Consider the following 1,153,433-nt stretch of genomic DNA (forward strand, 5'->3'; position numbering starts at 1 on the left):
ATTATCCATTGCTCCCTTCATTTCAGAGATCACTTCCCTTATCTTATGTGATATTTCATTACTTACAGTTCGCATTTTTTTAAACATTGGTAGACTTCTCACTTGTTGCAGTCAACATTTCATTAAAGTTAATAGACATTTATTTAGTGTTACCAGCTATTTCACTACATTTAGGTGAAAATACATCTTTTGGTTTACTTGATGTCTCAATTGACAAGTTACATGACAACTGATTTTTCATTTTGTTGTGCTGGCAAATTAGTTACAGTGGAAGGCATTTTATTGTGTGTGGTTGAAAATACATTTTATATTTCAATTGAAATTTGATCTGACATCTTTGGTGTCAAGTCGTCTGATATCTCATTATGCTTAGTAGGCATTTGATTTGATATTCCACTGAAATGAGTGGCTATTAGATTTGGTAGTAGTGGTAAATTCCTATGGGACCAAACTGCTGAGGTTATCGGTCTATTAGACTTGACATTTCTAACATTTGATTTTTTGCATCTGACATTTTAGTATTTCTAATGAATATCTCATAATGTATTTCAGATGACATAGCATTTTTCTGTTCTAACACATCATTTTGAGTACACATTTCATTACATGTAGCAGAAATTTTATCTTTAGAAGTGGATATATTAGCAGATATTTCACTACATAATTCAGATGACCATTATTTCAAGATATTCATTAAACTGAAAACTGTGGAGTACTCATATGTAGTACTTGACTGGTGATAGTTATGGGTACAGAATTCATTACAGTATTATATTGTGTTGCGGGATCCATGGAAATTAATTTTCCGATCTTTCCCATGACAATGTGATATGATTGAGATTACATGTTTTTAAGTGTAGCATAATTAAGTGAATTTAGAAAACAAATAATTAGTTCCAGTGAGTGAGAACATTCTTACAATACAAAATGGCTACACTAAAACAGTGAAATATCACCATGCCATTACACACTCCCGCAACATGAATTCCTCCATCTTGTACAATGCATTACATACTTTTGCTAACCACTTGAAAATGAAATTATTTATCTTATGGTCATAAGCAAACATTGGATGAGTACTGATACAACTCTGTACATAAGCTATTGTAATAGACTGTATTGTTCTTACCTGATATAATATAATGAGAGCAGCCAGCTATATTTCTCCTTTTTGGGTTTTAATTGTTATGGTTTGGCTCCAATAAAGATTTGATTTTTCCAGTTCCTTCTTCCCTGTTTACTCTTTTTTTTTCCATTTTGTCACTGTTATCTCACAACAATAGGCATTTATCATTTGTGCGTGAAACAAAAACAGATTACAACAATGCAACATTATGAGACTCACAATATACATAAAATATTTTCCTAATTCATTCATATCCTGACTATGGGAGCCAATTGTAACAGTTTTAACACATACCATAAGTCAGGGTAAATTACAAGTGCTGTGTTGGGAGTGAAAATGACTGGTAAAATTTTTTAAAATGAGATATGCTTCAAACAGGACTCCCTCCATAGCTGATTCTGCACTTATTATTGCAACTACTGCATCTGAAGAATTATATGTAAGAGCAGAGTTCCCTATTAGATAGCAATAAGTTGGGTGATGTGAGACTGTGTAAAATTATAGTGCAATGTTATGAAAAATATCGCAGTGCACAGCACAAAAAATTGGACTTCATTTTAAAACAAATTAAACTGCAGGTTCTAAAATGAGGAAAGTAATGATTCATCTAGTAGTATGTGGAGGGCACGTTGTCATCACATCACTGAATTTATGCTTCACATCAGTTATAAAAAGTTGAAACCTAAAATCCATACATATAAGTAGAGATACAGCAGAGGCATATCTAAATAATATTAACTTGCAATATAAACCAGAAGGTGACTGAAAATCTAGCAAAGATACATAAGTGATTATCTGATAACTGAGTCAATAAAAAATGAACCCTTTACAAGGTTCACCTCCATGACATATTCTTCACAAGAATCAGCTACTCAGCTACCACACCCATGAAAACATGTAATCTATGAATGTACTCATTGGATAGCCACCAAAACTCCCCAACAGGACAGTGTATCCATACGAGTTGTTAATATCAAGGTAAGCAATGTAACTCTCATACTCAGATGCTTTGAACTGTCCACCCATTCAAGAGTTATCCACCTTTGTGTGCCTATGCACACATTGACCAAGCCCCCACAAATCCCACATTAGAAAAATAACAGCATATTGACATCAGTTAATAATTTAATGCCAACATATATCCTTTCCAACAGTGCATCCCAGTAAAGGCCTGACCCTGTATAATAGAAAGCAGAAACTAGAGTGTAAGTAGTATGCATACACTCTGGAATTTCTCAAAAATATCTGCTAGCAGTTGTACGTCTGTGTCCATATATTGCCTCGCCTAGATACCTAAGTCAGAGATGTTGAATTCCTGCCAAACATTCAACAGATGCTCATCCTCTGCATCATTATGGAATTGCTTACAAACGTACTAGTGAATTTGGTTATATTTGGCAATGCAGTTTCATTGAGTCTCTTCATTGAATCCAGGTATTCATAAGGAAAAACGCATTATTTGTCACGCCCTGAAACTTTGTATTATCAGGAAATGCAGCTCTAGTGAGGTGCATTTCCACTTGATACATTGTTTCAGCAAGTTTCTCAAGTGGCACTTTCATAAATAGAAGTGAGTCGAGGAACTGTGAGGTAATGTTCTGTCTCATCTGCTTGTAGAATGAAATGCATCTTCCAACACTCCCATGCAAGGCACTAACTTGATTGCTGCGCAAAACAAAACCATCCAAGGGCTGAATGATCTGCTTAAATTGTGCAATAAGACAGTTATGTGTTGTGGCACATGGTAGTTTCAGTTGCATGCATTGCATAACTTACCCTACCTGTCTAATAGCAGCCCACAACTATGACATTTGATGGCTTTCTTGTATAAAGCATTCTTCCTGTGTGAGTTGGTTGTGGGAATGTTGGTGGCATAAAAGCAGACAACATGCAGCTAAAGTTTTTTGAGCAGCCACCTCACAGGATTATCCCTGAAATACAATATGAAACGGTTTTTACTTGAGCTGTACTAGTGTGTGTGTGTGTGTGTATATATATATATATATATATATATATAACTTGATATGCAGCTGCATATGATACATGCAGCTCTGTGAGAGTTGGATCGTGGGCAGTGGGGTCTCCCTCACATCATGCCACAGGAGCGAGTTGGCTTTCAAAATCAGTGTGTATTATGAAGTGGCAAAGCTCCTGGTGGTGGAAACTCTTAAACTTCAGAAACTTGTCTTCCTCAGTTGGCATTTCCACACATGCTGGCTGGGGCAATCCGTCAGATGTTTCTCTAGACCCTCTCTTGTAGTAAAAGAATTGAGGCATCTAGAGGAAAAATGATGTCTCTGATGGTCCTTATTGATCATTGTGTGAAAAGTAAGCAGTACATATGTCATGCTGTCTGTCACATTTGGAGAGTTTTGGCAAATATGCATGTTTTGCACACTGATTGGCTACTTTGTGAAGGTACAGGAGACCGACAACTTTGTGCTTCACTTCTTTATTTTTATGCACATTTTGCCTTTCTGGCTCACTTTCCACTTTCTTCATGAGTAAGCATGAACTGAATAATGTGAGTTTTGCCTCTCAGATTCAGGTATATTCAAAAGTATCAAAGGGAATGAAATGACATTAAAAGTTGAATAGCCCACAAACATTGTTCATCCTGTATTCTTGTGGATGATGTGGGTTATTAGCATAATTTCTTTCACAAGCCAGTATCGACCACACATAGCAGAATTTTTCTTTAAGATTTTGAGCAATGGTACCTGCTATTTTGTCAGCTATATTCTTTGGAAGTTTGATAGTTATTAGGTCTACAACTTTGCCTCCGCTGTTTTGCAATGGTTGGCAGTAGCAGCAAGGGGGGTTCGGGTGGTTAGTCATAGGTGTAATACAATAAGCTTAGGCATCTGTAAACATAATGCCATAAAAATATTAGTCGATTTGTGATGGCACCATAAGGTTATCCTCGATTATGTACATCAACTTATGTACCCATTTCTCGCCATTTGTGGGAAGTTTTAATTTTCTGCTTTAATATGAAGAAATCTGTGGCTATGGCTCTTAAAATGCTGGGTAAGACCAATGGTGAGGGAACTATTAGTAGAAGAACATGCAGAGAATGTTTTCAACACCTTAAGAATTGTGATTATGATGTCAAAGACTTCTGATCATGTGAACAAGTGCAAAATTGAATTGATTCATGGATCCCCACAAAAGATATCCAGTTCTTCTGCCACAGGATTCGAATGCTATCTGAAAGATGGAAGAATGTTGTGGCCAGTGGGGGGCGATTCTATGAATCATAATTGTTTTGTAAGTTTTTCACAATAAAGCCCTGAACTTCGAGAAAAAACAGAGGAAGCAAAGTTGGAGACCTAGTAGCTCCCTTATTTAATGGGACAAAAGGATGAGTCTGGACATCCAAGTAACAAATGGCTGAGTGCCTTACCAGACCCGGTTTCTTGCATTTTGGAGAGTATGACACTCAATATGAAATCACACAACCATTCAGTGATTGAGTAATCCCACACTATCATGCCAGTTTTCACCAGATACATTAATTCACAGTATAGTGGTGCTCCACATTTAATGGTGGGGTAATCTGCATTATCGTAAGATTTTGGGGAGCCTCCTTTCCAGAATGGGAATGCACTCTTTAAGGAAAAGGTTAGTTCTGTGTACCCTGCAGTAGAACTATCTATGTGGGTGTACAAGATCTGTTCCCTAAAAGTGCCTGCTATCACTGAAGAGGGTAATGCTGGTGTGCAACTGACCTAGCCCAGGAGCTGCTGCTATCTGACTGAAGACTGTAACTAGATGACTCCATAGACTCTTTTGTAGATGGGGACTGCAGCCATGATGCTTGTAGGTAAGGTGATGGCTCTGCATAGAGGGAGTCCACCCATTATAGCCCCACACCATCTGAGCTACCAAAGCACGACTCATGCCCAGTCCTCACAGCTTCACTTCTGCCAGTATCTTGTCTCCTACCTTCCAAACTTTACAGAAGCTTCTGTTAAGTTTGGAAGGTAGGAGACAAGGTACTGGCAGAAGTAAAGCTGTGGGGATGGGGCATGAGTCGTGCTTGGGTACCTCAGTTGGTAGAGCACTTGCCCACGAAAGGCAAAGGTCCCGAGTTTGAGTCTCAGTCGGGCACACAGTTTTAATCTGCCAGGAAGTTTCATATCAGCACACACTCCGCTGCAGAGTGAAAATCTCATTCTGGAAACATCCCCCAGGCTGTGGCTAAGCCATGTCTCCGCAATATCCTTTCTTTCAGGAGTGCTAGTTCTGCAAGGTTTGCAGGAGAGCTTCTGTAAAGTTTGGAAGGTAGGAGACGAGATACTGGCAGAAGTGAAGCTGTGAGGACCGGGCGTGAGTCGTGCTTTGGTAGCTCAGATGGTAGAGCACTTGCCCGCGAAAGGCAAAGGTTCCGAGTTCGAGTCTCGGTCGGGCACACAGTTTTAATCTGCCAGGAAGTTTCATACACTTAAGTTGTCATATTCACGGTCTGTGAACCATCTTGCATCTGTAGACAATTCATGTCAGAAGTAGATGCAGAAATGTATGTTTCAAGGGTTGATGTGAGACACAAATTTTGAGTGTGGTCAATTTTGATGCCATTCAGTTCATATCCTATTTCTTGAAACAGAAAGATGTACATTGTACGCTTGAGTTGCGAAGTTGACATAAGCTCTCCATCCTTCATTAAGTACAACCCTTCTAGAAGAAGAAAACTATTGTTAAGAAATGTCAGTGTATCTGGTGTTGAATCAAAATTTGTGTCTCATTGTTACTATTAAATGTTGTTGAAGCAAATGGTTTGTGAGAAAGATATACCTGCTAGATGATTCAGTCACTGTGCTGAACTCGAGGTCCTATACTGACATCACTGCGGTAGTTTCAAACCATCACTATGAGAAACTTGAAATTCTCCCACCTTATCACACTGTGTTTCCATTATGAAGTGATGTACCAACAACTGTGTGTCAGCTTTATACTTGATGCCCATATTGCTCCAGGTGCAGACCTATAGCTATCTCCTTACCCTAAATACAGCTACATTTCCATCCTGACCTAGAATATTTATCTTGAGATGGTCAGAAGTCTGGACTGTCACTGGAAGATATGCTGGGTTGTGTAGAATTTGTATTATCTTGTATTGTGGGCCTACAATATGGTGGAACCTGTAGGTACTATGTATTAGCCAGTCGTTCAAGTAGGAATTCATAACAATATTACATTCAACATGGATTGTGCTTACCAGTAATATATTCACAAGTTCTGCTGACTTGTAAAATTTATCAGATTTCTTCTCTAAAACTTGACTCCTTGAGAAACCAAACAGTGGTCCTATTGAACCTACCTTATCTGCTCCATTGTTTTTACCTCTGTTTTAAATGTAGAATAGCATTCCAAACATCACCAAGGTGGACAATAAGCTTCATCTAGCAGGTGGGGAAGTTAAAGTGAATGCATCAATTCTGGATATCAGCTGATGTACATGCAGTTTGTTTCTATGCAGTCATCAAGAAAACATTCAGCAGAAATGTCCACAAGAAATGAACTGAAGTCTTGGTAAAGTCAAAAATAGTAGAAAACACGATTTTTGTTAGTAAAGTAATGGCACTATTCTGGCAGATATAAACCACCAAACAGCTCAAAATAGTACACATTATTTCTATTCATCTTAACACACATGAGCAAGTGAGTCCCAGATCCTCCTGCAACATCTAGGTTCACAATGCCACATTCTCTACATTTCCACATCATCTTTGCTTGTGTTTCCCCTATAAGCACTCAATGGAGACTTAGGATGTAGTTTTTGTTTTGATGAATTTAAGTGGATCTTTATTTGTAAGTGGTCTGTCAAGTAATATGGTTATGACCTTTTTTTCTCATGAATAGTCCAAGCCCCTTCCTGTATAGTTTTAAACCTGGAGTGGTCACGTGGATTACATATGTAATCCACCTGTGGAAATTAAAATAAATTTGGAAGTCCAGAAGTGACAATGTTTCTGCTTTAAGATGGATTGTTGGCGGACCTTCTCAGTGTTGTGTGAGTGCCAGTCATGTGTGGTTGCCTAACAGGACCTTGTCAAAGTTGGCGGTCTACCACTGTAGTCCGCACAACTTGTTATGTAAGTATTTTTGAAAAACAGTTTTTTTTCTTAGTCCACTTTTTCCACTTATTTGTTGGAACACATATTACATCTGTTCATTATTGTTTTAAAATGTATAAATATTTGAAATAATAGTAGAATTTCATTGAATTTTAGGTAACTTATGGATCAGAGGCAAAAAGCTCGGATTCTGGCATGGCTGAAGGTGACTGAGGATGAGGAAGATATTCCCAACTCAAGTTCCAATGATGCAGATGACATTCTGGAAGAGCAGGACCATCAGTCTGAATCTGAGCAAGAGGAAGAAGTGCCGCCTGAGGCAACTGAGAACGGTCCTGAATTTTCATGTGATGAACCATCCTGGAGAAGCATACAGGTTGATTTTTATGTTGGTGTAGATGACACAATCTGGACAAAGACTCCTCCTCTCAATATAGGAAGAACTAGAGCTCATAACATTGTATATGTTCCTCCCGGTCCTAAGGGAACTGCATGACAGAAAGCTATTATCAAAGATGGCATGTCCCTTTTTTTTGGACGATAATATAATTTATCTCATAACTAAATACACTAATTTTAAAATAGACCACATCAAGAATATTTTTTCTATAGAGAGATATGTTAAACATACAGATACAACTGAAATAAAGGGACTTATTGGGATTCTGTTGATGAGTGGAGAGCTGAAAGCTGAAAATAAGCCGATTGAGCACAAGCCAAATGTTTGACCACATGAAACATACTGGAATTGTTTGCGATTTGATGATATTAATGATCATGAAGTGCGTCCAAAAACTGACAAACTGGCCCCAGTACATGAAACATTTGATCTGTTCCTTACAAACTTTCAACAGCACTTTGTTCCAAGTGCTGAAATGACTTTGGATGAACAACTTTTGGCATTCAAGGGACACTGTCCATTTAGGCAGTACAGTCCCAGCAAGCCCGCAAAATATGGCGTGAAGGTATTTGTGCTTGTGGATGCTCACTACACTGGCCAGTGTGGCCAAGTGGTTCTAGGCGCGTCAGTCTGGAACCGCGCGACCGCTACGGTCACAGGTTCGAATCCTGCCTCGGGCATGGATGTGTGTGATGTCCTTAGGTTAGTTAGGTTTAAGTAGTTCTAAGTTCTAGGGGACTGATGACCTAAGATGTTAAGTCCCATAGTGCTCAGAACCATTTGAACCATTTTTTGGTGCTCACTACCCCTATACTTTCAACTTGGAAATACGTGCAGGCAAACAACTGGAAGGGCCATATTGCTTGAGTAACAAAAGAAGTGATGTGGTAATAAAAGTTGTACGTCCTGTGTTTGGTAGAAACATCAATATAGCAATGGACAATTGGTTCTCTTCATTCCATGTTGCCAAACAGCTGTGTGAAAATAGAACAACCATGGTTGCCATGGTACAGAAGGACAAAAGAGAAGTGCCCAGGGAATTTCATGTGATGAAAGGAAATTCAATAAATTCATCAAAATTTTGCTTCTCCCCCCCCCCCCCCCCCCTTGCACACTGGTTTCTTACATGCCAAAACCTAACAAAGTAGTGATTTTTATGTCAACAATGCACAATGACACAAAAATTGACACCAATACAGGATCTAAACAGAAACCAGAAATAGTAACACACTACAACCATACAAAGAAGTTGATAACATGTGTATACTTTATGATATATCCAGAAATTCAATAAGATGGCCTCTTACTTAGTGCCCTCAATGCACTTTGCATTTATACAGCAAACCAAAACTACACTGTTATTCGACATCGAGATTTTCTTATTGACGTGTCTTTGTCTTGGATGAACCCTCTGGCTCAGTGGAGATTAGACAAAAAAAATGTTGCCAAGAAGTTTGTCCTTCAAAATAAAAGACATTCTTGGCATTCCTCTCATGGAAAGTCAGCCAGCAACTTCAGGAATGACACAGAGTAGTTCTGTGGGTCGCTGCTATGACTGCGGAAGATCAAGAAGTAGAAGTACAAGAAAAGTGTGTAACACACGTAAAAAATTTACTTGCCCCAGTCATTCCAAGATCATCTGTATTTCTTGTTCAGAAAATCATGATTAGATTCGTTTCTACACAATTATGTGTTTTTGGGAGTAAATCAAAGCCAATAGTTGCTATCTTCCTTAAAATTGTGACTAGCTGCGAAAAGTTTGTTATTTTTTCAAACACGAGGTCATATGTATACTTTTTGTTAATAGTTTTTAATAAACATTACTATCAGCAACACGTAAAACACTCAATAAAAATATCTGAAAATTCAATGGCCTCTTTTTTTAGTTGAGAAAATGGCATATATATGTAATCCGTGTGACCACTTATGTTCCTTTTTAGAGCACGATCACTGCAGGGTTAAATAGAGTCCTTTCTTGAAAGCAGTAGTTTCTACAAGCTGGTTATGTCTTTTTGCTTCCCAAAGTTTCTCTTCTGTGCTCTGTGCATTCTTTACCATCTGCACTATGATTGCAATGCCTCCGATCAAAAAGCCAATGGCCAATAACCCAGCCAAGGCTGGAATTAAAAATTGTATGGTACCACATAATGCTTTTGGTTTTGGAAGAACTCAAGGTGTTTTAACCTGTCTTTTCCTTCTTATTCCTTTTCATTTCAGAGCACTTTTAGCCATTGACAATGATGAGAGAATGCAATTTTATAAACATTTTCTTAACATGTTGACAATTGACATCCATACCCTGTTTGAAATTTATCACAGCACCCAATTCAAGTTTGGTATGCACTACTTTATCAACTGCAAATGCCACAATATGTTGACCTTTGCCTCTACCCCCTCTTCCATGTGTTTGTTTGGTGTTATCAGCTGAATTTTGGTCGGTGACATGACATTCTGCTGAACCTTTCTTTGCAGAATAGGTTAAATCACATTCCTTACAAGTCTTGTCTAGCAATTAATGCCCATATCACTACATGCCACACACTTCTGGAATTTTGCTCGAGGTTTGCTATTATTATACTCCAATATGTGTATTTCACTTGACAGACTATCCAGACTATTACCTAGACCACGCATAATGGGCATCCTATGACACGTGCTACTGTGCTGTATGCTTGGAGGGGTTGCATGCATTATTATATGCCATATCTTTAGCATTCACCGAGCTGTTGTGCTCTGAAGGCAAGCTGATCAATTTCATTAAAGCCCTGTGTCCTCAACATCTTATAACTTGCTGTATGAGAAACACATCAGGTTTAGAGCTTCTCTGTAATTCCTCTGTATAGAAACTAGCAGCTGTTTCTTCACCTTCACCATCCTTTAATATCTAAGTTCTTGGTTTTTTTTTTGTCACATGTTGGAAATTAAATATCTCTGAGGACCAATTCATTTGGTATCATTTCTCAAATGCTGTCATGTATTTAGAAATATACACTGAATCACTTACATTAAATTTCCAGCCTTCGTGGATCTGGCATTTTAATGCAGGTGTATACTCTATTTAGAATCTCATTATCACAGACATCAATAGGTCTCATTTTATGGTATTGTGATGAGAGTTGTTATGCTGTGCAGTTATTTGTGGGAGAATATTGAGCCATTGATACAATCCTCGAACAACCCAAATATGATTTTTTATTGTTCTATTCAAACATTGCAAAATACTCGCATTCATGTGAGTAATTTTCAAGTAGTGGTATGTTTTGTACCGGTCCATTACTACCCTGAAATATCAATTGTAGAATTCACCTTCATGATCAATTTGGAGTTTGTCTGAGCAGCGGTTTGCCCATCTGTAGCAGTTATTCAAAAACATCTGCAACTTCCTTACCGGTCTTCACCTTAACAGGTAGAGGCCAGATGAATTTCAGACATGTATCTATAACTATTAAAATATACTTGAAATCTTTATTTGCCTTATTGCCTTGTATCTATGAAATCTGCCTGCCATAAATCATCCAAACCATTTATAATAACATACCTGTACGTAAAATTTTTTGTGCTCGTTGATGAAGTTGTCAGAAAATTATGTCCATAATCATTCAGTAATATGTCAAAACTCTGAAATGATCAATGTGATTTTGTTCTTGTGCACAACATTCCTCAGAGTGGTCAATGGTGTAAGATGCCATAACATTCGTTAGGATCATCATAGTGCATATACTCCACAGCTCAGTTGTTCATTCTCTTATGCTGTATGTCAAAGCATTTACCTACACCATCTACAGCTTGTAAAGTAGGTCTAATAATGTTCACATATTTCTTGCTGTTTGAGCTTTTTATTCATCCATTTGGGGTGTTATTTAGCCTATTTGTGTTAATCATATGTATATTTTGGTATAATTTCGTATCTCTTTTGGGAAATATGTGTTATAATGCTCAGTTTTTAAGAATATGATATCCACTAAACCAGGTGTTTGTGAAAACTTCGTCTTTCCAGTGTGTATTAAAGCCCTAGTTAAGTGTATAAGGTGCTTTCCCAATGTATATGGTTTATCCCTGGTAACTCCATATGTCCTATCTATTTTGCTAGAACTGATGTTAAGGTAAGAAAGACCTGCCCATATCATCCATGGGAAATTGTATAATTTCTGGTACAGTTCAAAGAAAATCTAATATGGTTAGCTGCTTATAATTTTCAAAGATTATTATTTGTGCCTTAATGAATAATACAAAGAAAGTGAGGAGTGTGTTCGGGTTGGTTGCACCAATAATCACATCCCTTTAACAGTAGTTCATTTATTAACCTTAACACATACAAGGATCACAAAGAACTGACTAGACATGGCGGAACAGCCAAAAATAATGCTTAGCATCCAAAGATGAATGCATATCGATGTTGGTGTCGATTCCATCGGCGCCACATGGCACCCCCCCCCCCCCCCCCAGTATGGAGTACTCTTGAGAGGCCAGGGGGGGGGGTTGACTATGGCGTCGGCAGGGGTGGTCCGCGGGGAGCTGGACCTCAATCAGCTCAACAGTGTTGTCGGGGAGCTGTGTGCGTAGATGCTGTGGAGGAAGGTTTGGCCACCGAACCTGGAAGTCGTTGAAGCGAGCCGGGCATCGTACTGGGTGTGCTGGTCGTGCGGCGACAGGTAGGCCGGTGGTTTGCGGGTGGAACTGAGCGATGACGACGATGTCTCCAGAGGGTGTGGCGAACACACGAAGCATGTCCAGGTCGACGTCGGGCTGGAGGGGAACACATTTCACCAGGTGGCAGGGAATGGCGGAGGTTGTGTCATGAGCACTGGATGAAGAGAAACACACGACAAACAGTGTATAATCGCGCAGTGTTGTTGAGATGTCATGGATTATGTCCGGGGGGACAGGCACAAACACCTCGAGCGAGGGCACGTTCAAGATGGGGGGGGGGGGGGGGGAGGCGTGAGAAGCCTTGACAGGGTGAGGCAGGTGATGGTGGAGAGGTCAAAGGGACCGGCAAAGGAGCCGGCGGCGAATGCATTATCATAGGTAAGCTCGACGTGGGGAGCATGTGGTCACTCGACGGAGTGTGTGAGACCAGAGTAGAGGGCGAAGTCGGAGGAGAGCTCGACAATTGGAGCTGGAAGTTACTTGATCGAGTGTTTAAGTCCGATGTGGAGGGAGTGGTCGGAGTGTCATGAGCCACGATGATGAGTGGCGTGGTCATGGCCTGAAGGGGGGTAGAAGAAGGCTCAACACGAGCAGGCTTAAGTCTGTTGAGAGAGGCTGTAACAGCTGAATATTTCATCTGGATGTCATAGGTGTTGGCTGAGCGCTGGAAAACTCGATACGGGCCAGTATATGGAGGTTGTAGGGGAGCACGGACAGTGTCATCTCGGAGTATGACATATTCGCAATTGTCCAGAGATTTCGAGATGTGAACCTTTGGGCGGGAATGGCTGGCGGGCGGAGGGATATGGAGGTTGATGAAGTGACGTCTGATGCAGTCCATGAAGGAAGGTAAGTCAGACTGAGGGAGAGAAGCGGAAGGGCTCACAAGTTCGCCATGGAGAACAATGTTCTGGCCGTATACGAACTCGGCTATTGTGCCTTTGAGGTCTTTCTTATAGATCGCACAAATGCCGAGTAGCACAAGGGGAAGGGCCTCCGTCCATAGAGAGCCGTGGCATCGAAGAGCTGCCTTGAAAGTGCAGCACTCGACTAGTCAGTTACTTTGCGAGTGATATGCTGTGGTACGGATGCGCTGGATGCCGCAAATGGTACAGATCCCATTGAACAGGGCTGACTAAATTGTCTGCCCTGGTCAGTCATGATGATAGCTGGACATCCGAAACACGATACCCATGACTCAACGAAAGCTTGAGCAACAGTTCTGCCATAATATTGGGGTGGGGGACAGCCTCGACCCAGCGAGTTGTTCGGTCGATAGACGAGAGAACATAACGAAAGCCATTAGAGCGGGAGAGAGGGCAGACAATGTCAATATGAATATGCTGGAAATGCCCAGGAGGGATCGAAAAGGCGCGGAAGGTGGGGTGAAGTGTGCTTGTGTACTTTGCAGCGTTGGCACCCAACGCAGGAGCATGCCCATTGCTGGCAATTCTTGTTGACATTTCTCCACACAAAGCGCTCTGCTATGAGGTGGGCGGATGCACGAACACCGGGGTGGGCTAAATTATGCAATGCGTTGAAGACAGCTCGACGGAGCATGGTTGGAATGAGGGGGCATAACATGCCCGTACTGTCGTCGCACCAGATCTCACCAGAAATGCCAGGGAAGGTTGTGCAGATGAAGTGTAGTGAAGAAGTAGAGTCTGAAATCAGGTTTTGTGTTTCCTTGTCGGCGGGTAGGAGGTTAGGCAGCTCATAGAGGTCTAACAGCGAATGGACGGCGTCGACTCGTGAAAGGAAATCAGCAACTATATTGTCAGCACCCTTTATGTGTCTGACATCGGTGGTGAACTGAGATATGAAGTCCATGTATCTGAAGCAGCGAGGAGGCAGGTCAGCTGGTGGGTTTGTAATGGCCGTAGCCAGAGGTTTGTGGTCTGTTAAAACATAGAAAGGGCGTCCCTCAATGTCAGTCTTAAAATGCTTGATTGCTTCTAGACCGTGAGCAACTCCCTGTCAAACACGAAATATTTCCGTTGTGGATTGGTGAGCTTGCACAAGAAGAACTGCAGAGGCGAAGTTTGGCCGTCGATTGTCTGGCTAAGGACAGCGCCAATAACAGTATCACTCATATCTGTGGTGATGAAAAGGGTGCGCGTTGGGATGAGGATGCGCGATGCTGCATTCCTCGGCAAGAAGATTTTTGAGGGCAGTGAAAGCGTCAGTCATAGCAGGGGTCCATGGAATGGGGCGAGATCCAGAAGTGTTGATGCCTGCCAAGGCATCCGTCAGTGGAGCCTGAATCTCCGCAGCCCGAGGTAGATGTTGGCGATAATAATTAACCGTCCCCAGAAAGTGCCAGAGGTTTTCGAATGACGAAGGTCTGTGTATGTTTAGTATTGTTTGTACTTTCTCAGGGGGCAGTGAAGTGCCATCGGCGGAGACCCGAAAACCAAGAAAAGTGACAGCAGGTTGATGTAGCTGCAATGTGTCCTGATTGGTCTCGATGCCTGCTGCGACGAGAGTGTTCATAACAGTTTGCACATGTCTAATGTTGTCCTCGATGGAGGAGCTGAACACAAGAATGTCATCAAGATATGCAAAGCAGAATTTTAGGTCGAATAGCACTTCGTTGATGAAGCGTTGCCAGGTCTGGGTTGCGTTTTTCAGACCAAAGGGTATGAATCGAAACTGAAATAACCCGATCGGGGTGGTGATCGCTGTCTTCAGGTGTCATGGAGATCTGGTGGTAGGCCCGTTTGCAATCTATGACTGAGAACGTGGTCGCACCTGTGAGGGAACTGGTAAAGTAGGCAATGTTGGGTATGGGGTAGGTGTCCATAATTGTTCTTGCGTTTAGTCGACAGTAGTCTCTGCATATGCACCAGGACCTGTCTTCCTTGGGTGTCATATGTATGGGCATAGACCAGCTACTGGCAGAGGGTTCAATGACGCCGGAGCTTAGTAGTTCACAAATCTGATTTTTAAGGTCGGATAGGTGCTCGAGACAAAGTCGACGTGGTTTGCTGGAGATCAGGGGACCTGGCGTGAGGCTAAGTTTGTGACGACGAAAATGTTGCCGGCGGCATGGGAGGTAGTTTGTTTACAATGTGTGGCGGGCAGGGCAGGCGAGACGTGGTCGTGGTGTTCAGAGCCACTCAGCGGATCCGAAGGGAGCCAGGGCTGTGAAGTGTACCAGGAGTCAATGCGACAAGATGGCCGCGGGCCGAAGCAGAGGCACCCTGGTCGGGTGGGCTCGGTAGAGCTCGTGAGCCGTTAGTGAGTCCATTGTCTGAGGGCGCAGCCTGTGGCAGCACGGAAGCAGGCAAAACGCTTGGCGTGAATGCACTGTCTGTGTTGGCAGTGGCGGTCGCACGGCGGCACGCAGGAGCCGAAGTTGCATAGTTTGAGGTGCTGTCTGCGAGGGGCGGGGTAGGAGCCATCAGTTCGAGAACACTTGACACTCATCGCGCATGCGCACTTGTGTCCGGCTGAGTGTCAAATGCTGCCATGTTAGGATGGTGTGGCCCTGCGGAACTGTCAGTACATGTTATGGCAGTCTTGATAGCACAGTTGCGAGGGGTAGCAGGAGGTACACCCACGGAGGCTCGATTGCTGGGACTGCAAGCAGATTTGGCGCACTTACTGACCTTGCTATAGTGTCTGTAATTGCTTTGCTGCATCGGAGAGCTGGAGCTGTGTTTCATGGAGCCGGAGGAAGAGCTCATGGTATTCCTTGTGTAGGCGAGCAATGTGTTCAAGCTCGACAAGGCACTTGTGCGTGGTTTCTTGTAACATCGTCGACAGAGATGAGCATGTACGGATAAGATGAGCCTGGACCGATGAGTCACAGGGGGGTTTGCTCGATGGAGCACAGGGGAAGTGAGTCTTGGACGGATGATGAAACACAGTGTTTCACACTAGGTCTGATGAAAGTTTGTGGTGTCGCAAGAAGTCAATGCCTAGTATAGGTTCGTCAATTTCGCACACTAAAAAAGTCCACTTGAGTTTGCAGTTTGCGGAGAGTGAGATGACGTGGGAAGTTAAACCTGAGCATTGTAGTTTAGTGGAATTCACAGCTTTTAGTGAAGTATGATGAAGGTGGATGTTCGATGATGCTAAGGACGTAGGCTGCAGCGAAACATCAGCGCCTGTGTCCACTAGGGAAAGGTATCCCAACAAAATGTCTTTAATGTAAAGTATCCCGCAATTATCCAGTCATTCCCAGACAGAATGGAGCACTGGGAGGTGCCTGTCATGTTGTGCGCAGGAGGTGGCACCCTGACCTACCTGCGATTGACGTTTAGGAAGTAGCAGGGTGGTCTGCAGTTCCGTGCCGCCTCACCAAACCGTATGAGGAGGTAATAGTATGCGTAGTGCAGTTGCATTTCCTGTGGAATGTTCGTTTCCAATGGCACTGGCCAAGGTTCAGTGGCCACAGCAGGTTGGGTCGCAGGAGGGGGCGTGACCGTGGTGGAGCCGGTGATGTCCCAGTTGCTTGTTTACTGCTTCCCAGAGCGAGTGGAACGGTTGGCACAGTACGGCCCCAGCCACGTCCGGCCGCAGGACGATGAGCCTGAACCTGAGACTTGTCAGGTAGGAACTGGCTGGCGAAATAGAGCAGTGATGCATCGTGTAGCTTGTCAGCAATTGTCATTCTTTGCTAGATAGGTTTGGGAGACCTTTGAGCCAGAGCAAAGCGGATGTGAGGAGATAGTTTATCTGACCATATGGCGAGGAGAGCTGTGTCAGAGAGTAGATCGGCGAACAATCAGAGCATGTAGCCGTCTCTAGCGCTGGGAGGGTTTTTTGTTGCCTAGTTGCTTGATGTGGAGCACTTGCCGTATTGCTGCCTCAGTTGAGTGAGCATGCAAGCCGACGCAGAACTGTCTTTTTGGCTAGAGTGTACCGGGTAGGTGAGTCCGGGGCATCGACCATGTCAGCAATCAAGTCCTCCTGGTCGTGCAGGTGGGTGATGAGGCACAGAAACCTGGTTGACTCATCGAGTTTATAATGGTTGAACACTTCGTCCACAATTTTGAACCAGATTGTAGCTCTGTCGGGATTAAATGGCGGCAGGGTCAGTAAGCATTGTAGAATGTTCGGAAGAACAGTGTATTGGAAAATAAAAAAAAAAAAGGGAGAGAATGAAAAGCAAATGCAGATCGGACTTTGTATTACGGAAAAGCTATCGGACTTCGTTATTCGGAAAAGCTATTGTTGGGGTGGTCCTTGTGGCGTTTTTGAGCAAAAGTTAAACAAATTTTCACTACAAAAGTTATTGAAAAGAAACAGAGAATAACAGAATGTAACTGACAGGGGGAAGTGGCGTAGACGAGAGATCATCCTTTACCAGATTAACTTATCTTCTTTCGGGCGGCGTCCACGTCTTCAAAAATCTCCTTCATATCAGCGTGAAAAAATCTGCTCCGAAATCTTGTAATAGTCCAGGGATCACTAATTTATACCAATTAAAATCATCTTGATACTGTATGCAATTTAATTCACTTTGCTACTTCCATCCACCGAATTTCTTAATAACTTCCACAATGTCTACACATTACAATCAGATCAAGATTAGCCATTAAGTTTTTACGTCAGCATCCGATCACGCCTGCCTTAAGCTACGGCTATCAAGAGACAATTGAAACGGAAAAAAAAACAAAAAAGTTAACAATTTTAGTAGTTTCTCTGCCGTCGAGCGCTCATACCGCTGCGACGAGACATTTTGTATCTGAGGGAACGAGTGTAGCGCGGCGAAATTCAAAGCCCCGCTACATCGCCCCCTCGACTGTCACGCTAAAACATTTAGCGTGGCAGGCTAGCAAACAATAGGATAGATATACCTAAATGTCTATTATACATATTTTCCCAGGAAACGCCACGTGCATACTTACAGGATTATCTTTGCCAATACTTACTTTCTAAATCTATATACTACATACAATTGTTACAGTTTTGATCCTTTTTACACAATTAATATATTTTACATACAGTTTGTTTGAACAAGCTGTTCGCCAGCGCAGTTAATGTTGTGCGCTTCCAGCATCTCTGGCAGCACGTAGTCTTTGCGCATGCGCAATAGCATCACTGAATTTCGCGTGCGGCAGTTTCAAAATCGCTGTGTTATGACAGTCTTCAACAATATTCACTTTCACATAGTGTTCATTACAAGTTGTTATTCCAGCATAAATGGCGTGTTAAGTCCGGTGACACCATAAGATTGAGCGTGTGCGTGATCTGAAGCAACATCCATGTCTTCTGTTACGACACAACACTCCAGGTCCTTGTGCGTTTTCATGACTATTGTTCCCGGGGCATATATGGTCCATGTAGTTTTTAGCCTCCACATCGCCTACGACAGGTGCTGAGTTTATTGTCTCCAAGCATCTGAAGGCCGGCCAGTAACAACGGCGTCGATGTTCGCAAAGGTAGGTGTTTCACCACATTGTTTACACTTGCCAACAAACGTTCATTTGCAGTGTGAAAATCCTTATTATCGTCGAAGTAAATTGCAGTTTATATCGATTTACAAACAGTTATTTGGTTTATGGACCATAAGTTTCACAAACAACACAAAATTCGTCGTTTATAACGTTCACAGTTTAACACAGTTTGCAATACTTTTTGCCACATTTACATTTTAACAGTTCACTTTGTCCAAGCATGTTTACATCGTTAATTATGAAAGCTTGCATTTCGTGGTTACGTTTCAAAATATGTTGACAATATGCAAAGTTTTAACACATATACAAATACATATAAATTTACAAGAATATACACGTGAAATATTTACGCTAAAAAAAATTATACTAAGTCCCATTGGCTTTCTTTTATTGGGGTTTATGGTCATTTTGATTTTCTTTATTAAGGTTTTGACGTGCCAAGGGATATAAGACTTAATGTTTAAAGCACAGGCTTTCCTTCATTTATTATGTCTCTCTCTCTTTTTTTTTTTTTTTTTTTTTTTTTTTTTTTTTTTTTTTTTTTTTTTTTTTTCTCCATATCTTGGCTAGTGGTTGACCAGGCTTGTAATGCCATCAGTATTCAGTTTTCTTCATGTCTTTTTATTCATACCTGAAAGTTTACTGTCACACAATATATTCTTACATTCCATAAACAAACAATACCCAGCTGCAGGAGGTGGTAGGATAATGGAGAAAGAAAGAAAGATAGAATGGAAGAAACTATTCACTACCTAAAAACTACATAATCCTACAGCTAATACATAAAAAAAAAGAACATAATACATTATAACGTTTGCATCACCTTCAAGGGGTGTGTGAAAGGAGGTGCTTACAGTTTACCAAATCATGGGTAAATGTAAGTGTCCTTACGTCACGTCTGTGTAGTGTAACATCATGACAGATTCTCTGTTTGTGTTCTGACTGTTCATATGACTTAGTGTATTATACCTTAACAAATCCTTGCATGAGTGAATCGCATGTCTGCTCAGTATTTCCTCAATATCTCCACTTCTTGTGGATACCATCTATACAAATGGAAAATGTACCTCAGAGATTGTCTCTCTCATAATGTGTATTATATGATAACATATCAAATTTCCTCTCAAGAGTTCAACCATGAACTTTCTTCTACTTTAATGAAGGTTAAACATTATGTATGTTGTGTGTATATACATCATTTCTATCTATAAATCATAAATAAAGAACATATTATTATAATTGACAGTAAAATGTCTCTTTCTCACTGTCCGTTGCTCGACGTCGGTTGCACGGGTGGTCACTGCTCCTTTGCACTTACCTTGCATAGCCTGAAAAGTCAAATGTCTTCAACGTAGATGTAATTTTGTCATCTGTTCGCTTAAGTGGAGGTGTTGTACGAGTCGCAAAACAGCCTTAATAACTCTCCTATCTTTTGCTTCCTCAGGGTTTTCCATCTTGTGTAAAAAAAATTTTTTTCAATGCAAATGTATTCACATGAGGGCTGTGCGAAAACTATATTTCAACTTAAGTTCCTTAAAATATCATTCTCCTGTCTGAACACGAACTATAAATGTTTTCTTCCACACAATGGCTTAACAACACTTAACGAAAGGTTACTAAGTTACACTTCTGAAATAAATTAAAGCTTATGTGTTTCCAAGTTATATTCTTATTACACTTCTTTCAACAGCTGTAATCACCATTATGTTCACTCTGCTTTTCTTTTCAAGGGCACTGTAAATAGATTCACTTTTAACGTCTTGTACTCACGTGTTCTAACTCATCACAAATGTTTTCTTTCAAACTGAAATTCTTGTATAATCTTAAAGATGTTGACTGTTTACTCACTTCTCTATGTAGCACAATATTACCAAAACATTCTCACTCGTTCCTTACTCACATATTCATCATAATATATATATCCTTATATATTAAACATATTCCTCATCAAACATTAATATATCACATACATGGGGCCATTTGGCACTTCCATTCTCATAAAACTCCAATAATATTTTCCTCAAATAATCTCTTGTCTCCAACTACTTCACAGTAACTTACCTTCTTATATTAACTTAAATATTAACTCATTCATACTGATCATTCATTCTTACATCCTCATTCATTCTGCTACATACCTATGTCATTACTGATGTCAATAGCTATTATTTCCTCTCATTATAGTGCCTTGAAATAACTAACTAGTTGTTGATTCACCTTATAATTTACAATTAACAACCAATGTAACCTGCGTAGACCTCATTCCTATATGAATATCTTTTCTCATTCAGTAAGTGTACTCACCTGGGTTTACCTTCTCTTCATAATAATGTGTGCAAGTGTAACTGGAGTATATAATTTCCATAAATGAATGTTTGTGTTCTTAGGCTGTATAACTTAATGTTCGTGTATTCAATACAAATATTTATGATCTCGTTTTCACAGCAACTTGCTCATGTTCAACTTAGTTATCATTATATTATGTTGTTTTAGTGCACAAAGGGTTTCAAATGTCTGTGGGGATGCAGCCCCCTCGGCTTGTGAGATAACGGGTATTCTAGGGAGTAACAACCTGGGTGAGGTATGCTTGCTGTTCTGAAAGGACCTGAATATAATAAATCCTGCTCAATCTCCTGATAGTCTGAATCTACAAGTGTTAAATTACATACACTAACTATGGTAGGATATACCAATTGAAATTGACTTACTTCGTAATGTTTTTGTCGTGGTTCAATCGTCTTGTTAAGTTCAACATTAATTAGTTGTTCTCCTACGGATAATTGACATATGCCATTACTTAAATCTATGATTGCTTTGTGTTCATTCAAAAAATCCATCCCTAGGATGCAGTGTACGATAAGCTTGTCTACAATCAGAAAATTACACTTGAACTGTGTATTGGAAAATGTGAAGTTAACAAGGGCTTGCATGCGTATGTTCTTAGATTTAGTACCTGTGGCACTAACCACATGACAATTCTGTACAGGTAATGTAGGTATGTTTATAATTTCTTTCAATTCATTATAGAATGCGGTTGACATCACACTTGCAGCAGCACCAGTATCGAATAAAATTTGTACATCATAATCGTTAAACTTAACCCATGCCGTAGCTTGTATGAATTCTTCTACACAACTGCCTGATTTAATGTTTATTTCGTTGGTTAATTCCTGTTCTGCTGTCATTTTGTCATCGTACCTGAGGAAACAAACCGTCTCAGCCGCTGCGCTCTTACACCTCACGACCGAAGCACGAGCGCTTAGCTCGGTCGTCGACTGTTTTCGGTCGTCTGCTGTGTTTGGCCGGGTTCATTGACCAGCTCCACTATGTTTACATTCCGGCCGGTTGGCGCCCACGCGTCAGCTGATGGCGCGCCGCAATTGTTATTGCTACTTTGTGGTGGGGAGTGCATAACTGTATTGGGAAACGGCGGCGGTTTCCGTGGAGGGTTATGATTTGTCATGCGTGAATTTTGTGTGTTCCACATATTCTGTTGGTGATTGTTGGATTGGTATTGTTTTGGTGGTAATTATGTCTGTTATATGTCATGTTCCTGTCAAAGTAGCCCGGGTTGTACCGGTTATTCTCACGTCTCCTATTGCTGTTGTTGTTGTACTGTCTGTGATTTTCATTTTGCATGTAGTTACCATTTTGATATGGGTGATAATTATTGTTGTTATTATTATCCCACGAATTTCTGCGGTTGTTCCTACTGTCCATACACGTTTCCATTTGAGTATGTTTCGCGCGCAGGCATCGTATTGTGTCGCGGCGCGGACGGATGGTTCCACCAACCACCGTCACTACGATTCCTTTGGGGTGGGTACTGATTTTGTTTACTAATATGCGTAAAATTTGAATGGCGTGAATCGCCTCTGTAAACTACGTCCATTTGCTCTAAGAAGTTTAAGAAAGTCTTAACGTCATTCTCCGGTACTCCTATTAATCTGTCTCGGTATGGAAAGGGTAAGTGGCTCTTTAAAGTGTCAATTATCGCTGGCAAGTCGGCTGGTTTGGACCAGTACAGTGTCCTGTCTAGGTACCTCTCAAAGTATTGTCTTAAGGTCTCTTTTTTAGGGTCATAGGTCTCGGGGTTGCACACTTCTCTCCTTAGACTCTGTTGCTCATTCTCGGACCAGAATTCGTCCAAGAAGGGTTGTTCGAACTGTTCAAACGTAAGGCACCGCCGTTTCATAGCGGCACCCCACTTAGCTGCTCGTCCTCTCATGAGATTGGTGACGTATCTGATTTTATCGACTTCTGACCAATTACGTGGAAAAACACCGTCAAATGATCTAATAAACACAATAGGGTGGGCTTTGTGCTTGTCCTCACTGGAAAATGTCTGGAAATACCCATGTCTTACAAACGTGTCATCGGCCATGCCGGTTGGCATAACTGTATTGATGTGATTTAGGTCACTTGCTACTCTAGGTGTGGTAACGTAATATTGTTCGTTCGGTGGAAAAGAAAGCGGCACATTGTAATTTTGATTTGAAATAGGTGATTCCACAATAGGTGGTGTTCTGTCTGTGTCATTAGCCACGGTTTTAGCTGTTTTGTCGTTTCCTGACGATGCGTTTGCACCTATCGCCAAACACGGCACAACATTGTCTCGTAATTTTGTCACTTCGTCTTGTATGTGTTTTGTCTCGTCTTTAACATGTGTCTTTGTTTTTGAAAGTATGTCCTGTGTAATTGTTTCAAGTTTTTTGTCCAGGTAGTCGTCACACAATTTACATTCATGTACAATTCTTTCGGCCATGTTGGTGTCGTTGTTTAGTGACGCGAGGTCCGCTCGATCTTCTAGTTTTTCTATCTTTTCTTTGAGGTGGGTTTGTTCAAGAACTACCATTGTAAGTTGTTGGGTAATATTTCCCACTTCTTCAGTCAGCTTTTCTTGGGTGGAGCTAGCTGAAGTGTGGGCCTGAGCTAACTCTTCCACACGGGTGTTCACTTCCTGCTGCACATTAACTATTTGAGTTAACTGATTCTCACATCGGGTGATATTGTTTTTTGTTTCATGTGTGAATGTAACCAAAGTTTCTTCCTGTTTAGTGACTCGGTTGGACAAAGTTTCAAGTCTCTGGCTGAGCTTTTGAGTGGTGTTATTTAATTCTGTCATCTGTTTTGTCGTTCGTTCAAAATTTTCGGTCATAGTACGGTTTAATACGTCAAATTTTTCGTCGCTTTTATCTAGCCTTTGTTTAAAGTCCTGACCAAGCGCGTCCAGTTTTGCTTCAATTTTCTGACTAACGTCTCGTTTCGTGTCTGCAAATAACTCTAATAGTCGGTCCAGTTTGTCAGTTTCCTGTGTCTGATTTGTGTCACATTGCTGAATTTGTCTCATATTCGGTTCTGACATGGATGTTAACAATGGCGCTGACGGTCTAGTCTCGCGTCCATTCCACATTTCGTCATTTAAAGTCGCCATCTGTGTATTATCACAAATGTTGCAAGTTTGAGGCAAAATCATTGCATTGATCTGTGAACTGGTCCATGGAGGGAAACGCGGACTTTCTTGTTGGTTGAAAGATGAATCTACTTCACTTAAGGGGATACGGAATCACCTATCCCCGCAATGTTAATATATGCCTACTATAGGGAACATTTTCTCACAAACTACTGGAGACAGAGAGGTAAAAATTTTACTGTATGTGCATTCATATGTTACAACAATACTGAAACAACAATTTATTGTCAAAGTATTTTCTTACAGAGATATTGTACATTTATTTTTAAGTAAATTTTTTCCATCGCTTTTTACTAGACTATCACCCCTAAGTCTTTTGTAAATCAAGTAATTAAAAAATCGTTGTTTCAGTATGTAATAGGGACCTATGTCACTATGTCATAAAAATTTCAGACTTCTAGATTGACCAGTACCTGAGATAATGTTCCTATATGAAGTAAAAAGTAAACTTACGGGAAACGGAGAAAGAAGATTAAAACATTCCTGATCCGTAGCTAATACCCCCTTCACAGTCTTCATAATCATCTTCAAGTCTTCTTTTGGCACCCCTCTGCACCTGTCTTGCTTTTTTCACTAATGTCTTGATTATATTATCAGCATGCCTTAGTCTGTGCTGATCTAAAAAGAACATAGCACGTACCGTACGGGAACCAACACACATACCCAACTTTTGAAGGACCTGGCATTTAGTTATATTTCCAAGATTGAAGGTTGCCACAGCATCATACACACCAAAATGTAGTGTATTAATTCCGACAAACACTGTTTTTGGGAGACGATGCCATATCACACTATTCAAGCACTCGTTGGGGTTCTGCGTTTTTCCGTGAAGACATTTCATCAGAAGACTTCTGTCAGCCAGATCTCTGAAAATGGGCTTTATTTCTGCCATGATGGCTGATGGTAGACTGTGGTGGTGAATGTATTTCTCTCCTGTTGTTAGTCCCCTATTGTATTTACACCAGCTGTTTTCACCTTTGGGGCACAAACCATGTTGTGGATGCTCATCTGTGGATGCGGTGTGGAAATATAAAGCCCATATAGCTCTCCTCATTTCTTCAAGATTGCCTGTATTTTGCCTGATTGCAAGGCCATAGCAGTTCTGAATGTGGTCTATTATGGAATCAGTCAATCTTCCTCTGCCATCCAAGGTTTTCCCATCATCTAGTTTTTTCCCTTTCATAACTGATTTTAACCTTCTCAGCCTGGCACCCATTCTCTTCTGCACATGTCCTATACATTCAAGTTTGCTTATATTTACACTGTTCCCATATGGTTTGCTTTCCAAAACTTCTTTGAATGCTTTAGAGTCACCATCTCCCAGATATATGACATAGCGAACATTATACCACTGTGCACCTACAGTATTTAGACATTATTGCAACATCAATAACCTTGCCAGTATCAACACTAGTTGCTGTTACAACACCATTGTTGGAGGTGTGGCCCCTTTTCTGCCACGTGCCATCAAACGCCACTGTGAGGTCACGACTGCCGTCATTTTCTTCCACTGCTTCTTCCACAGCAACCTGCATTGACTTCTGTGCTACATCTTCAACTGCAGATCCTAGTACATAATTGTAAGCTTCAAACTTTGAAGGTGCACTTGGAAGATTTAGAACACCACATAGCATATCACCAGCTGCTTTGCCCTTACCAATTGCTCGCAATCCATAAACTAACCTAATATTTACACTATAAAGTTCAGTTTTCTTGTATCCATTATTTACAGTTACTAAAACCGAACTTGGAAACTTACAGCTGTATTTACAAACACTGCATATTAAATTAAACTGGGCAGCCAGGCCAACATGGGATTCTACTTTCAGAGAAACGTTTCCATGACATTTTTTGCAGCACAAACTGTTTTCAAGAGCTTCACACAATATATTCGTATCAATGAGTTCAAAAACTTTATTCCCTCTATCAAGTAAATTATATTTCTCTTCCAAATCTCTTAGTTTTTTATGAGAAGCACTGTTTTCATTTGGTGTAAGTTCGTTCGGCAAATCAGTAATAAGTGGATTCACATTTTCCAACAGTGATGATGATGAACTGCTTTGCTTTGCTAATGAATCATTATTTCTTTTCTTTTGCCAGTTCACACGCTTTTTAAATACTTTTGCTTTAGCTCTAGACATTTTCACTGCGAAAAATGAAGCACTAAATACGAAATAACTCAACAACAACTACTTTCTTATATCACACTGTTTACAAAACAGTCCCGCCACAAAGTCAAAGAGTAACTTGAGGAAACCAGAGAGAAACATTTTCGGGCAACTAGTGTATAAATAGTCGCTGGAAACTGGGATATTTGAATTCATGTCACTTTAAAGGTACTGCCAAAAAGTTCATGGTCAGCCACGAGAGACGTGTATAACTAAAGCGCAATACCCGATCTCACAAATATATAAAAATAAAATAGTTATAATTGTAGTAGAGCTATGTATGATACGTCATTTTAAAGAGGAAACATGGCAGAATATAATACGCCAATAAAAAAAAATTCAATTTTTTAACCCAAAATCCGATTCCGTATCCCCTTAACTCATCTGCTGAAACTATCTCTACCTTACCGCGTTCCATTGTAATAGAATGTATAATCGTAAGTCAAAAAGGGAATAATATAAGTCTGATTAATAAAAATTTGACTCAAATTTAGGTTGAAATATTTTCTCGTCAATGTAAATGATTGCTCTATTGCAAACAATGATTGAGAAAGCTGCAGCAGGGCGGACAAAATTTTTTCGTAACAAATGACTGTTTGGCTGTCAAATTCACGATCTTCATATGATACAACAATACTATAATTACCACAAACTACAATAGCGATAGATAATTTTAGAAAAATCTAGAAGAAAACTACAGGATGTGTGGAAAGGGAAAAATGGATTCTGCAGTTGGCTATTGAATGCTTGAATGAAACATAATTGTGCGACTCACCATTAAATTTTCTGTCTTGCAGCGGCTGGTCAAACACTTCTGCGTAAATCGTATTCGTCAAAATATGGATTTTCTTAATACATCTCCATCGGATAATCACCAAAAGTCCTCAAAATAACAGTTTTGCATCAACATATGCCATGCAAAGAAAAACAGATTGAATTAGTTACAAAAATTCTTTACAATATTGTTGTATAATCATTTGCTTAGGTACAATAAAGTTGGTGTTTTCGTTACCCTTTAAACTTCAGGATATTTGGTAATTCTCTGTTGGGGAAAAATACAAATTAAAGTTTCAAATTTGCTCAAAAACGACACATCCGAAAATTGCGTCCTGACGCTGAGCCAGTTGTAGTGGTTAATAAAAAAAATGGGAGAAGAGAGACCGTGAAAAATGGAAAGAATGAAAGAAATGCAGATTGGACTTTGTATTACGGAAAAGCTATCGGACTTCGTTATTCGGAAAAGCTATTGTTGGGGTGGTCCTTGTGGCGTTTTTGAGCAAAAGTTAAACAAATTTTCACTACAAAAGTTATTGAAAAGAAACAGAGAATAACAGAATGTAACGGACAGGGGGAAGTGGCGTAGACGAGAGATCATCCTTTACCAGATTAACTTATCTTCTTTCGGGCGGCGTCCACGTCTTCAAAAATCTCCTTCATATCAGCGTGAAAAAATCTGCTCCGAAATCTTGTAATAGTCCAGGGATCACTAATTTATACCAATTAAAATCATCTTGATACTGTATGCAATTTAATTCACTTTGCTACTTCCATCCACCGAATTTCTTAATAACTTCCACAATGTCTACACATTACAATCAGATCAAGATTAGCCATTAAGTTTTTACGTCAGCATCCGATCACGCCTGCCTTAAGCTACGGCTATCAAGAGACAATTGAAACGGAAAAAAAACAAAAAAGTTAACAATTTTAGTAGTTTCTCTGCCGTCGAGCGCTCATACCGCTGCGACGAGACATTTTGTATCTGAGGGAACGAGTGTAGCGCGGTGAAATTCTAAGCCCCGCTACAACAGGTTGAATTGAGTTCGTCGGGGCATTGCCTGAATCGAGCTGTTGTTGCTGTAGTATTCCAGGAGAGTGTGCCTCCAGGGGATGTGGCAACGACGGCTGTTCGGGTGACAGCATGAAGATGACACGTTGTGGTTGAGCGCGATCCGTCATGACGCGGAAGGCCGACGTGGGTGAGACACCGTAATGTGTTGATTGCGGTTGCGGAAGCTCAACACATTGCGGGTGTGTTCAGATTGGCGCATCGCAGATGAGGCGCCAAGATGTGCCGAGAACAGTAGCGGAAGCTTGAAGGGAACCGGTGCGGAGGTGACAGGTGAGAAAGAGTTCAAAGTTTGAGAACGCGTGTTAGTCCGCAGAAAGCTCGATGTATGATCAGAGCTGGGGGCACCTGTGTTGCAGGGAGGCTGTGGAGGTGCAGGCTGTCCAGAAGCACAGTGTGGGAAATGACGTCGAACGTGGAATGGAATGTGTGAATGTTCACTGTTCATAGCCCTCCACTCAAAATGGTGTGCAGATAAGGTAAATGTCGTGGCACAAAACACTGAGGCATAGCAGTGGGAGGTCAGGCACAGATAACAAGTTATTGTTCCTGTTGCAGGCTGTGGTATCGAAGTAGGAAGGCATGTGCTGATGCTGAACCAAAGCAGGCGCGGGCGTAGTCAGATGCTGAGGAGGTTGACCTGTGAACGAAGCAGTTCCGGCCACGTGGCAGGTATCCGCGTGGTACTGCATGGATTTCAGCATGGCAAATTGTTGTCCTGGCAGTAGTAGGTTGTCCGAAGAAGCAGTTGCAGAAATCGGCATTGGTCCCATACTGCACGGAGATCCATAAGAGGTAACTGCACCATCGATGAGGGAGGGCACATGTGGCAGGAACAAAGGCGTTTGATACCCGGAGTCATGTGCACTCCTAACCTCACTTATTGTTGCAGGCTCGAAAACCTCCGGCGAAATCGGCGGAATCATTGAGTGAGACGCATCGTGATGCATTCCTGGTGGGTGTACATCGCCCGTAACACGATGCATGTCGATCACAAAATGCGGAGTTAGGCGCTGGGCCGAAGACATTGTTCGAATGCTGTGTCGATGTAATACACACGAAAATAACGGATGCGGAGGTCGTGGACACAGTAAACCAGCGAAAATGGAAGACGTTACAACTCGGGGTTACCAGTGAGGAGTATGTTCGGGTTGATTGCACCAATAATCACACCCGTTTAGCAGTAGTTCATTTATTAACCTTAACACATACAAGGATCACAAATAACTGACTCAACATGGTGGAACAGCCAAAGATAATGCTTAGAGTCCAAAGATGAATGCATACCAATGTTGGTGTTGATTTCATCGGTGCCACAAAGGATTATTAGCAGAAACCAATTCCTTTACTTGGTGTGTTTTTTTTTTTTTTTTAAAAAGGAGCAAATCTGTACTCTGAAATACATATAAAAATAATTATATTTTCTTTTCAATAGTATTTACAGGTCCCTTCTTATTATAGTTTATTGGGGTTATTTTGGTGTCCAGAAAAAATTCATGTGTCTAGCTTTATTAATTTGCTTATGAAGTGTACCAAAGTGCAAGAAATTATGTAATTGAGAAAAATGACCTTAAAGTTTTTAGAGGAATATCTCACCTCAGTCCACTCCTAGAAAACTGCAGCCCCACGACCTGGATTACTGCTGTCATTTTTGGTGACTTTCAAGTTTCTATGAATTTTTCTTGCCTTTTTAGCCATTTCTTCCATCTCTGTATCTGCTTTCTTCAAATGAGTTTCATCTAACTCTTTCAAAATATTCACAGTGTTGAAGCCTGATTCAATGTTCAATTTTTGTAGCACTTTAGCCCTGCCAACATTTTCATGCAGGCACGTTTTCAGAAGGTCAGGATGCACTAAGTCATCACACACCAGCTTTATAACAGCAGCTACAGTAGGGGGTAATCAGTGGTGTTTATACTTTAGATGTTTCTTATTGTATTTTCACCATGAATCCTCTCCTTTAGGACAAAGTCAATGAACTGGCTCTTCGTTTGTTGAGGTGAGATGAAAGAAAGTAGCTCATACCGCTGCTTTCATTTCTAACAAATCTAATATGCTATTTCTAATGGCTTGGCCATAGTATTTCTGCAAGTGATCAGTCATGCTGTCTGTAAGTTATATGCACCACCAATACCTTCCTCATCAGACATTTTTTTCTCAACATAGTCCTTTTTCAGTGTACAGAGCCTTTCACTCATTTGTTTCTGCACATGCCCAATGCAGTTTTCCAGTAGAACGTTTTCTCCACAAGGCTTAGTCTGTGCCACCTTTGTGAATCCTTTGCTATCTCTGTTCCCCAAGTACTACTTATGTACCACTGCTCTTGTCTCAATGGATCTTTGAAATATTTGCACTGTGCCTCCAGCTTCCATATAGGCCTATCTACTCGGTCCCTCAAAATTTATAGCACAGTTTTCGTGCACCTGTTCACCTTTATTCTTACAAACATAGAAGAATTTAGAAAGCAGTTCTACATGTAGCACCTTTTCACTGTCTGCAGAAGTAGCCACAACAACACCAATAAGGGAAGTATGTCCTTTCTTTTGCCAACTCATATCTGCAGCAGTTGCTATGTTTGTGTCTCCATCAGTACACTGCACCACTTCTTTGCTATCCTGTAACATACCACCTTCTGAAACACTTCTTACACGCCTGATGAAACTTTCACCAGTCTTTTGGAATTTAGCATAGGGCTTAGGAAAGTGCATTACAGCGAACAATGTTTTACCTCCAGTGTTCCCCTTGCCTATACATCTCATTCCATAAACAAACTTTACATTTACATAATACTTGTTATAAGCAGTTTTTGAAACATGAAAGTAATTCTCTTTATGGCAAGAAGAGCAAACAATAATTATTGAAGATGCCAGTCTCCTTTGTTTATCATATTATTCTAAGACTGGTAAAGAAACAACTGTTTTACAACATTTACCACATAAATATTTACCAATGGCTTCTGAAAGAAGTTCAGTGTCCAATGTTATGTTACCTGACTGAATCCTGACAGTTTCTTGCACATTTGAAACCTCATTTTCCCATATGTTCTCAAAGAATGTTTGGAAATTAAATAGTTTCTTCTTTGGGTAATTTGCTGGAGTTTTAGTTGTATTTTCGAGTGATAAACAGGTGGAAATGTTGGGTGCAGCATCGTCTAATGTTGTGGAGTCATTCCTATTGTCATCTAAACTAACCTCATTTAGATGATTCTCACAGTGGTATTTGCATGTATAATGGTTTCCCTTTTATTTTATTTTCCCAAATAATTTCAGTTGACCCACTGCTGATGAGAGAATTCAAAATCACTATCTTACATGCGGCAGTACAATAATTTCAACAACATAAATAAACAAATGTTCCAGAAGTTGTCATTGTTAAAAAATAGAGAATATGCTTTACAGAGTACAGCAGAAGTGAGCTCTGAAGTGTATCTCTGTTAGTTTTGAAATCATACTCATCAATGTAAAGCACACCAAAAGCTGGATGTGGACATGTCATCAACAATCACTACATATTTTAAAGCCCTATAAAATGCTCATTTTTCTTTATTATTACATTTTTCCTGTCGAAACACATCTACACATCTTAAATCTATCATTTTGCTAAAAATAATTTTCAATGTTTTTCAACTATGGTCAGATAATAGTATATCCCTCTTCTACTTCCACCCCTTGTGTGTGAGAGCTGCTGAATACTTTCAGTTACTGGCTTAAATGTCTCTCAGAGATTATTATCTCACTTCAAATGTCCTAAATTTAGCAGTTATAATTTACGGTGAATAGCCTTATATGCCTTGACGACTTTACATTTTCTTGACACACTGCTGCATATTAAACTTACTGTGAGATAGTTTACCACTTACATACATGTTAGGTCACCAGCTTCCACCTTAAGAACAGACTCACAAACAAGGAAATGAAGATACAGATTGAAGGAAAACAGTTGAGCCACAACAAAAGTCTGCATTATGTAGGGGTCACTCTTGACAGGACACTCAACTTTAAAGAACACTTGTTGAAAACTGCCTCCAAGATGAAGTCAAGAAACAACATCCTACAGAAACTTTGTGGCATGACACGAGGATCATCAGCTCCAACACTAAGAACATCTGCTCTTGGACTGGTATACTCTATGGCAGAATATCATGTTGTAGTCTAGATTAACAGCCCATGTACCAGACTCATTGACAGGCAGCTCAACTAGGTTATACGCATCATCACAGGAACAATCAGCAACACTCCAGCTTTCTGGTTGCTTATTCTCAGCCAACTAGCACCCCCATTTATGTGGCGAGGATATGCTCTCATGTAAGAGTTTACAAAAATAGCAGGTGATTCTTACCTCCTTGTATACAAGAACATTTTCTATACTTGATGAAAACAGACTTCGCTCCACTCATCCACCTTTCAATATGAAAGGCATTTGGTGGACAACAAAGACCAATGAACAGAGATATGGCAGAACAGTGATACCCTAGAGCAGCTAAAGATGCCCTGCATCTCAACCTGGACACCAGATTTTTAAGAGCACTGCAGGATCTGGTCTAACTCAACAGAATAAGGACAAATAGTGGAAGATGTGCTGACTCAGTGTACAAATGGGTATTAACAACGTCACCAGTTCTGATTGTAGTGCAGAATGACAAAATGTCAAGCATATTGTACATATGTACCCAAAAAAATCCTTTCCTGTTGGTAATCTAGAGGAATTGAGTACAAAAAATGGAAAAGGATGTAATTCCCAAAAATTAAAAAGATGACTTTTATAGTGAAAAGGGTTGTATAAGCCAAGCATAATGAAACGAGAGAGGTTCCATGTGCCAGAAAAATTCCTACTGGTTTCAAGAGCAGTTCGAAGATAGCAGCACTGTGCAAGCACCAGCGGGGCTGAGATGGGAAGGATGTAAATGTCACCGTCATGATGTATGTGCCTCAGCTACACAGTTGCTAGTGACAGTACGTTGACACGGCAGTGATACAGTTTTTTTATGCAAAAGTGTTAAAACAAGATTTTCCAGACCTAAAATTTAGAGATCTTGCAGTTGATACCTGTAAAAAGTGTGACTTTTTGAAGGCAAAGCTGCAATCTATGGTAAGTGAAAAGGCAAAACAGGAAGTAAAAGCCCAGCTAGAATTCCATCACCAAAAATGGGAAAAGGCTCATAAGTGGATGAAACAAGATATTACATCTTCACAGCTTCCAATGGCTACTTATACAACCTTTCGCATGGGCCTACAACAAGTTATGTTTGTTCCAATGCTTACCCATAGCACTATGTTTTATTGCAGACAGCTGTCTTGCTACAATCTACGAATACATGTTGGAGACAATGGATCTGCATATATGTGTATGTGGCATGAAGGGATTGGAGGCCATGGCGCTAACGAAATAGCTTCTTGTTTGTTCAAAGTTGCTTCTACTGGAGGCCATTTTCCTTGTAAAATGCTTGTGTTATGATGCGATAATCGCAGAGCACAAAACAAAAACCAGATGATGTTAATGTATATTATTTATTTAGTCCACAAAGGAATTTATCATTCAATTGATGTGAAATATCTTGTAAGTGGACACACCTACATGAGCTGTGACCGTGATTCTGGAGTGATTGAGAAAAAACACAAAGCTGTGAAAGCGATAACACCTAAAGATCTTGAAGCACTAGTTGCAGGTGCAAAATTGACAACTCCTTTTACTGTAGTATCTATGAATACTGATGACTTAATAGATTTTGAAGGCCTTGCTAAAGACTACCTAAATACAAAAGATCTGGCTATAAGTAAAATTTCCCACTTCCGCATTTCCCACAAGAATCCTAGCACAGTGAAAGTGGCATCAATTTTGGGTCTTGAAGGTGATGTTATGGCAACCTGGAAAAAAGTTGATGTTTTGAAGAAAGATGCTAATCTTGACAATGTGACGGATATTCATGACTTGGGGATTTCATAGGGATGAACTAACAGGTTACGAAGGTTAGGTGGACGGCGGAAAGACACTCTTGGCGGAGTAACCTGTTAGTTCATCCCTATGAAATCCCCAAACCACCTTCCCTACCCTCTGTCTCCTATCCTTGTAACTGCCCCTGGTGCAAAACCTGTCCCATGCACCCTCCCACCTCCACCTACTCCAGTCCTGTAACCCGGAAGGTGTACACGATCAAAGGCAGAGCCACGTGTGAAAGCACCCACGTGATTTACCAACTGACCTGCCTACACTGTGATGCATTCTATGTGGGAATGACCAGCAACAAACTGTCCATTCGCATGAATGGACACAGGCAGACAGTGTTTGTTGGTAATGAGGATCACCCTGTGGCTAAACATGCCTTGGTGCACAGCCAGCACATCTTGGCACAGTGTTACACCGTCCGGGTTATCTGGATACTTCCCACCAACACCAACCTATCCGAACTCCGGAGATGGGAACTTGCCCTTCAGTATATCCTCTCTTCTCGTCATCCACCAGGCCTCAATCTCCGCTAATTTCAAGTTGCCGCCACTCATACCTCACCTGTCTTTCAACAACTTCTTTGCCTCTACACTTCCGCCTCGACTGACATCTCTGCCCAAACTCTTTGTCTTTAAAGATGTCTGCTTGTGTCTGTATGTGTGGATGGATATGTGGGTGTGTGCGAGTGTACACCTATCCTTTTTTCCCCCTAAGGTAAGTCTTTCCGCTCCCGGGATTGGAATGACTCCTTACCCTGACCCTTAAAACCCACTTCCTTTCGTCTTTCCCTCTCCTTCCCTCTTTCCTGATGAGGCAACAGTTTGTTGCGAAAGCTTGAATTTTGTGTGTATGTTTGTGTTTGTTTGTGTGTCTATCGACCTGCCAGCACTTTCGTTCGGTAAGTCACCTCATCTTTGTTTTTTTTATATATATATATATATATATATATATATATATATATATATGTATGTATATATATATATATATATATATGTGTGTGTGTGTGTGTGTGTGTGTGTGTGTGTGTGTTTTAAAATAAAATTGATTTAGTCAAAAATGATTAACTGTATCAGAATGAATTTTGAAAGTGAATCAAAAGTCAAAATTTTATGTATATAGCTGAGACACCCAAAATAAATTTAGACATCTGATTCAGTTTTTGGTTTTCAGGTGGCTTATACTTACTGATGAAAGAAGAAGCAAAATAAACTGAAGACAAACAACTTTGCTTCAAAAAAAACATCCAAAATTTTATTTTATACCTCTTTTATATTAGCCTAGTAATGAAAGAGTAAAATTATGTATAAAGTTATCAAACGTTCTTAAAACTACAATGGACTTACCTTCTTTTTTTAACATAAACCCTTGACTTACATCCTTTTCACAAACTTAGTAAGGCACTTACAGCGTTTTCCAGAAAATGAAAGGATGGCACTTACTTCTTTTTCCACATAAGTTTTGTGCCCTTTATACATATACAAAAAAAACTGTTTTCATGTTTTGTAGAGGTATTTTGATATACACATATTTTTTTCATCAAATTAATATAATCACCAAATATTTATGACACATTTATCTGAATATTGAAAATTTTAGTTTGTGGCACTTACATCCTATTCCACTTTTCATACACAATTCCTGTTGGCAACAAAATCTTGAATTGTGTATGTTCAGCAGGTGTTTCTTCAATTTAATGAGCCTTTACAGCTAACATTTAGAGGGCATCCCCTCATTGAATGACATGTCAGTTCCTACATGAACTTGGTAAATTTGCTTTAAATTCAGATAGTTCCATTTGAAAGTGATAACGAAGTTTGCATTATGCCAAATTAACTGCTTTGAGATCGTTGAGTGTGTCTGGCTTGAATAGAAGACATTGATTTCCATATGCCAACCACTGCAACATTATCAAACACAAATACCTGTACGGGGTTTGGTTTTACTTTTTATAGTGCAGAACATCACTGCTTTTGCTGAATATCTGGTATTTAACTCAACTGATTTCATATAATATCTCCTACAGTAGCTGATACTTCTGCTGAAAATATATATATACATGCTTGAAGTGGACCCCTTCAGGATGGGTTAGCAGTGATAGATCAAGATTAGTCTTCCCACAGTTAGAAGATCCAATAATTAAAACACATATAATTAAAGCACTTTTCAGCATCAGCATCATTGTGGGACCAGTCAATTACTGTGAAGTCCTTTTGATGTGGATATTTTGCCTTTCCAGCTATGATGATGACTGCAAGTTTACATTAGCATGCAGGGGATTTTATAGAAAAACAAAACATGTTCTCTTATGTTTTTATTCATTTATAAATTCTTACATACACATGGATAGATAGACATGCTTAAGTACAGTGTGTAAACTTTTAGATGGCAGACCTCTCCCTTGTTCTGAATCGGTAGGAGTCGGTAAATGTTGGGAGGTTTCGGTAGGCATGCAGTTTTGACTGCTGCCAACATTACGTAGCTGACTGTGTTGTAGAAGGTAGCCATTGTTGTCTGCTTCTTTATTGTTTTGCGCTGTACTGTTCTGTGTTTTTTTTTATTGTGCAGTTGTGCTAAACATGATCAAAATGAGTGAAGAGGCAGTTGCTGGCCCATCTCGGGAGTCACCAACATCCCCTACTGGTAGGCCTACGGTTAGAAAGAAACCAGTATTATGTAGCGATGCTCGCAAAATTATATTGTGTGTGGTTGAATGCTGCAAAAGGGAAAGGGAGAAGAGCAGAAAAAATTGCTTCACCCCATTTACAAATCTTCAGTGAGAGCTGCTACATCTGGGTATTTTCCCGCAGTGGCATCTCATTGTTTATGACGTCATATCTCCTCAAGAATGTGTCTTATTTCTTTTTTTTTTTCGGCTAGGAACCTTTGTGGGCATACAGAGAACAAATCACCAAAATTTCATCGTAATCGGATGAATGGTTTGGGAATGCACAGAGGGCAGACATACATACATTCATTTTTATATATAGAGATTAACAGTTATGTTATACTATATGATCTGTTTAAGTATATTTAAATTTTATAATTAATAGTTTAACATTGCGGGGAATGAAATAAAATGGAAAAAAAAAAAAAAAAAAAAAAAAAAAAATGCAAGCAGGGGGAATCAAACTCGGGTCTGCTGCATGAAAAACCTTTATCTAATCAATTGTGCTATGCATGCCACAATGACAAACCTGTTGAAACATTGTCCATTACTCTTTTCGGGCGTTCGGAGAACAACTCACCAAAGTTTCATTTCAATCGGACGAATGGTTTGTGAGTGCATAGTAGACAAACATACATACATACATTCATTTTTAAATATATAGATTCTAATGTACATGACGATTTCAGTTTCGTTTATGAACAACATTTAAAGTGAGTTTTACTTCCAAGCCTTTCATCTGCTTTCGTGTAAGCATGATGCGCAACTTGTAGTGCCAGCACTGCAACTGGTAGGCATGCCTTGCCCCCCCCCCCCCCCCCCCCGCCCCCCCTCCCCCAACGGCTCCTCTGCCCTCGCCAGCCAATGCTTGCTTCCTCCTCTCCCCGCACTCCCCTCACAACTCTGCCGTCTTACAGTTAACACACTGTATGCTTGTAGTTCTGTGTCCTCATCATGCACAGTTAGATCAAATATATGCCCAAGTATTGAAACATACCATGCGTCATAGAGATGAGTGATGATTTCTTCAGAGGTATCAGGATATTGACACACTGACGCCATCAAATGGGTCCATCTTTTCTCATAGAATCTTTATTTGTATGGTTGAAAGCTTAGCCACCAGTTTAGATCATCCTGAATGCCATAGGTGACATACATTAAATTTTTAAATGTATGCTCCTGTAGATAAGTGGTGCACTCCTGAAGTTTCACTTAGGTGAATCCACTCTTCAACAGATATTATGACTTTGGCATCACTATATCAAGGATATTTGAAAACCAGCACAGGGTGAAACTTGCAATCTGAGATCACCCCCACACTAACACATTTGCTGTCACTGATATTTAAACTGTAGATGATGTTATATAACATAATTCTAAACTCTGAGGATTTCACCTCACTTCTGAGAAGACAAAGAAATATGTAAGATACATATGTGTATGGTCTCATTCTTGTTTACTAACTCCACCATGACTAATACCTATTTGTCACCTGTATTAAGGAGGTGAGCTGCGATGCGTGATTTGACATCTTCACCCTTCAAGAATTCTTAGTCTATTGATATAGTGCTATTTTGAACTGCTGTTAATATATAGCATTTGCAGCAGTGTATGAAACATTAAAAAATAAAAAACTATATGTATATCTTCTTTTGTTTAAGGTACATTAGAAGAAGCACTCAGAGAGCTCCAAATTTAGTTCATCACATGACACACAATGAATAATGCCAAGATACCAGATGCTAAATGAGATAAGAAGAGAGTAATGGTATTAGTTGTCAATTTGCACACAGGAGACTAGTGTGTACTGTAAGTCCTCAGCACTGCAGCATCTTTCAAAACTTTGCTTTCATCCATTTAAACACTGTTAAAGGAGAATGACGATTACAGGCTAGTGATGTTTCGAGGGAATCTGCTAAGTCCAATCATTCTAAATATTTTGGAACAAGTTATACCAGAATACATAACCATGCTGCTGTCAGAAGACTATGGATTCTATAAGATAGAGAGTGTTGAAGAATATTGTGCATTCAAATGGCTTAAATCTATAAATATGTGTGAGGTGATACTTAAATTTATAAAAACTTATTAACAATCATTGGGAACATGCACACTGGGAAATTTTCTTATGAATTCAAGATTATATTCCACATATGATTCTGTTTTTGCATAGTTCAACACAAGAAACACTCATTGATCCTTCGTCTGTACCATACCGAATGGAAACTCGACAGGAAACTCAAAACAAAACATCCGAAAACTCAGACGCACAGAATAGCAGACAAACACATGATGTTTCTGTCTGAGGACAAGGCCCAGCTACTTACAAGCAGGGAAAGTCCTGGAAGTGGCGCAAGTGCAATAATGACATCTAGCAACAATATTTGAAGCTATTTAACTTGACAAAAAAACTCAAAAGAAAACAACAGTACACTCAGTTGCACAGTGTAGGAAGCGTGCGTAAAGTATTGGTGTCTGAGAACTAAGCATACCATAACTAGTAGACACAGCAGCAACAGCCGGCAAACGTGTCACATGACCTGCAGACCCACATTGGATGTCTTTTGTGAGATACCCCACATTATATAATGCTTGGATAAAATTTGTGTGTGAGTAAGCAAGTGTTATTTAATTAGTGATAGGTAACTTGCGGTTTCACAGCATGTCAGTATGTTCTACACTGAAGAGCCAAAGAAACTGGTATACCTGCTTAATATTGTGTAGGGCTCCCACGAGGATGTAGCAGTGTCACAACGTGACATCGCATGCACTCGACTAACGTCTGAAGTAGTGCTGGAGGGAACTGACACTATGAATCCTGCAGGGCTCTCCATAAATCCGTAAGAGTATGAGTGGGTGGAGATCTCTTCTTAACAGCACAGATACGCTCAATAATGTTCATGTCTGGGGAGTTTGGTGGCCAGCAGAGGTGTTTAAACTCAGAAGAGGGATCCTGTAGCCACTCTATAGCAATTCTGGATGTGTGGGGCGTCGCATTGTCTTGCTGGAATTGCCCAAGTCCATTGGAGTGATCCATCTGCTCGATACAATTTGAAATGAGACTCATCTGACCAGACAACATGCTTCCAGTCATGCTCTGCATTGATGAACCCAGAAAAGGTGTAAAGCTTTGTCTTGTGCAGTCATCGATGGTACATGAGTGGCCCTTCAGTTCCGAATGCCCATATCGATGATGTTTCCTTGGATGGTTTGCACGCTGACATTTGTTGATGGCCCAGCATTGAAACCTGCAGCAATTTCTGGGGAGGGTTGCACTTCTGTAACATGGAACAATTCTCTACAGTTGTTGTTGGTCCTGTTCTTGGAGGATCCTTTTCCGGCTGCAGCGATGTCAAAGATTTGATGTTTTACTGGATTCCTGATATTCATGGAACACTTGTGAAATGGTCATATGGGAAATCCCCACTTCATTGTTACCTTGGAGATACTGTGTACCATAGCTTGTGCGCTGAATTTAATATCATGTTCAAACTCACTTAAATCTTGATAACTTGCCATTGTAGCAGCAGCACTTGATCTAACAACTGTGCCAGACACAATATCTTATATAGCTGTTGCTAACCACAGTGCCATATTCTGTCTGTTTACATATTTCTGTATTTGTATACGCATGCTTATACCAGTTTATTAGGTGCTTCAGTGTAAAAATCGTGAAAATTAATGTAATACTGGCAGTATATTCAGATAATCATATTCTAATACTGGAAACTTCAGTTCTCTATAAACACTTAGCCAACGGTTTTGAGAAAGGAAGTAACATGGTTTTTGATGACATTATTATTTCAGACTTAGTGTAGCTTTTAATAAAGGAAATGAACTATATTAGTGTCTTTTAATGCATTTGCAAGAAACTTAGCTCCAAAATTTGGTATAGAGTAAATTTAATATTTCATTATGTTTAACTGATGTGGTGTGTGAGATGGAAATATTAGATTTTAAATGACTCTTTAGGGCATTGTAAGTAGAAGGCAACAAATCACACAAAAACTTTGAAATTGTAGTTTTGGGGCAGTGATACAGACCTAAGCATTGGAAAGATGTAATTGTCAGAAGTTAAATGTTGAAATGTCACTTCGAGTTTTACTTGACCCAGGACTGCATCTTTAATGTGAGTACAGAAATTTTTAATGGAGCTCAAATCACACCTCTACAAGTATTCGAAATTAACTTCGTTATTCCAAAGTGTTTCATGTATGGGTCTTCTTTTATGAGTGCTATGTCAGTAGGTGGGAAACGCCAGTACCATCCCACTCTGCATTGTTGCCAAGTTTATTCAAGAGGGCTCCAAGATGACAGCCATATGTGTGGAAATGTCGCTGTGACGTCATGGTGGGAAGTTCAGATTTTGGTGGGAAAACAGGTCAATTGAGCTACCTCTACTAAACTAACCTCCCTCCCCTCCACCACCAGGAAATTGGCTGGAAAAGGACTCAATATGTGAAGGGCTGCTGGATAGGATGGACATAAGTCTTTATTTTGTATGCATTGCTCCCCTCCGCTACGCCTTCCCAAAATTGATGGTAAACGGACTCAGGCTGTGCTGGGCTTCGAGACAGTATGGATGTAAGTCTTTATTTTGTCTGCATTATTTATTTAAACAATTTGAGTTGTCATAGACAGTAGCTCCTTACAGTGTGAGTTCTAGAGTCCAAGTGACCTAGTTCACCACACTGCCACCAGAGAACACTGTCAGCCCTTCCCCCTTCCCTCCCATGACATAATACAAGATGGCAGTAGGGGAAAAATGCCTGGAAAAGGACTTAGTCTGTGTCTAGCTGTTGGACTGGGAGGATGGACATAATAGTTTACTGTGTTCAATGGATGACATCTCTGTGGTGGAGAAGTAGGATTTTGACAGCTATATTAGCTGTAATCATGCATCTGAAGACCGTGTTGATAGCAATGATATTTGGTGAAGATGAATATGCTTCGTCAAATAATGAAGATGAAGCAGGATGGGGCTAAGTTACATTTCACAACTTGTGCTGGTATATGCGTGTGCTATAACTGTAGATCATTCAAAAAAGGTCCAATAAGTCTTCCAAAGCACAAGAGGCAAGACATTCATTCCAGTGTGTGTGCTCCTTGCCCCCAGAGACTACATCCCGACTCACAACACAGCCGTGCAGTAGCCGCAGGAGTGGTTGTGTACTTCCTGTGGCGTTGGAAGTATCTGCAACCTTCCTTCTTCCCATCCCCAGTGCATGGATACACTTTTTTGTTGAACACAAACTGTTTTGTGAGTCATTACATCTGGTGTTTAAGCAATGTGCAGAATACTGCCACATATGTAACTTGTAGATGCCACAGGAACTAAATCTACCACTGCGCAAAGTGAGTGAGGGAGCTTGGGTCAACAAGAATATTTAAACAATTTTTGTTGTAATTACACGTTTTATCCCAAGTAATACCACCACCGCACTTGAACAAGGACTCTAAAAAAAGATAGCGGCACACTTTTGAAACCACACCTGAGACACTTTGCACACTTTTGTGGAAAGTACCCTTCTCTTTGAGCACAAGCTGTTTCAGGTGTTACTAAATCCAACTGAATATGTCACTAAATACACTTTCAGTAGTTTACCTCATTTTTGTGGTGTACACTGCCACACTTGAACACAGACTCTAAAAGTATCACTGCACACTCGTGAAACCTTCCTGAGAGACTTCACATGCTTTTGTGAGAAACAGACCCTGAAACCAATATCATCTGCAATATCTGATTTTGCACATCAAAACGATGATATTTGCAAGTCAAAATAAATACCTCTGTAACTCTAAACATGACACTTATCACTTTTTGTGTTTTTTCTGCTTGTGTGAAGGCACTGCCAGAGAGACAGAGAGATAGAAAGAGGGAGAGAGAAATTTCTGAGTCCTACAGTTGCTGAAGTGTATCACGTTTCTGAAACGGAGAGTGGGTTTAGTTTATATTTACAGCTGTTAGAGGGAATTTTTACCTCGCTTCTCTTGCAGCGTGGGGTAGCCCAGCGGTCTGAGATGCCTTGTCACAGTTCGTGCGGCTTCTCTGTTGGAGGTTCGAGTGCTCCCTCAAGCATGGGTGTGTGTTGTCCTTAGTGTAAGCTAAAGTTAGATTAAGTAGTGTGTAGGCCTAGGAACCGACCTCAGCAGTTTGGTCACATAGGAGCTTACCACGAAATTCCCTCACTTCTCGAAGCACACACTGGTGTCTAAGCACAAATGGGAAAATCAGAACAATTACACAAATGGAGTTCGAAGCACTGTCCTACAGACGATCGTCGGCGATTTTTCAGTGTCCTATAGCTGCTGATCTGGAGATACTCTGAAGTTGCAGTGGTGGGAGAAGCACATCATTCTGCCTGCCCAAACCAGAGGAGGAGGGTCTGCTTGGACTTGTCTCTGAACTCTCGATCAAAGAAGACATCACATGACTCTCAGATGTCACAGAACGTCCTAAAAGTAGCTTGCTCCCATCTGGCTTGAATTAATCTGTAGAGGCTCGTTTGCCCTGCACAAAGGATGTCTTGTGACATCTCTGATGTCACGGAACTTCTTGTGAATGGAGCATTCTGATTAGCTCTTAGTGGATTTACCTGCCAAACTGCTGCTGCTGCCGGTGTGGGAGCAATGTCAGCTAAGTTTCTGCAAGCAGACAAATTATGGTACTTTCAGGAGCAAAAATATGTTGTACAGAGTGAAAAAAAAAAGTGTAAAACTGATCTTTAACTGAGCTGTATCACCACATAACATATTGATGTAGTAAACAATTCATATCCTGCACGATACAAAACCGTCACTTCTGCGTCCTGCATGTAGTTATCGACCACCAGACACTGGTCCATGAACCGTGAAGACAGACAGATCCCAAAGAACACAAGCACATGCATCATATATAGTCCTTGCAGCACTAGATATTTCCCACAAAGGGGTTGGTCAGTCATCCACCGCAGCGGTCACAAGTCAACTGCCCACCACATACACTAATCCAATACAGCCATCTCCAGACTCTGGGAATGCAAGAACATATGTACTTTCACATGGTTTGCTGGAATATCATAGCATTTACGCGAGAGTTCTCGATATCAACAACACACCAATATGCAACCGACTACTTGCACAGTATAACTCCAAATATAAAGACTGGAAATTGTATCTCTAGAGACCCAAAACTTTATCAAGGTGGGACATGCTGCAAACTGCCAAGTAATTAGAAACTGATTTCATCTGTGAAGATCTTTACATGAAAACTCGAAAATAGAGGAAACTGATAGTTCCACTCGTATTTTTTTTTAATGAGTACCAATGTCAATGATGTGTCAGATTCCAAATCATCCTGCTTTACCACATCAGCTAAGGTTTTCCTCATGTCTAGAGAATCAGCAAACGTCTCTTCCAGCTGTCCTTCACCATCTAGATGTACGCAACACACATCACAAGCAATGTTCTTTCAACCAAATAAAGATGGCAAATGCGTAGAAGCAGTCAACTGGACAATTTACATGGAAGGCAATAATTGTCCAGGACAGACACACATCCATATTGTATCTTCTCTAATTTCCACGGAATACGGACACCAGTACACATACTTTATAAGTGTGCAGATCACGGCGAATCTGTCACACAACCCCTAATAAGTACAATACTTCGCCAATAACTATATACTGGTGACACCAATCAATACTGAGCAAAAATCTGCGATGGGTGGGCATACCTCATTTGTTTTTCTTGTGAGTGGTACATGTGTGTCTTAGGAAGAGAGATGTAGTCCTCTTATAAGCAACCAGCTATTAAAAAAACATGATAGCAATGACTATGCTACTGTACCCCTGCCTAAAAAGCGGTCTTGGTTCAATTGGCACATACAAGTATCACAAACGATATCCATCTTATAAACTACACAACCTTTAGAAATCGTCGTGTGATATTGTTTCCAAATGAAGTGGTTTTCCACACAAATACCATGAAATTGAATATAGATGGTGATCACTGGGGTGCGTATTAACAGACTGAAAGTGCAGGTACATGTTGCCGGATGAGTAAGCTCGTAATAAAATGAGAGAATTTAGAAAGTGATTAGGCTAAGAAAAGTGGTATGAAGCCAATATTTGCAACTCCCTCATGCCGCCACTAGATATTTCTCCAGAATTGATGCTATGTCAGGTTTCTGTAATATATCCACTGGGTTATAGGTGAAGGAGGATGATGGTTGATTGAGAATGATCACATACAGTAGATAAGGAACTATGTGATGAGTCACTTTAAAAACTGTAATGCTAGACAGAGGTTGTAAGAAATTTATAAAATACGCTGACTTATCAGGTCTATAGCGCTACGCTTTCTGGCAGAAATGCTGTCTGCAGTTTGGAATCAAGTCCTTCGATTCAACCACATAACTGCACTGTATCCTATGCAGATGTCTTTTAATGATTACAGCTACTAGTGAATCATATTCATGGCATTCCGATATCTCAAAACGAGTCACTTTTTTCGAACCTATCTGATACAGTAAAACTCCAATATGGTTTTAGACAGTCCCTATGTAGCTTGTAACTGTTTGTCAGTGTCTGGCACACATGTGATCGATCCCATTTTATGTTGGAACTGAGCAGCAATCAGAGACCACTGTATCTAAGATCTTCTGCAACCTGGGGAGAAATGGAGTGAGCTGAGTTAATATGACAGGACTGTCATTTTTGATCACTCGGTAGAAAATGGGAAGAGGTTGTCATAACTCCACCAACCATGTAAGTGTGTAAGGCCAGTGCCAAATGAAGCTTTCTCCTGCAACTTGAGGCGGTATAAAAGACAGTACATTTAGTTACGTGAACTGGAAGAAGGGCAAGGGTATTGCTACTGTATTGCAGTATGTCTCCGAACTGCATACAGGTATTGCAGTCTGAAGGAGATCTGCATCCCTAAGGGTGCATTCACGTCTGTCACCCAAATGTTCTCTCTATTATTGTTATTTTATACCATCCAACAAAGAAAAAAAAAACTACAAACAATAAAAGCTCCGCTGATGTCATTCAACAGAAAATTCAATAAAAGTTTTACCGTGGCCCTGTCTTCTGGTATATATACTGTCCGTGTGCTGGCATTGAGCATATGTGGCGATCCTATTAAATATACAGGTATTGATCCACACACTGATCGAAGTGCCTGCACAGACCAATGTAAAGTTTTATCACCTGTACTGTAGGAGGACCATAGTCCACAGGCCACCAGTCAGAAGAGAGGGTTCCTGTGTCACTGTGTTGTTGTTTGATGCATTGTTTTTTTTCTGTTGTAACATATCCAAGCAGTGTATGAGTACAGCTTTGTATGCCACCATACTTTTTTTTTCCACAATGACTTCGGGGTCTCTGTCAGGTTCTAAACTGACAACATGTTTCGATCCATTAGACAACTGGACATTCCGAGGTGTAAATCCTGTTGCTGCTGCTCCCACAATTCACCCACTGGATGCCTGAAGTAAATAACAGTCACAGCCTAAGGAAATAGGAAGAGCTTTGAGGCATTCTGGAGCGTTTTCAAACGGGTGTCCGAAAGTGATCGATGGACTCTACATTTAAACTCATCTTTCATAGTGATGGGGTAGCACATGTCTCGGTGTTCACTTTTGACTGATTCCTCATATTGCAGTCATGTACGCGATCACTGTTTCGGTGCTAGCCATCCCTGGAAGGTGTTGCCCCTTCACCAAGACTCTTTCTACACCTCAAAAAAGTGATGTCAGTCAATTATTATGGAATAATTAACAGCATACCAGTGGACAAATGAGGTGTAAAGGACACCACTGATGTACTGTAATAAGCATCACAGTTAATAGTGTGACCAGTTTTAGCAATTTTACCAGTTTTTTGCAATGTCAACCAGTGACGCAGCAGCACGCTTCCCAATTTCCGTATCATCTCTAAAATTGCCCCTCCTCTACTTTCTGAGTACCATGTACTAGTCTGCAAATGTAGATAGATGACTGTGCAGTGCGTCCATTCATTGTTAATTCCCTAACATATGCACCGAAGTATACCAGACGATGATCTACATATTACTAGCACTTCAATCGTAGTGGTTAAATTATGATTACGATTGCCCATCTTTCCATTTGCTGATAGGAGTTACAGAGCATTCTCACATTCTTAGGAAAGACTTAGAGACTGGAATATCTTCTCTACACTTAAACACGCTACAATGTTACAGCGGTACAGTTTCCGACCTATTAGTAGTGCAAAATGCAATACTGTCAATATTGCAGTGTAAGAAATATATTTCCAGTGCAGTGTATACATTCTCCTTTCAAGTCTCTCTGCAACAAGCTATGGTGACAAACTGTAAAATGAAAAAAACTACTACCTTGCATACCAAAGAAAACATTGATTCTTTGTGGTACATGTACAATATAGCTTTCCAGAGATGTATAGTGCCTACTGCTCACATCCAATCCCGGTTCAGATATTATACTATGCTCACATCACTCCTATAAAATAATCATTAGTAATGCAGAATGCCTCTTACAAGGAAAGAGACAAATGCATGGGAGCAGTGTTTGACATGTGAAATTACACGTCATCCTGGCACAAACTCGGCAAACAGGAAATCTGTTGCTAACTCATCATCGCTGTAGTTATGAAACTGAAAACTCGATTTTATGCCCAAGATGTGGCAGGGGAATGGAGTATGTCGCATAAATCTTCGTTCATCTAGAGGAATGTATTGAAACAGGATGGACATGTTTTATCATCATCACACATGAGATGGAAGTTCTCTGATGACTGAGAGGTTTGGTGTTAATGATCATAAGTAGATGGTGCTGCTCCAAGGCACACATAGTACATGCAGTTGTACATGAGTCGAATGTCGGTTATGCCACACAACTGATGCATCCCAACAGAACAACATAAAAAATGTTTAAATGGTCTGCAGCAACATCTACCTCTCTCCCTAGAAGACATCATCAGTCTATCATTAAATCATACCATGTTACATCTCCATCTCAACCAATCACTCCATCCACTTTCTGTAATCCTTTAATGCAGAGGCAAGTCACTTTTGAAGCAGATTATTCTCTTCTTTCCAGGAAAGCATCAAAGACAGCAGTCAACTCGCTTGTATCATTATTACCTAAATAGAAATACAGTATAATGTTGCCATACAGCAACTGTTTCTTAGCTCACCCCTCAAGGTTGTGGAGGGTGGAGAGTACAGAGAACCACATTGTAAATTCTGTTTGTTATGGTTTAAACACCTCACCAGTCCTGCACAGGGTCAAACATGGGATCCATTCTGTAGTTGTAGGGAATATTGCGGACAGAATGTGGAAAGTGAATGTGCAAATAAATTGATTAGGGAAAGTGACAAAGTAAATAGGGTCACACCTTATCAAGTGGAGCAGAGAACACTGGACCCATTTTTGTGGTGCTTGCCACCTGATATGTCTAGAAGGGTGAGAAGAAGTATCCCCAAGGGATTTTATACTCTTCAGTCAGATTAGCCACAGAGTTTGGAAAAAACTGATGCAGTAGCAGGAGTATGGGACAAGAGAGGAGAATTCTCCACTAACATTGGGTATTACAGATGTGGGAGAACGAGACATGTACAGAAGAAATGCCGCCAACCTCAGTGTAATAGGTGTGGGGTGGTTGGACACCACCATCGCAACTGTAGGAATGGTAAAGAGATAAGAAGGTGCCGAACGCAAAAGAGAACCTCAGGCCAAATGCATGGAGTTCCCAATAAATCTCGATGCAACTAATATGAATGTTGAGGTGGCATGTAGCACAGTAGGAGTAGCAGAAGGTAGATAGCACAGGTTTTTATTGGACACAGGAGCACGTCTGTCAGTAAAAAGGAAGGACCTTGTGGGTCAGAGGTGATTAAAATCTCCTGATTATAATTTACATAGGGCTGGAGATAGTGATATGGAATCTTTGGGTTCAGTAATGATAGATTTTCAGGTGGGGGATGCAACATTTTAGTCACTGTGTAGATTTCATCCCCCAAGTAAGTGATGGTTACTGCATGATATTGGAACTGGACTTTTTGAGAACGCAACATACCAAAATTGACCTTAGGTGGCATACAGTTGAACTTAGGTGGGCAATGTTCCAACTAGGGGAGACAGTCACCAGTGTAATACAAATGCAACAATCACCAGTCGTAAGGGGTGAACCACTTAAACTACAGTCAACAGCACTAAGGATTCATTTACATGTTATTGTGCTGTAAGGTACCAGTAGGTTGGTTTCGGTAAATATGGGACCAGAAGTGGTGGCAGAAAGTAATGTATTAGACAAATCACACTGTTTTCTAAGGAGAAGCATAGTATGTATATGGAAAGAATTGGACAGGAAAGTACACTACTGGCCATTAAAATTGCTACACCACGAAGATGAAATGCTACAAACGTAAAATTTGACAGGAAGAAGATGCTGTGATATGCAAATTATTAGCTTTTCAGAGCATTCACACAAGGTTGGTGCTGGTGGCGACACCAACAATGTGCTGACATGAGGAAAGTTTCCAACCGATTTCTCATACACAAACAGCAATTGACCGGCGTTGCCTGGTGAAACGTTGTTGATGTTTGCAAGACAACAACCATCTGCATGAACAGTTCGACAACGTTTGCAGCAGCATGGACTATCAGCTCAGAAACCATAGCTGCGGTTACCCTTGACACTGCATCACAGACAGGAGCACCTGCGATGGTGTACTCAATGACAAACCTGGGTGCACAAATGGCAAAACGTCATTTTTTTGGATGAATCCAGGTTCTGTTTACAGCATCATGATGGTCGCATCCATGTTTGGCGACATCGCGGTGAATGCACATTGGAAGGTGTATTTGTCATCGCCATACTGGCATATCACCCAGCGTGATGGTATGGGGTGCCATTGGTGACACGTCTCTGTCACCTCTTGTTCATATTGACGGCACTTTGAACTGTGGGTGTTACATTTCAGATGTGTTACAACCTGTGGCTCTACCTTTCATTCAATCCCTGCAAAATTTCAGCAGAATAATGCACAACCGCATGTTGCAGGTCCTGTACGGGCCTTTCTGGATACAGAAAATGTTCAACTGCTGCCCTGGCCAGCACATTCTCCAGATCACTCACCAATTGAAAACGTCTGGTCAATGGTGGCTGAGCAACTGGCTCGTCACAATACACCAGTCACTACTCTTGATGAACTGTTGTATCGTGTTAAAGCTGCATGGGCAGCTGTACCTGTACACACCATCCAAGCTCTGTTTGACTCAATGCCTAGGCATATCAAGGCCGTTGTTACGGCCAGAGGTGGTTGTTCTGGGTATTGATTTCTCAGGATCTATGCACCCAAACTGCGTGAAAATGTAATCACATGTCAGTTCTAGTATAATATATTTGTCCAATGAATACCCGTTTATCATCTGCATTTCTTCTTGGTGTAGCAATTTTAATGGTCAGTAGTGTAGTTCTGATGAATTTAAAAAATTTTGGCGCTGATGGAGTAGAGTCCTGGATGATGTGGGTAAAGACTCAGTCAATGAACACCAGGGTAATGTGCAGACTGCTGATAAAAAATCATTGTGTAGAAAGTAAGAGCTTCTTAGACATATGGATGGATTGGAAATGGACAAATTATTGTTTGAATTTGAGGATTTGCTTTTCCTTGAAGACATTTACCTGCAATATCTGTAATGCAACATTGTATCCCAAAAGGAGCAGAGTTGCTGATATATCATTTAGAGCTTATTGTATACTGCACTGTATGCAACCAGTATTATAGAATCCATTGAGCAACTGTTAACAGATGAGGTTATAAAGGAAAGTGCTAGTTCATAGATTGCAGCCATCTTAGTAGATGGGACTAGGAGACGTGGATTCAGCCATGACTATAGACATCTTAACAGCAAAACTACAACCAAAGCATATCAGATCCCAAACATCACTGGAACTATTGATAGTCTGGGGCAAGATCTGAAGAGAGAGAAGTATACCCAGAGGACCATCCAAAAACAGCATTATACGTCCCCTGGAACAATTTTCATTATTGGAGAATGTCATTTGGCTTGAAAAATGCCCCACCAATGTTTCAGGATTTACTGGACGGAATGCTAAATGGACTGAAACCTGGATGACGTGATCATTTTTGCAAAGGATCTGGCAGAGCATACGAAATATTAATGAGAGGTTTTTAAAAGATTACAAGCAGAGAATTTAGCATTAAACATGGAGAAACATCGTTTTTGCATTAGAAGAAATTATGTATTTACGCCATGTTATTAGCAGTGAAGGATTTATGATGGATCGAAGGTTGATACGAGCAGTACAAGAATTTCCAATTCCTAAAATACCATCTGCTTTACAATTTTTTCTGGGAACTGTTATAGAAAATTCGTAAAAGGGCTTCCAAATAGAATAGGACTATTTATGTGACTGTTAAAAAAGGAAGTTTAGTTAGAATGGCTGAAATAATGCCCAGAGGCATTTGAGGAGTCAAAGATAATGTTGACATCTGACCCAGCACTAATTTTTCCAGACTATGACAAAGAGTTTATCTTGGCAACAGATGCTTCTAATCAGGTTATAGAGTGTGACCTCGCTCCAGTAATGTATGGAGAGGAGCATCCCACAGTGTGAGCTTCTAGGCAGTTGAGCAGAGTGGAGAAATGCTGCTCAACAACAGAGAAAGAGATACTTGGTGTGACATACAGAATCACACATTTTAGGTGTTATTTGTATGGAAAAAAGTATAAAGTAGTCACAGCTAATAATTGGTTGCTGGGGCTTAAACACCCTTCTAGTAGGCTAACTGGATAGGCATTGAGGTTAAGTGAATTCGAGTATGAAGTTATGCACAAGCCTGCAATAGTCACACAACTGCAGCTAGCTTAAGCCAGAAAGCAGTGATACAGATATTGGGTCATAACCTTGCACAGTGACAAGCAGCACAATGGGGTGACTTCGAATGTAAACAATATGAGTTGCCGCCACAATTCACTGCGTGAGATGGATTATTGTCTAAGACAATGAGATTGGGGCCACGAGTAGTGGTGCCTGCAAAGCTAAACGAAGAAGTGCTGAAAAAAGTGCATGACCACGTATTGTCGAACACAAGGTTTGTAGAATAATGAATAGGCGAGTAGCAGAGCACTACTGGTGGAAGTCTAGGAAAGAGAATGTGGATCAGCATGTCAGGGGTTGTGTACAGTGCGAGCAGCAGGCAGATATGAACCACAAAATGCGTTTGCAGAGGTTACAAGAAGTAACAGGGCCTTTCAGAATGACTGGATTGGACATTCTTGGGATCTGCAACAAGACTTCAGCTGGAATCATTTTTCTAGATATGTGGAAGTGACTGCGATCACTAACAGGCAGCAATGCTGGCACAAGCTTTGGTGAACAGCTGATTGCTCAAATTTGGGGTGTCAGAAGCTTTGATCACTGATCAATGGTTGAACTTCATGTCAGAGTTGTTAAAGCAGCTGTGTAATTTGCTGAAAGTTAAAAAGTTAAGGATGATCCATTCCACCCACAGGTTAACGGTAGGATGGAGAGTGTTGCACAGTGGAAAAGAAGCTGAGTCACTATGTGGGCATACACTGTAATGACTTGGACATATATTTATCCTTTATTGTGAGTCCTTATAAAACAAAAGTCCAGTGTGTGGAGGAGTTATCACTATACCAGATAGTTTACGCAAGTCGTATTCTGTTGCTATCAGACTAAACAGGGCATATATTTATCCTTTATTGTGAGTGCATATAATTCAAAAGTCCAGTATGTGGTGGAGTTATCACTATACCAATTAGTTTATGCAAGTCACATGCTGTTGCTATTAGACAAAACAGGGCTGAGAAGTGGCACGGACAGAGAGTACATTAAGGATTTTGCTAAAAAGGTGAAGGAAATTTGGAAATGTTTATAGGGAGGTAACACCAGAGCCCTGAAATGCCAAGAGTGGTTTGGGAATCGTGTGGGCAGGTTTCAACAGTAAAAAATCAGTCAGTGGATAATGTTTTCAAAGCTGTACATTGCAAAGAGTAAGACCAAGATGTCTGTAACTCGTTATCAAGGGCTGTATCAGGTAGTTGAAACAACATCGCCAGTAAACACCATGCTTCAACTGCCGACTCATGCATTATTGTTCATGCAGGGCATCTGAAGCCGTTTCAAGTTGCTCCAAGTGCCTTGACACAGGTATCTTCATCCGTTTGGGATCAAAATAAGGGTGCAGCAAGGAGAGGAAGCACGGGAACCTTGCACAACCTATACAGGAGAGTCCAAATGGGTCAATGCTAAGGAAGTAAGAAGGAAAAGCATATGTTTGGATTCCTGTGTACATGTTCCTTAGAAACATAAGTGATTATTATACAAGTAGAAAATGAGAATGGGGTAAGAATGTCTTTTACGTTCATTTGTACGTGGGTTAGAAATTTTACGTTTGAGTTTTCTTTTATATGTCTGTTTACTGGCAGACGTTTTGGTAGTGGAGGAGGAGAGTGATGGGAGTTCCCTGTTCCGAGGTTGCTATGGGCCAAAGTGAAAGATGGGGGGACTGCTTATCTTAGCATTATTGCATTCCTTCATTGGGAGTGGAGTGGTGGTGCTGCAGGAACTACCATTGGAGACTGGAGTACTTTTTACAAGCCAATAGGATGTAGTACTCACAAGCCATCATTGAACATTGAAGCTGACTCTGACCATTTGGGAAAAGCGTAATGAGGTAAGAAGTTTGGAAAATGCGTTGAGGGGGGTGGAAGGCAAAGATGAAGTAAAAGTAATCAGGAGTGAGTATGGTAAGTAGCACCAGTTATATGAACAATTGTGAGGGAAAATGCAGCAGGTAGTGGAGTTAGTGTCACACATGGTATGACATCTTAAGGGGGGGGGGGAGGGTTGTTGAGACCCAGGGGTAAGTTATTAAAAACAGTTTTCGGAACTGCGGATATTGGGGACAGCTGAATTGTACAGTGGAGAGAATGACTGGTGTAGCAAGTTGGCATGAGGCCATTATGGAATGGCACACTACAAAGTTAACCAGTTTGGAACAATATGTGTTGAACAACACACAGATGTTGTGAAGGCTAGCGATGGAGATAATGGATGGCAGTACATATGGTAAACCAGGTCCTGGAAGTTAAAAAGGCTCGGTTGGATACTTTGGATAGAAGAATTGCAATAGCAAGATTGTTGCAATCTTTATCTGATAGCTTGTGGTATGCTTGAAAAGTAGTAGAGGAATTGCAATAGACAGTCCTACATGTGGCATGAGGACATCTAAGTACAGTTTTATTAATGCTGTATCAGTTTTTGGTAGGCTTACAAAAAGTGCTGAAGGAGTTGCTGGCGGAATTAGAAATGTTAGTTAAACCAGACAAGTCAAATCTACCTCTGTATTATCATATGGCAATAGTCACATCAAAACAGATCTAGTGTGAATGTGTGTACTGGCATGGTTTCCAATTAGCAATGGGCGAGCCAGCTTCAAATGTGACACCATACAGGCATACCCACTAAAGTGGGGAACTTTGGAGGAATACGTCCAGGTAAAAACACAGGAGATAAGACTGATTGCAGAAAGTGGTGGCAATCATGTGGTGATGTTGCTAATTGAACTCGAAAATTGTTGGAGGGAGAGGGTTCTGTCTGCCTGACATGGATAGTGCATGCACATGTGAGATACAGTTGTACTGGCTGAAGCAGAAGGTCAGGATTGTCAAAGTGATGTACAGGAGCCACAATCCTATTTCAGCAACCAAATTCACACTGGATGTTTTCTGTAAAAAGTACTGAAGTTGAAGTTGTAGCAGCGAACTCCTATGAACGAGGTAAGCTCGAGAGAGTTGAATGTTTCGATTTGCATGGGAGTGGAATAATTATAAATGGAACGGAATGTGACATAACTGGGCAGACGTTTCACTTTTCAGCTTCTATTACAGGGGAAACCAAGTTGAACACTGTGCAGCCACAGCCACAGTCGCACTTGTGAGAGAAGCCACTGGTGACCCTTCCAGTGACCTACCTGAATTTAATGTGGAATCCTAGCCTAATACTGGCCCTGAACCAACTCATAGACACATAAGAGTGATGTATTTCGGTACAGCAAATACTTTCACATGTTCAATAGTATCAGGAGCAGCAGCAGCATACAGTCAAGACCACATGTCACAACTACAGGCACCATGTTAATGTTGACTCTGTTTTGTGCAACCTTCGTGTACCTTAAGCAGAGGGCCCTGCTTGACAGTGCGATCCTCCAGTACATTGACATCACTGGACTGATTAACTGCTCGTACAGGAGATGGTGCAGTGAGTGCAAAAACTAGATACAGCGATAAGAGAGAATTATTGTTAGGTCTAATTAACTGTGATTCAAGCGACAAGAAGCTTTTGGTAGTGCTGAAACAAGTTTTGTTGCTTGCAATATGAGATGCCACAGGGGTGCAATAAGGGAATATTCATGAAAGTACTTGCTTAATGTTTAAGGGATAACTTGGGTGGGAATGGAGATTTTATACAGTAGCATAATGACGTGTGGAGCCAGTGGGCTGATAATTTTGAGCAAAATGTGCCCCACTTCCAGAGTGTTGTTGTTTGATGTAACAGGACAAACTGTTAATAACATATGGTGTAACTCTGTGATGAAGGCTTCTGTTGCTCTGTGGCTGACAGACATGAAACCACGGTATTCCCCCCAAAAAAGTACCAGAGAAATTCCTGTCAAAAATGTGCTCTTTATCTGTTTCTCATCATGTCCTGCCAAGCCTGCACATGCCATCGGTTGTGGTCAGACCAAACCTCTAACATAACAACATTTACCTGGCAAACTGCTGCTGAATACCAAAGCACATGAGATGCCTTCCTTCCAAGGAAACTTCCTGACTGAGAATGGATTCTGCCACAGGCTTTAAGGTACTGTCTGTGATGGAGAGACAGGATGTCTCGATAAGAAAATCAATTACCTGACAGCAATGCCACCATGTTGAATAATGCTTTTTGTGCAGCCACAGGACGTTGCGTTATGACTCAAACTATGTGCAATAGGCTGCATGATGTGCAACTTCACTCCTGACACCCATGGTGAAGTTCATCTTTACAACCAAAACATCATGCAGTGTGGTATAGATGGGCCCAACAACATGCCAAATCGAACACTCAGGATTTGCATTATGTTTTATGATGAGTGGCACAGATGCCTTCAACCAGACAATCATCGGAGACGTGTTTGGAGGCAACCCGGTCAGGCTGAACACCTTAGACACACTGTCCAACGAGTCCAGGAAGGTGGAGATTCCTTGATGTTTTGGGGTGGCATTATTTGGGGCCGACGTATGCTGCTGGTGGTCATGGAAGGCACTGTAACGGCTGTACGATATGTGACTGCCATCCTCCGACCGATAGTGCAACAATATCGGCAGCATATTGATTAGGCATTCATCTTCATGGACAACAATTTGCACCCCCATCGTGCACATCTTGTGAATGACTTCCTTCAGATAATGACATCACTTGACTAGAGTGACCAGCATGTTCTCCAGACAGGAACCCTATCAAACATGCCTGGGGTGGATCGAAAAGGGCTGTTTATGGACGACGTGACCCTCCAACCGCTCGATCTACACCGAATCATCGTTTAGGAGTGGGACAATCTGGACCAACAGTGCCTTGATGAAATTATGGATAGTATGCCACAATGAATACAGGCATGCTTCAATGCAGGAGGACATGCTACTGATTATTAGAGGTACCAGTGTGTACAACAATCTGGACCATCACCTCTGAAGGTCTCACTGTATTGTGATACAACCTGCAATGTGTGGTTTTCATGAGCAAGAAAAATGGGGAAAATGATGTTTATGTTGGCCTCTCCCTTGACCTCTGCATGTAGATGTTACCACACTATTCATTGGGAAAGAATATCCAGTATCTCTCCTCTCTTGTTATGGCCTTTCTTGACTACCTGCCTGAATTGCTTGTTCATGCATCCACCAAATGTGCCTGCCTGGCTACATCCCTCACAGCTGTTCTCATTGATTTTGTGTCGCAGTGCTACTACATCTCCACTCTTCACTCCAGCAATGACACTCTATGCTGGCAGGTCATCAACAAAACAGATAAATTGCAGCTAGCTTGCAGGGCGATTGGAGAGTTCTCTATTTTGAAGGCACCCTCTATTGAGGATTCTGTGCACTCACCTTTGATGCCTTCAGCACTGCTTTCTCACATTAGTGACTTTAATGGGTCTTGTGTTTCGTGTTCAGACATCTCTCGCAATATTGCCCACTCTTTTGATAGTGACTCTGCACATCAAACTGTCATACATGCCATATGTGCCATGGGTTGCATATCACAAATGCTATGTAATTGAATTTTCTGTACAGGTTCCGGAACTCTTGGAACCCAGGTGATGCAAAACTTTTTTTTGATGTGTGTATGTTGCAAGTTTTGTGTTCGTCACCTGCAGTGTAATTTTCAGGTGCACTTCATCTGCTCATTCTTATGGACATGGAATTGCAGCACCATAATCTCTCTGTGAGCATGCCTCTGAGGTGGGAAGGCCAAGCCACGCTGCCACAATGTGATGCTATGTCAACTGGACGATACAATGCACTAACTTGTCCGTATCCCTATTCTGCACCAGTTAAGCAAGAGGATTCCACAGCTCTGATGGTTGGTTCACAGGATGCTTACTTGTTAACTAGTGCTGGTACTGCTACCACTAGCTTACTTACCATCCTACCTGGTCCTTCTGCAATGCTTTGCTATACGCTGGCCAGAACTGCCATTTCTCCCACACTGGGCTGAATCACAACTTCCTCAGAATCTGTTCCTAGCACTGTGCTGTTCTATGCTTCCATGTCTGCTGCACTGTGCCTTCTGTGCCACCCTCCACTGGCCGCCACCAAGAACTTGGGTGATGTAAAACTTTCCGGGCCAGCGTCTCTTACACCTACATCATTTGATACATTGCCCACATTTCATGTGCATCTTCCAGCTTCTCATCTGCCTACACTTGCCATGTCGGGATTTTTGTGTGCCGTTATTATGGACTCCACGCAGTCCTCGGATTATGGCTTGTCTACCCTGCCTGTCACTACCAACCCTAAGCATGTGTTTTGTCTGCACTTGCACCATGTTGGTTCTTCCATGTGTTTCCTTCTAGGATGGTGTGGAAATCACTGATGACTTTTCACTGAGCCAACAACCTACCTCAGCGTCCAACCAGTCAACACTCAGTGCTCTGGTGGTAACCTCACAGTAAGTTGGCCACTTCCCTTAGTTGCCTCCACTCACCAAGGACAGCTTGAAAACTTGGCTCATGCTAATAGGTAACATCCTCGACATACATGGTGTGCACAGTGATGGTGCACAATTTCTTTGTGTTATCTCACATCTGCATGAACATGCTGGCCTAATCAGTGACCTCATACTCTCCCTACCTTCTTTTACAATGTACAGAAATGCCAAGTCAATTATCATTGAGTGCCTCTCTCACTTTCCTTAAGATGCCTTACATTATGTCATTTATAAGGACGTGTTAAAGAGATAAAACTCCTTTGCAACTTTGGATGCGCCTGCATGCCCTCATCAATTCGGATGTGCTGCCTGATTCTGCCCTGTGGACTTTATGGATGGTCAAAGTTCTACATGACCTTCAGTTGCAAATGTTGTCTCATGTAACTGATCACTTGGATGCTTGCCTTCACTTCATAAATAGGGCATACAACATTATCTGTCAATGGCAGCTCTCAACCTCTATCAAGCTCTCTTCATCTGACATGGGTGGCACACCTGCTTCACCGGCACCACTCATCCTCATGGATGAGACCACCACACACAGCGTGAGGTGACACCACTGTCACCTGTCAGCCAGACTTGAGCCTTGCCAGCTCCCTCTCCCATGGAACCTCTCGCTCCAGTTACCCAGTACAGCAAAACAGATGGTGTGAGCAACTGCTGCCACGTGCCACACCCAGTTTATCCATTGTGTTGGTTCCATGTCACATTTGGTGACACAGCATGGAATAGTACGGGACCCAAACACACCATGTGGTTTGGTTTAGGTGCACCATCCTGCACTGTTTCTCCTCAGCACCTCCTCTCAAATCAGTCACATCTCCACATTATCTGCCTTCCAGCTGTATTTATGTGCTGTATTTCACTACGTGGTCATTCTTTCTGTTTGACAGTGGTGCTGATTCGAGCATAATTCCAAAGTAACTTGCTCCAATGGATCTCCTCCCATCATTGATGTTTATGCACTGTTAATCACACTCCCATTGCTGTCTATGGGGCTGTGATTCCATGACTGCAGTCCTCACCCTACTTTTTTCTCACTTGCACTTTTCAAATGGCTGATGTGGATGTTGCAGTTCTTGCCATAAATTTCTTTCATTGTCACAGCCTCTCCCTTGACCTCTGCATGTAGATGTTACCACACTACTCATTGGGAAAGAATATCCAGTATCTCTCCTCTCTTGTTATGGCCTTTCTTGACTACCTGTCTGAATTGCTTGTTCATGCATCCACCAAATGTGCCTGCCTGGCTGCATCCTTCACAGCTGTTCTCATTGATTTTGTGTCGCATTGCTACTACATCTCCACTCTTCACTCCAGCAATGACACTCTATGCTGACAGGTCATCAACACAACAGATAAATTGCAGCTAGCTTGCAGGTCAATTGGAGAGTTCTCTATTTTGAAGGCACCCTCTATCGAGGATTCTGTGCACTCACCTTTGATGCCTTCAGCACTGCTTCTTTCTCACATTAGTGACTTTGACGGTTCTTGTGTTTCATGTGCCGTGCCTCAGACATCTCTCGCAATATTGCCCACTCTTTTGATAGTGACTCTGCACATCAAATTGTCGTACATGCCATAGGTTGCATATCACAAATAAACCCTCAGTCCACCAAAGACCTCACAGCCTTAGCGCTACCAAGTTACATCATGCTAAGGCTGCAGTACAGGAACTGTTAGATGTGGGTATTGCACTCAAGCAGTCTAAGGCGCTGCAGTCATGGACTGTGTGGCTGACCCCGGCAGAGGTTCGAGTCCTCCCTCGGGCATTGGTGTGTGTGTTTGTCCTTAGGATAATTTAGGTTAAGTAGTGTGTAAGCTTAGGGACTGATGACCTTAGCAGTTAAGTCCCATAAGATTTCACACACATTTGAACATTTTTGGTATTGGACTCCCTTATGATAGCACCTGGTGTTTCCATATTCATCTGGTGCCGATGAAATATGGATTATCCACCTCTGTGGGAACTATCACAAACTGAATGCTCATACATTTTTGGACAGTTACCCTATTCCCCACATTCAGGATTTCCCCCAGCAACTCCTTGATGCGCAAGTTTCCAGCATGATTAACTGCTGCAAAGCCTACCATCAGATTTCAATGTTTGAACATGACATTCCAAGAATGATGATCACTACCCCCTTTGGATTGTTTGAATACTGCTTCATGCCATATGGTCTAAAAAATGCAGCTCAAACTTAGCAGCAATTTATTGACTCTATAGTGTTTTTGCTTCCCTTCTGCTTTGCGTACCTGGATGACATCCTAATTTTTTCTTCTTCTGTTGAAAAACATGAACGTCATCTTTAACAGATCCTACATGTCCTTTCCAACCAAGGTGTGAAAATCAACCACAAAAAATCACAACTCCAATGCTCCCGTGTCCTTTTTCTCAGACATTGTGTCTCACCCAAGGTATCAGTCCAATGTCTGATAGCGTTGATTTCATCAATAACCTCTCGCTCCCTGAGACCTATTGAGAACTGTCAGTTTCTCTGGATGGTGAACTTTTTTTAGCCTCTCTTCTGGCCTCTTTAACTGATGCTTTGGCTGGAAGAAACACTGTTGGGTCTCATAAGGTTCAGTGGTTTGAAGTCATGAAGGGCTCTTTCCATGACCTCACGATGGCCCTTATGAATGGAGTCATACTGGCACATCCTATCGCTGAGGCTCACTCGTCTATCACTAATGAAGTGAGTGAAACCTCCATCAGAGCTGTCTTACAGCAGCATGTTGGTGATCTCACTCAGCCTCTGTGTTTCTTCTCCAAAAAGCTTCCAGCCTCCCATCATAAATGATCTGCCTTCAATACAGAGCACCTGGTTGTTTACAAGGCTATGCATTATTTCCAAGTGGACTTTGAAGGACGAGAGGTCACTGTGTTCACAGACCACTGACCACTGACTGAGGCCCTTTGCAACCCCTTGTTTGGTGTACCCTCTTGCCACTTCCAACATATGGACCTGACATGCCATACATGACTGATATTCATTACATTAAAAGGGCATACAATGTTGTGGCAGACTACATGTCACATGTGTTTGCTATCTCTTTTGTCAATGACCTGAATGAACTCGTGATGTAATAGTCTCTGGATGCAGATGTCCAGGACTTGATCAACATCCCTTCATCATTCTTGATCGTACATCCCATTATCTTCCTGGCTCGACATATCCAATTTTAATGGGTACTCCCAGATCTGTGGTCCCTGCATCTCTTTGCTTCTTTGCTCTGAAGTCTTTTTGGGCTTACATAACCTAGCCCACCCTGGCATTAAGGCTACTACTAGGTTGGTCATGGAATATTTTGCATGTAGGGGGAGGGGGGGGGGGGGGGTTAACAAAGACTGGCACGCTTGGGATGGGGCCTGCCTCCCTTGCCAACGTAGCAAAATTGGTCGGCAGGCCCAACTGCCATTAGGTCAGTTCAGTATCCCTAAGGGCAGATTTTGCCATGTTCATCTTAACCTCATTGGACCCTTATCCCCTTCAGGTGGTTGTCAGTACATACTATCAATTATTGATGACACAACCAGGTGGGCCAAAGTGGTCACTCTACCTGACATTATGGCCAGCTCTGTAGTGTGAGCTTTCATGAGTAAGTGGCTCGCATGCCTTTGCTACCCCTCTTCCATCACAACTGACCAGGAGTGACGATTTGAGTCATTAATTTTCACTAAACTGTGTGATTTGTGTGGCTCTGTCAAATTTTGCACAACTGTATATCATCTTCAGAGTAACATCCTGGTGGAGAGTTGGCACAGGACTCTAAAAACTGCTCTTATATGCCACGACACATCCTGATTGAAGGCCCTGCCGTGGGTCCTCTTAGCGATTTGTACTACTTTCAGAAATGATGTATGCACCTCTTTGGTCAAGATCTGTATGGGGAACCTCTTTTTCTTCGAGCTGAGTTTGTTGAGGATGACACTGCCCCTTTTTTGACCAATCTGTTTACCTTTGTCAAGTGTTTATGCTCACACATGGGCTGCATGCGACCGCCTGCACCTAGTTGTCACTCTATGCCTCGAGTTTTCCTCCACAAAAGTTGCCACATTGTGAGTAAATGATGCTTAGTGGCAATTCTATTCAGCCCACCCTTTGGTCTCCATATTTTGGCCCCTACAAGGTCGTTGTCCATGATGTGAACACTGTCAACATTTGTCTCCAAGGCAAATGCCATACAGTGTCATTCAACCACATGAAACCAGCATGTATCCTGAATGATTCCATTCCCTCCCCTTTGGTTTCTTCTGAGTCTTCATCCAGTATGGACTCCCTATCACATAATACAAACCAACTGACACCATGTGCTCCACCTCTCAGTGAATGTGATGCATGTGCAGTTTTGTGTGCTTCACCCTTCAGTGAGAGTGATGCGGGTGCAGTGGGGGTCACCTATTTTGATGAGGAAACTCACTCGACTGCTACCACCTTGGGTGTTTCTACCAGCATGCCTTAAGTACCATCACCCTCTTCCGCCCACTCAGGCATTGTGAGATTCCTTGTTGATGTCTCACAAATATCCCACTGTAGATCTCTCTCTTCAGCTTTGAGATGGTCTGCTGTTTATCCTCCTCACTCACCTGTACTCTCCAGAGGCTCCTTCCACTGTCCACATAGTGCTGCTTCACACCTTCAACACACTGCCTGATACAGATGAAGACAATAACACTTCATTCATTGACACAGACAGATGCCTTACCATTGTCATACCACTTCTTCAGTGACACACTTAATCATGAACCTGTTCCATGCCCTTTGCTAGAGTGGGTAATCCTGTACATCCTACTCAATGACTGCACAATTTTGAGATGTCCATCATAACGGTTGAGCCTCCACACAACAGGTCCAATGATCCGATGTCACCTTCTCAGCCCCAACAGACTGTCACTTACACCAATGATGACCCAGTCCTTTGCCCTTCCCCCTGCTCTGCATTGCTGGGAGGGGTGGGGTGTGAAAAGGGCAGGGATCAGTGGTGACTATCAATACACATTAGTTGCCTCTTCAGACTGTCAGACTGAACCTCTTTGAAGCCAGTTCTATTGTAATGTTTTGGTTTGTAAACATATGTGTGATCACATTATACTGTGCTTTCCAAGTGCAAAAATAAAGTGTTGTATGATTTCTAAAATCATTGGGGGAAGTGGCAACAAAACGACTATTCACGTTGGTGTGTAGAATATATGAGTCTGGCGATATACCATTTGACTTTCGGAAAAGCATCATCCACACAATTCCGAAGACGGCAAGAGCTGACAAGTGTGAGAGTTATCGCACAATCAGCTTCACAGCTCATGCATCGAAGCTGCTTACAAGAATAATATACAGAAGAATGGAAAAGAAAATTGAGAATGCGCTAGGTGACGATCAGTTTGGCTTTAGGAAAAGTAAAGGGATGAGAGAGGCAATTCTGACGTTACGGCTAATAATGGAAGCAACGCTAAAGAAAAATCAAGACACTTTCATAGGATTTGTCGACCTGGAAAAAGCGTTCGACAATATAAAATGGTGCAAGCTGTTCGAGATTCTGAAAAAAGTAGGGGTAAGCTATAGGGAGAGACGGGTCATATACAATATGTACAACAACCAAGAGGGAATAATAAGAGTGGATGATCAAGAACGAAGTGCTCGTATTAAGAAGGGTGTAAGACAAGGCTGTAGCCTTTCGCCCCTACTCTTCGATCTGTACATCAAGGAAGCAATGATGGAAATAAAAGAAAGGTTCAGGAGTGGAATTAAAATACAAGGTGAAAGGATATCAATGATATGATTCACTGATGACATTGCTATCCTGAGTGAAAGTGAAGAAGAATTAAATGATCTGATGAACGGAATGAACAGTCTAATGAGTACACAGTATGGTTTGAGAGTAAATCGGAGAAAGACGAAGGTAATGAGAAGTAGTAGAAATGAGAACAGCGAGAAACTTAACAAACGTCAGGATTGATGGTCACGAAGTCAATGAAGTTAAGGAATTCTGCTACCTAGGCAGTAAAATAACCAATGACGGACGGAGCAAGAACGACATCAAAAGCAGACTCGCTATGGCAAAAAAGGCATTTCTGGCCAAGAGAAGTCTACTAATATCAAATACCGGCCTTAATTTGGGGAAGAAATTTCTGAGGATGTACGTCTGGAGTACAGCATTGTATGGTAGTGAAACATGGACTGTGAGAGAACCGGAACAGAAGAGAATCGAAGCATTTGAGATGTGGTGCCACAGATGAATGTTGAAAATTAGGTGGACTGATAAGGTAAGGAATGAGGAGGTTCTACACAGAATCGGAGAGGAAAGGAATATGTGGAAAACACTGATAAGGAGACGGGACAGGATGATAGGACATCTGCTAAGACATGAGGGAATGACTTCCATGGTACTAGAGGGAGCGGTAGAGGGTAAAAACTGTAGAGGAAGACAGAGATTGGAATACGTCAAGCAAATAATTGAGGACGTAGGTTGCAAGTGCTACTCTGAGATGAAGAGGTTAGCACAGGAAAGGAATTCGTGGCGGGCCGCATCAAACCAGTCAGTAGACTGATGGGGGGGGGGGGGGGGGGGGGGGGGAAATGATACTACTTGCATAGAGGTTACCATTAAACATTCATATGTTGTTCCATAGAACTGTTGTCCCAAGAAAATGAAAGCACTTATTCAACCCTTCCTACAATGATTCACAGATGGTTATCATCTACTATTCCAACTCAACAACTGACCTAACTTTCATTTGCAAAAATCTAAGTCTCCCTTTACCAAACAGATACAAGGTAGTGGTCTTCTCTTAGATGTAGAAAACTAGAAACTATCAGGAGACTTTTCATGCATCCAAAATATCTCAAGGCACATTGTATGCAGAGAGAGAATTGTCCCTAACTCGATTTTCTACTGTATTCCACAATAATACCTATTTATTTCAGTCAATGAATCCGTTCGTATAGTTCATGCTTTCAACAATATTGCGTTTTACCAGTCATTTTCTTATATTTGATGAGCTTTTGTGTCTTCAAGCTATAACAGCCAAGTTCTCTGCACATCCCAAACATCTACTGCTACATTCAAGTCAGTTGGCCATCAGGCTCTTGACTGCTAGAGTGTTTGCATGTATTGTGTTATGAATACAGTTATGAAAAAGTAACTGGACTATGGTTACAAGTACTGATCACCTGTTCACCCAGATGAGCCCACATCTTGCCATCACCCATCATGGACCAGATTCCTCATACTTTTGTAAAATAGGTGAAATTAAGTGAAATGATATAATTCTCAAAACGAATCTCACTCAATGAAAAATCAGTTAATCAGCACCTTTATTTTAGACCTGGAAAGATATTATCCTTTTGGGTTTTATAAAAACAAGAATTTCATTTTGGAGACTCTAACAGCCATGTTGTCTCAGTTCAATAGACATTATGATAACTAAATAAGTATAATGAAGTTTCACTATTTGTGTCAGCATCAACTAACATAGTAACACGTAATATTTTAAGTAGAAGAACTGAAATGTAATGGGCTGATCCTAAGTTGAGTGTAGAAGTAATTAGTAGTCAATATATATACTAATTTCACTTCCTCATACAAACTGTTGCCTCAGCTCATTGTCCTATAAAATTCCAAGTACGATTCCTTCAGTACCCCTTGTCTTGACATGTTTACAAAAAGAACATTAACCTGCTAACCTTGAATTCAACTTGTATGTAATGAATGACAGTGGTTACAAATGATGACTTTCCAATTAAACATTGTTTTTAAGATTCATTGGTTTTATATCTCCTGCTCCGTCTGATGTAATACAAACATTAACATTCTTGATACAGTCTAATTTTTCCATACATATTTCATAATACAAAACTTCACATTATTTAATCTGGAAGCAAATCACAGACTTAACTTCCAGTGTCTGTCCTCCACCAATCCAACATAGAGACTTCCCAAAAAGTTATAATACTAAAATCAAAGATAGTACACCTCATTGGTCCAAAGAGTTTGTAACATAAGATTACAGCAACTCCAAGTTGGCAATTGTAAGTAAAGTAATAATCAGTATACAAAGTTACTGTGTGGAGAAAAAAACAATTATATATCTCCAAGTATAATTTTGGTAATGAAATTTCCTGATTTGGCTAATTATAAACATTTAATTATCCTCTGGTTACAGATGAAAAAAGAAAATCCAATTTCATAAGATAATTAATATTTTTGTGTGAGAAGAGCACTAATGTGAACTAGAACCACTAGTGAATGGTGTGCAACATGATTATACATTTTTATAGCATAGAGTGAATTCACAGAGCTTCCTCACCATTACAATGTCAAGTGTGCAAGTCTCTGGTTTTCTCTCCTAAAGGTCCTCTCCATGGGATATCACAGAGGTTTTGACCTCCTGAAGCTCTCAATGTGTCCAGAGTCCCTCATGCAAAGCACTGTGTGTTGCTGTAACAGCAAGTGATGGGGGAGATCGCCAGACTAACTGTGCCATAGCTGATGTGCAGTCAAGACATCTTTGGACCATTTCTCACTGAAGTATGTGTTGGATGACTGTCATACAATGATGGTGAGCTTATTTGAGGCCTCTGGTGTATGTATGCATTCATTGTCTGCTGTGGAAGTAAGAGGGGCGTGCTGGTGAATGGCAAATAGGTGATATTGCGCCAGGTGTTGAAGCAGCAGGTATGCAATTTCGAGTTGACATCCAGTGCAGCTTGTAACAAAGCAAGCTGGGACCAATTTTCATGTTGTTTTGTTGTTTGCCTCCTTAAATGATATTTTTGTTTCTTAATTATCATTAGTGTTAGTGAGAGATATGAAGCTGTCATTCTGTAATTCCAAGTATAAGACTAGTCCCAGCTTTGCTACATTACATTAGTTAGAATAATTTCCTATTTAATTTGAAGCATTTCAATTAACTGGTTTTGCTAAAGCTCCTTCAATTAACTAACAGTAATTATTTCCTGTTCTGGTCACATTGTTGATATGTAAACGGATTTACTGATAAAGTTGGGAAAATAACCCACAAAAATCTTAAAGTATTTATGTAGCTATTTTCCTAAAATGATAGGAATATAAGCACTTAATTATTGTCTGGTAATTAACATTTTTATGTGTGGTATTGTTTATTTAGCTATGTCTTAAGTTTTTGTCATCAAGAACATTTTTTTCAGTCGAAACTCTTACTGTAACGTAAAGTTGAGACTAAAACCAATTTTTCTGCACTATTGAGTTAATATGAGATGTAAAGTTCTAATTGTAAATTATCAAAATTATGGATTTAACAATGTGAAACTTTAATAACTATTTTTGCGAAACTATATAAGCACTGGGCCTGACGTCATTTTGGAGGGCAGTCTGTTCCGAGATTTTGAGCATGGAACCTGTGTCAGTCAAAACAGTAATAATGTAATGGTGCAATGATGTGGGGTTATGAATAAGAATGTGGACAGTGAAGTAGGACAATTAACAATGATTGCTTATTAACTTTAGTGTAAAATTGCCACACGTATCATTCATTAGAGTGAGACTGCTGTAAGTTGGTCAAGTTATACTGCACAGTGACTGTTGTCATATAATTAGAAGGTACAGTATGTGTGTACCTGGCAAATGAAACTTAACTGTGTAATTAAGAAATGGAATGGACATAACTACTTCAGTGAGGGGGTCTGACATTTACTGAAGTAAACCTTGAGACCAAATGTGTGCACATTGACCACATTATTGGGTTGATAGTGTTGTACCCACCCACATTTACAGCCAATTGTTTGCCACGACTGCTACCAGGAACTACAACCTGATTTATGACCAGGTATTCACAAGGTGACATAGACTCTAGTTCTGTGATGGCTGAGTAGATGGTGCTAGTACGAAGGGTGAGGTTGTGGGTGTCAGTGCAGCCTGTTTACCTGTGTTGGAATCAGGTGGTTTGATATCTGTGGGGGCCTTAGTGTCATCATCCTGCAGAGCCCACACAGTTTTGAGCCTTGTGAGCAACACTGTTGTTGGTGTACCATGCACTGGTGTGTCAAATGTTTGTTCACCACAAAACAATACTTTGCGAGGCCCTTTGTACGGTGGCTGAAGGGCTGGAAGGATGGTGTTGTCATATATTATTACGAACTCCAGCTGGAGAATGTCTTTATGAATGAGGACATTCGGCTGTGCGGTGGCAGCATGTACATGTTCTGAATATGGGTGAAAACTTGGTCCGCTAATGTCAGCAGGTCCATGTGCACTGTGTTGAGCGTAGACCATGTGAAGTCTGCAGGAAGTTATAGGGTTACACTATATAGTATCTCAGCAAATGACGCTTGGATGCCATCTTTGTATGTGGACTGAATGCCAAGGAGCACCCATGGTAGTGTCTCAGACCAGGACCCATTGTGGCATATCAGAGCCACCTTCACAGTCCTGTGCCACCTTCTCACCAGCCAACGACTTTGGTGGAGATAAGATGTGATGTGTGTGTGTGTGTGTGTGTGTGTGTGTGTGTGTGTGTGTGTGTGTGTGTGTGAGATTGATACCACACAGGTGGCACAGGGCTGTGAAGACGGACACCTCAAACTGCCAGCCACAGTTCATGATGAACTGTTCTGGGATTCAGAAGCTTGCAGTCCACATTTCTGTAAATGTGTGCACCATCATTTCTGCTGTAATATCATGGATGGGTACTGCCTTTACCTATCTTGATGTTGTATCAATAGCCAAAGGCAGGTATCAGAAGCCTTCCAATTAGGAAGAGGACCTACAATGTCCCATGGTCACACAATGCCCACTTGAAGCAGTTCATCAATAGCGTTCTTTATGCTCTGCATATCTGCTGCACAGAGGTGGTGTGTTTTGTGATTGCTGAGTGGACTTTCTCTCATATTGATGTGGTGCATTGTACCTTCTTTAACTTCAAATGTGAGTACTAGGGAGCTGGAGATGGAGTTAGCAGAAACACTATTTGTCAACACAGCACGCTGCCCCGTACTAACATGTGCGTGATTCTTGTCCCATGCCAGAAGTGTTGACGGTGGCTCCTTTGTCATGAATGTAGCTGGCAAGCAGCCTGTCTGATGTAACCAGCTGCTGTGAGGATAAGAACTGCATGTGGTTGCATGCCAATGCGAGTGCTGTAACTGTGGTTGTGATACGGGATGTAAGAAAAGATGTCTTGCATTTTAGTTTTTGTGATTGCAGTTGGCATTCAAAAATTTCTTGATGCATCATAAGCATGTAGTTTATTGTGTGAGTGCAGTTACAGAGGGTCTCTACATAAGCATCTTTAGAGATGTGATATTCTAAAGGGCAGGTCATGTCACACTGGGTCATAGGTGTGGAGGGTGTGATGACAGCATCCACATGATATTTCATCGTATGCTGTGTGAGCGTGACTTGCATTACATCCTCTAAACGTTGATTGCCACATAGTAATTTGATTCCCAGAACCAACTGCATTATATCAATTATGTTGGCATCCCATTGACACATAACATTTGTTGCCAGGTGAACGGTGCTCAACATCATGCTGTATACCTGGATCCCAGAGTCATTAGCTGAGTGGAGGCATAAGGATGATGCTGGCTTGAACATCAGCATGCTACTGACTGTAAGTAAGCTAATGTCTGACCCTGTACCCATTAGAAAGTATATTTGGGTGGTGAGGTCAGGAATGAAGAGACATCCACACGGTGGCATCAATGGAGTGTCCTGTATCTGTGTGATACTGGAGTAGCTTAGGTGAGTTCAGCTATTAATATAGGTCAGACCATCTAATTTGGCCCTTGGTTGGCGTTTGGTAAATATCTGCAGGGAGTGCAGGACTTGCATGTGGCTTGCCTGTATTGGTGATGAAACCAACAGATTGAAGATACTCTCTGACTCTCAATGTGAAGGCATTGGTGATGTAGCAGGGTGTGGCACTGGTGGTGGGTGCCATGTGGTGTTGCCTTCATCAGCTGCCATGGAAGTTCAACATGGTTTGCATGGCACCAAGTGTGCCATCTGCTGGGCATGGGGCATTTGAGCACTGTATGTTAAAGTCATGATGATGACTGATTGCCAAGAACAGATGATCCGCAAGCAGGAGTCATGACTCAAGTGGTTCAGTAGCATATGTTATCATGATGAGCTGCAGGTCTGTTGGAAAGTTGATAGCCAGTCTCCACAGACTCTCTTGGTTAGCATCAACGATCATTCATAGCTGGTGCCAGTGGTGTCAGGTGACAGTGGATGTTCACTTGTTTTGTGCTGTCACTGATAATTATGGTTGACTTGATAATGCTTTCAGCCACAGCAAACAAAAGTGATTGGTGACCTTTGTCAAATAGTAGTTTGGAGTAGTTAATACTCTTCAAAGGTGAGGCCTGTGGGGCTAATGTGTGAAGGTTCAGTATGGGTGACAATGTCACCACTGGCTGTTCATAATGTGCCCCCTGGTGTGACATTATGGTATGCGGGAGTCTCCAAGGCTGTGGCACACAAATGGCATCAGAGGAGGCATTACGCAGAGAGATTTGAGCTTGTGTAGCACTGGTAGTCGAACAACTGACTTGTATGGCCCAGTTAGCATTTGTTATGTGGGATAGTGTTGTTACTGGGCTATATAACTGATGCATAAATGGTTGTAGTGAAGCAGAAATTAGACATTCGTACCCAGAATGTGACTAATAGGCACAAGTGGCACAGAAACTACAGTTGCACTGTGTTGTGGTAGGCGCCCATATGTTAAATTATTTAAGGGGGCATGGCCCAGTTTGATCTGTGGCAGAGATGTTGCACAGTGTAGCCTGGCTGACAGTGGCCCATGATACACAACTGGTTGGGTGATAACAGGAAGTGATGGTTCATAATCCAAGTGCAGCACGGTAGACATGGGTGATAAGACACTGGCACAAGGAATGCGTTGGACAGCATGCAGATTCATTGCTCTATCCAATTGAACATTATCCACAGCACTGTAATAAGCACGCAGCATGTGATAAGATGGCTGCCAATAGTTTGTTCGACCCAACTAGTCAGGTTGGTAAGGAGTGCAAGTGCTTGTATCCAATATGTGACAGACAGGATGCAGAAGATGTGGGATTCACATGTGACGGATGATGTGGATTAAACAGATTTGAAGCACTGTCTTTTGGTGGATTCACCTCGAAGTCTAATAAGAGATCCATTGTTGAGAGAGTCATTATTGGCACTATGCATTGTCCATGTGATCACTATGCAGATGAACAACACACTCAGTTTTCACTATGTGATTGGAACAAAAATGACATTGCTCCTCATGCACGGTATGCACTTTGCTGATGTAATCTGGTATCAGTGTGGTGGTAGCTGTAGAATGTTTCAGCCACATTGTCATGGAGTGATTTGACTGAATATCATTGAATGGCAAAATGTTGTGTATTCAGAGAGAAATACTGACTTACCAGTGTGGGAGTAGGGAACTAAGGCATACTAGAACCATTACTGAATGATGTGTAACACAGCTATACATGAATCATTTTACTGCATGAGTGAATTGCAAATTTACTGAACTTCTGCAGTGCTACAGTTTCAAGAATGCACTGCTAGTCCCTGCTTTTTCTCCCTCGAAGATCCTCTCCTTGGGACGACAGAGACACTTTGATATCTCAGAGCTCTTTATGTTTCACACTTTTAAAAGTAACATGAAAATGAAAGAAACGGACTTCCAAAATAGAACAGAAAAAATATAAAAGAATAAATAATAGTCACCAAATAATATAATGATCCTGAAAACTCCCACATCAAAAATAAGATATTCATTTTTCAAAGAAAAATTGTAAAAATATGATGGTATTATTAAACAGAGAAATAGTGTAAGCAGTTCTTAATCAGGTGACACGATGGAACAGATTCATTTCAGTATACCACCCCCTGCTCCACACACACACACACACACACACACACACACACACACACACACACTCTCAAAAACAACATTATGAGTTTTTGATGTATGGGATTTGTAGCGGATTGCCTACTTTGTTTCTTTGTTGATTGTCCTCAGTGCTGATGTACTGGTTAAAAAAAAAATTACGGGGTGCAAGTGCAACTACTGTCTACTGGAAATGATGTAGCTGACAGATGCACAGTTGCATTTCACAGTCTTTTACTTTCACTTTTCACAACCCCCCAATATTACACTGTTGTTTAACTTTTGATAAGTCTCATTAATAGGTTGCAGGCAAACATCCACATACTACTACAATAGTTACCTGTTGCACATCTACTAGCAGTAAAAACCTAACCACAAAAGTTCACAGTTCTCAAAGAACAAAAAGGTACATATGGAGCAGACACTGTCATTGTCTTAACACACAGCCTAATTGTGTAACACTTATTTCACAGTTAAGCTGAAGCTTGCTGTTGTTCTAACCAACACAGGTTTCTTGTCTGAAACTCGGCCATGGACTGACTCTCAAGGGAACAAAAACTGGGCCCAAATATAACCTCACAATAATAGGTACTGAAACTACACATTGTTCAAAGTTAAATTTACAGAAATTACAGTTAAAGCTAAACTCATTAATTTAACTGAATACATCGAAAAATTTGTTATTTTTAACAGTTTTTTCTACTACAAGGCTTAGGCTGAATTATTTGTTTAAAGGATAAAATTAACATATGATATAGTTACACAAACAATACTTTTGACAAAGCTTTTAACTATCTGTTCCCGAAAGAACAGTTACCGTGGATGACCATGCAGCTTTGCTAGAAATGAAATGATAATTAAATAGACACCCTAGCTGCAAGCAGGCGTTAATACACTTCATTGGGGACATGTTGAAAATGTGTGCCCCGACTGGGACTCGAACCTGGGATCTCCTGCTTACATGGCAGACGCTCTATCCATCTGACCCACCATGGGCACAGAGGATAGCGCGTCTGCAGGGACTTATCCCTTGCGCGCTCCCCGTAAGATCCACAGTCCCGGTCGGGCCACACATTTTCAACATGTCCCCAATGAAGTGTATCAACGTCTGCTTGCAGCTAGGGTGTCTATTTAATTATCATTTCATTTCTACCAAAGCTGCATGGTCATCCACGGTAACTGTTCTTTCGGGAACAGATACTACCGTCATATATAGTTAAAAAATATGGTTTCCCGGCCTTTGACCTTCTTGTGCGAATGCACACGCTATGCCCGAACTCGTACGGGACTTGGTAGATTAATCTGCCACGAGTAATGAGTATGATGGGCAAACATCTACTAGGTGCACTACGAATGTAGTGTTGTGGACATGTTGGGAATGTGGATCTCACGGGGAGCGTGCAAGGGATAAGTCCCTGCAGACGCACTATCCTCTGTGCCCGCGGTGGCTCAGATGGATAGAGCGTCTTCCATGTAAGCAGGAGATCCCGGGTTCGAGTCCCGGTCGGCGCACACATTTTCAACATGTCCCCAATGAAGTGTATCAACGCCTGCTTGCAGCTAGGGTGTCTATTTAATTATCATTTCATACAAAGCTTTTAATTACTTTGAAAGTATTAAGGACTGGCTTTGCTAACATGTTTTGGAACAGAGGCAAATTAATCCTTTAAGAATACAATTAGTTGTTCCTCCAAATGTTTATAATTAGTAGAGAATTTATATTTGTTTACATTCCAACAATAGAATTTAAGTTACTAAACAATTACTGATTTCCCACTATAATAAAAGATACTAACTAGGAATAGTTGAAATGAATCAGAAAATCAATCACATGCATGATCTGCGTCTACGGTAGTTCAGTACAGTAAGAGTGAACATCTTTCTTAGAAAAGTTACATTATCTATAACAAATATTAGTTCACCTCCATTCTTTCTTTAATGTCTACACATAATGTCACCAACAGTATAACTTTGAGGAACAAAATATTCTGCCTGATCTTCTGTCATCCAGTGTTCTGATACACATAAAACACAACATTTTCAACATTACAAAAATGTTCTTATTCGAAAATTTTGTTGATAATGGAGCAATAGTTCATTTACACTACAGTAACAGATTTCAGTTTACTGTTCATTGTCGGTAAACACTCACCCTTTTGAGCATTGTTTCTAGTATCTAGCTCAAGTCCTAGAGTTTTATTGCTTATCAATACGCTGTCTTTTATCCTATAAAAATCCTTTATTTGTTTCTGCCTCCTTTTTCTTTCATATGAAGAGCATTTCTGGGATGAACTACGGAGTTGCTGTCATCATTTGTGGTCACTAAAAATCCTCACTTCTTGATGGTGGCTGTCTTGCTCCAGTAGGTTGTATTCTCATTAGAGATATTTTTACAACTGCATCTGATGATGGAGTTATGTGTGTCAATCTTTGAAGCCCATTGTTCCATCATAAACTTTCTTTAGAAATTAGCTTTGTTCTTCCTTGTCAACAATTAATCTGAATTTAAACCTGATTTCAGCTTTGGTCCATTGAGTAATTGCTTTATGTGGTTAGGACTATTTTTATGCATTTTTGAAGCTTCACTTAAATGTTTCCAATTTTTGAAACCCTCAGTGGCAGTCAAATTAGCAGTTGACTTTAAGTCAAACAGTCAACAACAAAAGCAAAAGACACTGTTGTTCGATACTGAATATCCTAGCCACTATCATCTGATAGTGTCTTCATTTGATAGTTTTCTTGTGTAGTGCAATTAGGAGAAATTACCCACATTTTCATCTTCCAGAAAATTATTCAGATATATTTGTGAGGGTCAGCTTATTGTAATGAGATCTATATCTCTTGCATTAAATACTTTTGGCCTCACATTTACATCATAAACATTGTGTTCCTTTGTTCATGTATGTTGATAGTTTCACTGACCACAGAAGTCATATACTGATTTTGACCTGAAGAAATCTCAGAAGGTTCATGCAAGGATTTACTGGACTGGGTTGTTTGATCACCTCGAATAACTGATTGTGTATTTTTAGTATTCAGAATCTAAAGAAATATTGGCTGACACATGATTAGATTAGATTAGATTAGATTAGATTAGATTAATACTAGTTCCATGGATCATGAATACGATATTTCGTAATGATGTGGAACGAGTCAAATTTTCCAATACATGACATAATTAAGTTAATTTAACAACATACTTAAGTTAATATAATAACTATTTTATTTTTTGTGTTTTTATTTTATTTATTTTTCATTATTTTATTTTTTAAATTTTTTTTGTTTTTTTTCTTTTTTTTTTCTTAATTCATATCTAAAAATTCCTCTATGGAGTAGAAGGAGTTGTCATTCAGAAATTCTTTTAATTTCTTCTTAAATACTTGTTGGCTATCTGTCAGACTTTTGATACTATTTGGTAAGTGACCAAAGACTTTAGTGCCAGTATAATTCACCCCTTTCTGTGCCAAAGTTAGATTTAATCTTGAATAGTGAAGATCATCCTTTCTCCTAGTATTGTAGTTATGCACACTGCTATTACTTTTGAATTGGGTTTGGTTGTTAATAACAAATTTCATAAGAGAGTATATATACTGAGAAGCTACTGTGAATATCCCTAGATCCTTAAATAAATGTCTGCAGGATGATCTTGGGTGGACTCCAGCTATTATTCTGATTACACGCTTTTGTGCAATAAATACTTTATTCCTCAGTGATGAATTATCCCAAAATATGATGCCATATGAAAGCAATGAGTGAAAATAGGTGTAGTAAGCTAATTTATTAAGATGTTTATCACCAAAATTTGCAATGACCCTTATTGCGTAAGTAGCTGAACTCAAACGTTTCAGCAGATCATCAATGTGTTTCTTCCAATTTAATCGCTCATCAATGGACACACCTAAAAATTTGGAATATTCTACCTTAGCTATATGCTTCTGATTAAGGTCTATATTTATTAATGGCGTCATACCATTCACTGTACGGAACTGTATGTACTGTGTCTTATCAAAGTTCAGTGAGAGTCCATTTACAAGGAACCACTTAGTAATTTTCTGAAAGACAGTACTGACAATTTCATCAGTTAATTCTTGTTTGTCAGGTGTGATTACTATACTTGTATCATCAGCAAAGAGAACTAACTTTGCCTCTTCATGAATATAGAATGGCAAGTCATTAATATATATTAAGAACAACAAAGGACCCAAGACTGACCCTTGTGGAACCCCATTCTTGATAGTTCCCCCAGTTTGAGGAATGTGCTGATATTTGCATATTATGAGAACTACTTATTTCAACTTTCTGCACTCTTCCAGTTAGGTACGAATTAAACCATTTGTGCACTGTCCCACTCATGCCACAATACTTGAGCTTGTCTAGCAGAATTTCATGATTTACACAATCAAAAGCCTTTGAGAGATCACAAAAAATCCCAATGGGTGGTGTTCGGTTATTCAGATCATTCAAAATTTGATTGGTGAAAGCATATATGGCATTTTCTGTTGAAAAACCTTTCTGGAAACCAAACTGACATTTTGTTAGTACTTCATTTTTACAGATATGTGAAGCTACTCTTGAATACATTACTTTCTCAAAAATTTTGGATAAAGCTGTTAGAAGGGAGATTGGATGGTAATTGTTGACATCAGATCTATCCCCCTTTTTATGCAAAGGTATAACAATAGCATATTTCAGTCTATCAGAGAAAATGCCCTGTTCCAGAGAGCTATTACACAGGCGGCTGAGAATCTTACTTATCTGTTGAGAACAAGCTTTTAGTATTTTGCTGGAAATGCCATCAATTCCATGTGAGTTTTTGCTTTTAAGCAAGTTTATTATTTTCCTAATTTCAGAGGGAGAAGTGGGTGAGATTTCAATTGTATCAAATTGCATAGGTATGGCCTCTTCCATTAACAGCCTAGCATCTTCTAATGAACACCTGGATCCTACTATATCCAAAACATTTAGAAAATGATTATTAAAAATATTTTCAACTTCTGACTTTTTGTTCGTAAAGTTTTCATTCAATTTGATGGTAATACTTCCTGTGCTCTTGGTTGACCTGTTTCTCTTTTAATAATATTCCAAATTGTTTTAATTTTATTACCAGAGTTGCTGATTTCAGACATGATACACATACTTCTGGATTTTTTAATAACTTTTCTTAATATAACACAGTAGTTTTTATAATGTTTGATAGTTTCTTGGCCACTACTCTTTCTTGCTGTCAGATACATTTCCCTTTTCCAGTTACAAGATATTTTTATACCCCTAGTAAGCCATGGTTTGTTACAAGGTTTCTTACGAGTATATTTAACTATTTTCTTGGGGAAGCAGTTTTCAAATGCATTTACAAAAATGTCATGAAATAAATTATATTTTAAATTGACTTCTGATTCAATATCTTAAGTACTTGCCTCAGCATTTCCTTTAAGGTATTTATGAATGTTCATGTGTTTTTTAGTCTCTTCAAAAACTTTTTCTTCCTCAGCTTTTCTTTTCGGATTTTTATGAATGAGAAAGCTTTTTTAAAAAATTATTTCCCACTCTCCTGGTGTGATTTAATAATCTGGCAAACTACTTCATAGGTACTGCTCTATTTCATGAGCACAATATTACATCTTTAACAAATGAAGAAAATAACCTGTCAGTAGATGTAACTAGAAAAAAATAAACTTAAGGATAAAAATGTTTTTTGGACTTAGCAAAAAATTAAAATATTGTCACAGTCACAACACTCGTTTCAGTCACTATTACTCAGCCATGAAAACATTACCCCTGCCTCCAACACTTACTGACAGTTACTGAGTGTAAATAATAGCACTATCAACAAGTGCAGTCTAACAATGTATGATGCTGTATTATTCCAATACATATTCTATTGTTGTGACTTATGGTAAGTGAATGAACATGAGTGAAATTCTCACAACATCTCAAATACCATGTAGCAAGCCCATGATACACAGTGAAGTGTGAAAAATAATTCTGAATGTGTATGAGCACTACAAAGAAGAAAAATATTAACTAAATTATACTAACCTCTGGAGAAATCTGTGAAGTGACAGCAACATACACAGAATTCAGCAATTTGGCTGAAATAATCCTCGAGAATCCTCCAGTACTCCTGGAAGGAAAAGATAAGCATTTATGCAATATATCCTTTAGATACCCCACTACGACTCATAGTACAAATTACATTTTAAAGTTCAATGTATTGATGGCGGACTAGGCAGGCAGCATGTTATCATAGCTGCATATTTGAATTATTTAACTTAATTCAGACAGTATTGTCAAACTACCATAATGGTAATTATTATTATGAGTAGTATTTGCTGGCTTTTTGAGATTGAGTTGCCAGTATGGACAATAGCCCACCTCCCTGTACCTTTGTACCTACATGGTTGCCCAAGCCCTGGCTTGACTGTTCTTTGTATGCTTTGCGGCAAGTGTTCAGGTTTTCATAGCTGAGTAATACACATTGTCAATGTTTAGAAAGCAATGAAATACCCTATTTAGTTTATCCAAAGGTTTGATTCCTTCACTCATTCGTTAATAACTTCAGAACTACTTCAATTCAAAAAATATTTGTTGAGATTCCTTGAAAATCATTCTGTTGTTAGTGAAGGCTATGTCACACCGTGTAGAGCTATACTTCCAAGGAGTTTCCATGTCCACCATGCTACACTCACACTGCTTCACAGCAAACGGGTAATGATGTGCATTGAATTCTCAGTGTGACCTTACCAGTGACAGCACTGTAATGAAGCCAGGTGATTATTTGCCAAGCAATTCTTCTATGACAATGAATGTGATTCTGGCTGAACAATAGCTTCCTGCCACCCCAATCATCTGTACATATAGTGCTTTGAGCTTCTACACTTAATCCCTGTGGACACTCCTTTAGTGGTAGCAAATCTATGTACATTAACATTCCCAGTCTTTTGCAAAATGGACACCCACCAGAGTGCCACAATAGTTGGTCAACAATGGCCCCCACTAAATGATCTCAAAACATTTATAACTATTTACCACCTGTTGGACAAAATAGTATGGGTTCAAGCAGTCTTCCTGGACATAAAAGTAAACTAGCCAACATGGACTATGTCATCATGTCGCATTCACCTGTGTCATCTGTGTTCTGACCACTGCCATGTCAACTGAGTGATGTCACATCTCTACCGCCCTACACACGTTCACTTGCAGAAGGTACCACTACAAACGATGTGCACACACTGCAACTCCTCCATGCATGGACAACGCTCAGATTCAGCACATTGGCCTTACCAGTTTCATTATCTCATGAACATACTGTGTAGTCACAGCATCTGGCAGCTCCCATGGACCAGTATTACACACCACATACCACCAGTCACACCCACCTTCATGCTCAGCTCACATCTAGTACACCACATGTACCTTTGTCTCATCACAACCTCATGATGATGCCAGCCTCATATAACCACGGCTCTTACCATTCCACATGTCCTTGGCTGAAACTCCCTCCACTGAATGTGGACTCACCTATGCCGTGGTTCGTGCTTAGTGAGTGCATAAAACAGTCTGTGGGGGTGCATAAAGCAGTCTGCAGGAGTCACTGAGTACAATGACACACTTGCTATACTTCTCAAGCACCTCAGTGATAATGCCAATCTCATTAGTGACTTTTTACTTGATGTGCACACACAAACAAACAAGTATGATATTGTCAAGGTCCTTCTGTTTCAACGCCTATCCCACTCACCACAGTAATAACTTCATATAGCACCATTTGTTAATTAATTCTTATTGTGGCCATGCTACAGATGACACCATCCCCATCTACATCAGTGACAACACATGACTCCGGCTGAGCTTGGCCACTGCTCCTCCTGTGTTCCCAGGCACTACTGCTCACCTCCTGCTGTGCAAATGCTGGCCACTCAACATCTACTGGGAATCACTGAACCTTGCCAAGCCAGCACCCACTAGTACTTCGTGCAGTCTCTTGGGTGAAGAACATAAACAAATGCCTGCAGTCCTGTTAACCACCGGTGCATCTCCACTCAGTCACTGACCTGTGCCTGCCTGTCAAAACAATGCAAGTCAGGTGGACATACGCATCACCTCTTCTGGTTCCACATTCATTTTGCCTCTGACTCACTACGTTGCAGACAGCCTTACTCATACCCAGACTGATATCTCAGTGATATCTCAGCCTGATACTAGCCGCACCAAGTAGCTCGATCCCTTCAGGTCACTGAAAAATCACCATTTTCTGATAGCATCGACAGGTCTCATCTACGAGTGGGTGGCTTTCGCCTCTTTGTTTACGATGCGCATCTGAATACTTACCCTGTAGCCAACACTGGCACAACATCAGCATGATTTCACCATCTCTTGCTCCCACTACACTTTCATTTCCACCCATGACTCCATGATACCAATGGTTGGCACTGCCTGCGTCATTCTTGATCTCAGCAACAACGCACCTATGTCCTGGACATTCTTCATGGCTGAAATGGTGGAAACCTTCTTAGGAGCCACCTTCATCAGGCTCTGTTTACTCCCAGATCTGAACCACACTTTTCTCCTGCACCATGATGGCCAATGGCCAATCAGCAGTGAGACCAGCAACTCCCTTCCTGCCAATGACACACCACCATCTCCTAGTCTGCAGTCAGAGACTCCTCTCGATCTTATCCTGAAATGTGAAATGCTTCTGGATGAGCTCCACATGACATCTGCCATACACTGTGAACTCCAGTGTTCCAACTTCCCGAATATGCGGGTAACCAATGACCTTTTCCACTTCCGCATTTCCCAGACATTTAGTAAGCTTCATACAGCTCAACAGCAACACACAGTTCTGCAACGTCTACACCCACAGCACAATGATGAAAACATTACATCAGCCCCGAAACAAGTCAGTCAAGTGCCATTAACTAATTATGCTCATTTGACCACACCAAGTGTTATTGACAGTGCCTCTGTGATGGATTGTCTGTTGATGATGATGCCACAACAACAGTTATTGCTATGCCCTCACTTTCCACTTCAAGCAAGCCCATCCAGCTGCAGACAATTTGTACCATCCATGATGGGACAGGTCATCACATTAACTCCATCCTCAGCGCGCTAGTCTTCCATCAGACCCACCGCCTACCTCCCCACAAACTCAGGTTGGCAAATGCCACAATGGATGACTTCTTGCATGCTAGTATTGTACAGCCGTCTGACTTTTCCTGGGCTTCTCCTACAAGCTCGTCCTCAAAAAGGAATGCTTGTCAACTGTGTGGCGATTGTTGGTATCTCAATGCCTGGACTGTAATAGACAGCCACCCTGTACTAAACTTATTTCATACAAGAACTTTCTGGTACCATTAAGTTTAGCATTGTTGGGTGTGAAAGCAACTATTTATAGATACCTAAGGCTGACGAGGATGTAAAAAAAACTGCAATAATCACACCATTTCGGCTATTAGAGTTTTTATTTATGCCATATGGGTTAAAAAACATGGCCCAGGCCTGGCTGAGGTTTATTGGCAGCCTGCTATTTAACATGTCCTTCTGCCAAGTTTACCTAGATGAAGTGGTAATTTCTTACAGTCTCCTGATGAACATGAGATTCATTTATGTACTGTGTTAGACTACACCAGAAGAAAGGGAACAAATCTGCCTCCTCCTTCACCCCGTCAGATTATCAAGAACTATCATGTTTCCTCAGAGTCAACTGTTTTGACAGACATCATCTCCCTTGCTAGTGAAACACTCTTGCCTCTCACTGAGCCACTGTGCAGCAAGAAGACCACTAGCAAATGACACCTGATGTGGGCACCTGAAATGCAAACAGCCTTTGACAAGATTGAATCTGATCTTGTGCAGGCTGTCACCCTCATCCTTCTGTCACCAGACGCACAGCTCATGATCACTGCAGACACCAGTGAATGCACGATTGGTGCAGTACTGTAAGAGATCATACGCATAACACTGTTGCTGTGTTTCTTCTCTCAAAATCTGACCAATACTCAGAAGAGATACAGAGCTCTTGGCTATCTATGAGATAGTGCCCTGTTTCAAGGATGACATTGAAACCTGCCCTGTAACCATTTAAACTGACCACAAGCCTCTTGCAGACACAATCAAAAACCCTTCTGTTAACATGCCAAGGCACCTCCACCACCTCGACCTGTTCTCGGAAGTTACCACTGACACCAGAGGTGCGTAAAATACAGATGCAGATTACCTGTCTGGCTTGGCAGCCACATCTATTCAGGTGGACTTTGATCTACTCACTGATGCACAGGCCACAGATCTGATCTACAACTACTCACTAGACAAGACACTGGACTACAACTACATCAGCGCACACTGCCAGGAGCCACCAAACCTGTTTTGTAAGTGTGAGAGGATGTCATCAGTTGTCCCACAATCCTACTGCAAAACTGTGTTTGACTTGTTGCCCAGTCGTGCACATCCCGCCATATGTCCCACACTCAAATGAGTCACTGAACACTTCGTCTGGCCCACTGTCAAGCATGATAGTGCTCATAGAACACGGCCTGTGTTCCTCATCAACAGGCAAAGGTAGGACATCATACTCAGCTCCCCTTTGGGAAATTCCCTATCCCAAAGGGGCATTTTCAACACGTTAATATTGATTTAGTTGGACCACTACCCGACTGACAAGGTTCAAAGTACATTTTATCCTTTACTGACTGTTGTGTTGGGGACACCCCATTACTGTAAATTTCATTTCACACAGTTTCCAAGGCCTTTGTTTACAGTTGGACTGTCAGGTTCAGCAATTTGAATGTACCTAGCTCGATGAGCTGTGCCAACTTCACTGGTGCTAATTTCCACATGAGCGCTTACCACTCCCAGCCAAATGGTACAATATGCTCAAGACAGCATTTATCTGCCACTTGCAGTCATGGACTGATGGCCTACCGCTGATGCTCCTTCTAATTAGGCCCTATGATGAGCTGCTCTGTCTCCCTGCAGAATCTGTCATTCACGGTGTAGCTACAGCAGACCATGAACTGCTGGAACTAGTGCAATGAACGCATAAGCATATATACAACATCAACGTGCCAACAGTTACCCATCACACAAAGGCTATGATTTTTGTTCACAAGGACTTAAAAACTTGTTCCCACATTATTGTGCCCACGGATGCCATCAAACCAGCTTTGCACCATGTCTACAGCAGCCCATACCACATAGTCAAGCTGGATACCAACATGTTTGACATTATCATCTCAAGAAAGATCACTAAGGCGTCCTTAAACAGACGGAAGCCCGCATGGACTTTAGCCAACTCCCCGTGGCATGCACTGCATTGGTGCCTCCACAGCCAACACACACTTGATCCAAAGAATAAGTCAACATGAGTGACTTCCTTCTGGAAGATATCGATGTCACCCAATGTGAATCATTGTTAGTCATCTCCAGCAGTTTTGCAAATAGGCAAGTGGGCCCCAGTGTAGTCCCCAGGTCAATTGAACATGCCATGCTCGTGCCCTCCTTTATCAATACTGTGAGTTTAACATCTCGTTTCACAACCTATGGACCCATCATCACCATCACTGGCCCTGTATGTGCCACTCCCACACCCGAAGCCAGGGTTGACACCACCTCTACTGCTACCTTGCCTGCCTCTAATCAGGTACATTGTCTCCACTGCCGATGATGATGTCATACCCTCCACTACCTTGCTGGTTGCAGACCATCATACCATGTATAATGCACTGCCATCCCTTTCTCCTCAGCCTCCAGCAGCTCCTCCCACTTTGCTTTGTCTGTCCACTGCACCCACCAGTACACCTCGCCGATTATGACATTATCGCAATTGATGCATCCAGCATACACTGACATCCCACAAGTGCACACAGCTTTCTCCCACATGCTCTGCACTATTGGGGGGGATCTATGAGACATAGTTCCATGGAATCACACCAAACAATATCACTGCTCTGAGATAGCTTAACTAATCCCTATGGACCTCCAGGTAGTCATTGTGATCAATGTTTGTGAGAACATGCTTTGTACCTTGCAGGACAATAAAATATATTTGTACACAATCGTGCAACCTTTTGGTTGTTATTGTACATAACTACTATCCTGAGTACCATACTTCCTTCAGGTCTGAGGCTGAACAAGTCAGAATCAAGAGTGAATTTTAAAATGGACCCACCTGCAGCAGAGGAAATGGGGGTACAAAAGAATTTTGCAAGAACCATTTGGATAGACTAGTACACTTAGACAGGTCTTTTGATGATATGACATGAATTAATGCACTTAAAGGAGATTACTTGAGAGATTGCACTGGTCTTAGAGAGGGCAACAGACAGACTTTCAGTCACAGATATTATCAGTAGGAGGGATGGAACCAAAACTTCAGTGAGGGGAATCAAGGGAGGAGAGAATATGGATGTTTTAGAAATGATCATCATAATAGAAGGATTAGGAGGGATACAATGGAAACAGTGGGAACAGAAACTGGGGAAGGGATTTTGAGAATATGAACAGGGGATGAAAAGGCCCAAACAGAGTGCAAATGCATGAAATTCCAGGAATCAGGAGAAACTAATCAAGAAATTCAGGATCAATTCAAGGAGGATCTGTAATATTGTGGTGAGGGCATCCAATAAACGTCAGATCAATGAACTTTGCTGAAATATTAAAATGAATTGCTATCAGGTGAGACAAAAACATATTTACCCTGGGTAAATATGTTGGCATTTGGTAGAAAATTCTTGAATATCATAAGAAAAAATGCCTTCTGAGACAACAGTAACAGACAAAAAAATTCTGAAAATTGAGGTATGGGTAATGAGGCAGTGGCAGACTCTTACGGTTGGGCAGAAGGCAACTTGCAAGGTAATGAGAATTGAGGAGATGAGGGAGGGGGGGGGGGGGGGGGGAATGGGGGGTGTTGTCGTCGGATGAGAGTGGTGTGACCCACTGCAAATTATACTGTCATGTATGATACTAATAATCAGATACAAGGAGTGAACAAGCTGAAAATAATGTTATAGAAGTTAGTGAAAATAAGGAAAGTTGCATGGGTAGTTTCATTGAAGATTTGGAGGTTATGAACAAGGTTTGTACTGAAATAAATGAGGAAGAGGTTAAAAACTTAGATGGTATAGATAAAGTTTCATATGAGGATTGGCTTAGCAATGGATTTACATTTGAAAAATGGTTCTTGCCTATTGGCACTAGTAAATCACTGATTGTTAGGGAACCAGAGAAAAAGTAATGATAATTTCAACAGCTGAATTTGTGTCTGTGCATAGAAACGAAGGTAGAAATATTTTTAATAATACTTTAGAATTACTGTGCAAAAAACCATAATTTGAAAAACATTTAAATTCTTGGAAGAATTTGTGAAACTTTTTAGTCTATCTGGTGGAAGAAAATTAAATTTGTTCTGAGGGAAAGGGGTGTAACAACAGAGGAATCTTTTATAACCAATCCATGTCACACAAAAACAAATGTAGTAGAGATCCTGGTGTATCTGTCAGCTTGTTAAAAGCTGAAGGGAAAGTATTAAGGGAGGAAAAAAGAAAGTGGAAATGGATTTTAAAGAAATTAAAAATGATTTACTGTATGAAGATTTGAAGTGTGGTGGATCTGTGTAGGTGTACTCATGACAGAATAACTAAGTCAGCTAGCATAGATATTATGCACTGTATTGCTGGCATCACTATACAGAGAAAAGACAGTACATGCACAACCATTATTCAGAGTGAACTGACTCACCCAAAGATAATCCTGTCACAGGTTTTCTCACTGCTGATGAAAGAGTCTTTGTATCCCTTGTTTCAGTCGCCTTAACATCTGTTGGCATGAATGGGAGAGAATGCTGATCCTGAATAGCTGTGATACTAAGAACTCTGTCAGCTTCTGAATGTGACATGAACATGGGCAGCTCAACATCGTGGTTAGTTTGTAGCAGTGAGTGAATTGTCTGGAGAGGAATCTATTGTTGAACTGTCATTCCCCATACATGTTGTCCTCTGATAATGTTGAACTCGCTGATCAGTTTCACTGTCATGTCTTGAAATTTCTCCACATGTTTCACTACAAAAGTATTGTTTTTCTTTGACATTCAGATACATATAGGTGTTAGCTTCACGTTTATTGCTCTATCGAGGCCTGAAACTGGTGGCTGCAATGCAAGACAGATCATATCATGCTGCGACATGATGTAGTCACAGTCTTTTAGAGGTGGATGTGTGAAAATTCTGGGTCAGCTGTCTACATGCAGAAGTGGTATTTTCTGGGGTGTGCAATGGGCTGCTTGACTTTCCAGATAGAGTAGACAGTTTCTTGCCAGCCGGTGGTTGTGTCAGCAAAACAGAGTCAACCAGTACGATGAATGCATCACCATATAGTACTTCATATTATGTAAACGGAAGGTGAAGGGGGAAGAAAGTGCTGAAGGCGGTGGATTCATGGCTGAGCGAGGTGAATCAGTTATATGAATGCATTGCATCTATTCTTTCACATATGTCCAGAAACCAGACACCACACATTCATGTAACTGATTCGCTTCATGGTCTGTGAATCCATCACCTTCAGCACTGATGCACAATTTTGTTTGACCTCCTGCAGGAATCTCAAAGTAGCGAGCATGAAGGGACTGCAGATAGGTGGTGCTTGGTGGGAGTGTGGGTGAGCCAGAAAGTGTGCCGAGATCATCCATGCAGTTGCGGTAAACACTGTGTACAGATGGTGCAGTGGTTAAGGCAGCTGTCCAGTAAGCAGGAGATAACAAAATCAACACAGATAAAACAAAAATTGCCAACATCCTGAATAATAACTACACAGATGCAATAGAAAAACTAAAGCATGGATATAATAGGCAAGGAACTCACCAAACTATTGTGACAAATAAGCCAAGCCACTCAGTTTTCCTGAAACCAGTGTCTGAGAAGAACCGACAAATGTTATGAAAAAGCTAAAAGCAAAAAAAGTCTGCTGGACATGATGAAGTGTCAAACTACCTAATCAAGCAAGTGGTAGCAGAACTAATTATTGCCAACTGCTCTTTCCAAAAAGGAGTATTTCCAGATAAACTCAAATTAGTTAAAGTAGTATGTGTATACTAAAAGGGAAAGCACAATGACCCTAACAACTACAGGCCAGTATCTTTAGTATCAGGCTTCTCCAAAATATTAGAAATTCTCATGCTAAACAGACTAACTGCTTATTCAGAAACACATAATGTAATAACTCCAACACAGCACAGATATCAGAAAGGGAAATCATCAGAAACAGCAACTGAATTATTAACAGAACCAATCGTACAGGCCTTGGACAACAAGATCGTAGTGTCTGGAGTTTTACTTGATCTGTCTGAGGCGTTTGACACAGTTGATCATACAGTCCTAGTAAAGAAACAGGAGAATACTGGTATTTGTGGACATGCAGCAAACTGGATAACACCATATCTAAGTAACAGGAGGCAGTATGTAGCCACTAATAACTTATACAGATCAGAAGTTAGAAGCATTAAGTATGGTGTACCTCAAGGATCTGTAATGGGACCTGTTCTCTTCAATTTATTTGTGAATAATATACAAACATGTGAAAATGAAAAAAATACTTTATGTAGATGATATGACTGTGCTGAATGTTTCCAAAAATTTGGAGGCACTTGAGCAAAATACATTCGTATCAGTCAGTAGTACAGCACAGTGGCTCTCTGAAAATGAGTTAATTAATAATCTGAAAAAAAAAGTTCATGGTCTTCAAAAAGAAACAAAAAGAAGAACATACTGATGTTTTCTTAGATGAAAACGCACTGGAAGATTTAGCTTCAGTTAAGTTTTTGGGCATTACAATAGACAGCAAGCTAAATTGGAAACAGCAGATAAATATTGAAAGGTCTCTGTTGGATTCCTTTCATGTTAATTTCTTAAATATGTTGTCATTTACGGCATAAATTCCTCTTCTAAATTTACTGTGGTGTTTCTGACTATCTGGGAGGAGACTGAGCAGTGTAACGTGTTACTTTTACACATAAACAAGAACGATCTTTCACACTACTACACTTTAAAACACAGTTTATATGTAATTCATGTCACACAGTCTCATACGGAACCTACATCCGCTTTCTTTTATATACCGTATATGATAAGATACTGTCATCCCCCTTTCCTTCTGTGTGAGAGGATGAATGAGAAAATGTATTTCTAGTTGCATGCTTGATGGTAGCAGACAAGCCTTTCTGCTAGAGAACAGTAGGACCAACGTCGAAACAGGTAGCTACGCTTTCTAAAAGCAAAGAGGTTTCTATTCTTAGTGTGGTCCTGTCCGTCCCTTTGTAACACCTCCGATATTATGTATCCTGCTCGATCGGGATCTGATAGCAGCCCAACAAATATAAATTAATGTGACCGTGTACCTAATGGGGCTGGCAATCGGATTTGACTGCTACGGAGTTGTTACATTCCATTTTGTCCTTCTCAAATGCTGTAATAATGAAATGTCTGGTGACAAGAAGAACGCCAACACAGCTTCATTAATCAATAACCTATATTCGTCTCTAAAACACAAGAAAAAGGAGACAGCCACTGCCTTTGTCATACATATTTAATTACGGCTAATCTCAGCACAGGCTTCTTCGTTACTCATAATCATCACACGCTAAATACAATCACTGCAATCCAACACTGCAATCCAAATGATGCCGGCGCGGTAGACGCGAAACCACAAATATCGGCACAGAAATATTACTGATCACTATCGTAATTATACTTCTTCACTTTCCCGTATTATTCTAACACAAAGGGGTTAAACCGCGGCGATGGCCACTCCCTTTGTTGGTAAGCCTTGTATCACAGCAATAGGCCTCCGCACAGCTCGGCCCGCAACCTGGGAACTGAACTCTACTCTACACTCGCTCCCGCAACCTGACACTATCGATTGTTTGCCCTTTCGACCTGTGCCGAGTGCAAACTTATAGTAAGGGCCTACGGACCCCTTACATCCCCGCCCTCGAAAACTTCTTTGGAGCCACTGGCGCAAAAGAATTGGCAAGGGAATTAGACATTGCTACATCTGAACAAAACACATAGTGTAATTAATTAATGAAATTACAATTCACTAAATAATCCCTCGACTCCGGTAGTGGGCTGCCTCCACCATAATATTCTACAAAAGGTTTTTACATCTCATAAACATGGCATTGTCCAAATTACAATTTTTTTTTATCAAGCAGCAATAATCCTCTATAGTCCATATTGAATGAAACACACAACATACAATCAAAAATTATTATGTGAACACTTGACATATGAATTATTATACTACAAATTAGTTGTTACAGGTTTTATACCCATTCTCAGGTAATCGTCGATATGAAATATGCAGTTCTACTTATAATACATCAGAAAACACAATGTAAATAAACATTTTCCTTTTTCACATGTCCGTTTAACAACTAAATGTCCTAAACATGTCCTACCCAACTACATCAAGGAGCTTGAACACTCTAATTTCAGACATTTGTCCTAAGCGAGTTCCCCTTCCTCATCTGGGTTATCCCTGTTCTCCTGTGAATAGTACCTTTTTATGTTTTCCACATGTTCCTTACCATGCACTCTCTTTGTCCGTGCATATTCCAACTCCACAGTGTTAGGATGACCAATTTTTATAATCCTGTACGGTCCCTTATAAACGTGGTTAAATTTATGTATTTCAGAGTTTATTTTCTTTGATTGTGCATGAACCTTTACTAGTACCAGGTCTCCCACTCGGTAAGTTATCAGTTTCACTAGCTTGTCATGTCTTTCCTGTCTTTTTCTAGCCTTCTCCTTCATACTTAATTCCACTAGCTCCAATTTCCTTTCCCAAGTCAATGAACTTCCTGGCGGGTAGACTAGCAACTCACCAAAAATACTGTCGGGTTCTTGATTGAGCAATACTTCACATGGTGCAAACCCTGTAGAATCATGTGGGAGGTGATTCCTGACCTGCTCAAATTCTTCCAGATATTCTTTCCATGAACCATGCTTCCTATGACAGTATGTTCGGCATAAACGGTTCAATTCCTTGATTGTTCGTTCTGCTGGGTTAGAAGCTGGCCTATACCTAGAAATGGCAATTTCCTCTATTCTGTGCTCATTTAGCATCTCTGTCCACTCCTTTGACCTAAATTGTGACCCATTATCACTCAAAATTCGCTTAGGAATACACACATTTTGAAAATAGTCTTTCTCAAAATGGTTAATGATGGCTCTACTAGTAGCTTTCTTCAACGGGTAAAATTTTATGTACTTGGAAACCAGTTCTTCCACTACTAAGATTTGTGTGTAATTCCCTCGTGAGGCAGGAAGTGGCCCAAAGAGATCCACTGCAACTATGTCCTTAATTGCTGTTGGTACAATTGGATGCATTTATCCTTTGTGCTGTACTGTAGTCGTTTTAGATTTTTGACAGGTGTCACATGTACTCAGTATCTTACGTATACGCCTTCCCATGTTGTTGAATGCACAATCTAACTTCAACTTTTCCAGACACTTTTTTGGTCCATAATGCGCATTACTATAGTGCATATACCAAATTAATTTTTCTACCACATGCTCAGGCACACAGAGTTTCCAGTTCTCCTCACTCTCCTTGTTTCTTTTATAAAGTATCCCATTATGAATATAATAAAATGTGCGAATTCTTTCCTCTCCTGCACACCTGTATTTGTTTTTAATTGTCTTTAATGTCTCGTCCCCGTTCTGTTCCCTGCGCACATTCTTTGGGAACTTCCTTATGAATTCTTCATACTGTACTCCCTTCATCAGGTTAATTCTAACTCCTTCTCCTTCTGGCCTGTCCACCAACATTCCTCTCGAGTCAGCTGGTAATCTTGATAAAGCATCAGGTATTATATGTGTTGCTCCTGGTTCATAAATTATCTCGAAGTTGTAGTCCTGTAATGCCAGGGCCCACCGTGTTAGTCTGCTATGCCTCAACTTGCTTGTGGTCAGAAATGTAAGGGCCTTATGGTCAGTCACTACTTTCACATGTCTTCCGGCCAAATAGTACCGGAAACGCTTAAACCCCCACACAATTGCCAATGCCTCCCTTTCAGTAATCGAATATTTCCTCTCCCAAGCATTTAAACTTCTGCTACCGAACACTATTGTTCTTACACTCTCACCATTTCCGCTCCTCTCCATTTGGTACAAATGTATTCCTAGTCCATAGAGCTGTCTGCTCCTAAATAAAAATCCTTGGAAAAATCCGGGTGGTATAATATGTCTGCACTATATAGTGCTTCCTTGATATTCTCAAACTCGGTTTGGCACTCTGCACTCCAATGCCACGGCATCCTCGCCTTGGTCAATTCTCTCATACTCGGGGCATTAAGTACAGATCCTTTGACAAATTTTCTATAAAACTCACAAACCCCGAAGAATGCTCGCAACTGCTTCTTACTATGGGGGGGTCGGAAAATTTCTAATAGCCTCCATTTTACTAGGATCAGGATAGATACCCTCCTCGGATATTATATGGCCCAGGAATTTTATCTTTGATTTGCCAAATTCCGACTTGTCCAGGTTTACAGTTACCCCTGCGGTTTCAAAAGCTGCCAAGATTGCATCCAATCTATTCAAATGTTCTTCCCATGATTCGCTTGCTATCAAGAGGTCATCCACATAAACGGTGACCTTTTTAAGTGACTCCTCGCCTAGTATCTTATCCATCGCTCTTATGAATTCAGACACTGACACATTAAGCCCAAATGGCAACACTCTAAATTGATAGCACCTTCCTCCATAAGTAAATGCTGTATACTGGCGGGATTCTGCGGCCAATGGTATTTGCCAGTAACCAGCAGTTAAGTCGATACTACTAAGCACCTTTGCTCCTCGGAATTTTTGAATCAGTTCTTCTATAGTCTCAGGTTTGTCTCGCTCCGGCTTGATGATTTTATTCACTGTTCGTGCATCCAAAACTATCCTCACCTTTCCATCCTTCTTATCAACAACAAATAGGGTGTTGTTATATTGACTGTTGGCCCTTTCTATAACACCAAGGTCCATCATCCTCTGTATCTCTTCATCTACTGCTCTTCGTTTCACCTGGGGAATGGAATACTGTTTTACATTGAATGGTTTATGGTTCTTTATCTTTAGCTTACACTCCACCCCTTTCATGATACCTGGCCGTTGAGAAAATACCTTACAATGCCTGTGCTCCCTGCCGCCGTTGGATAAGCAGCTGCAGCAGCAAGTCGTATACTCCTAGCTCACTCATTTGTTACATAGTTTAATTCTTAATTTCTTTGCGTGTTTTTGGTACTTGCATTGTTTAATTCATAAATTTCGGGCGTATTATAGTATTTGAGAGTTGTAGCATCGCGTTTTAGTACCTGAATAGTGTAAATTCGCGTAGTCGTTTGTCTTCTGTTTTTGTTTTGAACGGCCAGCGTCAGTTGGTCACAGTCAGTGTGCTCCCTGCCCCCGTTGGATAAGCATACTTTGGTACAGAGCCGAGTGGAGGGTCTGAATCAGAGGCTGAGACGGTTCTGCGACCATGTGGGCTGCAGATTCCTCAACTTGCGCCATAGGGTGGTGGGGTTTTGGGTTCCGCTGGATAGGTCAGGAGTCCACTACACGCAACAAGCAGCTACACGGGTAGCAGGGGTTGTGTGGCGTGGGCTGGGCGGTTTTTTAGGTTAGATGGCCTTGGGCAAGTACAGAAAGGGCAACAGCCTCAACGGGTGCGGGGCAGAGTCAGGACATGCGGGGACCAAGCAGCAATCGGTATTGTAATTGTCAACTGTCGAAGCTGCGTTGGTAAAGTACCAGAACTTCAAGCGCCGATAGAAAGCACCGAAGCTGAAATCGTTATAGGTACAGAAAGCTGGCTTAAGCCAGAGATAAATTCTGCCGAAATTTTTACAAAGGTACAGACAGTGTTTAGAAAGGATAGATTGCATGCAACCGGTGGTGGAGTGTTCGTCGCTGTTAGTAGTAGTTTATCCTGTAGTGAAGTAGAAGTGGATAGTTCCTGTGAATTATTATGGGTGGAGGTTACACTCAACAACGGAACTAGGTTAATAATTGGCTCCTTTTACCGACCTCCCGACTCAGCAGCATTAGTGGCAGAACAACTGAGAGAAAATTTGGAATACATTTCACATAAATTTTCTCAGCATGTTATAGTCTTAGGTGGAGATTTCAATTTACCAGATATAGACTGGGACACTCAGATGTTTAGGACGGGTGGTAGGGACAGAGCATCGAGTGACATTATACTGAGTGCACTATCCGAAAATTACCTCGAGCAATTAAACAGAGAACCGACTCGTGGAAATAACATCTTGGACCTTCTGATAACAAACAGACCCGAACTTTTCGACTCTGTATGTACAGAACAGGGAATCAGTGATCATAAGGCCGTTGCAGCATCCCTGAATATGGAAGTTAATAGGAATATAAAAAAAGGGAGGAAGGTTTATCTGTTTAGCAAGAGTAATAGAAGGCAGATTTCAGACTACCTAACAGATCAAAACGAAAATTTCTGTTCCGACACTGACAATGTTGAGGGTTTATGGAAAAAGTTCAAGGCAATCGTAAAATGCGTTTCAGACAGGTACGTGCCGAGTAAAACTGTGAGGGACGGGAAAAACCCACCGTGGTACAACAACAAAGTTAGGAAACTACTGCGAAAGCAAAGAGGGCTCCACTCCAAGTTTAAACGCAGCCAAAACCTCTCAGACAAACAGAAGCTAAACGATGTCAAAGTTAGCGTAAGGAGGGCTATGCGTGAAGCATTCAGTGAATTCGAAAGTAAAATTCTGTGTACCGACTTGACAGAAAATCCTAGGAAGTTCTGGTCTTATGTTAAATCAGTAAGTGGCTCGAAACAGCATATCCAGACACTATGGGATGATGATGGCATTGAAACAGAGGATGACACGCGTAAAGCTGAAATACTAAACACCTTTTTCCAAAGCTGTTTCACAGAGGAAGACCGCACTGCATTTCCTTCTCTAAATCCTCGCACAAACGAAAAAATGGTTGACATCGAAATAAGTGTCCAAGGAATAGAAAAGCAACTGGAATCACTCAATAGAGGAAAGTCCACTGGACCTGACGGGATACCAATTCGATTCTACACAGAGTACGCAAAAGAACTTGCCCCCCTTCTAACAGCCGTGTACCGCAAGTCTCTAGAGGAACGGAGGGTTCCAAATGATTGGAAAAGAGCACAGATAGTCCCAGTCTTCAAGAAGGCTCGTCGAGCAGATGCGCAAAACTATAGACCTATATCTCTGACGTCGATCTGTTGTAGAATTTTAGAACATGTTTTTTGCTCGAGTATCATGTCGTTTCTGGAAACCCAGAATCTACTATGTAGGAATCAACATGGATTCCAGAAACAGCAATCGTGTGAGACCCAACTCGCTTTATTTGTTCATGAGACCCAGAAAATATTAGATACAGGCTCCCAGGTAGATGCTATTTTTCTTGACTTCCAGAAGGCGTTCGATACAGTTCCGCACTGTCGCCTGATAAACAAAGTAAGAGCCTACGGAATATCAGACCAGCTGTGTGGCTGGATTGAAGAGTTTTTAGCAAACAGAACACAGCATGTTGTTATCAATGGAGAGACGTCTACAGATGTTAAAGTAACCTCTGGCGTGCCACAGGGGAGTGTTATGGGACCATTGCTTTTCACAATATATATAAATGACCTAGTAGATAGTGTCGGAAGTTCCATGCGGCTTTTCGCGGATGATGCTGTAGTATACAGAGAAGTTGCAGCATTAGAAAATTGTAGCGAAATGCAGGAAGATCTGCAGCGGATAGGCACTTGCTGCAGGGAGTGGCAACTGACCCTTAACATAGACAAATGTAATGTATTGCGAATACATAGAAAGAAGGATCCTTTATTGTATGATTATATGATAGCGGAACAAACACTGGTAGCAGTTACTTCTGTAAAATATCTGGGAGTATGCGTGCGGAACGATTTGAAGTGGAATGATCATATAAAATTAATTGTTGGTAAGGCGGGTACCTGGTTGAGATTCATTGGGAGAGTGCTTACAAAATGTAGTCCATCAACAAAGGAGGTGGCTTACAAAACACTCGTTCGACCTATACTTGAGTATTGCTCATCAGTGTGGGATCCATACCAGATCGGTTTGATGGAGGAGATAGAGAAGATCCAAAGAAGAGCGGCGCGTTTCGTCACAGGGTTATTTGGTAACCGTGATAGCGTTACGGAGATGTTTAATAAACTCAAGTGGCAGACTCTGCAAGAGAGGCGCTCTGCATCGCGGTGTAGCTTGCTCGCCAGGTTTCGAGAGGGTGCGTTTCTGAATGAGGTATCGAATATATTGCTTCCCCCTACTTATACCTCCCGAGGAGATCACGAATGTAAAATTAGAGAGATTAGAGCGCGCACGGAGGCTTTCAGACAGTTGTTCGTCCCGCGAACCATACACGACTGGAACAGGAAAGGGAGGTAATGACAGTGGCACGTAAAGTGCCCTTCGCCACATACCGTTGGGTGGCTTGCGGAGTATAAATTTAGATGTAGATGTAGATGTATAACACTGTGGCTAATTCCCTCTTAGTCCCCTCATCTAGGTGTGTCATCTCCTCCAACTTTTTACTGATCTTATCCTCTTTACGTGTATCCTCTCGTGCTAGTCCCTCAAGGTATATCAACACTTCTTCTTCTAGTTCCTCTTCCCCGTATCCCATGGTGGGTTCCTTATCATGACACAAATTTATTCTTCTGAATTCCTCTTCTTCTTCGATTGCACTCCCATCAGCAAACTTTAAACTCTTCTCTTCTCCCTTTCTTCCTTTTACCTTGATAGTACCTTCATCAAAACTCACTACTGCATCAACTTCATTCAACCAATCTATCCCTAAAATAATTGATGTGTTCAATCCGGCCACCACCAAAAATGTTGCTTCGTATTCTTCTCCCTCTATCTCAAAGGTAATCAACACTTGTTCTTTAATAGGTTTACTCCTCGCACCCAACGCGTTCACAATTCTCACTCCACTCACTGGGAAACTAGGCAAGCTAATATTTGCTTTTAGTATCTGTTCATATAACCTTTTGGATACTGCACATGCTTCACTTCCTGTATCGACTAATGCCTCGATATTCAGTCCACATAGCTTGATCCCTATCATGGGTAGCATGGGTTCTTTGGGAATCCCACTTCTTTCCTCCAGTAGATCTTCTCTCAGATCTCCACCATTGTCGTGTCTTAGTAGGTTTACTCTGGTCCTTGTAACTCTCACTCCTGACCGGACCTCATCTGGAGTGTCATTCAGTTTTCCAGTCTCTCCACCTCTTCTATAAGCACTGTGTCATTCATTCGCCTATCCCATCCTCTCTCATGATCTCTTGGTTCTTCACTCCTTCTCCAATCATTTCTCCATTGCCGTTCACCACCATGGTTCCTGTACCTATGGCCACCACCTCTTCCTCTATAATTAGACGAATTACCAAAATGATTCCTTGGGTCATTACTTCCCCCTCGGTTTTGATCATTAGCTTGATTGTGTTCCTGTGATCGAACAGATTCCAACTGTTCCAGTATTTCCATCAATGACTTTTCTAAGCTTTCTCTAGTTTCTTGTAAACCCTTCTCTAATGATGCGTTAGTTTCTTGTAAACCTTTCTCTAATAATGCGTTAGTTTCTTGCAAACCATTTAGTGATTCTCTTGTTTCTTGTAAACCTTTCTCTACTGATTTGTGGAATTTTTCTTCCCTTTCTCTAGTTTCTTTTAGCAAGGCTGCCAACATCGATCGTATATCTGCATCCTCTGAAACTGGCTTATCTCTCGTCGTTTGTCCTGGTGTCTCGGGATAACTAGTTGAATGTGCTAATGGGCTATCTAATGACAATCCATAATCACTGATTCCTGAATCATCTCTGTCTTCCTGTCCTATCCCTTTCCTTTCAACTACTGCCTCACAAACCTGCTTATCTTTAGTAGACATGTTTGGTTTATTTTTAATGCACAGGCAAGTAATATAAAATAACTTCTAGTAGCCCAAAACACTCCTAATTACCATGAAACTAACCAAATAGTACCTGCAGTATTGTCAGTTAATCCAAAATTGACACAATACGTATGAATACTGAACATAACAACTCTCAAAACCTAATAACTTCAAATATCGATTCTCACATACACAGCTTATGTAAAATGTTCTAAATAAGATAAATCACACCACTCATAAAATCTAGAAATGTAAAATCCCCAAAAACAATGAGCATATCTGTATAATCACCATTTAGACTGCGCAGTATGCATAAATAAGTATGCTATATTTCAGAGTATGTTTCGCAAACTTTTCGGAAATTACTGTATTTGGTCACTTTTCCTAATGTAAACTTCCGTTTACAACTGTTTATTTACTGCGAAGACTGCGCACTACAATTTAATGTTAGGCCAACCAGTCGTCTTCACTCACCAACTGACGTTACCACGAGTCGCGATGTTTTGACGTTTGAAGTGGGCGTGCCGCTGTACTGCTGTCGGGGCCACGTGAAGTCGCGCTGAAGATCTGTGGCGAGTCGTCGTAGTTCTCCGTCAGCCGCTCCGTGGCGCTGCAGGCGGGCGTAGTTGTAGTTTGGCCGCTAGATGCTGGGTCGGCGCTCGGTGTAGTGCGTCTGTGCTTGAACTACTCCTTGCACAGGTAGTTGGGATGACGTGTGAAATCACCTCGCAGATCGAAGCTCTTTGGCGCAACTGCTACACGGGTCTGCGTGACGTCACTCAACAATTGCGTCGCCACACGAATTGTCGTCCACATAACAGTTTATGGGTCCACAAGAAGCTGTCCGATTTTCACTATTCAAAGAGCAATTTCAGTCAAAATATTACCACTAAACACTTCTTTAAAACTTTCGTGACAAATTCTTGGTTCGTTTTGCTATTTTAATGTTCACACGTGTCTTTCTTTAGTGTTCACTTTTCACAGTTTTTCGGGCGGATTTACGCATTTGCACATTACAACACAGTTTATTGACACTATTATTCTTATCTAATATGGCAAGGAAAAAGTTTAGTCACAATTGTAAGATGCTATTACTTTGTATTGTTCAAAATGCACTGTTTCTTGTCGCGATTTCAAAGTTTATGCTCTGTCTCGATCCAAAATTGCAAAAATATTTTCTCGCGTTAAGCAAGGTAAAATTACCTATTGTTCTTTACGATTCGTCCGAAAATTGCACTTGTCCTTTCACGGTAAGCCAAGGGTGTAACAAGTCCGATTTATGTATCCCGCTCGATCGGGATCTGATAGCAGCCCAACAAATATTAATTAATGTGACCGTGTACCTAATGGGGCTGGCAATCGGATTTGACTGCTACGGAGTTGTTACATTCCATTTTGTCCTTCTCAAATGCTGTAATAATGAAATGTATGGTGACAAGAAGAACGCCAACATAGCTTCATTAATCAAGAACCTATATTCGTCTCTAAAACACAAGAAAAACATATTTAATTACGGCTAATCTCAGCACGGGCTTCTTCGTTATTCATAATCGTCACACGCTAAATACAATCACTGCAATCCAACACTGCAATCCAAATGATGCCGGCGCGGTAGACACGAAACCACAAATATCGGCACAGAAACATCACTGATCACTATCGTAATTATACTTCTTCACTTTCCCGTATTATTCTAACACAAAGGGGTTAAACCGCGGCGATGGCCACTCCCTTTGTCGGTAAGCCTTGTATCACAGCAATAGGCCTCCGCACGGCTCGGCCCGCAACCTGGGAACTGAACTCTATTCTACACTCGCTCTCGCAACCTGACACTATCGATTGTTTGCCCTTTCGACCTGTGCCAAGTGCAAACTTATAGTAAGGGCCTACAGACCCCTTACACCTTGTCATGTTGGTATAGGAAGCTGCCTCTCTGGTCACTTCCGTTTGTATCTGTTAAGCACGCTCGGTAGGGGCCCAGAGCAGTCTGTCCGCGGCGAGCATCTAAAGTGGTAAGATCTCCGGCTAAGCGTGTGTCTGCTAAGTCCGTAGGACAATGGATTTCTTAAGTTCAGCCTAACTGAAAATTTAATCACCTTTATTTCAGGTTTAGCTCTAAAATATCTAATGTTATCTTAAATTGCAATGCAGTGTAATTCGAGTGTGAAGTTCAGAATATCTTCCGGTAGTTACTTTGTCACTACTTTGTGAGTAAAGTGGAACCACATGTTGATCAGTAACTCTAAGATCATCAATCTTAAATGCGAATGTGCGTGAGATTATAATGTCTCGTCTTGACAATATTTTTCAATATAGCAACTTTTCTTTATGTTCAACCCACATGGGGTGTACTTTGTGAGACCAGTACCATGTGCTTATACAATTGTTTGACCCATCAGGTTAATAGTAAGACGATAGTAACCAGTTCGAGGTTTTTCTTTTGTAAATTGCATTTCAATGTAATTTATTTTAATTATCAAAATTATTGTGGAGTTACACTCTTTGTATAAACCAAGTTGACCACGTGAAGCATGTGGTGTAAGCATCAAAGTAGCCCTCAGCTGTTCTTTTCGGGAACATTTCACAGAGAGTTAGTATGAATTTAGTATACCAGTGTGTGGTAATTTCATGACAGACAGGATTGCGCTACGAACGTAACTTCTTTGGGTAAAAATTGAATCGGTTGGTTGTGGTTAATTTCCTCTTGAATATGTTCAACGTTCTTCGTGTGTTATTTTATGAATGCAGTGTTGTATGTAGTCTCCAAATCTTGGCTTCCTATTTGATGTGTTCCGTAAGATTACAAACTCACATTTTCACAATCCTAAATAAGGCACCAGTTTAGTTATGAATCAAGTTTGATATGCTGGAATTTTAATGGAACAATGATCAATGTTAAAATAAATGTCCAAATATAAACTGATTTATTTAAATTGTCTTTATATATATTATCACCGGTTATCGTAAGATGAGTACTAAGAGATTATAATTAATGTTAGTCTGGTTGGGAATTCGGTAAGCTAGACTGGATACCTGGTGAAACAGTTGCGCATTAACGCAAGGTTAACTTCCTCGGATAGCTCACAGCTTTTAACCCACTTTTATGGTCTTGAACATCAGCACCGCTTACAGAACAAATGAATGCACCAACATTACAATACCGTCTCCAGTAAGTTAAGCTCAGTGATATTTATAATGAAACAACTGGCTCAGTAAACTCACTGAGACCTCTTGTGCACTGTCTATCATGGACTTGAACAATACATGCGATATGGAGTCACAGCATGGAGGAACTCAACTATCACAGGAATGAAGAGAATATTCACATTACAGAAGGGAGCCATTCGAATTGTATTGAAACAGAAACAAAAATAATAGTGTAAAAGTTGTTTCAAAGAACTAAACATTCAAACGTTTCAATCATTGTATATATTCAAGACCATTGTGAGTGCATTATGTGATCACACAAAACTGGAGACTAATGAGACCGTTCATACACACAACACAAGGAACAGAAAACAACTGTGGTGCATTCCACATAGACTTAAGATTTTTGAAAAAGGACCCAAATATTCTGGCATCAAGTTAATACAAGCAATGCCAAGGGAATCACAAGACCTCAAAACTGAGAAAACGTTCCCCACAACTCTAAAAAAGTTTCTGATACAAGGAGAATTTTATAGTGTAGCTGACTACATTAGCAAATAGTGATCAAAAGTTCATCCTGTGACTGATAAATCTCACACATCATCAAAAGAATTAGCAACAGAAATCAGTGTTAAAGAAATTAACTATAATTAGTAACCACTGGTGTATAATATAAGCTAATTATATCTCACAAAATTATTATTTTTTGTATGTATCATGTATCATAAGTCATTTTCTACCGCATACTATTGTGAATATACTGCATCCTAAGTCATTGTGTACGATGTAATATTATATATATACTGTGAAAGCTCCTATGTATATTTAATGTGTAAGTTATTTGATATACTTTTATAGTTCATATTTTCTAGATTGTAGGCCTAATGACCTGTCCTATGTTACAAGTACATATCTGTACAAAAGGTAATTTGTGGGACCAATAAAAATCACAACACAATCCATGGTTTGAGTCCTGGTCCAGCATACATATTCACTTGTCACCAATGATTCTGCATTAAGTCCTGATGCAGCTGAAATCAGTAGTCCCTTTCCTTTCCTTTCTTCCATTCCTCTGCTGTTACTTCTAAAAATCCTCAATTGTTTATGTGCAATTTTTTGTTACAATATCATTAAGTGCGTACAATGATTTTAAATGGGAAGGAACTTCAAAATAATAACTGTGAACTAAGTGAACTCACCTGGCTCTCATTGATCTTAATTGAAAATATGGATCACTGAAAAATATGGCTCACTGAAAGAATCATTGGCATGTCTAGGAATATGATCAAGCGCTTTTTGAAAATTTGGGCACTTCATGATTAAGTTTCTTCATTATTTCTTTTATTTTCTTTGTTTCATATTTCCACATATTACAAATCAACTTCCTTTCCAATTCACTCCATTCATTTGAATATACAGATACTTAACACCAACACACACTATAGCCCACCAACTTTTAATGCCATAACTAATTAACTACTTGTTACACACAGATCAACAAGAGCAAAGTTACAAGAACTCGGATTTCAGCTATTTTAAATGCATTGCTCTTTCACATCCAAAGAGTTTCCTATAATTAAATTTTTTCAGACGTTTTGAGAATAAATTACACAACAATTTCAGATCAAATTAGAAATAAACCTTGTGTCAATTTTATTTACTATTTCTGTTTATGAAAAAATACCTGTAGTGCATATTGAGGAAAATATTAGTAAATACTGCACTAATAGTTCTATACATAATCATGAAACAATAACCAATTTGGAGTTTCTTATACCCAGGAAAAAAAAAACCTCTGACCAGCATTTTATATCAGGTGATTGTATTATAAACTAGCAAAAGAAGTGAAAAAGATTAACAGAACACACTTTTGTTTAAAGAGGTAACTAAAATTTTCATCACAAGCCATGCATATTGCACAATTAAAAATTACTTGACTGTTCAGAGTAGTGGATAATAGCTAAATGGGGTAGCTACAACATCTTATCATATTTCAAAACATGATTAGGGTTTACTGCATTCAGGAGGAACATGCATCGAGATGTATAATGTGTGATAGTAATGTCCACTGGCTTTGTTTCTCAGGTGGACAGTAGCACACAGTTTAATACGAAGTCCATTATTGAGGCTAAGAGCAAAGCAGCATCTTCTAAGTGCAGGAATCATTGATGGGTGTCTTAATGTGAATGGCAACAAAGAGTGTGGCTACATTTTACATTGCAAGTGACCGGAAACAGTCCAGGAGTCATCAACAGGTGTCCTCAGAGTGTGGCCAGTGAAGAAGGTAACTATATTTGATATGGAAAGTTACCTGGAACAATTTGTGTGTAAATGAAGGAACATTATACAATAGAGAATTACTGGATGAGGCATTAAATCTGATAGTACACTGAGCTCATATTGAGGAGGATGGATCTGTACTGTCCAGACATACTGATTTGAGTTATCCTAAACTGCTAAGGCAAATTCTGGGATGGTTCCTTAATCAATGCCACCATCGACCACCTGTCCAATCCCTGTAGGTTTCCTATTATATCCTCTTAGAGCATGTTATGATTGCTATTTATTATATTTTGACCTACTGATCAGCACTGTAATACCTTGAAAAGTCCTGTATCATTGTGAGATGATTCTTGGATAAATAAATATAAATAAGAATAAATAATGTATTTAGATTTATGATTGTGATTCTATTGGTCTGTGACATGAATTTAATGTGAGTATCACATTCTCTAACACATGTCAAAGATAGGAGCAGTGACCAGTTCCATTACAAGACCCCCCCCCCAGCATTAAAATACGAGCAAAATAATGGAACTGCCCAAAGCTCAAATTTGAAACATATAGATAGGGATAAATTGCTGAATAATGGAATCCATGTAAAATTTGTGTTGTAGTTGCAATAATATATAACTGACATCATGAGCATAAATCTGAACTGATATAACGAATGAAATTTGTTCCTAATAAGTTCATTACAAAAATAACTACTATTCTTGTGTTGACAAAATTTTAAGTTCAATGACAAAGTGATTGCTAGTCGTATACAGGAAGAAAAATTAAGTTTGATTTATCAGAATCATAATATTTACAGAGAAACTTATGCACAAGCATTTCAATTAAATTATGCAGCAGCCAGTCTAAACAAATTCCAGATACATATTACAGTTTTCAAGTATCTTGAAAGTAATGGCATATTATTATTAGCACATCTTATCAGTTAGATCATACAGCATAAATCACACATTTGTGTACAAAAGATATTGCAATGCCTACATCACTACAAAAATGAAGTAAAACTCAGAACAATTATTTGTACATCTTCTCTAGCAGGTAAGTACATAAAAATTAACTTGCTCTAACTATACAGCATATATTTACATTTGGGTATAAGATTTTAGGTATAGTCCCACAGTATAAAAACTGTTTGTAAGGAAAGAAAATATTTTCATAGATCTTTCAATCTTTGTTTAAAATTTAAAAAGTAGTTTTAAACATCTTTTTACAGTTTCAGTTATACCTCACTCTTTTTAAAAAGTAAGACCAATTTAAAACATTCTGGTGTCATAAATCAGTAGTTAGTAACATATCAATACTACACATATTCTCTATGGCTAATTGTACTACTGTCTTCGCTATTTGTATTGTCTCAAGATATATTTTATCTTAGAAGCCCTTAAATTTTCTCTATTTACTTTCCCTTCAGTCTTCAGAACCACAGTAACCACATAATGAACTCTCAACACAAACGTCTACCCTTTGACATACATGAAAATGACACCTCTCTTTATACATTTCTCTAACCATGTCTACCTTCATCTTCTACATCATCAACACCAAAATCATCAACATCAACAGCATCCCCTATACTATCATTAATAGTTTCATCATTAGTATATCTATTCCCCGTTAATATTTACTCAACATCTCTAAAAGATCCTACTTCACTACATAATTCTCAACAGAACACCTTCATATTGAAGAAAATATCTTCACCATAGTGTATCACCATTCAGTCCAAAATCAACTGCAGTAAGTTCCCAATTCCTCAAAATGGTTTTTTTCAAAACTTGGCTTATCCATATGTTCTGAAAAAACAGTTTTCTTTCTTAAATATTATTCATTGCGTAATATCATTGACAGAAGTACTAAAAGGTAGTTAACACGAATGAAATTTCATCTCAAAATATTTGACTCATAATAAGATTTTCAAAAATATTTTACTTCTCCCTTAACAATTCAAGTACTGACCATAACTCTACAGTGTGACAACGGGGACTGGTACATCTGACCTATTTTATGGTAGCCTTTACCAAACACACTCAGGTACCCCAAATACATGAGATTCATATGAAGAGCGTGTTGAAAACATTTGAAAGAAGGACAAACTTGTTTGTTATATTTATGTTAGAATCTCGGTGATTTATTTTCTTTGGTTATCGCAACTTTGTGCTGTGTACATTTTCTTTGCAGTCCACTTATCTGTGTATTGTTATTGCATGTATCCATTCTTCCCAGTATGTTGTGTGTGTAACTGGCATCAAATAAATATTGAAGTTCATCACGTTTGATATATTATTTGTTACCTCAGAAATAAGTAATTCCAACAGGTTATGGGCCCAGCAAGATCTACGAGACAGGTGAAATACCCTCACACTTCAAGAAGAATATAATAATTCCAATCCCAAAAAAAGCAGGTGTTGACAGATGTGAAAATTACCGAACTATCAGTTTAATAAGTCACAGCTGCAAAATACTAACGCAAATTATTTACAGACGAATGGAAAAACTGGTAGAAGCCAACCTCGGGGAAGATCAGTTTGGATTCGGTAGAAATGTTGGAACACGTGAGGCAATACTGACTTTACGACTTATCTTAGAAGGAAGATTAAGGAAAGGCAAACCTACGTTTCTAGCATTTGTAGACTTAGAGAAAGGTTTTGACAATGTTCACTGGAACACTCTCTTTCAAATTCTAAAGGTGGCAGGGGTAAAATACAGGGAGCGAAAGGCTATTTACAATTTGTACAGAAACCAGATGGCAGTTATAAGAGTCGAGGGGCATGAAAGGGAAGCAGTGGTTGGGAAGGGAGTGAGACAGGGTTGTAGCCTTTCCCTGATGTTATTCAATCTGTATATTGAGCAAACAGTAAAGGAAACAAAAGAAAAATTTGGAGTTGGTATTAAAATCCAGGGAGAAGAAATAAAAACTTTGAGGTTAGCCGATGACATTCTAATTCTGTCAGAGACGGCAAAGGACTTGGAAGAGCAGTTGAACGGAATGGACAGTGTCTTGAAAGGAGGATATAAAATGAACGTCAACAAAAGCAAAACGAGGATAATGGAATGTAGTCGAATTAAGTCGGGTGATGCTGAGGGAATTAGATTAGGAAATGAGACACTTAAAGTAGTAAAAGGGTTTTGCTATTTGGGGAACAAAATAACTGATGATGGTCGAAGTAGAGAGGATATAAAATGTAGACTGTCAATGGCAAGGAAAGCGTTTCTGAAGAAGAGAAATTTGTTAACATCGAGTATAGATTTAAGTGTCAGGAAGTCGTTTCTGAAAGTATTTGTATGGGGTGTAGCCATATATGGAAGTGAAACATGGGTGATAAATAGTTTGGACAAGAAGAGAATAGAAGCTTTTGAAATGTGGTGCTAGAGAAGAATGTTGAAGATTAGGTGGGTAGATCACATAACTAATGAGGAGGTATTGAATAGGATTGGGGCGAAGAGAAGTTTGTGGCACAACTTGACTAGAAGAAGGGATTGGTTGGTAGGACATGTCCCGAGGCATCAAGGGATCACAAATTTAGCATTGGAGGGCAGTGTGGATGGTAAAAATCGTAGAGGGAGACCAAGAGATGAATACACTAAGCAGATTCAGAAGGATGTAGGTTGCAGTAGGTACTCGGAGATGAAGGAGCTTGCACAGGATTGATTAGCATGGAGAGCTGCATCAAACCAGTCTCAGGACTGAAGACCACAACAACAACAATGGGCCCAGGAACGCAAGACAGATAATATTTTATAAAAAGTTAGTGTTAGATGCGAAATAATAATTTAAATATGATTGTGCCACGTGAGGTTAGCTTTCTGGCCATGAGCTTAGAGAAAAATAACTTAACCTCAAGATGGAAAGTGAGATCGTCAGCATAAATAAGCTCAGAGGTGTCAAAAATTGGACTGCCTGGAAGTTTCAAGTGTGCAAAGTGTTGAAATCGCACAATGCTTGGACTGTTGTCGATGGTTCATGTAATTTGACTGAAGAAACATCCGATAATGCTGCATACAACAAATTGGCTGCAGTCTGAACGAAATGTGACACAACAGCTCAACGAATTATCGCCATGTCAGTTGAAGAAAAAACAATGCTGCATATTATGAACTGCAACACATCGAAAGAAATGTGGGGCAAGCTAGTGTCTATTTACGAACAAACATCTGGAACCTGTGTGTACATGCTACTGCAACAGTGGTATAGTTTGCAAAAGAAAGCAACAGACGACATAGTGACTCATATTGCTAGAATTGAAGATCTTGCACATCGCTTGCAGATTCTTGGTGAGCAAATACCGGAGCAAATGGTTGTTACAAAAATTTTAATGACTTTACCAGTGGTATACAAATGTTTTGTGAGTGCATGGGAATCTGTGCAGGCAAGCGAACGAACACTTAGTAATCTGATCTCCAGACTTACCACTGAGGAAAATAGAATAAATGTAAGTGATCAAGGTGAAAGCGCAGCATATGCAGCAAACAACAGCTCACAAAAAAGTGGTAAAAACACAACCATTTTGGAAAATCAGGCACCTGTCACTATTGTCATGAGCCAGGATGCTGGATCCATGACTGCAAAAAACTAAAACCCACAATTGCAAACCAGTCTTCATCCAATGGAGAAGCTCTCATTGGAGAAGCAATGATTAGTGCAAGTGATTCAGATACAACTGAAGAAGCATATTATATGGATTCAGGAGCAACTGACCACATGTCCAATCAATGTTCTTTGTTCGCCACCTATGAAGAATTTCCAGAGGCAACACCTGTTCGTATTGGTGATGGAAAATACATTCCTGCACTTGCATCTGGAAACATTAATATTCTGGCCTACACCAGAAAGGAATGGAAGGAGAAGCACATTAGCAAGGTTTTGTATGTTTCAGAGTTGTCCTACAATCTGTTCTCTTTGGGTGCTGCCCTCAATAAAGGTATGACACATCAATCTGACAATAGAATGTGTAAATTTTTAAAGAACGAAATTGTTGTTGCAGTGGGAGAGAGACATGACAAGCTGTTTAAAATGAAATTTAAGGTTGTGACAAATTGTGAGTATTCTGCAAATGTTGCCTTGTGTGAACCTCTTTTTCTGTGGCACAAGAGGATGTCACATCAGAATATCATGCAAGTTAAGCAACTTTTGTCAAGTGCTAACATAAATTTCCAAGATCAGAAGTTTCAGTGTGAAGACTGCATTATTGGTAAAATGTGCAAACCGTCATTTCCATCCAGTGATACAAAATCAAAACAAATAAGTGAGCTAGTACATGCAGATTTGAGTGGTAAGAGGCAAGAAGACTCTCTGGGTGGTGCAAAATATTTCTTGATGTTGAAAGATGACTATGGTCACTGGAGAATGGTGTACTATATCAAGGATAAATGAGGCACAGGTGAATGTTTGGAAAATTTCTTTAAAGTGAGTGAGAAACATTTGTGCAGAGGCATAAAGACATTAAGAACAGATAATGGATTAGGGTTTTGTAATGAAGTGGTTGCCAATTTGATTAACCAGCATGGCAACTTGCATCAGAAAACAGTGCCATACAGTCCACAACAGAATGGAGTCATTGAAAGGGAAAACAGAACGGTTGTCGAGTCAGCCAGGACTTGTATGCATGCAGGTGGACTGCCAACTGAAATGTTGGCAGAAGCTGTGAATTATTCAGTATTCTCATTCAACTGGACTGGAACAAGTAAAGAAAGGGAGTTATGCCGTGTGAGCTGTGGCTAGAGAGGAAACCAAGTTTAAAAATCTTCAGAACTTTTGGTGAAGAAATTTATGCCCATGTTCCTAAAGAGAAGAGGCAAAAATGGGATGCAAAGGCTAAAAATGGGTATTTTGTTGGCTATGACCAAAACACGAAAGTTTGTCATGTGTGGTTTCCAGAACTGCGACAAGTAAAAGTCCACACAGATGTTACTTGTACAGGGAAACTGTTTAAGGACAACTGCAACAAATGTGAAACATCAACACCAAGAGCAGTGAACTTTTTATTACCTGAAAATAGTTTATCATCTGTAGAAATCATCTTCAAACTATTCCTGTGGTGTGGGATTCTACAGAAACATGTGAAGAAAGAGTCAATGATGCACATTCTGATGATATCAGTGAACAGGAAGCAGTAGCTGATGAAGCTGTTCAGTCTGATAGGAAATATTGATTAAGAGATCGCAGATCATTAAGATTGCCAGCAAATTACGAGAATCATGTCTCCGTTTTAGATATTGGTGAACCAGAAACATATGACAAAGCAGTTATGTGTGATGAGGCAGAAAAGTGGAAAGATGCTATGAATGATGAAATTAATTCCTTGGAAGCTAACCAAAACTGAACATTAGTAGATCTAGCTGCACATCACCAAGTCATCAATAACCATTGGGTGTACAAAATCAAGTATTCTAACAGTGATGATGCTCCACATTTAAGGGTTGACTTGTGGCTAAAGGTTTCAAGCAAGTTACAGGTATAGATTATCTGGAAACTTACAGTCCAGTGACTAGATCTGACTCGATTCGTATAGTATTATCCGTTGCAACACCAAGAAACATGTCTTGAACAATTTGACATCTGAACTGCTTTTCTTTATAGAAATTTAGCAGAGAACATTTATAGGAATCAACCGAAAGGTTTCAAAGATGGGACTGACTGTGTGTGTGTAAACTAAATCGAAGTTTGTATGGCCTGAAGCAAGCTTCCAGGTGCTGGAACCAACATTTCACAACAGTTTTATGCAAGTTTGGACTTCAGCCAACAAATGCAGACCCATGTGTATTCACCAATCAGAACACAAATAATCCATTAATCTTGGCAGTACATGTGGATGATGGTCTGATAGCTACTGAAGATCCTTCTACCATTAACCTTTTGTATAGTGAACTACAAAGAGAATTTGACATCACATTCAGAAAATTGGATACATACTTGGGCCTGCAGGTAGAATGATTAGCAGATGGCTCTATTTTTCTGCATCAAGAGTTTTATGCCATAAAGGTTTTATGCCACTTCAGGATGGTGGATGCTAACTCTGTAACAGTACCTGCAGACCACCATCATTAGATGTGCGCTGACCTGCATAAAAGGGGAGAGAAGGACATGCCCAATGTTCCATATAGGCAAGCTGTGGGTAGTCTGATGTAGGAACACGCCCAGACATCACTTTTTCAGTCAACAGTGCCAATCAGCATGTCGAGAAACCAATGAAAATACATTGGAGTGCTGTTAAAAGGATCCTGAAATATGTTAAAGGCACTATGGACTATGGACTTTATTTTCCTTCAAAGTGGGAGAATCACCTTCATGCCTACAGTGATGCAGACTATGCTGGTGATGCAGAAACTAGGAGATCCACAACTGGTAAGTTCTTAAAGCTCTGTGAATCCAATATTACTTGGGCTTCAACATAGCAGAGAGTGGTAGCACTTTCTACAACTGAGGCTGAATACATCACAGCCAGTTACACAATGAGAGAAATTGTTTGGGTGAAATGTTTGCCCAATGACTTGGCTTTGTTCAGCAAAATAAAAACAACTGAACATTGACAATTTAAGTGCAGTGAAACTTATTAAAAATCCAAAGTTTCATCAAGTAAGTAAGCATATTGATGTACGTTTTCACTTTGTGTGCAATAAGTACAAGGAGAATGAGTTTGTACTAGAGCATGTTCCATTCAAGGACCAACAGGCTGACGTACTAACCAAGTCATTACCAAAGGTGACACTTCAGATGCAGATGAAAATGCTGAAGATCCAAAGCATTCAGGATATTCATGAGAAACTTCTAAACACTTAGTAATAAATACGAGTCCTCTTTAAGTGGGAATGTTGAAAATGTGTGGAAGAAGGGCAAATTTATTATGTTAGAATCTCAGTGATTTATTTTCTTTGGTTCTCACAACTTTTTGCTGTGTGCATTTTCTTTGCAGTCCAGTATCTTTGTATTGTTATTGTACATATCTATGCTTCCCGGTATGTTGTGTGTGTAACTGTGCATCAAATAAACATCCAAGATCATCATGTTCGATATATAATTATTTTATCTCAGAAATAAGTAGTTTGAACAGAGTGTTTTTTCAAAACTCCATAAATACAACAGGTACAGTTTTTCATAAAATGAATTATTCTGTTTTTCCCTAGATAGATATGTAGGAGTATTTGAATTTGTGCATGACTCCTAGATCTCACTAACATTAATAGAGCATTGTAATGAAATACACTAAAATTTAATAACAGTATGCTTAGTATTATTGCTGGTACCATCTTTAATTTCATGTATTTTTTCCACAACTACTTTTTTTATACACTGCAGCATTTATTAAATGCCTGCATTGCTGTAAAATGCATACTTTTGGGTGTATTATATAGCATTTTTTTTTAAATGTATGTTTTTGACTTTACTGAGATTACAAACAATAGTAACAGAAATACAGTGTCATAACACAATAACAGCAGTGACAACTATTGGAACATTACTGTGTAGCTTATATGATTATAATCGGTACTACATGAAGTAAGAAATGAACAACTCAAAAAGTAATGCATGTTACAATCATATTGTTGTTGACAAGTTTTCCCTCTTGCATCTATACATTATATGTCTAGGACATCTTTAGGAAACTCCTTCACACCATCTGGAACATTCTTAATGGCTATATTTACTTCCTTATGAACCTTTCCTGTTGTGTCGCCTGATGTATTTAATTATGTTTGGCAGAAAAATCACAGAGCGAAATATGGTATGTTGAAGTAAAAATAACTTATTCCTCCTTTCTTTATTGCAACCAACATTACACTGTAACTGCAACAACAAAAATGAAAAACAAAGATATAATTTTGTAACGTCACAGAACACGGCTGCAAACAGAATTAACATAAATACCTGGTGCACTCAGACCACGAAAACTGAAAATGAAGCCACTAAAGAAAACTCAATAAAAGCTCACTGCTGTCAACATTGCTTCCTCTCCTTTTCTTTGGCAACCTTCTACCTTTATGGAACATGCTTGCTAGGTATGATAAACTACCCTTTGACATGCCAGATAATCCTTGGAAAGCGACAGCACAGAAGTCACTATTTTCTCATTCCTTTTCTAATGGTATAATTCAAGGCCCCTGTTTTCCTCCCTTTTGCTTTCTGGTTGTCCATTAATCTGTGCTGAGGTGAGGAAGTAGTAAAAAATTTTAACAGAAACTTATCTTGATTCATTTTATTTAATGATGTCACATGATGATGAAAGTGGCAAATACCTTCATAGCAGGAATCAGCAACTTTGCATTTTTCAGTCCTTTAGCTTTTGAAGGCAAAACCTTGAGTCCCTGATTGAATTTAATGATACATTCCCATATACGCTTTTTGCTTTGCATTTCAGGTCGGTGTATGCTCTTCTGAATCGTTATTTTCTACCATCAGAACATTATTTGACCTTCAGGCTCACAAGAATCACCATTCATTCTGCTTCCTCTTGCTAAACTTCTTTGTAGGTGTATGTGGCACCATTAAGTGAATATTCATCTTAAAGTAAGCTGCAGGTGCTACAACAACAATCAAGAATCTTTATTCACCATAAATCATTTCACAATGATATGGGTTTCATCAGTTTGATAGAAGATAAAGTATATACAATGCACAGTAGTACAATGTGTAGCATTAAATAATTAGTTCTACAAAGTTTATGCAGTACATAAAATACAATTAAAAGTAACACTTTTTAAAAGTTAATATAATAATCTGGTAAATCAAGGTAGATTAGATTAGATTAGATTAATACTTGATAGATCACGAATACGACACTTCATAATGATGTGGAACGTGTGTTGTTGCTGTTTTCTCTTCTCCTTAATTTATATCTAAAAATTCAGCAAATGAGTAGAAGGAGTTGTCATCTAGAAATTCTTTTAATTTATTTTTAAATGTTAGTTGGCTATCTGTCAGGCTTTTGATGCTGTTTGGTAGGTGACCAAAGACTGTTGTGGCAGCATAATTTACCCCTTTCTGTGCCAAAGTTGGATTTAACCCTGCATAGTGAAGATCATCCTTCTCCTGGTGTTATGGCTATGCACACTGCTATTACTTTTGAACTGGGTTGGATTATTAGCAACAAATTTCATAAGTGAATATATATACTGCGAGGTTACTGCGAGGATCCCTAGATCCTTAAATAGATGTCTGCAGGATGACCGTGGGTGGGCTCCAGAAATTATTCTGATTACACGTTTTTGAGCAATGAATACTTTTCTACTCAATGATGAATTTCCCCAGAATATGATGTCATACAAAAGCAGTGAATGAAAGTAGGCATAGTAAGCTAATTTACTGAGATTCTTATCACCAAAATTTGCAGTAACCCTAATAGCATACGTAGCTGAACTCAGACATTTCAGCAGACCATCAATGTGTTGCTTCCAGTTTAACCTCTCATCAATGGACACACCTAGAAATTTTGAAAATGCTACTTTAGCTACAGACTTCTGTTCAATGTCTATATTTATTGCTGGAGTTGTGCCATTTACTGTACGGAACTGTATATACTGTGTTTTATCAAAATTTAAAGAGAGTCCATTTGCTGAGAACCACTTAATAATTTTGTGAAAAACATCATTTACAATTACATCACTTAGTTCTTGGTTTTTGGATGTTATTACTATACTTGTATCGTCAGCAGAAAGAACTAACTTTGCATCTTCATCAATGTGGAATGGTAAGTCATTAATGTATATCAAGAACAGTAAAGTACCTAAGACTGAACCCTGTGGTACCCCGTACTTGATAGCCCCCCAGTTTGAGGAATCAGCTGTTGTTTTAACATTACATGAACCACTTATTTCAACTTTCTGCATTCTTCCAGTTAAGTATGAATTAAACCATTTGTGCACTGCCCCCCTCAAACCATAATGATTTAGCTTATCTAAAAGAATTCCATGATTTACACAATCAAAGGCCTTTGAGAGATCACAAAAAATACCAATGGGTGATGTCTGGTTATTCAGAGCATTTAATATTTGATCAGTGAAAGTGTATATAGCATTCTCTGTTGAAAAGCCTTTCTGAAAACCAAACTGACATTTTGTTAGTACTTTATTTTTACAAATATGGGAGGCTACTCTTGAATACATTATTTTCTCAAAAATTTTTGATAGAGCTGTCAGAAGAGAGATTGGGTGGTAGTTGTTGACATCCGACGTAGCCCCCTTTTTATGCAAAGGTTTTACAATGGCATATTTCAGTCTATCAGGGAAAACACACTGCTCCAAAGAGCTATTACATACGTGGCTGAGAATCCTACTTATCTGTGGGGAACAAGCTTTAAGTACCTTGCTGGAAATGCCATCAATTCCGTAAGAGCTTTTACTTTTCAGTGAGTTTATTATTTTACTGATTTCAGAGGGAGAGGTTGGTGGAATTACAGTTGTGTCAAACTGCACAGGTATGGCCTCTTCTATTAGTAGCCTTGCCTCTTCTAGTGAAGATCTAGATCCTATTTTCTCCACGACATTTAAAAAATGATTATTGAAAATATTTTCAATTTCTCAATTGTATGTTAGTGCACTTGTCATTCAATTTTATGGCACTAAAGTCTTCTTGTGCTCTTGGTTGCCCTGTTTCCCTTTCAATAATATTCCAAATTGCTTTAATTTTATTATCAAAGTTACTGATCTCAGACATGATACACATGCTTCTGGACTTTTTAATAACTTTTCTTAGTACCGTACAATAGTTTTTATAATATTGAACAATTTCGGGGTCAGTACTCCCTCTTGCTGTTAGATACAGTTCTCTTTTATGGTTGCAAGATATTCTTATTCCTTTAGTTAGCCAAGGTTTTTTATATGTTTTCTTGGAATTATGTTTAACTATTTTCTTGGGAAAACAATTTTCAAATACCCTTAAAAATGTATCATGAAATAAGTTATATTTCAAGTTTGCATCGGGTTCCTTATACACTTCGTCCCAGTCTAGCTGCTGTAAGCTTTCCCTAAAGTTTGCAATATTTATATTGTTAATTGAACGCACTGCTTTGAAAGTCTGATTTGATATACTGCATGGAGCTATGTCATGTACTGTAACTAGCTGTGCACCATGATCTGAAAGACCGTTCTCAGCAGGATAAGCATTTATGTCATTAAACTTATCTTGGTCTATAAAAAAGTTATCTATCAATGTACTGCTGTTCTTTGTTATCCGAGTAGGAAAATCAATGACGGAGCTCAAATTGAAAGAACCATGTAATACTACAAGGTCAATCTTCCTATTACACTCTTTCAGGGAATCAACATTGAAATCCCCACAAATGATAATTTGCTTCCCCCTGTCTGACAGATAGCACAACAAAGCATCCAAGTTTTCTAGAAATAGCTGGAAATTCCCTGAGGGGGACCTATACACTGTTACAATTATGAAAGTGCCATCATTTAGTTTAAGTTCAGTGGCACATGCTTCCATATATTGCTCTACACAAAATTTTTTTTAGTTTCTAAATTTTTTACACTGTGGAAGCTTTTGACATATATGGCAACTCCTCCTCCCATCATATTATCTCTATTTACATGTGCAGCTAATTTGTACCCATTGATGCTAACCTTTTGCATATCAGTGACAATGTGATGCTCAGACAGGCATAGTACATCTATTACATTCTCAGTTTCTATATCTTCTAAACAAAGCAGAAGCTCATCAGTTTTATTCTTCACCCCCAATATTTTGATGAAATACACTAACACTTTTATTCACTTTACTTTTGTAAGTATCTTGAACTTTTTTAACATCTTTAGTACTTGCCTGGCTGAGTTTCCCACTGGACACTGATCTTACACTAAGAAAGAGTTTCCACCATGAGATGTAGTTCCTTCCCCCTTTAAATTTCCTGCTATCAGCCCAGCCAGTTTACCCTTCCCTTTCTTGTTGAGGTGTAGGCCAGGTCTAGTATAGTCCCACTTACAGAGTGAATCAACAGGAACCACACCAATGTGTGACCCTGCACCAGATCCAAGTAGCCATTCCAACTCCAAATTAACTCTCCTGACAGAAGAGCTCAAATGACGTCGGTCGTGGCGCTCCAGAACTGACACAAACCTAACACTGGTATGACTTGATGTTGATGCAATCTTTGCCAGGTCACACTCAATGCTGTACCCCGGATCTCTGTCAATACTGTTGCCCAGCCCACCCACAATAACCACGGTATCTTCCTTAGTAAAGCCTCTACATAATGAACCTAAATCCTCTGTAACCTGCCCCAGTTCAGCACTAGGTTTGAAAGAACTTGTGACCTGGTATTCTGACCCTAATTCATCCTGCAGAAGTTGGCCCACACCCCTAGCATGCGAACTACCTAGCAACAAGACTTTCTTTCTCTTTGCAGACTTCCCTACATTCTTATTCAATTTGCTGCTGAAAGCTTGTTGAGCCCTGTCTACATCTACTTCTGTGAGAGGCTAATCAAATTCTGGTTGAGGCAACAGGTCAAACCTATTTTGTACATTAATAACAAAGCTTCTTTAATATTATGAAAAGGGTGATCTGTTAACCAGTTGTAGCACTTAGGTTTAAAACTAATTATATACATGGTTCAAGAAAAGACTGGTAACTTATTGAAAATTCTGAGTGGGTTTACTTTGAGAGAATTTCCAGTTATTGCTAACCTGTGCCTAGGTATATTTAACTTCGACTTAGCCCTAATATTGTGGTCATGAACTTCCCCCCTGACAACAAGTTCAGTCATATTATTTTTAATGTGAAGTCCTGCAACACACACACACACACACACACACACACACACACATATATATATATATATATATATATATATATATATATATATATACTCCTGGAAATGGAAAAAAGAACACATTGACACCGGTGTGTCAGACCCACCATACTTGCTCCGGACACTGCGAGAGGGCTGTACAAGCAATGATCACACGCACGGCGCAGCGGACACACCAGGAACCGCGGTGTTGGCCGTCGAATGGCGCTAGCTGCGCAGCATTTGTGCACCGCCGCCGTCAGTGTCAGCCAGTTTGCCGTGGCATACGGAGCTCCATCGCAGTCTTTAACACTGGTAGCATGCCGCAACAGCGTGGACGTGAACTGTATGTGCAGTTGACGGACTTTGAGCGAGGGCGTATAGTGGGCATGCGGGAGGCCGGGTGGACGTACCGCCGAATTGCTCAACACGTGGGGCGTGAGGTCTCCACAGTACATCGATGTTGTCGCCAGTGGTCGGCGGAAGGTGCACGTGCCCGTCGACCTGGGACCGGACCACAGCGACGCACGGATGCACGCCAAGACCGTAGGATCCTACGCAGTGCCGTAGGGGACCGCACCGCCACTTCCCAGCAAATTAGGGACACTGTTGCTCCTGGGGTATCGGCGAGGACCATTCGCAACCGTCTCCATGAAGCTGGGCTACGGTCCCGCACACCGTTAGGCCGTCTTCCGCTCACACCCCAACATCGTGCAGCCCGCCTCCAGTGGTGTCGCGACAGGCGTGAATGGAGGGACGAATGGAGATGTGTCGTCTTCAGCGATGAGAGTCGCTTCTGCCTTGGTGCCAATGATGGTCGTATGCGTGTTTGGCGCCGTGCAGGTGAGCGCCACAATCAGGACTGCATACGACCGAGGCACACAGGGCCAACACCCGGCATCATGGTGTGGGGAGCGATCTCCTACACTGGCCGTACACCACTGGTGATCGTCGAGGGGACACTGAATAGTGCACGGTACATCCAAACCGTCATCGAACCCATCGTTCTACCATTCCTAGATCGGCAAGGGAACTTGCTGTTCCAACAGGACAATGCACGTCCGCATGTATCCCGTGCCACCCAACATGCTCTAGAAGGTGTAAGTCAACTACCCTGGCCAGCAAGATCTCCGGATCTGTCCCCCATTGAGCATGTTTGGGACTGGATGAAGCGTCGTCTCACGCAGTCTGCACGTCCAGCACGAACGCTGGTCCAACTGAGGCGCCAGGTGGAAATGGCATGGCAAGCCGTTCCACAGGACTACATCCAGCATCTCTACGATCGTCTCCATGGGAGAATAGCAGCCTGCATTGCTGCGAAAGGTGGATATACACTGTACTAGTGCCGACATTGTGCATGCTCTATTGCCTGTGTCTATGTGCCTGTGGTTCTGTCAGTGTGATCATGTGATGTATCTGACCCCAGGAATGTGTCAATAAAGTTTCCCCTTCCTGGGACAATGAATTCACGGTGTTCTTATTTCAATTTCCAGGAGTGTGTGTGTGTGTGTGTGTGTGTGTGTGTGTGTGTGTGTGTGTGTATATATATATATATATATATATATATATATATATATATATATATATATATAGCGCTGGCACGTTGATAGACACACAAAATTCAAGCTTTCGCAACAAACTGTTGCCTCATCAGGAAAGAGGGAGGAGAGGGAAAAACGAAAGGATGTGGGTTTTAAGGGAGAGGGTAAGGTGTCATTCCAATCCGGGAGCGGAAAGACTTACCTTAGGGGGAACAAAGGACGGGTATACACTCGCACACACACACGTATCCATCTACACATATATAGACACAAGCAGACATATACCTCTGTATACGACTCCTTACCGTCTCCCTTAAAACCCACATCCTTTCATATTTCCCTCTCCTTCCCTCTTTCCTGACGAAGCAACCGTTGGTTGCGAAAGCTTGAATTTTGTGTGTATGTTTGTGTGTCTATCAACCTCATCTTTATATATATATATATATATATAACAGTAAGTATTTTGAGCCTGGTGAAGAGTGGACGACAATGTTCCAAATGGCCTATCTTACAAATCAAACGAAAAACTTCCTTTTGTATTTTTAAAATGTTATCGACATAGGGAGAATGTCCCCATATAATAAGGCCATATGATATATGAGATTGGAGAGGTCCAAAGTATGTCATTCAAAGGTAATCCATGCTTACCATGTCCCTTAGTTTCAAAAAGAGATATGTTACCCAAGATATCTTTTTGCAGACATGATTGATATGTTCTTGCCAATTAAGTTTGGAGTCAATGTGCATACCTAGAAGTTTTACTGATTTACTTTCTACATCCTTTGTCATGCCTAGTATTTGCTATTGTTTTTTATCGGGATTACATAAGAGTTTATTAGCAGTAAACCGGTCCAAAGCTATGTCAAGAAATTCTTTTGTTATGTGACTGAGTACAGAGATATTCTGATGAGAGGTAAACAGTGTAGTATCATCTGTGTAACATATGACAGGATGAGGTATGTTGAAAGGCAGGTCATTGATTGCAACAATGAAAAATAAGGGTCTGAGGATAGATCCTTGGGGAACACCTGTGTCTATCTCAAACAAGGAAGAATGCTTATTTCTGACTGAAACGAACTGTTTCCTGTTGTTCAAGTAAGAAGTGATGATGGCAAAAGTGTCCTCTTGCAACTTATAGTATTCCAATTTCTTTAGTAGGATGTCAACAGGAATGCAATCAAATTCCTTGCTTACGTCACATAATACAAGTGATACTTTGTTTTTGTTTACAATGGCAGATAATGTTCTATCAATGATTTCTAAAACAGCAGCAGTTGTGTTTTTCCCCTTGCAAAATCCAAACTGAAAGTTACAAAGTAAACCATGATCTTGAAAGTAGGTATTTAGCTGGTTGTGCATCAGTGCCTCATATATTTTTGACAATATAGGCACAAATGAAATTGGTCGATATCTTTCAGGCAGTTTTTTATTCCCCTTTTTATAAACTGGGATGACTTCAGATATCTTGAGTGTATTAGTAAAAACTCCAAAGTCTATGCATTTATTGAAAATACTGGCTAATGGCGAGCACATTAAGTGTATTGTTTTTTAATAATGTAATTGGACAACCGGTAGCAATCTATACTTTTTGAATTTGAAAATTTGGCGACAGTTTTTAAAATGTCAGAGGGTGTGACAGGATTCCAGTGAAATAGATGTTGATTGGGCAGAGGGGTAGCCAGCAGGTCCATTGCAGAAGAACTTGTTTCTTTAATACCGTTTGTTACTTCCTTAACTGAATTAATAAAAAGTTAATTAGTATCTCAGGATCCATCAAAAGCATTTGAGTGTGTTTGGGAGTGAGACCTGGATTTATAATTTGCCATAATGGTGGTGGTGGTTAGTGTTTAACGTCCCCTCGACAACGAGGTCATTAGAGATGGAGCGCAAGCTCGGGTTAGGGAAGGATTGGGAAGGAAATCGGCCGTGCCCTTTTAAAGGAACCATCCCGGCATTTGGCTGAAATGATTTAGGGAAATCAAGGAAAACCTAAATCAGGATGGCTGGAGACGGGATTGAACCGTCGTCCTCCCGAATGCGAGTCCAGTGTGCAAACCACTGCGCCACCTCGCACGGTTTTGCCATAATGCCTTGCATTTATTGGAAGCACTTTCTATGCACTTTTCAGATGCTAGATTTTTTTGTGAGGAGGAGCTTAGTTCTGTAGAATTTTTTTAGCTTAGTATATGAGCTATAAATCCTCTCTCTCTCTCTGCTCAGTCCTGTGAATACAGGCATGCTTGTAAAGCCAATGTAATGTGTGCGCGTTTTCCCTAATTTCAGAAAGTTCTCCGGTAAACCAGTTAAGCATTTTATTTTTATGTTTCCTTGTAGTTCTAGCTTTTGTTAATGGAGAATAAGAATACCATAGTTCTATAAATTTCTCAAAAAAGTTATCAAAGGCTATTTCTGTTCCCAGTTTCCCTGGTTGACATTGGGTCTTTCTGAACTTATCAATAAACAGTGTAATGTACTCCTCTTTTTGTCCTCTCACCAGTACAGAGTTAGGTTCGGTAGTTTTACCTCTTATAAAGTCTCAGGAGCAAAGGATCTTGATATGCAAAGTGTCCTCCTCCAAATGTGACTCTCAAATCTTCCTCAATGAAATTAACTGTTATGTTGTCCAAGCATGCATCCATATGGGTAGGAAACTTATTTGTATAGTATAAGTTTAATGATTTTAGTACATTCAAATATGTTTTTGTGACTTGTTTGTCTGTATTAGCCATTTCAATGTTGAAATCTCCACAGATAGCAATTCTTGTCTTAAATTTCCAAATTTTTTAAATTAATAATTCAAATTTCTCAATAAATAGGTTAACATCACCACCTGGGGATCTATATAGGCTAACTACTATTATGCCTTCATCCAGCAGTTTAACACAATTGAACTCTGCATGTAGTTCTGAGCTATAAGTTGTTACATGAATTTTAGAAAATTTCACTCCCTCTCTTACAAAAATACCTGCACCACCATTCTTTCTCTGCTTTCTACACATGATATCAGCCACAGCATACCCCTGAGGGACAAATACATCTACTTACTCAATTGTTAGCCAGTGTTCAGATATACAGATAATGTCCACAAACAAATCATTAAAAAGATGTTCTAGTTCTAAAATCTTATCTCTAATGCAACAGATGTTGATTTGTAAAAAAGTTAATATTTTGTCTTTATCTGTATTTATTTGGAGACTCTTTGTCTTCACACAGTTACTTGGAGTATTAGGTCTGGTCACTTTCTTTAATCCACTGATACTGTCTCCTTTGTTGCTTGTTAACATGTAAGAAGATGATGTAGTTCTTGCTTGAGCATTGATCTTCACTGTCTCTTTTACGTGGTGTTGCAGCAAGTTTGATCTCACCAAAAATCCTGACTTCTCTGCAGTGGCTTCTTTCTGCATGTTGATCTACTTGCACAGCATATTGGAATGTTCATTGCTCGTGCTCGATTCCTATTTATTCTTCTTTCTGACATCTGGATTGACTGCTTGTAGGAAGTCTTCTTTTCATCTATACATACTGCAGGTTTATTTAGTGTCCATATTTATGTTTCCATTTCCAAAAGACTCTTTGGGATATTTTTTTCTTTAGTTGATATCTGGACTGGCTGCTTGTGGGATGTCTTCTTTTCAGCTGCACATGCTGCTGGTTTATCTGTTAAAGCTACAATCATTAGCTCATTATTTGCAGTTTTGTCCTTCCACTTGAGTTCAATCATTGGTTTGTTATCCGTATTCTTCATGTTCACTAACTCTAGAATCCTTTTTGCCATAAGTTCCTTGCCTGTTGCAATGCAGCCCATGTGAGGTATATAGCTCTCTGCTATTAGTTGTATTAATGAATTTTGCATTTTGAGAGTCTAGTATTATTTTTTTTTAATTTTCTATTTGTGCTGTTGATAATTTACACGAGACCAATTAACCAGGTCATGTCTGTGAGGAATTCCCACTACTATCACATTTGTATTTCATAGGTCTGACAGTGCTTTTTGCAGTGAATGAAGTGCCATGTTGGCTTCATTTTTTGCTACATCATTAGCACCAGCCCAGATAACAGCACAGTCTTCTTTATTCAGTTTATATAAGTCACTGCATTTTTTAAGTATCTCACTCATTGGGGCTCCAGGCATTACCTTTCCTTCAATTTCGTAATTATTACTAGCTAGATTTGTTATGTTTTCAGCACATCTTCTGCCATGGCTATCAGAGGCAATGTATATTTTCGGTTTTCGTCTTAGTGACTTTTTTTTCTGCGACTATGTATTGCTTTTCCAAGAAGGCATTTGTAGACTTGCTTTCATTTGTGATTGTGGTTACCAGTATCCGTCTGTCCACCATTATCTACTCTGTGTGGAAGATGGTGTTTTAGTACAGACAGTTCTAGTTTGTTGTTTGTGCTCACTTTTCCCTTTTCTGCACTATTGGAAACATGTTTACTACACGATTCTTGTCTCTGTAAGTCATTAGTTAATGTACAAACCACTGAGTTCACCTTCATAAGTTGCTCTTGTACAGTTTTGAGCACGTTCTTTAATTTTCCGCATTCTCAGTCACAGGTTTTCACAGGGTCCAGATCGTGATATGCATTACGAAAACACTGAATACATTTCCAATTTATCACTCTGTAGTATTAGTACACGAGTAATGGAATTTTCGCTTACACTTTATACAGCTTACGCCTTTTCTTCCAGTAACATAGTTTATTTCATGCTTGTTTGCATACTTCGAGAAAAGTACTCGATTTTTCATTGCTGCAGGTGGCCATTGTGCATGACGAGTTAAGGGGAGCCGGAGGTGCCTATGCTGCCCATGTTAAAATCAATAAGTTTGAGGAACATTTATGAATAAACTACCAAATAGAAAAATTTGAATTTTTTTTTTACATATAGAGTGGTTTAGTATTGCAGTTATGACAGAGGGATGTTGGAGTATCTTTTCTAGTTACCTTCCAATTATTTTTTTTATTAATGACCCAATTTTTTTTACCAATAATTGCTTTATAATTAAACTGAAATGAAACTACTGAACATATTGCCAAATGGCTGTGTTACAATGTAAGTTTGACCACTAGGAGTGCTGTATAAAAATTTCATCTCTCTAGCTTGAGTGGATTTTGAGAAAATGTTCCTTATATTCGAAAAATTATAATTTATGGGAAATGGCTATCAAAGTTTCTGAATACATTCCTGCGCTATAGGATGGATTAACATGGTCTTCTTCTTCATCCTCCAAAAGCTTCCTCTTCTGTCTTCTTTTCTGGCCTGTTGTTCCATCATACTTCATATGCCTTTCTCTTCTTTCTGCTCCTCTTACCCTTTCTCCGTCAATATTTCTTAGTGATCGTACAGTGTTCACCCCGGCTGTAAATCCTAATGCCTTTAGAACTTCACACTGTTCCCTTGGTTGTAGGTTGCTATTGCATCATAAATGCCAAAGTGCAGTGTTTTTATGCTTACAAATACCCTTTTAGGAATCACTTTCCAAATCAAATTGTTTACGCTCTCATTAGGATTCTGCGTCTTTCGGTGTAGACATTTGTGTAACAATTCTGGCTGTGCTAAGTCATGAAAAATTGGTTTTATTGCATTTATCACAGCTGCTGGCCAACCATGTTTGTGATCATAGTCCTTTTTTGCATTATATTTGCACCAGGAATCTTTTGGGCACAGGCTGTGTTGAGCACATTCATTGGAAGAGGCAGTATGAAGGAACAATGCCCACACTGCTTTTCGCATGTCACTAACATTTTGCCTTATAGCATACCCATAGTATCTCTGTAGACGTTCCACCACCTCATCAGTAAACCTGCCTCTCCCTCCTATTGTCTTTCCATCACTGAGCTTACTTGAACCCAAAGTTTGTTTCAGCCTTCGAAGCCATGCACCCATCCGCTTTTGCACATGCCCAATGCATTCCAACTTTTCAACTACAAATTCATTTCCCCAAGGTAGTATTTGTACCTAATGTTGTATCTGGGAACTGAACGTTCAAAAATTTGTTTCACTCCATCAACTTCCATCGCTCCACTTGATCCACAAAAATTTGCCTCACAGGTTCCACTGTGTTCTCCTTTGATTTTATTTTTGCACCTACAATGTTTTGATAATATTGCAACATCTATCACTTCTGCACTATTACCACAAGTAGCAGTTACAGCCCCATTCAGGGATTTATGACCCCTCTTTTGCCAGGAACCATCTAATGCCACTACCAAATCCCTAGAACCACCGTTCATTTCTACAGATTCCTCCACTGCTTCCTTCATGGTTTTCAAAGCCACATCTTCAACAGAGGATCCTACCAGTTCACAGTAGTACCCAAATTTGCTTGGAGGTGATGGCAAGTTCATAATACCACAAAACAGTTTACCAGCAGCAGACCCTTTTCCAATGGATCGAAGACCATACACAAGTCGAACATTCACATCAAACACTCTAGATTGTCCATTTTCTGGGATGTGAATTGTAGAAAGTCACTTGATACTTGCAACATGCACAGATTATGTTCATCTCACAAGCTAAACCAATGTACTTTGTTATCTCTAGTCCCACTCCTACACTTGAATACATTTTGCACAGAACACTTTCTTTCAGCACAGAAGATAATAATCCAATATTCAGTACTTCGTTAATATCATCACTGTCACTAACATATTCACGAAATCTGTCACTTCCACCAGTCAGCTTCTTGCTAGAAGATGTCACAGGGCTATGGCCGGCCATGTGTTGCTTAGCAGAAGAACGCACTGTTTCAGTAATTGTAGTATCGCAACTTGGTATTAGTGTTAATTTTCTTTTCCCTACATTCTTCCTCTTCTTATATACACGGTTACTAAAACGTGGCATCGTAACCAGAACAACGCCTTACACAAGAAGTATAATACTACCAACAACAGGCGCAACACTGAATTAATTCGAAATGGTAAACAGCAAAGAGACGATGTTCCGCGATCTTAGCGCTTCATTTGTCAGAGAAAACAATGTAGCCAACCCTTGCACACTCGCTGTATGCGTAACATTAGGTGCTGTATGCGTAACAGGCCGAGAAAATCCCAAGCAGTTCGCCAGGAAGTCACGAGAGGGTGTTAGATGCATTCAGCGGCCGCCCATTTCCTCTGCAGGCGTGGGGGAAAATGGTAATAACTCCACTTCTAGGGCGAGTAGAACAATAATTCAAAGTTTACATTAAAGAGGAATGTTCCAATTAATTTTCGGTAGAAAAAAAAAAAAAAAAATCGTAATTTTTTGGATCTGACCACCTCCGGTTCCCCTTAATAAAACGATATATTTCCGTGTTCCGATATACTGTTGTGCATCACATTTAGTGTTCACAGTTTAACTTCTGAAACTGTCACATTATCAATATTATCTATACTAACAAATGAATCAAATGTATCTTGAAACTGGTCAGCTTCACTGTCCACAGCCTGTAAATTGGTTACAGTTCACTATGTTGAACTGTTTCTACTTCCTCCTTTCCTCTATTTTTGTGATAATATAGCGCACAATACACTTAGGAGCGCTATAAAAACTATGACCTCTGTATATTACACATATTTTTCACTCTTTATGTTTATATTTGAAGCATTAATACACTTTCGATTTGTAGTGTCCGCCGTCTTGAAAACTCAAGTCTGTTTGCAGCACTGTTCCCACCCTAAATATTGTTACAACATTGAGTAACAACGCTTAAAAAACCAGTATACCCGATTATCGTTAACTGCTTGCTACAGGAAGAGAGTGTAGACACTACAGAGTAATTACATTGTATTTGTCGACTTTTGCTGTAACTGTAAGATTGCATATGTAGTATTGTGCTAAAACATTGTAGTTTGGAGTGTTCATACACACAGCAGTAATCGGCTTTTGCTAAAAGTTGGCTCAGAGTTTGATGTAACAGGCCAGCATTGTGCCCTTGCCATGCCTAGTTCAATTTTGAAATTTTTTGCTTAAATCGAGTTTTGGAAAAATGCTCCTCAATTCCCCTAATATGTAGAGAGTCATGTACAAATATTCCCATTGTACAAGAAAGCTCACAAATTGAAAAGTACTTGAAATAACATCTTTTCTCCAAAATATTTTCAAGATAGTAATTGTATGACAGAAACTTAACTTCAGAGTAGTGTACTTTTCTCAGATAGACCCAGAATTGGTTAATAAAGCATAATAATGTAGCAAATAGCATTAAATTACATCTACACAGATTTCAATCAAATTATACAGGAGATACATAAAGCACCTCTAATACAAAATCTTGAAGCAAAAAACGTTCAAAAATTTGTTTCACTCCATCAACTTCCATAGCTCCACTTGATCCACAAAAATTTGCCTCACAGGTTCCACTGTGTTCTCCTTTGATTTTATTTTTGCACCTACAATGTTTTGATAATATTGCAACATCTATCACTTCTGCACTATTACCACAAGTAGCAGTTACAGCCCCATTCAGGGATTTATGACCCCTCTTTTGCCAGGAACCATCTAATGCCACTACTAAATCCCTAGAACCACCGTTCATTTCTACAGATTCCTCCACTGCTTCCTTCATGGTTTTCAAAGCCACATCTTCAACAGAGGATCCTGCCAGTTCACAGTAGTACCCAAATTTGCTTAGAGGTGATGGCAAGTTCATAATACCACAAAACAGTTTACCAGCAGCAGACCCTTTTCCAATGGATCGAAGACCATACACAAGTCGAACATTCACATCAAACACTCTAGATTGTCCATTTTCTGGGATGTGAATTGTAGAAAGTCACTTGATACTTGCAACATGCACAGATTATGTTCATCTCACAAGCTAAACCAATGTACTTTGTTATCTCTAGTCCCACTCCTACACTAGCAAAAAGAGTAAATTGCATATTACATTCCATAAAAGTAGCGTAACATCTCTCAAACCAACAACTGACCACAAAACTTTCTCAACATATAGACAAAATGGAAATACATAATATACTTACGATTATTACATGCAAAAATACTTTTCATCAAAATCAATAAAATATATGTATTTTTATCCTTTTCAAAAGTGCAATTCATGTTTTGTTTATAAATTATATTTTCCACATCTCAAGTAATAGCGGCTTCTCATTTCTAATATTAACTCAGTGCATATTATAATTAACCTATAAAAGTTAATTTTTATTTTGCTTCACTGTAATTCTTTACTTAGCTAAGTGATAATTATACTATCTACTTACATTCACTTTTTGTGATTAAACTTTTTCGATATATCTCTACACTTTCATATATGCAAATCCAATGAATCTTAAAACTTAGTTTTCCTCTTGTCACCATTACTTCATTACTCATTTTCTGTAATTACAAATAATTTGCCATTACTTTATACCACATAATTTCATGAACATATTTTACTACTATATATGACACTATGCCCATTTGCTTCCTCAGTCAGCATTACCTTTCTCCCTATACACCAACAGAGTCATTATCATTATAAACATCATCATAATATAATAGTAACCCATTTCCATCAATCCTCCCTTCTCATTATACATTTACCTTGCCTCTCAAGTCACTAGAAAACTTCACCTGCATGTTGGCGGCTGAGAGGGTGTTGTGGCGCATTTCTTGTGAGCCTGTCTTTGGCCTCTATCGATCTTCTCGCAACCTCTTTGCCGCCTGGTGTGCTGGCGCCAGCTTATGGCAGCACACGGAAGATAAGTGACTAGGGACAAGATCATCCAAATTTAAAGCCAGAGGTAGGTCCTTGTTGGGCGACTATGCAAGTTTTACTCTGTTATGTGATACAGTTCAATGCTTGCCATTAAGGTAAATGTCCATCATATTTTCTGCACGATGAAATACTCTGTGCAGTCCCAAGCATGTTGGCTGCAAAGCCCCCTAAACTGACTCATCACCGAATATAATAAACCCTTAGGCTTAGAACAAGTGCACGAAAGGGGTGCTTATGTAGACAATGTAAGGATGGACACTCGCGACTAGAGCTGGAAACTCGGACAGAAGGGAGTGCAGAGTCCTCGACGAACTTTATGATGAAGATGGCACAAATGAGAGAAGACAGTCCAGAAAAGGCTGCAAAAGGCATGCCACTTCTCGGTATGTTACATTCATTTACGTTCAGGGTCAACTGCGAGAGCCTGCCAGTATTCATGAACACTCTGTGGGTCATTTTTCAAATCGATATTGTCCTCTGGCGTAGCTGATTTATTTTATAGACAACTGTATCATCTACGAACAGTCTTAAAGAGCTTCTGACGCTTTTTAATAGATCACGTATACAAATGATAAACTGAGGTACTCTGACAATTACCTTCATATCTGTCGATTTTGTTCTATGAAGACTGACGTGTTGAGTACTGTCTGTAAGGAAGTCCTGAAACCAGTCGCAAGTCTGGTCTGATACTCCGCAAGCTAGAATTTTTTTCACTAAACGGCAGAGCTGGGCAGTGCCAATTGTCTTCCTGAAGTCAAGAAACACGGCATCAGACCTGTCTGCCATTGCCAGCTGTGCTATGGATCTAATGGAGAAACAAAACGAGCTGACTTTCACAATATCTCTGTTTGCGGAATCCATCTTGATTTTTATAGAAGAGTTTTTCGTTCTCCAAAAGCGTCATAATTGTTGAACATATAACATGTTGCAATATTCCACAGTAGATGGACGTCAACGATATAGGCCTATAACTATGTGCATCTGTCCTATGGGCTTCTTGGAAACGGGAGTGATCTGCGGATTTTTTCCAGTTGCTAACTACCTGTCGCTGCTCTAGCAATCTCTGATGAACTGCTGCTAGAAGGAGAGCAAGTTTGTTCCATAATCTTTGTAGGATCTTACAGGTGCCTAGTCTAGTCCAATACCTTTCCACTACCAAGCAATTGTAGTTGCTTTTCTTTTCCACGATCGGTTATCTCAATACTTGTCATTTTGACGTACGTACATTGACCGAAAGGAAGGACCATCTTATGAGGTACTACAGTGTTAGAGTTTTGGAAGATCAGATTCAGTATTTCGGCCTTCTCTCTGTTATTTTCAGTTTTGGTGCCAATATGTTGCTGATGTAACTTCGATTCTGGCAGGAAATTCGTCTCTGATCCAAAGGTGGGGTTATCGGTTACACTAGTAACCGCTACCTGCTTGTACTGCATGCCTGACCTTTTAGGGGAGCCCTACAACTCTCTGCCTGATAGTGGAATCGAGAAATTCGCTTTCGATACCGTTGCGGAGTCGTATGAGTCTCTGGTTTAGTCCTTCCACTCTGCTCCAAACCAGAGGACCACAACGGACCCCAGCTATGATGCTACAGATTATCAGCTTAACCTACAGCCCGCATGCGATGCTAGCTGCCTTCACCAAATAAACCATCCGCCGAAAGGAACCGAGGATGGCCTAAGAACCCAGCTGGCAGGTGCCATTAGTGCTGCAATGTGTCACTATTTGCAGCCAATTGCTTCCAGTGCTCTCGATAGTTACTGGCAGAGCCTCCTCCACGTCACAGCACGGACGAGAACCCCCCCCCCCCCCCCCTCTCTAAGGCAAACTTACTGCGTGCACATTGGCATTCTTTCCCTCTGATGATATTTAACACACCGATTTAGGAGATTTACTGCACCGATTGCTACCACAACTCTTACTTCCTTTTGGGCGTGTAATCATGCAAATTCCAATTAACAACATAATTATAATGTAAATCCAGTACCATGTTCACACTAGTAATCCTTACCTTGTGAATGATGTGAAATGAATATGATTTTGAAACAGCAATGTACCAAACCTATAGAACTCGGCTGATGGATAGATATATCTGAAATTATCGTGTTCTGTTCTAATTACTGAAAAATGAAATCATATAATGCAGTGCTACTTAATTTTCGGCTGTTGGTCAAAATATCCGAAATAACACCTGAACTGCTACTGACGTCCGTAAAACAATGACATGAAATAAAAGTTTTTAATTCTCAAAGTTTTGTGAAGTATCATCTTTGTCAATGGATGCAATAGATTTGCTATGAGAAGTATTAAGGTGTACCTCTTTCTTATTTCACATTAGATGCTGACTGAACCTACAATGTGAATACAGTTCTCGATAAGAACTCCAGGACAACGAGCAGATCTTAAGATAAGCACTGTGAGTTACACCAGCCACATACACTGTTTAAATTTCTTCGAGCTTCTGACTGCAATAATTTGACACAGTGTCAGCTGCTGTGAAAGAGCACAAGAGCTTGTGAACATCCTAACTTTTGATACCTTGAGGATTTATTGGTCATTTTTCTTTGAATACTGTTAAGCATAATGCAGATGCAGTAATCTGAAATATACGGCACTAAATCTACCGCACTGTACTACATTGCTCCTCTAGACTCGGTGAAACTTGACATCAGGGTCGCAAGAACACCTTCACTTGCGCACGTTTTCAGGAGCTTCTGTGCATGCGCAACTGAAGTGACGTAATTGCCTTACGGACCAACAACATACGGATCTGATAAACAGTGTGCACGGTTCACTTCGTGCAGTGCTAGCCCTTACCACTCAACTGCAAGTCAGTGCCATCAGGTGCTAGCACACTGCAACAGGCTTTTACCTATGTTCACTTACATAAAACCCACTAGGCAGTAGCATACTCCCCAGGTACTCGAATTCACTCACTACACTATATAGTAAAATTAGATCGGACATCGGTACATGTTGTAGTTTTACTGAGAGAAAAACCTATTTTATGGGTTCTGAGTGAGATATACTACGTTAAGTTTTGGATTTTATCCTAGAGTAATCAATTTCAGGCAGTGAGAATCATAAAGCACATCATAATCGATTGTGAGGTATCTGTTGATCTTATGGTGTGTCGGTTTATCTGTATTGAAGGCCCACATTGTACGTATACTAGGGTGTCCATTTCATTTCCATTGAAAAAGGGGACATTTAAAATAAATTAGAGAAAAACCTGGGACAATGAAGGAAAAAAACGGGACATAAATATTGTATTGACTAAATGTAATACACATACAAGTTTACCTTTACAACGTGCACTCAAATGATCCCAAATCACTTTTTACAATTATTCTGCCACACTATCACCGTACTTTTCACTTTTATGTACTTTATCAAGAAGTGCATTTTCGTTTGAAATTGTATCATAAAAGTCAGTACACGATACACCATGAAAGTGTGTTTTGACAATGAGCAAGGCCCTCACTGTTTCAACTTTCATTCTGTTTTTTTCATCTGACCACAAAGAGTTCACTAACGAAAACACACGTTCCAAAACAGCATTTGACCCAGGAATTGCCAGACAAAACTCCACCAAATGAATTATGTTTTTCATGTTAATGTTTTTACTTTTGAAACAAGTAAATATTTTACACCACTTTGCACTAACACTTTCTTTGTCTCCTTCTTCACTTTTTATGAAGTTCTGTGCACATGAAAATTCATCGAACAGTTCGTCTTCACCAACGGAAAATTTGGTACAATACTTTTAACAAAAACACAACAGTCCTGTATATCCTTCCACTGTAGCTGCTCCTTTTCAGTATTAACCCAGTCAAATGCTTTAAAAGGTTTCAGAAATGGTAAACATCATTCTTTAATATACTCAATGCAAGAGTCATAGAAGATGTCAGAATAATTATGAAATTGTTCTACAGTAATTTCACCCTCTTCTTCCAGCTTTCTTAGAGTCTCATGTACAAAGGATGTGAGAAATCTTTCAGATTTTCTACATTGTAATTTGACCAATAATTTGTTTATTTCTTGATAAACTTCCACTATTGTGAATTCTTGCTTCTCAATACATTTAATTGTTGTGAAGAAAGGTTTTAGCTGGCTAACAAGAAAATGTACAAGAACAACAGACACAGGGTTATCAAAGAATTATTTAAGGATAACAGGACACTTATCAAGGGAAATGAAATATGTTTTCAAAGCAGGAAATATCTCTACAATTCTTTCCAATGCTGGTAGCAGAGACAACCACATTGTCTTGCTGTGCCCCAGTACAGTTTTGTATTCAGTTTCAGTAAGCTTACAGAATGACTTCAGAGAGTCAACCCTTACTGTATATATGTGGAAATGATGGTAGATTTTGTTTACAATTAATTGGCAGTCGATGGGTAGGCAATCTGAGCCAGTTTGTAAGGAACTGTGCACCACATGTGCTGGACAGCCAACACCTACTATATTATTCACTGTGTTCTGTTGTAGTTTATAGAACAAATTGTTTTTTTCCCTTTCCTTTGCTTACCACCAAAATTGGTGTTAGTGTTGTCTGCAGAAACTGCAATCAGCTTTCCCTCAAGACATATTTCTTTAAAACCTCCAGCACATAAATCTGAAGTAAATCTGAAGTTTCTCCAGATAAATTAACCAATTCGAGCACTTTCACCGTGATGCCATTTTCAGGGTTAAAATACCTGATACGGAAAGGAACCAACTTCAAATCCAGATGATTCGATTTATCAATCATTACAGAAATGAATCGAGCACTCTTCAGTTAATTTAAAACCTGCTGAGCTGCATACGGTGCAATAACATTTGAAATTATTCCATTACATTTTGTGTGTCCATATGTGAATTTCGGATTGAGAAGTCTTTTAACAACTGCTGTAGTACAGTCCATTGACTTAAAGCTATGGTTATGCATTGCACTGTGGTATGCAAACGTAGCTTCTTGTGCTGCCAACTGCCTATCTATTTCTGTTACTGATTTTAAGTTTACATAGTAGTCACTCACGCATTTTTTTGCTCTTTTCGTGTGATCACTCATGCGATCTTTCTTCGTCTTAATGTGATTCACAATGTCAGATCTTCCACCATGACCAATAGCAAATTTTGATCTGCACAACTTACATTCTACAGTTTCTCCACTACCAGTGATAAAAGGAAACTCGCTTTTTATATTGCTGTTAAAATTACACTTTCGTTTTGGCAAAATGAAACAGTGATTGCACAGTGCAAAATATTAAGTGTGGTGACGAAAGCCAGAGAGCAAGTATCAGTGGTGTAGAGTATCTCTGGACCGAAAGGACGGATTCAGTGGATCGGTTTGGAGGAGAATAATCTTCGTTGTTGTTCGTAACCTATAGTGCGTTTGAAATTACTTGCGATTTTTGACAGTTCGGTACATGTTGGGGGTATGCTGAAAGTCATCACACGCTTCCTAGCGTAAATAATTGCGCAGTTAATAGCAAGTCAAACAAAAATAGCGTAAAATACTCTAGCCAAGCGGAATCACAAAAAAACGGGACATTTGAGCGTCCCCAAAAAAACTTTCGGGACTGCAGGGCATTTTGGTAAAAAACGGGACTGTCCTGGGAAAAACGGGACGAATGGACACCCTAACGTATACCAGAGCATTTATGAAAAGCTGTCTTGCTGGTTTCTCTGATATTCATTTAAATATGGCGGTGGGGGGGGGGGGGGTCAAAGACGGTGCCCTTTTGGCCCTTATGGCTCCAAGCACCTCATTTGTATTCTACTGAAGTGACCTTGTTGGTAGATAGTACTACTTGAATTTCATCATTTCTCCAGATGGCAGTTGTGTTTGCTGTTAGCTGTCTACTGTGCGAGAATCGACTTTCCTGTAGAGTGTAAACATGAACTCTGTTGAACCTGTATTAAGTGCTAACAGAAAAGATAATAGAAGGAAAAGTTAGCCGCAAAGAAACTAAGGCATTCCAGACCAGATCTGTTGTCTGAGGAAGTGACTAAATCAAATAAGCGTGACTGCAAGCAAATATTTAACAAATAAGTGTATAACAAGCGTAAGCTGTTGTGTGGATTCAACGTAAGAACGCCGATTTTCAGTCCAGAGGTTAATTCGATAACTAAGTCATGAATTAGGGATCTTGTACATTTGTCTGAAAAAATAAAAAAGCACGAAAACACCTACTTACACAAAAATTCGAAATGGAGAGTAGCAAAAGCTTAAACATTATTTCGTTCTTGCCATAAACTGTACTTAATTGTGTTCAAAACAACAACATTCCACAAAAAAATTCTTCCTTTTTCAGACATTATATTATTATTATTATTATTATTATTATTATTATTGACAGTGGCTGAAGTTCTATAAATAAGTTGATAAGCATAACTGCTATACAGCAGATGCTGTTAATTTCTCACTCTCATATTTATCTGAATTTAAAAATTTATGAACACCCATCTTGTACACCTATGAACCACCATTGATTTGATGTAAAATCAGCTGCATTTAAAGAAGAATACATTACATTGCAAAGTGATTGGAATATTTAAATGTCACCCAAAATGAATAGAAATGTAACACCGCCTCATGCTATTTCCCTGATGGGCTCCATTACTCACCTCATGTTGGAGCTCCCAAACGCTAGCACTTCAGCCCTCTACACTTGTCCAGACTGGACAGGAAAATTGGCCACTTGCCTAACAAGAGACACGTCCCACGCTGGTTAATGCATAAGAAGTCATCTGTGTGGCTCATTCCTTCCCTTACCTTCCGCCCAGCAGCACGTGTGAATTGCACTGTCCGCCACTTCAGAAGGCGTAGAGGCAGTTGGGTCATCAAAGGATTCCAACAGCACCAGGGTGTCTCATGCAGGTGGGGGGGGGGGGGGGGGGGACAACAAATTGGGATATCTGCCCCGGGCAGCAGGTACATGGGGCGCCAAATTCATATTCGTGAAGGAAAAAAAAAACCTTGTTTCACAAAGCGACTAGCATCCAGTGCGTGTTGGTCTATCGAGTATTCATATCATTTTGAAACGCATCCCTGGTTTTTGAACATTTTTGAAAACATTCTAAGTTGATTTCTGAACGAATCATAAGTTGATGCTTAAATGTTTGTGTAGTGCACGTGATGTCTCTGTCAGGGGAATCCTTGTCGCATTTAGAAATAAAAAACTTTCTCGCAGGCAAAAGAGGTTGGGGCTATAAGAGCTGAGCCAAATAGATCCGGACGGATGAATGCCAATCGCCATTTGTTTATGTGATTGACTGGGTGTGCAAACGATCAGCATTGTTATAATTTCATTGAGTCAGACTACCAGAGTGGAAATAAATGACTAACAGGAATAATAGGCAAGGAAGATCACATATTAATCTTCTCGGTGTATCCAAGAAAATCAAATTTTGACAAAAAAAGTTTTGGCAGGTCGCTACACTACTAAGGTCCAGTTGTACAGTCCGCTGTTAGCAGCTGCTTAAGTTCTATTCTTGCAACAGCGCGGAAAACGTGTTGTACCAACACATAATAAAGTCTAACTGGACAATAAACGCGGAGTAACTAAAATGGGGATTTTGGCAGAGACACTGGAGGGTATGAAATAAATGTGAAACTATTTCCTAACATGAAACTTTTTTATAAAACTTTGTGCTTGTAGTAGGCTTAGTAGGCATTTGATATTGGTACTTCGTAAATTATATTCTGTAGTGTCATCTATGTAAATGAGGTAGATAAAAATGACCATTTGTGCCAAAACAGTCTCGCTTATAAGGCGTGTGTTGTGCAACTGTTCCAATATTAGAAATGCCTATTTCGTTTTTTCTAATAGACAGTGAAAAATTGACGTAATATAATCGAGAAATCACACCAGTATTGGGTACTGTTAGTATTAACATCTTCTTTATCTTAGAGATAAAAAAATGCTGGGACATGAGGTTTGAAGAAATGTATATGGACTTGCTTGTCCCTGTCTTTACTGCTTTTATGTTTCCTATATCTAATTTTATGTCATACAAAAGAGAAAGTTATTAGCTAATAGGCAATAAAGAGTGCAAATTTTCTGAAGAGTTCTTATCCTCCCAGACACAAATAATTGCACCCATATTTAATTGTGAGGATTTTTTTTAAAGTGGGTTATGGGGTTTAGTATATCAAACAGCCGGCTGGGAGAGGTTCAATGGCTCTGAGCACTATGGGACATTTTGACTTCTCATGTAGCAAAACGATTGATGCACTTTGATGAGGTAGTAGATTCTTTCACAGAGTGAAAAGCACGCCATGTAAAGCTGTAACGAGATTAGAGATAAAAAAATGCTGGGACATGAGGTTTGAAGAAATGTGTACGGACTTGCTTGTCCCTGTCTTTACTGCTTTTATGTTTCCTATATCTAATTTTACGTCATACAAAAGAGAAAGTTATTAGCTAATAGGCAATAAAGAGTGCAAATTTTCTGAAGAGTTCTTATCCTCCCAGTTACAAATAATTGCACCCATATTTAATTGTGAGGATTTTTTTAAAAGTGGGTTATGGGGTTTAGTATATCAAACAGCCGGCTGGGAGAGGTTCAATGGCTCTGAGCACTATGGGACTTAACAGATGAGGTCATCAGTCCCCTAGAACTTAGGACTACTTAAACCTAACTAACCTAAGGACATCACACACAGCCATGCCCGAGGCAGGATTCGAACCTGCGACCATAGCGGTCGCGCAGTTCCAGACTGAAGCGCTTAGAACCGCTCGGCCACTCTGGCTGGCCGCTGGGATAGGGGAGGCACCACAGGACATTTTAATTTCCATTGTTCTGAACATAGGTTTGATGGCTTCCGTTACAAAACAAACACATCTGAATTCCACAGAGCGCAATACGGTGATGAGCGATAGAAGAATGCTGTATGGAGATACTTGCCACTGTGCCTTGGCACACTTCAGACAAGTAACATGTGTTGCATTTCCTTGAACATTAATGGTTTATACAGGGTGGTCCATTGATAGTGACCGAGCCAAATATCTCACGAAATAAGCATATAACGATAAAACTACAAAGAACGGAATTCGTCTAACTTGGAGGGGGAAACCAGATGGCGCTATGGTTGGCCGACTAGATGGCGCTGCCGTAGGTCATTAGGATATCAACTGCGTTTTTTTTTAAATAGGAACCCCCAATTTTTATTACATATTATTGTAGTTCGTAAAGAAATATGAATGTTTTAGTTGGACCACTTCTTTCGCTTTGTGATAGATGGCGCTGTAACAGTCACAAACATATGACTCACAATTTTAGACAAACAGTTGGTAACAGGTAGGTTTTTTAAATTAAAATACGGAACGTAGGTACGTTTGAACTTTTTATTTCGGTTGTTCCAATGTGATACATGTACCTTTGTGAAATTATCATTTCTGAGAACGCATGCTTTTACAGTGCGATTACCTGTAACTACCACATTAATGCAATAAATGCTCAAAATGATGTCCGTCAACCTCAATGCATTTGGCAATACGTGGTCCAACTAAAACATTCATATTTCTTTACGTACTACACGAATATATAATAAAAAATGGGGGTTCCTATTTTAAAAAAACGCTGTTGACATCCGTTTGACCTATGGCAGCGCCATCTAGTGTGCTAACCATAGCGCCATCTGGTTTCCCCCTTCAAGCTAGACAAGTATCGTTTTTTGTAGTTTTTTCGTTTGACGCTTATTTCGTAAGATATTTAGCCCAAACCGATCAATGGAACACCCTGTATATCAAACTCTTCAGAAAGATGTGCGCTACAAAATGAACATATTTTTGAAAAATCAACTTTTTTTTAACACCGGCGGCCTGATTTCGCCACAGCCGGAAGCCTGTCGACCATGGCCAATGCAGCCTCCAGCTGAATGAGATTTTCACTCTGCAGCGGAGTGTGCGCTGTTATGAAATTTCCTGGCGGATTACAACTGTGTACCGGGCCGATTTTGGAAGGTAGGAGACGAGGTACGGGCAGAAGTAAAGCTGTGAGGACGGGGCGTGAGTTGTGCTTGGGTAGCTCAGTTTGTAGAGCACTTGCCCGCGAAAGGCAAAGGTCCCGAGTTCGAGTCTCGGCTCGGCACACAGTTTTAATCTGCCAGGAAGTTTCATAACAGCCCCCAGCTGATTACAGATGATAGCCAACTAGCCTTGTGTCCAAGCTCACATACATACATACATGTAATTAACTTAAATAATCTAAAATGGTATATAGATACATTCAACTTCAGTGTGAGGACGCCAGAGAAAACCGTGCTGTCACGGATTAAAATGAAATGAAATACTAAGTGAGTTACAGAATATAAAAATGCTTATCATAAATTATTCAAGTTGCATCCCAAAAGAGCCTTATAAGAAATGTCTATATAACTGCAAGACGACCGAACTTCTACACATGATCCGACACCTCTTACGCAAAATAAGAGATACAAGGTAGTGTCATTACTGATCACCAAAACTTAGAACAATAGAGAACTGTTTAAAAAAATACTCTGTAGGAAGCTGTTTTAATTACGCTTTGATTGTGTACTAAGTGACGGATGGAATTGTAGAACTGTATCCGCAGGTATCACAATTTCTAATGCAACACATTAAAATATAGGCATATACTCTCATTTATATAATTATATAACATTTTTATTACTCTTTTTATAATTTAATTAAGTTTCTTTATTAGATCCTAATACAACGTGAACATTAATTTCTGTTTCAAATTGTAAAAATGTGCCAAAGAACCTCATGATATGCTGCAATGCTGTATGGCGATAATGCGGTAACGACGAAGCCTGCTTACAAGTGTATGTGCGATTTAAAATCGGAAATGCGTCGGTAGAAGACGAGCGACGCGCGGGACATGCATTAACCTCAAAAAACAGAAGAAAACGTGCAGAAAGTGGCAAAAATTGTTCGTTCTAACAGGCGAATATGTATTGGAGGGCTTACCGAATAATTTATCGCGTACGGGTCCGTGTAAAGCATTGCAAGCGGGACGAGTGGCTGTAAAATTTGTCCCCAGCCTTTTGATTGATGAACAGAAGGATAATCGTGTGTCAGTTGAAGGATCGTCTTCATTCAGATCCGGACTTTATGTTCAAAATTGTACCTGGAGATGAACTTCATGGATATGACTCTGACACGAAAATTTAGAGTTCTCAATGGAAGACTAGTGAATCCCTCGACCTAATATATATATATTGAGGGCATAGTGCGACTTGACTAGAAGAAGGGATCGGTTGGTAGGACATGTTTTGAGGCATCAAGGGATCACAAATTTAGCATTGGAGGGCAGCGTGGAGGGTAAAAATCGTAGAGGGAGACCAAGAGATCAATACACTAAGCAGATTCAGAAGGATGTAGGTTGCAGTAGGTACTGGGAGATGAAGAAGCTTGCACAGGATAGAGTAGCATGGAGAGCTGCATCAAACCAGTCTCAGGACTGAAGACCACAACAACAACAACAGTGCGATCAGAGTTCATTCCAAGGCAAACAACTGTAAACGCCGAGATTTGCAAGGGCGTCCTGCAACGTTTGCGAAACGATGTGCGAAGAAAGAGACCAGAAAAATGGGCTAATGGCTTCCTTCTTCATCATGACAAGGCATCGTGCCACACCTCGCTTTACATTCGTGAGTTTTTGGCCGGAAAACGTGTTCCTGTCCGTCAACATCCGCCCTACTCACCATATTTAGCACCATGCAACTTCTGGCTCATTCCAAAAATTAAAACAGTGCTTAAGGAAAACGTTTTGACAGAGTAGCTGAACGCCCTTCCAAAAAAAGCTTTTCAGAAATGCTTTCCCTCTTGGCTTCAACGTTGGGATTAGTGTATTGCTAGCCAAGGACAGCACTTTCAAGGAGATTAAATCAAATTCCGTGTAAGCTTGTTACTATGTTTCCAATAAAATTATTCAAAAATCTTTTATCACATCTCATACTCTTACTTAGTCTTTTGTATTTTACCCTAAAAACTACACTGGCATGCAGAACTTAAATAACTTCCACATCACACGGCAGAGTCAAGTAACGTAGCTCGATGAAACTTGGACCAGACAGAAGTAACAGTATAGACAACGGAATGTAACTGAAAGAAACACGCAATGAGACGAACAGAAATGACACTTTTATTCAAAGATACACTGAAGTCAAGACTCTCTGGTTATTACAAAAGGTGGCACATGGTTCTTTATAAGGTGTGTGGTTACCATGGATGGCAATGCATACCAGTGCTAAATTTTTAAAATTTTAGGTGCCTCCACAAAACATCCAATGAGTGATAAACTTTTTACAAAATACTCTGCGAGGTTTAATATAAACGAGAAGTGCTACTGTCTGTGTCTGTGGCAGTGTCGGGCCCCTAGCTCTGCTTGATACATATCAGGATGTGTCAGGGATCTCTGAGGTTGCTGGCAGTCATATGCAACGACAGTTGGACGAAGGCTAGCGATATGTATCACAAGTTGGGAATGAAGCTTTACTTTCCTTCGGTATACTTTTTGTGTCACCTACGAAATTGGTTGGTGTCTCCCAGTGTGCTGTGCATTTGTGTTCAGTGAATTAGTGCTTGAGCTTTTTACCTCAGAAGCGCCACAGTAAGGTGATGTCTCTTTTTCGGGGGTCTTTTTATATTTTATCAGTTAGTTGTCACAGATTTTTCATGGTTTTGAGGTTTTATTCAGGGAAGGGTAAACTGGCTGGGATGGTAGAAAAATCTTTAAGGGGGGGGTCACTGAAACTCATGGGAGTATTTATGTAGGCTAAGATCGTACGTTGTCCAATCATCCTACATTGATTGAAATTAAGCTTAATGAGAAGTTCAGACAGGCATGTACTAGAGATGTTAAAATATCACAAGATTCTCCTAACAGTGCAGTGAAAAATAATGTTAGTATGTCATGTGATTCACATAAAAGCACAGTGAAAAATAATGTTAGTATATTGCATGAGAATATAAAAAACAAAATCTATGAGCTTCTTGTTTGTTTAGAAGATTTAGAAACTGAGGGTGGAACAGATGTACTATGCCTGTCTGAACATCATATAGTCACAGGTATTTATATGGTAAATGTAAGTGGATATAAGCTTTCAGCACATCTAAGTAGAGGCGCAATGGAGAGAGGAGGAGTTGCCATATATGATAAAATCTCTCATAGTGTGAAAAATTTGGCAACTAAAAACTTTTCCATAGAGCAACACATAGAAGTATGTGTACGTGAGCTTAAACTAAATACTGGCACTTTTATAATTGTAGCCCTGTATAGGTCCCCATTGATAAATTTTCACCTATTTTTGAAAAACACAGATTCTTTGTTGTGCTACGTGTCAGACAGAGGAAAGCAAATTATTGTTTGTGGCAATTTCAATGTAGATTTTCTGAGAGAGTCCGACAGAAAGCTTGACCTTGATGTATTACTTGGTTCTTTCAATTTGACATCAGTTATTGATTTTCCTACTCGGGTGGTACAGAAAAGCAGCACACTGACAGATAATGTATTCATAGACCAAGAAAAATTTAATCAAATAATAACTTTTCCTTTTAAGAATGGTCTGTCTGATCATGATGCACAGCTAGTTACAGTATATGATACAGCTCCATACAGTAATGCAAAACTGTCCTCCAAAATAATGCGTTCAATTAACGATTTAACAATTCAAAATTTTAGGTAAAGCATGCAACTGTTAGACTGGTAAGAGGTATACAGGGAACATGATTCTAATTTAAAATTTAACCTATTTGATGATACCTTTGTGAGTACATTTGAAAACAGCTACCCTAAGAAAACAGTGAAATGTAATTGTAAGAAACTTTGTGAAAAGCCATGGCTTACTAAAGCAGTAAAAATATCCTGTAAACACAAAAGTAAAATGTATCTTACAGCTATCTTATAACTTATCCTGAAACAGTGAAACATTATAAAAACTGATGCACTGTATTGAGAAAAGTTATTAAAAAGTCCAGAAGTAAGTGCAGTATGTCTGAGAGTAGCACATCTTCTAATAAAATTAAAACAATTTGGAATATGCTAAAAAGGGAAACAGGGTGAGTGAGAGAACAGGAAGTTTGTTAACAAGAAGTCAGAAGTAGAAAATATTTTTAATAATCATTTCTAAGTGTTGTAGAGAAAATAGGACCCAGCTATTCATTAGAAAATCCTAGGCAGTATATGGAAGAGGCACCAGATATGCAATTTGATAAAATTGAAATTTAACCCACCTCTCCTACTGAAATTAGGAAAATAACAAATTCACTCAAAAGTAAAAGCTCACATGGAATTGATGGCATTTCCAACAGAGTACTAAAATCTTGTTCCCAACAGAAAATTAGGATTCTCAGCCACACATGTAGTAAGTCACTGAAAAAGGGCATTTTTTCCAGATAGACTGAAGTATGCTATTGTTAAACCATTGCATAAAAAAGGGGATAGGTCTGATGTTAACAACTATCATCCAATCTCACTTCTGACAGCTTTATCCAAAATTCTTGACAAAGTAATGTATTCAAGAGTAGCATCACATATTTGTAAAACTGAAGTACAAAGAAAATGTCAATTTGGTTTTCAGAAAGGCTTTTCAACAGAAAATGCTATATATGCTTTCACTGATCAAATATTAAATGCACTGAATAATCGAACATCACCCATTGGGATATTTTATCATCTCTCAAAGGCTTTTGATTGTGTAAATCATGAAATTCTTCTAGATAAGCCTAAGTATTGTGGTATGAATGGGACAGTGCACAAATGGTTTAATTCAAAACTGGAAGAATGCAGAAGGTTGAAATTAACAGTTTGCAAAAATCAGCAGAGTCCTCTAACTGGGGAGGTATCAAGAATGGTGTCCCACAGGGTTCAATCTGGGATCCATTATTGTTCTTAACATATATTACCGACTTGCCACTCTGTATTCATGAAGATGCAAAGCTAGTTCTTTTTGCTGATGATGCAAGTATAGTAATCACACCCAAGAAGTAAGAATCAGCTGAAGGAATTGTAAATAATGTCTTTCAGAAAATTGTTAAGTGGTTTTCTGCAAATGGAGTCTCACTAAATTTGGAAAAAACACAGTATACACAATTCTGTACAGTAAATGGTATGACACACCATTGATAAATATAGACTATGAACAGAAGTCTGTTGCTAACGCAGAATACTCAAAATTTTTGGGTGTGTGCATTGATGAGAAATTGAATTGGAAGAAACACATCGATGATCTGCTGAAACAGCTAGGTTCAGCTACTTATGCTATTAGGGTTATTGCAATTTTTTGTAATAAAAATATCAGTAAATTAGCCTACTATGTCTATTTGCATTTACTACTTTCACATGGCATCATATTTTTGGGCAATTCGCCATTAAGAGAGAAAGTATTCATTGCACACAAGCATGTAATCAGAATAATAGCTGGAGCCCACACAAGATCACCTTGCAGATATTTATTTAAGGAACTCAGGATATTCACAGTAGCTTTGCAATAAATACATTCGCTTATGAAATTTCTCATTAATAACCCATCCCAATTCAAAAATAACAGCGAAGTGCATAGCTATAACACTAGAAGAAAGGACGATCTTCACTATTCTAGATTAAATCTCACTTTTTGGACAGAAAGGGATGAATAATGCTGCCACAAAAATCATTTGTCATTTGCCAAATAGTATTAAAAGTCTCACAGATAGCCAACCAACATTTAACAGCAAATTAAATGAACTTCTGAATGAAAAATCCTTCTACTCTACAGATGAATTCTTAGATATGAAGTACTAACTGTAAACTGTACTAACTGTATGTATGTATGTATCTATGTATGCCCCTGCTGGCCACAGTGGCACGAATGGGCAGTGAATGACACTCTGGACAGGTTACACTTGCTTACACCCAATTGTCTATGTGTGCTCTACCATCTGAGCTACCCAAGCACGACTCACGCCCCGTCCTCACAGCTTTACTTCTGCCAGTATCTCGTCTCCTACCTTCCAAACTTTACAGAAGCTCTCCTGTGAACCTTGCTGAACTAGCACTCCTGAAAGTTGTTTCCAGAATGACAATTTCACTCAGATGGTAGAGCACTTGCCCGCAAAAGGCAAAGGTCCCAAGTTCGAGTCTCGGTCCGGCACACAGTTTTAATCTGCCAGGAAGTTTCCTATCAGCGCACACTCCACTGCAGAGTGAAATCTCATTCTGGAAACATCCCCCAGGCTGTGGCTCAGCCATGTCTCCGCAATATCCTTTCTTTCAGAAGTGCTAGTAAAGTTTGGAAGATAGGAGACGAGATACTGGCAGAAGTAAAGCTGTGAGGACGGGGCGTGAGTCGTGCTTGGGTAGCTCAGATGGTAGAGCACTTGCCTGTGAAAAGCAAAGGTGCCGAGTTCGAGTCTTGGTCCGGCACACAGTTTTAATCTGCCAGGAAGTTTCAAGATTTAAGTGAGTTTGAACATGTTGCTACAGTTGGCGTACGACCAATGGAACGTAGCATCTCCGAGGCAGTCTTGAAGTGGGGATTTTCCTGTACAACCGTTTCACGAGTGTACCTTGAATATCAGGAATCCGGTAAAACATCAACTCTCCAACATCGATGCGGCCGGAAAAAGATCCTGCAAGAACAAGACCAACGACGACTGAAGAAAATCGTTCAGCATGACACAAGTGCAACCCTTCAACAAATTGCTGCAGATTTCAGTGATGGGCCATCAAGAAGTGTCAGTGTGCGAAACATTCAACGAAACGTCACCGATATGAGGTTTCAGAGTCGAAAAGCCACTCATGTACCCTTCGGTGACAGCACGACACAAAGCTTTACGCCTCGTCTGGGCCCCTCAACACCAACATTGGACTGTTGATGACTGGAAACATGTTGCTTGTTAGGACGAGTCTCGTTTCAAATTGTATAGAGTGGATGGACGTGTGTGGGTATGGAGACAACCTCATGAATCCTTGGACCCTGCATGTCAACAGGGGACTGTTCAAGCTGGTGGAGGCTCTGTAAAGGAATCGAGCATGTGCAGTTGGAGTGATGTGGGACCCCTGACATGTCTAGATACGATTCTGACATGTGACATGTACGCAGGCATCCTGTCTGATCACCTGCATCCATTCATGTCCATTGCGCATAACGACAGACTTGAGCAATTCCAGCAGGAGAATGCGACACCCCAAGCCTTCTAGAATTGTTACAGAGTGACTCCAGGAACACTCTTCTGAGTTTAAACACTTCTGCTGGCCACCAAAATCTCGAGACATGAACAATATTGAGTATATTTGGGATGCAACGTGCTATTCAGAAGAGATCCCTCGTACTGTTACGGGTTTATGGACAGTCCTGCAGGATTCATGGTGTCCTTTCCCTGCAGCACTAGTCGAGTCCATTCCACGTCGTGTTGCCGAGGCCCTACACGATATTAGGTAGGTGTACCAGTTTCTTTGGCTCTTGAGTGCATAAATTCGAAGACCATTAAATCCATCATACACAAGAGCAAATTGTTTGTCCTACATACAAATGAAAGGATAAGAAATAACTTATATTTGTAAAAGATATAAAAAAATTCTAAGTATTATTAGCCAGTTCAAGTCCATATTTGCTAGTCAGCAATTGTATCACTTTCCATTTTTCTTTGTTATATCGTACAACATGCCAACGTCCGTAGCTTAATTGAGGATTGGCAACCACTGTTTCGCTGTTGTGCTCGGAGAAAAACACTCGCATTCTGTAGCTGTGTGGGCAACTATCGCGGTCTTATGTGATGTGACTCTGCAGACGTAAAGAAAGGGGATAGTTACTGGTCCCTGTTGTCAACCACCATACTTCGATGGCAGGAGATCCACTTTCCTGCAGCAGGGCGATTTAAGCCTCAGTCGCTGAGGTCATCTGTTCTGGGTGCAGCCATCCAAACTGTCTGTTAGTACTCACCACATCCCCCTCGTGGGGCTCCTTGTGGCACCCGCTCTCGGTTGATATTCTTGTCTTTACTCACTCTGCAATGTGCAGACCAGGTCCACGTTGAATTTAATGAGTCTGCACATCTCCTGATTAGCATTTAACTCCAGATAACCCAGCCACTGCGTACTGATGCATATAAAACCGAAAACATGTTTTTCCTTCTCATACTGTTAGCAGGTGCAGATATATAACCTATAATTGGAAAATATTGACAAGTATAATAGTTCAACAAAATGTGCAACTGTGAAAGTTAACATAGAAATTCAACTGTGTTCAAATATGAAATAAAATTTAACCAAAAGAGAAATTATGAAGGCATGAAAACTTATAGTTCCCATGTACAGAAGAATTGCATTAGATTAAAACGAAAATAAGCGCATTGTGTTACAAATACTGAAGCACAGTATTAGAGTCAAAGAAACATAAGACTAAAATTAGTATATGTACTTCTTGAAAACAGTTGTCAGTTTGTACTTCACAGAACTCTTCCACTAAGGGAAAAATAGGAACACGGTACATAACAATATAAATAATATCACAGTATGTTGAAGCATAAGAATCCAATGTGGACCCTCAAGTAAAAGCACAATTTAGTTTACAACTGTCTTTAACTCAACAGAATTGTCATTAGTTATTTATACATTTAAAACACACCAACAATACAAACATATCGTCGAATTTCAGCAACAAAATGCAAATGCCTACAGGCAATATATTTGGCCATATTGCATTAATTTTTTTCAAAACATTTTATCTACATTTTTACAAGATATTAGCATAGATTAGAACTTCTTTCTTTGAGTACAATGATTTTGTAACAGTCACATGTCCTTAATTCATGGTTACTACTTGTTTGCAGGAATGGAAAGATCAGGAATGTCTGATTTCAAATGCACTCCTTTGGACCAATCCTCTGGCCAGCCACCAGGACTGTTTTAGCACTAGAGGATTTATAAGCGTCTACTGTTTCAAACCATAACATAAATCCCCGTTAGTAGCAGCAGAAAACAAGGCAGCTGATCCGTCTGCAGTCTAAGGCCTACCTCTGTGTGGAATGTGTGTGATTAGTCTTCCGCTGTTATTACTAATATCTGAATGACTAGAAGGCATATCATTTGATTTCAGTAATCGCTTATACCCTTTTTTTATTCATAATGTTGACACCTTTGTATATACAATAACCTTGTTCTTCTTGTATGTACAGCTATTTTGTTTCGTAATTTTATTCCTTAATATCAGCTCTGTATCTTACATAGGGTGAGGTCTACTAGGCTACAGCCTCTTAATCAAGTTACTACACGTGTCTAGCCTAAGTCCACTTGTGACCTGATCGTATATTTCCTCAGAGCACCCAATTCAGTCATATGGTTCTCACCTCTAAGTACTGTGAAACATTATAGCATTCATTACAATTCTGAGACCTTTGCTCAATCACATCAGTATACTTATATCTATGACACCAGCAAACCACGCGGGATTAGCCGAGCGGTCTGAGGCGCTGCACTGATGGACTGTGCGGCTGATCTTGGTGTGGATGTGTGTGTTTGTCCTTAGGATAATTTAGGTTAAGTAGTGTGTAAGCTTAGGGATTGATGACCTTAGCAGTTAAGTCCCATAAGATTTCCCACACATTTGAACATTTGACACCAGCATTTAATTACTTTTGAAATGCTATTACTAAAAATCATTTTCAAATTGCATCGTCTCCACTTCATTTCTTAATATCCTCAGCTATTTAAAACTGAATTCCCATAGTATATTAAGTCATGTTTCACACATTCATACTAAAATTTTTCTCAGTATGTATGACTTTACATTGGTGCTTAGCTTTCATGTTACCTGGAAACGTACTCGTCATTTTACCACCTCTCTCCTAAACAGTAATTTTACTACGTTCGTTGCAAATATCCATTTTCGTTGCACATAGCTAGTTTGTATGTGTAGCTTATATTAGTAGTTTTTTCTTTTATATTAATTTTCCTTAGGTTAGTGCGAATGTAATAGCATAGTCTTAGTTTTCTAGTCAGGTTAGTGCCCTGGTGGTGCGTCCTCCTTCACTAACTTGACTCAAAATTCTAAACAAGCGTAGTCTGACTATTTATCAACCCAGAAATCCTAGTTCAAAAGCATACACCAAACACTGGCGTTAAATTGTCGCTTCTCATTCAATCTTCCTCATCTCCCAAAATATTTAACCCCTAACCAGAAAGTACTTTCTCAAATCAACCTGTATCTTTCCACTGTTAGGATAACCGACTAAGTAACATCCCAGACGTGGCATGTCTATAATTACATATAGCCTGTGTACAGTAATTGCCACTTCCTGTTCATTTGTCTTATCTTAGCTACTGTTGGTGGGTTTTTTAAAAGGACCTTCTCCCCTATCGTGTATCAGCAAATTCGACTGAGTTTCTTGTTGAACGATCTCTTCCTCCTTTCAGGATTGTCACTCAACGCAACAACTGCTTTGTGGATTTTTTCATCAAATTTTAAGTCATTGTTAGGCATGCGTGGTAAAGGCTTTAACCATTCATTAGTCTCTTGTTTCCCACACATCTGATCATAGGGAGTGAACACCCTGTGATCGGATGGGGCAAATTTTTTACACTTGTCTCAAAAGCTCTTAAGTACTGTAGCCATTTGGATTGCTTTGTCAATACATATGTTCGTGTAAATCCATTTAGTTCTTTAAACTTCCTCTCTATGGTACTCGATTGGGGATGAAAGAGGGATACTAATCGGTGCTTTGTTCTTTGATCCTTGAGAAGTTTTCCTCATTTTTCTCAGGTGAAATTTGAAACAATTATTGGTCAGTATAATTTCTGGCTTACCCCCACAGGGCATATAATCATTTGCAATTTTCCTAATAAAATGAGCTGCCAAAAAGTATTTCATGACATATAGCTTCAGATGTTTTGTGAATACGTCATAAAACGCAATCATATATTTGAAGCTTCCACTTCTCTGTGGCAACGGTCTGGCAGCATCCACAAAAATTAGCTCTCTTGGAGTGATAGGGGTAATGGGGTGAAGTTCGTTGAGACTAGACTGGTTATTGCATTTTCCTTCTGACACTTTATGCGAGAGTGTAACACTTTTTGTACCCATCTTTGAATGTCAGGAAAATAGCAATACCTCATGGTCTTATCAACGCACTGTGTCACATCCCCGACAGTAAGTGGGATCAAAGCTTAATTCTTTATTTGTTACCCATCTCACCCAAAATATGACAGTTTTTGCAGGGAAAGTTGGTATAGGGTTATCTTTATGTATGTCATTAAAGAGTTCCACAGACATTACATATGTCGTTGCTCCCATATCTAAATATATCAGTGTTGGTAAGTTACTTATTACAGTTTTCAGTAGTGCCTGAACTAGTCCTTGCGGTTCGCATGCTTAAACAGCCTACATCGTCATCCCATGACATGTCTCTCAAACTTTGATCTTTGTCATACCTGATAAATCTGACACTTCGCCCCCGATAGGCTACCCGGCCATGGCTTGGAAGCTCAGTCATACTGAATTGACTTTTCTGACTGAGAGAGAAGACTGGCAGCACTGCTGCCATGACTTCAAGAATGTTTATGGCCTGCCTCATTCCCCATCAGTTAAGACCTCCGCATGGGGTGAGTTCCTGCCGAGCATTGCCTCCCTGCTCGCTTGAGTGTCAGCGCAACATTCCGATATCGAGCGTTGTGTTTTGGATATTCTGCAAGTGATCACCTAGTCCACGTGAACAACCATTGCCTCCTCTACCCCATTCTGACTCTATGTCCTATTTTGATAGCCTTTATTGTACTGTTGTCCCCCGTTTGCTGTAAGCTCATTTCTGTCACCATGGTAATTTTCATTTAGGTTTGATTTACCATTATTTCCGTTATTCTTAGGGGAAAGATATCACCTGTTAAAATTTCAGTTACTATTATGAGCATTATCAGTACCAGTCATTACTTAATTTCCTTGTATGTTTTCATTCTTTCCTGGTATTTTTACCTCCTCATGCATAAGTTCGATTAAATCTTATACGAACAAAAGATACTCCAAGTCTGTTCCTGACACCATCACATGTTTATCTTGTATATTTAGCGGTAATTTACTCATCAGAATCGTAACCACATCTGCATGGGTCATACGTTCATCTCAGTCTTGTTGGTATACTTTTCAAAATACTTCTTCAACCGACCTTGTTTACTTCTATGCAGCTCAGGATTAAATGCTTCTCTTTCTACAGTGTAACGTACCTACAGCAAATGAAATCTATGTTTGTCTTTGAAAATGGACTCAATAAGCAACCTGAGCTATCAGTAATCGGAATCTAACCTGTATAACACTAGGTGCGGGTTTATACAAGTGTCAATTTCACTGTCTTTTAAGACCTCAACAGATCGTTACACAAAAAACTTAAAACTAACATTTGGATAAGCTATCTGACTGCGTATTTGAACAAGAATTTACAAGTGATACAGAATCTGGCTTGTGCTATCATCATTGTGAACATGTACTAAACTCCGCGCGAGCAGTGTCCGTTGTTTATGCTCAGTTATTTTACAGACTACCGAATTCAGTACCCTTTCTATGTGTGCATTAATCTCACACTGATCCACAACATCATTAACACACAACAAATTTTCATTATTATTGCTATTAGCGTCTCTGGCCGTGTATTTTAAATAACTTGTCCCAGTTGCATCTGACACCAAATAAAATATCCACTACTGTTTGTGGATTGCAATAAGATCCAACTACTTTCAACAGTACGCCAAGCACACTACGCAGCACTACTATTGCGCAAATGCAATAAATTTTTAAATTTGTCACAATGGTAGTGGACGGCCAAAGTGAACTGTGCGGTCTTGTCTTACCTTACAGGTCTTTACATCATTCTTCACGTCCCAAAATTATTGGTTCCTATCACAGAAATTATTTCATGCATTCTCTTCTGCTGATATCTCTTTGTTAACCTACGTGACGATACTTACGAAAAGAAAAGGAAAAAAGACGTATATTAGCACAGTTTCCCAACAAAATTACAGATCCACGATGCGCGACAGACGTAGTAAGCACAAAATCACTCTAGCGTGTCTGGACACTAATTGACAAGTCAGAACGTGTTCCAACTTGATGCTGCCTGACTGAACAGATCAGGCTATCGTACTGATTACACTAAATGCTGTTGCGTTATCAGTTGCTACAAAAATATTCATTCATCGTAGTTTTTGATCACGCCTCGTACTTAACTTTAAGAGTTTTCATATAAAATATTCGGAGACATTACTTTTACCACGCCCTCGTATCTTCCATTATATTTAGCGCTTGACGCCATATTGAAACTGAGTAAACGCGAGACAATAGCTGCTTACTACTTAGGCTTGAAATAGACGTTTTTACGAAACGGCGCTAATCTAATCGACTAACTGAACCATTTTACGAAATGAAACGCTAATGTAATTTAAAATATGACCAACCCAAATTAATACACTCTATTTTCCGCTGCAAAGTAGAAGTTTACTCACTAAAATTATCCGGACGACGTAACTAATTTCTTACCAAAGGAATGGAAAACATTCAAACTCTGACGAAGGGCAACTGCGTTTTGTTCTACTCCCCTCCATTTTGCACTCTGATTTTAATCAAATTTTAAAAACAATAATACATGCGAACATACAAACGACGGACTGTTTGCTAATGACATCTACACTGGTGTCCAAAATTAAGGCAACAATTTTCTTTTCCTTTGTCTAATTCACGATATAATCACACAAACTGTCAACCAGATGTCTGGTCAACAGACAACCATGACAACGATGACGTCAGGGCACCTATGAAACGAGGTAGTGTTTGCAGGGTAACTACACATCCAGAGTAGCTGTGTACACAGTAGACTTGGCCACTGTTTCTATGTTTCGATACTGTGTATCGATACGTGGAACTGTTTCAGTGTTTCGGAACGGTTGTGGTTCACTGTTTCGAAACAGTGGTGTTTCACTCCGTCCCTGTCTCGGACCAGATTCGATCTCGAGCCAGACACAGAAACTGTATCGTTGTTTCAAAATAAGGCTGTTTCAGTCCACCTGTGCCTGGAACGGACTAACTGTATCGAAACAGTGATGTTTTCATTCCACTCTGTGTCGGACGAGATTCGGGCTCGGCACATGTACTGAAACACAACATACCACTTCATGAAACTCTTTCAAGAGTGTCGAAATCTTTTTGACAAGCAATAGCATGAAGCTTAAGATATCCGAAAATAAAGCTTCATTTCTAGCTGACTGTCCTGTTTCGAAATGGCGTAACATCTGCTTTATAAACACTAACCAAACAATAAAGCAACGCATACTATTCACATTCAAAACAATAAATATGTGAAAATCATTCAGTTAAATTACACTTTTTTTATAACATACGCTTGCCTGTTCATGTACAGTAATCATATTAAGAAACGCAAGTAAGCCTACAACATTTTGAATAAAAAAGGCGTAGAGTGACAGTTATTAGACATATACATAAATTTGATGTAGGTATAATTGCAAGCAATCTGTTTGACAAATCACTGATAGTGTAATGGTGTACGGGAAGGGCTGGGAAGAATGGTGAATTTATAGTAACGGTTCGAAACACCTTGAAAGACAAAAAATTTTTCTGTTATATTTTGTCATTTATTTGAATCATTTTGCGTTATTTGTGAGTCTATAGTCACTGTGCCTATTATCGACAATGATTCCCTTTGTGTAAATGGAAATTATCAGGATGGGTATGTTACCCATACTAACGGAATTTGGTATTCCCATTAGAATATCCGTTGTTTCTGCAGTTTGCTCCCACCTCCAGTTCCGTTCGTGGTGGTTCTTCTGTCTTCAGCTATGGCTGTCCTCAGCCAATTGAAAAGTATGAAAGTCACGCGACACGAAAGCAGCGCCTTTGCTGCAGGAAATACGAAACTGCCAAGACGCCTAAGTGATAGTTTCATACTTTCTGCAACATGATTAGCGCTCTCGCACCTCATTTGTGTTTATATGGACATACTTATATACAGTAGACATTCAAGATGATAAAATGTGTAGGTTTATTAGATTACAAAACACAAACTGTTTCACTGTTTCGAAACAGCGTATCGGAACATTACATTGTACTGTTTCATTTGTTTCGAAACAGTTAGGTGTTTCAGTTTGCCCATCTCTAGTACACAGTCACAGGCGGTGCAGTATGGCGCAGAGAAGATGCCTACCACACTCTGGTGGTGGGGTCGGCCATAGAAAGAAAGGAAGCAGGAAAGTCGCAGACTGATTTGGCCTTATGGCTCAATGTGAATCGTTCTGTTGTTTCTCGGATGTGACGACAGTTTATAGAGACCGAAACTGTATCCCGAAGACAGGGGCAGGGCCGACCACGTGTGACTTCAGAAGACAAGACCGTTATTTGGCTGCAAGGGCACGGCAGTACCGCCTTAGTAGTGCACGGCAACTGACATGTGAGATCGCAGCGTTCACTGGACATGTTGTATCGAGGCAAATGGTGTGCAGAAGGCTCCCGCGGGTGGTCTTTACTGTCGGAGACCTGCTGAATTTCTACCTCTGAAGCTTCTTCACAGAAGAGAACGTCTAGAGTGAAGTCATCAACTTTCCACTTGTACGGTCGAACAGTGGGTCAATGTTGTTTCCACAAATGAGTCCCGATTTAGCCTGGAGAGTGATTCTCGATGGATTCACATCTGGGGGGAACGTGGAACGCTGTTTTGGGACCCAAAAATTGTGGAAAGAGACCGATATCGAGGAGGATACCTAAAGTGTGAGCAAGGATTATTTGCCATTTGAACCCCTCGTCATGAAATTGTACAAGTGCATCGCCAAGGGTTAACAGCTGTCAGGTATTGTGACGAGACCTTGGGACCTCATTTTCGGTTGTTGCGAGGTGCTGTGGGACCAGACTTCGCATTGATGGATGATAATGCTCGACGTCATAATGCACAGGTAGTTGATGTTTCCTTGGAAACGAAAGACATTGCACGCGTGGCGTGTCCTGCTTGCTCTCCCGATTTGAATCCCATAGAGCATGTCTGGGATGTACTAGGGAGACGGGTTGCTTCACGTTAGCATCCACCAGCCACTCTCCAAGACTGTGAGCAGCTCTGCAGGTAGAATGAACGGTATTGCATCAACAGGTGACTGATGACATCATTCACAGCATGCCACATCATAGTCAGCTCTGTACTGCTGCCAAAAGTCGTCACACCCCATACTGAACACATTAACCATAATTGGAATGTGTGTGAAAATCCATTAAGTTGGAGAAAAACGATGAACCTTTTTGTCTACCGTTATTCTTGTTGCAGTTGTTTTCGTCAGGTATTCTTTACATTGTTTCTAATTTACTATTAGGTATTTATACTGCTTTGTGGCAAAATAAACGCAACCTTGCAAAATTTACGTTTGTTGCTTTAATTTTGGACACCAATGTATAAAAAAAACAATTTATAGTAACATGAAATAATTGTAAAGTAGATAGCAGTAATTAATAAGCAAGTGAATTAACAACTGCTAATTTAAACAAATTCCTAGTAACATCAAATAATAGTAAAATAGATAGCAGTAATTAATAAGCAAGTGAATTAACAGCTGCTAACTTTTATCTAATGCAGGAATAAAAATGCATAAAAAATATGGAATCAGACTGCAAAGTACAGTATGATTACACAGAATTCATTAAGTCTTGCCATACATAAAACAAATAAATAACAGACAAATGAATACCTTAGTGCAATAACATAAAACCACAACATTAAGTTTACAGGTGGAACATGTAAGTAATGTGAAACTCTGTACTGTATCATGTTATTACACCCAGTGCTTCACTTACATTTTCCTTCTGTCTTGCTTTTTAAGTTCCATTCATTGATGTAGCACCTACAATATAGCATATTACATATACATCACAGATGGTCACTTTTATTAATTTGTCATTTTTCCCCTTTTATTTTTCTTTTTCAATTCTCTATTCATGAACTTCAAGAAATAAAAAATCCTCACTCTGACAGAAAGTTTTATTAAATACGTCAGAGGGAAACCCTTGTGTGGGTGGCTGACTTACACATTCTCCATTAAACTAATCAGTTTATTTCCAACATTGTTTGCTTCATTAATCTGTTAATGTTGTCAGTAAAAATGTTCTCTAATTGTTCAGTATAAGTTATAGTGGTTGAACTTGGGCATTTTAGGTTTCCAAAGGTATCCACATTCCTGTTATCGTATGTTTTAAAATCTGAGTACAGGTTGGTGCAGTTGAGATTATTTCCTTCTTCTTATGTGTATGCTAAACATGTGTCACATTCATAAATAGTTAAGCATTTTTAATTAACTGCCCCTAAAATATAGTGGAGTGCATTTGTACCAGATAAAAGTTCCTTGTAATATATACAGTTCACTACAGTACTGTTTTAAACTGAATTCTAAGTCATATATAATTTCAATAAGACACTGTCGTTACCACATTTTGAAAGCAGAGTATCAAAATCTTAAGAGCAGGTTGAACTGATTGCATGCTGAAACTAACTGAGACAAAAAAACTTTTTTATTGCTTTTTGAAATTTTATTGGAATAGGACTGTGTGAGTTGCCTCTTTGTTGGCACACACCACAAAAATATTTTTGAAGGTGGTCCACATTTAATCTTTGCATGAAGACAAAAGAAAATGATTGTGTCTTTAAATAAATCCTTGAATACATTTCAAGCTACTTGTTACATCCTTATTTTCTTTGCTCTTTATGCAGAGAGACCTTACTAAGTGCAAATGAAAAAAATCGTTTAAAAGTTCATGATGCTTTTCAGATCCTATCCAAGCTCTGGCATCAGATTTATCTAAAACCTTAGGAGTTGAATTTAAGAGACCAAAATCATTGTTACATTTTTCCAGAAATTCTTCAGTTTCTATCGCACATGAATCGAGAGCATGACATTAAGTTAGTAATGAACTTGCAACAATATGACTGAACATTTAAGTAGCTAATTTGACCTTCGTTTTCTAGTCCAATCGGGAAAAATGCCAATCAGTCAAATTCTTAGCCTGTCACAGATTTTGCTGTCCTTGTTATAAAATTTGCTAATATGCTGTCAAGAAGCTACCTCATCACGAAACAAAAAATGATATTTTGGCAAGTTATTTATCAAACACTTAAATGACTGTAGTACATCGAACATATTAAATATTCTGCTATCCCCAACCATAAAAGGTGTTTCAGAGATCACTCTTTCAGCATGTGCATGTTGGAGAAAGCTGGACCCCGTATCACTCACAAATAACAAAAATTCTTAAGTTAATACTACATAGTCTTTCAACTATTTCATGGACTATAGTTTTCCCTTCCAGTGTGGAATAACCAGAACTTGTGAAGTAGTAGCTAATTGGTTGATTTCAGTTGCACATATATTTTGTATTATGAAAACTAGCAGGGATGTTGGAACCATAAATTGCACAGTACTTGTATAATGGAGACCTACTATTTCATCCTGTGCATTTGAATAAAAGAGAAATGTTTTCAATGAGATTTTATCTGCATTTAAGATGCAATACTTTTCCATTTCGCTTAAATTAGCTACTTTCAACTTCACACTGGAGAGTATGAACTCATTTGGGCCAGGAGATTACTGCCACTTTCCTGCCATAAGCCTTAAGCGCCTAGTTGTGGACAATTGCAAAATATTTTGGATAAATGTATAAGCAATGGGACTAAAAATATAGCGTAAAAACCATGTTTTTATAAACTTTTAAATTTAGTTCTTTTCACAAGTGCAAGCTGTGAACTGCCACTGTATTCAGCTTCAGAGGGTGATGAAGCTATATTTTTAGTAAATATCTATTTTTTCCTTGCAGACATTTCGTTTTGCTTCTTAATTTTTCTTTTATGGGACTCTGAGCAGATAAATCGACTTCACTTTCAACAGTCACAGCTGATATGGGACATAATGCTGGAGTTTCTGTGTTTGTACCACTGCTAGAATTTTCATTCATGTTTTCAGCCTGAAGGTAACACAGAGGTAGTACTTTAAATGAAGGCAGTAAGCTGCATTAAAATTTAAATTATACAAATGTTTTAATTAGGCTCAGACCTATAAGTTCACTGTAACTTATTATGTAATGTGAATCACACTTGCCTGATGTCAAATTTAGCCTTCTTGCGCTCTTGACTTAAGACTGCCCTTAGTGGATTCGGTAGCCTGAATAATGTTGGAATAACATGAGGTTTTTCAAAATATTAGCAATCATCACATCTTCAAAGTGTACACTACATATCGTGCAGTTCTTGTTTAAGCACTCTGAATCCTTCTTCAGTAAATCTGTTGTCGTAGCGATCAGAGGTCATTTCTTTGCACCAGGAATAAACATAACTTTGAAACATAATTTTGTTACAGTGATTAGCCTTCAGTCTTTCGCCTATCAAATGAGATACGTGGTTAACTGTAATTATTATGCACAAACTGTTCTGATTTGGGCCTGATAACAGTTAACTTCTTATATATAAGTTATAAATACACAACGTTGCCTACTTACCGTTCTTCATATTTCTGGAAGTAAATTTTCACTTTGTTCGTTATAACGTGTATGTGTTATCAACGAAGAAGGCAGTTTGATAAACCAGCGCATTCAATATTTTGCATCCTTACTTCAGCCGAACTGCAAAATGAATTAGGGTCTCCATTGCATATCCAATCACTGGGATTATTATGAGTAATTCGAATCGTTTATTTCTTTATTTCAGTTCTTCCCTAACATTTGAACTCTGCTTCAATTATTTGCTGTCCCTCCTGTATCAACCTGCAGGTAAGAGCAAAGCTTTAGTTAGGTGCCTGCGTTGACTGAAAACTTATTTACACCCAACAGCGAAAGAAGACGGCTGAATGGACTGGCGCACCTATCCATTAACCGACATATGAATGTGACCCCCAACGTTATAACCGACATTTTCGCTCGATCTCCTCGAAGACTTGACTTTACTTTGTAATCTTCTATTAGTTTCTTTGAATTTTTCGAGGTATTTCCTTTTCTACTGCATACTATGAGATGCTGATACTTCCGTAACCCTGCTGTTTATTAAATAAATAACATCTAGTAGTTTTGAGAAAGTCTGAGCTGTTAACATGCGCGTGGCTCATTTAATGTGAATGAAAGTAGCAAATCAATTCTTCTGCGCAGGTATAATCCGTTAAAAGGTTTAATCGAATCTGTATTTATATTGCAGTATACACTGAAGAGTCAAACAAATTGGGACACCTGCCAAAAGTCATGTAGGGCCCCCGCGAACACGCAGGAGTGGCGCGACATGACGTGGCATGTACTCGACTAATGTTTATTTTATCAATGTTCGCTGGTTTTTAATCGCATTTTCACTTAAATAATGCCTCTCGTCTTGCAGTAATGCAGGGGGGCTTGGACCCCATGAATCCTGCAAGGCTGTCCATAAATCCGTAAGAGTACGCGCGGGTGGAGATATATTCTGAACAGTACGTTGCAAGGCATCCCAGACATGCTCAATAATGTTTATGTTTGGAGAGTTTGGTGGGCAGCGGGAGTGTTTAATTACAGAGCCTCCACCAGCTTGAACAGTCCCGTGCTGACATGCACGGTCCATAGATTCATGAGGTTGCCTCCATGCCCGTACATGCCCATCCGCTCGATACAACTTGAAATGAGACTCGTTCGACCAGCCAACGCGTTTCCAGTCATCAACAGTCCAATGTCGTTGTTGACCAAGGCGAGGCGTAAAACCATGTGTCGTACAGTCATCAAGGGTGCACGGGTGGGTCTTCGGCTCCGAAAGCCCATATCGGTGATGTTTCGTTGAATGGCTCGCACGCTGACACTTGATGAAGACCTAGTATTGAAATCTGCAGCATTTTGCGGAAGGGTTGTCCTTCTGTAACGTTGAACGATTTTCTTCAGTCATCGTTGGTCCCGTTCTTACAGGATCTTTTTCCGGCCGCAGCGATGTTGGTGATTTGAGGTTTTACCGGATTCCTGATGTCTACGGTACACTCGTGACATGCTCGTACGGGAAAATCCCCACTTCATCACTACCTCGGAGATGCTGTGTCCCATCGCTGGTGAGCCGACTATAACACAATGTTCAAACTCACTTAATTCTTGATACATCTACATCTACATTTATACTCCGCAAGCCAACCAACGGTGTGTGGCGGAGGGCACTTAATGTGCCACTGTCATTACCTCCCTTTCCTGTTCCAGTCGCGTATGGTTCGCGGGAAGAACGACTGCCGGAAAGCCTCCGTGCGCGATCGAATCTCTCTAATTTTACATTCGTGATCTCCTCGGGAGGTATAAGTAGAGGGAAGCAATATATTCTATACCTCATCCAGAAACGCACCCTTTCGAAACCTGGACAGGAAGCTACAGCGCGATGCAGAGCGCCTCTCTTGCAGAGTCTGCCACTTGAGTTTGCTAACCATCTCCGTAACGCTATCACCCTTACCAAATAACCCTGTGACGAAACGCGCCGCTCTTCTTTGGATCCTCTCTATCTGTTCTGTCAACCCGACCTGGTACGGGTCCCACACTGATGAGCAATACTCGAGTATAGGTCGAACGAGTGTTTTGTAAACCACCTCCTTTGTTGATGGACTACATTTTCTAAGGACTGTTTGAATGAATCTCAACCTGGCACCTGCTTTACCAACAATTTTCATATGATCATTCCACTTCAAATCGTTCCGTACGCATACTCCCAGATATTTTACAGAAGTAACTGCTACCATTGTTTGTTACGCCATCATATAATCATACAATAAAGGATCCTTCTTCTATGTATTCGCAATACATTACATTTGTCTATGTTAAGGGTCAGTCGTCACTCCCTGCAACAGATCTTCCTGCATTTCGCTGCAATTATCTAATGCCGCAACTTATCTGTATACTACAGCTTCATCCGCGAAAAGCCGCATGGAACTTCCGACACTATCTACTAGGTCATTTATATATATTGTGAAAAGCAATGGTCCCATAACACTCCCTTGTGGCACGCCAGAGGTTACTTTAACGTCTGTAGATGTCTCTCCGTTGAGAACACCATGCTGTGTTCTGTTTGCTAAAAACTCTTCAATCCAGCCACACAGCTGGTCTGATATTCCGTAGGCTCTTACTTTGCTTATCAGGCGACAGTGCGGAACTGTATCGAACGCCTTCCGAAAGTCAAGGAAAATGGCATCTACTTGGGAGCCTGTATCTAATAACCTGTCATTGTAGCAGCAGTAACCCATCTAACAACTGCGCCAAACACTTGTTGTCTTATATAGGCGTTGCCGACAGCAGTGTAGTATTATGCCTCGCTACATATCTCTGTATTTGAATACACATCCCTATACCAGTTTCTTTGGCGTTTCAGTGTAAATAGTCACACCAGGTAAAAGTAGCTTTTAGATTTGCCCCACCCCCTCGCCCGCTGAAAAATAATCGTGTCAGCGGAGTGCCCCTTTTTGTATACTGTCTATTCCGTGAGTGAGCTGTCGTGGGAAACGTGAAGGAGCAGTGCGGCTGAGACAAAGGAGTGCGCCAGCTGGCCTTGGCCCATCTACATGGCCACGTGGGGGCTCTCCCAGTCGGCGCGTGTGCAGCGCCGCGACAATGGCCGCTGCACCAGCAGCTGCAGCTGCAGTCTGGTGCAGGCGCGGCCTTGGCGGCTGCATCGTCGCTCCTCTTCCCCTCTTCCGCTGTGTCTCGAGGACGCAGCACGAGCCGCTATTATTGAGAGCGCCTGGCCTTGCTGTGCAACGTCGTCGTCGTTCCTGCTGCCGCGCTTCTTGCACGATGTGCGCGAGAAAAATAAAGAGTGCCTCGGAAATTTACTCTGCATGGAAGAGAAATTTGTTTGCTTGCACTCATTAACCCTTTGACTGCCGTTGGGACGAGTACGTCCCACGATAAGTTTCAGAGAACCAGTGCTGCTTGTTATTGCTATGCACCGTGTGTCAAATTACTTAGTCCAAAATTTTTCACACTGTATCACAAGTAGGACGATCAATGTGACCATCGCATGACCATTGCAATTTGTGTCTAATGATGAAGAAATAAAAACTTTGAGGTTCGCCGATGACATTGTAATTCTGTCAGAGACAGCAAAGGACTTGGAAGAGCAGTTGAACGGAATGGACAGTGTCTTGAATGGAGGATATAACATTAACATCAACAAAATCAAAACGAGGATAATGGAATGTAGTCGAATTACGTCGGGTGATGCTGAGGGAATTAGATTAGGAAATGAGACACTTAAAGTAGTAAAGGAGTTTTGCTGTTTGGGGAGCAAAATAACTGATGATGGTCGAATTAGAGAGAATATAAAACGTAGACTGGCAATGGCAAGGAAAGCGTTTCTGAAGAAGAGGAATTTCTTAACATCGAGTATAGATTTAAGCGTCACGAAGTCATTTCTGAAAGTATTTGTAGGGAGTGTAGCCATGCATGGAAGTGAAACATGGACGATAACCAGTTTGGACAAGAAGAGAATAGAAGCTTTCGAAATGTGGTGCTACAGAAGAATGCTGAAGATTAGATGGGTAGATCGCATAACTAATGAGGAGGTATTGAATAGGATTGGGGAGAAGAGAAGTTTGTGGCACAACTTGACTAGAAGAAGGGATTGGTTGGTAGGACATTTTATGAGGCATCAAGGGATCACAAATTTAGTATTGGAGGGCAGCGTGGAGGGTAAAAATCGTAGAGGGAGACCAAGAGATGAATGCACTAAGCAGATTCAGAAGGATGTAGGTTGCAGCAAGTGCTGGGAGATGAAGAAACTTGCTCAGGATAGAGTAGCATGTAGAGCTGCATCAAACCAGTCTCAGGACTGAAAACCACAGCAACAACAACGAAGCACAACACTACTTTTTGCCCAGTGGTAAAGACAGCACATTAGATTTGGTGAAGAGAGGAACCTTAAAATTCGCTTGTAATTGTGACAATTTCTATATAGGTCAGTCTGACAGGGCGATATGCACTAATATGAAGGAACACCGTAGACGTTGGAAACTTAGGAAAGGACACTACTTTTGTAGACTACCTGTTTAAAAAAGACCATAGTTGCAAGGTACAACAGGAAGTCAGCATCATAGCCAAAAATAGAGGACGATGAGCTATACTGAAATAATGGAAATTAGTAAACATACATCCATTTGCCCACATTAGCGCTGAATCATCAGACAGATCTCCCTTACTCGCCAATTCCAACCGCAGACGTTACTCGTAATCCTAGCTACACCATAATGTAAATAATCCCACATACATTTTTCTTTATTTCAGCTCCTACGGTTCCACTTGCCTCATTAAATATTCTTACTTTGTTTAATCACAGCTACTTCACTTACCTGCTTCATCTCAGTTGTATATCGTACTTATTTCTAATATTAGACCTATTAAAGAACGGATTATTTTGTCCCGCCACTCACTTGGAACATGTCGTCATACTTTATCGTTCAATTTATTTTTGTTCTCAGAACAATTCTTGTAATTTTTTTATACAGTTCATCATGTAATGTGTCACATATTTTATCAATGTTCGTTGGTTTTTAATCGCATTTTCACTGAAATAATTCCTCGCGTCTTAGTCCTAAATCAAACACATGGTGGTGAAAAAAGAGGGAGATGGCACTATAGACTTCCGCTGTAGGTTTTTTTGAAGCCGGAGAGGGTGAGACAGCTGCATTTTAAGTAGCCCAAAATATTAGCAGATTACAATTGTTTCTTGCTCATTATTTCTGTCGTGTGCATGCAACAGCTGTTTTAAATACTAAAAAGTATAGTGCTTGCTTGAATAACACTGTACTATTATGTATTTCTGTTCTTCAATGCGTATTTCCTCTAGTAGTGCGAAACTTTTGGCCTCGTTAATGTACCTTGTTTTTGTTGATGCATTTCAAACAACGAAGAAGGGAAGGATGTGATGTGAAAAGGATGCTTTCGTAATGCATTTTGTTTCACTTTTAATATACATATGTATCGATATCAAATGAAGCTGGAAATCCGAAACTGGTGCTAGTTTCCTTACATGTACTGTTTCTTGTTCGCTACATTTTGAGCTTTCAACTCGTATACTCAACATTTTTGATGTTCACATTTGCAAAAAACTTACGTACGTGTTCTTTGCTAGCCCACAAACGTGTGCAATGAGGAAAGAAGCAAGGAACTGCGTAGAGGTATACCTCCATGCAGAATAGAGTTTTTGTTTTATTAGTTTGCCAGTGCCTTCGTTTCACTGTATTTTACACATCTTCTCACTTTGAGATGATGCGTCGTTCAGTGCGTGGCCAATAATAGCAATTTACAGGGTAAAAAAGACATTTTTAAACGCCTTCCAGCACTGTGTAATGCTATACATATGATTAAGGGAATGGCTTCAATCACTTAGGACCCCATAAAATGGATATTTTAGTTTAAAATGTATGTATGTTATTTTTTCTGTAATGGTTGCCTAGCCTATGTAAGATGTAGGCCTACCTTTCCAACAGTAACCTATTTGCCTTTTTTACCAGAATATTTCTCGCCAGTAACTCTGATAGTTTTTCAGGAATAACCATACGTAGCACAATTGGAGTGTGCATCTACTTTGATCGTCTGCTTGATTTTACTTTTGAATTTCATTTTGAGGTTTCCGAAGTACATAAGCCTATACGATGATTTGTGATATACTAATAGTTAGTTAGTTACTTAGTTTCATGTTCCATGTGTCATTTGCACGATAAATCGTAATGACGTGAAACTAGTCGTTGTATATTGACATCAATTTTTTTTTGTAAATATGACTCCATGCCGATCATTTACTAGTTTTTTCGTTCTCTAGTTAAAGACAGACATGTTAGTCAATAATTTCTACCTGTCACCATTTACACTTTACAGTGATAGATAATCTTCTTTGGAATAGGAGTTGTCAAAGAGAAAAGTTTCCAGTTTAATTTCCAATGTTTCTTTGCTATCTGTCAGGTATTTTATATCAATGGGTAAGTGATCAAAACTTTTGGTTGCAGCATTGTGAGCCACTGTTTGTGCTGAAGACAACCTTCATGTAGCGCAATAAATGTCATTTTTTTCTTCTGATAGTGTAATTATGTACATCATTGTTTCTCTTGAAGTGCAATGGATTATTTACAACAAACTTCATGAGAGAATAACTATACAATGAAACAGATAGATTGCAACTCACACGCCGAGCACAAGGCAGGCACGACGAAAAGAATGTTCACACAGTTTTTCAGCCAAAGCTTTCTTCGGACATGACGCACAGCACACATACACATTCATACAATCATACTCACAAAACTCAGGAACACACAAGCTCTGTCTCCGGCTGTTATAGCCGAAGTCTTTTTTAAAGGGGAGGAAATGCGAACAATGAATAATAATTATTGGCGAGAGGAAATATAGAGCATCAGATGCTGCCCCAACAATCAGCACGGTTACGTTGCTGCGTATGTGCGCGGACGGAACCGTTAATGCAGTGTGGCTCGGATGTTGGAGTGTTTGCGGCTTGGAAGCCAATGAAAAACATAGGAAAGAAGAGAAAGAACGGACAGTAAGTAAAGTAAGGCAAATCTAAAGTCAAATGACAGAAATAAAATCATTACAATGAAAGCAAATATTGCAGCCATAATTCATGCGTACAAAAAAAAAGAAAAAATTGGTCGAACGGCTCAACTTACGAATTAAATGCGATTCCATTGGACTTAAGATTACGGTCGGATCGAGTAGTATACCCGTAAACAACGCAACCAGGCATTTTTGATGAAATCGTCTCCACACAATCGAAGCTCCCAGCATAGTCGAAACTGGGCACGGGATTGACAGAATGACGTTACGGGGAAGTATTACCGCTGTGAACCATGGAGGTATGAATGCGGTGAACCTAATTGTTTTGGGCTAGTTAAGATGGCGAACATCAGGTTCAAGTTTGTGACATAATGACACTTTCCTTCTTTTTTTACCTCCTTGGTAGAGGCACTAGTTTAAAATCTTTGGTACTACAAAAGCGCCACAGCCACACACATTATTTAACTGTGTACCTGATTATAGTAGCCTAACAACTGAAAACCGGTTTGTAGAAGAAAATAATATTGTAGGATATAGGAGCACTGCCGGTGTGTCCGTTCATAATGTAATAATAGTGAGCTTGTCATTTCGAATAATCTTCCGAAATGTCAAATATCGGTAATCACAAATACGATCGAAGAGCTTTTCTGAAAATGTATACCATAAATGAAAATGCAGACTGTAGCGCATAGAACCGCTCGGCCACCCAGGCCGGCGAACTCCTACAGTTTGGAGTCTCATGTGTAATGGTGGTAACTGGTTGAGATATGAGCTCTGTTTCTTCTTGTTGAACAACCAACGATTTCATTCCTACAACAGCCTTATGTAGCATTCCTGAAATATTTTGGCACCTGAAAATCCATGCCTTTGAATCAGGGGTCCAGTAACGTTGCCTGGCTAATCACTTCGTTCCAGGAGGGGGTAACACCAAACCAGTCTGATAACCCTTTAAGCAAATTATCAACAAGTGACTTTGTTTCTTGAGGATATTATATATTTTTGTCTTTAAAAGGTTTTAGGTGCCATTCCATTAATCTTGGCAAGATTTTCATGATTGAAACTGAGACTGTTTTCTGTGAGAGCACCTCTTCAGTTACCCCATCAAAAATTTTCAAAATCTGTAAAGCCTGTTGCATTATATCCCAGTCTGTATCTTTTAAGTTTAAAGTGATCGATTTTCCACCTAAAATAGCGACGTAAGAAGTTATGGGATCTTTATTTAAAGTAAATATTTTCAAGATTTCATAAGTAGTTCCATCTGTTGGGGCATCTTGTTCCAATTTCATATGGTCTTTTTTTTTTAATTTTCTTGCATTTCAGCAAGTTTGCTTAAAGCATAGGATTTCTATTTAAGAAACACGACAACTCATTTGGGCTCATAAACGGTTTTCTGTATGGACTTCTGAACTGCGTGTGCAGTGTGGTTTAAAGAATGTGCAAAGCATGGGATATGTGGACGTTTTAAAAGCATGGCAGTTAATTTCGTATCTGAAGGATTTTCTGTTATTATGGAAGTGTTTTTATAATTGATATTGTATTTTGGATAACAGACTTTACCCAGTTTGAGATGTTTTCCACAATCTTTCTGTCTTCGAATTGTGAACACTCTAAAAGGTATGACTTCAGTTCACTCTTCTCAAACTGTTACTTAGACTTGTCCACGCATCAGACGTACGGCAGACTGCCTTTTAGGTGACCGAGAAATTTTTAATTTTTACTGAAAATCATTTCTAAAAGCTGTACATCTAACGGCATACATTTTTCTTAATGTGAACGGCTTTATAATATTAAAAAAATTACTTATTGGTTGTTGTAAACGAAAAGCAGTTGAGGGTGAGGGCACAACAACTGAGATAAATCAGGACTTGGTCCAGAAGCTGACGGCACTGATGGGCCGGATAGTGCTTCAGACTCAATTTGCCTTTTTGGGAGGAGACCTGTACCCGAAGTGGGAGCAGGCATCGGCGAGGACCGTTCACAAGAAATGATTTCTCGAATTTCTGCATCGACTGATGGCGATCTTGATCGGCTTTCTGACCCACATTGTTGCAGGGATACTGTAGGATGCTTTGATTTTAGTTGTCTCTTCATGTCTGATGATGAGCCAGAAGTAACGACAATTATGTGTTGACAGTAGCGTTATTTTCCATTTTCTTCCATTTTGGTAAAATGGTACCGAACATCGCTCGTAATTCTTCTAGGCGAAGGCGGCAAAAGCTTAAAGTGAGAGCAAATACACATGCAACACATTCTATAATCAGAAATTATATAGTAGGATGCAGGAAGTTGTGGTCTGTGAAACCTAGAGCGACAATCGAGACGTTTGTATCATATAAGAAAGGTCTGAAACAGCCATAGTGATTAAGAAACTCATGAAGACAAGCCTGACAATATTCGAGGATTTCACTGCTGTAAGATAAAAATTTCGAATAATGTGGTATCCGAACTTGGGCTACATAGCGTGTGAACAAGAGATGACAGTGCAGATGAACTCTAAAGTCTGTGCTTTAGGATCTACGAACTTGTCTACTCATGCAGCCACTATTTCTACCCGTGTGTTTGTGTTGTAACTGTAGAACATAGTTGGTCACCACTTTCAACTCATTTCGACAAACTCCGCCATATATCTCAGAATATCAACATCAATGTCTTTCTTCTAACGAACCTGGACACCTGGCTCAAGCCAAACGTGCTCTCAAATTCCCTAAATATAAACTCCACTTCCCCAAGACATAACAGAAGTAACAGATGAGGAGATGGAGTAGTGGCATACAAACACTTTGACTTATCACTGACCGTGCTACTCTTTCCAATACTAATGAAGACAAACAAGACAAATATATGTTCGTAAACATCAAATCCCTTAAAAAAAAAAAAAAAAAAAAAAAAAAAAAAGCCTAATGTGCGTCCTCTACAGACCTCCGAAAATAGGCGGGATGGCCTTTTTCAAAACCGACCTTTCAAAATTCGATTCGACTTAGGATCATACAAATAATGCTAGAAACATAAGTATTCTGCCCCTTCACTGTGAAATTAAGTGTGTAGTTTCTTCCTCAAATGCAACAGTCTTTCAGCTTGCACCTACCCATAACGCAGCCTTTAGTCAGGCCCCGATACATATATTTGCCATTAAGTCCACAAGCAAAGAAATTCGTACCTGGAATATCAGCTCACAACATCATTACCAAATTAACTTCGTTACATAGTAAATATGCTCCCACAAAGACTGGAAACCTGGAGGGAAAACCTGCATCTTGGCTAACGGATGAGCTAAAACAGTCCATGAATGTCGGAGACACTGCACACAGGACTTACAAACGACCTTCTGTCTCTGAAAACAAAATTGATTACATGCAGAAAGGAAACTGAATCAGCCAAACTGACAGAAACGATAACCAAGACATGCCAATACATTAATCTAAAACATAAAGACCAGACGCTCTATGGAAAAGCTTGTGTGACCTAAGGAAGAGTAGGCAAAGTAGAAGCTGCAGCTGATCCCATTGTCCCAACCAAGGAATTAAATCAGTAATTGAATTTAGAGATAACTTTCATTGAACTGCAAACAAAACACAGACTTACTGATTATTTCACAGAGGTTAATGACGGTAGTTGCGAAAAATTCTTTCTTGAGCTGACAACGCTGTCGAAAAATCCTTCAGCTCAGCATTTACTGAACAGGACAGCTTCGCTGTCCAAATATTCAAGCTCATTGACCATCCATTATTGCTCATAATAACAACTGCTCCCTAGACCTTGAAGATCTTTCCTGTACAACACAGTAGGAACACTCGTTCCCATCAGAAACAAGCACACAACCGATTGATAAGAAGAGTAGTTGGATACATTCTGTCTGAGGGAAGAGTGAATGTAGACATCAGAAAAGAACTGAGAGTGAAAAACTTAAATGAGCTTATTAAGGAATACAGAAACAATTGGAAGGATTCTGCCACAAGAGCCGGGCGGGGTGGCCGAGTGGTTCTAGGCGCTACAACCTTGAACCGCGCGACCGCTACGGTCGCAGGTTCGAATCCTGCCTCGGGCATTGGTGTGTGTGATGTCCTTAGGATAGTTAGGTTTAAGTAGTTCTAGGGGACTGATGACCTTAGAAGTTAAGTCCCATAGTGCTCAGAGCCATTTGAACCATTTTTTGCCACAAGAAAAGAAGACAATAGATTACCAAAATTGGTGATAATTATTACCCAGTGGACAAAAGATACGAGGGTTGTCAAGAAAGTAAGTTCCGATCGGTCGCGAAATGGAAACTGCTGGGAAAATCCGGTAAAGCTTTGGACAGATGTGTTGGGCAGTGTCTCTAGTATGCCCGTCGATCGTGTCGCGTCGCTCTTTTCAGCTTTGAGTGAACAGTGAGCATGTAAAGATGCGTAGGGAATAGCGTCTCCCGCCAAGTATGAGGGCCTGGTTAGAGATTTCGCCTGTGCAATGCAGCCCGCATAACACAACTGTCGAGCAGTTCCTCCTTCATGGCAGCTCTCGGCCGCACACTGCAGGAGCAATGAAGACGCTCCTGCAGCGTTTCCGATGAGGAGTGTTTGATCACCCACAGTACAGTCCGTAATTGGCTCTCCCTGAGTCTCATCTCTGCTTACAAGAACCGCTCGCTATGAAGACAAAATTTTTCCACAGATAACGAGCTGCAGACCAGTGCAGATAACTGGCCAAAATCACAGGCGGCTGCTTTCTATGACGAGGATATTGGAAAGTTGATACAACACTACGACAAAACTAGAAGTTGGAGCGGCGACTGTGTAGAGAAGTAGGTGGAAGGTGTACCTAACTGTTGCAAATAGAACGTTTCGCGACCGATCGGAACTTACTTTCTGGACAATCCTCGTATTAAGGAAGCTCGAGGAAAATCAACAGTTTCAGCCAGGAGGGCATAACAGGCAAATGCCAACTAGATGCAGAGATAAGAAGAGCCATCATATTAAAAATGTTATGATTTTTTAAGTAACTGTGATTTTAATAAGTTTTGTAATTACATACAAAAATCTTGTCTGATTTAAGAGAACTCCTCAGGGCATTAATTTGTTAAGGTTAAGTGAATAAATAAAAAATTAAACATATAATCTACTGGTTGTCACAGGGTGATTGATCAATATTCAGGGGATATGACAGGAATGATCATTTGAAGCAAAAAACTTCAGGTGGACATATGCTCTCTTCTGAATGGTTTCCAAGACAGAATATATTTAATGTACATTGTTACCTGTTTTCTTTATTATTCAGTACATTGACATTGTTTACAATGTACCATAGTAGTGTAGACGAATTCGAGCCGAATAATTTAGTAAAGGACACGTGATCTACCAATTCGAGAAACTACCTCAGACTGGCTTACTTGCACATCAATGCACGCGAGTTGCGCAAGAATTTCCATATTCTCTCTTTCTCTTCACGCAACCTGAAAGTTTTTGAGAAAGAATGAATAGGACCCTTTTTAGGGAAATTTAATGTAGTTTAATTTTCTACTGCGATAAGTTTTCGCTAGAGGCCGCCGATTTCGTGTTATTCAAGAAAAACATACAAAAGTAATTTTAAATATGTTTCATCGCAGAAACCATTTGGAGTAGGGAATATGTCCATATTTAGTTTTTTCCTTCAAATGATCGTTCCTGCTATAACTCTGAACATTGATCATTCTTCCTGAGACAAGCTGTATATGTGATCTATGACGTATGTTAAAATAACCCTTACATTTAGTATCCTAGCCATCAAAAGTAATTAAAAGGTGCATAAAGGCTACCGACACATTAACAAAAGCAACTACAAATGCAACAGACATAGAGGAAGACGTAATAGTACACCTAACAAGAACACTCACACAACAAGAAAACAGAAGAGCAACAACACAAGAAGATGACGATTACAACAGATCAGTAAGAATACAAAGAATTAAGAGCCGAACTCGGATGGAGACGTGCTCAGTCATGAAAGCGAGCTGCAAGCTGCTCCACTGTGCCAAGAGTGCAGAGACCGTGTGGTCTGCTCCGTGTGATTTCGTCTGCGAGAGCTAGTTGCCTTGGTGGCTAAAGTGAGCTAGTTTGTAATCCAGTCCTTAAGAATGGTGGGGAATAGTGAGCTATCTTGCAATCTGATCGCTGAGAGTGGTGGGCAGCAGTGAAACAGCCTACTGCCCAATCGGTGAGAGTGGTGGGGAGCGCTGAGCTATTGGGAGGGAGTGATGCCTGGATCGCTTTGCTGTATACTCCTACCACGTGATGACCAAAGACCACAGCTTGTATCATCACTGGCAACACATTATGAGCGCGATGCTAAGTTAAAGGATAAGAAGTAACAACTCGCTCAGAAACATCTAAACTTTTACTGAGCTTCTGAAAGTTGAGATATTCTTTCGATATCAAGTATGGAAACATGCTGGAAGTGTTTCCCACGTTAATAAATCTTTCTGAAACGTGATGTCACCGCCAGACACCACACTTGCTAGGTGGTAGCTTTAAATCGGCCGCGGTCCATTAGTACAAGTCGGACCCGCGTGTCGCCACTGTCAGTGATCGCAGACCGAGCGCCACCACACGGCAGGTCTAGAGAGACGTACTAGCACTCGCCCCGGTTGTACGGACGACGTAGCTAGCGATGCACACTGACGAAGCCTCGCTCGTTTGCAGAGCAGATAGTTAGAATAGCCTAATGGCTACGACCTAGCAAGGCGCCATTAGCAGTATATTGTCTGAAACTATAGTGTCTCACTTGTATCGTCAATAGCGATGTACCAAGGATGGATTAAAGTTAAGTATTTCAGCAGCTACGTACTTTTCTTTATAGCATTCATTACGTATCCTGTTTCAGACCTATCTCTAGCCTGCGTGAGTTAGCGCGTGCCTTTTGGCTACTTCCGAGTGGCGTGGCTCTCTTGTTACGCCACAACATGAAAAACGCTGTTTTTCGTTTGCCTCGGTAGCTGCGTGGTCAGCGCGGTGAATTGCGTAGTAAGAGATCTAGGTTCGATTTCCAGCAAAGCCGATTTTTTTTCCGCTCACAGACTGGGTGTTTTGTTGTGCTTACTTTCCTATCGCCATAATTAGCATTACTATTGAAGTGGCTGATGGATACTGCCCGACGGAGCGTTCTTTATTTTCTGTTTTCATGCATGAGAAAAGCTTCATGTACTAATAAGGTTTGCAGATCCACATGTGCACGTGGTTAGTTTGCAAATACGCATTTGCACGTAGTCTATAACACATTTTTTGTAGCTTGGGAAACGTTTTCTTAAGGATGTGATGTGGGGTGGCATTGCAGCAGCCTAGTGCAGAATTTTCTTCCCGCTCATTAGAGCCACCAGAAACGCATTTTGCAATCAGATGAGTTACGATTTATTTTTTTCCGAATCATTCATTATCCACTCCTTAAAAAGATCTGGCTCTTTGAATCAATTCATGGGCAGAGTGCTCATCTCTAGAAAATATCACTACAATTTTTACCCAATAAAAGACGGGAAATAGAAACTATGTTATTTGGTTTCTTGAAGGATAAAACATTGTCATCAAACGCACCAAAAAAGAATCGAAGTGTAGTGGTGATCCCACCAATGCGCCATGACAATTCCGTCAATGAAAATAGTAGAAAACTTTAGATGACTGGTTTTTACAATAGAACAAAATGTTGTGTCAACACATTAGATAAAAATGCGCCACTTATTCAGTTTCTAGAAGGACTTAACGATGGGCATGCATAATTTTTTCGGCATTATTGGACACCATGAGTATAAATGGATGCGTCTTACGGAAGGCGTCAAATAGTGGAAAATATATGAAGTGTAATCATTACAAAAAAAATTGGACTAAGTTTGATAAGGCTATCACAATAAGAAGATGGGGTCCTCTTCGCTTTCAGTAGGTTTGAGGAGCAGAATAGATAATTTTCTAGGGGCAGCTTTCAACCTACAACAAGAAAATTAATCTTCCACTAGAAGCGAATCACGAAAAAGAGGAAGATGTTATTTATCTGGTCCTAAAACTAACAACAAACCGTCGCCAAAATGAGATAGATCTTTAAATACACCTGTAAACGACATGCGGAAAAAAAGCATTGTGTAGTAAGTGCTATACTTTGTATAGTTACTCATGTTGAGAATGTTTGTACAATTTTATGTTTGGTTGATATTTTTGTTTTCTGATAGATGGAATGAAGAGTCCTTATTTATGTTAACGAAATATTATGAAAAACCCCTTATTGTATGTGAGTTTTCCAATCTAAGGTTTTTTATTATTATATAGCATTCCAGAGCAACGGGCTAAAACATTCCTGTTAAATATGAGACTTAACACTTAAAGTTAAAAACCGAAAGACAATGAACAATTGATGCTTATTAAAAAATGATTTATATTTTAAATAAAACTTGTTTTAATAGACTTCTTACGCATTTACGTATTAATTACACTTTTTTTTCAGAATTATATGACTTTTTTATTCGAGGGTCCGTACGGAGCCGCGATTGCAGTTACGTTGAACAAAATAACAATTCTGGTGAATGCTTAATACTAAGCGGGCGATAACGTCATCTGTCGGGTTGATACAATGTAATCTGTCGCAGCTAATTGGAGAATCATCCGTTTATCGACGTGTCACGTGTCATCGGCAGACCCTCGAACTCTGCGTCGTGCTCGTGTGAGCGCTGCTTTCCCGCCCGGCCGAGTGTCCGATTAGAATGCAGTTGCCCTCGGCTTGTGGTTTCTAGGCCGCAACTGGGCACGTGCTGGCGGTCGTGTTCTAGTCTCGTCTCCCTCACCTTCGTCTTGGGTGTCATCGTGCCGAGAGACGTCACTGCAAACTGATAACTCAGTGTGTTAGGAACGCCTGCCAAAAACCAGAGCACCCACCCTGTCCACTGCACACATCAGCCAAACGAACTGAAAGTGACTAATAGAGGGAGGCCACGACGTTAGAAACCCGATTTACTTCAAACTTTGTACATTTTTAGTAGTCCATTAGGACAACATACCCTGCATGTAGTAAGTCTTAATACACAGGCGATTTCGAGAAAAATCGCAAGAGATGTTTTACATGTCAGTGATGTACCAGTGTGCTGCAACCCGGAGCGTGAGCTGGTGACGGTCTGTAGCTAGTGTTCAAGATCCGTAATCGGTAGATGGCTGGACAGAGTCCCCATATGTTATTTATATATTTTTTTCAACGCTAGTCATGTTTTCCCATACATATCACATTTGTAAGGTAATTTGATGAGGAGACACATGTATTTGCATTAACTGCTATTGAAGTTCCGACATTATTTGGTAGTTTGCTAATTTTAGTATCACAACAAATATTATATTTATAACTATCGACAAGCAAACTGCGAAACGCATTAAATTTTCTTGAAAATATATGCTTGTCGTGATTCCGAAATCCCTTATACCTGCAGGTACCAAGAGCTGCTTTGCACCTGGATGCAGATACAGATTTCAAGGACGAGGGATCAGTGTTGGAAAGGCCAAGTCAAATATCGATAAATAAATGTGTAAAAAACTTTATTCAATAACACAATGAATTACAATATAACAGAACATGAGAGTGATGTACTATTATCCGCCGAAGTGCTTTGGACATCACGAGTTGCAAGATGATATTTTTCATACTGATATGGAAAACATAAGTTAAAACGGCATCTACAACATCAAATGAATGTAATTTTCCCCCACACACAAGGAAAAACATTGCTCTCGTTGACATTCTGAAAAATTTCTCTTTCTTCCGACAATCTGGATGCCGAGCATGCATAACGCAACATTTTCGTAAATATTAGCGCCGAAAAGTGTGCTGCTCGATTGAATGTATTTTAATAGCATTTTCAAGACAAGCAATTCCTCGTTTGTTGTCTATCAAATATGAACAAGTCTGAAGGCTCTTGATGAATTTTTTTAACTTGCGTATAGAAATAAAAGTCGCACAATATTTATTGGATTAATAAAAATTAGCAAACAGCCAAATGATATTGAAAATTTAATAAAAATCATGCTAATACACACGTCTTTACATCATATTACCTTTTAAATGTAATAAGTGCGAAATAATGCGACTCGTATTGATAAAGATTTGTATTAAAAATGAAGAGAGGTTGATCCAGCAATCCACCGATTACGGAGCTTGAACGCTATCCACATGACCACCACCATGACCATGCACTCGGGGTTGCAGTGCACCGATATGCGTGCGTAAAGTTTCACTTGCGATTTTCTCAAAATCGCCTATGTAGTATGCCTTACTACCTGCACATTAAGTTGTGCCAAAAGACTACTAATAAAAGTGTATAAAGTTTGTAGTAAATCCATGATCTGAAAGTCGTGGTCTCTCCTTGTGAGTTAGGTGGTGACTGCTGACTCCTATCAAAAGCCATACAAAGCCTTGCTTTATAGTGTTTCCAACAACTATTGTGTAATTTGAAGCCTTGAATGTGGTCTTCCACCCAAGGAGATAATCGTTAAACAAGTTGATCAATAGCTCCTGCCTCGTGGTTTCCTGTCTTGTGGTTTAACGATTCTAGAAATTCCATCTAAAACATTACCAGACATTAATATTCCGACCAATGCATTATTTCCCTGCATTGGTTGCAGAATATGTGTTCTGCAACGGTTCTCGTTTTACAGTGACAGCCTGTCTCTTGCATGTTTCTAAAAAATAGAATAATTTAAAAAATTATATCAGACTCAATATCGTCAATCCCAAAATATTTCATTTTCAGTTGCTTGGAAAGGTCAGAAATAATTGCAGTTTGCTACACAAATCGTGAAGTGTTCTCAATTTAATACTCTTTTTGTTATTAACCATTTCTACACACAGAAACTACTTCAAGAACAATATACTTAGAGTACACTAATATAAATCTGCAGTGTTCACTTATCTTCAGTACGTACACTTCACACCATGTCTTATGTAGCCAACAGTATACGTTACAGCAGATTCCATTGATACACCAATTACCCAGTTTTCAGAGATGCTGCATCAGATTTTGTAAATCAAATATTTGCAACAACGTTATAACGATAACGCTGACACGAATGAAAGGCTTACAAATTTGAGTTTACCGTTAAATATCTACTACATGATACTGTCATGTGCGACACAAATATTGAAAGATTCCATTCTATCTAAACAAGTCCTCAGGCACCCAAGAAGTTAAATTTTATAATGAACTGCCTTACAAAAAAGTGAAGCTCCCAGAATAAGCGGTCTACATAACTTCATACATGTGCACACCACCTTTCAGTATGTACTTCTGTGTCATCGTGCATCACTGGTCAGATACTAGCAGCAGCCACACTAGGAAAATACCGTGTAATGCACAGAAAGCCTGTGCACCTTTGATAGCAAATTGATATGCAAATTACATAAATTATGACACTGATTGATGTATGACCTTAACCTAACGTTTTGCTAAGTGGTTTTTCATGTACTCCTCCCCCCCCCCCCCCCCACAAAAAACCTGCACTTAAACATTAGTATAAAAGCATCAGTGGACACAGATCAGTGTGCTGTGTTAGAAATTGAAAATGTATCGATAAATGTTAAAGTGTAGGTTATGGAGTTGGAATAGGATGAACTGTATCATGCAGAACCTCTGACTATCTACGTCAACATCTATTTCTATACTCCGCAAGCCACCTGGCGGTGTGTGGCGGAGGGTACCTTGAGTACCTCTATCGGTTCTCCCTTCTATTCCAGTCTCGTATTGTTCGTGGAAAGAACGATTGTCGGTATGCCTCTGTGTGGGCTCTAATCTCTCTGATTTTATCCTCTTGGTCTCTTCGCGAGATATACGTAGGAGGGAGCAATATACTGCTTGACTCCTCGGTGAAGGTATGTTCTCTAAACTTCAACAAAAGCCCGTACCGAGCTACTGAGCGTCTCTCTTGCAGAGTCTTGCACTGGAGTTTATCCATCATCTCCGTAACGCTTTCGCGATTACTAAATGATTCTGTAACGAAGCGCACTGCTCTCCGTTGGATCTTCTCTATCTCTTCTATCAACCCTACCTGGCACGGATCCCACACTGGTGAGCAGTATTCAAGCAGTGGGCGAACAAGTGTACTGTAACCTACTTCCTTTGTTTTCGGACTGCATTTCCTTAAGATTCTTCCAATGAATCTCAGTCTGGCATCTGCTTTACCGACGATTAATTTTATATGGTCATTCCATTTTAAATCACTCCTAATGTGTACTCCCAGATAATTTATGGAATTAACTGCTTCCAGTTGCTGGCCTGCTATATTGTTGCTAAATGATAAAGGATCTTTATTTCTATGTATTCGCAGCACACTGTCTACATCGAAATTCAATTGCCACTTCCTGCACCATGCGTCAATTCGTAGCAGATCCTCCTGCATTTCAGTACAATTTTCCATTGTTACAACCTCTCGATATACTACAGCATCATCCGCAAAAAGCCGCAGTGAACTTCCGATGTTATCCACAAGGACATTTATATATATTGTGAATAGCAACGGTCCTACGACACTCCTCTGCGGCACACCTGAAATCATTCTTACTTTGGAAGACTTCTCTCCATTGAGAATCACATGCTGCGTTCTGTTATCTAGGAACTCTTCAATCCAATTACACACTTGGTCTGATAGTCCATATGCTCTTACTTTGTTCATTAAAATGTGGGGAACTGTGGGGAACTGCATCAAACGCCTTGCGGAAGTCAAGAAACACGGCTTCTACCTGGGAACCCGTGTCTATGGCCCTCTGAGTCTCGTGGACGAATAGCGCGAGCTGGATTTCACACGATCGTCCAAAATTCTACAGCTGATCGACGTTAGAGATATAGGTCTATATTTCTGCACATCTGTTCGGCGTCCCTTCTTGAAAACGGGTATGACCTGAGCCCTTTTCCAATCTTTTGCAACGCTACGCTCTTCTAGAGACCCACGTTACACCTCTGCAAGAAGGGGGGCAAGTTCCTTCGCGTACTCTGTGTAAAATCGAACTGGTATCCCATCAGGGCCAGCGGGCTTTCCTCTTTGGAGCGATTTTAATTGTTTTTGTATCCCTCTGTCATCTATTTCGATATCTACCATTTTGTCACCTGTGCGACAATCTAGAGGAGGAACTACAGTGCAGTCTTCCTCTGTGAAACAGCTTTGGAAAAAAGACATTTAGTATTTCGGCCTTTAGTCTGTCATCCTCTGTTTCAGTACCATTTTGGTCACAGAGTGTCTGGACATTTTGTTTTGATCCACCTACCGCTTTGACATAACAGCAAAATTTCTTAGGATTTTCTGCCAAGTCAGTACATAGAACTTTACAGTAGTATTCGTTGAACGCCTCTCGCATAGCCCACCTCACACAACATTTCGCTTCGTGTAATTTTTGTTTGTCTGCAAGGCTTTGGCTATTTTTATGTTTGCTGTGAAGTTCTCTTTGCTTCCGCAGCAGTTTTCTAACTCGGTTGTTGTGCCACGGTGGCTCTTTTCCATCTCTTATGATCTTGCTTGGCACATACTCATCTAATGCAATTGTACGATGGTTTTGAACTTTGTCCACTGATCCTCAACACTATTTGTACTTGAGATAAAACTTTTTTGTTGAGCCGTCAAGTACTCTGAAATCTGCTTTTTGTCACTTTTGCTAAGCAGAAAAATCTTCCTACCTTTTTTTAATATTTCTATTTACGGCTGAAATCACCGATGCTGTAACCGCTTTATGATCGCTGGTTTCCTGTTCTGCGTTAACAGTTTCAAATAGTTCGGGTCTGTTTGGCACCAGAAGGTCTAACATGTTATCGCCACGAGTCGGTTCTCTGTTTAACTGCTCACGGTAGTTTTCAGATAATGCACTTTAAAAAATTTCACTGGATTCTTTGTCCCTGCCACCCGTTATGAACGTTTGAGTCTCCCAGTGTATATCTGGTAAATTAAAATCTCCACCCAAAACTATAACATGGTCGGGAAATCTACTCGAAATATTTTCCAAATTTTCCTTCAGGTGTTCTGCCACAACAGCTGCTGAGCCAGGGGGCCTATAGAGACATCCAATTACCATGTTTGAGCCTGCTTTAACCGTGACATTCACACAAATTATTTCACATTTCGGATCTCCGTCGATTTCCTTCGATACTATTGCACTTTTTATCGCTATAAACACGCCTCCCCCTTCACTGTCCAGCCTGTCTCTACGGTATACATTCCAATCTGAGTTTAAAATTTCATTACTGTTTACATCTGGTTTCACCAACTTTCCGTCCCTAGTACTGTGTGGGCATTGTGACCGTTTATTAATGAGAGTAGTTCAGGGACCTTTCTATAGACGCTCCTGCAGTTTACTGTTACCACATTAATATTGTCATTCTCTGTTGTGTTTTGCCTACTGCTACCTTGTCGTGTCTCAGAAGGCGTCTTGTCGGGCCTAGGGAGAGAATTCTCTAACCTAAAAAACCCATATGTGCACTCCACACGTAATCCGCTACCCTTGTAGCCGCTTCCTGCGCGTAGTGCACGCCTGACCTATTCAGGGGGACCCTACATTTCTCCACGCGATAGCGGAGGTCGAGAAATTTGCACCCCCGATCTTCGCAGAATCGTCTGAGCCTCTAGTTTAAGCCAGGGTCCAAACCAGAGTACCGCGATCGGTTCTGGAAACGACACTACAAATAGTTAGCTCAGATTCCACCTCGCGAGCGAGGATGACCTCTGAACCCAGACGGCAGGAGTTCAAAAATGGTTCAAATGGCTCTGAGCACTATGGGACTCAACTGCTGAGGTCATTAGTCCCCTAGAACTTAGAACTAGTTAAACCTAACTAACCTAAGGACATCACAAACATCCATGCCCGAGGCAGGGTTCGAACCTGCAACCGTAGCGGTCTTGCGGTTCCAGACTGCAGCGCCTTTAACCGCACGGCCACTTCGGCCGGCACGGCAAGAGGCATTGGTGTCGACATGAGGAACAATTTGCATCCATCTCACCCACCCATGGATACTGTGCTAACATGATGCTGTCTGTAACATCATTGTATGAAATTGCGGGGCTCATGGTGAAATCTTTACGTTGATTCATGTATGTGCAACATTCCACTGTCACAAACTTGTTTAATCTGCAGATGGAGCTATCCCTTGTGTTGGAACGATTGAACTGTGGACTTTCTTATGTTCAGACTGTCCAGAAAGACATCCCCATCCATATGCTGCGCATGCAGATGATTTACAACATAGCATCAGTATGGTGTCAAAAGAAGAAGCTAAAGGTACACCCATCAGTTTGAGAGAATACACACTGAATTCTGCACATGCAAGAAACCTTTCTTTTCAAAATGCTGTGCTGTTGTCAAGACTGAACTAGTGAATTTTTACTGATGTATACCATTGCTGATGTGTAAATAAAAAAAAATACTATCCCAAATCTTTGTTGTTTTTCTTATTTAACTGCCCCATTATTACGTAGGATAAGGAGTAGCCATTGTAGCTAAGTTGGTAAGATGTTTGCGCTGTAGTTTCCACACATATTATTATTGTTATTATTATTATTCTGTAAAATCCCATTGCACACCAAAACCTTACGCAGTCAGGGGTGGGTGAAACATCAGGACTTTGTTGTAAGTGACGTGCCCTGTGACAGGCAGAAGAAGACCATATGAAGAAGACGAATGGGGTATTCCTACCCGATAATATTCTTCTTCTTCTTAATTGTAGCTTGGGCCTTGGAGACCATACACGTTCTCTACATTCCTCTTCCAGTGCGCTCTGTTCCAGGCTTTTGTAGTCCATTTACTCAGGCCCATTGCCACCACATCCTCGTCGATGTCATCCTTCCATCTGGTTTGTGGCCATCCTCGCTTCCTTCTTCCCCCCCCCCCCCCCCCCTATGGATCCAGAGTGTGCTACTTTAGGTAGTTGTTACTCCTCCATCCTAATTAGATGACCGGCCCACATCAGTCTCCTCCTCTTCCTCCTTTGACTAATATCAGCCTGTCGATATAGCTCCTTCAGTTCCTGATTTTTAAGTATTCTCCACTGCTCTGTTTCGGGGTCTCCCTTGGGTCCAAAAATTTTCCGTAATATTTTCCTTTCAAAAACCAATAATTTTTGTTCGTCTGCTTTTCTAAATGTGAAGCTTTCTGACCCGTATAGAGCTACTGGCAGAATTGCACTCTGATATAGCCTAAGTTTGAAGCTTCTGGAAACAGCTCTACTGGATGACACATCTCGTAGGCCAAAATAAGTTTATTCGCTGCTGCTATCCTCGTTTTAATTTCAATTTTCATTTTATTCTGTTCATTGATGATGCTTCCCAAATATTTGGAGATGTCTACTCTTTTAAAATTGAGATCATCAACTGTCAGTGGACTATCATCATTGGGTGCCTTGCTCACGACCATGTACTCTGTTTCCTTCTCATTAATTTCTAATCCTGCTTTCCTTGCAATGTTTCTGTAGGAACTTGTCATGAGTTGTAGTTCTTATTTGTTTCCACTTATTAGGACAATATAATAATATACGAGCGATAATTGTAGATCCATCCAATTGTGGCAAACAAATGTTGCCATGTCTCTGCTAACACACCTGGATGGAGTCCGCTTTGAGCATATATGTGCGTTTTCAAAAACGCTGCTTCAGACAATGTGCCGACTGCTTCAAAAGATACTTCAAAGTGTTGATGATGTAATATACATGACACTCAGTCAATGCAGTCAAATACCTCCGCCAGAAAAAGTAAAGCTAAACACAGTGTTCATATGTGACAATTTTGCAGGATCACATTCAATGATATTTCTGTTTTGATCATATGGGTGTTGACGTATTTTATTTGAGTCAAATATATACCAGAATTCCAAGACACTTGGTGTGGAGTAAAGAAAATAGCTTTCAAATAAGAAAAGCCGAATTTAAAACAGCATCATGTCTTTCAACGATTTTGTAAAGATATGTACAGACTGCTGGACTCACACATTGTATTGTCTTGTCATTGATAAATCAAGAAAGCAGACTGATGGTAGGTATTGACCGATATGGAAAAAAGTGATGAAGATGTTAGTTTACATCACACCTCATACAAGTTTGCACATGTGTGGAGCACTCAGGCTGAGAGGCTAGACCTGCATAGACAGAGAATGTGCCTATATATAGATGGAAAATTTCACTCCCTCGAACGGAAAGGGGAAAGGAGCTAGAGGTATACATCCAGTTCCTTCTGAGATTGACCAACGACTTAGATGTTTCAGTAATCTTCGAGCTTAGAGATAGAGGTGTAATCTAATACAAATGGAGAGAGTGGTTCGAGAACTGCGCAAATCAGTATGCAAAACATTCCCTTGCGTGCATGTTATGATTAAAGGTTTGTGTGATATTTGGCAGGCTGATCTTGTAGATAGATTGCACTATTCACATACGAATAAGTATATATTTTAATGGTTATTGATACATAGTCCAAATTTTCTTGTGCATTATCTGTTAAAACAAAAATGGTGAGAGATGTTGCTGGGTGTTTGTTTGTTGCAGACAGGATGAATCAATTCTGGGACAACCTCCAAACCAATCGTGATGGAGAGTTTTAAAATAAGCATTTCAAGACCGTGATGCAGTGGTATGAACTACATTACTACTCAGCATTCATCCACCTGAAGCCGAATATTGTGAAATGTCTGAACAGAACAATAAAAGGTCAAATGTGGATGCATTTTAATCTTTGTAGTGCATATGAATGGACAGATATCCTCCTGGAAATAATTGCACAGTATAATCGAACCAAACATAGTAAAATCAACATGAGACCAATCGAGTTTCATGATAATGGACCCATGGATATGGTATACTGTCATATTAAATTGGTGGGTCTACGTAAAAAGAAATTTAATGTGGATGATACATATGTATCATATATATGTGGATGTACATATCACATAACAGAAGAAAGTATCCGAGGAGTCATACCTCCCAAACTGGTTATGTGAAGTATTCACAATTTCCAAACGTCAAAGAATAAATCCTAGAACTTACATCTTAAAGGATAGCAGTGGCACTGAAATTTCACGATACTTTTATGCAGAGAAAATGCAGAAGAGCTCTCAACCACATATGTTTCTAATGGAGAGTGTTATGAGATGTCGAGGTAATAGAGCACTAGTTAAATGGTTTGGTTTTCCTGCAACACAAAACAACTGTATTGACGCTGAGATTTGCTGTATAATAGGTGCACAGAACACATCCAGCACAGTAGCATAACGTAAGTGATTGGAGATACGTCATAGGACATGGGGGTATTCTCGAAAAACTTCGAGTCGAATTGCATGTTCCGAGGTATAATTACTGTGGACCTTGTACAGAGCTTCAAAAACGTTTGGCTCGTGGTGATCAAGGCGTTAACCTGCTTGACGAGGCGTGACTTAAACAACGTGACAATGCATGCACAAAACATAAAGATCTCTCAAGAATTCAAGCTGCCGAGGCAATAGGCGCGTGAAAGGATATTGGTATAGGGCAGTACATTACAGCATTTGTAGTTGATAAAACCATAAGTGATAAAATTAAATTGGGCTTGAGTGTTAATTTCAAGCAAGTTATGAATGCCGCACAGTGTACACTTACCATGAAGAAGAAGAAGAAGAAGATGATGATGATGACGATGATGAAGAAAAAGCTAGGACAGGAGTGTTTAAAAAACTGTATCCTAATACCTATGTATGCAGTTAAAAGTGCCCTGAAGCAGAGGATCAATTAAAGTACACAGGGTTCTGCCAATTCCCAAGACATCAGGCGGAATTATCCGCTTCCTCATTCCTGCCCTCAGAGGTCTTCCAGCGATGGATTCACTGGCTGATGATAATGTGGCTATTGCCAGAACAGTGAAAAATGCACAGGACTCTCAGGAACAGCTAAAGGAAGCAAGAAGACATAACTGCATGATGGAAGCAGCAGCCATCAGAAAAGGACTATGCCTGAAACCATATAAGAAAGGACTAGGTCTCTTCATAAATAGAAAAAAAGCCCGTTAGCCATCCTATCAGACAGAAAACTTACAAATACAGATCTGCTCGAGTTTGTTAGGAAAGGATTCAACATTTCAAGACTCTCCAGTGTGTTTGTGCATGATATATTACTGAAGACTATGTGGAAATCCAGAGAACTAGGAGTCGTAGATATAGATGTTTCTGGGGTACCTGGAACCTACACAGTGCTGTATGTTAAGAAAAATGCAAATAACGCCTACTACATCGACTCATTTGGAGATCTGAAACCACCAGAAGAGTTACAACGATATTTCACCAGCAGAAAAGAAGTGTACTATAATTTTCATTGCTACGAAGACCTTAATACTTACTCGGTGTGTATGCACCATGTTCCTCCTAACGTTTACAAAGAACGATATATAAGGAGGTGCATTAAGCATCCACCCATCAGTTGAGGTTCAGATGCTATGTCATATACTCTGACTTTAACAAAAGGGTCATCAGTGTTATGCAAGAATTATTTCCCATTGATTGTTTTAAGCGATGGGGATTGGAGTATTGGGCTGACTGGACTAGAGACACACAACAACATTCCAAATATCACAGAGTCAAACAGTAAACTTCATCTGGATTTTAATGGTGGAAAAGAAATTGTGGAAATAGAACCTTGTGCATACGATACTAACAATTCAAATGACATTTTAAAACGGTTTGGAAAAGGACTTGTGCTGTCAATACACTTAAATCTGAAATAAATATACCGAATGCAACGATTGACTGTAGGTAGAAAGGTTCAATAGGGCAACTACTGGGTTTCACAAAAGGACAGGTTTTGAAGAAGGATCCTAATAAATTTTACAGATCTGATCAGCCTGTGGCTGTATCTCCCACCAGCACATTCAGTATCGAGTGCAACATTATAACAAACTCCTATCTCAACAATAGATCGATTCAAACAATTTATGGATGCTTCCCATCTTACCTCACAGTAAAAGTGCAGACATTCAACTATTTGAAGCTGCATGTTGGGGGCCAGGATAACCAAATCATCAGCTTTTGTGGCAAGGAAATCGTAATATTGCTACAAAGAAGGCGGAACCAGCAGTAACCCCGAACATGCAGAGTCTTCGGAAGTGGCGGCGGCTACCTTTAACTTGCTCGACCGGAAACTGTGGAGGCGAGCTTCAACCAGTTGGGCTCACAGCTGTCACCAGTGTCAAGGAAGACAGGATGGGCATGAAGTATGAAATCAACGAGCACAACGCACCGCATGGCACTTCACAACTGTTCAGTAAGGTGATAACATGTGTGAACTATGGGTTTCTTAAACCAGTGGGTCTGAAACCTTGCAATGATGTCGTTGATATAGCTGTCCCAGTGGAATATGATGAGTGTATTATACACCAGGAATATTTCTAGCATAAACGTTATGGATCGACCACATAATAAGAATGATGAAATTAGGATTTTCATCGAACACCAAAATGCTTTAATTCTCCCATGCAAGAGTTTCATACATCTTGATTGATCATTTACGAAAAGGGATTGCCCTGCTACAGTAGCATCTAACATTACTTGTAATGCTTTAGTGTTCCTGTTTCATGAGACACAATATTAACTTAACAGGATCGAGATTGATCGTACATTCAATGTAAGTGTAGCATCAACTCTTGAAACGTGTCTCTGCTTCTCCCTTGGATTTGAACGATTTAGAAAATCCTGGCTGGTTAATAGATGAGTGACTGGGTAGAAAAAGGGAAGAGTACAAGCCATTTACCGCTCGTATACCTATAAAACTGCTTGCTCTGGAGTCTGTTTAATATTTCGCTGGCAAACCAGGACTGATCATGCGAAACAGGCCTGATCGGTTTATTTTTGACATGCCTTCTTAGGAGCTTCTCAGGAAGCCTGATATAGCTCGATCCGCCATTTGCTGGATAATAGACATGAGTATGGATGTCAAAGTGTAGTATTTGGTTGAGTGCTTTAGCTGACCCTCTAACTTCAATCTCAGAAAACCAGTCCAATATAGCACCCAAGTTGGACTCGCGAAATCACAAGGCGATTAATGTGCTCCTTGATATCACGCCATTTCGCTCCCAAAGAGGGAGAAGGCTGGTCTCTTCAATGTCAGAGGCCTGTTTGGTGGGATGCGACAGTTCAATGCACAGTGCAGCAGTGCATTTAATAGTGGGATACTGAGGATAGTTAACAACTTGAGAAAGTCCGTTTCCAAAACAGGAAGGCATGCTTTCAGAAACCCTACAGGGTCGCAGTACCCACCTACTGGGTTCTAAATGCTAGTGAACGAGATTCAATCCTTAAAGGCATTTGCAAACACGGACTATTTTGACTGCTGTATGGTGCTGCTAATCTAAACTACAGCTAGGCACAGGATTACTACTATTACTATAACCACAACTAGTTGACAATGATGTTGATGCTGAGGGCAATGAGAAACAGGGAGATGCACATACCTCGTGGTTCAGGTGAGAATGTGAAGGAGAAGAAGATGATGCGTTGCCCCAGTATGAGAGCCTGGCTGTGGCTGCAGCTGCAGAGGTGGTTGTTGTCACAATTCTGAGCCAGTTGCTGGAGGGAGAGTGGCCCATGGACGCCAGAGCAGAGATGGTGCGGGGATGATGGTGGGGTCCACTATGGCTGCAGCTGTGGCTGCGGGTGCTGCAGCTTCCTACGCATCGACGAGTGGCACCTTACATGGTGGACTGTGCCACACAGAACTGCGTCTAGGTGACTGTTTCTTCACTGCGCCCTGTACCATGAATGGTGCATTATAGTGAGAAGGTGATGGCTTCCTGGCAAGAATGGTTATTGGTGACGATACCTGGGTTCACTTCCGCCAACCGGAAACGAAGAGAGCGAGCAAGGAATGGCGCCATTCCTCATCACCAAAACCAAAGAAGTTTCGAACAGAACCATCAGCAGGGAAGGTTATGCTGACTCTCTTTTGGGACTCGGTGCATGAGTGGTTGCGCGGACTACCAAAAGAATTTTTTTCTAAAGGAATTATACACTTTGTAAGCGCTGGAGGACTTGCATTGAGCGTTGGGGAGATTATGTTGAAAAGTTATACAGCTTTGTACCACTTTTGCACTATAAATAATATTTAAAAAAATATTTAAGGTTTTCATTTGACTCACCCTCGTAATAAAAAAACATACGCTCAAAAAAACCACGGAGAACAAAAATTTTTTAGAATATACACTTACACGATAGCTTTTACGTCCGTGGTATCACGACTTCCATCCCTCCCTGACCCTGATCCTCGAAATCATCTACAACAACGAAGAATGTGCCTCAGCCATGAAATAACAACATATTATTAATTTGAAATTTTAGAAACCATTTTTAATGTATCTCTGCAATATATTATGTCTATACACAGCAGTACAAAGAAGAAAATATGTACTCACGATGCTGCTGCCGCTGCTGCCACTACTACTTCCTCTTAGCTTCCAGCTGATCGTCTGTTTCATATATATATCTTCTGAAACAATAGGAAGACATGTATTCAAAATTATGAAAAACTTAGTGAAACAATCGTGAGAAAAAAGTTACAGTTATGGATTTGAATGCAGGGTGGAAAGTATTTAAACCGACAAACTCTGTGAGGTTGTAGGGGGCATCAAAACAAATATTTTTCCCTAATATCATTTTTCCCTATGAGGAGTATCTAAACCGGCAGAGGAAGATTTCTTTGGCTGAAAATTAACTAAACCAACAAACACTTTTCCATTTTTTTACGACCAAGAGACACATTAACACAACCCAATTTCAATTATAGTAGATTTTCAAAATTGCCTCCATTGACATGTAAACAAAGGTTACACCGTCGTATCATGTTCTGTCTGACACGGGAAAAAACCCCAGGAGTACCCTGAATTGTTCCTGCTGCTGCTACTATCCAGGCAACCAGATCCTCTTCTCATACAACAGGAGTTGTGTAAACAAGATTGCGCATCTCTCCCCACACAAAAAGTCCAGAGGGGACATGTCTGGGGATCGAACAGGCCATGGTACAGGACCATCCCTGCCAATCCACGTTTCTGGGAACCGTCGGTCCAGGAATCGACGCACACGACGACTGAAATGTGCCGGCGCCCCGTCGTGTTGGAACCACATGCGTTGTCTTGTAGGGAGCGGGACGTCTTCCAGCAATTCTGGCAATGCTCTGGCGAGAAAATTGAAATAGTGCCTGCCATTTAATGGTCTAGATAGCAGATACGGCCCAATTAAACAGTCCCCAACAACACCGACCCGCAAATTAACGAAGAACCGCACTTCATGAGCGCTAGTAACTGCGGCATGTGAGTTATCCTCACTCCAAACATGCGAACTGTGCATGTTGAAGACTCCATCACGCCCGAACGTTGCCCATCGGGAAACAACACAGAGGATAGAAATGTAGGATGCATTTCACACTGTTCCAGGTACCACTGCGAAAACTGTGCTCTGGGTGGATAATCAACTGGTTCCAAGTTGTGGACACGCTGTATGTGAAATGGACGTAACAATTGCTTTCGAAGGACTGTTCTTACATTCGTTTGATTCGTCCCCATATTACGTGCAATTGCACGAGTGCTGATTGAAGGATCCCGCTCCAAATGCTGCAGGATAGCTTCCTCAAATTGCAGCGTCCTTACCGTGCGACGGCGTCCCTGTCCAGGTAATCTGCAAAATGACCCGGTCTCACGCAGACGTTGGTACACAGCAGCAAAGGTCGTATGATGCGGGATACGGCGGTTAGGGTATTGTTGTTGATAAACCCGCTGTGCAGCTCGTCCATTGTGGTGCGCTACGCAGTACGCTCCAACCATATCAGTGTACTCACTCCAAGTGTATCGCTCCATTAGTAAACAGAGACAATGCACTACTACACTGGTGGACAGTAGTTGCGTACAACTGAAGATCGTAATACGGCCTCTAACAACTGAAGAACGTAATACGGCCTCTACCGTTTTAAATAATCCTCATAGGAGAAAATGACATTAGGGAAAATATTTGTTTTGATGTCCCCTACAACCTCCCAGAGTTTGTCGTTTTAAATACTTTTCACCCTGTATGTGCTTACTAGATAATTCTCCTTGCCTAGGGAGTTTGTCACTGGCACTGCAGCTGTTCCTGGCGGAACGTTTCATCTTGTAATATGAATCAGTAGTAAATAAATGTAGACTGGGAAGGCTAATAAGAAGACAAGGAGAGACACAGACAACCTAATTCTGCCGTGAATGATAGCAGATTGAGGAGGAAAGGAGAGGGTGGAGGCTTCATATTCGGTACCAGCCAACAGAAATACAGGAATGGTGATCAACGAGTTGAGACAAATCAGCAGTTGAATGCTGGACCACACACATTGTTGTCATACAGGCAGGACCGTGCCGACGTGAAGGTGTTCCCATCATCCTTGGCAAGCAGAGACATGTCGACTTCTTCTTCTGAGTGATCCAAAAGCCTTTGAGGTAGATGGCTAGCGACATAAATTGGTGTGTTTCAGACAAAACTGCGACTTCTCACAAAGAGGAGGAGAGAAGTGAATATTTTCGCTGGGTGGCTCAGGCTCCCGGCATAGTTCTCCCTAGGATAAGCCTGCAGATGCTACCACCTCTGGAAATGATATATTTTGCTCTGTTTGAAACAAAGTTACTCTCATTGGGGATCAGAGAGCTGCTGCCCACAAAGGAGGTAACTGAATACTTTTCCTGGGTCATTCTTGGATAGAAGTCAGTATCATCTCTGAGAATGAAATACGAGGGTTGGAACTTTAATAGTGGCAACTATTTATTTACAGCTCGTAAGAGTTAGATACGTGTTTCAAAATTTTACTGACCTTCAGCGTAGTCACCAGCATTGTGTATAACCCGTTGCCAGCGATGTGGAAGCCGTAGGATACTCTTAGCAGTGCCAGTTGTGTTAAGAGTTCGAGCGGCGCAATCTGTTGCCCGACGAATTTGTAGCAGTTCTGAAGTGGAAGCCGTGAAGTGTTTCCTTCAGTTTAGAAATCGATTTGAACTTACTAGGGCTTAAGTCAGGGGAGTACAGTATGTGGTATAGCACTTAGCAGCCCCATCAGTCAAACAAATCAGTAACAGCTTGCACTGTACGTGCTTGAGCATTGTCCTGCAAATGATGGTCAGGTGCTGCAGAAAGTGCCATCACTTCTATCTCTATGCTGTTCGTTTTTGGAACACAACCTACGAGCAGCTTAGAGACAGAAGTGATGACGCTTTCTGCAGAACCTGACCATCATTTTGCAGGACAATGCTCAAGCACGTACAGTGCAAGCTGTTACTGATTTGTTTGACTGATGGGGCTGCCAAGTGCTATACTACCTACTGCACTCCCTCGACTTAAGCCCTCCTGAGTTCAACTCGATTTCTAAACTGAAGGAAACACTTCACGGCATTCGCTTTAGAACTGCTACAAATTCGTCGGGCAATAGACTGCGCCGCTCGAACTGTCAACACAACTGGCACTGGTAAGAGAATCCTACGATTTCCACATCGCTGGCAACGGGTTATACACAGTGATGGTGACTACTTTGAAGGTCAGTAAAATCTTGAAACACGTATCTGTTTTGTACGAGCAGTAAATAAAGAGTTACCACTATTAAAGTTCCAACTCTCGTATATTGTTCTGTTTCAGACCGAGCTACAGTTTTTGATGGTATACTCGAAACGTATCTGGGGAAGCAGTGGTCATCTGCAGCAAACACATGCATGGCGCAGGAAACAGTGGCGGCCACGAGCAGGCATCAGGGCGCCACCTGGTCACCTCAGCAGGCAGGTGTGCCGATCTACAAACACGGTCTGCAGGCGCCTCCCCAGACAGTGGGGAGGCAGGCTGTGTGCGACCCTGGTGGCAGCAGCGGGCTCTGAGGCTTTCAACGAAAGTTTCCTCTGCTTTGGGCTCTGAGCCACTCAACAGGCCGCTGACGCCTGTCCGAGTGTTGAGTGCTAATGTCTCAGGTCACTGTGGAAGGCTACAGTCAAACGCCAGTGTTCCAGGAACTACTGCAAGCCGCACATGCGCTGGACATCTGCCCACTGCACTGACTGCGTGGAAACTCCTCTTCTCCCCAGTTCTATTCAATACCTCCTCATTAGTTATGTGATCTACCCATCTAATCTTCAGCATCGTTCTGTAGCACCACATTTCGAAAGCTTCTATTCTCTTCTTGTCTAAACTATCTATCATCCATGTTTCACTTCCACACATGGCTACACTCCATACAAATACTTTCAGAAAGAACTTCCTGACACTTAAATCAATACTCGATGTTAACAAATTTCTCTTCTTCAGAAACGCTTTCCTTGCCATTGCCAGTCTACATTTTATATCCTCTCTACTTCGACCATCATCAGTTATTTTGCTCCCCAAACAGCAAAACTCCTTTACTACTTTAAGTGTCTCATTTCCCAATCTAATTCCCTCAGCATCACCCGATTTAATTCGACTACATTCCATTATCGTCGTTTTGCTTTTGTTGATGTTCATCTTAATACTCCTTTCAAGACACTGTCCATTCCGTTCACCTCCTCTTCCAGGTCCTTTGCTGTCTCTGACAGAATTACAATGTCATCGGCGAACCTCAAAGTTTCTATTTCTTCTCCATGGATTTTATTTCCTACTCCAAATTTTTCTTTTGTTTCCTTTACTGCTTACTCAATATACAGATTCAATAACATCAGGGACAGGCTACAATCCTGTCTCACTCGCTTCCCAACCACTGCTTCCCTTTCTGCCCATCGACTCTTATAACTGCCATGTGGTTTCTGTACAAATTGTAAATAGTCTTTCGCTCCCTGTATTTTACCCCTGCCACCTTCAGAATTTGGAAGAGAGTATTCCAGTCAACATTGTCAAAAGCTTTCTCTAAGTCTACAAATGCTAGAAACGTAGGTTTGCCTTTCCTTAATCTTTCTTCTATGATAAGTCGTAGGGTCAGTATTGCCTCACGTGTTCCAACATTTCTACGGAATCCAAACTGATCTTCCCCGAGGTCAGCTTCTACCAGTTTTTCCATTCGTCTGTAAAGAATTCGCGTTAGTATTTTGCAGCTGTGACTTATTAAACTGATAGTTCGGTAATTTTCACATCTGTCAACACCTGCTTTCTTTGGGATTGGAATTACTATATTCTTCTTGACGTCTGAGGGAATTTCGCCTGTCTCATACATCTTGCTCACCAGATGGTAGAGTTTTGTTAAACCTGGCTCTCCCGAGGCTGTCAGTAGTTCTAATGGAATGTTGTCTACTCCCGGGGCCTTGTTTTGACTTAGGTCTTTCAGTGCTCTGTCAAACTCTTCACGCAGTATCGTATCTCCCATTTCATCTTCATCTACCTCCTTTCCATTTCCATAATACTGTCCTCATGAACATCGCCCTTGTATAGACCCTCTATATACTCCTTCCACCTTTCTGCTTTCCCTTCTTTGCTTAGAACTGGGTTTCCATCTGAGCTCTTGATATTCATGCAAGTGGTTCTCTTTTCTCCAAAAGTCTCTTTAATTTTCCTGTAGGCAGTATCTATCTTACTCCTCATGAGATAAGCCTCTACATCCTTACATTTGTCCTCTAACCATCCCTGCTTAGCCATTTTGCACTTCCTGTCGATCTCATGTTGGAGACGTTTGTATTCCTTTTTGCCAACTTCACTTACTGCATTTTTGTATTTTCTCCTTTCATCAATAAAATGCAATATCTCTTCTGTTACCCAAGGATTTCTACTAGCCCTCGTCTTTTTACCTACTTGATCCTTTGCTGCCTTCACTATTTCATTCCTCAAAGCTACCCATTCTTCTTCTACTGTATTTCTTTCCACCCTTCCTGTCAATTGTTCCCTTATGCTCTTCCTGAAACTCTGTACAACCTCTGGTTCTTTCAGTTTATCCAGGTCCGATCTCCTTAAATTCCCACGTTTTTGCAGTTTCTTCTGTTTTAATCTACAGTTCATAACCAGTAGATTGTGGTCAGAGTCCACATCTGCCCCTGGAAATGTCTTACAATTCAAAATCTGGTTCCTAAATCTGTGTCTTACCAATATATAATCCATCTGAAACCTTTTACTATCTCCAGGGTTCTTCCATGTATATAACCTTCTTTCATGATTCTTGAACCAAGTGTTAGCTATGATTAAGTTATGCTCTGTGCAGACTTCTACCAGGCGGCTTCCTCTTTCATTTCTTAGCCCCAATCCATATTCACCTACTACGTTTCCTTCTCTTTCTTTTCCTACTGTCGAATTCCAGTCACCCATGATTATTAAATTTTCGTCTCCCTTGACTAACTGAATAATTTCTTTTATCTCATCATACATTTCATCAATTTCTTCATCATCTGCAGAGCTAGTTGGCATATAAACTTTTACTACTGTAGTAGGCGTGGGCTTCGTGTCTCTCTTAGCCACAATAATGCGTTCACTATGCTGATTGTAGTAGCTTACCCGCACTCCTATTTTTTTTAAATTCATTATTAAACCTACTCCTCCATTACCCCTACTTGATTTTGTATTTATAACCCCGTATTCACATGACCAAAAGTCTTGTTTTCCCTGCCACCGAACTTCATTAATTCCCACTATATCTAACTTTAACCTATCCATTTCCCTTTTTAATTTTTCCAACCTACCTGCCCGATTAAGGGATCAGACATTCCACGCTCCAATCCGTAGAACGCCAGTTTTCTTTCTCCTGATAACGACGGTCTCTTGAGTAGTCCCCGCCCGGAGATCGGAATGGGGGACTATTTTACCTCCGGAATATTTTACCCAAGAGGACGCCATCATCATTTCATCATACAGTAAAGCTGCATGCCTTCGGGAAAAATTACGGCTGTAGTTTCCCCTTGCTTTCAGTCGTTCGCAGTACCACAACAGCAAGGCCGTTTTGGTTAGTGTTACAGGGCCAGATCATTCAATCATATAGACTGTTGCCACTGCAACTACTGAAAAGGCTGCTGCCCCTTTTCAAGATCCACACGTTTGTCTGGCCTCTCAAACAGATACCCCTCCGTTGTGGTTGCACCTACGGTACGGCTATCTGTATCGTTGAGGCATGCAAGCCTCCCCACCAACGGGAAGGTCCATGGTTCATGGGGGGGGGGGGGGGGGGGGGGGGGGAGGGGAACAAAGAATATGCAAATTAATTTGAACAATATATTATTATGTCAACTGATATTGACGTTTATTTCGTGTTGTGGCATCTTTCCTCTCCAGCAGCATGGATGGATGGGACAATGGTAGGTCAGGAACATCCTGCATCCTCATCCAACAGCACCATGGTGCATCAGTGCATGCATCCAGCCCACAGTGGGTCATACTGGTAAGTGGGCTGGTAATGTAAAGTTCTTTGTAAATTGTACTCGACTTGGTAGTCACTGACATAACATCACATAATGTCTGTTGTGTAATAAGAATTTCCCATCAGATTGCTGAAATCTGAGGTTGAGTCTGGCGGTTTGTAACATTAGAACTGTTAAGGAAAAGTTGTGCTATTAGCACATGAACATCAATACACTTGGTTCCAGTGACTCGAGGAATAGTGGCATGTTTTTGCAGGCGATGGCGCTAGATTTGGAGTTATCTCAAGAGTATGCAGAATGAAGCGTTTTCTTCAGTAAATGGTAAAATGAATGATACTTATCCGTGAATGCATTATGCTATGACCTTCTTAAAGTTGCTTTTTATGGTCACAAGGTTTTAGTTACTAACCCTGCATGCTTTTCAACTGAAACTTCCTAAATAGGCAGTACGTTTAAAGTAGCCCTGCAGTTCTCTTTCTTTTCACACATTTCAAGGCATCTTTATTAATATGATGTGATAGGATTGTAACTTCAGCTAATGGCTATCTCTGTGTGTTTAATGTGCGTTGTCCATAAGTTACTGTAGTCATGTTAGTATCACGAATGCATCATGAACTCATTGCATCATCTTTACTCGTAACGAGAATAAGGTATATTGGCAGCATATGTTCATTCACTTTTTTATGTACCAAATTGCATTGTACTTTTATAACTTTTATGTATGAGTCATCTGCTCACATCCTGAACCGTGAAAGGATTAGTTATGTAAAATATGTTTCATTTTACATCATTCTCCTTGCTTCCACAGACCGTTGGAAATCCAATTCATAGGTCATTCGTCTCTACTATGTCCACTGCAACGCAAGTTCATGCTCAATGCAATGGTCATCAGACGTGAGCAGCAAATTCAGGGTAAACAGAACTTAATACCAGGTCAAATGATGCAGTAGTAGGTTAGTGTGAACAGCATTCATAATTCATCCCACAGCTTTCATCCAGAATCATATGCAGTCAAGTTAATATTAATCCTAGTATCTTGGTAGCCATACAGCATCATATTTGAAATACACGAGAAGAAAACTAAAGAATAGGTATTTCTACACAAGACAGGTATGCTACTAATGTTATAACAGCCGTGCTACAAATGGGCTACCGGAATTTAAAAGAGTAAGACTTTAAGTGATAAACAGTGCCGTTCTTGTAGCATCTCTCAACATTCCTATGACGTTCTTTCCCGGACTAAAGACATCCGTGACGAAACTTACACTTCTTCTTTGATACGTCTCTATCTGACCCTTTTATGCTCCTTGGTAAGGATCTGAGTCCGACGGACAGTACTCAAGACTTGAGTTAATTTTATTCATAGTGGATGTTGTTGAACTATGTGACTGTTTCTTAGTAGTGTTATTATAGCGACTGGTCTGTAGTTCCTTAATGACGTGAATAAAACTGGGGAAATCACTGCCTCCCACAGTTTCCTTATAAAATAGGTAATAACACTCACCTGTTACTCTGCAGCTTCTGAACAATGAAGACTTCTTCACATGGTATGTGTTTCATAACCTATCTGACAGTTTAATTTAAAGCAAGAGGGATAGTAGGGAAGCTAAAGAACAAAGATAGTAAATGCAATTAGATTTGAATGTACATTATAGGAAGGCACACAAATGGGAAGTAGTCTATCACTATGTGTTACAGAAATCGTCCGCAATTCTGGATGACTTGGCGAGATGTCGCCTTACTGTAGAAGGAATGGAATTAAAATAATAAAAAAAAACGAACATAGTGAGATATCTAAATGAGAATGCGTGCAGTCCGTGGAAGGAACGAGGAATGTCTGACTTAAAAGAATCAAGAAAATGAGAGTTGCTAGCCACGAGTTACCTATTACGTGTATAGGGGTAGGGGTTGAACGACAGAGCTTACCACATTGCAATCGGTGGATACGGGACGCCGGATTCTCGCACCGACAAACAGCGTGATTGCAAGAAAGCAACCACTGTAATCGCTGCGCAATTCCTAACGTGAAACATGTTCAACAACTGGATGATCTTAGCACAAGGATGCTCCCAAGGTGGTGGAAGGTAGCGCTTGTGTACTATATTGGAGTAACTGCCACACTCGTACCATCTGCGATGTGTGGTCAAAGGAATCTGCAACCGAATGGTTCGAGAGTGGCTCTCCACGCTATTTTTAAAGCAGAACGGACACCGTACTGTGCATCCGTCGTTAACAGGCGCCAATTTCCTAAACGGAGGAGGTACAGGTATGCTTCCACTGCCACTTAGCTCCAGGTTGAATTCAGATGTAATAGTCAGGTGAAATATCGCATTTTGAGCACTTTCTATGTACTTCACTCCCTCCATTCGATGGTCCTTCACGTAGACCAAGGAAGGTCACGGCCTTCCAAACGTTTGCGAGCCACTCAGGTGGGCTGTGTGCAGTTCCAAGCTCGGCCTGTCTCAGCTTTCGTCTGTACTTCTCAGAAGTACTCGGTACAGCTCAACGTTTCATTTAATATTACGGTGTGGCATTTTTCGGTGAGTACAACTCTCCAGTTCGGCAGAATCGTTGTGTCACCTCCGTTACACCCTCGCCATTTGTTGCTGGCATGAAGGACGTTCACTTGTCCAGCAGTTTGCACAAAAGAGGCTGTAGAGCGATCAATCTCCACAAGCCTTTAAAACTGAATGGAAATGATGAAGAGAAGGATGAGAATTCTCAATACCAATTATGGAGTCGCATAAGCTACAGATAGTGCACATTTGCTGTGAAACGACACTACAATACCATGCACAGTCAATTTAAAGATTTAGTTGACAATGAAAGAACAAAAATTACAACGCTCGACTGACGGGATTCATTTTTCTGTATATCTAGAAGCACTTTTTGCTAAATTTGCAGGCATGGAGTATGTGGAGAAACTGGTGGTACGAATATTAATTTTTCTGATTTAGCTCTGATTTTGCTAATCTCAGTTACAATGGTTTTTGATGGAACTGAACGAAGAATATGGAGACTTTGCATTACTGCAAAGTACGTTGGTTAAGTCAGAGGGGCATGCTTAGAACAATTTTTCGATTTTAAAACCGCTAATTTAAAATTTTTGAAGGAAAAATGAGCGCAGGAACGAAAATTGGAACATAAGGGAAGGAATGAAGACTTAACATTTTAAGTGGTCTCCACTGCGCACTGCCATCGGTAAGACATTGTAAGGTGCACAACCACTTATTTCTAATTTGATGGCGAGACATTTAAAAATAAAACAGCGTTGTAGAAGAGACAAATATCGACAAACACAATCTATTTCTCGAAGCTCACTCGTGTTTAAAAAATGCGAGGTTTGAAGAATTCATTGTGGCTTTTACGGAATTAGAAGGACAGTTTTCTGAATGTTTTGAGAGCACTGCCAATCTTACATCTGTTTTCGAGCTGTTTGCGGGACCGTTTGCCACTTCAGTTGAAAGCGGCCCGGTGCATGTGTAGATGTAGTTGATTGAGTAGATTGATGTGCAGTGTAATCCCTGTATTAAACACAAATCCTTTTACGTTAAAAGTGACAAAGACGTCTACAGTTTTTCTCACGTAGAGTTTCCATATCTACATAATGAAGTTGCAGAAGTACTGCAATATTTCGATCATGTTACGTATGTGAAGTCTTTTTCTCGATTATGAAACTAAGTAAGTCAGGATTATGTGGCAACTTGAGCATGGAAATCTGTGAAATGGTCTGCGTATGTCTGTACTTTGTGCGAGATGAAAACAGCCCTGCACGTAGGTTAATGCTTATTTTCTAGCAAGGATCCCTCTATGGACAGGCTGTCCTTACAAGATTAACAGGAACGATTTACAGTGTATCTGAGGAAAGGGCCTTTAGACAACTGTCACTTCAGATAAATTCGCAATTGCGAATAATGACTACCATCAGCTGTAGAGGCGAATGACAACAATGAACATTTGCGCCGCACCGGGACTCGAAACCGGATTTCCCGCTTATCGCGAGCGGTCGCGTGCAGATCGTAGACGGAGGGTTGACGACATATGGAAGTTTGCGTTTGGCCGTGAGTCGTGCACGGATAGCCAAATGGTAACTCTTCTAAAAACACATTAATTTCCTTACAACTACGTTTCTTTGCGGCCGCCTTTCTTACCACAGTGGCGACGCCTCATTTTGTGAATGCCTAGCAGTTGCGCAGTTCCATAACGACTGATAATTTCATTAATTTTCGCTTAATACAAATGTTCAAATAGCAACTATATACGGGTCCTTTTTCCTTTTTTTCTTTTCCAGCATTCGCTTCACAGTCTGCTCTTAGTATCTCTCTATTTGTATTTTTTTCCGTCTGTAATGTTGGTGCATTCATTTGTTCTGTAAGCGGTGCTGATGTTCAAGACCATAAAAGTGGGTTAAAAGCTGTGAGCTATCCGAGGAAGTTAACCTTGCGTTAATGCGCAACTGTTTCACCAGGTATCCAGTCTAGCTTACCGAATTCCCAACCAGACTAACATTAATTATAATCTCTTAGTACTCATCTTACGATAACCGGTGATAATATATATAAAGACAATTTAAATAAATCAGTTTATATTTGGACATTTATTTTAACATTGATCATTGTTCCGTTAAAATTTCAGCATATCAAACTTGATTCATAACTAAACTGGTGCCTTATTTAGGAATGTGAAAATGTGAGTTTGTAATCTTACAGAACACATCAAATAGGGAGCCAAGATTGGGAGACTACATACAACACAGCATTCATAAAATAACACATGAAGAACGTTGAAACATATTCAAGAGGAAATTAACCACAACCAACCGATTCAATTTTCACCCAAAGAAGTTACGTTCGTAGCGCAATCCTGTCCGTCATGAAATTACCACACACTGGTATACTAAATTCATACTAACTCTCTGTGAAATCTTCCCGAAAAGAATAGCTGAGGGCTACTTTGATGCTTACACCACATGCTTCACATGGTCAACTTGGTTTACACAAAGAGTGTAACTCCACAATAATTTTGATAATTAAAATAAATTACATCGAAACGCAATTTACAAAAGAAAAACCTCGAACTGGTTACTATCATATAAGCACGTGATACTGGTCTCACAAAGTACACCCCACATGGGTTGAACATAAAGAAAAGTTGCTATATTGAAAAATATTGTCAAGACGAGACGTTATAATCTCACGCACATTCGCATTTAAGACTGATGATCTTAGTTAGAGTTACTGATCAACACGTGGTTCCACTTTACTCACAAAGTAGTGACAAAGCAACTACCGGAAGATATTCTGAACTTCACACTCGAATTACACTGCGTTGCAATTGAAGATAACATTAGATATTTTAGAGCTAACCTGAAATAAAGGTGATTAAATTTTCAGTTAGGCTGAACCTAAGAAATCCATTGCTCTACGGACATAGCAGACATGCACTTAGCCGGAGATCTTACCACTTCAGACGCTCGCCACGGACGGACTGACCTGGGCCCCTGCCGAGCGTGCTTAACAGATACAAACGGAAGCGACCAGAGAGGCAGCTCCCTATACCAAAATGACAAGCGACGGACAGGACCATACTAAGAATAGAAACCTCTCTGCTTTTAGAAAGCGTAGCTACCTGTTCCAACGTTGGTCCTACTGTTCTCTAGCAGACAGGCTTGTCTGCTACCATCAAGCATGCAACTAGAAATACATTTTCTCATTCATCCTCTCACACAGAAGGAAAGGGGGATGACAGTATCTTATCATATACAGTATATAAAAGAAAGCGGATGTAGGTTCCGTATGAGACTGTGTGACATGAATTACATATAAACTGTGTTTCAAAGTGTAGTAGTGTGACAGATCGTTCTTATTTATGTGTAAAAGTAACACGTTTCACAGCTCAGTCTCCTCCCAGATAGTCAGAAACACCACAGTAAATTTAGAAGAGGAATTTATGCCGTAAATGACAACATATTTAAGAAATTAATATGAAAGGAATCCAACAGAGACCTTTCATAGCCCCAACGCTCTGGGAAAAGACTGTGCAGGGAATTTTCTGGCCATGCAGGCTTCTCACACCCAACTTAAACCAAAAATGTAAAGAAAAGGCAAAGGGCACCAGCTACTTGCTAAAACACAATAATTTCAATACATCTTTAGAATCTACCAATTTCAAAGAGAAAAAAAACAATCTGTGACACCTATTTAAACGATAGTGTAGACCTAATTCGGTCAGTAAATAAAAACAATGGTTCCTGTGTCATTAATATGAAAAACAATTTCTGGTTGTTACCCTTATGGAGTTCACCAGTATTTGCTCATTGCAAGAGCTAACTGATTGCAGGAAAATTTATGACTGTTTATTAAAAAGTAAAATTTATGAAAATAGCAAAGGTGCCACAGCAATTAAAAAACATGAAAATAACATCAGTATTATAAAGCAGAAAATTAAAATGCACAATCCGCAAAAGCAAAAAAAAGATAAGAGATAAAACATGTTTTACAAAGTGGTTATCGCACAAAAATTCTATATCTTATAAAACTAATAATTTATAGAATTAAAATAACTTTGTGGCACTAATTTAATCACTCTACGGTATTCCAGTTAGTTAGCAAACAATTATCATTGTGTCATTATACTGAAACCACAATTAATTATGTGATTGTTACCCTTAAGGGGTTTCTCACTATAAATATGCCCCATGCAAAGGCTAATCGATCACAGTGCAATGAGAATGAATAGCTATCTGACTGATAAACGAAGCAATGCCACAGGAATGAATTTACGAAACAAAATATCACAAATCTAATACAACACACAAAAACAAACATTGAGAAATAAAACAGCTCTGAAAGTACAGTAGTCAACGTCCAAAAAAAAAAACACCAATAAATAAAACAACTGCAAAATACAAGAGTCAGTCTAATAAAATAACACCAATAAACCGAACCCCTGCAAAATACACGTTCAAAATTTCTCTTAGTAACCAGAAAAAACCGAACCAGGATTTACGGTCACTTGACAATGGACTTCCGCCAAGAAATGTTGATAGTCGTCGTTAACATCTGCAAGTTTCTCTGGACAGTAGCTGCCAAAAGGCTCCACGCCCCTTTATCCCTTGTCTTCTGTCGTTTCACCGCGGCCGTCTTGCCACGGTCGCATGCGTGTGATGCGTTACCAGCAGATGGATTTCCGCGCGGTGGACTGTTTGGCCATTTCAGGTCATCGCCTCCACGAAGGGTCGCACTGGTGCGGTCAGTCATTAGCTCCAGGTGCAAGGGAAAGTGTTTGTCCCATACCCTTCTTTTGTTGTCGACCGCGCTCCCGAAGTGGCCCGGTTGACAGTGTGTCCTGCTGGGAAACCCGCCTGTTTACAACTAGTCCTTCTCCTCGCTGCTCCCGCTGTCTCGTAAGAGTTTAGCCGGTTCACTTTCACGTTCTCAACTGCATTCACAGAAATTGTTCATCATAGTTATGTGATTACAAAATGTCATACATAATACCACTTAGTATTGTCTTTCACAATTCTTAAGAACAAAAGTGAGACTTAATTTATTTTTTTTAAATAAAAAAGTTAGATGAATCGACAATATAAAAATAAAAGTTAAATGACTTGAGAATATAAAAAATAAAAGTGAAATGACTTGACAGTATAAAAATAAAAATTAAATGAGCTGACAATATAATATCTAAATTCACATCACAAATGTGGTTCACTTGCGTTTTAATAAATCAAATGCTACTTATTAATTCACTAAAATGAATAGGATTATGCCTTGTGCAAGTATAGGTCAGGACAGCATAGGGTTCACATGTTATTTACACACACACATGCACACCTGTTGTCTATTCTACAAACTAACTACCCATAAACATGAATTACTCAAAATCCACTACTAGTTAATCCAACAAGCTACTTCAATGCTACTTCAACACAGTGTTTATACCACTACAACATTGTTCTAATTCGTCCTCTTCCTGATGCTCACGGCATATGTCTTGTCACATGATAAATATGGAGAAACTTTCCTTAAACATACACATTAAAAAGAACAATGGTTATTTACACGCCAAAACGTTTATACCAGTTGACAAACCTGATAAGAGACTCACAATCATACATTTATCATACTCATATGTTCATACATAAAACAATAAGACAATTTCATCTAAGATTACGTTATCACAAGAATTAATCACACAGATGCCTCTGAGAAGGGTAAAATATTTTCCTCATACAGGTTATACTATATTTTCTTTCCCATTTTGCTCCATTTTCGTTCCTTCTTTAAGTTACCTTTCGCTTCCAAATCAGTTATTTCGCATGTGATGGTTATTCTTGATTCATTTCTCATGAATGGCAAAATTGTGGTCTCCTCTATTCTGTAAAACAGTTTCATCTTAACATCCTATTGAACTTACAACTGACACAAAAGATCCGAATCATCCTGTAGTTTAAATGACAAATGTTTTGCTTCATCCTTATTGCCTTAAACCAAGCTTTCCTTCGGTCCCATAATCAAAATTATTTAAACTTCCTCTACCTTCAAGAGGGACATTTCTTCAGTTCAACTCATGTAGGCTGCAGTGCATCCCGCACCAGTGAAAACTGTAAGCTGTAATGCTCACAGCATCAGCAAAACACATAAACGTCACTTTTCTTGGACAAGTATTAAAGCAGAATAATTTTTCAGGCTCTGGCTCAACATCAGTCAAGACTACAAAAAGGATCCATATTTCCGTTCCATTCTCCATTTGCTGGAAAACTGCTCGTCATTTGACTGCCATAATACTATTTCAGGGCCACGTAAATTACACAAACCACAACTCTTCTTTCACCTTGAAGGGAATCAATCTACTTACGAAATCCACAGACAGCACTTTACGTACTCAGCTATAAAGAACAAAAAGGATATATCATCAATATTAACATATTAGCGCATATTGGGATGCCATTGGTTAAACAATCGTATTATCGCATCCTATTTTCAAGATTCCAAACTTACTCATTCCTTTCTCAGAGTTCTCCTATCTTAAAATATTCATACAGCACGCGTACTATAGTAAGAGATCCTCATTTATACTGACATATAGAATAGTAATAGATAGATAGTAGCACTGAAAGCAGAAAATCGGAAACAAGGCCACTAACAGCTGGGGACCTGGGTTTGCCAGACCCATAATACCCACAGATCGGATATTCCCCTGAGTTTTGCATTAATTCAACACAGATCTTGCTTCTCTCAGGAGCGACTCTTTTCAATTTACACAAAAAAACCATAAACCGCATTTCACTCGTTCACAAAGAAACCTTTTATCTTCACATTTGAACCAACCTAAATCCTAATTGCACAAGGAAAGAAAAAAAAACTAAAAACATCACTTCAATCAATCACATAGAAACATCTTTATCATTATTTTTACCAACATTTTAATCAAAATGTATTTGTCACAAATGTAAACTGATCAATTGTTTCTCTTCACCGTCCTCTCTACTCCTCACTGTCCTTTCTACTCAATGTATGGTTTTACGTTTGACACATGGTGTAGCCCATTTGATTTCTTCGATCGGAGAGTTTCATCTTCGATGGCGTTTTCATGGGGAATCTTCCTTATCAGATACGGGTCGTTAAAGAGATTAAAAAATTTCTTGCAGACACCTGACCGTCTGTTAGACAGCTTGTGTGATCTGATAAGAACTTTTTGTCCTACATGAAACACTGTTTTTTCACGTTTTTCTTATACGCCTTGACTCTGGCTTCTGCTGCACGCTTGATGTTGCGTAAAGCTAAGTCAACAATTGCGTTCCGGCGTAGTCTCGGCTCTAGTGGCCAAGGCACCACCTCTTTGATTTTGCTCGGGGGCTCCTTGTTTTTTAGCACAGTGATTGGCGGAAGCTTTGTTGACGTATTAGGCAACTCATTAATTATGTTCTGAAATCCTTTTAGGTGCATGTCCCACGATCGGTGATCACGACTGCAGTATAGCCTACATAATTTTCCTAATTCACGCATAATACGCTCACTGGGGTTCGAGCTGGGGTGATATATATATATAGGTTTAATTCTTCTCCTTCGAAGCATCCGCTGCCAGTATTGCGATCTAAATTGTGGTCCATTATCCGAGATAACCATTTTCACACGCCCAACTTCATGCAGAAACTGCTCTGCAAATGCAGTTGCCACTGTGGCTCGCGTCAACGGAGTCAGACACACAAACTTGGAGGTTAGCTCCACCGCTACGAAAACATACGCAAAACCTGCTTTAGATCGTATTAGTGGCCCAAATAGATCCACGGCCGCGAGGTCACAAAGTGTGCTTGGTATTATCGGGTGCAATGATGCAGCATAAGTCACTGTGGCCGCCTTTGCTCGCTGACAAGGTCCGCACACTCTAAGTACACAACGAATACGCCGAAGCATGTTATTAAAATAGCATGTCTCCTTCAGTTTTTCACAACATTTCTGTGCTCCGAAGTGACCATAACTCAAATGTATGTATCATATAATTTTGTTTACGAGTTCATCCGGAATCACCAACACCCATCTGGAGTCGTCCGGGGCTCATTTCTCGAATAGTATTCTATTGCGCACTAAGTAGTACTGGCGTATTCCTACGTTCTCCTTGTCCTCCCACTTCTTCTTTATATCTTTCAATACTGTGTCCTTAGCCTGTTCGTCCGCTATACTCCCTAAAGATGTGGTAACAAAGTTCTCGAACGCTACATTCTGTAAGTATAGGACGCTAAAATTATTTTCACCGAGTTCCCCTTCTTCTGTGTGAACCAAACCTATAGGAATACGCGATAAAGCGTCAGCAATTACATTTTTCTGTCCCGGAATGTATTCTACAGTGAAATTATATTCCTGTAGGTATAGTGCCCAGCGTCCTAGTCTCCCATGCGTGATTTTTGTGTTCATAAGAAATGGGAGTGCACGATGGTCAGTGTACACCCTGGTTGTCCTCCCAAATAAGAAATACCTAAATTTTGAGAATGCCCAAACTATCGTGAGTGCTTCGAGTTCTGTCACGGAATAATTTTTTTCACAACGAGAGAGCACCCTGCTCCCAAACGAGATTGTTTTCCAAGTTGTAATATCATCATTTCCTTCCGTTTGAAACAGTACCGCACCTAATCCTGACAAGGAACTGTCCGTCATTAAACAGAATTCTTGTGTCAGGTCGGGATGCACGAGGATGGGAGCCTCTACCAATGCCTTTTTCAATTTATAAAATTTATCCTGTGCCTCTTGATCCCAGACCCACAAAGCGTTCTTCCCTGTTAGTCCACATAGACGGGGTGTACCAAGTACACAAAAATTTATAAATCGCTTATAAAAATTACACAGACCTAAGAATGCTCGCAACTGTTTTTTATTTGTCGACATTGCACACTCCGCTATCGCCGCAATTTTCTCCGGGTCAGGTTGTATTCCATTTGCTGAGACAATATGGCCTAAGAATTTTATGTTCTCTCGTCCGAACTGTGACTTATCTAAGTTGACTGTTACACCTGCCTTCTCAAAAACATCCAGTAGTCTGTTCAGAACGTCATTATGATCCTCCCACGACTTATCCGCAATTAATATGTCATCCACGTAAATTGTCACTCGCTGTTTCAAATCATCAGGCAAAATGCTATTTAATCCCCTTATAAAAGCAGCTGATGAGACGTTTAGACCGAATGGGAGACGCCGGAATTGGAAACAATTTCCATAACACAGGAACGCTGTATATAATCTGCAAGATGGGTGTAGCACGATTTGCCAAAAACTCGAACGGAGGTCGACCTTTACCCCGTGGAAACGTTGTAAGAGTTCCTCAAGGCTCTCAGGCCTGTCCGTTTCCGACATAATAATTGCGTTTATCTGTCTCGAGTCTAGTACCAAACGGACCGAGTTGTCGCGTTTTGGTACGACAAGCAAGGGTGAGTTGTACGAGCTTACTGCCCGCTCAATTATTCCTTGTTCTAACATCTTGCTTATTTCCTTCTCCACCTGGGCTTTATACGCCACGGGAATAGGGTATGGTCTAACAGAAAACTTCTGATGGTCACGTACTCTGAACTGGTAAGTAAAACCCTTAATCGCCCCCGGAGTCACAGAAAATACCCGTTCATGATTCCTAAGTAGGCAACACAATTTCTCCTTTTCCCTGTCCGTGGTTCTGACACCCGCGATGCTCTTTCTCAGTGCATCAGCAAAAACGACATCTTTCTACATCTACATCTACATTGATACTCCGCAAGCCACCCAACGGTGTGTGGCGGAGGGCACTTTACGTGCCACTGTCATTACCTCCCTTTTCTGTTCCAGTCGCGTATGGTTCGCGGGAAGAACGACTGTCTGAAAGCCTCCGTACGCGCTCTAATCTCTCTAATTTTACATTCGTGATCTCCTCGGGAGGTATAAGTAGGGGGAAGCAATATATTCGATACCTCATCCAGAAACGCACCCTCTCGAAACCTGGCGAGCAAGCTACACCGTGATGCAGAGCGCCTCTCTTGCAGAGTCTGCCACTTGAGTTTATTAAACATCTCCGTAACGCTATCACGGTTACCAAATAACCCTGTGACGAAACGCGCTGCTCTTCTTTGGATCTTCTCTATCTCCTCCGTCAGACCGATCTGGTACGGATCCCACACTGATGAGCAATACTCAAGTATAGGTCGACCGAGTGTTTTGTAAGCCACCTCCTTTGTTGATGGACTACATTTTCTAAGCACTCTCCCAATGAATCTCAACCTGGTACCCGCCTTACCAACAATTAATTTTATATGATCATTCCACTTCAAATCGTTCCGCACGCATACTACCAGATATTTTACAGAAGTAACTGCTACCAGTGTTTGTTCCGCTATCATATAATCATACAGTAAAGGATCCTTCTTTCTATGTATTCGCAATACATTACATTTGTCTATGTTAAGGGACAGTTGCCACTCCGTGCACCAAGTGCCTATCCGCTGCAGATCTTCCTGCATTTCGCTACAATTTTCTAATGCTGCAACTTCTCTGTATACTACAGCATCATCCGCGAAAAGCCGCATGGAACTTCCAACACTATCTACTAGGTCATTTATATATATTGTGAAAAGCAATGGTCCCATAACACTCCCCTGTGGCACACCAGAGGTTACTTTAACGTCTGTAGACGTCTCTCCATTGATAACAACATGCTGTGTTCTGTTTGCTAAAAACTCTTCAATCCAGCCACACAGCTGGTCTGATATTCCGTAGGCTCTTACTTTGTTTATCAGGCGACAGTCCGGAACGGTATCGAACGCCTTCCGGAAGTCAAGAAAAATAGCATCTACCTGGGAGCCTGTATCTAATATTTTCTGGGTCTCATGAACAAATAAAGCGAGTTGGGTCTCACACGATCGCTGTTTCCGGAATCCATGTTGATTCCTACATAGTAGATTCTGGGTTTCCAGAAATGACATGATACTCGAGCAAAAAACATGTTCTAAAATTCTACAAGAGATCGACGTCAGAGATATAGGTCTATAGTTTTGCGCATCTGCTCGACGACCCTTCTTGAAGACTGGGACTATCTGTGCTCTTTTCCAATCATTTGGAACCCTCCGTTCCTCTAGAGACTTGCGGTACACGGCTGTTAGAAGGGGGGCAAGTTCTTTCGAGTACTCTGTGTAGAATCAAATTGGTATCCCGTCAGGTCCAGTGGACTTTCCTCTATTGAGTGATTCCAGTTGCTTTTCTATTCCTTGGACACTTATTTCGATGTCAGCCATTTTTTCGTTTGTGCGAGGATTTAGAGAAGGAACTGCGGTGCGGTCTTCCTCTGTGAAACAGCTTTGGAAAAAGGTGTTTAGTATTTCAGCTTTACGCGTGTCATCCTCTGTTTCACTGCCATCATCATCCCGTAGTGTCTGGATATGCTGTTTCGAGCCACTTACTGATTTAACGTAAGACCAGAACTTCATAGGATTTTCTGTCAAGTCGGTACATAGAATTTTACTTTCGAATTCAATGAACGCTTCACGCATAGCCCTCCTTACGCTAACGTTGACATCGTTTAGCTTCTGTTTGTCTGAGAGGTTTTGGCTGCGTTTAAACTTGGAGTGGAGCTCTCTTTGCTAGTTTCCTAACATTGTTGTTGTACCACGGAGGGTTTTTCCCGTCCCTCACAGTTTTACTCGGCACGTACCTGTCTAAAACGCATTTTACGATTGCCTTGAACTGTTTCCATAAACACTCAACATTGTCAGTGTCGGAACAGAAATTTTCGTTTTGATCTGTTAGGTAGTCTGAAATCTGCCTTCTATTACTCTTGCTAAACAGATAAACCTTCCTCCCTTTTTTTATATTCCTATTAACTTCCATATTCAGGGATGCTGCAACGGCCTTATGATCACTGATTCCCTGTTCTGTACACACAGAGTCGAAAAGTTCGGGTCTGTTTGTTATCAGTAGGTCCAAGATGTTATCTCCACGAGTCGGTTCTCTGTTTAATTGGTCGAGGTAATTTTTGGATAGTGCACTCAGTATAATGTCACTCGATGCTCTATCCCTACCACCCGTCCTAAACATCTGAGTGTCCCAGTCTATATCTGGTAAATTGAAATCTCCACCTAAGACTATAACATGCTGAGAAAATTTATGTGAAATGTATTCCAAATTTTCTCTCAGTTGTTCTGCCACTAATGCTGCTGAGTCAGGAGGTCGGTAAAAGGAGCCAATTATTAACCTAGTTCGGTTGTTTAGTGTAACCTCCACCCATAATAATTCACAGGAACTATCCACTTCTACTTCACTACAGGATAAACTACTACTAACAGCGACGAACACTCCACCACCGGTTGCATGCAATCTATCCTTTCTAAACACCGTCTGTACCTTTGTAAAAATTTCGGCAGAATTTATCTCTGGCGTAAGCCAGCTTTCTGTACCTATAACGATTTCAGCTGCGGTGCTTTCTATCAGCGCTTGAAGTTCCGGTACTTTACCAACGCAGCTTCGACAGTTGACAATTACAATACCGATTGCTGCTTGGTCCCCGCATGTCCTGACTTTGCCCCACACCCGGTGAGGCTGTTGCCCTTTCTGTACTTGCCCAAGGCCATCTAACCTAAAAAACCGCCCAGCCCACGCCACACAACCCCTGCTACCCGTGTAGCCGCTTGTTGCGTGTAGTGGACTCCTGACCTATCCAGCGGAACCCGAAACCCCACCACCCTATGGCGCAAGTCGAGGAATCTGCAGCCCACACGGTCGCAGAACCGTCTCAGCCTCTGATTCAGACCCTCCACTCGGCTCTGTACCAAAGGTCCGCAGTCAGTCCTGTCGACGATGCTGCAGATGGTGAGCTCTGCTTTCATCCCGCTAGCGAGACTGGCAGTCTTCACCAAATCAGATAGCCGCCGGAAGCCAGAGAGGATTTCCTCAGATCCATAGCGACACACATCATTGGTGCCGACATGAGCGACCACCTGCAGATGGGTGCATCCTGTACCCTTCATGGCATTCGGAAGGACCCTTTCCACATCTGGAATGACTCCCCCCAGTATGCACACGGAGTGCACATTGGTTCTCTTCCCCTCTCTTGCTGCCATTTCCCTAAGGGGCCCCATTACGCGCCTGACGTTGGAGCTCCCAACTACCAGTAAGCCCACCCTCTGCAACTGCCCGGATCTTGCAGACTGAGGGGCAACCTCTGGAACAGGACAAGCAGCCATGTCAGGCCGAAGATCAGTATCAGCCTGAGACAGAGCCTGAAACCGGTTCGTCAGACAAACTGGAGAGGCTTTCCGTTCAGCCCTCCGGAATGTCTTTCGCCCCCTGCCACACCTTGAAACGACCTCCCACTCTACCACAGGTGAGGGATCAGCCTCAATGCGGGCAGTATCCCGGGCAACCACAGTCGTAGTCCGATCAGGGGATGCGTGGGACGAGCTGGCCGTCCCCGACAAACCCCCATCCGGACCCCCACAGTGATGCCCATTGACAACAGCCTCAAGCTGTGTGACCGAAGCCAACACTGCCTGAAGCTGGGAGCGAAGGGATGCCAACTCAGCCTGCATCCGAACACAGCAGTTGCAGTCCCTATCCATGCTAAAAACTGTTTTGCAAAGAACGTCTGAACTAATCTACAGAGAGCGCAAACAAATCGACAAAATTTAAACGGTTATTAAAATACAAGATTGCCTAGTAAATGCAGTAATGCTGCTACTTGCGCACTGCTGACACTGCTCGGCGGCGGAAGGAGACTAAGCGAAATTACACTATTCAGGTACTAAAACGCGATGCTACACTCTCAAATACTATAATACGCCCGAAATTTATGAATTAAACAATGCAAGTACCAAAAACACGCAAAGAAATTAAGAATTAAACTATGTAACAAACGAGTGAGCTAGGAGTATACGACTTGCTGCTCAGCTGCTTATCCAATGGCGGCAGGGAGCACACTGACTGTGACCAACCGACACTGGCCGTTCAAAACAAAAACAGTAGACAAACGACTACGCGAATTTACACTATTCAGGTACTAAAACGCGATGCTACAACTCTCAAATACTATAATACGCCCGAAATTTATGAATTAAACAATGCAAGTACCAAAAACACGCAAAGAAATTAAGAATTAAACTATGTAACAAACGAGTGAGCTAGGAGTATACGACTTGCTGCTCAGCTGCTTATCCAACGGCGGCAGGGAGCACACTGACTGTGACCAACCGACACTGGCCGTTCAAAACAAAAACAGTAGACAAACGACTACGCGGATTTACACTATTCAGGTACTATAACGCGATGCTACAACTCTCAAATACTATAATACGCCCGAAATTTATGAATTAAACAATGCAAGTACCAAAAACACGCAAAGAAATTAAGAATTAAACTATGTAACAAATGAGTGAGCTAGGAGTATACGACTTGCTGCTCAGCTGCTTATCCAACGGCGGCAGGGAGCACACTGCTCACGAGACGTAGAGCACGACTCACTTACATAGTTCACGAATAGCTCCAGTCTGGGTTGCGACTCGGTTTGAGCTTGAAATTTTAGGCAACTAATTTCTGACTCGGCACGTAATATGCATTCATCAAATACTACATTAATTGGCTGATCCCCAACTTGAGCTGTCATTACTCCTCCACCCATGTCAATTACTGCATGGTGGGCATTCATGAAGTCATTTCCTAAAATCATTGCCACATTCAGCATTGGGAGCACAAAGAAGTTGTACTCAAACTCTCTTCCCTGGCAGGTAAAATTAAGCCCAGTCTGCCTTCGGATTTCTACGCTCTTACCGTAGATTGCGCCCTTCACCTTTATTACTCGCACTTGAAAAACGGGCCAAGCCCCCAGTCCCTTCGCATTTTTGAAATGCTGGCTCGCTCACTATGGAGAAAGGGCTTCCAGTGTCAATGACACACATAAAACATATTTCGTTTACTGCTACTGTCACGGCTGGATTTATTCCCGAAATTTTAGCACTCGTAGTTTCTTGCAACAAATCCCCTCTAATATCTTCCCTCTCTATATACCGTATGCACTCAATTGCCATGTCGCTCATTTGTTCCGATTGGGCGCCTTCTGTGCTGATCGTTTGTCATCTCCGGTTTTGTTCCTTTCCATGTGCTGGATTATGCCCAGGGTTAGCCGGCCGAATTTCAACATCATGGGGTGCTCCGCCTACAGTCCTACTCCCACAGTGTTCACCATAGTATCGATCCTTGTTGCCGTAACTGTTGCGTTCACGATCCTGTCCACGTCCTCGATCATTTCCGTTGTTCCACCTGTGTTCGCGACTGTTACCCCAGTTTCTATACGGCCGGTCCCGATTATTGTTCCGTTCGCGTCGCGACGACCAGTCACTCCGTTGATTAGTACTACGGCCACGACTGCGATCGCGCTGCTGTGCCCCGTAATAACTTAGTGCCTGATTAGGCGGGCATTCTGCTGTATTATATTCCAACTCTTGGAGAGGTGTCTTAAACGTTTCCACGTCCTCTTTGCATCGTCCCGCAAGAATGACGTGGCGCAAGTGCATCGGCAATTTGGTGATGCATATCCTAATTAGTTCCTTAGTTTATCCCTTTGATTTACACTGTAATCTTTTCTTCTTTTTCATTATCCCTTTTCAGTTGCTGTCTTTTATACTTACGTGTTTATCTTAATCTTGTATTAGCTTTATTCTATAATGAATTTAGTTTTTATTCTCACGGTTAGCATTTGTGTGTGTGTGTGTGTGTGTGTGTGTATGTGTGTGCGTGTGTGTGTGTGTGTGTGTGTGAGAGAGAGAGAGAGAGAGAGAGAGAGAGAAAGAGGGGGTGAGAGATTTGGGGGGGGGGGGGCGGGGGAGGAGCGGCTAAGGGGTCTTAGCAGCCTACTTGTTACAAACCGTCATGCGTTAATGAGAACAGCTCCTATGTTGCCACTCCATGGTGGGACAAGTACCCAATAGCTTCTCCCATATGTGGACTATGCCTCTCCTCATCAGTTTCAGAGGCTATTATTTTGGTGTCTCACTATCTCCTACTCTCGGTTCCCATGTTTGGACGTCCAGTAACTGGACAGTTACAAATCATAACCTGCATCTTAATAAAGGAAACACAATACCTTGGGTGTGCACATACATAAAAAAAAAACCAAATCTCACTCGTATAATTTCCACATCATGAAACTTTAACAGGCTATACAGCTACCAAAAGAAATACACTCTTAAACAACACTTTAGATATTAAATTATTAATCCGAACGAAATAGAGGGCGTAGTTGACGAACAGCCTAATGTTGCTGATTTTCTGGATGGCTGTTTCGGCACTGGCATGCGGTCGACGACGTAAGAATGGTCGACCAGAAACTTTCCCACTCAGCAGGGGCCATTGTATAACAGGTAGGACTTCTCTATTTTCTTTTCGAGTTGGTCAGGCCAGTAATAGTTTATGACAAGGACCAGATCTGCTTTTTTAATCGTTGAGCGTTCGTATGCGATTGTGCGTGCATTTCGTAATGCTTGATACCTTTCGCGTAAATCTTCACAGAGCAGCTCATAATTTTGACTGGAAAACCTCTGCAGGGGGAGGAGGCAATCGCGCATCTGCTTTCACTGGCCTGAGCAGTGAATTCTCTCTACTTTCCCGACTTCTCTAAAACAATTCTCGCTTGGATTTGCCGTGGCATCATGTATATTCATCCTGAGAATAGTTATTCCTGGCTGTCGCATCTCGGTAATCCAAGTGCGGTAGATGAACTGTGGCCATTATTCCCCCCTTGCAGTCCACAGTATGCAGCCAGCTGAAGCCGCTCGCCTGCGTATTGTCAAGTACTCTCATTAGCAGTGACATCCGTTGTCCAGCAGTACACTCGGCGGACAGTACGACTTTTGTATCTTCCTTTGCGTGTTTAAAACTTGCATTGACATCACATCACGTCCATATTGCTTATTCTGTCGGAAACTGTTGCCTGGCCCCGTACATAGTGTCCGTTCATCTTTAGAAACCTGGGAGTACTCGGATTACTATGACTCTCCGACCGCTCATTACTGCGTCTTAATCCCGCATTCTGTGGACAGCGACGGTTTCTCTCCTGGAAGTCGTCTAGGGTGGATAAAATCTCTAGCCACTGCTCTATGCTGACTGCAGGTGTAGTCAACATCGCCTCCTGCCTGATTCACGCATCTGGTAATGAATTAGTGAGATCATCTCTCTGGTGTGTTTAGCTGGTTCCAGGTGTAGCACTGCCGACACAGAAAGGACTACTGAAGACTTCCACCACTCAGGCTACAGGCCTCTCCCTTCATTAGGGAAACGTTTGAACCTGTGTCGACGCTCCCAGCTGAGCAAAGTCTACGCAGTAGCGTCTGCTGGTCTGTCACCACAAACTCGCCTCGGAAACTAAGTGTTACCCGAAGCATTAAACAGCTGCCTGTGATAGATGCTGACTGTGTCGTGCCAGTCTCTGAAGTTCGGTAGAACATCTGCCAGATGGATTCTTCTCTTCATCCCTCTGAACCGCTCCCATTTAGGGAGTGCTGAATGGAACGGTTAGACACCACAGATGAGAATTATTCCTTACTAATGATTTTGACAAGTCTTCCCCAACTGTCTTTTGAAAATCCATCACGAACATTTGTGGCTCTCTGTACCGCAGTGTATGATGTTGCTTGACCTGTTCCATCTACTGTAGTGTGTTAGGTGACACAGATGCTAGTGCAAGCCAGAGTGGGCCTGGTCAAGCGTCGGTGACTGGCAAAGGAATCGTGTATGGAGCCATTTCCTTTGCTGCACAGCCTGTTTCTTTGATGGCGCCAACAGTACTGGTAGCTCAGTAGGTGAAACTGCCTGAGACCCCACCTGCGAACGTTACCATCGCCGGGGTCAGAGAGCTGTCCAGCAGCCGTACGACTGTAAATCTTATCGCTAACATCATTGCTCAACTTTAATTCTAGTACAGCGCACTGTGCCGTAATCTTCTCAATCGCACCTGTCTGAATTACTTCTAGTTTTCCTTATTTGTCTTATGATCAGGCGTCAGTGGCACTAAATAATTCAGTGTCTCCTGAAAGAACCGCATTGGTCCTCCCACTCAATACTTACCAGCTCGAGTTAATCTTTTGTCTGTCCATTAGAGTGGCAATACTAACAAGCTGTTCGTCGATTCCTTTGAATTTTTTGTCCATCGAGCCTTGTTAGATCCAATATTTTCACAGGCCTGCTTGTTCACAGTGAGCACTTGACCCAAAACTTCTCCCTGTCTCTGTAAATGTAGAGCCCGAGAGACGAGGCAATTATCAGATTCGTCGCTCTGCACCTGAAGTTTTGACGTCTCATATCGCTCATACCTGCTGTTCAAGTTGTGCTCTGAACGTAATTTCGAACAACAAGGTGCGATGAAAAAGTAATGGGAATTTTTTAATTTCGCGACTTGATACATCCGATTTTCAAATTTTTTTATCGTCTTGGTAAACGTGTTCCTGACGTACGCTTGCATTCTCAGCTGTTTTGAATTGTTAGTTCATTGTTAACGTTGGAAAGATTGTACGTTTTTTCGGGAGCTCGTCACAATTACTGACGACAATGTGAAAGAAGTACTGAAAATTTTTCTGGAAAATCGCCTATTCGCTTTCAGAGAGGTTGCTCACAATGTCGGCATATCATTAGACTCATACCAAGCAATTTTTTTCGGATGTTTTGGGCATGAAAAGTGTAGCAGCGAAGTTTGTTCTGACACTGTTTTATTTCGACCAAATTCTACATCGCATAGACATCTCTCAGGAATTGCTGAATGAAGTTGACAACGATACAGAACTTCTAAAGAAGGTTATAACGGGTGATGAGAGATGGGTATCCGGCCATGAAGTCGAAACCAAGGCCCAACCGTCCCAAAGATATCTTTCTGAAGACAGAAAGGCTTCGACAAGTTCGATCACATGTGAAGGTTCTTCTCACAGTTACTTTGGTTACAGTGGGAGAGTGCAGTTCGACAATGTTCCGGTTTTATGGTCGTACGATCAATAAGGAATACTACCTTTAAGTTATGCGCCGTTTGAGTGAAGCAATCAGAAGAAAACAACCAGAGTTGGGGCAAAGCCACTTGTAGAAGTTGCATCACGATAATGCCCCCGCTCACATATCAATGCTTGTTCATTGTTGCGTCAGCCACCCGTATTCGCCAGATATGACCCCCTTAGCTTCCTTCTATTTCCGAGGCTGCATAGAACCACGAAAGGACGTCGTTTTACCACAATTGATGACATAAAAACAGAATCACTGAAGGAGCAGAGCATCATACCGAAAAGTGAGTTCCACAAGTGCTTCCAAGATAGGAAAAAGCGCTGGCGCAAATGTGTTATACTAGGGTAATCCCAGAAGTAAGATCTGTTTTTTTTTTTTTTTTTTTTTTTTTTTTTTTGTAAGTACAGAACTCTGTTCGTGTGACAGTTGGTCACACTGTTATAAAGAGTGCTTTGCGCGCTGTGTGTAAACATGCGCACGCCGCTCTCAGGCCCTGTCTTGGCTTGGCAGTCGTTGACAATGGAGCTCCCGTTGGATGTTACCGCCAAGTGCGAATTGCGCACAGTTATTCGGTTTTTGAACGCAAAGGGAACGGCGCCGATTGAAATCCATCGCCAATTGACAAAAGCGTATGGTGAGGCGTGCATGGACGTCAAAAATGTTCGTAAGTGGTGTAGAGAGTTTGCGGCTGGTCGGACTGAAATTCACGACGAACAAAGGAGCGGGAGACCGTCAGTTTCTGAGGAGACAGTGTTGAAGCTCGAGCTAAGCATGCGTGAAGATTGGCGGATCACCCTGGATGATCTCTGCACGCTGGTTCCTGAGGTTTCCCGAAGCACCGCTCACAGAATTTTAACGGAAACATTGAAGTACCGGGAGGTGTGTGCAACATGGGTGCCACGCATGCTGACTGTGGACCACATGCGGCAAGCCTTGCAGCCGAACAGGACAACTTTCTGGACTGGTTAAAAGAACTTTTGGCCGGAAAGCGATTCAGCTCCGATGACGAGGTGAAAGAAGAGGTTCATAACTTTCTGAACAGCATGGTGGCGAGCTGGTATGACATGGGCATACAAAAACTGCCACAGCATCTACAAAAATGCATCGACAGAAATGGTGATTATATCGAAAAATAGCTAAATGTTCATGCTGTAAACTGATGTAAACCATTGTAGAAACAAACAGGTCTATGTGCTTATAAAAAAAATAGGAGACCTTAATTTTGGGATTACCCTCGTACCTGCGAGGGATAACTTTGAAGAGGACAAAGTTGATGTTGATGAATAAATAGAGATCATAAAAAAGAAACATTCCTCTAACTTTTTGGTCATATTTCGTATACTCGTCTCATAATGCTCAAACTCCTCAATTTGAGCTTCTATCTTAGAGCTTTTCTCATCTAATTTCTTATCCAGCTTAGCCTTTCGCTCCTCAAATTTTGCACTCTGTGCCACAATAGCAACCAGCAACTCATCCAACATAGCCCGTGTCGCATTTACAGCAACAGCTGGCTCCTTAGCTATCAGTGGTGTCGAGGGCTGTGCAATGAATCCCTAGTTGTCTGTGTGGTGTCGGCGGCGGTGTCGTTTCGACGGCGACGTCAGAGGCTGCATTGGCGGCAGTGTTGGCGGCCACAGCAGGGGCAGCAGTCTCGTCGCTCGCCTCGTGGTTGGGGATCATATGGGCACGGGCCGGCGCGGTTCCAGGCAGCGCAATGTCGGCCGCCAAGACTTTGTGATGGCTCAGCTGTACCCTCCACTGAGCTCCCACAGTTATCAGTGTCCCCCATGTAAATTTATCCGTAGTGTTGGCGTGTGGATGTCGGGGGATGTATGTGAAGCTGGCAACATGCACGATGAATGTGCGGGTCTTTCCCAGTCGGCACTGATGCAACGACGCGATGTCTTGGCTAGTGGCGTGGTCACGGCCGCCGGCAGTTGGTGGACTGTGCACTCTTCACGATCATGAATGTGTGCGATTGGTAGGAATTTTTCACCAGATACGTTTAGTGGAAACATTGTGGTGTAGTAAGGTGCTTGTTTCGTCAAACGTTGGTGCATACAAGAAGGCCTACGACCTATTTGTGGCGGAAATTTAATAACTTGATTTGCGAAATGTTTTTGTGTGATTTTAAAACGTTGGAAATATGTTTTATAACGCAGGGAAATCATCATAAGACGGTGGTGAGTGTTTTGGCTCTGAGCACTATTGGACTTTACTCCTGAGGTCATCAGTCCCCTAGAACTTAGAACTGCTTAAACCTAACTAACCTAAGGACATCACACACATCCATGCCCCAGGCAGGATTCGAACCTGTGACCGTAGCGATCGCGCGGTTCCAGACTGAAGCGCCTAGAACCGCTCGGCCACCCCGGCCGGTTGGTGAGTGTTTTAAGCGATCTTTTTGACGCCAGCAGGAGCACAATATTCTGAGCAGAGATGAAAACTTACATTTGTATGTTTGGAGATGTTGGTTCACACATCAACAGGAAGTAGCCACTTGAAAAAGCCACAGACAGGAAGCGAATCAAGAATTTTCTGATCAACACAATACCGCCACTTGTTACTTTGTTTTGGACTGTGAGATCAAAGGAGGCCTAACATCCGGTCTGCGGTATTTAGGACTGTGATCTGCAGTTAGGATGCTGCCCGGTTCTTGACTTCCGTGATGGCGCCCAGACGACAGACCCACGCATGGAAGACCTCAAACAGCGCCTACTGTAGCGCACTTCTTTCCATTCCTCGGTGCTTACAGTTATTACATCATGGGATGTGGGGGCTGCGCACATTAGCTCTTCCCGAGTGGGGAGGCCCTGTCTCCCACAAACTGATTAAATAAAGAATGTGCATCAATGTATTATTGTCATTGATTTGAATTTCGTATCATGAAATCTTTCCTCCCCAGCACAGACTAAGTCTTTTTCGCGCCAATCTTTTCTGGGTGGTGTGGGGAGGGAGGGAAAGGGATAGGAGGATGAGACATCCTGTGGTGGTGGCGTTGTGCACTAGCTCAGTCGATCCTGGACATCAAGGTGAGCATACACATTAAAATTTTCTAAAGAGGCAACACCACCAATCTGCAGCAGTGTAATTATGTAATTAGGTCATGTAGTTGCTGGATGTGAGCATTTCCCACCAAATAAAGAGTTCCAACTCCTGAAAAGTGAATTTTATAAACAAACAGTATATCTTCTTCTATGTAAATGACATTGACTTCAATTTCGTATCTTGAGATCCTTCCTCTTCAGCACAGACTGAGTCTTTTTTCTGTCAGTTTCCAGATGGGGAAGTGGAGGGAGAGTGTGAGACAGAAGGAGAAGGCTGAGGGATTTCCCATAGTGGGAGGTGTTAATTAATTTACCCATTTAATTAATTAGTAATTAATTTGATACCAAAAGTGTGCTTGTGTTGGAGAGGGGAAGGGTTGCGGATTTCCCAGAGGGTTTGGGGTGTGGCATGGGATGGGAGGTTTCTCACATTATCCCCAGTGGGTCATAAATCAATTAACATAAAATACATTAAGGGAAGGGGGAGAGGGACAGATGGGGGGTTTCTCAGATAGATGGAATACCCCTAGGGAGTCATAAATCAATTAGCATAATAATAGGTTTAGGGAAAGGGGAGGGGTAGAAGTTGCTTGAAAAACCACTTAGCAAAATAGTATATTAAGTTCGTGAATCAATTACGTTTGCCCATGAAGGTATGCAGCCCAGCCAATGTCCCACCACCCCCTTTGCCCTGCTGCTGACACTGACTCTCCATGCTGTTACTAAAATCAGATGCTGCACCACAGTGTGAATCCTCTGTTAACACACAGTGGAGACTCGATTATCCAGACTACTTACCCAGGTTCTCGATTATAACCACGAGTAAATATCTTTATAGTCCAGTCCGTGCGTGCACGGATACGTTGCATTGACACTACCCCTCCGGGCCCCCGCGCTATCTCTGGCATGCGCGTTTCATTATTGTTTGAGTTAGACAGTTGCCAATCGCTAAGCCGCTGCGCCGTGTCATGGTTGTTGTTAAAAATGTCAATGTGCAAGAGAGTGTTGTTATCGCTTAAAGATAAAACAATCATTATTAATTCACTAAAAGAAGGAGAAACTGGTCTGAAGTTAACCAGTAATTATGATGTAGGTATATCTACGATACGCGAATATTAAGAAGAACAGCTGTTTAAATTTGAATACAACTGCATCCTTGATAGTAAAGATGCAAGTAAACACCGCAAAGTATTGAAACGTTTGGAAGTAGGTTTTTACTGTTGGTTATTACAAAAACGATCACTTGGGTAACCAATATCTTGTCCTTTACTCTTTGAAAAGGCACTACAGTCAAATAAGAATAAAGGTGGCGATGGATCGTTTGTGGCAAGTTGTAAGTAGGCTGTTTAGGTTTTTTATTGGTAACGCCACCTCTGTATGAAAATCACTGGCTGTGCTGTGTGCAGTCTGTGGCTGCTTTGCATTGTTGTAATACTCGCCATTGTAGTGTTAGGCAGCTGGCTGTGAACAGCGCACAGCATTGCGCAGTTGGAGGTGAGCCGCCAGCAGTGGTGGATGTGGGGAGAGAGATGGCGGAGATTTGTAATTTGTCATGAACTGCTATATTTATACATGATGATATCAAGGTAAATACATTGTTTGTTCTCTATTAATATCTTTCATTTGCTAACTATCCCTATCAGTAGTTAGTGCCTTCCGTAGTTTGAATCTTTTATTTAGCTGGCAATAGTGGCGCTCGCTGTGTTGCAGTAGCTTGAGCAGCGAAGATTTTTGTGAGGTAAGTGATTTGTGAAAGGTATAGTTTAATGTTAGTCAGGGCCATTCTTTTGTAGGGAATTTTGAAAGTCAGATTGCGTTGCGCCAAAAATATTGTGTGTCAGTTAAAGCACAGTCGCGTATAATTGTTAAAAGGGGACGTGTCATATGTCGACCCTTAGCCTAGGATACCTCACTGGAATCTTCTGATTTTTTTCTTGTAGTTTGTGTAATTAGTGTAGCTATTGTTTATTGCTAGCGCGTAATTATAGAGAGAATTTCCTTTGTAGTTGTAGTTTTTCATTGTTGTACAGTAAAACAGTTGTGGCATGCATGTAGATTTGCACCAAGTATTTCGCAGCTGCGCAGGCAATTAAGCAGACATTATTTCCATTGCTATGTTATTTTATTTTGCTCTTCAAATTGCGCTTTTCTGTGTTATCGTGTGAAATACTGTGACAATAATGGCGTGTGAAAAACGTAATACTAGGCTCCAAAGTAAACTGAGAAATGACAGTGAAGACGAAAGCAGTGTGTTAGCGCCGCAGAGTAATGAATTAACTAATGTTCAAAGTAGTAATTTGGTAATTGCACATAGGAAAATGGAGCGGGCGGCAAACAATGGTGTAGACAGTGAAACAGGTAGTGAACAGGGAAGCGTTATCGATCGATTGGTCGGCAACAGCTCGCCTCAGGAATCGGGAATGACAGAACACAATATTGCAAATACTGCAGACTCAGGTTTTGGGTTCCCACCGTTTTCTCAAATGAGTCAAGACACATTTTCCACTTGTCAAAATGTGAATGTTGCCGGTGCAACTTCACTGCCGAAAAGCACTGAGGAACATGTTTCAGACACCAGTGCATTGTTATTACAGTTAATGCAACAAATGGGACAAAGGCTACAAAAGTTAGACACAACGCTTGAACAAAATCAGAAACAAATGGAACAAAATCAGAGACAAACACAGCAAAAGCTTCAAAAGTTAGACACAATGGAACAACACCAGAGACAAACACAGCAACAGTTAGACGCAATGGAACAAAATCTTCACACCACGCTTGAACAAACACGTGAAGATTTAACTACTGAGTTACATAACATTGAATCGAAATGTCAAAAAGTCTGTAATGACGTAAAAACACAAATTTGTGAGCATTTTCAACCTATTTTTTCGCGGCATGAAAATGCATTACAGAATCACGAAGCAGCCATAAAAGAACTGCAAGCCATTGTTCACGAAAATCATGAGACCTTGTGGGCTAAAATTGACTCAGTTGCATCTACCGATTCGGTTACGCAACTTGCAAAAACTCAGGAAATCTTAAAGGACACAGTAGATTCGATTTCAACACAAATGGACACTCTGAAACTTGGTTCAGAAAAACACATGGAGGAAATAAGTGCACTATCGGAGAAAGTAGCCGAACTTTCGGATCAGGTCACTAACTTATCTACAAAGGTAGATGATGATCTGAATGACACAAGACCCGTAGCCTTCACTGACACAGAAGAGTATGAACAAATAAGAAAATTCAAACAAAATCAAATCAATACACAGTACAAAAGACAAATCCGGGAAGTACAAGATCAGTTGACGCAGGTGATACAAGAATTACATATTTCAGAGGACACTCGCGCTCCAACATGGGAAGAGGAACTTAGAAATACGGAAAAGCCACAAAATAATAACACAGGGCATTTCGGTAATTACGAAAGGAATTGGCAAGGTGGACCGAATTTTGAGATGGAACCGCCGACACGACGTAACAATGACCGATATGCTACTCGCCGACACGATGATTTTGACTATAAGCTTTTCATTACTACACGTAAATTCAAAACATTTAAGAATTCTGCCAACGACATTCATCCACAAGCGTGGCTCTATCAATTCTCTCATTGTTTTCCTCCCAATTGGTCATTAGAACACAGATTAGAATTTATGTGTGGCTACTTGGAGAATGAACCAGCTGTAAGAATGCGATCGGTCATTCACGATTGCCACAGTGAAGGAGAATTTTACCATGCCTTCCTCCTGCATATTGGTCTCAAGCCACACAAGACCGAGTAAAACATGGTATCATAATGATGAAACATTTCGAACAATCTGAATTCTCCAGTCTTGTGAAATATTTTGAAGACATGTTGCACAAGAATCAGTACCTGTCAAACCCATACAGCCCCTCAGAACTCATCCGCATTTGCTTAATCAAATTACCTGAACATTTACGGCATATTATTTTAGCAGGACGTTGCAAAGACGACATTGAAGCTTCTCAGGGACTGTTACAAGAACTAGAAATTGACACTGATAATCGCGGAACGCGAATACAAGGACACAACAATTACAGGTCACATCCGTCACAATTCCGTGACGACAGAAACAATAACCGGACACGACTGGTCTATTCTTACAACGCAAATCGTGACCAAAATAGACACCACCCGTACGACAACCGTTTGCAGAGTAGTAATAATTACAGGGAAAGATCACCTCTCCGCAGTAATGACTATCACAGAGACAATCAGAGAAACAGACAATGACTCGCACCACAGGCAGCCGCGTGCGCCCGCTGGCTCCGAGAAAAATAACATAAGACGCTAGCCTTGAGAAAAATTTTAGTATTCTTTACCGATGTATACAACATGATAATTGCGTTGAAGTTGAAACTCTGTGCACTAGGAAGAGTAAAGGTTTACACCACATTTCACATGCAAAACCGTTTATTGAAAGATAATCTGCTTTTTAACTTTGTCTTTGCCATAAAACTTTTCACTTCACATTTCTAGTATGCTTTGTTAGACTTAAGAAACTGTTAACATGCAACAATGTTTGAAGTTAAATATCCAGTCTAGAACCTAGGGAACATTTTTAAACAGAAATTACGAATGCATTGTTATAGTGAACAGACGACACAGTGTTGTATTTGTACATTCTTGCTTGTTAGTTGCACGATTACGTAATGACTATCAGGCTTACATACTTAGGACACATACTGGTACTGCTAATGAGATTTTAATGCAACATTTTGGTTTACTTGAAAATGCATTCTGGGTTTAATGTACTTTCTGTGAGATACCAGACGACACAGTGGTTAGTTTAAGTGACAACTACACGGTTTTATCACGACGCTTCTAATGAGTGACAATTTACAATGTTGCTTTTGTAGTGTTTCTGTTTTATTTCTGCACAGTTTTTCTGTTTTATTCTGCAAAGTAAAACGTGTTTTAGTAGTAACTTTTGTGGTATAGCTACAATGAGATTGCCTTTTCCGTAGCACAACAATACGTTACAGCACAGTACTTTCTTCATCATGGCAATAAGCGTAATAACTAAGATATCTATACATAAAGCATTTCACTTTTGTTTATCATGAGGTAAGTACATTGACTTCTGCAGAACTTAGCTTTCGGAGGACGATAAGTACGACACTTCCACAGAATTATCTTACAGCAAGACGCACATTTAGCGCTACAGGACACGCATTTGAGTGATTAATTTTGTACTTAAAACATTTATTTTTAAAGATATTTGAAGTACAATGATACAAAGGTTTTCAGTGATACATTTCATTTCATTGCTGTAATCTGTAACACCTGAGGGTATAATTACATTAATCCTCAGGGGGGTACACGCTTACTTTGTGTACCATGTGTTTGGCAAGCGCAAGGAACCCTAGCTAATATGGTATTTGCTTATACAACTTTACACATCGGTACCATATTTCTCTAAAACATAAATTACACAGCTATCTGATCATTTAACTGAGAGATAAACATGTTTTTTACTACGTCAGTGACACATGTTTACGTTATTACACCGTTGGATAACTTCACACTTACGAAATTGTATTTTGTCTGTACTGTGTGAACTCTTCATATTTTTTCGGAACCATTGTGATACTATGAGAGCTTTGAATGATGTATTTGGTATGAGATCATGATTTTTAAATTACGTTTGAGGCAGATGACACTATTGAAATGAGCAGAGAATATTTTTTATGGTTTGAAATTATTGCAGCAAGCTACGACCTTTTTGAGATTTGACTGAGGTGTTATGATGTTATTATTACGACGACGATGTGTACTATGCTGTTGAGATATGTTTCTGATCAATAAGATGATGCTACCGTATATGAGGAATAAGAAGTATGTTGGAAACCAAGAATCGTACTTTAAGAGTTATGAAATGTGCGTAAATTCGTGACTGTATCACAATGCTGACGAATATCTTATTTGGACACTTATATTTATAGGATTTTCTTTCTACAGATTTGCATCGCTAATTCTTGACCTGTGAAATATTTTTATGTGAGACTGTCACTGTAGCGGAAACTGCTGTCGTAAATATTTCCGTAAGAAAGTTAAGTGACCACCTGCACGTAACGCGTCGCGGGCACCCACCTGGGCGACAGCCGCCCGAAAAAAAAAAAAAAAAGCCATTAGCCTTTCAGAGGCGCAGGTGGAGGAAAAAAAAAGGAGAGACCATTAACCTCGCTATTGACATTCCTTTGTGGAAAGCATCGCAAATAAGACACGCTCATTACTTGGAAACATATGATTATATTGTGGAGCACCTACTTTCTGCTACTTACTGAAATGCTTATAAACTGATGGGAAAGATTCTTACATCTGCAAACCTGATTATGACAAGTGTCTTTCTACGAGAGTTGAGAGCTACTGACTTACGAAATGCCACATGACTATTGAATGATATTTTTATGCTTTGGTTTGCGTAATTGCTTATTTCATTTGACATCTGTTTTCCAGCTGTGTTGCAGCATTGGTTTCATAAAATAAAATTAAATGCATTTGCTAATGTGAACACTTTCTGTCACCAGATCTATTAAATAATAATTTTGTGATCCACATTCTTCAAAAAAGGAGCACTTGGAAAGGACAGAACAATAAGAAGGGACTAGTAACAGTAGCTGCGTACATAATATTCTTTTCAAGTACATGGTAATATTTCTTTTACAATAAGTTGTTGTGGTGCACCACTTTAATTACTTAGACATTAAGATGTGATTATACATTTCCTCTATCTGCATTGTTATCTTTAGTGTACTATTTTTTCTGCTTGAGCTATGTCATGTTTAGATATAAGTTGCTATTTGCCAGGCATAGTGCTACTGAACTTTAATTTGTGTTACTCTGCTAAGCCAGATATATTTTTTGTTTGCTGTGCATTGCCTCATATTAATTGTAATGTTGAATTGCTTGGTAATTTAGATTAACTGTAGCTTGCTTTGCGATTTTCCATTTTTTTTATTGCTGTTTATATTAATTGTTTTATGTGCTGCTGCATTGCCTCGTTCCTTAGTTTAGCATCTGAGCTCAGTAGATTTAAGTTAGCTTAAGAGGAGGTAGATTATATAAGAAACTGACTATGGACAATATGAAAAAGATTTGGGCCAAAATGAGTATTGTACACTGAGAAATAATTATATTGAAAGAAATATGAATAGAATACAGAAAGCAGGTATAGATAGGACTTTTTGGGAATAATGATGAATGAAGGGAGATCTCCAAGAAGTAAAGAAAGTTTTGTTTGCAAAATACTGCAGTACAACAAACCCTGTCCTTTCCTTTTGTGTTATCCCACTATATGTTTGTGTACCCTTGTGTATTTGTTTTCTTCCTGTCTCTGTGTAGTTTCATAGAATTTTTTCTTCTTTTAATATTAAGCTACATTCACTATGATGAGGAATACTGTTATCCTCAAATATAATTTGCATTAATAATATGTTATTTACCTTGTAAATATGCTTAGACATTATTTATTCTGGTTTGTTGCTCACATGTGAAGGTGATGTTTCAAAAGTTCTTGTGATCTTTATGTATTTACTTATGTCATAATTCCTGTAACACTGATGTATATGTTTATTTCTATTCTTTTGTAACGCCTGTTTTACTACAAATGTTATCTGTATTGTTATGTTCTTTAATGATGTATTTTGTACCTTTGTTATTGTATTCTTATGTTATAAAATTGTAATTGACACCAGTTCATGATATTATTAATTTGTTAGTTACATTTCACTGCACACGTTTCTGTTGGTCATAGTATATGGACAATATGTGAGAAGTAGGGACTGATAGTGTTTGCATGTGTGTTACTAATTCAGCAAGGGACTGGATAACAGCATTGCTGGTTCTAAGGACAATTTCAAAAACTTTGTGAGTGCACAAGTGGTGGTTTATGGAGTTGCTATATTGTCCGCAAGACTCTTCGATGGTGATTGTGCACCTGCACAGTCGCAACAGATGGCTGCTGGCCCTCTCTACAAGGACTACAGTGGGTCTACACCTTTGATGATCCACCAATACCATAATCTCTACAAGGACTACAGTGGGTCTACATCTTTGATGATCCATCAATACCATTATTTCTACAAGGACTGCAGTGGGTCTGCACCTCTGGTAGCCCACCAATACCGTAATCTCTACCAGGACTACAGTGGGTCTGCTCTGTGATGACCTACCCACCAATATTCTTCAAAACTTCGACTGACTCCGCTGTGGGTTTGCTTCATTGTGGCCCATTACCTGTCAGCATGTCAAGAGTCAGCACTGTCTTTCCGTTGGAAGGACAACACTACTTCTTCAAGACTGCATGGAAATCCACTACTTCTGTGTGCAATTTCTTTTACTAGTGAGACTTTGTGAAAAAAAAAACCTGTAATTACTATTATGATGAATGATCAGGACTATCTTTATGGACTGTGAGAAAATTTTAGCTTTTGACCAACATTGTATCAATAAGTGTGTGCATTTGATTTCTTTGTTATTGTAATTATCAAAAATTTTTTCAAATCTGTATTGGCCACTGCCCAATCCAATTTGTAAAATTTTTTGTGGGGAGCATGGGGGCTATGTAAGTAGGCTGTTTAGGTTTTTTATTGGTAACGCCACCTCTGTATGAAAATCACTGGCTGTGCTGTGTGCAGTCTGTGGCTGCTTTGCATTGTTGTAATACTCGCCATTGTAGTGTTAGGCAGCTGGCTGTGAACAGCACGCAGCATTGCGCAGTTGGAGGTGAGCCGCCAGCAGTGGTGGATGTGGGGAGAGAGATGGCGGAGATTTGTAATTTGTCATGAACTGCTATATTTATACATGATGATATCAAGGTAAATACATTGTTTGTTCTTTATTAATATCTTTCATTTGCTAACTATCCCTATCAGTAGTTAGTGCCTTCCGTAGTTTGAATCTTTTATTTAGCTGGCAGTAGTGGCGCTCACTGTGTTGCAGTAGCTTGAGCAGCGAAGATTTTTGTGAGGTAAGTGATTTGTGAAAGGTATAGTTTAATGTTAGTCAGGGCCATTCTTTTGTAGGGAATTTTGAAAGTCAGATTGTGTTGCGCTAAAAATATTGTGTGTCAGTTAAAGCACAGTCGCGTATAATTGTTAAAAGGGGACGTTTCAAAGTAACGGGCTGTTTTACAGATTTAAGTCTCGTTTTGGAAATCTGTGAATTGAAAACACAAGGTGAAAAATATCTGCTCATATAGATGCAGCAAATTCCTTTAAAGATGGTTTAAAAAAGAACTGGACGAAAATGACTATGACTTGGGCTTTGTTTATAGCACTGGTGAAACCGAATTATATTGGAAATCATTACCGTCAAAATCTGTAACCTCTCGGCGACAGACTTCAGCTCAATGATATAAAACTAGCAAAGGGCGCGTAACAGTATTAGTTCGTGCAAACGCTACTGGGACCCATAAAACGCCATTGCATCGGAAAATCCAAAAACCCAGACGCTTCAGAAGTATCACAGTTCCTTAATTTATAAAACCAAAAAAGTGCATGGATGAATACCGAAATGTTCATTGACTGGTATGACAGTATGACAACACTATTATCCCTGAAGTAAAAATAAATTCAAAATGAAATTGGAAAACAAGGAAAAATCCTACTTTTACTGGGTAATATGGCAACCCATCCTTCACATGATCTGTTAAAGAAACAACTTGGAATGTTACAATGAAATTTTTCTCTCCTAATGTGACATCCTTTTTACAAACAATGGTTCAAAGTGTGACAGAAATATTAAAACGACTTTATTGGAAAAAAAATATTATGTAGATTATTATCTGTTGAAGAAGATAACATAGAAGTCGTTTTGTCATTTTTCAAGCAAGTGAATTTAAAGGAATGCTGTTATGTGGTTGTGAGATGTGGGATTTGAATAAACAAAGCTTTGGACAGAATACTAAAATGGGGCACAACAATTCAGCAACAGCTATGGAGGAGGCTGTTGTGCAGGATGTAAATGAGCTAATGAGAAACATACAAGTATGCCAGTCATGTGATGCTGATAACATGAAAGAGTGGCTCACTTGTGACAGTAATTATCAACGTTTTCAGGTCATATCGGATGATGAAATTGTTGAAACATATTGCAGGCAAACAACAGCAGGAAATGCAAGAAGATGATGCAGGACCATCTCCTGCAGAAGCATTTCAAGCCCTGGAAACAGTTTTCAAATGCTTCGAAAAATAGAGTTTGATACCGTGAGATTACTATTGTTGAAACGAATTCGTGATGCAGTAGCAACGAAGAGAAAAAAATTGTTTACTTCAAATGATAATTACCAAGTACTTCAACCAAAATTAAATTAAAGTGTCTGTCCTATGTGACATTTGTTGTATATTTCATGATTAAAGGTGCAGTATGTCAGTAATTTTAAGAAAATATGAAGCTTCGTACGAAAATGAGTCTCTAATCTTTTAATAAACATTGATTTTTGTTGATTTTAATAACTTTAATTTGTTTTTATTGTTTGAATAAACGCCTAATATTGTGCATTTACTCTAGAAAGATAACTGTGTCACAGTATACCTGAAAGTCGACATATGGTATCTTTCTATTGTTAAAAAGACAAAAATCGCATTTCTTTGTACACTCAGTTATCCACATTTTCGATTATCCGAATGACTTATGACACCAATTACTTGAGTTAACAGAGTCTCCACTGTACAGGTTCCTGCAGCCAACTTGATACGGGGAGGAAACAAACCACTGGTGCTGCATCACATCTGAGGGCTATTTGGTATCTTTAACGCTAAGGTTGGAACGCCTGTTTGGGCGCTAGTTCCCCAAATCAAAGAGGAACTGGTATGCCTCCACCATTGTGTTGCTTCAACTTAAATTCAGCTGTAAAGGCCAGGAACTGTTGAGGAATTTCATCACCTTAAGGACTTTCTACGTTAAAGGAAAGGACAGTGTGAAAATTACTTCACCCCTCCATCTGATGCTCCTCTGTGCAGGCAGTCCATTGGTAGTATTCATTGGCATAAACTAGTCGATTAAGTTTTAAGACTTTTCAGTTAATGGGCCGTCCTGTCAGGGATTATTATGAATAATCTCGAAATTTTGTAGGTGACCCGAATTATGAAATAAATTTTATTTGATTCTCTTTCTTTTCGATAGGGACTGGTTTGGACAGCCGTTGTGGCAGCGCTATGAGTATTGTATGGTCTCGAAAAGCTTCTGCGTTATATAATGCTGAAGAAAACCCGCTAAATGACACAACTAAAGGCGATTTACTTAAAAAACGATCGGTTTGGCCTTAAGCCCATCTTCATTTGGCTGCATTTAATTTTATCTTTAGACATTCGATGTTGGGAGGCAAACACTGATGGAGCATCCAAAATGTAATTGCATAGTTGATTCCAAAGTGGTCATTTGAAGCATGCTGTTCCTATATTCACACATTAATTCCACTTAAAACGTTATGAACTGGGGACGAAAAGTGAACAGTGTCCACATGTTTACACTTGAGTGTAATGTATGTCCTTTGGTGTGGAATTAGTGTTTGACTATAGGATTCTAATTCTTAAAATCACTAAGTCGGAATCAAATGTGCAGTTTCCATTTAGAAACTGTATCTGCAAAGACCAAAGTGAATGTAAACTCCTGAAGATGTCCATAAGCTTAAAGTCAGTTGTCCTCTAAATCAGCTGCCGTCAGTTGTAACTGATACCAAAGTTTCTTCAGCATTGTGCAACACTTGATTGAATGGGGTCTCCTCTGACATCTGACTAAATTGATCAAAAATCACAAGAGGAGGGGAAATACTTGGGAAAGACCAGAAGCCACAAGTAGGCTCCAGCTGGATTATATCACACTGACATAGAGATTCTAGAATTAGAAATTAGATTTTAAGGCCTACCCATTAGCAGATATAGATTCAGATCATAATTTAGTAATGATCTGAAGTAGGCTGAAAAGAATCGCCCCAGCAAATTTATGCACAAGGAGATGGGATACTGAAGAAATGAGTAATGACAATGATTGTTCTGAGTTTTTGGGGCTGTAGATAATGCAATGCTGAATAGACAGTACGTAGTTCATTTTAGGAGGAAATACATACCTCGAACACGCAAGTATCGACATAAGAAGGGTCACTGCCAAGAAATTGTGGATAACAGAAATATACTTCAAATGATTAGCAAAACAGTAAATGCAAGAATGTTCTAAAAAATACACATCAACCAGCATCATCATCATCAGCTAATCTGATCACTTGGTGACGTGGCCTCTTTGAGTCAGTGTGCAACATAGGATCCCTGCAGGTTTTACCATTTCTGTCGATCTTGAGCTTCCTGTTGTCAGTTCAGTCCAGATGTCTTTTTTAAGTCTCTGTCCCATCTGTCCAGTGGTCTTCCTCTTGGTCTTTTCCGGTAAATTGGTCTCTAGTCTAGTACTTGGTTTGACAACCTGCCATCTTTACTTCGAGCGACATGATCAGCCCACTGCCATTTCAAGGTATTCACTCTTTCCATTATGTCACTGACCTCTGATGTCTGCCTAATGTCCACTGTTTTCTTTTTGTCTTTCTTTGTGTACATTGACACTGGTCTTTCCATTCCTCTTTGGGATATTGTTAATTTTCGGGCAATGGATTCATTTAATGTCCATGTCCCACAGTCATAAGTTATTGGTGGGTTTATACATTGATCAAAAATTGTTTTCTTCAGCCTGACTGACATCTTGGATTACAAAAGTGAGGGGTATCTTCCATAAGCTTGCCAGCCTAATTAAATACGTCGAAATATTTCTGGCTTTAGATCTCCTTTCATATTTACCAGTTGACCCAGTTAGACACAGTCTATGACTGTTTGAAGTCAAGTATTTCCAACAGATATATTTCCTTTCGATGTCCATTCATTCATCATGATCTTGCTTTTATCATAGTTCATCTTTAGGGCAACCTCAGACTGGGACTGACCGAATCGAATGCCTTTTCAAAATCTATGCTGACAAGTCAAAGAGGTAGATGGTAGGTATGACTGGTTGAATCGAATGCCTTTTCAATACCCATGAAGGAAATGCAAAAGGATAGATGGTACTTTGTTGTTCTGCTGATTGTATTACATAGAGTGAGGATATGATTGTACTAAGCCCTTCGCAGAACCCAGCTTGCCAATGAGATGGGCCAGGTCAAATGTAGCGTTGAGTGTGGTAGGAAAAATTCTAGTAAAAAGCTTGTTCAGTATGTACAGGAGGTTGATAGGGTGATAGATTTTTATATATTTAGTACTACCTTTCTTATGTATTAGGATTATTTTGGCTCTATTCTAGTGTCTTCATAATTATCCACTGTGCAAACAATTTGAAAATATTTTAGCTAATTGCTTTATAGATTTGTCATCCATGAGCTCTAAAATATCAACAGAGATATCATCACTTTCCGTCTTGTCTATAGCGCGTTCGACTTCTGAGGGGAGTATTTCTGGGATTTGGAAAACAGAGGCATCCGATTCGTCTAGCATATATATCATATATTCGCGTATTTTCTTCTTATCTGTAATTCGGCCTTGGTCTGTGTCTAGCGCTATTAGCTGATTCTTTCCAGTCATAAGCTTCCGTTTGGCTATCTTTAAACTAGATTTATTTTCAGTGCTGGCTCTTAGCGTATCCTCTTCATACTTCTGGATGCCATCTCTCATGGTCTTTCTCAGAGTCACTTTAAAGCAGTGTTGCACTTCAAAATTATTCTAAGCAAATTTCAGTGGATATTATCATTTGGTCAAGCTCCCTAGAAGAAACCGTATGTAGATATTAATTCTGAGAAACATATGAATGCAAAAACTGATATCGAAAATAATTTCTTCAAACTAATGAATAACAAAGTTTTTCGACAAACTTTGCAGAATAAACGAAAAACGAGTGATGCTAACCTAGTAACACGTTTCGAGGTAGATATAAGGCTGTTGCTCTGGTTGTGAGAACAAACTTAACATTGTTTTTGGCAAAACCATTGCTGTTGAAATGGCTATTTTAGATATTTCTAAGACGCTGTTTGATGATTGTATGCTGAGCAAATCTGAGGCCAAAAATGTTGAAATCTGCTACACAGACACAGATAGCTCAATATATCGTGTAACTACTTCACATATTTATGATATTAAAAATGATGTGCATAGATGGTTTTATACTTTGCCTTACTCTGATAGTAATATTTATAACATCCCATGCATCCATAAAAAAAGTAGGTTTAATAAAAGATGATTTAGCCAGAAGAGGTAATTACAGAATTCATAGGACAGAGAGCGTGAACATGTTCTCGAAACTGGAACACAACATATAATGCATAGAGTGAAAGATTTGAAACGCTCTTCAACTAAGGAACTAAACATCGATGATTACTGAGAATGTTCATTAAGTGATGACGATAAATTGACTGTTCAGTATATAATTCGAACCAAGTTCCGCAGTGCAAATTGACACTAGCGGTAGAAGAGTTAAACGCTTAATTCTCGACGATATGCAACAGGGGGCGATTTAAAAGTGGCTTAGCAGGAACCTACTGTTGTAAATCTAATGAAATGAAATTGTAACCTATGTGTTATAGACATAGTGCTTAAATTGTAGCCTATACGTTGTAAGCTGAAACTGTAGACTATATGCTGTAGATTGATTATGAAACTTAAATTGTAGATCACATTTTGTGTATGTACTGTGAGAACGAGAGTGTAAGCTATATGCTGTAGTTGTACTGTGAAATTAAAATTGTAGCCTACATCTTGTAGACGTATTGTGAAAATGTGACATGTTTGGTGCATGTGTGTTAAGAAAACGTAGCGATACACTACGTTAATATATTATGAGATACTTATCTCTGTCTTTTTGTTGTGATACATACCTATCATGCCTGTCTGAACCTCCGTAACAGACAAAATATTCCGTCTCCTTCATTTATGTACATAGGCTCAGGGCTTATATCACATGATAGCTGTCAGAGAGTACATTTTAAGGACGTGGCTCCATGCGGACAAACAACTTTGGATTGATATAGAAATTTATTGACATAACTTACAGAATCGGTAGATGTGTCATTTTGTCGCAAACAATCTCAAGTTTCATATAAAAGTATCAAGTGCCATTTTCATTCGATGTGACTATCATTTCTGATGCGGCAAACATCCCAGCGGTAATCAATTTTTTCCCACACTCGTTGAAGCAAATCGGGCGTAACTTGTGCAACGGCAACTTATATTCGATTTTTCAGGTCGGCAAAACTGTTTGGCAGTGGTGGAATACACACACGTGACGTACATAGGTGACCCTGCTATTGCCTCTTCACGGCCAGTCCACCGACCTGAGAAGCGATTGTCGAGGAAACCTCGATCTTTCCCTAGGAAATTAGGTACTGATGCACCATTTGATTAAAACTTGAGGTTCTCTGCTACAAAATAGCACATCTGCCGATTCTGTAAGTTATCTCAATAAATGACTGTATCACTCCAAACCCGTAAAGCCCTCTTTTGACTCACTCTATATGTATGGTGCCCTAAAAACGACGAACTTTGGAGGCAGTTTCCGTACACCTAAACAAGTAAAAATGTCTAGTAAATATGGGCTCTGAAGTGCATACCTTAAGAGATATTAGCACTTGTTGAGTAGAAAACATGTGTTTCACTCTAGCGAAGATGAACAAGTGCTATATTTCTTAAAGCAAGCGTTTTAGACCCCGTGTTTTCTTCTTTTGGTCAATGGTGCCTCCTCCCATCCATAATATCGAAAGCAAAGACCTTGCAACAGAAGAGATAAAAGATCTGTTTCAATATTGAAGATGAACAAGTGCTCATACTTGATAAGGGATGTATTTTAGGGCCCATATTAACTATTTATTGAATACTCTCTCTCTCTCTCTCTCTCTCTCTCTCTCTCTCTCTCTCTCTCTCTCTGTGTGTGTGTGTGTGTGTGTGTGTGTGGGCGTGTGTGTCCGCGCTGATGACGCTGTGGAAGCATCCCGCCACCTCTCCAATGTGCTTCATCGCTGCCATCACATCCACATGCCTCAGTCCGAGGTACGGCTGGTGTGCATATTTGGTCCTAAATAGCTGTTGTATACGTATTCAAGATGTTTAAAATATTCACAGAAGTAGTTATTGCTTGTGAGAAAAGGTGGAAAGTATACATAACACGAGGGCGTGCTGAAAAGGAATGTCTCCGATTTCTTTATGCCAAAACTCTCTAAAGCTTTTTAAATGAAATAAACTTTAGTAACATTCTACATCTTTATCCTACATCTACATCTTTATTTCACAATCTAGTCACCCAGGCGATGAATACATTTCTCTCAATGAGAACCGAGTTTGTTGATACCGTCACTGTAGAATATTTGCTTTGTTGACGGAGCCACAACCTCAGCTCTGCTTGCACCACTTCCTCACTTCCGAAGTGAGGTCCTTTAAGGGGCTCTTTAAGATTTGGAAATACACACATCAAAAAAAGTTTTGCATCACCTCGGTTGCGAGAGTTCCGGAACCTGTACAGAAAATTGGTTTACAGATCAACATAAACATCATTTGCGGCCTTTTTACTGCTCATGAAAACCACACATTGCATGTTGTACCACGTTACAGTGAGACCTCCAGATGTGGTGGTCCAGATTGCTGCACACACCGGTACCTCGAATACCCAGTAGCACGTCCTCTTGCATTGCTGCATGCCTGTATTCGTCGTGGCATACTATCCACAAATTCATCAAGGAACTGTTGGTCCAGGTTGTCCCACGCCTCAACGGCGATTCGGCGTAGATACCTCAGAGTGGTTGGTGGGTCATGTCGTCCATAAACAGCCCTTTTTAATCTATCCCAGGCATGTTCGATAAGGTTTATGTCTGGCGAACATGCTGGCCACTCCAGTCGAGCGATGTCGTTATCCTGAAGGGAGTCATTCACAAGATTTGCACGATGGGGGCGCGAATTGTCCTTCATGAAGACGAATGCCTCGGCAATATGCTGCCGATATGGTTGCACTATTGGTCGCAGGATGACATTCACGTCTCGTACAGTCGTTACGGCGTCTTCCATGACCGCTAGCGGCGTACGTCGGCCCCACATAATGCCATCCCTAAACAACAGGGAACCTCCGCCTTGCTGCACTCGCTGAACAGTGCGTGTCTAAGGCGTTCAGCCTGATCGGGTTGCCTCCAAACACGCCTCTGACGATTGTCTGATTGAAGGCATATGCGACACTCATCGGTGAAGAGAACGTGATGCCAATCCTGAGCAGACCATTCGGCATGTGGTTGGGCCCATCTGTACCGCGCTGCATGGTGTCGTGGTTGCAAAGATGGACCTCGTCATGGACGTCGGGAGTGAAGTTACGCATCATGCAGCCTACTGCGCACAGTTTGAGTCGTAACACGGCATGGTGGCGTTGCTGTCAGGGTTCCTCCGAGCCTTAAGCCACAGGTAGCGGTCATCCACTGCAGTAGTAGCGCTTGGGCGGCCTGAGAGAGGCATGTTATCGACAGTTCCTGTCTCTCTGTATCTCCTCCATGTCCGGACAACATCGCTTTGGTTAAGTCCGAGTCGTCTGGACACTTCCCTTGTTGAGAGCCCTTCCTGGCGCAAAGTAACAATGCGGACGCGGTCGAACCGCGGTACTGACCGTCTAGGCATGGTTGAACTACAGACAACGCGAGCCGTGTACCTCCTTCCTGGTGGAATGACTGGAACTGATCGGCTGTCGGACCCCTCCGTCTAATAGGCGTTGCTCATGCATGGTTGTTCTCATCTTTGTGCGGGTTTAGTGACACCTCCGAACAGTCAAAGGGACTGTGTCTGTGATACAACATCCACAGTCAACGTCTATCTTCAGGAGTTCTGGGAACCGAGGTGACGCAAAACTTTTTTTTATGTGTGTAGATGAAATCGGATGGGGCAAGTCGGGACTGCATGGAGAATGATCAATAACAGTGAACCTAAGTGGTCGGTTTAAAATGTATATTGAAGAAGCAATGAAGGAATTAATAGAAAATTTCGCAAATCGCAATAAAACTGAGCGCACAAGAATATCAATGTTTAGTGCAGATTGAGCCCACAGCTCGTAAGAATTTGATGAGCGCCATATTTCAACCGCCAAGAGCTGCCGATAAATGCTTTTTTATTCAAAACTGTTTCAATGTCCAGATCATCATGGTGCTAATGTGAGCTTCAGTCCGAAGACTGGTTTGATGCAGCTCTCCATGCTACTCTATCCTGTGCAAGCCTCCTCATCTCCGAATAACTATTGCAACTTACATTCTTCTGAATCTGTTTACTGTATCCATCTCTTGATCTCCCTCTGCAATTTTTACCCTCCCCCCGCCCCCACACTTCCCTCCAGTAGTAAACTGGTCATCCCTTGATGTCTCGGAAGGTGTCGTATCAATAGATCTATTCTTATATACCGGCTGTGCCGCAAATTTCTTTTCCCCAGTTCTGTACAGTACCTCCTCATTAGTTTCTGATCTACCTGTCTAATCTTCAGCATTCTTACGTAGCACCACATTTCAGATTCCTAATTCCCTCAGCACCATCTGATTTAATTCGACTGCATTCCATTACCCTTGTTTGGCTTTTGTTGATGTTCATTTTATATCCTCCTTTCAAGGTACTGTCCATTCTGTTCAACTGCTCTTCTAAGATCTTTGCTGTCTCTGACAGAAATACAGTGCCACAGGCGAGTCTCGAAGTTTTTGTTTCTTCTCCTTGAACTTTAATTCGTACTCCAAATCCTTATTTCGTGTGTTTTACTAATTGCTCAAAGTACGGACTGAATAACATCGGAGACAGGCTACAACCCTGTCTCACTCCCTTCTCAAATAATGCACCTCGACTCTTATGCTGGAAGTTGTAAACAGCCTTTCGCTCACTGCATTTTACCCCTGCTACCTTCGGAATTTCAAAGAGAGTATTTCACTCAACATTGTCAAAAGATTTCTTCAGTTCTACAAACGCTATAATCATAGCTTTTCTTCCCTTAACCTATCTTCTAAGGTAAGTCGTAAGATCAATAATGCCTGTCATGTACTTACATTTTTCTGGAATCCAAACTGCTCTTCCCCGAGGTCAGCTTCTACCAGTTTCTCCGTTCTTCTGTACAGGATTCGTGTTAGTGTTTAGTTATCTTGAGTTAGTAAACTGATGGTTCGGTAATATTTACACCTGTTAGCTCTTGCTTTCTTTGGAATTGGAATTACTATATTCTGTTTGAAGTCCAAGGGTATTTAGTCTGTCTCATACATCTTGCCCACCAGGTGGGCTCTTCCAAGGTTATCAGAAGATTTGACGGGATGTCATCTACTGCTGGGGCCTTGTTTCGACTTAGGTCTTTGACTGCTCTGCCAAATTTTTCTCGTAGTATCACATCTCTCATCTCGTCTTCGTCTACGTCCTGTTCCATTTCTATAATATTGTCTTCATCTTCCCTGTATAGACTCTCCATATACCCCTTTCAGCTAGACGTTTGTATTCCCTTTCGCCTACTTCATTTGATGCAATGTTTATATTTTTGCCTTTCATGAATTAATTTCAGTATCTCCTATGTTATTCAGGGATTTCTACCAGGCTTTGTCTTTTTACCTATTTAATCCTCTGCTGTCTTCACTATTTCATATCACAAAGCAACCCATTACTATTCTACTGTATTCCTTTACACTGTTTCCTCAATCGTTGCCTAGTGCTCCCTCTGAAACTATCAACAACGTCTGATCCTTTCAACTTTTCCAGGTCCCATCTCCTTAATTTCCTACCTTTTTGTTGTTTCTTCCTTTTGATCTACAGTTAGTGACAAATAAGTTGTGGTCAGGGTGCACATCTGCACCAGGAAATGTCTTACAATTTAAAATCTGTTTCCGAAGTCTCTGTTTTACCATTATACAGCCAATCAGAAAACTTCCGGTATCATCACGTCTCTTCCACTTATTCAACTTTATTTCGTGATTCATAAACCAACTGTTAGCGATGATTAAATTATGTTTTGTCCAAAACTTTCATTCCTTTCCCCTGCCCATATTCAAATACAATTTTTGCTTTTGTTCCTTTCCCCAATATCGAATTCCTGTACCTCATCACATATTTTTGTCTCCCTTAACTATCTGAATGATTTCTTTTACATCATTACACATTTCCTCAGTCTCTTCATCATCTGCGGAGCTCGTTGACATACAAACTAGTGCTGCTGAACTGCTAGTAAAATACATACCCTAGTCAAACACAAAATGAAACAGACAGTGTTCGTCGACATTTTGGAATCGGGTTCCAGTTTTTCGTGTGGAGTCACGCTGCATACTGGCGATTACACAACATCTCCCTGTCTGAGTGCTGCACATGACGGTTACTAGGAATAAACCATTTGATGAATGTGCAAGTGATTACTCTGCTTTCTAACTGACTTTTCATTTGCTAAGGAATATCTTTTGACGAAGCTTATGGGCTAATTACAGCTGTGTATCCAAGCAGAGCGGCGACTCAAATTCAGATGGTGCCTTCCTTAGCAATACTCCACGCCTGAATCACCGTTGTACGCTTCAAGGACCCACAAAAAGACTCTCTCACCGAATGGTTCTGTCCTTTAATTTCCTTTGACGTCATTTACTCAATAATAAGCATATTGACAAAAAGAAAGTTGTATATTTCCGTTGCAAAGCGTAAACTGGTAGACTTTTCTACATATAATATTATCGAACAAAGATAAAGAGCCAGGAAGCTAATGGGAGAAGTGTGGCTGTTTATAAGATAAGAACAGATCTGCATGTGCGTCGTGCCAAGAAAAACTTGACCCACAGTGTCCACGTGTCGGGTAAACACTGCCTCCCACGACCTACTCCTAAGGATTTGTTGGTTTTGGCGATTGCGTAAGCGGCTGTACTATCTGAAACACACTGACACTCTGCGTAGTGCGACGCGTAAGCGACGACGGTCCATCCGCCTCTACGGCAGAGGTCGTTAACTCTCGCCGAGGTTGTAGCAGTTTAGCCGGAGATTGCAGAAAGAACGTTGACAATGGGAGACATGTTCTCCACCAATTTCTGGCTAGCAAGAGGAGCGTAGCTTATAGTGTAACCCCCAAAGGGATGGAGATTTTAATCTAAATTACTATACAAACACAAGTCGTAGTTTAACGTTGTTATCAAAAATTTCAAAAAGTTCTTGACGGGTTTACTTCGGATTTTTGCACGATTCTCTAATAAATGTTTGGGCGGACTAGGCTACACATGGAAGAGGATTTTAGCAGACACCTCTGGAAGTTCTTTATCGATTTACTTCAGATTTTTACACGATACTCTAATACACCTAGGGACAGAAATAGGATACATTTTATTAAAATATAGACGGGGTATAACTACGTATATAAAATCTATGCTTATAAATGAAGGCAAGTTGATGTTTAAGATTGTTATCATAAAACTCAAAAAATTCTAGACCGATATACTTCACATTATTACACTATAATAAACGTGCAGGCAGACACAGGTTACACATTTTAAATGTACACGATATATACGAATATATACTATACAAATGGGAAAGATTCTTTAAAAACCTCGGAAAGTTCTTCACTAATTTATTTAAAATTTTTACCCAGTGCTCTAATAAACTTTCAGACGGACATATGCTACATATCTTTTTAAAATATATATGTATATAATTATATGTATACAGTAGAAAGGGCAACGTTGTTGGCAAAAATCTCGAAAAGATCTTGACCGATATACCTAAAACTGTTACACGATCGCTCTAATGAACAATCAGACAGACGTACATTTTTACTATAAGTAATATATAAATATATATTAATACACAAAGAGGAAAACTTGTTACCAAAAATCTCGAAAAGTTATACTTCAATTTACTTCAAATTTTTATACAATATCCTAATGAACATTCGGATGACCATAGACTATAAAATTTCTTGTCTGATTTACTTCAAATTTTTATACACTATTCTAATGAACATGCCGATGGTCATATGCTAAACATGCTCTTAATATATAAGTCTCCAGGTGGTTATAATTAAACTTTCCCTATTTAACACGTTATTACACTGAAACTAGTTGTCCTACGAGGACGAAACTTGGTACCATTAGTGTCAAACACATGAGAAAGAGAAATAATCCATACTCAATTCAGTCGAAATACTTTTGACTTGCTGCTATAGTACATCATAACATTACATACCGGTGCCAATACTGCTACAAAAGGTGCTCAATATGGCGCCCATAAGTGTCCAGAAGAGTCTGCACGGCAGAACGAAGCATGTCCGTAGGTACGGTGGCTACCTCTCTTGATACGCTACGTTTTAGATCAGCGCATGTGTGAATGTATCCTTGGAAAACCCTGTCCTTCAGGTGACAACCAGAAATCACAGGGAGTGGGATCAGGTGATCGTGGCGACCAAATATTTGGAAACGATCGGCTGATAATTTGATCGTTTCCAAATGTGTTTCGGAGGAGCAGGTGAACTTCACGATCGATGTACGGTGGGGCCCCATTTTGCATGAAAACTGTTGAATTCAATGCGTCTCTCTCCTGTAGGGCGGGTATGACATGCTGGCGAAGCATATCGCAATAACGCTGTCCAGTCACAATGCGCGTTTTTGGTCCTTGAGCGCCAACCTGTTCAAAAAGAATGGGCCCATGATTAACGCAGCCATGAAGCCACACCATATGGTGACATGGTCACCATACAGAGGAACTTCATGCACAGAGACTGGAGGTGAAGATACTCACACTCGACAATTCTGTGTGTTCACCTCACCCGTCAGCGAAAAGTGAGCTTAGTCCATAGGACGATACAGGGTCAGCCCTCGTCAACTCCAGTCTCTGCGAGAAAATGGAGCGCGAAGTTAACGTGTTGTCGTGGGTCCTGTGGTGCAAGCAGCTGTACGATATGTACGGATACCATTTCAGAATGGTTCGAAGCACCTTCCGTGCAATCGACCACGGGATGTTCAACTGTCGTGACAGCACGCGCACTGCCTCAAGATCGGAAACTGCGCCCAGCTTTGACTGCCATAGCAACAGCGATTTCATCAACGACCTGTGGGGCAACCGGTCGTCGACCTCTTCCTGGAGCGACGCCCATTTCTCCAGTTGATTCGAACTTCTTCATCATGCTGCACACAGCAGGCGGAGAAAGAGCAGTCTTCGTAATCCTTTCAGCGGCGGTATTCCCGAAGAACAGCTGCAGCATTACCGTTGTTTTGATAATAGAGATTCACCAATAATGCCCTGCTCCTTTTGTCCAAGCTCATGTTGACACGTGAACAAGTGCACTGCGACCTGTCAGGTGTGTGAGACTATGAATCAAGATCACGGCACTTGGTGGCCATAATTGGAACTGGACGGTGGCGCTGTGACGCATGGAAATCCTGCACTATATATTCTGCACATCAATGCTACCAACTTTGATACTCGTATGGTAGTTAGTTTCCGTGTTATGGCGTGCTTATTAGGGAAAGTTTAATTATAATCACCCAGTATATATGATACATATATGGGAAACCTTGTTACCAAAAATCTTGAAAAGCTCTTGACCAATATACACTATTGGCCATTAAAATTGCTACACCAAGAAGAAATGCAGATGATAAACGGGTATTCACTGGACAAATATATTATACTAGAACTGACATGTGATTACATTTTCACGCAATTTCGGTGCATAGATCCTGAGAAATCAGTACCCAGAACAACCACCTCTCGCCGTAATAACGGCCTTGATACGCCTGGGCATCGAGTCAAACAGAACGTGGATGGCGTGTACAGGTACAGCTGCCCATGCAGCTTCAACACGATACCACAGTTCATCAAGAGTAGTGACTGGCGTATTGTGACGAGCCAGTTGCTCGGCCACCATTGACCAGACGTTTTCAGTTGGTGAGAGATCTGGAGAATGCGCTGGCCAGGGCAGCAGTCGAACATTTTCTGTATCCAGATAGGCCCGTACAGGACCTGCAACATGCAGTCGTGCATTATCCTGCTGAAATGTAGGTTTTCGCAGGGATCGAATGAAGGGTAGAGCCACGGTTCGTAACACATCTGAAATGTAACGTCCACTGTTCAACGTGCCGGCATAGCGAACAAGAGGTGACCGAGACGTGTAACCAACGGCACCCCATACCATCACGCCAGGTGATACGCCAGTATGGCGATGACGAATACACGTTTCCAATGTGCGTTCACCGCGCTGTCGCCAAACACGGATGCGACCATCATGATGCTGTAAACAGAACCTTGATTAATCCGAAAAAATGACGTTTTGCCATTCGTGCACCCAGGTTCGTCGCTGGGTACACCATCTCAAGCGCTCCTCTCTGTGATGCAGAGTCAGGGGTAACCGCAGCCATGGTCTCCGAGCTGATAGTCAATGTCGCTGCAAACGTCGTCGAACTTTTTGTGCAGGTGGTTGTTGTCTTGGAAACGTCCCCATCTGTTGACTCAGGGCAGGCTGGAGTGGCCGTGCGGTTCTAGGCGCTACAGTCTGGAGCCGAGCGACCGCTACGGTCGCAGGTTCGAATCCTGCCTTGGGCATGGATGTGTGTGATGTCGTTAGGTTTAATTAGTTCTAAGTTCTAGGCGACTGATGACCTCAGAAGTTAAGTCGCAAAGTGCTCAGAGCCATTTGAACCATTTTGTTGACTCAGGGATCGAGACGTGGCTGCACGATCCGTTACAGCCATGTGGATAAGATGCCTGTCATCTCCACTACTAGTGATACGAGGCCGTTGGGATCCAGCACGGCGTTCCGTATTACCCTCCTGAACCCACCCATTCCATATTCTGCTAACAGTCATTGGATCTCGATCAACGCGAGCAGCAGTGTCGCGATACGATAAACCGCAATCGCGATAGGCTACAATCCGACCTTTATCAAAGTCGGAAACGTGATGGTACACATTTCACCTCCTTACACGAGGCATCACAACAACGTTTCACCAGGCAACGCCGGTCAACTGCTGTTTGTGTATGAGAAATCGGTTGGAAACTTGCCTCATGTCATCACGTTGTAGGTGTCGCCACCGGCGCCAACCTTGTGTGAATGCTCTGAAAAAGCTAATCATTTGCATATCACAGCATCTTCTTCCTGTCGGTTAAATATCGCGTCTGTAGCACGTCATCTTCGTGGTGTAGCAATTTTAATGGCCAGTAGTGTAATACAGATTCGATTAAATCTTTTAACAGATTATACATGAGGACATGTATTGATTTGCTGCTTTCATTCACATTAGATGTGCCACACATATGTTAACAGCTCAGATTTCCTCAAAACAACTAGATAATTATTTATTTAATAAACAACAATGTTGCTGAAGTATCAGCTTCTCATAGTATGCAGTAGAAAAGGAAATACCTCGAAAAATTCAAAGAAAGTAATAGAAGGTTACAATGTAAAGTCAAGTCTTCGAGCAGATCGAGCGAAAATAGCGGTCATAAAGTTGGGGTTCACATTCATATGTCGGTTAATGGACAGATGTGCCAGTCCATTCAGCCGCTCTTCTTTCATTGTCGGGCGTAAAGAAGTTTTCAGTCAACGCAGCCACCTAACTAAAGCTTTGCTCACACATGCAGGTTGACACAGGAAGGACAGCAAATAACTGAAGCAGTGTTCAAATGCTCGGGAAGAACTTAAATAAAGAAATAAATGATTCGAATTACTCACAATAATCCCAGTGATTGGATATGCAATGGTGACCCTGTTCATTTTACAGTTCGGTTGAAGTAAGGATGCAAAATATTGAATGCGCTGGTTTATCAAACTGCCTTCTTCGTTGATAACACATACGTTATAACGAACAAAGAGAAAATTTACTTCCAGAAATATGAAGAATGGTAAGTGGACAACGTTGTATATTTATAACTTATATATAGGAAGTTAATTGTTATCAGGCCCAAATCAGAACAGTTTGTGCATAATAATTACAGTTAACCTCGTATCTCATTTGATAGGACAAAGACTGAAGGTTAATCACTGTAACATAATTATGTTTCAAAGCTATGTTTATTCCCGCTGCAAAGAAATGACTTCTGAACGCCACGATAACAGATTTACTGAAGAAGGATGCAAAATACTTTAATAAGAATTGCACGATCTGAAGTGTACACTTTGAAGATGTGATGATTGCTAACATTTTGAAAACCCTCGTGTTAGTCCAACATTATTCAGGCCACCGAATCCACTAAGGGCAGTATCACTCGAAAGGAAAGCAGGTCTGAGCCTAATTCAAAACATCTGTATAATTTAAATTCTAATGCAGCTTACTGTCTTCATTTAAAGTACTACCTATGTGTTACCTTCAGACTGAAAACATGAATGAAATTTCTAGCAGTGGCACAAACACAGAAACTCCTACATTATGTCCCATATCAGCTGTGACTGCTGAAAGTGAAGGCGATTTATCTGCTCAAAGTCCCAGAAAAGAAAAATTGAAATGAAAAATGAAATTTCTGCAAGGAAAAAACCGATGTTTACTAAACGAAGTAGCTTCGTCGCCCACTGAAGCTAAAAATAGTGGCGGTTCACAGCTTGCACTTGTGGAAAGTACTAAATTTAAATGCTTATAAAACATGGTTTTTACGCTATATTTTTTTTACTCCCATTGCTTACGTATTTATCTAAAATATTTTACAGCTGTCCACAACTCGTTGCGGCAAGTGATGAGAGGAGGTGCAGGTGGCTGTCCAGTGGGATGCTGAACAGACCCAGTTTGGAATTCCCGTGACGGTCAGATAAATTGTACCCCCACACGCTTGTGAACGCTGAGCAAATGTGCCCATGCCCTAACTGTGCTAAAATTAAAAGCTTCGAATATTCACTAAAAACACGAGAACCACTTCCACACATGCTACAGAAAATCTGATGACAACGTTGGAATCACAGTGAAGAGACGAGTTCAATAAAATTATCATTATTTTTATGAAGCAAATATTAACAAAGATATTAACATTTTTGTGTAAAATGTTTTATGACAACAGGAACAAGAGCTACAAATATGTTACATATGTGTACGACGCATAGTTGGATAGGTCTTGAAGTTAGCTATAAAATGAATATATTTATCTTATTATTGAACAAATATACACTTTCCAGAAATAGATTTTCACTCTGCAGCGGAGTGTGCGCTGATATGAAACTTCCTGTCAGATTAAAACTGTGCCGGACCGAGACTCGAACTCGGGACCTTCGCCTTTCGCGGGCAAAGTTTGGAAGGTAGGAGACGAGGTACTGGCGGAATTATAGCTGTGAATAGGTGTCGTGAGTCGTGCTTGGGGTAGCTCAGTTGGTAGAGCACTTTCCCGCCAAAGGCAAAGGTCCCGAGTTCGAGTTTCGGTCCGGCACAGTTTTAATCTGCCAGGAAGTTTCAAATATACACTTTGTTATAAATAAATTATTCAGCATGGGACCTGAGTTTCTACCGGCGCAATAATGATCACGCAACTTACGGGGAGACAGCCGGGTGACATCATCGACAACCTTCTAATATTTCGGCAGGAGCACATCCTTTCATTTTCAAGCAAAAACCGCGGCAAGTAATAGCTGTGCAAGGGAATGTAAAACTTCAGTTTGAAGAGCACTTACGGAAAGATAAACACCTACACAGATACACACACTGTAGAAACTACCGCCACCGCACACCTAAAATGACCGACATCAGAAGTTACCGTTAGTGAAACTTAATAATCAGTAGCATTAACTCTGTCCGTCTGTTTTTTGATAGGAGAGAGAGTAGGATTCCACACAGAATTTAAACAAAATCCTCCATTTCTGTTTATAAGCTTACCTGCTAATTGAATTTGAGTATCTTTTCGTCAGAATAGCTGTAATGAAAGACAAATCAGTCGTGCATTGCGCTATAGATTAGCCGGGTGAGTAATGATACCTAAGTGGCACCAAAGTCTATGGCCTCTTTCCCTTAAGCAGGAAGCATCTCCAACAGAATTGGTCGTATTTTGCAGAAATATGATGTGAAACGTGCTTTTCGACCAGTATCTGAGATTAAGGTCCTTTTAGGTTCCGTAAAGGATGATACGCACAGGGAGAAAAAATAACTTCTATAAAACATACACTGATATGATATTTATAAGCGCGTTTTTTTTCAGTGTGTGACAATATTTGGTGTATTTTGTTCTCTAAATTGATACTATTTTGGTGGTGCCCTCGATGAGGCTTTCCGGAGCCCCAGGGCTTCATGTAGCACACTTCGAAAATCAGTTTCCTTCACAACAGAGATAATCACCTGCCAGAGGCAGAGTTACAATCTACCACCAAAAGGACATCCCAGCCAAGCCACAACTCTTATACAATAATCACCGTAAACATTTTATCGTCACCCTCTTCTTTAGATTAGATTAGTACTTGTTCCGTAGATCATGAATACGACACTTCGTAATGATGTGGAACGTGTCAGGTTAATAAAAGGTGTCTATACAAGATATTACATTAGACAAAATATTACATGAAACTCAATATTTTTTTTTGTGCAGGTTGGGAAATTACCCACTTACTATATCCAAAAATTCATCTAATGAGTAGAAGGAGTTGCCATTAGGAAATTCTTTTAATTTCCTTTTAAATGCTATATGGCTATCTGTCAGACTTTTGATGCTATTAGGTAAGTGACCAAAGACTTTTGTGGCAGTATAATTTACCCCCTTCTGAGCCAAAGTTAGATTTAACCTTGAGTAGTGAAGATCATCCTTTCTCCTAGTGTTGTAGCCATGTACACTGCTATTACTTTTGAATTCGTTCGGATTGTTAATAACAAATTTCATAAGTGAATATACACTCCTGGAAATTGAAATAAGAACACCGTGAATTCATTGTCCCAGGAAGGGGAAACTTTATTGACACATTCCTGGGGTCAGATACATCACATAATCACACTGACAGAACCACAGGCACATAGACACAGGCAACAGAGCATGCACAATGTCGGCACTAGTACAGTGTATATCCACCTTTCGCAGCAATGCAGGCTGCTATTCTCCCATGGAGACGATCGTAGAGATGCTGGATGTAGTCCTGTGGAACGGCTTGCCATGCCATTTCCACCTGGCGCCTCAGTTGGACCAGCGATCGTGCTGGACGTGCAAACCGCGTGAGACGACGCTTCATCCAGTCCCAAACATGCTCAATGGGGGACAGATCCGGAGATCTTGCTGGCCAGGGTAGTTGACTTACACCTTCTAGAGCACGTTGGGTGGCACGGGATACATGCGGACGTGCATTGTCCTGTTGGAACAGCAAGTTCCCTTGCCGGTCTAGGAATGGTAGAACGATGGGTTCGATGACGGTTTGGATGTACCGTGCACTATTCAGTGTCCCCTCGACGATCACCAGTGGTGTACGGCCAGTGTAGGAGATCGCTCCCCACACCATGATGCCGGATGTTGGCCCTGTGTGCCTCGGTCGTATGCAGTCCTGATTGTGGCGCTCACCTGCACGGCGCCAAACACGCATACGACCATCGTTGGCACCAAGGCAGAAGCGACTCTCATCGCTGAAGACGACACGTCTCCATTCGTCCCTCCATTCACGCCTGTCGCGACACCACTGGAGGCGGGCTGCACGATGTTGGGGCGTGAGCGGAAGACGGCCTAACGGTGTGCGGGACCGTAGCCCAGCTTCATGGAGACGGTTGCGAATGGTCCTCGTCGATACCCCAGGAGCAACAGTGTCCCTAATTTGCTGGGAAGTGGCGGTGCGGTCCCCTACGGCACTGCGTAGGATCCTACGGTCTTGGCGTGCATCCGTGCGTCGCTGCGGTCCGGTCCCAGGTCGACGGGCACGTGCACCTTCCGCCGACCACTGGCGACAACATCGATGTACTGTGGAGACCTCACGCCCCACGTGTTGAGCAATTCGGCGGTACGTCCACCCGGCCTCCCGCATGCCCACTATACGCCCTCGCTCAAAGTCCGTCAACTGCACATACGGTTCACGTCCACGCTGTCGCGGCATGCTACCAGTGTTAAAGACTGCGATGGAGCTCCGTATGCCACGGCAAACTGGCTGACACTGACGGCGGCGGTGCACAAATGCTGCGCAGCTAGCGCCATTCGACGGCCAACACCGCGGTTCCTGGTGTGTCCGCTGTGCCGTGCGTGTGATCATTGCTTGTACAGCCCTCTCGCAGTGTCCGGAGCAAGTATGGTGGGTCTGACACACCGGTGTCAATGTGTTCTTTTTTCCTTTTCCAGGAGTGTATATATTGTGAGGGTACAGTGAAGATTTCTAGCTCCTTAAATAAGTGTCTGCAGGATGATCTTGGATGAGCTGCAGCAATTATTCTGATTACACGCTTTTGTGCAATGAACACTCTTTTACTCAATGATGAGTTACCCCAGAATATGATGCCATACGAAAGCAGAGAATGAAAATAGGCGTGGTAAGCTAATTTACTCAGCTGTATATCGCCAAAATTTGCAATGACCCTAATAGCATAAGTAGCTGAACTCAAACGTTTCAGCAGATCCTCAGTGTGTTTTTTTCCCAGTTCAACCCCCCCCATCAATGCATACACCTAGAAATTTTGAATATTCTACCTTAGCCACCGATTTCTGATCGAAGTCTATATTTATTAATGGGGTCATTCCATTTACTGTGTGGAACTGTATATTCTGTGTTTTGTCAAAGTTTAATGAGAGCCCATTTGCAGAGAACCACTTAATGATTTTCTGAAAAACATCGTTTACAATTTCACCAGTTAATTCTTGTCTGTCGGGTGTGATAGCTATACTTGTATCATCGGCAAAAAGTACCAGCTTTGCATCTTCGTGAATATAGAATGGCAAGTCATTAACATATAGTAAGAACAGCAGAGGACCCAAGACCGAACCTTGTGGCACCCCATTCTTGATTGTTCCCCAGTTTGAGAAATCACCAATTTTTTGCATATTATGTGAACTGCTTATTTCAACTTTCTGCACTCTTCCAGTTAGGTATGATTTAAACCATTTGAGCACTGTCCCATTCAAGACTTCAAGACTAAAACCGTTACCTGTGCCACCCCACACATTCGACTTAACCATACGGTCCCCTATGACTTCGTCACCCACATAGACCAAATCTCTTCCACCTGTATTATTGCCACTGACCTTAACATTCAAAGCAAATCCCTTGCAGAACTCTAGTAGCGGCAACGGTTTATAGAGTCACATTAAATGTATACGCAATTGCGAATATAGACAATCATCAGCTGTAGACCGGAATGACGAGAATGAAAATTTGTACCGAACCGGGCCTCGAACACGGATTCCACGCTTATTGCGAGCGGTCGCCTTACCATTTGGCTGTGCGTGCACGACTCGCTACCAGACCCAAACATCGATATATCGTCACTCCTACGTGTACAACCTATACTCGTACATCCATTACGTATATTGCCGTACAGGTGAGACATTTTACTTGAGAGCCTCCCACCCAGTGTCGGCGGATAAACACGATACTGCAGTGCCTGTGTCATTCTGAATCCCTGAAGTAAACAAAAATTCAAAACGAAATTGGTAAACAAGGAAAAGTCCTACTTTTACAGGATAATGCGTCAACCCACCCTTGGACTGAACTGTGAGAGGAAACGGAACGTTTACAGTAAAATTTTTGTCTCCTGCTGTGACATGCTTGCTACAAGCAATGTGTCAAAGTGTTATTGAAACATTAAAACGACTTTATAGAAAACAACTAGAAAACAACTTTTACGTAGGTTGTTATCTGTTGATGAAGATAACGTAGTAGTAGTTTCGTCATTTTTCAGGCAAGTGAATTTAAAGGACTATTGCAACGTGGTTGTAGATGCGTAGGATTTGATTGCAAGGAAGACTTTGAACAAAGCTTGGAAGAGAATACTAAAATTGCAACAAAAATATTCAATAACCAATACAGGTGATACTGTTATGGAGGTACAAATGAGCTAGTAACACACATACAAAAAAAAAAAAAAAAAAAAAAATGGTTCAAATGGCTCTGAGCACTATGGGACTTAACAGCTATGGTCATCAGTCCCCAAGAACTTAGAACTACTTAAACCTAACTAACCTAAGGACATCACACAACACCCAGTCATCACGAGACAGAGAAAATACCTGACCCCGCCGGGAATCGAACCCGGGAACCCGGGCGTGGGAAGCGAGAACGCCACCGCACGATCACGAGCTGCGGATAACACACATACAGATATGCCAGGAATGTGATGCAAATGATATGAGTGACTCACTTGTGACAGTAATGATCAAGATTTTCTGATCAGTCATATAACGAACTTGTTGAAAACATATTGAGAGGAAACGAACAGCAGGAAATGCAGTAAGATGAAACAGAAGAAAACGTAGATGTAGAAAATGATGCAGGACCATATGGCTTCTTTTTCGCATCCGTTTTTGTCCCCCATGTGAATCCTCTCCCATCTCATCCCCTCCTCACCGGCATCGAAGACTCCACATAACCTACACTATCTGCAAACCCGGTTTTAATAGCTCCATTTTATCTTCATCAATCGTGGTATGCTGCCGCGCCTTTGACACCACACCCCAACGCCACACACAGCTACACACACTCAGTACCCTAAACCAACGCTACTCCCTCTCCTAGACAATGAAAAGCGCCCCAATCTTCATCCATCCTATGAACTACAACTCTTCCCCACCTAGCCCATTTCCACATCAGACATCCTGCTAGTCTTCTCCCCATCTCTCCCCACCCCTCCTTCTCTCTCCCCATTCCTCCTTCTTTTGACGCCACAGCTATGTCCGCCCACTCATTAGACACCTCTTCACATCTGTCCTTCCGCTATCCACAGTTAGTAACCACAGACCCCTATTTTTTTACGCACACCCTTCGACCCTGCAGAACACATTTACTTCTCTCCAAAGCCTTCTGTCCGAGTGCACTTCATTCAGCTTTTTAGTGAAAATGAGATATCCATTCCAACGAATATCGCCGTCTTTCTTAATGTTTTAATATCTATTTTTCTTTTTATCTTAACTCTTATATTTTCGATTTAATTAAAAAAACGGAGAAGAACAACAGTGTAATTTTATGTAAATGCATGAAGCATTCATCTTCTTATAGATTTTAGATTTTTATTTCAATTTGCATTCTTTAATCTTGCTTGTAACGTTCTTACATCGTTCATGTTTCTGGATGGAAGTCAGAATGTTGTGTTGCTGGTAGCCCAGCCTCCATCTATATATGGCGAGGGGGATGAAATAACAATAAAGAAAAGAATCAGCACAATTACGGTGGGTATTCACCAACGACAGCTGGTGCAAGCATCTCGAAGAGCCACTCTTATCAAAAAGAATCTGGTTTCTATACAAGTTCTTGATAACGTCCAGAATATTATCCTCGACAGCGTCAGAACTTCAAAAAGTTTTTCAATATGTAAAAATGAAAATGTTAGCTTGCCTTACAAGATAATCGCACATTGATGTTGGCAACTTTAACATAAGTAACGTAAAGTACAACAACAGAAAATTACTGCCTCCTGCACCGCACTCGTTTCTGCTTACTTCAAACAACCGAATATAAGACTGAATCTTTTACTCTGCAGCTCTTTTGAAACTTCCTGGTAGATTAAAACTACGTCGGGCCAAGAATTTGGATCCCACAATATTGCTTGTAAAATTCTTATATCGTTAACGCGTCTGGTTGTAGGGCAGTCAGTGGTCTTCCCTGTCTTTTAGATTAACGGGAGTATATTTAGCTATACCAGATTTTAAAGTAGATTGTTCAGAATATTTTTAACACGTCAAATAAAAATTTACCTGAGAATTTTACAGAAGAAGTGAACTAGGTACCATTCACAAATGTGTTCTTTTACTCCAACACGAAAATAATAGCGGTACGCATTAGAAACAATCATACAGAAAGATACATTTGTGTTTGATGACGAATTACGGTTTCAAATATTGAAATTTATTCGTAAAAATCAACTTAACTGTAAAGGGTACAGACGTAATACTTAAAGCGACATATAAAAATTGGATTCTATAATATGCACGGGAATATGTGGGAGTGTGGGTAAATGAATTAATAATCTCTGAGAAGAACTATTTAGGAGTGCGACATGGAAGTTTGGGAGGCTTTGAGAAGCGTGCTAGGGAAGCCTAATTGTAAATCTGGGTTCGCATCCCAATCCTGCATAAATTTTCATACCTCGGTTTAGGTTATATTCCTATTACAGTTAAGTCGAATTTCAGAAATAAATTTCAATATTCGAAACTGCACTTCATCATCAAATACAAACTTGTATAAGGCGGAGATGGAGCTGTGACGAAAACGACAAAGACTGTCTATGAATTCTCGTTGTCTTGATTCTAAAACTTGCCCGGGATCACGAGATGTGCAAATGTGGGCAACTGAATTAATAATCTATGAGAAAAAATGGTTAGATGTGTGACAAGTGGAGGTTTGGGTCGCTTTGCGAAGTGTGCTCAAATAGCCTAATGCAAGTGGAAATTCAACTGCTGTCGATAAGCGGGAAATACGATGTCGAGTCCTGGTCCGGCACCAATTTTCATTTGCCACTTCAGGCAGTACATCTACACCCATTACAGCTAAGTTCAAATAGTTCAAATGGCTGTAAGCATTATGGGACTTAACATCTGAGGTCATCAGTCCCCTATAACTTAGAACTACTTAAACCTAACTAACCTAAGGACATCACACACATCCATGCCCGAGGCAGGATTCGAACCTGCGACCGTAGCGTTCGTGTGGTTCCAGACTGAAGCGCCTAGGACCGCTCGGCTACCACCGGACAGCTAAGTTCAATTCCAGGAATATATTTGAACAGAAAGATATGCTATTGCAATCACAAAAGCGACAAACATCTGTAATTAACAAAACAGTAAAGAAAGAAACAAAAAACAATACTTTTTGGTACTGAACTTGCCTTGTGGATAAATGAATCATAACACAAAAATGGTTCAAATGGCTCTGAGCACTATGGGACTTAACTTCTGATGTCATCAGTCCCCTAGAACTTAGAACTACTTAAACCTAACTAACCTATGGACATCACACACATCCATGCCCGAGGCAGGATTCGAACCTGCGACCGTAGTGTTCGCGCGGTTCCAGACTGTAGCGCCTAGAACCGCTCGGCTGCTCCGGCCGGCGAATGATAACACATTTGCAAGGTGAGATAACATTAATAGAGGATTTAAAACTTACTTCTTGTGGATTGTATTTCTTTTCATCTCATATTAGGGTACGGTAATATTAAGGAAAAGTTTGAAATTTATATCTTGTAGATTAGATTCATTGATGATGATAATAAACCTCTTCTTCTTCCCCTTTAAAAGAAAAACGCCGGATCAATAAACGTAGATAGTAACTTCATCCTTCTTGATGTTTGCTAAACTGCGCCCTCGTAGTTCGTTATTTTATCATTTGAAGAAGTAGAAAGAATCATACGTAAATTTTTTTGGAAAATTTTTGTATGTTGCTTTTGAAATCTTACATGAAGCTCCCAATGCTGGTCTGTTAGATACACTTGTACAGACGGAGCTACCCAACCTACTGGTGGAAGTAAAGCTGCAAGGACGGACAGCTCAGTCATTACGATCATTTCCCGCCAAAGATGAGCTTCTGGGTTCGAGATTTCAACCGAATCTCGTACGTCGACGAAATGTTTCCACCGTAGAAAGTCGCGTGCGTCCCTTAACGCCCCGAATACTTGAGTCTTCAAATTGGCGATAATAATTTCCGCATGAGCGCGTCCTGCTAGTGAGGGGAGCGGGCTAGGTCCGCGGTTCCTCCCTCCCTCCCCCCTCCCCAGCCATGACCTCTTATACACGCGTCGCAGCGCCGTCCAGCTACAGACGCCGTGCTCTCCGCGGCCCGTACACATCGCTACGCCGCCAACCACACTCACGCAGAGGTAAGGCGCCCACCCTACGCCACGCGCTTCACTATTTCTCTCTGCGTCGTATACAGTGGCGTTCAAAAACATAGGGCAGCTGCTAAAAAGGCTGCCGCTGTGGCCTAGTTCTGAGTATTTTATGTAGTGCAGTGATTAATTATTATAAAATGGACTTTGGGAGGTCCCCAGTGCTTTTTGACTGCTGTTCCTAATTAGTAAACGTTGGCGAAGCGAATAGAGCTTATATAGTAAGTATTAAATGGATCAAAATAACATAGTCACAATCGCTTGAATTCTTGTTATTTTTGCAGTCTTCAGTCCGAAAATTGGTTTTATGCATCTCACGAACTTAATCTATCCTGAGTAAGTCTATCCATCTCTTCGTAACTACTGCAGCTTACACCTACGTGGACCTGGTTGCTATAGTCGATACTTGGTCTCGTCCACCCTCCTACCCTACTTCCCTCCAATACCAAATTAACTATTTTTTGATGCCTCAGGATGTGTGCTATCATCCGTGTGTGTTTTGATGAAGTTGTGTCATAAAGATATATTCCCCGACTCGATTCAGTGCTTCTTAATATGTTATCCGATCTAATCTTCAGCACTGTTCTCTAACACCACATTTCAAACACTTCTACTCTCTACTCGTCCTTACTGTTCATCACGCCGGTTTCAGACTTCACATACTTAATGCCAGTCTACATTTTACATCTCCATCCACTTCTGCCGTAGTCAGCTGTTTTGCTACCCAAACAGCAAAATTCGTCAATTATTTCCTTAACTAATCCTCCGAGAGTAAACCGGTTTAATTCCACTAGAGCCATTAATCTTGTTGTAAGGAAACTTTTACTAGCCAAGATAGCACTGAATACTCTATAATCCTGACAAGCTGTTTCAACAGTTAAGACCGTCATCTTCTGATCTTCAAAAATCTTGTTGTTGTATTCCCTGTTCCATTACGATTGCATCACACGTGCCGTACAGGACATACAACAAAAAGTTTTTGAAGATCAGAAGATGACGGTCTTAACTGTTGAAACCAATCATCCGGAACAAATAGTACTGAATGCCATCCTGACTATTAAAAGTTGTTTCAGAGCAAATACATATCGCTCCTCTCTATCTTTAATTATGAGAAATTTCAAACAGTCTTGTTTTACGCTCGTTGATGATGATGTTATACCCTCTTTAAGGCAATATCTATTCCGTCCAATTGCTCCTCCAACTCCTTTACCATCTCTCTAGCATTGAAGCATTATAGACAAATCTTAAACTTTTTATTTCTTCTTCGTCACCTTTATTTCTTTACCAGACTTTTCCTTGGTTTCTTTTACTGTTTGCTCCACGTACAGATGGAGTAACGTAAGGAATGGGGAGAACTCTGTCTTGCTTCTTTCTGAACTTCTCCTCCCTTTCACGTCCTTTGGTTCTTGTAACTGCAGTGTGATTATTGAACAAGTTGTAGATAATTTTTCGTTTCCTGTATTTTATCCCTCATAATTACAGAATATGGCAAACTATTTCTAATCAACATCATGAAAATATTTTCCTAAATGCAGAAATGCTATAAACTGCTTGAACTCGAATCTTCCAGTATTATTAGCCGCCTCCGTTGTATCTTTGCCAGTCTAAATTTGTGTATTCTACTGAGGACTAACGAAATCAGATGTTTAGAACGTTGAAACAAGATGTCCGATGGATAACGTTGCAAGAGAACTGATTATCACAAATGTGTACCGAATTGTACTAAAAATCGAACGATTTAGGGAGAACGGTTGAGAAACACGAAGGCTTGCTGTAAATGTAAACAGTCGAATCTATAGAAAAGTTGCAAATTGTCCCCCTCTGACCGCATCACCCTTTAAAATAGTTAGTTCCCAAGAAAACTGTACTGTCAACAAAGAATATTAAAAGCTGTTTCCATTATGCAAAGTTCCATGATCGCACTGCTAAGAGGAAACCGCAAGAGTGTAAATAAAAATTTACTAACGATTAGTGTTTGCTAACATCCGCAAAGAGAAATAACTAATAGTGACGTAGGTGCTATGTGCTGAAGAATCCTAGTTCAACAGCTTTTCCTGTATGTGGGAACGGCACCAAACCGACAGAGGTGCCCCAGACCAACACCGACTCAAAGGAAGGCCTCGGCGCTTGTTCGTGACGTCACGTCAGCTAGGCACGGCGAACGCCAGGTCTGTTGCAGGCATACTCGTAATGGTGGTGTCTCCCTCTCTGACAGAGGAAAATGTGAAACTATTGGCGGTAGTTGACCAACACACATAGTTCTGAGAGATTTCTGCAATCAATTAATTGTGCAATTCATTACACTTCTTAACAAATAGTGTACTCCTGAATTTAAATTTCCACCTGTTTTAAGGATTGACATACAAAAACAACTTCATGGTCCAGCAGCAACAGAATTCGTGCTTCTTTACCTTATTTGTAAATCTGAGGAATTTACGTTTGTACTGGGTTGCTTTTACAAGAAACTGTGAACATATTTGTGCTCTTCTTTAGGTATGTTGGTTGATTATGGGGTGAGGAGCACTGAATGTTAATGAAATATCTTGCGATTGTACACGTTGGGGGAGGGGGTAGGGGACAGACGAAGAGGCAAAAGAGAGATACTTGTTTTATCAAATAAAATTTTTTTATCTTATAAAGTTACTTCTTTCAGTTGCAAGAGGGGAATATATATCTTTCCTTATGTGCATGTATAAAAAAGTTTAAGCTCAGCAGTATTTTCGATGTATGAAGCTATTTTGTTTCCTGTTTAGAATTCCTTTCGTTGAAAACGACTGCAATCTAATGACTGGCAAAGGTTGGACATTTACACATGTAAATTAGTTCACATTTCCAGTGACGATGTCAAACGAAAATAAATAAATAAATAAAAGAAACGAGTTCATTGTAAGGGGGTTGGGGTAAGTTTCGATAACAAAATGGATCAAGCAAATATAGTTACTTGAATGTAAAATTTCCGAAGCTTGTAACGGGGCAAAGCATCTTCTCATATTGATCCAAGTTTATTTCGACAGGATTCAGGAATACAGAACTATGATCTTCATTTGTAGCTTTATGATAGTAAGAAAATATTTCATCTAAATAAAACTGCGGAATCCAAAACAATACCAAACATTTTGTCCAAAAATAAGAGATTTATAGTGATAAGCACGCCCAGGCGTTTCTGCCCGCAACAGACCTGGCGTTCGCCGTGCCTAGCTGACGTGATGTCACGAACAAGCGCCGAGGCCTTGCTTTTAGTTGGTGTTGCCCAGACACACTTTGATGACATAAAATACGGTGACGGATGTCATGTTTGAGATTATGTCATCGCAATTTCTTGGATAAATGTTCTAATTTAATGACGTAATGAACACTGAAATCTGTGAAAGCATTCTTCGAGAAAATATGTAACTGTAGTCCTGAAGAGTGCTGTCTCGCGTATTGAAATTCGTGAATAAGTTCAAATGGCTCTGAGCACTATGGGACTTAACATCTGAGGTCAGCAGTCCCCTAGAACTTAGAACTACTTGAACCTAACTAACATAAGGACATCACACACGTCCATGCACGAGGCAGGATTCGAACCTGCGACCGTAGCGGTCGCGCGGTTCCAGACCGAAGCGCCACAGCGGCCGGCCGTGAATAAGTAGCCACGGCAAAGTCTTTAAATATTCCCACTGAACAGTATCGACCAAAGAATTTTTCTCTCTCTAAAGCCAAAACGTCTGCCGAACATTGGGAGAAGACCAATGAGTTAACGCCTTCACATGACTGCAAACGTTTAGTGGGTTTAGTAACCCATGTCCAGTTTTTTTATTGCTCTTTTGTTCGGTGTTAGGAAACCAATCTAAGCACACCTTTGGCGACACCATCTCTGGTGGGCGGTTTGAAGTGGCGCGCGGCGGCCAGATTGGGTAACTTCAATGCTAATTAACTCGGAAACTACGCAACGTATCGAATTCTTTGTTTAGCAATTATTTCGCAGAGCAACCTGCCCTGCAACACCTTTGCAACTTTTTCAGACTTTTTATGACCGCCCTGTATAGTGAATGTTGACGCCAATATTTGTTAAAATATCTACTAAGATATACGACTTGTTCATTAAAAAGGTCATAAAGCAAGTTTTTGTAATTATTTTAATAATATTACTGGCGACGTTTTTCGACCAGCACTGGACTCTAGTGTTTGCATGTATTTGTCTCCTAATTTTATTTCGTTGGTTAAACCAGAGATATTCCAAGTCTTCAATACAAGGATTCTGGGGGATAGTTGCCGGTTTAAAGTTCTACGATTTCAAACTCGTTGGCCGTTAATGTAACCAGCTGGACAACCATTGACCCGAGAAATATAGTGTGAAGAGCGCAGTTAAGTAGAGTGGCCACGTATGTAAGCATCCTGTCTGATTAGCTGCATTTGTTCATGTCCATTCTGCAGTCCGACGGACTTGGCAGTTCCTGCAGGCCAAAGCGACACCCCGCAGGTGCAGAATTGCTACAGAGTGGCTCCAGGAACACTCTTTGGGGTTTAAACACTTCCACTGGCCACCAAACTCCCTAGACAAGAACATTATTGAGCATATCTGGGATGCCTTGCAACGTGCTGTTCAGAAGATATCTCCATCCCTTCGTACTACACTGGTTTTATGGACAGCCATGCACGATTAATGTTATCAGTTCCCTCCACAACTACTTCAGATATTAGTCAAGTCCATGCCACGTAGTGTTGCGGTACTTCTGCATGCTCACAGGGGCCCCACACGATATTAGGCAGATGTACCAGTTTCTTTGGTTCTTCAGTGTATTTCCATTGCGTGTGGGCTGCCGAGCTAGCTGCTCAAGCCAATTTTCAGAGTTTAATTTTCGGAATTTGATATGTCAGTGCTGAACGGCGGTAGACCGTTCTCGGCCCCCCCTTCCGCCCCCCCCCCCCCCCAGGTACTACCTGATATCTGATTACATCCAAGGATAATGATCTTAGGAAGTTTGGAGACCAGTGATCTAATGGAATGAAGAGGTTGGAATATATCCAACAAATAATCGAGGGCATTTGGTTCAAAAGCTCTTGTGACAAGGGGAACTCTCCGTACCCCTCTCTCTGACAGACGAAACTTAGTAGTTCGGAAGAGGTGGTAAGTTCCTGTGGGAACAAACTGCTGGGATCATCGGTCCCTTGGCTTACACACTACTTAATCGAACCTAAACTAACTTACGCTAAGGACAACACACACCAGTGCCCGAGGGAGGACTCGAACCTCCGATAGAGAGAGCCGCACGAGCCTTGGCAATGCGCCCAAGACCTCGCGGTAACCCCGCGCGACTAATTCGGAAGAAGGAAGAAAATAATACCACATCTGTTTTGCCTTAGGTGCCAATACTCAGCAGTTTCCGCGAAAATAAAAGTTAAAGTTTCAGTGTCATTTTACTACTTTTCTCGCGCAGTGCAAGGATAAGTGTACAACTTCAAATATTAACGCCATGTTCGAATCCAACGTTACGTTCTTTTTCTTCTCTCTCTCTTTCTGGTTCTGTGTCTATTTTATCTTCTGTTGGGGAAGTATGTGACATCAATACTATCTGCAACGTCGTGAAATTCAATAGAATTATTGAGAAAAGAAATAAGTATTTCTAATCTTATGAAAAACAGAGGTTTCACAGACGTTAGTTAACCTTATACTATTGACAGCAATTCAAAATGAAAAATATCTAAGTTCTAACTCTTCAGTTTCCTTATATGGTGGGTTGTTTGTTAATGGAATAGGAACACTGACCTGTTCATTAAAGGAAATTCTGCTAAAGTGTACCCGATTCTGTCAACACTGCGACACGTAATTTTACCCATAGATGAAAAATACAGTGGCTGATTACTGAAGTGCCCTATACTCGTCGCACATCGAAGGGAAATCACAAGTGCAAGCGATGCAATTAAAACACACGCCTTGACCCATCATCAGTTGCAGGCTCCAGCTTTCGAGAAAATCCTTCCATTTGTATAGTAGTCTGCTGTGACGTTATTCCCTGATCGCGTGCTATCTAGCAAAGTTTACGAGGTTGCTGTTCCTAATGATACAATAAAAAATGTAACTGCAGCATATGTTGCCTTCGCACGTTGCTCGTGATGCTCCGAATTTTCATACTTTTGAGTGTTTTTGTGATAGATATCGCCATGCGAAATTCACTGAGTCCCTTGAATTGTAAAAGTACAAATCAAAGGGAAAAAATGAAATACTAGAAGTTAGATGTTCTTTATTTTCAGTTACTGTTAATGATATAAGATTGTAGAAGAGTTTGGATGACAAAATCTATTTTTAATAATATTAGAAATGCTTGTTTTCGTGTCTTTGTTCCACTATATTTCACGATGTCACAAAAACTAGTAATGCCACGTACTTCCTCAATAACAGAAGACAAAGAAAGCAAATGTAAGTCTGCGTTCGAACAAGGGACACAATAATTTGAAACTGTACCCTTAACCACTACGCTACCAATTCACTTATCCCTACACTGCACGACCATACTGGTGAAGTGGCACTGAAACTTGAGCCATCGTATTCTCGGAAACTATTGAGAGATGGCAGCCAAGCCAAGATGCGTGTTCCTTTATTTTCACCATGTCAAGTTTCGTCTGTGGCAGACAACGACCTATGGACCGTTCCACTTGTGAAGTTAAGAGGCTGGCACAGGAGAGGAAGTTCTGGCGGGAAGCGTCAAACGAACCAGTCAGAAGACTGATTTAAAAAAGAATTTCAACTTACCGGAAGGAGAGGGAGAAACGGTAGATCTCTCTATCATGACGACGTACCTGGTAGTTACACTATGTGATAGAAAGTATCCGGACATCTGACTGAAAATGACTTACAAGTTCGAAGCGCCCTTCGTAGGTAATGCTGGAATTCAATAGGGTGTTGGCCCACCCTTAGCCTTGATGATAGCTTCCAATCTCGCAGGCTTACGTTCAATCAGGTGCTCGAAGGTTTCTTGGGGAATGGCAGCCCATTCTTCACGGAGTGCTGCACCGAGGAGAGGCATCGATGTCTGTCGGTGAGGTCTGAGACAAAGTCGGCGTTCCAAAACATCCCAAAGGTGTGCTATATGATTCAGGTCAGGACTCTGTGCAGGCCAGTCCATTACAGAGATGTTATTGTCGTGTAACCACTGCGCCACAGGCCGTCCATTATGAACAGGTGCTCGATCGTGTTGAAAGACGCAATCACCATCCCCGAATTTCTCTTCAACAGTGGGAAGCAAGAAGGTGCTTAAAACACCAATGTGGGCCCGTGCTGTGATAGTGCCACGAAAAACAACAAGGAGTGCAAGCCCCCTCCGTGAAAAACACTAGCACACCATAACACCACCGCCTCCGAATTTTACTGTTGGCAATACACACGCTGGCAGATGACGTTCGCCAGACATTCGCCATACCCACACTCTGCCATCGGATCGCCACATTGCGTACCGTGATTCGTCACTCCATACAACGTTCTTCCATTGTTCAATCATCCAATGTTTACGCTCCTTAAACCAGGCGAGGCATCGTTTGGCATTTACCGGCGTGATGTGTAGCTTACGAGCAGCCGCTCGACCATGAAATCCGTTTTCTCACCTCCCGCCTAACTGTCATAGTACTTGCAGTGGATCCTGATGCAATTTGGAATTTCTGTGTGATGGTCTGGACTCTCTTCAACCGTCGGCGGTCTCCGTCAGTCAACAGACGAGGTCGGCCTGTACGCTTTCGTGCTGCACGTGTCCCATCACGTTTCCACTTCACTATCACATCGCAAACAGTGGACCACGTTCGAGGTCCGTGAGTTCTGCAGAGCACCCCTTTCTGCTCTCTCACGATGTCTAACGACTACTGAGGTCGCTGATATTGAGTACCTGGCAGTAATGCACCTAATATGAAAAATGTATGTTTTCGGGGGTGTCTGGATATTTTTGATCACATACCGTATAATTAAAGTGCAGCTACTCACGGAGGTCCATATGGGCTGTAATTACCGTACGTCAGTGAACCATGCAAGGCATGATAATGCGTTAATGCAGAATCGAATTACGCTGGAAAAAAAATTTGTTCCAATTCTGGTCACCAGATGCAAACCTGGCGCTGTATAGCGGCTTGTCGACGTTTTTGGCGCTCATATTGAACGAATTGTGTAAGCGGCGGTTAATAATAAAATCAACATTATGCCTATCTCACTTGTTTTATCTTTTCTGCACACGTGTGTTCCTAATACAACGTATATGGAAACATTAATATACATCTTTCTTGCATTCTCAGCACCAGATTTCACCTGGCGTCAAAAATTGGAACTAATTTATTTCCAGTGTAAATCGGTTGTGCATTAACGCATTAGAATATTTATTAAGTTTCGCCTCCCATGCGATAATCACAGCCTACAATGGACCTCCGTAAGTAGCTGCACTTTAGTTAAAACCAGCCGGTACGAATCTTAAGAAACGAGCGTCTGCTTGGGTTCAGAGGAAGGGGCGGAGCAATCGGCCTCGCCACTGTTCACATAAAACACCCATCACTCGCCTGCGACATCTTTGGTGAACCACAGTTAATCTGAGTCGAGGTGGCCAAACGGGGTTTTAAAACCGTTGTTCCAGAACGCGTGACAATGGTAACCAGAGCGGTAATCGTTGGGTTAAAGATTACAAATAATGAGCCAAAATGTTTCAGTTCGAAATTAATAAATTTTGACACATTAAGCGCCATTGATTGCACTAAGAAGGACCCCGCCATTACCCATCTTCGACTCGCAACAGAGAACATGAGATGAAAAGGAAACCGTAGTCATCAGAGACAGAGCCCAAACCAGTATTGGGTGGGGAAGGCTTTCGGTCGTGTGATATCAGAAGATCCATATTTAAACATCCCTTAGGCAGTTTAGCCAAACCAAGGGAACGAAAATTCCTGATGGCCAGTGGGAGAACTGAAGCTAGGTCTGCCGAATGGAACTCCACTGTTTTAACAACTATGCCACATCGTTCGACCGGCAGAACACGTGTGCTATGGTGCTTGAATTTCTGCTAATACCGTTCTGCCCTACCAACGGCCTTTCTACGCCCTCAGAGTGATCTAGAAGAAGTATTTTTTACACAAACATCTACATACATACTCCGCAAACCGCCGAACGGTGCATGGCGCAGAGTTTCTTGTACCATTACAAGTCATTTCCTCTCGAATGGTCCTTACGCGAAATGTTCGTTGGCGGCAGTGGAATCGTTGTGCTACTGGCCTCAAATGCCGGTTCTCTAAATTTTCTTTGACTGAAACTGTAGCTTGACTGAAACACTAGTATTACGAATTTTCATCTGTCAACAACTTGAGAAGTCCACAAAATGCTTCTGCAATATTTTCATGGACTCTGTGATGCAGTCTGAGAGGACGTTTCGCCTCTTCGAATCTCAGTGTAGCTGTTATGGAAGTCTATAGTAACGTAAGGCACTGCGTAACAACAGGTTTCTGGCAGAATGTTGACAGACAGTATCTCTCAGTTGCGTAGGCGGCTGTAAATGTGGAGAACCACGACACAGTTCCGAATCCTATTAAGCCGATACCGGATGTATATCTCAGTGAAGCTGTCCAGTTTAACCTCTACGTTTCTCGAAGCTGTTTCGAGCGACTGACAGGTTCACCAAGACAAACAGGGCTGGTCCCTTCTCCCTTGCTTATCCCGCTGAGCTAAAGCCTTACCGATAAATAACTTATTTATAAAGAACAATAGTTTAATAAACTTCATAGGAGAATACATCTAGTTTCCTACAAATTACACGTTGCAATCAACGTTGGCGATGATTTCTCATCTCGCTTGAGTACTCCTGCAGCTTCGGAACTGATTGCGTACCACCCAGAGAAGTTATGGCGGTTTTCGCTTGTGAGAGACACTGTCATTACACAATATGTTGCTACCGTTGCCAATTTTGCTTCACCTTTATATTATGAGTCGCCTGTTACAACAAGCTTAGTGACACTATCAGACAACCCTGGATACACAGAAGAAAACACACACACACGCAAAGGAAAAGAGGAAAGAAAGAGTTGTTCGATCTTGTTAGTTACTTTATGACACTATTTTTGTATATAGTTTTTAACAAGGACATGATAAATACCACGATTTGTTTCCAGTTCTCCTGTCTGATAACTGATAATACTTTACTGGCCATTAAAATTGCTACACCACGAAGATGACGTGCTACAGACGCGAAATTTAACCGACAGGAAGAAGATGCTGTGATATGCAAATGATTAGCTTTTCAGAGCATTCACACAAGGTTGGCGCTGGTGGCGACTCCTACAACGTGCTGACATGAGGAAAGTTACCAACCGATTTCTCATACACAAACAGCAGTTGATCGGCGTTGCCTGGTGAAACGTTGTTGTGATGCCTCGTGTAAGGAGAAATGCGTACCATCACGTTTCCGACTTTGATAAAGGTCGGATTGTAGGCTATCGCGATTCCGGTTATCATATAGCGACATTGCTGCTCGCGTTGGTTGAGATCCAATGACTGTTAGCAGAATATGGAATCGGTGGGTTCTGGAGGGTGACACGGAACGCCATGCTGGATCACAACGGCCTCGTATCACTAACAGTCGAGACGACAGGCATCTTATACGCATGCCCGTAATGGATCGTGCAGCCACGTCTCGATCCCTGAGTCAACAGATGGGACGTTTGCAAGACAACAACCTTCTGTACGAACAGTTCGACGACGTTTGCAGCAGCATGGACTATCAGCTCGGAGACCGTGCCTGCGGTTACCCTTGACACTGCATCACAGACAGGAGCGACTGCGATGGTGTACTCAACGACGAACCTGGGTGCACGAATGGTAAAACGTCATTTCTTCGGATGAATCCAGGTTCTGTTTACAGCATTATGATGGTCGCATCCGTGTTTGGCTACATCGCGGTGAACACACATTGGAAGCGTGTAATCGTCATCGCCATACTGGCGTATCACCCGGCGTGGTGGTATGAGGTGCCATTGATTACACGTCTCGGTCACCTCTTGTTCGCATTGACGGCACTTAGAACAGTGGACGTTACATTTCATATGTGTTACGACCCGTGGCTCTACCCTTCATTCGATCCCTGCGAAACCCTACATTTCAGCAGGATAATCCACGACCGCATGTTGCAGGTCCTGTACGGGCCTTTCTGGATACAGAAAATGTTCGACTGCTGCCCTGGCCAGCACATTCTCCAGATCTCCCACCAATTGAAAACGTCTGGTCAATGGTGGCCGAGCAACTGGCTCGTCACAATACGCCAGTCACTACTCTTGATGAACTATGGTATCGTGTTGAAGGTGCATGGGCAGCTGTACCTGTACACGCCATCCAAGCTCTGTTTAACTCAATGCCCAGGCGTATCAAGGCCGTTATTACGACCAGAGGTGATTGTTCTGGGTACTGATTTCTCAGGATCTATGCGCCCAAATTGCGTGAAAATGTAATCACATGTCAGTTCTAGTATAATATATTTGTCCAATGAATACCCGTTTATCATCTGCATTTCTTCTTGGTGTAGCAATTTTAATGGCCAGTAGTGTAGTTGCAGTATTTTTGTCAGTGATTGCGAAACGATTGTGAATTGGCCAGAATTCTGTTATAGCCGACTTCTGAGACTGCCGTAAATGAGCGCTGTATTTCTAGGCGTACTCGACAGCAAACGCGAACACATTTCAAAAGGTGCAGCACTCCTGGTAATACGTGAATCCACACGTTGACTCGCTTAACGATGAAGCTATGACCGTCCTTCTCCAATCATTTCCATTCTTTCATTTTTAATACATACCAGAAACAATTTTGCCATAATAATTGTTCCGATTACTTCGCCGTCGGTAACCAGAACCAACTCTGACACTAAAATTTGCACATTTTCTGCGAAGAATGTTCTTCCTGTTCTCTTCCGTGACCTGGAGAGCCCGTGGGGCGAGAAACAGTCGCAGTATCGGATGGAGGTAATGGGGTGGACGCAGCTGAAGATAGAGCAGAAGAGCGAACCGTGTATCATGGAGACACGCGAGACTTTCTGCCGACTGGCAGCCATTAGGGAAGTGGCTGCTCTACAGAAATCCGGCAAGGGAGACACAACCATCCCACACTCGATAACAATCTCCTAATATGAGTAACCAGAACAGTAAAGTGAAAGAGAATCAGGTGGGTTCAATGTGAATCGAATTCGTTACCGTTTGTACACAAGTGCGAAATAGTAAACTGACGTGGCAGGTTATTTAACAGGAATCACTCTTGTCAAAAACACTCTTAAAAGTCATGAAACATAAATCCTTTGAAACGTGTATTCGTTGACGAAGACTGTCAGCATTTAATATCGACACAAAGAATGCAAAAAGAAATATCCAAACAACGGGATAATAGTAATGTCGCATATCATAAAAGGAAACTTTGTCGTCTCCGCAGTGTAGCCTTTACGTAAGGGAGCAACAGAACTTACGTCTCAGCAAAGAAACGTATGCTGGAAACAACCCCAAGGCTGCGGCTAGGCAATTTCTCCACAGTCTCCTTTCTTCCAGGAGTGCTAGTCAGCAAGGCACAGAGGGTAGCTTTTGGGAAAGTTGGAAGGTAGTTGAGAGTTACTGGCAGAACCGAAGCATTGAAGGCCTATTGAGTAGTTCAGTCGGTAAGAGCACTGCTCGCCAAAGAAAAGGTTCTATGCTTTCAGACAGTTTTCATCCGTCAAAAAGATTCACAAGTGGGAATTACGCACATAAAATAGGAAATAAAGTGTACGTATTTCATGTATCTGAAAACACTGGACATGCAGGGCGAGGCAGCTAAAATAGGGGATCCCATATACCGGGTGATCAGAGTCAGTATAAATTTGAAAACTGAATAAATCACGGAATAATGTAGATAGAGAGGTACAAATTGACACACATGCTTGGAATGACATGGGGTTTTATTAGAACCAAAAATACAAACGTTCAAAAAATGTCCTAGAGATGGCGCTTCATCTGATCAGAATAGCAATAATTAGCATAACAAAGTAAGACAAAGCAAAGATGATGTTCTTTACAGGAAATGCTCAATATCTTCACCTTCATTCCTCAACAATAGCTGTAATTGAGGAATAATGTTGTGAACAGCAGTGTAAAGTATGTCCGGAGTTACGGTGAGGCATTGGCGTCGGATGTTGTCTTTCAGCATCCCTAGAGATGTCGGTCGATCACGATACACTTGCGACTTCAGGTAACCCCAAAGCCAATAATCGCACGGACTGAAGTCTGGGGACCTGGGAGGCCAAGCATGACGAAAGTGGCGGCTGAGCACACGATCATCAGCAAACGACGTGCGCAAGAGATCTTTCACGCGTCTAGCAATACTTTGTTTTTTTTTTTTTTTCGTTCTAATAAAACCCCATGTCATTCCAAGCATGTGTGTCAATTTTTACCTCTCTATCTACATTATTCCTTTGTTTATTAAGTTTTCAAATTTATACTGACTCTTTGATCACCCGGTGTATTTGGAATGTGTAAATATATCGAGTTGCGGTTTTCGCCAAGTTATAGTAGACAACATGGCTAAATTCTTACATTCTCAAGTAATTTTTATCGTTTATAGTTGCCTAATTACGACACCGGCATTGTTTTTTTTCTAAAGTAACTATGTACTTGTTTCTGTGGCAATTGAAAAAAGATATGAAGAGAACTTCAACGACATAAATGTATAGGACTTGGTCAAATAGCATCAAGAACGGCGCCGCAAATCTCTGTCCCGCCGCTAGGAGAACAGGTTCCTCGAACGTCCGCCCTTTTAAACTGAAGAGCCAAAGAAACTAGTACGCCTGCCTAATATCACGTAGGGCCCCAGCGATGGCTCAGAAGTGCTGCAGTACCACGTGGCATGGACTCGACTAATGTCTGAAGTAGTGTTGGAGGCAACTGACACTATGAATCCTGCAGCGCTGTCCATAAATCCGTAAGAGTACGTGGGGGCACGTTGCAAGGCAACCCAGATATGCTCTATAATGTTCATGTCTGGGGAGTTTGGTGGCCAGAAGAAATGTTTACACTCAGAAGAGTGATCCTGGAGCCACTCTGTAGTAATTCTGGATGTGTGGGGTGTCGCATGTCCTGCTAGAAGTCTGCCGGAATGCACAATGGACATGAGTGGTTGCAGGTGACCAGACAGGATGCTTACAAACGTGTCCCCTGACAGAGTCGTATCTACACGTATCAGGAGTTTCATATCACCCCAACTGCACACGCCCCACACTATTACACAACCTACACCAGTTTGAACAGTCTCCTGCTGACATGCAGGGTCCACGGATTTATAAGATTGTCTCCATACCCGTACACGTCCGTCCTCTCGATACAATTTGTCCGACCAGGCAATATGCTTCCAGGCATCAACAGTGCAACGTCAGTGTTGACGGGCCCAGGTGAGGCATAAAGCTCTGTGTCGAGCAGTCATCAAGGGCACATGAGCGGACCTTTGGCCCCGAAAGCCCATATCGATGATGTTTCGTTGAATGGTTGGCATGCTGATATTTGTTGATCGCCCAGCATTGAAATCTCCATCAATCTGCTAAAGGGTTGTCCTTCTGTCACGTTGAACGATTCTCTTCCGTAGTCGTTGGTCCCATTCTTCTTTTTCCGGCCGCAGCAAAGTCGGAGATTTGATGTTTTGCCGGATTCCTGATATTCACGGTACACTCTTGGAATTGTTGTACGGGAAAATCCCCACTTCAGCGCTACCTCAGAGATGCTGTGTCCCATCGCTCGAACCGGACTATAACACCACGTTCAGACTCACTTAACTCTTGATAAGCTTCCATTGTAGCAGCAGTAACCGATCTAACAACTGAGCCCGACACTTGTTGTCTTATATAGACGTAGCCGACCGCAGCGCCGTATTCAGCCTGTTTACATATCTCTGTATGTGAATACGCATGCCTATACTAGTTTCTTTGGCGCTTCAAGTATGCCAATTCTGAGTAAGCTCGTAACTCAGGTATGGTTCGCGCATTTATTATCACGGGTGTCATACTAAGTGGTCAAAATGCTGACGTTGAGCATTGCTCCTCGCTGTGAAGTGACTCTGGAGAAACAATACTGCACGCTGAATTTCATAAGGAGTTAATGGCTGCGCAGACCCATGTTAAAAGACATTTCATGCCTTGGAGAGTCGTCGGTATAGCCAGATAGATCTCTTAATTTTCGTCATTGAGAAAAATAGAAAAGTGTTAAGTTTGGCGGGTATGCAGACCATTTTGCGTTTCCTGAACGATACTCCCCAAATGTTCTCTTAAGAGGGTCTCTCATTGCATGTATCGAATGCGAGGGACATCTGTTATGTGGCTTTCACACTAATTGTCCTATGTCCAAAGAGCTGTTTTCCAATAATTGCGGCAGAAGCATATCTTAGGGACTCAGGATACTCGAGCGTCTTTAGATACCCATCAATAAAATAGGGTCATTGCGGCGGGTCTTAAAAAGCAGGCACAAAACATTGTTAGACCAAGAGCGTTGTTTTTATACACGTCTTTGAGTCAGTGTGGATATTCAACTTACGATTAGTGCATATTGCGAAGACTGGCTTGCCCATGCTTTGTAAACGATGCTTCTTCCTTAAACAAAATTTTGCATAAATGTGCTGCATCACTTTGCACTTTTAGTAGACAACAATCGGAGAACTGTGATAAATTTTGAAAGTTATTGTCACAAAGCTGTAGGTGCAGCAACATGTGAAGAGGATGAAATGCGATGGAATGTAATGTTTCCAGGGCATTTGTTTAGGTGATCCTTGTCGCACTTCCGAGGTGACTCTGATATTTACATTGTGTGTCACAGCTGCTAAAACGTTATTTTCATTTCTTTCCTCGGTTGCTTTTCTTTTTCATTGGCGTATTTTATTTTGAGCACTTTTCAGTTTCTATAACACTTTTTTATAATGTTTTCAAAGACAGGTCGTGAGTGCCTAGGACCACCTGGATACTCTTCAGGATACAACCGCACCGCTGCTCTAATAGTTTGACGACATTCGCCATAAACGATACTCACTTTTCGACTATCATGTACATTGCGATTGTCTCAATAGCAGGTTATCTGATTGCCGCTTGCTACAACAGCAGAATACAGATAGATACCCTTCAAGTGCACATATAATCACAAAACCATACCTGAGTCCCTTGTTTTCTTACATTTGGTGTAATAAATGGTTCAAATGGCTCTAAGCACTATGGGACTTAACAACTGAGGTCATCAGTCCCCTAGACTTGGAACTACTTAAATCTAACTAACCTAAGGACATCACACACACCCATGCCCGAGGCAGGATTCGAACCTGCGACCGTAGCACCAGCGCGGCTCCGGACTGAAGCGCCTAGAACCGCTCGGCCACAGCGGCCGGCTTTGGTGTAATAGAGCAAACGTCTGCGCAACCTCTTCTCCTGACGGGGGGACGGTGGTCTGCGGCCATGTTATCTTGACACTATTTGATCAAGTTCCATATACATTATGTTGCTGAAGTCCTCTTGGAAGCTTTTTTCACACGCCACAGAAACAAGAACATAGTTCCATTAAAAAAAAGTCGGTGTCGTAAAATAAAATAAATGGCGTGTGACGAGGGCCTCCCGTCGGGTAGACCACTTGCCTTGTGCAAGTCTTTCGATTTGACGCCACTTCGGCGACTTGCGCGTCGATGGGGATGAAATGATGATGATTAGGACAACACAGCACCCAGTCCCTGAGCGGAGAAAATCTCCAACCCAGCCGGGAATCGAACGCGGGAGCTTAGGATTGTCAGTCTGTCGCGCTGACCACTCAGCTACCGGGGGCGGTAGTTAGGCGCCTATAAATGATAAAAATTACTTGAGAATGTCATGAGTTTTGTCTACTATAACTTGACGAAAACTACACCTTGATATCTTTATTCACTCTGAATATATATGGACTGGCCCGCCTTAGATGTCGCACCCTGTATACTAAAAATACACATCTTTCAGTTTGTTGGGCACACCTCGTTAGACACTCGCAGGCCTTAAACTTCACCGTCTCCAAGCGCACTAGAGCTTGGCGAAACATACAAGTCAGTGACAGTTAAATTTCATAAAGAAGCTGGTAACATATTTTTCTTCTATCGACGTCCTCGTCCTCAGTGCCCTTCTTCGTTCGACACGTTGACAATCTACATCTCCATTTGTATCTGCATCACTACTTTGCAGTTCACAATTAAGTGCTAAGCAGAGGGTTCACACTATCACTCTCAGACTATTTTTCGACCGTACCACTCTAGAACGGCACGTGGGAAAAATAAAAACCCTGACCTTTCCACGCGAGCTATGATTTCTCTTATTTTATTAAGATGATCATTTCTTCATATGTAGGTGGGAGTCAAGAAAATATTTTCGCTTTTGGAGGAGGAAGTTGGTGATTGAAATTTTGTGAAAAGCTCTTGGTGCAATTCCTTTGTTTTAATGATTGACATCTCAGCTTGTGTATCATATCCAGAACTCCCTTTCCTCTATTTCAGGCTAATATAAAACGAGCTGCCCTTTCTTTCTCAATGTCCTACGTCAATAAGTTGGGTTGTTTTGAGGAAGGAGACCAGACAGCGAGGTCATCGGTCTCATCGGATTAGGGAAGGACGTCGGCCGTGCCCTTTGAAAGGAACCAACCCTGCATTTGCCTGGAGCGATTTAGGGAAATCACGGAAAACCTAAATCAGGATGGCCGGACGCGGCATTGGACCGTCGTCCTCCCGAATGCGAGTCGAGTGTTTAACCACTGCGCCACCTCGCTCGGTGTCAGTAAGTCTGGAAAGGATCCCATACCACGCAGCAGTGGTTTAGCAGAGTACCCACAAACGTTGTGTAGGCAGTCTCTTTAGTAGACATGATGCATCTTCTAAGCGTCCTGTCAATAAAACGCAGTATTTGGTTCGCCTTCCCCACATTTTCTATGTGGTGGTTTCAAAGTAAGTTGTTCGTAATTTTAATCTCTAGGTATTTCGTTTAATACACAACAGTTAAATACGAATTATTTGTTATGTAACCGAAATTTAACGGATATTTTTAGTGTACTTGTGGAGTACATCACACTTTTTATTGATCATGTTTTCGATTTTCTACTGCCTTTAGTAGACAGTAAATAACAGAATCGGCTGCAAACAATATGAGAGGACTGATCGCATTGACTCCCTAATCGTTTATACGGATTAGAAACAGCAGAGGCCGGAGGTTCAACCAGCACAGAAGTATTACGGAGATGCTCGTGAACTCAAGTTGGAATCCCTAAAGGGAAGAATACACTCCTTTCGCGACGCACTATTGCGGAAATTTAGAGAACCAGAATTTGGCGCTGATTGCAGGTCGATTTTATTGCAGCCAACGTACATTTCGCGTAAGGACTACGAAGATAAGATGAGAGAAACTAGAGCTCCGACAGAGGCTCATAGATTTCGTCTTTCCCTCACACCGTTTGCCAGTGGAATGGAAAAGAAAAGGACTATTAGTGGTACAAGGTACCGTCCGCCATGTAGCATATGGTGGCTTGCGGAATACGTATAATAGATGTAGAAATAACTCTTCCTTGCGGAACGCCAGATATCGTTTCCGTTTCACTCGATGGATTGCCGTCATTTACTAGGAACTGTGTCTTTTGTGACAGGAAATTTGATCATTTGTTCCTCAACTCGCAGCTATGTTGCATTTGGATGGTACAAAAGAATTCTTAAAGTGTGACGACAGAGAAACGTTGTCGCATCAATGTATAAACAGTGTTATTGTAGTCCCGTTACCACAGGAACACCGAACTTTCCTTTCTGGTTACGTAACCTTTACTTCAGTAGACTCTCCTTGGAACGACCACCTCCAATACGCAGCCTTTTCAAAGCCTTGTAGATGGACGAAGACTTTGGTGAGCTAGGGTTATTCATCTCAATGAAGTGTCAAACTGTTGCTTAGCAGCTTTATTCCTTCACTTGCAACACTCCGTTTACAAAGCCCTCTGTCAGAGGCAAAGTATGTCTGAATAAAGCTCGCCTTGGACTTCAATCATCTCGTAGATTATGTCAGTACATGGAGAAGCTAGAATTTCCCAGAAGCAGCTACTCTCCTTTGCCCACGGGGTGGCCTAATGGCAGGCGGCAGCGCCTATAACTTGGACGCTCTGCAGCGTCGTTGGAAGACGTTTCGGGACTCGGGTTCCTATAGGAGATTTACTCCTCAAGACATCCTCTACAATCCCTCGAAGTTTGTCGCAACATTTTTGGGGCACCCTCCATATCCTTTCATAAGTAACTCTACCGTATGCAAAGCTCTTTTTCGTGTAATACTGCAATAAATACTGAAGGCTCAGAGCATGGAAAAGTCTATATCAGTGGAGATTTGACTGGGTGCAGACAAGATTCAGTAATTGCCAAGCAGAGGAGGAGTGAATTTTCTCAGCTCATTACTCGACGGAGTTAGTTTACATGAAGGCGTGTACTACAGACGCGAGGTCGGCGCGATACATCCATCACCCGTCATTGTTTATGTGGCGGCCGGTTGGCAGCTGGCATCTTTCATCTCCCGTGTTCTGCGGCTTTGCGGCGACAACCAGTGTGGCTTAAATCTTTCTGTCTTTTCCCTGGCTGACTTAATCCTTTAACTATGCCTGAGACGGTGTTCCTGTTTGCACCTGCAGCAACTATTAATGCCTAAAAGAAGCTGTGTTACTGTAGCATTTGTAGGCTTAGATGAGACAAGGAAGCGCAGTTGGATGCTCTAAGAACTGTCCATAGGGTCGCAAGGTAAATTCTTTCAACATGAAGCGAGAAATGAGTATGTCTTGAAGTAATGATTGACATCAGAATGAAAGCAGGAATTTGACTCAGAGTTCGAAAACTGAGTTGACAACACTGTATAAACTCAATGTCTTCCTCTCAATGTCTTCCTCTGACTGCCTGGTGTCTGTAACATTGTCTAGTCACTGTCTCCTTCTCTACTCATTGACTACCGACCGTTTGACTTCTGTCTGCCCGCTGTCTATTGACTACTCTGCACTGTTCACTGTCTGCTTCACTGGCTGACTGATCGGTCATCTGAATGACTTACTCATCCTATTTGGCTGGTTTTGTTCATGGTCTCCGTTACTGTGCCCTCCATCGTATCATTTCCGTTATTGGTGGGCCCACTTTGCAATCCCTCCCGATGACCTTGCTCACCTGTCTTCGTGCAGGGAGAAAACTTCGTATCTTGCAGTGCATAGCATGTAACCTGGGAAATCCCCTCTCTTTCTCAAGCTGTTCCTCGTTGAGGTACTTCCCAGCGCTGATTTCTTGCACGTTAGACAGCTTAGATAGAAATGAAGTTAGCATTTACACGCTGGATGGCTGTGCACGGTTTTCTTGGGCTTGCACTGAATATAGTTAGCATATAAATGGTGTTTTCAGTGGTAGAGAGTAGTCGACAAATCGTTAACACATATTGAGAGAAGTGGAGGACTCAGTACCGATTGTTCTGGAACTACTGATACTGCATATCTCCATTATTAGACGCTGTTGGAGGGATGTAACGTACGAGTGGAACCATTGTACAGCACTTGAAGAAAAAAAGTTACTTGTGAGTTTAGCAAGTAGAATGGCAAAGTCGATAGTGTCGAAAGCATTTTTGAAGTTCAAAAAGAACATGGTAGCCGCCTGTCGTTTGTCCTCACTTAGATAACTGCTGTGGTAGTGCCGCAATTTTTGCAGGAACCTGATTGATATTCGTCGGTAGAGTGCAAATAAGGCCGTAGACGGACGGTTGTTTGGCAGATTCCTTCTTGGCTAATGGCTTTTGAGTCCTTGCTTCTAGGCTGTTGGAAAGATTTTGGATGTTAGAGTGTCGTTAAAAATGTCCGTTAATTTGGGCAGTTGTGGATCGGCGAGGAAACTGGTTATTTGCACGGTAATATTATCCTGTCCTGCAGTTGCAGAACAAATTCATGCGTTTGACGTCTCTGGCCGTATTAAATAAAGCTTAGGCCTGCAGCAAATATTTCTTTTTGTACCAACTACTGATGATTTAAGGCAACCGGTGCTTTGCGGCTTTGTGTGTTGGGCAAGCAAAAATTTCGGCATGGTGAATTGCTGATTTAAATCCTCAATAGGGACTAGACTTTCAGCTGCAGGTTTGTATTTGCCTATTGCTAGACCTCGGCGGGCATGTGAAAGTCCTCAGTTAAAGAGGGACTGTACCTGGGATTTGCACTATGTTCTTTGAATACTGCAACGACTAAGTCTGAATATAACATCATGCGCAGACGTGCCACGTACAGAGATCTGATCAGTGCATATTACTCTTTTTGGAGATTTGGTAGCAAATATATCGATAAACGTATGAGTGTGTGATGTATGGTGAGTTGTTCCAAGGGAAAGCAGTGCAAGGTTTAAGGAGGAACGTATATGCTTCACTGATGGTTATTTTCCGCTCGCTCAATAAGCGAATAGAACAGACCTGAAAATTGATAACGTTGGCGAGAAGTACCCTCCATTATGCACTGACAGTTACCTACTTATAAATTGCACCACATTGTCAGTTTATTAAGGCAGCGAGCACACATAACCAGCACACTGGTGTTCTTGACGCATCAGAGATCAGTTTTATTCGACCTTCCGTCTAGAGGTCAATCGTAACAGAAAATACTTAAGCCAGTTTCGAGACCTCAACCTGGAGCTCAGTCGACGCCAGACGTTGATGGAGGTTACTGAAAGCAGCTGGCTCATTTCGGTTGAAAAATAAAGAACACATGAAAAGAAAACTCGGCGGCCGTGAAGGCTGTGGCTGGAATTCAGGCCACTACAGACAAAATTCGATACATTCCAGCTATAAAGTTCGTATTCGCCTACCAAGCTGATCTGTAGTTATTGCTCTCCATCTCTATTCGTACACAGTTCTATGGCCGTTTCACTCTCTCTCTCTCTCTATCTTTTTCTCTTTCTCTCTGTCTCTCCTTCGGAACCCCATCGCAGTTATGTCGACAGAGACGGCTGACTTGCCCAGCGTCAATGGAAAGAACAGAAAATGGTCCTTTTCAGGAAACTGTCACAGAATTCGCTTGAACCAACTTAGGAAAAGCACATAAAGCGTACTCCAGGACACTTTCACTATTCTGTCGGAATGTGATGCACAGCCGCAGAATATGTGGCTGGCCAGGAGAAGCTTCATGTTGGTATTGTTATGGAGTACTAAAGGAGCAAGCACAATGTTTCTACGAGAAATACTGGTTTATTTCTTAGGGCCTACAATACGCTGTGGCGTCTAGAACAGCCTACGACATCGATAACCAGAGGCGACAGGGAGAGATCACATTAGATGAGTGACTTCGATCGTAGGGGATCTATGTCAACGTAAGAGCAAGGAACGACACATATCTTAAAGACATCTCGACATAATGGGCGAGCCAGAATTATGGCAACTTATGTTCACTCTGACGCACTCGCCCAACAGCTGTTCTAACTGAAATGCAGCGCCTTTCACAAGTGTTCGTACGATCGAAACAATCCTCAGTAAGGCAACTTTTCAACTTCAAGTAGTGGTTATGGAAGCCTACACTAAAAACGTATGGATAAATTAGTGAAAATATTTCCAGTGTTAAAGTTCTAGCCCCCCTTTTAATAAAATTAGCTTGTGATACAAGAGGAGTGAGAGCTATGCCCTTTGCGGTCTCAAGATAACACGTAAAACAAAATCGTACTGATGCAAGACGAGCGAATGCAATATTCGTTGCTTTTACAAAATTAAATTATCCTTGTAGTTTCCTCCCCCCCCCCCCCAAGCACCATGGACGTTGTCGTTGGTGGGGTGTCTTGCATGGCTGTATGGCTCAACGATACAGATAACCGTAGGTGCAACCACAACGAAGGGATATCTGTTGAGAGGCTACACAAAAATTTGGTTCCTGACAAACGGCAGCAGCCTTTTCAGTAGTTGCAGGGGCAACAATCGGAATGGCTGACTGATCTGGCCATCTAACATCACCTAAAACGGCCTTGTTGTGATGGTACTGCGAACAGTTGAAAGCAAGGGGAAACTACAGCCGTAATTTTTCTCGAGGGCATGCAGCTCTACTGTGTGGTTGAATGATGGTGACATCCTCATGGGTAAAATATTCCGGAGGTAAAATAGTCCCCATTTGGATCTCCGGGAGGGAACTGCTCAGGAGGATGTCGTCATCTGGAGAAACAAAACAGGCACTCTACGGATCGGAGTGTGGAATGTTAGATCCCTTAACTGGACACACCGAGGGAGGTGGCGCAGTGGTAGCACACTGGACTCGCATTCGGGAGGACGACGGTTCAATGCCGTCTCCAGCCATCCTGATTTAGGTTTTCCGTGATTTCCCTAAATCGTTTCAGGCAAATGCCGGGATGGATCCTTTGAAAGGGCACGGCCGATTTCCTTCCCAATCCTTCCCTAACCCGAGCTTGCGCTCCGTCTCTAATGACCTCGTTGTCGACGGGACGTTAAACACTAACCTAACCTAACCTTAGCTGGACAGATACATTAGAAAATTTAAAAAGGGAAATGGATGGTTGAAGTCAGATATAGTGGGAGTTAGTGAAATACGGTGGCGGAAGCAACGAGATTTCTGGTCAGATGAATACAGGGGTGTACAAAAAAATCAATTAGGGACAATGTTGGAGTCAGTTTGATAGTGAATAAAAAAACAGGAAAGCGGGTAAGATACTATCAACAGCGCTGTGAGCGCATTATCGTAGCCAAGATAGATACGAAGCTCACACCCACCACAGCAGTACAAGTTTATGTGGCTACAAGCTCCACAGATGATGAAGAGACTGAAGAAATGTGTGATGAGATAAAAGAAATTATTCAGACACTTACGACAGACGAAAATATAATTTTAATGGAGGACTGGAATTCGGTTGCGGGAAAAGACAGAGAAGAAAAAATAGTAGGTGAATATGAATTGGGGGAAAGGAACGAAAGAGGAAGCTGTATGGTAGAACTTTGCACAGTGCTTAATTTAATCATAGCTAATATTTGGTTTAGAAAGAGGATTGTTTATGTAAAAGAGACCTGGAGACACCAGAAGATTTGAGCTTGATTATATGATGGTAAGACAGAGATTTTAAATTATAAGATATTTTCAGGGGCAGATGTGGACTCTGACCACAATTTTTTTGTTAGGAACTGTAGATTAAAACTGAAGAAACTGCAAAAAAGGTAGGAATTCAAGGACGTGGGACCTGCATGAACTGAAAGAACCAGAGATTGTAGAGAGTTTCAGAGGGAGCATTAGGGAACAATTGACAAGAGCAGGGGAAAGGAATAGAGTAGAAAAAAATGGGTAGCTTTGAGAGATTAATTAGTGAAAGCAGCATCTAAATCTACATGGTTACTCTGCAATTCACATTTAAGTGCCTGGGAGGGGATTCATCGAACCATTTTCATACTACTTCTCTACCATTCCACTCTCAAAAGGTGCGTGGGAAAAAGGATCGCCTAAATCTTTCCGTTCGAATTCTGATTTCTTTTATTTTGTTATGATAATCATTTCTCCCTACGTAGGTGGATGTCAACAAAATATTTTCGCATTCGGAAGAGAAAGTTGGTGATTGAAATTTTGTAAATAGATCTCGCCGCAAAGAAAATCGCCTCTGTTTCAGTGGCTGCCACCCCAACTCGCGTATCGTATCAGAGACACTCTCACCCCTACTGCGCGATAACACGAAACTTTTTGCTCTTCTTTGCACTTTTTCGATGTCCTCCGTCAATCCTACCTAGTAAGGATCGAACACCGCGCTCCAATATTCCAGCAGAGGACGGACAAGTGTAATGTAGGCTGTCTCTTTAGTGGGTTTGTAGCATCTTCTAAGTGTTCTGCCAACAAAGCGCAGTCTTTGTTTCCACTTCCCCACAATATTATCTATGTGGTCTTTCGAATTTAAGTTGCTCGTAATTGTAATTCCTAGGTATTTGGTCGAATTGACAGCCCTTAGATTTGTGCGGTTTATCGTATACCCTAAATTTATCGGATTTCTTTTAGTACCCATGTGGATGACCTCGTATTTTTCTTTGTTTAGTGCCAATTGCCATTTTTCGCACCATACAGAAATTCTCTCTAGATCATTTTGTAATGTGAATTGATCGTCTGATGACTTAACTAGAAGGTAATTACAGCATCATCTGCAAAAAATCTAAGGGGGCTGCCCAATTATCACCTAGATCTTTTATGTAAATCAGGAACAGCACAGGGCCTATGACACTACCTTGCGGAATACCAGATATCACTTCTGTTCTACTCGATGATTTACCGTTTATCACTACGAACTGTGACCTCTCTGAGAGGAAATCACGAATCCACTCACACAACTGAGACGATACTCCATATGCACGCAATTTCATTAATGGTCGCTTGTGAGGAACGGTACCAAAAGCCTTCTGGAAATCTAGGAATATGGAATCGATCTGAGATCCCTTGTCGACAGCACTCATTACTTCATGTGTCTGCATACTCTGAAAGTAACCTGATTGGTATACCATCTGGACCGGAAGACTTGCCTTTCTTAAGTGATTTGAGGTGTTTCGCAACACCTAAGATATCTACTTTTATGTCACTCACGCTAACAGCTGTTCTGGAATCGAATTCTGGAATAATTACTTCTTCTTCTTCTTTCGTGAAGGAATTACGGAAAACTGTATTTAGTAACTCTGCTTTAGTGGCACCATCATCGGTAACATTTCCATCGCTATTGCGCAGTGGCGGTATTGACTGTTTTTTGCCACTGGTGTACTTTACATACGACCAAAATCTCTTTGGGTTTTCTACCATATTTTGAGACAATGTTTCATTGTGGAAACTATTAAAAGCATCTCGCATTGACGTCCGCACTAAATTTCGAGCTTCCGTGAAACATAGCCAGTCTTGGGGATTTTGCGTTCTTCTGAATTTGGCATGTTTCTTTCGTTGCTTCCGCAACAGTGTTCTGACGTGTTTTGTGTACCGTGGTGGATCAGTCCCGCCTCTTATTAACTTATGCGGTATGAATCTATCTATTGCTGTCGATTCTGTATCTTTGAATTTGAGCCATAATTAGCTTGGAAGGAATGGAGACTCTCTCTCAGTATAAAAAAAAGACAAGACCTAGTATAACTCCTTGGATAACATAAGACATATTGAATTTGGCAGATGAAAGGAGAAAAATATAAAAATGCTGAAGATGAAAAGGAGAATAGGAGAAAAATGAAGAGACAGAAATTTAAATTGCAGTTTACTTCAATGAATATTAAATTTGAGATGTTAAAGTTAGAATGAATGTTACTTGATGTTAAGTTACCGGTAAATGCTAAAGTGCTTCACAAAGAAGTTTTTCCCCATAATTAAGAGTGATTTAAAAGGGATCTGGGCTTTCAGAACTATGTGGATATGCCTGTGTTTTCTAAGTTTACTTTTATGATGTAGCGACACGAAGCTGTAGCCTCCGCACCCTGCACCTACCGCTGCTGTTGCACGCCGTTCTCCTGAAAAACTTATTTAAGTTTATTTCTCACTTTAGAAATGGTTGGTCACCTACACTCGTAGCGCACTCTGGGATGTATGAATGTAGTCGTCTCAGTTTTTGTAGGAGAAAATATTAGTAAATTACGGTAAAGTTCCGTAAGCTGACCTATTGCCAAGGAACCGGACCGCGTCCAGGCTCGAACTAACACTCATAAAGCCGCAGAGACAAATGTCTAATCGTGCGTATATGTAAACTTGAAGCACAAATCTCCACAGTTGTTAAAATGTTGAAATTTCTAACCTTTGAATAAATATTCATTTATGCGATAGTTCTCTTTAACAAAATAACCCTTTCGTATTTCTATTCACAAGATATTACGCCTCAGCGTTTAAATAATCTCAATTCTCTAGCTCTAACTAATTCTGTACGGGCTGCCGTGCAACAATTCAATTAGATCTACTTCGACAACACGTCTTTTTATTCCAGTATCTCAAGCCGTAGCAAAAAGTATTATTAATCCAGTGTCAAGGATGCTATATAAACAAAGAGTAGCATCGCCTAAAGCCCTACACAGAGTTTATTCTCGTAGATACTTTCTTTCAATGCTGCTAGCGCACATAGCAACGGAGTTTGTTGAACAACATTCTGTTCCGTAAAACAGTGTGAAAACAATCAGTCTCAAATACTTAACATTTCTCATAACTGCGTCATTAGAAGAGGATCAAATAAGTAACAAGGCAAGACATAGTAGAAATCATTGGATAACACAGGAGATACTGAATTTAACAGACGAAAGGAGAAAATATTGACGTTAATAGATGAAAGAACACGGGAGATATAGAATTTAATAGACGAATGGAGAAAATGTTGAATTTAATCGATGAAAGGAGAAGTTATAAAAATGCGAACAATGTAGCAGGATGGAGAGAATAAAAACTTAAAAAAATGAAATTGACAGGACGTGGAAGATGGCTAAGCAGAAATAGCTAGAGAACAAATGTAAGGATTTAGAAGCATATTTCACTAGCGGAGACACAGGTACCATATTCAGCAAAATTAAAGAGGCCTTTAGAGAAAACAGGAATACATGTATGAATATCAAGAGCTCAGTTGGAGTAAAGAAGGGAAAGCCGATAAGTGGGAGGAGTAGATAGAGGGGCTATACAAGGGTGATGAAGACAACGTTGTAGAAATGGAAGGAGACGTAGGTGAAGATGAGATGGGAGATGCAGTACTGCGAGACGAATTTGGTAGAGCACTGAAAGAGGTAAGTCGAAACAAGGTCCTGAGAGTAGACGACATTCCGTCAGAACTACTGCTAGCCTTAGGGAGGGTGGGTTTGATTTGGGGGAGAACCAAACTGCGAGGTCATCGATCTCATCGGATTAGGGAAGGAAGTCGGCCGTGCCCTTTCAAAGGAACCATCCCGGCATTTGCCTGAAGCGATTTAGGTAAATCACGGAAAACCTAAATCAGGATGGCCTGACGTATGATTGAACCGTCGTCCTCCCGAATGCGAGTCCAGTGTACTAAGCATTGCGCCACCAGGCTCGGTCTTTCCATCTGCTGTGCAAGATGTATGAGACAGGAGAAGTAACCCTCAGACTTCAAGAAGAAAGTGGTAATTCAAATTCCAAAAAAAGCAGTTGCTGGCAGGTGTGAAAATTACCGAACTACGAGTATAATAAGTCAAGGTTGCAAAATACGAACACGAATTACTTACAGGAGCACGGAAAAACTGTTAGAAGCAGACCTTGGGGCAGATCATTTGTAAGAACACGCGAGGCAATACTGGCTCTACAAATTATCTTAGAAGATATGTTTAGGAAAGGCAAACCTACGTTTATAGCATCTGTAGACTTATAGAAAGCTTTTGACAATGTTGACCGGAATACTCTCTTTGAAATTCTGCAGGTAACAGGGGTAAAATACAGGGAGCGAGAGGCTATTTGCAACTTATACAGAAACCAGACGGCAGTTACAAAAGTCGAGGGGCATGACAGGGAAGTAGTGGTTAAGAAGGGTATGAAACAGGACTGTAGCCTATCCCTGATGTTACTCAATCTGTATATTGAGCAAGCAGTAAAGGAAACAAAAGCAAAATTTGGAATAGGTGATAGACGATTACTATTAATGAAGTAAAAGATCCACACAGTGGACACCAAAGGAAAAAGCTACTCCTTATGTTTCTGAGCTAGACTGCCATAAAAATGCGTAGGAACTGTTAATCAGAACTCAGGGAGAAGTTATAGTCTAATTCACAATCGATTTATTGATCTTAAACAAGACAAGACAACAAAATTATTAAAGAATCATCATACAAAAAATATTTATTTAACAAAAGCCTTACTAAAATGGGATCTATGGTGGACAAAGTGATCTGCTGGGGATCGACACACGACACTAACGAGAACACTACTCGCTCTATCTGACTTCACACACGTGAATCCAGGTTGTGGCATCAAACTACGCCACCACCAAGCATCTATATTCTACCATACAAAAAAAAAAGGAAAAATATGGTTCGATAGAACAGGGTGCTGAGAGATAGATATTATAGCCTACATCGCAGCAGCAAATTCTTTGCCATCCTACTGGTCAAGGCGGCACACTACGATGCGTTTGGCGACTGAAGTCATGGACGGCTGCAATCTGTTATTAAATGCGCGTTCCCGAAAAATGCAAGTACGCGGTCTCGCGTTAGGTTAATTCAGAACGCAGGTACTTCCCTAAGAGCCTCTGAAACCCCGACGAATTCCAGTGTGCAGGTGGACCCGTTTGCTGGTCTGCCAAACCAATTTGACTCCGTGCCACGACTGTGCGTGTCAGAATATGTAAAATTTTTAGACGGCCGACTCAAGACAAATAAGTACACTCACGCGTCACTCGTTGTGACCGTGATGATATAAGCAGTACCTCTGACAGTTCAGAAGGTGACTGGAAGAGGCTCAAAGTCACACCCTAGCAAAGGACACAAGTCTCACGTTTAGGTAGAGACCTGCAGTTCTTTACTAGCGAAGCGCCAGTACAAGAGACTTGTACAAAAGTGACGATCTCCCTTTCTCTCCGTTTCCACCTCAGCTCGGTTCCAAAAACACATTTCTCTTTTTTGACTGCGGCACGGCCCGTCTGGAAATGTCTCCTCACCGTTCTCCAGAAAAAACGCGCTTTGTCGCCCCACGAACGCCGTGCTTTTACTGCAGTTGTTTAAGTGGGCACCCAGTTCATTTGAACGCAGGTAAAGCTTACCGTATTTCTTTCCCTAGAGCACGCAAACAAGACCATAAACTGCTGCCCACCATTTCATCACAATGTATGAAGTCAAATCGCCGTAGATCGTATTCCCTACACCAAATCAGAAGTGAGAGTGCTTTGCAATCTCTCATAGGAATTAAAATCCAGGGAGAAGAAACAAAAACTTTGAGGTTCGCCAAAGACACTGTAGTTCAGTTGAGAAAGCAAAGGACTTGGAAGACCAACTGAACGCAATGGACAGTGTTTTGAAAGGAGGGTGTAAGATGAACATCAACAAAAGCAAACCAAGGATAATGGAATGTAGTCAAATTCCATCAGGTGATGCTGAGGGAATTAGTAGGAAACGAGACACTTAACACTGTAGATGTCTTCTGCTAGTTGGCCAGCAAAATAATTGATGATGGACAAAGAGAGGATTTAAAATGTAGACTGGCAGTGACAAGAAAAGCGTTTCTGTAAAAGAGAAATTTGTTGCCATCCAAAATAGATTTAAGTGTTAGGAAATCTGTTCTCAAAGTGTTTGTGTGGAGTGTAGCCATGTACAGAACTGAAACTTGGACGATAAGCAGTTTAGAGAAGAAAAGAATAGAAGCTTTTGAAATGTGTTGCTACAGAAATGTGTTGCTGAAGATCAGATGGTCAATGGTGTAATTAATGAGAAGGTACTGAAAAGAGGTGGGGAGAAAAGAAATTCGTGACACAACCTGAGTAGGTTGTCAGTTGGTAACACACATTCTGAAACATCAGGTGATCACCAGTTTAGTGTTAGATGGGAGTGTGTGGGGTAAAAATCGTAAGGGGAGACGAAGCAGATTCAGACGGACATGAGCTGCACTAATTACTCAGAGAGAAAAAGGCCTGCACAAGATATAGTAGCAAGAGGAGCTGCATCAAACCAGTCTTTGGACTGACCACAACACCACCATCCTTGTAGTCGACCAATCGTATGCGCAAGGATAAACATCGACACATTGGGTGTGAAACAGGTTATATTTAAAATCAAACAATGGAAACTCAAGATCGGAATATCACCAAGGTAGGGAAAGGATAGATTGCTGCTTACCATTAAGATGCCACGTTCATTTGCATGCAGACACAGTTTAAAGACACTTACACATATGCTTTCAACAACAGCTTCGTCAGAAAAAGAAAGAGAAAACACACCATTCATTGTCACAAGCAAAAACACATCACGCACACGGACCAGAACGCAACTGTCACATGGAATGGAAGCAGCAGTCTGGAGGGGGCAGGAAAGGAAAGGGATAGCAGAGTATCAGCGGCAGGAGAGAGGAGTGCTGTCTGGTGGAGTGTGCAGGAACTAGACTGCCACTAGGCACAGAGTCAGGAGGCTGTGAGGCAGGGAGGTAGGGAAAATAGAGTGAAAAAGGAGAGGAGTGGGGAAAGATGGTCAGGTGCATTGGCAGAGGGCAGCACACAAAGAGGGCTGGAGATGGAATTTGGAGGAGGTGACAGGACAGAGTGGGTAGAGGATGTGGGCCCCCTGTGTTACTGTAGGTTATGGCTGGATAGTTTCTGGAGTGGAGAATGTTTTGTAAGGATAACTCCAATCCATGCAGTTCAGAAAAGCTGGTGGCGGAGGGTAGGATCCAGATAGCTCAGGTAGTGAAGCAGCCATTGGAATAAATCAAGCATGTTACATTCAGCTGCATGTTGTGCCATTTGGTGCTCTATTTTGCTCTTGGCCCAGTGTGGTGGTGGTCATCCATCCTTGTGGAGAGGTGGTTGGTGGTCATCCCAATATAAAAAGTTGTGCAATGATTGCAGCGAAGCTGTTGTATGACATGGCCGCTTTCACAAGTGACCAGGCCTCTAACTGGGTGGTATAAGCCTTTGACAGGACTGGAATAGGAAGTGCAGGGTAAATGGATTGGGCAGATCTTACACCTGGGTCTTCCACAGGGGCATGAACCTTGTGTAAGGGGTTGGGTCAGGGAGTGGCATAGGGGTGGACTAGGATGTTGTGGAGGTTGAGTGGGCGAGAGAGCACCACTTGAGGAGGGTTGGGAAGGGCCTCAGGTAGTATGTTCCGCAATTCAGGATATTATGATAAGTCATCAAAGCACTTGCGAAGGAAGTGATTCAGTTATTACAGTCTGGGTGGTTGTGGGTGACCAAAGAGGCAACTTTTTGTGGGTGGTTCCTGGGAGTGGTGGGAGAATTGGAGATGCGAGCTGGAATGGCTTGGGAGATCTGTTTGTAGACTCTATCTGGAGTTTAGTGCATGTCTGTGAAGGCCTTGGTGAGACCCTCAGCATACTGGGTAAGGGAGTTCTTGTCACTGCAGTACTCCTTCCTGGATTTTCAGGATGTAGGGAACAGATGTTTTGGTGTGAATTGGATGTAAGTACTATTTATGGTTTATGGGTTTAATGTGAACAGAGGTGCAGATGGAGCCATCAGAGAGGAGGAGGTCAACGTCCAGGAAGGTGGCACACTTTGACGAGAAAGACAAGGTGAAGTGGATGGGAGAGAAGGTTTTGAGTTTTTGAAGGACTGGAGGTAGGGTGTCTTGGCCCTGAGTCAAGATCATTAAGATATCAATGAACCTGAATAACACTACGGGTTTGGTGTTTTGGGAAGCAAGGACAGTCTCCTCTAAGTGGCCCATAAACAGGTTGTCATTGGAGGGTGCCATGTGAGGCACAGTCATAGGCACCTGCACTTGCATGGTGTCCTCCTTTGCCAACTTGTTTACAGGCCATTTAGAGGAAACCTTCCTAGCTTCCCAAAAGGCCAAACCCCTAGCCCAGCCTAGCCAAGCCACAAATAGATCTTAATGCTAAATATATCTGAGGACTTGGGTACACCAACATTTGAGAACACAAGCACCATTCCACACCACAATGAAGCATGTCATGTTTCCACTAAACATATTCCTACCAATCACACAAACTCAAGATTGGGAAGCGCTCACCATCCACCGACTACAGGGTAGCCCCATCCATGCCAAGCAGGGGACAGACCTGCATTCACACCAGCCATCCTGGCAGCTACACGCCAACCCCCCCCCCCCCCCCCCCCCCCCCCAGCATAAAGTAGCCCTCTGTACCGAGTGCTCAGAGGTTTGAACGACTGTCAACTGATCAATTTACATGGGGGGAATAATCTATTCGCCAGCACAAACACCTGTCATATTGAATCTTCTCACATAATACACACGTCCACTTCTGTCGTCATTCACCCAGCACACTGGTCACTTCACCGCCTCTGCTGCCATGGGCAGCATCAGACGGGTGGATTCTTTGACCCTAACCCCCATCACAGGCTGAGCTAATCCCTAGCTTCTGGTCAGTGAAGCCTTGTGACCACCCCTGCCAACAGCCACCTTGCACTCCGGAACTAACAGCACCAGCCATGGTGTACTGCAAAACAAACAGCTGCGCCTTGGATAGATACAGTAGCTCTAACCAATTCCACCCCAACATAGGTCCTTCCCCCCTCCCCAATTTTAAAAAATCCGCTTTACAAGACCGAGATGGCAATGTTGTTGGCCATACACCTCGAATATACAACGCGAAATGTAGATTTCTCTCTTTTATTTGATTTATTTTCGAAGACAGAAGAAATCAGGGCATATACGCGTTTTCAGATCGCTGAAGTATCGTTACTTTTTATGAAAATCCTACAACATTATTGCATAGGCTATATTTCCTGTAAGTATCCTCTCTTCAGGTAAAACAATCTCTTCTAATCAGCTTAATATCTGTTCTGTCCTGCATCACATATTAAACTAATTTCTGGCTCATGACGGAGTGCTAAGAACTACTTCTGTCTCAGGATGTCTCCTCACTTTCGAACTCGCTTAAAGTACCAAATGCTTCACACTTTTAAAGTCTCTTCTGATTTTATTATGATGGTCGTTTCTAACTGTGAAGGTGGAGGTTTGAAATTTCGTTAAAAGGTAGTACCCCAACAAAAGCCATTGCTTTCACACATCAGGCGGCACGTCATTATCAAATTGATAGGCTAATTGATTAAACTGATCATTCAGGGTACATTCAGCAGTCGGAGTATACTCGCTAGGTAGCTGAAATGGGAGTACCTGGAAGAAAGATGATGTTATTTATGATGAAAGCTATTCACAACCGACATTTTAAGCTTACCGCAGAAGGATTCTACCACTAGCAACATACATTTTGCTTAAGGATCGCGCTATTCAAATCACTATCACAATGACTATGTCACCCTGCATAAAAATGGTCTTTCTACAAGCACACAAAAGATCCACTCACGTTATCCATATTAAAAACTATATATGCCCTATAAATCCAGGTGCGGTATTGCTTCCGAATGAAGTAGACTTACACACAAATACTGCGACTTTGAACATAGACGTTGATCACGGGGTGTGTATTAAAAGACTGAAAGTGCGGGTGCACGTCGCCAGCGGTGTAATTTCGTAATAAAATCACCCGTATTACCGAATTTAGAAAATGATTCAGCTAAGAAATGTGCGATTAAGCCGATATTTGCAACTCGCTCTTGCCACTGGTAGATATTTTCTACACTAAGAAACAGTATTTGTAACACAGTCTATTTTGATACCATGTAGACTGTAACAAAGGTTCTGCGATATATCCACGGAGTTACAGGAAATGGAGGTTTGTTAATTGGGAATGATCACGTACAGCAGATGGTATGCTATGTGACATATCACTTAAAAATGCAATGCTAAATTGAGTTCAGAAGGAATGTACAAAATTCTATGATGAATACAATGGCGTTTCAGATATATAGTGTTAGGCTTTCTGCCAGAAATGCTGTCTACGATTTGGAATCAAGTCTCTCCATTCAACTGCATACTTGCGTTGGATCTCATGGAGATGTCGTTTAATAATTATATCCTCTAGCGAACCATATTCGTGGCACTCTCATGTCTTCAAATAAGTCACCTCTTTCGAACCTATGTGATAAGGACGCCATACAGCAAAACTCCAGTATGGTTTTAGACAGTCTCTCTGCATCTTGTAACTGTTCCTCAGGCTCTGCCCAACCCTCCCTGCAGCTTTGTCCATGTGATCATTCCGGTTTAAGTTGGAACTGAATGGAAGTAAGAGAGCGCTGATTCGAAGACCTTCTACATCCTGTAGAGAAACAGGGCGAGCTGAGTTAATGTGACAGGGCCACATTTTGACCACTTGGTGGAAATGAGAACATGTTGTCGTAGCTCCACCAACCGTGTACGATGTGTAAGGCCAGAGCCAAACAAAGCTTTCTCCTGCAACAGGAGGTAGTAGCAAAGACAGTAAAATCTCTTACAATGGTGTTTCTTATCTAGAAAATTAGAAAGACTCCACATCATATGGGAACCAGAACAAGGATGAGGAATTTGCTACTGCATTTCAGTGCATCTCCAAACTCCATACAGTTACTGCAGTCTGAAAGAGATCTGCATCTGTCAGGGTGTATTCATGTCTGTCACCCAAACATTGTCTCTATCCTTGTTATTTTGTACAATCGAAGAAGAAAAACTATAAACTACGCAAACTCTACTAACATCACCTGGTAGTAAACTCAGTAAGATATTACCACATCCCTTTACTATCATATATCGATAACAGATAACATCTGTGTGTTGGCATTGAGCATATGTGGCGATCCTATTAAATGTACAGGTTTTGATCCACTGGAGCAGGCGGCCAATAATCAAAGTCGCTTGCACAGACCAGTTTGAAGTTTCGTCACCTGTACTGTAGGAGGTCCGTATCCTGGAAACTAACAATGACAAGAGACTCTGTGGTTCTTTCATAAGCAACTTGATACATTGTTTTTTTCTGCTTTAACACACCCAAGCGGTGGATGACTACAGCTTTGTAAACCACCATACATTTTATTTTTCCACGACTTCAGGTGCTAAACTGACATTAACATCTTTCAGTCCATTGCCACTCTCAGAAAGCTAGACATCACAAGGTGTAATGTATGCTGTTCGTACAACACACAGGATGATTGAATTAAAACAAAGAGATAGTATTTCTTATTGACAAAAATGTGGAATACATCACAATGTATGGAAACTGGAAGATTTTGCAGCATTCTAGAGTGTTTCCAAACAGCTGCCTGAAAGTGATGAATTGTACATTTAATCTCATATTTCACAGTGACTGGGTAGCAGACGTGCAGCTGTCCCATTTTTAAGAGGCCAAGACCATTGATTCCTTACGTTGCATCCACGTAAGCGACCGCTGCTTCGGATCTGGTCTTCCCTGGAAGGTGTTGCTCCCACCAAGGCTCTCTCTATCTCAACCAAGTGGTGTCAGATAATCATTATACGGTAATCAACAGTGTGGCAGTGGATGGATGGGATCGAGAAGACAATGTCAATGTACTCTAATAGGCACCACAGTTGATAGTGCGATGAATTTTAACAATTTCACGTTTTTTCCTAATTTCAGTCCCGACCAACAATATGGTAACATGCTTCCCAATTTCTTTATCTTCGCTAAACCACCTCTCCACTGCTTTGCATGTACCATATACTAGATAGCGAATGTATAAAGGTGACTATGCAGTAAGTCCATTCATGGTTAATCATCAAACATATACAACAAAGTATACCAGAGAGCATTCTATAACGATGTAGTTAGGTTATGTACATATTTCTAGCTTTTCGGTCATAGTGCATAATTTATGATTACAATTGCCCATCTTTCATAGAGTATTCTCACATTCTTAGGATGAAGCTGGAGTCTGAAAGACCTCCCCACATTGTCTTTGACCAACTCTCCATACAACATTGTCTCAAATTTAATTTTCAGCTGACCAGAAGTAGAAGGGTACTATACCCACTTCAGTTCAAGCCTCATGAAGGAACGGAAGAGCAGAGTCCGTGACTGCTGTTCAGCAAAAACTGTTCCACACCAGTCTTATATGTGACACCCATCCAAGTGCACAAGATATCTCCACAAGTGCACTTGTCGATGAGGTCAGCACCCCATATCAGTGTATAATAGATATGAGACTGTTGTGATGATATAACAGATGATTGAGAAGAAAGATGTGGAATTTGAAACATTTTACACAAATCAACTGTGCTCTCAATTGTGAAGCATTGTTCCAGTGTTTGGTATCCATACAAAGTTGATATCTGAAATGATTATGGAACATAAACACATTCCAAGGCTACATGATCTGTACTTATACATTCTTCAACACTAGAGTGTGTAGTTTTCGAGTTATTAGTCGTGTGGAATGCGGCACTGTTAATATGCCAGTGTAAGAAATATATTTGCAGCACATGACATACATTCTTTCTGCAGGTTTCTCTACACTAAACTATGGTGACAAACTGTAAAGTGAAAAAACTACTACCTTGCGCACCAAAGATAACCTCGATTCCTTGTACCACAAACACATAGGTTTCCAGAGGTGTATGACACCTGCTGTTTAGAGAGTTCAAGTCTGATTACAATTTGAAGATTATGATATATTCACAGCAGTCCTATAAAATGATCGTCAGCAGTCGAAAATGCATATGAAGTAACAGTGACATCTTACGAAGGAAATAAACATCATGGCCATTAGCCAGAGGAGATGTAACATTCATATCACAGTTTACCACAGCCCCTGATAACCTTCCTCTTGCACACAGAAGTCATGGTCTGAAGTTAGGTTGTATTGCTCATGTGCAGGATAATATTGCTGTTTCGCCTTGACACCACATCTCTAAAATGCCTAATCTTTCCACTATAAAAGGTGTGTATTTTTAGCATCAGTCTACTCTCCTCCTCCACAACAAGTAATTTTATTGATTTCGCTCAGCACTCATTTCATGTTTTTTTTTATTTTATGTATTCTCAGTCAGTTTCCGTAATTCTCCTAGGTTTTCGCAATTTTACACATATCATCGAATTTCCCTCAATTTTTACGTACTTCACATCAATTTCTCTTGATTATCCCAGGTTGTCCTCGAATTTTACCAATTTTATGTCATTTATCATATTTTTTCCACGGTTTTCCATATGTATATGGTCATATTGCTGACATAGCCATGCGCTGTTTGATTTGCTGTGAGCGTATTTGCGCACCAGCCTACTAAAAATCCTAAGACTTATCCTCCCCCTGATGACCCACATGCATGCATTTTGGATAGGCCAATTATGAAAAGTATACCAACAGCTGTTTCGTACCTATAAGAAACTGAAGACTAGATTTGTGTCCAAGATGTGACAGAGAAAAGGAGTACTTCACGTACACTCTTTGACATAAAACTTAACCGGCACCTGGCCGCTTCAGAGGCTAAGTCCGCGCCGACCGCGACATGGGACAAATAAACTGACCAACTCGCTAATTCTCCAAGTCCGGCTATCTGCACAATATGGCAACACTGTAGACTGCAGCACTTCGTGCAGGAAGTCTTGTGTGTCATGCTAGAGAAAACGTAGACTGTATACGCCCGTGGTCTAGCGGTAGCATGCGTTCTTCTTGTCTACAATGTTTGTGGATCGAGACCAGCTGGCGCAAAAGATATTTATAGTCTCTTCTGTCTGAATGCTGAAGACGTGAATTTAATGGTAGCGCAGATTCAATCTGTTTCACTTTCCGTGTCACCGATAGCAAAATTTTATCCAGTAACCAGGCAGATTTCTCGCAGACTGTTCTCCTCTGGGCGCCGTATGCGGCAAAGCTCCGGGATCCACTTGTCCGCTACTGGCAGCGGCCGTGGCGACAGCGGCGGCCCTGAACTCCTCCGTTCTTTATCGAAAGCGCCTGCTACCGCTCATCGCTTTAGATAATTTAAAACGCTTTATTATTATTAAATGTTGCTCCACAGGAAATTTCTACGATTTCCATTCACGCTCGAAAGCAACGGAGATTACTGTATTCCATTAATCAGCAAGAGATGACTACAGACCAAAATTAATTTTATAGACTGGGACGAAATTAAACCACCTCACTACATTCGATGAATTTATAAATGCTTCATACCTCGTTTCTTTTTCTTTCAAAGTCAGTTATTTGTGCAACTTCTGGCCAGTATTCGGATGTTTTCGTCAAGGCAGAGTGAGCGTCTGTGATGTAAAGTGTATTAGAGTTTCTGTTACATTCCTTGTGGTAAGTCTGTGCGATAAGATGTGTGAATACCTTGCAATGCATGCACTGTAGCAGTGCAGGAACACTGCACATTTGGAGTTCCATGTATGGATTCATAAAGTATTTAACGTTGATCGGAAGTGATAGTTAAGGTTATCAGGTTCAAACCAGAAAAAGTTATCGTTTTTGTCGTTTCAGAGAACGAAAAGGAATTGCAAACGCCGGTGTCAGAAAACCCCTACAGTTAAATGCTACTGCAAAAATTTAGAAGAGAGGAAGTATACTAATCAACAAGTTCACTTCATAAACAACCTCCATGACACATTAGGCCTATATGATGAACATACCTGAAATTCGTATCGTCGACAGTCGGTTTGAATCTTTTCAGAAACTAGTTTACAGGGAAGCACCTTGGCAGTTGCAAAGCAGTCATCCGTGATATTAAAATAATTTACTAATTCGAAATTGCACGAAGATTTGTGTGTAAAGGCATTTTTCAGCTTTCGTATAAGGAATTTTCACTAGCAGTTTGCAACTCCATTAATTAAAATGGGAAATAAAAGGTTGTGTTCTGCAGCTTTCACCGACATTGGGACTGCCACCTCATATAGCACGAGCATCGAAAAACGTAAAGGAACCACTCAACTAACGACACACGAGCAGCAAGAGGCGGCCTATAGTCATTGAGATGTTGACTGAGCCTGAAAAAGTAACATTAAAAACACAAACAGGTGTTACTTATGTGAAGAACGCCGTTCTTGGGGTCCAGAAATTAAATATACTTTCTAAGTGTCTCATCTTACAGTGGATTATATCGTAAGAGCGTTAGATGCGAAAAACGAATGCCAAGTGAATTTAGCGAGGTAATGCCGGGTTCAAATTATGGCTGTGAGCACTATGGGACTTATCTGTTGTGGTCATCAGTCCCCTAGAACTTAGAACTACTTAAACCGAACTAACCTAAGGACATGACACACATCCATGCCCGAGGCAGGATTCGAACCTGCGACCGCGGTTCAAGACTGTAGCGCCTAGAACCGCACGGCCACTCCGGCCAATGCCGGGCTACACCCGGAAGTGAATGCACTATCACAGTGTTGACAAATACTTTACTACAACGCTGCCAATTTTCAGCTCTCTTACGAGGCAGCTCTTCAGCGAAATGCTTGTCGTGATTGTCCGATACGGTTCTTCAGATGGGAGACGTGCGTGAACGTTTGGTTTTTACGCGGCGTTCTCCCCTGATAGTTTCTGACGTCGCCTTGTGGGCTATGTATACATTTGACGCATTCAATAATCATTAATCCAGAATGATACAAGTTTCAGCTTCCGGCGGGGAAGAAGACTGCTGTCGCCGACGTTATATCATTGTAAAGTAGGGAAAGGAAAACGGATGATTCAGTGTTTCTCATTCAGCATAAACCATGTGAAATAACTTTCCGTAACGTTGATAATCTTCTCAAAATGCAGACGAAGTAAAAATACATCAAAATCTTATTTGAACTGAATATAATGTAAGATATCAAACACTTTGCACCTCGATGTCGAATGTGTAGACGTGCAGTCTTTTGCAGCATAGATATAGAATGTCATGATTACTACGAGAATGAAGAGATATGTTGGTAGGGATGGAAGCAAGAAGAGACACAGTCAACAAATATTCGATTCTTCATGGCATTCATTTCATTTGAGATTTAAGAAGTAGTAAAGCGGGATATTACCTTCGTTAACACGAAAGATATGCCGTACATACGGATAACGAGGAAGTCTGCGTCTTCATACGTTTCCTCCTTGAAATCTGTATGCTCTATTATATACTAAGTAGCCTGATCATTGTTTCCATAATGTTATCCTCTTGTTTGGCCCCTACACCATCAATAGATTCGAAATGCATGTCTCTGAATGAAAGTAGTTGTTCGAACCCTTCCTGCGTTTTTTTTTTTGTGCTTTTTTTGCTTGGAATTCATGAAGCAGACCCCCGCTCCCTAGAGGGTTAGGTCTCGAAACTAAACCGTTTTTTATCCACTGGCATAATGTATTCAGACAGAATCAGCACAAGACTATCAAACAAAGCCTTCCATTTACAGTTGCAACACACTGACCAACAGTGGACCCAAGGGTAAGTCACGGTCATGGTCCGAAATTAGCAGCTCTCTGCTACTGTGGCAAATTCCGTACTGCATTTTCGATCCCGCAGCACCAGTTTATCTGGTAACACTGTGTTAAATCAACAGGAGTAGTTGCAGAGTTGTGCCAGCGTATCTGTCCTCCCACTGTCAACTTAATGTGTCTCACTTCTCCTGTAGCGTTGATCACGAGGTGCCGAAGTAAAGGACTGTATTCTGCATGACCTAACATTCAGTATTCCCTTCTTCCATAGCCACTCTTCATGTGCATAGATACCAAATAGGGATGTGAAAACTCTTGCAAGTGAGAGAATGACAATAATAATCGTAATAAGAACGAGCAAATACTGAGTTAAGTTTAATGCAATGCAGAACGAGAATGGTTCTGAAAATAAGAATCTATAAAAATAGGTTGATGTTGAGTTGGCACAATGCAGATATCTTCTTATGATTTCATTACTGAATTTAGTTCTGGATGTTTGCAGAGAAACAGGAAATTTCGGTACTTCTCGCTAGTGTAATATAATGTGAAACAGCAACTACCCTTTCCTTAGAACACGACTCAAGCAAGTCCCCAAGTAGCTACCATGGCATTGCTGCATTCTGCTCCCTGACATTGCTCTGATGACGTTTAATGCAGATAGTTCCGATTATGAAATACAAATCGTATTGCAGTTTAGTTCCTAGGATCGTAACATTAAATTTCCGATGTAAATGGCACTTGAAGGTGACGACTATCCAGATTACTCGTCAATGTAAAAAGACAATATTATGGGAATTGAACATTGTTCCACGGCACCAATGCTGAAATAGAGTGAATGACTACAGGCGTGCCCAACACTTTCAAAAGGTCTGCCAAGTACCAAAGACAGTAGGAAAGTGAAGAAAGCATTGGACAGATCAGAAAGGCCTCACTGCTATCCACAGCCTGTTTCTGTCAGCCCTAGTGGAGCTGAGCTGCCAGACGCCAACCCCATAGCACACTACACCACTGAAATCTGCGAATGAACTGTGTACTTATACTGATCAGCTTACGTGAAATTTGTTATACATCACTAGAATATCAGGTGTTATTATGGATAATAGTTCAACACATCGAAATCATTTGGTGGATTCACAAAGAAAAATGTAATGTGAGACTACTGAAGAAGAAAGGATACAATGGGAAAATGCACTGATGTGCATTTTCATGCGTTTTTATGTTCATTGCTGCCATAGTTAATACATCAATAATAACCTCGTTTATTGCTTCAGTAAATGTGAACTTCCTGTCTGACACCGAGATGATGTACACAACACAAATTCGTGTCACTGACAGTTAATTCTTATCTCTTCAGGGACTTAATTTTGTTTTGTTGTTGACGTAAATTGTTATTCGCGAAGAATACTACTGTCGCAAATCCTGAGAGTTTCCAGAACACATATGAAACGGAGGGCTAAGAATAGTCTCTTAGTTGTGATCTTTTGAATAGGAGTTGCCACACGGGCTGGGGCGCTGTGTCACAGATTTCGCGGCCGCTTCCGCCGAATGTTCTAGTCCTCCCGCGGGCATGGATGTGTGTGTTGTCCTTAGAATAAGTTAGTTAGTGTAAGTAGTTTCTACTTCTATGGACTGATGACCCTAGCAGTTTGGTCCCTTAGGCATTAGAACTTAAAGAGCAGTAGCGGAAGGAATTGATAAGACAAAGCTTTTGCAGAGAAACTAGAACTAATGAAAAAACCAGCTCTAATTAGGTAAATTGAGCACTTTATTGTAGCAGTGCTTCGTTCTCACAGTAGTAAATACTGCCCTTACCATAATCGTAGCTGACTTATACAACTCGTAACGTAAAACATGGGAGTACAGCCACCTCTTGCATGAAGCGACCGTTTTGAACTGAAATACGTTTTCTAACTCAGAACCACTCCTTCTGTGGTAATTATTCACAACATTTAATCGACATGACAAGAAAATATTAAATGGATGTAGCAGATAAAAGACAGTGCCACAGCCGCAAATCATTCTCATACCAACACAGTTGCCAAATAAGGCGTACGACGTTGTGAGTTCTTGACTACGTTAGTGGCAAGAAGATTCCATTTTATTAGCAGGAATTCTTCTCGAACGGATAGGGATACAATGCAATCCGAATGACAGATATGGCTGTATGCCTACATGTCTAAAAAGAGCAGAAAACCCAAGTGTTAGCCCTTTGAGTAATATTCCCACGTCTGTGACTCGTATCATGGTTAAAGCTCATTTATTACCACTGTTCATGCTTACCGACTATTACCTACATCATCAAATAACAGCAGGAACGGAGAGAAATACTTTCGGAGTAGACGCCTTGATATTTGAATTCATTTTCGGATGTAGCAGGTTTTCATTTTCAATAAAGCTATTGTTTCTATTTCCAGACAACATTTCATATCCTCCTTACTTCTGCTGCAGCAGGTATTTTGCTGTCTTCATGGGAAACCACGCCTACGACTACCATCGTCTCATTTCCTCTGTATAGCCTTACTTAATTTTACTACTGTTCATTACCCTTTTATTAAAGGCTATACACCAAGGAAAGAGAAATAACATCTACATGTAATGTTTACCGTGATGCAATCAGGAAATTGTGATTATAAAAGCGCTCAGAACAGCTGAAAGAGCCTTTCAATTTGCAGCACACTCCAGACCGAATGAAAGAAAATAATGTTAAGACGACCAAGTTGACCATAGGCAGTGTGGGGAGGGTTTGATGTAGTCCCGCGATGTTAGACCAGTTTCCCTCGAATTTAGTTCCTGATAGACCAAAATGTGATCTTGATACAAAAGCATCAGTGTACTCACATGGGAACTACTTCCAACGTGTAATTGACAGAATACCTGGTCACGTTAGGTAGCGTTTCGCTTGCGGCCATCACTAATTTTAATTTCAGTCCATTCCTTGATGACACACTGAAATGTTTTCGAACTTTTCTCATTGATTCCTACCTTAGAGATTTCTTAAAGCGCTATATCGTTTGTTAGTCACACCGTAAGTTAGACAACCATAAAGCTCTGACATTATGTAGAGCATCAAATCATTTGAGCAGTGGTTCGAAAATACAAAAGACCACTTCTGAAGAAGGACCTGCTGGCAACAAGCCTGGAATACAACACTGTGGGCAGTAACAAATCCCATGTTTTACGTCACACGATGCAGAAGTTATTTATATGCTTTTTGAAAAACTCATTTCATGAATGCTTTCGAGTCTGGTAGCGTATGGGAAGGGTACTTTCGTGATGATAAAAAGCTGGGTAACACAGATTTCACTCGTTTCGTTGGATTTGAGAATGGGAGTCAGTTTTTGGGTAGTCGAGTGATGTGATCATGGTCAAGACCGACTGCTATTTCTACATCACAGTGGCTGCCGCAGCGTGACTGCACACACTGCTCATCACGTCACCTGCTGCTAGTGGCAGTGACAAGAGGGCGCAGTGTTTTTTCAACATGTTACTCAAGTAATAAGTCAAATGGATTACATGAATATTATAAGTGGGACAGGAACCTTAATTTAGCTTTTATTGTTTATTTGTGGTCTGACTTAAATGAACAACAGCATCCTTTAATATCTTGACTAATGATTGTCGTTTCATTCTTAATAGTGATTCTTGACAAAGCACTTTAACGAAGTTTATATTTTTGTGTGTCAGATAACTGAAAAGCGATATTCTTTTATTTTGTTAGTTTTCGTTTCTCCACTGAGAAGTGAAGGGTGCTCTTTATAAATTCACAAGGGCGACAGTCACAATGCAGTCGCAGTGGAATCGAGGGAGTAGGGAGCGTGTCGTTGCAAAGATTGAGCATGGCAACTACTCGGCATCAGAAGCTGGCGAAAAGTGTGGAGTACCGGCAATAACAGCTAGACACTGGTGGAAAGAATACAAGCAAAGGCGCTATAACGAGCGGAAAAGAGGAAGTGGCCGAGGGACCACGAAAAATTCCCATAATATTGTCTTTTTATATTGACGAGTAATATGAATAGTCTTCAAATCGCAAATTTAATATTATGATCCTAGGAACTACCCTGCAATAACATTTGTATTACATAATCGGAACTAGCTGCATTAAACGTCATCAGAGCAATGTCAGGGAACAGAATGCAGCAATGCCATGGTAGCTACTTGGGGACTTGCTAAGGAAAGGGTAGTTGCTGGTTCACATTATATTACACTAGCGAGAAGTACCGAAATTTCCTGTTTCTCTGCAAACATCCAGAACTAAATTCAGTAATGGAATCATAAGAAGATATCTGCATTGTGCCAACTCAACATCAACCTATTTCTATAGATTTTTATTTTCAGAACCATTCTCGTTCTGCATTGCAATAAACTTCACTCAGTATTTGCTCGTTCTTATTACGATTATTATTGTCATTCTCTCACTCGCAAGAGTTTTCACATCCCTATTTGGTATCTATGCACATGAAGAGTGGCTATGGAAGAAAGGAATACTGAATGTTAGGTCATGCAGAATACAGTCCTTTACTTCGGCACCTCGTGATCAACGCTACAGGAGAAGTGAGACACATTAAGTTGACAGTGGGAGGACAGATACGCTGGAACAACTCTGCAACTACTCCTGTTGATTTAACACAGTGTTACCAGATAAACTGGTGCTGCGGGATCGAAAATGCAGTACGGAATTTGCCACAGTAGCAGAGAGCTGCTATTTCGGACCATGACCGTGACTTACCCTTGGGTCCACTGTTGGTCAGTGTGTTGCAACTGTAAATGGAAGGCTTTGTTTGATAGTCTTGTGCTGATTCTGTCTGAATACATTATGCCAGTGGATAAAAAACGGTTTAGTTTCGAGACCTAACCCTCGAGGGGGCGGGGGTCTGCTTCATGAATTCCAACCAAAAAAAGCACAAAAAACAACGCAGGAAGGGTTCGAACAACTACTTTCATTCAGAGACATGCATTTCGAATCTATTGATGGTGTAGGGGCCAAACAAGAGGATAACATTATGGAAACAACGATCAGGCTACTTAGTATATAATAGAGCATACAGATTTCAAGGAGGAAACGTATGAAGACGCAGACTTCCTCGTTATCCGTATGTGCGGCATATCTTTCGTGTTAACGAAGGTAATATCCCGCTTTACTACTTCTTAAATCTCAAATGAAATGAATGCCACGAAGAATCGAATATTTGTTGACTGTGTCTCTTCTTGCTTCCATCCCTACCGACATATCTCTTCATTCTCGTAGTAATCATGACATTCTATATCTATGCTGCAAAAGATTGCACGTCTACACATTCGACGTCGAGGTGCAAAGTGTTTGATATCTTACATTATATTCAATTCAAATAAGATTTCGATGTATTTTTACTTCGTCTGCATTTTGAGAAGATTATCAACGTTACGGAAAGTTATTTCACATGGTTTATGCTGAATGAGAAACACTGAATCATCCGCTTTCATTTCCCTACTTTGAAATGATATAACGTCGGCGACAACAGTCTTCTTCCCCGCCGGAAGCTGAAACTTGTATCATTCTGGATTAATGATTATTGAATGCGTCAAATGTATACATAGCCCACAAGGCGACGTCAGAAACTATCAGGGGAGAACGCCGCGTAAAAACCAAACGTTCGCGCACGTCTCCCATCTGAAGAACCGTATCGGACAATCACGACAAGCATTTCGCTGAAGAGCTGCCTCGTAAGAGAGCTGAAAATTGACAGCGTCGTAGTAAAGTATTTGTCAACACTGTGATAGTGCATTCACTTCCGGGTGTAGCCCGGCATTGGCCGGAGTGGCCGTGCGGTTCTAGGCGCTACAGTCTGGAACCGCGGTCGCAGGATCGAATCCTGCCTCGGGCGTGGATGTGTGTCATGTCCTTAGGTTAGTTCGGTTTAAGTTGTTCTAAGTTCTAGGGGACTGATGACCACAGCAGATAAGTCCCATAGTGCTCACAGCCATAATTTGAACCCGGCATTACCTCGCTAAATTCACTTGGCATTCGTTTTTCACATCTAAGGCTCTTACGATATAATCCACTGTAAGATGAGACACTTAGAAAGTATATTTAATTTCTGGACCCCAAGAACGGCGTTCTTCACATAAGTAACACCTGTTTGTGTTTTTAATGTTACGTTTTGAGGCTCAGTCAACATCTCAATGACTATAGGCCGCCTCTTGCCGCTCGTGTGTCGTTAGCTGAGTGGTTCCTTTACGTTTTGCGATGCTCGTGCTATATGAGGTGGCAGTCCCAATGTCGGTGAAAGCTGCAGAACACAGCCTTTTATTTCCCATTTTAATTAATGGAGTTGCAAACTGCTAGTGAAAATTCCTTATACGAAAGCTGAAGAATGCCTTTACACACAAATCTTCGTGCAATTTCGAATTAGTAAATTATTTCAATATCACGAATGACTGCTTTGCAAATGCCAAGGTGCTTCCCTGTAAACTAGTTTCTGAAAAGATTCAAACCGACTGTCGACGATACGAATTTGAGCTATGTTCATCATATAGGTCTAATGTGTCATGGAGGTTGTTTATGAAGTGAACTTGTTGATTAATATACTTCCTCTCCTCTAAATTTTTGCAGTCGGATTTAACTGTAGGGGTTTTCTGACACCGGCGTTTGCAATTCCTTTTCGTTCTCTGAAACGACAAAAACGATAACTTTTTCTGGTTTGAACCTAATGACCTTAACTATCACTTCCGATCAACGTTAAATACTTTATGAACCCATACATGGAACTCCAAATGTGCAGTGTTCCTGCACTGCTACAGTGCATGCACTGCAAGGTATTCACACAGTTTATCGCACAGACTTACCACAGGGAATGTAACAAAAACTGTAATACACTTCACACCACAGACGCTCACTCTGCCTTGACGAAAGCATCCGAATACTGGCCAGAAGTTGCACAAATAACTGACTTTGAAAGAAAAAGAAACGAGGCATGAAGCATTGATAAATTCATCGAATGTAGTGAGGTGGTTTAATTTCGTCCCAGGCTATAAAATTAATTTTGGTCCATAGTCATCTCTTGCTCTTCGAGCGTGAATGGAAATCGTAGAAATTTCCTGTGGAGCAACATTTAATAATAATAAAGCGTTTTAAATTATCTAAAGCAATGAGCGGTAGCAGGCGCTTTCGATAAAGGACGGAGGAGTTCAGGGCCGCCGCTGTCGCCACGGCCGCTGCCAGTAGCCGACAAGTGGATCCCGGAGCTTTGCCGCATACGGCGTCCAGAGGAGAACAGTCTGCGAGAAATCTGCCTGGTTACTGGATAAAATTTTGCTATCGGTGACACGGAAAGTGAAATAGATTGAATCTGCGCTACCATTAAATTCACGTCTTCAGCATTCAGACAGAAGAGACTATAAATATCTTTTGCGCCAGCTGGTCTCGATCCACAAACATTGTAGACAAAAAGAACGCTTGCTACCACTAGACCACGAGCGTATACAGTCTGCGTTTTCTCTAGCATGGCACAAGACTTCCTGCACGAAGTGCTGCAGTCTACAGTGTTGCCATATTGTGCAGATAGCCGGACTTGGAGAATTAGCGAGTTGGTCAGTTTATTTGTCCCATGTCGCGGTCGGCACGGACTTAGCCTCTGTAGCGGCTAGCCGCCGGTCGAGTTTTATGTCAAAGAGTGTAGATTTAGAAGAAGATGTTGAAATATGTTTTCCATCAATCAACATGACACACCCCACACGTGTTGGAATCTCTCTGCTGACAGTGGTATTGAAACATTTGCTTTTAACGACTGTAGGTAGATAGCGGTCTAAGTCTCATACGGGTCACACAACTGTATGCAAGTCGATCGCATGTTATGCCACGCAACCGATGCACTCCAAGAGAATAAAAGAAAAATAATGGTTAAATGCGTGATAAATTACCTGCAGCAACATTCCCTCTGTATAGAATGCATCATTACTCCACCATTAAATCATACCTCGTTACAACTCCTTTCAACCGTTCACTCCATTTATTTTCTATCATTCTTTAGCGTAGATCCATGTCAATTTACCGGCAAATGTATCTCTTTTCCAGGAAAGCATCAAAAACAGCAGTCAACTTGCATGTTTCACTATTATCTCAATAGACATACAATAGAACGTGGTTAAAAAACTAAACAGCAACTGTTCAGTAAGTTATTTGTTAGCTGGCAACGGATGGTTGTGATTGGTGGATTGTCTACATCTACATCTACATGGATACTCTGCAAATCACATTTAAGTATCTCGCAGAGGGTTCATCGAACCTCCTTCACAATTCTCTATTATTCCAATCTTGTATAGCGATCGGAAAAAAGGAACACCTACATCTTTCCGTACGAGCTCTGATTTCCCTTATTTTATCATTGTGATCGTTCCTCCCTATGTAGGTCGGTGGCAACAAAATATTTTGCATTCGGAGGAGAAAGTTGGTGATTGGAATTTCGTGAGAAGATTACGTCGCAACGAGAAACGCATTTCCTTAAATGATTTCCAGCCCGAATCCCGTATCATTGCTGTGACACTCTCTCCGATATTTCTCGATATTACAAAACGTGCTGCCTTTCTTTGACCTTTTTCGCTATACTTCGTCAGTCCTATTTTGTAGGGATCCCACACAGCGCAGCAGTATTCTAAAAGAGGATGGACAAGCGTAGTGTAGGCAGTCTCCTTACTAGGTCAGTTACATTTTAGAAGTGTCCTGCCAATAAAACACAGTCTTTGGTTAGCCTTCCCCACAACATTTTTTGTGTGTTCCTCCCAGTTTAAGTTGTTCGTAATTGTAATACCTAGGTATTTAGTTGAATTTACGGCTTTTAGATTAGACTTATTTATCGTATAACCGAAGTTTAACGAGTTCCTTTTAGCACTCATATGGATGACCTCACACTGTTCGTTATTTAGGGCCAACTGCCACTTTTCGCACCATTCGGATATTTTTTCTAACTCGTTCTGCAGTTTGTTTTGATCTTCTGATGACTTTATGAGTCGACAAACACAGCGTCATCTGCAAACAGCCGAAGACGGCTGCTCAGATTGTCACCCAAATCGTTTATATACACTCCTGGAAATTGAAATAAGAACACCGTGAATTCATTGTCCCAGGAAGGGGAAACTTTATTGACACATTCCTGGGGTCAGATACATCACATGATCACACTGACAGAACCACAGGCACATAGACACAGGCAACAGAGCATGCACAATGTCGGCACTAGTACAGTGTATATCCACCTTTCGCAGCAATGCAGGCTGCTATTCTCCCATGGAGACGATCGTAGAGATGCTGGATGTAGTCCTGTGGAACGGCTTGCCATGCCATTTCCACCTGGCGCCTCAGTTGGACCAGCGTTCGTGCTGGACGTGCAGACCGCGTGAGACGACGCTTCATCCAGTCCCAAACATGCTCAATGGGGGACAGATCCGGAGATCTTGCTGGCCAGGGTAGTTGACTTACACCTTCTAGAGCACGTTGGGTGGCACGGGATACATGCGGACGTGCATTGTCCTGTTGGAACAGCAAGTTCCCTAGCCGGTCTAGGAATGGTAGAACGATGGGTTCGATGACGGTTTGGATGTACCGTGCACTATTCAGTGTCCCCTCGACGATCACCAGTGGTGTACGGCCAGTGTAGGAGATCGCTCCCCACACCATGATGCCGGGTGTTGGCCCTGTGTGCCTCGGTCGTATGCAGTCCTGATTGTGGCGCTCACCTGCACGGCGCCAAACACGCATACGACCATCATTGGCACCAAGGCAGAAGCGACTCTCATCGCTGAAGACGACACGTCTCCATTCGTCCCTCCATTCACGCCTGTCGCGACACCACTGGAGGCGGGCTGCACGATGTTGGGGCGTGAGCGGAAGACGGCCTAACGGTGTGCGGGACCGTAGCCCAGCTTCATGGAGACGGTTGCGAATGGTCCTCGCTAATACCCCAGGAGCAACAGTGTCCCTAATTTGCTGGGAAGTGGCGGTACGGTCCCCTACGGCACTGCGTAGGATCCTACGGTCTTGGCGTGCATCCGTGCGTCGCTGCGGTCCGGTCCCAGGTCGACGGGCACGTGCACCTTCCGCCGACCACTGGCGACAACATCGATGTACTGTGGAGACCTCACGCCCCACATGTTGAGCAATTCGGCGGTACGTCCACCCGGCCTCTCGCATACCCACTATACGCCCTCGCTCAAAGTCCATCAACTGCACATACGGTTCACGTCCACGCTGTCACGGCATGCTACCAGTGTTGAAGACTGCGATGGAGCTCCGTATGCCACGGCAAACTGGCTGACACTGACGGCGGCGGTGCACAAATGCTGCGCAGCTAGCGCCATTCGACGGCCAACACCGCGGTTCCTGGTGTGTCCGCTGTGCCGTGGGTGTGATCATTGCTTGTACAGCCCTCTCGCAGTGTCCGGAGCAAGTATGGTGGGTCTGACACACCGGTGTCAATGTGTTCTTTTTTCCATTTCCAGGAGTGTATTATTAATTTGGAATGAGTGGAGATTGTCTCTCAGGAAGGTGTCAAGTGATTGTACAGAGAAGTACATTGTAAATACTTATTGTTAGGGTTTAAAACACTTACATAGTCTTGCACAGGGTGAAACACGGGATCCAAGATGTAGTTGTATACTGCAGTCATCGCAGCTCGTAACACAACGCTCTTTAAAAGTCTTTAAGACGGTTGCTGATGTCTTTGGGGTCACACCTGGGATTGTGATCGGACATATATAAATTGATTGCTCTACATTTAGTGGTCATCCAAGTTAAAGATTCTATTCCAAACGTCTTATTTCTGTCGACCAAAAATGACTGTTTCCCTGGTTCCTGGTGCTTCCATGTCCACTTTTCCCGTATTCCTCTTGCTGTCGCATACTCATTCCCATGTACAAAAATTTTCCTGCACCAAGCGGGAGATATGCAAGTAATCCCTCAGTCCCCCTCAATTCCCCCCCCTCCCCTCCCATTTTGACGTATTTTCCCTGAATTTATACTTACTTTCCGCCATTTTTCGTGATTTTATGGATTTTATGTCACTTCTGGCGATGCGATCATTACATCACTTCTCGCCACGTATTCTAAAATTGCTTGTAGATGTAGTTCAGTTGTTAGTACCTAGCGCAAATGTACTAGGGTAGTTCAATAAGTAATGCCCCACATTTTTTTAAAAAGCCATTAACATACATAGACAAACGTCCTTGCTGGTGCTTCACATTTGATGTTTTTTCTGTGCGCCGGGAAGTTTCGAACAGTTCTGGCAGATGGTAGAGCCATAGTACAGCGTCAAAATGGCGTCTACACACGACTCCCCTTACAAGCAATTTGCTGTTATTGAGTTCTTGTGTGCAGAAAAAGAAACGGTGGTGAACATACAAAAACATTTGTGTGCAGTATATGGCGATGCTGCAGTTGATAGGCATACAGTTGGACGATGGGTAAAGAAAGTTACAGCCTCAGGAAAACAGAGCTCCATGATCAGCCACACGCGGGACGTCCTGTCATCCTCTTCCACCCTACAGTCCAGGCCTAGAACCCTCGGACTTCCATCTCTTTGAGCCACTTAAAGATTCTCTACGAGGAACACACTTTGAAGATGACGAGAGTGTCAGTCATGCAGTGAAAACAAGGCTACGCCTACCGACAAGAGCTTTCTCCAGCATACTCTTCCACAACATTGGTGTATGGCTGTAGAACGTGATGGAGACTATGTAGAACATAGAGAAGACATGTTGATGAATATTCTCATCAAATCCTGACTCTTAACAAAAAATATGTTCAGAGAAAAAGAAATGTGGGGCATTACTTATTGGACAATCCTTGTACTACTTTTCTGATAGGACGCTGTAGTATAGCACTGTACGTGAACGCATGCCGTCACCCGCAACCGCATATTCTACAGTTGCAATGCATTTGCTCTATTTTCTGCATATCCATGTCTGTGTGTGTGTTGTGGATGTGATCACATGGACAAAACTGCCGGCAGGGTGGGGCACCCTCTGAGAAACTGTTACAAGATGCAGGGAGACTGTCTAAAATCACACTGGAGTTCTGCAGTGTGGGGTCTTTAGCAGACAGGTTCGAAAGAGAAGACTACAATAATTAAAAGATATCTACATAGGATCCAACGCAAGTATGTGGATGTATGGAGAGACTTTATTCGCAAACAGCATTTCTACCAGAAACCGTAACACTATATTTCTGAAAAGCCTTTGTATTTATCATAGAATTTTGTACATTTCTTAGGACCTCAACCTAGCATTGCATTTTAAAGTGATTCCTCACAAAGCGCACCACCTACTGAATGTGATCGTTCCCAGTCAACAGACCTCCATCGCCTATCGCCTCGTGCACATATCGCAGAACCTCTGTTACACAGTCTGCATGGTATCAGAATAGACTGTGTTACAAATACTGTTTCTTAGCATAGGAAATATCTAACAGCAGCAAAGGCGAGTTGCAAATGTCGGCTTAATCCCACATTCCTTAGCTGAATCATTTTCTAAATTCGGTGATACAGGTGATTTTATTATGGAGGTACACAGCTGGCGACGTGCACCCGCACTTTCAGTCTGTTAGTACACACCCGATGATCATTGTCTATATTCAAAGTCGCGGTATTTGTGTGGAAGACCACTTCATTCGGGAGCAATACCATACCTCGATTTATAAAGCATATACAGTTTTAATGCGGATATTGTCTGCGAACCAGTGTATGCCTATAGAACCAAGACCACTTTTATGCAGGACGACAGTAACATAGTCGTTGTGACTATGTTTTTAATAGCGCGGTTCTTACGTGAAACGTATGTTGCCAGTGGTAGAATACTTCTGCGGTTAGCTTAAACTGTCGGTTTGCGAAAATTTTCCGCAAAAAGATCATCGTCCTATTCCCAGTAATTCCCATTTCAGCTACCTGGCGAGTATACTCCGACTGCTGAAAATAGATTTGATACCAAAGGCGTGCGGCCTGGCGGGTAGAAGAGATGGCTATGGTACCACGGATAAGATTCAGGAGTGGCAGCGATAATCAGCCGTTGTTTCGTTGTGGCGATATCTTTTAACGAAATTTCAGTCTTCCACCTTCACAGGGAGAGACAACCATCGTAATACAATCAGAAGCATTACCGAATTTATAAAGTGATATGTAGTACAAACCTGATATTTGCAATTTCTCTGTGCTGTTACCTTAAGAAGGTTCGTATTTGGCGATGCATTTCGTTACTTTAAGGGAGTTTGAAATGGAGGAGGCACCCTATGACAGAGGTAGATCTCAGCACTGTATCATGAGCCAGAAATGAGTTTAATATTCGAGTCCTGTGATGCAGTACACAACAGTTATTAAGCTGATTACAACAGATCTTACCGAGCGAGGTGGCGCAGTGGTTAGCACACTGGACTCGTAGTCGGGAGGACGACGGTTCAATCCCGTCTCCGGCCATCCTGATTTAAGTTTTCCGTGATTTTCCTAAATCGTTTCAGGCAAATGCCAGGATGGTTCCTTTGAAAGGGCAGAGCCGATTTCCATCCCAATCCTTCCCTAACCCGAGCTTGCGCTCCGTCTATAATGACCTCGTTGTCTACGGGACGTTAAACACTACCCACCACCACCACACAACAGATCTTTTTACCTGATGAGAGGATACTTAGAGGAAATGTAGCCTACGCCATGCTGTTACAAGTATCGAACCTTTAGAGATGTGACAACGCGTATATGCTCAGATTTCTTCTGTCTTCGTGATTACACTACTGGTCATTAAAATTGCCACACCAAGAAGAAATGCAGTTGATAAATGGGTATTCATTGGACAAATATATTATACTAGAACTGACATGTGATTACATTTTCACGTAATTTGGGTGCATAGATCCTGGGAAATCAGTACCCAGAACAACCACCCCTGGCCGTAATAACGGCCTTGATACGCCTGGGCATTGAGTCAAACAGAGCTTGGATGGCGTGTACAGGTGCAGCTGCCCATGCACCTTCAACGCGATACCACAGTTCATCAAGAGTAGTGACTGGCGTATTGTGACGAGCCAGTTGCTCGGCCACCATTGACCAGACCTTTTCAATTGGTGAGAGATCTGGAGAATGTGGTGGCCAGGGCAGCAGTCGAACATTTTCTGTATCCAGGAAGGCCCCTACAGGACCCGCGACATGCGGTCGTGCATTATCCTGCTGAAATGTAGGGTTTCGTAGTGATCGAATGAAGGGTAGAGTCACGGGTCGTAACACATCTGAAATGTAACGTCCACTGTTCAAAGTGCCGTCAATGCGAACAAAAGGTGACCGAGACGTGTAACCAATGGCATCCCATACCATCACGCCGGGTGATACGCCAGTATGGCGATGAGGAATACACGTTTCCAATGTGCGTTCACCACGATGTCGCCAAACACGGATGCGACCATCATGATGCTGTAAACGTAACCTGGATTCATCCGAAAAAATTCCGTTTTGCCATTCGTGCTCCCAGGTTCGTCGTTGAGTACACCATCGCGGGCGCTCCTGTTTGTGATGCAGCATCAAGGGTAACTGCAGCCATGGTCTCCGAGCTGATAGTCCATGCTGCTGCAAACGTTGTCGAACTGTTCGTACAGATGGTTGTTGTCTTGCAAACGTCCCCATCTGTTGACTCAGGGATCGAGGCGTGGCTGCACGATCCGTTACAGATATGCGGATAAGATGCCTGCTAGTGATACGAGGCCGTTGGGATCGAGCATGGCGTTCCGTATTACCCTCCTGAACCCACCGATTCCATATTCCGCTAACAAATGGCTCTGAGCACTATGGGACTTAACATCTATGGTCATCAGTTCCCTAGAACTTAGAACTACTTAAACCTAACTAACCTAAGGACATCACACAACACCCAGTCATCACGAGGCAGAGAAAATCCCTGATCCCGCCGGGAATTGAACCCGGGAACCCGGGCGTGGGAAGCGAGAACGCTACCGCACGACCACGAGCTGCGGACAGTATTCTGCTAACAGTCATTGGATCTCGAGCAAAGCGAGCAGCAGTGTCGCGATACGATAAACCGCAATCGCGATAGGCTACAATCCGACCTTTATCAAAGTCGGAAACGTGATGGTACGCATTTCTCCTCTTTACACGAGGCATCGCAACAACGTTTCACCAGGCAACGTCGGTCAACTGTTGTTTGTGTATGAGACATCGGTTGGAAACTTTGCTCATGTCAGCACGTTGTAGGTGTCGCCACCGGCGTCAACCTTTGTGAATGCTCTGAAAAGCTAATCGTTTGCATATCACAGCTTCTTCTTCCTGTCAGTTAAATTTCGCATCTGTAGCACGTCATCTTCGTGGTGTTGAAATTTTAATGGCCAGTAGTGTAACTCGTATAAAAGGAATAAATCTATATTCTACGTGTATGGCCAACAACTTCGCTGTCTCGGATTGGGCAAATTGGTTTTTTTAAACTAGGAGGGCTATGGTTCAAATGGGTCTGAGCACTATGGGACTTAACATCTCAGGTTATCAGTCCCCTAGAACTTAGAACTGCTTAAAACTAACTAACCTAAGGATATCACACACATCCATGCCCGAGGCAGGATTCGAACCTGCGACCGTAGCGGCCGCGCGGTTCCAGACTGAAGCGCCTAGGAGGGCTATGTTGGGGTGGAATTGGTTAGAGCTACTGTATATATCAAAGCGGCAGCTGTATGTTTCGCAGTGCACTGTGGCTGTTGGCAGGAGTGGTCATGAGGCTTCAGCGACAGGAAGTTGCCGATTACCTTAGCCTGTGACAGCGGTTAGATGTTAAGAATGCGTTGACCTGTCTGACCTTGCACATGACAGCAGGGGCTGATGAAGTGACCAGTGCATGGGTGAATGGCGACAGAAGTGGACGTGTGTGTTGTGTGAAAAGATTCGACACTATGGTTATTCGCACTGGACGATTGATTATTTCTCCCGTGTAAATTGATCGATTGACAGTTGCTCAAACCTCTGAGCTTTTGCTACAGACGGTGTGTGGATGCCAGGGAATCGGCGTGCAGCTGCTGGCATGGCCGGCGCAGGTGCGGGTCTCTCTCCCTGCAAGTGCAGACGGGGCTACCCTGCAGTCGGTGGAGGTGAGCACTTGTTCACGATTTCGAGTTTGGGTGAGTGGGAGATTTTTTTTTTTTTTTGCAAGGCATGTTTAGTGGGTACGTTGTGGTGGAGGAGGGTGTTTGTGATCTCAAATGTTGGTGCATACGAGACCTCGCATATATTTGGCACTACGATCCATTTGTGGCGGATTCTACCATCACTTGATTTGCATAATGTTTGTGCGTGATAATCAAATGTTGAAAATATCTGTTATTATGAAGAAGGATCATCTTATGGTGGAGATGAGTGTTTTAAGCGATGTGTCGACTCCTGTAAATTGTCAAACAACTAATTTGATAGGGTAATGGAAATGTATATAAGAATATACAGCCTACAGTTGCAGGTTAACTTTATCGTTCACCTAGGTTTCAACATTAGTAATAACGTCTTCTTTAGAACCTGCAAAAAGTTAATATTATACTGTGCTAGCAAATTATATTAGATATGATCATCCTACAGGATGCAACGTGTAGTACTTACATAAAATATTATTTAAATGTCTGCCTAAAACAAGCCATGTCCTAAGTCAACTTTATGAAACTTGATGCATAGTCATAAGGTTTTGTTTAATAGAAGTGACAAAACCTTATGGTTATGCATCAAGTTTTATAAAGTTGACGTAGGACATGGCTTGTTTTAGGCAAACATTTAAATAATATTTTATGTAAGTACTACACGTTGCATCTTGTAGGATGACCATATCTAATATAATTTGCTAGCACAGTATAATATTAACTTTTTGCAGGTTCTGAAGAAGACGTTATTACTAACGTTGAAACCTAGGTGAACGATAAAGTTAACCTGCAACTGTAGGCTGTATATTCTTATATAAACAATATCAGTTGCTGTCGCTGCATAAAAATGTTAAAAATTATGTAGTGGGAATGGATTATTTCAGTCTATTTTCGACATCGATTTTGCTTCAGCTCTCCCTTTGTCTCCAGTGTTAGCCAATTGGGGTAGTGTATTTTGAGGAGAGATGAAAATCTCTGTCTGCAAGTTTGGAGCCCTTGAATCACACACACAAACAGGGAGTGGCCTCGTGAGGGAGACAGAGACTGTAAGCGAGTCTGGAATTTCCTGATTAACGAATGCAGCCACTTGATGCTTTGTTTGGGGACTGCAAGATCAAAGAAGGCCGATATCAAAATATTATTGATTTCGATTTGAATTTCATGTCGTAAGAGCCTTCCTTTCCAGTGCAGAGTGAATTTTTTTCTCGGAGTGTCTGGGAGGAACGGGGTGAGGAGTGTGGCGGTGGGACTTCCTCTGGTGGTGGCACTGTGGACTAGCTCTGTCGATTCCTGCATGTCAAGGTGAACACACACACACGAAAATTTTCTAATGAGATGACACCTCCAATGAGGAGCTGTGTAAGTATGTAATTAGGACAAGTAGTTGCTGGATGTGAGGTTTTTACACCAGATGACAGAGAGATCCAATCCCTGAAAATTGTATTTTATAAATGAACAGTAATTGATATTGATTAGAATTTCCTGTCGTGATATCCTTACTCCCCAGCACATACTGATTCCTTTTCTCACCAATTTCCATCAGGGGAGGGTTGTGGGAAAGTAACGGAGGGTAGGGAAGGGCTGGATATTTCACAGAGGGGGAAGGGTTACTTAATTGATCGATTTAATTCATTAGTCAGTTAATTTGGTATCAAAAGGGTGCTCGTATCGTCAAGAGGAGTTCCCAGAGGGGGAGGAGGAGGTGAAGGGGGAGGAGGAGGAGGAAGAGGAGGAGCAGGAGTGGCAGGGAAAAGGCTGGGGGGGGGGGGGGAGCAATATCAGAAAGTATATTTTCCCCAGGGCACAATAATCCACTTAGCAGAACAATAGGTTAAAGATCTATCAATCAAAGGAGAACAATAGTTTTGCCCCTAAATGTATGTTTACCCCCAATGCAGGCAACCCACACTAACAAAATGCTCTAGAACAAGGATTACTCTGCTGCTGACTTCCACATGTTACCACAGAACTAGGAAGTTGAAGCTGGCTCACTTTGTAGAGCAGGATAGGTGGCGACCTGTGGCAGATCCGACGACAGACTACCATTCTGTTACAGGCACGTGTGGTTCAAAGCACACCATTCAGCAAACAGGGTTGAACATAGGGCTCTGTGGCAGGCGACTTCCTATGTATTCCCGGGTTGACCCAACGACATAGTCATTTAAGACTGCAGTTTGCACTGGATCATCGAGATCTGACCATGGATCAATCGAAACATTTCTTTAATGATCATTCAGGCTAACAGCTGCTCGAAAAAAGCACAACGTCGTGGACGCAAGCCGGTGGAGGCAGGATTATGTGATGGGGAATATTCAAGTGGGCTTCCACAGCGCCTGTGGTAATAATCGGCACTGATATGACAGCTGTGCACTACCTGAACGTTATTACAGACCATTCGTATCGCATTTTCCCCAGTGGCGATGGCTTTCTCTTGCAGGACAAGTGATCGTGTCACAAGGCCAGGATTGTGCTAAGTGGTTTGATGGGCATGATAGTCTACTGATGGTGGTGTCTCGGCCACCAAATTCGCCAGGTCTGTACGCAATGGAATATATCTAGCGCGCTAGCAGACGCCAGCTCTGCGCCCACAAACCATCGACCCGTAATTTGTGGGGATTGCACGACCTGTATATAGACGTCTGCTGACGCTTACTTCCAGAAGCACGTCATGGACTTGTTGAATCGATGCAGAATTGCTGCTGTATTGCATTCCAAATGTGGACCATCACACTGTTAAAGCAGGTGGTCATAACGTTTCAGCTCATGTGTGGATGTGCAAATTACTTCTCTTAAAAACTGTATGATGATTCTTTTGGTTGTTACGTTTGCCGACGCGAAAATAAATTGTTGTCTTCAGTCCGAAGACTGGTTTGATGCCTCTCACCCCGATACTGTATCAAGTATTTCCCTCTCTGCATAATTACTGCAATTTACATCCATTTGAACATATACTGTAGGGAAGTGTTAGTCTCCTGTTACAGTTTTAACATCCTAATCTTCCCTCTAGTTACAAAATTAATTATTTCTTGATTCCACGAAACTTCTTCGCATATTGCAAAATGAGCTGTACTAGGTATGGGTATACAGTCTACTAGTGACGCGTGAAAATCTCTCCTGGACTGAAATTCTAACCCGTATTTCTCGTTCATCGCGAACTGTCACCGTAACCACTTCTGGTACCCTCGCACGCTCGTTGACCAAACCTCCACTGCTGCACTGTCCACGCTCCTTCCAGCAATAATGTGCGATCATTAGGGGATGTGGACAGCATGGCATACGGAGGTTTGGATTGGTCCAGGCAGTGTGTACAGGCACCCAAAGTGGCAAAGACGACCACTCGCGATGAGCGGGAAAATCGGCTTAAAGTCCTGGCCTGGCACAAATTTTCGTGTGTCAGTAATAGATAGTATAGTTGATCTCAAATGAATATGCATATGCTGATAAGTGTCGTAATATTTAATACAGCTGATGATCGTCAACAATGTCTTAGAAATAAAAAGTGACAAGCTACAGAAACCTTGTCGCCGGAAAAACATTCTTGACCAACATCAACTCACTGAGTCCAAGCTAGAAGGCAACAACCGCTCACGACCGTTACAGCGCTTACTTACAGCAAACTTGATTTGCTTCCTCACAGTGGCGCTACTAGCGCCACTCTTGAGCGACTGGTGCGAAATTTGAATAGATGTTATCTTTCAGATGTAGAAACACACGTATCAACATTCCCTTACAACTCTTCTTTGAGGATGGCATTTTATTTCTGTCAGTGTACTTGGTCGAATAGGAAATCTCCAGCCGCTTGGAATTGTTTCAGATATTAGGCAGTCAAGATGCCTAAAAAATACGTTCGAAAGCCACACCAACAAACCTGGGACGCTGTTGCGAAGGCGTTGGAGACATAACCCCCCTCCCCCTTCCAGGCAGGGAAAAGTGACCACTATGTCAGCCTTAAGAGAAAATGCGTGTAAACTTGCATATACTCTAAGACAAAAAAACGACGTACGATGGAATGGAAATAGGTAGATGTGATTTACAAGTACGGGCAAACAAATAATTATAATTCCAGAAAAATTGGATGATTTATTAAAGAGCTTACAAATTCAACAAGTGAGTAACACGTTGGTCTACCTTTGGCCCTTATGCAAGCAGTTATTCGGCTTGGCATTGGTTGATGGAGTTATTGGCTGTCGTCCTGAGGGATATCGTGCCAAATTCTGTCCAATTAGTGAGTTAGGTCGTCAAAATCCCATCTGGTTGGAGGGCCCTGCCCAAAATACTCCAAACAGTCTCAATTGGGGAGGGGTCTGGCGATCTTGCAGGCGACAGTTGGAATTGGCAAGCACGAGTACAAGCATCAGAAGCTCTCACTGTGTGCAGGCGGGCAGTATCTTGTTGAAATGTAAGCCCAGGATGGCTTGCAATGAAGGGGGAAAAAAATCCTGCTACGAATAGAAAAACCCGTAACTCCGTAGCCCCTGGTTGTCGGGCGACAGTCAGGTTGGTCGTCTCCAGACACAGCAGTTTTAATAAATGGTATCGACTACTGCAGATAATGCTTTTATTAAATTAATAAAGAAGTTCTCAGAATCTTTTATAAAACAAAGAGTGGAAAACAATATTAGGAAGATAGTCGAGGGGAACCTGTACCTTTCTGTTCATTGCTCATAACTCTGTCAACAACACTACGACTTCAGCGTTGCAGGTAGGTTTTCGTAAGTGGTCACTGTCCAAAGACTGTTTCTACATGTGCCATTTTTGATATTAAGTACGCACATTGTACCTGAACGTCCTGCTTTTAATAGATCATCATTGTGCTGTGGCATTGAAACGGTATGCTTTGGTAGCACAAAAGTTATAACATTAAAAATATGAAATACAGGAAGCCTTTAGCTACCAATATACAGTTTCCTGTAATTTTAATGTAACAAATTGTGTCTGAGACGAAGTGTTCTCGAGACAGCCTCAATTTAGTGATGCTTTGAAATAGCTTATATTCATAACACGTACTCTATGATAAAGAAATGCCACCCAGTTCGACCTTTAACGCCGTTCTGCTTGTGATGTAAAAACGATGTTGTATCTCACTGGCCACGTTCCTCTTCTCGAAGCAAAAATCTAAAGTGCCAGGCAGGTTCTTTATTTAAAGTTCCACAGTGTTGTGGAACGTGTAATTCCACGGTGTGACGTCGCCAGTTCCTCGTCCAAGTGCTTTTTCACGTCCCGTGAAAGGACAGCTTAGTGATGTGCGGCGAGACAGACAAATTACGCAACGTATTGCTCCTCAGTTTAAGGTGGAAACGTTTTCTAGCCGATTCTGATTAATCCTCTGCACTACCACTTATTAAATGAGTCTAATTAATGTTAGCAGCCTCGCTTTGACTCGCGAGAAAAAAATTAAAGTAGTAACTGAATCAAACAGCTTTCAGAAATATCAGTGATACGGCCACTGAACTGGAAGACATACACAACCAACTGTTCATACGCTACCTCTACTTGCTTTCGAGCAACTTCCGCCGACAGTCGCCATTAAAAACAAAACAGTATATTGCAAAGTACGACGAGAAAAAGTCTCACAAAGCGTCACACACTCAAGTTTGCAACTTAAAAAAAAAAATGGTTCAAATGGCTCTGAGCACTATGGTACTTAACATCTGAGGTCATCAGTCCCCTAGAACTTAGAATTACTTAAACCTAACTAACCTAAGGACATCACACACATCCATGCCCGAGGCAGGATTCGAACCTGCGACCGTAGCAGTCGCGCGGTTCCGGACTGAAGTGCCTAGAATCGCTCGATCACGGCGGCCGGCTTGCAACTTCACCCACTGCTTCACACGTTTAAACAGTACTTACAGCCAGCTACTGGCTCCGTGATCTGATACGAAGTCCCTGTCTACTGGGCATTTGCTCATTCCCCAAATCGTAGGAACATTCGCTCAGCAAACCGGAAAATGACTGACGTAAGCCGAATTCAATGCCACAACGGGAATGCACTTTCGTATCGTTTCGAAGCATTCCGTATATGCAGAACAACTGATCGCTGACCTGATACACAAAATATTCTTAAAAAAAAAAAAAATTCGCCACACGGGGCCCACTGTATGCATCGTATACCCACTATTTCGCGCTATCCAAACCGCACCATGAAACTGTTCAGCGTTCAGGCTTTTCAATCAGTTAGCGTCATTAGAGGATGAAAGTATTTACTGTAACTAGGTGGCGATATCTAGCAGATCTGACGACAGACTACAATGCTTGTGCAGGCACCAGGGTTTCCGACAACACCGTTCAACGCACATTGTTCAACATAGCCCTTCGAAGCAGACGTGTTCCCACGTTGACCCAACTACAATGTCAGTCACGACTGCAGTGGGATCGGGATCATCGATGTAGGACCATGGATGAATGGCAACGTGTCACCTGGTAGGACGAATCGTGTTTCTTGTTACAGGGTCAACCTGGTCGATGGAAGTATCAGGAAACGTCATCATCCAGGTGAACGGCTTATCGAAACATCCACTAAGCCGCGGGCGCAGGCCGTTGGGAGCAGTTTTATGCTACGGGGAACATTCATCTGGGCTTCCGTGAGATCTTTTGTAGTAATCGAATGCATCACGACAACTGATACGTGAACATTATTCCGGTATACTTCAGTGTGTTATACACCACAGACATTAGTGAGGGTTCGCTGTAATCCGCACGCCTCGCGCTCAGCACAGCTCCCGGACGCCGAGGTAAATATTGCGTCGCGCATGCAAGAGCTCTGCCCCAGTTCGAGACCTCAAGTACAGCAGTCAAAACCATAGCGTAGGCCAGAGACAACTGTTAAAGTTTCTGGTGAAATGTACTTCGTAAGTTTTGCGTCTTGTGCTGCAGGAGAATAGTTTGTTATAAGTGCATCACGTGATACTTTACTAGACAATGACGGTTGTAAATTATACAACAATCGTTTGCCAAAGAAGTGTGTCAGAGTTAAGTAAATATTTTATTCATTTATGTAATGAAGTGAATTAATGTTTCATGAGTTACAGTTTTATGTGCCACTTCATCGAGTAATCAAAGAACCCACAGTTACGGCCGGTCGAAAGTAGTTTGTCTGTTCACAACATTGCATCCCCTCATACTTGATACCTTCCTGATGCCGATGACAATTTGCAGCTAAATAACTGTATGTCTCACAAAGTCAGAATCGCGCAACAGTGGTCTAAGAAGCATGATGAACTCACGTCGATTCTTGGCCACCGAATTCGACTGATATGAACCATCTGCTATCGGGAGCCAATACCTACACATAATTTACGGAACTGCGCAGACACCTGGTTCACAAAGCTCTTGAAACTTAACAGCACTTATCGAATCCATGACACGAACAACCTGTGACGCGCTTGACACACGAGTTGGATCGCACCTTAGCGACAGCAATTATTGTAACTAATAATCTATTGAATGACTTGAATAATTTTTTGTAACTTCTAGAGAATTTACTTTTTTAAGTTAAATGGATCATACAACCAAGAATCAGGAACAAAAAATTCAAGTGTTAGAACAATTGAGAACTGTTACAGTTCTTTAAAAAATCATAACTTTTTATACTTTCAGATAAACAGCCAAACATTTAACTGAACTCGCTCAAGATATAGTATTAGAAAAAAAAATTGTATGCTAGTGTAGTATCTAGGAATGACATCTATTCTGAAAAATAAAAGGCAGGAAAATCGTGAAAAAGTGAAAATACTGTTATTATCAGAATAACCAAAATGTTTATTGTTTAAACACAATAATCATACGATTTCGATTAGAAAGTAGGATATATTCTTAATAATGGAATGATAGTATTTCACTCAAATTTACATATCTTTAACGATCACATTCGTCGCAGACAACGATTATCGCCCACTTCAAGCGACTCCTCGCATATACGTCGAGTTTGCAAACTACACGCCATCTAATTATTTGAATTAAATTTTACCTATCGTACAACAAAATTAGGCGTGATAAAACATAGAACAATCACTTTCTGTTTCACGCTGACGCAAAAATGTACTTCAAATTAAGCGCATTTAAATTTCACACACTCGGCCTTTAATGACGCACTGGGGTATAGGAAACCCCAGTCGACTGTGGATGGGTGCCGTTGACGGATTGACGCTTCCAGCAGTACTAGTACTCTACTATCCAACTCATAACACCAAGGACCCTAGTTTCTGAGGTTTACATACTTCAAATCAACGAAAAGTGAGCTTGTGGTGCACTACAATCCAGTGTGTCAAACGAGGGTTAAGCCGGTGATCATGATGTTTTCTGTCATCAGTGTAGATGACTTGTAGGTAAAGTGAATGGCAGGCTCAGATTCTGTATGAGATTTTGGGAAACTCGTCTTTCTACGACCGTTTCACCTACAAAATGTTTGCAGTACCTGCAGTGCAATGATACTCAAGCTTCTGGGACCCACATCAGATTCGATTGACAGAGGACATGAATAATAGGCAAAGGGTAAAATAAATAGTTGTTGGCTTGTTTGAGTACCAGTGGAGTGTAACAGAACCTCTGGAAAACTTAACTGGTTGAAAACGGAAGAAACATGTCTCTCGAGAAACCACTTCGAAAATTGGCAGGACCTGTTCTCACTATGGAATCCACGAATATTCTTCTGCACCTTAGGTATAGTTCCCGTATAACAAGTAATAAGAAAACTGAACTAATAACAGCTGGTACAGACGTTATTAACACTACTCTTTTCCATTCGCAATGGACGATGACAGTTCTAAATAATAATAAAAAGAAAAATGGCCAAGTGCGAGTATGACTTGTGCATTGAAGGTTCTGTACAAACTTAATTATCAAAACAGACAGTTTATCCATTACTGGAACTCAGAATATAAAAGATTTTTGCCTGTAATGGGTATCGATACTGGCAAGAATTCGGTACCAAGAATTCCAGACCGAATTAAATGCTCCTCGGAAGGTCCTGAAACTGTCCTGGAAATACAAATAAAAGCGAGCAGGGGTTTTAATTTTATATATACTCATGTTCATAAATTGAAAAACAGAACACTTGAACGACTAGAGATAGTAAGTTCATGTTCACAGTATGTTCTGCAGAAGTGATTAGCACTTCAGACACCTCGGTTCAGTAAGTGTCATGTTGCCTAGTAGGCACAGTGTCCGCCATGGGCCCTGATAGCTTGTTCCATACGTGATGGCAAGGACGAGTACAAGGCGCGAATGGCGTCCCGTGGTACTGCCATCCACGCTGCATTCACCCAGTTCCGAAGTTCGTCTGTGGTGGTTGGCATTGGGTCACAGCGCTACACCTGTTGTTTCACCACATCCCAGACATTTCCAATTGGCGACAAGTCTCATGACCTGGCGGACTAGTACAAAAGGCTGACCAAGAAGGCATTTGTTCATGCAACAACATATGGTTGTCCGTTGTCTTGCTGAAAAATGGAGTCTGGGATGTAGTACAGAAAGAGTGTGGCTACAGACCGCAGGATGTCATTCCCATAAGTCACACCGGTCACAATGCCCTGGACACTCAACAACTGTGAGTTGTGATTGTATCCAGCACCGTAAGGCCTTGGGTTAGCGCTGTGCGAATGCAATCACTGTGATGCCGCTCCCTCTGTCTGCAGCAAACCAAAATTCAGCCATCATTTTCAAACAAACAGAACCTGGATTTGTCCGAAAACGCTATCTAATGCCATTCCTTTCACCATTGACATCGTTCCATACACCATTGCCGTCTAGCATGTTTCTGCACACCCATCAAAGGTAGTCGGAGAAGTGGACGACGCGCACTTAACCCATGCCGTAATAAACAGCGACAGACTGCTACCCCTCGTAGTGTACGATGTTTTACGCTGTTCCACTCTTGCGCCAGAGCCGGGGAGGACGCAGATCTGTCCTACAATGCCATTCGGATGAGGTGTCAATCTTCTCGGGTGGGGTGTTGGGGGGGGGGGGGGGTCTGGGTAGTGCGACCTGACCCACCTCGTCGTGTTCTACGGTCATCCGACAACCATTCTTCACACACCCGTTACACTGTCGAAACACTTCGTCCCACACGAGCAGCAATTTCTCGGATGGATGCATCACGTTCTCTCATGCCAATAATGCGCCCTCTTGCAAACTCGCTGTTTTGATGGTACGGCTCGTGCGTACGTCTGCGAGGCACCCTGCATGTCTGCTCGAGTCACATGGAACCATGTTGCGCCTCGATATCGATGATACAGTTCCCCACAGTCGTTTAATGAACAAAGTAAGAACATATGGACCATCAGACCGATTGTGTGATTGGATTGAAGAGTTCCTAGATAACAGAATGCAGCATGTCATTCTCAATGGAGAGAAATTTTCTGAAGTAAGAGTGATTTCAGGCGTGGCGCAGGGGAGTGTCGTAGGACCGTTGCTATTCACAATATATATAAATGACCTTGTAGATAACATCGGAAGTTCACTCAGGCTTTTTGCGGATGATGCTGTAGTATATCGAGAGGTTGTAACAATGGAAAATTGTACTGAAATGCAGGAGTATCTGCTACGAATTGACGCATGGTGCAGGGAATGGCAATTGATTCTCAATGAAGACAAGTGTAATGTGCTGCGAATACATAGAAAGAGAGATCCTTTATCATTTAGCTACAATATAGCAGGTCAGCAACTGGAAGCAGTTAATTCCATAAATTATCTGGGAGTAGGCATTAGCAGTGATTTAAAATGGAATGACCATATAAAATTAATCGTCGGTAAAGCAGATGCCAGACTGAGATTCGTTGGAAGAATCCTAAGGAAATTCAGTCCGAAAACAAAGGAAGTAGGTTACAGTACACTTGTTCGCCCACTACTTGAACACTGCTCACCGGTGTGGTATCAGTACCAGATAGGGTTGATAGAAGAGTTAGAGAAGATCCAACGGAGAGCAGCGCGCTTCGTTACAGGATCATTCAGTAATCGCGAAAGTGTTACGGAGATGACAGATAAACTCCAGTGTAAGACTCTGCAAGAGTAGCTCAGTAGCTCGGTACGGGCTTTTGTTGAAGTTTCGAGAACATACCTTCACCGAGGAGTCAAGCAGTATATTTCTCCCTCCTACGTATATCTCGCGAAGAGACCAGGAGGATAAAATCAGAGAGATTAGAGCCCACACACCGGCATACCGACAATCTTTCTTTCCACGAACAACACGAGACTGGGATAGAAGGGAGAACCGATGGAGGTACTCAAGGCACCCTCCGCCAGACACCGTCAGTATGGATGTAGATGTAGATGTAGACCTTGAATATGTAGGCCGACAGGGTTCAAATGCTAATATTTCTGGAGAACATACTGACGTACAAGTCCTGTGAATGTGAACGTCATCTTTAATCGTTCAAGGTGTTCTGTTTTTTCTGAGCATGAGTGTATGTAGAGAGAGTAAATTTAATGAAATACAACTTACATTTTATGTTTGCAGGCAGTAACTTGTTTCTATTGTGCTTTCGACGCATGATGAATGAAATGGAAGTTCTAATGGCAAAAAATAATTTTCGTGATATAATTACAAATTGAAAATTTTCTGATTTTTTTTTTTTCCTTTACTTGTACAGCGAAACCTTGCTTCTTGCCAAATTTCATGATTCTAGGTCAAGACGAAGCACCCTATAGATTTGACGAGTGACTTTGTATCAAAATATGTGACATAAATGGGTGTATCTTTTTATTGCGTTGATTTAGAAGCTTAAATGTTTTACACAGTCAAGGGGCCGTACGCTTTAATAATTTTAACTTGATACGTTACCCAGGTCCTGAGAGAATGATCTCAACAGACAGACAGACGAACAAATAAAAGGTGACAAAAATATTTTTTCCAGTGATTTAATTACAAATTAACTGTTTTCGAATTCTTCTGTGAAACCTTGGTTCTTCTCGAGTTCCACGTCAACGGGAAGTACCCTACAGGTTTTGATGGGTGAGTTCGCGAGTATCAAAATGTGTGACGTAAGTGACCGCATCTTATGATTGCTTTGACTTAGAAACTTAATTTATTTTTTTTCACACCGCCAAATGTCAATATAAATGTCAACTTGATACGCTTTCTCGTTCCTGAGAGGAATAGTCCGTAACAGTGGGACGTACGGACGGGAACACAGACAACAAAGCGATCCTGTAAGAGTCCCCTTTTTACCGATTGAGACGTGAGACTCTGAAAACAGAGCGCGATAAATCGTGTTCTACGACGCTGTTTTTGTGAATCAAGCGTCAGATGCAGCGAGCAGCCGCGCCCATGTCTCTATTCAGCAGGAGCGGCGCGGCGCGCAGATGACGTCACAGCCGCAGCGCGCCAAGGAGAGGTCGGCCGCCCCCCTCCACGCCGCGCCGCAGCGCCCTGACCTGCCTCACGCAGCGCCGCGTGGCGCAGGTCAGGGGAGGGGCGATGACCCCCGCCGGCCGCAGTCAAGGTCGCGCCGAGCTGCGCGGGACAACACAGAGGCGCGCTGACTGCCGTAGCAACACCGCAACAACGACGAATTACAACAGTGCACAAAAGGACTCTCTGAGGTTATGTCTTGGTATAACAATACTGTCTGCTTTAATCGTACCGGGTGGTTATACAAAGGGGACAGCGCAGCACAGTTTTTTTTCTCGGCCAATTTCGGTCCAAAAAATGCGAAATTTGCTGTGGGACATCGTGGAATATTCCCGTTCAGGCCCTATAGTTTCATAAAGATCCTATGATTGGCGGCGCTAATGTAGCCTTGAAAACGGTACCTATAAAGGAGGTGTGTTCCAAGCAAAGAGCTGTCATTGAGTCTCTGCTGGCGGAAAACCAGAGCATCGTGGATATTCATAGGAGTTTGAAAAATGTATTTGGAGACCTGGCAGTGAACAAAAGCAAGTTGAGTCGTTGGATGAGTCGCCTGTCATCACTGCAACAAGATTGCCCAAACCTGTCCGATATCCCGCGAGCCGGCCGCAGCACACAGCTGTGGCTCTAAGGAAACCCTGTGGGACTTAACATTTGAGGGCATCAGTCCCCTAGACTTAGAACTACTTAAACCTAACTAACCTAAGGACATCACACATATCCATGCCCGAGGCAGGATTCGAACCTGCGACTGTAGCAGCAGCGCGGTTGCTAATGCTGACATATTCGTCCATCAGCTGGGATATTCAAAGATGTGTGCCCGCTGGGACCAACCCTACAGCCCAGACCTCGCACCTTCCGATCTGTTTGGCCCAATGAAGGATGAACTCTGCGGGAAGCAGTATGTGGATATCGGGGAGGTAGGTTACTGATACAGTCAAGACGTGGGCTCCTACGTCGACCACAGTAACGTGGCGTAAGGCCATCGCATTGAATGGACATATGTTGAGAAATAGGGTTTTGTAGCCAATAGTATGGGGAATGGCATGGTGTACCGGAATCCTGAATAAGACTAATGTGCTTTCAGAGAAGAAACTGTTGCATTACTTATTGAACGCCCCTTGTAATTAAAATGCTCCTTCTCACGGAGATCCAGTGTGACCTGTAACTATCGTATGGCAGTGTAACTTGATAGATACACGAGAGTTGAATCAAAAGTAATGCCTGCACCTTCGTTAATTGGGTTTGGATGGGAATATTTTAATAAATCAAACGCAGAAATAACCCTTAGAATGTGATCTTTAATTATCAATATTCACTTTTCAACATAATCACCAGTCAATTGGATACATTTCTGCCAACAATGAACAAGTTTTCGGAAGCCGTCACGGAAGAAGTCGACACTCTGTTTCCCCAACCACAGTCTCACAGTTCTCTCAACGTCTTCATCAGAAGCATAATGATGTCCCTGCAGATGGTCTGTGATTATCGGGAACGGGTGGAAGTCAGACGTTGCTACATCTGGACTGTATGGAGGACGCCGTACGGTGGTGGATGCAGTCTCTTAAGTTCTGCTGTACCCATCGTGCACAGATCTTCCGATAGCCAAGCAAAGCAATAATGTGACCTACATGTTCTTGTGAAATGCCGATCATGCTTGCAATTTCTCTCTGGGTGATACGACGATCGTCCTGAATCAATATCTTGACATTTTGATTGTGAAACTCGGTGGTTGGCCGCAGCTCGTGGTCGTGCGGTAGCGTTCTCGCTTCCCGCACCCGGGTTCCCGGGTTCGATTCCCGGCGGGGTCAGGGATTTTCTCTGCCTCGTGATGACTGGGTGTTGCGTGATGTCCTTAGGTTAGTTAGGTTTAAATAGTTCTAAGTTATAGGGGACTGATGATCACAAATGTTAAGTCCCATAGTGCTCAGAGCCAAACTCGGTGGTTGCTGTCACAGGACGTCCAACTCTTTGTTTCTCACGCAGGTCAGATGTTCCCGCCTCAACATCTTTAAACTTACTCTCCCACCGACGCACAGTACTCACATCAACACAATCATCCTAAACTGATTTCATTCTCTGATGAATCTCCTTTGGGGTGACACTTTCTGCTGTCAAGAATTCAATGACTTCACATTGCTTGAATCGCGTTGACCAACTGTCTGCGCCGGATTCCATACTTTACCCTGTAACAACACAACCGTTCAGTGCTAAGACTTCCCGCCAACTGGAAATGTAGAGAAGACGCTACGGAACAAGCCAGTATCTGCCACATACCAATGCTGCCAGCTGTTGAAGAGTTACGCAAGTGGAGGCATTACTTTTCAGTCAACCCTCGTACTAATGCTTTACGCTGGAAAAAAAAATTAGCTCCAATTTTGGCCACCATGTGCAAATGTGGCGCTGCACAGCATCCCGTTGACATCTCCAATGCTCGTATTGAATCAATTGTATAACTGGCTATTAATAATGAAATCAACGTTGTGCCTGTGTCGACTGTTTGACATTTTCTAGCCACGTCCCGTTCCTGACCCATCTCATATGGAAAAATTTCTATACGTGTCTTGCATTCACAACGCCAGATCTACATCTACATCCATACTCCGCAAGCCACCTGACGGTGTGTGACGGAAGGTACCTTGAGTACCTCTATCGGTTCTCCCTTCTATTCCAGTCTCGTACTGTTCGTGGAAAGAAGGATTGTCGGTATGCTTCTGTGTGGGCTCCAATCTCTCTGATTTTATCCTCGTGGTCTCTTCCCGAGATATACGTATTAAGGAGCAATATACTTCTTGACTCTTCGGTGAAGGTATGTTCTCGAAACTTCAACAAAAGCCCGTACCGAGCTACTGAGCGTCTCTCCTGCAGAGTCTTCCACTGGAGTTTATCTACCATCTCCATAACGCTTTCGCTATTACTAAATCATCCTGTAACGAAGCGCGCTGCTCTCCTTCGGATCTTCTCTATCTCTTCTATCAACCCTATTTGGTACGGATCCCACACTGGTGAGCAGTATTCAAGCAGTGGGCGAACAAGCGTACTATAACCTACTTTGCCGGCCGCAGTGGTCGTGCGGTTGTAGGCGCTGCAGTCTGGAACCGCGAGACCGCTACGGTCGCAGGTTCGAATCCTGCCTCGGGCATGGAGGTGTGTGATGTCCTTAGGTTAGTTAGGTTTAACTAGTTCTAAGTTCTAGGGGACTAATGACCTCAAAAGTTGAGTCCCATAGAGCTCAGAGCCATTTTTTGTAACCTACTTCCTTTGTTTTCGGATTGCACTCCCTTAGGATTCTTCCAATGAATCTCAGTCTGGCATCTGCTTTACCAACGATCAACTTTATATGATCATTCAATTTTAAATCACTCCTAATGCGTACTCCCAGATAATTTATGGAATTAACTGCTTCCAATTGCTGACCTGCTATTTTGTAGCTAAATGATAAGGGATCTATCTTTCTGTGTATTCGCAGCACTTTAAACTTGTCTACATTGAGATTCAATTGCCATTCCCTGCACCATGCGTCAATTCGCTGCAGATCCTCCTGCATTTCAGTACGATTTTCCATTGTTACAACCTCTCGATACACCACAGCATCATCTGCAAAAAGCCTGGGTGAACTTCCGATGTTATCCCCAAGGTCATTTATATATATTGTGATTAGCAACGGTCCTACGACACTCCCCTGCGGCATACCTGAAATCACTCTTGCTTCGGAAGACTTCTCTCCACTGAGAATGACATGCTGCGTTCTGTTATCTAGGAACTCTTCAATCCAATCACACAACTGGTCTGATAGTCCATATGCTCTTACTTTGTTCATTAAACGACTGTGGGGAACTGTATCGAACGCCTTGCGGAAGTCAAGAAACACGGCATCTACCCGAAACCCATGCTGATTCCTACAGAATACATTTCTAGTCTCCAGAAAAGTCATTATACTCGAACATAATACGTGTTCCAAAATTCTACAACTGATCGACGTTAGAGATATAGGTCTATAGTTTTGCACATCTGTTCGACGTCCCTTCTTGAAAACGGGGATGACCTGTGCCCTTTTCCAATCCTTTGGAACGCTACGCTCTTCTAGAGACCTACGGTACACCGCTGCGAGAAGGGGGGCAAGTTCCTTCGCGTACTCTGTGTAAAATCGAGCGATTTTAAATGTTTCTCTATCCCTCTGTCGTTTATTTCGATATCTACCATTTTGTCATCTGCACGACAATCTAGAGAAGGAACTACAGTGCAGTCTTCCTCTGAGAAACAGCTTTCGAAAAAGACATTTAGTATTTCGGCCTTTAGTCTGCCATCCTCTGTTTCAGTACCATTTTGGTCACAGAGTGTCTGGATCCACCTACCGCTTTGACATAAGACCAAAATTTCTTAGGATTTTCTGCCAAGTCAGTACATAGAACTTTACTTTCGAATTCATTGAACGCCTTTCGCATAGCCCTCATCACACTACATTTCGGTTCGCTTAATTTTTGTTTGCTCCAAGGCTTTGGCTATGTTTATGTTTGCTGTGAAGTTCCTTTTGCTTCCGCAGCAGTTTTCTAACTCGGTTGTTGTACCACGGTGGCTCTTTTCCATCTCTTACGATCTTGCTTGGTACATACTCATCTAACGCATGTTGTACGATGGTTTTGAACTTTGTCCACTGATCCTCAACACTATCTGTACTTGAGACAAAACTTTTGTGTTTAGTCGTCAGGTACTCTGTAATCTGCTTTTTGTCACTTTTGCTAAACAGAAAAATCTTCCTGCCTTTTTTAATATTTCTATTTACGGCTGAAATCACCGATGCAGTAACCGCTTTATGATCGCTGATTCCCTGTTCTGCGTTAACTGTTTCAAATAGTTCGGGTCTGTTTGTCACCAGAAGGTCTAATATGTTATCGCCACGAGTCGGTTCTCTGTTTAACTGCTCAAGGTAGTTTTCAGATAAAGCACTTAAAAAAATTTCACTGGATTCTTTGTCCCTGCCGCCCGTTATGAACGTTTGAGTCTCCCAGTCTATATCCGGCAAATTAAAATCTCCACCCAGAACTGTAACATGGTGGGGAAATCTACTCGAAATATTTTCCAAATTATCCTTCAGGTGCTCAGCCACAGCAGCTGCTGAGCCAGGGGGCCTATAGAGACATCCAATTACCATGTCTGAGCCTGCACATGGTGGCCAAAAATTGGAACTAATTTTTTCCAGCGTAAATCGGTTCCGCGTTAACTCATTAGAATATCTACGAAGTTTCACTACCATACGATAATTATACCTCGCACTGGACCTATGTGAGTAGCTGCACCGTAATTATAACCAACCAGTATATGACACTCAGAAGGATGTGCAATAAAAATGACTGTGACAGTGGTAATTCAGATGGATTTGCAGTGAAAAACTTTTAACGTAAAACACTGTCACTAGATAACCGTTACCACGAAATATTATTGCAGTACTGATGTAATTTCATACTTTTTTTCTCTTGTAAACCGAAACAGAATTCGTTTAAAAAATATTTCGCCTCTTGGACGAACAAATACACTATGTGCTCGAAAGCAAACGGATGCCTGTCAGCAGACATCAACGGGTGTTTCCACTCTTCGCCTGTACAACTACTGGGGACGCATTGTGTTGTACCAGACGAAAATACACTCATCAGGACAACGGTGAGTTCCTTATGTTGTTCACATTATTACAACAATATACGACCGGCTTTCTATAGGTAATGTGACATTTTTTCCTGAAAACAAGTTGGTGTCATTCAGGATTCCAGTACAGTACATTATTCTCCACTCTTTCGGTTACAAAACCCAATTTTTCAACATAATCTCAGTTCAATGCGACGGCCTTACGCCATTTTACTGGGAGGGGCTGTATGCCTGCCTGGTACCACTCTAACGGTCGACGTTTTGCTGCATCAATAACCTCCCCATCATCCGCGTACTGAGTCCATCCTTCATTGGGCCAAACAGATGGCAGTCGGAAGGTGCGAAATCCGGGCTGTACTGTGGATAAGGAAGAGCAGTCCAGTGAAGTTTAGTGGGCTCCTCTCGGGTGCGGAAACTTGTGTGAGGCCTTGCCTGAGGGTAGCTCAGTAAACTTTAGAGTTGGTCGTTGCACCGTGAGGGGAGCACATCAATCAGAACAGCCCCTTCAGAGTCGCAGAAGACGGTCACCACGAATTTACCGGCTCATAGTGCGGCTCTGAACTTTGTTTTCGGAGGAGAAGTGGTGTGCGCCACTCCGTACTTGTCGTTTTGTTTCTGATTCGAAGTGATGAACCCATATTTCATCGACTGTGACGATGTTCGACAAAAAATTGCCTCGATCAGCCTCGCTAACGCGCAATCAATTCCGCACAGATGGTCCTCCATTACTCTTTATAATCTCTTAGTCCGCCCCCGGTAGCTGAATGATCAACGTGGCGGATTGTCAGTTCTCTGGGTCCGGGTTCGATTCCCGGCTGGGTCGGGGAATTTTCTCCGCCCAGGGACTGGGTGTTGTGCTGTCCTCATTATCATCCTATCATCCTCATCGACTGCAGGTCGCCGAAGTGGCGTCAAATTGAAAGACCAGCATCCGGCGAACGGCCTGCCTGACGGGGGCCCTAGCCACACGATTAAATAAATAAATAAAATCTATTAGACGGGGAGTAACCCAGAGGGCACACAGCTTCGAGTATCACAGCTGGTGGACGAGTGTGTCAGCACTGCCAACAGAGGCGTCCACTTGTGCAGCGAGTTGTTTGATTGTGATGTGTCGATCACTTCGAATGAGAGTGTCCTCACGTTTCAGCACTGTAGGAGTCACAGCTGCGTGTGGCTCGCCGACAAGCGGGAAATCAGAAAAGTTTGCGCAATCTCGGTGTGATGATGACAGACGCATTGCTCAACAACTCACCGTGCTTTTGTTCACAGTCAGTTCTCCGTAATCATTCGGCGAGCTCCTATGAATATCTGCGATGCTCTTAATTTCCGCCAAGAGAATTCAGTCACAGCTCTTTGCTTGGAGCGCACTTCCGTTACAGACGTCATTTTGAGGGCTACATATAGAGCCCGCATCTATTGGAACTTCGTGAAACAATGTCCCCAACAAATTCCGCATTTTTTCAACCGAAATTGGCTGAGAAAAAAAGTTTAGCGTTATTTACTGAATGCCCCCGTACCTAATGTGGTACAATCCATTTCCTCAGGACTGAGTATTTACAACTCTCTTTGAACATTAACGTACCACTTGAGACACACAAAATACAACTCTCTCGTTCTGAGTACATTTAACAATTACTTTTACTTGGTATTCTGCCTGATACAATGCTCACATAGATGGCTACAACCCGATGCTACTGTCTTAGTCGATGATCACGGACTGGACTGAGCAGTGCTGTGCTCGGTCCGTTAAGTACACTACTGGCCATTAAAATTGCTACACCAAGACGATGACATCCTACAGACGCGAAATTTAACCGACAGGAAGAAGATGCTGTGATATGCAAATGATTAGCTTTTCAGAGCATTCACACAAGGTTGGCGCCGGTGGCGACACCTACAACGTCCAAACATGAGGAAACTTTCCAACCGATTACTCATACACAAACAGCAGTTGACCGGCGTTGCCTGGTGAAATATTGTTGTGATGCCTCGTGTAAGGAGGAGAAATGCGTACCATCACGTTTCCGACTTTGATAAAGGTCAGATTGTAGCCTATCGCCGTTGCGGTTTATCGTATCGCGACAGTGCTGCTCGCGTCGGTCGAGATCCAATGACTGCTAGCAGAATATGGAATCGGTGGGTTCAGGAGGGTAATACGAAACGCCGTGCTGGATCCCAAAGGCTTCGTATCACTAGCAGTCGAGATGACAGGCATCTTACCCGCATGGTTGTAACGGATCGTGCAGCCACGTCTCGATCCCTGAGTCACAGATGGGGTCGTTTGCAAGACAACAACCATCTGCACGAACAGTTCGACGACGTTTGCAGCAGCATGGACTCTCAGCTCGGAGACCATGGCTGCGGTTACCCTTGACGCTACATCACAGACAGGAGCGCCCGCGATGGTGTACTCGACGACGAACCTGGGTGCACGAATGGCAAAACGTAATTTTTTCGGATGAATCAACAGCATCGTGATGGTCGCATCCGTGTTTGGTGACATCGCGGTGAACGCACATTGAAAGCGTGTATTCGTCATCGCCATACTGGCGATACTGGCCTGGCGTGCTGGCCTGCGTGATGGTATGGGGTGCCATTGGTTACACGTCTCGGTCACCTCTTGTTCGCATTGACGGCACTTTGAATAGTGGACGTTACATTTCAGATGTGTTACAACCCGTAGCTCTACCCTTCATTCGATCCCTGCGAAACCCTGCATTTCAGCAGGATAATCCACGACCGCCTGTTGCAGGTCCTTTACGGGCCTTTCTGGATGCAGAAAATGTTCGACTGCTGCCCTGGCCAGCACATTCTCCAGATCTCTCACCAATTGAAAACGTTTGGTCAATGGGGGCTGAGCAACTGGCTCGTCACAATACGCCAGTCACTACTCTTGATGAAATGTAGTATCGTGTTGAAGCTGCATGGGCAGCTGTACGTGTACACGCCATCCAAGCTCTGTTTGACTCAATGCCCAGGCGTATCAAGGCCGTTATTACAGCCAGAGGTGGTTGTTCTGGGTACTGATTTCTCAGCATCTATGCACCCAAACTGCGTGAAAATGTAATCACATGTCAGTTCTAGTATAATATATTTGTCCAATGAATACCCGTTTATCATCTGCATTTCTTCTTGGTGTAGCAATTTTAATGGCCAGTAGTGTAGAAGTGCGGTTGAGGGGTGTAGCGAGAAGTTTCTGGGCGGGGCTGCTGACTCGTTGATGAGGCTTCTGCGATTATCTTTTCTTGCTGTTGCGTTGCTAGGTACCTAATTTGCTTTGGCACCTCGCTCTTCGGACGACAACACACTTCAGTGGTTAGTCTCAATGTCTGTGGACGAATTTTGTCCTATTTTACCTGAGCCGAAACCAGAGAATGTAGTAATGCTGAACGCTTGGGTCTGGAGCAAAGTCGACATTCTAACCCACCACACAGGGGTTTCACTGGGTTGAGGTTGGCATTCTAGACAGGCTGCTCCATTTCAGCAATGTTACTGTCCACAAAGCATTGCCTCACAAATGTTGCTTTATAACACGGTGTATAGCCATTCTGATACAGAAAATCATTCTCTCTTCTGCTGTATGCAATACACAATGCTGTAAAATGTGTTCATATTCTTCTGCATTTAGCATTTTCTAAAGCGCAACAAGGGGACCAGATCCTAACATCCCGTACTGTAACACAATCTCCTACGTACTTCACTATGTGCTGAGACAACTAAGCTGTCTAGCACGGACTTTGCAATCGCAGGCGACGTAAATGAAAGGAAACTTACCCCAGTTTCTAGGCGAGACAAATATTAACAGGCCGTCGGTATTTCAGGTATATTTCCGATCCAGTATCAGACCGTGGAAGGCATCGACTACGTCCCAGCTAGCAGCGGGCCCCTGATGTGTTGCGATATGGGGGAAAGGTAGTAGGAATTGGCAATTGTAATAAGAAAAGGACCTAGTACTAATAAGAAAAAGATATACTGTATATTCTGAAACTGGAATAGAACAGTATACTAAGCTACTCAACACAATTACAGAATTGAAGCTCTTTTATTGCCTCCCACTGCGATGTTTAAGTTCGAAATTTGGCTTATAAGTGCCTATAAATTTCGTCTCTATATATATATAAAGAAAGAAAGGCCAGAGCTCACAAGTTCGGGTGACACGTAAGGTAGGTTAATGATGCCACATTGGCACCAGATTTCACACAATTCTGCCCAACACCACAATGGACGTGTTCCCCCCCCCCCCCCCCCCCCCCCACCCTCCCTTACCAAAACTGCACCCCTTCTTTTGACGCCTCTGCGATGAACAGCGACATCCAATGTTGAAATGATGTAGTTTTCTTGTAGGTGCCGAGTAAAAGATTTCGAAGACGATACGAAATTACCTCAGGAGGAGTCATAAAGGGTGTGAATGTAACCACCCCTTTCCTACTGGCGTGGTTCCCACAAATTTCACGGCCAAAAACAACAGTTGTCAGGGCGATGGGGAACAGGTTGACGTCCATGACAACCTGTGACACGGCTGATATCCACGGACGTTTCAACATCTCTTTAAGAACACTGTGGGGTAGCGTTACCATAGTAAGTGGTCGACCCCGCTGACATGGAGGGTGACCACAATTTTTGCTCTCGTATGTAGGATGAAGTCACTAGGGATCGTTCAAGACCATTCGACTAAATTTGAACGTGACCCGAAGCAGCAACGCATGCTTATGTTTCCTCAGCCCCCCTGTTTCGGGCTCTCCTGTGGCGGATGGGGAGGGGGCGAGGGGATTCCATTTTTGCAACACTCTCTGTGGTAGCCGCACATCTTTACTGAGACCGAGTACAATTGCCTGCCTGCAGGTCCATAGGACTAGTCTGCAGGTTCTCTCTGTAAGTGTATAGTTTTGAAATTCTTCCCAATAAAGGTGAGTAGGTGCCAGTGGGTGTGTTGCCAACCTGCTGAGTCTGAGAGGGACACGCCCAATGTATCAGTATCACCCCACATTCCCCCCCCCCCCCTCCCCCCGTTGAAACGTCCTATTAGCAAAATGAGTGAATTACTGGGCTGGTAAACCCCTTACGTTATTTGATTTTCAAACAGCTGAGCAAAACTGAACGTACTCAGACATTTCTCTCTTTACTTATTCTGATCAACACTAAACTGACGCACAGTATTTTTGGCGCAACGCAATCTGACTTTCAAAAATCCCTACAAACGAATGGCCCTGACTAACAATAACCTACATCTTTCCTGAATCACTTACCTCACAAAAATCTTCGTTACTCGAACTACTGCAGCTGAATAAAAGATTCTAACTTCTGAAGCACTAACTACTGATAGGCATAGTTAGCAAATAAAAGATTTTGATAGAGAACAGACGATGTATTTACCTTAATAGTGTTCAAAAGCCATAATGTATATATATCAGTTCATGACATCCAGTCTTACAAATTTACTCTCTCTGATGGACACACGTCCAGATCATCCGCTCTCAAAACTCTGCCATCTCTCTCCCCACATCCACCACTGCTGGCAGCTCACCTCCAACTGCGCAACGCTACGCGCTGTTAACGTCCGACTGCCCAACACTAGAATATTCCAGCAATGCAAATCAGTCGCAGACTGCACACAGCGCAGTCAGTGATTTTCATTCAGAGCGTTACGTGGCGTTAGCAACATAAAAACCTAAACAGCCTACTTACACCGCAATCACTCCACACTTCACAGCAGGGAGCGAATCCTGTATGTATCGTATGGGAGGATGAAGTGATTAATGCTGTTTCCTTTTGCTACAGTTCGCGAGCTAACGTGTTTTTCGAAAAGGTTTAACGTCTCGTCGACGATGAATTTAGAGACGAAGCATAAGTACAGATAAAAAAGAGGAAGGGAAAGAAATCGAAGTGTCCTTTTCAAAGGAACTATTCCTGCATTCGCATTAACTCAGTTAGGGAAACCATGGAAAATTTCAGTTTGAACAGCTCGATAAGAAACTTTTCTATGAAGCACAGCGAATAGCACAGCTACTTAATACGTTTTTATTAGGTCGCTTTCTTGTCGGTTTGTTCCACAAAAAATTTTGCAATTGATTTTAAACTAACTTCCCGTTGAGCTAGAGGCGTGGAAGTTTCAACATAGCTCAAAAACTTAATGACAATCGAATTTTAGCTCGTTTTCTTATGTGATGTGTGGCGGAGGGTACTTTGTTTACCACAATTACTCTCTGATGAGTTACAGACTTGAAAATTTCAACATTGCTCAGGACTCAACGACAATGAAATATTAAATCGTTTCCGAGTCTGGTATGTGGCTTAGGGTGCTTTGTGTGCCACTGCTATTTTCCCTACCTACTGTCCCTCGTGCGAATGTTTCGTGGTTAGAACGGCTGCTGGGAAGTCCCCGTGTGAGCTCAAGTCTCTCTAATTTTTACATTCGAAGTCGTGGTGAGGTAATCGTAGGAAAAACAACGAATTGGTTGATTCAGGTAGAAGAGAGATTGAAGTAATCCTGAGATTCACCACATGTATCTATTGTAATCTATTCGAAATGTTTGCAATGAAATGAAAAAATTCTACACTCAGGCAACATTAGAAATTAAGTGATTATTTTCTAATAATCATTTAATTGAAAACCTTCTTAATATAACACGTTTTTAAAAGAGACTAAAAACTATAAAATAACTTCTTCTACCCTCCTACAGATTCCTAGCACTATATAGATAATCCTGAAAATTTGTGGTTGTGAAATTTTAATAGTTATGAAAATACTTGCAGAATTTAAAATAAAGAACGTGGGACGCATGCATTGTATAACTGATGCATGAAAAGTTCACTTCATTTCCTTATCTATGTGCACCAAGTTTTGCTTTTCCAATTCTACAAGTATTTTCATAGATATTAAAAACTCACAAACAGAAATTTTCAGGACTATCTCTAATGGGGTTAGGAATCTATATGGGGCTTGGAGAAATTATTTTCTCCCTCTTAATCCGTTTTAAGAATGTGTTGTATTAAGAAGCTTTCCATTAAATAATTAATTATAGCTTCTGTGGCTCAATATAGCTCGATCTGAGTAGCTTACTCAGAAAGAAACCCTCGATTAAGGCACAGATTTCAAGTACAATAGCTTTGCATAATTCAACAAAAAAATTAAAGTGAAAAGGTCATCTATGTCTCCATTATCATAACTCTGACATTTCAGCGAGTCGAGCGGTAGGGGTCAGCCGCCACTCAATCATACGTTTCTCTCCGGCGCCGTCTTCTCTCAGTGATGCCTGTTTCGTGGGCTCCGGGACAAACGTAGAGCGCTGTCGGTGTGGACTGTAATCAGGCTGACCTTGTCTTACAAGTGAGATCCCTAAGTGGTGAGATTGACGTTTTGAAACAATGTATAGGGTGATGTAAGTTAAGGTCCAAGATATCACACCTTGCAGTCATTCGCCCTGGTGGACCATTGTTTTTGAGTAACGGACAAAAAATATATTTTGATATTTTACGTGATGCTCTACAGCTTTAAAAATAGTAAAGTAAACAGGATGTTACCACAGCGTAACGGTTAACTTGCGGTCCGCATTTGTGAAATATTTGGAGCTCGAATCTCCTCAGGTACACTGAAAATTTCTTAAATCTTTGTCGAAATGACTTTGATCGTTATTTTTATTCAGTTAACTGGTAAAAATTTATTTTTTTGTTTCTGTTCCTTTTTACGTTATTTTCCTTCTTCCTGACATTATTTTTCCACTTGGAATTTTTGTGCATGTGAATTTCATTACTGTTGTTTATATCTTTCGATATAATTTCTTCCCTTTTATCATATTACATTTTCATCCTTGTTATTGCATCCGTTATTTTCTTTCCTCATTTTGCCGGTATTTAGTTTTACTTAGAATCCCATCTTTCATTTAAACCTTCATCCGCGTTATTTTGTGCATAGTTCAATGAGAACTTATCTTTTAAATATTTACACGACAATTGCTATGCAAAAAAATCTATATATTGTAGCGAAAAACAAAGTTTTCACATATTACACAGTCAAAATGAAAAGATTATTTCATCTTTGTTTTTTAACCGATAAATCGACATTTTAAAAATAATGAAATTGACGTGCACAAAGATGCCAAGTGGAAAAACAACGTCAGGAAGAAGAATTGAGAGCAGATGAAAAAGTTAATACGCTGATTAAAATTATGTGACAGAGGAATAAAAATAAAAATAAAATACTTTTAAGCCAGTTAACTTAATAAAAATAACTATCAAAGTCATTTCGATAAAGACTTAAAACTGAAAAACCTTTTGGAGGAGAAAACCCCGAGCGATAGCTGGTTTTCTTCTTTTATTTTTTCAACCCACTTTGTTCGTTATTGTTCCTTGCAATTGTTCGGGACGGATGTCCCAATTCATCCGCTTTAGTTCACCATTAAACCATTCACTCAATTTTTTTTTATTATAGAGGGCAGCTAACCCTTGACAGAACACGCTGAGCTACTGTGTCGGTATGTTGCGCACGACCAACAGTCTAATTAAAGTAACTCTTTTTAAGGCTACAGACAATCACGCGAAATTCTGAAATATTTTTTTCGTCGATTACTCATATATATTACAAAAAGGTACGGCCAAACTTTCAGGAAACATTCCTCACACACAAATAAAGAAAAGATGTTATGTGGACATGTGTCCGGAATCGCTTAATTTCCATGTTAGAGTTCATTTTAGCTTCGTCAGTATGTACTGTACTTCCTCGATTCACCGCCAGTTGGCCCAATTGAAGGAAGGTAATGTTGACTTCGGTGCTTGTGTTGACATGCGACTCATTGCTCTACAGTACTAGCATCAGGCACATCAGTACGTAGCATCAACAGGTTAGTGTTCATCACAAACGTGGTTTTGCAGTCAGTGCAATGTTTACAAATGCGTAGTTGGCAGATGCCCATTTGATGTATGGATTAGCACGGGGCAATAGCCGTGGCGCGGTACGTTTGTATCGTGACAGATTTCCAGAACGAAGGTGTCCCGACAGGAAGATGTTCGAAGCAATTGATCGGCTTCTTAGGGAGCACGGAACATTCCAGCCTATGACTCGCGACTGGGGAAGACCTAGAACGACGAGGACACCTGCAATGGACGAGGCAATTCTTCGTGCAGTTGACGATAACCCTAATGTCAGCGTCAGAGAAGTTGCTGCTGTACAAGGTAACATTGACCACGTCAGTGGATGGAGAGTGCTACGGGAGAACCAGTTGTTTCCGTACCATGTACAGCTTGTGCAGGCACTGTCAGCAGCTGATTGGCCTCCACGGGTACACTTCTGCGAATGGTTCATCCAACAATGTGTCAATCCTCATTTCAGTGCAAATGTTCTCTCTACGGATGAGGCTTCATTCCAGCGTGATCAAATTGTAAATTTTCACAATCAACATGTGTGGGCTGACGAGAATCCGCACGCAATTGTGCAATCACGTCATCAACACAGATTTTCTGTGAACGTTTGGGCAGGCATTGTTGGTGATGTCTTGATTGGGCCCCATGTTCTTCCACCTACGCTCAATGGAGGACGTTACCATGATTTCATACGGGATACTCTACCTGTGCTGCTAGAACATGTGCCTTTACAAGTGCGACACAACATGTGGTTCATGCACGGTGAAGCTGCTGCACATTTCAGTCGAAGTGTTCGTACGCTTCTCAACAACAGATTCGGTGACCGATGGATTGGTAGAGGCGGACCAAATCCATGGCCTCCACGCTCTCCTGACCTCAACCCTCTTGACTTTCATTTATGGGGGCATTTGAAAGCTCTTGTCTACGCAACCCCAGTACCAAATGTAGAGACTCTTCGTGCTCGTATTGTGGACGGCTGTGATACAATACGCCATTCTCCAGGGCTGCATCAGCGCATCAGGGATTCCATACGACGGGGGGTGGATGCATGTATCCTCGCTAACGGAGGACATTTTGAACATTTCCTGTAACAAAGTGTTTGAAGTCACGCTGGTACGTTCTGTTGCTGTGTGTTTCCATTCCATGATTAATGCGATTTGAAGAGAAGTAATAAAATGAGCTCTAACATGGAAAGTAAGCGTTTCCGGACACATGTCCACATAACATATTTTCTTTCTTTGTTCGTGCGGAATGTTTCCTGAAAGTTTGGCCGTACCATTTTGTAACACCCTGTATACATTCAAATACAGAGATATGTAAACAGGCAGGATTCGGCGCTGCAGTCGGCAACGCCTATATAAGACAAGTGACTGGCGCAGTTATTAGATCGGTTACAGCTGCTACAATGGCAGTTTATCAAGATTTAAGTGAGTTTGAACGTGGTGTTATAGTTGGCGCACGAACGATGGGAAAAAGCATCTCCGACGTAGAGATGAAGTGCGGATTTTCTCGTACGACGAGTGTATTGTGAATATCAGGAATCCGGTAAAACATCAAATCTCCGACATCACTTCGGCCTGAAAAAGATCCATCGAGAACGGGACCACCGACGACTGAAGAGAATCGTTCAACATGACAGAAGTGGGACCCCTCCTCAAATCGCTGCAGATTTCAATGCTGGGCCATCAACAAGTGTCAGAGTGCGAATCATTCAACGAAACATCATCAGTATGGGCTTTTGGAGCCGAAGGTCCATTCTTGTACTCTTGATGACTGCACGACACAAAGCTTTACGCCTCGCCTGGGCCTGTCAACACAGACAGTGGTCTGTTGATGACTGGAAACACGTTGCCTGGTCCGACAAGTCTCGTTTCAAATTGTTTCGAGCGGACGGGCGTGTATGGGCATGGAGACAACCTCATGAATCCATGGACCCTGCATATCAGCAGGCGACTGTTCAGGCTGGTATAGCCTCTGTAAAGATGTGGGGTGTGTGCAGTTGGTGTGATATGGGACCTCTGATTCGTTTAGATACGACTCTGACATGTGACACGTACGTAAGCATCCTGTCTGATGACCTGCGTCCATTCATGTCCATTGTGCATACCGATGGACTTTGGCAATTACAGCAGAACAATGCACTCCACGCGTCCAGAATTACTACAGGCCGCGCGGGATTAGCCGAGCGGTCTCAGGCGCTGCAGTCATGGACCGTGCGGCTGGTCCCGGCGGAGGTTCGAGTCCTCCCTCGGGCATGGGTGTGTGTGTGTGTGTGTGTTTGTCCTTAGGATAATTTAGGTTAAGTAGTGTGTAAGCTTAGGGACTGATGACCTTAGCAGTTAAGTCCCATGATTTCACACACATTTGAACATTTTTTTCAATTACTACGGAGAAGCTCCAGGAACACTCTTCTGAGTTTAAACACTCCCGGTGGCCACCACACTCCCCAGACATGAACATTATTGAGCGTATCTGTGATGCCCTGCAAAGTGCGTTCCTCCACCCCCTCGCACTCTTACGAATTTAGGGACAGCCCTGCAGGATTCATGGTGTCAGTTCCCTCCAACACTACTTCAAACACGGCAAGTCGTGTTGCGGCACTTCTGCGTGCTCGCGGAGGCCTTTCAGAGAGAGACAGAGAGAGAGAGAGAGAGAGAGAGAGAGAGAGAAGGGGGGGGGGGAGTGGGAGGGAGAGGAGAGAGAGAGAGAGAGAGAGAGAGAGAGAGAGAGAGAGAGAGAGTTACTACCTCATATCTAAAAATTCGTCTACTGAATAGAAGTAGTTTACATTCTAAAATTCTTTTAATTTGATTTTAAGTGTTGGTTGGCTATCTGTCACACTTTAATACTATTTGGGAAATGGCCAATGATCTTTGTGGCAGCATAGTTCACCCCTTTCTGTGCCAAAGTCAGATTTCATCCAAAATAGTGGAATTCATCCTTTTTTCTAGTGTTGTAGCTAAGTACTTCGCTATTATTTTTGAATTGCGATGGGTTATTATTAACAAATTTCATAAATGAATATGTGTAGCGAAGGTACTGTGAATATCACGAAGTCCTTATATAAATGTCTGCAAGGTGATCTTGGTTGACCTACAGCTGTTATTTTTGCTTACACGCTTTTGTGCATCCCAGAAGAAACACGAGTGCGGAGCTGCCTCGACCACATCTGTCTTGCTGTGACTCATACCCCGTTCCCTCAGGAATACTACGGGTGTTTCAACCAGAACACGATCTTAAGCGAACAGTTACGGGGAGCGCAACGCTAGTAGCCAAGCGACGGAATGCTTATAGCGTTCACCGTTAAGTATTTCGAAAAACGCAAAAAATTTAGATTAGAGTGATTTCAGTCCCGCTCATACCGAATACCAAACATCTAAATCTTAAATCCTGTGCCACTTGACTCGACGATTTGTTTAACGAGCGCCGTAATCATCTCTGCGCTTTCCTACAGGAAGTGCTTGTAGAGCTGCCGGGGAGAAATACCCCGATGACGCCCGCCTGCCCATTGAGAAAGCACGACCTTCCTGAAACAGTGACACATCGTTCCGAAGAGGAACTCCATCAGAAACTGCTTGTCGTACTCGTCTTGTTCTCACAGTCTAGCTTCGGCACCGAGCGAATTAGTCTTGAAAACAAACATTTAATAAATAATTACGATGTCAAGGTCGTTCTCTTTCGAAAAATGTATAGGCTTGTCCTAACAATGACTACTCTGCAGTCAAAATAATAACGGAATCCACTTATGATGTGACTCATATCTTTCACCCCCGGACAGGACGTGGTTTCGTGGTGTAGTGGTTATCACGTCTGCTTTACACGCAGAAGGTCCCCGGTTCGATCCCGGGCGGAACCAAGTATTTTTAAAATCGTGATATACACATTATTTTAATTGTAGATGCCTGTTTGCAAACATCATGCTAATTCCAAGTAACTGAAATGCTACAGGAGAGACTAGTACGGGAATGAGAATTGTAAATATGAACGACTCTATGCGGAAGGAATATTAATTTTATCGGATTCTACGCTCCGGCACCACTTTCTAGAATAATAAGAGCTCGAAGAATGATTACGAGAACAAGAATTGCTGGACTCACTTCAGCGCTATTCAACATGGACAAGATCAAAATGAGACAAAGCTGAAATAGACTGTACAGCGCACTCTCAACGCTTGTAAACGTGCCCATTTTCGCAGGATATTTACAGGTACTAACTTACCAGCAACGTACAATTTTCCTAAATAGGTTAAGGCAAATACCGGAATAGTTTCGTTGACTACAACAGTGCCGACAGTCTAACCCATTCTTCACCAGTTCGAGTTTGCACTGTTGACATCGTAGTCGACGGGGCGTTCTACCTCGGTCTTCGTTCTTTCAAAACCAGTATCGCAAGGAACAAATCGTCAGAAGGCATATTACCTTGACTCCTAAAATAGAATGGATAGAAAACAATTGACATGGCTGTTTGTTCGGTGAAACCTCAGAGGTGGGTAGATCCCTCCTTACTAAAAAGACTGCACATGAATTCGGCGCAACTCCTCGTAATGTAGGAGAACGCAAGGCAGTTTCCTTGCGGTGTAAACATCACGTACTACTACAAAAATCTGCCTACAGTGACATCACACCTAGTATCGTTGAACACATTCTGCTTCGACCGCATCGTGAACCAATAAAATACAAGGTGTTCAAAATGATTCATCCAATTTCACAAAACTAATTTTTTACACAAATGAAAATAGAAACTTGAGGTGAATTATAACGTATGGATAGGACTACAACGCTTTTTATTTCAAAAGAACTAACCAATTTTTCCGTGAGTATATCTTTCGCATACATTGACAGACTACGGTATCTATTGCAGTTACGTTTAGGGTCAAAGTTTTTTCTTTGTCATTTACCATCGGCATGAAGGCTTTGTAGCTGTTGAGCCTTCACCACAAAATACGCCAGACAACACGTGAGGAATGTCGAATTCTTGGCTGGCACGACAAGCAGATTACTGCAGGCTGCCTACAAAAAACTGTTGATTACGCTCTGCGACTTGAGCGGGCACGCTGGGCGACCGTAGGCTTGCATAAGCAACCAATGTACTGAAACTATTCGTGCCAGCATTGAAAGCTTTAATCTGAAAGTGGAATGCCAAACTCTGTATGAAAACCGCACCGAGACTTACAACTGGCGGCAATGTAAACTTCCAGGTTCGATGCTTAAGTTATAACTCACCCGAAGTATCTTTCCTCATTAATGTAGAAGATATGCTCTTGTGAAATGAGATGAATCTTTTTAAACACCCTGTATTCTCGGATATTTTGTCGCGCCACGCTTCAAGGAGGGCATCCTACGTCGTCATCATCAACAGCACTTAATAGTCATCCAAATTATGGTGAACCGTTGTGCTTCAGGCAGAATTTGCTAATGCTAACAGTGATTAACCCTTCTCCGACGGGGGGACGCTAATAGCTCCATCGACCCCGTTAGATAGCAAACAGCCCTGCATGTTTCTCTGACTGTACAGCGTCTGCTAAGGGCATAAAGTAGGAATGACTATGGAGTGTGCATGGTGTAGTGTGCAAGTCGCCAACAGCAAACTTGGAATGTTTCGCGATTTGTTCAGCGTTGTTTGTTTATATTTAGCGTTAAGACGAAACTTAAATATCAAAGGAGGAAAAATTGCGTTTCGTAGGTAAACACCACTAAGGTTTGATTACTGTTGTCACACCAGTAAGAAGCACTTCATGTACTGAAAAATATCGAGCCACAGTGATAAAAGTTAATACTGGAAGGCTTAGTTATACATTGGAATGGCCGTATATTTAAGAGAGAAGTGGTGCCTAAAATTCTGTAGTGTTCTACCAGTCAATCCGTTGAAAGTGTACACATTTCGAACTATGTTCAACTTGCGATAAGATTTATATACGAGGGTTGGAACTTTAATAGTGGTAACTATTTATTTGCAGCTCGTACAAAATAGATACGTTTTTCAAAGTTTTGCTGACCTTCAAAGTAGTCACCAGCATTGTGTATAACCCGTTGCCAGCGATGTGGAAGCCGTAGGATACTCTTAGCAGTGGCAGTTGTGCTGACAGTTCGAGCGGCGCGGTCTATTGCCCGACGAATTTGTAGCAGTTCTGAAGCGAATGCCGTGAAGTGTTTCCTTCAGCTTAGAAATCTAGTTGAACTTAAACGAGGGCTTAAGTCAGGGGGGCGCAGTAGGTGGTATAGAACGTAGCAGCCCCATCAGTCAAAGAAATCAGTAACAGCTTGCACTGTACGTGCTTGATCATTGTGCCGCACAATGATGGTCCGGTCCTGCAAAAAGTCTCATCACTTCTGTCTCTATGCTGTTCATTTTTGGAACACAACCTGCGACTAGCTTAGAGGCAGAAGTGAAGACACTTTCTGCAGGACTTGACCATCATTTTGCAGGACAATGCTCAAGCGCGTACAGTGCAAGCTGTTACTGATTTGTTTGTCTGATGGGGCTGCTAATTGCTACACCACCTACCGCACGATTTAAAATATCCACACAGAAGTTCTTGCGAGCAATTTTATCTGGGTCTTTTATTGCTTGTACGATCGTCAATCTGTATAGTTTCAAGTGGAAACTGTCTCTCTGCACCCGCCAAACAGTCGTATGTGGGATATGCAGTTCGCGAGATGCACGTCGGGTCGATTTCGTAGGTCTGTTGACTAAACGTTGTCTCGCTCCCTTAACGACGTCGTGAGATGTGCGTGGATGTCCTGATAATTTCCCAAGTCTTTCTACAAAACGTTTGGCATGTGCCACTCATAAACTGTAGGCCTACTAGGAGGATCTTTAGTGTACTTGGTACGGAAATTACGCTGAACTGTTGCCGCCGACTTTGATTCATCAAACCAAAACGCACGCTTGGGTCCAGTGAATGCAGCCATCTTTAACGCAACTGCTACTAGAACTCCTTACGGTGCGATTCGACACTAACGAACTACGCGAGACAAAACTTGGTGTATTTCCCTACATCTCTAGGTACTTCGAATTAATTTCTATGAATTTTCAAAGTTGTAAAGTCCTTTTTGAAACACCCTGTATGTTGGCGCATCAGAATGCTCACTTCATAGATATTTACCTTATGGTTTCCTTTAACGTCGTTACGAAGTTGTGCCTGGTAACCACTGATTTGTCCAGGGTCATGTGTTCAGAGATCGTGGCGACGCTGCTGCTCTCACAGGAAGTATTTTACTTACGACAGCTCTGTTTACAGTTTCCAGCGTCCAAGCTATAACGGCGCGCAGTTGACGGAGAAAATGCGGATAGCGCAGTTTTCGGTTTCCTTCTGTTTGGAGTAGTTCTCCTCTGCAAATGCGTCCGCCGTTTCAGCTTGCGATAACGACGAACGACGCGTCCGCCCAGAATAACTGCTCGCCTGTGGCTGGCCTTGCGACTGGTGCATGCGTCGTCTGCCGGGACAGACACGCGCCAACTGCGTGCCCCGGGGCTCTCGCCAATATGCTGACTGCGTTTCCACGTCTCTAATGCTTGTGCAGGGTCGAATTTTCTGTGGTGCGCCAGTAATCTTTAATATTTATAGCTGACAACCTAAGACATCCTTTTTTTTAAAAAAAAAAAAAAAACAAAACAAAAAAAAAAAACAAAAAAAAAACAGACTTCTGTGCCACTGGAAAGCGCGTTCGTTGAGGACTTCAGTGAGATATTGCGTGGAACTTGGAACAAACAGTAACAAGATAACAGCAGCCAAAATCACTACCCCGCCATTAGGAGAAGAGCTACCACAACCCTCTGTCTATTATATGAAATGAAACACTTCAGTCATACAAAAACACGACACTTCAAGTTATCGCAGAAGCAAAAATCGCCAAGTCTGTTGCCTGTGTTGAGCGTCACCTACAGCTGGCTACTGCCTCGACACTCTGATACGAGTACGTCTCCTACAGAGCGACTGTAAGCTCATTAGACTTGGACACTCGCCTGGAACACCAGAGAACGCTTTCAGCTTTCGCGTCGTTATTGCGAAGCACGCCGTACGTGTTTCCCGTCGTGGTTGTTGCACGCTCTGCAAAGACCTGCTACATCTCACGGAACGTGCTCCTCATTGCGGTTTGCCTCCAGCAACGGTTCCAGGATCCATCTAGCGCGTAAATCACCCAGTTTCTTTACAAAAATGGACGCGCGTAAAATAGCTGCGTTAGCTCGGTTAGCGGCTGCCGAAGAAGAGCGCAGAAAATCGCGAAGAAGAATCTGGAGTCGTCGGTGTGTTGAACATTGAAATGCTGAGAGAGGAACACTACAGAAACCTGTGCAACGATCTGAGATACATAACAGTAGAAGTTATTCGTTAACTCAGTTTAATCTTCATCCTATTGTCGGTTTTAAATTCAATACAGTTAAAGTATAGTGTCTAATGTCAGTTTGCGGATGCGTGATATCCATATTCTCGATTCTTCTATGACTACAAGCAATCTGGAGCAAAGTGCTTCATCACATAGGTTTGAAGATCGAGATTCGTTTAGTAATTTCATTTGAATGAAAGAGGAGATTTTTTTCGAAGCTGCTCGTCATAATTGATAAAGATATTCAACGGAAAGATATAAGCATGAGGCAGTCCATAAAACCCAGAGATAGAGTATACTGTTTCCACTAAGCCTCGTAAAAGTAGAAACTTGCAGTTTTGTGTGACATGGACTGGCAGTTACGTTAAGATTACTGGCCACGGGGGAAACATATCAGTCGTTGGCGTTTGCAAAAAGAATTTCAGCTAATACATTATTTATAATAAATCACACTGACCTTTTCAGATAATACTACTATTATATTAATACGAAAGACACAGAATCTTTTAGAAAAAATGCGAAAAAAGGTTTGGAAGGAGCTCACGAAGCTATAAACTATGCTACAAGTTCGACATCGCAGGCAGATCATATGTGGTACACACTGTCTAAAGAGAGTATCTACCTACAGATCTTATTATCTGATACTTAATATGCAATCTGTACCAAATGGACGCGCTTTTGATAAATTATTACTGTGCTACAGCAGTTTTCATAGCATACAATTTAGAACACTAAATACAACAACTAAAAGAAGCCCTTAGCTACAGATGTGTAGTTCAGATGTGTAGTTCATTAAACTGTTTTATTAGTAAATCAATTGTTTCTAGATATAGCAACAAGCATAAGTTATTATTTTTGCCGGTACTAATACTGCTACTCGTTTCTTCTTTATTTTTTCAATTTTGATACCAACGATGCTGCTAGCGAACTGGTCCTGTCACGTAAACTATTTTATGAATTTAATCCCACTTAACCTAAACTGAGTGCATCTGACTCATGAAAATATAATTATTGAGGAATACTAAATCTGAGATACTCTAGACTGTGCTGTTAGAAATTTTATTATTGCAGAGATATTTCTTTTTCTTTGTACTAGAATCAATTGCAGTCTGTCCACCTCGGTAGCTGCAGTGTCAGCGTGGTTGAATGCAAAAGCCAGCCGCGTTGGCCGAGCGGTTCTAGGTGCTTCAGTCCGGAACCGCGCGACTGCTACGGTCGCAGGTTCGAATCCTGCCTCGGGCATGGATATGTGTGATGTCCTTAGGTTAGTTGGGTTTGAGTAGTTCTAAGTTCTAGGGGACTGATGACCTCAGATGTTAAGTCCCATAGTGCTCAGAGCCATTTGAATGTAAACCGAAGGGGCCCAAGTTCGACTACCAGCCGCGTTGGAGATTTTTTCCGCTCAGAGACTGCGTGTTGCGTTGCCTTCATTTCATCATCACCGACGCTCAAGGCGTTTAGACAGCGTCACATAAAGACTTGCACCCAGCAGCGAGCCACCACACATACAGAGAACTGCATTCTAAAGGTATTGCAGTATTTATGACAAATGAACGGAAACAAAGAATCTAGCTTGACCTTTTTTTAAATAACGTATACTGAAACTAATTTCCTGCCTTTTGGTTTAAATCCTTTTTCTCACTTGCAATTCGCACAAATGATATTAGTGGTTGTAGTACTTTCCTTTAAAGACTTTATCGATCAGATTATCTTTTACTGTACTTTTATTAGCAATTTCCTGATAGCTGCAGTAACACTCCTCTGCAAAGTGTTGGTAAATGCCTGTCATTGTGAGAAAGTCACTAGCTCTTAAGCCAGCACAGGCAGTTACGATCACAGACTACTGGTATACGTTATGAAATCCGACCCTTCATCTCCATGCTAGACAGAGCTGCCCGCCCGCCGTCCCCCCACTCTTGGCCCCGTCTACCACCATAAGCTGGAAACCGGCTTTGGCGTTCCCAAACAGCCAAGAGGTCGTCCCATCGGCCAGACCGGGCTTGATATGTTCCACAGCTCCCTATATTTAGACAACAGATGAAATTAATCCCAATCAGGGTGATAAAAGTTTTGGGTCGAAACAATTACGTAATATGATGGATCAAATGATAGTTCACAGAGTCCACAAAGACGCCTCTCTCGAAGTATTTTCGGCAACGAAAACTTGGCTTACGACTCTGACTTCCATACATGAAAGATACTAGTAATATGACCATATTAACATGTGAACTTCCGGCACAGGACCTGCAAGGCCAGCGGGATACCGATCGACCGCCGTATCATCCTCCACCAACGGCGTTGTTGGATGCGGTATGGAAGAGAGCGGGGTCAGCAGACCGCTCTCCCGGTCTTTGTCAGGTTTTGTGCTCTGAACCGTTACAGCTTGGTCAAATACTCGTAACTTGCACACCGTTCCAGTCGCCCCACCAAACAAATATCGCTGCAAGAATCGAAAGTGGCTCTTCCGAATGCAGTAAGCCACGCCAAGGACTCATGTATGGAAGAAGGAAAAATAGAAACTCACTTGAAGAAATATTTAAAGTGATACACAAGAACTAATCACTAATAAAACCTGAGCGAACAAAGGGTCTATCTATACAGTGTTATTGAACTCTACTGTACTCTTGTTTCAGATAACAATGTGTTAAATGAAACTTCCTGGTAGATTATGTATTAAATGTATTATTGTTAAATTAATGAAAAGAGCACGTGTTAAAAACGATACATGTTAACTGGAAAGCATGCTTAATTCCTGATAAACCCAAGAGATTGAAACATCAGGCCTAAACTGTCGTATACGGATTGAAGATGAAACCCTGTGAAAACAAAATTTGTCTACACACAGCAATCTATCAGCCAAGAAACTCAGGTCCGAGTAAAACTCTTTGAACCCAAAAATGCTGTTCATTCTCCACATAATGCCGTTAATAAGGGAAACAGATGAATATGTTGAAGCATACAACCAAATACTACAAAAGGAATTTAAGCATAATTAAAATGCCATTAATAAGGAAAACAGTTGAATATGTAGAAGCAATCGATGATAAGAATAAAAAAGGATGTAAGCTGTCTCAAACAAAAATAAATTACACTCTCTAACATCAAATTGAGAGGCACCCACATGCCTTGCCCATACTGTGGCATCAAGCAGTCAGGCCTGCAAGATGAGTGGTCTGCCAAGCGAGTGGATTCATTCTCATTTATCGAGTAACATGAACTCTAGTACTCACAATTAAGTTACAAATTATTCTCCTGTATGAATATTACGCAATGGAAACGGAAACGCACATCTGACTATTAGTAATTTACACAACTCTGACTGTTCACTACCCACTGGCAATACCACATTTTCTTCCTTATTTAACGGCTTTGATCAACACGTGGCCATCGTACTGAATATGAATGGCGCACACATTATAAATTCTGGGTATCATGACAACATACTATTCGAAGGAAAAGGCCACCAATCTTTTTCTTTTCACTATCTTATTTATTCCGATAAATTCTATAACCTACAACAATAACACATGAGAAATTCCGCCCAGTGGGCATGGCTTTACATTGGTGATTCTCTATCTTATGGTCTCGTAACTGTTTAACGCTACAGTGAACTTTCTGGATTGGATGGTGGATCTTTTGTCATATCTCACACTTCGACTCTCACACCCATCATCACAAAAATTTCCTCCAGACCGAGTGGTACAAAAAGGAACATGCACAACCCATTGCCTCTGAAACTATCTTGTTACTCTCCCATGCCAACCGCACATACTTAAATTTCATGAAATACATCACACTGGCAGCATACAATACAAAGAATAGTCACAACGTTATAATCACATCACTTTCAGCTTTCCCACTTCAATTAGTATTTATCCTAGTTACACACGACACTGCCCCACTTCGTAACTTTTCTTTCCTACTATGAACTCTGGAGGATATATGCACGCCTTCCTGTGCAATGCAGGCCAAGTGGCGTTGCTGGATAGACGGCTGACTCACCTTGCTTCTCTCTAGAGTGTTATAGTTTGAACCAAGCGTCACACGGAAACATAACACGCAAAGTAATATTAAGAACATATTCATCACACACGCGAGTCCTCAACTGATACCATGGACGAGTACCTCTCTTTATGCTTTGTCTCATACACAGATTGAGACTCACACAGTACTCACCACGTGGAAGTACTCGTCTCTAATTTCAAGTCCTGCACACGCCATTTCTTAAATATTTCCAATTTATAGTACACATGCTAGTAATTCAGCTTAACTTTAGCACTCGGAAGTATTTCAACTTATTGCTACACGTGGTTTCATTGTGGCCGTTGGTCACTTCCGAAGATTACTACGATCCCCTTAATATTACCTGCCTGACATCTAATCCTCCCCACAAAAGTTCCTGAAATAGAGAAATTATTATTCCAAACTACTCTTAAGTATTTCACATGCATACCATGTCTCCACTCTTTTGTCTTTACGGAGCACACCTAAGACAGGTCTTACCAACACTAGATCCAGCGGCAGACTGCTGAAACATGGCCGTTCTTCAGGTCATCTCGCACCTCTGTCGAAGTGGGGGAGCACCTTGCTACCGTATTGGTCAGCCACATTTCAGGTGCTCAAAGCTCAGGTAAATTTCATCTCTTTGGTTCCACCAAAGTTGAACAAAGTACCGTCTCAAAGATGATCACATATTTCACATTCACTATTTGTGGTTAGCAGACGACCATACATTCATTCATTTCGCAGATCTCACCAAATTGGATGTAGGGATTTATTTTGTGGGAGTGCACATGTGATCAATTAAATAAATTGTCATTCTTTCCCACACTGGTATCCAGCTTCGCTGTATTAATTGAAATTGAGTTATTATTAGAAAAAATATGTTGTTCTGACAAGAATAACGAAGAATGTTGTACCTATTTTGAATGTCGGGCGGTACTGTACCCTTTCAAAATAAAACAAATAGGAAATTACCAAAGAATCGCTTCCCACGCCCGGGTTCCCGGGTTCGATTCCCGGCGGGGTCAGTGATTTTCTCTGCCTCGTGATGGCTGGGTGTTGTGTGCTGTCCTTAGGTTAGTTAGGTTTAAGTAGTTCTAAGTTCTAGGGGACTTATGACCACAGCAGTTGAGTTCCATAGTGCTCAGAGCCATTTGAACCAACCAAAGAATACCACTTTGATATCTTTCAGTGTTAGACAGTTTTAGTGTATATTACGTAAAATACATTGTCATTACGAAAAATACATTGAAAACTTGTGAATATAATTTAGTCAAAACCGAAACCAAAATATATTATAACCAACAATGAACCGTGATAAAAATTTTGCACGTAGAGTGAAGCATAAAACAGAAAACCCCGAAATAATTACAATTAGGCGTAATATATTATCGACCTAAAAACCAATATGAACACTTTTAAGATTGTGTTCGTTATTTGTCACATTTTTCATCTAATGAGCTGCTTCTGGAAAGACTCACGTTGTGTTACTGCTCAGAGTATTACTCCTGTTGTGTCGGTAGTAAAAATGGTTCAAATGGCTCTGAGCACTATGGGACTTAACATGTGTGGTCATCAGTCCCTTATAACTTAGAACTACTTAAACCTAACTAACCTAAGGACATCACACACATCCATGCCCGAGGCAGGATTCGAACCTGCGACCGTAGCAGTCCCGCGCTTCCGGACTGCAGCGCCTAGAATCGCATGGCCACCGCGGCCGGCCGTCGGTAGCAGAGGTGTCTAATAAATACAATCAGACTTCTACAAAAACGTAACTCATTAATAACTTACTTATACTTGGTACTCTTAATAATTGAGTTATACATAACTTGTAATGTTGTAGGCTCTTCTGTGATCTTGAATTGTGTATAAAGACAATAAATTTCTTGACTGTAACAAACTATCTTAAATACTGATAAACTTATATGCGCCACTGACTCTTAGTAATGATCAATAATGTCCTTCTACGTCGATGTAATGTTCTTACTGCAATCTTCTGTGCCAATGTTGATAAGTCTACAGCTGCACTGGATCTGGGGGTGAAGCTTCGAGTGTAGCCGCTTAAAAAGACGCGCCAGACAGACTAGCATGCAGTTAAGTCTTGCAATTTTGGCGTCCTCTGCTGGCGTGTATGCACGGCGCCACCCAACGGGGAGCAGCGAGCGATGGAAGAGCGATGCTCGTGCCACAATAATCTCCGATATATTTGGAATACTACGCGTTCATTACCGTCTTGCTGTTGACATAATGATAATCACAGCAGAATCTGTATTTCCTTGTCCCGTCCATTGACTTTTTTCGTACAACTACGATCCTGGCTCTCCAAGCACTATACCATGTTCTGTTATACTGTCAGCTATCTGCTGGGGAATTAGCTCCTCCACTGTTGGTTGGAAATACTTTGGTATATGATAGAGTTTACGGTAAATTGGAGCTTCGTTCCCCGTTGGTATTCTGTGCTGAACTATCGGGATGACTGGCAATGGCCCTTGCGGGAAAAACAAATCCTCAAATTCCGATAACAATTCTTCCACCTGCTCCCTCTCCACTCCTTTCAAATGTTCGATTTTCTTATGTAATGCAGTTCTATCAGCAGCTTGTGGTTGTTCTCTTCGGGCACGCCTCGTGCACCAATCCTTCTTGTTAGGAACATCTAAATTCGCTATCAACATCCCTTTCCTCAGATTCACTTCCATGGTACTATAATTATCTACGTTCTTGGGTGCTACTCGCCTACCGTTCCCCTCCTGTACAAGTACAATTCTACATTTCACAAAACAACCTAACGGATAATTCTCTTGTAATGCTTCGACAACACACATCGTATTCACAGGTAGTCTCGACTCCATGTTCACCCCAAGTGACTTCCTGGTGCCAGTAGACACACAATTAAGCGAAGTGAGCCTTAATGCTGATGAATGTAGTTCAATCGGTTTGTTCATTACGTTGAACGCTCCTTGCGCCAGTTCCACACTGACAACAATTTCCCCTAGCTGAAATAGTATTCCGAAACAAGGTGTCTATCCCTTCTCATAGCCTTCGCTCACAAGCAATACAACCTCCACGCACTGACCGAATGAAACTTTCCCTATTCGAAAATCCACGAGCACTGACCTCAACAGTGTGGTGATCTCATGACCCCTAATCCACGGAACCTATATCGTGGTGACTTCAATTTCTTTTGACCCACTAGGCTCTTACTAGCCACGAACACATGCGCCTCTCTGTCCAATAAAAACCTAAATTTGCTGTTTCTCATAAACCTTACCACTGAAAGTTATACTTCTTTATACGTAGTTGTAGCGTTGAAATCAAAGGGGAACTCCTTTAGGTGGACCATGGGCTCTGCTGCCGTTTAACGACTGCTTAACATTAGCACGTTCACCCCTCCAACTTCCACATTGCTGATTACCGTCTCTACCTGTATTCCCTGATAGCTGCCAACACAGCTCGCCTATCATGTACGCCCGTTGTTATGTCTGTTTCCTCATTCTGAGTCGCCAACTGAACAGCAAAGTACAAATCCCTCGGTGTCCTCTCGCACACCTTTCTAGACGTATTCACTGGCAACCCCCTCAAAAAGACCTCCAGTGCCCCCTGCTCGGCCTCTTGTACCAGAACCTTAAATGCCTCACTTTGTCCCAGTTCATAAGTGTGCTCGTTCAACTCTCTTATCCCATCTGAGAAATTCTCCACCGTTTGCCCGTGCCTTTTTACCGTCATACTCAACCTCTCCAGAAAGTACCCTGCGTTGTTCTGCTTCTTATGCTGTACCTCGGTAACAACCCTTCCCTCAACTGTTCAAACTCAGTCGCCTTCCTCGAGGCTTCAGAAAGCCTCAGATACGTTTTAGCTTCTCCCACTAACCTCAGCTTAGCCAAGTGCAACAACTGATTATTGGTTCAGTCGTTTATCACAGCCGACATCTCCAGATCCTCTACAAAAGAACACACATTCTCAGATTGTCGACCCGAAAATGGCACAATCAACACTGTGGCAGCCGGAGCTATCTCCTGCTGTGGCACTTGAGGCAACGACAACTGCTCACCCCTGGCTGCTCACTGACTACTTATAAGTGTTGTATTCGCTGCTGGTTGAGCTACCTTTTCCAATAACTTCCACACCGCTTCAGATTTAAACATGCCTTGCGTACATGACTCTGCCACTGTGCTGCATTCATCCTTCAACGTCCCAAATCACAAACGGCACAACCACAAAAAGAAAAAGTCCCCGACCTGCTCGTGCCACCATTCCTAGCACTTCATTTACACGGATACTCTGCAAATCACATTTAAGTGCCTGGCAGAGGGTTCATCGAACCACCTTCACAATTCTCCATTATTCCAATCTCGTATAGCGCACGGAAAGAATGTACACCTATATCTTTCTGTACGAGCTCAGATTTCCCTTATCTTATCTGGTGATCGTTCCTCCCCATGTAGGTCGGTGTCAACAAAATATTTTCGCATTCGGAGGAGAAAGCTGGTGATTGGAATTTCGTGAGGAGATTCCATCACAACGAGAAACGCCTTTCTTTTAATGATGTCCAGCCCAAATTCTGTATCGTTTCTGTGACACTCTCTGCCATATCTCGCGGTAATACAAAACGTGCTGCCTTTCTTTGAACTTTTGCAATGTACTCCGTCAGTCCTATCTGGTAAGAATCCCACACCGCGCAGCAGTATTTTAAAAGAGGAAGGACAAGCGTAGTGTAGGCAGTCTCCTTAGTAGGTCTGTTACATTTTAGAAGTGTCCTGCCAGTAATACGCAGTCTTTGGTTAGCCTTCCCCACAACATTTTCTATGTGTTCCTTCCAATTTAAGCTGTTCGCAATTGTAATACCTAGGTATTTAGTTGAATTTACGGCTTTTAGATTAGACTGATTTATCGTGTAACCGAAGTTTGAGTTCCTTTTAGCACTCATGTGGATGACCTCACACTCTTCGTTATTTAGAGTCAACTGCCACTTTTAGCACCATTCAGATATCTTTTCTAAATCGTTTTGCAGTTTGTTTTGATTTTCTGATGACTTTATTAGTCGATAAACGACAGCGTCATCCGCAAACAACCGAAGACGGCTGCTGAGATTGTCTCCAAAATCGTTTGTATATATAAGGAACAGCAAAGGGACTATAACACTATCTTGGGGAACGGCAGAAATCACTTCTGTTTTACTCGGTGACTTTCCGTCAATTACTACAAACTGTGACCTCTCTGACAGGAAATCACAAATCCAGTCACATAACTGAGACGATATTCCATAAGCACGCAATTTCACTACGAGCCGCTTGTGTGGTACAGTGTCAAAACACTTCCGGAAATCCAGAAATACAGACTCGATCTGAAATCCCTTGCCAATAGCGCTCAACACTTCATGTGAATAAAGAGCTAGTTGTGTTTCACAGGAACGATGCTTTCTAAACCCATGTTGATTGTGTGTCGATAGACCGTTTTCTTCGAGGTAATTCATAATGTTCGAACACAATATATGTTCTAAAATCCTGCTGCATATCGACGTTAATGATATGGGCCTGTAATTTAGTGGATTACTTCTACTACCTTTCTTGAATGTTGATGTGACCTGTGCAAAATTCCAGTCTTTGGGTTCGGAACTTTCGTGCTACAGTAAACCAATCAAATACAACATAGAACAGAACAAGCTTAATTCCAACGTCTTACCACTTACACTTGAAACATTAATTCGCATTGTGGCCGAAACATCGACAAATATAATACTCTAGTGCCCCAAACTCAGTACAAGGCGCAGATGGCCCACAAACTACACTGGTTGCATCTTACAGATACCAAAGAATCTTAATTCTTACCCCCACGAGACTGCGAAACAACAAGAGGTTCCTCATGCTACTATTCTCGCTAAACTTCACAAAAAGACGATACTTAAATGCTTCTTGGCACCTTTCCTTAATAGCAAATGCATCACTTTAAAAAAATCCACAAATATAAGTCTGCATCCCCCATACCTCCTACACATTCCAAAACAAAACTGTTCATGTGGCGACGGCTTTAGCGCGAACGCCGCTTGACCCCGGAGGCAGGGAGCGGCCGTCATCGAAGAGTTCGCTGCCGCTGTGGCCGCCGCAATTGGGCCATCGGCGACGGGTCTGCGTCCTAGCCAAGCAGAGTGACCAAACCGCCGAGAGCGCAGAATTCGAGGTGAGCGGAATTCGACGCGAGCGGGCTGACGGACCCCTGTCCCGCGGAGGCAAAGGAAAAACAATGTTTGCAGATTGTCGCAGCGTCTCTCTGCAGCCGTGAGCTGCCCTGTACCCCGCGCACAACCTCCATTTCAGCATACCCGTGCCTCTGGCAACTTCATCTGGTATCAGGAGTAGCTATCATCGTCTTTGCAGTAGGGTATTAGGTTCCACAGCCTACATAATCTGTAGGAGAAAGGTGGATGCAGCAGCCGCAGAGTGTGTCGAGTGATGAGTTTTCAGAATGAGATTTTCACTCTGCAGCGGAGTGTGCGCTGCTATGAAACTTCCTGGCAGATTAAAAGTGTGTGCCGGACCGAGACTCGAACTCGGGACCTTTGCCTTTCGCGGGCAAGTGCTCTACCAACTGAGCTACCCAAGCACGACTCACGCTCCGTCCTCACAGCTTTACTTCTGCCAGAACCTCGTCTCCTACCTTCCAAACTTAACAGAAGCTCTCCTGCGAACCTTGCAGAAGTAGCACCCCTGAAAGAAAGGATATTGCTGAAACATCCCCCAGGCTGTGGCTAAGCCATGTCTCCGCAATGGCACAAGAGATAGCAAGCAGAAGACTTGAAGACAGAGCTGTTGGAAGTGAGAACCACTTTCAGAGGTAATGAAGTATGATAACAAGGCAGTACCGAGCACTGTGACAACACAAAATAAAACCAGCAGCGAGGAGAAGACAGAATACAAGTACGTCACTCTCGTGCCGTTCGTGTATGGAGGAAGGAGGTCTCTGCCGCGTAGCCACCATAGCGACCTGCCGAGGCGGCTAATAAATCGGAGATGTGCTAAGCTCCACGAAGGGTGCTGCCCATAAACGGCACGCGCTTGGAGTTTACTGTCGGCTGCGAGTGCAAAACAGTGCATTGGTGAGGCAGAGCGTCCAGTTAGCACACTCGTAACGGAACACGAAACGCGCAAACTGACTTTTGTGCGGCGGTGGAGGCATAAAGAGAGCATTGTCCAGGTAAACAACGTAGAACAAGTTTGCTAATAAGAAAGTAAACAAAAGCTCTTTCTTGAAGTAAGTGGTTTACAATGAAAATGTGGCTTGTACTTTGAGGTCCAACAAGGAAAGCAAATAAGGATTAAGTGACCGAAGGCCATAACGAGTAATGAAAAGTTTCAACTCCGTGTTCAGGTGGACTGTTTTGAAGTTAACAACACAATCAGTACTTATTGGCGTAAGCCCAGAGTCTGAAGAAGTAAAGTTACTGTCCTAAGCTCGACAGAGATTAGAAACTAAACACTGCACGGTGACTGTCCGAAGATAGTTCCTAGCGAGAGTTCTGACTGATGGGCTATGGCTGCAGAGAACTCGAATGAATGGTTCGGTATCTGAGGCCGAACTGTCGATCTGTGGCTGAGTTCCGGCCTAAGTATTGTCGCGGTGCAGGGATATAGCGCCAACTGCTCGTGGGCATGTGACATATTGTAGGGAAGTGGTGCCAGCGATCGCAGCGCCGTGGTCGTGGAAGCGCGCTCTACTGGCAGCCAGAGGCTCGGTGGACAACAAATCGGCGTGCTGTTGTTGTTAAGGTTGCATTGCTCGGAACGTTTACCAATGTGCAAGACGATCACGGATCGGTATTCAGCTTGCAGGCCTTTGTCCCTATTGCGGCAACGTAGCCACCCGTGGGACGCGAGTATGGTGCAGGTTTGCAGGTCTGGACACAGCACAAACGGCGCGGACAAATGTATCGGCAGTGACGCAGCATCGTTATGAGTCTGGCAAAACCAAGCAGTTCGATGAGTCTTGTGCACTTATCTTCAAGAGCTATACACAACTGAATCAGAGATTACTGTCTCATCAGACAGGTAACATACCTTGGAGGCTGCTCCTCCATGCGTGGTTGTAGGCTCGGAATGTGTTGTTTCGGCCGCCAACGGACTCCAAGCGAGAAAAAAAAATGGTTCAAATGGCTCTGAGCCCTGTGGGACTTAACATCTTATGTCATCAGTCCCCTAGAACGTAGAAATTCATAAACCTAACTAACCTATGGACATCACACACATCCATGCCCGAGGCAGGATTCGAACCTGCGACCGTAGCAGTCGCGCGGTTTCGGACTGATCCGAGCGAGAAAGACATGAGTGTCGCCCACAGAGCAATGTCACACACTTGTTCTCAACTGATAACACTTTTTTGAATGCGAAATGCTATAAATGAGTTCTTTTCTGTTTCCTGAATACGAGTGCAAAATTTCCGTTTACTTAGCGTAGCTGCGGCAATGTTTCGAAATGGAGTTCGTAAGTGATGTACGTAACAAGCAGCGTATCGTCATGGAATTTCTCACTGTGGAGAAAGAAACTATCCAAAAACGTTCGTTTGGAGCCTATGGAGCATCTGCAGTCGATAGGAGTACGGTTGGTCGCTGGTCACAGAGGCTGAGGCCGTCAGAAGGCGGTTTGACGGAACCCAACTATTTGCAGCGACTGGGTAGACCATCGCCAGCGGTCACACCCGATGTGCTCCAGCATGCTGATGTTTTCATTCGTGAAGATCGACGCGGTACGACTCTGCAGTTGGTGCTGCTGCTGCTAGTCATCAAAGGAAGTGTGGATGCAATTATCAGCGCTCTTGGGTACTGAAAAGTGTGTGCAAGATGGGTTCTGCATTGTCTTACGGTGGTACACAAATCTCACAGAAAAAACATTTGTTCTGATTTGTTCAAAAAAATGGTTCACATGGCTCTGAGCACTATGGGACTCAACTTCTGAGGTCATAAGTCCCCTAGAACTTAGAACTACTTAAATCTAACTAACCTAAGGACATCACACACATCCATTCCCGAGGCAGGATTCGAACCTGCGACCGTAGCGTTCTGATTTGTTGCAACGTTTTGAAGATGAGGTTGGAGGCCTTAATGTGACGGATTTTGACATGTGAGGAAACCTGAGTGCATCGTATTGAGCCTGGAACCATAACGCCGCGTACGGAGCTGGGTCATTCTCAGTCTTCACGGAAGCAAAAATTCAAAGCAACTACTTCCGCCGCTAAGATCGTGATGTCTGTGGGAGTGTAAGGGTGTGATTCTCATCGATTTGATGCCAAGAGGCAGTAGTATTAATTCGGAGGCGTACGTGGACACATTAATTACACTCAAGAAGCCTTCGGCACCGTAACAACCGAGGAGGTGCTTTGAATGAACACGAAAACGCAGTGTGTCACACAGATAATTTGAAGACCTCTAAACACATAACGAAACAGGGTTGGACACAGCTTCTCCATCCACCCCACAACCCTGACCTGGCTCCCTCGGACTTTCATTTCCTGCACATCGCTACAATTTTCTTCTGGTACGATTGCTCTATATAAAACAGCAACATCTCCGAAAAACTTCATCGAACTTCCGATGTTGCCTACTATGCCATTTATATTAATTGTGAAAAATAATGGATACATAATACTCTGAAATCGCTTTCCCGTCTAAAGGCCTCTCTCAATTGAAAATGAATGCTATTTGCGAGAAACTCTTCAGTCCAGTCACACAGCTGGTCTGATATTCCGTACGCTTGTTTTTTGTTCTTTAGGCGGCAGTGTGAAACTATTGACTCCCTTTCGGAAGTCAAGGAACACGGCGCTACCTGGACGCCTGTATCTGCTGCTTTCTTGGTCTCGTAGACGAACAGAATCAGTTTCACACGATCGTCGTTTCAGAACCCATATTGCTTCCTACAGAGTAGATTTTCGGTCTCCAAAAATGTCATCCTATATTCCATTTGCTAAAACGACAGGAATGTTACCTGTCTGATGAGACAGTAATCTCTAATTCAGTTGTTTATTTGTGTATTGCCTTTACATATATATCGCAGATTATTTTCGCGTTTCAACAACAGTATCGAGCTTGAGCGCTTTTCACCAGAAGATACTTTTAAAGGTCTGTGCTGCCTGGTGACGCATTGACAAAAATGATCAGCGTCGACAACAACTGTGAAAATCAGCGCACGAAATTTTACAACGTTTTCAAACATACTGCGGTATTGTATCAGGCACTGAAAAACTGGGAAACAGTAAATTTCTCGGCAGCAGGGCACTTCTTTGTTTCCTCCGTTTTTTTCGATTTCCTCGAATTCTGCTAATTGTCATAAAAAGAGCTGCACCCAAAAAGACAAGACGGACTGTGATCATTGTTGGCAGGCAGGTAGACGGTACCACACATACGAAATGATTGCACTTACAACTTTGAAGGACCAACATTTATTGCGATACATGGGTACGAATCGTACTTGTTAGTATGGAGTCGGACTTCATGATTAGGAATATAAGCGTGCAGACATTATGGAGTTATACAAGTCTCGGATGTAATCCTGTCGTACTCCACTTTATGCCACTCGGACTGCTGGTGACAAGCTCCGTGGCACCCCCACACTTTCTCAACTGGGAAGAGATTGGGCGACGCAGCTGGCCATGGCAGAGTATCCACAGCTTGAAGGCACGCTCTTGAGGTTATATCGGTTATGAGGACGAGCATTGTCCTGTTGAAATAGGGCACTGGCTGGGCTTTTACGAACGGCAGGACCACCGGTTTCTTTTTCTGCTGACTCGAGCTGCCCCTGTTTGTGTGCCTCTTTCCGTGGATATACTGCTGTCCCATTCCCTTGGTGGTCGTCCATGTGGTTGTTTCCCTTACGGTCGTCCGTGCTTTCAAATTCTAGCTACCTTTAAAGGACGCATTCTTTCCACGTAATACTTACGAGTTATTTTTCTTGTCTTCATCTATTTATTTATATTTTGTGTTCCACGCTGTTCCCTTATAGACAAAGTTGTTCATTTGTCCCACATGGCTACTCCTTGGGTCTGTCTTTATTTTCATTTCCATTGCCGTTAATTTTTATTTTATCTTTTTCGTTTCTGCTCTAGTTTCTGATGCGTATGTCAAAACAAAAAATGGTTCAAATGGATCTGAGCACTATGGGACTTAACATCTGTGGTCATCAGTCCCCTAGAACTTAGAACTACTTAAACCTAACTAACCTAAGGACATCACACACATCCATACCCGAGGCAGGATTCGAACCTGCGACCGTAGCAGTCGCGCGGCTCCGGACTGAGCGCCTAGAACCGCTAGACCACCGTGGCCGGCATGTCAAAACAGGACGCACCATTGTTTTCTATGTTCTTATTTTCCCTCAGCTGTCATAAGTTTGTTTCTCCATACAGTAGTTTGCACGCATCTGGCTACCGTTACTACCTTTGTCACTTGATTTTTCTCTTCCATGGTTAATTTTTATAGCTGGTGATAACAGTCCTTAGGCAGTTAAAGATCATCACTTGTTCAATTTACAGACCACCTACTTCTAGTTTACATCGTTCAGGAGCATTTGATATTACCATACTATAGTTTTTTTAGAGGAGATTTTCCATGTTTTATTGCTTAGCTGTTTTATGAAATGGGTGTAAATTATCCTCATTCTTTACTATCAGTACAGTATTATCAGCCTAAGAGATATAATTTTCCGGTTTATTTCCCATTTTACAGCCTGGTTTCTTTCTTACATCATGAATGATGTGTCAATTATTAAGCTGAACAGGGGTGTGCTTAGACAAGATAATTTCTTTATCCGGCATAATTGCATCTGTGAATTCTCTGTTTTTTAATTGTCGATTTATTACTTTTATATATATCTTCTACGATTTTCACTGAAGCTATTGTTATTCTCTTGCGATTAACGTTTGAATTATATCCTTTTTTCTAATCAAAGGCTTTTCACAAGTCAACAAAGCACAGGTAGGCTCTGTTATTAAACGCTATGAATTTCTCCATTGCCTTAAAGCGAAAATATCATATACTGTATTCCCGTTTTTCCTGAATAGTTTCTGTTCTTCTGCTATTTCTGCAGGATTCTGAACTCTGTCTCTGATTATCGATTTTAACAGTTTTAAAGTGGAATCAAGCAGGGTGATTCCCTAGTAATTACCTAATTCTTGCTTATCTCCTTTTTTATACACTGGAATTGTAATACACTCTTTCCATTCCCTTGGTATCGCGCCTCGCTTCATGGAGCTGTTGATATAATGCCTGCCCCCCGTATTTTATCCATAAAGGTCTCGTTCCGTACCTTTCGTAAATAACTTTCCAATAATCCTGCAGAAGGTATCCTGCGGCTGTCACAGAGTTCGTTAGGAATACTCACCGTGAACGGGCACCGTAGGATATCGCTTCCCGTACCATCGCACCGGTCTGGCGGCCCGAGTTGTGGGAGACCACAAACCGCTCTTGGTTGTGCTCTCCACTGAGTCTCCAGACACGAACCCCGGTGGTCGTCGCCTCCGACACAGAAGCGGAACTCCCGTGACACTCGTTGCTGACACCAAGCGAGTCGGGCACGACGCTGCCGGGCTGTGAGTAGAACAGAAGTGATATCTGGCGTTCCGCAAGGTAGTGTATAGGCCCTCTGCTGTTCCCGATTTACATAAATGATGTAGGTGATAATCTGAACAGCCCGCTTAGATTGTTTGCAGATGATGCTGTAATTTACCATCTAGTAAAATCATCAGACGATCAATTCAAATTACAAAATGATCTAGAGAGAATTTCTGTATGGTGCGAAAAGTGGCAATTCGCACTAAACAAAGAAAAGTTCGTGGTCATTAACATGGGTACTAAAAGAAATCCGATAAATTTTGGGCATACGATAAATCGCACAAATCTAAGGGCTGTCAATTCGACTAAATACCTAGGAATTACGAGCAACTTAAATTTAAAAGACCACATAGATAATATTGTGGGGAAGTGTAGACAAAGACTGCGCTTTGTTGGCTGAACACTTAGAAGATGCGCCAAACCTACTAAAGAGACAGCCTACATTACACTTGTCCGCCCTCTGCTGGAATATTGCTGTGCAGTGTGGGATCCTTACCAGGTGTGATTGACGGAGGACATCGAAAAAGAAAAAGAAGGGCAGCCCATTTCGTGTTATCGCGCAATACGGGTGAGTGTCACTAATATGATACGCGAGTTGGGGTGGCAGTCACTGAAACAAAGGCGGTTTTCTTTGCAGCGAGATCTATTTACTAAATTTGACTCACCAACTTTCTCTTCCGAATGCGAAAATATTTTGTTGACACCCACCTATGTAGGGAGAAATGATCATCATAATAAAATGAGAGAAATCAGAGCTCAAACGGAAAGATTTAGGTGTTCCTTTTTCCCGCGCGCCATTCGAGAGTGGAAATGGCTCGATGAAACCTCTGCCAGGCACCTAAATGTGAATTGCGGAGTAAGCATGTAGACGTAGATGTAGATGTAGGTGTAGACGTCGTAAGTCGCGGTGCGGCGGGCTGGAGGCCGTGCGACCGCTCGCCAGTGGCATTTGCACTTACAGGATGATGCATTAGAAGGCAGGACACCCCGCCGAATGGTCCCTATATCTCTGCCGTTGGATATGTTCTTGCGTATCAGACAATCCGGAGCTCTACCCTCTTTGTGATGCATGTGTGATGACCAGATCCTACATGTCGTTCATTTGTGCTATGCTGTACCCTTAGCCGCCAACATGGGACAGTGGTGGTGTCTATATGGGTGGTGTGGTGTGCAGCACGACTATAGGACCAACCAGCCTTCCGCAGCCCACGATGATGCCCCTCTCCAACACGTCTTGCTGGGCAAGCCGCCGTCGTACTTGTCGCTTGGACATAGTGCACGTGCGGGGGATGCTCTGGTGACGCTACCCGCTGTCGTACTTGCCGGCACGGTCGTTTGGGTCCTCTTATATCAATTGATGGGCTCGTTACAATCCCACCCATGCTACCTGAGTGCACAGCCGACCGTGCAAGAGTCGTCATTGGCATAGCTGATGGTGTGCAACATACCCATCCCGTAAGCAGTGGATGGGTCGAGTCCGCCTGGGTGCAAGTCTTTTTTATGACTATTATTATATGTAGCTATGTGGTTGCTATGGCAACGGCCTTGCTGCAGTGGATACACCGGTTCCCGTCAGATCACCGAAGTTAAGCGCTGTCGGGCGTGGCCGGCACTTGGATGGGTGACCATCAGGGCCGCCACGCGCTGTTGCTATTTTTTGGGGTGCACTCAGCCTCGTGATGCCAATTGAGGAGCTAATCGACCGAATAGTAGCGGCTCCAGTCAAACAAAACCATCATAACGACCAGGAGAGCGGTGTGCTGACCACACGCCCCTCCTATCCGCATCCTCTACTGAGGATGACACGGCGGTCGGATGGTCCAGTTGGCCACATATGGCCTGATGACGGAGTGCTTTTATGTGGTTACTGTATTTAACACGTCTTAGATTCGAATTTGTGTGCAACCCTTACAAATATTACGTATTGCAGGTTGCTAGCATAATTGTATAAGACATTGACAAACATTACTTCCATGATGTCACACATTTCGTAAACTTGCACTGTGTTGTGAGAGGTCCACGATTTTTGCTGTAAAGCTTCTTAGAAGTCTGAAGCCTGGCTCTCCAGTAAAAAAATGTTGTCGGACGGATGTCTGTTTTCGAACACAATTAACACATTTTGAAGTAGCAGTAACAGCAGAACTGTCTTTATGCTAAAAAAAATTCTCCAACTCGGTGTTTGTAAGGTCTTATCTTTTTAGAATGAAATTTTCACTCTGCGGCGGAGCGTGCACAGATAGAAAACTTCCTGGTAGATTAAAACTGTGTGCAGGATCGAGATTAAAACTCGGGACCTTTGCTTTCTGTGAGCAAGTGTTCTACCGACAGCTACCGAAGCAGGACCGACGACCCGCCCTCACAGCTTTACTTCCGCCAGTGCCTCACCTATCTTCCTAACTTCACGGAAGCTTTCCTGCGAAACTTGCAAGAATAGCACTCCTGAAAGAATGGATATTGAGGACACATAGCTTAGCCACAGCCTAGGGGATATTTCCATAATGAAATTTTCATCCTGCAGCGGAGTGTACTTCGATATTAAACTTTCTGGCAGATTAAAGCTGTGCTCCGGATAAATACTCGTACCCTGGAATAGCCGCAAAAGTCCCGAGTTCGAATCTCGATCCGGTACACAGTTTTAATCTGCCAGGAAGTTTCTTTTATTTTTGCTGTTCCATCTGAATTGCAGTACCGGTACTCATGATATATGTGATATTCATGGTGAAGGAAGTAACTTTAAGGTTTAATATGTTGTTGAAATTTACTATTAGATAATGTTTTCGTTACTTGTTCCCTGCAAAAATGATTTGCAGTAGATGCACATCGCTAGATGTAAACAGATGCAGTTAAGGAGGTAGGCCGCTCTCACATTTCGCAGACAGCACGACAAAACGAAAACTAGTTTGGGCCGGGCGCGGATCCTCCTGGCCTTGGAGGATGACGTCACAGCAGCTGAGACACTCATCCTGTAACTACGGCGTCTGCGCAGGCTGACAGTGGCTCAAGTAGCTACGCCTAAAGCTCCGTGTCCCTGTACGGAACTTTAGCTTTGACTGGAGAGCCCAGGCAGACAGTGTGAGTGGCCATACATCCTACAGGTCACATATTTTTTTCCAGGTTGCGCGAAGGGATGTAGACTACAGGATGACCCAAAAACCCGTTAACACTGGAAAAAGCAGAGATTCGCGAGATAATGTAGGTGGAGAGATAAAACTTAACACATGCCTGAAATTGGGTTTTATTGAAATCGAAAACGAGTGCAAAAACAAAAACTGACCTAAGAGATGGCGCTGGACAGCACCACGTCAGTGACGCCGCATGAGAATCGTGTGTAAAATGAGCCGTAATGAGAGAGGTAGTCAGATCATCCCTAGCCTTCCTGCTGGAAGGTACGACTTTTATGCAGGATGGCGCTCCATCCCACATTGCTGCATATGTGAAAGATCTCTTGCGCACTTTGCTAGTTCTCAAATGGTTCAAATGGATCTAAGCACTATGGGACTTAACATCTGAGGTCATCAGTCCCCTAGACTTAGAACTACTTAAACCTAAGTAACCTAAGGACATCACACACATCTATGCCCGAGGCAGGATTCGAACCTGTGACCGTAGCAGCAGCGCGGTTCCGGACTGAAGCGCCTAGAACCGCTCGGCCACAGCGGCCGGCTGATAGTTCATAGTTCTCAGAGAAAGAAAAAAATATAGTGTAAAGTGTTTTTCTTTCAAGAAAATTATTTAAAAGCCGGTATTACGCAAGTTTTTAACAGGATAGGTAATGGTACTTTTTTATGGTTACTTAAAAGTCGCCATTCGTCTTCCAGAATATTAAAAATACTTCATACTCTCCGGTTTGCCCCCCCCCCCCCCCCCTCACCACCGCATACTGTCATATGGGTCCCCTTGCCAAGTACTCAGACCCCAATCCCTATGATTATTGATGATTTGTATGGTCGTCTGGGTAAGAAAGCTCGCACACGTTCTAACATTCTGCGTGGTGTCTGTTTGTTCTATATCGTGTCTCCCTACCACTTTCACGCAACGACGCTCTGAGCGTGTTTTTTAGGGAATTGACTAGTTTGAACCTGGGACCTGTTGCTGGTAAGGAGACGCCAGACCACACATACATGTAGAATTCAGAAGAGTTCAGTGAGACTAGCGATGATATAACCAAATACTTAATGATTTCAGCGTCAGCTCCATTGCACTCCCTGTAAAAGAATCTTAATTCTAACTAAATTTAGTGGAAGGGGTTCAAGGCTTTCCTATTTTTAGTTAGCTGGTAAAATAACGTCGAAAAAGCAGTAAAGTTTACCATTGGAAATTTTATTCTGCTCACAAAACATCGTTTATAAATTGCACTATTGATAAAAGGAAATGTTTTAATACAGGATGGTAAAATCCAACTGCGTTCAACAAAAATGTGAACGAATATTCCCTGAATGGGTTTCCAAGTTCTACAATGGATCGAAGGATGGCCTATGCCATATCACATCTATAATCTAGGTTTAAATTGAGTTTCACAAAAGAGAAAACTATCAAAATGGTCTACAGTGACCCTCAATTATCTTTAATTACTTTTCTAACTTGTCGTAAATTACAGTAGCTGATGTGGCTTCTCAATAACTATATAACAGAAAAATCATCGCGTTTCAGATTTTTACTTCAAGTGGCAAATGTGAACAACATGAGCTTTAATTGACGATCGACACTAGTATTACGCAAAAAGGGGGTGTAACAGATGAAACTTCTGCAGTTCTGAGTGAAGCTTTATGCGCTGTTATGCGGCATCGCGTGCGTTCATTACCTTGTCTGTGTTCATCAGGGGACGGCGGGTAGCACAGCTCCACACACCTCTTCGTCTCGGTAGCAACTCTCTCCCAACTTCTCCTGACTACAGTTTTCCAAAGTTGGTTTAAAAAAACTATATGGCTGTGTTTTCATCTGACCAATCAGGGTCTCAATGTTAATCTTAAGCTCCGCCTACAAAAATTCTGTCTATCCAATGAGAAACGTTATACTTTTCGTGGTGGAGCAATGTTTTTTAAGTTTGCAACGTAACAGAGACGCGAAAAAGTCTCACGCTAAAACTTGCAGCTGGTGTGGTCCTTTTAATGTTATCGTAAGATCTATACTGTTCTTCTGGAGGGCTCTATCTTTTAACATGGGCTGGGGGGTGGTCCTGACGTAACAGAGACGCGAAAAAGTCTCACGCTAAAACATGCGGCTGGGGTGGCCCTTTTTGTGTGATCGTAAGATCTATACTGTTCTTCTGGAGGGCTCTAGCTTTTGACATGGGCTGGGGGGTGGTCCTGACGTAACAGTGGCGCGAAAAAGTCTCGCGCAAAGGCTCTAGCTTTTAACATGGGCTGGGGGGTGGTCCTAACGGTTAGCTGGCGACGTGGGTGTCAGTCCCTTATCGTAGGGCCTTCTAACTTAACACGGTTCTGCTCTCGGCTTCTGTTCTCGTTTCTCCCCTCGGAACTGCGTCTGTCTCACGGTGGGAAGGTATGACATGCATTTAGGCATTCTTGTGTTAGTCTGTGGTATTCCATTTGCTCACTCGTTACTCGTATTACTTTGGTTAATTTAATGTCACGATTTATTCGGAGCTATGTGACATACTACTGGATTTGCTTATCATGTCAGGGTTTTCATGGAAGGTGTTGGATTTGCCTGACACCTTACAACGTCATATTAACCATAGGTGCTCCGAAGTGGACAGAGGAACTGTGACAGTGCAGACAAATTAGGACACACAAACATGCACTTCATTGTGCTGCCATACTTAAAACTAAAGTTGTACAGCAACTCGTCGGTTAAGCTTGCAGACAGATACAACCAAGCAGTGGCCTGTCAAGGCATGCGTTACTGAATACAACATCAATCACTATAGTTACCACTTGGTCCTATGAGAAAGCTATGGGCAGCTTCATTTGTAGAGTAGGTCTCTGAGGCTGATGTCCACTACATACCGCAGCTACGAACAGCAACCCTGGGACTCCGTACAAGAACTGTTATACGCCAGCACCGAACATGAACCGCCCCCCCCCCCTCCCCTCTTCCAGCTGCTGCCTGCGGCATTCGCTTATCACAACATGGAAGTCCATCTCATTGGCGGTGGTGTGGAGGTTGCTGATTGGATCGCGCTTGTGCGTGGAGGCGAACTTCAAAGCGTCGCCCGTGGCGCCAGTCGGAAATTGCCTCAGGGTGTCAGTTCCGTTTGCGTCCGTTGGCGAGGACACAACAATTGGTTGTGGGATTACCTGAAATCGCAAGTCTACCGCAATCGTCCAACGACATCAGGATGATAAAAGAAAACACCCGACACCAGTTTCTCACCATAAACACTGACAGGCTGTGCACTGCTGTTCACAACATCGGCCCTCGACTACTGGTATTTTTGATGAATGGCGACCGACATGTTGAGCATTAGTTCTGAAGAACATTGTTTTCGCTAAAAATCAATTGTTATCCTAATTATTGCTTTTGTATCATTTGAAGACATCTGTTGGTGATTTTTAGCACTTTGTTTAGTTTTAATATATCCCTACGTCATTTCAAACACGTATGTCAATTTTTATATCTATGCCTACACTATTCCGCGAAGTACTGAATTTTGAAATGTGAACGAACTTTTAGGTCACCCTGTACAATTTTTTAGGCACTGTCTGAAGAAGTAATGCAATCTCACCTACTGATTACATGGGTTTGATGAGTGACCCCAAACCAGAACGTCTAAGTTCTTATCTGATTAAAGCGAACTTAATGCTTGTATACCCATACTTTTAGACGTCGCAGTAAATGAGTCTGCTGCGCAGCAGAATAGTTGTGCAGCGAATGGTAGAATTACTGATAGTGAAAGGCCGCCCCTGTTGTAATATATAATTTCCTAGCGGCTCCTGTGTGCTTGTCCTGCTCACTATTGTGGAACACTGATGCAGTTTCCGACGTTTTGGTTCCGCCAAGACATGATGGGACACTTTTTCCACAATCCTTCTACAAGTCTCTGGAAGTCCATCTTATATAAAGATGTTAAATCAAAACACATTCAGCCGACTAAAGTTACTGTTTCATTTTATTTGTGCCATACGTTTTAGCAATTCAAATTGGATACAAGAAAAGGATCAGTATAATCCAATTCATACGTCACACTAGCCCGCCTATGTAATCGAACAATAAATAACATTCAACTATCCTTACAATCTGTAAACGAGTCTGTATCACATTTAGTTATGTATATAAAACGTGTCTTCCTATTCTTGCATGTTTGAACATCAAACACTCCATTTATAGACCCACATAACCAGGTAATCTTATTCCAAACACCATCCATTAGGTACATTTAATTTTTCTTAAAATGTGCATGTAGATGTGAATCATTATTTCTTTTGAATTTCTCCTCTCTAACACAATATTCCCTACACCGAAATCTATAACTAGCAAACGTCCGAAGTGTTCTTTACCACTGACGGACTGTGCATCAACTGTGACGAAGAACGATCGTTATAGACGGGAAAGCAAATAGTTTTTCGTTACAGTTGATGCAATGTATGTCGGTGGTAAAGAACACTTAGGACGTTTGTTAGTTTCGGATTTCGCGTTACTGAATATTATGTTACGGAGGAGAAATTCGCAGGAGGTAATGATTCACATCCACGTTCGTATTTTAAAACAAATGATATGTATCTATTGGGTGATAGTAGGAATAAGATTACCTGATTATGTGTGTCTATAAATGGTGTGTTTGATGTTCAACATGTAAGAATAGAAAGACACGTCTTATGTTGTTCTTGTTGTTGTGGTCTTCAGTCCTGAGACTGGTTTGATGCAGCTCTCCATGCTACTCTATCCTGTGCAAGCTTCTTCATCTCCCAGTACCTACTGCAACCTACATCCTTCTGAATCTGCTTAGTGTATCCATCTCTTGGTCTCCCTCTACGATTTTTACCCTCCACGCTGCCCTCCAATGCTAAATTTGTGATTCCTTGATGCCTCAAAACATGTCCTACCAACCGATCCCTTCTTCCAGTCAAGTTGTGCCACAAACTTCTCTTCTCCCCAATCCTATTCAATACCTCCTCAATAGTTACGTGATCTACCCACCTTATCTTCAGCATTCTTCTGTAGCACCACATTTCGAAAGCTTCTATTCTCTTCTTGTCCAAACTAGTTATCGTCCATGTTTCACTTCCATACATGGCTACACTCCATACAAATACTTTCAGAAACGACTTCCTGACATTTAAATCTATACTCGACGTTAACAAATTTCTCTTCTTCAGAAACGATTTCCTTGCCATTGCCAGTCTACATTTTATATCCTCTCTACTTCGACCATCATCAGTTATTTTACTCCCTAAATAGCAAAACTCTTTTACTACTTTAAGTGTCTCATTTCCTAATCTAATTCCCTCAGCATCACCCGATTTAATTCGATTACATTCCATTATCCTCGTTTTGCTTTTGTTGATGTTCATCTTATATCCTCCTTTCAAGACACTGTCCATTCCGTTGAACTGCTCTTCCAAGTCCTTTGCTGTCTCTGACAGAATTACAATGTCATCGGCGAACCTCAAAGTTTTTACTTCTTCTCCATGAATTTTAATACCTACTCCGAATTTTTCTTTTGTTTCCTTTACTGCTTGCTCAATATACAGATTGAATAACATCGGGGAGAGGCTACAACCCTGTCTCACTCCTTTCCCAACCACTGCTTCCCTTTCATGCCCCTCGACTCTTATAACTGCCATCTGGTTTCTGTGCAAATTGTAAAAAGCCTTTCGCTCCCTGTATTTTACCCCTGCCACCTTCAGAATTTGAAAGAGAGTATTCCAGTCAACATTGTCAAAAGCTTTCTCTAAGTCTACAAATGCTAGAAACGTAGGTTTGCCTTTTCTTAATCTTTCTTCTAAGATAAGTCGTAAGGTTAGTATTTCCTCACGTGTTCCAACCTTTCTACGGAATCCAAACTGATCTTCCCCGAGGTCCGCTTCTACCAGTTTTCCCATTCGTCTGTATAGAATTCGCGTTAGTATTTTGCAACTGTGACTTATTAAACTGATAGTTCGGTAATTTTCACATCTGTCAACACCTGCTTTCTTTGGGATTGAAATTATTGTCTGAGGGTATTTCGCCTGTCTCATCATGCTCACCAGATGGTAGAGTTTTGTCATGACTGGCTCTCCCAAGGCCATCAGTAGATCTAATGGAATGTTGTCTACTCCTGGGGCCTTGTTTCGACTCAGGTCTTTCAGTGCTCTGTAAAACTCTTCACGCAGTATCTTATCTCCCATTTCGTCTTCATCTACATCCTCTTCCATTTCCATAATATTGTCCTCAAGCACATCGCCCTTGTATAAACCCTCTATATACTCCTTCCACCTTTCTGCCTTCCCTTCTTTGCTTAGGACTGGGTTGCCATCTGAGTTCTTGATATTCATACAAGTGGTTCTCTTCTCTCCAAAAGTCTCTTTAATTTTCCTGTAGGCAGTATCTATCTTACCCCTAGTGAGACAAGCCTCTACATCCTTACATTTGTCCTCTAGCCACCCCTGCTTAGCCATTTTGCACTTCCTGTCGATCTCATTTTTGAGACGTTTGTATTCCGTTTTGCCTGCTTCATTTACTGCATTTTTATATTTTCTCCTTTCATCAATTAAATTCAATATTTCTTCTGTTACCCAAGGATTTCTATTAGCCCTCGTCTTTTTACCTACTTGATCGTCTGCTGCCTTCACTACTTCATCCCTCAGAGCTACCCATTCTTCTTCTACTGTATTTCTTTCGCCCATTCCTGTCAATTGTTCCCTTATGCTCTCCCTGAAACTCTCTACAACCTCTGGTTCTTTCAGTTTATCCAGGTCCCATCTCCTTAAATTCCCACCTTTTTGCAGTTTCTTCATTTTCAATCTGCAGTTCATAACCAATAGATTGTGGTCAGAATCCACATCTGCCCCTGGAAATGTCTTACAATTTAAAACCTGGTTCCTAAATCTCTGTCTTACCATTATATAATCTATCTGATACCTCTTAGTATCTCCAGGATTCTTCCAGGTATACAACCTTCTTTTATGATTCTTGAACCAAGTGTTAGCTATGATTAAGTCATGCTCTGTGCAAAATTCTACAAGGCGGCTTCCTCTTTCATTTCTTCCCCCCAATCCATATTCACCTACTACGTTTCCTTCTGTCTCTTTTCCTACTGACGAATTCCAGTCACCCATGACTATTAAATTTTCGTCTCCCTTCACCACCTGAATAATTTCTTTTATCTCGTCATACATTTCATCTATTTCTTCATCATCTGCAGAGCTAGTTGGCATATAAACTTGTACTACTGTAGTAGGCATGGGCTTTGTGTCTATCTTGGGCACAATAATGCGTTCACTATGCTGTTTGTAGTAGCTAACGCGCACTCCTATTTTCTTATTCATTATTAAACCTACTCCTGTATTACCCCTATTTGAATTTGTATTTGTAACCCTGTAATCACCTGACCAAAAGTCTTGTTCCTCCTGCCACCGAACTTCACTAATTCCCACTATATCTAACTTTAACCTATCCATTTCCCTTTTTAAATTTTCTAACCTACCTGCCCGATTAAGGGATCTGACATTCCACGCTCCGATCCGTAGAACACCAGTTTTCTTTCTCCTGATAACGACGTCCTTTTGAGTAGTCCCCGCCCGGAGATCCGACTGGGGGACTATTTTACTTCCGGAATATTTTACCCAAGAGGACGCCATTATCATTTAATCATACAGTAAAGCTGATGTCCTCGGGAAAAATTACGGCTGTAGTTTCCCTTTGCTTTCAGCCGTTCGCAGTACCAGCACAGCAAGGCCGTTTTGGTTAATGTTACAAGGCCAGATCAGTCAATCATCCAGACTGTTGCCCCTGCAACTACTGAAAAGGCTGCTGCCCCTCTTCAGGAACCACATGTTTGTCTGGCCTCTCAACAGATACCCCTCCGTTGTGGTTGCACCTACGGTACGGCCATCTGTATCGCTGAGGCACGCAAGCCTCCCCACCAACGGCAAGGTCCATGGTTCAAGGGGGGTACACGTCTTATATAAATTAATAAATGTGACGAAGAACACGTCTTATATAAATTAATAAATGTGATTCAGACCCTTTTACAAATGATGGTTGTATGTCATTTCTTGTTCGATTACGTAAGTGGGATTCTTCCTACAAGTCGGTCAAGAGGCCTGAAGATGTCGTAATGTAACGCTAAAACTGGTATCACAAATAAAATAAAACTGGAAATTTAGACAGCTGAAGGTGACTTGCTTTGACATTTTTATCCTTCTAAAAGGGTTGCAGTCAAGGACTATGAAACTGGCTTAAGAGCCTCTGAGTTTCCAAGGGTGGCAGGTTTTGCTAGCATCTGTTGGAAAGAACCTTCTGAAACTCTTGGCAAGAAGCAGCAGGGTCTTCACCAGCGTGGGAGGAGGAGGCGGGAGACTATGACACAATAGCTAGGGTACAGATCTCAAGGGGGTCTAAACGGGAGTTCTCCTTGAAAACTTTTTGGAGCATTCTGGATGCCATATATTGCAATGGCACTTTAAATCCTAAACCGTGCCAATTTTAGCCTGGATTAAAACTTATTTTGTGATTACCGAGTGTAAAAAAAGTTATATAATATTAATATTTAATTTTATCGACAGTGTGTGTATGACTGTCATGTACTAAACAACCATTGAAACTATTTCAAATCAAATAGACTTTCAAATTAAATTCTGCTAGATTTTTATTTGAAATATAAATAACTGGAGTATTTACATACAGGATTTAATTTATTTTTCTAAGATTAAAAATACGTTTAAAAACACAAACCTAAAACTATAAATAATAGGAATAAAAATGTAAGTAGTTAAAAAATCTGAAACGATAAATACAATGTCAAGAGTATAAGGTAAAATAATCGTACAAAGTTCATACTCTAGTGGTACAAATACATTTCTCCTGTTGTCAAAACTGGATATAAATATTCTTAAGTCTGTTTGCTCCAACAGAAACTCGTGCACCCTGCAAACTGCTACGTGATTGAGCCTCCTCTGTGTCATTGTTGAATGCAGATAGTTCTTCAGTCTTCGCAGAGCAGTAAAACTGCACTCTGCTTCGTAGCTTGAAGCTGGGCACACAAGCGCAGGTCTTAAACAAAGCTTTAGCATAAGCAAATAATTCTCGAAATTCTTTTTTCCGTACAAACCAAAACATCTGTTTTGTCTTTCAGACATTTTACGCTGTATCGTACACGAAAATGCTCAAGTTCTGTTTTCAAAGATTGGGTGTGGATTTCCGGGTAAGGAGCTACCAGATCATATCCTTCTTTCTCCAACTACACTTCCCCCATGGAAATCTGTTTCTTCGTTCCAGGTTGGTCAAGTATTCGATATCTGTGCCCTTGGACAGCCATATCAATGATTTCAAAATACTCCCGCCAGTAAAGTTCTTCACGCAATAGAAATTCACATGGATCTGCTGCCCCGGACAACCTCTAAGGAACTCCTTTTTTTCCTGGAAGTTGTGACGTTAAACTGTTAGCCGTCTCCCTCCTCGCCACAGTCCTACAAATTTATTGCAAAACCAAGCAGATTCGTGACTATCCAGCCCGCCTCATCATGACTCCTAGCTGTACAGACACAATTCATTAAAACTTTGCATTTTGCCTTTTTAGTTAAAAATACAAGTGGATTTGAATTACTGGTACCCTAACAAATCCTGAAAATCATTAATTCTTAATGCAAAAGAGCTTTTAGTATGTGTAATTCGTTAAGCCTGACTATTTCGTTTAACGGTGTCATTTTTTGTCAACTAAGACTTGAAAAATTAAAACTACTTTTGAAAAAATATTGGGATTTGGGGGGAGGGGGGAGGAAACAGTTCCCCCCTCTCCTTGGCTGCGATGATCGACGTCCATGGGAAGCAGTACTGCATAGAGCAGAACATTTAGTGGCAGCAGGAAACGGCCATTTGAAATGCCTATATTCGGCTCCTGCAGCTGATTGGCGGAAGGAACTGGATAAAAAAAGTGAGGAGCTGCGCATATTTCATGAAATCAAGGATTTATCCACTATCCCTGACGAAGGTTGGGGGCACGTAGTCTGCTCTGTTGGGAGCAGCGAATGTTTTAAGTGTTGAGTATATCTAGTCGGCAGTGGGTGATAATGATCAATAAAGTCCACAAGTGTATCCCCCATATGTGGGCATGGAGTTCTGTTCAGGTTTTTTCCAGTTTGCTATACCTCAAATTAGGTTGTTTGCAGTGGATAACCGTGCCATTCTGCTTGCCGAACATTAAACTCATAAAGCGTGAAATTCTCTGTAATTAATATTACATTGTAGTTTTTATTATATAGTATTCTAGTGTCCTTTGGACTCGGATAAATAAAAAAATAAATCATTATTAGTATTTCTTTGCAAGATTTAGACAATATTTTATTGTGAATAGGGTGTAGTTGACATTCTGCAATGGATCAGTGCTAATGCTGGACACACTCAGCCTTACACAACAGAAATTTATGCTCAGGGAGATTACAGACATTCTGTGGTGCTTACATTTAATACGAAGATAGTTTGAAAAGTTGTCGGAGTCGCCACAAGAGATCAGCGCTAGCGCAACGAGTTGCTCACCTGATATTCATTGGACTGTTGCCGGTAAACACGTGCCACGTCACTGGTCTTGGAAGAGAGCTGTGACAATGACGTGGCTCTGTTGTTGTTCCCGCGTAGTGATTTTAGAAGATGGAAAAAAAATCGAGATTCGAGCAATGACTAAGTACTTCGTAAAGAAAGGCATGAAAGCAAAGGACATTCATGCCAATTTCCAGAATTCACTGGGGTACTTTGCTTCTTCATATTCAACTGTTGCCCAGTGGACAAATGAATTTAAATTTGGTCGGGAGAGCTTAGATGATGATCCGCGCAGTGGTCGGCCAAGATGTGTCACTACTCTAGCAATCGTTGCAGAAGTGCACAAAAGGTTTCGGAGGATCGCCGATTGAAAGTGCGTGAAATTGCTCACACTTGCCAGATGTCGTCTGACAGTGTGTATCACATTTTAAGAGAAGAATTAGAAATGAAAAAAATTATCCGTAAGAAGGGTGCCGTTACTCTTGACGCTGGATCAAAAACGCTTGAGAACGGACATATTGGAACAATATTTTGCCCGTTTTAGGAGAAACGAACGAGATATTTTGCACCGGTTTGTGACTGCAGAAGAAACTTGGGTGCACTACTATACCTCCGAGACAAACAACAGTCAAAAGCAGTGGAAACATACTGATTCTCTGCCATCAAAGAAACCAAAGACAATTCCTTCGGCGGGAAAGGTCATGGCACCAGTGTTCTGGGATGTGAAGGGGATTCTGTTTGTAGATTATCTCCCCACTGGGCACAAAATTACAGGAGAACACTATGCTAACCTCCTAGACAAACTGCAACAAAAGTTACGCGAAAAAGGGTCAGGTTTAGCAAGGAATAAAGTCATCTTCCATCAAGACAATGCGCGTCCACACACATGTGCCGTCACCATGGCAAAATAACACGAACTAAGGTACGAAATGTTGCCACACCCGCCTTATTCACCTGATATGGCTCTGTAAGACTTCCATCTCTTCCCTAAACTGAAAATTTTTCTTGGTGGAGGAAGGTTCATGTCAAACGAAGAATTGATAGCCGGAGTTGACAACTATTTTGCAGACCTGGAGGAAACTCATTTTAGAGAAGGGATCAAGGCACTGGAACATCGTTGGATCAAGTACATTAATCTACAAGGAGACTACATTGAAAAATAAAAAAAAGTTTTAATGATGTACCGAGCGGTTCTAGGCGGTACAGTTTGGAACCACGCGACCGCTATGGTCGCAGGTTGGAAACCTGCCTCGGGCATGGATGTGTGTGATGTCCTTAGGTTAGTTAGGTTTAAGTAGTTCTAAGTTCTAGGGCACTGATGACCTCAGATGTTAAGTCCCGTAGTGCTCAGAGCTATTTGAACCATTTTTTTTTTTTTTTTTCGCTGACACTGGTTGAAAACACCGACGCCGATTAGGAGGATTTCTCTACAACACGCCAGAGAAGAAATTTTTACCTTCTGTAAGAGCCACAACTTGTACTATCGCTTGCACCGTACACTGATTAGACTTAGATTGGACACGTAAAGTACTGGGGGTTTTGCTAAATGGCGCCAGACTGCAGGAAACGATCTCTGAGAGGCAAGGGCGCCCATGCGATCGTTTGTAGGCATGGGGAATGGAGTATTCTTAATAGTTTGGAATGGCGACTTGTAAGTAGTCATACAAAAGTTCCAGTTCCGACTCTGTTAAAAACCGACTTTTAACCATTTACTTGAGAGAAAAACATATGACAGCTAGAGGTATGGGTGCCGATTCTGAGAGGGAAGGAACGAAACGGGTCATGTGTGTTCCAAGGAGGTACACCCACTTGAAGGTAAATACAAAAGATCTTCAACACTGGCGACAGAAAGAGCATCCGACCACCCTTTACCACTAACATTAACAAATAAAGAATAACACACCGACTCCGTCTCCTTTTTTTTCTCTGTTACTACTTCTGCTGAGACTGGCAGAAGAAATCTTGTGACTGCTTTGGCTCCGTAGTACTTTTTTCTCCTCCTTAGTAAAATACAAAATAATTTAGTGGTATACCAATGATAAGTCAGCCGGCCGGAGTGGCCGTGCGGTTCTAGGCGCTACAGTCTGGAGCCGAGCGACCGCTACGGTCGCAGGTTGGAATCCTGCCTCGGGCATGGATGTGTGTGATGTCCTTAGGTTAGTTAGGTTTAATTAGTTCTAAGTTCTAGGCGACTGATGACCTCAGAAGTTAAGTCGCATAGTGCTCAGAGCCATTTGAACCATTTTGAACCTAAATCACTGTGCCCATCCCCAGTACTTAGGGTTAAAGTTGGATTGTGCTTTAACCTACAAACAGCAGTATACAGACACTAGGCAGAAGGTATGCTCCAGGAACAACCCTATCCACGAGCTAACAAACAGCACATCGGGAGCGCAGTCCAGTGTCCTCCGCAAATCGCCACTTCTCTGTTTTTCTCTTTCGCAGCGAACGTCGCATAAAACTGAAGGAACTCTGCACGTGCTAATCTAGATAATGTGGCTCTTCTTGAGACAGACCTCATATTGACAGACTGCCTAAGACCAACACCATTCAATAAGATCTTTCCACTCATGGAAATAAAACTTCCAGATGTAAGAAGGCAGGTAGCAGCAGAGAATGAAAAGAAGAAGCAAGAAACAGATCCAAGGCTTGCATTGTGCAGAGCTCACACCTGTATATCACGACGGTAATCCATAGCTTTCTACTTACAACTGTACCAAATCTATGTTCAGCAGAGGCCCACCGAACTGAACTGAGGAGAACAAAGTCTCCTGGAGGATTATGGACTGCAAAAGTGAAGCTACCACCAGTCTACCATCTCCAGTACGGGACCTGGAAAACCCTCAACAGGTTGCGAACAGGGGTAACAAGGTGTTAGTCTAATTTGAAGAAGTAGGGTTTCAGTGTCAATGAATGTTGTGGATGTGGGACGAGACAGCACTCCGAACACTTGTCGGTCTGCAGTAACCTGACCGAACCCTGTGACATGAAAGAATAGTTTAGAGTGGATAGACGTGCCATTCTGGTTGCTGTTTAGTGTTAGTGAACAAGGCAGATTTGGAGGGATACACGGGGCAGTCACATTAATGTGATCGCCTGTCGAAAGCCTGTAAAACAACCTCTTGCAGCGCAGACGTGCAGGAAGAGAATCAGTCAGGTTCTGAAAGGTGCCAACACGGATGTGCAGCCATGCCGTTTCCAAAAGCCGTTGCCAGCTGAGCTAGGTTTCTCGGTTGAAGATCCGTGGCGCGAACTGCCTGATGGTCGTTGTCCCACTGATTCTCGATTTTTAAGAAAATGAACGCCTACAGCCATCCTTATGATGTTATTTAATATGTAGCAACCAGTTCCGACGCTTCAATGCGCCATCTTCAGGCCTTAGTTGATGCTAAAGTGGTTGACACAATCCATATATCCGCTGCATCAGTGGACAACTGTTGGCAGTTGATGGTTGGAGTGCTGACATCAGAGTTACAGTCTACATAAACCAGTTATGTGGGCCACTGATGCAGCAGATATATGGATCATGATAACCCCTTACGCATGAACTAAGGCCTGAAGACGGCGCATTGAAGCGCCGAAACGGGTTGCTACAGGAAAATATGATCATAAGGACGGCTCTATGCGTTTCATTTTCTTGCAATACTGAACGGCAGTGGATCCCAAGACCTCCAGTCAATAAGGATGCACATACAAAAAGATTCTCTACTTCAATAAATGATAATTAATTGAAACCCTCTGCTGCCGACAGTTGTTGTTCACATACTTTGATGGGAACAGCTGAAAATGTGTGCCCCGACAGGGGCTCGAACCCGGGATCTCCTCCTTACATGGCAGACGCTCTATCTATCCGAGCCACCGAGGACGAAGATGAATAGCGCGACTGTAGGGAGTTATCCCTTGCACGCTTCCCGTGAGACCCACATTCCCAACTGCCCACAATCTACATACGTAATGTTCCTAATATATACTTTGCCCATCCACTCGTTACTTGCGCCCACTTAAGTTGACGATTCCCGTAAGAATTCGTGCAACATGTGCGCACTCGCACAGACGAAGGAACATTACGTATGTACACTCCTGGAAATGGAAAAAAGAACACATTGACACCGGTATGTCAGACCCACCATACTTGCTCCGGACACTGCGAGAGGGCTGTACAAGCAATGATCACTCGCACGGCACAGCGGACACACCAGGAACCGCGGTGTTGGCCGTCGAATGGCGCTAGCTGCGCAGCATTTGTGCACCGCCGCCGTCAGTGTCAGCCAGTTTGCCGTGGCATACGGAGCTCCATCGCAGTCTTTAACACTGGTAGCATGCCGCGACAGCGTGGACGTGAACCGTATGTGCAGTTGACGGACTTTGAGCGAGGGCGTATAGTGGGCATGCGGGAGGCCGGGTGGACGTACCGCCGAATTGCTCAACACGTGGGGCGTGAGATCTCCACAGTACATCGATGTTGTCGCCAGTGGTCGGCGGAAGGTGCACGTGCCCGTCGACCTGGGACCGGACCGCAGCGACGCACGGATGCACGCCAAGACCGTAGGATCCTACGCAGTGCCGTAGGGGACCGCACCGCCACTTCCCAGCAAATTAGGGACACTGTTGCTCCTGGGGTATCGGCGAGGACCATTCGCAACCGTCTCCATGACGCTGGGCTACGGTCCCGCACACTGTTAGGCCGTCTACCGCTCACGCCTCAACATCGTGCAGCCCGCCTCCAGTGGTGTCGCGACAGGCGTGAATGGAGGGACGAATGGAGACGTGTCGTCTTCAGCGATGAGAGTCGCTTCTGCCTTGGTGCCAATGATGGTCGTATGCGTGTTTGGCGCCGTGCAGGTGAGCGCCACAATCAGGACTGCATACGACCGAGGCACACAGGGCCAACACCCGGCATCATGGTGTGGGGAGCGATCTCCTACACTGGCTGTACACCACTGGTGATCGTCGAGGGGACACTGAATAGTGCACGGTACATCCAAACCGTCATCGAACCCATCGTTCTACCATTCCTAGACCGGCAAGGGAACTTGCTGTTCCAACAGGAGAATGCACGTCCGCATGTATCCCGTGCCACCCAACGTGCTCTAGAAGGTGTAAGTCAACTACCCTGGCCAGCAAGATCTCCGGATCTGTCCCCCATTGAGCATGTTTGGGACTGGATGAAGCGTCGTCTCACGCGGTCTGCACGTCCAGCACGAACGCTGGTCCAACTGAGGCGCCAGGTGGAAATGGCATGACAAGCCGTTCCACAGGACTACATCCAGCATCTGTACGATCGTCTCCATGGGAGAATAGCAGCCTGCATTGCTGCGAAAGGTGGATATACACTGTACTAGTGCCGACATTGTGCATGCTCTGTTGCCTGTGTCTATGTGCATGTGGTTTTGTCAGTGTGATCATGTGATGTATCTGACCCCAGGAATGTGTCAATAAAGTTTCCCCTTCCTGGGACAATGAATTCACGGTGTTCTTATTTCAATTTCCAGGAGTGTAGATTGTGGACAGTTGGGAATGTGGGTCTCACGGGAAACGTGCAAGGGATAAGTCCCTGCAGTCGCGCTATTCATCTTTGTTCTCGGTGGCTCAGATGGATAGAGCTTCTGCCATGTAAGCAGGAGATCCCGGGTTCGAGTCCCGGTCGGGGCACACATTTTCAGCTGTCGTCATCAAGGTATGTCAACAACACTAGTCGGCAGCTGAGGGTTTCAATTAATTATCATTTATTCTAGAGAAGCTGCACTGTCATCGATGGTTACTGTTGTTTCGAGGACACTTACTATCTTCATATATTCTCTATTTGGTTTAAATCCGGGGAGTTTCGGGCCGGGGGGGAACGATAAACTCATCTTGGTGCTCTTCGAACGACGCACGTACACTGCGAGGTGTGCGACACACTGCAGTGTCCACCTGGTAGATGCAGCCTGGATGTAAGGGAGGACATCGTTCCCAAAGATAGGTGCATACTTGTGTTGACCCATTGTACCTGCCAGAAAGATGAGATCATGCAGGGAATGCCACGAAGAAAATCCCCCGACAATAACGTTCCCTCCTGGTTGAGGGTGTTTACTTTCAGACGCTTCACACTGTACAAGCCAACGCAGTGTGTCCAAAGGAGCATAAAACGTGATTCATCTGAGAACACCTGCTACCACTCAGCGGACGTCCACTTGCTATATATGCGTGCAAATTCCAGCTTCCGTCGCCAATGAAAAGCAGTCAGCAAGGAACTTGACCCAGGCGTCTGCTGCGAAAGCTCGTAAGCAGCAACGTTCGCTGATAGGTCACTGAGGAGACACTTCTGGTAGCGCCTTGGGTCATTTGGGTGTCAGTTGCTCAATAGCTGCTAGTCTGTACACCCGTACACATCTCGGCAGTCGTCGTTCACCCCTGTCGTGGTGCACTACAAGTGCCTTGGCGCCGCTTTTGGATAGCTCCATTTGCCATACACGGTGTACTTTAACCATGACGGCAGTCGAACAGTTTACAAACTTAGCCGTTTTGGAAGCAGTTCTACCCTCGACCTGAAAGCCAGTGATCATGTCTGTTTGCACTTCAGACAAATCATTGCGTCTCCGCATTACCACAACGACAGTACTGTTTTCCGCCTCTCCCGATGTGCTTCCTGTGCCCCCCGCTGCTAATGTTGCCACTTTCCGTCTTTAAGTGTTTATTGCCCGTTGACGTCGAACATAGGCGATAGTCACATGAAGGGCTTATTTCAATAGTGGTACAAGAAACAAATATAATTATTGACTGGAATACTCTCTTTCAAATTCTGAAGGTGGCAGGGGTAAAACACAGGGAGCGAAAGGCTATTTACAATTTGTACAGAAACCAGATGGCAGTTATAAGAGTCGAGGGACATGAAAGAGAAGCAGTGGTTGGGAAGGGAGTGAGACAGGGCTGCAACCTCTCCCCGATGTTATTCAATATGTATATTGAGCAAGCAGTGAAGGAGACAAAAGAAAAATTCGTATAAGGTATTAAAATATATGGAGAAGAAATAAAAACTTTGAGGTTTGCAGATGACATTTTAATTCTGTCAGAGACAGCAAAGGACCTGGAAGAGCAGTTGAACGGAATGGACAGTATCTTGAAAGGAGGATATAAGGTGAACATCAACAAAAGCAAAACGACGATAATGGAATATAATCGAATTAAGTCGGGTGATGCTGAGGGAATTAGATTAGGAAATGAGACACTTAAAGTAGTAAAAGAGTTTTGCTATTTAGGGAGCAAAATAACTGATGATGGTCGAAGTAGAGAAGATATAAAATGTAGACTGGCAATGGCAAGGAAATCGTTTCTGAAGAAGAGAAATTTGTTAACATCGAGTATAGATTTAAGTGTCAGGAAGTCGTTTCTGAAAGTATTTGTATGGAGTGTAGCCAGGTATGGAAGTGAAACATGGGCGATAACTAGTTTGGAGAAGAAGAGAATAGAAGCTTTCGAAATGTGGTGCTACAGAAGAATGCTGAAGATTAGATGGGTAGATCACGTAAATAATGATGAAGTATTGAATAGAATTGGGAAGAAGAGGAGTTTGTGGCACAACTTGACAAGAAGAAGGGACCGTTTGGTAGGACATGTTCTGAGGCATCAAGGGATCACAAATTTAGCATTGGAGGGCAGCGTGGAGGGTAAAAATCGTAGAGGGAGACCAAGAGATGAATACACTAAGCAGATTCAGAAGGATGTAGGCTGCAGTAGGTACTGAGAGATGAAGAAGCTTGCACAGGATAGATTAGCATGGAGAGCTGCATCAAACCAGTCTCAGGACTGAAGACCACAACAACAACAACAACGACCCGTGGCTCCACCCATCATTCGATCCCTGCGAAACCCTACATTTCAGCAGGATAATGCACGACCGCATGTTTCAGGTCCTGTACGGGCCTTTCTGGATACAGAAAATGATCGACTGCTGTTCTGGCCAGCACATTCTCCAAATCTCTCACCAACTGAAAACGTCTGGTCCATGGTGGCCGAGCACCTGGCTCGTCACAATACGCCAGTCACTACTCTTGACGAACTGTGGTATCGTGTTTAAGCTGTGTGGGCAGCTGTACCTGTAGACGCCATCCAAGCTCTGTTTGACTCAATGCCCAGGCGTATCAAGGCCGTTATTACGGCCAGAGGTGGTTGTTCTGGGTACTGATTTCTCAGGATCTATGCACTCAAATTGCGTGAAAATGTAATCACATGTTAGTTCTAGTATAATATATTTGTCCAATGAATACCCGTTTATCATCTGCATTTCTTCTTGGTGTAGTAATTTTAATGGCCAGTAGTGTAAGTTCCCCGCCCATTAGCAGGCCTAGTTAGGTTGGCAAATAGCCGCTGTGCAGACTCTTTGAGCCCTTCCGGCCACCGTGTGTGGACCCTGGACGAGGGGAGATGGGTAGGCATTCCCTGCTGAGACTCTGGTGATTATAGACGCCGGCCGAAGTGACCGTGCGGTTAAAGGCGCTGCAGTCTGGAACCGCAAGACCGGCCTCGGGCATGGATGTTTGTGATGTCCTTAGGTTAGTTAGGTTTAACTAGTTCTAAGTTCTAGGGGACTAATGACCTCGGCAGTTGAGTCCCATAGTGCTCAGAGCCATTTGATTATAGACGCTCTTTGTGATGGCTCCTATAGTCATCTTAGTTAGGACAGATAGTCAGGTTTCATAAAATTCCAATATATATATATATATATATATATACATATTTTGCTATCACTGATGACGGGCCAGCATTCCATATAACCGTACCATTAAGCAAAGTGAGTGATCAAGGAGTTATTTTCATGATTTTATTAAATAAAATGTTGTTGTTTTATAAAATTCTTTGTCTCACAGCAACGTCTTATTTCCGTTACCATTCCAGTTAAGTTATTCAGACTTTCAACTTAAAGTTAACCAATAATCAGAAATATTGCATGCAAACGGTCGTATTTCACAAAAGATTCAGATGCCATTTTCAAGTTGAGGATGCCTGTCAAGGCTTTGCGGAAAGCAAGTATCATGCACTTTCTCTCTCTCTCTCTCTCTCTCTCTCTCTTTCTCTCTAATAGGCACACGCCGCAGCCACTGAAGACCAACGCACTGACCAAACGCCTGTAGTCTTCTTACAGTTACGTATTCCTCCAGAGAAGACTACTACACGGACACGCCTGCAGTTCTTGATATTTTCTTGGGTAGCTGCGGGGGGAGGGAGGGGGGTGTTCCTTGGTGATCGGTTCCTTTAGCCTGGACCACTAGCCATTTGTATAGCCACTCGTAGCCATTCGAAAACTGTCTTACTGAATCTATGTTACAGTATTCACTGAATAGCCAAAACATTACGACCTCTCCTCACCGCGACGTTGGATGCCACCTGGTGGCGTTGCGGAAATGTGACGCGGTAAGGAAAGAATGTAAGCGGAAGAGAGACCGATAGGGGATCACCCTAGCGAAGATATGGGCTGCAAATGGGGAGATACATTGAGGCGAGCGACTATGACAAAGGGCAGGCACAACCTGTGAACGAGTATCTCGAAAACGGCGAAACTGGTCGAAAGTTCACGTGCTACTATCGTGAACATCTACTGAGAGTGGTAGAACAGTCAAACCACCACTTGGCGCTGATTGGTTATGTTGCGTCCAGGAATCTTCACAGAACATGGGCTTTGGAGGTTTATCTGCCCTGTAAAGTGGGATAGATGGTGATCTGTGGTATCTCTGCCGAAAGAGCACAATGCTGGGGCACGCACAAATGTTTCAGAACACACTGTTCATGGTACACTGCTGAACGCAGACGAGCCTTGCCTGTTTCCATGTTGACTCAGTGACACCGTCCATTACGATTACAGTGGTACGGGACCATCGGGATTCGACCGTGGATAATAGGAAAAGTATCGGCTCTTCGAATGAATCATGTTTCTTGCTACACCACGTCATCGGTCGCCTCCATAAAAGCCGTCATCGAGACGAACGGCGGCTCCGAACACGTACCGCGCCACGAGCGCAGTCTGGCGGGATCAGTATTATGCTACGGAAAACACTCTCCTGGGCTTGCGTGGGATCTGTGGTAGTAATCGAAGACATCATTTCAGCTACCGGACCACCTGCATCTCTCCGTGCTTGACGGCTCCCCTGATGGCGATGTCATATTTGAGCGGTATAATAGTCCGTGTCTCGAAGCTAGAGTCGTGCTACAGTAGTTTGAAGAGCGTGATAGTGAAATCACGTTGACGTCCTGGTCACAAATTCGCCTAATATGAAACCGATGAAACCGTTTTGGGTCGCTATTGGGTGCTGTCACCACGAACACAAATCAGCGGCCCGTTACTGACGGGAATTACATAACTTGTGTGTGGACATCTGATGCCACATAACTTCACAAACCTACCAACAAATTGTAGAATCGATAGTACACCGAATCGGTGCTGTACTGCGTTTCAAAGATCGACCAACGGGCTAGTAAACCAGCTGATTATAATGTTTCAGCTCGTTAGTGTATTAAGCATGGTTTGAACGACGAACCGGAGCTGTCACCCTGGAAAATTGTGAGAACTTTTCAAAAGATTTTAATTAAGCTGAAATTAATGCTCAGCTAATGGCACCATTTATATCTGCACCTTTCGGATTTTACGTGCAAAAACAGTCAGTCTCGTTCGGATTTTATGAAAAAAAGAACAGTCTCCCTTAAATCACTCAGGATTGGAGCGAGACTATTAGTTCATATTTCGTCCACCGCTGTATCGGAGCTTAGTCTAAAAAAAGTTTTAACCGTTTTAAAAAGTCTTACTTCGTCTGGGTTTTACCTGCAAAAAAACAAGTTTTTCTGGGAGGTTTTTGAAGCAGGCTACTTCTATACTTTAAACTTGTACGATTCGGTCAACTTTGCACGAAGGTAGATAATTTTTTTTATCCAGTAATCTTTATACGTTGTAGAATTACGATGGTTTAAAGCCGAGCTAAACGTAGCACGTAAAATTAGTTCTTCCGTCAATCGAATGCGCGGAAACGGTTTGAAGTGAATCGAATAAATAAAAATGCATTCTTACAATAAAACAGAATGCTCGATTTCAAAAATCTAATTTCATTTGAATTTTACGTGCAAGAAAAATTTTTAAGTCTAATTTTGAGATTTGTGCGACTCGGTTCAGATTTTGTAGAAAGCTCCACAAATATGTGTCATTAATGGTCGCTCCTGTTGTTCTGTGAAAGGCTTATCTGTTTTCACATGACTCGATAGACAATAAAAAATAACCTATACCGGATCACTCGTCTCCCGAGTAAAAAAAAAAAAAAAAAAAAAAAAAAAAAGTAAATATATATATATATATATATATATATATATATATATATATATACATCGGTTGTTAAGCTATGGCGGTGTAATGTCGAAATTATGGTAGAGTAAATGTTGGGGACCAGGATGAAAAATGTTCCTAACGTAGCATAAAAAAGGTGAATATGTCGTGGGTAGAGTTAGAGATGTACAAGAAGGGAACTAGCCTTTGTACTCATCTGGTACCTTCAAATACATTCAAATCAAAACTTTTGACATATTAGCGCTGCTTTACGAATTAACTCTACTTGCCCAGCGCAGTTATATCTGTTATACCCAGTCCCCGTTACATGTATGATGAGGGGCGTAAGAACAAATAGACAAAAATTTATGTAATAAATGAAAAGCACCAGTTTGCTTTTGTTCTACAATATTATTTTTATAGCTAACCGGTTTTCGGCTTCCAAGGCCATCTTCAGGCATTTACTGAGTATTATCACCAAAGAAGTTAAATGTTAGCAGACAACATTGGAAGAGAAGTAACACATCTAGAGTGAAGTAGAAACATGGCAAAAAGAAGAGACAGTTTTTTTAATTGGTTGTGTATCACTCTCCATGTTTCATACCTCTTGATGCAGCCTTGCCTAATACTAATTTTATCTTATTTCAATAGTTTTGTTTATCAATAGAAACTGTTAATGTAGGCATGCTATTCTTATTTTGTGCTAAAGGTTTTCCTGTCAACTCCATTGTTATTTATGTACTGTTCAGTTTTTACTATTTCATTGCAAAGAGGTTACTCACTGTATGTTTCTACTTCACGCTAGATGTGTTACTTCTCTTCCAATGTTGTCTGCTAACATTTAACTTCTTTGGTGATAATACTCAGTAAATGCCTGAAGATGGCCTTGTAAGCCGAAAACCGGTTAGCAATAAAAATAATATTGTAGAGTAAAAGCAAACTGGTGCTTTCCATTTATTATTATAATGTTGTTCTACCAAGAACCGACGGAAGATTTTGTTAATATAAAAATTTATGTGCTTCTAGAGAGCAGAATGCATCTACAATACGAAGTATCCGGGGGTGGGAGTGCATCTGTAATAGGAAATATCCCAGAGTGGGAATGTATGCATCCTAAACTTGAATGACACGTTGTGCCATACTGCACGACATGACAAAAGCCATGTTGGATGATATGACGGCATGTGCCACGTTACACTGAGGTGAGAAAGGCCACGAGGTACCTCCTAATGTCATGTCGGACCTCCTTTTGCCCGGCGTGCTGCAGCAACTGGACGTGCCATCGACTCAACAAGTCTTTGGAAGTCCCCTGCAGGAATACTGGGCCACGCTGCCGTCCATAATTGCGAAAGTGTTGCCGCTGCAAGGTTTTGTGCACGAACTAACCTCTCAATTATGTCCCATAAATTTTCGACGGGATTTATGTCGGACGATCTGGGTGGTCAAATCATTCGCGCAAATTGTCCAGAATGTTCTTCAGACACACAGTAGTGGCTCGGTGACATGGCGCGTTGTTTGGGAACATGGAGTCCATAATGTCTACAAATTGTTTCCAAGTAGCTGAACTTAACTACATCCAGGTTCAGTTGGACCAGAGGACCCAGTCCATTCCATATAGATACAGCCCACACCATTATGGAGCCACCACTAGCTTCCACAGTGCCTTGTTGACAAATTGGGTCCACAGCTTCGTCGGGTCTGCGAAATATTTGAACACTACCACCAGCTCTTACCAACCGAAATCGGGACTCATCTGACCAGGCTACAGTTTTTCAGTCGTCTAGGGTCCCATTGATATGGTCAGGAGCCCAGGAGAAGCGCTGCGGCGAAGTCGTGCTTTTAGCAATGCTACTCGGGTCGGTCGTCCACTGCCATATCCCGTTATTGCCAGATTTCGCCGAACTGTCTTAACGAATGCGTTAGCCATACGTCCTAAATTGATTTCTGCGGTTATTTCACGCAGTGCTGCTTGTCCGTTGGCACTGTCAACTCTACGTTCAAATATGGTTCAAATGGCTCTGAGCACTATGGGACTTAACTTCTGAGGTCATCAGTCCCCTAGAACTTAGAACTACGTAACCTAACTAACCTAAGGACATCACACACATCCATGCCCGAGGCAGGATTCGAACCTGCGACCTTAGTGGTCGCGCGGTTTCACACTGTAGCGCCTAGAACCGCTCGGCCACTCCGGCCGGCGACAACTCTAGCTAAACACCGCTGCTGTCTGTCGTTAAGAGAAGGCCGTCGCTCACAGCTTTGTCCGTGGTCAGAGGTAATGCCTGAGATGTGGTATTCTCGCCACTCTCTTTTCTCTCTGGATCTCGGGATATTGAATTCTCTAAGGGACTTGGAAGAGCAGTTGAACGGAATGGACAGTGCTAGAAAGGAGGATATAAGATGAACATCAACAAAAGCAAAACGAGGATAATGGAATGTAGTCGAATTAAGTCGGTAGATGCTGAGGGAGTTAGATTAGGAAATGAGACACTTAAAGTAGTAAAGGGGTTTTGCTATTTGGGGAGCAATATAACTGATGGTGGTCGAAGTAGAGATGATATAAAATGTAGACTGGCAATGGCAAGGAAAGCATTTCTGAAGAAGAAAAATTTGTTATCATCGAGTATAGATTTAAATGTCAGAAGTCGTTTCTGAAAGTATTTGTATGGAGTGTAGCCATGTATGGAAGTGGAATGTGGACGATAAATAGTTTGGACAAGAAGAGAATAGAAGCTTTCGAAATGTGATGGTACAGAATAATGCTGAAGATTAGATGGGTAGATCACATAACTAATGAGGAGGTATTGAACAGAATTGGGGAGAAGAGGAGCTTGTGGCACAACTTGACTAGAAGAAGGGATCGGTTGGTAGGACACGTTCTGAGACATCGAGGGATCACCAATTTAGTATTGGAGGGCAGCGCGGAGAGTAAAAATCGTAGACGGAGTCCAAGAGATGAATACACTAAGCAGATTCAGAAGGATGTAGGCTGCAGTACGTACTGGGAGATGATGAAACTTGCACAGGATAGAGTAGCATGGAGAGCTGCATCAAACCAGTCTCAGGACTGAAGACAACAACAACAACAACAACAACAACAACAACAACGAGGATTCTCAAAATGGAATGTCCCATGCGTCTAGCTCCATCTTAAATTCCGCTTTTAAAGTCTGTTAATTCCCGTCGTGCGGCCATAATGACATCGGAAATGATTTCACGAATGACATGAATACATATGACAGCGCAGCCAGTGCATTGCCATTTTATACCTTGTGTACGCGATACTAAAGGCATCTGTATTTGTGCATATCGCTATCCTGTGACTTTCATCACCTCGGTATAAACGGCACGACATCATGTATCATGTTAGTTTACCTTACACGATACTTTACACGATGCAGTGTATCTCATAACATCGGTACTAATAGTAATAGGCGAGAAAGCGTGAATGGGTCAAGATGTTTTGATTTAAATGTCTTTGAAGCTGCCAGATGAGTCAAAAAGCTAGTTCGCTAACTCTGTCCAGGACATATTCACCTTTTTTTGTGCTACGATAGCACTTTTCACTCTGGTGTAAAAATGTATTCAAACTTAGAACCTTGATTCTGGGCAGGAAGGAGCGCCTGGTCCCCGGCACGAATCCACCCGGCGGATTTGTGTCGAGGTCCGGTGAACCGGCCAGTCTATGGATGGATGGTTTTTAGGCGGTTTTCCATCTGCCTCGGCGAATGCGGGCTGGTTCCCCTTATTCTGCCTCAGTTACACTATGTCGGCGATTGCTGCGCAAACAAGTTCTCCACGTAAGCGTACACCAACATTACTCTACCACGCAAACACAGGGGTTACACTCGTCTGGTGTGAGACGTTCCCTGGGGGGGGCCACCGGGGGCCGAACCGAACAATAACCCTGGGTTCGATGTGGGGCGGCGGGGGGTGAAGTGGACTGCCATAGTCGTCGTGGGGTTGTGGACCACTGCGGCTGCGGCGGGGACGGAGCCTCTCCGTCGTTTCTAGGTCCCCGGTTAACATACAATACAATACAATACAACCTTGATGTTCGATAAAACCACCCTTCATTATGATGGGAGCTGGAAGTTGTGTCGGAGGCGCAGTTGCTGTCAGGTGTCGTGACCTTTGAGCTGCTTTATGAAGTGTCGCCCCCTTCGCCGCAGATGCTGCTGGTGGCGCTGTTGCTGTCGCTGCCCGCCGGCCCCGCCTCCTCCACTTCTTCGCCGCCGCCCCTGCCACCCACACCGCTGGTGGAGCTGGCGGGGTGCGGCGCTGCACGCGGCCTGCTCATGACGTCACGAGGCGGCCGGCCCTTCGCGGCCTTCCTGGGGCTCCCGTACGCCAAGCCGCCCATCGGCCCACTGCGATTCAAGGTCAGTCTCATTCTCTGCCGTGAACAAAATCAACTACTCAGTCAATTATATTCCCTTCTTTTTCTTTCAGGGCACTGATGAGTTCGCTGTATAGCGCCCTAAAACACCAACCATCATCATCGTCATTATCATATTTTCTTGGCTTTATCCCACGCATTCACGGGGTCGGTACGTTAATCTGGATACGGCGATGTTAGTGGCCGGATGCAGTGAGATGAAGTTGGCACCCGACAGTCGAAAAATATATATATATATATTTTTGAGTTCTTGGCAGGTATGCCACAATTCTAGAATTCTCTGAACAAGATTGGAACACTTCTAGAGAATTTACCAGAGAAAACAATAATACTTGGGAATATCTTAATCTTGTACAAAAAGTAATTGCCAGATTTAGGAAAAAATTAATAATCACAATTCTGAATAGCTCCCGAAGAGTTCTACAAAAAACCCTAAAGACATTTTTTTCTGCAGATAATAGTTTACGAGATAATTGCACTAATAAGGGACCCATTTTCACAGTCGTGTGAGATAGACAACCGACTTTCGAGAAATATACAATTTTTTTCAGAGTTCTCAGTAGATATGCTAAAATTCTAGAGTTCTCTGTATAAATTTGAATAGTTCTTCAGAATTTCGCAAGAAACACTAGTAATCGGGAAAATTTTAATGTTGAAAAAAATTATTTGCTGATTTGCAAAAATAAAATTGTGATCACAGCTCTGAAGAGCTCCCCAAGTGTTGTACAGAAAACCTTAATGATATTTTTTGTGCAGGTTTTAGTTTATGAGACAACTGAACTACAAAAAACATACGGAATCGCACTAGTGTTTTGATGACAGTTCCGATCACAATTCTGGATAGTACCCCAAAAATTTTATCGAAAAACCCAGTGCAACTTCTCGTGAAGATATTTCTAATTGTAATAATGTGGGATCCACTTCCCTAACACACAGCTTTTCGATCGCAAGCTAAGCGTCGCTGCCCTAGTTATGATCGGTGCTCGGTGCATGTAGGTACAGTTGGCCACACATAGTGTTTACTCTCGTTGTGCATGCCACTGCTGACATCCTCAGCAAACTAGCGGTAGTTGTCGTTTTTGGTCTACTTATTGCGTTGCTTTACGACAACTTTAATTTAATTTGATACTCTTTGCTACAATTAAGTGCCGGATTTGAGGGTAGCTATCTATATAACGTGCTTTCACGAACTCCTGTTACTACTGTGTTCGACATATACTGGGATTTTCCAACATTTAGCAAGACTCAGGCTATGTTTTTAACAGAGTTTAGATGCGCTATACAATTCAAGCACGTTTTCTACCTCCATACTTTCATCGTCGGCGTTGGAAAGCGGGGATAGAAGTAGGATCTTGTTCGTTTAGAGGGAGTGAAACAAAACTGACTCACAAAATTACATAGTTTAATTTACGTCAGTTCAAAAGACACAAGTGTGATGAAGCACCAGTCATCAATAGTCGCCTCAATGAGTGGGTGAGTGCAGTCATGAGTAGCAGGGTAATGGCGTCCCAACCCCAATTTTGATATTCAATTGATATGCAAATTAATTAAATTGATCAATAAATTAGCTCATGACCATTCCCGCACCAACTTCACCCCCAGATGATGTCACGTGGTTTCCTCAGCCTGCACGTGAGTTCTCACACCCCACCCCTCCCCACCCATATTCCTCCCCCTCCCCTCCCTGACCTACCCTACTGGCAGGAATTTCGAATTATGGCGGTAATTTCGAATTTTGACGGGAATTCGCATTTTGGTGGGAATTTCTTTGTTCCACAGTGCGCTGAATTCCCACCCAGATCCTACACTGGGATTGGAAGGAAATTAAATTTTGTGTTGAGTTTACAGGACTCTAACCCTGTGCTTTCTGGATGGAAAGCCCAAGTAGTCCAGTGAAACTGTCAGAAAAAAAGCCTGTACCTTGCAAAAACTTTCTGCAGTCAAAAAACTTCGAAAATTTCTGACTTTTTTCAGTTTTTTTTTCAAAATATCTCAGTTTCATTTGCTCCTACCGCTTTGACGTCTATTTTCTTTTTTAAAGAGCACAAAATTCTCTACAAATTTGATTCTAACCATTTTTTTCTACTCCCAGTACCTAAGGCGCTACAGCGCGTCAAAAAATACCAATTTTTCAAATTTCGAGCAAAGTGGCAAATTACCTAATTTTTGAACACTGTTATTTCAGTTTCTATTTGTGTAGTATAAACTCTTTAATCTCGTGTAAACTTGGTAGCTTTGAGTCTGGGTTTCGTTGTGTATGACGGAACTAAAATTTTTCTGCAGGCTTTCCCAACTTCAGTAATTTAGAAAAGCTAAGGACTCGTTTTATTTTTGTTCAACCCTAATATATACTATGATAAACTCTCTATAAGACAGAAAAAAGACGCAGCACTAAGAATTTATCCCAATGTGACGTAATTATGTGTACATGATGTACATGTACAGATGAACCACTGATTATAATTTCAGAAAAATTGTCGGATATCCTGAAGGACATCGTGCCAAATTCTGCCCAGTTGGCTTGTTAGATCTGCAAAATCCTTAGTCGTCTGGAGGGTCATGCCCATAATACTCCATACTCCTAACATTCTCATTTGTAAAGAAATCTACCTACCTTCCTGGCCGTGGTAGTGTTTGACAAGCACGAAGGCAAGCAGTAGAAACTCTCGCCCTGTGTGGGCGGGCATTATCTTGTTGAAATGTAAGCTCAAGCTGGCTTGTCATAAAAGTAAAAAAAAAAATGCGAGTATCATCAGATGGGACAGGGATACTTCATCGAATTTATGGTCATATTGCCAAGGATCAGTACATGCACATGATGAAGGATACTATGCAACTGAGGATGAGCATGCATTGTCACCCTAGTGTGATCCATTTCCAGTGGTACCATTCACTGGTTCATGTGAGTCGAGTCGTTTAGCAATGGCTTTTGCAACACACTGAAGTCGCTCTAACCAAATGGCCTGTTTGGGAGAAGGACCTGAATCACATTGAAAATTTGTGGGCCAAAATGAAGTGCCACATGAACTTACACCTTTCAACACCAGTCCCACACACACCTAACCAACTGTGTGACCTAATGTCGGATACATGGGAGACTCTCGCAAGTAATGAGTCCTATTTCCAGAAGCTGACTGCCTTCATGCATTGTCAGATGAGGCAGGTAGTTGATACCAATGACAGATGAGCTCCACACTGGCCTACTTCATCCTTGATGTGACAGTTTCCTTGTCTCCCATTATACCACTTTATATCACAACATTCGATATAACAGTATGTCTGTTAATTTGAAATCCATGTCAAATCATGTATATAAGCTTTGATTTATAGTATTCGTGCTGTTTAACAGGCAAAACAAATAAATTTGAAGAAATAGAAATAAATGGTGTCCTAACATGAGACAATCAAAGAAACACTTAGTATCCACATAAAATAATAATATTCTCTTCCTTACCCTGTCCAACACTTTCTGCGTTTATTGTGGAAAAGAATTGTAACCAGGTTATATGAAAGCTCTTCTTCCTGTTAAAATTCTTCGGGAGCTCAAGGATAGCATTCCGTTCACTGTGTTCAATTCTCTGCAGTAGCCTTAAGAACAAAACTTTGCTTCTGTTTGCTTTGATTTCGCTACAGCTTTCTTCTCTTGAATTGTTTCAAGTGCTCACTGTATGGTGAGGATGTTGGCTACTTAACAGATCCAGAACGTGCTGATTTTTCTTGTGCTGGTGGCTCTTGACATTGCTTGCTGATTTTGGGAGTGACTGGATCCACACTGAAGAGCCAAAGAAACTGGTACACCTGCCTAATATCGTGTAGCGCCCCCGTGAGCATGCAGAACTGCCGCAACACGAAGTGGCATGGACTCGACTAATGTCTGAAGTAGTGCCTGAGGGAATTGGCACCATGAATCCTGCAGGACTGTCGGTTGTCCATAAATCGGTAACAGTACGAGGGGTGGAGATCTCTTCTGAACAGCACGTTGCAAGGCATCCCAGATATGCTAAATAATGTTCGTGTCTGGGAAGTTTGGTGGCCAGCGGAAGTGTCGCACTGTCCTGCTGAAATTGCCCAAATCCGTCGGAATGCACAATGGACATGAGTGGATGCAGATGATCAGACGGGATGCTTACGTACATGTCACCTGTCGAAGTAGCAGAGTCGTATCTAGACGTATCAGGGGTCCCATATCAACTGTACACGCCCCACACCATTATAGAGCATCCACCAGCTTGAACAGTCCACTGCTGACATGCAGGGTCCATGGATTATCAGGTTGTCTCCATACCAGTACACGTCCATCCGCTCGATACAATTTGAAACGAGACTTGTCCGAGCAGGTAACATATTTCCAGTCACCAACAGCCGAATTTCAGTATTGACGGCCCCTGGCGAGGCGTAAAACTTTGTGTCGTGCAGTCATCAAGCGTACACGAGTGGGCCTTTGGCTCCGAAAGCCCATATCGGTGATGTTTCATTTCATGGTTCACATGCTGACACTTGTTGACGGCCCAACATTGAAATCTGCAGTAATTTGCAGAAGGGTTGCACTTCTGTCACGTTGAACGATCCTCTTCAGTCGTCGTTGGTCCCGTTCTTGCATAATTTTTTTCCGGCCGCAATGATATCGGAGATTTGATATTTTATTAGATTCCTGATATTCACGGTACACCCATGAAATGGTCGTACAGGGAAATCTCCACTTCATCGCTACCTCGGAGCTGCTGTGTCCCATCGCTCATGTGCCGACGTTCAAACCCACTTAAATCTTGATAAAATGCCATTTTAGCAGCAGTAACCGACCTAACAACTGTGCCAGACACTTGTCTTATACAGCCGTTGCCGAAAGCAGCGCCGTCTGCTGCCTCTTTACATATCTCTATATTTGAATACTCGTGCCTACACCAATTTCTTTAGCGCATCAGTGTATTTCCGCTCACATTTATTCTGTTTTCTGCATCTTGTATATGTATCTCCTGGTTTGTCATTGTCTCTAAGTATATGTCTGTTACATGGGAAGAGTCCTCTTTATCAGAGGTCGTTTATAGCATTTTTTTATCGTTAGTGCCCTCACGTAGGCCACTCTAAATAACCTCATACTCGTAAATGAGATTACTACTTGATCTGGGTTATTTCTCCACAAGGTGTCTACTTCGTGAGGATAATACATTATAAACAGACCCATGAATCCCACACAAGAGGCTGCGTTTTATGTGTGGAATAGAGTGATAAACAAAAGGTGTTTTGCTTTGTCTATTATACATACATCAAAAAAAAGTTTTTCATCACCTGTATTCCGAGATTTCCGGAACCTGTACAGAAAATTGATATAGAGATCAACATACACCTCATTTCTGCCCTTTTATTGCTCATGAAAACCACACATTGCATGTTGTACCACCATAGAGAGAGACCTTCAGAGCTGGTGGTCGGGATTGCTGTACACATCGGTACCTCTAATACCCAGTAGCACGTTCTCTTGCATTGATGCGTGCTTCTATTCGTCGTGACATACTATCCACAAGTTCATCAAGGAATTGTTGGTCCAGATTGTCCCAGTCCTCAACGGCGATTCGGCGTAGATCCCTCAGAGTGGTTGGTGATGCGGTGGCGTGGTTCTTTCCGTCCCTTTACGACGGACCTGCACCTACCTGTGAACTTTGTCTCAGCAGATCTCAGTAGGAAAGCCGAGTGAAACCTACTGTACTTCGACGTGAACCAGGCTGCAATTTAAGACACTAATCTACGTTTTGGGAGAAAGTTTTCATATGAAATGAAAGGTTGGAAATTTTGTCCTCAATTAATATATTCTGAAACTTAGGTGAACAAGCATCACTGCCAAGCCCGTGCTAGTCTTAACACAGTCACTCACAATCCCTTTCACTCACGTTAGCAAGTTTATGGTGTTGCATTTCCCGAAAACGTAATAGCTACAAAAATACTGATTGTTTTAGATCGATAATACTCGTCAAATATTAAGTCTGTCGGTACCAAATGCAGTCACAGTTTTTAGCCACCGACCTGCTCAATACGCCACACGGAATATATGTCTTTTCTCGTTACAAAATTCACTTAAAAATTCCGAAATTTCTACACACACATCGGAATAATTATGCCGTCACTTTCCAACACTTTTGATGTATGAAACACTGCTAAATGGGGCAATTTGTAATTTTCATCGGAACTACTACTGCACACGTCAGATCTCTTTCATGGCTAGGCTTCGACTCCTCTCTAGAATACTCTAAGTCTTCTCTACCACCAGAGAAATGCGCGCGAAGAATATTGCTTTACCATTGGTCAGTTTACACAACAGCCAATAGCAAAACACATTCTCCCACGTCAGTCCGCGCTTCTCATCAATAACCAGTGGCAAAATAGTAAACCTAACGACTGCACCTTTTAGCGATGTAATTATCTAATATGCTGAAGTTTTGTCTATGCATAAAGTTATTTACTATTGTTATTTGTACCTGAATTAACTTTCCCTTTACCATAAACTTACTGTACAAATCTATTCTACAAAAATCCCCTTTGTCCATATCCATACTTCTTCGAAATGTTTCCACACTAAATCCTACTATATAACTCGTTACACAATGATCTTCATATCAGCATTAATCCACACTCACCCATCATTCATACTGCTAAAACACATTTATAACATTTTACATACACAAAAAGACATAATAACGCTTTATGAAAATACTAGAACAGTTTATGAAAAACATTCTATTACTTTAGTGAACTCTACTGGGCACAATCGAAACTAAATTCACAGTCCCCCTATCCAATATTGTTCTCTATCGGCTGATACATAAACTACGTGCAAGTCCAGTCTAGCGTCACCATCTGTCACCATCCAGCTCTGAGACACATCTCCCATTTAACCGCCTCCAAGGCAGGATCATTTTACGGCGCTAAGCCTCGGTGGGTCCCATCGTCCATAAACAGCCCTTTTCAATCTATCCCAGGCATGATCGATAGTGTTCATGTCTGGAGAACATGCTGGCCACTCTAGTCGAGTGATGTCGTTATCCTGAAGGAAGTCATTCACAACATGCGCACGACTGGGGCGCGAATTGTCCATGAAGAAGAATTCCTCGCCAATATGCTGCCGATATGGTTGAACTCCCCCCCCCCCCGCCCCCCACGAACCATGGACCTTGCCTTTGGTGGGAAGGCTTGCGTATCTCAACGATACAGATAGCCGTACCGTAGGCGCAACCACAACGGAAGGGTATCTGTTGAGGGGCCAGACAAACGTGTGGTTCCTGAAGAGGGGCAGCAGCCTTTTCTGTAGTTGCAGGGTCAACAGTCTGGATGATTGACTGATCTGGCCTTGTAACACTAACCAAAACGCCTTGCTGTTGTGGTACTGCGAACGGCTTAAAGCAAGGGGAAACTACAGCCGTAATTTTTCCCGAGGGCATGCAGCTTTACTGTATGATTAAATGATCATGGCGTCCCCTTAGGTAAAACATTCCGGAGGTAAAATAGCCCCCCATTCCGATCTCTGGGTGGGGACTACTCAAGAGGACGTTGTTACCAGGAGAAAGAAAACTGGCGTTCTATGCATCGGAGCGTGGAACGTCAGATCCCTTAATCGGGCAGGTAGGTTAGAAAACTTAAAAAGGGAAATGGATAGGTTAAAGTTAGATATAGTGGGAATTAGTGAAGTTCGGTGGCAGGAGGAACAAGACTTTTGGTCAGGTGATTACAGGGTTATAAATACAAAATCAAATAGGGGTAATGCAGGAGTAGGTTTAATAATGAATAAAAAAATAGGAGTACGGGTAAGCTACTACAAACAGTATAGTGAACGCATTATTGTGGCCAAGATAGACACGAAGCCCACGCCTACTGCAGTAGTACAAGTTTATATGCCAACTAGCTCTGCAGATGATGAAGAAATTGATGAAATGTATGATGAGATAAAAGGAATTATTCAGGTAGTGAAGGGAGACGAAAATTTAATAGTCATGGGTGAACTAGAATTCGACAGTAGGGAAAGGAAGAGAAGGAAACGTAGTAGGTGAATATGGATTAGGGCTAAGAAATGAAAGAGGAAGCCGCTTGGTACAATTTTGTACAGAGCATAACTTAACCATAGCTAACACTTGGTTCAAGAATCATGAAAGAAGGTTGTATACATGGAAGAACCCTGGAGATACTAAAAGGTTTCAGATAGATTATATAATGGTACGACAGAGATTTAGGAACCAGGTTTTAAATTGTAAGACATTTCCAGGGGCAGATGTGGACTCTGACTACTATCTATTGGTTATGAACAGTAGATTAAAACTGAAGAAACTGCAAAAAGGTGGGAATTTAAGGAGATGGGACCTGGATAAACTGACTAAACCAGAGGTTGTACAGAGTTTCAGGGAGAGCATAAGGGAACAATTGACAGGAATGGGAGAAAGAAATACAGTAGAAGAAAAATGGGTAGCTTTGAGGGATGAAATAGTGAAGGCAGCAGAGGATCAAGTAGGTAAAAAGACGAGGGCTGGTAGAAATCCTTGGGTAACAGAAGAAATATTGAATTGAATTGATGAAAGGAGAAAATATAAAAATGCAGTAAGAGAAAGCAGGCAAAAAGAAATACAAACGTCTCAAAAATGAGATCGACAGGACGTGCAAAATGGCTAAGCAGACATGGCTAGAGGACAAATGTAAGGATGTAGAGGCTTATCTCACGAGGGCTAAGACAGATACTGCCTACAGAAAAATTAAAGAGACATTTGGAGAAAAGAGAACCACTTGCATGAATATCAAGAGCTCAGATGGAAACCCAGTTCTAAGCAAAGAAGGGAAAGCAGAAAGGTGGCAGGAGTGTATAGAGGGTCTATACAGGGGCGATGTTCTTGAGGACAATATAATGGAAATGGAAGAGGATGTAGATGAAGATGAAATGGGAGATATGATACTGCGTGAAGAGTTTGACAGAGCACTGGAAGACCTAAGTCGAAACAAGGCCCCGGGAGTAGACAACATTCCATTAGAACTACTGACAGGCTTGGGAGAGCCAGTCCTGACAAAACTCTACCATCTGCTGAGCAAGATATATGAGACAGGCGAAATAAACTCAGACTTCAAGAAGAATATAATAATTCCAATCCCAAAGAAAGCAGGTGTTGACAGATGTGAAAATTACCGAACTATCAGTTTAATAAGTTCAAATGGCTCTGAGCACTATGGGACTTAACATCTATGGTCATCAGTCCCCTAGAACTTAGAACTACTTAAACCTAACTAACCTAAGGACAGCACACAACACCCAGCCATCACGAGGCAGAGAAAATCCCCGACCCCGCCGGGAATCGAACCCGGGAACCCGGGCGTGGGAAGCGAGAACGTACCGCACGACCACGAGATGCGGGCCAGTTTAATAAGTCACAGCTGCAAAATACTAACGCGAATTCTTTACAGACGAATGGAAAAACTGGTAGAAGCCGACCTCGGGGAAGATCAGTTAGGATTCCGTAGAAATGTTGGAACACATGAGGCAATACTGACCCAACGACGTATCTTAGAAGAAAGATTAAGGAAAGGCAAACCTACGTTTCTAGCATTTGTAGACTTAGAGAAAGCTTTTGACAATGTTGACTGGAATACTCTCTTTAAAATTCTGAAGGTGGCAGGGGTAAAATACAGGAACGAAAGGCTATTTACAATTCGTACAGAAACCAGATGGCAGTTATAAGAGTCGAGGGACATGAAAGAGAAGCAGTGGTTCGGAAGGGAGTGACACAGGGTTGTAGCGTCTCCCCGATACTATTCAATCTGTAAATTGAGCAAGCAGTAAAGGAAACAAAAGAAAAGTTCGGAGTAGGTATTAAAATCCATCCAGAAGAAATAAAAACTTCGAGGTTCGCCGATGACATCATAATTCTGTCAGAGAGAGTAATTGACTTGGAAGAGCAGTTCAACGGAATAGACAGTGTCTTGAAAGGAGGGTATAAGATGAACATCAACAAAAGCAAAACGAGGATAATGGAATGTAGTCGCATTAAGTCGGGTGATGCTGAGGGAATTAGATTAGGAAATGAGACACTTCAAGTAGTAAAGGAGTTTTGCTATTTGGGGAGCAAAATAACTGATGATGGTCGAAGTAGAGAGGATATAAAATGTAGACTGGCAATGGCAAGGAAAGCGTTTCTGAAGAAGAGAAATTTGTTGACATCGAGTATTGATTTAAGTGTCAGGAAGTCGTTTCTGAAAGTATTTGTATGGAGTGTAGCCATGTATGAAAGTGAAACATGGACGATAACTAGTTTGGACAAGAAGAGAATAGAAGCTTTCGAAATGTGGTGCTACAGAAGAATGCTGAAAATTAGATGGGTAGATCACATAACTAATGAGGAGGCGTTGAATAGAATTGGGGAGAAGAGGAGTTTGTGGCACAACTTGACTATAAGAAGGTTAGTACTGGAGGGCAGCGTGGAGGGTAAAAATCGTAGAGGGAGACCAAGAGGTGAATACACTAAGCATATTCAGATAGCTGTAGGCCGCAGTAGGTACTGGGAGATGAAGAAGTTTGCACAGGATAGAGTAGCATGGAGAGCTGCATCAAACCACTCTTAGGACTGAAGACCACAACAACAACATGGTTGAACTATCAGTCGGAGGGTAGCAATGACGTATCGTACAGCCGTTATGGCGCCTTCCATGACCACTAGCGGGGTACGTCGCCCCCAAATAATGCCACCCCAAAACAGTAGGAAACCTCCACCTTGCTGCACTCGCTGGACAGGCGTTCAGCCTGACCAGGTTGCCTCCAAACATGTCTCCGACGATTGTCTGGTTGAAGGCATATGCGACACAGATCGGTGAAGAGAACGTGATGCTAATTCTGACCGGTCCATTCGGCATGTTGTTGGGCCCATCTGTACCGCGCTGCATGGTGTCGTGGTTGCAAAGATGGACCTCGCCATGGACGTCGGGACTGAAGTTGAGCATCATGCAGCCTGTTGCGCGCAGTTTGAGTCGTAATACGACGTCCTGTGGCTGCACGAAAAGCGTTATTCAACATGGTGGCGTTGCTGTCAGGGTTCCTCCGAGCCATAATCCGTAGGTACCGGTCATCCACTGCAGTAGTAGCCCTTGGGCGGTCTGAGCGAGACATGTCAGCGACAGCTCCTGTCTCTCAGTATCTTCTCCATGTCCGAACAACGTCGCTCTGGTTCACTCCGAGACGCCTGGGCACTTACCTTTTTGAGAGCCCTTCCTGACCCAAAGTAACAATGCGTACGCGAGTGAACAGCGGTATTGACCATCTAGGCATGGTTGAACAGACAACACGAGCCGTGTACCTCCTTCCTGATGGAATGACCGGAACTGATGGGCTGACGGACGCCCTCCTTTTAATAGGCGCTGCTCTTGCATTGCTGTTTACATCTTCGGGTGAGTTTAGTGACATCTCTGTACAATCAAAGGGATTGTGTCTATGATAGAATATCCACAGTCAACGTCTATCTTCAGGAGTTCGGGGAACCGGGGTGATGCAAAACTTTTTTTTGTGTGTGTGTATGAAGCCCATCAAGTATTAGCGCAACAGGATCATCACTAAATGGCTTTACAGAGGGTATGAAATTGTCAAAACCACTTGATAAAAATATGAGTCTGAATCCAGCTACTAGACTGGCAAGCTGAAGTTATCCTAATATGAGATAGCATGGTCCTACGTGATCTGCGATACTGTCATATATTAGGATAGACATGGTACTGTGTATTACTAATAAACTATCTTGCACTAGAAACCTAGCTGTTCAATTTGAAGGACAGTTCACCACAGCGAATGAAACAGTACTTTGTGAAGAATATTGCTGCAACAGCTACTCAGCTTCAGACGTTAAAGTACTTCAAGCACATACTCTCCAAAAACTTTAAATTCAATATTTTTAAAATAAATGATTCTGAATAATGTCCAGCTCCATAATTGTCTCGTCGTTACTGCTCTACGCCGCAGTTTCTGTGAGAAATAAGTTTTGATACTTGCCAACAGAGCTGAGCACTAACATTAAACAGAATGTAACTGTCTCACATTAGCGAACTCTCTCATAACAGATAGCTTACTATTATATTCAAAATCGTTTTCATTAATATCATGTTTTGCTTTGTCCGCCCCCGGTAGCTGAGTGGTCAGCGCGACAGAACGTCAATCCTAGGAGCCCGTGTTCGATTCCTGGCTGGGTTGGAGATTTTCTCCTCTTAGAGACTGGGTGTTGTGTTGTACTAAACATCATCATTTCATTACCATCGAGGCGCAAGTCGCCGAAGTGGTGTCAAATCGAAAGACTTGCATCCGGCAAACGGTCTACCCGACGAGAGTCCCTAGTCACACTACATTTGTTTTATCTTCTAGTTAAATTTAAGTCAATGTCAATTCAAACGTAGTTATGTTTTCAAGATAAATTCTATTTGCAATAAGGCAAAGCGTAGCGCTTTCCATCATCTTGCATGTGTAGTTTTATACCTACAGACCACCGACTTTACTGAGTTCTATTTTCCTTTAAAGTCATGGAGAAACTCACCGTGATTTCCGTTGGAATACCATATTATACGCTTGTTCTGTCGGTTGAAAGATCGTGCAGTTTCGTACGTATTTATTTCTTTTATATCATTACACACATCCCAACCTGATTTTGTCCATCTGAAGGAGTTCAGACGCCTTACTCAGACTCATTACGCTGGATACTTGAACTTATTTCTCCCAGCATATTCGTAATTTTATTTCCAAACTAACATTTATGAAATCATCGTTAAATAATCTTTTCTCATTCAGCTTCTTCTCAACGATTTTTTCTGTGCATGTGATTTCCCATTCTGTCTGTTACGTCTATGAACAGTTGCGTGCATGCAGAGAAAACTTTCTCTTCGGCAACTTAATTTCGACGTGATAGTTTTCGAAATTGAGAATGATAGTGAATTTTAATGTTCCGAATGTAAGAGCAAAAGGACTGCTGGTGAGCTTGCCGCTTGCATTTGAGTGCATAATTTGGAAGGAAGTACATAATTACCAGTTCATTCGTGTGAAAGAGCTGAATATTTAATTGGTTGGTTACTAACTTCTACATTTGAAATACGAATTTTGTGAAAGACAACATTTTGCTAGAAATCTGATCTAACATCCTTTACTCCACAAGGCTTTAATATGTTCTCATTCCTATAAAACGAATGCCCTTACAGTAACCCTGATGAATTGTGTTTAAAATGTTGTGAGTTTTGTGATAAAGTTTTTGCTAGTCTACAGTAGTTTTCTTAAAGACTACAATTAATACGCCCCAGTCTTCTACTCACCAAGACAAGATAGCTACTAATGAAAGGCAGTTGGCAACTACTACGACGGGGACATAAAAGGTATTGGTAGGATGCAGACCCAAACTCTGACTCACAGGCACTTCGACTGTGACAGTGACACTACCACACACTACCTTCAGACGGAATCTAGTGCTGCCACTCAGATAATTATGTATTTCGCGACCACGGTTGATATATTATACTTCTGCGTATAATGTTTAAATTGTATTAATTTCCAATGCTATGTGCAGTATGTGTCACTGGTATGTTAATATGATGCAGCCATAACCCAACATAGCCGCTTTAACAGGGCAAAATTTGTGATATGGCTGTACACACTGAGAATGCCCAATGTGGGTTTTAGACTTTTCTCATGCAAAAAGTTTTGTTTTGTCGACTGCACATGCTCGATTATGAGCAAAACAATATTATCACATCTCGTGTGCTACGCTCATACTATTATTAATGTGAAGCACATATGGAAACATTAAGCCGCATTTTCCTCAGCAGCATGCAGTGTTTGTCATGATAGTTCCATTAAATTGGTCCATAAATTTTCATAAAAGCTATTTACTTACGGCTTTCACCTTAAGCCTTGTCGAGTGTGTACGGCGTACTGTTATATGTGTGTATGAATATACACATAATGTATGCTGCTAGCTACAATTAGGATACATTAAAATCTTAAAAGTCTTCTTCTGCATATTATTCATGGGAAGTCGCCTGCACTGATTTGTGATTGCCTACTAACAATTTAAGTGTTTGAGTGTTACAAGCAAGCATGCCCACGATACCCACTGAGTTATTACACAACTGACACCACTCTGATGTGGACAATATCACTTTACTACCACAATTCATACCATGAGTGTTCAAATATCACAACTGGGTAAATTTTTGATCTGAGATCATTACAATGCTGACAGATTTACTTTGGCTTGAATTTCAACTAAATGAAGTACTGAATATTAGTATGTGCCAGCTTCATCAGTGGCCACACCAGTGCTTCATCTGGTAATAAAAAAAATCTGAAAACAATACGCACACGCTCACACAAACCCACCCACCCACCCACACATACACACACACACACACACACACACACACACACACACACACACACTCACACACAAAGAGAGAGAGAGAGAGAGACATTGATGATACTTCCATGATGATAATGCAGGCTGATGCTTCATGTTGGCAGTGTTAACTCTTTGACAGTTTATTGATAACTGAATCGTTCTTTATTGGCAGTATATATATTACTTTCACATTGCAGTGGTGCATTGTGTGCTTTTGCGATTGGTCTCAGGATGGGTTGCCATCGATACTCCAGTGATGTCTTTCTGTTTGAGACATTGGGTGAGCGACAGCAGCACACTTGGGTATTGTTCAGCATACAGTTTCCCACTGGATGGCTGTGAGGCACGTTGTGGTGGCTGCATTTAGCCTACCTGGCTGGCAGCAGCAGCCTGCAGGCAACTATTGACATTTGGCCTAGTGATGGTTGTCAGGATGCACCGTCCCCTTGGGTGGCGTCAGCAAAAGCTCTTAGCTCTGCTGCCCTTCCTAATGTGACTAGTGTTCGTTTTAGTAAATAAAATAGTTTCTATATTGTCCCAGTCATGGTGGCATTTGTTTAAACAGCACAAGTAGGCTGGAACTGGGATGTGAGAAACTGTTTCATCTGAGCATAGAACAAGTGGATTCATAGATAAGACAAACGGATTTTTGAATGCAAACTACCCCCCCCCCCCCCCCATTTTACACTTAGCACTACTGGGTACTTGTACTGTATTCTTCGGACAAATGACCTGGCAACCATGTCATCTTGGATTTGACAAGTGGCCATCTTGGATTCTGATGTCAGAGGGCTGGGGAAAATCTAGAAGGACGTGTTCTATGTACACTGTCTTGGGTTTTATACTTAGGGCAGTTGGGCTACGCCTACTAACTTGGAACTTTCAATTTTCTGATATTTTACATTTGGCAAAATTGTGCTTAGAGGATTTTCCGCCAGTTTTTGAATTACCTGTCATTTTGTACTTATGGCAATTGGCACAGATCCACTGTGATGACAGAGGGGTGGGGAGAGGAGTGCAGGAGGAATCTGGCAATGTTGGATGATGTCATCAGAAATCTGGCAACAATGCAACGTGGGCTAGTACTCGCATTGCCCAGTAATTATGTTTCTTTCTCAGTGGATGGCCTCTCCCTTTCGGTTTTGCTGTATTTTACTTCCTGTGGTTTGGTGATCTTACCTGGTGGCTCACAAACTGTGTCGCATTTGTTGTCAGTAGGTACAGCCAGCCTGTCAATTTGAACCTTTTCTTGGCTTGAACGATCTCTGATGCTGGCGAGTCTGCAAGAGAGTATCTCAAAACTGTACTGTGTAAGTTGTAATTTTCTAGAATACCTAGCCATTTTAGACTATTTCCTGAATATTATCTAAGAAATTTGGAAATTGGTATATGTAAAAATATAAACGTTTTTAGTCAAGTGGTCTTTGGTGGGAATCATGGCCCCCATACGAGCCACACCTGACGGCCAGAGGTCGTCATCTACAAGAAACACAGGAGCTGACAGGGTACCAGGGATCCACCTGGTTTGTGGCATATAATATGTTGCACTTCCCGCAGAGTGATGTGGTAGGATGTGTCATCAGCGGGTTCTAACAACCCTACCACAACAAAGGTCAAAAATTAATTATGATTGTTGTATTGCTCACGCTGCTAAACACTGCATTTTCGGGCAACAATAAAGTTATAATATGTGGCAGGTATCATTAAAGCACAGTTAATAAAGTCATTTCTTGAAATAATGGATAAACTAGGCACTCGTCTTTTCGTGTTTCCCACGCTGGTCTCGTTGTGAACTCATGGCTCAATCGTCGAAAATCTAGGTAGTGATGATTCCAAGCTCGGATGCAAAGAGGCCTACGTGTTATTCTGCAATATTCAAAAGTTTTATAGATGTGTTTCATAAACCATTCTTGAAGATTAAACTTTTGCAAGTTAAGACAATGGTGATGTAAAAAAGTAATCAGCACTCCGAATTTAAGTTACACTACTTTTTTATTACTTTTGTTGCAACATCACTTCACTATATAAAACATACTTGAAAATATCTTCCTCACCGTTAAAGGTCACATTTCATAAACTGACTACAATTTGCGTCTTTTCAACATGACGACCAAGACTTGACTCTCTAATAACCGCTTACGCGCCCAGGAGTTACAAGTACGTCAAAGATCATAGTGACAAAAGAAAGAATACACATAAGAATAATATCATTGCAATATAAACATATCGATGTATCAAAGTACTTCTACATTAATGAAATCAAATCTGAATGTTGTCACAGAAATATGTTAATTATTTTACAGAAACACAGTAGAATATTGCTGGTATCAAGAGGTTGAGGTGAGGCGCCGTAATGGTTACGAAATTCAAGTACCATTACAGGGTCCACCCCAATGATGGGATTTTCAGATATTGGCAACCTGCATGATCTGAAACACAGTCGCGGTGACATTGCATAGCAACGGAACTGCTTAGAACCTGATTCTCATGGGGAAGAGGGCCGTGTCACCTGTTATGTTCAGCATTAGGAAACTGTATCCCGCTTCACTGTAATTCATGGATAGGCCCATTCTGTTCCATCTGTGCTCTGAAGTTAACTGGTGGGAGAAACCATGTGTACAAACTTCACAAGACTCGATCACTGAACAATCAATGATTTTTTACACGATTGCTTGAGAACAATTTAGGGAGCACACTACATCATCGAGTGTCACATGACGATCTTTGAGTATGTTTCTTCCATGTGTTACACTGTTGTACCACTGTGACATCACAGAGGGCAACGAGGTACTACTTGTTTGTATATCTTTTCCGTACTTCTGGAACTTGTGGAGCCAAATAAGCACAGATTTCCATAAAATACAGTTCTCTCTATGTATTGGGGCCATTTCGGTTTAAGCACTCGCTATGGACGGCTCTCTGGCCACAAAATATGCTCAACTGTACACTGTTCTAGTTTGCTCATCTGCCGTCTTGCACAAGTAGTAGTTTACTAACCTCTGATTGCAGAATAGTGTGTAGGGGTTGTCTTATATCTGACATGTGCTGCCCCCTTCAATAATCACACATGCACGAAATTTCAAACTGTGTACAATATTCTGACGTTTGCGACTTATTTCTTGACTCACCATCCTATATCACCTTAATCAATCTTACTCTGTTAGAAACCAGTTCCTACCGTTACCAGGCGACCACACCACTGAAGTCCCGAGAAATCACAGAACTGAGAACAACATCGAAATCATATCAGACATCTCATAATCACTGTATTATCGTACAAACATTACTTATATATCAGTTAAGTACTTTGAATCAGTGGCCAAACAAACAAAGTCCACCTACTGCCAGGCCAAATGCGAATAAGTAAGAAGTGAAATTGTTGCAGGCGCCCGTCCCAGCAGAGCCATGGCAGGGTGAGCGCGATGCGACGGTGGAGGCACCTATGTGCACGCAGAAGAACTACTTCCTAGAGCAGCCCGTTGTGGTGGGGCAGGAAGACTGCCTCTACCTCAACGTCTACACGCCGCGACTCCCAAGCTCAGAGGTATGTTTGCTAGCACCCATGTCAGCGCGAGCGAGTACCTTGTTAAACAAACATGTGGACCCAATTTAATTATGTTTTATTTTTTAATATGTGGACTGAATGTGAATGATCTACATACCGGTGGAAGGAAGGCGATCTAAAGTTTCGTTTGCCACTGCTTGAGTGCTGACAGTTGTGTAATTGACTGCTAGAGTGCTCGAGCCAATAGCCAGTTTGCATCAGTTGTGAATTTTGTGGTTACAACGTTGTATAAGATTTCTGCATCTTTAGTATGGAAGATGTGAGTTGTCAGTTCCACCACAGAGAGCATTTAGTTTCCGATTTGGCAATAAACAAACAATGAAGAAATTCATGAGCTGAGCTGTTGATGTAAGCAATTTCAACAAACTGTGTTTTTGCACAGGACGAAATAAGATGGCTCAAATGGTTCAAATGGCTCTGAGCACTATGGGACTTAACATCTGTGGTCATCAGTCCCCTAGAACTACTTAAACCTAACTAACCTAAGAACATCACACACATCCATGCCCGAGGCAGGATTCGAACCTTCGACCGTAGCAGTCGCGCTGTTCTGGACTGAGCGCCTAGAACCGCTAGACCACCGCGGCCGGCACGAAATAAGAGCCAACCATGTATATCAGATGAGGACATGAGAGGAATTGAGTAAGAGTTAGCCTAAGTAAGTCAACCAACAGAACTAATATGTACGGTCGCAGGTTCTAATCCTGCCTCGGGCATGGATGTGTGTGATGTCCTTAGGTTAGCTGGGTTTAAGTAGTTCTAAGCTCTAGGGGACTGATGACCTCAGCTGTTAAGTCCCATAGTGCTCAGAGCCATTTGAACCAGCCAGAACTAATATGTAAATTGAAGGCAGAGAGGGGAAGAAAGGAAAGGGAAAGAAAGGGATCATTGCTGTCCGCTACATATTCTCCGAAAGAACAGACACCGTACATTCATACAACTTATACGCCTAGCTGGGCAATGGATCCACCTTCTTCATTGCAGGTGCACAAATACGTCTGACCTCCTGTGGGAATCTCAGGGTTGCGACCATGGAGGAAATGGAGAGAGTTATGATGTAGGTGACGCTCGATGGGAATGTCAATCGACCGTCAGGTGTGCCGAGATAGTCCGCACAATTGCTATACTCCTGTCTCCCGCATGGCGTAGTGGTTAACACACCTGCCTAGTAAGCAGGAGATCCCGGTTTCGAATCCCGGTCCAGTACACGTTATCACTCGTCGCCGCTGATACCGCGTAATATCCCGATGCAGCCGACAGTAGCCATCCTCTTCCTTTCCTTTCCTTTCTCCCCCTCTGTACCTTCAATGTACTTATAATATATTATAGCTGCGGATTCGACGTGGTGTCTGTTCTTTCGAAAATGCCCGAAATAACAGACACCACGCATTCACTCAACAGAACTAGTAGATAACTGTGTGGCGACTTTTGAGGCACCGTATGCTGTACAAGTCCTACAGCATATAACTTTTGTGGGATGAATCAATAAAGCTAGTGTTTGTGCCTTATTGCAAAGCAAAGTTTATAAGCCATTCTTTTCTGGGGAGGGAATTGTTAGCTTAAGTAACATATGTTTAAACTTTCTGAACATTCGCTTTGCTGGTCGCTGTGGCCGAGCGGTTCTAGGCGCTTCAGTCTAGAACCGCGCGACCGCTACGGTCGCAGGTTCGAATCCTGCCTCGGGTATGGATGTGTGTGATGTCCTTAGGTTAGTTAGGTTTAAGTAGTTCTAAGTTCTAGGGGATTGGTGACCTCAGATGTTAAGTCCCATAGTGGTCAGAGCCATTTGAACCATTTTTGCGATAAAATCTTGCTTATTACTTCAGCATTTGGAATCATACATCAAATGAATCAAGAACCATGCTGCTGGGATCATAACAGGCTGGTATATGGCTTACAAAAGCGTACCGCAAATTTTTAGTGAACGGGAATCTTTAGGAGAAAGGGAAAATTGTTTTCTTAAACTCTGATGGGTAACTACACTCCTGGAAATTGAAATAAGAACACCGTGAATTCATTGTCCCAGGAAGGGGAAACTTTATTGACACATTCCTGGGGTCAGATACATCACATGATCACACCGACAGAACCACAAGCACATAGACACAGGCAACAGAGCATGCACAATGTCGGCACTAGTACAGTGTATATCCACCTTTCGCAGCAATGCAGGCTGCTATTCTCCCATGGAGACGATCGTAGAGATGCTGGATGTAGTCCTGTGGAACGGCTTGCCATGCCATTTCCACCTGGCGCCTCAGTTGGACCAGCGTTCGTGCTGGACGTGCAGACCGCGTGAGACGACGCTTCATCCAGTCCCAAACATGCTCAATGGGGGACAGATCCAGAGATCTTGCTGGCCAGGGTAGTTGACTTACACCTTCTAGAGCACGTTGGGTGGCACGGGATACATGCGGACGTGCATTGTCCTGTTGGAACAGCAAGTTCCCTTGCCGGTCTAGGAATGGTAGAACGATGGGTTCGATGACGGTTTGGATGTACCGTGCACTATTCAGTGTCCCCTCGACGATCACCAGTGGTGTACGGCCAGTGTAGGAGATCGCTCCCCACGCCATGATGCCGGGTGTTGGCCCTGTGTGCCTCGGTCGTATGCAGTCCTGATTGTGTCGCTCACCTGCACGGCGCCAAACACGCATACGACCATCATTGGCACCAAGGCAGAAGCGACTCTCATCGCTGAAGACGACACGTCTCCATTCGTCCCTCCATTCACGCCTGTCGCGACACCACTGGAGGCGGGCTGCACGATGTTGGGGCGTGAGCGGAAGACGGCCTAACGGTGTGCGGGACCGTAGCCCAACTTCATGGAGACGGTTGCGAATGGTCCTCGCCGATACCCCAGGAGCAACAGTGTCCCTAATTTGCTGGGAAGTGGCGGTGCGGTCCCCTACGGCACTGCGTAGGATCCTACGGTCTTGGCGTGCATCCGTGCGTCGCTGCGGTCCGGTCCCAGGTCGACGGGCACGTGCACCTTCCGCCGACCACTGGCGACAACATCGATGTACTGTGGAGACCTCACGCCTCACGTGTTGAGCAATTCGGCGGTACGTCCACCCGGCCTCCCGCATGCCCACTATACGCCCTCGCTCAAAGTCCGTCAACTGCACATACGGTTCACGTCCACGCTGTCGCGGCATGCTACCAGTGTTAAAGACTGCGATGGAGCTCCGTATGCCACGGCAAACTGGCTGACACTGACGGCGGCGGTGCACAAATGCTGCGCAGCTAGCGCCATTCGACGGCCAACACCGCGGTTCCTGGTGTGTCCGCTGTGCCGTGCGTGTGATCATTGCTTGTACAGCCCTCTCGCAGTGTCCGGAGCAAGTATGGTGGGTCTGACACACCGGTGTCAATGTGTTCTTTTTTCCATTTCCAGGAGTGTATAAAGAACCAGTAACCGACGAGAACTGTGTGACAGTTGTGTAGCGACGATTTAGAGGCTATGGCAAAAATGAACCTGGCTCGAAAATGCGTTGTAAGAAAAAAAAGAAAAAGAAAAAACTATCGCACCATGAAGGAATTATCCGAATGGGACGGGAATCGGTAAATGTGATATATATGTACAAAGAAACGATTAGAATTTCAGGAAAAAATGAATGATTCATTCATAAGATAGATCTCCACAAATTGGACAAGTCAATTACGCGTTGGTCCACCTCCGGGCCTTTTGCGGCCAGTTATTCAGCTTGCCATTGTTTGATAAGACTTGTTGGATGTTCTCCTGACGGATATCATGTCAAATTCTGTCAATTGGCGCGTCATATCGTCAAAATACCAAGATGGTTGGGGGGCCCTGACCATAATGCTCCAAATATTGTCAATTGGGGAGAGAGCCGACGACCTTGCTGGCCAAGTTTCAAAAGCACGAAGACAAGCAATAGAAATTCTCGCCGAGTGCAAGTGAGCATTATTTCACTGAAATGTAAGCACTGGGCGCCTTACCACGAACGGCAACGAAACTGAGAGTAGAATATCGTCGACGCACTGCTGTGCTGTAAGGGGGTCACGGATGACAACCAAAGGGGTCCTGTTATGAAATGAAATGACATGGCACCCCAGACCATCACCCCTGCATGTCGGGTAGGGGATCTCATTCACTTGAATAGATTTTTCTTCAGTGATGAGTCCCACTTTGAACTGAGTCCCACTTTGAACGGAGCCCCACTGACCAGCGAAGACGTGTCTGGTGACGCCCGGGACAGCAGTGCGATACCAAGCTGCCGGTCGTCCATCGTAAAGTCTGACAGCCAGGAGTGATGGTGTAGATGCCATTTATTTTCATAGCAGGACCCGTTTGGTTGTCATCGGCGGCACCCTTACAGCACAGCAGTACGTCGACAATATTCTATACTCTCTAACGATTCTACTGCCACCAACGTACACTGTGTGTAAGAACCACGAAGCTAAGATACGAGAAATTAGGGCTCATATGGAGGAATATTTTGCACTCGCTCTATTTGCGAGTGGAACAGGAAAGGAAAAGACTGCTAATGGTACAGGGTACCCTCCGCCACGCACCATACGGTGGTTTGTGGAGTATCTATGTAGACGTAGATGTAAACATAGCTTTCAACCACGTAGCTTAAGCTTAACATTTACAAAATAGGCACTTTTAACTGATAATTTGCATCGCCACAAATGGTAACTGACAGACCCACAGACGTCTGTGTATTACCGCGCTGTAGCGCATGCAAGTACTTGAGTGTGTGAACGCAACTGCTTGATTGGCTGACTTCAACGAGAAATCGGAAGCGGCGCAGACTATCGAATATTTTTCTTAACAATTATTTCTCACCACAGCCTACTCTTATAAGATTTCAGACTGTTTCTGACCGCCCTGTGTATCATACGAATGGTGAGTGGTGTGTATTGCCGGCCGAAGTGGCCGCGCGGTTCTGGCGCTGCAGTCTGGAACCGCGAGACCGCTACGGTCGCAGGTTCGAATCCTGCCTCGGGCATGGATGTGTGTGCTGTCCTTAGGTTAGTTAGGTTTAACTAGTTCTAAGTTCTAGGGGACTAATGACCTCAGCAGTTGAGTCCCATAGTGCTCAGAGCCATTTGAACCATTTTTGGTGTGTATTCTAGCACATGTTGCATTGCTACTATGTGTAGCTGTCTTGTATTATTAACTGAATAGGATTTTGATCAAATTTATATAAAACCTGCTTCGTCGGCGAAATGTAATATTAAAAAAAGTGGGTACATTAGGACGTGCGAGGGGCCAAGCTCTTTAATCTGATGCTTTGATTGTTAGAGTGTCCCCATTGGTAAAATAATTATTAATTACACCAGATTTGTTTGTTAGCAGTTTCCTCACCATAATGAATCTCCATTAATGTATACGCCACCAATACAATCGTAGTATGGAAATGTTCAACGATACGGTTTTTGAAAGGAAGTATCGCACTTTTCTGCATTTTGTGTAGTTGCCATGATGCAAACAGATAAGTAAAACGATATGGATGCCAGCATAACATGTTCAGTACAGCGGAACTTAGAGTCACACCGTAGTTTGAAAGTATGCGTGGCTGCCTCTCGCCTCTGGAGCTAGCACAAAATGATGTGCGCAGAACACACTCGTTGTGAGCACCAGGAGAGTTCATCGTTTTCTTGGGACGGTGCGGCCGCCTCAGCTAATTGTCGACCTGCACATTTTAAGTATTCTCATAACTATTTCTTTGCAGTATAATATGGCACTGCAGTCTTCGTGCACCATAGGCGCTTATAAGGTTCTTTATAATGAGAAGAGGTAAACGAGAGAGCAAAAATCATATTAAAAGTTGTGCTAGAGAGGGTTTCAAGACCCTACTAGCAATTCCATTCGCTCGATAAAGCAAATAAAGCATAACTATTAGTAAGCCCTACTTCCCAAGGCTTCACTATTTCCGGAAGATACAGAAGAAGGCGAATAATATTTTATTTTTTATTAATATTGTCGAAAGTGTTGTCACACGTAACTTCCACATGGCGCTTCGTCATAGTCAGCGTTTTTCTTTCTGACAGCATGGGGTCGATCTCGCTTTGCTTGATCCTTCGTTTTCACAACTATTTCTATTTGAAGGTTAGAGTGTTAGGGGCACGAGCAAGAACTGCGCACTGTACAACATTAAATCACTATTTACGTCAGCTGCAGACTAATAATTGTAACTATTACAAGTAGTATGTTTTAGGTTGAGTAGTACCTCCAACTATGTGTGGCAAGAACAAGTAATTAGTGCTTATTTTCCTCTGGGCAACAGGTCATGTTTAAGGCTGAACACGTGGGCTCAAAACAGTTTATACTGACAGGCACAATGCACTTAGTGGTGCAGTTACGACTATGTAGAAGACATTAGGTGTAAATTATGTTACATGTTTGTGGAAAGACTGTTTGATGCAGAGAAAAAGTAACCAACACACTGTTGTGTGTATATTAATGTACGCCATATAAAATATCTGCGCATACACCCATTACACCCTGTAGTTGTCAAATTATTGGTCATACTGACATAAGCTGTTAATACTATCTTTTGCAGATGCGCTAGCTGTAGCTTACAACTTATGCGAGTTATATGTATACAGGGCGTTAAAAAATATATACAATATTTCAGGGAATGTCTGTGCATCAAAACAAAAAAAAGTCTGAAACCATGAGACCTACAAAGCATACGGTAACATATGATCACTTGTTCATAGGAGGTGCTCAACATGATGTTAATCATCTCAATACATGCCTCTGCCCTTCGGTGTAAGGACTCATGCACTATTTTAAATTTCCATGGTTGGTTCTGAATGTGCTGAGATGCATGGAAGACACTATTTTGTAGCGTCTGCACGTCGTTTATTGGAGTGGCACAAACCAATTGCTCCATGCAACCCCTTAACAAGAAGTCTAGTGTATGTAGGTCCAAGGAACGAGCAGGCCAAGGTATGAAACTTCCCAGCCGGTCCACAATGCCGACGCGATGCTGGTGCACCATAATGCATGAAGCACATCTGTAGTCTGTCCTGACAAGGCTAATCCTCCAGCAAGACAAGCAGTACATTCTTCAGAAAGCGGTGATAACAATCACTGGTAAATCTCTGTGGTAGCACATATGGGCTAATAGTCCATCGCCATGAATGCCTAACGTTACATTGATTGAGAATCAATCCTCACATCCTTTTCTTTTCATCAGCCCACACATACTGATTACAGAAATTGACAATTGCACCTCATGTAAACCCTACGTCATCAGTAAACAAAATCTTGGAAGCAAACTGTGGATATGCACCACACTGCCGCAAGAACCATTGACAGAACTGCACTCTGGCAGGATGGACTTGCTCCTTAAGGGTCTGGACGTGCTGAACATAGGACAGATATAACAACTGCTCATGAGGTACCACCCAGAGGATGACTAACACCTTCAGCTGCTGCTATTCAGTGCACACTGGTTCCAGGATTGTTGTCCACTGTACCTAGAACACGCTACTCATTTCACACATGTGAACTGAACGAGGCCTTCCAATGTCTACTTTTCTTGGGTGCTACGGGATCTGTTTCCCCAAGAATCTGCATGCTGGAAATCGTTCAGTGTACAGGTTGCAGGCTATCAGATAAACTCCATCTGCTAAACCATAGCAGTAAATCATGTAGACTCTTGTACCACAAGGAAACAAGGGAGAGGATGTTGTTACAGGTGCCAGTATCCTCTTTTTACAACACAAATGCACACGTGGATTAATACGGTTCTTTATTTACATGGACAGGAAGCTGTTACTTAAACTGAATAGAGTCCATGTTTTGTGGTAAAAGCTCATCTGTAATAGCCCTCTTGCAGACTCATGTAATGTCGATAAAACTAGTCCTGCTATAGTCACTAATCTGGTCGCTATATATTGTCGTAGCCTTTGCTGAACTAAATCCAATCTGCATTTAAACTGACAGACGCCAAACTGGATGATGAGTGAGTGAGTGCCTTCAGTCAGCGGCGGTGACCTAAATACATGCTGTCGAAAGGGCACTGGCGGCGTGTTGCTTGGGGGTGTGTCTCTGGCTTCTCTCGTGATAGGTGTGCTTGACCCAGCGCCTACATCTTCGCGCTTTATCTTTGCCGACCAGCGTGCCGGCAACAGCTTACTCCAGCACATTTCTCCACCCCCCCCCCCCCCCAGCCCGAAATCCGAAATGCAGCACCATTGTCGTGTAGGGAGGATGCGAACGACAATGGTGGGGGTGTGGGGGGAGGCAGGATGCTGGATGTAGAGGTGAGCTAGGAGCCGTGACTGAAGGATGGTGTACTTCTGACCGTACCCCACCATCTGGCTTGCGAGGCAACAGGAACAGCCTCTAGAAAAATGCTGCCTGGGCACAGATCCAGGAATGAGGACGTGGCCAGGGGCCATGAGTGCGACGGCGACAGCGACGATAGGCCCACCTCCATCGGGTCGGCGAGCGGGGACGGCGGAGGCGAGGGTGCATCGTCCATCCGCTCCTGCTGGGTGCCGTGGAGGCGGCAGCAGGCAGGCGCCTGTGAAGGCCGCGTGGTCCTGAGAGGCCGTGAACCTGGGGGAAGAAAAGCAGCAGAAGCACGGGGAAAATGGCACACGAATTTGATTCTGGAGGCGGCGCTGCAAACCATCGTAACCTGCGATCAAGTACATAAAAGAGACAATGTGTTCCTGGATCACGCCTCTGTCCCAGAGCCCACAGTTGCCAATAATCTTGAAAAGAACAAGATGGCGCGGCGCAAAGCGATACTTGCGGACCATTGGTGGTCCCGGATGCTGCAGTGGCTGTAGCAAGTGAAGCAGCGCCTGACGGCGGCGGCGGCCAAGCAGAAGTTCCGCCGGTGATGGTCTGTCTCGTAGGTGGGAGCGACAGGAGGAGAAAAAGAGTTGCAGCGCCTGTTTCAATGTGTGGGTGGTGCGAAGCTTCGCATTCTGTTGTTAAAAAGTGCATACGAAGCGTTGTTCTCCTTCTCTGTTGGACTGGAGGTGAAACGGAGTGCTTGTTAGATGAAGAATACCATTTCGTTCACAAAACTGTTCAAAATCACGTTAAGTGAACTGTGGTCTATTGTCTGACAAGTACTTCTGGCAAACCTTTTGTACAAAATAGAGAGGACAACGCTAAAACTGTGCTAAGTGATGTGGTTGAAGCCATAGGCACCACAAACGAAAACTTGCTAAAAGAGCATACCACTATGGGCCGGCAAGTGTTCCAAAATGATCCTGCAAAGTCTATGTGCACTCGTTGCCATGGCGATTGAGTCGTAGGCCAAGCTGCGAATGTCTGGGGCGGAGCGGATTGTTTTTCACGCTTGCGCCACACTGACGTCATCCGTTCAATGTGGGCGTCCATGCCCTCCCAAGTACAGTGCCGGCACGCTAACTGTTTAGTGCGAACCATTCCCCAGTGTCCTTCGTGGGGGAATCGCAACACATCCTTTTGCAAAACTTTGGAAATGGCTGCACGCTACTGTCCACTGTCATTTTGAATGGAATCACCCTGCTGAACTGAAAGGTTATGCCGACGTGCAAAATATCGGCGCACACCTGAGTTCTTGATACCGTTCAATAAACGAGGCCAAGACGTGCGAATGTAACGCAGCAAAATCTTGAGATCTGGGCCTGCTTCCATGACCTGAGCAATCTTCAAGTAGTGCGAGGGAAAAGATTCCAGCAATTCCGAGTTCTGCGCAACGATTTGGCAACAAGATACGGCATATGCATCAAATTCAGTCTGCCATGCTTCGCCGTACATCTGTACACAATTTCATACTGATACTGCGAAAGCAACAAAGCCCAACACTGCAATTTTAGGGCATTGTGTTTAGGAACCGGGTTGTGATCTATCAGTAAAACGAACTTGCGACCATACAAATAGTGATGAAATTTGGTCACACCATAAACAATAGCGAGAGCTTCTTTTTCTGTTTGAGAATAATGGCACTGAGTTTGAGCTAACAAATTTGAGGCAAAAGGAGTTGGTCTGTCTTGTGCACCAGTTGTGTGCGAAAGCACTGAGCCGATACCGTAGGAAGAAGCTTTACTTGCAAAACTACCTGCTTGGTATGCTCCAAACGCACTACTCTTCTGCCACTAAGTAAACCATTTTTCAGTTCCTGAAATGCGTCCTGACAGTGTTTGGTCCACATAAAACGTAAATTTTTCCTACGCAAGCGATGCAATCGAGCCGCGATCTCAACGGCATTCGGTATGAACCGAGTGTAATATGTCATTTTGCCTAGTACTGGCTGCAGGTCAGACACATTGTGAGAAACAGGCAGGTCACAGATTGCAAACAAATGAGATTGGAGGGGGTGCACACCCTGACTTTATCACATGACCTAAGTACTGTAGTTCAGTTTGAAGTAAGTCATACTTTTCGAGACGACAGTTCAGTCCTGCTTCTGACAACTCTCGAAAAAGAGTATGCAAATTGGCAATGTGTTGCTCTGGTGTACGACCTAAGACGACAAAATCGTCAAGGTAGTTTGAACAAAATGGCTCTTTTGCAGTCAGCTGTTCCGAATAACGCTGAAAAATGGCGGGTGCGGAAGCACTGCCGAAGAGCAAACGCAAATGCTTGAGCAGTCCTAAGTGCATATTTACAACAAACACTTTGTGGGTCTTCATCCAATGGAGGTTACAAGTAGGCAACACGAAATCTGTCTTAGAAAAGTAACGTCCTGCACCAAGCCTGTCCATGAGTTCCTCTGGGTGAGGTAAGGGATAAGTGTCAACTACTGTCTGTGGATCGACTGTAGACTTCAGTCAACACAAATGCGAATTGGACCAGAAGGCTTACACAGCAAAACAAGAGGACTTGCCTATTGACTAGCTTGAATGGGAGCAATTACACCATTATCTTGCTATTCTTTCGATTCAATGGCTACTTTGTCTCAAATAATTAGGCTGTGCATTGTCTTTCAGTGTAACATACGCTAAAAAGTTATTGGCTTTTCCCAAACCCTTCTGAAAATAGTTCAGTAAATTCTTTAAGCACGCTAGCTATACTGTATTTTGGTTAAAAGCATACATTGAAAGTACATTGTCTTGGACGCTAAGTTCAAACAAACCAAAGGCATCTAAACCGAATATGTCCTCACTGTCTCTTGATTTCAGCACAGTAAAATTCACTTTCTTAGCACGAGATTTGTAAGTGGCAGGCAAGCTACACTTTCCAAACACTGGAATTTCCTGTCTGTTGTAAGCAGTGATGTGCTTGCTAGATTTAGAAAGCCGTGGTGTGCTTAACTATTCGTACGTGGCACGATTAAGCAAAGTTACCGAGGTTCCTGTGCCTAACTGGAAGTTCACACGACGGCCAGCAGCTCGTAATGAGAAATAGTTAGAGCGTCGTTGCACAGCACTAGGGCGAGAAGGAGGCACAACTTTAATCTTACTTTCGTCAGAATCTGTTGTCAGTTTTGAATACACAGCATTCACTGCATGTGCACGAGCCTGTTTTTTCTGGGAGCAGGCAAAATTGGCGTTTTTGTGTCGTTGCAAGCAAACTGTTTGGATATGGCCTTTTTCCCCACACATGTTACACGTCGCGTTATGTGATGGGAAATCCTATCTTTTACGGCGAGTAAAAGATGTAGGGCAAGACTTCAATAAATTCACGGGCCTGTTTACATATCTACGTGGCTATCTGCGTAGCTGTGTACGCGCTCGTTGTCGTGGCTACTTGGGAATGTCGCGAACAGGGGCAACTCGACCCCACATATTGGGGTCTGGTCAAACTTATCGGCCGCTATGGCACCCGAACGATATTACTCTAAGATTTGCAATACGTGGGGAAGAGATGGATCAGAGTACTTTAAGATCTGATCCCATATCCTACTATCTGGGGCACTGAATGCTATTGTATCACGTATCATTAAATCACGATAAAAGCTGCCACGACTACACTTAAATTTACACTTCCTAGTCATAACCGTTAATTCCGTGTACCACTGGCGGTACGTGTGCTCCGGCTTTTTCTGCAAGCGAAAGAACTAATCTCTAGCTGCAGCTACTTGGACTTCCTGGTCATTGAATTTAGTTAACGCAGCGATTACTTGCTCACAGACGAGTTCGTCGGGAGATGCGGTTGGGAATAATTTTTGTACTAACCTGAACACTGGGGATCCCCCAATCGAAAGGAAGTACTGTAACTTTGGAGTACCTTGAGCACGAGGAACCTGACAATGTGATTGGAACCGAGTCAGGTATTCAATTCACTCCTCCTCCGTTTCCTTAAACTACCGGAACGTTGTATACTGGCCTGCGGCACTTGTACTGGTTCGCTTGTTGGTTGCGGTTGTGCGGCCCACGCAGCTTGTCCAGTCAGTAGCTGTTGTACAGTCGCCAGTAAGGTAACGATTTGTCGGCTCTGAAACTGAATAACTTGTATTAAATCCATCACCTGGGCCGTCTGTGGCTGAGGCGCGGGGGCAGTGAGTGGAGGGGACGGGGAATTCATGGTTTACACAAATACATTATATGAAAAAGGAAGCAAATCCTCTGAAAAAAAGAGAACTGTGATTAGCTCTGCGGCTCCCCTACAGGAATACATGAAGGAACACAACAAAAAATTAGCAAATAGAAACACTTGAACACGAGCACCGCTGCAAGCTAAAACACAAGAGAAGCACGCAAAATCTTCGGCCAAGTTGATTAAATTTGATTGCCACTAAATTATCCTCGTTCGCCACTGTCGTCTTGTACAACAAGGAAACAAGAGAGTGGATGTTAAGGGTGGCCGGTATCCTCTTTCTACGACACAAATGCATGCGTGAATTAATACGGTTCTTTATTTACATGAACTTGTAACTTCACTTATCTTGAATAGAATCCGTGTTTTGTGATACAAGCTCCTCTTGCACAGTGATGTAATGTCAATAAAACTAGTCCCACTACAGTCACTAATCTGGTCGCTATGTACTGTCATAGCTTGTGATTAACTAAACCCGCCCTACTGGTAAACCGACAGACGCCAAACTGGATGATTGAGTGAGTGAGTAAGGCCAACTACACTACTGGTCATTAAAATTGCTACACAAATGAAAAAAATGCAGATGATAAACGGGTATTCATTGGACAAATACATTATACTAGAACTGACATGTCATTACATTTTCACACAATTTGGGTGCATAGATCCTGAGAAATCAGTATCCAGAACAATCACCTATGGCCGTAATAACGGCCTTGATGCACGTGGGCATTGAGTCAAACAGAGCTTGGATGGCGTGTACAGGTACAGCTGCCCGTGCAGCTTCAACACGGTACCACAGTTCATCAAGAGTGGTGACTGGCGTATTGTGACGAGCCAGTTGCTCGGCTACCATTGACCAGACGTTTTCAATTGGTGAGAGATCTGGAGAAAGTGCTGGCCAGGGCAGCAGTCGAACGTTTTCGGTATCCAGAAAGGCCCGTACAGGACCTGCAACATGCGGTCGTGCATTATCCTGCTGAAATATAGGGTTTCGCAGGCATCGAATGAAGGGTAGAGCCACGGGTCGTAACACATTTGAAATGTAACATCCACTGTTCAAAGTGCCGTCAATGAGAACAAGAGGTGACCGAGACGTGTAACCAATGGCACCCCATACCATCACACCGCGTGATACGCCAGTATGGCGATGACGAATACATGCTTCCAATGTGCGTTCACCGCGATGTCTCCAAACACGGATGCGACCATCATGATGCTAGAAACAAAACCTGGATTCATCCGAGAAAATGACGTTTTGCCATTCGTGCACCCAGGTTCGTCTTTGAGTACACCATCGCAGGCGCTCCTGTCTATGATGCAGCGTCAAGGGTAACCGCAGCTATGGTATCCGAGGCGATAGTCCATGCTGCTGCAAACGTCGTCGAACTGTTCGTGCAGATGGTTGTTGTCTTACAAACGTCCCCATCCGTTGACTCAGGGATCGAGACGTGGCTGCACGATCCTTTACAGCCATGCGGATAAGATGCCTGTCATCTCGACTGCTAGTGATACGAGGCCGTTGGGATCCAGCACGGCGTTCCGTATTATCCTCCTGAACCCACCGATTCCATACTCTGCTAACAGGCATTGGATCTCGACCAACACGAACAGCAATGTCGCGATACGATAAACCGCAATCGCGATAGGCTGCAATCAGACGTTTATGAAAGTCGGAAACGTGATGTTACGCATTTCTCCTCCTTAGATGAGGCATCACAACAACGTTTCACCAGGCAACGCCGGTCAATTGCTGTTTGTGTATGATAAATCGGTTGGAAACTTTCCTCATTTCAGCACGTTGTAGGTGTCGCCACCGGCGCCAACCTTGTGTGAATGCTCTGAAAAGCTAATCATTTGCATATCACAGCATGTTCTTCCTGTCGGTTAAATTTCGCATCTGTAGCACTGCATCTTCGTGGTGTAGCAATTTTAATGGCCAGTAGTGTAGTTTTTTTTTCTTTATTGGATTTCAATTCCTCCCTCCCCCCCTCCCCCAGAGAGGGGGGTGGGCGGGCTGGCAGCAGCTGCTCTACAGCCTACAGAAAAGTTAAAAAACATAATGAGAATAGAAACAAACAAGAAAAACAGGCGATAAAACGGTGACATTGTAAAAAAAACTGTAAAATGGCGGTAAGTTGTGGAATAAAAAATACAAAAACACTGCAGTGACGATGCGGATGAAGAAGTAGGCAAGCACAATTAAAAAACACGGCGTCAGTCTGGTTTCTGTTCGCACGAGATAAAAAAAAAACGCAACTAGCGACACTATGGCAGCTGTCGCAACACTGGCAGGGGTCGCACAATACTGAACACTCACTTACAACAGCACTATACAGGTGACAGGGCGGCAGAAGGAGGGGGGGGGGGGACCTGGACCTATGATGGGGAAAAGGGGGGAGGAACCAGCTAGTGAGCCGTGGCGGCCTAAATACATGCTGTCGAGAGGGCATTGATGGTGTGTTGCTTGGGTGTGTGCCTCTGGCTGCTCTTGTGATAGGGGAACTTGATCCAGCGCCTACTAATCGTTCTTTGCACTTCATCTTTGCCGACCGGTATGATGTCGATAGCTTACGCCAATACAAATAATGTCCGCTATTTCCCTAGTGGAATAAAAGGCCTCGATTGCTAGGTTGTGTCAGAGTATTTGTAAGAGAGAAATCAAGTTGTACTGCACCACAAACACCACAATAACATATACTTTAAACGTGATCTTTAAGTAGGCCAAACATCATGGTATGGACTTAGGAGAAATGTCTGTGAACATTAGCAGATATAACAAGACTATAGTACAATCATACAGTGTAAACGAAAGAACTCACTGCAGACCAGTGGGGCAACTAACGCTTACATCGATATTGCACAACAGTTTCCCAGCACACTGTTGAGCCTGTTATGATACGGAGCACCAAGGCAACAAAGGTGCTCACATCTGCAACCACATGTTTGTGATGCCTTTCTATTTCACAGTATTCCATCCCAGCAGTTGTAATTAATGTTAATTATTGGGTAGTCGTCTGTAGTGGGACAAGTAATGCATTGCTATGAACATATGCTTTGTAGGACCCATGGTCATAAGACATTTTTGTCTTTTTTTGATGCACAATATCATTCCCTGAAATACTGCATAGTCTTTTAAAGACCCTGTATATGTAAGCTTTTGCCACCAAATTCCACCTCTCCTAGGGTGCAGTGGAGTCGCTACCACTAGTGCTGTCCTCTCCCCTGCCACGCCATCTGCACAGGTACAGGCCAAGCCATTTTGAGAGCAGTCGACTTGCCCAATGTAGGATGACTCATCTCACCTCACAGCTACAAGCGGCCTGCCACGGCCCTTTTCTGGTCAGTGGCTCACCTGTTCGAAAGCATGTCAGAACAGCCTTCCACTGAGCAGGACACTAGAGTCAGAAATTGGGCGAGTACGAATGCAGTGTTGAGGGCTGCATACATTAGAAATCAAGGCGCCACTGTTACAACAGTGCCATACTGGTTTCCTTCCTTCCTGCTGCAGTTCCGCAGCTACGACATGTCTGAGAACGGTGGGGCTGCGGTTACTTCTTTCTGGTCGACTCATTTCCTGTTATTTAAGCGTGAAAGAGCTTAAAGTCATGATGTAACGTGAAAGTTTCCTCCATCTTGCTACTGATGTGCAGCACTGACAGGGCAAAATGGCCGACTCTCCACCCCTCAATGGTTCCTAACGAATCTGAGTGTTGTGAGACTGTGGAGGGTGCGAACTTACGAACTCACTCAGTTTTCTACACCCATATAGTCCTTCTCTCCTAGAGACTGCCGATTCGAGCCTCTGAGTGTTCGGAGGCAGTGAGTTCAGAGATTACGTCGTAGGACCCTCTAGCGAGTTTAAAGCGAATGCAAAAACCTCATTTCTGATCTCTATCGGCCAGTCCCTTGTCACTGGCGTTCAGAAGAGCTTGCTACGTCACACAACGCTCAAGGAAATGCAACGCATTGGCTACTTGAGCGGTTTTGTGCACCTCAGTCAGTATGCAAGAGAGACGCTCTGTAGTTCGGTACGGGCTTCTGTTGAAGTTTCGAGAACATACCTTCACCGAGGAGGCAAGCAGTATATTGCTCCCTGTTACGTATCTCTCGAGAAGAGACCATGAGGATAAAATCAGAGAGATTAGAGCCCACACAGATGCATACCGACAATCTTTCTTTCCACGAACAATACGAGACTGGAATATAAGGGAGAACCGAAAAAAATGGCTCTGAGCATTATGGGACTTAACATCTGTGGTCATCAGTCCCCTAGAACTTAGAACTACTTAAACCTAACTAACCTAAGGACATCACACACATCCACGCCAAAGGCAGGATTCGAACCTGCGACCGTAGCGGTCACGCGGTTCCAGACTGAAGCGCCTAGAACCGCACAGCTACACCGGCCGGTGGGAGAGCCGATAGAGGTACTCAAGGTACCCTCCGCCACACACCGTCAGGTGGCTTGCGGAGTATGGGTGTAAATGTAGATGTACATTTCTTGTATCCTATGTCAAAACAACTTCTAGTAGTTTAACCATTCCGCAAGAATTTCATGAACACATTTTCTAAACTTGATGAAACTCATTAGATAATAGATGGTCAAACATTCTGATCTTCATCGTGAATGTTACTTAGGCCCTCTTTAAACGATGTAGCCCATTTTCATACCGTTCCATGGCTCGTAGTAATTTCTTCATAAATTTTGTTAGTCTGCCTAAGACTCTATATTGCTGTTTTGTCTTATAACACAACGAAAAAGAATCACCGCAGGTGTTTCGCAGTCGGCCGCATTTTCAATTAAATGAGAATTTTTAATAAGAGCGAACAAACGCAAACACGGACGAGTGCTTCCTTTGTGGTGTCTGTGGCTAGTCAACAAATTAAGGAACGTAGTGCACATGCGTTAATCTTCGAACACAGTTCTTCGGTAGCCAGATATAAAGTAAGTAAGTAGATATAGTACTTACATAAAAAAATATTACTTGTACTTTGTTAACCATTGTACTGAAGAGTGTGAGATTTTCTGCAAGTTCATTTTTGGAAAGACTGACATGTTTCTTTCATCTGTGCGTGTGTGCTTGTAGCTGCCGTGGAGTCACACTAGGTGCCCGTAAAGGCCACGGCCAGAACTAGAGCACTCTTTGTGGTGCGAAGCGCGCGAGACAAATTACGTGACGTACTTCTCCGCAGATCTATTGGCGGATGCAGATTAGTCTCCTACACTGCTACACTAGCTAATAAGTCTAAGTAAGTGTCGCTAGCTTTGCTTTGATCCGCGAGACTGCGTTAAACTCTTCAATATTACAAAGCCGATAGTTTAAATTTTGTAGCTACCTAACTAAACTCGAGAAGGATGCGAGATCTGTCTAGTCGAATGGGATTTGTACACAGCTCAGACTTCGTACATCGAATCCCAGAAACTTTCGTTAACAGTCTCCACAAAAATAAAACAGAAACAGAGATATAATTTAATAGGTGAAGGATGCACAAAACATCAGTATTTTAAATTTCCAAGGAAACAAATATAGTTCATTTGCATTAACTAGATGTGGCCAAGTTCTCTTGCAGCCAGTTACTGGATGTGCAGGCTCCTGTCTCCTGATCACGTCCATGCTCACAGAACTGTAAAACTTGTGTAGGTAACTGAAAATGACTCTAGCAGATTTCTATGCCCACTCAAAGGAATTCACTTGCGAACTCTTTTGAGCTTAATAAACTATCTGACCTAAAGTATCCAGTCACCTTGTAGTGGGCGAATCCCCTCTTCGCCTTTACAATGGATAGAACTCTGCTGCAAACACAATGAGATGTCTGAATGTCTGTGTAGCAGTGGGACACCATTCTTTCTCAAGACCCGAAACCAGGAGTGAAGACGACTTTGTCCTCCACTGGGTTTAGGTCGGGCTCTGGACAGATCAGTCATTTGAGTGTCGTCCTTTTTTGTAGAAGGAGGTCGAAGTGAAACTGACTGCAACTCTTAAATATCTGGCGGAATACTATGACAATAAAACGAACACAAACAGTCTCGACCTCAGAAAACCTTTATTTTGTGGTTACCAGTTTTGGTCAGTTTTTGACCACCTTCAGACCTCATGCCATGATGATAGGCGGTGGCGGTGAAGGGAGCAGATGTTACAACTGCACGAACGTCAACTGCTCAGCTCAGTAACCACAAAAATAAAGGTTTCGTGCGATCCAGACTGCTTGTGTTCATTTTAAAGTACTAAAAAGCCGCTGTTCTCCATGAGAAATATACTCAGAAATTACTATGACAGTAACCACCTAAAGCCTAACTCACCCAAAACGCAGATATGTGCATTTCACTTGAGAAATAGACAAGCTAGGAAAAACCTGGAAGTAACTTGGAGGGGAAAGCAACTACAACACTTGGACACCCTCATTTACGTCAGAGTTAAGCTCGACCGCACACTTAGTTTCAAAGACCTACGAGAACATGAAGCTCAAAGGCTGTACTCGAAATAATATCATACGCAAGCTCACTGACAGCACATGGGGGAGTCAAACAAATGTTCTATGTAAGTCTGCTCTAGCTCTACGTTTCTCCAGGACAGAATATGCGTCGCTAGTCTGGCAGAACTTCGCACCCACCAGGCACGGTGACACCGCTGTTAACGAGACAGACTGCATTATGATCGGTTGTCTAGACCAACTCCAATTGATGAAACATACCATCTTATTGGCCTAGCAGCCCCGGATACTGGAGGAAGAACAGTGGCAGAGGTTGAGAAGAAAAAACACGAAAACCATTCCAGGCATCTCACGTTTGGAAGCGAAGTCTTCCGAAGTAAGAGTGATTTCAGGTGTGCCGCAGGGGAGTATCGTAGGACCGTTGCTATTCACAATATATGTAAATGACCTTGTGGATAACATCGGAAGTTCACTGAGGCTTTTTGCGGATGATGCTGTAGTATATCGAGAGGTTATAACAATGGAAAACTGTACTGAAACGCAGGAGGATCTGCAACGAATTGACGCATGGTGCAGGGAATGGCAATTGAATCTCAGTGTAGACAAGTGTAATGTGCTGCGAATACATAGGAAGAAAGATCCTTTATCATTGACCTATAATATAACAGGTCAGCAAATGGAAGCAGTTAATTCCATAAATTATCTGGGAGTAGGCATTAAGAGTGATTTAAAATTGATTGATCGTATAAAGGTAATCGTCGGTAAAGAAGATGCCAGACTGAGATTCATTGGAAGAATTCTAAGGAAATGCAGTCCGAAAACAAAGGAAGTAGGTTACAGTACACTTTTCCGCCCACTGCTTGAATATTGCTCACCGGTGTGGGATCTGAACCAGATAGGGTTGATAGAAGAGATAGAGAAGATCCAACGGAGAGCAGCGGGCTTCGTTACAGGATCATTTAGTAATCGCGAAAGCGTTGCGGAGATGATAGATAAATTCCAGTGGAAGACGCTGCAAGAGAGACGCTCAGTAACTCGGTACGGGCTTCTGTTGAAGTTTCGAGAACAAACCTTCACCGATGAGTCAAGCAGTATATTTCTCCCTCCTACGTATATCTCGAGAAGAGACCATGATGATAAAATTAGAGAGATTAGAGCCCACACAGAGGCATACCGGCAATCTTTCTTTCCACGAACAATACGAGACTGGAATAGAAGGGAGAACCGATAGAGGTACTCAAAGTACCCTCCGCCACACACCGTCACGTGGCTTGCGGAGTGTTGATGTAGATGTAGATGTACCAGCCGTGTAGGCCTCTACCACAAGCCGTTTAGGATGGTTAGGGAAAGACCGGCCGATCGTCTCTAGGCTGGCGTAAGCCTACTTCTGCCAGATATCTAGGAACGAACTTACGCAATAGGCCCACGAGAAGCACTCAGGTGTGGTCAGGAAGCGATACGTTACAACACAGGCATCAGGAATGGAATGATCACAGGGCGTCTTGGCCGGGAGGCCCCTATTCGGGAAGTTCGGCCGCCAAGTGCAAGTCTTATTTCATTTGACGCCACATAGGGAGACTTGCACGCCGGTGATGAGGATGAAATGATGATGAGGACAACGCAACACCCAGTCCCCGAGCCGGCCGGAGTGGCCGAGCGGTTCTAGGCGCAACAGTCTGGAACCGCGCGACCGCTGCGGTCGTAGGTTCGAATCCTGCCTCGGGCATGGATGTGTGTGATGTCCCTAGGTTAGTTAGGTTTAAGTAGTTCTAAGTCCTAGGGGACTGATGACCTCAGAAGTTAAGTCCCATAGTGCTCAGAGCCATTTGAACCATTTTGAACCCAGTCCCCGAGCGGAGAAAATCTTCAACCCGGCCGGGAATCGAACCCACTCCCGCTTGCGTGGGAGGCGAGCACGTTACCACCCAGCTAAGCAGGCAGACCACCAGGAATGAAAACGTGAGGTGTGTCATGTGTTTACTTACGACGCGTGTCGTGTGTTTGTCAGCAGGTGCAGCCGCTGCTGCCCGTGCTGGTGTACATCCACGGCGGCGGCTGGTTCTCGGGCTCCTCCAGCCCACAGCTGGTGGGGCCGCAGCTGCTCATGGACCGCGACATCGTAGTCGTCACTCTCAACTACCGCCTGGGGCCGCTCGGTGAGTCATACCTACCTGTCACCAGGACCATTCCTGCCACTGGGCAATATTGGGAGGGTGCGTAGCAACGACCCTACTTGTCACGCGTGCCACGCGTCGAAACCTAATGCAGCCTGTTCAGCTCAAGAGCCTGTTTACGGGAAAAGGGGGGTGGGGGGAGCAAAGGGCGTAAAAACCAAATCAAACAGCGGAAACATGGGCAAATGAGGAGAAAAAATGAAAAAGAGGAAAAATTAAAATATGGAATTGTTTTCCATAGCATATGTAACAGTTACTTAATAAGTCTTTACTTACCTTAAGTTTTTACTTACCTTAACATAACTGGATGCTGAAAAATATGAGAGTAATTCCTCATTCTCAAAAATTTCAATTAGAACAGAAACTAAATAACACCATGTTTATCCGGATGACCTAGTCTGATGCATCGACATATCTCCCATCAGTATAGCCTAATTTCTAAATTCGAGGAAAAATTCATTCGCACCAGGAAATAGTCGCACACCTTTATTAGTCCATTTTCTTGCAGTTAAACAAAATAAGTAATTGATGCCAAATTTGGTTTCACTTGTATATACACTATGTGATCAAAAGTATCCGGACGTCTACAAAACAAATGTTTTTCATATTATGTGCATTGTGCTGCCACCTACAGCCAGGTACCCCATATCAGCGACCTCAGTAGCCAATAGACACAGTGAGTGAGCAGAATGGGGCGCTCCGTAGAACTCACGGATTTTGAACGTGGTCAGGTGATTGGGTGTCACTAGCGTCATACATCTGTACGCGAGGTTTCCACACTCATAAACACCCCAAGGTCCACCGTTTCCGATGTGATAGTTAACTGAAAACGTGAAGAGAAATGTACAGCATAAAAGCGTACAGGCTGACCTCGTCTGTTGACTGACAGAGACTGCCGACAGTTGAAGAGGGTCGTAATGTGCAATAGGCAGACATATATCCAGACCATCGCACAGGAATCCCAAACTGCATCAGGATCCACTGCAAGCACTATGGCAGTGAGGAGGGAGGTGAGAAAACTTCGATTTCATAGTCGAGTGGCTGCTCATAAGCCACACATCACGCCGGTAAATGCCAAACGATACCTCGCTTGGTGTAAGGTCCCTAAACATAAGACGATTGAACGGTGGAAAAACGTTGTGTGGAGTGACGAATCACGGTGCACAACGTGTCAATCCGATGGCAGGGTGTGGGTATGGCGAATGCCCAGTGAACGTCATCTGCCAGTGCGTGTACTGCAAAAAGTAAAATTCGGAGGAGGTGGTGTTATGGTGTGGTCGTGTTTTTCATGAAGGGTGCTTGCACCCCTTGTTTTGCATGGCACTATCACAGCACAGCCTTACATTGATATTTTAAGCACCTCCTTGCTTCCCACTGTTGAACAGCAATTCGAGGATGGCGATTGCATCTTTCAACACGACCGAGCACCTGTTCATAATGCACAACCTGTGGCGGAGTGGTTACACGACAATGACATCCCTGTAATGGACTGGCCTGTACAGAGTCCTGACCTGAATCCTATAGGACACCTTTGGGATGTTTTGGGACGCCGACTTCGTGTCAGGCCTCACCGACCAATATCGATACCGATCTTCAGTGCAGCACTCCGAGAAGAGTGGGCTGCCATTCCCCAAGAAACCTTCCAGCACCTGATTGAACGTATGCCTGCGAAAGTGGAAGCTGTCATCAAGGCTAAGGGTGGGCCAACACCATGTTGAATTGCAGCATTACCGACAGTGGGCACCACGAACTTGTGAGTCATACTCATCCAGGTGTCCGGATACTTTTGATCTCATAGTGTATATTCAGTTCAGTTCTAATTTAAAACGTTCACCACATTCTTCTTATTTCAGTTACTTGTTTGCGTATGAGAAATCGGTTGGAAACTTTCCTCATGTCAGCACGTTGTAGGTGTCGCCACCGGCGCCAACCTTGTGTGAATGCTCTGAAAAGCTAATCATTTGCATATCACAGCATCTTCTTCCTGTCGGTTAAATTTCACGTCTGTAGCACGCCATCTTCGTGGTGTTGCAATTTTAATGGCCAGTAGTGTACTTCCTCCACCGCTGTTCCTGTTTCTGATAACTTCAAACAGCCGAATTACAGATAGAATTACACATTTTACGGCGGAGTGGACACTGTTTTTAAATTTGTGGGCAGATTGTATCTGTGTTGTACCAGGTCGCAATATCAGAACCTTGCTCTCTCTGAGCTGAGCTATGGCGGAAGGTGAGTAGTGGAGGCTGCCTATATAGCTCACTGTAAGTGCAGTAGAACCGTATTAATGGATAAACTGCGTTCTGGGATGTAACAAGGTGGAGGGGAGTGTGTGGAACGTAGAAACGTGAGGGAAGGTGGATCGCAGGATTGTGGTCATGCACTTCCCTTCTTCATAGGGCTGTAAACTGAAGAGCAAGCAGGAGCGTTACTATTCATTCTGCCCCACTACCTCACAAGGTGTAACTGAAGGGTGTTTCACAAATTTATGCCTAGCCTTCCACAGCTTACCTTTTGAATCACTGATAAGACAGTGCACAGAGATTCCCAGCTGCGTTTATTTTTCGCAGAGTGCGTTACAACTACATGAAATGCAGGAATGTGTTAGTAATAAGACTAACGCAAGCAATGCATATGGGCGGAATCTATGTAAATCTCTGCACACTATTCTGCACTGCTAGAGGGGAAATTGATGCTGTGTCATCCTGTACGACAGCTGTCGTGTTCTTCCAGGAAAGACAACTTCTCACCACAAGCGCTGCTCAATTTTCAGTATGCAGACAGATTATACTTCACCAGCATTTTTTGTCCAGTTCTCTTATGTAAGTAGGAAAAGTAACTTCACTGACCTAAGTTAGTACTCATTTGCAGTTGTTAAGTGCACTATTATGTAAAAAAGAGCTCAACAGTTGGAGTTTTCAACTGTCCGTTACACTTAAGAGCCTGTCCCAAGTATATCATGCTATTCATATGTATTCGACAGTGTCGGCTTCATTGTCTCCACTGTCACAACAGGAGAGGTATAAAATGCATCAACACGGGTTCAGCTCTCCCAACATCAAGAGAGGCCCAGAGACTTAAAACGGCTCCCTCTGCAATAGAAGTAAGTGACCTACACTATGTGATCAAAATTATCCTGACACCTGGCTGAATATGTCTTAGAACTTCGTGGCGACCTCCATCGGTAATGCTGGAATTCAATATGGTGTTGGCCCACCCTTAGTCTTTATGACAGCTTCCACTCTCGCAGGCGTATGTTCAGTCAGGTGCTGGAAGGTTTCTTGGGGAATGGCAGCCCATTCTTCATGGAGTGGAGCCCTGAAGAGAGATATCGATGTCGGTCGGTGAGGCCTGGCACGAAGTCGGAGTTCCAAAACAACCCAAAGGTGTTCTATAGGATTCAGGTAAGGACTCTGTGCAGGCCAGTCCATTACAGGGATGTTGTTGTCGTGTAACCACTCCGCCACAGGCTGTGCATTATGAAGAGGTGCTCGATCGTGTTGAAAGATGCAATCGCCATCCCAGAATTGCTCTTCAACAGTGGGGTGCAAGAAGGTGCTTAAGACATCCATGTAGGCCTGTGCTCTGACAGTGCCACGCAAAACAACAAGGGGTGCAAGTCCCCTCCATGATAAACACGACCACACCATAACACCAACGCCTCCGAATTTTACTGTTGGCACTACACACGCTGGCAGATGACGTTCACGGGGCATTCACCATACCCACACCCTGCCATCGGATCGCCACATTGTGTACCGTGATTCGTCACTCCACACAACGTTTTTCAATTGTTCAAACGTCCAATGTTTACGCTCCTTACACCAAGCGAGGCGCCGTTTGGCATTTACCGGCGTGATGTGTGGCTTACGAGCAGCCGCTCAACCATGAAATCCAAATTTTCTCACTTCCCTTCTCACTGTGATAGTACTTGCAGTGGATCATGATGCAGTTTGGAATTCCTGTGTGACGTTCTGGATAGAAGTCTGCCTATTACACATTACGACCCTCTTCAACTGTCGGCGGTCACTGTCAGTCAGCCGACAAGGTCGGCCTGTACGCTTTTGTGCTGTACGTGTCCCTTCACGTTTCCACTTCTTTATCACATCGGGAACAGTGGACCTAGGGATCTTTAGCAGTGTGAAAATCTCGCTTACAGAAGTATGACTCGAGTGAAACCCAATCACGTGACCACGTTCGAAGTCAGTGAGTTCTGCAGAGCGCCCCATTCTGCTCTCTCACAATGTCTAATGACTACTGAGGTCGCTGATATGGAGTACCTGGCAGTAGGTGGCAGCACAATGCACCTAATATGAAAAACGTTTGTTTTTGGAGGTGTACGGATACTTTTGATCACATAGTGTATGTGATGCGGAACTTCAGATATTTTAACGTAAGTCAAGCAATGCATTACAGCATATTGCTGCTCTAGACCTGAACATGTTAAGTACCAGTCCATCGGACATATTTTCAATCACCCTGCAAGATAAACTGTGGATGTATGGTGAGTGGCTCCACTCAGTCCAGCCCTTTGCACAATTGCCAACAGTTCCTGAACGGAAGGGATATATGCAGTCTACCAGTAACACAGCTAATGGTAAGAAAAGTGCAGTAACGTTCTGGTCATTCATTAATTCACCATAAAGTGACTCCAATACAGTTTAATGGCTTTACAATAAGCTATCAATGATGAACAGCAGGAAGGTACCACATTTATCAATGCAATCCCTTTCCCTCCAACACTACATAGGTCACTAACAACATCACACTTACACTTTTCGGCCATTGCTCATAGTAAGGTATTTTACATAAAAGCTCACTTAACAACTGTAAATAAGTACTCACTCAATAAAGTTGCTTATGGGCCTTCCCGTTAACACTATACCAAAATTTGCGACTACACGAATTTTTCCCCATATTTCCTCTTAAATGACTGGACTACAAGCGAGCGATAGATTAGCTCTTCGTGCGAGGGTCGAGCTTTGTGTGTAACAGCTCATATCATCTCGTGTTAGAGATATCTGACCGAATTCCATTTTGGAGCAGATGAAAATTTGGTTTATTTTTAGGATAGCGTAATGGGGTCATCTAACTTCAGGAAAAAAAGGAAGTTTCTCGTGTGTCCAAAAATGGAAACATCATCAGGAAATAAATTTTCGTAAATTTTTTAATATACCATTTTAAAACACAGTGCAACCCTTCTCGAACAAACTGATGCTATTTCCGTCTTCGTACACTGAACAGTTTGTCAATTTGGCCAAGTCCAGTGCTGTGTAAGATGACCGGTGGCAACTCTGCTACGCGCCTCCATCTGCTCCTGCACAAGTGTCGATTCTAGAGTAATTTTAAACAGTATACTTGATATTCGAGCCCTGTCTTCTCACAGCGCGACATGAGTGAATAATATCCTTGTTTAGTCTGGAACGCTTTGTCCAAAGATATGTCACCTCCAATCAAAGATCGGACTAGTACGTATAGCATACCTGTTATTTCTTTGTTTTAGAAATAGAAGTTCCACGGCTGTAATGTTTTTATTTTATTTACATTTCGTTTTTTACTGCTGTTTTCAGGGTCGCTGCGCTGTGTGTGTGTGTGTGTGTGTGTGTGTGTGGGACGTCTATTTCTCTGTTAAGGAATATATTGCCGTAGTTCATCATTTATTCATTTAGGAAGTCATCAAACTTCCTCTTACGAAGCGTAATCTATAATTCCTCTAATAATTCCAGATGCTTTCCATCATGTTGAATTTATATAAGTGTTAAATATATATGTTGATATCAACGGCGTAGCGCATACTAGTACACCTCTATATGTTCGTCAGCCAACCAAATGTGAATAACATGACACTGAGGGCAGATATCAAGTGACCATGGCCTTGGAGGCAGCAGGTGGAGGAAGGAGTGTTGAATACTGGAAGAACTGCGAAGTACTCTCCCACTTACCGACATCCGGTAAGTCTTGCCTAATAGTAACACTAGAGCTACCTCACTCAACAGCTGGAAAAAATGAAATGTCGACACTGCTCTCAGATTGCAGTTGTGGACTTGTTAGGCACCGACGGAATATGGTAGCGCAGATCATGTATTCTAGTTAGTTTGTTACTTTCTTGTTCCATGTATCACTTATACAAGGAACCGTAATGATGTGGAAGGAACGAGTCTTTATTTAAAACGAGCTGAAGGATATTGTACAAAGAGAGGGCAATATTCAAAAAAGTTGATGTACTTTGTAAATATTCATTCGTTTAATTTCCTTAAATAGATTTGTTCCAAAATTGAAATTATTTCAAAGTGTATTGACCTTTCAAGCGTGTTACAGTAGAAAAGGACGTAACAGTGAATTTCGGGCTGTCAGGTACGGGGATAAAGATTATCTTAACAAAAGCTCAGAACATCGCGGTTACAAAAGAGCTGCATTTCTCGATTAGTGTAAGCCAGATATCGATATTTATGTATATTTGCAGGTGGGGATATTCAGCCTCCAAATAGTTGTTAAAATTCGTGGTGGACACGTCACGTGCTTCCAGTTGAAATCCATAGAAGGATGAAACCTGTATACAGTGGTGACAGTATCGATACAGCAAGAGTACGACACTGGGTTGTTCGTGCTTGTAATGAAGGAAACGGTGGTGCTAGTCTCAGCGAGTGTGTGACAGCTCGGAGTGGATCACTGACGCCAAAAATGTCCAAGACCGTGCCATTAGCAGACACAGTCATGCTCACAGTATTCTGGGATGTTCAAGGTGAATAGCTGAAGGATTCACCATGAATTGTTAAACATATCGATACATTTGCTCGTTCTGAATATACGAGGGCGTCCTAAAAAGTAGTGCCTCCTAATTTTTGAGTGAAAACTCTTAAAACTTTTTAAATGAAACGAATTTTATAAACATTCTACATCTTTGTTCTTTGCGTCTACACATTTAATTTTCATCGTAGTCCTCTTGGCGACGAACACTTTTCTCCCAACTAGAGAAGAGTTTGTTGATAGCGTCACTGTAGTATGTGTCTGAAGCTCGGGGTCTAGCGGCTAGCGTTGGTGCCTCTGGGTCACGGGGTCCCGGGTTCGATTCCTGGCCGGGTTCGGGATTTTCTCTGCCTGGAGACTGGGTGTTTGTGTTGTCCCCATCATTTCATCATCATCATTCGTGACAGTGGCTATGAAAGAAATTGGACTGTGTAAAAATTGTGACTCTGTCTGGGCACTGATGAGCGCAGAGTTGAGAGCCCCACAAACCAAACATCACTGTAGAATGTTTGACATTGTAGACGGAACTACAACCTCACCTCTGTTTGCACAACGTCATCGCCATCAACGTGAAGTTCTTGAAGATGTTCTTTAATAAATTTCCTTTAATTTACGTCTATGGTCACAAACTTTTTGTTCACAGATTACCGGTTTCGGTCTGTAATGACCATTTTCAGATCTGCAGCAAAAATACGGAAACAACGTAAACACACTCATTGTCTACAGCTTAAAAACGATAAATAGACCATAATGAAAAGTACTACTGACATATATATGCAAGTGTGCGCTTTATGTATGAAGAAGCATACCTGTGTTTTATAAAAACAGTGTCCTAATGTACTGCAGGCATAGTGGCATTGTCAAATGTTAAATACAAAATCAGCACTAGCATCGTCAAATATATATAACTAACAGCATATACACGAGTCATTTTGTCAGTAGCACTACTGTTCAAAACAAGCTGCCCTACAATAGCCACAAGAAGTTTGTGTTGCAAGTTCACCAGATGTCGCTACAGTAGGCACACACTAGTTTTCAGTGATCTATTGAACAGCAAGGGAGCGGATACAATCTTTGGAGTCTGTAATGAGCTTATAAGGTATAAAAGGCATTTGTTGTTGTTGTGGTCTTCAGTCCTGAGACTGGTTTGATGCAGCTGTCCATGCTACTCTATCCTGTCCAAGCTTCTTCATCTCCCAGTACTTACTGCAACCTACATCCTTCTGAATCTGCTTAGTATATTCATCTCTTGTTCTCCCTCTACGATTTTTACCCTCCACACTGCCTTCAAATGCTAAATTTGTGATCCCTTGATGCCTCAGAACATGTCCTACCAACCGGTCCCTTCTTCTTGTCAAGTTGTGCCACAAACTCCTCTTCTCCCCAATTCTATTCAACATCTCCTCATTAGTTGTGTGATCTACCCATCTAATCTTCAGCATTCTTCTTTAGCACCACATTTCGAAAGCTGCTATTCTCTTCTTGTCCAAACTATTTATCGTCCATGTTTCACTTCCGTACATGGCTACACTCCATACAAATACTTTCAGAAACGACATCCTGACACTTAAATCTATACTCGATGTTAACAAATTTCTCTTCTTCAGAAACGCTTTCCTTGCCATTGCCAGTCTACATTTTATATCCTCTCTACTTCGACCATCATCAGGCATTACAGTAATAAAAAGCAATGAAATAGAACACGACAAAAGTCAGATTGTTAAAAAGAGGAAGAGTTACGAGACAATAATTGACATATGTTCGAGTGCCAATATTATAGATAATGACATAAGTAATAAACATCAGTCATAGTGCATATTGCATTATGGTCTATTTATTGTTTTTAAGCTGTAGACGATCTGCGAGTGTATTTATGTTGTTCCCATATTTTTGCTGCAGATCTGAAGATGGTCATTATAGACCGAAACCGGTAATCTGTGAAGCAAAAGTTTGTGACCATAGACGTAAATTAAAGGAAATTTATCCTATATACGGGTCACTGTTTTACTCGCGACGATGTCGCAGCTTGTGGTGTTCTTTAAGTTTTGGAAATAGATTAAAATCGGATGCGGCGAAGTCGGGACTGTATGGAGGATAATCGATGAAATTGAACCCAAGGCGTCGAATTGTTGCAGATGTCTCGGCGCTCGCGTGTGGACTGCCATTGTCATGCTGAAGGAGAGGGTGTTCCATGAGAGGAAAAAAATCTTCGAATTGGTGCTATCGGTTTTCTGAGAGTCTCGCGGTATCTTTAGGCACGAATATCAAATGCATCGCACCTGGAACATCCCAGAACACTGTGAGCATGACTGCGCCTACTGATGGCATGGCCTCGAACATTTTTGGCTTCAGCGATCCACTCCGAGCTCTCTCACAGTCGCTGAGACTAGCACCACCGTTTCCTTCATTACAAGCACGAACAACCCAGTGTCACACTCTGGTGTGTCGATACTGTCACCACTGTACACAGCTTTCATTCTTCTATGGATCTCAGTTGGAAGCTCGTGATGGGTAAAGTTGGTTGCAAGTCGCTAAGTTACTCTTGTTCTGAAATACTGGACGAACATTTTGTGGCTGTTTATTTGCGCGTCGTGATTTGAGCTAGCTTCTCCCCCCTTCTCTCCAGACAGTAAGTCACATGTGTACCGAGGTCGGTTGAAACCGAGCCAGTGGTTTAGCAGGAGATGTGGAACATACGTACATCCACTATTATAATACACTACTCGCCATTCAAATTGCTACACCAAGAAGGAACGCAGATGATAAACGGGTATTCATTGGACAAATATATTATACTAGAACTTACATGTCATTGCATTTTCACGCAATTTGGGTCCATAGATCCTAGAAATCAGTATCCAGAGCAACCACCTCTGGCCGTAACAACGGCCTTGATACGCCTGGGCATTGAGTCAAACAGAGCTTGGATGGCGTGTACAGGTACAGCTGCCCATGCAGCTTCAACACGATACCACAGTTCATCAAGAGTGGTGACTGGCGTATTGTGATGAGTCAGTTGCTCGGCCACCATTGACCAGACGTTTTCAGTTGGTGAGAGATCTGGAGAATGTGCTGGCCAGGGCAGCAGTCGAACATTTTCTGTATCCAGAAAGGCCCGTACAGGACCTAAAACATGAGGTCGTGCATTACCCTGCTGAAATGTAGGGTTTCGCAAGGATTGAATGATGGGTAGAGCCACGGGTCGTAACACATCTGAAATGTAACGTCCACTGTTCAAAGTGCCGTCAAAGCGAACAAAAGGTGACCGAGACGTGTAACCAATGGCACCCCATACCATCACGCCGGGTGATACGCCAGTATGACGATGACGAATACACGTTTCCAATGTGCGTTCACCGCGATGTCCCCAAATACGGATGCGTCCATCGTGATGCTGTAAACAGAACCTGGATTCATCCGAGAAAATGACGTTTTGCCATTCGTGCACCCAGGTTCGTCGTTGAGTACACCATCGCAGGCGCTCCTGTCTGTGATGCAGCGTCAAAGGTAACCGCAGCCATGGTCTCCGAGCTGATAGTCCATGCTGCTGCAAACGTCATCGAACAGTTCGTGCAGATGGTTGTTGTCTTGCAAACGTCCCCGTCTGTTGACTCAGGGACTGAAACGTAGCTGCACCATCCGTTACAGCCATGCGGATAAGATGCCTGTCATCTCGACTGCTAGTGATACGAGGCCGTTGGGATCCAGCACGACGTTCAGTATTACCCTCCTGAAACCACCGATTCCATATTCTTCTAACAGTCATCGGATCTCGACTAATCGGATCTCGACCAACGCGAGCAGCAGTGTCGCGATACGATAACCGCTATCGCGATAGGCTACAATCCGACCTTTATCAAAGTCGGAAACGTGATGGTACGTATTTCTCCTCCTTACACGAGGCATCACAACAACGTTTCACCAGGCAACGCCGGTCAACTGCTGTTTGTGTATGAGAAATCGGTTGGAAACTTTCCTCATGTCAGCACGTTGTAGGTGTCGCCACTGGCGCCAACCTTGTGTGAATGCTCTGAAAAACTAATCATTTGATATCACAGCATCTTCTTCCTGTCGGTTAAATTTCGCTCTGTAGCACGTCATCTTCGTGTTGTAGCAATTCTAATGGCCAGTAGTGTATGTATGGATGCATGAGGAATATAATGTCAAGTTGATAAAATCCGTTAGAGGGAAAATAGTATGATCATGATGAAATCATTTTTATTCACTACCGCAAGTCCCCAATGTAACGGTGATAAGTCAGCAAGGTAATTACAGCTACCTCGAACATAAGGAACGAAACTGGTCAGATCTATCGCACGTTTTTCTTTGTAATCAGCGTAACTGATACAAATTTGTACTTGTTTACTTGCAATTGTGCTTATCCTTTTTAATTAAAAGGAATACAATGGCTGGCCGGGGTGGCCGAAAGGTTCTAGGCGCTACAGTCTGGAACCGCGCGACCGCTATGGTCGCAGGTTGAAATCCTGCTTCGGGCATGAATGTGTGTGATGTCCTTAGGTTAGTTAGGTTTAAGTAGTTCTAAGTTCTAGGGGACTGATGACCTCAGAAGTTAAGTCCCATAGTGCTCAGAGCCATTTGAGCCATTTTGAATACGGTGGCTGTTCTTAGTCACCCTGTTCCCACATGATGCAAGCATCTCATGAGTTTATCGTCTTTCTCAAGTCCCCAGACCGATCTTTGAGTGCTTCATAAATGTTCTGTCATTCATATTTCTTTCTGTTCGGCATTTGTAATGTGGATCTCTTCGATCTCACAAGCACCTATGACACATTAAACTATCAGAGATATTACGTTCTGCTCAGTCCGCTCCAGCGCTGACACACTTGTATCAACCAGAAAAGATCCCTAGCAAGACAGGAGAGAAATGCTCACTGTGCTACCACTACCACAGCAGAGAAAAAGTAAACTTTCTGTAATGTTTCGCGTAAAGACCGACAAATAGTGGAACACGACCTAATTGTGTTCACACGTGCTCGCTTACAGTATACACAGAAAGAATTGAAAGGTTTGGTACAAGAAGGAGGCAGCTCCACTTTTTCCAGTTTGTGTCAAATTAAAAAAAAAAGTTTTAAAAATTCAGTTTTCACCAAAACGAAAAAACTGTCAACCTTGTTTTAGGCTATGGGGTATCTAATACTACTGACGAGAATACACACAAATGCAGGCACTCAGGTACGTGCAATAGAGTTTTGAATTTTGGAGGTCTCCGTTTTGCTCCAAAGTGAATGAAAAACTCTTTGTAGGATCATTTTCTTCATAATTAACCATATTTCAGTTTAAAAAAACATTTATTAATAAAGAAAGTACAACAGTATTGGTATAATACAGTCCTTCAGTCACTTGAGGATCGTTTGAAGCATCTGACGTCAACTGGTAGCAAAACCGCATTTTGTTTTGCCCAAGATACTTTCTGGCCAGCTCTTTGACATCTTTAAACTTTTGGCCTTTAAGCGGGAGGAGACAATCATAAGCTTGATGAAGGTGGTCCATTGTTATGAGACTCGCAGGTCCTTGGTTGCAAATTTGCGCATTATCAAAGGAAGTCATCCCTACGGTCGCACTGCATTGAATAATCTCTTTACCTATGTATACCTGTTTATAGAGGAATATTTTGTACTTAGTGATCAAATATTTTCCTCTTTTCTTGTTCGATAATGATACCTAAGGGTTCTTTACAAAAAATGTCTTCAACGTGTCAACAAAGTGGAAAATAAATCTCTGGTCCACTTCAGTGACACGAAATTTGGGGCTGGTTCTTCTGATAATGCGAGCATAGTCCACTGAAAGAAAAACTCTTTCCACCTTCCTCAAACACTTTTCTATATAACCGAACGCTCTGTCGCATGGCATAAAGCTGTGGTCCGGTTCTGGGAATCGATGAACGATCTTCGTAAAGCGGCCACCATTGCCCAAGGTAAAGCAGGTATTGCGTTAACGAATGATTTTTATTTCGTGAGACACAGTTATCGGAAAATAGGTAAAGTGTTTTGATATCATCTGTTAAAACGTGATTGATGTAATGATGTATAAAACTTATTGGCTCATTGGGCGTCTTTTTTTCAGATGGTTTCATCATAGAGATAAAAATAATGTTTTCCAGTCTTACCAGACTGCATCGCAAAGCTATAGACCCACAACTGGCGTTTATAAAGGAACTTTGGGGAGAGACACATTTTGTTGGTAGTCGAAGCACAAGATCTCTGTGTCATTATTACATTGTGCAAGTGCCATCTTGTCTTTAATATCTTGATAAAATGAATCCGTCCGACTCTGATGAAGTAGCTTGGCATCCGGGAGCTCCTTACGTCTCTCATCTGAGATAGGAGAGGCACTGAGTTCCTTTTGTATGTTGCCACACTTTTGACACGTGTCCGATCTTGAGTGCCCGAATCGGATGTTAAAGTGTGTCTCGAAGTACCGAAAATAAAAATCCTATTCTACTGGAGATTCAGGGTGCTTCTCCATGTACAAACGATGCACTGCTTTGATAGTGAGGTCTGCAGGCAAGTATTGTCTATTGCCATTGTCTCGTCGACTGTAATGCGATTCTCGCCTAGGGAAACTGCCAATGTGACAATGGACCTTTTGCACAGTTTCATTTGGAATTTTGTTGGGTCTTCTATTATGCTTTCCCCTACCATCTGGTTTTGGTGTGATAGATTCGTCAAAAGAAAGTTGCTTTGCGATGTTTTCCACTCGCTCTCTGAACACACCATACAGAGACGCAAATGCTTTTTTTACAGACTCTTGCATTACTCTCATCTCCTCCTTCCTATTGTTTGGGGGAAGAACGAGGCAGTTTCTCTGAAGCTAGTGGGTGGAGCTGCCTCTTTCTTGCACCAAACGGAGGTTTTTTTTTTTTTTTTTTTTTTTTTTTTTTTTTTTTTTTTTTTTTTTTTTGTATGCGATAGAATGTTCAACTCAATAGAGCAAAAAAGTGGAGCTACCTCCTTATTAAGCCAAACCCTTCAATTGTCGTTCAACCGTGCAACTTCCTGGCAGATTAAAACTGTGTGACAGACAGGGACTCAAACTTGCCCCCTCTGCTTTTCGCAGACCGGAGCTCTACCGTCAGAACTATACGAGCACAACTCCCGATCCAGCCTAACAGCGCCGCTTCCTCCAGTACTCCTCTCCTACTTTGCACTATTCACACGAGTGCTCCGGTGTGAACCGGGCTGCGCTATTGAGCGTTCGCTGCCCGCAGGCTTCCTGAGCACGGGCGACGCCGCGGCGCCGGGCAACTACGCACTCAAGGACCAGGTGCTGGCGCTGCGCTGGCTGCGCCGCCACGCGCCGGCCTTCGGCGGCGACCCGCGGGCCGTCACCGTCAGCGGGCAGAGCGCGGGCGCCGCCTCGGCGCACCTGCTGCTGCTGTCGCCCGTCTCCGCAGGTCAGCCCCGCCCCTCTCACATTCAAGTAATACTCCAGCCTGTCTGAGTTGGTTATATACAGCGTGGTCCATTGATCGTGACCGGGACAAATATCTCAGGAAATAAGCGTCAAACAAAAAAACTACAAAGAACGAAACTCGTCTAGCTTGAACGGGGAAACCACATGGCACTATGGTTGGCCCGCTAGATGGCACAGCCATAGGTCAAACGGATATCAACTGCGTTTTTTTAAAAATAGGAACCCCCATTTTTTTATTACATATTCGTGTAGTACGTAAAGCTGAGAGGCACCCACATGCCTTGCTCATACTGAGGCATCAAGCAGTCAGGCCTGCAAGATGAGTGGTCTACCAAGCGAGTGGATTCATTCTTATTTATCGAGTAACATGAGGTCTAGCACTCACAATTAAGTTACAAATTATTCTCCTGTATGAATATTACGCAACATCTGACTATTAGTAATTTACACAAATCTGACTGTTCACTACTCACTGGAAATACCACATTTTCTTTCTTACCCAACGGCTTTGATCAACACGTGGTCATCGCACTGAACATGAATGGCGCACACATTGTAAATTCTGGATATCATGGCAACATACAATTCGAAGGAAAAGGCCACCAATCTTTTTCTTTTCACTATCTATTTTATTCCGATAAATTCTATAGCCTAAAGACACCATTACATTTTCTACAACAATTTCACATGAGAAACTCCGCCCAGTGGGCATGGCTTTACATTGGTGATTCTCTATCTTATGGTCTCATAATTACCTAACACTTCAGTGCACTTTCTGGACAGGGTGGTGGATCTTTTGCTATATCTCACACTTCGACTCTCACACCCATCATCACGAAAATTTCCTCCAGACCGAGCGGTACAAAAGGAACATGCATAACCCACTACCTCTGAACCTATCATGCTACTCTCCCATGCAAACCACACATACTTAAATTACATGAAATACACCACACTGGCAACATGGAATACAACACAAGGAATAGTCACAACGTTATAATCACATCACTTTCAGCTTTCCCACTTCAATTAGAATTCATCCCAGTTTCACACGACACTACCCCACTTCGTAGCTTTTCTTTCCTACTATGAACTCTGGATGATACATGCACGTCTTCCTGTGCAATGCAAGCCAAGTGGCGTTGCTGGATAGACGGCTGACTCACCTTGCTTCACTCTCAGAGTATTATAGTTTGAATCAAGCGTCACACGGAAACATAACACGCAAAGTAATATTAAGAACATATTCCTCACACACGCGAGTCCTCAACTGATACCATGGACGAGTACTTCTCTTTATCCTTTGTCTCACACTCAGATTGAGACTCACACAGTACTCACCACGTGGAAGTACTCGTCTCTAATTTCAAGTCCTGCACACGCCATTTCTTAAATATTTCCAACTTATAGTACACACGCCAGTAATTCAGCTTAACTTAAGCACTCGGAAGTATTTCAACTTATTGCTACACGTGGTTTGATTGTGACCGTTGGTCACTTCCGAAGATTACTACGATCCCCTTAATATTACCTGCCTGACATTTAATTCTCCGCACAAAAGTTCCTGAAATAGAGAAATGTTATTCCAAACTACTCTTAAGTATTCCACGTGCATACCATTCTATCCACTCTTTTGTCTTTACACAGCACACCTAAGACAGGTCTTACCAACACAAGATCCAGCGCCAGAATGCTGAAAACATGGCCGTTCTTCAGGTCATCTCGCACCTCTGCCGAAGTGGGGGAGCACCTTGCTACCGTATTGGTCAGCCACATTTCAGGCGCTCAAAGCTCCGGTAAATTTCATCTCTTTGGTTCCACCAAAGGTGACCAAAGGACCGTCTCAAAGATGAGCATATATAGCACATTCACTATCTGCGGTTAGCAGACGACCATACATTCATTCATTTCACAGATCTCCCCAAATTGGATGTCAGGATTTATTTTGTGGGAGTGCACAAGTGATCAATTAAATAAATAAATTGTCCTTCTTTCCTACACTGGTATCCGGCTTCGGTGTATTAAGTGAAATTGAGTTATTATTACAAAAAATATGTTGTTCTGACAAGAATAACGAAGAATGTTGTACCTGTTTTCAATGTCAGGCGGTACTGTACCCTTTCAAAGCAATATGAAAGTTTTAGTTGGACCACTATTTTCGCTTTGTGATAGATGGCGCTGTAATAGTCACAAACATATGGCTCACAATTTTAGACGAACAGTTGGTAACAGGTAGGTTTTTTAAATTAAAATACAGTCCCTAGGTACATTCGAACATTTCATTTCGGTTGTTCCAATGTGCTACATGTACACTCGACAGCAATAAAAGTGGGTCACCCCTGAATTCCAACGTGTAGGCTGCACCTGAATGTATGCAACCAACATAGCATATCTGTGTTGTAGATAGTCGCAACCCTCCACAGCACAGTCGTTCTAAGATACACAATGGGTACCACTACAGACTACTAGAGAACACTGGTCTTTATGATGGTCCATCCAGATGTAAAGTAACACCGCGATAGTACAGAAGAGATCAGACAGTCCTTAACGTTTGTAAAGTAAACTTAATTACAATAAGTGACATTTCAAATGTTATGGGACAACTAGTTTTGTCACATAAATCGTTCAGTAATCCTTAGGCACAATTAAATATTCGAGACAGTATATGGATTTATAAAGTTGGATGGCTGTTGGAAACAAGTTCTTTGCTGTCTAAAAGGTTTACCCAACACATGCTGAACGTCGTTCAACGTTCAACGGGGAGTGGTTTTGCATCAACTTTATGTAATATTAATAAGTTAAAAGAAAACGTGATTAACGGCGGCAACCACTCTACGGAAATCCCAACATTAACAGCGAATCACAAGTAGTATCATTGTTCACATTACTCATCAACAGTTACTTGTACACGAAGTTGTACTTTAAATGACATGACCAACATCTTCGTTCTGGATCCAGATGCAAACCCAGAGCGTAAAGCCATTGTTAACCAAGCAAAGCTTTGTGCCTTATCGAGTCTCGATCACTAGGAAGAAAGAGACATCAAATATTGACGTTTGCACCAGTATCAGTTATCAATTCTCAACTTGAACGTAAATAACGATAATGTTTGTATGAAAGCAGGAACCCTAACATGACAATTACCTTCTTGGTAATTAACCTCGAAAGACGTTGTATAGTGTTGCATTGTTAAGGAATAAAGGATGCACATGTTTAAAATTGAAATGCCATCATGTAATGCTGGGGACAAGGATGCAAACCCAGCACCTAATCGGATTGTTGAATAAGTACGTAAAATCAGAATGTAGATATCACAGTTTGTCACCAGTAGTGGGGTTGGAACCTTAAATGACGACTGAAGCTGTATTGCCTGATCGGGATTCGAACCCGGCGCCTACCGCCGTCGTTGTCTAACCAGGAACAGACGAGAAATGTCCAATTTTGGTCCACCATCAGCGAGATGTGCACACGTATAACTAGAAATAAGGTGACGAAAACGTCTATGCTGAGTGAGAGTCGAACGCCGCACACATGGTTATGAAGACACGTTAATAATCAACTTCATATTCAGTAGTAGCTAGGAGTAGCATGTTTAGTTGCAAACCTTAAGGCCTTACTCATCCCTAGTAACGTATTGGCTAATATCAGCGATATCATGATGTTAATTTACAAGTGGATTGACTGCCGTAAAGAGCAATGTTCTCTAGTAGTCGTGTATCATTGAGATCTGCCTCAGCAGAAAGTAATTTCCGCCGTGCAGCACGTATTGTTTCAGAGACACTGAGTACATGTTATAAGTGCACAAAACGTGTATTATATACTAAGTATATACTATTATTTGGAGAAGCTGCCGCCAAAACTGTTTACTTTTACATTCCGCTTAGTTGTCGTGGTTGAATACAGGTTTTCTTAAGGCTACATCTAATGCACAGCGCTTACAAGAAAGTATAGTTTCCTGCGTCATGCTATTGCTAGCTAGGTGAAATATTTTGTGGTAGCTATGTTTAAAATGAATGTATTTTTGAAAGTATTGTTCGTCAAATAGTTGAATAAATCGTCAACTGTAGGTGTGCCTGCACATGTTATAGCATAATAGCTGTAGCTGCGTTAGTTTGTACTACAGACTTGGGTAGGTTAGGTGTAACTTTTGATCCTTCAAGGGGTGATCGTGGCCATGCGGCCCGGGTCTGTACTAGCCGCGGCTCGCGAGCTGGCGGTGGCGTTGGTGGGCCAACAGCCCGGGACGAGCCAATACCGCTGCGCCGCATGCCTCTGCCTCTGGCGCTCCGTTTGACGTAAATATGTTTACTTCCTCTCCTGGAATCAGTATAAGAGCAGCAAGCAGAAATACACATCAGGCTGTCTGACGTAATGGCTCACTGGGAGAGGTCTATTCGAGGTAGAGTCAAAATGGTTCAAATGGCTCTGAGCACTATGGGACTTAACATCTGAGATCATCAGTCCCCTAGAACTTAGAACTACTTAAACCTAACTAACCTAAGGACATCACACACATCCATGCCCGAGGCAGGATTCGAACCTGCGACCGTAGCGGTCGCGCGGTTCCAGACTGAAGCGCCTAGAACCGCTCGGCCACTTCGGCCGTCCGAGGTAGAGTCGTCGCTCTCATTGAGGAAGGAGGATGTTCCATCAGAGAAGCTGGCAGACGGTATGGCGTACCACATACCACTGCAACGAGATGGTGGAGGATCTGCCTTGAAAGAGGCTCCACCAATAGGGCTCCTGGCTCAGGCAGGAAGAGAGTAATCTCACAGCAGGAAGACAGGGACCTAGTGTCTAGGAGCAGAGAAAATCCCTTTCTGAACGCGAAGCAGTTGCGGCGGGAGACCAACTTCCCCGGCTCCAGTGACACGATTCGCCGAAGGCAGAGGGACGCTGGACTGCATGCACGACGATCCGCCGTGAAACAAGAGCTCAGCGAAGACAACGTTTTATACCGGGTAGCATTTGCGGAGCTCCATCTGAGGGCGTCGTGGGACAACGTCATTTTCACTGATGAGAAGGTGTTTTCCACCAATAACGACGGTCCACGAATTGTTTACAGGCCGCAAGGGACTCGCCATCGACGCGAATATGTAACCACGACGAGAAGAAGTGGCCTGCTATCTGTTACCTGCTGGGGTTGGAATTCTGCGAGAGGGGCGGGAATTCTTCACAGGATAGAAGGAACTCTGGACAGCGCGCAGCATGCCCACATGTTGGAAAATGTGATGCTTCCGTCAGTGCGAATGCTGTACGCAGAAGGGGACGTCACTTTGGAAGAGGACCATTCTCCCAGTCACAAGTCTGCATTTGTTCAGCAGCGGCTCTCCACGATTGGCGTCAACGTCATGGACTGGCCGCCACGGGCGGCTGATATGAACCCCATGGACAACACGTGGGCTGAGGTCGCCAGAACATTAACAGAGAACTAGCCACGAAACCAACCAACTACTGTGGACGCTCTTTGGGACTCCGTCCTGGAAGCCTGGGAGGAAGTTGCTTCTTCAGGCTGTTACGTCCGACGGCTTATACATTCTATGCCAAGACGCGTGATAGAAGTTCAAAATAATGAAGGATTCTGGATAAAATATTAGAGTTCTTAAAATGTTTTGTTATGTCTTCTTTTTCGTCATTTTTTCTCATTGGGAGCTAGTGGAAGATCCCGTGGCAACAGGAAAGATACAATATGGGTTAGCTTTCCTTTGAGTTGCCCTTTTAATTCAAGTGGGTTTCTTTTGAATATACAGTTTGTTAAGCATTCTATTTTGACTTCATTTATACCCTGTCTACATACTTACAAATTAATCAGCGTTGATGGACTCTGTCACAGTAGTTTTTGTTATTTCAAATACGTCTCTCTCTTCCCCTCCATCCATGAATACAGCCTCCGTCCTCCACACAATACGCCAACGATTTCATATTATGTTTACTCGCCGCGCGGGATTAGCTGAGCGGCCTGAGGCGCTGCAGTCATGGACTGTGAGGCTGGTCCCGGCGGAGGTTCGAGACCTCCCTCGGGCATGGGTGTGTATGTTTGTCCTTAGGATAATTTCGGTTAAGTAGTGTGTAAGATTAGGGACTGATGACCTTGGCAGTTATGTCCCATAAGATTTCACACACGTTTGAACATTTATGTTTACTCGTTGTTAGTATCTCTTCTGTTCTCTCTCACACACACTCTCTCTCTCTGACACTATCGCCACAAGTGCCCCTCTATGACACTCCCCCAAAACTTTGTAAACAAATCTAGCGGTTTCCAATGACGCTACATTTTCTCTTTTAATTGCTGCTGTCTTTACTCTCTATCATTCCTCTCACCAACAATGAAACCGTATTCTTTGATCTCCTCTTCCCTATAACCCATTCTTCGTTCTGAGAACAATCCTTCCTTATCTCTCGGTCCCAAGATAAAACGAACTGTGGCACACATCTAAGCAAGCAATACTTTGCAAGAATTTCACGCTTATATTTTGCACTTCTGCACATTCCCAGATCCCGCCCTCCTTCCTGTTACGCGTGCCTTGACATCTGCATCTACATCTAAATGAATACTCTGCAGTTCATAATTATGTGCCTGGCAGGGGGTTCTGTGGTCTGGTGGATTAATCTTGTATTGATGTGTAAAACGTGTAGGTTCACATCTCACGTCAGGCGTAGATTTTTAACACACACAAGTAGCTCTCCTTCACCCCTAGTAACGCCAAGTGCAGAACGCCAGTAAGCTCCGTAGTTCAATACCCACAGTAAACATAACATCCCTTCGCTGCCGACTGGGCATTCGTTTGAGCTGTGACAGATGGAGAAACCCCGTAAGGCAGAGACTCTGACATCAGCAGGCCGTTGTAAACTAGAAAACATTTTTTCAATTAATGAACCAATGGCCATGTAAGTTCACAAGGCTCTTGCTTTATTTGAAACTGAGACGTTGAAAATTGTGGTGCTGGACTGGGATTCGAATTCGATTTCACTGTGGTCCCGAAGATTGCAAACTCTTCTAGGCGTCCTCGAAAGGCACCTATCTGGTTTCGAATCTTGATCAGCACAAAATATTCATTATTTCATTTCAAGCCCTAGCATGTGCACTCCGAACTACTGGTGAAAAATAGTTGCATTTTCAACGTCTCTTCGTGCGTTGTCAGCTGTACCGTGTTCGTTTCAACTCACAGCCACATGATGAGCTTTTTATCACAACATTACAAGATCAAAGGTTTCCTTACATCTTTTCAAGTTCAAACATTCCTCTCCATCCTACTGGTGAAAACGGATTTGGTTTTGACGTCGCGTTCTTTGTGATCACCAACGACGACATGTTGTGGATTCAACTTCTAGCCAGCAGAGTATTTTCCATCACATCATTGAAAGTACAAACATGCCATTCCTAGCTATTATTGGAAAAGAATTTTATAGTTAAAGTTTCTTCATGACCACGTGTGCAGGGTTTGAATTCCATTCAGCACAGAACTTTTCGTCGCCTGATGTCTAGCTAAACATGCGCCCATCTCGCTACTGGTGCACCAACAATAGCTATTTATCGTCTGTTCCTGGCTAGAAAACGACGGTGCTAGATGCTGGGTTCGAGTCCCAGTCAGGCAAAAACAATTCTATCGTCAATTAAGGTTCCAGCATTTCGCTATTGGTGAAAACATTTGATATTTAACTTCTGATGTTATGAACAGTCGTGCTCAAAAGTATCCGAACGACCTGAATTGCATTTCACCTGATTCCCATGCGACCTACATAACGCAGCTGTCTAGCAGGTCCTCTAATCGCTCCTTGGTACAGACGTTTGAATATTGAAAATGGTTCCAACAAATCATCACTAGAAAACACTGCTCTGTATCGCGATAACTCAAGTTGTAAAGTAATACCACGATACTAAAAATATCAGGGAACACCGCATCACAGATAAGACTGTCCTTAAGGCTTGTAAGCTCACATTTATTGCAATAAATGATATACCTGAAATGTTAGCACTCTCATTATTACGTCAGATAGGTAATGCACGTAGTAAGTTCGTCGTAGTCATGATTTCCACTTCAAAGTAACATACCATACTTGTTATTTAACACAAAATGTCATTAAAAATTTACGTTATTCACGAGCAGCTAGTTGAGAATATGTATGAACTTAAAAATGACACGACGAACCGCGTCGTTCTGCGTATGGATTCAAACCCAGGTCATGCAGGCTAGGCCACGGTGGCCGTGCGGTTCTAGGCACTTCAGTCCGGAACCGCGTGACTGCTGCGGTCGCAGGTTCGAATCTTGCCTCGGGCATGGATGTGTGTGATGTCCTTAGGTTAGTTAGGTTCAAGTAGTTCTAGGTTCTAGGGGACTGATGATCTCAGATGTTGAGTCCCATAGTGCTCAGAGCCATTTGAACCAATCATGCAGGCTAAGATTTCGTAGCTGACGGAAATTTACAGTCATTCCTGACTAGGCATAAAGAGAGTGATATACCTCATTTTTGGACAGTATCTGTTAGCAAATATCAACTTTAAATTACATAACGTAACATTTTTAACGGACGCGAATTTCTACCCAGCATCTATTGTGCCTGTTAACGAACTACGAGAGATGTTAAATATTGCTACTTCACAAGTAACTTACTTGAAATGCAGTGAGGTAAAACTTTGTGTTGGACAGGGATTCGAACCCAGAACCTAATCGGATTGTTATCGAAGCACAATCAACTTTGACATATCGGATTTTCTCGGCAGTAGCTAGATGTATTAAATGAAATGACGAGACGAAACATTAATTTTTCCTTCTCAGGACTCCAACCCGGCACGTATCGCTGTTATATTTTAGAGAAAAGGAACATTAAGTATGGGTTTGTTACACCAGCAGCGATATGTGAGCATGTTTCAACTAGAAGTAATATGACGAAGTGTTCAGTGCTGACTGAGAATCGAACCCCAAACATATCGTTGTTGACTACACACAAAGAGATGAGACTTACCGAATTTTTCTCCACCAGCATCTCGGAATAACATCCTTGAACTTACAGTGATCTCGCAAATAGTTCTGTGTCTCACTGGGAGTAAAAAACGTCATATATCGTTAGTATTGACAACGAATGAAACTGCATTAAAAATAAAAATTATTATCCACCAGCAGATAGGTGTTCTCATGCTAGAGATTGATAATACATAGTGAAAAGTTTAGCGCTGGGCCAGGATTCCAACCCATTCATGCGCAATATGTGGAGATGTTGAGGAATCTGCAGTTTTGAACAAACAAGTTGTAATCGAGCTGTATTGTCACGAAGGAATCAAATTCCGCGTTAAGGGCGGTCTGAGTTGCATCGCCAGTTCAGAACCAATTTTATCGACATACAGAAGCTCAAATAAAAGATGGAATAAGTGTCCTGTAACCATACACAGGATTTGTTTCGTCACTAGAAATAAATAACTAGTATAAGAAAAGTTACTGGTGATAGAGTTTCTACATGTCGCCACTCCTTACTTTATTGTGGTCCCACCTAACGTCTACTTGGTAGAGAACGAATATCATGTTTAATGAGACTTTCAGACCACAATGCCATTATACCTTCTTCACTTGGCGTAGCCAGAAGAGAATAGAATCTGCCTCTCCCTATCAAAAAAATTGGCAGAAGTTGTATCGAACCGAGACCAACTTCATATGAAACTATCATCAGTCCAACAGACCACCAAACCCTCATCTCTACGACTCATTTCTCTATCATAACGCCGTTGCTGCACACAAGATGAGAATTCTGACACACAGGCTCCCTGTAGTGGTTTGCAGTACATTTATTTACTCGGTTGACCGAATCGCCATGAACTAGCTGCCTTGGCTACCCAGTGCATACATTCGACGTTATTTTGTAATCACGGAAATAAAATAATGTAACTGCCATCTACACAGATCTGCCAACAGTGTATGATGCAGAAATTTAAATAGGAAGTGTTCCTTTCCATTTGAGCTACTCTATTGCGCTATCTGTCTGTTGAAACCATCGAGCAGTGCAAAAGAAATGCTGTAACTGTCTGTCTCTCAGAAGTCTAGATCCGCCCATATGCATTATCGCACAGCACTGTGGAATGCCGAAGTTCTGGAGGAACTGTTGTTCACTTGCAGGGATGCTGTAGCTACATCACAGCTAGTAGCGTAACAGTAAGCGTCGCGCACTGTTGATAAGACGTCGCGTGTTCTATTACATTCGCTACTACATTTTTTAAAACGCAATTCTGCTGTCTGTTGAAGTTATCAATTTAATGGAACTTTGAACATAATTCTCTTCACTTCTCAACCCAAAATAGTCGCATGTGGAAAAAAAGCTAACTTCTGCATCATTTTGTTCTTTTCAGGTTTAATAGACGGTCAGGCAGCAGATGTGTCTCGAAGCTTTTGTATTATGTATGGGGAGAGTGCATCGTGCCAAAATAGTCAGAAAAGTATTTTCTACATTAGCTGTCGTCTGGTAGTGGCATTTTATTCTTCTTCAAACCTTGTTTGACAGCTTTAACTCAGAACAAGTTTTCTACAAGCATGTAATCAATAAACTGCATGTGCAGTGTCACACTGTTATAGATAACATCAGAGAATTCACATATATCGCTGATGATTAATTTCTCTCTCATGTTAAGTATTGTTTTAACAACACTAAAAGAAACCTTACGAAAACTGTGCACTGTATTGTAAGAAATGAAATAAAACTACTCACGATAACCTTATGACGAAAGTAAGTCTGTTTTAACAAAACTGAGTATCTGTACACAAGTGTGCCTGTATCTGCACGAATTAGTAAAATACTACTCACTTAGATTTCGATTGGGTCTCTGTTTAAATGGTATGCTGTGTCATACTCAACAGGTATGCAAATGTGGCATTTCATAAATAAAGTTACGTATTCCTAGAAACCCAAAATTTGCTTTTCAGCAGCGGAAAGAGGCGTTACCTGTTGTGCAGCATTGTAAGTTTTTCACCATTGCACTTTGAGCTAAAACTATTTTCTTGCAATTTGCTAATCAATTTATTTCCTTCATACTTATCACCCTGGCATGGGAGTCTTAAGCGAAGAACATTATTGAATTTCGTATCGTTGACGGTCGATTCGAATTTCTTCAGAGACGCTTGTATTGTATAGCAGCTTGGCAGTCAGAAAGCCGAGATCTACGACCATTAACACAACTTACTGAGTCGAGCTGCCAGGAGGATTTGATGTGTAAAGGTTTTCTTCTGATTTTGTTATAGAATTTTTTCTGGGAATTCGCAGCTTCATGAAATAATACACAAAAAAGCTCGCACGCGCTGCCCCTACCACGGTTAGAACTAACGATTTTCTTAATCGTTGGAACACAAGACACGGGCGGTACCACGGGGCTACGGACACACTGCTGCCAGGACACCCCTCCCGTCATGGTATTGGTCGCTCAGCCTCATAACGCATCGTGAAAGATATTAAAAGTTGTCACTTATGTGAAGAATAGCATTTCTTTAGCCAAAAAATTGAAATTTCTGTCTCAGTGTCTTAGTTTACGTGAGGATTATATACCATGAGTCATTTAAATGGAAAGGGAATATCAAGTGAGTTTAGCAAGTCAGTTCAGTACCATACGCGGAAGTGATTGCACTGTCACAGTGTTGCCAAATGTTTGTGACGGTGTTGCCAATTCTCAGCTGTGCTAGGAACAGCTCTGTAGCGTTATAGGAGGAGAATCCCGTGCTCGTGTCATAGGAGGATACGGAGAGGAGGCGCGGTGTTTGATTAATATGCAGCGTTTTCTCGTACCAGCTGTCTCAAACATTCAGGAGTGTAATCTTCCATCACTATTACAGTTTCCCACAAAATGTATACGTATATAACACTCACCTTGTTACTTTGTTACAAAAGATTATTTCAGTACAACAAAAAGTCTTTGGAAATCAGCTTTGCCAACCTGTCACGAAAAGTAAGATAACAAACACTTTGCACCTCGAAATCGATTGCATCTATGTGCAGTCTTGTGATCACACAAGGAGAATTTCATGAATTGCACGAGAATGTAGAAAAATGTTGGTGCGAATGGAAGCTGTAAGAAACACAGTTACCTAATTATTCTGTACCACGTAATAATCAATTCATTTGATAATTCAGAAGGGAAGAAACTAAAAATTTATGCCCATTAAGACAGAACCCAAAGTGCAGATGCGGGCACTGTGCAGATCTGCGCTTTTTCATCTTCAGATCTATACAAATAATGTATACTAACCAGCGTATTCATTGCTTTCGTAATGTTTCCCTCTTGTTTAGTCTTCTTATGATGAACTGGATCCACACCCATGAGTCTGATTTTTTCTTTGTATCCTTCCATCTACTATCGTTGTGTGTTATTGTTCGGTGTTCAAAAAGCTAAATGTTATGCCTGCTCCCACGAGGTATTAAAATTAGGTCGCAAAAAGGCTAACGAATTATAATCAAAATACAGTGAGAAGCCAATTTGTCTGTCGTCGCCGGCCGCGGTGGTCTAGCGGTTCTAGGCGCTCAGTCCGGAACCGCGCGAATGCTACGGTCGCAGGTTCGAATCCTGCCTCGGGCATGGATGTGTGTGATGTCCTTAGGTTAGTTAGGTTTAAGTAGTTCTAAGTTTTAGGGGACTGATGACCACAGATGTTAAGTCCCATAGTGCTCAGAGCCATTTGAACCATTTGTCTGTCGTCATGGTGTTAAGTGGACAGAAATAGTTGGGTGTTATTGTCGTCTTTTCTTATTGAGGTTTTCATATTACCCTGACACAAGACGCCGAGATAAATGTATATACTCTCCGCGACGAAACATCCCACATTCCATTCATCCTGATCCAATCGTTACGTGCGTCGGCGGCAATGCGTGATAAGAAAGCTGTTGTGGACGAATAATAATAACAGTGGTCGTAATTACAAATCAATAATCAAGGATGTTTACTGCATTACAGACGATTAACAAAATAATTAAGAATGGCTGCGTGTTTAATTGGCGCCCTGAGTAGGTGTTCTTACCACTTTGTTACTGAATTCTGTTCTAGTTGTTTGAAGAGAGAAAACAAGCAACCCTGTAGCCATATATAGTACAACGAGATATTACCTATCAACTATCCTTGCTTTACATCACGAGACGAACAGGGCGTCACTGAGCTGATATTTGAAATAGATTTCTGTTTTCTCTCTCTGTCTCTGTCTCTCTTTTTATTTTCATTTTAATTTTTTTGAGGAAATCATCAAAAGCGCGATAATAAGCAAGTAGGCATATAACCTGTTTACAGTTATTTTCATCGGGATACATAACGCAAAAATACAACTTTTAAGTGTGTTATTGCGTAATTTCAGTTATTGACGGTCTATTCGTGAGCTTGCTCGCATTCAGTGGGGTGAAACCTATCACAGAAGCAAGCAAAACACAAATATTTCTTGCACGATGCGCAACACATAAACGAAATCTCGCTGCACTGACGTGTTGTCCGATATATTGCGCAGAAAACATATCTGATTCATGTTGCTAAATACAGCTCTATCAGCCGGCCGAAGTGGCCGTGCGATTAAAGGCGCTGCAGTCTGGAACCGCGAGACCGCTACGGTCGCAGGTTCGAATCCTGCCTCGGGCATGGATGTTTGTGATGTCCTTAGGTTAGTTAGGTTTAACTAGTTCTAAGTTCTAGGGGACTAATGACCTCAGCAGTTGAGTCCCATAGTGCTCAGAGCCATTTGAACAGCTCTATCAGATATCAATTTGGAAGCGTACCAAGTGTATGAAAGTTGAAATACGCAGAAAGGCCCATAGAGGTATTCGACTGAAACATAGCCATGACCAAAATTGTAACTGGGGTCGACAGCATCGTCGTCTATCACCTTGACAACTCGAGCGGTGACAGTGCTCGGCCGGTTACTTACGTTTACTGGTATCAAAGCTACAGCATGAAAACACAAAAATGTTAATAACTCGAAAATCATTAGTTTTGGAACCCATAGAAAGTAAAGCAGTCATCAGTCGCAAGAGTGGTTTGAACACCACAGTGCTTTAATAGGCACGGACTTGTTGGAGGTGGTATGCTGTTGCTTTCATCCGACCTTTTTACGTGGCTTTCGGACCACAGTGCAACTCGGCATTTTTCACATCAGCAAATACTGCCCCAGGGGAAATATGTGTAGAACGGCACATAAAAATCGTGGGACTGGTGAGTGATCGAACCTGAAACCTTCGTATCCATAGTCTTGCTCTTTATCACCTTGCCACCATGCAGCCAACACTGTGGTTTCTGCTTGCCATTAAAATTAAGGATCTCTCGTTTGTGCGTACGTTGGCACTTGCATGTCCCTTAGGAGACCTTACCTTTGGGATTACCCTCGTACACGTGTGTGTAAACGCCTTCCAATGCCCACTCAAGCAAGACAAGGATACCTAGTCTAGCTTCAATATTACAAATACGCCTCTGTTTGTGGATGAACGCAGACTTAGGTTGATAATGATTTTGAATATTTATCAGTACTGTACCCATTGGTGTGAAACTCGTTTTCTACCAATGATTCCCACAGCTACAGGAACACTACTTTAATACCTCTTACACAAAATACTTACGCAGTGCTATCAGACGAAAAGATCAACCTGACGCAAACTGTGGGAAGTTTGTTTTACAACATTCGTACCTGGATAAAGAGATTTTCCTATTTGAGATATCTGTGAACGTTACTGCATAAGACGATTTAAGAAGAAACTAAATTCCTTCAGCTACGCCAGTGTTTAAAGAAATCGTGTTAACGGCACTAAACCGTGGTTTGTAAATCGTTTACCAGCCGTACTCTGTCGCATTTCGCTGGTTCGAAGGCAAAAAGCTTACTGACAAATTTCACAGAAGGAAGAGGGGGACGAAATGTCTCCCACTCGAAGGCCATGTTGTTTTACTTAAATGATTACAAAATCGGGTAAAATGAACAATGAGGTTGTCAGTATAAGCACATTACTGTTGTCAATATGAAGTTGCACCGCCCAGGGCCTGTAATGATAAAGGGCCCGTTTAGGTCAGGCATATAGTACACAGAAGTGGAAGAGAGAGCACCACTAAATTCTACAATCCGTATGCATTGCATACACACAGAAATTTCTGTTACAGTGTACTTATGGAGCCCAATGAGTGAATTGCATATTTTCCGGTGAGAAAGAGCACTGGCAAACAGTCTTCGCTACATTAGGTTACTTAAACTGGCGTCACTTTGAGCTAGAATTTATGGCCAGCGACTAAGTGTAAGGACAGTGAGTCGGATGCGGGTTTTGCAACTGTGAAATACTTTTCTTACATTATGGAAGCGAATATTAAATTTGAACTAATATTGCGAAAATTTTGGACTTGGAGAGCTTAGAAAATCTTTCTGTTTATTGCAAAGGAAAACAATTGATTTTCTAACACATTCTGTATCATACACAACTTGAAACAGGTCACGTCGAACAAATCATATGGAAGAACTGACAGCGACGCATATTGGAAGGCAGTAAGATCCCTTGGCTTTTGGTTTGGCAGTATTCGACAGCCATTTCTAGGCGCAAGTAAATGAAGAAAGGCAGCGGGTTTTCATTATCAAGTAACGTCTTCATCAATTACTTTAGTTTTAATGTGATTTACGAGTAATTGCTGATGTTTGATATTAACATGAAAAGGATTCCGTAGACACGGAAAGAACTTGTTCTTGGGCAACTACTTCTATAATGACCAAAAGGACTTAAATGATCTTCAAGCACATGTGTTCCAGCAGCGGTATGAAGAAAATGATAGTAATAATGACGGTGATGTGGACTTATCCGGTAACTTCACACTTCACAGTGATTTTCGCGAACTAAGAAATTTCCTGAATTAGTAAAAATTTCAAAGATGGCTTCAAATCGAGGCTATGACGCCTAGAAGAGTCTTTACGTCCTCCTGACATGAGAATAGCATAATCTCCACGTCGGAAGCTTGCTTCTACTTAACCATTTAATAGACTCGCGTTTTTTTTCCACCGTGACTAGTTTAGTAAGCTAAGCACATCATCCATTACGAGCACACTCCTGGGGCTGGGAAATGTGGCCACAATGGTCTGGTGGAAACGAACTATCACAAGTGCAATGCGTGGGTTCAGGCATTTAGTTTTAAGAGGCACAAACAGATTTACTTTACCTGTGGTAACCTCAAGAGAAATCTGTTATAATCCAGAATCCGCATTAAACATCACGTTTATTCATTCCAAACAGGGCAGAGCCGGTTTACGTTGGAAAATGACATAGGTGGTCAGGGTAAACAGGAAATACTGTTGCCAGTAAACTTGTAAATTTTGATGAACTGATAGCCGTCTAAAGGAACAGGGCTCTTATTTTACTTGTACTTGATTGAACTAGAGAGACGTTGAAAAATTTGGTGCTGGACCTGTGATTCGAATTCGTATCTCCTCTTTCGAGGATCTGAATCTCTCGCAACAGTATAGTTCAATCATTTCATTCCTTTTCCCAAGACTGCAATCTTCTCTAGGTCTCCTCCAAAGGTAAATATGTGCGGTCCGAATCCTGATCCAGGTACAAAAATATTCATAATTTCATTTCAAGCCCTATCACGTGCACACCGGCCTGCTAGTGAAAATTAACGTAGATTTGTAATGTCGGTTTATGTTGCCAACAATTTCTGGACAAACACCGCACAGCATCTTGCTGTTGGTGAGTAAGCAATTGATACTTAAGCAATATTCGTGGACAATAAAGAAGAACGATAGGAGTGCGGTTCGATCGTCGCTCAGGCACAAAAATTTTGTGTCCTTATTTTGAACACCTAGCAGCTGGCAAGAAAAACCGATACGTAACATTTGATTTTACTTAGTTAACAATCCGATTAAGTCTTGGGTTCGTATCTCCGTCGCAGAACTTCACATCATGCGCTTCATCTTTAAATTCATACACACTTCGTTACTTCTGAATTGAGGTATATCAGACAATCTTTCATGGTTAGTTACCAGGGATGAAAGGGTCTTGAAAGGGAGTCCCGGTTTATTACAAAAACTGTCGTCTTTTGTTTTCAAGTTTAGATTTGGTTACTGATATAGGCCGAAAATTTCGGTACTTCATGACTCTTCATGGACAGTCAGCAATATGATATGATTAGATTAGATTAGATTAATACTTGTTCCATAGATCATGAATACGATATTTCATAATGATGTGGACCGAGTCATTTTAATGAAAGATTTCTTTACATACCAGTATTCAATTTCTTTACAACAATTTTTTACCCTCTCTCTCTCTCTCCCTCCCTCCCTCACCCTCACTCTCCCTCTCCCTCTCTCCCTCTCTCCCTCTCTCCCTCTCTCCCTCTCTCCCTCTCTCCCTCTCTCCCTCTCTCCCTCTCTCCCTCTCTCCCTCTCTCCCTCTCTCCCTCTCTCTCTCTCTCCCTCTCCTCTCTCCCTCTCTCTCTCTCTCTCTCTCCCTCTCTCCCTCTCTCCCTCTCCCTCTCTCCCTCTCTCCCTCTCTCCCTCTCTCTCTCTCTCTGTCTCTCTCTCTCTCTCTCTCTCTCTCTCTCTCTCTCACACACACACACACACACACACACACACACACACACACATTCTCTTTTTATTTGTTTGTTGTGCTCGACTATCGGCGAGGCACGAAAACGTCCGTGAATGAGTTTCGTAGTTTTGAGTACAGTTACGAAAGAAATATAAAAACATCTATGAGAGTTAGTGATTTATGATGCTTAGTAGCAGTCAGTTCTGAGTATTATTAGCAACTAAGCTCCAGTCCCTAAACCTAGTTACAGAAATGCGAATCAGACGCATTACGCATTCCAGGCCGTAGCAGCCGCGTCTTTGAGGCGCCACCTATGGTCACTTCCCAGCCCGCTGTAGGATCACATCGGTTCGCCTTCTTCCTGCTGGTAATGTAACTGATATTTGGCAACAACGCAAGGTTTGTTTGGCATCTCTGTGATCGACGAGTTACTTCCTGGTGTGCACGGAATTAAGCCTCAAAGTTCACTTGACTTCTCGAGTCATTTCCATTGAATAACCTGAGTTGTTATCGCTTGAGGTGTAACAGAAGATTGTAAATTTACGGTTTTCAGACCAGCAAAGCCATTGAAAGTGGCAATCGCAACTAATCACGTCCTGTAAATAGCGGTTTACGAGTTCTAGTCACTATTGGCCTCGTAAGAGGAAGGCGCGAACCATATCTATCCGCTAGCTCTGTGTTGACGTGCTGACCTGTGGAAACGCGACTGTTATGGTTCGCGGTTCCAGACTCGCTGAATATAACGTTTTTATCCCTTCTGTGTAAGAGCTGCAACGAGTCAGATCAACATCGATAAGCAAATCGTAAGAAAATACTTCAGCTCATAGTGCAATGATGAGAAACTTACAATGCTGCACAACAGGTAACGCCTCTTTCCGCTGCTGACAAGCAAATTTTGGGTTTCTAGGAATACGTAACTTTATTTATGAAATGCCACGTTTGCATACCTGTTGAGTATGACACAGCATACCATTTAGACACAGACCCAATCTAAATCTAAGTGAATAGTGTTTTACTAATTCGTGCAGATACAGGCACGCTTGTGTACAGATACTCAGTTTTGTTAAAACAGACTTACTTTCGTCATAAGGTTATTGTGGGTAGTTTTATTTCATTTCTTACAATACAGTGCACAGTTTTCGTAAGGTTTCTTTTAGTGTTGTTAAAACAATACTTAACATGAGAGAGAAATTAATCATCAACGATATATGCGAATTCTCTGATGTTATCTATGACAGTCTGACAATGCACATGCAGTTTATTGATTACATGAATGTAGAAAACTTGTTCTGAGTTAAAGCTGTCAAACAAGGTTTGAAGAAGAATAAAATGCCACTACCAGACGACAGCTAACGTAGAAAATACTTTTCTGACTATTTTGGCACTATGCACTCTTCCCATACATAATACAAAAGCTTCGAGACGCATCTGCTGCCTGACCGTCTATTAAACCTGAAAAGAACAAAATGATGCAGAAGTTAGCTTTTTTTCCACATGCGACTATTTTGGGTTGAGAAGTGAAGAGAATTATGTTCAAAGTTCCATTAAATTGATAACTTCAACAGACAGCAGAATTGCGTTTTAAAAAAATGTAGTAGCGAATGTAATAGAACACGCGACGTCTTATCAACAGTGCGCGACGCTTACTGTTACGCTACTAGCTGTGATGTAGCTACAGCATCCCTGCAAGTGAACAACAGTTCCTCCAGAACTTCGGCATTCCACAGTGCTGTGCGATAATGCATATGGGCGGATCTAGACTTCTGAGAGACAGACAGTTACAGCATTTCTTTTGCACTGCTCGATGGTTTCAACAGACAGATAGCGCAATAGAGTAGCTCAAATGGAAATGAACACTTCCTATTTAAATTTCTGCATCATACACTGTTGGCAGTTCTGTGTAGGTGGCAGTTACATTATTTTATTTCCGTGATTACAAAATAGAGTCGAATATATGCACTGGGTAGCCAAGGCAGCTACTTCATGGCGATTCGGTCAACCGAGTAAATAAATGTACTGCAAACCACTACAGGGAGCCTGTGTGTCAGAATTCTCATCTTGTGTGCCGCAACGGCGTTATGACAGAGAAATGAGTCGTAGAGTTGAGGGTTTGGTGGTCTGTTGGACTGATGATAGTTTCATATGAAGTTGGTCTCGGTTCGATACAACTTCTGCCAATTTTTTTGATAGGGAGAGGCAGATTCTATTCTCTTCTGGCTACGCCAAGTGAAGAAGGTATAATGGCATTGTGGTCTGAAAGTCTCATTAAACATGATATTCGTTCTCTACCAAGTAGACGTGAGGTGGAACCACAATAAAGTAAGGAGTGGCGACATGTAGAAACTCTATCACCAGTAGCTTTTCTTATACTAGTTATTTATTTCTAGTGATGAAACAAACCCTGTGTATGGTCACAGGACACTTATTCCGTCTTTTATTTGAGCTTCTGTATGTCGATAAAATTGGTTCTGAACTGGCGATGCAACTCAGACCGCCCTTAACGCGGAATTTGATTCCTTCGTGACAATACAGCTCGTCTACAACTTGTTGTTTGTTCAAAACTGCAGACTCCCAGTGAGACACAGAACTATTTGCGAGATCACTGTAAGTTCAAGGATGTTATTCCGAGCTGCTGGTGGAGAAAAATTCGGTAAGTCTCGTCTCTTTGTGTGTAGTCAACAACGATATGTGTGGGGTTCGATTCCTAGTCAGCACTGAACACTTCGTCATATTATTTCTAGTTGAAACATGCTCACATATCGCTGCTGGTGTAACAAGCCCATACTTAACGTTCCTTTTCTCTAGAATATAACAGCGATATGTGCCGGGTTGGAGTCCTGGGAAAGAAAAATTAATGTTTCGTCTCGTCATTTCAGTTAATACATCTAGCTACTGCCAGGAAAATCCGATATTCAGAGTTGATTGTGCTTCGATAACAATCCGATTAGGTTCTGGGTTTGAATCCCTGTCCAGCACAAAGCTTTACCTCACTGCATTTCAATTAAGTTACTTGAGAAGAATCGGTATTTAACATCTCTCGTAGTTCGTTAACAGGGACAATAGATGCTGAGTAGGAATTCGCGACCGTTAAAAATGTTTACGTTATGTAGTTTAAAGTTGATATTTGTTAACTAATACTGTCTAAAATCGAGGTATATCACTCTCTTTATGCCTAGTCAGGAATGACTGTTAATTTCCGTCAGTCACGAAATCTTAGTTTGCATGACCTGGGGTTGAATCCATATACAGAAGGAGTCGGTTCGCCGTTGTCATTTGAAGTTCATACATATTCTCAACTAGCTGTTCGTGAATAACGTAAATTTGTAATGACATTTTGTGTTAAGAAACAAGTATGGTATGTTACTTTGAAGAGGAAATCATGAATACGACGAACTTACTACGTGCATTACCTATCTGACGGAATAATGAGAGTGCTAACATTTCAGGTATGTCAGTTATTGCAATAAATGCCAGCTTACAAGCCTTAAGGACAGTCTTATCTGTGATGAGGTATTCCCTGATATTTTTAGTATCATGGTATTACTTTATATCCCGAGTTATTCCGATACAGAGCAGTGTTTTCTAGTGGTGACTTGTTAGAACCATTTTCAGTAGTCAAATTACTGTATCAAGGACCAATTGTAGGACCTGCTAGACAGCTGCGTTATGTGGGTTGCATGGGAATCGGGCGAAATGCAATCCAGGTCGTTCGGATACTTTTGAGCATGACTGTACTTCGTTAACAATCCGATTAGTTGCTGGGTTCGCATCCCTGTCACATCCTTTATATGATGGCATTTCAATTTTAAACATGAGCATACCTTGCTCCTTGTGAATGACACCATATTAAATGTCGTTGGAGGTAGTTCCCAAGACAGTAACTGGTATGACAGGATTCCCAGTTCAGTACAAACATTTTCGTCATTTATTTTCAGAATCTGAATTGATAACTGATACTGGTGCAAACGTCTATACTTCACGTCTCTTTATGCCTAGTGATCCTGTCTCAATAAGGCACAAACAAAGCTTAGCTTAGTTGGCAATGGCTATAGGTGCTGGGTTTGAATCCAGGTCCAGGAGAACGACGTTGGTCATGTCATTTAAAGTTCATATTTGTGTACACATAGCTGTTGATGTGTTACGAGAACAACAATATTACAGGTGATTCGCTGTTAATGTTGAGGTTTCCTTAGAGTGCTTGTTGCAGTTAATCGCGTTTTTTTACTGGTTTGTGCAATATCCAGTTTCCAGAGCCACTCGCCGTTGAGCGACGTTCACCACGTGGATGGAAAACCTTTTAGAGAGCGAAAAACTTTTTTCCAATTGCCGTACAGCTTTGTAACTCCATATATTGTCTCAAGTATTTTATTTTGACTAAGTATTACCGTACGATATTTGTAAAATAATCCGTTTTCTCATAACTTTTGGTGTCTCTTGTTGTAATTAAGGTTAGTTTATGCGTGTTATGGGGTGTCTCATCGCTAAGAACGTGTTTTCTAATATGTTTTTTCTGACAATATTAGTTGACGCTTACACTGACTGCCATAAATACCTTTGGTCTCTTAGTTGTCTCTTGCGGTACCCACTGTGTGTAGTCAAACGACTGTACCCCACAGGGTTTTAGTGTTTAGAGGACCTGCAACACACCTACGTTATGTTGGTTGTATTCGGCAGTGACCCACTTTTTTTGCTGTCAAGTGTACCTTAGTCAACTTATCATTTGTGAGAACACATGCTGTTACAGCGTGATTACCTGTAAATACCACATTAATGCAATAAATGCTCAAAATGATGTCCGTCAACCTCAATGCATTTGGCAATATGTGTAACGACATTCCTCTCAACAGCGAGTAGTTCGTCTTCCGTAATGTTGGCACATGCATTGACAATGCGCTGACGCACGTTGTCAGGCGTTGTCGGTGGATCGCGATAGCAAATATCCTTCAACTTTCCCCACAGAAAGAAATCCGGTGACGTCAGATCCGGTGAACGTGCGGGCCATGGTATGGTGCTTCGACAAACAATCCACCTGTCATGAAATATGCTATTCAATACCGCTTCAACCGCACACGAGCCTTGTGCCGGACCTCCATCATGTTGGAAGTACATCGCCATTCTCTCATGCAGTGAAACATCTTGTAGCAACATCGGTAGAACATTACGTAGGAAATCAGCATACATTGCACTATTTAGATTGCCGTCGATAAAATGGGGGCCAATTATCCTTCCTCTCATAATGCCGCACCGTACATTAATCCGCAAAGGTCGCTGATGTTCCACTTATCACAGCCATCGTGGATTTTCCGTTGCCCAATAGTGCATATTATGCCGGTTTACGTTACCGGTACCGTCGTTAATGAATGACGCTTCGTCGCTAAACAGAACGCGTCTAAAAATCTGTCATCGTCCCGTAATTTGTCTTGTGCACAGTGGCAGAATTGTACACGACGTTCAAAGTCGTCGCCAAGCAATTCCTGGTGCATAGAAATATGGTACGGGTGCAATCGATGTTGATGTAGCATTCTCAACACCGACGTTCTTGAGATTCTCGATTCTCGCGCAATTTGTCTGCTACTGATGTGCGGATTAGCCGCGACAGCAGCTAAAACACCTACTTCGGCATCAGCATTTGTTGCAGGTCGTGGTTGATGTTTCACATGTGGCTGAACACTTCCTGTTTCCTTAAATAACGTAACTATCCGGCGAACGGTCCGGGCACTTGGATTATGTCGTCCAGGATACCGAGCAGCATACATAGCACACGCCCGTTGGCCATTCTGATTTTGATCACAATAGCCATACATCAATACGATATCGATCTTTTCCGCAATTGGTAAACGGTCCATTTTAATACGGGTAATGTATCACGATGCAAATACCGTCCCCACTGGCGGAATGTTACGTGATACCTCGTACTTATACGTTTGTGACTATTGCGGCACCATCTGTCACAAAGCAAAAAAAGTGGTCCAACTAAAACATTCGTATTTCTTTACGTACTACACGAATATGTAATAAAAAATGGGGGTTCCTATTTTTAAAAAATCGCAGTTGATATCCGTTTGACCTATGGAGCGCTATCTAGTGGACCAACCATAGCGCCATCTGGTTTCCCCCTCCAAGCTAGATGAGTTTCGTTCTTTGTAGTTCTTTCGTTTCATGCTTATTTCGTGAGATATTTGGCCCGGTCACGATCAATGGACCACCCTGTATAATAATTGTACTGAATTACCTAATTTATTTTTTTATTACGTAAACATAGGCATACGATATTTAGATTAAAATTGACGTCTTATTGGCTCACATAAGATTCTGCGCGTTCTGACAAAGCCTATGCCAATTTTCTTTTTTTTTTTTTTTTCGTCCATGACTAACAGGGGTAGTCAGATTCCTTGTATAGGTGATGTTTTATTATTTAAAAGGTTTTTTTCAGAAGTAGAGAACCAGTTTCTTTACAGATGGCGACCGTTTAGCGTCAGGACAGTATTGCTTCAATGCTGTCCTGTCGAATTTTTGCAGTCTTCAGGTACGAGTTCAGAGTTTGACAGAGTAATTTTGTGTTTTGCTTGGGTTAACTGTATTTAATTTTTTGGACAACATGATGATCAAAGAGGAAGAAAGAGTAGCCAGCTTTCAGATGTGGGAAGATAAAGAAAATGAGGAAAAAGACACGGAATTTGTCATGGAAAAAGTAGACATGTGTACAGCCATTAAATTAGAATCGGGTGTCAGAACAGAAGTAGATGAGAAGGGAGGAGTAGAAAGTATGTCAGCATTGTTGTTAACAAATATGAAGGAAATGGAAAATTGACTGGGTGGCAAGATAGAAGCTATTACCAAAGAAGTGGGCGAGGAAATTGAAAGGCTAGATGAAAAGTTTGAATAACATCTGAAGGGATTTAAACAGAAACTGGAGGAGGGATTGGAAAAAGAAAATTTTGGATTCTTAGTCAGATGTTAATAAAGATTTTAAGAAGTTTAAAGATGATGTAAAAGAAACTTTTAAACAGACAGAGTTTGAGTTAAATAAGAAGCACGAGAAATTTGAAAACAGTGTAAAGGAAAGTGTAGAAGGCTTGGATAAAAACATTAAAGCCCAAGCTACCGAATGTATGAAAGGGAAGGAGGAAACTAAAGATTATTGCAAAGGAATTTTCCGTAAATATAGGGAAAAGACTAAGACAGAAGTGGAAGATATTAAAGAGACCACTTCTAAGATGGAGAATAGAGTAGGGAGTTTAGAAAAGACGGTACAGGACAAGTAGTTTACTGTATCACCGATAGTAGTGCAGATAAAGGATGGGACTAGTTTCAACAATATGCATTTTGATCCTAATGGAGATGTACATCCTGTGTCCTTTGTGAATAGTTTTAGGGGTCAGTTTACTACAGTTTGGACAGAAAAAGATAAGCTAAGGAGGGCAAGTGCTTGTTTAAAGGGAGAAGGTTTAGATTGGGGAGCTGATGCACCAGAAAAATATGAAACATTTGAGGATTTTGTGTCAGCGTTTTTGAAAGAGTACTGGTCGAAACAAAAACAAAGTGATGACATAGAAGCTTTTAAGAAGGCCCCATGATATGATAGGAGGAGTAGGGAGAATATGAGAGAATATTGTGAGAAGTGGATCAGCAAAATGAAGCATTTGGACAGCCCATGGAGTGACAGAGACACTATAGAAGTATTGATAGAGTATTATAGAAGTAAGGAGGATACAAATGGACTTATAGACGAACTGGAGAACCAAATGTCTAAAGTTGAAGGGTTAGATGAATGCCAGAAAGAAGAACTGAAAGAAGTTTTGTGGGTAAATAGGGAAGTTTTTTCTGACAAACCGGGAAGAGTAAAGAATTTTGAATGTAAGTTGGATATCAAACCGCATGAACCGTTTTCGAAAAACCATACTCCGTACCGTTCGCGCAGAGGGAAGTGGTGAATAAAGAGATTGAGAGGATGTTGGATTGTGGTGTTATAGAGCGATGGAAGAGTGAATATAATTCACCTTTGGTCGTTGTGGGCAAGAAAGATGGTAGTGTGAGACTAGTTATTGATACCAGAATGTTAAATGAAGTGATAATGAGAGAACCTGATAGGCCAGAGAGTATGGAGGGGATGTTACAGAGGTATCACAAAGTAAACTGTCTTAGTAGTCTCGATCTGACCTCCAGATACTGGCAGGTGTACCCTTGCCAAGGAATATAGGAAGTATACAGCATTTTTGGTAAACGGGAAGTGTTATCAGTACACTGTTGTCCCATTAGGGCTGAATATTAGGGTATCTGTTTTTATACGAGCCCTTGATCAAGTATTAGGACCAGAGTTGAGTTCAAAACTAACAATATATGTGGATGACCTATTAGCTGCCACTGAGTCATGGGAAGAACATTGTTGTTTATTAAATGAGTTGTTTCAAGCCTTAAGGAAAGGGGGCATGACCCTGAGACTCGAAAAGTGTGAGTTTGTTCGCAAGGAGATAAAGTTTTTGGGTAGAATTTTGTCAGCTACTGGTATTAAAGTCGACCCAGACAAAATGAAAGCAATTAAAGAGTGTCCATCTCCAAGGAATAGAAAAGAGTTGAAATAATTTTTGGGTATGTGTAATTTTTACCGTAATTTTGTGTCAGGGCAAGTTTTTAACAACCCATGGTTGAATAAGTTATTGAGTCCTAAAGTGAACTATGTTTGGACAGAAGAGTGTCAGAAAGCCTTTAATTAACTTAAGGAACCTTTGAAAGAGGAAAAGATTTTACACCATCCTGATGTTAGTAAACCATTTTGTTTGGGGACTGATTCGAGTGGGTATGGTATTGGAGTGGAATTGTTTCAAAATTTTGGGGATGAGGAAAATGAAGATCATAGGACCATAGCCTTTGCAAGTAGGTCATTGACTAGGTATGAGAGAAATTACACTGTGATTGAGTGTGAAGCATTGGCAATAGTTTGGGGATTTCAAAAGTTTAGAGATTACCTATGGGGAAATAAAACTATCATTTATACTGATCATAGAGCCCTTATATTTTTCAAAAAGTTTCGGCTGGTACATAGATGGTTAACAAGATGGACTTTGTTCATACAACAGTTTCCTTTTGAGATAAAGTATGTTAAAGGTACACAGAACAAAATTACAGATGCTGTATCCAGGTTAACATTGAATGAAGGTAATGAGGTAAGCTACGATGTGGATGAGGAACATGTAAAATTATTTTGTATAAAAAGTGTTCAAAGGGAAAAGAAATTGAAGGGATTTGTAAAAACATGAGAAGGTACCTGAATTAGGATGAATGATGAAAATTCGGATGATTGGAAAGTGTGTTGGCCTCAGGGATATGTAGATGAGATAATAGATTATATACATTTGAGTTTTGGACATGTAGGTGCTAAGAAGTGTGTACAGAAATTAAGGGAAAGTGTGTCTTTTGACTACATGGTAAGATGAGTGAACAACCGAATCAAAACCTGTGACAAACTTCAAAGACCAAAAGTTACAAATCAAACATGTAAGCTTCCTATGCAAAATATTAAACCAAATGATGTGATGGAACTGTTATCTGTGGATCTTTATGGTGCGTTGCCGAAGACTAAGGGAGGTTTTGCGTATATTTTTGTGGTCTTAGAAGTATTTTCTAAATTTATAAAACTCTATCCGTTACGTAAAGCTACTGGGAAAGCCGTTTTGAGCAAATTGGAAGGCGATTATTTTGTGAAGTTTGGGAAACCTAAGGCCTTATTGTCTGAGAATGGGTCACAGTTTGCATGTAAGAAGTGGAAAGAAGGTCTTCCTAATCAGGGAATTACAGTAATTTACACTTCAACGTATCACCCTCAGGGGAACCCCGTAGACGTTATATGGGGGAGATTGGCGGATTCTGCCGTACCTACTGTAGCAGTAACCACAGTTCTTGTGGAGATATAGTAGGAAATATCGAAGAGGTTATGAATACTGTTGTTCATGATGTAACAGGGTTTGCTCCTCAGGAGATTATGAAAGGTGAGAGACAGAAAAGTTTGGTGGAGGAAAAGTTATCTTTCCCTACTAAGGAGGAATTAAGTTGGGACAAAAGGAAGAAAAGAGTAAGAGAGCTGGTAGAGAAGAAACTGTTGGAAAGGAAGAAAAGACATTATGACAAAGTAAAAGGTGTTGAATTAAAAATAAGGGATTTAGTTTTAGTTAAAACATATGAGAAGTCTAAAGAAATAAATAGTGAGATTTCTATATTCTTTGATGTGTACAAAGGTCCATTTGAGGTGGCTGGTATACCCCACCCGAATGCATTTTATCTGGCTTACCCAAAATCGAAAAAGAAGTTTGCTCTTAAAAATATAGTGGATTTAAAGCCTTATAGTGCAAGGAATCTGAAACCTTAATTGGGTATTTGGTTAGTAAATAATTTTGTGAGAAGCAGAATATGACCCGTAACTACTGAACAGGGTCAAATGTTAATGAGATGCTAAGACCATAGACATTATGTATACATATGTTAGCCCATGAAATTTTAAATAGTGACCATATTGTGACAAATTAAACCAATTTATGTCAAAGGACACAGACAATATGATATGGTAATCTGCAATTTTGCAAATTGTATTTAGTGATGTGACACAGTTAAGGAATACTCACTCCAAAAGATGAGACATTTATATAGGAAATATGTGCAATTGATATTTGACAGACAATATATGCCATATTTATTTTGTATCTGTGACAATGGGGGTAAATAAAAAAATATGACACTGTGGTTAAAACGTGAAAAGAGAGAGAGAGAGCAAGCTTTAAAAACAATAATACAAGGACAAGACTTTGTGTGGGGAAAATACGAACGCTTATGTGTATATATTCAGGTTCATAGTGTATAGTTGTAGCTATAGACATTTTCTTGGGCTGAACACATAATGTTTGTTCTTCTTTTTCATTATGGTCAAATTTCCTTAGTGTAATGAATTAGTTATTTGTTTCAATGAGAGATATGTTTTGCTTAATAATTAATCTTCATTATGCAAATTTTTTTGCTGTTGGATAAGTTCATCTTTTTTAATATTGATTGATAATTCATAATGAAAATTGACAAAGTTCCAAAGTTAAACATAAACAAATCACTTGTAATATATGGCTTATATGTGTAAGGACATTTTATCATAAGATGTACTGTGGAACATCTCATGATAAAATGGGGGGCACATGTAAAGACATTGCCTTCCCCGAAAGTCGATAATATTTTTTTTTCTTTTGTGCATTACCTTGTCATAGTACGTATGTATCATTTATTTCAACTATTCTTTATTTAATGTTTCTTCATTCATTTTGCTACTGTTTTATATTTTATATTGTATGAATATGAATGTTCTGGTTTTATATGCTTTGTAAATCCTTGGTTAGGCTAGGAGAAGTACTGTGTCAGAGAGAGAGCGAACGACTGTCGATAGAGAGCGTTCGAGTTGTTGTGCTATCGTCGCCCGTTCGCGGATGGAGAACCGTTGCAAAGTTCGGCGTGAAAGACGGTGATACGAGGAGGAACAATTTATTACAGTGCGGCCGCTAATAGGAGATAGTGCATTATTAAGTGAACAGTAAAACCTGAAAAGTTTATCGAGTGTTTACGGTGACAATTTTACATACTGTGTGAACTTGTGACAATTAGCCGTGAATCAGACACCATTGTCCTGTGGAGACACTAACTGTTAGAATTGCGTGAAAGAGGAACAAACCAAAATGTTAAGTAAAAGAACAGTGCTATGATTTGATCAAGAAATATTTATAATATCATCCAAACTGTCTTAAAGACAACGACGTAAATTGAACTGATGTTTAACGGACTGTTATAGTGATAAACACATGTGACTGTTTTCCTGTGGCAACGCGGTGAAAGAACTGTGCGAAGTATTGGCGTTAACCGGCTATATATCGTAAATACTAAAGTCATTGCATGATTCCGACCTACTCGCACCGCGTGATTAATAAACTTTTAATAATAAAACGTCGCGCGCGTAACGACAACGCACACACTGGAACTATTATTATCGCACCAGTGCTGCCAGCAAATTCGACTACAACGGAGACGTGGCCCACCGCCGTAACTGGAATATTAATGTACAGGAGGATCCATCATTATCTTCACGCCACGAACCAGGATTAACTTCACACATCGTCCGCGCGGACCACCGCACTGCCTGCAGCAACAGTTAAGACATTAAAAGAAAATTATTACGCTCTGTCTCATTTCAAAATTAAAGACAATTACAGTTAAATTATCTATTTTAAAAATACTGTCACAATATCAAGGTTCAGTTTTGTTTAGTTCCAATAAATATTCTTTCATTATTTCGTCTTGTTGACAGTGTTGCAAACCCGCCAAATTAAAGTTCAATTAATAATTTTCTTTCAAAATCCTTCTCAGGCATTTTGCTGCTCATCATGATTTTATTTTAATGTTTGTGTGTAACTTCTTTTGGAGGGAGTATATATTTTATTTTTTGTGCAGTAAAATTAGCTACCATAAAATTACGTATATTACCAGCTGATGCTGTCCGCCATTACTGCTTGAAAACTGACCAATAGTATTTTTGCACCTATTTTCTCATTGGCTGTCAGCTTCAAAACAAAATTACATATTTTGTGGGCATCTAGCAGATGCGCAATGTCTATGTAGGCCCCTACAATATTTTTTTTTTTTTTTTACTTTTGCAGGTTTACTGGAATTATATTGACTTTAATTGTTCATTTGACCCCCGCTAAAGTGATTTAGCGCATCTATATAATAATTGAACTGAATTACCTAATTTAGTTTTTATTACGTAAACATAGGCATACCATATTTAGATTAAAATTGATGTCTTATTGGCCCACATAAGATGCCAAATTTTTTTTCGTCCATGACTAACAGGGGTAGTCATATTCCTTGTATAGGTCATGTTTTATTATTTAAAAGGGTTCTTTTTCAGAAGTAAAGAACCAGTTCCTTCACACACCACATTTTAAATGATGCGATTCTCTTCTTTTCCGGTTTTCCCGCAGTCACTGATTCACTACTACACAATGCTGTGCTCCAAAAGTACATCCCCAGATTTTTTTTTCTCAAATTAAGGCCTATTTTGATGCTAGTAGTCTTATCTTAGCAACGAATGCCCTTTTTGCATGTGCTAGTCTGCTTTTTATATCCTCCTTGCTCCATCCATCATCGGTTATTTTGCCGCCTAGGTAGCGGAACTCCTTAACTTCATCCACTTCGTGATCACCAATCCCGAAGTTAAGTTCCTTGCTGTTCTCATTTCTTATACTTCTCACTACTTTCGTCTTTCTTCGAATTACTCCCAATTCATATCCTGTACTCAATTACACTTCGTTCTACTCTGCAGATCCTATACTACTTCTCCACTTTCACTGACGAAAGCAATGTTATCACCGAAACTTATTATTGATATCCTTTCATCTTGAATTTTAATTCTACTCTTGAAACTATGTTTTATTTCCCTCATTGCTTCTTCGACATACAGATCGAACAGTAGGGCGAAACACTACATCCCTGTCTTACAGCCTTCTTAATCCGAGCACTTCGCTCCTGGTCTTCCACTCTTTATTATTCCTCTTTTCTCTTGTATATATGTATATTATCCGTCTTTCCCCTTAACCCTATTTTTCGCCGGCCGGAGTGGCCGTGCGGTTCTAGGCGCTGCAGTCTGGAACCGAGCGACCGCTACGGTCGCAGGTTCGAATCCTGCCTCGGGCATGGATGTGTGTGATGTCCTTAGGTTAGTTAGGTTTAATTAGTTCTAATTTCTAGGCGACTGATGACCTCAGAAGTTAAGTCGCTTAGTGCTCAGAGCCATTTTGAACCCTATTTTTCTTAGACTCTCGGACATCTTGCCCCATTTGACACTGCCGAACGCTGCTTCCATGTCGACAATCCTATGAAAGATCGTGTGGCATATCTGACAACATTTGTAACTGAATTTAGGGTAGGTAGGACGCAAAAACAGACGTAACTTCAGGCATGTCCCTGGGAACAGTATTGGGATCCTTGCTGTTATAACTGACCTCTATTATTGTATGATCTGATCGCACAAGAAGAAGATTACTGATTTTTTTTGTAGGTTGCAGTAATATTTCAAAATGAGTGGCCGTAAATTCGTCGAAACTGACAGGATTGGTTATCTAAGTTAAATAATATCTCTGAGTTTAGCGTTGAATTATTAGCAAGGACTTCTTGGAATTTACTCTTTTTTATTCATATTAGGATCAAATATTTTCTTTCTTTAGAAAATCACTGGCTCCTGCTTAAGCCAAAGTTATTGAGTAGCTTCGGCTTGTGTGGTTGATTTCAAGTATACATCTACTGAAAAGTTATCTACACTGCGTAATCCAACAAAGTATCGGACTTCGAAAGCGAGCAAACTATGCGCAAGTTCCATTGGACGGAGACAAGTAATGTCTGTCAAGAATTAAAATGAGTTAATGGTGTTACGCAAAACCTTACTAGCTTCCACTAGTACGACTGAATTGGCCACATTTAATTTTAATGTTTCGGAAGAGTAAAGGATATGAAATGACGTAAAGAAGGTTTGAAAGAATCTTTTCAATTGTTATTATTGCAATTAGAATTATTTCATTAGAACAAATGTAGCAATCGCAGTGGTAATAGTAAAGACACACAGCAATCAATAAGGAGAGAATTACGAAATGAGCGGGTCTCTGTCGTGAATAAGTATAGATACTGAAGCATGAAACAAACCAGGAGCACCAGCTCCTTACTATATGCTTATTCTTACACAAACATGACACTTTACATAAATTATAACACTGTAGGATGCAGTTGTTTCCATTATAAATACATAGAATTACTTTGAAAAATGAGAATCTTTCTTAAAGTACTAAACGGTTCGTAAAGAGGGCCACACTGTTCATTTTGTATGTCATCGACCTGTCAGACAATATTAATGGTAACTTCAAGGTTTTTTTTCTCCATAAAATGTGGTTATCTGTAATATAGTAGCCCACCACTTGAAAAAAAGCTGTCTAAAATCTGGTTAGATCTTGGTACAGTTTCTGCCAACTAGCATTAAATGTACAGAAATGTAAAATTGTACACTTCGCAAAGCGTGTAGAAGTAGTATCCTATGAGTGCAGCATTGTCATGTCGTAACCGCAATCGAGTCCTAATCCAACAGCAGGGTCGTCAATGATGTACAACGGCACAGACAACACTTTATTAAGGACACAAACACACAAAAAAGACTAACTGAACTTTTGGATGAAGTGTGCTGTTATTTACTCAAACATCGAATAATCCATAACGTGCAAGCATTATGAACGTAATAAATTTCTAGAACCTCCGAGAAATGATAAATACTAAATAACTGCTGGTGATCAGAAATGAACTGGTGTCCCGCAACACACCAGCCAACAACTCTAACTGCTACACCATACTGAATGCGACACATCTCGCGGCATTTTTCGTCCTCCTGGAGGATCTGCTGTTTCAGGATTTCTTAATGGAATGGACTACAAAACTCTGAATCTAGCTCTTCCCGATGGTCCTCAGTATGGCAACACTGGCGAATCCTTTCGTTCTGGTAGGCCTAGTATTGTCACAGTCTTCCTATCATGGGCTCCCGTCGAAACATTCTCATCGTGGAGTAGTTCTTCAGTTTCCTTGAAAGAGAAACCCCACTTTCAATTTGCTCCTGGGGACTGTAATAAGAACTTCATATGGAGAAAATGGACGACGTCTCTGCACTTCTGTCTATTTGATAAAGGGTCATAATACTCAACTTTGTATGTGGCGTCTGACGAGTGTAGAAGGACAAGATAGGATCCAAAGTGACCCTTTAGTGTCTTTTTTGATAGTCCCACTTTCCATGAAGGAGAAAAAATTTGTACCTGTTTTCCTTGGTTGTATCTCACTGGCAGTTACTTTGCATTATAATGCCTCCTTTCCTTTTATTGGGCGTCCAGGGTCCATGTGTGAGCCAACTGACTTTCAGTTTCAGTCCTGGTGACGAAAGGTTTCACGTAGTCATCCTGTGTATTTTCCAGTTGAAACAGGAACAGTGTATCCATTTTTTAAGGATGCTGCTGCTATCTGACTGTCATAATTTTCATTTTAATGTTATACGATCCATATTTCGGACTTAGGCCATTTTCAAGTACAAAATTTTATTTATATGTCAAAAAACACCAGGCTGGTTGCATTTTCAAGTACAAAATTTTATTTATATGTCAAAAAACCCCAGCTGGTTGACATATAAATACGTTTTTGTGCACCAAAATGGCCTAAGATCGAAATCTGGATCGTACAACAGTAAAATAAAAATTATTACAGTCAAATGGAGGCAGCATCATTCAGAAATTTACCTTCATTGTGGCTCCAGCCGAAAATTCTCAAGTGTATCCAATGACATTTTGGCCTTACGTCAGCGGAGCGGAAATAATGGTGTAATTATACAAGAATGTGACCACAACCAGTATTGTATCCTAAGCTCTATGTTACACATCAATGTACATTGGGATTACGCCTGGCAATGTTTTAATAAAGAATTCTGTGGGGCCATTTGTCTGTGGATCATGGGTAGTGCACGATGTCGCAACTTAAAAAGTATCTCTGATGCTTGTTCCGACTGCAGAACTTTCCCACAATAAGAGTTTATTACTTGGAGTACTCTGTGGGTCAAAATGATGTCTTCTACAATGGATCTTGTGATTTCCGTAGCTTCAGTAGTTGACACAGCTTTGCTGATGACACAGTGGCAACCTCCCAAGACGGTGGTTCCAGTTCGGTGAAAAGGCGTTGCTACAGGAGGAATTAGTAGCAAAAGCCCTGTACATAATTTGGGCACGTGGACTCATGGAGACAGTACACCTGCGTCTAATTCTGTCTAGAGTCTTCACTAATCCCAAGTGAGCAGATGTGGAAGCACCATGGAAATACTTCAGGACAGTTGACCCTAGATGAGCTGGGATGAAGATCAATCATTTCTCCCTCACCATATTATGGTTCCTCTTATACAATGTACCCTTTATTTACTAAAATTCTCTTTTGGTGGTTACTGCTTCTTCAAGGCTTCTAGGGTTTTCAACAATGATAGATCCTCCCTCTGTTCAGCAGCAATGTCATTTCGTGAGTTGGATCAGTTGCGTAGGGCGGCCACTCTGTCTGATATTGGATTGGTTCCTGTCGAGGCCATTAGACTATTGATGGGTGGATTTCACAAGGCATGGGCTACACCTCAATAGGAAAGGGAAGGATAAACTGGCAGTGTTGTTCGCGAAATCCATAAGCGGGGACACTAGTACTCATGGATGTACCTCTTTTTTAGACTAATATCAGTGTCCAATGAGAAGTTCAGGCAGGCAGGTGCTAAAGAGGTCCAGAACTCACAAGATTCTCACAACAGGAAAGTAAATAATAATGTTAGCTTATTTAACCAAAATATTGGTGGATTAAAGAAAAAAGTAGATTCTCACAAAAGTAAAGTAAAAAATAATGTTACCATTTTTCACCAAAATATTCCAGGATTGAAGAATAAATTAGATGAGCTCCTGGTTTGTTTGGATGACATTGAATCTGATAGTGTAATAGATATACTATGCCTGTCTGAGCATCACATTGTTTGAGATGGAAAAGGTAAATATCAGTGGTTGTAAACTAACTGCACATATGAGTAGAGAGAATAAGGTGAGAGGAGGAGTTGCCATATATGTCAAAAGTTATCACTATGTAAAAAGCTTAGATAAAAAAGTATTGTCTAGAGCAACATATAGAAGCATGTGCCTGTCAGCTTAAACTGAAGGAGGGCTCTTTTATAATTGTAACAGTATATAGGTCCCCTTCAGGAAATTTTCATTTATTCCTGGAAAACTTGGATGCCATGTTGTGCTATCTGTCAGATAGGGGAAAGCAAATTATTGTTTGTGGGGACTTCAATGTTGATTCACTGAAAGAAGAAATAGGAAGAATGACCTGGAAGTCTTGCTCGGTTCTTTCAATTTGACATCTGTCATTAATTTTCCTACTCAGATAGTAAAGGATAGCAGCACATTGATAGATAACACTTCTATAAATCAAGATAAGTTTAAAAACATAAATTCTTGTCCTGTTGAGAATGGCCTTTCTGATCATGGTGCTCAGCTAGTTACAGTATATGACATAGCTCCATTCAGTAATTCAAAACTACCCTCCAAAGTTGTGCATTCAGTTAATGAAATTTCAGAGAAAATCTTCAGCAGTTAGACTGGGATGAGGTGTACAAGGAACCCTATGGTAATTTAAAATATAACTTATTTCATGATACGCTTGTAAGAGAATTTGAAAACTGTTTCCCCAAGAAAGTAGTTAAATCTAATTATAAGAATCCATGCAAAAAACCTTGGCTTACTAAATGAATAAAAATATCTTGTAACCACAAAAGGGAACTGTATCTAGCAACAAGAAAGAGTAATGACCCAGAAACAGCCGAATATTAAAAAAAACTACTGTGCTACATTAAGAAAGGTTATTAAAAAGTCCAGAAGCATTTGTATCATTTCTGAGATTAACACCTCTGATAAAAAAATCAAAGCAATTTTGAATATTATTACATGGGAGATAGGGCAACCAAGAGTACAGGATGATGGTATTACCGTCAAAGCGAATGGAAACTTGACAAACAATAAGCAGGAAGTCGAAAACATTTTGGATAATCATTTTTTAAATGTTGTAGAGAAAATAGGATCTAAATGTTCATTAGAAGAAGCAAGGCAGTTAATGGAAGAGGCCATACCCACACCATTTGGTACAATTGAAATTCCATCCACCTCTCCTTCTGAAATTAGGAAGATAATAAACTCTCAGAAGAATAAACGCCCACATGGAATTGATGGCATTTCCAGCAGGATAATAAAAGCTTGTTCCCAAGAGGTAGGTGGGATTCTTAGCCACATATGTAATAGCTCTCTGCAGCAGGGTATTTCCACAGATAGACTGAAGTATGCCATTGTTAAACTACTGCATAAAAAAGGGGATACGCTGGATGTCAACAACTACTGCCCAATCTCTCTTCTGACTGCCTTATCCAAAATTCTTGAAAAATTAATGTATCGTAGAGTAGCTTCACACCTTTGTAAAAAGAAAGTTTTAACAAAATGTCATTTTGGTTTCCAGAAAGGTTTTTCAACGGTAAATACTATATATACTTTCACTAATGAAATATTAAATGCTCTGAGTAACCAGAAGTCACTCATTGGGATTTTTTGTGATCTCTCAAAGGCTTTTGATTGTGTAAATCATGGAATACTACTAGATAACCTCAAGTACTGTGGTAGGAATGGGACAGTGCTCAAATGGTTTAAATCATACCTAACTGGAAGAGAGCAGAAAGTTGAAACAAGCAGTTCACATAATATGCAAAAGACTGGTGATTTCTCAAACTGGTGAACAATCAAGAATGGGGTGCCACAAGGTTCAGTCTTGGGTCCTCTGCTGTTCTTAATATATACTAATGACTTGTCATTCTATATTCACGAAGATGCAATGACACATGTATAGCTATCACACCCAATAGACAAGAATTAACAGGTGAAATTGTAAACGATGTTTTTCAGAAAATCATTAAGTGGTTCTCTGCAAATGGGCTCTCATTAAACTTTGACAAAACATAGTACATACAGTTCCACACAGTAAATGGAATGACACCATAAACAAATATAGACTTCGATCAGAAATCGGTAGCTAATGTAAATATTCAAAATTTCTAGGTGTATGCATTGATGACGGGTTGAACTGGAAAAAACAAACTGAAGATCTGCTGAAACGTTTGAGTTCAGCTAATTATGCTATTAGGGTCATTGCAAAATGTGGCGATATACATCTCAGTAAATTAGCTTACCACGCATATTTTCATTCTCTGCTTTCGTATAGCATCATATTCTGGGGTAACTCATCATTGAGTAAAAGAGTGTTCATTCCACAAAAGCGTGTAATCAGAATAATTGCTGAAGCTCATCCAAGATCATCCTGCAGACACTTATTTAAAGAGCTAGCGACCTTCACTGTAGCCAAACAATATATATATATATATATATATATATATATATATATATATATATATATATATATATACTCCTGGAAATTGAAATAAGAACACCGTGAATTCATTGTCCCAGGAAGGGGAAACTTTATTGACACATTCCTGGGGTCAGATACATCACATGATCACACTGACAGAACCACAGGCACATAGACACAGGCAACAGAGCATGCACAATGTCGGCACTAGTACAGTGTATATCCACCTTTCGCAGCAATGCAGGCTGCTATTCTCCCATGGAGACGATCGTAGAGATGCTGGATGTAGTCCTGTGGAACGGCTTGCCATGCCATTTCCACCTGGCGCCTCAGTTGGACCAGCGTTCGTGCTGGACGTGCAGACCGCGTGAGACGACGCTTCATCCAGTCCCAAACATGCTCAATGGGGGACAGATCCGGAGATCTTGCTGGCCAGGGTAGTTGACTTACACCTTCTAGAGCACGTTGGGTGGCACGGGATACATGCGGACGTGCATTGTCCTGTTGGAACAGCACGTTACCTTGTCGGTCTAGGAATGGTAGAACGATGGGTTCGATGACGGTTTGGATGTACCGTGCACTATTCAGTGTCCCCTCGACGATCACCAGTGGTGTACGGCCAGTGTAGGAGATCGCTCCCCACACCATGATGCCGGGTGTTGGCCCTGTGTGCCTCGGTCGTATGCAGTCCTGATTGTGGCGCTCACCTGCACGGCGCCAAACACGCATACGACCATCATTGGCACCAAGGCAGAAGCGACTCTCATCGCTGAAGACGACACGTCTCCATTGGTCCCTCCATTCACGCCTGTCGCGACACCACTGGAGGCGGGCTGCACGATGTTTGGGCGTGAGCGGAAGACGGCCTAACGGTGAGCGGGACCGTAGCCCAGCTTCATGGAGACGGTTGCGAATGGTCCTCGCCGATACCCCAGGAGCAACAGTGTCCCTAATATGCTGGGAAGTGGCGGTGCGGTCCCCTACGGCACTGCGTAGGATCCTACGATCTTGGCGTGAATCCGTGCGTCGCTGCGGTCCGGTCCCAGGTCGACGGGCACGTGCACCTTCCGCCGACCACTGGCGACAACATCGATGTACTGTGGAGACCTCACGCCCCACGTGTTGAGCAATTCGGCGGTACGTCCACCCGGCCTCCCGCATGCCCACTATACGCCCTCGCTCAAAGTCCGTCAACTGCACATACGGTTCACGTCCACGCTGTCGCGGCATGCTACCAGTGTTAAAGACTGCGATGGAGCTCCGTATGCCACGGCAAACTGGCTGACACTGACGGCGGCGGTGCACAAATGCTGCGCAGCTAGCGCCATTCGACGGCCAACACCGCGGTTCCTGGTGTGTCCGCTGTGCCGTGCGTGTGATCATTGCTTGTACAGCCCTCTCGCAGTGTCCGGAGCAAGTATGGTGGGTCTGACACACCGGTGTCAATGTGTTCTTTTTTCCATTTCCAGGAGTATGTATATATATATATATATATATATATATATATATATATATATATATATATATATATATATATATATTCACTTATGAAATTTGTTATTAACAATCCAAACGAATTCAAAAGTAAGAGCAGTGTAAATAGCTACAACATTAGGAGAAAGGATGATCTTCACTACTCAAGGTTAAATCTAACTTTGGCTCAGAAGGAGGTAAATTATGCTGCCACAAAAGTCTTTGGTCACTTACCTAATAGCATCAAAAGCCTGACAGATAGCCATATAGCATTTAAAAGGAAATTAAAAGAATTTCTTAATGGCAACTCCTTCTACACATTAGACGAATTTTTGGATATAGTAAATGGGTAATTACCCCAATCCCCACAAAAAAGAAATAAAAAAATAAAAAATGTTAGGTGTCATGTAATATTTTGTGCAATGTAATATCTTGTATCACCTTTTATTAACCTGATGCGTTCCACATCATTACGAAGTGTTGTATTCATGATCCATGGAACAAGTACTAATCTAATCTAAGCATAAACTGTCACCCTTTCAGCAGTTTCCTCAGCACCTATCCCATAATTGCTGGTTTTGGTGTGAAGTTCTGGCTCAACATTCTCGCCATACTATGCTAGGACTCCTGATGGTGTTAGTGCCCCCTTAAAGACAACTAAAGGTGTTTCGTATTCGCAGCCATCCGGGACAGGCGTGCGGCTCTTCGCCGATTTAAATGCCGCCCAACAGCGGTCAATCTTACCGCCTTTCGAATCGCGAGAGCCAGGGCACGCCGTGTCATTAAAGACAGCAAGAAAAGGTCATGGCAGGAGTTCCTGGACTCCATCAACCGTTCCACTTGTTCCACAAGAGTATGGGAAGCCATCCGGAGGATTTCCGGTAAACATAGCCGTTTACCAATAGCTGCTGTCCTGAACCAGGGATGCCTCCAAACGACACCCAGAGCCATTGCTCAGACGCTGGCAGAGCATTTTGCACAAAGTACTACCATTGCAAATCAGGATCCAGCGTTTCGTCGCTACCGTGCGACTGTCGAAAGAGCGACCTTGGACTTTCGGTCGAACAGTTCTGATGCCTACAATTCCCCTTTCTCCATGTGGGAACTTGAATCGGCACTTACTGAGACTTCTGACACTGCACCAGGTTACGACCGCATCCGGTACTCCATGCTTCGACATCTGCCAGCGGCGTCAAAGGAAATCCTCCTCGAATGTTTTAATCTCATATGGCAGACAGGAGTGTGCCCCACCTCGTGGAGGGAGGCAATCCTCATCCCTCTCCTCAAACCAGGAAAGGACCGCACATGTCCCGGTAGTTATCGTAGTATCGCCTTGACAAGCTGTGTCGGAAAGACCCTGGAACGGATGGTTAACCGGCGTCCGGTCTGGCTGTTAGAGACCAGACAGCTCCTTAGCCGCTTTCAGTGTGGATTCCGAAAATTTCGGTCCACGGTCGACAACCTGACCCTCCTAGAGGCGGCTATTCAGCTGGTTTTTCTCCGTCAGCATCACTGTATCGGTATCTTCTTTGATATCAATAAGGCATATGATACTACTTGGAGACACTGTATTCTTCACAAATGCATCAATGGGGCTTTCGCGGCCGCCTCCCGATTTTCATTCGGTCTTTCCTGTCTCAGCGGTTTTTTCGGACCCGCGTTGGTAACACACTGTCTGATCGCTTTGAGCAAGAGAACGGTGTCCCCCAGGGCAGTGTTTTAAGCGTTACCCTCTTTGCCATAGCCATGAACAGTATAACGTCTACAGTGAGGAGTCCAGTACAGTGCTCCTTATTTGTGGACGACTTTGCTGTTTTCTGTTCCTCCACCAGTGTTGCAACCGTGAGCCGTCAGTTGCAGCTAACAGTGCGGCGGTTAGAGGAGTGGGCTGCAAAGACGGGTTTTCGGTTTTCTGCCGATAAGTGTGTTTGTGTTCATTTTAATCGTTCTCCTCATCTTTTTACTTTGCCTGCCTTGCATATGGGGGATACTGCCCTACATTTTAGAGACACAGTGCGGTTTCTGGGCCTAATTTTTGACTCCAGGTTGTCATGGCTGCCACACCTACGTGACTTGAAAGCCAGAACGCTGAAGGCACTGAACATCCTCAAGTGCCTCAGCCACAGGTCTTGGGGCGCGGACAGGGCGCGTCTCCTTCAGTTTTATGCAGCTTTTGTGCGTTCACGGCTGGACTATGGGTGCACAGTATATGGGTCAGCGAGGCCGTCTTATTTGCGGATCCTTGACGCTGTTCACCATGCTGGGATCCGACTGGCCACGGGTGCTTATCGGACCAGTCCCGTACCCAGCCTCTGTGCTGAGGCTGGCGAACTGCCACTTACCATCCGGCAGCAGGTCCTGCTGGTGCGCCAGGCTTGTAAGTTTCTTGCAGCTCCCAGCTCGCCTGCTCAACGTCTTGTTGCCCATCCACCTCTGGACCGCCTTTTTTCCCGCCGTCCCCGGGCTACGTTGCCGTTTGGGATCCGTGTGCAACGTGTACTAGAGTCCCTCGGTGTGGAGTCTGTACAACCCCAAATCCAAGGTTTTAACCGCCTGCCACCCTGGTTACTGAAGAGGCCAGGAGTGATTTTAGATTTATTGCAGTACAAGAGAGATTGCACTCCTGCCACCGTTTTTAATGCAGCATTTTCTGCCATTTTATCTGAGCACCACGACTATGTAACTGTTTTTACGGATGGGTCGAAACAAGGGGATTCTGTTGGTTGCTCAGTTGGTTTTCCATACCGTGTCCTCAAGGTCCGACTGCTTTACTGTCTTTGATGCAGAATTGTTTGCGATCTTGCGGGCACTGGAGCACATGAGACATTCTTCCTCCCCTAAATTTCTTGTCTGTTCCGATTCACTCAGTGCCCTTCACTCATTGCAGCGTTTGTATCCGGCAGACAAAATTGTCCAGACTATCCAGGATGCCCTCCTCCGACTATAGCGACTGGGGAAGGTTGTAGATTTCTGCTGGGTTCCGGGGCATGTTGGCATTGCTGGGAATGAAAGAGCAGATCTCGCAGCCAAGGAGGCGTGTCTCGCCCCACAAGTATCTCAGTGTGCTATCCCCTTGCACGCACTCAACTCGCTGTTGAGCTCACGGGTCATGCGTCGGTGGGAGGATAAGTGGCTGGAAGTGACTGACAATAAGCTCCGTATAGTCAAGCCCACAACGCGTGTGTGGTGTACTTCCTTTCAGCCCCATCGACGGGACGAGGTTCTCCTCACTCGGCTTCGAATAGGCCACAGCCCTATGACGCACGGCTTCTTGATCCGGCGAGAGGACCCTCCAATTTGTGGTGCTTGCGGCGTCCAGGTCACTGTGCGCCACGTTTTATTGGATTGCGTTTTATTTTCTGACCAGCGGGTCGCGGCTGACTTGCCAGCGGACCTGCCATCTCTTTTAGGCAACACTCGGACGAATGTGGTTAAAGTTTTAAAGTTCTGTGCCCTGTCAAATGTTTTTACAAAGATTTTAGGGAGAGGATTTTAATTTGCTCACTGTGTGACAAGCTCGCCCATATTTTATGTAAGTGGCCAGCCAATAACAATTCCCTGTGACATTCTTGTTGCTATGTTTCCCCTTTCCTTAGGTTTTACTTTCTTATGTAGCATTTTCCTTCTTTTCCTGCTTTCTTTGAGTGTGTGCTTTAGTTTTCTTAGGTCTGTCCACATTCGTTCCTTTTAATGTGTGTCAGGGCACTGATGACCTCGATGTTGAGCGCCCATAAGCCCCAACACACCACCACACCACCACTCCAGAAAAATTCGGCGTCTCCCTGCGGTAGCTTTTGTAAGAGATATACTTCCAGTCCGTTATCAAATATCGATACATCGGCATATTATCCAATAAATATCGATAACAACCTGTGATATTTCACCCCTATTTTCCGCTATATCGATATTGAATGAAAAACTCGAGTCCAATATTTTTATTTTATATTATATTTTTTCGCAATTTTCGGTAAATATTTGAAATTGTTCTTTTGAAATTGTGCCAGAACATAATGTACTTACACTGTGTGAAGGAGTTTTACTACTTTTTGAGCTTTCATCACGTTCAGTCTTTCTCTTTAACTGTGTGAAGCAAGTAGAGGTGGCACGCAGAAGAAGTCTGATTGCACTGGAGGGGGTGGGGGGGGGGGGGGGGAAGTGGGTTCTTCACGTAGGCAATCTTCAACAACAGTTACTGAAAATGACGAACAAAAATCTAAATGGCAAGACTGCGGTGGGTGGACAGGTGAGAGGGTAAATGCTGACGTAATCGGCCCTCGGCGCTGCCAACAGAAACTGCAACGTTTAACTTCACCATGCAATTTTGTCATTGCAACTGCTAGATCGTTGGCGTTTGCAGAAATGAAAAAATAGGAAGTTAACATGAAATGTCCGACATAAATCCGATATGTAACGACACCGAACGACGGACCCGTCGGACACCATTTATTCGGCCACTTACATGCATTTACCATTGTTAGCAAAGTGGTTACTGACAATCCTGAACGTTGTAAGGGGTCCGTAGGCCCTTACTATAAGTTTGCACTCGGCACAGGTCGAAAGGGCAAACAATCGATGGTGTCGGGTTGCGAGAGCGAGTGTAGAGTGGAGTCAGTTCCCAGGTTGCGGGCCGAGCCGTGTGGAGGCCTGTTGCTATAATACAAGGCTGACCGACAAAGGGAGTGGCCATCGCCGCGGTTTAACCCCTTTGTGTTAGAATAATACGGGAAAGTGAAGAAGTACAATTACGAGAGTGATCAGTGATATTTCTGTGCCGATATTTTTGGTTTTGCGTCTACTGCGCCGGCATCGTTTGGATTGCAGTGTTGGATTACAGTGATTGAATTTGCGTGTGACGATAATGAATAGCGAGGAAGCCTGTGCTGAGATTAGCCGTTATTAAATATGCATGACGAAGGCAGTGGCTGTCTCCTTTTTCTTGTGTTTTTGAGACGAATATAGGTCTTGATTAGTGAAGCTGTGTTGTTGTTCTCCTTGTTACCAGACATTTCATTATTACAGCATTTGAGAAGGACAAAATGGAATGTAACAACTCCGTAGCAGTCAAATCCGATTGCCAGTCCCATTAGGTACACGGTGACAATAATTAATATTTATTTGGGCTGCTATCTGATCCCGATCGAGCGGGATACATAAATCGGAGGTGTTACAACGTTCACCGGTTTCCTTTCAGTTCTTGCTCTAAGGGGGCAAGCAGGCTGCTAGCTTGTCGATGTACAGAATATCTACTAATAAATGAATACTTAAATATACAGCTCTACAACCGGCAGTATATGTAAAATCTGCACCCAATATTTTTAAAGTCGGCTACGTTGACATATCGATACATTACTTAAATAGATCGAGAGTCGTTAATGATATTTTAAGATATCGATACAATGGATTCATGATATTTTCAAAAATATCAACAGTCCTATTATACGATGCAGAAGTCCTCTAAGAATCTCCCGAAGTACAAGCATATTTCGAGAAAATTTCTTAGATCACGAATGTACTGAAGAGTCGTATAATCTGTATTGTTGTTATTTTTTCTGTATTGGGACAGACTCAATAATAACTAGACACCCCAAGATTTTTAATTCCTGGACGACGGATATGCACTTTTTCAAATCAGGCTCACTCCTACAGACAGCCTATCTGCTTATTCACAGTTGAGAAATATTTTTCTCCATTCAAGCAGTCTAGGTACCACAATGGGCGGCAATGGGTAGCCAAATTTTTTCGTGAATTTTTCCACTAATTGACAGTCGACAGAGAAACACCATGTGGCGTCCTCCTTCTTCATGAGGAGTACAGGAGACGACCAAGGATTCTCTGAAGGTTTATTGATGTCTTCTTGCATCTTCTCCTCGACTTCCTTCTGAGTTATTTGTCATTCAGCCAGCGACATTGGTGGATGATCCCCAGTATTACTACAGTGTTTTACTGTGGGTTGTTTGGTCTTTCTTTTCTCCAGTATAGTTGTGAAAGCATCTTTTAATTGGCGCAGAATGGCTAATACTCGCCAGTCTTGTTCCTCGATCAGATCAGATGTCTTCAACTTTTGTAGTCCTGTCTTCCTCAGTTGCGTGTAATATTACGGTATATTGATAATTTTTACTTATGGACCGTCTGACAGCAACTGAATAAAACACAATTTTAGTGCCATACGCGTTTCTCCTTTATTTTTTGCAAGGCATCATCAGTGGCCTGGAATATGTACATATGTTAGCTAACATTCCATCCACGCTTAGTTAACCTAACAGAGACAGAACTCAATTTGCGCCTAGCCTTAACGCACAGTTTCTCGCGCTGCGCGACTCGCGTGCCTCGCTAGCACCGTGGGAAATTTTGAGGCGGGGAGCGGTAAAGCAGCCCGGCCATATGATCACATCGGAGCGGCGCATAATAGCAGTGGTAGTATTGCCCATACGATAAATTTTGCCTTACTGTGTACTAAATTTTATTGCCTCTGGGTAGCGTTTCGTTTTTTCCCATTTAAACGCTCCAGCTTTCTTCGTTAGTACACACTGTACTACATGCATGTGAACATCACGTTTCCACTGCAATCTAGAAACAGTCGGAAAGCAGTCACAAATAACAATGTTTTAATTGGTTCGCCGTGATGAGAAAAAGCATTTCAATTGTTGCATGCGCATTATCACCATTAATAAACTAATTATACAACAGGCTACACAAATGAAGAAAATGGTCGGTATTATTAAAAAAGTAGGAATATCCTAAAAGAGTGTTACCATTAGATATATTTAATTTGTTGAAATGTACTTCTGAAAAAGGCAGATCTACTTTCTAGACAATGTTTTTCGAACTCCAACTCACGAGGCACACATGGCTGTCTTCTGCATTCCTGTCGCGCGCATTATCCTCCGCTGCTGACAATACACTGACCATTGTGTTGTGCGACAGCCCAATTGTTTTTTTTTTTTTCTCAATAACAACTATTTTATCCGCGATCATACATTGTCAGTTTGGCAAGCCGTAGGGGAGTAACCAGTATCTGGCATGTGCCTATCATTCCGCCTGAAGGAACTCTCGTGATTATTTTAATACTGCTCAGATCAAGAGAAGGAATAAAATCCTTTGGTAAGTTTCCATTCCAGTTGCTCAGTGTTAAAAATACAATGGGTTACGGGGATTCCACCAAAATTCCAACAGAGTTGGCAATCTATTTTTGTGTGAGTTGTTAACCTTTTCTCATTCGAAGAAGCATCACCGTTTGTAACGGCCCCATTTCTTTTGGTGACTGGTTTAATTGTACTTTCTTTGTCACAGTGTAATTTGCCAAACTCATCTCACAGCAGCTATTGAGACAGAATTCCGAAACGGAGTGCCCCATTAAACAAGTAATTGGCAAACACAGAGCTCAATAGCTTATGGAAAACCTCATAGTGTGGGTTTGCAGTAACATAAAAGAAGAAATTTCATGTTTATTTTCGTACTAGTAAGCTCTTGTTTCGCTAGCTGTCGATAACTCTTAAAAAATTAGTCACCGGAGTGAAAAAAATAAAAAGGGAAGTATAAGTACTGATGCATAGATAAGTACTGATATATAGATAAGAAAGTTCCCTGTGTTTAAGAATTGGTAAAACACTCTCCTCCTTGTGTGCTGTCATTCGCCAAACTTTCGTTTCGATGTCTCGAGCGGTTTAGGAGATATGAAAGATGTTCAGAGTTTTCCATTCCCGCGGGCGTGAGATTAGAAGTGAGCGCGCAACATAGGATCCATTTTCTCGAGGTCGGAGGCAGATAGAGACCTCCTCCCAAGTCTAAACAAAAATTCAACATGTTAGCTAAATTTCATACACAGCAACATATGGTGTAATACGCACCAAACGCAAAATCATAGCGACCCCTAATTTTCGTTGCAAACTTTTTGAATTCTGCGTAGTGTCTTACTAAAATGTATACATCACAATAAGAATGGTCATTAGCGAGATCATGGGCACTTCGCCACGAAGCTGACATATAACGCTACAAGTAAGGCAAAAATCAAATATTTCCAGTGAATAGTTTCTGTAAAATCGTTTGAGGAAGGTAACAGGTTGCGCGCGCTTCGGTTCTGTCAGCGCGTGCGAAGTATGGTGTACGCGTCGCAATATGCGCTGCACCCGCGCTGTAGTGTCGTGTCACGTCACACGTTTTATACGCGTCTCAATTTGCGCCTAGCCTAACATGGAGACAAAACAATAGTCGTTTGTATGGGATCATGCTACCTTGCTCAATAATCCAAGAGTAACATACTAAGCACTCTCACTCTGAAAGGTTATGGCTGATATCTTTTTGTATTCTAAAGGAATCCTGTTTGTGAATTAACATAACTAAGAAAATAAATTCTGAAGCCTGTTGTGAGAGACTGAGAAAATAAGAAGTGCCAGTGAAAACGCTGACTCTTGACTAGCGGTGTTTGCCAAATGGGAAATGTTTAAATGTAAATGATGCTTACATAGAAGAGCATAACTGTAGTTTTAAGACTTTTCTCATAAATTTGCTTTTAAAATCACTAGTATTTTATTTCTAGCTTAACAAAAGTTACTTTCCAGATAGCCCTCACATGAGTGTCCCTAATCCTACTCATACAAGAGAGGGCGAAAGTGACTGCTGCAGCTTCTGCAGGTACCGAACACCACAAATGATGGTGGCCGTAGATGTCGGAGTGATTTGTACCTCTCGATGTGTGCCGGAGAGTATTTCCGGAACCTCTGACTACTCCCTTTCCCTGTCCCACTCACGAATGGCGCTTGGGGAAATGATTGCCAGTAAGCCTCTGTATCAGCTCTACTCTCTCCATTTTTTTCATCGTGGTCATTTCTCGAGGTGCAATGGGAAGGAAGTAACGTGTTGTACGACTCATCCCGGAAAGTACTCTCTCGAACTTTCGATAACAAACCTCTCCGTGATGTATAACGCCTCACTTGTAGCGCCTGCCACTACAGTTTGTACCCTCCCCCCAGTTGCGTACCGAACTTTATTATTCGCATACGCTGTAGGTGAAGTAGTTATATTTTAATTATTTTAGCATAATATATATCTTTCCTCCTTGTCATGAGACTCATTGTTGTCCACTTCCGTTATTGTGAAAACTACTAAATGATAACATCTCCTATCTTAAATGCTGGAATTTATTAAGTAAATCACTCAATTTATAAACATTTATGAACATCAAGCACTGTGTGCCATTCTGCCACTCATCTCCGGCCTCGCTACCGAGCAACCTCTCTCTCTAGCCTCTCACATCCGACTTCCCTCCACGGACTCCAACACTCGACTACTGCTTACCCACTTGCACATTGCTGACTGCATTGCAGTCTTTGATTAAACCATGTATGATCTCTACATAGTGCATAATCGATACTACGTAAGGGTACTGTACCCTTACAAGTTTCTTGAACACCTCTGTAGCGGTCTCGCGCGGACTAAGCGATCTCGTGACGAGACGCACCGCTCTTCGTTGAATCTTCTCTATCTACTCTATCAGTCCTGCCAGATAAAGGTCCCAGATTGACTAACACTACTCAAGAATCAAACAAGAATCTTGTAAGCCACTTGTTTCGTGGGTGAGTTAAATTTCCTTAAGATTTGTCCTAAGAACCTCAGTCTGGCCTCCGATTTTCCTACTGTTTGTTTTATATGGTCATTCCACTTAAGCTCGCTCTGGATTCTTTTCCTAAATGTTTTACGGTAGATATTGTTTCCAGAAATTTGTCATTAGTAGCGTAGTCGTACATTAGTGGGTTTTTTCTCCTGTGTCGGCGCAATATGTTACATTTATTTACGTTCAAGGTCAGAGGCAGCACCACTTTTCAATCCTCTATGGGTCTTCTGGCGTTGCTACTTTCTTATCGACAACCATATCGTCTGCGAACAGTCTTAAAGAGCATCCGACGCATTGTACAAGATCAACTATACGCACAGCAAACAGTAACGTTCGTAACACACTTCCCTGGGGTACTCCGGAAATTTCCTTTATATCTGCTGATTTTGCTCCGTTAACAGCCAGATGTTGAGATCCATCTGCAAGGAACTCTCGAATCCAATCGCAAATCTAGTCCGATGCTCGGTAAGCTCGTATTTTCTTCACCAAATGGCAGTCAAGGAACTGCGTATCAATCTGAGTGCAGCTGTCTGCAGCACTGTGGATTTCTTGGAGGAACAAAGCGAGCTGAATTTCGTAGGATCTCCGTTTGCGGAATTCATGTTGATTTTTATACAGAAAATCTTCGTTCCAGGAAAATGTCATAATTCTTGAGTATAAAACGTATTCAATAATTCTACAACAAGTTTATGTCAGCGGTGTAGGTTTATACTCGTAATTATGTGCAAAAGACTTTGTAAACAGAACAACTATAGCTTGGGTATATCATTCTGAAGATAAAACTGCTTCAGCTGTAAAATTGCTGACTATGAACGCTAGGTCAACCCATTCTCTTTTCTCGATCAGAACATGGCTTGATTTTATTGCACCTGATGACGCAACGAAATTGCTGCGAAACCGGTCATGCTTGTAAACAAAGCGCGTACAGCAGAAGCGTTTTGTCTTCAAAATGAAAATATAAGTATGTACATAGTTCCTGCTTCAACTGTAAAATTGCTGACTATGAACGCTAGGTCAACCCATTCTCTTTTCTCGATCAGAACATGGCTTGATTTTATTGCACCTGATGACGCAACGAAATTGCTGCGAAACCGGTCATGCTTGTAAACAAAGTGCGTACAGCAGAAGCGTTTTATCTTCAAAATGAAAATATAAGTATGTACATAGTTCCTACTGTCCTTCTTGAAAACTGGAATTACCTGCGCTTTCTTCCAGTCGCTAGGCGCCATTCGTTTCTCCAGCGATCTATGGTAAATTTCTGTTAGAAGGGAAGTAAGATCTTCCGCATAATCTTTGTCGAATCTTATAGGTATCCCATATAGTCCTGACGCCTTTCTACTGATAAGCGATTGTAGTTGCTTTTTTGTTCCACGATCGGTTATTTCAACGTTTGCCATTTCGACGTTCGTACGATGATTGAAAGGAAGGACCGTGTTTCGATCTTCCGCGGTGAAACAGTTTCGGAAGATGAAATTCAATATTTCGGGCCTTTTCTCTATTATCTTCCGCTCTGGTATCAATATCACCCGTGAGTGAATTAATGCAGAATTTCGAAACACTTGCTGATTTTACGTTAAGACCAAAGCTCTTAGGATATTTACTCAGATTGTTTGGCATAATTTCACTTTCAAAGTCTGCGGACTCTCCTCTCATTGGTTTCCTTGCGCTCCTTTTTCACTTCGTTCAACTTTTTTCAGCTCGGTTTTGACTTCTCTTGAATGTGTGATGAAACTCCTTTTATTTACGTAGCTTTTTTCTAACGTGGCTTTTGAACCACAGTGGGTCTTTCCAATCCCTTAAGACATTGCTCGGAACATACTTGTATAAGGTATATTGAACGATGCTTTCAATTTTTTTCCATTTGTGCTCCACATCTTCGTTCTCAGCACTGAATATTTCGCACTGACGTCTCAGATACTCTGCATTTTGTGTCCTGTCATTCCTGCGAGTCAAAAAGGTTTTCGTTCCTTTTTTAACATTCCTTATTACACCTATAATCGTGGTTGCTATCACTGTCTTGTGATCACTGATAAGTTGAGGTCTTTTGTTGTTAAAAGATCTAAGACGTCACCTTCGCAACTTAGTTCTTTAATATTCAGAATATATCACATGAATTCCTGCTTCTGGCGCCAGTTTTGACAGTATAACTCTCCCAATCTATAACTTTCAAGCTGAAGTAACCCTCTATTACAGCGGCTTGATCAGGAAAGTAACTAAGGACAATCTGCAACTTCTCTCTGAATCGCTCTACCACTATAGGCCCTGACCCAGGGGAAAATTACAAAAGCATCCGTTACCAATTTTGACTCACTTTTGATGCTTAACTTCAGCCAGATTAATTCACTTCAGAATCCGAGATATCCGCATTAGATATTATCGAATTCTTTACTGCAATAAATACGCCGCCACTATTGGCCAATCTGAATTTAGGATTTCGTTTAATCAACTTTCTGTTGCTAACACTGTCTGACACTGTCTGAGCATTATAACCTTCAAATCTGCGATATTTTCTTGGATGCTCTTGCAGCTTACTAATATCATATTAATGTTTATTTTTTACTTTGTTTACATTAGATCTGCGAGGACGAGCATTTTCTGAGAGCATTACGGCTGATTTATCTTCGATTTTGTCAGACATTTCATCTCTGATCACAGAAGGGGTGGCCCTCTAGCCTAGAAAACTCCCTCATGCATGTCACATGTACTCCACTATTCTAGTCGCCGCTTCCTGCGTGTAGTGTATACCTGGCCTATTAAGGTGAACCCCACAATTCTCCACCCAGAAGCAGTGGTCCAGAAATTCGCATCCAATACCGTCACAGACTCGTCTGAGAGTGTAATTTAGACCTTTCACTCTGCTCCAAATCACACAACTGCGATCGACTCTGAGCTGATGTTACACGTTTACACGGTTAGATCTTAGCCTCACCAAACTCGCCCTGTTGAAAAGAATCGAGGATGGCCTTAAACCCAAGTGGCAGGCATCATTCGTTCCAACATGCACCACGATTTGCAGAGAGTAGCACCCAGTTTGCTAGATAGCCACCACCAGCAGAACCTCCTCCACTTCTCGGATGAGACATCCCCTCCACCCTGGCAAACATATCAAGACAGACAACATTTACTTCCTCCCACATACGTCTCACAAAATGATAATGGCGAGAAAATTCCAGATACTGGAGCTAACGCTAAGGCTTGCTGGCAATCGCTCTTCCCACACAACGTTCGCGATTGGAACAGGGAACCAGAAGTATCCTCCACCATACACCTTCAGATAGCTTGCTGAGTATTGATGTAGATGTAGATGTGGAGTGCACATTGGCAGTCTTTCCTGATCTGTCCACTACTTTCCTGTGGGAGCGTCATAAACTGCCTAAGCTGCAATGACTAGCATACCTGCCCTCTGCAATTTTCTGGACTGGGCAGGAAAATCAGCCACTAGACCAATAGGAGAGGCATCCCGCACTTGGTCAGAAGTGTTTTCAACACTGGGTAGCAGAACCTTGTATCTATTGCTAAAGCGTAAGGTGTCAATTGTGTGCCCTGTACCCACTTTCACCACCCATCAAGACATATACGATCCCACATTTTACTGCCAAGAGAAGACAGACCAGTCACAACTTGCATATCAGAGGACCGAATGATAACGGAGTTGGCGGGGGATTTCAACGGCACCAAAATTGTTGCAGAGCTTGTCACTGGCGACCCGCTGTAGCTGCAGCTTTGCAGCATGGCCTGAAGGCTGTTCACTGTTGTCAGTGCAACTTCCAGCTGTTTACAGATAGTGGCTAATTCTCCTTGTATCTGCACACAACAATCAGTGTCCCTATCTGTGTCATACTGTGTAAAATACTGCCGGCGAACCGCGCGGAGTAGCCGCGAGGTCTAGGGTGTCTTGTCACGGTTCGCGTAGCTTGCCCCGTCGGAGGTTCGAGTCCTCCCTCGGGCATGGGTGTGTGTGTTGTCATTAGCCTAAGTTAGTTTGAGTTAGATGCAATAGTGTGTAAGCTTAGGGACCGATGACATCAGCAGTTTGGTCCCATAATACCTTACCACAAATTTCCAAAAACTGCCATAGATCCTGGGTACGATGCTACAAATGATGAATTTAGCTTGCACCCTGTGTGTGATGCTAGTTGCCTTCATCATGTCAGCCATTTGCTGAAGGAAGCCGAAGGTGGCCTAAGAACCTAAGCGGCAGGCGCCATTCGTATCGACATGTGGCAGCCAGCCAACGTACTGACAAGGGAAACTCCCCATTGCCCCCCCCCCCCCCCTCAAATTTAGTGTTAAGCCGGCTCAATGAACAGCCCATCAAAAACTGAACACGGACCGAGCCATGAAAACAGGAAGAAGGTGTATTGAACTGTGAAAAAAAAGCAAAAAGAAAGAGTGAACGGTGCAAGTACAAGAATTGCAACATACAGCTGTCTGAAGTAGCAGTGGCATCGTGGTAAAGAGGTCACGCTGTTGGACTGCAGAGCGGGCAAGCCATGTTCAAAGCTCCTTCGTGCGAATTACTTTTATTTATTTGTCTATTTATTTTTCGCAAGGTGTAAGGAAGGGACCTATAATGAAAGCTGATTCTGCGCAACTATTATTAGTAGCCGAAAGGAAGTGGCTTTCGAATGGAAGCCGCAAACCTTTGATGAAAAGGCGACAAGTCAGCCGAATCCTCCACCAGAAAATACGTCTGGTGCATCACATACGGCATTAGTGACTGTACGTCTGTCATATGATAGGAATCTCTTATCGACGCCCTTTCGAAAAATGTTATTAACCTTTCTGAAGTTAAGTTCCGTTTTGGAAGTTTGGACTCTGTAATTCCTTTGTTGTAACGTAGTTTTATTCTTTTCATTCGTGTGAGACGTCTGTGTGGTATCTCGCCTGCTATCACTATTCATCATGTTTACTTGCGACGGTAATGTATGCTTACCACATGACTCATATTCTATAACCAATGCATAGTATAACTGAAAAGACTAAAGGAAGAAAACAAACATTCAAATGACCTGACGGACAGTTCATAATGTTGGGGAAAAGAAAAATTAATGTAAGTGCCACAAAGGAGTTTTGAACCCAGCTCAAAAATGGTTCAAATGGCTCTGAGCACTATGGGGCTTAACATCTGAGGTCATCAGTCGCCTAGAACTTAGAACTACTTAAACTTAACTAACCTAAGGACATCACACACATCCATGCCCGAGGCAGGATTCGAACCTGCGACGTATCGGTTGTGCGGTTCCAGACTCAAGCGCCTAGAACCGCTCGGCCACACCGGCCGGCCGAACCCAGCTCGCCCACCTTGTATTCCAACACCGTGACCAACACAATGCTGTGGCACTTCCATTTCTCTCGATGTTGCACTTGTTAAGCTTGGACCGTTCACTCTTTCTACTTTGCCTTTTTTCATAGTTCAATACATCACCTTCCTGTTTTCGTGCTTGATCTATGTACAGTTTTTGATGGGCTATCCACTGGGCCATCTTATCACTAAATCTGAGAGGGGTGCGATGGGGTGTTTCCGTTGTGAGTGCAGACTGGCGTTCTTTCCCGCCCTGCCTATTACTTTCATGAGAAGCTCCATTATCCACCTAACGCTGGAGCTCTCAGTGACTAGCAAGCCCGCCCTGTGTACTTATCTGGACTAGGCAGGAAAACTGACCGCTGACCCGACAAGAGAGGCATCACGTGCTGGTTCAGAAGTATTATCAACACTGGGCAGCACCTCGTACCTGTTGCTATGGCGTAAGGAGCCAGCGATGTGGCAGTTCCCTCTTTCGTCTTCCACCCAGTGATGCGTGAACCCTCCACTGTCCACCACCCTCTCTCTTTCGAGTGAAGACGTGCTAGTGAGATTGAGTATCGAAAGAAGCAGCTGTAACCAGCTCCCCAGGGGATTCCAATGGCATCAAAGGTGTCGCAGCTCTCGTCACTGGCTCCCCGTTGTCACACAGGTTTGAGCAGCAGTCAGAAGCCTGTCAACTGTGGCCAACGCAGCTTCCAGTGGACAGCAATCAATTGTCCTTGTGTTCGCTGTCAACAGGTACAGTCCCTTCCATACTGCACAGTGTGAAAAATAGAACAAGATCTCAAAAAATACCAACAGAGCTCTCAGGGATAACTGAGAAAGTACAAACAGAATCCCGCAAATGAGAAATTGCACGACTTTGGGGCTACTGAGATTGAAATGTACCCAAGATATGAACGAGAGGAATAAACAACACTAAAATCTGCTGTGCTGCTTTCGCACTACAGCCTAAGATCGCAAGATCCGGAAGCTCTCAAAACAGAAATAAATTTTTGTACTCAGAATGGATGCAGATACATTTTCTAGAAACTCTGCTTCCACCAAAGCTGCTGCATGAAATGAATACGCAAACTCTAAAGCACTGATCTAAACCGTAGGCTGTGTACTAACAAGAGATTTAAACGGAGTCACGTGACACGGCGCTTCCGGTGGCAGGGAGATACCTGAGAAATTCGCCTCGCAATGACATGTACTAAAATTTACGCAAAAAACTTACTAAGAAATAGTCTACTCAGAAGTAAGTTAGAATACCACTAAGCTAAACAATGTATGCCAACTGTGTGCAACCGATAAGCTGCTACTGCTGCTCATCTCCGTTCTGGTAGGGGGCTGGAGCTCTGCTGCATATTTACTATTTGCAAAGGTCGCGGAATCAAGTAAACAGAGCAATTCTAGCGACTTCTGTTGCGGAGAACTACAAAGGAAACTCACACAACACAAACGATCGAAAATACGTAAGTTATTACAACAAAAATAAATAGCACCACTAAAAAACTGCGTACACGAGATGAAGAAAAGTGACACACTGGGAGGTCTGCATGCGACTGCGTATCCAGATTCAAGACAAAAGTTTATCTAGCAAAATCAGATCGAGTCCATTTTGGAAACACACGCACGTAAACGAGGAGCTGGCAACAAAGCCACATCGGCAGTGCATCGGAATGTACGGAGGAACATTCATCATCCAACACTAGACTGCTCGGACATTAATCCAATACCCATCATGGTGCTATGCTTCGAATCCTCGTCAGGTTCATTTATTAATTTTTAGTCGTCTGTTTTCCAGTTTTCATCGTTTATAAGCAGGACGTCATTATGTCTCTTGACAACAGCCTAGCATGTGACAGCGGGATCCATTAAACTGCTTGCATCTGTCTACTAATCGCACAGTGTACAACGGCACACCCATAACTGGTCATGTCAAGTTCATGTAGGGCGGCTTCACAGACGATGAATACGTCGATATGCTTCTGCTGCTGGATGTATCCGATAACCAAGCTGCTGCTGCTGCTTCTGCGTATGGTGCAAGGTACCCACAGAGGTGAAATTCTGTTAAGAATGGTTTTCGTCGCCTGGAGCAAAGCCTTTGGGAATGGGTTTTGGATCAAGTGGAAGATAACGAACACTTAATAAGTAATATGATATGGACTGGCAAATCTAGCTTCACTAATGAATGTATTTTCAGTTTCCACAACAGCCATTATTTACTGGAACACAACCCAAATGTCACCCATGAAAATAGCTTTCAATCACGCTTTGGCATACGCCTGTGGACTGAAATCGTGTGAGAAGTGCTTTTGGGTCCACACTTATTGAGAGACAAGCTGAATGCGCCCCTGTATCGTACTTTCTTTGCAATACTTTGCCTGATGCGTTAGAAAATGTTCCACTTCGTGTTCGGTGACAGCTCTGATTTCAGCATGAGGGTGCACCGCCACACTTTGGAATGAATGTGAGTAAATATTTAAATCAAGTGTTTCCAAGGAAATGAATTGCTCGTGGAGGTCCAGTGTTCTGGCCCCCATGTTCTCCAGACGTTAATACACTAGATTTTTATTTGTGGGGACACTTAGATGAACACGTTTATAGTACTCCACCCACTGATGTACACAAACTAACAGATCGCTTGCATCTCTCTTTGGCAATCGTGGATGCAGATGTGTTGCCTAGAGTCTAGCACAGTATGATACAGCGATTGGTGAAGTGTTTGCAAATGCAATGTGTTCGCTTTCAACATCTTTTCTAAAGCGAAAATTGCTCGTACGTGTACATATTGGTTCTATGAATGTAAACCTGGACATCAAACGTACAGAATGGAATTATCGTGCAGTCTAGTGCAGTCTAACTATCGTGTTTTTGTGCCTTACTGGATACAGATGATGTTGCTGCGTCCACTATTATTTTCTGTTGGCTTTAATCGTGTCATGGACGAAACAAAGCTGTCGTTTACACCTGTCAGAAGTTCAAGCTATGTCTTAATGTTTAAATAAAGAAATATTCAAGATTCGCACTGTGGAGGTGTGAATGGGATACAATTTGATGCTTTAACAGAAGAATGCTGAAGATTAGATGGTTAGATCACGTAACTAATGGGGAGGTACTAAACAGAATTGGTGAGAAGAGGGATTTGTAGCAGAAATTGGCTAGAAGAAAGAGTCGGTTGGTAGGACAAGTTCTGAGGCATCAAAGGTTCTCCAATTTAGTATTGGAGGGAAGCATGGAGGGTAAAAATCGTAGAGGGAAACCAAGGGATGAATACACTAAGCAGATTCAGGAGGACGTATGTTGCTGTAGTTACTAGGAGATAAAGAAGCTTGTACAGGACAGAGTAGCATGGAGAGCTGCATCAAACCAGTCTTTGGACTGAAGACAACAACAACAACAACGACAACTGAAAAAAAGTTTGAAGCAAATGCGACTCCAACGTCGGCGAGTCTATTTATCTCGTTTATGGCATTGTCTCGTCTCACTGAGTGAATGAGAGAGCTCCGTCTTAGAACTGAGTTCGTACTACCAGTTCTTGGTCACGCTACATGCAGTTACACCATTGCTAGAGCCTCGTTTTTTAAATCGCATTTGTATTAAACCTTTTGGTGTGATTAAGTTTTGCTAGATACACAATTGTCTTGAATTGGGGCGGCGAATCGCATGCCGACTGCCAAGTGCGGCATGTTTTCTTCATCCTGTTTATTGTTCACTTATACTCAGAAGTAGTAAGAATAGCATTAAACTACACTGAAGAGCCAAAGAAACTGGTACACCTGCCTAATATCGTGTAGGGAGTCGTGAGCACGAGTAAGTGTGCAACACGACGTGGCGTGGACTCGATTAACGTCTGAAGCACTGCTGGAGGGAATTGACACCATGAATCCTGCAAGGTTGTCCATAAATCTGTAAGAGTACTAGGGGGTGGAAATCTCTTCTGAACAGCACGTTGCAAGGCATCCCAGATATGCTCAACAGTGTTCATATCTGGGGAGTTCGGTGGTTAGCGGAAGTGTTAAAACTACGAAGAGTATTCCTGGAGCCAATCAGCGGTCCCATATCACTGCAACTGCACACGCTCCACATTATTACAGAGCCTCCATCATCTTCAGCAGTCCTCTGCTGACATGTAGGGTCCATGGGTTTATGAGATTGTCTCCATTCCCATAGACGTCTATCCGCTCGATACAATTTGAAACGAGACTCGTCCGTCTAGACAAGATGTTTTACAGTCATCAGCAGTCCAATGTCGTTGTTGAAGTGCCCAGGAGAGGCGTAAAGCTTTGTATCGTGCACTCGCCAAGGGTACATGAGTGGCCGTTCGGCTCCGAAAGCTCATATTGATGATGTTTCATTGAATGGTTCGCACGTTGACACTTGTTGATGGCCCAGCACTGAAATCCGTAGCAGTCTGCGGCGGGGTTGCACTTCTGTCACGTCGAACGATTCTTTTCAGTCGTCTTTGGTCCCGTTCTTGCAGGATCTTTTTCTGGCCGCAACGATGTCGGACATTTGATGGATTCCTGATATTCACGGTACACTCGTGATATGGTCGTACGGGAAAATCCTCACTTGATCGCTACCTCGGAGATGCTGTGTTCCATCGCGTGTGCGCCGACATGTCATCGCGTTCAAACTCAGCTAAATCTTAATAACCTGCAGCAGTAACCGATCTAACAACTTCTCCAGACACTTGCCTTATACAGGGTGGTTCATTGATCGTGACCGGGCCAAATATCTCACGAAATAAGCGTCAAACGAAAAAACTACAAAGAACGAAACTTGTCTACCTTGAAGGGGGAAACCAGATGGCGCTATGGTTGGTCCACTAGATAGCGCTCCATAGGTCAAACGGATATCAACTGCGATTTTTTAAAAATAGGAACCCCCATTTTTTATTACATATTCGTGTAGTACGTAAAGAATATGAATATTTTAGTTGGACCACTTTTTTCGCTTTGTGATAGATGCCGCTGTAATAGTCACAAACATGTGGCTCACAATTTTAGACGAACAGATGGTAACAGGCAGGTATTTTAAATTAAAATACAGAACGTAGGTGCGTTTGAACATTTTATTTCGGTTGTTACAATGTGATACATGTACGTTTGTGAACTTATCATTTCTGAGAACGCATGCTGTTACAGCGTGATTACCTGTCAATACCACATTAATGCCATAAATGCTCAAAATGATGTCCGTCAACCTCAATGCATTTGGCAAAACGTGTAACGACATTCCTCTCAACAGCGAGTAGTTCGCCTTCCGTAATGTTCGCACATGCATTGACAATACGCTGACGCATGTTGTCAGGCGTTGTTGGTGGATCACGATAGCAAATATCCTTCAACTTTCTCCAGAGAAAGAAATCTGGGGACGTCAGATATAGCGAACGTGCGGGCCATGGTAGATGCTTCGAGACCAATCCACCTGTCATGAAATATGCTATTCAATACCGCTACAACAGCACGCGAGCTATGTGCCGGACATCCATCATGTTGGAAGTACATCGCCATTCTGTCATGCAGTGAAACATCCTGTAATAACATCGGTAGAACATTACATAGGAAATCATTATACATTGCACCATTTAGATTGCCATCGATTGGGGCCAATTATCCATCCTCCCATAATGCCGCACCATATATTAACCAGCCAAGGTCGCTGATGTTCCACTTGTCGCAGCCATCGTGTATTTTCCGTTGCCCAGTAATGCATATTATGCCGGTTTAAGTTACCGGTACCGTCGTTAGTGAATGACGCTTCGTCGCTAAACAGAACGCGTCCAAAAATCTGTCATCGTCCCGTAATTTATATTGTGCCTAGTGGCAGAACTGCACACGACGTTCAAAGTTGTCGCCATGGAATTCCTGGTGCATAGAAATATGGTACAGGTGCAATCGATGTTGATGTAGCATTCTCAGCACCGACGTTTTTGAGATTCCCGATTCCCGCGCAATTTGTCTGCTACTGATGTGCGGATTAGACGCGACAGTAGCTAAAACATGTACTTGGGCATCATCATTTTTTGCAGGTCTTGGATGACGTTTCATATGTGGCTGAATACTTCCTTTTTCCTTAAATAACGTAACTATCCGGCGAAGGGTCCGGACACTTGGATTATGTCGTCCAGGATACCGAGCAGCATACATAGCACACGCCCGTTGGGCATTTTGATAACAATAGCCATACATCAACACGATATCGACCTTTTCCGCAATTGGTAAACGGTCCATTTTAACATGGGTAATGTATAACGAAGCAAACACAGTCCGCACTGGCGGAATGTTACGTGATACCACGTTCTTATACGTTTGTGACTATTACAGCGCCATCTATCACAAAGCGAAAAAAGTGGTCCAACTAAAACATTCGTATTTCTTCGCGTACTACACGAATATGTAATAATAAATGCCGACCGGAGTGTGGCCGAGCGGTTCTAGGCGCTACAGTCTGGAACCGCGAGACCGCTACGGTCGCAGGTTCGAATCCTGCCTCGGGCATGGATGTGTGTGGGTCCTTAGGTTAGTTAGGTTTAAGTAGTTCTAAGTTCTAGGGGACTGATGACCACAGCAGATGAGTCCCATAGTGCTCAGAGCCATTTTTTTGTAATAATATATACGGTTTTTATTTAAAAAAAAAACGCAATTGATATCCGTTTGACCTATGGCAGCGCCATCTAGCGGGCCAACCATAGCGCCATCTGGTTTCCCCTTTCAAGCTAGACGAGTTTGGTTCTTCGTAATTTTTTCGTTTGATGCTTATTTCGTGAGATATTTGGCCCGGTCACTATCAGTGGACCACCCTGTACAGGCGTTTCCGACCGCAGTGCCGTAGTCTGCCTAGGTCCATGTCTCTGTATTTGAATACGCATGACTGTTCCAGTTTCTTTGGCGTTTCAGTGTAAATGACGTATACAATCTGCGTACAAGCGATACGCTATTGCTGCTGCTTATACTGGTGATCTCCATCCTGTCAGGAATCTGCAGCTCTTCTTCAACACATTTACGGGTATATATTTAAAAAAAGAAGAAAAAACAGTGATTTGTCAAAGCCCCATCCCACCTATATGAATCACAGACTATAAATTTTTGGCTACGAAATGCTTTATTAGGAAGCTGTGTGACTGCGCAGATCTTCACAGTGAACCTTATCAGTTTCACAACATACACATCACTGGCTTTTAAGTAATAAAAAAATTTAAAAAAACCTCTTCAAACTCCGATCCAGGGAGTAGCAGGCCTACCAGACAGGTTTTCGTGTGGAAGTCTGCTAAACCCCGTCCCCGCGGGCTGTTGCAGGCCTGTTCCAGCGGGTGATCGCACAGAGTGGCAGCGCGCTGGACGCGTGGGCCCTGCCGGAGAGGGAGCCGGGGCGGCAGGCACGGCGGCACGCCGCTCTCGTCAACTGCAGCCGCGGCTCCTCCACAGAGCTGGTCGCCTGCCTCAGGGGCGTCGACCACCGCCTGCTGGTTGACACTACGGACAGCCTCAAGGTACGTCCTCTGGCGTCGTCGAAACTGTCACTGCTATACTTCCGCTAAAACAACTTCGTGGTTGACGCTTCAAAGTGTCCAGTGGTAGCGCCACAGGACAACCAATTGGTTTTCTCAGGCTGCTTTTGCTCACCGTCTCGCATGTTTTATAGCTGTATACTCAGTATTATCAGGTATGGCTAGTTGCACTGAGAGGGGTGGGGAAAGGCTCTGGTACATTTAAGGTTCGGATCACATGAATGAACTTTCTCCACATCTGAAGTAATGCATCTGCTGATGTAGAGCCTTGCAGAAAGCCAAATGCTGACTGATTTTGGGAGGTATGCTACAGCTCTACAAAACTTTATTTCGTAAAAAAATTTAAACACTTTTTTCAGATCTCGTTAAATATAACTCTTGTTAAAAGGTTTTAAGAAAATTATTGTTGATAATGTCATTCTTTTATCTCGAATATCGCATTTTGACGATAAACTCATATTCTTTTCGCCATGGCCATCTGTATCTATATACTAATAACAAATCTGTAAAATTGTCGTATCCGTCTGTTTCTATTTGAACACGCTAATCTCCAAAAGTACCAGACGAATTTTCATAGGGCAAGATAATGAAGATGATTGCTGCTAGTTACATTCCCAGTAATTTAAGTTGTGCTCTTAGATTCCTGTCTAACCGCATACTCGGAAATCGCTACATATTCCGAAAAAATGGTGAATTATTTCTGACAACAAAAAATATAAAGGTCACTGTCGGTTGTTTCACTCACAGCAATTTCATCTCCAGAATTTTCATATTTCGTTTTTTAAATCATTACTGAGGATGTGCGCTCTTACATGTAAGTAATAACGAATATTGCAGAAAAATCTTAACTTACACGAGTAACAATGTCTCAGAACGTGTTGCATATATCAAGAGGGAAAACAATTTTTTTTTGCGCTCATCTGTGCGTTAACCCGTGTCCTTACGCGTCACACTCTCGCACACTGACCACTTGGCCACGCTAAACAACGACTGCATACTGGTCAGTTCTTATACTATTGTTGAGAGGAACGTAGGCTGACTTCGTTGTCAAACGGCTTCACATAATTGCTTTCCATTGTTCCTTGAAAGTTGTAAACACATTTCGATAATTACTAACTAAACCATTTGTGGAAAAAACTACACAAAGTCACTAGTAACATCAGTTCACACTCGTGTAATATATGTAAGCAGAACAGATGTCTTCATATTTAATGATTTTTAAACTCTTATTTGCATTAAAGTAACACGTATTTTGAGAGAATATTGACCAAAAACTTTTTATTTTTGGATGTAATCATTCACAGTAACAACCTAACCTAACCATTTTTCTAAAAAAGGAAAATAGTCTTTTATGAACTCACTTTCGAACCGGATGCGTCCTCTGGTGATTCTTTAGTAACACGATCACTAAATCCAAAGCTAAAACAGCTAAATATGTTTAAAATAACAAATTATAGGTGTACATAAACCACAGCTCACTGATCGACAGGGCCACACAGAAATCCAAAATCTCTCGGTACAATTGTCGTAAAATCGTCGGGAGGAACATTCGGTAACAGGTCTCAGAAGCTTACTGAATAGAACATTTCGGTAAAGAACCGAAAATGACGTCACTACCGAGACAAACCTACTACACCGATCGGTATGAACGATACAGAATAAGACCCCAGGGCCAAGCACTCGTCTCCACCTCTTGTCCGCCCTCCACACGGCACACTGCCAACTCCCAGTGGAGGCGCAAGCAGCGCGTGTGCGGAGGCTCCGCAACGCCCTCTAGGAAAAGGCGGAAACTTCAAACAGAAATAAACCAAGGGAAAACAGGAACCGTGGCAAATGACACGGTTCAGAGTGGTGATTTATTCTTTCCATTATATCATACAGTACTGAGGAGTTGCAGATTTGGTTCGCTAATTCCAGATGTAATTTGTATAAGCTGACATTCAGTTCTTGTGTTTTGAGTATAGGGAGCAGATTTCATATTTCATCCAAGCTCTTTCAGCTGTTCGTTAGCACTCTGTGCTGCAGGTGACATGTCGTTTGCATTAATTTTAATATAATTAGAGAAGATGTTGTTGGCTGAACAGATTTTGTTGTACTTGAGGTTCATGTTTGTTTTATGTAGTTTCACAGTCGTTTTTTTTAAGTTTGTTGAAGAGCTTTATTGGAAATGCCTGGCATAGTGTAGACACAATAACTTTATCATGGAACTCTTCCATTTCATCCGTGTTTGCATAGGAAAACAACAATATCAGAAATTGAGTCAGCCTTGATGCAAAACACCTTGTTATTTGTTTACTTATTTATTTCTCAAACTAGTTTTGGTGACAAATATCACCATCATCAGTGGTTTTTTTTCATCTAAAACATGCAGAAAATAGCATAGTTGGTGTGATGAATAGCAGCTAGCTCTAAACGAAAAAAATGTTAGTTAATGCGGATGAGTGGGAAAAACAAACCCGTAATATTCAGATACAGCATTATTAGTGTTCTACTTGGCACAATCACGTCATTTAAATATCTGGGCGTAATATTGCAGAGCAACATGAAATGGAATGATCATGTGAGGAGTGTGGCAGGAAAGGTGAATGGTCGACATCGATTTGTTGGGAGAATTCTAGGAAAGTGTGGCGAATCTGTAAAGTAGATCACATATAGGACTCTAGTGTGACCCATTCTTGATCAGCTAATGGTCAAGTGTTTGGTATCCATACCAGGTCGGATTAAAGGGAACCATCAGAGCAGTTCAGAGGGAGGCCCGCTAGATTTGTTACTGGTAGGTTCGAACAACACGCATGTGTTTTGGAGATGCTTTGGGAACTCAAACGGGAATCCCTGAAGGGAAGGCGACATTCTTTTTGAGAAACACTATTGAGAAAATTTAGAGAACCTGCGTTTATTTAAAGCTGGCTGCAGTATGATTCTGTTGCCTCCAACATACATTGCACATAAGGACCACGAAGATAAGATACGAGAAATTAGGTCTCACACAGAGGCATATGGACAGTCGTTTTTCCCTTGTTCTATTTACGAGTCGAACAGGAAAAGTAATGACTAGTAGTAGTACGGAGTACCCTACACCACACGACACGCTGGAAGGTGGATTGTGGAGTATCAATGTAGATGTAGGTTTAGATGTAGACACAGTACGATGATGTCCATTCGGTTGATGTTAGTAGAGGGGAACTGCAGGTTCTGGCACAAGTTTCGCTGACTTTTGCCATCGGCCTAGATGAAGTTAACATCAGCTCGTTCCCTGGAATCAATGTCTCCAGCATCTAATTCTTGGGCAATGACTTTTTTTTTCCTAGCCGGCTGGGGTGGTCGAGTGGTTCTAGGCGCTACAGTCTGGAACCACGCAACTGCTACTACGGTCGCAGGTTCGAATCCTGCCTCGGGCATGGATCTGTGTGAAGTCCTTAGGTTAGTTAGGTTTAAGTAGTTCTCAGTTCTAGGGAACTGATGACCTCAGAAGTTAAGTCCCATAATGCTCAGAGTCATTTGAACTTTTTTTTTAACCTCTGCATTATTTTTGCATTTCTGACCAGTCAGTATGCACCTTGTTCCTGCTTTGGCTGCCATAAGTGATGCTAAAAGTCTGATCTTTCTGTGGTCATCCCGCAGTTCTGGCAATATGTCTTTCAATTAGTCAAGGAAGTCAATGCTATGCCATTTACTGTTTGCATTAAACTTTCTGAAATTTGCCAAACTGACGAATATTTCTTCACCCACTATTCCCCATGAGATGGTTCCCAGCTACGCATCCTTCACATAACAAAAATTTCACTTTGCTCTCTATTGTTTGTCCTACTTCTTGTTTCATTGCCACCACAACACATACAGAATTCACACAGTGCATGTATAGCTTCTGTTCATAGTCAATATGTGGCACATCTTCAGTCAACGTCTTCATCTCTTTTATACTGAAGTCAGTTTGGCAGACCATATCCATTCTTACAACGCTTATCTGTGTTTTAACCTTCGTAAATTAGGTGTCCCAATCTCGTTTGCCGATAAAGAGTTGTTATTAGCTCTCCCACATCTTTCTTTTATTCTTTATCTACGTTATTTATCTTATCCTTGAGCACTTTCTTTATGTGATCCTGCTCCTTGTCCTACTTTTGAAGCATTTTATTGAGCTCTTGAAATACTACAGTGAGATCAACATGGATTTTCTAAACTTCTTCTGTATCTCCTCAGCTTTCCTACTTGCTTAATTTCCTCCCCAGTTCAATACAGTACTCAGTTTCTTCTTCAAGTTTCTCCTGAGTCTGGGCAACCTCGATTCTACTCTGGTTGCTACATACCAAAAGCTGCTTCATCATAGTAAGTAAGTCCTTATCCTACCTATGGATTTCTCGTTCAATATTCTGAGAACAAATCTGCACCTAAACTACACATATTGGCTACCATACTAGCATCGCCCATACTATAATTAATTGACAGCTCATTACTAACCATTTCTGTCTTTTATTTTCCTTGCCCTTACCTCCCCAGCTTTATGCCTAAATGCTACTGATGTATCAGCCATACCTGTTTTCACGTCGGTAGTTGCCATTATAACTACTTTTGTATGTTGCACTAATTTCATTCACACAGTCTATGCTTGATGTAAGCACAACAATACAGAACAACAGCAATTGACAGTAATAATGTACTGAGTGTTGAAAATTTGTCTATGTCTTGTTGTTATACTTCGTGCAGGATCCTTTTATATATGTGCCAAGTATTTTTTTAACAATTCTGTTTGCTCAATCAGTTGGCAGTTATTTCTGGTTCAAGCAAACTGCAAATGAATATGTTACATTAGAGTACTCATTTTAACATAACAAAATAGTTACTTATCTTTAAAACAAGACATTGTCAACAGGTTCTGGGCCCACATACATGCGCGTAGAAAATTGGATACCTAACTATTTGTCAGCTATTATAAAGGCGCACACAAATAGATCAGTGACTCATTGCATATCAGCCAATAGTCGGAAGCAGCGTCAGCTGGCAAGTTTGTTGCATCGAATGAAAGTCACCAGATTATTCTGTTGATCATCAGTCAAGGTACAGCAGAAAAATCGGTTACGTCCTTTAAGTTCACGGATAGTAAATTTATCTGTTATCGATGGATTCTATTTGGTCACAATTCGAACTGTTATCACAGGATCATTATGGAAATGTCAACTATGTCTCTTAACAATTTAAACTAGACCTAGTTCTCAGTACTGCCACCAGTACCGCGCTGCCGTCCCTCCCCATCTCCACTCCTATGACATAGCCCAAGATCGTTGTCTAACTGCTCGACTGGGAGGACGGACGTAATTGTTTATTGTGTTCAATGGACGAGATGTTTGTGCTGTAGAAGGAGGAGTACATTAGCATCTGAGGACTGTCAATAGCACTGGTAATTCGGAAAGATGAATACGCTTTACGAAGCAATGAATCTGGGCTAAGTTACACTTTGCAACTCATACTGATAAATACATGTGATGTAAATGTAGATCATCCAATAAAAGTCCATTCAGTCAGTCTTCCGAAGCACAAGAGGCAAGGTGTTAACCCATTCTGGCACGAGGCCTCTTCCAGAGACTCGGGCAGGCAACACGCCGGACTACCTGCCTCAAATCTTCAAACTGGCTTATGGTACAGTCATACAGTAGCCGCTTAGCGCTTCCTGTCACATTGGAAATACCTGCGCCTCCCCCCTTCCCATCCCTGGTGGACGGATGCCCTTTGTCATTGAACACGAACTGTTTCAGGAGTTATTATAGCTGGTGTTGCAAGGTCAACATTAAAAACAAAAAGAGGTAGGTGGGGCATTGTCCCTTTGGTTTAGGGGATGGGACAGTCAGATTTATTCAATGCAAACGTAACAATAAAATGCAAACATTACAGTAAAAAGAAAACAGGTTGATGAGGTATTGTCCTATGACAGGTCGAGCTAAACTTTCTTAATTAATACAATTTATAACCATAACATGATGTCAGACACTTTAACACTACAGTTGATGCGACGTTTGTTATTTGTTTCCGCAATTTTCAGCAGAATATTTTGACTAATGAATTTTCTGCAACCAGTCCAGTGCTTGAGCAGTTACCACTGCTATTTACACTTTTACCGATTTTCCCCCAGTACCTTGTCATGGAACGACACTCGTAAATTCGATGCTGTAAATGTTTACCAAACAGTACTACAGTGCGTTATTTAAACATATATACCTACATCCCACAAATTTAATGATTAACCATTAGGACGCAAAGTTATTTAAAGAGGTGATGTGTACCAATCTACATTTCACTCTAAGGAATTGTCCCCTGCACTGTTAATGTGTTAAAAACAATGGCGTCACTATCAGATCTCCTAAGAGGAATCTTAACACCATGTCATTTCTGTGGAAGTGTTATCCAAGTAGGATCATTTCTGCAGACACATGTGTACATTTGACAAAACAACACAATTTGCACAGAAAATGACTAAGTCTCGCATCGACCATTCTCAGTGAGTATAACCATATCACAAGTTGTAGTGCACTTACACTCCATTAATGCCCGTGTTGGGTTATAGCGGCATAATCTTATCATGCCAGTAAGATGTACTGTACACAACACTGGTAATTAATACCATTTAAACATTACACATGAAAGAATATACAGAGATAGCAAAATATGTAATGACTTGACCACAGGCGCTAGATGCTGTGTGGAGGCGTTTGAGCAAGTGAGCAAGGAGCTCACAGTCAAAGTGTTTGGTCGTCACTCATTGCATCAGAGTTTGCTGCTGCCGTCTCACCAAAATTTATTATGTCCTTGTTGTGGTACGTACCAACAGCTTTTCTGTGCCAGCTTCTCTTCTTTTGATGAGTACAACAATGGTGCATTTATATGTAGTCTTTAACAGAACTATTGTAGTATGAGTTAAAAAAACTGTATCAAAAAGATAAAATTTTTCAAACAAAATTGATCCAAGTTTTTAAAGGGAATTAGTTTTATAGGAGTCAGAGAATATCATTATTTTGAAGAGTAAGTGATTTTAGATCAATCAAACTTACAGAAAAGTCTTAACCTTTGCGAAACTATTATTTCAACTTTAGGAGCGAGAAACTAATCGCATCATTATTCAGTTCTTTGGCACAAATGAAACTGGTAATATTTTTTTCTTCGAATTACGAACTTAAATGTAAACTTCAAGTTCAACAGCAATCCTTTTTCCTTTTTCTTCAGGGACACTAAAACTCGCTGTCACTCTCAGTTTCGAAATCAATCAGATCCAAACTAAAATGTCGAAGTGAAAGTTTTGTCTCCACGTATAAAGCTAGTCATAGAAGTAGTAGACAGAGCGGCAAAGCATCAGAAAAAAATCCATTATGATGAAACTGAGCAAGAAAGAATAAATGTTTAACGATGAGCTCATAAATGGGAATAATAAGTTCAACTAGTCTACATAATGGATCTGAAAAAGACTTTTAACTTCTCTCAGACAATATTTATTAAAAACCGGTTAAACATGTATAATGATTCGAAAGAGGTAAGCAGGTACGATACTGCGTGATTTTCCAATCGACAGGACTTGCTTAAAAATTGTATTGCATTAAAAATAATAGTTTGTTTCTCTCTAATTTTCAAGGTAAATTACCATCGTCACAAGTTGTGCTCATTACTGGGCGTCACGATTGCATGAACTGAGCGTCTCCATCCTGGACCGTTACCAGCTTCTCTGAGAGCCTGTTGAAGAGATACACCAGAGATGACCATGATTTGGTCTATTCATCTGGCTGTTGTTCTTCCTCTCGGTCTCCTGCCTTCGGTCTTACATTCCATGATTATTTTCTTTAGGTTTTCTCCATCTCTTCTCGCAAAATGATCAAAGAACTGTACGACTTTTTGGCTGACACGAGAAGATAGGCGCCTGAAGATACTGAGCTGCTCAATAATGGAAACATTTGTTCTTCTTTTGGTCCATTCTATGCTCAGCATTCTGCACCAGCACCAAAGGTCAAATGCCTCTATACGTTGCTTGTCTCTGGCCTTAAGGGCCCATCAATTGCAACCATAAAAGAAGACAGAAAACACCAGTGTTTTGACAAGCCCGATCTTCGAAGTGTTCGTTATTGCTCTGTTATGCCAGATCTTGGTGAGCTTCTTCTACTCACTGGCCGTAGGGTTATCCACCTTCTTATCTCATCTTCATAGCTTCCCATCTCACAAATGCTTGACGCAAGATGGATGAAAAAATGTACACCTTCTAGTTCCTTCAGTCGACCTGTGAGGTGCACCTGTGGTCCTTCGCCAGTTGTAATGAGTTTGGACTTGTGAAGATTGAGGTCCAGTGAGTATGATAGACTGACGTACTTTACTTTTGTTAGTGGCTAAGTTCATCTTCACTGCTGGCTAAAATGGAAATAGAGCTCAGAACTTCGGTGGTCTGCGGGTCTGCAGGTATGAAACTACAGATGCTAGATGATGAAATGCATTATACTTTGCCTTATTAAATTAAAATTTACTTTGAGAATATGACTATTTATGTTTCATTTGACGTTGTTTACAATTTAACGAGAAGATACTACCATTAAGAAAATGATTTTGAATATAGAGGTAAGGTGCCTATTATGGGAGAGTTCGCTAATGTGAGACAGCTAGAGTCTGTCTGAAGCACGTGTTCAGTTCTGTTGGAAAGTATCAGAATTTAGTTCTCACAACGCCTGAGCGTAGAGCAGTCACAATGACACAATTACGCAGCTGGACATAGTGGAGAAGCCTTGCTTTAAAAGTGCTGAATTTCAAGTGTTTATAGTGTTTGTGCTTGTAGGGGTTTAGTGCCTGAAGTTCAGTAGCTGTTGCAACAATACTAAAATGAAACTTCCTGGCAGATTTAAACTATTTTAATCTGCCAGGAAGTTTCATATCAGCGCACACTCCGCTGTAGAGTGAAAATTTCATTCTAGAATACTAAAATGATCATATTCTTCACAGAGTATTCTTTCATTCCCCATAATGAATTGTCCTTCAAACTGAGCAGCGAAACAATGAAGCTAGGTTTCCGTCACATTCCTGAGTGTAATACCATAGGCTTCCTATTACTCGACAGTATTGCACATCAGGACACGATATCTCACATAGGGATATTTTCAGCTTCCCGCACTTTACCAAGTGGTTTGACAATTTGGTGAACTTCGTGAAGCCATCTGGTGATCATCCTATTGTGCTAATATGTGACTGGCATCATATCACTGTTATGTGATAGACTGAGGAAGAGAAAATCGTGTCCACATTCTCTGCTTACTGCCCCATTCCACACATAAGATACAGCCTCTTGTTTCGAGTTTAGGTGAGCAAATAACACAGACCAAGTAGTAACCTCATTTTTGATTATGATGATATTTGGAGTGGTCTATTTGAAAGCAGTAGCAATGGAAAATGCTATAAACGGCCCCTACAAAATGGGGCTCTTCCTGTGTAACAATTTTACAGTTATAGACATTGCTTTCGCAATAAACCGGGAGTTTGACATACAAGGTGCAAACAGTGGAGTAAATGTGAATCCAGTTAGTATCTGGGCAGCTCCAAAAATTAGCAAGCCACCATTGCTAATAAAATCAGCATGTTCTGCATCTGTAAAATACTTAACATTGTCCCCATACAGGGAAAGTTTGAAACAATTCAAAAAGAATAAAGCTGTAGTAGAAACAAAGAAGACAGTAGCGAAAGTTTTCTTATTTGAAAAAAAGAGAGAAAAACACAGCAAACTTAATCACCCAGCCATTTGGAGTGTGATACAAATTTCAGATGTGCAATCTGGAGAAGAAGTCACAGAAAGCAGAGGCATGGAAGGGCTCACTCTAAGGTGTCTCATCTTCTACAAGCCTCTTTCACATATCCTGCAGTTGACCAGGTGTGCATGAGTCTGGTGTGGCCTTTCAACGTGCGTATGACACTAGCACTCAAGACATAAGACTAACAGAAGTCTTTATCTCATTTTATTTTCTGTGTATGTGTACATTTATTGTCTCCTTCAGTTAACTGTTGTAAGGTAATCATTTATAAGTTTTCAAACAAACATATTACGTGTATGCACAGGATGATGATAGTCTTGCATTTGGAGTCATCTTGGATTTGGTGATACATGATAATTAAGGTAATTCAGCCTGACCTGCTGTATGACAATGCCCCACCCAACTGTTTTCTACTTCCCACAATTTGAAATTCACATAATGGGACTATAAATGTGACAGAAGGATAAATTTTTTTGTCCCCAACACCCAACCAGGAGAGCAGTGCCCCACCCACCTGTTTTTCTTCCACCATTGTAAGCCACACATGTGTCACCTTGTCATATGTCACAAGAGATCTGACAACCATGCAGTCTGTGCTCATATACCAAACCAAAAGGCAGCCAGTTTCTTTTTTGATTTCTCAACATTATTTTCGTTTTCCTGTCGTTTTTATGGATTTATTGTCATTTTTAGAGGCTATACTATCGGTCCAGAGGTGTGGGCAGCACCATACCATGATGGGTGACCTCAACACATGCCAGTCTGAGGTGACCTCGATTTTCCCATCTTTTTAAATCGTACAATTGACCTAGAGGCATGGGCAGATGACTGTCATGAAAGGTGACCTAGACAGGTGACAGTTTGAGGTGACCTTGATTTTCCGCCATTTTTAAGACATGTAATTGACCTAGAGACATGGGCAATCATGTTTCGTGATGGGTGACCTCGACAGATGCCAGTTTGAGGAGACATTGATTTTCTCGCGTTTTCTAAGTCGTCTTGGACTAGACACATGGGTGGATATCTTTCATGATGGATGAGCTTGACATGTGTCAGTTTGAGATGACCTTGATTTTCCTGCCATTTCTAATTCAAAAAATTGCTCTATGGGCAGTGACCTTGACGCACATCTTAAAGGTGATCTTGAACCTTCACTTTCAAGGTCAAAACTCAAAAAATGCACAACTCAGTGGGCTCATAGGCATTCTGCTCCCTTGCTAAGTGTAATTGTGATATTTGTCTGGGTTGTGGCAACTGGATCATAACAACTAAACAACTCACATACTGCTTTTTATTAACTTCATTTCATGAAAAGAGATGAATACACCTGATAGCACAGACCTTCTCATATTAACAGAGACTAACACTTAACTGAACTGAACTCAGACTAAACTGTTGGGTGCCACTGCTGTCATATACATTACCTACAATAATCACCATTTTTCAATGCATTGTTCATACATGTACATACAGTTAATTAAACTTATAATTAAAAATTATAACTATTCATAAATCTAAGTACAAATTTTGATTTTACAAAATGTAGTAAAATGTTTTTCGAGAAAATTGCCGCAGAACTACATTTCCATACAGAATTTATTAAAATATTATGTGTAAACAATCAGCCTCAAACCTTATTAATGTGTTTGTAATTATAAAGCTGACTATGATGCAATCATTTTTACTGAATCTTTGTCAAATATGGGAGAAGTTACTACAGATAAATATTCTGCAAATACCTAATGAGTTTTCTAGAATCTTCCAAATAGTAGTTTTGCGTAAAGTAATAATTTTATGGGATCCCAAGGAATACTTTTTAATTTCAGTTATATTTACAAGCTGACAAAATATCAAAATTATAAATGAGATAAGGTTAACAATAATAACAAATATCATCCTTCCTGTTACCTGGGTATCTATTTGTATATTAAAAATGAAAATCAAATACTAAACTAATTGGACATTGTAGTATCCATACTTCCTCCAAGCCAGAAGATGGGTGATTTCGAGCTCAAGATACATGAATTGAAACAATCCGATATAATTGTTATAATGTAATATCTACATAAAATCTACTAGCAAGTTTGACACCTGTTGACATCATATACAATATCCTTTGCTTAATCTGTTTCGACATAACGAACACTTCCTAGTCTGTATCTTTGAACAACTGCATCTATGACTAAATATATGGCATCCATTTTTAATGAGTTTTAATGTGCGTACTCTACACATTAGTGTTTCTTAGAATCTCATATATCTCATTGTTTAAGATTTATTTACGAAAAATATGATGTTCTGACATGATATGCCTATAACACCACTGAAAATACATACATCAAAACAAAATAGACACTACACTATGACTATACAATTAAAGTATCGTAAGCTGATGCATTTGTATATCTATCAAATGTGTAATTATTGCTGATTACATTATACTGATGAATTTTAATTACCTGTGGCTGATAGCCAAAATAAAATACTTATGCAAAATTAGATAGTCTCACTAACAGTTTCATTAAATAGGTGTGTCTCAGGGAGCTGTACATTATATAATTTAAGTGCTACTAATTTTCATAATTTTAGTGAATTTATTGGTCTTATATTAACTACATCTAATTTTCCATGGTGCAGCAGTGGTAGGCATCTTGGCAAGGTTAGATAACTGTTGATGCATCCACAATATTCAAAATGGTAATTCTAAGCTTATGAATTTCCGCCATTTCTACAGTCTTTTGTACTTCAGTAACCATTACTGATATAATTGCCTCATGGTCACTGGTACTAATTTAAATGTTGACATACCCAGAGTGATTATGTCTATTTGTTGCCATGGGATCTATTAGATGTCTGTCACGATTGGGTCTTTGGACTACCTGTCCTAAATAATTTTTGGACAAAGCATTTACTACTTCTTTCGCATGATATCATGTCAGTTGGTCACAGATTGGAGTTTTCTCCAGTGCTGACAGTGTGTTTAGGCAATTTCCGTCTTACAAAACCGACAGTTCGTCTAAGATTTTTGGTTATATCTGGGGGTTGAGGTTGAGTATGGTGGTGTGTAGAAGAACTGAATTATACATTAACGTTCATACACTATTCTGGTTCCAGTCGAAACAGTCTCAAATGCACTTCCAAGTTTGGGTTTATTGTCTACTGCAATAAAGACACCACCTCCATTTCCCATTAGCCTTTTTTCCACGATACATGTAACGTTAACTCAAAAGTCTCTCTTCAGATATAATCCATTTGCCATGAACTACATGTAGGCCTATTCACAGGTCAGCGTTTTACCTGTGAAAGACCTACAGTGTCTTTCATAAATTATTTGTCTAAGCTTGATGCCCTCATTATCTGTTTTGCATTTTTTACCTGAATAATCTGCATGTTCAGATTCTTTTTAATGTAAAAATACAAGTAAAATGAGTAAACTGACAATTTATATCTCTTCAGTATTATCAAAAACAGTTTTACCAAGGAGGCGAGGGTTTCACTTATGAAAACAGTTAATATTGTATCACTTCAGTGACTCTAGAGAAATGTTTCTGCTACACAATGAGAGACTCCGGGAAAAAGTGCAGAAATACCTACAAGATAATTTTCGTTCTCAAGCTCAGCACTTAACACTAATCATTGATATATAAAGCAGCATCCTTTGTAGATGAGGCTTTAGAGAAGCCAAAATTAAAAGCCATTTGCAAGTTGTTACATGAAAAGTGGCTCTGCAATCCAGTGCGCCATGTCCATCCAAAAAGTTTCGAGATTGATTTTGATCTTGGCATATAAGTAACATCAGTGGAGTTGCTATAGTGACTGCTTGAACTAATAAGTATAAACAACAGATGGGTATTCGACCAGTCAGTTGTGAGCAGGTAGTGTTAAGTAGTGGACATGAGGTGTAGTGTACCACAGTTGTTGTGTCACAAGTCGCAGTGGAGCAATGAACTGAATATCACTAAATCAAGATCAGGTGTTCAAGAAATTCTTCAGAATGTTCTGAACAAAATTTTTCCTGCACACCTTGACTCCTGAATAAAAAACAATGACACATGCATGCCTGCTGCGACTTGGCTGAAAGGAAAAAGGCGCCAGTTCTTTTCTGGGAAAGATCTTCACGGATGATGAGACTTAATCTATCAATACGAAAGCCCCCCTCCCACCCCACCCCCCCCCCAAAAAGTGCAGAATGGGTCTCTGATTGTTCGCCAAAATCGAAGTGCATGGTGTGAGGGATTTGCGAGTTGAACAACATAAAAAAGGAGTTTCCTGAGAGTGCCAGATGGTTGTGTCAAAGTTCTGCACATTGTACTCAGTGGGGGAGGGGGAGGGAGGGAGAGGCTATGTAGAACACCTGAGCATTAAAATAAAAAAAAATAGCATCTTAACTTTTATCTTCTTTTTACTAACGAAACTTTCTGGACTAATATGTGAGACAAAGAGAGAAAGAGAGGGAGGGAGAGAGGAAGGGAGGGCGGAGGAAGTTTAGTTTCTTATTGATGTATTCTGAGTGTGAGAGTATGAAAGCGGTTCCATACATTAAATAAATATTCCTTAGTAATGTATCTAATCCACGTTTACTTGATTTCTTATAATAATTTCCACAATTTTTAGGGAACAAATTGATGAGTGTTGCCCCAGGGGTGACTTTATGTATATAATAGAGGGAAACATTCCACATGGGAAAAATATATATAAAGAACAAAGATGCTGTAACTTACCAAACGAGAAAGTGCTGGTAGATAGATACAATAAAAATCACACAACCACACACACAAATTTCAAGCTTTCACAACCCAAGGTTGCTTCAGCAGGAAAGAGGGAAGGAGAAGGAAAGACGAAAGGATGTGGGTTGTAAGGGAGAGGGTAAGGAGTCATTCCAATCCCAGGAACGGAAAGACTTACCTTAGCGGGAAAAAAGGACAGATATACACTCTCACACACACATATCCATCCGCACATATACAGACACAGGCAGACATATCTAATTGGGCATTTACATATGAAAGTGTATACCTGTCCTATTTTCCCCCTAAGGTAAGTCTTTCCACTCCCAGGATCGCAATGACTCCTTACCCTCTCCCTTAAAACCCACATCCTTTCATCTTTCCTTCTCCTTCCCTTTTTCCTGATGAAGCAACCTTCGGTTGTGAAAGCTGGAAATTTGTGTGTGTGTTTGTGTGTTTTTTATTGTATCTATCTACCAGTGCTTTCTCGTTTGGTAAGTTACAGCATCTTTGTTATATATATATATATATATATATATATATATATATATATATATATATATATATGTATATGTCTGTGAAGAGAGGCTATAAGTTTCTTTTTCTTGAAGGTGGAAAATTAATGAAGCTAAAAATCTATATGTGTTTTATTATGTCATCATGTTTTGAGTAGTCTTATTTACAAGCCACCAAATGGTTATGTTTTTGGTGATGTTTGTATCTGAAGACGTAGTATCACATTCGTTTGACATTCATAAAAATGTATCAACCTTGCCCATAAGCCTCTGGCACACAGTTTGCCATCTCAACTCTCTCTTACTTATTTGTATAAATTCAGTCAATGTAATTTACTTTGTATTAACTATGGTAAATCATATTCTTTTCTTGTCCATGTAAGATATTCATTGTTAAATACTTGTGCACCAATATTTGAACATGATTGACTTTATTTCTCCTTTAAATTGTTCAGATTAAGTACTGATACAATTTTTAGTTGAATATGTCACACTAGTGTAGGTTTCCTACTTTCGTAGTGCTTGCATGCATGTGTGTGTGTGTGTGTATGTGTGTGTGTTCATATATATGTGTGTGTGTGTGTGTGTGCGTGTGTGTGTGTGCGGTTAGATGAGTGGGTGTGTGTGAGGGGTAAGAAACAGCCAGAAAGCAATGCATTAGCTACGACTTGCTAGTAACTGCAGTATGGCGTCTTACAGGTTGTAGAAACATCTATGCGAAAGGATTGTGAGATGGGCTAACAATGCTCAGCAAAAAGCCTGCACCACATAATAGTGCGAGGACAGTGTCATCACTTCAGGACAAGAACCACTTGATAGTGCAACAAATATGCCCTAGAGCATTATAAATAATTGTGAATTTTAAGGCAGATGCATTAATCATACAGCAGCACCACCATGACACGATGTCTACACTATATGACGAGACGACTGGACACTGCCAGCTGCAGCCATGGGTTTGAGACAAGGTCAGGATAGGCACCTCTGGCACTAAGTCGACTCTGTGGAACTTCATACCATAGCACTTCCAACTTCTGTACATGCCTGCTGCCACCACACTCATGTCAGGGGGCAGTGGGTCGTGCCTCATACACAACGATCTTCCATCATCACTGTGATGGACATGAGCTGGGGCTGAGTCACCTGGCCGCACTCGTTCAATAGTGGAGTGCTGTAGCAGCTCAAGAAGGAGAGTGCTGCTGATGTTAGGCCTTTGGTTGCTGCCAGCCTGACGTCGGCATATCTGGACGCTGATGCATGTACCACTTACCCAGGAGAAAGGGTGGCCATATACTTCCCATTGCCAGTCTGCCACACCAGAGTGGATGTTGTCTGTCTTATGTTGGAAATGACAAGATGTGTAACTGAAGTATAATGAAACACCTCTCTTATACACCAGTCTATCACTGAGCCCCACCGACCTGTCGGTTCACCACTGACCTGGCAGAGTGGTATCGGGAGAGCTGATATTGCTGCCAGTATAGAAAGGAGGATGTACCACCTGACACAACATGACATACAAACTGTGGCTTATGGTTTTATGTGTCAGTGTGTTGGTCTTTTGGTGAGGAAATTCAGGGTGTCCAAGTGGCTCATGATTAGGCATAATAAATAAGTGTAGTAGTGTTATTTACTAACGAGTGATCCGTTCTTTTTATTGCTGGGTTGTTATGGAATTCCTAGCTATGAGTAAGGATAATGCTGTCCCTGTATCACGGACACAAGGTGTGTCACTCGTCAGGAAACTATGCCGTCGTTAGTTAATGAGGTAGTACAGTGGAGAGCAGAGGCCACATTTGAGCATAATATGCTAATAGAGAAAGATAGTGAGTTAGGATTATTGAAATTGTAGAGTCTTGGGATAGATTCAGCTGTTGCAAACCATGTTACCCCATTTCCAGCAGTTCATCTGAGGATGTGTTATCATTTGTGGGGTGTCTCTTGTCATCAACTAATAAGGGAAGGTCACAGCAGTCGATGTAGAGAATAGGTGAGGAATAGGTGAGACAGTAATAGGTTTCCCCTCTTTACTAAAGTCCTCCATTTATATATCACACTGCAAGCAGGACAGTGGTCACAATATGTCAGATTGGTTTCTGTTTGCTGTCAGAGTAGATCAGATTAGCTTTGTGGTATGGAAGTGTTTACAGAGTCAGTAAGTGTTTCACCCTGGACTATCAGAAAAACAGTAATTGTGAATCTGTTGGGGGATTAATTTGGTATTGCAGAAGATGTACCTACTGGAGAAGACCGTGTTGATAGAAGAGGATGTGGTAATTACAGAGATCACCATACTGTCATAAGATGAAGAGGCGTCAGATCAAGAGGCATCAGATGAAGAGGCATCGTATGAAGAAAATTATAGTTCCAGATGAAGCAATGTCACCAATGGCTGATTTTCAGGGAAGCAGCTGTTCATCTTGTCAGCCATCACCTCCAAGAAAACGGACGAAGTTTCCAGAAGGATATCTGACGTATGCGTACAATCTATTAACACAACAACCAAGGGAAATAGATGGAAATTTTGATCCTCCCTGTCAGTGTCATCCTGGATTAGCAACTGATATGACACAGTGCCGTAAAATTACAGTAGTGTTGGCATAGAAGAAGAAAATTAAGAGCAAGAATGTCTTACAAAAATTGAAAATAGGCTAAACAATGTCATTCATCAAACCCAAAGATTCTGCAGGATATGATAAACTACGAATTACGTGATGTTCTTATAGGAAAGAGACAGGAAAACGCAGTAATGCATGACCACAAGTTGAGACTTTGGGCCCTTAAAATGAAGAAGAGAATTGACCCTTATGGTTCATTGTAGTTCAAAGCTTCAACTTGTGGGTAAAGATATTTAAATATAAGAATAAGGTAGTCTGCACAAATTAACCTACAAAGTTAGGAAGTGGTCAACAAAACGCCTGTCAATTCGTGAGAGAAATCAGGACTCTCTTGAGGAAAAAAAGTCTGCCACCAGATTAAGAAATTGATGTTGACCAATCAAGATCTGACGAAGAGTTACAATCTGGGCGGACTCTCGCAATGAGGGTAAGCAACCATGTCTGTGGTGCAGTTGAATCCATAGCGTTAACCACACGTTTTTATATGACAATGCCTGGAAGTGTGATGGATGGTACACTGCTACCCCATTTGTATCTTCTTGTATCGGAGACCACCTCCCATTTTCCTCTAAACATGAATATAAATTTACTGAACATCAAGGCGTTTGCTAGCAAGTTTTCCTAGAACGAGTAATATGGCCAGATACACAAGAAAAAAACTAAAGCCCTTGTTTTGGTTGTCTCCTGGACAGTAAATAGAGAGGACAAACTATATAATTCTACAGTTCTTGAAGACGTTGAATTCATCAAGAAGTTGATTCCAGCAAAGAGCACAGACATTTTGCAACCTACCGACATTTTCTTCTTCCATCCACACAAAAAGTTTGTGAAATGTGTTACAACCACAATTATGGTACTTTCTGACAATCACATTAACATATAGCTCAGGGACCACTTGTTACGCATTCAGTCGTTTGTGTATTTCCAATTCTCGGTGGTACGATTCTCCTATTTGATCAAATCTGCATTTTTTCAATGTGGCTACTTTCCTGGTGTATTTCGAACACCCTTGGAGTGCTACTTCGAAGAAGAATTAACGAAAGAGTGTTCCCATCAGAACTGTGACCAACCTGCTTTCAGCAGATGTGCACACTCCGAGAACTGTATATGCAGTAATCATGCTGTTATTGCTGACTTGCATATTTCTTACCTCCGATAGTGTAGTCAAGCATTGAACTCTGTTATACAGTGTTTCGTGTCATTTTATTGACTACTTGTCTGAAATAATCCATTTGCGTAATAAATCATTCGTAATTACAGTATTATCATCTTAACTTTGCCGACTGATATCAGCTGTTCTAATAGTCCACAGAAGCTACAATTTTTATGGTGTATATATATTTTCTTGTTGTATTAACTGCATTATGAATTAATACAATTTGCGCGACAACATATCGGGTGGGACAACAGTTGTTGCAAATAGCAAGACTGAACCTTCTGGGAGAGGCAAAGTCCTTTATATGATGCACGAAGGCACTCGATAAGTTGGAAACTTCTGAGGAGCTCAGGCAGGGATTGGTGCAAATATATAATTTCTAAGATGTCTAATGAACCCATAGAGGGCCTGTTGTACTTCATCAGTCAATACAGGGACGGTTAATGCTGTTTGTTAGTGATGCAGGAGTTGTCATTCAGTGACGTCCCATATGTGCTCGACTGGAGACAGATCTGGTGATAGAGAAGCCCAAGCCAATACTTCTACATGCAGAGCATCTTGGGTTACAAAAGCGGATGTGGGCGAGCGTTATGCAGTTGAAAAATACCCCCTGGTATGCTGTTCATGAATGGCAGTGCAGCAGGTCGAATCATCAGAATCATTTTGTAGTCAGGATGCGTGGAATAACCAGAAGATTATTCCTGATGTCATACGAAATCACAACCCAGACCATAACTCCAGGTGTATGTCCAGTGCGTCCAGCATGCAGACAGATTGGTTGCAGGTCCTTGAGTGACCACCTTCTAACCAACACATCACTGGCACTGACTCAGGATCAGCTTTCATCAGAAAACACAACAGACCTCCTCCATTCCTTCTAATTAGCTCTCGCTTTACAGCACTGAAGTCGCAAATGGTAGTGGTTTGAAGTCAATGAAATGTACACTACAGAGTGCTTGGCTCAGAGCTGTCCCTGAAGTAATCAATTTATAATATTTAGTTGTGTCAGAGTGGTATTTACTGCTGTTCTAATTTCTGCTGCGTATGTAGCACGATGCGTCAGAGCCATATACCGAACACTGTGATATTTTCTCTTTATAGTACCATATGGCCATCTGGAACCCAATCTTTTTGCGACCGTACATTCTCATGACAACCGCTGCCATCACTCAGGTACAGTGGCTACATCCCTCCCAAATTTTTCTGCAGTATCGCAGAAGGAACATTCAGCGTCCCATAGCTCTGTACACGAACTCAGTGACGTGCTGACAATGGCGTCATTGTCTCCTTAAAGGTATTCTTGACTAACGTCACTCACCACTCCAATCTCAAAAGTAACTACCGCTCACGACCGTTACAGCGTGTATTTAAAGCAAACTTCATTTGCATCCTCATAGTGGTGCTAATAGCGTGACTGTCGTGCCACTGGCTCGAAATTTTTGAATAGGTATCATCTTTCAGATTTAGAAGAACGTCTACGAACTTCCGTTTACGTCACACTATTCTGTCTTGGTGTTGCGCTTTTTTTCCATCAGTGTGTATTAAAGTACCTACATTCTTCTGTAGGTAAGTTATAGCTGTCAGTGTTGTTATACAGTGATTAGTGCATAAAGATGTGACCATAAATATGTGTTTACCAAGCAAAATGACAATGTATTCTGATCTTTAGTAATAGAATTTCTCACATGGTTCAATCTCGATCCGTTAGATTATACTGTTCACAAGTGTTAATGGTACATTCACAGCCACGCAAAATGTGCTTTCAGTTGCCTACTATATATTTATATTGTGTTTCTCACTAATGGGTTTTATTACTGTGTCTTTTTCTCTAGTTCTGGTCTGTGGATCCCTTAACTTTCTATCGCCCAGTCATTGATCCACCCAACATCCCTATGGATGAAGTTTTTCTTCCAAAGGATCCTATAGAGATTTTACGGCATGCTATTGAGGATTATGCTGAGGGCCGTCCTCCCCATCATTTCACAACCATTCCATTAATGATGGGAGTCGTCCGTGATGAGGGAATTTTGCGAGCTGTTCGTGAGTATAATTGCAGTCTTATTATTGACTAGATTATGTACATATTGTGCTTGCAGTATTCTGTTTTATGATTATGGTATGTTTTGCGAACTTAATTGCATAATTTGTAACATGTAACTGTTTCATGGAAAAGGAATCGTATAAAGATGGCATAGTATTTCAAGGGTATGAGTGGTCTCAAACTTTCACCATTTTAAGTGATTCAAACTGTACCAGCTTCTGGTTAAATACTTGCCAGTAGTTGTCAGTTGATGACTACTGAGTTTTACATGACTAATGGCGCGGTCTTTATTAAGCTTTGCTACTGGTTCTTATATTTCCTAATCCATAACTGTATCAGGCATTACATAACATGACCGATAGGAAGAAAAGTAAATTTTAAATCTAAAATGAAAACACTTTTTCTCTTCAGTAGATATAAGCCTATAGACAAATTTTTGGTTGAATACTAGTAGGTGGGTATTTTAGAAGAAAAACTTGTTTATTTTTTGCTGTTGTATATGTTTCGCTAATAGCATGCAAAACGTAAATAGACGTAAATTCTCATTTTTTAGTAAACTGAAGCCATTGTGTATTTAGTGCTCTGTAAATGGCTTGCACACAGTCGTATATATAAAATCGTCATGAATACACTATCTGATCAAAAATATCTGGGCACTCCCACGCAACTGACCACTAAATATCATGAGAGGCACACCCATCACTATGTAAATATACAGGGAGTATTGTGTTGTCAGTAGAGAAGCTGTAACAGTTGAATACATTGGACAGGAGAGCTCAGTGAATTCGAAAACGATGAAGTCACTGGAAATCGCCTGTTTAACAAATCCGCCATGGTCATTTCAACCATCCTAAAGCTGCTAAGTCAACTGTTGATGATGTGCATGTGAAGTGAAAATGGTAAGGAACAACCACATCTGACTGATGACGAGACCGACCTCATGTACAGATGAATAGGGACCGTCGAGCATTGTGGAGGGTAGTTGTGAAAGTCGAATGAAATCAGCAGAAGGAATCACTTTTGATTTCCAAAGTGTACCAGAAGTCCTGCTAGTGCAATAACTGGGCATGAGGAGTTGCAAAGTATGCAGTAGAATGGTCTCTTCATAAGCAAGACATTTCTGTAGCTGGTGCAGAGAGACACTTAAGGTGGTGTAAAGAGTGACGCCACTGGGCATTGTATGGCTGGAAATGAACGATTTGAAGTGATGAATCTCGTTACATCCTGTGGAAATCCGATGGAAGGGTTTGGTTTGGCTAATTACTGGAGAATTGTTACACCAGAAACTAATTATAACAATAAGGATTAATGAAAACCACCACAGCTGTATTGTACCACATTTATTATGCTATGAACGATTTTGTACATAGCATATCTTCAGGTTTCTGCAAGCTTTACTGGGCACAGTTGGACAAAATTAAAGTTGCCATGGGTGATGCAAGAGGACAGAAGCAGGTCAGACCAAAGCCAACTGGAAGCTGTTTCACCAGAAACTGCCTGTTGATATAACAAGAACGACCACTATGATGCCAGGCAATCATCACATCACCAATCCAGCTGAGAAACCAAAGCTATAATCTCAACAACACTGCAGGAAGGCAGAGCCACTGCAGCGTTGATGGTCTGATTGCTTTACATCCAAGCCACAGTTTTGTTGTGGCTTACATCATAGAAACTGATGCTATAGCACAACAACGATGGCCAAGTCTGTCTAAATACTTCTCATTTTTTATCAAAAGCGTGTCAGCCAGCCACCAGTCATGACGGGGGCACCTTCAGTGGTCTATGAGTCTACACAGAACAACTAATCACCACCTCAGTCTCTGCCACTGCTAGGTGCAGCCCTGCTGCTTGCACGAAGTCTGATGCTGTGAAAGTAGTGCGCTCTAACCAATGGGTCACCTGGGGCTCAGTTGCGCTGTTGCCAGCCGACTACTGTGGAGGCATACAGTTTAAGCCCAGGACCACGCAGCCACCACTCACTGCTGCTGTTGCAGTTCTTGCAGAATCGCTATCGTCACCACCACTGGCTGCCCAACACTGCAAGATGTCAGGCTGCCTGGTGCTGGCTGCACCTCCTTGCATGCCATCACGGGTTATGTCAGGGTATGTTGATGTCTCAAACACCATCACGATTGCTATAGTTCACGAACAATAAATGTTTCTGTAACATCATGTTTGCTAAGTACGATGACATTCATTTGCTGCTCTGATCCTACCCCACCCTGGTTGTGAGCTATTGACCACCTAACCTCACTCAACCTGCTTCCACCACCCACCAGAGAGGCCCACCACTGCTGTCTATATAAGTGGTATCATAAGTGGTCAATAACACTTGCAGCTGGATTCAGGACCATTACCTGCAGCCAAAGTTGTAGTGCAGTAGTACAGTTTAGTGGGTGCCTTTTTGTTATTTATGTTGCATTCTTGTTTTGTACATGGCCATGGTGGGTAGTAGTGATGAGTATAATAACGTGAACGCGCAATTTATGAAACCTGAGTGGATTTATCTCAGTTCAGAAGGAACTGCAGGAAGTACCCACTGCCAGTGAGATGCCAATATTGTATTTTATGGGGTAATGAGTTGCCATGTATGCAGGCAGTGCCAGCTATGTGTAGTATTTGCTGACATTATGGGCATAAGATATATCAATACTTAGAGTCTCAATAAGCTATGATTCGTCATAAGATTAGTATCATGGCTAATTGTTAGTGGAAGGTTCATCAGGTGATTATTATGTAGGGTGGTAGTAGTAATGACAGTACTATGGAGTACCCTCCACCATGTACTGTACAGTGTCTTGTGGCGTATGTAAGTAGATGCATATGTAGATGTTTTGGGATTCATCATTACCCATGGTAGAAGAAATAGTTATTTTTTTTACTATGCTGCTCTTTATTTAAAATCAAATATACACAGTAACATTAAATTAGTAATGCCTCCTCGTACTTTAACCTATATACGAAACATATCATCAGGAGTTGATTTATAAGTTCGTGTTGAAAGGATACACCCTGAGTTATCTGATTTGCACATTGCTCTATAAGCAACCACACAAGCTAGCATGATTCAGTTGCTGAGATGCCACACTGACATATTCATCATGTGTATAGGTGGTGTCCCACTATTTATCAACAGTTTTATGATGCAGGGATGTTATGTTTAAAAATGAATGTTGGTGTATCTGTCTGAGATTAATAGACTTCAACACAGTTGGACAGAGCACCATAAAAGGTAGCACATGTGTAATGTATTTTTTCATGGAGAAGGTTTTTATGCTAGCCACTTTGTTGTTGACGCCTCAGTCTTCAATAATAACAAATAATGATTGTGATTGTATATAGTAATTGGTGACTGAGTTTGAAATGGAATACCATTTCCGTTTTGTTAAGTGCTGGACGTTAATATGGATAATTATTTATGTTTTATTTTATAGGTGAATCACATTCCATTTCCCTTTTGTTTACAGGTAAAAGAAATTCGTGTCACTCACAAACAAAGTATCTTTTGATGCATCATCTGTTGCCAAACATTAAGTAATGGAAATTATTTGTAATTTCACACTAAAAATCAACATTGGAAGATCAATCAGTCATGTGTGGCAACTATCAGCCAGTAGAATTGCTGAAACAGCTAAAGAAAAAGCCGCTGTTACGAAATATAAATCCATTGAGAGGATCAATCTCTTAATTTTCCAGCAGAATTTCTCAACTCATTGGAGGCTGAAGTACCACCATACATATTAGCGTGGAAAGTTGGCTCGCTGTCTTTGGAATCTCAACACACCCAAGTTGTCCGATAGAACGAGACTGTCTGTGAAAAAACTGGTGTCAAATGTATTGAAGCGACAGTAATTAATGGGAAAACCAAAGCAAAATATTTGCTGATTCCACAAATTTCAATGATTCGCACTGATTCACTCTTCACATTCAAACGCCTACAGTTTCCTGTGTGTTGTGCAGTTGTGCTTTCACGATGACAATCAAAACTTCTCAAGGTGGTCATTGCATGTTGCCAGATTCAGTGTAGAAAATCCAAGTTTTGCTCATGGTTGGCTTTGTGTTGCTCGGTCCAGAGGAGGAATTCCAAAAGCTCTAAACATCTATACCTCTGTACAGCTATACATCAACTCAAAAAACCTAAAATATTGTTTATCCACTCGCATTGTGCTAACTATTAGCATTACTTTAAATGAACTAAAGGACCAGTCAAACATATTGTTCATTCATTTTGTTTATTAATACAAAATGTATATAGTTCGTCATCAGTTTATACCAATTAAAAGCAATCTCATTAATATGAACTATCTTCCATTTTTTCACATTTTTCTACAACAAATTATAAAGTCTGGATCACACATAGGTCATCGTTTTTTACATATGCAGAGGTAAATGAATATAGTGAGGCAGGGCAACAACAGCCCAGTTTTTCTAATTAAGTGTAATATTGCTCCATCGAGTGTAATGTTATAGTGGTGGAAGAATCTGCCATTGGGATTAATCCCAGCATTGCTCAGGGTATGCCTGATCGCTGATAATGACATGTCGTGCCATGCCTATTTCTCTGTGTGGTGATCTTCAGGGAGGCTCGTTCCATAGCTTTTTTTCAAAGCAGCTCTTACAAGAATTTCCAGAAATATTGAAGGAATACGATTAGAGAAAGGAATACTACTATCCAGTAGGTGTAAGACAAAGAACTGTGACATTCTGCTCATCCAGGAAAATTATAGAGGCCCACATGACAGAAGGCCAAAGGTAAGTGGAATGACCTGAATCATTGAAAGACCCAGCACGCAATATGGTAATGCATCTCGTCCACAAATTTAACTGAAGACAATGATACAGAAATACTTACTATAGCAACATGGTCTCATACAGAAACATTCATGTACAAACCCCCAAATAATGGATTTAGCTTCAAAGAACCAGATAATTTCTGTTCGCAACCAGTGAAATTGGTCATAGGAGATTTTTAACTGCCACAGTATATCAGACCAAAGTGGAGAAGACCTTGAAAACTGGATGTAACGCATGGGCCTGAAGCTAATCTACAATCCAGAGTTATCATACTCCTTCCAAAGTGGAAGATAAGAATGTGGATATAACCCACGTAATATCTTTGCAAGTGAAAATATTGCCCATCAAGTGAACAAAGAAATGGGGGATCCGATTCCAAGACACTGCACTATAGAAGAAGTAATCAAACTCAAATAAACCACCTTCAAGAGAAGATTTAACTTTAAACAAGCACAATGGGATAAACTTGCTGAGGAACTTGACTAAAATATTTGAATGCGATCCTTTTCCAAACGAATATAAGTCCTTTATAAACCTGGTCAATACAGTCTCATGTAGGCACACACCTCGGGGATGTAGAAAAACCTGTATACTGAGACCAGACTAAGAGACAAAGACACTTCTGAATAAATATGAACACCTCTTTGAAGACATTTTCTGAAGAAACAATATAAGCCAGTAAAGACCTGATGCTAGTCATATCAAATACAAGGGAAAAAAACTGTGTGACCTTGTGGTGCAGCTAGATATGAAACAAAACAGTGGAGAGGTATAGCAACTGCAGAAGAGTCCTGGAAATGACCCAACAGCTACTCCCTCAGTCATTCCTGATATAACACCTAACCAGATAGCACAGCAGTTATTGCTGAATGGAAAAATTAATAAAAAATCTCTAACCCCAAAGATATAAAGAATTATTGAATAACTATACTGGAACACCTTTCCCTTTGGAAGAATTACAACCCATAATATCCTCAATGAAAAGCAATAAAGCTGCTGGGTTTGATGACACGTAATGGGACAAATAACAATGTTTCGACCAGAAATCAAGAAGTGGACTCTAGATATGATGAACATTGTGTTTCAAGATTGCAAATACCAAAGATCTGGACAAAAATCAAAGTTGTGGCCCTATTGAATCCTGGGAAACAGCCAATATGCCAAAAACTTCTGATAAATACCACTCCTATGTCATCTTCATAAAGTCGTCGAGAGAATGATCCTCAATCGAATCTCAGACCATGTCAACCAAACTCGGATTAGGAGACAATCGGGTTTTCATCCATGGAGGTCATGTTGTGGACAGATCTTGAATCTGACACAATGCACAAGAGATGGACATGAATGCGAGCAGATCACCGGTGGTGCCTTTGTTGATGTTACCTTGGCATACACCACGACCTATCACAGGAAATTATTAACAAGATCTATGCCATCACAAAAGACTTCCATTTAACACATTTTATGAGTATCTGTTTCGAAACAGCCGTTTCTTTGTTACTCTAAAAAACGAAAGGAGCCACTGGAGGACACAGAGAAATGATATCCCCCAAGGAAGTGTGATCGCCCCATTGTTATATAATATTTATACTAATAACCAGCCAATTAATCTTCATTTGCGCAGATGATACAGCGGCTGCTCCCCAAGTGAGAACTTTTTAGGAGGTGGAAGAAAAATTAACAACAAGTCTTAAGACACTATCTGACTATTATGACAGTAATTACCTGAAGCCAAACCCTTCAAAGACACAAGTGTGTGCACTGCACTTACAGAACAGAGAGGCCAGAAGGAAATCGAGCATAACCTGGAGAGCTCAACAACTAACACACTGCGATGGTCCTAAATATTTGGGAGTAAAATTGTATCATACCTTCGACCACTGTATCTACAAAAATTAAAGTCTGTGCTAGCAACAATACTACTCGAAAACTGGCAGGCAACAATAAGGAGTACATCCAGATATCCTCTAACCTCTGCCCTTCTTTTGTGCTTCTCCGCTGTAGAATATGCAGTATGTGTGTGGCAGAACTGCAGCCATGCCAAACCGGTAAATATCGCTCTAAGTGAAACAGGACGCATTATGACAGGCTGCCTGTGGGCAACCCCAGTTGACAAAATCTACTATCTCTTGGGTGTAGCACCACCAGATATCCAAAGGAGAACTGCAGCTGAAATGGAAAGAAAGAAGCAGGAGACAGATCCAAGACATCCCCTGTTAGGACATGAATATCAGTCACCAAGACTCAAATCGAGAAAAAGTTTCCTGCAGACAACACAACCAATTTCAACACCACCTTCAATGCAATAAATACAATTCCTGGGTTGTTCATTCTCAGAGAAATATTGGGATGACCTCAAAGAAGAACTTGCTGCAGGTCACCCCATATGAAACATGGAAGGTCCTCAGTAGACTGAGAACAGAATTACCTCAGGGCAAAGTAAACATGAAGAAATGGGGATGTATCTCAACGGATGAGCTATGTGAGTGTGCTAAACCTCAAGACCACCAGCACCTATTCAGCACCTATTCAACTGTAGGGAACTGGCAAAACCTGTCTCGATGGGTGATCTGGTTGTCGCCAATAATAAGTCAGTTCGTAAAGTGGAATATAGTAATGTCTATATGTATTGCAATCCTTATATATATATATATATATATATATATATTTGAGTGTGTGTGTGTGTGTGTGTGTGTGTGTGTTTGTCTGTGTGTGTATGATATTCAACAATATATGTATTATATGTAATGTTTTGGACATGTATAAATAAATAAAATTGCTCCATCCACTGCTATATATCAACAGTTGTCCCCTGGACCTGCAGTTCTACATGCTATTAAGTTCAACCTTGCTTTGATATCTATTGATGTTCATGATGGACAAAACTGGAAAACTGGGTTATTTTGGCTCTAGTATGTGTTGATAAGAATAATAATGATTGTAAATGGTATGGATTAAAGGATGTGATTTTACTGTGTCTATTTTAAATAAAGAGCAGTGTAGCAAAAAAAAGCCTATTTCTTGCGCCGCAGTAATAATGCATCCCAAACCATGCGAGATACTGATCGCCTGACTTACCCTACACTAACCTTTAGCTACAGAGTACGTAAATGTGTTGTTTTCTATCGCACTGCAAGGAACCACAGCCGTAAGCCCCTGGTAGGTAGGCTGTCCAGGTAGCTGCATGCTAAGACAGTACTCACCACACTAAGTGGTCCCCATGTGGGTGCGATTTCTCAGTGGGCGAAACTGTTCAGGGCGGATTCGCAGCGACTCTCCGGCAGCACCAGAGAGGCAGAGAAGCCTTTTCTCTTGACTGTTCACACTAGAGTCAAGCTTGCTGCTGGGGCGAGGCGAAATTCTCTGCAGCTAGTCGAACAAAGGATATCGTCCGCCGAAGGAGGTACACTTGTTTTATCAGCTGTCAAAGAATATGAACAAAGAGAAGAATAAACATGTATTTCGAAATTAGATATGTTAGGACAGATGTCAGAAACAGTAAGTTATGTAATTACTTTAGCTCTTTCAGAAAACAGAAGTGGGTGCTTGACGAAAGAGGCAAGTATGCTGAATATTACACACACTGATGCCACAGCTTGGTCAAGACGAAAAACAGTTTTTTATCTACTTTAGAATGACCAGTGAACGTTTCAATGAGATTTTAAATCTCATTAAAGACGATTTAAAACCCTTTTTACTTACACATTTACTAATGAACTATAAAGAATGTTTCAAATGACAGAGATATATTGTGCATTGTCATTGATCTCTGGTGAATGACGGCACCTCCTTTGCAGTGATTAATTCCCTATGCAGAGAATAAGGACAGCAATCACATTCCTTTGTCGCCTCTTTTATAAATACTCAAGGTGCAGGGGCAGGTACACTGTCTTTTGAATCTGCACTAGCTGTAGGTGTTTCAAGTGGAGCTGCCAACACACCAGAAGCGGTTAACACAAATGACAAAAAGGGACAGGATGCCTAAATTTCTTTAGACCATACCATTTCTTATTATCAACATATCATCCCGTTTTTGTTTTACAGCATCTTAAAAATTTCTGGTAGTTGTCACATTTTCCATCCTCTTTCGTTTTAGTTCTTCCCCTTCCTTCACACTTGCGGTTAATTTTATTGGTATTTACTACATTAATTACCATCAGGTATGATATCAGCAATATATATGGCTCATATGCATTTCTATTAATGCTTTGTTCTAGGTACCTCACTGCAGGTGACGTGTTTTGTACCATACGCCATAGTTTCGAGTGGTATTTGCAACTGTAGGTACAATTGTCTCTCCAGTCTGTAAGACAGTCACAAAAAAATGGAGTCCATACATTTGACAGGATCCAACGTCAAAATCTGGGACAAGTCTGCTGAAGCATTTAGAGGTTCATGGGGATTTCCAAATTGAATTGTTAGTAATAATGGAGGGAACATGTTACTATCAAATGTCCACGAAAAAGTGGGTCAAATTATTGGTGTTACTTGAACAAATTTTCTTTGGGCTCATGGCAATTCTTGGACTGTTGTTTGTGTCGACATGGGTGGTTATGGAAAACACAGTGATGGTGGCATTTTTGACGCGTCTGACGTGGGTCATAGATTTGAAGAGAACTCTATGAATGTTCCAGATTCTGACAATCTTCCTGGACAGAATACACCTTGCCCTCATATACTAATTGGTGATAAGTGTCTTACTCTCTTAAGCCATGCCTTATGCTCCGCCGGCCGAAGTGGCCGTGCGGTTAAAAGCGCTGCAGTCTGGAACCATAAGAATGCTACGGTCACAGGTTCGAATCCTGCCTCGGGCATGGATGTTTGTGATGTCCTTAGGTTAGTTAGATTTAACTAGTTCTAAGTTCTAGGGGACTAATGACCTCGGCAGTTGAGTCCCATAGTGCTCAGAGCCATTTGAACCATTTGAATCTTATGCGCCATTTTCCACAGCAGCAATCTAAAAATGATCCACCAAAAGGAAATTACAATATAAGGCTTGGTGTTGCTAGAGGGGAGTTGAAATTTTCTTTGGCATGATGGTTCATAAGCAGAGAATATTATATATACCGGAAGTTCTCAACCCATGGGACACAGCCCACTCATGGACCAAGGGTAGTGTGTTACTGGGCCATGAGTGCTGGTCGAAAGTTGAAGTTTCGGTCATGAATAGTCAAGATCAGGGAGTACAGAATGAAATAAGAGTTGAAATACTCTATCACTATCTTAGACCACTCACAAGGGAATGGTCAGTTCTGTCATATCGAAACCTACCCAGCTTGTTTTTAAAAGAGAGAAACAGAGGATCAAAAGAAGCTGCTAAGGCAAACTGCCAGTGTTTGTTTTACGTTGAAAATTATCAGTTTTTGCCACCAGGTGGCTAGAGGTGTACACCCCTACAGACTGCAGTAAAGGGCTGATGCACGGCCTTGGCTGGCTGCTCATTGTGTAAACGCATAACGTGACACAATCTGGTCATAATTTGTATAGCTGATAGTTTCTCAGACACAAGTATTCAGAAGAATGACTCACTTGAAGTTTGCTCATGTAATATCCTAACACAAGAAGAAGGAAGGAAAGACCATTGGTGTTTTACATCCTGTCCACAGCTAAGATTATGTGAGACACAGCTTTCCCCACCTGGCCCTGTAAGTAGCTAAGTGTTTGAAGTATGTCAGACAAGACATCTTGTGTGATAACACAAGTACATTGCATGCCTGTATTTCTTGTGGGTCCCATGTCACCTTGGCTTATGTCATTTGTGCAGTCCTTTATAACAGACTTCACAGGCCAGCATGATTCATTCACTGAGATGTCGCAACATTGTGTACATCACGTGTATAGGTGGCGTCCCACTATTTAAAAACAGTTATATAAAGTTGGAATTAAGTATTAGGTTGGTACATAAGTTCATTGTGTTTTTTCACATGTTCACAACAGATACACATAACACAGAAGTAATGAAGGAGAATATATTATTGATGACTAAATCATCAATAACATATTCTGCTTCGACATTTACAACAGTCTGCAGATTCCACCACTATAGAAACTGTGTGGTTGTGAAGTGAAGAACACTTCGAGCCATATTCAGAGGCCACTTTAATCCGGAAAGGAAGTTCCTTGAAGATTGTTCGATAGAGAGCGGAACAGGTGAATATCTGAGGGCACAAGGTCAGGTGAATAAGGTGAGTGCAGAATGAATTCCCAACCCAACTGTTGTATAGTGTTTTTTTGTCAATGTAGCAGGAGACAAGCATGCATTATCATGGAGTAGCATCACATCAGGCAGTCTTCCTGGTAATTGCTCTTGTACTGTGTCTGTAAGATGCCGCAGTTGTTCAGTAAATGTCAGCAGTGATGGTTACATCTTCAGGAAGCAATTTGTAGTAAACCACACCATCGATGTTCCACCATGTGCATAACGTTATCTTTTGTTAATACATGCAGGCCTTTGTAGTGCGAGTTACTGCTTTGCTTGGGCTCAACAATTCTGTCATTTTCCCTATGTTAGCATAAAGATACCATTTCTCGTCGGCAGTGACGATACAGGGTAGGAATTGTTTGGTGTTGTTCACGAGGCAATTGATGATGAACAAGCAGAGATGTACATAAGGTCACCACCCAATGATATTTTATGATTTTGGCTTAGAGGATGCGGTACCAATACACCCGATTTTTGAGCCTTGCCCATTGCATGTAAATGTTTCACGATGGTGGAATTATCACAGTTCACCACATTTGCCAGTTCTAGAATTCACTCACCTGGATCATGTGGATTCATGCATTAAAAGGTACCCTGAAGTTCTTCCTGAACGTGGAGAGTCAGTAATGTCAAAACGGTCCTTATAGTGAGAAAACCATTTTCTTGCCATGCTCTGTACAATGGTGTTATCCCCATACGTGGCACAAATGTTTCTGGCTGCCTCTGCCGCTGTCACTCCTCTATGGAATTCAAACAGAAGAATTTGTCGGAAACATTCCGATTTCTCCACTTGTCTCTCCACTTTCTAGTGTACATAGCTCCTCTCACTATCCCCAAATGATAAAGTTACAGTATGCAAACTCAAATGGTAACAACGATCTACAAATAAAAAATGATAATTGATAAATAAACACATAGCGAACTGAATACAACTTGCAAAACAAAAACGCTACGAATTTATGCACCCTCCTAATGTAGTATCGCTACACCTGTCAACGGCTGTCTACCGCACTAGCAGTTCTATATTTCTTGGGAGAATGTAGTCATATTCTGCCTCCACTAGTGCATTTGTTGCTGTTGATAAACCATTGCGTATTCTTTCAAGATGACCTTCTAAACTGAATCCTGATGATGTGTTGTGTAGGTGGATGTTGCTGAGTGTTTGTGGTAGCTTTTCATACTTCATTAATGTATGGGGTACTTCAGGTGCATTGAATTGTTGGTAGATAGAAGTCCTGCAAATACCAGAAACAGAAGCAATGCTTACGCTGGAAGCAGTTAAATCTGTGGTGAAGCAGACTGCAAAACTGTCAGAGAAGAGTGACATGTTGGAAAGGTTTCTTCTTCTTTCGGTGCCTATCTGGTTCAAATGTTCACCATCATAAAGGCTAATCTTCTCTTGTTTGTAGCAACATGGAATAGTTCTATTAAAGACATATTGAGCCAGTATCTAAGAATCTAGGGTTATCAAACGGAGGTATTCGTCTTCTTCCAGAACCTTTTTTCCTGTTGATTTTCCCTGGAAGTATTTTTAATAGCAAATCGTATCTATTTGAACTACTCATGACATGTCCTAGATTTGCAACTTTCGGCATTTCAGTATCTTGATTAATTTAGGTTTGTGTTCACTCTTTTCAAAACTTCTACGTTTGTCTCTCAGGATCCATCTATAAAGCCACAATTCAAAGGCCTCCAGCTTCTTCTCTGTGTTTTTATTTAAGATCTATGTCTCTGCCCCATACAGGAGGGCAGAACGTATAGCAGTACAAAAGTCTGATTTTCGTTCTTAGACAGGTTACGGCTTTCGAAGGTATCAATCATTCTCTGAAACACACTTATTGCTTTCCTGATGTGAATCTTTATTTCTCGTGAGTTATCCCAATTTTCATGTATTATGGTTCTAAGGTATGTATATTGTTGTATCCTTTCTCTAGTTCTTTGGTTTATGACTAAGTTTACTCCTGTACTATTTGCCTTACTTACAACCATGAGTTTTGTCATTGTGGAGTTTATTTCAAGCCCCTACAGACTGGTCTAACTCTTACAATTCTATCCATTAATAATTGAAACGCTTGCATAGCGTTAGCAAATACAGTAGTATCATCAGCATATCGAATGTTGTTTAATCTCACACCACTTATCAATATTCCTTCTTCTACTTCTTCCAAGGCTTCTCTAAATGTGAATTCTGAGTATATATTAAATAGTATGGGTGACAAGATACTTTCTTGTCTTACTACTCTGAAAATTTTTACTGCCTCAGTATGTTCTCCATCAATAGCAACACCGCTGTTTGATTCCAGTACAAGTTCTTGATGATTCACAGATCTCTCGACTCCTTTTCAGTATTTCTCAAAATCTCCATCAACTTGTCGTGTTTTACTCTATCAAAAGCCTTCTGGTGGTCTATTTGGCAAGCAAATACATTTTTATTTACATCTCTAAACCTCTGAAATAATACTTGTACACTGAAAAAGGCTTCTCTCCTACCCACAGCATTAACAAACCCAGACTGATTAGTGGCTATCTGTTCCTCACATACTCTATATATTCTTCTTTGTATCACCACCAAAAACAATTTCAAGATAAGACTCATTAAGCTTATTGTACGATAATCTCTGCATTGTTTTGCATTTGGATTTTTTGGTGGAGTAATGAACTCTGATTTCAGGCACTCTAATTGAAGGTTTCCAGATACTTAAATTCGATTGAAAATTTGGGTTAATCCTTTTACATGATTTTTGTCCATCAGTTTTAAGAAGTCTACTTCTACTTTATATGGACCCATAGTGTTTCTGTCCTTCATCTGACTGATGACTGTCTGCATCTCTAATTCTAGTATATCTGTGCCACCTATTTCATTTGTGCTTGAATTGAAAGCACATCTAGTGTCATGAAATAAATTATATATATATACGAGGGTTATTCCAAAAGTAAGTCCGATTGATTGCCAAATTGAAACCACAGTGAACATCAGAAATGTTTTACTTGTAACAATTAGCTACACCTTTCAGCTACTTCTCTACGTAGTCGCCGTTCTGACTTAGACTTTTGTCATAGCGTTGTACCAACTTTTCAATAGCCTCATCATAGAAGGCAGCCGCCAGTGCTTTCCGCCAATTCTCCACGCTGGCCTACACCTCGTTGTCTGTGTCAAAATGTTGTCTTCAAAGACAGCGGTCCATGTGACCAGAGATGAAACTCAGGGGGAGACAATTGCGGACTGTATTGTGGGTAATCTAACATTTCCATTTGAAAACGATGCAGGAGCATCTTCATTGCCCCTGCAGAATGCTGCTGAAAATTGTCGTGAAGACGAAACAGCACGACAGTTATGTAATGTTGGCTGCATAGCTTCAGGCGACATTTCTCACCAGGCCCTCGTACTTGGCGGCAGACACTATTTTCTAGACATCTTTACGCACTCACTGCGAGCTCAGAAATGAGAAGAGCGACGTGATGCTAACTGGGGTTATACTAGAGACACTACCCAACACATCTGTGCAAAGCTTTATCGGATTTTCATAGTCGTTTCCATTTCGCGACCGATCGGACCTTACTTTTGGAATAACCCTCGTATTTTCCATGTCTTTTTCTTGTCTTCTAATTCCAACATCATGATTCCTGCTTCATCGACTAGTTTTCCACTGACGCTTTTCCTGTATTTCCCTGTTATTTCTTTGACTTTCTTGTGTGCATTGTAACTAGTATACTTCTTTTGATAGGCTGGCTGGTGTGGCCGAGCGGTTCTAGGCGCTTCAGTCTGGAACCGCGCGACAGCTACGGTCGCAGGTTCGAATCCTGCCTCGGGCATGGATGTGTCCCATAGTGCTCAGAGCCATTTGAACCATTTAGTTTGATAAAAAACGATTTCATCGCATTGCTCCACTTTTTAATTTCCTTTTGCCTCCCTTATTTTTCTACTGATGTCCTTATTTATCTTCCTGTACTTCGTTGGATTTCCCTTATTTAACCTCCTTTTCTCAATTAGATTCAGTATCTCATCCATTGTCCATGACTTCGTCGTCTTTCTCTCTGGTTTTAGGTACTTTTCTTTTATTTGTTGCGCAACTTTTGGGTCTTTCATTTTTCTCAAATTGTAGATCTGATTTTTCTCTCTTCTCTCTCTTCGTTCTAGCTTTAAAAACTGCTACAAGCGGTGTGTGATCAGAGTTTACGTCTGCTCTGGGGTATATTTTTAATGATGTGCAACTGCTCCTGAAACATTTATTTACTAATATGAAATCAATCTAGTTTCTTACATATTTCACAGGTCTGTCCATTGGAGACGTCCATGTACACAGTCTTCTCAGCGAAAGTTTAAACCAGTTGTTCATAATCATTGATACAGAAAATTTTCAAGCCAAACACCTCTGGAATTCCTCTCTCCTACTCCAAATGGTTCTACCATGTCTGATGTTCTACCTTCCCCTACCTTCGAATTAAAATCTCCCATCATAACTGTCAACTTATACTTATTAAGTTTTCTTAAAATTCCATTTATGTTATCATAAAATTCTTCTATCTTTTCATCTTCCCTGTCCATTGTAGGGAACATACACTTGAATTATATATATATATATATATATATATATATATATATATATATATATCACTAGCTCTACCACTCATCTGCAATAACATTATATGGGCTGATACAGGTGTGAAACATTTGAGACATCTTGCTAGATCACTGATAGTATTACATCGACTCCATGCTCATGCTCCCTGTCTGCTCTTCCTGAGTATAGCACTCTGTGTCCATTTATGTAAGTATCTCCTGTGTTAGGCCAGAACTCCTAGTATCTCTATTCCCATCCCATCCATTTCTTGAACTGTATTATGTATTTTCCCTCCTTGACTCATTGATTTTACATTCCAGGTTGCCACTTTACTTCTTCTTGCCATTTGATTTTCTTCAAGTCTGTACTCATAACTGTTCTTCCTGGAGATCTGATTGAGGAACTTACTCCAGATGCTAATTTCGCCATGAGCATAGCCATGATAATTACTTGGACATGCCATGAAGTCTCTAATGTAGTCATTGGCCAGTGCATTCTACATCATTATGCCGTTGACGATCTTCATGGTTCCTCTACCTTTAGAGCAGAGACAGGGTGTGTTTGATAGGCACTGTGCACAGAGCAGAAAATAGATTTTTAGTGGATGCAGGGACACTTGCGTTATGTGACTAGTTTGGACCTCTTTACCAGGAAGAGACTGAATTCTTTCCGATATGAATTACTTGGAGTGGAGGACAATGTTGTAGCATCATTGGCGTCAACATTGCTCGATTTAACCTGTTCCTTTTGCTGACCATTTTCGTGACAGCTGTATTAAATTGCAGTAATTTAAAATAAAATCGTATTTTGTATGCCGCACATTAAGTTTTCTTTATTATTATTTAACTTGTGCAGCCAGACGCATTTCGCCTTATTTAAAAATGAATATTCTGAAACATTACACAATTTTTTCGTTTGCACGTGTACGTTATTGTATGCATATATAGGTTACAGATTTAAAAAAGTTCATTAAAATTTTTACAATAAAATGGAAAGGTAGTTTCAGATTAGGAGCCTGCAGTTTTCCTTGTGGTCAGTGTTTTCGAAGTGTAGCACCATAACAGCCAGTTTCTGTGCCTAGAGTCTCATTTGTTTCTGTAAGTGCTGCCAACTTTCTTGGGTTTTGTATTGAATTGGTTTTTGTTTAGCTGTTTGTGTCTTGATGTAAGTGCTGTGTGGTGGTCAAATGATGGTGTGTTTGTACGATTGTCCTGTGTGAATGACTTCTTAAATGCAGATTTAAACCTTCAGCTTTCGTTTTGCTATCTTCAACTGCCACACCAGACTGGTTGACGAGTGACTGGATTGAAGGCTTACATCCGTTTAGTGATTTTACACAGGACCAAAATTTCCTCAGGTACTCAGCCAAATTTTTTGTTAAGATATGATGGTGGTAGTAGGTATATCCTTTGCGCATAGATCGTTACACAGACGCACGACTGCTATTAACATTTGCCTGTCATCATTTGCGCATGCTGTTTTGAACCAAGTGTGCAACAGCCTTTGCCTCCTCAGAATTTTCCGAATTTCGTTGCTAAACCACGATAGGTCTTTCCCGTTCTTCATCCACTTACTAGACACATACCTGTCCACAGCGCGATTTACAATCTGTCAAAATTTTTCTCATAATTCCTCTACGCCCATCATACTGGAACTTAATAATTGCAATTCATTGTCATGCTGACAACTACCATCTTATCGACATCACCACTGCATCGATGTGGGAAATCTAACTTGCACGTGCTCCATGGGAAGAGGGCCAGTAGCAAGCCAGGCATTTGTTCGTGACCAGACAGCTGCCTGCAACATATGCTTGTGCCTTTGTTTTTCTTACATCTGCACTCACTGCCTCTCATGCGCCCCTTTGCGTGAGCCACAGCACCACCAACAGCAGCACATGGAGACCAACAGAAATCTTGTAGAGGTAACCAATTCTTCTGTGAATGACCGTACACAAATGGCCAAAGCATGTGCTGAGGCCCACTGTGTTGTCAGAAGGTGGCAGCTGTGCTCAGGTGCAACGTGCTGCAACTGGACCAGACTCAGGCTGCTGCTAGAGTGAGTGAGGAAGGCTCATTGCTCTCTGGCGCCAAGTCCAGAGGGCAGACTTAGTGCAGGAAGCTAGTATTGTGACAGAGAGACTCGAATCAGTGGTTGCTGCTGACAGCTCTACGTCACGTCCTTTCGTCCTGGTAGACAATTGGGCTGTGAATGAATCTGCTGTAAAAAGCAGCACATCTGTTATGCCAATGCACCACTTCTGGTCACGTACTCTGCAACACCATCAAAACCCTGAGGATGGAAAAATCTGTTTGCCCATGCCACTGCGTTGGTAGGTTAAACTGAGATAGCCTAGCCTGACTTGAATAAGTCAACATCATTGTTGACTTAGCCCAAATGACGACACACGATGCTCTGCAGCTACCAGAGGCCAATGCAACATTCCATCGCCCTGAAATGGCAGTGGCACTACACTCTCCACCTCCAATGAAAAGACCCAGTCCCTCGAGTCTTCCTCAAGACCAGTCTACACAAACTGTCACATTTACCATACAAGTTTCTGTTACCCAAATACCCAACAGCTGACTTTACACAACTCAGACTCCAAATTTAACTTAAAATCCATGCCTACCCAACTAATAGGTCTTTAGTTCCCATGGAACACTCATATGTTTCCCATGCTTCTATGCTTAGTCATGTGCCCTAGACAATTCTCTTTTCAAATGTTCGTGTGGCAGCCTCGGACTGCTGCACAGCAGTTACAGATGACACAGTCGACATTCGTCTGTATGCACCCCCACGCAAAATTACGATTACGCCAAAGAATGGCAACGATGGAACACCGATGGGCATGCAGAACACAAAGAGAGACACCAGTGCGAGCTACCCACTGTTACTCAACGAACGTCTGCATCGTTCTGCGAGCTCGCCTACCACAGTCCACGTGGGTTGAGCACAATGTGCACTCTCCACTGTCACATAGGCAAATTGGACAGCCGTCACTCGTTCACTATGTTTCTCCTGCCCACAAATTAAATGCATCTCTGACATGAGAGAACATTTGTATGCCCAGCTGGACATGCGTCCATTGTCTTCCATGGCCATGAATCTGTACTGTGTGCTTGATCACTGAGGGGTGTGTACCCTTCAGGATCAGTGTTCAAGCCATTCACTGTGGTCACATGATCGCACATGCAGACATTCCCAGCATAATTATTATAACTATTTGGTGTATGTATATTGCTGTGAATAAATGTGTTGTGCTTAACCATGTGTGTTTAATTACTGTCACCCATGCCTACAGCTTAGATTTAGTGCATGGACGCTGCAGTAAGCATGCCCACAGTATGACAGCTTTGCAAGCGGCAAAGTACTATGCATTGCTCGCTTCAGTGGTGACCACAATGTGATCATTTGTAGCATGTGATGACGGACTCGATCAGAGTGAGTGACCAGGAATCACGAGTGGACTCACTTTCGAACGTTTCTGTGCTCACCCATAGTCTCGAACGGACAATATTTGGACCGTGAATATTTATTCTTTTGTGTGTGTTTTCTTTGTGTGTGTCTCAGTGCGTTTAATGTGTCCCTTTTGCTTGAGAACTTAGTGCAGTAGTACAATGACGACTATGGAGGATCTCCAAAGGCAACTAGAAGAGCTGTTGGCATGCAATCGGTTGCTTGAAAGCAAGCTGCAAGCACGACCATGTGCACAGACTCTGCCCACCCAGAGCCAGCCCATGAAAATTCGTGTGTGCAAAACAGCACCACACCACCACCTTCCACCGCCACTGTAATAGCGACCAGCGCCAGATATGTGTTGGTTAGGCAGCCCTTCTTTTGGATCCTTGATGCATTCATGTGATTTAGTGTGGAGGTAGTTTTTCAAAGGACGATATCACATTGACCTCACATGTGGTGAGCCAACTGGACCAGAATTGTGCGGTCGAAGTACAGGGCATAATAACCGCCCCACCAATGCATTCTACCCACAAGCATCTTAAGGACGAGTTGATACACTGTATTTTGTCATCCGAGGAGCAGCGAGTACAGCAACTGCTGCACAAACAAGAATGCAACAACCACGTGCCTTCGCAGTTCCTGTGCCAAATACAGAGCCTTACACAGTCTGACATGGTTATGGATTCGCTGTTGTGCGCTATCTGGGCGCACAACCTCCCCACCCAGGCGCAAGCAGTGATAGCTGCACATACTGCTATGCAGCAACATTCTGTAGTGGACCTGGCAGATAGCGTGTGTGACATGCTGGCAGTGGCGTGAATCACGGCATCCACAGCCAACTACGAGCCCTTACCCCCACCAGACACTTTCACTTCACAGCAACATATGCCTCCCCCAGGACAGCAATGGACCTTCAGCACCTCGTGGAGAATTTGGCTAGCCAGGTGGCAGCACTCAGCACACAGGTCAACTGGATGATGCGCTCACAGCAAGAGGGTAGCAGACATCACAACAGCAGCAGATCAGGTTGCAAGCAGTGTGGCTCACATGTCAGGCACTGCAACAACAGCTGCTCTAATGGTATCCCGCTGACACCAGAGCAGATTCCAAGTGGCGTCTACTGGTATCACACCCATGTCAGCAACAAAGTGACCATGTGCCACACCCCTTGCTCACACCAAATGCCAGCTGAAACTGAACCTAGATGCAGCCGGCTGCAGTGCTATGTCAAAGTGTCTGTTTGTGGAAGAATGGAGTGTGGGAGTGAGGTACCTGATAGAGACTGGGTCTGATTAATCGAGTTTTACCAGAACCCTGTTGAAAAATCGTGTAAGGTCGAAACACTGTGCTTCACTTCAGCAAATAATTCCGCCATAAAAACGTACAGCGTTCATTATCAGAACGTAGATCTTGGACTGCGCCACACATTCATGTGGAGGTTCACCATGGCCAACGTCAACGAGCTGGTGCTGGGTGCAGATTTCCTGGGACACTACCAGTTGCTTGTGGCTATCGCAAACACCCAGTTGATCAATACTACAATGGGTCTGAAGATAGTGGGCCAACAACAGCAGGCTGCCTTCTTCATTATTAAAACTGTGGCGTGTTCTGGACCATTCAAAGACGTTCCAAACAAATTTTCGGAGCCAACTCGCCCACCTGGCGCGCTGTCGGACGTCATGCATTCGACGCTCCACTATGTCATCACCGTCGCCAGTCCCCCCCCCCCCCTCCTCCCCATCTTGTGCCTCCCACGTCACTTCACACCCAACAGGCTTGTGGTCACAGAGGCCGACTTCGATACAATGTTCTGACGAGGTCCACGGTCTTCAGTCCCACATTTGGTGCCCAAGAAGGATCATTTGTGGCGCCCATGTTGGGACTACCACATTCTAAGTTCAAGGACAGTGCCGGACAGATATCTGGCGCCAAATCTGCTGACTTTATCTATGACTTGGCGCAGTACTTCAACATTGCATTGAAGGCAGCTGGCAGCCACCCGGCATCTTCTCGCAGAAGCTATCGGCAGCACAGTGATCTCAGAGCACGTAAGACCATGAACTGCTCGCCATGTGTCGGGTGGTGGAACACTTCCATTCATCGGTAGAAGCCCACCCCTGTATTATCTTCATCAACCATAAACCTATGACACATACTTTCCAGACCAACAACACCAAATGTTCACCGTGCCATCTACAGCAGTTGGAGTACGTATTCCAGTTAACATCAGACATCCGACACATTTATGGGATGGGTAACAGCAATGGCGACTGCTTGTACCTCAATTGTCCAGTCATTTCCTCCCTGGTGAACTTTGAAGATGTTGTACAAGAATAGGAGGGCAACAGAGGACTGGACAGCTTTTGAAACGATTTCTTCATCAGGCTATGTCTAGAACTGGTGCCCATCCCTAGCTCAACCTGGAAAATTTGGTATAACGTTAGGACAGGCATGCATTGCTCATATCTCAAACAAAATTCTAGCACAACACTTTCGACTCTGTCTCCGGGTTTTTGCATCTGTGTACAAACACCACAGTGTCACTTGGGACAGCACGTTTTGTCCAGCCCAGACTCTGCAAGGACTGTCATCAGTGGACACACACCTGTGTGGCATGCCAGTGCATCAAAGTCGAGAGACACGCCCACATGGCCACTGGCACCTTCTCTGACATAACACGCTGCTTCACACATGTCCACATGGACATTGCAGGCCCACTTCCTCCATCCCAAGGCAAACCCTACTTCCTTGCAATTGTGGACCACTTCACCTGCTGGTCAGAGGCAACACCGATAGTGGACATCACCACCAAGAAGGTCGCTACTGCCTTTGTGGACACCTTTAGGTGGCACACTTCAGCTGCCCTAGCATGTAACTATGAACTGCAGATGCCAGTTTGACTATGCGCTGTTCAGACACATCACCCAACTTTGTGGCATGCAGCTACACAACAAGTTACCACCTGGCATCTAACAGCATGGTCGAGCAGCTTCATTGAATGCTGAAGATGTCCCTGATGTGCTACAACACCACTTGGATGGAAGCACTATCACTTGTACTCCTTGACCTGTTAGTGACACCAAAGGAAGAGATGGAGATCTCACCTGCAGACTTCATCTACAGTCAGTTGTTTGCCATCCACAGAGAGTTCATGGAGGAAGTGCTGCCGCCACACAAAGCCTTGGTCCCACCACTACCAAAATGCCTGTGCAGTCACATGGCTGGCCTCCAGCTGCATCCACTAACATTGCTAACATTGCACAGCGCCAGCAAATCCTTTGACCACACAGACCACAGCACTACGTACATGTGATAGTGCACACAGGTGTAGTATGGCCACCACTTTGGCCTCCCTACTTGGGACTGCACCGCATGATAACTAATGGTGGGAAGACATTGGAGATCGAATATAATCCTAGGGTGGCAAAGTCTCGATCAACTGAGTGAAAGTGGCATACGTCTTGATGGAGTCCACCACTGCACACTTCTTTGACCCAGTGGAGGACTTGGTAATGGACGACGCTCTGCACCCAACTGGCAAGGCTGAGCCTGCCCCACCAGTTACTGGTGACTCACTTGTGCCACCAGCTGTCACCGAACAGCCATGTGCATCCCAGCCTACCCCACATCAATCAGGAAGCCGCCCAGACCACACCCCACACAGGCACCTTGGCTGGCCCCACCACAAAGCCCATTGTGTCCACTTCAAACAATCATGTTGCATCATAATGCTGTCATGACACACACACCAGCCTGCATGCTCACTGCCCATCACCTGCCATTGAGAAGCTGCCTCGGGCGGGCCACCTAACCAGCTGACATCAAATCTTCAGTCTAATTCTGGACACTGCCAACCATCTCACCAGCTTTTTGCCCCTCAAAGCTCCTGGAATCGTCATCGAATTCTGCACCTTCACCACATCAGGTGTCAAGGCCAGATCGAGTCCTTTGCCAGTTCCCGTGTCGCATCCCTTTTGAGCTCTCGATACCACTTCCTGCGCCACCAGGAATGTCCACCACAGCTCTGGAAGCCGTGTTCAAGCCTTGATGACACCACATTTGCACGCATTAAAATCTCTGTAGTATCTGCTGCCACAAGCACAGGGACTGTATCTAATGCCGCATTGTACTTCCATGCTAGGGTTTGTCAAACAAACAAAAATTGTGTTTTATGAGCAGCAAGTATCCATGAACATTTTGTTTAGTTTTTTTTTCCCACAGTTAACGAGACCTTATTTATTTGCACATGACCTCATCGCTACGAACAGTGCCTCTTCACAAATGCTTCATTTCTTATCCTTTATAGCAGTTAACCAGTTTGTTCATGCGTTATGTCTCCGAGCCGACATCTGCACACTACATCAGCAGCCACTCATCGCTATAGACAGTTCCTGCACAGTGCCGCTGGGCACTGCTGTTCTAGTAGGCCACTGGAGCACACACCCCCATGCACCTCATCATTTGCTCGTGACGCCACACACCGCCATCTTCGCTCTCGTGCTGACATCACGTACCAACGCCACTGCGCTCACGCTGACGTCACCACGAGCACACGAAGCACAAACATATGCTCGCTGCAGATGGAGTATTTTCGTCTCTCGTGCCTACTAAGCTCTGCTCCCCAAGGGGGGAATATGTTTGGTAGCCACGGACAACAGCACAGCAATTGCAGGCGACACAGTCAACAGGCTGACATTCGTCCGCACTTGCGCCCACGCGCCAAAGTAGCTATAGGACAAAGCACAGCAACGATGCTGCGCTGACGGGCGTGCAGGACACAAAGAGACACACCAGTGTGAGCTACCCACTGTTACTCAACAGACGCCTGAACCGTTCTGCAATCTAGCCAGCCACAGTCCATATGGGTCAAGCACAATGTGCACTCCCCACCATCACGTACACAAATCGGACAGCCGCCAATCGTTCCCCACGTCTCTCGCGCCCGTGAATTAAATGACATCCGCAAGACGAGAGAACATTCACATGCTCAGCCAGACACACATCCACTGTCTTCCATCGTCACGAGTCTGTACTGCACCCTCGATCACTGACGAGTGTGTACCCTCCAGGATCAGAGGTCGAGCCATTCACCACAGTCACGCGATCGCCCACACAGTTGTTTCCAGTGTAATTATTATAACTTTTCGGTGTATGTATATTGCTATAAATAAACGTGTTGTGCATAACCATGTGTATTTAGTTAGTCACTCATGCTTAAACCTTGGATTTGTGTGTGTGTGCGGCAGTAAGTCCGCCCACGTTACAACAGGTTTGAAAGCGGCAAAGAACCACGCTTTGCTCGCTTCATTCACGACTTGTTCTGTGGCCTCATGCACACTTAAACACTAAGAAATACCCTTCTCACTGAAATTTGTTCTGCAGTACTCCTCATTCATTCACTCTGATGCTGGAGAGATCTGGTCTACTGAGATTTGTGTTACTAGTGGATCAGTTTGCTGGGTGGCTCTCTGCATCAAATAGATGAAGGTGTTGTGGCCACATGTAGTAAGCGTTGCTTCACGCAGTGGAGAATGACAAAACAGAGGCATGCCGGCGACCAAGGCGTTGCGAAGTAGGCAGGCACAGATAGCCTTGCTGACAGCAGCAGTCTACCAACAGACTGAAACAAGGACTCACACAGACCGAGCATCAAGCCCAGCCTGGAGATTGCTGAGTAAGAGGAAGTGAGGCCAGCACGCTAAGTTACGCTGCAATATACTGTGAGAGTAATAAAAAAAAGCTACCACCGAGGGTAAAAAAGTCCTCCTGCCGGATATAAACAGTGGAGCACAGGAAGCAACAGACAGAAGCCATTAGGAAGCACTTCGGATCTGATGACGGACGTGGTTCGTGCCCGAATGTTCAACATTCGTAGGTGACGACTCCGGAAGTCTGTTCCAGCTCGCAGGAGTCATCCGTTCGCCGCCAGGTGTCAACTTCAACTCTGGAGATCGGCCCAAGTTCGGTCGGCACCATGGCTGACTAACTACAGCAAGAACTTCCAGCAGGACTGGCCGCAGCGTGGTCTTGGTCACAGGCGCCGCCAGGGACTGACGCCCGAACTTCATGGCAACCCGGCCCCACGGCGCGTGGTCCGTCCATGACAGGACCTCACGGACATCACCACTGACAGCTTCCCAGCCGCTGGTGCAGCAAGCATCGGCAGCTGACCTCACGGCAACGCAACTCCGTGGGCGTGCCTGTACTGGGGCGCTAAGCGGCGACGAGTTCATCTCAACCACAGGGCATCCTGGCTTCAGGGGAGCACTGGTGGCCTGAGGCTCCTGAGTGCGATCAGCGGCACACGTTGCACACATTGTCAGAGAATCTACACAGCAGCAGCCAGGCGGAGGGATCCGCAGGGCTGGGCAGCGACGATGAGGGAGAAATTGTAAAGAAAGTTCAATAAATAAATGTAAAACTACATGCCATCTGAGTCTTTGGCGCAGCCACTGTGTCTGCTGCTAACAAGTGGTGCAGAATTCGTAACAAAGGCTATGCATATCAGAATTGTAGCCACTACGTCCTTAGGAATAGCGACACTTAAAGTCACGATTAGGTGTCACTACCATTCACAGTATTCTTCAATAGGCTGCATCAACTGTTCTGCATAAATTCGCTGTTCGTCTGTGGCTGTTAACTAGTTCAGGGAAGCAATTAGGTCTGTTTTCAACACATAGTTCAAAAAGGTCGGATTCTGCTTTGAGAGTGTCTCTAGCGCAGTGATCATCAAACTGTTGTTCTCAAAAGCCAGCCAGCATCGACATTGCATGGCAGCACCTCAGGCAGTGTTTGTACCAATCTTATTATTAATTAGTAACCTACATAAATTAGTGTATTATGAGCCCTAATACACTAGCTACAGTAGGGTGCAATAAGTTGGTCGACGACTCCCATGTACTGACTGTTAAAGTTAGCACCATACACAACAGTTCCTGTCGACTGTACTCTCAAATTACTGTCATGTTCAGCGACTCCAAAACTGAGACAACGTAATGTCCTGACGTAGTGTTGTTGTGTTGTCTGTGTGACTGGACGATTAATTGAGATAACAACAGCAACTGAACCTATATTTCAATGCATTATGTAATGTGTGACGTGATCACGAATGTTTACTAAATGTTTTAGAGTCATTTTTCTTCTATTCATTGTGTTGAATTATGAGGGCTGTTCAATAAAGAATGATCATAATTTTTTTTTGACGACATACCTCTACTCATCTTCATAATTTTGACAGTCCTTCTCAAAGTAGTCTCCTATGAATGTGATGCACTTGTCCCAGCGTTTCTGCCAGTCTTCAGATACATGCTGGAAACCATTTCTTGAGAGGTCCATCAAAATCACCTCCGCAGCCTTCACCACTGCTTCTGATGATTGACAATGCCTCCCATGAAGGCGTTTCTTCATGTTAGGAAATAGAAAAAAAGTAATATAGGACTAAATCCGGACTATAGCGAGGGTGAGGGGTGCACTTCACGTTGATTTTTGCAAGATATTCAGCAAAAACATTGGCAAAATGCTGTCGCGCATTATCGTCGTGCAGATCCAGCCTGCTTCACGGAAATGTGGTCTTTTGCGTCTGATACGGACTTGAAATGTTTTGAGGACATCCCTGTAGTATTGTCCAGTTACTGGTGTGTGTGCAGGTACAATATGCTGATGAACCATTCCATGAATATCAAAGAATGAGATGATCATAACTTTCCCACCAGAAAAACCACTTTTGCTTTTTTGAGGTTGGTGATGAAGGAGATTTCCACACTGAGCTTTGCTGCATGCTCTCAGGATCAAAATGATGTAGCCGAGTTTTATCAGCAGTGATTGCATTTGAAAGAAACTCCGGATTTTCCTCTAACATGCAGACCTGAATGTGAATGTCCTTTTGCTTGGGCATCAACCCATCACAGACAAACATGTGTCATGTATAATATTTCTGTCACCAACGTGTGGGTGGCACCCAATGAAATGTTCAGTATTCCAGAAAGTGATCTGAAGGTAATTCGTCGATCCTCTCTCACAATGACAGCAGCAGTATTGATGTTTTCTTCCTTTGAAATTGATTGTCTTCCCTCTTTAAACCACCTCTGAGCTGTGCTGTAGGAAAGAACAGACTCTCCATAGGCCTCCTGTAACATTGTATAGGCCTCATCTGAAGATTTGTTGAGACAACAGCAAAATTTCAAAGCCGCATATTATTCCTCTCGCGTTTCCTCCATTGCAGCAGTAGGCGATGCTGAACATGTCTGACCTCGCCTGCCTCTCACAGGTGGGAACCAGGAGTCCCAATTACTACGACGTGTTTGTTGCACATTAAGCTAACAGAATATCATAAGATTAAATTTTAGTGCGAGAAATCATGACCCTAAAAAAATTATGTTCACTCTTTATTGAACAGCCGTTGTACAACAGCGTTCACTTAATTTCATATTCCTTGCTACAAATATGCATTACCTTTGAAGATGACCACCTGTGTAATGTGCATTCATGAATTCATGTTACTTCTGTTTGTAAGTTATATCACAGTTGTTCGTCAGTATGAGGTACACACATGCATGAGTTTTCAGTAGTGTAAGACAAACAATAAAACATCCCCCATCTCACATCTTCTAACCTTGCAGTGGCCACACTACTTACGCCTCTGCCTCTGAGGTAAGTGAGTAATCTTACTTTGCTCATGGCCGAATTCACCAACGACCACATCTCAAAATATTACTGTCTCTGTAATTACTTTATTTTGATACTACTCAGGAAAACTTCACTTTTAAGAAGCTCTTAACATTAGCTGACATTTTTAATTTGGCTGTTAGATGATAGATGCACATTAATTATAAAATACAGCATAGAACCATTGGCCACAAGAATGCTTGATTTGGGCCTTATGCATGTTGCCAGCTGCGGTTCGATGAAGATTGCTCTAGTGGTACATCTGGCCATTACAAACGCGGCTGTGTTATGTTTGAGGGGTAACTCTGGGCGCCGTGGCTGGTATATAGATGGTTGACCTTGTTATGTCACATACTGTATGTGACATAACAATTGTCTCACGCTCATGTTCCCTCCATTCTCGTAGCAACTCGCTACCACTACCATGCTGTGGTACACAGAATAAATTAGTGCAGTCCTGCTTACTAGAGATAGTGTCGAAGTTCCACAATATCACTGAACACCTGTTCTGCCCATGAGTTGGGCATGCATTTGCACCAGTTTCAGTTACTCTAGCTGTACACGCTGTAATCCTCTCCCCCTGGCACTGTCGCAGATCCTCTTCTGTCATCACTGCATATATGGTCCCCCATTCAGAAATCAGTAGCACACCTTCTACCCACACCTGCACAAATTTCCCTATGGCTCCCCATTTCACTGAATTGGGGTGAATGGCATAATATCTAAATTCTGCATGCCTGCCTGTTACCTGAAGCCTAACCAGTACGTATAACAGTGCTGTACTCAGCCCTACCAATGGCATCTGGTAAAAAAAGTCAATAATTCTCGACTGGGCTCTGCTACCAATCTCAGCTCTGACAGTAGTTCCCCCTGCACTTTCAACAACTCAAACAGAGTAGGTACTGGCGACAATCAGAGTGCACTCAACTGCAATGTGCAGTGAATAGCCTCATGTACACTCATCATTTCCTCTCTCGTGTCCCAAACTCTGTTTGCTAGTGATTGCAACAATCTTGTCATTTGCGACTCCTGCATCCAGTACATCTACCCATGTCTGATTGGTCCCCAGGTCTTGATTCACAGTGTCCTCCAATGCATTTCCATACTCCATTTCCTCACTTATCAGCTCTCAAAGTGTACTCGTATTGTTTAACACTTTGTCCAAGTTTGCTGTCTATACAACAAACCGAAGGGTGGCTGAGAGACACTGGTGGAAGCGAAAAAAGGGAGATGTGGATCAGTATGTAAGGAACTATGAGCAGTATGTGCAGTGTGTGCAGTGCGTGGACTTAGTCGTAAATGCATATCATTTCAGAAACTACCAGAAGTGTCAAAGCCATTTGAAATGACTGGGGTGGATGTGTTAGGCCTCTTTAACCAGACTCTGGCAGGGAATCATTCTGTGCTTCTTCTTTTGATATGTAGAGGTAATTCTTATTCCAAACTATGAACCAGTTACTGTCACACAAGCAATGTTTGACAGGTGAATACTCAAGTTTTGGGGACCAGAAACAACGGTTAGGAGCTGAGGGACAAATTTTATGTTGCACTTGATGAAGGAATTATGTAGCTTGTTATGTATGAAGAAATTAAGAATTGATCTGCTCCACCCACACTCGAGTGGTAGCGCAGATGTGTGTATCAGATGATCGGAAGAATGTCAAGTTACTATGCGAACTCACACCATAATGTTTAGGATAAATGCCTTTTGTTTCTCGTGGCTGCATACAATTCAAGGGTCCACAATAGTACAGGGTTATGTCCGTGCAAGATGGTGTATGGAAAAAAAATCTCATTGCCATTTGATTTGATAAGGTGAAAAGAGGCAAGGATAAAGACTCAGTCCATGAATACACAAGAACAGTGAGAGAAGTATGGAAGCAGGTGTAAAAGGCAAATACACTCCTGGAAATTGAAATAAGAACACCGTGAATTCATTGTCCCAGGAAGGGGAAACTTTATTGACACATTCCTGGGGTCAGATACATCACATGATCACACTGACAGAACCACAGGCACATAGACACAGGCAACAGAGCATGCACAATGTCGGCACTAGTACAGTGTATATCCACCTTTCGCAGCAATGCAGGCTGCTATTCTCCCATGGAGACGATCGTAGAGATGCTGGATGTAGTCCTGTGGAACGGCTTGCCATGCCATTTCCACCTGGCGCCTCAGTTGGACCAGCGTTCGTGCTGGACGTGCAGACCACGTGAGGCGAGGCTTCATCCAGTCCCAAACATGCTCAATGGGGGACAGATCCGGAGATCTTGCTGGCCAGGGTAGTTGACTTACACCTTCTAGAGCACGTTGGGTGGCACGGGATACATGCGGACGTGCATTGTCCTGTTGGAACAGCAAGTTCCCTTGCCGGTCTAGGAATGGTAGAACGATGGGTTCGATGACGGTTTGGATGTACCGTGCACTATTCAGTGACCCCTCGACGATCACCAGTGGTGTACGGCCAGTGTAGGAGATCGCTCCCAACACCATGATGCCGGGTGTTGGCCCTGTGTGCCTCGGTCGTATGCAGTCCTGATTGTGGCGCTCACCTGCACGGCGCCAAACACGCATACGACCATCATTGGCACCAAGGCAGAAGCGACTCTCATCGCTGAAGACGACATGTCTCCATTCGTCCCTCCATTCACGCCTTTCGCGACACCACTGGAGGCGGGCTGCACGTTGTTGGGGCGTGAGCGGAAGACGGCCTAACGGTGTGCGGGACCGTAGCCCAGCTTCATGGAGACGGTTGCGAATGGTCCTCGCCGATACTCCAGGAGCAACAGTGTCCCTAATTTGCTGGGAAGTGGCGGTGCGGTCCCCTACGGCACTGCGTAGGATCCTACGGTCTTGGCGTGCATCCGTGCGTCGCTGCGGTCCGGTCCCAGGTCGACGGGCACGTGCACCTTCCGCCGACCACTGGCGACAACATCGATGTACTGTGGAGACCTCACGCCCCACGTGTTGAGCAATTCGGCGGTACGTCCACCCGGCCTCCCGCATGCCCACTATACGCCCTCGCTCAAAGTCCGTCAACTGCACATACGGTTCACGTCCACGCTGTCGCGGCATGCTACCAGTGTTAAAGACTGCGATGGAGCTCTGTATGCCACGGCAAACTGGCTGACACTGACGGCGGCGGTGCACAAATGCTGCGCAGCTAGCGCCATTCGACGGCCAACACCGCGGTTCCTGGTGTGTCCGCTGTGCCGTGCGTGTGATCATTGCTTGTACAGCCCTCTCGCAGTGTCCGGAGCAAGTATGGTGGGTCTGACACACCGGTGTCAATGTGTTCTTTTTTCCATTTCCAGGAGTGTATAAAGATAGTAGAGAAACAGGAGGAAGCTATGAAGTGCACTGTTAAGCCTACCACATTACAGAGTAGGGCAGTAGGTGATATTATCCAGCCCTTACACACCAAAGTGTAAGATAAATAAATTTGTCACAACTTCCCAGTAACCCTACCAAGTGATAGAGACTATTTCACCAGTCAGCATTAGGCTACCGCTGTGAATGGATCGATAATAGTGGATTTGGATGTCTGTGATCATGCAGAAGCACCAACAGGTCAATCCCATGAATAGTATGTATGGAACTAGAGAAAGAGGCAAAAAGAAAGAAGCATTAGAGTACACATAAAAGATGATAAATGATCTTGTACCATGTGCATTAGGGTTGAAAAAGAAACAGGGGCTTTTTATAGTGTTTGCTGTGATTATTTAGGGTATTACATGCAAGGTAGTTAGTTGTAATGTGTTAAGGGTGAACGAAGAAGTTTTGTGCTAGAATAAAAGTTTCTTTAGTTTTATTCCTATGCAAAGTGCTGATCAGTGACAGCAGTCTTCTGAGGGTGAAGAAGGATGATAGTAGTCCCTGTCCTAAGGTTGCTGTACACCAAAAGCAATACCTCTTCACCTGGGGTGAAGTGGGAGTGCTGTGGAACCAACTCCTGGCGGGAGGATTTCTGTTAGCCATACAAGAAGATGTGGTGATGCCAGCCACCAATGGACGCTGAGTTTAGTTTTTAACAGATGCAAAGGAGGCTGGAGGAGGTGCTTTCTGGTTTTCGCCAGGTAGCCACGAACAGAGGAGTACTTGGGGAAGTTAAGGGGGGAGTATTAGAAGTTACGTAAGTCATATGAGCAATTCCGAGAACAAATGCAGCAAGCAGTAGAGGCTGTGCCACGTTCCCTTTGACAACAGAAGAGACGTTGAATGGAGGCCAGGGGAACAATTTTGAACTTTATGTTTGCAACAGTGGATGCCAGCGATGTGAGAGAGCTCAACGTGACAGTGAAGATGACGATCGTCACACTTGCTGAATTGTGATTGCATCTTATACAACTTGCAGTCACTTTCAGCGTTCTGAACTACTTGTCATTTAGCAGGTATTCAAACTCAGACCATCTTCTTAGCCTGTTGTGCGAGTCTTTCAACCCTGATAACGATTATACAGAATGAAGGGACACTCCACATTTTATTTTATTTTATTTTATTTGCGTACAGTACCAGCGTAAGTTGTACCTTACACACAGCTATTGAATATTTTCAATTAGTTATGCATGATAATTCAACTTGAGTGTATCACACTGCCTTTCCAGAGGATTGTTCCACCACAATGAATTTGAGTTAGTTCAGTGAACTATTCAGAAAATTACTGCGAGTCTGTAACCAGAAATAGACAAAATTCCATCGTTTGTGTAGCAGTCATTCCCCACAACTTACGTGCCTCCGAAATTTAACAAAGTTAGTCGTTACCTCTGATCTCGAATTTAAAGATTCACTTCAAACGTCAATAACTTCCGAAAGTCCCAACAAGAAGTTATCCTCAAAATTAATCTTGTCTTGATGAATTCAGATTAAAATTCGCAATGCTTTTCAAAATACACAGTTACTTTATTATTCTTGAAGGATACCTAAGTAAATTTTCACTATCACCAATATATTTTACAATAACATCGATGTCAATTTTAGTAGGTCAAGGCAAGAACTAGCTCAGTCATCATTACATTTTACCCTAACAACATTTACCGTCCATTCTTATGTTCTTAAAGGCAATTAATTCCATTTACATATATGTGACACAGAGGGTGCTAACAAACGCTGACAGAATCTTCTTCCACATGATGACCTTCAATTGGAGGTCAACAGTGGTGAGCTCTCTGTCTTTGGGGGCTGCATCAAAGAGGTTATCCCACTCTCCCTTGTCATGAAACAGATACAACAACAAAAACATTTAAGTACACAATTCAAACTTGTCGTTGTTGTTGTTGTCTTCAGTCCTGAGACTGGCTTGATGCAGCTCTCCATGCTACTCTATCCTGTGCAAACTTCTTCATCTCCCAGTACTTACTGCAACCTACATCCTTCTGAATATGCTTAGTGTATTCATCTCTTGGTCTCCCTCTACGATTTTTACGCCCCACGCTGCCCTCCAATGCGAAATTTGTGATCCCTTGATGCCTCAGAACATGTCTTACCAACCGGTCCCTTCTTCTTGTCAAGTTGTGCCACAAACTCCTCTTTTCCCCAATTCTATTCAATACTTCCTCATTAGTTATGTGTGATCTACCCATCTAATCTTCAGCATTCTTCTGTAGCACCACATTTTGAAAGCTTCTATTCTCTTCTTGTCCAAACTATTTATCGTACATGTTTCACTTCCATACATGGCTACACTCCATACAAATACTTTCAGAAACGACTTCCTGACACTTAAATCTATACTCGATGTTAACAAATTTCTCTTCTTCAGAAACGCTTTCCTTGCCATTGCCAATCTACATTTTATATCCTCCCTACTTCGACCATCATTAGTTATTTTGCTCCCCAAATAGCAAAACTCCTTTACTACTTTAAGTGTATCATTTCCTAATCTAATTCCCTCAGCATCACCGACTTAATTCGACTACATTCCATTACCCTCGTTTTGCTTTTGTTGATGTTCATCTTATATCCTCCTTTCAAGACACTATCCATTACGTTCAACTGCTCTTCCAAGTCCTTTGCTGTCTCTGACAAGATTACAATGTCATCGGCGAACCTCAAAGTTTTTATTTCTTCTCCATGGATTTTAATACCTACTCCGAATTTTTCTTTTGTTTCCTTTACTGTTTGCTCAATATACAGATTGAATAACATCAGGGACAGGCTACAACCCTGTCTCACTCCCTTCCCAACCGCTGCTTCCCTTTCATGCCCCTCGACTCTTATAACTGCCATCTGGTTTCTGTACAAATTGTAAATAGCCTTTCGCTCCCTGTATTTTACCCCAGCCACCTTTAGAATTTGAAAGAGAGTATTCCAGTCAACATTGTCAAAAGCTTTCTCTAAGTCTACAAATGCTAGAAATGTAGGTTTGCCTTTTCTTACTCTATTTTCTAAGATAAGTCGTAGAGTCAGTACTGCCTCACGTGTTCCAACATTTCTGTGGAATCCAAACTGATCTTCGCCGATTCGCCGAGATCGGTTTCTACCAGTTTTTCCACTCGTCTGTAAAGAATTCTCGTTAGTATTTTGCAGCTGTGACTTATTAAACTGATAGTTCGGTAATTTTCACATCTGTCAACCCCTGCTTTCTTTGGGATTGGAATTATTATATTCTTCTTGAAGTCTGAGGGTATTTCGCCTGTCCCATACATCTTGCTCACCAGATGGTAGTTTTGTCAGGACTGGCTCTCCCAAGGCTGTCAGTAGTTCTAATGGAATGTTGTCTACTCCCGGGGCCTTGTTTCGACTCAGGTCTTTCAGTGCTCTGTCAAACTCTTCACGCAGTATCGCATCTCCCATTTCATCTTCATCTACAACCTCTTCCATTTCCATAATATTGTCCTCAAGTACATCGCCCTTGTATAGACCCTCTATATACTCCTTCCACCTTTCTGCTTTCCCTTCTTTGCTTAGAACTGGGTTTCCATCTGAGCTCTTGATATTCATACAAGTGGCTATCTTTTCTCCAAAGTTCTCTTTAGTTTTCCTGTAGGCAGTATCTATCTTACCCCTAGTGAGATAAGCCTCTACATCCTCACATTTGTCCTCTAGCCATCCCTGCTTAGCCATTTTGCACTTTCTGTCGATCTCATTTTTAGACGCTTGTATTCCTTTTTGCCTGCTTCACTTACTGCATTTTTATATTTTCTCCTTTCTTCAATTAAATTCAATATTTCTTCTGTTACCCAAGGATTTCTATTAGCCCTCGTCTTTTTACCTACTTGATCCTCTGCTGCCTTCGCTACTTCATCCCTCAGAGCTACCCATTCTTCTTCTACTGTATTTCTTTCCCCCAGTCCTGTCAACTGTTCCCTTTTGCTCTCCCTGAAACTCTGTACAACCTCTGGTTTAGTCAGTTTATCCAGGTCCCATCTCCTTAAATTCTCGCCTTTTTGCAGTTTCTTCAGTTTTAATCTACAGTTCATAACCAATAGATTGTGGTCAGAGTCCACATCTGCCACTGGAAATGTCTTACAATTTAAAACCTGGTTCCTAAATCTCTGTCTTACCGTTATATAATCTATCTGATACCTTCTAGTATCAAACTTAAGAACTTCCAAAATAACCTTAACATTAATCATACTAAATATTCAATATCATATAATATAATATACTATTACTTGCGAACTGAGTGATAGGAGATGTGGTGTTACTGCTTTGATATTTGATTGCACTCCATCCCCCACTTGTTAGCTCAGTCTGGCAGGTGATAAGAATAATGCTATCTTTCTCTGTAGTGCTTACTACACTGTTCCCTGTTTAAGTACTTTTATTCTTTTTTCATTTTATTTTAATAAGTACTGCAAATTCAACTGAAGAGCCGAAGAAACTGGTAAACTTGCCTAATATCGTGTAGGGCCCCGCAAGCACGCGGAATTGCCGTAACAGACATGGCCTGGGCACAACTAATGTCTGAATTAGTGCTGGAGGGAACTGACACCATGAATCCAGAAGGGCTGTCCATAGATCCGTAAGAGTACGAGGGGGTGGAGATCTCTTCTGAGCAGCACGTTGCAAGGCATCCCAGATATGCTCAGTAATGGTGATGTCTAGAGAGTTTGGTGGCCAGCTGAAGTATTTAAACTCAGAAGGGTGTTCCTGGAGCCACTCTGTAGGAATTCTGGACGTGTGGGGTGTCACATTGTCCTGCTGGAATTGCCCAAGTCCGTCGGGATGCACAATGGACGTGAGTGGATGCAGCTGATCAGACAGGATGCTTACGTACATGTCACCTGTCAGAGTCGTATCTAGATGTATTAGGGGTCCCATATCACTGCAACTGCACACGCTTCACACCATTACAGAGCCTCCATCAGCTTCAACAGTCCCCTTCAGACATGCAGCGTGCATAGGTTCATGAGATTGTCTCCATACCCATACACGTCCATCCATTCGATACAATTTGAAATGCAGCTTATCCGACCAGGCAATATGTAACCAGGCATCAACAGTCCAATGTCGGTGTTGACAGGCCCAGGTGGGCGTAAAGCTTTGTGCCGTGAAGTCATCAAGGGTACACAAGTGGACCTTTGGCTCCAAAAGCCCATATCGATTATGCACCCTGACACTTTTTGATGGCCCACCATTGAAATCTGCAGCAATTTGTGGAAGGGTTGCTCTTCTGTAAGGTTGAGTAATTCTCTTCAGTCGTCATTGGTTATGTTCTTGCAGGATCTTTTGCTGGCCCAGCGATGTCGGAAATTTGATGTTTTACTGGATTCCTGATATTCATGGTACACTCATGATATGCTCGTGTGGGAAAATATCCACTTCATCGCTACTTCGGAGATGCTGTGTCCCATCGCTCTTGCTCCAACTAAAACTCCACGTTCAAACTCTCTTAAATCTTGATAACCTGTCATTGTAGCAGCAGAAACTGGTCTAACAACTGTGCCAGGCACTTGTTGTCTTATACAGACGTTTCTGACTGCAGAACTGTATTCTGCCTGTTTACATATTTCTATATTTGAATACACACACATATACCAGTTTCTTTGGCACTTCGGTGTGTATCACAATACACTTCTTAGTTCAGTATCCATTACCTTCCTCAGTCTACATTACCGTTACCTGATCCTTGAGCGTTATGATTGACTGCTCATTCAAAAATTTCACTAGACACAAATACCGCACCTTACCAATATAAGGAATTCATCCTCAGTCCACAGAGTTCGCTCATGCCAGCCGTCTCCCTGTGCGACTAGGGCTTATGAACACCCTATTGTATGGCCAATACAATTGTAAAACATAAGTCAAAAAGTGCTTAACAACACTGTGCAATAATTGCTCTGTCTATCCTAATAGCACTCCTATTAGTCGGACAGCTTCACAGATCCACCAAAAACAATACCACAAGCAACTCAAACAATACTAAAACTATTCACTGCTGTGCACTTGCCACTGCCTCCCAGCAGCTACCACCAGCACACGAGAAACCAACATTAGCCCCTCGTAGCTGCTACTACCCAGAATGCTAAATTTGTTTATCAATAGCACTTGACTGTCACCATACAGATGCTACTTCCCATGGTAACTGCTCACAAAATCGTCAGAAAGTTCAGGTGGTTAATTATTCTTGTGTTTTGTGTGGTTACTGTTTAAGTTGATCTTACACCACTATCGGGTTGTCCGTTTTGCTGGCTGGGCTAATTAGATACTTGTGTGCTGGTCCAGCTCCTGGTTGTCCAACAAGCCAATAGATTGTTCGTCGTTAAATTTGCCCTTGACTGCCTTCCCCTCCTGAAATCAAGCCTCAAAACTGTGCAAATAGGTTGGTTTCAAGCCATCAGACAGTTACTAAATTTCACTAAGTTAAACTCTATTGCAAGTTTAGTTCACCACAGAATTGTTTCCAATTTACCAAGTGCTTAAGACCTAAAGGCCTGCTTGCTGTCACTATTTATACATTTGTTGTATTCCTAGTAGCCACCACTGTGCCCATGGGCGGTTCTAGAAGTCGGTCAAGGGGGGCAGGCTAATTGGGGGAGGGGGGTTCAGGGAGTGGAATATCGCTTAACAAAAGGAGAGTTGGGGTCCTCCGCCGAAAAACTGGCAAAATTTGGTGTTGCTTAAAGTAGTTTTTGGCGATTGTTTTGGATTTCGGGGTAAAAGAAACTTATTTTCACATGGGAGATTTTATAAATTACATAAACCATGAAAAAGGTCAACTTACAACAAATAAGTTTTCATTAATTTTCTGGATACAGAAGGTGACATGAATGTAAAAACTTGAACTTGACATGAATATAAAAAAATTCTGTGACAAAGAATTCACTCTATATTTCCGTCTTCAGCCCAATTTTCAAGCTCATTCGCCTCTGTTTCTTTTTACTGAATATGTCAACGATATTTTCAATGTCAATACATCTTTCTTTATGGGTATTTGCAAGAGCCAATCCATTTAATCTCACCTGCCCCAATGTGTTACGCAAATAAGTCTTTATTCGTCCCAAAGTAGAGAAGCTTCGTTCAGGAGTGCTTTCGGTGACAGGAATAGCCCCAAATATTTGAAGTAAAACATATACATTTGGGGGAAACTGCTTGTCACGGTTCTTTAATGCTTCAGTTACTGTTTCAGGTCTTTTACGTTCATCAACCCACTTTTTCTTCCATAGTTTCAGCTCTCCTTTCATTAAAAGCGAAGAACTCACCAAAAACTGTCCATATTCCTCGGATGCCTGGATGACTTCATCCTCACTGTATTTTAAGCATGCAGGAATAAAACCTTCAAGTGGTAATATGGTGCGAAAATCTTGGGGAAATCTTGTTTCTAGCTCGGCAATAAAACGATCCACAACAGGTAAAAATACTGTTCGCCTGATGTATTCCTCGGCGTTTGAAGCAGGAACGTTGTCTCTTTTGGTTTGTGTTGAAATAGTTCTTGGCATTGCTATTACACTTCCAATATCTTCTGCCAGTTTAACAGCATCTTCAAAAAAACTTCCGAATTCTGTTTCCGAATCCATCCTTATATTGTTGAACACCTCATGCATATCACTGACATGATTTAAGGCAGTTAAATCCATTTTAGGTAGTTAAATCCATTTTAGGACTTTGGAGCTGTTCGCCGTTAAAGAGAAGCAATATGCCGCAGTTGCTGAAGCTACTACGAAGTCTCCTCTTCGGACGTCACAACTAAACATACAAGCTTACTAGGCGTTTCTGCGTTGGTTTCACGACTACTTGAAAGTTCGTCAAGCAAGATCACGACCGGGACAAATAACTCCTTGAAAGTAATAAGGATATCATGTCTTTCTATCCATCTTGTTGGACACATTGCCTTCAACTTTGTTTTGTTTGACTCTGTGAATGTAGTCGTGATATAGCTTCCTCTAGGGAACTTTTTCTGTTTGCAGAGGCAGACAAGAATTCTGAAACTGATCCTACAATTCCCATCATTTTTCTAACTGTTAGAGTATCACAAGACTTAGAAATACACAAGTTCAAAGAGTGGCTAAAACAATGGGTATAAATAGCCAACGGTTGTTAACTAAAAATAAGAACTTGAACTTCTTTAAGTCTCCGAGCCATGTTTGAGCCGCCATCATAGCCCTATCCACAAAGATATTGATAGCTCAGTCCCAGTGTCTCGAGTTCTTCATCAATGGCTTCTGCAATCGAAGTGTCAGTAGTTGATTTAAGCTCGGTAAAACCCAGAAAGTCTTCTTTGGTAACAAAGGTCTCTGTGTCAATGTACCTAATACAAAATGTCATCTGTTCCTTAGTGTGGTATCGATAGCAACACATAGTTTCAAAGGTTGGCACTATCATGAAACACAGACGACAGCGCCCTCTAGCCGGTGCTGTCGAGTTCTACGAGCACCACGACTGCTTCGCCCTTTTTCATCAGGTGCAGCCAGCCAGGAAACTTCGCTTCAGTTTGCTATCCATTCGACAGGTCGAAGACTTCGCATCTGTATAGTTATGTATTCTTTCTTGCACCAGTAAACCATTTTTAAACTCACTGCAGTACCGACGTATTTTTCCTTCTCCTACCCACGCGCCGCCTACCAAGCGGGATACAAAACTTAGTTGTGACATCAGTTGTTTCATCACACATAATGCTAAAATATTTAGCCTTTCTCACATCCCTGGATATTGAGGAGCGAATAGCGTCACCAATGCAATGTATGCCTTCGTTTTGGACTGTGTTACTTATCACAGAACTGTTTCAGCCACATGTACTGAAATGATATTTTAAATCTTCATCTCCAGCATCCACAAGAAAAGTCAAAAGACTCTGAAACACTCCATGTTTTCACTCTAGAGGATCATCAGTTTTTTCTTCTTTTAGCTGAGGACTTAAACCATGATCACGATGTCCTCGTAAAGATAGGTTGTTTCTAGCACACAGGCCTATAGTCTTTATAATAGCATTCGGTCTTCAGGCCAAAAGTGGCCCATCGGGACCATCCGACAGCCGTGTCATCCTCAGATGGCGAATAGCAGGGGCGTATGGTCAGCACACCACTCTCCCAGACGCTATGATTTTTTTTACTGGGACCGCTACTATTCGGTCGAGTAGCCCCTCAATTCGCATCACGATTCTCAGAGCACCCCGAAAAATGGCAAAAGCGCATGGCAGCCCAGACGGTCACCCATCCAAGTACCAGCCACGCCTGACAGCGCTTAACTTCAGTGATCTGACGGAAACCGGTGTTTCCATTGCGGCAAGGCCATTGCCCCTTTATAATAGGCCTCAAGCGTTTCCGGATTTCTTCAATAACTGAAGATTTCTTGGTATCAAGAACAACAGCAATACTTTTTTTACTTCATTCCGTAGATTTGGTGAACTGTATAGCCTTCTCCATGGAAAATTTGTGATATTTTGTGTTTTCATGATGATCTTCCGTAGCCTTTTTGCATTTGACCAATGGTTTATTTACCAGTGTTTTCAATGCCTAGAAAAATAAATTAAAAATGTCTTAGGTAAAGAATTAAGTAAAGAAAAAATCGTGCAAACACCAAACCTTGTAAGCACTCGAAATGTTAGCAACATAGAAATTTTTGCTGAAAAACCAAGCCTGAAAACTATTTGAATAATTATGTTTTTGTATCTGAAGTGTTTCCAATTAAAAACGACATCTTAAAGTTATTTATGTTTTTTACCAAGCCAGTTAAAGGTTTGAATTATTTAGAATAATGGAAAGCTGTAATAAGTACCTGGGAGCCGATTCCAGCACCTGAAGAAAAAAACAGAACACATGCAGTACAAAATCCACCACGTAACATTTTACTGTATGAAAGCCAATTGTACTGGCTCATCCATTCATGCTTAAATCTTCGGTTTTGCTTCCCTTGTAATTGAATAGGAAAAGAAAAGCTTGCAGGAGGCTTTCAAGTATTCTTTAAAAACTTAAGCTTCTCATCATCATGTAAGGCGCCTTTAACAGCTCTTCCTACATCATATGGATCATAATATGTTTGTCCTTCTTTCCTCCTGTGAATTAAATACGCTTTAAATGTCAGTATTATGTACAAGTGGCTCAACACAAAAGTACATAGCGTTATTTACACATATAAAGAATTTTAATTTATATGACCACTAAAAAGTCGCCATTTGTCTTCCAAAATATTAACATTACCTCACATTCCTCGGTCTTGCCCCCTCCCCCTACAAACATTCGTATGGGCGCCCTCAGTAAACAGTACTGAAATGGTCTTGTGTACTGACATGCTTAATGAAGGTACTAACTTCAGCAATTCCAAACAGTAATGACAAGAAAAAAAGACTCAGAACAGTGAAGCAGTAAAGAGTAAGAAAGCAGACAACAATGGCTACTTCAGACATTGTTTCAGCTAGTGGTGGGGAGCTCGTGAATGAGTCGTTCAAATGAACGCTTCACTCCAGTGAAGTGTGAACTAACCACTCAATTTCAATGAACTGGTACTTCAAACTCTCCACAGATAGCACACTCCACACTTTTTTTCTAGTTCGTTCACTCACTCTCTTCCCCTCTCCCTCTCCCACTACATTGGCGCTACGTCACTCATTCTCCCTTCACTTCAGTCCTCCCTCTACTGCCTGTCGACGAATCGCGCGGTGAAATACACTTACAACAACAGTTGCACTTTGCTTTCCCATCACCTAAATCGGCGAAGAAACCCCAAATTTCACTACTTCTACGCGATCGCGAGTTGCTAGCCATTGTATAAGCGTGAACAGACACAAAAATTGCTTTCCGAATAAAATAAAGAGGGATTTTACCTGGAATCGTACAATGACTACAGGTGACAGTTTACGTTTTGAATTTAGAGGGTTATTATTCTCAACAAAAATAAAATCTACAGGAAAACTTCTGAATAATTACTTAACGTAGGTATATAAACTTTGTGACAGTGGTAAACATACTCATTCTATTTTGGATTAAATTTTAAAAGGAACATAAAATTGGACTTAATTTCGTTAGTAGCCCTAGTTTTCAGTCCATAAACACAACAAATAAGGTTTCACTTGGCAGATGAAGACTCTTTTTGGCGCTTCATGAAAAAATGTCGAGCAAGGTTAAACTTAATACCTTATTTATATGTGACAGGCTTCTCTATTTATCTTTCCTTTGTCCCCTTCGACCATGCTGTATTTAAGTTACCTGTAAGACGCAAAACGTTACGTGGACGTTACTTCATAGTTCGGCCATCTGTTGGTAAAATTATGTAGTATTACGAAGCTTTATTGTACGAGCGAGGCGAAGCGAGCGTAGCCGCGGCTGAGCGGCGAACTGGACAACGCCAGGCTTCCGTACTTCATGAATGAACTACTTCATTTGAACGCTTCACGGCAAAGAGTGAAATGAATGAAGTACTTCACGGGAATGAACGAGTTCGACCCATCTCTAGTTTCAGCTACCTAATGTTACCGGCAGCCGGGAACGAGTGACTGCCATCACCAGCCTTCTACCAATTCAGTACTGTCAAGATACAGTTTACACACTAACCTCTCGTTTGTTTGTGAAACTGGTCAGTGAACAGTATTTATGAGTCCCAAGATACATAAAATCTAAGTTTCTCTTAATTTAGTGGCCTTTGTCTGGACGTTTTGTTTGCAAATGTTCCTACAGAAAGGCTTCAAAATTTAACACGACATTAGCGACCTATGTCAGCGAAGGTTGTTGGTTGGTTCCTCCCTATGTCATCATTCAGTAGCAGTCAAATTGATAACAGCAAAACCAGGAAAGATTCCACGTCACATTACTTACTGCAGGCCTATAAGCTTTCTTCTAGTAGTCTGAAAAGCTTTTAGAAACTTCTGAAATGCTCTCACATGTTTATAGACTATAACTGAAAGTCGGTAGGTATTGTTGAGAAACAAAGCTTTGAATTATTTGTAAAGTGACGGAATAAATGAAGGTCAATTTCGCACCTTACATAAGAGCTTTATATATCGTAACAGAAAGGTGAATATGACACCTAACTTAATTCGGCAGTAATGAGCAAATTTGCCTGCAAGTATGTAACGTAAAAGGGATAACACTCAATCGCCGGTATTAACGCACTGATCATATAATGCATGTCTATGAGCAGAAGGTGAGACAAGCAGCAAGAGGAAACGTTTTGATTTGGAAGCAATCGTGAGGAGAGGTGAAGGCCACACCACAGGGGGTGCCACGGAAAGCACTTAGGGCGCATCCCAAGGTGGGAGTCAACAACTGACCGACCACGTGACTCAGACCCCATTGGTCGAAAAACGCCGTGACACAGAGAACGAAAGAACCCAGGTGGGGAGACAGTTCGGCTACTAGAAAGACAAGACGGAAATTTTCGAGGACTCTTCTCTGAACAGGCGTCAAGTGCAGAATGGGGCGCATAATACTCTGAACGACGCAGAGGAGAAATTTGTGGGAACACAGCGGCTGACGTCCAGCTAGAAATTAGCTGTAGCGTCGTTTAACTCCAACAGAGGAGAAATGAACCAGCCAGTTAGTTGATTGTTCTTGAGAGAACTGAGACGGCATTATAATATGCACGCTGCTCCAGCCGTGCGGGTGTATATCGCCATATTATAAGACTATGGATGAGTACTTGTTTTCTCGCATAACGAGAAACATAGGGAGAGTTTCTGCTGGAAAATTCAGCAAAGGTTTAATAACTTTTTATAGGAATTTCAGAGGAAGAGAGCGGCCATGCATATGATAGCTCATCACAGCTAAGGTAAATACCACGTGCAGAGGTGTAAACTTGGCTCACTAGCTTGCGTCCACTGTAAACTCGAACGACCTTGGCTAATCTTTTGCTGAACTTGTCACAAAACTAACCATCCTCCGTAGAATTGATTCTCATCCTAAATAGTACCAAACTTTGAACCGGAATCGGATGATTTATAGTAGTACTAAGCAACATAACTGTAAGAATAATTTTGTAAAGGAACTTCTAGTTAAAATTTAATATTGTTATGTTTAGGATTAGTTAAATTTCAGAGGACAAGATGTGTCATTTTCACAACTGTCTTAGCGGTGACACATTGTAAACTGTGTAAAAGTGTGTATACCTGTGAAAAGTTTGCAACATTAAACAAACGTCATTACAGCATACACAGTTGTGTCCTCATAGAAGAAGCAACCACCATCTCACATCTTACAAATTTTGTAGATATTATTAATACCAAAAATACGCATGGCCAGCTTTAGTAAAAAAATACAACAATATGTTATTTTTCTGTACAAACTACTTAAATAATGCTGGTTTGTGCAGAAAATATTTTACTGGTTTGTGCAGAAAATATTTTACCTCCTTATAGACGAATGGCATCTTTAAAAACTGACCTCACTTTTTTTTTTCAACAAGTCGTATTCTTACCATTAGTTATCGATTAAACATAATAGCGCAAATATTACGTAATTAATAACTACTAGTAAAAAATCTGAGTAACATGAAGGAAGTATTATTTAAAATTAAGAAGATATGTCCATGACCAATTGTTTTGTGTTGTCGAAATTCTAGACTCTAGATGCACAAGCCTGCGACGGTCCCAATTCTGTAGCGCAAGCTTCAGATTCCTTACGAGAGTTTTTGGCTCTACGCTCACGTTTTCCAAAATAATCCGTTAACTTGCGATTCATTGCAACAACTTCTTTAATCACTCAGTCCAATCTCAAATACACTATTATGTCAGAAAAAAATTGATGCTTCACGACGCATGATTCGGTGACACTACTCAGTTACACACTTCAGTAATATCAATAATTGTATTTGGAAAACAAGTTTTCGCTGACAGCACGTGGAAGAGTTGGAAGGACAGCCGATTGTTTTTGACAATCGATTGGTCAGTCGATTGTTTTCTCGTCCAGTCGGTTTGTTCACTCGGTTGCAGCCGTTATATGATTTTTGCAATCAGTTTCCGGGTTTGAGTTATTTTATTTACATTCTCTTTCGGACTTTTCCGTTATCATATCAATTTTTGGTTGGTTTTTTAAATTTAATTCGGATGCTGCCCTGTAAATTTATGTTTTTTTAAATGAACCATTACCTTTTAATACGTTTCTGAAATATCTATGATCAAAGTTGTAAAGATCGTTTTGGAACACCCTGTAATTTCCTTACTTCTTTATTGAGATAATGAGAAGCCGCCAACAATCGGCGACCGTATACACCGCGGCGTCGCCCGGCTCGGCAGACAGCTGAATAATTTAAATATCATTTGCCTTCTACTCATTGAGCTGTATTAAAACGGACTTCATTTACGTTCATATTCCTTTCTACAAACGCGTACTACGTTTCAACATGAACATCTCTATAATGCGCTTTCATAAATTGCTGTAACTCTCATGTGTAGTCTATCTACTGGTCAATAGGTGGCGCGCGCCTGCTGGCGTTGCAACGCGTCTACAGAATGTATGTGCCCGGGAAAATAATACGATTTGACCCAGATGTCCGGCGATTTCGAAGTTTTTGCTGCGGTTAGCAATTTTATTGTTGGTAGGCATACCCGGAATATTTAGCTTTCTTGATTATTGTAAGTTGTACATTAATATACATACAGTGTATATTAATAAATAATAAGACGCCTATTTTAAGTTAAATGATATTTATTGATTTAGATAGTAAGCTGTTCGCCGCTCTTGTTATTATGTTAAAATGTGTTTGAAATACATTGCAACCAATATTACTACATAATTATAAAAAAAGATTGAATCTGCTGAAGTAGTATATTCGCAGATTTCTGGCGTCATTTTATCCAGTATTAATGGTACTCCATTAAGTGGGGGTGGGGGGCTATAGCCCCCATAGCCCCCCCCCCCTCCCTTGCAACCGCCCTTATTCTGATTATAAACAACAGAGATGAAAATTTCTAACTTAAACATAGGGTAATTTTTCTGAGTGAGCTGTGTGTGATAAAAAAGCATACCTCAGGGATTTCACCATACTGTTGAATATTGAAGCCACTGAAGGCTTTAATTTCAGTCAGTCACCTGGTAATCAGTTAGCTCCTACCTTATCCGAATTCGAGATATACATTTGTGTTCTGGAAGACATCTGCTACGTCGATAACGAAGCAATCAACAACAGAATCCAAGAAGCCAACCAGGCGCTGCATTTTCTCCTTTTATGATGAGTCGCTCTATATCTCGCCAGTGTTCGGCAGTGACATGTGAAAAAGCGGCGTGCATTAGATCCAGTACGTCCGGCAGCTTAACACTATCGGACTGCAGATTCCTCGACTTGCGCCATAGGGTGGTGGGGTTTCGGGTTCCGCTGGATAGGTCAGGAGTCCACTACGTACAGCAGGCGGCTACACGGGTAGCATGGGTTGTGTGGCGTGGAATGGGCGGTTTTTTAGGTTAGATGGCCTCGGGCAAGTACACAAAGGGCAACAGCCTCAAAGAGTGCGGGGCAAAGTCAGGACATACAGGGGCCAAGCAGCAATCGGTATTGTAATTGTAAACTGTCGAAGCTGCGTTGGTAAAGTACCGGAACTTCAAGCGCTGATAGAAAGCACCGAAGCTGAAATCGTTATAGGTACAGAAAGCTGGCTGAAGCCAGAGGTAAATTCTGCCGAAATTTTTACAAAGGTACAAACGGTGTTTAGAAAGGATAGATCTGCATGCAACCGGTGGTGGAGTATTCGTCGCTGTTAGTAGTAATTTATCCTGTAGTGAAGTAGAAGTGGATAGTTCCTGTGAATTATTATGGGTGGAGGTTACACTCAACAACCGAGCTAGGTTAATAATTGGCTCCTTTTACCGACCTCCCGACTCAGCAGCATTAGTGGCAGAACAACGGAGAGAAAATCTGGAATACATTTCACATAAATTTTCTCAGCATGTTATAGTCTTAGGTGGAGATTTCAATTTACCATATATAGACTGGGACACTCAGATGTTTAGGACAGGTGGTACGGACAGAGCGTCGAGTGACATTATACTGAGCACTATCTGAAAATTACCTCGAGCAATTAAACAGAGAACCGACTGGTGGAGATAACATCTTGGACCTACTGATAACAAACAGACCCAAACTTTTCGACTCTGTAAACGCAGAACAGAGAGTCAGTGATCATAAGACCGTTGCAGCATCCCTGAATCTGGAAGTAAAAAGGAATATAAAAAAAGGGAGGAAGGTTTATCTGTTTAGCAAGAGTAATAGGAGGCAGATTTCAGACTACCTAACAGATCAAAACGAAAATTTCTGTTCCGACACTGACAATGTTGAGTGTTCATGGTAAAAGTTCAAGGCAATCGTAAAAAGCCTTTCAGACAGATACATGCCGAGTAAAACTGTGAGGGACGGGAAAAACCAACGTTGGTTCAACAACAAAGTTAGGAAACTACTGCAAAAGCAAAGAGAGCTTCACTGCAAATTTAAACGCAGCCAAAACCTATCAGATAAACAGAATCTAAACGATGTCAAAGTTAGGGTAAGGAGGACTATGCGTGAAGTGTTCAGTGAACTCAGAAGTAAAATTCTATGTACCGACTTGACAGAAAATCCTAGGAAGTTCTGGTCTTACGTTAAATCAGTAAGTGGCTCGAAACAGCATATCCAGACTCTCTGGGATGATAATGGCATTGAAACAGAGGATGACACACGTAAAGCTGAAATACTAAACACCTTTTTCCAAAGCTGTTTCACAGAGGAAGACCGCACTGCAGTTCCTTCTCTAAATCCTCGCACGAACGGAAAAATGGCTGACATCGAAATAAGTGTCTAAGGAATAGAAAAGCAACTGAAATCACTCAACAGAGGAAAGTCCACTGGACTTGACGGGATACCAATCCGATTCTACACAGAGTACGCGAAAGAACTTGCCCCCCTTCTAACAGTCGTGTACCCCAAGTCTCTAGAGGAACGGAAGGTTCCAAATGATTGGAAAAGAGCACAGATAGTTCCATCTTTCAAGAAGGGTCGTCGAGCAATGCGCTAAACTAGGCCTATATCTCTGACATCGATCTGTTGTAAAATTTGAGAACATGTTTTTTGCTCGCGCATCCTGTCATTTCTGGAAACCCAGAAAACTCTGTAGGAATCAACATGGATTCCGGAAGCAGCGATCGTGTGAGACCCAACTCGCTTTATTTGTTCATGAGACCCAGAAAATATTAGATACGGGCTCCCAGGTAGATGCCATTTTCCTGGAAGGCGTTCGATACAGTTCCGCACTGTCGCCTGATAAACAAAGTAAGAGCCTACGGAATATCATACCAGCTGTGTGGCTGGATTGAAGAGTTTTCAGCCAACAGAACACAGCATGTTGTTCTCAATGGACAGACGTTAAAGTAACCTCTGGCGTGCCACAGGGGAGTATTATGGGACCATTGCTTTTCACAATGTATATAAATGACCTAGTAGATAGTGTCGGAAGTTTCATGCAGCTTTTCGCGGATGATGCTGTAGTATACAGAGAAGTTGCACCATTAGAAAATTGCAGCGTAATGCAGGAAGATCTGCAGCGGAAAGGCACTTGGTGCAGAGTGGCAACTGACCCTTAACATAGACAACTGTAATGTATTGCGAATACATAGAAAGATGGATCCTTTGTTGTATGATTATATGATAGCGGAACAAACAATGGTAGCAGTTACTTCTGTAAAATATCTGGGAGTATGCATACGGAACGATTTGAAGTGGAATGATCGTATAAAATTAATTGTCGGTAAGGCGGGTGCCAGGTTGAGATTAATTGGGAGAGTCCTTTGAAAATGTATTCCATCAACATAGGAGGTGGCTTACAAAACACTCGTCTGACCTATACTTGAGTATTGCCCATCAGTGTGGGATCTGTACCAGGTCGGGTTGACAGAGGAGATAGAGAAGATCCAAAGAAGAGCAGCATGTTTTGTGACAGGGTTATTTGGTAAGCGTGATAGCATTACGGAGATGTTTAGCAAACTCAAGTGGCAGACTCTGCAAGAGAAGTGCTCTGCATCACAGTGTAGCTTGCTGTCCAGGTTTCGAGAGGGTGCGTTTCGGGATGAGGTATCGAGTATATTGCATCCCACTACTTATACCTTCCGAGGAGATTACGAATGTAAAATTAGAGAGATTCGAGTGCGCACGGAGGCTTTCCGGCAGTCGTTCTTCCCGCGAACCATACACGACTGGAACAGGAAAGAGAGGTAATGACAGTGGCATGTAAAATGCCCTCCGCCACTCACCGTTGGGTGGCTTGCGGAGTATAAATGTGGATGTAGATGTCGTTTGTTACTTCCCAGGTAAAATTCCATAACTTGGCTCTGTTTTTTTAGGTTCATGTTGTAATGGTAGAGTGGCAAATATAAAAATACAGCATTTGTATGGTGTTCTCGATGCTGTGAAAATAATTGTTTTTCATGTTTGTATGACACTTACCTACACCTATGGTATAAAACAATGAACATAGTCCAAGTAAAGAGTATTTGGTTCTTTATTTCTGCCTTAAAAAATAAATTACATTTCCTTGATTTAAGCAACTTTTATTAACAGCCTTTCATAAAATATCGATAATTAAGAATTTATATTTGAAATGAATACAGGGTTTTTGTGTGCAATATGTAATTAGAAACAATAAGATGTACATTATTCATAAAAATGAAAATGAATTTTACAATTACAAGATGTAGGTATTTCAAATTGAGCGAAAAAAATTATATAGGCAGGATTTGAACCAGTGTATCATGAACTGCAGGTTGTTATCAGTCACTTACACTACCGATTCTACTATAAGTACAATCTGTATCTGTGTCTCAACTGTCTAACAGAGTTGCTCGGCCGATTACCTCTGCAAATTTCTGAAAAACATTAGGAACAACCTATTTCCCAGCACTTTATAACCATGTTCCACATGCATGTTTCACTAAGGACCATGAAGCAGCCTCAGCCATTTTCATACTGCGCAGTAACAGCACGACAATCAGAGCACAACAGTGCAGAGACTGTGACTGTACATGATTTTTGCAATACAAATTATGTAGCTAAAGCGTGATTAAGAAAAACGCTGATGGCTGTTAATACATTTGAATTTCTTCAAGTTTCACTTAACGTAACTCAGTAACAATATATCTAATACATAAGTAGGTCACACTTCCAAGAGCATAACAACACCAGTGTATGTGTGCTATGGCTTCTGACCAATCACTGCGATTGTGTTTGTTTACATCAGGTTTATTCTTATGATAAATGGAGTATAGCATATGCACTTTGTAGCTATTGCTTGCAAGGTAGTGCATAGTGAGACGGGTTAACTTTTCAAGTTAAGATGGCAGCCAGTGTAAAAGTCTATCGTGTATCTTGTCAAAAAAGCGCCAATTTTGCTGGTAAAAAGAAAGTGTGTGTACAATATAAATGTGAAATATCGAAACTAATTGCCTGTGTTTCTAAATTATATTTCATATTCAGAACTGAAAGTGGATATTATTAAACTTACATTAGAAAAATATGAGCAGATGTTGAAGCAGGAAAAGACAAAAGACAACTCAACTTTTTCGGATAAATTGACAAAAGATATGTGCATAAACATTTCACAAAGAGTTGGATATCAAAAAAAGTGTGAGAGCAACGTAAATTTAGTGCACAACAACAGCTGTGATGTGTCATCTATGATAAATTCCGAAAACCCCAAAAGTGAACGAAGTGCTCTTGTATCGTTAAGAAATAATGTGTCTAACAACTCCTGTAAAATAAATAACGACAGCTACAAGAAAGTTTTAAGTACTGGAAAGTGTGCAGATACAAGACACAAGATTTTATTTCTATCTGATAGTCCTGGACAACACTGCTCTAGCTTATTAAATAAGACACTTCTGTCAAGATATTTTGCGACATCCATTGTCAAACCAAGTGCGCCATTAAATATGTTGTTAATAACATTGAAGAAAAGGCAAAGGACTTCAGTAAGTTTGACTGCGTTATTGTTCTGGCTGGAACAAATTATGTAGAATGAGATAATCAAGGATTACCAACGCACTGTGAACATGCTACTGACAGAAACTATGAACACTAAAGTGATTCTGTGTACAGTATCCTACAGATTTGGCAAGGCTGACTGGAACAACAGAATATACAAAATGAACAGGTTCTTGATGGAAGATGTTGCCCAGTGCAGTCACGCTAAGATACTGGATGTTAATTTGTTTTTAAGGAGGACTGATTATACGAAGCATGGGCTGAAAGGAAAAGAATAACTTTGCAGGAATCTTCATTATTCAGCCTTGATTCAGCCCACCACACCGTCACTGATCTCTGTAAAGTGCTTGCAACAGGCAGATAAGTAAATTACCAAAATTGAATGCTTACAATATGGGAAAATAACACAAGATGAAACCAAAAATTAACAGTAAATATGCATACTATGGAATGAACAAGTGACAATGAAGCAACACAGAAGACAATATCACCACAGTATGAGAAAATAACTGAAGAACAAACCAAAAAGTTAACAGTAAATATCCCTTCATGGGAATGAACAAATGGGTGGGAAGCAGCACAGAAGGCAATATAACCATGTAAAAAGACTGAGGAGGAAGCTGTACTGTGGTGGACAGAAGATAAAGACAACAGACCAGGATGAAGCACCGAACAATTTTTTATACCCCAATCCACTGCAGAAGAAAACAACCAAGAAGTAGTCCAGGACTCCCAGGAGGTGAAAATCAAGACAGAAACGAAAAGACTAGAGCCTACTCTTCAAAGAATTAACCAGGCAAGAAATATACCTCTCACAGAACTGAATAATTCATTAACTCCCCTATATCATAATGTACAGGACTTAACCAGTAAGCTATATGAGTTAGAGGTCGTTTTGAATGGTACATTAAAGGAGATTTCAATCTTGTGTGTAACTGAACACTGGCTGCAAAAAATACAAAAATGTGCAGCTGGGATTTCAGACTTCCAGTTGATCAGCAGTATTTGCGGGGAAATATGCAGAGGGGGTGGACCACACATATATGTGAGAACAGGTATTAAATCAAAGGAAATTGGGTTTAAAAATGTCTGCTGCATTGAAAAAGATTTTGAATATTGTTTATGTGAACTAACAGATAGTAAAATTATAATTGCATGTATATGTATGTCCCCATCTGGCAATTTTGAATTGTTCTCTAAAACTTTGGAAAATCTACTAAACTATCTACTCAGTCAAAATACATACTTGTGCCGGGGATTTCAATGTTAATTTAAGTGACAACTGTAAAAAAGTGCAGGAACAGGTCAATCTACTAAAAACATACAATATGGACATGGGTGTAGAAGGTAGGCCTACCACCAGATACAACAGCAAAAGAGAAAGTGCTATAGACCAAATATTCATTGACAAAACAAAATATGGCATTAAATCTGAGGTGTTGGATACAGGTTTCTCTGATCATCAAGCAATTGAATTGACTTTAGAGATATCTCATGAGAAAAATGACAACAGGAGATGTATTGAGAGAAGATTAATTAATGATGACAGCATTAGGGTCTTTAATCTCATGTTAAAAAATGGAATCTGGAACATGAAAACCAATAGTTCTGTAGATATAAAATTCAACAAGTTCTTGTCAAATTATAAATACTGCTATGATATTTCATTCCCTCTGAAGAGAATGAAAATAAACAAAATCCGGTGTTAGGAATTGGGCCAAAGTCATTGTTCGAATGTTGTGTTGATGTAATACACGCGAAAATAAACAACGCGAAGGCCACGGACACAGTAAAACGGCAAAAACGGAAGATGTTACAACTTGGGGTCACCAGTGACGAGGAAGCTCAGGTCGGTTTCACCAAACAACACTCCCATTTTACAGTAGTTCATTTATTCACTTCCTTACACAAGCAAGGCTTACACAGAACTAACATGGCGGCACTGCACAAAGATAATGTTTAGCTTAGTTCAAAGACAATACTCAGATCGATTCTGGTGTCGACCTCATCGGCGCCACAACTTGTTTACAAAGCTATTGAGGGCAAGGACCTTTCCAAAGCGTTTGATCTTATAAATCATAATCTACTACTGTTAAAACTATACAGTTATGGTGTCTATGGTATTCCTATGAGTGGTTCAAGTCATATTTAACTGATAGGAAACAAAGAGCGCAAATTTCTCAGGCTGGAAATGTGTACCATTCTGAATATAAAAGAGTTAATTGTGGGGTGCCCCAGAGCTTGGTATTGGGACTATTGTTATTCTTGATTTTTATTAATGACCTACCACAACAGTTTTCAACACTTGATACTATACTATTTGCTGATGATACCAGCTTCATTATAAAAGGGTAGGATGATTATGAGATGCAGCAAAAAATCGACAAAACAGCAGGAGTGGCAGAAAATGGTTTAAAGATAACTGTCTAATTGTCAATGACAAGAAATTTGTATTGATGAACTTCAACCACATAAGGAACGAAAATAGGACCAATGTAAAATTCACATTATCAAATAAGCAAATTCAGTAAGAGAATTACATAAAAATTTTAGGATTATAGGTGGATGAGCATCTAAGATGGGAAAAACATCTAGAAATGCTTAACAAAAAATTAAGCAAGTACTTTTACATATTAAGAATGCTTAAAGATTGTTGCAATACCAAAACAGTGTTAAGCACTTATTACGCATACATTCATAGTCTACTGAAGCATGGTATAGTATATTGGGAAATACGTCTTTTGCAAAAAGCGGTCTTTTAGGCTTCAAAGAAAGCTGTAATAAGTAATGTTGCTTACAGAGTATCGTGGAGAGGTAGCTTTAAGGAAATAAAAATCATGACCTTATACAATCCATATTTACATTTGAAAGCATCTGCTTCACTAAAAACCATCAAGTTTCAGCTTTGAATAGTGAGATCCACAATTATCAAACAAGGAACAGGAATGGCTATCATGGGGGTGTGCACAAAAAATCAATATATCAGGACAGTGCTGTTTACAAACCAAAAATTCTTTACAGCGCATTGCCAGATAGCATCAAAAAAATTCCAAACATTAATATACTAAAAAAGAACTAAGAAATCTACTAATAAAGAACAGCTTCTACAGCATTAATATATACCAGAAACTTTACTCAAATCTGTAGGTCTGCTTCATAACTCTCTAAACAAAAATTCATTATTATCAAACTATTCCTAGACGAAACTTAACTACTTTTATCCGTGTATGTACCTAGATATGCACTTGACTTTTGCACCATGTGTTTCTACACCTAAAGCACTGGTATTTAATGTTTTAGTAAAATCAACCAAGGTGTTTCACTAGATTTTATTTTATCTGTCTGTAACTATATAATTTTATAATCTAATTAAATAGAATAATGTTTTTGTTATAAGGATGTGTTGACATGAATGATAAGATTTTGTACATGATGTAAATGTGTAATATTTTATACTTTTTTTGTACTTTGACAAGTCCGATATCATGAATGTGATAATACGGGTGCTAAACAAATAAATAAATAAATCTGTAATTGACCAATATTACCACAATACCTGTAGGCCGTTGCTGGCTGCAATTATCTCTTCAGTGGATGCTATACTCTGTTCATGGTAAGAATAAACCTGATGTAAACAAACACAATCACAGTGATTGGTCAGAAGCCATAGCACATGTACACTGGTGTTATTACGCTCTTGGAAGTAGGTCCTACATATGTATTAGATATATTGTTACTAAGTTGTGTTAAATGAAACTTTAAGATATTGAAATGTATTAACTGCCATGAATATTTTTCTTAATTACCCTTTAGCTGTGCAATTTATATCTCAAAAATCATGTACAGTCACAACCTCTGCACTGTTGTGCTCTGATTGTGGCGCTGTTACTACACAGTATGAAAATGGCTGAGGCTGCTTCCTGTTCCATAGTGAAACATGCATGTGGAACATGGTTAAAAAGTGCTGGGAAATAAGTTGTTCTTAATGTTTTTCAGAAACTTACAGAGGTAATCAGCTTTGAAGTTTTCTGAGTGACTCTATTAGACAGTTGAGACACAGATACAGATTGTACTTATAGCAGAATCGGTAGTGTAAGTGATTGATAACATCCTGCAGTTCATGATAGATTGGGTCAAATCTTGCCTAAATAATTTTTTTCCATAATTTGAAATACCTACATCTTGTAATTAATAATAATAATAATAATAATAGCTTTATTCAACATCGAACGGTACACTGCACATGTACAAAGAAACAGTAATGATTAAAGTTATTTGTACAATACACAAGACACATTCTTCTGATATGTCATTAATTTACAACAAAATTACAATAATATGTTTATTGATTTCTATTCACATAATTTCACAAAACATTTGTTGTTCTTCATATAAGTACAGTACTCTTCTAATGTGTAGAAAGGGTGTTTTACTAAAAATTTCTTAATATGATGTTTCAGTTTAATTGTAGGAAGAGCCATGACTGCACTAGGCAGTGCATTAGCTAATTTTATACCTGCATACTGAGGCCCCTTTTCATAATGTGCTGTTCTGTGGCTGCCAATGTAAAATCTTTCTTTATTTCTAGTATTGTACTGGTGGAAATCTGAATAAGTGTTTGGGTGCAGTCTTTTCACAAGTAATATGGCTTTTAGAATGTATGTGTTCATAACAGTTAACACCTCTGTTTTTGGAAACAGGTTGTGACAAGATTCCCTACATTTTGCTCCATTGAGTATTCTCACACCCCTTTGTTGAAGAATGAGTAGCTTATCTAGATTAGCTTTGGTTGTTGCCCCCCAAATTTCAATACTGTAGTTCAAGTGAGAGGAGAAAAGAGCATGGTATGTAGTCTTTAGGACTACAGTGTCTTTACAGATCTTGCTGATAATACTGATTGTAAATATATTTTTTGACAATTTAGTTGCTAGGGACTCAATATGTGTGTCCCATTTCAGGTTGCTTTGGATTGTTACGCCAAGGAATTTTACACTAGACTCTTTCTTTACCAATTCGTTGCCAATGTATAATTCAATTTCATTAATCAAACTCTTTTTGTTAAACTCCATCAAACATGTTTTACTGGTGCTTACATTTAAATGGCTTTCATTAGAAAACTGAACAATTTCTTTTGTCACATTATTACACTTGGCCTCTAGTTCATTACATGACTCCTTTTTACACACAATGGACGTGTCATCAGCATACAGAACACTTTTGGAATTTATAGTACAGGATTTAATATCATTTACGTAGATCAAGAACAGAAGGGGGCCCAACACTGAGCCCTGGGGCACGCCATATTTTATGCAAGTGATCTCTGATTTGTAGACACCACTTTCTGTTTTAAGTAGAACAAAATGTTTTCTATTGCTCATATAACACTTCATTAGGTCATAAGCAGCGCATCTATTGCCCATGTTCCACAGCTTGTCTAATAGGATGTCAACATTCACACAATCAAAGGCTTTTTCCAGGTCTAGTTATACACCTGCCACATGTTCCTTGCTTTCGATGCCCCCTAACACCTCTTCAATTAGATGAGCAGCTGCAGTGCTAGTTGATTTACCTTTTAGGAATCCATTTTGATTTTCGAACATCAGGTTGTGTTTGTTAAAAAAGTTTGTACTCCTGTTGTATATAACTTTCTCAACTGTTTTGGAAAAGACAGGAAGGATTGAGACTGGTCTGTAGATTTCTATTTTGTTGTTGTCACCTTTCTTAAAAATGGGTGTTACCTGTCCTATTTTTAGTCTTTCTGGAAAGGTGCCTGATTCTATTATATTGTTGACTGCTACGGACAGAGGTACAGAGACATTTTGGCTACAGGCTTGCAAAACATTAATATTTACGCCATCATGCCCAGCTGAATTAGAGGGTTTTAGAGAGCTAATGATGCCCATTATTTCTGCACGGTTTGTGAGGGCTAGATCTATACTATGGTCACATGTATTACCTTTAAAACTGTAGTGCATGTCTTTATGTTTGTCATTTATGGCTTCCCCTACAGAAGAAAAATATTCATTAAAAATATTTAAAATTCCCAGTTGGTCTTTTATGAGCATGCCATTGTGGTTAATAGTAAAGTCCATACAGCATTTGTCATTGCAGGTTCTAAAACTGTTTATGACTGCCCAGATGCCAGCAGTTATGTTGTGTGAGTTTTGAAGCTTATTTGCAACATAGTTGCTCCTGGTCTGTGTGAGTAAGTCCTTATAGTGTGTTTGATATATTTTGAAGGCTTCCTTTAGCTCAGAAATCTCTCTATTATTCAGCATTGCACTATGGAGTAGTTTTAATTTTTCCCTCGCTTCAGTGACATTACTATTTACCCAGATATTTTTGTTTATATTTTTTGTTTGTTTCTTTTTTGTGATTACAACTGGGCATGTGGTATCAAAGCAGTAATATAAGTCAGCAGCAAAGTTATCATTTGAAAAGCTATTATTTTCAAACCATTTTATTTGTGCTAGCATGCAGTTTAGTCTATTTATGTTGTCATTATACATTATTCTTTTAGTTACAAACTGTTGCTTTGTGGTGACAGTGGGGGCCTCATGGAGCTACAATTTAAGCTGTACTGCATGGTGATCTGAGATGGCTAATTTTAAAACCGATGCACTGTGGGATAGGTGGGTCATGTTTGTTATTATGTTGTCAAGACATGTTTTACTATTGCCAATTTCTCTAGTGGGTTCCTGAATGAGTGGGGTCTGGTTAAATTCATCACACAGGCGATTTCACTTTTTGGTGCTGACATCATTTGTTAATAACTATATTTATATCCCCTGTAACTATAATATTTACGTGACCATTTGGCCCAGAAAATGTTGTGTCTATATATACAAGCAAGTCAGAAAGATTTACAAAAAAGGTATCTGTATTTGCTGCAGGTGGCCTGTAAACACCGATAACTGTTATGTTATCTCTACCTCATTTTAGGTTTATTGCAGCAAATTCTGAGACTCCTTCCAAGCAGAAGGCACTCACATCAATAACATTGAAATTACTTTCACTTACAGTGAAAATTGCTACACCTCCTCCAGCCTTGTCTTTTCTACTGAAGGCTGTGCAGAATTTCATACACAGTGGTTGACTAATGCTAATCAGAGCTTCATTGTACCAATGTTCAGTTACAACTAATATATCAGGTTTGTCAATCCGTGAAATTACGTCTAGATCATTATGCTTATTTCTAAGACTACCAAGATTCTGGTGTATGATTTTAAGGCTGAGTTTTACCTGCTGGACCTTAGAGGATAATTTTGGGCTAGCAGTGAGGCCAGCAAGCTGTACAAGTTTCCCTGGCTTGCCAGCGGTGGCTGGTGTTGTGGCAAGTTTTGTTGAGGTGGGTTGTACCACCCCATGGCAATGGACTTCTTTTCATCACTTTGTGAACAATGTCGCCTGACTTCCTCAATAATTTTCCTACTAACAATCTTTTTGCCTCTTTTGTTCATGTGCATACCATGAGATGTGTGCAGCTCCCTTTCTAGATAGCTGACATCTACTAGAGACACATTCTGAAATTTACTACATAGAGCTTTAATCCTATCATTTGTTTTATGAACTTACCAGTTCACAATAGGCTGTTTCATAAGATCATGCCTCTGTGGAATGTTGACAACAATTGTTTTAGTGTCATTTAACTTACCCAGTACCATTTTCATATGTCTAATTGAATCATTTGCTTGATTTCTTGCTACATCATATGAACCTCCCATAATAATGACACAGTCATTGGATGAGAAGGAGTCACAATCACCACAGCAGAAAGAGGGGCTCCAGGCTGGATGTGTAATTGTAAAATTCGTCATCATTTTTTGTGAATAATGTGCATCTTCTTGTTTCTAATTACATATTGCACATGAAAACCCTGTATTCATTTCAAATATAAATTCTTAATTATCAATATTTTATGAAAAGCTGTTAATAAAAGTTGCTTAAATCAAGGAAATGTAATTTATTTTTTAAGGCAGAAATGAAGAACCAAATACTCTTTACTTGGACTATGTCCATTGTTTTATACAACAGGTGTGAGTAAGTGTCATAGAAACATGAAAAACAATTATTTTCACAGCATCGAGAACATCATACAAATCCTGTATTTTTATATTTGCCACTTTACCATTGCAATATGAACCTAACAAAACAGAGCCAAGTTATGGGATTTTACCTGGGAAGTAACAATAGCATTAAGCTGCCACACGTACTGGAACTAATGCATGCAGCTACTCACATGTCACTGCTGAACAATGGTGAGATATAGAACTGCTCGTCATAAAAGGAGAAAATGCAGTGCCTGGTTGGCTTCTTGGATTCTGTTGTTGATTGGCTCATTATTGATGTAGCAAATGACTTCCAGAACACAAATGTATATCTCAAATTCGGATAAGGAAGGAGCTAACTGATTACCAGATGACTGACAGAAATTAAAGCCTTCAGTGGCTTCAGTATTCAACAGTATGGTGAAATCCCTGTAATACACTTTTTTATCACACACTGCTCACTCAGAAAAATTACCCTGTGTTTAAGTTAGACATTTTCATCTCTGTTGTTTGTAATCAGAATACTATGTCAGGTCGGAACAAGAGCAATTCATGCTTTCTGTCTGGTTGCCTAAGAAGTGTACAGTAGAGATAGAGTTTTGTCAAATATTATTTCTTTCTCTTTAATAATTAAATAACGTTCAAAGCTATAATGGTTCTTTGCTCGTCTCTTGTTATGTCTGAACTACGACTACTCACATCATTGCAGGATACTGTCCTCAAGGACAGCCATTGATAACATTTTTATAGACAAATCAACGGAACAAAATCATACCATAAAACCTGTAATAAATGGACTATCAGATCATGACATGCAGCTCCTTGTTTTAGCTGTAAATTCTAAGCAGATTCTCAAGACTACCAAATCTGAGTACAGGAGAGTATTCAATCAACCAAAAATTGAGTGTTTTAGAAAACTGCTCAAAGATATGAACTGGAAAGATGTTTATAGTGCTCATAATATGAATGAAAAATATAACACATTCGTGAAAAATGTCAGTACCATGTTTTAAAACCGTTTTCCTCTAAAAGTTACTCAAGTTAAACAGAAGTCTACAATAAAACCGTGGATCACACAAGGAATAAAGATTTCCTGTAAGACAAAAAGGAAAATGTATCTGTCAACCAAGAATAGCTCCAATGCTGATGATTTAGCTAAATACAAGGAATACTGTAAAATATTAAAAAAAGTAATTCAGACATCTAACCAAATGCACTATGAGAAGAAGATAGCAATGTCAGGGAACAAGATAAAAACAATATGGCATATAGTGAAAGAGGAGACTGGTAGAATCAGAAAGGAACAGGAGCAAATAGCACTAAGGGTAGATGACACATTAGTAACTGATGGGCATAGTGTGGCAAATCTATTTAACAAGTACTTTATATCCGTTACTGATAGAATGGGATTGTCAGGATCAGTAAATAATGCCCTTGAATATCTGAAACTAGCCTTTACAAATAGCTTCAGGTACATGAATATGTCACTCACTTCACCAAAAGAAATAACTTCCATAATAAAATCTTTAAAAACAAAGCATTCTAGTGGTTACGATGAAATATCAAAGAAGTTAATTAAGGCATGTTCTTGTGAGTTTAGTACAATTCTAAGTTACTTGTGTAACCAGTCAATTATAACTGGGACATTTTCTGACTGGCTGAAATATGCAGATGTTAAGCCTCTATTCAAGAATGGGGATAAAGAGACGCCATCAAACTACAGACTGATTTCACTTTTTCCAGAATTCTCAAAAATTTTAGAAAAAGTAATGTACAGGCAGCTTCTCAACCATCTGACCACAAATACCATATTATCAAGAACACAGTTTGGATTTCTGAAGGGTTCTGATATCGAAAAGGCCATTTACACCTACAGTGAAAATGTACTTAATTCATTAAATAACAAGTTACAAGCAGCAGGTATTTTCTGTGATTTGTCAAAGGAATTCGATTGTGTAAACCACAACATCCTTTTAAATAAATTAGAATTCTATGGTGTCACGGGCAGTGCTGGAAAATGGTTCAAGTCATACCTCACTAACAGGAAACAAAGGGTGTCAGTGCAAGGGACTAGTGAATTAAGTCATCAGTCATCATCAGAATGGGAAGAAATTACATGTGGTGTCCCACAAGGATGCATCTTAGGGCCATTGCTTTTTCTTGTGTGCATTAATGATCTCTCATCAGCTACACTGCCAGAATCAGAGTTCATTTTGTTTGCAGATGACACAAGTATTGCAATAAATAGTTTGTCGAGTGTAGGTCTAGAAAGATCTGCTAATAATCTTTTGATGGATATTAATAAATGGTTTAAAGCCAACTCACTGACATTAAACTTCGAAAAGACTCACTATATGCAATTCAGAACCTGTAAGAGGTTTCCACCCAGCATATGCATAAAGTACGAAGAAGAGCAGATAGAAGAGGTTGACAGTCTTAAATTCCTGGGATTACAACTTGATAATAAATTCAGTTGGGAGGAGCACACCACAGAACTGTAGAAACACTTTAACAAGTCTGTATTTGCAATTCGAGTGTTAGCAGACATAGGCGACATAAAAGTGAAAAAGCTTGCATACTTTGCCTACTTTCATTCCATAATGTCATATGGTATAATATTTTGGGGTAACTCTTCAAGTCAAACAAAAGTTTTCAGAGTCCAAAAGCGTGTAATACGTATTATTTGTGGAGTAAATTCACGGACGTCTTGTAGGAACATCTTCGAAGAACTGGGTATACTAACTACTGCCTCTCAGTATATTTACTCCTTAATGAAATTTGTCCTAAATAATATATCTCTTTTACCAACAAACAGCTCAGTTCATACATACAATACCAGGAACAAAAATGATCTGCACAAGGACTTAAAAGCGCTTACTTTAGTTCAAAAAGGGGTCCACTACTCAAGAACACTCATCTTCAATAATTTGCCAGCAAACATAAAAAATTTAATTACAAATAAAGATCAGTTTAAAAGGAGCTTGAAAGGCTTACTAGTGGCCAACTACTTCTATTCCATTGACGAATTTTTTAATAGAAACAAATGATGTAGTGTCTATATTCATACTATTAGTATTGTTATTTCAGCTTTAAAAAAAAGTGACATGTTCCACATCCACCAGGATCTCCTCAACACTGATCTATGGAACGAAAAACTAATCTAATCTGACCTGGATCACTGGCTGGCCAGGGCTGTCGATGTTTAATGAACCAGTAAAGCTGTTGTCCCACATTAATGCTCCATGTAATACAGCATAAAATGTGTCCTTATGATTGTACTTGACTGTACTGGTCACAGCTTTGCTACTTCTCCATATGAAACGAAATCCAATGAGATTCAAGCAAATGCGGAAGAATACATAGTGTAATTTGTACGTCATGTTATTCCTATAGAGAACAGAGTATAAATATATGTATTAAAAACAAAGATTCCAAGACTTACCAAATGGGAAAGCGCTGGTAGATAGACACAATAAAAAAACACACAAACACACACACAAAATTTCAAGCTCTCGCAACCGATGGTTGCTTCATCAGGAAAGAGGGAAGCAGAGGGAAAGACGGAAGGATGTGAGCTTTAAGGGAGAGAGTAAGGAGTCATTCCAATCCCAGGAGCGGAAATACTTACCTTAGGAGGAAAAAAAGACAGGTATACACTCACACACACACACACACACACACACACACTTATCCATCCACACATATACAGACACAAGCAGTGACAATAAGGCTATCAACAGCATCATGATACAGCTTTTCCAAACATTTCTGCTTTACAAAAGCTTTAATACATCATTTACTATGGAACTCTGCCAAGACATACTTCTCCGTTAGAATTCTAGAGAACCCCAGAGAAGTTTTATTCCTTTTGAACCATGTACCATAGCATGGTTACAGGTCTCTTCTCCACCACTGACCACACAATATGCTCTCTGGCCCTCACAGAGATTGTTCGGTGTGAAATGGTCAATGACTTGCGCTCAAGTGTCTACTACAGAACGAGCTGTCTTTGGTAAAGACATAGCATAGAATCTTCCATCCACTATCAGCAAATGAGGATGTAAACTGCCTCCTGCAACTTACTTAACTTAATGGCTAAAATGCTACTTTGATGAAAGATGGACATCTGCTTTTTCATAATAACAATCCACTTTCAGGACTAGTGCCTGCAGTTCACTCGTTCATGTGTTCAGATGATGTCTGGCATATCTAAGTAGGGTATACTGGAAGAAGAAGGTGACACAATTCTTGTTCAAACTTTTTAATATATCAACAAAATTGATAGATTAAACTGATACTGTGCGTGCATTACAAATACTGGTTCTAGGCTGTGCTGGCAAAGTCTCTATCATGTCCCTTAAATACAATCATGATAATGGTTTACATCTCAGGCCGTTATTACAGACATGTTTTTTTTCTGAAATTACTTCAGTCTTTGAAGGTTTACAGATATTAACTTTTAACATAAGCAGTGTCATGTCATGAGGCACATATTGCAACAGTAAGTTTTAAAACAAGAAGTTTAAAAATGCAGTAAATTACATTATGCTAAAACTGTTTAGAGTGTTTTACTTGACATACTCTTGTTATCTACCAAATTACAGTAAGCTGTGTGACACTAATATACTTTTTAAATCATTACATCACATGTGTTATGACTTTACCCACTATGCTTCAATACTGGAAATGTCTGCTTTTTGGCAATACCAGAAATATTTTACAATCAAATATTTACCTAATTATGCTGGCTGTCAGATTTAAAGCTATCTAATTAAAGTCAAAATAGCTATAACTGCATGAATAAACAAAGTTAAACAGTTTTCACATTGAGTAAGTTCTGTACAATACATCGGTGATCATAACCTGTGGTTAATGTTGTGCGTTACATTAGTGTTTTGATCTACAGTTAGTGTGGTATCTTATGCTTCGGTGTGTGTCATCCAACACTGCCACATTAGAAGGTTCTGTTAGCTTGTATGTGGGCTGCCCTTAGATGCAAGGCTTTCTTCTCTGTTGGTACAATCAACTAGTGTGCAATAATTGTGGCATGCAACTAACTGCATGCCACATTTGGAAGAGTTCAAATAAATTATTAATGGGAAGACAGCCCAAAAGCAGAATTTGGTCTCTACTTTAGGTGATGACATGCATACTGTTAAACATTTTTTAAATGTTGTTCATGTATTTTTCGTCAGGTTGTTGGAAAGAAACACATACCTAGGTCTTAAAGCTGAGCAACTAACCAGTTGTTCTTATTTAGATTCCTTTGACTATTTCAGATTCCTTTGTGTGCTTGCATTTTGTAGCATTCTTATTTGTTCATTATTTTTATTGTTCTTTTCGATTAATTTTCTTACACTGACTACAAATTCATCCACATTGTGCCATAATGGCTGCATTCATAGACGCCCTTCACTTTAACCATAACAATAACTTGCTGACTACATCGATATCTGTGACCAGTCACTTTCTTTTATAACAATATAACAATTTTATCAAACTCAAACAGTTGAAGAGTGGAGATTCACATTCGACCCTCAAACTATGCATGTGCCAACACTTTAATAATCTGAAAGTTTTTTATTTGGGTGTACTGCTAAAGTGTCTCCAATAAGTTCTAAAATGTTCTCTTTCAATAAACTAATTAACTAAGGAAATTTCACAAAAGTACACCTCTAGAATGGCATAACATCGCAAATTGTCTTAGTTGCAGGTTATTAATTTGCATATTTCATCTTATTATATTAGAGAATTGTTTTAACATTTTTGAATAATAATATTCTATAACATGTTGCTAACATAAAAGTCAACATAACATATTACAATTTACTTCTTCTGTTGGCAGCTATTCTAAATAGTGCACAGCTCCTAGAAGACTTGAACACACGTATTGATGAACTGATGCCTCAGCTTCTTGAACTCAACAGGAGCATACCTCTAGAAATAACTAACAGGGAGGAACAACTAAATGATGTCTACCGCTCTATAAGTTCTCAATTCTTTCCCAGTCAGCCACTTAGTCTAAATGATTCTACAAGATTTATAGATGTAAGTACCCATCAGCTTGAAACAAAGTGACAAATATAAGAAATATGTTTTCTTTAAATAAAATATCTGTTTCTTCCAAATACTTCCAACTTTGATTACGATTAGTTATTACAAATAGACAGCAGAGATACAAGTATGTCATATGACTTGTACCTAACCAACAAACACCACAAATCATGTAATAATTTAGATATTTACATAATTTTTAATGTTGCCAGTATTAAAACAGTCCAAAAAGTAACTCCTTATTATCTAGAATCATTTTTGGGCCAAAGTCCATGCTGCCCTTTTAACAGATAACTGAAGATAATTTGATTAAACCAAAACTGGCTACAAATAATGAAGAATACTTATTAATTGATCTCTTAGGCTTTCTCAGCATGACAGGTTAATAGTATGCTTTTGGGTGTGCAGGTGAGTTGTTAATTCCATTTTGTGCACAATATTTTGACAGCCAAGTCAGCTGTTTTCTTCAGGTCCTGTGATCAGTATTGTTATGCATACTTGCTACCGAACTCCAACCAGATGGTGAAGTGATGTTGGTGTTGTACCATTATTTATAGCCAAGTTTGATTCCCAATGCCCCCCCCCCCCCCCCCCGCCCTCCCAAAAAAAAGCACTGAATTCTCATTTATGAATATGAATAATTTCTTCAACAACAATCTCCATATATTCTTCTATAATTACACAGTAGATTCTTCAGTACAAGACTCTTTTAACACAGGAAACAAATCTAATCTTGTTCAAATCTGACATAAGATTGACATGAATCATTGTCTTCTTGCCCTTGTTTGTGAATCACTCCAGCAGTGTTATGTTGAGGCCATTCCTCATGACTTGTATACTACTCTAGTATGGAATGGCAATGCATGGAGCATGCAGAGACACCAACACAGGTATCTGATCTTGTGGAATTACTGTGATCATATGCCCACCTGAAGATACATGGCGTCCCTCAGTGTACTATGACATGGCATCCCTCAGTGTACTGGCCACAGGCAAAAATAATAAAACTGCAAAACCTTGTCGCTCTTCCAAATATTAAAATTTTATACCACTTATAGTTTGTGATTATGATTCATCAGCAGTACATATAAGGTTATACATCACTCTTCCAGAGAGGTACTGGTATGTAACACCACTTTTGTTTAAAGTGGTACTGCCAACCTAGTTAATCAGTTTTTCTGACATTTTTGTTTGATAGACTCTGAAATTATGCTGTCCCAAAAACTTGATGTTTGTTCCACAATACCAGCCCCATTATCTTTTATTTTATGATTACATTCAAGTCAGGCCTTGGCAAAAGCTGATTTGCTTGGCTGTTTTAGTTGGGTGTGTTGTTCATATTCTTGCGCCTCTCCTTGGCTGTTTTAATTTCCTGTCCTATGTAAGTCTTGCCACAATCACATGGAACGCAGTACAAACCTAGCTTTTCAAAATGTAGATCATCTTTAACAATACAAAGACTGCTTTTCATCTTTGTTCAGGGGTGCAAAGTACACTACATGCCATATTTCCAAAGAAGTCTGTCAGTCTTTCTGGAGATTAGTCACATTTCAAATCAACTTATCTCATGTTTGACAGCAAATATTGTGAACAAACTGACAGCATGATGGTGGCTAATTCAGTTCTGCCTGTTGTGGAACACTGTGAGGTGTCAGTGTACTAAAATCTGCCAAAGTCGAACTGACCTGTTTCTATCAATATGTGAATGACACATTTATGGTATGTCCACATGGAAAAAATTCATGACGAGCTACTAGAACCTTTAAAACCTATCCATCATAATATAAAATTCATAATGGAAGCTGAAAAAGCTGCCCAGATACCTGTCCTGGGTATGTTGGTTAAAAGAAGGATAGACATATCCCTGGGGCACACTGTGTGTAGAAAATGCTGCACTCTGACCTCTGTCTTCACACCTGAGTTGATCACCATTTGTCACAAAGACATTCTTTGCTAAAGGCTCTGGAGCTTGAAAGCTCTCAGACAACACCCTCAAATAGTGTTCCAGTGTAATGGATGCTCAGATTGACAAATAAAGTACTAGTGCAAGAGAGAATTTGTGACATCTGACAAATTCTAGATATCACTTTAATAAGACTTCTTTATTTCCATCTTTACACGGTGACTACCTACTCTATAGAGTCTTGGGCAAATGTTGACAATATGACATGGTCTTATACAGAATCCATGCAGCTCTAATCTTTATGTGCAAGAAATCACAATTAAATCACTTGCACAAAAAGCCAAGACAAGGAGCAGAACACAATACATCAATTATTCTCACTGACAAACATCTGAATGAGGGTGCACTAAAGGATTAAATTTTGTGTTCAGTTCAAAAATGCTTCCAAATCAGATTATAACAGCCCTGTAGCATATATTGAAGCTTCATTTCCACCAGAAGACATTCACCATGAAATTTCTGGGGTGGTCACCAAGTCACAAATGCTTAGATCCAAAATCTTCAAGACACAAGTATAAGCACTTAGAAAACTGTGGGAAAATGAGGAATCAGTGCTTCTTCCATCATAAGGGCAATGATATAGTCCTTATTTCATGAAGAAGGTATTTGATCTCTTGAATGACACTACCTACAGATAGATTTGACTGCAATGGCAAGGTGTGTGGGTACCACGTGTTCTAAACCAAACCCACAAAAAGGGCCATATGTGCATCTCTGCTTGTTTGTCATCAACTGGTTGATGGACCACATCAAGCTTTGCTTTCCTGTATCATTACTGGTGATGAAAAATGATGTCTTTATCTTAACATAAGGAAAAGGAATGGATGAGCACAAACAAAGCAGCAGCTGCCATACAAAGGCCTTTGCACATCATCAAAAGATAATGTTAGGCATCTGGTGGAACAGCAATAGTGTGGGGTTCTACAAATTGCTTCCCCAAGATGTAACCATCAATGCTGACATTTATTGTCAACAACTGAAATGTCTTGCAGATGTAATCTGAGAACAACAATCAGGAAGACTGTGTAAAGTGGTGCTACTTCATGATATTGCTCACCCACCTTCTGCTAGACTGACAAAAAACACTATAATGGAGTTGTTTTGGGAACTCATTTCACACCCATCTTATTCAACTGATCTTGTGCCCTCAGATTTTCATTTTTTCCACTCTCTATCAAACAATCTTCAGGCAACTTCATTTTGCTTGAAACTGCACTCTAGACATGGCTCGATAAGTTCTTTTACTCAAAACCATATGATTTCTACAGTCGCAGAATCAAACAGTTACCCCAGTTCTGGCAGTCTGTCATAAGTAGTGATGGAGAATATGTAATTGATGACTGAAGTCTGTGTTATGTGTACCTATTGTGTTTATTAAACTTATGGAAAAATGCTACAAACTTATGCACCATTGTATTGTGATCTCTACTATTTCTTTCTGTTTATATCCTCGACAGCATGAGCTTGAGTTTTTTTTTCAGTTTAAATAATATACCACCACATTTAGGTAGTCTATATAACATTTACATGTTATTATAAGCTTGTAGATCCATGTCTGCTGTTACTGAAGACATCATAAGCTATTAGCACCACTTATTTGGCATAAATAAATAAAAATTCATGCTCTTTCCAAGTAAGAAAGCTAACATGTTGGTCCTCTTACTTAATTCATCTTAGACTAACCACTGCTACAAAAGTATTTAATAACCAAACCATGATGGTTCCCAAACACAAATAAAAAATTATAGATATCACCAGTATCAAATTTCTTTAGAAATATACTATATGCTACTTGACCACTAAGTCACATAAAACTTTACACTTGTACAGAGAGAGATTCCTCTTAGTTTGCCCTCAAGCAATACCACTTATCATGCATTTTGCTACATAATCTTATGCCGTCAGTTGACTTCACTTCCTTTCCAATTTTGGATGCAGGGAGTTACATACTTCTGACCAGCAGCAGCTACACATTGCCCTACTGTCTATTTTCCTCTTCTGGCATTATTACTAGCATGCACAAAACTCAGACACATTCCTTAATATCATTCATGTAGTACTTGTACTTACAGGTGAACTACTAAAATTTGTAAAATGCATTTAACCCTCACAGATTGGGATTCAGTCAAATAAATTGTTGGCATCCTAACTCTATAGGCACTGACCATATAATACCTTCCACAAGAGGCCAACTTGTGACAGGGATATTGTCCCAATACATATTCTTTAGACTGTACTTTTTCTGTGGATCATCCATCCCTATTGGTTGACGCATACACCCAATCATTCCCCTAATTTATATATCGACTCATTCCTGTTGCTTAAATTATGTTCCAGAGGCCTGAACTCATGCTTCTAATGAATTCCCTTGCACTCCTTCTTTACTGTGTCAACTGTGTCAACATTGTCAAGGTCTCTTTCTTTTCCATTCAGTGGGTCTACAAGAAATACTACTATTGGGCATGGTATTCCCTTTAGTTTGTAAGGGCCTTCATATTTTGTCATTTCAGATTTGAGCTCGGATAACAGGCTCTCACTAAGTCATTTAATTTAAAATTTGTCTCTACTGCATTTTGACTATATTGACATGATCTGTTCCTTGCATGTTTCCTTAATTAGTCCTCAATATTTTGAGTTCCCTCTTTGTTGTGTCCTGTCTTCTTTAAATAACAAATAAATAAATAAGTAACATGGCTGCACTGTCTGAGGCAAATATATACAGTAAATTTATGTCAGTGTAAAGGAAATGTTTGTATACTCTTATTAACTGTATAAAAGTTCATGCAATACTACACTTGGCCACATCATGGCATCCATCACACTTCATGATGCACTCTGGATGAAACTCTGTGGCTTACTTCTTGGTCATGGCCATAAATAAATCTCGAATCTTCTCCACTTAAATTCAATCCTTTCAGTAGTTCTGGTGAAAGTCCATTACCTTCATTAAATTTCCATTTACTTAATTCCCCTTTTGTTTTATTAAGTTCCTCCCAGAGCTTTAATATTTCCCCTCCTGCTTTTTTTCAGTTAGTTCTATTATTTGTTTTACATTCTGATCTTTCTCCTTAAAATGTTCTGAAACATTTTTTCTTACAAGATCACATTGTTGATTTCTTGCAGCACTTAACTTACCTTGTAAATTGGGTAAAATTGTTTGCAAGTTGGTTATTTTTGTATTTGTCTCATGTTTCTCCTTAAAATATCCCTGGATGTGTTGTTCAAGACTAGCATTCTTGATATTTACTTTTGCACTTAGATCCACAATCAAAGTGTCAAGCTTAGTACTGAGCTCTGTACTTAGACTAACCTTTGCAACATATAGCATAGTACTGAGTACTGTACTTAAAACAATCTTGGCAACATCTAGCTTGATACCAAACTTTACACTTAAATCAGTTCTTGCAACATCTAATTTGTACTAATATTTGTACTTAGATCTCCCACGATTTGTCACCTAAAATTTATGTTCAGTGCCTGGAATCATTCTGGATACTCACTTCTAATTTCTCACACTGCTCAACACCACCACAAAACACATTATTTTCGCTCAAATACAGCTCACCTGTGACTTGTAGCAGTGCTTGGTGTGGTCAGCTACTGGTGTGAAGCTTAATTGTTGCAGTGGGAGGTCTGTGACAGAATTTTCCATGGCAGTGGCTGACAGTGATATCTGATGAGCCATTGATGTAATTACAGCCATGCAGCATGTGATGATGTGGAACTGATAAATTGATAACAGCCATTTGCTACTAGAATATTCCACCTTCCAAATTGTAGACTCATACTTTATTCTACTAAATGAGATAATTTTCCTTCATAAACCACATTCATTACAACAACTTTTTACTCTCAGGAAACCATTTCAAACAATTATCTGTCTGCTTGACAAGTATATTTTAGATATATTCATAATGAATGGAGTTACAGTTAATACCAGACACTACTCTCGAATTTCTTTTGTTCCTTAATTTTTTTATGCCTTGTCATGGTTATCTTCTTCCATGAAAGCTATCACAACTCTATGGTTGGAATATTCTATACAGAAAAAAACATTAAGTACAGCAAGTGTTGTCAATTGGGAGCCGCTGCCACTGTTGCCTCACCCAGTAGCAATGCTGTCTCCATTACCATTTAGTTAATGTACACATACAGAGAAAGCCCACACTCAGCATGTGTGTCCCACTTTCCGAACTACATTAAATAGATTTTCTTTAGCATTCAATGATCATCATTTATTGATCCTAAATACACTGCGCAAAACATCATTATAAGTACAGGGTGTTTCAAAAATGACCGGTATATTTGCAACGGCAATAAAAACTAAACGAGCAGCGATAGAAATACACCGTTTGTTGCAATATGCTTGGGACAACAGTACATTTTCAGGCAGACAAACTTTCGAAATTACAGTAGTTACAATTTTCAACAACAGATGGCGCTGCGGTCTGGGAAACTCTATAGTACGATATTTTCCACATATCCACCATGCGTAGCAATAATATGGCGTAGTCTCTGAATGAAATTACCCGAAACCTTTGACAACGTGTCTGGCCGAATGGCTTCACATGCAGATGAGATGTACTGCTTCAGCTGTTCAATTGTTTCTGGATTCTGGCGGTACACCTGGTCTTTCAAGTGTCCCCACAGAAAGAAGTCACAGGGGTTCATGTCTGGCGAATAGGGAGGCCATTCCACGCCGCCTCCTGTATGTTTCGGATAGCCCAAAGCAATCACACGATCATCGAAATATTCATTCAGGAAATTAAAGACGTCGGCCGTGCGATGTGGCCGGGCACCATCTTGCATAAACCACGAGGTGTTCGCAGTGTCGTCTAAGGCAGTTTGTACCGCCACAAATTCACGAAGAATGGCCAGATAGCGTGATGCAGTAATCGTTTTGGATCTGAAAAATGGGCCAATGATTCCTTTGGAAGAAATGGCGGCCCAGATCAGTACTTTTTGAGGATGCAGGGATGATGGGACTGCAACATGGGGCTTTTCGGTTCCCCATATGCGCCAGTTCAAACCTCCGTTGAAAACTTCGTCTTGTTGCAACAACACTGTGTTCTTGGCGGTGGAATTCCAACACCAGAAAAATCCTCTGTTCTAAGGAATAAACCATGTTGTCTACAGCACACTTGCACGTTGTGAACAGCACACGCTTACAGCAGAAAGACGACGTACAGAATGGCGCACCCACAGACTGTGTTGTCTTCTATATCTTTCACATCACTTGCAGCGCCATCTGTTGTTGAAAATTGTAACTACTGTAATTTCGAAAGTTTGTCCGCCTGAAAATGTACTGTTGTCCCAAGCATATTGCAACAAACGGTGTATTTCTATTGCTGCTCGTTTAGTTTTTATTGCCGTTTCAAATATACCGGTCATTTTTGAAACACCCTGTATGTTACACTATAGATGCTAGCTGAATGTAAAACAGTATCTACACTTGAAGTAATTACTTTGAATTTTTGACCCATAGTACAAGTTCTTAGTATCTTATTTATTACAGTGTTTTGTCATATGTAGTGCAAACTTCTTGGTACTGACATCAGCATAGCCTAACTGTCAATGCCATGTTAATAATTCAACTCTTTTGTAGGTATACAAAGTAACTACTTATTTCTTTCAATCATTCTCATCGAATAACATCTCCTTATACAGCTTCCACCATTCATTTTCTTGATACTGTTACTTTGTGATTTTCCATTGTAGTCTTTTAATAAACTGTGTGCTCTTTGAAGATTAGCTAAAATACTACAAAATTCCTTGATATCCATTGTGTACTTAGTAATTTTTAATACATAAGTAGCAAAATTGCCTCTTTCCTTTTATATCTTGATCTACTTCTGATTGTAACGAAGGCTGAGATAAGGCATCTGGCATTACATTATCTTGTCCTCTTAAACAAATAATAAAATACAAAACAAATATTTGCACTAATCTATCCTATATATAGAAATGATGCATATACACACATACACACTCATACAAACGCATCTCAAACACTTGTCTGTGTGAGTGTGTGAGTTGAGTTTGCGTGTGTGTGTGTGTGTGTGTGTGTGTGTGTGTGTGTGTGTGTGTGTGTGTGTGTGTGTGTCACCTATGCTTGATGAAGGCCAAAAGTTTTAACTGTGAGAGTCTTTTTTGTTGTGCCTATCTGCGACTCAGCACCTCCACTACATTGTGAGTAGCAACTTTCCTTTTCATAATGTTGTTACTTTCCATCCTGGCTTTTCCATTGCTTGAATGATGCATATATGTATTGTTAAAAAATGTGACCTTCATCAAAAATCAGCTGCCAGCATGCTTGTTCGGGAAAAAATCCCAAATTTAATTCAGCAGAAATTCTGTATCCTGACAACAATAGTTGTGCACTGATGGAGAGACTTGCATAGGATTGACTATATGCAATGCTGCATCAAACCGGACTTCAGACTGATAACTGCAACACCAACAACATGCACCATTAAAAAGAACAAAATTTGCCTCTTTTTGACAGTGAAAATACTAGGTAGCTAAAATGCTCAAAACAGAAACCTGTGATATTTGAGTCCCAAGTCCTTCAAATCCTGAGTGCATAATCATATGCAGTGTGCATAATACTGATACAAATTGATTTTCGTGCTTCAGATGTGATAAAAATCATCAAATTACTGCGTGTTCAACAGCAACCCAAGTCCATAAAAATATCGTAGTTCAAACAGTTACATACCTTTAGTGAGTCAAAGCTATTGCCATTGGTAAAAATTGCTGCCAACATGAATACCATTCTTTTTCAAACTGAAATTGTTTATCATTGACAACATTTTGTTGTTACAGGTGTTTATAAATTCTATTGTATATCACCTACTCAATCAGCAAGTATAAGTATACTTGAGAAAGAGGAAAGATTCAGTACATAATGTATTACAGAACTCATGTGAGTTTGATTATTTTATTATTAGTTTCATCCTAATTACCATTTTGAAAATAGGTGATGATAATATATTTTTAATAAATGTAAGTTGTAGGTGAATTTCATAGAACTTGATTTGAAAAATTCTTCTTAGTGGGCCACCCAGCAAGAAATATTTAAAAATTAAATTATCTCTATCTCATGACACAAACAATTATTAAAAGTATTTTAATTTTGAACAACACATCTTATCATCTTGTAGTGTCTGCTATGAAGTTGGCATCAACTGGTGATGTTATTGTGTTCAGTGGTGAAGTATTGTGTGTATGTGGTCTGCATTAACAAGACAGACATAGCTGTCAAACGGCTTCCACACCAACCATGAGAGGCACTGTGTTTCATATTTTTATGTATAAATGTTTTATATTCTTCTGTATTGTTTATTATTTGACATGTGAATTTTTATATGAATTTGTTTTTCCATCTATTTACATTTTTCCAGTCTCTCAGGAATACAGTGTCTATGACCATTCCTCTTCCTGAGTTATACACATGTTCAGAAAGTTTCATTTGTGAGTTAAATGCTCTGATTCATATTCAGCTTGGATAGTAAATGCTTATTCAGTCTGTTCAGCAAACAATGTAACCAAAATAAAAAAACTTGTTCTGTGAAACCTCGTGACTTAGTTTGTTCACACCAAGCAAAGGTCAGTTAATTCAAATCATGCTAATTTTGACAAGTGGTGACCTCTTTGTGATTTGGGCTTAAGAAAAAGGTTGAGCAACTATTACAAAATTTAAATATTATGCAAGATATAGATGCACCAACAGTGTCTAGACTAGTGGTCCATTTACCTCTGTTCTGGCCAAACAGCCCAATCTTGTAGTCTGCTCAAGTCAAACCAGTTTAGCTATGCAGGAATTATGGCTGACTCAACAAAATTTGACCTCATCACAAGCCAACTTGACCATTGCTACATTGCAGGGGTACAGGATGTGATCACTGTGCCATTGCATGAAAAATTCTGAATTAATCAACATAGCAGCTGCATTGCACAAAGAATGGGTCAGAGAGGTACCAATAAAAGGAGACATTGATGATAAACTGTCACAATATTTGCATCATTCGTGGGGTAAAGTCAATACAGTTATGATCCCTGACAATTTGCTACACACCCTGTGATGTAGTCAATTACCTCCACAAGCCAAAGCGATTTTAATGTCTCAGATGGAAACATCATCAGATGTGGTGGCAGAGCTAGCAGATCAGATTCAAGAGGTTGTCACACCCACTCAGGTTAGTGCAGTGACAGTGCCACGCAGAAGTGCCACTGTGGCACCAACAGTGGTGCGCATGGAATCCGACTCACTGACAGCCTGGTGCCTGTTTGTTAGTGATAGCAGAAGTGTTTAGTAGACACTGGCTCAGACTTAAGTGTCCTACCAAGAACTTCAGTCCACCACTGTAGAACACTGACTGCATTCTGTTTATCTGCTGCAAACAACTCATCCATATCTACATACAGAACAACAACATAGCAGATAGAGTTAAATTTGGTACAGCACAATCCATTGGCATGGGACTTTACCATTGCCAACATTATGAAGCTGATAATAGGACCCGATCTTCTGGAAAATCTCCATTTCGTACCAGATGTTGACAATGTTACTGGACTGACTACAGTGGGTTTTCACCATGACACATCAGTGCATAGTGCCTAGCTAATACAGGTGATTGATGAGAAGTCCGTGGTACACTGCACTGTTGGGGCAGTATCCTACCTTTACCAGGCCATCAGGCACACATGCACACATAGAACACAACATGGTGCACCATATAGAAACCACAAATGGCTCACTAGTGTCTTGCAGACCCAAGAGATTGGTACCCCGATTTTTTGGCCATCGCTAAAGCAGAATTCGATGTGATGCTTAAGAAAGGCATAATCTGTCCATCAAGTAGAAATATTTAAGCTACACATTGATCTGAAGAAAGTAGGAGCCTATTGCCTGTGCAGTGACTGTCGTGCACTCAATGCGAGAACTGTGCCAGTTTGATATCCCGTGCCTTTGTTGTGTGACTGTAATTATGCATTGCGTGACACAACTGTTTTCAGTGTTTTGGACTGTGCCAAGGCATATACACATATACCTGTGGCAGAAGACGACATCCCCAAGACAGCAACAATCATTCCATTCGGACTCTTTGAGAGCAAATTTGTGACGTTTGGGCGACAGAACACTGCGCAAACCTGGCAGAAGTTTATTGACTCCAATCTATGAAGACTGCCACTTTGCTTCAGATACATGGTGATGTGCTTCTGTTTTCTGCCACCAGGGAGCAACATCACCATCATCTACAAGAAATATTTAAGCGTTTTGAGCAATTTAGCATGGTACTAATGTGGCCAAGTGTGTGTTTGGACAGCATGATACGATGTTTTTAGGTCATTGCATTTCATTTACAGGCTCCTTACCACTAATTGAGAAGATCAAAGTAATTTTACAGGTACCACAACTGATGATGGTCAAGGAGTTGCGTGGGTTTTTAGGTATGTTAAACTATTACTGCTGACACTTTCCCCGTGCAGCAAAACCACAAGATCCATTGAATGCAGCACTCTCTGCCTCCAGGTTCGAGTTGGCATTCCAGTGCAGTGGACTGAAACAATGTGCTCCACTTTCAAGATGGCATGAAATAGCATAGTAAATGCAAAACTGCTGCAAACCCTAACTGGATGCATCTTTGGTATTAATGGTAGATGCAAGTCAAATTCCTTTTGTGTGGTCCAGTGGTCAGAAGATTCATGGCAACTGCTTGCATATTTCTCCTGCAAATTGTCGCCATCTCAGAATAAGTGGAGTGTGAACTCCTGGCAGTGTATGTGGCTGTTACATAATTCCATCCACAAATAGAAGCAAGGACATTCACAATACTGTCACAGAAGAAGCTGTGTGGCACAGTGGTTATGATACTAGACTGTTGCATGGAGGGTCGTGAGTTCAAAACTCACCTGAACTGTAAAACTTTAATTTCTATATTTGGTTCAAGTACATTCTAGAAGTATCCACAAATGTCAAGAATCATTGTACTGGAATGTTCTGTAGCTGTATATATACACTGTATTTGTTCTGGCCGGAGGCAGTTCGCTCCGTGCTCTTGTATGTACAAGTGCTGAATAAACCTTTGTTAAGTGAAGTTAGTGTTCATCATTCATCTAATTACACCTTTTTCTACATGACATTGTTCTGGTCAAGACGATGGGCATTGGGGCTTGTGATAGGGCACATTATCGATGACACAGTGGCTCCCATCAGGCCACGACAGAGCCGCCATTTACGTGGCGAGAAACCCAAGTTCGAGCCATATTCAGCAGATCGCAATCTATCTGAAACAGAAGAAGAAGAAGAGGATGTTATGATGACAGCCACTGTGTGCCACCACATGAGACATCCTTCCGGGTTCTCTGGTGACGATGGCCCAGATCCAAACAAGTGGCTGAAAGTACATGAGCGTATAGCCAAATTTAACAAATGAGATGACACTGTGTGTTTGGCTAGCGTATTTTTTTACTTGGATGGCACTGCCGAGCAATGGTATGAGAACAACGAGGAGAAGTTCACAAAATGGGAAGTATTCCAGGTGGAACTGTACAAGTATTTCGGCGATACACAATGACAGAAGAGCCAGGCTGAAGATAAATTAAAGTGCAGGGCACAGCATCCAGGAGAAACTACAGCATCCTACATTCAAGACGTCTTGGAGCTGTGTAAAATAGTGGATCCTAGAATGAAGGAGGAAGATAAGGTTGCATATCTCATGAAGCATGTTGCTGAGGACATGTATCAAGCCCTACTCCTGAAGGAGGTAGTGAGAGAGGAAGTTCAGAAGGCACTTGGATTGCACGGTGAGCAAAAAACCGAGATGCTTCAAGAGGTCATAAGGGAGGAAGTGGAACAGACATTGAACCCAATCTCTCGTCCTTCATTTTCCTTTAAAATGGTGAAAAAGTTGAGACCCAGGCAAAGTTACATTCCTACAATGCCACATGAGGAACCTGTTTGGGCACCAGGTAAGATGGACGTCTGGAGGACCCAGGAAACCAACCAGTATGTTTCCACTGCGGATGACTGGTACATGTGGTGCACTATTGCCAAGAAAGGCAGTGGGTATTTGATGATGCTTGCACCAGAAGACAGCAGACCAATCTTTTCTGACGTCAACTCCAACTCCAAGAAGATGTGGGTGCAGGATGATGTAGGTCACCATCACCACAAGGTAGCCACTGGAGAGGACGCTCCCCAACATGCTGATCAAGGTCTCCATCGCTGTTTTGAAGCTCCAGCCGATCACCTAGCCACCGCAACCTGGAAAACTAAAGGGTGCAACCTTCCTTGGAGTTGAGGCCGCCGAAGAGAAAAATCCTCCGCTCTCAATCACTACAAAAATGATAGGAAATTATGTCGATATCCTCATGGATGGCCCACCAGCCCAAGCTCTTGTGGACTCTCGAGCATCATATTCAGTCATTTCAGAGAAGTAGTGTCGCCAGTTGCAGAAAACCATATTCATTGACAACAAAACATCTCTGCTGAAGGTGGCTAATGGAAAATATGTAAAACCTACAGGAAGATGTGTCATTTGTGTGGGTATAAGTGGCCATATACAGACTGTAGAATTTATCATCTTACAAGTGTGTAGTCATGATGTCTTCCTCAGATGGGAGTTTTTGAAAGCTTCTCATGCAATTATAGATTGTGGTCACTCAAAGATTATGCTAGACAAAATGAGATACTGTGGGCAGGAAGATGCACATCCGAGTGTGTGGAGACTATGTGTGCTAGATGAAGTGATCATTCCTGCAGTCAGTGCTAGCAAGGTGACTGTCAAGTGTCATGCCATGCATCAACCCACGGATCTTGTAGTGGAATGTAAGAGAAGCATACCACTGAAGAATAACTTGGTCATCACAGCCTCTGTCATCTCATTCAAGAATGGATTTGGTGAACTGTGGATAGTTAATTGTTGCTGAGAACCGCGGATCCTTCCAAGATGCATGTGATAGCAAGTGCTGAGCTGTTAATTCCAGAACAGCTGAGCATCATAGAAACCTCCCATGCCGGGTCTGTGGGCGAAATTAACTACCACTGTGAGACAAGATCTTCTAACTTGACTATCACTAGATCTCACTAAGGAACAACAGAAGAAGCTACTTGCCATTCTTCAAAAGTTCTCTGAATGCTTCAATCCACAGGTAAAGAGTAAATTGGACAAATCGACGGTGAAGCACCGGATTAGCACTGGAGATCATCAACCAATAAGCCAGAGAGCATACCATGTATCAGCAACAGAACATCGAATAATTCATGAAGAGGTAGAGAATATGATGAAGAATGACATCATTCAGACTTCGCAGAGCCCGTGGTCGGGAAGAAAGATGGTAGTTGGTGCTTTTGTGTTGATTACAGGAAGCTTAATAAGATAACTGAAAGGACGTTTACCATCTTCCACGGATTGATGATACACTAGATTGTCTGAAGGGGGCTAAGTTTTTCTCAACCACTGACATGTACTTGGGATACTGACAAATCGAAGTAGATGAGGCTGATCGTGAGAAAACTGCATTCATCACCCTTGAGGGCCTATCTGAGTTTAAGGTAATGCTGTTTGGTTTGTGTAATGCATCAGAAACTTTTGAATGGTTGATTGATAATCTTCACATCACCTGAAGTGGATGATGTGTTTTTGTTATTTAGATGACATTATAGTGTTCTCAGAGACCTTTGATGAACACATAAAAAAACTGAGGGCCATTCTTAAGAGTCTCCAACAAGGCGGACTGAAACTTAATCCAAAAAAGTGTCTCTTTGGAGCAAAAGAGATCAAAATACTTGGACACCTTGTGTCAAACGAAGGTGTGTGGCCAGACCCAGAGAAGGTGAGGTCTATAATGGAATTGCCAATTCCTAAAAGTAGTAGAGATGTGAGAAGCTTCCTCAGATTATGTTCTTATTACTGTTGTTTTATCAAAGACTTTTGTGTCAAAGCCAGGCCACACCAAGTGTTGTTAAAAGCCGATGCTAAATTTATCTGGGGTGGTGGTCAACAAGATACTTTTGATGTGCTGCAAAAAGCTCTGACGATTGACCCTGTACTTGGCCTGTATGATGAGAGAGCACCTACAGAACTACACACAGAGGCCAGTGGGTATGGGATTGGTGCTGTTCTGGTGCAAATTTCAGATGGAAAAGAGAAGGTTATATATAGCCTTTGCTTCTAGGACACTTACAAAAGCCGAGAGAAAAGACTCAACTACAGAAAGAGAATGTCTTGCTGTTATCTGGGCCACATGCAAATTTCAATGTATCTCTATGGAAGGCCATTCACTGTTGTTACAGACCATCATTCACTTTGTTGGTTGACAGGTCTTAAGGATCCAACAGGACGACTCTCCAGGTGAGCACTATGTCTTCAAGAGTGTTACATTACCACAGTGTACAAAAGTGGAAGAAAACACCATGATGCCGACTGTCTCACAAGAAACCCTGTGCAAGACCATCAAGACTTTGATGAAGATAGTGACTGGCTTGATGCACTCCAGGATCTCTCTGCTGAGCAGAAGGATGCCAAGATATCTCAAATTATGCTTGCCTTAAATCGGTCAGAGAATGTGAAAGGACAATTTAAGGTAGTTAATGGATTACTTTGCAAGAAAAACTTTGATTCATTTGGAAATAGGTGGCTAAACACATGCGATTAGATGTTCTACAGAAATTCCATGACACAAGAAAGGCAGTTCCTCAGAAACCACCTGGCCAACTCATACCAATTCCACCAGCCAAAACGCCTTTCCAGCATGTTGGGATTGACCTCCTTGTATGATTTCCAATGTATGCTAGTGGCAATAGATGGATTATTGTTTGCACTGATTATCTGACACACTATACCATTACAAAAGCCATTTAGACAGACCTTCGATGCAACATTACTCATCACATGATCACTGCCTACCATCTGCAAACTAATGGGCTTACTGAATGCGTTAATAAGACCTTGGCCGACATGCTATCAATGTTGAGCAGAGCAAATGGGATGAAATGTTATCTTTCGTGACGTTTGCCTACAAAACCGCCAAACAAGACACCACAGGATTTATGCCATTTTTCCTGGTGCATTGGCGTGAGGCGACTATGACAATGAACATTGTATTTCCATTACATCCTGATGACATGGACGATGACTACATTGGCCAGGTATTAACCAGAGCTGAGGAAGCTTGGCAGTTATCTCGATTCTGCATGCTGCAGACTCAAGAAAACAATCGCTGAAGGTATGATGTGAGCCACAGTCCTGTTGTCTACCAGCACAGTAACCTCATCTGGATCTTCACTCATGTTTGGAAGGTTGGTCTCTCTGAGAAGCTCCCCAGGCACTACTTTGGACCTTATAAGGTTGTAAGACAGTTGTCTGATGTTACTTATGAAGATGAAGATTTCGACCATGACATAAGACGACAAAAGATCAGGGATACAGTCCACGTCCTTCAAATGAAGCCCTATAAGGATCCTGCAACCCAGGATAAATTTGAAGGTCCTGCAACAGGCAAAAGCAGAAAGGTGATGAAGAGCATAGCGGCAAAGGAAGTTCTAAGAAGATCACTTCTGGGCAAACATCAGTCATCGGGAGTCGGAGTATGCAGGACTGATAACTCGTTCCTGGACTAGGAGGACGTAACACTGAGAGGCTTTTCTCTTAAGGAGGGAGCGATGTCAGAGAAGAATCTGAGTAACACAATCACCATTGTGTAGTGGTTATGATACTAGACTGTTGCATGGAGGGTTGTGAGATCAAAATTCATCTGAAGTGTAAAATTTTAATTTCTATATTCGGTTCGAGTACATTCTAGAAGTATCTACAAATGTCAAGAATCATTGTACTGGAATGTTCTGTAACTGTATATATACTGTATGTGTTCTGGCTGGAGGCAGTTTGCTCCACACTCTTGTATGTGCAAGTGCTGAATAAATCTTCATTAAGTGAAGTTAGTGTTCGACATTCATCCGATCACACCTTATTCTACATGACAATATACACAGATCACAAACCACTGATCTAAACATTCAAGAAGAATGGTGTCAACTGCTTCTCCCCTCCAGTCCAACCAAGTGGAGTTTACAAGCCAATTAGTATGGACTTAAGGCACGGTTCTGGCATCCCTATTGACTTTTCAGAACTGGAATGTGCACCAGATGACCAAGAGCACCAAATATTTGTTGATGATGCCACATCATCAATTCAGCTCCAACTCATTGAAGTTCCAGGATAAGGTGCCTGACTTTGTTGTGATGTCTTTCAAGGAAGACCTCTCCTTTTTCTCCCGCCAGTTTTCTGATGACAAACCTTAAACAGTGTTCACAGTCTAAGTCATCCTGGAGCACCTTATGCCTCATGTCACAGTGCTTTGTTTGACCATGTATGGAGGAGGATTACTGAAAGTGGATGCAGACATGCCTTCAATTCCAGCATTGCAAAGTGTCCCATCATGTGCATGCAACAGTGGGTAACTGTCCTCTCATTTTGCTCCTGTATCTGATGATGTTTTGGGACTGCATTCCCCATCAAACAGCCAGTGATATCTCCCTACAATGATCAACCATTTTTCATGCTGGCCAGAGGCAACACCATGGACAATATCACTGCAGAAATCTTAGCTTCTGCCTTCACATCAACTTGGCTAGTTAGGTTTGGCCGCCCACTCCTCATAACTACTGATTCAGACAGGCAATTTGAAGTGGAACTGTTCAGCCAGATATCTAGATTCTGTGGGTATGTACATCACAAAACTACCAACTACTATCTTGCTAGTAATGGCATTGTTGAGAGATGGCATTGTTCCCTCAAGGCCCTTATGCGTCATGGTACAGTCTGGACTTCTGCTCTTCTGATCATTCTCCTAGTCCTAAGAATGGTGTATAAGCAAATTTACACTCCTCAGCTTTGGAATTAGTCTGTGGTGAGCCACTGCATCTTCCTGAGGAAGATCACTACAGTTACCAACCCAAAATAAGTTGGAATTTCTTCATTAATTTATGGACCACATTGTACATATACAACCCTCCACAGCCTCCAGACACAGTACCTCAACAACTTACATGTCCTGTGACTTGGAAAGCTGGATGCACATGATGCATTGAATGGACAGGACTAAGCCCATGCTGCAACCGCCAAACACTGTCCCGTGTCATGTCCTGTGACAAAGCATCCAGGCTTTAGACACTGTGGTAAATGGCAAACCCATGGCTGTTGCCATTAATAGTGTCAAACCAGCATACATGTTCAAAGAAGAGCCACTGCCTGCAGCACAGAGACTGCAGCTTCCTTTAGTACTGGCACCACAAACTCTACTGCATGAGCAATGACCTTCCAACAAAATCTCTTGACTCACTCCTGCCTTCATGTACACTTCCCAGTCCAGTTCCATTATTGACACTGCTTCCACCATGGGGGAAGATTTAGCATCTCCTATGATGTTTGCACCAACCAGCAATGTTATCATGTTCAATGGTGCATTGTTGTGTGCGTGTGTGGTCTATGTTAGCAAAAGAGTCATATCTGTCAAACAGTTCTGTTGCCAACCACCAGGGGTGCTGTGTTTCATAATATGTATTATATTGTTTTGTCCTGTTTATTCTTTGACATGTGAATTTGTTTATGACTTTGTTTGTTCTATAATTTCCTGTTTTACCTCTTCCTGAGTTATACCAACATTCAGAATGTTTCACCTGCAAGTTAAACGCTCAGATTTGTATTCAAGTTATGGAGTAACCACATGTCCAGTCTGTTCAGCAGACACTGTTACCAAAATAAAGCATTTTGTTCAATGAAACATCCAGAGTTAGTTTGTTCATGCCAAGCAAAGTTCAGTTAGCTTAAATCATTATTTAATCTTAAAGAAGGTTTCTCATTTTATGAATCTTTTTTTTTGCATTTTATCCATTCCTCCAAAAAATTGATAATATGCCACATAATGGTGTCTTAAAATAATCTGTTCATCAGTTATATTGCAGTATATTTCATAGACTGAAATGAATAGAGCACTTATGGCATTTTCTATACATTCAATGACTACGTCATTAGATTCTTATGATTTCATGTGTGTATTTATAGTATCTGTTTTCTTTGGATTTATTATCAAGCAGTTTGTATGAAACTGATTTGTAATATAGTTAAACACTGCTGGATGATGCTTTTTAAGAACTTCCTTCTACTTACTCTAATTCTCTTGATTGACAGCATTATTTATATAAAAATCAATGTGCTGCATCACACATATTGGATGAAAACATTGTGTATGATTCATATACACTTCTGTTTATATTTTGTTGGCTAAATAATATTTTATTTTCCTTAGGCAGTTAGCCAAGAAATCTTAAAATCGGCAAGGGGAAAAAAATATGTCTATTTATTTACTTTTTACATTTTACTCCCCTCATTGTGACAATATAAATTGGCATGCTTAATGATTTTCTTTGCAATTACTCTTATATTTAAAAGGAAATTCTTCAAATATTTCAAACCATACTTATTCAATATCTTATTTGTACATTTCTTAGTTTTTCTTCTGTTGACAGCTCTACAGTGATCGTGGTTTCTTCCATGGACTGGAGAGAACTGCAGTATACCACAGGCTAGCAGGACATATACATCTGTTCATCTATAGCTTTGAGTATCAAGGTTCACAGAGCTACACACCAATCTTTGCAAAAACCAATATAAGATATGGTAAGATATCTACATTCAGCAGTTAAATAATTTACTACATAAGCTATCTTTCCTAAAATGAAATAACACTTTCTTCTTATGTTACTATACTTCCATTGCCCCTTATAAGTCTTAAGTGTGAATTATATTATTTTAGTAATTTCTTTGATTTTTTATTCATTGGGGTCTGTAGTTTCCTCATGAATTATTACCTTCAGAAATGTTGAATAATTTAATTAATAGAAGAGAAGATATGTAGTTTGTTAGCTATAAGCTATTGGCACACCATAACATACTACTCATGTTTCCCCAGTCTAAATTTAATGTAATGAAATTGATGGAAAAACTAATATTTTTAAAAGTTCTGCCACTTTGTCAGTTACATAGTATAGGTGCTGTTTGTATCCTAATGCTAGTTTCATATTTACATAACACATTGTTATTCACAAAATACTAGAAATTATCTACACAACAGATTACTCTGACATTTTTCTACCTGTCATACATCCAACAGAAATCTGTAATCATTGTTTTAAAAATGTGTAGCAATTCCCAGGACTTTGCTTTACATCTGACAGAAGTGACTCAGTGTAAGTGACTATTACTTATCACCATCAACTGCTGGATTCAGGGCTCCTGTGGATTGTTGATTTTTCTGTACATCAAGGTTTTCAGGTACATTAGATTAGATTAGATGTGTGATTCACTTTGTCATCTGAGTCACATTGTCATCATCTGATTCACATTGTATTTGTGACCATTACAACCAGTAGTTTAGTAGTCAGTATACTGTGACGTACCCAAGCAAGATGAGAGCATCCAGTAGTGGTGTGCCAGCAGTTTAGGTTAGTACACAGCATTTTATTTAGTTCAGTGCCCCTTTCTTATGCTCTGAGCTCACATATTTATTTCCTGCAGTAGTTCTTGTGTGGGCTGAGCCTCTAGCGAAAAGTCACTGCTGATACATCTGTATTCAGCAGTGAAATGTGAAATTTATTACTGTTTTAAGAGGTTGCAGATCTTTCAGTCATAGTGTTTAGTGAGAAATCTGCAGTCTAGATTTAAGTGTTTGTTTATTCTTCTTGTTTGTATTTGTGTATTTTTTGCACAGTTTGACATGAATAGGGACAGTACTTGTTGTGTTCATAAATAACTCCTTGTCTCTGAACATGACAAACTGTCTACAAATAGCTGGAAGCTGCATTGACCTTGGTCAGCAGGCTTCAGGTCAAGGCACAAAGTAGCGATGACATCAGGTTGCCACGGACAACCTCTTCAACACCTTTTGTCCATTGGATTCCTCCGGCAACCCCATTGTCATAACATCTGATTTGCAACTTCTGACTGGTCTGTCTTCACATGAGGATAAATGATGGGCAGTGGTAGGTTTGTATGTCTCTGGGTGGAAGGAGAAAGTGGGAACAGGCCACATGGCTGCCTCTTTACACCTTAAAAACAAGTATGAGGTGCTACCCAGTTTGAAAACCCTTCTGAGACAGCACAGGATGCTTCTCCTGTTGGTCAAGTGGCTGATTTTCCTGCTTAGTTTATAAAAGTCCAGAGGGCAAGAATGCTAGTCATTCGGAGCTCCAGTGTTAGGTGGGTTATGGGGTCCCTCAGGATAATAGTGGGCAGGTCAGGAAAGAATGCCAATGTGCACTCTACATCTACATAAGTACTTAGCAAGCCACTTGGTTGTATGTGGCAGAGGGTACTTCTGGTATCACTATCTGATCCCCTCCTTTCCTGTTCCACTCGTAAATGGTGCATGGGAAGAATGATTGTGAGTAAGTTAGGTATTAGCTCTAATTTCTCAGATTTTCTCACCATGATCAATTTGCAAGATGTGTATAGGTGGAAGTAATATGTTGTTTTACTCGGTATATCTGCTGGGGGGGATCTCATTTGAGATATGGAGGTAGTTTTGCTGGTGGATATTAAGCAAGCTGGGTGCAACTGGCTACAAATTGTGGCTCAAGTTGGCACAAATGATGCACACCACTTAGTTTTAAGGCCATCCACAGTTACTTTCAGCAGGGCTGATTTGGAGAAGGCTGTGGGTTATGCTTGGTATTTGTAACATCCTCCTCAGAGTTGATCACAGTCCTCTACTTTGGAGCAGGGTGGGTGCAACTGGCTGCAAATCGTGTCTCAAGTTGGCACAAATGATGCACACCACTTAGATTTAAGGCCATCCATAGTTACTTTCAGCAGGGCTGATTTGGAGAAGGCTATGGGTTATGCTTGCTATTTGTATCATTCTCCTCAGAGTTGATCACAGTTCTCTGCTGTGGAGCAGAGTGGAAGTTCTAAACCAGAGGCTCAGACAATTCTGCAGTAGTATCAGATGTGAATTTTTCGACCTCCTCTCTCAGGTGAAAAATTGTAGAGTCCTTCTTAATGGGTCAGGCATACACTACATGCTACAGGAATTCTCAACTACAGTAGCTGGCACATGGAGACTTTTTGTTTATTTTAGAGGACCCCACCTCCTTTCCCACTCTGGATCAGAGGTGAACTGCATGCCAAAAGTGAAGAAACATTAACCACATTATTCTCTGAGAATGCTCATTCTTGCAGATGAGGAATAGAAAAGGTTAAAACAGTATTAGTAAACTGCAGGAGCATCCATGGTAAGATTGCAGAATTAGAATGACTTATTAAATGTAATGACTCCTATGTAGTGTTAGGAGAAGAATGTTGGTTGTAACTGGAAGTTAATAGCAATGAAATCCTAAATTCAGATTTGAATATTTGTTGTAAGGAAAGGTTAGATGCCAAAGGTGGTGGCATATTTATTGCAATAAATAATTTGATAATATCTGCTGCAGTTATGGACATGAATGTGAGTTGATCTGGGTGTAGTTAAGCATAAAAGGTGGGTAAAAAATGGCAATCAGATGTTTTTATTAGACAGCCTGCATCAGGAGCTGTAGGCATAGAGCACTTCTCAGAGAACTTGAAGAATTTTGTGGATAAGTTTGGACTTCATCTTTGCAAGTATAGAATGGAAGAGTGATGTGATCAAAACTAGTGCCAGAGACAGAGATTCGTGTGACATTATTCTGGATGCCTTGTTCAAAAACTATTCAGCAGATATTTAGAGAACCAACTAATTAAGGTCACATCTGAGACCCTCTAGCAAGAAACAGACCTAAACTTTTCAAATCAGTTAATGTAGAGGAGGGTATCAATGATCATAAGATGGTAATAGCACCTATGATTATGGGTATTATGAAGAATGTTAAGAGAGATTGGAAAATGTTTTTGCTTAGCAAGAGTGATGGGATACAAATTGCATAGTATCTGAGTATTCAGTATCAAATATTCAGTGATGAGGGCAAAGATGTAGAGTGCAAATGGAAAAAAATTAAAAGCATTGTTCAACATGCCATAGACAAGTACATTCCTAGCAAGATCTTAAGGGATGGAAAAGACCCACCATGGTTTAATAACCAGGTCAGAGAAGAATTGCTATGTAAACAAAGAGAGCTTCATCATAGATTCAAGAGAAGTAAAGACCTAGCTAAAAACAAAAGCACAACAAAGTGAGAATAAACTTAAAGAGAGCAGTGATAGAAGTATTCAGTGAGTTCGAAAGTAAAATTTTGCCAACCAAACTGAGCAAAACCCTATCAGGTTTTGGTTCCACACAAAATTCAGAAGCTGATTTAAATCAACTGTTGAGTCACTCAAGGACCCTACTGCCACTGAAACAGAAGAACACACAGAGAAGGCCAGAATACTGAAATTGGTCTTCTGAAAATTGTTTCAGTGTAGATCATAATATGGTCCCTTATTTCAGTCATCATAAAAAAATCTAAATGGCAGGCATTGAGACAAGTAGTCACAGTATAGAAACACAACTACAGTTGCTTAGTAGTGGAAAGGCATCAGGACCAGATGACACATGTTTAAGATTCTACAGAGATTATGGGCGGAAACTTGCTCTCCTATAAGTAGCAATTTATTGTAGGTTACTGGTGCAATGAAAAGTATCTAGAAACTAAAGAAAAGCATAGCTCATTATTTTTTTGTCAAGAAGGGTCATATGATAGATGCTCATAATTATAGGCCTCTATTGTTGACATCAATATGTTGTAGACAACGGAATATGTTTTATGATCACATATTATGAAGTTTTTGGAGAATGAAAATCTCTTCCATAAAAATTGACATAGATTCCTCAAACTGAAATTGTAGTGGATCTAACCTAATGCTGCTTATCTCATAGGCTTCTGGGTATCAGTCTTCAATCCATAGATGAAACGAAGTTGTAACAGCCTTAATGGCTATTGGAAGGTGTACAAAACTCAACAATTCTAGATTCGCTGATTGTCACTTCTGTTTCTCTGTAGCAGACTTTATTGAGTCAATTACCAGTTTGTTGTTGTTGTTGTGGTCTTCAGTCCTGAGACTGGTTTGATGCAGCTCTCCATGCTACTCTATCCTGTGCTAGCTTCTTCATCTCCCAGTACCTACTGCAATCTACATCCTTCTGAATCTGCTTAGTGTATTCATCTCTTGGTCTCCTTCTATGATTTTTACCCTCCACGCTGCCCTCCAATGTTAAATTTGTGATCCCCTGGTGCCTCAGAACATGTCCTACCAACCGGTCCCTTCTTCTTGTCAAGTTGTGCCACAAACTCCTCTTCTCCCCAATTCTATTCAATACCTCCTCATTAGTTATGTGATCTACCCATCTAATCTTCAGCATTCTTCTGTACCACCACATTTCAAAAGCTTCTATTCTCTTCTTGTCCAGACTACTTTTCGTCCATGTTTCACTTCCATACATGGCTACACTCCATACAAATACTTTCAGAAACGACTTCCTGACACTTAAATCTATACTCGATGTCAACAAATTTCTCTTCTTCAGAAACGCTTTCCTTGCCATTGTCAGTCTACATTTTATATCCTCTCTACTTTTGCCATCATCAGTTATTATGCTCCCCAAATAGCAAAACTCCTTTACTTTTTTAAGTGTCTCATTTCCTAATCTAATTCCCTCAGCATCACCAGTTTACCAGATATAAAATAAATAATTAGTGCACACATCAGGATAGACCATACAGTACCTAACAGACCCAGTCCAGTGTCAAAGTTAATTACTGACAGCTGGGGAAATGCTGGGGCCTTGCAAGTAACACTGGCCCAGATAGGTAGCAGCACTACTTATCTTGCTTTTGTACTATTTCTGCAGTTCACAAATCTGCCCCTGCAGCAGTGCTTGTTATGTGGTAGTGCTGTTAGTCAAGGAAGACTAGTAATGCTCCAACTTTCATCTGTTTGTCTGTTACAGAAGTCATTTTAATGTTTGTAAAGAGTTCTTGTTATTGCTTTATTTGTGTAGATTGAGGTATGAAACAAGAAATTCCTAATTCTTAATATTGATTCAAAATAAAGACAGTATTTCACAATGGAGTAACATTGGCTGATTGGAGTAACTTTGACTCTAACAGTTTTAGACTGAAGTTTTGTTTATTATGTTACATAGTAGGACTTATTTAAAAAATTGTCTGGGGTAGACTCAAATTGTGCTTCATTGCTGAAAAGTTACACTAGTTCTTTGCTGTGTACTGGTCAAATATTAACACTTATTTATAATCTTCAGAACTTCACAAATTTATTCTTCTCAGTTACACATGGCTGCAAATTCTCATTGCTAACAAAAATTTTCCTGCATTGCAAGTACACAACTATATATAAGAATCACTCACAACAGCCTCTCACCAACTAGTTGCACAGATCAACAAGAACAAAGATACCACAATAAGTCACAGTATAGCATTCTTATAAAATATTAATTTTTACATTTACACACACTGCAGGAAAAAATTAGTAAATCCTTTTGAAGGTTTCCAATTCACTCAGGATTTATTGTTGCAACAGTGCATATGGAGTACATGTAATGATTACATTTAGAGATAAATAGCACAAGCAGTTCCAAGGTACAAGGCATTAACTCATGCTGAAACACCCATGTTAGTACTTGGCGTAGCCTACGTGTCTCTGGGATCCAGTCAATTGAACAGACGGTGAATACTGTTCTGGGATATTTCATGCCCTGCCTGTTTGACCTGTTCATATAGTTCTGTAAAAATTGTTGGCTGACAAGTCACTCAAGTCACTTCTCATCTGATCATATCCCACATGCGCTCAATTGGAGACAAGTCTGGAGATTGTGCTGACCAGGGAAGTCACTGCACATCGTACAGAGAACATTGTGTTTTCACAGGCCATGTGTGGGTGACCGTTATCTTGTTGGAATAACACATCACCCTCCTGTTGCAAGAATGGTAAAATAATGGGGCTAACAACATTCTGGACCTACCAAGAACTGGTTAGCATCCTCTCCAGAAACACCAAAGGTGAATGAGAGTTGTAGCTTATCACATCCCAGGCCATTAAGGCCTTGGTTGAGGCCAATGTATTGTGGATGAATGCACTCTATGAGACAACACTCACCACCACTACATCATATGCATAAACGACCATCACTTGCATGCAAGCAGCATCTGCTTTCATCACTGAAGACCACCGCATGCCATTCCATCTTCCAAGTGATCCTCTGATGGCACCAGTCAAGCCATGCACATCTATGTTGTGGCATGAGTGGATCAGCTAGAGGTGTGTTTCCTCATAGTCCCACTGCTAATAACCTGTTTGCAACATTTCATGTTGAGACATCTGGGCTCGTAAGCCCCACTGTCTGTGCTGTGATAGCTGTATGATCTGACACTGCTCCTCTTAAAATAAGATGATCCTGGTGGGTGTCTGTGCTGTGTGGATGGCCAGAACCTCATTTACGAGTGAGAGATTGTTCAAGTGACCACTGGTACCAGCAACCTTGGTCATCTGATGCAGCATATCCAACCCGTGTGGCAAATCTCTGAAAGGGCCATACCACCATTCGGAAGGCCATTATTTGACCCCTTTCAAATTCACTTGGCCATATGCAGCACAACTGTGTCTCCACAGTATGGTTGCCTGCTTGCTTCACGTATTTCCACTACACTGAGCCCTCTGCTCTGGTAGCTATGCCACAATGCTGTCTGCTGGTGGATGATGTTGAAACTATTATCACTATCTCTACTAGTCCTCAGGTTGCATGCACTGTCATTGGATCAAAATTGTTATCTTTCCAGGTGTAGTAACTTTTTCCAGCAGTGTATATAATATAAATCTTTTACCACTGTTTTCAGAATAAGTTACAAAAATATCAGTAATGACAATAAATTCAAATACAATTTCAGTTTCAAATTAAACTGGAACTATGAAAAAAATATATTTTCAGAGAATAAATCTTATATAATTTATGTGTTGTTTTCTGTTGATAAAAGAATGTAAGATCATATTAGGTTGAGGAGGATTACCAGATTGGTTGCACCAATAATCACACCCATTTAGCAATAGTTCATTTATTAACCTTAACATATATAAGGATCACAAAGAACTGTCCTGAACATGGCGGAACAGCCAAAGATAATGCTTAAAGTCCAACATCATATCAATGTTGGTGTCGATTTCATCAGTGCCACAAGGTGTATTGCCAAAATTACCAGTACACTGAACTCTAAATGATACTTTGTGCAATATTTAATTGTGTTGTATATTTATCTGTATCATATTCCACAAGAAATGAAAAAAAAAATGCTCTCATCAGTTCTATTACAATAGCCCACAAAGAATTTTGTAAGCTGACAATATGAGCAAAATACAGCTAAAATAATGGAACTGCGCAATGCCCAGTTTCAAAAAAAATAGATCCAATTATATTTTTGAAAATTATTTTGTGAAAATTGGAATGTGCTTATTACGTATAGTGTTGTGCTCACAATAAGTGTTGCTTGGTAAAGGTTACCAGTATTGAACTGAATCATTGCCTTTTTGTTTTTTGTTTTTCACCTGGTTAAAGAAGTTACACATTTAACAAGTTTCATACCAAGAACACAGCAACATGATTATTAGTTTAAGCCATACAGGTATTTGCTTTGAAAATAGTGAAAAACTGAAGAAAATAATAAGTAAATTGGCATCGATAAATTTCTTTGCAAAAATATCACAATGTTTATATCACTAAAAAAAAAATAATAATAAATAAAAAAAGAAAAGAAAATGAAGTATGAAAGCAAAATAGTCCAAATTTTACAGCAATTAAGTGTACAAAAATTAAATGACTCTAATTACATGGCATTTTATAATAGCTTAATGCAAAACTAGTAAAATGATTATTATTCAGTTACTGTTGTTGTTGTTGTGGTCTTCAGTCCTGAGACTGGTTTGATGCAGTTCTCCATGCTACTCTATTCTGTGCAAGCTTCTTCATCTCCCAGTACTTACTGCAACCTACATCCTTCTGAATCTGCTTAGTGTATTCATCTCTTGGTCTCCCTCTATGATTTTTACCCTCCACGCTGCCCTCCAATGCTAAATTTGTGATCCCTTGATGCCTCAGAACATGTCCTGCCAACCGGTCCCTTCTTCTTAGCAAGTTGTGCCACAAACTCCTCTTCTCCCCAATTCTATTCAATACCTCCTCATTAGTTATGTGATCTACTCATCCAATCTTCAGCATTCTTCTGTACCACCACATTTCGAAAGCTTCTATTCTCTTCTTGTCCAAACTATTTATCGTCCATGTTTCACTTCCATACATAGCTACACTCCATACAAATACTTTCAGAAACGACTTCCTGACACTTAAATCTATACTCGATGTTAACAAATTTCTCTTCTTCAGAAACGCTTTCCTTGCCATTGCCAATCTACATTTTATATCCTCTCTACTTCGACCATCATCAGTTATTTTGCTCCCTAAATAGCAAAACTCCTATACTACTTTAAGTGTCTCATTTCCTAATCTAATTCCCTCAGCATCACCCGAGTTAACTCGCCTACAATCCATTATCCTCACTTTGCTTTTGTTGATGTTCATCTTATATTCTCCTTTCAAGACACTGTCCATTCTGTTCAACTGCTCTCCCAAGTCCTTTGCTGTCTCTGACAGAATTACAATGTCATCGGCAAACCTTAAAGTCTTTATTTCTTCTCCATGGATTTTAATTCCTACTCCAAACTTTTCTTTTGTTTCCTTTACTACCTGCTCAATATGCAGATTGAATAACATCAGGGATAGACTACAACCCTGTCTCACTCCCTTCCCAACCACTGCTTCCCTTTCATGTCCCTTGACTCTTATAACTACCATCTGGTTTCTGTACAAATTGTAAATAGCCTTTCACTACCTGTATTTTACCCCTGCCACCTTCAGAATTTTAAAGAGATTATTCCAGTCAGCATTGTCAAAAGCTTTCTCTAAGTCTACAAATGCTAGAAACGTAGGTTTCCCTTTCCTTACTCTATCTTCTAAGATAAGTCGTAGCATCAGTATTGCCTCATGTGTTCCAACATTTCTATGAATCCAAACTGATCTTTCACGAGGTCGGCTTCTACCAGTTTTTCCATTCATCTGTAAAGAATTCGCGTTAGTATTTTGCAGCTGTGACTTATTAAACTGATAGTTCGGTAATTTTCACATCTGTCAACACCTGCTTTCTTTGGGATTGGAATTATTATATTCTTCTTGACGTCTGAGGGTATTTTGCCTGTCTCATACATCTTGCTCACCAGATGGTAGAGTTTTGTCAGGCCTGGCTCTCCCAAGGCGCTCAATAGTTCCAATGGAATGTTGTCTACTCCCAGGGCCTTGTTTCGACTCAGGTCTTTCAGTGCTCTGTCAAACTCTTCATGCAGCATCGTATCTCCCATTTCATCTTCATCTACATCCTCTTTCATTTCCGTAATATTGTCCTCAAGTACATCCCCGTTGTATAGACCCTCTATATACTCCTTCCACTGTTCTGCTCTCCCTTCTTTGCTTAGAACTGGGTTTCCATCTGATCTCTTGATATTCATGCAAGTGGCTCTCTTTTCTCCAAAGGTCTCTTTAATTTCCTGTAGACAGTATTTATCTTACCCCTAGTGATATATGCCTCTACATCCTTAAATCTGTCCTCTAGCCATCCCTGCTTCGCCATTTTGCCCTTCCTGCCAATCTCATTTTTGAGACGTTTGTATTCCTTTTTGCCTGCTTCATTTACTGCATTTTTATATTTTCTCCTTTCATCAATTAAATTCAATATTTCTTCTGTTACTCAAGGATTTCTACTAGCTCTCGTCTTTTTACCTACTTGATCCTCTGCTGCCTTCACTACTTCATCCTCAGAGCTACCCATTCTTCTTCTACTGTATTTCTTTCCCCCATTTCTGTCAATTGTTCCCTTATGCTCTCCCTGAAACTCTGTACAACCTCTGGTTCTTTCTGTTTATCCAGGTCCCATCTCCTTAAATTCCCACCTTTTTGCAGTTTCTTCAGTTTTAATCTGCAGTTCATAACCAATAGATTGCGGTCAGAGTCCACATCCGCCCCTGGAAATGTCTTACAATTTAAAACGTGGTTCATAAATCTCTGTCTTACCATTATATAATCTATCTGATACCTTCTAGTATCTCCAGGATTCTTCCATGTGTACAACCTTCTTTCATGATTCTTGAACCAAGTGTTAGCTCTCATTAAGTTATGCTCAGTGCAAAATTCTACCAGGCGGCTTCCTCTTTCCTCCCCCAATCCATATTCACCCACTATGTTTCCTTCTCCCCCTTTTCCTACTCTCGAATTCCAGTCACCCACGACTATTAAATTTTCGTCTCCCTTCACTACCTGAATAATTTCTTTTATCTCATCATATATTTCTTCAATTTCTTCGTCATCTGCAGAGCTAGTTGGCATTTAAAATTGTACTACTGTAGTAGGTGTGGGCTTCGTATCCATCTTGGCCACAACAATGCGTTCACTATGCTGTTTGTAGTAGCTTACCCGCACTTCTATTTTTTTTATTCATTATTAAACCTACTCCTGCATTACCCCTATTTGATTTTGTATTTATAACCCTGTATTCACCTGACCAAAAGTCTTGTTCCTCCTGCCACCAAATTTCACTAATTCCCACTATATCCCACTTTAACCTATCCATTTCACTTTTTAAATTTTCTAACCTACCTGCCTGATTAAGGAATCTGACATATCATGCTCCGATCCGTAGAACGCCAGTTTTCTTTCTCCTGATAACGATGTCCTCTTGAGTAGTCCCTGCCCAGAGATCCAAATGGGGGACTATTTTACCTCCGGAATATTTTACCCAAGAGGACGCCATCATCATTTAACCATACAGTAAAGCTGCATGCCCTCGAGAAAAATTACGGCTGTAATTTCCCCTTGCTTTCAGCCATTCACAGTACTAGCACAGCAAGCCCGTTTTGGTTAGTGTTACAACGCCAGATCAGTCAATCATCCAGACTGTTGCCCATGCAACTACTGAAAAGGCTGCTGCCCCTCTTCAGGAACCACACATTTGTCTGGCCCCTCAACAGATACCCCTCCGTTGTGGTTGTACCTAAGTATGGTCATTTGTATTGCTGAGGCAAGCAGGGGGGGGGGAGGGGGGGGGGGAAGGGATTCGGTTACTTAAGTTCAGTTTTAAATAACATACAAAATAAAATTACAACATTCCAGAAGTGTTCTTTTGATTTCCGTTTAAGTATTTGCCTTAAACCTTGGAAAAATAGTTAAACTTTCCTTTCATGCAGTGATTCCAGCAGAATTAGTAGACTGAATAGTGTTTCAATGCACAACATTTTGATTGTCTTTTATACAGGTGTGACTTTTTTTACTTTCACTTACTCATTTCCATGTTCTTGGTAGTGGTAGTACATCATATCATTCTCTGCAATATATTAGTCCTTTGCACATACTGATTTGGAACTTCATCTTTTGCGCAAGTATGATTAAAGATTCAAAAATATCATGAAATTACTTCCTGATGAAATTTTCAGACATGTATAGGTGAATGGGCATAAGTTAATTTTAAATAACTTGGAGAGAACTCATTATTTGACAGAAACAGACTAATAGCACATTATTTGAGTGAGTATTCAGGAAAAATGAGTTAGTCAAAGACAAAATTGCAATTAACATGTCCAAAAGAACATACACCACATATATAATTAATGTGAGGATGACCAATTGATCACATCAGTGCAAATGCTCACCTTGCTTAATTTTTTATGAGAATCAGCAATATGCCACAAGTAATGAGGATAATGGGCAAGGGGCACTGCATTAGTAGTGAATGGATAAGTTGAGAATTTGGGGCTGATGGGAGGTATGCTAGATTAGTCCATGCATTTGCGATGATCACTGTTCCTCATAGTGCAGTGGTCAGAGCATCTGCTTAGTAAGCAGGAGACCCAGGTTTTAATCATGTTGCGGCACAAATTTTCAACTTTCCTCATTGATTTAAATCAGTGCCCACTGGCAGATATTGTTATTAATTCCTTTGTGCCTTGACTGATTCATAATGGCTGTGGGATCCAAAGTGTTTCTGTTCATTTGGACATGTCCAAAAGAACAGACACCATATAAATGAAATCATTTACAAGACAAAAATGCGTACAGTAGAATCATCATTCTTTCAAATCATAGAGAGATTGTATGGACAGAAAGAGATAATATTGATGGATTTAAAGATAAAGATAGGGGATACAGCACAGGAAACTAAGAAGAAAATATTGCTACAACAGCTCAAATGCTTATGTCCCCCCAAGCAAACAGTATACTAAAAGCATATGTTCCTCCAAGGATTCAGTTTAGATTTCCAGACAGAAGCCACATATTTGAGACAAAATAGTAATAATTATGTGCAGGTACTTAAATCTAACAATACATAAATTTATCATTCAATGTTTACTTAGCACAAGAAAATAATTAACTCTTTTTCCCAAAACTACTTTCAAGTCAGTAACTGTATGGTTCAAAATTCATTCCAAAGTAGTATTTCCCACATGTCAAGAAATAGTGACATCTTGTTTATAATATTATCTCACTGTGCAATACAATTTTCCTACAAAAATTGGTTTCTACTTTTCTTCAATGAGATTCTTTACCTTCAACATCACCTACTTCACACAAGTCAGGACAAGAGCATATAATACTAATTCTTCCTCATTAGATTACATTAAATTAATTAATCTGATTTTTCATTAAAAAATTTCTTGCAGTGACTAACAAATACATCACATTATATGTATATGACTGCAGATAGCTGTTACTCATGACAAGCTCCATCAATCAAATCTCTGCTTCCAATATTACCTTTAGTAACTTCCATTTCTTTCATTAATCATTAAATTTGTTATTATATCAAGCCAGTAAAAACCAAAATAATTACCTGTCTAACCATAATCTTTCCAAAAATTACACAATTTAAATAAATTACCTAAAGATAACCTAAACTTTTGTATAAAGGCCACCAAATGCCTTCAGTTGAAAATCACACATTATTGCTAAAAAAACACAAAAACTTTAAATATTTGAAAGCTGCTAAATCATTAATAAAAATAACATGGCAATAAATCATTTACATAGCCCGTAGCAAAATCATTAAATGCACTGTGTATTCTGCATCCTAACATTAGTACATCATAAACAAACAATCAAAATCTGTACTACAGTTAAAATAAAACATGAAAACAATTTCTTATCTCTCAAACAAAAATATGTATGCGTGCTAATATCAACTATGATACACATTTCTGGTTGGTGATGAGAGGACATCTGTGGATGAGTCAAACACCTCAGTGCATTTTGAGTTTTGGTACATTGTGAACATGCTATTGTATCACACTTTCTGAATAAAATATATTTGCAGTTACTGCCTTGACACCATTATTGAGACATCCCTGTCATCCAGTGGGGAATACTTCCTTAGTACTGACCCCACATCAACTGTAAAACATGTTTTGCAAGTTTTCATAAAGACCATTAACAGTGTGGCCATCTTTTGTCTTGAATACCATCTCCATGGAACAAGACAACTGAAGTTAATGCGTGTGAATTGTACTGACAGTGCAACCAATGTGCAGATTGCCTGTGATAAAACACAAGTGAACTATGGCTACAAGTGATATATTACTGGCCAACACAGCTCCTACCCTGCCACAGCAGGGGACCTTGGTGAAGAGCAATATATTACTGACCAAAACGGCTTCTACTACAATCATAGAATGAAGGCTTTCACGGAAGGTGTTGTCATCACTTAACATTTCCGGGCTGAGATGCTGTGGTCCATAGATAAGACTCTCCCCTGACATTTCATCTCCGACTGCGGAAGGCATCCTGCAAGGACAAACGGCAAACTGTGCAATGTAATCTAATGAGGAAGAATTAATATTATATGCTCTTGTCCTGTGATGTTGAAGTAGGTGATGTTAAAGGTAAAGAATGTCATTGAAGCAAAGTAGAAACCAATTTTTGTAGGAAAATTGTATTGCACAGTTCGCCGACAAAGGCAAGCAACAGACATCTTGTTGCTGGACTTCCTACAGGAGTCTACCACAAACTCACTACAATGCACACCCAATCAGCAAGTGGAACTTATTTCAAACTGTGATATGCCACGCAAGTCAACTGCAACATCCACACCACTTAACATGATCAGACATCCACCCATTCTACACGTATCTACACAGCTTGTTGGGTACTACAATCCACCTGGAGCCACTCTTCTTACCATGTCACAATTTCTTCAAGTTCCCGAGTCACCAATACTGGCTTAGCTGACCGTAACCACATCACAGCCCTTATCTACCTCACAGACTCAAATTCCAGTATAACTTGCCACTGTTTCAACCTGAACAACTTGATTTATGGTTCACCACAGTGGAGTGTGTATTTGACTCATTAAACATTCTAGATGGTGACAACTGATTTGTCACCCTTATTTGTCATCTGACAAAATAATGTAATTGGATAGTTAAAGATTCTACTTAGCATGTGCCGACAGCTCACACACATAAAAGAAGGTTATAATTAGGCCAGCGTTCAGAGTCAATGGTTCCTTCTTCAGCCAGAAGGGTTGAAGGGGAAGGAATAGGGGTGAAGGAAAAAGACTGGAGAGGTCTAAGAAAACAGGTAGATTTTGGGAAAGTCACCCAGAACTATGGATCAGGGGAGACATACTGGATGGGATAGAAAGGAAAGACTAATTGTTGGGGACCATACCAGACAAGATTTGAAAATCTGAGAGCTTAAAGGTGAAAGACAGGTAATATGCAGACAGAGATTACTGCTTATATATCATGTATGAGTTAATAAGAGTGAAAAGCTAATTGCACTGTACGTAACAGACTTGGGAGGGGTCAGCAAAAAATAAACATGTAAGAAAAAGAAAGATGTAGAAAACTAAAACGGAGTAAAGAAAGCAGTAGTTACTATGAAGAAATGCTGAGATGGAAGAAATTAACCTAAATTAAGGCCAGGTGGGTGGCACGAACCAAGGACATGTTGTAACAATAGTTCGCACCTGTGGAATTCTGAGAAACTAGTTTTTGGGGGAAGAATCCAGATGGTACATGTGGTGAAACAGGCACCAAGTTCACGATTGTCATATTGTAGAGCATGCTGTGCAACAGGATTTTGTGTGTTGACAGTATACACTCTTTGTCTATGCTGATTCATCCTAACAGATAATTTGGTGGTAGTCATGCCATTGTAAAAGGCCAAACAATGTTTACATAACAGCTTGTATACGACGTGTCATTTCACAAGTGGCTCTCCCTTTGATAGTATATATTTTGCCAGTTACAGGGCTGGTATAGGTGTTGGTAGGAGCATGCTTAGGTCTAGTCTACCAGTGGAGATAGCCACAGTGGTAAAAGCCATAGTGTTGGGAGGTGAGTGCAGAAGGAGCATAGGGTTTGACAGAAATATTGTTGCAGAGATTAGGAGTGTGATGGAAAGCTATTCTAGGTGTGGTGGGAAAAATCTCAGACAGAATGGATCTCATTTCAAGGCATGATTTTAGGAAGTCATGGCCTTGTTGAAGTAGCTGATTAATATATTCCAGACCAGGATAATACTGAGCGACCAGTGGTGTGCTCTGAAGCTATTTTTTTGGAGGGATCAGCAGTACAAGGATTAGATGTGATGGTCAGGGAAATCTGCTTTTGAACTAGGCTGGTGGGGTAAATGCATTCAAGGCTGAGGTGAGAACGGTGATGTGCTGCTGTAAAGAGTCTGCATCTGAACAAATATGTTTACCTCAAATGCCAAGGCTGTATGTGAGGGAACATTTAACGTGGAAAAGGCAGTAACTGTCAGAATTTTAGTACTGTTGTTTGTTAGTAGGTTTAATGTGGACAGAAGTGTGTCACCTTTGGTAAGAATGACATCAAAATCAAGGAAAATGGCACAGGATTTAGAATAGGACCATATGAAATTTAACTGGCAGAAGGTTTTCAAAGATTCCAAGAATTCCAACAGGTCAACCTCACCTTGACTCCATATGCTAAAGATGTCATCAATCTATGTAAACCAAACCAGTGGCTGAAGACTTATGGATCCCAGGAAAGCCCCCTCCAAGGGACCCACGAAAAGGTTGGCATAGGAAGGAGCCATCCTGGTTCCCATGACCGTATCCCTAATCTTTTTGTATGTCTTCCCCTTGAAGGTGAAGTAGTTGTTGGTAAGTATAAAGTTGATTAAATTGAGTACAAAGGATTTCATAGGTTTGGAAACAGGTGGGAGCTGACTGAGGAAATGTTCAGCAGCAGACAGACCATTTACATGGGGGATGTTGGTGTAGAGGGAGGTGGCATCAGTGGTGACAAGCAAGGTGTTTGGTGGGAGGGAGACATGCACATATTTCAGATGATCTAGGAAATGATTGGTATCTTTGATATAGGAGGTAAGTCTTTGTACTACAGATTGTAGGTGCTGATAGGCTAAGGCAAGTATAGGTTCATTGGGTGCTTTGAAGCCAGCAACTGTAGGAAGGCCAGGATGACTGGGTTTGTGGATCTTAGGTACAAGGTAAAAGGTGGGAGTGCATGGTTTGGGTGAGATGAGAAGTTCTATGGATTGAGCTGTTAGTCCTCATGAGTGGCCTGAGGTTTTAAGGAGGGACTACAGGTTAGTTTGAATCACAGGGATAGGTTATATTAGCCCATGTGGCCAACACTCCTTCTTATTGATGTCATCTGTCTTGTTCAGACTGTCATCTGTTTTCTACCTTATGCGCTAATCCATATGTTTATTTATCTGTATCACCAAGATTAATCAACACTTTGCCCCTACATTTTTTCTAGTACTGATTTCCGTGCTCATAGATGGGTTTACATATCACAATTCCATTGTTATTTACATATAACACTTTGCAGCTCACTGCACTGCAGCACTTTCTCCCTATCGTCTTTTGCCGATTTATTCACAAATTTGACATTTATTTTCTTTCCCGCAATCCACTATCTTGTTTACACATAATTCTTTCACGTTTTTGTGCGTTTGTTTTTCGCCCAACCACTCTGATCAATTTTTACTGCCATCTCCTGCATTACTTTAATTGCCAAGCTAATTAGTTTACATTTTCTCCTATTACTGTCTCTTTCTGTTACCCAGGCTTTCTGTAATGTCTATTTTCACGCCTTTCCCAGTCACTACTTTTTTTTCTTTTCCAATAATTTTTTTGTATCGTATAGACCACTTTTATGGCGCGAAATTCTCTCCCACTTATCAATTCTTGTTAACCATTGTCTGTTCTCATGATTTTTGTACGAATTTTTCTGATTTTTCTGAGTTTTTTCCTTACTTTCCTTCCATTTTTCTATCTTTTATCCACCCTCTGCTTATCTTTTTTGCCACTCCCACGTTTTCTAATACTCCAAACTGTCCTCTCTTGCCTTGACAAATCTCATCGCATATTACATCCATTCTTCCTGAAAACATGCTTTTGTACTATCAAACATAAGGTTCCACATTCTGTTTCTTGAAACCTGCTTGTCCCTTGGAGGTACTCCAAAAGGCATAACATTGAAAGTTCCTGTTTCTGAATGTAATCCTACTCTACACCAGGCTCTGTTATAGTTTTAAATACAGCAGTCTCTTGCTCTTATACAGCTTATCTGTGACCTATATGCCTCACAACCAACTTCCATTCCACCAGACTTCTGTCCTATAAAATCGTGCAGTTGTCTGCCCATCATCTTTCCCTGGATGGTATCTTCTGTCAACCCAAATAAAGTTGCAACAACATGCCAGGCTTCACCTCAACAAGCTATCCAAACTTCTCCTAAACTACCTGAACAGTGGTGTTTCCCTTCCTGTCCCTCTGCAGCTCCCTAAAGGGCCACCCTATCAAGCACCACTCCTCTCCTACAAGCTGAGCTTGGCCAAGCTTCTTAACATTCCACAGCCTTCACCACTGCCTCCCAGACCAAGAATAACTCATACTCACAAGAACCAGTCACAACAGCACAGTGTACTCAACCTCTTGTCTAAAGCACCCTCCCTCATGTATTATCTGTATTATCTAAGTGTCTCACTTTCAGCCTTAAATCTACATTTGTTCTTGCAGCTTGGTGGAGGACCTACTTTTGTTCACTTTGAAATCCAGTCCTAAAACCTTTCCAACAGCATACCTGACATTGAATGTTGTCTTGAACAGTTCTGACCACAATCCCAACTTGATCCACTACCACTAACTCAAAATCATCCCTTACAAGCCTTCCAAGAATCCTTCATATTCGGCATTGATTTGCAACCCTTCCTCAGCATAACCCTAACCTGTTCTCTGCAGAACTCCATGCTGTACATTCCCTAAAAGCTGATGACACCATCATTATCCTCGCAGCAGACAATGGATCTACCACTGTAGTAGTTGACCAAAATGAGTTGGTTAGTGAAGGTCTACGCCAGCTGCCTGACATCACTACATACAGTGTCTGCCATCAAGATCCCATCCCTGTGATTCAAATTGACCTGCAGTCCCTCCTTAAAACCTCAGGCCCCTCATAAGGACTATAGTTCAATTCTTTTATCTTGGCGGCTCGCGCATGCCCGCCCAGACGCTGGAGATTGCTGCGTTGCCAGTTGCACACGACGCACGCGCCAATAGAAGCAGCGCCATAGTACAGCATAGTTCGCAAGCTTACGTGTAGGGGGGAGCGCGCAGTTCATGAAGTAAAGCCACCACGGCCGCATTAACCCTTTCGCTGCTACAAAGACGTGCTCCCTGCATTCCGCGCTGTGGGCGATTTTGTCACTGCACTGCTCGCCTGTGCAGACACATTGTGTTCCGACTGCTTTGACACTCTTTATCATTCAATTCCACAAAAACTATTTGGCTCAAAAATTAGATTTTTACCTATCTTCTTGACTGATACTTTCCCCCCATAAATGACTTAATTTTGTTTCGATGTTCAACGCAGTTCTTATGCAGCATTAAATATAGTAAACCTTTGCACGAAATTTTGAAGAGTTTGCAGAGGTAAAACTCCATAGAGTAAACTTTCCGTATGGTCGATTTTAGTTGCCACAATGTTGAGAATGAAATGTGGACAAGATACCTATATATTTCATTTAATTTAAGTACCACATAAGCGTCATATGTAATATTGAGAAATATTCCACCTTTCGCGACTGTAACAAAAGTTTTACTTACACTGGGCACGTTTGGCTTTATTTTAAAGCACTTCAATCAATCAAAAGGAAGTAGACAAAATACATTAAACAAAACTATGGACTTACAAAAACATTAGGACTTGAATATACCGTCTGTCAGTGAAGTGCTCAGAGCTATGTCAAATATAATTTTGTGTGTGGCACACACAAACAGCATTTATTTGCTAAAACACTGATGAGCCAACACAAACGTTGAATATTGTGCTACCGCAGCACAAAACTACGAAAGGTGACTTGGCAATGGAGGACACAAAATACAGTCCTCTTATGATGCTTCAAAAGAGAGAAACGCGTCTGGTCTAAATAAGTCGCTTATTACAGTTGCAGAAGAGGGATATATTTCAATACCATTGGTAAAACTGCGACTGTGGAACAAAAACAAGAAATAGAACATGAATACCATTGTGTATGTGCCATACCTTTCACCGATGGAAGTGCTTTAAAATAAAGCCAAACGCGCCGTGTGTATATAAAACTTTTATTACAGTCGCGAAAGACGGAATATTTCTCAATATTACATACGACACCTATGTGGTACTTAAATTAAATGAGACATTGTTATACAGTAAATATTATATGAAATTTAGGTATCTTGTGCACATTTCATTCTCAACATTGTGGCAACTAAAAATGAGATATTGTTATACAGTAAATATTATATGAAATTTAGGTATCTTGTACACATTTCATTCTCAACATTGTTGCAACTAAAATCGACCATATGGAAAGTATACGCTATGGACTTTTACCTCTGCAAACTCTTCAAAATTTCGTGCAATGGTTTACTACATTTAATGCTGCACATCAAAACAAAATTAAGTCATTTATGGGGGGAAGGTATCAGGCAAGAAGACGTGTAAAAATCAAATTTTTTGGCCAAATAGTTTTTGTGAAATCGAATGATAAGTGTGTCAAAGCAGTGGGAACACCATGTGTCTGCACAGGCGAGAAGTGCACTGATGACAAAATCGCGCACAGCGCGGAATGCGGGGAGCACGTGTCTGCAGCAGCGAAAAAGTTAATGAAAAGGCAAAGCACTAGAAATTTCATTCAAACGAATAAAATTCGTGAAGTAAGGCACTCCAATATTGTTTTTAAATAAAGAAAATATAAAGCACCGCACAAGGTTTGAACTCATAACCTTTCACTTGGCAGCCCAACACCTTAACCATTCGACCAGTGTAACTCCATATGGACTCTAACACCTCACGCAACTACTTATAAACACTGTTGGTATGACTATGAATTACTCACGCTTCATCGAAGTACAATAGGAAATAAACAATTACCGCTGTTCTTTATTGCGGAAAAGCAGTTCGTGAGATTGAAACAAACACCTTTCCGTGCTATCACCTGAATTAGGAATCTTATTGCTTGTTTGGTTTAATTAATTAATAGAATATGAAGCAATTGGTATAAAGAATGCTTTTTCCAAACTTTCTGTAAAAGAAAGTCTGCTATCAAGACATTGCTTTTGTTCTATTACTTTATTTATGACTGAACGTTTCTAAAACCGAAGACACTCATCCGTGCTCTACACTGCTGTCGAGATCTGGCAAAGTCGTTCTCTGTTCATTGGCTGACTGTGTTTTGTGACATCAGATGCGCAGAACGAACCTAAACTCAACCGCCAAGATATATGACGCGCACTTTAACACCTCCCATACAGCCTTGGCATTCGAAGCAAATGTATCACCACTGTTCTCACCTCAGCCTGCATTGGATGTAACTACCCCTCCAAACTAGTTCAAAAGTCACATCCAGTCCTGGTACTGCTGATTCCTCCAAAAACCAATTTTGGAGTACGCCAGTATTATCCTGGTCTGGAATGTATTAATCAGCAACTTTGACAAGGCCATGACTTCCTAAAATCATGGCCTGAAATGAGATCCATTCTGGCTGAGATTTTGCCCACCACACCTAGGACAGCTTTTTGTCGCCCTCTCAATCTCCACAATATTCTTGTCAGCCCCCATACTTCTTCTGCACCCATCTCCCTATCCTACGGTTCCTACCCCTGCGACGATCCCCACTGCAAGACTGGCCCTATGCACCTCCTTCCACCGTGTATACCAGCCCTATAACTGGCAAAACATATACTATCAAAGGGAGAGCCACCTGTGAAACGACACATGTCATATACCAGTTACAAAGTAAACACTGTTTGGCCTACATTCGCATGACTACCACCAAATTATCAGTTAGGATGAATGGGTATAGGCAGGGGGTGTATAATGGCAACTCACAATATCCTGTTGCAGAGCATGCTTTACAACATGACATTCATGACCTCGGACCTGTTTCACCAGACGCGCCATCTGGATTCTTCCCCCTAGACACCAGTTTCTCAGAACTCCTCAGGTTGGATCTAGCACTACAACATGTCCTTGGTTCTTGCCACCCATCTGGCTTTAATTTACGTTAGTTTTTTCAATCCCAGCATTTCCTCACTATAACTACTCTTTGCTTCACTCCATTTTAGCTTTCTACATCTTTCATTGTCTTTCCTAACTATTTTTCACTGCCCCCTCCCACCTCTGTTATAAACAATGCACTTAGTTTTTCACTCTTATTAACTCATGCATCATGTTTAAGTAGTAATCTCTGTCTGCATATTACCCTGTCTTCCACCTTTAAGCTCTGAGGTTTTCAAATCTCATCCAGTGCAGTCCCCAACTATCAGTCTTTCCTTTTCATCCTGTCCATTAAGTCTCCCTCAGGGTGACTTTCCCAAAATCTACCCCTTTTTCTAGACCTCTCCAATCCTTTCCCTTCACCCTTCTTTCTTCCCCTTCAACCCTTCTGCCTGAAGAAAGAAGAGCAATTGACTCCAAAAGCTTGCCTGATTATAACCTTCTTTTATGTGCGTGTTCTGCTGCTGCCTGGTGAGTAGATTTTTTTTACCTATCCAACTACATTATTTTGTCAAAAATTTATTTGTTGTCTTGCAGAACATGCTGAATTAATCAATGATGTCATTACAGTTCCACCTGTCCACAACAAGTATGATGCAACCAAATCTGCACTGCTGTAGTGGCTTTCTCATACACCTGAGCAATAGTGAAAAGCGGCAATATATCATGAACATTTGGACAATAGAACACCATCCCAACTTTGGCAATGACTCCAGTCCACTCTGGACATTATCCTCAAGCCAAATGCTGCCATTCAGTCACTCTGGCTAATTAACCCTTTAAGTAGGCATGACAGATATATCAGATATATCTGTCCACATTCTGCTAATTGGCAGTGGGTTGGACAGACGTATCTTTCTGCTGTGTTCTGTGGCTAGTAGTTATTTGAAATTATAAGTTATAACTCTGGCATTGAAACTGTGGTATTAGTTGAGCTTCATCGACTAGATGGCAACTCTCTTCAGGCATCATAACATATTCTTGACTAATTATAACATTTTACACTTGAGTGCATATCGACAGTATACATCCCATGAAGCAGCTGCAAAAGCATGGCTTTTTCATCTGTGTTTGCTGCCATGTTACTGAGTGATCTTTTGAAATAGTTAAAAAAAGTTGTTTATCAGATTCAGAGATAGAGCAGCTGCATTTAGAAAGTGACAATAACTCAATGACAGTTCTGAAAGTTTTCATGATACTGATATTGAGGCTACTGAAAGTGACTTTGATTCAGAAACATCTGATGATAAGAACCTTCTGCAGCAGATGGTTACCTAGTGCATATTGATCAGTTCATGATCAATATTTTTTCAGTGGTACTTGTGGTACAGTTGTGCCTCTACAACAGTATGATGTGGTGAGTTGTTTTATGTGTTTTTTAGATGATGCTTTGTGCAAAATGATGGCTGAACAGACGAATTTTTATGCACAACACTTCATAGCTTCTCATCCAAATTTAGCAGCATGCTCCAGGGTTTGCAGTTGGCAAGATATTACAAGGGGTAAGGTAAAGGCACTCATTGGAATGCTCATATTTCAAGGAATTCTTAACAAACTAGAATAGAAAATGTACTTTTCAAAGAGAGACTCAGCTGACACATTCTTTTTCAGGAAGCTGATGAGTGGAAAGCAGTTTTGTCTTTTATTGAAATTCCTCCTCTTTGCTGACAATATCTTGTATGATCCACTGAGTGCTATTAGCAGAAAACTATTCAAAATTCATCTGATTATGTAGCATCTGTAGTGTAAATTCAGATCAGTATACATGCCAGAAAGGAACATCACTGTTGATGAATCATTGTTACTCTGGAAAGGACAGCTTGTATGGAGGCAATTTATTCTACCAAAGTGCAACAGATGTGACATCAAATTTTATGAACTCTGGGTGTGTATAGGACTTAATTGTTTACACTGGAAAGGGCAGTAATTCTGATAGCCACTATCCAGAAGAAACAACAACCTCTTGAACTTTTTTTGGAACTTGTACATTATCTCCTTGGGAAAAGGCCACTGCCTTTATCTTGACAACTGGTACACCAGTTCAGAGTTGGTGGACATTGTCTGCTCAAAATGCAGCAAGACAGGAAGGGGCTCCCGAATGTCATTCAAAAGAAAAAACTGAAGAAAGGAGAGCACATAACAGGATACAGAGGCAAGCAGATGATAATGAAATGTAAGGACAAAAGAGATTACAGTCAGCACCTTCCATAATGATACATTTTTAAATGTAAATTTGAAGAAGGGAATTATGTGAAAGACACATGTTATCGTTGATTATGACAAGAATTTCAGAGCCATAGGTGTGATTCCCTGTTGCAAAGCTACCAAATGGCAAGGAGCAGGATGAAAAAATATTTTCAGAAGCTTTTTGGCCACTTGATGAACACTGCATGCTTCACTGCATATGTTCTGTACAAGAGTCATGGTGGAGAACGAAGTAGAATGAGCTTCACGATTAGTTCTGGAGAACAGTTGGCCATATCTTCACCACAACAAAGGACATCATTAGGATGCCCACCTTGAACATTGAAAGCAACATGCATTACAGCCAGGCATTTTCCAGGCCTTCTGCCACCTAAAATGAAGAAAAGGCCAACAAGAGTTGTGTGGCATGCATGCATGAGAAAAGTCCTTCGCCAAGAGACTTCATATTGGTGTGCTGATGTGAAGTTTCCTTGTGTGCAGCACCCTGCTTTAAGATGTTTCACGCTTAAAATGAGTTATAATATTATGCAAATAAATTTTCATTAACTTCTGGAATATATTTCATTCATTTCCACCAAATACCAGTTTAAACAAAAATATGAATGAAAACTTTTGTATGTGAGAAAAGTACACAGAACCACTACACCAGGCTGCATTGCAGCATGTCACCGACTGAGAAAGAGGCATGTACGAACTATCAACTTAACAGTTTAAACTTTCCCTGCAAATACAACTGGCAGTGATATAACATGAAACTGATCCCCTGAAAAAATGGTTGGCTCTCACAGACAGAATGTTCATAGTACCACAAGGGCACCACATAAATTACAAAGAAGTATTACTATAATAGCACATTTACCATTCTGGATTGAGCAGAGCAGGGGATTGCTGATAGTGACATCGCTGCCACAAAACAGAGCAAGTACCAGCAGGCTTCACATGGAATCACTCCCACAGTGTACAGTACTATGCTAACCACTGCAGTTGTGTCAAGAGCATGGCACTGCTGGTACCATACCCAGTTCAGCAACACCACATGCAACTGCCATTCTTCCTGCACATTCCAAATTTCAAATGCAGGCCACCATAAGCACATTAGCTCGCACTGAGATCTCAAGTTGCCAATAGTTACACACACACACAACACCATATACAAGGAAGGCTTGACTGTACATCTTTGACATCAATTCAAGGAAACATTGTTTGGTGGACACTGGATCCAACATCAGCTCAGAACTGCTGGAGAGTACATTGACATTCAACAAAACATTAGCTCTACAACTTTACACAGCTAATAATTTGAAGATCACTGTGCAGAAAGCCCCTTACAGCTGTTAGCACATCACCAGTTTACATGAACCTTTTACATCACAGATGTCATAGAACTCGTTGCAAGAATCTATTTCCTGTGTCACTTACATCTCTCTCCAGACATACTACATTCTTCACTCTTGCACCATAATGTGGGCCACTACATCCCAGGACTATTCACACTGACAACCTAAATCTTACATGACACAACGCACTGCATGTTCAGGCAGCAGGATGACAGTTTTGCACATGTCAACCCACTCAGAAAGTGTCTCACAATGGCAGAAAAACTGCTTTTGGCACATAAGCACTATGACCACTGTTGCTCAGCTTCCAATGCACTCCATGATGAGAACATGTCTCTCCTACTCTGCATTAAGGACATATCATCTGCACTCACATTAGCGCAGCAGCACCTTAAGGTCGTCTCATGTACTTGCTGCTCCAACGAGCCTGAGGAAGTGCACTCAGCCTCAGGCCCTGGTGACTGACCATATCCTCTGTCCTCGCAACCAGCACCTGTACAACCAACGACAATGAGCATGAGGCACAACACGAAAGTTGGTACACTGCACTCCGTCTCAATGTTCAGCACCTTGGCATTGGCCCCACCACCCTCTTTACTCACCACCCCAGTAAGGTGCAAGCTTGTGCAATCCTAACAATCACCAGATCACCAGTATGTCAGAAGGCATACCAACTGACCCCAGCTAATTTACACACTACTAAGGTGACAGGTAGCATAGTTTTCCATTCGACAACCACTTGGTGTCACAGATCAAATAAGTATCAGAAAAATATGGAATTTTGAGATTCTGTGGCGAGTGCAGTGTTCTCAAAACCTTTATGGTGCACAACAGCTATCCAGTTCCCAACACACAAGATTTAACACACTTGCTGATGGGCACAGCTGTATTCAGTGTGACTGACAGTAAAGAAAGCTCATCTACAAATCTCTATATACAAAGACCATATCACAAAAACCGTGATTATCACATCATTTGATCTCTTTGAATATCTTTTCACAGCTCAGATGGGTAATGCTTCATTGATGGCATACTTTTTTTGCTTTGCCTATTTGGATGGCGTCCATATTTTTTTGGCTACTTGAAAAACCATGACTGACACTTAAAACACGTTCTCACTGCCCTAAATGATGGGGGTGTGGTGATCAACAAGGACAAATGTCAGTTACAGAAAGCAGAATTTACCTTCCTTAAGCACATAGTTAGTCCCACAGTGATCAGACTAGCCCTGGACCAAGCCAACACCACCAGACAACTTTTCCTCCCCCATAAATGTCATGAGCTATGTCAATTCTTAGAAACTCAGAACTTTACCACCAGCACCTGCTATTTGCCATGGCTTAACAAGCAACCCTCACCAGTATGACAGCAGGATCTAACAAGAAAGGCAAAAGGAAGACTGAGTGGACCACAGAGACAAATGGGGCTTTCAGATGTGCAAGTATGTAGGCCCATCCAATTGCATGTGCACAGTTCACAGTTATCACAGATGCAAGTGATACTGTGATTGGTGCAGTTCCACAACAACTAGTGGCCAGGATGCCCAGCCCCCTGTTACTCTCACAGAAACTTACAGCCACTCAAGCCAAATGGTCTGCCTTTGACCAAAATCTCCTTGCCATTTATGGGGCGGTGTGAAACTTCCATGAAGATATTGAATGGGGTCATGTTATAATGTTTACAGACCTAAACAACTATTTGATGCCATATGGCATCCATCAAAGGATTTAAACCCCTAATGACACTGACACCTAAATTAACTATCTACCAGTGCAACTATTCTAGCATTAGAGAGTTGATATACAACCACAACACTGGCCTATGAATCAAATAATGTACCATCCCAGGGACCTAAACACTGATCCCTGTGACATGTCCCTTAATAGGATTTGGCCATTAGTGCCACAAAAAATGTGCCATGTGATTTTTAACCAGCTCCACAGCCTGTCCCAGCCAGGCATCTGAACCACATTCCACCTCACTACACAATAGTTTGTGTGGCCCAACATCAAGTGGGACTGCCGCACATGTACACAGGCATGCATTGTGCCATGTACACATTTATCTCATTAGCCTTCTACCAGAGACAGAGAGATTCAGCTGTTTACTGCCAATGATAGGTGTAACTTCCAGGTGAGTGAAAACAACCACCATCAAGGATATCATGGCAGAGGCCACCAGCTACATCTTCATAGAAAAACAGATAGCATGTTTTGGCATGCCAGGCATGATAACTACCAGCCAAGGCTATCAGTTCGAGTTGGCACTCTTCAGCATCTTGTGTAACCTCTGTGAAATTCAGTGTAACCACACAGCAGTCTATCAGCCGCAGAGTGGTGGGTTAGTCAAATGGTGGCATAGGACTCTCTAAGCTACACTTAAGTGCTGTGGCAGGTTGTGGACTAAAACTTTGCTGTGGGCATTACCCAACATCTGAAACACCTTCAGGGAGAACTTACATGTCCCTTGCCAAAATACTGGTACTTCCTGCCAATATTGTCCTACCTACACAATAACCCAAGCATATGGTCCTACTGGCACTAGTTCAATGAATGAAGGGCCACATTAGGCATATTAATGTGCCACCTCCCACTCCATACTCCACACCCATGTCTTCGTTCATAAAATGCTTTCCAATTGTGACCATGTCATGGTACAGGGTGACACAATCTGATCAGCACTATAGCCACCATGTACAGGACCCTTCAAATTTCTTAAGAGTGTCACACTTGCATTTGACATTCTGATTAATGGCAAACCAATGAACATTTCAATGAACTACCTGAAACCAGCATCGCTTCTCCAGAATATCACCTCAGTTGCCATGAATGACAACAATGACAACTGCCCAATACCCAGCCTCCCTGTCATAATTAATCTCAATCTGAGAGACTTCATCCCTGATGACATCACTGTTGAATTGGTTGATAATGATCTGTGCCTCACAGCCTGAAGTAAAGATGCTCTGACAGGCTAGGCAATGTTGCATGTATCTGACATCTTGACCATGTGTGCACTCTAGCTAGTGGCATTGTCTGCACCTCGATATCATCCCCCTTTCAGCAGATGACATCCTGACAATCACTTGTCTGAGAGAACTGCCAAACTTGCCACCAACACCACATAAGCTGGGGCAGATTCAGCTGCAGAAGCTACCATACTGCCACCACTTTCTTCTACATCTACATCTATATATATACTCCACTAGCCACCAAGTGGTGTGCGGTGGAGGGCACTATTCACACCAAAGTCCAAAGTCATATCCCCCCCCCCCCCCCTCCTCTGTTCCACTTGTGGATTGCACAAGAGAAAAACGACTGTCTGAAAGCCTCAGTACGAGGTCTAATTTCCCTTATCTTTGAATGATGATCATAGCGGATTTGAAAGTTGGTGGTAATAATATATGCTCTACATCCTCGGCGAAGATCGGATTTTGGAATTTAGTGAGCAGCCCCTTCCATTTAGCATGTCATCTATCTGCAAATGTGTCCCACTTCAAACTTTCTATGAGATTTGCAATGCTCTCACAATGGCTAAATGTACCAGTCACGAATCTTGCCACTCTTCTTTGGACCTTCTCAATCTCTTGAATCAGACCCAACTAGTAAGGGACTCGTACAGACAAACAGTACTCTAAGACTGGATGAACTAAAGTATTGTAAGCAATTTCCTTTGTTGAAGGACTGCATCACTTCAGGGTTCTACCAATAAACCACAATCTGAAGTTCACCTTACCCATTACTTTTGTAATCTGATCATTCCATTTGAGATCATTTTGAATAGTCACACCCAGATACTTGACGGATGTTACCGCTTCCAAAGACTGGGCATTATTTTTACTCGTACATTAATGGGGATTTTCACTTTGTTATATGCATTAGGTCACACTTACTAATACTGAGAGATAACTGCCAATCATTACACCACACATTTATTTTCTGTAAATCCTCATTGATTTGTTCACAACTTTTGTGTGATACTAATTTCCTGTAGACTAAAGCATCATCAGCAAACAATCTAGTGCTGCTGTAAATACCATCAACCAGGCCATTTATGTAAACTGTAAAAAGCAGCAGACCTATTACGCTGCCCTGGGGCGCACCTGATGTTATGCTTATCTCTGTCGAAGTCCCGCCATTCAGGATGACATACTGCCATCTGTCTGTTAGAAAACTTTCTGTCCAACTGCACATGTCAACGGATAGACCATAAGTGCGCACTTTTTGGAAAAATTTTAATTTGTGGTAAGGTCTTATTGGACCAAACTGTTGAGGTCATCAGTCCCTAAGCTTACACACTACTTAATCTAACTTAAACTAACTTACGCTAAGGACAACACACACCCATGCCCATGGGAGAACTCGAACCTCTGATGGGGTATCCTCTCGAACCGCAACAAGATGCCTCAGACTGCGTGGCTACCCTGCACGGTGCACTTTTTGGAGCAAGTGACAGTGTGGAACTGAGTCAAACGCCTTTCGAAAGTCGAGGAATATGGCATCAGTGTGGAACTGGGTCAAGCGCCTTTCAAAAGTCAAGGAATATGGCATCAACCTGGGAGTCGGTATCTAGGGACTGTTGTATATCATGCACAAAGAGAGCCAGCTGTGTCTCACATGACCACTGTTTTCTAAAGCTGTGCTGGTTTCTGCAGATGAGCTTCTCAGAGTCTAGAAAGGTCATTATGTCTGAACACAAAATATGTTCCATGATTCTAGAACAAATTGACGTTAGCGAAATTGGCCAGTAATTATGTGCAGCCGATTTTCTATCCTTTTTATAGATTGCTATGACCTGGGCCTTCTTCCAGTCACGTGGAACTTTCTGCTGTTCCAATGATCTCTGATAGATGGTGGATACTAGTGGTGCTATATTTGTAGCATAATCAACATAAAATCTTATGGGGACACCGTCTGGGCCAGATGCCTTCCTGGTGTCTAAGGATCTTAACTGTTTTACAATCCCAGATATGCTGAACATTATGTGAGCCATCCTTGCCTTTTATCAATAATTGAAAGGGGGAATGGTACTGCAGTCCTCTACCGTAAACGAGTTTTTGAAAGCTAAGTTTAGAATTGCGGCCTTCTGTTTATCGTCATCCGTTACATTACTCGTACTGTCAGCAAGAAAAGGTATTGAATTATTTGTAGTGTTCATAGATTTCAGGTATGACCAAAATTTTTTTGGGTTATTTTTAGAATCTTCAGATAAAATATTGCTTTCAAATTTGTTAAAAGAATCTGCCATTGACCTTTTGACAGCTGCTTTCATTTCGTATAATTTCCGTTTGCCAGAGGGGCAGTGACTTTGTTTAAAACAACTGTGCAAAATTCTCTGCTTTCTCAGCAAATTCCTAATATGTTTGTTGAACCCAGGTGGAACCTTTCCCTCCCCAATATTTTTACTAGGCACATATTTCTCTAGCACGTGGTGGACAACACCTTTAAATTCCAACCAAAAATGCTCAATATCTTTGTGTTCTGTGGTGAAGATATTCATTAATGACACTTTTATTTGCTATTGCAAACAAGAAAACTCTACGCTGTTTCTTTGGTTGTTTTGTAGCTTCCACTGACATAGAAACTACAATGGCATTATGATCACTAATACCTTCTTCAAGATTAACTTTCTCAAAAAGATCAGGTCTGTTTGTCGCCAAGATATCTAATATGTTCCCATCTAGAGTTGGTTTTCTTCTGCTACTGGATGCCCTGCAAGAGTCCTGGTTCTGTGTGCCAAGTGTTTCCTGTACCATCTGATCCCTTATGAGCTTTACAGTACCAACACCACACATGATATGACCTCGACAAACAGTCCAACTCTTCCCTTCGGTGCAGCCAACCACTACACAGCTGTTCTCATGCACAACTGCACATGTAAGTCCAGCCAAATGATGATGCAGTCCACATCTTTCCTTTAGTACTCCACACTGTGAAGGGGGGGGGGGGGAGTTCTGTGGGGATATTGACTGTGACATGCATTGCTAGCAAGAGAAAAGAGGAACATCTTTGGACAAATCAAAGACATTAGGGTGTTCTGACCAATGGTACACTGTAGACATGCTATTCTAATGCATTTTGTGAATAAAATTTATGTACAATTAACCACCTCAACTCTGTTATTGGGACATTCGCTGTCACCTGGTAGGGAATACTTCCATATACACATGGCTGTGCTTTCAATATTGTGCAGTTTATCAGGTGCCTTCTTCAGTCTCTTAATTATCACAAACTATGGTACTTTACTTTTGTATTCTACTGTTAAACTTCTCTTTAAATTTGCTTTCATGTAGAGACTACAAAACTTCTGTGCATTAACTGACACAGGTCAGCTTTTACGTATGACTGTTACTCATTTCTCTTGATAAATGACAGCTATAAATTATGACCAATTTTGACAGAATTAGACATTCTATGCAAATTAGTTGTATCTTCAGCATTGTTAAGGCGTTGTTAATGCATTGTTACAACATATTTTTACATAATTTCTGATCAGTCATTGAAAATTTCAAGTTAAAATTACAAAGTTTTGCATCAAAATTGGGTATTGTCGTAAAAATTTCATTACTTGCATCATCATTACAAACATATATGCTACTGTTTCCAAACACACTGTGGAATTCATTTTAGTACATCAACCACTAATTTAGCTGTAATTGACTACAAAATTACAATACCTTTTCTGAAGGTATAAAGTTTTGGAAATCTCAGATACTTTTTTTCCATACAACTCATTTGCAAATGACAGATCCCAAATGATTTTTGTCAACTAAAGCTGAAACTTCATTTTCCTTTGCTAGCTAATGTAATGCTTCATCTTTTACAGCAAAAAATTTTTTCTTTACAATAGAATCATCTACTGTGCTTACAACATTCTCTCCTTCATTCAAAATATTCATATATTTCACAATGTTGTCATTCAAAGTTTGTGATAGTATCAATTCTCAATGAAGACAATATAAAATGTCATTATGAGATTTAATATTCTCAGAGTTATTCCAAATTTACTGGAACTCAATGGTTAGAAATACACATGTCTTTGCAACGTGGTTTGAAATGTTTAAGAAAGTAAATGCCAAGCAAGAAGCAGCAGCGTATGGTAGTTTCTGCATGGCTCAGTCAATAGAAAAACATGGAAAACCATTTACCGGTGGCAAATTAATGAAGGACTGCCTCATTGCAATAGTTGAAGAAATGTTTCTAGAGAAATATGATTTATTTAAAAACATCAGTTTGTCAGCAAACACTGTGTCTCAAAGAGTAAATGATATTTTTGAAAATATAGTAAGTCAGTTATCTGAGAAAATTCTGCATTTAGACTGGTTCTCTTTGGCTGTGGATGTTACAGACACTGCACAGGTATTAATTTTTATTTGAGGAATAAATAAAAATTATAAAGTGGATGAAGACCTTCTTGATGTCCATAGCATTCACAGAATGCTCATGAGAAAAGAAATTTTTTAAGAAGTAGACAATGCTGTTCAGAAAAACATTCTTCAGAGGAAAATGTGTCATTACTCTCAAGTAAAAGGCAGTAGAAAATGATGATGAATCAAACCTATTAATCATGCATTGCATCATTCATCAACAGTCTTTGTGGGGAAATTGCTTGGATATGTCAGAAGCTGTAAAGCCAGTCTTGTCAGCTGTTAATTATATAAGATCATATGATCTCAGTCATTGTCAGTTCCAGGAGTTTGTTGAAGAGATTGTAGAAAGATGGCAGTACTCTGTCATAAATGTGGATAGCTCTGACATGATTTTTGAACTACAAACATAATCAGAACTTTATTGAATGAAAAGAATCATCCTCTGGCTGAGCTACAAAACAATGAGTGGCAATGGAGGTTATCATCTTATACAGTTTTAACTAAGCATATGAAACATGTTAATTTAAAATTATGAGGGAAAAACCAGCTATTGCCTAACTTGTACACTCATATTTTGACAAAAAATGGTTTTGTTTCCGTCTCAATTGAATGGCAAATGTTTCGTGCATTTTAATACATGTTCAGCATTCAATCAATTTCTGGCAGATTTCACAAGTGACTCTTTTGATAAATTCAAAAATAAATGTTGAGTCTCTTTTTTCAGATATTGGTGCAATTGAAAATTTAACACTGATATAGAAACTCTTGCCAAGAACTTCAAATGGAAATGGTTGATTTGCAAAGAAGCAATTTTTATGAAGATAAATATTTAAATTCATCATTTCTGAAATTTTATAAGAGTCTTCCATTCACACAAAAAATGTTCAAATGTGTGGGAATTCCTAAGAGACCAAACTGCTGAGGTCATGGGTCCCTAGACTTACACACTGCCTAAACTAACTTAAACTAACTTATGCTTAGAACAACACACATACCCATGCCTGAGGAAGGATCTGAATCTCCGGCAGGAGGGGTCCATTCACACAGTTTGATCAGTTGCATAGCACTGTTTGTCCCCAAAATGAAATATACAAAAAAATTTATGGATCTAAACTAACTGATGAGCCTTTGAAGTGGTTGATGATACTTTCCATTAATGAACTTGATCCACGACTGCAAACAATTGCAAGTGGGAAGTTACATCTGTATTAATCTCATTAGCCATAGTTACAATGCTAAAGTTGCTTATGTGAATTACCTATCTATATCTCTTAGGAAAGGTAAATTTTCAGGAAATCTCATATACTTAATTACAATTAAAATGTTCAATTACACTATATATATAAGTTAATGTGTGTCTGAAGTGGTCATAAAATAATCAGTGTTCATTAAGGAAACACTTTTTTCTGTAGGAAAAAATAGGTGCTCAAAAAGATCTATAATATAGTATTGTAACTTTTTATGTATAGTATAGTACATCTTGTTTGAGAAGAAACTTGTCTCCAGGTATTTGTTTACACCTGTGTTTCAAAATTTGTCAAAAAAGAAACATAGCATTTTTGTTAATTAAATTTGTAGCATCAATAGCTACTTCTTATTGGGTTCTTCATTAGTTCACAACAACAAATCAGAATTGAAATTCATAAACAGATGCTGCAAGGGAAAGGGTACCATGTGCTGGCAAAGAAACAATCTTTCAACATCATTACAGAGTATTTACAACATCATCATGGTAGCCCGAGTAGTTGTGCGGGTGACAACAATTGCAGCACGAGGCGCATTGCTATCGGTACTGCTGACTGAATACAGCGTTGACAGAGCTTCTACTTTACACAGCAGTGGTTTATATGACATGGTTTAATGTTCATTTACAGTAGCCAGAGAGACTGGTCCAGGCCACAAGATGGATTCTGTAGTGGTTATTAAATACTGAAAAAAGTAATAATAAACAAATCTTTTATGCAGAATATTATTTGTTAAGCTGATTAGTTTCTTACACATTCTGCTTTTCATTGTGTGAATGGCTCATTGTACAAGGTGCTCAATAAGCAAGATTTGACTGTAATAAAAAGAAAATTATGGTACGCTGGATCCTATTCATGTTTGACCTGTTACCACAGGCCAGATTTATGGTGTTCACAGCCATTGTTGTCCAATGGGCTGTAGTTTGGAGACCCCTGGGTTAATTGATTGTTCTGTTACATTTAACCTTTCTTCATTTTGGATCCTATCAGTGTCAAAATATTTTCCACATTTTATATTCTCTTGTCTGCTGCCACAAACACCTCCTCTTTTTTGGTTATTCTATCTATTACTCCTATGTCTGACACCTCTTCACTCTCCTCTAGTATAGTGTCTAATTTTGGGTCTAAGATCATCATTTCACCTAAACTTATCATACTACACAATTACATCAGAGACTAAAATTTAAAAAAGAATTTCTACTTATCTTAATGTGTCCATATGCACTGCTGTTGTTAACCAGGTGAGTTCATTTATTGCTGCTTCCATCAATATATTACATGTCCTATGTTTGAAAACTCATTTTCCAGTTTTTGACACAGTATTGTTACTTTCATAAATTTTACTCCTGTGGCATTATATTATGTTAATGTACCTATTTCTAAAAACCCCACCCTTTAAAATGCCTTAAATTTTCAGTTATAAAAGAATTTCCTAAAAAATTATGTCACTGAGAACCTCATGTACTCTTCAGTGTTGTTTTTAATCAGTACTGGAGGACTGACGAAGAAATGTTAGTGTTCACATATCAGTTACCTTAAAAAATCCTCTTCTAATTAACTTCTACCTTTCTTCTAAATAGTGGCTGTATTGTCTAGGACAGAGACAAAGTGCATCTGGTTGCTCAAAAGTTCCATTTGTTCTTTTGCTTATAAGTCTGTTGTCCTCTGTCCACATTAGTACCTGCCTTATTTGTGTGCAAAGTAATAGTTTAAACATATATTAGCAGAAATCTGCCTGAGTAAGTTCTTCGCTTGATCCCTCTGTTACATATTACCACTTCCCAATGGTTGTACATTGTCCATACTCCTTATTGGTCCAGATATTTTCATACCTTGTCCAGTTCAGCCTGAGTAGCTGCAATCTCCTCTTCCTGTTCCATTATCTTCATATATCTAACCGAGCAAGGTGGCACAGTAGTAAGCACATTGGACTCGCTTTCGGGAGGACAATGACTCAAACCTGTGTCCAGCCATCCTGATATAGATTTTCTATTATTTCCCTAAATCACTTCAGGCAAATGCTCTGATCCAAAGGAACTGATAGCCATCCTGTTTGGTCCAACCAACCAGCCAGTCCTATATCTACTGTAAATTTTACATAACAACAGAGGAAACTCATTTACTTCATAGATGCCTACATCACTATAGTTATTCCAGTAGAAAAAGATTGACATAACTCTTCCAGATCTAACAATGTTACAGCTTATTGGCCAGTTTTCACTTACTTTAAGCAATATTAATTTAGCAATAATATGGTAATAGATTGCCAAATTAAATGGGTAACTCTTTCACAGAAATTAAACCTGTAAGAAAGCATACATAAACAAAGAACAAAACGTCACATTACCACTTGTAAATATATAATAGGAAGCAACGAGATAAGACCTACTCAGTTTTACTAAAATAAAAAACAATTGGTCATTATTGTCTGTTTATAAGGATCTCAGTACTGTGTGTCAACAGAAAAAACAATGTGTCTAATCTAATTTAATCAGGGAAGTCAACAATATAAGTGTAGTCTAATAAGCATGTATTTCTGTGATATTCAGAAATATAAGTTACCAAAAACATCTAGCTAGACATAACAAAATAAGTAATTTTGACTTGCAACTGTTGCTTTTAGGAATATGCCATTGCGATGATCTACTGTACCTGTTTTCTACTCAAGCATTGTTTCCATCTCTGTCAAATGACAGCTTTGATTGGAATGTTGTCAATGCAATGACACATTTATGGACACAGTTTGCAGCTTTTGGGTAAATATCATATTAAAAATGTTTTATCCTGGTCGTAAAATGTTAATAATAATATTTATTTATCCTTTAATCATTTTGCACAGTGATATAGGTATGTTAATTCTAAAGACAGATATAGTACATGTAATCTAACTAATATGATGTGAAACAAGTTTGTGTGCCTTAGTTATGTACAAAAAAATGTTTAGTTGTTTTTTATTCAAACATGCATTCTATGTTTGTTCATTTGACACATTCCACATCATAAAATTTATCATGAATATGGTATTGAGAACATGTGTCTAACTAACCCTCAACAAAACTCACTCACCACACGGAGACAGGCATCAAAACACTCATGTCAGTTCACACATTCAGCTCCAATCACATAATCATTATTTCTCTTCACCAGTATCTACTTTTTCACATAATGCACTAAAGGTATATACGTTGACATAACATGACTTCCTGTACATGATCTTACTATTGACTTCTCTATGAAAATCAATCTAACATCTAATTTTATACCCGTCAAATTGGCTGATAGTCTAGTGAGCATACAGGCAGTTTTTTTTCCCCCCCAAACAGTCCATTCTGCTATCTCCAAATGTTCTCTTAAGAAGGTCTGTGATTATCTGTGTGGATTGAGCAAGACATCTCTCATATCGATATGATATGGATTGCCTTATATTCACTGGGATGTCTTACTTAACTGTGGTAGCATATCTCTTAGGAACTGTACATATTTGTGGACATTATCTATTCAACCAGTATGAATTTTCAACTGACCAGTAGTGCATATTGTGAAGATTGGTTTGCCCATTGTTAGCAAATGATGCATTACCTGTAAGCAAAAACTTGTAAGAAATACCACATCAAACTTCCTGACAGATTTAAACTGTGTGCCGGACTGAGACTCGAACTTGGAACCTTTACCTTGTTCTAGCAACTGAGCTACCCAAGCACAACTCATGACCCATCCTTACAGCTTCAATTCTACCAGTACCTCATCTCATACCTTCCAAACTTCACAGAAGCTCTTCTTCAAGGTTCACAGAAGAGCTTCTATGATGTTTGGAAGGTAGGAGACGAGTTACTGGCAGAATTGAAGCTGTGAGGACGGGTCGTGAGTCGTGCTTGGGTAGTTCAGTTGGTAGAGCACTTGCCCACAAAAGGCAAAGGTCCCGAGTTCGAGTCTCAGTCCAGCACACAGTTTTAATCTATCAGGAAGTTTCATATCAGCACACACTCCGCTGCAGAGTGAAAATCTCATTCTGAATACCACATCAATTTGCAGATTTCATAGACACCATTTAGAAAAATGTTACCAATTTTCAAAGTTCTCCATGAAGCTGTTGATGTAGCAAAATGTTGAAAGATGGAGCAAAATATTGAAAGATAGCTCCTTTGGCTGAACCCACTCATATGTGTAAAGTGCATTGTAGTAACATATGGATTATGGATTACTACTGCTAAAAAGTTGCATGTCCCGCATCAGTTTCTATTCCTTAACTTTGTCATATTTTATTCTTCATGCTTTCAGTTTCTTTAGATTTTTTAAAAGAGCTTGACATTATCAAGAACCCATTTGGCCTACAATCTTGTAGCTGCTCAAACATTTTGGTAATATTCACCACTATAAATGTAAACCATATCAAATTTTTGACAGTCATATATTTGTGAAAGTATGATTAGCTGCACAAGCAAGTTGTCCGAGTGCTATAACAGCAGTGCACTGGTTAACAAATGAACCTTACTTGAGTTAGGTTTTTGCATGTATTTAGTACAGTAGTGCCTGTTCTCCTGTTGGTGAGGCAGTGGTTACCAGCACTATTATCTGGTTACTACTTGATAAAGTTCCACATATGTTGCATCACTGAAACCATCTTTATACACTTCTGCTGTCACATAAAGAGGTATATTTACTTTTAAAAAGACCAAAGTTGATTTCATAATTAAAATTACTTACAGAAATCAAGCCTTCATCACACTGTTGACTGCAACACGGCAAAAACCACACCTCATTGTATTTACTTACTTTTGATATATGAAGGCTTTTAATTGTGGCCACACTATGATAGAGATGCAATCCAGTGGAATCAAACAATGTTGCTTATACCATGTGTTTGTCACATACACCTACCTTACCTCAGTGCAAATGTAAACTCACTTCTCCCATCATATGAATGAGTAGTTATAACAAGTAGCGTCATTTAGCAGACAATGTATTATAGTGCTGTCACAGTGTTTTCAAAACAAGAATATTGTAGTTGGTAAAAACAGAACATGCCAGAGGATATCAGGGCCTTTAGGAGGTTTACATGGAATATGCATTATCTTACAGAAAGGTGAGTAAAAGCTTTCTACAACGGGTGCTACAATATGGCAGACATTCATCAGATAGGTCACCCCAGTCTCAGTGAAGAAAAAGTGTCTGTTCTTACTGTGTTGCAGATGACAATCAACACCAGATAATTTGTGAGATTGCCCAAGAGACAAGATTACCATATTCTTGGGTATGATTTAATTATGGTAACTGAATTTTAGATGAAATCATTTGTCTAAGTGGGACGGGGGCTGGGGAGAGGGTGGTGGGGGGGGCATGTATGGTTTTATATATCACTTCAGAACTGTGTTGTGTATCCCCATGTATGCATCAATGATGTGAACAGAAAACAAATAAATAGTATTACTTAAGAGAGCACAAGTAATGTGTGGATTTATTGTGCTATTCACAGTCCTCCCCCCTTGGTAGTGCAAGTTATATAAAATATGTTGGTGTTGCTAGGGTTACTATACAACTTGAACAGAAATGATCCCAACAGATTTCCCTTGGACATGACAGAGGTTGCTTCTACATCTGTTGACTCTCCATCCAAGGTAACTTTGTGGGTGCTTCCTACCAAGAAACTTGCCACCTGCTCACAAACTATGTTTGATTCCCTCCTTCCATTTTCTGTAAACATACTTCATGACCAATGTCAGTTTGTTTCTATAGCAGTGTGGGTACAGTAACAGTCTTTTCATTTACAATTTATCCCCAATAGCCTCTTTGCATTAGATTTTCTGTCACTTCCTGTTGGACTTTGGTTACACTTTCACTTTATTTGTTTGTATTTCAGTTCTAACATTTTGAGTTATACGTGTTGTACACCATATTAGTAGTAGCATACCAAAATTTGAATTTTTACTGTCAATCAGTTGTCTGCATGAGCTAAAAAAAAAAACGTGCTTTGTGTCTTTCTTGATCCAGTTTGACTTACCTTAACCATATATACTTTCCCCAATTTGTTTCCTGTTCTTCATCATTATCCTGATGATGACAACTTTTCACTTTCCTGTCATTTAAAAAACTAGTGTTCTTTACCTCAGAGTCTGAATTCCAAGTAGCATAGAAACTTAAAAAAAGCTTTTATTTACTGACAATGACAGCAAAGCAAGCATCTTTTTTTTTTTAAATTCGTAGGAAACAGATTCTCATCAATCAATCAATGCAAATCTCTTGGAATTAAAACATTGTGTAGAGCTGCTGATGTTCTGTGTACAGCAATTTTATTTCTAATTTTACTCTACCAGAAATCTGTAAAATAACAATCACTATTTTTTGTCAACGCCCTTACACTTGCTCATATAACAGCATCAACTCTAGAAATAGCCGATTTTTGTGATAATTCAACAAATATTTCTGTTTCAATATGTGAAAACAAATAAAGGCTGATATGTGGCTAGTTTTAATTTGAGAAGAAACTTCTAAGAATGTTTATTTGGAGTGCAATATTCTATGGCATTGAGACGTGGACTGTGGGAAAGCCAGAACAGAAGAGAACCTAAACATTTGAGGTGTGATTCTACAGAAGAAATTTGAAAATTAGGTGGACTGATAAGGTAAGTAATGAAGAAGTTGTCCACTGAATCAGCAAGAGAAGGAATATATGGAAAACACAGACAAGAAGAAGGGACAGGATGATAGTACATATGTTACTAACTTCCTTGGCGATAGAGGGGACAGTAGAGGGTAAAAACTGTAGAAGAAGACAGAGATTTGAATGCATCCAGCAAGTAATTGAGGATGTAGTTTGAAAGTATTTTGCTGAGATCAAAAGATTGGCACAGGAGAGGAACTCATGGCAGGTTGCATCAAACCAGTCAGAAAACTGATGAATCAAGAAAAAAAGTGTGGCTAGTCTAACTATAACCCTTGAAGCAAAAATCAGCTGTGTCATCTGAATTGGCCAAATTACCAAACTGTCCATATTATAAACATACCGTATTTTTAAATAATCTGAATGCAGTTGCATACAACTTGCAGTGGAATATGTTAAGCTCTTTAACAAATATACATAATGATAGGTAACACCCTTTACAGGAAATATGAGTTATAAAACACTTGACTGTTTGTATTTTTTGGTTAATTCCCCATCTCCAGAAGATGTTGTAACTCTTTGTATCCATCTAATCTTCCAGTGCCTAATAAAGTGACTGCTAACACAATTAAAGAAATCATCACTTGCCACAATAGCATGTTTTCAAATCATTAGTCATAACTGGGATGAAATGAAGGAATTATGAATTAGTATTCAGTGAACACAGTGTCTCATGATTACTCCATGTATTACTGAAGGGTAGAACATGGCAGTTAAAAGGCTAAGAAAAGAGCACATTTCATTTGATGAATAACTAAAGTAGCTGTCAGAAACCTAGAGTACATACGGTGAATAGTAGATACTAACAACCAATGGTCTCAGTCTAATGGAACAGAGACACTGTACAGTGTAGCACTTAAGATGGGGAAATGTGTTTCAGGCACCCAGCACCACTGCAGCCTAGTGTCCTCCACAGCTTGCAGTCCCCACATCAGTATGAGATTTGCTGGCAAGATGTTGCTGATATTGTATGGCCCCAAGCTGGACTTGGAGGAGACTGTGCTTCAGGAGGCTCCGCTGATGTACCATTCCTACAAATTTCTGGAAATGGAATATGTAAGTAGAAATATGAACAACATTATAAAAAAACTCACACACATTCATATCTGCTTTTGGATGCTGAAAGAGCTAAAGTTGAGGTGTACACTGATTTTTACATTGAGAATATGTACATTATCAAGAAAGTGGTGCTCTGATTTATCTCTAGATGAAGCAAAACGTGCATTCTTCAGGTGATTGAATGGAATCAACAGGCATCATTTCACAAATTGACATTAGTAATCCATACAGAATAGATGTATGCTTACGTAGATTACATATAAGAGAAAACTGTACATTCTTGGTTTTAAGAACAAATACTCATCTTTAACAATGGTTTTTAGCTCACACAGAAACACTGAAATGCAAGTTGTTGGAGAATTGTTTGTCTGTTGGACAGTCTGTTGATAATATACGAGATAGCTTAGTAGAAACTTAATTAACAAAAACTAAAAGATGGTTAATTGTGGATGACAACTGAGAAAACAGATTTACATTCCAGACTTGTCAACTTAAAACAAAGGTTATTTTATAAGAGGAAAAACTGTCAAGATGAGAAAGAAAGAGAGAGTTACAGACCAAAGAGAAAGGAAAAATTGGTTTTATAAGGACAGATAATTTTTCACTAACACTCAAGTATAGTAGGTGAAACTAATTCTACACTGCTTCTGATAAGTTGTAGACAGTGAAATTTAACAATGAAAGCTAAAAGCAGAAAATAAATCACACATTGGGAGCAAAAGGTAAAATAAAAAAATAAAAAACTGAAGAACAAACATACGTAATGTCATGTTTTTTCCGAGCTCTGCCCTCAAAACACAAAAATGAAGGGGACTAATGTAACACCGTCAGTCAATAAGACCAACTCAAGTCAAAACAGTGTGAGCATTAACATTTAAGAGTCATCTGTAAAAGCAATTTTATCTTTGTACCTTTGTGTTTGCTAGTTGAGACTGGTTGCATGTTTGTATTGTACTGTGAAGTTTAAAAATGTGTTCATTTAATGTGCATTAATTATGAAAATGAAGTGTACAATGCATTCACATCCAGTGTACATCCTTTTATTGAAGAGGAAATTTTAAATTTCCCACATGATTGTGATCAGTGTATAATACCATTAATTAACAGAACCTGAAACACTTTTTTAGCAATTTGTAATTTATGTGGGTTCAGTCTGTGAGCCTTAGTGTATACTGGTCGACCACTGGACATAGTGATTTACTGCTCCACTTCATCCTTCAATCCCTTTGGTATTATGGTTAGTTTTGTTAGTGCAGGAACTGTTTTCAAAAGTTTGGAAAACTGGCGTGTTGCACAGAGTGAGCTTACTGCCTCTTTAGTATTCACAGCGGTTACCTCTGCCAAAATTTTTTATTTGATGGTGTCCAGTCCAAGCTACCAAAGATGGCAGTCATGAGTGTGTGAAGTGTGCTTGCTTGTGTGAATGTTTCCTTTTCTGGAAAAGGCTTTGGCCAAATGATAATGTGTAAGTGTGTTTTCATTGTGCCTGTCTGCCACTTAACGTGTCATCTGATAATCTATCTTTTCCTTATATTATTGGTACAATGAATGACAATTCAAATTGCATTTGAGCCATATATCATAGTTTAACAGCTTCGACCGGTAAGTTAAGTTTTTATCTTTGACCCATTTACAACACATACTGAAGGCAGAGAGTTTAAATTTCTTGCCTTTTGAAACTGGTATAACAGACAAATCTGCACTGTTATCTACCATAAAATGTCTGCCAGTATTTCAATCTTTAGCAAACAGGTGACACTGGCAGCTTGATTGATTGACTGATTTATTTATTCTTCCATAGAACAATATACATTGTATGGATGTCGTCAAACATTTGTATAATATTTCTTATTAAAATTAACATTCCTCTTAAGGTATTTATAGCTCCTATACTTACCATATTTACTCGAATCTAAGCCACACTCGAATTTAAGCCACACCTGAAATTTAAGACTCGAAATTCAAGGGGAGAGAAAAGTTTTAGACCGCACCTCCAAATCAAAAGAAAGTTGGTCCATTGTTACATGAAACAGGTCGAATGGATGAAGATACACCTGCAGTAGTTTGGTTCGAGTCGTAAGCTTAGCAGTTAAGCTTTGCCAGGTAGCCATTGCTAGGTGTCAGGCACTCCATCCATATGTATATGGGTTCCCTTCCTCTTTCTTGTGCTTCATCTGGTTGGAATCGATTGCTTATTTTGGTTTGATCTGATAAGTGCTGTTCTCTTTGTTATAGGTGTTTACGTCACTCTAAGCTGACAATGCATTACTGTATTGTGTCATGCATGTATGTCGCATTCTGATAATGAGTGTTTACGACCTGTCGTCGCTTGCGCAATAGCTTGCTTTTGTGCGCGCTACCCGCTACTGCCGCCTTTTTTTTAAAAAAAAAAAAAAAAAAAAAAAATATGGATTGTCTCATTAGTGAAACAATGGCAATAGACTGCTATTTGTTATTACTTACACTGCTACTTTCTTTGATAATGATCAACAAGAACCAAATAATAGACTGCATACAATAGAAGGTGTTCTGAACGAGAGTTTAGTGAAAATGTTTCTCCGTTTGTAAATCTTTGCAGACGCCTCTTTAGTACATTACATTCTGCATGGAAATTAGTCATCTTAGATTTAAAAATCTAGTCAGTTGCCGTGCTTCTTTCCTGACTGTATCACTATTCAGCATAAGAATAATACAAATATAAACATGGCACGATATGTATATTCTTCCGCGTTTGCTGTTGTCCCACTCTTGTTTCATAGTTTATTAGGCAGACAGGATTTAAATCAGATAGCAGCAAACATGAAAGAATACGTGGTATAATGTTTACATTTGTATTATCCTTATGGTGAAGAGAATATACATGTGATTCACAATTCATAAAAGTTCCTATTAGCAACCATCTCTTGTCACAGGTAGGAAAAAATTCAGAACATAGGAGTTGGCCATATTGACATACATTCCAAACAATCTTGCCAGTCGGATTTTTGCAGTAGATTTTTAGTGATGACTTCAAATGCAGAGAGTGTTGTTGTTGTCTTCAGTCCGTAGTCTGGTTTGATGCAGCTCTCCACACTTTTCTATCCTGTGCAATGCAGAGTAGCTACACTTATAAAATAAGAATGAAAATAACTTAGAAATTAAAGGCTGAAATTTAAAACAAAATTTTATTAGGTTTGTAATACATTTTATATGAAATTTTTAAAATATCATTCACGATTCTGAATCACTATCACTTGATTCTTTGTTTCTCATTTATTTATACAGAGCATCATCCTCCATACCATCGAGTGCATTGGATATTGAATATTTTTAAATGCTTATTGCACAGTCTGATTTGGAACACACTTCCATGCATCATAAATCCATTGGCACACTTGCGACAAACTTGCACATTTTACATATCCTGTTAGAGTCGGTTGTGTACTGCTTTTCCAAACCCAGTCTGTGTACATGCATTTAAGATTGTCCTTAAATGGTTTATTGAAACAGACGTCAAGTGGTTGTCCATTTTGCTTCCCTCTAATTTTCGTTTTACTGCGGGTGTTGTATGGCCTGCGTCCGCATCTAATACCAACAGACTGCATAAACCAAGCGTTGTGCCAGGACAATGATTCCACACATGGCTAATCCATTCCAGCACCATGTCCTCTGAAAACCACCCAGTTTCGTTTGCTCGTACAATTAGAATTTTTGGAAACACTTCCGATTTCAGTAAAGTCTTCCGCTTGAAAACTATGAATGGGGGTAATTTATGTCCATCTGCTGTGCTAGCAAGAATGACAGACATCTGCTGTTTTTCACCCCCTGATGTAAGAACAGTTATGCCTTCCTTTCCTTTGGCATCAACCATATAATTTGACGGCATGTCCTATCTGACCAAGAAGGTATTGCTTTTCTGTGCGCCGCCTAATTATGAAGTGCTGAAATTCCGCAAGTTTTGCTTCCTAATTTTTTGGCAGCTTCTGTGCAACTGAAGTTCACCTCCGAAGTGAAAAACCCCAGCACTTTATAAATAGATCAATTCAGGGGCGACTAGCCTTAAAATTTTCGGTTTTTTGCTGTCAAGTAATTTCACGTGCCTTAATTTTTAAAATTTCTGCATTCACAGGCAGGAATTTCTGATGCTGTTCCTTAACAAATTCATTTAAAATTGCTTCTAGTGCATGGTATAAGCTACACTTTGGCCCACTAAATGCTTTCTTGCTACTTGAACATTCAAGTAATTTGTCTCTCTGTAGTCGCCATTGCCTGCATTGCCCTCATCAATCCCGTATTGCAGACCTGCAGCACGATTAGAGCTTTGTTCCACAAAAGAAATAACTCCCCTCTTGAATTTGGCACTATGATGAAAGTGCTTCATTACTAACACCAACAAGCACTTCACAAAATTCCACGAAGCAGTAGGTGCCATTACGTGAAATCTTAATGAGCCCCAGCGTATCAACTCATGCAACAATCCTAAAGCCTTGTGTAAAGAAATTTATTTTTGTTGCTATGAATATTTGAAAGGCTGCTACATTTGAAGATGAACAATATGGAATTTCTATTTACTTCGTTGGATAATGTATGAAAATGCAGTGGTTGAAACTTGGGGCAGGGAAAAAAGTTCGTCTTCTATGTTTTTTTTAAATTTATTTACTGACGCAGAGGTTTTGGCGGCAGTATATACTGTTGTGCCTGCAAAACATGCCTGTGTAGTGCTACATATATTTGATGGCAGAAGTTAGTTGTGGTAGCTCCTACCAACATTTTTCAGAATTTCTGCGTACGTTGCACTCGATTCTAAGTCACAGCTGGTTTTTTGGATTGCAAAAACTGGAAAAAAGTGTGGCTTAGATTCGAGTAAATACGGTAGTTCTACTTTTCTAATCATATTACAAAACCGTTACACAGTACAGTTTTTATGAACATTAAGTTACAATTCATAATTATCGGATGCTCCATTTGTCTGGTAACTGCCTGCCTGAGGAATTGCAGGCCAGCCACGGAAGCTGCAGCTGCCAGTCAAATGGGTGTTGTGGGACCATACCATGCCCCCCCCCCCCTCTTTTTTTGTGCGTTTTAGTGTGAAGGCCATACAGACATACACACCTTGTCAGCTAGTGTCATTTGAGTAGCGAAACAGGCATCACAAGTGTAACAGTGAAGTTTGCGAACATAACAATGGCAAGAGCAAATTATTCAATTCCACAATGAGTATTTATTTATGACTCTTATGTGACTACAGCATCTGCTCATACTGTTAGGAAATGGTTTGAACAGAAGTTTCCAGGTGTTCAAGTTCAAAGTCATGATGCAGTTCACAAATTAGTGAATAAATTTTGTGAAATGTAAGTTGTGTTCAACACAAGAAGCATAAACAATGATGTACAGTGCTCACAGAAGCTCATCTCAATGGCATTGCATACTGCCTGGAAAATTCCCCTAAACAGTCTCTTAGATGTCTTTCGCAGCAAACACAAATATTGTGCACCTCTGTACAAAGAGGTGCTAAGCTGCTTGGGCTAAGGCCCTATAAAGTATCAGTAGTACACGAACTTCAACCTGATGGTCTTCCACACAGGGTTAAGTTTTGCGAATGGGTTTCAAACCAAGTGCATGACAGTGAAGTGGGTCCTTACTTCATTCTGTTTTCAGACGAGGCTTAGTTCCATTTATATGGGTATGTTAATTCCCAAAACTGTCGACTTTGGAGAGCATATAGACCTAACGTGCTTCGTGAGGAACCCCTTCATGACCAGAAAATAGAGATTTGGTGTGCAGTTATTTGTGACAGAATAATAGGCCCAATTTTTTTAATGACACAGTTACAAGTGAAAGATATGTGCAAATCATTTTGTGACTGTTTTTTAATGAACTGAGTAAAATAAAATGAAGCTTTGCATTTTTTCAACAGGATTTGGCAAGGGCTCATATAGCCAGTGTTGCTTCACATGCAGTTCATGATGTGTTCAATGAATGATTAGTAACAATATCTGGCCCACTAGAAGTCCTGATTTAACTCTGTGTGATTTTTATTTGTAGGGGTGCACTGAAGGATAAAGTGTATACAACAAATCCTCACATGATAGAGGATCTCAAGGATAATATCCGTGAATCAATTAATTCAATATCTCAGAGAAAATTACGTTGTGTGATTAATAATTTCTTGATTAGGGGTGTCAAAAATGCATGGAAAATAATGCTAGGCAGTTTTTGCATCTCCTTCCATGACATGGGTGAGTATAAAATTTATTTGCTTATATTTTAAATCTAGTCATGTCATAACACATCAGTAGATGGGCTACGCAGCATCTGATCACTGGGCAATGGAGCGCCCACTGCCTGGCATCCACTGCACCCCACAGGCGGTCATAATATACACTCCTGGAAATGTAAAAAAGAACACATTGACACCGGTGTGTCAGACCCACCATACTTGCTCTGGACACTGCGAGAGGGCTGTACAAGCAATGATCACACGCACGGCACAGCGGACACACCAGGAACCGCGGTGTTGGCCGTCGAATGGCGCTAGCTGCGCAGCATTTGTGCACTGCCGCAATCAGTGTCAGCCAGTTTGCCGTGGCATACGGAGCTCCATCGCAGTCTTTAACACTGGTAGCATGCCGCGACAGCGAGGATGTGAACCGTATGTGCAGTTGACGGGCTTTGAGCGAGGGCGTATAGTTGGCATGCGGGAGGCCAGGTGGACGTACCGCCGAATTGCTCAACACGTGGGGCGTGAGGTCTCCACAGTACATCGATGTTGTCGCCAGTGGTCGGCGGAAGGTGCACGTGCCCGTCGACCTGGGACCGGACCACAGCGACGCACGGATGCACGCCAAGACCGTAGGATCCTACGCAGTGCCGTAGGGGACCGCACCGCCACTTCCCAGCAAATTAGGGACACTGTTGCTCCTGGGGTATCGGCGAGGACCATTCGCAACCGTCTCCATGAAGCTGGGCTACGGTCCCGCACACTGTTAGGCCGGCTTCCGCTCACGCCCCAACATCGTGCAGCCCGCCTCCAGTGGTGTCGCGACAGGCGTGAATGGAGGGACGAATGGAGACGTGTCGTCTTCAGCGATGAGAGTCGCTTCTGCCTTGGTGCCAATGATGGCCGTATGCGTGTTTGGCGCCGTGCAGGTGAGCGCCACAATCAGGACTGCATACAACCGAGGCACACAGGGCCAACACCCGGCATCATGGTGTGGGGAGCGATCTCCTACACTGGCCGTACACCACTGGTGATCATCGAGGGGACACTGAATAGTGCACGGTACATCCAAACCGTCATCGAACCCATCGTTCTACCATTCCTAGACCGGCAAGGGAACGTGCTGTTCCAACAGGACAATGCACGTCCGCATGTATCCCGTGCCACCCAACGTGCTCTAGAAGGTGTAAGTCAACTACCCTGGCCAGCAAGATCTCCGGATCTGTCCCCCATTGAGCATGTTTGGGACTGGATGAAGCGTCGTCTCACGTGGTCTGCACGTCCTGCACGAACGCTGGTCCAACTGAGGCGCCAGGTGGAAATGGCATGGCAAGCCGTTCCACAGGACTACATCCAGCATCTCTACGATCATCTCCATGGGAGAATAGCAGCCTGCATTGCTGCGAAAGGTGGATATACACTGTACTAGTGCCGACATTGTGCATGCTCTGTTGCCTGTGTCTATGTGCCTGTGGTTCTGTCAGTGTGATCATGTGATGTATCTGACCCCAGGAATGTGTCAATAAAGTTTCCCCTTCCTGGGACAATCAATTCACGGTGTTCTTATTTCAATTTCCAGGAGTGTAAATGGAACACCCTGTATTTTAAATATTCATTTACAGTCTAGTAGCTATTATTCAGTATATATTTTTTTAAGCTTTGGCTAAAGGTGTGGGGACCATTTGCATATTTTATTTCTTGTGGAAGTGTATTGTGCAATTGTATTCCGTAGTATAATACACTATTTTGGGTTTTTTACTTGTCTCTTCTGTTTAGATGCAATCACTGTCTGGATTTGTTTCCATGATCATATATTTTTCTGTTTGTGGTCCACAGATTAAGATTTTTTCTTATATACATTATGTTGTGATAGATGTATTCACACGGAACTGCCAGAATTTCTAGCTTTTTGAATAATTCTTTACGGTGTGCGCTGTTACAACTATTTGTTACTATTCGTACAGCTCATTTCTGTATCTTGAAAATAAACTGTATGTTCCCAGCACTTATTCCCCAAATCATTATACCATAACTGAGGATTGAGTGCATATATCCAAAGTAGGCTATTTTGAGGCTTGAAATGCAGGGCAGAGCATGCTGAGGATCACTTCTTTGCCAAAATTCTCACATGTTCTGTCAATTATGATTGACAAATCTCCATTCCTCACCAAAAATTTTGTTTCAGATACAAAGTCTAGTACATCATTATTTACTCTCAATATAGTGTCATTGGGCTTTTTATACAGTCTGCCTTTTCACATTTAAAGTTACTCTATTCTTTAATGACCAGTTGTCCATGTCTCTGAGATCTTCATTGGATTTTTCTGCTAATACAGCTGAACTTTTCCTGTAACCAATACAGCATTGTCATTGGCAAATAGTATTTTTTCTCTACACCTGACACTCTGTGGGAAATCATTTATGCATATAAGGTAAAGGATTGGACCCAATACACTTCCCTGGGGGACACCAATATTAATGTATTTTGGATCTGATAAGTGTCTTACTACCATTCTTTTGGAAATAGGTGAGATTTCAATCCTTTACACACAGCTTTTCAAGTATGGCTTAAATCATTTCTGTGTCATACACCTTATTCCTAATATTTCTACACTGAAGCACCAAAGAAACTGGTTTAGTGATGCGAATTCAAATACAAAGGCATGTAAACAGGAAGACTATGGCGCTGCAGTCAGAAACATCTATATAAGACAACAAGTGTCTGGCACAGTTGTTAGATCAGTTACTGCTGCTACAATGGCAGGTTCTCAAGATTTAAGTGAGTTTGAAAGTGGTTTTATAGTCGGTGCATGACCGATGGGACACACTATCAACGGGACACAGCATCACAGCACAGGTAGTGATAAAGTGGGGAATGTCCCATACAACCATTTCATGAGAGTACCTTGAACATCAGGAATCTGGTAAAACATCAGATCTCCAACATCATTGCAGCTGGAAAAAGATCCTGAAAGAACAGCATCAACGACGACTGAAGAGAATCATTCACCATGAAAGAAGTGCAACCCTTCCGTAAATTGCTGCAGATTTCAATGCTGGGCCATCAAGTGTCAGCATGCAAACTATTAAACAAAACATCATCGATATGGGCTTTCGGAGCCGAAGGCCCACTTGTGTATCCTTGATGACTGCATGACACAAAGCTTTACACCTTGCCAGGGCCTGTCAACATCAAATATTGACTATTGATGACTGGAAACATGTTGCCTGGTTGGACAAGTCTCATTTTCAAATGCCCTTAATTGGGCAGGTAGGTTGTAAAATTTAAAAAGGGAAATTGATAGTTTAAAGTTAGATATAGTGGGAATTAGTGAAGTTTGGTGGCAGGTGACTACAGGGTTATAAATATATAATCAAATAGGGGTAATGCAGGAGTAGGTTTAATAATGAATATAAAAATAGGAGTGCTGGTAAGCTACTACAAACAGCATAGTGTTGTGGCCAAGGTAAATATGAAGCCCACACCTACCACAGTAGTACAAATTTATATGCCAACTAGCTCCGCAGATGATGAAGACATTGATGAAATATATGATAAGATAAAAGAAATTATTCAGATAGTGAAGGGAGACAAAAATTTAATAGTCATTGGTGACTGGATTTTGATAGTAGGGAAAGGAAGAGAAGGAAACATAGTAGGTGAATATGGAATGGGTGTAAGGAATGAAAGAGGAAGCCATCTGGAAGAATTTTGCACAGAGCATAACTTAATCATAGCTAAAACTTGGCTACAAATCATGAAAGAAGTTCGTATACATGGAAGAGGCCTGGAGATACTGGAAGGTTTCAGATAGATTATATAATTGTAAGGCAGAGATTTAGGAACCAGGTTTTATATTGTAAAACATTTCCAGGGGCAGATGTGGACTCTGACCACAATCTATTGGTTATGAACTGTAGATTAAAACTGAAGAAACTGCAAAAAGGAGAGCTTTGTGAGATGAAATAGTGAAGACGGCAGAGGATCAACTAGGTAAAAAGACAAGGGCTAGTAGAAACCCTTGGGTAACCGAAGAAATATTGAATTTAATTTATGAAAGGAGAAAATATAAAAATGCAGTAAATGAAGCAGGCAAAAATGAATACAAATGTCTCAAAAATGATATCGACAGAAAATGCAAAATGACTAAGCAGGGATGGCTAGAGGACAAATGTAAGGAAGTAGAGGCATGTATCACTAGGGATAAGATAGATACTGCCTACAGAAAACTTAAAGAGACCTTTAGAGAAAACAGAACCACTTGTATGAATATCAGGAGCTCAGATAGAAACCCAGTTCTAAGCAAGAAAGGGAAAGCAGAAAGGTGGAAGGAGTATATAGAGGGTCTATACAAGGGCGATGTACTTGAGAACAATATTATGGAAATGGAAGAGCATTTAGATGAAGATGAAATGGGAGATATGATACTGTGAGAAGAGTTTGACAGAGCACTGAAAGATCTAAGTCGAAACAAGGCCCCGGGAGTAGACAACATCCCATTAGAACTACTTATAGCCTTGGGAGAGCCAGCCCTGACAAAACTCTACCATCTGGTGAGCAAGATATATAAGACTGGGGAAATGCCCTCAAACTTCAAGAAGAGCATTATCATTATAATTCCAATCCCAAAGAAAGCAGGTGTTCCCAGATGTGAAAATTACCTACCAAACTATCAGTTTAATAAGCCATGGATGCAAAATACTAACACGAATTCTTTACAGACGAATGGAAAAACCAGTAGAAGCCGACCATGGGGAAGATCAGTTTGGATTCGTAGAAATTTTGGAACACATGAGGCAATACTGATGCTATGACTCATCTTAGAAGATAGATTAAGGAAAGGCAAGCCTACGTTTCTAGCATTTGTAGACTTAGAGAAAGCTTTTTACAATGTTGAATGGAATAATCTCTTTAAAGGGTAAAATACAGGCAGCAAAAGGCTATTTACAATTTGTACAGAAACCAGATGGCAGTTATAAGAGTTGAGGGGCATGAAAGGGAAGCAGCGGTTGGGAAGGGAGTGTGACAGGGTTGTAGCCTGTCCCTGATGTTATTCGATCTGTATATTGAGCAAGCAGTAAAGGAAACAAAAGAAAAATTTGGAGTAGGAATTAAAATCCATGGAGAAGAAATAAAAACTTTGAGGTTCTCCGATGACATTGTAATTCTGTCAGAGACAGCAAGGACTTGGAAGAGCAGCTGAACAGAATGGACAGTGTCTTGAAAGGAGGATGTAAGATGAACATCAATAAAAGCAAAATGAGGATAATGGAATGTAGTCAAATTAAATCAGGTGATGCTGATGGAATTAGATTAGGAAATGAGACACTTAAAATGGAAAATGGATTTTGCTATTTGGGGAGCAAAATAACTGATGATGGTCGAAGTGGAGAGGATATAAAATGTAGATTGGCAATGGCAAGGAAAGCATTTCTGAAGAAGAGAAATTTGTTAACATCGAGTATAGATTTAAATGTCAGGAAGTCATTTCTGAATGTATTTGTGTGCGAGTGAAACATGGACGACAAATAGTTTAGACAAGAAGAGAATAGAACTTTCAAAATGTGGTGCTATAGAAGAATGCTGAAGATTAGATGGGTAGACCACATGACTAATGAGGAGGTACTGAATAGAACTGCAGAGAAGAGAAATTTGTAGTGCAACTTGACTATATGAAGGGGTTGTCTGGTAGGCCATGTTCTGAGGCATCAGGGAATTACCTATTTAGTATTGGAGGGCAGCATGGAGGGTTAAAATTGTAGAGGGAGACCAAGAGATGAATACACTAAGCATATTCAGAAGGATGTAGTTTGCAGTAGGTACTGGGAGATGAAGCAGCTTGCACAGGATAGAGTAGCATTGAGAGCTGCATGAAACCACACTCTGAAACCAGAACAACAACAACAACAATCGAGTGGATGGACATGTATGGCTATGGAGACAACCTCATAAATCCATGGACCCTGCACATCAGCAGGGGATGGTTCAAGCTGGTGGAGGCTCTGTAATGGTGTGGGGTGTGCGCAGTTGGAATGATATGCAACCCCTGATATGTCTAGATATGACTCTGACAGGTGACACATGCATAAGCATGCTGTCTGATCACCTGCATCCATTCATGTCCATTGTGCATTACAATGGACTTGGGCAATTACAGCAGGACAATGTGACACCCCACACATCCAAAATTGCTACAGAGTGGCTCCAGGAACATTCTTTGGTGGTTAAACACTTGTGCCACCCACAATACACCTCCGACATGAACATTACTGGGCATATCTGGAATGCCTTGCAATGTGCTGTTCAGAAGGGATCTCCACCCCCTTGTACTCTTACAAATTTATGGACAGCCTTGCAGGATTCATGCTGTCAGTTCCCTCTAGCACAACTTCAGACATTAGTTGAGTCCATGCCACATTGCGTTATGGTACTTCTGCATCCTTGTGGAGCCCTACATGATATTAGGCAGGTGTGTCAGTTTTTTTGGCCCTTCAGTGTAATTCGTGTAGTAAAATTCTTAGGTAAACTGTGTGAAATACCTGCAATAGATCCAAAGAAATGTTTTTTGGATTCTCTTTCCTGTCTAGTGCTTCAAGTACAACTTTTGTAAACTGTGCTATAGCTCACTGTGTACTTCCTGTGGGACTGAAACCAAATTGTTCATTGCATAGAAGGTTGTATTTATTTAAGCATTTCAACAGTCTATTTTTCAATATGGTTTCTATTGTTTGGAAATGCAAGTTAATAATGTGGTTTTCTACATTTTCCAGATCACCGTTTTTAGTATTGTATTACTTTTGCTTGTTTTAGGTATTCAGGAAACCAGCCAGATCTGAAATTATTGTTGTTGAGTCAGTTTTTATGTTGCTTATACATTTCTTAGGTACACTGACTGGCATCTCATCTAACCCTCTGGATTTTTTATTGTTTAATCAGTGTATTACCTGTGTCACTTCTTTCTCTGTTGTTGGAAAGAGCACCAATGAGTGTGGTGGCTGATCCTGGTGGTTAGAACAACATGTCTGGAAATTTCTCTTGCAGTTTCTAAGCAATGCCAGTAAAGTGTATTCATTCACAAATTTTGCTACTTCCTTTGGGTTGCTGATTTGAACATCTTTGTTTTTAAACTGTGTTTCCAGGTGTTTTATTCCAAAATTTGCTGTCTCCTGTTTGATTATTGTCCCATATAGCTTTGCTTTTGTTATTTGCCTTCAATAATTTTTTACTGTTTGCAAGTTTTCTTGGAGCTAACAAATCTTTCTGTAAGTTCCCCTGTAGTTATTGTAAAGCTATGTCAGTCTGGTTATTTTTGATGCAAGTGAGATACCTTATTTTTTGATACCTCTGGTCTCCTGGAGACTTTTTGTGAAGCTCCAATGGAATACAATGTTTTGGGAAATGCTTCCTCAAATTTTAGGTTAATTTACATGGCTACTCTCTGGTTTTCCTTATTTTGACATTGGCAAGGTAAACACATTTTTCAGGTTTACATCATGTGCCAAATTTAAAATGATAATAGCAATATTTATCATTTTTATCAAATTTTGCTGTGCTTCTACATCTACTGCATGATCTTTGCCTACTTGGGTTTTGAAGCATTTAATCTCATTTTCCAATTCTTCAGTGTTCAAGAGAAGATCTTGGACAGAAAGGGACAATGATGTTGACAGAATAGACTGAACTGATGCAATTTGAACCTCTTTAACAGAGTGTATTTCAACTATACAATCTGCCATCTGATCTAAGGTATCCACTGTTATGTCATTCATTTCATTTCATTTATTTATTGGTCCATTTGATTCATTACATACTGAAACAGTACATTGAATATAGGACAAGTCAAAATTGTGAAAGGAGCAGAAAAACACACACACACACAGAGACAGAGACAGAGAGAGAGAGAAAGAGAGAGAGAGAGAGAGAGAGAGCATGACAAAATTGATTACAGATAACAATCATAAATTACAAGTGACAAATATAACAATTTGAATTTAACCATTATTACATAATCATTGTTTACAAGGCTATTTTTTGTAATTTAAAATTCCTTTTACAGAGTAAAAACATTTTTCCACTAGAAATGACTTAAGATTATGTTTTAAAAAAAATTTATGTTGCCGTGATTTTAAATCACTGGGTAGGCTGTTATATAGCTGAACTGTTATCTGTGAAACACTTTTTTGGTACAGTGCTGTTCTACACTGTGACATGTGGATATTATTTGTGTTTCTTGTCATGTGGCTGTGTATATGCTTATTTTATTGAAGATGTCCAGTTTGGTTTAAAAGATACTCATTTGCGAACGGGATACACTCATACATGTAAAGGCTCAGTAGGCTCATTATTTTCATCTGGATGAAATGTGGTCTACATGTTTCCAGTTTTCTTAGGTTGCAGATAGCCCTGATTGCTCTTTTCTGCATCCTAAAGATCTTTATGCTGGTGCCTGAATTTCCCCAGAAGATTAGTCCATATCGAAGTAGTGCATGAGAGTATGCATAATACGCCTGAATAACTGTTGACTTGCTTGCACTTTTATTTAACACACGCAGAGCATAACAAGCTTTTGAAAGTTTTTTCTCAAGTTCTTTTATATGACAGTCCCATTTAAATTATCTTGCACCCATAGCCCTAGAATCTTAGTGTCAGTAACCAAGTTCAGTAACATATTTTCAAGGTATCGTACTGTAACAAAGTTTTGCACATGTGGAGAAGAGTGGAAATTCATAAAGACAGTTTTTTCTTTATTTATTATTATTTTATTTTTTTGAAACCAGCTAGTAATTTGGGACATTATAGTATCTATTGCTACTTCCAAAGAGATTTTGTCAGCAGCTGTTATTAATATGCTGGTGTCATCAGCAAATAAGATTAGTTTTCCCAATTTAATAGTCATTTATATCATCAATATAAAGGAGGAACAGTAGAGGCCCTAGGACAGAACCTTGTGACACTCCATACTTTATTGTTGATTTACTGGAGACATGTGTTGTTGTGATAATATTTCCTTGTACTGAAATGTCATCATGCCTTAAAACCACCACTTCCTGCCTGTTTTCTAGATTAACTAAAATACTACTAGGACGCTTGTCAAACCAAAGTGTTTTTAAGATATTGTCTGACACATTAGTATCTGTGTAACCCTCAAAACAGTTGGCTAGGCATTGTATCGCCAACTTATAAACCACACAAAACCTTGCCTTTTTAACTTTTTTTATATTTTATTTATTTATTTATTTTTTAAATTTGAGACTCTGTACTTCCTTTAAATATGGTCAAAAGTCATTCTTTCACAAGCGAATATTTATTGTTCTAACCACTTGTAATTAGACCTTTATATTTTTAACATATTTTGAGCCCAGTAGAGCAAGTAAATAGTTAAATTTAGTCACCTCTGCACCTATACCAACAATTGTAAATTGTGCTTTAGACTGACAAAACCAGATGTTTGGCTTCTGCAATTCCTTAATGCCTATCTTATTAATTTTGATCTTATATTCAGGATTACTCCTTTTGTGTACATTTTCTGACAGTATACGACAGAAACAAGTTTAAAAAACCACATTGAAAATTTCACCGGAAATTACATCTCACCAATCACATCAGGGACACCAATTTCTAGCACACTTAGTTAATAAAATACACAATTTAACTTGTACTTTTCCATTTGTTTATTTTTTTATCTCACACAGAATGAAAACTGAATTATAATGACAGTCAAGTAACAACCTTTTTTTTTTTTTTTTTTTTTTTTGTCAAATGCCAAAGATAAGAATGGTATTATGCCAACATTACCATGGCAAATGTGCTACAGACACACCAAAATACAAATAGTAATTTGTCACGATCCTATAGATACATTGATGACATCTTTGCCATATGGACTCATGGTGAGGCTGACCTGTTGAAATTTTTGAATCTGCAAATACATTCACTTAGTTAAATTTCACATGATCCAATTCCAAATCTCATGTCACTCTCCTTCATGTTGACCTCATGGAGTCTCAGCTACATACCTCTGTTCAAGTTAAACCTACAAACAAACAACAGTGCTTACATTTTGACAGTCATCATCCTTTTCATATTGAACATTCCTCCCCATACAGCTTTGGTATCTGAGGAAAACGTGTTTGATTATATGTGGACTCTTTACAGCAATACACACCATTCTCACCGCAGCCTTTGCTGTACATAATTAACCCACCATCTAAGATCAGAAACAGATTACCCAGGTCATAAAATCCAATCCTGGTACTGTCAATTCCTTCAGAAAATAACTTAGGAGTACACCTCCTGTTGTACAGCGCTGTCCTGTTCTTGAATGTATTAATCAGTTACTCTGACAAGTTGGTGACTTCCTAAAATGAGATTAATTCTGTCCAGTATTTTGCCCATTCCCAATTAGAAGAGCTTTTTGTTGCCCCCCCCCCCCCCCCCCCCCTCCAAGCCCTCCCGCCCCCCTTCCATCCTTGTTTCCACATTACCACAGGGTTCCTATCCCTCTATCCCTGTGGCTATCCCTCTGTAAGACTTGCCCAATGGACCTTTCTGCAACCACCTGCATCAGCTCTGTACCTGGCTTAAACACATACTATCAAAAGAGAGTCACCTAGGAAATGACAATTTTCCAGTACAACTAAAAGCAAGTACTAAAAACACAAATTAGTGACAAGCTTCAAAAGTGAAGTGTCACAGTTCATTACAGAATTAACAAAGAGCACGAATAAGCAATTTCCTGAACGTAGGGAGCGGTTGGAAAGCTTGATGCTAGACAAGACTGTTGCTTTGGATAATAAACTATCTTCTGAAACTTTTAACATAGGCACAGAGCGTTCATAGTGAGTACAAACTTTAGAAAAAAAGTTTCAAAAGATCTGGTGCAATCAGTAACAATTACCAAACTTTTGTGTCAAGATGTGAAACACACCAAACTGCTGCTGAATTTTCTGTTTCTGGTTCTACAAGGGTTGGAACTTAAATAGTGGCAACTATTTATTCACAACTGATACGAAAGAGTTACACATTTGCACCTGTTAGTGTCCTTCAAAGTAGTCACCAGTGTTGTGTAGAACCCCATTGCCAGCAATGTGGAAGGCATAGTATACCGTCAGCAGAGCCTGTTCTGTTGATGATGCAAATTGAGCGGTCTGCTGCCTGTTGAATCTCTGGGACAGTTCTGAAGTGAATGCCCTGAAGTGGAATCAAATCAAAGTCACAAGGACTTAAGACTGGGGAGTATGGTGGATGGTAGAGTACTTCCCAGTCCCACTGACCAAACAGAACAGCCACAAATTGCGCTGTATGCGCCTGCGCATTGTCATGCAAAATGATGGGTGGGGTGCAAAGAAACTGTCACCACTTCTTTTGCAAAGCTGGTCACAGGTGATGCTCCAAAAATGAACAGTAATATAACTTAAGTCCTTGTGACTTTGATTTGATTCTGAAGACAAAGGAACCATTTTGTGGCATTCGCTTCAGAACTGTTCCAGAGATTCAACAGGCACAAGAAAGCTCCATTCGCACCATCAACAGAACAGGCTCTACTAATGGTATACTATGCCTTCCACATTGCTGGCAACAGATTCTACACAACACTGGTGACTACTTTGAAGGACAGTAACAGGTGCAAACATGTAACTCTTTTGTATTGGTTGTGAATAAATAATTGCCACTATTTAAGTTCCAACCCTCATATTAACAAAATACATGACACACTCTTGCATGATCAGAATGAAAAATTACTAACTGTGGAATAAAATGGATCACTTGGTAGCCTTTGAACAACAGGCCATAAATCAATTCTCCTTCAGTATTTCTGTGACACTCTACCATGGTATAAACAAACCTGTGACCATTCATGCTGTCCTCCTCTGTACACACTCAATACTCCTTGTTAGTCCTATTTGCTATGGATCCCACGCACTTTCAAGGCTGGATATCATGAGTGATCCATAGGCAATCTCCCTTGTAGATTGATCGCATTCTACCAATAAACTGTAGTCTGTTTGGCACAGTCCACATGCTGTATTTAAATTAACATTCCATTTGTTATAATTTGCCAGTTGTGAAGTTAGACTGTGCATCTGCTGTTAATATTCATGGTTCACAATAAAACTGTTCCCACAGTCACTTATATAGCAGCACAGTTCACAGTTTCCACATTGGTGGTTAGTGTGTTAGCATACATCATATTTCATTGTCAAGGAAAATGAGCAATATTAAATTCACAGGTTATGTAATGCAGTTCAGTTCCAAACTGACAACAATATTGTCTGTTCACGAGTGCATTGGCATTGCCACAAGCATCATTCTGCAAAAACCAACAGTGCTCACGTAATACAAGGTCCATTTAGAATGTCCATCATAAAGTCAAATTTCAAACCATGTCTAACACACAAAAGTCTGGTATTAATATTGCATTAAATGCACACAATGACTACACACAATACTTGCATCCGTACTGCCACGCTCACGTGCCATCCACGATTGGGAGACTGTCTGCCAAACATTGTTCGACTCAACAACTATTGATATCTCTCTCACTCCACATTTCTTACAATACTTCTGCCTATCGCATTTCATTTCACACAATACATTTCATAAAACTACTTGAAAGATCATCAGAAAAAAATCTAAGTCCTTATATAAGGAACTCGCATAGAAAACAGCAGAGTAAACATAGTCACACTTCATGTTTTACGTTATACAACCAAATGGAAAATACTTTGCATCATCAGAAATATATCTATGAAGTAAAAGGTAGTAAAAGAGAGGAAAAAATAAATCTTGTTATTAGTCATGGCATCATAAACCACTCCGCAGCAACAAACAACCACAAAGCTTTATCTCTCTCTCTCTCTCTCTCTCTCTCTCTCTCTCACACACACACACACACACACACACACACACACACACACGCAACACACACACACACACACACACACACACACACACACACACACACACACACACACACAGAGTCATGTGAGTTGCATTTGCATGAGTGTTTGTCTATATATTAGTGTGTGTGTGTGTGTGTGTGTGTGTGTGTGAGAGAGAGAGAGAGAGAGAGAGAGAGAGTTGCATTTGCATGAGTGTGTGTATGTTGTTTATTCTGATGAAGGCCTGTTTGACCAAAAGCTTTGTTTGGCAGTCTTTTTGTTGCATGCATCTGTAATTCAGCATCTCCATTATGTAGTGAGTAGCAACTACCCTTTTCATAATATTGCCATTGAACATTTCCCATTGTTTTACTATAGGCAGCATTGAGGCAATTTCACTTCAGTTTCATTTAAGGAGGTCTCAGAGGCTACAACAAGGCAAACTCATCTACAACTGGCAGTTTGTGATTAGTAAACTGTTTTTTTTTAAAAAAAAAAGAAAAGAAATGATATTCAATTTATTTCTACTGCTGTATTGATAGTTTATGCGTTGTTTTACTCCATACATCATTAAGATTAAAAGACTCTGTGGTTATTTACAGAAACATTATCATTCTTAAATACAAACACAGATAGAATATTTTTCAACAGATTTAACATGAAATAGCATTTACACATATGCTTGCATCCTCATATAATCCACCTATATCCCTTAACACACAAAATTCTGATAATTGGCCTATAGTGAAATTCAACTGTTGGGGTGGTTCTTATTTATATTTACTGACACACAAAATTTTAATTATTGAAATAAATATCTTACATATGTTTGAAATTGAAAATAGCAGAATCATTGTATTTTATTATTTCTAGTAGATAGCACATAATAAAATAAAATCTTCCATCCTCTCTCAGCTATCATTCATTACATGAACATGTTTGACCCGTACAGGAAATTATGCTGCACAAGAATTAGCTTCTTCCACAAACTCTAGTATTATATATTTTACCTCACAGTAGAATTCCATTGCGTCCAATGTGAATTTATCTCATCAGGTGTGCTAACAGTGACTATCTGGTGCAGGATGAATAAATAATAGAAATTTTTCCCCTCAGTACTGACGACACTCTACAGGAGGTATACAATGAAGCAATAATAGAATTCAGTATGTAGTGTAGAGCTAGACTATGATGGTTTGGTGATTGTGTTCATTTATGATGTTGCACTTGAGTCTATGAAGCAGCTAGGTTATTCAGTACTTATTTCAGTTACAGCAACTCTTAACTCTACTGACTACCACTAAATAATCATTTCAGAACAGAACTAAACTGTAAAGTGAGACAAAATCATACATAGTATAAAATCTAGATTTGAAACTTGGATTAAGGCACAGAATGCTATTAATAAAGGCTGTGCAAAGGCATGCAGCTGACAGTTTCGAATACTATGTCTGCGTTCAGTACTGAACAGTGTGCTGGATCCTCAACTCTTGTCATATAAAACAATCAAAAATAAAAATTCTGATTAAGTGCTCCTTTATAGCTTACATCACTTGGTATGTGCACTAGTAAACTAGCAACAAGGAGAGTCACTCAATACCTGCTTCATAGCTCACTGTAAGCAATAACTGTCATATCAATGAATAGGATAAGGCCTGTTTTTTACTGCTGCTACCTTATTCTTCATTTATTGTACATTTCCACAAAATTGCACAAATCAGACTCTATATTGCTACAAACATCAAACAATCTGCTTCCAGCCGTAACCAAACTACTTTACAGACTAGCTGTATGCCCCATAACTCACTGACTTCTTTGTATTGTATTGTATTGTATTTATTGCTCCAGTAAATCTTACATGTACAGTACAGCACATCAGATATTGGACAGGTCAAAGCATATCTTACAATTAAAACACTTTAGAAACTAGAAAATTATGTTCACAAAATTTTACAGCGCTTCATATACTGGGCAAGTCAATGTGTAAGTTATAATTAATCCACATTAGAAACTTGAAGTTTACAACTGAATACATGTATAAGCCAATATTAATGATTACAGTATTTGCATGATCCTCACTTAAGCTCTAAGGATTTTTGAGGAACTCTTCTACACTATGAATTGACATGTACACTAGAGAATTACATCCACAGAATTTTACTTTATATACTGGGCAAGTTGGTATACAACTTATACTTGAACCCCATTAGAAACTTGAGAATTACATCTGAATGTATTTATAGACCAATATTAATGGTTACAGTATTTGCACAATCATCACTCATACTCTCGAGGATTTTGGAGGAACTCTTCCACACTATAAAAGCAATGTGTCAACAGATATTCTTTTAATGCTGCTTTAAAATTTTTTACATCAGTCTTTACTTTAATTTCTCTTGGCAATTTATTGTAGATCATTTTTCCATGGTGTAATGTACCTTTTTGGCACAAACTGGTTTTTGTATGGAGTACATGAAAGTCAGTTTTCTGTCTTGTATTATGATGATGAACATTTTCATTTTTGGGGAGGATACTAGGATTTGTTATTGTATATTTCTTTATAAACATTGCACTTTCAAATAGGAAAATACATGGAAGGGGAAGGATCCCCATCCTTTTAAATAATGGTCTACATGGTCTGTTCCTTTTTATTCCAGCCATGATTCTCACTATTCTTTTTTGCATCCTGAAGAGTTTTAGGCAGGATGGCGAGTTACCCCAAAAAGTGATCCCAGATTTTAGGATAGAATGTATATTAGAATAGTAAACTGTCATTAGACAGTCCTTATGACAGCAGTTTTCTAGCACTCTCATTAAATAACACATGATACTTAGCTTCTTTAATATGTTGTCAATGTGAGTTTCCCATCTAAGATTATCCTGTAGCCAGACCCCCAGAAATTTTGTATTAGGCACACTTGCAATATCTTTGTCTGGCATCTGAATTCTTATATCCTCTTCAATGTTTCTCTTGACATTATGAAAATTTAATGCTACTGTTTTACTTTTATTTATTATTAGTTTCTTTTGGTTGAACCAGTTTACAACATTTGTTAATGCCTCAGACAGTCTTGTCTGTAGTATCTCTGCAGTCTTCCCATTGACTAATATGCTTGTGTCATCTGCAAACTGGATAGTGCTATGGTAATGGCTGGTTGATGTTAGGTCATTTATATATATAAAAAATAGGATGGGGCCCAGTACCGAGCCCTGCGGTAGTCCATATTTTACTGCTTTATAATCAGAATAGTGTCTTGTTGATTTATTTTCTTTGTGAAAATGTATTTCTACTACTTGCTTGCGGTCAGCAAGATATGATCTAAGCCAGCTGTTAGGCATACCTCTGATACCAATTCTTTCAAGCTTCTGCAGCAATAGAGTGTGGTCTATGATGTCAAAAGCCTTAGACAGATCAAGGCATATGCCAGTTACTTTTTGTCCACTATCAATTTTTTCAAGTACTTCACCCAGAAATTCATATATTGCTGTTTCTGTTGATCGGCCTTTCCGGAAGCCATGTTGGGTTGTGGATAATATTTTGCAGTTTTCTAGAAAATCTAGCAACCTCTTATGAAAAAATTTTTCTAGTATTTTCGAAAATGTAGATAGCAAGGCAATAGGTCTATAATTGGCTATGTCTTCTTTCTTACCCTTTTTGAACAGTGGTTTTAGTTTCACTGTCTTTAAGCAGGAAGGAAAGACTCCATTTGTTAGTGAACTGTTGAAAATGTGGGCTAATGGTATTGCAATGAGGTCCCCCACGTTTTTAATGACATAATCTGGAATCTCATCCACACCTGTTGAAAATTTTGTTTTTAACTCTCTAATTGATAGTATAATTTCCTTAGGGTTGGTTGGAGTAAGAAATAGGGACTTGCAGTTTCTATTTTGATTTGATGGTGTTGTAGCAGGATTTTTATTTGAAGATTTTATGTCAGATAGTAATTTTTCACTAATATTTGCAAAGTATGTATTAAAAGCATTGGCTGCTTCTTCTGGATTTGTAATTTTTTTGCCATCTTGGATTACCTGGAGATTTACATTTTGGGAGGTCTCATTTCCTACTTGTTCTCTGACTATCTTCCACATGGCTTTCATTTTGTTCCTGGCCATTTTTATATGGTGATCATTTGTTGTTTTTTTAGCTTCTTTTATGACTTTGTGAAGCACTCTCTTATAATTCTTGAAATGCACCAGAAATTCTTCTGTAACATTTTGTGTTTTTGAGATTTCATAAAGTCTCCTCTTTTCAGCACATGATATTTTAATGCCTCTCATCAGCCATGTAACATTTCGTTTTTTAGTTTTTAATGTTTGGTTTTTAACTGTAAAAGAAATATTGAAATAATGGGAGAATATTTCCATGAACATGTCAAACTTTTTACATGTGTCCTCATAGTTGTCTGTATCATTCCATGTTTCTTTTTTTAGTAAGTGCCTGAAGTGTTCTAGGTTGTGCTTGCTAAAATTTCTACCTTTTCTTGTCATTTGTTGTTCAGTATTTCTTGCAGTCTCTACTGGGAATTTAATAAACTGTCCATAATGATCACTGAAACCTGTATTCATATTTCCAGATTTGTATAAATATTTATCTGTATTTATTAGTATCTGATCTATAGCACTGCTTGACGATTTGGTGACTCTGGTGGTGGATTTGATAGTTGTATGTATATTGTAGGTTTTTAAAAAGGCCTCAAGGTTTAATCTGTCTTTTGGGTTCTTGTTGAAATCTACATTAAAGTCACCACATAAGATGGTTCTTTTACTAACTATTTTTATACTGTTAAGGGCCTTCTCAAGATTTTCAATGAAAGTAGTTATGTTTCCATCTGGGCTTCTATATATGCAAATAACAATTATATTTAAATTTGTCAGTTGTGTAGCAGAAATTTCGAAGTTTTGCTCTTCCCCTAGCTGGTTAGTGAACTTTAAATTTTCGTGTTAGACGTCCTCTCTAACATATATGCATGTTCCTCCATGCATGGAGGTTTTCCTGCAAAAAAAGATGAAAGGGTAAAGCCCTCTATCCTTGTGTGATGTAACATATTTTTGGATAACCAGTGCTCACTAACACACATAACAGACACTTCTTTTAGTTCATCTGATAACAATATTTCTATCTCACTAGCTTTATTTGATAAGGATTGTACATTTTGGTGTAGGAGCATAAATTTTGATGATGACTTATTTACTAGGTTGTTTTGGCCTACCTTATGTTCGACAGCTGCACATGACATATCATTTTTAACACTTTTACAATTGAAGTTTTCTTTCCAGAGCAATGTTTTAGAAGATGAAATCAACATTTCTCTGGAATCACTTGCCATAAAAAACGTTGTGGTTCTTTCCTGTTTCGTGTTGGGCGAGTTGACTTGTAGTGTGATGGTGTTTCTGCTGTAATTTTTGGAGTTGTGATTTGAGGAATTGCAACTAGGCTAGATGGGGATCCTCTTCTTGCCGCTTCATCACTTCCTGAAGTCATTGGAGTAATATGCTCTTCATTTGAAATTGGTGATTCCATTGCTGCTGCTGCTGCTACAATTGGAGGCTGCACTAAGCCTGGCTGATTTCGGTTTAATTGTTCTATGATTGCATCGCACAGTGCTACTTTCCCTTTCATGTTTCTATGCAATCCATGGGTAGTGAAATCTTCTCTTTTTTGACTGTCTGCATTAGTATATGTCACATTGCTGAAGAGCTTACATATTTTCTCGAACTTTCGGTTAGTTGCTTCGATTTCTGCATTCACACACGATGTTTTAATGAGGTCATGTCTCATAGGGATGCTTATTACGAAAACTTCCATGTCCATAACTTTTGCCAATGTTTCCCTTAAAGATCGCAAAGCGAATTTTGCCTCGTTCTTGTAGACATCGTTTGCGCTGGCTAAAACAATGCAAGAGTTACTTCTAACTACTTGTTGCACAAATCAACAAGTGGAAAGATACAAAAGGTTGCTGTTCAGCAATTGTATAATATGTTAAACTTTACATCCAAAGAGTTCTACACACAATCAAATACTTCTTGTATAAATGTTTTCAGAACAAAATATACGAATAAGATCAATGGCAACAATTTTAAAATATAATTACAGTTTCATATGAAACTGAAAATAAAACTTATGTGAATTTTATATGTTGGTTCTGTTTATGAAAAATATAAGAATGAATTTTATTATTAGATGCACAATTTTGTTTCCACTGGATCATGTTATGACTATAATGTGAGTATTGTGTTCTACAAAACATTCAGAGATATACAGCCAACCAGTTGCAAATAACTGTTTGGTGCAATTGACCTACATTTCAACACCTACTAAGGGAGTCTTCATCACAATGAAATTTTGAGAAACCCTATAAAATAATACACAGAAAATTAAGTATGACAAAAAACTCATTAAATAAGATGACAATTGTGGTGATGTAAAAAGGTTACTTACATAAAATTACATTGCTAGAAAGCAATGGCCAGAATTTAGGAGGAGCTACACTGAAGTCAAATAAAATATGTTCCAGCCTTGTGCATACGCCTAGGTACGAATAACTTCTGACTGATCAGCCCAGTACCTTACATTACTGCCACAAAAACAATACAAGTAACGCTGCCTTTCAGATGCAGGCAGTGACATGTGCCCATTTGAAACACTGTAACAGAAATAACTGAAGAAACAACAGTTAATTATACAACCAAATTACAAGGGAAGAAAGCTTAACATATTTTTGAAATTACACAGTAATCAAGCACATGAAGTATAAGAGCCATCCAGCTTTACAGAAGTTACTATTACATAAAGCACAGAATAATATAGAAAATTTATACCAACAGCTGTACAGTCCAAAAGTATTTACATAAAGGCAACTATGGTAGTACACATCTGTGAGATTCGAATAAAATAATGACCTAGAGGCAGAAAAATACAGTAAAATATAGAGAAATCGAAATTCTATGGGTAATGGATTAAAACCATTGAAAAATTTTTTGTTATGTAACTGCAACTGTTTATTGAGGATGAGGCCATCATTTTTAGAAAATCTCCAGCTCTTCAAGTACATCCAGTCTATGACCTTTCTTTTCTCTATGAAAAATGAAAATTTCTTCAACACGTTTTGGTTTGTGACCATAAATTAACATACGATCAACAAAAGTGGAATTATGTACATTAGTCCCTCTCTTTCCCAATAAATGTTCTTTGTATCTGCCACTAAAAGATCTATCAGTTTGTCCCATGGAGCATGTATCACAAGTGATTTTATGCACTCCTGAAATGTGTATAGGAGCAACTGTGTACTTGAAATTGTGAATAAGAATTTTTTGCAAATTATTTTCAGTGGAGAAGGCAACTTTGTGTCCATATTTTTTAATAAGAAGATGATTAATTTTATAAGAAACAGGGCCTAGAAATGGAATTGAGAAAATATTTTTGTACTCATTACTGTCAGAAATAGCAGTGATGCATAACATGGTCACTTCTTGTCAACTATCAGGGGACCACAGCCATTATTAACTGCTTTTGTATAGAGCCACAGTCATACAAAATTTTTTAAAAGATATAAGTGCCATTTGAGTGTCTATAAAGGGTGTTTATATCTTCCAAAAAAAGTTTTTATTATATTCATCTCTTTATTGAGCTTGTCAGTTGACAAAGGTACAGAAACTGCACAATGAATGGGTGAATAGAGAAATGCTTTTTTATGGGTTTAAGGATGCACTGAACTATTGGGCACAATTTGATCTGTATTAGTTGTTTTTCAAAAAATACTGAAAGAAATTTTGTCATTGTCAATAGCAATACTATACCTGGGTCAACTTCACCAAACAATTATTTGCAACCGGTTGGCTGTAAACTCCTATGTTTGAAAATAGTATACAGTTGCTGAGAAACAGCCATCTTTAAAACTGCAAGATTTCTACCACCCCAGGTATCCAAGGCTGTGTCCTTGTACAAACCCATAAGAAGAAATTTGTTGAACATGGGCATGGCTATTAATTTTAATAAGCAGTGTGAAGAAAATTGACTTTTTCCAAGTTATGTTAAATCCTATCTTAACAACAGACAGTGTATGAAGGATCCAAAACCTTTCAGTATCTACGTCAAAAACATTATTTCCTACAAAATCAGTGCTCTATACAAGAAAAAGGACAGATTAAAGGAAGGGGCCTATGTTTTGTATCTTGAACTCTCTAAAATTTTTTGCTTACATTTTAATTTTCAAACTGATTAATTTTGGGATTTATTAATGATGGAATGGATAACTATATGAATTGTGTGATTCTTGAGTTTTTCCCGGTGCATATGATAATCAAAATATCCACGGGTGTACTGCCGGTCTACAGTGTCCAATGGGCACAATATTTCGGCAATCATACATGTCGCCATCATCAGGGGAACTGACGGACTGAGCTCCTGTGAATGTGCTGGCACGGAGATCCGTACGCTATGGTTGCTCAGAGGGAACTGGGTTCGGTCGCGGCGGCGGTTGATTTAAATACCCTCCGCCCGCGGCGCGCTCCCTCTGCTGTCTGCGCCCCGCGCCACGGTCGCACGGTGGAACAGATTGCGACGGCATCTGAGATGATGTCGGAGTGATGGCTCTGTCCGCCGTGGTTGTCACAACTATACATTTGCTCGATTTACTCTTGATTAGAGAGGCCATCGAAATTCGCACCAATGACGACCTCATAAACCGTGACTGTGGCTATAATCTTAGCAAGGCTTGGGAACCAGCGATTGGGTTAATCAAGAGTAAATCGAACAAATGTATAGTTGTGACGACCACGGCAGATAGAGCCAACACTCCGACGTCATCTCAGACGCTGTCGCAATCTGTTCCACCGCGCGACCGTGGCGCAGGGCGTGGACAGCAGAGGGAGCGCACCGCGGGCGGAGGGTATTTAAATCGGCCACCGCCGCGACCGAACCCAGTTCCCTTTGAGCAGCCATAGCATACGGATCTCCGTACCGGCACGTTCACAGGAGCTCAGTCCATCAGTTCACCTGATGATGGCGACATGTATGATTGCCGAAATATTGTGCCTGTTGGACACTGTAGACCGGCAGTACACCCGTAGATATTTTGATTATATGAATTGTATTCCCAAAAGACACAAAAAGGAACTGGCTAATCTTAAGAGCATTTTTCCTATAAAAATGCCCATTGTTAGAAGTTTTCAAAGGTCTGAACATAAATTTTTTGACAGAATTCTTAATAAGAGTAAAATACATTTTACACCAGAAGAAACTTCCTTGTTGGAAAAAGGGCTTAAATACAATGTAATGCCTAACCTCTCAGATGAAAATTTTGTAGGAAATAAGGCTGTAGGTCTGGAAATAGGCCTTGATAGCATCAAAATGGACACTTCTCAACAAATGAGGGTAGATCATGATGTATGTAGTATTTTTGAGAAACATGCAGGTAAAAACTCTTGTCAATATGATTATGATAAAAAACTGATTAAAAGTGTTAATGTCAAGCTAAAAGAAAACAATGCCTTTGTAACAAAGTCTGGCAAAGGGAATGTTATAATCGTTGCTACTTAAAACAAATGTGTGTCGAAACCATTACAATTTTTGGAAGAGATTAATATTAGAGAGCTAGATGAGGATCTGACCCCCATGATACAAAAACAAATTAGGCTAGCCATTGCATTTGCTTACACCATTTCATAAAAAAGGGTTTATTAATATGACTCCATGGGCCCCAAGATTGCATTCCCAGTTTAAAGTATATAAAAGTCACCATCCAATACATCCGATTGTGAGCAGTACAGTATGAACAGTGCAGGGTTTCTTCACAATAACATAAAAAAATCCTTTGTTATTCAAATTAATTATTCTGTCATCAATAGTCAAAATCTAGTCAAAAAGTGAAAGATCTGCAGCCTTTATACTAATGTACCTGTTCAAACAACCACAGTTGAGAAAAACCTACATACTTTCAAAAAAGATATTTATGAGGAGCTGATCACTGACCTAATTCGTTTGCTAAGAATACTAGTAAAATACGATTATTTTGTTTTCAATAGCAAACTATACCATCAGCCTGATGGACTGGCAATGGGTAATCCACTGGCAGGCATCTTAGCCGATATTTTCATCAATTCATTAGAAGATAAATTCTTCAATAATTTTTCTGCAGCTGATTTTGGTATTTTGTCATATACTCAGTAAGTGGGTGACATTTTTATCATAAACAGTGGTTCCCAGTAAGGAATTCAGCATTTGTTTCAAATTTTCAATAGTCTTCATTCACTTGTGAATTACAAAATAATGATTGTCAGCTTAAGTACTTGGACCTCAGCATTGCTATTGACAATGACAGACTTTCTTTTGGTATTTCTCAAAAATCAACTGATACAGATCAAATTTTGCTTGCTAGTGTACTGAATACTCATTTCCATAAAAAAGCGTTTTTCTGTTCAGCCATTCATTGCGCAGTTTCTGTACCTTTCTCACCTGACAAGCTCAATAAAGAGATGAATATTATAAAAACTATTGCAGTTAATAATAGCTATGACCCTCAATATTTGACAGGATCTTCAAAGTTAATACTGACACTAAATCTTCAAAGTTAAAAGTGACACTAAAGTAACCACATTAGGCATCAGTTCAGTTTCTGACAGTAGCAAGCGCAAAAATGTTTTCTTGATTCCATTTCTATGTCCTGTTTCATATAAAATTCATCATCAGCTTATTAAAAAATATGGACACAAAGTTTCCTTCTCCACTTACAATAATTTGCATAAGTCCTGTTTATTATACAGTACAAATTGGAAGATTCTTTAGTGTCAGGTATAAACAATATTTATTGGGAAAAGATGGACTCATGCACATAATTCCACTTTTGGTGATCATCTGTTAATTTCTAATCAGAAACTGAAAAGCATCAAAGAAATTTCCATTTTACATAGAGAAAAGGAAAGCCATAGACTGTACAGACTTGAAGATATGGAGATTTTCAAGCATATCTCTAAGAACGATGGCCTCATCCTGAGTGCACATGTGTGAAAAGGAAAGTTGCTACTCACCATACAGGGGGGATGCTGAGTCGCAGATAGCCACAACAAAAGGACTATCACAAATGTAGCTTTCAGCCAGTAAGGCCTTCATCAAAATTAGATGACTCACGGAAACACAAATGCAACTCACACATACATGACTTTAGTCTCAGGCAACTGAGGTGTGGTCCTTTTGTTGTGCCTATCTGCGACTCAGCATCTCCCCTATATGGTGAGTCGCAACTTTCCTTATCACTATATTGTTACATTACATCCTGGATTTTCCACTGTTTGAACAATGAACACTCACAATTACGTCACATAATTTTTTTCAGTCGTTTTAATGCAATATTCACAGAATTTCAGTCCCTCCATTTTTTACTATATTTTTATGCATCTAGTTCTGAAACATTGTTTTATTCGAATCTCCTAGATGCATACCATTATAGTTGCCATCATGTAGATATTTTTGGATTGTACAGCTGTTGGTTTAAATTTTCTGTATTATTCTGTCCCTTACATAACTGTAATTTATGTAAAGCCTGATAGATGGCACTTACGCTTCATCTGCTTGACTACTGTGTAATTTCAAAAATACTTTAAACTTTCTTCCCTTGTAATTTGTTTTTGTAATTAACTATCGGTTTTTCAATTATTTCTGTTATTATGCTTCAAATGGGCATGTGTCACTGTCCGTTCTCAATAGATTGCACTACTTGTATTGTTTTCATAGCAAACTGGGAAAAGTGCTGGGAATTCAACCATCGGTTTCTGGTGACATTCATGGACTTCTCAAAAGCTTATGACACTTCACCAATAAATTGTTGCCATGTTTGAGCTGTGTTCTTTAACCTGAAAGGCATTCAGACATACCTGAATAAACTGAAATGTGTTGAAACTGCTGTTTTTGGCATGTCTTCTTCTGTGACCAGTATCTGGTGATAAGCTTTTTTACAATCAATAATGCTAAAGATCGTTGCCCCAGCTAATTGATTTGTGAAATCGCAAATATTAGGCACTGGGTAACAATCTGGTATAGTATGTGCATTTAACTTCCTGTAATTGCCACATGGTCTACACAACCCATCTTTTTTCTTTACCAAATGCATGCATGGGTGACACCCACGGGCTGTCTGATCTACATATGACACCTGATGCCAGTAATGCCTTGAATTCTGCTTCTGCTGCTATGAACCAACCAGATGCTGACCTGTGTGGTCATTGATGTATTGACTGACTGGGCTTAGTGTAAATGCAGTGTACAGTTTTGTGAGCTACTGTTGATGTTTCTGCAACCGTGTTATCATTTACGGCATGTGACACCACGTCGCAGTTATGCTTGCCAGAGTGGTAAGTGTCACGTTCCGTGATGCCATCTACTTTCTTTTGATTTCATTTAATCTGTGCATTAACAAGATCTATGGTAATGTGCATGTCACAAAGAAAGTCTGCACCCAATGTTACCTCTGACACCTCTGCCAGAATGAAGGTCCACTGACTGCTTTGTGAGAAACCTAAAGTGACTTTGAGTTTACGTGTGCCATGAGCAACAATGGGTGACTTATTTGCTGTGGTTAATTGCCACATTGGAGTGCTATCCATTCCTTGATAGTCAGTAAAGGGGAGCACACTCAAAAATTGGTTCAAATGGCTCTGAGCACTATGGGACTTAACATCTGAGGTCATCAGTCCCCTAGAACTTAGAACTACTTAAACCTGACTAACCTAAGGACATCACACACATCCATGCCCAAGGCAGGATTCAGACGTGCAACTGTAGCGGTCACGCGGTTCCAGACTGAAGCGTCACTCCGGCCGGCTGAGCACACTCACATTGGATCCCAAGTCTATTAGGTAGCAACGGTTCAACTTGACATCTCTGACATAAAGCTGTTTGGAAGTGGTAAAAAAAATTATTGATGTTACTCATCCCTATTCATTTGCCTCACATCATTGTTGCAGGCACTCTTCTGTGCTACCGTGGCCCGCTGTGCCTACTGCTGGCCACTGCTCATGTTTGGGTACACACATGGCTGCGAACACTTCTTGCTCTATCCGTGAAGTGATGATGGTACCAACATATCCGTCCTTTTTTAATTTCTCCGTTGGCCTTGCTGTTTTCATTCTGTAACAACTGTGAGACCTGTTGCTGCAATAATGTCATCTGTCATGTTAGTTCTTGTATTTGTTTGTTGACATCTGTATGCTGAGTCTTCTGTATTGCTGCTATCACTTCTGACACTTCTTCCCCATTAAAGATTGCCATGCAAGCCATCTGTGGATTTCTTATGGTCACATGGACTTTGTCTGCTATCTCCCAGAGGTTCTGCATGTTGTCTTTTTCACAAGTTACTAGCGCAGCTTTTACCGTGCTTGATAACTGATCTAGCCAGATGTGTTTGAGCGTCGCATCTGACACTTCTTCTGTGTTAACAATACTGCAGAAATGCTTCCAAAATTCCGACGGTGTCCTGTCACCTATAGTTTCTTATTTAAGCACCTGCCATATGCATTGATTTAACGGTTTATGCCTTCTGGAGAGTAATACATTTTTCAAGCCTGTATACGGTCATTCTGCTGGAGGTTGGAGTATTACATCTTCTGCTGCAGTTGCTGCTCTAGCATCCAGTGCATTCACCGTTATCGCGAACTTTGCCTGTTCATCATGGATATCGCTTTGGGCAAATGGAAGCTCAATCATTGCAAACCACAGCTGCAGTTTGCTAGGCAGGAAATGCAGTGTTTGAACTTTTATGTGCTGCATGTTTTTCGCCAGGCTGTTGGTTTGTACAGCCACACGAATGTCTGACATTGGAGTGATAGGCATCTCCAATGCGAAGTTCAGTGCTTCAAGTTGTTCATGTATCTGTTCTTGGAGGTTTGTGAGCCGCATCTCTTCATTCCTGTGTGAACTTTCTGAAGTCGCTGAATTCTCTTGTTTGTACATCGTAATTTTCTTTATGTTCAGTGTTTGGGGTCACCACTAAAGCCCCTTAGGCTAATTAATAATTATTTTTGAGAGAGAGTAATGCGTTCAAGAATATAACTTTATTTTTGCATGTCAGTGAACACAGGAACAATATCAAAGCCAAGATATCTTAGCTAAACTGTGGTATATTTTCTGACTTGGAACTTTTACTAACTCATCTGCAGTACATTGTTCAGTAAGTCTGGACACAGATCTGACTTGTATTATAACCTTACATAGATTAGCTATAATGTCTTTCAGCATGTTTCTTATATAAGATTATAATAATTGGAACTAACATTAACTATTGTTATGTTGATTAATTGGGTTTCTGCCAGTTATCCACCTCTTTCCTGCACAATATTAATGATTGTTGTTTATTGTGTCTCCATAAATTACAATTAGACAGTTACATTTCTGAGGAACTGAATAATGGAAGAAGATTTGTTTGAATGTGAACTTTTAATACAACAATAATTTCTATTGAATTACGCTGACTTGCTTCCTTATATGTGGAATTATATTCTGCTAACAATTTTTAACTAATGAAGCTCATTATTCTGAAATTAAATGAATGCAAAAGTTGGTAACATGCTTTCACCATTAGCCACATAAATTCTGTAGTTATTTACATGCCTTTTTTATCTACTTTATCAGGAAGTTAGTAATTTGGTATATGTTTATATATGAACAATAATAACAATTTTATATTACTGATATTTTGTAATTAGTTTAGTTTTCTGGCAAACTAGTTCTACTAATGAATTTTAAATAACTGCAAGAACATAATACACAGGGTCAGTCACTAACTATTGCCACCTAGAATAACTCTGGAAGTATGATAGTAGCTGAAAAGTTTGTGGGACAAATGTTGCATGGGACAATGGGGGCCATAATATGACGTTGGTTTTTTTGTTGCTAGGTTGGGTCACATCAGAAATATGAAGGTCAATTTTTTTTTTTTTTTTTTTTTTTTTTTTTAAATGTGATGCTATAGTTTGGTACTTATTTTCTGATAATGGCTATCGAGACAAATTCAGTGATGTGTAACAGTAAGGTCTTTGAAGGTCAATGAAGATCAAAAAGGTGGCATGAACGTCCACTTACAGGAGGTGTTTGAAGTGATAGCCACTGGTATCAATGCAGTACTGCAATCTTCTTATCATGGATTGAGAGGTATTCCTTTTCACTTCAGTGTTTATCAAAGGCCATGCTCTGAGAATTCTCTCTCATATATCGTGCAAATTGTAAATATTTGCCAAATATGGCATATCCATCTAGCGTGCCATTGACATGTAAACACCATTTGATGGTTTTGCAATACAACACTAATAGGAATGGTGAGACTAGTATCATCGAATCAAGTGAATGTGAATGATGTATTCCTTCGAAGAACAAGTTGATATGCTTCTCATTTATGGAAAATGCCAACGAAATTCAGTGAGAGCCAGAGACTTAAATGTAGAAAGATACCCTCAATGTACTCTCCCTACATGTCACACATTTAAAAATATGTATGATAAATTGAGAACAACTGGATCTTTAACACATCGAAAACATATCCAGCAAAGGAAAGTTACTAACGAGAAAATGGAAATTGGTACTCTTGCCACTGTAGTTCGAGATCCTTGGGTTAGTTTGCGTCAAATTTCAAGGGAATCTGGCATGAGCCAGAGTAGTGTTGTTCATGTTCTGCATCACCATAAGTATCATCCTTACCATATCAGTCACCACCAAGAATTAACTGGTACAGATTGTATGCATCACACTGAATACTGCCAATGGGCCCAACTTCAGATTCAGAGGGATGACGCATTTATTAGTTTGATTTTCTTTACTGACGAGGCTACATTCATAAACCATGGAAACGTTAATTTACATAACATGCTTTATTGGCCAACTGAAAATCCATGTTGGCTGCGGCAAGTTGCACACCAAACACCGTGGTCAGTGAATGTATGATGTAGGATTCTGGAGGACAGAATTATAAACCCTTATTTCATCAAAGGAAATCTTAATGGTAGGCAGTACACCACATTTCTGCAAGAAACATTAGGTCTGTTACTGGAAGAAATGCCTTTAGGAACAAGGAACAGAATGTGGTATCAATACGATGCGTGTCTGGCACATTTTTCACTGATGGCTAGAAATTAGTTGCAGAGACAACTCCCAAGTCATTGGATTGGATGTGGAGGAGATGTTTTGTGGCCAGCTCATTTGCCAGACTTGACGCCTCTGAATTTTTTCTTGTGGGGATTCATAAAAGACATTGTTTATAACGACGTTCCACCTACACCTGAAGATATGCGAGAGAAAATTGTTAGAGCATGTGCTTCTATGTACTGTGTGCATTCCATGTAGCCTAAACAATTAAACTGAAAATATTTGCAAAGTAAATGATAATTGTTGTTTGGACAGGGGTGGAGGCATGAGAGATGGAAAGGATCCACTCACTTTGTTACAAGTGTTCATGTTGACACAATATATAGCCAGAGTCCAAATCACTTACACATTTGCTCAAAGAAAAATTACATAAAAGTTGGATTTGATATATGAAAAAAGTCACACGGATTCACTGAGCACACATATACTGGTCACAGGCATGGACTTGCTACTGGGACTTCGCTATGAGAAACTGCTACATTATTTTTCCACCAAGATTTCTGAGCCAAGATTGAAGATTTTGGGATTTGGTTGGCCTGATAAACTGACACATGAACATCTTAGTATTTCAGAAACTGCATGATGGTTTGGGAAACTGTTAGGTCAATTTTTTTATAATTTAGATGAGCTATATATGACAGCAATATGGTTTGTGTAATATATAGTGGATTAGAAAAATGCAAAAGGTTATAGGACTGTAGAAACACTACCATCTACCTGTAAAACACATACATGAATTATGAGTATGATAATTTTCACTTTCTTACACACATCCTAACAAAATCATGATGTGAACACATTAACATCAAACAAGAACAGGAAGATGAAAGAATATCAAAAAATTTAGGAAACACTGCACTTCTCACGTATCGATTAGTAAATCATATCACTCTCACTGGACCATGTTGTATACCTACACTGGGAATATCCCATTTACAAGTGCAATTGGCATACTGAAAATTATGGTAAACTATACAAATCCTTTATTAAAGAATTAATTTCTGAAGTGTGTCTTTCAGTCTAGAAAAAGTATAGTGGTGGAAGCATGAATTTAACAGGTACATTGACTAAATCTACAATAGAAATTTTGTATGTTTATGAACATCAATATTTATTATCTGTTAAGTTAATGAGCATCAATAAAACGGAAACATGTTATTCTAATCTCCAAAAATCATTTCTTAGTCTACCTATTAATGGAGTCCAAATTAGCACTATCCACTGCAGTAATAATTCAATTCCCAATTACTTTTACTTAATATGTTTTGCATAAAAACTAACTGTACTGTTGGTATCTGCATATTGGAACTTATAATCTGAATAATACAGAGTGTTCAAAAAAGAGAGTTGAATACTTTGAGAGGTGGTAGTACTCATTGAAACAAGAAAAATAAGTCGAATGAACACAGGTCCAGAAATACATATGTGTCAATATGTGTCATCGATAGGTCACATCGACCACACAAATTACAATCTTTGGAACATTAACTGCTCTGACGAGCCACCATATTTAATTCAGTCTGCCTTTGTACTTCATGCAGTGTTCACATGTATCAGTCTTTATGGTAAAATGTATGTGTATATAAGAAACTTGGGAACTGCTTATTATGTATATTATGATCCGTATCCAGAATCCCATATTGGTGATCTCAGACAAAAAGTTTTATGTCTTCCGCTACTTCCACGCCGGTCGTATAGAATCCACAGGTTTCACGTATGATGCCATGGCTACATCACCGAACATTCTTTATGAAGATTTGGAGGCCCAGCTCTTACAACCAGGCCAACACAACCCTCTGCCATTGATTATTTTGCAGCTAACAGACAATGATCCACAATCTTCAACTTGGATAACCTCTACTTTCACAATTCCACAACAACCGAGTGTTACACAGCTACCTTAAACAATGGACTCAGGTTTTGTTTCACTGGATTATGCACAACAACAAATGAAAAGTGAAGTGGATGATCTACTAAATAGTGTGATGATTGATTGCTCATGCAAAGTTCAAAGGCTTCAAAATTCGCACACATGCTTTGATCCTCTACACACCACAACGTCAGTTACAGTAGTGCCATGTGCAACGCCACCATTTGTGCAAAAAGCACATGCAGTCAACTATTACCAAGCTATGCCAGCCTCACCTTCCTCACAAAACAGTAACAGACATTTTTATGCATCCAGTTCGCCACAACAAACCACCGGATCGGTGGCCCAGTTTCACGACCACGTGAGTACGAGTGCACTCAACATAGCCTCTTTACCCAGCAATGTTGTATTACGACAGTGCGACCACAAACAGGTTGCACCAGTGTTTTATGGTCCTATCACGAAGGGTGCATGGCCAGTGTGCATGGAAAACCCTCATTGTTGCCACTTTAAGCTCCAGGCCACCACCCCCCTACATCCCCTTCCCCCCCCCCCCCTCCCCCCCCCCCCCCTCCCTCACCCACGAGGGACCTCAATTCCATCCATACAACTGCTCGCTCCTTCCGCAGTACCGTCTGCGAATGTCGCACCAGCCTTCCACGTCATTTCTAAGTTGGACATGATCAGTGCTATTCCAGCCCTCAGTACGTACCGCTCACCCATTCGCTTCCACGGTACTGACCAAGCCTACTGCATCATATTTTCAGGTGTCTTCAGAGACGTTACAGACAGCCGTTGTTCCAAACGTGTGTGCTAGTAACATTTACGCTCCAGTGATACTGGATCCCAGCATGAACTCTTGTGCAGTGGGACCACAGGCCTTCCAAGACACACCAAAGCCACCTTCATCTCCACCTCCAGGCTGCCTACCCTAGATACCCCCCCCCCCCCCCCCCCCTATACGAGGACAATCCAGTTTCATGATTCGCACTGGTGGAGCACCTCTTTGAGCTGCATCAAGTGACTGATGACAACTCTAAGTTCCTATGTTTGGTCACACACCTTCACAATCACTCATATTTAATTTGTGATCTCCTTCTTTTGCCTCCACTGCCACTGAAGTACAAGTTTGCCAAGAAAACAATATTGGACCAATTTGCCTGCTCACCACAGGAATTGATAATCAAGATTCTGTATGAGGAGCACCTGGGAGACCGCACTCCATCACAACTTTGGCGCCGCCTCAGGTTACTCGGGAGTGAACACACGATGCCGGACGTCACCCTGTGGGTGGTACAGTCTGCCAAGTTACCTACTGACCAACAGATACACCTACTGCTGAACTCTTTCAAGTCTATCGGTTCTTGCCTACACATCACAGATCAGCTGTATGTGCTCCTGTGGCAGAAACACCCAGCTCATCCACCATTGCTGTGTTACACTACACCTCCTGTTTACCGGCTGTCTGCAGGCAAGGGCAGGGCCTATTCTGCTTCCACGCCTTCTATGCTGCCAGGCAGTACTCGTTCACTCTCTCCTCTTTCTGAGCACTCGAGAATCGCCGACACTCCATACGTCCCAGTTTACATCCCAGAACAGATCAACAAGGACAAGCCTCCGCCGCTATCACAGTCACCACCACCGTCACATCCGGCTCATCCATACTGTTGGTACCACAAGATTTTTTTTTGGGGGGGGGGGGGGAGGGGGGGGGGGGGGACAGACAACAAGTGCAGGTTACCTTGCCAACACCCAAACACCGACCGCAGGAACTAATTGACGCCGAGTCCTGCAGGGACCTTCACAGGTGTCCCCTAACATTGCACTCTGTCCACTTGTCCCCTTGGTCTAACGGTCATTTATATGTGACAGACATTTCATCACAGTTTGTCTGCTTAGTTGACACTAGTGCTGACATGTCTACCATACCTCGATCGTTGACTCCTATCGACTTTTCACCGATGAAGTCTCTCCTACGAGCTGTCAACGCATCAACGTTACTAGCTGTTGGTTCTGTGAAAGTGATGGTGCACGTATCCCCTTCTCTGTGTTACCCATGGACCTTCTACATCATCGACATTGATGAACCAATTCTCGGTATGGATTTTTTTGTCCCATTACAAACTCTCCCTGAATGTGGTCCAGTGTTCAGTGTTACACCACCCGTCTAACACTCAGATACTGTGCTCTGGCACCCATTCTCCTCATTCTGTTTCCACCGCAACATGGGATTTAGTTCGTGAATGTTCCGTTCTCATGGGCAAGATTGTGACCTGCATCACTAACCTACTTTCAAAATACGACTCAGCGGTGCACCTCTGCCGGGAGAATGACGAGCTGAAACAACGCATTGCTCACACTTACAATGAGCTCGCTGCAGCCCACGCATTGCTGTTGAAACTGCAATCTGCAGTTCCTTCACCGGAACGAACTTCATTGCCAAGCATCAGCTTGAACACTCATCAGGTTAGATCAAAAACATTCATTGTGTGTGACAATTCGAGTTCAGTGACCTCTGCACTGCCCAAGCATCCATTACGCGCAGTGCCTCGTGTTTCAAACAGTGTCTCTAATAACAGTCGCTCATGCAGCACAACCACGCCCACTATGCAGGCAGTCATCCTGCTTATTGATAAACATTTCCCCTCTCCCACGTGCCAGCCAAGCAACTTGGTGGCCATCGCTCTCCCTTGTACAATGCCAGGGCCTCTTTCGCCCATGCCGGTTGCCCAAGGCAAAGTTAACAACAGACATTCGCTGCACGCCCCACTCCACTCCATGCTGGGTGCACAGCCAACCTCTACAAACAAGCGTATGCCATGCTCGAGTAATAGGCATGTGACTTTCGTGCTGCCTTTTCCCACTTGCGCTAACGGTTATGCCTCATCGCGCCCCACTCATCCCGAAACTCCACATCAAAACGTTACTCAGCCTTGTATGCAGTTCTCAGTCTCTTCTGTCACTGATGGAATGACACACAAGATAATTACAGGGTTTATACGACCGGGAAAAACCCGGGATATTTTTTGAATCCTGTTTTAGTTTTCAGTTAATTTTTTGTATTTTTGACTGGTAAGAACTGTTACTCTAACAAAGGATATTACTGTATCCCACTACTGCAGAATACTACTTCAACAGTAAAAGATAAACAAGAGAAAAAAACGAAAATAACTTTAATTGCAAAGGAAATGCGCCATATACAACAACAACACACAGTGCTCATGCAAGTGTCTGCCAATTGAAAATGTGTCAAAGGCTTTAGGAAGACTGTGCAGTACTTCATAATAACAAATTGCCTCCAATGAGCGTGAAGTCGCAATTTTTTACATTCGATTTGTTTTAGCAAATGGCTCTGAGCGCTATGCAACTTAACTTCTGAAGTCATCAGTCGCCTAGAACTTAGAACTAATTAAACCTAACTAACCTAAAGACATCACACACATCCATGCCCGAGGCAGGATTCGAACCTGCGACCGTAGCAGTCACGTTGTTCCGGGTTGAAGCGCCTAGAACCGCACGGACACACCGGCCGGCTTTTGTTTTAGCAGTTACACACGGGCTCATGCACATGCGCAGTTGAGTCACGTTTGAGTAGTAGATTCTCCCGCTTCTGGAAACAGGAATGTGGCTGTTGGCTGAGCAAGCAGTCGCTGCAAGCATCTAGAATCTAGATGCTACCAGAGAAAAGGGGGAGCACCAAATTCATATTCTTGAGTAAAAAAAGACTTGTTTCATAAAGCTCCTAGCATCCAGCACATGTTTGCCTATTGATTATTCATATCATTTTGAAACGCTCCCCTGTTGGTTTTTGAACATTGTTGAACACATTTTAAGTTGATTTCTGAATGAATCATAAGTTGACTTTTGAATGCATGCATTGTGTACGTGATGTGTCTGTCAGGAGAATCCTCATTGCATCTAGAAATAAACTTTCCTCAGACAAAAGGGGATGGGGCTATATGAGCTGAGGGAGTAAATCCGAACAGATGAATGCCAATCGCTGTCTGATTATGTGGTTGATTGGGTTTGCGAATGATCAGCGTTGTTATAATTGCTAGCGAAATCCATAGATTCAGACTACCAGAGTGGAAATAAATGACTGACAGGAATAACAGGTGAGAAAGATTACGTATTATCTTCTCGGTGTATCCAAGAAAATGAAATTTTGACAGAAAATTTTTCAGTCCCCTAGAACTTAGAACTACTTAAACCTAACTAACCTAAGGACATCTCATACATCCATGCCCGAGGCAGGATTTGAACCTGCGATCATAGTGGTCGCGCGGTTCCAGACTGCAGTGCCTAGAACCGCTCAGCCACCCCTGCCGGCGGGACATCACACAAATTATGGAAGAATAAGACGATTCCAAATTTATATAAAAATTTCGTAATACTACTTTTCGATCTCATGCTTGAGAAGCTGGTGCATATGAATGAAGTGTTAAACTATTTCCTAACATAAAGCTTTTTGCTTGTAGTAGGCCTAATAGGCATTTGATATTGGTACTTATTGGATTATATTCTGTCGTGTTATAAAAATGGCCATTTGTGCCAAAACAGTCTCGTGTTTTACAAAATTGCTGCCACATTAGAAAGGCCTATTTTGTTTTATCTAGCAGACAGTGACAAAGTAGATGTAATCAGATTGAGAAACTCACCAGTCTTGGGTATTATTTGTATTAACAGCTTTTTCAGTATTAGATAATGTCATTTCGATTTTTCATGTAGCAAAACGTTTGGCAAACTTTGATGAGGTAATAGATTCTTTTGCAGAAAGGAAAGCATGCCATGTAAAGCTGTAGCAAGATTAGAGAGAAAAAATGCAAGGAGCTAAGGTTTGAAGAAATGTGTAATTTCTTGCTTATCTCTTGTCAGTATTGGTTTTATATATCCTATATTTAATTTTATGTCACACAAAACAGCAAATTACTAGCTATTAGGCAATAAAGAGTTCAGATATTCTGAAGAGTTCTTGTTCTCTCGATTACAAATAAACCCATCCGCTATTAATTGTGAGATTTTTTTTAAGTTGGGGCAGGCTGTCAAACCGGCCAACTGGGAGCAGGAGAGGCACCACAGGACATTTCAATTTCCACTCTCCTGAATATAGTTTGGACGTGCGGTAGAAAAATGCTTTATGAAGAGGTGTGGCACTGCATTTTGGCATACATAAGACCAAATAATATGTCTTACATTTCCTCAAATACATATGTTTTATGTTTCAGACTTTTCAGAAAGATGTGTGCTACAAGATGAACATATTTTAAAAATTTGATTTTTTTTTTTTTTTTTTTAAATATTGATGTGGTTCTCAAATGTCATACATTCGGGGCTGAAGCACAGAGCAGTCTGAGCTATAGTGCGTAGACTCCACATGACCCATGTTTACATTTAGTGATTTTGCTGTTTCCCCTTTGTTTACTCTCACGTCAAATGAAAACAAAATGGACTTCTGTGGTCGGCAGTGATCAAGTGAATTAAAACACATTCACATAATTACGGAAGGCTGAAATATGTCATTAGTTTCAGATTTTATTGTATTTCCACCTTTCTGACAGTCAAGCATTAATCACCTTGCGGAACAATGAAGTTATTTTTGTCTGTTTGCTAAAGAAATTAGGCTTTTGTTAACCTTTTCTGCAGAGGCAGTCAATGTATTTGAAACGAAATGTTTAATTCCACAGTACTGGCTAGTTTCAACTGTTCATAGCATTTCATGTGCATGTTTTCATTTTCTAGCATGTATGGCATTATGCCATAATAAAGACCCAAACATGATATAATACAGTTTCGGTGCTCCAAGAAAATTTACATCCCGAAAACAGCACTGAAAAGCTTAATATCAGGTCGAGGTCTATTTCATTGGGAATCTGGACGTATTAATGTGCCCTTTAAGTATGCACTTAAAATGTGCACATTTTAATATGGTTCACGAAATTCCGATGCTCTTGCAGTATCCTCTGATGTTTTGTTTCTTTTATGACAACATATGATCTTTCAGTGTTTTACACGTGCATACATACGGACTTCCTATGTCATGATAGCTACCCAAGCACGGTGCCGCCTGTTATCTGCACTCTCTGGCAACTGCTGAAACAAACTTATTGCTAACAGGTCGCGGAAGAATATTGCGAATGGTGGTTTGAAAAGCGTTACTTTCAAAGTAAATATCCTTTTACGTAAGTTGAGCTATGTGCAAGAATGTACCATGAATTTATTAAATCACAGAGCGTTTGACTCTCATTTAAAAATCAACTCTTTGATGATGAGCCATTTAGAAGAATTTCGAACCGTGAAGATCAGACATTTATGTCATTATTAAAAAATTTACTGGCACATTTGTGTGATATATCTTAAAGTGTAACACGTGCAAAAAAGATCAACAGTATACGAGAAAGCTTAGCTTCTCTTGCAGCTTGAGACCAATATTATATGTGAAAGCTTTGCTTTTCATATAGCAACACTATGTATATTAATTTAAACTATTAACTTTCCCTGTTTGTGTGTTCATGCTACTTAACAGTGATGTTGCTGTTGGCTGACTACATCACATGTCCTATGCTCTGAATATCCGCTGTCATCGGCTGGCAAGATCACACGACACAAGCTACGAATGGCTTATGAAAGTGCATCGAAATCTCAATTTCAATGTTTCGGAAAGTAACATGCGGTGTTTGGTGGAATTCCAATGTGTGCTGTCGTAATACGAAAATACGCAGCGTACATGTTGCTGCACATCAAAGATATTTCCAAAAGGTGTCTTTTTCCCTGAGTTTCGTTTTTCTAAAGTGCCAGGAAATTGTACGTCCGTGCATAAAACCATAACCATTCAAAGGATTGATAAGGGAAAATACACTGTCACCTGGGAGAAAATGTATTTTTAACCGGGAAATCCAGGAAAAATCTGGGAATTTTTTTTCTTTGTCCATGTATACACCCTGTAATTACCACTGTCAGCCCTCCTATTAGACACAAGATTAGATTCCTCAACCCCATTAAGTTGTGCGTGGCCTAGCGGCAAATTAACGAACTTCTGGGGGCAGGCATCCTACAGCCATCGGACAGCAATTGGTCTTCACTAATTCACCTCATCACCAAACACGACATTTCTTTTCAAATATGTAGTGATTACAGACGTTTAAATGCTCACACTGTCATGGACAATTACCCCATGTCAACGTAAACGATTTCACTCATATGTTATCGGGTGCCACAATCTTCAGTGTGATTGACAGCAAACGTGCTTATAACCAGATTCCCGTAGCACCGGAAGACGTTCCAAAGACTGTGATCATCACACCGCTCAGTTTGTTCCAGTACAGCTTCATGCCATTCGGTTTAAAGAATGTGGCACAAACGTGGCAACATCTCATTGACTCAGTCTTACGACGATTCGAGTTCTGCTTCGCATACCTGGATGACATAGTCATTTTCAGCAAATTGACTGTAGACCACGAAGATAATTTATTCCAGGTCCTCCAGACTTTGGTATCCAACAGTGTCGAGGTCAACAAAGAAAAACTCCAATTGTGTCAGTCTTCTGGGACATTTATGGGTTACACTGTCTCTGCAGATGGAATGCAGCCTCCCAGATCCTGCATGCAGGCTATCACGTCACTGCCACCCCCAGCTACGTACAAAGAATGCAGATGTTTCCTAGGCACTACAAATTACTACCGCCGTCATCTACCTTCTGCTACCACCGTGCAGGCCCCGCTGGTGGATTGCTCTCCGGCAAACCGACTTTGGGTGTTAAACCAGTCCGTTGGACTGAACCCTTGCTAGAGGCTTTCAGGGTTCTTAAATCAGCTTTAGCTCATGCAGTCATACTCGCCCACCCTGATCTGTGTGCTGATTTGTTCATCACTACAGACACAAGTGACATCGCGGTCGAGGCAGTATTACAACAGAGCAAAGGTGACACAGTTTCACCACTTCATTTCTTCTCCAAAAAACTGTCTACAGCACAGAAGAAATATTCCGCTTTTGATAGAGAGCTTCTGCCGGTGTACGAGGACATCAAACATTTCCACACTGACATCGAGGGCCATCCTTTCTTCATTCTTACTTATCACAAACCACTGGCAGACGCCTTCTGCAACCCACCAGAAGATCCTTCCCCCCAACACTTCCACCACTTCGACCTGGTCTCTCAATTTACTACAGACGTACACTACATCAAAGTCATGGAGAACATCCCTGCTGATTTCCTCTCACGAATCAATGCCGTTTCAAGTATGGTCGATTTATCTGACCTCGCCGCTCTACGGGTTTCAGACGAGGACACTCAGGGTCTGGTCATGGACCTGCAGTCTTTGCTCATGTTTACCAAGGCTAAGTTCCCTGGCATGTTGGACAAAATGTGGTGTGACTCTTCTACGGGCATTCTGTGGCCTTTGCTCCTGACCACGCTGCACCGACAAGTTTTCAACACCTTGCATAATCTCGCCCACCCTGGCATCTGAGCCACTACTTGCCTCGTCACCAAGCGTTTAGTGTGGAAAGATGTGAAATGGGACTGTCAAACATGGGCATGCAGCTGCATTTCCTGTCAACAAAACAAAATAGGACATTACACCTCTCCACCACTCGGCAAGTTTGACATCCCTAAGGGACGTTTCTGTTATGTACATATCGACCTTATCGGTCCCCTCCCTCCATTGGAGGGCAACAGGTATATCCTGTCCACAATAGACTGAATGTCTCATTGGATGGTAGCCATCCCCTTACTCAACATCACAGCAGAAACTGTGGCCAAAGGATTCATTTCTTCTTGGATCACTAGGTTTGGCTGTCTGTCCACCATCACAACCGACCAGGGTCGACAGTTCGAATCTGCACTTTTTATAACTCCCTGTAATCTTTGCAGTATTGAAAAGATCCATACAACAGCCTACCGCCCGCAAACCAACAGGTTGGTGGAACAATGGCACCGCACCTTTAAAACTGCGCTCAGGTGCCATGACTGTCTCTGGTCCGAGGCACTTCCTTGGGTGTTGCTGGGCCTATGTTCTACATTTAAACCAGATTTACATAGTACGATTTCCAAATTCATTTTCGACGAAAACCCGGTTTTACCTGGGGAACTATTTCTGCCCCAAGATCTTGCGGATTCCCCCTCCTTCCCAGATTTTATCAGAAGGATGCGTGCACACTTTAGAAACACCCACCTGTCAGCCATTCCCCACCTGACACTTACATGCCGACCACACTCAGCACTTGATCACATGTCATGCTCAGGGACGATTCTGTCAGACAACCCTTACAACCCCCTTACCGTGGCCCCTTCCAAGACGATGTCTGACATTATGATAAAAGATCGCTCACAAACTGCTTCTCTACACATGGTGAAGACTGCCTTCGTAGACTCTGACACCCTTCTGCCATCCCAATCGGACTGTCCGAGCACATGTTCTTTTGATGAACCCGCTAACGAGTCCGTTCAATCTATGATTGGGTGTTCTCCATCCAACGAGTCACCACCACAGTTCGCAGGTTCCCCAGGCATGTCATCATAATCCCCATTCACAGGTTTTGAAGACTTTTCAGGTACTAGGGATGCAGAAGCCCCATCCTTCATTTTGCGCTGCAAGGTACCACCGGACCACGTCGTTGACATGTCAATTATGGTGTTAGATAATTGTGTGCTTGTACTGCTCACCAACAGCACAGACCCAACCCTCACCGAGGAACTCAACATCAAGATAGTGCACAGCTTGTCCCTCCCACAAGAGAGCGACCCGTCATGTGTTCGAGCTTTCATTTCTTTGGACGGCTCAGTATGCATTCAGGGAATGTATGCTCACACGCCGCCTCCTCTCCCATACCACTACTCCCGAGTTGGCCGATGCATCATTCCTCCCAGCTGGTTTTTGGATTATGAGTTGGACCGGCAGCTGCCTGCCGCACCTCCGCACACTGACCCAACAGAGATGGAGCTTCTGGTTGTGTGCCTGCTGCCTCGCATCACTCACGCCAACGCTGACACCCACACGACCCCCAACACCCCCTCAGGGCTCATAGTCCATACTCCATACTGCGAGGGGGGGTGGGGGGGGTGGGGTGGCTGTGTGGCATCGATAGGTCACATTGACCACACAAATTACAATCTTTGGAACATTAACTGCTCTGACGAGCCACCATATTTAATTCAGTCTGCCTTTGTACTTCATGCGGGTTCATGTATATCAGTCTTTATGGTAAAATATATGTTTATATAGGAAACTTTGGAACTGTTTATTACGTATATTAAGATCCGTATCCAGAATCCCATACATACTTTCTGAGATCGATGAACATGCATCTAGAAATGCATACTTTCTGTGATAAACATGTGTTTACATGAGGTGTTCAACATGGTGCCCAGTTGTGACAATGCACCCCTCTGCCTTCTGGCATAAGGAATGATGCACTCTTTGAACTTTACCCAGTCTTTGTTGTACCTGCTGGTGCAGTAAAGACATGACCCTATAGTAGCTGCATGTCACTGATTGGCGTGGCGTAGACCAATTCCTTCCAATGTCCCGATAACCAGAATCTAGGGGATTGAGGTCTGGAGAATGAGCAAGCCAAGGGGTCCCCCTGGCCAATCCAGAGGTCCTGAAATGTCCGCATAAAGATGTTCACACACATTGTAATGAAAGTGTGCTGGTCCTTCCCATCATGCATGAATCACATTTGTATTTGTTGCTGCAGTGACATGGCCTCCACCAAGGTAGGTAATACATTATTGAGAAAGTCTAAATAATGTACTCCATGTAACCTTTGTGGTAGTATGTATGGCCACATTACTCTGTAACCAAGTATGCCTGCCCAGCCCACCCTGTTAGCCATGCGGTCTAACGTATTGCTTTCCAGGTGGGAAGGCATGCCAGTCCCCGGCACAAATCCAGCTGATGGATTAGTGTCAAGGTCCGGTGTGCCAACCAGTCTGTGGATGGTTTTTAAGGCGGTTTTCCATTTGCCTCAGCGAATGTGGGCCGGTTCCCCTTATTCTGCCTCAGTTACACTATGTCAGTGATCGCTGTGCAAACACTTTCTCCACATACACATACACCATAATTACTGTACCACACTAACATTGGGCTACACTCATCTGGTGTGAGACATTCTCTGGGGGCCCACTGAGGGCCGAACGGCATGATAACCCTGGGTTTGGTGTGGGGCAGTGGTGGGATGAGTGAACTGCTGTAGCCTGTTGTATGGTTGTGAACCACTGAGGGCTATGGAGGGGATGAAGCCTCTCCATCATTTCTAGGTCCCCAGTTCCATACAATACAATACAATGCATGCCCCTATGATGATTGAGAATCAGTGTTGATGTCCACTTTCCCGAATTGCTTGGGGATTTACATCTGCCCATACACGCTGGTTATGGAAATTCACAACACCATCTCTTGTGAAACCTGCCTCATCAGTAAATAAAATCTTGGATATGAACAGTGGATCTGTGGTGTAGATGATATGTGTATAGCAGTTCTTCACAAAGTACCCCAGATAAGAGAGTGAGACACATGTTCTGCTGCTGCTAATCATTGCATACTGTTCCAATGGGTTTTTTCCACCAAACATAGCACATGCTCTTCCATGTCAGATGCGCAGACTGTGTGGGACCTTCCACTGTGAGTCTTCTGAGGTGTAAGGCTACCTATGTCCCTCAGATGCTGGAAAAGTCTGCCAAATAGCTTATCAGAGTAGAGGGCAGGGGCTCACAGGGTATGTCCACTTGCTAAACCATACCAGAATATCATACCCACCATTTCACTTCTCATGTGGTAGGCTTCCATGCTAAAAAGTGGCAGGAGAGATGTATGACACTATTTGTATGTACAAACAGTACAATAAAAGTAAACACATAAGTGAATCCATGTTTGCGAGAAGTAAATCACCATTATACATACCCAAGCTTGACAGCATTGTACAATAAGGCACACAAACAAGACGAAAATTAACATAGGGTACAACATGACTAGAACCACACAACAGACTGCAGTCCACCTAAGGGTAGGTAGACTTCTGTGAGTAAGACGTCATAATATCCAGCTGACACATTTGATGGAGCACCAATGCAATGACTGTGCTAATACCTGCAACCAGTAGTCACACAGCCCTTCCTCTGAACATATGTTTATCTCAGAAAGTATGCATATCTGGACACATGTTTTCTGGACTTATTTTTCTTGTTTTGATGAGTACTAGCACCTGTCAAATTATTCAACACTTTCTTTCTTTTTTTACACACTGTGTATCTATATGAAGCCCATCCTGATTAATGTTTTGAAATATTTGGGTACCTATAGAGAACTAGATTAAAGCTGAAAAATGAGAAGGGAAAAAATTATTATAACAGAATCATAAGCCGTGTCTGTTTCAAATAGATAATATAATGGTCAGCAGAGATTAGGAACCAGGTTTTAAATTGTAAGACATTTCCAGGGGCAGATGTGGACTCTGACCACAATCTATTGGTTATGAACTGTAGATTAAAACTAAAGAAACGGCAAAAAGGTGGGAATTTGAGAAGATGGGACCTGGATAAACTGACAGAACCAGAGGTTGTAGAGAGTTTCAGGGAGAACATTAGGGAATGATTCACAAGAATTAGTGAAAGAAATACAGTACAAGAAGAATGGGTAGCATTGAGAGATGAAATAGTGAAGACAGCAGAGGATCAAGTAGGTAAAAAGTCGAGGGCTAATAGAAATCCTTGGGTAACAGAAGAAATACGGAATTTAATTGATGAAAGGAGAAAATACAAAAAAGCAGTAAATGAAGCAGGCAAAAAGGAATACAAACATCTCAAAAATGATATCGATAGGAAGTGCAAAATAGCTAAGCAGGGATGGCTAGAGAACAAATGTAAGGATGTAGAGACATATATCACTAGGGGTAAGAGAGATACTGCCTACAGGAAAATTAAAGAGACCTTTGGAGAAAAGAGAACCACTTGCATGAATATCAAGAGCTCAGATGGAAACCCAGTTCTAAGCAAAGAAGGGAAAGCAGAAAGGTGGAAGGAGTATATAGAGGGTTTATACAAGGGCAATGTTCTTGAGGACAATATTATGGAAATGGAAGAGGATGTAGATGAAGATGAAATGGGAGATATGATACTGCATGAAGAGTTCGACAGAGCACTGAAAGATCTAAGTCGAAACAAGGCCCCGGGAGTAGACAGCATTCCATTAGAACTACTGATAGCCTTGGGAGAGCCAGCCCTGACAAAACTCTACCATCTGGTGAGCAAGATGTATGAGACAGGCAAAATACCCTCAGACTTCAAAAAGAATATAATAATTCCAATCCCGAAGAAAGCAGGGGTTGATAGATGTGAAAATTACCGAACTATCAGTTTAATAAGCCACGGATGCAAAATACTAACAGGGAGAAAAAGGCTATTTACAATTTGTACAGAAACCATATGGCAGTTATAAGAGTCGAGGGGCATGAAAGGGAAGCAGTGTTTGGGAAGGGAGTGAGACAGGGTTGTAGCCTATCTCCGATGTTATTTAATCTTTATATTGAGCAGGCAATAAAGGGAACAAAAGAAAAATTTGTATTAGGAATTAAAATCCATGGAGAAGAAATTAAAACTTTGAGGTTTGCCGATGACATTGTAATTCTGTCAGAGACAGCAAAGGACCTGGAAGAGCAGCTGAACAGAATGGACAATGTCTTGAAAGGAGGATATAAGATGAACATCAACAAAAGCAAAATGAGGATAATGGAATGTAGTTGAATTAAGTTGGGTGATGCTGAGGGAATTAGATTAAGAAATGAGGCACTTAAAGTAGTAAAGGAGTTTTGCTATTTGGGGAGAAAAATAACTGATGATGGTCGAAGTAGAGAGAATATAAAATGCAGACTGGTAATAGCAAGGGAATTGTTTCTGAAGAAGAGAAATTTGTTAACATCCAGTATAGATTTAAGTGTCAGGAAGTCGTTTCTGAAAGTATTTGTATGGAGTGTAGCCATGTATGGAAGTGAAACGTGGACAAAAATAGTTTAGACAAAAAGAGAATAGAAGCTTTCAAAATGTGGTGCTACAGAAGAATGCTGAATGTTAGATGGGTAGATCACATAACTAATGAGGAGGTATTGAATAGGATTGGAGAGAAGAGAAATTTGTGGCACAACTTGACTAGAAGAAGGTATCAATTGGTAGGACATATTCTGAGGCATCAAGGGATCACCAATTTAGTATTGGAGGGCAGTGCGGAGGGTAAAAATCATAGAGGAAGAAGAAAGAGATGAATACACTAAACAGATGAAGCATGTAGGTTGCAGTAGGTACTGGGAGATGAAGAAGCTTGCACAGGATAGAGTAGCATGGAGAGCTGCATCAAACTAGTCTCTGGACTGAAGACCACAACAACAACATTAAAACAGTAGTTGCATTTTAAGAGTTTCATTGAATTTACACTTCACCAGTTCATCAATGTACATCTCACATAAATTTCTACCTTGCTGTCAAGAGAAAATAAAATATTCTTAGTGAATATAAATATTTTGCAGTTTGACACTGAGTTTTCATGGATGTTTTGACATTAATATAAACATCATATTGCATCAAAATGACATTTCTTAATATCTGCAGATGCCGAGAGTCAACATTTGCAGTTCTGTTCTCGTCAGACTTTTGGACATGGTCGTTTGGCTTTTTGGAATTCTCTACCACTGGTAGAGAACAGTATCAGCAAGCCTGATTACAAGGAATTAGCACCCCATTTGGTTCTCCTGTTGTCTACAGACAATATCCTGCCAGGCTACTGGTTCTGAAGAGGTGAGACTGCTAAAACATTTTAATTATTTTAGAACTTATTTCTCCATATAGTACCTACAATTCTGAAACAATTAACATAGCTATGGAAGAAATAATGTGCATTAAAAGTACCCCATCTGCTAGTAAGTACTGAGAATATATTTATATTGGTAGAATGAATAATAAAGATTCTGATCTTAAAATAATTGACCTAATTCATCTCTAGTGAGTGCATGCAGAATAATGTGGATTGTAGATGTGCAATCAATCAGCAGGGCACATGTGGGGAGAGCAGTAGTTCTGGTGGTTACAAGCAGGTGCTGTAGGGTAAATCCGAGTGCTGGAGGGGAAGTGCTGTTCTAAACTGAAGCCTACGCTCGCATTTTTTGTAAATATTAAGTGGAACCCCTTTGTGCTCACACTTACATGGTGAGCATTCCAAAAGATCTGTCACCTCTGCTTTGGTTAATTTCTACATTCCCCTAAAATGCAACAAAAGCAGCAATTTATTTATGCCTGGCTTGTAAACAATTTGTAGCTTTCAGAGAAGCACCATAAGTGTTAAATTTTGAAAAAAACCTACATTTCTCTTGTTACCCTATTAAAATTTGCTTCTTCTGTCAAAACACAGTGCAGTTTACAATGTCACCTCACTAACGTGTCATGCAGGGACAGTTGTGAGAGAATTCTAAACCAGCCATTGGTTAAGCTTATTGAGGAACTGAGGAAAAATAAGGTTAATACGTTACGAAAAATCACTTCCTTGGTTAAAAATAAATGTGTAATGTCTTCACATTTTTCATTTCACCACCTATCTATGGCCCATAAAAACTACATTGTTTAACTTAAAAAAGTCTGCAGTTAGTGGAAGAACGTGATAGATGGTGAACTTTTTCATAATAGATATATGGCAAAATACTCTCCTCTTTGCAGGCTATCATATGCCAAAATCTCATTTCAATATCTAAAATTGTTTTCAAAATATGATGATTTTTTTGATATTTCACTCTGACTTACATCAGATCAATTTTCTCAAGATATGTGACAGACAGAGGCCTTCAACCAACTTAAAGCAAAAGTCAATATTTTAGCTAAATTTCATGTGCAGCAACATATTATGTAGTATGCATCAAACGTAAAATCGTTGTGACCCCTGTTTCTCATTACAAACGTTTTCAAATTCCGTGCTGTGTCTTACTTACATGCAAATATTACGTCATCTATAAGCATTAACAAAAGGGTGGGCACATCATCATGAAACTGACATTTAAAGCTATAAGTAAAGCAAAAATGCCATTTTTTTATCAAACAGATTCTGTAAAATCATTTGAGAAAGAATGCAGGGCAGGCACCTTGATTCTGCCATTGGTGACTGGTCAGAATGGGAGAAGAACACTGCTAGCTTCCCCTTCTGAGCAAACAAAGGACCTTGCCTAGCACTGACTGCCCTGGCAGCCATTCGTGGAGACCTGGTGTTGTGGCTGAAATATTTGTGTTGACAACACAGACGACGTAGCTTTTCTGCTGAGACTAAAAATCCTCTAGATTGGATATTATTCCTGACAATAAACCATGGAAATAAATTTGAAAAAATTTGTAATTCAGCATTATCAGCATAATTTTATAAGCATAAAGCAAACAAAACAGAAACTTATTGAAGTATATGTGCTAGCAGAATAGAAATGCAGAAAATCCAAGTCCAAAAACAATTTATTGGACTTGCCAAAACAAAACAATAAAACAATCTCCAAAAAAACATCTGACTCAATCCCAACTGTGGATTGTCACAAACACAAAATGACAAATAATAGTAGAAAAGACCTGACTCTTTAAGGGGAGAGAGCACAATCAAACAATTCTACAATGTCAAGACTTTCGTCGATTATACCAAGTCCATTTGCAAGAGATCAACCAGCTAGAAGAGGCATCTGGACATGGCTGCTGGGGTAGCAGCTCTGTATATTTCCAAGGGGTGTGTCAAACTGTCCTTCACCAGCAGTGCACCACCCTATAAAGCCCATGTAGTGGATGTATCTGCCAGAACTATTTGCGATCACATGCCTGGCATATCAAAGTAGTTCCTGGGCTAGCTGCGACCTCTGGTAAAGCTGTTCTACAGGCTCCGTGAACAGGTAGCCATCCCTGGCCGCCATTGGTGGAGACCTGGTGTTGTGGCTGAAATATTTGTGTTGACAACACAGACGACGTAGCTTTTCTGGTGAATAAATGCCCTGTGATGAAGGCATCCCGTGCTGGCTGGACTTGAAGTGGGATGCTATGATGTCTAAAGTAGGCCACCGCAGCAGAGCTCCCCATGCCCCCCCCCCCCCCCCTCGCCCCCGGTGTGAGTGGAAGGCTCATCTCGATGTTGGGCCTCAGGGCCAACGGCAACAGGAGACCAGTAGTGGTCACAGGCACAGGATCCACCTCCATGGGCATAGGGACCTCTGCCAGATGTCCGCCTGGGGTGTGACTGGTAGCAGTAGCGGAGGTGGCTGTTGGGCATGGAGAGGAACACTGGCATCCCTGAGGGTCAACAGTTCTGGAGACAGCAGAGGAGCCAGCTGCGGACCACACTGGGTGTGAAGTTGGTTGGTGTGCTTCTGGCACATCATGCCATCGTCGAGGGTGACTGTCACCATAGCACGACTGATGAGTGACAAGAGCCTGGCGGGGACCCACCAGAGACAATTCCAGGTGAACACCATTGCCCAGACCAGATCCTGTAGAGAAAAACGGGGCCATGCCAAACATGGAGGAGCTGGGCAGGAAGAAGATTGAAACAGAAGAGAAAAGGGGGACTGAGAAGGGCGGCCGTGATGTTTTTCGGCTGGGGATGACCCATACTGAACTGTGAACCACTAGGAGAGATGAAAGGTGGTAAGGGTATCATCCAGAAGGTGTTGAAGATGCAATTTCGACATGTGGACTTTGAATGTATGGACAAACCATTTGGCTAATTCGTTAGCTGCAGGATGAAAGGGAGTAGTATGAACCAACTTGATGTCCAAGATGGTGCAGAAGGAGGTAAATTCAGCAGATGTAAATTAAGGGTCGTTGTCAATCACCAACATCTCCGGAAGGCCCTCAATGGCAAAGATGTGGGAAAGAGCTTGGATGGTTTGGGGACATGCGGAAGGCATAAGGAAACCCATTGCCTGCATCTACAAGCATAATCCAGGAGGAGCCGAGGAACGGGTCTTTAAATGGGACCAAGGAGAAGGAGCAGGAGGCCACAGGAACAGGCATCAAGAGGACACCGAATGGAGCTGTTGACAAGAGGGACATGAGACCACCATGTGGGTGAATGCAGCGTCCATCCCCCTCCAGTAGACGTGCTGACAGGCAAGTCATTTTGTCAGGACAGTCCCCCAATGACCAATGTGCAGAAGCTCCAAGGCCCTCTGGTGGAGGAGCACAACACACCAATGATCATTTTTCATTATCACCCAAGATGAGGAGGACCACATCTCTGACAGATAGGTACTGGTAGTGGTGCTGGTAGGCCCAGACCTCTGGCTGCAGCAGCTGATAACAGTCTGATGGCCACCTATGCTGAACATGGTGCATCAGTGCCTGGAGGGTTGGGTCATCTGCCATGCGCTGTGTGACTAGATTGGAATCTAGCGGCAAATCAGCTACTGCCTCAGCAGCGGCATCATCCAGGTGGAAACAGGAAATCAGGACAGTATCAAACTCAGGGTTGGCACCCATCGGGAGAGAAGATCCACGTTGGCATGGAGAGCTGTGGCCCAAAATCGGATGCTGTAGTAATATTCCACTAGGAACAAGGCCCAGCGCTGGAGGCGGTGAGCAGTCCTCGTGGGGATGGCGGACATAGCACTGAACAACAAGACCAAAGGCTTGTGATCAGTGTATAAGGTGAAGTGACAGGCATAGATGAAATCCTGGAACTTCTTAAACCCAAAGCTGATGGCCAAGGCCTCCTTCTCAATTTGGCTGTAGTTACACTAAGCCAGGGATAGTGTTTTGGAGGCAAAGGCCACCATACTCTCGACTCCATCAATGATATGAGACAAGATAGCCCTTACACCATAGTCTGCCACATCGGCAGCCAAGGTGAGAGGCTTGGTAGGGTCATAAGGGACAAGGCAAGCCAGCGTCAGGAGAGAAGACTTGAGAAGTGGAATGCCCTATCACAAGCAGGCGACCAGTCCCAGGTAACATTTTATGGAGGAGGTGGTGGAGGGGTTCCGCCAAAGCCACAGCATGTGGGATAAAGCGGCGGTAGTAATGGAGTTGACCCAGGACTGACTTGAGCTGGGAGATGTCCTTCAGGGGTGGCAGCTGCTGAATACTGGGGCGTCAGTTGAATGCCATTATCTCTCAAAACATGGCTGAGGTAGGTCACCTGAGGATAAAAAAAGACATTTCTCCTTTTTGCAATATAAGCCAGCATCCTGAAGAGCATGGAAGAGGTGCTGGAGGTTCCGGGCCAAGTCCAGGGTGGAGACGCGAGCAACTAAGATGTCATCAAGGTAGTTAGCCATCCCCAGAATGTCTCTTGTGAATGTTTCCAAATAGCACTGGAAGATGGCCGGAGCACTGGTGACTCTGAACAGGAGGTGGTTGTAATGGAAGAGCCCAAAAGGGGTATTGATTACCAAGATCGTTTTCGATGACTCATCCGTAGGCAGCTGGAGGTAGGCTTCCCGCAGTTCAGTTTTGGCAAACACCTTGACACCAACCAAGCAGAACAGGATGTTATCAACCTTGAGTATAGGATAGGAGTCAATAACAGACTGAGTGTTGACAGTGACCTTAAAATCCCCACAAATGCGAAGAGATCCATTCAGCTTCTCAAGGACCATGATGGGTGCAGCCCAATGACTACTGGGGACCGAGATCAGGATGCCCTCAGCCTCTGGGCGATGAAGTTTCTGCTGTAGATCGTCACAGAGGGTAAACACTACTGAGCTAGCCTTTTGGAACTTCAGGACTACTGAGAGGAGGAGTTCGATATGGGCTTCGAACCTGGAGGTTCCCAGAGATGTGGCAGGGAACACATCTGGGAAGTCATCCAGAAGCTGCTGCAAGTGATTGTCTGCTGATAACGACTGGACAGCTGTGTCCAAGCCATATATCTCGAGGCCCAGTAAGGGAAAAAGATCCATTCCCAATAAGTTGGTGGCCTCAGGGGCAGCGAGGACCAAAACCCAAGCTGTGACATCATGAGTAAGGCACTTGACCCAAGCCAAGAACCACCCCTGCAGTTGGATGACGTTGTTGCTGTAGCTCTTCTGGGAAGTATGGAATGGATGAAGAAACGATGAACCCAACTGACAGTGGGAATCCCCATCAATGATGGTGGTGGAGGACCCCGTATACACTTGAAAAGGGAGAGGAGTGCTGTCCACCCACACAGTCAGAGTGATCGTTCCATCGTGTGCAGAAAACTGACTGCACAAAGGAAATTGGTGGCAGCAGGTCCGTCTCATCCATGGAGTCGGCGGTGTCCAAAGCAGTGTGGTCCACGGTCATCAATGACAACCGACAGACCTCAGCTTTGTGACCCTGCTTTCCACAGGCCAAACAGGTCACCCTCCAGAAGTGGCAATCTTCCTCTGATGTGTGACGAAGCATTGACTACAGGAGGGCAACCATTGTCACTGCTGCTGCTGCCACCATTGGCACAGGTGGGGACCAGCACCCTGGTCCTGGAGGGTTGGTGCAGCCTCAGGAGGTGGCCTCCGGCATGGTTGCGGTGATGTGAACTGGCATCATGGGGGGCAACGGGCGAAGACCTGTGCCGGGGACTGCAGTGTGGAAGCAGAGCAAAAGAACTGCTCATAAGCACAGGTAATGGATAAAAAGGTGTCTAAAGAGGGATCTTTCAGCTTCAGAAGATGAGTCCATAAGGTATCATCCAGGGCAGGGAGAAGAATCATATCATGAATGAGTGCAGAACCATAAGACCGCTTGCAGTGGGTGTTGCCACAGAAAAAGTGACAGTTACAGGAGAGACTTTGCAGCATAGCAATCCATTCCCTCTATGACTGCACGGGAAGCTTCTGACAACAGATGAACAGATCCACCATGTGGATCTGAGAGTCAAAATAATCCAAGAGGCTAGAAGTCAATGCCTCGTAGGAGAGAGCATGAAGTTCTGTATCGAGATGCAACTGTTGCAGAAGGTGATAAACTCCTCGGCCCACAAAGGCGAGAAAAGATGCATGATGCTGGACGTTACCAGTGACATCATGAGCAATAAAGGTTTGTTCCAGATGAGCCATATAGTTGCCCCAAGGCTCAATGGATTTGTTGAACATGGGAAACACAGAGGGTGTGGCACAGAGCCCCAGAAGCTGGGAAGCTGGGTGGGACCCCTGGCCCCTGCATAGGCACCTGAAGAGGGGGAGGGGGGGGGGGTTGATGGTGCCAATAGAAATTATTAAATCTGAAGGAAAAGTTCTTCAAAAGGAGCTTGCAAGATCATTTATGAATGTTGGCAAAGAAGGCAATTTCCCTGTCCTGGAACACTGTTGTAACTATTTCTCTTCATGAGGAAGTAGACAGGCAGAACATAAAGAACTGTAGGTCCATCAGCTTCCATTAAATTATACACAAGATATTCACTACAATTATCACAAACCATGTAGGAAAAAAGGATAGATCTTAAACAGGTAAAGGAGAAATCTGATTTAGATATGAATACAGCACAATAGACCATTTTCATAACGTGAATGGAATTATATAACAGAGTAATCTACATGAATTGTCACTTGGCTGACAAGGAGAATCTGTATCACCAACATATTTTTGCAGTGTGCTTTGTACTGGGGAAACAAAGAAGGAATGGCCTACATGTTACTGGAACTTACCTGCAAATATCATAGTTTTACTCATGACTTTGTACTGCTTGCCTGTAGTAGAAATAAAGAATGAAGCATTAATGGAGGAACTTTAGGAGGAAGTTGTAAAATTGGTAAAAAACTTAATTAAAATAACAGTAAACTAGTGTTCATTATTTCGTTTTGCTGCTCTTGCATTTGTCATGTTTGCAGATGTAATCACTGGATGGAAGGTCCACCTGCTGCCCAGAACGCTGTTTATACATAGATACCCAAACATGTTTCTGTACATTTGTGCCATTGTCAGTGGGTCTGTTTATTCAGTTCTGTAAAATGTGAACTTGTTTTAATTGATGATAAATCTAGAAAAAATAGGAGCAAAAACATTTTTTGTTTTTTGTTGTCATTATCTCAATTTCATATTTTAAGATCTTGCAGGATGCTCTGTACACTATTGAGAACTGGTTGCTCATCAACTGCAACTAAATGAGGTTAATGTAGACTGAACACAACTTTATTCCACAGAAGCATTAACAAGTGGAGCACAGTATTTAAGTAACACTCAGCAGGAACCAATTATGTACACAAAAAGCTGCAGCAACAGACATAGAGAACTGTGGCTGAGAGTAGCTCAGCTAGCCTTAAATAGTTTGGGCCTGTCACTGGCTCTGATGGTGATTTCCCTCCCTCCCTCCCTCCCTTGCCCCCTCTCTCTTCTTGCTTTACACCTCCCCCCCCCCCCCCCCTCTCTTTCTCTCTCTCTCTTTCTCTGAGTTGCACATGCAGCCTTTTGGAAGTACCCACATACATCGCTGCACTCTTGCTTTCTTACAGAGATCATGGATTCTTGAGATGTTCATGCTGTTTGCTGGGCTCTGGCTAGGGTGGCATACTGCAGTGGGAGTGAATGGTGTCATCTGTTTTGGGCGTGGACACATTTTGCAGCCACCTTCCAGTGTCAAACCATACAGCAACACTGCTGATGCCGGAGCTATTTCCATGTTGACCTTGGGATTGGCTTCAGGGATGGTGCTTGCAATGCTGATGATACTGGTATCAGTGGTTGCTCAGGAATGGGTGACAGAATCCCTGATGATGGCATCAGAAGCAATGCAGGAACTGCTGGTTCAGCCACCAAGGACAGATGCCCTCGCCCATGTAGGCGTGGAGAACTGTCAGCAGCAGGTGACGTGATGCCCGTTGTGGACAGGCTCAGAGGCAATGGTGTGACATGGGACATGCGGCCATCCATGTGAAGGCAAAACTGATTATAGTGCCTTGAGCAGAGGCCATCCTCCATGTGGATGTTGCAGATATGTTGCACCCTGCATCTGACATGACAACCGGACTTCATTTAGGGCAACATCTGAAGCCGTGCATGCCCACAGCTGCACCTGGCTGGAAGAGGTGCAGTGGCTGCACAGGTTGATGTACAGGTGGATGGCGCAGGAGGTGTAGCAGTGTCCTCAACAGGCACCCATACAGTAGCACCGCCAAACTTTCCTCACCAAAATGGCATGAAATGGTACAGGGAGAGGAACCAATCTAAGGCAATTTCAGATAAATAGTTGGCAACATACTTTTTTCTCTGAGTTTTGAACGATTGCACTAGGCATTCTGCCTCACCATTAGATTGAAGATGAGATGGTAGGGCAAAGATGTGACAGATCGCAAAATGCCGCAAACTCTTGCAATACAAATTGTAGACCATTATCAGACACTAACGTCATGGGCACACCTTTGAGTGAAAAAAATTTGGACAAGGCTGCAATGGTGGCACTTGTGAATGTGGAATCGCAATGAAAGACATACAGAAAATGAGAACGTGGATCAGTTATCGCCAGCCAATAAACACTGAGAAAGCAGCCAACAAAATCCACATGTGTGTGGTCCCATGCATGCAATGGCCTCAGCTGAGGAGACAATGATGGTTTGGGAGCTGCTTGGTGCATCACACACTGTGAACAGTAGGCAACCAGGCTGGTAACATCACTGACCAAGCCAAGCCAAAACATGTCAATGGGCAACACCTTTGTGTGTGATACTCACCAAAGATCTACATGTAATAAATGGAGAACCTCTGAATGAAGCACTAAGGGACCACTACCTGAGAGACAGCATGATCTGTGTCTAAAAGCAGAACACTGTCCACCCAGAGAACCGATGTCAAAAGGTGTAAAATTACACAAAGGGTTGAACATATGAGAAAGTGGTGAATCTGGCCAACTGTGTTGAACGAATGTTATGACCTGCCACAAAACAGGATCTGGGGCTACAGCCTTCATGCTGCATGTGTTAGTTACAGGAAAACTTTGCAAAGGGTTCTTCTAGGAACAGTATCGGGTATGTATCCACTGTTGACTGTGTGTTCACAGAAACTTTAAAATCTCTGCAGTGGCTTAACCAGCATGATGGTTTCTTTTCTATAACTAAGGTGGTAGACCATTCACTTGATGTGATAGGCTGAACAATGTCAGATTCCATGAGGTGATCTAATTCATCTTTGACTTGGTCCTTAAGTGCCACTGGAACCAGGTGGGGCCTGTTGAAGGCACGGACAACTTGGTGAGAAAGTGTGTAAAAGCTCATTAAAAGTCTGAAAATGCTTGTAAAAAAATTAATTTAATCTCCACTTACCCAAAAAGGACATCACTTATGATGAAGATGCCTAATTTTCTGTTAAAAGTACAATTTGTGGATTTTTTTGTGATATTCTACAATGGACTGTATGTAAATATTTTGTATGGGAATTATCGTATGGCCAGTTCACATAAGAATAAATTTGAAAAAAACATATGTTCTCTAGTTTTTGATAACATTTCTTATGTAATATTTGTTTGTGTGTAGATTTTAAACCCAATTTCTGGGGTCGCTTGTGGTCATTGAATTGCCCAGTTAGCCATTTGCAATATCTATCTGCTCAGTCCAATGAGGATGTGATGTGATGAAGCAAGCTGTGATAATTTTAATTCCCCTCTTGTTTTACCATCTGCCTCCTTAAATTTGTGTTTTCACTTTTAACTATTTACCATTACATAGATGAATATAATCTGCATTTTCTTATAAGAGGAAGGTTGGCCCTCAGTTTTAAAGAATATAACAGCATCTCTAATTTTGTGCTAAGTTTTAGGTATGTAAGTGATTATCTAATTTATTTTGACTATTACTAGTTAGTATCTTTCATTATAGGGTGAATCAGTGATTGTATCGTAACTTAAATTATGTTGTTGATGTATAAACAAATATAAATCTGGTACTAATTATAAACATTTGGAAGACGAAATGTTAGTAATCTTAAAGGATCTATTTGGCTCTCTTCGAAAACATTTTAGCAAAACCAGCCCTTAATTACTTCCAAAGTAATTACCAGTTTTGTCAAAAGTATTGTTTATGTAACTATATTTGTTAATTTCATGATTTAAACAAATAATTTGGCCCAACCCTTAAGTTTTAATTGCAATTTCTGTAAATTTAACTTTGAACAATGTGTAGGTTTGGCCCCTATTATTGTGAGCATATATAAGGGCCTGATTTTTGGTCATGAGACAGTCAGTCCATGGCCGAGTTTCAGATGAGGAACCTGTGTTGGTTAGAATAACAATGCTTCAACTTAATTGTGGAATAATGTTAGCAGAGCAAGGTTAGGCACTGAAAAAGATAAGTAACAGATTGTTCAAAATACTTATACTATGACAACAATACATTTCATGTAGCATACTTAAGAAAGTGAACATCAAGAGCAAAGATAGTCTACTTGTCATACTCAACGTATACAAACAAGAGAACCAAGGAGCCAGATTACCAACATAACACTACCACTTAATCTGATGACAATTTCAATTTATGTACAAGATACATGTGTTGCTCTCTGGCACGTGGTTTAGTTAATACATCAGCAGGCATTTCCTTTGAGTGCAAATACTTAACAACAATCTCATTTCTTTTAACACATTTAGCCCAAACATGTTTTAATCTAGAATGCAGCACAGAATTTTGTGACAGTCTGATAGAACTCTGGTTGTTCAGTGAAAATGATTACAAGATTTTGGTGCTTACACTCCTGGAAATTGAAATAAGAACACCGTGAATTCATTGTCCCAGGAAGGGGAAACTTTATTGACACATTCCTGGGGTCAGATACATCACATGATCACACTGACAGAACCACAGGCACATAGACACAGGCAACAGAGCATGCACAATGTCGGCACTAGTACAGTGTATATCCACCTTTCGCAGCAATGCAGGCTGCTATTGTCCCATGGAGACGATCGTAGAGATGCTGGATGTAGCCCTGTGGAACGGCTTGCCATGCCATTTCCACCTGGCGCCTCAGTTGGACCAGCGTTCGTGCTGGAGGTGCAGACCGTGTGAGACGACGCTTCATCCAGTCCCAAACATGCTCAATGGGGGACAGATCCGGAGATCTTGCTGGCCAGGGTAGTTGACTTACACCTTCTAGGGCACGTTGGGTGGCACGGGATACATGCGGACGTGCATTGTCCTGTTGGAACAGCAAGTTCCCTTGCCGGTCTAGGAATGGTAGAACGATGGGTTCGATGACGGTTTGGATGTACCGTGCACTATTCAGTGTCCCCTCGACGATCACCAGTGGTGTACGGCCAGTGTAGGAGATCGCTCCCCACACCATGATGCCGGGTGTTGGCCCTGTGTGCCTCGGTCGTATGCAGTCCTGCACGGCACCAAACACGCATACGACCATCATTGGCACCAAGGCAGAAGCGACTCTCATTGCTGAAGACGACACGTCTCCATTCGTCCCTCCATTCACGCCTGTCGCGACACCACTGGAGGTGGGCTGCACGATGTTGGGGCGTGAGCGGAAGACGGCCTAACGGTGTGCAGGACCGTAGCCCAGCTTCATGGAGACGGTTGCGAATGGTCCTCGCCGATACCCCAGGAGCAACAGTGTCCCTAATTTGCTGGGAAGTGGCGGTGCGGTCCCCTACGGCACTGCGTAGGATTCTACGGTCTTGGCGTGCATCCGTGCGTCGCTGCGGTCCGGTCCCAGGTCGACGGGCACGTGCACCTTCCGCCGACCACTGGCGACAACATCGATGTACTGTAGAGACCTCACGCCCCACGTGTTGAGCAATTCGGTGGTACGTCCACCCGGCCTCCCGCATGCCCACTATACGCCCTCGCTCAAAGTCCGTCAACTGCACATACGGTTCACGTCCACGCTGTCGCGGCATGCTACCAGTGTTAAAGACTGCGAAGGAGCTCCGTATGCCACGGCAAACTGGCTGACACTGACGGCGGCGGTGCACAAATGCTGTGCAGCTAGCGCCATTCGACGGCCAACACCGCGGTTCCTGGTGTGTCCGCTGTGCCGTGCGTGTGATCATTGCTTGTACAGCCCTCTCGCAGTGTCCGGAGCAAGTATGGTGGGTCTGACACACCGGTGTCAATGTGTTCTTTTTTCCATTTCCAGGAGTGTATTATTTAACAATTCACTTATTAGCAGTCTCAAATAAAGTGCCTATTTGGCTGCAGAATTCAAAGCTGCATATTTAGCTTCAGTAGTTGAGGTTGTTACATCCTTCAGTTTCTTGCTCTTCCATGAAATTATGTTTTTCCCCAAAATAAAAACACTTCCATGTTGTGACAACCCTGTAGTTAAATCATCTACAAAATTCGAATCAACAAAACTAGTTATATTCAGATCCTTGAAATCTCCTTTGTCAAACGCAATGCCATAATCTGTAGTACCCTTGAGATAACGAAGCACCATCTTTGCTGCCTTCCAGTGAACACTAGTAAACTTACAATTATACTGGCTGAAAACAATTGCTGCATAAGATATGTCGGGTCTTGTATTAGTACTGATATACAGCAAACAACCTATAAGTTCTTGATATGGCACTGGAACTTTATCACCCTGCATATCCCAAAGCTTTAATCCAGCTTCCATTGCAATTCTAACAGGAGCACAATTGACCATATCAAAGCTTTTCAGCACATCTGCAATATAACCATTCTGGTCAAGTTTTAAACTACCTTCCTCCCAGTTTCTGGTTATACACATACCCATACAGGACTTTGCTTCTCCTAGGTCTTTAACTTCAAAATTCTCAGACAATCCCTGATACAACTTATCTTTCATCACACTGTTATGACACAAGACATAAAAATCATCTACGTACAAAGCAAGAATTGCAACATTTTTACCTGACCATTTAATGAATGCACAACCTTCATTGGTATTTGCAACATAACCTAGATCTAAAAGCATACATTTTGCCTTTTCATTCCATTGTCTGGCTGATTGTTTCAAAGTGTAAATGGCCTTAGTTAGTTTATAGACTTTACCTGCACTCCCTTTCAAAACAAAACCATCTGGTTGCTTCATGAGAATAGTTTCCTCCAAGTCCCCATACAGAAAAGCAGTCTTAATATCAAAAAGATAGCTCTTAAGATCAAGATTTACAGTTAAGCTAATGAGAGCTCTAAGAGTGCTATGTCTCACAACAGGTGAAAAAGTCTTGCAATAATCAATACCAATTTTTTTTGTAAACCTTTTAGCAACAAGTAGTCTAGCATGGTGGAGTGCTGTACCATCCATATTCTTTTCCAGCTTAAATACCCACTTTTTACCTACAATACTTTTATTACTCTTTGGTGGATCCACAAGTTCCCAAACACCATTGTTCTGGAAACACTTAATTTCCTCTTTCATGGCCATTATCCAGTCTTCTTTGTCACTCCTCGACGTGGCATCCTCCAAGTTCACAGGATCTTCTCCCAAAATAGAAAAATCATTTACCAAATAGATGACATAATTCGGGTACTCCTTGGGTTTGGGTAAATAGGCTGACCTTCTGACTGGTTGGTCCTCTTCTGAAGCATCAGGGTCAATCAGCTGCACCTCAGTCTCTTCTGTGTCTGCCACAGACTGAGCATCTGGGATGTAGTGTGGGTCTTGATCTCTGTCACTTCCAGCACTGCTGACTTCTTCTTCTTCCTCTGCCTCTCCCCATTCAAGTATACTGTTTATTTGACCAGAACATAAAGTAATCTTCATTATTAACAGCAGGTGTCCTGGTATTGTCAGTCAGCACCCATTCAGCACAAAAACAGCACTCCTGCCTTTCACTATTTTCTTGGAGCTCTGTGGATCAGTTAGTCTATAACCTTTGTTCATTTCATCATAACCTACAAAAACAAGTTCTTTAGCTTTGGCTCCCACTTTCTTCTGTTTTGAGCTGGTATCTGGAGAAGAGCTTGACTACCAAACACCATTAAATGGTTCAAATGAGATACTTTTCCAGCCCATAATTCCTGTGGAGTCTTACCATTAACTGCTCTGTGTGGAACATGGTTCTTTATGTAAACAGCTGTATGGCATGCTTCTGCCCAATACTGCTTAGGCAGACCAGATTCAAATAGTATGCACCATGCCATCTTACAAATTGATCTGTTGGTCCTCTCCACAGCCCCATTCTGTTCTGGGCTATAGGTCACACTAATCTGATGCTCTATTCCATTCTCCCTAAGCAATAAATCGAAATTTGAGTTCACAAATTCACTGCCATTGTCAGATCTAATTGATTTTATCTTTGCACCAATTCTATTTTCTACCTAAGTTTTAAACTCACAGAAAAATTCAAATGTTTGATCTTTACTCTTGAGAAAGTAACAGAATGTCCTTTTGGAATAATCATCCACTAGTACATACATGATGTACTTAGCCATACCATGTGACAATTGCTCCATGGGGCCACATAAATCCATATGCACAAGGCCGAGCAACTCAGATGCACATTGCCCTCCAGTCTTAGGAAATGGGAATTTCGACACCTTACGCGACCTTTCCTGCAGCCTCTGAGCTGGAGGGAGAACATGAACCACTGGTGTCACACTCATCGTCACACACATCACGGGTACCAGAGGGGGGGTTCGGCGCATTTGTGGTATTAGAGATGGAAGGTGGCATGAGAGTGTGGTTGGGGTGGAAGTTGTATTCTGAAGTTGCCTCATCGTTGAGGCACCAAGCTGGTTTAAGGCACGAGACAGACACTATTTGTATTCTACCGTTGCACAGAATGCCAAAGTTCTGTGGCACTTTGTGTGGGCCTGAGTAGGGCGGGTGTAGTGCAGGTTGTACCGTATCATCACGCAGCATCATGCACTTGCAAACTTGTAGGTCTTTGTGCATGAATACAGGAGGAATTGTATGTGCTTGTGGGGGTGGGGGGCGTACATTCGCAGCAAAGTGTGAGACACGTTCTATAAGCGTCGGAAGTTCTGACTGCGGGGGAGGATCGGAATCCTCGACAAATTGTGCTGGGAGGACGAGGGGTTTCCCGTACAACAATTCTGTTAGGACGGCTTGCAAATCGTCTTTGTAAGCAGAACGGACACCTAGTAGTACCCAGGGGAGGGCTTCAGACCAAGATCTGTTGTGGCACATCAGCACTGCTTTTAACGTGCGGTGCCAGTGCTCAACCAACCCATTGCCCTGCGGGTGGTAGGCGGTTGTATGTAATTTGTTTGCACCACATAGATCGCATAATTTGCCAAAGAGCACAGCTTCAAATTGTCGTCCTTGGTCTGTCGTGACCGGAGACGGGCAACCGAACCGTGCGATCCAGGAGGAGATGAAGGCCCGTGTGACAGTCGGCAGTAATGTCTGTTATTGGAATCACCTCCACCCTCCAACTAACATGGTCAATGATAGATAAAATGTATCGGAAACCCTCGGAAGGAAGGAGCGGTCCGACCAAGTCAAGATGGACGTGATGAAACCTGCCTTCCAGTACCTCAAACGAGCCCAATGGTGGGTATGCATGATGGCTGACCTTAGCGCGTTGGCAAGGTATGCATGTCCATGTCCAGTTTTAGCAGTCTGCTCTAACCCCAGTCCATACGAATCACTCTGTTATGAGGCATGTGGTAGCCCAAAAACTGGGATGTACTAGATCGTGGATAGCGGCAAATAACTTACGGCGCAAGGCAGCCGGTACTAGGGGGTGGGCAGTACCTGTGGAGACATCACAGAGGACTGGTAAGGCCGAACCTGGAATTCAGAGGGGCTCAATTGAGAGTGAGGTGGACTCGCTATTCAGTAACTGTTGAATGTCGTCATCCGCTTGTTGCTGGGCAGCTAGGTCATCGAAGTCCCAAGAAAATGAGATCGTACCAACCCATGACATGTAGTCAGCAATGACGTTGTCCGCACCCTTGATATAACAGACGTCTGTTGTGAATTGACATATTAGGCCCATGTGTCTGAAACGGCGGGAAGGTCAGTTGTGGGACAATGCACAGCGTCCGCCAACAGTTTGTGGTCTGTATATATGGTCACTGACCTACCCTCAATGTCCTCTCAGAAATGCCAAACTGCCTCGTACATAGCAAAGAGTTCTTGGTCGAAAGTGGACCACTTACTCTGGGAGGCTCACAACTCCCGCAAGAAGAAACATAGTGGTTGTGCGGAGCCTGCCACCTGCTGCAGAAGCACAGCGTCACTTGCGTGAGCTGTGATTGATATTGGGGCATCAGATACCGGGTGCACCAGCGTGACAGCATTCGCTAGTGCCGTTTTTAGTGCATCGAATGCGCGTCGCATGTCGTCGCCCCATGGGACCTTGCGGAGCCCTGAAGTATTCTTTCCGATGAGTGCATCGGTCAATGGAGCGTGTGGGATGTGCCGCCGGAAAAAATTTATCATCCCTAAAAAATGACGTAGGTCACAGTAAGTCTCCAGCAGGGGGAGGTCACGTATAAAGGCGACTCTTTCTGACATGGGGCAGGTCCCTTCCGTGGAAACAGTATAGCCCAAAAATGTCACACTAGCGGACCGCAACTGAGATTTATCGTCGTTGATATGGACTCCATTCTCGGAGAGAATACTTAGAACTGTTGATAGGTGCTGTTCGTGTTCCTCGAGGGTAGTTGATGAAACGAGGATGTCGTCCAAATACGTGTAACAGTATGGCAGTGAGAAAAGGATGGAGATGATAAACCGTTGCCAAGTCAGTTTGGCGTTTTTGAGGCTGTACAGCATGTAACAGTATTCGTACAGTCCAAAATGGGTGATAATTGCTGTTTTAGGGATGTCGTACTGGTACATGGGGATCTGATGGTACACTTTTTGGCAATCAAGTACACTGAAAACGCATGCACCATGGAGTTGGGCTAAATCTTGTATGTTTGGTATAGGGTAGTTGTCTAAAATCGTTCTGGCGTTCAACTGTCGGTAGTCACCACACAAACAAAATGAACCATCCTTCTTGGGCACTAGATGGATAGGCGAGGACCAATTGCTGTTGGTATGTCGGGAACGTGGTGGTATGCGCTTGGGGCGAAAGTACCTGGTCGTGTGTCAGGCTGGTATATAACATATTCATACGGGATGTTGCTGAGCACTGTGGTGAGGGGAGTTCTTGTTTCACCTGCAGTATGAAGTCCGGAAACTGCCACACGTTTGGATGCACTGCAACATGTGCGGGCCACGGTGTGTGGACTGTACTAGTGGGGTTATGTTGTGCACACAGGTTTAACACTGTAGTCAGAGCCGTCAATGGCTGAATTACTGGCAATTCATCCATGAATGAAATTGTAGGCACACTCATGGCGAGCTCCGGGTCACAAATCACGTGGTGGTTCATCGGTGCATAACGGTGGCAGGAGGAAAGATGAGAAACGCACGTACTGTGGTCATATCGAAAAAGTCTGGGGTCACCACTATGGGAATCAGATCGCTTACCTGCCGTAATAACCTCAACACCAATTGTATGAAACTCACATTTATTCTAACTGCTCAATTACTCATATACACACATAAACAAGGTCTCGCGAGAGTCACCGGTTGAAACGTACACACAACTGAACAAAGGCACGTGCCAAGACCCGCGTCCTAAGAGCGTGTCAGTGCACAGAGATACCACTCTGCTCTATTCCGGTGGTCGATGACCGCCACAACCCTAATCCTCTCACAACTCATTCTCGTCACACAATAGCGTCCCAGATTGGAATGACTAAACAAATTTGGTTCAAGCGTTAATCTTCAGGCTGAGAAATGAGCAAGATCCTAACCATATCCTTCCCAACCTTCCCAAAGTCATATTCCACTACATACCCAATTTGTCGCAGTCCATCTTTATGCAGCATATACTTCCAACACCTTGCCAAATGTGTCACACAGTATACTGGATTGTAACACACCTATTGTTATGTACCGACTTGACAGAAAATCCTAGGAAGTTCTGGTCTTACGTTAAATCAGTAAGTGGCTCGAAACAGCATATCCAGACACTACGGGATGATGATGGCATTGAAACAGAGGATGACACGCGTAAAGCTGAAATACTAAACACCTTTTTCCAAAGCTGTTTCACAGAGGAAGAGCGCACTGCAGTTCCTTCTCTAAATCCTCGCACAAACGAAAAAATGGCTGACATCGAAATAAGTGTCCAAGGAATAGAAAAGCAACTGGAATCACTCAATAGAGGAAAGTCCACTGGACCTGACGGGATACCAATTCAATTCTACACAGAGTACGCGAAAGAACTTGCCCCCCTTCTCTAGAGGAACGGAGGGTTCCAAATGATTGGAAAAGAGCACAGATAGTCCCAGTCTTCAAGAAGGGTCATCGAGCAGATGCGCAAAACTATAGACCTATATCTCTGATGTCGATCTGTTGTAGAATTTTAGAACATGTTTTTTGCTCGAGTATTATGTCGTTTTTGGAAACCCAGAATCTACTATGTAGGAATCAACATGGATTCCGGAAACAGCGATCGTGTGAGACCCAACTCGCTTTATTTGTTCATGAGACCCAGAAAATATTAGATACAGGCTCCCAGGTAGATGCTATTTTTCTTGACTTCTGGAAGGCGTTCGATACAGTTCCGCACTGTTGCCTGATAAACAAAGTAAGAGCCTACGGAATATCAGACCAGCTGTGTGGCTGGATTGAAGAGTTTTTAGCAAACAGAACACAGCATGTTGTTATCAATGGAGAGACGTCTACAGACGTTAAAGTAACCTCTGGCGTGCCACAGGGGAGTGTTATGGGACCATTGCTTTTCACAATATATATAAATGACCTAGTAGATAGTGTCGGAAGTTCCACGCGGCTTTTCGCGGATGATGCTGTAGTATACAGAGAAGTTGCAGCATTAGAAAATTGTAGCGAAATGCAGGAAGATCTGCAGCGGATAGGCACTTGGTGCAGGGGGTGGCAACTGACCCTTAACATAGACAAATGTAATGTATTGCGAATACATAGAAAGAAGGATCCTTTATTGTATGATTATATGATATCGGAACAAACACTGGTAGCAGTTACTTCTGTAAAATATCTGGGAGTATGCATGCGGAACGATTTGAAGTGGAATGATCATATAAAATTAATTGTTGGTAAGGCGGGTACCAGGTTGAGATTCATTGGGAGAGTGCTTAGAAAATGTAGTCCATCAACAAAGGAGGTGGCTTACAAAACACTCGTTCGACCTATACTTGAGTATTGCTCATCAGTGTGGGATCCGTACCAGATCGGTTTGACGGAGGAGATAGAGAAGATCCAAAGAAGAGCGGCGCGTTTCGTCACAGGGTTATTTGGTAACCTTGATAGTGTTACGGAGATGTTTAATAAACTCAAGTGGCAGACTCTGCAAGAGAGGCGCTCTGCATCGCGGTGTAGCTTGCTCGCCAGGTTTCGAGAGGGTGCGTTTCTGGATGAGGTATCGAATATATTGCTTCCCCCTACTTATACCTCCCGAGGAGATCAAGAATGTAAAATTAGAGAGATTAGAGCGCACACGGAGGCTTTCAGACAGTCGTTCTTCCCACGAACCATACGCGACTGGAACAGGAAATGGAGGCAATGACAGTGGCACGTAAAGTGCCCTCCGCCACACACCGTTGGGTGGCTTGCGGAGTATAAATGTAGATGTAGATGTAGATTGTTGTTCATGTCATGATGGAGGTGGACTGCATAACAGTTTTTGTGCTTTCTGTTACTTGTTTGTATTAACTGTTTGATTGGATTGTATTACTACATCTTGAGGTAGCAGATTCCTTTCTCAAAGACACAAAGTTTGTTCCAGCTTGAAATCTCAAACACCAGACACTACAAAACAAATTCATATCCTGCTTCTTTATCATGCATGTACATTCTAAGACAAAACAAAATAAAATAAAATAAAATGATGCACCATGAAGGAATTATCTGAATGGGATGGAAATTGGTAGATGTGGGGCACATTCAAACAAATGATTACAATTTCAGAAAAATTTGATGAATTGTTCAAGAGAAAGAGCTTCAACAACTCAGCAAGTCAATAACACACTGGCCCTCCTCTGGGTCTTACGCAAGCAAATATTAGCTTGGTGTTGACTGATAGAGTTGTAGGATGTCCTCTGGAGGAATTTCATTCCAAATTCTGTCTTTCATGTTAGACAGTCAGACTCCAGAGCTGATTGGAGGGGCCTGCCCATAATGCTCCAAACATTATCAGTTAGGGAGGTATCCAGTGACCTCACTAGCCATGGTAGGGTTTGGCAAGCATGAAGGCAAGCAGTAGAAACTCCCAACATGTGTGAGCCGTTATTATCTTGCTGAATGTAAGCCCAGGATGGCTTGCCATAAATGTCAACAAAATGGGGCATTGATGTACCACTGCCTGTAGGAATGTCATGGATGACAACTAAAGGGATCCTGCTATGAAAAGAAATGGCACTCCACACCACTACTGATGGTAGTCCAATAACTCTGTCAATCAGTTTCAAACCAAATAACTACTTGCATAAGGGCCAGAGGTGGACCAACATATTACTGACTTGTTCAATTTGTGAAATCTTTATCTCAAATAAATCATCCAATTTCTCTGAAACTATTAGTCATATGTTTGTCCACACATGTAAATCATATCTACTGATTTCCATTTGGTTTTGATAATTTCTTCATTGTGCCTCATTTTCTTCTGTCTCATAGTGTATTTCACTTCTGTTATATATGTTCCATGTTACAGCATACAATTTTAAAATTTCACAATACATATTAGCCTTTGCCATTTCACTCTGTACATCTCCTGTAAGTTTCACTTAACAAGTGACATCCTGACCAGTGCCTTGCATGGTGAGATTCTGTGGTCTACAGTGAATCACTGAGGTGGAACTTCATTTTCATGGAATAGCTTCCCTGATCATCAGGTGTCTCCATGCACTGAAATCCAGTTGCTCATCACCCCTGCCTTGTATATATGCTGCATCCACTTTTGCTCTCATGACTGCAAAAGAAACAGAAAATTTCCCACACAATACACAATCCATAAACAGACACTTTCTTACTAGAAGAACAAGTACGTTTGCACTTAACTTGCTAAATATTGACAATATTTCTTTCTTGTTCATTACTGATAACTACTTTAAAAACATCATTTTATAATGTTCATCTTCATGTTTTGCAGTGCAACGACTGCTCCATTAAATTTCAGCCGTGCAGCCATATAAATTCCATGTCTTCTGATATTTTGGCTGTGTATCATTCAATCATCTTCATAGTGAGCCAAATGACGGACACTCCTCACATTTCAGCACTCACTCTGTCCTTTTAAACATGCAGACTGTGCTGCCGTGCATGCAGCCACAGATACACAGCAGTAACAAAAGGCACTATGAATGAAGCCAATGGTGGGCATAAGGAATGCAGAAGAAGACATGGAAAGTTTTAAATGCATAGATTTCCTGCCATGTGCCTGCCTTATCATCAAAAACAAGATGGATTCTCAACAAATACAAACCAAAAGTGATTTTTCACCTTCCACTATAGACAGCAGCACACCTGGGCTCCTTAAAAGTGATTTGGCACTTCAGCAGTCTGGGATTTACAAGATCCCCTGTTAGTGTGGCCTTTTTCATATGTCATACAGATGGCATGTACAGTCCACGTAAGATACACAGAAAATTGCAAATACACCTGGTTCACCCAGCCTAATAAACAGGTGGTGACAGAGAACTGTACTGACACTGGGAACTCTATGGCGTATTAAAACATTGAAATTTTAGCCTTAACTTTATCTTTCTGGGACTCACTAGTGAAATAATCAATTGAAATTTAGTTGGTGATCATTTTAATTACTAAAGATAGTGGCTTAAACTTGGATAAATCATGGAATCTGACACTTTCTGTAATAAACATACAAAGATAACACTACAGTATAGCTTGCAGGCACACATTGATATACCAGCATGGATTGACAATGCAACAATAAATCTAATTAATGCAAATGTTGCATCTCTTTGCCAAAAATCAACATCTCTGTCACCTTGTGTATATGTGACCACCTGCACAGTGGCTAATAGTCTACCAATTGAAATATATATGTATTCTTCACAATGCATAAAATAAAATGTGGTAATCCTTTATTATTGAAGTAGGTTTGTCCCCAACTGACTCTTGGGATATGCTCTGCAACATGTACTTAAATATGTATCACTGAATTCATCATCACCCCCTTCTAAACTCAGAGGAGTCACATTCTAAAGGGTATTTGTAAACTTCTATCACTTTTACTGCTACCATTCCACTAATGCTCTTTCTGCCACAATTGGATAACAAAACTCAGACATCTATCTCCTTCTTCATTTAATTTTTTCACAGTTACAATACATCAGTGAGTTTGTTTACTTTGCTAGTTTGGAGTAAGCCAAAAAGTTCAACCATGATGTACTATCCTTATAAACACTCTCAAAGACACCACTTATTGCAGAAAGACACTCCCTATATACTTATAATTCTTCACTGACATAGAGTCCCCTTATTCCTTCCCTCACTCCACTTTCAGTATGGGTCACCCTTTCAGTACATCCCACCTTTCTCACACACAACTGTAGGGTATATTATCCCATGTCATATGAAGTGTCTATCTGCCTTCCATTTTATGTAATCTAGGCCCTACTCCTTTTTTGGTATCTAGAACTCACTCCCACATCTTGAACTTGCATATCCACTATGGCTGCTCAAAAAAGCTTCTATAAGTATTGCAATGCTGTAAGCTAGGTTATTCATACATCATCTTCACTAGGGTATAGCCTGAATGTTATTGTGCCATAGTACGTGATTATTTCAGCCTGCATAACCCTTCCATTTTACATGATGTTACTAATATTTTCCCCCCATGAACACATAAACAGAAATGTGTATTTGTTTCTTAATTTAACAGTGCATCTCGGGTACAGAGGTAGGATTTTATTTTGTATTATTGATATTTAAACTTTGATATCGCATACTTTCTAAGTGAATTTTATTCATAGAGCTGTTTTGCTATGACTTGGTGCTTAGCTTATTACTGTTGTCATTTATCATATTGTTATTTTAACTGCCTCATGACCCAGCTGCAGTAAATCTAACATAATTTTATTGTAAAATATGTTGAAGAAGCAACACTATTTTATCACCAGATGAACTTGTCCCTAGCAGTAGTCTTTTCCAGGAAATTAATGTTGAAGTACGTATCTTTTTATCATGTCTACATTACAGAGACCCTTCCATTGATCTGTAGAGAGATCCATCGTAATTAAAGCATTGGTATGAGGAGCGTCTGTTATTCAACCTTTAATGTAACTGACAGTTTCTCCAGCTCTGTAATTAGCAACATGAAGCACACAGCATCTGTAATGAACTGCAGTGTGCTTAGCATGACATAATACATCCACTACCAGGAGTTGGGCAGTAGACATATCACAAGTCTTTACTTCCTACCATTCTGTTTAACAATTCTCCAATTACTAGCAAATAAATCATACCCGTAGTGAATAGGATGTGTGACGGAATATGGGAAATTTTTCTTGAATGGTCCCAACAGTTCACCAGTGACCTAGAAAATACTCTAAAAAACATTGGGGTTATTTCTCCCTCTGATTTGAACTTTGGAAATTGCTTGGAAAAACTTATTCCATTTACTAGTTGGAGTTCCCCAATTCCTCTCCTGGCAGTCCACTACTGCCCATTAGTTGCCATTCATTTAGCTGTTCTTTCATTTTCAAGAGCTTGTCCCAGATTTTCCGGGGTATGTGAGTGCTGCATACTGTGCTGAACTGACAGCTGATTCAGTTTTCTTTTGTGCCTTCTGTTCTATTAAGTCAGTCACTTGACCCTCCAGACTAGCAAAGGTGGAACTAGGAATGGCCATTAAATCCTATTCTTTAGTTTGTTATAATACTGTCAGCCTCAGTTGTGTGTCTGAGATTTGTTGATTTATTGTTTTAAATTCCTCTGCCATAAACTGTTACATTTACTTCATGAAATCATTCGCTGACCTCCTCTCATACTAGCTCACATTTTTTATGTATCTCATCATGCACCAGTAACTCCCCAGTTGATGTCTTTATTGCAGTTTGCAACTCTGTATTTTAGCATTTGTTTCTTTTTTCTGTTGTTGACATTCCCTAATATGTGTCTCTAAATTTGTTTTCATCTTGGCAGTAGCGCTGATGCTAGTAGAAAATTCATTTCTTAAGCCAATAATGCAATTAATTTGAGTTCTGACAGTTAACATTTCATGCTTTAAACCAGATATATTCTTACTCAAGTCCATTAATCTTTTAGGGACATTTGTTGCCATGACTCTGGTAATTGCTGGCATGCTCTAACAGGAACTGTATCACAAAGGTCCAATTTGGTGCCTACTTTTGCAACACAACAAAGATTTAGTATACCCAAGAAAAGAAAACTTTGCTCACTCAAACCTTTTGTGATCCTGCTGACATACACACACACACACACACACACACATACACACACACGACAACTATCACCAATAAAAAGTAATTACTTCAAATACAGCTCACCAAAAACTGAGGACAACATTCATCACCTCAAGACATCAGGGAGAAGTTGATTCACCAGACAAGGTGTACTACACTGCTGGCTATTTGTTATCTGTAACTGTGGCACCACTGTAGTCAGCTATAGATGCAATGATGCTGTGCTGAGGAGATGACAGCAGCTATGGCTAACTTGCCTGCTGTTCCTCCCACTAGAGGACTTGTTTGCTCCTTTGCTAGAGTCACTGTCAAGGGATTCAGAAAATATTTCAACATATTTACTTTTTGTAGAATTTGTTCAGCTGCCGTGCAAATAATGGTTTATACACCATTGTAAATCCAAGTGTTGCTTCCATTTCTGGGGAAAATGGCTTTGTGTTCTGATGAACCTATTATTTTTTTATCCTTTATTTGTGTTTTTAATCAAACTTAATTTTTCTTAGTTAAATCTTCTTCTCCACTGGCACAAACCCATGCAGACATCCGGTTTCAGTGTGTGCCAGAATTTAATGTAATGTGCCTAGTGTTGTTCAGGTGTTGTATGCAGGTGGACAACATAAAAGTTTCTTGGTTGCCATTACTTATCTGTATTATCTGTTTGATTGGAATGTGTTGCTATAGCTTAACACAGGAGATTTATTTTTTGAAGATGCCAAGCCTATGACAGCTGAAAATCACAAACATGAGTCAGTACAAAATAAATTCATGAGCTGCTTATTATCAGGCATGTATTTCACCTCCATTATACGAGGGTCACCCACAAAGTACACTTCTGGCCATTAAAATTGCTACACCAAGAAGAAATGGAGATGATAAACGGGTATTCATTGGACAAATATATTATACTAGAACTGACATGTGATTACATTTTCACGCAATTTGGGTGCACAGATCCTGCGAAATCAGTACCCATAACAACCACCTCTGGCCGTAATAACGGCCTTGATATGCCTGGGCATTGAGTCAAACAGAGCTTGGATGGTGTGTACAGGTACAGCTGCCCATGCAGCTTCAACATGATACCACAGTTCATCAAGAGTAGGGACTGGAGTATTGTGACGAGCCAGTTGCTCGGCCACCATTGACCAGACATTTTCAGTTGGCGAGAGATCTGGAGAATTTGCTGGCCAGGGCAGCAGTTGAACATTTTCTGTGTCCACAAAAGCCTGTACGGGACCTGCAACATGTGGTCGTGCATTATCCTGCTAAAATGTAGGGTTTTGCAGGGATCGAATGAAGGGTAGAGCCACGGGTCATAACACATCTGAAATGTAATATCCCCTGTTCAAAGTGCTGTCAATGGGAACAAGAGGTGACCGAGACGTGTAACCAATGGCACCCCATACCATCACGCTGGGTGATATGCCAGTATGGTGATGACAAATATATGCTTCTAATGTGTGTTCATTGCGATGTCTCCAAAAATGGATGCGACCATCATGATGCTGCAAACAGAACCTGTATTCATCCAAAAAAATGACGTTTTGCCATTCGTGCACCCAGGTTCATTGTTGAGCACACCATTGCAGGCACTCCTGTCTGTGATGCAGCATCAAGGGTAACCGGAGCCATGGTCTCTGAACTGACAGTCCATGCTGCTGCAAACGGTGTTGAACTGTTCATGCAGATGGTTGTTGTCTTGCAAACGTCCCCATCTGTTGACTCAGGGATCGAGACGTGGCTGCACGATCTGTTACAGCCATTCGGATAAGATGCCTGTCATCTCGACTGCTAGTGATCCAGCACGGCATTCCTTATTACCCTCCTGAACCCACTGATTCCATATTCTGCTGACAGTCATTGGATCTCGAGCAGCAGCAATGTCGCGATACGATAAATCACAATCACGATAGGCTACAATCGGACCTTTATCAAAGTCGGAAACGTGATGGTACGCATTTCTCCTCCTTACACGAGGCATCACAACAACGTTTCACCAGGCAACGCTGGTCAACTGCTGTTTGTGTATGAGAAATCGGTTGGAAACTTTCCTCATGTCAACACGTTGTAGGTGTTGCCCCCGGCGCCAACCTTGTGTGAATGCTCTGAAAAGCTAATCATTTGCATATCACAGCATCTTCTTCCTGTCGGTTAAATTTCGCGTCTGTAGCACATCATCTTTGTGGTGTAGCAATTTTAATGACCAGTAGTGTAAGTTCCATTTCTATTTCTATCCGTGGCAGTACTACGCTCATAGTCCTGAGTATGCGCAGCAGTTACTCTGACTCAAGAAGACATGTATACCACTTTCAGATTGCTGCTGCTGACGTGTGCTTTGTAGTGCTTCTTTATAATGTCAGCCATAATCAAAAATGCTGCATGTGAAATCAGATCTGTGATTCGTTTTCTAAGTGCAAAGAAAGTTAAAGCAAAGGAAATTCGTTGGCAAACCTGTGAGGTTTATGGACAAAATGCTATGAGTTTTTCAATGATTAGAAGATGGCTCAGTCTGTTCAATGAAGGACATGATCAAGTGCATGATGCAGAATGAAGTGGGCGGCCGTCTGTGGTTACTGATGAACTGGTTCACACAATTGATGAGAAGATTAAGCACAACCGTAAGTTTACACTTAGCTATGGAAGATCCACAAATTTCACTATCACTAATTCATGAAATTGTTAATGAAAAACTGAAATTTCGAAAACTTTGCTCACATTGGGTACCCAAAATTCTTACTGAACAACATAAAAAACAATGGATGGGCAGTGCATTTCAATTTTTGACACACTACAATGAAGAACCCTGAAACAAAGTGGCAATCAATGGAATGGCGGCACACTTCATCCCCAATGAAGGTGAAGCCTAAGCAAATCTTGACACCTTGAAAAGTCATGTGCACCATTTTTTGGGACAGAAAATTCATTTTGCTGATTGATTTCTTAGCACAAGGCCAAACAATCAATGCACATGGTTACTGCAAGACCATTAAGAAATTGTGTTGCACAATACAGAACAAGCACTGAGGGTTACTGTCAAAATGTGTCATTTTCTTTCCACAATAATGCCTGACCTCACACAGCAAATGTGACCAAACAACTCTTACAGGAATTTCACTGGGATGCATTTGACCACCCTCCGTACAGCCCGGACTTCGCTCCTAGCAACTTTCATCTCTTCTTACACCTAAAATCTGTCCTTGGCGGTCAACATTTCAATGATGATGACAAGCTGAAAGAACATGTCACCACATGGTTGAATACACAGGCAGCAACCTTCTATGAAGAAGGAATACAAAAACTTGTGTCACGCTATGACAAGTGGCTACAAAATTTCGGAAGATATGTAGAAAAGTTGTTTAACAGTTGTAGATTTTTGTACAATAAATATTTTTTTCTGTATCTGTACACATTTGTTTTATATAACCAAATGTAACTTACTTTCTGGCCATACCTCATATACATTCCATGCCACAGCATACAATTTTAACGCCTCCATTATAGACATTCCATGCTACAGCATACAGTTTTAATGACATTCAAAATACATATTAGCCTTTGTTATTTCCCTCTGTAAGTCTTCCATCACTTTCCAGTAACAAGTGACACTGCGACCATAGTGAGGTTCTGTGGTCTGTAGCAAATATCTGAGGTTGGATAGCATTTCCATGGAGCAGTTGTCCCAACCAGCAGGTGTCTCGATGCACAGGAATCTTGGCACCCATCACCCTTGGCTTGCAGATACACTGCTTCTACCTTCGCTCCCGACCTGTCCAAAAGAAACAGAAAACTTCCTGCTCAGTATGCAGTAAAAACAAATGCTTACACTTTAAAGAAACAAGATGCTTGCCCATTGTCATAACTGCCTTTCATCAGATAGAGAGACAGAGGGAATAACACATCACTTTCTTGAAAGTGACATTTTACCTTCATTCCATGTGGAAGATCCAAGTGCAGTACATCCATTCAAAACATCCTGCTCCAGTCCATGGCAGAGTTAACCCATCTCATCAAATGCAATGCTAGCTGTGGAAGCAGTCATGTCAGATACCAGCTCTGCAATAATTTCTGCAGAGCATTTTATGTTAGCTTGACCAACAACCAGTTTTTCACCAAATTTATGGCCACCACCAACTGGTCAAGCATTGAGTTGTTCACCCGGTGGCAGAACACACTTCTAAAAGCTATGTCTTCAATATCAATGGCTGCATATCAGCCCATGTCATTTGGGGCCTTCCCCCTCCTTGCCACCCTCCACCCTCCCCTCCCCCACCCCTCACACACACACACACACACACACACACACACACACACACACACACACACACACACCAGTCTCTCTGAATTATGTAGATGTGAGCTGTCCTTGCAACACATACTTCACTCCCACAGTACTCCTGGTCTGAGTCTTCACTGCCCTCAGTCCCTCACCCCCCTCCCCCCCCCCCTCCCACACACACACACCCGCAGGCCCAGGACTCTAACCTCACTTATACTGCACCCACAGCCTCTTCCCCACGGTCTCCCTCTGTCATACCTACCCCTTCAAATCACAATGCACAGTGCACAACTCTCCGAGTCTGCAGCCTGAATGGGCTCCCTGGTTTCACATTCCTCTCCCTTGTCTCTAGGTCATCAATCGCCCTCCTCTAACCCTCTCTCCTGTCACCCCCCCCCCCCACCTCCCCCTCATTCCATCCCTCACTCACTCTAATGAAACACAACTTGTGCCACTGTAGGTCCTTAGTAGCACTAGATAAGTTTCAGTTTCACCCTCTCAGATTGTTGGAAATGGTAGACTTTCAGTTAAATCAGGTGATGCTGAGGGAATTAGATTAGGAAATGAGACACTTAAAGCAGTAAAGGAGTTTTGCTATTTGGGCAATACTTTTAAAAGTGACTTCCTGACATTTAAATCTATACTCGATGTTAACAAATTTTTCTCCTTCAGAAACGATTTCCTTGCCATTGCCAGTCTTCATTTTATATCCTCTCTACTTCGACCATCATTAGTTATTTTGCTCCCCAAATAGAAAAACTCCTTTACTACTTTAAGTGTCTCATTTCCTAATCTAATTCCCTCAGCATCACCCGATTTAATTTGACTACATTCCATTATCTTCGTTTTGCTTTCATTGATGTTCATCTTCTACCCTCCTTTCAAGACACTGTCCATTCCATTCGGCTGCTCTTCCAAGTCCTTTGCTGTCTCTGACAGAATTACAATGTCATCGGCGAACCTCAAAGTTTTTATTTCTTCTCCATGGATTTTAATACCTACTCCGAACTTTTCTTTTGTTTCCTTTATTGCTTGCTCAATATACAGATTGAATAACATTGGGGAGAGGCTACAACTCTGTCTCACTCCCTTCCCAACCACTGCTTCCCATTCATACCCCTCGACTCTTGTAACTGCCATCTGCTTTCTGTACAAATTGTAAATAGCCTTTCGCTCCCTGTATTTTACCCCTGCCAACTTTAGAATTTGAAAGAGAGTGTTCCAGTCAACATTGTCAAAAGCTTTCTCTAAGTCTACAAATGCTAGGAACGTAGGTTTGCCTTTCCTTAATATTTCTTCTAAGATAAGTCGTATGGTCAGTATCGCCTCACGTGTTCCAGTATTTCTACGGAATCCAAACTGATCTTCCCCGAGGTCGGCTTCTACTAATTTTTCCATTCGTCTGTAAAGAATTTGTGTTAGTATTTTGCAGCTGTGACTTATTAAACTGATAGTTCGGTAATTTTCACATCTGTCAACACCTGCTTTCTTTGGGATTGGAATTATTATATTGTTCTTGAAGTCTGAGGGTATTTCGCCTGTCTCATACATCTTGCTCACCAGATGGTAAAGTTTTGTCAGGACTGGCTCTCCCAAGGCTGTCAGTAGCTCTAATGGAATGGTGTCTACTCCCGGCGCCTTGTTTCGACTTAGATCTTTCAGTGGCCTGTCAAACTCTTCTCACAGTATCATATCTCCCATTTCATCTTTATCTACCTCCTCTTCCATTTCCATAATATTGTCCTCAAGAACATCGCCCTTGTATAGATCCTCTATACACTTCTTCCACCTTTCCACTTTTCCTTCTTTGGTTAGAACTGGATTTCCATCTGAGCTCTTGATATTCATGCAAGTGGTTATCTTTTCTCCAAAGGTCTCTTTAATTTTCCTGTAGGCAGTATCTATCTTAGCCCTAGTGATATATGCCTTTACACCCTTACATTTGTCCTCTAGCCATCCCTTCTCCCCCTTTTGCACTTCCTGTCGATCTCATTTTGAGACGTTTGTATTCCTTTTTGCCTGCTTCATTTACTGCATTTTTATATTTTCTCCTTTCATCAATTAAATTCAATATTTCTTCTGTTACCCAAGGCTCTCTACTAGCCCTCGTCTTTTTACCTACTTGATCCTCTGCTGCCTTCACTACTTCATCCCTCTGAGCTACCCATTTCTCTTCTACTGTACTTCTTTCCCCCATTCCTGTCTATTGTTCCCTTATGCTCTCCCTGAAACTCTGTTCAACCTCTGGTTTAGTCAGTTTATCCAGGTCCCATCTCCTTAAATCCCCACCTTTTTGCAGTTTCATCAGTTTTAATATACAGTTCATAACCAATAGATTGTGGTCAGAGTCCACATCTGCCCCTGGTAATGTCTTACAATTTAAAACCTGGTTCCTAAATCTCTGTCTTACCATTATATAATCTATCTGATACCTTCTAGTATCTCCAGGATTCTTCCATGTGTACAGCCTTCTTTTATGATTCTTGAACCAAGTGTTAGCTATGATTAAGTTATGCTCTGTGCAAAATTCTACCAGACGGTTTCCTCTTTCATTTCTTTCCCCAATCCATATTCACCTACTATGTTTCCTTCTCTCCCTTTTCCTACTCTCAAATTCCAGTCACCCATGACTATTAACTTTTCGTCTCCCTTCACTATCTGAATAATTTCTTTTATTTCATCATACATTTCATCAATCTCATTGTCATCTGTGGAGCTAGTTGGCATATAAACTTGTACTACTGTGGTAGGTGTGGGATTCGTATCTGTCTTGGCCACAATAATGCATTCACTATGCTGTTTGTAGTAGCTTACCCACATTCCTATTTTCCTATTCATTATTAAACCTACTCCTGCTGTACCCCTATTTGATTTTGTATTTATAACCCTGTATTCACCTGACCAAAAGTCTTGTTCCTCCTGCCACCGAACTTCACTAATTCCCACTATATTTAACTTTAACCTATCCATTTCCCTTTTTAAATTTTCTAACCTACCTGCCTGATTAAGGGATCTGACATTCCATGCTCCGATCTGTAGAACGCCAGTTTTCTTTCTCCTGATAACAATGTCCTCCTGAGTAGACCCCGCCCAGAGATCCAAATGGGGGACTATTTTACCTCTGGAATATTTTACCCAAGAGGACGCCATCATCATTTAACCATACAGTAAAGCTGCATGCCCTCGGGAAAAATTACGGCTTTAGTTTCCCCTTGCTTTCAGCCATTCACAGTACCAGCACAGCAAGGCCATTTTGGTTAGTGTTACAAGGCCAGATCAGTCAATCATCCCCTACAACTACTGAAAAGGCTGCTGCCCCTCTTCAGGAAGCACATGTTTGTCTGGCCTCTCAACAGATACCCCTCCGTTGTGGTTGCACCTACGGTACGGCCACCTGTATCACTGAGGCACGCAAGCCCTCCGACCAACGGCAAGGTCCATAGTTCATACAAAGGTCAAATTTAATTCTGGTGGCATTCTAGTGAACCATGAAATAATTTTATTTACTTGTTTGTTAGATAACTATAAAAATAATGCAGTTAGATGGACTATTTAGTTAATACAATCTTTATCTATATGGAGATTTACCAAGTTTCAAGTACATTTTATAGCATTATTAATTTCTTAATTTGTTTAATTTCTTAATTAGAACAATTTTCAAGTAATTAAATGCCATTCTGACATCAGAAAAATTAGGAAAACAAAATCATAACATTATTTTTTGTAATTAAACAAACTTTGAATAAGGAAGTATGGGTGTAAATTTAGTTACAAATAACCTTTTAGTTAATTACTTTTACTATAAAGTAAACTGATTACTGGAAAGTAGGAGATCAGCTCTTTCAAATAATCTATGTCCTTTTGTGAATAAACCATTATTAGTTCACACATTTTTTGTTTATATGACATGCAAACATAGTTAATCATTGGTTTCTCTTAAAAAATGTTTCATGTAAAACTAAATGGGCCATTTGAATCAGCATGGCATAAATAATCTACCAAACAATAATGCCCAACGAAATATTGACTGATCAAGAATTTCATTTTGCAGCTGTGGTACCTTTACTACCAGAAAAAGGAAAAAAATTAGTTGTTTCAGGTACAGAATCATGTTTCCCACACCCTCTATTGTGTTATAAAGACAAGTTATTGACAATATCTGACTAGATAATCCAATTTAGTATGAACAGTAATTCAGCTGCTGTATTTTATCCTCACCATCTTATACAGATGTTAGGCCCTTCCACCATAGCAAGATCATACCCCTTTGGATAGGAAAAATTGGTTTTTAACTGTCCTGAGGCCAAAAACCACATGAAAAGCAACAGTGCCCTTGGTTTATAACTGTCCTGAGGCCAAAAACTGCATAGAAAGCTACAATGAAATTGTTTTTAACTGTCCTGACGCCAAAATCCATGCTAAATGCAACAACAAAATCAGTTTGTTCATCACCCATTTTGGGCAACGGCCTTGCCGCAGTGGATACACCGGTTCCCGTCAGATCACCGAAGTTAAGCGCTGTCGGGTGTGGCTGGCACTTGGATGGGTTACCATCCGGCCACCATGTGCTGTTGCCATTTTTCGGGGTGCATTCAGCCTCGTGATGCCAATTGAGGAGCTACTTGACCGAATAGTAGCGTCTCCGGTCAAAGAAAACCATCGTAACGACCGGGAGAGCGGTGTGCTGACCACACGCCCCTCCTATCTGCATCCTCAGCTGAGGATGACATGGCGGTCGGATGGTCCTGATGGGCCACTTGTGGCCTGATGACTGAGTGCATCATCCATTTTATCATCTACAGTGGTATATGACTTGTCATATGTTGACGCAAAAAATCTTAATTAACAGTGTTTGTATACATCTCATGCAGATAATTAAGTAAATAAACAGAAGCAAATTGTACAGATAACCCAATACATAAACCAAACAAATTTTAAGTTTACATTACACCCAGTGGTGCATGGTTATGTTTAACTTAAGTTATGGATATCCCCAAATTCATAAAATTTACGTACTCATCAACACTGTAAGGGCTTTCACTTATAAGTATTTTCTTAAGCTCATTTTTGAACATGTGCAGCTTTGGTATCTTTTTAACTCTTAAGGGAAGGACACTAAAAAGGATTTTGGGATGATATATTACACTTTTTTGACGCAGAGCTTTCTTATGTAATTCTCTAGGGAAGTCAGTTCTATGTCTAGTTTCATAGTCATGATAATCACTGTTCAAAGAAAAGAGCTGGGGATGGTATTTAAAAAGTGTATACATTTATAGATATAAATAGATGGAAGATTATGGAAGATTCATACCTTTCAGTTCTTTGAATATTTCCCTACAGGACTCCCTATGTGCAACTGTTGTGAGACAGGTGCAAGACATGTTCAGTATGTTGTCCACCATTTTCTGGCACAAGTTGAAACTGAGGAACAGCATGTTTCACAACTGATCAGAGTGTTTCAGGGGCCAATTTTGGAATGAGTTACACATTGCATGCCTTCACTTCAGCTACGTTTGTAAACAGAGTGCTGAACACAGCTTCTTTTAGAAAACCACATTGCCAGAAGTCACACAGATTATGATCAGGTGATCTGGAGAACCAGGTTATAGGGAAATGATGGTATTAATCATAGCATTTCTAAAAAAACCTCTGTGCAGTAGCTGTTCCACTGGCTGTGCAATGTGCAGAGGGGTGCCATCTCACATAAAAATTATCCTATACACATCCATGGTGTTGAAGACTTGGAATGGCGTTGGTGCTCAGAATACACTAATAACATTTACCATTCATGGTACAGGTGACAGGAGCCACAAGACCCATCTCCTTGAAAAAATATGGCTCCATACTAAATGGTACTGTGAATTTGTACCGCACAGTTACCTTTGCAGAATGAAGTGGTATTATTCAATGTGTGAGTGGACTTTCCATTGTTCATATTCTGCAGTTCTGTATTATTCACAGGTTCTTGAAGATAGAAATGGGCTTTGTCTATCCACGGAATGTTCCATGACCATTCATTGTCTGCTTCCATATGAGCAAGAAACACTAAAGCAAACATTTGTCCTACTGGCCGTTCAGTGTAAAGAAACTCCTGAACAAGGGTAATTTTATATGGGTAGGAATGAAGGATATTTCATATAATTTTATGCACTGTGTGCACATGGGCATGTCCAAAATTAGGACACTTCCCCTGGATAACACATGTTTGTGCACCACTGATTGAGCCTTTTTGCAGTGCTGTGGCCACATCTTCTACTGATGTCAGATCAACTGTTTTCCTCCCTCTGCCACATTGCACTTCAAAACAACCTGTCATTTGGAAATTTGTAGCCATTTTTTCCAGACCCTTGGCAGACATTAGGCTAGTGCCTTTTTTTAAACCACTGAATGACCAGAACTTCTGCAGAGTTGTTGGCACATGATCACCGTTCTTGTAAAAGAGCTTTACCAGCAGCATGCATTTCTGCATTGAGACAGTCTCATACCAAGCATCTCAGATTCAAACCAAGGAACAGCCTTGTATCCAGTATCTTTATTTTGCATTTTCTGCCACTTCACCATCTAGTGCTAAAATTTTCATTAAATTTTATTTGTTTCTATAACATCTCCCCCTTCTTTGATAATATTCCTTTGAAATTTGATGTCATCCTCGATGCAAAACCTGTCCCATGCACCCTCCCACCACCACCTACTTCAGTCCTGTAACCCGGAAGGTGTACACGATCAGAGGCAGAGCCACGTGTGAAAGCACCCACGTGATTTACCAACTGACCTGCCTACACTGTGATGCATTCTATGTGGGAATGACCAGCAACAAACTGTCCATTCGCATGAATGGACACAGGCAGACAGTGTTTGTTGGTAATGAGGATCACCCTGTGGCTAAACATGCCTTGGTGCACAGCCAGCACATCTTGGCACAGTGTTACACCGTCCGGGTTATCTGGATACTTCCCACCAACACCAACCTATCCGAACTCCGGAGATGGGAACTTGCCCTTCAGTATATCCTCTCTTCTCGTCATCCGCCAGGCCTCAATCTCCGCTAATTTCAAGTTGCCGCCACTCATACCTCACCTGTCTTTCAACAACTTCTTTGCCTCTACACTTCTGCTCCGACTGACATCTCTGCCCAAACTCTTTGTCTTTAAATATGTCTGCTTGTGTCTGTATGTGTGGATGGATATGTGCGTGTGTGCGAGTGTATACCTGTCCTTTTTTCCCCCTAAGGTAAGTCTTTCCGCTCCCGGGATTGGAATGACTCCTTACCCTCTCCCTTAAAACCCACTTCCTTTCGTCTTCCCCTCTCCTTCCCTCTTTCCAGATGAGGCAACAGTTTGTTGCGAAAGCTTGAATTTTGTGTGTATGTTTGTGTTTGTTTGTGTGTCTATCGACCTGCCAGCGCTTTTGTTCGGTAAGTCACCTCATCTTTGTTTTTATATATAATTTTTCCCACGTGGAATGTTTCCTTCCATTATATTGAGTAAGTGTTCATTTTTACAGCATTTTGAAACAGAAACTTTAGCAATAATCACCCTGTATATTGCAAAGTTGTACATAATTATACAAATAACTTAAGTATTTCAAACTTTTGTTTGCTTTGCATTTTTCGCTTTAACTTGGATATGTCTTTTACACAAAATGTCGAACATCATTCAGTATCGTCCCTATTTACTGTGAGGCACAGAATAAAAAACATGCTCTATATTATACACTTTTCACACACTATACTGTAGTTCTTTATTGAAATAATCCTTATATTATCTGGATCCCAGCCTCTATTAGTCCTGCTCAGTTGTTCCTCTTCTCTGCTCCTCTCCCGTCCCCTTCACGATACGCCCTGCCCCCTGCTCAGTCTCTAAATGCTGCACCTAGTAGCCCACAAACCCGTCCATATTGTGCCCCTGCATGCTACCACAGACATCAGTAGCAACCCCCCCCCCCCCCTCCCACACACACACCAAGTTTGCTATCCCTCCTCTTCCCTAACCTAAGCCTCTTCTGTACCTCCACTACCCAGTCGAGCAAAGGTAACTGTTCTCCTCAGATACAGTCACATTTGAGCCTTAGTGCTGAGAGATGATAGTCGCCATGAGTGTGTGAGATGTGTGTGTGTGTGTGTGTGTGTGTGTATGTGTGTATGTGTGTGTGTGTGTGTGTGTGTGTGTGTGTGTGTGTGTGTTTGTTTGTTTGTTTGTTTTCTTTTGTCAGCAAATGATGGAGGACTTAGTCTGATATAATAATTATAACTAATACTTCTTTTTCATTGTGCCTGCCTGCCAATCTACACCTTCTCTACGTGGTGAGTAGCATCTTGTTATTCCTCCCTGGTCTTTCCACTGGATGATTTCATCTATTCTTCTCATACTGAATTTAAAATTTCAACATTCCTTCGGAGTTCCTATTGCTACACCACACTGGTCACCAAGTGGCTAAGAAGGAGCCTTCAACCCACTTGACTATTCAGTTAAGGCCAGAATTTTCTCTGATTCTCAACAATATCTTTTGCTAACGTATGACACTGTAAGTTGTTATATAACTTGTGCACTGACCATTTTACAGACACGCAAACTTTTGTCTGTCTACATTTCTGCATCCTTTTTTGAGCTAAGAGTGCAACAATCTTGGTTTCCTCAGAATTTTACGAATATTATTATTAAACCATAGTGACTTTTTTTCACCCTTAATCCACTTACATAGTACATACTTCTCCTAACTGTCATTTGCTTCCAGGAATTTCTGACTTCAAGCCTTGCCTCTCAATCCTTCTTAAAAAAACCTTAATCATACTCCCAACATCACCACTGCTGAAGCCCAGGCTATCCGTGATATGAAGGCTGACCGATCCATCGTCATTCTTCCGGCAGACAAGGGTTCCACAACTGTGGTACTTGATCGTCGGCAGTATGTGGCTGAGGGACTGTGTCAGCTTTCAGACAACACTACATACAAAGTTTGCCAAGGTAATCCCATTCCTGATGTCCAGGCGGAGCTTCAAGGAATCCTCAGAACCTTAGCCCCTCTACAAAACCTTTCACCTGACTCCATCAACCTCCTGACCCCACCGACACCCCGCACCCCTACCTTCTACCTTCTTCCTAAAATTCACAAACCCAATCATCCCAGCCGCCCCACTGTAGCTGGTTACCAAGCCCCCACAGAACGTATCTCTGACTACGTAGGTCAACACCTTCAACCCATAACATGCAGTCTCCCATCCTTCATCAAAAACACCAACCACTTCCTCGAACACCTGGAATCCTTACCCAATCTGTTACCCCCGGAAAACATCCTTGTAACCATTGATGCCCCTTCCTTATACACAAATATTCCACATGTCCAGGGCCTCGCTGCGATGGAGCACTTCCTTTCATTCCGATCACCTGCCACCCTACCTAAAACCTCTTTCCTCATTACCTTAGCCAGCTTCATCCTGACCCACAACTTCTTCTCTTTCGAAGGCCAGACATACCAGCAATTAAAGGGAGCAGCCATGGGTACCAGGATGGCCCCCTCGTACACCAACCTATTTATGGGTCACTTAGAGGAAGCCTTCTTGGTTACCCAGGCCTGCCAACCCAAAGTTTGGTACAGATTTATTGATGACATCTTCATGATCTGGACTCACAGTGAAGAAGAACTCCAGAATTTCCTCTCCAACCTCAACTCCTTTGGTTCCACCAGATTCACCTGGTCCTACTCCAAATCTCATGCCACTTTCCTTTATGTTGACCTCCATCTGTCCAATGGCCAGCTTCACACGTCTGTCCACATCAAACCCACCAACAAACAACAGTACCTCCATTATGACAGCTGCAACCCATTCCACATCAAACGGTCCCTTCCCTACAGCCTAGGTCTTCGTGGCAAACTAATCTGCTCCAGTCCGGAATCCCTGAACCATTACACCAACAACCTGAAAACAGCTTTTGCATCCCGCAACTACCCTCCTGACCTGGTACAAAGCAGATCCACTTCCTCATCCCCTCAAACCCAGAACCTCCCGCAGAAGAACCCCACAAGTGCCCCACTTGTGACAGGATACTTTCCGGGACTGGATCAGATGCTGAATGTGGCTCTCCAGCAAGGATACAACTTCCTCAAATCCTGCCCTGAAATGAGATCCATCCTTCATGAAATCCTCCCCACTCCACCAAGAGTGTCTTTCCGCCGTCCACCTAACCTTCGTAACCTCTTAGTTAATCCCTATGAAATCCCCAAACCACCTTCCCTACCCTCTGGCTCCTACCCTTGTAACCGCCCCCGGTGTAAAACCTGTCCCATGCACCCTCCCACCACCACCTACTCCAGTCCTGTACCCCAGAAGGTGTACACGATCAAAGGCAGAGCCACATGTGAAAGCGCCCACGTGATTTACTAACTGACCTGCCTACACTGTGAAGCTTTCTACGTGGGAATGACCAGCAACAAACTGTCCATTCGCATGAATGGGCACAGGCAGACAGTGTTCGTTGGTAATGAGGATCACCCTGTGGCTAAACATGCCTTGGTGCACGGCCAGCACATCTTGGCACAGTGTTACACCATCCGGGTTATCTGGATACTTCCCACTAACACCAACCTGTCAGAACTCCAGAGATGGGAACTTGCCCTTCAGTATATCCTCTCTTCTCGTTACCCACCAGGCCTCAACCTCCACTAATTTCAAGTTGCCGCCACTCATACCTCACCTGTCATTCAACAACATCTTTGCCTTTGCACTTCCGCCTCGACTGACATCTCTGCCCAAACTCTTTGCCTTTACATATGTATGCTTGTGTCTGTGTACGTGCGGATGGATATGTGTGTGTGTGCGAGTGTATACCTGTCCTTTTTTCCCCCTAAGGTAAGTCTTTCTGCTCCCGGGATTGGAGTGACTCTTTACCCTCTCCCTTAAAACCCACATCCTTTCGTCTTTCCCTCTCCTTCCCTCTTTCCTGATGAAGCAACTGGGGATGCGAAAGCTTGAATTTTGTGTGTGTGTTTATGTTTGTTTATGTGTCTATCAACATACCAACACTTCTGTTTGGTAAGTTACATCATCTTTGTTTTTAGATATACACTCCTGGAAATGGAAAGAAGAACACATTGATACCGGTGTGTCAGACCCACCATACTTGCTCCGGACACTGCGAGAGGGCTGTACAAGCAATGATCACACGCACGGCACAGCGGACACACCAGGAACCGCGGTGTTGGCCGTCGAATGGCGCTAGCTGCGCAGCATTTGTGCACCGCCGCCGTCAGTGTCAGCCAGTTTGCCGTGGCATACGGAGCTCCATCGCAGTCTGTAACACTGGTAGCATGCCGCGACAGCGTGGACGTGAACCGTATGTGCAGTTGACGGACTCTGAGCGAGGGCGTATAGTGGGCATGCGGGAGGCCGGGTGGACGTACCGCCGAATTGCTCAACACGTGGGGCGTGAGGTCTCCACAGTACATCGATGTTGTCGCCAGTGGTCGGCGGAAGGTGCACGTGCCCGACGGCCTGGGACCGGACCGCAGCGACGCACGGATGCACGCCAAGACCGTAGGATCCTACGCAGTGCCGTAGGGGACCGCACCGCCACTTCCCAGCAAATTAGGGACACTGTTGCTCCTGGGGTATCGGCGAGGACCATTCGCAACCATCTCCATGAAGCTGGGCTACGGTCCTGCACACCGTTAGGCCGTCTTCCACTCACGCCCCAACATCGTGCAGCCCGCCTCCAGTGGTGTCGCGACAGGTGTGAATGGAGGGACGAATGGAGACGTGTCATCTTCAGCGATGAGAGTCGCTTCTGCCTTGGTGCCAATGATGGTTGTATGCATGTTTGGCGCCGTGCAGGTGAGCGCCACAATCAGGACTGCATATGACTGAAGCACACAGGGCCAACACCCGGCATCATGGTGTGGGGAGCGATCTCCTACACTGGCCGTACACCACTGGTGATCGTCGAGGGGACACTGAATAGTGCACGGTACATCCAAACCGTCATCGAACCCATCGTTCTACCATTCCTAGACCGTCAAGGGAACTTGCTGTTCCAACAGGACAATGCACGTCCGCATGTATCCCGTGCCACCCAACGTGCTCTAGAAGGTGTAAGTCAACTACCCTGGCCAGCAAGATCTCCGGATCTGTCCCCCATTGAGCATGTTTGGGACTGGATGAAGCGTCGTCTCACGCGGTCTGCACGTCCAGCATGAACGCTGGTCCAACTGAGGCGCCAGGTGGAAATGGCATGGCAAGCCGTTCCACAGGACTACATCCAGCATCTCTACGATCGTCTCCATGGGAGAATAGCAGCCTGCATTGCTGCGAAAGGTGGATATACACTGTACTAGTGCCGACATTGTGCATGCTCTGTTGCCTGTGTCTATGTGCCTGTGGTTCTGTCAGTGTGATCATGTGATGCATCTGACCCCAGGAATGTGTCAATAAAGTTTCCCGTTCCTGGGACAATGAATTCACGGTGTTCTTATTTCAATTTCCAGGAGTGTATCTTTCCCACGTGGAATGTTTCCGTCTATTATAATTTTATAAAGAATATATTTATATTCTATAAATAATTATGAGCAGGTGAAGTATACACCAACTGTACATTCCATTTCATCCTCATAGATGACTGTGGCACCAGGAAAAGTCCCACTCATTCCTACAGTAGAGTCACTCAGTTGTAGAGATGTGTGCCATGTGAGATAAATTGCATATCGTACTGAGTAATGATACAGATCTGATTCATGTTGCCACTCCTAGGTAGCACCATTCTTAATCACCACAAAGCTGGAAGTGTAAATGTATGTGGGATGGTGTTTGCCCAAAAATCTATGAGACGTCACCACTTACTTTGCATTAGCACCACACATTTATTCTTTGGAATTTTTGATAATTAATGATGGACACCAGTTTTCAATTATGAAAATCTGTTAGAGCATTAAATCAGGTTATCATCTACAAGTTAATTGTGCTATTGTGGCATAAAAAACAGTTTGCATTTATATAAAAAAAAAAATCACATTTTACACTTCGCACATTCCTGTAGTATTTTGTCATAGAGAAAATACACTGTAGTCATTCAAGTATGTCAGTCCATAATGAGTATCATTTGGTTCAACGATCGCTCTTTTAGGTAGCAATGACTTTCCACACAACTTGTTCATCACAACATGATTCAGTTAAAATGCACATTACTCTGATCTGCAGAAATCTCTCAAACATTAGTAAACGTTAACGTTGTTCATTTTTGTGGATGTTGGCGCATGTACTTTCACATACAGAATGCTTATTATCTCTTCAATTAATTATTTTCTGATAATCCAAAGCACTTTACAGGAAAGTGGGACTGTCAGTCCTTTTACTGGTATGGCTCACTTCTCTCAAATATGCTGATTGGCTCATGTTGCGAACTTTAGTACCAACATCAGTTAATTGTATTTTCTAAGTATGAGTATCATAATGAAAGTTAATTACATCATTGTAAACAGGACAACTAGAATGATATCCTGAACAATAAATTCAAGTGAAATTAAGTGTAAATAAGAAGTTGAGACTTTCATGTAAGTGTCCTATGCCAATAGATATGTGTACTGAGAATAGGATAAAAACAAGCAAAAAATTCCATTTCCTTCTAAGTGGGCACTGTAGCCTCAATAAATGTGAAGAAGTACATACATCCATCAGCATGTAATTCAGATGACATTCTCAAGCACATATATATCAATGTCTGTTACTACGGATGCACTTGAGAATAAACTACACCCACAGCTGGTAGCGCACAATAAAGTAATTTGAAATATAACCTGGAAAAACACTGTCCTTCTTATGGCAAAAAATTGGTTATTTATGGAGTAAAAGAAACATAACAAACAGGAAGAATCCACCATACTATATCACATAATTCCCACATTGTGTTATACAGGCAGTTATTGCCAAATAGCTGACTACATCATCCAATGTCTAGACAGTTAGCTACAAATATTTAAACTTAAATCACAAATAAAAGAATGTAAAATTTTTGTAAGATATGACTTCGGGGTATCACATATGCATATGAGATACATGAGGTGCATTCAAAAAGAAACTGAATTTTTGAAATAGTGCACCAACCAGCAGAGGGAGTTTGTTTTTTTATTTATTTTATTTATTTATTTATTTATCTCTTGTTCCAGTGATCCATGTTGTGACACTATCACAGGATATGGAACATGTCAATTTTACAAGCTTTTGGCCAGAATTTATGGTAATACATAAAACAAAAACAGTAAACAGTAACTTAGGTTCCACTACAAAAAAATACATTTTAGAGATAGATAAAGATTACAAAACAAAAAACAGTAAACAGTAACTTAGGTCCCACTACAAAATACATTTTAGAGATAGATAAAGATTACAAAATAATGTTACAGAGAAATAAATATTGCAAAATATATGTTTACAATAAAAATATTCGGTATTACAAATACAAATTTGGGCATACATTTGCAATTTACAACACAAGAAATGTTAAACACTGTAGTTCAGGAACTCTTCTAATGTATAAAATGGTCCTTGCAATAGGAACTGCCTTAAGGTTTTTTTAAACAGGAGATCATCATCTACCAAACACTTAATTCTTTGTGGCAGCTACTGAGTGCACATAGCAGCTGGTGTAGCCAACACTCTGCCATTTGTCACATTTTGCTCTTACTGTTAGCAAGTGAGCTACAGCTGCTGAAGTAAACATATTTACAAGCTGCTCATTGGATTAGTACCAAAGAGACAATGAAAGACTTCAAGAACAACATGTGTGTATGTGAAATATTGCGAAAACTTGGCAAAACTTTCATAGAAACATTGCAGTTGTTTAGCCAATCATGTAGGGAGGACTGTAATAATTACACACAGTGCCATGAGTGGTTTATGCATTTTCAACAGGTATGAATGTTGGTCAGTGATGATTCCAGGACTGGACAACATTCCACATCAGTAGACAATTACCGCATCAAGAGAGTTCATGCTGTGATTAATGGAAACCATCCTTTAATTGTTCCAGATGTTGCTGCCAAAGTGAACATGACTGTAGGCCTGAATTGAGGAAAACCCGGACTTTGATGTTGCATCATGACAGTGCACCTGCTCATGTGTCACTCCTTGTCCACAGCTGTCCAGAAGAACATCATGTTCCTGTTGTGCCCCATTCACTATATTCTCTGGATCTGGTCTCAGCAGACTTTTTCCTGTTTGCAAGACTTGAGACTATGATGAAAAGACAACATCGCCAAACCTAGAGGACAATCCAGACATTGTGATAAGAGACCTGTGCACCATCCAAAAGACACATTCCAGGAGGCTCTCCAAAAGTGGAAGAAATGATTGCCAGTAGACAGGGCCATTTTGAGGGAAACAGCACTTCAGATGTTTTACAATAAGCAATAAAGGTGTTATATCAGAAGATTATTTTCTTTGTGAAAACACCTTGTACGCTAAAACATCTTTTGACACAAATATATAATTTTTACATTTTACAAATTGTTCTTATTAGAGTTTGTATTTTCAGTAGATACTTTAGACAAGAAACAGTCTTACAATCTTTTGCAAAAATGTACAACAATATACTTTTCAAACTTTTGACTCACAGTTTGTTCTTCAAACACTTCACTAACACACTTTATTGTAGCTCAGCCTGCTCCTTGTTATAGTCAGTGGTCACACATGTAAAGAACAGACAAAATATTCTATTGTAATATGCCATTAAGTCTTGTGTCTATACCTGTAACAAAATGATTTTTCATTAAATACAACATCACCATATATCAGAAATGTATGTAGCTATCAGTATAATATCATATAGAGAATTTACAATGAAAAGAATGGAAGCTGGTTTAGATATTCCAATGATCTGCTCTGAAACATGATCACTTAACTGTCTTTGAATTAAAATTAAATTAGTGCAGTTCTCAAAATTTATTTTCACGATAAAGGATGACAGCCAAAAACAGTTGCAGGACAAAAGTTTTATTAAATTCTTAACCAAGGTTTCGGTACATATAAATATACCTTCATCAGAAGTAAAAAATCTAAAATTACATCATGCAATGGAGATTAATAAAACAATTGTGTCAAAGGCGTCGTCAATAATTAAGACATCTTCTCCATTTGTACAACATGACTATAGGCACAGGGTCAAAGCGAACAGTTTAGCTCCATTACGTCGCCTATGAACTATCGAGACAAGAGTGTGAAAGCACTAGGCTTTATCGTGAAGAATTTCAACAGTTGCTGTTGCAGCCATGTTTAAAATCTTGAAAATTTATTTTATTTTGCAAAACCTATGTTTCAATTTTTGCTAACTTATGTTGGGAGACCTTTTTTATTCCTTATTCATGCATATTGCTTATACGTACCTCATCTTTTTAGTAATAAAGTGAAAAAGACATATTTAATGAGACAAGATCCTATATGAAACAATTTTTTAAGTGACTCCTTGAATTTAAGGACATAAACCTAAATGGGAAAGAAATATGACCAAAAATTGGACAGAACCCAGACACAAAAGATGTAGATATGAGTGTACCAGAAAGGAAGAATGGTTAATCCAACTGGGGGAAAGGCACACCTCACAACATGGTCTGCTGACTTAATACTTAGTTAGTTAGTTAGTTTTGTGCTCCCTGGGTAATTTTGCATGATAGATTGTAATGAATTGGAATGAGTTACATAACATTCACATCACAAATTAATTTGTACATGTGGTAACATTCTTATCATTTATATCCCCCCCCCCCCCCAAAAAAATAGATATACAGATGTCATGAGTTAGTAAGTCTAACCACTGCCTTTACAGTAATAGAAATTCTTCTACAGGATAGAAGGAGTTGTCAAGGAGAAACCTTCCCAGTTTGTTTTTAAATTTTACTTTGCTGTCTGTCAGACATTTTATATCACTGGATAAGTGATCAAATATTTTTGTCGCAGCATTGTGTGCCTCTTTTTAGGCGAAAGGCAACCTTAATGTGGCGTAATGAACCTCATTTTTCCTTCTGCTTATGTAATTATGTACATCATGGTTCCATTTGAACTTCAGCAGATTATTTACAACGAATTTCATTAGAGAATAAATATACTGTGAAGCAATAGTCAGAATGCCCAATTCCTTAAACATGTGTCTAAGAGATGATTGTGAGTTAGCACTTTATATTATCCTTATAGCACATTTTTGCACAATGAAGACTTTCTTTCTTAAAGATGAGTTATCCCTTAACATTATTACATATGACATTATTAATGAAAATATGAAAAATATGTCACTTACGAATTTCTCTCTTCCCAAGAATTACAATATGCAGATGTGGCTAAGCTAAGCTATTTTAGGAGTCCTAAAATGTATTTTCCCAATTCAAATTCATATCAATTTGGACACTTAAGAATATTGAAGCTTCCATCCTATTTATAATTTCCTTTCCATGTTTTACACTTCTCATTAGTGTAGTAGCCCTTGATCTGAAGAACTGAATATGTTGTGTCTTTTTGAAATTGATTGTGAGACCATTCACATATAAGCAGCCAATGATACTTTTAAGAACTTTGTTTATCATTGCTTCTGTTTCTGTATGTATGTTTGAATTGATTACAATCTAGTGTCATCAGCAGAAAGAACTAATTCTGCTTGTTGTATATTATATGGGAGATCATTTCCATACATGAGGAATAAAAGTGGCTCTAAGATTGAGCCTCGGGGAACCCCATATGTGATTTCTCTCAGTCAGAATTAGGTCCTGGACTATGTTGGTTGAAGTAGTAAGTACAACTTTCTGCATTATTTTGACTGGATATTAAATTATCTATTGATTGACTATATCACCAAACCCACAAAACTTTTATTTATTTATTTACATCATCAAGCTGATGACTTTTGCACACATCACACATAGATTGAGTAGACTGATATAAATAACACATACAGTAGTGGTACATACATTCATCTTAATATTCTAATTATGTTACATGTTTCAATGGGAGGCAAATAGATTACAATTCACTGAGTGACTATAAATATTTATATACTAAGAACGCTTTTCCCTGTGGAACAGCTTTGGTTAACAAGTTTTCAAAGCATGTGACCCTTGTTGAACCATATCTGCCCATAAAAAAAGGACTATAGACGTTTATTTTGGTTTGTCCTCTGCCTGAAGTAGTTACCTTTACTTCTAGTATCACAATTATGTGTATCTGCACTTATTTACTTCATTTTTACTATTCAGAAAAAATTTAATAAGTTTATACAAATACAAAGAATATATTGTTAAATATTTATGTTGGACAAAGGTTTCAAGACAATACTCTGTGGACTTCAGTCCACGCATTAACCTAATGGCTCTTTTCTGTAATACTAATATTCTATTCAGGTGCAGGTCTGCCACACAACCCGCAGTTCAATACCAGAATTAAGAAATGGATAAACTGTTTCATAATAAACAATTTTTAGTGTTTGACTTGGGACCATTTTTCTCAGCTGACTTATCAGATACAAGCTACTGCTGATTTTCTTACATACAGAGATAATGTGGTTTACCCAGTGGAGATTTTTGTCCTGTTGGACACCAAGGAATTTAATGTTATCTATTTCTGCTGATGTAATCCTGCAAATATTTTTTCTTTCAGCCTCTTTAGAAACAGTTGTTTTAACTGTTGATAACTGGGATTTACTGATGTGGGTGTTTAGACCTTCTGTCACACTCTTAGCTGCAGTTGAGTGTAACAACTCAAAGTCTTTCTCATGATTTAAGAGTGAGGCATCAGCAGCATGGGTTACTAGATGTGAGTGGAAGGGTTGTGTCATGTCATTGCCATAAACTAAGAAGAGAAAAGGACCAAGGACCAATCCGTGCAGTACCCTCTGGATAACTGTATTTTTAGTAGACTGGAAATCAATTACCTTATTATCTATTTTACGTGAAAGTTCAGTACACTATTTGTGATTTGTCAAGTATGTGGTCAGTAATTGCATAGATGAGTCCTTGATGTTGTAAGCCTTCGATTTCTTAATGAGTAACCCATGATTGACTGAGTCAAAGGCTTTGGAACAATATAAGAATATGCCTGCTATCTTTGTACCTTGATCTAAGAGGATTTGTGGAGAAATTCAGCAACTGCAGTAGTTCTGCAGCAATCTTTCCTAAAGCCATGCTGTGTTTCTGCTAAAAATTTGTTCTTTGTGAGATAAGCACAGAGCTGACAAAGGATAACCATTTCAGAAACCTTACTGAAGGCAGGGATCAATGATACTGGGCGGTGGTTTGAAACCTATTTTGTACTCCCCTTCTTATTCACTGGTTTAACAAAGCTTATTTCTACACTACTAGGATAAGTGTATGGGATTCTGGATACAGATTGTAATATACATAATAAACAATTCCCAAGTTTTCCATATACACATATATATTACCATAAACACTGATACACATGAACATTGCATGAAGTACGAAGGCAGACTGAATTAAACATGGCAGCTTGTCAGAGCAGTTAATGTTCCAAAGATTGTAATTTGTGTGGTCAATGTGACCTATCGACACCACACAGCCCCCCCCCCCTCCATCCCTGTAGTACAGAGTACGGCCTATGTGCCCTGAGGGGGGGGGGGGTCATGTGGGTGTCAGCGTCGGCGCGAGTGGTGCGAGGCGGCAGGCGCACAACTGCAAGCTCCATTTCCATTGGGTCAGAGTGCAAAGCCGCAGTGGGTGGCTGCCAGTCCAACTAATAATCTGAAAATCAGTGGGGGGGAATGATGCATCAGCCAACTTGGGAGTAGCGGTATGGGAGAGGAGGCAGTGTGTGAGCATGCCTTCCCCAAAGGCATAGGGAGTCATCCGAAAAAATGAAAGCTTGAACACATGATGGGTCGCACTTTTGTGGGAGGGACAAGCTGTATGGATGTTGAGCCCCTAAGTTCCATTCACCCTAACAGTGTTCCAAGTTACTGTCAGCACTCTGGTTGAAGTAACGTAAGCAGATTGCTGAGACCATGGCTGGTTGCCATCAAATGCGCACCTGTAAGCGTTTTGCTGTCAACTCGAACATTAGGGACCGTCAGCCTCAACTGCAGAGGAGAGCTGCCTTCGAACTCAGCCAACCCAGTTGGAAGTGATGCCAGCCGTCTCATATCACCTCAGAAGGCAGAGTCTCTTCTCGTTCTGTTTACAAATACCAAGTCCCTAAATTTTATAAGTGGCAGGAAGAATGTCTGCATTTCGTCTGTCAGTTCTCATCAGTTACATTTTCTTCGACAATGGTGTAATTGTTTCGTTGTTAAAAAATCTCCTACCAGAAGCTGGCAAAACGTCAGGTCCAATAAGCTCATTTTCCGCCAATCTAGACACATCAAGAAAGGTTAGCATCACCCTGGTTCCCAGAACTTCTGAAGACAGACGTTGACTGTGGATGTTGTATCACAGACACAGTCCCTTTGACTGTTCAGTGATGTCACTAAACTCGCCCAAAGATGTAAAACAACTACGCATGACGAGCGTCTATTAGACGGAGGGGGTCCGACAGACGATTAGTTTGTCATTCCAACAGGAAGGAGGAACACGGCTCGTGTTGTCTGTAGTTAAACCTTGCCTAGACGGTCAATATCGCGGTTCAATCGCGTCCGAATTGTTACTTCGTGCCAGGAAGGGGTCTCAACAAGGGAAGTGTCCTGGCGTCGCGGAGTGAACCAAAGCCATGTTGTTCGGACATGGAGGAGATACAGAGGGACAAGAACTGTCGATGACATGCCTCGCTCAGGCCGCCCAAGGGTTACTACTGCTACCTACGGATTATGGCTTGGAGGAACCCTGACAGCAACGCCACCATATGCTTTTCATGCAGCCACACGTCGTGTTACGACTCAAACTGTGCGCAATAGGCTGCATGATGCGCAACTTCACTCCCCACATCCATGGCGACGTCCATCTCTGCTACCACGACACCATGCAGCGCGGAACAGATGGGCTCAACAACATGCCGAATGGTCCACTCAGGATTGGCACCACGTTCTCTTCACCGATGAGTGTCGCATATGCATTCAACTAATCGTCGGGGACGTGTTTGGAGGTAACCCGGTCAGGCTGAACCCTTAGACACACAGTCCAGCGAATGCAGCAAGTTGGAGGTACCCTGCTGTTTTGGGATGGCGTTATGTGCCGCTGGTGGTCATGGAAGTCACCATAACGGCTGTATATTACGTGAACGCCATCGTACGAAAGATAGTGGAACCATATCGGCAGCATATCGGCGAGTCATTCGTCCTCGTGGACAACAATTCCCTCCCCTATCGTGCACATATTGTGAGCGACTTCCTTCATCATAACGACGTAGCATGTTCTCCAGACACCAACCCTATCGAACATGCCTGGGATGGATTGAAAACAGCTGTTTAAGGACGGCGTGACCATCCAAACACTCTGTGGGATCCATGCCGAATCGCTGTTGAGGAGTGGGACAATCTGGACCAACAGTGCCTTGATGAACTTGTGGACGGTATGCCACGACGAATACAGGCATGCATCAATGCAAGAGGACGTGCTACTGGGTATTAGACGTACCGGTGTGTACAGCAATCTGGACCACCACCTCTGAAGGTTTCGCTGTGTGGTAGTACAGCATGCAATGTGTGGTTTTCATGAGCAATAAAAAGCGCGGAAATGATGTTTATGTTGATCTCTATTAAAATTTCCTGAACAAGTTCGGGAACTCTCCAAACCGAGACCGAGCGAAGTGGCGCAGTGGTTAGGACACTGGACTCGCATTCGGGAGGACGACGGTTCAATCCCGTCTCCGGCCATCCTGATTTAGGTTTCCCGTGATTTCCCTAAATCGCTTCAGGCAAATGCCAGGATGTTTCCTTTGAAAGGGCACGGCCGATTTCCTTCCCCATCCTTCCCTCACCCGAGCTTGCGCTCCGTCTCTAATGACCTCGTTGTCGACGGGACGTTAAACACTAATATCCTCCTCCTCCCTCCAAACCGAGGTTATGAAAACTTTTTTTGCTGTGTGTATTTTCGAAAATACCAGCTCAAACGGTAAGTCAAACTGATGTCACACTACAGCCAGCAATCAGTAGTCCTTATTAGCTACTCACACTGTTTCCTCTGATAGTCGGGTAATACTTAAGAAAGAAAAGCAGCTTTATTTCCTGATGATAGTCAGAGGCCATCTGCAAACTACAATTTTCTTTTATAGTCCTATTTCCGTGTATTTTAGGACGGCTAAGAGATATCTGTCTCTCAGAATGTTTCTTTGACAGAGGTCCGATTGCTGCTCTCTGCTTAGCCGAATTCCTTGTTGCAGAACTAAGGCGCAGAGCTCGTCAGGGTACATGCACTTGCTATAAGCAATTCTCTCTAACAGGGCACAGACCGAAGAACACAGCATTCCCGACTGGACCACATCTTTTTATGTGTCTGCTGCCTTCACTCATATTTTTCCAGAGTCAGTGGCTCTGTCATGCTCGCGCCACTGGGACCGCGTCCTGTCCTTCACTTTCATGTGAACAATGTGTGCTCCCCAGTCGCCACTGGCCAGTTCTCAGAAGATCTAGTCCCTTATTTGCGGGGTTCCGTTTTGCTTGTGTTTCTCCTCAGAGTGTCCTAACCCACAAACCTGCAGCACGCCACAGATTGAAAGTTCAGCTAAGGAATTTTTTGTAACAGCATGGACTAGGTTATCTCTTGCACAGTAAAAAAAAAAAAAAAAAAAAGCAAGTTAATCGCCTCTTACAGTCACTGATACAATGTTATCCAGCACAAAAAAATATTTTTGCATAATCGGAATAGGTTTAAATACGTTAAGTCGACTCTACATATCAAGATCAATGAAAAGTGACTAGCCGAAATGACTTGACGTTTTTCAACCTTGAAAACAGAATATATGGAGATCATAGAGTCGGCGGTTCTGCTCACTCACCAGACTAACACGTGTGGGCTGTTATGTATTGCGGAAATTAAAACAAGAGGTTTGTATGGGATCACTGAAGAATCCCGGAGATATGAAGTGCTTATAGCATGGGCCTGTGCTCAGACGAGTCCAAAAACTCAATGTGCAGTATTGCCAGGCTCGGATCGCATTATAGCACATGTCAATGATCAAAGCGAATGTATTCAGCTCTCTGCAAAATGTTCATAATAAGAAACACGATAACGATGCGTGCTTGCATATATTTGGTACCGACATTCGTGGGCCCTCTTCTCCTGACGGGCGGATTGTGTTTTGTGGAGCTGTCTTGTAACCAGTTTATCAAGTTCCACATGTGTTAGTTGCTGAAATTCTCTTCTAAGGCTATTTCTAACGCCACATAAAATGCATAATGTTTAATGAAAAAATTCGGTCGGCGACAATACTGACTTAAACATACTAAAAAGTTCAAAACTTTACGCTTTCTACAACGCAGAAGACGAATGGTATGTGGTGAAAAGCTGAAACTAATGTCATGCCCATTATGTCTATACAGCTGAAAAGTTAATTGTTGCTTCGAAACTTGTGGACAATAATTAGAAAATAAAAATATTGTGAATGTAGACGGAATACTATTAAAGAAGTAATCCATAACAAGTTATGGTTACGAACAACATATATTATTAGTACATACCTTTTCAGTGCTTGGTAATCTATATTTTAAAACGTGAGCCACAGTTCCTTTAAATGTTTCTAGCAAACTCACCGGCTTCCACTTCATTCTTGAGATGTAACAGTACTGCATCTTTATCTGGATGCCGCTTCTAGACCTAATAATATTCCTTGACGGGTTCACAATCCGAGAATAACAGACGGTAGTACAATGAAGAAGCTATCTGATCCGAATAAAACTAAAATGACTCCACAAAACATCGAGAGGATAAGGTCAGCAGTGGTTCGAAGCCCAACGCGATTTGCACGCAGGCAGGCATGTGAACTGGATTTGGAGCGTGAATCAGAGAGCATGATTTTTTGAGAAGACAGAGAATGCATTGTTTACAAAAACGCGTGTTGTTCTAGACTAATGTAGCAAATTATGAGCAATGAGAACAATATTGGCTGTTACCATACTATTTACCATTAACACCCGCATGCTCAGCACTTTTTTGTGTCCACAATTGAGGAAACGACGTCCATCCAAAAATAAAAAATATTTGTTTTCAATAGGAAGGCGCTACTCTACATATTGCACTACAGCCAATGGCCGTAGATCGTGTAATCTTTAGGTGAACTGACGAAGGCTGTCGAACAGGAAATGTCAAATATTGATCACAAGATGCTTAGATGTTCTGCCCAACATTTTAGTGAAGTTTATTTATTTCATTGAAGGAAAGAACATCACCTGTCTGACACTATAGTTAAATCTTAAAATGCAATAAAAAGGTAAGTACTTACAAGATTTTTCACTGCTCATTGAAAGCACTTTCGTTTGCCTTCACGATGTATTTAACCTATCTTGGGCAGTTAACAGCTATAAAGCTGAAATCTGCAAATCTGTGTGCCAGTACAGTACCACGAACGTACACAGTGAGGCCTTTCACAGGATGGGCGGTATGGCTGCTTTTCCTTTGTCGTCAACACTGTCGCGGTTTCGTAGTACTTGGGGAAGATGGTGCGCTCTATTTTAGATTGACTGAAACAGAAGATTTCCACGCGTCATGTTACCACAAAAATAGCTACTGTCGTCAGTACTACAAAGGAGTATGATCTGGTATACTACACATATACTATGCAAATCACCGTATGATTTACGGCGGAGGGTACCATGTACCACTACTACTCATTTCCATTCTAATCGCAAATGGAGCGAGTGAAAAATGACTACCTCTCGCCTACGTACGGGCCCTTAATTTCTCTTATTCTGTTTCTTCTTCGTTATATAAAAAAAACTTAACTCCTCCCGAACAGACCATGAAGGGCCAACGGGGCCGACCGGCCGCCGTGTCAACCTCAGACCACAGGCGTCACTGGATGCGGTTATGGAGAGGCATGTGGTCAGCACACCGCTCTCCCGGCCGTATGTCAGTTTTCGCTACTCCTCAATCAAGGAGCTCCTCAGTTTGCCTCACAAGGGCTGAGTGCACCCCGCTTGCCAACAGCGCTCGGCAGACCGGATGGTCACCCATCCAAGTGCTATCCCAGCCCGACTGCGCTTAACTTCGTTGATCTGACGGTAACCGGTGTTACCACTGTGGCAAGGCCGTTGGCCTTCTTCGTTATATACGGGCCGTAATATCTGACTTTTTGATCTCTTTTGAGAGATTAAATATATTGGTAGTTTATTTTCACGTACAGGAATACCAGACGTACCTGTTTGCATTAAAAACAGTTGTACCTCAGTATTGCCGATGGATGCATGCACGTCACATGAAATGCAGCATAATCTTTATCCATTGTAATGAAATCTGATACACTGAGGTTTTTTTCTTTTCTCCTCTCTTCTGAGTAACTCGAGATTTTCAAAGTAAATAGTATGCATACTTCTACTGTCATATATATATATATATATATATATATATATATATATATATGTGTGTGTGTGTGTGTGTGTGTGTGTGTGTGTGTGTGTGTGTTAAGAAGTACCATGATGTTTGTTCTTTATAATGACTATTGAACTATCTGGAAACGTAATTTATTTCCATAACACCCGACCGATAACCAATGCAGCACGACGCCACCTAGTGGTTTCGATGCCTTCCTTTAATCCCACTTAATGGAGAGCCCAAACACTATATGAAGTAACAAATATCGTTGTACACTGCTGGCCACCGTAAATGCAACACCAAGAAAGACAAGAGGTAGCACAACAAAATTTATTTTGTAGATAACATGTTGACCAAGTATCAAATGATTACGTTGAAAGGTGGCTACACTGAGCCACTGCGCCAGAGATTGCGCCAAAGAGTATTATTAAGCCGCCTCCACAGTGCCTGTTAGGAGCTCGTAGAAGTAAGTGCGTGGGCAGAGCTCGTAGAAGTCAGTGCTTGTGGAGAGCTCGTAGAAGACAGTGCTTAGAGAGAGCTAGTGGAAGTCAGTGCCTGTTAAGAACTCGTAGAAGTCAGTGCGTGGGCAGAGCTCGTAGAAGACAGTTCGTGTTGAGATGTGCTAGTGGGCAAGGCTTGTCGAGATGTTGTAGTAAGGAGTGTTTGTTCCATGTTTTATCCAGTTATTTGATGGGAGAGGTAGCAGATGTTATTGTAATGATCAGAGTGCATTTCGTCAATATATATGAAGGTAAAAACCACAATGTTCTTTTATTATTTGTGTGTCTGAAATAATGCGTCATTACAGGTTCAGTCAACAAAGCATCTGGCTTGTGTTCTTGTATTAGAGTGAATTCTGGTTTTCTTGCGCAATTATAGTTTTTCTAATTTTCTTTTATCACGTCAGTATAATTGGTATTTAAAAATTCTTGTCTTGTTGGAGAAGAACCGTGCCAGATGTGTACGTTGAGTCACACTCCCACATACAGAACAGTTACTCTTGTGCTTATTGGTTTTGTAGGTTTTATAGTTGCTGGGGACTTAATTAATTAATTGTGTTAACGAAAAATTTCATTTCATTCTTGTTGTTGTTCTTTGCAGTCAGATAGCGTAATAATACTAGTCAGGGCCAACCGATTACGAGACACAGCGTAATCGGACTTCCAGCTAACGAAAAATAAAAAAATTATTTTCAATCATATTTAATTAAGCCCCCATGCACGTGGCGACCGCTGCTTCGGATCGTCCCTTGGAATTCTTCTGATTGTGAAAATAGTAGACGGTAGTATTGTTGTAGTAATTTGTAGTTTAGTAATTGTAGTCTATTTTGCATGTGTAGATTTGGTAATTGGCATTCTTCTAATGGTATTTTTCAAAATTTAATTTTTATTGCCTTGTATACGCTTTTGACAATTTTGTGCAATTATTTCAATTGTTCGTTAATCGTGTTTGAGGGAAACATCTCGTGTGAATAGTATTGTTGGAGATAAGGAGTCATTGTGTGTGATTTTCGAACAGTGACGAATTTTTTTATGTTTTGTAAATGATTACGCGGTCAATGAAACAGGCAAAAATGATGAATAGTCAGAATAACGAAATTGTTAACATGGCGAACTCGCCAACAGAGGAAAACAGTGTCATAAATAATGTAGTGGAAAACAATTTAATAAGCAGGGAAAATAGTCCGGAACCATTTCAAAATTTTTCTCAATCAGAAAATTCACAGAATCCGAGATTAACGATAGAAGATTCTGGAATAGTATCGAACATATTTAATTAAGCCCCCATGCAACGTTTACAGACGTCTGTGACATGTGGTTGCTGCCAGAATCAGTAGCTAGAGTAGCCGCCATTGTTGGAGATCACCGCTGCCACACGTCTCGGCATTGAGTCAAAGAGACGTTGGATGTGTTTCTGGGGTCCCAGAAAATGTTTTCACAAATTACGAGAAATTTGCTACTTCAGTAATCTGGAAAAACGTATTCGATCTGTTCTTGCCAAATGCAAATTATGTCAAAAGGCTAAGCCGCCAACAGTTTCTCACAGAGCACCGTTGTTTCCTATCATTCCAGCGAAATTAAAGGAGATGGCTGCAGTCGATTTGTTCGGTTCAGTGGTTCGTTCTACTAATGGTTTTGCGTACATTTTCGTAGCAGTGGAGTTGACGTCAAAATATGTGTGTTTTACACCTTTACGCAAAGCAACAACTCGTTCAGTATCGAATGCTTTCATCAAAAATTTTCTTAAAGAAGTTGGTCATGTTGATAAGGTTATATCAGATAATGGATCACAGTTTCGTTCTAAAATTTGGCTTCGTACTCTACAGCGTCGTAAAATTAAACCAATCTTCATTTCACTTTTTCACCCACAATCTAACGCTTCAGAGAGATGGATGAAGGAAATCAATAAATTGTGTCGACTTTATTGTCATCAGAATCACAGAACGTGGGATCAGTATCTTCATATTTTTCAAAACATTCTGAATGAACTCCCTAATGATTCAACTTCTTTACCGCCTATATTGATATTAAAAAGTAAAGCACCGACAAGTCGCATTTCTGAAATAGTTCCTTTTCCGCCTTCACGGAAACTGCGGCATTCTGAAGTTGTCAACCTGGCTCTGCAAAATATTGCATCTGCGGCTGCTAGAAGAGAGAAATCAGCTAAGCGTCCTGGTCGTTCAAAAATCTGGTCAGTTGGTCAGAAGGTGTTAATTAAGTCTCATCGTTTGTCTCACAAAGGAAAAGGCTTGTGTCGCAAATTTTTTCTGCTTTATAACGTTCCATATAGAATTCGTAAAATTATTCATGATAACACTGTCGAAGTAGAAACTCTTAAATCACGACGCTCTAAGGGAATACATCATATATCTACCGTAAAAATTTTTGTGGAATGATATACTTTAAAAAAAAAAATTTTGTGGAATGACATACTTTAGAGAAACTCACAGCTACATGTAAACATGCGGAGAGTACAAGGATACCGCGCTGTGTTTTGGCGGCGGCACATACTCAAAGCAACAGTCAAGTCTGCGCGCCGCACAAGGCAGTCGTTGACCGCGAACAACTGCTTCCTACGTCACGCGCCTACAGCTGATCGAGTGCTCAGTACGAATGCACTGACAGCCGTAAACAAATACACAGTTTAATTTCTCCGGTTAAATTCAGTATAAAGCTATAGTGACTTGATGAATTATGTTATTAACATTCAGTATTTTTCAGGATACGGTTCCATAAAATATTTAAGAACTTCAGGTAAATTCTGTGTGTCTCCGACGTTAAGAGGACTTGCTATCGAGAACTTTTCAGGAAGAATGTAATTTCGAAGAAGAAACTAATAAACTAAAAAAGGTAACTATTAATTGAGTTTATTTTTCAGGTAACATATTTCCACTTAGGTACGTACTTTAGACGTAATTTGCTGCTCGCGATTACGTGATTCATACTTTGTGCTAATTTCATGTTCTATGAATTAACGTGTGAAGCGACGTGCTTGCGTACATTTGCTGATTTTGTCAATGTTTTATTAATGAACAGGGTTGTAATTTGTATATATTATGCATCGCTTAGCTGCACTGCTTTTTCACTGATGTCATATTTTTTAATTATGTGCCTGCTGTGCTTATTTATTTAAATTATAATTGTCACCTGATTAATTGTGCTGATGTGGTTAGGTATGTAAGTTGTACTTTGTGATTTATCTGCTTGCGCCTTCATGTTTACTTATTAGGATGACATATGAACATTTATTTGCTTATGCTGATATGATGCTAATGACCTGTTTGCTGCTATGCGTATGGATTGCATATTTACACATTTCTGTTTTGTTGTCATAACTACTCTTTAATTTGGTATATAGCAATGCTGATGTACAGTGTACGAACATAGAGTTTAGGTCACAGTATTGGATTAATTATAGATTGTTCGCTTGGCAGAGTCTCGTTGTAAGAATTGTGCTGCATCCACTTGTTGACATTCTGTTCTCTACTGGTATATTTACTCGCTATTGCTTGTTTGCTTACGCTAAGTGCCTTATATTTTTAAGATAAGAAAATGAACTGCTACAATTCGACGAACGACATTGGTACAAAGAACTTCGTTGAAGTGACATGAGCTGGAGGTTTTATGGAAACTGTATAAATTTATGCTAATAGCAAGGAAGCTAACGACATGACATACCATTACTAGGTTTAGACCATTGACAGTTATTACACTGCGTCTTTCGTGAGCAATTGAAATAGGAAGTGACACTTGACACAAAGAAATTCTCCACATGTTTGCTTCTGTTTGCCATAATTCTTGAAGTGATGTACACACTGTGAAATATTATGATCATTCACACTCCGTAATCGTACTTAATTACTGAGAGTTATTCGAACTAAGTCTGTTAGAGGTCATGTATGCAATTCTTTGTTTATAATTCATAATGAGCAGAAGATTTGGGTCAGATGGATTACACAGAGGTTGTGTGTTGACAATGTGTCTTCAAATTGTATGGGATGATGAACTGAAGTTTGCACTATGATTTTATCTGTACTTGTTCGAGGAGACTGACTAGAGGAAAGAGTTGTGTTGGAAGTGAGATGATATTGGAAATAAGGTTCATATTTATCGACGTATTGAAGAGGTATTATTGAGGTATAGAGATTATATGAAGTTGATGATTATTGGAGTTTTTGTGGACAAGAGGTAAGGTAAATGCTATTAATGATGAGGTTTATATGTATCGACGTATTGAAGAGGTATTATTGAGGTATTATTGAGATTATGTGATGCTGATGCTTATTGGAGTTTTGGTGTATAAGAGGTAAAGTAAGTGAGATGCATATTTTTTTTGTTGGTCTTATGGAACAAGGAGGATGAAGATAGCAGACTAGAACACTAAAGTAGAAGGAAGATAGTCTATACACACACTTTGTTAAATCACTAAGCAGTATATACTTTTTTTTGAAGAGAGGAAGTATTTGCATATCTTGCCTCACTGACACTTGTTCAACAACAGTACATTTGATCTGGCTTGGCAAACATTGATCGTGACATGATGACTATGACGTTGACCTAACTATTATTGACTGTTATACATTGCTGCCACTACTACTTGATACACATGATGAACATCAGATTTTGACAGAATTACATTTACACAGTTAACACTATTCAATTACACAGTAGTACATAATGTGGACAAAAGATGAATGAGTGTGTTTTGTGTGTTTTCCTTTCCTAACCCTACCCACCTATCTCCTAAATATTATTTTATTTGTTTGTAGTGGCTTGCACTGACACCCATAAATATTATAGGTTTACTGATATTTGAGTATTTGTAATAGTTAATATGACAATTATCTGAAATCATTTGTGTGTTTATTAGAATTTATATATTTGGCGTAAAAGCATTTGTATGTGTATTCAACCTATTGTTCATGCCTGAACTGTCTCATTAGTGATGGTAAATATTATGAACTGTTATCTGCACTTTTCAACGTAATGTGTGACACTTAGGAATGATTAATTTCTGCTGATGAACTGGGTGATCAGTGATAGTAAATATTATGGACTGTTACTTGTACTTTATCTACATGATTGGTGTCACTAGGACATGTTTAATTTGCGCTTATATATTCTGATGAACAGTGTGATCGGTGATAGTGAATATCATGGACTGCTCTCTGGACCTGCTCATCATTGCTAGGTGCAACTGATGGACTACTTGTATGGAAATGAAGTCACTTCTTGCTGTCTGCACCTACTCAACATTGCTGGGTGCCACAGATGGACTGCTTCTACTGAAATGATGTCACTTGTTGGTGTCTGCACCTGCTCAACATTGCTGGGTGCAACTGATGGTCTGCTTCTACTGAAATGATGTCACTTGTTGCTGTCTGCACCTACTCAGCATTGCTGTGTGTCACTAATGGAACTGCTTCTACTGAAATGATGTCACTTGTTAGTGTCTGCACCTGCTCAACATTGCTGGGTGCAACTGATGGACTGCTTCTACTGAAATGATGTCACTTGTTGGTGTCTGCACCTGCTCAACATTGCTGGGTGCAACTGATGGACTGCTTCTACTGAAATGATGTCACTTGTTGGTGTCTGCACCTACTCAACATTGCTGGGTGCAACTGATGGACTGCTTCTACTGAAATGATGTCACTTGTTGGTGTCTGCACCTGCTCAACATTGCTGGGTGCAACTGATGGACTGCTTCTACTGAAATGATGTCACTTGTTGGTGTCTGCACCTGCTCAACATTGCTGGGTGCAACTGATGGACTGCTTCTACTGAAATGATGTCACTTGTTGGTGTCTGCACCTGCTCAACATTGCTGGGTGCAACTGATGGACTGCTTCTACTGAAATGAAGTCACTTGTTGCTGTCTGCACCTGCTCAACATTGCTGGGTGCAACTGATTGTCTGCTTCTACTGAAATGATGGCACTTGTTGGTGTCTGCACCTGCTCTCAACATTGCTGGGTGCAACTGATGAACTGTTTCTACTGAAATGAAGTCACTTGTTGCTGTCTGCACCTACTTAACATTGCTGGGTGCCTCTGATGGATTGCTTCTACTGAACTAATGTGACTTGTTGCTGTGTGTACCTCTTCAACTTTACTGGGTGCCACAGATGGATCTGCTTCTACTGAAATGATGTCACTTGTTGGTGTCTGCACCTGCTCAACATTGCTGGGTGCAACTGATGGACTGCTTCTACTGAAATGATGTCACTTGTTGGTGTCTGCACCTGCTCAACATTGCTGGGTGCAACTGATGAACTGTTTCTACTGAAATGAAGTCTCTTGTTGCTGTCTGCACCTACTCAACATTGCTGGGTGCCTCTGATGGATTGCTTCTACTGAACTAATGTGACTTGTTGCTGTGTGTACCTCTTCAACTTTACTGGGTGCCACAGATGGAACTGCTTCTACTGAAATGATGTCACTTGTTGGTGCCTGCACCTGCTCAACATTGCTGGGTGCAACTGATGGACTGCTTCTACTGAAATGATGTCACTTGTTGGTGTCTGCACCTGCTCAACATTGCTGGGTGCAACTGATGGACTGCTTCTACTGAAATGATGTCACTTGTTGGTGTCTGCACCTACTCAGCATTGCTGGGTGCCACTAATGGAACTGTTTCTACTGAAATGAAGTCTCTTGTTGCTGTCTGCACCTACTCAACATTGCTGGGTGCTTCTGATGGATTGCTTCTACTGAACTAATGTGACTTGGTGCTGTGTGTACCTCTTCAACTTTACTGGGTGCCACAGATGGAACTGCTTCTACTGAAATGATGTCACTTGCCGGTGTCTGCACCTACACAACATTGCTGGGTGCCACTGATGGACTGCTTCTACTGAACTGATGTGACTTGTTGCTGTGTGTACCTCTTCAACTTTACTGGGTGCCACAGATGGAACTGCTTCTACTGAAATGATGTCACTTGTTGGTGTCTGCACCTGCTCAACATTGCTGGGTGCAACTGATGGACTGCTTCTACTGAAATGATGTCACTTGTTGGTGTCTGCACCTGCTCAACATTGCTGGGTGCAACTGATGAACTGTTTCTACTGAAATGAAGTCACTTGTTGCTGTCTGCACCTACTCAACATTGCTGGGTGCCTCTCATGGATTGCTTATACTGAACTAATGTGACTTGTTGCTGGGTGTACCTGCTAAACATTACTGGGTGCAACTGATGGACTGCTTCTACTGAAAAGATGTTACCTGTTGGTGTCTTTTTTTTTGTATAAACTAATCGTTGAAAGCATTTTATGTGAACATTTGTATAAACTGATTTTTTGTGTATTGTGTGATCTCTTAAGTAAAGTCACATGTATGAAAAGAATTTGTATTGCCTACTGTATTTTATATATTAGGTTATTGAAAGGTCAGTGCAAAGCCAAAATTTTAACTAATTATGTGATATTTAGGTATTAATATTATCTTTTATTTTTGTCTGTATTTTTGTGGACGAATTTGGTGGTATTTTCACCACCAATGCTGGCAAAAATACCATCAAATTCTGGCCTGTGGAGGAGGGGCATATGAAAGGTGGCTACACTGAGCCACTGCGCCAGAGATTGCGCCAAAGAGTATTATTAAGCCGCCTCCACAGTGCCTGTTAGGAGCTCGTAGAAGTAAGTGCGTGGGCAGAGCTCGTAGAAGTCAGTGCTTGTGGAGAGCTCGTAGAAGACAGTGCTTAGAGAGAGCTAGTGGAAGTCAGTGCCTGTTAAGAACTCGTAGAAGTCAGTGCGTGGGCAGAGCTCGTAGAAGACAGTTCGTGTTGAGATGTGCTAGTGGGCAAGGCTTGTCGAGATGTTGTAGTAAGGAGTGTTTGTTCCATGTTTTATCCAGTTATTTGATGGGAGAGGTAGCAGATGTTATTGTAATGATCAGAGTGCATTTCGTCAATATATATGAAGGTAAAAACCACAATGTTCTTTTATTATTTGTGTGTCTGAAATAATGCGTCATTACAGGTTCAGTCAACAAAGCATCTGGCTTGTGTTCTTGTATTAGAGTGAATTCTGGTTTTCTTGCGCAATTATAGTTTTTCTAATTTTCTTTTATCACGTCAGTATAATTGGTATTTAAAAATTCTTGTCTTGTTGGAGAAGAACCGTGCCAGATGTGTACGTTGAGTCACACTCCCACATACAGAACAGTTACTCTTGTGCTTATTGGTTTTGTAGGTTTTATAGTTGCTGGGGACTTAATTAATTAATTGTGTTAACGAAAAATTTCATTTCATTCTTGTTGTTGTTCTTTGCAGTCAGATAGCGTAATAATACTAGTCAGGGCCAACCGATTACGAGACACAGCGTAATCGGACTTCCAGCTAACGAAAAATAAAAAAATTATTTTCAATCATATTTAATTAAGCCCCCATGCACGTGGCGACCGCTGCTTCGGATCGTCCCTTGGAATTCTTCTGATTGTGAAAATAGTAGACGGTAGTATTGTTGTAGTAATTTGTAGTTTAGTAATTGTAGTCTATTTTGCATGTGTAGATTTGGTAATTGGCATTCTTCTAATGAGTTCCTCAGTGAGGGTTGGGTCTGTGCTGTCCGTGAGCAGTACAAGCACTTGATTTTGTAACACCATAATCGACACATCGTCGACGCGGTCAGGTGGTACATTGCAGCACAAAACAAAGGACAGGGCATCTGCATCTCTATTACCTAAAATGTCTTCAAAACCTGTGAGTGGGGATGATGATGACATGCCTGAGGAACCCGTGAACTGCAGTGGTGACTCGTTGGCTGGAGAAAACCCAACCGTTGGTTGAACAGACTTGTTAACAGGTTCATCAAAAGTACATGTGCTCAGGCAGTCTGACTTGGATGGCAGAGGGGTGTCGGAGTCTACGAAGGCAGGACTGAGCCTGTGTAGAGAAATAGCTTGTGGGCGATTTTTTATCATAATGTCGAACGTCATCTCACCCCTCTGGAGTACTTCGAAGGGGCTGAGGCAAGAGGGTTGTAAGGGTTGTGTGACAGAGTCATCCCTGAGCATGATGTGTGAGCAAGTGCTGAGTGTGGTCAGCACATAAGTGTCAGGTAGGGAATGGCTGACAGGTGGGTGTAGCCAGATGTTTCTAAAGTGTGCACGCATCCTACTGATAAAGTCAGGGAAGGAGGGGGAATCCCTGGGATCTTAGAGGAGAATTAGTTTCCCAGGTGAACCGGGTTTTTGCCAAAAATGAATTCAGAAATCACCGCATGTAAATCTGTTTTAAATGTAGAACGTAGGCCCAGCAACACCTAAGGAAGTGCCTCGGACCAGAGACAGTCGAGGGACCTGAGTGCAATTTTAAGGGTGCGGTGCCATCGTTCCACCAACCTGTTGCTTTGCAGGTGGTAGGCTGTTGTATGGATCTTTTTAATACTGCAAAGATTACAGAGAATTGTAAAAAGCGCAGATTCGAACTGTCGACCCTGGTCAGTTGTGATGGTGGACAAGCAACAAATCCTTTGGCCACAGTTTCTGCTGTGATGCTGGGTAAGGTGACAGCTTCCACCCAACGAGACATTTGGTCAATTGTAGACAGGATATACCTGTGGCCCTCCGATGGAGGCAGGGGACTGATAAGGTATATATCTACATGACGGAAACGTCCCTTAGGGATGTCAAACATGCCAAGTGGTGGAGAGGGGTGACGTCTTATTTTGTTCTGTTGACAGGAAATGCAGCTGTGTGCACATGTTTGACAGTCCTGTTTCACATCTTTCCACACAAAACCCTCAGTGACGAGTGGTGGCTCAGATGCCGGGGTGGGTGAGATACTCACAAATTGTCAGAAACGATTTCAAAGTCTAACCTTTTACCTATTTTGTCACTCTCAAATTATTACCAAATATCATATAACATACACTGAAGGGCCAAAGAAACTGGTTCCCCTGCCTGATATCCTGTAGGGCCCCTGTAAGCACACAGAAGTGCCACAACATTATGTGACATGGACTCAACTAACGTCTGAAGTAGTGCTGAAAAGAACTGACACCATGAAACCTGCAGGGCTGTCCATGAATCCATAAGAGTATGAGGGGGATGAAGATCTCTTCTGAATACTACGCTGCAAGGCATCCCAGATATACTCAATAATGTTCATGTCTGGGGAGTTTGGTGGCCAGCGGAAGTGTTTAAACTGAGAAGGGTGTTCCTGGAGCCACTCTGTAGTAATTCTGGACATGTGGGGTATTGGAATCCACAATGAACATGAATTGGATGCAGGTAATCAGACAGGATGTATGTGTCACCTGTCAGAGTCATATCTAGATGTATCAGGGGTCCCATATCACTCCAACGACACATGTCCCACACCATTACAGAGCTTCCACCAGCTTGAACAATCCCCTGCTGACATGCAAGGTCCATGGATTGATGAGGTTGTCTCCATACCCACACACGTCCATCCACTTAATACAATTTGAAACAAGACTCGTCTGATCAGGCAACATGTTTCCAGTGATCAACAGGCCAAATTTCAGTGTTGAAGGGCCCAGGTGAGGCATAAAGCTTTGTGTCATGCAGTCATCAAGAGTTCACGAGTGGGCCTTCAGCTCTAAAAGCCCATATTGATCATGTTTCATTGAATAGTTGCATGCTGACACTTGTTGGTGGTCCAGCACTGAAATCTGCAGCAATTTGTGGAAGGGTTGCACTTCTGTCATTTTGAATGATTCTCTTCAGTCGTCATTGGTCCTGTTCTCGCAGGATCTTTTTCCGGCTGCAGTGATGTAAGAGATTTGATGTTTTACTGGATTCCTGACATTCACAGTACACTTGTGAAATCATCATATGGGAAAATCCACATTTCACCGCAACCTTGGAGATGCTTTGTCCCATCGCTCGTGCACCAACTATAAGCTCGGAGATGCTTTGTCCCATCGCTTGTGTGCCAACCATAACACCACTTTCACACTCACTTAAATCTTGATAACCTGCCATTGTAGCAGCAGTAACTGATCTAATAACTGCACCAGACACTTGTTGTCTTATATAGGCATCGCTGAATGCAGTGTTGTATTTTGCCTGTTTACATCTCTCTACTTTTGAATATGCATGCCTATAACAGTTTCTTTGGCACTTCAGTGTATATGGGATAAGCAAAAGGATGGTACACATAACAGAGATTTTATCATATTAACATGACAGTAGAACTTGTATTTTATAAGAATGTCTGCATACTAATATTTATAAATCTGTCTTTAATAGGTGGAATATCATTGATTGGTAATGCCCTATGATGAAAATAAAACATCTTAGTCCATATAGGGTTATTTGATGTGTTTACAAATAAAATATACCAGAATACTTTAGAAAACAGGACATAATTAATGTGCTTAGTTAGGAACTTATCCCTTTTCTCATAACACCAACGAAATATCTTTGTAAGAACATTTTACAATGCCTTACCACCAAGTTTACCATTCCTACAGATGTTAAATAAAATTCAGACATTTTCAAGAAATCATATCCAGCTTAAGCTTTCATAAACAGCAATCATATAATCAAAGGCTAATACTCAACATCATTTTTCCTAACTTCTTTGTAGTCATTTCTCAGGATTTTCTAGAGCATATCATCATAAACAAAAGCACAATGCATTACAAAACAGAGCACCAATAATCCCTATTATTGCATTTCCTTAACATGTGTTAAAAAAACCTCATAAACTTTAGGTACTCATTATAGCTTACAGTATAATAAACCTTCATCTCTCACAGTATTTCATCTCAACATAAACCTCATCAACATCATAAAATATTTCACAGAACGTTACAATACCATCAATATGCCTCAAATAAAAAAACTGAAATGCATTGTAATTCTTGTATTCTGTTCATAATAGTACAACATGTTACACACCAAGAAAAAAATGTTAATCATTAATTTCACATAGGTCTGAAAAACAGCACTCTCCATTGTGCTTTTCCCTCACAAAGACACCACAGTAATAACTGAGCTGACAGCTTATAAATTTCCTACTTTTTCATCATCAAGACATTAGCATAACATTCATTTCCTCATAACCATCTTACAGATTTCAAATCCCGCATTACGACATTCAGTTTATTACATACTGCAAAGAAAATTGTACTGAGAACTGAATAAATGTGCAAGAAGTGATTGAGACTTTCACTTAAAGTTTACTCTAAACACTGACAGATAACACTGTATAAAAAAAATAAACCAAGTACTTCTCATAAAATAACATAATAAAATACAACTCATGACTTATTTACCCCATGTAGAAGAGTAACATAACACAAGCAAAAATAATAAGTTACTAGATTTAAATTGTTTGCACAAAATTGTATGAAAGACTGTAACTACATACTTCTTTGTATATGGTAGAAAATATCTTGTTTCTACAACATTCTTTTTTTGTGGAACAGATACATATAACTTCTTTTTCCTTTCCTTTCTGTTTTTGCTGCAACTATGTTGCTTTCCGAAATGAAAATTGTACCTTTTGCTTTATTATGTTATTACTGATAATAATTGTTACCATTTTGATTACTGTGAGGGAATATGGAATAGTTGGAGGTAAACAACTAGAATTCTCTCAGATATGGATTTATTCACACTTAGCTTCTACACAGATATAAGTCCGGAGGCTAACTGCTAGTGGTGGGCAGGAAATCGCGTATCTGTTATTCACACTTAGCTTCTACACAGATATAAGTCCGGAGGCTAACTGCTAGTGGTGGGCAGGAAATCGCGTATCTGTTAAGAAATCACAGTGACTGAGAAGTCACAGATATCACAGTAGCAACTTTACCATGGAGATAGAATAAGGGGAGATGGCGCTACAGACTTGCGCTGTACGTTGTTTTGAAGGCAGTGGACGGGGCCTGCCGTCATCTTGGATCCCCCAAAACATTAGCAGACGAGTGTTTACAATTGCTTCTTGTTCGTTATTTATGTCGTGTGCACGTGATATTTGTTTTATATAGTAAATGTTACTCGGTTTTAGTGAACAACACAGCATAAGGAAAGCAACTTCAAACGTTTTTCTGGTCTTAAATGCGTATTCGATACAGTAATACGTAAAAATATTACGCTTCTTGCCTCAGTACTGTAATTCCTTTTTGTTTATACACTTAGAATAACCGAGAAGAGACGTATGTGCTATGAAAAGCGTGCTTTTGTAATCCATTTCTATTCACTTTCATTGTGTTTGTGTCGATCATTGATAAAGCCAGAACTCCAAAAACAATGATTGATAGTTTAGAGGCACCGATTTGTATTCGTTGCATTTTCAAATCAAATGCAAATTTTAAATGTTCACGTTTGCAAGAAACTTACCTTATTTCCTTTGGTGTCCCATAGATGTATGCAGGGATGATATAAACAAGCCAGCTGTCATGTCAACAAAGTGAAAAATACGTTAAATTACGAAGGAACAGAACTGAATTTAAGATTGTCAGGCCCATTGCAATTTCCACATCTGCTTTCTTTTTAAATTGTACCTACCAAATGACATTCAGCGTGGCAAAGAACAGAAATTTACAGGGTAATACAACAACACAGTGATTAATGTAATGATCTAAGCCTGGACTTCGATAGGGGACTTTGCTTTAACAAATACGTAACAATTTAAGTACTTATAATTTAACCACTGTAACAGGTGTTCCACACATTTTACTGAAGATTTAATTAACTACATGTAGTTACATTAGTTTTATATTAAATTATTGCATTTTAAAACATTAGTCCCCATTTCCAGGATATTTCTTGCCAGGACTTTTCAGTTACTTCAGAATAACCACACAGTGAAAACCAAGTGTAATGCTCACTTCCAGACAGCTCTTCGCCTTGGATTGATAGAAATCTAAAGTTAAATCACAGAAATAAAATCATACTGTAAAACTTTACAGTGCATCAGAATTTCAAGTATATATAAGAAAATAGCGCTTAAATAAGTCCACTTACGAATGAAATGTGATTTGTTTAAACTTTAGACTACAATCAGAACGGTTAGTACACCCGTGAGCGACGCAAGCCCGGCATTTTTTATCAAAACACTTCACGACTACACGGAATCAAACCACCAGAAGCGAATGTTTTGGGGTAGCTAACATGGCGGACCTTCTCTTGGGTCGGCTTCAAGTTTGTGACGTCATGACAACTCTTCTTATTTTTACCTCCATGAACTTTACAGAATCTAACTGCGATTTCAGTCACAGTTAGCAGTCGCAAGTAGTATTTCACATTCAAAGACGTGAACCATCTATTGATCGAATTTAGCACTGCTTTCTGCGATTTCAGTGACAAGTCGCAACTAAGAGTCGCAAGTAGCATCTAAAAAGCGCGGTTAACAGTGGAATCTGTTGGCCAAAGTTCGTACCTCGTCCATCTCTGCGGTACGCTATGGAGTCCAACTGCGATTTCCGTGACAAGTCGCAACTAAGAGTCGCAAGTAGCAACTAGAAAGCGCGGTTAACAGTGCCATCTGTGGGTCAAGGTTTGTACTACGCCCATCTCTGCGATACACTATTGAGTCTACTGCGATTTCCGTGACAAGTCGCAACTAAGAGTCGCAAGTAGCAACTAAAAAGCGCAGTTAGCACTGCCATCTGTTGAGCAAAGTTCATACTACGCTATTCGCTACCGACTCAAACTGCGATTTCTGTGACAAATCGCAACTAAGAGTCGCAAGTAGCAACTAAAGAGCGCAGTTAACATACTTTTCCTAGTGCCATCTGTTGACCGACGGACGTACTTCGTAATGAGAGCCTTGTGCCTCACGAGATCGATGTGCTATGTGTGTGTATGAAGGGCTTATTTCAATAGTGGTACAAGTCCATTTTTGTTCATTTTGAAATACAGAGTCGTAAAGTTAAATGAGCGCTGAAAAATCTGCAGTTGAGATACCAGAAATATTCAAGCATATGGCTTCTTGCTAGAGATGAACCTTCATTTATGTTTGCTTGGATCATTAATTTCAGAAGCATTATAGACAGAAAAGTGGAGGTAATGGACTTGTACCACTATTGAAATAAGCCTTTCATATTATATGACGACATGCACATTCAGCATCAGTTATGGTTGGTCAAATACTGCTGTGACTCTGAATGTATTATATTAATAAGAAGCAACATTGCCTTTTTCTCCTGAAAATATCAAGTAACGTAACAAATGTGTTTGATTCTGCTTTCAATATGACAGTTTTGGTTAATACTCCACATGCCTACAGGACTTTGCAATGTTAACACAGCAGAACTCAGACATCTGTATAAGTGTAGTGAAATGAAAACAGTCATATGAATGCCTCACTATTGTTCCGACACAGTTCAAGACTCGGGAGAAAAGTTTTACACCTGGTGTTCTACATGGCAACTTCATACACAAGAACTTTTTGCCGACACTACTACCACCTACATAAGTAAGCTTTTCCTGTGTTACTTTCAAGTAACGCACTTAAGCTATTCCCGATTTAGCTGGAAGATCTGTACTTCCCACTTTCACATCAAAAGCCTCAAAATGCATATTGTAGACTTCGGGATATGTTACAGGTCAGTGTCACACCAAGATTGTGGAGAAAGGGGGGGGGGGGGGGGGGGGCGGCATGTCACTCTCCAACAAGTGTTTACCAATAAGCAAGTGGCGGAAAATTACGGGTATTGGACGGCTTAACATGTGGAAAATGAGATTTTTATTATTCACTCACTGTATTTAACATTTATTATGCCTTTAAAATCGCACAACAACTTCAATAAAACACAGTTTAATCATTCACACACTTATTTCACAATTATTTTACTTTTAAACAGCAAATCCTCTAAGAGCTGTCTTGAATCTTCACGAATCTCTCTCAACAGCCTTGATGTGGTTAGATACGTACAGCAACCAGTAATCAGAGTGAGAACTGCGTCTGCAAAAACACAAGGATTATTAAACAATTTTTGCTGTCACTAATTACTAGCAATATAATTGACAGAGTAGATTGCTAATATTTGCTATAATGTAATTAAGTCCATCGAAACACTTAGAAACTAACCTCTCGTCTGACGAAAACGGTCTAAAGATGCAGTGGCAAATTTCTGCAGATCTGCTGACAATGATCTTTTGAGTTATCACTTTACTGAGTGACTGAAATGTAGTTCAAATGCCTGTGAACATAACAATATGTTAGAATTCATTTTCTAAACACGAACTATTGCGGTACTGTACGGCTACTTACACATTAATTACACTATTAATTTTGTGGCGGCGTTCGTAGGGACAAACAATTCGCTGTAGAAACGGCTTACGAAGTCACCGCCACACTTTTAATAGCGGGCCGACCGGTCCGCTGGAACAGTGAACAGAAAGATGAAAACCCAAACACTCTGATTAAATAAAAGTCGGTACTTATCTTCATTAACGAAGATACAGAAACACAGTAGTGAACTCCGTGTCTACAGAGATCTGTCCAGTTCGAGTCGGAGCGGCTAGGTCAGCGTCGGCTGACGACAAAAAACAAATCTGCTGCGATGAACACACAACTGACTAGCCAGTACACAATTCGGTGGCGAGTATACAACTGAGCGGCGAATGCAGAACTGTCCTAGCGCTTGCGACTCCAGCGCTTAAGAAACCAGAAGCCAGCGGTGGCGCGCGCAGACTTGCGGCGATTTCCTGTCTCGCTGGCGCTGCTTATGCGGACAGCGTCCGGACTTTGACGCTGACAACCTTTTGGCAGCGGGCTCGGGTGGCATTACTGGCTAGGATGTAACACTCCTCCCCCCCAAATCGCCGCACCGTCGTTGAATAATGACGTGGCGAGCGTCGACGGCGGGGGAGGGGTCTGGCCGCAGGTGTAGCAGAAGAGACCGGGGCGGAGACTGTTGTCGGTGGCAGTCCCCGGTCCGCACCCCAGCATTGGCTGCGTGGGGCCTCGGGAAACACCGACTGAAAACCGAGGTCAGGGTGCACGCCTGTGACCACGGGCGCAGCTTCTGGTACTGGATGCGATGGGGCGTCGGGACCCACGAAGAGAGGCAGCGTCTCCTGACGCTGCGTCGGCGGCTGCTGAGTGGGCGCCGGACAAGGCGCTGCGGTGTCAGACTCCTTGGGGGTGCCCAAGGAAAGCGGCTGCAGGACAGGCTGCACAGCCACCGCTTGGGAAGGCGGCCCGGCTGGGGGTCGACGTCCATCAGCTCCGAAGGCGGTGGCGACTGAAGAGGGACTGCAGGCGCCGGAGCGACCACCTGGGGCGCTCCCGGATGAAGCTGCGCGGGAGGCATCAACGGGACGGGCTGTCGGCGTGGTAGTGGCGACGGCTGCTGCTGCTGCCCTGGGGGCGGCAGCGAAGTCGGGAGGCGTGGCTGGAACCCGCCGCGGACCAAATCTGTGGACAAAGAACGAGCGGCAGAATCTGGGCGGCCAGCGCGGCGCAACTGGTTCTGATGCCTCCTGTGCACCCCAGTAGCACCTTGAACAGTATAAAAACCGCGACCCTGGACACTTATCACGGTACCACGTTCCCAACGACGGCGACCGTGATAAACTCTGAAAAAAACGGCGTCGTTGCGCTGAAAACGCGTGCGATGCTCAGAAGCGGCGGGTTGATCCGGGGGGTGCAACAACCACAGTAGGGTGCGATGACGACGGCCGTGGAGAAGCTCCGCAGGCGAAGGGCCGTCGCGTGGCGTGGTCCAGTACGACGACAGGAACGTGATGAGGGCCTGCTGACGAGAGTGCTCAGCACGAAGGCGGTCCATATGATCCTTGAATGTACGTACAAAACGTTCCGCTGCACCATTCGATTGAGGGTGAAATGGCGGAGTAAGAACATGGCGAATGCCATTGGCAGAACAAAAACTTTCAAATTCAGCAGAGGTAAATTGTGGACCATTGTCAGACACTAAAACTTCTGGAAGACCCTCAATACAAAAAATTGAAGTCAACGCCTGTATAGTTTGTGCAGACGTTGTAGACTGCATGGGCACAACAAACGGAAAATTACTAAATGCATCTATCACGATGAGCCAACGAGAATTCCAATATGGACCAGCGAAATCAATATGTACTCGCTGCCAGGGACACGCAGGGCGTGCCCACTCAAAATAGCTTTGAGGCGGAGCAGCTTGGTGTCGGCACACGTCGAACAATCTGTAGACATCTGCGTAATCTGCTTATCAATGCCGATCCATGTACAATGACGGCGGGCAAGCTTCTTGGTGCGGACCACTCCCCAATGACCTTGATGCAACAAGTCGAGGACCTTGGATTGGAGCACTTGGGGAACCACTACACGAAGCTGGTCATTCTCGGTGCGTAACAGCAAAACTCCGTGCGAAACAGACAACAGATGACGTTGCGGATAATAGCGACGAACCACAGGATCCGATATGTCCTTTGCCTTGGACGGCCAACCACGTTGAACAAAACGTAATAGTAAACTCAGATGAGGATCCATAGCTGTCTCACGTGCCACCTGACGATAATCAATCGGAAAATCCCAGAGGGATTGATGCTCATCGGCGTCAATCTGATGGCAAGAGTCGTCAGAGGAGTCGAAGACATCATCCGCAGCAACCGGCAATCTAGAAAGCGCATCAGCGTTTGCATGCTGAGCTGTAGGGCGATACAGTATCTCATACTGGTATTGTGATAACAAAAGAGCCCAACGTTGTAGTCTCTGAGCTGTCCGCTGAGGAACTGGTTTAGACGGATGAAACAGTGACGTCAGGGGCTTGTGATCTGTTACTAAATAGAATGGTCTACCATAGAGGTAGTGATGGAATTTTGTGACACTGAACACCATAGCCAACGCTTCCTTGTCCAATTGGCTATAATTACACTGAGCTTTGTTTAGCAATTTAGATGCGAACGCAATAGGACGTTCGGTGTTACCGACTCGGTGAGACAACACAGCACCGAGGCCAAAAGAAGAGGCATCACTAGCTAACACCAGAGGCTTGTTAGCGTCGTAATGGACCAGACAACGATCATTCAATAAAGCCTCTTTAAGCTGCTGAAAGGCTGATTGGCAATCAGCTGACCACACAAACGGAACATTCTTACGGCGGAGACGATGCAACGGTGCAGCAATCTGTCATGCATTAGGTATAAACCTAATATAATATGACAATTTGCCAAGAACTGCTTGCAATTCCTGCAGATTGCGAGGGGCGGGCAAATCACGAATAGCTGCTAAATGTGACTGGGAGGGATGAAGGCCTTGAGCATTAATAACATGTCCCAGATACTCGACCTCCGTAAGGAAAAATGAACATTTATCGATGTTGCAACGTAGGCCTGCCTGAGACAACACTGTAAACAAACACTTCAAATTACGGAAATGTTCAGCAGGCGTCCGACCGGACACAACAATATCGTCTAAATAGTTGCAACACGATGGCACATTAGCCAGAAGTTGTGACAAAAAACGCTGAAAAACAGCTGGAGCTGACGCACAACCAAAAGGCAAACGCAGAAAACGGAACAACCCCAACGACGAGTTTATGACAAAATACTGTTGTGATTGCTCGTCGAGGGGCAATTGCAAATATGCTTCACGGAGATCAATTTTGGAAAAGAAACGAGCTTCCCCTAACTTATCCATCAGCTCGTCCGGTCTAGGCAAAGGAAAAGAATCAATGACAGTCTGAGGATTAACTGTCGACTTAAAATCAGCACACAAACGTAACTTGCCAGACGGTTTCTTTATAATAACTAAGGGAGAAGCCCACTGGCTCGCTGAAACGGCTTGAATAACACCGTTGTTTTGCCAACAACGAAGTTCATCTGCTACAGGTGCCCGGAGGGCGTGAGGCACTGGACGAGCACGAAAAAATCGAGGCTGAGCATTATCTTTTAACGTAATATGAGCGGCAAAGTTCGCAGCACAACCTAGTTCGTCTTTAAATATGTCACTGTATCGTTTACACAAATCGGTTATGCTGTCTTGAGGAACAACAACAGAATTAATTTGCAACACATTGTCTTGGATAGACAGGCCAAACAAGTCAAAACAGTCTAATCCGAAAATGTTTACACTGTCTGTAGCACGGAGCACTGTGAATGAAACTGTTTTTGTATTGCCACGGAATGTGGCTGGCACGCTACATACACCTAACACAGGAACTTGTTCTCCACTATAAGCAGCCAAAGAATGTTTTGCCGCTGAAAGTTTAGGGCGGCCGATAGCCGCATACGTAGCACTATTTATGAGAGTCACAGACGCACCAGTGTCTAATTGAAAATTGAAGGTCTTATCCTGGATGCGTAGCTTCACAAATAGTTTATTACACTGTCTCTGGATCGGTGCAGTGGAGGCGGAAGACACAAAATCAGCGCGTTTAGCGCGTGTTCGCTGCTTACGACAACTCGTGGGTTGGGCGGGTGGAACAACAACTCCCGCTTCACTTGCAGTCTGTACATGACGTTTTACAGCGTTTGAATTACGCTTGGGTCGCATAGCAGAGGGCTGGGTGGGTGGCTTATTGCGAACAAGTTTATTACCCACACGAACCGTGGAAGAGTCTTTAAACGCGACCTTCTGGGCGGGCTGGCTTTGAAGAACATGAATATCCATGGGCTGGGCAGCACTAGAATTGTTCTTGCGTTTACGCAAACCAACAGTCTGGATGTGTCCTTTCCTTTGACAAAAGTGACAAACCGCGTTTCTCAACGGGCAACGTTCACGAGGATGAGCAAGAACACACTTAGGGCAAGACTTAACTCTATCATTTTGCACCTCGCGGCTGACGAATGTGTTTAACATGACGCGGCCGGCTAGTGTTTACAGTCTGACTCTGCCGGTGGGGCCGCGGGCGTGACATAACTTGCTTAGCACAGGCAATTTGAGAAATACATGGCTGATCTAACTCACACTCAGCATAGTCAAAAGTATCTTGGGCTTCAATGATGTTCATTACAGTCTCTAATGACGGGTCAGGCAACTTTAAGATAGCAGCACGAATACGAGAATCTGCAATGTTTTGAGTAATAGCGTCTCGTAACATGACATCGCTGTAGGAAGCTCCACACACACAATTAAATCGGCACTGACGGGTGAGGCCCCATAAATCTGTTAACCACTGTTTATTAGATTGATGTGGCAGTTTCTTTAATCTGAAGAACTTGAATCTGGCTGCTGCCACATGAACTCGCGACTCGAAATACTCAGCAAGCTTGTTAACAACAACGTCATAGTCTAAAGCTTCTGGCTTGGATTCCGGGAACAACTTACAAAGTAGTCGATAGACTTCCACACCTGCAGTGGAAATTAAATAAAGCTGCCGCTCAGTACCCGTGTTTTTGTAGACTGTCATGTGCGCCTGCAACTGCGCGAAATATTCTCGCCATTCTTCTCTTGATGCATCAAAAGCACGGAAAGGTGGTGCTGCCTGTGCTTGTTCCTTTTGTGTTGCAGGATTAGCCGCTTGTTTGGCGATTGCTTCCACCAGACTTTGTATTTGCTGACTCTGTAACAAGATCAACTGTTGTAATTCGGCAGACATAGTGAACACAAATTAAACCAGCCCCCAAAATTTTATCGCTATAATTAGTATAACCAGAAACAAGTTGAACCAGCCCTGCACACGAGTTCGGAAGTCCGCGTCGCCAGTTTTGTGGCGGCGTTCGTAGGGACCAACAATTCGCTATAGAAACGGCTTACGAAGTCACCGCCACACTTTTAATAGCGGGCCGACCGGTCCGCTGGAACAGTGAACAGAAAGATGAAAACCCAAACACTCTGATTAAATAAAAGTCGGTACTTATCTTTATTACAGAGATCTGTCTAGTTCGAGTCGGAGCGGCTAGGTCAGCGTCAGCTGACGACAAACAACAACTCTGCTGTGATGAACACACAACTGACTAGCCAGTACACAATTCGGTGGCGAGTATACAACTGAGCGGCAAATGCAGAACTGTCCTAGCGCTCGCGACTCCAGCGCTTAAGAAACCAGAAGCCAGCGGTGGCGCGCGCAACCTTGCGGCGATTTCCTGTCTCGCTGGCGCTGCATATGCGGACGGCGTCCGGACTTTGATGCTGCCAACCTTTTGGCAGCGGGCTCGGGTGGCATTACTGGCTAGGATATAACAATTAATATTTTCACAGTTGTTTCTTTAATACAAAATTAAAGCCAACGGAAGAAAAAACGTAAAACATACTTGCCAATGACAGGTTTGTTGCGATGCAATTTTCTGTGTTGACAGATGTAACTTTTTCATGTAGTGGTAAGTCGCAGAAATCGCAGGAGTCACAGTAATCGCAGAAGTAGCAGAAGTCACAGAAATCGCAGAAGTAGCAGAAATCGCAGAAGTCACAGAAGTAGCAGAAGTCGCTGAAATCGCGGAAGTAGCAGAAATCACAGAAATAGCAGTGGCGGAGGGATACATGACCTATGTTCCTTAACTGCGACTCTTAACTGCGACAAATCGCAGTTAAGAATAACAGATACTGAAAAGTAGCTTTCAATGAAATCATTGATATCGGAAAATCGCAGTTCAGCCCATCACTACTAACTGCCATTAGCGTCCATCATCCTGCCCAAAGCCCTCTCCTCAAAGATAGCACACTTACGCACTGAACAAATATCGATATTTATGGCGCTCTACGCCACAACTGTGTTCTCTCCTGTTGTGATTATTACTGTGCCAGTTTGGATTACTAACTCTTTCAAAATTTGTGTCTATTGTAGTCGTATTTTTCCAAAACTCCATCTTATTTATCTACAAATTTCAAAAACTGGTCTACTGTGTCATCTGACTCATATATTAGGTCTCACTGTACCTCAGCTGATAACCTCCTTTTTAAAGCACCAATCTGGGTAAGTTCATCAAAAGCTTTGCTCAAATGCAGTAATTTTATAACCTGATTTTTGCAAAACTTTTTCATTCTTTTTTACCCTTCCCTGTAATTTGGTCCATTGAGAAATTCACTTTTTATTGTAGCTTGTTCAGTCTCTGACCAAAATTTACCTAGAAACCCTTTCTCAAAATCTACATAGTTTGTGTCATCATCAGTATATGATTTGCCCAGCTTAAAGCTTCACCTTCCAGAAACTTCTTAATTTATTTATTTATTTATTTATTCATCCATGGAACAATAAATATTGTATGGATGTCGTCAAATTACAACACATGAGCACACATTTACATTTACAATTAAACAGGTTTCTCATATTTTGTGTAGTTTTTATAACTAGTCATACACATATTTATAATTACATAATATTTTGGTGATAATGTCATATGTTGCTAATAATCTACATCTATGTTAAATATTCTTTTACAGTACAACAACTTTTACTTACTAAAAAGGTTTTTAAGCTTTTGTCTGAAAGTGAGGGGCTCATTTATTTCTTTAATTTCTTGTGGTAATTTGTTGTACAGTTTTATCCCATTGTAAAATATACTTTTTTGCGTCTTTGCCTTGTTCTTTCTATCTAGATGGAGGTGGTGACAAGCTCTTGTTTCATGGTCATGTATTAGGCTGTTTGTGTTGTACATGTTGAAATTTTTCTTAATGAACATTATGTTCTGAAAGATATACTCACAAGAAACAGTTAGAATTCCTAGCTTTCTAAATAATTCTAGACAGTGGGCCCTGTTGTTGCTATTTGTTATTATCCTTATGGCTCTTTTTTGTGCTTTGAACACAGTTTGTGTGTTACTGGCACTTGTTCCCCAAAACATGATTCCATAGCTGAGGACTGAGTGTAGATATCCGTAATATGTTATTTTAAGACAGGTATTATTGCATTCTAAGAGCATAGCATGTTGTGGATAATTTCTTTGCCAAAATGTTGACATGGTTTGTCCATTTCAGTTGGCTGTCTACATTCATCCCTAAGAATTTGGTACTTGTTACACATTCTAATTCATTATTATTAACTTTTATTCTAGTGGCATTGTGGTTTTTGTTCAATTGGAAGTTAAAATAGTTAGTTTTCTTTACATTTAGCGTCACTTTATTTTTTAATGACCAGTTGTGGACATCATTGAGAGCCTCGTTTGCTCTTTCTGACAGTTGTGTTGGATTTTCACCTGTTATTACTATGTTGCTGGCATCAGCAAAAAGTATTTTTCTCCATGTCTGATACTTTGTGGGAAGTCGTTAATGTATATAAGAAACAATATTGGGCCTAATACACTTCCCTGTGGGACGCCTATATTCACATTTTCTGGGTCAGACAGGTGTTTTATAAGGGAGTTGTTTGATACTTGTGATATATCAACCCGTTGAACTCTGTTTTCCAAGTATGCTTTGAACCACTTCTTTGTCACACCTCTTATTCCTATTTGCCCTAATTTATGAAGTAAGATTTTGTGGTCAACTGTATCAAAGGCCTTGGACAAGTCTAAAAAGATACCACTTACATTTTCACCTTTGTCCAGTGCTTCTAAAATTACTTTAGTAAACTGTGCTATAGCATATTGTGTGCCTTTTCCGGGCCTAAAACCAAATTGGTCATTGGAAAGAAGATTATATTTATTCAGGTAATTTAGCAGTCTCTTTTTGACTAGTATTTCTATTATTTTAGAAATGATAGACAGTATAGAGATCGGCCTGTAGTTCTCTACATTTTCCACATCTCCGTTTTTAAGGATAGGTTTAACTTTTGCTTGTTTTAGGTACTCCGGAAGTATACAGATTCGAAAGATTCATTAATTATGTCTGTTAATGGGCCCTTTATGGAGTCTATACAATCTTTAATTACACAGACTGGGATTTCATCAAGACTTACTGAAGTTTTATTTTTTTTTTTTTTTTTGGTGTACTATTAGTGCCACTTCCCTTTCTGTAGTTGGCAAGAGCACCATTGAGTTTGTTGGCTGGTTCTGAGTAGGTAAATCATACGTATCTGGAAATTTCTGCTGTTTTTTTTTTGCAGTACTACTGAAATATGAGTTTACAAAATCAGCTAATTTTTTAGGGTTACCTACTGGTACATCTTTGTTTTTAATATGTGAATTGAGGTCCTTTTTAGCAGAGTTAGATGTTTCCTGTTTGACGATGTTCCAGGCTGCTTTGCTCTTGTTTTCAGCTTCAAGTAATATTTTGTTGTTTGAAAGTTTTTTTGCGGCTAGCAACACCTTTCTGTAAATTTTCCTGTACTTTTTGTAGGATTGCAGAACTTCTGGGTTAGATTGATTATTTTTTATGGAGTTGAGATATCTAAGTGTTTCTGAGGATTTTTTGATACCTGTAGTCACCCATTGATTTCTCTTTGTAGTTTTATTTTGATAAAGAGTTTTGGGAAACATCTCTTCAAATCTGAGTTTAAAAATTGACATGAACTTGATAAATTTCTGATTTGCGTTGGTTTCTGCATAGACTTCCCTCCAGTCTTCGTATTCTAGCTGGGATTTAAACTGATAAAGGGCTGATTTTGAAAACACTCTTTTGTATGTACAAAGTTTAGGAGGAGTTTCTACATGAATGTTAGTTTTTAAGATCTGGCAGAGATGGTCTGCTAGGCCCAGGTTTTGGACAACAATATGACATTTTTTACTATCAATATCTGTAGCTACATGATCTATAGATGAGGAGGATTCTTTCGTTATTCTAGTTGGACAATTAACAAGGGGGGATATTCCATAACAGCTTAGAATATTCACATATATGTTGCTAGCCTTATCAGGCTTCATCGTACTAATGTTTAAGTCACCACAGATAATTACATTTGCTTTTGGTCCAGAAACCTTGTCTAAGCTTTGATTCAGTTTTGAGAAGAATATATCAATGTCTCCACTGGGAGAGCAGTACACACAAAATATGACTAATTTTTTTGCTATGCCAGGTCCTATTATTTCAACAGCGGAAAGTTCGAAATGTTTGTCCTCACCTAGATCTAAAAGATCATATCTTACTTTAAATGACATACCTTTTTTTACATAGATACATGAACCTCCACCATTCATTGAGATTCTACTATAGTAACATGCAAGGTCAAATGAGGCTAATGCAATGTGTTCAATTTGCTTCCCTTTGCACCAGTGTTCAGTGATACACAAAATTTGGCTATCAAATTTTTCCAATTCTCCTTCTAGCTGTTGTGCTTTGTTCTTTATGGCTTGAATGTTTTGGTGAAACACTGTTAGGCATTTGTTTTCACTTATCTTGGTGGCGCCTTTCCCTTTAGACCTGATGCTAAAAAATCCTTTAGATGAGCTGGTGGCATGGTTATTCTTCTGTTGATGACAGTGGAGGTGAGTCTGTTGCCGGTTTGACTTGGAAGTTGGTGTATCTGAAGGTATCTGCCTTATGTTAGTCTTGTAACTGAGGCCGGGTACCAAAAATCCTGCAGAGTTGAAAGTTTCCTGGTTCTTGTGCTTCTTCTGTTTGCTTCTATTACTGCTGATGATGGTGAAGCTGGTGAAAAGTCTTTCACTGTTGAAGACTGAGGAGCGGCCAATACTGATGAAAGGTCATTGGCTGTTGGCACATCAGGCGTTTTTTTCCTTGTTAATGATGCAGTTGCGTAGTATGTAGCTGCTTCTGCTGAAGCTGCTTTGGAAACTTCTGTCCTAGTTGAATCGTTTATCTCAGCTGTTTTTGAAGAAAGTGGAGATTCTAGTGCTGGACCTGTTGTCAGTGATTCAGTTTCATTTTCTTGTTGGAAATTTTCAGTTGCTGTGTTTGGTGGTGGAAGTGGTATGGTCGTGCTATTCTTGTCCTTAACTGCCTTCACTGCATTAAGGATTTCTCGACTAATGAATGATTTTCCGAGTTTATTTCTGTGAAGCTCATGCCTTGTAAAATGACTTCTCTCTGCGGATGGTACGTCCACATATGTGGCATTTGGGAGGCTTCGGCAGATTTTCTCAAATTTCCTATTAGTAACTGTGATTTCTTTGTTGACACAGGATTCTTCTATAAGATCATGTCTTTGTGGGATACTGGCAATGAAGAAGTTAACATCTGTAATTTTCTGTAATGTACTTCTTAGGGCTCTTGTGGCGAGTTTGCCCTCGTTCCTATAAACATCATTAGCACCTCCTATTATTAGACAGTTGCTTCCCAGCTTCAAAGAAAGTTCACAGTCTTTTAAAATTTCGCGCAAAGGGGCACCCGGTTTCGTTATTCCACTAACCTTGAATACAGTTTGCATGTTACACAAAATGTCGGCTAAGCCCTTTCCATGACTGTCTGAAAGTATGAAAATATCTTATTTTTTCTTCTTACCTGTATTGGTAGATATCTTGTTTGCACTATAAGTATGTTCCGTGTATTTTCTGGTATTTCCTTTCTTGTTATTACAGGACTTCGTAGGCCTACTGAAATGATTTGTGGTCGCTGCATTTGATGAAAGTACTTCCTTTCTTTGGCTGTTTTCATATATTTCATATTCATCACACGTTAAAAATTCAAACTTATTTGCTTGTGGGAGACGAAAGTTGTTTTCGTTACGATTAACACGACAAAACTTTTTAGGTCTAATAAAGTTACCGTTTTGTTCGTTTACAACCGTTTCACTACCCTTTGAATGGTCTATCACTTCTTCCAGCTTCTGTACACTATCTATCACGGATTCAAGCTTCTCTACACATAGTTTAGCTAATAGAAGATCATATTTTAATGAAGACGTCGTGCATTCTTCTTCGCATTCCGTTTGTAAACACACGATATGACGATAGTTACGGGACTAGTGCAGCAGGGGATACAACCCGTCGGCCTTTGACAATGACGTCACAAGTGGCCAATCGAGAAGCGATTCTTCTTAGTGTTGTAACTCCCTTCAGTGGCTGATAAGTGTTTTTTGGCTTTTTTAAAAAAAAGATCTCAAGAGATAGAATAAACAGATCCACTTTATTAAGCAATCAGCAAAAAAACGAAACTGAAACATAACAGTAAAAGCGAAAATGGTAAACTGCTATCTGGCGACTTGTGACGTCATTGTCCAAAGCCGACGGGTTGTATCCCCTACTACACTAGACCCATAGTTACAGTGCACATTTCCACACTCACAGGTCATGTTTTTTTTCCTCTAAGACATTTAAACATTGACGATGGATCCATTTCTGTGACCACGAACATAATTTAACACCATATTTCACCTTCTTACTGCATTTTACACACACAGGATTTAAAAACTCGTAATTTTCCGCGGATCGGTTTATTAGTACGTCTACACGCGCCGCCATCTTTTTAAAGTCTCAGTCATATTAGAGGAGGATGCTAAGGTCACCCAACCTGGATATGATATGACGTCATTATGACGTATATACGCTTTAGTCGATTAACACACCTATCGACTTTTACGAACGTTCGAGATTCTTAACTGTCGTCAGCTAGTGGTTTGTTTTTACACGTGCGATTCTGATAACAGCTCAGTGTGGCAGCATATACGTATTTCGCCAAAATAAAAGAGCTGGATATTAATAGAAATATTCCTGACTGTGGCCTTGAAAACACCACAGACAATACGTTTCGTAAAAAAGTGAAGTCTTCTTATGTCCCGACCAGATTTGATTGTGTGATTGTTGTGTTGAACGCTTACACCGAAAATAATATTTATTTATTATCAATATTTTAGTATGGTTTCATACAATTGGTCTTGTCAGTACATATTACATTGTAGCAGCATACTCCTGCTGACTTTTTTTTTTAAATTGATATAGCTGAAAGAGAACTCGTGCAAGTTTGTTAGCTACGTAATTTAGTTGTCCATCCCAAGATAGTCTCTTATCAACCATAATTCCAAGTAATTTTACACTCGGACCGCAGAGTCAGGTACCTTAGTGTCCAGTAATGACTGGTGTGTAGAATGATTGAATTTCGAACTTAAAAAGAAAAATATGAGGCATTGTTGAAGAAAAATCGTCGACCGGAGATAAATTTGAGGGGAAGTGGATTTCTCAATGTAATCGTAACCAAAGGTTAGTGTCTTGACGCATCAAAAGATTTTGGCTGCTGAGTGCTTCTTCGCACTGAGTACGAATAACCGACGCACTTCAGCTGGGTCAGAAGTACATCAATTTCTGCTTGAGATTCACAATAACCACGCAATTGCACGTCGTCATCGATGCTGAACTCTTTCAGATTTTCTCTCATTAGTCTCTCGAATGCTGGACACATAATTAGAGACGAGCAAACGAAAAACAACGCACAGGACACAAACACAGTACAATACACGATTTAAACGCAAGGAGCGCAAAGCACATTTAAACGAATGGCGCAGAGCACAGCGCTACCACAGTCTAACATAACAGTCGCGACACTCACTGCTGTAAAAGTTGTTGCCGTTTGACAGATGGAGCGACACTAGCGCTCCATGCGGCAGGTAAGGTGAACGTCAGACGCGTCTTAAGCATAATGTTTGTTTGCATCCATTTCCTGCGTAATTTCCGAATTATTCCAGTTAGTTTCTTGCCTCCAAGAGTTTGTGTAGTATCAGAAGGCATATATGTTTCTAAAAATGATTCTAAAATAAGCGCAAGTATGGACAAAATCCATGAATAGGGTGGCAAGCTACAACACATTCGTGAAGAAACACTTGTGACATTGGACAGAATTGCAGCTTACCACGTTGATATCAAAAAATATAAACACACAGATTCACATGTAAGAAGCACAGACATGTACCTCTACATGCAAAAGCGATGGACAGCTCGTTTATCGTTCTGTAGGCCTACTGTATTTGTCATTGTCGCCTGTTGCCACAACTACAACCTTCATCTTTATACTATTCTAAGTGGGACAGGCAACTGACAAATGGTGGGATAAATATGCTGAAAACATTATAATGAGCTGATTACATTTCCTTGTCCCATAATAGTTTCGCTCGAAGTCTAGCGATCTGCACATTCTGACAATTCACACCCTTTTGCAAGACGCGAACAGCTGCACTTACTCTAACCAATTCATCGTCAAAGCAGGTCTGTGTTGACGATTCTCACGAATCTGGCACTAATACATGGAGAGTTGAACTGGCTGCTTCTGTGTCATAGGACTGTTTTACAGCTTTAGATTGACTGTAGAATCTTTGTGGCAGTTTCCTCTTCGTCAGTTTGAGGTGGCTTATTTGGAATGTCAAACAGTGTGGGTACTGCATTCCACACGAGTTTGTTATTGTCTGCGTTCATGAACTGGTTTTGCTCGAAACCTAGCGAACAAAACCTAATATTATTATACAGGTAAACCGGGTCTTTCTTCATAAGGTCTTCTCGTCTGCTATTAACTACCCATTTTTTTGCTCCTTAAACGAAACATTCATCATTTATACACATACATTTGCAAGTGAATCCTGACGATACAGTTTAGTAACATGATGGTATATACCTCTCAGGATCCTTAGGAAACCTAAAAAACACGGCTGTGGTGTCTTCTGCCTGTTGCTGCTGCAATTTATTGCGTTACAAACGGTCCCGATGATAAAAACCATTGTATAAATCAAAATAAACAATCACTATTCGCTTTCACGATCGCGCCGAACTCGCAGTTAACCTGCCGACCGCTTGGAGCGCTGCTGGCGCTGAAGGCAACAAAATCGAGGCGAAGTGTCGCGACTGTTATGTTAGACTGTGGCGCTACCCTGTCACTACCTCTCGAAAGTTCACAAAAGTCGAATAGTTGATATACGGTTTCTATCGTTTTCGATGTAGCGTGTATACGTCATAATGACGTCACATCGTATCCAAGTCCGGTGAACTTAGCGTCCTCCCATATTAGAGACAAAATTCTCTCTGCAATGCTGCAGAAAAACTACAGGATGTAAACTATTTCCACCTGAGAAGTTTTTCACTGGAATGTTGCAAGACATGATACCAATGTTGTTAACAAGATTTCAATTAATTACATCATTATACAATTCTTCAACATTTTTACACAAAACTGAAACACTACTTTCTAGGGTTCTAGTTTTGTTGTTAAGTAAATTTATATTTTCTGTGAATTTGCTGTCTACTGTTTTCCCCTGTTCAACAAAACTGCTTTTAATGAGTCCAGTTTCGTGTAAACATTTGTTTACAAAGTCAATATTTGACTACTTACATTTTTGTCAGCAGTTGGAAGCAATTTTGTTTTTCTCTCTATCTTCAGTGATCTCATCTTTGACTGTTTTAACTTCATTATTGAATTTGAGAACTGATTTTTATTTTCTTGTTTATGATTTTCAAGATGCTCATTAATGTTTTCAAATTGGTCCTTCTTTAAGCTGTTGATTACTCATTTCTGTTAACTGATACTTATTATCACTGATCATTTCTATGAAATGAATCTTATTATCGTTGCTCATTTTTGTTAATGAAGCTAACATGGTTTTTATGTCATTATTAACATTTTATTTTAATAATTTACATGATTCATCAATAAAGCTTTTCTGCTCTTGTTTCATGACACTACGTAAGTCTCCCATGTATTCTCTATTGTTCCACATTCTTCAATGACTCTCATTGTCAATAATTATACAATGAAACACTTCACAACTGTTTACTTCACTTTTTATTTTTTCCATCCCTTTCTTCTTATTGTGTGCAAGCTCATTTTTTGCTGTTATTGATGCTGTTTTGTAGCTGTGGTTCATATCTGACCGATCGTTCACATAAAATTTTCACAATATCTTTTAATCTGCAAGAAGAAATATAGCCCAACACAGTATTCACATTTCACTTTCAGAAAATCCTGGACAACACCACCATTTCTGACCATCCCCACCCTCTTGTTGCCCAATGTTGAACTTCTCCATCCTCAGACTTCCAACTCATACAATCAACTGCTCAAAAGAACAAAGATATACCTCTAAGAACATGTAGCAAAGAAATTACTATCACTTATTGATCTATTTATGCCAAATAATCTTTGGGGTGAACATTTCCTACATAAAATACAATTCATCTTCTTTGAGATGTTGTAGTGCTTCAAGAATTTCCGTGTAAATTCTAGAACCACTCATCCTTCTACTGTCTCAAACACACGATATTTTAAATATAAGTGGGAGAGTGGAAACGTATCTATTGCACCACCTGTTTCTGTGTGCAGGTTGGAAGTTTGTTATGAGAGGACTGTAAGCATGGTGGTCGAACAATGCCGACAAGTGTTTGCCACTCGTGCCATAGAAGCTGTGATGAAAGAATAAGGAGTAATTATGTTGTATTCTTTGCTGTTTTAGTGACTGTGATTATTGTTAAAGAAAAATTAACAGTTGAATATAGACTTTTAAGTACTTCATGTATTGGACTAGCTATAGGCAAGACGGGTTCATAAATTATGTGGTTGTTAAAATAATTTTATTGCAGATGTATGTTATTAAGTCTAATGTGAGACAAATCAGTTGACTTCTAAACATTTGAATAATAATATGAGAAATGGTGAAATGTTATTTGTGCAAGTTGAAATATATCAAGGCTGAATTAAAAGTATTCTTCTAGTACTAAATTATTTCAAAAGTAGAGACAGAGTCTTATAAATTCTTGTAACCAGCATTATTCTTTGGAGAAGAAGGTTTTGGGGCCGATGGAGCAGGCAATTCAGAGAAGATTGGCTGTGCAGATCAAGTAAGTCAACAGATGTGAGAGAGGTGTGAATTTTGCAATCCAACTTCACAACACTTTAGGTCATCTAAAGCATTAGAATGTCCATAATCACCATTGTAATTACATTAAGTATTTATAAATACTGACATCTAAACATTTTCACATAGCTTTGTAGTAGTGGATTTTTGGTTCTTACGTCTTCGCTGCACTATTTTTCACTTCACATGATCCAAAATCAGGTAGTACATTTATCTCACTATAACCAGTTTTACTACTGCACCCAGCACAAGCAGACTCTACAGACCCTCCCCTAGTCACACTGCTACCCCTTTGGCCCCCTTCAACCTACAAGACCCACACATGTGGTTTGCTTCGATTGAGGCAATTTTTGCGGCTTGGTCTATCATGAGCAATGCAACAAAATTTGTGGTGGTTGTCAGCCGCAGCCCAAGCCTGGAATGTTATTTCACACCCACCCTCCTCCAGCAGCTACAGTAAACTAAAAGAACACATCACATACATCTTCATGCCCTCAAAGCTGTGATGAGCACATAATTTGTTATCATCCGAGCACTGTGACAACATGCACCCATCCCTGTTGCTGGATCACGTCTGAGCACTCACAGAAATACACGTTATCTCCGAATGCCTGCTCCTAAACTGCTGGCTCATGCATCTTCCTGCCCCCCTTGAGGCTGCCCTGTCCTCATATGCCCATTTATCATTAGGTGGTGCATCTGTCTTGGCCAGTAAACTGTTTGAAACCATGAACTCATTCCCCTGCATGGCTGCAGTGTGGAATGCCAGCTACCACCTCGTGACTCCAGCTGGCTGTTTACCCACCCCTCCCATCCCACTCCAAGCCATGACATGCCCTCACATATGCAATGCTGGGCAAGTGAAAACAGCTGGGTGCCGACTTCCTCGGTCGTTACAGCCTACTGGCTGATGTAGCAAAACGCTGTTTAGTTGATGGCACCTCCAGCAGGACCATCGACTACAGCTTCTGTCCTGCCAAGTGCTTCACCATGAAACAGCTGCCAGTTTCAGGCTCATATGCTCAGCACATTGCAGAATTCTCCCTCCTCATACAGCCACCCAGCACCCCACAGAATGTTCAGCGTGACACTATGCATTTCATCACTGCTACCTCTGGCCCCCTGGTTTTCTGCCTTTCCCACCCCTACCCCCTCACAAGCACAACAACACACAAAAGGAGTTCGAGGAACTGCTCGCCCCCGGTGCACTTCACCCTTCCAAAGGACCCCGGTGCCCCTGGTGCACTAGTGGTGATTACCATAAACTCAATACCCACACCATCCCTGACCACTATCCGGTGCCACTCCTCTGCACCTACAATGATGCCATCTTGGGAGCTACAATCTTCAGTAAGACAGATTGCACTAGAGCCTACACACAAATCCCAGTCGCCCCAGAGGACACTGAGGAAACGACCATAATCATACCTCTCAGCCTGTCTGAGAGTGCATTCATGACATTAGGCCTCCACAATGCCACAGAAACATAGCTGTGATTTTTGGACAGCATCCTCCACGGTGCAACAGGGTGTTTTGCCTACCTAGATGATATACTCATCCACTCCAGGGACCCTTTGTCCTACATACAGAATGCTGGAGTGATCCTCAATATAGCAAAATGCATTTTTGGGGTGCACGAGGTCAAATTCCTCTCACACTTGCTGCCACTGGTTCATGTCTCCTACCAAAGACAGTACAGGCAGTAGTGGCATTTCCACGCCCTACTACCTTCAAAGGCCTCCAGCTTTTAATTGGCATGGTCAACTTTTTCCGGCGCCATCTTAAGGACACCACTGCCACCCAAGAGCCCCTCAATACAGCACTCCGTAGCAATAAAAACAAAGAGATAAAGCTGGGCCCTTGGACCCAGGCCATGACCAAGAACATTGAAAAAACAAAATGGGACCTAGCCAATGCAGCCCTTTTGGCCAGCCCCCATTCCAATGCTCTCCTTGCAATGGTAGTGGACGCGAGCCAGATGGCTAACACAGCCATCCTACAACAGTAATTGGACAATGTCTGGCAACTGCTCACCTTCTTTTTGTCCAAGTTCTCTGATACACAATCCCACTGGGGCACATTTGACTGTGAACTGCTTGCAGTCCATGAATCCATCTCCTATATCTGATCTTCAGTTGAGGGATAGATCTTTACAATCTACACAGACCATCGCCCCCTTGCTTCTAGTTTTTGCAGGAAAGATGTAGACCAGATCTTGCCTCTACAGTTTCACTACCAACATCCATTATGTTGGTGGCATCAACAACATTGTGGCAGATTGCCTTAGCCAGCTCCTGTGTCATCAGGCAATCCTCAGACTATAATACCCTAGCCATTGTTCAGGAGAGGGAACTGTACTTGGCCCACACCCTTCAGAATGTGGACTCTGGCCTCACCCTCCATCTAAGATCAATACCCAGGTCCAGTCATAAGATCTGGTGTGACATCCTCATGGATTCTTCACAAGCCGATGGTTCCAATGATCACACCCAGCCATTCCTCCCTCCTGCCTTCTGAAAACCAGAATTTGACTGCTTCCACGGCCTCAGACACTTCTGCTGCCCTCATGAAACAATGCTTCATCTGAGCAGGCATCCAACGTGACTGCAGTACTGGGCCTGCTCCATGCCAGTGTGAAGGTCGGACAGCACATTCACCCCCCTCTGGCTGTCCTTCACCTTGACATTGTCAGCCCACTACCTTCATCCAATGGATATTGATATCTCCTGACAATTATTGATAGATTTACTCACTGGCCAGAGGCCATCCCTAACCTAGACATTTTAGCCAAAAGTGTAGCTACAGCCTTTCTTCATACCTCGGTGACCCGCTTCGGTTGCCCACGGGCCATCACTACAGATCATGGGTGCCAGTTGGCCTCTGCCCTCTTCCAATCTCTGATAGCCATCTGTGGCTCCAATTTCCACTATACCACCAGCTACCACCCTCCAGCTAATGGCATGGTGGAGCAGTTTCACTGCACATTTAAACCTCCCTCATATGTTATTCTTCTGAACAGTCCGCTGCCCTACGCCTGGTACTTCTACACCTGCGAATCACACACAAAGCCAACCTGGGAACTCCTGCTGCCAAGTTGGTATACTGACAACCACTTGCCATGCCTGGCAATTTTATGGAAGTGACCCCGCTCCCTCCTGACAGCATTCCAGGTTACATGCAGCAGCTCCTGGCCTACATGACCCAACTGCAACCAATACCTTTGCAACGTTATGGTGTGCATCATATCTTCACATACACATATGTCATGCTTTGGGTGGATGCATCCCAACTGTCAATCTGTCCTCAGTATTCTGTTGTGCTCCTGGTGTTGTGATGCAGCAACAAAATGTTCTCCATTTGTCTGAATGGGGCTGCAACAACTGTCTCCACAGATAGACTCAAACAGGTCTACATCCTAGAGTCCCCTCCAGCCAACAATCTTAGCACCATCAAAGAGGAGTTGCCCCCACCTACCACCAGATCTAGCCACATTACCATCAACACTGTGCCCGATATGATGCAGGCCAACATCGTTCCCTCTGCTGTCCCTGAGGTGCCACTGGCAGATGTCACTCCTGATGCTGTGCCCGACACACCACCATACAATGCTGCCTCTGGTCCACCACCATCTGACGTTGCCACTGCAGTACCGTTTTCATAGCCTCCAGCTGACACAGACGGAGGCCCACCAACCCAGGTGCCCCCACAAGAGTATCATCCCCACTACCACTAGCACCTGCACCACTGGAGCATTGAAGCTACTTCACACACTCCCAATGCCATACGCAGGAGCTGCCCATGCCCACCCTCTCACCAGAAACAACAGCACAAGCGTGAGCACAGCTGCAACAACCCATGCGTACCCCCCCCCCCCCCCCCAAGCAAGTATTGTCAGTCAGCTTCTAAAACCCCTCTGCGTGGTTGACATTGGTGTTTTCCTCTTAAAAGGGGGGAACTGAGTGACGACCCCTTCCATTGCCTCCATCTGTAGCAACTGATGATGGGCTGTGTAGACCAGCCCCCAACACCCTTGTTGGTCACTTTGACCATGGAGAGAACATAGACAGTCACACTTTCCAGACATGAGGCACACTGAACTGTTGCTCACACAGTCTCTCATTCCACTCCAATGAGGCAACATCCCCGGCTGTGCTCTCAGCAGCTCACCCATACAATGCCGTGTAGCTCATGACATCATCTGCTGCATTTCTCCAGGGTATGGACAAACTTCATAATTCTTGTCCCACATTCGTCGTCACTGATCTGTCAAGTTCATTTAACAAGAGGAGTGCTATCACATTTTCCTGAGCTGTGTCTCTTTGAGGTGCTTCTATTGACTACAGGCATACAAAGCCTGATGATCCTTGGTTCATCCTCCCGGCATCAGCAATTGGAATACCATGTGATACTATGTGCAGTGCAGTGCAAATAGTGCAGTGAAGTGCAGTGCATGCCAGGACTACCAGGCACATTTATAACTATTCTATCCTCAGCTGTTTTGACACCCCTCTGCTGGCAAGTGTGCCATTAAAGTGGATTTTCCCGCATCACCAGATGATTCCAAACAAAGGCCGTAAGCTTATTCCAGATGCCCCATCATTTATTACCATGTTTCTTAGCTAGCACGCTGCTTAAGCATGTATGCCCCTTAGGAATATAGGATGGGACATAAATCATTCCTTCAACACTGTACATCCACCACCAGAATCAGGTGGGGCTTTGTCCAACACATTATCTTGATAGGGCACCCAAGGAAACACAAATAAAATGGCCGTTCCTGAAGCACTAGCTATTGCAGCCATTGTCACAAATGCACCTCTTTCAGCAGATGTATCTTGTCCAAGTGCTCTGCAATTTGTGAGAGCCAATATTTTTGATGACTTCTACACAACTGTGGCACATTGTCTCATCCAGACTGTGAATGTCTTTCAGTTCAAACTTGTATTTTCATTGAAAGACAGTTTTTGTTAACACCCTGAGCCAGTCCATTGTTACCCCATTATCTCTCTACCATCTCTTTAGTACAGATTTGAAATTTCCTTTAGCAGAATCCTATGCTAGAATTCTTGTAGTTTTTGTGGTTAAGCCATAATGCATTCTACATGCAGTAATAATATGTTCAGAAACTGTCTCTCTTCAATTTCTGTGAAAATTTATGGGTATTCCTTTGATAGTCTAAAACTGACATTGTTAGCTTCTATGGCAACAGCCTTTTCTGTATATCAGTTAAGGCTCACTCTAGGAATACCAATGCATGTTTCTGATAATGTCAAGGAAATTTGTACATAGATATGTTGACTTACTGTATCTTTTGGTATTTCTACTGAATATTCTCAATGATTAGTGGCCAGTTCTAGTGAATAATCTTGATGATTCTTAGTTCACTGTCTTATAGTTGACATTATCAATCCTGTAATTCACAGTGTGCCTAACTGCAATGCTTCTATTGGTACATGACAGTAATGTTTTCTGTTAATTTTTAATCCTAAATGCATGAGTGAAATATATTTTGTAACAGCTTAACTTCAACCAAAAATGAATCTGAAAATGACATATGAACTGAAACCTATAAAATCACTTTTTGAGTAACACAATCACACATTTATTGGACGGTCAGTAACTAAAGATGCAATAACATTAAAAGCAGCAAGAACTTTGCTTCAAATCTTGTTAACTGAGTAATAATTACTATCCCAGAAAATACCTGTTTTGATTATCAAAACCTTAGCTGAGGAAATGGAAAGTTGCCAACATAAGATACTAAATAGAATGACTACAACTTCCCTCTTTGTTCATTTTTCATAGAATAGTTCAGTTCACTTCTATGGCTAGTTAACCTCACTTTTTCCTATCCAATAGCTAACAATCACTCATCTCATTACATGCAGGTAATTAGGTTAAACAATATTTTTCCTTACTCTACTGGGATGTCGATATTGCAACCTGTTAGTAGATTTAATTATTACATGAGAAATAATAATAATAATAATAAAGAAACCATGAGAAAAGTAGTCTGGGATGAAACTGTTAGGAAAAAATGACAACTCCAAACTTAACATTTTCTGCGATAAATGTGTATCATTTTGAAAATAGCTTTCCCAGTAATATAATTAGAAAGAGCCTACTTCAGCTGCGTACTATAAAAATAACTCCATGTTACTAATAAAAGTTATTACAACATCCAGAAGTATACACATTACTTCTGAAATTAAAAATTTGGGTAACGGAATTAAATCCATCAGAAGAAAAGGGCAGCAACAGAACAAGATAAGATCTCTATTGATTTGAATGAATAGATTGTAAATGATAATTCACAGCTTGCAGGTGTTTCAATTATCATTTCTTAAGTATGGTAAAGACATTACAGTGAAGGAGTTCAGCATAATAACCAAGGGCGTATGTTGAGAATGCAACTTTCCTCAAATTTTGTGATTTGGTACTTTCACCACTTCCCCATTTGAAATTAAGAAAATATTGAGTTCTTTCAGAAACAAAAGTTCTAATGGAGTTGATGGCGCTTCCAATAAAATTCTAAAGAGCTTTTGTTATATAATAAATACCATTTATCAGAATGAAATGTAAATAAAGTGTTCAGTAGATTTTTTACTATTTATGCTAATGATCTCTGTCTTCATTTTAAGAAAATGAAGCATATTCAATTCTGTACATCCAGGGTTCTACATTAGTCATGAACTTAAAGCTTCAGCAGGAGTAGTAAGCAACTCAGAATCTTCAAACATTATGGTTATGCATATTGATGAGAATTTAAATAGAGAAAAACACATTTAGAACTTCTTAAATATGTCAACTCAGCCACTTTTCTGCAAGCCTTGGAAAAAGAAGCTTTGTTTATTTTCATTCAGTAATGTCATATGGAATTATATTCTGCAGTCATTCATATTCAAGGAAGATAGTCTTCATTACACAAAAGTAGGCCATATGAATAACATATTCTGCTCAGCCTCTATCATTTTGTAGACATCTGGTTAAGAAGTTAATTATTTCGACCACAGTTTAACTTTGCATATTTTGTCTTGTAAAATTTTTTGCAAATAATCCATTACGCAATAATGATATCTATAACTCTATAGTAGAGAAAAATACCTTCGTTAATCTGCACTTCAGTTGTCTAGCTCAGGGTAGCATGAATAATGCTGCTACCAAAAATCTTTGATTACTTATCCTGTTCAGTGAAGATAAATGTGTGAGAATTAGAAAAGCTAAATCTGAAAGTAAACTGAAAATGTTCCTACTGGGCAACTCCTATTCCATAGATAAATTTTGATTTAGAAACTTGAAGTGTAATGTTATAAGATAAAATTTTTTCCTGCTCTGTGAATTCATTTGTAAATGATCAGCATATAGCTACATTTGAATATCAAATCAGTTAACATTCTGTAAACTGATTCACTCCATGTCACCACACTAAACTGCTCTAGAGACATATGGAACATATAAAATGCAAACTAATCAAAGTGATCAGCATAATTGGAGATGAAATCGATGTTTAATCATCACAATGGATTCCCAGCTACTTCTACTAATATTAATACTACCTTGGATTAATTGGTAAGGTTTACCTGCTATTAAGTCATGGTCTTGGTCTTTTCATGGCTCTTTAAATCCAGTGAAGAACTTCCTTGGTAAACCTCCCCTGCATCCACCTAGTTACACGTCTCACTCAGCTCCATTTCTGTTCATTACATTTCACTCCAGATACTCAAAAATAGTTTTGCACTATCTTCTTTACTTGCATAGCTTTCTTTCTATCAGAAATCTGTTTCTCAATTCTCTTTTCACCACACATCGGAGAAATGGAAGCGAAAGTACACCTTCTTGCTTATTGCAGTACAGTAGAGTGCTCTGGGTCTCCAATTATGAACAGGATAATGCAGCTTGAGTGCCCAATTCCATCTGTCAGTATCACTCAATGGAACATTTCAAGCTGAGACTACGTGCACATTGTCACTTTACTTAAGGAAAGGATGCCAGCATGAGAGGTTGCCTGCCAAATTAGCATACAACACAGCAATGTTATTTGAACACCCAACTACACTAAACTCTTGCTAACCCCATTCTCAGTAATCCAGCCTCTCAGCCCACATCTGAAATGGTCACAGCAATGATTTATCATCTGCAATAATGTTATTAGTCAATTACAGTGTTAAACAATGTTACAAATATTTGAAGTTGTGGCATTCTTTACAGCTCTCCATATCATGTCTTCCAAAAGGAAAAATATTATGTTACATCTTGAGCAGAAACTCAAAATTTTAGGTAAGCTGAACCGAATTTCTTCACAGAAAGCCATTGCTGCTGAGTACAATGCTGTATGAGCAACTATTTATGCCATCAAAAAGGAACAAGATGTTATTCAACAGTATGCAATCCTAATGGATAATGAGTTTGAAGACAGAAGGTTATTTGAACAAATGAAAATGAAGAGCTCGACGTAGCTGTTCATAAATGGTTCATACAACATCACTTTAAAGGAATTCCAGTCAGTGGCCTGATAATAAAGGAAAAAGCAGCTGCATTTAATAAACAACTTGACGGTAGTTAATTTGTTTGCAGCAAGTGAGAGTTGGCTATCAAACTGGAAAAAAAACGACATGGCGTTTGGCAGCTAACAGCCACTGGGAAAAGTCACTCAGCTAACGAGAAAGATGTAGAGAGTTTGTAAAGAAGATATGGAAGATAATAGAGGAAGAAGATTTAACTGCTGATGCTCTGTACAATGCCAATTAAACTAGATTCTTTTCCAAAATGCTTCCTTCAAAAATATTAGCTACCAGGAACAAGGAGGAAGCTCACGGGTAAAAGTAACAGAAACACTGAGTGACATAAATTGCGTGTTGTAATGCAAATGGGAGTCATAAAATACCACTCATAGTGGTTGGGAAATCCCAATATCCATTATGTTTTCAACACAATGACATAAATACACTACCAGTGCAACATTGCACTCAGAAGTAAGTGTGGATAGATAGAGAAATGTTCTCTCAGTGGTTCCTCGAAACATTTGTACTAGCTGTGAGGAAAGAGCTGAAGAAGGGAAAAGCTTGCACTGAAAGCTAACCTTATCATTGACAATCCTCCCAGTCATCCTCCTGATGTAACTCTAAAGTTTGATGATATATAAGCACTCTTTCTTCCACCCAATGTGACAGCTCTGATTCCACTAATGAACCAGGGAATATTGGAATCACTCAAACATAATTATTGACATGCACTTTTTGTCTTCTTGTGAATGAATGTGAAGGCGACTCTACTGGGACTATGCTAAAAGTGGGGAAAGCAATCACCTTATATGACGATGTTTTCCAAGCAGACAAAGCATGGGATAAAGTGGAGAGCACTACCATAATGAAGAGTTGGAGAAAAGTGTAGCCATCCATTGATGCAGAGTTGGATCCAATAACTGAGCATCAGCTATGAGCCACTCAATTCAAAATTATTAATTGCTGATACTTTGTAAACTAAGCTTCCAGGAGGAGGAGAAATTGTCAATGAGGATGTTGCTAAGTGGTTGAATGAGGAAAACAGTGAGAGACACCAGATTTTAACAGATGAAGAAATAATCAAAAGCATGCCAGAAAGTACTGATGAAGGTAATGAAGAAGGAGACATAGAAGGAGAACATGGAGATTTCTCACACTGATACTGCAGAAGCTGCAGATGTCTTCCTAGAGTACATTATGCAACAATCAGATACATGCTGCACCGTAGTAATGCTTCTAAACCACTGTTGCATATCATCATTGTGACAATTAAAAATATGGGACATGTTTCATAGTGAGTGAGACTCTTACTGTATAATTATGTACACATTGAAGGACAAAGTTTTCTTTGAAAATGAGTGTATCTTTGGATTTAATAAAGTATATCCCCTGCATTTTTAAAATTGTATATTTGGATTCAATAAAGTGTTTTTAAAACACATTTCAGATACTCTCACTGATCCAGCACTTCCACTAATGCAGCACCCACACATGTAAGGAATGGCTGGATTAGTAAGAGTCTAGTGTACTTTCAAGATACACAACAAAACAATGATAATCTCTCTCATAGAAGTCATTGAGGTCAACAATGTCTTCCTAGAGTACTATCTATAAATGATGACCCACAGGTACCTCGAACAGCATGCAACGGAATAGGGTGCCACTTTTTTGGAGTAAACTAAGAGGAACTTTTTGAGCCAGACAGTATGCACCTGTCTCCACATAGTCATATTAAACTACAGGCACCCATTATGAACAACAGTATAATTCACAGGCAGTATTGTCATGTGTGTGAAGTAGGTGGGTAAGACAACATTGGGAATGATCACAGATCAAAGGCATCAAGTTCTCTTCAATAGTGACTGCGGGTTTGTCTGACACCTGATGATTGTTTAAGAAAAGTATGGAGGTAGCCAGGCACTAATGTATGCCTCACACATGCAGTCCCACAGATTCAGCAGGAGTTGTATCTAGTGCCTCTATCATGTCCAGATACCAAACACATCTTATTGCTATTCAGGATAACTAGCAGTCTGTGTAGTGTCGGAACACTTCACCTTATATTCCAGCTCTAGAGTCAACATCTCGATGTGAATTTGTCTTTAGAGAGGATAATGCACGAATGCACCTTGCCAATTTCGTGAACACTTTCCTCTAGGAGGCAGAAATCAGCTGAATGGAATGGTCTCAATATCTGTTCACATGAACTGACTAACCATGCTAGGAACCAATTGAAAGTTGCACTGCACTGTCACTAGAACCTGCCTCACATGCTGGATGACCTTATGAGGTCCACCATCAAAGATTGGGACAAGCTCGAACATCAACTTCTTGACCATCTTGAGAAAGCATACCAAGACATATACGAAGCACCTTACAATGCAACAACATATTGAATGTTACCAGTAGATTTTGACAGGCTACTTCTTTTTGGACACTTTAAATTTAATAAAAAAACAGTAAAATAGTTATTGATGACTAGCCAGAACATCTATATCTACTAAGTTGAAAGAAGGTGCAATTAAAAATCATATACCCATCTAATGATGATTAAGTTTTAGTAAAACAGTTTGTTGTTTCATTAAATACTCATTAACTTGTTGACTGATAATAAACACAAGTTATTATGCTGAATTGATAAAATGGCTTGAGCCCAAATAGTGGATAGCAACTCACTACATAAACTAAATAATTAATCAATTAGCTAGAAAACACCAGACGATGTTCACAGTTATAGTATTGCTGAACTATCTTCACCAATACAAGGCCTACTTGAATCAATGATTCACTGTCCTAGATGCCAGTTAGTAAGGAAATTGAAATAAAGTCCCCATAACTGTGTTTGAGACTGAGTCCAACACCACACAAAATAATCAGAATCTAAAACAGTGCCGAACTGCCAACGGAATGCGAAATGTTTCAAACAACTAACAAATGCAGCTGCACCACCACTCATACCCATGCAGTTGCTACCTCCTTCAACTTGTCCCATACTGAGTGACCACACTGAGAGTCTATATTCAATCCCCAGTGGATGAACATGAGAGATACAACCAGTGTCCTCATAAAGACTCGGTCAATCCCTTCAGAAAACTGTCATCCTTCCCCAAGTCTTGGCACCCCCATCCATGAACATTTTGCAAATTGATGCCACATAAGGGGCCTATGTATTCACCAATACTTAAAAAGTTATAAATTATTTTACTGAATTACTTGTATTCAAATCTATTCGTCTCTGTATCTTCCCTCATGTAACATTTCCAAATCATATTTATACCATGGCATTTGTAATTAAATTCTCTTCTGTTTTACATCTTGTGCTCCCTTGTAATCAGCATGGTTTGCACTGTTCATGTGCAGGCAAACATCCACAAGTACAATGCCATACGAAAGACTCAATGGCCAACCGGCCATGGCTCTTTCCACACCCCTTGCATATGCAGTGTAAACCAAACAGAATCCCGTATACAGACACGACTCGGTATGTTACAAATGCAACAAGGTATCAAATGTTACCCAGAAGCTGATTTTGATTTTACAGATATGCACTTCTGAACAGACTGCCTTTACTTTGACAACTGTTTTATTTTATTTTACAGCAAAGTTACATTTTTAGTTTCATAAGATTTATTTTTTCTCGCCCTTTTTGCCTTGTATGTAATCCCATCCACATGAACAGATATGCACATGTTGCAAAACCTTTTTTGAGCAGTTCATATGAATCACCAACTCAAAGTTGGTTGACCTTGCAACGAAGCAAGCTGGGATATTTTTTACTTCCCCTCTTGTTTTGCCATCTGCCTCCTTAAAATTTATTTTTTTCACTTTTCACTAATTATCATTAATGTACATGAATATAATCTGCATTTTCATAAAAGAGAAAGGTTGGACCTCAGCTTTAAAGAATATAACACCAGATTTGATTTTGTATTTAGTTTTATGTACATAATTGATTTTCTGATTTATTTTGACTATTCCCAATTAGTATTTTTTGTTGTAGGGTGAAATTAGTAATTGTTTCGTAACTTAAATAATATTGTTGACATATAAATTCTGTAATAATTATAAACATTTGGATGATGAAATGCTAGTAATCTTTAAGTATCTATTTAGCTCTATTTGAAAACATGTTAACAAAACCAGACATTATTAATTCCAAAGTAATTAACAGTTTTGTTCAAAGTATTGTTTGTGTACTTATATTTGTTAATTTCATGATTTAAACAAAAAATTTGGTTAACCCATGTAGTAGAAGAAACTGTTAAAAAGAACCAATTCTTCGATGTAGTCAGTTAAGTTAGTGATTTAAGTTTTAATTGTAATTTCTGTAAACTTAACATGAAACAATGTGTAGTTTCAGCTCCTATTATTGTGAGGATATATAAGGGCCCAGTTTTTGGTCATGAGACAGTCAGTCCAAGGCCGGGTTTCAGACGAGAAACCTGTGTTGGTTAGAATGACAACAGTGCATCAACTTAACAGTGAAATAAGTATTACACCAATAGGCTGTGTGTTGAAGCAATGACAGTGTCTGTTCAACTTATTCAAAAGACTGTGAACTGTGTCATTAGGCTTTTACTGCTTTTGTTGTTCAACAGTAAACTATTGTAGCAATATGTGGATGTTTGCTTGCAACCTATTAATGAGGCTAATCAAAAGTTAATCAACAGTCCACTCGCCATATAACTGTGTAATATTAGGAGGTTGTGAACAGTGGAAGTAAAGTACTGTGAAACACAAATGTGCATCTGTCAGCTACATCATTTACAATAGACAGTATTCACACTTCCACATCCCATTTTTCAGCCAGTATGTCAACACCAAGGACAACAAACAATGAAATAAAGAAGGGAACACCATCACATGGGGTGCTCCAGCATGAGGAATATTGTATGTGGGTACAATATAAAAGAACTCATGAACATTGAAAGTGAAGTGTGAACTCGAGTGGTTTACAGTACAGTTTTAAATGGAAGAGAGTGCTGATGTTTCATGGCCACAGTATGACAGCAGCCAATCAGTGAGCGGCTTCTATGAAAGCAGCCATTGAGTACAGGAGCAGCCAAGCAGCATGCAAGTGGACGCAACTGATCAAGATAAAGAAGACGCCTAGCCGAGAAAATTACAACTTGCAGCAGACGAAAAATCTAGATAACAACTGCAGCAGCAGCAAGCAGCAGACGAGTGATTAAAAAAAAAACAAGGTAAATTCATTGCAAAAGCTGTTTTGTATTAAGTGATACATAATGAGTGGCCTTAATGAACCAGACAGTGTGATTGAGAACAAAGCTGTAGAGGTTAAGTTGTTAAATGAACAGAAAGACCTATGTGGGACTGGTTCTGTAGACAATTATAAATCAAACATGAATGTAACTTTGAATGATGGGAACAAAAGTCCTATTGTAAATGAACTGATAAAAGCATCATCTAAACTGTATGGTGAGGTGAGCGAAATGGACAAAAACATTACTGAAGTGAATGAGGTTGTTAAGGTTAAGGAGGAGGAATCCAGTAGTGAAAGTCAGCAAGGGCAAAAGTGTATGGCAGATGGAAAAGTGGAAGTGATGTTAAGGCAAATTACGAGTAGTTTGAATAGTATGGAAATTAGTATGAAAGAAGACATCAGTGGTATTAAAACTGACATGACTAGCATAAAGGATGAACTGAAGAAAGGAATTAAAAAGGAGATTCAGGTAGTCAGCTCTAATCTTTTGGAATTAAATAAGAAATTTGATGCAGTAGTTAAAGATTGTGATAATACTAATGAGAAATCAACATTGAGTTATAAATGTGTGGAAGAGAGAAATAAACTTTGTGATGACAAAGGTTTCCAAGAAACAATGTGCTGCAAATAGAGTTAAACTTGAGAACCTAATCAATCGGATTAAAAATGATTCAGAAACTGAGGTAGAAACCAAGTGTGCAGAAGTGGTAGAGGAAAAATCAGTAAAAATAAATGAAAATGTAGATTCAGAATTGACTGAGATTGAGAAAAAGGTGGAAGAGGTACAAAATCAAAAGCATAGAGAAAGTGACAGTGTGTCTGATAATCATTTTGGTTTGCTGGATGATAGTTTTGCCAGGAAAAAGATTAATGAGGATTTGTATATGAACAAGATCACATGGTAAATAAAAAGGAGATATTTCAACCTGTAATAACAGCAAGTGTATGAGGTATAAGTGTTTACTGAACAGTGATAGTGATTTCAATGGCATTTCACAGGCATTTTTTGAATCTATTCAGAACACAGAGGGTATAGTAGTGATGCATGTTTCTGGAATAAAAATTATTGGTACTACTGGTAAGATATCAAAGAGTGTGAAACAGGAGGTACTATTAACTGTGGAATTGACAGGACAGCTGTTGGAGTGCAATTTCTTGGTGATTCAAGATCTCTCCATTGATATAATATTTGGGACTAATTTCTTGTGTAATTAGCAAGTAGGGGATTCAACATTCTGTGTTGGATTCATTATGTGGCAATAATGCTTACCCCAACTGTCTGTCTCATTTTTCATGTTTTCTGATGCAGTCAAACTCTTCTCCTGTCCTATCTGTAGTTTATAAGTAAATTAGAAACATTCTATCTTCGACTTTTGTGATTTTGTACGTGTGTGTGTGTGTGTGTGTGTGTGTGTGTCTATATATATATATATATATATATATATATATATATATATATATATATATATATATATATATATATATATAAAAAAAACAAAGATGAGGTGACTTACCGAACAAAAGCGCTGGCAGGTCGATAGACACACAAACAAACATACACACAAAATTCAAGCTTTCGCAACAAACTGTTGCCTCATCAGGAAAGAGGAGAGGGGAAGACGAAAGGAAGTGGGTTTTAAGGGAGAGGGTAAGGAGTCATTCCAATCCCGGGAGCGGAAAGACTTACCTTAGGGGGAAAAAAGGACAGGTATACACTCGCACACACGCACATATCCATCCACACATACAGACACAAGCAGATGTCTGCTTGTGTCTGTATGTGTGGATGGATATGTGCGTGTGTGCGAGTGTATACCTGTCCTTTTTTCCCCCTAAGGTAAGTCTTTCCGCTCCCGGGATTGGAATGACTCCTTACCCTCTCCCTTAAAACCCACTTCCTTTCGTCTTCCCCTCTCCTTCCCTCTTTCCTGATGAGGCAACAGTTTGTTGTGAAAGCTTGAATTTTGTGTGTATGTTTGTTTGTGTGTCTATCGACCTGCCAGCGCTTTTGTTCGGTAAGTCACCTCATCTTTGTTTTTATATATAATTTTTCCCACGTGGAATGTTTCCTTCCATTATATATATATATATATATATATATATATATATATATATATATATATATATATATATCGAACGAAGGCGCTGGCAGGTCGATAGACACACAAACAAACACAATCATACACACAAAATTCAAGCTTTCGCAACAAAGACCTTTAAATATGTCTGCTTGTGTCTGTATATGTGTGGATGGATATGTGTGTGTGTGCGAGTGTATACCCGTCCTTTTTTCCCCCTAAGGTAAGTCTTTCCGCTCCCAGGATTGGAATGACTCCTTACCCTCTCCCTTAAAACCCACATCCTTTCGTCTTTCCCTCTCCTTCCCTCTTTCCTGATGAGGCAACAGTTTGTTGTGAAAGCTTGAATTTTGTGTGTATGTTTGTGTTTGTTTGTGTGTCTATCGACCTGCCAGCACTTTCGTTTGGTAAGTCACATCATCTTTGTTTTTAGATATATGTGTATATATATAGTATGTTGTGTTAGTGATAAGTAATTGAGTCATAAGAGGATGAAAGAAAGTAAATTGGTACAATGGTTAAAGAATTTCTGTTGAACAAGGAGGTAAGGCAAACAGAAAATGAAAGGTGTCAGCGTATGTGGAGGATAATTAACATCTGAAGTAATCAGCTCATTGGTGCAGCAACAGGCAATATGCCATAAGAGCCATCTTGAATATTAGATCTTAATATTAATTGTGGAATAATACAAGTTTTTGTGCTTAGTGCAGTCTGAATATGGAGATACCTATCTATCTGTGTCATGGTACAGCATTTTCTAACATAAGGAATTACAACTTTAAACATAGTTGCCTGGAGTAATGTATGTGGAAAGAACAAGCAAGGTTTGTATGTATATCACTCTTCAGGCTAGAATCTCATGCAATTTGATGGCGTACAGTGAAATAATAGTTTTGAGAAGTGATAATTTTGTCTGATCAGTAATGAGAGTTAAGTTTGCCTTAGCATAAGGATCTGTTACTGTGGAGTGTTTTTCTGTAGAATCAATTTTGCATTAGATAAGCAGAGCAGGTGTTTATTTATTAGATAATGAAACAATAATGAAATAATAAAATAATGAATACTGTTATGGTCTTAATGCGTAGGGAGCCTGTCTCTGCAGTAGGGAAAATTTTTGGTAATGCACTCCACCAGCCAACAGGTGAGAAATGTAAGTAAAATAATGGAGTTGACAGACACACTTGAGTAATGAAAGAGATAACTGTATACAAAAAATGTGGTGTAACTGCAATGATGATCTAATTGTGGACTAAGCAGCATTGGGTGTTATGTATATTTTGCAGTTCATGATACTGCAGCTGGTAATGAAAGATTAACAGAAGAGACCTATTTTGCTGCGTCATTAGGTCTCTATAGGTTATCTGAAAACTTCTATTTATGTTCTGAGGAATTATGAGCTTAAAGTGGTGATACCGGAATGAAGAAAAGTAATTTTTCTGATTAACTGATAAATGTGGTGCTATACTGATGTAAATATTTCTGACAGGTCAACTATTTGGTAACATTTTGTGATTTGAGGATTTAATTTTCTGGTTGAATTAGAGTAGCGCTCAGAGTTTAGTGGAGAAATAGGGCAATGATTTGATACAACTTCCATCCCCTTAAATTTGATTTGAGTAGTAATTAAGTTATGTGATGGTGACCCTATTCTTTTTTCATAATGTAATAATTAGTAAATTTATGCTACTGCACATTTTGAGTTTTTACTAGAGATAATGTACATAATTTAGTCACTAAGGTGATATTTTGCAAATGAGAAAGAAACAAAAGTCTTTCAAGTTTAACCAGTTTCAGACTGTTATGACAGAGTAATGTATTGTAGTGTAATGTGCACTTGATTTTAATTTTTTTCTGGTCCACACCTTTTGTACTATAGTCAAATTTAGTGCTAGTTATTGTAATGTTATGAGATCCATGTAATGTATTTATTTATCATTTGCCATTAGTATTAAACAATTTTTTCTTAGACTTAGTTAGAAGTAAAAGTAAGTGTACTAAATCAGGGTATTTTGTTTGATTTTGTCATGTACCATAAGCTGGGGTAGGATTGATCCACTTTTTGGGCTCCATTTACATTGTAGCTCTGTACCAGCTATTTAAATTCGTGCAAAATTGGAAAACTTATAATTGCATGATGCCTAATGAATGTAGGAATGATCTTTTAGTTTCAGAAATAAAATAAGTTGAATATACACTCCTGGAAATGGAAAAAAGAACACATTGACACCGGTGTGTCAGACCCACCATACTTGCTCCGGACACTGCGAGAGGGCTGTACAAGCAATGATCACACGCACGGCACAGCGGACACACCTGGAACCGCGGTGTTGGCCGTCGAATGGCGCTAGCTGCACAGCATTTGTGCACCGCCGCCGTCAGTGTCAGCCAGTTTGCCGTGGCATACGGAGCTCCATCGCAGTCTTTAACACTGGTAGCATACCGCGACAGCGTGGACGTGAACCGTATGTGCAGTTGACGGACTTTGAGCGAGGGCGTATAGTGGGCATGCGGGAGGCCGGGTGGACGTACCGCCGAATTGCTCAACACGTGGGGCGTGAGGTCTCCACAGTACATCGATGTTGTCGCCAGTGGTCGGCGGAAGGTGCACGTGCCCGTCGACCTGGGACCGGACCGCAGCGACGCACGGATGCACGCCAAGACCGTAGGATCCTACGCAGTGCCGTAGGGGGCCGCACCGCCACTTCCCAGCAAATTAGAGACACTGTTGCTCCTGGGGTATCGGCGAGGACCATTCGCAACCGTCTCCATGAAGCTGGGCTACGGTCCCGCACACCGTTAGGCCGTCTTCTGCTCACGCCCCAACATCGTGCAGCCCGCCTCCAGTGGTGTCGCAACAGGCGTGAATGGAGGGATGAATGGAGACGTGTCGTCTTCAGCGATGAGAATCGCTTCTGCCTTGGTGCCAATGATGGTCGTATGCGTGTTTGGCGCCGTGCAGGTGAGCGCCACAATCAGGACTGCATACGACCGAGGCACACAGGGCCAACACCCGGCATCATGGTGTGGGGAGCGATCTCCTACACTGGCCGTACACCACTGGTGATCGTCGAGGGGACACTGAATAGTGCACGGCACATCCAAACCGTCATCGAACCCATCGTTCTACCATTCCTAGACCGGCAAGGGAACTTGCTGTTCCAACAGGACAATGCACGTCCGCATGTATCCCGTGCCACCCAACGTGCCCTAGAAGGTGTAAGTCAACTACCCTGGCCAGCAAGATCTCCGGATCTGTCCCCCATTGAGCATGTTTGGGACTGGATGAAGCGTCGTCTCACGCGGTCTGCACGTCCAGCACGAACGCTGGTCCAACTGAGGCGCCAGGTGGAAATGGCATGGCAAGCCGTTCCACAGGACTACATCCAGCATCTCTACGATTGTCTCCATGGGAGAATAGTAGCCTGCATTGCTGCGAAAGGTGGCTATACACTGTACTAGTGCCGACATTGTGCATGCTCTGTTGCCTGTGTCTATGTGCCTGTGGTTCTGTCAGTGTGATCATGTGATGTATCTGACCTTAGGAATGTGTCAATAAAGTTTCCCCTTCCTGGGACAATGAATTCACGGTGTTCTTATTTCAATTTCCAGGAGTGTATTTTGAGAAACATACACTGAAATTTTTGGAACAATTTGAACCGGGCTTGGGGAGACATTGGTCCATGTTGTGAATTCCGTGTTTGTAGGTGACTCTTTTGTTCTGGAATAATGTCACCGAAGTCCAGGTATGTTTGGATGACTGTAGAAAGATAACTGAAAGAAAGTATCATTTACAAGTATCCCAAATTATTATTTATTAGACAAAATACAAAATTAATTACAAATAATCTCAAAACTAACTTCAGAAATAAAAAAGAAAAAGGAAAAAATAGTAACTCAAGTACAATAATGAAGTTATCTTATTGAAATAGAACAATAGTTACAAATTTCAAGGTAACTCCTTTTCATTTGGTCTTTATCATTCTATTTATATAAAAGCGCTGGCAGGTCGATAGACACACAAACAAACACAAACATACAAAATTCAAGCTTTCGCAACAAACTGTTGCCTCATCAGGAAAGAGGGAAGGAGAGGGGAAGACGAAAGGAAGTGGGTTTTAAGGGAGAGGGTAAGGAGTCATTCCAATCCCGGGAGCGGAAAGACTTACCTTAGGGGGAAAAAAGGACAGGTATACACTCGCACACACGCACATATCCCTGTGTGCGAGTGTATACCTGTCCTTTTTTCCCCCTAAGGTAAGTCTTTCCGCTCCCGGCATTGGAATGACTCCTTACCCTCTCCCTTAAAACCCACTTCCTTTCGTCTTCCCCTCTCCTTCCCTCTTTCCTGATGAGGCAACAGTTTGTTGCGAAAGCTTGAATTTTGTGTGTATGTTTGTGTTTGTTTGTGTGTCTATCGACCTGCCAGCGCTTTCGTTCGGTAAGTCACCTCATCTTTGTTTTTATATATAATTTTTCCCACGTGGAATGTTTCCTTCTATTATATTTATATAAAAGAATTTAATTCTGTTACACTAAAGTATCCACTTTTACTCATCAATGTAGGAGGTGCTATTTTTCTGATTATGTCCTCCCAGTCATATTCCATAGAATCTTCTTTGGCAGGCCATTTCCAGCTTCTCCCTAACTTCATCATACAGTTAACAGTAGGTCCTCTTGCGTCGTTATCAGAAAGTTTCTCAGTAATCCATGGATACTCTTCTCCATTGTATTTAACAGTCACCAAGTCACTCTTTTTCAATTCTTTCTTCTGTTCTAACGTGAAACAAGATGTTTTAGGTGTAGCTATTTCAGTTTCTGTATCACTGAAGGTCTCACTCGGGTCGTCAGATTCCTGTTCCATTTCTTCAAGTCTGGTTGAATCGTCACTATCACCACTATTGGTCAAGAATACAGATTTCTTTGGATGTCCAGACTTCTTCTTTGCCTTTACTGTCTCAATCTCTTTATTTAAATCATCAACAGTAATGCTCTGTCCAGCAGGCACACTTAGGTTCTCTCTCTTTTGCTTGCCAGGAATATTAACTCCTTCAATATCTTTATGTTTATCTTGTAGGTATTGCAGAAATGAATCTCCTACTGTTTGCATGTCAACCTGTTGTTGCTTCTCAAATTTGCTCAGGAGTTCTTGTTTATTTATGAGGTATATACTACATTTCCTGAAACCTGAAATGAGATTTTGCTTCACTGTTGGTAAGATTGTTTCAATTAACTTCTTTAAAAGAGAAGGAAAAGTATCTTTAGGAATTCTAGATATTCGGCTACCACTCTCAGTATTTCTCCACTCTTGGAGAATGTTTTGCCATGCCAATTTCACTGGTCTAAACACAGCAACATCCAGTGGCTGTGTTACATTAGTTGAATTTGGTGGCAGACATATGAAGTGAACATTAAATTCTTCACAAGCTTTTAGGACTTTTTCACTTATATGGGAAGCGAGATTACCACCTATAATCACTTTTGGGCCATCTTGATTTTTTAGTCTTGGTACCATCACCTTCATAAACCAATCTTTAAATGTGGTATTGTCAAACAACGCACTACTTGTTCTGTTGTAATAACAGTTTTTGGGTCCATTTAGTGTCCAAGTATCCTACAGATGTTCGGCTTTGTACATAACATAGGGGGGCATTAGTTCACCATTAGCACTGCCTGCGAACATCACTGAAACAGATGTTTTTGTTGTATTGCAAACTTGCTCTACATATTTAGATCCTCTGCGACAAATGACACGTCTTGCACCTGGGTCATCTTGTAGATTGGTTTCATCATAATTCCATACGTTTGTAGGTGGAATATTGTCAACTTGTTTTGCCAGATTGTCGTAGTATTCTTCAAGCACTTCTTTGCTGACAGCAGCTCTTACTCTTTTTATACTTGAAGAGACACGAGCTGTCAGAGTAGGATGGCGCTTTAAAAATGATGTAACCCAATCTGGCCCTGGCTTGCCATTCTTAAATTTGGGGACACTTTTGCCTGTTTTCAATAAGAAATATTTGACACAGAATCTTAAGTCTTTTTTAGTCACAGGAAATCCAAATTTTGCAAGTTTCAAGATGTGGTTCTTGAAACCCTCCTCTTCCTCTTGAGTAAACACCCTTGGCCCTCCAATAACAGAGCTTCGTACACCCTTTAATTTGTTTATAGGGGTACTGTGAGGTATTCCATATTTCTCTGTGCCTGCAAGATGTGTGAGGCGCTTGCATTTGATGTCTTCCAGGCATTTTTGTAAAGTTTCAGGTGAATAGTCCACATATGAACAAGATCCAAGCTCACATTTGTGTTTGCTGGGCATTGTGAACTGAAAGGTGAAAAATGTAACACATATAAGACACTTCATGTTCAGAAAGTCAGTTAAATTTTATTTTACTCACTTCAATTTTATTTTACTCATGTCAAATGTCAACAATTTGATATTAATGTAAACAATGGAGGACCAAAGTCACTCCTCTCTAACCTCAAAATTACCTCTTTGACATACACCTCAATTATTCAAAAAATGTGAGCTCTCAGCATTAAAATGCAAACTGGAACTTTATAAGCACAATATTAAGCACCAAATGCTTGCTTACCAGGTGTTTTGTCCATTGTCTTGTTGGTCACAGATATGAAAGTTCCTAGGCGATTTTTTCACTACAAAACTATCCATCCAAAACAAAACTAGTGCTGCCTCTAGTGGAATTTTCCTGAACTTCAAACTTTGGTTCCTACATTGACAACATGCATTCTACAACAGGTGCCAACCATGAAAATCATAATTTCCCAACTAGTTGTGTCAGGAAAGCAATTTATAACAAACTACCCACATTGAAACAATGTTACCCTGTAGGACCAATCTCACCCCAGTTTACGGTACTGTGGTGGAGGAGAACCATGTTCAAGGCAACTGGTAGCACTGCATTTCCTTGCTAACTGACACTTGGACCTGTTGATGGTGTGGACAGCTTGCTGAGAAAGTGTGTTACAGCTCATTAAAAGTATGAAGGTGCTTGTGAAAAATACTAAACATGGAGCAAGTGAAGTTTTTCTACCTGAAAATGAACTGCAATGTGCAGTGTAATTTAACTTTTTTGCTATCAATGAGGGTTAATTTTTTGTTTAGCAAGACATGACTTGAACAAAGTGATGTTGTTGTTGTTGTGGTCTTCAGTCCTAAGACTGGTTTGATGCAGCTCTCCATGCTACTCTATCCCGTGCAAGCTTCTTCATGTCCCAGCACCTACTGCAACCTACATCCTTCTGAATCTGCTTAGTGTATTCATCTCTTGGTCTCCCTCTACGATTTTTACGCTCCACGCTGCCCTCCAATGATAAATTTGTGATCCCTTGATGCCTCAGAACATGTCCTACCAACCGGTCCCTTCTTATTGTCAAGTTGTGCCACAAACTCCTCTTCTCCCCAATTCTGTTCAATACTTCCTCATTAGTTATGTGATCTACCCATCTAATCTTCAGCATTCTTCTGTAGCACCACATTTCGAAAGCTTCTATTCTCTTCTTGTCCAAACTAGTTATCGTCCATGTTTCACTTCCATACATGGCTACACTCCATGCATATACTTTCAGAAACGACTTCCTGACACTTAAATCTATTCCCTTAACAGATCTCACTTCTTCAGAAACACTTTCCTTGCCATTGCCAGTCTTCATTTCATATCCTCTCTACTTCAACGATCATCAGTTATTTTGCTCCACAAATAGCAAAAGTCCTTTACCACCTTAAGTGTCTCATTTCTTAATCTAATTCCCTCAGCATCACCCAACTTAATTCAACTACATTCCATTATCCTCGTTTTGCTTTTGTTGATGTTCATCTTATATCCTCATTTCAAGACACTATCCATTCCGTTCAACTGCTCTTCCAAGTCCTTTGCTGTCTCTGACAGAATTACAATGTCATCGGCGAACCTCAAAGTTTTTATTTCTTCTCCATGGATTTTAATACCTACTCTGAACTTTTCTTTTGTTTCCTTTACTGCTTGCTCAATATACAGATTGAATAACATCGGGGTGAGGCTACAAAACTGTCTCACTCCCTTCCCAACCACTGCTTCCCTTTCATGTCCCTCGACTCTTATAACTGCCATCTGGTTTCTGTACAAATTGTAAATAGCCTTTCACTCCCTGTATTTTACCCCTGCCACCTTCAGAATTTGAAAGAGAGTATTCCAGTCAACATTGTCAAAAGCTTTCTCTAAGTCTACAAATGCTAAAAACATAGGTTTGCCTTTCCTTAATCTTTCTTGTAAGATAAGTTGCAAGGTCAGTATTGCCTCACATGTTCCAACATTTCTACGGAATCCAAACTGATCTTCCCCGAGGTTGGCCTCTACCAGTTTTTCCATTCATCTGTAAAGAATTCGTGTTATTATTTTGCAGCTGTGACTTATTAAACTTATAATTTGATAATTTTCACATCTGTCAACACCTGCTTTCTTTGGGATTGGAATTATTATATTCTTCTTGAAGTATGAGGGTATTTCACCTGTCTCATACATCTTGGTCACCAGATGGTAGAGTTTTGTCAGGACTGGCTCTCCCAAGGCCATCAGTAGTTCTAATGGAATGTTGTCTACTCCCGGGGCCTTGTTTTGACTTAGGTCTTTCAGTGTTCTGTCAAACTCTTCAAGCAGTATCGTATCTCCCATTTCGCCTTCATCTACATTCTCTTCCATTTCCAGAATATTTTCCTCAAGTACATCGCCCTTGTATAGACCCTCTATATACTCCTTCCACCTTTCTGCTTTCCCTTCTTTGCTTAGAACTGGGTTTCCATCTGAGCTCTTGGTATTCATACAAGTGGTTCTCTTTTCTCCAAAAGTCTCTTTAATTTTCCTGTAGGCAGTATCTATCTTACTCCTAGTGAGATAAGCCTCTACATCCTTACATTTGTCCTCTAGCCATCACTCCTTAGCCATTTTGCACTTCCTGTCAATCTCATTTTTGAGATGTTTGTATTCCTTTTTGCCTGCTTCGTTTACCGCATTTTTATATTTTCTCCTTTCATCAATTAAATCAATTTAATGATTTTGAAGTAGTAGGTTTAACATCAGAAGAGGCACCAATGTTAGCATTGAATAGGGGATCATGGAGGAACTGTATAAGGGGGGCTATGCTCCAGACTGAATGCTGAAAGGCATAATCAGTCTTAAATGATGATGATGATGATGATGATGATGATCAATGAAATTCAATATTTCTTCTATTACCCAAGGATTTCTACTAGCTCTCGTCTTTTTACCTATTTGATCCTCTGCTCCCTTCACTACTTCGTCCCTCAGAGCTACCCATTCTTCTACCGTATTTCTTTCCCCCATTGGTGACAACTGTTCCCTTATGCTCTCCCTGAAACTCTGTACAACCTCTGGTTTAGTCAGTTTATCCAGGTCCCATCTCCTTACATTCTTACCTTTTTGCAGTTTCTACAGTTTTAATCTGCAGTTCATAACCAATAGATTGTGGTCAGAGTCCACATCTGCCCCTGGAAATGTCTTACAATTTAATACCTGGTTCCTAAATCTCTGTCTTACCATTATATAATCTATCTGATACCTTCTAGTATCTCCAGGATTCTTCCATGTGTACAGCCTTCTTTTATGATTCTTAAACTAAGTGTTAGCTATGATTAAGTTATGCTCTGTGCAAAATTCTACCAGACAGCTTCCTCTTTCAATTCTTTCCCCCAATCCATATTCACCTACTGTGTTTCCTTCTCTCCCTTTCCCTACTCTCGAGTTCCAGTCACCCATGACTATTAAATTTTCGTCTCCCTTCACTACCTGAATAATTTCTATTATCTCATAACACATTTCATCAATTTCTTCATCATCTGCAGAGCTAGTTGGCATATAAACTTGTACTACTGTGGTAGGCGTGGGTTTCGTGTCTATCTTGGCCACAATAATGCGTTCACTATGCTGTTCATAGTAGCTTACCCGCACTCCTATTTTTTTATTCATTATCAAACCTACTCCTGCATTACCCCTATTTGATTTTGTATTTATAACCCTGTATTCACCTGACCAAAAGCCTTGTTCCTCCTGCCACTGAACTGCACTAATTCCCACTATATCTAACTTTAACCTATCCATTTCCCTTTTTAAGTTCTCTAACCTACCTGCCCAATTAAGGGATCTGACATTCCACGCTCCAATCCGCAGAATGCCAGTTTTCTTTCTCCTGATAATGACGTCCTCCTGAGTAGTCCCCGCCCGAGATCTATACGTATCTTTAAATGTAATCTTTGCTTACCCAAAAAGGACATCACTTAAGGTGAAGATGCATTTCTTTTTTTTTTTTAAGTGGAACTTGTAGATATTTTATGATATTGTGCAACAATGTTGCGTATGTAATTATTTTGTATGGGGATTTTCGTATGGCCAGGTCACATAAGTATAAATTTGAAAAAAAAAACATATGTATTGTAATTTTTGATAAGATCTCCTACGTAATATTTTTGGGTGTAGATTTTAAACTCAATTTCTGGGGTCACTTGTGATCACTGAATTGCCCAGTTAGCTATTTGCAATATCTATCTCGTCAACCCAATGAGCGGGTGATGTGATGAAGCAAGCTGGGATATTTTTTATTTCCCCTCTTGTTTTGCCATCTGCCTCCTTAAAATTCATTTTTTCACTTTTAACTGATTATCATTAACATACGTGAATATAATCTGCATTTTCATAAAAGAGAAAGATTGGACCTCAGTTTTAAAGAATATAACACCAGATTTGATTTTGTGTTTAGTTTTATGTACATAATTGATTTTATGATTTATTTTGACTGTTCCCAATTAGTATTTTTTGTTGTAGGGTGAAATTAGTAATTGTTTCGTAACTTAAATAATATTGTTGACATATAAATTCTGTAATAATTATAAACATTTGGATGATGAAATGCTAGTAATCTTTAAGTATCTATTTAGCTCTATTTGAAAACATGTTAGCAAAGCCAGACATTAATTAATTCTAAAGTAATTAACAGTTTTGTCCAAAGTATTGTTTGTGTACTTATATTTGTTAATTTCATGATTTAAACAAAAAATTTGGTTAACCCATGTAGTAGAAGAAACTGTTAAAAAGAACCAATTTTTCGATGTAGTCAGTTAAGTTAGTGAGTTAAGATTTAATTGTAATTTCTGTAAATTTAACACCAAACAATGGGTAGTTTCAGCACCTACTATTGTGAGGATATATAAGGGCCCAGTTTTTGGTCATGAGACAATCAGTCCAAGGCAGAGTTTCAGATGAGGAACCTGTGTTGGTTAGAATGACAACAGTGCATCAACTTAACAATAAAACAAGTATTACACCAATAGGCTGTGTGTTGAAGCAATGACAGTGTCTGTTCAACTTATTCAAAAGACTGTGAACTGTGTCATTAGGCTTTTACTGCTCTTGGTGCTCAACAGTAAACTATTGTAGCAATATGTGGATTTTCACCTGCAATCTATTAATGAGGCTTATCGAAAGTTGAACACTAGTTCACTGGCCATGTAACTGTGTAATATTGGGGGGTTGCAAACAGTGAAAGTAATGTACTGTGAAATGCAATTGTGCACCTGTTGGCTACATCATTTACAGTAGACAGTAGTTACACTCGCACAACCCATTTTTCAGCCAGTATGTTGACACCAAGGACAACAAATTAAGAAATAAAGCAGGGAACATCATCACAACCTATGTAAATCTTTGTGTGTATTTTTTACTTCTATGTAAATCATTGTGTACATTTTTTACTTATCTTCCATCTGAAACCAATGCACTGCGTTGTCTGAATTCTTTTTCTTGGTTTCTTTGACTTTTATCGTTGCTTTCAGCACTAATTAAACACAGCCAGTCACATTAATGTGACCACAACCTATGTTCGATTACAAGGTGCAAGAAACACTAATGTACAGCAGGTGGCAGTACTAGCGGTGGTGGGTATATGAAGCATGTTGGGAGATGCGGGAAAACAGTGCAGTTGCTGTCATGATGCAGAAATGGAGTGAGTTATCTGACAATACAAAAGGCATGATCATTGGCTTTGGGTCAAGGATGTAAGCATTACTGAAGCAGCTAAGTTCGCAAAATATTCGTATGTCACTGTGGCCAAAGTATATGGAGCATATCAAAATGGCACAATCCAAAACTGGCAATGAGGCAACTGATGTGCACCATGGGCCTTAGATGACAGGGGTAAATGACAGTTGTGGAGATGTGTGCAGGCAAATGGATGTTTAACTGTTGAGCAACTGACCACCAGATGAACCATGGAGCTACTAGCACGTCTCCTCAATAACTGTTCAGCAAATGTCGCTATGTATGGTCCCCCATACCAGATACCTGGTTCATGCACCCTTGCTGACTGGTGTTCATCAGTGATGAAGACTGGAATTTGCATGCCAATACCACAACTGAATATTCACTGAGTGGTGAGAGGTGGCTATTTAAGATAAATCATGTTTAATGCTGAATTGGACAGATGGCTGTTGGCATCATCTGAAAGCAAACACCCTACAACAATCATACGAAGGGCCCTGGCAAGAGGGCATTCCCTGAGTGATCTTGTCATTCTGGAAGGCACAATGGATCAAAGCAAGGATGCATCTATCCTTGAGGACCATGTCCACCTCTATGTGCAGTTTGTTTTTTCTCAGCACAGTGGCACCTACCAGCAGGACAAAGTGGCATGCTGCACAGCTCGCAGTGTACTTGTGTGGTTCAAAGAGCACCAGGATTCGTTTACTGTACTCTCTGGCTACCAAACTCCCCAGATTTAAACCTATCAGGAGTCTGTGGGACCACCTTGACTGAGCTATTCACATCATGGATTCTTAAATGAGAAACAAAGCACAGATGGCCATGGCACAATACGCAGCACATCTTCACATCTCTGTTTGTACCTTCCAGTATCTCACTGACACACTTCCTGCACGTCTCATAGCAGTCTGCACAGCAAAAGATGGTTATTCAGGCTTTTGACATTTGGTCACATTAATGTGACTGAACAGTGCGTTCTAAGCAGTTTTAATCTTATTTTTTGACTTTATTACAGAGTTGGTAATTGCTTTTACTTTGTTCTCCGTTATTATTTACTGAACTTCATATGAGAAACATTTAGTTTTCAGCACTGCGAGCAATTTCAGCTCCTGCAGCACACTACTGATTCTAATATTTCACTTGTAATTCGCTTTGTTTGAAACTGTAGATTTTCTTGTATCATTTCCATGTGTAAAGCTACATCACAATAATGTTATGCACTAATAATCACCATACCTTTCAATTTCGTTCTGTGCCTATACAGCTAGGCACCGAAGTTCTCCACTTAAGATCAGTTTAAAGATGTTAATATTTTGGTTGCTGATGATTCTTTTTTTTTTTTTTTTTTTTTTTTTTTTTTTTTTTTTTTTAAATTGTGCTAAGCAATGTTGGAAAAGCAGATCAGGTGTCTCTGATAATGAAATGTATGTTTGGACTACCTGTGTGTCACAGCCACACTTAATATTTGTAATTTTATTGCAAATGACTGTCTGGCTTTTGCAGGCCAGTTTTGTTAGTGCAGGTATTATTACTCCCATATTATTATATTTGTATTATTTCCTCAAATTCTTGTTTTTTATACTTTTTTCACATCACTGTTAAACTCTTTATATCTTCATGTTAGTTCCTACCAAGTTTGTGAATTTTTTGGAAAGATGCTAACCTTCCCACTTGGTGATCTGTGTACACCATTACTTTCACATTTTTTAAATTTAGCTTTAGGTGTTCTTATGCCTTTCCCTATTTAAGATTTGATGGGACTTTAATGTGCCTACAGACTCCAGCACCTTTCTCCGCCTCTCTGCTCCTCCCCCAATGCCTATCTGCTCCTTTCCCCTGTGTCCATCTCCTCCTCTCTTTCTCCACCATTTCCCCTCTCTTCCTGTCCATCTTCCCCTCCCCCTTCTGTTTGTCCATCTCCTCCTCCTCTCTGTACATCTCCTCATCTTTCTTTTCCTCATCTATTTCCTCCTCCTCCCACTGTCCACCACCACCACCACCTCCTCCTCCTCCTCCTCCTCCTCCTCCTCCGCTCCCTCCTCCACCACCTTCTCTCTGTCCGTCTCTCCCTCCCTCCCCCCTTCCCCCATTTCTGTCCACCTATTTCTTTTTCCTTTCTCTGGCCTTCTCCCCCCCCCCCCCCTTGGTCCATCCATCTCCTCCATCCCCTCTTCATCTCCTCCTCCCCCACTCTATCTGTCCATCTCCTCTGTCAATTTCCTCTGCCTCTCTCTCACTGTCCATCTCCTCCTCCCCCTCTCTCTGTTCTCCTCTTTCTGCACCCTCTCTCTGTTAATCTCCTGTTCTTTCCTTTCTCTGTCCATCTCCTCCCATCCTGTTTCCTCTCCACATTATCACCCCTACCCCAGTAGGAGGTTGCTGGTTCTTACCCCAACAGCATTTCTTTCCAGATAGTAAGTTGTATGGATACCAAGTTAGGCTGTTTTGTTTTGTTTTAGGGTGCAAAAACAATGAGGGTCATACGTGCTCATGTCAGAACCATAGAACACAAACACAAAAAAAGGAGTTAAAAGCGATTACATGTTAGGCACAACTGACAGTAGAAAAGACAGTCAAAAAAACAGGTACTTGGAGAAAGGTCCATAAAACGTGCCATAGAGAAATGAGGTCTTGAACTAAAGGTTATATTTCCTTCCCCATACTGCTATTTTGAAACAGCATGCTCACTGTTCGCTAATACAATCAATAACTCAGATGGTAAACATAAACTGGAACAAAAAGCGGCTAAAAAAAAGGGCATTCCATCAGGAAATGAAGAACCGTCAAAGGTTGAGGGCAATGAGCACAAAGTTTTGGAGGAGCACCACTTAACAAATGGTGATGGCTAAAAAGACAGTGCCCAATATGCAACCTAGCTAGAATGATCTCCTCATGGTGAGAGGGTCAAGAGGAGGTTGTCCAAGCTGCTGGGAGAGTTTTAATTTCCTGGAGCTTGTTCCCATGAAAGGAGGACCAGTGGTGATGCCATAGTGACATCACCTCCTGACAGACAGGGACAGAGAAATCATTGGGAAGAATGGAAGAACTAGTGGGCTGAGGTACCAGGACCACAGCCTTGACAGCAGCATCAGCAGCCTAGTTCTCTGTCAGACCGATGTGATCAGGACCCCACATAAATATCACAGTGGATCCATCAAGACTGAGCAACATAGCTTTCCTGTACCTGTCGCAGTAAGGGATGGATGATGCACAGCACACAGAGACTTTGAAGGGCACAGAGAGAGTCAGAGCAAATGATGCAACTGAAAAGCCTGTGTCGCCAGTTGTACTTTGTGGCCTGATACAGGGCGAAGATCACTGCTGCAAATACTGAGCAGTGTTCTGGAAGCCAGCACCGAAAAACTTCAGTGCCAATGACGAAGCCACACCTGACACCAAGGTCAGTCTGAGAGCCACCAGTGTACACAGAGGTACTATTGCCAAGTTCTGTGTGAAGTTTGTGAAACTGAAGGTGATAGAGCAAGGCTGGAGCAGTGTCTTTAGAAAGCAAATGAAGGACAAGGTGAACACAGGCCACCACACGAAGCCAAGGTAGTGAAAGATTCACATCCATTGGGAAAGTGGCAGGTAGCTTGAAGTTAAGCTGCAGGAGCAACAGCCGAACTGCAGGAGGTAACTAAGAAGAGGGACATGCCCCAAACTGGTGATCAAAGGAGTCATCAAGGAAGGAGGCACAGGATGGGTGGCCACGCATGGCAGGCAAACTGCATTCATATCTGCTGAGGGGGAAGTCATGGCAGTATGGCAGCAGTAGTTCAGCAGTTTCTGCATAGAGACTTTCAACCAGGTTAGTGTAACACGTGCCAGTGGCCAAACAGATGCCATGGTGCTGGAGTCTATTGAGACAGTGTAAGATGGATAGATGTGCAGAAGCACCCAGTCGAGTTTCGAATGGACAAGAAACAGGTACCAGCATGGTCCAATCCATTCCCCAGGAAGCACTGCTGAGGACTTGTAGGACATTCAGGAACCATGTACAGCTGGCAGCCAGGTAAGACATGTGGAGGACCAAAAAGTTTTCTATTGAGCATGAGCCCCAGGAATTTCGTAATTTCAGTGAACAGAACAGCAACAGGCCCAAGACGTAAAGATGGTGGAAGGAACCAAGTGTGCCGCCAGAAATTAATACAAACAGTCTTGTCAATGGAAAAGTGAAAGCCATTGTCGATGCTCCACGAGTAAAGACAATCGAGAAATCGCTGTAGATGTCACTCAATGAGACAAGTCTCTTGGAGAACTGCAAAAGATGACAAAATCGTCAACAGAAAGGGAGCCCGAGATGCCGGCAGGAGATGGCTGTAATAATCTTAATGGTGATAGCAAAGAGGGTGATGCTCAGGACAGAACCCTGAGGCACACTGTTTTCCTGGATAAAGGTCTCTGACAAGGCAGAATCCAAACGGATCTTGAAAACTTGGTCTTTTAAAAATCCCTGAAGGAAATGGGGAATGTGGCCTCAGAAAGCCCACATGTAGAGTACAGAGGAAACCAGTCCTCCAGCAAGTGTTGTAGGCTTTCTCCAAATCGAAAAACATGGTCACAGTTTGGAATTACCACATAAATCCATTCATGACACGGAGGGACAAAGTGACGAGATGGTCAACTGCTGAAAGGTGCCCTCGAAATCCACATTATGCACTGGTTGGTAAATTGTGAGACTTGAACCACCATACCAGCCTGGTATGAATCACACATTCCATCACCTTGCAAATATAGCTGATGAGAGAAATGGACGATAACTAGAAACAAGGTGTTTCTCCTTACCAGGCTTAGGTACGGGTATGACAGTGGCTTCATGCAAGTGCCTGGGGAACGTGCCCTTTGCCCAGATGTGAATGTATGTGTGAAGGAGAAAGTGCTTGCCTGCAAGAGAAACGTTCTCCAACATCTGAATGCGAACATCGTCCAGCACTGGGGCGGAAGATCAGGGTGAAGCGAGAGCATGATCTAGCTCCCTCATAGTAAAGGCAGTATTCTAGCACTCACTACTCTGAGAAGAGTAAGGTATCACCTGAGCCCCTTTCACTCGTTTTCGTTGGAGGAACGCAGAGTGATAGTGGGAGGAGCTCAAAATTTCCACAAACAGCGGCCCAAGGCGTTGAAGATAGCAATAGTGGCCACTATGACATCGTCTGCTACTGTCAGGCCAGAAACTGGGGAATGGACCTCGGCCCCAGAGAGCTATCAGAGGTTGGACCACACTATGGAAGAGGTAGTGGAAATGTTAAAAGAATTAGTAAATGAAATCCAGCTAGCTTTTATGCTATCCTGAAGAACACAACAACACTCTGCATGCAACTGTTTATAATGAATGCAGTTTGCCACCGTAGGATGATGATTAAAAACATGGAGAGTACGTTCCTGCGTGCAAATTGCATCGCAGCATGCCTCAGTCCACCATGGGACTGGGACACGGTGTGGTGAAGAGGAAGTGCAAGGAATGGAATGTTCTGCAGCAGTAAAAAAACAGAACACAGGTTGTAGGACTGACATCAACTTACTCCAACCACAAAACAAATTCAGTATCAGAGGCAAAAAATGTAGAAATAGGAGTACCACAAGGCAGCATCCTAGGGCGCATAATATTTCTTGTCTATATAAATGATTTTCACAACTCAGATGATGCAGCCAAAGCAATAATATTTGCAGATGATACTAGTGTGATAATAAGTGCACCAAAGCAATTGCTACCAACAACTGCTGATAAAGTACTAAATTACATTCACTCTTGGTTCACTGCAAATAGGTTGACATTGAATGTAAATAAAACAAATTATATGCAGTTTGGGAAAAGATGTCAAAATGTAAATCTCGATCTGGTGTGGGGTGACAAAGCCTTAGACAGAGTGACATCCACAAAATTGCTGGTGATTCATGTGGATGAAAACTTAAATTTTAATGACCATGCAATAAAACTTGCACAGAAACTTAATTCAGCCTGTTTTGCCCTCAGAATTATTGCAAATGTTTGTACCTCAGAGGGTGCCAGAATGGGATATTTTGGCTATTTTCAGTCTCTTGCCACATACGGAATAATATGTTGGGGTTCCACAACAGGGCGCCTAAAACAAATTTTGTTGTTGCAGAAGAGGGCCATCCGAATAATAACTCACAGTCATCCAAAGACACACTGCAAACCCATATTCAAAAAGCTTAGAATACTTACTATACCATCATTATACATATACAAATGTGTATTGTATGTCAGGACCCACATTGCAGATTTTCAGACAAATGCCGACTTTCATAACTACAATACCCGTAATACCGCAGCACTCCATACTCAGTGAACAAAAAGAACGAATACACAAAGGCATGTAAGCCATATCGGTGCTAAACTATACAACGCACTGCCAGTCAACATCAGGCAGTTAGAAGATGATAACAAATTTAAAACAGAATTTAAAAAATTTCTAGTAGAACAATGTTTTCATTCTGTAAATGACTATGTAGGTCAGTAAATTTTTTCTGATGATATTTATAAAGGCAAAATGGAAAATACTCTATCTGTACCTAATCATTCATTACCTAATCATTCATTACATTTATATACTTAAAGGACAGCTGTTGTGTGATGTAAATATATACTTAAGCACTGTTGTGTATATAAGGACTTGCCGTTTAGCGAGGACAAAACTAAAGCCTTATGAAAACAGACTATGCATTTAAAATAACAAGCAGGGATGTATATAGGCTATATTAGTTTCATTGTATTATTATTAATTTCATTGTATTATTTTGTTTGTACTTTTTTACGTATATATTGTTTGTGTCCCATTTCTTTGAAATGGCTTACATGTACCCTTGACAACATCCTTACAATATTTATTGTCAACGGATGGATAAATAAAATAAAAAAATAAATAAATAAGGATAACATTTGTAAGATATTCTACCCGGACATCACAACTGCAGAAATGTGGTTCATCGAAGGTCGCCAGGGAGGGGTAAAGCCTGTGTGCACATAAGTGGGTAGGAGTCAGCATAGCAGATAGTATAGGGGAAATGGTTGCTCGAGTAAGTGCCAGAGAAAATGGACCACTCAAGACAATGGGTAAGCTGGGCAGTGCAGAAGAAGAGGTCCAAATGGGAACGGGTGTGCGAGGAGTCTGAAAGTAATGTGGGTGCTCCCACGTTAAGGCAGATGAGGTTAAGTTGATTAAGAAGGTCAGCCAAGAGCGCACCTCTTTGACGGGTTCGGGCAAGCCCCCAAGTGGGTGGTGTGCATTAAAGTCACCAAGCACCAGAAAGGGCTGAGCGAGTTGCCTGATAAGCTGGAGGACACCTTGGTGACACCGAATGATGGAGGGATGTAAACAGTACACAGGGAAAATGTCAAGTGAGGAAGCAAAAGGCAAATTGCAACAACTTGAAGGTGGTTAATCAGGGAGATGGGTTGACTATGATCATCATCCTGGACGAGCAGTATGACTCCCACATGAGATGGAATGCCATCCTTGGGGAGAAGGTCAAAGTGGACCAGGAGCTCAAAACGGTAATGAGGGTGCAATTTTGTTTCCTGAAGGCAGGCAACAAGTGGGCACTGTGGTTCTAAGAGCAGTCCTCGTTATTGGGTCAAAGGCTGCAAATGTTCCATTGGAAAATAGTTGTGACAAGGAAAGGGGAGGAGGAAAAAAATGAAGGGGGTCACCTCAGCAGCTGCAGAGTGCCAGCCTTCGAAGACTCACTGCTGCAGGACACAGAGGCTGAAGGATCCTGCTCCACGAGATCCACAGCAGTGTCGGCATTCTCCCTCTGTCAATCTGTGGAGTCCAGGGCAGAAAAAATGGTTGGTGATGTGCACCGGTGACACGGATGTTGGACGGGCGAGGGTATCACGTGACGATACTATTGAAGAGGATCTCCGAGGCAGTGAAAGAGAAGACCATTTCCCTTTGTTTGACTTCTTGGAGCCTTTCCAGTTGGCACAGGAAGATCCAGATGTTTGTTAGCTGGAGGGACATAGGAAGTCTTCACGGGAGTATTCCTTCTGTCCTTTCCGGCCTATTGATTGTGCAGCAGGGGACTTTGCCGATGAGGTGAAAGTTTGGTGGCTTGTTGCAAAGCTGAAGGATGAGGTGGGGATGCTACCATGACACTGTGCAATTTTCCAACCACGGAACCAAATCTGAGGTTGCTTGTCTCCATAGCCACATCCTTTGTAGAGCAAGAAGCAGAAATAACAGTATTGCGAGTGCCAGACAGTACAATTCAGGGTTTCCGAGTAGTCGATAACTTGCAAGCGACTGGGTAAGGCACTTTTTCCTTCACCTGGATCTCCCAGACAGTTCGCTCATCGAGATACACAGGACAATCTCAGGAGTTTGTGGCACAGCCGCCATTGCAGTTAATACAGCAGGGAGGAGGAAGTAGACAAACACCATCATGAGCATCCCTACCACAGGTTACACATTTGGCCAGGTGTCAACAGTACATTTGAGTGTGGTTGTCACGATGACACTGTAGCAGCATTGGTTTTGGAATGTACGATCGGACTGTGATAGCTCCATAACCTGCTTTGATCTTTGACAGAAGCACCACTCTATCAAAAGTGAGAAAAAGAGTGCATGTGGGCACTAAGGAGGTATCTACCTTTTTCATCACCCTGTGGACTGCAATGACATCCTGATCAGAGAAGTACGCTCGGATTTCTGCCTGAGCCAGACCGTCGAGCAACCTAGTGGAAATAACTCCACAGGAAGAATTCGGCATTCGATGGGCCTCGACACAAACAGGACAACCAAGGAGGAGCGAAGCTGCGAGCAGTCATTGTGCTCGAGAACCAGTAGTAGTCTCCAAAAGCAAAGTGCCATTGTGTAAACGAGAGCAGATTTCACAGAGCTGGCAATTGCATCAACACATTTCTTAATAAGAAACATATTTACTGTCACGAAGGACTGACTGTCTTCAGTACGTCAAACCCCAAGGAACTGTGGTGCAGCTGGGAGGGTCTCTGAACCGTTAGCCTCATTCAGTTTATGTTTCGTAGACATTGACTGCGAAGATGATTGGCTTATTGCAAGAAAATCCCTCACGATAGCCAGCGTCTAAGGTGGCATGCTCCTTCCAACTGGGAATCCCCTTCAGAAGGGGATGCACCTGCCTTAGGTGATTGTTCACACCTCCCAAACACCTGACAGGGGGACCAATTGGCAATTTGGGAAGGCAGCAGTTCAGACAAGCATCCTCCCTGGGCCTGGCCTGTTCCAGGGGGTATGTGCGAACCTTACCTGTCAACCTGGGGCGGGGAATTACGCATTACCCAGTCACCTGTTACATGTCAAGAGACATGGGTTGGCCTTCAGGAGTGCACAGTGAGGAAGATGAAAAAGAAGACCCTTAAATGCCGAAGTGAGGAAGGATAAGAGAAAGGGAGTGATGAAAACAAAAAGGAATAAAAAACAGTGGAGAGACTGTTCTGATATTGGTTACGAAAAAAGCAGAATACATCTCTAAAAACATCCCAGACATGTTCCCCAAGGTAAAGGAAAAAGAATAGCAAGAGAACATACAGACAGCATGGAAGGGAAACTATCCCCCTTGGCAGCCAAGCACAAATCTGCCAAAGAGTGGTGAGCACCCTGGCAGGACCAAGTTAGGTTGTAATCGATTCAGGGGTTTAGGAGAAGTTTTTTGCATGTGGCATGTCACATATATTCAATATATTTCACAAACATTTATACATACATTTCACCTATATGTCTAGCAAATTTTGCACTGTAGTTTCATTTCATGTAGCTCAATATTTATAAAGTCTTATCTCCCAAACTATATCTCATACAGCAACATAATTTTCAGGTACTTTTGGTGGTATTTGTGAGTACTGTCAACAAAATGTGTTGCGAATACAGTTAGTAGTAAAGAAGTAATAAATTAAAATGTCATGCCTCCTGCAGCTGACTTACTGTGTGAACAGTGAAAATGTAGTAAGAAACATGTTCATCAATTTGTGGGTGTTGTCAGCGACGATAATTTTTGTAAAGGTTTGAAATTAGGTGCAAAGACTGTTACAAGTCACTAAGTGCTCTCATTCCCAAATACTGCATGAACAAAATCTGAATATCCATGCTTCGTGGGCTACAATTCTTTCTCACTCCTTATCTCACCCCTTTGATAGGTAGGTAGTTCTTGCCCCCACAGCGATTCTTTGCAGATAGTGAGTAATCGTGTAAAGTTTGGTTGAAATAGTCTCGTGGTTATGGAATATATGTGGAACATACATACATTTCTACAATATGTATGGATTACCTCACTTTAAGTTAGCACATTGATACTGCAGTTAAGAGCAATGATGTTTTTCTGTGGTTTTTTTCCTGGCTTTATCATATATCTTCATGGTGTCGGCACATTAATCTGGAAACTGACAATGTTAGTAGTAGAGGGTGGCCCAATTTCCATCATCAAGTGCCACTCTCCCCAGAACAGAATTTGTATACCCCATCCATCTGTGGCTAGAGTTATCCCATGTGAAAGTGTGAGAATGGTTTCAAAGTGTTTGTGGATAGTGTAACAGGGGAGGGAAATGGGTACCAGCCCAGTATTCACCTATTAGGAGTGGGAAAGTGCCTAAAAATCACATTCAGACTGTCTGGCAAACCAGCCCCCACTGTTGATCCAACAGGCAGATTCGATCTCTGACCAACACACCTCTCCGAATCCCAGGAGCAGCATGCTAATCTGTGTGACTATCCAGGAGAGTCACAATAGTAAACTGCCTGTCAGAAATTAACTTTCATTACTTTCCTTAACTACAGCACTGTATTTCAGTTTGCTATGTGCCACCAACTTTACACTTGTTAATAGATTTTCAGCTTGTTGAGTTTAGCATATCATCATCATCTGAAACATCCCATAAGCTATGCTTATTTCCATTTCTCATACTACATGAACATTTGTTCAGTTTTCATTCACATTTGACAGTTCTTCTTGCAATAATACAATTTTTGTGTCAATATTTTTGTCCTTAATACTTCAGTGTACTTTGTAGTATCTTAACAATCTCGGCAGTGTGATTGAAGCCAAACTGAAGAAAGAAAAGTTTATTCACAAATGACCAGACAGTTTCATAAAAAATATTAAATGCCTTTCTAGGTAGTAATTTTACAAACATGTTCCACACACTCAAAGAGGGACATAAAAATTTGTCTTTATGTCATAAAGTTGAAGCAACACCTGAAGAGACAGATACTAAGTTGCATTCTGTTACAGATAATGGTCCGTTACAAGAACTTATATGACTCAGTTCCTTAAGGCCAGGGAACTACAACCCGCCTTCTGGTACATGTAGCATGCTGATCAAAACTAGTGTAACTATATCTGATTAAAAGAGCAAAGACTAGCGTCATTATAAGCTGCCTTAAGAAGAAATATTTGAGAAGAATAAAGGCTGTCATATGACAACTGGGAACAATTGTCACCAATGAATCAATTATATTAACAGAATTTTTAACCTGAGAACTGATGGGCCACATTTTAATTTCAAAATTGTATTGACGAAATAAAGGTGCACTAGACGCAAACAATACAATGTCATCAGCAAAACACAAGTGGTGCAGATATATTCCATTAACAAACATAGATTTTTTTGTACGCCCCAATATCAAGTTTATGCACGTGAAAAATTTCTGTAGAACTGCTGTGGATAGTTTTGATGATGTGGAATCTTGTTGACTGAATACTATTTTAATTCTAAATTTCTCACTGGCTTGATGAAATCTAATGGGCACAACAGCAGTGACATATTTGTTCTTCGCTGTATATGTTGAATTAGTGCCTCGTTTCACGTCTGTTGGTGGAGATTTTATTGAAACTTAACCAAAAGCTTTCTCAAAATCTATGAATCCTAGGCAAAATGGCAGTTCAAACTTTTTGTACTGTGTATAGCCCACTTAAGCCAGTTTGCTCTTATGCCTAATTAAAATTCAATGCTTCTTTCCTGTGTGGTTGGTGGCAATTTTAGTGAAAATCCAGTACAGCATGACAGTTGCTAGGTCTACAGTTTTTGATGCTTTCTTTGTCTCCTTTCTTGTTAAGTAGAATAATTACAGATTTTTCCAGTTTCGGGCAACTGTTGTGCTCTGCAGACATTCTGTGAACAATTTTGCGAGTTTCTTATACATTACTCTTCCTTTATCTTTAACTATTTCTACTGAAACACCACCATTGGCCAGCGATCGTCTTTCCTTTATCCATACCTTGAATGTCTTTGTTCACTCATCTGGCATGTCATTTTTGTTATTCACTATTTTGTTGTTTGACTCTTTTAACATGTTTTTTCTATTTCTCAAGAGAGAGAGCATGACAGTTCAAAAGCTAGTGACATTTTCAGTTCATTTAATGTCTGCCTAAGTGTCACCTACCCACTTATCCAGTGTTGCCAACGATCCCATATAGTAAGAGGTTTCCCACAGCTGTTAGTTGAAAAAATTATCTGGTGTGGGCCTTTACAGGACACTAAAGTTCAGTATTTAATATTTTTCTGCTGATTAATTATGTAACTTCATTTGCCAAACTTACTTCAGTGCTAGGCCTGTATGCCTCTGATCTATATGCTGAAACAACATGTAAACAACATGTAAAAAAAAAAATTGACAAGTACCCAACCACTAACCCGCAGAGGAATGATGGGTGGCATATTGGCATACTTACAAGGACACCACAAGGCAATTGGATTTTGTGTGTGTGTGTGTGTGTGTGTGTGTGTGAAAATCAACTCTGAATTTTTCCCAAAGTGAAAAACACTATGAAAGCAACCCAACTTCAGAACAGGGAAGCTATTATGCACAATTTGACAGAGTAACTGTGCATCACACCAAAAGAGGCTTTCCAGAGATTCTTCCAGCAGTGGCAGCAGTACTGGGAGAAGTGTGTAGAAGCTGACTGATAATACTTTGAAAGTGACTAGTGTCAAACAATTGTACCTGAATAAAGATCATCTTTGTTTTTAGATATATCTAAAAACAAAGATGATGTGACTTATCAAACGAAAGTGCTGGCAGGTTGATAGACACACAAACAAACACAAACATACACACAAAATTCAAGTTTTCGCAACCAACGGTTGATTCGTCAGGAAAGAGGGAAGGAGAGGGAAAGACGAAAGGATGTGGGTTTTAAGGGAGAGGCTAAGGAGTCATTCCAATCCTGGGAGTGGAAAGAGTTACCTTAGGGGGAAAAAAGGACAGGTATACACTCGCGCACACACACACATATCCATCCGCACATACACAGACACAAGCAGACTTTTGTAAAGGCAAAGAGTTTGAGCAGAGATGTCAGTCGAGGCGGAAGTACAGAGGCAAAGATGTTGTTGAAAGACAGGTGAGGTATGAGCGGCGGCAACTTGAAATTAGCGGAGGTTGAGGCCTGGCGGATAACGAGAAGAGAGGATATACTGAAGGGCAAGTTCCCATCTCCGGAGTTCTGACAGGTTGGTGTTAGTGGGAAGTATCCAGATAACCCGGACGGTGTAACACTGTGCCAAGATGTGCTGGCCGTGCACCAAGGCATGTTTAGCCACAGGGTGATCCTCATTACCAACAAACACTATCTGCCTGTGTCCATTCATGCGAATGGACAGTTTGTTGCTGGTCATTCCCACATAGAAAGCTTCACAGTGTAGGCAGGTCAGTTGGTAAATCACGTGGGTGCTTTCACACGTGGCTCTGTCTTTGATCGTGTACACCTTCCGGGTTACAGGACTGGAGTAGGTGGTGGTGGGAGGGTGCATGGGACAGGTTTTACACCGGGGGCGGTTACAAGGGTAGGAGCCGGAGGGTAGGGAAGGTGGTTTGGGGATTTCATAGGGATTAACTAAGAGGTTACAAAGGTTAGGTGGACAGCGGAAAGACACTCTTGGTGGAGTGGGGAGGATTTCATGAAGGATGGATCTCATTTCAGGGCAGGATTTGAGGAAGTCGTATCCCAGCTGGAGAGCCACATTCAGAGTCTGGTCCAGTCCCGGAAAGTATCCTGTCACAAGTGGTGCACTTTTGGGGTTCTTCTGTGGGAGGAGATGAGGAGGCTCTGGTTATTTGCTTCTGTACCAGGTCGGGAGGGTAGTTGCGGGATGCGAAAGCTGTTTTCAGGTTGTTGGTGTAATGGTTCAGGGATTCCGGACTGGAGCAGATTCGTTTGCCACGAAGACCTAGGCTGTAGGGAAGGGACCGTTTGATGTGGAATAGGTGGCAGCTGTCATAATGGAGGTACTGCTGCTTGTTGGTGGGTTTGATGTGGACGGACGTGTGAAGTTGGCCATTGGACAGGTGGAGGTCAACGTCAAGGAAAGTGGCATGGGATTTGGAGTAGGACCAGGTGAATCTGATGGAACCAAAGGAGTTGAGGTTGGAGATGAAATTCTGGAGTTCTTCTTCACTGTGAGTCCAGATCATGAAAATGTCATCAATGCTCCATCGCAGCGAGGCCCTGGACGTGCGGAATATTTGTGTATGAATGTACTACCTGCAACTATCTAAGTACAGGTTTACCTTGGGAGATAACATTTTGTAGATTTTCATGTGTTGTTACATTAAATGATCAGTATGAGTTTACAATGTAGATTGTACACAGTTTGATGCACAACAGAGTGGGGCAATGCTCGTGTAAGTCTAAGGACATGAATGACATTCCTTTTATGATTTCACATGTTTCCACAACTAAATGTTTTCTGTCAGTTCAAAAACAATAATGGGTATTTAGTTACAGATAAAAATACAATTTATCATTTTTTGAAGATTTATTGGGTATTTTTACTTGAGATGTGCCACTGTAAACAAGTAACAACTCAGTTATTGCTGCACTCCCTAAATGTTATCAAACATTACAAAGAAAAGTAAATGAGGATATCTTTGCAAACAACTTATGTGGTATCCTTGGACCAAAAAGTGGCCAGTTAGGAAATTTTCTTTAGTTATTTACATGTTCATTATTTACATTCACTGTACATCCACATTTATCAATACTCTCTCTCTCTCTCTCTCTCTCTCTCTCTCTCTCTCTCACACACACACACACACACACACACACACACACACACACACACACACAAACACACTAATATACATAGTTATATGTACAAACATTCTAAAATCTCATGTAACAAAAAATACAAATGATAAATGACAATATGTCAAACACACTTGGAATGATACTAGATCACAGTGTCACTAACACTTTTTATGCTGAAACTACTGTGAAACTAATAACTAGAACTTAATTATCAGTCTGATGCAATGATTAATATACAAAAGTATGTGTATTTAAAATGTCATATTATTGGCCTCTGCCCCTCCCCTTTTCTTCTTCTTTACATTGACTTTTCTCTTAATGTCATACCTTAAACTAAATTTGTCTGTGCATGCCCATATACAAAAAATTGAAACTTTTAACATAATACATTGACTTGTCCAGAGTGTTAAAAAGACAAATCATGATATGTGAAAAAATATTGTAAACTTTAAAGGCATTATTATTACAAGCAAGCTGTTATTCATTTTAAACCAGGCCCACAGAAGATGGTTGAAATGAATTAGCCTCCATCTTCAAAGCAGTCTGCAGTGATCAGTTTATGATATCCCAAGTGGCAAGTGAAAACAAATCACATCAAATTAATCAAGAGGAAAATGAATGGAAAACAGCTTTTTTACAAACACTATACTGTTATTTAATCAATATCAAAACCACATTTTGTTATGTTAGTGGTTTAATTGTTCCTTACTATACAAAACTTCGAAACTTTAATGTTCTTATACTTGGATTCACTTATTTCAAAACCCGTATAAATCCTATGGCACTGTCAAAGAAAATAATATCCAATCAATGGGGAATGGACATTATATAGTGAATATTTTAGTATAGTGGGCTACTTGCACTCGTTCAGATCTGAATACAGTTTCATTAATCAAAAATAAGAAAAAAATTCACATTACATTAGGCAGAACATGTCTTGATTCAGACTCCACAGACACTTGAAATTGTTTCTACTGTGTTTTTAGTTCCACATTCTCAGTCGAGTCTACACAGCCCACTAGGTCGCACTCACAACATCAGTAAAGCTTCATGAATATAGGCCGTCCTCGCATCTTGCAATAACGAAGTTCTCGCAGAGCTCGCTGTGCTTCAGCAGGTGAGGGAAGTGCTACACGAGCGTCACCTGTTACCATACCTCCCTCCGTATATCGTCGGATAACATTCTCCCTCGTTACTCCATAATCAGCAAAGAAATCAAGAATTTCATCAATATCTGCACGAAATGGAATGTTTTCGAGAGCAAGAACACAACCTGGCTTTCCAAATGCATCTACATGTTGTGGATGGTGAGGGTGGTGAGGATTGTGATGAGGGGGTCCAAGAGGGTGATGGGGATGGTGGGGATTGTGATGTGGGTGGTGAGGGTTGTGGCGGGGCAACAGCTGTGGGCGATGTGGAGTTCCTGGTGCAGCACCTAAGAGGCCAGGTCTGGCAGCACGCACAGGTCCTCTCGAAGGTGGTCTCGAAGGAGGGACTTGCCAACCAAGTGCTTCTTGCAGTTCAAGTCGAGACACAGGTTGAACACGAACTTCGTTTGGGCCGAGCAAAGTTCCATCCTTACTGAGTGCACGTGCAACTTCGGGTGTAGTTGCAAATTCAAGGAATGCATCACCATTAGCTTTGCCATACTTGTCCAGCATTATGTGAATGCGAAGTGGCACAAGGCCCACATCTGAGAAGAAGTCCAAGATTTCCCGGTCTGTTGTAGTTGGTGGCAGGCCCTGGAAAACAGAAGAAGAAAATCAAGTATCTTCCATTCTGTGCCTAGTTATATGTACAAATTCATTTTGTTTATCTTATTTAGTTCCAAATTAAATGTATTTAGTGATACCAGATTACTGGACTCCACATTCATTCACTTAATGTTTCCTATACACTGTATTACTGCCGGTGCTAATTTCACACTGAGCTAGATTATGTTGTTATTGTTTCACAACAAAGAATAAATTAATATTTTTACTGTAGCTATGTGCAACTCTTTCAGTCAAACCAATGTTGTGAAAACAAACTATAATTTTTATGAATATGAGAGGATTTTAAATGGAGAGTGAGGTTGTTATTGATGCACATATTCTATCAACAACAGTACCTAAACACTGTTTTCCGCGACAGTATTTGGCACAAAATTTAGTAGCTAAGCTTTGGCTCCTGATTATAGCCACCCATATATCAGGCAACAATATTTCAGAGATGTTTGAATAAGCCCTAAATCACATACAAACTTCAATAGGGTATATTAATATTATTAATGATAACGATAGTTACGTTAATCCAAAGGGGCTGGGATTTTTTTTCTCTTTCTAAAAAGTAACTGGTGAAATTCATTCAGTCAATGGCAGTTAGGTAATACAGTGGCAACATTAGTAGCCATTTGTATGTATGCATCCACAGCCACTGTGAATTTCTTGAGAGAAATTGTTTTACTATGTCGCTGTTTTATAGTAAAAATAACCACTTTATATAATTATTTAGCACTTAGCTAAAGGTAACTCCTTGCACATTATCAAGGTACATCACAGTAAAATATTTTTGCGATGCATATAGCATGGCATATCTCCACACGTGTGTATGGAAGAAGCAACATATTATGGCATCCCTAATGTGGGTTTCACACAATCATACTAGTTACAGACACAACTATCTCACAAGTGAAATCCATATGTAAAATGGTATAATGCAAACCTTTTGTTACTGAGCCATCATACAAAACATTGAAACTCATAAGATGGCTCAGTGAAAAAATCCACATAAGTGTCACAATATTCCTTTTCACATGTGGATTTCACACCTGAAATGGTTGTACCTGTAACTACTATGGCTATGTGAAACGTTATTGGGACACCATCACATAATGCTTCCTTCACACAGATGTGTAAAGTATATTGTGCTATGTGCATTACAGAAATGTTTTACTGTGATGTAACTTGATAATCTACACATCAGATTTCATCTAGGGAATTGCAAATTGCTATAGTCTTCCTAGTTAAATCTTGGAAGTGCGAAGTTTCATAATTTAAAATGAAAATATTTGAAATACTAGTAATATTTGAGATTCACATTCAGGGTGTATACGTTGCCAAGGAAAAAAAATTCCCGGATTTTTCCCGGTTGAAAATACACTTTCTCCCGGGTGAAAATACACTTTTTCCATGTTAAATGACAGTATACTTTTCCTCGGCACTGTTAAAGTTATCAATCCTTAGAATGTTTATGGTTTTCTAAACAGACATAGAATTTACCGGCACTTTAGAAAACAAAACCCAGGGGAAAAAAACACGTTTTGGAAAGATCTTTGATGTGCAGCAACACGTATGCTGCATTTCTTCGTTTTATGGTGGTATAAATTCGAATTCCACCAAACACTGCATGTTACTTTCCGAAGCAATGAAATCGAGATTGCGACGCGCTTTTGTAAGCCAGTCATAGCTCATGTCACGTGATCTCGACAGCTGATGACAGTACAAGACACGTAGTGTAGTCAACCAATAGCAAGATCACTCTTAAGTAGCGCGAACACACAAAAAGAAAAGTTAATGGTTTAAATTAGTACACATAGTTTTGATAAAAGAAAAACAAAGCTTTCACAAATAATATTGGTCTCTAAGATTAATAAGCTGCAAGAGAAGTAAGCTTCCACATATAATGCTGCTCATTTTGCGTGTGTTACACTTTAAGACACATGACACAAATGTGCCAGTAAAATTTTTAATAACGACGTAAATGTCTGATCTTCTGGGCTCTAAATTATTCTAGATGGTCGTACTCAGGGAGTTGATTTTTACATGAAAGTCAAACGCTCTGTGGTTTAAGAATTCATCGTACATTCTCGCACATAGTTCATCTTGCGTAAAAGGAAATTTACTTTGAAAGTAACACTTTTCAAACCATCATTCGCAATATTTTCCCGTGACCTGTTAGAAACTGGTTCGTTTCAGCAGTTGCCAGAGAGCGCCAGATAACAGGCGTCACCGCGCCAGCGCAGCTACGATGACGCAGGAAGCCCGTACGTTCATACGTGCGATCTTGCATTATGTCATAAAAGAAACAAGACATCAAAGGATACTTCAGGAGCATCGTAATTTCGTGAACCATACTAAAATGCGTAATTTGGCTTACAGTGCACAATCATATGTCCAGATTCAGATGTAAATTTTCTAGAGTACCAGTACTGTATTATCTTATGTTTGGCTCTTTATTATGGCATAATGTCATACGAGCTAGAAGATGGAAAACGTGTGCTTGAAATGCAGCGAATAGTTGAAACTAGCCAACAGCTTGAGATTAAACACTTTGTTTAAAATAAATTGACTTCCTGAGTGCAAAATATTAATAAAAGCCCAATCCCTTTAGCAAATCGACAAAAACAGCTTCATTGTTCTGCAAGGTGATTAATGCTTGATTGTCAGAAAGGTGGAAATAAAACCTGGAACTAACAACATATTTTAGCCTTCCGTAATTATGCGAACGTATTTTAATTAATTTGGTAGCTCCCGGCCACAGAAATCCGTTTTGTTTTCATTTAATGTGAGAGCAATAAACAAAGAGGAAACAGCAAAATCACTAAACGTAAACACAGGTCACGTGGAGACTACCCACCTCTCCACTACAACTCAGACTGCTCTGTGCATCAGCCCTGGATCTACGATATTTCTGAACCGGAGGAATTTAGATAGTGGCGCTCAGCCACACATCTGTAGCCAGAAGCGGGAGAAGGTACTACCCATAGGCGACTCAACTGCGCATGCGCAAGAGTCCGCCCGCAACTGCTCAAATGAATCAAATGTAAACAGCTGTCATGCCACACTCATCGGAGGCAATTTGTTGTTAGGAAGCACTGCATATTCTTCCTAAAGTCTTTGACACACTTTGGTTGGCAGACGCTTGTATGAGCACTGTGTTTTGTTGTATATGGCGCAATTCCTTTGCCGCTTAAGTTCTATTTTCGTTTTTCTTCCTCTTGTTGCTGCAATATTATCCTGCAGACGTGGAATACAGTAATATCCTTTGTTGGAGTATTGGTTCTTACCAGTCAAAATAACAAAAATTTAACTGGTAACTAAAACAAGGAAAAGTTCCCGGAATTCCAAAAAATTCCCGGGTTTTTCCCAGTTTTCTCCCAGACGAAAAAATTCCCTTGTTTTTCCCGGATCTCCCGGGTCGTATACACCCTAACATTAGATTTCTAGTACTTCATGTTCAACAGTTTGCCCAAACAAAGTAATACAGGCCTAACAACTGAACATTTTGATATGCCACACATACAGAGAGAGAGAGAGAGAGAGAGAGAGAGAGAGAGAGAGAGAGACTGACTTTTAGCATATTAAACAAACACTACATACCTGCAAGAGAGCACAATCTGTGTTCACTATGGGCAGTGGCTGTTGTGAAGGTGCTGGTGTGGGTGTAGGCCCTTGGTTCGTGGCAGTGGTAACTGATGCAGTAGTCGTTGCAGGAGAGATTGTTGCAGGAGACGAAGTAACAGTGGAACTGTTGGTGGTATTGCTTTGTGCTGTAGTCACTGGTGACGCACTTGGACTTTCAGATGATACAATTTGTGATGTAGGAGGTGCTGAAGATGAACTGTGGGTGGGGGGCGCAACACTGACTGGGGGAGGCTCTGTTGTCACAGTTTCTGCAATAGTTGTAGGAACCTCTTCCTCTACATCCATATCAGTCACCTTATCATCATCAAATCCATTCTGCTGTTTTCGAGCTTCCACTAACTCGTCCACAGGGCAAGGCCACACACTTACTTTCTTATGTCCTATAATGTGTTTATTTGACGAGTATAGAGCCTTTTTCGCATCCTCATGCTTGCTGAACTTAACATACGCTTTAAAGTCCTTAGCACCAGTCAGTTCTCTTGGTGTAATTGACATAACCACTTCAACAACAGTGTATCCCTCAAAGAGCTTGAAGATGTCTTGCTCCTTAACATATGGTGGCAAGTCTGACACCCGAAGGCATACAAACTGTTCCAAGTCAGGGCGACCATCTGGATTATCAGCTGATCCACGTGCTTGTTTGGACTCTCGAGGTGGTCGATAAGAGTCTATGGCTTTTTCAAATATATCATCATCAAGATGCAGAACTTCCACAAGTGAGCCACGTAATGGCTTCCCATTGAAGGAAAGTGCTCGTTCCTTGTCTTCTCCCTTGGTGAATCTAACATAAGCCATACCAACACGATTGCCATGGTTGTCGTTGATGATTTTAATGGCATTTCCTGCAACATATAGGCCTGAGAAAAAACGCTTCACATCAACATAGCTCGCCTCTGGCGGCATGTGTCTAATCTCTACACAAAGCCCTGAATGAGACACTCTATTGTGCTCATAGTTTCCAGGTGAGTTAGGAAACCTGTCCCTTCCAAAACGATCTGTACCAAAACCAGGTGGACGGGAGAGAAGCTGACCACCATAGCTATTACTACCAGCTGTTGCTCCACGGTCGAATCCATCAAAGCGATCAGCACCACTTCGATGATACTCCTGTTCACGGTAATTTCCCCTGAGGAGAAAAAAAGGTCTCAATAAATTATAAAAGTCATTTTAATCTCTCAATGAATATTAAAGAAATTTATCACAAATGAAATGAGAGTTGTGATCTTACAGGGTAGGTGAATAAGTGAGTTATTTCACTACATTTCTTTAAGGCAGCTAACCAGATTCTCAAATAAAATAAATAAATAAAATATTGTGAGAAGGTAGCTTCCACTAAAACCTGTACAGGAAGGTCTGTTTACACTATATATAATGATAAGTGTGCATAAATAAAGAGTTTTGTCTGAACAATCTAATCATAGACAAATCCACAGTCTTCTTCATTCAACAGTCCTGAGTATTTACGTGAATGCACCTGACAATAAGAAAATAGTTTCTGCATACCACAACAGCCAGAACACAAACAAAATCTCTCCTCATGCACATAAGCTTGAATTATCCAGAAACAAAAGCATATTGTTAACATTATGTGGACTAAACTATAGCACAATAACACAAAAATGTGTGGGATCCTTTTAAGAGACCAATTAGTGTTCATGCAACAGTCCATTATGCAGAGTTTTATTATATGATGTATGCATTTTGTACACAGTATTTGAATTATAAGGAATCTGGATGACACAGCCAATGCAGTCAGATGACATTATGCATCAATGGATCACTGATAGGTTATAGACTGGCCACAGTCAGCATAAGATAGGCCAGAAGTTGAATTTCACTCGCAACATTATTTCACAGCATTGGAAAAGATTATAGGAGTGAGGGAACATTCTATAACAGTAACAGCTAAGTCAAGTGGCAGGACCTAGTGGCAGGACCATTATCACAATGTGATTTAATGTTGTTTATTGTCAAGAGTATTTGGAGGATGAAGAGGAAGCATTTAACTCAAACAGCAATGCATACTGCAATCTCATTGATGGTATGTTCGTATATCACATTAGAAAATGATCACTTATGTGAAAAAGTGACAAACTTGTCTCTGGATATCCATCTTTTCAGAGATGGTTGTGGGACTCAGCTCTTCAGTCCAGAATGTCAAATCAAACACCTTTCAGCCATCTAATTTCCAAGCTGTCATTTTATTGGGCTACCAGTTTCAACGATATATTATGCCATCATCAGACCAATGTGTAGGAAAACTCCAACCTCAGTTCTGACTAACAGTCAGCAGACGATGTTTGATGTGATCGCTGTATCAAGCAGAAATCTACAGACACCAGTCTTTGAACGCTGGCCCCCATTTTGACTGGAACTGTAGTAGGAATCTATACATTGGTCAGGGAGCCTGAAGATGGCATAATATATTATTGAAACTGGTAGTCCTATAAAATAACAGCTTGGAAATTAGATGGCTGAAAGATGGTTGATTTGACATTCTGACAAACTTGAAGTTTAAATGCTGTATTAACCTTAAGATCCTCTTAGTATCAAATTTCCAGAATTCTGAAGGGTGTAAACAAAGACATCAATTCCAACACTTCTGTGAGAAACATGTAATAGCCTCCAAATCAGTTAGGAAATTTGGTATAAAATGCACTAACTACCATAAACAAAAACTGCTTACCATCTAATCTGGAGTTCAAAACTGAGTCACTAACAAAATGTTGTTATACATATTGAATGTATATTGTTCTCTCAAAGGAGTACTTGGTGTTGTGTTTGCAATGTCAATGATACAGATGAGTATAGCATGCTAAGTAAGAAAGTAGAAAAAGAGTTAATAAGATTGGTATGTCAATGTGCCTCACTGTTCCATCTTTGCATTCGGTGTCCCATGAAGTGAAGAAAATTTAGGAAGACTTATTTATTTGCATCCAGTTAACAAATATTTCATATCAGTATTAATGTAAAAACACTTGCTCTCACCTTCTGTCACCCTGATAGGGCCCAGCTAATGGTCTCCGCTCTGGAGCATTAATAAGCCCACGATCTGTTCCTCTGCCACTGCCTGTCCCTGCCACAGGGCCCTGGTATGCAGGTCCTGGTCTTCGATAAGAACTGCCACCCCGGAAGGCTGCTCCACCTCGTCCAAGCACAGCTCCGCCACCACCAACATGGTCATAGTCATTCTGCAGGAAATCTTCTCCACTGGCAGCATCTGGCACATTAGTTCCCGGATAGGGACGCTGCTGCATGGTTTGGAAGCGAGAGTTTCCACCGACAGCTGTTGGTGATGGCATTGCTGCCTGGACTGTAGGAGCCCTGGCAGTTGCTTGCTGTTGTGGCTGTTGATGTTGTTGCTGCTGTTGCTGCTGCTGTTGTGCAGCCCATGCTTCACCACGTGCTCTGGCAGCTACTGCCACAGCAGCAAGTTCAGCACGCAGATACGGATTATCAGTGAGAGCACCACTACTGTAGGGGCCCGCTGGTGCAGCCTGGGGACGACGTGCAACTACTGGCATAGTCTGCTGATGTTGTGGTACCTGAGGCTGTTGTGTCTGCAGGCGCCGTGAATCTATCTCTGCAACTATCTGCACACCAGATTGAGTTTCCCATGCTGGCGCCAGCTTGGCAGTTTCTGGAACTGCTGCAGAGGTGGCAACTGGTGTTGTTTCTTTAGTATACGATCCCATGATGACGACATCAGGTCCACCATTTTGTTCTTTATCTGAATCTCCATCACCACGTTTGTGAGACCTGCTGCTATAAAAATTAATTATTACTTGTCGGTTTGAGTTCACTACACACACACACACACACACACACACACACACACACACACACACTGTGTACAAGTAACTACATGTCTGCAACATATTTTGCAAAGATAATGACACAAAAATAGACAAAACATGAAATATGTGCATGGTAGCTACAATAAAGGCAGTAATATAATCTTGGAACCAAATTATAACCATTTGGAAAAAAGAAGGTGGGAAATAATAAACAACTTTCAAAACAGACTGAATTTATTCACTATCCATGAAAATAAAATCATCTCCTGTATGAACTAGAAAATAATACAGAGTTTAAACAATTAAGCAAATAGTTTAGGAGGAGGGGGTACTTTCAATGTAATGTTTAGATACTGCACATCTGATGGAAATCAATAAAGACTGTAGTTAAAAGCCAGTTACTGTGAAGAGGATAACCCCCTTGCGAATCTGAGAAGGGACACGAGTAATGAGTAATGAGAGGGTAATATGCAGAGCTTGAGGTGGGCATTATAGGAAATGTGGCTGATACTGCAGTATGAGGCATGGGTGGAAGAAAGGGGCAGGGGTGGGGAAGAAAGGTAAGTCAAGGTATCATGGTTGCCATAAAATGCAAAACCACAACTCAGCTGAGAACATGTGAAACAAATAAACACTATTTTCAGTTGTTGATTTTATATCACAAATACCAAAATCAAGCAACCCTGTATAACAACATATAGGGCACTAATTGAAGTTACTACTGCAGCTATGCAGCTTTCAACAGTGATCAGTCATTAAAAGTGGTGAAAGAGCATCTAATGTTGTGCTCCACATGGCATTCAGACATTTCCAGCCATAACAAAATGATTAATTCAGTAGGAATATTTTCTAAGATTTTTGTACCTACAAGTGGAAATCACTGTCACAATGGCTGTTTTTATTTGTCATCTGGAGGTCTCATGGCCATGCTGATATGTTGACTGAATGAATTTATACACAAATAAAGTTCTCTTGAAGTTAAAAAGGTTCCGAGTACTTGGTGAAACCCAGGCATGAAGACGCCAGGAACATTTACAAGCATACTCAGTATACTATTGAGATTGTAGCAGAGGTTCTTTATAAGATTTTAAAGGGAAATCCTCAAAGACTTGATGTTTAGAATTTTGTTAAAGGTTGCCTGACAAGTTTAATTCCAGCAGCTCAAAATTAACATTTGTCATTGCAGTTTCTGACAAAATATGCTCAGTCTAAGGACTAACAAATTGCGTTAAGACAGACCATCCTCCCAAACAGTTATTTATTGACAACACAGTGAGCCTAAGATATTTAAAAGTATTCACCCTGAATATAAATGCAATGTCTAAACCACTGTTTACTTCAATTAGCCCCATCCGCATATTTAGTGACTGGACTTAAACAAAGTCTTCATTTCTTGCAGCACTATGGGACTTTGAATAAAATTACCCTATAAGCATATATAAGCTTGCATGTTAAGTGGAAAATGAACATTTGACAGTTGCTGCACCTTTCTTTCATATAGGTATAGGAAACAGGACCATGACAGACAAAGGGAAATATGGGCAGTAACATGTAATAAATTGGCTAATATAGAGAGCAAGAAAAAAACAAGGAGGAGGAGGAGAACAAGAAGGTGAAGCATTCACAAAAACTGGGTAATAAAGAGGTGAAATAGAAATACAACTTACCTCCTGTCACGAGAGCGAGAGCGGGAACGAGAACGTGATCTATCACGACGATCACGACGACTGCGCCGTTCTCTGGAGCGAGATCGCTCCCTGCGTCCACGCCCTGCACGTTCACGGTCTCGATCACGATGGCGGTCCCTTTCACGATCGCGATCACGATCCTTGCGCCTATCACCTTCACGGGACCTAGAACGGTCTTTACGAGATCGTTCACGATCACGGCCACTGCCAGTGCTGGCAGTATCAGCATCTGGTTGTGGTGTGCGGCCCATGGTCTTGGGGTCAAGCCCCACAGTATCGAGGAGAGGTCCGGACATTACTTGCTGTGAATGTGACAAAGGCGCTGTAGTTGATGTTGGCACTGATGTATGATGCTGATGCTGCTGTTGCTGATGCTGCTGTTGCTGCTGCGGTGGCTGTTGTTGATTTGGAGTTGGCTGCTGCTGTGGTGGTGGCTGGTGCAGTGGTGGCTGCTGTGGAGGTGGTTGCATCCCAGAAAGTGTATGGTGCGGTGGTGGAGCTATACCTAAGGCAGCTGCCACTGATGTGGGTGGTGGTACAGTCCCAGCAGCTAGCGGCCCCATACCACCTCCCCCAAGCCCCAGAGTTGCAGCTCCTGACAGTGCTCCTCCTGAGATGTTCATGCCCATATTGACTCCAGCACCTGGAGCTGCTCCTGGGAGGGAGCCCATAAGTGTACTGAGAGCCTGAGATAGAGGGGGTGCAGGCATCTGCATAAAGCTGTGTAATGACATTGACTGCTGGCGAGCGTGCTCAATGACCTTCTGCATTTCGGCACGGGAGCTGAGCAGCAGTTTGATTTTCACCTCCTTGATCTTGCCTCCATCAGAAAGCATTGCCTGCCGTGCATCCTCGTCTGTGCTGTAAGAAAAAATTTCTTTCTCAGTACCAGTGACGATAATAACTTCAATAGTTACGTATTGTCACAAAAAAATCAAACTGTTCACAGTGAGCCAAAATATGTGATAAATTGATTAAATTGTTGTTTTGATAATAGGCAATACTTTTACAACAAAGGAAAAAAATATTGCATATAGCTTCAAGAGGTCTTGATAGTAATCAAAACTGTGTTCTCCACTATGAATTTTGATATTATTAATTACTATGGTGCATTTGGATACAAGAAGACATTTTATGGTTAAAAATTTTGTTAGCTTTCTAAAAGTTAGTTAACTTTCAAAACAAATCAATACACTAAAGACCCGCTGATCAATGAGAGTATGTGATAGTCACTGACGTAGCCTCATTCCCATCCCGGAGTGCTTAAGGATAAAAAAATACAAATGGAATTTACTTTTTAAGAACAGCACTATTCAGTAACATTAACATTATGAACACTTGCTACTATATTCCAACAAGACAATTCTTAATGACTTCCTGGTTGTAACATAAGTGCAGTCTTCTCAACAGAGCAAACAATGCTTAAGGGGTAAAAAATGTCTTATGGCTCTTGATAATGTCTTCATGAAACGTCAGTTTTGTGTTAGTAATACAACTGTATGCATCAATTTAATAATTTTTCTAAAGTTTCCTCAAACGTATCACTACTGTAATAAAAATAAAGAGTTTATACAATGGGCTTCACAGCATGACACCATTTTCTATATGTCTTTCTAGACTTTTCACCAATTTTCTTTTCTAGATTAAAAAAAATAATACTCAGAAACATGGTCATACACTATCAGGGTCACCATAACTCCAGAATATTTCACTCAGAAACATGGTCATACACTGTCAGGGTCACCATAGCTCCAGAATACACTGACACTGTGTTTAATTTTGACAAAGTCTGCCTCCATTCAGAGTAAGGATTCCAGGTTAGTTTATTTATCAAGCAAACCTAAAATACATTCACACATTTGTTCAATATGCACACATTGTAGTGTCACTTTGGGTACCTTTCTGAATGCAGTTAATGAAATAGAACAATATTTTATTGTAGATGACTGCATCATCTGCAAAAAGTGTGAGGTTACTATTAACATTGTATGTCAGGCCATTAACAGACAATGTGAACAGTAAGGGTCCTAAACACTTCCCTGTGGTCTGCCTGATGTTAATTCTACATATATGAATGACCCTCCATTCAAGAAAACATGTTGGGTTCTAACTACCAAGATAGCCTCAATCTATTCACCATTTTTTTTTATTTTATTAATTGGCTCTGAGATTTATACCAGAAGAATCTGGATTACCAATGACTGTCTTAACACCACCATTTATACAAAAATTTCAAATTCCCACTTTATGCAATAAAAATTGACTGATGAGCAGAGGGCAATACTGAAAGGAACCAACAGACTTCATTAACCTACATAACCAGAATCCAGCATTCCTGCAAATCATTACTAAAGGGAACAAAATGTGACCAATTAGTTTGATTCATAGCAGGATATGAAACCATCACAATCAAAATCCGATGTTGTCTGCACCATATTGTGATAAAGATCCACAGGTGTGCAAGATAAATTCTTTGCTTGGTTCAAGACCTCTATGATTCTCTCTGCATGGTTGATTAATGGTGAGCTTTTAGTTTCCAACAGCTACACGTATGTTTCAAAACTGTATTGTGCCCAATGAATATTAGTCTGAATGGTAATAATTGCATTTTGTTTGTATTTTCTGTTCAGTCTGTTTCATGATGCCATTCACTGGAATTTTTAACACATGCTGAAACTTTCCACTATGATTTTCTGCACTGAGCCAGTAAATTCATTTTGACTCTTTATAATTCTGTAGCCATATTTGTTAAGTGCACTGATGGCAGGTGATGTCACCAGAAACAATGAACGAGAAACATGGTTGCAACTTTATCCATTTTCTTAAGTATTCTTTGCGTAAACATGAAACAAGAACACCAAGCTGCACATACGTACACAACCAACCATTTTTCCCACAACCCTTCCACATAAGGCAGAGAGAAAGTACACTCTGCTTTATATTTTTCCATAATTCACACAGTACACATGTACATATCACCATTTGTGACATAAGATGTTAGCTCTGGCTGGGCAGCATGTAACCCGAGAATGGCCAAAACATTTAAAAAACTTGTGATTGTTAAAACAAAAACCCTTGGCCTGGGGGCACAACTGACCTCCCTCATAATGGGTTGCATATAGCGTGCCCAAACAAACGTATCTTCACCATATGTTCACTTTTGTCAATTGTGCAGCCTTCTTTAGTCTTAAGCAGGCCAAGACTTGCACTTAAACCTTGTTGAGATGTGTCATTATTTGCATGCTATCTTTGAAAACAAAAATATTTTTGGAAATCTGGGATCATCTCCAGTATTCATATCGTTAAATGTGAAATATTATCAAAGTAGGCCTTTGTGTATTTAATGGTTCTTTGTTGCCATCCTCGTAAAGCCATAAAGTGCAATTTGCTGTCAATCTGAGGTGCTTTCCTTCCATCACAATGTGATCCATGTATTCAAGACAGTCACAAAGCCAAAATTTGCCTTGGGAGCCAGTTACCCAAGTTACACCACTGCTAGTACTTCTCAGAAGTATACAAGTGATGTTAAAAAAATAATCTGCAAGAACAAAGCAACACATCAACACATAGTTAAACGATATTTGCATGATCATATTTATCCAGACACTTATTCACTCATAGCCCTATGCAAAGGCACTTAATCTACTACTCATAGTACGAAACACTGACACACTGTGAATAAAGATATGTCTTGTACTCTGTTCCACATCCTACCATTAAAACCAAATCTAGCAATGTTGAACAACATTCAATATCGTGGTAGGGAAGTATGTATGTCATGTATAACCAAATAATATTGGTAGACCACATTCATACTAAATTTACTCTTCAAATTACATAGCTTAAATCTGCCATTTCTGAATCTGATGGCCCGTTAAAACTGTTGTTGTTGTTATCTTCAGTCTGGAGACTGGTTTGAGCCAGCTCTCCATGCTACTCTATCCTGTGCAAGCCTCATCATCTCTGAATAACTACTGCAGCTTACATCCTTCTGAATCTCCTTAGTGTATTCATCTCTTGGTCTCCCTCCATGATTTTTACCCTCCACACTCCCCTCTAGTAAACTGGTAACCCCTTTACATCTCACGACGTCTCCTACCGACTGACCCCTTCTTCTAGGCAAGTTGTGCCACAAATTCCTCCTCTCCCCAATTCTATTCAGTACCTCCTCACTAGTTAGGTGGTCTACCCATCTAATCTTCAGCATTCTTCTGTAGCACCACATTTCAAAAACTTCCTTTCTCTTCTTGTCTGCACTGTTTATCGTCCATGTTTCATTTCCATTCATGGCTACATCCCATACAAATACTTTCAGAAAAAACTTCCTAACATTTAAATCTGTACTCGATGTTAACAAATTTCTCTTCATGAGAAATACTTTCCTTGCCATAGCCAGTCTACATTTTATATCTTCTCTACGTTGACCATCATCAGTTATTTTGCTCCCCCAATAGCAAAACTCATTTACTACTTTAAGTGTCTCATTTCCTAATCTAATCCCCCAGCACCCAGCATTACCTGATTTAAATCAATTACATTCCATTATCCTCATTTTGCTTTTGTTGATGTTCATCTTATATCCTCCTTTCAAGACACTGTCCATTCCGTTCAGTTGCTCTTCCAAGTCATTTGCTGTCTCTGACAGAATTACAATATCGTCGGCAAACCTCAAAGTTTTTATTTCTTCACCTTGGATTTTAATTCCTACTCCAAATTTTTCTTTTGTTTTCTTTACTGCTTTCTCAATATACAGATTGAATAACATTGGGGATACACTACAACCCTGTCTCACTTCCTTCCCAACCTCTGCTCTCCTTTCATGCCACTCAACTCTTTATAACTGCCATCTTGTTTCTGAACAAATTCTAAATAGCCTTTTGCTCCCTGTATTTTATACCTGCTACCTTCAGAATTTAAAACAGAGTATTCTTATCAATGCTGTCAAAAGCTTTCTCCAAGTCTACAAATGCTAGAAACATAGGTTTGCCTTTCCTTAACCTATCTCCTAAGATAAGTCATAGGGTCAGTATTGCCTCGCTTGTCCCAACATTTCTATGGAATCGAAACTGATCTTCCCCAAGGTTGGCTTCTACCCGTTTTCCATTTCATTTGTAAAGAATTCGTGTTAGTATTTTGCAACCACGGCTTATTAACTGATAGTTCGATAATTTTCAAACCTGTCAACACTGCTTTCTGTGTAGATTGGAATTATTATATTCTTGTTGAAGTCTGAAGGTATTTTGCCTGTCTCATAGAAATTGCTTACCAGATGAAAGAGTTTTGTAATGGCTGGCTCTCCCAAGGGTATCAGTAGTTCTAATGGAATGTCTACTCCCAGGATCTTGTTTCGACTTAGGTCTTTCAGTGCTCTGTCAAATTCTTCATGCAGTATCATATCTCCCATTTCATCTCCATCTACATCCTCTTCCATTTCCATAATATTGCCCTCAAATACATTGTCCTTGTATAGACCCTCTATGTACTCCGTCCACCTTTCTGCTATCCCTTCTTTGCTTAGGATTGGTTTTCCAACTGAGCTCTTGATATTCATACAGGTGGTTCTCCTTTCTTCAAAGGTCTCTTTAAATTTTTCTGTAGCCAGTATCTATCTTACCCCTAGCGATATATGCTTTTACATCCTAACATCTGTCCTCTAGCCATCCCTGCTTAGCCATTTTGCACTTCCTGTCGATCACATTTTTGAGATGTTTGTATTCCTGTTTGCCTAATACATTTTTATATTTTCTCCTTTCATCAACACTACACAATGCAATAAACCAAGCTGAGACAATAGTTAAGGCATTTTTCCTCAAAATTTAATTGTGCTCTAAAATTGCCCGTTTAATGGGAGTGACCTACTTTCCTGCCTATGTGTGCAGTTAAGATCAAAATTACAACAGCAATGAAACTCCACTGAAGATATATATGTGGTAGATAGATGGATTGATGGTTCCATTCTGTGTAAGTTTTTGACAACTGTGCAGAGGTCCAACATCATTTACACTGTTGTGCACTAGAAATGTACATTTAAAATGCAGCTGCCAAAAATGCTGAAGCAATGATCAATGCACTGCAATGCCACTCTCTGGACACACAGCTACTACTCTCAGTGTTTACTATGGCTTTTAGTTGTGGTTTAGCTTTCATCTGGATAAGTCCGAGTAGGCTATTTTGGCACACAAAGCAACATCGACATACTTACTATGCTGGCTAACGTTCAGTGCCTTGCAGAAAGAACTTTCTGACATTACTGAATATTCCCTTACCAGTTCCACTCACTGATGACACAAGACCATAATGAATGTCATTATTCCTCTGTACAATCCCTGACTGCCCTGTTTTTACAATATGCAAGAAAGATATTTCAGACAGTAGAACTGGTCTTCAGTGTGTTGCGCAAACACTGGTCCTGTAAATGTCTTCAAGAGTGTTTTAAGAAAAAAAAAATGCTTTCTACAATGATTGCTAGTATTTCCACAGCAGTCTTTCACTGAACAGACCAGTTGGTAACACATATCTGAGATGCTTTGATGTCTTCCTTTAATTCAATCTTTTGGTGATTCCAGAAGCTCAAGCAGTACTCAAGAAAAACCCTGGAAAATGTATACAGAACACTAGTGTAGTTCCACAGTAGTGTGGTCTCACACTAGTGTTCTGTTTCAATTTTCCAAAGCTCTTCCAGCAAACCCTAGTCAGACATTTACCTTCCCTACTAATGGTCTTATGTGCTCATAACATTTTATGTTGTTTCACAACGTTCTCTTTTGTCTAGCATTTACCCCCTTGTACAGTGTCCACTGTTTATCATGGTTTAGCAAATTTATTTTAACTTTGGGTCCAGATGCTCTTCCTCTTACCATAGTTGTCAGTTATGCTGAGAGAAGGAAGTTGCGCACATCATCTCTCTGTGAACTGTGTAAACTGTTTCCACAAGTTATTGAATTTTAAATGTCTGCAAACCACATTTTCTGAGTCACGTATCAGGGGCCAGCCCAATATTTACCTCCGCGAGTGTGGAAATCCCCATTGAAAACACATTCAAACTGCTGGTGTACCAGACCACACATCGTTAATCCACCTCATGAAATCAATTGGTCTGGCTCACCTTCCTGTCACAAAAGCTAGCGGCTTGTGTAGCAAACTGTACATGTAGGTTAGTGTTGTACCAACATGATGGATGACTGCAACCCATAGTCTCTCCAGATCTCAGTTGATACTTTCGTTCCTAGATGCCATTTTCCCAAGAAGCTCCATAATCTGGCTAACATTAGAGTAGAGCTACCCATGTGCTGGCCAGGATCCTGTCGAGCTGTCGAGGGGGGGGGGGGGGGGGGGGGGGCGCTTCATGTCCACTCGTAAGGTGAATGGAAGAGATCACTCACCACTTGTCCTCCACTTTACCAAACCTCCCCATTTCTGTGAAGGGCATTATCATTTCTGGGACTTCATAGTACTATCTAAATAAATTGTAAGTCACCTATCTGTATGAGAAAAAAAACACACACACACACACACACACACACACACACACACACACACACACACACACACACACACACACACACACACACACACACACACAGAGAGAGAGAGAGAGAGAGAGAGAGAGAGAGAGAGAGAGAGAGAGAGAGAGAGAGAGTGTTTGTGGGTTGGATTGAAAAACATGCAGCATACAAAGCATGTGGTAATATTCACTATGTAGGACTGTGTGCTAAAAACTGAGTGACGAAAGGAGGGTATAACATCACTGGACTTATGTCTATCTGCACTGAGTATAGGTATTGAGTGTAAGACTCTTTCAATCCAATTTTCGAGGAAATACATATAACTGTGAAATTGTCGGTAACCAAGAACAAAAAGATAATCTACAGAGTGTGTCTTTCACAAAATAGAAACTGAATTCCACATACTTTTAGGGGAAAAAAACATTATTTTTGTTTAAAGGTGCAGACTCTCGACTCTCTGTTACTGCACGAGATCTCCAAATGGGAGAAAAGGAGGACTGTTAAAAGAGAATTTCCCTTTCATTGCGATATATAATCCAAATGTTGGGTCAGCCATTGAGTCTCTCGATTACGATTATATCTCCTTCAATTTCAGAATCTATGCTACAGTCTCCTCTCGTTTTCTATTCCACATGCAAATTATTTCACAAATTGCAATCACCAACTTTCTCCTCTGAATGCGAAAATATTTTGACTCTCACCTACTCAGGGATGGATGACTATTGTTACAAAATAAAAAAATTTTGCCTTCAAAATCCGAATCACTACTTCAGTGAAGAAACCTTAGCGAGTAAAAGGTACGTACAATTTCTTATCGAAGTGTCACCCTCTCTCAAAGAGGAAGAAGCAACACATGAAATACGCAAATGTGCGTGGTACTTGCACGAAGCTTGTCCGCCACACTGTTCGCTTGTGGCTAGGAAAGTGGTCACCCAGTTCTTCCCTGGTCGCTACGTGTCCTGCGCGTCTGCCTGATTTGACATCATTGTACTTTTTTCTCTAGGGTAAACTCAAAGGATGGATTTTATACGGTAAGTTCCGAGAGGATTTATAACATCGTATTGTTGCACCCTGCATAATATCGAAGAAATCTCTTCAGTCTGGAGTTTTGCAACTGGTGTCAGCGTAGCTGTTTCCCAATAATGTTATCTGTCCAGACGTCCTTTTGCACCAGCAACTATAAACACGTATTGCCTTAGACTGTGGGCATTATAATACTTGATGATTTAAATGGAATTTTAAAGAAGTATTTGTGATCACATTCTTCTGTTGTTTCCTTCTTGTTGATGTCGCTGATAAAATTTTACAACGTAAGTGTGCATCCTGACAAACTTGTGACAAAGTTGCAGTCTTTATGCCTCAATTCTGTGTTTTACAAATTCATTCAATTTTTTATGTGCATCTTCCTTTCAATGCTCTAGCATAAATAAGAGCAGATATACTACCGTACTTACTTGGGAATCATACTTAGATGCCGTATCCTTTTTATTTACCGATGATTTGTCGGCCCAACCACAGACAAACAATGTAATTAGTATTAGTTTTAAATTAAACTTTTTTCTCTCCATTTACCGCTTTTGTGTGACGACACTCTTGGCTCCGTAAAGCTGAAGTGCCCCATCCGCCTGAGGCTACAGTTCAGTATAACAACACGAACGTCTGTATAAAACAGTACTGTTTCATGTTCAAAACAGATATGACCTAAGTCACAAATACAGTAATTTCTTCAAACGGTCGGCTTGGATTTGGCAATGTTAGTGATAGAGGGTGGTCGAACACGATTCCCGTCGCTACCCCCTCTGCCCCTGTGACGAAATTTGTGTGTCCCAACTAGCTGCGTCTACAGTTATCTCTTGTGAAAGTGTGTGAACTTCCCATAAGTGTAAATCAGGTGGGAAGTGTGTATCGGTCCAGTATACGCCTAGTTGGATGTGTGAAACCGCCTAAAAGCTACACCCAGGGCGGCCTGCACACCAGACCTCATCGTTACTCCACCGGGAGAACTCGATCCGGGGCCAGCGTGCCTCTCTAAAAACATTAAGCTGATTTAAGAGTGAAACGCCGTTCAATTCCTCTCTTTAAAAACTAAGACATTCGCAGCGGAGTTCACTAGAGGTACATTTGAAGTAATAAATGACAAGAAACTATACATCATTTAGTAAGGACTTTTTGGCAATTCATGTCGGTGAAAACAGAATTACTACACATTAACGGTTCAAGACATACTTGAGGTGAAACCGTTAGCTGAATCAGTCTTTATGCAGGAGGGAGCAACATAACTGTTGCCTCTTCCACGAAGGTACATTCTCTACAATTCGAAACGATATCACACCGTAGTAGTCTGTCAATGCATTTGGACGAGAATGTACTTGATACACTTCTGCTTACTAAACAAACACGTGGCGAAATGCACTGCTCTTCTTTGGATCTTCTTTACTTCCTCTATCAAACCCACTTGCTAACAGGGCTTTGCCAGAACTAGTACTCAAACACCCATTAAAGAACGAGTAAGAAATCTTCTTTGTGGGTGGAACACATTTCCTTAAGATTCTTCTGATGAATTTGTAACTGCCTGTCCTACGATTAGTTGTTGGCAATCGATCCATTTTAAATGGGCGTGTATGCATACTGCTAGATATTTAATAAATGTTACTCTTTCCAATGAATGCTTATCAATCGTATAGTCAAATATAGGTCTTTCCGTTTCGTTGCCAGAATAATCACTGAGGAAACGGGAAGACGAATTTTATCTTTTTACCGACTTAACGCAAGATCAAAACTTCTTAGACTGTCCGTCAGACAGGCTGACCGAATTTTGATTTCGAATTCTTTGGCGCTTCACGCATGGCTACCTGTTCTATTGTTCCACTCACTTTCGTTTCGTTCAGTTTTTATTTGTCGAAGGTGACGCTCTCTTTGTTTTTTGAGCACCTTTCTAACACGTCTACTGAGTCACGGGGGCTCTTTCCCATTCCTCACAGTTTTGCTTGGTGCATACTTGTCTACGCCATATTTTACAACACTCTTGACCAATAGTCGTCAAACGTTTTTGCTTAAGAGCCAATACTGACATTTTGGGGCGCCGCCTAGGGCCGCAGATGTGTCGATCTCATTATTAATTGGTAACCTGCATAAAGCAGTACTTCATGAGATACTAGCAGACGAGCTACAGTAAGGGGCAAGTCACTGGCCTGAGGCCCCCAAGTACGAGTACTTATACAATCGACACCATTCTGAGCCCTTTGTGTCGACTGCTCTCTTTGAGATTGCAGCCACCCTCAGCGAACCCAAAGTTGTCACACAATTGCAGTTAAAGTGGTGTCGTGTTTTCTGTGTGATAAGATGATTAACTGATTGATAACAGTAATTGTACTTATACTCAAATGCATTATGCAATTAAGAAACGATCACAAACATTTAGTAAATGTGTTTAATGTTGTTGTTCTTTTAGGCCTACTCACTGCGTTATATTACTACACTCCTGGAAATGGAAAAAAGAACACATTGACACCGGTGTGTCAGACCCACCATACTTGCTCCGGACACTGCGAGAGGGCTGTACAAGCAATGATCACACGCACGGCACAGCGGACACACCAGGAACCGCGGTGTTGGCCGTCGAATGGCGCTAGCTGCGCAGCATTTGTGCACCGCCGCCGTCAGTGTCAGCCAGTTTGCCGTGGCATACGGAGCTCCATCGCAGTCTTTAACACTGGTAGCATGCCGCGACAGCGTGGACGTGAACCGTATGTGCAGTTGACGGACTTTGAGCGAGGGCGTATAGTGGGCATGTGGGAGGCCGGGTGGACGTACCGCCGAATTGCTCAAAACGTGGGGCGTGAGGTCTCCACAGTACATCGATGTTGTCGCCAGTGGTCGGCGGAAGGTGCACGTGCCCGTCGACCTGGGACCGGACCGCAGCGACGCACGGATGCACGCCAAGACCGTAGGATCCTACGCAGTGCCGTAGGGGACCGCACCGCCACTTCCCAGCAAATTAGGGACACTGTTGCTCCTGGGGTATCGGCGAGGACCATTCGCAACCGTCTCCATGAAGCTGGGCTACGGTCCCGCACACCGTTAGGCCGTCTTCCGCTCACGCCCCAACATCGTGCAGCCCGCCTCCAGTGGTGTCGAGACAGGCGTGAATGGAGGGACGAATGGAGACGTGTCGTCTTCAGCGATGAGAGTCGCTTCTGCCTTGGTGCCAATGATGGTCGTATGCGTGTTTGGCGCCGTGCAGGTGAGCGCCACAATCAGGACTGCATACGACCGAGGCACACAGGGCCAACACCCGGCATCATGGTGTGGGGAGCGATCTCCTACACTGGCCGTACACCACTGGTGATCGTCGAGGGGACACTGAATAGTGCACGGTACATCCAAACCGTCATCGAACCCATCGTTCTACCATTCCTAGACCGGCAAGGGAACTTGCTGTTCCAACAGGACAATGCACGTCCGCATGTATCCCGTGCCACCCAACGTGCTCTAGAAGGTGTAAGTCAACTACCCTGGCCAGCAAGATCTCCGGATCTGTCCCCCATTGAGCATGTTTGGGACTGGATGAAGCGTCGTCTCACGCGGTCTGCACGTCCAGCATGAACGCTGGTCCAACTGAGGCGCCAGGTGGAAATGGCATGGCAAGCCGTTCCACAGGACTACATCCAGCATCTCTACGATCGTCTCCATGGGAGAATAGCAGCCTGCATTGCTGCGAAAGGTGGATATACACTGTACTAGTGCCGACATTGTGCATGCTCTGTTGCCTGTGTCTATGTGCCTGTGGGCCTGTCAGTGTGATCATGTGATGTATCTGACCCCAGGAATGTGTCAATAAAGTTTCCCCTTCCTGGGACAATGAATTCACGGTGTTCTTATTTCAATTTCCAGGAGTGTATATTACAATAGCCTTAATTTTATTTTTTTTTTTTTTTGTTAGAAATATGTACCGCAGTTGAAGATGACCGTCTCTCTACGCATTCACGAATTCATGTTGCTTCCGTGTAAAATTTACATCACAGCCGCTGATCAGTATGAGCCGGTCGCGCTAGCGAGTTGTCAGTACTGGAAGACAATAAAACCTTCCCTCTCTCACAAGGGAACCTCCCCATCGCACCCCCCTTAGATTTAGTTATAAGTTGGCATAGTGGATAAGCCTTGAAAAACTGAACACAGATCAATCGAGAAAACAGGAAGAAGTTGTGTGGAACCCTGAAAAAAATACTGCTATTTTTTTTTTTTTTTTAAGAACCTGCTGGACCACCAAAGTTCAGCCATTCCTCGCAACATACATTTAAAATTTCATTTCTATTAACTCCTGGTTTTAGACAGCTTTCTGCTCCCAACACTTTGTGGGTATTGCTACCGTTTAAAGCGAGCCTAATTCTGGGACCTTTCCACGGATGCTCCTGTAATGAAGTAATACTTAATATTTTCTTTCTCTACTCTGAAATTTCGAATGCTATTCTCTGTGATTAATAGGACTGATATTCTTCTCTCTCAGAAATTATAACTTAATTTATCAAACTTGTGGAGGGATCTCTCTATCCAGCTGGTACCTAAAGGAAAAGCAAGAATCTTTTAATCGGTAGATTTTTACAAAATTTTTTTGTCATTCATCAGAATCAGTCACGTCGCTAACTAAATCACAGGAATCGATTAAAGAGTAATGAAGGCAAAATCAATATGTTAATAACTCATGAGGCGATCGCTGTAATTTTCCACATTGCGAGGTGCCTCGAAGAATACAAACATGTTTCATCACTGAAAAGCTTAACAAGACGTTGCAGTCTTCTAAAAAGGTAAACCACTGTACGTAATATGGATGTATGTATGTACGTACGTACGTGTAACGCCGGAAAAGTGTCAGTTATTTGATGGAAATTCTGTAACAGTAAGCGTCCTACCGTGGAAGATGCACTGGCAGCTGTCGCAGATCGTCATGTGGTTCTGGCTGTGTCCACTTCCTGTGATGGTGATGATGATGATGATGATGATGCACACCATTGTACAGCCATCACATGGTTGTCTTCACGTCTGCTAGTGCAAACTCATCGCGAAATATTCAGATATTTGAGTGCTACATAAATAAGGTCTGGACCTGGTTGTACAGCCACATTCGTCACCTTGTAGGAACAGTACCGAAGATTGTCATGTCGCTCTACTCCTTCTTAAGCTCCTTTTTTCTCAAGGACATAGGAGATACGGGAGAGGTCGAGACTGTGTTCAACCAATATAACGCCACTGTTCACGGGTTTGTCTGAAAACAATTAGCTTTTTTTTTTTCAGATTGCTCGAAAGTCATCATATTCACAGCCACGAATCGTTGAGGCTTTCCCAAAATCTTTGAGGTGTGGCACCGGAACAAACAATTAAAAGGCAATTACTATGACACGATGCGAAGATAATCTTCAAAAACATACGTATTACTTTTTCAAAACTTTTTACCGTTGTTCTCATGTGTAGTGTCAGTTCTAGCTGCCCAATGGTGATATTGGTTTTTGAAACAACATGTGAAGAAGCATTTTGACAAAGCGTACAGATGGTGTCTTACCTCTGTGCTCTCTGCTCACTCCAGCAATAACTGATCACTACAGCTACGTAGTTACAAAACAGGAAGATGGACACAATTTTTAAGGGCTCCCATTTCAGAGTAAGTGAACTTTGTTTCCAATGTTGTACTGCAATATTTATGTTGCTAAAGATTATCACTAATTTGAGTCACTATTGTTGGTTTGCTATCACCATCAGCCACTTCACATCCACTGATGGACAATGGCCACCTCTGGACTTCCCCGTGCGGCTTCAACTACACGCATTCATTTAACGCTTACATACGCCGACGGAAAAAAATCTCAGCACCAGAAGACAATTAATGTAAAGTAATTAAATTTCAGGGATACATTTGTCTAGGTAACATATGTAAGCTATTAACATTGAAAGATCACAGGTTAATGTAACCATGAGATAAACCATCGCAAATGTGAAATGCTCGTACATTAATAACAGGAAAAATCGCCAGAATGTCGAATGCAAACATGCATGCATAGTGTTGCACATGTGCCGGACGTCAGTTAGTGGGGTGAAGTTCCATGCCCGTTGCACTTGATCGGTCAATACAGGCGTGGTTAATGCTGGTTGTGGATTACGCTGGACTGATGATGTCCCACATGTGATCGACTGGAGACAGATCTGGTGATCGAGCATGCCAACGCAAAAAGTAGACACTCTGTAGAGCACGTTGGGCTACAACAGTCGTACGTGGGCGAGCGTTATCCAGATGGAAAACAACCTCTGGAACGGTGTTCATGAATAGCAGCCCAACAGGTCGACTTACCAGATTGACGTACAAAGTTGCAATCAAGGTGGGTGGGATAATCAAGAGAGTGTTCTCGATATCATATGAAATCGCATCCCAAATCATAATTCAGGTCTGCGTGTGAGTTGAACACACAGACAGGTAGATTGCAGGGTCTCAACTGGCCACCTTCTAACCAACACACAGCCATCAGTGGCACCGAGGCAGAACCAGCTTTCATCAGGAAACACAACAAATCTCCACTCTGCCCTCCAATGAGTTCTCGCTTGACACCACTGAAGTCGCAAGTGGCAGTGGTTTGAGGTCAGTTAAATTGGCTCGGAACTGTCCTTGAAGTAGCCGATTTGTAACAGTTCGTTGTGTCACTTTGATGCCAATCGCTCTCCAAATTGCTGCTGCAAATGCAGTACGTTGCGCCAGAGCCGCAAGTCGAACACGATGGTCTCTCTGTTGGAAGTGCCACGTGGCCGTCCCTATTCCAGTCTCCTTTTGACCGTACATTCTCATGACAACCGCTGCCGACAGTCATATATAGTGATTACATTCTTGACAATATTTTCTGGATTATCGCAGAAGGAACATCCAGCTTCTCTTAGCCCTATAACATCTCGTTCAAACTCAGTCAGGTCTTTGTCGCCTTGAAGGTATTCTTCATTGACATCAGCTCACCACGTCCAATCTCAAAGGTAACTAACCCTCACAACCGTTACGGCGTGTATTGTATGGAAACCTGATTTGCATCTAGCGCCACTCTTATGCGAATCACGCCTACCAACTTTCGTTTATGTCGCACAAATCCTTCTTGGCGCTGCGATTTTTTTTTCCGTCAGTGTATTTTCTAACGTCATCTACCAACCTTCCACTGGATGGTCGTCGTTTTGGTCTTTTCGCATTTCGTTGATGCATCTACCACCCATTCACCTAATTACATGTCCCACCCATCTGAATTTCATTGTCACTACGAGCATAACTCAGTCTTCGTTGATGCATTTGTTTATTTTTCGTGTCTCTACTAGTAATTCCTAAAGGCATCTCTTCACTGTTCGCTGAGCAATATTAATTTTTAATTAAAAGTTCATAGCTCATTGTAAAAACTATGAACTGGTAATACACGCCAACTGTTAACTTTCTTTTCAGATGCATCGAAAGCTTAGTTTTGACATTCTTAATAAGTTTCACTAAATGCAACCAAGTGCGTTTTTATTCTTGTGTTTAATTCCTTTGTTATTCGTCGAGTTATGACTGTTTGTGTAATTAGTACCGAAAATTATAAAATGTAATGATTTCCGAACACACAGCGCAGTTGATCAAAGTTGCCGATTTGCGGTACTGTTCGTACACATAAATAACATAATCGTCAAAAAGAAATTGTTATAAATCAAACAATCTCTCATTCATTACACTTTCTGAACAAACCCTAAAAAATGAATCGGCTTGTATAGTGCAAAAAGATTCACACACCGTAGCACTAAATCGGGAAGAAACTGCAGAATTGCTTTAATATGAGTCCACAATTCACCCATCGGTTATCTGTAGCAGTTTCTACACTCCGGTTTAAAATATTTTGTGACCGACAGATTGCTGTTGCGGTAGGTAGTGTGTAGCCGGCGTACAGCCAGCCACGATTCACAAGGCGCTGCATGCACAGGCAACATAGTGAGCACGCGGCGATCGAGAAAGAACGATTGAATGGCGGCTGGCCCTTACAGAAACGATGAAATGTCAATTACAAAATAATGTTAATCCGAGTATAATAGACCAACTTCAGCATAAGGATGGTCCCAACATCTGTAAACAGAATCAACATCATGTGTGAACGTATATACTGTATATAGAATCCGGTGCAACTTTATAATTAATCAACTTCCTAACAAACATCTGCATACATAATGCATTTTACCACTTTCTAATAATCAGCGCAATATCAGTTTGTTGGGAAACTACAATAATCTGTTATTACTCTCACTCTTCCTTTTACTTCGCGTAAGAATCCGGTCTATTTGCAGATTTGGGAACATACTTACCCTTAAATTGGTTGTGATGTGTAACTGCGATTGACACTCCGTCAAGCATAAAATTAACAACAACTATGCACAATGATAAACAGATTCTATCGTTCTTTCACTATAAAGTCACCCAACACACGGGCGCCTGTCATCATTCGACAACATGAAACAACACTCGTTCGAAAAGAGATTCCAGTGATCAAACTTTAACGGCAATATCTTGTGACCAGAAAAAGGTTCACACTGCTGAACAGAGAAGTGGCATTTCGAAAAAGAATAAGTTTGGTGGTGTAATAACTTGTTTTTGGACATTATGAAAATGTTTATGTACAAGTTTTGAATATATTAGGGAGCAGGAAAGAAAGTGATCCGATTTACAAAGAACGAAAGAACGGAGAGTAGTCTAAAAATCATATTTGCCCTCTCAAACAATTCCTTTCTCTTGTTCCCCAATTTTTTTACAGACCATTATGCATTTCCATATAATGCTGTGCTCGAAGCGCATATTCTTAGAAATTTATTCTTCAAAATAAGACATACGTTTGATACTAGGAGACTTATTTGCGAGAGGAATGCTCTATTTTTCCTGTACTAGGATGCTTAATACTCAAGGTCTATGCCCGTTATGTGTAATTTTGCTTGCAAGGTAGCAGAAATCCTTCACTCGATACAATGGCTCGACCCCAATCATCATGCAAGGTTTAATGCAAATCTCATTTCTGCTTTTCCGCATTACTCTCGACTTTCTTTGGTTTATTCTCAGTCTATGGCTCTGAGCACTATGGGACTTAACATCTGTGGTCATCAGTCCCCTAGAACTTAGAACTAATTAAACCTACCTAACCTAAGGACATCACACACATCCATGCCCGAGGCAGGATTCGAACCTGCGACCGTAGCAGTCGTGCGGTTCCGGACTGAGCGCCTAGAACCGCTAGACCACCGAGGCCGGCATTCTCAGTCTATATTATGTCTTTATTAGACTGTTCATTCCATTTAGCAAGTCCTGCAATTCACCCTCGCAATTTCAAGGAATCTTGTTGTTATCCATTCACTTTGAATTTTAATTCCACTTCTGAAACTTCCTTTTATTTACCTAAAGTCTTCTTCCATGTCAGTTCGACAGTAACGAAGGAAGACTGTATCCCTACCTTAGACCCATTTTAATCCGAGCTCTCTTTTCTTGGTCTTTCTTTCTTCTTGTTCCTTCTTGATGCTCGTTCATTACCGGCCTTTACCCAGAGCTAACACCTATTCTTCTGAGACTTTCGAACAAAGTTTCGCCATTTTACGTCAATATTTTTTCTATGTCGACAAATCATATGAAATTGTCTTAATTTTTCTTGTGTCGATCAATCGGACCATGCACGTTAACATGTTCCAAAAAGCCGCGCGTAAAATGCAATTTTTCAGGGGATCGTAGCGTATAAAACCACCATTTGTTCATAGGCAGTTCCTGGGAAAACACCGAAAACCATGATTTTTTGGATACCAAAAGGCCAGGCTAAGCGGCCGAGCGGTTCTAGGCACTACAGTCTGGAACAGCGCGACCGCTTCGGTCGCAGGTTCGAATCCTGCCTCGGGCATGAATGTGTGTGACGTCCTTAGGTTAGTCAGGTTTAAGTAGTTCTAAGTTCTAGGGGACTGATGACCTCAAAGTTAAGTCCCATAGTGCTCAGAGACATTTTTGATACCAAAAGTACCAATTGTGGTGACAGTCTTACCTTTACTTTTTTATTCAAAGTAAATCGTCAAATTTTTTACCTTATGTTCTTAAGATAATGTTCTCGGGGAATTTGGAAACCTTTTTCGATATTATTAACCATTACTGTGATTCCAAAGTTCAAAGTTATGCACGTAATATCCCATCTGAGATGTAAAGGTAGTTGGGGTTATCGCAAGGCTTCTGAGGTCACCAAACTATGTTTTTAGTCATTTTTTAACCAATAAAACTCTTACGTCGCGCTGCCTCTGTATAATTCGTGCTTCATGCCCGCGCAGGCTGTCTTGACCTGGAAATTATTCGATGGTGCCACTTGGCAGGTTAAGCACCTTACAAAAATTTATTTTGTTACACGAAATTCTTTGTACTTGGAAATCAAACGCCTCATTTTTTCGTATATTGAACGTGTAGCCTAAAAATGTTGTGTACATTTTTGTGTAAAATAAACTTGAGTTGAATGGGAGACGATTCCATATTATATAAGTACTTATTTGTTGTTTACATGTGTTAAAGTATGTAAAGCCGCCCGGTGTGTCCGTGCGGTTCTAAGCGCGTCAGTTTGGAACCGCGTGACCGCTACGGTCGCAGGTTCGAATCCTGCCTCGGGCATGGACGTGTGTGATGTCCTTAGGTTAGTTACGTTTAAGTAGTTCTAAGTTCTAGGGGACTGATGACCTCAGTAGTTAAGTCCCATGGTGCTCAGAACCATTTGCACCATTTGAAAGTATATAAATAAACCGCGAAAACTTTACTGATTTTAGAATTCGTTTTACATAAGCAGCACACCTTGCTGCAACAGGGAACAGAAGGGAACCAGCAGAAAAATTCTCCTGGCGGAGAACAAAAAAGATGAAGTTGCTCGTCTTTAAAAGACTCTTGGCAGGAATGTGGGGAACCAACTGTCTCAATCATCATTCCGCCTTCCTCACCAAAAATTTTGACAAATGAACCTATCTGCACTTTTTGACCTGAAATGGAGGTGGTTGGGGATAGTAGCAGTGGGAGCAAAAGGGCGAGAAGACATTACAAATGTAAGAGAGGACTGGAGACCACACATAGGTTTGTGGAGTCTGGAAACCCTGACCGGCGAACTTTAACATGAAAAAAATTTCCCGCTTTTCCCCATCCTCTGTCGCAACATACAGCAGTTTTCCAGCGTAGGGGTCAGTGCAAACTATTTCCAAGGACATGTGCGGAGAGGAGACAGTGGTGGCTGAAGAGAATGACAGCAGACTAATCAAGAAAGAAAGACATAGTTGTAACGGGAGAGAAAAGGAATGGGGCAAAGACAATGGCATTGAAACAGAGACACTGAAATTTGCAGAGGAGGAAACACTGGTAAGGAAGAGCGATAGGAAGGGATGACGACAGTAGCAGTGAAAGAGACCGATGCCAATGAGAGCAAAATGATACCGTGTGAAAGAGAGATATGTACAGTTGGTGGCAGTGAATGGGAGATGCTGACTATGAACGATTCCCTACAATCACATGCTGCGTAAAAGGCTTTAGAAAGTTGTGTGTTGAAGAGAATGCCAAATATGTTCGCATGCCAATATTTTTGGTGAGGAATGAGGATTGAGGCAGCTAGTTCCCCATTTTACTGTCAGAATCTTTTAAAGAGAAGCATATTCGCCTTTTTTGTGCTCCGAAAGAAGCACTTGTCAGCTAGTTGAATTATTTTTGTTATCCAAGATTTTTGCACTGTTACCTACATCTGTATTTGTCCATCCAATTTATGTGATTGCCTTTTATATGTATGTCGTTTTTCAATTGAGCTGCCTAGTGGGGTCTTCCTAACAGCAGTATCTACAGCCTTAAGGAACTTTAAACGTACTTCATTATTCTTCAAAACCTCAGTATCTCACTTCTTTAGACACCGATTTTTCCTGACTATTCTCTTCAACTTCAAGCTGTCCATCATCACTAACCTTCGTCATCACAAAATCATCTGAGTCTATATCTGCTCTTTGGTAAGCCTTAAAATCCAAGATCTAATTTCGGACTCTGCCTCACCACACTGCAATCCAGCTGGTATCTTCCCAAGTCTCTTCTTTTGTGGTTCTTGAACAGTATATTTGTTATCACCAGATGAAATTTGCTGCAGAACTCAAGCAGTCTTTCTCCTCTCTCATTTCTACCACCAAATCCGCATTTTCACATAACTAGGTCATGTATTGATTCTCCTACAATCGCTCATAACTATTACATTTTCGCCTCCCTTTACATAATGAGTTACCTACTTAAAAGCCCTGATATACTCACTTTCTTCATCTTCTGCTTCTTATACCTGGACTAATGAACTATCGTACATAATCCTAGCACGAAAAACATGACTGAACCATCTCCTTACAACGATCCTGGGGTATTGCACGCCTGGGATATGCGTTGCTACCTGGCCGCCTCTATGCCCTTCTACGATCATCTGGCGTCCGGCAAATCCTGCACTTGTCGGTGAAGAGAACATGATGCCATTCAACCAGGGTCTCTTCCTACGATACTGGAGACAGTTATGTTGTAGTTCGTAATGGTTTCCTTAGTGGCAAACTGATCGTGTGAAGACGGTTGCATATTAACCTCTCATTTGCCTACAAGAGGACAGCTCGCAGTTCTGTCGCATTCTCGTCGGGATTCCTAAGAGTCTGAATCTGTAATTAGCTGTCATCAGCTGATGCTATTGGCTACAGGCGACCATTGTGAGGCTGATTTTCAGTATTTTGTACCCCGAGATAGTGACTGCACGTTCGAATGACGTCGCTATGGAGTACGCCAATTCGCCAGGTACCTTCCAATCGAGACGATTCTTGCTGTAAAATGACAATGCGAGCACTGTCTACGATTGAAATGAGCCCTTAAGGCATGATGACAACATACTGAACAGTGTACACAAGCTCCGTGTCCCATTCACGCCCTCTGGTGGAACTATATTCATAGCGCAGGTTTATTTTTACCAACATTACAGAGGCGGTAGAAAAAGATGCTTGAGACTTAAAAAAAAAGAAAAAAGACATGGACCATGAAAGTCAAGAGGGCCGTGCGAAAACTTTTTCTTGAGCATTTTAGCTGGCGTTCTTCGTCGACTGCATTCTGAATGATACAACTGCCTTGCTGCCTTAGTGCTGGTAGTTTTCGTCTTCCATGATCAAATAAATGTTATATACATATTAAAATCTGTGCATAGCTGCACCTTAGCATTCGCCAGCTGGTCAACACGTACATTTCTTCATGTCGGAAACTGCCTACCGCTGCCATATTTCCTCAGTTGATCGAAATTATACTCTCTTTCTCAGTGAACCATGATGCAGTGATGAGCTACCATGTTGTAATAAAATATCGCAGCGATATTGGCGAGAAACTGTGGGACATCAAAGAGTTGCTTCACATCTACATAGCTCATATCATTATTTCTGCAAAGAAAACAAGTTCTTGTCTGTCTGCTCTAAATTTCGAATCGGCAGTTGGTACTGATTTAAGCACACTATCCACCACATGAGACGCCTATTTCACTTTACTGTATTTAATTTACGAAAGGTTACAGAACTTACCTAGTACAATCCGACAGTAAATTATGAATAAAATCGTTTAATAACAAGTATTGAAAAACTAATTTAGAAAAGGTCAGCGATTGTCACAGAAACAGCCCGAACTTTGCCGAAGGTAGCACAGAACTTTCGTCAACACGACAGATTTGGTGTGATCATTTCTGTAATTTTGAGACGTAGTCAGCGTGAAATATCTCTCGAATAATATCACGGTTAACTTGTTTTGAACTGCGAGGTGCAAAACAATATGAGCAATTTTTTTTGTTCTCTCCACTTGTGGTCTTTAGCGGGTTTACTTTTCACGGCGGTAACCATTACTTTTAACTTCTCGTACGTTGCGACTGCAGTACCATAGCTTTGTTTCACAAATGCCATGATGACATACTACATAACTTTCATACGCAACGGTAAATACACTATGTGATCAGAAGTATCCACACTCCGGGCTGAAAATGACTTACAAGTTCGTGGCGCCCTGCATCGGTAATGCTAGAATTCAATATCGTGTTGGCCCACCCTTAGTCTTGATGACAGCTTCCACTCTCTAAGGCACACGTTCAATCAGGTGCTGGAAGGTTTCTTGGGGAATGGCAGCCCATTCTTCACGGAGTGCTGCACTGAAGAGAGATATCGATGTCGGTCGGTGAGGCCTGGCACGAAGTCGGCGTTCCAAAACATTCCAACGGTATTCTATAGGATTCAGGTCACGACTGTTTGAAGGCCAGTCCATTACAGGGACCACTCCGCCACAGACCGTGCATTATGAACAGGTGCTCGATCGTGTTGAAAGATGTAATCGCCATCCCCGAATTGATCTTCAACAGTTGGAAGCAAGAAGGTGCTTAAAACATCAATGTAGGCCTTTGCTGTGATAGTGCCACGCAAAACAACAAGGAGTGCAAGTCCCCTCCACGAAAAACACGAGCACACCATAATACCAGCGCCCCCAAATTTTACTGTTGGCACTACACACGCTGGCAGATAACGCTCACCGGGCATTCGCCATACCCACCGTGTTTCGTCAATCACACTACGCTTTTCCACTATTCAATCGTCCAATGTTTGCGCTCCTTACACCAAGCGAGGCGTCGTTTGGCACTTACCGACGTGATGTCCGGCTTACGAGCAGTCGCTAGACCATGAAATCCACGTTTTCTCACCTCCAGCCTGTCATAGTACTTGCAGTGGATCCTGATGCAGTTTGGAATTCCTGTGTAATGGTCTGGATAGATGTCTGCCTATTACACATTACGACCCTCTTCAACTGTCGGCGGTCTCTGTCAGTCAACAGATGATGTCGGTCTGTACGCTTTTGTGCTGTACGTGTCCGTCCACGTTTTCACTTCACTATCACATCGGCAGTGGACCTAGGCATGCTTAGGAGTGTGGAAATTTGTGGTAAGTTCTATGGGACCAAATTGCTGACGTCATCGGTCCCTAGGCTTACACACTACTTAATTTAACGTAACTAACTTACGATAAGTACAACACACACATCCATGCCCAAGGGAGGAGTCGAACCTCCGACGGGGAGAGCCGCGCGAACCGTGGCAAGGCGCCCTAGATCGCTAACGCGCGCGGATAGGAGGGTGGAAATCTCGCTTACGGACGTTTGACACAAGTGACACCCAATCACCTGACCACGTTTGAAATCTGTGAATTCCGCGGAGCGCCCCATTCTGCTCACTCACGATGTCTAATGACTACAGAGCTCGCTGATATGGAGTACCTGGCAGTAGGTGGCAGCACAATGCACCTAATATGAAAAACGTTATGTTTTTGGGGGTGTCCGGATATTTTTATCACATAGTGTAGGTAATTAGTACAGCAGGCATAAATGCCATGATGTTTTGTGTTGATAACACACACACACACACACACACACACACACACACACACACACACACACTATATAAAACTACAAAACTTATAAATATGGAGATGTTAAACATGCATACTGCAATGAGTATTTGCAGCCACTTGTAACATTCTAAATATACTATCAGTGATAACATGTCTTTCATTATACTCTCACGTTTGTTTCAGCATAGTTGCAAACGGATTTTTAACGGATAGGAAACCAAATAATATGTCATGCAGTGTAAAGTTATAAAATAAAAAATGGCACACCTGGACATGGAATTGATTTCTTGAACCCTATTACTCTAGCGCAAAACTCTGGCTACTGCACTAATTGGGCAGTACTACTACACACTACCGAATCACGATAGTTATGTGACTTTTGATTACAGTGTCACCAAACATATCTATACATGTTTCTCATATCATATAAGGCCTTCCCTCCTCAAATTCGTGTGATTCAAAGCTCTACATAGTATACGCAAAACGATTGGTTGCTACTCAAAGTGAAGACCTCCGAGCATCCTGCCTGTATTATCTCCAGAATGTTTCTGCTTGTGTTCTTCTACGGTTTACTTAGTTGGCATTGTTAAAAAATTACATGACTACAGCTGCGTGTTCAATCATCGGACGACTACCGCTTACGGTCACATAGATTTCGCTTCTTCGATAGCCATCTTTCTATCAAACAGTAATGACGCTTGAGGTCCATACCTCACAACGATCTTTCATAAAAGACTGAAATAACTGTGACTAACGAAACATATCCTTCTGAATTTTCACCCAAACAGAAGCCGAAAGTTATGAGCACACGCAATAACCTTGAGCCATTTTCGTAGAAAATGGGTATGAAAAACTATCATCTATTACACTTTCCTGCTCCTACGCTGTGGTTCCTCTACAACTGCATAAATACGTGAAAAGAAAATATGCTAGAGCTATTTATCGTGTCTGTAACACCAAAACGATTTGGAATTATTTTGATGCACTGTGAATCAGATCATTTATCAATAAACAGGGAATAACTCAAACACCGATAATCGTAGTCCAATACTTACACAGAAGAAAATCTCTGTTTTGCATCACACATTATCCATCAGGGTTATATGAAAGCTGAGTGTGCTATTACACTTAAAATTCTAGAGATGACTCATGGCCCCCGGAGCTGCTGAGCTTCGCTTCTAAAGATGGCTGCCAGGAAACCGACGATGTATACTTACCCTTCAGTGTGAATAAATACGAAGAAACATGGTTCTTGCCTTTAATATTATCACATCTTGCTGAAAAATATGCTGTGACGAATACCTTGTAATTTAAACTCACATTTTAACCGTGTTTGCTTTTCAAATAAATGATTGTGGAAATATTGTGCTGCCTTGCGAAAACACCAATTCTTTAACATCCATACATGCTTCGGCGAACTTTCACAGTCATCAGTAAGTTCATTTTATTTCCTTAATACCACATATTGATATTTGTGCAGCTGTCTGCCATTTGCAGTACAGTTGATATTTTGCTCCAGTTTATCATTTTCTGTTTTTCCAAGTTTTTATGCTTCCATGAAAACTGAACTTCCTAACACGCACTGTATCACTGTTCTACGAGTTATTCACCTGGCGGAATATCTCGTAAATATTCACCTGGCGGCGTATGTCTTAAATGCTGACACTGCGTAAGAAAAAATGCCAAGCTGAAGCAAAGTATCAACGGTACTGCAAATGATAAACAGTTACATAAGCATCAACATGTGGCATGAAGAAAGTAATACGAATCCACAGATGATGATGAAATTCACCGAAATAAGCATCGGTATTAAAGAATTTGTGGGTGCTCAAAGCAGAACCATACTTTCATAATTATACATGCTGTGACTGTTTAACTGAACTTGAACAGTGTATCGTAAATTACTACATAGGAAAATCAAATTCTGAAAACAAAAACTCTGTGCTATTACAAGTCTGCAAGTGGTTTTCATTATTAAAACTAGTTTCTTGGTTTGATTCCTCATCATATCTATCAGTGACTGACCGGATGTACGGCGATATGTTCTGGTCGCAGACAATAAGTTCTTTGATTACATGTCACCAGCTGTCAACAGTGTGTAAGGCAATCCAGTACAGAAATCCAAGTAGACATTTTATGATCTGCTTCAGCTTGCTTGTCATTCTGAAATGTTACCTGTGTCAAATGCCTTGAAACACCATGGCCCATCGTGCAGATGTAGCCGGCTTAGTTGTCGGTCTACATGTTAATACAGTAGATTGGACAGGGGATGCAATACAGTGAAAATACTCGTAATCTTCTTTTTTTTTTTACTCACAGCCTTTCTTTCTTCAATAGTTTTATACATAGTACGGCTATCCGGAGACACAGCCCTTGTTGGGTTCAATGGATATCTCTATGGGGCTGTCTGTCATCTAAAGTCCCAACAATTACAGGATAATTTTGTTGATCTATTGCTGCAATAAAATTCTTGTTGCCTTTTTCGAGAAGAATATGTTACTTAACAAATCCTTGCTCGTTAACTGTTGTCAGCACAGCTGGGAGTCCTCACCACGTTGCCAGTTAACAACCAATAAAATCACTGGTTGATGTGCAGTATTCACCTGAAAGCGATGAAGGCGTCGCCCTGCTCGCCGCCCACGATGTGCACGCCGCCCTCTGGGATGGACAGGCCGCGGAAGTACTGCCGGATGTCGAGAGCATTTGCCGACCATGGCAGGTTTTGTAGTCTTATGATGACACTCATCTTGGCGCCTCCTGCAAATGCGCATGCAAAAACCATGCAACTATTTTCACATACTAAAATTCTTTAAATTATATAGTTAATGCTGAACATGGCAAATGTATGAGTCGACGCACTCTCCTTGTTTTCTAAAACGAAGAACTAAGGCTTTCTATTTTTTTCTGTTTTTAGTCTTCATAACGATGAGAGACTATTGTGTCCCAAGTTTCTCCAACAGACAATCACAGTGGGATTATGTGGTTTTCAAATTATTGAAGTGTAAAGCGTAAGCTTTTCAAATTGTAACTACGGAAAATGTCGCGTGTAACGTTATGAATGTTAATTAAAATATTCGCCACTTGAACGAAGATGCGATGAAATGCAGAAAATCTGAATATCGCAGAATGCAGACGTATTGTATTTGGAAAAGTAATCTTTTTTCCACAATTCCAATTAAACTCTGTTAACACTGAATTCCCGTTATCACTCTGAACAGTATTACATTAGCAGTTAAATAATGCAGTCGAAGTATCGATGAAACTCTTTTCTTTCTCGTGTTTTTAATCTGGTGCCGTAGTGTATACCCAGTCAAAGTGTTAGTAACTCGCAGATGTTGTGAAAATTGGCACATTATCAATGTCTGTGCTGGAGTAACTAAGAAAGAAACTTAAAAGCTTACAAAGGTGCAGTTTCACTGTTGCCTGAAACGCCGTTCTGAGAAACAAACGAGGTGTTATCAAAAAGTACGGCGAATAATTTTATTAGAAACAAAGTAATAAGCTTACATGGAATTTCATTTAAATTACTCCAAAGCACTGTCCTGACCTAGCAATGTACTTATTCCAACGTTGAATGCATGAATGAAAGAATTCCTGGAAGGCTTCTTTTGAAAGGGCGTTCAGCTGCTCTGTCGTGACCCCCTAAAAGTCAGGAATGATGTCACAGCGTTTTCCTCTAAGTACGGTTTTAATTTTGGGGATGAGCCAGAAGTCGCATGGTGCCTAAGTAAGATGTGACAGACATGAATACTTTTTCTCGTCAAAAACTCGCGAATCAAAAGCGAGGTGTGACACGGCCGGTTGTCGTCTGAAGAAGATATCCACGGGTATATTTTTCAGGTTTCTTTCTTCATACATCGTTTCACAAACGTTGCAGTAAGCCCTTGTAAAATTCGGCGTTTAAAGTTGTTCCCCCGGAAACAAACCGATCGCACTACACCCTCAGTATCCAAAACAATTATCATGACTTTGATATTCGATTTTGACTGGCGCACCTTTTTAAGGTGAGGAGACTCACTGATTTTCCATTGCGAACTCTGAATTTTCATCTCATCTTCTAGATCCCAGTTTTATCTCCAATTACAATTCTGGACATTAAATACGGATCTGGATGAAGGCGATCCTTCAATTTCGTGCAAACTGACACGATTTTCCTTCTGTTCAACACTCAAAAGCCTAGGAACAAATTCTGGAATCACGCGTCTCCTTTGCAAATTATCGGTTAAAATGCTTTGCACGAACCCGTACGAGATGCTAAGTTCTTCCGTAAACTCTAGAATAGTATTCACCTGTTTGAACAATTTTTGACACTTTTTGCACGTTTTCTTCTGTTTTTGATGTTAATGGACGTCCCGAACGTTGCTTGCCTTCTAAAGACTCATTTCCGCTTCGTAAACAGTCTTCAGTGTTACACATTATCCCCATACATCAATTTCAATATTTTATGAGTTTCTTTGGTACCTTTTTGCCTCTTGAAACAGAACATAATGCTCTCAACGTTGTTCGAAACACATGATGCACGACAGATTCGCTAAACACAACCTCATCTCTGAACGCTGACTGCCATGTTAGAAAGTGTTCCAACTTGACGCTGCCTGTCTCCACGGATCAGGCTATCGGACATATCACATCAGATGGTTGTAGCGTCAGCAGTTGCTGCCTTAAAAAAGTTCACCACCCTATTTTTTGTTCGTATCTCGTAAGTGTGTGATATTCCTATGTAAAGCAAAATGTTCTGTAAACCTGTGTCGACAGCCTACACGTCGAGCGGCAAGATTAGAAAGGGACAAGTCATATCCAACTTCGTAAGCCTGTCTAAAGATCATTAAGTTGTAATAATGCTCATCAACGCAAAGCTTTTTACTGGCACATTAACACCCAAATCTCCAGATGTCAGACACTCAGATCGGTACCAAACGTGGTATGTTGATTGAGTATGAATCAAAACACCGATTTAGTTCGTCATATGTGCTGTCGTCCGGTAGAACATGTGTAAACGATAATTAAAAGTATCATCAAAGCTACGGAGCACAGGAAAAGCGTATCTTCAAGTAATTGTATTGTAGATATCGCGTGGGTGTGATGATAGAGCGTTCCGTCCTCGAAGCAAAGGTCCCGCGTTCAAATTCCACTGATAACTTCTTTTAGCTGTTTACTCGTGAAACTGTTATAGGGGAGAACATTTTCCTGACATGTAAAAGAATTTTACAGAGCTTGTAGCAATGTTCATTTGGCAGTCTGCCTTCGCTTTGGAAGTTGAACGCTACGTACTTACTACTGATCTTTTTATTTTGTTTATTATTAATTATTATTACTACTAGTATAAATGTACTCTATAAGTTTACTACTTTCTAAGAAACGAAGCGAAAGCATACTGCCAAGAGAACATTGCTGTGAACTCCAACGGCTCTTTTACATGTCATAAATATGTTGTCCCATGGAACACTTTCACGCATAATACAGTAAACAAATTTGTCGTCATTGTTGTTTCAACCCGGGATCCTTGATTTGAGGACCAAAGGCTCTAGCAGCTTCCCCACGGAAGAAACATGTGCTGCTTACTCTCAGTTATGCTTTTGATGTGCTCCGTTGTTCTGGATTTCTTTTTATTAACGTTTACGCTCGTTCGGCTAGACGACAGACATAGTACGAACTAAATGGGAGTTTCGGTTGATACTCTATCGACATACAATGTTTGGTACCGATCTGAGGGACTTAACATCTGGAGGTTTGGGTTTAAGTAACACAGTGAACATCCTCAAGTGTTAAGATGTTGATTTGGAGGGGCAGAAGTGGCTGTACTCTGTTAAGGTGTCACGTACTCGTTCAGTATACCGACATGGTGCAATCTTACGCAAATCGTGGGACAATCAGCCTACTGTGATATCAATTCATTCACATACTTCAGGCACAAACTCCTTTTTTCAGAGCTTACATAATATTCGTTGGTCACGATAGTGGATACATGGTATAACTGGACCTATGGTCAATTTTCTGTCAAATGTGCGTTTAGGTATTTCTTTTCTAGACTCGGGCCACATACCTGAAGGTTCTCATTTTTTGATGGAATCTACGGAACACTGTACATTACGAACCTTTCACGACAAATAAAAGAATTCATTGATGTCCGTGGGACCCACCTCCCTGAATCAGCTTCTTCTATTTTGTCGCCATTATATTAGTGACGTATTTGTTAATTTCCTGAAGAGTATAGGGAAAGTAGTTTTAATGGTATTCATGTGATCAAGCTGTATTTTCTGAAGAAACTTCATTTATAGTAACACAGTAACAAAGTTGCATGGCGGAAAACTGCTGGGTGCAAGAAAGGAAATCTGCTTCTGGAAGTAGCTTTTATCCTGTCTTATCTAATCTCTTCTTATAGACTTCATAACACAGTGTAAGTAATGTGCCTCAATACCTACAATTATTTTGCATCTATAAAGAGTAACAGATTTTCTAAAAGAAATAAAATTTCAAACTTTTTGTTTCATATTTCTAGTAATTAATTTCAAGTACCCGTAAGTCTAGTTACGTTTGATTACTCTCTAGTAATGGAAACATATTGAAATGTTTACCCACTCGATGCACAATGTTACTCTTCCGCTATGTGATGGACTTGCTTTGCTTTTAACAAACTTTCACAATTTTCATCGTGTTCTGGTTTTTATTTAGTTTCTTTTTTACCTCGGCACCGTCTTCTGTTTTCCTAAAAAGGAGCTGTTGCTAGTGTTATTCCCAGATTTCCCCATTTCTGTAAAATACGGTAGTATACTTCCACTGGTTACCAGTATATATATTTTTTTGATTTCATGTGAACTGATAGTACAGTACATATACATTGTTGACCGACACATAATTAAAACGAAAATATCGTCTCGGCTGTGTGTCCCGTTTCGTGATTTCCGATCAGAAAGGACTCAGTTCATAGAAACAGAGGGTAAGTCATTTTGTGAAACCGAAATTATACTTCGGGTTCCCCCAAGGAAGTGTTATCGGCTCTCTGCTGTTCTTATCTAATCAGTTCAAGAGAGAATATAAGCAAAGCAGCCCTCTTACAAGGAAATGATCCACTCCAGCATGTCCTGAATTTATTTTAGACATGATGAATACATCGCACGACAGGCGCTGTCAAAATGGTAGCTGAAAGTTGTTGAAAAGGCTGTAAGTTACTCATTTGCGTGCAACAGCGGTTCATGTTTACGCTCGCGCACTCTACTCCAGCTCCGCTAGGGCTACTTTTCTCCATCCGTACGGCGGCGCCCAACGAAATACGCCATTAAGAACAGAGACAACATACTTGCAAGATGTCTTGGCAGCTAAAATTTTGACTCAGTGCTTTAGGTTGGTTGTATTCGTTCCATGGAAAAAATTAGGACGGATTATGAAATGTCAGATTGGATCTCTCTCTTGTATTGTTGGGGGATTTTGCTGTCGTTTACCGTGTAAAGCCTTCAGGAGATCAAAACGAATTCAGAAATGATGTAGACAATACAGGATTTAATGGGTATTAGTGCAAAATTTTTTATATGTACGACATGATACTGCCGTGCCTGTGTTATTCTGAATAAGAGGAAAAGTTCTTTTGGACATGCATGCATGGTTTCTAATGCCAACCCGGTACAAATTTTCATTGTCGTCATTCCTTTCTACAGCTGAGGGTTGTCCATACTCAAAATTACGAATACATTTAATGTATTTTCATACGTGATACCTTAAAACGTACGGACATCAGTGTGTTGGTTGTTTTTTCTCTGCGTCGAACAGTCTTCCAATAAAGACATCAGAAATTTTACGACCTGATGTTTTCTGCACGGTCGTAACTGCACTGGACTACGCCTGTCAGTCTAGAGTCACCATTTTCCGTCCACACTTCAACACCCGACCTGCTGCTCAGAGGAAAATGGGGATTAATGGCTTGCTTTTGCCACAGGTACACAGGTGCTACCCAACCTAAAAACATACCACACCTAACAGCAATAATGGTTAGCCTGCAAATGAAATAAATACTGATGTACTGCTGTTCAGTACACTGTCCTCAGTCACCACTAAAAATATCTGCGAACCTTCAGTGTGCTGGAATAGATGTGGATCAGCAAATTCTGCTAATCAGTAAAATGGTATTTACGAAAATGTGGAAACGAGTAGTTACAGCGAATATGGATAACTCATTTGTATGCGTTGTAACTGTTCGTTTGCACATTTTTGACATGGTTTTTATGCTTTTGGAAATACCATTTTTTACTATGTTCCGATGATTTGAAAATAGGTCTCGGTCCGAAAACAGTCATCGAGTGAATAAAAAAAGTGAAATTTGCAACTTTCGACTGGTTTTCGTTGTGCTGAAAAATATCTGTGCTTATACCCGTTACGTCGTGCACATCTGCACGGTGCGAAAACTGGTTACTGACCCTGTCACGTCCTCCAAATGACTAATACGTATGTTGACACAACAAACCTCATTTAAAGATAGTCGATTCAGTTGAACACAAAGTGACTAGAATTACAAACAATTTGAACTGGAAAACACACGGAAAATGTTTTGGGGAAGGCGAACCAAAGGCTGTGTTAGATTGGCAGAAAACGTAGAAGATGCAACAAAGGTACTAAAGAGACTGCCTACGTCACGCCAGTCCATCCTCGTTTGGAGTATCGCTGCGCTGTGTGTTTACACGACAGGGTTGATGGGGGACATTACAAAAGTTAAAATACAGTCAGTTCGTGTTTAATTGTCACTAAATAAGGGACGAATAAGATTAGCAAGTTGGATTGTCAGTCATTAAAGCAATGGCCTTTGGAGTTGAGGGAAAATCATTCCACGAAATTACAATAACCAACTTGCTCCTCTGAATAGCAAACTATTTTGTTTCCTCCCACCAGCTAATGGTGAAAAAACTAATGTGACAAAATAAGAGAAATCAGGGCTCGCCTGGAAAGATGTACGTGTTCATTTTTCCCGCGTGCTATTTGAGAGTGGAACGTTAAGAGACGTCTGAAACGGTTCTATGACCCCTCTTCGAAGCACTTAAATGTGAACTGTTGAATAAAGATGTAGACGGCGGACCTGGCATCTTTTAAAAGTTCCCATTGTTGTCAATGTTTAGGCCTTCTGAAACATACTGTTTGGGCTGCCATTTCGTGCCACAGATTAACGACACCTTTTTTTCCATAAAACGCTCTATTCCGAACGGTGCATAGGCTAGGTAAGTTGCGAAATCAGTTTCCACTTACAATTCACGCCACTCGACTTCCAACGCACACACAGTGGTTTATGCAGAATGGAATCCGCCCACACGCGGCTAAAACTGTTCTCGGCTTTCTGTGCGAAACGTCTGGTGAAAAGGGTGCTGTCTCACCATTTTCCTATGCGTCTCCACTGTGGTCAAATTTGGCCACTTCACAGACTCGACATCAACTCCTGTAAATAATTGTCTGTGGGGATATAACAAGAAATTTTACGTCAGCATCCTCCAGATCTAATGGAACTAAAAACGTCCGCACTATGGAAGTGTACAACACAATGGACAAGGATTTGTACCAGTAAGTAGTGCGGAATATGAGTACAAAATGGCGAATAGAGCATGTTCTCCACTGACATCACTTCTCTGTACGTTTGTGACTATATTTATGTAGTTCGTAATGTTGTGTGTCATAGTATGCAAATACGTGTATCAATGATTCAACGTCCTCCACGCCACTCTGTATTTGACAAATTTCACAGCACAAAATTGCCATACGGATCGATCAATTATGCTGATTCTCCAACAAATTAAGTATGTCAGATTGTTTCTGCCTATCATGCAGCTATGAATTATGCTGTTTATTGAAATAAAATGATGGCTGGCATTATTGGCCGGGCGCTGTTTGGCCTGGTGCAAGTAATTCAACTTTATGCCAGTTCGGCGACTTGCGCGTCTTTGTGATAAAGATGAACACGAAAACGTACATCCATTCCACGGGCGAAGGAAATTAATGGTGCGTGAAGTTCAGAACTCAAATGTCAAGCAAACAGCGCAGTTCGCGCGACTCTCAAAAATTCTCGAGAAAATCGATTTTGAAGTTTTTCCAACGACTTTAAGATCGATTTTGCGGCAGTCAGCACGGCGCTGTGGCAGAGTATTTGCCCGACGGCGCTGTTTCGTTTCTCGGCCATAGTAAATTTTTAAACGAAGATGCATGATCTACGTGCACATCCGTGAAAAGAAAAAGACAAACATGAAAAAAAAATAGTTTGTAAGGTTTTTCTTCAACTGAAACAAATTATATCAACAATCTTTAGTAGAAAATCGGTACTTTGAATTTATATTTGCAATGGAAACTGGATTTTTGTATATCATACGTAATTATAAATAAAAAGACGTGCATTTTTCATAAAAATAAACATTAGATGTGTTAATTAGCATATAATCGACGAAATTTATATTTATACTGAACTGAAAGAAAAGAGTAACGAAAAAATAATGACTGAAACGAGACTCAAACTAGCCATAACCAGTCTGGAGTACATCCGATTTTTTTCACCTTAACGCATTTTACGATTCACGGAAATACTCGAACATCTTTGTTCAAAAATTTGCGTTGGCCGGGAATCGAACCAATACCGCGCACTTTGTAGACGTGCATTTCACCACACACCCACACTGTCTGTCGAAATACCTACCTTACTTTACGGTACTATTTAGATACTCGGAAACTTCAAAAAGTGGATTTTCTTGAGAGTTTTTGAAAGGTACATTGTGGAACAGATATTCGAGTTCTGAACTTCACCTACCATAAACAAGAAAAACTATAAAAATCAGATTGCTGGGTGGTCTCCTTGTAAGTAAAATCTCGTTGCGTCGATCACGTCTTGATCAGCATTAATTCACCTCCGTTATCATTTCATTGTTGGCGCTCCAAACATCTGTGAACTCTGATAATGTGCTGCAGATACAATCATGATGAGACATAGGAAGATATACTGTAATACAATACATGAGCAAAATAATAGAATTTTCTGACGTACTCATCGTTTATAGCTACCGAGTTATATCGCCGACTTATTTTGATGGTACTACGTACTTCTTCGTGTGGAGGTGGGAACAGACTCCGAAGAGAACTTCGTCGACATAATATGCGTGAACTTACCAAATAGTAAAGAGTAGAAAACCCACACTACCACACACAAGTGGATTATCAGCACTCTTGGTCTGTCAACATGCGGTGCAGGTTCTTCAAGAATCACATTATATATCCCAGTTTTATTCATGAGACTCTAAATAGCTATTATATGTAGATCTTAACTGTAGATCTTAACATATATATACTTTGCCGTTATTAAAAGACACCCCACTAGACATAGGGGAATCCAAACAGCACCAACAGGACGGATGTTCCGCGCCCGTTCCGCACAAATAATTATAACTCTTTAATAACTTCTGCAGATTGTTGGATTTCATTTCGTTAGGGAAACATAAAACGGCCTGCAAGTCATCGGGATTAACATCTGAAGGATTTTATCTGTGAGGAAAATTAAAACGTGACGTCTACAAGGAAAAATCAACAGTTATCGAAGGCGTGAAATGCCATAAACACGAGCCTCTGCTGTGATTAATCCAGACGAAGTTCAATGGGCAGTATTGTCTTTCCGGAATCGCTTTATAGTACGCATCAGTGCTAACAGTCAACAATCTGACCACTTCATACTATTGCCATAAAATTAAAGACAAGAACCACATCTGAGTTATGTGTTTGCTTAAATATGATACAGCGAGACACACGTTTGTGGGACCTTTCTCCTGACGGCGGAACAGTGGTTTGTGGTTCTGTTATCTGCGACCATTCGACGTGAAAAAATGCATAGTAGTATCGTGGATAAAATATACTGAAGCGCCAAAGAAACTGGTATAGGCATGCGTAATCAAATACAGGCAGAATAAGGCGCTTAGGTCGGCAAAGCCTATATAAGGCAACAAGTGTATGACGCAGTTGTTAGATGGCTTACTGCAGCTACAATGGCAGATTATCAAGATTTAAGTGAGTTTGAACCTGGTATTACAGACGGCGCACCATCGATGGGACATCGTCTCTGAGGTACCGACGAAGTGGGGATTTTCTCGTACGGCCATTTCACGAGTGTACACCGGATATCTGGAATTCAGTAAAACATCAGATCCCCGACATCGATGCGGCCAGACAAGATCCCCCAAGAACGGAACCAACGACGACTGAAGAGAATCGTTCAACGTGATAGAAGTGCAACCCTTCCGCAAATTGCAGCAGATTTCAATGCTGGGTCATCAAGAAGTGTCAGCGTGAGAACCATTCACCGACACATCATCGATATAGGCTTTCGGAGCCGAAGGGAGGGAGGGGGGGGGGGCTCGTGTACCCTTGATGACTGCATGACACAAAATTCAACACCGACATTGGACTGTTGATGACTGGAAACATGTTGCCTGTTCGGACGAGTCTCGTTTCAAATTGTTTCGAGCGGATGGACGTGTACGGGTATGGAGACGACCTCATGAATCTATGGACTCAGCATGTCAGCAGGGGATTGTTCAAGCTGGTGGAGGCACTGCCATGATGTGGCGCGTGTGCTGTTGGAGTGATAATGGGACCACTGATACGTCTAGATACGACTCTTGACAGGTAACACGTACGTAAGCATCCTGTCTGATCACCTGCATCCATTCATGTCCATTGTGCATTCCTAAAGACTTTCGCAATTCCAGCAGGACAATGCGACATCCCACATGTCCAGAATTGCTAAAGAGGTTAAAGGAAGGCGCTTCTGAGTTTAAACACATCCGCTGGCCACGACACTCCCCAGATGTGAACATTAATGAGCATATATGGGTTGCCTTGCAACGAGCTTTCTCCGCCCCCTCGTACTCTTTCGGATTTATGGACAGCCTGCAGGATTCATGGTGTCAGTTTCCTCCAGCACTAATTCAGGCATTAGTCGAGTCCATACCACGTCATATTGCGGCCCTTCTGCGTTCTCGCGCGGGCCCTACACGATATAAGGCATGTGTACCAAAACCAAAATGGCCTTGCTGTTCTGGTACTGCGAACGGCTGAAAGCAAGGGGAAACTACAGCCGTAATGACTTCCGAGGGCATGCAGCTTTACTGTATGATTAAATGATGATGGCGTCCTCTTGGGTAAAATATTCCGGAGGTAAAATAGTCCCCCATTCGGATCTCCGGGCGGGGACTACTCAAGAGGACGTTGTTATCAGGAGAAAGAAAACTGGCGTTCTACGGATCGGAGCGTGGACTGTCAGATCCCTTAATCGGGCAGGTAGGTTAGAAAATTTAAAAAGGGAAATGGATAGGTTAAAGTTAGATATAGTGGGAATTAGTGAAGTTCGGTGGCAGGAGGAACAAGACTTTTGGTCAGGTGAATACATGGTTACAAACACAAAATCAAATAGGGGTAATGCAGGAGTAGGTTTAATAATGAATAAAAAAATAGGAGTACGGGTAAGCTACTACAAACAGCATAGTGAACGCATTATTGTGGCAAAGATAGACATGAAGCCCACGCCTACTACAGTAGTACAAGTTTATATGCCAACTTGCTCTGAAGATGACGAAGAAATTGATGAAATGTATGATGAGATAAAAGAAATCATTCAGGTAGTGAAGGGAGATGAAAATTTAATAGTCATGGGTGACTGGAATTCAAGTGTAAGAAAAGGGAGAGAAGGAAACATAGTAGGTGAATATGGATTGGGGCTAAGAAATGAAAGAGGAAGCCGCATGCTAGAATTTTGCGCAGAACATAACTTAATCATAGCTAACACTTGGTTTAAGAATCATGAAAGAAGGTTGTATACATGGAAGAACCCTGGAGATACTAAAAGGTACCAGATAGATTATATAATGGTAAGACAGAGATTTAAGGACCAAGTTTTAAATTTTAAGACATTTCCAGGGGCAGATGTGGACACTGACCACAATCTATTGGTTATGAAATGTAGATTAAAACTGAAGAAACTGCAAAAAGATGGGAATTTAAGGAAATGGGACCTGGATAAACTGAAAGAACCAGAGGTTGACAGAGTTTCGGGGAGAGCATAAGGGAACAATTGATAGGAATGGGGGAAAGAAATACAGTAGAAGAAGAATGGGTAGCTTTGAGGGATGAAATAACGAAGGCAGCAGAGGGTCAAATAGGTAAAAAGACGAGGGCTAGTAGAGAGCTTTGGGTAACTGAAGAAATATTGAATTTAATTGATGAAAGGAGAAAATATAAAAATGCAGTAAATGAAGTAGGCAAAAAGGAATACAAACGTCTCAAAAATGATAGCGACAGGCAGTGCAAAATGGCTAAGCAGGGATGGCTAGAGGACAGATGCTAGGATGTAAAAGCATATATCGCTAGGGGTAAGATAGATACTGGCTACAGAAAAATTTAGAGACCTTTGAAGAAAGGAGAACCACCTGTATGAATATCAAGAGCTCAGATGGAAAACCAATCCTAAGCAAAGAAGGGATAGCAGAAAGGTGGAAGAAGTATATAGAGGATCCATACAAGGGCGATGTACTTGAGGGCAATATTATGGAAATGGAAGAGGATGTAGATGAAGATGAAATGGGAGATACGAAACTGCGTGAAGAGTTTGACAGAGCACTGAAAAACATGAGTCGAAACAAGGCCCCAGGAGTAGACAACATTCCATTAGAACTACTGACAGCCTTGGGAGAGCCAGTCCTGACAAAACTCTACCATCTGGTGAGCAAGATGTATGAGACAGGCGAAATACCCTCAGACTTCAAGAAGAATATAATAATTCCAATCCCAAAGAAAGCAGGTGTTGACAGATGTGAAAATTACCGAACTATTAGTTTAATAAGTCACAGCTGCAAAATACTAACGCGAATTCTTTACAGACGAATGGAAAAACTGATAGAAGCTGGCCTCGGGGAAGATCAGTTTGGATTCCGTAGAAATGTTGGAACACGTGAGGCAGTACTGACCCTACGACTTATGTTAGAAAAAAGATTAAGGAAAGGCAAACCTACGTTTCTAGCATTTATAGACTTAGAGAAAGCTTTTGACTGGAATACTCTCTTTCAAATTCTGAAGGTGGCAGGGGTAAAATACAGGGAGCGAAAGGCTATTTACAATTTGTACAGAAAGCAGATGGCAGTTATAGGAGTCGAGGGGCATGAAAGGGAAGCAGTGGTTGGGAAGGGAGTGAGACAGGGTTGTAGCCTCTCCCCGATGTTATTCAATCTGTATATTGAGCAAGCAATAAAGGAAACAAAAGAAAAGTTCGGAGTAGGTATTAAAATCCATGGAGAAGAAATAAAAACTTTGAGGTTCGCCGATGACATTGTAATTCTGTAAGAGACAGCAAAGCAGTTGAACGAAATGGACAGTGTCTTGAAAGGAGGGTATAAGATGAACATCAACAAAAGCAAAACGAGGATAATGGAATGAAGTCGAATCAAGTCGGGTGATGCTGAGGGAATTAGATTAGGAAATGAGACACTTAAAGTAGTAAAGGAGTTTTGCTATTTGGGGGTCAAAATAACTGATGATGGTCGAAGTAGAGAGGGTATAAAATGTAGACTGTCAATGGCAAGGAAAGCGTTTCTGAAGAAGAGAAATTTGGTTACATCGAGTATCGATTTAAATGTCAGGAAACCGTTTCTGAAAGTATTTGTATGGAGTGTAGCCATGTATGAAAGTGAAACGTGGACGATAAATAGTTTAGACAAGAAGAGAATAGAAGTTTTCGAAATGTGGTGCTACAGAGGAATGCTGAAGATTATATGGGTAGATCACATAACTAATGAGGAGGTATTGAATAGAATTGGGGAGAAGAGGAGCTTGTGGCACAACTTGACTAAAAGAAGGGATCGGTTGGTAGGACATGTTCTGAGACATCGAGGGATCACAAATTTAGTATTGGAGGGCAGCGTCAAGGGTAAAAATCATAGAGGGAGGCCAAGAGATGAATACACTAAGCAGATTCAGAAGGATGTAGGTTGCAGTAGGTACTGGGAGATGAAGTTTGCACAGGATAGAGTAGCATGGAAAGCTGCATCAAACCAGTCTCCGGACTGAAGACCACAACAACAACAAACAATTTATTTGGCTCTTCAGTGTAGTTTAGCATGAAAAATATGTAAAATTACTTTCTACGTCCAATACGGTAGAGACAAGAACCTCGCATATCATGCACCATTCCAAAATGTTACCCTTTGCAGAAAACGTTGTCTATATGAAGTGAAAAATTCTACTCGCAAATCGTCTATTTATGGCAAAGTAAGGTCCCAGTTTCAAGCCAGAAAACTAAAGCTACCTGTAGACAACTTCAGTATCTCTAACCTACCTGTCATTCGAAAAACTGCCAAGCTGTCACTAGAGGAAGTCAATTCTGAAGATGATGCTCTACAAATTACACGAATAAACCACTATAAGATCGATCTAATTCGGGTCAACAAACACAGTTTTCATTTATGGAAAGTGAAGAGTAATGGAAAACACTGTAAATATAAGCAACAGTTTCAGGGCAGAAGGTTGGACCAATAAATGTGCTAACAGTGATTAACGTTTGGATTTTTAGTATTACTGACAGTCTGACATGGATACACGACTATTCTTCATAACTAAACATTTCCCTGACAGTAGATGATAAACTTTACCATAATAATCTGCCCGCCATAGACCTGTTCGTATAGCTTTACTAGCTAGCTAGCTTTCAAGGCTGGTGGTGAGCCAGATCGAATATGATTTTTTGGCGACTTCTCACACTCTTTAAGGCTAATTCTGGGTTGATCCTAGACCTTCGCCTCAGAAAACACGATACACAAGCAGTTAAAATTCGATGGCATACAGAACAAAGACTACGCGATTTACAGACACATGGCACACACTACTTTCCTCCGGTTTAAATGTCGAATGTGGCGATAGTACGACATCCAGCAAAGAAGCTAAATAAAAGTAAATTTGCCAAATCATGAATAAACAGTGGAACCTGTGCGACGGGTTTACCGCTGGGAAATAACGAAATCGCCAGCCATGCTATTCTTAATTTCGTTAATACAGGATTAAAAACATCCATAAGGGTTGTAATCTATTAATTTCAGTCGTGTTTTGTCGCTGACCAAACTCTATTAACGTTACACACTTTGGGACGGGTTCCTTAGACGAAAACAAGGAAAAAGTTCAGATAAACGGATGTTCTAAAATCATTCGCCGGCCGCAGTGGCCGAGCGGTTCTAGGCGCTTCAGTCTGGAACCGCGCGACCGCTACGGTCGCAGGTTCGAATCCTGCCTCGGGCATGGATGTGTGTGATGTCCTTACGTTAGTTAGGTTTAAGTAGTTCTGCATTCTAGGGGACTGATGACCTCCTATGCTAAGTCCCATAGTGCTCAGAGCCGTTTTTAAAATCATTCGTTTTCGAGTTACTAATGAAAGTGAACTGATTTCCAGATACAATCCAACAATTACACTTATCTATGCATCCGTCTGACTCATTGTCTCCCACCTAGCATTGTGTTACCATGTAGGCTTGGTTACAATCGTCGTTCGTCTGTCTTCAACGTGTCTATTGTGTACATGTACTATAGGCAGTGAGCTAAGTGTTCTGCTCAAACGTGGCAGCATATTCATTTCGTGAGCACGCAGATACTATTTTTATGTACCGCCGCGTGACCGGTAATGGACACCAGACCGCACGGCTGTATCAGACGGCGTTTCCAGACCACAGACAGCCGAGTAATTCAACCTTTGGTGCTGTGTATCAGTGACTTCATTCAGCACACGCTCCAAGATCTACTAAGATGTCTCCCTGGAAATACAAAGAAACATATGGTTTACGCATTATGGAGATCCAGCACATTTCAATCTCAGTGTTCGAGATGCACTGACGGTGTATCTACCATGAAGGATGGATAGCTACAGGAGGACCAATTCCATGACCTGCGCATTCCCCCGGCCTCAATCTTTCGGATTATTATCTCTGGGGACACCTTAAACAGTAAGTGGTCTATGCAGCAGGCCACCAGGATGCATAAACTCTGCATCGCCGTGTCTTGGAAGTTTGCGAAACCATGCGGATGCAGTATTTAAAAGGGTGCAGCAGTCCATGATTCAACGTGTGCGTGCGTGTTTAGAATCAATGCGTTTATGAGCTCCGTTCACTTAAATTATAAACTGTCATTAATAATTCGAGAACGAAGAAGTTTCGGACATATGTTTACATGAACTTTTTTATGTTTTGAAGTACGGAACCTGTCCCCCAGAGCGTGTATAAGTATTTTTCAAACACCCTGTATATTTCAGCCTCAGGTAATAAAAATGGCGTAACTACTACTTTTATTTCTTAGCAAATCATCAGACGATTTGAGTACGTTTCACAGTAACTCTTCAAAGTACAACTGAGCAATACAAAAGAAGTGCGACATATCAATTATCTAAATGTGAACATCTCTCCTGAACTGTTCAGCTATATTTCGGAAGATTTACTATGTAACGTCTCAAATCACCTGACGATGAACTGATAATTAGTCCAAACCGATAAGTTAGTTAGTGTCATGTTCCGTGGATCATTTGTACAATTACCCGTAATAATGTGCAGCGCCTCTTTTTACACTCACATTACACATTCACATGTAAATATGGTTACATGCTGACCGTCTACCCTTTTTTCTCTTCCGAGAGTGTGCTGAAAAGTAAAGCCCACGAGTTTTTTATTCAGGTCGCAATACCGTTTCAGGTATTGCACGTCATCCATATTACTCAGGCGCCTTTCCCACTTCACTGAGGCAAGTTGCAACACCTGCCACTTGAGGGCTTCGAAGTGTAGTGTCAGATATGGCGGTGTGTAACGTGAGAAACTGGGTGCTGTAATCGAGATTAGAATTCGAAGAGTTCGTCCACACACGGAGCACCCTCTCCTTCGGTATATCAATGCCCGCACCACATACGAGCGCTGCGACGTCTGCAACTGTTGGCGATGATCCTCCACACAGTTCCGACTTGGCCCCAACCGAGTTTACCTGTTTCCGAAACTTACAGAACACTTTCGATGACTTCATTTCGATAGTGATGAAGCGGTGCGTGCTGAGGTGAGGTTGTCGCTTTGACAACAAACATTTTACAGTGACGGTATCAACAAATTAGTCTCTCGTTGGCAGAATTGTGTTCGTCGCCAGGGTGACTATGCTGAGAAATAAATATGTACACATGAAGACTAAAGATGTTGAATGTTAATAAAATGTTTCATTTTTAAAATAATAGGAGCTTTCACATAAAAAGTTCGGAGGCATTACTTTTCAGCACGCCATCTTAGTACTGTTGTGATTTAATAATTCCTGCGGATTACCTTTCACAGATTAGAAAACTAGAAATTATTTTACGGAATCGAAAGATCTGTCAAGGAGAAACTTTTTCAGTTTGTTTTCAAATTTAACTTTGCTGTCTGTGAGACATTTTGCGTCACTGAGTAAGTGAGCAAAACTTTTTGTGGCAGCACTGAGGACCCCGTTTTATGCTAAAGACAATATGGAGTGATGAACGTCATTTTTTTGTACTGTAATTATGTACATCACTGTTCCTTTTGAACTGCACTGAATTATTTACATCATGTGGGAATAAATATACTGTTACGCAGTAGTCAAAATTAAACAGATGTCCACGACATTATCGTGGGTGAACACTACATGTTATTATTACGGCACGTTTCTACTTACTTTCTCTTCTTAACGTTGAATTACTCCTGAACATTATTCCACAGGATATTATTGAACGAAATACGCAAAATACGTCAACTTACTGATTTGTCTCTACCAAGATTTGCAATGATTCAGAGTGCAAATGTGGCTAAACTAAGTTGGTTTAGGAGTCTCAAAATATGTTTTTCCATTTTAAATTCTCGTCCACATGGGCACCTAAAATTTTGACGTTTGCATCCTAATTATTATTCCCTCACCATGCGTTACACTTGTCATTTATGTAGTACCTGCAGATGTGTCGTGTTGAATGTGTTGTGTATTTTCGAACTGATATCATTTGTGTGATTTGAGGCTGGAATAGAATTTACGAGTCTGGTCATTGTGGTCCCTTGGGCAATATGCCTTGTCTGTGTAATTCAACTATAATTAGCGATAAAAGCTACTTGAGACGATACATCGTACCTATTCATTAAGCCATATAGGTGTTTGCTGTGACAACAGTCAACTGGCGTTACCAACCAGTTTATAAACGAAGTCATGTTCATCAGGCAAGAAAAAGTAGTAAATATCAGCTGTGGTGCATAGGTGGTTTCCAAATTTTGGACCAGAAGTAATAAATGTTTGTTGAAAGCAGCAGATGTTGGTTTCCATCCTACGACATAATTGTAATTATGGACCACAAAATTAGTCCTCAGAAACATCTCATGTTGTTAATATTACGTGACGATCGGGCTTGAAAGGAGGCGTGCCGAATGCCGTTAGCTCATGCACCATCCGAGGACTGAATAAAAGCAAACTGGTACACTAGTTAAAGTGGATACGAATTAACAGTTGCTCAGAACGTACGTTCAATATTACAGACCCTTATCACCGTCTGGACGTACGTAATATCAGTTTAGTAGCAACTAAATGCAAAAAAAAATTGAAATATACGGTCATATGTTTTGTGAAATAATTTGTCTAAAGAAAACCTATCTAACCTAAGGACATCACACACATCCATGCCCGAGGCAGGATTCGAACCTGCGACCGTTGCGGTCGCGCGGCTCCAGACTGAAGCGCCTAGAACCGCTCGGCCACAGCGGCCGGCTTTTGCCTGTTTATTTAATACGCACAGTTCTCGAGTTTTCATTTGTGTCGGAAAGTAAACCGATTTTGTGACAAGTTCCTAACAAAAAACGAATTTTTTACTCTCACGAGTGCTTTGGTACTTCAGTCTTTGAATCTCCGCATGTTAAACTAATTCCCTGGGCACAGTTCCTGCGTTTTCCTCCGTGTCCACTGTAAAGTTTCCATAACGCATGTCGTTAGTCCTTTGCTTGTGTGTAGATTCGTTTTCCACGGCCTAAGTATGGATAGGGACTGTGATTGCTGTGCGCGTATGTGAGCCGAAGCTGGCTTTGGTTATATAGCTTGAAGCTGCAGTGGATGGGCATCACTGTTAGTGGGCTGACGGCGGGGATCCAGCGGACGTCCAGAACGTCTGTGCCTGCCAATCGGTCGGCACATGCGGCCAGCCCAGTTCTGCTCGCACTGAGGTTGACCGCTCATCCGTGGTTGAGTGAGAGGTTGCCTCGGAGCGTGGCAGGTGGTAAAGGCTTCCCTGGGGGCCGAACGTAACGGCTCCCCAGTTGGTCTGACACCAGCAGGTTCCAGGTGCTATCTGTGGCTGACCCCATCCCTCAGCCAGATGCAGTTGCTAGTCCTATTTCAGAGGAAACGTCTCTGTCTGCAAGATCCGGTCAATCACGAAAGGTCAGATAATTGGTAGTTGGAAGCTCCAATGTTAGGCGTGTTATGGGACCCTTCGGGACATGGTTGCCAAGGAAGGGAAGAAAACCACTGTGCGGTCCGTGTGTACGTTTGGTGTAGTGTCACTCCAGACTTGGAACGGGTCCTTCAGGATGTCATGAAGAGCACAGGGTGCAGCCAAACGCAGGTGGTGGCTCAGATCAGTACCAATGATGTGTGTCGCTTTGGATCATAAGAGATTCTCTCTGGTTTCAAGTGGCTAACAGAAGTGGTAAAGAACGAAATTTTCGCTCTGCAGCGGAGTGTGTGCTGGTATGAAACATCCTGGCGGATTAAAACTGTGTGCCAGACTGAGACTCCAACTCGGGACCTTTGCCTTTCGCAGGCAAGTGCTCCACCGGCTGAGCTGCCCAAGTACGACTCACGAACCGTCCTCACAGCTCCAATTCTGCCAATACCTCGTCGAGCAATTGCCAGCAAAAGGCAAAGGTCCTGAGTTCGAGTCTCGGTCTGGCACACAGTTTTTATCTGCCAGGAAATTTCAGAAGTGGTAAAGGCTGCCAGTCTTGCTTGCAAGATGATAGCAGAGCTCACCATTTGCACCATAGGCGACAGAACGTCTGGTACAGACCCAAGTGGAAGATCTAAATCAGAAGCTCAGACGGTTCCGTGACCGTGTAAGCTGCAGATGCCTCCACTTGCGCCATAGAGTGGTCGGGTTTCGGTTTCCGCTTAACAAGTCAGGAGTCAACTACACGCAGGAGGCGGCTACTCGGGTAGCACAGGCTGTGTGACTTAAGACTGTTCGGTTCTTTACTTTAGAGGGTCTCGGGGAAACACAAAAAGGGATTCAGTGTCAAAGGGTGCAGATCGAACACAGAAATAACTCAGATCTAGCAACCATCGGTCTAACAGTTGTAAACTGTCGCAGCTGTGTTGGAAAGTACCACAGCTGCAAGCGCCAATAATGATGATGTTTGGTTTGTGGGGCTCTCAACTGCGCGGTTATCGGCGCCCGTACAAATTCCCAACCTTTGCTCAGTCCAATCTCGCCACTTTCATGAATGAAGATGACATGATGAGGACAACACAAACACCCAGTCATCTAGAGGCAGGTGAAAATCCCTGACCCCGCCGGGAATCGAACCCGGGAAGCAAGAACGCGACCGCGAGACCACGAACTGCGGACCAAGCGCCAATCGATATGGGCACTGAAAGCTGTTAAAGCCGGAGATAAGTTCAGCCGAAATTTTAGCGAAGGACCTAACGATGTCCAGGAAGGATAGGCTAAACACAGTTGGCGGTGGCGTGTTTGCTGCTGTTAGTAGTAGTTTATCTTATAGCGAAACTGAAGTAGATAGTTCCTGTGAATTGGTGCGAGTAGCGGTCATTCCTGGCAACCGGAACACAATAATAATTGGATTCTTTTACCGTCAACCCAACTCAGATGATACAATTGCTAAAAGGTGCAAAGAAAACTTGACTCTAATTTCAACACGTATCCGAGTCATACAACTACATTTCGTGGTGACTTTAATACACCCTCGATATGTTGGCGAATATACATACTTGAATCCAGAGCTACGCATAAAAACATCATCCGAAATTGTGCTAAACGCGTTCTCTGAAAATTATTTCGAGCAGTTAGTTCATGAGCCCACTCGAATAGCAGACGGTTGTGAAAACACACTTGACCTCTTAGCAGCTAATAACGAGCGCCAAAACGGATACAGGGATTACTCCGAAATCCTCCAAAAGGAAACGAAAAATATACCTACTCAAAAAAGCGGATAAAAATTCACTTGACGCCTTCCTCCTCCACTGCATCCAAATTAACAATGTACCGGTAAGTGTAGACCAGATGCGGCTTGGATTCAAAGAAATAGTATCGACAGCATTTGAGAGATTTATGCCAAATAAAAACGACAGAGCTGACCCCCTTGGTACACAAAACGGGTAAAAACACTGTTGCAGAAACAACGAAAAAAAATTTCCAAACAATGGCAATGGAAACACTATCGGTGACATGCTGCTAAAGCGGAGTTACTACATACAGCCATCCGAAATTCCTCCACCAAAGACCAGGTAAATATTCCAGATTTTGAGTCAAGAACAGCCGGCAACATAAGTAACTTGGAAGTAGTTATCCTCGGAGTACCGAAGCAACTTAAAGTCACTCAATGAAAGCGTCTTTCAGTCCAGACTGTGTACCAATTAGGTTCCTTTCAGAGCATGTTGATGCAACAGCCCCATACTTAACAATCACATGCAATCGCTCGCTCGACGAAAGATCCATACCCAACGACTGGAAAGTTGCACAGGTCACACCAATATTCAAGAAAGGCAGTACGAGTAATCCACTTAATTACAGACCCATATCATTAGCGTCGATATGCAGCAGGATTTTGGAACATATATTGTGTTAGAACCTTTTGAATTACCTCGAAGAGAACAGACTGTTGACACACAGTCAGCACGAATTAGGAAAACATCGTTCTTGTGGAACAGAACTAGCTCTTTACTCACACGAAATGTTGATTGCTATTGACAAGAGATTTCAAATTTATCCGTCTTTCTAGATTTCCAGAAGGCTTTTCACGCTGTACCTCAGAAGTTGCTTGTAACCAAATTGCCTAATTATGGAATATCGTCTCAATTATGAGACTGAATTCGTGATTTCCTGACACAGAGGTCACTGACGAAAAGTCATCGAATAAAAGAGAATGATTTACGGCGTTCACCAAGGTAGTGTTAAAGGCCATGTACTGTTCCTCATCCATACAAACGATTTATGAGACAATCTGAGCAGCTGTCTTAAGTTGTTTGCAGAAAATGCTGTCGCTTATCTTCTAGTAAGGTCATCGTAAGATCAAAACAAATTGCAAAACGATTTAGAAAAGATATCTGCACTGTACGAAAACTAGCATTTGACCCTAAATAATGCAAAGTGTGAGGTCATACACATGAGTGCTAAAAATTACAATTGCGAACAACTTAAATTGGAATGAACACACAGAAAATGTAGTGGGCAAGGCGAACTAAACACTGCGATTTATTGGCAGAACACTTAGAAGACGCAACAGATCTACTAATGAGACAGCCTACATTACGCTTGTCCGTCCTCTTTTTGCTTACTGCTGCGTGCTGTGGGATCCTTACCAGATAGGATTAACGGAGTACATCGAGAAAGTTCAAAGAAGAGCAGCATGTTTTGTATTATCGAGAAACGGAGAGAGAATGTAACTGACGTGATACAGGATTTGGAGTGGACAGCATTAAAACAAAGGCTTTTTCGTTGGGGAGGAATCTTCTCACGAAATTTCAATCACCAACTTTCTCCTCCGAATGCGAAAATATTTCGCTGACAGCGACCCACATAGAAAGAAACAATCATCATAGTAAATTAAGGAGAATAAGTGCTCATACGGAAAGATGTAGAAGTTCACTTTAATGCGCGCAGTTCAAGATTGGAATAATAAAGAATTATTGTGAAGATGTTTGTGGTTTGCATTGTATCCATGTAGATGTATTATTATTATTATTATTATTATTATGTCATAGCCATCATCACATCATCATCATCATCATCATCATCAAGAGTATATACATCAAGAGAAAGCAGAGAAGTTCCTATGTATACTTAATTAGATATTTATTCTATTTTTTCATAATTTTTCCATAATTTCTGCATCAATCAACTTGTTATGCGCAAAACAGCTAGGTATACAAGTGATGATTAAGTTTTCAGCAAAACGAGACCTCACGCTAGTCAATTTGATACTCCATTTCACATTCTTCGATTGGCTATTAAAATTAGGACAAAAATCCACTGTGTAACTTCAAGGGAGTTTTGTTTTCGCTCCGCTCAAATATTTGACTAAAAATGAACGCCTTAAAAACGTGTGTATAAGAAAGCCTGATATTTTCTTTAAAAGAACCTGATAAACACGTTACAATGATTTTTATATGGCAGTGAGGAAAATATCGAAGTATGTTCCCCAATTCCATAACACGGAATCGTCGTCCTTAGATGATTTTTTTTCAAACACAAACGTAATTTGCATCACGTGTTCATATTTAGCATCAAATACCGTAACAAGTATAATCACATTTGAGAAAAACTAGCCTGACCGTTTGTATCATCAAAATGATTAGTCACAAAGTAGACGTGAAGCTAACCTGTACAATTTTGTCCGCAAGTGCCCCCAATTTCAAAATAATGCTGCTGCTGTTGCTGAGTAAGTGTTTAAGAAGACCAAACAGCTGATATCATCAGTCTCCTGTTCACCCCCCCCCCCCCTCCCCCACCCACAAGAACAGAAGCAGTGTACCCAATCCGCCTACGTACTGCGTAAATTGTGTGTGCAAGTGTAAAAAAGTGTTCTGAATGTGCACGTGGCGCCTATATGAGGTGGAACATCGGAACTAGCCCAGTATTCACCTAATGCGGGAAATAGCGTAAAAACCACATCCAGGCTAGGTGGCACGGCCACCCCTCGTCGGTAAATCCACTGAGCGGATTCAATCAGAGGCCGGCATACCTCGAAAGTGACTGCGTTAAGACTGCGTTAACACGCGAGGCTACCCAGGTGGGTCAAAAGAGCGATCTGTAATTGATACTAATTATGATTTTCAGACGATTTACATTTTCTTTTCTTTATTGCTAATTGGAACATGGAGCATTCGAATTCCACGCCAGCCGAACCGCCAATAAAGGTACAGAACAACAGGAAATAACAGCCGAGCTCCGAAACATTTCAAGATGATGTGTAACATCTCCCAGTGCGCTAGAGATTATATTAGATCTTGCAAGTTCCACACTTATTGCTGAACAGTTGTGTTTGCGATTCATTCTGTACCACAAAGAACCAATCATTTTTTTGTCCGGTTGACAAGCTCTAAACTAGCGAAGACAAGATAGGCCGATAAAAAAAGGCTTGTCTTCCATGCTCTGCATGCTGAAAGAGGAAGCTCTATTTAACACACACGTCTCAAAGTAATCGAGGACGCCTGATTGAAGTAACTGATGCAGGTGCATCGTATCAAGCAAATTTAATAGTGAGGCAACCGAATGATTTTTAATAATTGATTGTTTTTTCGCTTAACGAAACTAGTCTCTGCGGTCACGACAGCTAGAGGAATGGTTTCTTTTTTTACGTTCTATCAGGGTTTCGAGCGGTTTCACTTCATTTATAACAACAGACTGACAAGTCTCTGACTGTTACGTCAGTAATATGAATGTTTTTGCTCAGTTTGTAGGTTTGAGTGAATTCAGTTATATGCTTTTTCAGCCTCTTCGGTTATACGTGCTCCAGGAGTAGGTTTCCAACTTTTTGTACAGATAAATAACGTATCTATCTCGAGCAGAGGTGAATAATTATTACTAAAAACAAAGTATTTTCAAAACTTATGTATCTGTTTGCTTACATACGTGTTTTTCATATTTCTTTAAGTATAGATTTCAGTCGATTTTAGAAAGTTAATAACGAGTGCTACATTATAAATTTATATTTAAATCAATGAATAATTACTTTTTTATTTAAATTTATTGAAGCGCTCTCGCTTTCTTCCCAATGGTTTACATCCATCACCCCCAGTTCTACCTCGGAACCTCAATGCTGAAGTGAACTGAACTGAAAGCGTAAAGTTACTCTTTTTTTTTAACTGCCTGATGACTTAATAAGTTGCTTTCTAAACTTATACTGCCAATTGACGGCAGTACAGGGTGATTCAAAAAGAATACCACAACTTTAGGAATTTAAAACTCTGCAACGACAAAAGGCAGAGCTAAGCACTATCTGTCGGCGAATTAAGGGAGCTATATAGTTTCATTTTGTTGCACATTTGTTCGCTTGAGGCGCTGCTGACTAGGCTGAAAACCAAACTACCCGAGGCAGCCCGTGACAGAGCACTTCATCACTGGCCTCCAAGAAGCCCTGATCTTAACCCCCTGCGATTTTTTCTTATGGGGGTATGTTAAGGTTATGGTGTTTCGGCCACCTCTCCCAGCCACCATTGATGATTTGAAACGAGAAATAACAGCAGCTATCCAAACTGTTACGCCTGATATGCTACAGAGAGTGTGGAACGAGTTGGAGTATCGGGTTGATATTGCTCGTTGTCTGGAGGGGGCCATATTGAACATCTCTAAACTTGTTTTTGAGTGAAAAAAAAAACCTTTTTAAATACTCTTTGTAATGATGTATAACAGAAGGTTATATTATGTTTCTTTCATTAAATACACATTTTTAAAGTTGTGGTATTCTTTTTGAATCACCCTGTATTTTAATAAGGATTTATTACTACCGTTTGAAAACTACATTTATCACTTCCAGTCATATTTAATAGACGTTATAAAAAAAAGACAGCGAAGCCCATAAAATGTTGACACATTCACTTTTCTGAAGTACGGTAGCGCAAATCCAAAATAATGAAAATGATGCCAAGAAAAAACAAATTTCACTAGAGGCACACCTCAGTCCTTGTGAGAAGGAAATCTAGGGAAGATATGTTTGCAACAATGTTATGAAACAAGTGCAACTGAATACTATGGAAGTACAAGGAGAGCCCGGTCCGTGCTCCCACATATATTGCGGCGTTGGAAAAACTTCCCTAGGGTACCTAGAACTCAGTTATTTAATAACAGAGTGCGGTCAAGGATAATGATTTGGCAATGGCAAACGATAGAGTGTTTCCGCCCAGAACTGGATGCGCAGGACTGCGTCGACAGTTTTCAATCAGTCGATCGCGTAGACTTTTTCATTCGTTTGCTCTCAGAGACATGTTTCACTCGAAAGAAATGAATGTATAATTGTTCTGCGGCTAGGTAAAACTACAACCGACTGAATCGACTGTTTTCATTCGGTCGCTACAATGGACTGGTTTCACTCGAAAGGCTGAATGGATAGGATAGGCCAACCGATACGTAATGCTACAACTGACTGCTTTCATTCGGTCGCTCCAAACACTAAAACAATTTCTGCAGGCAAAGTAGCTGTTATTGGCAGGTCGGTCACCGCAGGTACAGGCTTCCAGGCGACTTGTGTGCACACTGCATCACAGCAGGTATACCGCGTGCAACTTACAAATACCGAAGATCGTAGAAGAACGTTCTTACAATGGACAAGAGCATATACAACTCTACTACTGAACTAGAATGTATATTAGACTTCGGTCAGAAACAGTCAATTCCTATTACAAATAAATCCTAATTTTTTGAAGCGGATGGTTCTGACCGGATTAAATTAGGAGAGGGCAAAAGACGCTCTGCTATGTAAGGTGTTAGATAATTAATTATTATTATTATAAGATTTACCTTGCTATAACTCTCCTTTATTTTATGAAGTTATTTTCCTACTTTAAAAATAACAGTTACTGTGAAGCCAGTCGGCGGTTAGAAAATGTTACTATTAACGGAGGAACAAATGTGGGCGGTAGCTAAAAAAGGTTGACTACCCCTGTAATCTAAGCTGCTATCTCGTGGTTCCACGAATAAACCACATTACTTAATTCGGTAATAAGTAGCGTCAGAATTTTTTTCACTGGATTTAAATTTGGTTCTCAATTTATGATGGCCGGGTTACTAGTCCTGTACCTAATCACAAATATGTGCGAATCTGTGAGTCACCATAAGGACACAATTTAATCGAATACTGTTAACTGGGCCTGACTTCCATACGAATTTAAATTTTATTGAGGTTTCCATGTTTTAAGAAGATTCTTTGCACATCGCAAGATAGGTTGCATTGTTAATTAGCATTCAAACGTACCTAAATTCTAATTTTAATTTAGAATAGCTTTTTTTTGTTCTGATTATGCAAATACTCTGTACATAATTCTAGAACACTTAAAATTTTCAGAGAATTCGCTTAACTGGTAACAAATAATGTCAAATACGTAATGCTGCCTACTCAACTACTCAAGATTGCGCCATCATTGTCATCAGATTACAGTGCAGTATTTGACAAGGGTTCCCGTGGGAAAGGGGGGGGGGGGGCGACCATTATTTACGAGTTATATTCCAACCCCCTCCTCCCGATAGACTATCGTACGGGCGCCCTTGGTAACAGACGAATGACAACTGCAATCTAATACAGAGTGTTGTTAATAAATGACCTTGTCATATACCATCTGCTTATAAAGATACAATTCTACAAAGAAAATGGTAAGTTTGTACCGTATGCTACACTGCTTACAACTTTTAATCTAATATTTCCACATTTTTATGCAACGAACTGCCTTGCTACAGCAGGTTTTTTTTATAATGTTTTTCTTCTAATAATGTGATACATTAGCACAGATTCCAGGTCCTCCCAACGTTAGGGCTACAATTGTCACGCCCACAAATTTCTTTTCGTGAACGTACACGAGAATAATGTAGTAACCAAAAGATCCAGGTCTAAAAGTATTGCTGATGGTAACAGCCAGCGGGGTCTACTTCCACAATTATTCAAGAAAGAAAAATTAAATGTAATTATGGGAAAATAAAGACGGAAAACTTGACGTCTAACTGGCTTCTAAATGCTCTTTAGCAGTCTACCATAGTTGGTACAAATGGTTTTGTGCCCAAAGACAATGCCAGTCAATATTCTCAGTAGAGTATTAACTACCTGTAATGTGTTCGGATAAATGACACACAGTTGTTGCAGTATGGTCTTTCGACACTTTTAAATGATTGCTTCTGGGAGGCAACCATCTGATTTTCAATGGATAGATAACTGCTGAAATAAAGTTATTTCACGCGTACAATGTGGGGCATGGTTGTCAACGCAATATATGATCAGCGCAATACACTAATATATCCTGATGGCAACTAAATCATAACATAAGGTAAGATTAATGGGGGATGTGACGCGGATTCAATGGAACTACAATGGGTTACACTGAGCAACTAAAATAGCAAAAATAACAACTTACAAATTTTTGTCCAATGTGAATAAATTAAAAGTCTACAGGGCATGACACGACACAAACAATGAAAACAGTTCAACACAGAACGTGTTTAAAATATATATATTACACAAGTAATGTCAACACGGCGCACCCAGCGCTACAATTCTGCACGCATACAACAATGAACTATGCTATAATGATGCCGATGCTGCTAAGAACTTAATAGTAAATGGAAACTATTGTACGACCGTTGAATGTAAAGTAATGCCTCCACTTTTGTTAATTGGGTTTGGATGGGAATATTTTAATAAATCAAACGCAGAAATAATCCTTAGAATGTTATCTTCAGTTACTAATTTTCACTTTACCACACAATCACCGGCCAATTGGATACATTTCTGTCAACGATGAACTAGTTTTTCTGAAGTCGTCACGGAAGAAGTCGACACACTGTTTGTAACCATAGTCTCACTGTTCTCTCAACGTCTTCATCAGAAACATAATGATGTCCCCGCAGACTGTCTTCATCAGAAACATAATGATGTCCCCGCAGACTGTAGCGCCTAGAACCGCACGGCCACTACGGCCGGCCGGTGAGATTCAGTCTCTGAAATTCTGCCGTGGTGGCACGTGAAGTGTGTGGTTTGGCATTGTCATGTTGCAGGAAAAGATTTTCCCTTTTCCTTTCGGACCCTTGTTAGCCGTCGTTTCAGAGTTCGCAGCGTTGTGATGTAACGCTCTGAATTTATTGTTGCTCCACGATCAAGGAAACCAACATGGATAACACCATCTGCGTTCCAGAACACTGTGGCCATGACTTCTGCAGCTGAAGGCTGCGTCTTGAATTTCTTTTTCTGTTCATATGTTCCCGCCTCAACATTTTTAAACTTACTAGCCCAACGACGCACAATACTCATACCAACACCATCACCATAACTTGCTCTCTTTCTCTGATGAATCTCCTTTGGGGTGACGCCCTCTACTATCAAGAATTCAATGACTGCACGTTGAGGCTACAAAACAAGCCAGTACCTGCCGCATGCCAATGCTGCCAACTGTTGAAGAGTTACGAAGGTGAAGGCATTACTTTTCAGTCAACCCTCGTACTTTAAATCTGCTCTCGAAATGGGAAGAGCCGCCTGCATCTGAGACCCGTGAAAATGCCTCCAGAAGCAATCCTCAATATACTGTACTCACTCCATTCGCTTTTCCCCATGCGATTACGCCACGTCTTAGCGAAATATGAAATCAGCACCAACCGATCCTCCGTGAGGAAGTACTTAAAAGGAACATGAAATCAGCACCACCGATTCTCCGTGAGTTAAAAGGAACATGAAATCAGCACCACCGATTCTCCGTGAGGAAGTACTTAAACGCCATGAACTTCATCGCCACAGACCTGTACAGTTGTAGTTTCATGTCGATATGACATGAAGGACATGCATCGACCTACGAAAATATCAACCGACACGAACAATGCCTTGTCTGAAGGCAATTCTTTTACACAAAATGCGGACTGAATTCCAGCCAAACGTCAACAAATTTACAGTCGCGTAATAAGTTTATCTGGGACTTATCTGTAAAGATAATGGTCGTCCACTGATCTGTAGTTGCGTGTTTAAGCGTGGAGCAATACAGACGTGGCTAGTCAACTCTGAAATATACCTCCATGAAACCTTCTGTGCAAATTCCTAAATGATACCCACTCCCCCAGTGGGTGTTCCAAGAGAAGAGAGTTCTACACAGGAAGGAGGGGGGGGGGGGGGGGGGCTCCTATTTCTTTAGATGCACTGTGGCAAATATCACTCATTCCTGGCCGTCCTTGTCTGAATCTTCTGTTGAACCTGTCCACATGGTACCCTCTGAAATAGACCTGCCTCTAATAAGGCGATGGCCCTCTACCACAATTCACCTGCTAAAACATGTTCTGATGTCTTGACTCAAAGTCGGAACTCCTAACTGTCTGTACACTTTTACAGCCATACTTCCTCACATACAGCAGCCTTCTATCTGCAAATATACAAGTGGACTGCAGTTACACTGGTTTCCATGTGTTAATTTTGTGTTCTGGGTCAGTTGCTTTGTACTTTCCCAGTCGTTTTGATGATTCTTCCTTTAATCATGGAAAGCAAAGCACTATCCACTAATAGTTTCACAACGAAACCGTTTGAAACAATATCTGGTCAAAAGTATTCAGACAGTCCTATGTAATGTGGAACTGACCACTAGATGCCATGAGAGGTGGACCCACCAGTTATAAAAAGAGGCAATGGGTATTCTGTTATCAACTGTACAGCAGTAACAGCAGAATGGGTCAGTCCGAAGAGCTCAGTGACTTTGATATGGGACAGTTTGGGTTTGGCAAATGCCTGGAGAACATTATCTGCCATCATGATTGTGTAGTGTAGTGCAAACAGTGAAGTACAGAGGAAGTGATTTACGGGAGTGTTTTTCATGGTTAGTGTTTGAACACCATATTGTAGATGGATGTGAAAACATTATATGACACAGTAAACTGGTGCATTAATAATCAAATAATTTAGGCCTACAATGAACATGGACAACGTTTTTAATATTCACAATCAAAAACCTCCAGATCTGACTAAAATAGCTTCTCTCTCCTAATCATTACCATTAGGTGCAAAAGATTGCAATTACCGTCACCAAATGCTGATCACATCAGACACGAAACAATTTAAAAATATTACAACACTTATATGTTGGAATAAACAAGAGTATAAAACACAATACAAGAGGTTAGTTACCTAAAGGAAGTATGATTACAAAGTTAAACACATGATATATATATGAGAGCAAAATGTGTGTAGGAGGAGGAGAAGGGGGGGGGGGGAATACAAGAGATGAGGAGCTTCCAGGAAAATTACGAATTATACACTAGGCCATTTCTATTGTAACTGAAATTCATGAGTGTCCTCAATATTGTAGGAACAATATAATACTTGGTGAGGTGATAAATATCTCAATTTATAATTTTCTGAACCAACCCAGTTAAGTAACATGTGACAATACTTTTCCTCTTCCACTGAACTGCAGACTCAAATAAACCTGGTACTAAGGTTAGACGAAAGAAAGAGAACACTATATTCAACAACACCATCCTTAGTAAGGATAGAAATGTACAAATCAATTAGAAAAGCAAATCAATCTTCAGAAAAGCACTGTACTCATGCTACTTTATACAACTGTGTTTAATAATATGTTTCCTTTATTCGTAGCCAAACAAAATTTGTATGGACTGGAAAACATTATAAAAACAATGAAACATCACTTCTTCCACTTACAATTTAAAATACAATCAATGCAAGCACTGTGCTTCCACACAATTTGATACTGTGTAAGTAAAACTGTTTCTTATTAAAGGTTTCTAACGATAAAATATATACACAAATCTTTCAATGCAATACTGAAAAATTCACTGTTTACCTAACCATTGCCAGATGAGAGATAAAGTAATTAGAATATCAAGTGATGATAACACAAACCCAATTATAAGGATTTAACTGCTGAAGCTACTAAATGTGTGAACAAGTTTTCAAAAAACATACAGTTGCACAAGTGTGAGATAAAAGTAATGAAAAAGTTTCTCTCTCTCTCTCTCTATTACAAGCAAGAGCATGTGTCTGTGCACCCCCCCCCCCCCTCCACACACACACAAACAACTCAGATTAATGACACAAGGGGTTAATACTATGTCTATCTGAAGAACAAACTTTTAACTACATGCAGTGGCAGATACATGGGGGGGGGACCCAAAATTGCCACCCGCACCGTCCCCACCAGTCAGCCCGCATGCTATTTGTTAGTTTCTTACGTCAGTCGACTCGACCGAATCGAGTTACCGATTGGCTGTACTTTCCTATTAGCACGCATGTCCGTGTCATCGTATCTTATACATTTAACACTCACCATGACATTGATTGTCCTATTGACAATGTTAATTCACCAATTTGCCAGGTAGAATAGGCGCATAGAATTCATTTAAGGAAGAGAACCACAATTGGAAGTTTTTTATATCATAAGGTGGCATTGTCTTGTATATGTGTATAATCAGTTTAACAAAAACTTTCTTAAAGTTTGCATGTGACTTGATTATTTTTTATTACGGTAAAAGTAAAGATAGCTCAAGATATCTTTAGTGCCCCCTCCTTGAGGTTTTTCTGTATCTGCCAGTGACTACATGTACCATCATTCTGCTCTAAGTCCCAAGATTAAACAAAAGCAAGGGAATCTTACATTCAATATGGCCATTCTTAGCGAGGACAGCAATGTGTACATTAACTTTCAGAATAGTACTCATACTGATTCACGCAAGTGTTCAGTAACATGTTTCTTAAAGTCATTGTTACAAATGTCAAGATTCCAAGACTTTTAACAGCTCTGGTCCACACACACTGCTGCTACTGACAGCTTGACACACAAATTTGGCATCTACAATGGTGTAGCCTTTGGAACACAAAGTGGAATCTGGTCCATCAAATTTCTCAAACTATTCCAAAAGTACAATTCCGGCAGTGTCATGGCTTTTCATAAAGCTTGTCAATGGACAGGAATAGAATGAACAGCTTCACTTTATCCAAACTGAGCTAACACATATACAAAAAAGTGAGGCAATATTTATAGTGCTCAGTGGTATATAAGTGTGGAGTTTTAGAAGCTTATCTCCTATCAAAGCATAAAAAAAAGAGATCCAATTCATCCAGCATGATACATATTGCTCAAGAATAGTCACCAGCATGACCTTAAAAAAGGGTCTCATTCATTCAGTTGTAAAATGTAAGGCTTGATAACAAAATCATTAACATGACCAACACACATACTAACAATACACGTGTCCTTGGAACCCCAAAGACGACATCTATTTATTTGCTTGTGTATGGCAGCAAACAAAAGACACCTGCAGCCTGTTCTTCCCTATGAAAAATAAACTAGCAAATCTATATCTTCCATGGGCAACACAAGGCATAAATGCAAGGCATCTTAATTACAACTACTGGTAGCAGTGTTGTCAAAAATATGATGGCAACCAGTATTGGTAGTCTACTGCTAGTCTGGGCCAAGTGGGGCACATTGGTTTCTATAACCACAGGAAAATCAATAAAACAATAGGAATTAGGAATATAAAGAACAGAATAAAAATAACAAATTTTGAGGGGCTACATAGAGTGTAAGGAAGAATAAATTGAGGAAAGTAGCCGTTGAACAACACTGCCACAGACTGTCAATACCTGCCACTAGGATACAGTATTAGCAGTAAACGTGAGTTCATACAGTCCACAGTGTTGTGACGGAAATGAACTGGTTTTCTGCCATCTAACTGATGCTGCTAAGCCTGCTGCGAGTAATCCTGCTTGCAGTCTGTCATCATATCAACCTCACGTTAATTGCCAGAGTGGCTTCACAGTAGAATTTGGCGTGGCATTGTTGGTTGATATTTCCTGGTTCCTATCCTCAATTTGTTTCCCCAGACACTTTCTATATCCTTTCAAAGTTTGTTGGTATAATTTACTTACACACAGAATAATGCAACAGACACAATAATTGAGTGTACTGTTACAACAGTATGTTGTATATGACAAAATACACAACAGTACTTAACTTACATCAAGTTCTCATTCCAGGTAATTGCACAGTCAAGAGTAGAGAGCAAGCTAGTCTTGGGGAAGAAAAGATTGAATGAAGCTGTCATTCACCTAGTGAATTGTAGTGTGCACTAATTGGTAGATTGGAGACAGGTCAAATGTCAATAAAGTTGGCCTGGTGGTGAAATGTTCGTGAAGCAACAGTTTCTGACCTCAGATTCAGCATCCTGAATGTTCAACAAGAAGAGCAAGGACTGTGGTAGGTACTAACAGCTAATATTATTATCTATGCACTTGAAGGAGTAGGAAAGGAATCCCAGCTGAATTACCATTTGCCACCGTTTCATCCACTGAAAGTGTGATAAAAGGTGAGCATGAAATGATTCATGAAGGGATATATTGTTACTGGGATATATTGTACTGCTCACTGTCATAGGACAGCACATTTGCACTAGACTACACACCAATGATGAACTGCTTTGTAAATGGACAAATCTAAGTTAAGCTTGCAGAATGATTGCAGAGGTGATCTTATACAAAAGGAGAACATTTGAGTAGGAAATCTATGTGCCTGATGTTACATTCATTTTTGGCGCAGACCTTACCACAATGGACAAATACCATCATCAGAGAAAAATTATAAAAAAAGAAAAAGAAAAAATGTGTATGACAAGGCCAACTTGATCTGCCACAGTGAAATCCACAGAAAAGTGTTTGGAGTTATCTCAGAAGGGTTTTCTGCTAATAGCTCATCCTTTATATTCCCTTTCAAATAAGTGTGTCTGAGAACAATGACATTAATTATTCATATAAATCTAGAGAATAATACAAACTGTTGCCTCATCAGGAAAGAGAGAAGGGGAGGGAAAGACGAAAGGATGTGGGTTTTAAGGGAGAGGCTAAGGAGTCATTCCAATCCCGGGAGCGGAAAGACTTACCTTCGGGGGAAAAAAGGACGGGTATACACTCGCACACACACACATATCCATCCACACATATACAGACACAAGCAGACATATTTAAAGACAAAGAGTTTGGGCAGAGATGTCAGTCGAGGCGGAAGTGCAGAAGCAAAGATGATGTTGAATGACAGGTGAGGTATGAGTGGTGGCAACTTGAAATTAGCGGAGATTGAGGCCTGGTGGGTAACGGGAAGAGAGGATATATTGAAGAGCAAGTTCCCATCTCCGGAGTTCGGATAGGTTGGTGTTGGTGGGAAGTATCCAGATAACCCGGACAGTGTAACACTGTGCCAAGATGTGCTGGCCGTGCACCAAGGCATGTCTAGCCACAGGGTGATCCTCATTACCAACAAACACTGTCTGCCTGAGTCCATTCATGCGAATGGACAGTTTGTTGCTGGTCATTCCCACATAGAAAGCTTCACAGTGTAGGCAGGTCAGTTGGTAAATCACGTGGGCGCTTTCACACGTGGCTCTGCCTTTGATCGTGTACACCTTCCGGGTTACAGGACTGGAGTAGGTGGTGGTGGGAGGGTGCATGGGACAGGTTTTACACCGGGGGGGGGGGGGGGGGGAGGGGGGGGGGGGCGGTTACAAGGATAGGAGCCAGAGGGTAGGGAAGATGGTTTGGGGATTTCATAGAGATGAACTAACAGGTTACGAAGGTTAGGTGGACGGCGGAAAGACACTCTTGGTGGAGTGGGGAGGATTTCATGAAGGATGGATCTCATTTCAGGGCAGGATTTGAGGAAGTCGTATCCCTGCTGGAGAGCCACATTCAGAGTCTGGTCCAGTCCCGGAAAGTATCCTGTCACAAGTGGGGCACTTTTGTGGTTCTTCTGTGGGGGATTCTGGGTTTGAGGGGACGAGGAAGTGGCTCTGGTTATTTGCTTCTGTAGCAGGTCGGGACGGTAGTTGTGGGATGCGAAAGCTGTTGTCAAGTTGTTGGTGTAATGGTTCAGGGATTCCGGACTGGAGCAGATTCGTTTGCCACAAAGACCTAGGCTGTAGGGAAGGGACCGTTTGATGTGGAATGGGTGGCAGCTGTCATAATGGAGGTACTGTTGCTTGTTGGTGGGTTTGATGTGGACGGACGTGTGAAGCTGGCCATTGCACAGGTGGAGGTCAACGTCAAGGAAAGTGGCATGGGATATGGAGTAGGACCAGGTGAATCTGATGGAACCAAAGGAGTTGAGTTTGGAGAGGAAATTCTGGAGTTCTTCTTCACTGTGAGTCCAGATCATGAAGATGTCATCAATAAACCTGTACCAAACTTTGGGTTGGCAGGCCTGGGTAACCAAGAAGGCTTCCTCTAAGCGACCCATGAATAGGGATAGCCCCCTCGTACGCCAACCTAGCCATGGGTCGCTTAGAGGAAGCCTTCTTGGTTACCCAGGCCTGCCAACCCAAAGTTTGGTACAGGTTTATTGATGACATCTTCATGATCTGGACTCACAGTGAAGAAGAACTCCAGAATTTCCTCTCCAACCTCAACTCCTTTGGTTCCATCAGATTCACCTGGTCCTACTCCAAATCCCATGCCACTTTCCTTGACGTTGACCTCCACCTGTCCAATGGCCAGCTTCACACGTCCGTCCACATCGAACCCACCAACAAGCAACAGTACCTCCATTATGACAGCTGCCACCCATTCCACATCAAACGGTCCCTTCCCTACAGCCTAGGTCTTCGTGGCAAACGAATCTGCTCCAGTCCGGAATCCCTGAACCATTACACCAACAACCTGACAACAGCTTTCGCATCCCGCAACTACCCTCCCGATCTGGTACAGAAGCAAATAACCAGAGCCACTTCCTCATCCCCTCAAACCCAGAATCCCCCACAGAAGAACCACAAAAGTGCCCCACTTGTGACAGGATACTTTCCGGGACTGGACCAGACTCTGAATGTGGCTCTCCAGCAGGGATACGACTTCCTCAAATCCTGCCCTGAAATGAGATCCATCCTTCATGAAATCCTCCCCACTCCACCAAGAGTGTCTTTCCGCCGTCCACCTAACCTTCGTAACCTGTTAGTTCATCCCTATGAAATCCCCAAACCACCTTCCCTACCCTCTGGCTCCTATCCTTGTAACCGCCCCCCGGTGTAAAACCTGTCCCATGCACCCTCCCACCACCACCACCTACTCCAGTCCTGTAACCCGGAAGGTGTACACGATCAAAGGCAGAGCCACATGTGAAAGCACCCACGTGATTTACCAACTGACCTGCCTACACTGTGATGGATTCTATGTGGGAATGACCAGCAACAAACTGTCCATTCGCATGAATGGACACAGGCAGACAGTGTTTGTTGGTAATGAGGATCACCCTGTGGCTAAACATGCCTTGGTGCACGGCCAGCACATCTTGGCACAGTGTTACACCGTCCGAGTTATCTGGATACTTCCCACCAACACCAACCTATCCGAACTCTGGAGATGGGAACTTGCTCTCCAATATATCCTCTCTTCCCGTTACCCACCAGGCCTCAATCTCCGCTAATTTCAAGTTGCCGCCACTCATACCTCACCTGTCATTCAACATCATCTTTGCCTTTGCACTTCCGCCTCGACTAACATCTCTGCCCAAATACTTTGTCTTTAAATATGTCTGCTTGTGTCTGTATATGTGTGGATGGATATGTGTGTGTGTGCGCGCGAGTGTATACCCGTCCTTTTTTCCCCCGAAGGTAAGTCTTTCCGCTCCCGGGATTGGAATGACTCCTTAGCCTCTCCCTTAAAACCCACATCCTTTCGTCTTTCCCTCCCCTTCTCTCTTTCCTGATGACGCAACAGTTTGTTGCGAAAGCTTGAATTTTGTGTGTATGTATGTGTCTGTTTGTGTTTCTATCGACCTGCCAGCGCTTTCGTATGGTAAGTCACATCATCTTTGTTTTTAAATATATTTTTCCCGCGTGGAATGTTTCCCTCTATTATATAGAGAATAATACAGTTTGAAGTATGTGCTGTTTCAAGTAATCCCATGTTTCATCAACGCTAATTACATTGTTCCAAACTGGCCACATTTTAAACATTTCTATCACACTCTAATGAACTCTACATCTCAAACTAAATATTTTTAAATTATATTTATGGCATATCATGTGCTCTATTAACCACACAATGTAATACCTAATGAACACAAACAAAAGTAATGGATTCTATGCACATCCACAGATGATATAATTTTTTTAAAACTGCAAAAGAACGAAAATTAAATAATAACATGTAGCCACAATTCAAGATTACAATGAAATAATACACTTAGCCAACACACCTAAAAATATCAAAATGTTTGAATGTAATTCAGTTTCACACTGTACATCAAATATTATCTAAGTAAAATTTGGAAACTAAAGTACTGCTATTCCTATTTTGGTAAACTTTATCAACTGTGCAATGAAGTTGTAAAAGAAGGTCTGCAATGAATGAATCTAATATTTTTTTACTCACTTACTATCAAGCTGAGATATTTATAGCATGGAGGCAATATGGAAAATAAGTTAGCCAGTTGAGATCTGAAAGCAATGACATATACCTCTTTGTTACTCAGGTGCTAAATATACCAGCTCCATATACGAGGGTGGTTTGATAAGCCTGGTAAAAAGCAAAGAAAAATGTTTGCTTTGCAAACAACAAACCTTCTCGACATAGTCTCTCCTGAGGGATATATAGCTGGTCCAGCAACCCTCCAAATTATTTTCATACCTCTGGAAAAACAGATTCTGTCAAACTCTGCAGAGTACTCGTTGACTGTAACTTTAACTTCCTCATTTGATGAAAATTCCTTCTCAGCAAGCCAAAGTTTCTGGTTAGGGAACAGGAAGAAGTCACTTGGGGCTATGTCTGGTGAAGAGGATGGATGAGGACCCAATTCAAATCCCAATTCTTGCACTTTTACCATTGTTATCGCTGACATGTGATATGGTGCATTATAGTGATGTAAGAGCAACTTTTTGCGTGCCAACCTTGGTCTTTATTCAGCAAACGCCAGTTTCGAACAGTTCATAATAGCATCCAGTTATGGTTTGTAATCTGTGAGGATTATTTCTTGAGAATCCCAAAAACCCTTACCAGTTGACCACATGATCTTTGCCTTCTTCAGTGCAATTTCACCAATACTTGTACACCATTTTCACTACCATTTTGACTCTTTAATTGTAATGATGGATTCAGAATTCACCAACAGTCACAAATTGGTGCAAAATGTCTGGTTTGCAATTCAACAGTGCCGGATGCACTTTTGGTCAACTGCGAGCAATCACAGCACTAACTTTAATGCTGCTTCTTCATAGCCCATTCTCCATGCATTCACTCACTCAGTTAAGATGCCTACAGTGTCAGCAATCTCACCTATTTCTATTTGGCAGTCTTGTATCACCATGTCACTGATTTTGTCAATGGTTTCCTTTGTGGTGACCTCAATTGAATAGCCTGAGCAGACTTTGTCCTTGGTGACAGTCCAAATATGTTTAAATTCATTAATCCAAAAGTAAATTGTCTTCAGTGATCGTGTTGACCTCAACCTCACTGAGGCTAACATCCACACCTAAAACAACCAATAAACAACAATACCTCCACTCAAATAGCTGCCAGCCTTTCCATGCCAAATGCTTCCTTCTCTATGGCCAATAAATTCATGCTCTTAAGTATCTGCTCTAGCCCTAAATTGCTTAATTTTTTACAGTGTGTATCAAAAGTTATGTTACAAGTTGTGGTGGTTGGTACAAGGATGATTCAAACATAAACAGTAATTATTTTTAATAGATTAATCAAATCATTTACAGAACTGAAACTGTCAATTTTTCACTACACGGCCTCCTGCATGCTCTGCAGGTTTTTTCCAGTGAGAGAGCGCACTCAACTGACTGTGCATACACTCCTCGATTTGTCAATTGAGGGGGGAAGGGGGGGAGGGGGGACGAATTTGGATTGGACTGTAGGAAAGGCGGTCAAGGGTTTCCAGTGCACATCCTCCAATTTGTCCCTTCCCAAACTCACAGTTTGAGACTTAGCATTGTCATGGACAATGATAACATCCCTGATGTGCATTCCACATCTTTTGTTTCGGTAGGTAGCTTTTGCTGATGTTAACTGGCAGCAGTAAGCTGCATTCACTGATGTCGATCGGAAAGAAAGTCAATGAGTAACACTTCTCTTTACTCAAGAAAGACAGTCGCAAGAACTTTTCTGACTGAGAGGTGGGGTTTGGCATTCGCTGGGCAGGCTCCATCCTTTCTTTGCCACTCCTCACTTGCCATTTTGGATTTTTGAGTGTAATGATGGACCCAGATCTCATCACGTGTGCCGAAGTGCTTCAAAAAATCCTCCCCTTCTTCCCAGAATCAATTCAGAAGTCTCCGACCTGAGCTGTTTTTGCCGTTTTGTTAACAATTTCATAACAGCACAGATGTTGTCATCTGAGAGACCTGACCTTGAGCACTGAAAATGACTTTCATTTTCTACACTTTCTTGACTGTCCTTAAATTGTCTGGCTAAAGTAAACACCCAGTTCTGGGGCAGTGTAGCTCCAAACTGCCTTCAAACAAGTTAAATTCTCCAAGGGTTTAACCGCTTCATGGCTTAAAAACATCATGATAATACATTGCACAACAGATGATGGAACCTCCTGTTCACTCATGGCTGTACTGAGACCAGAACAGAGTGCAGCAGCAAAACCAAGCCAGTTCCCCATCCCTAACACAGCAATCTTCAACCCCTCCTCTCGCCCAACATCCCACAGTACACTGGTGCTATTATTGTTTACACCTGGAGTGCCCTCGTAAATGGGTACCATTCAAGCATATTGTGCTGATAAATTTATGTTCAAAAACACTTTGTTTGAGTGCCAGCATCTCTGAAATCTGGAGGAGGATGCAGGCAGTTTGGACAACACAAGCTAGGCAAGGAATAAAGAAGACAATGCACAAATGTCACTAAACACCTGTTTTATTCACTTACGGATGATCACCACAAACTTTGATAACTTTTGTGTATCATCCAAAGATGTCTTGCTGAATCCTTGGAAAAATTCCTGGCATATCACGGATGACTCCACCTGCTAACTGTATCCTTGTCACAAGATACTGTGGTGATTCAATGGGTGTTTTGTACACACGGTCTTTCATGTAAACCCAGATATGAAAATTCAATAGTGTCAGGTCCAGTGAAGGAAGGGGCCTGGCTACCAGGCTTCTGCATCCAATTCATTTATTGCTGAAGGTTTCATTCAAGTGGCCACGTATCACATTGCCAAGTGTGCATCATCCTGCTAGTTTGCAATTTACTTTGTCTCCTTTACCCCTTGCCAAGCTTGTGTGGACCAAACAGCCCATGTTTCTGATACATTTCAGAGATACACATGTTTATTTCCAAAATATGCTCTCATGGTATCCATCTATCAACCACCACACCTTATAACATACCTTTTGATACAACCTGTATACCAATGACCTACCCCACACTTAAAACAAATTTCTTCTCCACAAACAAATCTACTGGCCAGTCCCATCCTTTGATAAACATACCGCCACGTCTACAGAGTAAGAAGCATTCACCCTCAGACGATAACTCCGTTAAGTTTTCTAGACGATAACTCCATACGTTTTCTCTCAACTGAACCCCTTAAATGAGGTCATCTCTCTATGATATTCTCTCCATATCACTCAGTGTCACCTTCAATTACACTCCTAATCCTCAATTGTTGACAAACCATAAAACACACTCAGACTATAAACCACATCCCACAGTTCCTCTTCCTGCAATCATACCCACTCTAAAACTTGCCTCCCATACTCCAACCTCACTACTGATAAATCTTTTATCAATGGCAAAACAACATGTGAAACCTCTCACATTTTTTAACAACTGTTATCTGTTCACAGCATGAGTTTTTACATAGGCATAACCATCACTAAAGTGGCTGCATGCAAAAAGGGCACTGAACTGATAACATTGGAGAGACCCAGTAAATACTTCCTGAGCACACTCTACGAAGTCAGCCAAGATACCCGAGTGCCTGCTACAAATGGAAACAGAAACTTTCTGTAATACACTCTCATCTCAACACAATACTGAAACTTAAGCTTTGTTAACTGCTGCTCCTTCCCCCTTCTTAAGAACAGTATAGTTTCAATTCTTTATCACTTACTTGTTAATTTTTCCTTACTACCTCTCAGTATTACAAGAGTGGTAAATTTCTGTGAAACTGTGCCTTTATAGTTGGTAAGCTCGAGTATTCCAAGGATCATATAAAGAATATCAACCCTGTACACCCTACAGTTCATTGCTGACAGTCTTCTGAAATGGTCAGTGTGTCGTCTGCGATTGAAACTGAATTTCATGCTGTTATTAAATATTTTCATTTGAAAGGCTGGACTGGCACACAAATCAAAATAGGAATGGACAAAGTTCACGCAGACTCTGCACCATCACTGACAACCATTTACTTTTGGATTAACGAATTTAAATGAGGCCGGACTAGCACCAAAGACAAAGCACACTCAGGCCATCCTACTGAGGTCACTACAAAGGAAATCATTGGCAAATCCATGATGTAGTAATGTAAGATCGCCAAATAAAAATTCGTGAGATTGCTGAGACTGTAGGCACCTAAACTGAGCAAGTGCTTAATATCATGCATGGAGAATGGGCTATGAAGAAACTGTGTTCGAGGTGGGTACCACGATTGCTCACAGTCAACCAAAAGCACATCTGGCACGTTTCAACACAATGCATGACTATGTTTAATCGCAATCCACTAGACATTTTGCATCACTTTGTGACTGTTGATGAAACTGAATCCATCATTACACCCAGAATCAAAACAGCAGTCAAAACAATGGACAAAGGCTGGTGAAAGTGGACCAAAGAAGGCAAAGGGCATTTTGTCTGCTCGTAAGGTAATGGCCATTGTTTTTTGGGATTCGCAAGGAATAACCCTCACAGATTACACGGAAAATGCAGAACGACAACTGGACCGTATTGTGCTTCATTGTTGGTTTGTGTGAAACTTGTGTTGGCTCAAAAAGGACCAAGGTTGGCACAGAAAAAAAATGTTCTGCACCAGAACAATGCACCATACCACACATCAGCAGTAACTGTGAAAGTGCATGAACTGGTTCGTCATCCACCCTATTCACCCAACTTAGCCCCAGGTCACTTCTTCCTGTACCCTAACTTGAAACTTTGGCTTGCTGGGAAGAAATTTTCATCAAATGAGGAAGTGATAGTCACAGTCAATGAATACTTTGCAGATATTGGCAGAATCTACTTTTCTAGAGGACTAAAAAGATGGAGGATTGTACTGTATAGCCCTCAAAGAAAATTATTTCGAGAAATAAGGTGAGCTGTTTACAAAACAAACTTTTTTTTTACATTTTTACCAAACTTAGCAGACCACCCTCATATTACTATTTTTCTTTGTTCTTATTTCTTAATTCCATGATACCTACCACATTTTATTTCTCTCTGTTGTTCAATTCATCATTACTCTTCAGTCTGACCCTTCTATCACCTCTCAACTGACGCTGGCACAGAACTTCTCACTATACTGTCTTTGGCCACCTACGACACTTTCTCCGTCTCTGCCTCAAACCTATGGTCTGAGTGACCTGCTTTCACGTGGGCAGCCTTCCCTAATCAATCCATCACTGAAAGAGGAGCACCTCCTAAGGTTATGATTACCATTTCCCATTTAAAGTTTTTCTATTGGCAGTAGTAGGAGTTTCACCTCCTGAAGGTATGCACTGACTAGCCATTATCTTACTGTAGCTTTAAATTTCTGCAGTTGAATTATTTCCATTTGAAGCTATAAATTCTAATGAGAGACTAACACTGCTCTTAAAAATCAAAATCTACATGAATTATCCATTATTAAAGGCCACTAAAAAATAGCATCCTGATAAATTCACAATTTCTTTAGTTTTAGTTCTTGCAAAGTTTTGAAATGAATCTTCTTTCTTATGCCTGTATTTATAAATGACTGAGCTGTCTCTACATCAGAACTAAGAGCCACACGCTTCAATCCTTGTGACTGATCATAATACACATACAGACAATTAATGCCATGGATTATTATGATGGTTCACTCATCTTGTTGTGTGAACAGTGTCTAATAGATTGTACTCTGTTATTTAAAATTAAACCAGAAATTTCAATAGCGACACAAATTACTATGACTTCTCTAAACTTAGGTAGAGATTGAAAATTCTTTTATTTTGGTCCTTTGGATTTTCTGTCATACTTTTATTAAAATTTAATGATATCAATATAATGGAAGGAAACATTCCACGTGGGAAAAATTATATATAAAAACAAAGATGAGGTGACTTACCGAACAAAAGCGCTGGCAGGTCGATAGACACACAAACAAACACAAACATACACACAAAATTCAAGCTTTCGCAACAAACTGTTGCCTCATCAGGAAAGAGGGAAGGAGAGGGGAAGACGAAAGGAAGTGGGTTTTAAGGGAGAGGGTAAGGAGTCATTCCAATCCCGGGAGCGGAAAGACTTACCCTAGGGTAAGGGAAAGACTTACCCTAGGGTAAGTCTTTCCGCTCCCGGGATTGGAATGACTCCTTACCCTCTCCCTTAAAACCCACTTCCTTTCGTCTTCCCCTCTCCTTCCCTCTTTCCTGATGAGGCAACAGTTTGTTGCGAAAGCTTGAATTTTGTGTGTATGTTTGTGTTTGTTTGTGTGTCTATCGACCTGCCAGCGCTTTTGTTTGGTAAGTCACCTCATCTTTGTTTTTATATATAATTTTATTAAAATTTCTTTCATTAAAAGTGAAACCATCAACTATCACCAACAAAATTTCAGAGAATGGTGTCTCTCTCATAATTTGAAGATGGTGTGCATGGAGTGATCACCCTGCAGTTTAATTTTCATTTAGTGAAACTTTAGAAAATATATAATTCCAAAAACTTAAAATGTGTGAGGTATCAGTCTCTCCCAAGGTTCCAGTGAAGTCATCATACTTTGTGTTGCTATACAGATTTTTAGCTTTATCTACATCTACATCCATACTTCGCAAGCCACCTGCCGGTGTGTGGCGGAGGGCACCTTCAGTACCTCTATCAGTTCTGCCTTCTATTCCAGTCTCGTATTGTTCATGGAAAGAAGGATTGTTGGTATGCCTCTGTGTGGGCTCTAATCTCTCCGATTTTATCCTCATGGTCTCTTCGCGAGATACATTTAGGAGGGAGCAATATACTGCTTGACTCCTTGGTGAAGTATGTTCTCGAAACTTCAACAAAAGTCCGTACCGAGCTACTGAGCATCTCTTCTGCAGAGTCTTCCACTGGAGTTTATCTATCATCTCCGCAACACTTTCGTGATTACTAAATGATCCTGTAACGAAGCGCGCTGCTCTCCGTTGGATCTTCTCTATCTCTTCTATCAACCCTATCTGGTACGGATCCCACACCGGTGAGCAGTATTCAAGCAGTGGGCGAACAAGTGTACTGTAACCTACTTCCTTTGTTTTCGGATTGCATTTCCTTAGGATTCTTCCAGTGAATCTCAGTCTGGCATCTGCTTTACCAACGATCAACTTTATATGATCATTCCATTTTAAATCAACCCTAATGCATAATCCCAGATAATTTATGGAATTAACTGCTTCCAGCTGCTGACCTGCTATATTGTAGCTAAATGATAAGAGATCTTTCTTTCTATGTATTCACAGCACATTACACTTGTCTACATTGAGATTCAATTGCCATTCCCTGCACCAGGCGTCAATTCGCTGCAGATCCTCCTGCATTTCAGTACAATTTTCCATTGTCACAACCTTTCGATATACCACAGCATAATCTGCAAAACGCCTCAGTGAACTTCTGATGTTATCCACAAGGTCATTTATGTATATTGTGAATAGCAACGGTCCTACGACACTCCCCTGCGGCACACCTGAAATCACCCTACTTCTGAAGACTTCTCTCCATTGAGAATGACATGCTGTGTTCTGTTATCTAGGAACTCTTCAATCCAATCACACAATTGGTCTGATAGTTCATATGCTCTTACTTTGTTCATTAAATGACTGTTGGGAACTGTACCACACGCCTTGCGGAAGTCAAGAAACATGGCAGCTACCTGGGATCCTGTGTCTATGGCCCTCTGAGTCCCGTGGATGAATAGCACAAGCTGGGTTTTACACGATCGTCTTTTTCGAAACCCATGCTGATTTCTACAGAGTAGATTTCTAGTCTCCAGAAAAGTCATTATACTCTAACATAATACATGTTCCAAAATTCTGAAACTGAGAGATGTTAGAGATATAGGTCTATAGTTCTGCACATCTCTTCGACATCCCTTCTTGAAAACGGGGATGACCTGTGCCCTTTTCCAATCCTTTGAAACGCTACACTCTTCTAGAGGCCTACGGTACACCACTGCAAGAAGGGGGGCAAGTTCCTTCGTGTACTCTGTGTAAAATCGAACTGGTATCCCATCAGGTCCAGCGGCCTTTCCTTTTTTGAGCGATTTTAATTGTTTCTCTATCCCTCTGTAGTCTATTTCGATATCTACCATTTTGTCATCTGTGGGACAATTGTAAATAACAGAATAAAATCTGTAACACACTACAGAATAGTAAACACACTGGATCAAATCTTGATGCTACTACAAACAGAAAGCATATGCACACTGACAGGGAGCAATAAAATACAAAAAATGTAAGGAATATTAGAAACTGACATAATACATCTGCTGTATTATAATCCAGGGAAAGGAAGTTGACAGCTGACCAATAATGGCATCAACATTCAAATAATTGTTGTTTTTTTCTGCCAAAAGAGTGAGTGTGTGTGAATATGATTAAATGTTGTGTTGGAATTTTGCAAGGACATCACAAAGGAAGTGCAATTTATTCCTTTTGTTTCCTAGTACATAAAAGTAAAACAAAAAGAAGCAATCACACAATGTCTCATTATAGATATGAAATGACAATATTTTTGCCAGATGACTGTAAGGGGAACAAATCCAGTTTATTGCATGCCGAAGTGGTAATGTAATGCCATGATATATACCAATACCCTAATATTTAGAATACAATTCACACATAAAACTTAGAACAACATTGCCTTTTATCACTTTGGAACACTTCATGATCTAGAATGACACTATGATGTCCATGAAGTGATCACTTTGCAGTTTCATTTTCATTTTAAATTACATTTGCTACAGTACTTCATATAAGTTTAATATTGGTACTTCATAAAAGTTTAATAGTGCTACAGTGCATGAACTGTATTTTAAATATTACATATGCTACCCTGTAACCCCAGAAAAGATGCTGATAATTATCGCCAATAAAAGCATCATCATTCATATAATTATTATATATTACATTAATTAATATGCTATGGTACTGAAAATCCACTAGTGTGTGGCATACATGATGAAATCAATCCCAGAATAAATTGGACACAATATCCCTTACAGCCATCTGGGAAAAACATCATCCCATATATAGATGACAACCCATTAAAATTGTAGCATGAAGGAGGATAGAAAAACTTTACTTATTGAGCACATATATTAGGGCAGGAAGCATAAATGATTACATCTGTAGGCGATTTGGGGATATACAGAGAGCAAAATTTAATACTCCGAGATGCTACCTCTCACAAGAACAATGGCTCTAATCTGGCTATACGAGTCGAACTGAGGTGGGATGACAGATGGGTACATCTTTCCATTCTGTTTCAGCTCTGTGCCAAATATAATCAAACATGAGATGGTGAGTGATGGCATGTCAATCTCTGGGAACTCAAAGGGTGAGAGACTCTAGAGAACGTGCTGCCCACACCAACAGAGTTGTTAACCTCCTATATCTAGGTGTGTCGGGACAGCATGGGTAACATGTGGTCACTAAAATCTCATAAATTAGTAGACACAGCCACTAGTCTAAGCACATCAGAAATGTGTTGTGTACTGTCTAAATTAGTTGTTATGATAAACACAGGTGATTTTGTTGTGCGCCAAATGGCACCCCATACCGTGCCAGGTGCTGGGTCCATATAACATTGATGAATACAGCTTGGAAACATTCATTCTCCTCAGAGTTTCCACACATGAATATGTCCAACAAAATGCTGAATCAGAACAAGAATTCATCTGAAAAAATGATGTGGTGTTATTCACATGCCTAGTGTTGTCATTGCGCGCACCACTAATGGCATGCTGCTCTCTGCCGTCTTGTCAATGGAAGCTGCATTATATGCATCACAGCCTCGATAAGCTGTGATACTGTCACTGTCTAAATTCTGACACATGCTAGTAGACGTTTCTCCTTCTTATACACAACACAAAATGATATTCCCATAAACAAACAAATATTAAAATGCAATAGCTGAATGAGAAACTCACTGCATAAACTTCCCTTATATACAGAATTTAGCCAAGGAACCTCAATTTAACCCTTGAACTACTGAAAAGGTGAGTGAAATAAGTATTGGGCCAGTAGTGTTGAGAAGCAGTTGAAATCATTAAAACTGAACAAAGCTCCAGGGCCCTATGGAATCCCTATCAGATTCTATACTAAATTTGTGACTGAGTTAGCACATCATCCAACTAGTTAGCACATCTTGTGATTATAATCTATCATAGATCCCGCGAACAAAAAGTGTGTCCATTAGTTGGAAGAAAGCACAGATCACACCCGTCTACAAGAAGGGTATTTGAAGTGATCCACAAAACTACTGTCCAATATCCTTGACATCAATTTGTTGTAGAATCTTAGAACATATTCTGAGCTCAAACACAGTGAGGTATTTCCAACAGAATAACGTCCTCCATGCAGTATACCTTGATTTCCGGAAAGCATCTGACTCAATACCGCACTTGCACTTACTGTCAAAAGTATGATACTGTGGGGGATCAAGTGAAATTTTTGACTGGATTGTGGACTTTTTGGAAGGGAGAATGTAGGATGTTATCTTGGATAGAGTGTCTGTCAGATGTACAAGTAACTTCAGATGTGCCCCAGCGAAGTGTGTTGGGACCCTTACTGGTATTATTGTATATTTTAAGACATTGCAGACAATATTAATACTCACTTCAGACTTTTTGCAGATGATGCATCTATCTATATAATGAAGTACTGCTCGAAACAAGCTGCACAAATATTCTGTCAGATTTCCATAAGATTTCAAAATGGCACAAAAACTGGCAACTTGCTATAAACATTCAGAAATGTAAAATTGTGCACTTCACAGAACAACAAAACATAGTATCCTACAACTATAATACCACTGAGTCACAGTTGGAACAGGCCAACTCATAGAAATATCTGGATGCAACACTTTGCAGGGTTATGAAATGGAACGATGACGTAGGCTAACTCATGGGTAAAGCAGGTGGCAGACTTTAGTTTATTGGTACAATATGGGGAGGTGCAATCAGCCCACAAAGGATATTGCTTACAAATCACTCCTGCAACAGGTTCTAGAATGTTGCTCAAGTGTGTGGGACCCATACCAAATATGACAAACAGGGGATATTGAACACAACTGGCAGACTTTTGAAGATAAGACAAACTATCCCAAGAAAGTCTACTAACAAAGTTTCAACAACCGGCTTAAAACGATTACTCCAGGAATATACTAAAGCCCCTGCTTATCACTCACATAGGAATCGTGAGGACAAGATTAGAATAATTACAGCATGCATAGAGACATTCAAACAATCATTCTTCCCACATTCCTTACGTGAATGGAACAGGAAGAAACCCTAATAATTGGTACCAGGGGAAGTACCATCTGCCATGCACTTCATGGTGGTTTGCAGAGTATCGATGTAGATGGCAAAGAACTACTTCGTCGAGCTGCAGTGAACAGCTTATCATTAGCATTTCCAAATATGTAGTAAAATTCATGCCAATTTAGTGTTTGTTGCATGCAGTCTTCATGATGTCAGAATTTTAATAGCCAGCTGTGTATAATGTGACTGTTGTGCCAACCAGAATGAATATATCTCACAGTTAAACAGTGAATGAGAAATGGCTCCTCTGACAAAGTTGAGGGAGTACGTGTCAAGTTTCGTAGTTAAGTTCTGCATTAGATCAAACAAAACATCTCTCATTAATACAATCATTAGCAAAGATGATTTTCACACATTACACACAAACCCATTCCCCAAGCATTTGAAATTACTTATAAGTTATCCAAAATCCAGAAAAAAACGACACATGGTCATACCTGCTAGTCACTTAATTTCCAGCGATTACAATTACTCTTATTTCATTCACACACAATATCCTAATCAGTATGAGTGTCTTTCATAATCACATTAATCACTGTACTTATCAATTTTAACTTTTTGGCAGACATTTAAAAGATACTTGGCATGTATGAACGGTGAAAAAGCTGCTGTGTGGAAATATTGTTGCAAGCTATCTGTTGCACTGTATCATACCAACTTACATTTATGAGTGCATAAAAAAAAAACTGCATTTCTTCACAGGCGGCAAATGAAGGCTGTAGGTTTCTATAGTCTTCTAATTAGAAAAGTAACAGCACACATCTGATATTTACCACATTCACAACATTGATTGTAAGGCAAATCACATCTACACAGGAGATGTAATCCCATCTCAGCATGAAAAAAGAGAGGAACACATAATGAAGTAAACTGCATGAAACAATTTCCTTCATTATTGTTCTTCTAAATACTTTCATTCATGTTTCTTTTCATTTCCACAAATGACTACAGCTTGTGGACTTTTTACAAACTGCACAGGACAAGGTATTGAGCAACACTGCTGTTAGGATTATTTTACGTATCTATGGAACCCACAGAGAACTCTCCATAATACCCACTTGGGAACTACCAGAATTGTGTAGGGTGTTGTTCAATAACACCAATGAACTGATACTGAGTCCTAATTCCAAAGGCCCTTAAAATGTCTTGGCTATGCATTTCACTGAGAATTCATTCATAATTATATGGAAAATTCATACTTTTAATTAATGTAACAGGAGCCGCAGAACCTGGTTCAAAGTGTTTAGTGATAAACTGACACCAACCAACAGACATTTAAGTACAAGACATGGCAAAGTACTACTTAAAAAAAAATCTTGCTTGGCCATTCCTCTATTTGATGACAGGCAATGTATCATGTTATGTTTCAGAGGGAGGTGCAGCGTATTTATGAACTTAAAAATAATTACATGGAAAATGGATCAATGAGTACAACACTTTAGTCATATCTTCCTTTGAACAGAAATAATATCTAAAAATAAAGAACAGCCTCAAAGGAACACTGAAAACAGTGAGGGGAAAAAAATTCAATACTCAGTGGTAATGTTCACAGTAATAAAAAAATAAATTGTTCATTCTTAGGGTATTTTGCTGGAAAAGCCAAGAGAGCTAGTCACTTCAATGCCACATGTAGAAAACATTTTGTGTGTTTCTGGAACAATGGAACACACTACTATTTTCAGAGCCCCATGGTATTATAACTACTTCATTGCAGTTTCTCATGCTTACCTTCCCTTGAGGGGATTTCCTTTTAATCCTGTATAGTGACTCCATTTAAGTGTCTTTGATGGTGGCTTTACAATGGGATGTGGCACTTACGACAGGTATTTCTGATAATTTTTTTTTTTTTAGTTTCTACTTAATAATACTTCTACCACTATATCTAAGACTAAGTTTATGTTCTGCAAACCACTATACAGTGAATGGCAGAGGCTTCTTTGTACCAAAAATATCAATTATCTGTCCTATGTGTTTGCAAATATAGCAGGTTTTTCTTGTTTTATTCTCATGATCCATATGTGAGATATATAATGTAGATAGCAGAACTCTCACTGCCTCTTCCTGAAGCATCATTCCCCCAACAGGCTTTCATGAGAAGAATTCTGTATTCCTGTAGTGTGTACCATTACCTCGTAGAGCAAGAATTGAAAGTGCCTTTGCAGGCAACAGCAAGCCTTGCTGCTATTGTCATTAAATTTACTGATTCTGACAAGTGTGGACTGACTGTGATGATCAGAGAAAGTGTAGGAATGTGCATCGAAAATGTTAAAGTTGTGTAAGTCCAAATTGAGCATATTATGGCACAAGGAACATGAAACCAAACAATGTGGAATTCAAGAACCACCTCAAAGTAGTAGTAAACTGTACACAATAACTATCCTAGCAATGATATGGACAAATGTGTTATTGGAGAGCATTTCCTGCAATATGATGAACAACACAAAGAAATGCCAACAGAATTAGACTTCTAGGCTAGCAAGGATCGTGAGTGTACAAGACAACATAGTTTCAAAAAAGGTATAATAAATTAGATTTAGGTAAAAAGTAGGGTCTGAACACCATGAGTATGTACTGCACATAACAGCGCTGTAACAAGACCTATGATAATTTAAGGGGCCGTGTGGTGGGACAGATCATGGCTGCTACAGCACTTGGCATGAAGCAGAGATTGGCCAGCTTAGCCATAACAGGCAGAATTGGCAGCACACCCACTGCTGGGATGGAGACCATGCTGGGCATGCCCCAATTAGACCTTTTGATTACTATGCAGGCAGCAGCATACAGGTTAAAAACTGGAAATAACTCAATACCTTTTGGATATCCATAATCTTACACCAATACATTGAGTGTGGTAAACATAGGAATGGTCACTGAAAGCCAGTTGACCATATAACTTCCAGCTGCTTCAATACACCTTTCAGTGTAACAACTTGAAGATGGGAGAAATGGAGGAACAAACCACACAATCCATTCAGGAGAGATACTCAGGTTTACTGACAGTTCAAAAATATATGAAGGCACTGGTGTCGAGGTGTACTGGGCACGGCCTAGACTAGAGAGACAAATCTATCTAGGGAACTGGCCATAAATTCCAGGCAGAAATATCAGTTAGCAGAGTGTGCATGAAGCAGAATTTGCATAGGTGCTACAAGGATCATAGCATCTACATTTATTCAGACAGTGTAGCACCTCTGTATTCTCTATCAGCCCTTGTTAAGGGGATCAGAGAGCATAGCAGAATGCCATGGTGCCCTTGTGAGACTAGGGACAAGCAACAGAGCAAATCTGCTATGGCAAATCTGCTATGGATCCCTGATCACTCAGAAATTAATGGCAATGAACATGGCAGGCTGGCCAAGACAAGTGCAACAACTCAATTTATTGGACTACAACCTGTCCTAGCCATCACAAAGAAATGGTAAAATAAAAATTAATATAACTGGATCAGGAAGCAGCACGAAGAATTTAGACTACGATTCAAAACCCAGACACATCGTAAGCTAATGATACCAAGGGCGCATTTCAAGAAAAGTTCTGTAATTCTGGAACCATACCACACCTAATCTTCCAAAAGCATTAGAGGTCAAAAGACACATAATACTCAGGTCATTAAGTTCTGAAGAAATAGTGTTTAATAGGGAACTAGTAAAGGGTCTCTTACCAACCTTTAAGGTTAATGCTTGGCTTTACTAGAAGCACAAGGAGCAAAATTCACACAATATACTCAGTTTCCGCGCAGGCAACAATGGACTAAAACCACTGCTGTGCAAATCAAATCAATTAGATTTTTTGAAACAAAGGAAGAATCACAATTATGGCGGTCAGTGGTTTATTCAGATGAAATGTGGACTCATACAAATCTGTGCAGATGTGAAGGGGTGACAATTCCCCACTTGAACACTACTGGAGTGTATGCAATTACACTTTGAGTTGACCAGTCACACACAATGATTTTGTTAACGTCTCAGCAATGCAAAAAAATGCTAGTACAATAACTGATAGTCTATGTTATAACGGATTCCTTCCCCTATAACTACTAATCATTTCCTGCAAGAGAACTATATTAGAAAATCAATTTGTAGACTGGCCAGTCATTTTCCAATTAACCAGTGTCAGACATGTTCCACAGGGACCTGTTAACTTATAGACACCAGATTAGCAACAACATCTATATATATTATTTATAATTCTGCCCACATGTAACGAAACCTCTGTTCTAGAAGTTTCTAAAACAGACTACTGCATAATAGATATAGCATGAGAGTATAAACAGACAGATGCTGAATGAAAAGCATTTGGCTATCAAGAGAACAATGTGTAACCATACCACTGAAAAGATGAGTGAAATATGTGTTAGTGTCAGAGGTGCTGAGAAACAGCCGAAATCAACTATCATAAAATATCCTTGACATCGATATGTTGTAGAAACTTAGAACACCTCTGGCATGCCAACCAACACGGATTTTGAAAACATCAATTAAGCGAAACTGAATACACTTTTCTCACGACATACTAAACGCTTTGATCACGACAGACAAGTAGATACAGTATTTCTTGATCTGCAAAAAGCATCTGACTCGGTACCACATCTACGATTAATATCGAAAGTAGGATCACTTGAGGTATCAACAGAGATTTGTGACTGGATTGAGGATTTTTTGGTAACGAGGAAGCAGCATGTTATCTTGGATGGAGAGTCACCGACCGATGTGGAAGTAACTTCAAGTGTGCCCCAGGAAAGGGTGTTGGAACCCTTGCTGTTCATGTTGTATATTAATAACCTTGTGGACTAACCTCAGACTTTTTGCAGATGATGCATATAACTATAATGAAGTACTGTCTGAAAGAAGCTGCATAAACGGGTTAGTCAGGTCTCGATGACATTTCAAAGTGGTGCCAAGATTGACAACTTGCTTTAAATGTTCAGAAATCTAAAACTTTGCACTTCACAAAACAAAAAAACATAGTATCCTATGACTACATCATTGAGTCACAATTGGAATTGGCCAACATATGAAACTAAATGATCACATAGACTAAGTAATGGGTAAAGCAGGTAGTAGATTCGGTTTACTGACAATATTGAGGAAGTGCAATCAGTGGGACACATGCTAGTATACTGCTCAAGTGGGTGAGACCTGTATAAAAAAGGACTAACTGGACATATTGAATGTATAGGCAGAACAGAAGCACAAATGATCACAGGTTTGTATGAACCATGGGAGAGTGTCACAGAGGTGATGAAGAAATTGAACTGGCAGCCTCTTGAAGACTGATATACAGTATTCCAACAAAAACCTATTTATACTGTTTCAAGAGCTGGCTTTAAATGACGACTCTAGGAACAAACTATAACACATAGGCACCATGAGGACAGGATTAGATTAATTACAGCATGTACAGTGGATTTTAAACAATTGTTCTTCCTACGCTGTCTAGGTGAATGGAACAGGAAGAAACCCTAATAACTGGTACAACAGGATGTACCCCTGTCATGCTCTTCACAGTGGTTTGCTGAGTGTAGGATTAGTTCAATGTCAATAACCAGTCTCAATGGTAGAAATTTTAAACTATCTATAAAACGCCTTTCCTCACTGCAAGTATATCTGAAAACTGGTAATAAAAATGTGGCTGCAAAATCTATTAATTTAAACAATATTTTAATCTGCAGCATTTTGCCACATCATTTTTTAAAGTTTTCTTACTGAATTTGAGCCATTGAAAAAAAGGTAGAATGATTACTGTTTTAATATTGTGCACAATAATGTCTCTTGAGGAGGAGCAATAGACGGGATAAGGCAAGAGTGGGGAAGGAAGTCAGTGGTATCCTTTTCAAAGGAACCACTACAACATTTTTCTTAACAAATGTATGGAAATTAGGGAAACCTGCGTGCTCTGATATGCATCCTACCCCATACAAAAGAGTGTCAGTTGATGCAATGATTGCACCACCTCACACAGCTGGAGTTAAGTGAAACAAAATGAAATCTGGTTTCAGGTGGGGCCAGACACTAACTACTTAGAAAATGAGTCTGCTTTGAGAGTGAAACTCGTTAATACATGGCATATTGCAATGACGAAGAAACCATATACAGGCACTTGGCATGACGCCAAGTATTGACGCACTTCCATGCAAACGGCAGCAGTGACCATTTGGTATCTGTGATATAAATTCTCTACACACCACAAAATAAAAGGCTGATTTCATCTTAGCGTTTTTTTCTTCCATCCACAAGACTTGGAAATGTACCTCCCATAGCTTTGTTCTATTCATCTGTTTCTTACTCGGTTCCCTACCTTTGTCAACAATTTTCACTTGTTCCACAAAACAGCTTCTCTTCTCACTAGGTCCACAGAAACTTGAGGAACTTACCTATTGTTATCAAATGTTAACAGTGAAAGCTTGGAGGACAAAACTGTTACAAGCTTCAATGGATCTTAGAATCCATACATCAATTTTAATATCAGCACAGTGTTGAGTCCAACAGTCAGCAATCAAGAACGGAGAGAATTTTTGTAGGAAGCATCATGGAATCTTTACCTTCATAGTAACATAAAAACTACGAGAAACCCCAATATAGCAGAATCATTAAGTTTTGTGCCTCTTGCTAATGCTTTTGCTGTCAGATTTTCCCCCTATTTCCATTAATACTTGGTGCATCCACTTTCTATGTTAATGGAAGCTCAAGAAGGTCTGTAGAGGATGTCTCACTGAGATTAGAAAAATACTGGTGAAATAGCAAACCCCAGCAAAGCGACAGTCACTGGGACTCTGGCACCTGCACTAGAAGTTGGGAGAACTATTTCAGTGTTCTTGCATGGTACTCTATTACATTCTCCATGCAATTCATTTTAACAGTATTTTCTGAGATCTTGCCAAGGCTTTGAAAGGGTAGATCACCAAATGAATCCACTAGCGTTACAAAATTAATACTGTCTTCCTCTTCCTCAATAAATGGCTGTTGTCTTTCCCCAGAAAGGGTAATATCACATGAATAAATCTGATGTCAGGTGACAACCTCCTAAACTGGATCATCAGCTCTTTCCTGAGCTTAACCTATACAAGTTATCTTTAAAATAAAAATAGGAAAATGGTTGCCATAGTTCTGTTCTTACTATTTGAGAAATTTTTAAGTAAACGATTCTGTATAAACAGCTACTGCTAATACACTGAGGAGCCAAAACCTTTAAAGAGCACCTGCTTAATACCTCGTTTGTCCATCTTTGGAACGAAATACATCACTAATTCAGTGTGTAAGGCATCCAATAGTTTGTTAGTAGGTTTGTTGAGATATGTGGCATTAGATGTCTACACACAGGTCAAGTAATTCGAGTAAATAACAGGCTGCTGATATGTGTACACGGTGATGGCGTCTGATAGCAACACAGATGTGTTTCATAGGATTTACATCAGCAAATTTGATCACTGAGACATCAATGTGAGTTCACAATAGTGCTCCTCAAACCACTGTAGCACAGGTCTGGCTCCAAGAAAGGAACAATTAAACTGCTGAAAGATCACATAGCTATTGGGGAGGACATCAAGCATTAAGGGATGCACGTGGTTTACAGCTGTCAGTATTTCTTTGATTACTACCGCATGTCCCATGCAAGCACAGGAGCATGTCTCCCACAGCATAAAAATGCTCCCACCAGCCTGTGTCCATTGCATGTTGCACATTTTCCAACCACTGCTCACCTCCATGACGGCGTTTGTGTACAGACCAGCGACCAAGTGCAGCAAAAATGTTGATTTACCCAGAGAGCCGACATGTTTCCACTGATTGACAGTCAAATACCAATGATCCTATACCCCACTGCAATTGTAAATGATGATGTCGTAGGGTCAACTTGTGAACACATAGGGGTGGTATCGTAAAAATGAATGATGTGCTCCGAAACACTTGTGCGTACACCAGTATTTTGCTCTTTCGGCAGAGATGCCACAATGTAAATGCTCTCAAGAGTAGCACTTGACCACCTTCACCGTTTTCGAGATTCGTTCACAGGCTCTGTGTAGTAATAGTCTGCCCTTTGTCAAAGTCACTTATCTTAATAGATGCCCCCATCTGGAGCCCATGTCTTCACTACAGTAATCCCCATCCGCTCCATACTGTGCCCACAATGCCAGCAGGCAGCATCCAACGTTATGGTGGGCAGTGGTCATAATGTTTGACATGCCATTTAAGGCTGAATTTTTACCAAATCACACATAAGGAAGTAGGTAAAAGTTCATGTTATTGGTAGAAATGAAAAGTATAAGCCTACATTTTAAAAAATGTATTACAGTAGTTTTTAACAGTCATCTACAAAACAAAACTTTTGTTCGAGAGAAATGAAATGAAACTACCTTATAGAGGAAAACCTGTTAACTTTGCTTGGAATTAGGTAAATATCTCAATTATGTCTTTAAGGCCAAATTCTGGTATATTTTGGATACTTTCACTACCCACATGCTGTTTTGAGTTAACAAGGTGGTTTTGGAAGAGCTCTGATACACAAAACAATACTGTACATATTCCCTGCACACTCTTCTCTCAAATTCAGGTTGAGTTCTGTGTTTCAGTACAAATGACTTTTACAAGTCATCAGTGTTCATAACCAGGTAAAAGAAACCTTTGGAAACTAAATTTTAAAGGATACGACATTAGCCATCAACACATTATTAGTAGCTACCAATTCTGGGGCTGCAATGCTCTGTTAGTACTCCAGGTAATATGTTCACTGTAAATTAGCATATTTTCCTACTGCCCATGTGTAAGCATTTGTGTTGCAGATGAAATATGTATTAGACTAGCCACGTTCAGGACACAACCAAACAAGCACAACTGCTTGACCACTACTTTGGAAATAAGGGGTTCAGGGGCAGACAATAGTGTTATCTTAGCTCAATCCACAAGTTCAAGGCTTCCTCAGCCCAATCCACAAGTTGACCTCTTCCTCATCTTTTACTAGTTTCCACATGCAGGCCACTTGCCCACCACTGCAGGACAAATGCAAGGTGACTTGCATGGGCGTACAAATGAGTACATCTACACTGGACTATAAACTGTTTTCAACGTAATGGCTCACCTGTGTATTTGTGATCATTTAAATGTGAATAAAGTAAGACTGATATTCTCAATTAGCATAACAAACAATTCTGCGCTATAATGCACATCAGAACTTTTTTTTCCCCCCCTCGTGCTAGAACCTGTGAAAAAATGAACTGTAAATAAAAGTTTGAGCAGTGAAAACATAATTTGTCTGCTAAGATGTGTGTGTCAGATGAAATATTTCCTTTTTGTTTATCAGTAACATTATAAGCACCTACCTGTGTCAGATCTTTAGCATCAGGTACACCAAGGAATGATTTAAAAAAAAAAAAAAGAGAACAGTGCACACTGAATTAATCAGGATGCAAGGTGAGAACGTAAACCCATTTACCCATTTAAAGCCAACTAATTTTCTACATTTCATCTTTTGTAGCCAAGTCACGTATGCGCCAAAAACAGGATTATTGACAGACTAACCATCAGTTGGATTAAGGAAAATGGTTTCGACTTGATTGACAAGTACCTGTAATTTTATTGGTCTTAAAAGGCTGCAGTCAACACTTTGCGTCCTTTTTTTTTTTTTTTTTTTTGCAGCAGCCGTATGTAAATTGCGCTATAGTTCAAAAGAAAAATGCCTTTTTCATTCTGCACATTGAAAACTTGTTTCACCCGGAAGTGTTTTATCTTATTTACAAGACATCTTTAGTGGGTGTGTTGAAATATTATCGGGTATTTTCCATTTGCAGGTACAGATTATTGTTTGCATATGTAGGTTATATATTTAAAACAGTTCACTGAAATTTTTATTCGAGTTTACTCATGGCTCTCAAATTTAAAAAAACAACACCTCAAAGTATGGCTACTCCCAAGCAGAGGTATTGCTAGCTATTTTATCTGCCCTCACTTTCTTCTACTTTACTACAGGAACGATATCAATGCGAAAGACTCACAAATTTGACCATCTTAACAGTTTCCAGAACCTACTTGTAAGATTCGAAAGTGTACTGAGAATAAACATTTGAATTCTGGAAATTTTATGAGAAATGCAACAGAACAAAGAAGAATCATGGGAATCTTCTATAGGTCCTAGCCCATGTAGGTCTGCTTTCTGATATGAACATCGTTTCATGACCCTCAAATTGTACGACATAAGTTACAGAACTGACTGATGAGTATTGGACATGGACTGGTGCCTCATAAGCTGCCATAACTGTCAATATCACATCACGAGTCAATCTGTAATCAAAAACTCTATGTTCAAAATTTCTAGGGGGGCTGGAGCCTGATAACTACTCTGGCAAGATTATATACTATGCATGGTTTAACTCTTATTCCACTTACACCAAATAGGTTTCAAAGAATCTATATTAATGCCAGAAGAATGTAGGATATAGAAACCAATTGCCATTTTGCTGTAGTTCGGAGCACAGCAAAACAGTTCATTCCTAAAGCCTGTAAAATCCCCCCCCCCCGAAACGTGCACTGGGTCATAGTATTTCATATAGGTATCTAACCACAGGAAGCTTTTTTTTTATTTTATACAGGACAGTATCACTTGTGTACAAAATTTAGTGATTATCAGTTATCACTAATCTCTCTCAAGCTCAACTGAAATTTTTATTTCCCTCTTTTCTAGCTACTTTGTGTCCTCTCATTTATTTGCTATGCTTCATGTATGTATCCGGACATTGTAAAATAACATTAAATCTTAGACTCATTCTACTGAGATATTTCTATAAAGCTGCTCAGAAGTATGGTTCAATATGCCAAAAAAAGTAAAAACTGAGAAAATCACATATTACACACTGAATAAGTAACATATCTAGCCGCAGTTAATACCACATTCTGCCTCTAAACAAATGTTCATTTTTACAAGAAAGCAAATATTTAATAGCAAAGATTTCTTTTTAATAAAAGTGGCCATCTAGCAAATGTGCATCATTATTTTCATATTTTCAACACAAGGTAAAGAAAGTGAACTGAAATTTTGCAACTTTTCTTTCAATATCTCTGTGCAACACTAGTAATTTTGTAACTCTAAAAATTACAATGAGTTCATTGTTACAGCATTTATGAACAGACTTGGAAGTATGAATGTCTATTTTCAAAATCATTACATAAACTCTATCGCACATTTCCGGAATTTTTAACTCGGCAGCAGTTAAAACTGTACGTAGGACTGCAACTCGAACTGGGTTCAAGCCCCAGTCAAGCACAGTTTTAACCTACCAGGAAATTCACCTGCACCTTCTTCAACAATGAATTCATTTTACATTATTCTTCATCTCAGGGAAGGTAGATAAATTTTGTTTAGCTCTTGTTTTAACTTCAAAAGATTGTTCTTATAGCTTAGTGCGTAAGTTTTTATATATTTGTAACACAAGCTTTGAGAGTGGATAATCATCGTGTCAATCTCACCGCATTATTTCAATGTTTTGAGATTTACAGCAGAAACGCGCACACTACATACCACTCCATTAAATCCTGCCTACACAATATTTCATATTTTCTGCGGACGTATGAGGTTACTTCACCAGCAGAAGAATAAAAGGAAGAGCATTTCTGAAAATACATGAGACTACTTGATGTCTACCATTGTGTACACGCAACATGATAATCTTCCCCAACATAACTCCACAACTTGTATTACAATAATAATTGTAAACTAAACATGTACATGATGTGTTCAAATTTGTATCTAGTACAGAAATGGGACTTCAGTAACAAGAGTACCAGCCACTATAATCTGTATAATGCTGTTTTTAATGTTAATGCAAATAAACTGATGTTTCAAATCACTGAGTGTTCTTTTTCATACAGTCCTAAATGTACATCTAACTAATAGGAAATATGTTTATGAGTGTGAGTCATGCTGTTATTTTTTGTCCCCCCCCCCCCCCCCCCATCTGTATCACACCATCCACTCTTTGTCAGCTCCCTTCCATCCACTACCTCATGCTGTCCATCCTTTGTCGTTGCCCCATTCTCTCTCTCCCTCTCTTACTGTACGTCTGTATTTTCCCCTACATTTTCCATCCTGTCTTCATTGTACACACACTAAAAGCCCTGTACTCCACCTCTGGATGAGGATTCACCTGAAAGTTGGAACGTTCTCAGCTTTGTTTATGTTACTGTCAACAACTCAGCCACTTGACTAATCAGCAAAAATCACTCACTTTCACTGAAATTACAGCCCCTAACTGTTCCATGGACTCCATGCAATGTCACATGGCTGATGCCACAAATAAGGCTCTTCTAAAATATATAAACAATTGTCAGACCATAAGAAATATTGCAAATCAAAAGTCAAACAGCCGAAGTCACTGAATACAGTGAGGGTTTTTTATGCTAATGAGCCCATCATCAGTGAGGGTTTTTTATACTAATGAGCCCATCATGCAAGACTGACATGGTACACCATGATCCAAGTACGTTGAGTGGTCAGCTACTCTACGATATAAAATCTGCTGACCTGCTTCTGATTCTAGCAACTGTGGGGCCCACAGATGAGCTGATTTATCATTTCCCCACTTCACATCAGCTCTTTAGCCACTGAAGTCAACTTGTCACACCCACCCCTCCATCTCAGTAACTCACATTACTTGTGTTGCAACTTGCACAAACACTACCTACTGACTAATCAGGAAGCCACCAAGTCAAAGACTCACTGAAAAGTCACATGGTCAACATTTCAGATTGAAATTGATGATACATTATGTCTCCCCTGATATATCACAACAATTTTTCTTGTGTAGCATATGGTGATTCACCTTCAAAGGTAATGTCATTTAGTACTGCCCCTAATAAACACGTTGGCTGCTGCACATTTCATTATGGATGTATAACAAAAAGGATATGCAAGGCACATGGGGTTGGACATAAGGCTGCTGTGGCAGTGGCTGTCACACAGAATCAGGGGTGTGGTTCTGCTGTCGCCACCAGCAGCCACACAGCACTCATCATGTTAAGCCCATCTTAATGCTCATTATTTTTATTTTCAAAATACTGGCGCATATATGTAAATTCACATTATAGATTTTCTGGCAAAAAAAATCTGGTCAAATTATGTTGAAATTGTGATGCTGGTTTCTCGGTGACACTGGGCCAACTTCCATCCAATTAGACAACATGAAGCCAATGTGACATCACACAACTGTAATGTACCTTTTTTTCTGCATGGTATGGAATATAATACATGCAACCCACTTGCTAACGTAGCAAGTATGATGAGCTACACCGCCTCCCTGAGCCAGAAATATGTTAACAAAAAGTAGACGCAAAAATTTTGATTATCTTGAGTGAAGCAAATGCAGCACACATTTACAATTAACTTGGACATAAAAGTATTTCTGTTAGCCAGTTTAAAGACCCATGTTGAGCACCTAACCTGTTGGTATCAATCATCTGATGCTACATGTTATTAAGTGATTAACCACGATTGATGAAGGCAATATCCCATAGGAAACTCCACAAACCAAGACAAAATAAACAACTTTTGAGAAAGTAATGTTCACATTGTTTTGAAGTACTATACCTTTTTATATTTGATATTTGTTTCTAATTTTGGTGTAGAATGTGTTTTTGAAAAATGATAAAAAGTTGGTATGATGAACAGTAAATTAAGTCTTTCGAATATGTCTTAAGACTGATCAACTGCAACAAGACACACACTGTTGATTGTAACAGTGTTGCCACAACTCAGCAGATCAAAAAGTTTTATAGAACAGAACCTTACATGAATTCAATATAATTTTAAATGGCAAACATAATTTGACTGCTGACCATGAGGCCTAATATGCAGACATGCATGTGAATCCATTGCAGGCTCAGATGGCATGGATGACAGTTCTTGCAAAGTCACAATGATCTCGTGCAGCACTTACAGTTTATACACTTAAACCAATGATGTATTACTGAAATTAAATTCTATTACTACAGATTAACCACGGCAAGCAATATTTCACTCAGATTCTCCATCTTCTCACTTTTTTTCCACCCATCCACCGGAACAAGGTGAAACAATATTATGAGAAGGAATGTTCAAAAAGATTTTCACACTTAAAGCTTTCGTCCAAGGGCCTTTGTCAACAATACACACACATGTGTATACATACTCACACACTCATGCAAACACAACTCTCACACATGACTGCTGCAGTCTCAGGCAACTCAAATCACACTGTCAGTTGCCTGAGACTGCAGTTGTGTGTAGGAGTTGAGAGAGAGAGAGAGAGAGAGAGAGAGAGAGAGAGAGAGAGAGAGAGAGAGAGAGAGAGAGAGTAGTTGTTGTTGTTGTTGTTGTTGACAAAGGCCATTGGCCAAAAGCTATAAGTGTGAAAATCTTTTTGTTGTGCCTATCTGCAACTCAGCATTTCCGCTATATGGTGAGTAGCAACTCTCCTTTTGTAACATTCCATCCTAGATTTTCCATTGTTTGAAAAGAAGGTGAAAGTTACGTTCACAGAACTGCGAAATGTACAAACAAAGACATCATCCTCCCTAGTGAGACATGGTGAAGTATTACAAAAGCAGGGCTGGTCAAACCCAACCTTTCACACTGTGTTGAGTAATTGAACAAAATTTTAATTGTTATAAGCAAGAGCACTTGAGCATGTGATCTGATATTGCAAATCCTTTCTGCTAATATTTCATATACCTTACATCATCTCATGCAAGGCACTCATAAGTACATTCACACTGTCAGTAAATCTGGTCCACTGACCACATAAATACGAGTATACTTCATATTGTGATGCCAATATTTGTGCCACTTTTATTTTACAGCTGCTACACAAGCAGAGTCCTTACTTCCTGCTGCACAAATTTCAATTCAAATATTGACTACTTTATTCATGAAACAATAGTTCTAATTGGTGCTCTTAAATTCACCCTGGGAGCCTGTGTGTGTGTGTGTGTGTGTGTGTGTGTGTGTGTGTGTGTGTGTGCGAGAGAGAGAGAGAGAGAGAGAGAGAGAGAGAGAGAGAGAGAGAGAGAGAGAGAGAGAGAGAGAGAGAGAGAGAGATGGGAAGTTTAATCATCTGCTTTCTTTAAAACATTTTATAGTTTGTTAAACTGAAAGACAATCTTTGCATTTATTTATCACACCTGCATTGCAAATTTTAAGTAATTTTTTGTTCAATTATTTATCCTTTTTTGGTATTTAAAAACAATGACCTGAAACTAGATGTTCAGCAAGAGTGGCAAATTTTAGAAGTTCTCTTTTGGTATGTTTCCTTTACCAATATCCTCTTGTTGCTACCCTGGATGTTTATCATCACTTCAAAAATTGAAAGCAATGCTTTCATTATTGAGTATTCACAACTGGTCTTGTGATAAAGGTCTAATGTCATTCAAATGACATTTAACGTAAAGTGAAGTTCCTTGAAAATTTCTTACACCACAGTACGTTTAATAGCACCACATTCACTACAAGTGTTAATATGCTCACAAACACCAGTACTGTCAAATACCTGAAACAGAATTCTTTTCAAATTATTAAAATCCATTCTTCATGAAACTAAACACCCGTGAATTACGCACTTGCAATTTGTTCAGTCAAGCTATTTGAGTTTAGTCATTACAACTCTACCAGCTCATCCACCATACATAATCAGTGCACCAATACTGAGTATTTTTGTGTTTTAGTACTTGCTATGTCCCATAATACATTAAGGAGCAGGACCAACTCACTCACATGATGGGTGGCTAAACAACAAAGAGTCCTGGGTATACACAAGAACCTCATTTATCCAGCCCTCATTAACACCAATTCATTGTCTGTTATGGTATGGTAATTCATTCTTTGTCTATTATGGTATGTTTCGATATGGTATATGTATAGTTATTTTGGCACCACAGGTAGCTTAGATATTGCTGATCCCATGCTTCCGGCTCCCTCTTATAGTATGGCTCTTTAACAAATGATTGCTCAAGGTGCACTGAAGAACATCAAACCAGCATACAGAAGACAGGTACTATATGAAAGACGGGTGCCGAGTAAAAAAAAATTGGGAGACTTTGGTGTGATTTCTAAATTGATAGTAGTAAATAACAAAAGCTGTGATTTTTGTGGTTGCACTGTGATTTGTTTTTTTGCGGTTGCACCTTCTTGTGATCAAGTTACAGAGCTATAAATTCGTAAGTCATGAAAAACAGTATGGTCTGCTGTTTGTATAGTTATCCCACTTAGAAGAATATTTCTGCATTATCTGGATATTTGGTAATCCGGATTACATCTGGTCCCAAAGTTAGGATAAACAAGGCTCTTGTTTACTTGTAACTAGTCAGTATCCATTACATGTTCCACCCGATACGTATGTGGTGGGGCACGATTCAAGTTTCATTCAGGAAGGTAATTTTTCTTCCATGTAGAAGGGGCACGGGATTGTATCCCCTGAGCACGTCCATACTAACAAGGGAACCTCCCCATCGCACCCCCCTTCAGATTTAGTTATAAGTTGGCACAGTGGATAGGCCTTGAAAAACTGAACACAGATCAATCGAGAAAACAGGAAGAAGTTGTGTGGAAGTATGAAAAAATAAGCAAAATATACAAACTGAGTAATCCATGTGTAAGATAGGAAACATCAAGGATAATGTGTGGTTAGGAGCGCTGTGGTCCCATGGTTAGCGAGAGCAACTGCAAAACTAGGGGTCCTTGGTTCAAGTCTTCCCTCAAGTGAAAATTTTACTTTATTTTCGCAAAGTTATGATTTGTCCGTTCGTTCATTGACGTCTCTGTTCACTGTAATAAGTTTAGTGTCTGTGCTTTGCGACCGCACCGCAAAAGAGTGCGACCGTGCGATTAGTAGACTAGGAATATGTTGTCGTCCCACCTAACTTGTACACTTGGCGACTGGGTAAAAAGATTCTTCTACCTTGCCCGGTTTAGGTTTTCTTGTGGATGTGATGATCACTCCCAAAAAGTAATGAAAACATAACAGTTTGTCACATAAACTAAAAATGAAGAACTAAACTTTTCACTCGAGGGAAGACTTGAACCAAGGACCTCTAGTTCCGCAGCTGCTCACGCTAACCACGCTCCTTGGCTCACACTAACCTTATGTTGCTTATCTTTCACATGGACTACTGAGTTTGTATATTTTGCTTATTTTTTCATAGTTCCACACAACTTCTTCCTGTTTTCTCGATTGATCTATGTTCAGTTTTTCAAGGCCTATCCACTATGCCAACTTATAACTAAATCTGGGGGGGGGGGGGGGGGGTTGATGGGAAAGTGCCCTTGTAAGGTGTCATGCCAAGCTCACTGTAATATACACTCCTGGAAATGGGAAAAAGAACACATTGACACCGGTGTGTCAGACCCACCATACTTGCTCTGGACACTGCGAGAGGGCTGTACAAGCAATGATCACACGCACGGCACAGCGGACACACCAGGAACCGCGGTGTTGGCCGTCGAATGGCGCTAGCTGCGCAGCATTTGTGCACCGCCGCCGTCAGTGTCAGCCAGTTTGCCGTGGCATACGGAGCTCCATCGCAGTCTTTAACACTGGTAGCATGCCGTGACAGCGTGGACGTGAACCGTATGTGCAGTTGACGGACTTTGAGCGAGGGCGTATAGTGGGCATGTGGGAGGCCGGGTGGACGTACCGCCGAATTGCTCAACACGTGGGGCGTGAGGTCTCCACAGTACATCGATGTTGTCGCCAGTGGTCGGCGGAAGGTGCACGTGCCCGTCGACCTGGGACCGGACCGCAGCGATGCACGGATGCACGCCAAGACCGTAGGATCGTACGCAGTGGCGTAGGGGACCGCACCGCCACTTCCCAGCAAATTAGGGACACTGTTGCTCCTGGGGTATCGGCGAGGACCATTCGCAACCGTCTCCATGAAGCTGGGCTACGGTCCCGCACACCGTTAGGCCGTCTTCCGCTCACGCCCCAACATCGTGCAGCCCGCCTCCAGTGGTGTCGCGACAGGCGTGAATGGAGGGACGAATGGAGACGTGTCGTCTTCAGCGATGAGAGTCACTTCTGCCTTGGTGCCAATGATGGTCGTATGCGTGTTTGGCGCCGTGCAGGTGAGCGCCACAATCAGGACTGCATACAACCGAGGCACACAGGGCCAACACCCGGCATCATGGTGTGGGGAGCGATCTCCTACACTGGCCGTACACCACTGGTGATCGTCGAGGGGACACTGAATAGTGCACGGTACATCCAAACCGTCATCGAACCCATCGTTCTACCATTCCTAGACCGGCAAGGGAACTTGCTGTTCCAACAGGACAATGCACGTCCGCATGTATCCCGTGCCACCCAACGTGCTCTAGAAGGTGTAAGTCAACTACCCTGGCCAGCAAGATCTCCGGATCTGTCCCCCATTGAGCATGTTTGGGACTGGATGAAGCGTCGTCTCACGCGGTCTGCACGTCCAGCACGAACGCTGGTCCAACTGAGGCGCCAGGAGGAAATGGCATGGCAAGCCGTTCCACAGGACTACATCCAGCATCTCTACGATCGTCTCCATGGGAGAATAGCAGCCTGCATTGCTGCGAAAGGTGGATATACACTGTACTAGTGCCGACATTGTGCATGCTCTGTTGCCTGTGTCTATGTGCCTGTGGGCCTGTCAGTGTGATCATGTGATGTATCTGACCCCAGGAATGTGTCAATAAATTTTCCCCTTCCTGGGACAATGAATTCATGGTGTTCTTATTTCAATTTCCAGGAGTGTAGGTCTTGCTTCAAGTGGCCAACATCTGAGTTTGCACAGCACAGTATTTCTGATGTTGACAATGTCTCCAATTTCTAACTGGATGAAATAAACTGAAAACTGATTGCAGCTACGTGGTTATCCTGACCAATGCCACTGCTTTTTCAACTGACAGTTGAAATAATTTACAAATAAAAATATACAGTAGTAGTTGCCCCACGAACAGTTCCTATGGCTATTTCAGAACCTTGAAAAGCGTGTCACTTTTCCACTGCGTAGGTAACTGCTTTTCCTCCTCCAATGAATAGATTTTGCTAAACACATTAAGACTAAATATTTTCAGTTTTTGAACAATTCCGTACTCAAGCACAGCATTTCAAACAGTCGCCATGCAATGTGCGATATATTAACTTTCACCTTTTCCATTAACATGCTAAATAAAAACACTCCTAATGCAATGGTGATTGGATGACATCACAGAATAAATAAAACTGTCAAATTTGTTTCAATCCAACTACAAGTACCTCATAAGCACCCATTTACTTCCTAAAAAGAATTTCTACTGCAGATCCTCCCATAGGCTTCCCTTATTTTGTAATGAATAATAGCCCTTTCCTCTAATCAGCATGCTTTTAAGTTTCGAGAAGCTTTGTTGTTCTCCCCATCCTTACTCCATATAAATATAACAGCATTCTCATCCAATTAACGCATGGCCTATAAATATTAACTTAAACACACTTCGAAGATAAAAATCATTTTAAAAAATTCCCCAAATTCTGCCTTTTAACAAACATTAGCAGCCAAAAACAATGACACTCATGTTTCATAGAAGCTAATGATTTATTAGCTTCTATGAACACCTGAATATGGCATATCTGATGTGAAAGAACCATCCAACCTGTGTTAAATACTAACTGAAAATGCAATTAGCCTTTTAACACTATGCGCAGTATGTTTTAATTTACCTTTCACTGAGTCATGTTTGTTCAGGATTTCCAACTCACCTCAACACGTGAATGGATAGAAACGAGCATAACCTAACATATATTTCAATACCACAAATTACTTTGTTTTAAAAACAACGATTCAGTAGTAGACACTGAGCAATCAAAACTACCATTGCAGGAGTTTTGATAACAGTAATATTATGTACAGAAATGGTGTCAATTATATACATCAGAATAGAAATACCTTCTCATATTGTCACAATCAAACAATTTTGTTTTAATATGAACTACAGTAACTGAAAATTCTCCCAAGATGAAAGCAAAGAATTTTGCTTAATGTACTTGTTCAACCGTTTTTTCAGGTAAAGCATAATTCCGATAGACTGTGATTCATAATTGGAACTGCAAAGTAAGTCACAAACTGTGACAAAAATAGTTCTGAAAAACTCGCATTCTAAATGTCTGGGTCAAGGGTAATGTTCGATACGAGTCTTCGGCTTTACTGGTGACGTAATGTTAACGGATGCCGTCACATCACCTTCTGGTGCATATTATCAGTTTTGTTGCTAGCTGGCAAAACTAACTAATAAGGGGTGGGGGGGAAAGAAACTGGTTGTGGTGACAGACTGATCTGTAGCTCCATCTGTTCGAAAAGAAATTACAAATAAAATCATATAATAGTCACCATATGTTTCTAGTGCTTGCCACCTGTCTCCATCACTGATAGAAGCCGATGACTCAGATCTAACATTCCCAATATGCAAATGTTCTTATGTAATCATCACTTGAATGTTTATGCTGAAGTGTGAATGACCCAGGAACAGCACCACTCAAAGCATATGTTACCAACATGTCAAAAATTTTAAAATTAATGCAGTTCTCAACAGTAATACTCAACATTTTTACGACATGGTAGTGACATATGCTTTATATCTGTATATTCTCCGCCTGTAGAGTGTTACATGCTACACTATTCATGTCATAGCATAATAGTCTCTTATTTGAAGCCAGCCAGTTAAATTGGGAAACAGCAAATAAGTCGATGATTAGTGTTCCTTCTTCTGAGAACTCTTCATGATGCAGCTGAGTGTTTCATAATGTGAATCCGGATTGCAGCTGTAGATTTCTCAGGTGGTACAACCCTCCTCAGCTTCACGTTAGTTGAATAATTCAGAATAGCAGGCACTTTTACTTAGTTTTTCTAGCTCCTACAAACTGCAAGGTAACTTAACATTCACTGTTTTGATAAATATCCATGTTTATCGGAAGTAAAAAGGGAAGAACAGATTTTAAAATCTCACGTGATGTCAATGTACATGTTTACTATCAGATGAAATCCTGAGTAAAAGAATCATAACTAAGCACCAATTTGTGCAAAAGTCACAGATTTATGCATAAGTGTCATTTCTTGTTCTAACAGTGCAGCCTATACATGTGTGGCTGTCTTATTTGTAAACAGTTTCATTTGGAGTGAAATCATCTGAAAATGAGGATTACTTAAGACATGCACAAAAGACACACTGCTGATCATGATTTATCATCAGTGAAGCACATACATAGGATGAAAGTTCTCAGCGACATTCTTACAATTCATTTATTTAAAAACCGGATATAAAATTATGGCTGGCATAACTGTCCTACATGGTGACACAGTGTTACATTTGACTGGTTACCTTCTGCACAGTTTATCTTCATTCTCTCTAATGATCCAGCATAGTAATTCCCAAACAATGTTCAAGCACAATACCTATGCTCATACTCGAGTTGCCATAGTGTGCAAATCTATCTACAGAACAATTTTCAGCAATGTTAATAAATGCTCCTACTTTTGATGTGAAATGCAGAACTATTGAGTATGCAGCAATTGATATAATGTTTAATATAAGTTACGAGATCTGAGTGCATCATTACTGTGTTAATACTTTTTTTCTTGTAAGACAATGTATGGCACTTTTCTTAAGCACTTCCACAAATGGTACAGTCAAGAGCATGTTTGCATTACACCTATAATACCAAATTTGGTTAATATGAGAGTGTATCATAATAATGAAACAATGCAATCAAATAAAAAATTGACCCACCAGTTTTTCACAAAGACTGTTCATGCATGTGTACATACTTCTGTGTAACCTACACAGTGCCCAACTGGAGATGAACATATCACCAATCAATCATAGCTATTGTGATAATGTGTTGGGAACATGGAAGAGATGTAATAAACATTCACACAACTCGTATAATTTAAACAACCTGACTTTATTATCTAAAAGTGTCTCATTTACTGCAGCAAATTGTGGAACTCTTTAGTATGGACAGCTATGCTTCAATATGTGTGCCCTGTCTACCTATTACATAACTGGAAATGATAAACTTGAGTTCATGTACTGCAACTTATGGCAACAGAAACGGGCCACAAAAATAAACAGAAAAACAGTAACCACAATTCCTCTGTTCTCCCTTCATAGTAGGTAGAAATCATTTAATAGCAACATTAATAACTCAATTTAATTAATGCAGCACTATCAAAAAATGACAAAGTGCAATAAAGAAACAGTATATCAATCTGACACACACACCACTCACCCAAACACAGGAAGGGGTTAAACTGAAGATATTTTATACTGATGAGGTAATACAGCCACAACCACTCAACTATAAATTAACAGAATGTAGAACTATGGTATAACCGAATTGGGTAACCCTGGTGCCGTTTGTGAGAACAATATTGGTAGAATTCGTGAGAGTTATTTTGATGTCAGCAGGCACAGGCGATTCATTTTCGGAATTATTAGTGCAGTATGTTCATAATTGGAGATTTAATTTTATATTTCATTTTGGCTAGCTATGGAAATGGCGAAGTTCACAAGTTGCTGCACATTGCTATGGAGGACAGTATTTGTTTAATTGGTGGGTGTGTGAAGCATTATGTTTGTGGAGAATGTACCAGATTGACCACACCTGCTGCACCTCTGACCACGGCCCAGTATCTGTGGTACTGTTGGCAGGGCAATGTAGTGCCTTCCACGCAGATCATATCCTGGTTTGACAAGTTTACGCTGGTCATTTGCGAGAGCATGTTGAGATTTTTGCTATCACTAAATTTGTGTCTGCCAACTTGAGTTGGTAAGGATGTTTTTAATGGTTTTATTCTACTGTGCTAATGTTATGTCTTTCTTTTATATCAAAGTTCGTGTTAATGATTTTTTATTTATTTTTATTGGTTGTGTTCTTCGTTGTTGGTAATTATGTTGGACTGTAATTGCAAATTTCTTCAGGTTTTACCTACCTTGGCGAGGTTAGGTTTTCGATATTACATGGATGAGTTTTGGCTTTGTGATACCGCGGATCTTGTTTGAGTTGCATCGGTGAAGTGAAATTTCCCGTATCAGTTTTTTCAGTGGTTTTCTTCATTACTGTGGATGTTGTTTGTTTGGCTTTTGCACTGTAGTTTCTTTTGGTAAACTTTCATTATGAAGACTGTCATGTTTAGCTTACCATTGTCCAAAAAAGCCCTAATTCCTGTGGTTGTCATGTTATTTCTGTATTTGTCATAGCTGTGTGTCCACATGTGTAGCGAGCGACATATTGTATAAGCTTGATATGGGGGCTGGGTCTGCCATGCAGATTGCATGCTTCAAAGTTCTGCGCAGTCATTTAGGTACCACGCTTAGTTCCAACTGTTTTGACAACTAATCAATAAACTGATCTATTTCCTCTAAAATAACAAGCATTTAACAGTAAGACTGAACAATAATAACGATTTACAGTTCAACAACACTGAACAGCTAGCAGGCATGTAAATCAGCACCAAACTTGGAATGCTGCAAACAACAGCATTAAAATGGACTTTAATGTGCTCCAGAATGTTAACTACTATAGCTTGGTAGCTTGGAACACCTCAAAAGGATTAACATCTAAGTAATCAAAGTACTGTGCAATAATACTGATTTGTCGTGGGAGTGGGGGATGAAAATTTTATGAAACTGGGTAGCTGGGGAGAAAGAAAATGACCACGCAGAAATCCACACTCACCTTAAAGACAAGTGATGAGACAGTCAGGCAAATAAAAGAATGAAAATTGTAGTAGCGCTTTTGATTTTCCTTCTTCTCTGCATCAAAATAATTTTACCACACAAATTGCAAATGAGTGATGCAGTGATATAACATTGTGCTGATTCACTTTCCTGGTCAACACTTCACTGGTGTTTTATAAGCAACAAATGATCTCCAGACTTCCGTAACATTTTTGAGCGAAATAATTACTGCCAATACTAGTGATCTTCAAAACTAGAACTGTTTAAAATTGTGGACGGCCCTTCCTTGGAAGTTATACCTTGCTTACAAAGCACAAACCCACAAAGTGCAAGTATTACTGTAAAAGCAAACTAAAAGCATAAAATAGAGGGGAATGTTAAAATAACATATTGTAATTCTAAGCTGAGAACATTAATAGCGTAATCCAAACCCCAGTGAAGGAAAAAACCTGTTGTAAATCACGAAACTCTTATTAATTGGGCTGGCAGTGGTGCCAATCCATGCTAATGCTGACCGCACTTGTTCCAAAGCTGTATGCAAACCCAACAAAACTTTCAAGTCCAGAAGGAAAGGAGGAAGCAAAGATTCTGATGTGTTCTTACTGTATCATTTGTCCTAAGAATAACACTACTACTGTATTCTTGATTTCCTTTACCCACTATGGTTTAAGTGTAAAAGAATGTTCCAGATACATGCTCTGGTAACACAGTACATGGTCTGATGTTCTGTTATGTGCTATCTAGATTTGTATGATGGTTGTCATTTATTGTGCTATCATTTACTCCCATCATTTCCTTCTTGTAATACATTAGAGCCTAAGCATGGCACTTTCTCTTTTTTGTCTAGATTTAGTAAGGGCCGTCCACATGCTGGACTTGTGAACAGTGTACTGCATATGGTGACTGTGTCGTCATGTCTCAGAGGCAACCAATGGAAGGATTGTATATGGTAGCCAAGGTATAAACCTATAAAGAATGTGAACGACTCTTGCACTGTCTAGATGGCCTTTCACTTTCTACATCTTTCGAATACTGACATTTTTGCAAATGATATCCATACAGTCCTTCAGCACTTACTTGGTTTGTTGACATAGCTAGCAATTTTTCATCAACATGGAAATCTTGGTTGTGATGACAGATCTGTAGTGCAGCCCACCGTCTCCTTTAGGTTGAAAGACGATATATTTCAACTGCTGCGAGCAATGGTTTTTATACACAAATATTGCTTGTTCGCAGTCTATCATTGCTTTATGCCACGATATTATAGGTATTTGTTCCTACAAACGATAGAATCAGCTGCTGCTTCACCTTTACTACCCACCAGTGTGTGTAGGCAGTTGCTGCCAACATAAGCTCTTATATGATGCATGTATAGCAAGGAACTTCAATATTTTTCTTTAACAAGTGTTAATATATGCTAGATAATTGTGGATCAAACTAATTCCCACTATTGGAATACTGACAAAATGTCAAACGGTGACTTTCTACATTAGTTCTGAAGATTATGTATTCTTGCATTTTATTACTGGGTAGTATCATTTACACAATTATTAATGTGTAAACTGACAAAGCATTACGTCTATTGCATTTAATTATAGACATCAATTCTATGTGCTTACATTTCATGTCAGATTTTCACTTTTAGAGCTACTGTTATAAACGAAGTAAACAGCCCAGCAATCAGTGAATGTTGCAAATTACGTTAACTTATTCACATTTATTAAACATCAATTCAAAATTGTCAATTTCACATCACAGATACGCTGATGTGGCTACTATCATTCGTATATATTCAGTCGCCAATTAGCTGTCACAATGGGAACCAAGCACAACTCCAACAAGAAGTGCATATTAGAAAGAAGCTTTCTGCAATACACTAGCCACTACAAATTCTTACACCATCTATACTCAGTGAATCAATTACACTTCCACAAATTGGTGCCTGCTACACTTATGGAAACTTTGAAAATATGTAATTCTTCACCTAATCTTGGCTGCTGCCCATAAGCAATTGGAATGGCGCAGACAACCACTTTTGAGGTTGAATCACCATCTAACGTAACTGATGAAATTTATGAATTAGTAAATCTAGTATAAGAAGTTCCTTGTCCTTCAAACCTTTTTAGACCACACTAAAAACAAAAAAGATAATCACTGCTCGCAAAAATAGAGCACGATATGTGAGAATGTCTGTATGCCATGCTGTGATGTAAGTACATTAATAACAAAATTGTTATTTTTCATGTCAAAATTTTTGCTAAAGTTTATCTTAATCAAATCCTCTATGAGAATTCCTGGAGGAAGGAGAGTTATCACTCAAAAAACTGCAAATGCATGGTGACATTTCCATATAAATACTGCATCCTAGACTGATCAGAATAAAAACACACATGGAAAATCACAGGCCTTGTCCGGTCAGCATGTTAAGAAATGTATGCTCAAAAAGAAAAGTCATTCGACAGATGTATTCAAGTAGGAGTCACAATAGATGAAAATATAAGATGGTGATCTCATAAAAACTGAACCACCCAAATGTAGTAAGGGGGGGAGGCGGCTTACAAAAAGCTTCGTTTACCATCACTAAACCTAATTTATTTGCGAATGGTTTGGATTGTTCATCAAAAGAATAAGATGTTCGACTCTCCACGTATGTTATTACTGCCACAGAAATACTTAAATTGTACAACAGACTAGCTTAAACTGAAACCAACAAAAAACAGTGCTAAACGAATTAAAATTTTTCGAATTGCTTCCAGCAAAGTCACTGCTCCAAGATTTGTTAGCTAACCAAATAATATACAATGTAGCCCAGTCCTATATCACACTCGCTAAGTTACTCATTGCCGAAATTTGAAAAAGAAACGTCCAAAGATCACACAATTTTTCTAGAAACGTTCACATGAAAACTATTTGTGTGACTATCACTTCTAAATCAAACAGTGCTTTGGCGATAGGATTTCGCAGAAAATTCCGCTGTGAAGCGTTCGATACGAAAACAGGCACCCGTACTAACATTACGTCGGGGTTTCTGAAATTTTAACAATAATTACAACCTTTACCTTTCTATTTGCGAGATATGAAAATTATCTTCTTTCTTGAACAATCACCTACAACGGTTCGCTGAATTACTCTCCAGTCTCTTTTTTTATTACGATGTTCTACGGAGCATAGCTCTCGCAACGATGACTAACACCAGGGCGGTGCTAACGGCTTACACTCCTCCTATTGCTGCAGAACAAAAGGTGAGTCAACATGATACCATAATACTAAAAATGTAAATCCTGCTTACTTATCACTATAAAACAAAAATATCATTTGAATTTCTCTCAAAAATTCCTTTCGCCCAACTCCCAAAACCTGCAATTTCATCTCAACCTAGTTCTACAACTTACCTACAACTAACCTAAAGTCAAAGCCACTGTCCCTCACGAAAAGAAAGAAAAATTTAAATTCTGAACGAATACATCATATTTAATCACAATCTTCTCAACTTTCTAATTGCGTACTACTTTCCGTCCACAAGATGGCGACCAGGAGACCAAAGATTCCTTCAACATCTGTCGTCGACACTCTGCCCACAGATGACGCCACGGATATACCTCTAGTCACACTTGGCGGAACGGAACGGAACGTAACGTCAGAAACATTCCATCGATGCATGTCCAATTACAACAAGCGGGAAGAAAGTTTTGACGCTGACGTTGGCGTACAGAACAATGACCACATAGCAAAGATCGGAAGTAAAAACTATCTTCACCGCTCTCATTCACGTTAACGCCAATTCACATTGGCAGCCACGTCACGTCAAAACATCTACAATGCGTTTCCAATGGCGGCATTCACTCTGGCCGTCACGAACCTTCACGTCAACCCGCGTCAGGTGAAGGTTTAACGGAAAGGAAGTTTTGACGGTGTCATCATCTGCTAATCTTGTAAGTTAAACTATATCCGCCGCGCTCACTCATGTCATAGTGGAAGATTTTGTGCTTCAGTGTATCCTTAAAATTTGTCGTATTATTACACAATATTTTTGTGGTAAACTGCAATTTTCCATTACGACTTCGATATTTTGAGTAGTCTTCTGTAAGCGGGGTCAGATATCTGAAGGCGAAAAATCACTTAAGCACTACAATAACAGGACAGAGCTGATGCCTACACTGTTTATAAATAAGAGCATAAGTTGATGAAGCAATTTTCACTAAGTAACGTTTAAAGTGATAAAGTCGGTTGTAATTAAGGAGAAAAATACAGTTTCTTATGACGTTATTAGTTACATAAACTAACATCGTCAAGAAAAAAAAGAAGTTTCCTTTTGGGATTAATAAACTTTTTCGCTGTTTTTAGTTACTCAATTACATGATTTTCGCTAAACAATCTTTTCTTGAATGAAAAAGTCACTGCTATTGATGGAGAAAAATTCAATTGCTTACGATATTATATGCTACATATTAAAAAAATGTAATGAGTATGGTAAACAGGATCTATACATTTCGTTATAGCTCGGTAGTTACTTTCATGTTCTATGGATCATTTGCATGATTCATTGTAATGTCATGGAACGAGTCATTTTACATTCACATTGCAAATTAATTTGTAAATATAACAAAATGCTAACCATTTACAAGTTTTTTTAATATATTTATGTGAATTAGAAGTTCCTACCAAACCTTTTAAACATTATAGTAATAGAAATTCTTCTGCAGAATAGACAAAGTAATCAAGGTGAAACTTTGTCAGTTTGTTTGCAGATTTTACTTTGTTGTTTGTTAGACATTTGATATAAATGGGTAAGTGTTCAAAAATTTTAGTTACGGCATTGTACACCCCTTGGGTGTAACGACTGTCAATTTTCCTAGTGGTATTTCAATTATGTACATCCCCTCTCCTTTTGAACTGTAGTGGATTATTTACAATAAACTTCATAAAGGGATAAATGAAGTGCTTATTTCAATAATGGTAAAATTACATTTTCGTTCATTCTGAGAGACAGACTCCTAAAGTCAAATCAGCGCTGAAAAATCTGCAGTTGAGATACCAGAAACATTCAGGAATATATACTTGAATATTTCTGGTATCCCAACTGCAGATTTTTCAGCGCTCATTTAACTTTAGGACTCTCTATCTCAGAATGAACAAAAATGGACCTGTACCTCTATTGAAATAAGCCCCTCAAATATACTGTGAAGAAATAGTCAAAATGCCTAACTCCTTAAACAGAGATCTACAGGATGAGTGTGGGTGAGCACTACATGCTATTTTTCCAGCACGTTTTTGAGCTATGAAGACTTTCTTTCTTAGAGATGAGTTACCTTAGAACATTATTGCATATGGCATTATTGAAAGAAAATATGTCAAATTACTGATTCATCTCTCTCTAAGATTTGCATTGAATCTTAGTGCAAACGTGGATGAATTATGTTGTAGTACAAGTGATTTTTTCAGCTAAAGGAACTCATTGTGATGCAGAGATGTATTAGTATCACAGATTGTTAGCTTCACGTCAATATTTTATCAGCTAAGTCTGAAACGGTACAGTAGTTGCCGCTCCATAAGCAGCAGGTTTCGCTGCTCGCTCACACTGGGAAATACAAACGGAGGCGGCTCCACCACCAATTTTATTGCACAACGCAGCCGGCCGCGTGGACGGGTGGAAAGAAATGTGTCAGGCTTCATAATAAGTATTTATATGTGTCGTGTATTATGCATTTCTTGCATGTGAATCTGCACATGAACTTTCCTAATTCTCCTCACACCTTTCCATAAAGAGTGGCCAAATATTAGTTGGAAAGCAGTTCTGTAGTATAATAGTGCCAACCTTACTCGTGGGTAGGGGATCAGAGAGACAGCACAGGTAGGTAGAAGTCAAAGACGTTCCAGTGTCACAAGATTTGGGGTGGAGAGGTTGGTCACGGCCAAGTGGTTCGACCATCCCCTTCACCGGGGCCTAGGAAGACCTCTGGGTGCCCGCGTTATTCTGGGAGGGTTACAGAAGACGGGTAAGTGAGCAGACATGCCCTCGGTGCGTCTGTCTCAACATTCACTCGTGGAAGAGAGGTATTTGAAAATTTGCACTAATTCTTTTATTTCCAGCTTCGGACTGTGTAAGGAAATGAATGTTCTCGTTTAATTTCGTAAATTTGACCCCCTGTGTTAATGTGTCAGGTCCCCAGTTTGCCAATTATCCTCCTCACATAGTGGATGTCCCACGTAAAATATTCCGAGACTTTGGTGGTATACATTTGGCCAACGCAATACCATCTTGTCCGTAGCAATGTTCGTGCAGAATAGCATATAATATAGCCAAGCTCTAAGTTGTAAAATTGTAATATCTGTAAACTGGAACAATTGCTGCAATCGCTGTAAAGTCGAGTGATAATGTTTAAAATAAATAGGTAATCAATTGTCATCAATCTTTAACGTACCCTAAAAGTCACATAGGAGTTAAGTTCAAGGAATTCATTTAAAAGAAAAGATATAGAATTCAGGGACCTACACATCAGCATGTGAGCCCTCCAGCCCCTTGCCTAGTGTCATACAGAAAGGGCACACTCTCTAGGTAGCGCTCTCAAGTTCCCCTCCCCAATTATCCGTTGCGCAATTTTCATTCAGGGCTTGATGTCATCAACTTTAATCTGTCATCCCTAGGCAAGGAGGTTGACAGTAATAGTTCATCTGGCGACCCTGCCAGCATTCTTGCGAATACGGCAAGACTCTGAGAAACCAGTCAGGAGTTAATATTCAAACTGATTATGGGACGTTAAAGATTGAGCGATTTTAGTAGGATAGTGACACCTGTAAATTATAGCGTGACTACTCATTTAGCAAGTACAGCAAATAAGGATATGTGCACGATGCGCTCACACGCACATATCTTAGCAAACATGGACATCGGCTTAGCTGAACCCAGCAGTGTGCCAGAGGTGGCCGTGGGAAGGTCACAAAGCCTTGACCGAACAGAAACCATTAGTGCGGGGAGAACTTCCCCACGCAGGGCGACAATCTGGGACATTAGCGGTGACCCTGAAACCGCACCCTCGCACTTGCAACGCAAAGTGGGCTGTGCAAGCCCTGTGCCAGATACACGTAAAACATCGAACAACAGCATAATGATAGACGCACTAGCAAAACTGCTCAATGAACGTTTCACTGAGCTCGATGAACACCAAGACAAACGTCTTGCTGCGATAGGCAACAAGGTCAAACAGGACTTGGAGGAACAGACAAAACACCTCCAAGGAGCATTCGACGCCCAGTTTAACGAACATCAGACAAAACTGACCGAACAATCACGAAAGCTCCAAGAACTTCAAAGTCAACTAGGATCATTGGTACTGGATAATCATACCATCAATGAAGTTGTACGAACTGAGCTCACGGAAGTGTGGAAAGGTGTGAACGCGGCCGCAGAAAGAATAGAGACATGGTAGAATACGATCTCTGTGCTGACTTTATAGCTATGGTACAGTTAATGCTCAAATTTTGATTGATTCTTTCTTTTATGTGATTGCAGGCTTTCTCGGCGAATTTCATATATGAAGTCTTCACAGGTTGTAAGCCGAGTAGTGTCGTCGTCTCATAGCAATGTTTCGATGGAATGTGTCTCCATCATCTTCAGGCGAAGATGATGGAGACGCATTCCACCGAAACGTTGCTATGAGAAGATGACGCTACTATGCTGAAAACCCATGAAGACTTCATATATGATTTCTTGCTTCCTCGTATTGATGAGCCTGTGGATCGCCTAGAAGGTGGATGATTCTTTTCAAACCCTGGATTATGTAATGCTTATTACAATCTCCTCTGGATGGGGAAACAAAACAATTCATGGTGGTGAACATGCACATCAGCTTGTATCAATACCAGCGCCTTCCCTACAGAAGTACCTCTGCTCCCACTCTTGGACAAGTGAGATCCAAAGTTCTGTCCTTTTCAAGTTAGTTAGATGACATCACTGTATTTGGACAAACAATGGAATAGCATCTCAAAAATTTGGAGTCACTTTTTAAAATTTTTACTGCTGCAGGATTCAAGTGTAATTTACAAAAATGTAAATTTTTCAATATTGATGTCTAATATTTGGAACATGTCATTGACAACCATGGCCTTTGTCCCTTGACTAAGAGTTTAGAGGTGATACAGAGGTTACCTTCTGATACAAAACTGTGACATCTCCAGCCTGTTCTCGGCAAACTGATGTACTATGAGGGTACAGAAATTTCAGAGTTTTAGTTTGGGAAGATTCCCACGAATGTCTTCTTTGATTTAAGATTTATGTACTCTCAGCATTAAATATGAATAAGTAAATGTTCTGTATTGTAAGTTTTCCGTTAGATGATTAAACCATTAAATTAGATTCCAGTTTTGATAACCAATGATTTATTGGTGTAACATGCTCAAGTTAATGTTTCTGCTTGTGTTTCATAATTCCTGTTTGAGGTATTCCTTGGCCTTTGTGCAGTGTTGTGGATGCAGTGACAGCTGTTCTGATGTCAGCACATATGTAGCAGAGAGACTCCAATGTCATACATCATTCCATACAATACACATAGGCCTTCCTTGGAAAAGTGTTGTATAAGAAACATGAATGCCACTTGGCTGCAAGAGAAATTCAGTCATTTGAGATCCTTTAAGTTGAAAGGTGTATTTAACTAAATATCCAGTAAATTTTTGGTTATACTGAAGCCCTCTGTTACTCACTGAAGTAAGCTTGATTATCATATGCATAAAGAGGGATTTTACTTTATAAAAATAAGAAATCAAACATATGGTTACTGTGTAATATGCAAAAATTCGGTGGAATTATTAATATAGTACTTACACATAGTGTACATCCATTTTGGTGCTAAAAATATGCACTACCCACGAAACAATTTCACTATTTTAAGAATTTATGCAGACAGATTGAAATAGTAATTAGGACCTGTGTCTTGTATAAAAAAGTCATATTATTAACCATTGCACTACATGTGCTATTCTATTCAATTGATTTAGTAGTTGAGGACTTCTAGGGCCTGCTGCCTAAAGGGAGGGAGTAATGGCATATATTTTTATAGCAATTGAATGCTGCTCTAACCTGATAACACTACACCCACCAAGAGCGGCTATAACTAATAGCATAATATCTAAATCAATTAACCACAATTTCAAAAAAACTAGTAAAGCCAATAAGTTACTACCAGTGAATACGGATGTGGTAATGGATTAATAAGTGTTTGAATAAATGGAAATTTAATAGGAAAGAATAATTCAAGAAAATTTTGACAGTAATTTATGAATCTGTGCACTGTCTTGGGTGAACTTAACTGATACCAATATCAACAGACCTTTAATATCATAACATTTCAAGCTCAATCAACATAATTTGCATTTCGTGCTGCTGCTTCCACTAGTGTGTGATATCAAATAATGACCACAACTATTGAAGTTGTCGAGCTTGACATTAATTCTATTGTGTTTAGTCTTGAGTGTGACAATGTTGCTGCAGGATCACTCCCTCATATACAGCATGAATTATTCTTGCCTGCAGCAAACCGCTTGATGCAGGATCTAGGTGTTGAGTGAAATGATGAACTCTTAACCATTTGAATCAATATTCCTTTTTAATAACATTTTATAATACTTTTATTGAGTGGTTAAGATATACATTTTTACCAATGTTGATACATTGAATCCCAACATACATCCTTACACTACCACTTCCCAAAACAAAAAGGTGAAGACACATGAATTAATAAAATGATGAACGTATTTCTTACTTTGTTTCATACAGATATTTAATTATGTCTCAAAACATTATCCTTGCCACAAAATAGCTCATTAATTTACCGTTAGTGATGTCTATAACTCATTTAGTTTACATACAGCTTATACATAAGAAAAGAAAAGAACAAAAAATAATATGAGGCAATACTATTGCCCCCCACTGTGCACTGATGTCATATAGAGGTGCACAGTGTTTAGGCTTATTTCCCTTTTTTAGGGCCGTTATTTCGGCCTTTGGAGTTATCCTGAATAGTTGTTAATTTATATGGGTATGTCAGCTTCTTTTAACACATACATGTATGTTTTCTCTCCTAACAAAGTGCATGTGTTGGGTTGTCTTAGGAGGAGACCAAACAGCGAGGTCATCCATCTCACAGGAAGGAACCATCCTGGCATTTGCCTGGTGCAATTTAAGGAAATCACAGAAAACCTAAATCAGGATGGCCAGACGCGAGATTGAACTGTCATCCACCTGAATGCGAGTCTAGTGTGCTAACCACTGTGCCACCTAGCTCGGTCAAAGTGCATGCTGTAACCATATAGTCCCCTTGTTGTCAGCATCTGCACAGTGTTTTGATTGCCAAGTATGTGCGCCCAGCCCAACGTCCTTTATCGTCACAGCTCTTGCTCACATGTTCTGTAAGAGGCCAGAGTGCCTGTGTCGTGCATTTACAGTGACTTTCACTGCACAAACTCGTGAAGCTCGTGTTCAGTGGCGTGATCCTCTGTGAAATGTTCGCTGTGGTGACAACTGGTTTCCATTTCAGAGTCCCAAGGAATTTATTTCACCTTGTCACTCTCACTTATTCAATGGGGAGACCAGCCGTACATATGACATCTATCGACAAGTTAAGTTCCTTGCTGATTTTACGATGTTGTGGAGCACAGAAAATTCATGCTGCACGAAGTTTGCCATTTTTAGTTTACCGTGCGCACACCTACATGACAACACCACATATTGTTTTAACACACGTACGCTTAACACTTTACAGCCAGGTATGGTATGTTTTTTCACTTTGTTTTTCAGCGTCTTTCATACAGTTGCATTACATAATGTTTCTGTAGTGTCTTTTCCACATACTGTACACAAAACGTAATAAAAGACAAATACAATTACAAAATACACTTATCCTATTCATTTTCTGACATGCCATTATGATCGCTGATATACATTGTAGTCTGTAACATATTCCCTCCCCTTTTTATACACAGGGTTCTTACTTACCACTCGGTTTTAGTACATTTTGTCAAATTTCATTAACGTTATATTATTGAATTCCAATTATATGAATACTCATTTTACTCTCATTTGGCTACACATGCTTCACATAATGTTCATACAATAATAGATTCTGTTTTCATTTATTGCATAAATTGACATATATTTCATTTCAATTTACAATGACTTCTTGTCGGAGCATATTTATCAATTAAAAAAGAATCAAAGAAGTAAACAATAGTCGCTATAATAGATACTACGCGCCACTCAGATGACTACGTATGGCCTCATCTCTCTAGCATTCTCCAGGAAGGATCTACACACTAAAGAGTTATGAAAATTCCATGGAAGGGCATTTACGTGCTCAGTTACGTCTCATTAATAGACTTAACGGTGATCCCAAGAACAAAATAGTTTGTTGTTTCTAAGCACAACTGAATCGTATCAAATACTTATTCAGTGTTTAAAAGTGCAGCTCAATATTTACTCATTACGCTCATTGTATAAAGAATAACCATTTCATATACTGAGGTTTACAGGGTTGTACAAACAGTACGATATTTTACATAGAATGGGCGTAAAACAATGTTTACAAAACTAAGAATCGTGCATAAGAATTTCAGTGTAATTCAGGTTCAAAAATGGCTCTGAGCACTATGGGACATAACATGTATGGTCACCATGAAAGGTGGCTACACTGCGCCAGAGATTGCGCCAAAGAGTACTATTAAGCCGCCTCCACAGTGCTAGGAGAGAGCTCGTAGTAGTCAGTGCCTGTTAAGAGCTCGTGGAAGTCAGTGCCTGTTAAGAACTCGTGGCAGTCAGTGTGTGGGCAGAGCTCGTAGAATACAGTGCGTGTTAAGATGTGCTAGTGGACAAGGCTTGTCGAGATGTTGTAGTAAGGAGTGCTTGTTCCATGTTTTATGCAGTTGTTTGATGGGAGAGATAGAAGATGTTATTCTAATGAAAATACTGTGACGATCAGAGTGCTTTTCGCCAATATATATGAAGGTAAAATATTGCGTGTTTTTTCATTATTTCCATGTTTTAAATAATGCGTTATTACAGGTTCAGTCAACAAAGCATCTGGCTTGTGTTCTTGTATTAGAGTGTAATTCTGGTTTTCTTGCGTAATTATAGTTTTTCTAATTTTCTTTTATCACGTCAGTATAATTGGTATTTAAAATTCTTGTCTTGTTGAAGAAGAACCGTGCCAGATGTGCGCTGAGTCACACTCCCACACACAGAACAGTTACTCTTGTGCTTATTGGTTTCGTAGGTTTTATAGTTGCTGGGGACTTAATTAATTAATTGTGTTAACGAAAATTTCATTTCATTCTTTGTTGTTGTTCTTTGCAGTCAGATAGCGTAATGATACTAGTCAGGGCCAACCGATTACGAGACACAGCGTAATCGGACATACAGCTACTAAATACTAAAAATATTTTCAATCATATTTAATTAAGCCCCCATGCACGTGGCGACCGCTGCTTCGGATCGTCCCTTGGATTCTTCTGATTGTAAAAATAGTAGACTGTAGTATTGTTGTAGTAATTTGTAGTTCAGTAATTGTAGTCTGTATTGATGTGTAGATTTGGTAATTGGCATTCTTCTAATGGTATTTTTCAAATTTATTTTTTGTTGTTGTCTTGTATACGTGTTTGAAAATCTAGTGCAATTATTTCAATTGTTCGTTAATCGTGTTTGAGGGAAACATCTCGTGTGAATAGTATTGTTGGAGATAAAGAGTCATTGTGTGCAATTTTCGTACAGTGACGAATTTTTTTATGTTTTGTAAATGATTACGCGATCAATGAAAAAGGCAAAAATGATGGATAGTGAGAATGACGAAATTGTTAACATGGCGAACTCGCCAACAGAGGAGAACAGTATCATGAATAATGAAGTGGAAAACAATTTAATCAGTCAAGAAAATAGTCCGGAACCATTTCAAAATTTTTCTCAATCAGAAAATTCACAGGATACGAGATTAACGATAGAAGATTCTGAAATAGTATCGAACACAGATAGCTTTACAGCTATGACGAAGGAAACTGGTTTTGCGGGAAATGTTAGGGGCGAATTTAATGAACGCGTGAAAAGGGAAGTTGAGGGATTACGAAAGCAAGTCAAACAGATCGAAGGCGAAATTTTAGGAAAAGACAGCAAAAGAAATTTAGAGTCACAGATAGCAGAGGGCTTTGAAGAAAGTAATTTGTTTCATGTACGGGATGCAACAAGAGAGCGCCAGGCGCGTGAATTTAACAATAATCGTCATTGGGACTGGGACAGACGCGGTACGTCTTTGTCGCCACGAGGCGAAAACTTTGACTATAAACACTTTTTGACTGTTCGGAAATTTAAGATCTTCCGCAACTCTAAGAATGACATACATCCATGTACATGGTTAGTTCAATTAATGTACGCACTCCCGCCAAATTTGCCACTAAGTCACAAACTGGAAATTATGTGCGGCTATTAAGGTCCTCAGGGGATTCACTACACTAAGTGAATATGTGCCGTAGCGAGCATAGGGCCCCGAGCTGTAGTGGTGCTATTTCTCTTTTAGTTTTCTGTACCGCTGCCTACTCTTTTACTATTCTTTGCATCTGTCAAAACAACTCTTCGACTATCAATCTATCTAGTGAGTAAGTAAATAATAACCTGATATGACTAATTGTACCTAAAAGTGATTTCGTAAATTACCATTTGGACTTATTGTACCTTCAGCAGCATTCATTCGTAGCTTAAATGAAATTTTACCTGTTTATCTTCGTGACAGTATTACTTCATATGTTGACGACATTCTTATTGCTAAACATTCTTGGAGTGAGCACAACCAAATTTTGGATTCATTATTACGTATCTTTGCAAGAGTTGGCATTACAGTAAACTTAGAAAATTCTGAATTTGGTCGTTCACAGGTGAAATCTCTCGGTCACATTATTTGTGCAGAAGGTATTCTTCCTGATCAAAAAAAAATTAGACGCTATTCGTAATTATGCTGTACCTACCACAAAACGTGAGGTTCGCAGTTTCCAAAATTTTTGTGGAATGATATACTTTTGAAAAATTTTTTTGTGGAATGACATACTTTTGAGAAACTGACAGCTAGATGTGAACATGCGGAGAGTACAAGGATACCGCGCTGTGTTTTGGCGGCGGCACATACTCAAAGCAACAGTCAAGTCTGCGCGCCGCACAAAGCAGTCGTTGACCGCGAACAATTGCTTCCTACGTCACGCGCCTACAGCTGATCGAGCGCTCAGTGCGAATGCACTGACAGCCGTAAACAAATACACAGTTTAATTTCTCCGATTAAATTCAGTATAAAGCTATAGTGACTTGATGAATTATGTTATTAACATTCAGTATTTTTCAGGATACGGTTCTATAAAATATTTAAGAACTTCAGGTAAATTCTGTGTGTCTCCGACGTTAAGTGGACTTGCTATCGAGAAATTTTCAGGAAGAATGTAATTTCGAAGAAGAAACTAATAAACTAAAAAAAAAAGGTAACTATTAATTGAGTTCATTTTTCAGGTAACATATTTCCACTTAGGTACGTACTTTAGACGTAATTTGCTGCTCGCAATTACGTGATTCATACTTTGTGCTAAATTTCATGCTCTATGAAACTACTTGTGAAGTGACGTGCTTGCGTACGTTAACTGATTTTGACAATGATTATTAATGAACTGGGTTGTAACTTGTGTATATTATGCATCGCTTGGCTGCTATGCTTTTTCACTGATGTCATATATATATATATTTTTTAATTATGTGCCTGCTGTGCTTATTTATTTAAATTATAATTGTCACCTGATTAATTGTGCTGATGTGGTTAGGTATGTAAGTTATACTTTGTGATTTATCTGCTTGCACCTTCATGTTTACTTATTAGGATGACATATGAACATTTATTTGCTTATGCTGATATGATGCTAATGACATGTTTACTGCTTTGCGTATGGATTGCATATTTATACATATCTGTTGTTGTCATAACTACTCTTTAATTTGGTATATAGAAATGCTGATATACTGTGTATGAACATAGAGTTTAGGTTACACTATGGTATAGGTTACAGATTGTTCGCTTGGCAGAGCCTCGTTGTAGGATTTGTGCTGTATCCACTTTTTGACATTCTGTTCACTACTGATATATTTACTCGCTAGTGCTTGTTTTGCTTACGCTCAGTGCCTTATATTTTTAAGATAAGAAAATGAACTGCTATAATTCGACATAAACGACATTAGTACAAGAAACTTCATAGAAGTCGCATGAGCTGAGGTTTTATGGAAGCTGTATAAATTTATGCTAATAGGAAGGAGGCTAACGTCATGACATACCAAAACTAGGTTTAGACCATTGACAGTTATTACACTGCATTCTTCGTGAGCAATTGAAATAGGAAGTGACACTTGACACAAAAATACTCCACATGTTTGCTTCTGCCATGATTCTTGAAGTGGTGTGCACACTGTGAAATATTATGATTATTCACACTCCGTAATCGTACTTAATTACTGAGAGTTATTCGAACTAAGTCTGTTAGAGGTCATGTATGCATTTCTTTGTTTATAATTCATAATGAGCAGAAGATTTGGGTCAGATGGATTACACAGAGGTTGTGTGTTGACAATGTGTCTTCAGATTGTATGGGATGATGAACTGAAGTTTCCACTAGGATTTTATCTGTACTTGTTCGAGGAGACTGACTAGAGGAAAGAGTTGTTATGGAAGTGAAATGATATTGGCAATAAGGTTTATATGTATCGACGTATTGAAGAGGTATTATTGAGGTATAGAGACTATATGAAGTTGATGATTATTGGAGTTATGGTGGATAAGAGGTAAAGTAAGTGAGGAGCATATATTGGCAATAAGGTTTATATGTATCGATGTATTGAAGAGGTATTATTGAGATTGTGTGAAGTTGATGATTATTGGAGTTTTGGTGGATAAGAGGTAAAGTAAGTGAGATGCATATTTTTTTTGTTGGTCTTATGGAACAAGGAGGATGAAGATAGCAGACTAGAACACTAAAGTAGAAGGAAGATAGTCTATACACACACTTTGTTAAATCACTAAGCAGTATATACTTTTTTTGAAGAGAGGAAGTATTTGCATATCTTGGCTCACTGACAGTTGTTCAACAACAGTACATTTGATCTGGCTTGGCAAACATTGGTCTTGACATGATGACTATGACGTTGACCTAACTATTATTGACTGTTATACATTGCTGCCACTATTACTTGATACACATGATGAACATCAGATTTTGACAGAATTACATTTACACAGTTAACACCATTCAATTACACAGTAGTACTTAATGTGGATGAAAGATGAATGAGTGTGTTTTGTGTGTTTTCCTTTCCTAATCCTACCCACCTATCTCGTAAATATTATTTTATTTGTTTGTAGTGGCTTGCACTGACACCCATAAATATTATAGGTTTACTGATAATTGAGTATTTGTAATAGTTAATATGACAATTATCTGACATCTTTTGTGTGTTTATTAGAATTTGTATGTTTAGTGTAAGAGCATTGTAAAAGCATTTGTATGTGTTTTCAAACTATTGTTCATGCCTGATCTGTCAGATTAGTGAAGGTGAATATTATGGACTGTTACCTGCACTTTTCAACGTAATGTGTGACACTTAGGAATGATTAATTTCTGCTGATGAACTGTGTGATCAGTGATAGTGAATATCATGGACTGCTCTCTGCACCTGCTCAACATTGCAGGGTGCAACTGATGGACTGTTTCTACTGAAATGATGTCACTTGTTGCTGTCTGCACCTGCTCTCAACATTGCTGGGTGCAACTGATGGACTGTTTCTACTGAAATGATGTCACTTGTTGGTGTCTGCACCTGCTCAACATTGCTGGGTGCAACTGATGGACTGCTTCTACTGAAATGATGTCACTTGTTGGTGTCTGCACCTGCTCAACATTGCTAGGTGCAACTGATGGACTGCTTCTACTGAAATGATGTCACTTGTTGGTGTCTGCACCTGCTCAACATTGCTGGGTGCAACTGATGGACTGCTTCTACTGAAATGATGTCACTTGTTGGTGTCTGCACCTGCTCTCAACATTGCTGGGTGCAACTGATGGACTGTTTCTACTGAAATGATGTCACTTGTTGGTGTCTGCACCTGCTCAACATTGCTGGGTGCAACTGATGGACTGCTTCTACTGAAATGATGTCGCTTGTCGGTGTCTCCACGTACTCAACATTTCTAGGTGCCACTGATGAACTGCTTCTACTGAAATGATGTCACTTGTTGGTGTCTGCACCTGCTCAACATTGCTGGGTGCAACTGATGGACTGCTTCTACTGAAATGATGCCACTTGTTGGTGTCTGCACCTGCTCAACATTGCTGGGCGCAACTGATGGACTGCTTCTACTGAAATGATGTCACTTGTTGGTGTCTGCACCTGCTCAACATTGCTGGGTGCAACTGATGGACTGCTTCTACTGAAATGATGTCACTTGTTGGTGTCTGCACCTGCTCTCAACATTGCTGGGTGCAACTGATGGACTGTTTCTGCTAAAATGATGTCACTTGTTGGTGTCTGCACCTGCTCAACATTGCTGGGTGCAACTGATGGACTGCTTCTACTGAAATGATGTCACTTGTTGGTGTCTGCACCTGCTCAACATTGCTGGGCGCAACTGATGAACTGTTTCTACTGAAATGAAGTCACTTGTTGCTGTCTGCACCTACTTAACATTGCTGGGTGCCTCTGATGGATTGCTTCTACTGAACTAATGTGACATGTTGCTGGGTGTACCTGCTAAACTTTACTGGATGCCACTGATGGACTGCTTCTACTGAAAAGATGTCACCTGTTGGTGTCTTTTTTTTGTATAAACTAATCATTGAAAGCATTTTATGTGAACATTTGTATAAACTTTTCATATATTAGGTTATTGAAAGGTCAGTGCAAAGCCAAAATTTTAACTAATTATGTGATATTTAGGTATTAATATTATCTTTTATCTTTGTCTGTATTTTTGTGAACGAATTTGGTGGTATTTTCACCACCAATGCTGGCAAAAATACCATCAAATTCTGGCCTGTGGAGGAGGGGCATATGAAAGGTGGCTACACTGAGCCACTGCGCCAGAGATTGCGCCAAAGAGTACTATTAAGCCGCCTCCACAGTGCTAGGAGAGAGCTCGTAGTAGTCAGTGCCTGTTAAGAGCTCGTGGAAGTCAGTGCCTGTTAAGAACTCGTGGCAGTCAGTGCGTGGGCAGAGCTCGTAGAATACAGTGCGTGTTAAGATGTGCTAGTGGGCAAGGCTTGTCGAGATGTTGTAGTAAGGAGTGCTTGTTCCATGTTTTATGCAGTTGTTTGATGGGAGAGATAGAAGATGTTATTCTAATGAAAATACTGTGACGATCAGAGTGCTTTTCGCCAATATATATGAAGGTAAAATATTGCGTGTTTTTTCATTATTTCCATGTTTTAAATAATGCGTTATTACAGGTTCAGTCAACAAAGCATCTGGCTTGTGTTCTTGTATTAGAGTGTAATTCAGGTTTTCTTGCGTAATTATAGTTTTTCTAATTTTCTTTTATCACGTCAGTATAATTGGTATTTAAAATTCTTGTCTTGTTGAAGAAGAACCGTGCCAGATGTGCGTTGAGTCACACTCCCACACACAGAACAGTTACTCTTGTGCTTATTGGTTTCGTAGGTTTTATAGTTGCTGGGGACTTAATTAATTAATTGTGTTAACGAAAATTTCATTTCATTCTTTGTTGTTGTTCTTTGCAGTCAGATAGCGTAATGATACTAGTCAGGGCCAACCGATTACGAGACACAGCGTAATCGGACATACAGCTACTAAATACCAAAAATATTTTCAATCATATTTAATTAAGCCCCCATGCAACCAGTCCCCTAGAACTTAGAACTATTCAAACCTAACTAACCTAAGGACATCACACACATCCATGCCCAAGGCAGGACTCGAACCTGCGACCGTAGCAGTCACGCAGCTCCGGACTGAGCGCCTAGAACCGCTAGACCACCGCGGCCGGCGTAATTCAGGTGTTTCACGCTTTCGTGAGTAGTCGACGCTCACAGTAGTTAGGTTTCGACCCCGCGATTATTTGGTAGTATTCAACCTTAGCTCAGCAATGTGATATGTGATGTACTGCAACTGTTTTCTTCTTCACAGACTTTCACACTATCACCTACATACATATCATAAACTTATAACTACATTTATCTTGCAATGCGGTCCTTCTTATTTTTATATGATACCTAACACTCTATAAGTATCTATCTTTCTTCGTTTTGGGACGTGTCGATGCATTGTTCCCTGTGTAACTGGGTTTCCTCTTTTGATGCTAGTCAATTGTCAGGATGAGCATTACTGCAAAGGGTATTTGATTCTAGGGCATTATGTCAGGGTGAAAAACACTAAATAAATTACTTTTTCTCTCTTAACAACATGTGGGCAGGGTGGGTTCTTCCTTGGCTCGGGTATGAGGTAGAATGAAACAGCATTTTTACATAAGATATTTGAAAGTTTTGTACAACGGTTTCCTTACTGGATTGTTCTGGCTGGGAGAGCTGCAGCTGTGTCGTTTGCGAAGCCTTCTGCTTGCGTGAGCGGCGGCGTCTGATTACGCCTGGCGGTGTGTATCTCGTGTCGCCGTTTCGCCCAGTTGCCTCGAGACGCGCCCCATGCAGTGGCCCGTGTAATTATTGAGAACGAAGTCGTGAATCGGATGGTGATACCTTGAATGTGGCGTCCCAGTGCTTCTCTTCTCTATGCTGCCGCCTGTGTTGTGCGTCGGGGGAAAGCCAGTGTCCCAGACTCGAACAACAGACTCCAGCTTGCCAGTCTTCGGCTGTCAAATCTTCATCCCAGCTCACAGGTGACTGCTGATGTGAGACCGTCTCCTTCCCAACCTCACGAGTCACCCGGGTACCTAAAAATCAGTCTTCGAATACCTTCTAACTTCTGTCTTCTGGCGGCGAGGCTGCTGCTTGCTATTCCATTACAGTGGCGGACTTGGTGCTTCTGTGTACGATGAAGTCTCGTCTTGCATGAGGGGTCTTCAGCACCGAAACTGACTGAAAATTACAGTCGGCCCCACTGTGTCTCGCGTATTTATTTACTTCAGTTCACTGGAGGTGAACGACTTCACGGTCATTTCCTCTTCTGTCACGTTGAAAAGCTTCTCGAAGAATCTTCTTAATATCAGTCATTGGCTCTTGGAATGTAGTCAAGGGCCTTTGATCACACGTGACAATTGAAAAACACATGAGCTGGTCAGGCGATGCCCTGACGGCTGAATCGACAGCTTCCGCTTATGTGGGGAGGGCGATGGCTTTTCCTGAACGTGCTGACTTTACGCACCAGTCATGGTCACTGCTGCTCTGCCCGCTGTTAGCCAGTGTGTAAAACTTCTAAACTAAACTAAGTTTTTCATTTATTTTCTTATTTCTACTTCACTTCACATTGATTTCACTAATTTATTTACCTATATTAAGTACCACTCAACACTTGGAAGAAAAAAAACTTAATGCTAACTTAAAACTAAATCTTCATAGATAAGTGCTCGATGGTTACTAATACTTCCTTCACATATTCAACCATGTATTCATTCACTTCAGTGTGTAGTCGTGTTACCACAAAACGTATTTCATGTATGCGTCTCTCCTTACCTTATAAATTTGAAAGATAAAGTGTATTAGGGGCATGGTGCGATCTCTTATTCAGTTAGCCAATTATACTGTACTCGCTTGTTTACCTGCAACAAGAGTTTTCTCTTGTATCAAGAATGATTAGTGTATGCACTTTAAATACTTAAATCTGTAAATATTGCATATATTTGAATATAAAGGACGTAGCAGCTTAGCTTAAGTAAATATCTCCTACTTTATCGTCCCATTCCCGTGTATATAATCCCTTAGTTTATCTTTGTTTGTGTGTATTGTATAGACAGTTGTTGTATAGACTCTACATTCTATATCTCTGATTCCTCGATAGGCTTTACAAATGCTAGTGCAAGCTGTAGCTCATCAGGTTTGTTTGTTTTGAGTGCTCCAACACTTTCAATTGTGCCTGTCTGGAGCGCACACGCTTGTGGTTTGTTGCCAGCTTACTTCCCAATGCACATGCACTGGATTGCCCTGATACCAGTTGCATTATGGCGAGATGTGTATTGCATTGCATGCTACCGTGCATTTTACAAGTTCATTTATTTGTTTATAACTGGGCTACATGCAAGGTGAAGCTTTGTCTTTAGAGTATCGTAATCTCCAGACACATAAACGTAAAATTCTTCCTTGTTACAACCACTCATCTTGTCGTTTACACATTTGACATATAAGGAAAAACACAAACAAAAATTTTCCTTAACAATTAACAACATAAATTCTGGAATGTGACTTTCCAGCAGTCTAAATCTAATATTATTATACAATCATGTAACTTAGAGGGCATACACCCTTCTTTCAATATGTAAAAGTTTTCATCTGGTGCGGGTCAAGGCCTTGTCTTTACCTGTGTTCATGTGTACCAGTCTGTATGCTTCTGGGTAGAGGATTTTAGTAATTATGTATGGCCCGGTGTGTAGTAGTTGCCACTTATAGTTCAGTTTTACAGGTTTTGTGGATTTGGGATGTGTTCTAAGTAACACCTTTTGTCCTACATAAAATTGTTTCGTTCATTTCAGTTTTCTGTCACAAATTCCTTTCCTGTATTTAGCCCAGGTTCCAAGGTTGATTACTGCTTGCCGTATCTTATCCTCTGATGATAATTCCTGTATAGGTATCTTAGGCAAAGGTTTCTTCCACTCGTCTACTTGTTTGCAATTGAACATGAGCTCATTTGGTGTAAATCCAGTTGATCTATGGGGAAGGCCTTTAACAACTTGTAAAAAGTGAGTGACATATTCAGTCCACTTGATATGTTTATGAGGTATATAGGTCCTCACAAACTTGTTGAATTCTTTAAACAACCTTTCAATGGGGGATGCTTCGGGACGAAATTTGGACACTAAAATGTGTTTGATATGGTTAGAGTATACAAACTCTTTCCATTTACAAAATATGAGGCATTATCTGTTTATATGGCTTCTGGTTTCCTACTCTTACAAAATAATTCTCTTTGATTCTTCTTATAATTGAACTGGCTGTAATGATTTCTACAGTATACAATTTTATGTATTTGGTGAAAATATCATGCAGACCTACCATATACTTTACGCCACTCTTACCTCTGGGATTAGGGTCCAGCCTCATAAAAAGATATCTTTTCTACAGATTTTTAGCCACAATGGGATATAGTTCAATCTGTTTGGAGATGTTAGAATGTTTTGTTTTCTGGCAGGCAATACACTTTAGTACCACCTGTAGTACTCATCGTCTAAGAGTGCGGTAATAACAATATTTACCTATTTTGTTAGTGCACTTTGCAGTGCCATAATGGCCCCAAGGTCTCTGTGTGTGTGAGATAAAATCATCCACATAGTCCTCTAGCAAACATTCATACTACTGTTCTTATTTGGGATGGTTCCCATGGAACAGAACACCTTCATGAATAGTGGAAAACCTTTTTAACTTTTCATCACCATTTTGCGTAAGTTTCGCTCTTATTTTACTCTGGCATTTGTCTTCCTGCTGTAATTGCCCCATGTGTCTACACACGTTGGAGTGTTTTGTACTCCACCAACTTAGCTCTTGTGTCATTTTCCTGCTCTAAAGGATCATTGAAACTCTCTAAGCCATGTGGTTATTGAGCAATAGCATCGACTATTATGTTTTCGTTTCCTTTTATGTACTCTATTTCAAAATCGAATTCTTGAAGATACATACACCATCTGGCTATCTGTCAGTGTAGTAATTTACAAGTTAACAGAAACGATAGGGACTGATGGTCACAGTATGCTTTGTGTGTTTACCCCAAAGGAAATATTAAAACTTCTTAAAGGACTATGTTATAGCCAAACTCTCCAACTCTTTAACTGAATATGAGCGTTCAGCTTTGGATAAGGTGCGGTTGGTGAAGCTAATTACTTTAGGGATGAGATTTCCTGCTTCCTCTACCATTTGAAAAAGGAATGCAGCCAGATCTTCAGAAGATGTTTCTGTGCATGCACAAAAATCCTTCTTCATATCTGGTCAACATGAAATATTAGCATTTAATAAGGCTTGCTTTATATTCTCGTAATCAGTTTGACATTGCTTGTATCATAAACGAGGTCTGCTTTTCCAGAGAAGATTGAATAAAGCATCACTGGTCATAAGTTGGTGAGCGATGAATTTCCTGAAAATGAGACTAGGCCTAAGTATGCTCTTAATTGCCTCTTTTTTTGAGGAATAGGTGAGTTCCTAATGGCATCATTTTTGTAGGATCTGGTTGTTACTCCCTGTTTGGAAAAGTGGTTCAATACTTGTCCAATTAGTCTTGAGTGTACTACCCAAGTGGGTGTGGCGACTAAAGGGTCGTCCACATATACTGTTACCTTACTCAAAAGTTTGGGTCCTAGCACATTGTCCGAAGCAGAGGTAAATACACCTTCACTTATTTTCAATCCAAATAGTAATACTTGAAATTCGAAGGACCTGAGCCCACGTATGATGCGGTATACTTCTGACTTTCTTCATGCAGTTTTATTTACTAATATGAGGACCGGAGGTAGATTATAGTAAGAAATTTAGCATCATGGAATTTCATAAGCTGTTCCCCTAAATTGTCTGGACATGTTCGGACTGATACAATAATCTTATTAATGTTACTTGTGTCAAAGACCAAGTGCACCTTGCCTTCTGGCCTCCTCACGGCCCAAGTAGGAGTACAATAAGAGGAAAATTATGGTTGTATCATGCCCCTATTCAAGCATCCTGTTAATTCCTTTTCTTACTGCTTCGCTCTTTGTCCGTGGTATGAGGTAGAACAAAAAGTTTCATGAAGATATACTTTCATTTTGTACACAAAATCCTTAATGATACCAGGTCTTTTTTTCAAATACATGTATATAAGCAAGTATCGGTTTCCTATGTTTCGCATGCTGTTCTTGAGGCAAGAACTTTAATTCACTTACCTTCATGTTTATTGTGTCGGAGTTTACCTGCCGGTCGAAGTGGCCGAGCGGTTCTAGGCGCTACAGTCTGGAACCGCGCGACCGCTACAGTCGCAGGTTCGAATCCTGCCTCAGGCATGGATGTGTGTGATGTCCTTAGGTTAGTTAGGTTTAAGTAGTTCTAAGTTCTAGGGGACTGATGACCTCAGAAGTTAAGTCCCATAGTGCTCAGAGCCATGTGAGCCCATTTGAAGTTTACCTCTTCTGCTGCCGATTGTTCTTTGTAGTGTGTGTTGACAAACATGACTATGGGATTTACCAACTGAATCACAAAGTCGTGAGTAACTTCAGTTTTACGTCTATCAGTACTTCCCCTGATTAGGTCTATTGCAAATAATTTGTTATTTACCATGAAATGACATTGGCCCTTGCCTATATCAATTTGTACTTGGTATGTCCTAAATGTATCCATACCGATTAACCAGTCAACTAATAATTTCTTTACTATCAAAAAATCACATCGTACAGAAAACTGGCCTAATCGGATGGGAATTAAAGATTGTACAGGGTGATTCAAAAAGAATACCACAACTTTAGGAATTTAAAACTCTGCAACGACAAAAGGCAGAGCTAAGCACTATCTGTCGGCGAATTAAGGGAGCTATAAAGTTTCATTTAGTTGTACATTTGTTCGCTTTAGGCGCTGTTGACTAGGTGTCAGCGTCAGTTGATGCTAAGATGGCGACTACAGTATCTGGAGATGTTAGAGAATTGGCTGTTCCCTCAGCTCGAACAAGAAGCACAACAATTCATATTTCAGCAGGATGGAGCGCTACCACATTGGCACTTATCTGTCCGTAACTACCTGAACGTCAACTACCCGAGGCGATGGATCGGCCGCCAGGCAGCCCGTGACAGAGCACTTCATCACTGGCCTCCAAGAAGCCCTGATCTTACCCCCTGCGATTTTTTCTTATGGGGGTATGTTAAGGATATGGTGTTTCGGCCACCTCTCCCAGCCACCATTGATGATTTGAAACGAGAAATAACAGCAGCTATCCAAACTGTTACGTCTGATATGCTACAGAGAGTGTGGAACGAGTTGGAGTATCGGGTTGATATTGCTCGTGTGTCTGGAGGGGGCCATATTGAACATCTCTGAACTTGTTTTTGAGTGAAAAAAAACCTTTTTAAATACCCTTCGTAATGATGTATAACAGAAGGTTATATTATGTTTCTTTCATTAAATACACATTTTTAAAGTTGTGGTATTCTTTTTGAATCACCCTGTATTTTGGCTTCTTTAGATTTCTGACCAGTCGCAGTTTGTACCTTGCAATTTTGCACTGGCAGTGTGGGTATGCATCCACGTTTCATCAGTTCTTGGAAGAATCCCTGTGTCAAGCACAATGGGTACATCAAGGTCAAATATTTTGGATTTAGTAGGAGTTTGTACCTCGCCTTCCATGTGTATCCTCATTATTTTGATACAGATTATCTTTCACATTACTAATATGATCGTATCTGATAAAGCAAGTGTCGATCAAGCTCGTGCCGCCACTGTGCTCCCAGGTCACAGAACGGGGCCCTATTGTGACTGGTTCAAGTTGTCCAGTATCGCGGTGGCATCAGTCTCTGGGTTAGGCGTAACTTCTACTACATGGCTTGTTGGCGTTTGATGACGTCAGTTAGTAACCTGTGAGGCTCTCGACTGAAATTATCTTTGCCTTTGCGTGTTATTCGGCATATATGCGTTACTTTGCTCGCCGAATTCCGCTGTCTGCGGATTATTCAGCTGTCTGGTATTGGTTAGTGTTGGCCAAGCGAACAGCTGATTATTGCCAGTAGCTTGTGTCTGTACGTATTGTACAGGCTGACCATACTCTGCTTGCCCATTGTAGTTGTTTTTCTTAAATTTTTGCCCATTTCTTTTATATCCGCCCTTGAATTTACGGCTTTTGCCATTGCTGTTGTGGTTACCGTTACCTCACCATACGTCTGTGTGGAGTAAAGTTGCCATCCGTGTTGTACTACGAATCCGATGTTCACATGTTAGTCCGTAAATCTCTGTGGAACTATCTGCGTATTAACAGGCTTGGGTTGTACTGGTCTCTCTTCGTATATCAAATGTATTGAGTCGAGTACAGATAGAAAGTATTCGGTGTCGTGTTATGGAATGGTAATGCGATTTTTCGTGATGTGGGCAGGTAGACGGCTCTTTTAAATTTTCAGCACGTCTACTTGAGATAACGGGTTCGTCCAGTATCTGGTTTTATTCAAATAGTTTTCAAAATAGCTCCTTAAGCTTCCATGTTTGCTATTGAATGGAGCTAGGTTAAATACTTTACGTCTGAGCCTTTATTGTACGGCCTTGGAACAATATCTATCCAGAAAAACTCTCTCAAACTCTTCATAGTAATAGCAATGTTCCACCATGTCCGTAGCCCATAGTAGACCATCACACTGTGTGTGTCCAACAATCAATCTAATTTTCTGGGCTTCAGTTCAGGTACGAGATAAAGCGTTTCTAAATGCTCTGATAAAGACCACGGGGTTTGTTCTTTTCCCTTTTATAGGTAAATACCAAAAACTGTCGATGCCTAAGTAATCCTTCACCTGTAAGTAATGTTGACAACACGCCGCGCTGCCAGTGACAGGCGTGTTTGTGTTTGCTTGTGGTGTAGCGAATGGCAACTGCGCATTCTGGACAGATACAGCTGCCGGCGAGTGTTGTTGCATTCTCCAGCCGTCGCTGTCTTCCTTTGATGGGCTAGCCACATATTGTGGGAAACCAGTGAAAGTATCTAACTTCTCAAAAAGCATGGGTTTGTTTTCTGTCAAATGTTGTTTTGGAATGTCAGTAGTTTTAGCAATACTGTCTTGTAACCTTCCCTCTGCTTCCGTTAAACCTGAATCTGTTTTAGCTAGAAATTTACTTTATTTCTCTTTTAGAGCTTCTTCTACTGTATCTACATAAATTTTGCATTCTGACACTATCTTTTCGACAAGGTGCTGCACTTATCCAGCTTCCTGGCTTCAGCTTTTTTCATTATTTCCATTACATCTGCACATATCTTATGTTTCGGTTTTTTGGCAAATTTTGACTCTATACTTAACTGGTCCACTCTTAATCTTAGCTTTTGTACTTCTGTAGGTAAGTTCTTGTTCACGTCTTGTACCTCGGTAACTGTGTCCATCTCATTGTTTACCGATGCATCCACCTGGGATTGCGTCTCTTGAATTTGGGAATATGCTTCAATAAGGTTTTGTAGCTCACCTGCAAGTCGTTCCTGTTTATTGTCTACGGATAATAATCTTTCCGTTCACGTATTTACATTGCGGGATATGTCGGTAATTATTTCTTGTTCTAATTGTTTACCTAGTTCTGTTAACTTCCCAGATAGTTTGTCAGATAATTCAGTGCGTATAGTTTTGCCCACTTCACTGAACTATGGAAATGGAAATGAGCGTTTGGCGTCATTGGCGGGGAGGCCCCTTACGGGGCAGGTTTGGCCGCCTTGGTGCGGGTCTTATTACATTCGACGCCACATTGGACGACCTGCGCGCCGGATGGGGATGAAATGATGATGAAGACAACACAACACTCAGTCCCTGAGTGGAGAAAATCCCCGACCCACCCGAGAATCGAACCCCGGCCTCTTAGGACGGCAGTCTGTCATGCTGACCTTTCAGCTATTTGGGCGGACTTCACTGAACTATTGACTAATACTACTCTTGAAATCGTTAATTGCCTGATTTTGCTGTGTAAACTGTTGTCCTCTGTTTTCCTGATGTTTTGTGAACTGCTGTGTCATACTCTTAAGATGTTATGTTATTTGTTGCACGAGTTTTGCAAATTGTGTGTCTCACTAGTATTTACATTGTTTTTACAAACTATTTCCTGTTCCTACTTTCGCGATGTCGTGAGCAAGTAATCAAAGGATTTTTCGCTGTCGCATGCTTCAGTTTCACTATTTGAAAAAATGTTGCCCGGTGAGAACTGAGAAATTGTCTCATCGAGCGTCGTAAAAGTGACATCATGATTAGTTATATTATCAGTGTAATTATTTATTGATAGTGGGACACCAACGTCGTTGTTGTGGTTGCTACCGGGCAGATTATGAATTGGTGTGTAGCCTTCAAATGTTGCCAAGCTCGGATTTCTGACATCTTGGCATATTGCATTTTGTAATGAATTTTCAGCAATGGCCATTTCCTTTGGTTCCATTGTAAATATTTTTTAACAAAATTATGGATAAAATTCTACAAAAATGAAATTTTGTCTGTATTGGTACTTTTCAATTAAAGTAGGTTTACCTGCGTGTTCACCAATGAACCTGGTTATTGTCTGACAGTCTTATAGTATTTGAATGACTTAATTTACACTTTAATGATGACTTTGTACAAATTTCCGTCTTTTTTGTAGAAATGAACTGTCTGTAAAGGATATTAATTGGAAGGAAAGAGATTATCTGCTGCCAGAGAGACAGCGCCAAGCGTGGCTGTATAAGCATACAGCGTAGCAGCTTTCCTACATTTACTGCTGAAATCAGCATTACTGGCTCGTCTCGTTAGTATGCAGAATTTTATTTTAACTTGCTCCTTGGATGAGTTTGATTCCCAATCTCATGGACATGTAAAAAATACAATGAAAGATTCATTAGTTTCTTGTAACAATAATACGAGTCATTTATCTCAAACATTTTTATCTCAACAATTGAAAGGTGTGTTCATATTTCGCTTGGTGCCGTCCTTTAAACGGTCGCCATTGAATAGGGGTGAGGAAATGGAGATGGCTTTATAATTGCTTGGGATAATTGAAAGATTGATTGGAAAGAGTAGTTCAAGAAAATTTTGAAGGTAATTTATGAATCTGTGCACAATCTTGTGTGAACTTTAACTGATACCAATATCAACAGACCTTTAATATCATTGCATTTCAAGGTCAATAAACATAATTTGCATTATGTACTGCTGCTACCAGTAGTGTGCGATACCAAAAATCACCACAACCATCGAAATTGTTGATCTTCACATTAATTCCATTGCGTTTAGTCTTGCGTGTGACAACGTCGATGTGGGAATGTCCCCCCATATACCACATGAATTATTATTGCTTGCACGGAACCTATTGGTGCAGGATCTCGGCGGTGAGTAAAAAGATGAACAGATAGGATTTGAACTTATAATGATGTGAATAAATGTTCCTTTTCTAATAACTTTTTATAATACTTTTAATGAGCAGTTAAAGTACACATTTTTAACAATGCTGGTATGACGGATCCAAGCATACATCAATACGCTGCCACTTCCCGAAATAAAGGGTGAAGATACATGCATTAATAAATTGAAGGGCGTATTTATTACTTTGTTTCATACAGATATCTAATGATGTATCAAAACATTATCCTTGCCACAAAACAACTCGTTAATTTACCTTTAATGGTGTCTATAACTCATTCAGTTTACATATAAGTTATATATATGAAAAGAAAAAAAACGAAAAAATAATGATTCAATACACCAGATAATGGACCACAATTCCCAGCTGGAAAACTCAAGGAATTCCCAGCCTGGAAAAATGTTACATATATAGTAATATCAAAATCATCCACCAGTAAAACCAGCTGACAGGGTCATGCAAGAGTTAGGCAGACTATGTAGAACGTGTTGTAATAAGAAACGTTCTAAATAGCCCAACCTAATCAGAGGTTTTGGAAAGATTGTTAACAAATTGCCACATTCAATTGTGAAACAGTTACCTATAGAAGTAATAGGTTGTAAATTAGAAGGTGTACCACTATTGAAATGGACAGAGTGGCCAAGAGAAAATACACATTGGCTGGTGACAGAAATTACTATTTGAGAGTCATTAATTAAAATAGGTGAAAACAGAAGGAGGAGGTGTGAAGTATATACTCCAATACAATATAAGGTAGGAGATCTATTGTTAGTTAAAAGTCACAGACAGTCTGAAAAGTGATAAAATGGTAAAGAAATTCTATTCTTCATATGAAGGACTCTGTATTATTAAAAGTATGGATCACCCTCAAGCAGCTCTATAATCCAATCTGACATCAGAGAACGAAAAAGGAATGTTTACCACTCAGAATATATGACTGTTCATAGCTGACTAAAGAATAAAATAAGGGAGAAGTAGGGTAAATGTAGAATGAGAGGCAAAGAGATGGCTTGGCCAAAATAAGTCCAAGAACAGAGCACTGAGCATGCTCAAGTTCAGAAATGCCAGTGTTCACAACTCTAGCGCTCTGTGGAGTTTCAGCTTGGTGTTTACATCGTCAATTAGAATCAATGTATTAGTTATGATATAATATATGTCGGGATTCATTGGACTTCAACTTGTTGCACCATTTCCTTCGAAAATCATTATTCGAGCACTTAGAAACGGTTGAATTATTAGAGCTCCAAGTCGGTAGAATTACTACAACGACGAACGTTTCACATCTGATTCAATGGCTGAGTGCATAGGCTGACGTTTTACAAACCTAAAGGACGAGTGTTATAATCTAAAGGGAGTCAATTGTCAATTTTTCATATTATAACTGCGCAGGTAAAATTTTAATCTTTAACTCTCTACAAATTGTGCAGTTGTAGGCCTTTCTAGGTTCCATGTTCTTTCAAAAGATTCCATTTTATAATGGTCTAATCTCTAAACAAACAAACTGTCATCATAAAAATATTGATAATAGATTTATTTGTTTGCAATTACTTTCACCACCAGCTGGTGTCTCTATAGTTTTCAGCTAAGAGAAACTTGTCAGGTGATTGCAGTGATCTCTATACAACCTGGATGTAGAAGTCTGGTCTCTGAGCATAGAACTGCAGCGTTTCTGCAAATACACGTGCTTTGCATCGTCCGCCATATTGTAGTTTGGCAAACAAATTTCCGTCGTTCTGCATGTGACAAACAATTGCAGACTGATTTCTTGTTTTGAACTTCATGTCAACATATGATGTAATAGGCTGATGAGGGAGCGGAATTGAAAAGTATTTTCTTTGCATGTTCTAGTGACATTTCCTAGCAGCCATGTTGTAGTTTGGCAAGAAACGAAATATGTGCATATATGGCTGGCACGATTAGATAGCTGAAGTTCAATATCCAGGTAGTATAGAGATTACTAGGTGATTGGCATACGTCACAGGTCTGCTTCAAAATGGCTGATGTGAATGTTTGCGAGTGAATAATTACTGTCTTTGAAACTTGTGTTAGTGCTTCTGAAGTATGATATGATTATGCTGTTGATGCTTCCACATCAAAGAGATGTATTAGACGATTCAGAGATAATGGTGAGGTAGCATGACGTCAAATACCTGGAAGACCATGAGTCTCTACACAGAGACAAGATGAAGAATTGGCCAGGAGGGCCCAGAATGCTCCTTTGTCACTCATCTGGCAACTAATGAAAGCTTCACATTTCTCAGTGTTGTCCAGAACTGCTCTCAGAAGATTAATGGACCATGGTATAAGATCCTGTCGTGCTCTTGTCAAAGAATCATTAACTGACGAACAAGCTGCGGCTAGACTAGCAATTGTGTGCTCCTGGGAAGATGCCGATTTGAGGAAAGTCATTTTCTCTTATGAGTGCACAAAAAAATGGTTCAAATGGCTCTGAGCACTATGTGACTTAACTGCTGATGTCATCAGTCCCCTAGAACTTAGAATTACTTAAACCTAACTAAACTAAGGACATCACACACATCCATGCCCGAGGCAGGATTCGAACCTGCGACCGAAGTGGCCACACGGTTCCAGACTGTAGCGTCTAGAACCGCTTGGCCACTCCGGCCGGCCAGTGCACAATTGTGTCCATGAGCAGAGGTCCTGTTCTTGTACACCACACAGATGGGCAACAATATGACATGCTTCATGGCCACACGTGCTGGTATTGGATGTATAAGTGTGATACGTTGGGGCTGGATGTCTTACATGGGTGTAGGAATTTTATAGAGTATTCAAGGCAATTTCAGGTCAACATGTTACAAACATTTCCTTGAAAATATAATCATCCCTGGGGCTCGACTTTGGTATCCCAGAGGACTTCTCACTTACCAACATGATAATCATCCATCAGGCACATTAACATTAGGATTCAGAGCTGGTTTCAAAGGAGGGAGGATATTATTCAGTGCCTTCTGTGACCTCCAAAGTCACCTGATCTCAGCCCTAAAGAGCACATATGGGCTCAACAGGATTCTGTGGGACAGTTGGCCAGACGCTCCTCAAGGAACTGTGAATGCACTATGAGATTTGGTTCATTCTTCATGGCAGAGAATTTCCATGGATGAGAATTTTTTCCCTTGACTTGTAAATACTATGCCTCAAAGGATTCAAACACGTCTTGATGCCAATGGCATTTCGACAGAATACTGAAGCTATATGCAGCCCACTCTTCATTTCATTTTATTTCAGGTTTCTGTAAAAGGCAAAGAATATTAATTTCAAAATACAAATCTACTTGCTACTATATTGTTAGTATTTTTATGAGAGGTCAAATGAATATCACACTCCAAGGAAGATTATTTGTATTATTATGGGAAGTCTGGTGAATATAACCCTCCAAGAAAAATATTTTCATTTTTACGAGAGGCCAGATGAATATCACCCTTGAAGGGAGATTATTATTTTCGTTTTTATGAGAGGTCAGATGAAATCACCCTCCAATGATGATTATTTTTCTTGTTATGGGAGGCCAGATAAATATTACCTTCCAAGATAGATTAGCTTTAGATATCAAATTCACAAACCATAATTAGTTATTTATTGAAGAGAATATTGAAAAAAGTAAAAACAGAAAATACAGTTTAATAATAAAAAGTAAATAAGCACAAAAAATTTGCGATACGATTAAAAGAATAGGCTGCACTGAGATTCGATCTGACACATACTAAAGTTGCCAGCACAGTAAACGGACACACTACCAAGAAGCTACCAATCTCCTCCTTTCAGCGCAATGATCGAATATGCCTACCGTAGTTGAAGCACGAATATTAAACTGGAAACAACAGATATTGGAAAGCACATACACTTGCTCGTATAAACCGCGTGTAAGGACTTAGAAAAATACGCCAGTCAACTGATACATTTCTCTCAGCTGAGAACTAGAGAGGCGAGTTGAAGTTGAAATACAACCTTTTTCCATATTTTTAGTATGACCGTTTGTCTTTTTGTTTAAAGAGTAGACTATTATAAAATGGAATCTTTTGTAAGAATGTGGAACCTAGAAACGCCAACAACTGCACAATTTGTAACCAGTTAAAGTTTAAAATTTTTCCTGTACAGGTCTAAATAAAAAAAATTGACAGTTGACTCCCATTAGATTCATCATTGTAGTAATTCTATCGACATGGAGTTCTTATAATTTAACCGTTTCTACGTGCTCGAATAATGATTTTCGAAAGAAATTTTACAACGAGCTCATGTCCAGTGAATCCCGACATATACTGTATCCCACCTATTACATTGCTTCTATTTGACGATGTAAACACCAAGCTGAAACTCCACAGACTGCTAGACTTGTGAACGCTGGCATATCTGAACTGGGGCATGAGCAATGCTCTGTTCTTGGACTCTAAATTATTTGGGCCTGGCGGTCTTCCTGCTTCTCATTTTACATAACTTCAAAACATTTTATAACAGGTGTTTTGCCATATTTTCGACTATATATTGGAAACTTACGCTGGAGTAACAACTTAGCAATATTGTAGGTATGGAATCAAACAGTTTCAGTTGCCTACCATTTTGGGGATCAAGAGTCAAATATTAAGTTTTGCTTAGTCATAGCAGAGAAATTATTGTAATAATTAACTGATAAAGTAGTATGCTACTGGAAGCACTAATTTTTTTCTTACATGCCAAAGCTGAGGGGTGGCATTGGAACTGGTGTAAAAAGACTCAAAGGTAGCCTTAACACAGAATACTATGAGTCAATGAACCAATTTCATTTTTAATTACTCTAAAAGGGATTTTGCACCAGTGGTGGTGTTTATCAGTTTGTGTGTTGATATCTTGGAGATACGGCAGTCCTGAGGGGAACTGTTCACATTTCTGAGGTTGGTGTATCTTCTATACCTGTGTAAGGGAACTAATGGTATCCCTTATGGCGGGTTATACCTTTTGTGGTAGACATGCAACCTGATAGTAGCAGCTATCAGAGCAAGTAACATTGTTGTTGCCTTTCTAGTAGCCAACAACATAAAACCTAAATCTCTCCACTATAAAAGCCATCTTCCTTGGACAAAAATATCCATTCCTAAACAGTATTCAGACTTGAATACTCTACTTAACCTGAAATGGAGTATATAAAGTAAAGATTGTGTGGATTATATGATGTTAAGGGAAATTGTATGTATGACTATATGTTAAATTTTCTATATTAGTAGGGTAAATTTTATAGGTTATGTGTTAAGAGATAACTGCACCTGGCAGGGTTTCATGGTTTTTTACAAAGTGTTAGTTTAAATTCAGTTAAGTTTTCTAAGATATATTTTTTTTGTTTTTGGAAACATTGATCAATATCATTGGGTTTGTAAGAATTATTTTTTTAGGGGAGGCTTACTTCACTTAGTTTGAGTAGTTGAAATAATTGCATGCCCATGCTCAACTTAAAAAGGCCTATACTTCAGTGAGAGTTGCTACTATCCAATCAATTTCTATCATAATTTATTATAGTTGTGAGACAGAAGTTACCAAGTCGTTATTACTCTCACTCCCTAGGCTTTCCATAGTAAAGTATTACAATTTGTAGAGGGAGAGGGTGGAGCTGATGGTGTCTGTCCAGCAGGACTAGTGAACAGCTTCCTCTTTTGGCCCACCATAAAGTACCCCATGGGAGGAATATCTGTCTTTGGAGCCTATACCAATCCACTTCAAATCTTTACATGATCCATGATTAAACACTCAGACTAACATAGTCCACATACTTCTTTAGTATATATATGGTACCCCTAATTAAAGTTACAGTTTCAGAACAATATAGAAAGAGAACCACAGAACAATTGCTCAAAATGACATCAAATTTAAACAGCATATTATTGATGCAGGGGAAACGTCATAGAAAAAAAGAAACTTAGCGAAAATTTGACCAATAGATGGAGCAATATGGTTTATACATTAATTCATAATTAGTTAAACTCCACAGACCCCTGGAGTTGGGAACACAGGCACTTCTGAACTCGGGCATGCGCAATGCTCTGTTCTTGGTTTCTAAATTATTTGGGCCTGGCAGTCTTTTTGCTGCTCATTGCACAGAACTTCAAAATATTTTATAACAGGTGTTTTGCCATACTTTCGACTCTATATTGGAAACTTAGGTGGGAGTAACAGTTTAGTAATATAGTATAATGGAATCAAAAAGTTGCACTTGCCTACCATTTTGCACCAGTTTATCAGTTTGTGTTGAAATCTTGGAGATACAGCAGTCCTGAGGGGAACTGTTCTCATTTCTGAGGTTGGTGCACCTTTTATACCTGTGTAAGGTAACTGATGGTATCCCTTATCGTGGGGTATACCTTTTGTAGCAGACATGTTTTTGGTCCCAGGGCAGTTAAAAACTAATCTCGTTTTCGCTTTTATGCGGGTTTTGGCCCTAGGACAATTCAAATTGATGTTATTTTGCTTTTTATGCGGGTTTTGGCCTCAGAACAAATAAAACGTCGATTTTACCCATCCCACCAAAAGACGCATGACACTTGGCTGTTCCTCAGTTTGTGTCTGAGAATCCCAACATGACTCCCTCCTTGAAGGATCGTGTGCTGCTGGTAAAGCTCATTTACAAGAACAGTGACTGTGTGCTGGTAGCCCTGCAGAAATTTCAGACACTCTAGAGCATGAAAAAAGGCATTTTTCCGATGTCTGCTAAGGGTGTGGAGAAAATGATTACAAAATTCGAAAAGATGGGTTCTTTTGAAGTGCATTGTGGCAGAGTGAGGAAAGCAGCTGGTGTGATGTCTGTCAATGATGTGGCCACATCATTCAGGAGGGGTCGGGTGGTGGTGGACAAACATGCAGTGCCCAGGGGATTGCCTGAATGTTGGACATGTCTGAGATCATGGTGCACAAAATCTTACAAAACATCCTGCATTGCTATCCACACAAAATCATCGATATTCAGGAGCTGTTTCCTGCTGACTTGTCAGCAAGACAAATGTTAGCTTTGGAATTTCTTGCTCACATGGTTGACTGGTTGCTTTTGGGGAGGAGATCAGGGAAGGCCGGCAAGGAAGTCAGCTGTGCCGTTTCTAAGGAACTATCCTGCCATTTGCCTGAAGCAATTTCGGGAAATCACAGAAAAGCTAAATCAGGATGGCTGGGCGCGGGTTTGAACTGTTGTCCTCCCGAATGCGAGTCCAGTGTGCTAATCACTGTGCCATCTCTCCCAGTTTGCTCGTATGGAAGTGGACAATGATTGGTTGGGCAACATTCCGTGGACAGGCAAAGCTCATATCCATCTCCAAGGACATGTCAGTATGCAGAATTGCATAAAATGGGCAACAGGAAATCTGCATGCGCGTTTACTGATACCACTTCTGACTGTGTGGTGCAGATTGACGGCTTCATTTATCGTAGAGCCACCTTTTTTCGAGTAGATGAGTCCTCTGGGTCCTGTTATCTGTACCATCTCTGGTAAACACCAGCGTCGTTCCAACCTTTCAATAGCATGGATGTGTGGCATTTTTATGCAAGATGGCGCTCCTCCACATATTGCACCGCCAGTGAAGTGGCTTCTGCAGAGACATTTTCTAATGCTAGAATTATAAGCTGTAATTTCCCTACATCCTGGTCATCGAGATCACCTGATCTTAATCCGTGTGACTTCTGGCTGTGGGGTTATCTGAAAGATCTTTTGTTTGGTACTCAGTTATGCATGTAGCTCAATTGCAGGCACACAATGTGTAATGTATTCTGAACATGACCCACATGACATTTCGCTCTGTGCTGTTTCTCGACTTCAACCTGTGGCACAAAACGGTGGACAGCATATTGAACATGTCTTGCGCCAGTCTCACGACAGTGAGAATCTTATGTCAATTAATGTTATTTCGCTTTTTATGCGGTTTTTGGCTTCAGAACAAATAAAAATCGATTTAACCCATCTGATATGATACAACCTTGCTGTGTTGGATTGACATACCTAACTAAGAGAGCCACAACTGGTAACTGCTGAACATACTGAGTTAGCTCACTAATCATCATGCATGGTGTTATACGCAGCTCAAACCATAGCCATCATATTGTGATTCGTCTGTCATTTGTAACCAACGCCATTTAAGTTAAGACGCTTACATCAGCATCTATAGGTAAAATTTTCGTTAATGTTTTTCCGTGACGTTTAATTATGGACACCTTCTATACTCTAAGGTGACAAGTGTTGCGGGATACATCCTAATACCGTATCAGACCTCCTGTTGCCTGGTGTAGTGAAGCAGCTCGATATAGCATGGAGTCAACAAGTCGTTGGAAGTCCCCTATTGAAATATTGAGCTATGCTGCCTCTATAGCTGTCCATAATGACGAAAGTGTTAACAGTGCTGGATTTTGTGCACAAACTGACCTCTCGACTGTTTCCCATAAATTCTCTATGAAATTCATGTCAGATAATCTGCGTAACTAAATAATTCGCTCAAATTATCCAGTGTGTTCTTCAAACCAATTGCGAACAATTGTAGCCCAGAGACATGGCGCATTGTCATCCATAAAAATTCCATCGTTGTCTGGTCTCCAAGCAGCTGAACATAACAATTTCCAGTAAATGATCGGTTCACTTGGGCCAGAGGACCCAGTCCATTCCATGTAAACACAGCCCACACCATTAAGGAGCTTGCACAGTGCCTTGCTGACAATTTGGGTCCATGGTGTGTTGGGGTCTGTGCTACACTTAAACATTACCATCAACTCTTATCAACTGAAATAGTGACTCATCTGACCAGGCCACAATTTTCCAGTCATCTAGGGTACAATCCATATGTTCATGAGCCCAGGGAAGGCACTGAAGGTGATGTTGTGCTATTAGCAAGGAAGTCTGCTGCCATATCCCCATTAACGCAAAATTTCGCCACACTATCCTAAAGGGTATGTTCGTCGTTTAAGTACCACATTTATTTCACGCAGTGTTGGTTTTCTGTTAGCATTGACAATTCTACCCAAATGCCACTGATCTCAGTGAACGCCGTTGGCCACTGCATTGTCTGTGGTAAGAGGTAACGCCTGAAATGTGGTATTCTCGGCACACTTTTGACACTGTGGAACTCGGAGTATTGAATTCCTTAGCCATTTCCGAAACGGAATGTCCCATGCATCTAGGTCTACCATTCCACATTCAGTCTCTGGTAATTCCTGTTGTGCAGCCATAGTCACTTCAGACATCACTCATGCAAAGCTCTGCTTGCCCTTTTCTCACATGATATACTGTGGAATCTGGGTGAAGGACAACAGGCAGATTTCATATTTCTAGATCTTCAGAAAGCATTTGACATGGTGCCCCAGTGCAGACTGTTAACGAAGATACAATCATACGAAATGTGTTCACAAGTATGTAAGTGACTCAAAGACTCCTTAAATATAGAACCCAGTATGTTGTCCTCGATGGCGAGTGTTCATCAGAGACAAGAGTTTCGTCAGGAGTTCCCCAGGGAGGTGTGATAGGACCACTGTTGTTCTCTATGTACACAAATGATTTGGCGGACAGGGTAGGCAGCAATCAGCAGTTGTCTGTTGATGACGCTGCGGTGTACAGTAAGGTGTCGAAGTTGAGTGACTGTAGGAAGATACAAGATGTCTAAGAAAAAATTTCTAGTTGGTGTGATGAGTAGCAGCTAGCTCTAAATGTGGAAAAATGTAACTTAATACCCATGAATAGGCAGAACAAACATGTAATGTTTGAATACAGTGTTACTGGTGTCCTGCTTGACACAGTCAAGACGTTTAACTGTGTGGGTGTAACGTTGCGAAGCGACAGGAAATGGGACAAGCATATAAGAATTGTGATAGAGTAAGCGAATGGTCGACTTTGGTTTATTGGGAGAATTTTAGGAAAGAGTGGTTCACTTGTAAAGGAGACCGTGCATAGGACGTTGGTGCGGCCTATTCTTGAGTATTCCTCAAGCGTTTGGGATCTGTACCGGAACAGATTGAAGGAAGACACCAAAGCAATTCAAGAGGTGGGCTACTAGATTTGTTACCAGTAGGTTCGAACAGCACGTAAGTGTTACAGAGATGTTTTGGGAACTCAAATGTGAGTCCCTGGAGAGAAGGTGGCGTTTTTTTTTTTCGAGTAACACTACTCAGAAACTTTAGAGAATCAGCATCTGAAGCTGACTGCCAACGATTCTACTGCTGCCAACATACATTGTGCATAAGGACTATGAAGATAAGATACGAGCAATCAGAGATCATATGGAGTCACATAGATCGTCGTTTCTTCCTCGCTCTATTTGCGAATGGAACAGGGAAAGAAATTACTAGTAGTGGTACAGGGGGTCCTCCGCCACGCACCACACGGTGCCTTCAGAGTATTTATGTAGATGCACACATCTTTTCACATGAATCATCTGAGTACAAATGACAGCTCCTCCAACACACTGTCGTTTAATAGCTTGTGTTCACGATAGTACCGCCATCTGTATAAGTGCATATTGTTATTTCATGACTCCTGTTACCTTACTGTATACTGACGTTGGCGAACAAGAGTCGGTTGCATTAGTGATAGGTATGGAAATAAGCAGCTTGTAGATATTGTTTGGGAACGGAAGCAATCTGATGAGGATGACATTTCATTCGAAAACGAGTAAAACCAATTTTTAAATCTTTTTAGACCATATCTCTGGCTCTGTACAAAAGCCTAACACACGCACATAAGATGTTGTGCTAACTTACATTGAATTCCAGGTAATACTGTAACATCTGATAACTAGTCACTGCTCTATACTGTATGTACTGCATTCCGAAGGGCACTGTTTCTAAATTTTTATGTTACCTAGAACACACTGAAGATAGATCGGAATGTAACGTTTTTGCCTCAACAGTTAAGCCTTGCTTTTATTCTTAGAGTCAGTCCAGGTTCTGACTGGGCGAAAGTGCTGTAAAAATACGCCTGTTTTACCGGAGCAGTACTTAATTTTAATAATGAAACTTTGTACTGCTGTGCATAATAGCCATTTCTCAATGATAGCGCCAATACGAACACTGTTATATTTGCACAGGATTTGAGTGAGAGTCAAGAGTAGTTTTAAACCTCTAAAACCACGAATAAATTTCCATTTCATCTTTTATTTCCACTCAATGACTAAATCAAAAAATTGTCATTGTACTGAGATAAAAAACGCCTTCACAGCATTGACTGTTCTGCAATAATATGATTCTCAACAAGATCACATTATCAGTAACAATACAACTAATCCATTTTGTCACCTGAAAAAATGATATTTTACTAAGGCCGGTATTACACTGTCATATTTCTTTGACAAAGATATGATCAAATATTCGTCAAATCTGTTTGACAAAGACATTTGAGGTGGCGCTAACAATGGGTATTACACTGTCATCACATTTTTCGCCAAAGTTCAAGATGACTGACAACTTTTATTATGCACAGCAGTTACATGTACCACTATTGCACTGTGTACGCATTTGGAAGATAGGCGGTGGGGGGGGGGGGGGGGGGGGGATATATGTATCTGGGTGAAGCCGTGGGTTTTAAGACGAGACGATATGAAAATGAAACGATCGTATGGCATTTTTGGCCGGGAGGCCCCATCTGGGGAAGTCCAGCCACCGAGTGCAAGTATTTTTTTTTTCAATCAACGCCACACTGGGCGACTTGCATGCCGGTGATGAGAATGAAGTGATGATGAGGACAACACAACACCCAGCCCAGGAGCAGAGAAAATCTCCAACCCAGCCGGGAATCGCACGCGGGCCCGTTGCCTGGGAAGCAGGTACATTACCACTCAGCTACACAGGTGGACGGCTCGACGAGACGATAAAGGCATTCACCAAAATTTGTTACGTGAACTTCTAGTGGAGGACATCAAGTCGTACATAAATTGCTTAAGAATGGATGACATTTCAGTATTTGCTCAGTGCAGTGTCTCGTCATACGTATAAAAAATGTGCTGTGTGGCTAGAGCCCCCCAGTGGATAGACAATTCGCCTGGTGCAAGTCTTTCGAGTTGACGCCACTTCGGCGACTTGTGTCGATGGGGATGAAATGATGATGATAAGGACAACACAAAACCCAGTTCCTGAGTGGAGAAAATCTCCGATCCAGCCGGGAATCGAACCCGGCACGCTAGGTATGACATTCCGTCACGCTAACCACTCAGCTACCAGGGGCGGACGTCTCGTTGTATCACACCGCACAATACTCACTTAAGAACTGCTATATCTGCACAATACAGGCTCACAGTAACATGTCTTACTACAGGAGAGAGTTACTCTACCTTACAATACAGCACTCGAACAACACAGTGCACATTAACTGAAATAATACCTGAAACGTGTGAAGCAATTTATAAAACACTAAAAGAACCAATATCTGAAATTAAATAAATGTTCAATACACTTTATTTGCATTAAGAACTACTTTTATTGTAGATCAAAGTAATAAATACGTTTTGTGTCCCAAAACTACAAAATTAATAGAAATGTATGAAGCTGATGCGGCGCTTTAAGATGTGAGGCATCTTAAGTACAAAAATAGATCAAGAAGACTGGGTTAATTTTCTTTTTTACATCGTCAGCAGTGCACCTGGACCATATCTTACGGCTAATCACCTCAGCAATTTTTTTTGTTGCTCTCCAGTCTTCTTAATATATTTTTGTACTCAGGTTGCCTCAAGCTATAAAGCGCCTCATCATCGTGATACATTTCTATTAATTTTATACTTGACAGCACACACACAAATTAAATTTCGCAACCATGTTTACAAACACACTACTGCTGACAGAACGCTGCAGGGATGCTAGCGCTCCAAGTGGTAACATTTCACATTGCAGTGAACAGAAGACAAGCGACTTTTATGACCAAGTCTACAGCTAGGCCCTAGATTTGATCATATTTATTTGAGGACGGGCGAGAGTTGACAAATTTCCCAGTTACGCCACAAAATTTCTTACCATCCCAAGCCCTTTATTTTGGCACGACGATAACTTTCCATGTACATAAACAAACAATTCTAGATGTGTTCTGCCGAATGAACCAGGCAAAATGAAAGCAGATCCACCTATCGGCAGTTGCTGAAGCTCACATGCGATGGTGGGGGAAACTGACATGTGCAAGAAAATAGAAAACGCTGCAGCTTTAGTAATGTATGTGGAAGCTGCCACAACAATGTGCAGGTGGGGTATTTGCACCTGTAAGCTTACTTAAGTAAGCGACTGATGGTGTGTGTGTGTGTGTGGGGGGGGGGGGGGGGATGCACATTTAAGACATCCTGTGGAAATCCGGATTACCCGCTGAATGCATGATTCTCTATGCTTGTAACCTAATCCAAAACCTCTATTTCAATTTTGTCTAATCATTAAATAGAAGGTAATATGGCTGTAGCGCTTCAGATAGTTAGCAAAAAAGTCAAATTAATAATTTAGGAAAGTATATATAACTAAATATATTTGTACCTACACTTATAATATTCCTTTAACGTTCAGTTTCAATAAAGTGAATTTCAAATCTGATACGCAGTAATACCTTAGCGCCTGTGACTAAGCATAAGCAAGATGTGTAGACGTAACAGAAAATCTTTTCGTAAATCGCGAGTATTTAGCGTCCGTAAACTGCATATTATGCAATAAAATCGTACTAAGTGGTGTTAGAATATACTTAGTGATGCATAAGTGGTATCATACGTATTTTTTCTCGAGAGTGAATCAAGAAAGCATATCGTGTGCATATGGAACAATGTGTAACGGCCGTATGAATGCAAATGAAATGTGCCGTTCTAACCGTGAACTAAAAGTGCTAGAAGCACTGCAGAAAGACGCAAAGGAACACGTTAAGCTGCTGGAAAATACAGTGAAATACTTATCTACACCATCACAAAAAGAACTTGGAAATTCCCAAACCTACAACTAACCAAAGGATTGTGTAAAACCCAAACTTAATTCAGACAGCTTCCAGTTACCCTTAAGAAACCGTTTTCAGTGTCTACTCTTAAACAGTGAACTTGAAACGAAAGAGGTTGGCAATCCAGATAAATCACTTCGATCTGTAGTGGCAGTAAAGAAATGCACTATGCAGTCATTATGTCGAAATACAGCTTCAGAAACCAGCTGTCACGAAGTGAAGGTAAACAAGCAGTGCATCAACGTAAACAAAGGGTTACCAAAAAGCATTAGTTTAGTGTTGCCTGCTGACAGCCACGGCAGAGGAATAGCAGAAATTTTCGTTACCAACAAGACCTCAATGCGACAAGTGTGGTGAATCCTGGAGCAGGATTAGACAAAATACTGAAGGACCATAAAAACAGTAATTGTGTGTCGCAAAACCAGCGTACCGTGATAGTAGGCGGCGCAAACGATGCATATAGAAATGAACTGAAAGCAGCAACAAGAGTATTAAGAGAGACACTTTGTACATTTGGGGATCAGAAAATAATTGTGCTAGGCATACCATATAGGTATGACCTTATTGAATCGTCATGTGTAAACAGAGAGATCCAAAAAGCAAACAGGGCTTGCAAAAAGACCTGTCAATCCACATTAAATGCTGTTTTTGTCATCCTAAGTGAGCTGGAAAGAAAGCACTTTACAAGACACAGAATGCACTTACATAAGTGGGTCAAATCATTAATCTACCAAAGGATCAAATTGTTTGTAACAAGTGTTTTTTTCTAGAAGTGAGAAATATGACACAACTGCACTGCCAACAGCAAGAAAGATCTGCAAAGTATCTTGCACTAGCAAGGCTGTCAATGTCATAGAAATCCCTGCCTGCCCAACAAATCTAGCTGTGGCACGGCTAGAACACAGGAAAGCATTTGTAACAATACCAGCAACAGCAGTAATAAAATACCTAGAACCAATGTCTACAGTGGCAAATAAATGTTCACAACATGTACATCTACACAACCAATAGCAACAGCAGCAATAGATGACTGAGGAGCAACTCCACCAGAAGAAAAGGAAACAACAGCAAGTGAAACACACAGTGTAGCAAGCAGGCAGACAACAGTGCCCCCACACCATCTGAAAGATTTTTTAACATCAAGCACGAAGAGGAGGAGGGCACCACGATAAGTACAACTAAATGTTTAACAGTACTTCACCAGAATATAGAATCCATAAAAAACAAAGTTCAGCAACTAGAGGTAAATTTACAAATTTAGACAGTTCAGCTGTGTATATTACGAAGCACTGGTGCACACAGTATGAAATCTCATATTTAGCCTTAGCCTCATACGAACTTGCTTGTTTCTACAGTGGACTCTCCATAAAAGGTGGGGGGTTCATGTATTTATGTGAAGAGAGGTATTTTCATTTAAAGACAGAAATGATCTTACTGCATTAAGTGTTGATCAACATCTTGAACTTTCAGCTATTGAAGTAACAGAACAAAAAAATTAATGGCAATTTGTGTGGTGATGTGGGATGCTATTTTCTCAAAACTAAATCAGACACTGGCTACAGTATCTTGCTCAAAAACAAGCATAATAATCTAAATATCAATATGATGAAGTCAGCTGATGTCAGCCATGCCTATCTAAATGTTTTGTACAGTTATGGCCAAAACTTCACTTGTAAGCTGTCCCGCTAGAGTAACCAAACAATCTTCTACATTGACAGAACATATAGCAACAGATACAGACAGGAAAAATGCTATATACATGTTCAAGATCTAGGCTTATCAGAGTATTTGTGTCAGATATTAAAAGTAAACAAAAAGTGTACAAAACCCCCTTAAATTAATAGTCCACAAAGGTCTCTTCTCAAAGTCAAACCTGCATGAATTTTCATCTAAAATACAATATGAAGGGTGGGAGGAAGTCTATGCAGAACCGAATGTGAACAAAATGTTTAATAGCTTCACATCCATTTTTAAACTAAAATTTGGGGAAGCATTCCCCAAAACTTAGCATACCACTGAACTTCAGAAAAAATATGTTGTTTGTTGTGGTCTTCAGTCCTGAGACTGGTTTGATGCAGCTCTCCATGCTACTCTATCCTGTGCAAGCTTCTTCATCTCCCAGTACCTATTGCGACCTATATCCTTCTGAATCTGCTTAGTGTATTCATCTCTTGGTCTCCACACTGCCTTCCAATACTAAATAGGTGATCCCTTGATGCCACAGATCATGTCCTACCAACCGATTCCTTCTTCTAGTCAAGTTGTGCCACAAACTTCTCTTTTCCCCAGTCCTATTCAATACCTCCTCATTCGTTATATGATCTACCCATCTGATCTTCAGCATTCTTCAGTAGCACCACATTTCGAAAGCTTCTATTCTCTTCTTGTCCAAACTAGTTATCGTCCATGTTTCACTTCCACACATGATTACACTCCATACAAATACTTTCAGAAACGACTTCCTGACACTTAAATCTAATCTTGATGTTAACACACTTCTCTTCTTCGGAAACGCTTTCCTTGCCATTGACAGTCTACATTTTATATCCTCTCTACTTCGACCGTCATCAGTTATTTTGCTCCCCAAATAGCAAAACTCCTTTACTACTTTAAGTGTCTGATTTACAAATCTGATTCCCTCAGCATCACCCGACTTAATTCGACTACATTCCATTATCCTCGATTTGCTTTTGTTGATGTTCATCTTATATCCTCCTTTCAAGACACTATCCATTCCATGCAACTGCTCTTCTAAGCCCTTTGCTGTCTCTGACAGAATTACAATGTCATCGGCGAGCCTCAAAATTTTTATTTCTTCTCCATGGATTTTAATACCTACTCCGAATTTTTCTTTTGTTTCCTTCAATGCTTGCTCAATATACAGATTGAATAATATCGGGGATAGCTACAACCCTGTCTCACTCCCTTCCCAACCACTGCTTCCCTTTCATGTTCCTCGACTCTTATAACTGCCTTCTGGTTTCTGTACAGATTGTAAATAACCTTTCGCTCCCTGTATTTTACCCCAGCCACCTTCAGAATTTGAAAGAGAGTATTCCAGTCAAAATTGTCAAAAGCTTTTTCTAAGTCTACAAATGCTAGAAACGTAGGTTTGCCTTTCCTAAATCTGGCTTCTAAGATAAGTCGTAGGGTCAGTATTGGCTTATGTGTTCCAATATTTCTACGGAATCCAAACTGATCTTCCCCGAGGTCAGCTTCTACCAGTTTTTCCATTCGTCTGTAAAGAATTCGCGTTAGTATTTTGCATCCGTGACTTATTAAACTGATTTTTCGGTAATTTTCACATCTGTCAGCACCTTCTTTCTTTGGAATTGGAATTATTATATTCTTCTTGAAGTCTGTGGGTGTTTCACCTGTTTCATACATAGTGCTCACCAGATGGTAGAGTTTTGTCAGGACTGGCTCTCCCAAGGCCATCAGTAGTTCTAATGGAATGTTGTCTACTCCCGGGGCCTTGTTTCGACTCAGGTCTTTCAGTGCTCTGTCAAACTCTTCACGCAGTGTTGCATCTCCCATTTCATCTTCATCTACATCCTCTTCCATTTCCATAATATTGTCCTCAAGTACGTCACCCTTGTATAGACCCTCTATATACTCCTTCCACATTCCTGCTTTCCCTTCTTTGCTTAGAACTGGGTTCCCATCTGAGCTCTTGATATTCATACAAGTGGTTCTCTTTTCTCCAAAGGTATCTTTAATTTTCCTGTAGGCAGTATGTATCTTACCCCTAGTGAAAGGAGCCTCTACATCCTCTAGCCTTCCCTGCTTAGCCATTTTGCACTTCCTGTCGCTCTCATTTTTGAGACATTTGTATTCCTTTTTGCCTGCTTCATTTACTGCATTTTTATATTTTCTCCTTTCATCAATTAAATTCAATATTTCTTCTGTTACCCAAGGATTTCTACTAGCCCTTGTCTTTTTACCTACTTGAGTCTCTGCTGCCTTTACTACTTCATCCCTCAATGCTACCCATTCTTCTTCTACTGTATTTCTTTCGCCCATTCCTGTCAATTGTTCCCTTATGTTCTCCCTGCTACTCTGTACAACCTCTGGTTCTTTCAGTTTATCCAGTTCCCATATCTTTAAATTATATTGCTAACCAAAGGTACCAAAAACTCCTCTGAAACCAAAGGTATCAAAAACTCCTCTGAAGCTCTTCAGTATCTCGCTTCAATCAAAAATAGACAGACTGACCCAACCTTTTTGCAGTTTTATAAAAACTACGAGAGAATCTATAGAAATGTACTACTATTTGCTAAAAAACTCACAAACCATAAAATACTATTGCTGACAGAAAACAAAAGCAACGCACCCTGGAATATTATCAAATGGGAAACAGCAGACACAGGGCAAAAACTTTTGAATTCACAAATTAAGAACAAAAATAGACAAATGTATCACCTAAAAGGAATAACTGACTTCGTAAATGTGTACTTAAACAGCATTGCTAAGAAAATGCAACACAACTTTCCAGACACTTATGTCTTACCCACCCAGAACCATCCACCAAACTCTATGGCACTCTATGAGGTAAGTGAGAAAGACGTGACAAATGTTATACATCTATAAAAATATAAGAAATCAACTGGTCTCGATGAAATCCCAGTTTGTGTCCTGTAAGAACGTGTAAATTTCATAAGAGCTCCAATAACAAACAAAAATATCAATCAATCGTTCAAATTTGGCTGTTTTCTTACATGAGCAAAAGTAATACCCATACTTAAAAATGGTGATGCCAAAAATGTAGAAAACTACAGACCAATCTCCCTACTGTCCACCATTTCCAGAATTGTTGAAAAAGTAATTAAAAATAGGTGAATGCAGTATCTAAATGAGTTTAACCTTCTTTGCAAAGAACAACAGGGTTTCAGCCCCCAAAAGAGGTACAGAATTGGCTATTGCACAGCTTACAAAAGTCATTCTTGAGGCACTGGACGTAGGTGACCATCTGCATGGAAGTTTCTTGTGCTTACCAAAGGCATTTGATACAGTGGACCACATAATTTTATTTCATAAATTAGATTTACTAGGAATAAGAGGTGTGATTAAGAGGTGGTTTAAATCCTACCTAGAAAACTGGATGCAGTAATAGCGGGACTTTGAATTTCGCCGCGCTACACTCGTTCCGAGATAAAAAAATATCCCGTCGCAGCGGTATGAGCGCTCGACGGCAGAGAAACTACTAAAATTGTAACTCTTTTTTTTGTTTTCTATTCGTTTCTTAATTGTCTCTTGATAGCCGAAGCTTAAGGCAGACGTGATCTGATGCTGACGTAAAAAACTTATTAGCTAGTCTTGATCTGATTCTAATGTATAGACATATTGTGGAAGTTGTTATGACATTTGGAGGAGGGAAGCAACGTAAAATAATTTGCATTTCATGTCAAGACGGTTTTGTATACATTAGAAATTCCTGGACAATGAAACTTATTGCAAGATTTCGGAGCAGACTTTTCACGCCGAAATGAAGGAGATTTTTGAAGACCTGGACGCCGCACGAAAGAAGACAAGTTAACCTGGTAAAGGATAATTTATCTACGCCACTTTCCCCTGTCAGTTACATTTTGTTATTCTCTGTTTCTCTTCAGTAAGTTTTGTTGTGGAAATTGGTTTAACTTTTGTTCAAAAACAAGGACCACCACAACTATAGCTTTTCTGTAATACGAAGTCCGATTTGCTTTTCATTCTTTCCCTTTTTTTTCACGGTCATTTACGATTTTAAAACCCCTTTTTTTATTCACGATTTCTTCCACATTTTCAACCTCTTTTCTTCTCTCTTATTTTTCTTCTCTTTTTTATTAACCACTACACAGTGTGTTGAGATTTCGCATGCTTCAGAGGCATTTCTAGTAAAACACTGATCACATCCAAAAAATATTAATACAGGCATCCCAAAAGGTAGTATATTAGAACCAATCTTTTTTCTTATTTACATTAATATTTTTTCGCAGAGTATCAGATGTGGGGAAAAATACTATTTGCTGATAACAGCAACATAGTGATCACAGTCAAAACCCCAACACAGTTGACAGAAAAGGCTAATGCAGTCCTCAAAAAATGTTCACAAGTGCTCACTGAAAAACAACGTAACTTTAAATGTAAAGAAATTTAATTCTATGTACTTCCAGTTGAATAAAACACACAATGATGATAAATTAACAATTAATAATCATGTAATAGAATGTCTAATGGATACCAAACTTTTGGTGTTGGAAGTAGATTGCCATTTAAAATGGGCAGAACATGTAAAAGCTTTAACAAGAGATTATCCACAGCATGTGGTCTATGAATACTTGCACCAACGTGCAATATTTCATGCCTCAAAATGACATATTTTGGATACATACACTCAATCCTCAGTTATGGAATCACGTTTTGGGGAACAAGTGATGAGAATATTCAGTCTGTCTCGAAGCTACAGAAAAAAGCTATACAGATAATAACAAATAGCAGCAATAAGGCCCATTGTACTGATTATATATGACGGTAGTATCTGTTCCCGAAAGAACAGTTACCGTGGATGACCATGCAGCTTTGCTAGAAATGAAATGATAATTAAATGGACACCCTAGCTGCAAACAGGCGTTGATGTACTTCATTGGGGACATGTTGAAAATGTGTGCCCCGACCGGGACTCGAACCCGGGATCTCCTGCTTACATGGCAGACGCTCTATCCGTCTGAGCCACCGTGGGCACAGAGGATAGTGCGTCTGCAGGGACTTATCCCTTGCACACTCCCCGCGAGATCCACATTCCCAACATGTCCACACCACTACATTCGTAGTACACCTAGTAGATTCGGGAACAGATACTACCGTCATATATAGTTAAATATGGCTTCCCGGCCATTGACCTTCTTGTGTGAATGCACACGCTATGCCCGAACTCGTACAGGACTTGGTAGATTAATCTGCCACGAGTAATGAGATTGATGGGCAAACATCTACTAGGCGTACTACGAATGTAGTGGTATGGACATGTTGGGAATGTGGATCTCACGGGGAGCGTGCAAGGGATAAGTCCCAGCAGACGCACTATCCTCTGTGCCCACGGTGGCTCAGACGGATAGAGAGTCTGCCATGTAAGCAGGAGATCCCGGGTTTGAGTCCCGGTCGGGGCACACATTTTCAACATGTCCCCAATGAAGTACATCAACGCCTGTTTGCAGCTAGGGTGTCCATTTAATTATCATTCCATTGTACTGATTTATTAAAAAAGCTAAAAATTCTGATGGACCCATATGAATAAGTTTTCCAGACTGTAATGTATGTAAGGAAAAATATTCATCTGTATGCTACAAACAGCTTCATACATGATCATGAAACTAGATCGAGCCACTTCTTATACCTAAACAGGAAAAACAAGTCCAAAACAGAGAGCAGTATGCTATATAATGCCCTAAAACTGTACAACAGACTGCCACAGGAAATAAAAGGTGTAAATGAACTTCATATCTTTAGCCAAAAGCTAAAAACATATTTATTAAGCAAAAGTTATTACAAGGTAAATGAGTATTTAGAAAAATTGTAGATAGCCATTTAGTAGATCCAAATACCACATAAGCCTCTATAAAGCGACAGCTGATGGCATAATTATAAATATAGTAGGAATTGAATTGCAAACATCGTAAGAACGCATGTAAGTTTTAGTTCATACGACACAATTGACGTCATCCTTACAACCTGTATTGTTATACAGATGAATAACATATCTATCTATCTATCTAAAGCCAGGTATACACACAACAGAAGTTTGGCCACAGCTGGACACCACTGCTCTCTGGTGGCAGTGTTTCGAAACACGAGCATTCTGTCGCATTTAGCGTGGTGTAATTGCTGCTGCATGCCATTCGATTTCAGTGCTTTTTTTTATAATTTTATTTTTGAAAAAAAATGAAAATAATGATTGGCGGTACACTTTCGCAGCTTCTAGAACTAGAAGAAGAGCAATTGCGCTTTTTTTACAAATCAATAACGTATCTCACACTTTTAAAATATTTTTGAATGAGTAAGTAACATAATATATTTAACCAAAAATGCGACTCGTTGTAAAGTATCAAGTTATTACGAGATCACATTCGTTGCAGTAAGACACGCAGCCGTTTGATACTGTGGCTGCAGGATGGCTGCTTTTTTTTCACCCTCTTTGCTCACAGCGCAGCTGATACTGCCTGCCGTGAGAACTGAGGATATAGATGGGCAGAGGAAGTTTAAAAAAGATAAGGAGAAGTAGTTTCTGATAGTGACGAAGAAAGAACAGAAAAGGTGGAAGCAGGGGGTTATTTTGATAATTCTGACAACACGATTGGAAGGGTTGCAGAATCTGATATTATTATTATTTAGGAAGGAGAGTATTTGGAGAAGTGTTTCGATTTTTCAGTAGTGGACAGACTAATTAAAGTTGCCACGGTTAGAGAGGAAGAAGACCTAGTGAATATGTGCATAATTTTCACGAAAGGTGTAGGATTCAATAGGCGTGATGTAGTGCAAGATTTGTTAGATGATCCTGAGAGAAAACTACCGGACAGCCTATAATAGAAGTTACTATTTTTAAAGAGAAGGTTCGTTGTTTACTGGATGGTGGTTTCGATTTATGTGCATTGTCACAGGCTTTTGTAAATGATCTCCCTGCTAATAAGGATGTGGTTATAATGCCAGTGAGTGACATAAATATTATTGTAGCCACAGGGAAAAGTAAGGAAGTAGCTAAACAGGAAGTTATGCTACCGGTCAGGATTGGTGAGGTAGAATTGGACAAAAAAATTTTCATAATAAGTGGATTAACCGTCGAAATGCTGGTGGGAGCAGATTTCATATAAAAGAACCAAGGAAAAGTGGATTTTGAACGTAATGAAGCAGTCATTGTGGTACAGGGAAGAACAGTAGCTATTCCTTTTATTGGAAAAGGGTAATATGAATACAACGAGCTAAGTGACATGCCTGTACACCACTGCAGAAAGAAAGAGGATGTTGTGGGGTATAATGAGTATGGCGAAAGGAAGGAAGTAGTTCCTTCTGAGGTAGAAAACACCAGGATAAGAATTGACAAAAAAATACAGGGATTATCGAATTTGACAGAAATACAAAAGAATGACCTAAAACAAATTTTGAACAGGCATGAGGAAGTGTTTTCTGACCACCCGGGATTAGTGTTTAACTGTTAAAGAGGATTCACATTTATTACAAAAGCCATTCGCTGTTGCGGAAGTGCATAAAGAACCTGTGGGAGATATGATTCAGAAAATATTTGAATGGGACATTATAGAAAGGTACTGCGAACAGCTGAAAGCAAGGGGAAACTACGGCCATAATTTTTCCTGAGGGCATGCAGCTTTATGGTCGAAGTAGAGAGGATATAAAATGTAGACTGGCAATGGCAAGGAAAGTGTTTCTGAAGAAGAGAAATTTGTTAACATCGAGTATAGATTTAAGTGTCAGGAAGTCATTTCTGAAAGTATTTGTATGGAATGTAGCTATGTATGGAAGTGAAACATGGGCGATAAATAGTTTGGACAAGAAGAGAATAGAAGCTTTTGAAATGTGGTGCTACAGAAGAATGCTGAAGATTAGGTGGGTAGATCACATAACTAATGAGGAGGTATTGAATAGGATTGGGGAGAAGAGAAGTTTGTGGCACAACTTGACTAGAAGAAGGGATTGGTTGGTAGGACATGTTCTGAGGCATCAAGGGATCACCAATTTAGTATTGGAGGGCAGTGTGGAGGGTAAAAATCGTAGCGGCTCGTTTTGGACGCTAGAGCATTGAACAAAATAATATTGCAAGAGAGTGATAGGCCTGAAAGTATAGAAGAATTAATGCAAAAATTTAAAGGTGCAAATTTTTTCATATCAATGGATGTAACTTGTGGTTACTGGAACCTACCATTAGCGAAAGGCTCTAGCAAATACACAGCTTTCCTGTTCGAGAGAAGGTGCTATCACTCCAAGGTCATGCCCTTCGGATTAAACATCAGCATTTGTGGATTTGTTAGGGCAATGTCACAAGTGCTAGGTGACCATTTATTAAGAAAAATTACAGTTTAAGTGGACGATGTGTTGATTTCAACTCCCGCTTGGGAAGAACATTGTATGTTGTTAGATAAGGTTTTGGAAGCAATTGAAAGGGGTGGAATGAAACTCAAATTAGACAAAACGGAGTTTATGAGGAAAGAAATAAAATTCCTGGAACATATTCTTTGTGGAAAAGGAATTATGCCCGATCCTGAAAAAAATTAAAGCCATTATGGATCATTTAGCGCCTACTACCCGAAAGGAATTAAAGGGTTTGTTTGGCCTTTTTGGATTCTATCGAATATTTGTGCCTGGACAATTATTCAATGCATCTTGTTTGACAGAACTATTAAAGAAAAGTGTACCCTTTAGATGGACAAATGAGTATCAGAGGGCCTTTGAAGAACTTAAAGAGGCGCTGCTAAATAGTCAGATCTTAAACCATCCTGACTCTGCCAAGCCTTTCTGTCTTGGATCATATGCATGTGGTTATGAACCGGGGGGTGGAACTGTTCTAAATAGAAACAGAAGGGGAAAACCAAGTTCAGAAAACGATCACGTTTTCTAGTCAATCGTTGCAACAGGCGGAAAAGAACTACAACATTTCGGAGCTGGAAGCTCTAGCAATTATATTTGGGCTACAAAAATTTGAACATAACCTATTAGGCCCAGAAGTAATAGTTTACTGTGACCATCAGGCCATAATGTATTTGCAGAAATGCCAACTAAAACATGAAAGACTGAGGAGGAGGTCAATGTACCTCCAGCAATTTGATATAGAGATAAAGTACATAAAGGGTTCAGAGAACATTGTAGCCGATGCATTGTCTATAAACGTGAAGAAAACTGGCAGGAAGTAGATCCCATAGGTCAACAGGATTGGAGTGATGTTTTGCTGGGAACATACAATTACAGGAAGAAGGACCACTTAAATGCATTTGTAAAACCCTCAGGAGGGAACAAAATCAAGATGACAATATTAAACTGGTAAAAAGCCGGCTAGGTCTTTCTGGTATGATTTTTTTTAGTAATTTAATTGAAAGCTTTGTTGCTTTGGTAAAAATAAAATTGGTTCTTTTTGTCATGACAGAATAAATTACTATTAATCACACCAGATTTGTCGGAGAACAGCAGCAACATGTGTAATTGATCCAGCTTTAAGAAATTCTATTACCTTTTAGCAGAAAATTCGTGCGGTACTCTCCAACGTTAGAAAAGTCGTGGTGTTCCGTTCGGAGCAGGAGGCGGCTGTCTTTTCTCATTCGCAATATCGAAAATTACTAAAAAAAAATGAACAGAAATTTTTTTCGGAGGAAGATCGCGCGGAGAAAACAGACGGAAGTTACATATTGGATTTGCACGAACATATAAATGGAACTGAAAGAACTTGGAATAAATACTATAACGATGTCGTCACGACAGCCTCCTGTTCCGACAGAACACACGCTGGATCATAAGCTGCATAAATCTTTTAAACAGGAAAGATAATCACAAGTATAATCAATGAAAATAAGGTTGAGAGATTTTCTTTGAAATTAAATAAACTTCAAGGCTTCAAGTATTATATTATGAAACGGAAACTTACATTAACATGGCCACCCATTGTGGTGGTGGAGCGAATTTTCATGATATACATTCTCGCTTGTTTGTGGCTACATATATTTTTTAATCACTTAAACTCTTAAAGTTACAATAAAATGATTATATCAGTATGGAGCACAATACTTTTGCGTCCGACTCGCAACACATTCACAGAACAGCTAGAGAGCGGCGCGGCTCCCTACAGAAGTAAAAATTGGCAATTGTTATTTTGAAAAATATGTGCATCGTTTTTTTTTTTACTGATCGATAGCAGCGTATAACAGTTTATAGCTATTGTGATATTCTGCGCTTTTCAGGAGCGCGGCAAAGATATCTGGTTACAACATTCATTGGTATATGTTAAAAGTTCGCACATACTGACGCAAATACAGAAAAAAAAGCTTTTACATGTTAAAAATCGCAGTGATAAAGGCTGTAATGTCACAATGCCTCCCATGTGAGGCATGATGATTCCGGAAGGATCATCAGGACTCACATGTAGTTTCAAGACATTACTGTGTTTTATCATCTGTTTACTTTCGTTCTAACATAAAACTGGAATGAGTTTGTCATCTAGTTATTTTATGCTTCCAGTACAGTTATGAAAACAAATAGTCTTTCAGTGTCTTTTGTGCACTTCGGCACTTCTCTCAGTTCATTGTAAGGTGTCCTTGCACTGTTATCTTAATTGCTGTTACTGTGAAAGAAAATATGACAAAAAACAATCTTAAGTTTAACACACACAAAGACAAATGAATAATACTCTATATAGAAAACAAAACATGGCAGTAGACAAACATACACAGATACATTGAAATAATTACTTAAACAGTCCTCTAAAATTGTCTGTGACCGGTTTGGTCTCGTAATGTTTTTTATCCGTTTCATTAGATTCTTTTAGAATGTCGTTGTTAATCAGGACGTTTCACTTGACACTACACTGTACACTTTTATTTGTCACGCGTTCACTTAACCGGAGTCTTCAACGTCTATTCTCGTTCGGTGAGCGGCGTCGTCCGAGAGGTAGCGTCTTTTTTGTGCTCGCTCGTGTTGCCTCTCTAGTGTCTCGCATCAAGCGTCATGTCGTTTACATGCAAATAAACAGAAAGAAACCTGTGTTAGGTTCGTGCTATAATGTAGACTTACAGGTAAAGGTTTTATAGGATTCTGGACAGGATTGATAACCTTCCCTTCCAGTTAACGTTTCAGTGCTCAGTAATGCCTTGTCTTTATTTAACTATCTATCGCAAAATATCCGACGTGACTGATTAAATGGAAATTAATTAAGTTTCACTGTGATAGCTTTAGCAATGTCTCTTGCGTAGTTGTGAGACGGAAAACATTCTAAGATCAATGACACGCCTCCACAGCGCGCGCGTCGGTTGTGTTTCAAATGTTAATTGTTGAGTCCAACTGCAAGCAGCTCCGCGCTGTTGCCGGTTACTAGTCCAGTGCAACACGCGCTCGTGTATGCTCGTATGAAGTTTAACGTGTGTCACTCGCGCTCTGCTAAAATGAGAACACGCGGAAAACACATGTCTAGTGTCCTTTCTCCATCGTCGATCGGCGTATCGAAAACTTGGGTAGAAAATACCACCGTCTGTTTCGAGGATTTCACACGACAGTCCCTGTGACCTGCCATGCTGCTTACACACAGGTCAGTGAAGCCAACGTTTTACATATAGTTTGCAAAATGCTTTGCTGTGATCGCTGTCACTACCTGCACTTGCGTGTACACATGCAACTGCACACGTATTTTGTACACTTTATCACTCGCATTTTGTTTAGAACATCTTAGAGTGTCTGCAAATTCACATCTCCCATATCACATTGTGATTTCAAAGTTCACAGTTCAAGTTACTCACAGGTAAATACATTACAAGATTATACAATGTCCATAAATTACATACATACATACATACATTTCTTAAGTTTGCTTACAGTCACAAAATTCTGTTAACCTTTTCAGTCACGCCACGCCGGATTAGCGTATTGAATACCACTACTTGTGCATCAAGGCACGATTATTTCGGTTATTCTCTCTCCCTTTTACAAAGGTAAAATTTTTTTAAAAACAAATCTTTTAAGCAGCTTGTTATTTCGGATATCTTCAAAATTTAGTGTCACTGTTTATGTAGAGCACAGATTGAACAAATTCTGTCTCTACTGGTCGAGCATACTCATGCATTTCTCTCCGGAAGATTCATGCTTCATAAAGTTACTGGCTGCAAGTACTACTCGCGGAATGTATTATAATCTCTCAACATTGCTACTCGCGATACGCGATTAGAACAAAACTTTCGCTAACGGATCTCTCCCACAAATTTCGTTTCCACTTCAACCGTCTAAAGAGCACTCAGATGAGCCTGTCAAATTCTAATCCTCACTTTTTTTTAATGGGATAGGATGGGGAAGTGGAAGAGGAGAGGATCGAATATGAACATAAATACACTATATACATATACAAATTCTAGCACAACTACACTAGGATATTTTTGTGACCTTAGATACATGACATGCGTCACGTGTGCCTTCAAGTGGCTATTCTTTAATCTAATATCAGATCTTAGTTTTATTATTATAATGTGAGTCATATCTGGTGACAGCTTTCTAGTTTCTCACGCTTCCTTCTGGGCGATTGTCGGGCTTGGCTGTGAAATAGCTAATTACTTTAGTGCATCTTACATGTTTAAAGAAGAAACGTTTACCATCAGGAATACTTCAGACTTGTCAGTACGACGTATATGTTTCCATGTAGTGGCACTCTCGACTACATGACCTAACAGCTGTTGTAAAACAGAATAAAGGAAATGCTTTGTTGCTTAGCTATTAAATCTTTATGAGGCTTACTGTTCGTAGATGATACTTTGAATCTGAGATTGAATCTCCTGAAAACTATCAAATACTACGTGATACTCTCTCTCTCTGTTATTTACTGCTTTTGACAGTTCAAACACTTGGCTACACAAATCTGTTTAATTCTGAAGATCGCGCTAACAAAAGGTATAGTTCATGGCGGTGTTACAATGACGCACAGTTAACACGCAATAGGCTGTACTCTGTACACTTAAAGACTAACATTCCATCTTGAGGGCTGAAAGAGAAGTTGCTTAACCTAATATTTCACATACATATATATTCATTGGAGTTGGAAGGTGGCAATCTGCTACTTCCTTCCGTATCTCCTTTCACCAATAACGGCATTTCTCAATGCCAACAGCCAACTTGGACTGCTTACACCTATGACTAACTTAAAACTAACTGAGAATCTGTCCTCTCAAATGGAATGTGCTTTCTTTTTCGTACGCCATAATAAATCAAATCTTCAATTACCTCCATAGTTTTTCGCCAAAGTGTGAGTACTCGTATTGGTGTGTTTGAATACCGAAGTGTTTCACAGGTTAAACCTTAGGCTAATGTTCCTTTGCTTGTTACTTTGCCTCGTTATACTTCTTGAGATCCTGGTGGTGATACAATCTTTTAATTCTGCCAGATGCTGGATCCGCTATTAGATAACATCCTGTATGTGGTTTTCTAATTACTACAACTGGTCCGTTGTACAATAGCCTCCATTTCCGATTTCTTTTCAACAACTTCGATGGCTTAAAATGTGTCCGTAAAAGCACCTTTTCATTAATATCATATGTAAGAGCCTTAGATACTTTCTTGTCATAAGACTTCTTGCGTAGATTTGCCTGTACAGCTAAGGATACCAATGCTTGCCTAAGTTTTGGATCTAAATCTAATTCTGGTTCTACAATTTAGGTGTGGGATCTAACCATTCATTTCTTTCCCGATGAGTCGTCATTAATTCTGCAGGTGTAAATCCAGTTGAGAAGTGTGGAAGATTGTTGACAATCTGCTCGAATGAAGATACGAAGTCAATCCAACGGGTTTGTCGATTAGGTATGTAGATTTGAATGAATCTATTGAACTCTTTGAAGATACGTTCGGTGGGATTAGATTGCGGTCTGAAACGAGATATAAGTATTTGTTTGATGCCATGTCTGGCAAGAAAATTGCGCCATTGTCTGCCAGTGAAATTCGATGCATTATCTGATAGAATGGCCTCCGGCTTGCCAAATCGAGGAAAATAGTCTTGTTCGATTCGACGGATGATCGGAAGTGCACTGGATGATATCACTGCATAAAGTCTCACATGTTTTGTGAAAAGATCCATCAATGCGACTAGGTATTTCACCCCTCCCCTCCCTTGCGGCAGGGGGCTGGCGAGATCAAGGGCCAGAACTTGATTTGGTCTCTCAGTAATAATTGGATTCAGAGGAATTAGGTTCGAATGGTTGAAGGGTTTTGCCTTCTGGCAGATAAGACATGTACTTAACAACTTGTGGATTCGATGGTGCAAATTTGGTACATAGCAATACGCAGAAATCTTTCGTTTGCATTTTTCAGGTCCATAATGACCCCAGGAAAGATGTGTGTACCAGATAAGGTGTTCAACGTATGCGTGTGGTATACACACACACCATCTACCAGAGAGGAGAGAAGTTCGATGGAATAAAACATCATTGTGTAGTTTATAAAATTTGGACAAGTGGTGATTGGGTTTTGTTAGAAGAAGTTGTTTGACCTTACGCCATTTGGGATCTGTTTCTTGGAGTATACGCATCTGCTTGCAGAGCTGAAGGAAATACTTTCTATGTAGTGGGTCTTTCATTAGAAGAATTCGGTAGTTAGACATCTGCTCCGATAAGTTCACTGGACTCGGGAAGTCCTTGCGGCATGCGTGACAAAGCATCCGCGATAATGTTGTTTTTACCCTTGATGTATACTATTTCGAAATCATACTCTTGCAAGAAGAGACTCCATCGTGTAAGACGAGGATGAAGAAGTTTACACGAGAGCAAGAAACTAAGAGCTTGGTGATCAGAAAAGACCTTAATTTTCCGACCATGGATGTAGTAATTGAACCTTTTAAAGGACCATACAATGGCCAGAGCCTCCAACTCTGTCACCGAGTATGACCTCTCACATTCTGTGAGAACCCTACTTGCAAAGCTGATAACTCTTATCTCTTCTTTTCCATCAATTACTTCTATTTGAAACAAACAAGAACCAAGCCCCTGAAATGAAGCATCTGACGAAATACAGAATTCTTTATCCATGTCTGGATGGAACAAAATATTGCTGTTAAGAAGTGCTTGTTTAATGCGATCAAAATCTGCCTGACACTCTGGCGTCCAATGCCAGTGAGTATTTTTCTTTAGAAGATCATGCAATGCTTGACTGTTCATCGACTGATCCGAAATAAACTTTCTGAAAAAGGAAGTCATTCCGAGGAAGCCTTTCAACTGGCGTTTAGAAGAGGGCACAGGAAAGTTTTTAATAGCTGCTAGTTTGTCTGGATCTGGGGTAATTCCCTGTGATGATACAAGAGGTCCTAAAAATTTAATCTCGCTTTTACCAAATTTAGACTTATGTAGATTAGCTGTGACTCCATAGTCAACAAACCTCTCGAAAACTTTACTTATTATGTCTAAATGTTCTTCCCAAGATTTCGTAGCAATCAGTAAGTCATCAACATACACTGTTACTCGATCCAACAGTTCAGGTCCTAATACATGATCAAGTGCAGCTATGAATACGCCTGAACTCACATTCAAACCAAATGGAACTACTTTGAATTGGTATGATGTACCTGCAAATATAAACGCTGTATACTTTCGAGACTGTGATGTCATCTTGACCTGCCAGTAGCTCGATCTCAAGTCTACCGATGTGAGGAATTTTACTCCATGAAACCTTTGTAAGTGTTCATCCATAGCCTCAGGTCGAGTTCTTACTGGAATAATTATTTTATTTATGTTTCTTGCATCCAAAACTATACGTACACTACCATCATGCTTCAAAACTGGCAATAATGGACTACTGTAAGGTGAGTCTGACGGTTCAATGATCTCCCACTTAAGCATTTTACGTATTTCATTTTTCACAGCCTCGCGCCTTGCATACGGGACAGAGTACATTGTCTTGCAAAAAGTAGAATGAGGAGCGACCTTCATGTCATATTCATAGTCTCGTATTACTCCAGGTTTTGAAGAAAAGACATGAAGATACCTCATAAATAAGTGCAGTAAATCTTGCCTTTGTATGTAATCAAGTTCACTTGATTCGCTTACTTTATTCAAAATCTCTTCTCTAGTCGGAAGTCCGTCATCAGTATCAAAATCCGTCCAACTGTTACCCTGTCTTGTCATGTGTGCTTGGTTCAAAAACATTCGCTGTACCAGTCTGCGTACCTTAACTTTGTGCTCAGTGTTGACTCTTTTGACCTTGCTGCGCAACAATTGCAGCGTTATCTCCTGTTCACCTACTCGGATTGTACAGATACCCTTTTCTATATCAATCACTGCCTTATTCTTCCTCAGGAACTCCATTCCTAATAAGCATGACACTGACAAATTCTTAACTACTAGAAATACACACATGAAAGAAGTAGAATTAATCCTTATCGGTACCTGAGCTTGCAAATTGACTCGCTGTGATAAAGATCCTACCGCTCCTGTTACTGAACAACCTTGTACTGGTAACGTTAAAATTTTCATCCCTGCAGAAACTTTCTTAAACATACATAGTGATAAAGCATTTACGTTTGCACCAGTATCAATAATAGCATCTATTGGTGTATTGGCTATGTAAATTTTAGTCATTGCTTGTACTTCGTCTTCCCATACGTCATTCAAGTCTGTCTCAATATTTTCCTGCAGCAAATCGTCTCTCAAGTCAGTGTCGCGATCATAACGTATTACGTTAAGTCGTTCAAGGTCGAGTTTGCCCCCATTATGTCCCGCAGCATCCCCAAGGAGGCGAAAAGGTGCTGCCTTTAGTTTTCCGCTTTCTTGTGATGCGACTGATTTGATTCTTCTGTCACATCACTTGACCATTCTCGCTGGTTTTTTACCCATTGTGTGTGTTGATTTGTATCAAACCCTTGTTGGTACTGCACTTGGTTACCAGGCTGAAAAATCGGTACATTACTTGCCTGCGTAAAATATACCAGTGGATTGTATTGTTTTCTTGGTTTATTGTTATTGTATCTAAAGTCCTGTTGTGGTGGCGTGTACTGTTGTTGTTGCATGATTGGTTGTTGCTGAGGCGTGTATTGCTGTTGTTGCTGGTGGTGTGGCTGCCCATAGGGTTGTGGTGGAGGTAGCTGACCTCCGCAATTTTGATTGTTGCAACGTTTACCCTTGTATTTGTTCCCATTCTGGTAGAAGTTACTACCGTTATTGTTTCATTGGTATGGGGCATTCCCGTAATACTGTTGTTGCGTGTTGTATATTGGATTGTACCGCTGGTTGCCGTAATGCTTGTTTTTGTGTTTACCATTACGGTAACCATTTTTTCGGCCTCTATTGCGGTTATTGTACTGTTTGTTTCCGTATTGTGTTTCGTGTGAACCATTTCCATTACTACCGTTTCCATTCGAATACGTGCCTGCGTTGTTGTTCTTACGGTTAGCATTCGCACGCGCGTCTTCGTGTATAAGATCGAGCGAATCAAGGACGAATAAAAATGCGTCCTGATCTTCCTCTGACACGTTCACTAATTTTTCGCGTATGGAAATGGGTAGTTTTGACTTAAGAATCATAATAACATCTTTTGTTGTTATGGGAGTGTCCCAATATTGTATCTTTATCAAGTACTTTTCAAAGTACCGGCGAAGTCCGCCACTGTTCGAATGGAAAGGTTCGGCGTTGTAGACCTCTTTGCGTAGGCGTTGCTGAACACCTGCGCTCCAAAATTTGCTTAAAAAGTTCTTCTCAAACTCGCTAAATGTTTTGCACTTATCAACCATCTCGGTTCCCCATATAGCACTTTCTCCTTGTATGTATCCGGTAATGAATTGTATTCTCTGTTTTTCATTCCAGGCAGCTGGAAAGACTCCTGGAAAATTCTTTAGGAAAACGACTGGATGAATATTTCGCTTTTCCGGTTGGAATGGTTGAAAAACTCTGTTTCAATACACTCTCCTCTTTCATGAGGGTTGTGAGTGTCAATTGTTCAGTGTTGTTGTTGTGTGAATCGTTAAATTCATTTTTCGGTCGCGGAATGTACTGTGGTGTGTTGTGTTGTTGTGTTGTCTGGTATTGATGTTCATCTGGCTCAGAAGGTAGTGAGTGTTTCCCGTCACTCTGGTTATCATATTGTAGTGTTTGAATTTGCTGTTTCAGGTCGGATATCTCATCTGTTACTTGCTTCCGCCATTCAGGCAAATCCCGGGTAAACACTCGTCTAATTTGGCCTAGTTCAGTACAAACAGTGTCTCCTGAACTGCCGGGTGCAGATAATATGTCTAAGGTTGCGAATTTAACAACATCTTTCAAGTCTCACGCCCGGTACTCACAGCTTTACTTCTGCCAGTACCTCGTCTCCTACCTTCCAAACTTTACAGAAGCTCTCCTGCGAACTCTCGCGGAATGTACTGTGGAGAGCTTCTGTAAAGTTTGGAAGGTAGGAGACGAGGTACTGGCAGAAGTAAAGCTGTGAGTACCGGCCGTGAGTCGTGCTTCGGTAGCTCAGTTGGTAGAGCACTTGCCCGCGAAAAGCAAAGGTCCCGAGTTCGAGTCTCGCTCGAGCACACAGTTTTAATCTGCCAGGAAGTTTCATATCAGCGCACACTCCGCTGCAGAGTGAAAATCTCATTCTGATCTTTCAAGTCACGTGTAACCTTCTCCTCAACAAGCTTCTCTTGTACATCAATCCATTCTTTGTAATGTTTGGTAAGTGCTTTAGTGTGCGAAGCAACACTACTGTTAACTCTTTCCTCAATAGTTCGGTCCGAAATGTCTTTCGCCATTGCACTTACTTTTGATTCTACAGTGGCTACCGCTGTCGCTAACTCGTCTACCTGTAGTGCAACTGTTTTATACGCAAGTTTTACCGAATCGGTTTCTTTGCGACACGCTTCGATTTGAGTTGTGAGATTCTGACCAATGTTATCAATTTTGTTATTCAGAGTGCTTATCTGTGTTGTCAAAGTGGTTACTTGCGCCGTGACGTCACCCTTAACCGAATCTATCTGTGCTGTGAGAGAGCCTACTTGCTTAGTGAGGGTACCTACTTTCGCATCAATGGTGGTATTTACGTCATTCCTAACTGAGTCAATCTGTGTTGTCATATCCGTTTTCAACTCTGATAAAAACTTGTGTCTGTCTTTCTCACGTTGTTCGCGATCACGTTCGCGCTGTTCCCTCTCCTGTCTGTCTTGTATCAATTCCTGTAACATTTTGACAATGTCAATTGATACCGTTATCAGGGAGGTGGGGGTTTCCTGCTGAGTGTCGTCCATATTAGCTACCTCTTGTCTGTCGTCTGTCCTGGCCGTCGTTCCGCGTGAGCGGAGTCGGTAATGTTTGTTAACAGTGCCGTCGCTTTCGTCTGCAGAGTTCGCGCTCGATTGTCCGTCCGCCATAATGAAATTCAACTATTGCCAACTTAAAATGGGTACTGCCAACTGAAATTCTGATTGTCAATTATTCTTGCCACGCAAGTTAAAGTCGGGCCCGTTCGTCAAATGTCTAATGTTATGTGGGTAATAACTGACACACGTCTGTAGCAAGAGACAAGATGGAGTCAACGCTGTTGAAACAATTGATTGCCAACGCTGTTACACAGAAAAGACTGAAATGGCATCCATCTTGAACTTACACGAGAATACTAACTACAGTATAAAACAAATAGTCAAGCAAAAGGTTACAGAAAATGTTCAAATATTTACATAGAAAAAAAAGTGTTTTTTTACGTTAAGATACAGAAAGGATAGAGTGAGGTCGAATTTGAAGGTCAAATGAGCTACTCTTTAGACAGAACTATGGCAAACGAAAATTTGGTACTCACTCGGCGTTGTCTTCAAAACTGCAAATCTGCGTCTTATTAAATCCCAAGATATTTGTGTAAATACCGCGTCCTTCAATATTGCGTATATTTATTGCTCATCCGTAATTTTATGCAGCATTGGGTTCCAAAGAGCGATACATGAAATAAGTCAATCATATATTAGTACCGTGACACTTTCAATATTTTAGTCGAGTCCCTGTTCGGGCGCCAGATCTGGTATGATTTTTTTTAGTAATTTAATTGCAAGCTTTGTTGCTTTGGTAAAAATAAAATTGGTTCTATTTGTCGTGACAGAATAAATTACTACTAATCACACCAGATTTGTCGGAGAACAGCAGCAACATGTGTAATTGATCCAGCTTTAAGAAATTCTATTACCTTTTAGCGGAAAATTCGTGCGGTACTCTCCGACGTTAGAAAAGTCGTGGTGTTCCGTTCGGAGCAGGAGGCGGCTGTCTTTTCTCATTCGCAATATCGAAAATTACTAAAAAAAAATGAACAGAAATTTTTTCGGAGGAAGATCGCGCGGAGAGAACAGACGGAAGTTACATGAAAGAAACCTAAAGGACCAACTAATTGGATTTGCACGAACATATAAACGGAACTGAAACAACTTGGAATAAATACTATAACGATGTCGTCACGACAGCCTCCTGTTCCGACAGAACACACGCTGGATCATAAGCTGCATAAATCTTTTAAACAGGAAAGATAATCACAAGTATAATTAATGAAAATAAGGTTGAGAGATTTTCTTTGAAATTAAATAAACTTCAAGGCTTCAAGTATTATATTATGAAACGGAAACTTACATTAACATGGCCACCCATTGTGGCGGTGGAGCGAATTTTCATGATATACATTCTCGCCTGTTTGTGGCTACATATATTTTTTAATCACTTAAACTCTTAAAGTTACAATAAAATGATTATATCAGTATGGAGCACAATACTTTTGCATCCGACTCGCAACACATTCACAGAACAGCTAGAGAGTGGCGCGGCTCCCTGCAGAAGTAAAAATTGGCAATTGTTATTTTGAAACATGGATGCATCGTTTTTTTTTTTTTTTTACTGATCGATAGCAGCGTATAACAGTTTATAGCTATCGTGATATTCTGCGCTTTTCAGGAGCGCGGCAAAGATATCTGGTTACAACATTCATTGGTTCAAATGGTTCAAATGGCTCTGAGCACTATGGGACTTAACTACTGAGGTCATCAGTCCCCTAGAACTTAGAACTACTTAAACCTAACTAACTTAAGGACATCACACACATCCATGCCCGAGGCAGGATTCGAACCTGCGACCATAGTGGTCACATGGTTCCAAACTGCCGCGCTTAGAACCGCACGGCCACACTGGCCGGCTCATTGGTATATGTTAAAAGTTCGCACATACTGACGCAAATACAGAAAAAAAAAACTTTTACATGTTAAAAATCGCAGTGATAAAGGCTGTAATGTCAAGTTGGCAATAGTTGAATTTCATAATGGCGGACGGACAATCGAGCGCGAACTCTGCAGACGAAAGCGACGGCACTGTTAACAAACATTACCGACTCCGCTCACTGCGGAACGACGGCCAGGACAGACGACAGACAAGAGGTAGCTAACTTGGACGACACTCAGCAGGAAACCCCCACCTCCCCGATAACGGTATCAATTGACATTGTCAAAATGTTACATGAATTGATACTAGACAGACAGGAGAGGGAACAGCGCGAATGTGATCGCGAACAATGTGAGAAAGACAGACACAAGTTTTTATCAGAGTTGAAAACGGATATGACAACACAGATTGACTCAGTTAGGAATGACGTATATACCACCATTGATGCGAAAGTAGGTACCCTCACTACGCAAGTAGGCTCTCCCACAGCACAGATAGATTCGGTAAGGGCGACGTCACGGCGCAAGTAACCACTTTGACAACACAGATAAGCACTCTGAATAACAAAATTGATAACATTGGTCAGAATCTCACAACTCAAATCGTAGCGTGTCGCAAAGAAACCGATTCGGTAAAACTTGGGTATAAAACAGTTGCACGACAGGTAGACGAGTTAGCGACAGCGGTAGCCACTGTAGAATCAAAAGTAAGTGCAATGGCGAATGATATTTCGGACTGAACTATTGAGGAAAGAGTTAACAGCAGTGTTGCTTCGCATAGGTCAACGGGAATGGAGTGATGTTTTGCTGGGAACATACAATTACAGGAAGAAGGACCACTTAAACGCATTTGTAAAACCCTCAGGAGGGAACAAAATCAAGATGACAATATTAAACTGGTAAAAAGCCGGCTAGGTCATCCAGACTTTCCAAAAATAGCGGAATATTACAAAATACATCAGGAGATACAATTTAGGCGAAGAAAAAACGATGAAGGAAACTGGCGCATCTGTTTCCCAAAACAACATGTGGACTTACTGATAGGTTATGTGAATGGGAAGTATGGGCATTATGGAGCCAGAAATTGTATTGAAAAATTGAATGAGGTAGTAATTTTTCATAAAAGAAGGTGCAGGGTACAGATGTCAGAAGGTGCGAGCAAATAACAGGATTGTACACAGACAAACGTATTCTGTAGAACCTCAAAATTGGGTAGATTTCTTAGCTTTGGACCTTTTTGGCCCTTTACCGATTTCAAGTATGGGTTGTGAATATGTCTTTGTACTAGTAGATGGATTTACGAAGTATGTTAGAGTTTATCCTATAAGAAAGGCAAACTCCAAAGTAATTGTTAGAAAACTAGAGAAAGATAATTTGTAATTATTGGGGTGCCAAAAAGCACATAATCTGATAATGGACAACAGTTTGTGTCCAAGAGGTTTGAGAAATGTTTAAACAAAAGAAATATAGAACATATAAAGATTTCAGTCTATTTTCTCCAGGGAAATATATAAGAAAGAATAAAGAAAGAACTATATTCTCTCTGCAGAACATATTGTCACAAGAAGCACTCAGCTTGGGCCAACTACTTAGAATACTTTGAAGAGGTGATTAATCACCTGAGACATGAAGCAACTGGTTTTGCACGTAGATTTAATTTGTGGAATCAGACCAAATAACTTATTATTTGACTTAGTTGAATATCCCACTCTTACTGAAATGGCTATAGAACAGAAAAAGAGGATAGCACGGGCGGATATTAGAAAAAGGGCTATGGAAAGAAAAAGAAAACAGGATGCGAGAGCATGTCCTACAACTTTTCAAGTAGGCGATTTAGTGCTGTTGAAAACCTAGGAAAAATCTAAAAAGCTGACAGCTGAAACGAAAATGTTTACTGACGAGTATGTGGGATCCTTTAGAATTGTGGTCAAACCTCATGCCAATGCATATAAATTATAATATGTGAAATCCCACAAACGTCTGAGATTGCAAAATATCATTGATTTGAAAAAGTACATACAGAAGGATGATGGGGGCAGTAGTAACTAACTGGCCTCAGGGAATGCGCATTCTTGGTGTCGTCAAGTGTTTAATGAACTCCAGGCATCCCAAGTTGCTGGCAATATTATTTCCTTTTCGTTTCATATTGTCAAAGTAACTCTTCATCATTCGGAACTTCTTTGGTATTTTCTTTCCTTCTTCACTGTCGTAGTAAATAAGGTATATAAAATGTACATAGAGGGTAAATGCCATCCAAAAATAGGAGAATGGGTAAAAAAAAGATTTTTTTATGTAAATGATCACTAAAAACTAACAGGAATGAATGTGGAATGAAAGTGATTAAAAATAGGGATACTGAAAGGAATAATGTAATGTGACTATGTAATATGTGATTCCTAAGCAATTTTCGGAACATATAGAAATATTTTTGGAAGATGTTTGTGGTAAAGGCATAAGGAATGTGCCTAGTAGAAGTAAGTAAATAGATTATGTATTTGATATGTTTTTGAGAGCCACATAAGTTGGCATAATATTTCCAACATTTCCAGTAATATGTGTATAATAGCTTATTTTATGTAATGTCATGAGATTTCAATATTAACTGTAAAGTAAATATTTTTTCTGAAAGAAAATGTTTGTAAATTTTTGAAAAAAGCAAAGGTTCTGTTTGGCTTGCTTACATAGGAATAAGTATTGCTTTCAGCTGGAACTTGCTTACGAATTCTCTCATTATAAAATACTTATAACGATTTTTTGAAAAAGAGTAAAGTAATAGTGCCAATTTGGCTACTGTTATTATTTTGGCATAACGGTTAATTCATTCTTTACTGGAAATATTTAGTACTGTGTAAGACTATTTGAAAAAAGATGATGGATTTCAATGAATATTGAGTTTTGTTGGTAAAAAGTTTTGTGAAAATAAGCAGTAATTTTTGAGTACACTAAAATTCTGGAAGGTTCCTCGCAAGGTTTTTCCTTTAAATTTGAGAACATAAAAATACGAACTGTAATACGTTTATATGTGTAAAGTTAGGGTGCAGAAATTAAAAATTGTGGCTTTGATGTAGTGTATTTTACAGGTACAAAATTTTGAAAAACCTGATACAGGACTATAAGAAACCAGGTTGGGGACTGAGGGCTGGACGCTGCATCACAGTGAAGTGCCTTTAAAGCAACCAAAGTATAAGTGTGAAAATGAAAATTGTTATCCCCCAGTGCTGCTAGAGGAAGTCAGTGTTTTTTATAAATACATAAAAAGGACACTCCATATTTTTTGAAGAAAAAAAAAAGAAATTTTGTAAATCAATTTTGTTATTCGCTATCAAGTAAAAGCCTTTGAAATCTGACGTAATATTGTAAAAAAACTACTGTAATTTTGATATTTCGTTCATTTGAAAAAACGTTTTCTAAGTAGGAACAAATTTCATTAGAAATCCCATAGTTAAATATGTCAGTTCAATTAAATTCAATAATAACATTGCCATTATATTAACCTTAAATGAACTTAAAAGTAATTTTAGGTTCATAGGGGGTGTGTAACATAGCAAGTTACTATGACATGACATTTGTTGTAGTAAGGCACACAGTCATTTGGTACAGTGGCTGCAGGATGGCTACTCTTTTTTTTTTTTTTTTGCTGCTCATAGCGCAGCTGACGCTGCCTGGCGTGAGACCTGCATAGAGTAACATTCAGCAGTAGGTATGAAAATTCATCCTCTCTACAAATATAAATAATTCATATTAGTTATTATTCTAGTTTTCAAATTCGGTAGACAGCCTTTTTTATTAATGGAATGATGCTGTCAACAGTTCAGATTTTTATTTATTATAGTTCCAGAGATAATAAAAATCACCTAAAAATCCTAAAACCGATGCTTATGTATGAAAATGGAGTTAGGAATAAATACAGATTGACTTTCATTATCATTTGAAGCCATTACAAATTTATCAGTGCATAAAATCAATTAATTAGAATTTTCTTTTCGAGACAACAATCACTGTGCATTACATAAGACAAAAATTGGTCAAAATTTTTATTTGATTATTATTTGTCGTGTAAGTGCTTGAGAATGATTGAGAGAAAATGAATGTGGACATATGTTAAAACTTAATATGTCATTTTACGTAAGACTTTTTGCAAACGATCTGTGGGATAGTTATGGTGCTAACACGATTCAGATTACGTATGACGGCGTGAGCTTGCTTTTGTACAAAAGCAGCCAGAATGAAAGTTTGAGGCAGAATAAGTTTATTTATCAATTTGGAGAATATTTTGCACTTTGCTTATTTTGATTAAACAATATACTAGAAATTGAAGTTTTAATTAAAATTAAATTAAATTACTATCAGATTAGTGGTAAGGTAAGTTTTGCCGTGAGAATGATCTGGAAGGAATATTCTGATTGGTCATTTAAATCAACAGCCAATCAGAATTAAGCTGTTTCCGCCCGAATATAGTGAGGTGGGCAGAGAGTAGAGGAGCTCGATATAGCCGCTAGCTAACTGGCCTATGGATAACACCATGTTAGATTGCTCTGTAAAAATAGTCTGTAAGATGAAAAACTAGTGAGTTCATTCTGGTTAGAGCATGTCGTGACTGAATCGACTGGGGTTACGAACATTTTAATGAAAGTTGGTGTTTCTAAATTAAATAGTTGGAGATTTATGAGCTTGCGAACTTTCTGGTTGTAGTGACAATTCCGCGTGGTATATTTCGTGCTCTGTACGGAATACTTTGGCTAGCACTTCTTTTTAAGAAGACCACTGTAAGGCTCGAATGTTTAACTCGCGAATAGTTCGGGTCTGTGACTGTGAAAATTAGTCGGATCGGACGTGCAAAACTTCTGGCTGCTTTTCGAGTGAAACTATGTTGTACAGACAGTGAACTTTGAATGATAAGAGTAATACCAAATTAAATATGGACTTGCGAGCCATTCCATGTGTTTCCAAAAGGATATAAAGCAGATTCAATACAATTCTAAATGCTTTCTGCAAGTAGTCTGCATGCTCTGAACGCCCTATTTTTTTAAAAATTAACGTTCCGGAACTGATTTTCAACTCGAGTTACGCTGCCTCCGTGTGGGAGGTATTAGGTAGTGGTTTCATCAACGCTGCTTTACACTGCCTAGCATGTATCTGCTACTGCAGAATGAAGGGACGTCGGAAGGAAGAAATATCGAGGTAAGTGGACTTTCGATAAGTGATAGAGATAACGAAGACGACCGACCCCGCCACGCTGCATCGTATAAACTTCGTAATTTTTGAGACCATGCATTGTACTAATTGTGGATTATACACACGAAATAGTTCCAGGGTGTGATGTAGCAGCTGTTAAACTAAAAATTACTTATTCGAAATGCCTGTATCTACTAGCATAATAAGATTCTAAAATCTTGATAGAATGATGTGTCCGCGATGATGCATGCCAGCTGTTGGTTAGTTTGCCATTGTAGACAGGATTTTCGTCTCTTAGTGTTATTTCTTTTATAAACGTGGTTGCTTCCCATGATTTATCCCTGTGGGAAATTTATTTCCGGATCCAACATTTGGCTTTCGTCTGCCTTGTGTTTAACTCTTGTCACAGCTCTAAGGCATAACCTGCACTATAACATTCATACCCGTTCATATGATTTCAAGTGACGCCATACTGAAAGCTGTGCAACTACGTAGAATTTGTGGCATCCTGTGGGAACGGTAGCTCATGATGCCACTACAGCAAGCCACAAGCTGTTGCACCACATTAGATGTGTGTGTGAACCCGGCTTCATTTGTTCAACATCAAGCCACAGTCTTAACATATAACAGTCGCGACACTCCTCTTGCTTTTGTTACCCCCAGCGATATCAGTGCCCCAAGTGGCCAGCAAGCGACACTACTGAATACGATATCGGATAGTGCGAATACTGGCGTTTAAATTGATTTGCAAACTATTTTTTACGATAGGGAATGTATGTAGGGCCATGAAAACCTACGATAACTAAAAATTAACACTGCACTTGCGGTTATTTAGTTTCCTAAGAACCATGGGAGATATGCAATGGTGCATTACAGAACAGTTTATTTACGTGTCTCTCGTAAAGTGCAGGCGATTACTGAATGTCATTTTCCTTTAATAACAAAAAATTGCCAGTAAACACCAGAAGACCTAACCTATTCCAGAAAGTCTTCATATACCTGCGCAACGAAGTAGAGTTTTGTTTGCTACACTTTCAGCCAAATCAGTGAATGTGGAACGTAGGAAACTTATACGAAATGTAATAAGCCACCACAACTGTAGCAGATGTGATAATAAATAACCAAAAGCAATAAAAATGTTTCCCAGCACAGCAGGAACCAGTTTCACAACTGTTGCTAATTCCAAGCCACAAAAGGCAAGAATCTTCAACACATTTGCCTCTGAAGCAAAAGTAATTACATTTACAAAAATATTCGTATCTGAAAGGCGAGTGAAGTGTAAGAAAGAGAGAATCATTGGACTCCACGAAAAAATTTTGAGTGTCACAGAAAGTGCCTGTGATAATATCAACAGACAACAATGGAAATATATGCTTCTCATGCATGAAATGTGTGTATGCTCTCTTTCTTTCCGCAGAATAAGCTGCAAATATAGGCATATTCGAAAGTATTTCTTCATGAATGAGTTGGGGATTATGTCACTGAATTTACATGTATTGCACATTGATTCATGTCTCTTGATAAATTACTGACGCATAGAAAGCAAAAACATAATAACTGTTGCGCGAAGAAAGTAGAAAATAGTTAAAAATGAACATTACCCTAACGACACCTGTCACTGTCTGTTGTCTAATCGCTTGGTTCATCGCTCCAGCTGTAAAACGATAACAACTTCCGCACCAGAATGAGTCTTGACTGTATATATTAGACTGTGGTCAAGCTTTGCCTGCTGCTGAACCAGTGATTATATTTAACACAAGTTTTTCTGTCACAATGGACAAAAACGTACGAATATATAATAGCATTCATTATGTTACGTAAATGCATAAACTTTTCAACCAAATTTGTATTTATGAACCAATGAACGCAAAAAATAATGCTAATTTCACCTCAGCTAAATCATTCCGATATTTATACTCATACAATAAAAATTTAAAAATGTCCTTTTTGTAGCCGTGTGAGTGGTAATGTGAGGATTACTACACCTGTAACGCTTCTTCATGACATGTAGATTGACTATTACGACCTCCTCCTGGATCAGGAGAGAATATCCAACGTAAATCTTTTATGTCTACACCCTCTGTTATTACTACACTTCTTCCTGGTAAGTACAGGATGTCTATGTGATGTAGGATTCCTGACACATCACTACTAATAAACCTTCCTCCTTCAGTGATAAGTGTTTTGACAGCTTACAAAGGACGTGATAATAACATAAAAATTCTCTCAGGTAATCCGTAAGACACACATAAACCTTAAAACACAAACACACGTTAGTATTCCTACACGTGCTGTCTCCAGTTATGCGGCTTTCACTGCTCAAAGAGTCATTAGCTTTTTAAACATTTGTAATTTTGACTGGTAAGAACTGACACTCTAACAAAGAATATTACTGTATCCCGCTTCTGAAGCTAAAATAAAACTTACGTTGCAGAGGAAATGTGCCATTTACAACAACAAAACACAATGCATACACAAGCGTCTGCCACAGCAAAATATGTCAAGGCTTTAGGACGAAGATGCAATACTTCATAACAACATGCTGTGTCCAATGAGCGTGATGTCACAACTGTTTGCATTAGGTTCGTTTGAGCAGCTGCTGCGGGCTCACGCTTTGTTGAGTCGCGTATGAGCAATAACTGCTTCCACTTCTGGCTACTTGAAGTGTGGTTGTTAGCTGTGTCGACAGTAGCAACGGGCAGCCATATGCTTCCTGGTAAATATGTTTAGTGCGCCAAGCTACCAGATTTGCACACGTGCAGAGCAGTCTGAGTTGTAGAGAGGAGGGGATAGTCTCCACGTAGCCCTTGTTTACGTTTAGTGATTTTGCTGTTTCCTCTTCATTTACAGCTCTCATGTGAAATGAGCACAAAACGAATTTCTGGGGCCAGGAACTATCAATAAATTAAAATATATTCACATAATTATGAAAGGCTAAAATATGTTATAAGGTTTTTTTCTTATTTCCACGTTTTTGGCAGTCAAGCATTAATCTGTCGCCTTGCTGAACATGAAATTATTTCTGACGGTTTCCTAAAGAAATTTGGCTTTTATTAATCTTCACCGCTGATGCAGACAATTTATTTGAAACAGAGTGTTTCATTCCACACTATTGGCTAGCTTCAACTGTTTGCTGAATTTCAAGTTCACGTTTTCATCTTCTGGCACATATGGATGGCACTATGCATAATAAAAAACCAAATATGACCTAATACAGTAGTCGTATTCCAATAAAATTTATGTCCTGAAAACTACACTGAAAAGCTTAATATCAGGTTGGGGCCTAATACATTGTGAATCTGGAGATACAAATGTGCACTTCAAGATGAATTATGGATTTTAGTGTGGTTTACTAAAATTCGATGCTCTTGGAATATTCTCTGATGTCCTGTTTCTTTTATGACGTAACATAAGATGTCTTAATCCTTTATACGTACCGATATATGGGCTCTGAAAATCTGCTGTCATTGGCTGGCGAGATTACATGACATGAGCTAAGATTGGCTTACAAAATCGCATCACAATCTCAATTTCAATGATTCAGAAACTAATGTGCTGTTTATGATGGAATTCAAATTTATACTTATGTATTACGAAAAAATGCAGTGCATCGTAACACGAAAATATGCAGGATACATGTTACTGCACATCAAAGTAGCGGAAAGTTCTACACCAGTGAATAAAACCTTAACCATTAAAAGGATTCATACATTTTACAGTTCGAAAGTAAAGTATACTATCATTTAACACGGAAATAGTGTATTTTAATACGGGAAAAAATGTATTTTTAACAGGGAAATCTGGGATTTTTTTCCTTGTCTGCGTATACATTCTGATTTTTTAAATACATTGTTAATAAAGTCCCCACTCATTTCATTGTAACTCTTTTCATCACAAAGTTATGTGCGATGCTTTTACACATTTTAATATGCTCTGATTAAGGTTAGCGTCTGAGATTGCTTGTACATTTAATGAAAACATCAGTGACATATCCACGCTTTTGCCAACTGGAGATATGATGGGGTTACAGGTACAGTCCACAGAGCCCAAAGGTTAGTTTGAGCAGGAAGAGCTGAAATCGAGTTAGGAGCAGTGCCTCCTCCCACTTCTGGCTACACCAAGTGTGGCTCACAGAAGAAGACGAAAAGAGAAGCGCAACTCCCGTGTTAAAAGAGGGAAAAACAGACCGATAGCAGTGCCTCTAGTGGTATGGAGATGAACTAAAAAAAGGATAAACATTACAGGTTACATCCCTCCTATCTTATTTTCGTTGTAGTTTTTATTTTCTTATTTCAGTTTTCTCAGTTCGTTATGTAATTATTTTCGCTAGCATCATAATAAAATAATTTAAATACAGCTATAGCACATTGCAATACATCTGTGACAAACCTGTTATTCAGGAATATTTGTAGTCAAATTTAGCTGCTACAATTTTATTTAGCTTCAGGTATTTACACTAAAAGCTTTTAAACTTAGCATGCAAATTGGAGTCAGGGGCTAGTTTGTTTTCGTGGTTTAAGCAGGTTCGTACTCCATCAACCTTCGTCCCAACAGCTGCACAGTATTTTTTTGTCCAAGCTGAAATGGTTAATCACTTAATTTCGAGAATGAGTTCACCTTTTGCCGTCTCCAGCAGATACAATGGAATAGTCAGATATCTGAAAAGTAAAATTCGATTGACTTAAGAGTTCTTTGTAAGACAAGAAAAGCTTTTGACAAATATCTCAGTTTCTAACGCAATCAGGAGACAGTGAAGATAAAGATGGCGGAAGACAGCTTCAGCTATGAGGCATTGCTGGCGGGGGTAGCGGGAGCGCTAGGGAAAAGTGCAGATGTCATTACTGGCGACCTGCGACGGCGGAGTGGTAATGACGCGACCATTAAGCGAATCAACACCGCTACACATTAAGGTAGAAAGGGAGGATTCAGTTTTTGGTCAGCAATATGTTGAGACGAAACAAACAATAATGACAAATGTTCAACCACTCATATCTGACTTAATGGAACTGTTGCAAAACATGTCACAGACCATGTTGACAATGAATTCTAACATGGGGGTGATACAGTTGAAAATTACGACTCAAATCCAGTCGGATGTTATGAAAGAGAGCCTGAACTTGGATACCCAAATGAAGACAATGACAAATAAAATGACCACTCAAAACAGATACTAGGCTAACTAATCGGTTTACAACTCAAAACAAGGAGTTGCAAACTAGTATTAACTGACACAAAAATTTCTACGTTGGATGCTTAACTATGGGGAAAATAGAAGCGAATTTAGAGATTCTGAATTTGCAAAGCCAAAGAATTACTGGTCCCAGTACGGCGGAGGTCAAATTACAGGAAATTGTACCTGTAATGAAAACCGAGACTGCTGACGAAACAGAAACTTATTTCGTGACACGTAAAGACCGCTTCACGAAGGTACAAAGCGGTTTTACATAAGTGCAAAGCAATGTAGGTCCTGTAACCACACATATACGTAATGAAGTCGAGGCATTTGATTTGCAGAGCAAAGCACATTCGTTACGAGTGAAACTGCAAAGCAAAGCGAGCAGTACTCCTTTGTTTGTGCATGAAGCTGTATTAGAATATAAAGACAAACTACTATGTTATTACAGCATAAGTGAATATCTCTGTGCAACTGCATAAGACTATATGTTTAAGTTAATGTGACAAATGAAATTACATCAATGAATATGTCTGTCAAGCACATAAGAAGATTAAGAACCACATGCATATCAAATGTCACTACAGTATAAGTAAATAGCTCTGCTCAACTGTATAAGAATATATGATATAAACGTGACAAATGAAATCACAACATCTGTCAAGCACATAAGAAATTATGTTACAAAAACACTTATTAGTTGTGTATTGTATTAAACATAAGATAGATTCATATGAATTCAGCATAGAAAAAGATTTTGTAAAGATATTATATAGTTGTTAAAATGTATCCTGACAAACCCTATATCACAAATGTGGTCACTTGGATGATAATAAATAAATAAATTACTGAGCAAAGAGGATAAGTTCAATCGTCATGTGAAACAGGGTGGTTGGCATCCGGCCGATTTCATAAAGAATTGCAAACGGGTGTTACGCACAGACATGACGAACAGAGAGAAAATAAATTTATCAATTGATGCTATGACGAGCACCTCAAAGGCGTGGGGTTTGAACCTGGATACGTCGAATATGACGTTTTCCCAGTTTAAAGAAAGGTTTTTAGAGATGTTTTGGTCCATACGAAAGTAGGAAAAGTTGTGGAGAGAATTTGTCGTCGCAAAAATGCCAGACAATCATGGACGAAGCGCCATGAAAGAATATTGCGAAAACTGGTTTAAACGAATAGAATATCTGAAAGATAGGAAATCGGAGTCTGAAATCGTATGGGAGCTGTGGAGGAAACTATCAGACGATTCCAAACGCTGTGTAGGTAGTAATAACAAGAAATATGACGATTTCTTCGAAAAAGTGGAAGACGGAGATCACTGGAACGAAACACTTGACTATCGACATTCCAGGAACCAAAATGCACGGTAAAGAGGAAGCCGAAATGGGCACCAAATACATAAGAGGTCGTGGTAGAGGACGTGATAGAGGTGGCTGTAGGGATGAGGAAAACTAAGTTCCACGCAGATTTCGGGTCTGTAGGGCGTGGGGAAGCGAAATTGGCCAAACATAAGCCGACAGTCTTAGTATGTGGACAGAGGTAGACAAGTCGAGTGCGGTTCTGTTGGAAATGAGTTTTCCAGCAGACACAAGGCAAATGTGACAGTCAATGTATAGACACAAGGTGTGGCAAGCCAGGCTATTGGGGCATTCAAGTAGGCAAAGGTGAAATTATTCAAACAGAAACAGGTAAAGTAAGAGGAAGGGAAGTAAGGAGGATGGATGAAAGAGCAGGTGTTTTGAAATTACCGAAGGCGGGGCATGTTGTTGCTACATGTAACAATTGTGGCCAAACACAGGATTGTTCAGATGAGGTTGCATATTTGGAGAACTCTGTCAAATGTATGACAGGTTGAAAAATGGGGAAGTCAAGCAAAATACGTGAGGTATTTGGAAGAGGCTCTATCCTCACAAGGAAGGAAGGGAAAAGGCATTGACCAGAGATGCATGCACAAATAGATTTTGACGAGATAATCTCATTCTCGGAAAACAAACAATGATTAAGACAGACTGTCACAAAGAAGGTAACTTTCGAAGATGAAACAGATAATGATCCACGAATAGAAGTAATCGAAACCCATTCCGATTTCGAATAGTTGTCAGTAGAAGTGGAAGTTCACTATAAAGTTAGTGATTCCGAAAGTTTGATTGGTCGGGTTGAGTGTCGAACGGACGATCTAAACGTTCAAGAAACTGATAGTGGTGTCGCTGGAGTCGGTGGTGTTCAACAACCAATTACTGATACACAGGAGGAGGAAAATTGTATGTATAATTGAGACAGTAATTTGTTTGAGGAAGTTGATGGAGACCAGGAGATATATAGGTTGAATGCGAAATTTATAGTGTTGCTAGAGCGAAAGAAAGTAACAACGAGCTCCTTCGAGAGACTGATAAAGCCAAAAGCAGCAGTGATGATGAGTTTATCTTTCCTCTAGGAGTAATTGATACTGGAAGCATTATTAGCCTGTGTAAAGCCAATGTAAAGACGATAGGGTCAGATGAGGAAACTGAAGAGGAAGTTACCAAATAACCACAGGGTACAGATGAAGGGAGGAAGTAATTAAAGATGTAGGAAAGAGGAGGAGGAAAAATCCTCCAGATAAACAAACAGAAGTACAGATGTCTTAGCAGGACCTGGCTATAGAAAAAGATTTGCTGTGGGAAACCGCAGAGGACAGACACAACAAACAAACACAAACCATAATACCTATGGTCATGACTTGTATGTAGTTTTGGATACAGGGACACAGGTGAGTGCCATATCCAATGGGTTCTTTGAATTAATCAATGAACAAGCAGGCATGGAATTCATACCTGTGCAAGGTGTAAAGGTAATACAAGCCAGGGGAAAAGTGGGCAAGCCAGTGAAGTATCAAATATTGATAAATTTTAAAATAATGGGAACATTGTTTTCACATGTTTTCCAGTTGGTGCCTGATCTGAGTACTGAGACAGGGTGTATACATGGACAAGGAAAAAAAAATTCCCAGATTTTTCCCGGATTTCCCAGTTAAAAATTCGCTTTCTCCCGGGTGAAAATATACTTTTCCTGTGTTAAGTGACAGTGTACTCTTCCTGTGCACTGTAAATCTCATCAATCCTTTGAATGTTTATGGTTTTATATACCGACGTAGAATTTCCCAGCACTTTAGAAAACGAAAATTGGGGAAGGGGGGGGGGGAGGGGGAAACACGTTTTGAAAGACTTTTGATGTGCACCAACATGTACGCTGCATATCGTCGTATTACGAAGGTATAAATCTGAATTACAGCAAAAACCGCATGTCACTTTCCGAAGCATTGAAATCTGAGATTGCGATGCGCTATTGTAAGCCACACACATCTCATGTCACGTGATCTCGCCAGCTGATGACAGCATAAAACTCGTGATGCAGTCAGTCAATAGCAAGATCACTCTTAAGTAGTGTGTACACAGAATTGTTTACATTAATATACATAGCATTCACATAAGAAGATTAATAAGCTGGAAGAGAAGCTAAGCTTCCACATATAATGTTCATCTTTTTTGCGCATGTTACACTTTAAGATATATCACACAAATGTACCAGTAAATTTTTATTAACGATGTAAATGTCTGATCTTCTGGGCTCGAGATTCTTCTATATGGTCGTCCTCAAAGAGTTGATTTTTAAATGAGAGTCAAATGCTTTGTGATTTAAGAAATTCGTCATACATTCTCGCACACAGTTCATCTTGCGTAAACGCAAATTTACTTTGAACGTAACGCTTTTCAAACCACCAGCCACAACATTTTCCCGCGACCTGTCAGAAATAGGTTCGTTTCAGCAGTTGCCAGAGAGCGCCAGATAACGGGCGTCACCGCGCTTGGGCAGCTACAATGACGCAGGAAACCCCATGTTCCTACGTGTAAAACATTAAAAGATCTCACATTATGACATAAAAGAAACAAGACATCAGAGGATACTTCAAGAGGACCGGAATTTCGTTAACCATACTAAAATGCATAATTCGGCTTAAAGTGCACATTCGTAAGTCCAGATTCGGATGCTAATTTTCTTGGAATACCAGTACTGTATTACCGCATGTTTGGTTCTTCATTATGGCATAATGCCATACCTGCACTTGAAATGCAGCGAACAGTTGAAATTAGCTAACAGTGTGAAATTAAACACTTTGTTTCAAATAAATTGACTGCCTCAGCGGAAAAGATTTAATAGAAGCCAATTCCCCTTAGCAAACCGACAAAAATAACTTCATTGTGCTGCAAGGCGATTAGCGATTAATGCTTGACTGTCAGAAAGGTGGACATAAAATCTGAAACTAACAACATATTTTAGCCTTCCGTAATTATGCGAACGTATTTTAATTCATTTGCTAGCTCCCGGCCAAAAAAATCCGTTTTGTTTTCATTTAACGTGAGAGCAAGAAACGAGGAGGAAACAAAAAAAATCACTGAACGTAAACACAAGTCACGTGGAGACGACCCTCCTCCCCACCACAACTCAAGACTGCTCTGTGCATCAGCCACAGATCTACGATATTTCCGAACCGGGACAACACTAGATAGTGGCAGCCAGCCACATTTCTGTAACCAGAAGCAACTGCGCATACCCAACAGTCCGCTCGCAACAGCTCAAACGAATCTAATTTAAACAGTTGTCACGTCACGCTCATCGGAGACAATTTGTTGTTATGAAGCATTGTATAACGTTTCTAAAGCCTTTGACACACTTTGCTGTTGGCAGACGCTCGTCGGAGCACTGTGTTTTGTTGTTGTATATGGCGCATTTCCTTTGCAACTTAAATTTCATTTCGGTTTTCTTTTTTTCTCTCGTTCATGTTTTGTTGCTGCAGAATTATTCTGCAGTAGCGGGGTACAGTAATATCTTTTGTTAGAGTATCGGTTCTTACCAGCCAAAATCACAAAACATTTAACTGAAAACTACGACAATGAAAAATTCCCGTAATTCTAAACAATTCCCAGGTTTTTCCCAGATGAATAAATTCCTGGGTTTTTCCCAGATCTCTCGGTTGTCCCGGGTCGTATACACCCTGTGAGATCATATGGGGGACAGATTTGACTGATAAGCAGAAAGTGATGATCGATTGTGGACAGAATATGGTTATCTGTCAAGTAGAAGGGAAATCTTTACAAATTCCCTTTGAAGCCACAAGTACTTTAGACAAGTGCCACCTAACACAACTGTTAATCAATCAAGCTCCAGAGAATGATGGATTGGAATCCTATCTGGAGGGTTACCATATAAAAGCCATAAGTGAAGATACTACAAAAGAGCAAAGTTTTAGAAAAGTAGTAGAGATGTCAGAACATATAACAGCAGATCAAAAGGAGGAGTTGTTTCATTTGTTGATGGAAAACGAGGAAGTTCTTTCCAACAACCCAGGTAGAGTGAAAGGGTATGAACAGCATTTGAATGTAATTGAGCATAGACTTTTTTTTCAAACGACCATATGCTATTCCAATATCAAAGAAGGCTGAAGTAGAGAGAAATCTATAGGATGCTTCCAGCATCCAATGGGAAGTAACAAAAAAAAAGAACAGCCCATGCAATAAACCCTTGGTTGTAGTAGAAAAGAAGGCAGTAGTATACGAATGGTTATTACTGCTTGGACATTGAATGAAGTAGTAAAAAGAGAGTCGAATTGTTCCGAAGATCTGGACAAACTTCTACAAATGTTTCACAAGAAGACCTGCAAGACCTGCCTGAATCTGACCTTTGGTTACTGGCAGATCATGTTAGATAAAACACCTCAAAAATATATAGCTTTCCTGTTCACAGATAAATGCTACCAATATAAAGTAATTCCATTTGGACTGAATAAATCAGTTTCTGAGTTCATCAGGGCATTAGATGGCATACTGGCTAACGAATTTAATTCACAGACATCAGTATACGTTGATGACCTGATGATTGCCACCAAGACCTGGCAAGAGAATTTGACACTATTGGACAGTGTTCAAAGCTTGATAAACGGAGGAATAATGTTGAAACTGAAACAGTGTGAACTTATGAGGAAAAGAATAATGTTCTTAGGGCACATAATAACTGCTCAAGGGATCGAGAAAGATCCAGAGAAAGTGAAAGCAATAAGTTTGTATCTGGGTTTGTATCTGTTCTTGGGTGCCATGACTGACCTCTTTTGAACTCTTCTGTCAAGAGAGTTAATTTGGAGTTGGAACAGTTGCTTATGTCAGGTGCAGGGTCACACACTGGTGTGGTTCCTGTTGATTCTCTCAATAGGTGGGATTATACTAGGCATTGCCTTCACCTAAACAGAAAGGGGAAGGGTAAACTGGCTGGGAAAACAGCAGGAAAGTTAAAGGGGGAGGCACTGTCATGAGTGATAAAATACCAGTGGTTATAGGGTTCAAAAAAGGCCCTTTTTTAGGGTAGTGAGGACAGAAATAAACCAAATTTTACGAGAGGTTAGGACTGAGACAAACCTTCAGTTTGAAAAAGAAACCAAAAAACATAATTGTAGCGTATTACATCAGCATAAACAGCCATTGGTTAAGAATTTTCAACAGTCAGCAGATATTTTAACTCTACCCAATTTTAACTCCGTCAATGTGAAATGTCTGCTATCTTTATTGCATCAAAATATTCGAGAACTGAGAAATAAAATTAATGAATTAATTATCTGCATAGATGAATCAGAATCTTCAAACTCAGCTGACATAATCTGCCTCTCTGAACATCATGTGACCACTGGTATAGAACTTTTAAGTGTTACAGGGTTTAGGTAAGCATCTCACTTTTGTAGATCAGAAATGGAGAAAGGAGGAGTTGCCACATTCATCAGGAGCTGTCATAAATTTAAGAACATAGACATTCATAAATTTTGCCTAGAACAGCATATGGAAGCATATGCAACAGAAGTAGAATTTCACAAAAATCCTTGATAATATTAAGTGTTTATCGAGCACCTGCAGGTAGTTTTAATCTGTTTGTAAACCACCTTGAAGCTGTACTGGCCCATTTAACAACAAAAAACAAAGAAATAGTGGTTGCTGGTGATTTCAGTGTAGATTTCCTTAAAGACTCTCCCAATAAGAACTTATTTGAGTTAGTGACACTATCATTCAACTTAATTCCTACTGTAAAGTTCAATCCCGCGTCCGGCCATCCTGATTTAGGTTTTCCGTGATTTCCCTAAATCGCTCTAGGCAAATGCCGGGATGGTTCCTTTCAAAGGGCACGGCTGACTTCCTTCCCCGTCCTTCCCTAATCCGATGAGACTGATGACCTCGCTGTCTGGTCTCCTTCCCCGAAACAACCAACAAACAAACTGTAAAGTTCCCCACTTGGATAGCCACTTGCTCACAAACAGCCATTGATAATATCTTTATAGAAAAGTCCAATGAACAAAATTATATTACAACACCAATAGTCAATGGCCTCTCACATCATGACATGCAGTTCCTTCTGTTAAATGTTAACACTGAACAGGATATAAAATCTGTTAAATCTGAGCTCAAGAGAGTAATCAATAAGCCAAAAATTGATTATTTTAGAACACTCCTCAGAGACATTCACTGGACTGATGTTTACAGTGCTCATGGCATGAATGAAAAATGTAACACTTTTGCTAATAAAGTGCTTACCTTATTCGAACACTGTTTTCCCCAAAAACGTACCAAGGTTAGAGCAAAGTCTACAAAGAAGCCATGGATTACTCAAGGAATAGGGGTATCTTGTAAAACTAAAAGAAAACTGTATCTGTCAATCCGAAACAGTTCTGATGTTGATGCTATAGCACATTACAAGAAATACCGCAAAATGTTAAAGACTGTAATACGGACATCAAATCTAATATATTACAAGGAAAATATAGTTATATCAGATAACAAAATAAAGACAATATGGGATATAGTGAAGGAGGAGACCAGTAGAACCAGACATGAAGGGGGACAAATAGGAGTAAATGATACATTGGTGACAGATGTGTATAGTGTTGCAGAACTTTTTAACAAACATTTCATAACTGATACTGAAAAGATGGAGTTGTCAGGTTCTGTAGATGCTGCTATGGAATACCTCAGACCAGACATTTCAAGTAACTTCCATAATATGAATTTGATCCTCACTACCCCCACAGAAATAATGCCCATCATAAAATCTTTAAAATCAAAAACATCTAGTGGGTATGATGAAATATCAACAAAGCTAATTAAAGAATGTGATTCTGAGTTAAGTAACGTATTAAGCTATCTGTGTAACCAGTCGTTTATCAGTGGAATATTTCCTGAATGGTTAAAATATGCTGAAGTTAAGCCACTGTTTAAGAAGAGAGATAAAGAAACAGCATCAAATTTCCGCCCAATTTCACTTTTGCCAGCATTCCCAAAAATTTTAGAAAAAGTAATGTACAACTGGCTTTATAACCATCTTATCTCAAATAGCATACTGTCAAAGTCACAGTTTGGATTTCTAAAAGGTTCTGAGATTGAGAAGGCTATCTACACTTACAGTGAAAATGTGCTTAATTCATTAGATAAAAAATTGCAGGCAACTGGTATATTTTGTGATCTGTCAAGGCATTTGACTGTGTGAATTATAATATTATAGTGTAACAGGAAATGCTGCAAAATGGTTCAAATCTTATATCTCTGGCGGGAAACAAAGGGTGTTATTAGGAAAGAGACATGTATCAAGCTATCAGGCATCATCCAACTGGGAACTAATTACATGTGGGGCCCCACAAAGTTCCATTTTAGGGCCCTTAGTTTTTCTAGTGTATATCAATGGCCTTTCATCAGTAACATTACCAGGTGCCAAGTTCGTTTCGTTTGCCGATGATACAAACGTTGTCATAAATAGCAAATCAAGTGTAGTCTTAGAAAGATCAGCTAATAAAATATTTGTGGACATTAATCACTGGTTCCTAGCCAATTCCTTGTCACCAAACTTTGAAAAAACACACTACATGCAGTTCAGAACTTGTAAGGGGTGTACCACTAGTATATGCCTAATATGTAATGACAAGCAGATAGAAGAATTGGACAGTGTTACATTCTTGGGATTACAGCTTGATAATAAATTCAACTGGGAAAAGCACATCCCAGAAATGCTGAAGCATCTTAACAAATCTCTATTTGCAATGCGAATTGTGTCAGACATAGGTGATAAAAAAATGAAAAAGCTCGCATACTATGCTTACTTTCATTCCATAATGTCATACGGGATTATTTTTTGTGGTAATTCATCAAGCGAAGCTAAAGTTTTCCGGGCACAAAAACGTGCAGTACGAGTTATATGCGGTGTGAACTCAAGAACAACCTGTCGAAGCCTGTTTAGGGAACTAGGGATACTAACTACTGCTTCCCAATATATTTATTCTTTAATGAAATTTGTCATTAAAAATATATCACTTTTTCAAACCAACAGCTCAATTCATGGAATCAATACTAGAAATAAGAATAATCTTCACAAGGATTTATAGTCACTTAGTCTTGTACAAAAAGGTGTGGATTATTCAGGAACACACATTTTCAATAACTTACCAGCAGCCATAAAAAGCTTAATAACCAATGAAATTCAGTTTAAGAGGAGCCTAAAGGATTTATTGGTGGCCAACTCCTTCTACTCCATTGATGAATTTCTCAGTAGAACCAACTGATTTGTGTGTGTGTGTGTGTGTGTGTGTGTGTGTGTAAGTACAATATAACTTCTGCACAATTTCAGTGCAGTAATGTGTTCATTGTGGATGTTTGTGTGTGTATTCAGTGCATTAGTATTTGTAAAATGATTCTTTCATATAGTGTTCATTAAAAAATGATGATCATTCCACTTGGGACCTGTGGAAGGTACATTAGCTTATTCGTTTGAGTTGTAAATATTTTTCATGTATTGTTGTTTTTCTGACATGTTCTATATCCTGCAGGACCTCCTCACTATGGATCGATTGGAATGAAAGTAAATCTAATCTAATCACGGGCTGTGCAAGACCTAGGTCCAGAAAACAAGGTCATTTCTAGACCTATGATGACCAAACTTTTAATGATCAGCACCCAAACAATTTGCTGAAAAAGAACAGTGTGTTCATTTGGATAAAGGAATACGAGGTAGCATTCAATATGTTAAAAGAGAGTTTATCAAAGAACATCCAATGGTGTCATCCAAACTTAAGTGAACCACTTCGTATGACCACAGACAGCTCATATTATGGCCTAGGACTGTAAGTTTTTCAAGAGGAAGAGATTAATTGTGAAATAGAACATGCTCCAATTGCATTTGCTAGCCATACACTAACCAAGTTTGAACGGAATTACACGATCTCAGAGAAAGAGGCGCTGGCCATTGTTTGGGGGTTTAGAAGTTTAGGAGCTATTTTTGGGGGCACAAAGTGATCACACATACAGACCATTGGGCATTGACATTCTTGAAAGATTGCTGACTGTTACATAACAGATTGATGAGATTGGCTCTGTACGTTCAACAGTATGATATAGAGATTAAATATGGAAAAGGTGCTGAAAACTATGTGCCTGATGCAATGTCAAGATTACCTGAAAATGCAGAGGTACCAAATAGAAAGACAATAGAAAATGATGGTACATTTAGAAAGATGCAGAAGGAAAACATATAATCACAGATGTGTGCAACAATACGAGGCATTATCAAACAGCTGATGACACATTAAAACCAATGAAGGTCAGATCTGATGATGCAAATGTGGGGGATATTAGGCCCTTATACAAGATTTATAAAGGGATATTATTTGTGAGAGACAACTAACTCGGGAGCATGACGAATGTGTTGTCCAGAAGAGTTTGTCCAAGAGATCACAGATTATCTCCATTTAGCTTATGGTCACTGCAGGACAAAAAAGCGATCAGAAAAAATGTTGGAGTGCTTAACATTTAATAACTTAGTCAGAAGGGTGTCAATGAGAATAAAATCATGTGACTTGTGTCAAAAGGTGAAAGTGACAAATGCCACAGGTTGGGGTCCAATGCAGACTAACAAACCCAACCATTTGTTAGACATAGCCACAGTGCATATTTTCGGCCTGTTGCCAAAAACCACAGGAAATTTTGCACATTTTTGGTAGTGATAGAACTTTTCTCAAAGTTCATTAAATTGTACCCATTGATTAAGGTGACAGCTAGGGCTGCGTACAATAGGATGAGTTTAGATTATTTTCCAGAAGTAGGTAAATCGAAGTGTGTGTTGTCAGACAACAGTGCTCAATTTTGTTCCAAATTATGGAGAGAAGGTATGGAGAATAACAAGGTACAGGTAGTGCATATAATAGCCACGTATCATCTGCCCAGTAGCCCGGCAGAGAGGTACACTATGTGATCAAAAGTATCTGAACACCCCCAAAAACATACGTTTTTCATATTAGGTGCATTGTGCTGCCACCTACTACCAGGTACTACATATCAGTGACCTCAGTAGTCATTAGACACCTCAGTAGTCATTAGACATCGTGAGAGAGAGCAGAATGGGGTGCTCCGTGGAACTCACGGATTTCAAACATGGTCGGGTGATTGGGCGTCACTTGTGTCATATGTCTGTACGCAAGATTTCCACACTCCTACACATATCTACATCCACTGTTTCCGATGTGATAGTGAAGTGGAAATGTAAAGTGACATGTACAGCAACAAGTGTACAGGCCGACCTCATCTGTTGACTGACAGAGACCACTGATAGTTGAAGAGGGTCGTAATGAGTAATAGGCAGACATCTATCCAGACCATCACAAAGGAATTTCAAACTGCATCAGGATCCACTGCAACTACTACGACAGTTAGGCGGGAGGTGAGAAAGCTTGGTTTTCATGGTCGAGCGGCTGCTCATAAGCCACACATCACACCGGTAAATGCCAAATGACACCTCGCTTGATGTAAGGAGCACAAATATTGGACAATTGAACAGTGGAAAAACGTTGTATGGAGTGATGAATTATGGTACGCAATGTAGCAATCTGAAGGCATGGTGTGGGTATGGCGAATGCCCAGTGAACGTCATCTGCCAGTGTGTGTAGTGCCAACAGTAAAATTCGAAGGCACTGGTGTTATGGTGTGCTCATGTTTTTCATGGAGGGGGCTTGCACCCTTTGTTGTTTTGCATGGCATTATTACAGCACCTGATGTTTTAAGCACCTTCTTGTTTCCCACTGTTTAAGAGCAATTCGGGGATGGTGATTGCATCTTTCAACACAATCTAGCACCTGTTCATAATGCGCACTCTGTGGTGGAGTGGTTACATGACATAACATCCCTGTAATGGACTGGCCTGCACAGAGTCCTGACCTGAATCCTACACCTTTGGGAGGGTTTGGAATGCCAACTTTGCGCAAGGCCTCACAAACTGACATTGATACCTGCGAGACTGGAAGCTGTCATCAAGGCTAAGGGTGGGCCAACACCATATTGAATTCCAGCATTACTGATGGAGGGCACCACAAACTTGTAAGTTATTTTCAGCATGTGTCCGGATACTCTTGATCACATAGTGTATATGCACAAGACTAGGAGATTTCATAGAACATACTGCCATGGAAATTAATGAGTATGGGGCAAGTATGTCTCAGATTTTGAACAGATCATGAATTCTTTGAAACATGAGGGTACAGGCTTTATTCCAGAGAGGATCTTGAAGCAAGAGCACACAAAGGGCTTGGTAGACAATTTGTTGGAGTGCCCACCTTGTAAAGAAATGACTATGGATAAAAAGAAAAAGTCACTGAAGAACAAAATGGTGAAGCAAGGTGAGAATAGGATTCGTCGCCATGATGAGACCTTGAAGCTTCCAAAACTTGTCATTGGCAACTTGGTTCTTGCAAAATCTTATAAGAAATCAAGTGAAATTGATCATGAAATAAGCAAATTTAACTTGTTTTATAACAGTCCTTACAGAATAGTAAACATACCTCATATTGATATGTTATTTAGAATACCCAATATCTGAAAACAGTTTCAGCATTAGAAATATATGGTTCAAATGGCTCTGAGCACTGTGGGACTTAACTTCTGAGGTTATCACACTGTGGGACTTAACTTCTGAGGTTATCAGTCCCCTAGAACCTGGAACTACTTAAACCTAACTAACCTAAGGACACCACACACACCCATGCCTGAGACAGGATTTGAAACTGCGACTGTAGCGGTCGTGCGGTTCCAGATTGTAGCGCCTAGAAACGCTCCGCCACTCTGGCCGGCATTAGAAATGTAGTGGATTTAAAGAGGTATGAAACAAGATTACAAATTGCCAATGATCAGATTTAAACGCAGTCTGAAAATATTAGAAGAGTAACAGAATACTAAATAATGTAATTATTTAAAATATGACAATGTGAATGTATATGCCTATATGTACCAAATTGTGAAATAGTATTCTAAGTTATAGGGAAACAGAAAAATATAAAAATACTGACAAAGGACTGTGCTTCTAAGAAAGCCTTAAATTTCAAGTAAGATGGAAAATGGTGAAAAGTATGTGAGGAAGACTCACCAGCGAGTGGAAAGTGAAAAATTGTGGGGAGTGAGAAAAGACTCGTGAAGTCTCCACAAACGTGAAAATATAAAGTGGGTAAGGGACGCTCTAGGGTGCACTGCTCACTGCCTTTTCGTTTTCAAAATTTTTCTAATTCCAGGAGAATTTTCAATGTAATAATGTATATGTATATTGTGTAATAATGTTTTTATGAATATATTTATGTTTAGTTACAAATACCAAAGAGTGACATGAAAAAATTACTCGAGCCAAAAGGGTTTGGCAAAAGAAGTTGCTGAAAGGCACATGATAATTAAAAGTATATTTTGAAAAATGTGTTACGTGTGTGTGACAAATATATAGAGAAAACTGGAGAAGGTGATGAGACATGAATGTTTATGTAAATGTTAGTGGGATGAATTTAAGTTTTTCAATATGTGTTATCCTATTGGAACACACAAGTTCTTGGGTACCTTGTGAGTACATAAGAAAAGTTTAAACTGAAGAAACATTTCTCTGAGCTCATCGTTTTAGGGTGATTCAACAAAATGTGGGGCATGTGTGATGCTACAGTTAAGTAAAAAAATTTTTTAAACTTTGCTACATTTGTATAGGAGTACTGAAGACATCAAGTAAAGATGACCATCTCAGGTTGTGTGGCTATCATATATTAATTCCGCCACTGGAGATGTGAAGAGCAAATTGAAACAATTCTGCAGGAAGCACTGTTCAACACCTGAAAAGTTGCTCAAGGCAAGCAACATTTATTTAACTTTCCATCTCAGAGTGTATGTGGTGTGTTAGATTCACAGTTTATGTCTGAAATGGAATAGATTCTTGTTAAATGCATTTCTGAAAATCTTTAACCCCAAGTCATCATCACCATTTCCACGTTTCTTTGTCATTTTTGTATAAAAGTCACTTGTGTGTTAAAGTAAATTTGTTTGTTTCAAAATATGTGCAAAATGCACAATAATTGAAATCTTCTATGTTGCAACTGCTTCACAGTTCACAAGAAAATAGTTTCTCAAAGGTGTTGATTACTTTTAGTGTAACTAAGACTCTATGGTCACATTGTTAAAGTCTTTTAAAGTCAAATTTGATGAAGTTTTCCTGTTTCAGGTCTAAATTTGCTTTACTTAAAAAGTGTACACTCTTTGTAAATTTTGCTAAAAGTAAAGATGGCTGCCACCAGTTGGCCAAAGAAGGTCCCAGTTTGCTACCACATTGTTCCAGTGTAAATTCACTTCAATTAAAAGGAAGTAAAGCCATTTAAGGTACTGTTAAAAGTCATATTAAGTGAATGAAAGATCCAAAATTGCTTCTTCAGAGCTGGCGACAAGAAACAATTTTTTTGAAATAGTTTTTCTTTCAGTGGGTCTCAACTGAGATAAGGTTTAGTGTATAATGTGGCGTGCTACGGTGATGTGGATAGATCTGATGGCAGGTAGGCCATACTGAATGTGAAATTTGTGTGTCCCACCAATAATTGAAAATCAAGCCCCTTCATCCACATTGTGCTTTGGAAAGAAGCCCAAGAAAAGGACAGCCTTACACTCAAAGTTGTGTTAGGTAACACAGGTCAAAAGTTATTTATTGTGGTTTAATTTCAATTCCCGTGCGGCTTCAGCCATAGGCTGGCCGCTCCCACCTCAATGTAAATTTTGCTTTCGTTGGCACAGCATCAGCCACAGCTTTCTCCTCTCAAAAGAATACGAGTGTTATTCTGGACAATGTAAATTCATTTATTGAAACAGACTCAGTTGTATTAAGGCTACAGGGAGAAGTGTACATAGTTAGAAAGCATTTTCTCCCCCAACTATGTTATGAAAAATAGTATGATTCCAAACGGTTTGTACACTCTTATTACAAATCAGTCACACTTAGAATCAGCAGGTTCGGTTACAAGCTGTGCGTCCATCCAGAGTGATACACATTGATCCAAATGCATGTGCAGTGCAATTGTTTCTAGCCAGGCAGAAGTATATAGATTGCCTGAGGTATATACTGAAACCCAAGCTCAGTATATAGTGAGTCGAGTTGTATTGGGTTTACACCACCTACAAAAGTATGGCAGCAATAGCAAGCTGCTATGAGCAGGGCAGATTCACAGAAGCAAGACACACGGAACTCAGGGGAAATGGAATAGTGATTAATGGGATCTTGTGCAGTCGTAATGGGACCAACTTTTGCAACAATTTCAGGGGCCACACAATTCAACATCTCACAGCCACAGCTGTACTGGCTAGGGTCAACATTAGAATTTTTTCCCAAATGAAACATAACTTTTCTGAATCAGACTTAGCTGGGCCTAACACAGTCCATGGATCAATTCATTGCCAAGCAAGAAGTGCGCATCTCTGCTGAGCCACTGATGGAGCATGTCAAGCAGCACAGAAATGGAAAGTGGTGGTAACAGTCCTGAGCACCACCAAACAGGATGCCATAATGACCCTGACCCTGTTAAGTATTGCTTTCATTCTTATAAGGTGGAAAGCCAGCAAAACAAGAGGAACCAATGAGTAGTACAAATCCCAGTGGACTGCATACCACAGGTGTGAGTGGAGACCGAAACTCCAGAATTCTTGGTTCCCAGAGCTTAAGTAACAGTGTAACATCAGGGTTAACGTGCATGTGGGCAAGGCAAAAAACCTGGAGTACCATGAAATAATATATGTCATTATGAACAGTGTAGAAGATCAGAGAAACCCAAGTAACTAAGGAGTATGTAACGGCAGTTAAGAGGTCGACCGGGTACCAGGTCTTCCCATGGGGGAAAATAATATAGTGGTGTCACTGCATAAGCTAGTTTTAGCGTGAATTTATGATGGTGCATTGCAGCCATACCCATAAGCTAGGCATGGATTTGTTGATAGTAACTTTGTGCAACAAGAAGTAGCAAAGTATTTTGCGCTGACGTGGGCACAAGTGTTGCCAAAATGGTGTAATCAGTGGGTTTGCAAGTGACTCTTGCTGCAGGCCACCATCGAAACTAGCACACTGGCACTAACCTAATGAGTGAGTATGTGACTTGAAGAGGGGCACTCACAAAACACATGCACATGGCCGAGTATAATAAGGGGCAGTTAATTGGTAGTCACATTTGTAGTGCTGCAGCTCTCTTGGGTGATGGTGTTGTGCTACATGAGTGGCCACATGAAGCTTCCAATGGAGACTCACAGTTCCAGTCTGTGGCAGGGCCACGATTCAACCCTCTAAGTTTGCAAGGGACTCTGAGTCAGCCAGCAGTGGGCTGCACAGTCGACTCCTGCCCAGAAGCATGGGGGTTGTATTCTGGTGGTTGCAGAGGGCATTCACCCACCAGCATCCACCTTCCACCATTGCAGGCAGCGGGTTGGTGTGGTATGAGTACCACTTGACACCGGAGGCTGGCGTATGGCTATCATTTAAGAGTTCACTGCTGCAGTAGCGTGCCTGGCTAAGGCTGTCACAACTGTGCAATGGGCAAAGGAGTTGCATCCTCAGCAGAGCGGTCAAGCTGCTGAGAGCAGAATTCAACACGAGTGGGACAATGAACATCTGTACCACCTGAGGCAAAGGAAAATAAAGTGTTTAGAGAGTGCCACAGCATTTCTCTGCAGCCATGAGCCGCCCCCCACAGCCTCCACTCCGGCATCCAAGTACCTCTAGAGACTTCAGTAGATCATTCCTCTAATGTTGGTCATTGTTTATGATGTTAGTTTTTAACCCCCCCTCCCCCCCCCCCCCCCCATCTTTTTAAATTGTCTAGCTCTTCTAATTTCTTGAACTGCTCCGCTTAAGTTTTACCACAATTCGACATCTATTCTAGTTTTTTTCAAGATTTCTGACTAGACAGCTATCCATTTTGCATTTGTTAATAGGGATACAGTAACAACAACATATATCCTTAACACTACTGAAATCTTGTGATTCTGTTTTGATACCAACATAAGAAAATTAGTAGAACATATATCAAAAACACTTCACAAATCACCACAAAAAAATTAGTTTAGGGTTGTTTACGGCTCACCTAATTGGTCACACTGCTTGCTGCCACTGTGTCCTGCATGAGCAAAGCGATGTTGTGATCAGTTGCTGTGCAGTTATTGCACAAGTAGCTGACTGGCTTCCACCTTGTGAAGTGAAGCCATACTGCTGTTGCATTGATTGGCTGCTGCATAGTTATTTCTGGATATCACTTTTGCACTCCAAGCTGCAGAATGAACACACCAGTTTTCCTTTTGATCGATGTAATGTTTCTTCATTAACTTATTGACCATTATGTCAACATGTAAGTATTTATTGTTGTTGACCTGGTTGCTGTGGTCAACTATCTTGTTTGTCTCTTCTGCTACGATAATTCACACTTGTTTGGTTTTTATCCAATCACAAAAAATGGTTCAAATGGCTCTAAGCACTATGGGACTGAGGTCATCACTCCCCTAGACCTAGAACTGCTTAAACCTAATTAAACTAAGGACATCACACACATCTATGCCCGAGGCCGGGATGAACCTGCGATGGTAGCAGCATCACGGTTCCAGACTGAAGCGCCTAGAACAGCTCGGCCATCAAATCACAGAATTACTTCTTGTTGAATATTGTAACCATGCTGGGCAACACTACAGTGTGTGGTCACCTAACTCTTCTTCACTGCTCATTTGAGTTACTGTAAGCCACATCATATATTCTTTTGTTATTTCTTGAAAATTCTTTTTATTATCACAAAAAGGCTCTCATTTCTACACTTCTAACCTGTGTCCCATCACAGTTGCCAAAATAAAGTGTTACATCTCAGTCTTGTCATGGAATTGAGCCAAAATGGAGGGGGGTGTTATGGCTCACGGTTAGGTGGTAACTGAGCCAACAACTTCACTAATGATCCGACTTCCTGAAGTTCTTCATGATAACTTTCACCCTGGTTATTTTCTTACAATTGCCTTCTCATAGTTCCTCAAAGCTGCAGACCTGTATGGAGTGCCGTTTCTTCTTCTTCTTCTTCTTGTACCACATGACTACTTCTCTGTCTGCAGAGGGCAAAGGGCTGTAAGAGAGGTTACATCTACGCTAACAAGCTACAAAATGACACTTTCTTTTTAAGGAACTCTCATATTTTGTTGCTCTTTTATTACAATTACAGCTTTTGGTGAACAGATCTCTTATTAATGAGCACTTCATCTGATACAAATCTTAGAACAGAATAGAATGACATTTTTCTTTGGCTTTTTTCATGTGTTTTTGAGAGTTGTCATTGTAGGCAGTGATTCTCTTATTCTGTGCCTTCCAAAACATCACAAAGCTGTTCACCAAAGCACAAGCAATCCCCTCATAGCAAGTGGAGACACTCAACTAGTGTCACACCTAGGTGATGTTCTGTACTCATGCTTCTCACTTCATCTCTGGACATTGATCAAATCAGCCCATGCACAGTGGACAATTGTTTATATGTGAACTACCTAAATGGTTTTACATGAACATCTCATCTGATTGCGAGGAAGAGGTGGACCAAAATTTTACACTAAAACTGAAATAACCATTATAACACAAATACCTCAACAGAAGACCAATAGTATTTAGTAAAATTTTATGACAAAACCAGACTAATTCTAAATGAATAAATACACATGTAGTGTGTTACAAAAGACAATTTCTATGTATACAGACATTTACATTAAAAAGACTGATTCAATTAACAAAATTCTTTATTGGAACCTATGTGGTTAAGCGAGTTTGAAAAAAAAGTAATACACAGAATAAAATTTCTGTATCGCCAGGTATATATTTGATTTGTGAATAGTAATTATGTTTACACATTCATAGGGGCAATATGTGTATGGGAGTTTTAGTTTGGGCAGATTCCCAAGAATTTCTTTTTTTGGTTTATAATCTTTCTCAGCATTAAATATGAATGAGTAAACGTTATATATGATAAGTTTGATGTGATATAAATAATCATTAAATAAGATTTTGAGTCTGACAGCCAGTGATTTATTTATGTAACATGAACTATATCAAGTTTCTGCCCAGGGTTCACAATTTCCATTGTTGGACTGGATGTGGTGTTGTGGATGCACTGACAGATTCTCTGACGCCAAGACAGGTGTAGCGGAGAGACCATGATGCTGTACTTCGTAATACAGAATACTTCAAGCAAGGGCCTTCCTTGGAGAAATGTTAACAATGTTGTATAAGAAAAATAAATGTAAAATGCGGTACTTTAAAATGAAAACACCTCTCTGCTTGTTGTACAGTATTATTATTATTATTATTATTATTATTATTGGCTCTTGCCTTACTTACAAGGCATCTTTAGTGAGAGTCCTGAAATATTACAAGATGTTTTTGTTTGCACATATAGGTTTTCATTTCCACATAGGAGTTATAGATTTAAAACAATTAATTGTTATAACAAAATGGAAATGTACGGTTCAGTGTTTAATTCATTGTTTATATGCCAAACAGCTTCCTCTCATGTGCAAACTGGTTGAAAGCTTTCAGTTTTCCTTGTGGTCACTTTGTTCACAAAATATAGCACTGTCTAGGGTGTCATTCGTTTCTGTAAGCATTGTCAGCTTTCTCAGTTTCTGCTTGCAATTGCTTTTTGTTTGATTACGTGTGTGTTAATGTAAGTTGTGTGTGTGTGTGTGTGTGTGTGTGTGTGTGTGTGTGTGTGTGAGATTTATTTATACATTTTTTATTTATATTCTCTGATTTAAATTATTTTTCTTTTTTAATTTTTCATTTATACACTTAGGAGAGGAATGACATTTGTGATTATATATTGGGATTTCTGTCTATTATATGACCAATCAGTGTAAGAGTGAGTGGTTGGTGAATGTTATTTTGCTATGAGAAAAACTCAGTCATTTAACCCCTTTAAATTGAAAAGGTGTATTTATCTTAATATGGCAATAAATCTGTTTTTTATATTCAAGTACTTGGTTACTCATTGAAGCGAAATTAAGTCATTCTGAACACAGTGCAAACATCTTCGCCTTTGCATCACCTCTGACTTAAAAATGTCCATTTGAAGTAGACTGGAGAATGAGAACAATCTTTTCAAAAACTGAAACATGAATTTCTTAGTCATTTACTTCTTATGCATTTTGGTTCGCAGAAATGATTAGTGCTTGCAGCCAACACATCACCACATGTACTACGGGCAGTTTTGTCTCACAAGATTGGCAACTCGGAAAGTCCCACAGCATTTGTGTCCAATTCATTGAACATGGCCCAAGTCAGCTACACTCAGTGGAAACAGTAGCTTTAGCCATAATTAATGGGGTCATAAAATTTCTTCAGTATCTCTATGGTAAACTTTTTTCTGGTAAATGATGATAAGCTGCTGACTGCTCTTTATCATCTGGCAAATGATGTACCCGAATGTGCAGCACAGAAATTGCAACATTGCTTGCTACTTCTTTCCTATTATCCACATGAAACTCTTTATTGCCCTACAGCACAGGACGCAAATGCAGACACGCGCAAACTCACTTGCCAAGCTATTCATTATTGTCATTCCTGGCAGATCAGACAAATTACTGAACAAGATTAATCACTACGATTATTGAAGTACTACATTTGGATAGGTTGTACTCATAATCTGTAATCAGTTTTAGATACAGCAGTTCACAAATACCCTGCACAACGCAACAGTCTTTCTCTACAGAGCAGTGCAATTTTATTTCATTCTCATAATGATTAAACAAGAGTCCTGATTCCCACACCTTTGCAACAACATGTGTTGAAACTATTATACAGAGGATATTGGGGAATCGTTAGAATTAAGCAGCTAGCGAGCTGGCATTGCCCATGGCTTGGTCTGGAAACATACTGGTGGAGTATCCATATTGATTTTGCTCGTCCTTTCTGGTACACTAGATGGCTCATTATTGCCAGCACATACAACAAAAATCCTTTCGTCACTTGACTACTAGTGCTAGCATTATCAGAGTACTTGCTTTGTCTTTTGTTTAGAAGGTTTGCTTCAGACAATTGTTTTGGACAATGGTTTGCCAATTTCCTCATTGTAATTTCAACTATTTTGTCGAAGGAATGAAATTCAGCATATGCAAGTGTCACCATTCTCTGTGCATTCAAATGGTGACACCAAAAGTTTTCTTCACATTTTTAAGACTCAGATGTTCAATCTTCATGCTTCGCACTCATGGGAAAATGCTCTGCGGTTGCTTCTATCTGCTCAAAACACTTCAGCAGCAGAACTCTTGCATGGTTGTCGCCACTGTACTCTGCTTAATCTTATAATGTGCCATTTAAGTGTATGACGCCTGCTGTGAGCTGATGTTTAAAAGTATGACATTCGTCCTATCAAACACTAAAACATCCCAAATGAGAAACAAAAACAAATAAGAATATTTTAACCTTTACTTTTATAGAATATAAAATTTGCTGTACCTTGAGTATAAACATTTCATGCCTAAGAATAATTATTGTGACACATACATTACTTTAAATTACAATATAGTCATTTACACATTAAAAACGTTTTATTAGTGGAAGTCTTAAGAATTCCACATTACGGTATTTGAACTATTTTTGTGAACAATAGTGAAGTTACTACACAAAACGCATTTTTGAATGACAAAACAAAAGTTATTTTATCACACAAAGGATAGACATCAACTGTAATTTATCACATCTGTATTTATGACAAGAATACAGTTGCAAATGAAAGAAAATTAAGTTTGGCCCTTCTCATTAAGCAATGCTGAAAAGGAAACTTCAGTATTTCAAATTCTAGGTGACATGGCCAAGAAAGAAGACACACAAATCGTGGCTATAAAAGGAAGTCAGAAGAATTTTCCCCATGTGCGAAAGTAAAATCTCTGTGCAGGAGCTTGATAAGAAAATTCAAGAAACTTTACACATCTTTAATGAAATATGTGGGTTCCAAAATTGACTCAGGAATCAACTGTAAATATTTTTGTAACAAAATATCTAACTTTGCGACATCAGTGACACCATTGTATCATTATCTATACTGAATAATTACAGTACAATAGCACTTGTGCATGACAGGTCCTGTATGAAATTCTAATTATTTGCCTTTTATTTGAATCACGTGAGAGCTACCTCGTAAAAATAGAAGTATTAACATTGTGTAAAAATATTTTTCCACAACTGTACATACGTGTGTGTGCTAATGCTAATAATTTTCCATTCAATGAAAAAACTTTCCGATATATAAGTGGAATATATTCATATAATAAGAAGAATCTTGGAAAAATATGAATAGACTTTTATAGGCAACAACATTCACGAATGTACTTATCTTTGGAATAAATGAGTAAAAGCTCAGTTAATAATATCAACTAAACCATACTAGGCACATTTGCAACCAGTTTGTACAACTGTTTTGGAAGTCTATTTTTAGTACTTCTAGGAAAATAGTTTTTTCTTCTTTAATACTGATAGTTTCATTTTCTAGAATAGCATATTACATTTAGTGGCGGATGACGAAGCCGTTTCAATTATTGTTATGAGCAAGGTGTAGATAAGAGACCATCCTGCCAGTATTCTACTCCTATTCACAGTAGTAAGTTGGTTGGTTGGTTTATAAGAGGGGTGGAAGGGAACAAACTATGAGGTCATCAGACCCCTGTTCCTAATAAAACAATGCCACAAGTGTGAGAATAAAACGGACAAGACGTATAACACAAAATGGAAAAAAAGGAAAAAAAACACAAGAATGATGGAAAGGCAAAGAACATTAAAAGGAACAAAAGAGGACAAGAAAACAACAGAGAGATGCTAGAAACAGAAGAAAGTAAAACAAGAAAGCAGATTACAGTGACTGGCCAACCACGAGAATAAAAAGGAAAAGCCAGCCACTCTGCAACACATTAAAACCTCCACCCTAAAAACACTAGGGTGGAGGACACAGAGGGACATGCGCTATAACTTGGATCAAATGATAAAACCAACTCTCATGAATAAAACATAAAACTAAATCAGCCAATAAGGCATTGTCAGATAAAATGAGCGGCAACGAGTTCGGTAACCCAAGATTTTGTCGCTGGGCAGTCAAAGTGGGACAGTGCACCACAATATGGGCCACTGTCAACCGGGCGCCGCACCGACACTGATGCGGGTCTTCACGTCACAAGAGGTAGCCGTGGGTCGCCCAAGCGTGGCCAATGTGGAGCTGGCAGAGGACGACTGATTCCCTGTGAGAGGACCGCATGGAAGACTTCCACACATTCATAGTGTCCTTAATGATACACAGTTTGTTGTGCGTACTGTTATGCCATTCTGTCTCCCAAAGCCAAAAAACCCTGCAGCATAAGTCAGAACGCAGGTCAGGTTCAGAGATGCCCATCTCCAGAAGCGGTTTCCGCGTCACCTGTTTGGCCAGCCTGTCAGCAAATTCGTTGCCTGGGATTCCAACGTGTCCTGGGGTCCACACAAACACCACTGATCGACAGGATCAGTCCAGAGCATAGATGGACTCCTGGATGGATGCCACCAAAAGATGGCAAGGGTAGCACTAGAAGATAGCTTATAGGCTGCTCAAGGAGTCAGTACACAGAAGAAACGATTCCTCAGGGCATGAACGGATATACTCAAGTGCACGAGATATGTCCACCAGCTCTGCAGTGAATACACTGCAACCACTGGGCAGGGAATGATGTTTAATATGGACTCTGTGGACAAAGCAAAGCCAACATTACCATCAGCCATTGAGCTGTTGGTGTAAATAACTTCAGAGCCCCGGAACACTTCAAGAATCCAGAGGAAGTGACAGTGGAGAGCCACAGAGTTAATGGAGTCCATAGGGCCACATGAAAGGTCCAGGCAAAGCTTCGGCCTACAGATACATAACAGAGGTGTACGTGAATGGACCTCGAGGAGAGGTTGTGAATAGAAGGACTCCAGTTCAGACAGAGGCGATTGCATGCAAACTGCAATCGTTAGCCCTGACCTGAGCCGCCTATGTGGGATGTGAACTGCCGTGGTTTGGAAAAGAAGACAGTAATTAGGATGTTCAGGAGAGCTATGAATCTGTGCAGCATAACTGGTGAGCAGTTGAGCACGTCTGATCTTCAATGGAGGGACTCCAGTCTCCACCAGTATGCTTGTCACCAGACTCGTCCTAAAAGCTCCCGTCATTAGCCGAACTCCAAAATGGTACAATGGGTCAAGCAAACGCAATGCTGAGGGCACCACCAAACCATAAATCACACTCTCACAGTCAAGGCGGGATTGGACGAGGGCTCTGTAGAGCTGCATGACCATAGAGCAATCTGCACCCCAGTTGGTGTTGCTCAAGCAGCGGCGGGCATTGAGGTTCTGCCAACACTTCCGTTTAAGCTGAAGTCAAGTCAAACGAGCATCAGAAACCAGACCTAAGAATCAATATGTCTCCTCTACAGTGAGTAGATCATCATTAAGGTAAAGTGCTGGTTCTGGATGAACAGTACGGCGCCGACAGAAGTGCATGACTCACTTCTTCATGGTGGAAAACTTGAAGCCATGGGCTAGGGCCCATGACTGCACCTTGTGGATGGTTCCCTGTAGGCGACGCTCAGCAACACCAGTAGTGGAGCAGCAGTATCAAATGCAGAAGTCGTCTGCATACAGAGAAGGTGAGACATAGGGTCTGACAGCTGCTGCTAGACCATTAATGGCCACTAAAAATAGAGAGACACTCAATACAGGGCCCTGCGGAACTCCACTCTCCTGGATACGGATGGAACTATGGGAGCCACCAACTTGGACAAGGAAAGTGTGAAGTGACAGGACGTTGTGGATAAAAATCGGGAGCGGGCCCCAGAGACTCTACTCATACAGTGTGGCAAGGATATTATGTTGCCAGGTTGTGTAGTATGCTTTATGTAAGTCAAAACAGATGGCAACCAGGTGCTGGCATCTGGAAATGGCTGTTTAGATGACAGACTCAAAGAACACAAACTTATCGGTGGTAGAGCGACCCTGGCAGAATCCACCCTGACATGAAACCAGCAGGCCACATGACTCCAGGACCCAAGCCAACCACCGACACACTATATGTTCCAGCAGCTTACAAAGAATGTTGGTGAGGCTGATGGGATGATAGCTATCCACATCTAGCGGGTTTTTACAGGGTTTGAGCACCAGAATTATGGTGCTCTTCCGCCATTACAATGGAAAGGCGCCATCACACCAGATTCGGTTGAAGATGATGAGGATATGTCGCATGTAGTCAGACGAGAGATGCTTAATCATCTGACTGTGGATCCGATCAGGCCCATGAGCTGTGTCGTGGCAATGTGCAAGGGCACAGAGGAGCTACCACTCTGTAAATGGGGCATTATAGGATTCATTATGGCATGTAGTGAATGAGAGGACGTTCCCTTCCAGCTGCCGTTTGAGAGTGTGAAAGGCTGGGGGTAATTCTCCAATGCAGAAGCTCAAGCAAAGTGCTCAGCTAATTGCTCAGCAATCGCGTTTGCATCGGTAGATAACACGCCATTTATGGTAACACTGGGAATGCCCGTTGGGGTCTGGTACCCGAAAAGATGTTTGAACTTTGCCCAGACTTGGGAGGATGACGTATGGCACCCAATGGTCGAGACATATATCTATCAACACTCCTGCTTCCATTGTTTGATAAGTTGGGGAACTTGGGCACGGAGCTGTTTAAAGGCTATGAGGTGCTCCATTGAAGGGTACCACTTATGCCGCTGTAGAGCTCACCGACACTACTTAATTGCTTCAGCTACTTCCGGCAACCACCAAGGGATTGCCTTACGCCGGGAGCACCCTAAAGAGTAAGCAATCGCGTTTTCTACTGCAGAAACAATTGTTGTAGTCACCTGGCCAACCATCACACTGACGTTACTGTTTAGGCGATATTCAACGATGACAGCAGAGGTGAAAGTTTCCCAGTCTGCCTTGTTTAAAGTCCATCTGGGCAGGCATCCATGGACCTGATAACAGGGCAGTGACAGGAAGATGAGGAAATGGTCACAAACACACAGGTCGTCATGTGCTCTTGTAATGGATCTGGGAGATGTGTTATTTTTTACCAGATTTGTCGATACCAAATTGTAAATGTTTTCTTATATTTTTGTCAGAATTTTTTTATTATAATTTGCCTTATTATATGTTAATTTACTTATATTTTTAAGAGTGAAAGCATATTGATTACTATTAATAATTGTGACAAAGAATATCAAAGAGACTGATTACAAGTGGAAGCTTGTGTGTTGTGTAAAATGTCTTTGACACTGGAGTCATCTTTGACTGTACTCAGTCGGCAGTTAACTCTTGGTGTGTGTTGACGGTAGAACAATGTGCAGGTCGCCATCATAAATAATTTTGAATTATGTTTCTATTTTTTTATATAAACTATAAGAAGAAACTACATTTGAAGAAATGGTATTTGAAGCACCAAAAATGAGGCAAACACATTGAACCAGGTCATTTCTGCAGCCGACAAAGATGCATTGTGGAATCATACTTCCACTAGACAACTGAAGCCAAGACCAATATCGCCTTGTAAACATCTAACGGAAAAGGTACTGCGACGAAATATGCCAAATGTAAGTAAATAAAAAATAGTGAGCATATTTCAACTTTGTGTCCCAGCCAGGATACCATATTTCAACTGGGGACTGTAGCCGGGATATTGTGTTCACGAGATCTTCAACAGTGCTACGAGGAAGAAAATTTTTGTGTGTTAATACCAGTTTTTTCAGAATGTGTGTTACAGTATTTGTGTTCATCAGAAAGTAAAGGTTTTGGAGAAGAAATGTTTCGGCAAAAAATATAATTTTCGACAGAAGAAGTAATTTCAAGAATTTTGGTCAACAATCACATGGATGGAAAACGTGGATTTGCAACAGTAGAAGAGTGCTCCAGATAAGGCCAGTATTACACTATCAAATTTCTTTGTCAAAGATTTGATCAAAGATGTGATCCAATATTCCGTCCAATATATTTGGCAAAGATCTTTGACGTTGCGCTAGAAGGGGTATTACACTGTCATCAAATTTTTCGTCAAAGTTCAAGATGGCTGACAACAACTTGTTATTAACCGCAGCAGTTCTACGTACTCCAATTGCATTGTGTGCACATGCGGAAAAGAAGTGGGGGGGGAAAAAATGGAACCATACATACGAGGTTGACAGTCTTAAAAGTCCTGGGATTACAACTTGATAATAAATTCAGTTGGGAGGAGCACACACAGAACTGCAGAAAGGCCTTAACAAATCTGTATTTGCAATTCGAGTGTTAGCAGACATAGGCAACATAAAAATGAAAAAGCTTGCATACTTTCATTCCATAATGTCATATGGGATAATATTTTGGGGTAAATCTTGAAGTCAAACAAAAGTTTTCAAGGTCCAAAAGCGTGTAATACGTATTATTTGTGGAGTAAATTCACGGACCTCCTGCAGAAACCTCTTCAAAGAACTGGGTATACTAACTACTGCTTCTCAGTATATTTACTTCTTAATGAAATTTGTCGTAAATAATATATCTCTTTTTCCAACAAACAACTCAGTTCATACATACAATATCGGGAACAAAAATGATCTGCACAAGGACTTAAAAGCACTTACTTTACTTCAAAAAGTGGTCCACTACTCAGGAAGACTCACCTTCAATAATTTGCCAGGAAACACAAAAAATTTAGTTAGAAATAAAGATCAGTTTAAAAGGAGCCTGAAAGACTTACTACTGGCCAACTCCTTCTACTACATTGGCGAAATTTTTAATAGAAACAAATGATGTATTTATTCATACAACTATTATTGTTATTTCAGCTTAAAAAAATTGACATGTTCCACATCCACGAGGATCTCCTCAGCATGGATCTATGGAACGAAAAACTAATCTAATCTGGGTGAAGCCGTGGGTTTTATGATGACACGATAAAAGCATTCAACAAAACTTGTTACGTGAGCTTACAGTGGAAGACGTCAAGTCGTACAACAATTACTTAAGAATGGATGAGCATACATTTCTGTATGTGCTCAATGAAGTGTATCCTCATATCACAAAGCACAATATTCACTTAAGAACTGCTACATCTTCAGAAGACAGGCTCACTATAACACTCCGATTCCTTGCTACAGGAGAGGGTTATGTTAGGTTAGGTTAGGTCTCCAATCTTCTTAATCTATTTTTGTATTCAGGAAGCCTCACGTTGTAAAGCGCCTCATCAGCTTCAGACATCTCTATTAATTTTGTAGTTGTCGGCACACACCAATTGTATTTACCGGCAATGGTTATAAAAACACTACAGACGACAGAACGCTGCAGCGATGCTAGCGCTCCATGTGGTAACATGTCACATTGCAGTGAACAGAAGACAAGCGGTTTCTTTGATCAAATATACAGTGAGGCCCTAGATTTGATCAATATTGGACGACATTTGACAAAGTCCCTATTACACTATCAAATATCTTTGACAAAGATATTGGACAAAGATGTTGGACAAAGAAATTTGATAGTGTAATACCGGCCTAAGTCACGAAACCCTCGTATTTTGTTAAAACAATATTTTTATCTTGTTTTGTATTGTTGTGTATACATTTTTTTTCTTCACAATGACTCATGAGATTTTTGAGAGAATTGAGCCTAATGTAGAAAGTAGTAATTTAATAGATTTTGAAAATCAGGACAGTTCAAATGAAACAGAAAGAACCGATCAATTTGATTTAAAAAGTTTTCTTGTAAATTTCATGAAAGAAATTAAACAATCAGTTGACGACAATAAGACTTACTGGGATGAAAAAATTGATAATATTATGTTGCAAGTCCAAGCAGTCAATACCCAAGTGGGTGATCTTTCGAACAGAGTTGGCAGTGTTGAGGAAAAAATTGAATCTGTGGAAGCGAAAGTAAATGAAATTGACGCTAAATTGAGCGATGAAATTAATACTGTAAAAAATGAGTTACTGGCAGATAGGGAAATAAATTTAATTGCTTTTAATGAGATAAAAGGGAAATTAAAAATTTGGATGAGAACACAAAAGTTTTAGTAAAAAATGTAGAAGAAAAAACTGACAATCGTTTGGTTACTCTAGTAAATAAAGTAGAATGCAATGATTTAGAAAACAAAAAAATGTGTCACAGAACTTAGGGAAAAACTTGAAAGTTTTGACATTGAATTTCAAAGCAAAAATCACTATTGAAAGTTTTGACATTGAATTTCAAAGCAAAAATCACTATGTCAACACATGCAATCTTGTATCTAATATTCCAGCGAAGCACTTTTCGGTTGATGGACCCTTACATCCCGTTGATTTTATACAGTATTGTAAGGATTGTTTTTTACCTCACTCACCAGATGATATGAAAATTAAATTTGTGAAAAAATTCTTGGAAGGGGAAGCTTTGACAAACTAGATTGTAACTTTGGGGATGATCTTTTCAGAATTTGAATCAAAATTTCTGGAAAAATTTTTGGGATGATCTTAAACAAACTACACTCCTGGAAATGGAAAAAAGAACACATTGACACCGGTGTGTCAGATCCACCATACTTGCTCCGGACACTGTGAGAGGGCTGTACAAGCAATGATCACACGCACGGCACACCGGACACACCAGGAACTGCGGTGTTGGCCGTCGAATGGCGCTAGCTGCGCAGCATTTGTGCACCGCCGCCGTCAGTGTCAGCCAGTTTGCCGTGGCATACGGAGCTCCATCGCAGTCTTTAACACTGGTAGCATGCCGCGACAGCGTGGACGTGAACCGTATGTGCAGTTGACGGACTTTGAGCGAGGGCATATAGTGGGCATGCGGGAGGCCGGGTGGACGTACCGCTGAATTGCTCAACACGTGGGGTGTGAGGTCTCCACAGTACATCGATGTTGTCGCCAGTGGTCGGCGGAAGGTGCACGTGCCCGTCGACCTGGGACCGGACCGCAGCGACGCACGGATGCACGCCAAGACCGTAGGAACCTACGCAGTGCCGTAGGGGACCGCACCGCCACTTTCCAGCAAATTAGGGACACTGTTGCTCCTGGGGTATCGGCGAGGACCATTCGCAACCGTCTCCATGAAGCTGGGCTACGGTCCCGCACACCGTTAGGCCGTCTTCCGCTCACGCCCCAACATCGTGCAGCCCGCCTCCAGTGGTGTCGCGACAGGCGTGAATGGAGGGACGAATGGAGACGTGTCGTCTTCAGCGATGAGAGTCGCTTCTGCCTTGGTGCCAATGATGGTCGTATGCGTGTTTGGCGCCGTGCAGGTGAGCGCCACAATCAGGACTGCATACGACCGAGGCACACAGGGCCAACACCCGGCATCATGGTGTGGGGAGCGATCTCCTACACTGGCCGTACATCACTGGTGATCGTCGAGGGGACACTGAATAGTGCACGGTACATCCAAACCGTCATCGAACCCATCGTTCTACCATTCCTAGACCGGCAAGGGAACTTGCTGTTCCAACAGGACAATGCACGTCCGCATGTATCCCGTGCCACCCAACGTGCTCTAGAAGGTGTAAGTCAACTACCCTGGCCAGCAAGATCTCCCGATCTGTCCCCCATTGAGCATGTTTGGGACTGGATGAAGCGTCGTCTCACGCGGTCTGCACGTCCAGCACGAACGCTGGTCCAACTGAGGCGCCAGGTGGAAATGGCATGGCAAGCCGTTCCACAGGACTACATCCAGCATCTCTACGATCGTCTCCATGGGAGAATAGCAGCCTGCATTGCTGCGAAAGGTGGATATACACTGTACTAGTGCCGACATTGTGCATGCTCTGTTGCCTATGTCTATGTGCCTGTGGGCCTGTCAGTGTGATCATGTGATGTATCTGACCCCAGGAATGTGTTAATAAAGTTTCTCCTTCCTGGGACAATGAATTCACGGTGTTCTTATTTCAGTTTCCAGGAGTGTAGAATCAAAAGTGAATTTTTGAATGGGAGAAACTATAGAGAATCAGCTGGGAGCATGAAACAATTTTGCAAAAGTGAACTTCAAAAACTTATTCATTTAACAAAACTTTTGGATGACTTGATCAAAACTGATACCTTAAAGAGAAGGTTGCCATCAGCAATGCAGTTGAGTTTAGTTCATTGTCCTGATAGTAATGTTGAGCAGTTTCTCAATTATATTGAAGAGTTGGATAGGGTAACAACAAAAACACACAGTGGATTTACTCAGAAAGGTAATGGTCAAAATTGGGGAAATGACAACTTTCAAAAAAGGGAACAAAACAATTATCATGGTGTCAGTCAAAATTCACGGGGATATAACAATTTTCAAAAGAGGGACCATAATTTTTGTCCAAAACAAGAACAACATTTTCGTGGGAATAATCAACAAAATAGAGAACACTTTAGGGATCAAAATCACAGAAATTTTGCTAGAGATCAGTACAACAGAAACTACCAACAATCAGGTAATGTTTGGCATAGGAATGGGAACAGAAATGTTGATCAGAGACATTGGCAGAACCACAATCAGCAGTTCAAGCAGGAACAAGTTGTAATTCAGGAAATAAAAAACGAGTAGACGCCCGCTTGAAGGTCCGCAAGGTTGAGGCAGAAGGTGAGCATGATGAAAGGACCAATGGATGTGACTATCATAAACCCAAACATGGCAGTTCCAAACCTAAGCTATCACATGAGGTCATTAGTTGTTACTTATTGAAGAAATTTCAAGAGGAAAATAATGATGATATTGATAAAGATAAAATTTTCAGTACACAAGAACATACAGTAGATAAAAGTAATTGTGATTCATTTAATTTAACAGAGTTTTACTCTTGGGCAGAGAAGAACAACACTTTGTCAGATATAATTTGTAGTAGGTCAGAGACGTGTGTGAATGAAAGAGAGAATGCATGCTGTGAGAATGAAAATATTGGTGAAAGGGATCTGGTAACTTTAGAAAGGGGAAATTATATTTTGGGGAATAATTTGAATGTGTATGACCTGAATATGGGGTCTAGTGTAGCAGAGGATACAACCTGTCGGCTTCGGACAATGACGTCACAAGTCGCCAGAGACCAGTTTACCATTTTAGCTTTTGCTGTTATGTTTCAGTTTCGTTTTTTTACTGATTGCTTAATAAAGTGGATCTGTTTATTCTATCTTGTGAGATTTTTTTTTTAAAGCCAAAAAACACTTATCAGCTACTGAAAGGAGCTACAACACTAAGAAGAATCGCTTTTCGTTTGGTGACTTGTGACGTCATTGTCCAAAGCCGACGGGTTGTATCCCCTGCTACACTAGTCCCTGAATATGTATAATGATAATGATGTTGATGATAAAGTTGATTATGATAGTAATGGTATTGATGATGATGTTGAGGAAAGGTGTTTCATTAGTTTAAATAGGGAGTTGGGTATACACATGGTTGTAAATGAATTAAATAGTGAGAATATTATAGAAATTCCCAGGGATGTTACCAGGATGAATAAGGCTCACAAGCAGGGTGTATGTAAAAGTGTGAATTTTGATGTTGTTGGTAAAGAATCTGACTACACAAATAATGACACATGTATAACTTCTAGCCTAAGTGAAACTTTGACAGATACTAATGACACACACACATTTGTTATGAATCTATGGCTGAACAGTGAAACTATTTCTTTTGACAATAACTTTAGAAAGATGCTTGTTAATGTATGTGAAACTGTATGACCTGAGTGGTGGAAAAAGATGAGATATTTTATTTTTGAAAAGCTGAAGGATAAGTACTTCAATAGTATACAATGTGATTTGGATGAAAATTCTTGGCTATTTGAGATAATAGAGAGTACTAATGACAATTTTGTATCTTGTGCAAATTTTACAACTGTGACAAATAATACATGTAATGATATACCATATGATTCTGATAAGTAAAGGTTTGGGGAAATTGAAAGTGATTTATTACATGAGGATACAGGTTCTGAGAAAAGTGATCAATTTTGCAGTCCTTATATAAAACTTCAAATTGGGTCATGGATTGGTAAATGTTTAATTGATACAGGAAGTGAGATCTCGGGAATATCTGAAAGGTTAAGCAAGAAATTGAAAGCGGGGAAAGATTATGTTGGAATGCCAGTTGTTGGGGTAAAGATAAAAGGTGCTACTGGGAAGAGCAGTAAATTGGTAAAAAGCCAGGCTTTAGTGACATTTTTAATTGAAGGCAAGTTGTTCACACATGGATGTTTTGTAATTCAGGAATTTAAGGAGGATTTTCTTTTGGGTATGAATTGGATAGTAAAAGTAAATACAGCATTTGATTGAGTTGGAAGAAAACTTTTGATAGAAACTAGTGAAAGGGAATACATTCAGACAAATTTTGTGAACACACTTGGTGATCAGAGTAATGGAAATTTTGACAGTTTCAATTTACTAAAAGAAAATTGATTGGAGAATATTGAAACTCATAGATTTGATACTGATGAAGTTGAATTTGGGAATTTAGTAAATTTGAAAATTTCAGAAACACAAAATTTATCTGGGGAGCAAAAACAACAGTTAGAAAATCTGCTGTAGGAATACAGTGATGTTTTCAGTGACATACCTGGTAGGGTAAAGGGTTATCTGTGTGAGCTTCAGGTAAAACCTCATGAACCATTTTTCATAAAACCATACAGTATTGCAATATCAAAAAGACCTGCTGTTGAGAAAGAGCTGAAAAAGATGGAAGGATGTAATATAATAGAAAGGAGTATCAGTGCATATAATAATTTCTAGTAGTAGTTTCGAAAAAAGATGGTGGAGTAAGATTGGTTTTGGACTCTAGACACTTAAACAAAATTTTGTTCAGACAGACAGACCATCCCGAAAATTTTGATGAGTTACTCTATAAATTTACAGATATAAAATATATGTCAAGTTTGGATCTAACTTCGGGTTTTCATCAGGTACCACTTTCGGTTAATTCTAGGAAATATACTGCTTTCTTGTACAATGGTAAGAGTTACCAATATTGTGTTGTGCCATTTGGGTTAAATTCTTCTGTTTCTGAATTTATAAGAGCTTTGGATCATGAACTGGGGCAAGAACTTGCGTCTAAACTGATAATTTATGTAGATGACATTTTGGTTACAGGGCAAAATTGGGAGGAACATTTTTCGATTTTGAAGTCAGTTTGTGAAAAACTTAGAAAAGGGGGGATGACATTGAAATTAGAGAAATGTAAGTTTGCAGTTTCTGAATTAAAATTTTTGGGTCATGTTGTCACAGACAAGGGAATTTTGGCAGATCCAGAAAAAATTAAAGCAATTTCAGAAATTCCTATTCCTAAGACTAAAAAACAATTAAAGTCGTTCTTTGGGTTATGTGGTTATTACCGAAAACATATAAGTGATCAGAGTCTGAATGCAGCATATTGAAGTCAGTTACTGAAGAAAAACAGTGTTTGGGTTTGGGATTAAAGTTGTGAGGAAGAGTTTGATAAAATTAAGCAAGAGTTGAGGAAGCAACACTTATTACACAGACCTGATTTTAATTTACCATTTTGTTTGAACACTGATAGCAGTAATTATGGGCTTGGAGCAGTTATTTCAAGAAAGAGTAGAGAATGGAGTTAAGATACATTGTACCATAGCATTTGCAAGCAGAATGTTGCTCAAGCATGAGAAAAATTATACAGTCACAGAGAAGGAACTTTTGGCAATTCATTGGGCTTTTACAAAATTTAGAATTTACCTTATTGGACATAAAACCATAGTATTTTCGGATCACAAAGCTTTGAGTTACTTACAAGAGTGCAAATTATACCACAGTAGACTGACTGGATGGGCAATATTTCTGCAACAGTTTGACTTTGAAATCAAGCACATAAAAGGTTCTGAGAATGTAGTAGCTGATTCACTTTCAAGGTTACCAATTGGGGGAGAAAAGGAGATTTTTGAAAAAGAGGAGGAAAAGCAATTCAAAATTAGATACCTGAAAGGGGTGGAAAATGAGAAAACAATTAGCTATGTGTAACAAAATTAGAAAAAATCAAAATTTGGATCAGAGTTGGAAATTAATCAAAGAATGTTTAGGCAAGAAGGGGTATGAGAAACTTGATAAATTTTACAAATTACATAAGAGGATTTTATTTCGGAGAACAGATGTAGATTGTGATAATTGGAAACTGTGTTGGCCAGAGGCAGATGCTGATAAGCTGATCATTTACATACATGAAAGTTTTGGTCATTATGGGATACAGAAGTGCATTCAAAAGATACAAGAAAATGTTTATTTTTACAATATTGGAAAGAAGGTAAGAAAAGAATTGGCAACCTGTGACAAATGTCAGAGAGTTAAAGTGAGCAATCAAAGATGTGGTGGAGAGATGCAAAACATTATTCCGGAAAAACCTTTAGATCTTATCGCAGTGGACTTATATGGAATGTTACCAAAGAGTAAAGGTGGTCACTGTTACACATTTCTTATGGTAGATGTATTTTCAAAATTAATTAAACTATATCCAGTGAAAAAAAACTACTAGCCATGAAATTATAATAAAAATTGAAAGAGATTATTTCGCACAGGTGGGTAAACCAAAAGCTATATTATCAGATAATGGTTCACAGTTCACCTCTAAAATTTGGAAAAAGTTTATTGAAAGATCAAAATTTAAGCATATACTTATATCTGTTTATTCTCCATCCACCAATCCTGCAGAAAGATATATGAGAGAAATTGGGAGACTTTGTAGAACCTATTGTAGCCATAAACATCCAACCTGGTTTGAGCACATTCGAAATTTTGAAGATATTATGAACAGCCTACAACATAGTTCCACAGGATTTTCACTGTATGAGATTATGTTTAATATTAGACCTCCAAATCTTATATCAGAACTTATTGAATTTCCTAATGTACACCTTTAACTATGCAAGAGAGAGAAGATATTGTCAGGGAAACTATGAGGAAACAAGGGGAAAAGAGGAATAAAAGACATAACAATAGGGTAAAATTAACTACTTTCAAAATTGGGGGATCTCGTTCTGGTCAAATCTCATGAAAAATAAAAAATGTTAACTTCAGAAATTAAAAAATTCTTTGATATCTATATTGGGCCTTTTGAAGTCATAGAAAATACACACCCTAATGCTTATCGTTTGGTGTATCCTAAGTCAAAGAAATTATTTTGTCTCAGGAATGTTGTCTCTTTGAAACTATATAAACAGAAATCATAATTTCAAAATTTAAATAACCTATTATCATCTAAAACAAAAGTCCTCCACTGGAATATGCTTGTTAGAACAAAACTACCTGTACAACCAAGTATGTATATTTGCATGTATAAATTAATAATTTGAAGTCACATGTTAATTGAAACTGATGAAAAAACACTGTTGTAACAAAGAATGAGAGAAAGATTTATTTTTACTTTTTTACAAAAAAAAAAGGTCTCCATAGTGAGCATTTATGAATTTTTTTTAATTTTTGGAAGCTAAGTCTTCCCTGTGGGTGAAGGCATGCATGTGAGGACATGGATGCAAATGTATAAGTTTCAAAACCAATTTTACATAAAGCCTCATGATATATGAGCAATTTGTTGTTGTTTATACTGATGTGGGGAGCGAAAGTACTCTTCACAAGAATGTGACTTGTAGTAATATTGTAGTAGAGAGGCAAGTGTACATAAATAATTGCAAAAAAAAAAAATTAGATAATACTGATGTATCTTTAGCTGTACTAAAAGAAGAAAATCATAAGCAAAAAAAATACAAAACAAAAAAAACATGAGTTAAAAAAAAAATTTAAAAAATCAGAAGTATATATATATATATATATATATATATATATATATATATATATATATATATATATATATAAAACAAAGATGAGGTGACTTACCGAACAAAAGCGCTGGCAGGTCGATAGACACACAAAGAAACACAAACACACACACAAAATTCAAGCTTTCGCAACAAACTGTTGCCTCATCTGGAAAGAGGGAAGGAGAGGGGAAGACGAAAGGAAGTGGGTTTTAAGGGAGAGGGTAAGGAGTCATTCCAATCCCGGGAGCGGAAAGACTTACCTTAGGGGGAAAAAAGGACAGGTATACACTCGCACACACGCACATATCCATCCACACATACAGACAGAATTTCCTCTCCAACCTCAACTCCTTTGGTTCCATCAGATTCACCTGGTCCTACTCCAAATCCCATGCCACTTTCCTTGACGTTGACCTCCATCTGTCCAATGGCCAACTTCACACGTCCGTCCACATCAAACCCACCAACAAGCAACAGTACCTTCATTACGACAGCTGCCACCCATTCCACATCAAACGGTCCCTTCCCTACAGCCTAGGTCTTCATGGCAAACGAATCTGCTCCAGTCCGGAATCACTGAACCATTACACCAACAACCTGACAACAGCTTTCGCATCCCGCAACTACCCTCCCGACCTGGTACAGAAGCAAATAACCAGAGCCACTTCCTCATCCTCTCAAACCCAGAACCTCCCACAGAAGAACCACAAAAGTGCCCCACTTGTGACAGGATACTTTCCAGGACTGGATCAGATTCTGAATGTGGCTCTCCAGCAGGGATACGACTTCCTCAAACCCTGCCCTGAAATGAGATCCATCCTTCATGAAATCCTCCCCACTCCACCAAGAGTGTCTTTCCGCCGTCCACCTAACCTTCGTAACCTCTTAGTTCATCCCTATGAAATCCCCAAACCACCTTCCATACCCTCTGGCTCCTACCCTTATAACCGCCCCCGGTGTAAAACCTGTCCCATGCACCCTCCCACCACCACCTACTCCAGTCCTGTAACCCGGAAGGTGTACACGATCAAAGCCAGAGCCACGTGTGAAAGCACCCACGTGATCTACCAACTGACCTGCCTACACTGTGACGCATTCTATGTGGGAATGACCAGCAACAAACTGTCCATTCGCATGAATGGACACAGGCAGACAGTGTTTGTTGGTAATGAGGATCACCCTGTGGCTAAACATGCCTTGGTGCACGGCCAGCACATCTGGGCACAGTGTTACACCGTCCGGGTTATCTGGATACTTCCCACTAACACCAACGTATTCGAACTCCGGAGATGGGAACTTGCTCTTCAATATATCCTCTCTTCCCGTTATTCACCATGCCTCAATCTCCGCTAATTTCAAGTTGCCGTCTCTCATACCTCACCTGTCATTCAACAACATCTTTGCCTCTGCACTTCTGCCTCGACTGACATCTCTGCCCAAACTCTTTGTCTTTAAATATGTCTGCTTGTGTCTGTATATGTGTGGATGGATATGTGTGTGTGCGAGTGTATACCCGTCCTTTTTTCCCCCTAAAGTAAGTCTTTCCGCTCCTGGGATTGGAATGACTCCTTACCCTCTCCCTTAAAACCCACATCCTTTCGTCTTTCCCTCTCCTTCTCTCTTTCCTGATGAGGCAACAGTTTGTTGCGAAAGCTTGAATTTTGTGTGTATGTTTGTGTTCGTTTGTGTGTCTATCGACCTGCCAGCGCTCTCGTTCGGTAAGTCACCTCATCTACTTCCGATTTTTTTTTAATTTTTTTTTTTAACTTATGTTTTTTTTGTTTTGTATTTTTTTTGCTTATGATTTTCTTCTTTTAGTACAGCTAAAGATACATCAGTATTATCTAATTTTTTTTTTTTTTGCAGTTATTTATGTACACTTGCCTCTCTACTACAATATATATATATATATATATATATATATATATATATATATATATATATATATATATATATATATATATATATATATATATAAAAACAAAGATGAGGTGACTTACCATATTGGTCTGTATATGTGTGGAAGGATTTGTGTGTGTTTGCGAGTGTATACCCGTCCTTTTTTCCTCCTAAGGTAAGTCTTTCCGCTCCCGGGATTGGAATGACTCCTTACCCTCTCCCTTAAAACCCACATCCTTTCGTCTCTCCCTCTCCTTCCCTCTTTCCTGATGAGGCAACAGTTTGTTGCGAAAGCTTGAATTTTGTGTGTATGTTTGTGTTTTTTTGTGTGTCTATCGACCTGCCAGCGCTTTCGTTTGGTAAGTCACATCATCTTTAGAAAAAAACACTACACTATATATGTCCAGTATCATTTTTACTGTACAATATGTAAGCATAATGAAATTAACATTAATATGAAAAAAAAATTAAATCTTGTTTTAGGAAATGTGTTTTACCTTTCTATTATTTTCAATCTGTATGCTGTATGTTAGAATATTTCTCATGTATGTTTTATACCATGTATATTTGTCATGTCAAACAATTTCTTTACTTGAATTTTTTGTGTATGAGATTGATGCGGAAGGATCATTGCAACAACAGCCAGTAACAAGTCCACAGATTCAAAGAGTCCAAATTTGGAAGAGGTTATCAGACTGCATCATTAATGTACTAATTGTGTAATACAGATCCATTACTGAGAGTGTTCGGGATTTTGTTGTATATGTCCATAACAACAAAAGCCCTGGGGAGCAGTTGTAATGGATCTGAGAGATGTGTTATTTTTTACCAGATTTGTCAATACCAAATTGTAAATGTTTTCTTATATTTTTTGTCAGAATTTTTTTATTATAATTTGCCTTATTATATGTTAATTTACTTATATTTTTGAGAGTGAAAGCATATTGATTACTATTAGTAATTGTGACAAAGAATATCAAAGAGACTGATTACAGGTGGAAGCTTGTGTGTTGTGTAAAATGTCTTTGACGCTGGAGTCATCTTTGACTGTACTCAGTCGGCAGTTAACTCTTGGTGTGTGTTGACGGTAGAACAATGTGCAGGTCGCCGTCATAAATAATTTTGAATTGTGTTACTATTTTTTTTATATATAAACTATAAGAAGAAACTACATTCGAAGAAATGGTATTTGAAGCACCAAAAATGAGGCAAACACATTGAACCAGGTCATTTCTGCAGCCGACAAAGATGCATTGTGGAATCATACTTCCACTAGACAACTGAAGCCAAGACCAATATCGCCTTGTAAACATCTAACGGAAAAGGTACTGCCACGAAATATGCCAAATTTAAGTAAATAAACAATAGTGAGCATATTTCAACTTTGTGTCTCAGCCGGGATACCATATTTCACTCTCCAGTGGATAGATGGAAGAAGTCCTGGGCTGCAGATTGATAAATCAATGGCCGAGTAACTACCAGGAGCTACACTAAAATGTGTGGCGGCCCCAGTATTTGAGGCACACGTCGAACTGAGACAATAAAGTTTCGACATCTCTGCCATGGCCGGTAAGCAAGGTGCCATCCCGCAAGGGGTTATCGGCATTAAAATTTCCCAAAAGTAGGAAAGGTTTAGGGAGTTGATCAATCAGTGGAGCTAATACATTCAGGGGTACTGCACCATCTGGAAGAAGATATACATCGTTGACATTTATTTCCTGTGTCATCCTTATTCTGACAGCCACAGCTTCAAGAGGGGTTTGAAGGGGCACAGTGTCACTACAGACTGAGTTTAGGACATAAACGCAAACTCCACCTGACACTCAATTACAGTCACTAGGGTTCCTGTAATATCCCTTATAGCCGTAGAGGGCAGGGGACCACATTGCCAGGAACCAGGTTTCATGAAGGGCAATGCAGATAGCAGGTGTAAAGCTGAACAGTTGCCGTAGCTCAGCCAGGCGGTGGAAAAAACTGTGCAGTTTCACTGGAGGATGTCATCATGGTGAGATTGGGAAGGCATGAAACATTCAGTGAAGCAGTTTATGCCTCCATCCCATCCTCAGACGCAGAGCTTGTAGGTATTAGTGGTGTGGGTGCCACTGCAATTTCCTTGGTCTTAGGGGTCTTCTTTTTGGATTTCTCTCTCTGCTCCTTGGGTTTCCCTGGCTGGGAGGACTTCACTGGCTCAGTCTCCAGGACTGAGGATGAGCATGAAGCCCTACGACCAGCTGCTTTTGGGCTCTTCAGCCACTGGTGGGTGTCATCTTTCCCACTACAAGAAACCTGGGAAGGGAGTGACCCAAGGGACCCCTTCCTAGCAAGTGAAGTGGGGACAGACATCCCCGATGGTTGGGGGGTGTTGCTCCTGAAGTAGGTGATGCAGGAACAACAGGGAGGGAAATGCCCGCCACCACCAAGGGCACATGTTTAGTCTTCCAGCTCTCAGAGGTGACTGGGGTTGGTGGAACTGATGGTGCCAGAACTATTGTAGCGGCGGCGTAAGATGATGTCATATGTCCAGGATGCAGGCATTCAAATTTTCTCTTAGCCTTAGTGTAGGTCAGTTGGTCCACGGTCTTGTACTCCATGATTTTCCTTTCTTTCTGGAGAATCCTGCAGTCTGGCGAGCAAGGCGAATGGTGCTCTTCACAGATAACACAGATGGGAGGCGGGGCCCATGGAGTATTGGGATGTCATGGTCATCCACAATCTCGACATGTGACACTGGAAGTACAGTGGGAAGACATATGACTGAACTTCCAGCACTTAAAGCACCGCATTGGGGGAGGGATATAGGGCTTTACATCACAGCGGCAAACCTTCTAGGACAATGTATCACCCTTGAAGGCCAAGATGAAGGCACCGATGGCAACATGATTATCCCTCGGACCCCGGTGGACACGCTGCATGAAATGTACACCTTGCTGCTCTAAATTGGCATGCAGCTCATCATCAGACTGCAAAAGAAGGTCCCTGTAAAATATGATATCCTGGACCATATGTACGCTCTAATGGGGCGTGATGGTTACAGAAACATCCACCACATGGTTACAGAAACGTGTCGCAAAGTTAGATATTTTGTTACAAAAATATTTACAGTTGATTCCTGAGTCAATTTTCGAACCCACATATTTCATTAAAGGTGTGTAAAGTACCTTGAATTTTCTTATCAAGCGAGTAACATCTGTGACTGGGCAGAGGCTGCCGTTTTGATCAAGACTGACCCAGATCTCATTTTGGACAAGCTCTCCACCTCCTCAAATTTGTCCTCTAAATGCTCAACAAAAAACTGTGGCTTCATCATCATGAAAGATTCCCCATTAGCTCTCAAACATACAAGGTACTGGGGCGAATAAGATCTGCTGCCATCTTTAGCCTGATGTTCCTCCCATACTGTGGCCAGGGAGGGAACGATTTGGGGTCTTACTTCTGTGTGTTGAATTAAGCTCCTGAACGCTTAGAGACTGCTGATGTATCACCACCAGCAAGAGATGATGGAATATGCTTCATCATGTGTCATCCACCCTGATGCCACCCACTCTGACCAGGGGCCCTCTCCATGGGTGCCACCCAGCTGCAGCAAAGGCCACTTGGTAGGATGGCCATTGCTGGGAGTCCAGATGCCCCAGGGGGGTGCGCATCTACCCCTCGGTATATGTGGGGAGTTAACGGTGCAGGTATCAGTAGAGTGATCACTGTGTTGTCAGGGGGCTACAACAAACAGTGTACATGGTGGCCCACCATAACGGACTGGCTACTGTGCTGGATATCAGGTGCAAAGAAGTCTGTGGTCATCGTTGACGCAGAAAGTGACACTGCATAGGGTATGGTGGAAAATGCACCCAGGAAGGTGTCCTCACCCAAGAGATGGAGAATGGGCAGGACTGAAATGCAACGACGAGAAAGCGGGCTACAGATATCAAGGCACAATAGACACGATGCACCATGTAAGGCGCCCTTCCACAATTGGCTCACTCTTTGGGAAAATTTTGAAAAATGGAGGTCAAACCCAACAGGGGACCATCACATAAAGGCCGAAACATGTGAGACTCCTTTTAGTCACCTCTTACAACAGGCAGGAATACCTCGGGACTATTCTAACCCCTGGACCCGCAGGGGGGAAGGGGGGGGGGGGCGGTGTAGCAGTAGTAAGTATTACCTCTTAACCTCTTATAAATATAGACATTACTGATAGAATTTTTCTATGGAAGTGAACAATACTACTCAAAACTCTAATAAAACAATACAGTCCGATGAAATGAATGTACTGGCAATGGAAATTGCGGTGACACAAGAAACCTCCAAAACTAGGACAGAAAAGTAAGGCAGATGATAGCTAGATTTTAAACCCATTACAAATAACAAACAATGGTCTGTCAAAAATAGATGATGCAATGATAACTTGCAATAACTGGCCATATGGACAGACGCCCAGAAGTTCGTTCTCATGTGATACACTCCTGGAAATTGAAATAAGAACACCGTGAATTCATTGTCCCAGGAAGGGGAAACTTTATTGACACATTCCTGGGGTCAGATACATCACATGATCACACTGACAGAACTACAGGCACATAGACACAGGCAACAGAGCATGCACAATGTCGGCACTAGTACAGTGTATATCCACCTTTCGCAGCAATGCAGGCTGCTATTCTCCCATGGAGACGATCGTAGAGATGCTGGATGTAGTCCTGTGGAACGGCTTGCCATGCCATTTCCACCTGGCGCCTCAGTTGGACCAGCGTTCGTGCTGGACGTGCAGACCGCGTGAGACGACGCTTCATCCAGTCCCAAACATGCTCAATGGGGGACAGATCCGGAGATCTTGCTGGCCAGGGTAGTTGACTTACACCTTCTAGAGCACGTTGGGTGGCACGGGATACATGCGGACATGCATTGTCCTGTTGGAACAGCAAGTTCCCTTGCCGGTCTAGGAATGGTAGAACGATGGGTTTGATGACGGTTTGGATGTACCGTGCACTATTCAGTGTCCCCTCGACGATCACCAGTGGTGTACGGCCAGTGTAGGAGATCGCTCCCCACACCATGATGCCGGGTGTTGGCCCTGTGTGCCTCGGTCTTATGCAGTCCTGATTGTGGCGCTCACCTGCACGGCGCCAAACACGCATACGACCATCATTGGCACCAAGGCAGAAGCGACTCTCATCGCTGAAGACGACACGTCTCCATTCGTCCCTCCATTCACGCCTGTCGCGACACCACTGGAGGCGGGCTGCACGATGTTGGGGCGTGAGCGGAAGACGGCCTAACGGTGTGCGGGACCGTAGCCCAGCTTCATGGAGACGGTTGCGAATGGTCCTCGCCGATACCCCAGGAGCAACAGTGTCCCTAATTTGCTGGGAAGTTGCGGTGCGGTCCCCTACGGCACTGCGTAGGATCCTACGGTCTTGGCGTGCATCCATGCGTCGCTGCGGTCCGGTCCCAGGTCGACGGGCACGTGCACCTTCCGCCGACCACTGGCGACAACATCGATGTACTGTGGAGACCTCACGCCCCACGTATTGAGCAATTCGGCGGTACGTCCACCCGGCCTCCCGCATGCCCACTATACGCCCTCGCTCAAAGTCCGTCAACTGCACATACGGTTCACGTCCACGCTGTTGCGGCATGCTACCAGTGTTAAAGACTGCGATGGAGCTCCGTATGCCACGGCAAACTGACTGACACTGACGGCGGCGGTGCACAAATGCTGCGCAGCTAGCGCCATTTGACAGCCAACACCGCGGTTCCTGGTGTTTCCGCTGTGTCGTGTGTGTGATCATTGCTTGTACAGCCCTCTCGCAGTGTCCGGAGCAAGTATGGTGGGTCTGACACACCGGTGTCAATGTGTTCTTTTTTCCATTTCCAGGAGTGTATTTTTTATCGTAATGATTTATGTGAATCATATATCTTTCCTAGTCCACAAATAGTGGAACAGGAGATACCCACTGACAACGAACAGCAGCAAAGAGTAGGAAATCCTGTCTTACCGACATCTGGGGGTGACAGTCTTTTCCAACATCTTGAGTACATGTATAACGCTGCGGTCAGAGTGGCTCCAACAATGACCGTCAGAGGCCGTCGCCAGAGGTCAGGCGATAACATCGGCTGACAGATTTTATCACAATGCGTCCGATCACATTCATCAGTTTTTGACGGGATGGAGGAGGTTAGGTTAAGTTAGAATCTATTTTATGAATGAAGTCGGTTATATTTTAACCTCCAAGGATGGAATGGATACCACGACACCTCTGTGCTTGAAGGCAAGTGCTGCAGCAGGGCTTTTCTTATTATAACCCGCATGTAAATGAGCTTTATCTGTCTCAAAACAAATGTGGCAAGTACTGTACACTCCGCCCTAAGTTACTGAAATTACCACGCAAGTTTTACGAATTACGAGATGAAGGGAAAAACACCATGCCACAAAAGTTAAAAATGCTTTAACTTTGTGACATCACTTTCTCTCTCTCTCTCTCTCTCTCTCTCTCTCTCTGTCTCTCTCACACACACCAGCGATTAGCGTCAGCAGGGACCACCGCCTTAGAAACTAAGAGGCTGTAATTGATGTTTTTCATATTTGTACGTGTGTATTAAAAAAATATGTAGTTTCAGTGATACACTGCACTAATGATCTCTCCTGAACAGAGTGTGGTTTATTACGCTTTAGTGGCAGGATGTGTGACTTTTGCCTGTAAAGTTTTTGCTAACAAGGATATGAGCACATACTAGTTAATTTATGCGATAAAAGTAGATGCTTCTACTATATGATGCATGGATAAAATTTGTATGTAAGGAAGCAAGATTTGAGGTTTCACAGCAGCTCACTTTATTCTAGAATGGTGTAAATTAATGCAGTACTGGCTGGATTTCAGATAATCAGATTCTAACACAGTTCACTGCTCTCTAAAAACTTACCAGTAGATTTGCGAAAGGAAATAACAGTATTCCTGGTGGCAGTATTATTTTAGATTAAGTGTTACTTTTAATAAAGAAAATCAATATTACAGTGTCTTTTAGTGCATTTTAGAAAAAATAAAAAACTTCGTAGAACAAGTATTTGAGGTGCAAGAGTGAAAATATTAGATTTTTAATTAGTATTTAGAGCATCACAAAATAACATCCAACATATCACGCAAAACTTTGTACTTTTCAGACCATGGTCTTTGCCTAATTATTAGAGAGATGTAATCGACAGATGTAAAATATCAAAGTGTCACTTCTGGTTTTACTTGTACCAAAATTGCATCTTTAATGAGGGGATTGGATTTTTTAATAGACTTCAAATCATACCTCTACAACTAGGGGCCTACTCAAAATCTGTTTTACAGAATTTATTTAATGTTGTGCAGGCATACGTCAAATGACTGTCATTCAGTATACATGTGAAAGACAAGTTTAAAGTGTAGCTTAAGTTAATCTGATAACCTAAACCACTTAAAAGTGGAAGTACATAGTGTATATCACATTTGAAAACCACTTCACATTAGAGAATCACCACCCTATTGCCATTAAAAAAATGCCAGCAGGCAGCAATAATAATTTGTAGACAGCTGATGTCCACCTACCACAACCCAAAAAGATCTACTACAGTAACTTTAAGCAAAAGATAAGCCATCCTTGCCACTTGAACAAATTATTTTTCAAGGTTATAATGCCATACCTAGAAAAGCTTTCCTGTCTCGTAAAGAACATGGCTATTATAATATGCTCTGCCCTCAATTATCGGAATACCCAGAGAAGTTTTATGAATACATGAGATGACAGGAGAAATGTTCTGTTACATAATTGAGATAGTTCATGGTGGTGTTGAGATGCAAGTTATAAATACTCTGTTTCACTATGTGTATTTAAAGTTGTGCTGACATACGTCAGTTAACATTCAGTGAGCGCCATTTAGCACACAAGTGAAAGACAAGCACAAAGTGTAGCATAAGATACTCTGAAAACATAAAGCACTTAAAAGTGGAAGTACATATACACTAGCAAATCACTTCATATTAATAGTATCACTACCCTACTGGCATAATATGCCAGTAAGCAGTAATAATAATTTGTTGACCACAAAAAAGATCCAGTACAGTAGCTATAAGCATATAAGATATGCCACCCTCTTCACTTGAACAAATTAATTTTTGAGGTTATAATCTACACCTAAAATTTCCAATAAAGATTTTGCCTATTTGAGGTTTAAACAAAATAGTTTACAGAGAGAACAGTATTTCTTAAATTAGAACAAAACCTCATCAGTAATGACATACAAAAGTTAAATGATCACGCTGATGTTGATTTATCTGACAGCGATACTAAACTTTCAGAGAAAGTGGTAGAGCAACATTGCGCTCACCTTGAGGAAGTGGAAAGGATGGTAACAGAGAGGGAGGACAAGATTGTTAACAAACTCAATACCAATTCAAAGAATACTATTCAACAAATACTTAATTCAAGTGAACTGTTCCTTGTTAATAACAGAAAGAAAAATGGTGAAACACTAAATGAGCAAATCAATGCTTTTTCACCATGTATTACATATGACATAAGCAAAGAAGAGTATGAGGTGTGTGAGCAGTACAGCACCTTATGTCTGGCAATGAAACTGTCCACATTTGACACCAGTAATTATACTGCATACATATGAAATACATCTTGCCTGTCAATTCTCTTGACTGATGAAAGTCTATTGAAACATAGACAGTTCCAGGTATTTTCTTTGGAAACAAATAAGGTACATCCTGTAGTACTCATTAGATCTTTTTGAGATATTCTACCTCATAGGTGGAATGAATAGAAAAGATTTGCTACATCGTAGGATATATACACAAGGGGTGCCATGCTATGGTCTGCGGACATAGCTGAATGTTGTGAAACCTATGGTCAATTTGAACACGCTTTTCTTGCTAAGTTTTGGTCATCCGGAGAACAAGAACATCTCAGATGAGTAGTTTTTGACTCAGAACCATTTACAAATAGGCAAGGGAGACTGAGGAAATATTTTGAAAAATATCTGAATAAGACTTGTTATTGGAGTAAACCTAAGTCACATGTAGATGTTCTTAAAATTTTAAACTGTAGACTACCTGCACACATAAAGGAGAAGTTACGTCACTATACCAGAATAAGATTTATAGTATCTTCTATCTGTAGTTGATGCCATTGACCTTGTTTATGAGGAGGGACGCACACAAACAAGAAACACAGATTTGACAACGGGTTTCCGAGTACTATGGCAGGTCAAAGCACTAATACTAACCACCAAAGAGGGTGGCAACAGTTAGCAACATTAGATAATAGACCCAACAGCCACAATTTTGAAGCACATGGAAACACACAGGAAAGGTAATGGAATAGATTTAATCCTGGTTACCCCAACATGCAAGGTAATGGCAATAATCAGAATATACAAAATGGATATGTTGCACTGTCTAATGGGAATTTAAACACTAGCCAGGGTTTTCATGGAAACTCAAATCGTCATGCGGAGCCTGTCTCCAATAATAATGTTAGGCAAGGGGAACCAACTTTTCATAGTAATCAAAACAATAACAGGCATTCTCATGAACATTCAATTCAAGTAATTGAGGTAGTTAACACTAATGATATCACCATTGGAAAATGCTAGCATGCCCGATCCTGGATTTAGGGGGGTGAATACAGTGACTATTCATTTTTTGAGGTATGATGAGGAACATGACTTGAGACAGGAGTTATGTTCTGGTGAGACAAGGAAGGATGAAAGGGAAGTGGTACAAGCAATAATACACAAAAATGTAGACAGTAAGTTTAATTAATGGAATACCAAAGGACATGCATGTACCCACTTTCCCTATGCAGAACCGTAAAATATTACCAGCTATAAGAAACAAGACTCAAAATGTCAAGCTGCAAGCATTCATTCCTATTACCTTGAGTAATACTATGATAAAATGCAATTTTCTTGTGGTTGAGACATTTATAGTAAATAGTATTCTAGGAATGGAGTTTTTCAGACAATTTACGGCAAACCTCGATGCAAGTACCGGTAAATGCTGCTTGCAGGTTGATAAAGGATATTTTACCAATTAATTTGGTTATGACAAAGGAAAATCACACTAGATATAGGAGTAAAGTAAATTCTGATCTAATTTCTGTCCCAAAATACTTTCAATAAATGAGCAACGTAGTGAGGTGGTGTTGGGTATCCTATTACCACACCATGTTATCAATGAAAAGATTGATGAGTATGGTTAATCATCTGAGGCACAAAGAAAACAGTTACCCAAATTACTCATACAGTATAAACAGGTGTTTTGTAAAAAAAGTTATTATAAAAGATAACAATTTCAAAATGGACATACAACCACATCAAACTTTCTTTCTTTCATAATTCTTACCCAAACCCTTGGGTGAAAAAAGAGGCAGTGAATAATGAAAGAGAGAAATGTTTAGTTTGCTAACCCCTTCCACAGGTATTTTACCTGATCCTGCAAATATTGTTGCTATCAAGCAATTTTCTACATCACAGAGCAGAAAACAATTCAAGGGCTAACGTCATTCTTTAGGAAGTTCATACCTAAACAAATGTTAAACAGTGATCCCCCCCGAACATGTTAGGAAAAAAAAAAAACATGGTTATGTCCTGAAGAATGCAAAAGAAACTTACAGGCCACAAAGGAAACTTAGGTAAATGCAAATATTTTACACCGTCCAGACATGACACAAGATTTTTGCTTAAGCACATATGAATTATTTCAGGGTCTTGGTGCTCGTTGGTTTCAAATTACAGGGGTAGATGGAAAGAGCGCAAGTTGTATAATTAGTTTTGCTATTCAAACACTCACTAAGTGTGAAAGATCATACTCAGCTACCGAATTCTAAGCATTAGCCATAGCATGGGGGCCTTCCGGAAGTTTGAATACTGTTTGTGGGGAAAACACACAAGAGTTTAATGTGATCACAAAACTTTATCTTTTGTTTTGAGTTCTTACACATGTGAATTATTTGTTTGTCCTTATTCATACAGGAATTCAGTTTTGAAATAATATACATAAAAGGGGAACAAAACATTACAGATGATGCACTTTCTAGACTCCCACAAGGATTAAATGAACAGACATCAGATTTCGGAATCTTATTAAAACAAGATGAAAATTACAGACCATATTACTTAAAACTGTGTCGAAAATGGGCAAAATTTACAAGAAAAGGATCTTCATCAAAGGAAGGTAAATAACATGGAAGATGGGAATCTAGGTAAGTACAACACAATATGCAAAAGTGTTAGATCATCTGTATAACTGAAGATTATGTAACTGATTTTATTAGGTTTACATACCACATTTGGCATCATTATGGAGTAAAGAAGTGTAGTGAGAAAATTATTTCATATTGTTACTCTCCAAAAATTTGTGTCACAGGATGCAAAGCATAATAAAATCATGCCCAAACCGCCTCCACTTGTTTCCAAGGGAGGAAGGTGGGCTGATAGTGAGTGGAGTTCGAAATCTCTGCAAAATAGCGGCCCAAGGTGTTAAGAGGCAGCTATAGGGTCCACAATGACATCACCTGCTATGGTCAAGCCGGCAAAGGTTGCCCCACACGACAGAAGAGGGAGTGGAACTGTTCTAACGAATTCAGTTCGTCGTTGAAAGATGATGGTTAAAAATGTGGAAAGCATGTCTCCGCACACTAATCGTGTCGTGCCATGCCTCAGTCCACCAGTAGATCAGGCCCTGGCATGGTACAGAAGAAGTGCGGAGTATGGAACATTCTGCAGCGGTAAGGATAACTTTCATGAGGTACTGTACATGATCATCACAACTGGGGAAACATTCGTTGAAGGTCACCGAAGAGGAAAAAAGCCTCCAGTCGGCCTTAGCAAGTTGCCAAAGCCAAGAGGGCACCTCTCTGGTGGGTTCTGGAAGAGCCCCAAAGGGGATGGTGTGCATTAAAGTCACTGAGCAGCAAAAAGAGGCGAGGGAGTTGATCAGTAAGCTGGAGGAGGTCTGCCCTGGTGACACAGAATGACAGAGGGATGTAGACGTTGCAAAGAGAAAAGGTGAAGCGAGGAAGGATAATGCGGACTGCAACAACTTGCAACTGAGTGTTCAGTGAGATTGTTTGGCTATGAACATTGTCCTGGATGAGCAGCATGACTGCTCACGAGATGGAATGCCTTCCTCAGGGGATGAGGGGAGGCCAAAGTGGACTGGAAGGAAATGTGAGAGGTCAAAGCAGTCGCGAGGACGTCATTTTATTTCTTGGAGGCAGAGAACAAGTGGACACCGCTATTCCAAGAGCAGCTGTAAGTCCTCCTTGTTGGATCTAATGCCACCAATGTTCCATTGGAGGAGAATCATAATGAGGTTTGTGGAGGAGAGAACAAATGAAGGGTAGTCACCTTCGCAGCTGCCTAAGTGCCACCCTTTGAAGACTCATTGACACAGCGCACAGAGGCTGGAAGATCCTGTCCCATGAAATCTACAAAGGAGTTGGCATTCTCACTGGATCAGTTTGCAGATTCCTGGTCAGAAAAATGGTAGGCAGTGTGCCACCTGCGAAATGGAGGTTGGCTGGGTGAGGGTATCACACGGCAACACTGTTGGAGATCTCCAAGTCAGTGAAGGAGAAGACTGTTTGACAGAGAAACTTTGCAGCAGGCAGATGAAGACTCAGAAGTTTCTTGGCTGAAGGGACATAGAAAGTCATTGTGGGAGTATTCCTTTTGTCCTTTCTGGCCCACCACAGGTGAAGATTTTGTGGCTTGTTGCACAGCTGAAGAAGGAGACGGGGATGCTACCATGATACTGTGCAATTTACAGCTGTAGTGATGAATTTCAGGTCACAAGTCACCGTGGCCATGTCCTCCGTGGAGTGAGGCATATCGAGAATGGTACTGTATGTGCCAGATGGTAAAATGCAGGGCTTTCGACTAGCCAACAACTTGCGAGCAACAGGGTAAGGTACTCTCCTCCTCACCTGATTCTCATGGACAGCCTGCTCATCAAGATGCATGGGACATTCTTGGTATGAGGCTGTATGGTTACCATTGCATTTGATACAGCAGGGAGAAGGAGGTGGGAAACCCTTTCACAGGTAACACATTTGGCTATGCTTGACAGAACATATGTATGTGGTTGTAACATTGACACTGGTAGTAATGCATCATGTTTGGAATGTATGGTGGGATTGTGATGACTTCATGGCCTGCTTTGATCTTTGATGGAAGAATTACTCTATCAAACATGAGAAAAGAGTACGTGTAGACACTAAGGACTATTACTGCATCAACCTTTTTCAAGGATTGCAGTGACATCCTGATCAGAGAGGTAAGTTTGGATTTATCCATTGGTCAGACCATCAAGCAGCCTAGTGTAAATAACAGCATGTGAAGACAGTCAGGGAGAAGTATTTCTACTATTGGACCACGGCCTCTTAGCCCAGAAGTTTTAATTACTGAAGACACCGGCCGTGAAAGCCTACACGCTATGATTAGCATGTGAAGAATTCAGCATTTGATGGGCCTCAACATGAAAAGGATAGCCATGGAGGAGCAAAGCTGTAATCAGTCAATGGGCTTGAAAATCACAATTGGTCTCTAAAAGCAAAGTTCCATTATGTAAATGAGGGCAGGATTTTACAGGGCCTGCAGTCGCATCAACACCTTTCTGAATAATAAGTAGATTAACCATGCTAAAGGACTGACCTCCTCCAGTACACAATACCACCGAGGAACTGAGGTGCAGCTCGGAGATTCTTTGATCCTTTAGCCTCTTTCCCTTCATGTTTAGAAGTTATAGACTGAGATGGTGATTGGATCATTATGAGAAAATCTCCCATGACTGCCAGCATCTTTGATGGCATGCTCCTTCCATCTGGGATCATCTGCTTTGGGTGACTGTTCACACCTCAGGCCACACTTCCTGAACTCCTGACAGAGGGACTAATTGGCAGTTTGAGAAGGTAACAGCTTAGGCAGTCACTGCTCCCTAGGCCTGGCATGTACCAGTGGATACATGCAAACATTACCTGTTGACCTGGGGCTGGGAATTATGCATTATCCAGTCACCTGTTACACATCAAACACATGGGCTGACCTTCAGGAACACATAAAGAGGAAGAAAAAACAAAGAGGAACCTTAAATGCTGAAGCAGTGGAAGGATAGGAGATGGAGAACAAAGAAAGAAAGAAGAAACAGTTGAGAGACTGTTGTGATGTCAAGATACTAAAACTTCAGAACGCATTCACAAAAATACCACAGAAATATTCCCCAACGAGGGGAAAGAGAGAGAGAGAGAGAGAGAGAGAGAGAGAGAGAGAGAGAGAGAGAAAATAGCGGGAGGATAGACATGCAGCACAGAAAGGGAAAAGGTGGTGCAAAAACTGGGACCCTGTTGGAGCCAAGCACGATCTTCTTGCCAAAGAGTGGTGAGTCCCGTGGGGGGAGAGATCAGGTGTTGTTACAAACAAATCCAAAACCTAGCAGAGTTAAAAAGTTAAACAACAAGCAGAAAACAATATATTAAGGAACTTTCCTGATAATGGAAATTCCACATCCAGGGTGCTATATGTTAGCATATCCCAAATCAGGAAAGATCAAAAGATTGTATGTGCACAGAGATATGAAGAAGTTTGTTCAGTAAACATGTGAACATATGAGGCCTGGGGTAAAAGGTAGAATACAGTAAACATGTAAATAGTTAGTAATAAAGTTAAATATAGTTAATAATAAGTTTAAATTATGACCGTTTTCCTGACGGAAGGCACATGGATAAAGATCCATTTTGCACCACTACTTGGGAACATACCTGAAAACTATGTACATAGTATATAACTTCACTATGACCTTACATTATCTGGAGGTGAATGCTAAATAATACAGAGGACACTACTATGTTGTGACATGATGAGACTTAGGAATATTTTATGAGACACAATGGACGCATACAAATTATGTGATATATTTTGAAGATGTGATGCTGTGGATACAATTACATTAAGCTTCAAGATATATGCAAGTATATATGAATATATACAGCTATATAGAGCAATGATCTATGAATATATACAGCCAGGTACAACCCAACAACCTATAAACTAACTGCACCTAAGTTTATGCAATATGTACACAAACTATAAGTTAACAACTACACTAAAACTAAGGTAAATACTACAGCTACACCTATAATCTACTATACAATATGATATTAAAAATCAGCAACTTCCAAGGAAAAGGGGTACTAAATGGAGGAAGGACTGTATGTATTATTAAACATATCAGAGGAAATGTATGCTCACTGACAACAGGCAAGAAGTATAAACTTAATTGAAATACTTTTAATCCTAAAGCATAAATTAAAAATGTGAGATTTTGTTGGGAGATATTCTTTGTCTAGGAACCCTTTGTACGCATGAGAATGAATGTATGGTTGACCTGGGAGAAACCAGAAACTAACTTAAAAAAAAAAGTACAGATGATGGAAGTGATGCTTTGCATGTTCCATTTTCTATTAAAGGAGTACACAATTAAGGCAGAGGCATCGGTGGTGGGTCCTGCTTGCAAATGTAGTTATAAGTATTTTGTGTGAAAGTGTTTCATGAATGGGAAAATAATGATTAAGGAACACTAATATATTGGTATGTTCATCTGTCAATGTAAAACAATTTTGACTGTAGTAGAGGCAGAAAGAATATTTTACCTTAGCCTGGAATGAATGTGAAACTCTGAGCCAGTTACTAATGTACTCGGAACTTTACATATCTCCACACATGCACTAATTGAAGTATGCCCATATACATGAACCTTATACCATGTTATGACAAGAAGTTATAAAATGAAGTCCTAGCTACATTTGATGAAACACAGAACACATCAGCAATTACATGACTCAGTGCTCTTTTGGACATTACGATAGAAGAATCAGTACATAAAAGAGAAATAATTAGTTGTACAAGGAAAGTATATTTGCGTATGAGAACTTGTCCAAGACTGATCAATAAGAACACATAATAACAAAACATACTATTAAAATGCAACATGGGTATATCAAGATGCTGGATAGCCTGCATGAGTGAAGTGTTGACAGTCAGGCAAGACCTGGTTGATGATATGAAGTACCTTTATGTTGAAATAGTTTTACTCTCCTTTGTGAATAGTAATTCTTCTCTTCTTTCCAAACTCTGTAGTGTATTGCCTCTTATACTGACTGAAATTCATAGAAAGTTGTATGCTCCATAATTAAATAGAATGGATGCAAATGATTCTTAATTTTTTTTTTTTTTGGGGGGGGGGGGGGTGTACAGGATCTTAAGATTGCATGCAGATGTGACCATCCGGATGGGAAAACATGTCCTTGCCTGTAAGATAGAAATGTAGCACATTTATTTTTACATGTCTGTTCTTAAATGTAAACCTATATGTACTTGTGTTGAAATTATTATTTTGTTTGAAACTATTATACCATATAATATATTTTAATGTATTAATGGTAAAATTTAAAGTCAAGAATAAAGAAAATTGTGAGTGATCGAAAGCTATAAACAAAGGCTGCTTCAAAAGGCACATAGGTAAATGCTATAGTACTATGTCAAGTAAAAAGCGGGGTGTTTGAGAAAAAATCTGCTAATCGGCGCATCAATGATGAACAAATGCACATTTTAAGGAACTTCCTGAACAGAGGTGACAATGATTACAAAAAAAGAAGATGGTCTGGATACCTACCAGACAGAATTCTGCGACTGGTATGCTGTGGCTTTCTAATTCCGCCCAAGACATTGTACATCTTAGAACAGAATATTTTCACCTAGAGTTGACAAGGCACCAAGCTGTATAAACTGTTCATGGTTATTAGCCATTTCCACTACTGAGGCAACCAAAACACAATGGAGAGGCTGCCCTCGACAATGAGAGTTGGGAAAGCACCACAAAGAACAATAACCCAAAAAGCACTTTTGAAATTGAAAGTAAAGAACCCATAGCAGATAAACACTGTTTTGAACACACTCTGTAAACTGTCAATGTTTGGTAATATAATGCTTTAATGTACTTATGAAAAAATAACCATCTTTTATATGTGTGTTCTGCCACCACTTGGTGAGTACATATCTATACATTACACTCTATAAACTATATGATCTGAGTGTTTAAACTTGGAAACAGTAACATATGTCGGGACCGACTACTGTATTTTCCTATGTCTTTCTTTTATTTTGGTTCTTGTATGTAAGTTGGATATAAGCAATTTTTGAACAGAAACATACCCTACAAGAAATGGTCCCTAATGAAGGATTTTCCTATCCCTGGACCAAATGATAAAGGAAAAATTTAGATATAATTAAAATTTCAAGATACGTAAAAGGAACTCATAAATGTAACTCTCAAAAATCACTGTGAAGTATAGGTATATAACAGACATACCTGCTGTCTGTCATAATACATAAGAATGCTAGTAGATTACAGCAGACGGGGGCGAACATGATGTATCATTTAAGCGTACAATGCCTGTTGTATGGTTATGTTTCAAATAATGAAATTTATCCTAACAAATGCTAAAAGATCCCACATGAGAAGCAGAAACAAATAGGAATATTTTAAACTTTACTTTTATAGAGTATTAAATTTGCTGTGCCTTTAGCATAGATGTTTCATGTCTAAGAACAATTATTGAGGGACACTGCGTTCTGGATATTACACTGTAGTCGCTCACACATTAGAGGCCTGTTATTAGATGAAGTATTATGAATTCTGTATTATAGTATTTGAGCTATTTTTGTGAGCAATAGTGAAGTTTTTCAAATTCTAGGTGAAACGGTCAAGAAAGAAGAGACCTAACATCTTGGCTATAAAAAGGCAGTGGAAGAATTTTCTCCATATGCAAAAGTAAAATCCCTGCAGAAGAGCTTGGTAAGAAAATACAAGAATTTTTAAACACCTTTAAAGAAATATGTGGGTTCCAAAATTGTCTCAGGAATCAACTGTAATGATTTTTGTAACTTTTCAAGATCAGTGACATCGCTTTACCATTATCTATACTAAATAATTAGAGTATAATCTCTTTTGCCCTCACCACTTGCTTCCAGTGATAACTTTGCAACAAGTTCTCCATGAAGGACTAAGTTTTCTATTGTGTCTATAACAAGCTTCAAAGCTGGGAACCTAACATTATCACTGATGTCTAGCGGTGCTCATTATACCATTTATGGCCCATTGGGCACTCGCTGATGGCTTCAAAATCATCTTCATTTCTGTTTTTATGCTATAGATTTTCATTTTTCAGATACACTGCCTGCAAGCCAGCCTGTTGTATTTGGCTAGCACTTGCCATTGCCTGCCAGCAAAGCAGCTTCCCATTATTCTTTTCCTCGACTTTAAATAGCTGTTGAAGCAACTTGCATGTAACATTCTACGAGATCACTCACTACCAGATTCCTGTGATCCAGTTGGGATACGGCAAGAGCTTTGTAAAGATGCAAGATGATGATTAGTCTACACACCAGTTGGTGTGACTTCTTTTTAAACTGTCGAATACACAGTAGCCGTGCCATCTGAGCATCAATTAAAAGTCCTATAAAACTAGGTGACGACCACATTGAGCAGTTCATTATGAAAAAGTTCTGGATGTGGATGAATGGTTCTACATGGTTAGGAGAGCATATGTTTCGAAAGGGGAAACTTTAAGGCAAAGTCTGAGGGTCCAGGAATGCACTTTCCTTATGGCATCCAGCAACATTCTTCGTTCAATAACTACAGTAAATACAAAAGTCATTGACAACTGTAGGAAGATCACAGACTACACAACCTCTGCGAGCCTGTTAATCGCTACAGGAAAAGGGTCACACACAGCCCAGTTCCCTGCGAAATTCTATTCACACACAGCACAGATCTCTGCAGAATTCTATTCTTCTTTATATGACGGGTGCTGCAGAACATGCCAATTTGAACATAAAACAATTGACTATATACACAATTCCAGATAAAATCTGGGATGGCGATGCCTTTGATACCATGTTCATAAAGTACGATAAAGATGTGGGAACACCATGAGCACTTCTCAAGGCAAGGAGGATAGCAATGAGGTGCTGCTAATGAGCAAAAGCCATCCTTACAGCAGACTCCAAGCAAATTAGTGGTCAGTTGTGAACTGGTCAGCCAAAATCTCCACTGAAAGTTTGACAAAAGACCCCTCTGATCAAGAGACCTACACTGTCACTATTTCACAATTTGTCAAAGAGACATACTCAGAAAATTAGTGATGCTGATTTGATCTATAGTTGTCCATCTCACATGGATTTTTATCTGGGTTCTAGGTTGGAAGTATCTTCTTTCACTCCACTCACACGAGATACAATTAAAGACCATATGAATGCAGTGTTGGTAATCTGCAGACAGGTGTTGTAGCATTTTATTGTGGATTCTACCAGGTCCTGGGGCCAAATTGTGACTCAGAGCTAGGACCCTGGGGCTTCCCAATTCATTGAAAATAGCATTATTTGATTCCAGTCCTTGTGAAGTTAAAGGTATTCTTTTATCCTCTTCTGTTATCCTCTATGCAGGAGGTTGAGTGAAGACGTGGCACAAAACATTCTTTAACAACAGTACAATCAGTATGAATACTGCCATCTGAAAGAATACTGAAAATATTGGTGGTTAGCTGGCAGTTGTAGATACAACACAATTTTACCCACACCTCTAAAGAAGAGCCATGGTTCTCTATGGTAGTGACATTTTTTCCCAACATTCTAATTCTGGGATTTTATAGTATATCATGCTAAAGCATGGAGCCTTTTAAAGACAATACAATTTTCTAGTCACTGGTGATGCATATGCTGTCTGAGTACCGTAACACGACAGCCTATTGTAAAGGCAAGAGACACTTTATTCAGTCACAAACACACAGCCGTGGAGGCACAGGCAGTGGCTAGAATTGGGTCATATTCACGTTGAGAGCTGAAATGAGCTTGATGGAACATGTTGAGGACAGATTTAAGATGGCGCCGATAGAAGAGTGTTGTGACACATCTCAGTTCTCAAAAAAGGTTAAATTAAATAGTTCATCGTGTAGGGAATGTTCGAAACGCGTCATGAAAGGCATCTTTTGTGTGAAGTGTAACTACTGGTTTCATGAAAAATGTGCGAAAGTGAATTTAAAACTCATAAAAGACGAGTTTCCATGGTCGTGTCCACATTGTTTGCGTATTGAGACGGCTGAACTCGTAAGTACCGTGAGCTCAAAAGAAGAAATTATTAAATTGCTTCAAAGTGACATTGAAGCGCTGAAGGCGGAAATTTTAGCATTGAAACAAGAAAATTCTGAACTGGTTAGTGAAAGAAAATCCTGCATGTGTAGAAATCAACCCATTACTGAACAAAGTGGCAAACATCCACATTTGTGTAATACGGCGAATAATACCACAGAGAACTCTGTCAGTGAAACAAGTGATAAGTATAAATGGAAAACAGTTTCCTATAATAAGAAGGACAAACGTAAAAGTGCAACGAACAAAGAAGATGACAAAAACGATTTTCTGTTAATAGGTGATTCTATATTAAAAAATGTTATTGTGCCGGACTGCAAGGTCGATGTTCGACCTGGAATCCGATCGCATCAACTCAACAAACATTTTAAGAATGTATTGTCCACGAAAAGAAACACGGGCGAAACTGGTAACAAAACTTTAAGTACCGACGATTACAGAGGTGTCTTAATCCACGTGGGCACGAACTCCATCCGCAGTAACAGTGAGGAAGAAATCGTGAATGAAACACGGAATCTGATTAGATCGGCGAAAACTGTATACCCAACATCCAGGCTGGTAATTAGTGGAATTGTTCATCGAAGATCGGTAAGTGATACTTACATCAACAGGATAAATACCGGCATTAGGGAACTGTGCAACAGACTCGGTGCAGTATTCATTGACCCAAACAAATTCTTAAACTGCAAGTGTCTGGGAAAAGACAGCCTGCACTTAAATAGATTAGGCTCTGTGAACCTTAGTAAAATGTTCATAGACGTGTGTAAAGTCCTAAGAAGCAAGGGAAACTAATTCATTGTGATAGGGGAGACAAAGAAAAAAATTCAAACTGAAAATAAAAAGTTTAGGTATCAAACAAAGGATGCATGTGAAATAACTAAAAGCAAAAATGATCTATTGATGCACTGGAATATAAATGGCTTAGGGGCAGAACTGCCAAATCATAAATTCTCAAAAATGGACGAACTAAAAATTCTGCTTTCAGAATCCGTAAATATTAAAATAATCTGCCTAAATGAACACTGGTTAACAGAAGATCGTATAAAAGTACTAAATAGTATTAATAATTTTAAGGTGGCTGCTAGCTTTTGTAGAATAAGCAAATCTCGTGGAGGCTCCTGCATTCTTGTCAATTCTTCCATAAGTTATACAGTAAGAGATAGTTTTAATTATTTAAATGAAGAGAGCGTGTTTGAAAGTTGCTCTGTAGAACTGAGTGATCTGAATACATTGGTTATAGCAATCTACAGAATTCCTGGATGTGCGATAACAAAAGTGTTTTTAACCAAATTCGAATGCCTCCTGGAAAAACTCCAGAAAGAAAGTAAGAAAAAAGTTGTTATAGCAGCAGACTTCAACTTAAATGTCTTAGTTGAAAGCAATGATTCCACAAAATTTCGTGACTTAATTCAGAAATCTGGTTTCAAGCTAAATTTTTCTGAAGGCACTAGGGAAAACAGCAGATCAGTGACCTGCATTGATAATATTATTACTAACTACAAATTTGACAGTGGAAATAAGCACAAATACTGCTTAGACTTGGGTATTTCAGATCAGTCAGCTCTGTTTATTGAGCTCCCAAAAGAAAATAACCTAAAGCCTCCAGAAGTGTGTATAAAAAGGGATCTCAGTAAAAGTAAAATGGATTTATTCCGCAGTAAATTAAGTATAATAAGCTGGCCTGTAGACTACAATAGTTCAAGCTCGATAAACTATGACAAATTCTTAAATTATTTCTTAGAGGTATTTAATGAATCATTTCCTCGTAGATATAAGCAAAAGAAAGTTAATGGTAAACTCAAATGGATTACAACAGGAATAAAGATCTCTAGTGCCAGAAAGAGAGAGCTCCACAATGAGTTAAAATCAAACAGAAATCCAGATTTTGTTATTTATTTCAAACAGTATAAAGCTGTATTTAGGAAAGTTGTAGCGGCAGCTAAAAAAATGGCAAATAATAAATTCATACGAGAACACAGAAATAAGACAAAAGCAGTGTGGTCAGTTGTTCAGTCTGAACTAGGAGCCAAAGTAAAAATTCATGAGATTTTGAAAATTAGACATGAAAATGAAATTATAGTAAACCCTGTTCAGATGTCAAGTTGTTTCAATGAATTCTTCATAAATGTAGTAAGATCGGATGTGGATATGACATTCTATCAGGGCATCACAAATTTGGAAAACAGCCAGAACACATATTTTAAACAGTTTGAAAAAATAACCCAAAGGAATGTGGAAAAGGAAATATTGTCTCTAAAAAACAAACCCTCACATGGGTGGGATGAAATAACAACATCTGTAATCAAGTATGTGTACGATATTATTTCCCAACCACTGTCAACTATTATAAATCAATCTTATGAACAGGGAGGCTTTCCAGAGGTATTGAAATATGGTGAGATCAAACCTCTATTCAAGAAAGGATCGACAGAAGATATGGGGAATTACCGCCCTATCTCTCTCTTGCTGGTCTTCTCTAAGTGTTTGAAAGGATTGCATCAAAACAAATTAATAACTTTCTTACTGTAAATGATATAATTTTTAAAAACCAGTTCGGATTCCAACAGGGTAAAAGCACTGCGAATGCTATAAATGAGTTTATCCAAAAAATATGCTCCACGTTAGCTACAGGTAGAAAGGTCACAGGTATATTCTGTGATCTGACTAAAGCTGACTAAATCTGAGTATCATGGCGGCTGCAGTGTAACACGTGTTAAGTTCAGCTCGCGAAATTTAGTTGATTTCGAAGGTGTTCTCGCAGGTGGTGCTGTCTAGTACAAGCGGAAATCGTGTAAACAACAGTGTTCTGTGCAGTAGTGCTATTTTTTTTATGCGCTCCGCCAATATCTTTGAGAAAATGGTAAACAGAAGAGTGAACAGCAGCGCGTCCAGCAGCGGGGAAGCCGCAGGTGCGGCGGGTCTGCTCTTGGCGGAAGGTGCGTCCGCGGCTCCCGGTATAGCGGAGCTGGTCTGCTCTGAGGTAAACGCTGCGCTTCGCGATAAAAACAATCTCGATCTGATAGCAGGCACTATATCAGATACTGTAACGGCAGCAGTATTGGCCAAAATGCGTGAAACTGTTGAGGCCAATACTGCCGAAATTACAGCACTAAAAAAGTCGGTGTCTGAATACGAGAAATAGACACGAGAGTTAGAAGTGAAACTATCTGCCGCAACAGACGAGCTAGAACAGTACCAAAGGCGAAATAGTCTACGACTGTTTGGAGTAGCAGAAAATAAGGAAGAAGACACAGACAACCTGCTTATAGAGGTTGCGCGCGAAAAATTAGGTGTTGAAGTGACCAAGGCAGACATTGATAGGAGCCATCGGGTGGGACGAAAACTACCAGGTGCTACCAAACCTCGTCCAATAATAATTAAATTTCTCTCGTACCGGAAAAGGGCAGAGATCTTTACCCAGAAGAAGAAGTTAGCAAGGACAGGGCTTACAATAAGGGAAGATCTGACACATGAACGGCTAAAGATTTTAAACAGTGCCATATCCCATTTCGGTCTTCAGAATGTGTGGACTCAGGATGGCAGAGTAATCATTAAGACAGCAGCTGGAAAGAAGACAGTCACAAACATGACAGAACTGAATAGTATTAAGTGAAGCTACCCGAGCCAAAAGTGCAAACTTAACACCATTTGCAAATTGTAACAGCCCTATACTCAGGTATAGTCTTGTAACTGTATTAACTTTTCAATTATACCCATATTTGTACCTTCAACTAATTGTTTTTGTAACTGTATTAACTTTTCACTATTTTTTTGTGTCTGTAGCTCTAACCATTACTTAATTTTAGTTACTGCTAATACTTTTTTCATTTTCTCAGTTTATTCTCTTCCATTCTGTAATAGTTCTATTGCAATTATTAGTCTCTCCTTTAGTTCATTAATCACCCATCTCTTCGGTTTAAATTGTTCATAACAAAAATCACCATCAGTATCACTTTAGCAAATTTCAATCTAATTGTAGCTTCCTACGATAATCACTACCAGTATCGCTTTAGTAAATTTCAATTTAATTCTAGCTTCCTACGATAATCTATTAATTATTAAGCTTACTTCTCTCTGCTGGCAGCATCGGCCTCTTAAATCACTCCCCTTTCCCTTATTTCCACCCTAACCTGTTTCAAATACGCTAATTACATTTCTCCTCTTATGACATAGGATACACACTGACACACAGCCGTCACTATTATTGGTCATATTCTCCTTACACCAAATACCACTAATCCATTTTCTATACTCCCGCAACCTCAGGAAATCTCTTGCAGTCGCCTTTCTTTCGGCACTCGCGGAGTCACAAACAGGGCGCGCAAAATCTCGGACACCCCTGTGTTATGTCACTTGGCGGAAGCACCGGCTAGTGCCCCTCGTGGCAGGTAGTGCCTAACAAAGGGACAAACCAGTCTGCCACCCTACTCCAGGCTGCTCAGCGGAACACGTCAGAGCTTTTAGCAGCTCACTGCAACATCCAGTCTTTACCTGCACATTACGAAGAACTTAGCCTCCTCTTCAACCAACTAAACTACCACGTAATCCTCTTATCCGAAACGTGGTTGAAACCACACATATCCTCTGCATCTATTCATCTCCCAGGGTACACATTTCTTAGGGCAGACAGATCCAAAAAAGCGAGGTGGCGGGGTCGGCGCGTATATACGAACAGATCTCAAAGCGAAAGTCTTATGTACGTCAAATCCTGCTGAAGAAAAAGAGGTTGAATTCATGTTCATTGAAATAAATATACAAAGTCGGAAGTTCTTGACTGGCGTCGTGTACAAGCCGCCGAAAATAAACTCAATGAGTTCCTTCCAGTCGGAATTACATTCACTCCAGTGTCAATATGAACATATCATCGTAATGGGTGACTTGAACGTAGACCTGCTAAGAGACACTCCCTCCGCAATAAACCTAAGAAGATTGTTTAGTTGCAATAGCATGAACATTCTTCCATTACAACCTACACACCATACGGCGCACAGTCATACTCTTATAGACGAAATCGCAATGAAACAGACTGACAAAGTAAGAGATGTTGGTCAAACATCGGCCCCTGGCCTCTCAGCACATGATGTAATATTCCTGGCCTACTCTGTGCAGCCCCCAAGGATCAAATCGCGTTACATAACTTGTAGGAACATGAAACGTATTGACCTTGACGCTCTAACAGCTGATTGCTCAGAAATCTCATGGCATCAAATAATCAGAGTACCTACAGTCGACGGCAAAATTAATGAACTTGGTGATAAACTCACTGCCCTCTATGACAAACATGCACCTGTGCGCACAATCCGTGTAAGAAAATCTCCTGCTCCATGGCTGACAGCTGAATTACGTCAAATGATGACTAATAGGGATGCTGCCCACAGGCGTTTCAAGGCAGATCCGAAACCCGAGCGTTTCGAAGAATACAGAAAGCTATGGAACAGAGTGAAACAATGCATTCGCAATGCTAAAATCAGGCACGCTCGCTCCCTTGTATGCAGCGATCTGAAGCCCACGACTCTATGGAAGAATCTCCGTAGCTTGGGGGTCGGAAAGGCAAAATCGGAAACTACTTTTCATGTGTCAGCTAACGAATTAAATGAATTCTTCTCTGCACCTCTGAATACCAGCACGGCTGATAATTACCGTCCACAAGAATCCCCAAACAGGATAACTAACAACGATAGCTTCCATCTAAAACATGTAACAACAAATACGGCAAGAAAAGCAAGAATGAGAATCTCTTCTGATGCAATAGGCAACGACAGTATCGGTATAACCATGATTAAGAATGTTGCCGATATCTTAGTACCTGTCTTAACTGACATATTTAATTTTTCCCTCGTGAACGGAATATACCCCACTGCATGGAAAAGAAGCATAATTCGACCCATCCCTAAGATCGAAAACCCGCAACTGCCTAGTGATTACCGACCAATTAGCATACTGCCTGCTGTTTCCAAAGCACTCGAATATATTGTTCATGACCAAATCACTGAACACTTGCATGAATTCAGCCTATATGACAAATTTCAATCCGGTTTCCGTAAACATCACAGCACAAACACTGCTCTAATTAAAGTAACAGATGACCTGAAATGTGCCATCGACAATCGAAAGGCAACAATATTGACGCTACTGGACTTCAGCAAAGCTTTTGACACTGTTAACTTTGACATATTGCTCAGAAAAATGCAACAGCTTAATTTCTCTGATAGTGCAATGAGATGGTTTGAAAGCTACTTAAAAGACAGACAGCAATGTGTTGTCTGCGTAAATGAAAAATCTTCCTGGAAACATGTTTCCTCGGGAGTGCCACAAGGATCAGTCTTAGGACCACTTTTGTTTTCTTTATATGTCAACGATATTTCGTCGGTTCTGTCCTCCTGTAAGTATCATTTCTATGCCGACGACCTCCAGCTCTACCTAAGCGTCAGACCTGAAGACGTAAACACTGCAATCGCTCAGATGAATGATGATCTGTCTTCGGTAGTGACATGGGCGAAAAGCCTGGGGCTTAAACTAAATGCAACAAAGACGCAAGTAATCTTAATAGCACATCAGAAATTAATAAGTTCAGATTTCCGCGAACGGCTACCTCCTATTCTGCTTGACGGTACTCCAATACCACATCAGAAAACAGTGAAGAACTTGGGTGTAACTTTGGATGAGCATCTCAACTGGGCGGAGAATACAGTTGCAGTGTGCCGAAAGACGTCTGCTTGTCTCTATGCTCTCAAAAGTTTCGAAACATATTTCCACAGGACTTGAAACGCCAGCTCGTGCAAGCAGTCGTTCTACCGAACCTCCACTATTGTGATGTGATTCAACAAGGCACGAGTAGTGAAAACAAAAGACGGCTAGAGCTAACCATGAATGCCTGTGTGCGTTACACCTGCAACATTCGCCGATATGATCATGTTAGTGCTTCATACTCCGAGCTAAAGTGGCTGCGGCCGGACAAATTGCGTGACTACCACACTCTATGTCTACTTCACAGACTCCTCGTTGCGCAAGCACCCCAGTACCTTGCTTCAGAGATTAAAAACCTGTCATGCCATCATAATAGAAACACGAGGTCACTCTTATTTGGTATCCTAACTGTGCCCACTCACAAAACAAAAACTTTTACAAACTCCTTCTCAGTTGCCGCTGTCCGCCTCTGGAACAAACTGCCCCTTACCTTGCGCAAAATTCAATCTCCTGCTGCTTTTAAGAAGAAGTTGAAGCATTTCCTACTATCATCCTCATAAAGTTCTCCACAAAATTAATGTACCAGGCCAATCCTCTCATCTGTCAAATAGCAAAGCTAGCGTCTCTTATCTTGCTCCTGAGATGCCTTCCCCTTCATCTATCTCTATTAGCCAGGGAATCTTCTTTTCCTTTATATTTCCTTAATTATGTTTCATCATGTCTATTCTTCTCCTCCCTTCACCATGAGTCTCCCTCATACTCCCTGCTGCCAGCACTCCTATCTAAAATTTGTCTCTTCAATAATGTCTAATTATAACAGTACTTATGATCTACGAATATAAACTCTATATGTATGTATTTTTCCAGGTGTACCTTTCTAATTGTTTATTTCACTTTTTGTACTAGATGTAGTTTAACATGACTACTAAAACGTATGAATGTAAAATAAGTAGAATGCCTGGTTAGATGTAAGAGAGGGCCTGATGGCCCTAATCTTGCCAGGTTAAATAAATAAATAAAGCTTTTGATTCAGTGAACCATGCATTACTCCTCCACAAATTACAGATGTATGGAATCAGAGACACTGCTTTAAAATGGTTTAGCTCTTACCTGTCAGATAGGAAACAAAGAGTAATTTTAACTTCAAATGGAACCAATTATTCATCAGACTGGAAAACAGTTCCCCAAGGTTCGATATTGGGTCCCTATCTGTTTCTTTTTTACGTAAATGACCTACCACTTGCTATTGATGTTCATTCAGTCTTATTTGCTGATGATACATCAGTTCTAATTGAAAATGAGGTATCTGAAAATACTCCAGAAAAAGCCAAAAATACTTTAGAAAAACTTAAATCTTGGTTCTATCAAAATGGACTAAAACTAAATGTAACTAAAACCAAAATGATGCAATTTGAAGCTAAATCAGTAGAAAGGAGTGAAATAAAGATAACTTGCAATGATCAGGATATCACAGAAGCAAACCACGTGAAGTTCTTAGGCCTAAATCTTGACAAAAATTTAAATTGGAAGGTACACATAGATTACTTAGCAAATAAACTGAACAACTTAGCATTTGCAATGTGTATTTTGTCAGGTGCCACAAACATGGATACCAGAAAGATAGTTTATCGCTGCTACTTTGAGTCAGTTATTCGTTATGGCATAATCTTCTGGGGAAAATCAGCAAATGTCACTAGGCTCCTAGTATTACAAAAGAAAGTAATTATAAACATGTGTGTTGCAAAAAAAACGGGAATCCTGTCGACCACTGTTAAAAAATTTAAAAGTACTATCTATCCCCTCACTTTACATATATGAGATGGTGGTGTTCCTGTATAGAAATCAACATACACTAGACAATTTCCATTTTGACCACAACTACAGCACTCACCACATAGATAACTTCAAACTTCCAACACATCGTTTAAAACTTTATGCCCAAACGCCAGAGTATATGGGGTTAAAAATTTTCAATAAAATAAAAGGCAGTAATATATTTAAAATGGAGATTGGTTCACTGAAAAGATTGCTCTTTACTCTCCTGGTGGAAAAGTGTTATTATTCTGTCGATGAATTCATTGAGGACAGCTTCACAATCTGAACACAGGGATTGTAATACATTTATTATTTTATGTACATGTGTAGCTGTAACACAGAAATGTAAAATATAATGTAAATTTTTGTATTTCTCTTAAAAAAGTGAAAAAAGTTTCTTTTGTAAACCTTGACATGTCTCCTGTACATCAAAGCAAATGATTTGAAAATTGTATGTAATGAGATGAATAAACCACATAACATAACATAACTATGCCCCACAGATGGTGTCAATGGCCGCTCATTTCTCAAGACCGCTTTCCGTGTCCAGCTCCAAAATTAGTCCAAATTATGCCAGAATTAATAAATATTGAACCATATATGGCAATGAAAGGCCAAAAGGCTCAATTGACATAGAAAAGATGAACAATTATGCATACAAATATGCGCCTTCAATATCTGCATTAGTTTATGTTACTGTGTGTTAAATGTTATAAATAATTCCTGAACTGTAAAAGTGAATATCTTGGCAACACATTATCCAATTGCAACAACCTAGGTGTCTATGGATACATCTAGAACTGTATCGGACTGCAATAGCAGATTTACTGCAATTATTCACATATTTAAATGAGAGGCTGAAAAGTGTATTTTGTACAGTTAAAAACAGCTTTTCTTACTAAATCAATACATAAACATTAAAAGTCATGACATTATTGTGACTTTAGATGTATAGGAAATCATTTAATGCACAATTTAATTTGTTTCTTAATATTTATACTTGCAAATCCAAAAAGGAGAAAACCGCAGAAATTGTTGTTTATAAATAAACTATGGTAGATAAAAAGAGTACTGGTGACAGAACAATATTTCTCAGAAAATTTCCATGCGATTTGATGTATCATTTGTGTAAAAAAGTTTACATTAAGAATTTCAGCAATTTTCGTGTTCAGTAGTTTAACTGACTTCAGTAGTGCTGGGCCAAGATTTCCTGGGTCAACAGCAGCAATTTGGAGGGGAGTCTAGGTTCGGACGCCGTTGGAGGCGGCTGGCTGTGTTAAAAGAAAGCTCAAAAATGCGTGCTGCGCTGCGTCGCGCGGATTTTTGTAACTTTACAGGTTCAAATGGGCCGCGCAAATTACGACACGACGCGACGCGACTGGTACGCAACACGCGCCTGCACTAGGTCGCGCGACGTTGTGGTTGTGGCAGTTTCTCGCGCCGCGCGTGCCTCGTGGGAAACTTGAAGCGGGGAGCGGAAAAGTAGCCCGGCCATATGCTCACATCGGAACGGCGTATATGAGCAGTGGTAGTATTACCTATACGATAAATTTTGCCTTATTGTGTACTAAATTTTATTGCCTTTGGGTAGTGTTTTGTTTTTCATCATTTAAACACTCCAGATTTCTTCATTTGTACATTATACTTTTCTGTTTTTTTATATCTGTATAGTTTTGTTTTGTTTTTCTTCTGTCAAGAAAAATGCATACTTTAGTAACTGATGAGCCATTGGCCGCTGGAATTGTAACATATGCCTCCGAGATGTTTTTAGATCGCAAGAAGGGACAGAGGGTAGTGAATAAGGAAGCAAGGAATATTATAAAATCATGTGATTAAGAAGCAAGGCAGGAAAGTAAAACAAGGTTATCTTCTCGCTGCCTAGTATGCTGGCACGTCTGTATGATCTGTTACAAAAATTTAGAAAGGGGTAATCTCCACAGGTTTGATCCCTTTGTGCTCCTGGTAAAAAGCATCCAAGATCTGAAGTATAGAAGTCTCACTGTGATTACTTGGATATGCATGTAATAATGTAATACGACTCACTGTACTACATGCATGTGAACATCACATTTCCACTGCAAGCTAGAAACAGTCGAAAAGCAGTCACAAATAACAATGTTTTAATTGGTTCGCCGTGATGAGAAAAAGCATTTCAATTGTCGCATGCTCATTATCAGCATTAATAAACTAATTATACAATAGGCTACACAAATGAAGAAAATGGTCGGAATTATTACGAAAGTAGGAATATCCTAAAAGAGTGTTATGATCAGATATATTTAATTTGTTGAAATGTACTGCTGACAAAGGCAGCCGGCCAGGGTGGCCGATCGGTTCTAGGCGCTACAGTCTGGAACCGCGCAACCGCTACGGTCGCAGGTTCGAATCCTGCCTCGCGCATGGATGTGTGTGATGTCCTTAGGTTAGTTAGGTTTAAGTAGTTCCAAGTTCTAGGAGACTGATGACATCAGAAGTTAAGTCCCATAGTGCTCAGAGCCATTTTTTTTTTTGACAAAGGCAGATCTACTTTCATAACAATGTTTTTCGAACTCCAACTCAAAGACACATGGCTAGCTTGTGTACTCCTGTCGTGGCATTATCCTCCGCTGCTGACAATACACTGACCATTGTGTTGTGCGACAGATCAGTTGTTTATTTTTCTCGATGACAACTATTTTATTCGCGATCACACACTCAGTTTGGCAAGCCATAGGTTAGTAACCAGTATCTGGCATGTGCCTATCATTCTGCCTGAAGGAACGCTCGTCATTATTTTAATACTGCTCAGATCAAGAGAAGGAATAAAATCCTTTGGTAAGTTTCCAATCCAGTCACTCTGCGTTAAAAATACGATGGCTTATGGGGATACCACCAAAATTCCAACAGAATTGGCAATCTATTTTTTGTGTGAGTTGTTAACCTTTTCTCATTCGAAGAAGCATCACTGTTTGTGAGTAACGGCCACATTCCTCTTGGTGACTAGTTTAATTGTACTTCTTTTGTCACAGTGTAACTTGCCAAACTCATCTCACAGCAGGTGTTGATACAGAATTCTGAAACGGAGTGCCTCATTAAGCAAGTAATTGGCAATCACAGAGCTCAATAGATTACAAAAAACCTCATAGTGTCGGTTTGCAGTAACATGAAAGAAGAAATTTGATGTTTATTTTCATCCTAGGAAGCTCTTGTTTCTCTAGCTGTCAATAACTCTTAAAAAATTACAGTCACTGGAGTGAAATAAATAAAAAGGTAAGTATAAGTACTGATATATCGCCATAGATGAGAAAGTTCCGTGTTTTTAAGAATTGGCAAAACACTCTCCTCCTTGTGTGCTATCATTCGCCAAATTTTCGTTTCAATGTCTCAAGCAGTTTAGGAGATATGAGAGATGTTGCGAGTATTTCATTCTCAAGGTCGTGAGATCGGAAGTGAGCGCGCTACATGGGATCCATTTTCTTGAGATCGGAGGCAGATAGAGACCTCCTCCCAAGTCTAAACAAAAATTCAACATGTTAGCTAAATTTCATACGCAACAACATATGGTGTAATACGCACCAAACGCAAAATCATAGCGACCCCTAATTTTCGTTGCAAACTTTTTGAGTTTTGCGTAGTATCTTACTAAAATGTGTACATCACAATAAGAATGGCCATTAACGAGATGATGAGCACTTCGCTACGAAGCTGACATATAACGCTACAAGTAAGGCAAAAATCAAATATTTTCAGTGAATAGTTTCTGTAAAATCGTTTGAGAAAGATAACAGGTTGCGCGCGCTTCGGTTCTGTCAGCGCAGAGCGTCGCCAGACGGCGCGTGCGAAGTATGGTGCATGTGTCACAATATGCGCTGGACTCGTGCGGCACATGCGTGTCGCGCTGTAGTATCGTGTCAAGTCACACGTGCTATATGCGTCTCAATTTGCGCCTAGCCTTATCTGATGAGCTGTGAAATAGCCGCTAGTTTGCATATGTGAATTATTCAGAGTTCCTACTTTTGGAAATAGATATTTTTCAACAACTGATGAACTTGTTACTATTTGGGCTGCGTGTGATACAAGCTGCGCTTTTAAGGTTTCTGTGCGTACCCACTGTCAAATTTATAGTTTGATATACTGTGAAACTTCAGTGGTTTTCTAAAGATAACTTACACAATTAAACATGGTTTTTTCAACCGCCTCCATGATCTTAAAAAACTTGGTCATGCTCTGAAACTAGTTTATTGTGAACCGTGAGTTTCAATTTTTCTATGTTATCATTGGAAATAAACTTGAATTTGTGAAACTTTACAAAATACGTGAATGCGTATATGACTTTTGCACAGCAAATCTCGCCTGCATTTATTTTAGATAATTTTGTGGAACATTGGGCACATTGTGACGAATGTGAGTTGGCACCCCATAGACGAAACGTAGCCAAACTTTTAAGTCCACCCACATTTACAGGACCCACTGAAGTGTTTGTGCTTTGTAATGTGTAGGTATATCTTTTCATGCAGTAGCACATGGGGGCTCCGAGCTGACATATAACTCGTGAACAGTTAAAAACTTTGATTTTCAGTGAGTTGAGAGAGAGATTATTTTATATCATCATCCACACCACTTGCACATTTCTATATAGCCCGTATGGTCACAGTACCCATCTAAGGTCTTCAATTGTCTTAGTTATTTTCTGAATCCAAGGTGACACTGATTTATGGCGAGGTGCTCCCGAGGAAAGTATGCCAATCACATTTCTTGCTTGAAGGCCTGTTGTGGTAGATGTCTGGTCAGGTAACAATGTAGGAGGGACATGACAATCAGGAAATGGTGTGATCACTCTCACAGATGTCTTGTGTCCCCTGCATTGAATTAAATGAAAGAGGCTGGGGCTACAGATCAAGATACTGATAGCTGAAAATCTTGCATGTACTACATTAAAATGGACTGGAGTGCTGCTATTCAATAAATTTAGTCCTAGATCAGAGATAATGTGTTCCATTAGATGTGGGTCAAATGTCCTTACCTTACCTCCACTTTCATCACATGCAATCAGTCACAGCCTCTGATGCTAAAAAAAAAAAAAAAAACAAACAGACCCTACACTAGACTTGCAGTTATCTGACATTTGACAGCTTGACACGCTTGGTAGTCTGACGCAGTGTCGGAGGTCAGCACTGCGCTTGCTCCAGACACAGACAGGCACACACTTGTTGCGATAGGCGCCTCCTCCCGTCTGCACTATGCCTCACACCAGTATAAATGAAGCGTGTGCATATAACAATTAATGTACGAGTACAAAATAAATACCCTGTCTTTGGAAGCTGTAACACCTGTCAAGTATCTGGGTGTGACTATTCGAAATGATCTCAAATGGAACGATCAGATTACACAAGTAACGAACAGGCAAGGTGAACTCTAGATTGCGGTTTGTTGGTGGAATCCTGAAGTGATGTAGTCCTTCAACAAAGGAAATTACTTACAATTCATTAGTTCATACAGTCTTAGATTATTGTTAGACTGTAGGAGACCCTAACCAGTTGGGTCTGATTCAAGAGATTGAGAAGGTCCAAAGAAGAGCGGCAAGATCCATGACTGGTACATTTAGCCATTGCAAGAGTATTACAAATCTCATAGAAAGTTTGAAGTGGGACACACTTGCAGATAGATGACATGCTAAACGGAAGTGGCACCTCACTAAATTCCGAAATCCGATCTTCACCGAGGAAGTAGAGCAGGCTGTTCCAACCAAGCTCCAGGGAGCCGGAGCACTCCCTGCAGCAGCTTGGAGGGTACGTGGAGGGGGAAGGCGAACTCACTGCCCCCTGGCCGCATGCAGCCGCAACTGATGCAATAATCCATGTTCAATGCCAGCTATGACTAGCCATGGGAGCCCTGTACCTCTATTGGAGGATACCTTTCTATTCATTGAGAGGGATGGTCGTCCGCAGTGTCTTGTACATCATAAAGTATTTAATTCTGCAAAGAGGTGCAATATATGATGACATTATACACGTCTTCATGCAGCGCACTACGATCAGGTAGAAGGCGTTGCACACAGAGAACTGGTAGCCAGGCTTAAGAACGACATACCACGAGACGTAAGTTTAAAAACGATTTCGTAATACAGAGGGTATCAAAACATGCAACATAGTTTGCGTTCTGTAATGTGTTTATAATTTTCAGGTGAATGAGAGCAGAGAAAACAATACTAAATCTGCAATTCAAGCAAGCTACAGGGTCGCTCACATCACTGCTATGAGTGGCAAGCCGTTTTCGGTGGGACCACTTGTAAAATCGTGCAAGGTAGCAGTTGCAGAATGTTTGTTTCCAAGGGAGGTGCAGGCAATTGAAGGGATTTGCCTGTTGAAGCATACAATGTCTCGTCAAATCCTGGACATGGCAGCGGATTTAGAGACACAGCTCAGGAGAAAGGCTGAGAGCTTTGTTGCATTTTCGCTAGTGCTTGACGAAAGCACCGACATACCGGATTGCGCTCAGCTTGCAGTCTTTGTGCGTGGTGTCGACATGGAGCTGCAAGTAACTGAAGAACTCTCGGATGGAGTACCACTCAATTACACCACAACAGAATGTGACATTTTTGAAGCTGTTTGTGAATCAGTGGACACTATGAATTTACCGTGGGATAAGCTCCATTCTGCAGCGACGAACGGTGCACCACAAATGATCGGGCATCACCAAGGTTTTGCTTCTCGTTTGAAAAATAAACTCAGGGACGAATTCGGGAAAGACATTTTGACTCTTCATTGTTTTATTCACCAAGAGGCAATGTGTGCTGAAACAGTAGAGCTAGGTGGTGTAATGAAAGATGATGTGAAGAGTGTGAATTTTGTGCGGCGTCACGGTATGAATTATCGCCAATTCAAAGAATTCCTGAAAGATATGGAACAGAGCAAGGGGATACACCTTACCACAGTACAGTTCGTTGGCCGAGTCGGGGAAAAGTTCTTGATGTTTTCTTTGCCATTCGTGAGGAAATATCGCTTTTTCTCGAAATGAAAGGGAAAGAAATGTGTTGTCTGAAAGATATAAAATGGATATCAGACCTGGCGTTCCTAGCTCACATAACAATGCATCTGAATAATTTAAGTCTGTCATTGCAGGGCAAAGGGCAGCTAATCATTGACATGCACGACCAGATCAAAGCATTCATGGAAAAGTTACGTTTATTTGAGAGGCATATGAGTAATGGACATTTAACATTCTTCAATCTTCTTGCTTCTTTAAAACTACCTGAAGGGTCTACTTTCCGCGATTACCAAGCAAAGTTAAAGCAGCTCATCACGTCGTTTGAAACACGATTCCGAGACCTCACTAGTTTAGAAATGGAACTTAAGGTGTTCAGCACTCTTTTGTTTTTTCAGTTTCCCCCGATGACTTGTCATCGTCACTTCAATTGGAGATTATTGATTTGCAAAATTCAACTTTGTTGAAAGAGAGGTACTACAACACGTTGGATTTGTCACGATGATGTCTTTCATTACAGCAAAAAACATTTCCCAAGCTTCACAACAATGTCACTCAGATCATGTGCATGTTTGGATCTGCGTATTGTTGTGAGCAGCTTTTCTCAGCAATGCAAAGAGTAAAAAGTAAGGAACAATCGTTTCTTCAGGATGTAACAATGAAGGCCATCCTCCGCATTAACGCTGCGAACACTTTGATGCCTGATATTTCCGATCTTGTAATGAAAAGAAAATGTCAAGCTACAGAGGCCCAATAAATTTAGTATGCTATTTCTTGTAAAACAGTTGTTTCTTATTTATTTCCTGAACATCGTATTTCCTGGTGTAGCATGTCACCACGTCTTAGCAGCTAAGAGTATGAGGTTGTCATTTTTGTAACACGCAGCTGGCACATCAAAACGCTTGCCTTGCCACCTGCCTCAGCCAGCCATGGCACGTGCCGGCCCACTTGAATGGTCACATTGAGCGACATGGCTCCTTGGAGCAGGGAGTGCTCTGCGGCTCACAACGGAGCAGACGAGCTGAAACAGCCTGATGTAGAGAATATACGAGGGCATTTCGAAAAGTAAAGATACAATGGCTCGCAGTCCTTAAATAGAACATTTATTTATAAAATGTCAGTTACATCTTATTAACTGGATTATTTGTTATTTTTTGACATAATCACCCCTGTTATCCAAACATTTGTTAAGTCGGTGCACAAGCTTTTGTATCCGACAGTCATAGAAGATTGCCGCCTGTTGTCGGAACCATATTTCAACTTCATCTTTGATCTCTTCATCCTCGCAGAATGATTTTCCACCAAGATGTGACTTCATGTAACGGAAGACATGGAAGTCGGTGGGCGCAAGGTCCAGGCTGTATGGCGGATGGTCCAATACGTCCCATTTGAATTATTTGAGTAGTGCTTTGGTTACGAGCGCTGTGTGAGGCCGAGCGTTGTCATGAAGCAAGCAGACTCCACTTGTCAGCATTCCCCTGTGTTTGTTTTGAATTGCCCTTCGAAGATGTTTCAAAGTCTGGCAATATGCAGCAGCATTAATTGTCGTTCCAGGAGGCATCAATTCCAACAGAAGAATGCCTTGTCTGTCCCAAAAAACAGAAGCTATGATTTTCTTCACTGAAATCGACGTTTTGCATTTCTTGGCTTCTGGTGATTTCGAATGGCGCCATTGCACTGATGGTTGCTTGGACTCAGGTGTATGGTGATAAACCTATGTCTCGTCACTTGTCACAATGTGATCAAGGAACTCATCACCTGCTTCAGCATAGCGTGTGAGGAAGTTGAGTGCAAAGCCCATCCTTTTCTTTTTGTATTCTTCTGTTAACAGTTTTGGAACCCAGCGCGCATACAATTTCCTGTACCCTAACTTGACAGTCACAATGTCATAAACAGTTGTCATTGACACGTCCGGTATGATCCGATGCAATTCTTTCAATGTGAGACGTCTACTCACACGAATTGCTTCCTCCGTTCTCCGAAGAAGGGCATCAAAGATCACAGATGGCAGACCTGTTCTTTGTTCGTCACGAACATCGGTCCTACCTTCAGAGAAATGACGACTCCATTTCGTTACATTTTGTTCATTCATAATGTTCCCACAAACAGAAACAATTTCTTTGTGAATATCCGCTGGTCGCTGACTTTTTGCATGAAGAAAACGGAGCGCACTTCACATTTGGCAGGATTCTGAATCGGCGCAGCGATTTTAAACATGACCTACTCCAGCCAAAAGCAACACTCAACTGCCGAATGACCGCGAGGAGAAACCTAACGGTTCAAAGTTAAAACCAGTGTTGCCAACTTGCTTGCCAAAACTCTTCTGTTCCTCTGGCGTACGGTGTATCTTTACTTTCCGAAATACCCTTGTATTATTACCACCAACTTTCAAATTGCTCGGTGATTACCATTCAAAGATAAGGGAAATTAGAGCTCATACTGAGGTGCTCAGACAGTCGTTTTTCCCTCGCGTAATCTGCGAGCGGAAGAGAGGGGGAGAAATATGACTTTGGCGCGAATTGTGCCCTCTGCCGCACACTGCTTGGTGGCAAGCGGAGTATATATGAAGGGCTTATTTCAATAGTGGTACAAGGCCATTTTTGTTTATTCTGAGAAACAGAGTCCTAAAGTTACATGAGCGCTGAAAAATCTGCAGTTGAGACACTTGAAGTATATATAATTGAATATTTCTGGTATCTCAACTGCAGATTTTTCACAACTCATTTAACTTTAGGACTCTGTATCTCAGAATGAACAAAAATGGACTTGTACCACTAGTGAAATAAACCCTTCATATGTAGATGTAGAATAAAGCTGAATGGCAGATTTTGACATTTTGTAGAATCGCATGGACTATAATAAGTTTGTATATGGAAGTCTGCATCGTTTGCTGCAATACAGTAATTGATACGAATAATGCTATGTTACAAGAATGGTGAAGTGTAACAAGGTGAAAGGAAATGTGTCATACAGCATTATTCGTGCACACCCTTCGAGTGTGTTATTGAGGTGCTCCTTTCACGTTGTAAGTGAATTTGAATTCTGCTACATGGACTAATTATTCTGTTTTAAGTTTTGTGTTGAAAATTGTTGTGTCATGGTGAGCACACGTGGCAATGCTAAATGTAAGCATAAAACATTAACTCTAACAGGTAAATAGGAAATTATTAAAAGGTGTGACAGTGGTGAATCTCCAACTTCCATTTCCACATCTTTTGCTATCAGGTGACCTACTGTTCATGACATAGTAAAAAATTTGGTCAAACAGAAAAAAAATTATAGAAACTGTTGAAGATGGTTACAAGAAAAACCCTTCACATGAGTGAATATCTCCAAATTGAGGAAGCTCTGTAAATTTGGTTTAAACAACAAAGAAGCAGAAATGTCCCTACTCTGAGAGATATAAACACAAAGCCCAGCCTTTTTATCATGAAATAACCAACAAAGAATACTTTCATGCCAGCGATGGTTTGTTTCAAAAAATTAAGGAGTGGCATGGCATTCGTTACCTGCAGATGAGTGGAGAAAAACTATCAGCTGATGAGACTGGAGTTTCTCACTTGATTCAAGATTTAAAAGTCAAAATCAATGAACTAGGCCTTACACCCAAACAACTGTATAATGCCAATGAAACTGGCGGCAACTCCCAACAAAAACTTTTATAATGGAGGAAGAAAATAAAGTTTCAGAAAAGAAACCTCAAAAAGAGCATATCACATTAATGGTGCACACGAAGACCTGGGGCAGGTCTTGCATCTATGTCTATTGCAGGGATATGGGACACGAGGCAAAAAGTTGGGAGCAAGGGTTGTGTAGGGACTGGCAAGGATATTGTGTAGCAACTGAATTACATTTTCCATCAGGGCTTTGCCTAACTCTTGTTTTGCCCTGAAATGAGAAATGTCCTACCCATTATTCTTCCCACCCCTCCCACAGTGGTATTTTGCCACCCACTGAACCTACACGATATCCTCGTCCATTCCTCAACCCCTTCCCTCATATCCCTGTAATAGACCTAGATCTAAGACCTGTCCCATCCACCCTCCCACCACCACCTACACCAGTCTGGTCACCAACATCACCTATCCCATCAGAGACAGGGCTACCTGCAAAACCAGTCATGTGATCTACATGGGCATCACAACCAACAAACTGACGGACTGCATGAATGGCCCTCATCAAAAGCTTTTGTGGATTGCGCAGGTAGGAACTCTACCTACAGCATATCCTATGTTCCCGTAACCCTGCTGGCCTCATCCTTCATTAGTCATTGTCCTTACCCATTTAGCCCCTTCCCTGTTTCCATTCCAGCACTACACAGCCCTCTATCCCACCAACACAGCCAGTCGTTTTACTTCTCTACTTTTCCGCTACACCCCTCCATCCCCTGCCCTCTGTCTAACCTCCCAATTGCACCTAGCTACCTACCCTCTCTCCACATTGTCCCTGCAATCTTCCACTAGCAGCACTTTACAGTCTCACACCCTACCCTGCCCCCCCCCCCCCCCCCCCCTCCCCCTCAGCCTCCTCCTTACCCCAACCAGTTGCCTCTCTCATCATGCACTGCTGCTCGTAGCCTGGCTTCAGCTGCCAGAGACTGTGGTCATGTCTGTTGTGTACTGTAAAAATAGGTGTATTATAGTATGTACAGTACATAATATTTATACAAAACAACTTAAATTTTCTAGCCTTAGAAATCTAAATTCAATTAGTCTTAAAAGTCTAAATTCAATTGTAATAAGCCTATCTTTGGTAATCTGACATTTTTGATAGTCTGACATCAACTCGGTCCCATAACTGTTGGATTATCACGAGCCCACTGTACCTGGTACTCACTCAGGACCAAATCTATTTTTGATAACACAATGTGAGTTGTAGGATAAGGGTGTATATATGTTACAGGGAACCAAGTTTCTTGAAGGAAACATTAAGTTGCTACATAAAATGATAATAAGTACCCCAGGGTGGTGTAAAGGAGGACCAAGTTTCTGTTCCCATTTGCACCACCTGCTGAGTAGGTATGACAATGACATGCATAGCCTCATCAGAAACGGGAATATTATGTGGTACACCTCCATTTTCAGTTTTTTCTTACCTTCCTTCTTTTTGACTTTATTCTCCTACTTAGTTTCATTTCCGGTTGTGTATGTGGGAGGAATGACAAGAAAACTGTTCTACAGGCCACAGGCTAGCCCTGTGCTGAAAAACAATGTTAGAATGCTGATCAAGCTCAGAGAAAGGCACACTCCTTTGTGTGGGACTGGATGATTAGGACTTCCAGCAGGGAAGAGGAACTAAGGAATGTGGGCATAGCAGGAACAGATGGGAAAGGGATGATATCCACCTCATGAACAGATGTACGGTATTCAGAATGCAACCATGACCAAACATTGGCAGAAGTGGATGGATGTCTTCAACCTCACTATGGATGGTGGCTTAGTCACCGAGTTGGCCAAGTTTACTCTCATTTGAGCTGAATATAAGTGTCAATTCTTTTCCCTTGCTTCAAATTATGAAGGACAGGCAAGGTTTTATACTCCTGTATCCTCCTTTCCTTCTTCAAAACAGGGCAATTTAAAGAACCAGAGGAATGTTGTTCCCTGGAGTAGATACATACTGGTGGTTGGTCACACCGAGTGTTCTCATGCAGCAGCTGTCCACAGTCTCCACAGATGTGTGTCATTTGTGCAGCATAGAGACTTATTCCCAAAATGCAAATATTTACAATACTGAATGAAAGTGCAATATACCACTTTTTATCAGTTCGGTAAATGCTTTTAGGTAATATGTTCCCTCGAAAGCCGAAATATAATCATCAGCATATTCTATTTTGGCCCCCCATGTAAAAAAACTAGGCTCCATGTTCTGGTCCAGATGTGCCAATTGGGACTGACCGCCCACAGTGTCATCCTCTGCCAGTTGTGTCATTCGGGTGTGGCAGTGAGGCGCATGGAGTGAGCACATCACTCTCCCAGCCGTTGTCAGCTTTCTTGATTTTGGAGCCCCTACTTCTCACTGAAGTAGCTCCTCAGTCGGCATCATGAGGATGTGTGCACTCCTTTCCAGTCTCCCCACCAAGGGAAAACCACTGGCAGTAACCCCCCCCCCCCCCTCCCCTCCCCTCCCAATTATCTATGGTGAACAAAATGTACACCCCACTGTTCTAGGTTTGTGTACACCCCATTGTTCTAGGTTTGGCCACAGTGCATTTGTCTCCAATGTGACACTGTGATGGGTACCACCACGATGCTTCTCAAATCTTCAACAATGAATGATGCTTTTGTGGTCAAAGAAGACATACCATCCATTCAGGTACAACAAGAAGTGCTCTCACCATTAGTTTCAAATCTACTTTTCTCACTTTGTGTGGGCAGAGAAGGAAAAGTCTTCAGGTCATATCTTTCTGCATTGAATCAGTCAAGTCTGTAAAATGAAATTCATGGGGGATTGTGACCACCGGCTTGAGAAAGTTTGATCCTTTTCATTGTGGATCATGTGACATGATGCAATCCACTTTTACTGAGGGTTCTCCTCAAGGATATAGCCACCCTGCCACAAAAATGTCTGTCTGGCATGGAAACAATTGTCCCCAAGTTCCTCATGCCCCTGGGGAGTATTCAGCACTGGCACAACTATTCATTCCCTGAATTGTCATGGGGGCTGAATGTGTGATCCCCTTACAACGGACAGCGTAACATGTCAGGTTTTGGGCAGCTAATTCCATCCACTCACACAAAATGTATTTGAGATCTGATTGCACAGTGGGTGGACTGTGTGACACATTTGGTAACCTCCTTTCACATGGCTCATACTATTGTCAAAGTTTAGAAGAATAGAGGTCAAGCCTAGAAAAAGGGATCAATCTTGAGTTAGGCAAAATGAATGTGCATAAGAAAATATGGAAAAAAAACAAAGTAAGCAACTGTAATCAGTGTTCAATAGGAAACAAGACAGCTCTCCTTCATGCTCGGCACACACAATCACGAGAGAGTTGTAGTCACACTGGTGGTTTTTTTCCCTTTGAAGTTGCTCAGTTCAGTTGTTCAAGCATCCATCTGTGTAAATCACCAAATTATTGTTAAAAATTCACTAAGATCACTCTAAGTTATCCAAAGAATTTTATTTTGAACAAGCATAAATATGCAAACAATGACAAATTATTCTGTTGAAAAATTGTTACTGTGCACAGTGTTTAAGGATTATTAGCTTCCTGTGTTCTCGTATTCAAACATTCACAGATTACCTGAAATCAAAGAAAGTACACAAAGAACTTTCATTATTAACATTTTATTGTAAAATTGTACAAGCTCCAAACACAATATATCTTACATCACAATAACAAGTATTCTGCATTCATAAATCTACATCTCGATTAAGATGTCTGGTTTTTCACATAAGAAATAATGAAATATACTCAGCAGAATAAGAGCGTTCCTGCTGCTACGAAATACTCGCCAAAAGAAATGGCGCAGTTTAATGGTACATTACAATGAGTATTACCAAACTCACTCAAAGCCAGAAGCAGCACAACAGATATCTTAAGTGGTTCAGGACTGAAAAAGTTTTATTCATTGGTGAAATTTGTGTACTACATTGATAACGATGAGACACATACACCAATTTCTCGTATTTCATTCATTTAAATTCACTGTCATTTTACAAACGAAACAGTTGCTAACAGTGAACAGTTGTGATAATTTGGTAAACATACAAGAAGTGTGTGTTACATCAACAAAGCAACAAACTCTTATCACATTGACAGAGTGGCAATGACACAGTAGAACAATGAATGAGAAAAACACTGTTTTTCAGTCTATTCCGCACATTCTCTTAGCATGTTTCCTTGTTATGGCTACCCTCCTGTAGGGAATGCAAACTGTTTGTGTATGTCTGGAGATGCCAACAGACAAAAAACTAAATATCACAATTGTTACAGGCAGAGAGACTCCCTAGCTACCTATCTGAGACTTAAGTAAGAAACCTCTTGTTGGATTTGACAAACTGCATTAACAGAAGTTGCAACCCATCACAAACTGTCAGCCATCTTCAGCACTGTCCTTATTTTCCTGAGGATGATGATCATCTGGGCACTTCTCATGATCGTGGACAATAAGCTGGAAAACAATAGCACAGACATGAATATGTGACACTGGTGCTGCTGTTTCAAAATTTACTTTGGGGAATGTTCAGTCTGTGTTACCTTAGTTTATTTGGGAATTGACTGCTTACTCCAAAATGAAACCAAAATATTCCTATTACTTAAAAAAATGTTTGCTGTAAGATATCTGGAGAAAAATGTCCATGACAGTTTGCACATAACCTGGTCAGTTTTCGTCTACTTTGGGCATCACAACATAAATGTTTCATTGTAATCTCACCGAGAGCTAGATGTAACTGCTCTTCTTTTGATTGGAACGCAGGCCCTACAATATGAGGAACCCCTCCTCACCATCCTTTTAAACAGACAGCATGCACAATTTTTTGTTGCAGTCGTATTACCTGTCTGATTTCAAAAAATTTGTTGTACAGGGTAATGAATATTATGGCATGATAAGACATTTTTATTTAAAATGACAGATTGAGACTCAAATACATACTGAGTGGATGGAAGTTCAGTGAAGCTGTTCACCTTCACTCAAAATTGTTCATCACTGGACAAATTAATTTACACACAATAGTATATGGACTGTTGTTTTGTCTCTTCAAAGAGCCATATTAGAGATTCTTTTCAGAAAATGGCTGATAAAATTTCAAAATAACTGCCTGAAAAAGTTGAACCATAATCCAAAGGCCTTCCAGCTACATTATGCAATAAAAATGGATTGACAAATGAGAATGTACACTGGATTTCCTAGTAATACTTATACGTCCAACAGCACACGAACAGTGTTTCTGACACTAAAATTTTTTATCAGTTCATAGGACCCAGATTTTGGAAGTAAAAAGTTGCCAAATGAGCAATCTTTTGACCAAACAGAAGTATGAGCACTCATCAATTTACAGATTTAAACACCAACATTTTGATAGACATAAATTTTATTGATCGAAGTTAAATAGTGCTACCCAGATGCATGAGCCTTAAAATAATCTTATGAATTATGTATTTGATAGCAAATGTAAAAAATATATGTAAGACAAAAATAAATAAGAAAACAAAGAGAAAAGAAAGGAATTGTTACGTACTATCAACAAAATAGAATGGAGTGTGCTTCAAAGCAGAGATCATATTCTTCAAAGAAGGTGTGAGGGGCAATCATGGAGTTCCAATCATCTCTAAAAACTCAGTTATATATCTAAAAACAAAGATGATATGAATATAATAAGGGAAACATTCCACGTGGGAAAAATATATCTAAAAACACAGATGATGTGACTTACCGAACGAAAGTGCTGGCAGGTCGATAGACACACAAACAAACACAAACACACACATGAAATTCAAGCTTTCGCAAGAAACTGTTGCCTCATCAGGAAAGAGGGAAGGAGAGGGAAAGACGAAAGGATGTGGGGTTTAAGGGAGAGGGTAAGGAGTCATTCCAATCCCGGGAGCGGAAAGACTACCTTAGGGGGAAAGATTTTTAGAGATGATTGGAACTCCATGATTGCCCCTCACACCTTCTTTGAAGAATATGATCTCCGCTGGTACACACTGAAAGCCCTGTACCCCCGTACTGTAGCATGCCGCAAGAGGAGCCAAACCAAAGTAGCTCCACATAGAAGTGGGCTTTCTGTGCATAGTTCATTTTCAGGAGCAGCGGAAATGTTGCAACTGTGTGAGGCCAAGAGAGGCAGCTGAAGTCATACGACATGACGTGATCTGACACGGCCGCAATATTTGTACTCCTCCCAAAAACAAATTACTGCATGATACTCCACTCTACCAACAGACTGTGACATTCTGTCTTAGTTGTTCTAGCAGTGTAGAAATATAACATGACCAGTACTGCAAAACTGAATTCTTAAATGAATAAAAATCTTTTTTAAAAGTTATTTTTTCATCGTGATAATTATAACTTTTTGATTATGTCTCCAATGTATAAAATGCAAAAGGGAAGAGGGGAGGGGAAAAGTTTTGGATATAGGACTCTGTGCTGCAACCAAAAACTCTTACTACATTTCAAGAACTAAAAGACAAATCTTAAGAACACAAATAGGCTAGTAGCTTTCATTCAGGCAAGCATCCCTGCTCTCCATTCCCCAAACGTGTGAGACAGTAGGGCTGGGGAGACTTGTAATAAAAGGCACTTCAATACTGTGAAACAGTTGTAGGAGGCAAGTGGGACGAAGTGGGAAGCGGGCACACTGAGTGTGTTTGTGTTTGTGTTTGTGTGTGTGTGTGTGTGTGTGTGTGTGTGTGTGTGTGTGTGTGTGTGTGTGTGTGTCTGAAGCAGATGTTGAAGTGATCAGTGTTGTGGACAACATGTTCAGCAATATGGTTGAGCTGGAGTTACATATAATGCAAATAATGGTCAGAAAAGAAATATCTATGATTGGATCACTTGGTCATTCACATGAATGTGGCACTGATGGAGAGAAGGGGGCAATGGGCAGGCAAGAATAAGAAGAGACAGAGGGGGAAGGGGGGGGGGGACTATCTATGTTCATAATTGTCCACAAACCAAAAGTGGTTAAATACATACACTGTCATTGGGTTAGTGAATATGCTGCACTCAACACTGATGATGATCAGTTGCATCAATGTTTATTTGCATTCTATACAATCTCAGCCATCTTGGAAACTGATGACTCCCTTAAAAAGAACTGAGATGCGTTTATTTTGAAACACAAGCTTGCTGATGCTTTCTGGCCCAGCTCTTTGTTAAAATTATGATTTCTCAACAAATGATCGAAAATGACAGTTCTACTCTTAAGTTCTTCCCAAAGCAATGTCTCTCTCAACTTTTCTGACTTCTATTTATGATGACCTACTGAGGTACAGGAGAGCAATGTCATTCTGCTATATACTTCACATACTGTGTGTTGCTTGTTGCTACTACTCCTATTGCAAAACTTGTCCTAGTTATCATTATGTAATTAGCATTTTTCATCAATGCAAGTGGAAAATGGTCTCTGAGCACAGGTGGCCAATGTGTAAATGGTTAACACAGTTGATGTCTAACAGCTTTAGAAGTCACCAAGGCTGCAAATAATAATTAAAATGTGCTTGTAGCATTTATTTTCATCACCGTTATAATGCATATATGGTGGACTTAACACATTAAAGAAACTGCATAATAGATGACAAACTCAAAATTGTGAGTAACCTCTTTCAACATAAAAATTTATGTATACAGGTATATAGCATTACTATTACTCACATTTCAATAAATCTGTTGTATTGTAAATACACAAATACTTTAGATGCAGTTGCTAGCCTCACCTGCAAGTTTTTTACTTCCAGAGCTTCTGCTGCCATCATGGCAGAGAGAGAATGGGGTGCAGGAGATCCTAATGACTCAGCCAATGGTGACAGTGAGCTAGGTTCAACTGGTGATGCAGTGATACGACAACCACCTCCAGGAGGAGCCTGCAGCTCACACACTCTATGCTGTAACCGAAGCACCAATTCCTCCAGTTTCTGATTAATGGCACGCTGTGACTGGTATTTGCTCTCTACTGCCTGTTATGAAGAAATAAATGCATTACATCATAGAAGAAATGTTTGTATTAAATTAAGCAAGTAAAGCAATTTGGAGAGGTAGATTTAAGTGTTTCATCTATTAGTTTTGTGGCACATGCACATGAGGTACATCATCATTAGTCAATGAAGAGGTTAGAACAAACTCTTAAATGTGATCACTCACAAGAGTGACATAGTGGGTTAATTAACTATAGAGATAAATACATTTGTTAGCTTAGCGTTCACTGTTTCACTCACATTTGCATAGTAATTACAACAAAAATAATTTAATACACAGTGTATAATGAAAAATTAATGTATTTAAGGAAGTGCTTCTTTTCCTACGCAATTCTGACAAAGCCGATTTGTCATGATAACTGTTAAATAGCTTTCTTTGATCTAGTTCACAAACTGCAACACCTTCTAAACTTTTCACCCGAATTAAGGCCCTAGAACCAGGGTCTTTACTGAATGTACTTCTGAACAAAAAATGATTCTGATAGCTGGAATCAAATGTTTTTGTTAATTCTGCCTATCGAGTTCTTCTGGTGATATTTCTGTAGAAAAAAAAAAAAAAAAAAAAAAAAAAAAAGCATCCCTCAACGCACATTTTTTATTTCTAACCAAGAAATCAAACAAGAATATTAACAGATGTAGCTTTAAAAATACTTTGGTAATTCCTGAATAAAGATTAATTTTTTAAAAATACTTTCAACCTCTATTTTGCACCCTTAGGGCTTGAATTTGAAAATATTCTCAAACTTTTTTTTATTCCTAACAGATAAACCAAATGCCAATTTTCATAGTTCTAGCTTCAACATCACTTTAATAGCACCATTTTTCAAAGAAATGTTTCATCCCATATTTCACCTCCTTAGAGGTCGAATTTCGAAAAACACCTTATTCAAGAATGCCTGCAGTGTAAGGTCAACACCCTCACCAAATTTCAAGTTTCCATGGTTGGGTTTGGGCTGGGTGATGGTGAGTCAGTGAAAATCAGTCAGAACATTTCCTTTTATACACAGAGGAGATTGCTGTGACAATGCTTATCATGATAATTTACTACAGTAAATTTTCACTTCTTGGGAGCTGATTTTATCACATATATTTTTGTTGATGGTAAATGAATGTTTATACCTTGGCTGAGCAACAAATAGAAGCAACATCATCCAAAATAATGGTGCCAAGTGAAGAAACTATTTGTTAACGGAAAGAGAGGAAGACACTAAAATTTCTGCACTACATGGGAACTACAACTGAGTGAACCCATTAGAATTATATAACCTACAAGTATCAGAACTAACTGAAGGTGACTAATCTTGAATAGTAAACAATAAGAACAGTCATAGAAATTAAAATCTCAAACCACTAGTAATAAGCAAAAAATTCATATCAGCTAAAGAGAAAGGAAAACCAAGCTTGGGCTAGTAACACAGGCGTGTACAGAAAGAAAACAGAAATAGTAATGCATTTAGAGATTATGAAAACTCGCCCCTTTTTTCATAATGGGAGTTTCAAGTTACTGTAACAACAAATGGTCAAACTACTATCTTTTCTCTAATTTGATATTATATAAAAACAGATAAGATACCAAAATACCCAAGCAGAATACTGCAGATCTTCATATATATAGTCTGCGAAATATCACCTAATTGTCAGCTGGGAGTGTGCTGAGTCTAGGGTAGGAGTCTACTGAGTCTAACCTAACTTTGTTGTTTTTTTGTTTTGTTTTAATTAACCAGACAAACACATACTTTATAGCATAAAAGTAAATAGTATGTATAGTCACCTTCCAATTGAGTGCTGCAGCACGAGAAATTTTTGTAACACTGAAGCACATTCTCTGTCATACTCACTAGAAGAGAGAGCTTACTGGTCCTGAATAGCTCGGATTCCAAATCGTCAAGCATGAAAACAATAACAGCTGACTGACTAATGAAACTTGATTTCCAATTAAAGAGTTTAAGAAATTTCAAGCAGTCAGAACAAAAATCTTTCAACAGGATTCAGAAACAGACTGATATGAGACTGGCAGAAACTCAATATTTTAAGCGTTTTTCTGGTAAGTGATACACAGAATCCATTATCTCTAACTACCGTATTTACTCGAATCTAAGCCGCACCTGAAAAATGAGATTCGAAATAAAGGAAAAAAAAATTTCCCGAATCTAAGCCGCACCTGTAATTTTAGACTCTAAATTCAAGGGGAGAGAAAAGTTTTAGGCCGCACCTCCAAATCAAAACAAAGTTGGTCCATTGTAATATGAGACACAATTTAGGTCGAATGAATGACGATACAGCTACAGTAGTTTGGTTTGAGTCGTAAGCATAGCAGTTAAGCTTTACCAGGTAGCCATTGCTATGCGTCAGGCGCTCCGTCCGTATTTATTCGGGTACCCTTCCTTTTTCACATGCTCCGTCTGGTTTGAATCGATTGCTTAGTTTGCTTCGATCCGATAATTGCCGTTTTCTTTGTTATAGGTGTTTACGTCACTCTTAAGCTGAAAATGCATTACTGTACTGTGTCATGCATTGTTTGTCGCATTCTGATAGTGCGTGTTTACGGCCTGTCGCGGCTCGCGGCATGGCTTGCTTTTGTGCGTGCTACCGCCACTTACAAAAAAAAAAAGAGAGGAATCTTCTCATTAGCGAAACAATGGCAAGAGACTACTATTTGTTGTTACTTACACTGCTGCTTTCTTTGATAATGATCAACAAGAACCAAATAATAGACTGCATATGATAGAACATGTTCTGAACGAGAGTTAGGTGAAAATTTTTCTCCGTTTGAAAATCTTTGCGGCCGCTTCTTTAGTACATGAAATTCTGCACAGAAATTAGTCATCTTAGGTTTAAAAATCTAGTCAGTTGCCGTGCTTCATTCCTGACTGTATCACTATTAGGCATAAGAATAATACGAATAAAAACATGACACGATACGTATATTCTTCCGCGTTTGCTGTTGTCTCACTCTAGTTTCGTAGTTTATTAGGCAGACAGGATTTAAACGAGATAGCAGCAAACATGAAAAATACGTGGCAAAATGTTTATATTCATATTATTCTTACGGTGAAGAGAATACTGCATGTGATTCACAGTTCATCAGGTTCCTATTAGCAACCATCTCTTCTCACAGGAAGGAAAAAATTGAGAACGTAGAGTTGGCCATATTGACAAACATCCCAAACAGTCTTGCCAGTCGGATTTTCGTAGTACATTGAAATTCTGCTACATTCGAAGATGAACAATACGGAATTTGTATTTACTTCGTTGGATAATGTATGAAAATGCAGTGGTCGAAACTCGGGGCAGAGAAAAAAAAAATCTTGTCTTGCACCCTTCTTCTTTTTTTTTTTTTTACTGGCGCTTCGGTTTTGGCGCCAGTATTTATCTTTTTGCCTACAAAGCTTGCCTGTGTAGCGCTACATATATTCGACGGCAGAAGTTAGTTGTGGCGGCACCTACCAACATTTTTCAGAACCAGAATGAGATTTTCACTCTGCAGCGGAGTGTGCGCTGATATCTGCCAGGAAGTTTCATTTTTCAGAACTTCCGCTTGCTTTGCACTCGATTCTAAGCCGCAGGCGGTTTTTTTGGATTACAAAAACCGAAAAAAAGTGCGGCTTAGATTCGAGTAAATACGGTAGGCTTATTTGAACTAATAGCCACCAACAGCACACACTCCATGGCAATGCATTTATGAAATGAGTGCCCATGACAGATTTTTAATGTTAGTCAATCTCGGGGAAACGTGAAAAAACTAAAGACACCAAAAACCATATTTGTCTAACCCAGCCATGTGCATCAGAGACTGCTTATGTGGTTTGTCCTATGAAATCAAGAGTTTTCAAAAACAATATCAAATTTAATTCACATACAGCAACAAATAGTAGCTGAGAAGGTAAACTAATTCTCAGCAGTTTGGATCAGGCAATGAGTAATGACTAAATTATGTAGCATTTCGAAAGTACACTGAATGGCTGAAGAGAGCAAGGAGAGTAATTTTTTCCGTAGGTATGAAAGTACCAGACCTAACGATGTGGCCAAAACAAGGACATTTGTTGTTAGGAAACACCTATTTTATCTGATAATCCTTACACAATTTCAGATGCCTATATTTGAATGATCTGTGTTTTTATTACTAAAATCGTTGACTGTTCCACTTCGTGGCTATGTAAAGATGTCCTCCACTCAAACTTGATATTGACAAGACAATGTATTACTTGGCCAGGTAGGTACCTGGATGTGACATGCCAAACTTCACATTTTTTATGCAACAAACAATTGCCAAAGGTTGACGTTTAAGCACAATACGAGATTTTCCAGAATAACATGTTCCATCGTTACCCTCCATGCACAATGAAATATGCAAGTAGGGAATGTATTTTAATTATTTGGTAGATAGCAAACACGCAACTGTGAGTGTTTTATGTTGATATCTGTAGAAATGATGAACAAAGTGCAGACACAGGACATTAGCAATGTGCAACAATGAGCATCTCCACCAGCTGTGAAGGGGTCGCTTATGTTTTCACGTCATGGCTTGGCAATGTTTTGAACAGCAGAGAGAAAGGGGCACTTTCTGCAACATCAATGCCCAAGAAAACAATTGAAATGTTTTAATGGTGATATATAAATTGACTATCTACTCTGAGGTGATGTCATAAGATTCTCTCCACATATGTTCCTCAAGTTAAATGTGAGTTCAGTTCAACTAACTGTGTAGTGGCTTTACTTGAGGAACAAAATACAGATGAGTTCTTTCAAAAGCAGTTATATCATTTTGTAGTGAGCTGGCGTAGTTGTGAGGTCTCTAAAAACTCTCAATCATCTGCAGACAGCAAGAAGTCCTCGTAGTATAATTAGCGGAACTGAACAGTACATCCACAGCTACGTCTTATCTGTGAAGACCCTCATGAGACCTTCAGCATAATGGGCAAGGGAGTTATCACTGCAGATAATCAGTCGACAGGTGGCAAGGCCGGTGGCAGGGGTTTTTAGATGTGGAAGGGATGACAACTGTCAAAATGCAGGTAGTGTTGGTGGTTAATGGGTTTAATATTGGCAGAGATGTGGATGGAACTGTCAGAGAGGTGGAAGCCATCATTCAGAAAGGTAGTATGTTAGGGTAAGGAGGACAAGGTGAAGCACATGGGAGAGATGATGTTCACTTTATGAAGGAACGAGGACAGGATGCCTTAGGCCTGAAGGCCTGAAACCAGATCATGAAGATAACATCAATGAACCTGAGACACACATGGGACTTTGGAGTTTTGGGAGGCTAGGAATGTGTTCTCTAGATGGACCATAAAACAGATGGTGTAGGAGAGTGCCATGTTTATGCCCATAGCTGTGCTGTAGATTTGTTTGTGCATTTTCTCCTCAACTGAGAGGTAATGTCAAGATATACTTAGTAAGGTGTACAAGGAATGATGTAATGGGTTTGTAGTCTGAAGGACATTGGAAGAGGTAATGTTTGATAGCTACAGTTATTGAGGGATGTTGGTGTATAGGCAACAATGACCATGACTTGGGATCCAGGAAGTAAAGGGGTGGAGTTGGTGCAAATTCAGTGAAGGAAGTGGTAGTATCTGACTTGAGAAGCAAGGTTTCAAGCGATTAATTGGAAGTGTCTGTCAACAAGAGCACAAATTCTTCAGTAGTAGCACAATAAACAGTTACAGTGGGGTGTCCAGGTTTGTCAGGTTTATGGGTCTTGGGGAAGGAAGTGAAGGTGGGTGTGCAGAGGGAGGAGGGATGTGGACTTGGGAGAGTCTCAGATGGGCCTAGGGATTTCAGAAGGTCACCTCCCAGGAATTTCTTACCTCCTAAATGGCCTCACCGCCCTCCCCAAGATATGTTCTCAAGACCCCTAGCCTTTCAGCAGAAGAATGTACAGCCATACACAACTGTAAAAAATACCCTGACCTAATTATCATCCCTGCAGACAAAGGCTCCACCACTGCCATGATGAATCACACTAATTATCTGAGATAAGTCTTCTGCCAACTGTCTTACTACTGCACCTACAGGCTTTGCCAGAGAGATCCCATCTCTGAAGTCCAACACAGCCTCCAATTCCTTCTGAAATCCTTAGGTCCATCACAGAACCACTCAATGCATCTCCCACACCTCACTATAATGACACACTGTCCATTTCAGACATATGGAACACTCCACTGTGTCACACCCATTCCCAACTTCTCGCCATAGGGATTATATTCCTGTGGAAGGTCCAAGTGCAAGCCCAATCTGCCCAACTGTCCACCAGAATCAATGGCCACCATCAAACTGTGGCGGAAAACAAAGTCGACCATCCAGAGGCACAACATGCAGCTAAGCACATTTCAACGGATACTTCACTATTCGGGCCACTGGATCGATCCTTCCTTCCACCATCAGCTTTTCTGAATTTAGATGGGAGTTATCCTCATACCACATCCTTTGCTCCCATAGCCCTCCTGGTCTCAATCTCCATTAACTCACTGACTCCACAACCTTCACCAAACAATTTCCCCTTCCTCTAACCTGTCATCCCTTCCCAATTCACATCTTCACGTCACCTTCTTGTTCCTGCTCCCCACCAGCTCCAGCACCCGCGTATCACATGCGTAGCCCATACACCTGCCACCCCTACACCCAGCATTCCTAGCCAGCAAACCAACTGCCACCCCTAACCCCTCTCCCTGCCCCTCTCTCCCTCAACCCACTCCACCCAACCCAACAAAACCGATCTCATCCAGTCCACCTGCAGAACTGCAGTCATGGAATTGTGCATCCAGCCAGCAATATGTAGTGTGAGAATGGACTGATTCCAAAAGCTAGCAAGTTTTCTCTTTCTCTTTTGTGTGTGCCTGTTAATGACACAACATTTCCGCAAATCGATCAGTGGAAAGAATGAATCTAGCCAAATGCATTTTTTTGTTAACTTTCAAAAATTTTGGAAGTATCTCCATAGCACTATTATCTATTGTGTGTGTGTGTGTGTGTGTGTGTGTGTGTGTGTGTGTGTGTGTGTGTGTGTGTGTGTGTCTTATGGGTGCTCAACGTCGAGGTCATCTGCGCCATGACACACATTAAAAGAAACAAATGTGGACAAAATTAGTAAAATGGAAGCATACAAGCAAAGAAAGGGGGAAAAGATGAAAAATGCTGTATAAGAAAATAAAATGTAAGAAAAACGAGAAAGAGGTGTCAAGGATGCCACAGGAAATTGTTACTGGCTGGTGGCTGGATGAGCCAGTCATCCTGTAAACAAATTAAGAATCTCTCCCTAAAATCTTGGTAAAAACATTAGACAAGTCACAGAACTTTAAAATTTTAACCACATTTGTTTGAGTATTTCCTAAACGAAATGGCATATCTGCCGGCAAGTCAGCTGCGGCCCCCCGGCCAGAAAATAAAACGCTGTCCAATAAAACGTGGCACACAGTGACCTGGAAGCCACAAGTACCACACATTGGAGGGTCCTCTCGCCGGAGCAGGAAGCCATGCATAATAGGACTGTGGCCTATCCGAAGACAAGTGAGGGGAACCTCGTCCTGTCTATGGGGCTGGAAAGAAGTACACCAGACTCGCATTGTGGGATTCACTAAATGGAGCTTATTGTGTCATTTACAGCCACTCATCCTCCCACGATGCATGACTCATGAGCTCAATAGCAAGGTGAGTGCGTGCAGGGGGATGACACACTGAAATACTTGCGGATCGAGACACACCTCCTTGGCTGCGATATCTGCCCTTTCGTCCCCAGCAATGCCGATGTGCCCTGGAACCCAGCAGAAAACCACCTCTTTCCCCAGTCATTGTAGATGGAGGAGGGTATCCTGGATGTTATGGCCTATTTTATCTGCTGGATACAAACATTGCAATGAGTGAGGGGCACTTAGTGAATCGGAACAGACAAGAAATTTAGGACGGGAAGCGCATCTCACCTGCTCCAGTGCCCGCAAGATCGCAGACAATTCTCATCAAAGACAGTAAATGCTTGAGGCAGTTGGACCTTGAAGACAAAATCTGGAAAAACAAGAGCAACCCACAGAATCCTCCTTGTTTCGACCCATCCATAAAACAGCTACATAGTCTTGGTGGTCGGATAAAATGGTAGAAAATGTTGCATTAAAAATGGTGGCAGGAGTGCAATCTCTCTTGTAACACACCAAATCTAAAATCACTCTGAGCCTCTCCAGTATCCAGGGTGGCAGGCAGTTAGAACCCTGGATTTGGGGCTGTACAGGCTCCACACCAAGGGACTTCCAGCACATGTTGCACACGGATTCCTAATGGCATCATGGCTCATGGACAGTTGTAAAAACCGCACTCCAGAGACGGACGAGCAACAATATGGTGAGCGGGTGCGTTGGAGCTGCAAGAAAACAAGCCTGGCACACCAACAGGAGCTGCTGCCAGATGGTAAGTGGCGGTTCTCCCGCCTTAGCACAGAGGCTGGGTATGGGACTACTCAGTTGAATCCCTGCATGGTGGACAGCGTCAAGGATCCGCAAATAAGAGGACCTCGCTGACCCATAGTCCAGCTGCGAACACACAAAAGCCCAATAAAACTGGAGAAGATGCGCCCTGTCCGCTCCCCAAGACCAGTGGCTAAGGCACTTGAGGATGTTCAGTGCCTTCATGGTTCTGGCTTTCAAGTCTTGCAGGTGTGGCAACTGTGACAATCTGGAGTCAAAAATGAGGCCCAGAAACCGCACTGTGTATTTAAATGTAGGATAGTGTCACACACACACACACACACACACACACACACACACACACACACACTTATCGGCAGAAAACTGAAAACTCATCTTCGCAGCCCACTCTTCTAACCACCGCACTGACAGCTCACCGTTGCAACACTGGAGGAGGAACAGAAAACAACAAAGTTGTCCACAAATAAGGAGAACGGCACTGGACTCCTTACTGTAGATGTTATACTTTTAATGGCGATGGCAAAGAGGGTAACACTTAAAACATAAACATAGCCCTGGGGGACACCATTCTCCTGCTCAAATTGATCAGACAGTGTGTGACCAACTCGGGTCCGAAAAAACCGTTGAGACAGGAAAGAACGAATGAAAAGGGGGAGGTGGCCAAGAAAGCCCCATTGATGCAGTTGTGTGACAATACTGTGTCTCCAAGTAGTATCATGGCCTTACTGATATCAAAGAATATGCCAATAGAGTTATGCTGATGGAGGAAGCTTGTTGAATTGCCGCTTCTAGGAGGGTCAGGTTGTCAACCGTGGACCGAAACTTTCGGAATCCACATTGAGAGCAGCTAAGGAGTTGGCTGTCTCTAAGAGCCAGACCAGACTACGGTTAACCATCCATTCCAGTGTCTTTCCTACAAAGCTCGTCAAGACGATACTCTGACAACTACTGGGACATGTGTGGTCCCTTCCTGGTTTGAGGAGACTCATGCCATGACTGCTTTTTGCTCTCTTTAATGAGGCGGCGAGCCTTGGCTCTCGCAATTCGAAAGGTTGAGAGAGTCCACTGTCAGGCGGCGTATAAACCGTTGAAGAGCCACACGCCTGTCCCGGATGGCTAGATGGCACTCTTCTGTCCACCAAGGAACAGGCCGCCTCTGAAGAGGACCAAAAGACGTTGGTATGGATAGATCAGCAGCTTGATGGATCACATGCGTGATGTGATCCACCCATTCCTGTATGCTGTCATGGTGTTCAAACACAGCCAACTGGCCGAACAGCATCCAGTTAGCCCTGCCAATCATCCACATTCGTGGCTTCTGTTCCAGCAACACATCATCGAGTAGCTGAAGGCGGATTGGGAAGTGGTTGCTGGGAGGAAGGTCGTCAGTGACCTCCCAGTGAACAGAGTCAGCGAGGGCTGGAGAGCAGAGAGAGAGGTCGATGGCTGAGAATGACCCAGTAGCACCACAGGTCTGAGTACCAGCGTTTCGGAGGCACAAATCTCCAGATGTCAGGAGGCTCTCCAAAACTCGGCCCCGATGGCAAGTAGATGTTGAGCCCCACAAGACATGTTGGGCATTGAAGTCTCCCAGAAGGAGAAATGATTGGGGGAGTTGTGCGATAAGATCTGTGGGAGTCTCAGAGACTACTGCATCCAGTGGGGGTAAATAAAGACAACAAACTGTAAGCCTCTGACATGCAGAAATTTCAACTGCAACTGCTTGCAGGTCGGTATCCAGGGGAAGAGCAAAGGAGTGGTGCACATTATTGACAAACACACCAATCCCTCCTTTGGCTCTTTCCCCAGTCAGATCGTCCTTGCGATATAGGGTATAACCCCGTAGTGCAGCGGCATTAGATGCTTTGAAATGTGTTTCCTACAACCACAAGCACAGAGGACGTTGCTGCGCTAGCAGTCTCAGTTCTTCCATGTGCATACTGAATTCATTCATGTTCCATTGTATAATGGGAGCCACCTATCGGAGGAGGGGGGAGGGAGGGGGGGGGGGGGGGTAGTACTCTAATCCTGACTTTCTGATGGGGAGGGGAGCCCACAATCGGTGCAGGCTTAGGTTTGGAGTGAGATGGTTGTCCCAATCCGACACCAAGCCCCACAGCCTCTAAAGAAAAATCAACTGAGATGTCAGAGAGGTCAATGCCGACACTGTCAGGCCGTTTTCTGCCCGATTCCACCGGTGTTGGACGTTTAGCCTTGGAATTTTTTCCCTGGGTAGACTTTGCACCCACAACGGCAGTTGAGGGTGTGGCAGCATTTGACAGTGTGCCAGATGGAGCCTTTGGGGAGGGAGGGAGCTCCACAATGTCAGCAACCACAGCTTTTTCTGAAGTTCTCGGGGGAGGGACAGGCTTAGACACCACTGAAACAGCACAAGTGCAGAGACAGACGCAGGTGCTAGTGCTGACAGCAGCAACCTCCATTTGTGTAGCAGCATCAGTTTTCAGGACCGGCTGTTTCAGAATGGAAGAAAAGGAGGCAGCGAATGTGGGTGGCTGCATGGACTTATATAGCTTCTTCGCTTCACCATACGGGATGCACTTTGTGGTTTTAATCTCCTGGATCTTCTGTTCCTCAAGGAAAACTCTTCTGTCCCTGCCCCACACACGGTGACCCCCAGAGCAGTTAACACACTTGGGAGGAGAGGAGCAACCAACTCCCTCAAGGGCAGCTTTACTGCATTTCTCGCAAGTAGCTCTCAAGTCCAGCTAATGGTGAATCAGCTCCTCGTACTACAGCAATAGTCAACCAAGAATTGCCACTAACAACCTCTGTAGTAGTACAAGAAAATTGAATCTTGCAACCTACAAAGGTAATAGGACCTTGAGAGGATCGCGCTAAGTTTTAACTGAGCGCGATCCGCAGAATTGCTCTACTTCTGGCGCCGCCATTGCATTTTATCAGGACTCTACTTCCTGCCGCGCCCAGTCTTATCAGTAGGCACATCCGTTACAGAGGCAGCTGCAGGCTCATTCGACTCGAGGCAGCCACACGAAGCACACAGCCATGCCTTATAGGAGGAGAAGATATATGAGGAGATCGAGGATGCCTGTGTACAAGAGTGTTGATACTTTTTGAGTTACTCCAAATGAGACTGGTCAACAAGAAATACTTCAAGGTCCTATTACCTTTGTAGGTTGCAAGATTCAATTTTCTTGCCGCCGTTGGATAAGCAGCTGCAGCAGCAAGTCATATACTCCTAGCTCACTCATTTGTTACATACTTTTAATTCTTAATTTCTTTGCGTGTTTTTGGTACTTGCATTGTTTAATTCATAAATTTCGGGCGTATTATAGTATTTGAGAGTTGTAGCATCGCGTTTTAGTACCTGAATAGCGTAAAATCGCGTAGTCTCCTTCCGCCGCCGAGCAGTGTGTCAGCAGTGCACAAGTAGCAACATTACTGCATTTACTAGGCAAACTTGTATTTTAATAACCGTTTAAATTTTGTGTCGATTTGTTTGCGCTCTCTGTAGATTAGTTCAGACGTTCTTTGCACAACAGTTTTTAGCATGGATAGGGACTGCAACTGCTGTGTTCGGATGCAGGCTAAGTTGGCATCCCTTCGCGCCCAGCTTCAGGCAGTGTTGGCTTCGGTCACACAGCTTGAGGCTGTTGCCAATGGGCATCACTGTGGGGGTCCGGATGGGGGTTTGTCGGGGACGGCCAGCTCGTCCCACGCATCCCCCGATCGGGCTACGACTGTAGTTGCCTGGGATACTGCCCGCATTGAGGCTGATCCCTCACCTGTGGTAGAGTGGGAGATCGTCTCAAGGTGTGGCAGGGGGCGAAAGACATTCCGGAGGGCTGAACGGAAGGCCTCTCCAGTTTGTCTGACGAACCGCTTTCAGGCTCTGTCTCAGGCTGATACTGATCTTCGGCCTGACATGGCTGCTTGTCCTGTTCCAGAGGTTGGCCCTCAGTCTGCAAGATCCGGGCGGTCGCAGAGGGTGGGCTCACAGGTAGTTGGGAGCTCCAACGTCAGGCGCGTAATGGGGCCCCTTAGGGATATGGCAGTAAGAGAGGGGAAGAAAACCAATGTGCACTCCGTATGCATACCGGGGGGAGTCATTCCAGATGTGGAAAGGGTTCTTCCGGGTGCCATGAAGGGTACAGGGTGCACCCATCTGCAGGTGGTCGCTCATGTCGGCACCATGATGTGTGTCGCTATGGATCGGAGGAAATCCTCTCTGGCTTCCGGCGGCTATCTGATTTGGTGAAGACTGCCAGTCTCGCTAGCGGGATGAAAGCAGAGCTCACCATCTGCAGCATCGTCGACAGGACTGACTGCGGACCTTTGGTACAGAGCTGAGTGGAGGGTCTGAATCAGAGGCTGAGACGGTTCTGCGACCGTGTGGGCTGCAGATTCCTCGACTAGCGCCATAGGGTGGTGGGGTTTTGGGTTCCGCTGGATAGGTCAGGAGTCCCCTACATGCAACAAGCGGCTACACGGGTAGCAGGGGTTGTGTGGCGTGGGCTGGGCAGTTTTTTAGGTTAGATGGCCTTGGGCAAGTACAGAAAGGACAACAGCCTCAACGGGTGCGGGGCAAAGTCAGGACATGCAGGGACCAAGTAGCAATCGGTATTGTAATTGTAAACTGTCGAAGCTGCGTTGGTAAAGTACCGGAACTTCAAGCGCTGATAGAAAGCACCGAAGCTTAAATCGTTATAGCTACAGAAAGCTGGCTGAAGCCAGAGATAAATTCTGCCGAAATTTTTACAAAGGTACAGACGATGTTTAGAAAGGATAGATTGCATGCAACTGGTGGTGGAGTGTTCGTCGCTGTTAGTAGTAGTTTATCCTGTAGTGAAGTAGAAGTGGATAGTTCCCGTGAATTATTATGGGTGGAGGTTACACTCAACAACCGAGCTAGGTTAATAATTGGCTCCTTTTACCGACCTCCCGACTCAGCAGCATTAGTGGCAGAACAACTGAGAGAAAATTTGGGATACATTTCACATAAATTTTCTCAGCATGTTATAGTCTTAGGTGGAGATTTCAATTTACCAGATATAGACTGGGACACTCAGATGTTTAGGATGGGTGGTAGGGACAGAGCATCGAGTGACATTACACTGAGTGCACTATCCGAAAATTACCTCGAGCAATTAAACAGAGAACCGACTCGTGGAGATAACATCTTGGACCTACTGATAACAAACAGACCCGAACTTTTCGACTGTATAAGTGCAGAACAGGGAATCAGTGATCATAAGGCCGTTGCAGCATCCCTGAATATGGAAGTTAATAGGAATATAAAAAAAGGGAGGAAGGATTATCTGTTTAGCAAGAGTAATAGAAGGCAGATTTCAGACTACCTAACAGATCAAAATGAAAATTTCTGTTCCGACACTGACAATGTTGAATGTTAATGGAAAAGTTCAAGGCAATCGTAAAATGCATTTTAGACAGGTACGTGCCGAGTAAAACTGTGAGGGACGGGAAAAACCCACCGTGGTACAACAACAAAGTTAGGAAACTACTGCGAAAGCAAAGAGAGCTTCACTGCAAGTTTAAACGCAGCCAAAACCTCTCAGACAAACAGAAGCTAAACGATGTCAAAGTTAACGTAAGGAGGGCTATGCGTGAAGCGTTCAGTGAATTTGAAAGTAAAATTCTATGTACCGACTTGACAGAAAATCCTCGGAAGTTCTGGTCTTACGTTAAATCAGAAAGTGGCTCGAAACAGCATATCCAGACACTCCGGGATGATGATGGCATTGGAACAGAGGATGACACGCGTAAAGCTGAAATACTAAACACCTTTTTCCAAAGCTGTTTCACAGAGGAAGACCGCACTGCATTTCCTTCTTTAAATCCTCGCACAAACGAAAAAATGGCTGACATCGAAATAAGTGTCCAAGGAATAGAAAAGCAACTGGAATCACTCAACAGAGGAAAGTCCACTGGACCTGACGGGATACCAATTCGATTCTACACAGAGTATGCGAAAAAACTTGCCCCCCTTCTAACAGCCGTGTACCGCAAGTCTCTAGAGGAACGGAAGGTTCCAATTGATTGGAAAAGAGCAGATGCGCAAAACTATAGACCTATATCTCTGACGTCGATCTGTTGTAGAATTTTATAACATGTTTTTTGCTCGAGTATCATATCGTTTTTGGAAACCCAGAATCTACTACGTAGGAATCAACATGGATTCTGGAAACAGCGATCGTGTGAGACCCAACTCGCTTCATTTGTTCATGAGACCCAGAAAATATTAGATACAGGCTCCCAGGTAGATGCTATTTTTCTTGACTTCCAGAAGGCGTTCGATACAGTTCCGCACTGTCGCCTGATAAACAAAGTAAGAGCCTACGGAATATCAGACCAGCTGTGTGGCTGGATTGAAGAGTTTTTAGCAAACAGAACACAGCATGTTGTTATCAATGGAGAGACGTCTACAGACGTTAAAGTAACCTCTGGCGTGCCACAGGGGAGTGTTATGGGATCATTGCTTTTCACAATATATATAAATGACCTAGTAGACAGTGTCGGAAGTTCCATGCGGCTTTTCGCGGATGATGCTGTAGTATACAGAGAAGTTGCAGCATTAGAAAATTGTAGCGAAATGCAGGAAGATCTGCAGCGGATAGGCACTTGGTGCAGGGAGTGTCAACTGACCCTTAACATAGACAAATGTAATGTATTGCGAATACATAGAAAGAAGGATCCTTTATTGTATGATTATATGATAGCAGAACAAACACTGGTAGCAGTTACTTCTGTAAAATATCTGGGAGTATGCGTGCGGAACGATTTGAAGTGGAATGATCATATAAAATCAATTGTTGTAAGGCGGGTACCAGGTTGAGATTCATTGAGAGAGTGCTTAGAAAACGTAGTCCCCATCAACAAAGGAGGTGGCTTACAAAACACTCGTTCGACCTATACTTGAGTGTTGCTCATCAGTGTGGGATCCGTACCAGATCGGGTTGACGGAGGAGATAGAGAAGATCCAAAGAAGAGCAGCGCGTTTCATCACAGGGTTATTTGGTAACCGTGATAGCGTTACAGAGATGTTTAACAAACTCAAGTGGCAGACTCTGCAAGAGAGGCGCTCTGCATCGTGGTGTAGCTTGCTCGCCAGGTTTCGAGAGGGTGCGTTTCTGGATGAGGTATCGAATATATTGCTTCCCCCTACTTATACCTCCCGAGGAGATCACGAATGTAAAATTAGAGAAATTAGAGCGCGCACGGAGGCTTTCAGACAGTCGTTCTTCCCGCGAACCATACGCGACTGGAACAGGAAAGGGAGGTAATGACAGTGGCACGTAAAGTGCCCTCCGCCACACACCGTTGGGTGGCTTGCGGAGTATAAATGTAGATGCAGATGTAGATGAAGTGGCTCCCCCTCTACAACCGAGAGTAGTGCGCCCAAAGTGCTGGCATTTAAAACACAGCATGGGATTGGGGTAATAAGGCCATACACTGAGATGTAGGAAACCTGCCTTCACATGCTCCGGTAGTCTGGTGCAGTTAAAAGTAAGGATAAACGAGTCTGACTCCATGAGAGTGCCATCCACCCGTTTCGTAATGTGTTGCACGTCGACTATTCCTTCCCGGGACCATTCAGCTTTCAGTTCTTCTTGGGAATGTCAATGAAATCCCTGCAAGTCACAACACCTTTGCTGTAGTTCATGGTGTTGTGAAATTCAGTTTCTATCACCAACTCCCCAAGGCAATGTGCTTTCTGAAGGTTCTCGATTTCTTGTAAACTAGATGTTTGAACCAACAAGGTCCCATTTTGCAAGCATTCAACAGATTTCAAGGTGCCAGCAATGCTTTCTAAGCCTTTCTGTATATAAAATGGTGAAACTTTGTCAAAACATCTTGCACTCTGTTACTATTGACTGGCTACACGAGCCCTCTTGTTGGATTGGGTGTTGATACCTACCAGCGGCCCACCCTTTGTGCTGGGAGGTGGGAGGAGGCATAGAAGATTTCAAAAGATCCATCTCGGTCCCACGAGCAGCTAGGGAACTAGAAGTCCACCTAGATACAGCCCCGCGTGCCTATGTAAGCCTTATACAACTGATGTGCAGCAGGTTCCCCAGAGGTTGCCTGCTAACGACTGTTCCACCTCAAGAGCAATACATCTCATCAGTGTGCAGCACACCTTGAAATTGAGGTTTTTCTTTTAATAGACGTTTATTCCATCCTTGCAGTTCGGGCACTCAAGCCAAGATCCCCATTCCCTGAGACAAACAACATTCCACCATCATGTCACACGGTGGTCACTGAAGCATGCCCAGAGCTTACGGTGACGGGGGACGGGCACTTACCAGTCCCCAGCTCAGGAATCCTGGGGTCGCCAAGCCTGTACTCAGCAAATGAATGCCAAGCCCCTGGGGGCTTCTGTCTTATTCAATGTGTGTATGTAAATATGTGATAATGTCTGTGCACACACACTACTCTCTCTTATGTAATGCTCAAGATACTAACGCAAGATAGACATCAGAGGCACAGAATCATTAAAACGTCTACCTGGATTACCCATTATTTAAATTTATGCAAGAGTACCGATTCTACCCAATTGTAAGATGAGGTTTTTCCCCCAAATTCGTCATTTTAAAAATACAGGGTTGTCTTATAATCACAGATTAAACTAATGCTGCTAAGGTTAACATTTTACATTGTTTAGTACAGTATATAGGGGTAGTCTTACATTTACAGGAGTCATCTTCCATTTAGAGATGAAGCTTTGGCTACTGAGGATAGGTGTAGATTTATTTTGAACAATTCGGAAAAGTAAGGCTGAATAAACCATACTCATGTCCAAACATGCTCAAGATTTCCCAATATGCTGAGAAGCTCGATACAGTATTGACACTGCTCAAACAATAACGTGACGTCTGACTCGCATGGCTCTAGTGTAAGGGATACACGAGGAACTATGAACCACCCATTACAACAATCTATTGCTCTGCTTAAAATTTGGCAATTTTGTGAAATACAGAAGGAAACAGCACTAAATTCTATCATCTTACAAACTCTTGTTGTATCTGCACAGATTTGCAATAAAAGTTCTCATACATGTATGGATACCATGCACAAACATTAATGCTGTTTTTCAAGTACAGGTAACTTTCAAATGTGGAAATAATGTCCTTCAAAAAACATTACATGATTCTGAATCCAGATCAAGATTTTACTTGAATATGGGAGACAGTAATAATTTACTAAGTGGGCTGCAAATGAGAAATTCGGTGGCTGCTCACATATTAAAATACCAGGTAATATGTTGCAAGCTTTTAATAAGCTTTCGGACATGATGACATTCAGATGAAACAAGGAGAAAAATTCATCCAGAATGAAATGTCTAAATATTAAACTTTAATTATTGTCACAAGAATAAATTACAGTGGCAGTACACGTCACGGAGATCGTATCAACAGATGTCAGTAGATGGCGGGACAAGCAAAGTTCAAGAACTGGACTGAATAATGGTTGTGATCTTTTATTTTTGTAATTTTTGTATTATTTGCTGTTACATATGACTTGCAGACTAGAAGATGTTGCGGTCCATGTTTCACAGTTGCTCAAGCACAGCATTATGGATGGGTTGGAGGGAGAACAGTGATACCAGCTTGTATGAGAACTATATGAGTGCGGGGAGTTGAGTAGTGAGCAGGCGGCACATTAAGACATGTTGCCAAACATGGGAATCCATACCATGTACTTTGGCTTTTCAGGCACATCTACAATGTTTAAGCCACAGTTTGTCTGAATCGATTTGTATTCGGAAGTGAATTTACTTTTAAAACTGGACAAATACTCAACAAGAGTACTCGTTTCTGCAGGAGAGAGTGGAAAGTCTTGATAGGGGCCAGTGGCGTACTTGTGTGTTTATTGCTATAATTTTGTTGCCACTCACTGGTACACGCATTAACTGCTGATGTGCATGTATCAGCAGCTGGTTCTATGCAGCCAATGAGGGAGTGGTGGAGACACAATGTTTTGAAGCAAGAGACATTGTAACATTCTCATGTCAGTATAGAAGTGAAATGTGATATGCATTTGGCTAAAAATAGCTGTAATCTCAGGTCAGCTAAAAATAGCTGTGATCTCAGGTCCCACAGTAACCACAACCCCACAAATCTCAACATATTTGGAAGAAACGCCGAAATATTTATGTCAATGAAGATACAAATTTCACAGCTGTGCTATTGGGATGATTATGATTAAAAATAGTGATACCACATATGAAGGGGTTAGTAAGTCAAAAATGTAGAAAGGAAAATGGTCTGCCAATTAATTCAAATGACTTCTTTTCATTTATTTTGTTTCTTCTTGTATTAGCAAAATTTAGACTACCAATAAAGGGCATAAATTTACAATAGGTACAAGGTTAACTTTTAGGCAAATACTTCATGCCAATAAAACAGTTTGTAATACTGATTAATCAGACTATATTAAATTTTTCTGAAGAAGCCTCTTGAGGCAAAAGAAAGGGAGAGTCGTCTAATAATTAGGGTCATCATATTTTGGGTAAATATGGTAATATTGCCTTTCTAACTATAGTTTCCAGTTAAGGTTACCTGAGCATTTCTATTGCACTTTCATATAAGTTGTACTAATAACCATTATTAACGTAACATATCTTTTAATTTCTTCATTGTTTGCTATCAGCATAATTTAACAAGAACCTCAAATACTACAACAGTACTCTGGAACAGGTCAAATACATCGCCTCCTACACTGCATTCTCTTCAAGTTTCATCAATAAATACATTTCTATTCATGTTCCTTACTATTGACAGCAATGCCACAATTGTTCTGACAACAAATATACCTGACAAAACTTTAAGAAAGGTAGACAAAAAATATATCCGACAAAACTTAAAGAAAGGTAATATCATTTAATTTGGCACTAGTAGTATGAAAGAAATTGGACAGAAGGTAACAATATAATGAAAAGGACAGTTGCTACCAACCATATAGCAAGATGCTGTGTCTCAGAATGGCACAAGAAAAAGACCATCAGAAAGTTAGCTTTCAGCCAAATAGGCTTTTGTCAAACACACACACACACACACACACACACACACACACACACACACACACACACACACAAATCCAATTCTCACATGCGACCACAGTCTCTGGCAGCTGCAGCCGGACTGTGAGCAGCAGAGTATTATGGGAGAAGTGACTGGGGGCGGGGGAGGGGGGAGGAGGGGGTAAGGAGGAGCCTGGGGCGGGGGGCAGAGAGGGGGAGGAATAGGGACTGTAAAGTACTGCTCGGAGTGTGCAGGGATGACGTGAACAGTAGAATAGCTAGATGCAGTCATGAGGTTAGATGGAGGGCGGTGGGGAGACGGGGGGTAGCAGGAAAGGAGAGAAGTAAAAAGACTGGGTATGTTGGTAGAATAGAGGGCTACGTAGTGCTGGAATGGGAATAGGGAAGGGGCTAGATGGGTAAGGACAATAACAAATGAAGATTGAGGCCAGGAGGGTTACAGCAACATATGATATATTAAAACTTCCTGGCAGATTAAAACTGTGTGCCCGACCGAGACTCGAACTCGGGACCTTTGCCTTTCGCAGGCAAGTGCTCTACCACTGAGCTACCGAAGCACGACTCACGCCCGGTACTCACAGCTTTACTTCTGCCAGTACCTCGTCTCCTACCTTCCAAACTTTACAGAAGCTCTCCTGCGAACCTTGCAGAACTAGCACTCCTGAAAGAAAGGATATTGCGGAGACATGGCTTAGACACAGCCTGGGGGATGTTTCCAGAATGAGATTTTCACTCTGCAGCGGAGTGTGCGCTGATATGAAGCTTCCTGGCAGATTAAAACTGTGTGCCCAACCGAGACTCGAACTCGGGACCTTTGCCTTTCGCGGGCAAGTGCTCTATCACTGAGCTACCGAAGCACGACTCACGCCCGGGCGTCATGGTCAAAAGAAGTGCGGATGGTACCCTGGGCCATGGGGTATACAGTGAGAAAACACATGCCGACCTGTTTAAGACGGCCGCCTGCCCTCATGAGCTGAGTTCGTCAGCGCACCTGAAAATGGCGACATGTCTGATCACTGAAATATTGTGCCCGTTGGTCACTATGGACCGGCAGCACATCTGTGGACTGTTTGAGCAATAATGAAATAATAAAATAATGAATAGTGTTAGGGTCTTACTGGTTAGGGAGCCTGTTTCTGCAATAGGGATATTTTTTGAGAATGCACTCCACTAGCAAACAACGTAAAAATAGCAGTTGGAAATGAGAGGTTACTTACACGTCATATAATGCTGCATCATGAGATCTATAGGTTACCTGAAACCTTCTGTTTGTATTGTGAGGAATTATGAGCTTAAAGTGGTAATACTGAAATGAAGAACAATAAGCTTGCTGATTAACTGATAACTGTGATGCTAGACTGATGTGAATATTCTGACAGGTCAACTATTTGTTAACATTTTGTGAGTTTGTGAGGATTTAATTTTCTGTTTGAATGAGAGCAGTGCTTACAGTTGAGTGGAGAAATAGGGCAATGATTTGGTACAACTTCCATCCCCTCAATCTTGATCTGAATAGTAACTAAGTTTTGTGTTGGTGACTATTCTTTTTTCATAATGTAATGATTAGTAAATCTATGCTACTGCACATCTTGAGTTTTTGCTATTTTGCAAATGGAAAAAAGACACAAATCTTTCAAGTTTAACCAGTCTGAGACAGTTATGACTTAGAGTAATGTTTTGGTAGTGTAAAGTGCACTTGATTTTAAAATTTTTTCTAGTCATGACCTTTTGTACTATAGTCAATTTTAGTGCTTATTATTGTAATGTTATGAGAACTATGTGATGTATCTACTTATGATGTAATGACTATCATTTGCCGTAAGTGAAACATTTTTTTAGACTTAATCTACAAGTAAAAATGAGTGTACTGAAGTAGGGATTTTGTCTCACTTTTTTTCATGTACTGTGGCAGAGGAGAGCCACCTCCAAGGGAACTGATTGCAGTGCATTTCCTTGCTAACTGCCACTTGGATCTGTTGAAGGCGTGGACAGATTGCTGAGAAAGTGTGTTACAGCTCATTAAAAGTGTTAAAGTGATTGCAAAAAATACTAAACACTGAGCAAGTGAAATTTTTTTATCTAAACATGAACTGCAATGCACAGTGCAATTTAGTTTTTTTTTCTTTTTTGCTACCCATGAGGATTTATTTTGTTTAGCAAGACAGGACTTGTACCAAATGATATGTATCGTTATACGTAATCTTTGCTTACCCAAAAAGGACCACTTCTGATGAAGATACATATTTTTTTCTTACAAGTATAACTTGTGGATATTTTGTGTAATTTTTCAATACATTGTATGTAAATATTCTGTATGGGGACTTTCCTATGGCCAGTTAGTATAAGGATAAATTTGAAAAAAAAAAAAGTACTGTAGTTTTTGATAAGATTTCTTATGTAATATTTTTTTGCATGTAGATTTTAAACCCAATTTCTGGCTCACTTGTGGTCACTGAATTGCCCAGTTAGCCATTTGCAATATCTATCTGGTCAATGCAATGAGGGGGGTGATATGTCGAAGCAAGCTGGGATATTTTTACTTCCCTTCTTGTTTTGCCATCTGCCACCTTTAAATTCATTTTTTCGCTTTCAACTGATTACCATTAACATTTGTGAATAGAATATGCATTTTCATAAAAGAAAATATAACACCAGATCTAATTTCATGCTTAGTTTTAGGGATGTAATTGATTTTCTAATGTATTTTGACTATTCCCAGTTAGTATCTTTTGCTATAGGGTGACATCAGTAATTGTTTCATAACTTAAGTTCTATTGTTAACATATAAACAAATATAAATTCTGTAATAACTATAAATGTTTGGATGATGAAATGCTGGTAATCTTAAAGTATCTATTTGTCTCCAGTCTAAAACTTGTTAGCAAAGCCAGCCCTTAATTAATTCCAAAGTAATTAACAGTTTTGTCAAAATTATTGTTTGTGTACTTATATTTGTTAATTTCATGATTTAAACAAATAATTTGGTCTAACTCTTGTAGTGGAAGAAACTGTTAAGAGGAACAAATTTTTTGATGTATTCAGTTAATTTAATGAAGTAAGTTTTGATTGTAATTTCTGTAAATTAAACTTCGAACAATGTGTGGTTTCAGTACCTATTATTGTGATGATATATAAGGGCCCAAATTTTGATCACGAGACAGTCAGTCCATGGCAGAGTTTCAGACGAGAAACCTGTGTTGGTTAGAACAACAACAATGCTTCAATTTAACTGTGAAATAAGAGTCACACAATTAGGCCATGTGTAAAAACAATGACAGTATGTGCTCCATATGTACCTTTCTATTCTTCAAGAACTGTGAACACTGTGGTTAGGTTTTTACTGCTCATAGATGTTCAACAGGAAATTATTGTAGCAGTATGTGGAGGTTTGCCTGCACACTATTAATGAGGCTCATTGAAAGTTAAAACATAGTGCACTGGCCATATAACTGTGTATTATTAGGGGATTGTGAACAGTGAAATTTAAGTACTGTGAAAAGCAACTACGCACCTATTGGCTACATTATTTACAGTAGTCAGTGTTTGAATCTACAACCCATTTTTCAGCCAGTGTAGCAATGCAGTACGTCAACACTGAAGACAACAAACGCTCAATCGAAATAAATAAAGCAGGCAGAACCACTACACTCAGAAGACCACCCCAGAAGAAATGAAGAAATACTTGGGTGCCAGCATAACTGTTGCACTTCTAGGTTTCCCGAGGCTGAACATGCCTTGAGAACATACTACACGATATTCACTAATTTATGACAATATATCTAGGGACACATTTAAAACTCTGAGAAGCAATCTTAAAATTGTTGATGGTAATGCTGTTTTAAATGAGAGAGAAAGGAAGTGACACATTTTGGGAAGTTTGATTAATGTAAGAAAGAATTAGAAAAGCTTGTCTGGAAAATATACGACCAACTGGTATTTCAGTTGATGAGCACGTACTACCATTTCGTGTGAGTGTTAAAATGAAACAATGCTCACGGAAAACCAAAGCAAGAACTTTGTTGCCGCCTCTGTCAGTGGTTTGCTTCTGGATTTTTTTTCCTCTATGAGGGTACAGGAAGTGATATAAAATCAGAGGTGGTTTCTGTACAGCAAAACTTGATAGAGGAGGAAAAATTATTCCGAGATTAGCTGATTCACTATAAGAAAACATTTGTCTTTATATGGCTACGTATTTTACTTCCATTTCATTATTAGAGACATTACTGTCATAAAGGAAAATCATGGCTACTGCTACTATCATGAGGAACAAGATAACCAAATTTTGCAAGTTCAAAACAGATAATAATATAAAGTGAGAGGGTCAGGGTAGTGATGACCTCATAGTGAGAAAGGATGAAAAAGTTGCAACAACAAACTGGTTTGACAATAGGGCCATACATCTAGCATCCACAAACCAAGGTATTTTTCCAATTGGGAATTTCAGAAGACGGTCTAAGAAAGATGGTGCTTACATTCAGGTTTCTCAACCATGTGTTGTAAAATTATGTAACAGTAACATGGGAGGTGCAGACCTGCTGGGCAGAGTGATAAGCAAATATCTAATGAGAAACAGTAGCGCCCGAGTATTGACCCAATGCAGCATATGCTAGGTACTACTGAAATTTATCGAGACACCTAAGATTTTTGAATCTGCGTTTTTCTCGTACATATTTCATCTAGCGAAACCAAGTCAATTGGAATTTTTTTCATAAAATGTGGTCTTGGGTCTGAAGAGGTCGACACTTTAGAGTGCAAAAGGTGGAGAGAGTGACAAAGCTCAGAGAATTTTTTAATAAAGAAGACATAATTAAACTTACAATAATGAGCTACATTCACCAGCAAAATGTTTGAAAATGAAAAGGAGAACTGTACCATTGTGGAAATAGGTAGAGCCATGATAATCTGCCTTGTAATACTCCAAAGTATGTCTGGGTTACAATGATATGTTTGACATATTTTGGAATAATGTTGGATCTTCTAATATACCTGCAGCACCTTTGTGGAAACTGTGCTGTTGCAACGAGAATGTGATGAAATATTTACATAAGAAAATCTGTTTTCTATGCAACTATCTAGTACAAGGAACGAATACGACTGAAAGGAAAGCTATGAAAGGAAATTTGATTGACTATGTAGAAGGAACTGTAAGTGGACAAAAGAAAACAGTAACTATATCACAAGATGATTTTTAGTAAGAAAAATCAGTACTTTAGAACGAAGGCATGCCTAGCCCAGTAATTGTAAATACCCTTTGTCGATAATTTCTCAGTCCGACAACAAACTTAAAAGGTGATCTGACCATTGCTGTTCAAAATGGTCATAGAATGACTGGAGAACATGCCACGGAAAATGAAATGACTGAATGGTAGTTATGTGACTAACTGACAACCAACTGATAATGAGCTTTTTAGATACGTTGTTTCTGTAGGTTATAAAGACCCTCAAGAAGTTATGCAGTCAGAGCAAGGAAATTAATGAAACGACAATGTATCAAGAAACAACAGCATCCCAAGACTGTTGGCTTATGCGTTACACAGTTTTCCTTGAGGGCAAATGACCCATCCCAAGCTAAATAACTTGACAAAATGGAAGTGAATTCCGCAAGTTCTGGTAATTAAAAAAAAAAAAAAAAAAAAAAAAAAAAAAAAAAAAAAAAAAAAAAAAAAAAAAAAAAAAGTTTTCTGAGGCATAATTTTACAGAATATATATATATATATATATATATATATATATATATATATATATATATATATATATATATATATATATATATATGATGAAGTACTTAGCCTATAAATTATTTTGTTTGAATAGACTCTGGTTTTCATGATAAATTGTTCTATAAAAATAGAAGTTTTTTACTGACCTACCTTCATTAATGTGCCTTTCTTTGAAGTAAGGTAGCTGTACTCTATATGACCTTGTGCCTTTGTCTCAGTAACTATGACAGGAATCGGACAGATGGCACCTCATGCGCATTCAGGAAACTACATTTACTGTCTCTGCTTCTCACAGGGAGCACCATGACCATCAGCCATTTCATGGGTGAGCTTTTGTTGTTTACCATTCAGTCATCATCATTTTGTGCAGGTAAGCTTCTTGTGTTACTCTTTCATTACAGTTTTTCTAAAATAATGATACTGTGTCTGTTACTTCATGCAACTGTCCTATTTGGGCATTTTCGTTACAAAAAATATGAATTCTTGACGGAAGAACTGTGTTAATAACCCCGACGATTTCTGCTACATATGTGGCAAATATTGTCAAGAAAAGCGACAGAATATAAATAATTTTGTAAAACAAAGCTATTGGGCATACTTTGGAAAACAATTTGGCCAACAAGATAAAATGTTGGTCCCAGCACAAAGTTTGTAAGACTTGCGTAGAGTCGATTTGATATTGAAGTCATGGAGGATGAAAAGGTGCTTCCATTGCAACTACTGATGACATGGACAGAACCAAGAAACCACCTCAATGACTGCTACTTCTGTGGTGTGAATGTAGAAGATATGAATTGATACAAAAAGTGCTCTTGGATTTATGCAAATATACAATCTGCTAAGCCACCAATATTGCATAGGTTAATTTGCCAATACCGGTATTTGCTACCTTGTCTGATGATCACTGCGATGATGTTGAAATGTAAAGGCAGTCAGAGTAAAAGCAATAGTGAAAGTGAATTCAAAGAATGCAGTCCTACACTGCAAGGTCTTTCTCAGAGTGAGCTAAACGACTTGATTCAACATTTAAATACACTTAAGAAACCAGCTGAGCTTCTTGCGCCAAGACTAAAAGAAAACCATTGTGTTCAGCCTGCTGTATCAATAACATCCTACTGAACTAGAGAGTGTGTCATTCTTCCATACTTTAACAAGATGAATGATACTGTATATTTTAGGGATATTTATGGTTTTTAAAACTTAATGGGGCTTCCAGTATACCAATCAAAAGACTGGCAACTTTTCCTAGATAAGTCAAACAAAAGTTTTAAATGCGTGTTACTGCATAACAGAAATAAATTAGTTTTGATCCCAAAACCTTATTCAATTACTCTTAAGGAAGAATATGAAACTGTTAAACTTTTTTAGAGACAATTTCATTTTATCAACATCAGTGGTCAGTGTGTGTAGATTTAAAACTCGTGAATTTTTTATTGGGTTAGCAAAGCGGATATACTAAATATCCCTGTGTTTTTTTTTTTTTGTCTGTGGGACAGTCGTGTGAAAAATGAACATTGGAGCAGGAAAAACTGGCTGCCGAGAATGAACATGACCATAGGAAAAGAGAACATCATTCATTAAACATTGGTCAGTCGCGGAAAAAATCATTCTTCCGTCACTCCATACTAAACTTCGGCTTATAAAATTTTTTGTTAAGAGTTTAGATAGGAATGGCAATTGATTCAAATACATTTGTCAATCATTTTATGGTCTCAGTATAGAAAAGTTAAAAGCAGGTGTTTTTGATGGGCCACAAATACATAATCTTACAAACATCGAAAATTTCACACATGATGCAAGGTGAATTGGAAGCATGGACAAGGTTTGAACCAGTTTATTTATTTTATTTTTAATCACAAAGCTGAAGAATATTCTGAAGCAATAGGAAAAAAGTGGCAGAATTTCCAAAAATTAGGGGCTAATATCACGGTCAAATTGCATTTTTTTGCACATTCATTTAGATAAATTACCTGACAACTTGGACAATTACAGGGGAATGGTTCCAACATGACATCAAATTATGGAGGAAAGATATCAAGGCCATTAGGATCTCCATATGATGGTAGACTACTGCTGGAACTTCCAGAGAGACTGCCCGGACCAAAAACAGCGAAGAAAATCCCATATAAAACTTTTTCTTAGTTCTTATTGATTTTTTTAAAAAATAATTTACAGCAGTTTGTCTTGAAGTTATTCGACAATTTCAAACAAACAAATGTTTTAAAAAAACATTCTCCTCTTTTTTAAAATTTAATTTCCAGTATAAATGGATTGCCTTTATCTCAAAAAGTAGAATGAATTCAACATAACTATTATTATTTTCATGTTCAGCAGAGTAAAATTAAATGAAATTGATTAATAAACCCCATGCCACAGAGTCAGTGCTAGCCTGTGTAATCAATGTTAAACTGGTAATTAAGCCCTTTTTACAAAAATAAGATGATGGTTATTACCACACGTTTCGTCTTGAGTCAACATTATCAAGTGTTGATGCAACACTTGTTATAATGTCATAAAACCTGCTCTGATAAAGGTATGTTCTGCTTTCTGAAAGGTGATTTGGAGGATTTACATGAAACTACTTCATGAATATTGTGATAGCTCTGACAAAGAACATTATTTGAAGAAACATCATTAGCGTCTAAACACCTCATTGTTGAGACAAAATACATAGCACCTACATAAATGATGAGTGATTTCAGACATGAGGCAGACCCCTGACTTTTTGTGAAGCATAAGGATTCCACCAAAGCTGCCGAAATTTATCATGTTGTTGAGGGTTTCATGATAAGTAATTGTGAGTATTAGCTTTAAGTTTTTTGTTAAGTGAAAAAGACTGCTAGCCTCACTTCGAAGTATTCAGCACAGCTGTGCATTTGCAGCATTCACTGAGATGATTGAGCTCAGCTGATTATTCTTTAACCTGAACCATAGGGTGGAGACTTGTAGAATTGCCCTGGACATATCAGCTGTGTACTACTCTCCAGAAGTGGTTGCTCAGAAAAAGGGGAAGGCGTCATATATTAAGTTGCATTTGCACAACGGTAGAGAGTTGACTGATTCCCAGACCATAAATACAGTAAAGTCACAGCAATACATGGAAAGTACACCAGAAAAATAGATTTGATGCCTCTAGGTGGAGGTGGTTGTATGTTTATAACAGCAACAAGGAACATTAGGTTTAGTGAACTAATACTGCGAACTAATACGGAAATGAGGAACTGGAGATGACGGACTTTGATTAAAAACTGAATATTTCTATTGCCAACAGAAATTTTATAATATTGTTGCTCAGAATAACCCTAAGGTCTGGCAACAGAAACGCATTAGTGATACTGGTATGTAATACTGAGCATCCGACAAACAGATAGAAGAAGCTGACGTTCTTAAATTTTTTGCGGTTACAGCTCGATAATACATTCAACTTGGAGGAGCATATCACAAAACTGCTGAAGCAGCCTAAACAAATCTCTATTTGCAATGCCAATGTTATCAGACATAGGTGACAAAAGTAAAAAAGCCAGTGTAGTTTTCTATCACAAGGAATTATATTTTGGGGTAACTCATCACCCACGTGGGTTCAAAAATGAGTAATAAGAATAATTTATGGTATGAACTCTAGAACATCATCATGGACTGATCTGCTTAGGGAACTATGGATACTAATTATTGCTTCCCACTATCTCTATTCTTTAACAAAGTTTGACATTATGAATGTGTCTCTTTCAGGCTAACAGCTCAGTTCATTTAATCAGTACCAGAAATAACAATAATCTTCACAAAGATTTAGTCACTTTGGTCCAGAAAGATGTCCACAACTCAGGAAGATATTTTCAATAACTTGCCCGCAGCTGTAAGAAAAATTAACCACTAATAAAGTTCAGCTTAACAGGAGCCTAAAGGATATATCTGTGGTCAACTCTTACTCCACCAATGAATTTCTTAGCAGGACTAACTGATATGTATATGTTACTAATAATATTTAATAATGCAAGTATTATGTACCTTCCAACTTCTATACAAATTCAGTGCATTAATGTAATTATTGTAAATAAGTGCCGCAAAATGATTTTTCCATGTCATAATTCATGACTACAACACCCTACGAATTATCGTAAGCATCTTACTGTACTGAACATTTGTGTTTTGCGATAAGCTATTTATTACCTTGTAAATAAGATTGTTTACCTTTTCTTACTTATTCCACATGGAATATTTTTTATCTGTCAATCTCTATTGCGCACTCTTGTTTTTCTGACATTTTTTTACATCCTGGAGTGTTTTCTAACTACAGATCTATTGGAAGAAAAAGTACATCTAATCTAATTTGCCCTTCTTACAAACACGACCGGTCTACCCCAGCAGTGCAAGACTATTCACTGAATGGGCGAATCTCAGTATAGATCCACTGCAATTTGAAATAAATTCGGTAGAAATTCCACTAGGGTCCAATGCCTCTGTTCTGTGACTGGCTCAACTGTTTCACAATAATGGAAGTTATTCGTTTTTATTGCAAGATTTTGTTACTGTCAGTTTAAACACCATACCAGGTGTGTGTGTGTGTAGGTGTGTGTGTGTGTGTGTGTGTGTGTGTGTGTGTGTGTGTGTGTGTGTGTGTGTGAGAGAGAGAGAGAGAGAGAGAGAGAGAGAGAGAGAGAGAGGCGGGAGGGGGGATCGATGTGATTGTATACAGGACCTGTAGTTCTTAGTGTTTATTCACAGATCTATTGCCAGGATCTGACAAATGGACATACAAGTTTTCTCTACTATGAGATATTTGAATTCTTGAATCTTCAAATGGTATGTACTCTATTATGTAAGACCATTCAGTCTGTGAAGTAGGATTCCATTTTTCTGAATGTAAAACAAAAGACGATAATAACTCACCGAGAGCTGGCTCACACATTCTTCCTGGACCTGCTTCAGCATACGTTTTTGCTCAGTAAGGAGTTGCTCCCTCTTAGTCAAATGGGCCTCTAGCTCCACTAGTCGAGCACGGGCTGCTTCCAGTGCAGCCGACTTTTGTTCCAAAAGCTCACGAACATCTACAAAAGAAAAAACAAGAAATAATGTTTTAGAATTAATGGAGAAATGGATCAGATGCCAATACTTACCTTTAGGCTGACTAATCAGAAATCACATAAGGAGGATTTGAGAAATACATACTCATAAATGAGGAAAAATATTTTGTGCCAAATGTTGTGCAGTGGGCTTCAAAAATATTTTCCCCCTCCTTCCTCTATCAAGAAATGACACAACAATTGAATTTAAGAAACTGAAGAATCAGAAGGGAATTACATACGCACCTGGAGAGGTAAATGCTGTAGTAATATTTCCCACATATTATTGGACGTGCCTGTACGCAACCCAACATATAATCTTTACTGTGTGAAGCTATCTATCCTTCTCCTTATACTGTTGTTAATTATCCAGATTACTTCCAAGCAATTAAATCTTATTTTGTAGAACTAGACCTCGCGCAGGTCAATCTGGCACTCCATTTGTCCATTTCCCTCTCTTTGTATGGCTAGGAAAACTTGGATAAAATTCCATTGCATAATTTCTAGGGAGTCTTGTTTTCACTCCACCCAATCATCATCATAATCATCATGCATTAAACTTTTCTTTAGTTTTGTCTGTTATAATACCCATTGTTTCCTTGGTCTTACTTGCCTCCTCTTCCCAACTGCTTTAAATCATTTTATCTGGGCACATAATATTTCTTCATTTATTTTTTCAAGTTGTTCATTCCAGTTTCTCCGATTTTCTTGTACTTTACTGTGGATATTAAATATGAACAGTTCTTCCCTAACGTCTGAATTTCGAAATCTGTTGGCTATTGTGCATCCCTTTACTGCTTTTAGAAAACCTCATCTCTGTTGCTTGTATGTGACCTCCTTGATGTTTGTTTATAACCCATGATTCAATTCTGTAAACAAGAGTTGTAACTGCCATTGTTTTATAAGATTTCAATCTTGCTTCTTTCATCATTTTATTTTTTGGGACTACTGTTCATAGTTCCACGTACAGTGCCAAACTTTGCTAATTTCTTCTCTATGTCTTTGTCATAGTCACACGTTGTTGTTGTAGTGGTCTTCAGTCCTGAGACTGGTTTGATGCAGCTCTCCATGCTACTCTATCCTGTGCAAGCTTCTTCATCTCCCACTAGCTACTGCAACCTACATCCTTCTGAATCTACTTAGTGTATTCATCTCTTGGTCTCCCTCTACGATTTTTACCCTCCACGCTGCCCTCCAATACTAAATTGGTGATCCGTTGATGCCTCAGAACATGTCCTACCAACCGATCCCTTCTTCTGGTCAAGTTGTGCCACAAACTTCTCTTCTCCTCAATCCTATTCAATACTTCCTCATTAGTTATGTGATCTACCCATCTAATCTTCAGCATTCTTCAGTAGCACCACATTTCGAAAGCTTCTATTCTCTTCTTGTCCAAACAATTTATCGTCCAAGTTTCACTTCCATAAATGGCTATACTCCCTACAAATACTTTCAGGAACGACTTCCTGACACTTAAATCTATACTCGATGTTAACAAATTTCTCTTCTTCAGAAATGATTTCCTTGCCATTGCCAGTCTACATTTTATATCCTCTCTCCTTCGACCATCATCAGTTATTTTGCTCCCCAAATAGCAAAACTCCTTTACTACTTTAAGTGTCTCATTTCCTAATCTAATTCCCTCAGCATCGCCCGACTTAATTCGACTACATTCCATTATCCTCGTTTTGTTTTTGTTGATGTTCATCTTATATCCTCCTTTCAAGACACTGTCCATTCCATTCAACTGCTGTTCCAAGTCCTTTGCTGTCTCTGACAGAATTACAATGTCATCGGCGAACCTCAAAGTTTTTATTTCTTCTCCATGGATTTTAATACCTACTCCGAATTTTTCTTTCGTTTCCTTTACTGCTTGCTCAATATACAGATTGAATAACATCGGGGAGAGGCTACAACCCTGTCTTACGCCCTTCCCAACCACTGCTTCCCTTTCATGTCCCTCGACTCTTATAACTGCCATCTGATTTCTGTACAAATTGTAAATAGCCTTTCGCTCCCTGTATTTTACCCCTGCCACCTTTAGAATTTGAAAGAGAGTATTCCAGTGAACATTGTCAAAAGCTTTCTCTAAGTCTACAAATGCTAGAAACGTAGGTTTGCCTTTCCTTAATCTTTCTTCTAAGATAAGTCGTAAGGTCAGTATTGCCTCACGTGTTCCAGTGTTTCTACGGAATTCAAACTGATCTTCCCCGAGGTCGGCTTCTACTAGTTTTTCCATTCGCCTGTAAAGAATTCATGTTAGTATTTTGCAGCTGTGGCCTATTAAACTGATTATTCGGTAATTTTCACATCTGTTAACACCTGCTTTCTTTGGGATTGGAATTATTATATTCTTCTTGAAGTCTGAGGGTATTTCGCCTGTTTCATACATCTTGCTCACCAGATGATAGAGTTTTGACAGGACTGGCTCTCCCAAGGCCGTCAGTAGTTCCAATGGAATGTTGCCTACTCCGGGGGCCTTGTTCCGACTCAGGTCTTTCAGTGCTCTGTCAAACTCTTCACGCAGTATCATATCTCCCATTTCATCTTCATCTACATCCTCTCCCATTTCCATAATATTGTCCTCAAGTACATCGCCCGTGTATAGACCCTCTATATACTCCTTCCACCTTTCTGCTTTCCCTTCTTTGCTTAGAACTGGGTTTCCATCTGAGCTCTTGATGTTCATACAAGTGGTTCTCTTATCTCCAAAGGTCTCTTTAATTTTCCTGTAGGCAGTATCTATCTTACCCCTAGTGAGATAACCCTCTAAATCCTTACATTTGTCCTCTAGCCATCCCTGTTTAGCCATTTTGCACTTCCTGTCGATCTCATTTTTGAGACGTTTGTATTCCTTTTTGCCTGCTTCATTTACTGCATTTTTATATTTTCTCCTTTCATCAATTAAATTCAATATTTCTTCTGTTACCCAAGGATTTCTACTAGCCCTCATCTTTTTACCTACTTGATCCTCTGCTGCCTTCACTACTTCATCCCTCAAAGCTACCCATTCTTCTTCTACTGTATTTCTTTCCCCCATTCCTGTCAATTGTTCCCTTATGCTCTCCCTGTAACTCTGTAAAACCTCTGGTTCTTTCAGTTTATCCAGGTCCCATCTCCTTAAATTCCCACCTTTTTGGAGTTTCTTCAGTTTTAATCTACAGTTCATAATCAATAGATTGTGGTCAGAGTCCACATCTGCCCCTGGAAATGTCTTACAATTTAAAACCTGGTTCCTAAATCTCTTTCTTACCATTATATAATCTGATACCTTCTAGTATCTCCAGGGTTCTTCCATGTATACAACCTTCTTTTATGATTCTTGAACCGAGTGTTAGCTATGAATAAGTTATGCCCTGTGCAACATTCTACCAGACGGCGTCCTCTTTCATTTCTTACCCCTAATCCATATTCACCTACTATGTTTCCTTCTCTCCCTTTTCCTACTCTCGAATTCCAGTCACCCACGACTATTAAATTTTCGTCTCCCTTCACTATCTGAATAATTTCTTTTATGTCATTATACATTTCTTCAATTTCTTCGTCATCTGCAGAGCTAGTTGGCATATAAACTTGTACTACTGTAGTAGGTGTGGGCTTCGTATTTATCTTGGCCACAACAATGCGTTCACTGTGCTGTTTGTAGTAGCTTACCCGCGTTCCTATTTTCCTATTCATTATTAAACCCACTCCTGCATTACCCCTATTTGATTTTGTGTTTATAACCCTGTAGTCACCTGACCAGAAGTCTTGTTCCTCCTGCCACTGAACTTCACTAATTCCCACTATATCTAACTTTAACCTATCCATTTCCCTTTTTAAATTTTCTAACCTACCTGCCCGATTAAGGAATCTGACAATCCACGCTCCGATCCGTAGAACGCCAGTTTTCTTTCTCCTGATAACGACATCCTCTTGAGTAGTCCCCGCCCGGAGATCTGAATGGGGGACTATTTTACCTCCGGAATATTTTACCCAAGAGGACGCCATCATCATTTAATCATACAGTAAAGCTGCATGCCCTCGGAAAAAATTACGGCTGTAGTTTCCTCTTGCTTTCAGCCGTTCGCAGTACCAGCACAGCAAGGCCGTTTTGGTTAATGTTACAAGGCCAAATCAGTCAATCATCCAGACTGTTGCCCCTGCAACTACTGAAAAGGCTGCTGCTCCTCTTCAGGAACCACAAGTTTGTCTGGCCTCTCAACAGATACCCCTCCGTTTTGTTTGTACCTACGGCACGGCTATCTGTCTCGCTGAGGCACGCAAGCCTCCCCACCAACGGCAAGGTCCATGGTTCACGGTTCATGTCTTTGTCATAGTCACATGTGACGTCAAAACCTAAATAGCTAAAAGGATTCATTCATTCTATTGTTGATCACAATTTTTGTCTGTACTGCATACTTCACACTGAAAGCCACCGATTTTATCTTCTTTTCTCAAATCATCAAATGGCACTCTTCACAAATCTTATCTAATAAATGTATTCTCCTTGTAGGTCACCACCAGTGTGGCGTCGTCTACATACAAAAGACAATTCATGAAGGAATTACTGTTAATAGTAATTCCCCCATAAAAATCTCCTTCTATTTCCAAATTACATTGCCTAAATAAATGTTAAAAAGAGTGGGTGAAATGCTGCACCCTTATCGTACTCCTTCATTTGTGGCTACAGGCTGTGTTTGAATATCATTTATGTCAAATTGAAGTTGTTTGTCTATACAGACTTTTTAAAATGTTTACTGGGTGTTGTCTTATCCTCATAATTCTCCACAGTTCTTTTCTATTAATATCACTGAATGCCTTAATGAAATCAATTAATGATAAATGGGTTTCCCTACTATAATCACTATTTTCAGTTATTTGTTTTATTTGTTTTACTGAAGACACTGCATCTGTTATCGATCTGCCCCAGTGAAATTCCATTTGGTCCTCACCTAATAAACACTTAGCTATAGCTTTTAACCGCTATTCTTGTGTATATTTTGCAAGCAGTGTCAAGTAAGCCAATTCCTCTATAGTTCTTGCAGCTACTGCAGTCTCCTTTTTTAAATAGTGACATCATCTTTTCTTGTGACCATGCTTCTGGAGTAGCTCCCTTTCTCTAGCATGCATTACATAAATTTAGTGATCTCTTTAGTAGTGTAGGGTGCCTCCGTATTTTAGCAATTCAGTATTTAATTAAATGATGCCACATGAGGCTTCTTACAACTAAATTAAATACAGGAATCTGTTTAGATTCACATCTAAAAACTCGTTTGTTCACCGTTTATGATCTTCGATGTTCTGAAAATTAACTCTGATCCATTGTAGTTGATTTAAAACAAATCTACTGATCACTTATTTAAACACACACTAGCTGTGAATGTAGAAGTTATGGGTAAACATACCACAGATTTCCTGGGCATATGAGTTATAGGCAAGCTTGCTGGCATCTTCAGCTGGAACTAGGGGAAGAGATGCAGCTGCCTGCCGGTACTTAAGCTGAAGCTCCCCCATCAGGGCTAGCTCACTCTGGGCTCGCTCCAATTCCACTCGCAGCACTGTGCCGACACTAGCTTCATGAGCAACCTGCTCCATTTCTTGCTGCACCGACAACAGGCATGCCTCTGCCGCTTCTCGCTCCTGCACATTAGTTTTGATTTTCTGTAGCTCTATTACTTATCATCTTGTAACTGACAATTGTGAAAGTTTGTTTCATAAAATACAGCAGCCTTCATTTAATGTGAATCGAAGAACTTATTTGGTAACAAGAGTGGAAACTGATTACTATTTTATGTACAAAAGGAAGAATGACTATTTGTGGGAAATGTCTTATTACGCAAGAAATAAGAGTAAACTACAACAAGGCTAATAGTGTGGTTGATAGTGTTGCGGGGAAGACAAATGCAGCCACGAAGTGCAACAGATCTAATTTTAAATGTGTATTACAAACTGGCATTCAGTGTGTATCCACAACACAGTTTTGTTTAGTTTTCTGCATGTTAAATGGATCATAATCATGACAATTTACTGCAATGTGGAACACACTTTACAAATGAGATACTTTTGTGTGTGAAACATGGCTACATGCTGGGCACTTACAGAGCTCGACCTTTAAAAATTTTAATGTACAACATAAAATTAAGGAATGTAATCAAACTACATACACTGTCTACTATGGCATTCTCTGTGTACTTGTACTAGGAGGAGTTGTTAAGAAGAAATTATTTCAATTTCTTTTTAACTCTTTCATGATAAACCAGCATCTTTAATTCACAAGGGAGGTAGTCAGATATTTTTTTAGTTGCATACTTTGTCCCTTTCTGTGCAAGATTAGGACTCAGTCATGAATAATCAAGGCTACTTTAGTCCCTGGCAATATAATTACAAATGTTACTATTTCCAAATTGTGCCCAATTCTTCAAAACAAACTCCATAAGAGTGTACACATATTGTGAGGCTGTTAGTATGATAAAATTTTTAAATAGCTACCAACAAAAAGTTCTAGATATCTTCTCAGCACATTTCCGGGCAATGAATACTTTATGCCCCAAAAAATTATTCAATGTGATATCAATGAATGAAACTATGCAAAATAAGCTGATTCTCATGTCCCCAATGCTGTATTGTTATTGACGATGACGTCTTGTTGTGTACAAAAGACTATTTACCGAGAACTGACCAATAATGCTTCTGAATATTTTGTTTGAATATTGTTACGTTGGTGCAGGTGTGTTGGGCTTGACTATGATGCTTGCATCATCAGCAAAATGCACTATTTCTGCTTATCAGTTTAAGACAGAAGAACATTTACATATACAAATAACAGGAGTAGACCTAGAATTGAACACTGTGGAACTCAAGAAGTAATTTGTTCCCATTCAAAATGAATGACCCTTTGATCCCTGTCAGTTAAAAATGAAGTTAACCATATATTCACTGTACTATGAAAGCCATTAACTTTGTACAACTCACAACATTCTTTTGGACAGACAGTCAGTTGGCTCACACACACACACACACACACACACACACACACACACACACACACACACAAAACCTCCACTGTGAAAAGGTTTGCCATTCATCTGTTTTATTAAAGTGTCTGTGAAATAATGAATGGTTTTTTCAGAGGAGAGTTCCTTCCCCAGGGAAGAGAGAGGGATAGAATGGGTAAGGTTCAAAAGAAAAGGCACATCCGAAGGGCAGGTGGACCCCTGTCATCCTGGGATCTGAGTGGCCTCCCTTTCCCAAAAAACTTCCATATTGGTAGTACTTAACATTTAACCTCTTAAAGGTAAGTACTGTCCAGAAATTGTGTCTTATTTCTTTTGTATACTCCTAGTTCTCTCTTTCCATTAGAAGATACTTTAATGCCTTTTGTTATACATGGTTTCTTTGATACACCAATGGTGCCACACATCACTTTTTCATTGGACAGCTGCAATTAAAAGTGGAGATAATTTGCAGGGTCTTCTATAGGTGACTAGTGTGATGTCGTAAACTATTGTAATGGTTTTCTTATCTAACACACAATTTAGAGCTGCCTTGTTGTCTATGACAGTAAATTGGCTATCATGGTCTGACAAGCCATTAAAGACTTTATAGACACTCACCTTGTTGAATATGTCATCACTTACAAAAATGTGCTGTTCTATTAAGATGCTACAACCCTGCACAAGTCTGGTTTGCAATTTTACAAATGGGATTAGACTGTAGTTTACCTGAATGAGATTTTCACTCTGCAACAGAGTGTGCGCTGATATGAAACTTCCTGGCAGATTAAAACTGTGTGCCCGACTGAGACTCGAACTCGAGACCCCCATGCCTTTCACGGGCAAGTCTGGAAGGTAGGAGAAGTAAAGCTGTGAAGACCGGGCGTGAGTCGTGCTTCGGTAGCTCAGTTGGTAGAGCACTTGGCCACGAAAGGCAAAGGTCCCGAGTTCGAGTCTCGGTCGGGCACACAGTTTTAATTTGCCAGGAAGTTTCTTGTAGTTTACCTCATTTAAGCAGACATGTGACATAATAGGATATCAATTATTTCTAAGAATTTCTGAAAATTTCCTAGTGTAGATTTATAAGGAATGATAATTATGCTGCTATGCAGTATGACTTCATATGCAAAAGTTTCTGTGCAGTGTTCTGTGCAAAACTACTTCCGTTTAGAGTTCGAATGTGTCAGTGTTTTTCATATATGAGACAACTTCTCGTCTTCCCATACAGCTTCTGCAATTGGATACTCCTAATCTATAATCTTTTATATGACATTTCTATTCCCGTACTCACACGGTCTTCAGGGAGGCAAAGATCAACTAAATTTTGACATCCTAGAATGTCAAGGTAAGTAATAATGATATTAAGTCTCTAAATAATATTATGTCTCCAAATGTACTCTCAAATTTTCTATTTTTGCAGTGCAAGGAACTTTAGTTATTTTAATCTCTTTGATTATTGGCTGTCTGAATGTAGAGGTTAGCATGAAATAAAAGCCTTTCTCACATAGCAATTACAGGAATTTTGTTATTTGCAACTGCGGCTTCCCTTCTCCTCTCAGCTAACAAATCTGTTGATCTCTCTCCCCTTTCTATTAAGATGCTTACTGCATTAGCACCTCACAACAGAAATAACCAGGGCAGCTCCAATGTGAGCTCTCTCTGAAGCACACAGCAACCCTCCTGGTTCCCAGATAACTCTCTGTACAGCTTTTTAAAGCCAAGGCTGATCATGCCACTAAAAAACTTCAATGTGACTCAGTTTTCTGAACTCAGCTGCTGCTCTTAGTGTGTCCAGGTCTATACCTCACATCACTGATCAGGCTGTTACCTGCTCCCTACTATCAATACCTGAACTTCATTCAAATCCCTAGTTAATGCCTTACTGTTATCTATGACATGGCAAAGTTTTGCAGTTAGTTTCGCAATACTATGACCTGTAACACTGGGTCCTCACTTTTGCTGAAAAAGAATAATCCCACCATCACAGACAAGATTAGCAATAGTCCTCAGCTTCACATTGCCTCATACGGTGGCCAGCTGTTAAGTTAATATAAATGCTTTGAGTTCTGATTACTTGCCAACTGTTTGGACTTTACCTGGCACAGAGGAAGAATCATGTTGGATCTCCTCTGGACAGAGATGGGGGGGGGGGGGGGGGAATCAGGAAAGTCAACTGGAATAAATATGTTGTCAGATTATAAGTGAGCCTCCCACAATTGGAGATATTCAAAGATCTAATTTCCGACCACTCCAAGCTAACATAGTGTATTACTAAGGCTGCCACAATGGCAACTCCTCAGCAGAAGTTATTTTGGATTACAGAGCCAGTCTTGTATGGTGGGATACCGAATGTCAAATAGCCAGCAGTGAATGTAAAGAAGTACAGAGAAAATATAAGAGACACAGTATCTAATGAAACTACAGTGGCGTGCAAAAAATACAAGCAAAAACTAAAAAAGTTTTTGAAATATAAGAGGAAAAGTTGAAGAAACAGCTGCAACTCGGACATTATGATATAAAGTGTGTGGAAGAAGGTGAAGAGCTATATCTCACCATTACAATTAACTGTCTGCAAGTAGTCTTGTGGAACTGTTGTTACAAAAGCAGACACCTCCCTCTATCAAACACCCACCTAGTACAGAGAATCCAAATCCCAGTCAGACTCACTCCCTTCTACAGCCCTTCTTAATGGCTCATCTGCAGAGAGCTTTCTTCTCTGCTAAAAACAATGTTTCCCACTCAGACACTATCCACTAAAATAGCTATCATTTCTGCCATATGAAGAACACAACCTACTCCATATTTCCAATGAAATGTGGTCTGAACATTACAACAATGAGTCCCTAAAGATAGACATGATAATACCTGTGTTCATACCAGAGAAGAATCATGATTTGGTGGCATTGTACCAACCAATAATATCACTATAATGTCCCTGCAAAGTGTTGGAAGGAATGGTCAAATTCCAGTTAGTGTACTGGTTTCAAACCATGACCTATTCCCTAGTAATCAAGTGGGTTGGTGCAAATGGAAAGATACAGATGATGTTCTCCTGCATCAAATTTGTGATGAAGCCCGATGATGTTCTCGTGCATCTAATTTGTGACGAAGCCCAAACACACATCTAGTAGGTTTGTTTCTGGACCTGAGCAGCACCTAAGATACTGTAGTACTCCCAGTTCTAGCCACAAAACTAAAGAAACAACATGTACCTCACACATATACAGAACACTCGTTATCTTTTCTCTCTGATCAGGTGCTAGTAGTATTGCAGGACTGTAATAGGGATGGAAAAGGATTTTCTGTATGTTGGATGAGTGGCATGACACTAATTTGGGTGATATTAGTAGCATTTTGGGTAGGATATCCCTCATCTCAGGGTACAAGGAGAGAGTGTCCAAGCCCTGCTGTAAGATGTGCTTGAGTTTTTCAAGGCCAGGGTGACAATGAGTGACCAGATGAAAGCTGGTCAGTGGTGTGGCTGCCACTTGTGGATGCCACATCTGTAGTGAAAAGCAGGAGTTGGTTGGTTGGTTGGTTGGTTGGAGGGATAAAGGGACCAAACTACAAGGTCATCAGTCCCTTGTTCCTGACGCAAACAATGCTCAGGGCAAAACAAAAAGGGGGAAAAGGAATATGGAACCACACTTAAAAGGAAAATGAATGGCATGAACAAGAAATGGGGAAGACATAAACCATAAGAAAAAGTAGAAAAGGCATTAAAACCATAGTGCAGATGGTCTGGGCTGGATGATCACAAAATAAAAGGGGATGAGCCAGCCACTCTGCAACACTTTAAAATGTTCACCGCAAAAGGCAAGGCGATATGAACACATGCAGGGAGAAGACGAATGAATGCAAACAAAGGGTGACAGATTTAAAAGGGAGGGAGGGTGGAGGCCCCAGAAAGGAGGCCAAACGCCTGCCCTTAGATGGTATGACAAAAACCCCATTCATGAATAAAACATAAAACTAAATCTGCCCTTGAGGCATCGTCACCCGACAAGGGTAGGGTGCTGGGAAGATTAAATGTCCGCCGTAGAGCAGCTAAAAGTGGGCAGTCAAGCAAGATGTGCACGACAGTCAGAAGGGAGCCACAGCGACACCGAGGTGGGTCCTCACGATGGAGGAGGTAGCCATGTGTTAGCCATGTATGGCCAATGCGGAGCCAACAAAGGACAACCGATTCACTGCAAGTGGCTCGCGCGGATGACTGCCAAACATTCATTGTCTCCTTGATAGCACGGATTTTATTTGGTGTGCTCAGGTTGCACCATTCAGTGTCCCAAATCGCGAAAACTTTGTGTCGGAAGGCTGCTCGAAAATTGGTCTCTGGAAGGCCAATGTCCAGAGATTGTTTACTGGTGGCCTGTTTGGCCAGGCGGTCAACATGTTCATTGCCCAGTATCCCAACATGGCCTGGGGTCCAAATGAAGGTCACTGAGCAGCCACTCCTGTAGAGGGCATAAAGAGACTCCTGGATTAATAGTACCAAAGGATGCCCAGGGAAGCACTGGTCGAGGGCTTGTAGGCTGCTTAAGGAGTCACTACAAATGACAAAAGGACTCACCAGAGCACGAGTGGATATGTTCGAGAGCGTGATAGATGGCAACCAGCTCTGCAGTGAATACACTGCAGCCAACCAGGAAGGAGCGTTGTTCTTTATGGTCAACATGTAAACAAAGGCAACAAGACCGTTGACCAGTGATCCATCAGCATAGATGATGTCTGAGCCCCCAAACTCGCCAAGAACAGAGAAAATTCCGGCTGAGGACCTCAGATGGGACTGAGCCTTTGGGGCCAAGCAATAGGTGCAGCCAAAGCTGTGGCCAAGGTATTGACCATGGAGGGGTACGGAAGTGAGTCTGCAGGAAAGGTGGTAGGGGGGAGGCGTCGAGGTCAGAAAGAAGTGACCGGACACAGATAGCGAAGAGATTCCCAATTCTGGGCAACCGTTGCGGGAGATGGACCGCCGTGTTGGGGAAAAGAAGATGGTTATTTGGGTGGCAAGGTGAACTATGGATGTGTGCGGTATAGGTTGCGAGCAATAGTTGCCGCCGGAGCCACAATGGAGGAACACCAGCTTCTACAAGGAGGCTGTTCACGGGGCTAGATCGAAAGGCTCCCATAGTGAGGCGAACTCCACAGTGGTGGACAGGATCTAGTGGACTCAGTACAGAAGGGGCAGCTGAACCATACACCACACTTCTATAATCAACACGGGACTGTACAATGGCTTGGTACAGCCGCAATAGTGTACGGCGATCAGCAACCCAGTCGGTGTGGATCAGGCATCGAAGTAGATTAAGATGTCGCCAGCACTTGTCTTTAAGCTGACTAATATGGGGAAGCCAACTTAAGCGGGCATCGAAGACCAGTCCCAGAGAGTGGTAAGTCTCCACTACGTCTAGTAGTTGGTCATCGAGGTAAAGTTCGGGATGGGGGCGGACGATACGACGGGGACAGAAGTGCATCACACAAGTTATGGTGGCCGAAAACTGGACGCCACAATTGAGGACGCATGACTGCGTCTTCTGTATAGCTCCCTGCAGACGGCGTTTAGCTACAACAGCAGAAGAGGAGCAGAAAGAAATACAAAAATCATCAGCGTATAGGAGGGGAGAGACTGACGATACTACTGCTACTGCAAGACTATTGACAGCAATTAGAAAGAGTGGGACCCTCAGGACAGAGCTCTGCGTGACCCCATTCTCTTGTGTATGGGGTGCGCTATGGGAAGGATCAATGCGAACTCTGAAAGTGTGGTAGGATAAGAAGTTCTGTATAAAAATCGGGAGTGGGCCCCGAAGACCCCACTCACGCAGAGTAGCGAGAATGTGGTGTCGCCAAGTAGTACCGTAGGCCTTTGTGAGATCGAAAAAGATGGCGGTGAGGTGTTGTCGCCGGGAAAAGGCTGACCGAATGACAGACTCTACAGGTACACCAAATTGTCGATGGTGGAGCGTCCTTGGCTAGAACCACCCTGGGATGGGGCCCAGAAGGTCCCGGGACTCGAGGAGCCAGCATAACCACCAGCTCACCATACGTTCCAGCAGCTCGCACAGGGCATTGGTGAGGCTGATGGGGCAACATCTGGTGGGTTCTTCCTGGGCTTTAGCAACGGAATGATGACTTTTCCTGCCATTGCGATGGGAATTTGCCTTCGCACCAAATGCGGTTCAAGACAGCCAGGAGCTGGAGTCAGGAATCCAGTGACAGATATTTCAGCATTTGCGAATGGATGCGATCTGGGCCAGGGGATGTGTCAGGACAGTCAGCAAGGGCACTAAGGAATTCCCACTCATGAAAAGGAGCGTTGTAAGGCTCAAGGTGGCGTGGAGCAAAAGAGGTGGTGTCGCTCCACCCTCTGTTTGAGGAGACGAAAGGTGGGATGGTAATTCTCTGACGCAGAGATGTGAGCATAATGCACAGCAAGATGTTCTGCAATTACGTCAGGATCAGTGGATACAGCTCCATTTGAAGAAATGCCAGGTACTCCTGCTTGGTTCTGGTAGCCATAAAGTCGGCGGAGCTTGGTCCAAACCTGAGAGAGGGAGGTTCCTGTTCCAATGGTGGAGACACAGCGTTCCCAACACTCCTGCTTCTTTTGTTTGATGAGGAGGCGGGCCTGTGCTCGGAGCCATTTGAAGGCAATAAGGTTCTCCAGGGAGGGGTGGCACTTATGTCGTTGGAGGGCCCGCCTACTGTCTCTACTGGCCGAAGCGATTTCAGGTGACCACCAAGGTACTGACTTCCACTGGAGGCAACTGGAGGATCGAGGGATAGCCAATTCACCTGCAGCGACGATGGTAGTAGTGATGAAATGCATCACTTCAGCGATGGCAGCATGCGATGGATATACTATGTTGGTAGGGGATGTAAAGGTGTTCTAGTCAGCCTTGGGAAGAACCCACCTGGGCAGGCGTTGAGATGAGAGACGCTGTGGTAGGAACAGGAAAAGTGGAAAGTGGTCACTACCACACAAGTCGCCATGTGCTCTCCAGTGGATAGATGGCAGGAGACCAGGACTGCAAACCGATAGATCTACGGCTGAATATGTGCCATGTGCCACACTGAAATGTGTGGGGGCACCTGTGTTTAGGAGGCAAAGGTCGAGGCGAGTGAGGTGGTCCTCAACAACTCTGCCACAGCCATTAACCTTGGTTCCACCCCATAAAGGGTTATGGGCATTAAAATCACCCAGAAGGAGGAAAGGTGGGGGCAGTTGCGAAATGAGTAGAGCCAAAATATGGGGTGGTGCTTTACCATCTGGAGGGAGGTAGATGTTACAGATGGTAATTTCCTGTGGTGTCCTTAACCTGACAGCCACAGCTTCTAAAGGTGTTTGAAGGGGCACAGGTTCACTACAGACCAAGGTAAGGACGAAAATACATACGCCACCTGACAGTCTGTCACAGGCAGGAGGATTTTTGTAGTACCCCCAGTAGCCATGAAGGGTGGGGGTCCACATAGCACGAAACCAAGTCTCCTGAAGGACAATGCAAAAGGCAGGTGTACTGCTTAAGAGTTGACCTAAATCAGCCAAGTGGGAGAAAAAACCGCAGCAGTTCCAATGGAGAATGACGCTTTCTGTCGTGTGGAGCGGCATGGAGTGACCAAGGAGGCAAATTAGGCCTCAGAAGCACCTGTCGCCACTTGCTGAGTATTGGCATCCAGTACCATTGCATCCGAGGCATCGGCAAGATCCAGGTCCTCAGGGGACACCAGAATCTCCACCTCGTCCTCAGACGCAGAGCCATGGGGGAGTGCTAGTATAGGGGGCACTGGAGGCTCCTGTTTCTCAGCAGACTTTTTCTTTGA

General features: G+C 40.9%; 5 protein-coding genes, 1 long non-coding RNA gene, 2 other non-coding genes and 2 pseudogenes across 14 annotated transcripts in view; 6 read left to right on the plus strand and 4 right to left on the minus strand.

Annotated features, from left to right (window-relative positions):
- Window positions 1-106,391: 106,391 nt before the first annotated feature.
- Window positions 106,392-106,907, plus strand: LOC124613727. Its single transcript, XM_047142446.1, has one exon. It carries the CDS (start codon window positions 106,392-106,394, stop codon window positions 106,905-106,907), a length of 516 nt encoding a protein of 171 aa, XP_046998402.1.
- Window positions 106,908-253,354: 146,447 nt separating this feature from the next.
- On the plus strand, window positions 253,355-750,007 carry LOC124614045 (juvenile hormone esterase-like). 5 transcript variants are annotated; one of them, XR_006979685.1, is made up of 15 exons: window positions 253,355-253,461; window positions 391,312-391,521; window positions 409,305-409,463; window positions 409,495-409,498; window positions 430,395-430,544; window positions 444,535-444,720; window positions 505,957-506,150; window positions 526,775-526,982; window positions 591,874-592,076; window positions 611,579-611,729; window positions 648,480-648,612; window positions 653,395-653,570; window positions 705,247-705,432; window positions 749,250-749,332; window positions 749,371-750,007. XR_006979685.1 is itself a non-coding variant. In XM_047142877.1 (14 exons), exons 2-13 carry the CDS (start codon window positions 391,312-391,314, stop codon window positions 705,426-705,428), a joined length of 1,956 nt encoding a protein of 651 aa, XP_046998833.1. In that variant the 5' UTR covers window positions 253,355-253,461; the 3' UTR covers window positions 705,429-705,432; window positions 749,250-750,007. The 5 variants fall into 5 exon arrangements, 4 of the variants coding, with proteins under 4 accessions (XP_046998833.1, XP_046998834.1, XP_046998835.1 ...); XM_047142877.1 differs by having other exon boundaries at window positions 749,250-750,007; XM_047142878.1 differs by lacking the exon at window positions 749,250-749,332 and having other exon boundaries at window positions 749,358-750,007.
- Window positions 341,080-341,152, plus strand: Trnav-uac. Its single transcript has one exon. It is a non-coding gene; the product is annotated as a tRNA-Val (tRNA).
- LOC124614212 lies at window positions 363,753-363,870 on the plus strand (annotated as a pseudogene).
- Window positions 717,727-719,268, minus strand: LOC124613728 (uncharacterized mitochondrial protein AtMg00810-like). Its single transcript, XM_047142447.1, has 2 exons — window positions 718,803-719,268; window positions 717,727-718,469 (listed from the first exon to the last, which is right to left on the minus strand). The coding sequence occupies exons 1-2, from the start codon at window positions 719,266-719,268 to the stop codon at window positions 717,727-717,729; spliced, it is 1,209 nt and encodes a 402-aa protein (XP_046998403.1).
- On the plus strand, window positions 738,696-738,812 carry LOC124614302 (annotated as a pseudogene).
- An 85,228-nt stretch (window positions 750,008-835,235) lies between the features above and the next one.
- LOC124613930 (RNA-binding protein 12) lies at window positions 835,236-949,254 on the minus strand. The gene is made up of 7 exons (XM_047142682.1): window positions 949,094-949,254; window positions 948,761-948,929; window positions 872,957-873,110; window positions 846,376-847,257; window positions 843,900-844,676; window positions 840,867-842,037; window positions 835,236-837,248 (listed from the first exon to the last, which is right to left on the minus strand). Exons 3-7 carry the CDS (start codon window positions 873,097-873,099, stop codon window positions 836,544-836,546), a joined length of 3,678 nt encoding a protein of 1,225 aa, XP_046998638.1. The 5' UTR covers window positions 873,100-873,110; window positions 948,761-948,929; window positions 949,094-949,254; the 3' UTR covers window positions 835,236-836,543.
- A 46,220-nt stretch (window positions 949,255-995,474) lies between these two features.
- On the minus strand, window positions 995,475-995,549 carry Trnat-ugu. Its single transcript has one exon. It is a non-coding gene; the product is annotated as a tRNA-Thr (tRNA).
- Window positions 995,550-1,081,493: 85,944 nt separating this feature from the next.
- LOC124614039 lies at window positions 1,081,494-1,130,855 on the plus strand. 2 transcript variants are annotated; one of them, XR_006979683.1, is made up of 3 exons: window positions 1,081,494-1,081,891; window positions 1,108,170-1,108,428; window positions 1,129,771-1,130,855. It is a non-coding gene; the product is annotated as an uncharacterized LOC124614039 (long non-coding RNA). The 2 variants fall into 2 exon arrangements; XR_006979682.1 differs by lacking the exon at window positions 1,129,771-1,130,855 and having other exon boundaries at window positions 1,108,170-1,108,469.
- Window positions 1,104,040-1,153,433, minus strand: part of LOC124614038 (hamartin) — a gene marked incomplete in the record, with an annotated part of 233,167 nt that continues 183,773 nt past the window's right edge. For both annotated transcript variants that reach the window (XM_047142869.1, XM_047142868.1), the window contains 4 exon segments: window positions 1,104,040-1,104,882; window positions 1,108,149-1,108,388; window positions 1,138,466-1,138,623; window positions 1,144,026-1,144,260. In XM_047142869.1, the coding sequence (XP_046998825.1) occupies window positions 1,104,805-1,104,882; window positions 1,108,149-1,108,388; window positions 1,138,466-1,138,623; window positions 1,144,026-1,144,260 (711 nt within the window).

The sequence above is a fragment of the Schistocerca americana genome, chromosome 4, assembly GCF_021461395.2.
Source record: "Schistocerca americana isolate TAMUIC-IGC-003095 chromosome 4, iqSchAmer2.1, whole genome shotgun sequence".
Lineage (NCBI taxonomy): Eukaryota > Metazoa > Arthropoda > Insecta > Orthoptera > Acrididae > Schistocerca > Schistocerca americana.

What these genes read in the sequence shown, in the direction of transcription:
- LOC124613727 (XM_047142446.1), top strand. Translation starts at nt 106,392, where the DNA reads ATGTCAGTTGAAGAAAAAACAATGCTGCATATTATGAACTGCAACACA.
- LOC124614045 (XM_047142877.1), top strand. Translation starts at nt 391,312, where the DNA reads ATGCTGCTGGTGGCGCTGTTGCTGTCGCTGCCCGCCGGCCCCGCCTCC. An exon ending in TCGGCCCACTGCGATTCAAG is followed by an intron (nt 391,522 to 409,304) that starts GTCAGTCTCATT and finishes AAATTGTTGCAG; the next exon opens with GCGCCCGTCCCAGCAGAGCC. An exon ending in AATTTCTGGAAATGGAATAT is followed by an intron (nt 653,571 to 705,246) that starts GTAAGTAGAAAT and finishes TAATATCTGCAG; the next exon opens with ATGCCGAGAGTCAACATTTG.
- LOC124613728 (XM_047142447.1), bottom strand. Translation starts at nt 719,268, where the DNA reads ATGAAGATTACTTTATGTTCTGGTCAAATAAACAGTATACTTGAATGG. An exon ending in GCTGGAAAAGAATATGGATG is followed by an intron (nt 718,470 to 718,802) that starts GTACAGCACTCC and finishes GTATGCTTTTAG; the next exon opens with ATCTAGGTTATGTTGCAAAT.
- LOC124613930 (XM_047142682.1), bottom strand. Translation starts at nt 873,099, where the DNA reads ATGAGTGTCATCATAAGACTACAAAACCTGCCATGGTCGGCAAATGCT. An exon ending in CCCTATCAGGGTGACAGAAG is followed by an intron (nt 842,038 to 843,899) that starts GTGAGAGCAAGT and finishes TTTTCTCCTCAG; the next exon opens with GGGAAATTACCGTGAACAGG. An exon ending in CAGATTGTGCTCTCTTGCAG is followed by an intron (nt 837,249 to 840,866) that starts GTATGTAGTGTT and finishes TCTGTTTTCCAG; the next exon opens with GGCCTGCCACCAACTACAAC.